Raw genomic sequence first — 1,135,687 nt, forward strand, 5'->3', positions numbered from 1 at the left:
ACACTTGTCAGAATGGGAGCCGGTATTGTGAGCCCCATGTAAGACGGGGGCTGATTCCTGAGATTGCATTTGCATCTTGCCCCATTAATGGCCAAACCAGTACAATAAACAGGAAGCCAGTGGGGAGCATTTGTGAGCAGCTTGACATGACCCTTGAGCTACTTCATGGAGGAGAGAGAGGAAGTAAGTGCCTGCATGTGCCTTTCTGCTTGGAGTAAGGGGGAACTGAAGGCACCAGCCCAGGATGCTTCAGCACCCTGGCCCAAGCACTTTGGGTAACCTTTGCTTTCTGGGTCACAGCTCTGGGGCAGAGGGCAAGAAAAATCAGGCAGATGGTCAGTAACAACAGGGTTAGCCTGGTCATCTTGATGAGGTCCCAGGGGTTGGGAAATCACAGTTCTCTGGCAGATCCCAGGGTGGTGGTTTCTGCTAGGGCCACTGCTCTCTGCTATACAACATTTGTCTGCCTCTACCTAACCTTGAGGTTGCCCTGGGCCTTGCTGCCCAAGCCAGTGCTTCTCAAATCCTTGCTGCTGTAGCCTCTCCTTGCAGGTTCTGCAGATCTTGGGCAGACCAAATTCCCTGGCGGAGGTGGGAGATGGGGACTGCCTGCCTCCTGTCCTGCTGGAGCCTCTTTCCTGGGCTCCATTGAAGGACACGGCAGCTGCACGTGGAGCCAGCACAGCCCACAGACAGAGCTGAAGCGTGGTTTTATTTTTGCTCCCATTCTCCCCTTAAAATGCATGCAGTGAGGACCATTTCTTGCCTGAGGATGAAATCTCTATCTCAGGCAGGACCCATAATTTTCTCCTGGCTGTTCGGTAATAAAAGGATCTCTGGTCACTTTAAACCACAAATACAGTCTCAGTTCAGTAATTAAAATGGTCTAGTTCTAGATAATAAAAATTCTGAACTTGCTTTAATGCCAGCTTCTCCCTCGCCGCTCCCAGCTTGGCCCACCACTGAGGTCCTTTGCCGTGGAGAAGCGGCAGGGTCTCTGTCCAACTTCGAGCTCCGCGTTTCCTCCTTTTCCAGCAGAGCTGGGAGTTGCTGAGGTTTCTGACCCTTTCCGAGTCTGGCCCAGGACAGGCAGAATAGGGAGAGGGCACAGGTTTTCAGGCGGAGGCAGTTCTTTCTCATGCAGACCCTTTAGCTTCTGGTTTTGAAGCATCTCTTTCCCACAGCATCACCTCACTGGAGCCCCATTGTCTGGATCTAGATGCACCCTTGGCAGAATTTGGACAGCGCCAGACCTGCACACTCTGCTTGTGGAGTGATGTACAGACATTTCGGTGGGGTCGCCCTACCTGCCTCCTTACCCATGTGTCTTGGTAGGAACTGACTTCATCCCAGCCCCAGCTGTGGGTCTTGTGGGCTTAGACCAATCAGCTTTCTCTGTCCCTCTCACCATGGGGACTGGCTAAGCTCTGGGCACCTCGCCAGTCTTGAGCAGAGTAGGGAGAGGAGACACGAGCTGGGATTTTGTGTGTGGTCTCTGGTCTGTACAGTGACCCAAATCAACAACCTCTCTGCCCAGACAGCGAGGTGTGAAGCAGTGAGGTCTGGACAAGATGACAGCCATTCTGCTACAAAAGGTGAGCATGTGGGGCTGCTGGGGACCACCACGTGGACCCTAGGATGAAGCCAAGACTATAGGAAGCATGTGCCTTGATGGTGAGAAACCAGATCCTGGTGATGTCATTTAATCACTAGGTCAACGTTCCCTAACACCAGGGGTCCACAATGAGGGGATATGTGTGGCAATTTTGCCCCCCTCCCCCAAAGGACACTTGGCAATGTCTGGAGGTCTTTTTGGTTGCCACAACTTGGAGGTTACTACCTGCCTCTAGGGATAGAGGCCATGATGCTGGTAACCCTCCTGAAATACATAGGTCGGGCCCTCACAGTGAAGAGTCATCTGGCCCCAAATGTTACTGGTGCTTGTCAGTACTCTGTTGAGAAAGCCTGGTCTAAAGCCAGAGCTATATCTGGACTTTTCCATTATATGAGCCAATGTGTTTCCTTTATTTTTGAATCAGTTTGAGTTGGTTTTCTTATGATTTTTTTAAATAGAAAGAATCTTAGCTTATAGTTTTCAAAAACAATGCCACCTCTTCTTTCCTCCCCAAACTCTCTCCTCGGCCTTGTGGATTTCCTCTTGGGTACATTGATATAGTGACTTCTTCTGCCTCATTTTTGGACCCTTTTCAGAAGTAAAGCCCTGCCTATCTCTGTGCCCCTGTCAAAAATCGCATCTCCCTGAGGCTTAAAGATGAAGGCATTTACAATTTTGCTGAAAAATTTCAAGGTTGATATTTAAAAATTTTTATTATGAACTATTTCAGCCCTACAAAATGAGTGACATAATAAGCACTTTCTTGTGCTCATTTTCCAGCTTACTGTGTTCCCTTCCCCAATAGCACCTTTCTCTCCTTCCCCAAGAGAAACTAATATTCTAAATTTGAGACTTACCTTCTCATGCGTAGTTTTTGCTCTGTAGCATCCATTTATGTATTCCGAAACAATACTGAATATTTCATTGAATCTTTTATGTGCACTTATACAAAATGATATTATATTGTATGTGTTCTCTTGTGGCTTGTGTTCTTTGTTATGTTTCTCAGAATCCTCTAGGCTCCTAGGCTTTTAGATAGCTTTGGGTCTTCCAGGTCTGCATGGTGCTCCATGGTGGGAATTTCTAAATCCATCTGCATGAAAAATACCTTCCAACTTTTCACAAGCAGAAAAGATGCTGTGCAAAAGATTCATGAGCCCATGTCCTGGAGCACATGTGCAAGAGCTTCCAGGAGATTTGGGATGGAACTGTTGAGTTATAAGCTATGTGAGCCTTCAGCTCTAATCACTGTTGGTCTCTGATTTTTACTCATGATGTACACGTTGTAGAGCTGTGTTGGAGGACACAGATATTGTTCTTGGTCTTCATCCATTTTGATCACTCCTGGGATTCATGGGGTCTTTGTGTACAAAGACTGTATGAATAGGTGTGGTAGAAAGAATAATGGCCTCTCAAAGATGTCCACATTCTAGTTTCTGGAACTTGTGAATATGTTACCTTACATGGCAAGAGGAAATTTGCAGATACTAAATTAAGGATCTTGAGATAGGAACATTATCTTGGATTGTCCAGGTGGGCCCAGGGTAATCACAAGGATCCTTATAAGAAAGAGGCAGAGGAGTCAGAGTCAGAGAAGGGAGTTGGAGTGGTGCAAGGAGGGGCCGTTAGTCAAAGAAGGTGGATGGCCTCTAGGGGCTGAAAAAGGCAAAGAACAGATAATCCCTGGAGCTTTCAGAAGGAATATGGCCCTGCTGACCTATTTTATACCTCTAATCTCAGGAACTGCAAGATGATACATTTGGATTGTTTCAAGCCACCATGTCAGTGGTGATTTGTTGTAGCAGCCATAGGAAACTCATAAGCAAGGGCAACTCAGAATACAATGCAGAAGTCAAAATTGGTTAGTGACTTCACACACTCCCTATTGTGCCTGACAGCAGATGTTTAACAAATGCCTTCCCCATTCTCTTCTCCACATTTTCAATCCATCCCCATTGCTGGCCCTTCAGGCTTATCTTCAGGTTCTAACAAGGGGCAACTTCCTGATTCAGGTTCTAATGTGAGGACACCTAGGAGCACGTTAGGAGCTCTAACCCAAGAGAATCATACTTATGACATGTCAGGTGCTGACCAAGGTGCTTTCACATGGTATCTCATTTAAGCTTCACAGGGATGTAATAATAATAATAATAATAATAATAATAATATAATAACCACAACAACTACTTACTATTGAGACCTGAGGTTCCAGGCTCCAAAGAGTCAGTTTAACCATACAGCTGGGCATGGTTGCCCCATTTTTTTTTTTTTTTTTGAGGAGGAAATTAAGGAAGGCTAAGTGACTTGACTGAGACCTCAGAGCTGGCATGACACAGAGAAAGGGTTTGTAACCCAGATTCATATGATCTCAGAGTCTCTGCTTCTTTTATGACAACTCCCTGAGAAAACAGCCATGAATATTTCCCTTCACAGTACTCAGCTCCAGTCTTCCTCCTGTCAATGCCACGTGTCCATCAGGAATCTGCACTCCTCAAATCCAAGAGATACATGTGTTCTGTGGCCTTTGGTTATATTTGCTGAAAGAGGAATATGTTTCTGCTCTTACTAAAACATGTTGACAGGACACTCCCAGACAAATACAGAAGTGACTTCAGAAGATGTAATGATTCTTCCCCAGTTCCAATTCCCCAGCAAACGTTTCTTCTTTCGTCTATTGATGATAACCTTCTGGTTTCCTCCTCTCCAATAAGAAGAAACTAGCACAGGGTATCTGAAAGCAAATTCTGATATGTTGCCATCAACATTTTTGTGTGTGTGTGTGTGCTTATACATACACATATATAACTGCGTGACTCCTGTATGAACTTTGCATACAAAGGTTTCAAGGCCAGAGGTTTCAAACATGGAGATCACTGCAGCCTTTGATCTGTTGATGAAGCTTGGAGACAGGATTGTGGCTGTGAGTGAATGGGGAAGCTCTACTGGCTGTTACATTTTTCCTGGCCATGGCAGTAATGTGGGCCAGGAAAATCATCTGGTCATCTCCGATCAGACAGAAAATGGGTTTAAATGGCAACTCAGTTTCCTGAAAAGAAGCAGATTTTTAGTTATGTTCTCCAAATCTACTGTCCTTTCTCCCTAAACTCCATTGTTCCCTCCCCCAAATTTGTTATCTCCTTCCCAAGCACACATGTACTCAGAGACTATTTCCCCAACTTCTCTTGCAGGTAGTTGTAATCACGTGACTAAGTACAAAGCAATGGAATGTGAGCCGAAGTGATATGTATCACTTCTGAGTCATCTCCAAAGAAGACAGGATCTCTTTCCTGGATGTGGCTCTATTTTTTCCCTTCTTGAAATCTGAATGCTAATGTGCCAGTGAATCCTGCTTCCACAGTGCAAATCGGGAGAAGGTCCTACAGCAAGAGCAACAGGATGGCGGGGGTCTGGGATCCTGACTGACTTCATGGTGCACAGGTGCCCATCAGCCTAGACTCTCTGGATAGTCATATAAGTGGGAAATAAACTTCTACTGTATTTAAGCCACCTTGACTTGGAGAGTTTTTGTTATAGAAGCTGAGTAGTTCACCTTAACATCTACACCATACATAGCACCAAAAGAGCGATGACCCAGGCATTACACTTGCAGGAAGGATTAAAATTATTTGAGGGAATAAGGCTTGATTTTTGGCTGCCTGAATTACAAATTGGATCATTCCTCCATCTCTACTTTATTCTTGTCTATATGGTACAATTACATCCTAAACTGGGGTTGAATTCCAAAGTTAGAGCATAAGATAAAAATGATTACTATTCAAAATATACTTTAGTACTCTTAATATGTCCAATGCAGCAGTTTTTTTTTTCCCAGCTTTGAAATGTGGTTGTCTTTGGTTAAACTCAATGAAGACTCACATTTAGGGATCTTATTGTATGAAAAAATCTTATTCATATTTTTTAATATGCTTAATTTTTTTCTTTCTCTCCAGTGAGTAGACTTAAATGCACCTAAGTTTAGCGTGTATATGAAGCAATTCAGTATAAACACTGGTGGCCAACAGCTTGGCTGCCAGGAATGAAGGGGACTCTGAATTCTGGAGGCCAGAGAGCTCCCAATCCATCTGGTTTGCTTCAGGTGCAGTTCTGCCTTGGGTTAGGGAGCTGGACACAGTGACTTAATGAGATTGCTTTGAGCAAAGACAGGCAGCTCTCGGAGTGGCAGAGGAAGCAGTTTCTTGCATGGGTAATTATTTCTCTTTTTTCCCCATCCTCTCCAACATCTATCCTAACTGTAGTCTGATTTACACTTGGAATGCCACAATTAGAAATCTCTTTACTCTGACTCAATGCATTAATAGACATTTCAACATAAATCATCACAGTACTTTCTATTTTCATCATTTACACATCATTTTTGCAGCCTCAGCTTGTTTATTAGATGTTCATTATGGATAATTGGTAAAGAAAAAAAATATCACCCACACTCCCATCACCCTGCTCCAACACCTACCTTCATTTTAGTTCAATTGCTTTCAGTCTTTTTCCAAATGGATATATTTTTCCCTACTTGTAATTATATCAGACATAATGTTTGATATCTGACCTTTTTATTTCAAAATTTATTGCCAAAATCTTTCTATGTAGCTACATCTTTGTAATTACAGTTTTAAGAGTTTCACAAAAGTCTGTTGAATTTATGTACCATATCTTATTGCACAGCTGCCACAGCCTATAATGGAGAGAACAATCCACTTCTCAGAGTGGTTGAGAGGATTACATGCGGCGCTTAGCCCAGCACCTGGTATATCACAGGATTAGTGGAGAGTATAGTTTTGGGACCCTTCCTGGCTTGGAATTCCAGCTTCACCTCTACCTAGCTGTATAGCCCTTCAGAAGTTACTTAACCTTTCTGTGCCAGTATCCTCAGCTATGAAATGAGAATGATAGTAATTCTAGATTACAGGTTTGTCAAGAGAATTCAATAAATAAGGACTATATGTGTTAATTGTTGTCATTTTTATTGTCATCAGTTTTATTTCCATCCAATATACTCTGTCTTTGCCAAAGCCTTAGAACCAATCCTTTCAAGTAATTCAATTTCATGTCTTATTGCTTTATCTAAAACTCCCACAATAATAGCAAACTATTAAAAGATTATTTGGCATAATTATTCTTTTGCTTAAAGTTGATATGTTTTTACAATTATCATTAAGCATATAGTGGGGATTTTGTGTACAATGAATATGTCACTTTTTATATAAAAGGGATATTTCTGTTCTTTTTGTTAGAATTCTTAACATAAGGACCAGCTGTTTGATTGTTTCAAAGGCTTTGTATCACCTATTGAAACAGTCGTGTTGTTTCTTGCTTACCTATTGAAGGGATGAGCATTTGTTCTTAGTTAAGTGTTCTACGTTAGGTTTCTTTATCATATAGTTTATTTATTACTCCCCTTCTTTGATGTTCTTTGGTTTTTTGTTTTTGTTGTCCTTTTCCTGTTTCTGCATATAGTCTCTATACATATATTAAGTGGTGAGAAAGTTTACAAGGGCCAAGTGAGGTGACATGAAATTCATAATGGCCAAGTGAGGTCACAGGAAAACCACTTCCATTAACTTTTAAACACTGACATTCACAGATGACTAGCAATGAGGTGACTAGTTAAAAGAATTTAATACATTTTGAGGGCTTATTTACTTAATACTTGAAAATAAACCTTAGCCTTTCTGCAGTATATAATGTTAAATATTTCATCTATTTTGAATTTAAAAGGATTTGTTCTATGTGGTTCTGTGACTAATACAAGAATGGACTTTGGACAGAATTTCCTTATACTCTTGGGGATCTGTATTTACTCATAGGCAACACTGTGTGACTCAAGAATTCTTTTCCAAGATTCATTAAGTCTTATATCTGGTAGAAAGATAATTATTAATTGTGTTTACAGTTGAATATGTGCATAAATAATAAAATAGGTAATATTAATAACTATTAAGATCTTTAGAACAGCCTATGTTATGCCAACTATGGCCAATAGGAATAGATTTCCTCATTATAAAACCACCTTTATTTTGCTGCAATAAATTACACATGCTTCTGGTATATTATTCTCGTAATGTAGGGCTGATTTATTGATACTTTATTTCAACACTTTTATCTACATTCAGATATTGTGTTGGCATAGACTTTATTTTGTTATAATGTCTTTATCAGATTTCAGGCCTTGTATCATTCTGACCTCATAGATCAATATGGGCACTCTGCAGTTCTTTTCTTTGTTTTGGAACAGTTTATAGCACACAGAAATCACTTGCATTAGGAATAATTTGCAGCACATCTCTATGACCCTTGTAAATAATCTTCTATTTAAGCCTAATGACTTTTTTCATTTTTTTCTTGGATCAAATTTGGAATGCCATGTTTTTAAAGACTGTTTTCTCCCCCCATTTTACTGAGGTTTTGAATTATCTAACAATTTGGCTTAATATGTCTGTATAATTAAAAAAATTATTTAATATTGGTGTGTATTAGCTTTCTGGTTTTAATGTTGTTAATCTGAATTTGTTTTTGATTAGCTTTGCTAGTTCAGGTTTCTTTACTTTGTCATTTACTTATTTTTTCTTTTCTTTCTTCCCTTGGGGTTCAGTTGTTATTACCCTTCCCAATAGTCCTCTTGCCCATATGACCCTACATCCTTTCCTCAGCCACTGATATCTGGCTGATGCAAGCATGGATCTTCCAAAATGTAGCCATTAACCATTATGTTCTTACACTAGAAAAACAATTAAGAGACCCAAATACTGTGATTACTGGCTGTAGGAGTCAAGCTACAACATCAGAGTGTGGACGAACCAATATTGACCCCAGCAAAATCACATGCAAACTGAAATTAAGGGACAGAGGATACCAGTCTGAGGTGTGGAAGTTGGTAGGGAAAAAGACATAGATGGGCAGTCTAAAACAGAGATTAGGGACCATGTAGCCCCAAGGAGAAGAAGAAGAGAATCTAGCAGTTCTTTTGTTCTTCCAGCCCCTTGGGGCCTCTCTTTATTCCTCACCACGAATTTCCACAAAGATCTCCATTTTTACATAATTCCATTTTGTCCTTAAGCTAGAATTCCTGTTTCATGCAACTAAACACATCTTAAGATCTTCTTATGCTTTTAAACATAATGCTTATTTGACTTACTTGATGTTTTTAATAGTAGAAGAATTTTTAAATTAAAAGGCAAATTCATCATTTCTCACACTAATTATTCAGAAGCATTCATACTCCATGATTCTTTGATAATCTTTGCCTTGTCCATTTTCCCATATGCCTAGCAGCCCATACAGGAGAGTTTCTTCTCATAATGATTGTCTTAAGTTTCTTCCAAATAGGTAGGGTACAAGATTCTCATCTCACTTTCTCTCATTTTCTCTGAATTACAAATCAAATTAAGCAAAAATCTTATTAGTATCTCTGTGAATATATATCTAAATCTACATAGAAAAAAAAAGAAAATATACAAAAATGTTATCGGTGGCTATCCACAGTTTTTATTTTCTTGTTTGTTCTTTCCTGTTTTCTGCAAACCATAAGAGTACATTATTTTATAATCAGATAAACATAATTATATGATACTAAAAAATGAACAGTTAATTTTCTCTGAGTCTGAATTTGCTGTACTACAGAGGTTTTTATATATAGTGTTTTTATTTTCATTGATTTCCACATTTGCAATTATCTGACCTTAATGTAATTTTGCAAAGGATTTTTTCTCTTGCAAGCTTGAAAAATGTTTTGTCTGTTCCAACTTATATTACTAATAGAGCATTGTTTACCTGGCCACCAGACTTGGAGGAAATAGGGTCACAACACTTGTTATTGTTGACTGCATCTGTTCTCTTAACTGGTTCTGACCCGTCTTTCCCAGGCACTGGTAGAACAAAGATGATTGATGCAGGTAACTTTGTTCTTCCATTATTTTTCATAATTGTTTGTGTGGGACTTACCATGTACCTGTCCCTGTTCTAGGGTCTGAGGATACATCTTAACAACACTGAGTCTTCCCATCCATGAAGGTGGAGTATCTCTCCACATTTTTAGATCTTCTTGACTTCTTTTATCAGAGTTTTGTAGTTTTCTTCATATAGTTTTGTATCTATTTTGTTAGTTTAATCTTAAATATTTCATTTTGGGAGGGGTGCTAATGTAAATGGTACTGTACTTTAAATTTAAATTCTGATTGTTCGTTGCTTACAAGTATGAAAGCAATTGACTTAGATACAGTAACCTTGTATCTTGCAACCTTTCCATAAATGCTTACTAGTTTGAGTTTTTGTTGGATCTTTGGGATTTTCTACATAGACAATCATGTCATCTGTGAATAGTGACAATTTTGTTTCTTTCTTCCCAAAGGAATAAATATTCTGCATACATTTTATTTCCTTGTATTGTTTTATTTCATTAGCCAGGACTTCAAGTATGAGGTTGAATAGACTGGTGACAGGGGAAATTCTTGGATTACCCGGGTGGCTCAGTTGATTAAGCATTTGCCTTTGACTCAGGTCATGATCTCAGAGTCGCAAGATCGAGCCCTGCATCTAGCCCTGCGTCGGGCTTCCGGCTCAGCAGAGAGTCTGCTTCTCCCTCTCCCTCTTACTCCCCTTCTGCCCTCTCTTTCTCAAATAAGTAAATAAAATATTAAAAAAGAGAGAGTGGGGGGAAATTCTTGCCTTGTTTCTGATCTGGGAGACATCATCTAGAATCTCACCATAAAGTATGGCATTAGCAGTAGGGTTTTTTGAGGATGTTATTTATCAAGTTGAAAAAACTCCAGTTTATTCCTAGTTTTCTAAGGATTTTGATCATGAATGAACATTGGATCTTGTCAAATGCTTTTTCTGCATCTCGCTATGTGATCAAACAATTTTTTTTTTTAGCCTGTTGCTGGTGTGACAGATTACATTAATTGATTTTCAAATGCTGAACCAGCCTTGCATACCTGGAATAAATCTCAGTTGGTCATGGTGTGTTACTCTTTATACATATATTGCTGGATTCAATTTGCTAGTGTTTTGTTGAGGATTTTTGCATTGACGTTCATTAGTTATATTGGTCTGTAGTTTTCTTGATCTGATTTTAGTTTTAGTATAATGCTGGCCTCATAGAATGAGTCAGGAAGTATACCCTCTGCTTGCATTTTCTAGAAGAGACTGTAGAAGATTGGTATCATTTCTTCCTTAAATGCTTGGTAGAATTCACCAGCGGAACCATCCAGACCTGATGCTTTCTATTTTGAAGATTATAAAGGATTCATCCAATGTCTTTAATAGATGTTAGCACATTAAAATGATCTATTTCTTCTTGTGTGAGCTTAAGTAGATACCGTCTTTCAAGGAATTAGTCCATTTTATATAAGTTAGCAAATTTGTGGGTGTAAAGTTTTCCTAATAATCCTTTATCCTTCTTTTAATGTTCATGGGATCAGTACTGTTGCCCCTTCTTTCATGTCTAATATTAGTAATTTATGCCTTCTCTCTTTTTTTTTTTTTCTTAGCCTGGCTAGAGGTCTATCAGTTTTATTAAACTTTTTAGAGAAACAGCTTTTGGTTTTGTTGATTTTTTCCCCATTGTTTTCCTGTTTTTACTTACATTGATATCTGTTCTAATTTCTATTATTCATTTTTTATACTTGCTTTAGGTTTATTTTGCTCTTCTTTTCTAGTATCCTAAGGTGGAGGATTAGATGATTGATTTTAGGTAGTTATTCTTGTCTAATTTTTGCATATATTGCTAGAAATTATCTGCTAAGCATGGCTTTTGCTCCATTCAACAAATTTTGATGTTATATTTTCAGTTTCATTTAGTTCATAATTAAAATTTTCTCTTAAGATTTCTTTTTTTGACCCATGTGTTATTTAAAACCATATTGTCAGGGTACGTTTTTGGCTCAGTCGGAAGAGCATACTACTCTTGATCTTGGGGTTATGAGTTTGAGCCCCATATTGGGTGCAGACATTAAATAAATAAACTTAAAGAAATGTGTTGTTTACTCTTCAGCATACTGAAGGAGCATCAGGGGAAGCCAGGATACCAGTTAGAAGATGTCACGGTCATCCATTCCAGAGCAATTTTGGGCACCTGGGTGCCTCAGTTGGTTAAGCATCTGCCTTCAGCTCAGGTTATGATCCCAGGGTCCCGGGATCCAGTCCAGCATCAGGCTCCCTGCTCAGCAAGGAGTCTGTTTCTCCCTCTCCTCTGCCCTGCCCCCCTACTCATGCTCTTGGTCTCTCTCTCTCTCTCAAATAATTAAAATCTTTAAAAAAATGGAATTTCTTAAATAAAAAAAATAAAACAATACTTTAATGAATACATACGATTTGATTATGGGAATGCACCAAAATTTACTCTGCTTGTCTTCCATTGTGGGACACTCAGGTCACGTTCAATTTTTCGCTCTTATAAACACCTATCACATATGTTTATTCTGTTAGTTAAATGCATGCATTCCTACTTATTTCTTTAGGGCACTTTCTTAGATGCAGACAGAAGGCTTGCAAGTTAATATAAATTTATTAATTACCCTCTAAATTATCCTCTGATCAGCAGTTTATGAATACCCTTTCTGTAGTACCCTTATTAAGCATTATCTATCTACTTACCACAGAGTATTATCGTTGCATTTAATCTTTGCCAAGTTTCTAGGCAAACAATGTTATCTCATTGCTTTAATTGGCTATTCTTTGATTTTAAGTGAGGGTGAACATTTCCTTGACTACATCGATTGACTCTTCCTTAGTCATTACTCCGGTCACAGTTCACCTGTGCTGGCATGAAGGATAGATGAGGTGAGGGGGCGGGGCATTTCTATTGCAAGTGACAAACAACCCAACTAACATAATCGAAAAGTCCAAGGGTAGAAAAGCCACATTCAGGTCTAATTGGATTCAGGGCTCAAAGGATGTTTTCTGGGCTTCATTTGTCACTGTCGTTTTAGTTCTGGTTTCTACTGTGTTGTTTTTTGGTCTCAGGCTCCTTATGGTACCTCTGTGGGGGCAGCCACCACAGAGCTTACCCTCTCAGCATCGAGCACAGCTGGCGAGAACACCTGCCCCTGCCCCCGAAACAGTACCTCTGCCCCTGAAACAGTACCCAGGCATCCCATTGATTCTTAGGGCCAAGCTGCCAATCCTAAGCCAAGCCTGAGGGACTGTGGGGCTCTCATTGCTTTGGATCTGGGGCATGTGTTCTGCCTCTGTGACTAGGAGTAGAGACAGCCTCATCTGAAATGGACAGAGAAGAGGAAAGTGGGGAGTCTCAACTGGACTTTGAGGTACTGTTATCACTTTGAGACAAAAAAGGGGAAACTTCCACCACAAAGGAAGTAAATAACACTTCTCTCTCTCTACCCCCTCAGGATTTTGGAATTCATCAAGGACTTTTTTTCTAATATGTATAACCCTTGGCTGGGCATGAACAGAGAGTGGCTAACCAGGCTTGTCTTCAGTGCAATGCTCTGTAGTACATATTTATTGATGACTTACAACAGGCATAGAAATAACCACCATCCTGGAAAGGAAGGAGGAAGAGACATCAAGATGTCTCAGACATGGTCTCACCCCACAGTGAGTTTTCACTGAAAGAGGCAGACACAAACAGCCATAACTCAAAGGGAAACTGAAGTGAGATCTAAATGCAGGTGAAATGACCCAGGGAGACCAGATAGAGTGGGGGGGGGGGACGCTCTACAAGGCTCTGCCGGCACAGCACTTGGACGGAGCCGGTTTTCCATAGGTAAAGAGAATGATGATGACACCCCAGAGCCCCCAGCATTCAATATATGCTTTCCGAACCCTTTCTCACAGAGCTCTGTGCAAATGATGACTTGTAAATTACAGGGAATTAATTGCATCATTTATATTCCCTACAGATCCAAGCCAGATCTGGTCTCAGCCTCTTTAAAGCAAACAGCTCTGCCACTTTCCTCCCCTATGGCCGATGCTGCTTCTTTCAATAATTTAAGCTCATTTGGACCCAATGCCAGGGCCCAGCCACCCAGAAAGGCATTCGACTGCTGTCTTGGGTCACCAGGGGCGCTGGGAAGGCAGGTGAGGCAGCACTAGGCTGGGCCCAGCTATGTTCAGTCTGATTCTGATTGGGAAAGACTTGTTAGTCAACAACCTTTCTAATAGTTACCGTTTTAAATTTCTCCTGAAATATCATCAGGAGAAGGCTGCAGGAGAAAAATGGACCTCAAGAGATTATTCACGGACCCAAGGTGCAGCCATGCTCACAGCCATGCCAGGTTGCCTTATCAAAGGCTGCTCTGTCCATTCCCTCTCCCCAATTCCCATCAATAACCCACTAACAATGACAAATTGCTACATGACATCCTCACCGTGCAGTTGCGGCCAAGCACCTGATGAGGTGTTTGCAGGAAACCTGACTCCTCTCCTTTCCTTTCTTGTTCATAGATCAGAGAATCCACAAATATTTATGGAGTGCCCACCCCGGGCCAGACACAGAGCAGCCAGGGTGGGAAGGAACCTCCCATGGGATATTTATGTTCTATGGAGAGAAACAGACCTAGATGAAGAAAAACAAATTTGCCACCTCAGACAGCAGGAAAGGCTGCAGAGAGAAGAATGGGCTGGTGTGACGGAGTGGGGTGACTGGTCAGGGGAGATCTTGTCCTATCGAGTGGTCAAGGGTGAACCTGGGGAAGAACATTCTGGAAAGATGAGACAAAGCAGGAATGTGGGGGATGAAGAGAGGGGCTGGGGGCTGGGCTGTCCTGGGCTGGGGGGGGGGGTGGAACCACCTAGCTCCATGCTGTCCTCCGCTCTGCCTTCCTCTTCTTCCTCCCTCCAACCCCACCCCACCCAACCCACGCTTGTCCCCATCCCCCTCCCATGCCCAGGCCTATGGAATTCCTTTCCGTCAGCCCCTTGCTTGGTCTCTACCTTCCAAACTCATAGACTTCTGGGAGTCCAAGATACTGTGTTTTTTTTTTTTTTTTTCTAAGTTTGACTCTTGGCAAAGAGCCAGCGCTATTTCCATCTTGTGTGGAAAATATAGAATTACCGTGAATTATATTGAAAAATTAGATTCATTCACTGCTGTGATAATTTATCTCCCAATCTGTCTCAGAGAGTTAGCAGCTGGTGAGAAAATAAAATGTAATTTAGGCAAAAAAAAAAAATCACTTTTAATCTCTGTCTGGCAGGGAGAGAGCCTATTAAGTGAGTTTACTCTTTGCCAATCAGGTGGTTTTCTTCAGCACCCCCTCAAATGCAATATTGTGATGGAGACTAATGGGGAGCTTGCTCTCCTTGGATGGGCCCTGTTGATGGTGGGTTGAGAAGTCAGACCCCACTTAGAATTCAGAGCTTCTAATGAGGAGCTCTTCCCAGGGCTCATCTCCCACAATCCAACTGGACTTGCCCCTCTAAGAGAAGGATACACTTTATAGCACTGGGGTTTTCCGTGACAGTTTCTGCCTTGAGAAAGAAGGAGAAACAGCCCCCAAATTTAAGCCTTATCGATTTAAGGTGTTTGAAATATTCCTCTCCAATTGGTAATGACAGTCATTTTTCTTCTCCAGAGTGCCTGATTATGTGCCCTGGAATTGTCCTGACATCACTGCATGAGTCAGAACACTGAGCTAATTGTGCTCTGCCCAGAGTCGAGTCCAGAGCTCCCCGCCTCTGTGAGTCAGCCCTCCCATTAGCAGGCCAGGCGAGGCCACTCAGTAACAGCAGGCTCAGAGCAGGAACAGAGGCTGCCCCTTTGGAGACTTTGACCAGTGCCCCTCCTCACTGCATTGTGAGGCCGCTAAGCAGGTTCCTTCCTTTCCTTGCAAGAGCTCTCGGCCGCCCTTAGCAGAGCAGATCGAGGTTAGTGCTGCTCACCTGCTTCCAGGAAAATGAATTCTTCGGTTGGTCAGACCAGAGGGGCCCAGCAGTAGGCACTTGCTGCTTTCCACCTTTCTTCCTAGCCCAGAATCCTGCATCCCTGGGGAAACTGAGGCACTATTGAACGAGAATGTTCTGGACTGGAATCAAGAGACTAGGGATGAAGTGGGGGTTCTGCCACTTGCTGACCATGGTAGGGAGTGTTCCCTTCTCTTGGCTGGAGCTGCTGCTTCTATACAATGAGGAGCCTGAGCAAGATGGGCACATTCCTTTCAGCTCAGAGTTTATTAATCTGTGAATTTGGAATTCAGGCAACACTGATACATGCACAGCTCCACTCTTTCCCCTCTGGGCAGAGCAGAGACCTTGCATCTGTACTTGAGCCTACTTGGAGTCCTTGCTCAAAAAGACAGTGTCTCAGGTGACTTCAGGGAATGGATGGGGGGGCTCTCATTTGGGGAGCGTACCAAGTAGAGGGGCACATCAAATTCTCAGCGGTGGCTTACACACCAGGTACCTCTGACAGAATGACCCACGATGTCGACAGCCGGTTTTCTCAAGACGACCTAGGGACTCCCCTGCAGCAGCCAGTGGGACGCTCCTGATTGGCAACAGTGACAAGGAGCCCCGGTGTGGAGGGCCCTCCTACAAGTCACCTGATCCACCAGGTGTCACTCCAGGCAGAACTGTGCCTCATCCAGTTCCCCAAAGATCTCGACAACTTCTTGAACATGACCTTCGAGGTCAGGTAAAGAGAGAAAGGGTTTGATTTAGATTCAGTTTGGACTTGCGGGGAAGCCAGAGTTCTCATTAACGATTCCATCTGCCCTCCCCCGCCCCTCCACTGCTGGTCAGGTTGGAATTATCAGTGGAATGTAAAAACAGGGGAGAACATAACACCAGTGCTATAAAGTAGGCAAAGCTGATGGAAATGTAGGGGACTTCTGAAAAATAGAAGGCAAGCTGGCCCAATGGAAGGAGGGCTGCCGGTGCCTGCAAAGGAATGGGCTACATCCCTTCACACACTCCACAGCCCCTTACTGTGTCCCAGCCACTGCTCTAGGGACAGGGGATGCAGGTGAGAACAGGAAAGACACATTCTCTGTTCTCATGAGGATGAAGTTCCGTTTTGGGGAGATGGACAGAAAACTAATAAACAGAGATGTAAACAGGGGATTTCAGAGGAAGAAGCTCCGTGAGACCTAATGGGGTGGGGGGGCAGTGCAGGGGCCAGCAGGGGCCACAGGTTAGCTCTACATGTGGCGAGTAAAGCCTTTCAGGGGACAGGAGCTTTGGGTGAAGACTTCATGGATGAGAAGGAGCCGGTCATGCTGACGACAAGGGGAAATATTCCCTGTGGTTTTGGAGGTGGAAGCAGCCTGCATGCTGGAGGGAGAAGGAGAAGGGGGGAGTGCCTGGGGTGTGGGCAGGGAGGGGAGGAGTAGCTCAGAAGAGGGCCAAGAAGGCAAGCAGGCCATGGTGAGAAATCTGGATTTGATGTTAAGAGTGATGGTGAGACATGGAAGGGTTAAGCAGAATAAATAAGCTGGTTTATATCTTTTACAAAGTATCCAGTCTATGGGCAGTGAATTTGGTGCCTTCCTAAATTATAGCAAGAGACCCTGGAAGTAGTCCTGCCTGATCTCAAAGGGAAGGCCTGAAGGTGAGGGTGGGCTGTGGGCATGTCAGGGGCTCGGGAAGCATGCCAGGGTCACAGGAGTCTCACTGTGCCGGGAGTCACAGGTGATACTGGTTCCCCTGACTGGGCCTGAGGAAGCAAAAGCAGAGCCCCGTTCCTTTGGGACACTTCACCAGAAATAGCCAGGCCACCCTTGGGAGCTTAGCTAAAGAGTCCCGAAGCACCTGCCTCTCTCCTTCCTTCTCTTCCTCCTCCCCTAAACTACGGGGTCTCTGATGACCTAGCACATTTACAGTAAACCTGTTCTTCCCTCTTCTCCTCTCCATCCAGATTAGAACAGGGGCCCACCTTGACCGTCTCAGCCAGAACTGATCTCACCTCTTAACACTGAGTGAACCAAACTTGCCCCTGGAAAGACAAAGGGCAGAAAATAACCAGACACAGAGAAAGATACTAAAGTTCAAAAGAAGGAGTCTGTCTGAGACATTGGACAACATTACGGGAAGAAGCGGGAGATAATTTTAGACAACTTTTAATATTCCTCTCAACGAGATTCAAAATGTCATCGCATCTATGAATCTAAAACAGAAGTTGAGCCATGAAAGTATGAAGTGGGGACAAATTAGGACAAACGGAGCTAGACAACCATGCTGGGCGAGGGAGGGGTCGTCTCCTGAATTACAGCTCCACACTCTTGGGCTCTACGGTCCTGGGTGAGTCCTAGAGCTCATCAATTTCCTGTAAAAAGGGAACTTAAAATAGTCCTTCTTCCTAGAGAGTTGCACAGCTTAAACCACACACCACCGTACAATCAGTTCTTAGCATAATGCAAGGCCATCAAGAAGCACCCAACACCCGTTCTTCCTCTTGAGAAAGTACATGAACCTGGGATGTGACTGCCTACTGTATGCACCACACTGAAGACAAAAGGACAGCAGGTTAGATTCTTCAGAAAACCAAGAGCAAAGTAGAAATCATGTTTGGAGACTCTTCCCTGATTTCAAAAGAAAAGTAATAAAAAATGAAAATAATAAAGTTCTTTTTTTTTAAATTTTTTTTAAAGAGGCTTCGATCACAGGGACAGTACATTCAAGACAGACAGAGGAAGTTGGGCAGGAGAAGAACCTGGTTTAATTATTTTTATAAAATAGGAAACCATTTTCTGCTATTTCTGCAAATTGAAAGAACCAACTGAGAAACAGGCAAGGAAAACAGACCCACTGGAAACATCCTCATGGAAATCTGGAATCACAGAGCAGAGGAAAAAGGTTTGGTGAGTGTCAGAGAAAATAAAAGAGGTTTATTACAAAAGAAGAAAATCGGGCTTGCTTTAGATCTCTCCACAAAACCAAACAGCAGACAAGAGGCAACATAAGAGGAAATGCATGATGGAAAATTCTGATTGTCATCTCAGATTATCATTCCTGTGAGGACAGCAGAAAGGGTTGCTCATACATGAAAGGCCTCAGAAGTATACCTCCTGTGGGACTAGGATGAAAAAAAATCACTTGATGATATGGCCTAATGCTTAGGAAAATGAATTAAATATAGAATTTCAGACTGCAGAAGACATCATTTGAAGAAAAGGGAAATAATCTATGAGATGGATTAGAGCTAAATGATTATCTTTAATGGAGTTTCACGATACGCAAATATAAAAAATAAACCTGAAAATAAGTTAATACTAACCCAGATTTGAAACCCTGCATTTTTTCTTCTGCATTTCTCTGATGGTTGAGCCTTGATTGATGATGTTGTGCATCTTTTCATGTGTCTGTTTCATCTGTGTGTCTTCTTTGGAGAAATGTCTTTTTTAATTGGATTTTTTGTTTTGTTTGGTTTGGTTTGGTGTCGAGTAGTGTAAGTTCTTTGTATATTTGGGAATTAAGCCATTATCGCATGCATTATTTGCAAATATCTTCTCCCATTCAGTATGTTGTCTTTTTATTTTGTTGGTTGTTTCCTTTGCTGTGCAAAAGCTTTTATTTTTTTTATTTTTCTTTTTTTAAAAATTTTTTAATTTTTTTATAAACATATAATGTATTTTTATCCCCAGGGGTACAGGTCTGTGAATCGCCAGGCTTACACACTTCACAGCACTCACCATAGTACATACCCTCTCCAATGTCCATAACCCAACCCCCTTCTCCTGACCCCCCTACCCCCAGCAACCCTCAGTTTTATTTTGTGAGATTAAGAGTCACTTATGGTTTGTCTCCCTCCTGATCCCATCTTGTTTCATTTATTCTCCTATCCCCCTAACCCTCCATGTTGCATCTCCACTTCCTCATATCAGGGAGATCATATGATAGTTGTCTTTCTCCAACTGACTTATTTCGCTAAGCATGATACCCTCTAGTTCCATCCACATCGTCGCAAATGGCAAGATTTCATTTCTTTTGATGGCTGCATAGTATTCCATTGTGTATATATACCACATCTTCTTTATCCATTCATCTGTTGATGGACATCTAGGTTCTTTCCATAGTTTGGCTATTGTAGACATTGCTGCTATAAATATTTGGGTGCATGTGTCCCTTCAGATCACTACGTTTGTATCTTTAGGGTAAATACCCAGTAGTGCAATTGCTGGGTCATAGGGTAGTTCTATTTTCAACTTTTTGAGGAACATCCATGCTGTTTTCCAGAGTGGTTGCACCAGTTTGCATTCCCACCAACAGTGTAGGAGGGTTCCCCTTTCTCCGCATCCTCGCCAGCATCTGTCATTTCCTGACTTGTTAATTTTAGCCATTCTGACTGGTGTGAGGTGATATCTCATTGTGGTTTTGATTTGTATTTCCCTGATGCCGAGTGATGTGGAGCACTTTTTCATGTGTCTGTTGGCCATCTGGATGTCTTCTTTGCAGAAATGTCTGTTCATGACTTCTGCCCATTTCTTGATTGGATTATTTGTTCTTTGGGTGTTGAGTTTGCTAAGTTCTTTATAGATTTTGGACACTAGCCCTTTATCTGATATGTCGTTTGCAAATATCTTCTCCCGTTCTGTTTTGTTTTGTTAACTGTTTTCTTTGTTGTGCAAAAGCTTTTGATCTTGATGAAATCCCAATAGTTCATTTTTGCCCTTGCTTCCCTTGCCTTTGGCAATGTTCCTAGGAAGAAGTTGCTGCGGCTGAGGTCGAAGAGGTTGCTGCCTGTGTTCTCCTCAAGGATTTTGATGGATTCCGTTCTCACATTGAGGTCCTTCATCCATTTTGAGTCCATTTTCGTGTGTGGTGTAAGGAAGTGGTCCACTTTCATTTTTCTGCATGTGGCCATCCAATTTTCCCAACACCATTTATTGAAGAGGCTGTCTTTTTTCCATTGGACATTCTTTCCTGCTTTGTCAAAGATTAGTTGACCGTAGAGTTGAGGATCTACTTCTGGGCTCTCTATTCTGTTCCATTGATCTATGTGTCTGTTTTTATGCCAGTACCATGCTGTCTTGATGATGACAGCTTTGTAATAGAGCTTGAAGTCCGGAATTGTGATGCTACCAACTTTGGCTTTCTTTTTCAATATTCCTTTGGCTATTCGAGGTCTTTTCTGGTTCCATATAAATTTTAGGATTATTTGTTCCATTCCTTTGGAAAAAATGGGTGGGATTTTGATAGGGATTGCATTAAATGTGTAGATTGCTTTAGATAGCATAGACATTTTCACAATATTTGTTCTTTCAATCCAGGAGCATGGAACGTTTTTCCATTTCTTTGTGTCTTCCTTAATTTCTTTAATGAGTACTTTATAGTTTTCTGAGTATAGATTCTTAGCCTCTTTGGTTAAATGTATTCCTAGGTATCTTATAGTTTTGGGTGCAATTGTAAATGGAATTGACTCCTTAATTTCTCTTCCTTCTGTCTTGTTGTTGATGTAGAGAAGTGCAACTGATTTCTGTGCATTGATTTTATATCCTGACACTTTACTAAATTCCTGTACAAGTTCTAGCAGTTTTGGAGTGGAGTCTTTTGGGTTTTCCACATATAGTATCATATCATCTGCGAAGAGTGATAGCTTGACTTCTTCTTTGCTGATTTGGATGCCTTTAATTTCTTTTTGTTGTCTGATTACTGAGGCTAGGACTACTAGTACTGTGTTGTATAGCAGTGGTGATAATGGACATCCCTGCTGTGTTCCTGACGTTAGCGGAAAAGCTTTCAGTTTTTCTCCATTGAGAATGATATTTGTGGTGGGTTTTTCATAGATGGCTTTGATAATATTGAGGTATGTGCCCTCTATCCCTACACTTTGAAGAGTTTTGATCAGGAAGGGGTGCTGTACTTTGTCAAATGCTTTTTCAGCATCTATTGAGAGTATCATATGGTTCTTGTTCTTTCTTTTATTAATGTGTTGTATCACATTGATTGATTTGCAGATGTTGAACCAACCTTGCAGCCCTGGATTAAATCCCACTTGGTCGTGGTGATTAATCCTTTTAATGTACTGTTGAATCCTATTGGCTAGTATTTTGGTGAGAATTTTTGCATCTGTGTTCATTTAAGGATATTGGTCTGTAACTCTCTTTTTTTTATTTTATTTTAATAAACATATAATGTATTTTTATCCCCAGGGGTACAGGCCTGTGAATCGTCAGGTTTACACATTTCACAGCAATCATCATAGCCCATACCCTCCCCAATGTCCATTTCCCCACCACCCTCTCCCGTTCCCCCTCCTCCCCACAACCCTCAGTCTGTTTCTTGAGATTGAGTCTTTTATAGTTTGTCTCCCTCCCAATCCCATCTTTTCATTTTTTCTTTTCCTACCTCCCCCCAACCCCCCCTGCCTTGCATCTCCACTTCCTCATATCAAAGAGATCATATGATAGTTGTCTTTCTCCGATTGACTTATTTCGCTAAGCATGATACCCTCTAGTTCCATCCACGTCGTCGCAAATGGCAAGATTTCATTTCTTTTGATGGCTGCATAGTATTCCATTGTGTATATCTACCACATCTTCTTTATCCATTCATCTGTTGATGGACATCTAGGCTCTTTCCACAGTTTGGCTATTGTGGACATTGCTGCTATAAACATTCGGGTGCACGTGCCCCTTCGGAGCACCACGTTTGTATCTTTAGGATATATACCCAGGAGTGCAATTGCTGGGTCATAAGGTAGCTCTATTTTCAGTTTTTTGAGGAACCTCCACACTGTTTTCCAGAGTGGTTGTACCAGCTTGCATTCCCACCAGCAGTGTAGGAGGGTTCCCCTCTCTCCGCATCCTCGCCAGCATCTGTCATTTCTTGACTTGTTAACTTTAGCCATTCTGACTGGTGTGAGGTGGTATCTCATTGTGGTTTTGATTTGTATTTCCCTGATGCCGAGTGATGTGGAGCATTTTTTCATGTGTCTGTTGGCCATCTGGATGTCTTCTTTGCAGAAATGTCTGTTCATGTCCTCTGCCCATTTCTTGACTGGATTATTTGTTCTTTGGGTGTTGAGTTTGCTAAGTTCTTTATAGATTTTGGACACTAGCCCTTTATCTGATATGTCGTTTGCAAATATCTTCTCCCGTTCTGTTTTGTTTTGTTAACTGTTTTCTTTGTTGTGCAAAAGCTTTTGATCTTGATGAAATCCCAATAGTTCATTTTTGCCCTTGCTTCCCTTGCCTTTGGCGATGTTCCTAGGAAGAAGTTGCTGCGGTTGAGGTCAAAGAGGTTGCTGCCTGCATTGTCCTCAAGGATTTTGATAGATTCCTTTCGCACATTGAGGTCCTTCATCCATTTTGAGTCTATTTTCGTGTGTGGTGTAAGGAAGTGGTCCACTTTCATTTTTCTGCATGTGGCTGTCCAATTTTCCCAGCACCATTTGTTGAAGAGGCTGACTTTTTTCCATTGGATATTCTTTCCTGCTTTGTCGAAGATTAGTTGACCATAGAGTTGAGGGTCTATTTCTGGGCTCTCTATTCTGTTCCATTGGTCTATATGTCTGTTTGTGTGCCAGTACCATACTGTCTTGATGATGACAGCTTTGTAATAGAGCTTGAAGTCTGGAATTGTGATGCCACCGACTTTGGCTTTCTTTTTCAATATTCCTTTGGCTATTCGAGGTCTTTTCTGGTTCCATATAAATTTTAGGATTATTTGTTCTATTTCTTTAAAAAAATGGATGGGATTTTGATAGGGATTGCATTAAATGTGTAGATTGCTTTAGGTAGAATAGACATTTTCACAATATTTGTTCTTCCAATCCATGAGCATGGAATATTTTTCCATTTCTTTGTGTCTTCCTCAATTTCTTTCATGAGTACTTTATAGTTTTCTGAGTATAGATTCTTTGCCTCTTTGGTTAGATTTATTCCTAGGTATCTTATCATTTTGGGTACGATTGTAAATGGGACTGACTCCTCAATTTCTCTTTCTTCTGTCTTGTTGTTAGTGTAAAGAAATGCGACTGATTTCTGTGCATTGACTTTATATCCTGACACTTTACTGAATTCCTGTATAAGTTCTAGCAGTTTTGGAGTGGAGCCTTTTGGGTTTTCCACATATAGTATCATATCATCTGCAAAGAGTGATAGTTTGACTTCTTCTTTGCCGATTTGGATGCCTTTAATTTCTTTTTGTTGTCTGATTGCTGAGGCTAGGACTTCTAGTACTATGTTGAACAGCAGTGGTGATAACGGACATCCCTGCCGTGTTCCTGACCTTAGCGGAAAAGCTTTCAGTTTTTCTCCATTGAGAATGATATTTGTGGTGGGTTTTTCATAGATGGCTTTGATAATATTGAGGTATGTGACTTCTATCCCTACACTTTGAAGAGTTTTAATCAGGAAGGGATGCTGCACTTTGTCAAATGCTTTTTCAGCATCTATTGAGAGTATCATATGGTTCTTACTCTTTCTTTTATTAATGTATTGTATCACATTGATGGATTTGCGGATGTTGAACCAACCTTGCAGCCCTGGAATAAATCCCACTTGGTCGTGGTGAATAATTCTTTTAATGTACTGTTGGATCCTATTGGCCAGTATTTTGGTGAGAATTTTCGCATCTGTGTTCATCAAGGATATTGGTCTGTAATTCTCTTTTTTGGTGGGATCCTTGTCTGGTTTTGGGATCAAGGTGATGCTGGCCTCATAGAATGAGTTTGGAAGTTTTCCTTCCATTTCTATTTTTTGGAACAGTTTCAGGAGAATAGGAATTAATTCTTCTTTAAATGTTTGGTAGAATTCCCCTGGGAAGCCGTCTGGTCCTGGACTTTTGTTTGTTTGGAGATTTTTGATGACTGTTTCAATCTCCTTACTGGTTATGGGTCTGTTCAGGTTATCTATTTCTTCCTGGTTCAGTTGTGGTAGTTTATACGTCTCTAGAAATGTATCCATTTCTTCCAGATTGTCAAATTTGTTGGTGTAGAGTTGCTCGTAGTATGTTCTTATAATTGTTTGTATTTCTTTGGTGTTGGTTGTGATCTCTCCTCTTTCATTCATGATTTTATTTATTTGGGTCCTTTCTCTTTTCTTTCTGATAAGTCTGGCCAGGGGCTTATCAATCTTATTAATTCTTTCAAAGAACCAGCTCCTAGTTTCGTTGATTTGTTCTATTGTTTTTTTAGTTTCTATTTCATTGATTTATGCTCTGATCTTTATGATTTCTCTTCTCCTGCTGGGTTTAGGTTTTCTTTGTTGTTCTCTCTCCAGCTCCTTTAGGTGTAGGGTTAGGTTGTGTATTTGAGACCTTTCTTGTTTCTTGAGAAAGGCTTGCACCGCTATATATTTTCCTCTCAGGACTGCCTTTGTTGTGTCCCACAGATTTTGAACCGTTGTGTTTTCATTATCATTTGTTTCCATGAATTTTTTCAATTCTTCTTTAATTTCCTGGTTGACCCATTCATTTTTTAGAAGGATGCTGTTTAGTCTCCATGTATTTGCATTCTTTCCAAATTTCCTCTTGTGATTGAGTTCGAGCTTCAGAGCATTGTGGTCTGAAAATATGCAGGGAATGATCTCGATCTTTTGGTACCGATTGAGACCTGATTTATGACCCAGGATGTGGTCTATTCTGGAGAATGTTCCATGTGCACTAGAGAAGAATGTATATTCTGTTGCTTTGGGATGGAATGTTCTGAATATATCTGTGATGTCCATCTGGTCCAGTGTGTCATTTAAGGCCTTTATTTCCTTGTTGATCTTTTGCTTAGATGATCTGTCCATTTCAGTGAGGGGAGTGTTAAAGTCCCCTGCTATTATTGTATTACTGTTGATGTATTTCTTTGATTTTGTTATTAATTGGTTTATATAGTTGGCTGCTCCCATGTTAGGGGCATAGATATTTAAGATTGTTAGATCTTCTTGTTGGACAGACCCTTTGAGTATGATATAGTGTCCTTCCTCATCTCTTATTATAGTCTTTGGCTTAAAATCTAATTGATCTGATATAAGAATTGCCACCCCAGCTTTCTTCTGATGTCCATTAGCATGGTACATTGTTTTCCACCCCCTCACTTTAAATCTGGAGGTGTCTTCGGGTCTAAAATGAGTTTCTTGTAGGCAGCATATGGATGGGTTTTGTTTTTTTATCCATTCTGATACCCTGTGTCTTTTGATTGGGGCATTTAACCCATTAACAATCAGGGTAACTATTGAGAGATATGAATTTCGTGCCATTGTATTGCCTGTAAGGTGACTGTTACTGTATATCGTCTCTGTTTCTTTCTGATCTACTACTTTTAGGCTCTCTCTTTGCTTAGAGGACCCCTTTCAATATTTCCTGTAGAGCTGGTTTGGTGTTTGCAAATTCTTTCAGCTTTTGTTTGTCCTGGAAGCTCTTTATCTCTCCTTCTATTTTCAATGATAGCCTAGCCTGATATAGTATTCTTGGCTGCATGTTTTTCTCGTTTAGTGCTCTGAATATATCATGCCAGTTCTTTCTGGCCTGCCAGGTCTCTGTGGATAAGTCCGCTGCCAATCTAATGTTTTTACCCTTGTATGTTACAGACTTCTTTTCCCGGGCTGCTTTCAGGATTTTCTCTTTGTCGCTAAGACTTGTAAATTTTACTATCAGGTGACGGGGTGTGGACCTATTTTTATTGATTTTGAGGGGCGTTCTTAGCATTTCCTGGATTTTGATGTTTGTTCCCTTTGCCATATTAGGGAAATTCTCTCCAATAATTGTCTCCAATATACCTTCTGCTCCCCTCTCTCTTTCTTCTTCTTCCGGAATCCCAATGATTCTAATGTTGTTTCGTCTTATGGTGTCGCTTATCTCTCGAATTCTCTCCTCGTGGTCCAGTATTTGTTTGTCTCTCTTTTGCTCAGCTTCTTTATTCTCTATCATTTGGTCTTCTATGTCACTAATTCTTTCTTATGCCTCATTTATCCTGGCAGTGAGAGCTTCCATTTTTGATTGCACCTCATGAATAGCTTTTTTGATTTCAACTTGGTTAGATTTTAGTTCTTTTATTTCTCCAGAAAGGGCTTTTATCTCTCCGGAGAGGTTTTCTCTAATATCTTCTATGCCTTTTTCGAGCCCGGCTAGAACCTTGAGAATTGTCATTCTGAACTCTAGATCTGTCATGTTACCTATGTCCGTATTGATTAGGTCTCCAGCCTTCGGTATGGCCTCTTGTTCTTTTTTTTGAGGTGAGTTTTTCCGCCTTGTCATTTTGTCCAGATAAGATTTGCTTTCTCCTGCTGTGGAATTCCGCTGTTCTTGGTGAGCGAAGTTGGTTTTGGATGGGTTTCTTGTTGATCTTCTGGGGGAGGGGCCTGTTGTAGTGATTCTCAAGTGTCTTTGCCGCAGGCGGAATTGCACCACCCTTGCCAGGGGCCGGGCTAAGTAATCCGCTCAGGTTTGCTTTCGGGAGGTTTGTTCCCTGAGCGCTTTCCGTAGAGTTCCGGAGGACGGGAATGAAGATGGCGGCCTCCCAATCTCTCGGCCCGGAGGAGCCGAGAGCTTGGGTTCCGCTCCTCAGTGCACTCTCAGAGCAAAGCGCCCAACCGCCCCGCCTCCCTGGCCTGCCGTCGCGCCTTGAGGAAAGCAGTCAATTGCTGGAGCTGGAGAAAAGCGCCGGGTCGCTTCCGTCTCCGTGGCCTCCGGCCCCGCTCCGAGCCCACCCAGCCTGCGACCGGCACAAGGTAACCCCGGGCTTAGAGCTCACTCCTCGGCTTTGTCGCTGTAGCCGGCTTCCCCGCTCTAATACCTGCGAGCTCTGCGGCACTCAGACACCCCCAGTCCTTCTGTGACCCCGCGGGACCTGGGGTTATGCTGACCCCGCCTGGGTTTCCCCCCAGTTTAGCCTCTGGAGTGATGTCTCCCAGTGGAGCCGACTTTTAAAAGTCCCGATTTTGTGCTCCGTCGCTCCGCCGCTTGCCGGGTGCCGGCCCCTCCCCCCGGGGTCTATCTTCCCGTCGCTTTGGATTCACTTCTCCGCAGGTCCTGCCTTTCAGAAAGTGATCGATTTTCTGTTTCTGGAATTGTTGCTCTTCTTCTCTTCGATTTTCCATTGGATTTGTAGGTGTTCACAATGGTTAGATAAGCTATCTAGCTGATCTCCTGCTACCCGATGTCGTCTCAGCCTGCTACTTCTCCGCCATCTTGACTCCTCTGTAACTCTCTTTTTTGATGGGATCCTTGTCTGGTTTTGGGATCAAGGTGATGCTGGCCTCATAAAATGAGTTTGAAAGTTTTCTTTCCATTTCTATTTTTTGGAACAGTTTCAGGAGAATAGGAATTAGTTCTTCTTTAAATGTTTGGTAGAATTCCCCTGGGAAGCTGTCTGGCCCTGGGCTTTTGTTTGTTTGGAGATTTTTGATGACTGTTTCAATCTCCTTACTGGTTATGGGTCTGTTCGGGCTTTCTATTTCTTCCTGGTTCAGTTGTGGTAGTTTATATTTCTCTAGGAATGCATCCATTTCTTCCAGATTGTCAAATTTGTTGGCATAGAGTTGCTCATATTATGTTCTTATAATTATTTGTATTTCTTTGGTGTTAGTTGTGATATCTCCTCTTTCATTCATGATTTTATTTATTTGGGTCCTTTCTCTTTTCTTTCTGATAAGTCTGGCCAGGGGTTTATCAATCTTATTAATTCTTTCAAAGAACCAGCTCCTAGTTTCGTTGATTTGTTCTATTGTTTTTTTAGTTTCTATTTCATTGATTTGTGCTCTGATCTTTATGATTTCTCTTCTCCTGCTAGGTTTAGGCTTTCTTTCTTGTTCTTTCTCCAGCTCCTTTAGGTGTAGGGTTAGGTTGTGTATTTGAGACCTTTCTTGTTTCTTGAGAAAGGCTTGCACCGCTATATATTTTCATCTCAGGACTGCCTTTGCTGTGTCCCACAGATTTTGAGCTGTGTGTTTTCATTATCATTTATTTCCATGAATTTTTTCAATTCTTCTTTAATTTCCTGGTTGACCCATTCATTCTTTAGAAGGATGCTATTTAGTCTCCATGTATTTGTGTTCTTTCCAAATTTCCTCTTATAATTGAGTTCTAGCTTCAGACCATTGTGGTCTGAAAATATGCAGGGAATGATCCCAATCTTTTGATACCTGTTGAGACCTGATTTATGACCCAGGATGTGATCTATTCTGGAGAATGTTCCATGTGCACTAGAGAAGAATGTGTATTCTGTTGCTTTGGGATGAAATGTTCTGAATATATCTGTGATGTCCATCTGGTCCAGTGTGTCATTTAAGGCATTTATTTCCTTGTTGATCTTTTGCTTGGATGATCTGTCCATTTCAGTGAGGGGAATGTTAAAGTCCCCTACTATTATTGTATTATTGTGGATGTGTTTCTTTGATTTTGTTATTAATTGGTTTATATAGTTGGCTGCTCCCACATTAGAGGTATAGATATTTAAAATTATTAGATCTTCTTGTTGGACAGACCCTTTGAGTATGATATAGTGTCCTTCCTCATGTCTTATTATAGTCTTTGGCTTAAAATCTAATTGATCTGATGTAAGGATTGCCATACCAGCTTTCTTCTGATGTCCATTAGCATGGTAAATTGTTTTCCACCCCCTCACTTTAAATCTGGAGGTGTCTTCAGGTCTAAAATGAGTTTCTTGTAGGCAACATATTGATGGGTTTTGTTTTTTTATCCATTCTGATACCCTGTGTCTTTTGATTGGGGCATTTAGCACATTTACATTCGGGATAACTATTGAGAGATATGAATTTCGTGCCATTGTATTGCCTGTAAGGTGACTGTTACTGTATATTGTCTCTGTTTCTTTCTGATCTACTACTTTTAGGCTCTCTCTTTGCTTAGAGGACCCCTTTCAATATTTCCTGTAGAGCTGGTTTGGTGTTTGCAAATTCTTTCAGTTTTTATTTGTCCTGGAAGCTTTTTATCTCTCCTTCTATTTTCAATGATAGTCTAGCTGGATATAGTATTCTTGGCTGCATGTTTTCTCATCTAGTGCTCTGAATATATCATGCCAGTTCTTTCTGGCCTGCCCAGGTCTCTGTCGATAAGTCCGCTGCCAATCTAATATTTTCACCATTGTATATTACAGACTTCTTTTTCTGGGCTGCTTTCAGGATTTTCTCTTTGTCGCTAAGACTTGTAAATTTTACGATTAGGTGACGGGTTATGGACCTATTTTTGTTGATTTTGAGGGGGGGTTCTCTGCACCTCCTGGATTTGGATGCTTATTCCCTTTGCCATATTAGGGAAATTCTCTCCAATAATTGTCTCCAATATACCTTCTGCTCCCCTCTCCCTTTCTTCTTCTGGAATCCCAATGATTCTAATGTTGTTTCGTCTTATGGTGTCACTTATCTCTCGAATTCTCCCCTCGTGGTCCAGTAGCTGTTTTTCCCTCTTTTGCTTAGCTTCTTTATTCTCTGTCATTTGGTGTTCTATATCACTAATTCTTTATTCTGCCTCATTTATCCTAGCGGTAAGAGCCTCCATTTTTTATTGCACCCCATTAATAGCTTTTTTGATTTCAACTTGGTTAGATTTTAGTTATTTTTATTTCTCCAGAAAGGGCTTTTATCTCTCCATAGAGGGTTTCTCTAATATCTTCCATGCCTTTTTCGAGCCCGGCTAGAACCTTGAGGATCGTCATTCTGAACTCTAGATCTGACATATTACCAATGCCTGCATTGATTAGGTCCCTAGCCTTCAGTACTGCCTCTTGTTCTTTTTTTTGAGGTGAGTTTTTCTGCCTTGTCATTTTGTCCAGATAAGAGTATATGAAGGAACAAATAAAATACTGAAAGAGTGGCAAAGACCCCAGGAAAATGCACTTTAACCAAATCAGAAGAGACCCCAAATCATGGAGGGGAGAAAGGGGATAAAAAGGAGTTCAGGAAAAAAAAATTAAAAAAAGAAAACAAATAAAGAAACAATATAAAAAAAGAAAAATATATATATATATTAGATAAACTAGTTTAAAAACATTAAAAAACAAAAGGGTAAAAAAGTTAAAAAAATTTAGCAGAAGAAAAAAAAGTAAAATTAAAAAAAAATTAAATTAACCGCAAGACTAAAGAATCATGGGGAGAAAGCCATGAGTTCCATGCTTTGCTTTCTCCTCCTCTGGAATTCTGCTGTTATCCTTGGTAGGTGAACTTGGTCTTGGCTGGATTTCTTGTTGATATTCTGGGGGAGGGGTCTGCTGTAGTGATTCTCAAGTGTCTTTGCCCGAGGCGGAATTGCACCACTCTTACCAGGGGCCGGGCTAAGTAATCTGCTTGGGTTCACTTTCGGGAGCTTTTGTTCCCTGAATGAAAAGCTTTTATTTTGAAGCAGTCCCAATAGTTTATTTTTGCTTTTGCTTTCCTCATCTTAGGAGACATACTTAAAATAGCCCAGATATGGAAGAAACCCAAGTGTCCATTGATAGATGAATGGATAAAGATGTGGTAAATATCTACAATGGAATATTACTCAGCCATAAAAAAGAATGAGAGCTTGCCATTTGCAACGATGTGGATGGAGCAGAGTGTATTATGCCAAGTGAAATAAGTCAGTCAGAGAAAGACAAATACCATACGATATCACTCATATGTGGAATTTCAGAAACAAAACAAAGAAAAAAAGAGAGACTCAAAAAAACCAGACTCTCAAATACAGAGAACAAACTAGTGGTGGCTAGAGGAGGTGGGTGGGGGATGGGTGAAGTAGATGAAGGGGTTAAGAGCAAACTTACCATGATGAGTACTGAATAATGTATAGAATTATTGAATCACTATACTGTATACCTGAAACTAATATAAAATTGTATGTTAATTCTACTCAAATTAAAATGATAATAAAAGGCTATTTTGATTTAAAAAAGAAAAAAAAACCCTGCATTTCTTTTTGAAAAAAAATTTTATTGAGGTACAATTGGTGTATAACATTATGTTAGTTTCAACAGTACAACATAATGATCTGTGTACATTGTGAAGTGATCACCACAGTAAGTCTAGTTACCATCCATCACCATGTATAGCTACAACCATTTTTATCTTGTGCTGAGAATTTTCAAGATCTACTCTCTTAGCAACTTTCAAATATATAATACAATATTATTAACTATATTCACTATGTGATCTAATACATCCTCATGACTTATTTATTTTATAATTGGAAGTTTGTACCTTTGACCCTCTTCACCCATTTTGCACAAGACTCTACACCTCTGTCTCTGGCAAATACCAATCTGTTCCTTGTAAGTTTGGTTTGGTTTTAGATTCCACATATAAATGAGTTCATATGAAATTTGTACTTATCTCATTTAGCATAATCCCCTCAAGGTCCATCCATGTGGTTGGAAATGGCAAGATTTCCTTCCTTTTTATGGCTGAATGATAGTCCATTGATATATATGCCACATCCTCATTGTCCATTCATCCATCAATAGACACTTAGGTTGTTTCCATGTCTTGGCTACAGTAAATAATACTGTGGTGAACGTGGGGGTGCATGTATCTCTTCACTTTGGTGTTTTGGTTTTCTTTGAATAAATTCCCAGAAGTGGAATTGCTGGATCATACAGAAGTTCCAGTTTTAACTTTTTGAGGAACCTCCATGCTGTTTTCCAGAGTGGCTGCACCAGCTTGTATTCCCACTAACAGTGCACAAGGGTTTTTTTTTTTCTTCACATTCTCACTAATACTTGTTATTTCTTGACTTTTCGATAATAACCAATCTAACAGGCTCTTTTTTCTTTTTGAATGGAGAAATGGGGGTGATAAGAAAGAAGCCAAAATTTATTAGGTTTTTCCTCTTTTCAACAAGGAAGTCTTGATAAAGTTTTCTCTTTTGACACGAAGTAGGGAGAAGTTGGTCATTTTTACATTTGATAACAACTTTTCAGGACAAAAATGGTATAAATTTCATCAGACAAGAACAAAAACAACAAAAATGGCTTTTCCAAAGAGGAACAACAAAAGCAGAACAAAGGAAATAATACATAAGCATAAAAACAAAAACTTAAAATAATAGAAATAAAACCACCATTTAAAAAAAATTGTGATAACAGCTATGAATGAACTAAGGTCCTTTTTTAAAATGAAAAAGTCCTCAGTTAAATGATGACTTGAAATCCATCCCATTTATGTCATAGGAAATTTAAAACCCTGCTCCAGGATGTAGAAGTGAATTAGTGACAAAATATGCCATGTTCCTGGATAAGCAATCTTAACATTTTAAAGATTCAATTTATTTCTAATTAATTCATAAATAAAATATAATTCTAATAAACATTCAAATAGAATTTTTTGGAGCTTGGCAAAATTGTTTTTAAGTTATTCTAGAAGAATACACTTGGGAGAAATCAAAATAAAAAATTAAAAAAAAAACAAAATAAAAATGAAAGCAGTAGACTGAAGGAAACACTTATATTTATTATATTAAAACCTATTTTAAAAGTGCATTAATTCAGAGAATGTAGTAAAGATATAAAAATGAAGATATCACTGCAATATCCTAGAAACCCCCAGAATAGACCCACATAAATAAGGCAGCATTTATGCAATTGGGTAAAGAATACGTTATTCAATACATAGTAATGAAATATATTGCTTATTTTTTGCAGATTAATAAAATTGGATCACCACATCAAAGCACATACCTAACTGAAGACCAATGGATTAAAAAATAAATATAAAGATATAACCATGAAACAACTAAAATAAAATAAATGTAAAACAAGGATAAATGTTTGCTTCATCTCTGGGCAAAACAAGGATTTGTAGACCCCAAAAACAAAGGAAGGAAAAAAATAATAGAAGAAAAAGTAGGATCTCACTATATTATATAAACATTATCATAATCATAACTAGTTTTCTTTTTGAAAAAGCACATAAATGAAGTTAAAGGAGGGTAAGCAAAACTAAAAACTGTTGTCTACACACACACACACACACACACACACACTCACACACACACACACACACACACGGTTCATATCCTGACTATATAGAAATTAATATTAATTAGAAAAAAATATAAGCACCAAACAGGAAAAAGTGGGCAAAATACACAGCCTGATGAATTACAAATAATGAAACACAAGTGGCCAATCAATATGAAAATCAACCAATATCAACCTCATTAGTAAAGAAAGATATTCAAATTCAAACAACATGCCTATCAAATTGAAAAAGATTAAAATGTATACAATTACTGAGAGCTGGAAAGACTCCAAGAAACAGGCACTCCTACACCCACGGATGGAGGTGTTAGCAATATATATCAAAATGCTTAAAAATGTTCATCATTTGGGTATAAGTATCCCATTCCTAGGAATTTATCCTAGGTAAACATTCAAGGATTTATACTAAGATTTACCTGTAAGGATGATTTTTACAGGCTTCTAGAGGCTGGTCAAAATTGATATAAGATATGTAATAACTATTTATTGAGCACATGAAATGACCAGGCGCTCTGCCAAACCCTTCATACACATTATCTCATTTTATTCTCAAAAAGCCATGTGAGGTCCTCCCATCATTACCTCTATTTTGCAGTTGAGAAGCTAGAGGGTTAAAACAACTCAAATGCCCAGTAGAAGAGGACGGGTACACATGGAACAAAATTAATATGAATGTAGTATAGCCATGCAAAACAATATTTCTCAGAGAATATAAAGGGACCTCACTAGAGGCTCATGGTACGTGTGTGTGTGTGTGTGTGTGCAGGTACCAAACATGTGGCCATGACTTCAGGGAAAAAAATATATAGAACATATGTATCTCCCTGGGAACAAGGATAGATTCAGTGAAAGGAAGCAGAGAGGGAAGGGGGGAGAGGGAGAGAGAAGAGGGGATGTGGGGCAGAGAAAGCTGTTAACACTGGTTTTCTCTCTCTAGGTTATAGAAGGCTGATCATATTAATTTTCTTCTTTTTATTATCCATTGTCTTCAAATTTTCTTCAATGAACATGCACTTTTCAAATAAAATAGACTTTTATTTAAGGGGGGCAGATAATTGATGTCATTTCAAAGGTCTTTTTTATAGAGAAAAAGGATTATTTTCAGATTTACAGCTGAGCCCTAATGGTTTATCCAGGGTTGCTGGGTCACTAAAGTTCTCAGAGCTACCTGATCTTAGAAGAAGAACAGGGCTGATTTATTTACCTTCGAATAAGTCTACACTTCAGTCCAGAGAGACTGGCTTAAAAGACATTCTTTAGATCACTAAGTCCTCCCTCTGGCTAAGGGTTTTGTTCTGAGGCTGAAACCCTGTGCATTTTCCAGATATATATATATATATATATATATATATATATATATATATATATATATATATATCTTGATGTTGCATATTGATATGTCTGAATGCTTCCAGATTCATCCTGGCCTAGATGGAGTAACAAATCCCACTGACAGTCTCCCGAATTTCCACAAGCTAAGGTTTTCATTAATAGGGGAAAACAAAAACAAGATGTCCTGATTGGGTCATTGCAGCAAGGTGAGTGAGTGGTCATTGCAGAGAGAGGGGTGTTAGGTCAAGTCTGGCTGGCTTGGGGAAAGCAACCACAATGATGACCACCAGTAGGTGGGTCACAGTATGCCCACAACCTAGAGGGCTCCCTCCTGAAGGACAGAGCATCGGAGATCTTATAGGGGATGGTTATCAGGTCAGAGAAGTCAAAGCCTGCCTCTCCTTCAAATAAGACAGAGGAATACCAAAAGTCCCCATGCTGGCAGTGTGTAGTTCTATTTGATCTTCTCATTCACCTACTCATTCATTCATTCATTCATTCATTCATTTAAAAAACATCTATTGAACACTTGAGTTGTGCCAGGCACCGGAGACATAAGGATGAACACACACAGATGAAATTCCTGACTTACTGGAAGTTTATAGCCTGATAGAATTAGATATGCAATAAACATGTACACATATAGACAAACAAGCCAACAAGCAAATAATGCAATAATTTCAAATAAAGGTAAGTGCTCAGAAGAAAATAAAATAGGGTACCTAGCTGAAAGGGGCTGGGGGTCATGTTCTAGATGGCCATGGAAGGCCATGTCATGTGACCAGTGAGTAGGAGAAGCCAGTCACCCAGAGAGCAGGAGGTCTCATTTCTTCTAGCTTGGCTATGCCTGTGCACCATGCCCATCTCCTCCGGGAAAAAACTGGAGGTTTTGGCCATGTTGTTGCCTTCCTCCCAGAGCACCCAGACTGTGCCATACAAACCATCAATCCATTCTCCCAGGGATGTGTGTGGGTGGCTGTGCATGCATGGGTACCACAATGCATGCATATGTCCTGCCCTTCCACTAAGCCACGTGGTCAGGGAGGGGGGTAAGCTGGGGGTGCATCCTGCCGGTCAGTCTACAGCTGAGGGGTCTGAGTTCTTCCCAGGCATTGGCCTGGATTCCCTCACAGCTGCCCACTGAGTGGATTTACCTGACTCACCCCAATGCCTTGTGCTCTATACAACTAGAACTGAATTCATTACCTTCCCTGTTCCCAAGCCCAACCCTCTTCCTGTTTCCTGTTTCAGTGATATCTCAGCGTTTAATTCTTTAAAGGTTGGTCTCTGGCAGGATCTACGGTGTGGTTGGGCAGGTTGTGCACAGCACAAATGCCAAGGGAGATGAATGGAACTGAAACCTAAACCGTAATCTCAGTAATCCAATCAATCTGGCATGAAGATGGATTCCCCCAAAGGAAGTGGTGCCTTTCTTTTGCCCAGCCCTGTACCACAGGTTGCATTTGCTGGAGCAGGTAGCTTTTTCTAACTTGCGCAAATGTGCTCTTTAACTTGCTAGGCCCCAGGTCTTCCCTACAGTGTGATCTTTCCCAGCGTATCTCTGTACTACGAGTCGGTCTATATTTCTTCAACCACCTATGCCTTCTGCAACCTTCAAGGTCATTCTAAAATCCTCCTTCCTCCAGGAAGTTTTTCTGGCACTTGAGCCCACAGTAACCTCTCTCTAGAAAGCACAGCATAGGCTACCTGCCCTGCTCCTCACCCTCTTCTTGCCCATACCTTCCATAAGTGAGTTTTGCCACCCCAACTGGACTGGGAGTTTGCAAGGGCTGGTTCTATGTGCTGGGCCTCAGGGCCATGCACTGAGTAAGGCATGGATCCTACAAACCTCAAACATGTATCTCTCTCTGCCCATGGAATTCTCCTCATGGCAGTTTTCCAGGTTGGTTTCTGCAAACTGTCTGCACTGGTCACCTGTGTGCTCCTCGGCCTGCACTGGACATACCACATCAGAGTCTCTAGGGAGTCGGTCCCTGGAATCTGAATGATTGAGAACCTCTCAGTGTTTCCTATAGACACAGAAAGGTGGGAACCACCGCCTTAGTCACATTAAATCTCCAGAGCAGAGAGCTCCGTGAAGTGAGGGACTGGGCTAGAAGAGATGCCATGGGTCCCCGGGTGGTGGGTCACGGCTCCTTGTATCTTCTTTATACATTTCTAACCCTTCTTAAGAAAGAACAGAGAACTCGGAGTGCTGATTGGAGCCCTATTTGAATTGTATCTTTGACTGAATAAAAGTAAAGCCCGGCATCAGGTGAGTATGTGGAAGGTTATAATTTGGTACAAGTAGTTGGGTGATAGATGATAGATAGATAGATGACAGAGACATACATACACATGTTTATAGGTGCAGAGAAGATCTCTGGAAGGACACATACAAACGTAGTCATGGAGATTCCCTCTAGGGAAAAGAACTTGTAGGTTAGAGTAGCTGAGAAAAGTTTTCCTCATATTCTTTTTATAGCTTTTAAGTAAAACCAATATTTGTGAGAAACAAAATTTCTCCCATATTGTCATAGCAAGCCATTATGTCATAGCCAACCATTATGCAGTCCTGTGTACTAAGCCCTGGTTCTTGTGACTGTATCTGATTAAACAATCCTAAGAAACAGATACTCTAATTCTTCCCATTTTATCAATAGGAAAACTATGGTGGAGATGAGCAAAGCAATTTGCCCAAGTTCATACCCACAGTGATGGAAGAGGTGCTGAAATGTAGACATTCTGACTCTAGAGGTCATGCCCTTGACCACTGGGCTACGCTGCTCCTTGGGCTTCCAGTCCTGGATTGGTCTTTGGGAGTTCATCTGCATCTTGGCCCTAGCAGGATCCATAAAAATTCCCGATCCAAGTATGATCTTTTCTCTCCCCAGGTGTTGGGCCAATCGTAATCCCAGGCACAGATCTCAGACCCAAGTGTAGACTACCTAAACGTGAATGAATGAACGGATGAATCAGTCAGTGAAGCGGGAGACCAATCCGTCAATGGAGCAGTTTCTTTAAAAAGGCTGTTAGAAGGGAGACCTCTCTGACAGATGGGGTTAGCCAGGAGAGGGTTGGGGGTGCACTGCATGTGGGGGTGGGGGAAACCCAGAAGCACAAGGAATGAAGAGAGGTCTGTGGCTGGATGATGAGTTGCAGCAGAATGCTGCCCTGCCTGAAGGCTGCTTGGAGTTCAGAAGCTTATGAAAAAAAGGAATGGGGGTGGGGATTCTGTCTCTGGCACACAAGCGGGGGGCCAAGAGGGTGCCCAGGAGTGCCTGGAGGGGGTCTTCAAAATGCTAAAATTCCCTACTCTTAACTCCCTCCCATCTCACCCACCTGGTCAGCCTGGACTCGGGTTTTTCTCCAGCTGGAATCTCAGCGAAGAGTTGGCCTTTCAGGCGATGGCCTCATCCTCTAGGAGTCTGAGTCCTGGGGGCAGTGCTGAGAGAGGTAGGGAGGCCAGGCAGAGACGGATCAGCGCCGGACAACCCCTGAGCCTGTGGGGCTGGCCAGGCTTCAGCTAGGGTCATGAAGACAAAGCAAATTGAAGCTCACAATAGCCCAGGGAGGAGACAGAAATAGTGGAGACCATCCAGGTCCACGTGGCCAATCAGCCTGAAACACTGCCTTGGCCTCAGCGCTTGACCCAGACGGGAACCCTTCTCAGAGCACCAGCATGTCGAAGAGGCCCACAGCTCACATCTTTGCAGTTGCCTTGCCCGAGTCAGGGAGCTAGGGCACAGCGGTAGGTGTGAGACCCGGGAAGAATTCAGTTCAGCTCACTGCCAGCTCTGCGTTAAGTTTGCAGGAGCAGACACGCTGTCTCTACCGCTGGGATCTACAGTCTGTCGGAGAAGACAGACCTCAGAGAAACAAGCCTCTCACAGAAGTGTTAGCAAGTGTGCAGACAGCCCAGATGGGCACAAGTCCTCCCACTGGGGAGTGGGGCAGGCAGTCAGGGGGATCAGAGCTAGAAGGAAACACTAGACCTGGACCTTGAAGACCGAGGAGAACTTAGAGCAAATGGGGAGAGGAAGGGATTCCAAGGTAATGGGCGGGGAAAGCAGAAGCAAAGCAAGGAGGCATAAAGGTCCTTATGGTGTTTCAGAAACAGACGAGTGGAGTGATTAAGCGGGAAAACTCTAGAGCCAGACTGCTAAGGTTGGAACCCAACTGCCACCACTAGCTGTGTGACTCTGGGCCTGTTACTTAACTTCTCTGAACCTCCATTTCTTCATTATTTATTTATTTTTTAAAGATAGTAATAACTGTACTGACTTCACAGGATTGGAGTGGAAAATTTTAAAGTTAATATTACAGAAAAATCTCCTCAGAGTGTCTGGTACAAAGGACATGGTCAGCACTAGAAGTCGTTGCTATTACTATTACTGCTGTTGCTGTTATCGCGGTTCTCTTTGAAGGGCCACCCATCGTGGATTCGGAGAGGCTGCCGGTGGACGAGTGTTCAGGAACCAGAACTGGACAGGGAGTGGCAGACCAGCCAGGATTCCCCTCCCTGTTCTTCTGCTGAGACTGCTGTGGAGCAGAAGGCCAGAGGAGCAGTGACGGGAGGGCTAGTACCTGCCCGTGCCCTGGGCCCTCGGAACAGAAGCCTCCTTGGAGCCGGAGCCCAGGGTTGGACCCCTGCTCTGACCATCTGGCAGGCTCAGGCTGAACTCCAAAGATGACCACATGAGCCACCAATGCCGCAACCATCCCGAGGGCCTGGAGGAGAATGCACAACTTTGTGCAAACCAGACAAACTCCCGTGAGTCTGCAGGGTTGCCTGCAGGCGGAAGGGGAGATGGTGGTTGGGGTTAGGACCTCCTTGCCTTGTGCGGAGAGCTGGCCCCGAAGGAGCCCTGGGAATGACAAGACAGGGTGGAGGTGAGACCCAACGGAGGCCAAACGGAGGGTGAGGACCGCAACAGCCGCACCCACCCCCAAGGAGGGAATCCCGGCTGTGGGTCTGAAGCCCAGAGAGAGGCCCTGGTGAGAAGTGACCCCAGCCAGGCGGAGTTCTCCGTGGACGTCTCTCTGTCTCAGTAGGTGGGTAAAGCCCTGTGGTGATGTCCGGAATGAGCAGGATGCCAGGGTGAAAGCGGGAGACAACTTCTTTTCTTTCACATCTGTCCTTTTAATCTCTACTTTCCTACCTCTGGGGTGATCTCTTGATCTGGGCCACATGCTCCTTCACCATCAAGGCCTCTGGGCACTTTCTGGCACCCAGATTAGCCTGTTTGTCATCACTAAAGTGCCCAGTGCAGTATTCTAGTGAAGCCCAAAGCTTTCCTTAAAGTGGCCTTTCCTCCCCCACACGCCCAAGTGCAAGAGCCGGCAGTGGGGGGCCGTCCCCTCACTCTGCTCACACATCCCCTCCACTCTTCCATGCCCAGCGGGCTGCCTCTGACTCGTCCAGGGACAAAGCAGGAAACGGGAGAGAAAGAGGAGCAAGGCCTTCTCAGTCTTGCTGGGATCAGTATGGATTCTCTCTGCGACTGACCCATATCAGTGCCCGCTCAAGGACCCTTCTTGGGTCAATTCCTTTTGAAGGTGAATTCAGACCAGTGCTCCCCCTGTCCTTGTGACCTGTGGGGAAGCTGGCCTCCACTTCCCTCTGCTGTGTGGGTGGAAGGGTAGCGAGTCTCCAGTGCAAACTGGCCTCTCTCTTTCTCCTTCACCCCATCAGCCAAGACTCGACTGCTCGCTTTAGATTCCTCAGATGACTGTCCGACACCAGGCCATTGTCTCCCCTTATTTCTAGGGAACACGTATCAGGCTTTCCAAGAGGTCTCCTCAAAGTCCCCTTCCCCACTTGGCTATAGGTGAGAAGGATATTCCTCCCAGCCCCACATGGTGGTGAATGCACAGTGCTCAGACAGCTCTCTTCCATGAATCACTCCAGCTCTCACCCTGCAACATTTCAAACTGGACCCTTCATGCCCTTGACCTAGATAATGAGCCAAGATCTCCAAACTGGTTTTTCCTACTCCTTCCCACATGTATGCTCTGTATGGGCAGTCATCTGCCTCCTTTCCAAACTGAGAGTTCCTGAGGACAAGATTTGTGTCTACACACAACTGTCTTCTCAACTCTTTAATTAAGAGCATTTGACAATTAAGCATTTGACACTTAATTGATAGAGTAGGCAGAATAATAGCTCCCCCCAAATGTACACGTCCCAATCCACAGAATATGTGAATATGGTAGGATAAGTGGCAAAGGGGCTTAAGGTTGCTAATCAGACCTCGAGAAGGGGGCACTTACTGGACTTTGAGCATGGGTACAACATAATCATAAGGGTCCCCGTAGGTAGAAGAGGGAGGCAGAAGATCAAAGCCTGAGAGGGATTTGAAGAGGCAGCCCTGCTGGTTTTGGAGATGGAAAGAGCCCAAAACCAAGAAATGAGGGCAGCTTGCAGGAGCTGGAAAAGGCAAGAAAGTGGATTCTTCCCCTAAAGCGTCCAGGAAGAAACACAGTCCTGCTGATACCTTGATTTTAGCCCAATGGAAGCCAGTTGGGTCTTCTGATCTATTCTGAACTTCTGGAAGGTAATACGTGTATTGTTTTAAACCACTAAGTTTATGGTGTTTTTTTTATGGTAGCCATAGAAAACTGATACAATTGGTGCCCAATAAATATTGGTTGAATCATGATATTACATTGAACTGCAAAGTTGTCTGACAAATGGGGAAGGAAGGACAAACATCTGGAGGGCAGTCTCTTCCGGGCCACAGGGAGTCTGTGGAGCCGTCCGTGGATGCTCTGCCTGCCCACCTCTGTAGTGACAGATGTTTGGGTCCCCATGCTCAGAGGGGCTCTGTCCTGCACAGGGCTGGATTCCCAATGCCAATTGCTGGTATGCAAAGTCTCACTTTCCAGTCTGCCTGCACACCACTCTTTTCTGCACTGCTGTTGATGTTTTTCAAAACTATAAATTAATCTATGTACCTACTGGATAATTTCCTTGCAATTCAGGGAAGTATAGTAACACGAAAATAGAAGCTCTCCCCCCACAATGTATGCGTACGCAAACACACTCACGTGCACACACACCACGTATTTTGACATACAACGAATCACGCTGCTGTCAATATTGCTCACCATCTTGGTTTGTTCCTGTTATATCCTGGAGACCTTCTCCTGTTAGTATACAGAAATACACTTCGTTCTTTTGAATGGTTGCATCATAGTCCACTGTACCATAACTCACACAAACCTCTGCCACAATGGCATTAAGATAGATCGGTGTACAATAGAACAGATTCTTCAATTTTTAATCACATTCTCCCAGGACCATGCATTCATGGGCATTTTGTGCCTCATATAAACCCTGAGTACTCATTTAAGTATACCCACATTCCACATCAAATATAAATTTTTGTTGTAAAAACTGAAAGGATTTTTATGATTTTGCTTTTGAAATAATTTGGCTCCCAGTAACTTATTTAATTTATGGCTGACTACAGTTTCTCAGCAATCACCGTGCAGACTCAGGAATTCTTGCAAAGTGAGAAAATCTAACCTGCAAATAGTTTGTTAACTGTGATGACATTTTTATGGATATTAAATTTAATAATCAATGAATGTGACCTAACGCTGCTCTTCACAGACGTTTAAATAAACACTTGTTAATTTTTGTTTTGATGCTTTCTTCTTGTATTTGGAAACCAGTTGTTGTCTTTGTCAGACCTCCTGTTTTGCTGGGGGCTTTTTTGAGAATACAGCATTTCCTAGAGACAATGAGTAGAGTACCCTGGGGGGGAAACAGTACCGTTCCCAGTACCTCTTGGTTGCTGGCTGGACTTGCTCACAAGGTGAGAGGGCAGGAGAGCTGAGGTGTGCTGGGGCAGGAACCTCAACAGGGCTCCCAAATGGGTATTTCCCAAGGTCTGAGGCAACAGAGCAGCCTAAGAACTGGAATGGGTCATAAAGATGAACCACAGTCATAGCTAAAGAATCAAGGAAGATAACTTGAGGCTGGCCTTTTAGGAGGGAGTGAGGCTGGTCAGGAATTGTGTGCCCCCAAATTCCTCATCCCCATATTCCAATACTATCTCAGAGAGGCATATTTTATTCATTGTAATGGGCAGGATCTCCCTCATTTTCCTCCCAAGGGGTGACCAAAGCTTCAAGGCCTGGGGGTCTCTAATTTTATGCTCTGCCTACTGTAAAGACAGAGCTGGCAATGGATGGGCAAATGCAGGGTCTCCATAAGGAGGTAAATGTCCCTATCTGCATTGCTACATGTAAAAATGTCATACTGATCAGAGCAGTAAGTGCTCAGGAGGGACGGGCAACATAATGACAAAGACAATTTGGCATCTCATTTGATTTCCTCACACAAAAAAAATTAACATTTTTGAAAAGATTGACTTTCTCCATGGAAATTCCTCTCCAATGTAAGCACTTGCTCGATGATGGGCTATTATAAATGCTTATGATCATGAGGATGAGGTTTCTATAGCATCAGATGCTGTTATTACTTTGAATGAAATCACTGTGAGGACAATTTCAGGTCCCACAAGCAGCTCTTAGCTTTAAGATGTCCCCGTGGATCAGAACACAATTTTCATAGCTCAGTAACACAGGGAGCCAAGAAGCTGGGCAGAGCCATTGGGAAGGGAGGAAGGCCAAAGGCATGGGATGCTATGTGACCAAGAAAAGAATCAATGAGACAAGACAAAGATGTATAATCCTTGATGTATAATCTCTTGGGTTATCCCACCTGGGATAGGGAAGAGCTCACAATGTCAAGCACATACAGTTATTTCCCTAGTTTGGTCTTGATAGACTCTCTGGAAGCCTTTTGCCTGGGTCTATGTGTGTGCTATATATTATGCTTCTTGGCCATCATCTTCCTCCTGTCCACTCTAGGTCACTGTAGAAGTGACTTCTGCCACCAACAATAGCAAATGCATCCTCTCTTATAGCCATGTTTAAGACATCGATATTGCACCTGCTGCCAGAGTAGCTGCTGATTCTAGATCAAGACTGATGTGGCCCAGTATTGAAGGGGTCTACCTTGGTGTTTTCTCCTTGTGCAAGAGAATGCCTGTGGTCCCCCAATACCTAAGTATATCTTTTTTCTTAGTAAAAGAACTCCAACTTTTAGCTAGACATATTGCCATCCAGCAAGAAGACTGTATATCCTGGCTCTCTTGTGGCTACATGTAACTGGGAAAGTAAGTTCTGACTTGTAAGATTTAAGCAGAAATGTTGTGAGAGACTTCAGAACCTCTCAAGATGGTGAGGGTATGAAGGCAACACTCCCACTTCCCTTTCCTTTCCTCTTCCTTTTGCCCAGAATGCAGCAGATGTGATGGGTGGAGCTCTAGCAGCCATCTCAGACCCCAGGATGACCTTAAGGATGGAAGCCAGATGCTGAGGATAATAGAGTCTTGCTCCCTAATGATGCCATGAAGCCACCACACCAGCTTGTCCAAGCCACTTTCATTCTGGGTATTCATTCATTCATTCACTTAGAAACCAAAGCCATTTCCTGTATAGTTATCTAATCGCTTCCTAGAAAACACAAATGGGTCTTATCCCCATTATCTGCAACATCATCTTCATTGTTTTTTTAAATCAAGATATAACTGACAAACAACATTGTATTGGTTTCAGGTATACAGCATAATGACTTGATATTTGTTTATACAATGTAATAGTCACTGGTTAACACCGGTCACCTCACATTGTTACAATTTTTTTCTTGTGATGAGAATGTTTAAGATCTATTCTCTAAGCAGCTTTAAAATCTACAATATGGCATTGTTAATTAGAGTCCCCATGCTGTACATTATATTTCTGGGACTTATTTATCTTATAACTGGAATTTTGTACCTTTTGACCACCTTCATCCATTTCACCCTTCCCTCCCCCACCTCTGGCAACCATCAGTCTGTTCTCTGTATCCAGGAGTTCAGGTTTTTCTTTTTTTCCTTTCCTTTCCTTTCCTTTCCTTTCCTTTCCTTTCCTTTCCTTTCCTTTCCTTTCCTTCTTTTCTTTTCTTTTCTTTTTTCTTTCTCTCTCTCACTCTCTTAGAGTCCAAATATAAGTTCAGATGAGACACTATCTACCTTTATCTGAGTTATTTCACTGGGTCTCTGTGTTTTATGTAGTCAAACTGTATGCTAGCTTATACACAGCAGTTGTTATAGAAAGTTCTAGTCCTAAAGCTTCTGGAAACCATAGAGCAAATGTTCCCTAAGATTTTTCTCACTGTCCATGGAAGTCTTTTTACCCTGTACCCAGACAGGAGCTCATGGAGGCTGGGTGACACTGAGTAATAGGTGAGGCATTCTGTTACCTCACTGCCGACCACTCACCACATCATCATACACCTCCATCCTGTCCTTTCTGGGGTGACTCACCTCCTTATAGACTCCTCTGCTTTCCATCAAAATAGACCACTGGTGGGCCAGCTCCAACCATTGGCTGGCTCTGCTTCAGTCCCAGGGTGGATACAGTTCATGATAAAACTATGAGTCCTCCTATAGTCTTTCTCCTGTAAAATGCATGTGCTCCCTGCTGCATACCTGACCTTCCTTCAAGGTGGCCTCTTTGAAAAGTTGAGAGACAGTAGCTTCTTGTAGTCACACTGGGCTTCTCCAACTGGAATCTCATAGCCCGGCAAAGAGCACAACTATGTGTGGGGTCCTTTCCCCTGTTATGACTGGGCGAATTAGCCCCTGGGTCAGTGAGTGCTCCTTGTTAGTAACCATGTTAGTCAGATATTTGCTCCACAGGTAATTTCTCACTGGCCCCTCCACCTTCACAAGAGGAGTAGAGTCTCTCTGATATTGAGCTTTGCTGTGTGACTTGCTTTGTCCAACAGAAAGTGTGTAGAAGGGATGACAGGTGAGGTCTAAGTCTTAAGATAACTTGCTTTCGGAGGCATCCCATGCTTCTGGTTGTCCCTTTGGGAATGTCCCACTTACATTGTGAGAACAATATCCTGGGCTCCAGAAAGATACAAGTGGAGTAGCGCTTCTCCAACTAACCTATGGTCTGAAGCAGGGGCACCCCAGCTGACCAAGGGACCTGCAGATTTGAAAATAAACAAGTACTGTTTTAAGTTCCTAGATTTGGGGGTTATTATTTTTTTTAAAGTAGCATTATTTCAGTAAAAGCCTAGCCAATACAGTATGTTAGAAATCCCCTCTTGTGCCTTATGATATCTTTCAAGTCTCTGGGTAGAAAAAGACCCTTTGAATCCACTAGTGTGAATTCAGACCTGTGAATATGGACAGACTAGAGCCATGCTCTCTGGGGTGCTCTAACTCTTGATTTCTCTCCATCCCGAAAGATAAAATGTATGGACCCCAACACCTCCCTGGAGGAGGGCCTCCTCCATCTGATTTGTTGCTGGCTCCTTCCAAGACCCACCACCCCCATGTGCTTTCATAAGCAGTAGATTCTTTTCAAAACACCCTCCAAAACATAGCCAGATCTGCCCTCTCAGTGGCTCTTCAGAACAGCTTAACTGATCCTGTCAGCCCCGTGTTTACAACCCTGCAGCAACTCTCCATAAATAATGAAAGCTCCCATTCCTTAGCTGAAAGGACAAGGCCTTTCATATTCTTGCCCCTTCCTTCCTTCCTTCCTGGTCTGCCAGTCGGTGCCACTCTTACCCCTCCAACTCTAGAGAAGAACAGTAGTTCCCAAAGGCATCCTGCTGCCCTTTACCAATACACACGCTTTCCACGGCTTGCATGCCTTCCCCTCATTCCCTGGGGTGTGACTATCTCAAGGTGACAGTGATATGATTGATGGAAAGATGCTAATAGCCACAGAAAAAGGGAATGACTTTCTTTAATATAAAATACAGGAAACAGCTAACTACACAGAGCAGGGAATACAGCAGCAGGCCCAGTCCAAAAAGGGGCAGTAGTTAGGATCTAGTTTAATTGTTGTCACAGATAGACCCAAATTCCCGATGCATCCTTCAAATCCAGCTCAAGCCTTACCCCTCAGACTTCCTGGGTCTCTTTGCTACCCGTTGCCCAAGCCCTGGGCAGCTAAGGGAACTGATGCATTATTGTACCAATGGTATGTACAGGTCAAAGAGCCAGTTTGGGAGCTTGGGGAAGACAGGTGATCTGTGATGCACTTTTATATTCCCTAGACATCACCTGACACATTGAAGGTACTCAATGCCTATCTGATGAGCAACTGAACTGTTGTGTTGGGGTGGGAAAGGCAGCAGTCCAACTGGTTGATAGGTGCCACCTGGATGACAGGGGCCTGCCATGGACTTGGAGGTGTGCCCTTATAGTGGCCTCCCAGCCTCTGGGCTCATCTCCCAAATTCAGCCAAACAATGTTCAATAGCGCAGAACGGGCCATGTCACTCCCCTTCTTAAAACCTTCCAAAAGTCCCCGTTACTCTGAGGTTAGAGTGTGAACCCTCCCTTGTGTCCACCAAGGGAGGATTGTTATATTTAGCAAATCAAATAGGACACCCAGTTAAACTTGAATTTCAGATAAGCCATAAGTAATTTTGGTATAATTATGTCTCATGCAATATTTGAGACGTATACTAAAAACAAACTTGTTTATCTGAAATTCAAACTGAGTGTCTTGAATTTTACTTGGCCATCCTGTTTGCACATTCTGTGGTCCTGCCTTCCTCTGGATTCTCCACTCTCAATCAGCCTCTGCCTTAGACCTATGAAACCCCTTCAGTGTCCCCCTTTTTTCTTCTGTATTTGCTCCTGTGAATATCAAATGAATTAAGACCTACAAAGTACTTAGAACTGTCCCTGTTGTGTTCAGCCCATGGTGGGAGATACTGAAGTTTTGCTGTTAGTACATACCTCATTGGGCATTCCCATCCTTCCTCATTGCTCTATGTTGCCAGGCTAGCACCCAGCTTAGAGCATGCTGGTGATCTCAGATCATCAGTCTCCTCTTAAGAAGCTTTCTCTGGAGTGCCTGGGTGACTCAATCAGTTAAGCCTCTGCCTTTGGCTCAATGTCATGGTCCCAGGGTCCTGGGATCCAGTCTCACATCGGGCTCTCTGCTCAGCGGGAGTCTGCTTCTCCCTCTGTCCCTCCCCTTGCTTGCGTTCTCTCTGTCTCTCTCCCAAATAAATAAATAAAATCTTTAAAAAAAAGGCTTTATCCAACCACACTTTTGACGAGATTGGGGGTATATGCCTCCAAGAACCCTGCATTTACTCTATTACAACTCTTATCCTCCTGTGTTACAATTTCTTGATAGTTATAAATACTTTAAGTAGTATAAGTAGTTTCTGTTTCTGTACCAGACTGCAACTTCCAGAGAGGAAGGGATTGTGTCTGTGTTGCTCACATATCGACACCTGGTACCAAGCACAACACTCAGCATAGAAGGCAGCACTCAGCACATCCTGAATGAAGAAATGGCATTTCGTGGTCCCTAGATTATTCATGAACTGGTTTCCTTGATAATTCAATCTCTTAGTGGTCAAGGTCAAGAGAGAATCTCATGCTGCCCATTTGGGGTGTCCATTCCACTTGGGGTGCTCATTCCCAGTCCTTGTAGAAAGGAGGCAGAATAGCAGAACTCCTAATCTTGTTCTATGTCATCACTGGCAAACCAGGTTTGACATCAGGAAAGTTACTTCTGTGCCCTGAATCCAGTGTCTCCATCTGAGATGTGAGGCCAGTAAATCCACATGAGCAGACTTGGCTAGGGCCGGGGGTTGATCAACCCTAGTGATGCTGCTGAGAGGACCCTGTGCACAGCAGGTACTCAGCAAATGCTAGTTTTGTTTTTCTCTTTCCCAGTGGGCTAGCCAGGGCCGCTTTCCTTCAGAGGAGATATAAAGTTTGGAAGTAGGTGACTGACACCTGGTAATGTATTTAAAGCAATGTATTTTGGTTTCAGATCAGAACCAAGAAACCCCACGCTTTAAAGATGAGACGGGGGAAATGTGGACGTGACAGAGAGAGACCACATCTAGGGACTTGAGAGAGAGAAAAAAGAGTCTGGCAGCAGCAGTTCAATCATCAAGGTGAAGACTTAAAAGATGATTGATTTTCCTCCTTGATGTCCACGTTTCAAGGGCCTTGTTGGATTCCTCCTGGGAAATCAACTTTGAGGTTCATCTGCTGCACAAAGTCATTTCCTCTGAGCTCTGTTTCCAGTGGCTCCTGGGGCCTGGGCAGGGAGGAAACACCAGTCCCTGGAAATCAGTAGACTGACTTGGGGCCATCTCTCACTCTTCCCCTGTAACATGATGGTATCCAGAGCACTGAGTTTGGAGTACCTGGATTCAACCCAGCTGCCTGGTTGTCTGGCCTTTGGTGAGCAGATTCACCTGTCTGACTGACTACTGTTGGATAAACTCCAGGGGATACCAGTGTTGGGACTTGAAGAGTAGGGGTATGTAGATGGGATAGGGATGAGCCAGATAAAGTGTCCTTGGGACACTCAAAGTCAGCACAAGAGAGCCAATGTTTCCCAAGGTAGAGTTTGAGGAGCAAGCAATGTAGAGGGGGGTAGAGGTAGGTATAGAGTGAGAAGGGAGTGGAAAAAGTAAAAAAAAAAAGTCCGTGTTTGCTGGGAGATGGGGAAGGCACGTGGTAAAGTGTCTGGAGTGCCCAAAGCCCGAGTTTACCTGTCCCTGGTTGAAATGGGCAAATCTGGCTTAAAAGCCTAGGGTCAAGGTTGACCAATGTGACTTTAACCTTACAAGGATTGGATGAGGATCACATAAAGTAATGGGTGGGAAGTTCTGTTACAGAAGGCTTGTCAAATGTGCTGATTAAGAAGAAAAATTTAAGTCAGGCAGGGAAAGGACCAAAGAATCAAATTGAAATTTATCTTCCCTACCTCAGATACTAGGGTTCTCTGCTGGACTCCTGGCTACCTTGAGCTCCCTTGACAAGTGTGGCCAGGCCTGACTTGCCCCAGGCAGTAACCCAAGCTAAAGCCTTCGCCACCAGCAGCCCCTACAACAGTGTTGGTCTCTTTCTCTGATTTCCTAAGGCAACTAGGACCCGTGGACCAAATCTGACCTGCTGTCTGTTTTTGCAAATAAAGTTTTATTGAAACACAGCTGTGCCCTTTCATTAACATACTGTCTTTGGCTGTTTTCATGCTACAACAGCAGAGCTGAGTCATTACAACAAAGACCATATGGCCTCCAAAGCCTAAGTATTTATTATCTGGCCCTTTACAGAAAATGTTTGCCAGTCCCCAGATTAGATGCATAAATGTTTGTGGGTGAGACCAGACTCAAGACTTCCTGTCCTGCTCAGGCAACACTGTCTTTTGCCAAAAGGCTTTGGAACACTGCAGCTTGGATTTAGTTGCCCAAGTCAGAGGAATAGGAAGGAGAAGAATTTCAGGGCTGGGAAGAAGGAATTTTAGAAGAAATAGAAATATGTATCTTGGTCTGACAAAAACTTCCTATCTTGCTCCTAAAGTGAGGAGCATCTGGGGAAAGAGGCAAATAGGATTAAAAAAGTTAAGAGCAAGCTGACTCAGGGTCAGTTCAATTCTGCCCTCTCCTTGCTGTGTGACCCTAGGCTGTTACTTAACGTCTCTGAGTCTCAATTTTATTTCATAGAAAATAAGAATAATAGAGAGTGAGAATAATAATTCTCACAGAGTGACATCACTAATGTGGCTATATTGATTGTTCCTGACTTTCCTTCCCCTCACAAGAAGAACAACTAAACAACTATTCAAGAACAAGACACCCTAGATCATGCGGATGAGACTGAAGCACTCCCTGAACCACAGAGAACAAGACAGACTACATCAAAAGGGTAAGAGAGGTGGTTATACAATGACCACACTGCACTTCCTCAATGTCACCACAGCATCATGTCAAGAGGTCTCCCCTGAGTCTCCAGTGGGAGATCCAGGAGGGACAACCAGGGACAACATTGTGGGTCTCTTTGTAGGAGAACATACTCTGATCTTACACCACTGGCACTGCAGAGGAATCTGTGGGGCTCAACCACTGGAAATCTGACTGTGATGGAGAAGGGAGGAGGGGCTTGGAACAACCAGCCATGGATCTTGGCAGACCAAGTTCATACCTGCAGTGACCAAGTAGTAATCCAAACCATAGGCTTTGTTCATCTGCACAACCAGGTCAGAGGTTCACTCTGACCAGAGAACATGGCAGAGAGCATATCTGCCTGATTCAGATCCTCAAGTAAGGAGTTCTGCAGGTCATAGGGCCTGGCACACCCATGTCAGGCAAGGTGCTAAGTCACAGCACCAGCCATTGTGAAGAGTATCTTCTGGCCGCATTTGACCAAAAGGGCTGGTGACAACTCCTGGAAGCAGTGTGGCCCACCAGCTCTTGAGTGGAGAGACAGGCAGGCAGAGCTAATTGCCCCAGTACAAAGGGGAGCATTCCTGTGCACAGGCAGGGGAATTAATTCATAGCCAGGACTAAACGTAGCTCCTGGCCTCTCCCAGAGCAGCCCCTTCCCACCCAGTTGGGGGAACTGTGATATAACCCAACCCACTGTGAAGAGTATCTTCTGGCCCTTCTGACCAGAAGGGCTGGTGACAACTCCTGGAATCTGTGTGGCACAGCGGGGACTTGAGCCTAGAGTTGGGCAGGCAGGTATGATAGTTTGCAGAGCAAAGCCAGTGGCCCTGTTCAGTCAGAGAACTTAGGGTGTGGGTCAACTTGAGTTAAGATGACCAACTAAGAGCTTTACCAGCCTTAAAGCTACTTCTCCCACTGTGCCCAGGCAGGGAATGTGATTCATAACCCCACTCATTCCTGTTCTACCAGGGAATCTACCCACAGGGAATCTACCCACAGCACACAGGAAACTCCATAGCCCATTTGACAACCCCATGTACAGTGGCATTTGAACAGAGCGCATAGCCCATGTCTTGTTTCATCTGCAGAACAAAATCAGTGGCTTCACCTGACCAGGAAATTCAATGCACACTCTGGCCTGATTCAGGTCCCCAAATCATGGCCCTGAATTCTATCCTGCTTCTCTGTCAGTGTAGGAAAATTAACTCAGAGCCCCATTTAGGACAGAATATAGTCCGCAGCCCCAACCATCTAGTAAGTGACCTGACTGGAGAATCTCAGCAACCTTGGAGCCAATCCTACAGCCTCACTTGGTCAGGGAACCAAGCCAGCAGTCCTATCCAACCATTCTCATCAGTGGCACACATCCCCATCCCTGTCCTCAGAGCTTCAACTTTAAACTGGAGATGGTAAAAAGAGACAAAGGAGGTCATTATGTAATGATAAAGGGGCAATATATCAAGAAGTTATAACAATTATAAATATTTATGTGCCCAACAGTGGAACACCTAAATTTATAAAGCAAACACTAACAGAGCTAAAAGGAGAAATAAACAGTAATATAATAATAGCAGGGGACTTTAATACCTAACTCTCAACAATGGATACATCACCCAGACAGAGAATCAATAAGAAAATAGCAAATATGAACACTATATACCAAATGGATCTAACAGACATATACGAAATACTCTATCCAACAATAGCAGAATACATATTCTTCTCAAGTAAACATGAAACATTTTCTAGGATAGACCACATGTTAGGTGACAAAAAAAAGTCTTAGTAAACTCAAAAAGATTAAAATCATACCTAGCATCTTCTCAAAACACAATGGCATGAAACTAGGCATCAATAGCAAGATTAAAACTGGAAAATGTACCAACACATATAAATTAAACAACATGTTCCTGGACAACCAGTGGTTCAAAGAAGCAATTAAAGGGGAAATAAAGTGGATTCTTGAGACAAACAAAAATGGAAACACAATATCTCAGAGCCTGTGAGATGCAGCAAAAACATCTCTAAGAGGGAAGTTCATAGTAATAAATGCCTACATTAAGAGTCAAGAAAGACCTCAAAAAATAATCTAACTCTACACCTGAAAGGACTAGAAAAAGAACAAATTGAGCCCCAAGCTAGCAGAAGAAAGGAAATAATAAAGATTAAAGCAGAAATAGATGAAATAGAGACAGAAAAACAGTAGAAAAAATTAACCAAATAAAGAATTGGTCCTTTGAAAAGATAAACAGAACTGAAAAACCCCTAGCCAGACCAATCAAGGAAAAAAGAGAAAGGACCTAAATCAACAAAATTTTAAATGAAAAAAAAATTACAACAGATATCATAGAAATTAAATCATAAGAGGCTACTATGAACAACTATATGTCAACAAATTGAACAATATAGAAGAAATGGGGAAAATCTTAGAAACATGCAATTTAACAAGACTGAATTAGGAAGAAATAGAAAATATGAATAGGACAAATTACTAAGAAAAATAAGAAAATCAGTAACCAAATATCCCCCAGCAAAGAAAAGCCCAGGACCAGATGACTTCCCTGGTCAATTTTACCCAGCATTTAAAGAACTAACACCAATTCTTTGTAAATTCTTTCAAAAAAATTGAAGAAAAGGGAATGCTTCCAAACTCATTTTATGAGTCTAGTATTACCCTGACATCCAAACCAGAAAAGGGTGCTATTAGGAAAAAAAAGCTATGGGCCAATATCTCTGATGAATATAGCTGCAAAAGTTCTCAATGAAATACTAGCAAACTGAATTCAGCAGCACATGAAAAGTATTATTCATCATGATCCAGTGGAGTTTATCCTTTGCATGCAAGGATGGTTCAACATACACAGGTCAATCAATGAGATACATTGCATTAACAGAATGAAAGGAAAGAACCATGATCATCTCAATAGATGCAGAAAAAGCATTTGATAAAATTCAACATCCATTCATGATAAGAACTCTTAACAAATCAGGCATAGAAGAACATAATATGTTCCATATACAACAAACCCACAGCTAACGTTATACTTAATGGTGAGTCGAAACCTTTTCCTCTAAGATCCAGAACAAGGGTGCCCACTTTTACCACTCCTATTTAATGTAGTACTGGAGGTCCCAGGTAGAACAATGAGACAAGACAAAGAATTAAAAGCTATCAGGATTGGAAAGGAAGAAGTAATATTATCTCTATTTGTGGGTGACATGATTTTATACAGAGAAAAATCTTCAAGACCCAACCAGAAAAACTGTTCAGTCAATGAATTCAGTAAAATTTCAGGGTACAAAATTACCATAAAAAATCAGTAGTATTTCTCTACAGTAACAATGAATTTTCTGAAAAAGAAAGATATCAATTCCAAATAGCATCAAAACCAATAAAATATTTAGGGATAAATTTAACGAATGAGGTGAAAGAGCTCTACCCCTGAAAATTACAAGACATGGATGAAGGAAGGAATGAAGAAGACATAAATGAATAGAAAGGTATTTGATGTTTATGAATTGGGAGAACTAGTATTGTTCTCATTACAAGGAAAAAAAGTATTTTTTTCTTCTTTTCTTTTTATTGTGTCTATATAAGAAGATGCATGTTAACTGAACCCATTGTGTTCACCCTTTTACAATATATGTAAATCAGACCATCATGGCATAGAATTTAAACTCATACAGTGATAAGTGTTATTTCTCAATAAAGCCAAGATTGTTGGGGGAGGGGGAGAAAAACAAAACCGACCCTACTTTCACTACCCAGATACAACTACTGTTTTATATTTTGAGGTATTTGCATCTCATTGGAATGATGTGCTTGTTTCTAATGATCATGTTATGGTATATTAAAATTAAACATAGTTTAAAAAATAATAGTAATTCTCACAGGGCAAAATGCATGTGAAGTATTTAGCATGGTGCCTGGTACATGGGAGCTATTTATAAGATGTCATTATTAGCAATATCATTATAAACAATACTTGAGATGGAGAAAGGGGCCTATGTTCCCTTTACTCCCAAGTTCCCACAAGGGAGTCATTTTTAAATGTTAGAAATGTGATACAAATTGCCTGGAGTACAGGAAACCTGCTATGAAAATTGCAAAGCAGAAGTCATGGTTCTATATATTCTGCAACAATGGAATACTAATAACTATCCATCACATGACAAAATAAAAGTTGCATCTATGCCCACTTGATTGGTGCCACTGCCCCTACGCCAATTTTTAAAATTGGCCCATGAAAGTTACTCAGCTAAGTTCTCAGGTCCGGGACTTCCTGGTGAGCACCAGGCAAGCTGCTTCTGCTCCTCTCCCAGCCCCCACAGCAGCTCCAGCAGGGAGGCAAGGCTCTGTCCCACCTGCCTGCCAGTGCCAGGGTCTCACACTCTGGAGAGTTCTTCCCACGCCTGTCCCATCTCCCCACACACAAGCCTTGGCTTCCACATGTGGGTGAAGGATGCTGTGGGAATGAGTCTGAGGTCAGCTTCTCTCTCACCAGCCCCCAGTGGGGCGCTGGTTAACCACCTCTCTGGGGAAGAAGAAAGAACTCTGGTTGGTAAGCATTTGCTGGTGTTTAAGGTGTGAATGCTCCCACGATTGTCAATTTCTTTTTTTTTTTTAATTTTTTATTTATTTTCAGCGTAACAGTATTCATTGTTTTTTCACCACACCCAGTGCTCCATGTAATCTGTGCCCTCCCTAATACCCACCACCTGATTCCCCCAATCTCCCACCCCCCGCCCCTTCAAAACCCTCAGGTTGTTTTTCAGAGTCCATAGTCTCTCATGGTTCACCTCCCCTTCCAATTTCCCTCAACTCCCTTCTCCTCAATTTCAAGCTGTCCGTGGCTTGCAGAATTCCCGAGCCAGTGTGAGCCAGTGGGACCACACATGTCCTCTTCCTCCATGCTGTACTTAGCCCTATTTCCCTGCCCCAGGTACCCTGTTTGAGACCATCTCTTAACACTGCCTCTGGGAAATTCCCTCTGGGCCTCCCAATGAGTTCTTCCAAAGAGTCTGGGATACTGGGGCTCTTACCTTTATACCCCCTCTGCCCCTGATTCTGAATGGACCCATACTGCTCTTTACACCAGAGCTAGCCTACCCTGTGACCCACCGAGTGACCCACCAGCCCCCAAGCTCATCCCTTCTTCAAAGGCTCACCTGCCCCGCTCCCCATCTTTGACCCTACCCAGCCATAACCTTCATTCCAGTCTTACCATTTACTCCCAGACTTGACTGCAGCCTCCTCACTGGTCTCCCCGGGCCCCAGACATTCTCTCCCCCAATCCATTCTCCCTAGAGCCACCTGAGAAATTGTTATAAAATGTAAATAAAATTGGACTCCCCCGGGGTGCCTGGGTGGCTCAGTGGGTTAAGCCTCTGCTTTTGGCTCAGGTCATGATCTCAGGGTCCTGGGATCGAGCCCCACATCGGGATCTTTGCTCAGCTGGGAGCCTGCTTCCCCCTCTCTCTCTGCCTGCCTCTCTGCCTACTTGTGATTTCTCTCTCTGTCAAATAAATAAATAAAAATCTCAAAAAAAAAAAATTGGACTCCCCCCAACCCCATCCTGCTTAAAAAACCAAAAACATAAAACAAAAAACAAAAAACGTTTTGTTTCCTATTACCTGCAAGATAAAGTGAGGAATACTTTTCACTGTTAGAGTGGGGTTTTTGTTTCTTCTTGTTTGGGTTTTCTTTTTTGGATCACAGGTACAAAGGGTCAAGTCACCACAACACTCCTTGCTCTGTGGGATGCTAATGTCGAGATCCATAGACACCCACTCTGATTTAATGTATTTATGCGTGCTCCTCTCTCACTAATCCTCTCCTTGTTAAAGGTGGCCACATGAATATATTTTATGTGTACTCTCAAATTCTTAGGTTACCTTGGAAAATAAGGATTGTCTTAATCTACAGAAGAGGTACCATGTTATAGATCTTGTCATATTTCCTGTCTTTCCACTCAGCACTGTGTCAACTTCTGTCCATTCAGTCATGCGTGTACCTGGTTTCATCGCTTCCGCTGCTCTTTGGAACACCCCGCTGACCTCTGAGAACACCTAGCTGACCTCTGACTCCTCTCCTACAGCTGTGCTCCTATGTGCATTCCTGTGCATATCCCCTGTGGGCTGGTCTGAGAATTTCTCAGGGAAAAGGTGGGGCTGCTTCCTTAGTTGACGAGGTACCACTACATTGCCCTCCAGTACAGCTGCACAGTCCATATCCCGTGGCCCAGACACCATCACCATTTGATGCCTGGCTACCTCTCCAGGCCCTAATCCTTCCTAAGTTCTTGCCACCCAAAGTACTCGCCAATTCACTGAAGGTGAGTGTTTTTGAAGACTGTTCAGCCCAACTCCCTTGTTTTATGGTTTAGAATACAAGAGTCCAGAGAGTGGACATTACTGACTCAAGTTCACTTAGTGCAGAATGGCTTAACTAAGAGAACCTAGGTGTTCTTGATGATTCAAGACTCTTTTCACATTACTCCAAGGTCAATTTCATCCTCCATTTTGCAGAAGTAAGTGAACAAGGAAGTTCCAGAATAATGAAATCACAAACTTTGGGTTAAATGGAAAATTTTAAGAAGAGGGAAAAATCATGGCTCTTTTGACCCTGGAATTATCTTCCTTCCTGACACAGAATAAGCAAGAGCCACACGTTCCTGTCAAAAACGCCTGGGGGTGGGGGTTGTGCTGGGCTCACTCCAAATCATGCAAAGCAGCAACAGCCAGGGCTCAGATGGCCCACCCCACTGTGTTCACTTGTCACCCAGCACCAGGCTGAGGCCTGGATGATTGAATGAGTCTTTTATCGGCCTGGTCTTCCTGAGGCTTTAGCTAAGAGTAGTGCATGTAGAGTGAAGTTTGTTTCCATGTAATTGTCAATTATTCCAATGGATCAAAGTGGGTTTGGGAAACCCAAGGCTAAATTTAAAAGTGAGTTTAAGTTTATGAAATTGTTTGGGGACAACGATAATGTAAACAAGCTGCCTCTTTAATACATTTTAAATGACTTTATTTTATTTTTCATGGGATTTTTCATCTCCTGTGTCCCCTCCGCCTTCAGGGCATCATCATTCTTAATTTGAAGAAAGGATGGGGGTGAGAAAATGGAGTAGAGAACAAAGCAATGTGTGGCTGCTTTCCCTGGGGTCCCTTTCCAGGCGGAGCAGCCACAGGGCACCCTGTGCGAGTGGTTTGTGCACTGAGCGAGGAGGGAACTCCCCATTTGGACTCTGGGTACTCGCAGACTGCACACCCAGACTGTATCACTTTCCAACTTCTGTTGCTAGAGGCAGAAAAATGGTCTTTGGTGCCTCTTCTTTATGCAAGAACAGCCACATCCTCCCTCCAAACCTCTGCCTCCCCTCTGCTCCACAAATCCACCCACTAGTTATAGGCAATTTAATAGGCAGATCTAATCTCACCAAGATTTTAAGGCCATCCCATCAGTGCATTCTAACTCTGCCTTTCTCTGCCTGTCCTCAGCATCCTCTTCTCCCCTCTCCTCCCAAACGGCACCATAGCAGAGACCTGCCAGAGGGATCAGAGACTCTCCCCAACTTGGCTTTGACACTTTCCCCTGAAGTTCCCAATGGAGGAATACAAATTCTTCAGCCTTTCTGATAAAATGCAGTGCAAAGCAGCTGAGAGTGGGCACCCCAGAGCCAGGAAGCCTGGTTTTTATGCTTGTTCTCTGAACTTGAGCAAGTTACTAAACCACTCTGTGCCTAGACTCCGCAGTCAGGAAAACAGGAGTTTTAACGGGTACCTACCTACTAGCAGGACCTGCCTCATAGGCTTGTTGGTGAGATTTAAATGCGTAACATGCTAAGAACAATGCCTGGTCTATAGTAAGTGTTGTATCAGTGTTTGCCATGATGAGCACAATTGATTATGGTAATAATGGTGACAACAAAGATGATGATGGTGATGAGCAGCTTCAGGAAAGGAAGAGAGGTGGGAATTGGTAGAATTGGTTATATCTGGATCCTTTTCCTTCATTTTCTTTGGAGGTCAGTGATTCTACAGGAATGCAAAGGAACCTCCAGGAGACAGCCTTATGTTGACTGGAATGAGGTCAGGAATAGGAAGAAGTACTGGACCTGGAGGAGAGTGGAGCTTGTCTGCTCTAAGACTGTTGCCCAGATGGCTGGGGTTTTATCTTCTTCGGGCAGAGAAGTAGTATGCTACCACATGCGGTGTTCTAGTTTTTTGCTACTCAAAGTGTATCTGATAATGAACAGCATGAGCTTCCCCTGGAAGTCTATCAGCTATGCAGAATCTCAGGTCCATTCCAGATCCACTCAACCAGAATCTGCATTTTAAGAAGGTATACTTCAAAGTTTGGAAAAGATTCTTCCTGTCCAAATGCAAAGGAGAGGATTCGGTGGCCATGAGGTCCCACAAGACTGTAAGTGCTATGCAGGTAGGGACTGTGTCTGTCTTCTTCCCACTATATCCCTGGCATTTGGCATCATTCCTCTCACTTAGTGAGCACACATAAATGTCTGCAGAGGGATGGGGGAGGGAGTAACTGAAGAGAGGAAGGAGTGAATGCATGACTGCTGGGCTCAGGAGCTCTGTTGGCTTGAGTGAGGGTCCTCAGCAAATAGTGCTGGGATATCCCAGCAGGAGGCAAATGGTGAAGCAGTTAGACACTTCTGTAGCACCTAATTTACCACTGAGATGGAGCGAGATTGGCTTGAGAGACTCAAGACTTTCTGTTTTGTGTAGCTGGGCTGAGCTGAGGCAGCCAGGGCCTGACCTTGTGTCTACCACATGTCCTTGCTCTCATCCTCAAGTGTCCCTGACAAAGAAAGAAATCAGGTCAGTATGACATGACTTGTTCTAAATGTGCCTGTGCAGCTTGACAGTGAGCTTTGAGTCCTTGTCTGGGCACTCAGCGTCCAGCCCCTATAGGCACTGGATATACTTTCCTGGGTGCGGACAATGGCTTAGAGAACTCATCCTTTCCAAGGCTTTGAAAATATGAATGACATTTGCCTGTTTCCAGGCTCACAGCTGCTACCAGACTTGCATGATTCCTTAAAGATCAACAAATCACGGATGGGCAATCGCCTTTGCAAGTGTTTTTAAATGCCTTAGCACGTCATTTGTCTGGGCCAAGAAACAAGGGACAAACATAGTAGCTCAGTGTTTGATTGTAGTGACCTCTTCTTCCTCTTTTGGATGCCTTTTATCCCTACTAATATTTGCTCTAACCTTTACAGTCTAAAGATTATGCTAAAGATCTGTCCAAAGGATTGGGGCCGTGTGTGATTGCCCCAAGGCTTTTGAAGATCTGTGGGCAGCTTAGAGAGAGCCCCCCGGTTTAGGGCTTTCTTTATTCTTCTTCCCTGCCAGCCCCTTGTCCTGCAATTACTCAACAAGAGGAGAATCTTTAAGAATGGAGGGAGAGGGCAGTGTGCTCGAAGTTTGATGTCAAACAGACCAGGACTTGGAGCAGACCAATAGGGAGGGCTACTTGTTTGGGCACAAGGGAATCCAGTTCCCCACACACCTGTGAGTGTGAAGCTCATCCTCTCCTCTTAGGTTCTACCCTGCCCTACACCTCTTCCATGCTCTGCCTTGAAGCAAAACATCCCTGCTCCCCCTTTCTGACATGATTGGTAAGCATGGAGGGCATGGTGATTGCTTACCCCCGGGATCTATTCCTACCTCTGCCTTACTCTCTCCCAATGGAATCCTTAGTTTGTTCTAAATCTACTTTTCCCATGTTGCCCTGTCCCTCAGGAGAAGTGAACACAGCTTTGGCTTTGCATCCTAAGGAGTCCAAACCAGTCTTGGCTATTTCCACTCCTCCTGCCAGGGACGGGCAGTAGTCCTGGACAGTAAAATGAAAAGGGAGTCTGCAAGGGAGCTTCTGGGAGACATTCACTTGCTCTTGAAGCCAGGCCCATGGAAAAGAAGGTATTGTCTTTTTTCCCAGTGTCAGCAGGCCCAGATAGGATGCCGGGAAATGGCTGCAGCTTTGGAGAGAACCAGACTTAGGACAAAGCAAAGATATTTTGGATAGCAGACAGGAAGTATAAAAGGAGCCTGGGTCCTTGATGACATCTATGGGCCACTGAATTAATCAACCCGGGAGCTGCCCTACCTCTGGACTGCTTGTAATATAAGATAATAAATCTTCTCATTGTCTGGAGCTGTTGAGTTGAGTTTGCTGAAGCCAAAAGTGAAAAAGCAAAATGTGATTAGATATAGACATCTCAGGAGGAACTCCTGTGCATCTGTCTCCTTTGTGGTGACTGATCTGAAGAGAAATCCAGCCCTCAGTGTCAAGTTTATGCCTTCCATAAACACACACACACACACACACACACACACACACACACACAGACACTTGCGCAGAGGCACATGTCCAAAATCGACCAAGACATGGAAGCAATTATGTAAATATTCTTGCGAGCAGAAGCTAGTTATGCTTAAAGTCTGGAAATACAAGAACCCAGTTTTGTTCATATCAGGGAAATGATGCACCACCAAGTGGAATTGAGTGAGAACAAGCCAATTAAACTGTGGCATTTATTAGTATCTTGCCCTTGAGCTTGGGCCTAATTGGTGAAAGTTTGTCTAGGAGAGGACTTGGAAGCCATATTTTGTTGCTAAAGCTAAAACTCATCCTTTTGATGCAAAAAGTCCTTTTCTTTCTCAGAGCTCATCATATAACTCAAGAGATGTACACTGTCTGACTATAAAGCTCTGGAGAAAAAGGTAAAGAAGATGGCACCAAGCCTGCTGTGTTGAACCTCACTCATACCAGCATGCTACAGCCCCAAGAACCACCTTGCATCCATCCATCATCTTCAGCCAAGCAAAAGCAGGACATTACACCCATCTCAGGAGACAGAGACGTGCATACAGGAAGTCTATCATGGAAGAGTGGAGGTATGGGAGGCTATGCTCTTAGGAACTCCTGAAGGGGATGAATGAGGGAGAAAGGATTGGGCAGAGGGTAAGGTTGAGTTGGGGCATAGTAATTGTGGCTGAGATCTCAGCAGATCCTACAGGACCCTCTGGAACTGGAGTGACCCTTCAAAGTTAGCCTGAATGAAGACAAGGGGGCTGACCTTTGACTTTACTCATAGATCAATTATGGGATATGGGCTATCCCTGGAGAAGGCATTTCACCTTGGGTGAGGCAGCACCCTTTGAGGGAAGGATAACTCCCAGGGAGGGATTTGAGAGCCATCAGCTGCCAACATTCCTGACCACTTGGGGAGTAAGTGACTTAATCCTGCAGCGGCCTTTGGGTGGCACACCATAACATCCACTACACATTTGATGTAAACATTGGAAAGCACTGAGCAGAAATGCTCTTACTCCCCCTCTACTCCCAAGACCTTCCAGAATGCACATTGTAGGTATTTTGCAAATTTTCTCAGATAAGTAGTGATGGACATGCAGGACCCAATTGGGGCAAAGATGAAAGCATCCTCTCTTCCATCTGTTACTCCCTTCAGAGGAATCATTGTGAGTTGTAGAGTCATTAAATGCTGTTTAAATTGCATAGATGGGCTTCAAATTAGGGAAGGAAGGATGACCTGGCTCTGGGAGGGACTATTAACTATTTGGGAAACAAAGTAAAGCTATGGCATTAGCATAACACACAACAAAATAAAATTCAGTAGTTAAAGAGTTAAATATAAAATAATTGAAACCATGAAAGAATGAGAGAAAAATTCTAGAGGAATGTTTTTATAAACTTGGGGTGGTTGGGCCTTTCTAAGTATTACCAAGAATTCAAGCATTTCTAAGCAAAAACAATAAAGGAAAAGATTGATGAATTTGATTACTTAAATATAAAATCTTCATTGGGTCAAAAAACACCATAAGCAAAATTAAAAGGAAATGGCACACTGGGGAAAAATCTAATAAACATATAGACAAAAGGTTGATGTATAGGTTGCACTCTCAGAAGTCAAAAAGGAAAAGATAAGTACCCCCATAAAAATGGGTAATTGACATAAGTAGGCAATTCACTAAAGAAAAATTACAAATTGACAATAAACATATGAGAAAACATTCAGCCTCACTGGAAACAAAAGATATGCAAATTAAATCAACAATGAGTGTGGGAAATTGGGCATTCTTGTAGCCTGCTGGAGGGAGTGTGATTTGGTGCAACCTTTTCAGAGGGCAATTTGACAATATCTATCAAAAGCCTTAAAAATGTGCATACGGATCTTTAACTCAGCAATTTTCTTTCTGTGAATTCATCTAAATGATCAATGCAAATATATGTGCAACAATTTATGTATAAGTATATTCGATAAAGAATTATTTATGTTAATGAAACCTGGAAGTAATCTGCATATCCAACCACAGACAGTTTATTAAACAAATTATGGAATATCCATATTGTGGGAGACTGTGGAGCTATGAAGTTATAGAATGATACTTACTGACATGTTTGCAACATATTGCTGAGTAAAAAAGCAGGCTATAAGAACGATACAGATAACACCATAAATGGTGTGTGTGTGTGTGTACCTAGAAAGATGTATTTTCCAAATATTTATTTTTCACTTGTGGCAGATTACTGATTTTTATTTCCCTTGTGTTTTTCTGTGTGTTGTCCAAATTTTCTGAATTAACCAAGAACTACTTTTGTATTTAGACAATAAAATCTCATAACAAAACAATTAGATTTAGTAGAATTCAAAAATAACATAATTGTTAGTATTGAGTATCGGAAATGGACCTCTAATTCCAAGGTGAATCAGACTGGTACCTGTCTCATGTTTGAAGTTGAGGACTGGCAGCCAGAAAGAACCTCACCAGAGCTCCATGGAAGATGCCCAGCATGACGTGATTGGTAGTACAAGACCATCAGAGCTTTGAGGGCAGGGATGAGTCCCACGTATCACTGTGACCTGAACAGGACTGACAGTGAATTGAATGAAGGTACGAGTGAGTGGCATAGTTATCAACCCTATCTTCTACCCCTTTCCTCTCATGTGAAGTTGACTGCTTCTAAGAAGGTGAGCCCCATCCTTGCTCCTCCAGGAACCAGCAGGATGTCCTTGTCACCAGGGCAACCTGATTGTGAGCAGAGGTTGTAGCCCTATGGAGGCCACCTTCCACCTTGGTTCTCTTCCGTGTGCCTGTCCTTCCCTCCCACTCTTGCCTAAGTCTCTCTCTGGGGACTTCGGGTTAGTTGCACAGCAGAGAGAGTTGGCTGCTCTATACAAAGACATTTTGTATTAATTTTGGACTACAGCCACAGCCACATGAAACTTCTGAGGCCTCAGATACAGACTGTATTGATTCAGCTTAACTACTGGAACAGAGGATGAAACTGTAGTTAAGCTTGGGTGGGTGGATGGACGGATGGATGGATGGATGTTACATTAATGTTATATAAATTCTTAAGACTATTAGCTTCTGGTAAGCTCACTCTCCATGTATCTGAATTTCATTCAGACTCAAAATGAGATCTTGTTAGAACTGGTATGATTCTTCTCCATTTTACAGTTTAAAAATCCCTGAGGACCAGAGAAGAAAGGCCCTTGTCCAAAGTCACACAGCTAACAAGTGGCAGAGTTGGGACTCAAACCCAGACCCAGGGGACACTTATGTTTATTTTTCATTCCACTATGTCCAAGGAAAAACACTGGACTCTGTGGTTAATGAGGTATACAACACTGCTTCCTGTAGGAACTGTATCACTGGCTGTCCCCTGTAGGGTAAGACCTCCCAGATAATGTTGACATTGCCTGCTTCTCTGTTGCACCTCTAGATAGAACAAAGCCAAGCTCAAGTTCCCCATGGATAGTCCACCCCAGCAGTTGGTTTGCCTGCCCGTTGGGAGGAGAATGGCAGTTCCATCTGGCCAAACCAGATTTCCCTTGATCGTCTGCCAATTGCACAGCTACATCTGAGAGACAGCTCTGTACTATGAGTCCTCCTGACTCCACAGGCCACACAGGCTTTCCCAACTATCTTTGGCTTAGAGGAGCAGCAGCCTGAGTAGCATTTCCATGGGCTTCTGGAGAAGATGGGTCAGCGTTGTGGGATTGGTTCCATTAGTGGGGCAGGAGCCCTTAGGGGTCAGAGGCTCCTGAGAGAAAGTCATGCCTGCCACATGAGCCAGAGAGAGGTCTCACAATCCCAGGCCACAGCCTCTTTGTCCTGCATGTGCACTTGGCCCCTACTGACAGTCTTTTGACCTAGCCCCTGGTTTCTCCTTCTGCTTCTAAGTCCTGAACCATGGCAGCTCTGATGGCTGGGGCCTTGCCTCCCCTCCACCAAGATGCCTCCTCCATTCCTGTCTCTAAGTGGGACTCAAACCCTTTGCTTTTAGCCACTGTGTGGGTCCCACAGACCCAAATAGTACATTTTCAGCCTCACATGATCAGGACCACCTATGCCTGCCTTATTCCTATTCTGGGGCCAACGCTTTGGATGTCAACATCAGCCCAGGTCAGACAAAGTCCTCTGGGCTTCTTGAATGTTGGGGTTTGGACTGCTGGGCCCTCTCTCGAGTCTGAATAGAGTCTCTGCCTTAAATTGCTGCTGGAAGAGCTCTCTTCAGGTCTTTGAAGTGGACAGAGCTAAAAGCTGTGACATTGATTTCCAGTAGGAGAGTTGAGAGGAGGCCTCTTACAGAGGAACAGGTGGGGCATCCGTGAACATACAGCTCGGATTCTGTAGACCAGGGGCCAAGGGTAAATGCCTGGCTAGACCCTGGCCTGCAAGAATCCCTAAACAGAAACTGGGAATTGGATTCACAAGATTGCCCACGCATGTGCATGCTTGTGTGCATTTTACTAGAGAGGTTTCCATCACTTTTATTAATGACAACAAATATTTACTCAAACTTACTATGAGCCAGGGACTCTTCTGAAGCTCTAACACATTTACTGATGTAATCCTTGCCACACCCTACAAGGTGGGTACTGTTGTTATTCTCATTTTATTCATGAAGAAACTAAGGCACAGGGAGGGTATGTAACATACTCGAGATCACACAGCCAGCAAGAAGTGAAAGGATATTTGAACCCAGATCTTTCTGAACCTCAAATGCATAACTTTAGCCTCTACATTTTATTATTAAAGACTCAAAGATGTGTGTGGCCCAACAAAGGCGAAGAGCCTCACACAAGCTGAAAAGGTATCAAAGAACCTTGACTGGGTCAAAGCGCTGAGCAAGGGAGTATTAGAGAAACCAGCATCTGCTTTGCACCAGCAGAACCCTGCTAGCAGGTCTTTGTGTACATTTTCCATTTATTCCTCATGACCACTATGTGGAACAGGCCTCTCAAACCACATTTTACAGATGAGTAAAGCGTGGCTCAGGGAGGCACAGTAACCTGTCCATGAAACAACTTGCTACTAGTACACGGTGGTCAGAGATTCAAACCCAGACCTGCCTAAATCTCAACACGGGACAGTGTGAGAGGTTTGGCTTGTTATTGTGGACTGGCATGCCATAGACAGGGGTGGTGGTAGGAAGAGAAGGGATCCCTGCTCCTCATTCATCGGTCCTGCCCATCTTTTCCCCTCCCCTGTACCTCCCACCCTCGCCCCATCCACCATACCTATCCCTTTTCACTTGCTGGGGATTAAGTTAGGAAAACAAAAATGAAATGAACACTGCTCCACCAACCCATCCCTGGAGACACCGACTTACACGCGTCTGATGCTCTTGATGATGTTCTATCGATTTCCCCTCTAATTGCTGCAGCTGGATCTATATTCATTTTCTGTCTCAAACTTCTCCTTTGTTGGTTCAATCAGCTAAATGAAGGGCCCATTTCTCTCTGCTACTGTCCTGAAAAGCCAAAGAAGTTTCAAATGAAGAGCTTTCTTCAGAAGTTAGAGAGGTCAGTGGACTTAGGACAAAGAGGGTCAGAATGGGGTGACCTCTTTTGATGACATAGCAAAGAGCAAGGCTAGAAAAGAGAGGCTCAGGACACAGACTGAGTTGGTAAGAAGCAGAAATGTCCCACCTTGAATTCACACATCAGTTGTTTACTCATTCATTCAGCACCATGATGGAGCACCTACCACGGACCAGACCCCATGGTAGGATCCAGAAATCTTCCCAACACAGAACTTGCCATCATGTGTTTAAATGTGAGATAGGTGGATAGATATCAGTCTAATAATATCATGAATAAGTAATTTGTGCTATAGAAAATGTCTAGGTCAACCTCAAGAACCACAGGAAGGAAACTCAGGGAGGAAATCAGAATTAATTCAAGCAAGATTCATTTTTCCCTTTGATAACTCAGGAAGCTTTTGAATTCCATTCAACTCAGGATACACCATGAAGACAGCAAAGAGCTGAGGGGATCTTCAATCTGAACAAGAATTGGTGCCTTTCACCCAGGAGCTCACTATATTACAGAGGAGTCAGATACAGGGCAACTGCACCTGCTTGTATAGGACCTTGAGTGGAAGGTGGAGTGCATGCAAAATTCAATCCTCTTCCTTTGTGACTTGTGAGTGGCTTTGGCCCTTTGGGTAAATATGTCACTTTCTCTTGGTGCTCATTACTGACTGTTCTTTCTATGCTCAAGAGGATTTGAGATTCTGTCCCTATTCTTGAAATCTGACCACAACTTATCTTTCCTTTCCACCCATTGCCATTTACTGGCCTTCACCAGGCCTTCTTCCATCAACAATTTAATGATCAGGACAGGTGAGTGTATGAGCTATACAGTGACATTAGTCAGGATAAACTAGGCTATGCTGCAGAAATAAATAACCCCAAAATATTAGTGGCTCAACACGACAAAGATTTGTTTTTTACTCATGCAAAGTCTGTGACAGGTTCAGGGGCTCTACAGGGCCATTCCTCCCAGCAGTGATTCAGGATCTGATGGTCTTCCATCTTGTGACTCTGGCATCTTTGTTTGCCATGGCAGGAGAGAGGGCCAGAGTCATTTGCATTTTCCAAAGTGACACATATTATTTCTGCTCACAATCTTGACCAGAATTAGTCACATGGCAGCACCTAACTTCAAAGTTTCCTAGGAATAAGAAAATAATCAGATATGTATAAGTTCTAGTAATGTTGAATGTTCCAGCCTCTGAACAAAGGATTTACTTATAGACATTCTTATCTGGAGCACCAACCCATCATAGACCAACTTATATCTAATCCTTATTTCTTTAATGCAACCTTAATTCACAGTCCATATCTGTCTTCTCTAGACATATTTCTTAACCAATAACTGGTAAGCTATATTTCAAGCTCATGACTATCTTCAAAAGAAAAGCACACACCTTTCCCTTTACCTTAGACTACCTCCATGGGGAAAGCTCATGTGCTTGAAGCAATTCTGTTCTTGTTGGGACAGCAGTATTGAGACATACATGAAAGGCAGGATGACTTAAGTGTAAGGGTCAAGAGTTTATGAAGTGAGGCACACATGAGTTCAACTGTCAACTCTGCCATTTATCATTTGGGTGACCCTCAATGAAATGACTTAATCTCCAACTTGTACATCTGTAAAATGGGAATTGTAATAGTACTAACTCAGGGTGGTTATAATGCCAAATGAGCTAATGTAGTTAGTAAGGGCTCAATAAGCAGTAACTGTTATTAGTATTATCATAGATTTCTAGAAGTCAATAGCTAATTAAGGGTTTGATAGTGTGTTTCAGGCTCAATGCTAGAGATTCTGGGAAAGGAGGGGAAAGAAAGAAGAAACACTTCTGAGTTTACTGCAGCTTCCAAATAAGTTGTTGGGCAATTAAGCTGCCAAGAAAGCCAGGATGGTGAAGATATTTCAGGCATGTACCTCAAGAGTAATGGGGCCTGGAGATAGGGGACAATAAATTGCTGAATATAACAAAGAGGTTAGGGGTATGCCTGTGTAACCTGCTTTCTCTATTCTGCAAACTTGAAATTGGGCTGTTTCCAATATTGCTTGAGTTCAATATCACTATCTTGTAAAATGCACAGCACAATCCCAGGCTTATAGTTGATAGTTGATGTTCAATAAATAATAATTATTATCATGATGATAATTATGATTCTCATTCTACCCCAATAAGTTGGCACGTTAATCCAGGAGACCATAACAAGGAAGTTATCTGAAGAGACTTATTCTATGAATTGTTGATCTCCACCCACAGCTTATTCGCAGACACTATTCTAAAGTAAAACTTCCCTTAAATAAAGTGAGTTTAAAACTAAGAACTGTACTGTTCCAGAATGAGAGTTGGAAATGGTACAAAGACAAGGTATGTGAAACACCTTGTCTTTTATTGTGCATATCACTAATATTATCTCCAGACCTCAAAACAATCAAACAAAATGGGTCTTATATTTCTTATTTTACAGATGAAGAGAATTAAGCCTCAATTCCTCTAGTCTTAACAAGAAATTTCACTGACTTGCTATGAAGATTAGGCACAGCACCTATACAATGCATGGAATAATTCCAGGCACAGTGATGGTACAGAAGATGATGGAGTCTCCAGTCACTGGAATGTGTCTACATAGTTGCTGCCTGTACTAGGAAAGTGAATGAGAGGGATGGTTGGTGACCCAGGAGTCTGACAGCTTTATCCATGTCCCAATCCTCCAGGGTTAGGTCAGGATAATCCAAAGGTCACATCCAGCTCCTAGCCTGAGACCTAAGGACTGCCTGTAACTTTGACTTCTTGTGTTTCCCCTCAGTTCCTTTGTAACCAACTATATGGGAAAGTCAATGGGTGGGGCAATTCCAAGTTTCCCCACAACCTACCACTCCCTCCCTCTGCATCATTTCAGGGTATAAGACTAAGGTTCTGCCTCTCATTCCTGTTAGCTGCACTCTGGAGTGTGAACTGGTATTATCAGCTTCTCTGCATAGGTTCTGCTATATGTTCTCTGCTCCTGAATATACAACGCAAGGTGATATGTTTACAGGACCACAAGGAAGACTTTTGCAAGAATAACAGGGACACATACTTCTCAGGGTTAGCTGGAAATAGCCACGTGTAGGGTGGATTTTTGGAAGGTCCCTCAATCCAAAATACTCCCTTTTGTCTGTAAAAGTTCTATAAATTCCACCATTAGAGATATTTAATTTTAATTTAGATTAAGAACCCTTTAAAGTACAAATATTTCTAATAAGGGTAACACGATATCAGAGTTCAGGCAAAGTCTTCAAAAGGTGATCTTCTTGATGAGGTTGCCTGTAGCAAAGCCAATAGTCAGAATGCTGAAGGGTGGAGACAATAGTCAGCATGGACTTCATAAGGCCAAGACCATGAGGAGTTCCTTCCTGGCTTGTAGCAATTTCAGGGAGCTTTCCAGATCAGCTCCATCTTCTGTAGACACCATTGCTTTCAGGCTATCAGCCTCTCTGGTGAAGAGTTCTCTAGCACAGACATTAGACAGCCAGGACTTCATTCCTGGGAGAAGGTAAAGGTCATTCCTCTGGACAGAGTTAGAGTTTCGCTTGGAGGTTGTGCTCAAGAGATCAAATTGCGCCTTAAGGACATTGACTTTCTTCCCGGACTTATCTTGATGATGATCATGATGGAAATGGTAATAGTAAATATAGCTAACATTCACTGTATATTTACAATGTTCCAGTGCCACCATTTCATGCACTTCACATGGATTATTCACCAAATGCCCAGAATAAGCCTAGAAGGTGGGTACTATCATTATTCTCATTTCACAGATGATGTAGTTGAATACACAGAGAAGCAGGGCTTTCCTATGCCACTGAGTCACACAAATCCAAGTGTCATTCTCATTTTGGCCCATGTGAATGGTGCCTCCTGGAGTTGTGCAGGGCACAAAGTGTGCAGTCATTCTGCAGTAACTTAGCTGAGGTCACAATGCTAATAAGTGGGCTGAGAACCTAGGAAATGAAGTTCTTGAATCCCCATTCTTAACCACTACATTTGATGGGACCATCTTCATCAGGGCTTTCTCTTCAGTTAAGTGTACTATGGACATAACAGGTCAAGTAGTACATTTTTTCATTTCATAATACATACTCTAGCAGCAAATCTGAACATTACAGAAGCAATCAGTGTGAAGTCAAAATTTCCTCCCCAGCCCCTTATTTTCATGTTCTCCCTTCTGTGGTGTCTCTACCCCCACACACTTCCACCAGTGCCCTACTGACAAGAAATAGGAAGGGAAGAGATGACGGTAGACAGATTGGATTAGTATTTGGGGAGGGGGTATTGATATGGGAAAAGAAGGAACTGAAGCTTGAATTTCATGACCACTTTCAGGCACTCAGGGTAGATGTCCCATCTGGATCTCTCCCATCTGGAGTGATGAAATGGGGACTCCATCATATATACAACTTTGAGGGGTATATTTTAAAAAGCTTTTGAAGGGGGCTTTCAGAGTCTTTGAATCTCACTACCACCTATCACACCCCAGGTAGGAGAACAAAGCAAGCATCAGTATATCATACCAAGAGCTAGATGGTTTCTGCTCTGCTCTCATTTTATGACTTTGAAGATTGTGTGGCTCTTCTGAACATTTCCTTGGCCATAACCATAGCCACAACTGCAGGGACATTGCTAACTAAGGGTCATTCAGCCTAATAATACTTCTAATCTTAAAAATATCTGTCTATTTTTCCTTTATCAAAATGAGATTGTACTGTATTTGCCTACAGTTTTTCTGATCAACATCCTGTTACATGTAATGCACGTCTCCCCACATCAGTACAAAAATCCTATGCTTCTTTCTAATAGGGGTATGGTGACCCTCTGTACAATGGCACTACAATTTTTTTTGTCAGCTTCTTGTTGATGGGTATTTAGATTATTTCCAATTTCCCTTTTTTTACTGTTGCAAACAGTGCCATTACAAATGTTCATACATATATCCCTTTCATCTTGCCCTAATATTTTTGTATGGAAGAGAATTGCTATATCAAAGGGTAGGCAATTGGCCAGTTTTAATGTTATAGCCAGATGGCATGAGAAGCAATGGAGACACATTCTAACATGAGGATGTTAGAACTGCTTGGAAGTGGTCACAAAGAGAGAGGAGAATGCTGACCTGAGTTTTTGTACCTTAGCAGAATGAGCAGCCTCGACTTGAGAAGACCATGAAGGCAGCAGTGTACTCTGGGGACATTTCATTCTCTGTTATGGTGGGGGGTGCAAGGAGTATTCTGGAAAAAGTCCAAGTATGCAGGGAAGACTGTCTAGGAAACAAACTGGGCAGGACTGGGACGGTGGAAGCTGGGAGGCTGGATCAAGGGTGAAGAAGCAGAGAGCCATGTGGGGAAGTGAGGGGTGGGAAAGATAAGAGACTGAAGGGGAGAAAGGGTCTTCCATCTATAAGGTGAATAGCCACAGATGACAATGCTGTGAGGCTGGGAGATTGTCTGGCTATCAGATTCAAATAGATCTCACGTCCTAGTCCCTGAATTGTACCCAAAGCTTAATGACTTTTGTAAAACATGGTCTTAGCTCATTGTCTGTCTTAGTTATGATTCTCTAGAAGCAGAGCCTGAGAGATTTGGGTGCATATGATTTGTACTAAGGAGTTCTCCTTAGTAAATCTTGTAAAGCAAGGAGGGAAGGGGAAAGAGCCAAGAAAGTCTATGGCCTCAAGTAAAGTTTAACCTTGCCTGACCTACAGGGTGCTCTGGAATGTCACATCATGGAATAGTCATTCAGTGAGATGAAGGGGCAGGAGTTTGTGCCCTCATGTCAGCCAATTAAATCATTGGACACCCCTAGAGGAAGGAGTATAACATCCCAGGCTTCTCTAGGCCAGGAGATTCCCATTAGCCACATATGATATGCAGAGAAGATCACAGTTACAAGCCATTAGCTATAGTACTTGCAGCAGCTCAGGGAGAAATGCATGAACAGGTAAACGGATCTGGGAAATCTGAAAGTGCTACCAGCCAGAAGGGACTCTTCAGAGTCCTGGTCTTAGGAAGTCCAAACTGACTTTGCCCTCAAGAGACAATTGGAGTAATCTAATGAGAATGTCTCCAGAGACATACAAGCTTACAATAGATGTTCACTCATTCCCAGGAAACTTGTCCCACAGCAGGACAGCAAGAATGTTACTGGGTGGGAGGACTTGGGCTTTCTCAGGTGAATGGCTTGTCAAGGTGTGGCTTGGGCACACTTTAGAGGAACACTTGTTTTGTGAACAGTGGGAGTTCTGGTGTTGACATAGGACATAAAGCCTGGTGTTGACATAGCCATTAGCACTGGCCACCTTTCCAGGGCTGTAGAAGGATGTCCAGTGGGATGTGGTTTTTGTGCAGTGAACTGCAGACAAGGGCAAGGTTAGACACCCTCTTTCTTATTCTCTGCCCACATTTTACCTCACTAAAGCATCATACACCTATCGATGCCTTATTCCCATCATGGACACTGGAATTACACAGGCTGGGGTTGTCTTCAGGTTTGGCCCCTTTCTAACTGAGTGAGCTTAGGTGAGTTACCTCACCTCTCTGAGTTTCAGTATTCTCATCTGAAATAAGGGTGAAATGGTAATCATAAAAATTACCAAGTGGTTGTGCAAAGGAGATAACGAGTATAAAACATCAAGTATATAGTAGATACTCAATAAACAGCAGTTGGATTTATAGTTGTATCTTAAAATCAGTATTATTTTCATAGTTCTGGAGTGGCTATGCTGGTTCTCTCTTTGCCTAAAGGCCTTAAAATAAACACCGCATAAAAAGATTTCTTCCTGTACATTCCTCAGAGAGTCTTGCTAACCTCTGCTTCCTAACCCTGTCGGTCCATGTTGTCCATGCCTCATTCATGACTGATCACAAGAGATTTGTGTTTTTATGGTTCAGCCAGACAGATAAGACCAGACAGGACCAGGATTGAGCAGGTGGCTGTGCTCTGGGGCTGGCATCCCAGAAAGGTTGCCATCCATCCTTTATGTACTACTCATACGGGCATGGAGAAGTCAAGCTGGACTCTCCTGTGTTGCCTAGGAGTGCATTCAGCAAGCAACAGAAAAATTGGTTAAAAGTGGTTTAAACAATTAGGAGTGAGTTTGTTTTTCTCACACCACAAGGAGCATACAGGTGGGAAACTTCTGGAAATGGTTCAGCAGCTGGATCATGCCAGAAGGGCTCTTGGCCTTTGAAATGCTCTTGGCCTTTATTTCTGCATTTTGCTTCATGGTTATAAGGTGTTTATAGCTCTGGACATGGCACCCATGCTCAAGGCAGGAAGAAGAAGGAAGGGGAGAAAGGGGAGAGACTACACTAACCTTGCCTTTCAACTTTAAAAAAAAAATAATTTATTTATTTATTTGGCATACAGAGAGGGATCACAAGTAGGCAAGTAGGCAGACAGAGAGAGAGGGGGAAGCAGGCTCCCCGCTGAGCAGAGAGCCCAATGCAGGGCTCGATCCCAGGACCCTGAGATCACGACCCAAGCTGAAGGCAGAGGCCCGACCCACTGAGCCACCCAGGCGCCCCTCATCTTTTATCAAGAGGTAGAAATCTTCCCAGAACCACTCAAAAGCCTTCCATGCAGGTCCAATTGGCGTATGTACAAGAAAAACTCACTCCTATGTTTCCCCTATACTGTCACACTAGTACCACACTTCACTCCTGCTTACCAAATGCCCAAGGACTCTCTCTACACATCAAATACTTCCCTAACACTAGCTAAGTGTCTACAATTTAACTCACTTCTGACACTGTCTACATGGAGTTGGTGTCAGATCCCACAGGTTAAGGGCTCAGTCCCACAAGACTCCTCCCCACCACTTCAGACACCAGTTGCAAGTCCCAGGTTGTCATCTGTACTTCTGACCAACCAGTTGTAAGTCAGGGTCCCCATGACTCCTTCCTTTAATTTGACAATTTGCTAGAATGGCTTACAGAATTTAGGGACACACTTACTACCATTTACCAGATTATTATAAAATAAAGGATATGATAAAGATACAGGTGAATAGCCAGATGAAGAAATACATATGGCAAGGTCCAGAAGGTTCCTGAATGTAGGAGCTTCTGTCTCTATAGAGGACACCACTCTCCTAGCACATGAATTGTTCCCAACCTGGAAGATCTCCAAACCCCATACTTTTGGGGGTTTTGTGGAGGCTTCATCATTTAAACATGATAAATCGTCACTGTAATCCCCAGCCCCTCTTTCTTTCCCTGAAGATGGGAGTGGGTCTGAAAGTCTCAAACTTCTAATCATGACATGGTCTTTCTGGTGACCAGGCCCCATGCAGGAGCCCACCAAGAGTCACCTTATTAGAACAAAATAGATTCCTACCACCCAGGAAATTCCAAGGGATTTAGGAGCTCTGTGCCAGGAACCAGGGGCAGAGACCAGTATATATTTGTTCTTTATTATTTCACAACCCAAACAAGTTCAAAGCCAGCATTAATTGTCAGGAAAGCCAGGACTAGAAATGTCACATTTGGATTAGAGACTAATTATGGCTCATCTCGAAGGATGGGACACATTGCTGTTCTGAACAAAATCAGGGTTCAATGGGCAAGAAAGAAGGAAGGAATGGATATTGAGTAGGCAGTAAACAGAGTCTTCCCACCTTCACACCCAAGAAAGTCAATCACTAAGAGCGTAGATCGCAGTAGAGAAGCTACAGCTAGTGAGGGATCACACCTAGAGTGTGTGGGGTGGGTGAGGGGCACATGCCTTACAACTCTGCCCCAAATCCCCAGATCCCTGAGCCATTTTTGTGCACTCAGTTCCCAGGATGCTTTTGTTTCCCTCCAGCTCCTTTATCTCTTCGTTAAAACATTGTCATAGGAGCTCATTTTGTCTGTGCACACAGACACCCAGAAGGGTATAAACATAAACTCCCTTGCCCCTGATTGGGGCAGCTCTGACGTGTGACATGGGTTGTCTTCAGAGCTCCCTTACAGAATTAAGTTCAAGTTACCCTACATAGGATTTTGCTTGAGATCATACCTTGCCTGGCTTTTTCCTTCATTTGTCTCACTTCCCCCACTTCCCTGCTAGATTTTCCTAGAAACCCTTTGTAACAAATCCTTTTCATATGGGTCTTCAGGGTCTGCTTTTGGGGGACACAACATCACATCTTGTGGCGGTGGTATGATTCAAGTGGTCTATTCAGAGGAGCTGGGGGACAGGGAGAGGAAAGAGGTAGACAGGGTCCTGGAAATGTCCAAGCAGTGTGTTGGTGTCTAGCTGAGGAGGTTGGGATTTAGGAAAAGTCTCCCAGCTCAGTGGTAGCTGTGGGAGAAAGGAGAGAATGAAAACAGAAGCTTGAGTAGAGGAATGGGAACAGCATCACAGGAATGAATCCCAGGCCACACCTCCCAGGCACTGAGGACCAGTGACCTTATAGCCTGGTTCAGGCTGTGCAGGGCTGGGGCATGCGAAGTCTATGATACCAGATGTAAGTCCAGAGTTCTTGCTGAGCACTTGTATCTGGTATCATAGACTTAGCATGCCCCAGCCCTGCACAGCTTGAACCAGGCTATAGGAGAGTGCTGACTCATGCCACCCCAGCTCATCTCATTTAGAAGAGTATCACATCCAGGAGCAGTTTTTATACTGCGACCCCAGAGCCCCCGTGCTCTCAGCACGGAGCTTCCATATATGATTGCATTTGAATGAAAGGATCTGCTACTTAAGAAGGAGGTTTGAAAATCATCATTGTAGTTCAACCCCTTGGTTAAATCTCTAGACAAGCTAGTTTCTTCAGGACACAAATTCTACCTGCACCTGTGTTCTCTGAATTTATCAATCTGATAAGTGAGAGTTAAGATAAAAATAACACTGCAAGCCATGGCTCAAAGAGCCATAAATTCAGAGTGAAGACTGTTCTGTACAAATGAATTATCTTGGGCAATTGAGGTACGAAAACCAAGCAGTGAAGAGTGTGGGCTCTGGGTTCAAATCCTGAGTCCAGCATTTACTAGTCATACTACTAAGTGATAGGGAATCAGCTTCTCTGACCCCCTATTCCCCATCTATGAAGGGAGGATAAATAAAATTTACAAAATAAGACCCATACCTATCAAAAATTTAATGACATCTGTGAAGATCAGATGAGATGATTTCTTTTTTTTTTTTTTAAAGCACTTGGCAGAGTGCTTTATATATGGTGTATATGTATAGGTAAGAATCAAAATGTTTAACAGTTAAGATGGCACTGGTGCCAACCAATCAGCATGTTGCACTGACCAATCAGAGCTGATTCACTGTTCAGTAAGAATGGATGCCTACTTGAACTGACCTACAAAGGAACACCCATGTGTTCTCTCTATAACTCTTATGGTAATTTTATAAATGGTGACCAACTAGCATGAACCCTGAAGCAATTTTGTTTTGCTTCTTGCTATAGAAACTCCAAAATGCTTTAATTTCTTTATCATGGTCAATAAGGTCAGAGAACTCCTTTCCTGAGTGAGAGTAATTTTCTACCTTCCTTTCCCCCTAATATAAACCTCCAATGAAGATGGAGAGGTGGGTATCTGAATCACTGCTCCTCAGTCTTACATATGCCCTTGTCTGAACCAGAGCAGTGAGGGGAAGATCATCTATAGGAGCATCCCCTGGGGACTCCTTCAGCTTCTGTACTGGGAAGCCAACATCTGGATTAAATTTCTCACTGAGAACAGTGTGTTTCACCTGATGCCCTTGTTCAGGATTCAAAGATTAGGGAGACAGAGTCTGAAAAGGTGAGCTTTTTTCATGGGTTTATTTTTTACTCTACCAAGGCACTGAGTAAAAGGATCCTCCAGAAGGAGATAATTCTCCAAAAAGAAATTGAGAAGGTGTTAAAAAAGGAAGATTCCCAGATCACTGGGCAACAAATAGAGGGAGACAGACAAACAGACATGTCAAGTGCATAAGGAGACATATGGCTCATTCTTTAATATTCATCCTCTAAGTTATGACAAGCCATCGTTCACCAATTTTTTAGAAACCTTATTACATATACTGTACATTGTTCAACTCCATTCCTTTCAGTAGTGGTGACCAAAGGAAGGCAGAGAGGTATCTGCTACCAAGATTTCCCGGAGGTGTCCAAGTCCTGCCAATTCCAAGTGTAATTTCTTCTTTATGTCTCTTTCAGTTGGTGACCCTCATCACCCCTCCTAGGTTTCTAACAAATCCTTTTTTGTTAACGATACCCACACTTTAACTAAAAGATTGTAAATAACAGGGTCCCTTCATGTATACAAATATGACATGACAAACAGACACTTATTGTACATATAATGTCAGAGATTGCACAAAAGAAGCTCACCCCAATCTTGTTTTGCAAAAATCACACCATGCACCTTTTTGCTTCCATGTCTCACTGCGTTTGCCAATATGTTGTCCTCCAGCCAAACACCCTGTCTCCTTGCTGTAGCCATCTCTTGAGGTGGACATCAAGCTCATGATGACTCCTCTTCTTTGGGAACTGTCCTAAGTCAGTGGCTTGGGTCTGAACTCACTAAGCTGCATCTTTAGTCCACCTAAATAAACCAGGAATGGATCTCTGACTCCAGGTGTGCTGATCAGATTCTTCTAAGAACCTGGAATTTTGGACTGAGACACCAAGGGAAGAGACATTGGTTGAGGAGTATTTTGTCCAGGTATGCTCTCTAGAAAAGAAAATCATAGATTCCTGCCACCAAGGTTTCCCAGACTTCTGAGATCTTGTCATTCTTGAGATATACTTGTTCATCTCTCCCTTGGATTCCTTGAAACAACCAGGAGTCTTACAATAACTCTCTTTTATTTAAACTAACCAGTCTATTTGCAACTAAAATAACGTTATTAACACAGTCCCAATTCTCTATTCCTTCAACACTGCTTTGTCCCTCTTTCCATGAAGCCATCTCTGGCTCACCATCCCCTGGCAGGTAAAATTTGGCTCCTTCCTCTTCCGTGTTCCCATAATACTTGATGCTCACTTGTGCTGCAGCATTTTGTATATTGTTATGTAATCTGTTGTGTATTTAGACACATGGATTCCTCAAGGAAAGAAGCAGCTTTATTTATCCTGGTCCCTAATGCTGATCTTAGTTCTTGCAACATAATAAGTGTTTATTAAATTCTTCTTGATTAACTGATTAAATGAATGAATAATTAGAGCTAAATTGGAGACAGGCTCCATGAAGAGTTAAACCTTATTCCTTTTCTGTGTGTAGGTAAATACTGCAGAGAGATCTCAGCAGAAAACCTGCTCCATTGGGCTCACGTCTCTGCCACAATGAACTCTACAGGTTATCAGAATCCCTTTGTCCTGTTGGAGTATCTGTTTGTTGCAGGTTGGTTGGAATGAAAGGCAACTAGAGATTCCCTTGGCCATACAGAGATTTTTTTGTTTCTGGAGGGCTTGACCTGGTGGACATTCTGGCCATCTTATTGACCCCTGGCTGTCTGGAGTAAGTCCCAGAGGAACAAGGAAGGATACCTCTCTGTCTGGGGAAGGAGAACTGACAGGGAGCATCAGAGAGTCTAGCCAACCTTTTCTTGTTCACAAAGATTTGATTCTGACAGTCTTCAGAAAGACTCCTGGGTCTGACTCTGGGCTGAGATTTAAAGACAATTGCATCATGGGTGAACATGAGGCTCCTGGCAAAGTAAGAATTCCAGAACAACTGTGCCAATGAATATAATTCTGACCCAAGTTGCACAAAGCAAGTGCAATTATGAAAAAGCAGGGCAAGAGTGGAGAGATGAATTTGATGCTGATCAAAGTTCAAGCACTCAGAACACATGCTAACTGAAAAGCTGAGCCACAAGGCCAACAGTTGGACTTCTATCGAGCTACAGCGTCTATAAGAAAAATGCAATCTGCCCCAGGGGGCTGTAGTTATGCCATTTGGGCACTGGATTAGAAAGGTAGAAACAGCCTGGAAGGATAAGTTCTCTGAACTAAGGACCTAGGCAAAGGATGGTTGATAATTATGATAAAATAGTGGTGATTTAATAACAATCATAACAGCAAACATGCCAGACACAGTTCTGAGTGCTCTTGATGTGTTATCACATTAAATCCTCACAATATACTTAGGGATCAATGCCTCTATTATACAAAAATGAAAACAGCCCTGGACATCACGTGACTTGTCTAAGCCTACACAATGGGTCAGTGGTGGACTTGAAAGGCTAACCCAGACAGCCTGAAACCAGAGCCCTCACAGAGAGTCTGAAGGCCATAGATTCTCTTAGCCACCCTGGGCTCTTTCCTGCCCCAAGGCCTTTGGATATGCTGTTGCCTCTGCCTGAATAATTAGAGCTAAATTGGAGACAGGCTCCATGAAGAGTTAAACCTTATTCCTTTTCTGTGTGTAGGTGAATACTGCAGAGAGATCTCAGCAGAAAACCTGCTCCATTGGGCTCACATCTCTGCCACAACGAACTCTACAGGTTGTCAGAATCCCTTTGTCCTGTTGGAGTATCTGTTTGTTGCAGGTTGGTTGGAATGAAAGGCCATCAGATAGGCAACTAGAGATTCCCTTGGCCATACAGAGATTTTTTTTGTTTCTGGAGGGCTTGACTTGGTGGACATTCTGGCCATTATATTGACCCCTGCCTGTCTGGAGTAAGTCCCAGAGGAACAACATCACTCTCAATGATGATAATAATAGTGTAACAAGATGGATATTTCCTCTAAACCTCTGTGCAGCGATTTCAGGTATTAGCATGGGTTGCAGGATAGGCCAGTGAGTAGAATTCAGTAGAAAAAGTGAAAAACTGGTGAACTTGGGCAAATAAATCTTAAACTCTTCACCTTTTTGAAGGGTGTATTAGAATTGGGAGAAAAAGGAATTGGAGTGAGAATGTTTTGGAGAGCAAAAACTAATGTATACTGATTTTAACATATCCAAGGTTACCCAAAAAACCGAATTTGTCATTATATGGTTTGGAGTAGGCTTATGTTGACCCCCAGTTTCTTTTCTCTGGCAGCTACTAAACTGCTATTCATTGAAACCATTTCCTTTTGGGAACCCTCATGCACCGTTGGTGGAAACATAAATTGGTGCAACCACTGTGGAAAACAGAACAGAGGTTCCTAAAAAAGTTAAAAAATAGAAACATCATATAATCCAGTAATTCTACTACTAGGTATTTACCCAAAGAAAATGAAAACACTAATTCAAAAAGATATGCTCCCCTATGTTTATTGCAACATTATTTACAATGGCCAAGATATGGAAGCAATCTAAGTATCCATCACTACATGAATGGATTAAGAAAATGTGAGATACACATACACGCACACATACACACACACACAGACATACACAATGGAATATTACTCAGCCATAGAAAGGAATGAGATCTTGTCATTTACAGCAACATGGATGGACCTAGAGGGTCAGTGAAAGAAGTCAGTCAGAATAAAAACCAATACCATATGATTTTACTTAACATGTGCAATATGAAAAATAAAAAACAAACAAACAAAAATCAAACAGATTCAAATACAAAGAACAACTGGTTGCCAGAGAGAGGGGAGGGGAAATAGATAGAATAGATAAAGAGTATTTAGAAGTATAAACTTCCAGTTAAATAAATAAGTTTTATTTAAAGTATAGCATAGGGAATATAATCAATAAGATTGTAGTAACGTCATATGGTGACTACACTTATTGTGGTGGGGATTAAGTATAGAATTATTCAATCAATCTGTTGTACACTTGAAATTAATATAATTAATATAATTAACTAATTATATTAATATATATTAATTAATATCAATTAATTAATTTTAAATTAATACAACATTATACTTCAATAATTAATTGATTGATTAATTAATTTTTAAGAAGGTTGTCTTAGTCAGTTTGGGATGCTATAACAAAGATACCATAAACTAGATGCCTTATAATCAACCAAAATTTATTTTTTACATTTCTGAAAGCTGGGAAGTCCAAAGTCAAGACAGCAGCAGATTGGGTGACGGGTGAGGGCCCACTTTCTGGTTCAGACACAGCTGTCTTCTTGTTATGTCTTTACCTGGTGGAAGGAGGAAGGGAGCTCCCTCTTATAAGGGCACTAATCCCATTCATTAGGACTCCATCCTCAGGACCCTCCAACACCTCCTAAACAGCCCACTCCCTATTATCATCACACTGGAGATTATTTTTTAACATATTCATTTTGCAGGGACACAAATATTCAGCCTATAGCAAACACTAATGAAATAATCCAGGTAGGAGATGATAATGTCTTTGGCCAGCATGCCAGCATCAGTGGTGGTCAGAAATAGTTTTATTCTGGCTTGATTCTGAAAGGAAAGCCATCAGGATTTGCTGACAAATATATCCACTTGGATATGGGGGATATAAGGAGGAGTTGAGATCACTCTAAGACGTAGGGCTTGAACAGCTGGAAGAATCAAGTTGCCATTTTCCGAAATAGGAAAGACTCCAAGAGGAGCTAGTGTGGGGAGAGAAAACAGGAGTTCAATTTTGAATACTTTGGGTTAGAGACATCCACTAGATGTTCAATACATAATGTCTTGGTTGAAGACAACCCTTGGGAGTCATTAGCCTAGATGTGGTATTTTAAGCCACAAGACCAGATAAGACAACCTAGTTCAGATGGAGAAGAGAAGTTTGAGACTGCCCTTCCGTGTTGAAAGGCAAGAGAGATAAGGAGTAGCAAAGTAGGCTGAGAAGACTTCTTGCCCAATAAGGCTAGAAGAGGATCAGAAACTAAGAGCAGAAAGGGAAGGGAAGAAGGAGGGAATGATCAGCTGTTAGAACCACTGCTGAGAGGCTGAGAATCCACCATGGATTGGGCAGCGTGAAGTTGCTGGTGACCATGACAGGAGCTATTTGGTGGAACCGCAAGAATGGAAGCTGGTCCAGTGGGTTCTAGGGGAATGGGAGAAGACATAGATAGAGAAAGTACAGGCAATGTTTCTGTAAAGCTTTCCTGTAAGGGGGAGTGGAAAAACGGGGCACTGTCCAGGGTGAGGGAAGTGTAATCAAGAGGGTTTTTTTTTTTTTTTCTCTTTCTAATCAATCACTGAATGCTTTTGAGAACAGTCAAAAAGAAAATAAAACTGATGTGAGGGAAACAGAAGAGATATTTTCAGGTCGACAGCTACCCTGCTGAGGCCAGAAGGGATGAGAACCAGTGTCCCAGTGGTGGGAGGCTAGCTTAAGAGAGAAGCAGGAGCAGGGTAGCACTTACCAGCAAAGAGGCAAGTATCAATCAGGATGTTAGCCAAGGCATTCAGAATCTGTGAAAACTACCTTCCAAGTGTCTCCATTTTCTCAAGGAGCTGGGAAGCAAGGTTATAGCTGAGGGTAAGGAGAAGAAGAAGGAAGGAAGTGTGAAATGGTTTTAGGACATGGGAGAGAATACGAGCCAGGAGCATGTAGGATAGTTACCAGGTTGCACAAAGAGCCTGTTTGAAGTTGGGGACATAAACAGAGGGAGAGCTGTCAGCATGGTTTGTGGTTTTCGTCCAGCCATATCCAGCTGTAAAGGTGTGTGATGCTAGGCAGGGAGGTGGGTTTAACCCAAACTGGGTAATGGTGGACAGTTGTGGTAGTGGAAGCCACCTTGTCTGAGAGAAAGCTCATTGATACTACATTTGCTTTGTGTTGTTCCAAAAGGTCTCTTGTACTAGGATGCCTTCATGCTCTTGGAATTTTATGAACTTCAGTCATAGTAGTTGAGGTTGTTAATGTTTGCTGAGTCCCTCTCTTCCAGATGGCATTCTAAGCACCTTACCCAGATTATCTTATTAAACTTCTTGACAACCTTATGAGGCAGGTGCTCTTATTACTCCCATTTTGCTGATGAAAATACTGAGACACACAGAGAGATTAAGATACTTGTCCAAGGTTACACAGGCATCCCAGGAGTTACTAGAAAGCACAGAGGCTCCACCACTATCACACACCTCCCAAGCACCCGTAAATACCACAGAACCCCAGGCTTTGCTGTGTATCTTCGTGGCTCATGCAAAATCACAGATTTCCTAAATTTGGATACCAGATGGGGAAACATATTCCGATTTATTGCCTAATTTATAAAGGGCTTTAACTTAGCTCAAGTTCTGGAGGCATGCTTGTTTAACAGAGGCATTCTACCCCAATTATAAGAGTTGGAAAAGAAAGGAAAGATGGCTGGTAATTCACAGCCAGCCTGCCGTAATTGTCAGCAAATGGGAGGTGGGAGAAAGTTTGCCTCGATTCCTAAACTTCCTCATGATTAACAATATTGTGACTCAACATCACATCCACACACACCCACAAACGTTTGTATTTTAGCTTTCCAACGGCAGATGCCATATCCACCATGCTTCTTTTTGAGTAGCCAGGGAAATGACCTTCTCCAACCACTCAGAGATGTTAAGGAAAAGCCTCAGCTAAATATCTTACAAACAGTGTATTATTCCCCTAAACCCTATTTTCTTGGATGTTCTTAATTCCCTGGTTCTCATGCCCTTTGCACCACCAATCATCTTGCCATTTTAGCAGCTACTTCCAAATCTTTTCCAGCTGCTGGGATCCAGCCATTGCTGCTTCATGAAGGCAACCTGCCTTTACCCATCCATGTCTGTTCCTGATGTGACAAATCTCTTCTTGGTAAAAAGCATCAAATCACCTCTTTTGTAAGTGGTTGGAATTGTTAATTTTGCTTTCAGCACTCTTAAGAGGATAAACTGACCCACAAGACTCCTACAGGAAGAAGTAGGTCAATTAGGAAGGGAAGGACATAATGGAGATGCTTCAGGGCCCATGAAAGAGTACAGAACCCTAGAGCGAAGTCAGCTGAGATTTAGGTGAGATGGGAGAGACAGGGCTGCCCGGAATGGACCATTTCTTTTCACAAGGCCCCAGGGGTCTGTGGGGTGAAATTATGGCTACTGGACATTTTTGATTTTTAAATAGGGTGGTGAGAGTTCCGTCGTTCCCTTTAGGGTTCTGTCTTCCTAGTGGAAATGGCACTGATTGGCACCCTCCCTTGGGCCCAGTCAGTGAATGCAGGACAGGAAACTGGAGTCCTAGTTGGTTGGGAATGTGACAGTCCCTGAGCATAGCCACCCTACCTTTCCCTGCAATACCAGCTTCATGGGAACTGTGGGAATATTGCGGAAAGCACAAAGAGGGGAGAGAGATGCAGCTTTAGATACTCCCAGGGAAAAGAAGCCACACAATGGGGTTGGGAGTGAACTCTGAAGCCTCTGAGGAGCCCCAGGGGGTACACCCCAGAGCCTCATGGAGGAGCCAGCTTCATGGGACTAGGCACCCAGCACTGAATGGGACAGTAGCAGTCTCAAAAACTATTACTGCCAAGTTCAAGACCAAGTTCAAGACCTAACACATAGCCGTGGTTCTGACACCTGTCTTCATGGTGACCTAGAGTAGCTCTCCTATTGCATTTTTTTTTAAATGTAGGGAGGTAGTCCAGTTCATTGTAAAGAAATTAGGAAAACTAAGATAAAAGGCAAAAAAATCTATAACCTCAACACATAAACAGACATGTTCATACTTTCATATCTTTCCACCAAGGCATCTGTGTGCACATCTACACTTGAATATGTTGTACACAGATGGCTTTGAACTGTATGTACTATTTTGTAACCTTCTTTTTCACTGGACGATACTTTCAATGTCTGCCCACATAGCTTTACATCATTTTAAATGACTGCACTGCGATCCTTTGGGTAAGTATACTAAAATTCATTTAACCAACCCCCTATTGTTGGATATTTATGCTGCTTTCAATTTTTTTCCTACTATATTCACTGTAGTGAATATTGTTGGACATATGGTCTGTGCCCTTGAGGAACTCATGGTAGAAGAATTTGGGAGGGGGCTTCCATTGCTTGAGTTTATAGCAAGTGAAATAGTGAGTGTGGTTTTTAACGATAACACTGATAATAAAGTCACTTTCATTGAGCATTAACTTTGCGCCAGACACCATGCCAAGGACTTCACACCTATACATCTGTCATTTAATCCTTACAACTCTGTGAGGTTGGGATTATTAACATTCCTATTTTGCAGGAGAGGAAATGAAAGCTCAAAGGAGCAAGTGACTTGCCCAGGGTTTGCACAGAGAGTATGTGGTAGAGACAGGATTCAAGCCTAGGTCTGAGGGTTCCAAAGGACAAACTGTAGGCCAAACACTAGACTTTCTTTTGACAGTTACTTGGAACTGTGTTCCTGCATTTTAGCCTCAGACCCACTCTCTATCAGGTTCAGGTTGGAAAAATAGACAGACAGACACGGAATATTTGTGGTGGATGTTTGTTCCTTCCATATATGCATGTCTTTTTGCACTGTGAGCTTGAAGCCTCTCTCTTTCAGAGTGGAACCTGTTTCTCTGACTCTAGAATCAGCACCAGCCTTTGTGGTTTGCTTTAACCAGTAGAATGGGGCCAATGGAATGCTGTACTGGTTCCAGGCTTAGACCTCAGGATGCCCCCGCAGCTCCTGCCCTCACCTGGGAACCTGCCTCTGTCATGTGAACGCACTCAGACCAGCCTACTGGAAGATGAGAGCTACATGGCTCAGGGGCTCTGTGTCCTTGTCGACAGAGACTAGTTGACTGACAGGTGACAGGATGCAGGAAGATACCCAACCAAGAGTCGCGCAGCCACCCATTCAATTGTGAGCTCACAATGCTTATTGCTCTAAGCTCACAAGTTGTGGGGTGATTGTCAGGAAGCAAAAGCTGATGGGTACCTGGTTCTGTTCATGTGGGTGACACAGTCCGCGAGAGGAGGGCTTGGGTGGGGGTTGGGAGCCATGTGGCTGGGACAGCTTCAGAGAAGAGGTGACAGCTTGTGTGATGCAGGGTGTGCAATAAATAGCACAGCCTCCTGAAGCAGAACAGGGAGGTGGGCCTGCATGCACAATCAGATAAACCTCGCCACTTAAGGCTGCAGGTTGCCAGAGATGTGTCTCCAGAGCCTGAATTAAATAGAAACCTCCCTGAGGCCGGAAAGGCAGCTAGACGCCATTTACACACCAATGCAAAAAAAAAAAAAAAAAAAAACCACCTGGCAGATTCCCTGGGAGCCTCTCAGGTGTGCCCTGAGGGCTGGGGCAGAGATAAGTTGTATGATGGCCCCCCTTTCAAGTGGATAAATGTTGCTCCTTCTCCTGCATCTCCTCCCTCTGACCTGACACCTGATGGAGGCTTGGCCTTGAGGCACCCTGTGTCCTGGGAAGTCCTAAAGGAAGAACTTTCCTGTACCCTCTGACAAGGTATGTAGTGCAGTGTTTTCTAGTAACCCTTACACACGTGACCTAGCAGGGCTGCTCTTAGCAGCATCCTGATGAAAGAATTGAGTCAAATAATCTCCCAGAACATGGGACTCAAAATCATTTGTTCAGTCATTCATTCAGTCATTCCACAAACACTCCCAAGGGGTGTAAGATGCCCTAGAGAACTTCACAGCCTGGTGGTAAATGCATATCTTGAAAATTCTGTGCCTTGTCTTAAGTAAACCTACATGGGAAAGCAGGTGGTCCAAAAGGTGGACCAAGAAAATGGATCCTGTGTACTTTGGATTGGTGATGGAATCAGTGAGCGCTCTTCTCCAGCATCTGTTAGAGCCTGGAGGCATGGGAGAGTGAGAAAAGAAAGATGAATGAAGGGGTGTGTGTCCAGATGCTGAAATTGAAGCACTTTGAGGATTTGGTGTTGTCTTTCCATTCTAACGTAATGGAAACAAGCCCAAGATGCTCAGGGAACAGAGAAGAGGTGACCAAGGAAAGTCAGTGCAGGTTTCATATTTGAGCTGGTCAGTAGGAGTTTTTGGGTGATGAAGAGACATTTCGAGAGGAATAAGGAATTGAACACACTAAGATATAGCAGAATGAAAAAGCATAGAACACAGCAGTGGCCGAGTGTAAGATGAACAGAATTCAGTGAGAAGCAGGCTGAAGTGTGGCAAGCAAGAGCCAGACAGACCACGGAGATTTGTGGGCCCATTGAATGAGGCTAGACTTCAAAATGCTGAGAAATGGGAAGCCCTTGAAAGGTTTTGAGCAAGAGTGAGGTGATCAGAGCTGTCTTTTAGAAGGAGTTCACTGGTAGCTCTGTGGGGGATGGTCTAGAGAAGGGTAAGACCAGGGACGGTTATACCCTCTAGGAGATGCTGTGGGAATCTCAGCAAGAGATGATGGAGGCAGATGCAGCAGGAGAGTAGTACTGCACTGGTTTGGGGCAAAAGCTCTGGAGGCAACCTTGGGGACTCAAACCTGCCTGGATCCCTTCCTTACCAGCTGTGTGATCTTGGATGAGTTACTTAAACTTTCTGTATCTGACTTTCTTCATCTATAAACTAGGAATAATAAAAGCAACTACCTCATCGTAATCGTTCCATGAATGAAATGAAATGGTCCAAATAAAGCACTTGAACCACTCCTGGTACACTAGAAATGCTCTATAAGGACTGATTATTCTCATTTACTCCATTAGACCTGATGAAGATTACATGTAGACAATGAGTACAGCGTGGGTCTAGAAGTCTAGACTTGCTTCTACAGAGCTAGTCAGGCTGCTGCCATTCCCAGAGGTGAGAAATATGAGAATATTGCAATAAGTTTACTCCCTTCCAGGAAAATGGAAGTAGTACCCAGTGTACAGAACTAAGCTTCTGCCCTTTGCTTCTCTCTGAGAACTCCTAATGGTGTCTTGGTTTTGTGTAAGTAGACTAGACCCCTGCCTGAGACTAGCAGCAATAATGAACATCAACAGAAACCATCATGCCTACTTATCCTCTTCAAGCCTCACAATATGCTTGCAATACTAATGAAACAGAGATGCTATTTTTCCCCTTTTACAGATAAACAAACTGATGCTCAATGCCGCTGGCCAGAAGAGGTGGCTAAAAAGGGAAAGATCCATGAGTCTGATATTCAGGTCTTCTGACTCCCAAATCCAGGACTCTTTCCATGACCCCTATTTGCTACCATCTTTTTGCTTCCTTGCAGGCTTGCCGAAGTCCTAAGTTCATATGACAGCACCGAGGCCCACTGAAGCTCCAAACTCTGATCTTACTGTCTCCCAGGGATGGTAGAGGGAATTGTAAGTACCAAAGAAAGGGTGGAGCAGGAGGGTGCCCCCAGTTTTGCTTGAGTTTCTGCAAATTCAAATTTGCAGGAATTCAAATCCTTGAAAGCCCTTGCTACAAGCCTGGCTATCTTGAGAGAAGGGAGAGATAGGATACTTAACCACCCTTTAGAGAATGGCCCAAAGAAAAGTAGAGAGGGAGGTAAGAGCCATTATTCTTTGAGCTCTGTGTTCCAGGTGCCAGACATTCATCATCTCATCGACTGTTCACATCCACTGTGAGGCAATCAATATCATTTCCATTTCTCGTACAAGGAGACTGAGATCCAGCAAAGTTAAGTACCCAAATTCCTAATCATTCTGTTATGGCAATCCTACTTTCAGATGGAGAAATGAGGACATAAACCCTGTGTTAGGACAGCCTCCTTTCACTCTGGGCACATTCTCTGACCAACTCTGGAAGGTATTCTACCTAGAATCACTGCTTCTGTGAGGCCAGCCAGGTAAATTAAGTATTGTTAAAGGGCTTCCTGAAATAGCAAGAATGGGGAAAATGGTGTGTTTTTTTCATAGTCTGAATGTGTATCTGCCTCTAGCTTAAAGGAACATTTAACTGGAACGTATTAACTGCCAAGAAAAGTGGTAAGTGCTTTACATACATTATTTCACTTAATTCCACGGAACAACCTTATGAACGGAGGTCTGTTATCATCATCCCATTTTCTAGCAGAGACACCTGAGGCTCAGAGAAGTTGAGTAACCTCTTGCTCCAAGGTTATACAGACAGCCACTCAATGGCAGAGCCCAGTCCATGTTCTTAACTGGCAGTTTTTGTTGCCTTCTGAAAGAGAAGAGAATGTCCCTGTTAATTATACAAGAGGGTGGGCATGATATCAAAGAGGTTACTGCCTATGTTCTCCTCGAGGATTCTGATGGATTCCTGTCTCACGTTGAGGTCTTTTATCCATTTCGAGTTTATCTTTGTGTACGGTATAAGAGAATGGTCGAGTTTCATTCTACATATAGCTGTCCAGTTTTCCCAGCACCATTTATTGAAGAGACTGTCTTTTTTCCACTGGATATTTTTTCCTGTTTTGTCAAAGATTATTTGACCATAGAGTTGAGGGTCCTTATCTGGGCTCTCTACTCTGTTCCACTGGTCCATGTGTCTGTTTTTATGCCAGTACCATGCTGTCTTGGTGATCACAGCTTTGTAGTAAAGCTTGAAATCAGGTAACGTGATGCCGCCAGTTTTATTTTTGTTTTTCAACATTTCCTTAGCAATTCGGGGTCTCTTCTGATTCAATACAAATTTTAGGATTATTTGCTCCAGCTCTTTGAAAAATACTGGTGGAATTTTGATTTTAAAAGTATAAATATCAATATGACTCTTTATCTTGATTAATAGTTTTCTTATGTAATTGGCTGCTCCCATATTGGGGGCATAGATATTTACAATTGTTAGATCATCTTGGTGGATAGTCCCTTTAAGAATGATGTAGTGTCCTTCTGTATCCCTGACTACCGTCTTTAGTTTAAAATCTAATTTATCTGATATGAGAATCGCTACCCCGGCCTTCTTTTGAGGCCCATTGGCGTGAAAGATGCTTCTCCATCCCTTCACTTTCAGTCTGGGTGTATCTTTAGGTTCAAAATGGGTCTCTTGTAGACAACATATGGATGGGTCCTGTCGTTTTATCCAATCTGCAACCCTGTGTCGTTTTATGGGTGCATTTAGGCCATTCACATTGAGAGTGATTATTGAGAGATACGTTTTTATTGACATTGTGTTATCTTTGAAGTCTTTCTTTCTGTCGATTGTCTCTATATTTCTGTTCAATGCTATTCTTAGGATTTTTCCTCTTTTATAGAACACCAAGACAGCATGGTACTGGCATAAAAACAGACACATGGACCAGTGGAACAGAGTAGAGAGCCCAGATATGGACCCTCAACTCTATGGTCAAATAATCTTTGACAAAACAGGAAAAAATATCCAGTGGAAAAAAGACAGTCTCTTCAATAAATGGTGCTGGGAAAACTGGACAGCTATATGTAGAAGAATGAAACTTGACCATTCTCTTACACCGTACACAAAGATAAACTCGAAATGGATAAAAGACCTCAACGTGAGACAGGAATCCATCAGAATCCTCGAGGAGAACATAGGGAGTAACCTCTTTGATATCAGCCACAGCAACTTCTTTCAAGATATGTCTCCAAAGGCGAAGGAAACAAAGGCAAAGATGAACTTCTGGGACTTCATCAAGATAAAAAGCTTCTGCACAGCAAAAGAAACAGTCATCAAAACAAAGAGGCAACCCACGGAATGGGAGAAGATATTTGCAAATGACAGTACAGATAAAAGGTTGATATCCAGGATCTATAAAGAACTCCTCAAACTCAACACACACAAAACAGATAATCATATTAAAAAATGGGCAGAAGATATGAACAGACACTTCTCCAATGAAGACATACAAATGGCTACCAGACACATGAAAAAATGTTCATCATCACTAGCCATCAGGGAGATTCAAATCAAAACCACATTGAGATACCACCTTACACCAGTTAGAATGGCCAAAATTAGCAAGACAGGAAACAACGTGTGTTGGAGAGGATGTGGAGAAAGGGGAACCCTCTTACACTGTTGGTGGGAATGCAAACTGGTGCAGCCACTTTGGAGAACAGTGTGGAGATTCCTCAGGAAATTAAAAATAGATCTTCCCTATGACCCTGCAATTGCACTGCTGGGTATTTACCCCAAAGATACAGATGTAGTGAAAAGAAGGGCCATCTGTACCCCAATGTTTATAGCAGCAATGGCCACGGTCGCCAAACTGTGGAAAGAACCAAGATGCCCCTCAACGGATGAATGGATAAGGAAGATGTGGTCCATATACACTATGGAGTATTATGCCTCCATCAGAAAGGACGAATACCCAACTTTTGTAGCAACATGGACAGGACTGGAAGAGATTATGCTGAGTGAAATAAGTCAAACAGAGAAAGTCAAGTATCATATGGTTTCACTTATTGGTGGAGCATAACAAATAATATAGAGGACAAGGGTAGATGGAGAGGAGAAGGGAGTTGAGGGAAATTGGAAGGGGAGGTGAACCATGAGAGACTATGGACTCTGAAAAACAACCTGAGGGTTTTGAAGGGGCGGGGTGGGAGGGTAGGGGAACCAGGTGGTGGGTATTAGGGAGGGCACAGATTGCATGGAGCACTGGGTGTGGTGAAAAAACAATGAATACTGTTACGCTGAAAATAAATAAAAAATTTAAAAAAAAAAGTATAAATAAAAGTATAGATTGCTCTGGGCAGTATAGACATTTTAACGATGTTTATTCTTCCGATACAAGAGCATGGAATGGTCTTCCCTTTTGGGACTTCATCAAGATCAAAAGCTTCTGCACAGCAAAAGAAACAGTCAACAAAACAAAGAGGCAACCCACGGAATGGGAGAAGATATTTGCAAATGACAGTACAGACAAAAGGTTGATATCCAGGATCTATAAAGAACTCCTCAAACTCAACACACACAAAACAGACAATCATATTAAAAAATGGGCAGAAGATATGAACAGACACTTCTCCAATGAAGACATACAAATGGCTAACAGACACATGAAAAAATGTTCATCATCACTAGCCATCAGGGAGATTCAAATCAAAACCACATTGAGATACCACCTTACACCAGTTAGAATGGCCAAAATTAGCAAGACAGGAAACAACATGTGCTGGAGAGGATGTGGAGAAAGAGGAACTTACACTGTTGGTGTGAATGCAAACTGGTGCAGCCACTTTGGAGAACAGTGTGGAGATTCCTCAGGAAATTAAAAATAGAGCTTCCCTATGACCCTGCCATTGCACTACTGAGTATTTACCCCAAAGATACAGATGTAGTGAAAAGAAGGGCCATCTGTACCCCAATGTTTATAGCAGCAATGGCCACAGTCGCCAAACTGTGGAAAGAACCAAGATGCCCCTCAACGGATGAATGGATAAGGAAGATGTGGTCCATATACACTATGGAGTATTATGCCTCCATCAGAAAGGACGAATACCCAACTTTTGTAGCAACATGGACAGGACTGGAAGAGATTATGCTGAGTGAAATAAGTCAAACAGAGAGAGTCAAGTATCATATGGTTTCACTTATTTGTGGAGCGTAACAAATAATATAGAGGACAAGGGTAGATGGAGAGGAGAAGGGAGTTGAAGGAAATTGGAAGGGGAGGTGAACCATGAGAGACTATGACTCTGAGAAACAACCTGAAGGTTTTGAAGGGGCGGGGGGTGGGAGGTTGGGGGAATCAGGTGGTGGGTATTAAGGAGGGTGCATATTGCATGGAGCACTGGGTGTGGTGAAAAAACAATGAATACTGTTACACTGAAAATAAAAAACAAAACAAAACAACAACAACAACAACAACAACAACGACAAAAAAACAAGAGGGTGGGCATGGAGCATAGACTGCCTGGCACATGTGGCTCCACATTGCAGTCCAGAGGGCAATTCCTGAGGTTAATTAATCTCTGATATGAGTCTAGAACAAGAGTTCTCCATTTTGGTTTTCATCCCTGAGTAGGGATCCACAAGCTAAGAACTCTGTATCATCCCTCACTGGGCTTTACAGACCCTCGCTTAACAGGTGGACTGTGACCACTTCCAGGCTAACAGCATAGGCCTGAGATGTGGAAGACCTGAGATTCAGGTCTTACCACTTATTAGCTCTTTGACCTTGGACAAGGGGTTTACATGGTTTGATTCTCAGATTCCTCTACTGTAAAACAGGGCCAATAACAACACCCATTGTTCTGGTTACCATTGATTCGTAACAAACGATCCTAAAACTTAATTAGTTTCGAACAGCCACTTGTAACTTTGTGGGTCAGGAACTGGGGAAAGACGAGGATGGGCCAATCTGCTTAGGAACTCTCATTTGATTGCAGTCACATGTCATCTGGGGTTGCGGCCATGCAAAGGCTTGACTGAGCTGGACATCCACAGCTGGCAGTTAGTGCTGGCTGTGGGCTGCAAGCACAGGTGGGCTGCTCCCTGGAGTACTTACATATGGCCTCTCCAGCTTGACAGTCTTAGGGTTGGACTCCTTACATGGCAACTCAGAACTTCAAAAGGGAGTCTCCTCTAACAAGGGGAAGCCACACCCCTTTGTATGCCCAAACCTCAGAAACCACACAGTCATTTCCACTGCACTCTATTGATTACAATGAGTCACTGGGCACCCAGTTTCAAATGCAGAGAATTGAACTCTGCCTCTTATTGGGGGAGTGGTAAGGATCTTGAAAAGCAGGCAAAATAAGAGGTATTGTGGCCACCTTTGGAAAATATCATCTGCCAGGCTTGTATTATGGAATTGTGCACAGATTAAATAGGAGGCTGCATGGAAGGTACTTAACACAGTGCTTGGCACATAGAAAGTGCTCATAAAGGTTAGCTATTGTTAGGAGATAACAAATGCTTGTGAGATGTCTTTTAACATATCAGAATAGGGGAGGGGTTGAAGAAAGACTAAAATTGCTTCAAAGCAATGGCAAGGAAAGGTTTCCCCAAGAGGCAGAGTCTTGACCATTTAGCTAATCAATGGCCCTAGGGAAGATAAAAGAGAAAGTAAAGCAGTGGGTATCAGGTTTACATTGGCTGAAGGGCTTGAAGTCTTGGTCAAGGGAGGTGTAATCTGGGAACCAGGCAGGAAAAGATGAGAACAAGAGCAGGATTGACAGGCTGGGGTGAGTGGGAAAAGCACGTCCCATACTCACAGTGTGTGAGAAGAGAAGACAAATCTAGGAGGGAAAAACAGTTGACTAGGCCTGGAAGGGAGTCCAACATGCAGTTTGAAGCTGCCTAGCTTGGTCCACAGGCTTATGTCTGGGCTGGTCCTCAATGACAAAGAAGTTGGCCTGTAAATGTGTTCACTTCAGGGGTTAAGGGGATAGACTGGAGGTGTCTGCCTTCTGATTTCCTAAAACATTTGCTAACCTAGGAACTCTCAATATAACTGAATTTCCTGAGAAGATCTGAGAAAACACTTCACTGTTTTATTATTGCTTTTATAATAAAGTCTGAACTCCATAGCACAGCCTACAAGAATCATTTGGCCTCTGCTAGTTCTACATTCTCATCTTGAACTTCTCTCTTCTACTTACTAGACTTCAGTTCCATTGAGCTTCTTTGAGATGCTTCAGCTTTAAACTCTTTCTCACCTCAGGACCTTTGTGCCTGCTACTTCCTCTACTTAGGATGGCCCTTCCTCCTCCTCTTTACACAACTAGCCCCTTTTCATCCTCTGGACCTCAGCTGGAACATTGTTTCCCTTCATATCATGTGTTAACAATTTTGTGTATTCACGTACTGGACTATTTTCTTGTTTAGTGCCTCCTTTCTGCCAGACTGTGAGCTGTATGTGGGAAGAGTGATGACTTATTTTCATTCTATACTCCTAGCACCCAGTCAAAAGCCTGGTACTCAGCAGCTATTTAGTGACTATTAGTTGTGAGAAAGTCTGTAACCTCAATGCGGCTGGCTAAGGGGTGTGGACTTTGTTCACTCTGCAGCCACAAAACTAGGATAGGTTAGAATGTACTAGAGTGTTAGATGTGGCGGCGGCCACTACTGTTCATGTAAGAACCTGTGGGATTGAGGGGCTGAAGTGTTTTTGTTCCTAAGGGTGAAGACCTTTTGAAGGTGGCTGTGCATGAGACCGATCTCCTTTTAGTGTGTTGCTTTTGAGATGATTTTCCACAAAATCTGTGGAATTTTTCTGTGCAGATGAATTAGAGCATTTACTGATGTCAGACAATGAAAACTGTGTTACTCAATGTGTGATTGCTACCAGGAACAGAGTGTAATTTATAGTCTGCCACTTGAAATGAGTTCTGGTGGGGGCCTGAGATCATCAGCACAGGCATGTTAGACTGCTCTCCTTGGTCCTGAAATGTCCCGTCTTTACATTGTGTCCTCACAGAAACATGCATCTCAAAATACATAAAAGAACACAAATTTACATGTGTATGTGTGCACACACAAGCACAACCCTATAGACACAAATACATCATAAATTTATCCACATGCACTCTCATGAATAGTGAGATAGCAAAACTCATTTGATATGTATGCATTAAGCTTCTGCAGTATTTATGCCAAAAACTAGGATGATCTAGGCCCTTTTAAAAATTTTTTTATTTATTATTTTTTAAATTTCTTTTCAGTGTACCAGAATTCATTGTTTATGTACCACACCCAGTGTTCCATGCAATACATGCCCTCCATAATACCCACCACCAGGCTCACCCAACCTCCCACTCCCCACCCCTTCAAAACCCTCAGATTGTTTTTCAGAGTCCATAGTCTCTCATGGTTCGTCTCCCTCTCCCATTTCCCCCAACTCCCTTCTCCTCTCCATCTCCCCATGTCCTCCGTGTTATCTCTTATACTCCACAAATAAGTGAAACCATATGATAATTGACTCTCTCTGCTTGACTTATTTCACTCAGCATAATCTCTTCCAGTCCCTTCCATGTTGCTATGAAAATTGGGTATTCATCCTTTCTGATGGAGGCATAATACTCCATAGTATATATGGACCAAATATTTATGCCAAAAACTAGGATGATCTAGACCCTTCTTAAAAACAAAGGACCATCATATCTCCTGAGGTAGATTATTTGCAAATCTGCAGTTATTTCCCTCCATCCCTGCTGGCTAAAATGTGAGTTTTCACTTTTCCCATCTAGAAGGAGAATCTATTTCCTCAACCTCTGAGTCTGGGCTTATCTTATGAATTTCTTTAGCCAACAGGAAGCGAGAGAAGTGAGATTGCACCAGTTTCAAGCTTACATCCCAAGGGGCTTTGAACCGTCCCATTGCCTTTCTTGGAAACCTGACCAGCTGCTGTGTGAACAAGTTGAGGCATTCCTGCTAGAGGATGAAAAACCACATAGGGCAGAGATGAGCTATCCTAGTTGAGCCCATTCTGGATAAGTCAGTCCCCATCAGACAGCAGGCATGTGAGTAAGTACTGCTGTAAATGGCCTGGCCCAGCTCAGACCAGAAGAGTTGTTTAACCCAATTGGTGGACTTATGAGTAATAATAATTTGTTGTTGTCTAAAGTCACAAAGTTTGGGGTAGTTTGTTACTTTAAAACAGAACCAGGTATACTTCCTTACATGAAGGACAGAATCTGAACTATTCCTGAAACTAATTTGTCCTTACCAGTAAGATGTCTCTGTAGGACCCTAAAGCAATTCTGCTACTGATGATAAAGCCCCAGTGGGATGTGGTCAAAGAGCACTGCTTTGGAAGCAAGGAGATATAATCTTCATCCTGACTCTGTCAATAACTGACTGTGTGACCTTGGGCAAGTCACTTGACATCATCTTGAGTCCTTTATAAATTGAAAGAGCAAGTTTAGCTTATTTTAGGCCTCTAGGCTCTGACACACATTCTGTGGTCCCATGATTCTCAGTCTCTGCTTTTATCTGTAAACCAAGAAAAGATAATTCACAATTCTTTCTGTCTTGCAGGATAATCCAAAAGGATGAAGTGTTATTTCCTTAGTGGCACCTCTGCTTCCAGACACTTTCAAGAATTTGAGAGTCTATGCAGCGGGAACAGACACCCTGAAATTCTGGCTTTGTGATAATTCACTAGGTTTTATCAACATATGTGAACACACAGATTTTCAGCTAATATTAGAAGCTGAAATGGAACTGATGAATGTGATCCCCAGGCAGTCTCCACCACATCTCCTAAAAGAAGTGTAAGCATCTTATAGAAATATGCATTCTGTTCCCCCTTATTTTCTCCTGGGTTCCCATTGTGGGTTAATAAAACTTTATTTGTGAGGTGAGATTGCTTTCCCAGGCCCAAGGAGATCCTGGACAGGCAAAAACATATGCACACCATAATTGGAAGAGAAGGTTGCTTGGAGCTCTTTGCTTGCTTCTGACCACACTTAGATAGGTATAAATGTTGAGTGGGTAAAATTATTCCCGTGGAAACTTCCAAATGAGCTCTTATAATTTGACTGAAAATTGGTTCCAGAAGTCGTATTTAGGGAGTGCCATAAACCCCAAAAGCTGGAGTCTGGCTCAGGACAGTGTCAGTGACTAAAGAGATAGCATGGCAGGCAGATGGTGGGGTTGTAGGACAGGAACAGGCATTCCTTGAGAGAACACAAAAATCAAGCCCAGCAGAGAGCAACCAGCCAGTCAAGACCATGCAAATATGGGCAGCCAATGCTAGCACACAACAGAGGACAAAGCAAGTAGGGAAACTTGTGCTGGCAGTGTTTAAAGACAAGATGAAGAATGCATTGTTCACATTTTTTTTTTTTTTTTGGCACTGCATATCACAGAAAATCTAACCCCAAATGACTTAATCTGAAAGAATTTAGTGGATCACAAAACCGAAAAGGTCAGGAAAAAGACTGTTTTCAGGCATGGCTTCATGCAGGCATTGAAACAACATTACCAGGACCCAGTTTTCTCTGTCTTTCTGTTTGGCTCTGCTCTCCCCAATATGTAGTCATTGACAGGTTCCTACTTTATGAGCACAATGAAGGTACAACTGCACTAGATCTTTCATCCTCTATGATCTGTACTGGGCAGGAAGGGAGAGTATCTCTCTCAACAGAGTGTACCAAGTTCTGGGTCTGACACTTGTTGGTACAATTAGCCCACGTGATCATACTTGTATTATCCCAGTGCCTAAATTATGTCATGCACGGATTGGCTTGGCTGATCAGGGCCTACCCTGGGACCTGTCAGGGGCCAACCCCAACCAAACCACAGGAACCTAGATAAGACAAAGAATAGTTCCCCAAAGGAAATTTGGACCCACAGACATCCATGACAGGCAGCTATGGATAGAAATATGGAACAGAATCTAAAACATTCCAGCCTGAAAGTCAAAGATTTTCTGAAAAAAAAAAAAAAAGAGTAAAATTTGTTGCAGGCAGGTAAGGATCTAGATGAATACCATTAATAAAATAAGACAGATCATGGCTAGAGATTAAGGAAACAGGCTTCCTGGAGAGCACCTTCTGGATTCGAGGGCTCTAGGGTTATAGGACTTCAGATTTCTTGGATGTGGTATCCAGAATAGGGTCTCTCAGCCCAGGTTGGATACTGTAAGACAAAATATCTGAAACTATAAAACCAGTCAAATGGAACTGATGTTTCCAGGCACTAGGACTCAGAGTAAAGATAAGCTTCTATGAAAGGAAACATGTTTGACTTAAAAAAAAAAAAAAAAGATCATATTTTAAGGCATATCAAGAAGAGCTCTGATTCTCTTTTTCATTGTGTATACCCCAAATACAGCCTGCAGATGCAAAGGAGGTCACCTTTAAAGCTCAAATTACCATAGCTCCAAGCTCCTACCTGCTGGATTACAACATTTATAAAAGAGAATCATAGTTTTCACTACAACTCCCTCACACTCTGTCACCTAAACCCAAAGCAGTTTTGCTTATCCCCTGAATCCACAATAGCTCTCAACAAAACAACTCAATCAGCTGTTGGCTTTAGCCCTCTAGCCAGTGATGCTTAAACCTAGCATCTGGAAAAACTAGGGAGGAACAAATATTGTGGCATCTCTCTCCTCTGTTTCTTTCATCTCTATCCTGCACCTGGACTACAATAAACTGTTGTCCTCTTCCCACAGCTTCTTAGTAGATACAAATAAATATAAGTGGATGATGGTTTATTCATTTAACTAATATTTATTGAGTACATAATATAGTAGGTACTTGAGTTTACAGTTTAGTAGGAATGACAGAGAATGAAAAAGTAAAGATGTGTGTGTGTGTGTGTGTGTGTGTGCATACATAACTAGTGATCAGTGCTATTAAAAACTGGAAAATAATTAATGTAATCCATCACATCAGCTACTTAAAGAAGAAAAATCATATAAGATCAACAGATGCAGGAAAAGCATTTGACAAAATCCAATGCCACTTCATAATAAATATTATGAAAAATAAGACTATTTAGCAAAGTAAGCAAAATAAGACTATGAATAGAGGGGAATCTCCTCAACTCAGTATAGAACACCTACAAAAATCCCTTCAGCTGGGGCACCTGGGTGGCTCAGTGGGTTAAGGCCTCTGCCTTCAGCTCAGGTCATGATCCCAGGGTCTTGGGATCGAGCCCCGCATCGGACTCTCTGCTCAGTGGGGAGCCTGCTTCCTCCTCTCTCTGCCTGCTTCTCCACCTACTTGTGAACTCTGTCTGTCAAATGAATAAATAAAAAAAAAAAAATCCCTTCAGCTAACATTACACATAATGATAAGGAACTACATGCTTTTTTTCTAAGACAAGGAACAAGGCAAGGATGTCCTCTCTTACCACTGATTTTCAACTTCATACTGGAAGTCCTGTCTAATGCAATAAAACAAAAGAAAAAATTTATACAGAGTGGGAAAGAAGATATAAAACTTTCTTTGTAGATGACACGATTGTCTATGTAGACCATTGCAGAGACTCATTAACAACAAAAAACTGGAAGAAATATGTGATTATGTCAAGGTTTCAGGTTACAAGGTTAACATTAAAAATCAATTGCTTTTGTATAAACAAGGAATGAAAAATTGGAATTTGACATTTAAAACAAAATGTCATTTACATTAGCACAAAAATTAAATGGTTTGATATAAATATAGCAGGATATATACAAAATCTACGTGAGGAAAATGAAAAAAAAAAGACTCAGCAAAAGAAACAAAAGAAGATCTAAACAAATGGAGAGATATTACATGTACATGGGTAGGAAGGTTCCATATTGGCAAGATGTCAGTTTCCCTGATACATAGATCCAATGCAATGCCAATCAAAATTCCAGCAAGTTTTTTTGTACATTTAGATAAATTGTTTCTAAAGTTTCTAAACAATAAATTTTGGAACACTGAAGAAAATTAAATTAAGTTAAAAAATAAAGTTTCTATGGAGAGGCAAATTACCTAGAATAGCTAACACAATATTGAGAAGACCAAGATCAGAGAATTGATACTACCCAACTTTAAGACTTGGTATAAAGCTGTAAAAAAACAAGACAGTATTGACAAGAAACAGGCAAATAAATCAATGGAACAGAACAGAGACCAGAAATAGACTCACACAAATATGGTCAATTGATCTTTGATAAAGAAGCAAAGGCAATAAAATGAAGAAAGGAATAGTCTATTCAACAAATGGTGCTGGAACAACTGGACATCCACACAAAAAATGAATCTAGACACATACCTTCTTCCTCATAGCTGAATAATATCCCATTATACATACATATAATACAAAATATGTATTATATAACATATATTTCTATATGTATATATTACATACACATATACACACATTATATGTATATATGAAGCAAAAACTCATTCTTCAAAAAAAATCAACAAAATTGATAAACTTCTAGCAAGAACTAGAAAAATAAAAACAGAAAAGATACATGAATTACCAATAATAGAAGTAAAATAAAAGCTATTATTGCAGATCCTGCAGACATTAAAAAGATAATAGAAGAATGTTATAACTTAGTACTTATAAATTTGACAACATAAAAGAAATTAACCAATTCCCCCAAAGCAGTAAATTACCAAAACTCAGCGAAAGTGAATAGGCAATCTGAGTAAGTCTTGAAGCTAGGAAAGAAGTTGAATTCATAACTACAAAGGTTCTGAAAAGGAAATATCCAGGCCCAAATAGTTTCACTGGAGAATTCTAGCAAACATTTAAAGAAGAATTAACACCAATTTTGCATAATCTCTTCAGAAAATAGGATGTTGGTAAGCAGGATAATGATGCTGGAACCTGTTAATGTTACTTTATAGGGCAAAAAGGACTTTATTAAAAATGCTAGGATGGGAGATATTATCTTGGATTATCCAGATAGGCCAGATGTAACCACAGGGGACCTTACAAGTGAAAGAGGGTGGTAGTAGGGTCAGATTCAGAGATATTTGAGGACGCTATGCTGTTGGCTTTGAAGATGAAAGGAGAGGCCATGAGTCAACATCTTCAGTTTAGACCAGTGAACCTCCCTCCAGACTTCTGACCTTCAAAACAATAATAATAAGCTTCTTGTATTACTTGTGTTGATGTGTTACAGCAGTACTGGAGACTAATATGAACAGAAAACTAACATAGAGAGGAAACATTTCTCAGGTCATTTTATAAAGTCAACAAAACCAAACAAACACAGTACAAATAAAGAAAACCGGCCAAAAATTCTTATGAATTTAGACATCAAACTCTGAAAATTTTAGTCAAATGAATCCCACAATGTATAAAAATAATTACATGTCAATATATATATTGTATATTACCAATACATGCCATGACCAAATGAGACTTATTCTGGGTATGTCAGGTTGGTTCAATATTCAAAGCTCAGTGTAACATATTATATAAGCTAAAAATGGAAAAATCATATGATCAAAAGAACTGATGCAGAAAAAAACTTTTGACAAATTCAACACTCATTTATGACAAAAACTCTCAGAAAAATAGGAATAGAGGGAAATTATTTCAACTTGATATAAAGCATCTTCAGAAAACCTAAGGTTAATACTGGCACTTATTGGTGAAAGCTTAAATCTTTTCTCCCTAGGATTGGGAACAAGATATGAATTTCCACTCTCAGTACTCTTACCAAACAAAGCTGGAAGTTCTAGCTATTGCAATGAGGCAAAATAAATAAATATAAATATAAAAATAAAAATTAAAGGAATATAGGCAAAGAAATAAAAGGGATATAGGCAAGGAAAAGGAATACATGAAATAATCTCTATGCTGATGACATGACTGAATACAAAGTAACTCCCAAAAAGTCTTCATACAAAAAACCTTTCTAAAGCTAACTGGTGAGTTCAATAGGTTGCAGGATATAAGATCAGTATGTAAAAAGCAATTGTAATGCAGCCAAGAATACTATATCCAGCTAGGCTATCACTGAAAATAGAAGGAGAGATAAAATTTTCCAGGACAAACAAAAACTAAAACAATTTGTAAACACCAAACCAGCTCTACAGGAAATATTGAAAGGGGTCTTTTAAGCAAAGAGAGAGCCTAAAAGTAACAGACCAGAAGAGACAATATACAGTAACAGTCACCTTACGGGCAATACAATGGCACTAAATTCAATAGTTACCCTGAATGTAAATGCACTAAATGCCCCAATCAAAAGACACAGAGTATCAGAATAGATTATAAAAATAAAACCCATCAATATGCTATCTACAAGAAACTCATTCATACCCAAAGACACCTCCATATTTAAAGTGAGGGGGTGGAAAACAATTTACCATGCTAATGGACATCAAAAGAAAGTTGGGATGGCAATCCTTATATCAGATAAACTAGATTTTAAGCCAAAGACTATATAAGACATGAGAAAGGACACTATATCATAATCAAAGGGTCTGTCCAACAAGAAGATCTAACAATTTTAAATATCTATGCCCCTAACATGGGAGCACCAACTATATAAACCAATTAATAACAAAATCAAAGAAACACATTGACCATAATACAATAATAGTAGGGGAATTTAACAACCCCCTCACGGAAATGGACAGATCATCCAAGCAAAAGATCAACAAGGAAATAAAAGCCTTAAATGACACACTGGACCAGATGGATATCACAGATATATTCAGAACATTCCATCCCAAAGCAACAGAACACACATTCTTCTCTAGTGCACATGGAACATTCTCCAGAATAGATCACATCCTGGGCCACAAATCAGGTCTCAACTGGTATCAAAAGATTGGGATCATTCCCTGCATATTTTCAGACCACAATGCTCTGAAGCTAGAACTCAATCACAATAGGAAATTTGGAAAGAACCCAAATACATGGAGGCTAAAGAGTATCCTTCTAAAGAATGAATGGGTCAACCAGGAAATTAGAGAAGAATTGAAAAATTCATGGAAACAAATGATAATGAAAACACAATGGTTCAAAATCTGTGGGACACAGTTCTGAGAGGAAAATATATAGTGATACAAGCCTTTCTCAAGAAACAAGTTCTCAAATAAACAACCTAACCCTAAACCTAAAGGAGCTGGAGAAAGAACAAAAAAGAAAGCCTAAACCCAGCAGGAGGAGAAATAATAATGATCAGAGCAGAAATCAATGAAATAGAAACAAACAAACAAAAAAACAAACAACAACAACAAAAATCAATGAAACTAGGAACTTGTTCTTTGAAAGAATTAATAAGATCGATAACCCCCTGGCCCGACTTATCAAAAAGAAAAAAGAAAGAACCCAAATAAATAAAACCATGAATGAAAAAGGAGAGATCACAACCAATGCCAAAGAAATAAAAACAATTATAAGAACATGTTATGAGCAACTATATGCCAGCAAATTTGACAATCTGGAAGAAATGGATGTATTCCTAGAGACATACAAACTACCACAACTGAACCAGGAGGAAACAGAAAGCCTGAACAGACCCATAACCAGTAAGGAGATTGAAACAGTCATCAAAAATCTCCAAACAAACAAAAGCCCAGGGCCAGATGGCTTCCCAGGGGAATTCTACCAAACATTTAAAGAAGAACTAATTCCTATTCTCCTGAAACTTTTCCAAAAAATAGAAATGGGAGAAAAACTTCCAAACTCATTTTATGAGGCCAGCATTACCTTGATCCCAAAACCAGACAAAGACCCCATCAAAAAGGAGAATTACAGACCAATATCCTTGATGAACACGGATGCAAAAATTCTCACCAAAATACCAGCCAATGGGATCCAACAGTATATTAAAAGGATTATTCACCATGACCAAGTGGGATTTATTCCTGGGCTGCAAGGTTGGTTCAACATCTGCAAATCAATGAGATACAATACATTAATAAAAGAAAGAACAAGAACAATATGATAATCTCAATAGATGCTGAAAAGGCATTTGACAAAGTACAGCATCCTTTCTTGATCAAAACCGTTTAAAGTGTAGGGATAGAGGGTGCATACATCAATATCATCAAGGCCATCTATGAAAAGCCCACAGCGAATATCATTCTCAATGGAGAAAAACTGAGAGCTTTTCTGCTAAGGTCAGGAACACGGCAGGGATGTCCATTATCACCACTGCTATTCAACATACTACTGGAAGTCCTAGCCTCAGCAATCAGACAACAAAAAGAAATTAAAGGCATCCAAATCAGCAAAGAAGAAGTCAAACTCTCACTCTTTGCAGATGACATACTTTATGCGGAACACTCAAAAGACTCCACTCCAAATCCGCTAGAACTTGTACAGGAATTCAGTGAAGTGTCAGGATATGAAATCAGTGCACATAAATCAGTTGCATTTCTATACACCAACAGCAAGAGAGAAGAAAGAGAAATTAAGGAGTCAATCTCATTTAGAACTGCACCCAAAACCTATAAAGAACTTATCAAACTCAACACCCAAAGAACAAATAATCCAATCAAGAAATGGGCAGAGGACATGAACAGACATTTCTGCAAAGAAGACATCCAAATGGCCAACAGACACATGAAAATGTGCTCCACATCACTTGGCATCAGGGAAATACAAATCAAAACCACGATGAGATACCACCTCACACCAGTCAGAATGGCTAAAATTAACAAGTCAGGAAATGACAGATGCTGGTGATGCAAGCTGGTGCAACCACTCTGGAAAACAGTACGGAGATTCCTCAAAAAGTTGAAAATAGAGCTACCCCTATGACTCAGCAATTGCACTACTGGGTATTTACCCTAAAGGTACAAATGTAATGATCCGAAGGGGCACATGCACCTGAATGCTTATAGCAGCAATGTGCACAATAGCCAAACTATGGAAAGAACCTAGATGTCCATAAACAAAAGAATTGATAAAGAAGATGTGGTATATATCTACAATGGAATACTATGCAGTCATCAAAAGAAATGAAATCTTGCCATTTGCAATGATGTGGATGGAACTAGAGGGTATTATGCTGAGTGAAATCAGTCAATCAGAGAAAAACAATTATCATATGATCTCCCTGATATGAGAAATTTGAGAAGCAAATTGGGGGTTTGGGGGGGTAGGGAAGGCATTAATGAAACAAGATGGGATTGGGAGGGAGATAAACCATAAGAGACTCTTAATCTCACAAAACAGACTGAAGGTTGCCGGGGGAGGGGGTAGGGAGAGGGTGATTGGGTTATGGACATTGGGGAAGGTATGTGCTATGGTGAGTTCTGTGAAGTATGTAAACCTGGAGAATCACAGACCTGTACCCCTGGGGGTTATAATACATTATATGTTAATAAAAAATAAAAAAATAAAAAAAAAGAGTATCTGGTTGTGAACTAGAAATAGTAAATTTAAAAAAAAAACAATTGTATTTTACATATCAACATACATACCCATGAACATGCCAACACCAAATTTTAAAACACAATACCTTTAAAAAAGAAAATAACGGAAAAACCATGGTAACTTTGCTCCAAAGAAAATAAACAAACTAACTAGATATAAAATTAATAAGGCATGTACAGGATCTGCATACTCAAAATTACAAAATGCTGATGAAAGAAATAAAAGTCCTAAATAAATAAAGTGATATACCATGTTCATGGATTGGGTTTCAACATAATATGTGAATTTTCCCCAAATTGATCTATAGACTTAATGCAATTTTTATAAAAATTCCTGCAAATATTTTCATAAATATAAAGGAGATTATTCTAAAATTTACATGAAAAGAATACCAGTCTTAGAATAGCTAACCAATCTTGACAAAAACTATAAATTGCAAGAAATTACTCAATATTAAGGCTTACTAAATAGCTGCAGTAATAAAAAACAGTGTGGCACCAATAAACAGGTAGATAAATCAGTGGTTAATAATAAAGGATCTAGAAATAATGCTGCACAAATATGCCCAACTAATTTTTGACAAAAATGCAAAAGCAATGGAATGAAGGAAAAGAATCTTTTCAATATTTAAACACAAATTAAATCAAAATAGATCATAATTTAAATGGAAAATGTAAAGCTCTAAAACCTTTAGAAAAAACCATATGAGGATGTAAATCAAACCATAAACTTGCACACAGGTGTATGTCAAATACTTCTCAATAAATCTAGGGAAAAAAATCTTTCCTCTTTAACCTATCAATTTTATATCTAGTAATTTGTTCAGAGGAAATAAAAAAATCTGCATTTATATTTAACTATTTATATTAGCAAATTATTTTAAACCTTTTAAATACATAGTCGGTAAGTTGCCAAATAAAATTTATTGCATCCATGCATAGAAAAAAAATGTGAGGATATTTTCAGGACTAGGACTAGGCAAAGAATTTTTATACTTGACATCAAAAGTATGATTCCTAAAAGGAAAAACTTGATGAACTGAATCTCATTAGAATTTTAAACTTTTGCAGGGCACTTGGGTCTCTCAGTTGGTTAAGTGTCTGCCTTCAGTTCAGGTTATGACCCCAGAGTTCTGGGATTGAACCCCATATCAGACTCCGTGCTAAGCAGGGAGTCTGCTTCTCCCTCTCTCTCTGCTGCTCTCTTTCTCTCGCAAATAAATAAATAAAATCTTAAAAAAATGTAAAACTTTTGCTCTGTGAGAGGCCATGTGAAAAACATAAAAATATAAGACTGGAAGAAAATATTTGCAAAACACATATCCAGCAAAAGGCCAGTATCTGGAATATATGAAGAACTCTCAAAACTCAACATTTTAAAAAATTTTTAAAAAATAAGCAAAAGACATGAATAGATATTTCACCATAGAGGAAAATCCAGATGGAAAATAAACATGTAAAAAGATGTTGAATGTCATCAGCCATCAGGCAAATGCAACCAAGAAAACCACATGAAATATCATTTTGCATCTATCAGAATAGCTAAAATTAAAAATAGTGGGTGGGGTGTCTGGTTGGCTCAGTCAGTAGAGCATGTGACTCTTGATCTCAGAGTTGTAAGTTTGAGCCCCATGTTGGGTGTAGAGATTACTTAAAATAATATCTTAAAAAATAAAAAAATACTTCGTGTGGAACAATGTTAGACCTATTCTCAGGTCGGCTTAATCAACCTCTTTGATGACAAATAATTAAAGAACCCAAACTTTACCAAATTCCATGGCAGTTTTGATGTCAAAGTAAATAAACTGGGCATTCTTGATAGTTGAAAATGGAATATGTTCACAGGGAAAGGAAATAAACATTACACTTTATAAGCAAATGCAATGCCTTAAATAAAACTGTATTTAAGAAGGGAGTTGAAGGAAATTGGAAGGGGAGTTGAACCATGAGAGACTATGGACTCTGAAAAACAACCTGAGGGTTTTGAAGGGGTGGGGGGAGGGAGGTTGGGGGAGCCAGGTGGTGGGTATTAAGAGGACACATATTGCATGGAGCACTGGGTGTAGTGCAAAAACAATGAATACTGTTACGCTGAAAAGAAATTTTAAAAACCTGTATTTAAGATAGGCATCAAAAACTAAATACATACATACATACATGCATACATACAAACTAGTGGCAGCATCAAATGTTGTCAAGGAAGCAGAGAAACAATCATCATGCATTGCTAGGAGAATGTAAAATGGTACAGCCATTCTGGAAAATTCTGGCAGTTTCTTTAAAAACTAAACATGCAATTAACATAAAACCTAGCAATTGGAATCTTGGGCATTTATCCCAGAGAAAAGAAATTTTATGCTCAGACAAAAACATATACATGAATGTTCATAGCACCTTTAGTTGTAATAGCCAGAAACCGGAATTAGCCCAGAACTTCAACACATGAACGGTTAAACAACTGTGCTACATTCATACCATGCAATTCTACTCAGCAAGAAAAAGGAACAAACTAGTAATACATATGTGGATGAATCTGCAGGGAATTATGCTGAATGAAGAAATCCAATCATAAAGTGTTGCATACTATATGATTTTATACATATAACATTTTGAAATGACCAAAGTTTAGAAATGGAATACAAATTTGTGGTGGCCAGGGGTGAGGATGGGGGGGTGAAGAGATGGGGGTGGGGTGGGGAAGTGGGTATGGTTATAAAAGGGCAACATGAGAGACTTTGTGATGTCGGAATTATTCAGTATTTTGACCATGGTTTTGGATACAGGAACTTATACAGATGATAAAGATATATGGAATTTAATACATACTGCACACATACACACATGCACACAAGTAAAACTGGGGAAACCTGAATAAGACTGGTGGATTGTATCAATGTCCCTATCCTGGTTGTGATATTATACTATTATTTTGCAAACTATTACTACTACTGAAGCAAACTGAGCAAAAAGTGCAAGGGACCTCCCTGTATTATTTCTTACAACTACACATGAATCTAGAATTATCTCAATAAAAATGTACATTAGAAAATCAATTGGCAAACAGTAGACCTAAATTCAACTTTATTAATAATTATGTTAAATATACATAGATTAAGCATTTCAGTTAAAAGGCAGATATTTTCAAAATGGATCACAAGAATCATGGCCTAGCCATATGCTGTCTATAAAATATACACTTTAAATACAAGGATATGAGGGTGTCTGGGTGGTGCAGTCAGTTAAGCATCCAACTCTTGGTTTCAGCTCAGGCCCTGATCTCAGGGTCATGAGATCAAGCCCCACATTGGGCTCCACACTCAGTGCAGGGTCTGCTTGAGTTTCCCTCTCTCTCTCTCCCTTTGCACCTCCTGCTCATGCTCTCTCTCTCTAAAAACAAATAAATAAATCTTTAAAAAATAAGTACCCCAATGTTTATAGCAGCAATGGCCACGGTCGCCAAACTGTGGAAAGAACCAAGATGCCTTTCAACGGATGAATGGATAAGGAAGATGTGGTCCATATACACTATGGAGTATTATGCCTCCATCAGAAAGGACGAATACCCAACTTTTGTAGCAACATGGACAGGACTGGAAGAGATTATGCTGAGTGAAATAAGTCAAGCAGAGAGAGTCAAGTATCATATGGTTTCACTTATTGGTGGAGCATAACAAATAATATAGAGGACAAGGGTAGATGGAGAGGAGAAGGGAGTTGAGGGAAATTGGAAGGGGAGGTGAACCATGAGAGACTACAGACTCTGAAAAACAACCTGAGGGTTTTGAAGGGGTGGGGTGGGAGGGTGGGGGAACCAGGTGGTGGGTATTAGGGAGGGCACAGATTGCATGGAGCACTGGGTGTGGTGAAAAAACAATGAATACTGTTACGCTGAAAATAAATAAAAAATTTAATTAAAAAAAATAAATAAATACAAGGACATCAATAGTTTGAATTTTTTTAAAAGGAAAACAATTTCCCAAGCATAAACATATATTTAAAAGGTGAAATGATGGGGCGCCTGGGTGGCTCAGTGGGTTAAAGCCTCTGCCTTCGGCTCAGGTCATGATCTCAGGGTCCTGGGATCGAGCCCCGCATCAGGCTCTCTGCTCAGCGGGGAGCCTGCTTCCTCCTATCTCTCTGCCTGCCTCTCTGCCTACTTGTGATCTCTGTCTGTCAAATAAATAAATAAAATCTTTAAAAAAAATAAAAAATAAAAGGTGAAATGACATTATAAATATCAGACATAATAGACTTTAAGACAAAGAATATTACCAGAGATACATTTCATAGGATTAAAGCATCACTATTTTAGGACAACATAAGAAAAATAAAATATATGTACCTGATAATAAAGCTTCAAAATACAGGAAATAAAGATTGATAAAATTAAGGGGAGAAATGGGAAAATACATAATTATAGTTCTCTCTTAGGAATTTGTAGAATAACTATATGTATACAGTTACTATGTATATATTATTTATAGTATTTTATACCTATAGTATGTGTTAAGTTTTAAAGGAACTAGATGATACTGCCAAACATTCTGACCTAATGTGATAGAAAACACATGATTTTCAGGGCAAATACAATGTTCACCAAGACAAATAATATGTTGGGCCATGTTGATACAAAAATTGGGTATTCATCCTTTCTGATGGAGGCATAATATTCCATTGTATATATGGACCACATCTTCTTTATCCATTCATCTGTTGAAGGGCATCTCAGCTCTTTCCACAGTTTGGCAATTGTGGACATTGCTGCTATGAACATTGGGGTACATATGGCCCTTCTTTTCACTACATCTGTATCTTTGGGGTAAATAGTAGTATCAACATGGACGGGACTGGAGGAGATTATGCTGAGTGAAATAAGCCATGAGAAAGTCAATTATCATATGGTTTCACTTACTTGTGGAACATAAGGAATAATATGGAGTACATTAGGAGAAGGAAAGGAAACATGAATTGGGGGAAATTGGAGGGGGAGATGAACCATGAAATACTGTGGACCCTGAGAAACAAATTGAGGGTTTTGGAAGGGAGGGGGTGGGGGGATGTGTGATTCTGGTGGTGGGTATTAAGGAGGGCATGTATTTCATGGAGCACTGGGTGTAGTGCATAAATAATGAATCTTGGAACACTGAAAAAAAATAAAATAAAATTAAGATGTTGAAAAAAATACATTGGGCCATAAAAAAATCTCCATAAAATTTTGAAATATTGAAATCTTACAAAAAAATTCTCTAACCAAAATTAGAGATAACTAACAATAAGATATCTAGAAAGCCATAACTATTTCCAAATTAAATAATCCATCTCAAAATTACCCAAATGTCCAAGAAGAAATCACACAGAAAAATAAAAACTGGATCACAATGAATAATAATGAAAACATAGTACATCACAATTTGTAGAGTGCACCTAGAGCAGATGCTTAGAAGGAAATCTATAGCCTTAGGTGCTTAAATTTAAAAGGTTAAAAATCAATTATCTGAACTTACACTTTAAAAATCTCTACAAAGAGTATGAGTTTGGGGTAAGATGGACTTAGCACCTGTACCCTGCCTCTCTCACTGAATGTGGCTAAAAAACCCAGAGAGAAAATGTGGAGCAGCTATTTGAAGACTCTGAAAACAGTAGTGAGCATATTGGGAAAGAAATACAAGAATGCAAAGTACAACTGAAATGATGGTGAGTTGATTAAAATTTTCCAGTATCCCCCGGCCTAATCTCAACACCATCTCAAAACTCTGAAGTGGCTCAAAGAGAGGAAAAAGAAACTTCTAATACTCAGAGTGAGCATAGATAGTCCTGGTTTAGTCTCAGGATGGTGGGGCAAGATCTCAACACTTTCTCACTTGCTATCTATCATCTGTCTATCATCCCTCTATCTCTTCATGTAGCTTAGCCTTGAATATTGGTGTAGTTACAGAAGCATGTGGCAGAGTGGGGTAACTAAAGCTCCAGCTGGCTACCCAGAGAACCAAAAAGGAATGCTCCAGATTGCAGAGAAGGAGGAGCTCAAGAAAGAAATGCCATAAAGTTGTTTTGAACTCTTGGGCTCCCCCTCTAGCTAAACATGTGTGAATCCAATCCTAATCAGCATATCAAATACTTTGAGGATTAAACTAACACATAGACTAATATCCAGGTCCAGGACAGGCCTCGAGGTGGCACATATGAGGGAAAGAGTAAAACAGCACTATGAATGCTTTGAAAGGTGAACTGACATTGAAACAACAGTCCACAGGAAGCCTGAACTTGAAACCTGATGCTAACCAGGTTGATTTTGCTGCTAAAACAATAATATCAACATTGGTATAGGATTTAAATAAGACCAAACACTCATACTCTAATATTCAAACTTTCTAAAACACTATCCAAAAATTACTCACCATACAAAGAAACAGGAATATCTCAATTCTGATGGTAAAAGACAATCAACAGCTGCCAACATCAAGATAGCACAAATACTGGAATTATCCAACAGACTTAAAAATAGCTCGTATAGGTTGGGGGAACCAGGTGGTGGGTACTAGGGAGGGCACGGATTGCATGGAGCACTGGGTGTGGTGAAAAAACAATGAATATTGTTACACTGAAAAGAAATAAAACATTAAAAATTAATTAATTAATTAATTAATTTTTTAAAAAATAGCTCGTATAAAAATTCTCCAACAAGCATTGTAAACACTCTTGAAACAAATGGAAAAATAAAAAATTTCAGCAAAGATATTTTGACCTGAAAAACACAAATAACTAAAATGAGAAAATCAATGTCTGGGCTTGATAACTGAATGGAGATGACAGAGGAAAGAAGGAATTTGAGAATGTATCAACAGAAATTATCTAATCCAGGAGGAGGAGTCAAGATGGCGGAGAAGTAGCAGGCTGAGACGACATCGGGTAGCAGGAGATCAGCTAGATAGCTTATCTAACCATTGTGAACACCTATAAATCCAACGGGAAATTGAAGAGAAGAAGAGCAACAATCCCAGAAACAGAAAATCGATCACTTTCTGAAAGGTAGGACCTGCGGAGAAGTGAATCCAAAGCGACGGGAAGATAGACCCCGGGGGGAGGGGCCGGCACCCGGCAAGCGGCGGAGCGACGGAGCACAAAATCGGGACTTTTAAAAGTCGGCTCCACTGGGAGACATCGCTCCAGAGGCTAAACTGGGGGGAAACCCAGGCGGGGTCAGCATAACCCCAGGACCCGCGGGGTCACAGAAGGACTGGGGATGTCTGAGTGCCGCAGAGCTCGCAGGTATTAGAGCGGGGAAGCCGGCTATAGCGACAAAGCCAAGGAGTGAGCTCTAAGCCCGGGGTTACCTTGTGCCGGTCGCAGGCTGGGTGGGCTCGGAGCGCGGCCGGAGGCCACGGAGACAAAAGCGACCCGGCGCTTTTCTCCAGCTCCAACAATTGACTGCTTTCCTCGAGGCGCGACCGCAAGCCAGGGAGGCGGGGCTATTGGGCGCTTTGCTCTGAGAGTGCACTGAGGAGCGGAACCCCAAGCTCTCGGCTCCTCCGGGCCGAGAGATTGGGAGGCCGCCATCTTCATTCCCGTCCTCCGGAACTCTACGGAAAGCGCTCAGGGAACAAAAGCTCCCGAAAGCGAACCCGAGCGGATTACTTAGCCTGGCCCCTGGCAAGGGCGGTGCAATTCCGCCTGCGGCAAAGACACTTGAGAATCACTACAACAGGCCCCTCCCCCAGAAGATCAACAAGAAACCATCCAAAACCAACTTCAGTCACCAAGAACAGCGGAATTCCACAGCAGGAGAAAGCAAATCCTACCTGGACAAAATGACAAGGCGGAAAAACTCACCTCAAAAAAAAGAACAAGAGGCCGTACCGAAGGCTGGAGACCTAATCAATACAGACATAGGTAGCATGACAGATCTAGAGTTCAGAATGACAATTCTCAAGGTTCTAGCCGGGCTCGAAAAAGGCATAGAAGATATTAGAGAAACCCTCTCCGGAGAGATAAAAGCCCTTTCTGGAGAAATAAAAGAACTAAAATCTAACCAAGTTGAAATCAAAAAAGCTATTAATGAGGTGCAATCAAAAATGGAAGCTCTCACTGCCAGGATAAATGAGGCAGAAGAAAGAATTAGTGACATAGAAGACCAAATGACAGAGAATAAAGAAGCTGAGCAAAAGAGAGACAAACAACTACTGGAACACGAGGAGAGGATTCGAGAGATAAGTGACACCATAAGACGACACAACATTAGAATAATTGGGATTCCAGAAGAAGAAGAAAGAGAGAGGGGAGCAGAAGGTATATTGGAGACAATTATTGGAGAGAATTTCCCTAATATGGCAAAGGGAACAAACATCAAAATCCAGGAAATGCTAAGAACGCCCCTCAAAATCAATAAAAATAGGTCCACACCTCGTCACCTGATAGTAAAATTTACAAGTCTTAGCGACAAAGAGAAAATCCTGAAAGCAGCCCGGGAAAAGAAGTCTGTAACATACAAGGGTAAAAACATTAGATTGGCAGCGGACCTATCCACAGAGACCTGGCAGGCCAGAAAGAACTGGCATGATATATTCAGAGCACTAAACGAGAAAAACATGCAGCCAAGAATACTATATCCGGCTAGGCTATCATTGAAAATAGAAGGAGAGATAAAGAGCTTCCAGGACAAACAAAAGCTGAAAGAATTTGCAAACACCAAACCAGCTCTACAGGAAATATTGAAAGGGGTCCTCTAAGCAAAGAGAGACCCTAAAAGTAGTAGATCAGAGAGAAACAGAAACAATATACAGTAACAATCATCTTACAGGCAATACAATGGCACTAAATTCATATCTCTCAATAGTTACCCTGAATGTTAATGGGCTAAATGCCCCAATCAAAAGACACAGGGTATCAGAATGGATAAAAAAACAAAACCCATCCATATGCTGCCTACAAGAAACTCATTTTAGACCCGAAGACACCTCCAGATTTAAAGTGAGGGGGTGGAAAACAATGTACCATGCTAATGGACATCAGAAGAAAGCTGGGGTGGCAATCCTTATATCAGATCAATTAGATTTTAAGCCAAAGACTATAATAAGAGATGAGGAAGGACACTATATCATACTCAAAGGGTCTGTCCAACAAGAAGATCTAACAATCTTAAATATCTATGCCCCTAACATGGGAGCAGCCAACTATATAAACCAATTAATAACAAAATCAAAGAAATACATCAACAGTAATACAATAATAGCAGGGGACTTTAACACTCCCCTCACTGAAATGGACAGATCATCTAAGCAAAAGATCAACAAGGAAATAAAGGCCTTAAATGACACACTGGACCAGATGGACATCACAGATATATTCAGAACATTCCATCCCAAAGCAACAGAATATACATTCTTCTCTAGTGCACATGGAACATTCTCCAGAATAGACCACATCCTGGGTCATAAATCAGGTCTCAATCGGTACCAAAAGATCGAGATCATTCCCTGCATATTTTCAGACCACAATGCTCTGAAGCTCGAACTCAATCACAAGAGGAAATTTGGAAAGAACGCAAATACATGGAGACTAAACAGCATCCTTCTAAAAAATGAATGGGTCAACCAGGAAATTAAAGAAGAATTGAAAAAATTCATGGAAACAAATGATAATGAAAACACAACAGTTCAAAATCTGTGGGACACAACAAAGGCAGTCCTGAGAGGAAAATATATAGCAGTGCAAGCCTTTCTCAAGAAACAAGAAAGGTCTCAAATACACAACCTAACCCTACACCTAAAGGAGCTGGAGAGAGAACAACAAAGAAAGCCTAAACCCAGCAGGAGAAGAGAAATCATAAAGATCAGAGCAGAAATCAATGAAATAGAAACTAAAAAAACAATAGAACAAATCAACAAAACTAGGAGCTGGTTCTTTGAAAGAATTAATAAGATTGATAAGCCCCTGGCCAGACTTATCAAAAAGAAAAGAGAAAGGACGCAAATAAATAAAATCATGAATGAAAGAGGAGAGATCACAACCAACACCAAAGAAATACAAACAATTATAAGAACATACTACGAGCAACTCTATGGCAACAAATTTGACAACCTGGAAGAAATGGATACATTTCTAGAGATGTATAAACTACCACAACTGAACCAGGAAGAAATAGATAACCTGAACAGACCCATAACCAGTAAGGAGATTGAAACAGTCATCAAAAATCTCCAAACAAACAAAAGTCCAGGACCAGACGGCTTCCCAGGGGAATTCTACCAAACATTTAAAGAAGAATTAATTCCTATTCTCCTGAAACTGTTCCAAAAAATAGAAATGGAAGGAAAACTTCCAAACTCATTCTATGAGGCCAGCATCACCTTGATCCCAAAACCAGACAAGGATCCCACCAAAAAAGAGAATTACAGACCAATATCCTTGATGAACACAGATGTGAAAATTCTCACCAAAATACTGGCCAATAGGATCCAACAGTACATTAAAAGGATTATTCACCACGACCAAGTGGGATTTATTCCAGGGCTGCAAGGTTGGTTCAACATCCACAAATCCATCAATGTGATACAATACATTAATAAAAGAAAGAGTAAGAACCATATGATACTCTCAATAGATGCTGAAAAAGCATTTGACAAAGTGCAGCATCCCTTCCTGATTAAAACTCTTCAAAGTGTAGGGATAGAAGGCACATACCTCAATATTATCAAAGCCATCTATGAAAAACCCACCACAAATATCATTCTCAATGGAGAAAAACTGAAAGCTTTTCCGCTAAGGTCAGGAACACGGCAGGGATGTCCGTTATCACCACTGCTGTTCAACATAGTACTAGAAGTCCTAGCCTCAGCAATCAGACAACAAAAAGAAATTAAAGGCATCCAAATCGGCAAAGAAGAAGTCAAACTATCACTCTTTGCAGATGATATGATACTATATGTGGAAAACCCAAAAGGCTCCACTCCAAAACTGCTAGAACTTATACAGGAATTCAGTAAAGTGTCAGGATATAAAGTCAATGCACAGAAATCAGTCGCATTTCTTTACACTAACAACAAGACAGAAGAAAGAGAAATTGAGGAGTCAGTCCCATTTACAATCGTACCCAAAACCATAAGATACCTAGGAATAAATCTAACCAAAGAGGCAAAGAATCTATACTCAGAAAACTATAAAGTACTCATGAAAGAAATTGAGGAAGACACAAAGAAATGGAAAAATATTCCATGCTCATGGATTGGAAGAACAAAGATTGTGAAAATGTCTATTTTACCTAAAGCAATCTACACATTTAATGCAATCCCTATCACAATCCCATCCATTTTTTTTAAAGAAATAGAACAAATAATCCTAAAATTTATATGGAACCAGAAAAGACCTCGAATAGCCAAAGGAATATTGAAAAAGAAAGCCAAAGTCGGTGGTATCACAATTCCAGACTTCAAGCTCTATTACAAAGCTGTCATCATCAAGACAGTATGGTACTGGCACAAAAACAGACATATAGACCAATGGAACAGAATAGAGAGCCCAGAAATAGACCCTCAACTCTATGGTCAACTAATCTTCGACAAAGCAGGAAAGAATATCCAATGGAAAAAAGACAGCCTCTTCAACAAATGGTGCTGGGAAAATTGGACAGCCACATGCAGAAAAATGAAATTGGACTATTTCCTTACACCACACACGAAAATAGACTCAAAGTGGATGAAGGACCTCAATGTGCGAAAGGAATCTATCAAAATCCTTGAGGAGAATGCAGGCAGCAACCTCTTTGACCTCCACCGCAGCAACTTCTTCCTAGGAACATCGCCAAAGGCAACAGAAGCAAGGGCAAAAATGAACTATTGGGATTTCATCAAGATCAAAAGCTTTTGCACAGCAAAGGAAACAGTTAACAAAACCAAAAGACAACTGACAGAATGGGAGAAGATATTTGCAAATGACATATCAGATAAAGGGCTCGTATCCAAAATCTATAAAGAGCTTATCAAACTCAATACCCAAAGAACAAATAATCCAGTCAAGAAATGGGCAGAGGACATGAACAGACATTTCTGCAAGGAAGACATCCAGATGGCCAACAGACACATGAAAAAATGCTCCACATCACTCGGCATCAGGGAAATACAAATCAAAACCACAATGAGATACCACCTCACACCAGTCAGAATGGCTAAAATTAACAAGTCAAGAAATGACAGATGCTGGCGAGGATGCGGAGAGAGGGGAACCCTCCTACACTGTTGGTGGGAATGCAAGCTGGTGCAACCACTCTGGAAAACAGTGTGGAGGTTCCTCAAAAAACTGAAAATAGAGCTACCCTACGACCCAGCAATTGCACTCCTGGGTATATATCCTAAAGATACAAACGTGGTGCTCCGAAGGGGCACGTGCACCCGAATGTTTATAGCAGCAATGTCCACAATAGCCAAACTGTGGAAAGCGCCTAGATGTCCATCAACAGATGAATGGATAAAGAAGATGTGGTATATATACACAATGGAATACTATGCAGCCATCAAAAGACATGAAATCTTGCCATTTGCGACGACGTGGATGGAACTAGAGGGTATCATGCTTAGCGAAATAAGTCAATCGGAGAAATATAACTATCATATGATCTCTTTGATATGAGGAAGTGGAGATGCAAGGTGGGGGGGTTTGGGGGGAGGTAGGAAAAGAAAAAATGAAAAGATGGGATTGGGAGGGAGACAAACCATAAAAGACTCAATCTCAAGAAACAGACTGAGGGTTGCGGGGGGGAAGGGGGATGGGAGAGGGTGGTAGGGAAATGGACATTGGGGAGGGTATGTGCTATGATGAGTGCTGTGAAATGTGTAAACCAGACGATTCACAGACCTGTACCCCGGGGATAAAAATACATTATATGTTTATTAAAAAAAAAAAAAAAAAAAGAAATTATCTAATCCAAACAATAGGAAGAAACGATTTTTTTAAAGTGATGAACAGAGCCTCAGAGACCCTGTAGGACAGAACCAGAATGTCTAATATATGATACATGCTGGAACACACCAGAAGAGCAAAAATTCAAAATATTGATAACAACGTATTATGAAGGACAGGGAACTACCAGATCTCTCATATATGGCTAATGCAGATATAAAATAGTTCATCTACTTTGGAAGAAGTGCTGGCAGTTTCTTATAAATTAAAAAAAAAAAATCTACCTAAAACTATTCTATGACCCACTAATTCCAGTTCTGGGTATTTATCCAACAGAAATAAAAGCAAATGTCCAATCAAAGAGCTGTCACTGGCAACTTTATTCCTAATAACCAAAACCCAGAACAACAAAAATGGACATCAGTATGAGAATGGGCTTTAAAAATTGTGGTATATTCATATAGTGGAATACTAACCAACAATGTAAAAGCATGCCACTGATACAAACAACATAGATAAATATCACAGTTACTATAGTAAGCAAAAGAAGCCAGAAACAAAAATTTTCTCATTATATTAGCCCATGTATATGAAGTTTTAAAACAGAAAAAGCCAATGATGAAAAAATCAGAACAGGGGTTTGCCTCTGGGTTAGGGGTGGGAATTAACTGGGAAAAGGTAGAAGGGAAATTTCTTGATAGGGATGTGGGTCACACAAATATATCCATTTGTCAAAACTACACAGCTTGTATTTATTTCAATAACCGTAACGGTTTATTTTACAAATAAGAACTATTTTTTTTTGAAATTACTAAATAAGACATGAAATGAGAAGAAACCGTGCATTGTGGGGCAGAAGAATATCACAGGTAGATAGAAGAGTATCTGTAAAGCCTGACTGTAGCAAGATGTTTGTTGTGTTTGGGAAGGTGGTAAGTCAGTGGGGGCATGGAATAGAGCTGATAGGAAAAGAATGGAATGAAAACACCATTGACGTGGACACAGTGCACATCGCCTAAAGCCTGGGTTAGCCAGAATAAGGAGTGTTCCTTTTCCCTAAAGCATAATGGGAAGCACTGGAAGTTTAAACAGGGAAACTCCATGGTCCAGTGTGTGTGTTTTTAAAAGACTACCCTCAGCAATTCGGGGTCTCTTCTGATTCCATACAAATTTTAGGATTCTTTGCTCCAGGCTTTGAAATATGTTGGTGGAATTTTGATCGGGATGGCATTGAAAGTATAGATTGCTCTATGCAGTATAGACATTTTAACAATGTTTATTTCTCCAATCCATGAGCATGGAATGGTCTTCCATCTTTTTGTGTCTTCTTCAGTTTCTTTCATGAGTATTCTGTAGTTCCTCGAATACAGGTCCTTTACCTCTTTGGTTAGGTTTATTCCCAGGTATCTTATGGTTCTTGGTGCTATAGTAAATGGATTCGATTATCTAATTTCCCTTTCTGTATTTTCATTGTTGGTGTATAAGAAAGCAACTGATTTCTGTACATTGATTTTGTATGCTGCCACATTACTGAATTGCTGAATGAGTTCTAGTAGTTTGGGGGTGGAGTTGTTTGGGTTTTCCATATGAAGTATCATGTCATCTGTGAAGAGAGAGAGTTTGACTTCTTCATTGCCAATTAGAATACCTTTTATTTCTCTTTGTTGTCTGATTGCTGTTGCTAGGACTTCTAATATTATATTGTACAAGATTCGTGAGAGTGGGCATCCCTGTCGTGCTCCTGATCTCAAAGGGAAGGCTGTCAGCTTTTTCCCATTGAGGATGATATTCGCTGTGGGTTTTCAATAGATAGATTTTATGAAGTTGAGGAGTGTTCCCTCTATCCCTATACTTTGAAGCATTTTAATCAGGAACAGAAGCTGGATTTTGTCAAATGCTTTTTCTGCATCAATTGAGAGGACCATGTGGTTCTTCTCTCTTCTCTTATTGATTTGTTCTATCACATTGATTGATTTGCAAATGTTGAACCACTCTTGCGACCCAGGGATAAATTCCACCTGGTCATGGTGGATAATTTTTATAATGTACTGTTGGATCCTATTAGCTAGGATCTTGTTGAGAATCTTAGAGAGCTCAGATATGGACCCTCAACTCTATGGTCAAATAGTCTTCAACAGAGCAGGAAAATATATCCAGTGGAAAAAAGACAGTCTCTTCAATAAATGGTGCTGGGAAATTGGACAGCTATGTGTAGAAGAATGAAACTCAACCATTCTCTTACCCCATACACAAAGATAAACTCAAAATGGATAAAAGACCTCAATGTGAGGCAGGAACCCATCAGAATCCTAGAGGAGAACATAGGCAGTAATCTCTTTGACATCAGCCACAGCAACTTCTTTCAAGATATGTCTCCAAAGGCAAAGGAAACAAAAGCAGAAATGAATTTTGGGGACTTCATCAAGATCAAAATCTTCTGCACAGCAAAGGAAACAGTCAACAGAACAAAGAGGCAACGCACGGAATGGGAGAAGATATTCGCAAATGACAATACAGACAAAGGACTGATATTGGGGATCTATAAAGAACTCCTCAAACTCAACACACACAAAACAGATAATCATGTCAAAAAATGGGCAGAAGACATGAGCAGACACTTCTCCAAAGAAGACATACAAATAGCTAACAGACGCATGAAAAAATGTTCATCATCATCATTTAGCCATCAGGGAGATTCAAGTCAAAACCACATTAAGATGTCACCTTACACCAGTTAGAATGGCCAAAATTAGCAAGGCAGTAAACAACATGTGTTGGAGAGGATGTGGAGAAAGGGGAACCTTCTTACACTGTTGGTGGGAATGCAAGTTGGTGCAGCCACTTTGGAAAACAGTGTGGAGATTCCTTAAGAAATTAAAAATAGAGCTACCCTATGACCCTGCAATTGCACTACTGGGTATTTACCCCAAAGATACAGATGGAGTGAAAAGAAGGGCCATCTGTACTCCAATGTTCATAGCAGCAATGGCCACAGTCGCCAAACTGTGGAAAGAACCAAGATGCCCTTCAACAGATGAATGGATAAGGAAGATGTGGTCCATATATACTATGGAGTATTATGCCTCCATCAGAAAGGATGAATACCTAACTTTTGTATCAACATGGACAGGACTGGAAGAGATTATGCTGAGTGAAATAAGTCAAGCAGAGAGAGTTAATTATCATATGATTTTGCTTATTTGTGGAGCATAAGGAATGACATGGAGGACATGGGGAGATGGAGAGGAGAAGGGAGTTGGGGGAAATTGGAGGGGGAGATGAACCATGAGAGACTATGGACTCTGAAAAACAATCTGAGGGTTTTGGAGGGGCGGGGTGGGAGGTTGGGTGAGCCTTGTGGTGGGTATTATGGAGGGCACGTATTGCATGGAGCACTGAGTGTGGTGCATAAACAATGACTTCTGGAACACTGAAAAGAAAAAAAAAAGACTATACTCACTGTTGGGTGGGAAATAAATCAAAGAAGCTGAGACCCAAACCAGGACACCAGAAGAGGCTGGTGCAGTTGTCTGTGTAAGAAATCTGAAAGTCTCTGGACTAAAAGGCAGCCATAGCAGAGAAGTAAAGTCCATTGTTTCCAGCTGTGTTTAGGAGATGGAAAGAATTGGACTTAATAATGGATTGGATGTGGGAGAAAGGATGGAAAGAGAGGGAGGAGCAAGGCCAGCATCCAGGTTTTCCCACTGAGAGATTGAGTAGAAGATGGCAACATTTGCAGAGGTAGGTAAAACTAGGGAAGATTCCGATGTGGGGACATGTTAATTCCAAGGTTGTCTGCTATGTATGTATAAGGCTATGCTGTAGGGGTATGAATTAGGGAGTCACCAGCCTGGGATGCCACTGAAAGCTGTAGAAATGGATGAGAGTGGGAAGAGAAAGCAAAGGTCTGAAGGTGAGTCCTGGAGAGCATAGAGAAGACCACACAGAAGTCGAGTATGCAGTAATTGGATACAGGAGAGGAAATCTGAGAAGTCGCCAGAGGGGGGAAAAGGAAGAGAGTGATGTCATGGAAAGTGTGCTGAGAAGGAGGGAATAATCAACTGTGTTAAATGAAGCCAAGAGGTCAAGAGTAAAAAGAAGCATTTAAGTGCAGGATTTAATAACAAGGAGGTTGCTGGTAACCCTGCCCAAATCAATTACACTTGAAGTTGTGGTAGCTGTATTGACTACACTGAGTAAAAGAATAACTAACAGGAGTCAAGCAAATATAAAGTAAATGCAGTCATCTCTTTCTAGAACCTTTGCTATGAAGAAGCCAAGAGAACAGGCACAGGAGGTTTGCAAGAGGGAGAGCAGGAAGTAGGCTTCTTAGTGAGTGGAAACTGAGGTACCAGGAAAACCCATAGGCTTGCTGTCCACTACTGAGGGTCCTCCTAAAGACAAGCTGATCTTCCTGTGGGATTAGTAGGATATTTCTTAGTGTAGGTCTCAGTGAAGAAAGGGGTAAATTAAAAAATGAAACACAGATAGCCTTGTCAGCATGAATATGTGCTTGGATGCAGGCATGAAGAACAAAATGGTTGAGTTCACCTGTAGTTGGAGTTTTTCAGAACAGTATGTTAAATGAAGAGATGAGCAAGAAGGTGAGGCTCTTTACAAGGGGGTGGTTATACCAATGGACCACAAAGTCTCAGTGATAAAAGAAGGGAAGTGTTGACCAAGGGGAACTAGTGGACAAAGGGAAAGTATACATGTGTTGGAGGAGGTGAGAATCAATCACTGAGTTTCAGAATGATCAGTGGGAGCACTTGAGAAAATAAATATAGGGATAGGATGCTGTCAGAGGGAAGGGTGCTGGAATTATAATTTTGGAGGTAGCAGTACTATTTTGACTGGATATTTTAGAGTCCAGGGGGAAGCCTTGGGCATCAGTTTTGGGGTACAAGCAAGTGCCATTGGAGGATGAGAAGGTACAAAACCCCATAAGATTACTGTATTAGTTTGCTAGGGCTGCCATCACACAATGCTACAGACTGGGAGTCTGGAATTTATTTTCCTCACAGTAATTTATTTTCTTAGAATTCTGGAGATTCTACAGGTTAGAAGTTCAAGATCAAAGTGTTGGCAGGTTTGGTTTCTTCTAAAGCCTCTTCTTGGCTTGGAGATAGCTGTTTCCTCACTGTGTCTTCATACAATCATTCCCCAGTCTCTGGGTTTTTGTGTGCCCTGATTTCCTCTTCTTGTAAGGACACCAAGCATATTAAATGGGGCCCATCCATATAACTTATTTTACCTTGTTTACCTTGTTAAAGACCCTATCTTGACAAACATTCTCTCCTTTATCCAAACTCCACTCTTCCAAGCTCTCTTCTCAAAAAGGTCTTTACTTTGGGGCTTCCTTGCTCATCTCTGCAATGTCCAATTTTAGTAAGGATACTGCTAAGTCACTTTAACCAGAATGCCCCACCATCAATCTCTGATCACCCTTAATATCTAATCTGATTCTTCCATCATCCCCAGGTGATGTCTGATTATACTGGCCTGCCTCCAGTGAGAATTTCATTATGTCCTTTAGCCAAATCCCACCCTTTATCCTTGTGGCTTCACCTTAGTAACTTCCTATCCACAGACCACCCATTCCCCAGCTCCTTGGCTGTAGAATCTTCACTTGTCCTTCTTGTATTAGGAGTTGAGCCTGATCTTTCTCCTCTACTACAAAACCCCAGTGTGGCAATCCCTACACCTAGTGAGATAGTCCTCCTGAAAACAGTCTGCCTTAATGTTCTTCAACAAGTGTCAAGAATATATATTTTTTTCCATGTTATTCCTTATGTTCCACAAGTAAGTGAAACCATATGACAATTGCCTTCCTCAGCTTCACTTATTTCACTCAGCATAATCTCCTCTATTCCCATTCACGTTGATGAAAAAGTTAGATATTTATCCTTTCTGATGGCTGAGTAATATTCCATTGTATATATGGACCACATCTTATTTATCCATTTGTCTGTTGAAGGGCATCTCATCTCTTACCACAGTTTGATATTGTAGACACTGCTGCTATGAACATTGGGTTACATATGGCCCTTCTTATCACTACATCTGTATCTTTGGGGACAATACCCCAAATTAATTTTTGAAGAATCTCCACACTGTTTTCCAAAGTGGCTGCACCAACTTGCATTCTCACCAACAGTGTAAGAGGGTTCTTCTTTCTCCATTAGGAGAGGGAAAGGAAAAGTGAAGGAGGGAATTGGAGGGGGAAATGAACCATGAGACATTGTGGACTCCTAGAAACAAATTGAGGGTTTTAGAGAAGAAGGGAGTGGAGGGATGAGTGAGCCTGGTGGTGGGTATTAAGGAGGGGATGTATTGCATGGAGCACCAGGTGTTATACATAAACAATGAATCTTGGAACACTACATCAAAAACTAATGAGGTATTGTGTAGTGACTAACATAAGAATATAATAATAATAATAAAGTGTGCAGGTGCACGCACACACAAGAATATATTTCTTTTTCTTTAAAAATCTCCAAATAAGGGTGCCAGGGTGGCTCAGTCAGTTAAGTGTCTGACTCTTGGTTTTGGCTCAAGCCATGATCTCTGTGTTGTGAGAATGATTGATGTTATCAGGTTCTGTGCTCAGTGAGGAGTCCACCAGAGATTATTTCCCCATCCCTCTTCCTTCATCCCTGTTCCTATCCCTGATCACATGCTCTCTCTCTCTCTCAAGTAAGTAAGTAAGTAAATAAATAAATAAATAAATAGTATTTTAAAAAATATCTCTAAATACAGTCACATTCTGAGGTACTGGGACTTAGGACTTGGAGGGGAAACACAATTTAGTCCTAACAACAAGGTATTAGGTGAGTCATTTATATGGACCTTATGCTACATAGTAACTAGGACATAGAGGAACATAAAGAACCAGGTGCTAAGTCCTCAGTGAATGGGGGTGGGGGACGGTGACCAGGCCAGCACTGGCAGCAATGTATGTGAGTGTTTGAGGGGAGCAGGTTATATTTTCATGCATGAGTCTCGAAGGAGAGATGGCTTTTGAAAAGAGGAACAGAAGTGGTCTGGAAGTAGCCAAAGAGTCAAGGAGAATAATCAGGACTTCCTCCCTCATCCTGAGGCATTTGAAAATACAAACCTGGGCAGAAGATATGAACAGACACTTCTCCAATGAAGACATACAAATGGCTAACAGACACATGAAAAAATGTTCATCATCACTAGCCATCAGGGAGATTCAAATCAAAACCACATTGAGATACCACCTTACACCAGTTAGAATGGCCAAAATTAGCAAGACAGGAAACAATGTGTGTTGGAGAGGATGTGGAGAAAGGGGAACCCTCTTACACTGTTGGTGGGAATGCAAACCGGTGCAGCCACTTTGGAGAACAGTGTGGAGATTCCTCAGGAAATTAAAAATAGAGCTTCCCTATGACCCTGCAATTGCACTACTGGGTATTTACCCCAAAGATACAGATGTAGTGAAAAGAAGGGCCATCTGTACCCCAATGTTTATAGCAGCAATGGCCACGGTCGCCAAACTGGAAAGAACCAAGATGCCCCTCAACGGATGAATGGATAAGGAAGATGTGGTCCATATACACTATGGAGTATTATGCCTCCATCAGAAAGGATGAATACCCAACTTTTGTAGCAACATGGACAGGACTGGAAGAGATTATGCTGAGTGAAATAAGTCAAGCAGAGAGAGTCAAGTATCATATGGTTTCACTTATTTGTGGAGCATAACAAATAATATAGAGGACAAGGGTAGATGGAGAGGAGAAGGGAGTTGAGGGAAATTGGAAGGGGAGGTAAACCATGAGAGACTACAGACTCTGAAAAACAACCTGAGGGTTTTGAAGGGGCGGGGGCTGGGAGGTTGGGGGAACCAGGTGGTGGGTATTAGGGAAGGCACAGATTGCATGGAGCACTGGGTGTGGTGAAAAAACAATGAATACTGTTATGCTGAAAATAAATAAATAAAAAAAAAGAAAATACAAACCTGAAAATACAGTCTCCACCTGAGAGGGCTACATGAGCAGTGACATCCTCAGGCAACAGTCTTGTTTTTACAAAGGCAAGGGGTGGACAGGATGTTGGGAGAAGGGGCTGAGGATACAGGGGAATTAGCAGAGCAGGAGTCTACATTAGCAGCATCTGGGTCCCAGCCTACAGTGTCCACACGCACGTGTGTGTGTGTGTGTGTGTGTGTTACATTCCATCTATTTCAAGCCCACCAATCAGCCTTTCCCATCTCCAAAGCAATAATTCTTATTGTCTACTGCCTATGTGGGACATTTTCACCACTGCAAATAGGTGGCTGGAAGAACCACACTTACTCAATTGTAACATTGGGCGACCTGTGAAATGGCAGCTGACTCTCCAATTGTACTTTCAAATCCATTTGTCAATTTGTTCCTCGTGAGTAGTCCCCCCAAGAGCTCACACAGTCAGCTCTCTCTCCATTATTCCAAGGACAGCTTGAAGTTAAAGAATCACATCCTGGGATTTGGTGTCTCCGTTGGCCTCTCCCATCAAAAGGATCCAATTAAAGTGCCAAGGGCTGAAATGCTTTTTTATTTCATTGATGTAAGGCCAGGTGATTCCTCCCTTCAGATTTGTATATTAATGTTCAAAATAAGAAGTCAGCTGCATGCAGTGGCTTAAACTAATCCTACAAGATACATTTAGCCAAATAAGCATGTACAAATGCAGAAATTTGAGTTTTGAGCTGGAACATCTGAAGGACAGGATGTGCCTGCACGTTTAGTACATTTTACTCCGTGGAATGAGCCAGGCACTTTACTAAGATGATGCATTGCTGAAAACTGTCTAGAAACAGAAAAATGAACCTGAGCCAGGACAGGCTTGGCTTAAATAGACAGGAATCCAAAATGAGGACCTTAAGGAAATGGGCTGAATTTGAATTATCTTAATCACTAGGAGGAGAAAAAAAATCAGGCCTTTTTTAAAAAATAAAAATGGAATATGTGAGAATATATGGATATCTGGGCATCTCTCTTTAAATAATAATAAAATCATCATGTAAATAATTCTATTTTCATTCATTCAACCAGAAATTTTAAAAACCATTTTGTCTTCTGTCCTATACTAGGTGCTGGGGATATTGAAAGACACAATTTCTCTGCCTGAGGATTTCCCAGTCTAGGGGGAAGACAGATAGTTACAGATGGTATGAATTGCCATTTGTCAATGGTTTAGACTAGATCCTGATTTCCAAACTGTAGACAGAATCCTGGGGCAGAGAGCATCCTGATTTGCAAAATTTTACTGCACCAGGCATTTTCTAGGGAAAAAAAAAAAATTCACACATGCATATGCTACTTTAAAGGTGAGTGTATAAAGCTGTGACTAACAAAAAGAAAAGCTTTTCCAAATTCATGAAGTTTCTTACCATTATGTACTTTTTGATCAATGGATATTAAAAGTATAGCTACATCTGGAAGAACAGGAAATATTTTGAAGTTCAAAGAGAGGCTTCAATTAAGGAAGAGCTAAGCACCAGGGGTCTCATCACCAGCATGGGACCTCTGTTTTCAGTGTAATCCCAGCTCAGTGGGAGTGCAAGACTAGATGTTTCCTCTGATTCAAGACAGATCACCCACCTGGGTTCCAGATTCCTTGCCCCTCTCCTTAGGTCTCTCACTCTGTTGGTTACCTCTTCAATTTGATATCTTCATTCTCTTCTTACCAGAGCTTTCTCTTACCCATATTCATGCTCAAGTCTCTTTATCGTTACAAGAAAATTTTCTATCATATTAGTTCCATGGACATTTATTGGGATTGTGTATAACCTCATCTGGAATATCAGGAAAAGACTCTCTGAGAAGGTAGAAATTAACCTCAGAAAAAAATAAGTAGTCATTAGCCACCAGGCTGAGGAGCAGGGGGTAGAATGGGTATTCCAAACCTTTCATTTTATCTCCTGAAGTGTCTCTCAAAGTCATTTGTTTTTCTCCATTTCCAAAACCAGCTAGTACAAACTGTCATTAACTCTTGCCTAGATATTTTAATGTCCTTGTAGCTGATCTAACTGTGGTCAATCTTGCCTCCTGTCTGTTCTCCACACTGCAACCAGAGTGGTCTTCTCAAAATTTCTGAGGAGAAATCATGGTAGCTTGGACTCAAATGCTGGCAGTACAAATGGAGAAAAGTAAACAGAATTGAGATATATTGGGAACTGGAACCAATAGAATTTGGTGATGGATTCAGTGACAGAGAGTGAGGGAAATGGGATTTTCAAAGGTGATTCCTAAGAGTTTGGTTTGAGCAACTGAGTGGGTACTGGTTTCATTTACTGAGAGCCTATGTAAGAGACAGGTATGGAGGCTCACTCTCCCACCTCTACTGAGCACCTGCTCCTTCCTTCTCTTTTTGGGTTGTGAGTTGTTAGGGTAATTGGGGTGTGGAGTGCTTGATTAGCAAACTGAAAGGCATTGTGAAATTCACTCCTTAGAGATGAACTTGAGATGTTACTTTGCTAACCCATGACACCAGCATTCATTTCTCTCTGCATATTAATTTCTCCCTGTCTTTCCTTCCTTCCCTACCCAACCTAGATCCCATTTTGTGTCACTTCAACCTCTCTCTTACCAAATACCCTTGCCCCACTGTTTTCCCAATTCAACTTCTGGCAAAGCATAACTTGGATTAATCCAATTATTGCCCATCTCTGGTTGCTAAGCCCTGCTGGAAATCCACACACATTGGTGTCACTGTAAATCACTGGTGCCACTCTGAATTTATGGTCTCCAACTCCAAATGGACCCTCAGTGCTTCCTGGCAATCCTTATCTATTTCCCTTGTCAGCTTTCTCTCATTCTTCACAGTGGCTATTTCAGATTTTAACCATTCCTTAAACCTTACTTCCCCTTCTCTCTGATCAGATGTAGTCATTCCTACTTCACAGAGTATATACAAGCCTCCAGAATGAACAACTGCCTCATCCTTCTCCCATCAACCTATATTCTTACTTGAGTCTAAAACTATCCTTTCTTATCCCTCTCCAGTTACATGTCTCTTCCTGAATCTAAAAGTAATACTTCAGCTGGCTCTCATTCCCTCTTACTTTTTAGGAATCTTCTTTATTTATCCCTACTCTTCCCTATATTGTTCAACCATTCCTTTATCAGTTCGTTCCCAATGGCATTGAAACTTGCTCAGGGCTCCCCTATCTTTAAAAAAAAATTTTTTAAAGAATCTATTGTTCTCTCTATTCCTTACTACCAGATTTCTCTTCTTTCTTCTCATTAAAACTTGCTGAAAATATTTTCAACACTGGTTTTGTCTTCAATTCTTATAGCCCGCTCTCTTCACAAACCATGGAAGTCTTGCTTTCACCATGAACCTACATTCATCATTGTCATAAACAATCTCCATTTTGAATTCTAATGGTCATCTTCTGATCACTATGTTCCTTGGAGTCTCAGCAGCCTCAATATTGTTCACCACATCTCCCATCTAGAAATCTCCCTTCCCCCTTGGTTTCTATGAGCCACACTTTCCTGGTTTTCCTGTGACCTCTTAAGCTATTGTTCCGTCTTCCTCTTCTTGACCTTGAATGACAGAGTTATGTGCTGGACTTTTCTCTCTTTTTCTTCTGTACCTTAATCTTGGATGTATTCTGTAGTAGATTATTTGCAAAAAAAAAAAAGGTACCAATTTTCTATCCCTCCTTATATCTATATTCTTTGTTATGTAACTTGCAACTCCTTCTGTGAAGAGATAGAGTCTATTTCTCTACTTCTTGAACCTAGACAGTCCTTGGCTTATTTGAACAGAACAATATGGACATTAGGAGAAGGAAAGGAACAGTGAATTGGGGGAAATTGGAGGGGGAGACAAAGCATGAGAGGCTGTGGACTCTGAGAAACAAACTGAGGGTTTTGGAGGGGATGGGAGTGGGGGGTTAAGTGAGCCTGGTTGTGGGTATTAAGGAGGGCACATATTGCATGGAGCAGTGGGTGTGATGCATAAACAATGCATCTTGGAGCACTGGAAAAGTAAAAAAAAAAAAATTTAAAAAGAATATGACCATTTGTACCCCAATGTTCATAGCAGCAATGGCCACAGTCGCCAAACTGTGGAAAGAGCCAAGATTCCCTTCAACAGATGAATGGATAAAGAATATACGGTCCATATACACAATGGAATATTGTGCCTCCATCAGAAAGGATGAATACCCAACTTTTGTATCAACATGGATGGGACTGGAGGAGATTATGCTGAGTGGAATAAGTCAAGCAGAGAAAGTCAATTATCATATGGTTTCACTTACTTGTGGAGCTTAAGGACTAACATGGAGGACACTGAGAGAAGGAGAGAAGTGAGTTGGGGGAAATCAGAGGGGGAGATGAAGCATGAGAGACTGTGGACTCTGAGAAACAAACTGATGGTTTTGGAGGGGAGGAGGTTGGGGGTTTGGGTGAGCCTGGGGTGGGTATTAAGGAGGGCACATATTGCATGGAGCGCTGGGTATGGTGGGTAAACAATGAATCTTGGGACACTGAAAAAATAAAATTAAATTTAAAAAAGAGAATATGTCAAACAAATACTGTGCTGCTTCCAAGCCCGGGTCTCACTTCCATGTGAGCAGACGGGGCTACCTTCCTGGACAATGAGAGTCCCATGACCCAGTCTCCTCAGCCAATAACCAGACAAGCAGCTGGTGAGTGAGGCCATCTGACACCAGTCAGCCTCAGCCATTCTGCCAGCTGACCATAGACACATGAACAAGCCCATCTAAGATCAGCTGAGCCTGGCCCAGATCACAGAGCTTATAAACTCATGAACAGTTTCACATGATTGTTTTAAGCTACTAAACTTTGGGGTGATTTGCTATGTAGCAAAAACTAATTGATAGCTTCACTCTCTTTTATGCCTCAGTGGTCATCTTTATGTTGGTAATTTCCTAGACTATGTCTCTAACACAGATCTACCTTCCTAAGTCCAAATTCACATTTATACTTACCTAATAGATAAGAGAATTTATCCAGCCATATATATATATATATATATATATATATATATATATATCACCAAACCTTTCATTTTGTCTCCTAAAGTGTCTCTCAAAGCCGTTTGCTTTTCTCCATTTCCAAAACCAGCTAGTACAAACTGTCATTAACTCTTGCTTGGATATTTTAATGTCCTTGTAGCTGATCTGTGGTCACTCTTGCCTCCTGTCTGTTCTCCACACTGCAGCCAGAATGGTCTTTTCAAAATTTATAAAATTTATATTTCAATTTATATAGTGGTGGGTGTATATATATATATATATATATATATATATATATAATCGTATATAGGCCCGGACACAATGCAATGCTGCACACATTTCTCTTCATCTTCTCAACCCACCATGTGGTAGATTTTGCTCATTACTTCATCTTACAGAAGAAAAAAATGGAAGCAAAGAGAAATTAATAGCATGTGCATGATCTTACAGCACAAATTGGTAGGTCTAGGATTTGCACACAGATCTGTCATATTCCAAAGCTGATACTTGCCACCACTATATTGCCTTCCCCACTACTTGCATTCCAAGGACTTACAAATGTTTCATATCTCTCACTTTACACATGTTGACTTTTCTTCTGTAGGTGTTTTACCCTTCTGCTGTTCCTGCTTTACCTTTATGCTCTTATTGGCTAACTTCTCTGGCATGAATGGATCAAGTGAGTCCTTTCTCGGCCAACATAGCACCCCCTGCATACCTCTACCTGCTCTCATGGTGTCATATTGAAGTTGTGTCTCTCTCCCTAGATTGTGAACCCATTGAGGACAGGGATTCTTGCCCTAGGAAGGGATCCAGTGGGCATCAGATTCATTTCACCCAGCCAGGCACCATGGTCCAATATATTCTAAAAGAATAGTTGTTCAGATATCACCTTGGCACAGCCCAGAGTCAGATAAGTAGAACTAGAATACCTAAAACAGCTCCAAATGCCAGCTATTCATATAGAAATGGAAATTGCATGGAGCACTGGGTGTGGTGAAAAAACAATGAATACTGTTATGCTGAAAATAAATAAAAAAAAAAAGAAATGGAAATTGCAGTCCATTTGACAATTTCTGAGACAGTGGGTCTTAGAATGAACTTTTCAGTCAGAGAATTTGCAAAGCCACTCACCCCAAACTCTAATACATGGCTTGAAGACAAACTGCAAGAAGATTATAAAGTTCCTGCTCTTCTTTCTTCCATCAATAGACACTTTCCCAGGAAAGCACACTCTAGAAGGTGCTGGAAATGAGTGATTTAAGGAATGGAACAAGTCATGCTGTCCATATCTCAGGGAATGCAAGATTCAAATGGCTCCAAAAGGGCAGTTTGCTTTTGACAATAAGAGCAAACACTCCATGCTCATGGATCAGAAGAATAAACATTGTTAAAATGTCTATACTGCCCAGAGCAATCTATACTTTCAATGCCATCTTGTTCAAAAGTCCACCAGCATTTTTCAAAGTGCTGGAACAAACAACCCTAAAATTTGTATGGAGCCAGAAAACACCATGAAATGCTAAGGAAATGTTAAAAAAGAAAAACAAAGCAGGGGGCATCATGTTGCCTGATTTCAAGCTTTATTACAAAGCTGTGATCACCAAGACAGCATGATATTGGCACAAAAACAGACACACAGACCACTAGAAGAGAGTAGAGAGCCCAGATATGGACCCTCAGCTCTATGGTCAAATAGTCTTCAGCAAAACAGGAAAAAATATCCAGTGGAATAAATGGTGCTGGGAAAATTGGACAGCTATGTGTAGAAGAATGAAACTCAACCATTCTCTTACCCCATACACAAAAATAAACTCGAAATGGATAAGGGAGTTGAGGGAAATTGGAAGGGGACTCTGAGAAACAACCTGAGGGTTTTGAAGGGGTGGGGGGGTAGGTTGGGGGAACCAGGTGGTGGGTATTAGGGAGGGCACAGATTGCATGGAGCACTGGGTGTGGTGAAAAAACAATGAATACTGTTATGCTGAAAATAAATAAAAAATTAAAAAAAAAACTCGAAATGGATAAAAGACCTCAATGTGAGGCAGGAACCCATCAGAATCCTAGAGGAGAACATAGGCAGTAACCTCTTTGACATCGGCCATGGCATCTTCTTTCAACATATGTCTCCAAAGGCAAAGGAAACAAAAGTGGAAATGAATTTTGGGGACTTCACCAAGATCAAAATCTTCTGAACAGCAAAGGAAACAGTCAACAAAACAAAGAGACAACCCACGGAATGGGAGAAGATACTCACAAAAGAAAATACAGACAAAGGGCTGATATCCAGGTTCTATAAAGAACTCCTCAAACTCAACACACACACACTCACACACAAAATCATGTCAAAAAATGGGCAGAAAACATGAACAGACACTTCTCCAAAGAAGACATACAAATGGCTAACAGACACATGAAAAAATGTTCATCATCATTAGCCATCAGGGAAATTCAAATCAAACCCACATTGAGATACCACCTTACACCAGTTAGAATGGCCAAAATTAGCAAGACAGGAAACAACGTGTGTTGGAGAGGATGTGGAGAAAGGGGAACCCTCTTACACTGTTGGTGGGAATGCAAACTGGTGCAGCCACTTTGGAGAACAGTGTGTAGATTCCTTAAGAAACTAAAAATAGAGCTACCCTATGACCCTGCCATTGCACTACTGGGTATTTACCCCAAAGATACAGATGTCGTGAAAAGAAGGGCCATCTGTACCCCAGTGTTTATAGCAGCAATGGCCACAGTCGCCAAACTGTGGAAAGAACCAAGATGCCCTTCAACAAATGAATGGATAAAGAAGATGTGGTCCATATATACAATGGAATATTATGCCTCCATCAGAAAGGATGAATACCCAACTTTTGTATCAACATAGATGGGACTGGAGGAGATTATGTTGAGTGAAATAGGTCAAGCAGAGAAAGTCAATTATCATTTGGTTTCACTTACTTGTGGAGCATAAGGGCTAACATGGAGGACATTGGGGGAAGGTGAGGAGAAGTGAGTTGGGGGAAATCAGAGGGGGAGATGAAGCATGAGAGACTGTGGACTCTGAGAAACAAACTGAGGGTTTGGGAGGGGAGGGGAGTGAGGGGATGGGTGAGCGTAGTGGTGAGTATTAAGGAGGGCATGTATTGCTTGAAGCACTGGGTATGGTGGATAAAGAATGAATCTTGGAACACTGAAAAAATAAAATTAAATTTAAAAATAAAGAGCAAACCCTCTCTAGGGTGACCAGGTCTTCTCCAGAGACTCCTGTCTCAGAAGTTGCTGTCATCAAACTGGGAGAGAAGATGCCATATAGTATAGGGCCATCAATTCCACTTCAGGCATCTTTGATGTGATGAGACAGTGATGAAAAAAGCTGCTTTCAAGAGAGGAGAATCTTTAGAGAACAGAATCCTGGGTTCCAGCAAATGTCTCAAGCAATTAAAAAAAAACCATTTCAAAGTATGAAGGGTGCAAAAACTTATATGATGATATAACATGTCTAGAATATATTTTGCAAAGTTTCTCAGAGAAGCAACTACCTTTTAAACCATTTAGCTTTTTAGAGCTTTCTCTTAAAAGTCCTAGATTCTAAAATTACACACACACCCATGACGAACTACGGAGCCAGTATAATCATGTGGAGCATTGGGTTAGGTTGTCCTGGAGTTAGTGGTGTTTGCATTATAATAATGTCTTGGTATTATTTTGACATGTAGATGTGTTGTACATAACTGAAGAATGATTAGCGATGGCTGTACAGTGATGTGAATGTATTTAATACCACTGTACTGTATACTTAAACATGGTTAGGGTGGTCAAGTTTATATTACGTATATTTAACTGCAACTTAAAACATTTTCCATAAGTTTTGAAAAAAATCCCATGCATGTTCAATCATTCTCTTCCTTTCAACAGGCTGAAATGGAGACAACTTGAGGACAATCTTGGAAGCCACTGAAAATATTGGAAATGACAGTCTCTATAAGCATGGTTACAAGAACTAGAAATAAGTTTCTATTGTATTTGAACTATTAAACATATCTGGGTCTGTATTAATCATCTATTGCTGTGTGAAAAATTGCCCCAAATTATAGTGGCTCAAAACAAGCACCATTTATTATCTCACAGTTTCTGTGGGTCATGAATCTAGATGCAGCTTAGCTGTGTCCTCTACTTCAAAGAAAAAAAGATGTCAGCCGGGGTTATAGTCATCTCAGCCTTGACTGGGGAAGAAAGAACCTGCTTCTAAGCTCACCCATGTAATTGTTGGCAGGATTTATTTCCTCATGGGCTTTTGGCCAGAGGCAGCTCCCAGTTCCTGGCTATGTGGACCTCTCCATCGTGCAGCTCACAACATGGCAGCTTGCTTCATCGCAGCAAGCAAACAAGAAGTGCCAGAGAGAGTGAGCAAGACAGAAATCACCATCTTTTATAAACTAACCTCAGAAGTGACATCCCACCTTTTTTGCTGCATTTACTCATTAGAAGCAGGTCACTAGGTCTGGCACACACTCAAAGGGAGGGAATTACACAAAAGTATGCAAGCCAGGAGATAAGGTTCATTAGATGCTACTTCAGAGACTTCCTATCACAGGGCCTATTTGTTACAGCAGCTAGCCTATACTAACAGTTACAAGAAGCCTAATGGAGTAATTTACAACTTTGGTATTAGTGAGAGTTTTGAAGATTGTTTGAACATTTTACCCCCTGCATCCTGCCTATTCCTGGGATCAGAAGCAGAAATACACAATTTCAGGTTATTGATAACTGAAGAGATACATGATGACATTTCAAAGAGGCCTGGGTTTTCTTGGCATGATTAACAGCAGCATCATACCACAGCTGACCAAATGCAAGACCAAATGGAGAATTAGTTTCTTCTCACTGCCAGATGCTCCCTCTTTCCTACATCCAGTGACTAAAAACCATGACAGCAAGATTTTCCTCACATTGGTGGCTTTGCCACCAAGCTGTCTAAAGGGTGGGGCCAGTTCCTGATACTTCGGAAGGTGGAGAAGAGCACTTCGGTTTGGCTTCCATAAACTCTGGATCAAGGAGGGTTGGCCAGACAGCTGTCAGATGCAAGGATCTTCCCTATGTGTATAGTGCAACTTAATTGCTCATCTGGCTAAGCCCCATTCCTCTCCAGATGTTGTATCATGGCACTGCTGGAATTGCTGCTTTCAGCCTCCTCTCATCACCCTCATTAAACCAAAATAATAAGGCAGCATGTTAGACACGTTGATCAAGTTTTAATTAGACTTTGATAAACCCAATGTGAATTTGGTCTTGTCAGGTGCAACATTTTTGATGTGCAGTGAGGCCAGTGAATCATGAGATGGTTTTGGTATAAATAGAAGCTATGGTTTCAATCTCTTCTATGTGGAGGGAAGCCAGGGATTGGGTATGTGCATAACCATAATAACCCTTTACATTAGAGGAACACTTTACAGTTTGCAAAGTTCTTTCAGCCCTTTGCTATGTGATTGCGTGGGCTGAGGCTCATTTGGCAGCAAGGCATCCAGGTCCAGATGGGAAGAATAAGGAAGAAGCTAACATTTAGTCAGTTCCCAAGACATGCCAGGAACTGTGCTAGGAATGTCATATACGGAAAAGAAGTCAAATGTCTCACCCTGAGTCTCAGGACTTAAGGAGTGTCAGGGTGAGAATGCCCACCCAGGTCTGTCCATTTCCTCTGTAGGACTCTCTTCACCACTTCATCAAATAGTCTCCCAAAGCCAACCTAAGAGACAACTATCACAGAGGCAGAGTCACAGAATTAGAGCTGAAAGTGCCCTTAGAGATAGCTCCAACCTCTTCACAGTACAGATGGGGAAATTGAGATACAGAAAGGCAAAGGCATACCCCCTGGCCACACAATGATTTAGTGGCAGAACCAGACAAAAACTTAAGTCTGATAGTCACTTTCTCAATTCTTTTGATTCAGTGTGATTCAACAAATATTTGCTGAGCATTTATTATGCACCAAGCACTGTTTTAGGGATGTGCCAGTGGATTAAAAGAGATAATCCATTCTGGTGATGGGGAACCATGATACACTATGTAGGAGCAAGAGTAAGCAATAGATAAGTAAATTATAAATACGTGAAGAAATACTGAGTGCTCGGATCAAAATAAAAATGTGGAGCAGGATAAAGGGGATTGAGAACAAAAGAGGTGGGTGAGCTTAAATTTAGAACAGGATGGTTAGGATGGGTCTTATTGTGACACAGAAAACTCCCTAAAGGAAAAGTTTCCCATTCATTCATTCATTCACTTATTCATTTATTCAGAATTTATTGAACAGTTACTGTATCCAGTCTTTTGACAGTGGTGGTCATTGATGTCAGTAGAACACAGCCAATCATCTCTCTCAGAGATATCTGCTGAATTCCCAGGAACACCACTGTGGTCTGAGGCACTTTTTGCTAGCGAATGGCATTCCCCAAGCTTATGGCCAGTGAAATGGCTTCAGCACTACTAACCACTTGTACATGGAACAGAACACCTAGACACAACATGAACAGTTTGATTCCCAAGCTGTGGTTGGGCCTGGAAGCAACAAGGCATTCCCAGCTATGGTGGGGAGCAAATCGGAAATCAGCAGGAGCCTTCCTCTCCTCCCTAAGGCACCACACCTTGCACCCCAACAGGTCTCTCTGGTAATGCCCCACCTAACCTTTATCTGCCTTTCTCCTTCAAAATTTCCCTAGACTGGATTGAATCCTGTTTTGAAACCCCAGTGTTACAGCTAATTACCCCTGTAGGCTAAATGAACCTGTGGATTCTGGTGTCTATTCCAGTCTGCTGATTGGAGTCCATTGACCCCAGACCATTCATTTTCTCCCTCCTTCTAATTTGTTGAAGTAGCATTCCAGAGAAAAGTGGTCTCTGTCAGAGGCCTTCATGTTACACTATGTAGGAGCAATAATCTTTTGCATTTAGACAGAACTTTACAACTGACAAACACTTTCATATCCATCATGTTATTTGAGGCCCACAAAAGTGCTGGGTCATAATTCCTTCTATTTTACCCAGATTAGTAAGCCTACACTCTAAGAAAAAAAAGGTTTTCCAACATCACACAGCCACTGAAACACAACTGTACGTCCAGTGCTGTTTCTAAAACCCCAAACCGGCTGGCCCTGTGAACAACATTTGGTGACAAGCCAGATAGACAAAGTAGAGGTGGCCCAGCCTCAAGGTGAATGAAAAAGTAATCAGGAGAAGAGCATGAAATCCAGGAGCCGTAGAATGTAGTATTTCTGAGACTTCAATGTTTACAAAAATCTCCTGGGAATCCTGTCAAAATGCAGATTCTGGGTCCATAGGTCTGGGAAGAGACTGAAATTCTTCATTTCTTTAAAACTCTCGGGTGATGTCAATACAGCTGGTCCTCAGGCCACACTTTGCATAGCAGGAGGATGATGTAAGTCCACACACTGAATCATCGGACTGGAAAGAGCTCAATTCCCAGTTCTGCCCTTTAGCTGCCTATGACTTCAGGCAAGTCTCTCCACCAAGCTGAAACTCAGGGTGGTTGTTCTTTTTTTCCCCCCAAGCTCAGCAACAGAGAAGTGCCATGGTGGGCACTCAGATTAGTCCTGAAGAAGACTTCAATCGACCACGGGCCTGAGACTGTCGCATAGGGTTATGCAAGGTGTGCTCTGCACCCATGGGAGGGTGGGTATCAGCTGAAACCCAGCCCACATTCCAGTCACCGTGCAGCAGCCCCTGCAGAAGGCTAAGTCTACACAGAGGAAGGAGCATCATTTCCTTCATTTATACAAGAGCTCCATGCAGACCAGTGGAGGCTTTATATAGCCTATGGTCTAATTATCTGCTTTTATAAGGCTTAATCTAGTTGCCAGGCTTCTGTTTACATTTACGCTGTCTTCTTCTCATTCTGATAATGACCTCTTTAACTCCTTTTCCAGGCCTCTACTAAGTCCCAGCCCCATAAAGAGCTTTGTGGTGGGGTCCATGTTCATTCATTACCCTTCACTTGTTCAACAGCAAATATTTATGTGGCATCCTCTGTGTGCCAGACATGGTTCCAAGCACTGAGAATATAGTAGTGAACAAAAACAGGCAAAGCCCCTACCCTTCTGGAGTTACCATTCCTAAAGGGAAGAGACAATCAAATAATGTTTAAGATAATGGCAGGCAATCATATGCATAGTGAGGAAAATAAGGCACAGTGATATTTGAACAGAAACCAGGAGGTGAAGGAGTGAGCCTTATGCGGTGATGGTGGAGAAGTACAGTTTGGCCAGAGGGACAGTCTCTGCAACAGATCCTAGAACAGCTGTGTGCTTGGCATGGTCAGCAAAGCTGCAAGAAGGCCAGTGTGCTGGAAGCTCTGGTGTATCAACGGGAGCATTTGGGTCATGGGGAGAACTTTGGGTTTCTAAACACAATGGGATAACATTTAAGAGCTCTGTGCCATGACCATTGTTGTTATTATAGTTATGGCCCCTATATAAGCTGCTCTCCAGTTTAAATGTTTTAAGGAGTTTGGACTGTGAAATAATTCATTTAACAAATTCAATATATGTATCTTGAGTCCCTACCATGTGCCAGGCATTTTCTGAGGCCCCACTCTAGGTCCTGGGAATATTAGCAGTGAGCTAGATAGGCAAACTCCCTGGTCTGATGGGGCTTACATTTTTTAAAAAATTTAAGTATAATTAACATACAATGATATATTAGTTTGTGATGGTACTTTCAGGCATACAACATATTGATTCAACAATTCAATACATTACTCAGCACTCACCTTGATAAATGTAGTCATTGTCTGTCCCCAAACATTATTACTATACTGTAATATCCCCTATGCTTTACTTTTTCATCTCCATGACTTACTTATTTTATAACCAGAAGTTAGTACCTCTTAATCCCCTTTATCTATTTCACCCACCCACTTCTCACCAGCAATACCAGTTTCTTCTCTGTATTTAAGAGTCTGGGTTTTTTGGTTTGTTTATTTCTTTGCTTATTTGTTCGGTTTTTAGAGTCCACATATAAGTGAAATCATATGGTATTTATTTTTCTCTGACTTACTTTACTTAGCATAATACTCTCTAGGTCCATCCATGTTGTAAAGCACAAAACCTCCTATTTTATGGCTGAGTAATATTTCATTGTATATATGTACCACATTTTCTTTATCCATTCATCTATTGATGGACACTTGGTTTGCTTCTGTATCTTAGCTATTGTAAATAATGCTGCTATAAACATAGGTGTGCATTTATCTTCAAGTCAGTATTTTTGTTTTCTTTGGGTAATATCCAGTAGTGAGATTCCTGGATTATATCAATGGGACTTGAATGACCATACTACTCTCTTCCTAATGAGATCCACACGGGGAGGAGGGTGAAATGACACTGTTTAACAGAGCCTCCCTCTCTTTAGATTTGCAAATTGGGTTAGGGGTGGGACAAGCCAGAAAGTGCTGAGAGATACCCTACTACCTACACACAAATGTTTTACGTTGTGACACTTGTGGAAATCTAGAACAAGAGGTTGATACCATGTTTGGGTTAATATAAGAAAAAGCCTGTGGGGTTGAGCTTTTTGAAGGATCTGGAATTGACCTTGGGTGTGGACATAAACCTTGGGAATGCACATAAATTCTGGGAAGAAAAGGAACTGGGACAGGAAGCTTGACATTGCTTTGTATTTGCATACACGCACACAAGCATTTTGCCAAGTTGTGCTTGTCCTTCAAGATCTAGCTAAAAAAATCATTTCCTTTACAGGACCATCCTTAAAAATTCTTCATCACTTCTGCCTTCCAACAGGTGTTTCACCTTGTACCAGTGTTTCCAGTACCTATCACAGAACCTGGCTCATAGTGCTCAATACATACTTGCTGAGTAGTGGGTGGATGGGTGGATGGATGGATGGATGGATGGACAAAAGCTATGATGCCCACTGAGGTATGGTTTTTCTAAGACTAGTTTGTTGGCTCCAAAGTGTAAGCCTATGAAGTAAGGATGTCTGCAGGAAAGACCTAAGACTGATTAATCTTTTTCTCCTACAGCACCTAGACTGTGGCCTTATACATAATAAGAGTCCAATAAGTGTGTACTGAATGAAAGGAGATAAGCTTTGACCAGAAATATGAGCCCAAGGATTCGGTTTTTCCCATGAAACTTTAATGCCAAAAAGGATTTGTGAATATGAAATTCACCCTTCTCTGCTCACCTTTACATAATTCAAGCAGCATGTGGTTCCTTGGGGACTTCTTGGACATTAAGTTCTCTCTCAACAGTCCAAGGATTGAACAGCTGCACTTAAGCAATTACCATTGATTTGTCATCACGACGGGGTATGGGAGCCGTGGGAGGAAGGGCATGGAGATGAGAGCCAGGGACAGAAGGACCCAGCGGTTGAGAAGCACAGGGACTGCATTTGTGGAGGCAGGGAACTTGGAGAAGTCAGTGCCCCTGGAAGTGCCAAAATGCTGGACAAGGCTATTAACACACCCTAGAGGCACAAGAGACTTTAAGCTATTTCTTGGTGTACTTGTTTCTTTCCCCCTGATCAGTATCTAGCTCATGCCCCTCAACATCTGCTTGACAAGCACATTTCAACAAAGCAAGACAGAAAAGGGAAGAGGTCATAGAAGTCGTCTTTGTTTTGCAACGAAAACCCAGGAGATGAGGAGGAAAAGCATTGAGGCTCTCTGAAGATGAGAGTCCCCTGGGAGCTGTCAGAGGAGCAGGAAATGGCTCAGGCAGAGTTTGCAGGCTCCCCCATCCTCAGCTCCCAGAAATGCCTGCACTGATGATGGACAAGGAGAGAGGAGCTGGTAAGTATGGAAGTCTGGATAAGGATTGGTCCAGGCTGGAGATGATCAGGACTGCAGAGGAGCAGCTGGCTAGGACCTTCCCAAAGAGGAGAGATAGTAAATGACTTCTGTGAGGGTCCAGAACTCAGAAAGTGAAATTCTGAGAAAAAGAAGCATGATCTCCCTCCTCTCACCCTCATTGAGAAGGAAATTCCCTCCAGTGGAAGTGGTGGGGGGAGAGAGAAGAAATCCCTCAGTTCCTACCACTTCATTATGAATTAGCCCCTCTTGAGGACAGAGACACCTAGAGAAGAAGTGGGGAGAAAACCATCATTATACATCCACCCCACCCTGAGGAAGCAGCTTCACAGATCTTGTCTTGCCAAACCCTTACCACCATGATCTGAAACAAGTCCTATGGTTCCCATCTATAATTTGTTGAATTATGGTCCCCCCCTAAATATGTCCTTGTGATGTTATTTAGAAAAGGGTCCTTACAGATGGAATTAAGTTAAGGATCTTGAGATGAGATCATCCTGGATTGTGAGGTGAGGGCCCTAAATCCAATGTCATGTGTCCCTATAAGAGAAAGGGCAGAAGACACCAACACAGTGGGGAAGGCCATACAAAGATGGCAGATGTTGAAGAAATGCAGCCACAAGTCAAGGAACTGGGGCGCCTCCAAAAGCTGGCAGAAGCAAAGGAGGATCCTTTCCTAGAGGCTTCAGGTGGATTACAGCCCTGCTCACATCTTGATTTCATATTTCTGGCCTCCAGGATGAAAAGAGAATAAGTAGGATTGTGGTCATTTATATAGCAGCCATATTATATCATGTATCACTTCATAGATGAGAAAAACAAGGCTCAGAGAGGGTAAGCAACAGTTCTAAAGATTCCTGGCTCCAGCAGGATCTTTCTGGTTTACAGACTTTGGAGTAGCGCAACACCTGCAGAAATGAGTCCAGGAAGGTCACCTGAACACACTTCCATAGTTAAAGAGTTGGGAACCATCCTGTTCTGAAATTTCTCTCTGCTAGTGTGTAAGGTAAAAGCTCTCAGAAACCTGCTGACCCGTCACTTCCTCAGGAAGACCTGCCCTCATGCTACAGAAGGTTAGGACCTCTCTGGCTATTCCTTCTCATAGTACCTTTGCTGGGCTTCTCTTCTTTGCACTTACAATCACAAGCCTGAGTACACACATATTTGGAGCTTGTTTTTGTCTGATGTCTTCCTCCCCAACCATTCCACAAGTTCCATTAGAAATAGGACTGTGTCCAATTTCTTCCCCATGGTGCTCCTTGTTCTGGGCCCAACACTTGGTACAAGGCATGTATCCATTAATATCTGCTAAAGGGATGATCAAGAAAAAATTGTTTAACTTTACTTAACCTAAGGTTTTCCAAACTTATTTAACCATTAAACCCATCTCCCTATAGCACCTGAGAACATTAGATTTGGGGAGAGGTGGGGGTTTCTGCCAGCAAGTTGGGTTGATGACACTGTTTTCCCCTGAGGCAGGCATGAGTGCAAACCTCTCCATCCAAAGGATATCTTGACCCAAGGAGAATCTGCTCTCTCCTTGGGAAAGAAACGCAGTCATAAGTCAGTGAAATCCAATGATAAGATGTAAGGGATTTGCAGGGTGAGAAGGAACAGGCAAGGCAATTTAAAGTCTGTAGGGAAAAACAAACATGATACTAGCTAGGAACATTCTGAAATTTGAAGGAAAGAATAAATAAAAATGACAAGTCTTGCCAGATATTAGGACATAATAGAAATCTATAATACTTAAAACTGTTTGGTACAAGACAAGCCAGTCAACTAAAGGAAAATAGAATCTACCAGACAGAAATCCAAGAACACACAGGAATTTAGTGTATAATGAACATGGTGTTTCAAATGAGGCAAAAGGATTCTTCACTGAGGAGTGTGAAGACAACCAACTTGCCATCTGGAGAAAAGTAAAGCTGGATCTTGTCTTCACTTCTCATGTCAAAGCAAATTCCAGATGGAGCAAAAATTCCAGCATAAAAAATAAACCCATAAAAATACTAGAAAGGAACATGGAAAAGTTTTTTTTATGACTATAGAGTAGAGGCAGCCTTTCTAAGCAAGACACAACCTCTTAACTGAAAAAGTAAAGAATTGATTCATTTGAGTAGAAAAACTGAAATTTTAAGAACTTCGAAAAGTACTAAAGTAAACTCAGAAGTCAACCAACAAACTAGTGGAAAAATATCTGACAAAGGCCTGGTTTACTTAATATATCAAAAGCTCTTATGGATCGATAAGAAAATGACAAATAACCTGACGGGAAAAAGAAATGGACAAAATCCAAACCAAAACAAAAAACACAGACAGCTCAGAGAAAAAGACTTGCAGACGGCTAATAATATAAAGATATTTATGGCATCTTGTATAATTAAAGAAATGCACATTTAAAATGAGAAGCTTTTTTTTTTTTTTATCTATCAGGTGAGCACACTTCAGAAATGTGGTAAGACACAGTGGCAACGAGGATAGGGAAATAGGTACCATAAGTCCTGTTGGTGGAACATAAATCAGTGCATGCTCTTTGCTGGGGAATTTGGCAACATTTTTCAAAATGAAAAGGGTGAGCCAGATGCTCAATGGATATAATAGATTCCTGCTTCAGCAGTGCTTGGATGAACCCTGGCCAGCCACTGCGATGTCCCAAGGCCACCTCTCCTCTGTCACCTGCTAGGATCCACATACCCCTCAACTACCATCAGCATCAGAGACCTCCCTCTAGCCCAGACCAAACTGGGGTTCTGTGCCTCCTGCATTTACTGTCCTTGTCTCAACATCCTCCCCACTCCACCCCCACCGGAAGTGGAGTGGCTTTGGAGGATTCTGCCATATCTTTTCTTCTCAGATCCTGTTAAGAGAGGGAACACACTGAGAAATCACAGGGACTACAATGTGGCTGAACCTTCTTCAGAGCACCAAGAAAGGAGCCTATAGCCAACAGGAATGCTGCACAATGTGCATTTACAGTTGAACAAAAGTGTGAATTTGTTGTTAACAGAAATTGCACAACTTGGCTGTTGACCAAATGATGCCCACTTTGTGAATTCTCTGAGACCTTCACCTGCTGAATAGATGTGATCCATCAAAGAGGGGGGTGACCATTGAACCAACTTCTCCACCACGGAACTAACTTCCATAAGAGGTGGTCCAGGAGTCTGGCATGGTACAGTATCTTTTCAACAAACACATCCTGAGAGACAGTGACAGGGGAGATAAGCCCCAGGCTTCCTTACAGCCACGGGGGTGGTTTCCCAGTGCAATGTGTCTGCATTGCTGGGTCACCTTTAACTTTCTGTAAGCTATACCAAAACATCCACCATGTTTTCTTTGAACACTTCCACTCTTCCTTCCATAAAGGAATCTCATACCCCTTTGTCAGTATGAAAAGTATACAATAAAAAGGCCCATTCTGCTTCACTGCAGGCCAACACCACCCTAACTCTAAGGGAAGGGAGATCTATTCCCTGAAAAGTGAGGTATGCCTTCAGATATGCCTATTCTCTCAACCCAACAGTCTAGAGCATAAAATTGGGCTCCTGTTTAGGTTCATCATCCAAAATGTGCTTCAGCAACTGGAATCCCAGCCAGGAGAGGGTGGGGCTGCTCTGCTCTAGCCAGACCCCTGAAATACAACCTGGGGGCAGAAAACCATTCCTAGGACACATGTCTCCATTACCAGATGCCCTTGACATGTGTAGTCTGCAGGAAATACCCAGCACCATCTCCTGGACTCCTGAGTCATACCTCCTGTATGAATGCTGTCCCTTGGAGTATTTACAACTGACATCTGGAGTATCAGGAAGCACTTCCTAGAGTGCTGAGCTCTGCCCTCAGGAAAACCAGATACTACCTGCTAGAGTCAACAGCCTGACAAACACTGCCTGTAGTCCTCAGTGCTGTTCGCTGGGGTCCTGAGTGCTCTGCCTTGACTTCTGATGGCTGACTGGCTGGAGCACAGAGCACCATTTGCCTGGAGTTCAGAACACTTCAGTCCTGAACCCTTGCTACTGGGGACCTGAGTGCTCGCTGGGGACCCCGAGTGCTGAACACTACATGCATGGGCCATGGGGTTGAGTACGCTAAGGGTTTCGAGTGCTATCTCTTAGAGACAGGATCATTGTACCTGGAAGACTGGAAAGGACCTCCACCCAGCACCACCACTTCATCGTGAACAGCCACTGTTGCAGACCAAGTTTTTTCTTCCTGCCATCTGACATGTTCTTCAGCATCTTCCCCAGGATAGCTCCACCCCACAACAGTCACATATTTATTGGACACTTACTGTGTGCTGCGCACGCAGCACATGGAAGTCCCGCAGGATTGGTAGCAATGAGAGAAGATGGGACCCACTTTCTTGGCCCAGGTCTTGTTCAGATGCATGCAGGGTGGTCTGGCAGTTTTCTGAGTTGCTCAGAGTGAGTTTAGCAGCCGGGATATAGATCTTGGCTGGCCGAGATCCCAGAAAGCTGAGGACTAGGAAGATAGATTGACTTCATTTTAGGAGAGGCCAGAAGATCTCAGATTGGTTGTGAATGTTGATAGATTGGAGCCCAAGATGTGCCAATTTAGTCTCAGTGTGGATCAGGGAAACCCATGGGTCAGAGGCTAGACCAGAGGGGGTCCAGGCTATGCCATAGTACCCAAGACCCTGTCATTCTCTTGTCTTGGCCTCTGCACTGCCCGCTCCTTCCCCCAGCAACAATTCAAGCTAGAGTTATAATTAAACCACTCAAGTCATGATTGCAGATTTTGCCAGGTGCTCCCTGGTAGGTGGATCAGCAGCTGGCTTGCCTCTGGGCTGCCAACCTGGGCACATGGTCAATGCTTAATACATGGTAAATTTAGTAGTTCATCTCTGCCGGGGGTCACTTCCTCTCCCACTCTTTTCCCATGCTGATCTTTATCCCCTATGCTGACCCAGGCTTTCTAGAGAAAGATGGCTCCAGGCAGTCTCATGCCTGCTTGAGATACATCGCAGATTGTAATATCAACCAGAAAGTTCTGTAGCTATGCCTATCACATGTGACACCCCTCATGGTGTCCAGTCATAACTCAGCATATGAGCACCGAAGCTGGAGCAGCTGGCTGTGATTTGTAGTTACAGCAAATTGCTTAACTTCTCCACGCCTTGGTTTTTTTTCCCTGGAAAAAAAAAAAAAAGAGAGATGAAACTCATATCTATTTCATAGGGTTGTTGTGAAGATTAAATGGATTAACATATTGAAAAGCACTTAAAATGATGCCATCACACACTGAGTGCTCAATGAATGTTAGCTAATGTCACTACTCAAAATGGTATGCTGCCTGTCAGACACTGTCCTTCACATACACCATCTTACTAGAGGCTCACACAGTGCTCAGAGGCAGGTATTATCATCCCCCTTTGTTGATTAGAAAATTGAGTCACAGAGAAGCAAAGTAACTTGTCCAAGGTCTGATGTCTAGGAAATGGTGGGGGTGACATGGGAAACAAGGGAGTTGGTCCTAGAGCCCATTTCGATTCTAGCCACTGTGCTATATAGCCCAGCAAAGAAGCCTCCTCAGATGGGTTTGTTAGAAGCATGTCTGGACACCAGGTTTCTTCAGAGAGAGACAGTGGGCAGAATTTCCCTTCTGGTATGCCACTCCTTTCTTGCAGCACGGAAGGTTACCTGGATGAGTTTACTAGAAGAGTAGTTCTTGGTATCAATGAGCTGGTTCCAGTGAGTGCAGGGAAATCAAGATAGGAGTCAGGACTCATACCAGCTAGCATTTACCCAGCACTGAGTTAAACACTTCCTCCTCATTTAAACTTCAAGTAGCCCTATGAATTAGATATATTTAATCTCATTTTATAGATGATGAAGCTGAGACACAAACAAGTAATCTACAAGATCACACAGCTAGGAAGTGACAGAAGAAAGACTGAACCCCAGGCAGTCTAGGGTCATGTTTTAAACACTCCCCCAAACTGCGTCTGAAGTTAGCAGCCTAGAGTGCATCCCCAGAGAGTTCAGGTTAGTCCCCCAGGACCTCTTATACTTCATCAAAGCAAGAAGACCAGAGCCTGAGAAATCCAGGAAAATCCAAAAATCTAACAGGAGCATGTATTTGGAACTCGTCAGGAGGTGCGGGACTATGGTCACCCCATTGTTTTGCAGTAAGACCTGCAGGGAGAAGACTACAGGGAAAGGGGCTTAGATCTGTGGAACTAGGTTCTGATTCTAGATGTGTGACCCATAGAGCATCATTTCTCCTCTCTAAGCATTCATTCTCTTGTTTATGAATTAAGGTGGTTGGTTTTCTTTTGTTCTGCCACTCTTTTATGGCAAGAGAATTATGGTCCATTCTGGGGACAGAGACTTGTCATGGGTTGATCCATCTGAAGCTGACAATTCCCAGAGGATAGAGACTATCCCTCTCTTTGTCTTGGGAGGGGCCTGGCAGGGTATGGCAAATCTCTATCATTGGTAGATGTCAAGAAGGTGATGTTTTCACCTCTGATGTGAGTGGTCCCTCAAAGGGCCCAATGATCCTAGACAGCTCCCAGGTAAACATGTGAGCAAAATGTAGAAGCTGAAGACAGACAGAACTCAGCTCTGAACAGGAATATCAGTGTAATGAGTTAACTTATGAAAGAGGGAGCTCTCCATCACTGAAATTATCATGCAGAGATTATCATGCAGAGACACATGTTCATCTACAGGGGCCTTGGAGAGGAAGTTCTTTCCTTCCCCCAGTGGGTTAAGAATGCACTATATTTTAGTTCATTCATTTACTAATCATTTACTCACCCTGTGAATATTTAATGAGCATCTACTTTGTGCCCGATACTGGGCTAAGGACGATCTATATAAAGATGAAGAAGGTTCAGTCCTACCTCTGACCACAAATGTATATTGTGGTATCAGCGGTGTTAAGAAGGACTCTCAGTTACTGAGTTGTAACTTGTTGGTGAGTCATGTACTCACTTGAAGAAAGATTTGGACATGCATACCTACGCAATATTTTATATACTGATTTGAAGTCCACAAATGAATGAAAGATGGTGTCCTAGAGCCCATGTTTCCAACCTGTTAGCTCCCATATCTGCACAGCTGAGCAGGGATTGCCTTGTGGCCGGCCATGCTGGGAATATGGGAGACAAGTCCAGGCACAAGTGTAAGAGGCTAGAAGGGATGCAGGGAAACTGTGAACTAAACTAGTTTCAAGGGATGTCAGTTATGGTGACAGAATCCAAGACTAAAGAGGGCATGGACAGACCTATTCCATTAGTCTAGGATCCAAGAGAAATTAATGTTTCCGGTAGGATGAGCAGGGAAGGATGTTTCTGAAGTGCAGGGTACGGACTAGAGGAGAGACACTCAAAGCCAGGTATTCCCTGGAATTTCAGGAGGAAAACCAAACTAGGCTCATTCTGGGGTGATGGGAGTTGAAATCCCAGACAAAATTCAGGGCTCCTTCAGCCTCTTGAAGGATTAGAGAGGTCTGAACAGAGAAGACCAGGCAGCTAGCCCAATCTCCCACAGGGATTTCTCTGCTTTTACTCTGCAGAGAGCAGTCAAAACTATTTCTATTTCACTGCTGTTTCCAGGACAAAATCTCTTTCCATTGGGCTCAGTGGGTGGATAAGGCTGGCCACAGACCAGGCGTGCCCAGAGGGGTAGAACTTGAATGGGTGATTGCTGCCAAGAACCTGCAGAAATGCCACAAGATTCCAAGCCCAGGGTCAGTTTAGGTCATGGGGGTGAGCCAGGGTCTCTGAGCGGCCTTCTCAGGGGCTGCCCTGGAGAATGGAGGGCCCAGGACCTCTCCTGAACAGTCCTTAGAGACAGCAGAAAACTAGATAAAAGTTAGGATTAGAGGACCTGCCTCAGACACGAAGCTGACCATCAATTCATCTTCTAACAAGAAGAGATTCAAAGAGCTTCTGTCAGGGTGAGGTTGTTCCCAGCATTGGTCTTTCATCATGAAAGCCCGGGGTAGCTGTACTCATGAGCAGGAAAGCCCATAGCTCAGTGGTGGCCTGTCTCCATCTATCTCACCATCAACTTTCAAAACACAGAGCCCATGATCTCCCTCTTACTCTATGCCAGACACTTCTGGACACTTTGCTCACACATCTCCTACAATTCTCAATGACCATTATTGTCTTTATTAGCCAGGTGGAGGGGGGAGAGGAGCTGAGATGGGGAGAGCTTCAGTAATGGTCTAAGAACATAAGTTAATAAGAGTAGAGCTGGCAGCTGTCTGGGCAACACTGCCCCCTTGTCACTTGCTGGGACCTGACTCCTCCAGTGATGCCACTGGAGTACCTTGCTTCATGGCTTTTCCTACTTTGGCATTTGATGACCACAACAACCATACTCCATCTTGGTGAGGATCTGGACTCAGCTTCTAGTTGGTCACCTCTCTGGCTTTCTCCCTCAGATGGCAGCATGAGCTCTAGGCATCTGGCCCATTTCCATTTCTACCCCCCACTCTTGGCTTCCTCCACATGGCAACTGACACCTCCATGCCACCAATCCTTAATGCCAATGTTCTTCTTTTGGTAATATTTTTTCCAAACTTTACAACAGTGCTGTTGCTCTTCCTAATCCTCACTTGATTATCAGCCCACCTACAACTCTGCCAGCTGAGACACTGGAGGCTGGCCGGCTGGACCTGATGCCATCCACTTTGTCTCTCCCTCACAGTAATCCCTCCCTAAATATCCTCTGATGATGTCACAGGCTTTAATCCTGAGCCTCATCCACATTTAGTGGATCATCTTTTTTCCAAAACTGGTCCTGCCAGCTGAGACTTTCTATCCTCAAATGGTCTAGTCCAGGATGTCCAAAAATCTGTCTCTAAGTTAAGTGAGGTCTGCTCTGTTGCATCTCAACCCAGGGTAGATCTGGAAGTTCAGCATATTGACGACCAGGATCCACCGGAGGAGATGGACCCACTGCTCCTTCTGACACATTTCTGGACAAGCCCAGGTATTTGACCCTTAAACAAATGCCATTGTGAGTCATGACTTAACTGTTTCATCTTCTCTCCTCACCTAGATTATAGTGTCTTAAGGTTAGTCTCTTACTACATGTTCAAAATAGCTAATTAAATCAATGATTGGATGAGGGGGAGAGGGGAACTCTCATTTACTGGATACCTACTTTGGAAAAGGTACTAAGGGACTTCTATGAACTGAATAGTGTCCTCCTCCAAAGCCCTATGCTGAAGCCCTAAACCCCAGTGTGATGGTGTTTGGAGATGAGGCCTTTGGGAGGTTATTAGGGTTAGGTGAAGTCATGAGGGTGGGGCCTCCATGATGGGATTAGTGCCCATGTTTGAAGAGATACTGGAGCTGTTCTCCCCCTCTACTCTCCAATCCCACCACTTATCTTTCCCTCTCCTTCTGTCTCTCTCTCACATGTACACAAGGGAGAAGTCATGTGAGCACACAGCATGATGGCAGCTCCTCAGCACCTAAGAGAAGAGCCTTCAAAATGAAACCTACCTTGCTGTCACTTTGACCTTGGATTTCCCCGCCCCAGACCTGTGGGAAATAACTATCCATTGTGGAGGCCTCCAGGTCTATATTACTTTATTATGGCATTCCAAGCAGATTAGGACAGGGGCATTCCATCTTCTACCTGTCTAACAACTGTATATGAGGTATCAGGGTACGCATCTCTGGTTGCTATCTCAAGCGAACTCCTCTTCATCCTTAGTTTATAAAACCCCAATTTGGCTTGTGTATTAGACAATTTTAATGCATATGGGAGACTAAGTCCCTTCCCCAGCTCCAACTTCTCAAATTTCATCAGAGTCTAAGTCTGAACAAGTGAACATGGCCTTCATTTAAGTCTAGTTATAGAGTCTGGACTCTACAGACAAATTTCCTGGGTTCACATTTTACCTCTGATGACTATCTGTTGCATAGCTTTGGGCATTTTTTTAAATGCCTTTTGCACCTTAAACATGGCATCTATTTATTGGGATTATTATGAGTATTAAGCTAGCCCTTGTAGGTATTATTTATTTATTTAGAAGATTTTATTTATTTATTTGAGAGAGAGAGAGTGAGCGAGAGTGAGAGAGAACACAAGCAGGGGAGGGACAGACGGAGAAGGAGAAGCAGACTCTCTGCTGAACAGGGAGCCCAACATGGGGCTCCCTCCCAGGACTCTAGGATCATGACCTGAGCAGAAGGCAGATGCTTACTTAACTGACTGAGCCACCCAGGCACCTCCCTCCCCATGTAGGTATTTAGAAGGTGCCTGTTATGAACTAAATACTCCACAAAGGTCACTATTATTATTGTTGTTGCTGTTCCCATGAGCTGTAATGGGGAAGTATCCTGAATACTTCTATGTAAGATTATGCTCCTTGATAAAAAGAGAGGTGACAAAAAAGACTGCCCCCTTCTTTCTGCTTTGAATTTGATTGTGATATGATTTGATGCCTGGAGCTGCCATCTTGGGTATTGAATCCGTAACCTCAGGACAAAAAAGCAAACATGTTGGCATGGCAAGATCAAAACTTGGAACAGCCAATTTCCAAATTGCTCTTTCTTTGAGATAATTAGCCGTACTAGGAGATTCTTAAATTTTTTGAGTACAGTTGACATACAGCGTTACATTAATTTCAGGCACACAACATGGTGATTCAACAGGTCTATGTTATGTTATGCTCATCACAATGGTGCTATTATTATCCCACTGGACCAATGAGGAAACAGGCAGGGGGAGGGCTGGGGAGTGGTGAAGTAATTTGCTCAGGATCAGCTAGATGGCAGATCTGGGATTCTAACCCAAAGCCCAAGCTCTTCCCTTAGAACCTATAGGCCTGGAGGTTTGGAGAGAAAGGTGCCTGCCTTGCAGAGGAGGTGAGGGAAGAGTGTGCTCTGCCTGCCTGACTCTGAGCTTCCTCTGGAAGAGGTGTATTGCAGCAGGTGCTTGCCTGCCTCCAGTGTCTTGGCTGTCAATAAAACCCCCAGCCTGGCTGTAGCAAGCTGCAGATTCATGCAAATTCAGGGCCTATATTTAGCAGTAATTTAGCTGTCATCAGTCAGAGGGAGAAGAAAAAGCCCTCCCCAATGTAATGGTTATTCATATCAACTACCTACTCCTCCGGTGCCTTATAAATCCAACGGAATCTGACTCAAAGCGGTGGTGGTACTCAGGGGGGCTGGATGGCTTGGGTTATTCGACACGCCCCCCTAGCCCTGAACAGAGATGATGGGGCGATGGCCTGAGTACAAAGGGAAGGAAGTTTCATTTTTCATGGAGGGTGGTGATAAGGGAAAGAGATGGAGAGAGATGAGCCAATCGTAGAAATCTAATAAAAAACCTGAAACAAGAAGGATGCCAATGAGTCAGAGGATGTCAGAGCTGGGAGGGCCATGGGAAAGAAAGCAGTCCAACCCCGAGGAAACCAAGGCCAGGGAGGAGAGTAATCACAATAAAAGCTATCATAATTACCATAATTGAAAGCTTGTCCTCTGTGCCAGGCGCAGTACTGACCACTTCACAGACATGTGGCCACTCTATCCTCCTAGTAACCCTGCAAGATCAGAATTATTGTCCCCATTGTATAGAACAGGGACAAGAGATGTGGAGAGATTTAGTCACTTGCCCCATGTCCAAAAATGGCAGAGCCAGGATTTGAACCCAGGTCTGCCTGACATCACAGTCATTGCTCATAACACTAACAATACTGTGTGATTTGTCAACAGTTTCAGGGTCAGTGTCAGAGCTGGACCCATGGACCTGGTCCATTGTGTCCTCTAAGTAGAAATGACTGCAGGACGGAAGAAGGAGAAAGTGAACATGATAGGTGGAAGGAGAGTGGGTTTGTAGTTGAGGTTGTCAGAAGCTTGGGGAAAAAATGAAGGTACTGTTCTCTCCCTTTAGCAATGCATCCATTGGATTTATTTGAGGGTGTGGTGGGGTGTCTGGAACTGAGAGGAGAAGCTGCTTTGGGAAGGGATAAGCGAGGCACATCGGGGGAAGCATGACGATGGGGGCTTCAGGCATCATTAACACCCAGTGGGTGGAGGGACTGGACACAGAAAAGGGGACGCAATGAAGTTAACTCTGTCTTCTTGTGCCAAAGTTCTGCTCCCTTGCCTAAAACAGACCGGGTGTCACTTTACACGAGGAACTTCAAAAAAAAAAAAAAAAAAAAGAGTCCTAGGAGGGAGGAAGATTTAGGCAACACATGTGATCTCATAATGGCTGGGCCAGGAGGGAGCCACATCTCTGCTCTTGGCCCACAGAACCTGACCACAGACTTCAAGAGAACTCAGAATGCATGTCCTGAGCTAGTGCCAGGACCCCACACAAGCAGCCTCTCCGGGACTAAGCACATGGACTCTAGGGCCAAAGTGACTGGCTTCCAGTCCCTATTAGCTGACTGACCTTGAGCAAGTCACTTGACTTTGCCGTGCCTCAGTTTCCTTACCCATACAACAGGAATAATAATAGTCCCACCTCCAAGGGTTGATGAGAGGATGAAATGAGTGAATCTGTGTGAGGCGCTTATCACAGCGCCTGGCATGGAGTCAGTGCTGTGTAAGTGTTAGCTATTACTATTCATTCTGAGATGCTTTTGTCTGCCAAAGCAGAAGGTCTATAGGACTGAGCATTTTCCCTCCGTAAATTCAAGATGATTAAATTATCCCCAGCTATGCCACAGAATATACACACCACTCAGATAATATGCAAAAATATTACATTTCTATCCCTATCATTCTCTGCCATTTCTCCCCACCTCACCCTACCCACCACCACATACACCACCCCCGCATCACTACATTTGTCTGGATAATAATAGAGAAATAAGTCCACTGCTCTGTTCTCAAATTGCTCAGGTATCTCAAGGCCAGTTCATTTGGGGATACTTTGGCTCAGAGTGATTGACTCTGGCCAGATTCTTCTTCTGCCCTGCACCACCACCCCCATCTCTGCCATGTGCCGCTCCGGTCCCCTGGGTCACAGACCATCATATCCCTCCTTTCTGCCCTGGAAGTTTCAGACATCAAGTGTGGCTCCACAGTCAGCACTTTATATCCTGAGCAGCCAGGAAGAGGAATTGCCACAAATAACCGTGCTAATGGAGGTAATGGAAGGAGGGAGACTGATGTCTCCAGTTTCCCCGGGAGGGCTGGTGGCATGAGCTCGCTGAGCCAAGCCCGGCCATAGCCCTCCAGCCAGCTGCTAACTTCTCAAAGGAAAAGGCTGTGGACCAGGCTGCCTATAACAACTGCGTTTCAGGAAGGAGTCCCACAACTCTCAGGTCTCAGACCTTCTGTCCATTCTCCTGCCTCTGAAATGTCTCCCCTAGTTTACCCCTTCAGAGCCCCTCAAAGCAGGGGAATGCACGGAGAGCATGTGGTAGCATCCAGCAGCGGCTCTCTGGGTGGGAGCCTGAACCAGCAGCATCAGCACCACCTGGGAACTTGTTAGAAATCCAAATTCCAGGGCTCTACCCCACATCTGTGAAACACTGAATCAGAGACTCTGGAGGTGGATCCCTGCAATCTGGGTTTTAACAAGCCCTCCAGGGAATTCTGCAGCACGTTCAAGTTTGAGAACCCCTGGTCTAGTCAACAGTTCTCCAACTTGGCTGAATATTAGAATCACCTAGGGAGCTTTTAAAAATCCCATCGGCCAGGCCACCCTCCAGCCCAATTAAATCAGGGGCCCTCAGGGTGGGATTCAGACATCGGTGTTTTTAGGTTCCTCCAGGTGATTCTGATCTACGTTGAGGGCTGTGAACCACTGATCTAAATATTTAATAGGCAATCTACAATCATCCTCTTTTTAATGCAACTATGCTTGGTAAAAGCTGTAAAGATAGTTTGCCCTCAGGCAAGGAAGTCAAGTTTGTGAGCATCAACTGGATACCAAGATGGTACTGTGTCCATTTTACCAAGGCATAAAGAAGGCATGTATTTGTTAAGTAGCTTGTCCAAAGTCAGAAGCAAATCCCCCATAAGGCAAACTGGCCACGTCGTAACCCAGGGCCTCTCTGGCTAGACCAGACCACAGGCAGGGTCAAAGGCATGCACCACTGCTCTCTCAACCACAGCAGTTCCTTAAACTGCCTCAGTTCTGGTGAAGGACATCACCGGCTGACAGACCTCCCATCAACACAGTCAGTGAGGACTCAGCAAGGTCCAGACCACACACCAGTCAGAGTCATTTGTCTACACTAACAACTCAAGATGGAAATTAAACTGTAGATCTAGAGGGGGTGGTATACTATTTGAAACATGAAAAATTCATCATGTCTGACTAGTACCTAAGAATATAAATTAGAAATCTTTAAGCACCACAAATGGGAGATACGGTGTTACAGGTGAGAAATCGAAATCAGATTAGGAAGCAAAACCAAAACAGTGATTTCCTCTTTGCTGGTTTCATATACCTTCTGGCTTTGGCTCCTCAACGACTAAGTTTCAGAGCTGGAAGCTGGCTCCTCCGTCACCTGATCCCAAAGCTCAGGCACTCAATATTGCTGTTGAGGATTAATCTTAGAGAACAAACTTCTGCTTAAAGATGTTCAATGAAACACTACCTATAATTGCAAAAAAAAAAATTGAAAAAACACAATAACAGAACATTAATAACAATAATGGTAGTGTCTGTCCTTACTGAGTGCTGTCATGTTCCTGGGACACTGTGCTAAGAACTTTACATGTGTCATTCCATTTTAATTATATGTTGTGAAAACTATCAAAGTTTTCTAGTTGTCCCTAAGACACAAGGTAAGATTTACCTCTGGTCTCCATTGTTGGTGGGTGAGGCCAGGTTATTCTGTTAAGATAGTTCTTCATCAGTTTGAGTCCCTAAGTAACTGCCATGAACAGAACCATAGTAACACCAACCCTTTCCCATCACCAGTTAATCCATGATGTGTATGTAACATGAGGAAAGAATAAAATTTGCTTTACTTAACTGAGACTTGGGGTTTGCTTATTACCACAAAATAATAGCCTATGTTGACTGATGTATATAATATATTATAACATACTTATCATATAAAATATTATGTCATTTTAACAACATCCCTGAGTGATTAATATTGATTCCATTTTGTAGATGTAGAAGCTGAGGCTTCATAGTTAAGGCCATGTTCTTAATCACTACACTAAGGAAATGGTATATCCACTCCAAAGGACTATTATGAAATCATTAAGATCAATAATTAAAAGATAATGTGGAAACAGAGAAAGAATAAATATGATGAAATAAGAGATGAAATAAGCAAATTAGGGCGCCTGGGTGGCTCAGTTGGTTAAGTGACTGCCTTCGGCTCAGGTCATGATCCTGGAGTGCAGGTATCAAGTCCAATATCAGGCTCCCTGCTCAGCAGGGAGTCTGCTTCTCCCTCTGACCTTCCTCCTTTCATTCCCTCTCTCTCTCATTCTCTATCTCTCTCTCTAATGAATAAATAAGTAAAATCTTAAAAAAAAAAAAAAAGGAAGGAAGGAAGAGACTGTCTTTTTTCCACTGGATATTTTTTCCTGCTTTGTCGAAGATTATTTGACCATATAGTTGAGGGTCCATATCTGGGCTCTCTACTCTGTTCCACTGGTCTATGTGTCTGTTTTTGTGCCAGTACCATGCTGTCTTGGTGATCACAGCTTTGTAGTAAAGCTTAAAATCAGGCAATGTGATGTCCCAGTTTTGTTTTTCTTTTTTGACATTTCCTTAAAAATTCAAGGTCTCCTCTGGTTCCATACAAATTTTAGGATTGTTTGTTCCAGCTCTTTGAAAAATGCTGGTGGAGTTTTGATCGGAATGGCATTGAAAGTATAGATCGCTCTAGGCAGTATAGACTTTTTTTTTTTTTTTTTTAGTTCTCTCTTTTTTTTTTAATTTTTTATTTATTTTCAGCATAACAGTATTCATTGTTTTTTCACCACACCCAGTGCTCCATGCAATCTGTGCCCTCCCTAATACCCACCACCTGGTTCCCCCAACCTCCCACCCCCCGCCCCTTCAAAACCCTCAGGTTGTTTTTCAGAGTCCATAGTCTCTCATGGTTCACCTCCCCTTCCAATTTCCCTCAACTCCCTTCTCCTCTCCATCTACCCTTGTCCTCCATATTATTTGTTATGCTCCACAAACAAGTGAAAACATATGATACTTGACTCTCTCTGTTTGACTTATTTCACTCAGCATAGTCTCTTCCAGTCCTGTCCATGTTGCTACAAAAGTTGGGTATTCGTCCTTTCTGATGGAGGCATAATACTCCATAGTGTATATGGACCACATCTTCCTTATCCATTCATCCGTTGAAGGGCATCTTGGTTCTTTCCACAGTTTGGTGACCGTGGCCATTGCTGCTATAAATATTGGGGTACAGATGGCCCTTCTTTTCACTACATCTATTCCACTGGTATTTTTCAAAGAGCTGGAGCAAATAATCCTAAAATTTGTATGGAATTAGAAGAGACCCTGAATTGCTAAGGAAATGTTGAAAAACAAAAATAAAACTGGCGGCATCACGTTACCTGATTTCAAGCTTTACTACAAAGCTGTGATCACCAAGACAGCGTGGTACTGGCATAAAAACAGACACATAGACCAGTGGTACAGAGTAGAGAGCCCAGACAAGGACCCTCAACTCTATGGTCAAATAATCTTTGACAAAACAGGAAAAAATATCCAGTGGAAAAAAGACAGTCTCTTCAATAAATGGTGTTGGGAAAACTGGACAGCTATATGTAGAAGAATGAAACTCGACCATTCTCTTACACCGTACACAAAGATAAACTTGAAATGGATAAAAGACCTCAACGTGAGACAGGAATCCATCAGAATCCTAGAGGAGAACATAGGCAGTAACCTCTTTGATATCAGCCACAGCAACTTCTTTCAAGATATGTCTCCAAAGGCAATGGAAACAAAAGCAAAAATGAACTTTTGGGACTTTATCAAGATCAAAAGCTTCTGCACAGCAAGGGAAACAGTCAACAAAACAAAGAGGCAACCCACGGAATGGGAGAAGATATTTGCAAATGACAGTACAGACAAAAGGTTGATATCCAGGATCTATAAAGAACTCCTCAAACTCAACACACACAAAACAGACAATCATATTAAAAAATGGGTGGAAGATATGAACAGACACTTCTCCAATGAAGACATACAAATGGCTATCAGACACATGAAAAAATGTTCATCATCACTAGCCATCAGGGAGATTCAAATTAAAACCACATTGAGATACCACCTTACACCAGTTAGAATGGCCAAAATTAGCAAGACAGGAAACAACATGTGTTGGAGTGGATGTGGAGAAAGGGTAACCCTCTTACACTGTTGGTGGGAATGCAAGTTGGTGCAGCCACTTTGGAGAACAGTGTGGAGATTCCTCAAAAATTAAAAATAGAGCTTCCCTATGACCCTGCAATTGCACTACTGGGTATTTACCCCAAAGATACAGATGCAGTATAGACATTTTAACAATGTTTATTCTTCCAATTCATGAGGATGGTATGGGCTTCTATCTTTTTGTGTTAGGAAAAAATATGCAGTGGAAAAAATGCAGTCTCTTCAATAAATGGTGCTGGGAAAATTGGACAGCTATGTGTAGAAGAATTAAACACGACCATTCTCTTACGACCTCAATGTGATGCAGGAATCCATCAGAATCCTAGAGGAGAACATAGGCAGTAACATCTTCAACATCAGCCACAGCAACTTCTTTGAAGATATGTCTCCAAAGGCAAAAGAAACAAAAGTGAAAATGAACTTTTGGGACTTCACCAAGATCAAAAGCTTCTGCACAGCAAGGGAAACAGTCAACAAAACAAAGAGGCAACCAACGGAATGGGAGAAGATATTAGCGAATGACAGTACAGACAAAGGACTGATATCCAAGATCTATAAAGAACTCCTCAAACTCAACACACACAAAACAGATAATCATGTCAAAAAATGGGCAGAATACATGAACAGACACTTCTTCAAAGAAGCCATACAAATGGCTAACAGACACATGAAAAAAATGTTCATCATCACTAGCCATCAGGGAGATTCAAATCAAAACCTCATTGAGATACTACCTCATACCAGTTAGAATGGCCAAAATTAACAAGACTGTAAACAACATGTGTTGGAGAGGATGTGAAGAAAGGGGAACCCTCTTACACTGTTGGTGGGAATGCAAGTTGGTGCAGCTACTTTGGGAAACAGTGTAGAGATTCCTTAAGAAATTAAAAATAGAGCTTCCCAATGACCCTGCAATTGCACTATCGGGTATTTACCCCAAAGATACAGATGTAGTGAAAAGAAGGGCCATCTGTACCCCAATGTTCATAGCCACGATGGCCAGTCACCAAACTGTGGAAAGAACCTAGATGCCCTTCAATGGATAAATGGATAAAGAAGATGTGGCCCATATATACTATGGAGTATTATGCCTCCATCAGAAAGGATGAATACCCAACTTTTGTATCAACATGGATGGGACTGGAAGAGATTATGCTAAGTGAAATAAGTCAAGCAGAGAGAGCCAATTATCATATGGTTTCACTTACTTGTGGAGCATAGGGAATAACATGGAGGACATGGGGAGATGGAGAGAAGGGAGTTGGGGGAAATTGGAGGAGGAGACGAACCATGAGAGACTGTGGACTCTGAGAAACAAACTGAGGGTTTTGGAGGAAAGGGGAGTGGGGGGTTGGGCGAGCCTGGTTGTGGGTATTATGGAGAGCACGTATTGCGTGGAGCACTGGGTGTGGTGCATAAACAATGAATTCTGGAACACTGAAAAGAAATTAAAAAAAATAAAATCAAGATTAAAAAAAGAAAGCAGATTAAGTGGAAACACTGTGATATATGTATGTGTGTATATATACTTCATGTATACATATATCAATTATATATATATATGTATTTGAGATGAACCATATATATATATATATATATATATATATATATATATATATATTTGAGATGAACCAAACCAGGAAGAAAATATGCAAAAGTGGAAATTGTTGTTATTTTAGAACAATGGAATTATGTGTGACTTGTCAAAAGTCTCTCCAATGCTATTTCATCACTGTTTCATTAATAAAACAAATCAATCTTTTTCAAATGTCTACATCTGCACAATATCAAATACGTGGGTGGAAGGTAGAAAGTGCCATACGTCAGCATCATGTATCTCTTGCCCAATGTCAGACATCTGGAAAGTCTGAATGAGCAAAGACTGAATTTTTCATGCTTCCCTGAAGATTTTGGGGAGTGGGGAGAACAGAGCTCTCTGAATAGCTGGTGAACTTCATGGAGAAACTGACTTAGGTAGAAATGCTGTGGATAGCAATGCCCCCACTGAGGAAAAGTATAGGAGGAAGCAGAGAGTCTCCCGGGCAAATCAAATGAAAGATGTTTCTCTGTTTAGCCACCTCTGCCTCAGGTCCTAATGAGAAACATGGTCACTGGGGAGTGAACATTTAGCTGGTGACAGTGTCCTGCAGACCCCTAGCACTGATTAGGGAAGCTCTGAAGACTGCTTCACCCCTCCCCCACCCCCCAAAGGGAATGATATTTGGGTCAATATTCATCAAAAGACAGTGCAGATGCAGTCTCCAAACAGGAATGCCCATCATTCTCTTATAATGGAGGCTTCCACAAAAGCTGTCCTGCTTGTGCTATGTGCTCATCTTCACCAACACCCCAGCTGATGCAGCCACAGGAGAGCTCCTGAGCCAAAGGGAAGACAAGCTACAGGCTTGACTTAGTCTAGCTCCAGAAAGCTCTACTCAAAGAACAATGTCCTCTCACAAGACGAGTCCAACTCTCTTTAATGGGGGTAGTAACACCAGAAGGAGATTGGGCAATAGATAACAGCAAAGGAAGTGTGCAGACACACAGGAAGAAGCTGAGATAAGAACGTGCTCCAGTCACCATCACAGCAGAGCACTGGACACACTTTTACTTTTGGGGAACATGAACCATACTAAATGACCTGGTGTTGTTAATTAGTGCTGGATCCTGGAGGATTTTCCAGTTCCTACACTATCTTCTAATCCCAAGTCATGAGTCTGTGCAGCTGGTCCTAGGATACCTTGTTTGAGGATGTTTCCTAGGGTGGTTCCTATAACCTAGGGTTTGCTGGAGGGACAAGAAGCTTTACTCAGGGAGCTGGTCTAGGACAGGGATGCCAAAGCAACAATGGAGGGAAGTGACCACCAAGCACTTCAGGTAAGCTTCCGGGACTAATTTGTTGAATCAGGAGTCAGCAAACTTCTGAAAGGGCCATAGAGTAAATATTTCAGCTTTGGGGGCCAAGTAGACTCTGTTACAATGACTCATCTCTGCTGTTGTGGCTTGCAATGAGTCACAGAAAATCTGTAAATAAACAGGTGCCAATAAAGCGTCACTTATAAAAACAACCAGTTGGCTAGAGTTGGCCTGTGGGCTGTAGTTTATTGACCCCTGGGTTGGGCCATCAGGTTCCCCCACCTGACAGTAATATGTCCACATGCATCTTGAAGACCGTGTGCCCAAGCTCATTGAATGCCTTTCCTGCACACAAGCAGCTGACAATGGTAGTGGTGGGATTAGCTCAGGGGAGCAATGGCATTAGTCTCCAGGTAATCTCACCTTCTTCCACTTTGTGGCCCTGTAACTATTTTGCAGCTCCTGGATTGCAGGGACAGGCTGATAATGAGGAGATATAAGGATGACAGAGGGCCCCGACTCTCCTAAAAACTCTTCTGCCTTCTGGGGGGGAAAAAAAAAAGCTTCTTAAGGTGTGCAGAGATATGCAGAAAAAAAAATACCATCTGTGAAAATCCCTATCCTCTAACACTCTCCCTGCTCATAGTGCTCCTTCCACTCTGGTCTCCTTTCTTTTCCTTAAATCCAGCAAGCTCTCTTTAGCCTCCTACTTGCCATTTTCCACCTCCTGCCTGCCTGCATCGCCTTTGGTCCAATTCTGGGCATAATTGGCCTATTGTCACCCTTCAAGTCTCAGTTCACATGCAGCCAGCTCATGGAGCCCGCCATATTTAAAACCCAGCCACACACCCCCACCCATTTCCTTCACAGCCCTTATCTTTGTCTGAAAGGATCATTTTGAATGTTTGTGTAGTTGTTTATTGTTGCCTTCTCTAGCAAAGTCCAATCTCCAGGAAGAAAGAAATCTTGTCAGTCTGCTCTGCTGATCTCCCTGTGAGTACCTGGCACAGAAGGATCAGTAAATAATTCTGGCTGGTTGAATGAGTAACCTCACCCCACAACATATGGGATGGGGTTGGGGGGAAACCAGTGGACCTTCTCTCCTTTTCCTTCTCCCTAACCAATCAGGGTTCTTGGTCTTAATTACTTGGCTCAAATTTCCACCTCTTAGAAGGAAAGAAGGGACTGTGTATGTGTGTGTGCGTACATGTGTGATAGGAACAGTGAACATGAGATTTACCTCTTAACACATTTTTAAGTGTACAGTGCAGTATTGCTAACTATGAACACAATGTTCTGCAGAAGATCTCTAGAACTTATCTTGAATAACTGACACTTTATACCTGTTTAATGGCAATCCCTATTTCTCCTTCCCCTCAAGCCCTTACAACTTTCTGCTTTTATGAATTTGACTATTTTGGATACTTCAAATAAGTGGAATCATGCAGTGTTTGTCTTTCTGTAACTGGCTTATTTCACTTAGCAAAATGTTTTCAAGGTTATCCACGTTGTCATATATGGTGGGGTTTAAGAAGGCACTCTTTTTGAATTGTGCTGGGGAGCCCACATAGGCTTTGCCTCAGAGCCAAGAGCAGGAGGAATCAGACAAGTGAGGACATGTAAAGTACAAGACCCCAGAGCAGCAGTGAATTCTCCTTTGGCCTTTTGTATCCTTTACTCCAAGGAAATCCTTTGACTTCGAGTTTCAGCATCCGTGCTCTGAGATGTAGTCAATAACAGCTACCTCACAGAGTACCATCAGGATCAAGTGAGAGAACACACATGAAGCTAATTTTGTGCAGAGAAACTCCAGAAACTTAGGGTGGGGCTAGGATTGTAGGACACTACCTTGGCAGGCATGTTAAACAATGTCACTTTGGAGGAGTCTCCACACCAAAAGCCTCCTGAGAGGAATACAAACTTCATGAGCAGACATTTGGTTTTGTTGCTGTTGTCTGCCCAGTGCCTATAGCAGTGCCTGGCATGTAGCATGCACTCAAGATTCAAGGTGAATTAATCAGTGCCTACAAAGCGTTCCTACTTGTTGTTAGCCAAGAAGAATGACAGACCAGAATCAGAAAAATTAGTCTGGATAAACATGGCTCAAATCCTCTCCTCTTAGTTTTAATTAAAAGGGAGAGAAGGGAAGGGAAGGGAAGGGGAGGGAAGGGAATGGGAAGGGAGAGAGAGAGAAGAGAAAGAAAGGCAGGAAGGCAAGAAGGAGGGAGAGAGGGAGGGAGGGAGGAAGGAAGGAAGGGTGTGGGGAGGGAGGAGGAATGAAGAAAGGAAGGAAGGAAAGAAAAAAGAGTATAACCAAATATGGTCAGAACTGTAATGAAATATCTTGAGCTTGTTGAGGAGTTAACTACAGGATTTAGCACACTGGAATCTTCTTCTGCTGGACTGTTACGCTACCCCTCCCTCATCTCTCTCCTATTTGGACTCAATATATTTCCCAGCAGCAAGTCTTCCATATTACTTTTCTACCATGCTTCACTTCCACCAGACAGACTCTGGGATTAACGCGGGCAATCCGTTCTGTTCCGATGAGAGAACTCTTCATTTGGTCTGATCAATGTGGAAATGCAAGTAAATTATTCACTCACAATCAGTCACTCTTTGTCAACTGCAGTGAGAGTAGCACTCTGGATTTTAGCCTTACCATTTCCTGCTCTGGTGCCTGAGGCTGATGGTAGCAGGGTTACTCCAAGGTCATTCAGTCCTGAGAGCTGCTACTGTCCTCCCAGGTTAGTTCCCAAAGTGAAGCAATTCACGGTAGACATTTGGATGTCTAGACATAGCCTGAGGCACAAACCAGGGACTATTACTGGGTTGGGACTTGTGTCTGAGCTTTCTTAGCAAGGTTCAGTGTGTGTATGAAATTGGGGAGGGAGGGAGGAAGATCCCAGAAGCCATCTGCTCCCAGCCCCATCCTAACAAGTCCTCAGTTTGCAAATATCATGAGCCTCTGCCTTGGATGCTTCTGCAAGAAAAGCTCTCTCCCTCCTTTTTTTGGAGGGGGAACTTACTTCTCCTTCAAGATTTAGCATGCCTACTTCCAGGAAGTTTTCCATGATTTTACTGAATCAGGGGTCCTTCTCCCAATCCTTGCATTGGCCCCTAACACAGCGCTTAACTTATTATCTCCTCCCCTACACTGAGAGCATGGTGTAGGGGAGGATCTTGTCTTATTCCTCTTTGATTAACAGTGGCAGATCTTGCCATTAACATGGCAGATCTTGTCTTATTCCTCTTTGATTAACAGTGTATGAAACAGGAACTATTGCATAGTAGGCCTCAGTGAATTATGGTAGGCATCAGTGAATCTGTTGGGTTTGAATAAATAAAGCAACTTTCTGAAGATTACACAGCAGAAGTAGCAAAGCCTGGTATATTTGTCAGTTTTGATGTATAACAAACATCCCCCAATCTCAAGGCTTCAAACAACATACATTTATGTTGCATGTTGGCAGCTGCAGGACAGCTGTGGTTCTACTTTGCTCTGTGCATCTTCTTATTTGGGACACTAGTGGAAAAAGTATCTCCTGTTTGGGATACACACATTCTCAGGGCAGAGGGGAAGAGCAAGAAGCTGACATGAACCACATATTTAAAACTTCTGCTCAGACATAGTATATGTTGGGTTCATTCGTATTACATTGGCCAAAGGAAGTAACATGACAGAGCCCAAAGTCAGTGGGAGTGGGGAGTTATACTCCTCCTTTGGATAATATTTAAGTAAAATGAAACAGTCTGCCACACCAGGACAGAATGACTCCAAAGTGGCCCATCTTTCCTTTGTATCTACCTTTTAGTTTAGAATCTCTCTCCCTTAGGCTCAAGCCTAGGGATCCAGATGCAGAGAGGGAGGCTGGTAGTGAAGAACAACTGGAATACCTTTCTGGAAAAACTATGTTTATCTTCCATCTTGCTGAAGAATTTGCAATGTTTGCACCGTTGCTGCACAAATAGAACCATGACTTAAGTTTCACATCTCCTGTAACTGATTTCATGCAATTTTGGCAGTCGTGTCACGTTTTCAAGGAATCATAAATGTTCTTTCTCCTCCAGGAACCATGTCCTCAAAATACAATGCTTATAGAAATAATCACAGGAAACACATACAACACAAGCTCAATTCTCTTCCCTAGTCTACATTTCTGAGCCCCAAAATAACAGGTGATGCAAGAAAGAACTGTACTGAACTGGTACCTGCAATGGAAGCCAACATCACAATAATACCCCCCAACTGAGAGGTGACATGTATCCTCAGGAACATGGGCCTGACTTTCCCTCTGCCCTCAATGCCCTTCTTGCTTGTAGTGCATGTAGCATCTGGTATCATTTTGACTCCCCAAAGAGCTAGGAAGAAGAAAAAAATCAGAGAAAGACTAATGCCTATTTGCAAACCAGACTCCAACTAGTGCCAGGAAATGTGAAAAAAAATCTGGAAATATTATTCAAAAATCAAGATTTCTGGACCCTAGAAAAATTGGAAAATGAAGCAAGGTTAGCTTGCTTTCCCACATGGCAATAGTTGGCTAGAGTTGAGTAATGGTATGACTGTATGATGGTTGTCCCTTTTAACTGGGACAGGAGCTCTGGTCTCCAGATGGACATAACCATCTCCCGACGTCAAATGTGCATCTACCTAACATTTTAGCCTGCCTCACTCATTTATAGTACTTGCCTGGTCCCTGTGGTATCTGTAGTTTTAAACTCCTTATTTATTAAATGCCTACTGTATTTAAGGGACTGTTCTAGAAGCTACCTGGTCTCCTTTTTCAGTGATCTTCCCCATGATCAATGGAAAAGACTGGCCCTTCCTTTCAATACTTCCTATTAAATTCAGTGTTCTGATGAGAGGGTCATGTAATGACTTTGGGGCCAAGGTGATTGATATGCCTAAGGCCCAGTACATGGTCTTGTTTAGGTCACTGATGCCTTTCATCTCCGAAACATTCCCTAAGTACTACACCCAAGCTAACCCTCATAGTTGAAAGAATAAGGTTTTTGGTCAAATTGACCTAAACTCAAGTTTGAATCCCAAATCATATCAATTCTCTGAGCCTGAGATTTCCTATTTGTAAAATAGGCATATTAATTCAATCTTGGTGGGTTGCTATGAGGATGGAATAAATGAGATCATGTATGTAAGAAGCAGACTTTGCATTATAAAGTATTCAGTAAATGTTAGCTCTCTTCAAAAATCCCATCCACTTACAGCCTCACAAAATATGAATACCTGACATATGTAATAATTATATATAGAGAAAGTTAGCTAACAGACATGAGTGGGAGTATTCTTGCAAGGGAATAATGAAAAACTTGGTAGGTCCCTCTGTTTTAGGAAAGGGATGCACTATTACCCATAAACACCATGTCCTATTATGTAGCTTCCTGTGGATGAGCTAGTTCTGTTTGGGGCTGTGAAGGTGGTTTCTTACTTATTTGTTTGCATTATTTTTCTTACTTATTTGTTTGTGTTATTTGTTTGCGTTGATTCTGACCATTGCACTGTGTTTTATGAAGTTGGTTGGGTAGACATAGTCTTATATTACAGATACAGAAAGTAAGGCTCCAGTGTTCTAGTCAGGACTCTTGGTTGCAAAGTCAAAATCTACTTAGGCTAGCTCTGCTTGGGTGAACTAATGAACATATGGGGACTGGCACCAGAATATAGCTGAGACTGTCAGGGACAGAAACTGGCAAGTCAGAAAACCATGTTTTTTCTCTCTGCTGCCTCATATTGTCTTTCATCCTTTTACTCTGACTATTCAGCTTGCAGTTGTTCCAACATGACCTGCAGTCTACCTTTATCTCATGTCCTTTTAGCTTACCAGTTTCCTATACCCCAAGATTGAGCCTCAATCCTGGAGTCTAAATTTCTTGCCCTGCTGCTGGAAATAAGACACCAGGAGGAGGATCTTACATTGGATATTATGCCCATATCCATGAGTTTTTCCTCCCCTCTGGCCATTTTTCATTATAGAATAGAGCAGAGGCAATAATCAAAGTTATATTAACGTGGAATTTTCCAGAATTGGTAAAGGAATATATTAATGTGTGGGTACATCCAAGTATATATTGACTGTATAAATAATAATCATAAGCATAATGTCTAATTTGGGATATTAAAAATATTGAAAAACATTAAATTTGAAACAGAAGGAGAGTAATTATAACTAGGGTCCTTGAATTTGCAGGATGGAAAACATATATATTTTACCTAATCTGTTAAATATGCATAATAAAATGTCTAAAGTAGCACTAAAGGAACAAATATAGGAGTGTAACTTCCATATTACTTGAGAGATGGTGGATAAGTTTAGTAGAGAATCAATCTAAAAGAAGATCTAATTAATCTAAAAGTAGAATAGAGTGGAACAAGGTTAGAGAAAATGGCAAGAATAATAGGAAGCACAAAATAAAATGATAGAATGAAGTCCAACCCTATAAGTGATTCCAATAAATATAAAGTGACTACATTTCCCAGTTAAAATAAAAAGGTTACCAGAATAAAAGCAATTTTCTTTTATACTGGATACAAGACAAAAAGCAAATAGAAGTAAAGAGAAATATTAAAGCATAGAAATGCAAAAATGTACATAATTTAAATACTAAACAAAAGAAAGCTGACATAGCTATATTAGTATAATCTGATTAAATAGATTTTAAAGCACAAAGCATTACTGAGATAAAAGTCGTTTTGTACTGGTAAAAGTTTAATTCACTTAAAAAATTAAATAATTCTAAACTTGCATGCACATGATATTGCTTTATCAAAATAAATAAACAAGAACCGGGGCGCCTGGGTGGCTCAGTGGGTTAAAGCCGCTGCCTTCGGCTCAGGTCATGATCCCAGCGTCCTGGGATCGAGCCCCGCATCGGGCTCTCTGCTCAGCGGGGAGCCTGCTTCCTCCCTTCTCTCTCTGCCTGCCTCTCTGCCTACTTGTGATCTGTCAGGTGAATAAATAGAATCTTTAAAAAATAAATAAATAAATAAATAAATAAAATAAAATAAAATAAAACAAGAACAGTCCAGGTTGGCAGTGTTTCTGTTGATATAAAATTCTCAAAATTCTTGTTGGCCTTCAGTGCAATTAATGGGAGAGCAAGCTATGAGACAAGAAAGTCCTCCACATATCTTTCCTAAATAACACTATCTCTATTTTTAGATTATGCTTAAATGGTTCACTGTGTCCATCACTTATATTCTTGTTCTCTTTAGCAAATGGTTGTCCAGCCACACTTTTAGCCCCATTTCCAGAGCACGCTATTTGGATAAATTGAGATTCCTTCAATCAAATGTTGTATTCTTTTTGCTTAGCAGTTCCTTCTTCAATTTATTTCTTTCCTCTCATATAAAGGAGCACCATGCTGAAACTTCAACGCTTTGCTTAGAAATCTCCTTAGCTAAATATCCAGATTCATCACATATAAGTTCTGTTCTTGATCCAAAAAAAACACAATTCAGCCAAATTCTTTGCAATGTTATAACAAGGATTGCCTTTCCTTCAGTTTCCAAAGACATGTCTCTCATTTTTGTACGATAACTAACCAAAAGCATCTTTAACATTCATATTTTTAGCAAAATTCTATTCATGATGATACACATGTTCTCTAAGACAACAAAAATCTTTCCTTTCTGAGCTCTCACCAGAATCTTCTTTAACATCTATATTTTTACCAAAAGTCTCTTCAAGGCAATGTAAGCTCTAATTCAACCCACAACAATGTTGAAAGGGTAATACATTATACATTACTTAAATCAGACTTAATAAGTTAAAGAAATATATTATAAATCACAGTGTTCACTAAAAAAATTTTAAAACACTGAAGTATAGTTAATAAGCCAAAGTGGAAATGAAATGGAACACTAAAATATAAGAGACAGAACTCAATATGAAAGAAGGTAAGAAAAAGAAAAAGAAATAAAGAGCAGATGGGACAAATAGAAAAAAATTGCAAGATGGCAAATTTAAATCCAACCATACTGATAATTACATTATGCATAAATAGTCTATGCACTCCAACTATAAGACATAGATTGTCAGACTGGATTTAAAAAGCAAAGTTTGGAGTGACATCAGAAAGATGAAGGTATAGAAGTTCAAGCTCTTGTCTCCCCACAAAAACATTAATTTAATAGCCATCCATGGATAAAAATACTTTTCTGAAAGCTCTGGAATCCAGGTAAGAAATTATAGTCCCCACTGGACCACAAAAATGCAATAAGATGTGTTGCAATGTGTAAGAAGTTTTTATTCATGCACGTCAACACTCCCATAACCCAATACAAAGGTGCACCAAGAGATAGCTCCCTGGCTCGAGGTACCCCACAAAGGAAAGAGAGAACAAGCCTGCCTGTGGACTATGGCACAGTTCTGTCCACCTGTGGACCCCAACACCAGGCCTGCAGCCCCCACCACTGCCATGGATTCTGCCACATGGCCTACCCAGAATCTCTGACTAGGCTGAGTGATGAAGGGCCTTTCTTACTAAAGCCATTCTGTAAAGAGTGGGAAAGGTGACTTCTACCTCAAATGCTCAGACACCAACAGACGACTATAAGATCATGAAGATTCAGGAAGCATAACACCACTGAAGGGTCAAAATAAATCTTCAATAGCTGACCCTAAAGAAATGAAGATCTAGGGGCGCCTGGATGGCTCAGTGGGTTAAAGCCTCTGCCTTCGGTTCAGGTCGTGATCCCGGGGTCCTGGGATCGAGCCCCGCATCGGGCTCTCTGCTTGGCAGGGAGCCTGCTTCCCCCTCTCTATCTCTGCCTGCCTCTCTGCCTACTTGTAATCTCTCTCTCTCTCTGTCAAATAAATAAAAATAAAAAAAATCTTAAAAAAAAAAAAAGAAATGAAGATCTAGTAACAGACTGAAAAAGAATTTAAAAATATTCATCTTAAAGAAGCTCAATGAGCTACAAGAGAATACAGATAACTAAATGAAATCAGGAAAACAATGCATGAGCAAAATGAGAAGTTCAATAAAGTGATAGAAAACATTAGAAAGAGTCAAAGAGAACCTTTGGAGTGGCAGAATACTATGACTGAACTAAAAAATTTAATAGAGGGGTGCCTGGGTGGCTCAGTCAGTTCAGTGTCTGACTCTTGGTTTTTGGCTCAGGTCATGACATCTGGATAATGAGATCAAGCCCCATATCAGGTTCCATGCTTAGTGGAGAGTCTGCTTGAGATTCTCTGTGTGTGTGTGTGTCTCCTCCACCTCTCCAAAATAAGTAAATAAATCTTAAAAAAAAAAACCAACAACTGTATAGAGAACTTCAAAAATAGACTCAATCAAGTAGAAAAAAGAATCAGCAAACTCAAAGACAAGTCATTTGAAATTACCCAGTCAAAGGAATAAAAAGAAAAAAAAAAACAACAATGAAAAAGAGTGAAGAAAGTCTATGGGACTTATAGTACATCATCAAAAAAAAAAAAAAAATCAACATATGCATTATGGGAGTCCCAGAAGAAGAAGAGAAAGAAATAGAAAGCTAATTTAAAGAAATAATGACTGAAAATGTCCCAAATCTGGGGATGGACATGGATATCCAGACCCTTATGAAGCCCAAAAGTCTCCAGATAAGTTTCATCTAAAGACATCTACACCAAGACACTTTACAACTGAATTGTCAATAAAGATAAAGAAAGAATTTTGAATGCAGAAAGAAAAAAAGAAAGTTATTACATACAAAGAACCCTTATAAGACAATTAGAATATTTCTTAGCAGAAACCTTGAAGCCAGGAGAGGGGTGGAATGATATAGTCAAAGTGCTAAAAGAACTGCAGACCAAAAATATTACACCCAGCAAAACTGTCCTTTAAAAATGTAAGAGATAAAAACTCCCAGATAAACAAAAACTGAGGGAATTTGTCACCAGTACACCTGCCTTACAGTTTCTAAAGGGAATCTTTCAAGTTGAAATGAAATAAAGCTAAACAAAAAAAAAGTATATATCTCACTAGTAAGGGTAAATACATAGACAAATACAGAATAATGTAATACTATAATGTTGGTGTATAAATCACTTTTGACTCAAGTTCAAAAGCTAAAAGACAGAAATATTAAGAATAACTTTTAAAAAGTTAAAAATAACTGTGGCCACAAAAATTTGTTAATGGATACACAATGTAAAAAGAAGTAAATTCTGATAACAACATGAAGTATGGAGGACATAAAAGTGTAGTTTTTATATGTGATTCTTACCAGCTTAAAATAGATTGTTATAACTATAAGAAGTTTTAAGCAAGCCCCATGGTAACCACAAAGAAAAAACCTATAAGTAGATACAAAAAAAAATTTTTTTTAATTAAAAACAAAAAACAAAACAAAAAAAGCAGAGAAGCCAGCTATATCACTATAAAAAGAAAAAAAAAATCAAATCACGAAGGAAGACCGCAAGAGAGAACCAAAAGAACTACAGAACAGGAAGAAAACAATGAACAAGGCAAAAGTAAGTCCTTATCCATCTATAATGACTTTAAGCATTAATGAATTAAGCTCACCAAACAAGAGATACAGAGTGAATGGATGAAAAAAATCCATTTATATGCTGACTGTAAGACACTCACTTCAGATTTAAGGACACATATAGCTGAAAATGAAGGGATGAAAAAAGATATTGTATGTAACTAGTAACCAAAAGAGAGCAGGGTGGCTATACTTATTATCAGGCAAAAGAAGCTTTATGTCAAAAACTGTCACAAGAGACAAATAAGATCATTACATAATGATAAAAGAGTCAATTGAACAGGAAGATATAATGATTATAAATATTTATGTATCTAACATCAGAGGGTCTAAATGTATAAAGTAAACATTGAGAGAGCTGAAGGGAGAAATAGACAGCAATACAACAGAAATAGGAGACTTTGATACCCCACTCTCAATAATGGATAGATCCTCTAAACAGAAAATCAACAAGGAAACAGCAGATTTGAACAACACTATAGACCAAATGGACCTAACAGATGTAAACAGAACATTCAACCCAACAGCAGCAGAACACACATTTTTCTCAAGTGCTCACAAAAGATTCTCCAGGATAGATCACATGCTAGTTCACAAAAAAAAATCTTAACAAATTTAGGAAGATTGCAAGGAATTTCAAGTATCTTTCCCAATCACAACGGAATTATGAAAGGAAAATAGAATGGAATTACAAAATGAAATTACAAAAGGAAAACTCATAAATGCATGGAAATTAAATAACACACAATAAAAGAGCTTCAAAATACATGAAAGAAAAATTACAGAAGAGAAAGGAGAAATAGAAGAATCCACAATTACAGTTGGAGATTTCAACCGCCTTTTTTCAGTAAATAGAACAGACAGGATATCAGTAAGGATATTGAATACATGAATAATGCTATCAAAAAACTGGAAATAATTGGTATTTATAGAACAATCTTTGCAACAACCTCAGAGCACACATTCTTTTTAAGTTTACATGGAGTATTCACCAAGATAAACCAGAAATAACAAATTTTTTAAAAGTTTAATAACAAATTTAAAAGAATTGAAATCATATAGAGCATATTCTCTGAATACAAGGAACTTAAATGAGAAATTACTAATAAAAATATATTTGAAGGGGCGGGGGGTGGGAGATTGGGGGAACCAGGTGGTGGGTATTAGGGAGGGCACAGATTGCATGGAGCACTGGGTGTGGTGAAAAAACAATGAATACTGTTATGCTGAAAATAAATAAAAATTTTAATTAAAAAATATATATCTGGAAAAATCCATGGATATTTGGAAATTAAAGCAAACTTTTCTAACTGATCTATATCAAAAAGGAAAATCACAAAATAAATTAAAAAGCATTTTGAACTGAATGAAAACAAAAGCAAAACATATCAACATTTGTGAAACAATGCTAAAAGAGTGCTTTAAGAAAAATTTATGGCTTTATATGCCTGTATTAGAAAAAGAATAAAGGTCTCAAATCACTTATCTAAGCTTCCATCTTAAGAAAATATAAAAGCAAGAAGATATTAAGACCAAAGCAAGTAGAAGAAAAGAAATAATAAAGAACATAAATTAATGAAATAGAATATAGAGTAAAAATTCAGAAAATTCCACTGGTCCATGTGTCTGTTTTTATGCCAGTACCATGCTGTCTTGGTGATCACAGCTTTGTAGTAAAGCTTGAAATCAGGTAATGTGATGCCACCAGTTTTATTTTTGTTTTTCAACATTTCCTTAGCAATTCGGGGTCTCTTCTGATTCCATACAAATTTTAGTATTATTTGCTCCAGCTCTTTGAAAAATACTGGTGGAATTTTGATCGGAATGGCATTAAAAGTCAAGTATCATATGGTTTCACTTATTGGTGGAGCATAACAAATAATATAGAGGACAAGGGTAGATGGAGAGGAGAAGGGAGTTGAGGGAAATTGGAAGGGGAGGTGAACCATGAGAGACTATGGACTCTGAAAAACAACCTGAGGGTTTTGAAGGGGCGGGGTGGGAGGGTGGGGGATCCAGGTGGTGGGTATTAGGGAGGGCACAGATTGCATGGAGCACTGGGTGTGGTGATAAAACAATGAATACTGTTACGCTGAAAATAAATAAAAATTTTAATTAAAAAAAATTTCAGAAAATTCATAAAATCAAAATATGGTTTTTGAAGAAAATTAATATATTGAACAATACATCTAATGTACTATATTATGATGAAACTAATGATATACTATAAGTTGGCTAATTGAATTTAAATTAAAAAAGGAAAATTAATATAGTTGTTGATAAAACTATAGTGAGCTTGATCGAGAAATAAAGGAAGAAGATATAAATTACGACTATCAGGAATAAAGATGGGCTATCACTACAAATCCTGCAAGAAATATTATTAACTTTATGCTACCAAATTCAAAACTTGAGAAGAAATGGGCAAATTCTTTGAAAGACAGAATATACTATAGCTCACTTAAAAAGAAGTATGAATCTGAATAGTCTTATCTATTAAGGAAATTGATTTCTGAATTTAAAACCTTCCCACAAAGAAAACACATGGTCATATGGTTTTGTTGGTGAATTCTATAAAATATTTAAGGGGAAAAATAATACTGGTTTTATACAAGATCTTTTAGAAAATGGAACAAAAAGGAACAATTCCCAAATAATTTATGAGTCTAGAATTACCGTGAACAAAACTAGACAAAGATATTACAAGAAAAGCAAACCATAGGCTAATCTCACTTGTGAGCATAGACACAAAATCCTTAGCAAAATACCAGCAAATTCAATTGCACGATGTACAAAAAGATAATACATCTTGACTAATTGGGGTTTATTCCAGGAAGGCAATATTGGTTAACATTTAAAAAAAAAATCAATGTAATTCAGCATATTAACAGAATAAAAGAGAAAAACCCTATTATCACCTCAATAGATGGAGAAAAAAGCATTTGAAAACTTCAAGACCTAATCATGACACAATCTCTCAGCAAACCAGGAATAAAAAAGAACTTTCTCAACCTGATAAAGGACAGCTATAAAAAACTCTACAGCTAGCATCATACTTAATATTGAAAGATTAAATGCATTACCTCCTAAATTGGGAACAAAGCAATGATGTCTTCTCTCACTGCTTCTATCCAGCATTGTGCTGGTGGTCCTAGGCAGTTTAAAACAAAATATAAAATGGGGAGATAACAAAAGCTCTAAGTAGAATATTCTTAGCAATGTATAAAAATACTCCACCAATACTAATAAGTGAGTTTAACAAGGTCAATATACAAAATAGATTGTGCTTATATAAATTACTAGCATTCAGTTGGAAACTGGAATAAGAAAACAATGCCATTTATAGTAACATCAAAAAACATGAAACCCTTAAGTATCAATATAATAATGCTCAGACTTATATACTAAAAACTACAAAATAAAGATAAAAAGTGAAAAAGAGTAACTAATAGGAAAAAAATCATGTTGATGGATCAGGACTCAATATTGTTATGATGTTTGTCAATTTTCCCCAAACTGTCTGTAGATTCAGTGCAATCTCAATCAAAACTCTAGGGGGCTTTTATATAAAAATTGAAAAGATGATTCTAAAATTTATATGGACATGCAAAGGAACTAGAATAACAAAGACTATTTTTTAAAAGAAGAACATGTAAAGAATTTACACTGTTTACTTTTAAGCTTTACCATAAAACTAAATACAAAGTTATTGTAAGCAAGGAAATGTGGCACTGTGAAAGGGTATAAGGGGAGACATCTAGATCAATGAAACAATAAGGAAATAGATCCACATATATATGGTCAATTGATGGTGCCATGTTAGTTTTCCATTACTGCTATAACAAATTACCATCAACTTAGTGGTTTAGAACAAAACAAATTTATTTTATGGTTCTGTAAATTAGAAGTCCAACATTGAGCTCACAGAGTTGAAGTCAAGATGTCAGCAAAGCTATGCACCCTCTAGAAGTTCTAGGGAAGAATCTGTCTCCTTGTCTTTTCCACTTTTTAGAAGGCACCTTTAATCCTTGGCTCATGGTCCCCTTCTTGCATCTTCAAATTCAGCAGCATTGGGTCAAGTACTTTTCACACTGCCTCACTCTAACTTCTATTCTGTTTCCTTTTTCCATTGTTACGGATCTTTCTGACTACATCAAACCAACCCAGACAACCAGGAGTAATCTCTCTATTTTAGGGTCACTCCTGTAAACTTAATTACCCTTTGCCATGTTACCTAGTATTTACCTGTTAGGTTAGAACATGGACATTGTAGGCAATGGTTCTGCCCACCACATACAGATGCCAAGGTAAGTCCATGGGGAAAGGGTAGTCTTTTCAACATCTGGTGTTGGTACAACTGGATATCCACGTGGAAAAAAATAAATCTGATAATGACCTAACCTCACCACAAAATTATCTTGAAAAAGATCATCTATCTAAACATAAAAATGAAAACTATAACACCTCTAGAAGAAAATATTTATGATCAAAAAGAGGGCAAAGATTTCTTAGGACAGAAAAGACACAAACTACAGAAGAAAACTTGGCTAATTGTATTGCGACAACATTAAAAATTTTTGACTTTAAAAGATGCTGTTGAAAAGTCCAAAGCAAGTCTTGGGCTAGGAGAAAATATTCACATGTGTATATCTAACAAAGAATTTGTATACAGAGTATATAAAGGATTCTTACAATTCAATAATAGGAAGACGAATACCTCAATTTAAAACATGGGCAAGGGGCACCTGGGTGGCTCAGTGGGTTAAAGTCTCTGCCTTCAGCTCAGGTCATGATCCCAGGGTCCTGGGATCGAGCCCCGCATCAGGCTCTCTGCTCAGCAGGGAGCCTGCTTCCCCCTCTCTCCCTGCCTGCCTCTCTGCCTACTTGTGATCTCTCTCTCTCTCTGTCAAATAAATAAAAAAATATTTAAAAAAAATAAATAAAATAAATAAAATAAAACATGGGCAAAAGTTTTGAAAAGATGTGCCTCCAAAAAAGATATATAATAGAAAATAAGTACATGAAAAGATGCTGGACATCATTAGTATTCAGGAAAATGAAAATCACAGTGAGCCAAAACTAGCAAGACTGATAATGCTAAACATTGAAAGAATTTTGTTCAATTTGAACTCTCAAATTCCATGTTGGGACTATAAAATAGTTCAACTACTTTGGAAGTTTCTTTTCCTTTTTTTTTTAAAAATATGTTATTTATTTATTTATTTGAAAGAGAACACGAGTGGAGGGGAGAGGCAGAGGGATAGAGAGAGAAGCAGACTCCTCACTGAGCAGAGAGCCTAATGTGGGGCTTGATCCCAGGATCCCAAGAACATGACATGAGCTGAGGCAGACACTTAACTGACTGAGCCACCCAGGTGACCCATTTTGGAAGTTTCTTATGTTAAACCTGCACTTAACATACAACCCAGCAATTCCACTTCTAGCTATTTACTTAAATGAATACATTTGTCCATACAAAGATCTGCATTCAATGTTCATTGCATCTTTGTAATAGCCATTAATTAGAAACAGTCCACAGATCCACCTTCAGGAAAATCATAGTATATTCATACAGTGCGATGTAACACAGCAGTGAAAATGAGTTAACATCTATGAAGCACAAAGCTGATTTTAAAAGTCACAGAAGAATACATACAGAATGGAGTCCATATATATAATGCATGAACATGTATATCATTTCCATGCTTATGTATGTGGAAGAATTATTTTTAAAAATCAGGGAAAGATAAACATAAAATGCAACATGGTGGTTACCTCTGGAAGGGTTTGGAAGGATATGGGTTTGTACAAGGCATGAAGAAAAATTCAAAAGTATTGGCAATGTTCTTGCACTGCAATGTTTATAGCAGCAATGTCCGCAATAGTCAACTATGGAAAGAGCCCAGATGTCCACTGACAGATGAATGGATAAAGAAGATGTGATATATCTCCCTGAGATTCAAATCAAAACCACATTGAGATACCACCTTACACCAGTTAGAATGGCCAAAATTAGCAAGACAGGAAACAACGTGTGTTGGAGGGGATGTGGAGAAAGGGGAACCCTCTTACACTGTTGGTGGGAATGCAAACTGGTGCAGCCACTTTGGAGAACAGTGTGGAGATTCCTCAGGAAATTAAAAATAGATCTTCCCTATGACCCTGCAATTGCACTGCTGGGTATTTACCCCAAAGATACAGATGTAGTGAAAAGAAGGGCCATCTGTACCCCAATGTTTATAGCAGCAATGGCCACGGTCGCCAAACTGTGGAAAGAACCAAGATGCCCTTCAACGGATGAATGGATAAGGAAGATGTGGTCCATATACACTATGGAGTATTATGCCTCCATCAGAAAGGACGAATACCCAACTTTTGTAGCAACATGGACAGGACTGGAAGAGATTATGCTGAGTGAAATAAGTCAAACAGAGAAAGTCAAGTATCATATGGTTTCACTTATTGGTGGAGCATAACAAATAATATAGAGGACAAGGGTAGATGGAGAGGAGAAGGGAGTTGAGGGAAATTGGAAGGGGAGGTGAACCATGAGAGACTATGGACTCTGAAAAACAACCTGAGGGTTTTGAAGGGGCGGGGTGGGAGGGTGGGGGATCCAGGTGGTGGGTATTAGGGAGGGCACAGATTGCATGGAGCACTGGGTGTGGTGAAAAAACAATGAATACTGTTACGCTGAAAATAAATAAAAAATTAAAAAAAAAGAAGATGTGATATACATATATCACATCTTATATGATTTTATATATATATCATATATGATATATATATAATGAAATATTACTAAGCCATCAAAAAGAATGAAATCTTGCCATTTGCAATGATGTGCATGGAGCAAGAGGGTATTATGTACGCTAAGTGAAATGAGTCAGTCAGAGAAAGGCAAATACCATATGATTTCACTCATATGTGGAATTTAAGCTACAAAACAGAGGAACATGGGGAAGGGAAGGAAAAATAAAATAAGATAAAAACAGAGAGGATAAAGAAGATAAAAACAGACTCTTAACTATAAAAAATAAACTGGGGGTTGCTGGAGGAGAGGCAGGTTGGGGGATTGGGTAACTGGGTAATGGGCATTAAGCAGGGCCCTTGATATAATGAGCACTGGATATTATATGAAGATAATGAATCACTGAATTCTACACCTGAAACTAATAATACACTATATGTTAACTAAATTGAATTTAAATAAAACATTTATTAAAAAGGTAATGGCAATGTTCTCTTATGCTAAATGATGGTAACACAGAATTTTCTTCTTTATAAGCATACATTATAATTATTCTTTTTGTGTAACATAATATTTATGTTTAAATTTTTAAAATCACATAGCATTTCAAATGGCAGAACGGGGAATTGAATGCAAGTCTCTTGACCCCAATTTCCCTAAGTCTATGGACCCTGAGCAAGGGAGAGAGAAGTAGATCTTATCTCTCTGCTTCCAGGTTGAATTTAAATTTTGTGGGAGCGGTAGTCAGTATAGCAGCCAGCTGGAAAGATAACCTTTGCCTTATTCTCCATCACCTGTGGATATAGTCGATATTATCTGCCTCTTCTCTCCATCAAGTATCTCCTCTAGATGCTAAGACTTAGGATAGCAGATGAGATCTTGTACAGGTCAGATCCCCACCACAAGGGGAATTTTCTCCTTCCTAATGAAAAGTGATAGACAATGAGGGTGCTCGCCACCAGCAGATGTTCATTCCATCCTGTAGCAGTTAGGATCATGGGGACAAGCTCTCCAGGAGGTAAAAAGCAGTCCACTGGGCTCCCTTCCCTAACCACAGGCAGAGTGGACAACCACCTCTGACAAAGGAAGAGCTTATGAGGCTCCCTGGAAAAGATGGTCTCCATATGCCACCCACCCTCCTGGTTTACATGAGTGGTCCCATCATTTGCTGCTTCCCTGAGAGTACATTAAAATGCACATCCTTTACCTTGGGCAGCCTGTTGGCCCTCTCCCATTAACCATTGACACGGATGAGCTCGAATCTCTTCAGAGACTGTTCCTCCATCCTTTCACTGGTCTAACACTTATTAAGCAGGAACCAATCACAAGACCTGTCTTAGTGGATAGGACAGAGATAATAAAGCCAACAAAAGGTATCTTTGCATAGGGAGCTTATGAAGGGAGAGAAAAATATATCAACATATAATTACAACACATTAAGCTTGTGCTAATTGAGTTTTGTACAGAAGAAAGTGTAGCAAATTAGTGGCCTTATCAGAGGAGGTGACATTTGATATAGGGTTTGAAAAAAGAGTAAGAATTCACCAGAGAAGGCGGTAGGTACAGAGACCCTCTGAGAAAGGGTGAGAGGTTCTGGTGGGCTCTGGAGAAACAAAGGAGACCCCCATGGCTGGAGCTTGGATAAGTGTAGGAAGAAAACGTGCACAGAGGTCCTTTAGGAGAGCTGTGGGGTGCAAGAAGTTTGGAACTTAACTTCTAGGCCATTTATCTTCAACCTCTGAGCCCCCAGAGACGTTGGGTTACAAAGTTATGTGGAAGAAGTCCTGAAATTCCTATGTGCACTGACTGACCTGTGACTATTGAATGAATAAATACTGTAAATATACATGCTATTATTTTAAAATAGAAATAAATTTTACAATGATTTTTTAAATTCAGATATATTTGAAAGTCATGGTATTTTTTCACATTATGCTTTTTTTCCAAATGACCATTACTGCTAGTTCAACTGCTGTCATGGGTTGAGGTGCAAGGAGGCCTCTAGGAACACTTTCAATGTTAACAGTGGGGATGAATGGTCCTAACTGAAGTCCAGTCCTTCTCTCTCCTTTAAGTAAGGGCAAGACATGTCAGGTTTCCTGTTTGGAAAGGTTGCATAGGCTGCCCCCCAGGGGAGAGGAGGCAGGATGTGTTATGGAAGGGAAGCTCCACTGGGGACAGAGCCACCAGTTCAGGGACTCTTGGAGTGATGAAATGAGAAGTCCAGGTGCTCTGAGCCAGACAGATGTGGTGAAGATGGAAGAGAGAGGCATCTCAGGAGGCTTTAAAGTCAGAATTGTCGGGGAGGGATGAGTAGGCAGAGCATAGAGGGATTTTTAGGGCACTGAAAATACTCTGTATGATATTAGAGTGCTGGATACATGTCCTTATGCATTGATCCGAACCCATAGAATATACAACACCAAAAGAGAACCCTCATGTAAACTATGGACTTTGGGTAATTAGCATGCATCAATGCAGGTTCATCAATTGTAGCAAACATACCACTTGGGAAGGGGAATGTCAATAGTTGGGAGGCTAATACATGTTGGGGGGCAGAGAGGATATAGCAAACGTTTGTATCTTCCTCTCAATTGTGTTGTGAACCTAAGTTGTGTTTTTAAAAACTGAATCTTTAAAAAAACAGTAAGTAGAAAAATTCAGGATTGGTAGAAAACGAGTGGATGTTGGAAGTGAAGCAGAAGAAGGAGTCCAGGAGGGCTCCAGGTTTCCAGCTCTGACATTTACTGAGGCCATTCTCAAGACTATCTGGACTATCTCCTGTAATCCTGTGCTTAACCCCATTCTTGAAATGTCCTGGGCTTTGCATTCGGAAATCACTAAACTCGGTATTGAAGAAGACAAAGAAGAAGTTTACACTAAACACTAAACTCAGTATTGAAGAAGAAGAGGAAGAAGAAGAAGAAGACACTAAACTCCGTATTGAGGAAGACTTCACAAGAATCAGAAGAGGAAGAAGAAGCAGGAGTAGGAGGAGGAGGAGGAGGAAGGCGTGGAAACTTGACCATCTGTTTAAGATGTAAAGAGGCAAAAGAAATGAAGTGAGAATGTGTAACTACTGATGGATCCCTACAGGGGAAAAGTGAATGAATGACGCAAGTCACTATATACAGGGGAGTGGTCATTGCCAGAGTCATGGCCAAGAAAACTAAAAACATTCTGAGGCCGAAGGGTGACAAGGCCTGCCTGTTAACTGCTCCAGCTGCTCCTGGGAATGAATGCACTGCTGCAGGATGATGAGGAGGGTACTTCTGAAGCTGGGGCCTCCATTGAATCATGTGCAGACGGGTTCACAGCTGGTAAGCAGAGAGGTTTCAAATAATACCTAACGCTTGCAGATCGCTAACGGTCAAGAACTGTCCTCAGCTCACGACATGCATGAATTCTTTGAATAAACATCCTAGTTCTGTGATGTAGCATTGTAATATTATTCTTATTTCTTCTATTCATTCATTCATTCCCAGAATGAGAAAACTAAAGCCCACAGAGGTTAAATAAGTATCCAAGAAAGCACATGTGGTAAGTGCAGGAAGCTAGGAATTAGATCCCAGCAACCTGGAACCAAAGCTTGCTTGGTTGGCCCCTACTCAACACTCTGAGTGTCTGTCCATCTTTAATACTAACTGAGATTCTATGCTTAACTAGAGAGCCACACTGCCCTAACACAGGAGGGAGTCCAGGTATAAGGGGAGGTGGTTAAACCAGTCCAAGTTCAGGGCAGTGAGGCCTGGAAGGGCGGGAGGGGGCACCTGGAGATATCTTTGCTCAGTGAGGTGGGTCCATGTGGGCCTCTGGGTGCAGGGGACCAGCAGTGGCATGATGGGTGGCTGCAGCCCACTCTGGACAAAGGCAGGTGAAAGATGGAAAGGCTGCAGTTTTCCATCCAGGCTGAAGCATAGGTGTGGTCCGGGGAGGGGTTAGAAGACTGGGGTGGGGGTGGTAGAGGGGCAGAACTATGTTGAGATTCTATGAGGATACTTCACAAGAATCAGGCTTTCTGGATCTTATAGAATTGATTTTATTTTTATGTCTTAAGTTTGTGCCAGGATGTTATTTCTCAGTTGAATTCCTTTGACTACTTCTATATCCCAATTACACTCTCATCTTCCTCCAGCAGCCGTGCATTCATTCCCATGTGCAAACAGTGACGGCAAGCTGAAAAGCCTTGTTTCCTGGAGGCCAAGCGTGTTGTCTATCTGTTGGCCTTGACCCAGAAAAGGAGTGCTTTTCCGAGTCTTGGAACCTATGTGAAGGCAGACCTTCTTCCTCAACCAGTAGTCACTGGTTCTGTATGCTTTTTCTTTTTAAAAATTCTATTTGCCACATTCCACTTTTTTTTTTTCAATTGTAGAAATTCGATGACTATCCAAGTTTAAAAAGTACCAGGAGCACTAACCTTTCCTTCCTGCCTTTGGCCGCTGCTAACAGGCTCCATCCAAACTTCAGTGCCCTTGGGCAAGGCTGCGTCCTACTTAAGACTCTACTTTCCCCGGAGGTCTGTCTAATAGAAGCAGCCTCAGGAACATGCAGAGGGGTGGGGGGTGGGGATGCATATTTACTGAGCCCCAGTTTTGTAACCAGCAAACACTAGACATTCTCCAGTTTAATAGTCATATTTACTAGCTACTGGACTCCATGCTAAGTATTTTACCAAAACTACAGCAGCCTTTAAAAATACAAATCAAACCCTGCCATCTTCCTGCTAAAAACCATTCAAGGGTTGTCCACTGCTCTTAGGATGGAGTTCAAAGTGGAGTTCTTGCCACGAGCTACAAGGCTGGCTGTGGTCTGGTCCCTGACTACATCACCCTCTTCTCCTTCGATCACTACCTGAACTCTGCTACTCATCCTCAGAATGCAGCTCAGAAACCAGAGTATATGGGAGGAAGGGGAGTGCAGCGGTTTCAGGTCTTCTAGCCGAACTATGTAGGTTCAAATCCCAGCTCTGGGCCTAGCTGGTCTGGTTGGATCAGGTGCCCATCAATAATCCAAGTGCTGGCCAAGGTGATAGGATACCCAGGGCTGCCTCCCAGGGTCCAGGAGTGAAATCAACTTTATTGTGAGCACCTGGCTTATAATTGGGGCCAGTGATTCCCCAAGGCATATCAGGAAATGTTGCCCTAAGACAGGGGCGAGCAGATACAGGAATAACAAATGTCCACTTTGCTGTGGTCCTGTGTTTTCCAGACTGTGACCACTGTGCTCCCTCTGTGATACTTGCTTTATTCCTATTATTTCATTTTCCACCCCTCCTTTTTGGTACTTAGAGTCTCATTTTAAAATAAATGTATTTACATCAGCACTGTCCATGAAAAGCAAATCTTGCTTGCCATAAAGAGGAGGTAATCTTACGTAGTTTTTTCCAGTGAAAACAAAACAATGTTATTAAATTCTAGCTGGAGACGGTGGCCTGCTAAAAATGCTCTGGGATTGTGGCCTTGTTCTCTCTTTGTTAAAAAGAGAGATTATCAAGTGTTAGAGAGGCGTAAAGACATACTAACACCAAACTGAGCCTTTCTCCCTGATGTAATCAGAAGGCCTAAGAAAGAATTGAAAAGGAAATTACTTTCTCACTGTGTGATTCGATGTGATGTGATGCCGTATCCATGCAGCATTGAAAAGTCATTTTCCACGCCACTCGCAATCACTGGGTACCCACCAGGGCTACCTGCCAGACGCTTTAGGGAACACTGTCTTGGAGTATTTGAACTTGGTCAAAATTATTGAATGAATGACCAAAGATGGTGAACCTGAGGACTAGTTGGTTATCAGGGAGGGTGGGAAGCAAAACAGTCAGCACATTTTAACAACAGGAAATTACCTCTTTGTCTAATTGGAACTTTTTGATGAGCTATGAAAGGAATTAGTTTAGGTTGTTTTGTTTCTCTCCTTACTTCCGGCCAGTTGCTCCTCCTCTGTGTCACACACTGTTCTTCCAGGCTGGTGTCTAAGCAGTCTTTCCAGTGACTGACCTCTCCTTCTGGCCATCCAGGGACCTGACCTCCAACCTCGATACCCGCTATTCACTCATCCCCCCTCACATGACAATTTCCCTGGCATATTCAACCTTTTCCATTGTCTAAATATTTTCTCAAATCTGTCCATTTCTGTCCCTCTCCACTGCAACAGCCATAGTTCACAGGACCATTATCTGCCCTCTGGACACCTGCAAGTGCCCCTTATCATTCCATCTCCCTGTTTGCCCTCGTTCCTTGATCCATTTTCCGACTATCATCCAGAGTGATTTTTTTAAGCAAGTGGATTGTAGCCCTCACTGCCTTTCATTAAGACTTCAATGATTTAGGGACTCCAGGGTGGCTCAGTTGGTTGAGCATCGGACTCTTGATTTTGGCTCAGGTCATGATCTTAAGGTTGTGAGATGGAGCCCAGCATCAGGTTCTGTACTGGGCACGGAACCGGCTTAAGATTCTCTCCCTCTTCCTCTCTCCTCTTTCCCTCTCTTAAAAAACAAAACAAAACAAAACAAAAAACAAGACTTCAATAGTTTATTGGGGTTAGGATAAAAGCAATAGCTAGGACTACCTGACTGTGCCATCTGGCCCTGCCTCAGTCTTATACTCACCACATTGCACCCACAAAGCCTAAAGTCCATCCCTGCACTGGGGCCCCATTTTCCTTCCTACAGTCGGTTGGCTCCCAGTCCTCGGTGCCTGCACTGTGCCCCAGCTCTTCTTCTGGCTTGATCCTTCTTATCCTTCAGGAATGCCTTCCCTCACCCCCCTCTACAAAATATATCCCCTATCATAGGACCCCATTCTTGGCCTGTATGGCACTTCTCACTGCTTTAACCATATATATTTGCCTATGTATTTGTTCAGTGTCGTTCTCCTCCATCTGACTAAAAGCTCCCTAAGAGGAGCTTTCTTATTCACTGATACCTCCCCAAACATTAGCCTAGAGCCTGGCACTCATTCATGTTTGTTGAAAAGCATAAATAAATACTTTCCATAAAGCAAATAATGTCCTTAATATCTAAAATTGGCTAAGAGGGAAATGCATTGTGTTAAAAGAGGGGAATTTGTAGATTAAGAATGAAGGGTATTGGACGTATTTGGTAAGAGGTTTGCTAGTGGATAAGGTATAATTATGTGACTAAGTATGTTCAGGGATGATTTGTGTTTTATGTTTAGCTAGAAAATTTTAAAAATCTGTTCTGTTGGGGAATTCAAGAAAACCTGAAGAGCTCATTAAGACATTGGACAAAGTAGGCAGGACAACTCAGAGGATGCTAAGTGTTCACCTCCTTGAGACCACAGGTGTGAACTGAGCATGGACATGGCTGGATTCCAAATAAGCAGAAAAATGGACCTCACAAAGACTAAACTATGTGGCCACCACTCAACTTACCCTGGTCCTCCTGCTAATTACACCAGAAATGGAAAATTCCCCTACAAATACAGTGGTACAACTTGGAGTCGAGCTAGCACCCCCTTAGAGAGGAATTGGGTAGAAATAGAAGGGGCCTGGAGGGATTATGGCATCATAAGGGGATGACACTGAGGGGTAATTAACTTAAAGAAAATACCAAAAAAAAAAAAAAACCATACTGAGGTTTTGTGCATGAGAACGTCTCGAGCAAGGTACCTTGCTGCACGTCTCTCCCGCAAGCATGTGGCAGCCAGTGTTAAGAAATTAGGGATTTGTACAGCCACATTCCCCCTCCCCACCCCTGTCCTAGTCACCACTGCTGCTGCTTAGAAGGGAAACCCACAGGGAGCAGGACAAGGAAAAGTCAATTGTCTCCACCAGCTTTTAAAAGACAAATATCTTCTTCCCATTATGCTGATAAGGCCAGTAGGGCCATAGGACATGAAATGTAGACAGGATGGGCTGTGATGATGTGGTCAGTACATCAACAGTGTGTGTGAAGTCACCATACAATCCTCAGAATTTAGAAAGAAGATCACACTCCCAACTTTTGTATCAACGTGGACGGGACTGGAGGAGATTATGCTGAGTGAAATAAGTCAAGCATAGAAAGTCAATTATCGTATGGTTTCACTTACTTGTGGAGCACAAGGAATAACATGGAGAGCATTAGGAGAAGGAAAGAAAAAGTGAATTGGGGGGGCGCCTGGGTGGCTCAGTGGGTTAAAGCCTCTGCCTTCGGCTCAGGTCATGATCCCAGAGTCCTGGGATCGAGCCCCACATGGGGCTCCCTGCTCAGCGGGGAGCCTGCTTCCTCCTTGCTCTCTGCCTGCCTCTCTGCCTACTTGTGATCTCTGCCTGTCGAATGAATAAATAAAATCTTTAAAAAAAAAAAAGTGAATTGGGGTAAATTGGAGGGGGAGATGAAGCATGAGAGACTGTGGACTCTGAGAAACAAACTGAGGGTTTGGGAGGGAGGAGGGGTGGGGGGATGCATGAGCCTGGTGGTGGGTATTAAGGAGGGCATGTATTGCATGGAGCAATGGGTGTGGTGCATAACAATGAATCTTGGCACACTGAAAAAATAAAAACTAAAAGAAAGGAAAAGAAAAGAAGATCACTCTTTGTGAGTAGATCTGTTAGAAGTGTCAATGCAGGTGAATTTGACCGTTAGCACAAGGCCCTAAGTAAACCGGAGGTATGTTGGAGCCAGATCAGACCAACTCTCAAATGTCAATGGGTAAATTTCCTGGAATTTTGCAAACTGGTTGTTAAGCACAGACATTATTAAAAATTAAATTCTCTCACCTTAGAATTAAATAAATTTTATTACAAAGATAACAAATACTCAGAACTCTGACTTCTTAATTATTTTACACTTTACTACTATCTGTGCTCTTGGGGTTATTTGCTTCTATTATGTCTGTATGGTGGAAATACTTCAGCACGGTGTACTTACTGTCTCCTCCCTACTCAGGGTTTAGTGACATCATGCTGGTGGTTTGAAATTGGCCAAAGTGGGAGTATTTTTACCATGGAAATCAGAAAGTGTTACAAATTACAACTTGATTTATTGTTTTGTTGATTGTCTAGATGTAAGAAAGTGATGCGGAGAAAGTTAATAATGCAGATAAAACTTAAAAGCCTGCCATGTCTGTAAATGTCACATCAGGAATGGCACAAAAATCGAGGAAATATTCTTCCAATATTTGAAAACTATTATCTGGTTCAGCAAAGCAGTCACTCACATCACTGATGAACAAATGGAGTTCCTCATGCTCTTGCTGTTTTACTTCCATCTTCCTTATTAACGTGAAAGAAAATATGGGCCAATATCCACATCACCATTCACCAGTTCCTTCCTTAGGCTGGCTGTAGATACAATTGTTCAGCAACAATCGATGAAAGCATTCTATGAGAATTTACAAGAAATAGTGTTGTATATTGTATTATTTGCAAATTGCACCCTACACATCCTTTGTCAGTAGAATTTAAGCAAATGTATGTGTATATGTACAGTATATCCACATCTTTTTGAGAGCTGGTTATTGAACACTGGCCAGCACATGGCTTGGTATCTCCCAAACCAAAGCAGAAGAATGAGCACAAGAGGTCACTGGGTCCAAATCAATGACCTTGATATTATTGCAGAAAGACATGGCAATGTAAGGAAGTTGAACTTCACAAATCCCAAGAGGATGCTGCAAAGGGGAATTCCACTCTTTATCCAATCCTGCGCAAGTGAGAGGACACATGGAGACACGTTTTTTTTCTGCTGGGAGAGCAAAGGCTTCCTCAGATCTCAGTCTACACCACATTTTCTCAACCTTGGTGCTATTTTGAACCAGAAGACTCTTAGTTGTGAAGGGCTGTCCTGTGTGTTGCACGGTGTTCAGCAGCATCACCTGCCTCTACCTCCTAGATTCTGGTAGCACTTCCCCAGTTGTGGTCACCAAAAACGTCTGCAGACCTTGGCCCAGGAGGTAAAACTGCCCCTGGTTGAAAATCACGGGCTTTGATGAAATATCACCACCATTCCAGTCAACTCAACAAATAGCTATTATCACCTGTTATGTGCAAGAGGCACTGTTCTAGGTGCTTAGGATACAGAAGAGAACAAAGCCAAGAAGGAGGCTTGCTTGCTCTGGTGGACTGCCAAGTTACATGCCTTTGATGACCCACTGAGCTGATTGTCTCCACTGTGCTGTGAGCTCCTTGAGAGCAGAAATTGTGTCTTCAGGTCACCAGCTTGTTTCAGCACAAGGCGTGGCACCCAGTTCCTCAGTAAATGTTGAGCTAGGGTGACCTGAAAACCTAGGCTGGGTGAACACACTACCTAGCTCTACAACCACACCCCTTTATCCACCACTGAGTTTCAGCTGCTCTGAGCTGGTGCAGTTCACCAATGTTTCACCTCCTTCTCCTCTTCAAGATCTCTCTTAACATCACCCCCTCCTGGGTGGGTTAGTTTTTTGTTGATGTGTAACAACTCACTACAAACACAGAAACTTAGAAAAACACCCATTTATTATCTCATGATTTCCACAGGTCAGAAATCTAGGCACACCATTCCTGGGTTCTCTGCTTCGATTCTCATGAGTCCATAATCAAGGAGTCAGCTGACTGCATGCTCATCGGGACTTCAGGGCTCCTCTTCCAAGTTCATTTGTGTTGTTAGCACATTTCAGATCCTTGCTGATTGTCTGGGGGGTTGGGGTGCACATTTGGCGGTGAGAGGCCCGTCTCCTGTCCTTGTCATGTGAGCCATCTTCAAAGCCAGTAGTAGAGAACTTGTCATACATCAGATCCCCCTCATACTTTGAATCTCTCTGACTTTGATCTCTTTCTCCAGGAAGGGTCTCATGCCTTTTAAGGGCCCAGGTGAATATGTCAGGCTCACCAAGGGTCATCTCCCTTCCTTCCTCATGGGTGCTGTGTAATATAAACTAATCATGGAAGTAGTGTCCCATCATATTCATAGGTACCTCCCACCATGATAGAGAGAGAGGTTTACAACAAGGGTGGGGATCCTTGAGGATCATCTAAGAATTCTGCCCATTACATGTGGGTGCCCCCACTCTCCCCAACCCCCTTTAAACTTGGCTACCCCAGCCTTCTTGCTGTTAGGTCTCAGCTTAGGTGTCAAATGACAATATTTTCCTCTTAATGAATAATTTCTAAAAACTGTGCACCACACTTTACATTCAGTGTTGTATTTGCTTTTCACAACAGCCATCTGAGGTTGGCATTGTTTTTATGCTTTGCACTTAGATTTCCATCTGTCTAAGATCTTCCAGATAAACTTCCTGTTCATTTCTTCACTCCTTTCTGGTCTCCACTCAAATGTCACCTCCTCAGAGAAGCCTTCCCTGCTAACCCCATCTAAAAACAGTTCACAGTGGAATAATCACTAATGAATGCAGAAGAAATGGTGGGATGAGAAAACTACTACTTGGCAACCATCATATTAGTGATTGATTTGGGCAAGAATCATCAGTGATGCTAAAACTTGTGAGTAGATCTCAATGAGGAGCAAGATAATTCCATAGGCTCAGGATATCTTCCCACAAAATATTTATTAATTATAGAAGAAAAATTAGTGACTTTATGATGGACAAAGCTGGCAAACACCACCTTAACTAAATGATTGAATTAATATCACCAGTAATGGCACAAAGCTACCTCTTGTGCCTCTTAATATGATGTACTGAGAACAAATTACTTCTGTGCCAGATTTGCCCAAATTGAGGAATCAGACTACAAAATAACTAGGCTGTATTCTCCAAAAATGTCAAGACCAAAAAACCTGAGCAGCAGCTATTCCTGATTAAAGGAGATTAAAGAGACATGACAACTAAGTGGGACATGTGATTCTGGATTGGGTCCTGGACTAGAAAAGAGAAGCTTGCTTTTCTTCTTTTCTTTTTTTCAGTTTAAAGGACATTATTGCTACAAATGTTAAACTTTTAATAAGACCTACAGGATAGATAACAGTATTAAGTTAATTTCCTGATTTTGATCTTTGTACTGTGGCTGTGTAAAAAACATATATTCTTGCTCTTAGAAACTATATATTGAAGTGGTTAGGGGTAAAGGGGCATCATATCTGCAACTTACTATTCTGAATGGTTCTGGAAATAAATTTTAAAAAAATAATGATGGAGCAGGAGCCTCTGGGTGGCTCAGTCCATTAAATGTCAGACTCCTGATTTTGGCTCAGGTCATGATCTCAGGGTTGTGAGATTGAGCCCTTTGTTGGACTCTGTGCATCTCTCTCTCTCTTTCTCTCTCTCTCTCTATAAAAAAGAAGGAAAGAAAGGAGGAAGGAAGGTAGGGAGGGAGAAAGGAAAGAAGGAAGGAAGGAAGGAAAGAAAGAAAGAAAGAAACAGAAAGAAAGAAACAGAAAAGAAAGAAAGGGAAGGAGGGAGGGAGGAAAGAAGGAAGGAAGAATGAAAGAAAGAAGGAAGGAAGGAATGAAAGAAAGAGGAAGGAGGGAGGGAGGGAAGGAAGGAAGGAAGGAAGGAAGGAACAAAAGTAGTAAAATGTTAACTGATAGAGGACCTGACTGAAAGGCCTATGGGAGCCCCTTGTACTCTTCTTACAACTTTTCTGTATATTTAAAACCTTTCAAAGTAAAATTTACCAAAAGGAAATAAAATATAGTAAGAACAGCTCACTGCCCCATTCTTCATGCCTTACTCTGCTTCACTTTTCTGCATAACCCTTACCACCCCTGGCTAGAGCGTGTACTTTACCCTACTTTGACAACACCATATGAGGTAGGTACTGTTATTATTCCTTGCTTCTATCACCCTCTCTGTCTGCAATGCCCTCTTCCCCAGGTCTCTGCAGGTCACTCCCTCCCCTCCTTCTTGCCTCCACTCAGGTGTCACTGGTGAAGGCAGCAATGTTAATTTCTTCCTTCACTAGACTAAAAACCCCATGAGAGCAGGAACTTCTGTTTTGTTACTGATCTTCATCTCCTTCAACAATAGTTGACACATAATAGGTATTCAATAAATATGTGTTCAATGGAACACCTCCATTTTAAAGAAGAGACTTAGAAAAGATAGTAGGTGCTGAATCCAGGCTTTGAATTCAGGCAAAGTGATTCTAGAATTACTATTAACTACTCTGCTTTGTTGGCTTCATTCTTCTAGGAAGACCCCTGGCCTCTGTGAACTCCTTACTCATGGGTGTGGGCTGGACCTTGTAACTCACTTCTAATGAACAAAATATGGCTAAAGTGATGAGACGCCACTTCCATGGTCAAGTTCATTGTAAAAAGTTTGCAATTTTTCTGTCACTTTGTCTTGCATTCTTGCTTGTTTGATGCCATATTGTGATGATCTATAGAGAGGCCCATGTGGCAAGAGACCAAAGAAGGGCCTCTAACCAATAGCCAGTCTTGCCACAAACGCATGAGTATTCACTTTGCAAGTGGATCCACCTCCCCAGTTGGGCCTTCGATGGCACAGTAACCCCAGCAGACACTTGGACTGCAGGCTATCATCCTGAAGCAGAGAACTAGCTGAGCCACACCCAAGTGCCTGACCCACAGAAACTATGAATCATTAAGTATTGTTTTTAAGCCACTACATTTTGGAGTAATTTCTCACACAGCAATGGAAAACTAACAGTACAGGCTTCAGTATCTCCGCAGCTATGTTCTACTATTGCAGAAGCAGGTTGTATGATACTTATTTGTATTTTTCACCCTCCCAGGATCCACCTTATAAGCTCTTTGGGTGGGTGGACTGTGGCTAGTTTATAATTTTATCTTTGCTTCATAGCACATGGCCTGTTTCATACTTGGAGCTCAATAAATGATTATCAAAAATTACTGAGAAGGGTTGGAGGAGCAAGATGGTGGAAGAGTAGGAGACCTAAAGATCATCGTGTCCTAGGAGTTCAGCTAGATACTTATCAAACCATTCTGAACACCTACAAACTCAACAGGAGATCAAAGAGAAGAAGAGCAGCAATTCTAGGAACAGAAAAGTGACAATTTTCCAGAAGGTAGTAAGTGGGGAGAAGTGAATCTGAAAGAACAGGAAGATAGGCTGCGGGGGAAGGGGCCAGCTCCTGGCAGCAGTGGAGCAGCAGAGCACAAAATCGGAACTTTTAGAAGTCTGCTCCACTGAGGGATGTTGCTCCAGAGGCTAAGCCGGGGGTGGAGCCCTTGCAGGGACAGTGTGGTCTCAGGACCCGTGAGGTCACAGAAAGACCAGGGGTATCCAACTGTGGCAGAGCCCTCAGGCATCAGAGCAGGGAAGCCAGCTGCAGAGACAGAGCTAAGGAAAGGACTCTCAGCTTGGAGTTACCTTAAACCATCATCCGGGGCACAGTTGGGCCACTGCTCTTCAAGCAGTTTCCCCACAAGTGTCAGACTCAGGGATACTCACCTTCCTTATCTGGGAAGAGGGATGCAGGAGCACATGGCAGGAATTGGCTGGGTTTAGAGACTCCAAACGGACTGTGTGCCAGAGAGAGAAATCCTCAGTCACAGTCTGGGTGAGCACAGAGCGTTGCTAGAGACCAGGAAGATGGGAGATATTGACTGCTTTTCTCTGCGGGCACACTGAGGATGGGGCCCCAAGCTCTCAGCTTCTATGGCCAGAGATTGGGAGGTAACCATCTTCATTCCTGTCCTCCAAAGCTCTACAGAAAGTGTTCAGGGAACAAAAGCTACTGAGACCAAAACTGTGCAGACTACTCAGCCTGGCCCCTGACAAGGGTGGTGCAATTCTGCCTCGGACAAAGACATTTGAGAATCACTGCAACAGGCCCCAGAAGATCAGCAAGAACATCCAGCCAAGACCAAGTTCACCAATCAATGAGAACTGCAAAACTTCAGAGCTATGGGAATACATCACATAGAATTTATGATTCTTTAGTCTTTAAAAGTTAAATTTTTTAAAATTTATTTTTTCTTATTCTTTTTAAAAAAATTTTTCCTCTTTCCTATTTTAATTTTTTAAATTATTTTATCTTAGCAATACCTTTTTAAAAATCTTTTTAGATTTTCATTTTTTTAAAGATTTTATTTATTTATTTGACAGCGAGATCACAAGTAGGCAGAGAGGCAGGCAGAGAGAGAGGGAAGCAGGCTCCCTGCTGAGCACAAAGCCTGATGCGGGGCTCGATCCCAGGACCCTGAGACCATGACCTGAACCAAAGGCAGAGGTTTTAACCCACTGAGCCATCCAGGCGCCCCAAGATTTTCATTGTTAATAGTCATATTCTGTCCTTTCATTGTATTTAACCTTATTTTTTGTATACATATAGGTTTTTCTTTCTTCAAAAATTTGGGATACAGTTTCTTCTAACAGATAAAAATATACCCTAAATCTAGTGAATGGATTTGTTCTAGTCTCCAGTCTGATCACATTCTTTCCTCTTTTTTTTTCTTTTTTCAGCCAACTTCTTATTTTATCAAAGATTTTTAGAATCTTTTCTAATTTTCATCTTTACAGTCATATTCCATCCCTTTATCATGGTTATCCTTATTTTTGTATATATAAGTTTTTTTTCTTTAAAATTTTGGGAGGCAATTTCTTTTAATAGACCAAAATACACCCAAAGTCAAGTGTGTGGCTCTGCTCTAGTCACCAGTCCAATTTATATAGATCTATATATAAAGATATAGATAAAGATTTTTTTTTAATAAATTTTTTCCTACTTTCTTCTCCCCCTGGTTTTGGTCTCTTCTGATTTGGTTAGTGTACATTTTCCTGGACTTGTTTCTACCCTTTTAGTATTTTGTTCTCTCATTCATCTATTCTTATCTGGATAAAATGAGAAGGTGGAAAAACTCACCTCAAAAAAAAAAAAAAAAAAAAGAAAGAAAGAACAAGAGGCAGTACTGATGGTTTCAAGGTGCTAGCTGGGCTTGCAGAAAGCATGGAAGATGCTCCAGAATCCCTTTCTGGAGAAATAAAATCCCTTTCTGGGGAAACAAAACAACTAAAATCTAACCAAGTTGAAATAAAAAAAAAAAGCTATTAATGAGATGCAATAAAAAATGGAGGCTCTTACTGCTAGGATAAATGAGACAGAAGAGAGAATTAGTGATATAGAAGACCAAATCGTGGCAAATAAAGAAGATGAGAAAAAGAGAGATAAACAACTAGTGGACCCTAAGGGGAGAATTCAAGAGATAAGTGATACCATAAGACAAAACAATATTAGAATAGTTGGGATCTCAGAAGAAGAAAAAAAGAGATAGGGGAAGAAGGTATATTGGAGCAAATTATAGCAGAAAATTTCCCTAATTCAGCAATGGGAACAAGCATCAAAATCCAGGAGGCACAGAGAATCCCCTCAAAAATCAATAAAAATAGGTCAACACCCCATCATCTAATAGTAAAACTTACAAGTCTCAGTGACAAAGAGAAAATCCTGAAAGCAGCTCAGGACAAGAGGTCGATAACATACAATGGTAGAAATATTAGATTGGCAGAAGATCTATCCACAGAGACCTGGCAAGCCAGAAATGACTGGTGTGCTATATTCAGAACACTAAACGAGAAAAATATGCAGCCAAGAATATTATATCCATCTAGGCTGTCATTGAAAATAGAAGGAGAGATAAAAACTTCCTGGACAAACAAAAACTAAAAGAATTTGCAAACACCAAACCAGCCCTACAGGAAATATTAAAAGGGGTCCTCTAAGCAAAGAGAGAGCCTAAAAGTAACAGACCAGAAAGGAACAGAGACAGTATACAGTAACACTCACTTTACAGCCAATACAATGGCACTAAATTCATATCTTTCAATAGTTACCCTGAATGTAAATGGGCTAAATACCTCAATCAAAAGACACAGCATATCAGAATAGATTAAAAAAAAATAAAAACAAAAAAACAAGACCCATCAATATGCTGTCTGCATGAAACTCATTTTAGACCCAAAGACACCTCCAGACTTAAAGTGAGGAGGTGAAAAACAATATACCATGCTAATGGACATCAAAAGAAAGCTGGGGTGGCAATGCTTATATCAGATAAGTTAGATTTTAACCCAAAACTATAATAAGAGATGAGGAAGGACACTATATCATACTTAAAGGGTCTATCCAACAAGAACATCTAACAATTTTAAATATCTATGCCCCTAACATGGGAGCAGCCAATTATATAAACCACTTAATAACAAAATCAAAGAAACACATTGACAATAATACAATAATAGTAGGGGACTTTAATGCCCCCTTCACAAAAATGGACAGATCATCTAAACAAAAGATCAACAAGGAAATAAAGGCTAAATGACACACTGGACCAGATGGACATCACAGATATATTCAGAACATTCCATCCCAAAGCAACAGAATACACATTCTTTTCTAGTGCACATGGAACATTCTCCAGAATAGATCACATCCTGGGTCACAAATCAGCTCTCAATCAGTACCAAAAGATTGGGATCATTCCCTGAATATTTACAGATCACAATGCTTTGAAACTAGAACTCAACCACAAGAGAAAAGTTGGAAAGAATTCAAATACACAGAGGCTAAAGAGCATCCCACTAAAGAATGAACGGGTCAACCAGGAAGTTAAAGAAGAATTTTAAAAATTCATGGAAACAAATGAAAATGAAAACACAAGTGTTCAAAATCTTTGGGACACAGCAAAGGCAGACCTGAGAGGAAAGCATATAGCAATACAAACCTTTCTCAAGAAACAAGATCTCAAATACACAACCTAACCATACACCTAAAGGAGCTGGAGAAAAAATAGCAGAGAAAGCCTAAAGCCAGCAGGAGAAGAGAAATAATAAAGATCAGAGCAGAAATCAATGAAATAGAGACAAAGAGAACAGTAGAATAAATCAATGAAACTAGGAGCTGGTTCTTTGAAAGAATTAATAAGATTGATAACACCCTGGCCAGACTTCTCAAAAAGAAAAGAGAAAGGACCCAAATTAATAAAATCATGAATGAAAGAGGAGAAATCACAACCAACGCCAAAGAAATACAAACAACTATAAGAATTTAGTATGAGCAACTATACACCAGCAAAGTTGACAATCTGGAAGAGATGGATGCATTCCTAGAGACATATAAACTACCAAAACTGAACCAGGAAGAAATAGAAAACCTCAACAGACCCATAACCAGTAAGGAGATTGAAGCAGTCATCAAAAATCTCCCAACAAATAAGAGTCCAGGGCCAGATGGCTTCCCAGGGGAATTCTACCAAACATTTAAAGAAGAATTAATACCTATTCTCCTGAAACTGTTCCAAAAAGTAGAAATGGAAGAAAAACTTTCAAACTCATTTTATGAGGCCAGCATTACCTTGATCCCAAAACCAGACAAAGGCCCCATCAAAAAGGAGAATTACAGACCAATATCCTTGATGAACACGGATGCAAAAACTCTCACCAAAATACCAGCCAATGGGATCCAACCGCACATTTAAAGGATTACTCACCATGACCAAGTGGGATTTATTCCCGGACTGTGAGTTTGGTTCAACATCTGCAAATCAATCAATGAGGTACAATACACTAAGAAAGAACAAGAACCATATGATAATCTCAATAGATGCTGAAAAGGCATTTGACAAAGTACAGCATTCTTTCTTGATCAAAACAGTTTAAAGTGTAGGGATAGAGAGTATATACCCCAATATCATCAAGGCCATCTATGAAAAGCCCTCAGCGAGTATCATTCTCAATGGAGGAAAAACTGAGAGCTTTTCCGCTAAGGTCAGGAACATGGCAGGGACGTCCATTATCACCACTGCTATTCAACATACTACTGGAAGTCCTAGCCTCAGCACTCAGACAACAAAAAGAAATTAAAGGCATCCAAATCAGCAAAGAAGAAGTCAAACTCTCACTCTTTGCAGATGATATACTTTATGTGGAAAACTCAAAAGACTCCACTCCAAATCTGCTAGAACTTGTACAGGAATTCAGTGAAGTGTCAGGATATGAAATCAATGCACAGAAATCAGTTGCATTTCTCTATACCGACAGCAAGATAGAAGAAAGAGAAATTAAGGAGTCAATCCCATCTACAACTGCACCAAAACCCATAAGATACCTAGGAACACACCTAACCAAAAAGGCAAAGAATCTGTACTCAGAAAACTATAAAGTACTCATGAAAGAAATTGAAGAAGACACAAAGAAATGGAAAAATGTTCCATGCTCATGGATTGGAAGAACAAATATTGTGAAAATGTCTATGCTACCTAAAGCAATCTACACATTTAAAGCAATCCCTATCAAAATACCATCAATTTTTTTCAAAGAAATGGAACAAACATCTAAAAATGTTTATGGAACCAGAAAAGATCCCAGATAGCCAGGGAAATGTTGAAAAAGAAAAACAGGAGGGAGACAAGATGGCGGGGAAGTAGGAGGAGGCGCCTTTTCAACCTGCACCCTAAAGTGAGCTGATTACCTACCAAAGAACTCCGATCACCCATGAAATCAGCCTGAGATCAGAATTATACACGTCTGGATCTCTACAGGGGCCAGAAGACGCCAGTGGGCAGGTAAAGTGGAGTGGGAACGTCGGACTGATATCGGAAGATAAACAAAAGGGGGAGGGAGCCACCAGAGGCGACCGACTGGAAAATAATACCCCAATACGAGAGTGCCCGGCATCTGGGGACCAGCATTAACTTGGAGTCTTGTTGAAAGCACTCAAAAGAGCAAAGACTCGAGCGGGGAAATTGTGGGAATCGGGGCGGATAGGGATAGGGGCTTAAGTCCCCAGACCCAGGGCAGCCTCCCCTGGCGCTGAGCCAGAGAGTGCGGTGGAGAAACCTGGTCTTTGTCCCGGAGCCGCCAGTGCGCCCGAGAACGGGTGGAGTCCGGCTCCCGTGAGGGGCTGGGAGCCACACCAGACGGCAGAACGCGCACCTTACTGGAGATGCGCGCGTGCCTCAACCTCCCCTGAGAGAGGTGCACGAACGCCCAGCCTGGTGTTCTGGGACCCACGCGGCGATAGACCCACGTGGCGATAGAGCTGATAGAGCTGGAGGCGCCGCGCCCCAAACCATCCCCTGGGAGAGGTGCGCGCAAGCCCTGAGCTCTTAGCCCCAGCCAGCGGGAAAATCTCAGTGTGCGATTGCTGCTTGGAACCTCTCTGGCGGTCTGGAGCTGCCCAGACAGCCACAGCTGCCTTGGTTTTGCGTACAAGCAGGAGATCCTGCGTCCCCAGGGACCGTGACTCAGAACCTGCTCTGCCAGCGGCCCAGCGGCTGCAGCACCTGCAGGGGAGCAGACTGAGGCTTCTCTCTGAGAGGGAGGTTGGGGTGCAGTTTTCTTTCCTCTAAACCTCCAAAAACCATCAAAAGCTGTCAAGGCGAGAGAAAAGAAGTGAACAAACATAAAAACCTCCAGAGAACAAAAACCTGAAAAAAAAACGTTTTTCTCAGTGCCCACCCCCTTGAGGGGGTCGGGAGGACTTAACTCAGGGAACATCATTGACTGAAAACCCACGTGGCAGCCCCCTCCCCCAGAAAACAAATCAGGAAAAAAAAAAAAAAAAGACTACAAGAGAACAACCACCACTACTTCATAGATACAACTTTTATTTTTAATTCTTTCCCACTATTCTGGTTCATTTTTTTTCTTTTTTTATATAGATAATTTTTTAACCTATTTACCATCACAGTGAGATGTCCAGTACATCAAATTCCATGATAAACTTCTAACCTGAATTTTTTGATACATACACATGTGTTTTTCTTTTGCTTTTCTATTTTCTTAATTTTTAAAAAAAAATTTTAATTTAGTTTAGTCCAGTTTATTCCTTTTTTATTTTTATTTTCTAATATTCATATAGAGTTAAACTGCAAGGTAACCCCCTTTCTCCAAGCAATGCTACCCCTATAGGTGAACCAATTTTTAATCCCCCTTTTTCTTAGGAAAGTTGAGTCCTTTAACAAAGATATCAAGATACATCCAGGAAGAATCAAAATAACCTTCCTCGCCCACACCGAGAATCTATAACCATGCTCCCATCTTTTTCTTCTGCCAGTGTCTCTGTGTATTTATGTTTGTCCGGATAGTATATAAATCTTATACTTGGGGTTCTTCTTGACGAGGCTCCTCCTTTTTTTTGCTTATATATATATTTTTTTTCTCTCGTCATATACTTTTATCAGTCTTTTTGTTTGTCTGTTTTTGTTTGTATACGTCATAAACCTTACCCTGGGGCCCATTTGGGCTGAACCTTCACTTTTATCTTCCCTTTTTTTCCTGTCTCTCTCTCTCCCTCTTTTTTCTTTTTCTTTTCTTTTTTCTCTCATTTGGGTGGGGAATCCTGAGTGCTCAGAAGCGTTCCAGGGTGCACCTTGACTGCACCACGGTCAATACATCCAGCTACATCTGTCCAGTCATCTCTCACCAAAATGACTAGGAGGAGGAACCCCCAACAGAAGAAAAATACAGAGGATGGGCCTTCTGCAACAGAGCTAACGGCTATCAACATAGACAATATGTCAGAAAGAGAATTCAGGCTAACAATTATCCAGGCAATAGCTAGGTTGGAGAAAGCCATGGATGACCAAACAGAATTGATTAGGGCAGAATTGAAAGCGACCAGAGAGGAGGTTCATAATGTTAGGGCAGAGCTGAAGGCCACCAGGGATGAGGTTCACAACGCTCTCAATGAGTTCCAATCTAATCTAAATTCTCTAAAAGCTAGGGTAACTGAGACAGAAGATAGAATTAGTGATCTGGAGGACAAACAAATAGAGAGAAAGGATCAGGAGGAAGCCTGGAACAAACAGCTTAGAAGCCACGAAAACAGAATCAGGGAAATAAATGATGCCATGAAACGTTCCAACGTCAGAATTATTGGAATCCCTGAAGGGGAGGAGAAAGAAAGAAGTCTAGAAGATATAGTGGAACAAGTTTTTCATGAAAATTTTCCCAATCTTGCGAATGGAACAAGTGTTCATGTACTAGAAGTAGAAAGGTCCCCCCCCCAAGATTATAAATTCAAAAAAAACATCCAGGCACCTCATAGTAAAATTGAGGAATCATAATTGTAGATACAATCTCTTGAAAGCCGCTAGGACAAAGAAGCTCCTTACATACAGAGGAAAGCCCATCAGAATAACGTCAGACCTGTCCACAGAGACCTGGCAAGCCAGAAAGGGCTGGCAAGATATATTCAGGGCACTAAATGAGAAGAACATGCAGCCAAGAATACTTTATCCAGCAAGACTGACATTCAAAATGGATGGAGAGATAAAGAGTTTCCAAGACCGGCAAGGCTTGAAAGACTATGCAACCACCAAGCCGACACTGCAGGAAATATTAAGGGGGGTTCTATAAAAGAGGAAAAATCCTAAGAATAGCATTGAACAGAAATATAGAGACAATCGACAGAAAGAAAGACTTCAAAGATAACACAATGTCAATAAAAACGTATCTCTCAATAATCACTCTCAATGTGAATGGCCTAAATGCACCCATAAAACGACACAGGGTTGCAGATTGGATAAAACGACAGGACCCATCCATATGTTGTCTACAAGAGACCCATTTTGAACCTAAAGATACACCCAGACTGAAAGTGAAGGGATGGAGAAGCATCTTTCACGCCAATGGGCCTCAAAAGAAGGCCAGGGTAGCGATTCTCATATCAGATAAATTAGATTTTAAACTAAAGACGGTAGTCAGGGATACAGAAGGACACTACATCATTCTTAAAGGGACTATCCACCAAGATGATCTAACAATTGTAAATATCTATGCCCCCAATATGGGAGCAGCCAATTACATAAGAAAACTATTAATCAAGATAAAGAGTCATATTGATATGAATACATTAATAGTAGGAGATCTTAACACGCCTCTCTCAGAAATAGACAGATCATCGAAGCAGAAAATCAATAAAGAAATAAGAGCATTGAATGATACATTGGACCAGATGGACCTCATAGATATATACAGAACATTCCACCCTAAAACAACAGAATACTCATTCTTCTCAAGTGCACATGGAACCTTCTCCAGAATAGACCACATACTGGGTCACAAATCAGGGCTCAACCGATACCAAAAGACTGAGATTATTCCCTGCATATTCTCAGATCACAATGCTTTGAAACTGGAGCTCAATCACAAGGAAAAGTTCAGAAGGAACTCAAATACCTGGAAGCTAAAGACCACCTTGCTTAAGAATGCTTGGATCAACCAGGAGATCAAAGAAGAACTTAAACAATTTATGGAAACCAATGAGAACGAAGACACTTCACTCCAAAACCTATGGGATACAGCAAAGGCGGTCCTAAGGGGGAAATTCATAGCCATCCAAGCCTCCCTCAAAAAAATTGAAAAATCCAGAATACACCAGCTGTCTCTACACCTTAAAGAACTGGAGAATCAACAACAAATCAAACCAACTCCACACGTAAGAAGGGAAATAATCAAGATTAGAGCAGAGATCAACGAGGTAGAAACCAGAGATACAGTAGAACGTATCAACGAAACTAGAAGCTGGTTTTTTGAAAGAATCAATAAGATCGAAAAACCATTGGCCACACTAATCCAAAAGAAAAGAGAGAAAGCCCAAATTAATAAAATTATGAATGAAAAGGGAGAGATCACAACTAACACCAAGGAAGTAGAAACAATCATCAGAAGCTATTATCAACAGTTATATGCCAATAAGCTAAGCAACCTAGATGAAATGGATGCATTCCTGGAAAACTATAAACTCCCAAAATTGAACCAGGAAGAAATTGACAACCTGAATAGACCGATATCTAGTAACGAGATTGAAGCAGTGATCAAAAACCTCCCAAAAAACAAGAGCCCAGGACCTGACGGATTCCCTGGGGAATTCTATCAAACTTTCAAAGAAGAAATAATACCTATTCTCCTGAAGCTGTTTCAAAAAATTGAAGCAGAAGGAAAACTTCCAGACTCTTTTTATGAAGCCAGCATTACCCTGATCCCCAAACCAGGCAAAGACCCTACCAAAAAGGAGAATTTCAGACCGATATCACTGATGAATATGGATGCTAAGATTCTCAACAAGATCCTAGCAAACAGGATCCAACAGCACATTAAAAAGATTATCCACCATGACCAGGTGGGATTCATCCCTGGGTTACAAGGATGGTTCAACATTCGCAAATCAATCAATGTGATAGAACAAATCAATAAGAGAAGAGAGAAGAACCACATGATCCTCTCCATTGATGCAGAAAAAGCTTTTGACAAAATCCAGCATCCGTTCCTGATTAAAACGCTTCAAAGTATAGGGATAGAGGGAACATTCCTGAACTTCATCAAATCTATCTATGAAAAACCCACAGCAAATATCATCCTCAATGGGAAAAAGCTTGCAGCCTTCCCATTGAGATCAGGAACACAACAAGGATGCCCACTCTCACCACTCTTGTTCAACATAGTATTAGAAGTCCTAGCAACAGCAATCAGACAACAAAGAGAAATAAAAGGTATCCAAATTGGCAAGGAAGAAGTCAAACTCTCTCTCTTCGCAGATGACATGATTCTTTATATGGAAAACCCGAAAGACTCCACCTCCAAACTACTAGAACTCATACAGCAATTCAGTAATGTAGCAGGATACAAAGTCAATGTCCAGAAATCAGTGGCTTTCTTATACACTAACAATGAAAATACAGAAAGACAAATTAGAGAATCGAATCCATTTACTATAGCACCAAAAACCATAAGATACCTCGGAATAAACCTAACCAAAGAGGTTAAAGATCTGTACTCGAGGAACTACAGAACACTCCTAAAAGAAATTGAAGAAGACACAAAAAGATGGAAGACCATTCCATGCTCTTGGATGGGAAGAATAAACATCGTTAAAATGTCTATACTGCCCAGAGCAATCTATACTTTTAATGCCATTCCAATCAAAATTCCACCAGTATTTTTCAAAGAGCTGGAGAAAATAATACTAAAATTTGTATGGAATCAGAAGAGACCCCGAATTGCTAAGGAAATGTTGAAAAACAAAAATAAAACTGGTGGCATCACGTTACCTGATTTCAAGCTTTACTACAAAGCTGTGATCACCAAGACAGCATGGTACTGGCATAAAAACAGACACATGGACCAGTGGAACAGAGTAGAGAGCCCAGATATGGACCCTCAACTCTATGGTCAAATAATCTTTGACAAAACAGGAAAAAATATCCAGTGGAAAAAAGACAGTCTCTTCAATAAATGGTGCTGGGAAAACTGGACAGCTATATGTAGAAGAATGAAACTTGACCATTCTCTTACACCGTACACAAAGATAAACTCGAAATGGATAAAAGACCTCAACGTGAGACAGGAATCCATCAGAATCCTCGAGGAGAACATAGGGAGTAACCTCTTTGATATCAACCACAGCAACTTCTTTCAAGATATGTCTCCAAAGGCGAAGGAAACAAAGGCAAAGATGAACTTCTGGGACTTCATCAAGATAAAAAGCTTCTGCACAGCAAAAGAAACAGTCATCAAAACAAAGAGGCAACCCACGGAATGGGAGAAGATATTTGCAAATGACAGTACAGATAAAAGGTTGATATCCAGGATCTATAAAGAACTCCTCAAACTCAACACACACAAAACAGATAATCATGTCAAAAAATGGGCAGAATACATGAACAGACACTTCTCCAATGAAGACATACAAATGGCTACCAGACACATGAAAAAATGTTCATCATCACTAGCCATCAGGGAGATTCAAATCAAAACCACATTGAGATACCACCTTACACCAGTTAGAATGGCCAAAATTAGCAAGACAGGAAACAACGTGTGTTGGAGAGGATGTGGAGAAAGGGGAACCCTCTTACACTGTTGGTGGGAATGCAAACTGGTGCAGCCACTTTGGAGAACAGTGTGGAGATTCCTCAGGAAATTAAAAATAGATCTTCCCTATGACCCTGCAATTGCACTGCTGGGTATTTACCCCAAAGATACAGATGTAATGAAAAGAAGGGCCATCTGTACCCCAATGTTTATAGCAGCAATGGCCACGGTCGCCAAACTGTGGAAAGAACCAAGATGCCCTTCAACGGATGAATGGATAAGGAAGATGTGGTCCATATACACTATGGAGTATTATGCCTCCATCAGAAAGGACGAATACCCAACTTTTGTAGCAACATGGACAGGACTGGAAGAGATTATGCTGAGTGAAATAAGTCAAACAGAGAGAGTCAAGTATCATATGGTTTCACTTATTGGTGGAGCATAACAAATAATATAGAGGACAAGGGTAGATGGAGAGGAGAAGGGAGTTGAGGGAAATTGGAAGGGGAGGTGAACCATGAGAGACTATGGACTCTGAAAAACAACCTGAGGGTTTTGAAGGGGCAGGGTGGGAGGGTGGGGGAACCAGGTGGTGGGTATTAGGGAGGGCACAGATTGCATGGAGCACTGGGTGTGGTGAAAAAACAATGAATACTGTTACGCTGAAAATAAATAAAAAAATTGAAAAAAAAAAAAAAGGAAAAGTACACATTGATGACACACTGTATTTCTAGATGAACTGCTTCTTGACTGAAAGAATCTAAGACGCTTTCAAAAAAAAATTTTTATGGAAATTTCAAGCATTCATTAAAGAGAAAATTGTCATACAAAAAAAAAAAAAAAAAGAAAAACAAAGGTGGCAGCATCAAAATTCCAGACTTCAAGCTCTATTACAAAGCTGTCATCATCAAGACAGTATGGTACTAGCACAAAAACAGAAACATAGATCAATGGATTAGAATAGAGAGCCCAGAAATGGACCCTCAACTCTATGGTCAACTGATCTTCAGCAAAGCAGGAAAGAATGTCCAATGGAAAAAAGACAGTCTCTTCAACAAATGGTGTTGGGAACAGACCATGGGACAGACACAAGGGACAGATACATACAGAAGAATGAAACTGGACCATTTCCACACACAAAAATAGACTCAGAATGGATCAAAGTCCTCAATGTGAAACAGGAATCACTCAAAATCCTTGAAGAGAACACAGGCAGCAACCTCTTCGACCTCAGCTGCAGCGACTTCCTCCTAGAAGCATCACCAAAGGTGAGGGAAACAAGGTCAAAAATGAACTATTGGGACTTCATCAAGAAAAAGCTTTTGCACAGCAAATGAAACAGTCAACAAAACTAAAAGACAACAGACAGAATGGGAGAAGATATTTGCAAATGACACATAGATAAAGGGCTAGTATCCAAAATCTATAAAGAACTTATCAAACTCAACACCCAAATAACAAAGAATTCAATCAAGAAATGGGCAGAAGACATGAACAGACATTTCGGTGAAGAAGACATCCAAATGGCCAACAGACATATGAAAAAGTGCTCAACATCACTCGGCATCAGGGAAATAAAAATCAAAACTACAGTGAGATACCATCTCACACCAGTCAGAATGGCTAAAATTAACAAGTCAAAAAATGACACATGTTGGCGAGGATGCAGAAAAAGGGGAACCCTCCTATACTTGGTGGGAATGCAAGCTGGTGCAGCCACTCTGGAAAACAGTATGGAGGTTCCTCAAAAAGTTGAAAATAGAGATACCCTACAACACAGCAATCCCACTATTGGGTATTTAACCTATAGATACAAACATAGTGATCTGAAGGGGGTACATGCACCCAAATGTTTATAGCAGCAATGTCCACAATAGCCAAACTATGGAAAGAACCTAGATGTCCATCAACAGATCAATGGATAAAGAAGAGTGGTATATATACACAATGGAATACTATGCAGCCATCAAAAAACCCGCAAAATGTTGCCATTTGCAATGACGTGGGTGGAACTAGAGGGTATTATGCTAAACAAAATAAGTCAGTGAGAGAAAGATAATTTTCATATGATCTTTCTGATATGGGGAATTTGAGAGGCAGGGCAGGGGGTTATGGGGGGTAGGGAGGGAGAAAATGAAACAAGATGGGACCAGGGAGGGAGACAAATCATAAGATACTATTAATCTCAGGAAACAAACTGAGGGTTGCTGGGGGATAGAGTGGAGGGATAGGGTGGCTTGGTGATAGACATTGGGGAGGGTATGTGTTATGGTGAATGCTGTGAATTGTGTAAGACTGATGATTCACTGACCTGTATCCCTGAAGCAAATAATACATTATATGTTAATAAAAAAAAAAAAACAGTTGGATTCTGGAAGGCTTGGTACACAGAGTGCTACGTATCCATGGGCAACCCAAAGTCTGTGAGATGAGGCCAGAGGTGGAATTGATGGTGATGTAAGTACATGGAGAACCTAATAGACAAAATTAAGAGACCATTATATCCTTTCTTTTCTAAAATAAAAAAGATACTCATTATTATGTTAAAAAAAGTCATTGAGAAGTCCCTCATTAGAAATAAATTGCAGTTGGGTTTATACATCAACCTATGAATCTGGTCAGATCTAAGGACCCTCATAGTGCTCGTGACTTTCCAAAACTCAAAAGCTCAGCCTAATCTGTGGGCATTCACCAGATTTCTGTTCCCCTTTCTCCACAAGAGGTCCCAGCTGGGTGGCCAGCTGGTCCCCTAGAGGGTGTCTCTCTCACCTTCTTTAGCACCATAATTCTCAAAACTGTTGTTTGTAATACTAAACCACGTAAAAGGACAAAGTGACCTGCCTATCCACCTATTCTTATTAATACAGTTTTAAACCTCTCAAGAAAAACCATTTCGCCTCCTTCCTTTACACCAAACAAAGACTTAGCCATAAAATTTCGGTTTAGAGTAATCACATCCTGAATCAATGGCTTCTGTTCTGAGTTAAAAAGAGAGAGAGAGAGAGAGTCCTCTAACATGTTCATTTTAATTTTAAAAATGCTATTTTAAATGGTAGGGAGCCTTTTAATTCTCCACTCTGGGTTATAAAAAAATAATAGATAGGCAGAAATGTGTTATTAAAGCTATTTTTCTTGGCGTTCTGGTAATTTAATAAACTGCTGAAGCTAAGCCTTGAGACTTTATGATGCAGCAAGAAGACGACTTGTCTGTTGATTAATAGTTTCTGATCATCCCCCACCCAACCCCCCTGCCTCCTGGGATGATTCCTGAAGGACAGCGGGTGATTTCTGAGGAGTGGAGATTTGGAGAAACGTTGTACAAAAATGTCTTGTTCAAGGAAGTGTAATCTCTTGGAACACCCATATACCCTACTCTAGGACTCAGGGCGTTAGGGAGCTGGTTGAGGTGAGTCCCAGAAGCTAAATCTTAAGGTGGTCACTCATATATCTGACCACTTCAGAGCATTTCATCAATGTCAAGATCACTGGGGAACGTCGGAGTCTGCTCAGGCTGCCATGACAAAACACCAGAGACTGGGTGGCTTAAATGACAGATCTCTATTTCTCAGACATCCAGAGGCTGGGAAGCCTAAGTTCACAGTGCCATCAAGGTGGGTTTCATTCTGAGACCTCTTCCTTTCGGTGGTTGGAAGCTGTAGTCTCACTGTGGGCTCATATGACCTCTACTTTGTGTGCATGCCGAGAAAGAGAGCAAGTTCTCTGGTGTCTCTTCAAGCATGGGCACAAATCCCATCATGAGGGCCTCCCCTTCATGACCTCAACTAACCCTAATTACCTCCCTAAGGCTTTATTTCTAAATAGCATCACATTGGAGGTTGGGGCTTCAACATATGAATTTGTGGGTGTCACAAACATTCAGTCCATAACAGGGTGTTGAGTTATTAAGTCATTACTTGGCTTCAAAACACATTCCAAAAGATCCTGAAGATCTGCAAACCACTTTTCTGCTTTGCATGCCAGCTCTCTCTTAGACTCCATGAGAAGGAGTAATAGAGGGAGCCCCAAGGCTGGAGGAGGTAGAAGGGCCTGTTCATTCTTGTTTGGCTCCAATTCTGGTCAGCATTACCCAGCAATGACAATGTTTTCCATTAGCAACCATGTACCTAGGTTGCCATTTTCCCAGCACTTACAGAACAAGCCTTGCTGTGCCTTCTTAGAACATCAATACCAGTAAGCTGATGCCTCCTCCTGCAAGGTCTGCATTTCTGCCTCAAGGAGCTCTTCCTCTGAACTCAGACACCAATGCTGGCCAAACAGGGAGTTCCACACTCTGCTTTCTGCAGTTGCTATTTCTGTGTTAACCTTCAATCTTTTTTTCTTCTTTTTAAGGTTTTTAATAGTTAAAATTACTTACTTATATCAAATTCTATTAAAATAACTGAAGTGGCTTTGTCTCCTTTCTGGGCTGGGCCCTAACTTGATGGTAGAAACTTGGCCTCACTCCCTTGATAAAAAGATGCAATCCCCTATAATGTACATCGACTACTTTTGCATTCTCTAGGCCTGCTTTTCTCCTTGTAAAGTGGAGCAACTGGTGAATACATTTCATGTATGAGACTGACCACACTAAGTCAATTTTCTCCTTCTCTTTCTGGGAACTGCTAGGTTGTATGACTGTGACAAGGAAAACCTTCTTGATGGAAATTTTTCTTTCTTTATAGTCAGCTAGCTCTGTGATGGCAGAGAATATGATTGTCCAACTATGTAACTCAGCACCTGGATCAGTGTGCAAGGCACTAGGGAGGTAGTCAGTAAATTCTAAGTGGTGATTGAGTAAATGGATGGATAGATGGATGGATGGATGGATGGATGGGGAATAGATGGGTGGGTAGATGGGTGGAAAGTTGACATTAACTGAACTCAAAAACATTTAATAATAGAACAAAAAAATCCCTTTTGAAGAAATGGTGTTACTTCATTTTTGAGTATGTGAATTAGGATTAGGTTTGGCTATGGAGGAAAAAAACCTAAATAATGGTGGTTTTTAAAAGGTGTTCATTTTCCTCTCACATAAGCAAAGTCTGGGAATAGACATGCCAGGGCTGACCTGGCACCTCCATTATTAAAGGCTCTACCTATCAACTTCATCCTGTAGCTTTGACCTCCAGAAATCACACAAAACACTTTGCCTACATCTCCTTTTGCTAGAACGAAGTCACATATTCTGGGTGGCCATGTGCTAATCTGAAAAGTGATTTTCTATTACTGAGGAAGAAGGGGGAGATGTGGGGTTGGTGCCAAATGGAAATCCTGTCATACAGAGGAATGAATAACACAAAGGCACCATGGGATGCCTTCCCCATGAGGGAGCCTTGGGGAACCTGAAGTCCTGGAGTTTCAAGGCTGACACTTCATTTTGGGATTTTCCTCCACATTTCTAGATAATTATGGGAATTCCACTCTCTGGAATCATCCATTTTAGGTATTACATAATGACTTCCTCTTATGGTTAAGTGAGGATTTTAGCTTTATTCACACCTCTCTTTTCCCCTCCATCCTTCCACTACAGTTATAACACAATTTTTGGTGAAGTGTATAATTGAGCTTTTTATTACTATGACCACATAAATATTGTCCACTCCCAAGTTAAAATTGTTTCATTTTTCACTTTATAGCTAAGTCTCCTCACCACCCCACCTCACCCCCCCCCCCACCGCCAACCGCTATAAAACAACTCTCAGTACAACGTTCCACATGGTCAACTCTGTCAGGATAATCTGGTGTTCTCTTTTTCCCCAGCCCCTCAGACCCCTCGTGGACATGCCTCCTCTCTTAGGTCTCCAGCTTCCTGCTGCTGTCTGGACTGGTGGCAGTGATTTCCCAGGCTCTGCCCCATGGTTCTTAGCTGAGACCTTCCTCTCTCACCACCTCGGATGCCTCCTTAGCCTCCCTCCTGCTCACATTCCATTGGCTACCTGCTTCCCAGATTCTGGATCCTCTTTTTTGGCTTACCCACTTGTCTTATTGGAGCACATCCTCCCTTAATTTATTGACAAGTGTGTAAGGAGGTAATATTTTTGAGACTTTGCATGTCTAAAACCACCTCCTTTCTACCTGTATGATAAAAACTGAGTTTTAAAATTCTAGGTCAAAAATCATTTCCAACCAAAGTGATGACAACTTTGTCCTGGTATCTTCTAGGTTCACCATGCTACTGTTGAGGAATCCAATGCCATTCTGATTCTTGCACATGTGTATGTGATTGGGCTTTTCTGAAATTATTAGCATCCTGCCTTTATCCCTGGTATTCTGAAATTTTACAGTGATATGACTTGGGATAGTTCTTTTTAATTCCTTTTGCTCAGCACCAGTCTGGACCATTTTATCTGGGCAATTTTCTTGTGTCTTTCTGTTAGTACCACCCTCCCCTCTATCTTCGTTATTCTGCGTAGAACTCTTGTTAGGCAGATATCTGGTGTCCTGGACTGATCCTCTCATTTTCCCATGTTTTACCTCCTATAATCCATCCTTGTGTATTTTTTTAGTTCTTTTTTCCATGAGATCTTTCTGATGTTAGCTTCCAACTCTCTTCACTGAAAAACATCAACTACCACTGTTTTAATTTCAAAAGCACTTTCTTGTTCTGATTTTTAAAAATAAGTATATGGCATATTGTCTTTTTTTTTAATGTACTATCTTATCTCCCTGAGAATATTATGGTCTCTCTTTTTTTGGTTTCACTTTACCTTTGTTCTGATTTATTTCTTTCTTGTTGGAGATTGTCCATTCCTATTAACTATTTTCCATCTGGACTCTCAGCTCCACAATCCTTATGTATGGTCTCCAAGTTTCCCCGGAGAAAATGCCTCCAGTCTTCTATAGAACTGTCCATGGCCCCTCTCTTTGTGAGGCTGGGATAGAAGCTACCTCCTACATCACCTCCTCACTTTCATCCCTCTCCAGCCCCACTTTCTTCCATGGTGTCCGGCACCCAGCACCTCCTGAGACCTTCAGGACTCTACAGGAGGAATTGTTTGCTTCTTGTCTCCTTCAGCAGGCAGCTCAACACGATCTTCCCTTGCTCCACTGAGGTGTTTACCATTCCCCTATCCCATTTCCAACTTTGTAGATAGTGGATGGGATTGCTGGCTTCTCCTAGTTTCACTGAGAATGGAGTTTGTATGGATTTTCTTGCTCTCTTTCTTATTTGGGGGGCAATTCCAAGAGAAGAGGGACAGAAATATCTTCACCATTGTAAAACCGCAAGTCTGCATTAAATAGGCATTAAATCTATATTAAGTCTACATTATCTTTTAATCCCCACAACTATTAACATGGTCATTAATAAAGCTGAGGTTTAAAGAGATTGAGTTCTCTGCTCAAGGTCAACATTAGAAAGTGGCTTAGAACCCAGGTCTGGCCAAGGGCAAGTCAATGCTTTCTCTCTTACTCCCTCCTGCCTCCAAACAGTCTGAGATCAAGAGAGGGTAGTAAACTGTGGTCCAGCCTGTGCTTAATACCTGGAGAGACAATGTGAGGAAGACTTTCAGGAAAGAAAAGGGCTCTTGAATTTGTCAGAATTTCTAGGTGATTAATGTCTCTCTCAGAGACCATGGAGAATCTAGGCTCTTGGCCAAGGAAATCAATAAAAAAAATAAATAAAATATACTAGAAATAGGGTACAGCCTTGGGGGCAGGAGCTAAAGAACTTGGGGAGAATCCATGGATCAGACCATGGAGAAAGAGAGAGGGCCTAAGTCCTAAGAAAATTTAGAGGAGAAATTGATTTCCAGGTTCCCAGAAGGAAAGGTCAGTGAGGCCAATGGTGTCATACTGTGAGAGCAGGAGAAATGCTCCTGTGGGCACAGGACTAAAGCTGGTCCTGAGACATCAGTGATTTCTAGACTCAAGGCTGTCATTGGTATCAGGACTGGATTAGTCAGGGTGGGGTTGAGCTTTCAGATAACTAATAGAATTGGTAATAGAGCAACTTAGAACTGATAGTGTTGGTCCATCTTTTATGTGCCTAACTCATTTTTTTTTTTTGACTCAAGAGTAGGTCTTACATTAACTTGCTGTTTAGTTTCATCTTGTTAGAATCTGTCAAAGGCTGACACATGGGTTTCATGTCACAGACCATCCCTGATCAGTGATGGCTGCCTGGACCACCATGGGGAGAACAATTCTATGGCTTTGCAGAGGCTCAGGGAACTGCAGCTTAGTGATGCGTGCCATGGGTGTAAGAGAGTTTACCACATGCTATTACCAATTGAGGCCATCTCCTCCCCCCAGATTTGTGTCCTCCGCACATGTGGTCAGGATGCTTTCAACAACCTTATTCAAGTCACTGATAAAAGTTGGTTGAGATAGATCCAAGGGCAGTGCTATCACTCACAGTTTTGAGATTGGCCTGGAGCTTGGCATTGATATACAATCTTTGGATATATTCTACCACATTCCAGACTGTTTTTGGAATTGATTCCCAGGTCACATTTTCCCAACTTGTGTCCAAGAGAGATTTTTTCCCTATAAAGCAGCCCCCTGAGGAGGGTGCTTTCCTTCTATGTCCACTCCTGTGATACAGGAACTGGGATGCTGAGAAGTGAGCAGGTCACAAAAGAGAAGAGGTTAGCCCTTACATTTACGACCTCTAGGGTCCCGTATTTATGCAGCAGCGATATGAGGACTCCAGCCTGTTGTCTCGTGTCATGTCCTGGGTTAATGCTGTGTCTCATGCATGGGGGAAATGAGAAGTGAAAATGACACAGAGCATGACAAAAATAAGCAGGCACACTCCATTTCAAGCAGCTCACACTTTTATCATAAAATACAAACTTTCTAAAATTAAGTGTCTTACTTCTATTTTACCAACAACAACAAAAACAAAAATCACTCATGTCGGCTAACTACAGGTGCATATGTGGTTGAGCAGATGAGTATGACTATGAGGGAGGTGCGTGTGTGGTGTGCAGCATGTGGTGTGTGTGAGAGGGGCTGTGTGTGTGAGAGAGTTGGTCAATAGTTGAGTCTGGTCTTGCTGTTTTCTGTCTGTGACCTGGTTGGAACCTTGGCTTTCCAAACCTCAGGCCACATTATTACAGAATCCAGAGTTCCAGAGCACTTAGCCCTCACCCAAGGGCTAAGGTAGGAGGAGGGAGGAGAGAAGATCATCTAAAAATTTATGCCATTCCCACTGGAGGAAAAATATGGGCTGTTCATCACAGGCCCGCCAGCCGTCGAGCCAAACCTGGAAGAGAAAGAAGACAGACGTTGTGATGGAACTCCTGATGTTAGCAGAGATATTAGGGAAAGTACTAAGTTAATTTTGTGGCTGTCATGAACTAGAAAGATCATGACAGGCGTGGAGGCTAAATGCTTTAGCATAATAAAAAAAGCTTTGGCTCTGGAAAAATAAAATATTAAAATGATACAATTGGAGGACAATAAAGAGCTTCTTCTGTCACTTCCTTAGGAAAAGGAGCCCTTGGCAGCCTGTAGGGACTGCCTCTACGGGCCCAGTGTTCTCTCTATCTCCAGGACCACACAGTAGGGAGCCTCTCTGGATCTGAGCCCCTTACCTATGGGCCTAAAGCCATTCTACCTGCCTGGGAGAACCAGGTATGTCCTTCAGGAATTCCACAACATCACAGAACTCAGGGCCATGTCCCAGTGTGAGATCCCAGACTCTAGACAATTCCAGGGCTCCCTCTCCCCTTATCAGCTAAGTCAGGTTCCCCATTTAAATACCAGTGCGAGGAATAAGCATTGAGACATCACTGCATGCCTGGAACTTTGCTTAGATCCTCAAGGAAGGAAAAGCTGAGAGCATTTGAGCCTCACCTTCTAAGCATAGAAATGTGCACACTTCTGCTTTTTACCCCTGGCACCACTGCTGTTCATACTTCAAAAGAGAGTTCAAAAGCCATCTCCTCTGTGACCTCTTCCCTGACCTCTCCAGATGGAATCATTTACTCACACTTCTGGGATCCTACAGCAATTTCTCCACCCATCTGCTAGGATATTTTGAATGAATGGGAACAGAGCTCAGTACAAATCGCAACAGGGCAAATGGCTAGATTTAGTCTAATCCAGGGATTCTCGGCCCCTTTTCAGCTGGGCAGATGCATGTTACAGAAGATGTTCACGTTCACGACACCCTCCCATGAAATAATGAAACAAAAAAAGGGAGGGGGTGGGGGAGGGAAACCACCACATTAATTTGTAATGCCTCAGCCGGTATGGTATCCATCGCTCACTGTTAAGTGTCATGGGCAAGCTAGGCTTTGGGTTGGTTTGATTCCCTTTTCATTAAATAAATTCCAGGAGGGCAGGGACATTATCTGAACGGTTTGCCGCTTTATGCCCAGGGCCCAGCTCAGGACCTGGCACAAGGCAGGTGCCTTGTAAACAAGTATCCTGGCTGTAACCCCATCTCTTCTTCCCTCTTCTGGAACTCATATTGGAAAAAAACTGATTGAAAGTCATGTTAATACAGGGATACCCTGGATTCCGGTCTGATTTACAAAATAAAAACTGGAACCCATACTTCAGCATTTAATAATTTTTGGTAACAAATTACTCAGGACACACCTCATATCTGATTGCCATGCCCCACGCATCTAGGCCATTCAGGTTGGGAGTTCCTGATGGGTTCCCCTGCCAAGGACATGGTCTAGACAGGATGTCCACTAGAGGGCCAGGAGGAGAGGCAACTCCGTGGACTAGAGTTATCAAGGAATGCTTCCTGGAGGAAGAGGAAAAGCTGGAACTCACCTGAGCATGGCGAACTGTCCTGGTTTGCCTGCAACAGTTTCTACATTGGCATTTGTGGGGTGATTATTATTTGTGCTCCTTTCCACTCTCAAACTTGTCATTGTTTGGAAGATAAATTGCATGATTATCCTGCCCCATGAATGTACGCAATTGATTTGGCAGAGGGAGGGGAAGGCTTGGGGCCCCCTCCCTGACAGCCACAGGCTCCTTCCTCTCCCTCTTCGTATAGTTTAGTTTCTTGGTTTGCTCTTTGCTCCTGACCCTGCTTGTCTCCCAGGCTACACTCCTCCCCAGTGCCCTTGCATGCTTCCTGCCCAATGCAGCCTCTGCTAGACCTGTTCCACCCACAGAACTGGGAACCCTGGACACCACTGCCATACTCCATACTCACTGGGTCCCAGCCAGCGATGCCCACATCGCTCTGTGGTCCCTTCCCACACTCGCCTATTTCTTCTCTCACTTCACTAACACTCCCTCTTGGATCCTCTGCTGGGTCCTCCACATTTCCCCAAGCTCCCTACATGTAGGAGCCCCAGGGCTCAGTCTTTGGGCCTCATCTCTTCTCCATGCACACATGCTCCCTGGGCCATCTCATTCCATCCCGTGCCTTTAAATACCATCTATAGGCTAATGACTCCCAAATGTACATTGCCAGCCCCAGCCTCTCCTCTGAGCCCCAGACTCACATATCCACCTTCCTAGCAACAACCCCACTCATACGTTTAATGGGCATCTCCAACTTTGCATATCCAAAACCAAACCCCATCAACAGACCCTTCGCTAGTCATCTTGACCTTAGTATTTTGTTTATTTTTTTTATTTTAAAGATTTTACTTATTTATTTGAGAGAGTGAGCGAGAGAGTGAGCAGGAGCGAGCACAAGCGGGATTAGAGGCAGAGGGAGCAGCAGACTCCATACCAAGCAGGGAGCCCGACTCGGGGCTCAAACCCTGGACTCCAGGATCATGACCTGAGCTGAAGGCAGACTCTTAACCAACTGAGTCCCTAGGTGTCCTTGACCTTAGTATTTTGGCATTGTCACTTGTTCAAATAAAACGTTGAAGAATCATGCTTGACTTTTCTCCTTTCCCGCCATCAAGTCCTGTCAATTGACCAAGAAAATAAATACTCCAGATTTTTTCACTTATCTCCTTCCCACAGTCTCTGCCCTAGTCTACACTGCCAGCACCTCTTTAAGATTTATTTATTTGTTTATTTTAGGGAGAAGTGGGGGAGGAGCAGAAGGAGAGGGGCAAAGGGGGAGGGAGAAGGACAAGCAGATGCTGCACCAATCAGGGAGCCTAACGCAGGACTCAACACAGGGCTCAATCCCACCACCCTGAGACCAGGACCTGAGACCTGAGCTGAAACCAAGTGTCGGATGCTCGGCTGATTGTGCCCCCTGGGGGCCCCCCACCAGCACCTCTTTATCCCATAGCTGTCAGGGCTCCTATCCTGGGTCCCTGCATCAGCTCTTGCCCTGTGGTCCAGGCTCTGTACATTGGCCAACGTCACCTTCTTTAGACAGAGAATTAGAACATGTCCTCAGCAGTGTAAAAGCTATAATAGCTCCCCACTGTGCTTAAAAGAAAACGCCTCACCATGCCCACCAGGTCCTATCTAGTTTGGCCCTGCTTCCTCTCTGATTTCAATTCCACCCACTCCCTCTCCTACTCACCGTGCTCTGGCTACGTTCCCCACCTCAGGGACACTGCCCAGAGTGCTCCTCACCCAAATCTGTCGTCTCATTTCATTCAGATCTCAGCTCGGGAGACATCCCTTCATTCTCTCACTCCTTACCCCCCACACCTGATGCGTGTGTGGCTTGTTTATTTCCTTACTGTGTATTTCTTCCCCTGGAATGAGAGAAGGAAGTTCCTTCCCTCCAGGAAACGCTGCCTAGAACAAATAATCCTTTTGGGGGACATGGGCCTGCACGCCCCCCTTGCCTCACTTTTCTGATTTCCTGACCTTCTCAACCTCTTGGGCCACAAGCCCACCCTGCTGACCACTCCTCTCCCATGTCACTGACCTCCTGTGCCCACCATGTCTCCGGCAGACCCCAGGCTCTCTCCCACTCCCCAGACAGCTCCTTTCTCAGCCCCTTGACCACGCTTTTCCTCTCTCTGCCCCTCTGCAGGCAGCCAGAGACAGGTATGGACCCTCCGCTCTTCAGCTCCCCATCAGTGCTTCGCACCTGCTGACTGATGAGACTTGCGGCCACACCCCCTCCCCCGCACAACCAGTTCTGGCTTCTGCAGTCTCGCCTCCCTCGGGCCCGGTGTCATGGTGTGGAATGGGGCTTGTTGGGGACGGGTCTTGATTCCACTGCTGTCTCGTATAGTCGCACCCCCAAGGGAGGCGAGAACCTCTGCTACAGACCCTCCAGTCCCCTCCAGGCTGCACCCTGTCTTGCCTCCTATTTCCTCCCCTCCAGCCCATCCGTGCACTCCAGGCTGCACCCATCTGCATTGGATCCCAGGCCTACCAGTCAGAGTCTTTAATAGCCAAGCCCAACCTCCCTTTCTAATCCTATTTTCCACCTTTTTCGGGGATAAATCGAATACTTCAAGCAGACGCCTTTGTTCCCCAGGCCTTAAGCTTGCTGCACACCTTCCCATCTGAGGGATGGACCCTCCTCCAGCTGCTGCTCCTCGAAACCTCCCCGCCCTGTGGACCCCCTGCACACCACCCAGCAGGGGTGCTCCCTCTGTCCTTGGGCCATGCTCCCTCTGGAGCTAGCGGGACGGGGACATATTGCTATTTGTGGGATGGGGTGACTCGGGGAGATCCTGGGATCCAGGCTGTCTCTCGTCTCTATTCTTTCTCCCAGAACAAGGTTGTGCCCACATCTTGTCCCCTTTCAGTCTCTGAAGGGAAGGACCCTGTCCTAGGCATCTGTGGGTCCCCACAGGCTACATTCATATTAACCACATGAACTAGCACAGAGCTTTCCGGGGGGGGGGGGTTGGATGAAATGCACCCTGATAACCTGCACAGGAAAAGGGAAGAAAAGAGGGGGAAGGAGAAAAGAAAGAAGGGGGGGAGGGAAGGAAAGGAAAAAAAGGATAGAAAAGGGGTCGTGGATTTCATGTTCAAATAACACTATCGACCACCCCCGTGAACATTTTCTATGCACCTTGGGAAATTAAATAGTCTGACAATTCCAACGGTTAAGAAACCTGTTTATCTTTGTTTCTCACAGCTTTGCCCAAACAGATCTGACTCTGGAAACCTTTTTCTAACATGTAATCCTCTCACAAGGCATTCAGGGGAAACACTGAAAAGATGAGAGTTTGGGGAGACCTAGGTGACGTCACACTGAGGGTCTGTGACGGGGAGGTGGACAGGAAGGGAATCCCTGTCAGGCTGGGGAATTTGTCTCTCACCCTATCAGCTCAGTTCCTCAAACTGGGGCACAGCTTCCCCAGGGTGTGTGAGGCTCAGGTCTTCAGGAGGGACGCGGCCTGCCTCTCGGAGCATGAATATGAGTTGAAGATTGGGTGGGTGGGAATGAGCGACCGTATGCTCTTCTATCGAGACAAGGAACATTAATTTATGGCTGACCAGCACGTAAAATGTGTGTGGAATTTTCAGCTAAGATGCTGAGTTTGTGTTGGCTGCCTGCTGCGAAGTCCCTGTCCTCTGCTGTTTGGGGCCCTTTGGTGGGAAAGCATGAGCAGCCGTGATAAGCCCGGGAAGCCCTTTCCACGGGGCCTGTTACAAAGTCAATGGGATGTTGGAGAGATTAGCCTGGGAAGGAGCTCAGGGTGCAGTAAGGGGAGCCGGGGGAGGGAGCTGTAAGAAGATTACTCAGCCGTGTCCTGTTGTAAACCAATCAAACGGGCAAAGGCAGATGGGTCATGCTCCGTCACCTGCCACCTGCTAGAGACAGTGTACCTGCCGTCCACGGCCAACTAGTGTGCCTACGTTTCTGCAGCCAGACTGTGGGGCCCCAGCCCCATCGTGGGCCTACAACGGGGGCCCAGCAAACCCTGGGCCAGCCTCACCTCCATACCAGGGCTCTCCAGGACACACAGAGCCTCCGACCGGCACAGGTCCCCTCCCTCCCCTCAGCCACGGAACATACGCACAGAGAACGCACCAGTGAGGCCCACCCGGCATGCTCCCCTCCCTGCCCTCCCTGGCAGATTTCGGGATCCAGGGTGGACTTACAGTGTGAGTTGAGGACTCACCCGTATGCCTGGGGGACGAGGTACTGCGGCCCATCTCCTGCCATGGGGGAAGGGTCTCGGGGATTGGTGGACAGCTTCGGAGGTGTCCTCTGGGGGTACGGATAGTTGGGCTGGACAAAGGGAATGTAGCTCAGCAGGGGAGTGTAGGAAGAGCGGAAAATCTGCTGTCCCATCTGCTGTGGATTGTACGGTGTCACCTGCAGGTCAGAGATGAGAGAGGGGCTGGGTCCAGCAGAGCCCACTGCTTCCAGACCTCCAGTTCCTGGCTCTAGCCCCAACCCCAATCCTGGCACCCCCCTCAGCCCCTGTGCCCGTTAGTCACTACAGGTGTCTATAAGGCACCCTGTTGGGATGGCAAAAGCCCAAGGCTCAGATTCCTATCTGAATGGCAAGATACTTAATTTGTCTGGGCCTCAGTTTCATCATCTATAGAATGGGCAAACATTCCCTTCACTGTACAGAGATTGAGTCGGTTGATAAAAGCAGAGACTGGTGCATAACAAAGAGCAAATAAATTTTATTTCCATTCTCTGGCCTGCCTCCCTACCTCTTCCTCTGTCAATAACCATCCAAAAAGCCCTTGTTCATTTTTAAGTCTTTTACTATCTCAAAAAAAAAAAAAAAAAAAGTCTGTTGAGATTTCTATGTCCCTGGCTTCTACCTCAGGATCTCAATAGACTCCAAGTCCAAGACAGCCCAGCTCAGTGGAAATGCCTGTGCCAGGTGATGGGAATATTCTTTGTTTGCCTGGTCCGGTAGGGTGGCCGCCAAGCCCACGTGTCTACTGGTTGACCACTTGAGCTGTGGCTGCTGTGAACCCGAGGAACTGAATTATACATTTTACTCGATTCAAATGTAAATAGCCATGCGTGGCTAGTGGCTGCAGTGTTGTATAGTGTGAGTGTAGGAGAAAGGACATACCCTAAATGACAGAGAGCTCATTACATCTCAGGCACTGTATTCTACTACTGACAGCTCCAAATGTCAGAAAATCTCTCGTGTATGGAGCTGACATCCATCCTCCTGGATGCTGAAGGGAGTTTCCATCAAAACTGGGGAAACTTCTGGGCTTCCTCTTTAAAAGCCAGAGTGTGGGGTCCAAGCTGCTGAGGGATTCAGCACACTGACAGCCTTCTCTCACCCTGCCTATCCTTATCTAATTAAAAAAAGCAAAACAAAAAAACAAAAACAAAAAAACACAAAGGCTCAGGCTCATTGAGGGCTTAGGGCAGGCCAGTCCCTTCCTATGGATTCTCTCATTTAAACTCCAAATAGCTTATGAGACAGGACCACAGCTCTTCCCATTCTAGAGATGAAGAAATGAGGTTCAGAGAAGATGACCTTGCATAGTGAGTGCTCCAAGTGTCTGAGTTGCAGTCGGAACCCCCAAGGCATGAGACTGGTACCCGTGCCCTGAACCGCACCTCGACACCTGTTCCCTTCAAAAGCCCAAGCCCCTCCCTCTGGGCCCTTCTCATGTCTCCCCTGGGGGACAGGTAGGACCTGGCGATGCTGGATGTGGGCCCCCAAACCCCAAGATGACGAGCTAAAGGTCCGAAAGAGCCAAGACCTCACAGAGAGAACCCAGGAAGGCACCTCCCAGGAAAGACGCAGAAATGGCAGAAAATGGGGGGCTGGTGGAGGTCCAGGCCTGGGAGGGGATTGTCAGGAAAGAGAAGCAGGTCCTGGAGTTCACATAAGCCTCCTGGAGGGATGTGTCCTTAACTCCGTGTAACTGGTAAACACCATAAAAAATGTCCCTCTGGAACCATGTCTGGGATATACTTTGCTGGCAAAAGCAATGACAGAATAGTGTGCCCAGAAAGTCACATCTGTATAAAAGGTTAGTGTAAATAGATGTCCCTGGAAAGGTCCTGAAGGAACCAGCAACAGCAGCCGCCTCTGAGACTTTTTTTTTTAGTTTTTTAATTTTGTACCATGTTCTTATATTACTTGTGTGTACAGATACACACACAAATGTAAGGTTGTCTCAACATGCTGTCTCTGGAGCTAGGGGGGCGTATTGTTGCTTGTGGAATGGGGATGACTGGGGGAGACCCTGGGAGCCAGGCTGTCGTCTCTCGTCTCTATTTTTCTTAAAGCCACACAGCCCCTACTGCTAGAAAAGTAGCTCTGGCTCACTTAACAAAGTAACCTGTACCTGTGGGCTCTTCTCTACCCTCTGGAACATTCCAACATACTTCAGGTCAGAGGTACAGTTTGCTCCCTGAGGGGAGAAAAGAGGCTTAGGGGTGTGAGTCTGAGCGTGGCTTCTGTCTACCTGTGTGTGAGCAGGGGCAAGACCTGCCTGGAGACACAGTGCAGTGTCAGCCTCTCTCCTCACACCCCCATTTCTGCCCCAAGACTTTCACTATCTCTGAATACACATGTGTGCCGCTTAGCGGCAGGCATAGACCTACATCTTCCTTTGTGTCTCTGTATCTGTGTGTGTCTGTCTCTGCGGCTTTATTCTGATACCATGTTTTTGTGTATGTGTGTACAAGAGGCAACAAGCCATGGTCATTGGCAGCATGGACTCTGAAGTTAGGCTGCCCAAGGTCAGACCCCGATTCTGTCATCGTGTAATTTTCGAGCGGATATCCTCTCCTGGCTTACCCATGGAAGTAGGGGGTGCCAGATTTAGCAAAAAAAAACAAACAAAAAAGACATCCCATTAGATGTGAATTTCAGATAACAGCAAATCATTTTTTCATATAACAAGGACCCATACAATGTTGGGGGCTTCCTTATACCAAAACTTTATTCACCATTTAACTGGATGTCTTCTATTTTTTTAATATTTTATTTATTTTTGAAGATTTTTATTTCTTATTTGTTTGACAGAGATTAAAAATAGGCAGAGAGGCAGGCAGAGAGAGAGGAGGAAGCAGGCTCCCTGCTGAGCAGAGAGCCCGATGCGGGACTCGATCCCAGGACCCTGAGATCATGACCTGAGCCGAAGACAGAGTCTCAACCCACTGAGCCACACAGGTGCCTCTGGATGTCTTCTATTTTAACTAACAAACTGACCCAGAAGGAGAGGAGTCCTCAGCCCCACCAATGCTGGGAAAAACCATGCGGTTTTCTTTGGCCAGGGGAAGGCAGGTGGATACTGCCATGTGCTAGCTCCAAGCTGATGCTCCCAGAAGCAGTGGGTGTTGCTGCTCACCTCTCCCGCTCTCCTGTCACCCACCTGAGGCAGGAGCAAAAGCTACTCTATCTTCAGCATGGTCCCCAAAGGGAGGCCCGTGAAACGGGCTTGAACCCAATCCCAGCCCAGCTCAACCAACCCACAGACCTATGAAGGAAAAATAAGTATTTATTGTTGAAAGTCTCTGGGATATTGAAGCTGTCTGTTGCCACAGCAAAAGCTAACTAGTATGTTAACTTTATGACCTTGCACACGTTACTTAATCTCTCTGTGCCTCAGTTTCTTCATTTCTAACCTATTCCACAGGGTGGCTGTGAAGTTCATGCAGGTAAAGCCCTTGGAGAAGGGCTGGGACACGGTGAGGGCCATGGAAGCACCAGCATCTAGCACCTAGGGACATAGGTTTGTTTCCAAGTGCATGCTGGGCTTCATGTCTGTTCTCTGGGGCCAAGGGCAGGCCAGAAAATCTGGCTGGTGACCTGCTGGACCAAGACGAGGAAGCAGATGGCCTTCTGACCTGAAGGCCTTCATGGTGCTGGGACAGAGGTGAGGAGGTTGTGTCCTTACCTGTCGGGAGTAACAGCCCAGTTGGGGATGCAGGGCCTGCTGATAGGGCATCCTGGCTGCTCGCTGTGGGTACAGGCCCTGCGGGGAGAAGGGGGAGGCTCAGCGCAGGGGGGGCAAAGGGCTCCCCACCAGAGAGCAGCAGCCACTTGGCCCAGGTTCCCGCTCACAATGCCTGGATTGCCAGCCTGCTCGAGTCCATACCACCACACTGCTAGCCAGACCCCTCCATCGTCTCTCCAGCCACCAGGCTGAGCAGGCGCAACTCATACCACACAGAAAGCCCCTGCTGAGCAGGATTCATAGCCTTTCAGGGGAGTGTTTAAGGGGAGAGGGATCTGATGGTCTCTTGAATCCCAGATCCGCCCCCTTGGTGGCTGTGTAACTTGGGAAAGTCACTTTAATTCTCTGAGCCTTTTTTCCCTTGTCCATAAAATTATGTGTGTTCAAACAGGTAGGGCCTGTGAAGGTAGCCAAATTATCTCTGTTGTTATCTATACCCTTTTTCTAAGTGCCTTTCCCCAGACTGCAGTCCTGCCCCAAGATGTGAGGCATCGATGAGCCTCTGCGTGTGTGCGTGTCCTGGTTTGCCTCCATGTTTGTTTTGGCACGTCGACATGGGTGCTTCTACTCGTGTCTGCCGCTGTGTGTTTCGGGAGTATTAGGCTGGGTCTCTGTGGCTGTGTGTCTGCACACCCACACATTCACCCGTGTCTGCTCCTTATGACGAGGACCGGCAGGAAGAAAAATGAGTTAGTGCCTCCAACGGGCTTAGAACCGTGCCCAGCGCGTAGCAAGGGTTCTGTGAATGTTTGGTATTTTCAGCATCGCTCACTGCTCCCCCACCTTGAAGAGGTGGTTGGGCCAGTTCAGCCGAATGGGAAGTAGAATCTTTATTCAGAACTCCATCTGGGGTGGCCCTGGGCGCCCATGTGTACACACACACACACACACACACACACACACACAGACACAGCTGGCTACTGTGGGTGGGGTCAGATCATAGTCCCTCCAGGCTCAGACTGCCTCTACCTAAGACACAGCTCAAAGCAGCCCTCAGGCCAGTATGTCTTTCCAGAAGATTCCAAACCCTGAGATGGTGCCCCCATTCTGGGCAGGCTTGTGACAATTATCAAAGCGTTGATGACTGACATTGTGCCCTTGATGACTTCTTCAGCACCCATGGGCTGACATGGGGCCCATCGTCCAGGTCCCCGAGTGTACGCAACCTCTAGAGCCTGCCCTGGCTCTCTGCTCCCAGGTGACTGACACAGGCCTTGGTCGGGCTGCTCCCACTGCCACCAGCCCCTTTACCTGTGGCCAGAGCACCAGCTCCCCTTCTCTGCAAGCCCTGTGGCCCCGGGGCAACTCTGCTCACCACCATGACCACAGCCTGGTCTCTGCGCCCCCCGCCAGGGCCTAAACCTGAACCAAGCAGTCAGACAGGCGGGTCCCCTGCAGCTGTTCCGGTGCACGGTGAGCTCCGACTGCCCATCTCCCTCCTGGTCAGCCTGGGCTCTGCGTGCACAGCCAACTCCCCAGGGCCACCGTCCTCCCCACACCCGGGTTGGGCTGCGCCTGGGGCCCATGCAAGACAAACAGCCGCCCATCCCTGCTCCACCCTGGATGGGTTTGCAGGAGTCTGGACCGCATGCATCAGTGTGAGGGGCGCGCTCTCCGACCTTCGGGACATTTCTAGTTGTTCAAATTGCAATTCTGCAATTCTGTAAAATCACAAGCAAGGGTAAATAAACATTCATTCTTCTTTGCTTGAGGTCACGGCCCCTTTCTACCTTCCCTCCTTAACTGGGAACAGAGTTCCTTTATGCCAAGCAGCAGCCTGGGAGCCTCCGGAGCTCCTTGGTGCTGCGGACTTAGTCTTCCATGGCTCTGCATCGCTCCACAGTGGAGCTCTGAGTAAATTGGATTTGGGACCTCATCTTTATTCCTAACACCACGCAGGAGAAGAGACAAGGATAGACCGTTCCCTGTTTCTCCTCTCTGTCTCCTCAAGGTCTGTGGAGCTCCCTGACCCTGCTTCCTAGGAAAATCAGGCTGAATAATAATAAAAACCAACATCTGTATCATACTTTAGACTTTTCAAAGCCCTTTTTCACCCGTGGACTCAATTAACCTTACAACTGAGTCCATGCCACTGCCACCGTCGCTGCTGCTAATTGCTATGAGCCCATTCCACAAGTGAGGAGACCAGGGCTCAGAGCATTTAGCGAACTGGAGCTTGCCCAGAGCCACCCAGCTTGAAAGCAGCAGATTTCCTTAAACGCCAAGTCTGCCAGTTCCAGAAACTGCCTTCTTTTTATTATGTCAGGCCCCTTGATGAGTCGTCTTGAAGCTGGACGGCATTGTGAAATCCTGAGAAGCTTCGAGAAGGTAAATGGCCCTGTTCTCCCTCGCTACCCGGGAGGGTCAGTTTCTCCAGCCGAGGCCAGGAAGCCTTAGAGGCAGCTGTGCGCTGCAAACACCGGCATCTCTGAAAACAAAGGACCTTCATGCTCAGATAATACGTTCGAATCTCACTCCCTCCAAAAAGCCAAGCCAGAGACAATGGACATAGCAAGGAGCTCTTAGCCACTCTTTATAACGTGAGCCAGCGTGCATCTGCTTTATACGCTGAGCCCCGAGTGCACTTAGAGCGAATCGGTTTACAATGTATAAAATGATGCGGTTGCTTCTCTTCCTGGGTTGGGGGTGGGGTGCACATAGTGCTGGTCTGCGACTTGTGCCTGACCTGTGCTGGACTCTGGGCATCGCAGTCATCTGTGAACGCCCTCACCTGGCCGACGCCCAGCCTGTGGTTAGGGTGGAGCCAAGGCTTTAAATTACTTCAACGAATGAGTAAACATAAATAAAAAGGAACACATCGCTGAGTAGGTGAGTAAAGGACTGAAGAGTGAAGGAGCAAACACAGAAACGCCAGGATGGGGAGTACTGGAGAAGAGGTCTGGGGACCGAGGAGGGAGTGAACAGGGCAGTTCTCTCAAGACCTGAGAAAGGACAAGACAGATACAGGACTGACTCGCGCTAGCCTCCCCCTCCATCATGCTTCATGGCAGCCCCAGCTCGAGGCTCTCCATCCTGCAGGGGGAGGGGGTGGGCACTTGTCCTCTTTAACAAACAAACAAAAAGGCTTGAAAACAAAACATCAGAGAGAAAGACAGACACTTCAATGAACTCTGTGAGTTTCTGTTTAAGCTTCTGGGGCTGAGTCTGGTGGTCCAGCTCAGAGAGGCTCTATGTGGGGTAGAGAAGATCTGCCTTCTGCACAGAGGACACCTGAGCCCAAGGCTTGCCGCTCTGTTGTAAAGGAGATGACACAGGGATCCAAGGAGTCGTGTGAGCGGAAGGGACACAGAGACTGGGTGAGATAATTTGCAGGTGTATTGTCTTCTCTGTGTGCCCTCTCCACGCTTTCCTGGGACAGCCCAGGGTAGCAGGCCCCCAAGGACCTGTGTGTAAAAGTTGGTGTATCCCGCCCATATACCTATGTGCCATTCTGGAGAGTCTGGGGCAGAGGCCAGTAGACCAAGAAATCTTAGATGCTGAGCACCTTTCCTGGAGAAACTGAGCACAATCTAAAGGGACTGTTGAAGCTGTTGAATTGAACTAAGGTTTAAACCAGAGTGGACACTGATTTGATTTTTTTCCTCCTTCTGTCCAGTGGGCGGCAGCTCTTAAGGGAGATTGACTTAATAGACAAACTAAAGAAACTGCATTTTCCTGTATAAATAAGTTCCATGAGTAAAATTTCCAGGAGCCCTGCTCCTCGTCTTTCACCGTCCCTTTGCGTCTGGTCATGAACTCCCTTTAGGCTAGGAGCCCCAGACTGTGAATGCGTGCCAGGCCACGGGAGCTGGTACAAGCTAAGACTACTCAGATGTCCTATAAATAAGGTGGTCATATAGATTGGTATCCACCCCAGGACACTTGGGAGTGAAAAGGGGGGTACTTAGAATAATTATGTTGGGACAAAAGACCAAAGCCAGGACTGTCCCAAGTACTCTAGGATACACATCATCTAACTCTAAAGGAAGTGACAGCAGGTGGGTGGGAAATAAGGACTATGCCCTCATCCCATGCTGGGAGCCCAAGGGCTTCACAGGTCAACACTAGCAAAGCAGAGGTGAGGGAACCTCTCACTCACCTGATACTCACCTGATACTGCGGGAAGGTGGAGTGATTCGTGAACACAGGAGGAGGCGGGTAGTTCAGGTTGAGCCAGAGTGGCTGGTTCAGGGTGGCTGAGGTCAAGGCTGTAGCAAAGCGTGGGGTGAAAACATTCCCTGTGTACTTGAGGTTGCTCTTGTCGGCCACCGTCACAGGTGGGTTAACTGTGAGTCACAGGAGAGGGAGAGTGTCTCAGGGACTGCGGAAGGAGGAGGCCAACACACCCAAAGCACCAGGGCCACCCCGGGGTTCCTGTTCTCAGATGTCAGGTCCTTTAAACTCCAAGAGGGTTCCTCAAAGTGTGAGGGACTTTCCAGCTACGGGAAAATGTCGTTCACACACACCTGGCCAATTTGGAAGAGGTGCGAATCCCAGCATGGTCTGGCTTAGAGTTCTTTCTCCATCATTCGCTAGTAAAGGAGATGGTTTAGCAAGAGAAAACAATACACCAGGTTGCTAGGGCTATAGTTGACCCATGTAGAAAACCAAATGCTTCTCAGTGCTTTATAAAAATCCAGTTTTATACCAACAATTGCTATGCTGCTGGAATTCATACTAACCGAATTATTAAAGCAGCCCCCTGAGGTCATACACTTTGGCCACATTGAGGACCTTACCCAGGTTATATATAACTGACACGGTATGACCCCAAATTAGTCTGAATGGATGAGATCTGGTTGGGTTGTTCTAGGATATGAATCCTCGATTCTCTCCCTCTGTCCTGTGGGCTTCTAGAGTCAAAGATGGGACCTCAACTTCCCCTTAGGAACATCTTTTGGGGGAAAGGAGGTTTGACGGAGACAGACGTAGGGAGAGAAAGGAGGGACACAGATAACCTCAGTGTAGGAATCATCCGAAGCATGGATTTTTCCTTGGCATGAACAACTTGAGGGCATAGAGGTATGCTGGCTCAGGGCTGTAGTCAAACTGACCCCTCGTGGCCCCCCTGGGACCCTGAAATTCACCTGCATTCCTCTAGAAGTGGTAGTCCTGATAAGGGACATGGGAGAGAGTCATTCCCCCATTCTATGAGCTTAAAAACAGACGCCCAGAGAAAGCCAGTGACTGGCCCTTGGATGAGGCAGCCATTTGGTGGCGGAACCGTCATGGGGCTATGAGAGTGTCTGGAATCCCCTTCTTCTCCAGCCCCTCCCCCCACAGGGCCAGCTTACGTTTCAACTCCAGTCCGTCCACCTCCACTTTGCTGCGAAGCTTTAGCTGCATGCTTGGGTTTTTGGCGGCCCCAAGAAACTCATAGAGCAGGTTCTTCTCGGCTGGCCATGCAGGCTTCTTGGCTGGTAGAGCCGTGGTCACAGAGCCCACTGGGTCACTGCACCCCTCTTCGCCGCAGGTGTCCTTCCGGCTCTGGGGCCACTGACTGAGAAAGAGGCTCTCTCGACCCTTGGTCGGCTCCTTGATGCCAGAGTTCCATTCTATGGCAGGGGAAGAGAAACTGAGTCAATGGGTCTGGGAGGCCACAGGCTGGATGTGAGGAGCACTTTCTTGTGGACAAAGTGACAGGTCCTCCCTAGCACACACCTGTGGCTCAAACCGCTCTGGGGTCTCCCTTCCAGCCCAAGCCAGTCCTAGTCTCCTCCCTGAAGCCTTCATGGACCACTGCCCATCACAGGCTTCCCCTCTCACGTGTGCAAACGTGGATCCGTCCGTCCATCCATCCTCTCTTCCTTCCATGCAAACTTCCTTCCTTCCAATTACCTTCTTTTCTTCTCTCTCTTTCTCTCCTCCCTCCCCTTTTCTCCGCTTTCTTTCCTTTCTACCTTTTTTCTTTCTTCTCTCCCTCTTTTATTTCTCCCTTCCCTTTTTACGGAGCTGCCTTCAGCCCCGCCGCCTGGCTCCGTGGGGAAGACTCGCAGCTTCTATAGAACACGTGGCCCAGCTGAGGTCCGGCCCCTCACCGTGGACTCTACTCCTGCTTTGGTGCTCACGGGTGAACCCGCCCGTTTGTCAGCACCAGGCCCTGACCTGAGTACTGAGGACACCGATGAGTCAGAGCCAGACTCAGGCCTGCAGGAGCTCACAACAAGGAGGGAGAGAGAGACAGACCCAGAAATAGCTCCAGGACAAGGCAGATGGGAACTGTGAGGTGACAGAGGGACACAGTGGGAGAAGAGGGTGGCTGAGACGGCTTCTCTCAGAGAGGGTCAGAGGGTTTCCAGAAGGAAGTGGGTCTTCTGTGAGGCCTTCCGTCCAGGAGTACAGGGAGATGGCATGGCAGGGGCGGGCATCAGAGAGACAGAGCAAGTGCATGTCCACACAGTGCATGCAGCTGGGGCCAGGCCCGGGTCCCTCTGCAAACAGACAGAGCAGTCCCCTGGTGTGGGATGCTGCCTGGACCCCACAGCAGTGATTTTTTCCACAGCAGTGATTTTTTCACCTTGATTTCCTTTCGAGCAAAGGGACTCATTCTTCAAACAAAATTAGCTATGGGCGAAATTGTATTTATGTGGGTTTGTTTGTTTTTAAGGCAATGTCTGGCTGAAGTAGTGCTCTCCACTCCTTTCCCAGCCTGGAGGCTTTGCAGGTCTCCATGGAGCTTGGCTGGGAAAGAGCGCTGGACACCCAGCAAGGACCTCAGATTGTTCCCGGAGCAGCTGGATCAGAGGACCTGTGCCCAGGGTCACCTGTTGGAAATGGATTGGATCCCTCCAGCTTGTGCCCCCACTGCAGGCCAGTGGTCTTGTGGCTAAGTCTGAATAGGACTGGCCTGCCCTCCTAGCACCATCCCAGCGAAGGAAAGAGTGCTCCAGCCTGAGCCAATTTAGAAGAAAATGACATTTTTAGCAAAACATGTCCCTGGAGTCTCTTCCAAGAGTTTCTCTGGTTGCCAAGTTTAGCCCCCAGCCAGTGTGCTGAAATAACAGTACCCACTAATAATAGCCTTTTCCCCAGAGACCCACACACCTGCCGTCTCTCACACACCTCCCGTTGCCTTGAACAGGCCTGCCACTCACTCAACTCCAAAGCTCCCTCTTTCAACGTCTGTGTACACAGACAGACAGAAGACAGACACGCACGCATTCTTGCCTGTTGTTCCTCTGCCTCACTTACGTGTGCACAACGATGCACACAAGATGAATACACAGAGATACACACACACAGACACACTCGGATGCCCCCACACCCACATTTTCTCTAACACACCTACATCTATAAAACGTCCTTTGGCACACCTTTGCCCACACATCTATACATAGACACACACACACACACACACATAGTGGGGAGGGTGGTTGGATAGGATGACCTCCAAGCTGGCAGCCCCATCCCACAGAGAGCTATCCAGGTGTCCTTCCTGGAGAAGGAGGTAGTAGGAAAGTCTCACGCTCTGGGCAGGGTTCAACTGTCACACACAGAACTCACAAAAAGCCCTCTGAGTCCCAGGGGCCTTCCCAGGACCCAGAGTCCAGCTTGCTGTCCCCAGCTCTGATTCCTTGGCCTTCCCAGAACGTTCCAGAACACAGAACATGCACCTCTTTTCTTAAGGAGATGGATTCGGGCCCTCCCAACACAGCATCTCAGTTATCAATCCATGCTTACAGCCTGGGGGTGATTTTTCTTTTGGTTGACATATGATCAACTCTCCTAAAGACTGCTGACTGTAAGCAAATGCCTCTGCCATCAGTCTGCCTTGGAACCATCCAGTCTGAGTGGCTGGATCACAACAAGCAGAACCTGGAGGTGGGGTGGGGGGAACTTGGGAGGTGGCTGGGCTTTCGGGAAAGGGTGTGGACTCCTCAGTTAGCAGGTGGAAAGACACTGTTCTAGGGTTCAGGAGTCCCAGGGAACAAGTTCAGGGCCAGCAGTCTGAATGGCATGTGGAGAGTTTGCACATACCCCCCAATCCCGGCCCCAGAGTGAGGACCAGTCCTTGTGGTCAGAACAGATGCCTCCATCGGAAGCCAGATGACCCCAGCTGCTAATCACACTTCCCTCCTATCCTGCTTAAAGTCCCTATGCTGCAGTTTCAGCTGGGGTAAATGCCTCCGTTAGTGTATTCTGCATGCCTGGATTCAAAAAACAAGCCAGTTACCACATGTGCCTCTATCTCCTCTCAAAGTGTGTTGGGATCAAGGCCACTGTGTTTGCTTCCACAAGCCGTGTCCCCATACATGGGCATCCAGCAGAGGGGGACACACACAGTGTGCTGAAAACCGCTTGCACTTGGGGACTGTGTGCATCAGAGAGACCATCATGTCTAACTCTGTTCAAAGATGCTGCGTGCACCTGCTGCAGCCCTAATGGGCTCTCCGGCAGGTTCCTCCCTGCAAGCCCGCTCACTAGCCCGGCCCCCAGCCGCACTCACCCATTAAGAGGTGCCCCTCCATGGTGGACTCAGCCTCGGGCTTGGAGCAGATCTTGGCAAACACCGGGAGCTGCCTCTTCTGAGCAGGGAGCTCAGGAAGCTTGTCAGGGGGTACAGGAGGCGGGGGCGGCAGCAGGAGGAAGGGGCCCAGCCCTGTGGGTTCCCTGGGTCCCTGGCCACGGAACATGCTGTTCTGCAGGAAGTCTTTGATGGCCCTGGTCTCCTCCAGCACCACCTTGTTGTCAGGAGCCTTAGCTGCCTCTGCGGACCTCAGGGGGAACTGCGCCAGGAGCTTGTTGATTTCCGAGTTGGAGGTGCCCAGGATGTGGCCCCCGTCTTCTGTCCCCTTAACACTCTTGACCTTGGCAGCACGCAGAATGCCCGTGACTGTAGACATGACAGAATCGCAGTCCTGCCGGCTGCTGATCACGGACATGGCCACCTTCGGATCCAGAAGGGTGTCGGCGGCAAGGATGGTGGCTCCTGGGTACTCACTGCTGTCTGCCAGCGGGGGAGGTGCGAGAAGGCAGGGAGCCGGCTGTCTGGGCCCCTCAGGGGAAGTGCTGGGTGCCTCCAGCTCCCCCGAGGTCTCCGTGACTAAGATGAGGTGCTCTTTGGTCAGGCTCAAGAATTCCTGCTCCACCAACAGGGAGATCTCATCTTTGTCACGGCTGAGCTCCAGAGCTCTGCAAACAGTCAGAAAGAGGTGGCTTTAGTGTCAGCTCACTCGGGGGTTGGGGGTGCCTGTAGCAGGCCCCAGGCCACAGGGAAAGGAGGCAGAGAGAACACATCTCCAGGTAAGAGAAACCCACTGCTTTCTCAAGAGGGAAAATGAACAAACAACGGATTCCCAAGATGTTTCTAGGTCCCCAGCAGGGCGGGCACCAAGAGCACAGTTCTGGGAATCGGGACATCGGGGTCCTCTCCAGATGCTCCATCTTGCTAAGTAACCTGAGCCTCAATTTCAGTCCCTCCCTCCCTGTTCAGTTGTGCCCGGGACCTGAAGCAATGAAAGACCAGCCACATTGGGGTTGGAAATGAGTCAACAGCCCTGAGCACAGAGGCCAGAGTGCTGGGGCTGAGCCCTGGGAGTAAAGGGCTGGACGGGTGCCCTGGCTCCCTCACTTCCCCGATATGACCCTGGGCAGGTCACTCAGCATCTCCATGCCCTGTCTCCTCATCCGGTCAACAAGAATATCAGAGATGGCAAAGCACTTTGGCGTAGGGTAAGGCTGACCCAAGGTGTGTCAGCCTGGTTGGATCCTGGAGACCGCACTGTGGTCCCTGTGGGTGGAGACCTGTGGCTCCCCGCAGGCTGGCACGGCCCTCTGACCAGATCACGGCATCTGGACTAAGCCTCACCTCTTGGGAGCGCAGGAGTCGTTTGGTCCCTGCACGGATTCACAGGCATCTCCCTGAACTCCCACACCAGCCTCTACCCACACCTCCAACACTGGGCCCCAGCTGGACCCCTGATGGTCAACACCAGCCTGATGGGCCCGATGGGGCCCAGGGACTCTAGGCTCTTGCTTGCTGGCTCTTTCCAGATGGGGGAGAGGATGTCAATCATGTTGGCCTGGCGTCTTTGGCCAGGGGGCACCTTCCTCCCTGACATGGTCAGAAGGACCATGGCAACCTAGCTTAAAACCATCTGCTTTCCATATGTGATGGGCTCCCAGAAAAAGTGGCTGAGGTGGTCTACAAAGAGCATTCTGGAAACTGCTCAGTGCCCCTGGGGGAGGGTGGTGAAGGCAATGAGGAAGGGGCAGGGGGAAGATGAAAGTGCCCACGAGGGGAGCTTAGCCATGGGGGAGGCCAGGAGCACACCCCTACCCTGACGGTTCCTCCCCAGTGCTCAGTGAGTCCCTCGAACAGGGACCATGAATCCTGCCGGCCGGGATGTGCCTTCCTCATAATGCTCTTCGTGTGTGAGCACGTGCCTCGCCCATGCAAAAGAACAGATGCGCACACTTATGGACATGTTTGATGAGCACACACACGTACAGGTGCAAAACGACTCCTGTCTGAGCACACGCGGAGCCAGGGAAAAAGTCACTGTACTTGACAACCACTCAGAACGGGCACAGCAGACAGTCCCAGGTTCTCCCAGCTGCGCCAGGCATTACCCCCTTAGTTGCTGGGTCCTCGTGAGGTCCGGGGGGTCCTGGGAAAGGAGCTGGATGGCCAGAGTCCTCAGGAAACACAGGGAAGAGCATGTCACCACTTAACCAACTGACCACCAGCCCCGCAGTTGGCCTCGGCAGACATAGAAGCAGAGACGGGCCAGAAGAAAGAAGATTCCAGCCAAGTAGACCTGGGTCTCCATCGGGCACTAATGCCTATTCATGTCAGACCTGGAACCTCAGGACCTCCTCTGTAGCCTGGGCATGACACCTGAACCAAGGTTGTGATGCTGGGGTGAGAACCTGGGGAGGCAACCCAGGTGTGAGCTTGGCACGTGTCCTCTGGGAGCTCCCAAAGGCGGCATTGCTGCAGGGACATGGGGCTGTCTTTCACTCTGGTTCTCTCGTTCCTTCCATTCTCTCCTCTTCCCCCTCCCCCTCCCCCCTGCCCTCTCCCAATCCCTTTCTTTCCTCTGTCCCATGTCTAGACTTCGGCTATAAATAGGACCCACTCTCACAGCTATGTCCCTGCGAACAATCAGAATAAAGAGACCCCCCTTCTTCCTCTTCATCATCATCCTCAAAGGGAACAGGTGAATCTCGAGTTACAGAAACCAGACATTTGGAAAAAAAAAAAAAAAAAAACCTTGCAAAGCAAGCTATACACCAATAGATTTTTTTTTTTTTTAGGAAGACCTACTACAATTATGTCAATTTTAAAACATTGTGATAATGGTATTGTGGTTTATACTTAACAAAAAAATGAGTCCTTATATCTTAGAGGTAGATAAAATTATGTCTAAGATTTGCTTTAAACTTAATCTAGAAGCGTAGAGGGAAGAGGGGACATAGATGAAACAAGGTGGCCATGGGTTGACCATCACTAAAACTGTATGATTGATCAGTACCTGGGTTCATCATGTACTATTGGCTCTGCTTTTGGCGGATTTTTTTTTTTTTTTTTTTTAGTAAAAATGTTGCACAATAGATGCACACAGAAAAAGTCTCACCGCTTGAATCCTCTCAAGTACCAACTCCAAGAGAAGTCAAAGAAGATTCTAAAAGACCCTCAAGACCCTGGGGTCCCTGTATCAAAAACCACCCACAGACCGTCCCTTCTCAGCACTCAAGAGGACCCTTGCGTCCTCTTCCCAACCTGGGACATAGGCAGACGCTGAGGATGAACCCCTGTTCTTTTTTTTTTTTTTTCTTTCCATTCTGTTCAGTTAGCCAACATAGAGTACATCGTAAGTTCTTGTTGTAGCGTTCAACGATTCATTAGTTGCGTGTAACACCCAGTACTCATCCCAACACGTGCCCTCCTTAATACCCCTCACCCGGTCATCCCACCCCCTCCCTTCTGTAACCCTCAGTTTGTTTCCCAGAGTCCAGAGTCTCTCATGGTTTGTCTCCCTCTCTGATTTCTTCCCACTCAGTTTTCCTTCCCTTCCCCTATGGTTCTCTGCTCTATTCTTTATGTTCCACTTATGAGTGAAACCATATGATAATTGTCTTTCTCTGCTTGACTTACTTCACTTAGCATAATCCCCTCCAGTTCTATCCATGTTGATGCAAATGGTGGGTATCCATCCTTTCTGATGGCTGAGTCATATTCCATTGTATGTATGGACCACATCCTCTTTATCCATTGGTCTGTTGAAGGGCATCTCATGAACGCCTGTTCTTACTCCTCTGGCACATTGCAGCAATCAGGGGCCCCTTAGGAAGTTGGCATTCCCAGCAGGGGCAGCGCAGTGCCAAGGATACAGCGTCCACTCCAGCTGTGGGCCCTCCACGCACCCCTGAAATGCTGCCCCCAACCTCCCAGCCCTCCCTGGAGCCAGTCTCCACAAACTCCTACTTCCCTTGCTTCTGTCACAAATCCACTACAGGCCAGACATGAAGCCAGGCATCCCTATACATATTTGACATTTAATCTTCTCCATGCTCGTGAGCAAGAGATAGCATCATCCCCACTTTACTGATAGGGAAAAATGAGCCTCGTCGAGGCCAAGGACCTTGTCACCTAGAAAGTGTGGGAAACACAGGTGGGGTCGGCTGCCTTCACGACCTCCTCTTACCCCACCCAACTTCCTTTCCAGGGATGGCTATCCAGCAAAGACTCCCTGCTTCATGGCTGAGCTCTGTTCCCCAATCAGAGTGCAATCAGGTCTATTGCTGGTTTCATTCCATCACTCCAGCCTGGGGAGGATCATCGTGGTGAGTCCTGAGTCTGTCATTCGTGGCATTAACTGTCCCTGACAGGTTCATGTCAGCTGCATGTCTGATGAGCGTGTCTCCTGGGTCTTTCGCCAATTTACAGATAGAAATGTTGAAGAGAATGAGTCCAGGGCTGAGCCTTGGAGACAGTGCCGGAGACCCTCCCCACAGCCTGACAGTAATCCTGGATCAACACTTTGGGGGAATAAATCAATCCAGTCACTATCATCCAATCTCTTCTTCTCCAAGACAGCCTTTATCAAACACCTCTCTGCAATCAAGATTCATCACACAGTTACAAGTCCCTGATCAAGGATGTCCGTACCTGCCTTCTCTCCAACCCCCAAGAAAACAAGATTCGTTTGTTCTTGTTTGTTCTAGAAAACTGCCTGCCTGCAGTGTTAGGATGTTCTCAGAACTCAGATCAATCCATCTCTTTGCTTAAACCCTCATGTGGAATCTCATTACTTATAGGATGAAATTTAAACGCCTTCCTGACCTTCAGGGCAGATACTAAGTGGCCCAGTCACCCCCTCCTGCTTTGACTCCTTCATCCAAGCCCTTCTGGCCTTAAAAATTTGCCTTGACATGCCAAGTTCATTCCAGCCCCAGGGCCTTTGCATTTCCTGTGGAATGCTAGATCATCCCCCGACTGCTTCTTCTCATCATTTAGGCCTCAGCTCATGTTTCCTACTCCCAAAGTAGCCTTTTCTGCCCATTTTTTTTCTTTTTTTTTTAAATTTTTTATTTATTTTCAGCGTAACAGTATTCATTGTTTTTTCACCACACCCAGTGCTCCATGCAATCTGTGCCCTCCCTAATACCCACCACCTGGTTCCCCCACCCTCCCACCCTGCCCCTTCAAAACCCTCAGGTTGTTTTTCAGAGTCCATAGTCTCTCATGGTTCACCTCCCCTTCCAATTTCCCTCAATTCCCTTCTCCTCTCCATCTACCCTTGTCCTCTATATTATTTGTTATGCTCCACCAATAGGTGAAACCATATGATACTTGACTTTCTCTGTTTGACTTATTTCACTCAGCATAATCTCTTCCAGTCCTGTCCATGTTGCTACAAAAGTTGGGTATTCGTCCTTTCTGATGGAGGCATAATACTCCATAGTGTATATGGACCACATCTTCCTTATCCATTCATCCGTTGAAGGGCATCTTGGTTCTTTCCACAGTTTGGCGACCGTGGCCATTGCTGCTATAAACATTGGGGTACAGATGGCCCTTCTTTTCACGACATCTGTATCTTTGGGGTAAATACCCAGCAGTGCAATTGCAGGGTCATAGGGAAGATCTATTTTTAATTTCCTGAGGAATCTCCACACTGTTCTCCAAAGTGGCTGCACCAGTTTGCACTCCCACCAACAGTGTAAGAGGGTTCCCCTTTCTCCACATCCTCTCCAACACACGTTGTTTCCTGTCTTGCTAATTTTGGCCATTCTAACTGGTGTAAGGTGGTATCTCAATGTGGTTTTGATTTGAATCTCCCTGATGGCTAGTGATGATGAACATTTTTTCATGTGTCTGGTAGCCATTTGTATGTCTTCCTTGGAGAAGTGTCTGTTCATATCTTCTGCCCATTTTTAAAGTGCCCCCCCTTACTAGGAACTCTCTGCTCCACCAATCTGCATATTTTCTTCATGTATTAACCACCATCCACAGCATCTTTTTGTCTTTACTCCCCACAACAACATAACCTCCCCGAGGGCAGGGACTATATCTTGTTCGGCACAGAGCTCCAGGGTTTAGAGCAGTGCCTGACGTCTGACTCCAGCTCAGGGAGAGTTTGTTAAATCAATGAGGAAACTAGCTCATGAACTTATCTTTACCCTTGTCCATCTCTTGGAGCTCTTGACATCAAGAGCTCTGTTGCCAAAGACTGCTCAGCTCCTCCCACAAGTTGCAAACTCTCTGGCTTTGGTTCCATTTTCTGACCCCCACATCTGGCCTGACATCCCTAAGCTGGTCAGATGACACAAGCCACCTGTTCAGCTCAGTCCTAAGAATGCCCCAACTCTACACAGTGGTCCCACAGCAGACCCCACACAAGGCCTACCTGACCTTTGCAAGCACCTTGCGGATCCCAGGAAGATTTTTCATTCTTTCCACGACTTCCCTGGGTTCAATGTCGAGTCTGCTTCCCTGTGTTTCCTGGAATCTATCTTTTCTTTTCTCCTCCTAAGAAGTTTTACCGATCCTGGCACCTCTCCCATGCTATTTGCTTTCTCCTTTGAGTTGGTAAAAACTATCAAATCTGCCACAGACTCTATCACAGTGAATCATTCAGGAAGGTTAACCCAGCTCCCGGGTGCTGACAAAGGAAGAAGTCAGGATTGGTGCTGTGGTTCCAGCGGCCACCACCACCTCTGTGTTGCCCACCTCCAGGAGTGACAGGTGTCTGCCAGCGGCTCTAGACATAAGCACTATGCATGATTTCTGCATTTGCAGTGTTTGGAGTCATATAAAAATAAAGGCTATTGACTGGTTGGCACCCCTTCCCAGAATAATGACTAAGCAAGCACACTGTTAGCTCCCAACAGCGGTTCTGTGTACACGATAACACAGAGCAAAGATGAAAACTGCTATTCATCCGAGCCAGACAACAGGAAAACACAAGCAGAGAATTGTTAGTGCTTCAAGAGGACACCCAAAACAAATATTTTCTTCCCACCACGGCATTTCAGACCAATGACAAACATGGTACCCAAGCCCAGTACCCAGGTAACATGGCTGATGATGGCTGACAGAGGTGAAGCACCCCAGGACTGATGCAGACCTGGGCCTGAGTGACAATCCCTCCACGGACTGACCTCATGACCATGGGTGAGGTTCTGATTTCTCTACCTGTCCGCACAGCTGAGCAGCAAATCATAGTGGCCAAGACCTCTCTCCCTGGAAAGAGTCAGAAATGGACTCAAACCCCCAATGGTTAACAGAGGCCATACGTTATGCAGGCTGGCTAACATGTCTAAGCTCAGGTCCCAGGTCACAAAATAATAAGAAGGCTTAGCGCTTATGGAGAGCTAACTAACTGGCCAGGTGCCATGTTAGGTAGTTTCCATGCCCTTTCGAGGGGGTGGAATCAAATCCCCCAACAGCCCCAGTGGGATAGTGTGGTCGACTGATCACAGTAACAGGCCCCATTTTATTATGGCTTCCTATGTCCAGGCCCTTCAGGTGTTTCCACCAATCTTGATTCAGTAATAAGGAAAAATATCTAGGAATAAATTTAACCAAGAAGGTGAAAGACCTGTACTCTGAAAACTATAAGACACAGCTGAAAGAAATTGAAGACAACACAAATGAATGGAAAGATACACCATGCTCACGGATTGGAAGAATTAATATTGTTAAAATGTCCATCTTACCCAAAGCAATCTGCAGATTCAGTGCAATTCCTAACAAAATACTATTATATAGCTAGAGCAAATAATCCTAAAATTCATATGAAACCACAAAATGCCCCAAACAGCCAGATCAATCTTGAGAAAAAAAAAGAACAAAGCTGAAGGTATCATGCTCCCAGATTTCAAACTAGACTACACAAAGCTATAGTCATCAAAACAATATGGAGCCGGCACAAAAGTAGACCCATAGATCAGTGGAACGGAATTGAGAGCCCAGAAATAAACTCATGCTTGTACGGTCATTTAATCTGCATAAAGGAAGCAGGAGTGCACAGTGGAGAAAAGACAATCTCTCCAATAAATGCTGGTGGGGAAACTGGACAGCTACATGCAAAAGAACGAAACGGGACCACATTCTTACACCATCTACAAAAATAAACTCAAGATGAATTAAAGACCTACATGTAAGACCTGAAACCATAAAACTCCTAAAAGAAAACAGGCAGTAAACTCTTGGATAACAGTCTTGGCAATATTTTCTTGGTTGTCTCCTCAGGCAAGGGCAATAAAGGCAAAAATAAACAATTGGGACGACATTCAAACTAAAAAGCTTTCCCTCAGTGAAGGAAACCAACAGAACAAAATGGCAACCTACTGAATGGGAGAAGGTATTTGCAGATATGTACCTGATAAGGGGCAATGTCCAAAATCTATAAAGAACTCATAAAACTCAACACCCCCCCCCAAAAAAAGAAGAAGAAAGGAAAAAAAAATAATCTGATTAAAATGGGCAAAGAACCTAATAGACACTTTTCCAAAGAAGAATACAGATGGCCAACAGACACATGAAACGATGCTCAACATCACTCATCAATAGGAGAATTCAAGCCAAAACCATAATGAGGTATCACTACACACATGTCAGAATGGTTACAATCAAGCAGATAAAAAATACCAAGTATTGGCAAGGATATGGGGAAGAGGGGACCCCCAGGCACCGTTGCTGGAAATGTAAATTGGTGCAGTCACTCTGCAGAATAGTATGGAGGCTCCTCAAGAAATAAAAATAAAAATACCATCCAGCCCAGCAATTCTACTTCTGGGTATTTTCCCAAATAAAATTAAAATGCTAATTCGGAAAGACATAAGCAACCCTATGTTCACTGCAGCGTTATTTACAATAGCCAAGATCTGGAAGAAACGTGTCCATCAAGAGATGAATAAAGAAGATATGGTACACACACACACACACACACACACACACACACACACACACGGGAATATTACTCAGCCATCAAAAAGAATGAAGTCTTGCCATTTGTGACAACATGGATGGACCTAAAGGGTATTCTGCTAAGACAAATAAGGCAGATGGAGAAAGACCAATGCTGTATGATTTCACTTACATGTGAAATCTGGAAAAGAAAACAAATGAACAACCAAAAAAAATGGAAACAGACTCATAAATACCGAGAACAAACCAGCAGTTGCCGGAAGGGGAAGACAGAATGGGCAACACAGGTGAAAGGAATTAAGAGGTACGAACTTTCTGTTGTAAAATACACGAGCCACAGGGATGGAAAGTACAGCATAGGGAATATAGTCAATAACATTGTACTGTAATAACTTCACTTGGCGACAGATGGTGACAAGACTTATGGTAAGCTTTTTGTAATGTATATAAATGTTGAATCCCTACGTTGTACACCTGAAACTAATATAATATAATATGTCAACTGTATTTCAATAGAAATAGAATCCAAATTAAAAACAAAATACATTTCATACAGAAAAGAACAATGAGCGGAGACTCAAAGTGCTTGGACATTAGGACCTCATCCCATGTTTGTCTTGGGACTAAGCAACCCCCATGGGTATGGGAGTAGGAGAGCCTACCAGAAGATGACACAGCCCATGGAGGGGAAACTCCAAGGTCCCCGGGCCACCCATTGCCACCCCCAGCTGACCGCAGACATGGGTGAATGGGAGCCCTGTGCAGTCAGGCCCAGCCCCTCCCAGAAGAACCACTCTGCTGAGCCCAGGCCAGACTGCTGACCCACAGAAAGGGGAGCTAAATGGTTAGTGATGGTTTTGAGTCACCAAGCTTCGGGGTGGTTTGTCATAGATCAAAAGATAACTGACACAGAGAGAATTTTCCCAGTTTTTAAAAATGAAGAAGCAAAGAGACAGAAAAACTAGGTAATTTTCCCAAGGTCCCAGAATTGAGAGGTAACAATGGGAATGAGTGGAGGCAATCTTGTTCACATGCCACATTTTTCAAATGCTGGGCCACATTGCTCTGCAAACACAGAGTGAGAAGTTGCGTGGGAGAATAGTAGGTGCACACACCCAAGTTAGGAGAGTGAGAAAAAGCCTCATTGAGGAGGTTTCATTTAAGCTGGGGGAGAAAAGATAGAAGAATATATTCAGGTAAAGAATGCAAGGAAACGCTTTCCAGACACAGGGAATAGCACATACGAAGGCCATGAGGCAGAAAAGGGCTTGGCGCATTGGCATGACTGATGCTCGAGTGCGTGGGGCACATGAAGGGTGGGGTCACGCCAGGTCAATTTATAAAGAGATAAAAGCAGGAGGTGGTATGTGCCAGGACTCTGAGTGATGAGAGGGAATTTGATTCCAAAGGCGCAGGGAAGCAGTGGAGATATTTCAGCAAGGAAGTGCCAGGCTTAGGTATTTTCCCTCCAGGGAACAGCCCAGAGGAGTGACAGGAGGGGTCTGGGGTCTGACCCACCGTCCGTGCTGTGTCTACGGGGTGCCAGGTATATGCTCAGCACTTGTCCTTCCAACAACTAGGAAGGGTGAGCAGCACCTTCATTCCCAATTTAGAAAGAAGAAATGGAGGCTCCGGAAGTCTGAAAGGTAATTTCAAGTTCACCCAAGATCAGGGTTGGATCCAAGGCCACTCAGCTCCAAGCCTCTGCCTGTAACCACTGCCCTACATTGCCCCAAACAGTAGAAGTGGGAGAAGGAGCGAGGTCTTCACCGTCAGGACGCCTGAAGTCGAACCCCAGCTCTGTCCTTTCTGACGAGGTGACCTGCAATTCACTTCCTTTCTCTGACCCTGGGCGCAGGAGGCCAGAGGCCAGGGAGCCAGCCAGGACTGAGGAGGAGGCAGCAGAAGGCAGAACTTGGTGGACAGGTGATTGGTTGTGAGTGGGTGTGGGGAGGAGACCCCAAAAGGCCCCAGACAAGGAGAGGTCTTCATCATGGAGGCAGAGGTTCTGCTGTCCAGCCCGGCGCCCACCCCTGCTTGACCAAAGGTAGTGGACATTTCTAGGTCTTCCTGTCTGCATGAGGAGCAGAAACCCTGGTGCATTAGTTACAGCACCCAGGGTGCCCTGCCCAGTGTGGAAGGAAAGGACACAGCCGTCTTTGTCGAAGCTACCTTGTCTCTTCTATCTTTCCTCTCCTACACATGTGGGATTCACTGAATCGCCCTGGGTCTCCCTCCCCGTACACACACACCACAGCCATGCACACATGTACCACAATCATACCCCCCACCCAGGCGCACACACATACACACAGCCATGCACACTGTGCAAACACCTCACCCATGCACACATCCCACACAGCCATACACACATACACCCAACACACACAGCGCGCACAGACACACACACTACCACAGGCTTGTGGAAAACCAGCAGGAAGGAAAAGAATGAGGAGGGTGGATTCCACCTGTCCCAGCAGTGAGGGGCCAGGCTCTGAGGGGCTCAGTTTAGGGGGGAGGGGGCACTTGAGAGAATCGGCAGATTCACTCGCCACCCCAGGCCCCGCACACCTGGCTCCCAAAGGTACCTGGGAGCCCCCTGAGCTCTGTCTGCAGGGACATCTCGGTGGGCAGAGGGGCGGGGGGCCTTCAGAAGGCTGGACCTCCCGCCCCTCCTCCACCCTGCAGGCTGGGGAGGATTAAGTGAAACCAGGAACGTGAAGCACTTGGTAAACTGTAAGGAGCGCAATGCAAATGTTAGCAGCTCCGAGGAGAGAGCTGCTGACCCCTCACCGCTGCCTGGGGCCCAGCTGGCTGAGGGTAGGGGTGGGGGGAGACGTCTTGGAACCTCAGTCTTGTCATCTGCACCGTGGGGATAGTGACGCCACTCGGGATTAAAGGAGGTAACCCCGTGAAATGCCTCAGCTGCCCCAGCACCAAGCCTGGACTTGGCGTTCCTCTCACTTCTCAGCAAAGGCCTTCACACTGATAGAGCCCATTTTTTACGGTGTCCGTCCTTGGCAGACACAGCCAGAAAGCTTCATCTCCTTCCTTCTTGCGCTTCTTTGGAACACCTTCTCAAAGCTGTGTCCCTTTTAAACCTGAGGCTCTGTCATCTTTGACCCCCAAAGTACCCAGAGAACTTTCATATAAATGCACAGGAGTCACGTGGGGCAATGGTTCCGAATGCAGATTCCCCGGGCACTCTTGAGGAGATGGCCATTCCATTGGTCAAGAACGGGGCCTGGGTATCTGCATTCTGAATAGGTAGCCCTCCTCCCACCCCCTCATTGGTGTTGACACAAATGATGTCTTTGATGCACAGAAGACAGCCAGCCAGGTGTGAATTTCCCTCGGGGCAGGTGGGACAGAGAAGGCAGAACAGCACAGGGAATTGGGACACCTTCTCCCCCCCACCCTTGTCCCTCAGGAGAAGCTGAGCGGCAGGAAGCTGCAGAGGGCTGTGTTCCCAGACCAGCCGGGTTTTGGAGAGCTGGTCTCCAGGAGCTAGAGACTGAGTCCAGACCTGCTGAGGAGTGAGTACAGAGTAAAGGAGATTCCGCGCCATCCGAGGAGCTACAGTGTGATTCGTATTGTTCAAATTATCTTGAAAACTTTTCATTTGAATCTGTTTAATAAGAGAAGGCTTACCCTAAGGAAGAGGTATTTTTTTAATGTGACTTGGGAGCTGAATTGGAAAGAACGTTGCAACAAAGATATTAAAAAGGGGATTAAACCAAACCACCGGTGGCCCATCTCTGCAGGCTCCCACAACCTGCGACACAGCTCCCAAAACCATAAAATTAAATTAAAAAGGGGGACACGGGACATGGGATGTTAATCATGCTTCATCTTCCCTTGGCCTCTCATGGTTCCTGGTGTTAAGCAGACACAGAAGGGCTATCATGATGGGTTCCTGGTGTCCAGGAAGGAGCTCAGGCCTTGAAACCTCACGGGACTCCTATCTCTGCTCTGTGCCCTCCTAGCAGGAGGACTCTGGGCAAGTTACCTAGAGGTTGAGCCTTGGTTTCATCATCTGTAAAATGGGAATAATATCGACCATCTACTAGGAAGGATTGCTAAGACAATGAGATAAACAGAAAATTAAAATATAGAGCCTGGCATATATCAGATGTACAAGAAAATGTCAGTTCCCCTCTCTGCAGCTTACACAGAAGGAGGGGAAAACCCTGCAATGTCTTGTCTTATTGTTATTCTGTCCTTGGGTCACTCAAGGCTTCCTCTGATGACTGTGACCCCTTGCTTGGATCCTGGCCACCTCCGGTCCTCACCCTCCTTGCAGTGTCATTTTTATGGTCCATCCATCATTCACTTCCTCATTCATTCATACACACTGCATAACAGTCACCAAGTGCCAGGAACTCAGCTGGGCACCGGGAGACAAAGATGAGTAAGACACAGACCTTGCCCTTAAGGAGCCATGGTCAAGTGGGGGAGGAAGGATTGTTGCCACAAGGCACTGTACGATATGTGCCTAATGATCAGAAATCTCGTGCCTGAACCATAACAACAGATCCCATGGGATGCTGTGTCCTCCCCTTTGGCCAACGGTCAACACGAGAGTTGGGCCTGAACCAACTTTTCCATTCTGTCACCCTCATGTAAAGACCTCTAACTCACAGTCCTTAGAGCTAGGGAAGCACTGGTCTCTCCTGATGATCTCTCCTGTTTTCTCTTATTAGATGATATAATTTATAGAAACCAACTGCTTTGTCCCCACTGTTTGCCCTGGCTGCCAAGAAACTCAGAGCAAAATGCTAGCCTTGGTTGAGTGGTTTCCATTAACTTAGGTTTTCAGGTATATAAGTTTCCTCCCCTCATATGACTCTTGATGACTCAAACCCTGTTATTTTTTCCTTGATCAAAACAATAATGGTGATGATGATGCTGGAGAATAACTTAGAGTCCTTATCTTATGCCAGGTGCTGTGTGAGCTCTGCATGCATTCTTTCATTAACCTCCACAATCATCCTTCAAGCTGGCCGCTGCAATATTTTCCATTTTTCAGATGAGGAAAACGGGGCACAGAAAGTCTGAGCAGCTTGGTTATAGCTAGGAAGCGTGTTGGGATTCCAATCCACCTGTCTCCTTATTTTATTGTTTCCTGAGCCACCTTGAAACTCTTAGGAAAAAGAGAAAGTTATAATTATGTATTTAAATTAAAAGGAAGAACATGGAAGAGGGAGGAAGAAAAAAAATGTTGCATGGGTGAGACATGAAACATTCAAGGGATGACACACTTATTCTATGTTTTTAAGGATAGATAAGATTTCAATAAGCACAGATATGGAAGAGAGGCATTCCTGGCAGTGGAGTACCCCAAGCAAAAGCAAGGAGATATGCACCTGCTCGTGGTTCATCTAGGCTTACAGAGAGTTTGGAGAAGAGCAGCAAGGATGCTCCTAGACACATAGGCAAGGCCAACACAAAGACCCTTGTAGACCAGATCAAGGGGTTCAGAAGACAATGAAGGAGCCATGGGAGAATCCTGAGCAGCACTGTTGACATGCTTCAGGAATATGAAGCAAGTAAAGGGCAAAGCACATCCAGGAAGGAAAGGAACCAGGCACAGCCGGATGAGATGTTCTGAAAATGGCAGAAAAGAAAGCAGCAGGGAGGCAAGGAGTCCAAGATCATCCTGAAGGTGAGTGGAGGAGAGAAAGATTGGGAGGCCTTAAACCTCTGTCTGCCATTTTGTGCACTAATTCACTTGACAACCAGGATGGGGGATATCAACGTGACTGGGGTCACAGCAGTGGCAGAGACCCACCCCCAGGAAGCATAAGGGGCAGAGACATTTAGTGTCTAGGAGAATGGATTCCAACCTGAGGCCCCCGCCCGGTGCGTGGGGGAGGTCTCTGCCATTTACAAAATGTGAAGGGATAGAAGGATGTGTTTTAAGCAAAAGAGTGCACAGCAGCTTTCCTCGGATTCTGAAACATTTGACCTCTTAGAGAGAAGAAAACTCTAGCCTAGAGCATCAGACTCCAAAGGTCTTCGGAGCTGGCTTCTGCTCTAGGACACCAGTCTGCATTTCTATGTGTGAGTCTTGCCCTAATCACACCCATCACTAGGGTCCAAGCTTTAAAAAATAAATAAATAAATAAATAAACAAATAAATAGATAGATAAAAGTGAGCTTATCTTCCAACTAACTTTTCCAGAAAAGAAGGATTCACTCAAATGTTCAAATAACCATAGCACAAAAGATTGGTTTGTTGGGAGAACAGCTTCAGTAAGGTGGCGCCTTGGTTCAAGTCCCAGGGGCCCGGCCAGACTGGAGGATGGGTCAGTGGGCATAAACAGTGAGGATTTCCTAAAGTAAGTGCAGAACAGCCCTCTCCTTTCTTGAGACAGATACCTCAGAAGGCTGTTAATCAGGAAATCATTTCCATTTTTTAAATGCTCAAGTGGATTTCCTTTCTTTGGATAGAGTTAACTTCCTCCTTAGGTCTGGCTCAGGGTAACACCTACCAAAGACTTCTGATGCTGCAGACCGAGTTCTGTCTGACTTGGGGATGTGGGAAGTTTCTCTAGTGCTGCCTGAGTGCCTGGAAGCCTCCAGAGAAGGTAGCAGTACCCAGCAAGCCCCAGGCCACCTCTCCACTCTCACCCACCCCCAGGCATGACATGCCATCTCCAGGGAGCTACCTGTCCTTCTGTGCACCTGAGGGATGCTTTCTGTAGGCTCTTATCTCTTCTCAAGACCCGGCCCAGGAGACACCACCATGGATCCCCTTTGCAGTGACAATCCTGCCATCTTCTGTTCCCAAGGGGCCATCTCTGTACCCTTCATCACACGCACAATGCAGGGGGTCTTGTCTCTCGACCTTCCAAACCGCCTCCCACCGCCTTCTCCAGCAAGCTTTCCCTGAGCCCCAAGGACAGCCTCTGTGTCCCCCTCAGTGAGCTCTCACGGCACCACAACTCGATAATGGTGATATGCTGTCATCTGCCTTCCTCAAGACACTGAAGGTCCGTGAAGGTCAGAGACTGCCCCCATCTTTCCCACCATTGTATTTGTTTGCATACTTTATTAGGCATGCAGTAGGTGCACAATAAATACTGTTGAATGTCATTGCTGTTTCTGGGTCCATTCCAGCCACTAGAGGTGGAGCTCTTTGAGAGAAGGGCTCCTGTCCTACTTATCTCTGTATTGCGGGACCCAGCGTAGATCTTGGGGCCCAGCATAGGGTCTGGCACCCAGAAGGCAACTGTGAGCGTTTGTTGAATGAATCTATAAACAAAGGAATGAACAGATGCCATGTCCCAGTCAGGGCAAAGGAGTCAACCATAAATCCAAAACCCGATTCTCAGGCTGTGAAAAGGGTCAGTGACAGGGGTAACGAGGGAACACATGGCTCTAGGCTGTGAGTCTGGAGGTGGCTTGCTACAATGCTCTAAGCCCTAATTTAAGTCTACTTAAAAGATAGCTGAGTAAGATTCTGGAGTTTTATGAATACTAGACAGAATTAGTGTTTTCTCCCCAAAAACCCATTTCTCCAGTTTCTTCCCTACCTCAGGAAATGCCCCCCAGTCCAGCTGGTGGCTCAGGCAGAAAACCTCAGCAGAGCCTTGCTGTCTTTGTTTGTGGGCCCCAAACATCAGCATGCCTGCTGGCTCCTCCCAGAATAGCCTCTGACACTCCCATTTCTTCTGTCTCCCTGCAGTTGCACGGATCCAGCCACCCTGCCGTGGTGCCTCAGCTGGACCACTGGGGCATCTTACAGAGGTCTTCCACCTCCTCTCTCAGGCCCACACACTCTGTCTGCACAGCAGCTAGAGAGGTCTTTAAAAAACAGTGAATCTGCTCACACTACTCTCCCTTCAAGCCTTCGAGCGTGTCCCATCACACCGAGAATCAAATCCACACTAACTACAATGATTCCCCCAGGCCGCCTACACCTCACTGGCCTGCCTCTGATATCACCTTGTCCCGTGCCATCACACCTCTGCTCCAGCCCTGAGGTCCCTCAGTCCCTCTCTGTGCTTATTCACGGCCGCTCTCCCCTCTGCCTAGACGCCCTTCCCTGGATTTCCCCTGACTGGCTCCTTCTTGGGATCTTGGTTTCAGATCACATGACCACATCTCTCGGGAGAGCCCTTCCTTGACCACCCTCTACTGAAGGCTGCTTTGCCCTGACACGGTTTTATTTCCATCAGAGTGTTCATTGCGATCTGGAATTACCTGGTTGATTTTTATGTTTGGTTTCCTCCAACTAGAATACCAGTCTTTTTCATGTTCCAAAACTATCACAGTCTTTTATTTACTTGTTTTCTGTTTCTGTCCCCTCCAAGGAGAGCCTTATCCAGGTCACAGCCCTACCCTGCTCTCTCTCAGCATTGTGCCAGGCACATAGTTGATGCTTATTAAAAATCTGCTGAATGAATAAATGAATGGATGGATGGATAGATGGATGGATGGATGAATAAATTCCAAATGTGCCCACAGAATGAAGCTGGCTCATGTGGAAAAGTGAATGCAGCATTAATCACCATCACCATGAATACAAAATAAAAACAGAGAAGATCCAGTTTGCATGAACTAGATCATACCTGGTTTCCTGTACTTAGTTCTGGCTATCTCACTGCCAAGGGGACCAGCACATGTGAGGGGAATCAGAAAACCAGAGACGATCAGCTACAGAAACAAGAAATCCTAGGAAGAATATAGTTCACCATCTTTTAATATCTAAAGGGCTATGGAGAGAATGAGGGGATTGATTAAGTTTGGAGCCCTAAATCCACTGATCTGAACCCAGCTCAATGGGTATGAGTTTGACAGAGATAGACTCAATGTAGGAAGAAAATGGTCTTTTGACAGCCAGCATTCATAGCGAGGGAAGGGGCTGCCTTAGGAGGTGGTGAGCTTCTCCAACTAAGCAAGTGTACAAGTGGGTAACCACTTGGCAAGGATCTTGAGGAAGAGATTCAAACAGCAGAAGGTGGCCTCCAGGATCCCTTTCAGCCTCAAGATGTCTGGGGTTTTGTGATATAGAGGGATTGAGTCAAGAAAAAAATTTCTGGCTAGCAAGAGCTTTAGAATTTACTTATCTAGCCACCCTAATAGCAGAAAATATCACCCAAACTAAGTTTACAGACGAAGCGGTGGGAAGATTAGCTGAGAGGTATCTCATGGGCCTGAAGCCACCCCACAGGCATGCCATACGTACAGCACACAGGATGTGAAATCCATTGTCTATGTGTGACCATTCAGAACATGGGGCTGCCCAATATTATAATGGTCCAAAAAGATGCTTCCATTTCCAGGGGAACATAGCCCACACTATCAATCGCATAGTAGCTGAGATGAACCTGAGTTTGCGTTCTGAAATTCCACCACTTCCTAACTGTTGGGCCTCGGGCAGAGAAATGAACCCCTCCAACCCGTGACCTCATCTGCAAAAAGGGATTCCATTTAAAAACCAGGGAGGGAGGACTCGAACCAAGAATGGCACAAGTGTGGTAGTCAATGAACCTGAACCTCGGTGACAGACACCCAGACAGACATTCACCATCCTATTCTATTTTATGCCCGGGAACATCTGCATAATACAAAGTCAAAAAGAGGGGGAGTTTAAAATAGTACGAACCTCATGGAATAATTGCAGGGCTTAAAGAGATCATCACCATCATTATTATTACAAGGAATCGATACAAATCCTCGTCATTACCATTATTACCAGGAATGTTTAAACATCCCACTGAATCATCCCAACAGCCTTCTGAGATGGCGGTAATCGTCTCCCCTTGGCAGATGAGGAAACTCAAGCCCACAGAAGTTAAACAGATCCCACAGCCGGTGCAGTGCAGCATACGGTCTGAAGCCAGGGATCGGACTCTGCCATTGCAGCCGCCTTGACTGCAAGAAGAGATTCTCGGGTTCTATTTGGTTGATGTCTACACTGTTTTGACATAGGTTACTCATCTTACCGGGTGTTTCCCTGGCTCCCTTCTCAGCAGCAAAACCATTGTTTTTTTGTTTGTTTTCCCCAAATGTAGCTTATGGAGAACTCCAAGAAGCAACACCCCAAACACCAAAGAGCCCTCTGGCTGAAGTGGGGATTGGGGCCCAGCAACCAGGCCCCTTGATTCTAGGATGGCCCCTTGAAGCACCTGTGGGTCTATGAGCAGAGTATGAAAACCCCCAACTGAAGCCAGCAGCAGTAACAAGAAAAACCCCCTGAACTCCGAGAATTCCATTAAAGGACAGCCTCCTCTGCATAATGCAGGTTTCGGGGGTGGGGGAGGGTCCTGGGTCCACCGCATGTGATTCTCCTTATTGACTCTGAGGTGGACCAGGCAGGCCACATCATCCTCAATTTGCAGAGGAAAAACATCAAGGCCAAAGGTGCACCAGTTCACTTCTGGGCCAAGTGCAGACTGGAAGTAGAGTCTATCTCCATTAACTCAGTGTGACCTGGCAGAGAGAGTGCCATCTACTGGAAATTGCCACTGACCCTTGGTCCACAAAGTGGACAATCAGCTTCTTGGCCACTGAGAGCTGAGCACAGCCCCAAGGGCCCCCTGCCAAGGCCCTGTCCCAGAACAGATGGCAACGGGCAGGGGAGGGGGGCTCAATGGCACTGGAGGGCTGGACAGCAGAATTTTGGCGGTAGACGGGCCATTCCCAACCCAGCCATGTCGTGCTGAGCACAGGACAGGATAAGCAATCACAGCCAAAGTGCCTTCCACCTTCGTCTGCAGCCCAAGAGGGGACAGCAGGTAGTGCACACCTGGGTAGCAGTTCCGCTTCCCCTCTCTTCCTAGCTCTTTCACGGAAATCCTTGAAACCAGACACAATGGATAATTGCCTACATGGTCTCCCCACTCTAGCATCTCTGAGCTGAACTGGAGCATGTGTTGGAACAGGCGACACTTAATTATCACTTAGTCTTTAATTAGCATTTAATTATTAACACTTAATCCATCTGTAAAATGGGGACACTAAGACCTGGCTCATAGGGACCCTGGGAGGAGTAATTAATGTTCACGGCCCACTCAGATGATGCCCGACATTGAACGGGGGCTCAGCAGCGGCACTGATGACCAAGGTGCTTTACAGGCTTTTCCTAACGAGCTCTCTCCTTCCTCTTCTTGAGAATATTCATCCCCAACAATATCTGCCCAACATGAAACTCTGTGTTTCCCAGACACAGGATTTCCCATCCAGGAAAAGGCCTATTTACAGCCATCTTCCTGCACTTTAATTTTCTATTGTGCCCTCTGAATATGTCAATGCCTTCCCAGTAAATATTTTGATGTGCGCTCTTGCAGAGGCTTTCGTGGAGGCTGAATGGGACAGCTGCTCCCTGTATTAGGGAATTCCAGATGTGGTTTAAAACTACCAGACTCATCTCTGCCAATGCCTTGCCTTTGGGGGTAGGAAAGGGAAAGTATCACGGACTTGCCACCAGGGAAAGCCATGGGCATCTGACCCTCAGCCCAGGCCAGTGTGGGTTTTCAAGGTCCTCAGATCTACATTGGGTTGCCTATGTAAAAGGAAAAGTGTCCCCTTAGCGGGCTGGTAAAGAGGCAGCAGAAATACAGCCCTGGTCTGGCGCTTCACCCAGGTAACTTCAGGACCCCTCCCGACTCCCCTATAAAGATTGGGCAGGGGCGCCTGGGTGGCTCAGTGGGTTAAGGCCGCTGCCTTCGGCTCAGGTCGTGATCCCGGCGTCCTGGGATCGAGCCCCGCATCGGGCTCTCTGCTCAGCAGGGAGCCTGCTTCCTCCCTTCTCTCTCTGCCTGCCTCTCTGCCTACTTGTGATCTGTCTGTCAAATAAATAAATAAAATCTTTTAAAAAAATATTAAAAAAAAAAAAAAAGATTGGGCAAAGGACCAAGACAGGTGGAGGAAAAGCATACAGCCTTTAGGGTTTAACCAGACTGAACAAGGGATAAGAACATTCCCTCAGAAGGTTGGACCTCCGCTCCTCCCACTTCCCTTGATGCCGGCCACAGGGGGGGACACTCACTCTTCCTGGAAGCTGAGTCCGTTGTCTCTTGAAGTCCCAGCCACAGGGGTGGAGAGTTGTTCCTTCAAGGTCCTGGGCTGCAAGGCCTCGGGCAGGCCTTGAACTCTCTTCCAGATTTCATGGCAAGTCTTGTCTAAGCTGTCTTGGGGTGTGTCCTGGTGGATCCAGGTGTGTCTGGGGAATGGGCCCAGGGCGGAGGGGCGCTTGGCCACCAGGGCGGAGGATGAGGGGAGCCCGTTCCCACTGGCCATCCTCCTCCTCTCTTTCCGGAAGCCCCTTTGTCCACCCAGGGCTCGCAGACAGGGGGACCATCCACCACCACCCCTCATCCACCAGAAAGGGAGATGAGGATGGTCAGGAGCAGGTCAGTTCTGTCCGGCTGTTGCTTCAGCAGGGTGACTATGTGCAGAGGCCTTGGATTCGTGTATGAGTGGTGGACGGGGGACAGCTTTCTTTTGGGGAGGGGGAGCCTATTTTGATTCGTTTTTATTTGCTCTTTCCTGACTTTTGCCCCCCTCCCCCTCTCCCTTAGAAGAAAATATTTGAAAGTTAACAAAAACCAGTAGCTTAGTAACTGTGGAATCCCCCTGAGCTCAGGAACCAGGCGCCTGGGCGGGCAGAAGGACATCTGGGAACAGCTGGAGGGGGAGGGCGGGCCCTCCCCCTCCCCACAGTCCCTGGCACTCCCCCCCCGTTGCGATGCACCCGTGACACCTTGCGGCAACTGCGGCTCAGCCCATTCTCGCCCGCCAAGCCGCGCGGATGGGCACTGTGCTAGGCGCTGTGGGGGCGGGGGCCCGCCATCAGGTTCTCAGTCAGGCCTTCCCAAGGACCCCCGCGCACTCCGAGGGCCAACGGCCCGCAGAGCCCCGCCTAGCTCGGCCCCCTCCCCGCCCCACGTCCCCCTCTCCAGCGCCGCTCTGCCTAGGCTGCTGGGCAGGAAGAACCCCCCCGCCGGAGTGTGGCCCCCGGTAGCCCGCCCGGTGCTCCCAGCAGACACCTGCCGCGCTCCCCGCACCGTGCTGCGCTTGGCCTGGGCGGGAGCCCCAAGCCTCAGCAGGGCTCTGTCTCTGCGGGTCGCGCAGGGCGTGGCGGCTTGGGCCGATTTGCTTGCCTGTGGCTCCCACACCCTCCCCGTCCAGCGCCCGAATTCCTCTGTGGGTTTCAAACGCAACGGCTTGGTGCGCGGGACGCCCTGGATTCGGTGCCCAAGGCGCCCCGGCAGGGTGGGGGTGGGGACCTGGAGGACCCCAGAGCCCTTGCGCCTGTTGGAAGTCAAGGGCGCCGTGCCCCCGCTGCTTGGTGGGGAAACCTCAGCTCCTGCCAAGGGCCCCCGGCCCTGAATCGCCTGATTTTACCCCAAACTGCCATTGTATTGGGGGCTTACCTTGTGGCAAGCTCTGGGCTTTCTGTGTTATATTCAAGGAACAAGTTCACGTAGTTAGTACCATTGTTTATGACTGGTCTGCGTTTGAGGAAACCCAGGCCCTGAGTCAGGAAGGGGTATGTCCAAGGCCCTCTAGGAAGAGGGGAGCTGTGAAACAAACCCAGCTCCGTTCCCCACATCGGTCCTGATCCAGTGCTCTCAAGACTTTGAGATCCACCCGTCCCTCCTGAGCTGTGTACAGCGGGTCCCTGGGGTGGGAGTGGGATCAGGGCTCAGGTGCAGAAAAAAGGGCTAAATTAGCAGTTTGCGGCCCAGTGGGCTCCCCCATTCACTGGATGGGGCTTCTTTAAACTTGGAACTGACAGAACCTTTGCCTGTTCAGAGTCAGTCCTCGTTCCTCTAGGGTTTCACCCAGAAAAGGGAGAGCCCAATGACTGGGGAGAAGATTGGATAGGAACAGACGGGAGCCAGGTTGAATCCCGACATGGCCACCTCCAAGCTGTGGGACCCCAACCACTTTTAAACCTCTCCCACGCTCCTTCCTTCCTTCTTTCCTTCCCCAGGATAGATTGAGGACCTCCAGGTGAGTTGCTGGGCTCTGAGGAAGCACACAGATGAACGAGATAGCACGGTCCTTGCTTTCCTGAAACCTATAATCTAGGGCGAGGAGACAGATCACAAACTAGCAAAGCAAGTAAATAAGCACTCAATACAGATGAAACAAGGGCTCTGAGGGGACAGGGGGAGGGAAATGGTGGCTGCATTAGAGGGATGTCCTGGTAGGCCTCTTTGAGGAGCTAAGTTAACACAGAACATGAGACAGAAGGAGAAGGAATCCTTTTCTATAAAATGGTGTTGAAAAATTCTTAAGAAAACCACATTTCCAGCACATAGTAGGCACTCAATAAATATGTCTTGGAATGAATTAATGGTATATCATTTGTAAAGAACCTGGCATACAGTAGGTGTCCAATACATAACCTTGCTCTTTAGAAAAGGCCTGAGTTCCTGGAAATGTTGACTCTCAATTTTGAAATCCAAGCTTCATTCCCCTTTGATTTTCATTATAAAATTGAAGATGTGCTCCTTTGGGGAAAATTCTAAGGACCTAGACTGAATAAAATTATAGTTAAGAATGTAGAAAACCTTTTAAGATAGTGTATTTAAAGGAGAAGTGATCATTTCTGATGAAATATTAATAGTTCTGAAAATGTCACTCAGTGTTTGTGCTGCTTGGCATTTGGTTGGCTAACACCTATGCTTAGAGCACAACGCCAACAACGCAGCACTGCCCAGGCCACAGGATTCTGGAAACTTGGCCAGCTCACTCACTCGTGTTCTTTCTCCCCCCATAGCAGGAGACTAGGCAGCAGGGGCTAAACTGGAAAGGATTGGGGAGAAAAATGCAGCAGGGATACAGAATAAAAATAGGGGCATATTTCTTGGAGCACACAGCTGAGGTTTCTAGAAGATTCTGCAAAAAATGTAACTGAAATAATTCGAAATAGTATAAAGCTATGTCCAATATGCTAGCTGCTAAACCACATGGGGGCTATTTTAATTCTATTTTAACATAAATTAAGTTAAGATTTTAGTTCCTTCGTTATATCAGCCACATTTCAGGTGCTCCTTGTGGCTTGCGGCTACCATTTTGGACTGCACAGAGAATGTTTTCATGGTCATGAAACACATGGACTCTAGAACCAGACTACCTGGATTCAAATTCTGAGTTCATGTGTTCTGGCCTTGGGATATTAGTTCTCTAGGGCTACCATAACAAAGTACCACAGAATGGGTGGCTGAAACAATAGAAATTTATTTCTTCACAGTTCTGGGGGCTGGAAGTTCAAGATCAAGGTGTCCACAGGGTTGTTTCCTTCTGACGCCTCTCTCGTGGGCTCATGGATGGCTTTCTTCTCCCTGTGTCTTCATACGGTCTTCCCTCTGTGCGTCCGTCCTCTTCTTATAAGGATATCAGTCGTATTGGAATAGGACCCAATCAATGATCTCATTTTACTTTAATCACTCTTTAAAGGTTCTGTCTCTACTTACAGTCATATTTGTAGGTACTTCCTGGGGGGTTAGGACTTCAACATATGAATTTGGAGGGACATCATTTAGCTCATAACACTTGGTCTCATCTGTAAAATAGAATGATAGTAAAGAACACCTGCTTTGTAGAATTGTTGTAGATATACTACTACTAGGTAATTGACACATGAAAAGTCACTAGAATGTGGGGCATGTAAGACATCCGTAAAAGTGCTGTGTATTAGTTCCTTTGTTGATTACACTGAAATGTGGACTACTGGAGTTTCTAAATAACAGCTTTTGTGCTATGTAGAGGGAGGGAAGACTTTCGCTGTCCTGGGGCAATTAGTCTGTGATGGAGGGACAGACTCAAATCATCCACTAAGCCCTTCTGGGCTTTGTGCATTTTTGAGCACCTGCCATGGGCCAAGATTGTACAAGGCACAGGGCGAGGAGATGATAAAAACCTTTGGCTTAGACATTGCTACAGGCAAGTGAAGGGAGCGAAGCATTCCGTAAGTGCCTGGTAAACAGCAGATGTGGGGGAAACTGGACTTATTCCAGTCTTGTTCACTATATGTAGTTGGTTCCTCCAGCGCCTACATATCTATGTGCCCAGCACGTGAAATTGTGTCCGTGGCCCCGGCATGCTTCACTTCCAGCGTTGGAAAAGGGCAGGGACCAGGCCTGCCTTCGGCACCTTGAACAGTGGGTTCAATCTGTTTGGACACATTCTTAAATTACCTGTTACTGCCCTTACGACGCTGGGCCGATTGTTTAACCCCTGTATACCTCAGTTTGCTCATCTGGTGAAACAGGGATAATAAAATACCAACTCATAGAGTTGTTTTGCGACACCTGAGATAACGCAGGTGCGGAGTTTAGGACAGGGACCCAGTGAATATTAGCTATCATATTTAGGATTCTGAGGTTCTTGCTTTTCTATTTGGAAGCAAGAAAGCCTCAGGAAGAAGCAACTGTCCCTCCCTATTCCCCAGCCCCCACTCACCTGGCTTCCATCACAGGCACTAACATAGCCAGGATGGAACGGTCCTCCAGGTGGGCCTAGCCAGTGCTCCAGGAAGACCTTCACAGGCTGGAAAGCAGCTTCCTCCTGCAGGCCCTATCCCTCATCGAACATATTTGAAACACACCCACCTCTCACCACAAATATAACTTTTTGGCTGTAAAAGAAAAATTGAAAGGATTTTTGCCATTTTGCTTTTGAAAATTTTTGGCCACGAGTAATTTATTTAGTTTACGGACAGCTGTGATTTCTTACCGCGCTTGGTGCCTACCTGGGATGTCTTGCTCCGTGAGGAAACTCCAACCTACAGACTGTTATCAAACGTAATGAAATTTTTATGACTGCTAAATTCAACCATTAATGAAGTTGACATGATGTTACATTTTGCATTTAATTAAATATTTACTGATTTTAATGTTGCAGTTTTCTACTTTGTGTTGTGGAGCTAATAAAAACATGTTTAGGCCTCAGACTTTCTTGTATGCCCCCAAAAACCCATAGAGAAACCCCCTTCATTCCCAGGCCAGTGATGCCCTAATGGGTCAGGCTACCCAGATCTGGGAGGGGCATGCATAGGGAGAGCCCAGGTAAATTTCCTGAGGGACAAACCATCAGAACTGGAGGAAAAGGAGGGTGCAGCCATGTGTCACGGAAACAGGCCTTCCTAGATATTGTCCTGGCAACTGAACCCAGCCACAGAGCAGCCAGCCATTTCTAGGACTTTGAAAAGGACACCAGAATGCTCTGGAAACAAACCCGTGACTCTGGTTTCTCTCTCCTGGCAACACTGTCGGCAATCCTCGCCATCACCCAGGGGATTTCATTTCTCATTCTTGCCCCCATTCCTTGTCCACCTGTGAGGAGATTGTTAAGAGTTGAGGCTGTGGTAGTTGATATGCTCGAATTTGAATTCCTGCTCTGCTACTTACTACTGATGGCTTTACATGTGCTTAACTCCTCTGGCATTTCATCATCTGCAAAGGAGTTGAAACAAGAGACAGGTGCAGAGGGGGAGAGGTTCAGATAGGAAAATGCAAAGTTCCCAGCACAGATCCCTGATTATTGTTATTACCAGCTAGTAAAGTGACAGTGGTAGCTTATGAGATGTCCATTTTTAAATTGGGGAAAAGGAAGGCCATAGCTGATGGAAGGAAAGAATACGACCTGGCAGTGGTGTCCCAGGAAGGTAGCAAAAAAGTCAGAATGCATTTGGCCTTTCATTTCCTGCTCTGGCTTTCCTGCCAGACTCGTTGTGACAGGCGCCCCGAGAATTTCTGGAGAGGCTGTATGTGGGATCCTTCTCAACGAGAAGCTTGGTGTTCTGCCCTTCCTTCCATAACTTCCATGCCAAGAGGTTGGTCACCCGTATGCATTCGTTTAAGATTTATGCTAGCCGACTGCTGAGACGATCTGAGGCAGCTTTCAGATTAAAAAGTAAAAATTACAGCTTTGAAGAATAAAGCAAGAACTGACTCCATCTAAAGAAAACAAAGAGTTGCTACTTTCAAGCACCTGAATTGGTCAGAATGCACGGAGGTAATAAGATAATAAAACTGGGTATCCCTATTTGTCAGCTAAAGCAAAAATGGAAACACGTCGGAGGCAGAGTTTTTATTTTCTGACAGCAGAAAATACACATCTTCATCTGTGGAGACAAAATGTTTCCTGGAAATAACCTCAAGCATGAATTTATCATGAGTCCTTGTATAAAGGACACTGAGTGACATAGTGGGCCATATATTCAATTCTGTTTTCATAAAGACAGAAATGCCATTAAGTTGGTCAGTTTCTCACATCAGGGTTCTCTGAAGATAAAAAGCATAACATTAAATCATAACTCAGAGAGGGCATTTCTTTAAGGAACTCAGATAATGAAGTCTAGGGGAGACACCTTTGGGTCCATTCCACAACCATTACTGAGCACCTAGTCAAGCATCCATCCATCCATCCATCCATCCACCCAGCAGAGCTCTACCAAATGCCCACCCGTGTACCAGGCACTCTAAGTGGCACTGGTGAAGACTGCAAGAGCTGACACCTGGACTGAGTTCTGAAGGATAAACAGGAGGACACCAGACACAGCAGGAGGAGGAGAGCATTCTGGTTCTCGGGAAGAGCACATATAAAGGCCCAAGACAAGGGACAGAGAAAACAGGCCCATCTCAGGAGCCTAAGGGGCTCCAAATGGAGAGAGCACGTGTGGGTGAGTGGGGGCGTGGGGAGACGGGGGCTAGAGGAGCATATAGGCACAGGTTAATGGAAGCCCCTGTAGGAAGAAACTAGCAAGGAGCTTGGATTTTACTCTGTAGGTCATGGGAAAACGTCCTGGGAGGATGGGGAAGCTGTGAAATCAGGGAAGCGTTTGCAAAGTAACTGGTGGCAAAGAGGAGGCTACACTGAATGGGGCAAAAGCAGAACTGGGGCACTTGGGATGTGGCTGTTGTAAGAAACTGGAAAGAAAGACCCTAAGACCTGGGGAATATTAAGGAGGCAGAATTTAAATGACTTGGGGGGCTGCCTGGATGACTTGGGGGAAACAGGGAAAGCATCCAGGATGAACCCTGCAGCTTTCTGGCTCAGGAACCCATGGACGTGGAGACACTGAGCAGAGAGACAGGATGCGGTGACAGGTTACAAGCCGGGGAGTCCAGGTGTGAGCAGGATGGGGCATGGCGTCCCGTGGGACATCCAGGAGGATAGGATGCCAGACCTCCTGCAGGCACTAGGGACCTAGACCTTCAGGAGGTTTCTGCCAGAGGCAACTCTCAGTCCACCAGCAGGGGTGGACAGTGAGAAGTGGGACAATTACAGAGCCTGGAGAGTGCAGAAGTGAGATCCCCAACCCCCCCCCCCCCCCCCGCCCTTTTATAAGCATCCCAGACCGCACATATGCTGCGGAGGCCTCAGGCTACCTCCCTCCCAGCGCTTGCCCACACTGCTTACTCCAGGACCTGGTTGCCTCTCCCCAACCTCTTTCCCCAGGCTGAGCCAGGAACTCTCCTCCTTTCTACCCCCTGCTGTATTGAATCCTGCTTTGGTGTTTATCTCCCTCCCCTATAAACTATCAACTCCCTGAGGGCAGGGACTACTGGCAAGGTCTTATTCTTCTTTTTTTTGTTCCTCATTGCTTCCTCCGTACCCAGTGCAGAGCCTGGTTTGCTGAGCAACATTTGAGACATGGACAAATGAACAAGTGAGGAATAAGCCCATGACTACATGGAATATTCCAGAAGAAACCATGGAGGGGTGTGCAAGGGTACTGCCAGCTGCTGGGACATGTCCCAGTATTCCAGTGGCTCAATGCTGTGAAAGATCATTTCTCATACAAGAGTCTGATGCTGGTGTTTCCGGTTGGTGGTGATTTTCTTCCACACCATGATTTGGGATCCAGGCTTCTTCCAGCTTATGGCTCTGCCATCCCCAAGGGACACACACACTCTGCTCCAGCCGGCGGATGGAGGAGAAAGGATGAGAGGATTTTATGGGATCAGCCTTGAAGTGGTATCCACCACTTCTGCTTACTTTCCTTTGGCTGGGACCCTGTCTTGTGACGTCACCCAATTCCAAAGGGGACTGGGACATGTACCCACTACTCAGGGACACTTCAGCCCTTCTCAATATCTTGGGCTGCGTAATTTGGGAGGGGGTGGAGGAGAGCTTCCCCAGAGGGTTATAGGATGTCTACCAGCATCCCTGACCTCTACCCCCTAGAGGCCAATAGCACCCTCCAGTTGCAGATGCTGTCAAATGTCCCCTGGGGGACAGTATTGCCCCTGATTGAGAACAGTTGCTACATTCCACGGAAGGGAAAGCAAGGGCTTCTGAGATCCAGCTAGCTGGCCAAGCTGCAAGGGAGCCCAGCAGGAGGAACTGGGGCCACCTAGGACAGGTGCCACTTGAGCTGGGCGGTGGTTAGGACCATTTACTCTGTACGGTAAGGGGAAAGTTACTGCTGTTAGAGGAGACGGTGGGAGTAAAGGCATGGAGGCATGACAGCATAGCTGACTGGAGCTTCCAAGTGGAGATGATGGTCTAGGATAGCCCCTAGAGGGACAGTCTAGAGCTAGCCCCTAGAGGTAGGATAGTCTAGGATAGCCCCTAGAGATCATAGCATTACAGCCTCTGACAAGCCAAGGAGAAATCTGACCTCTTTTGCCACTGGTGGGAGTGCTGTCCCTTTCCTTGTATCACAAATAGATATTTCTTTAAGAATTTGGCCCCCCCCCCATTTGGTAGCCTTGGAAAAGGGGGCCCTTCTCACTTCTCCCTCCTGGCATCTGAGGCCCACAGCCTCACTGCCCTTCGTTCTGGGCTTTTTCTTCCTCAAACCCGTCACCTCTTCCTGGGGAGCAGATCGCTGTCATGTCCACAGTGACAGCCTTGCTTTTGGGACAGACGAGCTTCTGTGTGATCATACTGGTGATTTACAATCCCTGCCCTCTACTCAGACCCCAGGCTCCTCCTTGGAGCCTTTGTCTTTGCTCTGTGGTCCTTCTCTGCCCTCCTGCTGACCGCCCCCCCCCCCCCACAACACACACACACTTTTGCCACCGCCCCCACCCCGTGGCTTCAGAAATCTCTTTTCCTTCAGAAATCTCCTGCATTTTCTTCTTGGGTCAGAATGAAAATTGCAGGGCATCAAGTCTCCAGCCCCTCCTTAAATCAGGCTGAATTCTCCAGCGCATCAGGTCTTGTTTTCTTTCTAAAACGAACTCTGATCTTATCTGGATATTAGGCTTATCTTGGCCAGTCACTATACTGCATTGGACTTTTTTGCAACGTGATATTGTGGAGACGTCTTGACCTGTGGCTGCCTACTGTTCTGGGGAGAAAGGAAGGGGCATGTAGGGGGCCAGCCCTGGAGGCTGGGCTGAGAGACACCCTCTCCTAGGCTACAGTGGGATGGGCCATTATCATCTCTTGGACTCTTGCCTCTCCCTTGCTCCGTGAATGTTCCTAAGTCTCCTGTCTCTGCCTATATCCACATCTCTTCCAGCAAAGACTACTGCAGTCACCTTCCAAGTGCATTCCCTTTTTCTGCCCCTTCCTTCCCATCTGTTCCCCACAGAGAAGTCAGAGTACATGCCAGGCTGTGCCCCTTGGCTTCTACTTCCTAGAAATAAAAAATCCACGTCTCTGGGATTCAGAGCTGTCCACCTTTCTGAAGTATCTCCTGCTAAAGCCATCATGCTACGCGCAGCCCTAACAGATCTCTCTTTAAATATATATACCCACCATCATGTCTGTGCTTCCTTTCCTCCTTCCACCTGCTTTCCTTTTGTGGGTAGAATTGTGTCTCCTTCCCCAAATTCGTACGTTGAAGTCCTAACTCCCAGTGTCTCTGAATGGACTGTATTTGGAGACAGTGTTTTGAAGAGGAAATCGTTAAAATGAGATTAGGGTGGGCCCTAATCCAGTGGCTGATGTCCTTCTAAGAAGAGGTGACCGGGACACAGACAGGTACAGGGGGAGACAATATGAAGGGATAGGGAGAAGGCCATCTACAAGTCAAGGAGAGAGGACTGAGAAGGAGCCAACCCTGTGGACACCTTGATCTCAGACGTCTAGCCTCCAGAACTATGAGAAAATGAATTTCTGTGGTTTAAGGTATACACTCTGTGGTACTTTCTTACGGCAGCCTTCGCAAACTAATACAGCTCTTACTCTCACTGTCTGTGTCTAAAATCCAAACTCTTCACCCATCCCCTTTGCCTGTGCACGATCTGGTTCCAATGCCCCCACCTCTTCCCTCATCTGCTGGGTGTCCCCTCTTGCTCACTTGATCCAGCCCTATACCCTCTCTCTTGCCCATGTCCTTTTTCAGAGCCTAGTCCATGGCCCCTGTACCAAAAATCCCTTTCCCACCTCTTTACTGTGCTGCTTAATTTAGATCCCGCTTTCAAGGTCACCACCTCTGAGAGGCCTGCCCAGACCACCTATTTAAGTTACATTCCCCCCCACAGTCTTTCTCGGAACACCATGAACTTTTCCTTTCGTGGTGTCCTTAATTAGCAACGTCATCTAAATTTATCTATTACCTACTTGCACCAAGCCAGGGACTGTTCACCTGGGTGGATATTCATTATCTAGTACACTGTCCATTGTGTAATGGTGCTCACTAAATATTTGTTGAGTAAATCTTCTTTTTTTTTTTTTTTTTTTTTTTGAGTAAATCTTCATCTTGCCAAAATTTCTATCCAGGCCTCGGGGCCCAGCCAAAATCCTACTTCCCTCCTTAAATGAGGAGACTTTCATTCCCCCAAGTCCAAGACAAGCTTAGTCTTGATTTGTCTCTGTAACAGGTCCCTTGTGGCATGGTGATCACCATCGCCTGACTGTCGGGGTTGTGTGTGGGGTGCCCACCTCTGCCCCACATTTTTCCAAGCTGGCCTGCACACTGTGGATCTCTGCATTGCCCACAGCACAGGCTGGCACATGGCCCAGAGCCCAGGGGGCCTCAGTAAATGTATGTGGACCCAAATAGATCAGAGAGAGGGATGAATGGTGGAGGAAGTAACTGGGCCATTTATAGGGATGAAAAGTACGCCCCTGCCCTCCACATCCCCCAAAGAGAAGGATAACAAACATTCCTATTGCCAGGGAAGGTTTAGGGGGCAAACCTCAGCTGTGGGTTGCAGCCACAGAGCAAAGTTCTGGGGCTAAGGAGGGGCTAGGGGCAGTCCACTGGCCTGGAGCCCCAGAATTATAGAGCAGCCCAGACTCTTCTGCCCAGCTGTGGGCTACTGGGGAGGGGGAAGGCCCAAGCTTAGAAGCCAGGAGCCTACCCCAGGGAAGGCCCCAGCCAACAGCCCCCCAAGCTGCCATCCACTCACGGCACAGCCAGTCCCTCCCTCCTCCCCAGGGCTGGTGGGAAGGCCCTGGCCAGTCTTGGCGGGCTGAGCTCTCTCTTTCAGGGGCTGGGCTTGGACAATGGGAAGCGAAAAGCCCCCTCCCCACTGCCCTGGGGACATAAAGCAGGCCTTTCACTGTGGAGTTCTGGCTGCTTCGGTTGGTTCTTGGCACCCGGCAAGAGGGCGTCAGGAGGGGCGAGAAAACAAGTGTGTTGGGGGTGGGGTTGGGCCGGCGTTTTGGAGGATGCTAGCCGGCCCTGGGCCACCGGGCAGGCTCCCCAGCTGTGGGATGAGCTCATGCAGGGAAACCGGAACAACTTGGGGTGGGGGATGGGCATCAAGGAAGCTGGGAGATCGTGGCTCTGGGGAGCAAGTTTTTCGTGGGGAGTAAGGACAAGCATCCACTCCTCTGGCTCTGTGCATCACCCTCCCCATTGGAGATCTGCAATCCCGTAGCCCTTTTCAGGCTGTTTCCCGGAAATTCCCAGGCCCAGCCGATAGCCGGCCACTGGCCAGGGGACTCGCAGATACCGGAGCTCAGGCTCGGCCAAACCCCCTAAGCCAGGAGCTCAGCCTCTCTCTTGTGCTTCAGGCAAAGGGGGTGGGGTGCTCACCGACTAGCGTCTCTCCGCTGGGCGCGCCAGCGGGGACCTTCCCCACCCCCAGCCTTGCCCCTCCCGGTCCCCCTTCCGCCCCCCACCCCCCGCCCCCGCAGTGGCTCTTCCTTCTCGCCCAGAGTTTGGCATAGACAACGAAGGAGCCATCGTGACTGACAGAGGAGCCTAGGGAAGATGAGACTGAGACAGCGACCGACTAGGGGTGGGGGATGGGGTGGGACCCGACGCTGGGTCTTTGGGGGCAGGTAGCAGCGGCGACGGGGTAGAGGTGGGGAGCAGCTCACCCCACTGGGAAAAATTCGCCCGTTTGGGGGCCGTGGCTGGGAGGGGGAGGGGAGAAGCAGGGTCCAGTTTTTTAATTTTGAGGATAAATTGTACAAGTAACTCTTGCATCGTCCTTCCACCAACCTCACCTGCCCCACGAACCTCCCCCCCCACCCCCCACCCCTCCACCCGAGCGCATACAGGCACTCCTTCCTCCATCCTGATTTTGTCTTAGGGTAGGGGTAGGACCGCCCCAGCCAAATAACCTGTCGCCCCCACCCCCCGCCCAATTTTTAACCCCGGGTGTGAGCGCACACACCCTTCTCCTGGGATGGGGCAGGAGGCTATTTGCGAATGGGCCTCCTAAATAAACATCGGCCCCGACCCCCAGATTGCAAGTTCAAAGCCACCACCCATGATCAGCTCTTAAGAGCCCTGACTTGGGGAACCGCGTCCTTCTTTGGTTACCTTTTCCCAGACAGTATTCCAATTTCCAAACGTGGAAGAGGCGTGTGTGTGTGTGTCCGCGCGTGTGTCGCTATCACTGTGTGTATGTGTGCGCGTGTGTATGGGGGGGGGTGTATTCATGGGTGATCTTATAAATGGAAACGAGAAGACTGAACTTAAAAGAAACTGGTCAATTGTAAAACAAACAGGAATAAACAACCCTTTAGATGTAATTTGGGGTTTATCTGGAGGTGGAGGTGGCGCGGAAGAGGAACCCCCACCCTCCAATATTTTTTCCTTTGCTACGCCTCCACCCCCAGCATTTGGAGCGGCGGAGAAGCGGCTCCGGAGTGATTAATCCGGGGATAATTCACCCCCCCCGCCCCCCGGCGCGAACCCCGCGAAGCGGGATTGGAGCGAGTCATTTCCGAGAGCGCAGCGCGCCTCTCCCCGGCCGGGCGGACACTTGGTTCATTCCAGCCGCAGAAGCTCAGGGCTCCCGCGTACCGGGATTTTTTTCCGAGCAGAAAAAAGCTCCAGAGCTCTCCTGACCTCCTTTCTCCTCGGCGGTGAGCGGAGCCTCTCCCTCGGCGCTGCCGGCCGCGCCATGCCGCGCTCGCGGGGACGGGAGCAGGGACGCTGCGGCTGCCCCGCGGGGAGGGCTCGCGGCGAAGCCGGGATTTCGGCGCTCGTTTCGGGCGCCGGGAGCCGCTGGGGCCGCCCGCCGCCGCAGCCGACGCCGCCGCCGCTGCTGCTGCTGCTGGGCTGGGGGCTGCTCGGCGCCTCGGCCGCCGCGGGTAAGTCCGGTCGGGCGGCGGAGCCGCGGCCGCCGCGCGCCCCACCCGAGCCCCGCGCCCACCCCTCCCTGGCAGGGTCCCTGTCCCTTTCCCCGCTCTCTCCCTTAACCTTCCCCACTCCCAGTCGCCCACCCTCCCGCTCAGCCTCGCTTCAGTCGATCCCCCATCCTCCTCCCACCGTCAGCCGCGTCCTAACCTCCACCCTCACCCTCATTGCTGCCCTCAACCCCAGCCGCAACTTGGCCGGTTTCGGCCGGCGTGGGGGAGCCTGGGAGACAGACATCCCCGCCCGGGGCTGGGGGCACCCGGATTCAGTTTCAGTGGTTTCAGTTGCTCCAGCCTCCCAGCCCCCCAGGTGCCAGGCTTTCCCCCGATAAACTTTCCTGGAGCCCTACCCCCACCGCCGCCTCCCGATTCCGGTTGGCACACCGGTCCTGGGGGCTGGAAAGGAATGGCGCGCCCCCTCCCCGTTTCCGCGTCTGCAGGGTCTGCCCTTCCTGCCCCCGCCCATTTTCTCGTGAATGAAGCCCGCGCCCCAGCCAGAGCCGTCTCGAGACTGCGGCCACCACCCCCTCCCCAAGTGTCCCCCTCCCCCCGGCGCTCGGGGCTAGAAGCGGGGGGCGGTCAGGTGGGCGCGCGCCCAGGGCCAGGGTCCGGCGCACGCCTTGCGGGAAGACTCAGGTGGGGGCTGGAGGGTGCTGAGCCACAGGGAGGCGGGGGCGGGGGTTGTGCCCGGGGGCGGGGGAGGGAGTGTCGCCGCCAGGTTCCGCGCTGCCACATTCCCCTCGGTTCCCACTCCGCGCCAAAGTGCCCTTTCCCGCGCCCTGCTGCAGCCGAGCGGCGCGGCTGCGGCTGCGGCGGCGCGGGCGGCAGGACCTGCTCCCGGCGACGGAGTCAGGGAGGAGGGCAGACCAGGCAGGTGCGACGAATCCCGGAACTTCGCGGGTGTCTGGCTGCAGCTTGCGGTCCCGGGAAGGCTCGCGGACCTTCGGGACAACCCAGTCCCCAGTGGGGACCAGTGGCCCCGACTGGTGCCCTTCCACTTTATCTCTTGCACCGCTCTGAGGCTCCGCGCTAGCCACAGCCTAGAAAGTTCCGCGTGCCCGGGTGGGGACGGGTCCAACGGGCGACGCCTGGGATTTTTATTTACCCGGGAGGCTGACACTCCCTGGGAGAGAAAACCCCTAACACCTGCTGCCTAGGCCAGGACTCGGGCACCTCCGGCCTGGATACGTGGGGGTTTTGTTTGTTTGTTTTTGTTTGTTTTTTTAAACCACCGATTGAATCTTTGAAGGCTTGGCCTCCGCCACTCCAGCATCCCATGCTCCCTTCTGGTAAAGTGCGCCCCTTCCCTGGCAAGCTTTGCGGCTCGCTCTGGGCTCCAGCGTGTTGTGAACCCGAACCTGCAGACGGTCGCCAGCCCCTTAGCCGGGAATGTTAGGGTTGCTGTTCTGGGAAGGCGCCCCGAGCTTCTGCTTTCCCATCCCGACTTGACCGGACTTTCTTGGTTTTCCTAGGAGTCATAGCTGCCGACACCCAGAGAGGGGCGCCCGCGGTGCGCTCGCCTAGGAGCTCTGGCCTCGCGCACACCCACACCCACTGGGTGGCTGCGCTGTTCCCCAGGATGCCGCTGGTCCCCCAGACCTGCCACATGGGCGGTGGGGGGGGGGGGACTGCTGCTCAGGACTGGGACTGTCTGGGCTCTCCGACGTTTGTCCAGGTGTGGTTTTGCAGACTTAGATTGGCCCTGAGGCGGTGGAACTGTTTTTATGGCTAGATCTGTCCCTGCCCCCTGGGCATGTCATGCCCCTGGGGAAAGAAAAAGGCCTTCTCCCCAGAGCTTGCACAGTGCTGGGCGGTGCTGGAATCCTGCCTTGTAGATCCACTGGCTTCCAGCTCTTTGGTCAGCAGAGCAGTTGGCGGTGGTGATGGCTTGGAGGAGGAGGCATTTGCTCTCTGGCCAGTGGCTCTGGTTTCCAGTGCTTCCAGTATATTTCTTTCTAAACCTTTCCGGCATTCAGATGTGCTGTTTGGCCTTGCCAGCAGCAGAGGTTTGGAAATGGACTTGGTGACGGATGATCACAGGCTTTGGCAGTTTCAAGGGGGAAGAACATTCATTTTGTGTTCTCTGTACACTGTTGACTTTGAAAGACGCTCAGGACGGAACTGTCTCCCTTGCTTGGACCCGTTAGGACTGAATACAACGAGTATAAGGATTTGAGAAGGGGGAGCCTCCTCGCTCACCTTTGCCTTAGACCCTCAACCCTTCTGTCAGGGTCAGGCCCGTCTCACACTCCCCCTGGCTCTGGCCTCCGGAGAGACTTCCCATCACTTGCCTTCTCTGTTCACTCTGGCTCAGTCTTTCTCCCTTCTTCCATGTCCCCTTGGCCTGCGAGCTGCTTGCTCTATAACCTAAAACAAGCTAACCAGACTTCTTGGCCCTGCTGACCTTCTCGCTACCATCCCTTTGTCTTTACAAGTGTCTTCAAAGGGGTCTTCAAATCACTATCTTGGCTGCTGTTCACTCTCTGCAGTCCGCCTTCTGTCCCCGGGATTGGAAGTCTCCAGGAGAGATCTCCAAGGACTACTCTGATTGTCACATCCATTGCAGTGTACTTTAACTCTGTGTTTGTCTTCCTTTACCTCTCTGTGCCTTTGAACACTTTGGGTTACTCCTTTTTAAACATTTCTTCCTTGGGCTTCTGGGATACTCTGCTATGCCGATTTCTCTCCTGCCTCTGGGCTGTTCCTTTGCAGTGATAGCACTTCTTCCCCTCCTCTAAGCATTTCCTACAGTCTTCTATTCCTTGTGCCTTTCCTCGCTTCCTCTCCCCACTTTGAGGGTGAGCTCAACCCGGTCCAGCCCTTCCACCACCACACTCTGAAGCTTCCAGATGTCTCCTGCCAAGATGCTTCTCCTGATGTGTCTTTTGGTATCCTAGCCCATGGAAACTCGGTCTAGACAGCCCATGTATCCAGCTACTCTTGGATAGCTTCACCTAGATGTTTCCCTTCTAGAGCAAATTCATTAGCTCCTTTCTTGAACCTCCAGGATTCCCTGTGTAGGCTGGTGGTTCTTCCCAGTTACCCAGCCCAGAAACCCTAATGTCATCTTCAACTCCTTCCCTATCAGGTGGCCATCAAATGCCTACCTTCAATTTTGACGAACCCGAGCTACTTTTCTCTGGATTCAGAGGCTCTGAGCATTGACAAGGCTGTTGTGTCTCCTATACGCTTACTAAGTAATTCAAAATAAAAGCAACATTGAACTGTGAGTTTAAGGAAGTCCACCAAAGTTCTGATTTTCCCTGTGCTAACCACTTCATTGCCTTTAAAAAAAAAATCAAATAACCAAATTATTATTGTTTTTTAAATTCTGTTTTGCTTATTCCCAAAGTGCTTGTTGTCAGAGGTGTCTTGGGGACTGGAGCACTGACCATACCCAGTGCTTGATTATAATACTAATTGAGTTGTCCTCAAAGTATTTGTTTGTCTCACATATTGAACTGTGAGCTTCCCGAAGACAGGGATAGTACTTTTTCCTCTTGGTATCCCCAGCACCCAGCTCAGGACTTTGCATGGAATTAGTGCCTGATAAATGGTTGTTAAATCAGCAGATGGTTTTGAAACTTTTTTTTTTTTTAACCCTTGGATGGTTTTCTAGGGACTGATAAAGCTAAATCAAGAATTTTAGCAGCCAGGACAGCCAGAGATGACAATGATGCCTGGTCCCCTGTTGCTTTCCCCCCCCAGAACTAAATGTCACAGATTGGTAAGATAATTCCTTAGATTTCAGAACCGATGCACAAGCCCTTAGCTATCATTGTTCCCACTCCCCCAAAGGAAAGATACTCAACCACTCAGTTACCAGTGTATGGATTTGAATTTTCATTTGCTATTGAACTGGAAGTTTTTGGTTTTCAAGAAAGAAGCTGACTGTAGCAGGTAATGTTGAGCACATCTCTGGCTGGGTAGAGCGTGGCTTTGATGAAGGTGAGGCTGGGAGCATGTGCAAGGGGACTGGAGAACAAGATGGCGGGCTCTCGGACTACAGGGTTTGGGTTGGTCCACAAGAGTCCAGCAGGTGGCTTTGGCAGTGCCACCTGGATGCAGATGTGTGACCTGCCCCTGCCTCACCATCGTTTTTATGCCAGCAGGACTAAAGGCCTCTAATTGGCCCGCCGAGCCAGATGGTCCTTGTGGAGAACTGGTCGACCTCTCCAAGGCTCAGGGGCCCACTTGGAAAAGCGGCATGTCACTCCTGTGTTGTGGGAAACGCTAGAAGTCAGAGATGCACCAGACCTAACACGTACCTACCTCATGCAGAGTGCCCATTTAGTGCAAGCTGGGGCTGAAGTGGGGACCCTGAAGGCAGAAGACTCAGTGAGGAAGTGTGTGAGCCCTCAGCATGGCCTCAGCACCCCCCAGGTGCCCCGAGATACCCAGGGGAATAACACTAATGGCTGGTGGTCCCTGAGTCCCCATCATGAGCTGGCCCCATCCCAACCACTTGGTCGGATGAACTCAAGCCTCACAGCAATCTGGTGAGGCCGGCAATCTTATTATCCCCATTTTGTATGGCAAGAAATAGGTTCAGAGAACTACATAACTTAACCACACAACAACCAATGGCCAAGCTAGGGCTTGAAGCCAGTTTACCCAACTCCAGATCCTTTACTCATAACCACACTGTTGTCCAGCTTCTAAGGGGTCCAGGCTGGCGCCATTCCCCTGGAATCCTTCTGCCCAGGCTGCCTGACTCTGCCCTGCTTTTCCCCCAGGGCTGCTTCCTCCCAAGTGCTGCTGGGCTGCCATTGGCACTTGAGGCTTGGACCCCAGGCTTTCAGGCCCTCAGGCAGCCATGGTCCATCCGTGTCCACCACAGCTACTGTGACTGCACAAGCATCCTTGGTCTGCTGCTCCATAACCCCCATCTTGACTGAGACCTCCAGTGACCTCTCAGCCCCCAAGCTCCGCCTACTATAAAGCTCAGCAGGACATATTGGAATGTCTTGGTTAGTGAGGTGGCACCTGTCTGTAATCCCTAAAGGCCCATGCACCCAGGCAGGCCTATGTAGCTCAAACCCCAGCCCCCAGCAGACACCTGAAGAGCTCCTGTCCAGAGGATGAAAGGCAGGTTCTCTGGAACCCAAGCCCTCCTTACCCTCACACTGCCCTCTTGGACATTCCCAAGGCAAGGGGTTTGGAGGAGTGGGAAGGGGCAAAGAAACGCCCCCAAGTGGAAGGTGGCCCAGGCCCTTCCGGGGAGCACCCAGATAGTAGCTTTCCTTTGGGGAGTCTGGCTAAATGGTTAAATGCTTCGTAGACATTACTATTCAATTCGCATAACCATCCAGGTACTTTATCGTATTTGAAGAGATGAAGGCTCACAAATTAAGCATTTTGGCCAAGGTTTTAGAGAAGATAGGTAAAGGAGGCAGGATCAGCCCCCAGGGCTACTTGACTCCAGGGGCCACTCACTTAATTCCTGGAAAGCAGTTGTCAAGGTGCTGGACACCCTGTTAGTACCAGGTGCCTGCTAGATGCTGTCCCCACCGCCACCACGGCCCCTTGCCGGTGCTGCTGCTACTGTCTACTTGCTTCGGGCACCAGCCTCGCAGAATTGGGAGGGAAACAGGTCTAACTCCTGTTAGGTGGGCTTGGGGTCTGAGAGCCCACTGGAGGTCTCAGGTGTCTAACACGTGCCCTTCTGACATGCTGCTCGATGCATCACAGGAACCTTTTCTCTTCGTTCCTCCTGATGAAAGGACACCTCTAAGAACCTGACCAACTCACCCAACCCCATCAACGCTGGTCCCGCCTCTTCCTAGAAGGGTCATGGGGGAGGGTCCTCAAGTTCCTCCTAGAAGTTGGACAATGTCCCTGATACTGTGCTGGGGTTTCAGTCCTTGAGGGCAGGCAGTCCTTGAGGGCGGGAGATGGCCTCCCAACCCCTCCTCTCTGCCTGCCACAGAGATCGTCCACAAGAGGGGTACATGGGGGAGAACTTGAAACTGGAGGATTATTGCAGAGTTCTCTACCTCAAAGAGACACTGTGTCTTTGTGGCTTCACTGGCTTTGAGCAGAGCTTGGCTCTCCCTTGGACCCACAGAAGGCAAAGGGTAGGCTATGCAATGTGGGGTTTTCTCAACTTGAAAATGATAGTGACGTTCTTAGAGCTCTCTCCTGACTCTTGTAAGCTAAGAGAGACAAAGGAAACTCAATTTGTTTTCTTTCTGGACTTCCAAGAGCCCAGTTCCCGGGATTATCTTTTCATACCTCTTCTTTAAAGATGAGATTTTGTCTTTTTTTTTTTTTTTCCCCCTCCTATCCCACCCCAATACACATTTAACTGTTAGATGTTTGGGGGAGGGTGAGACCTTTTGACTTTCTCATGTAGCTCCCTGTAACACAAAGAACAGTCTTGTCTCTGTATATGATCATAGATGAGAGCTTTGACAATCCAGGGCATGGGAGGGGAGGGAACGTAATGGAATATCATGGCTTGGAATTGGAGAAATAGGATAATTTGAGATGGACTGAGATCAAGTAGGGAGGAGTGAGTTAGGGTAGGATCAAGAGCCGCGGGGAGGTGTTGGGATGGGATAGAATGAATTGGGGTGGATTGGGATGGGTGGTGGAATGGAAAAGAACAGGGTTGAGTGAAATACAATGGTTTGGGGTGGTATTGAGAGGGTGGGAGGTAGAGCAATCAGGTGATTGACTGGGCACCCTATTGGGCAGGATGGGAATGGGTCAGTAAGGATTGGGGTGGAATGGGATAGGATGGGATGGGTAGAGTTTGGGTGGGGTGGAATGAGACAAATTGGGATATGGTGGAGTGGAGGTAAATGTGTCCTGGTGGGATGGGGTGAGATGGGGATGAGTCAGGCTATATTGGGACAGCTTGAATTGGGTGGTTGGGATGGGATACTGGGAGATGTGAGGTTTATAGGCAATTGAGTGGGCTCTGTAAAGAAATGGAAATGAGTGAGGGCACCAGAAACAACCTGCTTCCCATGTTTTTAGCATCTTCTTCTTCCTCCCCAGAGCTCCTCAGGTTTTTGGTTCCCAGAACTGTGAAATCTCCAGCAGATGGAAAGTCCGCATCAGCCCTTGCTTCCACTCAGGCATGCATCCTAAAATGCTGGAGGCTCCAGTCTCCTTCTGTCAGAGGTCATTCTTCAGGGAGCAATTGGGAGTCCTCTGTGGCCACCACCACACGAGCCCTGTCAGAGAACTATGCCAGAAACATGACAGGAAACCCCCATGCAGCCCAGCGCCAGACAAGGGCACTGTGTCCTCCCTAAACTCGTGGGGTGGCTGTATCCATAGCAAGCCATCTTTTCAGTGGTGGAGGGCTTCACTGCGGTGGCACTCCTCTCTTGGGGGGGTCTCCCCACTGGAAACTGCCTTTGCTTTCTATCTACTTGTTTCTATAAAATGTCAGAACGTTTTAAACGGAATTGATCTCTATGAGGATGTCCATCCTGTCCTTGAAAGTCATCATTATAAGGAGATTTTATGATGCAAGGAATAAGGAATATGTGGTTCAATTATTGACAGCGCCAAGATAACTCTTAGAAATTTATTTGAGAATCTCCCATGTGGTCTGGAATAGAACATAAGGGCTGGTATTGAGACCCAAATAGCCTTCCTTCCCACCAGTTTCTAATTTATACTCAATTAAGTGCAGTTATAATCCCCAAACCTCAAAAAAAAAAAATGGTGTGTCCATCTTCTGAGTTTTCGGATCAGAGATCGCCTAAGTTCCATTATGAAGTAGACACATCTATTTATTGAATGGAAGCGAACTAGTGTGGCGGTTTCAAGTTTAAAGGGAGAGAGCAGACACTTTGAAATTTAGATCATCTGAGGGACGCGTCCCTGCGAGAGAACGCCCTGGCGTTTCTTTCGGGCTCTTCTAGGAAGAACAGGTGTGGGAGGGTGGACTCAGCCGGGGAGGGAACTTTGTCTGCTGGTTGCCGCCCTTGTCTCGCCTACCACCTGCTGACCCTCATTGCCTCCTCCCTCGCTGTTTCCGGGGCGGGGGTTGAGTATGGAGAGAGGCGGAGAGACTGAGTGAGACTTGTGTGGGCTTCTGGCACGTTCCTTGGCAAGAAGAAGGAGGTGAGAGTGTGCTGATTCATTTTCAATCCCCTTGAAAGAGCTCCTAGCTTGAAAACAGCCACTTCTGGCATGGCATCCCCTCTTCCTGGGGACCCGTGTGGCCCTGCCCTCCTGGCCCTTGCCGTCTGGGTAGCTGCGGGAGGGCTGACCCACGGCAGATCCGAGGCTGGGAGGGAGGTAGTCTCCTGTGTTTGATATCTGCCTTGAAATTTGGCGTGAGGGTCAGGAAACTAGTGTTCTGTCTCTGTCATGCCTTCACAACTTCCGTGACCATGACTTCATCTTTGCGGGCCTCTATTTCCTCACCTGTAGAATGAGGATAATATTACTCACTATGTCTGTGTGATCCTGGACTCGGAAGCTCTTTAATGAACCAAACTAAAGGGATCTGGGGCTATGACAGTAAGCCACTAGACTAAGCACCATTCAGTGGGAGATCCCGCCTGGTGGCCAGGCTGGCTTGGCTTGGCTTTCCAGGGATTCAGAACCCCTTCCCTCTGCAGACCACCTGCTTCATAGGGGGTGCGAGTAAAGAAGGACCGTCTTGCTGGGCTTCCTGGCCTTGATCCATTCTTAGCTCTCCGACGGCCTGTGTGGCTGATCAGGGGAACTTGGAATGGAGGGGACAAGCACTTGCCCATCAGACATAGGGTTCAGCCTTCTCCGTACCCACCCGGCCGCCCTGGGGCAGCATCACTGTGCATTCTGTGGGAGGGGGGTGATTGCCCAGGTTTCTCCTTCACTAACACATTCATCCAGGGGACAAAGCTCTGCACTGAGGCCTTTTAACTTGAGCAAGATGAACATTCCTTATGTTCCAGGGCCACGGGACTCACATCTCTTATGATATTGTGTTCCCAGGAATGTGGAAAGAGGAAAATGTTACAGAGATAGTTTTCCTGAGTCACGTGGAAGGCACAGGTGTTTTTTATTTTGTGCCTTTTTTGTTTGTTTTGAGCTCAGGTGCATAACATTGAATTCATCCCACCCTCAGACCATAATGCTCTAAGATCATCTGTTGATACAAGGTTACTGTCTTGTTTTATTTTAAATGTTTTCCTCCCTTTATCTTCAATCCCAAGGCATTACTGCATTCATACATCTGTACCCACTCTGATATATTTGATAGATGTCTTGAAATAGGCATGGATCCTTGTAATATACGTAGGATTGTTTTGTGTGTGATGTGTTTTTAATTTACATAGATAGTAGTGAGCTACACGTTTCATGCGGTTTCTTATTTTACCCAACACTATATTTTAAATATCTAGCCTCGCTTCTGTGTTTGTCTGGTTTGTGGCTTCTGATTGCTGTGTTACATTACAAGCTCTGTATCACATTCCGTGTATGCCTTTCGCCTGAGGATAGACCCCTGGCTTGGTTGTAGCGCCCAGCCACGCGTGAAATTCAGAAGAACATCCTCATTCATGCTCTCTTGGGACCCTGTGTGAGCATACTGAGGGCTGTATAAATGGGGAATTGGGATCCTTGAGTTAATATGTTAATTTCCTATGTTCCGCTGGAGCGTTTTCCAGAAAGGCTCATCCAGGGCTCATTTCCACGAAGAGTGCACAAGAGTTTCTGTCTCCCCATATCATCACTAATACCTGATATTATCCATCTTTCTAATTTCGGCTGTTCTGATGAATTTAAAGTGCCATCTCATTGTTTTAACTGGCATTTCTCTGATTACTAGTATGTTCAAATATCTCCTATATGCTTGTTAGTGGTTTGAGCTTCCCCTTTTGCAAATTGTCTATTCATGTTCCTTGTGTGCTTTTCAACTGGGCTTCCTGTCTAATTTTGGAAAATTTTCGGTCGATTCGCAGAAGTTCTTTCTACAGCCCAGGTATTACCCTCTGTCAGTATTAGAGGTTACACATAACTTCACCCAATCTTTCATCTGTCTTTTTGGTTTATGGCATTTTTCTCTGGACAGAAACACTTCATTTTATGTGGTCAGATCTCTCAGTGTTCTATGAAAGGCAGAAGTGGAGTCATGTGGGGCGGCTGAGGAGCTAGGGGCAGGGCGGGTTCCCAGGCCCACCTGGCTCTACCCTCTTGCAGGCCTGGCTCTCTGTATGGAGGGCTTTGAGGATTTCCAGACTTCCAATCCATACGGGGCTCCTAAATCTTACCAAAGGTCTCTCTTCTGGCTCAAGGCCCTGTGTTTTCTGAAGTTGCCAGCTAAAGTAGAAATTAATGACTTGATGGGTACCACACTTGGAGAATGTGAGGGACCGCTCAGTCCTTCAGCAAGGCATTTAGGGAGGGTCTGTGCTGTGCCCGAGCTCTCAGACGCACAGGGGACATAGACAAGTCTGACACACGTGTTCATGGCCGCCTGATTCACAGTTTCCAAAAGGTGGAAACAACTGAAGTGTCCATCAGCCAGTGAGTGGCTAAACCAGATGTGGTCTCTACCTACACGGGGGAATACTATTCAGCCTTGAAAAGGAAGGAAATTGTGCAGGCTACAACGTACAGGATCCTTGGAGACATTCTGCTAAGTGAGAAAAGCCAGTCACAAAAGGACCAATACTGTATGATTCTGCTTAGATGAGGAAGCCAGTGTAGTCCAATCCATAGGGACAGAAAGTAGAAGGAGGGTGTGGGTGGGAGGGAGGTTAGGGCAGGGGGAGAGGGGAAAGGAGAGTTAGTGTTGTGCGGATGCGGAGTTTCAGCTTTGTAAGACAAGAAGAGTTCTGGAGACGGAGTGTGGGGACAGTTGCCGAAGGACATGGGCGTACTGAACTGTACCCCTAAAACTGGTTAACGTGGTCAATAGATGTTACATGCATTTTGCTATAATTAGAAAAACAGTCTCAGGGGTTCTGGGAAGGCTCCTGCAGCAAGGCGGGCTCTGGCTGAGGTGTGCAGGAGAGGTAGCAAAGGGCGGATGAAGAGGGCCCCGGGGGGAGGCGTGCCCACTGTGGAAACGCAACCTCACAAGCCCTTGGTCAGTGGGAGCAAGGCGGTCAGAGGGTCTAGAAGTTCTGCGTGACCTGCGGGTGTGCTAACACAGGAACCTCAAGAAGGAGTGTGCAGGGTCAGAGCTGGGCTGCAGTCCTGCTGGCTGGGTGGGAGGGTGCAGACCTCTGCGGGGAGGAGGGGTCGGTGGGGTGTGGGCGCTGTGGGCAAAGGTGGGTCTGGCGAGGTGTTTGGGGTGCCGTGGGGGAGAGGGGGCTGGGAGGGGGTGCAGGAATCTTTCCCTTCTGTGTGTCCCCCACCCCACTCCCCACCTTCCCAGAGGGCATAAGCATCCGACAGAAGTGCCAGGAGTCCACGAGCCCCACTCCATAAATTGTGGGCTGTAAATCACCATGCCGTTAATCCTCCCTCAGTGAGAGCAGCACCACACTTTCCTCCTGAAAGAATAAAAATAGGAAATGTACCTACTCAGGGATGACTCAGCAGACCGTCTGGCGGGGGGACCCGTGGCCTTCCTCCCCAGCCAGTCACATGTGCCCCTCACCATTTCGCTCCGTGGCCTCCTTCTCTTCCGTCTCTGTGGCTTGTCTCTCTCGCCTTTCCTTTTCGGCTCCCTCCTTTTCTCCAGCCCTGTGACCTCCGTGGCATTGTCATCATTGTCCTCCTCCCCTGGGTCTCATCTTCAGTTGGACCCTCTTCCTGACCTTTGATCTCTTTGTCACCACCCACACCTGACCTGGGACCCTCCAGGTCCCTGGCCTTACCTTTAGCCGGGTTTCAGCCCAGCAGCTCTGTCAACAAGGAGGGTGTTTAAGGCCCTTGGCACCCTTGGAGGGTGTTTAAGGCCCTTGGTACAGTCGGCTGCCTGCTGTGGCCCTGGGGGGGTGGGGGGTCATGCCTGTCAATACTACTTCAAACCCCCTTGGCCTTTGGCCAAGGACAGTTATAAACTCCCAGATACCCAGGGAACTCCAAGAGAACAGTGGAGTGGGGGAGGGGGCAGGGCAGGCTCCCCAGGGCAGCAAGCAGGCCCTCCAGGCCCGAGCACAGGTCCCTGGGATGCTGGGGATGCCCAGTAGGAGGTCTAGGACCAGGGGCGAGTGGCTTGCACAAAGGCTGCCAGAGGCACATGGGCTTGTGGTCTGCCTTCCCCGCCAGTGGCACCACTGTCTCCATCCTGCAAGCTGGGAGCTGTCCTTTAGGGAACACTCGGGCCCCTGGCTGAAAGCTGTATTTTCCTCTCCTTAAGCCTGGCACTCCTAAGAAGTCAGTCGTTGGCAGTTGAGGAAGCGAAGTTGAAGGCGATGAAGTTCCTCACCCCTGACCACACTGCTGGGGAGAGAAGAGCCCGGATTGAAAGCTGGTCTGATCCAGGCCCCACGGACACAACTGTCACTGTAGTCACGTTTCTGGTTATACATGGGGAGCCCCAGGCCCTCCCGCCCCTGGTCTTCTGAGTCAGAGTGTGAATCTAGGAGCGGGGTGTGCAGTCTGCATCCTGAAGGAGCTCCTCTTAGTATTATTATTAGTATTATTATTGCTATGCACATGGGGTCTGTCTGGGAACCTCTCAGGCAAACAGCTCCCAGTTCCGAAGGAGGAACACCGAGGACATAGGCCTTCAACCACCGCTCCTGCTCGCCTTGCTATGGCCCTGGTCTTGAGGGGTCCCCGGGACCCAGCAGAGGAAGCAGGGAGGGGAGGCCGCCCCTTCCCCTCCTTTACTGTTATAGGAATTTTGTCTCCTTAGTACCTGAGGTTCTCTGTCATACCTCTGCAAAGGATGAAGGGGAGACCAGATGAAGGGTGGTGGGCAACAAAGCCAGGTTTACTGAGGAATCCTATAAAGCTGCTGGAGAGGGAGGGGTGGCCTGAGAGAGTTACCCTCAGAGTTTCTAAGTGTAGGGGTTTTTATGAGCTCTTTTGTGAAACTATCTTGAGCATCCTGTGTGAGGGGCCCCCATGAGGTGTGCCAATCACGGCTTTGATCGCACACCAGCTACCTGTCGGGTTATTGTTCATGTGTTGGTGGTCTTTGGGGCTGACATTTGGAGACTAAGTCCCTCTGAAAATCCCACCCGTGAGCTCGGGCTGCCCGCCCCCTCCCCGCTCCCCTGGGAGGGTGGTCCTGCACCAGCCAGGGAGGTAAGAGGGCTGGGAACTGGATTCCTTGGCACCACTTGGGAGCTTCCTCCAGAAGCCTGCCTTGACTGCACTGTAATCCCAGCCTCACCAGGCCCTGAGCCAGCCTGCCTACGGCGCCAAGAGCGACCCATGCTTTACGGTTCATTGTTTTGTCTCAGGATGTTTTGCAAAAGTCACTTTCGCAGAAGCTGCAGAACAGAATGCTAGCGAGGTTTTGTCTTAGCTGTCCCTGCTCCCTGCTTTCTTGTTGGGGGATCCTGGCCCTGACTACCTACGTGTCCCACGAACTCCTAAGGCTACTCCCAGCCCCGCCCCGGGGGGAGGAGACAGGCCCTGCTCCCACAGGTAACCAGATTTATGCTGTCAGATTCGGGGGAGGGGCAGAGGAGACTGGAAGCCCTGTAGCCTGTTAGTCTGGCATTTACATTCCTAAACTGCTTAACCCACTGAACAAAGGGCCTGTTGGTGAGGGTTGGCCGGGCAGCTTGGAGCTCCTGAATCCCAGAGTTCTTCCACTAGCCCCTGATTTGTTAGGTGAGAAATCAGGACACTCAGGGGAGCCTTATCCTCAACTTCCTCCGTGTACTAATTCCCATTATTCTAGATTTAATACTCACTGAAGAGCAGACACCAAGCCCCAGTATGCCACTTTCCTCCAGCCTTGTAGTGGGAGGCGGCTGGCATTTTAAGAAAGAGGCGCTGTAGGCAGGCTAAGGCAAGGCAGTCAGGAGGGGTCAGGGTGGGGCAGGGCTGGGGTTAGGGTGCAGTCAAGGCAGGCTTCTGGAGGAAGCTCCCAGAGTGGGGCCAAGGAATGCAGGTCCCAGTCTTCTTAGCTTCCTGGCTCAAACAGGACCTGGCCCCCAGGGGGAGTGGCCCTAGCTCAGTGGAGGGACTTCCAGAGTCTGCCTTCCCTGTGAGGAACCCCGGACTCAGCAGGGAGACCGAGGCAAATAGGGATGCTAAGGCAGAAAGTACAAAGATCCTGTGAGGCCCGGGGTGGCCTTCATTTGTGAGGTAGGGACGATTAAATCAGTGCCGTGAGAGAAAAATCTTTCATGATCAGGCGAGCTTGGGAAACACTTGGCCCTTGGTGTCCAACCTGTGGTCCAAGGCCTTGCCAGGAAGCTTCTTAGAAATGCAGCCTCTTAGGCTTCACCATTCACCTACTGAATCAGAATCACTCTTTAAAGAGACCCAGGTGATTCCTGTGCCTGAGAGTCTGAGGAGCACTAGGGGACACACTTTCTCAGGGTGAACTTTGGTGTAAGTCCAACCCAGCACAAATCCTGGCTCTCTTCTGGGCCTCAGCTGTTGCAAGTAGAACGAGGCAAAAAGCCTGACCTCGCAGTTACACCTGTGAAGGTCTTTGTTTGCAAGGGCCTGGCTCTGAGCACACAGCTCTCCTGCCCCCCTGACAGGGTCTGGGTTCTTTTTTCACCCCAACAGGGTCCCCAGCGCCTAGGACAGGGCCTGGGGCACGGTACATGCTCAGTCCATGTTTGTTGACTGAATGCGTAGCAAGTGGTTGTCAGGAAAAATGGAACACCCTGGAAGCTAGATTTTAGAGCAGCAAAGACACAGCAAGGTTTTCCTTTCTGTCCTTTGTTGCTGCGTCAGATTATGACAGATTCCCCAAGGTGGAGGGTCACTGAGAGGCGAGGGCAAGGGGGTAGGGCAAACTTTTGATATAGAGCAATGAGATGGCGTGTCTGTGTCAGCCTGTGTTGCAGGAAGATTTTGTTGTTGGTGGTGGTAGAATTAAATTATTTTGAGAAGTGTTAGCCTTTTACACTTTAGTAAAAAATGAACTGATCAGTCTAGAGAGATCAAGGTCGGGTAGGGTAGTAAAGGACTCACTGCGTCTGAAACCACTCAGCATCCCCAGGCCTCAGACTTTGAACCTGGAAGTTCACCTGACCCAATCTTACTCCTCTCCCTCCTTTTGATCCAGCCTCTGTTGACCTCTGCCCCTCAGTGCAGTCCCTGGTATGTCCCGCCCCAGCTCTGTGCCCCTCTGAACCATAGGCTCCATCTGGGGATCATTCTCATTGCTGGGGAAGCCTTGCCCACTCGAGGTCCTGAGCAACCTTGTTTCCTCCATCACAGAAAAAATGTCGTTGAAGGAAACAACTGCATGAACCTTACTGCTGAATTTGGGTAGGGAAGCTGTACCCAGGAATGGCACTGCTGTCACTGGCATCCCTGCTCCTCATGAGCCCATAAACACACTTGATTTTCATCTTAAAGGCACAGGAGGGGCGCCTGGATGGCTCAGTTGGTTAAACATCCGTCTTCGGCTCAGGTCATGATCCCAGGGTCCTGGAATTGAGTCCCACATCAGAGGGAGCCTGTTTCTCCCTCTCCCTCTGCCTGCAGCACACCGCCCCACCCCCCGCCCGACTTGTACTCTCTCTGTCTCTATCTCTGTCAAATAATTAAATAAAATCTTTTTAAAAAAAGCGCACTGAACAACACCCCTTCCTTGACTCTTCACCCCCTTTGGCTGTCATCCTGTTTCCTCCCCTTCCTAGCCATGCTCCTGGGAGGGTGTCTGCCAGCTCCTTTCTCAGTCAGCCTGTCATCTGGCTCCCACCCTCCCCAACCCAGGGAAAGTGCATCACCCAGGGTGCCACATGACTTCCTCCTTCCCAAGTCTAAGTGTCTCTCTTGGCCTCTAGACCTTTCCATCAGGCACAGCCTGCTCTTGACCTTCTGTCTGTCCCTTCCTCTCTTCAGCATCTGACACTGCTCCTTCCTCCTTCCCTACTCGAAGCCGAGTTCCTATCAGTGCTTCCATGGCTTTGCCCTTAGCCTTCCTATCTGTTGATCTGCATTTCCTTCCTTGCTGGGGCCTAACACCGCTATCCACATGCTGATCATCCCTGCCTCCCACATAAGGTCTCTAGAACTCCAGATCCAGCACCACACACACATGTGCATGGTCCAGCACCCCCCCCCCCGCCCCACATGCTCACCACCCCATGCTCTTTTGTGTCCCACCCCCAGAAATGGCCACACTACCGTCAAATCTTCCCAAGCTGGAAATCTGGAAGTCATTCTTGAGTTCTAACCTCAAGTACTGCTTTTCGCTAATCAGATCTTAGGGATTCTGCTTCCCAAATAGCTCCCGAGCCCTCCCATATCCTCCCCAGTGCTCCTGTGACTCAGGCCTCCCCCTTCGTTCCTGGACACTTGGGACCCAGTGCTCTGGCCATGGCAGGGGCCGTGGTGTGGACTCGCACATCCTTTCTTGCCTTCCTCCAATCGGCGATGTGCACCTCGGTCAGAGAGAAGCTGGGGAGGCATTGCCCTCTGGGATGCAAGGGAGGGCCACCCCGTGGCAGAGACTGAAGCTCTCAGGATAAGCATGAGCCTTAGCAGGAGCTCAGGCTGATATGTCCCTACCCCCCCCCAACCCCTTCCGGGGTTCTGATGGATGGAGTATAAGGACAGAGAATGCTAGTTGGATGGAAGAGAAAGTACTGATTCATTTATTAACGGCTGGGCGTGTGCCTGCCACCTGTCGAAGCACAGGCTTAGGGGACATCAAGTTGGAGAATGTGGCTCAGCCTGAGCCCAGGGGTTACTTTCCACCTCCCACTGTGAGTGTGAACCTTGGCAACGGAGGAAGCTCTCGGGAGCTTCTGCAGAATTAGGCTGGGACGGGGTCTGTGGCACACCCTCGGTGTCCCTTCCTCAACCACAAGCATGATGAGCTGGCTTTGCCTCTGCCTTTAGGTTGGATGGCGGTGGGGGCAGCTGCGGGACACACTTTGCCTTCCAGCTCAGTGGCCCTGCCTGCTGGTAAAACACGGCCCAACCAGGAGTGAGGAGGGAGGCGGCAAGTGCCCAAACTGCCTTCTGAGCCTTCCCTAGCAGTGGGGAAAGGGGGGTCCCCCTCCTCTGTCGGCTCAGACTGCCACAGGGTATGGGGCTGGTGGGTAGGGGTGAAGCAAGACTCCTGAATGTCTCCCTCTTCGTCAGCATAGCCCAACCTTTTTATGACTAGGGACTTGGAGTTCCTCCCAGGAAATTTGTGTTTCAAGACACTGTTTCCACCAGACTGCATTTATTAAGAGGTGCATGGATCCTTTCCCCGTTTTTATTCCTAAAGGACATATGTCACTGCCATTGTTTTCTGGTCTGTTGGCATTGATCAGCTCTCCCAAATCTTCCCACCCCGAAAAGCTTACCAAGAGACTCTGCCAGGGGGCCCTGGACAAGTTCGCTAGACTTCCCAGCTTCCCTCAGCTCTGTCCCTGGACTGAGGAGGGCGAAGCCACATCCGCCACGTGGAAGCAGACGTGTGACCCTTTCTACCTTCCAGCTCTCCTGTTCCAGAGGCCTGGCCCCCTTCCCTCCCTACGGTGGCCGTGGCCTTCTTCCCCCCTCCCTATATGGTTTGCGTCAAGGCCACAAGATGTTCACTTTCCTAACAGGTGGTTCTGATCTTTGGCTCTGGGAAGAGGCATCTTCTTGGGAACTCCTTCTCATTCCCTTTATTTGAGGTTGAGACTCCCCCCGCCCCATTTTTTTCTCCCAAATGCACCTCATTGCAGTTTCCCCTTTTGATGCCATGGACAGCCCTGCCAAGGGGCTACCGTTTCTCCTGCAGTAAGCAGAGGGCCTAGGGAGACCAGCATCCCTTCATTCTCCATCCTTGGGGGGGCACGGCACAGGAGGGCCACGGCTCTGTCCCACCAATCAGGATGGACAAAGGGCAGTGTGACCTCACTGGTTGGGAATCCTTCCAGCCCAAGGCAGACACTCAGCATTTATGTGGCCTGTGCGCGTTTTGATCACGGACAAACGCAGCTTCTGTTAGGCTCTCTGAAATACTGAAAATAGCTCACAAACCCTCACTACTGCCTTTGAAGACCTGTAGGGGTCTGCGAACCCCAGGCAGGGAGCACAGTCTGGTCCGGTTCCTCCTCTACACCCTGCCCGGCACACCTTTCCTCCCTCTCAAGTTCGGACCAAACTGAGTGGAAAACAGGAGGAGTCATTTATTACCGATAAAGCTCATTGGAGAAGGTGGCTTTGGCTATGCAGCCAAATCGGCTTGTTACTGCATCACCCCTGAGTGGGAGAGATTTACCCACCCTCTAGCAGGCACTAGGAGACAACACCCCTCTGCCCCACCGTCCCCTGCCTTCCTCACATGGACCAAGACTGCTGTATAAGTTTAAGGAGGTGCCAGGCGGGTGGCAAATTTGAGTGGGCCAAATTCTTCCCCCAGTCTCATTATTTGGACAAGTTGCTCCCTGGAAAAAATCAGCAGACTTAGAGTAGTTTGACCAATGGGGCATGAATGGGGACTCCCGCAAGGATCCTGCTGTAGTGGACAACCCGCTCCCCCAATGTCAGCCTCGCTGGAGGCTGTGGGGGGGGGTGCGGGGAGGCGGCAGTGGGCGCAGGCAGGACCTGTCCCACGCTCCTTGGGCGCTGCTGGAGATGCCAGCCAGCCTTGGAACTTTCTCAAAGCCCCTATCCAGATGGAGAGACATTCCTAAGACGTTGATCATCTGGGCTGCTTATCTCAGTGACATACTTAAATAAGAAAATAAATTGTTCATTTTTCTTTTCCCTTCATTGTCCCCTGGAAGAGTAAATGGAGAATGAGCTTCATCCAGGTGAATTGTTAGGAAATGGGACTGCTGTTTAAAATGCATGCACTCTGGAGTCAGACCTGATTCTCCTTGGTTAACTCCTTGATAGGAACTGATGTGGGATTAGGGCCGGGCACCATACATTTGCTTTGCAGATGAAGGATCAGAATTGAGTGGAAGAGGAGCAGGTGGTGGGGGGCGGGGTGCCAGAGGAAAGCAGTGAATGGTGCCAAGACCTTTTCCTTCTTTCCTCCTTCTCCTTCCTCCCTCCCCCGCCTCCTTTTCTTCCTTCCAGGTGCTCAACCATCTATCCGTGCATCTGTCCAACCAAGTTGTACCGAGTTCCCACTTTGTGCCGGGCACTGTGGGGGGTTCTGGGACATAGGGCTGAAGGCATGCGTGGCATCTGTCTCCCCACTTCTACCTCCTAAACTTCCATTCTTTCTAATACCTCCCCCTTTGGGTGATCTTTTATTTTTATTTTTTTAAAGATTTTATTTATTTATTTAGAAAGAGAGTGAGAGGGAGCAGGGGGAGGGGCAGAGGGAGAGGGAGAGAGAGACTCTCAAGCTTGGAGCCCAACGTGGGGCTCAGCCTCACAACACACGGAGATCGTGACCTGCGCTGAAATCAAGGGTCGGATGCTTACCTGGTTGAGCCGCCCAGGCACCCCTGGGGTGATCTTTTAAATGCAGACCGGTGAATGTCACCCCAGAGTTTAGCCCAGAACTGGGGTGGGGGTTATGGGTGCAGACAGGAAGGGCAGGAACCCAGCCAGGAGGAATCGGAGAGGACTTCTGGATATACTTTGGAGGTAGAGCCCACAGGTCCAGAGGGACTTAGTCTGGGAAAGATAGAGAAGGGCAAACCAGAGCTTCATTATCTGGTAGCTGTGTTGGTAATGGCCAGGAGCTATTTCCCCCAGGTGGACGTGCCTTGCCTGGGCAGGGGGAGGGGGCTGTCTTATTCTGATTCTGACTGTGTTGAGCTGTACCCAGGCACCGTGCCACAAGACCCCACTGAGTTGTTCCCATTTTATAGAAATGGAAGCCGAGGTCTGAAGGAATGAAACGACTTCCCAGGGTTCACCCAGCAGGCGAGTGATGGAGCTCTAACAGCACCTGTGTGGAGTTTCTACAGCTGTTTCCACCGTAGTGCACAGACCAAAGATCCCTAGATGAGTCCAGCAGTGACCCTAATCAGAAAGCATTCCCATAATAGTAGCCATAAAAACATTATCTTCATGTATGGACCTCCAACTATGAGCCAGCGCATCAAGCATTTACACGTATGGTCTATTGTAAGTCTTACGATGGGTTTGTAAGCTAGATGGCATTAATATCCCCACTTTGCAGATGGGCAAAATGAGCCTTGGTGATATTAACTAATGGCTCAAGGGCACACATAGTTGGTACATGGGAGAGCTAAATGAGAACCCAGGGCTGCATGACCCCAAAGCTCATGCCAGTGAGCAGAATGTTATTTATCTCCTCTGTAATTTCACAAGAAAATAAGGAGAAGGGGCCCTTCTCATCTTGTGTCACCAGTGCCCTGCCCATACTCCTGCCACTTGCTGGGCCTCGGTTTGCTCATCTGTGTAGAGGGAACAGTCATCACCGCCTGTCTTGACCAGGCATGAGATGGCGACAAGCTCACTGGGGCTCGAAGGACCGGGCTTCACCAGGCTCAGCAGGCATTTGCTGCTGCACTCAGGGCTCCTGTCTCCCGAGGCCCGGGAGGTGTCTGAAGGGCAGAGAAGCGCCCCTGTGGGCCTTGGCTCCTGCGACCACGTGTCTGAGCTGGTGGTTCCGATCCATCGTCTCTTAGATGTGTGTGACCGTCGGATGTGAAAGAATCAGCGCTTCTTTGGAGTCTGAGGGAGCAGCTAGGGCAGGACAAACCCTGCCTCTCCCCCCCAAAGACCATCAGCAAAAGGAAGGCACACCATGGCCGCTCAGGGACATTTGATGACTTACACACATGACAGACCTTAACGGGCCCGGCTCCACGCAGCATGGCCGAGGGGGACAGCCACCGCTCCCTGCCCTGTAGAGCTTGCCTTCCTGTGGGGGAGGCACATGTGGACACACACACGGAGCAGGTGGGGTCCAGACACGTGGCCATCATCCCAGACGCTGCCCTTTGCCCCTTCCCTCTCCTGCTATGTCTAGCCTCGAGCAGACCCTTTTGGCTCCAGCTTCAACATATATCCTGCCCCCGTCGCCACAGCCCTGGAGTCTGAGTGAACAGCTCCCTTGCCTGGACTTCTGCAGATACCCTCTGTGGCTTCCTTCCCTCCGTTCCTGCCTCCTGCCCGCCCAGCTGCTGGAGAGCTTTGAGCAGTGTGGGTCACATCACGCGTTCCCCGGCCCGGAATCCTCCGGCGGCCCCCGTTGCATTCTGAAAGAAGTCAAGGCCCTTCCACGTTCTCGCCCCTGGTTTCCTCCCTCAGGGGGTTTCCTCTCCCCCGAGACGTGGCCGCCTCACTCTGCTCCAGCCCTCGGCTCCCGGCCGCTCCCCAGACACATGGACGACTGTGTTCTCAAGTAGTCTTCGGCCCTGTGTCCCCAGAGGGCCACGGGGTGCAGTTTACCGGCTCAGATGCCACCTCCTCAGAGAGGGGCCCTGAGTCCCTGTCCACGGTCAGACCACCTTCCCTTGCTCTGCCTTAGGTTTCCCCACTGCTCCTTTTCACCGCCTGACATATTATATCTGCATTTCTCCCCTGTTTCCCGTCTGCCCACCCAAGGAGGTTCCCTGAGGTCCGGCGGCTTGTCTGCTTTGCTCCCTACGGTATGCCCAACTCCCAGGGTGCTGCCTTACGCACAGTAGAGGCTCCGTGGCTATTGATGGTGCGTTGAGTGAATGGAGATGTAGAGCTTAGGAAAGCCCAGGAGAAGGAGCAGACGACTCCAGGGTCCAGTGTGTGCAGGCGGGGTCCCTGTCGGAAGGGGTGGCATGGAGGTGGGAGGTAGCCAGGGAGCGTGCAGTTTCCAGGGGAGGACAGGAGGGGGCCGGAGCCTTGGCAGAGCCCCCAGACCTCAGAGGGTCTGCACTGATGGGAGCAGATGAGAAGTTCTGTGTGGTAGGCTGTGTGCTGTTGGTGGCGGGGGGTTGCTGAAATGAGCTGGGGTGGAGGGCTGGTGGCTCCAGCAGCTGGGGGGAGTGGGGCCGCTCCCTGGAAAGCGATCGTGAACTTGGACTCTGGAGCCAGCCTGGCCTGCAGGGAAGACTCATCAGTCACTCTGTGAGGTGGCTGTTTTATCATCCCTCTGGACCTCAGAGCACGAGGTGAAGCTTCAGAGAGATGTAGGCTTAAATCCCAGCCCTGCTGGGTACTAGCCTGTGCAAGAGACTGAATAATCTCTTTCGGCCTCAGTTCCCATCTCTACAGCGAGAACAATAATCCCTAATTCACAAAATCTTTGTAATGACGCGGTGAGATGGTGTCCATGAAGCACTTACCTAGCCTTGGCCTGGTACTCAGTCATGGTTGCCAAGGCAACAAGAGGCCTGCTGGATCCAGGGGGATCAGGAACATTGAGAGGGACTTGTTCTTTAAGCTCTAGGTGGGGCCACAGGCACTCTCCAGACACTTTCTGGGCACCAGCCCCTGCGAGGGCCTGCACCTTTGCTCAGAGACCCTGCCCTCCAGGTTGCTCCTTCCTTCAGGGCCTCAGAGCACTATGCTCCCTCCCTTCTGCCTCTGGGCCTTTGCATGTACTGGTTTATCTGTCTGGAGTGTTCCTGCCCCCTTTCACTTCATTAACCAAGACTCATCTGCCACCTCTTGGCCCAAGGTTCATGTCTTCCTCCTGGACCCCTGGTCCAGGTCATTCTCACAGATTGTGCTCCTTGCTCTTGGATAGCTTATCTCAGGTGATAGTTATACATCAATCAAGGTCATTCATTTGTTATTGCCCTCCCTCATAGACCGTAAGCCTCAGGAGGGCTGGGACTGTGGGTGTCTTTGCCTATCATCGCTTTAGACCACAGATAGTCCCCGGCTAAGAGTAGATGCTCAGACAATATGAAGAGTGACTCAGGACATGTGGAAGTTACACACACAGCCGTAGTGACCTTGCCTTCCCCCTGCGCCTTCCCAAACCAGGCTGATAAGACTGAGGGAGGCTCTTCCCTGTGAACTTCACAGCCTTAGGAAGGATGCCAGTTCTTTTTAAATTTACAACAACAACAAAAACAATAATAAATAACACATACTCAGAGCCCCAGTTGCTATGCTAAGTACTCTGTAGACATTACTTCATTTAATTGAAACGTCATTATTATTGAGTGAGAAAAGCAAGATGCTGAGAAGTGTGTATAATATGATCCAATTTAAAAAAGATAAACAATGTCAAAGCCCTACTATATATGTAAATGTGTATTTGGGAGTATGTAAGTTTATGTTTGTATATGGTTTTACGAGCAAGAATAAAAATATGGAAAGAGGCAAATGAGACTGCTGATGTGGGTGAGCTAGGGGTGCGTGCTGGCTAGTGGGTGGTGTGGGTAGGGAAGGGTGGGACTGAGAGAGAGACGGCCAAGTAAGTGAAAAAAGGAAAAGTAACAAGCCAAATGGCACTAAAAACCCAATGTGCATAATAAGATCATACTTGCGTATTCATGCCAGATTATATATGGATTTGTATGTAAAAAGAAATACAAACTTTGTTTCAGAGGAGAAGTCTCTGTGGCGTCAAGGGTGGGGCATAATGGGCACTTTCTCAAACTGCCTCTAGGGGTGTAAATTGTTACGAACTTTCTGGAAAGCAACTTGGCAATACATTCTCAACAGCCTTAAAAATGTTCATCTATTTGGACTCAGTATTCCACTTCAAAGAACTTACCCTGAAGAAATAACCAGAGTTGTAGTCAAGCATTTCTGTGTAAGATGCATAGCATGATTTATCACAGAGAGAAAATGGAAATAAATAGCCAGCAAGGAGAGGTGAAGCAAACTGTTCCATCACAAAATAAGTTACAGTAGTTGCAGGGTCATGGCTGTCCAGCAGACAGAAACATTCTTCCCATCTCCATCTTCCAGATGAAGGGACAAGAGACTGGAGAAGGTGAAGCAGTTTGGCCAGTTGCGTAGCAAGTAAGTGGCGAGCAGGATTTGAACCCCCGTGAATTGGCCAGGACGGACGAATTCCTACCTGGGCACCTGGGTGGCTCTGGCGGTTAAGCGTCCTCCGACTCTGGATTTCGGCTTGGGTCATGATCTCAGGGTCTTAAGATCGAGCCCTGTGTTGGTCTCTGCGCTCAGCAGGGAGTCTGCTTGAGATTCTCTCTCTCCATCTCCCTCTGCCACCCCTCTCTCCCACTCTCCGTCTGTCTCCCTCTTTCAAATAAATAAATCTTTAAAGAATCCCTACCTTATGGATGGGATTGCGAACAGGGTGAGCAACTCAGGTCCTTCTCCGGGAGGAAATGGTATAGCTCATCCTCCAAACCTTTGAAACCTTGATGTGGGACCTGCTAAATCATAGTGTATGGAAGGACCCCAAGGAAACTCATCAAAGTGACTTCACTTTCTTTCTTTATGAAATAATGTGTAGAAAGCCTTTAGCCAGCCCCTGACAGAATGAGCACTCACCATATACTATACCTTATCCTTTATGTGATCATTTTTTTATTAGTTACAGAAGCAGTTAGGAAAATAGGTCTTCTTGCTTATTGTTCTGATTTCTCTCTGGGTTAGCTTGGAAATTGACCTCTTAGTGGCAGCTCTTGGGAATCAAAGAACCAGATCTTTGGAGTCAGATCTGGGTTTGAATTCTGATATCGCCTCTTAGCAGCTGTGTTACTTCAAACAAATTACTTTGCTTCCCTGAGCTTCCGATTCTCCTCCTTCCAGACTGCCTAACTCAGAGAATGTCAGTATAAATGAAATTACGTGTCAAAGAGAAAATGCCTAGCACAGTTCCTGCCTTGTAGTAGGTGTTTATTAAATGTTCCCAATTAGAAGACACATTCTTCAGTTGAAGCCTTGCTGAGTGGCACTGGATTGTGAGTGGTTTCAGGCCAGGGTGGACCAGGCCAGACCAGGATGTAAACTGGGCCAGAGGCACAAACATCATGGTTGGAGCTTTACCCCAGGCTAGAGTTCAATGTGGCAGTTGGGCTCAAAAGGAAAGGTACCCGTGGTTACTCAGGCGCAGGATGGAGCTAGAAGTTATAGACAAGTTTTGAACCCGATGTTTTTGCTTTTGCTGGTATCTAGAAGTTACAGTTGATGAGAGACCCATGGGGGAGTATGGGCAGGAAAGAAAGAGGAGGGATGTGAAGTTTGGATAAGACTCGCTGTTGAGAGTGCTCAGGTATGTCCTGTGTGAAAAAAGCTTAGTAGGCCTTGGGAAAATAGGGTTTTTCAATCACTTTTTTTTTTTCTTCTTCTTGTAAAGTCATTGGATGTTGGCTGCCCCACTCTCTTCACCTCCAGAATCATACCCAGGTCCAGGCCATGGGATGGGATGAAGAGACACAGTTGATGAATGGATGTGTGGATGGAAAAATGGATGGATGAATAGGGTGGAGAGATAGTAGATGGTGGAAGGGTGGATGAGTGGATGGGAGAGTTCGGTGGCGTGGGAGGGAGGAATAGACGGATAGGCTACTGTATATAGAGGATGGATGCATGCATGGATGGCTGGGTTGGAAGGACAGGGTGGATAGGCTGGTAAAATGGAAAGATAGATGGGGTAGATAGGATGGGTGAGTGGACTGGATGCATAAATGAAAAGATGGGTGAAGGGATGAATGGATAGATGGAAGTATTGACTTGATAGATTACACAGATGAAATAGGATGGTTGAATGAAAGGATCAAGGGAATGGAGGACGAGTAGATTCATTGAATGGGTATATTTAAGAGTATTTGGATAGATAAATGGATAAAAGAAATGATCCAAAGATGCACAGATGGAAGGATGATTGGATAATGGATGGATCAGGGCTTTTATCAGTTAATGTTCAAGCAGACCCATTTGCTTGCTAGCTGGTCAAAAGTGGAAATACAAGCTGAACGAGAGAATAAAATACACTGGCTTTCTTAGAGGGGATAGGTACCTGAACTCCTTTTCATCATTCTCTTATCAATTCCCTTGATGTAAACACCAACACAGACCATGCACGTACCCCTGTGAACATAGACTGTGTCTTTTCTAAAGCACAAGCATAGTCTTTATTGACTCTGACATGCAAATATGAGATATGGCATTTACACTCACAGTAATTTGTCATGGAGACTGCCTGTTTGTATTCTTCTGGAAACCAGATGAGGTCAGAGGCCAGCAATCCACAGCACACCCAGCTGGGTGGGATGGGACAACAGGGAGGAATCAGGCACCCTTGCCTTGTTTAATGGATATAGGGTTTTACTTTTTGTTAAACAAGTATTTGTTTTGAAGGCCACCAGTTAGTGAAACCAGTTACTTGGTCTTCATCAAAACAACCTGAAGACAGAGCACAGAAGAGGCCTCTGAGGTTCTCAGCTGGGCCTGAATAGTCTCCCGGATACAGTTTTCCAAATGACTGCATTTCCCTCTTCCACTAGCCATGCTTCTCTCTCTTGCTTGCTCTCTCTCTTTCTTTTAAGTTAATGAGTTATGACTACTTTTCAATTATAATAGTAGTATATGCTTAGGGCAAAAATCGGAACAATGTAGAAGGGCATATGGTGAAAAAAGACCTCCTCCCCACTGCAGATCCCCAGTCCTACTTACTAATAGCTTCTTCTAAATTGCTCTAGAAATCCTCAAAACACACAGAAAGAAATATGACACAAACGCTTTATATCTCACACAAATGGGATCCTTCTAGATATAGCAAATATACTATTCTGTAACATTCTTTTTTTTTTCTCTTGGCAACATCTCATAAGTCTTTGTGGGTAGGCACATGGTAGTCCCCCCTTCTTAGCCATGGTTCTGCTTTCCAGGGTGTCAGTTACCTGTGGTCAGCCATGGTCTGGAGGCAGATTATCTGCTGTCCGACAGATGGTCAAGAGGTCAATAGTAGTGCAATACTACGTCAGCATGCCTACGTCGTTCTCCTCACTCCATCTCATCATGTAGGCATTTTTTTTAATATGATTTTTTAAAAGATTTTATTTATTTATTTGACAGAGAGAGATCACAAGTAGGCAGAGAGACAGGCAGAGAGAGAGAGAGGGAGGCAGGGTCCCTGCCAAGCAGAGAGCCTGATACGGGACTCGATCCCAGGACCCTGGGATCATGACCCGAACCGAAGGCAGAGGCTTAACCCACTGAGCCACCCAGGCGCCCTCATGTAGGCGTTTTATCCTCTCACATCATCACAAGAGGAAGGGCGAGTAGTGTCCAATAGGATATTTTGAGAGAGAGAGACCACATTCACAAAACTTTTACTGTAGCATATTGTTATGACCTATTTTCTTATTAGTTATTCATCTCTTACTGTGCCTAATGTATAAGTTAAACTTTATCATAGATATGTATGTATAGAAGAAAACATAGTGTATATAAAGGGTTTGGCATTATCTCTGGTTTCAGGCATCCACTGGGGGTCTTGAAACATATCTCCTGTGGATAAGGCATGGGGGGTATGCTCTTGTACACTGATTCATCTCTTTCTTGTTAATGATTGCATGGTATTTCATAAGTTACCACCAATGACTGAATCAGTCCTTTATAATTTAGGCTTTTTCTAGTTCTTGGCCACCCCAGATAATACCACAATAGAATAATTGGTTGTGTGTGTGAGTGATTTCAACCTGAATGGATAGTCTATAGAATGGATTTATTTCCTTAACGGGCATATGCATTTACACCATAAGACATTAATTTAAATATTACTAATAATATTTGAGAATTCTTAGTTTCTCTACAACTTAGAGTACATCAGAATTAGCTAGATGGTTTGTGACAGTTTCTGGGCCCAAGAAATTCTATTCAGTGGATCTGAGGTGGAATAGGTCTCATGTAGGATTGAGAATTTGCATTTCCAGCAAGTTCCTGGGTGATGCCAATGTGCTAGTCCAGGAACCATTGCTCTGCACCTTTCCAACAGCTTTTAAAAAATTGCCAATCTTCTATGTGTCCAGCATCTCACTATTGCATTTCTTTAATTATAAATGAAATTGAACATCTTTTCATATTTCTTAGTCATCTTTATCTCTTTTCCCGCAAACTGTCTGTTCATGTACTTTGCTCATTCCTATGACATTGTTCATATTTTCTTTTATTGATTTGTAAGAACTTTTTGCATATGAAGGGCATTGGCTCTTTATCTGTAGCAGTATGGCAAATCTTTTTCCAGTTTGGAGCTTGTCTTTAGGTTTGATTATTTTTTTCCCCTCCTCTTTCCCTTTCCTTCCCTTCCCTTCCCTTCCCATCCCTCCCTCCCTCCTTCCCTTCCTTCCTTCCTTCCTCATTTTTGTGCACTCAAATTTGTCAATATTTTGGCCTTCCTGTTTGTTTTATACTTAGAGAAAGATCTTTCGCACTCTAAGATTGTATAAACATTCACAATGAATGTGTGTTAATGCTTATTTTTTACTTCTAATCTAAAATTGGGCAACTTAATGAAAAAATAAAATGGGTCAGCAATGTTACTATGGCAGTGTCATACCACTTAATGGAAAATGTGAAGTCTTCATATTTCTGAATTAACCTGATGAGATCTTTTCAGCTGCTTCATCCCTTGGGCCTGTAAGAGAGAAAAGAAACTTCCCCTTGTTGGTTTCCCTCTCTTCAGGCTATTGCTGTGATGAGTTGAGATTTAAAAAAAAAAAAAAAAAAAAAAAAAAAGATCTTGAAGTCTGAGGGCAAAATCTGAAGGCTGTTTTCAAGCAAACAGATATTTCTAACATGAGGGAGACACAGAAAGAGCCAAGGAGGTTGCAAAGGTGAGGCAGCACAGCGAACGAAGCTCCCTCCCTTTCTACCAGTCTGGCTGTTGGAGCCCCCCAGCCAGGGTTTCTCTTGCACACTGCCCAGACCATGGCACGCTCCCTCCCATTGAGCTACAATGCTTACCACTGAAAAAAACACGGCCAGCACATGCGCAATTGTGAAACATGGCCTTTTGCACGACCCATAACGATATATACACAAATAATTATGGGCAAACTGATTTAATGGAACCCTCATGATTTTGCAAGGTGTGCTTTTTCTATTATGCAGACAATTTCCTGCTCAGGGTCCTGGGACAAAATCCTAGATGCCAGGACAGCATCCTTAACCAGATAAGGTGCTAGCAGATTAGTAGACAGCTAGATATGGTAACAGTGATGTTTTTGAAAAGAGAGGGTTTAATAGAAGGTGCTAGACTGAACCAAGCAGGGATCATGTTTTACCCATCATTCTGTCCTAGGACCTAGAGCGGAACCCGACACTGGGTGCTGAGCGTGGAGCTGAGGGAGGGGTACAGGATGCTGAAGTCAAGTCTAGCCCACTCATGTGCCTAGAAGAGTGTGGGATGGAGAAATCCCTAGGCCAGGCCAGTCTGTATAAATAACTTGCAGGAAAGAGTCACCCATTTGTTTATTTAAAAAATTAAGACACGAAACCCACTCCATGGAGCCGGGTACAAGACTTCGACTCTAGGTCAAGTATAACTTGATCCTCATCTGCTACTGCTGCTCCTCACTGACTGTGCCACCCGGGGGCAGGTTATTTAACCTTTCTGCCCCTCAGTTTTTTCATCTGTAAAATGGGGTTATAATAACTCCTATCTCAAAGGGCAGCTGGGAAGCTGAAATGAGTACATGTACTTGAAGACACTCAGCACATGGTAGGTGCTGGATAAAGTTCATTAACAAAAACAAAGCAATCGTTGGTGGGATAAGAGATGGGGGTATTGGGGGAGGGGTGCCAAACCCTGGGCAGGAAAGGACAGGTGCCAAATTACAAATATGCATCTATTGAGCACCTACCGTGTGCTAGATCTGGTGGGTAGATACAGGAAGGAGAATCCAATGCCATGTCCGTCCTTGAGTTATAAATAAGATAGCATGGGTTTGTCCTTTAAACCAGGTACCAAGTGCTGTGGACCTGCGTAGACGGGGTTGGGGAGGGTCTTCTGGGGAGGCGGCCTTTGAAAAGTGGGCTCAGAAAGAGTTGAGGAGTGGCCTGTATAGCCCAGAGTCATCCTGAGTGAGGAGCCCAAGGATGGGGAGAAGGCAGGCACAGGGTTGGGGGTCAGGGTGGTACAGGATGAGTCTTTTAAGCCCTCTTTGTCTCTCCCCAGGGACAATAGCTCCCTGGCTGATCTGCCTGCTTTCTGATGTTGCCGCCTCCGTTCATTCTGCACACAACAGCGAGACAGATCCTCACGCGGAGGGATCAGACCTGGTCCCCTCTTCCTTCACTTGCACAGAGCTCAAACCCTCCAGATGGGAGGCGGCCTTGACTGCCCATCTGCTGTATCTCACCTCCCACACTCCTGCATGGGCTCCATCCCAGGGGTGCTGGCCTTCCTGCTGTTACCTTGAAAACAAGCTGGTTCATTTACACCTGCCCTTTTCTCTGCCTGGAATATTCTCCCCCTCAGATCCTCCATGGCCCACTCTTCCTTCCCTTCAGATCTCTGCTTCCAGAGCGACACCTGCGGAGTGGACTACCGTGGAGGAAACTCCCCCACGCCCCTCCCCCATAGCTTTGATGGCACTCCTTATACCGTCTGCCTGTCGGTCACTTGCTGATCTCTGCCTCCCCCCCCAGAAGACAAGCTGTGTGGGGAGGAGCCATAGGGACCCAGCACCTCCAGTGCCTCCAGCAGGCTTGACACACAGCACTCAAGAAAAACTTATCCGTTGAGTGAATGAAAGACACAAGGGTGGGAGGAAGGGAGAGAAGGGGTGGTAATTCATGTTTATTGAGTTCCCTGTGCCTGGCGGTTCACATCCATAATGTCATTGAATCTTCCCAGCATGCCTGGGGGGAGCTATTATCCAGCCCTCCTGCCTGAGGGCGCTGAGGCTCAGAGAGGGTAAGCAAGGTGCCCACAGTCATACAGCAAACCAGCAATGGTGGAGCGGGACTGGGAATTCAGGGCTGTCTGACTCCACAGGCTGAGCTTGGTCCTCACTGCTGTGCTGGGAGTCGCAAGCCCGCTGGAGCGGCTGATGTCCTGGCACGTGTGTGTGTCTGCAGGAGTGGAGGGTGGGGCAGATCAAATGGCTACTGTGGGCTCTTTTTCAAGTCCCCTATGCTTACGTGTATCCTTCCATGCATTGCAGCCTTTGAACGTAAGCACATGAGCACACAGAGTCTTCTACTCACATGTGATCACAAGTACAGTTCCACCAGACACACACACTGCCCTGCCACTCAAGCACAGCCCCAGGTGGAAGACACACCCAGAGCTTTGCCCAGATTCTTCCAGAAGGCTGCTGGGGGTCCTGGTGGAGGGTGGGGGGGTCCTTCTTCTGGGATGGTGGAGCAACAGTGTGGGGGAATGGGATGTGTACACGGCAGCCCTGTGTGTGCAAGGCGTGTGTGTGGGGGGGTGCATGCACGCATGTAGTGAAATTGGATGTTTGTGTCTAGAGATGCTGATGGGCGTGTACCTCTGGATTCTGGCTGCCAGGAGCTGGGTGGTCTCAGCTCCCAGCTCCCGGGTGGGTCAGGCCTTGACCTTCAAGGCCCTGACCCCACTCACTGTCCTTCTGGGCTGGTGGAGTTTGTGGGCTGGGCCCCACCCAGAGCAGACTTGTCAGCTCTTTCTTCTCTTCCGGCAGCTTTCTGATGACCCCAGGATATGAGCCTGTGCTTGGCAACCATGCCTGGCAACAGCCAGGGCCCGGTCAGGCCAGCAGCTACGCGGAGCCCGCAGACTACAGTGGGCTTTGGGGAGGTGCTGGCCTGGCGCTTGTTGTTCAGCCGGTGGGCCTGATGCCTTTGCCTGACCTTCAGGCCCCCTTGAGCACCTGGGACTCCTTGTTCAAGGGAGCCTCTGCCTCTTTGAGAACCTGCTTTCTTGGAGCCAGTGCTGTGATCTCTGGGTGGAGGGGGAAGGGAGAAGATGTGCCCTCAGACCCAAGCAAAGGGCTCTGACTGTGGTTCCAATCTTCGGAGGACATGTAATTCCCTAAAGCTCCTGTGAGCCCGAGAGGTTTTTTTGCATTTGTCTCTTTAGACTCAGCCCTTCAAGTGCTCTGAGGAGCCGGAGCCTCAGAAGCTTCTAGAACTTCTAGGGTGGGCGGGCCAGGCAGAGGTGTGCTGCCTGGGCTTTATTTACTGCCTTGGAGCCATCAGTGCTGAGTCTAGAGCAGAGAAGCCCCCAAACCAGTCTAGATGAGCTCAGAGTCCAAAGAGAATGTGGGAGAAGGTCTGTCCCTGGCCCTAGTGTGGGCAGAAGTGGAACCAGGGAACAATGGAAGCTAATAGCTGGGAGGGTAGAGGGTGATGCTGCTTCCCCAGGTGGACGGACTGAGAACGACAACCAAGGGCAAATTGAGGTCATAGCTGGCCGTGACTGGGCAGAGGACAGCCGAGGAGGTGGGTGGAATGATGGCTGTGCCCAACCATGCAAGGCCTCTTGGAAAGCTGAAGACCTCTTAACTCCCCCCCCCCCCCCGCCCACTTCCTCCCACAGGCAGCTTTCCTCAGCCCCTGTCCTTCAGGACAACCCCGTGAACGACTGTTCCTCAGGAACCCTTGACCTTTAGTCCTCTGCTGCTCCCCCTGCCCACACACTGTAGCTTGCTGCCTGCCCACCCCCGCCCCGCCCTGCCCCGCCCCTCTGGGCTGTGAATCTGGCCGCCAGTGCATTCTGAGCCCAGCAGAGCTTACCTCTCTCTTGTTTGGCTAGCTGGTCAGCTTCCTGCCTTAATCCCAAGAGTGGCCATTCCAAGACACTAAGTCATGGTCCCTTCACTGAGAACACACCCACCATCAGGAGTGGACCTCTCCCACATCCTGTCCCCTTCCTGCCTGCACCTGCACCCGTACCTGTGGCCACTCTTGCCCCCCTACCCGCCACCCCCCCGAAAGCGGTGGGGGTCTCCGCTGCCATTCCCAGTTCTCAGACCTCTGGATCCCATCTCTTGTCTCCCCTCCACCTTCCCCTTCTTGTTCCTCTCCTCCACCGGCTTGACTCTAAATTTAAAACATATTCATAATGAAAAGGGGCTGTCTTTGGGCCTGGAACTCCTCTGGCTACCGCCCTGTTCTTCCACTTCAAGCGAAGCTGTTCCCTGTTGTCTGTGCTCCGCTTCCCTTTCTTCTCCATGGCCTCATGCTGGGGAGCCTGTGTGTTGGGTGTCACGGAAGGCCTTCGTTGGGAAGCTGCGGGGAGCTGGTGGTTCCTCGTGTTTCTCCCTCTCCCTCCATCCTTCTTGTTACTGTTGCCTTGTCTGCCCCCGATTTGGTCTTTCTTTTCCTTTTCTCTCTCACCACGTGCGCCTTTGTGTCTCTACTCTATCTGCCCGTCTCTCTTCTGCCTGCTTTTTTGGACCCCTGGTTTTCCCTGTCCTGGTCTTTCTAGCTTTGTCCTTTTTATGGGGGGTGTCCAGCCATAGGTGGTGTGATTAAGGCGGTCCCAGTGGGTCCTGATGCCCCCGCCTTGAGAGCCTCTCCAGAGGACTGGACAAGGAGCAGCGTGGGTCTGGCTGTTTGGGGTGGGGGTGGGGGGGCTGTTGCGGCAGCCCCACATCAGGAAATGCCCTCCAGGCCTCAGTGGGGTTGGGAGAGAGTCCGTCTCTGTGTGGATCTGTGGAGGTGTACAAACGGCAGGGGCCTGGAGTGCCTCCAGTTAGTGTAATTACATTCTTCCTGCTGACAATTCCCACCATGGTCTCAATTGGATGTGACATTCTTATTAAATAACTTCACCAGTAACTAGTAATAATAACACAGTCCTTACTTCGTGACCTAAATTGCTCGATGCTATTTTGGGGAGCGGCAATCGAGCTGCCGGGCTTCTGCAGAGCGGCCCACTGGATTGCTGCCCGCATGCACACACGTGGACACACGTGTGTACATGACCAGGGCTGACGGGAAGTATGCACGTGCCATTTGTGCACAGCCTACACTCTTGTGCCCAGGACCACATGGGAGGGCAGCACCCCCTCTCCAAGCTGGGAGTCCTGGGTGCCTGATGACCCAGAATTCCAGGCAGGGATCTCTTCCCAGCCTGATGGTCACACACAATGGAGACTTGACTTCCAAAGACCTCTTGATTCTGTGTTTCTTTCTTTACCCTGCCCTGGCTTCTGTGCATTTATATCTGCCTTCCCTGGAGTGTATGTCTGTCTCTGGAGTTTCTGTCCCTTTTTTTTTTTTTTCCTACCAGGTGACATTTTATTCATCCTTCAAGGCCCTGTGCAGATGTTGCCTCTTCCAAGAAGCCACCTCTGATTCTACCATGATAGAATTAGTCACTCCCTGAGTTCTGCTTTATTTTGTCTGGTCTGGCACAATGTTCTGATTTTGTTAGCTGGATATAGGATTGTCTTTTGGCCAATAGGGCCATATTTCCTTAAAATCAAGATCTGGGTCATAACCCCTCTACTCCCATAGTAAACTCATTGTTCACCGAATGGAAGTGGAAATAGGTTCATGATGAGGGGTGGGCATTGCTGGAAGTTGAGACTGGTGGTGGTGGGTTTCTCCACGGAGATGGAATGCTTGCAAGACCCCTAGTTTGTCTGTCTTTGGTTTTATTTTCCATCTTGATAAAAAATGTGAGATGTTCACTCTCACAGAACAAATAGAACTGTGACTTCGGTTTCACAATTTATGTGGCTGATTTTGTCTGCTTTTGACAGTTCTGTCGTGTTCCTGACAGTTACAATTTGGTTTCTCTCTGGGACCTCAGGATGATATGTTGGGATGCCAACCTTGCATTGATCCGCTGGGGGAGCACATGGCCCCTCGTGCTTTCTCCCCGTTCTGTGCTTATGGATTTGGAGTTCTGCGCAAGCCGGCAGGGGTCAGGGGTACAGATGGGGAGAGAGTAAGGCAGTGTGAGTATGTGTGGGTGCCTGTGCTGGGGGAGGGGGATCGCCTGGATCACCTGACCCCTTTTACCATCCGAAGGCATGAACAGGACCCACTTGTAGTTCCCAGACCTGCTCCCCACAGCTGCTTGGTACCCCAGAGGGCAAGCCTCAACTGACTTCCTGCTCCTGTGCCCTTTCCTTCATCCCCAGTCCACCCACCAGCCTGCAGCATGTCTCCATGCTGACGTAAGCGCTTGAACAGAGGGGTCACAGCTGATTTCTCTCTAGATCCTTAACGCACAACATGTGACTTCGAGAAGCATCAACTCGTGTGCCAAGTGCATGATGAATGAATGAATGAATAGATGAAGGGTGAATGAGTCGTTTGCTGTAGCCTGCAGTTTCCTTCCACGACCTAAGCATAGAATTGAGTCTGTCTTAGATTTCAGTCCTGGGTCCACTGCTCACTAGCTGAGTAATCTGGAAAGGTTATTTTGCCTTTGAGGAGCTGGACTCCATCTATAATATCCAGAACAGAATCCAAGCCTGCCTGGGTTGTTGTCAAGGTGAAAGGCACGAGGGACCACATATGGTTCAGTGGTTAAACCTATGGGCTCTGGACCCAAACTGCCCAGGTTCATATGCTCGTTCAGCTGTTTCCTAGCTGTGTGACCTTGGGCAACCTACTTAGTCTCTGTGCCTAGTGTGTTCATATGTACATGGGGATAACAGTCGTGCTTATCTCCCAGGGCTTTGGGGAGGATTTTATGAGACAAAGCATTTAAAGCAGGGCCTAGCAGATGGTAGCGACACTTGCAATGAGCATTGCATAATATATAAACTTAACAAATCACTGTGTTGTACACCTGAAACTAATATAACATTGTGTGTTCACCTTACTTCAATTAAAATAACAAAAATTAAAAATAAGCCAGAGACTGGCATATAGCAAGTGCCCAAGACATGGGCATTTGGATGGGCAACTTGGCAGAGTCACAACTGAGATTCAAATACGAAGACTCAGGAGTCAGGCTATGATGCATACTCTCTAGGGAGCCCTTCTGTGCCCTGGTTGGATGTTTCCTTCCCTCTTATGGAAGTTTTGGATGACTGGCCACACTCCTGGCTGGGATGGAGTTTGGCAGCTTCATGAGTAAGAACTTGAACTGAGAACACAGATGGGGTTTCAATACATGTAGACTCGTGTAATGGGGGAAAACCGTAGGTGAGATAAGGGCACGACAGAGAGAAAATGCACTGTGAGTGAGAGAGTCAGTGATCTGACAGGGTCCCGAGGCTTAAGGATCAAGAGGAAATGGATTCTGGATCAAACGCAATCAAGTATGTCTCTAGACATTGCCAGATGTTCCCTGTAAGAGAGAAAATCACCCCTGGTTGACAACCATTGTTCTGTTAGACTGCAAGAGGATGATAACTCCTTACCAGCTGGAGAGAGGAGTAAGGAGTGGGAGTCAGGTGGTGGAGAAAACAGGAAAGTTCCTTCCAGGTGCCTAAGAGTGTTAACACTCCTGCACATCCCACATCAAGGTGGCAGATCAATGCCGTTCGGCTCTCAGCCTGCCCTGAGCAGCAGTGGTGAAGATTCAGTGGCCCTGAGGCTGTTGATGAAGGGCACAGAGGCTGACTGAGAAGGCAGGCAGGGTCCAAGAGGGTGGCTCTACCTCCACTGGGAGTTGGAAGCCTTGTTCTGGGATCCCCCTCTCAGATGGTCTAGTTTAATTGGTCTGGGGTGAGGGGCCTGGGAACTGGGAATTTACGAAGCTTCCCGTGTGCCGCAAAGTTGAGAAACAACCGCTGCATTCTAGAGATAAATCCCATTTGGTCATGGTGTATGATCCTTTTAATGTTAGTGAATTCAATTTTGTGGAATATTTTGTTGAGCATTTTTGCATCAATATTCAGCAGGACCCATGGTTTTCTTGCAGTATCTTTGATTTTGGTATCTGATCAAAATCATACTATTGGTTTCATAAAATAAGTTTGGAAACGTTTCCTCTTCTTCGGATTTTTATAAGTTTGAGAAGGATTGGTGTTTTTCTTATTTGAAATGTTTGGTAGAATTCTCCAGTGAAGCCACTGGGGCCTAGGCTTTTCTTCATTGGGAGGTTTTTGATTACTGATTCAATCTCCTCTCGAGTTACAGATCTATTTGGATTTTTTATTTCTTCATGATTCAGTCTTAGAAGTTGTATGGTTCTAGAAATTGATTCTTCTAGGTCGTCCTTTCTGTGGTGTATACTTATTAAGAGTAGTCTCTTGTGATCCATTTTATTTCTGTGGCCTCAGTTGCTCTGTCTCCTCTTTCATTTCTTGTTTTTTTCTTTGAGTCTCCATGCTTTTTTCTTATCCTAGTTGAAGATTTGTCCCTTTCGTTGACATTTTCAAAAAAAAAAGAAAAAAGAAAAAAAGAACAACTCTTAGTTTTGTGGATTTTTTGGTGTTATTTTTCATTCCCTATTTTATTTCTGTTCCAATATTTATTATTTATTTCCTTCTGGTAAGTTTTCATGTTGAGTTTGTTGTTGTTTTTCTGTTTTCTTGGGATATAATTTTAAGTTGTTGATTTGGTACTTTCTTTCTTCGTGTAGCCATTTGCTGTTATAAACTTTCCTCTTGGTACTGCTTTTGTGCATCATGTAGTTTTGGGATGTCCTGTTTTCCTTTTCATTTGTTTAAAGATATTTTCTAACTTTCCTTTTGATTTCTTCTTTGACCCATTGGTTATTCAATGGTATGAGCTTTAATTTCCACACATCTGTGAATTTTCTCTTGTTTTTATTTTGCTACTGATTTCATTTCATTCTACTGTGGCCAGAAAAGATACTTGGTATGATTTCAGGGGTTTTTTTTTTTGTTTTTTGTTTTTTTTTGTTTTGTTTTTTTGTTAAATTTGCTGAGACTTGTTTTGTAACCTAACACGTGATCTGTTCTGAAAAATACTCTCTGGGTGCTTGAGAAGAGTGTGCACTTATTCTCCTCTTATTGGGCAGAGTGTTCTGTATAGGGATGTTAGGTCCAGTGGATCCACAGTGTTGTTCAAGTCCTCTGTGTCCTTTTTGAACATCGGTCTGGTAGATCTATTCATATTTGAAAGTGAGGAGTGAAGTATTGAAATATCCCACTGTTATTGTCTGTTTTCCCCTTTAATTCTGTAAATGTTTGCTTTACATATTTGTGCGCTCTGTTCTTAGGTGCATCTATATTTATAATTGTTCTGTATTTCTGGTGAATTGATCCTTTTATCATTATTATGTCCTTTTTTATAAATTTTTTTTAGATTTTTATTTATTTATATGACAGACAGAGATTACAAGTAGGCAGAGAGGCAGGCAGAGAAAGAGAGAGAAGCAGGTTCCCCACTGAGCAGAGAGTCTGATGTGGGGCTCGATCCCAGGACCCTGAGACCATGACCTGAGCTGAAGGCAGAGGCTTAACCCACTGAGAACCCAGGCGCCTGTAATGTCCTTTTTTAATGACAGTTTTTGACTTGAAGTTTATTTTGTCTTATAGAAGTATGGCCACCCTTGCTCTTTTTTGATTACCATTTGCAAGGAATATCTTTTTCTGTAATTTCACTTTTACTGTATGTATGTCCTTACATCCGAAGTGAGTCTCCTTAACAACATACATTTGGATCTTAATGTTTTCTCTGTTCAGTTACTTGGTATCTTTTGACTGGGGAGTTGAATCTGTTTACATTTAAAGTAGCTGCTGATAGAGAAGGACTCAACCAGTACCATTTTGTTAATCATTTTCTGTACCTCTTGTAGTTATTTTGCCCTCTTTTCTTCTCTCCCTGCCGTTGTCTTTCTTTCCTTTGTAGTGACATACTTTGCTTTCCTTTCCTTTTGTGAGTTTTCTTTATTTTTTTTAATTTCATTTATTTATTTGGCACAGAGAGAGAGATTTCAAGTAGGCATAGTGGCAGGCAGAGGGAGAAGAAGAAGTAGGCTTCCTGCTGAGCAGGGAGCCTGATGTGGGACTCAATCCCAGGACCCTGAGATCATGATCTGAGCCTAAGGCAGATGCTTAACCGACTGAGCCACCCAGGTGCCCCTTTTGTGAATTTTCTATAGATAGTTACCATTGGGATTACATAAAATATCTTATACTTAATACAATCTATTTTAAACAGTTAACATCAATCACATAAAAAAACTCTAATTCTTTTCATTTCTACACCTGCCTTTGTTAACCATGTCACAAATTACATCTATTTACATTTTGAATCATTAACACAGTTTTATAGTTATAGCAGTTTTTGCGCATTTATCTTTTAAATTCTATACTGGAATTAAAAGTGATTTTATATGATTACAGTTTTACAGGATTCTTTATTTTCTATATATTTACCTTTATCAGAGAGCTTTATATTTTCATGTTTTGTGTTGCTGTGTAGTGTCCTTTCATTTCAGCTTCAAGGACTCCCTTTAACAATTCTAATAAGGCAGGTCTTGTGTTGATTAATGCTTTCAGCTTTTGTTTATCTGGGAGGGTCCTTATTTCTCCTTCCTTTCTGAAGGACAGTTATGCTGGATATAGTATTCTTGGTTGGCAGTGTTTTCCATTCAGCACTTTAAATACATCTTCCCACTTCCTTCTGGCCTGAAAGATTTCTGCTGAGAAATCCACTCGTAATCTTATGAGAGCTTTGTTGTATGTGGCAAGTTGCTTGTTCTTGTGTTGCTTTCAAGATTCTTTTTCTTTGTCTTGACTTTTGACAGTTTGATTATAATGTGTCTCAGTTTGGGGCGTTTTGGGTTCATCCTAGTTAGAGTCTCTTGAGCTTTTTGAATTTGGATGTCCATTTCCTTCTGCAGACTTGGGAAGTTTTTAGACATTTCTTCAGATAAGTTTTTTTTTTGCCCCCTATCTCTCTTCTCCTTCTGGGACTCCTATGATGTGTATATTAGTCCATTTATTGATGTCCCTTAAGTCCTCTATACTTTCCTCACTTTCTTTATTCTTTTCTTCTCTTTTGCTCCTCTGACTCAATGATTTCAAATGACCTTTGAGTCTAGTGATTCTTTCTTTTGCTCGATCAAGTCTGCTATTGAACCCCTATAGTGAAATTTTCAATTCAGTTATCTTCTTTAGCTACAAAATTCCTGTTTGATTCTTTTTTATAATTTCTGTTCTCTTTGCTGATATTTTCATTTTATTCATGTATTTTTTTATGGGTTTAATTTAGTTGTCTGTGTTTTTTGGAGTGCATTGAGCTACTTTGAGATGATTATTTTGAATTCTTTGTAATTCTCCATTTCTTTAATTTTGGTTTCTGGAGATTTATTCTGTCCCTTTGATTGGATCACAGTTCTATGTTTCTTCATGTGCCTGGCTATTATTATTTTTTCCCTGTGATTTATGCATTTGATAAAACAGCCACATCTCCTTATTTTTACAGACTGGCCTCATATGGTGAAACACCTTCTCTGGTTAGTCTGGATAGAGCTTCTGGATCTGGAGGTCACTCAAACTTTTTCCAGGGATGTGTCTTCTCTGGGCTTGTGCATGTAGTTTCTCAGTTAGAGAAGAGGTTTGCCATTTTTTTCCTTAGGGTCTTGCAATTTCTTGCTCCCTCTCATGTCTGTCTGTGTTACTGCAGATTCTCTGGTGCTACAGCAAGTGCTGGGCTCCCTTTTGTTCCCTGTGACTCCCAGGCATCCTGAGTATGCTGGTTCCTTCTTTGCACTCTAAGTCAGATGAGGCAGAAACCAGTCCCTTGGGCAGTGCCCTAAAAAGCTGGAGCATTGGACTTATGTTCTACTCTTCTCTTTCCTTCCCAAGGGAGAAGGTGCTAGTTGGGCTATTCTTCCTAATCATAGTGAGCTGTGCTGGCTTGGGAGAAAAGACTATCGTGGTTGCTGTGAAATGGCTTTTCTTACCTGTTTTACTGGGACTGTGTGGCTTTGAACTTGCCTGGGGTACTGTGACTTTTTAACTGGTTTCTGGACATCTCCTAAAGACTCTTTGGGTCATACATTGTTATGATTCAAAGTTGGTGACTCTGATGGAACAAAGTCGGGTCTTTCTTATTTTGCCATCTTGCTGATGTACCTCAACTCCTCAACCCCCTTTTTAATGACCTCATCTAGACACCCTCCCCACTGTCTGCCAGTAGAGACTACTGGACTATAAGGGTTGTGAGAATCATTTGGGCCTCACACCTATAAAGGCCTTGCTGGATCATAATAAACTCTCTCCTGCTCCACAGGATATGTGATAGTTGAATGTAAGTTCATTCTGCTTTGACCAAGTCCAGCCTGCATGGTCTCCATGCCATTTCAGGGACAGATGTGTTTTGAGAGGACATTGCACCCATGGAATTGTTGAGTCAGAGGTCCTAGATACCAGTTCCATGAGCCCAGTAGATGTGACACCTCTGGTTTCTCTTTTGTCCTGCATGGTCAGACTCACCATTTCCCTCTTGGGAGGCAAAAGGAGATGGGTACCTCGAGGTCCTAGGAATCTGCATGGGAAGTATCACCAGGAGGGTACAAGGAAAGGAGGGGTAGAACAGATTCCCCAGCTTATGATAAGAGATCTGTGCCAAGAGGAGGTCCAGCCAGGGCAGAGCTTAGCTTGCAGCCATGAGGATGAAGCTGTCCTCCCCTCTCCCTCACTGTCCCTCTTTCTCTCCTTTTTATAAATTCTTTGCCCTTCTCTGTTATACACCTGCTTGCCAGCTGCCATTCAACTAAGAGCATTGTCAGGGAAGCTCAGATTGTCTTGTAGAAGTCCCTAGTGAATACCCATTGAATTCTTGAATTCTGTTCTTTCCTTGGCCCTGTGCTACTCCTCAAGCTAGTGTGTTTCCTGGCTTGAAAATCTTCAGCAACTAGATTTGAAAGCCCCCTGTTGGACTTGCCTTTTATAGATTCTCCCATTAGAAGGTTCATTCATTTGTTTGCTCATTCATTCATTCATTTAGCATCTGCTTTTGATTTTTCTTAAGACCATCCAGCAGAAGGCCCTAGGAATTCTTGTCCCAGTCTCTGGCATTGTGACATCATTTTGGTGTGTCCACAAGAAAAGGAAGCTAGGATTGGCAGGATTTCTGTAGACCCTAAATGGTCTCTAGGACTCTCATCCATAGAACTCTGCAGAGCAGCCCTCTGGTAAGCCTTTGAGTGACTGAGTGCCTCGGGATGGGGCTCTCAGCTGGAGCAAGGAGGCTACTGGGACAGCAGGTGGGTGATTAGACAGAGGCTGCAGCTGACCAGACTGGAGGACCCCAGGGTGGGAAAAAGCCATTAAGGCCAGCACTGGGCATCTGGGGACATGGCCACAAGGATGTCTTCTAAGCCAAAGTCTGAGGTCACTGGGGCAGGTTCTGAATCAGATGCTTCTACATGCCCAGCCTCATCATGATGTTGGCTTGCATGTGTATGGGGGAAGGGCAACAAGAGAGCTGTGATGATTTCCTTTTATAGAGATTCTAAGAGGAAGTATATTTCTCCATTACTTCCTGACACAATTTTTAGATTATCCACCTACTCAGATACATTTTTCCCTCAGTTCATTCAAGTTGAGACAGGGAGAGGGAGGGAGGGGAGAGGAATTGAGAGGAAGGTTTTCAAAGAATTAATTAATGTAAAGTCTCTTTTAGGACAAGATGTGTCACCTCTGTGCTTCCTTTGGGGTAGGGAGTGGGGTGGGGACAGGGCTCTAATAGAGTCATGTCCACCCAAGAGGAAAATCTCCTTAGCTCTGGTCAGCAATTTTAGACCTCCATGTTACATCTGGCATGTGGCCTGCCCACCATCTTTCCTTCTTCCTCCTTCCCTCCCTCCCTTCTTTCCTCCCACCATCCCTCTCTCCCCTGCTCTGTCTCTCTGTCCCTCCCTTCTTCTGTCTGTGTCTCTCTCCTTCCTTGTCCCCCTCCTTCCCTTTCATCCCAGTGCAATGGTAGAACATATAGTTTCAGATCTCAGTCTCAAGAGTCAGACAGACCTGTGTTGAACCTCGGCTTTGCCATCAATTATTATATGTGTGAACTTGGGCAAGTTATTTAGCTCAAACCTCACTCGTTAAACAGGGTAAAAAATAACACCAACCTCTTTCGGATGTTTTGAGGCTTGAAAGAAATCATGTGAATAAGATGCTGAGCACTGTGTGGGGCACTTAGTCAGTGCTGGATAAATGATGGCTGGAATTCCTTCATCCTTGTGCTTACTGACATTTGATTCCTTCAATAGCCCTGTGCTGGCCCTCAAGGATGTGTTGGTGAAAAAGGTAGACAATGTTTTCTGGCCTAAGGGGGTCAGTCTGGTAAGGAGATGGCTACTCAGGGCCTCCCTCCCTGGCTGTAATTCCACTGTGGGCTGAAACTGTGGGCCCTCCCATTCCAAACTGCTTTCAGATAGAGCCACACCAGCTGGTTTGGCTTCCTAGGCCTTTAGGGAGTTGGGTCCACATGAGCTGTGCATTTGTGAGTACACTGAATTGTAGTTTATTCATTCATTGAACAAATATTTACTGAGTGCCTACCATGTGCCAGGCACTGTTCTAGGCATTTGGGATGGAACAGTGAATAAAACAAAGAGCTTGGTTTTGTGAAATGAATGTTCAAACAAGAGGAACAGACAACAAAAAATAAACACACATAAATAAACTACATAGGATGCTATAGGGTGGTATATGCTATGGGAGAAAGGAAACTGAATAGGTAAGGGAGATCGGAGGTGTTGGGGATGGAGGTGGGGGACGGTTGTGATTTTGTTAAGTGCCGTCAGGGTAGACCTCATTGCGAAGGGAATATTGGGCTAAGACTTAAAGGAGGTGAAGGAGTTTGCTTTATCTGAGGAGAAAGGACTTTATGAGAAGAGGGGAAAGCAAGTGCAAAGGCCCTGAGGTGAGAGCATGGACCCTTGTGAGAGGAAAAGGCAAGAAGCAAGAATGGCTGGGGAGAGAGGGGCAAGAGGGAAGCTCTATGAGGGCAGAGACTGTGTCTGTCCTGTGCCTGTCAGGTGGTAAATGTACAGTGAGTATTGGTTGAAGGAGTGAATCTTTGCTGGCGTCTAGGTCTCACCTGAGCTGGGGCAGGCCAGGACTGACCTCATCACTAATTGCTTGAACAGAGTGGCTGATTTAAGCTTTCCTTTTTGATAAGAACAATTTTCAAATCACCAACAGAGCTCATATAAAATTCAAATGTGCAATTGGGGGCACCAAAATACAAAGCTCTTTCCTTAGCATGTAAAAGAGCAGCACATCTGCTGAAGAGTAGGAAAAACAAAATGAAATTGCAGATGACCTTTGAATGCCTAATTTAAAGAAAAGTCTGTATTGAGCTTTCCCTGTAGCTGCCGTAAAAGTCTCTGTGAGTGAGCTATTTGGATTTCCAGCAGATGTCCAATCTAAAGGTGCTGGAGGAATGAGAGGGTAGGCCATCTATGGAGGAAGAAAAGGCTGCACCCAACTTCTGGTGACCATATATTGTGTCCTCCCTATGACCCTTATGATGTCTGATTTTGTGTCTCATTCTGGATCTCAGGTCTTTCTACCCCTCCTCCTTCACATGTCCTCCTCCTCTTCCTTGGCTTCTGAGGACTGAGTGCCAGGAATATCTCTTAAGGGACCCTAACTATCCCTCACCCCAGGCCTTCTGAGGCAAACCATCTCTGGTGTGGCCTCTGGTTCTGTCTGGCCTAGGGCTGATGGACATCATTTTAGGCACTCAGGACCCTGAATGGAGCTCCAGAGCTCTCTTGCCCTCACCTGTGCTCCATTAACCCCTTTCCCCTCTCTGCTTTTTCATCTTACTAACTCCCCTTTCCTTTCTCATCTGGTACAGAAATCCTGGGAGAAATTAGATATGCATCCCCAAGTGCCTAGGGTCCGTAGAAACAACCAACCCTGAGGATATTAGTGGTTCAGGACCATGGATAGAGCTCTTTGGCTCCTGCAGCACAAACCATTCACTTGGGTACCTGACTCAGGGCATCTACGGGAGGATGAACTTGAGAGACCCATTTTAAGATGGAGGGCAGGGGCTTATGTGACTAAGGGACTTGACCATATCCCTTACTAGTAAGTGGCAAAACAGAGTTAAGAACCCAGACTCTCTGATTCTTTCCATTGCATCATGTTAACCCCCCCCCACTTTTTTTCAGTTAATTTCCAAATATGAATCACAGAAGGGCAGAGAGCTTCAGTTGCCTGTGTTCCTCAAGGATGAGGCCAGTTATCCTATGGATGTATGTAAAACAGCAGCCATGAACTTTTAAGGAATAGAGAAACAAATGAAAAGAAAGGGTACAGATGACAACTGGATGTATTAATCTGTTTACTCAATAAATATTAACTGCGTGTCTATGAAAAGCCAAAACCCATGTTGGGGATTTAATAGTGAATCAGATGTGCCATCATGAGGTGCACAGGTGGGTGGGAGAGACAGAGACATAAGCTTGGCTTCATATACTTTTGATAATTCACTTGTTTCCCAGGTTACTTTTTTTCTTTGTTTGGGAAGACCAGTGTGCACAGAATTCTTCATGTGGTCTCCCTTCTGATACCTCACCATGGTGGGCTCAGCCTTAAAAAGGCAGGCAGTGGAGCAGAAACCTGAGTCTGAGATGAAGTGATTGATTCTTGAGTAAAGGCCCTTCTAAGGCAAGATTCTTTGTCTGTGAGGATCCTCTAGAAAGAGGTGTGACTGATCAGTTTGGCCAAAATAAGCATCTAGCCACACATTTAGCCCCCCCCCCCCCGCCCCAATCCATCTACTCATCCATGGAGAAGTGGTTAACAAGGCAGAATTTGGTACCAGATTGCCTGGGGTTGAATCCTGTTTCTACCATTTATCAACTGTCTGACCTTAGGTAGATTACTTAACCTACCTGGGCCTAGTTTCTGTGTCTATGAAATGGGAATCATAATAGTACCTATCCAATATAGTTGCAGGGATGGAATGCTGTAAAGCAATAAGAAAGCTTTTGGCACAAGAGGAATGTGTAATAATCTGTTATTATTCAACTGAGCTCCGTGAGGCCGGGGTTAGTGCCTGGGATACCACAGGTGCTCAATGCTGCTTTTTAAAGATTAATTTATTTATTTTAGAGAAAGCGTGTGAATGGGGGCGGTGCAGAAGGAGAGAGAGAGAGAGAGAATCTCAAGCCAACTCAAGCAGAATGAACGCAGAGCCCCATGCAGAGTTCAGTCTCACGACCCTGAGATCTTGACCCGAGCTGAAATTAAGAGTCAGATGCCCAACCGACTGGGCCACCCACATGCCCCTCAATTCTATCTCTTAAGTGAGTTAGTGAATGACTTGAGCATTTGCTAAGACCTGAATTATTATGTGTCAGCCCCTGTGCTCAGCCACCTTGGGTCAAAACCACAACTCAAGTGTCTTCTTGGTTGAGGAGAACTCAATGCTAGCTCTCTGTATTTGCTCTGAAAGACCCAGCCCAGGCATAGGACCAGCCTGGCAGAGGTGCCTGTCCCCAGATACCGCTGGCCCCCTCCTCTCTGTGCTGATGCAGGGACGTAGCACAACCTGATGGGTGAGAGGCTCTACCATCAGCAATGCAGAGATCCCTTTGCTGCTCCAGGATTCCCCGTCAACATAATAAACAACCCCTGGCTGGTGTTGGCTCAAAATGATGACAAATGAGCTGCCTGTGTATTGCCAGGCAGGGAAAATCATATTTGGAACACAGTGGTGGCTTCTGTGTTAAGCATGTCCGGGAGAATCAGAGAGCCTGGGGGTAGAATTAGAAAGCTGAGTGGCATGGGATTACTCCCCCGGAACAATTGGATGTGGTACAGGGGCAGGCTGGCCGCCTCACCCTGTCTGCTGTGCATTGTTTTATACCTTTGCTGGATGCATCCCCAGCTTGAGAGGAGGGAGACCCTGTTTTGTTTTCATGTCCCTGAGGCACAGCAACTGCGCTAATCTGTTTTCAATAAATCCCAGGCTCTGCCCCCAGTGCTGGGTGGAGTGGAAAAAGGACCATAGCTTAGGAAGTGTGTCCCCTGATGGCATGTGGAAGCCTTGCGGTCTGGCAGAGGGAGTAGCCTGAGCTTGGCTCCCCAGCAGACCTGGGGTTGACTCTCAGCTCTTACACTGCTACCTATTTGACCTTGACCATGTTCTTAATCCTTGACGAGCTTCAGTTTCTTCACATGTAAAGTGTTAGGGAAGGGAAATGGGACCATTTTGAGGGGTCATTGCAAATGTTAGGGAGATAATGGTAGCAAAGTCTGTGAACAAAGTCTGTGAAGCCAGACCCACGCAAAAGCACAAGTCTTTCTGGGTTTGTTTGTACGTGCTCTCTGCTGCACCCCTGGGATCCAACAATGAGGTCTCCCCGAACTACTCGTTAAGTGGAGAGTTATTAAGACGGCCCATGCGTGTCTATCTCTATATTTTGCTGTGAATTCCCTGGGGACATGGAACACATTATACAAAATCCATCCTTCCCATCTTCCTACCCCCATACACATACAGGCTTGGGACTAAGGAACCTTCCCCAGATTTGCTGAATGAGAAATTGGATTTGGTTGGATCTCTGGGGTTTTTGATAGAATCTAGGGGCTTCCTAACTTGGATAGCAGACAATTACATCTTTATTTTCACTGATTTCCTCTTGAGACTTGGCGTTTCTACCAGTGAGGAGTATAGGCAACAAAGTTATAGCTATATAACTAATATAACAAAGCTATATTAGCAGTATTTGTGAATTTGTCACTGATACGATCACAGGTATTTTCATTACCTGAAAATACGGTTGTTGTAGCCAGCCAGAAATAACATTTATGGTTTGGACCACGGTATTTATCAGGCCCACTGCTAGATCCTATTAATAATGCATTAATAGGGGAGTGCCTGTATTACCAGATGACACATTTTCAAAATGTTTTGAAAACTGTATCTCAATGTAATTGGTTTCCTTTGTAATTCTATATATTTTGTTTTATTTGAAACATTTATTTCATTAAAAACACTTATTTTATTCAAAAACATCATTTGTGAAGGCCTCATCAGGCTGCCAAAGAGGATCATGGCACAACAAAGGTGGAGAAAGTCTGGTGTAGAAGGTTTGGGAATCCTTTGATGTAAATGACAAAGGTGGGAGGTTAGCATTCTATGTCTATTATTCTAGAGAGTATTTCTAGCTTTCACTAGAAGCTCCAAAATGGCAAAGAATTAGATCAATAGTTCTCTACTAGGGGTGATTTTTCCCATCTAGGGGACATTTGGCAATGTCTGGAGATATTCTTGGTTGGTTCAAGTGGAAGGTGCCCCTTGGCATTCAACCAGTAAGGCCAGGGACCCTGCTGAACAAGCTATATGCTATATGCAGAGGACAGTCTCCACAACAAAGAATCCTTCTGCCTGAATGCTGACAGTGCTGAGGCTGAGAAACCCTAGACTAGATAATCACATCATTGGTGGGAATTTCTCTGATTGTTAGGACCTCTAGGAAAAAAATAATCAACACAAAACTTCATTAGAAATACCTGCACTAATTCTCTCATCCAGCCCTAATGCACATCTGCTGTGTATAACCAGGTGCTGGGCCCTAGGATTCCAGAAAGAGGAGGCATGGCCCTGGAGGAGCTCTGGGTCTGCCATTCAGCAGGATGTGTGACCCAGCTGACTGGTATGCAAAGTGCAGCCACTATGCCCATCGCTACTGGGCGCCTGTTGTCCAGCCTGATGTGCTGGGTGCTGAGGATCATTGTGAATGTGACAGAACATAGTCTTTACCCCCACAGAATCCACACCTCTCTGGGGAGACATGTATGCCACGTATGATGTTGGAGAGGCAGGGTACTGTTAGGCTGCATGGCAGGGTGTGTGTTTGGGTGCCTGTTGGGCTGAGGATGACTCACCTTAGGGTAGTGGTCCATAAGGTCTCCCTGGGGGTGGTGAGCTTTGACCTGGGACCTAAAAGATGAATAGGAGTTTTCCAGACCAGAGGATAGGGAAAGGATGCTTCAATCAGAGGGAGCGGCCACCAGTTTGAGACTCAGAGTGAGCCAAGGAACACGGAGCATCGAAGGAAGGAAATGGAGTCTGGCTTGGACTGGAGTGTCCTTTAAGGGAAAGAGTTGCGAGAGGTGAAGACCTGGGACAGGAGCTGGGGCTGGCTCATGCAGGGAACGGATGTCTTGTGCATCATATTAAGGATTAAGGGCTTTATCCAGAGAAACCGTTGAAGGAATGTAAGCAAGAGTAGCAGGCCATTTTTTTTAAATTTTTTATTTCTTTTCAGTGTAACAGTATTCATTGTTTTTTCACCACACCCAGTGCTCCATGCAATCCGTGCCCTCCCTAATACCCACCACCTGGTTCCTCCGACCTCCCACCCCCCGCCCCTTCAAAACCCTCAGGTTGATTTTTCAGAGTCCATAGTCTCTCATGGTTTACCTCCCCTTCCAATTTCCCTCAACTCCCTTCTCCTCTCCATCTCCCCATGTCCTCCATGTTATTCCTTATGCTCCACAAATAAGTGAGACCATATGATACTTGACTCTCTCTGCTTGACTTATTTCACTCAGCATAATCTCTTCCAGTCCTGTCCATGTTGCTACAAAAGTTGGGTATTCGTCCTTTCTGATGGAGGCATAATACTCCATAGTGTATATGGACCACATCTTCCTTATCCATTCATCCATTGAAGGGCATCTTGGTTGAGACAATCGACAGAAAGAAAGACTTCAAAGGTAACACGATGTCAACAAAAACGTATCTCTCAATAATCACTCTCAATGTGAATGGCCTAAATGCGCCCATAAGACAACACAGGGTTGCAGATTGGATAAAACGACAGGACCCATCCATATGTTGTCTACAAGACACCCATTTTAAACCTAAAGATACACCCAGACTGAAAGTGATGGGATGGAGAAGCATCTTTCATGCCAATGGGCCTCAAAAGAAGGCCGGGGTAACGATTCTCATATCAGATAAATTAGATTTTAAACTAAAGATGGTAGTCAGAGATACAGAAGGACACTACATAATTCTTAAAGGGACTGTCCACCAAGATGATCTAACAATTGTAAATATCTACGCCCCCAAAATGGGAGCAGCCAATTACATAAGAAAACTATTAATCAAGATAAAGAGTCATATTGATATGAATACATTAATAGTAGGAGATCTTAACACGCCATTTTTGTTTTGTTGAAAGACACAGACCGGGAAAGAAGAGCCAAGAGATCTGGAATTTGGTGGATGGCTTTTGGAGAGAGGGAGAAAAACAGGAAAGGACAAACCAAAGGAGGGAGGGAGAGAGGGAGGGGGGAGGGAGAGAGAGAGGAAGAGAGGAAAGGACAGACAGAGGGAGGGAGGGGTGGGGAGGGAGCAGGGAAGGAGCTGGGGAGGAAGAGAGGAAAGGACAGATGGAGGGAGGGAGAGGGGGAGGGAGAAACTGCCCAGGAAACCAGGGAAGACTCCTCAGAGGAGGTGCTACGTGAAGTGAATCTGGAACAGGGAGTAAGGTTAGCTAGGTGTAGAAGGCAGGGGAAGGGCATTCCAGGCCAAGCACTGTGAGGGCCTGAAAGGGCCTGGAGTGTTTCTGGATGATGAACTATTTGGCCCGAACCATGCTTGGTGTGTAGGGGAGAGGGGCGAGCAAGAGGCTCAGTGCCAGCATCTCCACAAGCGTGATCTCCGACCTGCTCCTGTAGGGTGATTACCGAGGGCCAGAGATCCTCTGTGGCCCCTGCTCCCTCCATCTGTCCAGACATGGGGCCCCTGCCCGAAGGCATGTCTACAGCTGGACCAGAGTCCCACTATAGACTCGGGGGCACAGGTGGCTCTCCACGTAGCAAGTGAGGCACCCTCAGTAGACATGATGGTCCGCTGCCTCACATCTGGAGCTTTCCTCTGCATTTCCTCTTAGGGCAGCTTCATTAATTACATGGCTTTGACGAATCCATATCTCAGCCCAGAGCGCGCTCCCAAATTCCAGTCTACAGCCCTAATTGCCTTCTGGCCATCTCCGCCTGGATGTCCCACTGGCTTCTCCAACTAAATTTGTCCAAAATTGACCTTATCAGTCAACAAATATTTGCAGAATTGAATTGAATTTTCCTGCCAAACTTCTCAAAAGAGTTATCTCCTCAAAATTATCATTATTTGTAGACAACATGATTGTGTACCTAAAACACCCAAGGGAATCAACTGAGAAATCTTTGGAATTAATAAGAGTTCAGAAACCCAGTTGGATGTGAGATGAATATATAAAAATCAATAGGTTTTTCTGTATACTTGTAAAAAAACGGCTAGAAAAATAAAATAATGGAGAAAAGGGTTATTCACTAGAGCAAGAAAAAGTGCATAAAATATCTGGGAACAACCTTAACAAGATGTGACTGGGACCTCATATAAAGAAAAGTACAAATCTTTATGGAAAGATGAGCTGGTATTTATTGATTACGTATCATATATTAGGTACTATCTGAGCATTTAGCAATTTAGTAGGTATTATCACATTAAACCATGTAGTCATCTTTGAAGTAGGTGTTAATTTTAAAGATGTCAAAACTAAGGTTTAAATGGTTTACATAAAGCTCCCATCAAGTATTAAGTGACAAAATGGAAATTTGAATGCAAGGTTTTTGCTTCCCAAACACATACTTTTAATCTTTGCCTAAGCCACCTCCTCAGGAAACCCTAAATACACAGAAAAATGAAGTTGTCATCTGAATATTATAAAAAGATTAATTCATTTCGCCCTTCCGTTCATCCCCACAATGGGTACTGAATGTCTACAATGGGCAAGGACTGACAAGATGGTAGAGATAAAAATATGCATAGTTTTTAAGAGAATCTGCGGATGGAGAAGCCACATAAGTGTGTCATCATGTCACCATTGGTGAAGGCAAGGATATTCACAGTGAATGGCTAGCAAGTAGAGGAGAGGGTTCCAAAATGGCTGCTTGGAGGAAGGAAGGAGTCTCAAAGCAACTGTAGTCAGCTAGGTGAAGGAATCAGAGTGCGAGCATCCCATGCACAGAGAGTTGGGTGGGCAATTAATATTTATGAATTCATTCATTCAACCAGCAACTCTTCTGGGAGCATCTGCTCTGTGCCAGTATGGGTCTGGGAGCTGGAGATAGAGCAGAGAACAAAATAGCAACTCTGCTCTCATGAAGATGGCATTTTAATGGGAAGGGGCAGAAAAGAAACAGGAAGATCGATGGCAGTGGGTGCTAAATGATTCGGAGAAAAATAAAGCAGGAAGCTAGAGCACCTGGTCTGAAAGCAGGGAGGCCTGGATTTTAGGTAGGGTGGGCTCTGAGGAGGTGATATTTGACTCCAGAGCTCAAGGAAGTGAGGGAGTGGCTCACATGGCTCTTGTGGGAAGAGGTGTCCAGACTGAAGTGTCCCAAGTTGGGCATGTGATGGGATTAAGGAATGGTCTGGAGGCTGCATGGCTGACTGTGGGAATAAGGAAACAAGAGACAGGAGAGGAAATCAAGAAGCAGAGGGGTGTCCATTCTGGGAGGGCTATGAAGGGCCAGGACTTGAGCTTTTATGCTGAGGAAGATGAGAAGCTAGCCCATCTTCAGTAAAGGGGTCTTTCTAAAAGGATGACCAAGAAAGAGACAAGTCAAAGTCACTGCTTACAAAGCTGAACATTTTAGTCTACAAGAAAAATCAAAACAATGCAAAAAGCACACAGCCATGTAGACAATGATATTTGTAGCAAATATGACAAAAGAGTAAAATCGGATTCTATGAAGAGTTAGTACAAGTTGCTAAGAAAATAAGAGAATTGTAGGAACCTATAGAAGACTTAAGTACATAAAATTTAGGAACCTCTGTATGTCAAACATCATAAAATTAAAAGGCCAGAACAGTGACAAATGTGTTTGTAGTACCTGTGAGGCCTAAAGGAGGAAAATATGTAAGTCAAGAAGGAAAAATAAACGCTGCAGTGGAAAATTAGCCAAAGATTTCATCAGATGGTTCCCAAAGGGAGGATTTAAAATTATTAGGGAAAGTTGAAAAAATTGTTGAATCCAAGTTACAAAGAAATGTTAAATAAAACAAGATAGCTTTTTTGGGGGGTGGGGGTACCTGTCAAGTAAGGAAAAACTTTTCAATAAGAGAACACACAATGTGAATGAAGATGGCTTGAGATAGACATTCATAGACATGGCTGTTGAGAGTGGAATTGGAGTATGTTTTCTAGAAAGTATTTGGAAGGTCCAGAGCCAGAGCATCACAAAGGCTCATACCCTTTGACTCAGTATGTTATACTTTTGGAAGTCTATCATTGGGAAATCATCCAAAAAAAAAAAAATAATGCATGAACAACACCCCAAAGCATTTAATTCTCCAAGATTGTTCTTGAGCCTGAAATGGGTCTTGGCCATGTCTGGTAGCTGCGCTGACTAGAGAGAGGTATGGGTAAATGAAGGCAGCCCATCCTGTGAACAGAGAAAGATATGCAAGTTGCCCTGGATCAAAGTGCATAGCAGCATTCCCGTCTACAGGTCATTAGAAGTGAGGAACAAAGAATACGAAACAACTCATTTAAAAAGATACAAGCACCCCTGTGTTCACTGCAGTGTTACTTACAATAGCTGAGATATGGAAGCAGCCCAAGTGTCCATGGATAGATGAATGAATAAAGGAGACGTGGTGGATATAAGCATGAACTATTACTCAGCCATGAAAAAGGATGACAGCTTGCCATTTGCAACAATCTGGATGGAACTTGAGTCTATGATGCTAAGTGAGATAAGTCATTCAGAGAAAGACAGATTCCATGTGATTTCACTTATGTGGTATTTAAGAAATAAAACCAACAGAAAAGGGGACAAACAAAAAGAGATTCTTTTTTTTTTAAGATTTTTATTTATTTATTTGACAGACAGAGATTACAAGTAGGCAGAGAAGCAGGCAAAGAGAGAGGAAGGGAAGCAGGCTCCCCGCTGAGCAGAGAGCCCAACATGGGGCTCGATCCCAGGACCCTGAGACCATGACCCAAGCCGAAGGCAGAGGTTTTAACCCACTGAGCCACCCAGGCGCCTCCCAAAAGAGATTCTTAAAGGCAGAGAACAAAATGGTGGGATGGGGGAAATAGGTGAAGGGGATTAAGGAAGACACTCGCCATGATGAGCACTGAGTAACATATAGAATTGTTGAGTCACTAGAGCATACACCTGAAACAACTGAACTGTATATTAACTCTACTAGAATTAAAGAATAATAACAATAAAAAAAAAAGGATGAAGAACAGGTAGCCCTTTTCTTGGAAGAAATTCAGAGTCTTATAGGTATGAAAGGACATTTAGCCCCTTTGGCATGGATTCCCTCTCTATTAGCCTTTCAATCTGGAGTGGCTTCTCTCTGGGTTATAACTTCTTCAACTCACTAACAAACATTTGATTTCAGGGAGACTTCCCAATGAGTCAGGCTTCTAGCACTATCTGTCTCCAACAGTGCCTGCCACAGAGGTCAGCCAGCCTCCTGTGGACAATACCACCACCCCCAACCTTGAACCCGAAGCTGGATATGGTTACGGTGTTAAGTGAACGTTCGTTCTGGGACTCTGGCCATGGAAGAACTGACCAGCATTCATTCTGTCACCAGAGCTTACAAAGTATCCAGGTCTTATTTAAGACAGAAAAAAAAATCCAGAAACAATTTAAATGTCTGACAGTGGGAGAATGTCTGAGTAAATTTTAGTTTAACCACAGACTGGAATGTTGTGCATCCATTTAAAAGGCTGTTTATAACAGATTCAATATCTTGGGGGAGAAGCTTGTGTTATAATGTTTACTGAATTGTTGCAAAAGAAAATGGAGAAATGACCTGCGTGGCCATGAACAGGGGAGTGGTTGAATACATTGAGATACATCCATGCTGTGGAATATTACACCTTTATATAAAAAATAAGTTAGATATGTATCTCCTGACCTAGAAGGTGTCCCTGACGTACTGTTAAGTGAGAAAGCACATTGCAGAGAAATGAGCTAGTGTAGGATCTCATTTTTAAACAAAATAATAAAAATTCTCCCAGAATGTGTCCATTTGCTAGCATGAGAGTGGAGAAGGTTGGCGAGGGACACATAGCTGCCTGGTCACTTTGGATTGGATGGGAGGGAGAGAGATAGGAGATCAGTTGTTTTTTTTTTATATGTCTTTGTGTTGTATATATGCATATCTACGTATATCAGAAAAGCACCTTACCTTTGTAATTTAAGACAAGAATAATTTACTGAAGAAGGAGTACACACAATTGTATATACAGTATTAGTTGCACAGTGTGAAATGCATCTGTAAAAATATAGGAAAAAAATGAAAATATAAATAGCAGTTGCCTCTGGAAGGAAAGTGCAGTTATAATGTTTCCTCTTTTATATCCTTCCCTGTATTTTCCAAATCCAATGAGCAAAATGTATAAATTATTATTTAAAATATACTGCCTTCCACCAGTCCATCTTGCCTTTACTTAACTGTGATGGGGTCTCTGTCTGCTTTGCCTCCTGTCATTTGCCTTTGCTGAAATCCATGTATCCATTCACCACGTACTTATTGAATTCTTGGCATTGGGGATGTAATGGGAACCAGGACAAATCTTCCACTCTCAGCATTCTACTTCCAGAGGGACCACTGAGACATCAAACCAAGTGACCTCACCCCAGACCCTCATCTTAGCCTGTCTGTGGTGCTCAACAGATTGAGTCAAGTTCTCCTGCGTGGAAATGCCCTCTGGTTCTCCTCCCGCCATTCTGCCTGCCTCTCTGCCCCCTACTCCATCACCTTTCTTGTCCGCATACATGGAAAGTGTTCCCAGGGGCTCTGTTGGGAGCCCCTTCACTTCTTTCTCTGCAGAAGTCCATTTATACCCAGATTCTGAATCAGAAATGGCAGATCTGTGCCTTTCTGAGCCAAGGCAGCAGCCCCGGATGCTGGGGATGGTGGTAAATATTGGTAACATTGGTTGTCCAGTGTATGGATGATAGTGGCCTTTATGGTGTGGCCCCCATGGGCTCTGTACTTCAGATGTACTCTGTGTGTCCCTGGGTGCCCACATTGGAGTGTTTGCTTATGTCTGGTCTAAGATCTGGGCCCCATGGCCCATCACCGGGTCTAACCTAGGGGAATGAATGAATGAACAAATGAATGAGTGAATGACATAATACAGTGACATCAACAGGCAGATTTTAGAAACGAGTAGATCTGGTGCCTGTGTAGATGAGGGGTAGTTTAGGGAAGTGAATTATGGGGCTCCTTTGAAGATTTATTACATTCTTATTGTGACTAAATATTTTTCTGTTTTCTGGGCCACTATGTCTTCTTTTGTAAACTAAGTTGTTCAAGACCCTGTCTGATTTTTCAGTTATAGTGCTCATTGTTTCCTATTGATTTGCCAAGGTTCTTTGTATATTGAGGCAATTACTTTTTTGCCTAACATTTTTGTATCATTTTCTCTTCTGTTTCTATTTTTTTTAAGATTTTATTTAATTTGACAGACAGAGATCACAGGTAGGCAGAGAGGCAGGCAGAGGGAGAGGAAGGGAAGCAGGCTCGCTGCTGAGCAGAGAGCCCAATGTGGGACTCGATCCCAGGACCCTGGGATCATGATCTGAGCTGAAGGCAGAGGCTTTAACCCTCTGAGCCACCCAGATGCCCCTTCTGTTTCTATTTTTGACATATACATACTTCTTGCACAAAACTATCAGGCTTGTAGTATTTTCCAGTTTTTCTGCTCAGAAAAATAGGCCAGATAAGTATTTGCCTATATATTTTTTCTAATCATTTTTTTGGCTTGATTTTGTTTTGACATCTAACTCTTTTCTCCATCTGGAATTTATTTTAGTAGATGGTATGAGTTGAGGAGGTAGCAGTTCTTTTCCCAGTTAATTTGGTGACCATGCAGAAATGTTTATATCTTTTCTCATTGATTATTTTAATTTGCCTTGTACATATTTCAATTTTTATGTGTGTTAAGATTGTTCCCACAATACTGTTTGATGTTCTGCCTGTCTGCTCTTAGACCACCACTCCGCTGTTTTCATCACCATCATTTGGTGATTCTGGTTAGTATCTTGCATTTACTACCTTTTAAAAAAATATGCACTGTCTGTGACCATCTATTTTTCCACTTAAACTTAGGTATCATTTTACCAAATTTAAAACAGGTCATTGGGCTTTTGATCAGAATTGCATTTAGCTTATAAATTAACTTTTCAAAAGGTTAATATTCTAAATTAACCTTTCAGTAGTTCGTCTTTCTGTTCAAGATGACGTTACGTCTCTTCAATTATTCAGTTTTTAAAAATTGCTCTCTAAAAGGCATTTTCATATAGTGCCTACTCATTTCTTACTGAGCTCATTTCTATGCCTTGCATGCATTTTGTAGTTATCATAAAGATGAACTTTTTTCTTTATATTTTTAACTGTCATTGGCATATGGAAATGGTATTGATTTTGTAAACTTATTTTGCATTTGGATACTTTACAGAGTTTTTTTTTGTTATCAGTACTAACAGCTTTATAATTGATTTCTTTGGGTTTTGGGTCTATTAAAATATCATTTGCAAATCATTTTTTTTTTTTTGGTGTGTGTATGTGTGTGTGTTGCATGAGTTAGCTCTTCCAATAAGTCATGAACCTTCACAGGTGACAGCAACATTTCTGTCTCATTCTTGATCTTAATCAGGTGTTTCACTCTAACTATGATGTTGGTTATTGTTCTAAAATGGATGCTGTATCATGGTAAGGAAATCTTTTCCCTAATTCCAAAACCTTATTTTAATCAGGGTTACCCATCTAATTTTATTAAATGTGCATTTAGCATTTATTCAGAAGACTTTAACTTTTTTTCTCCTTTAATGGGATACTTTGTGTTAAGAGAGTTCTCAATAGTAAAGTCATTTCAGAGATTAACTGTCCTTTGTCAGTTAATCCCTAAATGGGCTTTAAAAAAAATTAGTGTTGAGTCCATTTGTCAGCATCAGAGTTAAGGAGGTGTGTGTGTGACATGGCTGCTCACGTGTGAATCCCTTTTGTGAGTAGCAGTGTGGTTTGGGCTCCATTCCTTAATTTCTCTTTGCCTTAGTTTTTCATCTGTAAGTGGAGATGATTGATAGTATCCATCTTGAAGGGCTGTTGGTGAGGTTTAAACAACTCAGTCTACAGAAAGTTCTTAGAAGAGTGTCTAAACAAACACTCACTAAATATAAGCCATATATTAATTATTAGAAACTTATTAGAAATTATTAGAAATTTGCCAGGTGCCTGATACTGAGTTTGGGGTGTGGATTCAGAGATAAGAAAACTCACATATGGTCTCTCTTCTCATGGAGCTTACAGTGTGACAAGAAGAAGATCCTTATGAAATAATCACATGGATGCATAGAAATTTGCTTCTATGATAAATGCTATCAAGGAGAGGTTATGGTGTCATGAGAATATGTAATAGGGGTGTTGAGCTAGTCAGGAAGAGACACTGGACTGAGATCTGAAAGATAGATATGCCCAGAAGGTAGGGAAGAGTTTTCTAGGAAAAGAGAAGAACATATGCAAAGGTCCTGTGGTCGTGCAAGGAAGATAGTGTGGCTTGTACAAAATTTGAGAGGGTGGCGTTTGACTGGAACACTAGCAGACACTGGGTCTGAGAGGTCAGTAAGGGCCAGACCATGCAGAGACCCTCCCAGGCCTACAAGTGATTTCCTTCCTTACTGAGCAGCAATGAAGAGTCATGGAAGGTTTGATGTAGGTTGTGGGGAGGGGAGTAATTTGATCAGATTTCTGTTTTAAAAAGACATCCCTGGCTGCAGTGTTGGCGAGGACCAGAGTAAATGTGGTTGACCAGTTAGGAGGTTATTATGGCAGTCCGAGAGAGAGACTGGTGTGGGCGGGGAGGTGGGGAGTGGAGGTAGAGACAGGATGGTAGATTGCTTGGGAGGTTGTGATGGAGAGGAAGATGTCAGAGGAGAGGGAGGGAGGGGGACATCACAAGCCTGAGCATCCCAAAGGAGATGTTAGGGCTGGAGCTCAGAGGGAAGTACAGCCTGCATTGTGAAGTTGTGGGTTGTCAGTGGGCAAATGGGGAGGTCCTCCAGACTAGACAGAGAGGAGGAGAGGCCCCAGCACGGAACCTGGAAAGGGGCCAGAGGAAGAACAGGGGGCGTAAAGAAGGAGAGAGCAGTGGTGTAGGAGAGAGCCTTAGACCACACTGCTCCAAGTGTGGTCCCCAAGAAGCAGTATCATTGCATCACCAGGGATCCAGTGAGAGGAACAGCCTTTGGCCCCAGCAGGATGCTGTCCATCGGAAAGTCAGAGTTCACATTTCCACCAGGCACCCAGACAGTACATGCATCGTGAAGTCCGAGATGCTCTGGCCTGGCAGGAGTGTTTCCAGAAGGAGGGTGTGTGTGAGCAACAGTCTTAGAGGCAGCAGAGACAGAGGTCTGTTAAAGGCCACTTGACCCATCAGTGACCTTAGCACACCTGCTTGGGTGGATCAGTAGGGCCCGAAGGCAGAAGTGACAGGTCTAGAGAGTGAGTGGGAAGTAAGGAAATGGAGACAGAAAGTATGGCCAGATTGCGTTTTCTAGAAATTTGGCAGTGAAAGGAAAGAGAGAGACAAGACTTGAGGGAGTGCATTGGGAATTATTTTCTTGGTTATGGGGTGAATGGGAAGAATGGGAAGGCTCCAGTGGAGAGGAAATGAATGGACATGAGTAGTGTCTGCAGGAGAGAGACAGGGGTCAGGTTCTTGGTGGGGAGGGGGGATTTGATTCCAAGGGCAGATGGGATGATGGAGCAGGGGTGGTTCCTCTGTTGCGAGAAGGAGGACGACCTGGGGAAGATTGGATGGATGCAGAAGTGGGGGGGGGGCGGTCACGGCCCGAGGGATTCCCCTTTGTGACTTTGTTTTCTCTGCCAGGTGGGAGGAGAGACAGGAAGCTTGGAGGAGGGGCCTGCAGAGTCAGGAGAGCCTGGAAATGGAGATGGTTGCAAATCGTCATTCTGGCGTTTGACATTCTAGAGGGGAAGCCTGTGTTCTGCCCCGTCTGGTGACTTTTAGCTCCAATTCTTTGAGCCTCACTTTCTTACTGAACACTTGTTCTGAGGCTCGAGTCTAATGATGCATATTTTGTCTCCTGCACAGTGCATGACACAAGCAAACCTAGGCTCCCTCTGTCACCCATCCTTCTCTCCCTCTGTGCCCAGCCTGGGACGGCCAAAGAAGCCCGTGGGAAAGAGGGTGAACATTGTTCCCATTTCTCTGGAAGCTTCTAGGAATTCTTCTGGCCACACTGACCTCCTCCCTTTCTCTCTTCCAGGTCAAAACTGCACGTTCCAACTGCAAGGTCCCAACGGGACAGTTGAGAGCCCAGGGTTCCCGTATGGCTACCCCAATTATGCCAACTGCACGTGGACCATCACCGCAGAGGACCAGCACAGGATCCAGCTTGTGTTCCAGTCCTTTGCCCTGGAAGAGGACTTTGATGTCCTGTCGGTGTTTGATGGCCCGCCCCAGCCAGAGAACCTGCGGACCAGGTACTGTCTGCCCTCCTCCCCGCAGCCGACAGCGGGGCCCCCGAGCCAAGCCTGCTTGCCAACAAAGCCCTCTGTTCCTATGGGCTCTGCCCTCAGTTCCTCTGCTTTCTTTTTTCTTTCTTTCTTTCTTTTTTTTTTTTTTTTTAAGATTTATTTATTTATTTATTTATTTATTTGACAGAGAGAGGGAGAGAGAGATCACAAGTATGCAGAGAGGCAGGCAGAGGGGGGTGGGAAGCAGGCTCCCCGCTGAGCAGAGAGCCCGACACAGGGCTCCATCCCAGGACCCTGAGATCATGACCTGAGCCGAAGGCAGAGGCTTAACCCACTGAGCCACCCAGGCGCCCTAGTTCCTCTGCTTTCTTTACGTTTCCAAATTCCTTTCTCCAGCTTAGAAGTACCCAGTAGGTGAGACTGATGGATAGTGTACTTGGGAAGATGAGATAGAAGACGCAAAGTGTTATAGAGAAAACCAAGTCTTTCTATTAAGACAAATTTTGTATGGATTTGTGTGTATGTGTATGTATCTACTGGTGTGGATTCTTTGCATGCACGGAGATCTTCCTTTCCCTAGACCCAGCAGATACGTGTTGAAGGCTAATAGTGATCATGGCTTACATCCTGTACTTGAAAACCATCAATACTTTGTTGGAATTTGCCTTGCATTTACATGGACTTGACTGGCAGTGTAGAAATAAGAGTTTGGGCCAGGGGCACCCCAGGGGGCACAGTTGGTTAAGGTCCGACTCTTGATTTCAGCTCAGTCAGGATCTCAGGGTTGTGAGATTGAGCCCTGCATTGGACTCAGTGCTGAGTGCAGAGCCTGCTTGTGATTCTCCCTCTCCCACTGCCTCTCTACCTTCCCCCTCAAAAAGGAGTTTGGGGCAAAGTTCCCACTCTCTCAAACCCCATCCTGGTCACTGGAAGAGAAAACTCTGGAGAGGGCTTTCCTGTCCTGCTGGGCTGTCTCCCAAGGGAGAGAGAGGGTTCCCTTTGAGGAGAGAGACAGGCAGGGAGGCTCCTGCCTGCGCAGATGGCCAGGCTTGTCTGGGACAGAGGTCAGGCCCCAGAGTTCTTGCTCTCCAGCTTTTGTTGACCTGGTGCACGGCTGTGCTCGGTGGCCAGCGTTGTCCTGGTTCTGCCAGCCAGGCTTTGGGCTCCCCAGGGAGCCAAAGGGTTAGTGGCTTCCCAGCCAAGCCCCGGGGAGCTTGGGGTGCTAATGAGCAGAACAGTAATGAGCCATTCCCTGGCAAGTGCTTTAACTCTCGAGGCTTTGTTTAAGATGCTCTGTGCCCTTAGCTCGTGAGCTTCTGGAGCAGGGTCACAACAGCATTTATAGGACAGCACCAGCTGTCTCCTCTCCCGTTCCCTGCCCTCTCAGGGCAGTGCAGAGGTGAGGCTGCCAAGCCTGCTACAGGGGTAGGAGCACCTGGGGCGCCTCTGACTAATAGCTCCTCCTGGACAAACCTGGGCTTATCCATCCCTCCTGGACAATCAGCGGGTTTGGCGCATGGTAGGTCTTCAGTGACACTTGGCGGGGGGACAGGGACTGCAGTCCTCTTCACTTGTTCACTGCACAACTAAGTCATGAGCACCCCTTATGTTCTAGACACTGGCCTGGGTGCAGGGGACGTGGCAGCAAGCACAACACAGCCACTGTTCTCACGGGGGCTACCTGCTAATGGGGGCGGCGGGCATGGATGTGAATATGTGGGCTGAGCATTCAAGGGCGTCAGAGCTTGAGATAAAATGAGGGGACTGGGGCTGGAGAGGCTGGATGAGGTCGCAAGGGAGCAAATCCTCACCACTGGGTGCTGAGCTCAGGTGACACCAACCGTGGGGCCCCTGCGTAGACTTTTGATGGACACTGAATGAAGCTGAAAGGTGGAAAGGCTAATGGGGTGCTTCGCTCGGGTGTGGACAGCTGGAGGCTGCCTTTGGGTCTGTGTCCTGGAGCTGTTCCAGCTTTTCTTGCTCTAAGGTCCTCACGGACGTGGTCAGACCTCTGCTTTCTGATGCTTGGGTTTGCTCACAGTGAGAGTGAAATCCAGAACACCCACGGGAGTGGGGGGACTGGTCTGGCCTGGAAGGGTGGGGAGGCAGTCCTGGGAGGGAAGGCCCTGGATGTGTTCCTGGCCCCAGCGCAGCCCACTCTGGCCAGCCAGCGTGTGTGAGGAGGAGGACCCCAGGGTTTGTGGCTTCAGTAGGTCCCTGCTTGGGTTCTCCCTTTCTGGGATCTTCCCAGTCTGTTCATTTCCTTTCATTTCAGTAGCCGAGGGCCTACAGGCTTGGCAGAGGGGAAAGAGGGCTGTGTCTCTTGGGGTCCCTGCAGCCAGAGGAACTCCCAGCTTAGAGGACCCTGGGTGAGGGGATGACCCCAGAGGGCCGCCCAGATAGCAGGAAGGAGTGGAATATGCATGAGTTCCTTGAAGGTTGTGGAATGGAGCTCCTTCGGAGAGTTGGGGGGCAGACAGCAAGTGTGTGTTTGGTGGGGACTCCTGGGTCCTCGTGAATTGTTTTCATGGGTTTTTTTTAAAGATTTTATTTATTTATTTGACAGATTACAAGGAGGCAGAGAGGCAGGCAGAGAGAGAGAGGGAGGAAGCAGGCTCCCCGCTGAGCAGAGAGCCCGATGCGGGGCTCGATCCCGGCACCCTGGGATCATGACCTGAGCCGAAGGCAGAGGCTTTAACCCACTGAGCCACCCAGGCGCCCCTTGTTTTCATGTTTTTACATGGTTATTAGTCTCTTCTGGTTTTCTTCTTACTCATGAATCAGTTTCTACATGTATGTTTGTCCAGGAAATCATCTGTTTTATGGAGATGGTCAAGGGTCTCAGGCTAGAGTCATACACAGTTTCCCCACCTCTCTGGGATCTGGGAGCACACCTTCTGTCTGGCATTTGCTCCCGCTTGTTTGTGTTTTGTTTCTTTTTACTCAATTAGTCTTATCACAAGTTTGCCTGTTTTATTGGTCTTTTTAGCATTCCACCTGTAGGGGTATCAATTTTATTCTTTCTCTATTATCTAACTGATTCATTTTGGCTTTTATCTTTATTCATCCTTTTCTCTCTCTTACCTTGGGCCAGTGTTGCTCTTTTGCTGATTTCGTGAATTGAATTAGTTTCATTATTTCTTGTTTGGAAACAAAAACCTTAAGAGACATTTTCCCCCAAGTATAACTTTGACCGTATCCCATAAATTTTGATGGATAGTCATTATTTTAGGAAGAGTCTCTAATTGTGGTTTTGTGCCTTCCTGGACTCTAGGGTTGTTTTTTTTTTTTCTCTCAGATTTTCCAGTAATTTTTTTTATACTTAAAACATTATTATCTAGTTGTATTGCATTATGATCAGATCATGATTTCTACTTTGGAGAATTGGCTGACTTTTTTCCCCACAGTATAAGATCGCTTTTTTGTAAGTGTTCTATAAGCATTTGAAAGAAATCATTTTTGTTATTAGCATTATGCAGTTTTTCTAATTTCTTACTACCTGATGAGGTTTGTCAAGGATAAGCAGTACATTGTTTTGACCTTTGCACTCTTGTTCTTGTCAATTTATCCTTTTATTTCTAAGTTTTTACTTTATATATTTTGGTGCTGTACTCTTCAGCACATAAGTATGTTTAAACATTAGATATTAAGAGTGAATTTTACGTATTTTTTTCAATACAAAAGTTATCTTTAGTGCTCCAGGTTTTTTTTTTTTTTTTTGGTCTTAAATTCTACTTTGATGCTAATATAACCACCTTAGTTTCTTTGGGGTTTGTATTTATTGGGTCCCCCTCTTTCCCAATTGCTCTGTTTTTAATATTTCTGCTATTGTTTTAGTTATATCTCTTAGGACATCATATTGTTGGACTTTTTTTTAAGATTTAAAAAAATTATTTATTTGGGAGGGAGAGAGAGAAATACAAGAGAGCACAAGCCACAGGGTTGGGGGAGAGGGAGAGAAACAAGAGACTCCCTGCTGAGCAGGGAGCCCGACACGGAGCTCTATCCCAGGACCCTGGGATCATGACCTGAGCCAAGGGCAGACACTTAAGGACCTAAGCCACCCAGGTGCTTTTAAACCTTCACTGAGAGTCTGTTCCTTGATAGGAAAGCTTAATCTACTCACTTTTTTGGTGACAACATATATGTTTGTTCCAGTGTAATACTTAATGCTTTCTGTTCTTAAGTTTCCTTATTTTTTTAAAAATATTTTTATTTATTTATTTGTCAGAGAGAGAGAGAGAGTACACACAAGCAGGCATAGTGGTAAGCAGAGGCAACGAGAGAAGCAGACTCCCTGCCGAGCAAGGAGCCCAATGTGGGACTCGATCCCAGGACTCTGGGATCATGACCTGAGCCGAAGGCAGCGACTTAACCAACTGAGCCACCCAGGCGTCCCTAGTTTCCTTATTTTTATTTACTATTATTTCCTTTTCTCTACTTTCAAGTACAAGTTTTCTTTGCCTTTTCTGTGATTTTGATTCTACTAGTGGTTAAGTTACGTCGTGAGAACACATTTTTAAAAAAGATTTTATTTATTTATTTGACACAGAGAGAACACAGGCAGGGGGAGCAGCAGGCAGAGGGAGAGGGAGAAGCAGACTCCCCACTGAACAGGGAGCCTGACACGGGGCTGGATCCCAAGACTGTGGGATCATGACCTGAGCCGAAGGCAGATGCTCAACCGACTGAGCCACCCAGGTGCTCCCAAAACACATTTTAAGGTGTATTTCTCTGTCAACATTTTGTCTGGCAAGGCTTTTTCTTAACTGGGTCATATCGGCACTGCACCTTGTAGAAATTCCTTAGTGTTTGTAGCATGTAGGTATCTTTGTCTTTTTCCTAGTTCCCAGAGCAGACATTTATAATGGCTCTTTTTAATATGCCTCCGATCATTTCCATGAGAACTTAGGGGCTTAGGTTGAAGGGGAGTATAACATGTTGGCTTGGCTGTCCATCTTTAGCTGGAAGTTTCTCTTAAGATTTTTATTCTTTTGATGCTATTGTGAATAGAATTATTTTTTATTTTATTTTATTTTTGGATTATTCACGGCTAATATATAGAAATACAGTTGGTTTTTGTACATTGGTCTTATGTACATTGGTCTTACATAAGGTCCCACGACCTTGCTGAACTTGTTACGAATACTCCTAATGTTTTTGTTTTTTTTTTTTAATCTGTGAATAGATGTTTTTGTTTTTGTTTTTCCCTTCCAATCTAGACATCTTTTAGTTCCTTTTTTGCCTAACTGTACTGGATTGGATCTCTAGTGTAGTCTTGAATAAAAGTGGTAAAGCTGGGCATCCTTGTTTTGTTCCTGATCTAAAAAACATTCAGTCTTTTGCTATTAAGTGTGATGCTAGCTCTAGAGGATGGCTAGAGGCCCTTTGGATGAAGGTTTTAAACAGAAGATTTTGGCATAGCCTGGCTGCAGTGGGGAGGAGGCGCTGGATTGGGGGCTGGACTGGTGACTGCCGGGCCAAGCAGGAGACAGCGGCAGCCTGAGCTCGACCAACAGAGAGAGGAGATGGTATGGCTTTGTGTGATGGTAATGGAAAGGCATTGTCCCTGAAGTTAAGGGTGAATTTGTAGGGACTGTGGAGTGAAAATAAACAGAAGGAGGTGGAGGGTGACTCCACAGTGTCTGGCCTAAAAGCAGAACACAAGCGAGATCCGTGTGTGGTGAATCCTGTTCTCCTGGAAAAGGTGTGCTCACGGCATAGCAGGGTCTCTTCTGTACCGACGCCTTTTCTTTATTCGCCGAGCAGAACAGGAGGGTCCCATCCTCTTATGTTGTCTTCCTGTGAAACAGGGGAGTACAGTGGCGGCAGGCCTGGATTTATACCCGGGTGGGTTCCGCATTTATTAATGTTGTGACCTGTGCAAGGTCTGGCTTCTCGGAGCCTCATCTCTGAAACAGAAGTCACGCTGCCCATCTTTGCCGGTCTTCCAGCGTGGTGGGATGGGAGCCCCGGCTACAGATCTCTTCGTGCTCCAGCAATGGTATTTGCTTCCTTCCCTGTCCCTCTGTTCCCAGACCTAGGAACTCAGACTGTTCTAGAGGGCTTTGGTGTCTGTCCTGACACTGTTTCTCTAAACTTTTTAGATCACAGGAGCGCAGGTGTGGAGCACGGGCACTGGAGAAGGAATGAGCTCGGGGTTGTCACTCACTGTGGGTGGCATTACTGAGCCCCTGATCACCTAGTAGTAGGGTGGGAGCACCGGGAAGTCTGCAACAGGTTTCTCTGTGCCTGGATAGCCCGTGACTTGCTGTGTTTATTGTCTACAATTCCGCAGGCTCAAGTTTTACAGTTCTGCTGTCTGTGCAGCTGGAATGTACTTCTCCTTTCTTCTTCTCTTACTCCAACACTGATCTTTTCCGCTTAGTGGATACATTCCAGCACAACACTGAAGGGTCTCCTCCCCACCTTAATCCCCATCCCCCTTAAACTTACCTTTCTCCAGCTGATTGCTCATGGGTTGTGTTATGAGCGACAAGCTTGCCAACTGGTCAGATCTAAGTTCCTTGAGACTGAAAGTCAGGCCTTCTACCACATTTTTCTGTGGCAGAGCCCCGCGGTGAAATATATCTCTTGCTGGTGCATGATGTGAGCTTGACTTCCAGCTGTTCCTTAGCCGCTGGGCATCCATTGGTCTCTTTAACTCAGCCTCAGCCTCCCCATCTATGAAGTGGGTACATCAACATCTGCTTCATAGGTTGGTTGGTGGGATTAAATTAAATCATGTGTGTAAATCACATTGAATTGTATAAGGTATAAACAAAAGGAATTCTTGTATATTTGGAGAAGAAAATCAGAAAACACAATTAAGCAAAAAGACACCTCCCCCCCCAATTAATGTATAAGTCATATGGCAGAACAATGGTTCTCAACCCTCAGAGGACATTTGGCAAGGTCTAGAGACATTTTTGGTTGTCACAGCTGGTGGGGTGGGGGGACTGTGGCATCTAATGGGTCAAGGCCAGGAATGCTAAACATCTGGCCAGGCCATGCTTCGGACCGCCCCTAGGACACATGCTGGCGGTGCTGAGGTTGAGAAATCCTGATGAAGGTGATGGAGGGGTTAAAGCCTTTGGCATCGGACATGCTTAGGTTCTAATCCTATTTCGTGGTCAGTGACCTCAGACAAGTGAATCAACCCATGTGAGCCTCAGTTTCCTCCCCTGCAAAATGGGGAGCTCTGGGTGGTGCTCTGTGCTGACAGCTGCACCTGGCATCATCAAGGAAGAGGTGCCAGGAGACACTGCGCTCGGCTCGTTCTCTATGCAGATGCCATTCATCTCCCAGCGACTCCCTTTCTCTACCAGGAGTTCAGAGCCATCTTCTTGAAAGCATCTCACATTTCATCTAGAGCTATTCACAAGCAGCAACATCCCAGGGTGCCAGAAGGCAGCGTCTGGCTGCTTGAAATTAAATTTACAATAGAAGCTGATCAGATTCTTCTCATAATGGATCAGGGTGGGAAGCGAGAGCAGAAGCTGGTCTTGAAAGCCTCAGAGCCTGTCGGAGTTTGGAAATTAGCAAGAAAAGAACAAAGAGCCTTCCAGATAATGCAGTGTCAGCTCTGCCTGGATAAATTACCGCAATGATCCCCCCCATCTCTGCTTTGGCACAATTAGATGGCCTTTCCGTGCTGGCAAACGTCTTGTTGCATTGCCATTTAATGTGGGATGAAGTTTTCTAATGAAACACGAGCTAACGTAATCTACGGAGACGCCGCTAATAAACAACGTCCCTGTGTATTGGAGGGTTTAGAGGGCGCCGGTGATGACTGCACCGGTTAAGCACAGCTAAGCATCCCTTAATTTAGACATTTGGGTGCAAGTGATGGGGAACACTACAGCTCGTTCCCTCAATTACCGGCAGTACGCATTCTGTCGTCTGCCTAAGGTGGAATGAAGTTTAAGTCATTTGGAGCTGGTTGCAGGTTTCACTCAACTGGTGTTAGGCACCTGTTTGGAAGTTGTAAAAAATGCACCAATTTGCCAGATTTACTGTCTTCTTATAAATCTGTATCACAGCCGAGGCCCCTGAAGGACCCGTCTGTTTGCATTCCTTAAAAAGTGTTCCTTGCACGTCAGTAGGGCTGTCCTTGGAGAGTCCTCTCTTTCCCCAGAGTGCCTTGAGAGTGTGCTCCTGTGTGCAGGAGGTGGCTGGGAGGGCCCAAGGGGGTGAGGGGGCATGCTTTCTTTGTGACTGCAACGGGGGAAAGGGGCGCTGGAAAGGGGAAAGAAGAGATGGTGGGCCTGGACGCCTCTGAGGGTCCAGCTACCGTGCAAGACACGGTCATTCATGGCATTTCTTCAACACTGCATGCCTACAGGAGCACCAAGTACTGGAGATGCAGGAGTTAACAGGGCAGCTTCTGCTTTCAAGGAACTTACAGTCTCTTTGGGGGGGGGGGGCAGGTAAATACGAAGGCAGCACGAGTCCAGGATGCTGCACGCTCCGCTCCGGCTGGGCAGCTGATGGCCTTGAGGGAGGTCTTTGGAGATGCTGATCTATGGGCCTGGGATGTCCTCCCTCCGTCTGCCCCTGTGCTTAGCTATCTTACTGGTTCTTCGTACCTCAATTCACTTGTCAGTTCCTCACTCAGGGACTCCTCGGAGTCACCTCCACTTCTCCACCTGGCCAGACCCTCCTACGATTACCCTCCTCCATGCCTCCGTCCTTCATGGCCTTATGTGTGCGTGTGTGTGTGTGTGTGTGTGTGTGTGTGTGATTCTGTGATTTGTGCGCATCTCCCACAGTACTGTGAACCCCTTGGCTACGGAGACTGTTTCTGTTTTACTCTGTGTCCTGTCTCCAGGACCTGGCTGATGGTAGGTGCTCAACAACTATTCTGGGAATGAATAAATGAATGAATAAATGAATGCTGTCTGGAGGAAGGGTCACCTGGCAGGGCATGGAGGGAGGATGAGGACAGTGTTTCAAACCAAGAGAATAGTGTGTGTACCAGTCCAGTAAAGCAGAGAAGGTGAAGTATAGGATGAGAGTGGGTTCATCGTGGGGTGGGCTGTAGTAGAGAGGTAGGGGTGTGGCCTGGGCAGAGGGCCAGGGACCCTATACACCACGCTGGGGAACTTGTCACGTATTCTAATGGAAGCAGGGACACACCAGAAGGTCTTAAACGGGCACTGTATGTGTTATCTAATCATTCAAAGCACCATCCTGAAATGAGTAGCGTTAATTTCGTTGCCGGAGTTAGATAAACGTCTGAGGTCTCTAAGCTGCTGAGAGGCTGAAGGGGGAGTGGGCCACAGGTCCCCTGGAGCCAGAAACGAGGCTCTTTTCCCCACACCAAAATGCTTTCTTACCACATCGGATTCATTTGCATTCATTTCATTTCCTTTTTAAAAATTCATTCCGTTTTCTTTTAAAGCAGCTTCTTTGAAATAGTGAAAGTAGTAAGCGCTCACTACTGTAGGAGAGTCAGGCCGTCCAGCAGCGTGGAGTAAAATGACAGAAGCGCCTCCTTCCCCAGGCCCTTGTCCCAGCCCCGCTCCCGGGAGGTGACTGCTGTTAACAGTTTGGTGTGTGTCCAATTTCTTTTTAAATAAATATTCATTAAACTGCCCGTGAGGCTTATTGGGACATCCATCAGCCCTTTAAAAATTGTTCTGATGAATTAAGTGTAAACTAATTAGAAACATGGATTCAATTACCCTCGAAACACACAAGGGCTTAATAATTAATAGGAAGAGGGCTTGAGGCCAAAGGCATTATGGATTTTATCAAACCCCTAACATCTGAAAAGTAAATATGTTTGATTCACCCTAAATGCTGGCAGATTTGCCATCCAGAGGCAAACCTGTTGGTACAAGCTTTGTGTTTAATCAGGAAAGTTATCTGTGGTTAATAAAGAGTCAGCTGGAGTGCGTGGAAGCCAAGGTCTGCTGGTTGTTGCTAGAGATGACAGCCTGGGGCAGGAGAGCCTGTCTCTCTGGGTTCCTGGGGTCAGCTCTGTTCATGATCTCTCACCAGGCTGGCTTTGGGGGTGGTGGTAGTGGTGGGGGAGCGGGTCCACTGAGGTCCCCTGTGAATTCACTGATCCTTCTTGTGGGTCCAGAGTATCTGGGGAGCACTGCTGGGCCAAGAAACCCTGCAGGATTTGGGGGGGAACATGCTGTTTGTCCCCTTGGACTATGAGCTATGATGCCTTAGATGGAGTTGGAGGAGAGCTGGGGTGGGTGGAGGAATGAATATTTACCTGCTGTGCCAGCTGCTCTGTGTACCATAGCTCATTGAATCTGCACAGTTTTCCCGGAGGTAAGAATTATTGTCTCCATTTTTATTGCTAGGGAAACTGAGTCTCAAAGAGGCTACGTGCCTCGGGGCGGCTGTGTTCAAAGTCCGAAATCTGCCTAACAGCCAGGTTCACACAGGTCTGCGCAACGACACCAGGGCTGAAAGGGGTGGTGGTGGAAGGGCAGGAAGCAGGGGCTCAGGAAACTAACTGCTGGGACCCATGGGGCAGCCATGTGCTCCATCACCTAATGCCAAAGGGTGGGTTTGGGCGGACGTGGTGGGGGAGGGGTTGGCAGCAGGTGCTACATAAAGCCAGGTGGGCAGCAGTGTCGGGGTCCTGAGCAATCTCTCCATTCACAGTAGGACCCTGTGGTTCAAGGTCAAAGTCAGTCTTTGTGGCAAAGCTCCCTCTAGCTTGTTCGCCAAGTCTGCTACTTAAGAGCAGCCAAAATTTAAGGCCCCGTGGAGCCCGAGTCTCAGGCCAAAAGGCTGTGCTAGCTCACCCCTCCTCATGACTGGTTCTGCCCGCCATCTTACCAGGTGTTGGTCAAAGATGCAGCATTGCCCCAGAATGGAGTGGGCCACCCCTTGACCTTCCTCTGCCCCTTTCTTGCAAGTGGTGGCTGACAGGGGCGTTGCTGAGATAGGAAAGCGCCCCCTCGTTTATCCTCAGCGCTTATTCCCTGAACATTGAGGGCCACAGAAATCACTGTGCAAGGATCCTGTAACCCAGGATATGGGCCTCAGGGTGGAGGCAAGTTTGGACATGGAATTCTAGCCTTCCCTCTCTCCAGTAGAAACGGTACCCAAACAAACCACCCCCCAAGTACGAGTTCCTTGTTCCCTTGGAATTAAAATAAATGTAAAAGGAAGCCAACTGTCAGCTTTTCAGCGAACCGAGAGCCAAGTTATTGCTTCCTGGGGCGGGTGTGAGCTGCCGCAGGGTGTGGTGCCCCGAGCCAGGCGTGGGACAAGGAGACGTGGCTTCTGTCCAGCCTGTTTCCTGACCGACTTCACCAGGTCTGTCCCTTCGGAGACTCAGCAGTGTCTTCCTGGCTTGTCCGTGGGGGGTGTGAGTCCAGAAAGCCTCCAGGGCTACTCTGAGTTCTGAAATCATGGGATTGAGTCTTGCTGGAAACGTATGGGGAAGGACTATGACATACTCTGCATCTTCTTGGATTATTTCTGTCCTCCTCGTGTACTGCTCTCAGCTCCGTGAATAATTCTACCGTTTGTCTTTGGCATCGGGGTTTGTTTTCCAGGGGCCCGTCCAGCAGCGTGACAGAGAAGGCTGACTGCCCACCATTGTTCTTGGTCATGTCCACGGTCTGTGAGAAGCAGCAGCCTCCCCTGCGTCCGGGTGCTGCCGTGTGGTTTAGCGGTCAACAGAAAGTGGATGGAAGTCATGTGTACCCCTCCCAGCCTGGCCCAGGAAGGCTCCCCTGTGATCTTGTGTTCCCTCTTCTTCTCTGCAGTCGGGAGATGCCTGCATGACTCTTTGAAGTAATTTGTATTTGAAACCCACCGGCTCCTGGTTGGCTGAATTTTGTACAAAAGCTTTGCTCTCTGAGGGCCCCGGGGTTTGTCTGTTGCTGTAGTCCGTGTTTTCTTAGCCATTGTGAGCTCTGAGTCCAGCCATTGAGGAAGGTACTATAGAACCTAGAGGTAGGTGAGGATTCTAGATGGCAGGATCCATGAGCTTTCCAGAATTGACATTTGGTCTTGTTTGCTTTTGGGAGAGACGAAGCTCCTGGACAATCTGGCCTTAGTGCCTAAAAATGAGGCCATTGACTCAGAGTTGAGATATTCTTTAAAGCAGTTTTTTGTGCTCCTGACTTCTGGTGGATTCCTCTTGGCATCGTGTGGTTCTGGTTGTAGTCCCTGTCCCTGTCCCATCTCCTGGGGCTTCAGCTGAGAACCCATCGTGGTGTGGTGGCTCAGAGAGAGGCTTTGGAGCCAGGCTGCCTGGATTCACGGCCTCGCTCTGCCTCTTACTGGCTGTGACTTTGAGGAAGTCCCTTGTCCCTGAGTCTCAGTGTCTCTGCCATAAAGTTGGGATTCCAGTGGCCCCTACAGCGTAGGGAAGTTGTGAATATTCAACTACCCTCCAAGACCCGACTACATAGCAGGTGCTGGGCCCATGGTAAGCACTCAGCAGATGTTTATTGTCTTGTCATTATTGTCCTCCCTGAAGCTCAGGTCCCCACTACCACCTCCCTGGTCCGTCCCCACCCCCTTTATCTCATGCCTCGGTTATCACAACAGCCTCCCACCTCTTCCCCTTGCTATTGCCTTGGGTGTCTTCCGTCTTATCCCTAATACCAGAGCTACAAGGATATTTTATTTTCACATTTTTAATTTTTTTTAAAGATTTTTATTTATTTATTTGAGAGAGAGTGTGAGCAAGAGAAATAGAGCACGGGTAGAGGGCGGGGAAGGGTAGAGGGAGAGAGAGAAGCAGGCTCCCCGCTGAGCAGGGAGCCTTGGGATCACCACCTGAGCCAAAGGCAGACACTCAACCGAGCCACCCAGGAGCCCTCTTTTTTAAAAGAACGATCTTTGAATTGAAACATATAGAAAGAAATAGTTTGAGATTTACAGAGAAGTTGGAAAGATGGTACAGAGACTTCCTATATGTGGCTCACTCAGATTCCCTTATTATGAACATCTCACATCTGTGTGGTACCTTCGTCACAGATAATAAACCAATACTGATTTATTGTTATTAACCTAAGAACATATTCTATTCAGATTTCCTTAGTTTTTACCTAATGTCCTTTTTCTGTTTCAGGATCTCCCCCAGGGTATCTTAGATCTTTAGGCTCCTTTTGGCTGTGACGGTTTCTCAGACTTGACTTGTTTTAGATGATGGATACTTTTGAGGAGTACTGGTCAGGTTTTTTTGTAGAATGTCCTTCAGCTGGGATTTGTCTGATGTTTTTCTCATGATTTGACTGGAGTCCTGCTTTTTTATTGTTTAATATTTTATTTATTTACTTATTTGAGAGAGAGAGAGAAAGAAAGCAGGCTCACAAGTTGGGGAAAGGGGCAGAGGGAGAGGGACAAGCAGATTCCCCACTGAGCACAGAGCCCGATGCGGGGCTTGATGCCACAACCCTGGGCTCGTGAACTCAGCCAAAATCAAGAGTTGGGTATTTAAATGACTGAACCACCCAGGCACCCCAAGGAGTCATGTAGTTTTGAAAGGAAGACGGTGTTTTCATCACATTGCGCCAAGGGTACAGATATTCGACATGACTTGTCCCTGTTGATGTTGACCTTGATCGCCTGGCTGAGGTCCTGTATGCCCTACTCCAAGGTGACTCCTTTCTCCAACTGTCCTGCTGGAAGGACAGTTCCACACCCAAGGGTAGAGTGTTAGGTTTCACCTTGAGAGCAAAGTATCTGCACAAACTATTTGAAATTCTTCTGCACGAGAGATCTGTCTATTCTCTTCCATTGATTCATGCATTTATATCACTATGGATTCATAGGTCCTTATTTTTATACTCTGGATTCTAATCCAATACTGGTTTATTTATGTTGTTGCTCAGATTGTTCTAGCCCGGCCCCTGGGGCACTCCTGTAGTTGGCTCCTCCTGTCTCCTGACATTTCCCACCATCATCAGTCTTTGTTACGGATGTTGGTGGTGCTGCTGTTTCATGAACACTCTTGGGAGCAATGATCTTGGGTTCCCTTGATCGGAAAATGGTATTAGACCCGAGATCTGGCTCTGCGTGTACCCATGACTTTTGGGGCATCACTGCTTCTGGGCCCTCCTCGCTGCCAGAGCGAGGAACTCTCTGTGTGTACACCAACCCGTATATATACACAAAGCCATAAATATTTTTATGTGCATCCATCTGTGTCTCTGTTAAGCTAAACATGAGTTCATGCTGATATCTCCAGCTCTACTCCAGTACCACCTGGATCATTGTTGCCTCCTTCCCTTATTTTCTGGAACCTCCCACACCGCCAGGGAGACACCTGGCTGCCCCCATCTGCTATGCATTTACTTCATTGTTCAATTACAGGCTGCATGTATGGTGGTACCAGCACTGGGAACCCGTGCTCCCGTGGGAAAGGACTTTTTCAACTAGAGGATGGTCATTATGCTCTGCTCCTTTTGCCTTTAGTTTCCCAGATTTCACTTGATTCAAAAGTTCCTGAAGATAAACGCTATGGAGAAAATACACATCAGGGCAGAAAATCTCACATCAAGGGGTGAGATCTTAATAGGATGGCCAAGGAAGCCGCGTCCCATGAAGGTGACTCTTGTCTAAAAGCCTGGAACAAAGTGAGTTGGGTGTTTCCATCGATCTGCGGGTGGCTCCAGGGGACACCTGTCACGTTGGGTTGTGTGTCTCACGTACGTTTCCATCTCAGGGCCCAGCAGGTCTGTTAAGGAAAACGAAGGGACAGGAAACATGTTCATCAGTAACTTCAGGGGACATGAAAGACACTCAGGCCCATGTGATGGGCACCTGTCCTCAAGGAACTGCAGCGGACTGTGGTTTCCTGGGGACAATGAGAAAAGCCATGAAGTCGGAGAAGGGATTTCTGAACTCACGAGGCCACCAAGCATTGTGGAGGCTGGCGATGCAGGGCCTGCCATCCCACCTGAAGGAGAAAGTGTCTGCACAAGGTTTCTATCCGTGCCCTCCCCTGTACCCAGCAAAGTCTTTCACCGAACCCTCCTGCTTCTGCCCTTCCCTGCCCACCTTTGCCCCTTTCTGCTCCCACTGGGCAGCAGCAGCCCCATCAGGGAAGGAAGTCTGCAGCTTCGGTTCCGCCTCCCCAATTTGATTATTTTGTCCCCGGAGGCTCTCAACTAGTGATCTGGGGGCTTTGTGGGGCCCTGGCTGATCAGAGGAGGCACATCCCACCTCTGTCTTCTCAGGGATCCTTGAGCTACCCATCACAGACAAGGTGGGTCTTAGACTTCTCTAAACCCTCCGAGGTGAAGGGCGAAGTCGATACCTTTCCAGCTGCATTGCAGTCGTGGTAGGAATTCATCGTGTGGTCCCTAGATGAATGCCCTGCCCCCCAGCGGGGCCCTGGTGGGTGGGGGAGCCAAAGACCGGAAGAGTCCCTGCAGACCAGGGCAGGTGCAAGGCTGCTCCGTGGGGCTCCTCCCTGCTCTGTGCGGCGGCTTCAGCTTCCCAGACTCGCCGCGTTACTTGCTTTCCCTGGTCAGCCAGTACGGGCCTTTTCTTTGCTCCTTCTGGCAGAGGAGAAAGCTGAGGTTCTAAAGGATGAATAAATGGATGATAATACAAGGCGGCCAAGTTCTCAGTGTTTTTGATCTGCTCTGGCAGTGCCCTCCAGCCACATAGACTGCAGGGTCCAATGAGGGGCAGGAGAGAGGCAACCTGGACACAGAGCCAGCGGTCCTAGAGGACATGGAGGAATGAGAGCGAACCTTGCAGAGATAGGATTTCTCTTCCACAGTCTACCCCTTCCTCCCGACTGGAATTTACCTCCACTTGGGTAAAAAGGAGAGCAGAAAGGGCTAACTGTCTTCCCCCTTGCTGGGCTCCTCCTTCCGTGTTGAACTAGGTGAGGGCCTTGATGTGGCAAAGTCTTTGTAGAACCCCGAAGGAGTGGGTTCCTTCTATTTTGGAGTATGTAGAAGAGTAAAGATTTTCTTTAATTAGATAGTGCCGGATAGATTTAATTAAAGCTTCAAACCTGCAATTTTCTTTGTTTGATTGATCAGTTGGTGCTGATTGCCTGGAGTAATTACGAAGGGGGGAGGTGGCGTTTGCGAAGTCTGGTGGCGATAAAGAAGCAGACTGAGTCAGCTCCTGGGTACTTGGTTGTCGGAGTAGATTCTGCAAGGGCTTAAATTGCGCAAATGTTTGTTCGTTGGCCAAATGAAAAATAAGGTGTCTAAATTACACTTTTGTCTAAATCGTGCTCCTGGCTGATGTGCTTCTATAGAAAAATTCCCTTTTACCTCTTTTCTCCAAATGTAATCACGTACCTGAGACCAGGCGTTATTCTGTTATTTTTGTCTTCTTTTGTGGGGGGAGTAATTGAAGCACATTGTGGGGAGTGTCTCGTAGTGACCTCTTAAATCTCTAGAGCCCGTGGAGGTTCAGGTAAGAAAGACCGCCTCTCCTGAGCTCTGCATTTAGGGAACTCATGGAGTTTTAGAGTTGGGAAGCCCAGGGTTTGAATCCTAGTTCTGTGACCTTGAGCAGTACCTTCTCTTTTTCCCCCGAGTTGCAGATAGGAGAGCTGTGGAAAGGATTCAGTGAGCTAACATTTGGGTATCTAGTGTCTGGCCTGCTGTGGGTTCTCACTGGATGTGTCTCTTCCCCGTCCTGGGCTCTGTCACCTCACCGAGGTCCCCACTATGACTGAAGCTCAGTGAGTTCATGAAAACAGAGCCATCTTGCTCACCATTACAAAATCACCCCTGGATGACAGCCATGGCTTGGTGCATGGCCGTTCTTAGCAACTATCTATCCTGTGGTGAAGAAATGAATGAAATGTGGTGAAGAAATGAATGAAATGAAATGAAATGAATGAAATGAAATGAATGAAAACCCTGTGCATTTAGGGGCCCCCCGCCCACTAAAATAGGTGACACCAGGGTAGGGGGAAGAGGAGGCTCCATTCATAAAAGCCTGTGGGGCTCTGGTCCCCACTGGACGCAGCCTGAAGGGGTGGCGGGATCTGCCGTTTGAAAGCCTTGGTGGGAGAAGCTGTTCTGTTTCTTCAGAACTAGTCAGACCATGCATGGAAACTAAGTTGACTTCTTCAGTCATACACTGGAAGGGGGTGTCAAGGCTATTGCCTCCCGAAGAATGTTTGAGTTGTTAGAACAAAGCAGGCTGTGGAAATTGCCAGTACGTTCCGTGTATCACCACAGAAGAATGTCTCCTCAGGCCAGAAACACTAGAGGCAGAGAAGAGCAGCGTGCTAATAATACTGGTATTAGGGGAGCCAGATTGTAATTTTTGTTTTCTGCTTTATTTGAAGATGTTTCTGTCACATAGCATGTTATTTGGACCAGAAGAGTGCATTTTCAGTGGATGTAAAGTTAGGTGTAAAAGAAAAGCAAAAAGCCTCCGTGTGGTCCTCTTCACTCTTATCTGTAGAGGGACGGGGACAGACGGAAGTTCTTCCAAAGGACAGTGAGCAGGACGAAGGGAGATTGGGTCTGTGTTGCAAGAGGGAAATTGAAGGACTTTGGGGGTGTTTACTTGGAAGAAGGGGGCTCTCAGTGGAAGTGAAGGCTGTTGTCAAAGGCCCGGGAAAAGGCTCAAGAGCTGACATCAGGTGGCCACACTCAGGCTGCAAAATGGACATGACAGGACCACAGACTTCAAGTTGTGGCCTACACTGGCATCCCTCTAGAACTAGGGCTCCTTGTTTCCTGCTTCTGGAAGAATCCATGGAGAAAGTGGGGCTTGCAGGCCTGCCCCTCTCTGGGCCACCTTGCCTTACACTCAGCCGTGACCCCTGGAGTTGGGGAAGTGGCATCCCAGTAACTAGCCTAGATGGGAGCCCGAGGGGAGGTTTATAGACCGAAGATCCCACAATTCCCCGAGAGCTTCTAGGTGATGCTGGTGTGGGTTCACGGCCCACCCAGCACCCAGCACTCAGCAACACCTCTGAGGACCTTCCTGGCAGCTCCTGGGGCCCTGGCTCCCTCAAACGGCAGCATGTTGGTTGCTTACGTATCCGCGCTTGGCCCATCCTTTATAGAGTCTGTTAAATGAAGAGGAACCAAATAAGAATGAAGGGCGAGGTGCGAGTGAATCCAGGCACGACTTGAGAACTGTGTTTTAACAACGATAGACCCCGGCACTCATTGCTCAGATTCACATCTGCACATGATCATATCTGTGCTCATGACTGTTGATCATTTGCAAATAATGTTCTGTTGTCTTAATCCTACTTTCATGGCTAATGATGTGTGTTTCATTCCGATCAAGCGTATACTTAGAGTAAACATACATTTCTCAATATACTTCCCTCTGATCACTACCCAGGACCATGAATCATTGAAAGAAATCGAGTGTGAGGGAGCCAGGATGGTGTCTGGAGCCCGTCCGGTGCCTCCAGCCTTCTCTGGTGGCCCGCTAAGGACCTAGAAGGGGCGAGCCTACTCGTTCTTGCTTATGCCCTCCCTGCTGGTTGAGGGTGCCCCTGCGACTCTCTGATGAACGTCCATGGGCTTGAGGGAACTGCCAACACCAGTGATCACCGGCCCGTGCAGAACAGTTTCTCTCTTGTTTCCAGGAATTTGTGATGTTTCCAGTTTGATTATCCAGGATCGCTCTCCGCTGCCCCCATTCCTGCTCAGCAACAGGCAGCGTCGTCCCCCAGACCCCCAGCCCATCTTGCCCCAGGCTGACTGTGGAGAGGCCCCATCCTTACCAGAGGGTGGCTCAGGGCTTAGCTTCCTGGGCCCAGGCTCTGAGCACCCTGGACTCTTAGGTGTCTGTTGTGTGGTGGTGTGCTGGCCCCCCAGCTGGGCCCAGGCCCTCTAGCCTGGCTTTAGACGCCACTTGACTTCTTTAGCCCACTTCTTGCAGCAGCTGGCCTTTGCCCCTGTCTCCTGGTTGCAAGTCAGACACGGTCCCCAGGGCCCTGCCAATCTCCAGGCCGTGAGCCTCCTGTGTCCCTGCAGGCACCACTCCACCAGGCTGGTGGCTGAACCCCAAACAGTCCTTCCCCCTCCCTTCCATCCCTTGCCCCTTCCCTCTGCCAGCTTCGAGGGTGTTTCATGATGCGAGTGAGCAGGGAATGCTGAGGGAGGGATAATGCCAGGACAGAGAGTGGGGAGCAGGAAGGCACAAGCGAGGAGGAGGGTGGGATGAATCAAAAGCTGGCTTTGGGACAGCAGTTCCTGACAATGAAAATTAACACGTGCCATTATTTACATATGCAGCTGTATACACACCCCGTGAGGAAGGTGTTATCATCTCCACTTTATGGATGGAAGCTGAAGCGGGTCACGAAGTGACTTACTGAGATCACGTAGCTGGTAAATGGCAGAGTCGGGATTTGGACCTGGACCGGCAGACTTCAAAGCTTATAGCCTTAAGCTCTCTGCGATCCTGTCCCAAGTTTCCACCTTAGGCAGAGCGGGGTCATGGGCCCCCACGAATGTCTGATGTTAGCCATGGGCTCTCCCCTCCCCGCCAGACACACACACCATCATTTAACCATGTGCATTCCGTCGCGATGGATGGACGCCTAAACCCCATGGGACCCATCTTTGTGCCTTGGGTTTGAAGGCTCCTGCTTTGGAGGTGGTGCCCATGGATGGCAGTTAGAATAACAACAGAGATTTACACCTTGTTGAGTATTTACGATGTTCTGGGCACAGGGCTCAAGGCTTTCTGTGAATTACCTTGTTTATCCCTCCCAACAGTTTCAGGAGGAATTCTCACCCCCATTATGCAGATGAGAAAGCTGAGGTTTAGAGAAGTCGACTCACTATCCCAAGCTCAAGCAGCTAGTGAGCCCCACAGAGGAACTTAAACCTAGGTCTGGTCTGCCCGCTCTGACGTCAGCGCCCTGTATGCCTGCAGCTGCCCAGCTGAGGGCTGGTGGCGCCCTCGTCCCTTCGGGGAACAATTTCTGGCGGGTGCTTCTTGGAGATTCTCACCCCTAACCTAGGCCTGTTGGAGTCTGCTTCGCCATCACCGGTGCACACGGGTGACCCGTGCACACCCAGCCGAGTCTTCCGTCTTAGAGAGCAGGAGGACAGTGTGACAAAAATAAAGGACAGGTTGGGGTCCCAGGGCAGAGCCAGCCAGGGAAGGAGGAAGATTTGTTCCAGGAAACCTAGAAGACCCCCACAGAGGAAACAGTGTGAGGAGAGGAGGGCCCGAGGGAGGTTGTGGGAAAGGGGAGGATTCTGAGGAGCCTGTTCTCGCAGAGTGAGATTTGGGCATTGGGTTCTGCAGCCAGTGGGTCGTTTTGCTTCTGCAGAGACTGTTGGTTGTGGGGTCAGCGAACAGGGCCGTAAAGCCTGGCAGAGGCAAGGATAGGGTTGGGGACCGTCAGGCAGGACAGGCCCCAGCAGAGCTGCGTCCAGACGCAGAGATTGGAGGCTGCTCTTGGCTGCCTTGTCCTCTGGGATGGGCCCTCAGAATCTGTTCTGCACGTGGTCCTCCCCTGCCCACCTTCCCTGACCTCTGCGTCCCTGTCTTTAGCACGGCCCTCTCGAGCATGTGTCCTGAAACGTGGCCCCCACAGGACTTCCCGGGGTGGCCATTTTAAAGCATCCACATTAAAGTGACAGTGTCGGAATGTACCAGCCACTCTTTTGTTCCCAGGTGTGTGTGTCATGGACATCTATGATAGATGCCACCAACACATGCTACTTGGTCATCAAAACAGCCGAAGGCTTAAGGGTTTATTTTTAGGCTGGGCCCAAATATGTTGCTGCCTCAAAATGTCACTGCAGGGTCTCAGAGGGCCTGGGTGCTTGCCGGGTCTTGTCCAGGGCCATTGCCCGCTCCCGGGGCCCAGCGAGGTCCAAGGCCATGGTAAGAGGTATGCTGGTGGATTGCAGATTCACTAGGGTCAGGAGTGGTGGGTGCTGAGAGCCATATCCATCTTACTGGAGGGGAGGCTGGTGAGTTCCACACGGTGGGGTCCTGTCTTGTCCTGGTGCCCCACTGTGAGGATCCCATACCCAGAGCCCATATGGAGAAACTTGAGGCAAGTCTCCTCCCCCGCCACCAAGCCAAGAGTCTCCTCCTTGGGACAATGGCAGTGATACCTCTGAATTCTTGGCCTGTGCACGTGAATGGCAATAGTAGTAACAGGTTGTCAGGGCTCAAGAGGACTGTGCGAACCAGAGCTGGAGTGTGGGTGTGCTGGCGGGGATGCTCGCCGCTGTGGTGAGCAACGGTGCCCACTGATCTGTTGTTTTCACCTAGGTAACAAGAATGGCTACTAGGTATGGAGCCCTTACTACCTGTCAGGCACTGCTTTAAGTGCTAAACATGGATGTACTCTTTAAAGTCTTAAACAGCAACGCTAAGAAGTAGGTGTTCCCATTTTCCAGATGAGGAAGCTGAGGCACAAGGAGAATAAGTGACACATGTCTGTGGTGTTGGGATTTGAATTCAGGCAGTTGGGTCTCTGAGCCCCACGACTGAGGATGAGATGTGCAGAGACCTAAGCCAGTGCCCTTCAGTGCCCAGGAGAAGCCAGGGCCTTGTCTTCTGCTGCAAGAGAGCCTTGAGGAGTGTGTGGGTCCCCCAAGGACAGGTCAGAGTCAGAGGCTGGCTTGTTGCCAGACTGTCAGGTGGGCTTTCTCCATTGGGGCACTGCTGCTCTTGGGGGCTGGGGAATTCCTCCCAAGCTAGGATATTTAGCACCTCTGGCCTGCCAGCCACGCCCCTTTGCAGAAACCAAAAAATGCCTTCAGACATGGCCAAATGTCCATGGTGGCGGTGGGGGGGCAGCTCCCCCCCCCCCCCAGGACCACTGCTGTAGGAATCCAGAGATGGGAGCTTTGCTCCTGTCCCCAGGTCTCTCCCCCACCCACAGGTTAACATCTCTTATGTGATTGATTAGCTGCCTCCAATTGCTGCAAAAAGCTGGCTTTCCTGGCCCCTAGGAAGGCAGGTGGGTTGGGCCTCTGTGCCTCTGAGTTTCTTTGCAGAAATCAGAAATTGGGGTGGGGGCGAGGTGGGGCACAGGAAGGTGAGGCTCGGCTGTGGTGGGGACCCGACAACATCCGGCTTCCCAGCCTTTTCATGGCCTTTTTATCCTGCTCCATTAGTGAGATGCATGGCATTTCTGTTACAACGTTTCCACAAAGAATCAATTGAAAAGATAAAAAATACGGCATCTGGAGAGTTTAAAATTAAATTCTTACAAAATACAAAGTGGAAGAGAGAATTAAAAAATAGAAACAGGGAGCCCCATGACTTGCACAAATCCTCCATTTGTTGCCTGGGAACTGAGCAGCCTGGCCTCAGAGGAGAAGGAATTCCAGACTGCCTGGGGCAGGGGTCCTCTGAGGACCAGGGGAGGGGGGGCGCCGCCCTGCGGAACTCACTCCAGGCCAGCAGCCCGCCTCTCCGCCCCCAGGGCCTCCCCATCCTCGGCTTCCTGGTCCTTCCTTTCCTTTCCACACATACACTTCCATGATAGAAATAGGTTCTTAATATAGAAAACTTGGAAAATGCAGACGAGTATAAAGGAGAATTTTACAGAATCATCTGTGATGTTGCCACCCCAGAGAACCACTGATAACACACCCCCTGTGTACTTATTCATGGACTTGACCAGGACTGTAAATACCGTGTATCCTGTTTTGTATGTACATCATTTTTTCCCCCACTTAATTTGTCCTGGACCCATGGGAGGAATGAAACTTTTCTGGGCTCTCCCTGTCCCTCCTGTCAGCCACGAAACATCTGCATGAGCCTCCCCGGGACTCGGTACTGCAGGGGCAGACAGGAAGAAGGACAGGAACATCCAGACTCCGCTCATGTGCTCACAGCCTGGAAAGGGGCCCAGGACCCCTGATGGCCTGACAGTTGTCACAGGGCAGTGTCTTTATCTGTAAAGACTTTCTGGAAGGACCCAAGCTGGGTTTTTGGAAGAATCAATCAGACTTGACTGGAAGGAGGGATAAGGGAGGACACTCCCGGTAAGGGGTAGGGTGTGAACAGTGGCGGGGGGAGGAGCCATTCCAGGCACATTTCAGGGGGATTTTGGAAGGGATGCTCAGACCATACACAGAACAAAGCACTCAGGCCTGCTGGCCACATTGACGATGAGCAGTTGGTTGGAAAGGTGGATTTGAGGCTACTTACAGAGGAGCTGGATGGTGTTGGAGGCACGGATCTGGGCAGGGGTGGGGCTGGTGAGGGTGGGCTGGAAGGGAAAGGCCTTGTAGCTCCTGGACACTTCTTGCCCTCTGCCTCTGGGGTCCTTGGAGCTGCAGCTGTGAGCTGGGCAGCCCTGTTTCGGTGTCCTGCACTGGCCACCTGGGTCACCCCTGTGGTCTAGACCACCCCGGTTTCATCTCTCCTGCAGCCAGGATCATGCCTTCATTGGCCTCTCCAAACCTCTTCCCTTCTCCGGACATCACCCACATTTCCCTCTCTGCCGCGCAGTCAGGGTCAACGTCATGGGCGTACAATCCGGGCCTTCACCCAGGATCCTGTGCTTGGAAAGGGCCCATGCTGGTTGAATGCTCTGCTGTCATTATCTTCAAATTAATAATCATTTCTGAAAGAGGGGCCGGCTTCTTTGTTTTGCAGGGGGGCCCCACACATTATGTGGCGGGCCCAACACTCAGTAGAAGGTCTCATCTCTCATTTTTCCAAGGGCTTCATCGAGGTCCTCCTGCCCCACAGACCTGCCAGGTTTCTGTCTGTCTTTCTCTGAGGCCACCCTTCTCCCTGGCTCTCAGGTGTTTTCCCCACACGTTGTCCCTCTCTGCACCCTGCATTCACCCTCTCTCTGCTCCTTCACTCCAGCCCACACCTAGGCTGGGTTACTAGCCTTCTCCAAAATTTAAAAAAAAAAAAAATCACTACCTTGCACATCTACTTGCCGCTTCTTCCAATGGCCCTACCCTCTCCTCCTCCACTTTGTGGGGCTCCCCCAGAAATCTCTGTTGCTTGGTAAGCATTGGCGTCATCTCTGGGAGGTCTTGTTTCTGATCCCCTTCCTCCACCTACAGATCCTCTCTGCAAGATACTCACACAGCTGACTCAGGAGGACCCAGGGGCCTTTTCCTAGCTCACCCTCCTTGCCCTCCGAGCATCACCTCTCTGGAGCCGTCCTGTACTGTCCTCATCCTCAACCCCAGCCCTCCGTGTTTTCTTGCCTTTCTTCTTTCCCTCACTTCTCCACCCCATGGATGTGGCAAAACCCAAGAGGTCCATTCCAGCTATGCCTATGGCTTCTAGAAGCCCGGGCAGAAGTAGCCCCATGATGACCAGCCAATGGTCCAGCATGGGGTGGAAGTGTGGGGGACGGTGTAGGGAGGTGGGTGTTGGAACCAACAGAGACCAGGCAGGGACCAGCCAGGTGACAGTCCAAAGGGTGGTGGCTGATGGAGGCTCAGGCCACAGGGATCTGGGGCAGGGGGATTAGGAAAGTGAGGGACACCCACCCCCCGAGTGTGCTACAGTAACCACAACAAACAGCACTTCCCTGCTTCCATTCACTCCTTCATCACACGCTCCCCAAATGGTCCCCTGGCACCTATCCCAGCACCTATCCGGGTGTGGACATTATACGGCACTGAGTGTGGCCGTATAATGTGTGAATTCTACCGTGGGGTCACCTACAGGGGTCAGTAAGGCATTGGGAGAGCAGTGGGGGAACAAAGACAGCAATTCCAATCATTCCCAAATTTAGCCTCTATTAGAAATTAATAAATAAATGAAGAAACAAAGAAAGCGATTACAGCTTTTGATAAGATGCCTGCTGGCAATAAATAGGGGGCAAGAAGAGAGACTGTGGCAGCCTGGTGTGAGTCTTCACAGAAGGACCCTCAGGATCCAAAGGGTGGGGTGGGTGGACCAGCCTGGAGGGGGTGCCAGGCAGAGACACACCCAGCACAAGGTCCTGAGCCAGGAAGCAGGGCCTTTACTAGGCACTGAAGGAGGTCTCTGCTTGCCAGTGCCGGCTGGCTGGGCATAGCCTTTACTGGTGGCTGGAAGCACCCTGACTCCTGGTGATATGGGCAGCTCTGTCCTTTGTCTCGTGTCACAAAATGTCCCTGAGTACTTGAACCCTCATGACTCAAGGAGTGTCCTTTCAGATACATGACCTTGGTCACTGCTCATTTCTTCGTGTCCTGCGCGACCCTTCATGCTTCTGCCCCATGCAAGGACCTCAAATGTGGGATGGGCTTGGAAGCGGGGTGGGGTGGGGGACCTAGGCCTGGGTTTCATTGCCTGGGAGGTTCACTGACAAGTGCCCAAGGGGCAGAGGGTCCTAAAGCTGGTTCAGGCTGGCGTCCACCGAGGTTGAAAGGAAACTGAGATCCAAGTATCCAGGCCCCCCTCCTGTAACAATGCGACGCCTCGGGGGGTGAGGTGATCATGCCATTCGAGGCTGAAGTGTGGGGAGCGGGGTCCCGTCCTCTGGGGAAGGGGACTGACCAGAGTGCAAGAAGATGAGCAGGGCTGAAGGCCAGGTGTGTATTTCGGGAGCCAAGGCAGGGCAGCCCCATGGGCTCATGTGGCCCCTCAGGGTGGATCCCACTCTGATACCCATGAGCCTGCACACAGCAGGCACGGGAGGCCATGTTAGCTCCACGTGGGGCCTCGGGGGCTGTAGTGTCCCTGGGCTGCTGTGAGTCCTTCACATATTTCCATTCCGATCCCATAGTCTTGAAGACTGTGGCCTCATGGCAAATTCCTTCCTTTTCCTTAGAGGAGGTCTTGACATCTTTTTCTTCAGAAATTTTGTTTGATAGCTATAGGAACGTAGAGGACTTGTTTTTATATCATCATCATCATCATCATCATCATTGTTATCATATTAACCCCTTGCTCTGTGCCAGCATCCAGAGGAAAGGAGGATCAGAGTGGGGAAGTGTGGCTAAATCCTGGAGGGAGTAAATGAGCTTGCCCTCTGAGTGGGACCAGCTCCTGTGTGATGCAGGCCCTGGAGGGGGGTGGGGGGTGGGGCTTCCTGTGCTCCCAGCCCACAGTCCATCCTTTCAAAGGGACGGGTTGGGGTGGCACTGCCCAGTACATGGGGGAGGGGGCTCTGCCCACCCCCGCAGGTGGCTGTGCTGCTCCCTTGTCCCCACCCGCCACTGATTCCTTCTGCTCTAGGGCCAGCGGAGCCAAGCCCGGCAGCACTCTTGAGTTCAAGGAGGAGGTCAGAAGCTGCTCTGGCGGAGTCACCGCCAGCCTGGTGCACAGCTCACCTCCTCCCCCAGCACCCCCACCCCCTTTGCCTGCCCGCGCTCAGAAGTGTGGTGCTATAAAAAGCCCAGTAGTAATATGCAAATCACCCTGATTATTTATGGCTAAGTTAGTAAATAAGCCAAAGAGACAAGGTGGGTTGTTGTTTTTACGATCTCTGCAGTCCTCGCAGGAAAATCTACGGTAAGCAGAGTTCGGGTGAGCCGAGCCAGAGCCCGTGGTTTAATAAACACAGCCTAATTACCAGGCACCGGGGACAAACAAGCGAGGAGGTTGAGCGAGGGAGGGAAGAGGGAGCGCAGCAGCCCAGCTGGAGGAGGGGGTTGGGGGGGTGTGGAGACAGAGGGCAGGAGCTGGCGGCTGGGCCCTCTCTCCGCCCACTTCGCTCTGGTCCCGCCTCCAGGTACCCGCTGGGAGGGGCGGGGTAGGCCACCACCACCTTACCTGGCTGTGGGTGCTGCTGTGGGTCCTGCCCCAGAAGAGGGAGCGCAGCTATCCGGGCTGCAGGAACCGGTTTCAGGAGGGGCCTGGCGAGGGAGGCTCTGGGAGACGAAGAAGGGAGGTGTTCTGCCCGCCATCAGCCTGGTGGTGAGGGTGGTGTGGCCCCTGACTGGTTTCCCCAATCTCTGCCACGGCGGCCCCTGGGAAGCTGGGATCGGGATGGACTCAAGGAGAGAGATGGGGCAGGGGAGCAGGGGCGCTCCGCGGACTTAAGGAGAGCGGAAGCCAGGCTGCCAGAGACACAGTCAGAAGTCCTGCTGGGCGTTTGTCCCGCACCCTCTCTGGAGATTATGGGCTCACCTGTCAGACAGGAGTGGAGGGCCCCTCCCTGTAGGTGCCCCCGCCCCACCATAGCTCACTGGGAGGAGCTAATGGCCCCAGGAACACCAACAACCAACAAAGGAAAGAAAGTGTTTGCTGGATAAATACCCTGAGCCACCTCTCTGTTCAGTAGGACAACTGAGTTGCACGTGCTACGCCCACTCCCAGCGCCCCTTTTGGGATTCAGCGCCATCCACGCATTCTGGCACCTTCTGCAGCTGGGAACCCTTTGTGCGTTGCCTCCCCGTTCCTGTCTCCCTACCCCTCTCCCTCACCGTACTTCCAGGGATCACTTAACAAATAAACTCACTTGCATCCAGATCCTTGACCCAGGTGACCATAGCTACCAGGTGCTAAACACTTTGATAACGTTAATTATAATAATATTAGCTATTGAGTGCTTACTATGTGTCAAGCACCATTCTAAGCATACTTCTAATAACTCATTGAATCATTTCAACACTCTATGAGGGGACACCGTTATTAATCTCCCATCTGACGAAGGGGGAAGAGAAGGCACAAAGATATTAAGGAACCTGAGCAAGGTCACACAGCTAGGAAGTGGCAGGGCCAGGGTCCAAACCCAAGCACTACTAACTTTAGAGACTGTTTTTTTGTGATCATCATACTAAGCTCCAGGCTTTTCAAATATCCGCCAAGCGCCTCTTTACTCCAGGCCTTATGCTTGGACCTTGGGATCTAGAGATGAACTGGATATGGGTCCTGACCTTGGAAACGTGGGATGATGAGCAGAAAGAGGAAGGAAGTAGACAAGACCATGCAGTTTGGAGAGATGTGTTCAGAGCAAGGAGGGTTTAGAGACAGAGCACCTGGAGGAATCAGGGAAAACGCCAGTAAGCGGTTGTCCCTTGGAAAAAGTCTTAAAGAAGAAATGAACTAGAAGGTGATGAGATGAATGGGGTAGGAAGGGTCCAGGCAGGGGAATAGTGGGTGTAAAGGGGCGAATTATGTGCACTATGGTGAGGTTCCGTGTGGCTAGAGACCTGGGGTGAGTCAGCCTTTTACCTGTTTGTTTATTGTTATTGTTGTTTGGGGTGGGGTGGGCGCTGGTGACTGATGGGTGGAGAGGCAAGAGGCCAGATTGTAAAGGGTCTTGTCAGCATGCCAAGGGAAGGGAGAGCTCCCCAGGGGATCTGACTGTGTTTGCGATGCTTCGTTTCCTTGCAGGAGTTGAATACACAGGTGCTCATTATATTCTTCTCTAGCTCTTGTATTTCTGAAAGATTCTTAGTTTTAAAAATGATTTAGGAAAATAAAAAGCAGTTAGCAGGTAAACAAACCCACACGGATAGACCAGAATTATCATCTCGTCCCTATGGACACTAGTCCTGGGAAGGTACCCCGCCCTCCAAAGTCTTATAAGCTTTCTTGGCACCAACTCATACAACGGGAGTCCGCCTCGAGCTCCAGGAATGTTGAGCATCAAGACTTGTACAGTTTGGGTCTAGGATCCAAGGACACAACTTACTCTTCAATGTTGGTCCTCTGGATTAAGTCGGGGATGACCTTTTGGATTTGGGTCTCGGTCACACCAGCCATATGTTGACCAGTGTGCCATCTGTGTTCCCATACAAGACATTAAAAATTATGGCGTTCAGTGCAACGTGGTATCCTGGATTGGGTCTCGGAACAGAAAAAGAACATTTGCGGAAAACCTGGTGAAATCAACATAAAGGCTGTAGTTTAGTTAATAGTAAAATGCCAGTGTTCATTTCTCCCATTTTGGCCAACTACCATGGTTACAGAAGTTGTTCACACCAGGAGAAATGGAGTGAAAGGTATACAGTAATTTTCTGTATCATCTTTGTAACTTTTCTGTAAGTCCCAAATTATTCCCAGCTAAGGAATTCATGTAAAAATTGGACAGAGGAGGACTGAGAATTTGCCTCTTTCACAAAGCCCTGTTCCCAGGTGACATGTGCGCGTGGTTGAGGTGGAAAAGAATTATGATTGTGATAATGTCCAGCTCAGCCTTCCTCTTCTTGTGCATGTATAAATGCCTTGTTGGAACCCAAATATTCCATACCTGTCACATTTTCCTGACTTTCCCACCTGATAACTCTTTTCAAAAGGGAATGAAGGTGATGATAATGCACTTTGTGGAGAGCATTCCACTTGATCAAAAGATTGACCAGAAGTTGCCTTGAAGGGGCATGCTTTCTTCCTACATTTTAAGAAATTCCTCTACTAATGTTATATTTTTGCTTGCCTCTTTGGAAATTCCTGGAGTAGTGCAGACCTGTTTTCCCCAGAGGAGAGACAAGAAGAGAGAGGGTTTCAAGGATGGCAGAGCCCAGCAATGAAAATGGACTCATATTGACTCCCTATGTGTACCACTAAATTTTAACCTTCTCTGGAGATTTCTTGTCTCCACTTTGCTTGGAGAGACCGAGTAATGGACTCGTGGACTAATGAGGAGTCAGTCACCCATGGAGGTCACCATAGGAAGACGTAGACATAGTGAGTAACTTTCAGTCTTTCTTAGGCGACAACGGCAAATTGTCCTCGTTCTAATTGTCCCTGCTGATTAATGAGGTCGCTTAAGGTATCAATTATTATCCTGCCAAGAGAATGTGTATCAGACTGAAACAAATGCCTAGGAACTTGCTTATTCTATTAAAAAATAAAGTAATGAGAGATGATTAACGGTATGTGCTCTGAGAGAAGCCACAGGAAGGGACAGGCAGGAGAGAAAGGTAGAAATGAGCCTTTCTGATTAGGGGTCTGAAAAGGCTTTTGTTTGAAAGTAGCTTTTTATGGACCCTCTTCCTTTCAACACCATGCCTTGGGGGAGCAGTCGAGACTCAGTATCTCTACTTCCTTCCTTCCTGTGAGCAGCTTAACCCGCTGTAACCCACTTTCAGCCTTACTCCACTTAGATAGTTCTGGAGAAAGTCACTACTGTTCTACCTGCCGCAACCATTAGCCCTCCAGTCCTCCCGTACCAGTTTCCCTCAAAAGGGTTTGCCACCACTGACCTCGTGCTTCTTGAAATGCTTTCTTTTCCCAACTACTCTGACACCGCCAGCTCCTCCTTCCTTCCCCCCTCCCCTCCATCTCTCCTCTTTCATTCCTTCTTCCATTCCCTTTCCCATGTATTGATTGGGCCCCTACTGTGTACTAGGCACTAAACATAAAAAGGTAACCAAGACGACAGAGTCCTTGTTCTAACTGGAGCTTATTTTCAAGCAGAGGAGGATAAGCAATGAACAAAAAGTGCCTGTAAATAAGGTATTCAGTGTTTGGAATAGGAGGACAGTAAATCTGAGTGACAGTAGAGCGTGAAGACGGGGCAGCATCAGGCGGCGTGGTCAGGGGGACCGTCTGTAAACACGATACTCCATCCGTTCACCCGGCAGTCTCTCAAATCTTGCCATTATCTCTGGGGCTTTCATGTCTTTCTTTGTGTCATTTCAACCCCACCCTCCCCGCCATAGACATGGGTCAGACCTTGAGGATCATGGGCTTGTGCTTTGCATCAATTTGCTTTGGTCCCCGCTTTGCACCAAAGATGATTGAAGATGTCATCCAGGGGGTGAAACTCGGTTCCAAATTCAAGCCGACAGTTGTCTAATTCTGAGGTTCCAGACAAAGAGACCAAACCCAGGGACAAGGCAACAGGTCTGAACACAGAGCCGTCGACTATAATATGAATCACACCCCTCAGAATTGTGCAATATGGTGGCCTGAAAAAGCCCGGAAGCCAGACTAGAGTTAGAGATTCAGAAAGATGCTGGGACAAAGAGCCTGAGAAATTGCCCAGACCCCTTGCAAAAACTCCCAGGTGACCAAGCTGTCTCACTGCCCCTGTGGCTCGGTCCTATCAGGTCTCCAGCTGAGGGCACAGGGAAGGGTTCTTTATTATTAACTGCAGCTGTCATGAAAGGCCAAGCTGGGTCAAGGTTTTCCAGGATCCCGTGAAAGCAAATAAAGTCTGCCTCTGCTAGAAGGCTGAGCAGCCTCCAGAAAAATCCCCTCCCTTGGGGAGCCTAGTAATTAAGCAGTCATGGCAAACACATGGAGGATGAACAGCTGGTTGTATCCATTTGTTCTCCTGTCTTTGGTTGGAGAACAAGTTCATAAATTACACGTGGAGTTGGATTTTGTGTTTCCTCTGCTCATGCTGTCCCCTTTGCTTGAAATGACCTCCCTGTGCTCCTGCTACCCTCCATGCCCTTTGGATGATTGGCTAACAATCTATCCGTTTAGATCAGCTAGGGCTGATGATGTCGAATTCCTGGGGCACATCGCTGTCACTGAACTTACTGTGTTGCATTATCATTGTGTCTTCAGCAGTAGTACAATTAATTATTAACTCCTACTGTGTGCTTGGCACTGATCTCTAATGCTGGGCATAGACCAGGTGACCAGATGGGTCAAAATCGCTGTCTTCATGGAATTCACAGAATAATGGGAAAAGGTGGACTTAATAAAAAAGGATGAATCATATATAGTATGTCAGATGGGGATAAGAAATGCAGAACTAAGAGATAAGGAGATGGGAAGTGGGGGGAGGGGAGAAGTTTGCAATTTTTTTTAAATTAAGATTTTATTTCTTTATTTGACAGAGAGATCACAAATAGGCAGAGAGACAGGCATAGATAGAGAGGGGGAAGCAGGCTCCCCGCTGAGCAGAGAGCCCAGTGCAGGGCTCGATCCCAGGACCCTGAGATCATGACCTGAGCTGAAAGCAGAGGCTTAACCCACTGAGCCACCCAGGCGCCCCGAGAAGTTTGCAATTTTAACTAGAGTGGTCATCGAAGACCTCGATGGAAAGGTGACATGTGAGAAAAACTCCTGAAGAAGATGGGGAACCAGTCAAGCACGTGCAGGGAAGGAGGTGGGATAGCTAGGAAAAGCTGAGGGAACAGCAAGCACAAAGGCTCTGAGACAGAAACTCGCCAGGTACGTTCAGGGAATGGCATGGGGGCCATTACAGCTGGAGTGAGTGAGCAGGGCAGACTATTAGGTGATAGAGAGAGAGGGAATGAGAGTGAGCGGTGATGGCAAGAGATCTGCCCAGGGCCTTTGGGTCATTGTGAAGCCTTGGGCTTTATCCCAAATCAAGTGGGACACTTTTAGAAGAGTTATAAGCAAGGAAGTGACATAATCTGACTTAAAGTGATCCTGCCGGCTGCTGTATTGAGAATAGTCTGGAGGGGGCAAGAGGAATGTAGGGAGAACAGTTGGGAGGTTATTGCAATCAGCAAGGCAAGAGATGGAGGTGGGGCGAACCAGGATGGTAACAATGAAGGTGATGAGATGTGGCTGAATTTCTGGATAAATTAATGGAAGTTTCTACTTTTGAGCGTGAACCTCTTGAGGGACATTTCCGTGTCTTATACATTTCTATCCTCAGAACCAAACATAGTACATGACATTTAATAACGCACACAATATTTGTTGAATGCATGGTTGGTGAGAAAGAATTTTAAAATGTTAATAATAGGAATAAGTCAGCCTCTGGTCTCTTTTTGGAACCTGTCACATCGTAGAGCAAATCCTGGGTAACAGTCCTAGATTTTCCAATCTTTGGTCTTTAAGAAGGCTGTTCATGGGTATGCTGGATCAAGAAGTGTGGGGCATGCTCGCTTCAACTGTGTTTGTCTATTTTTCTTGCTGCAGGACTTCTCAGAGCCTTTAGTATACTGATGTGCGGGTTCCCAACATTTCTTAGCTTGAAGTGCCATTAGGTGCCTAAGTTATTTTTCCATGGATAAAATGGGTGTTCCATGGGTAAAAGAAATACGTATCAGCTCTACTTATTAAATAGTTAGGTCCAAATGGCTAAATAAGTATTTGTACCTTAACCATTTTGTAGCTGTTTGAACAAATAATAAATACAAATTGAAAGAAAAAATCCAATTTTTATTTCTTCCTTAAATAACTACCATTACTTATGAATGGGCTGTGTGTACTTGTTGGGCTATGCCCAGCTTCTCAAACCTTGGAATCAGATTGGATGCCGCCACCCTCATATCCTGTTCCACACTGATTTTCACCCAACACCTGTGTTATATACCACACCAACCCCTAAACCCGCAGCTTGGCAAAGATATGATGTCATCTCATGGAATGTAACTTCACATTGAAACCGTGAACTGCCTCGAGCTCATCCTTTGGGTGGCCAACAGATACTGAGTGTCATAGATTCCTTTGGAAATTTAAAATATTCCACACCGCTCTTACGAATTCCCTGCAGCACCCTAGCCTACCACGGCACACCGTCTGAGAACTAGGGTGCTACTTTGGACGTAGCACTTCCCAAATTTATTTTCAGGTTTTCTCAGGCAAATCTACAAACATCACACTGGATGCAGCATGGAGAGAGAATACCCGAGGCTCCTTCCTGCAGAATCCGAAGCTGCAGCTCTATGGGAAACACTCCTGGGTATTGACAGAGTGAGCACGCTTAGCATTTGCATTCTAAGCATACAGTGCTGCTTCCTTATTTTTAGCTGTCAGCAGGTGGGCCTGCTCTGACTCCAGACCTTGCTTCTAAAGCCTGCATGCATCCCAGACAGGGTATCTGGAGATTTGGATGCCTAGCATCGCTCCCACCGAGCCATACTTTGGACAGGTATAATGGCCTCCCCAAAATGTTTGTATGTGTGCAGCTGAAAGCAGACGTTTCTAAAACCAGCGGATGTTTTCTGGATAGACCTAGACCTTTTAGAGAAGATCCTTTGGACTTAAGTTGGGATTTTTTTTTTTAGCCGATACGTGGCTAATGCCAGGTCATCCTCAGAAATGAGGGGATTATTCCAAGGATCCCCAATCTTGGGACAGCACAATACCCAGCTCTACAGATTTTTGGTTACTGTGGGTTTTAGGGCTTCTGAGACCAGGAGTGTCAGTGGTCTCATGACCAGTTTAGCAGTAGCAGAAGCTCTGTGACCTGCCTTCTCTGAGCATCCCATCTCCCAGAGAGGGCTCCACAGTGCCTCAGCCCACAGGTCCTCTAAGAAGAAAAGAGCTCATGACACAGACACTTAAGCACAGAAAGCCCTTTTCCTGCAAGTTCCCCAATTTTAGAAGCTCCTGATGCAATGCAAATGGGAATCACCAGAGAGAACCTATGTCTGTAGGGGTGTATGTGTGTGTCTGTGTATTGTGTGTGATTATGACTAATGTCCATCAATTACCTGCAAATGACTAGACAGTGCCTGTAATGATAGTTCTGTTTTTAGCTTAATGGTTTATGTATCTAACTAGTGGCTGCTGTCTGGAGTAAGGCTGCTGGCGAATCAAAACACTGTTTGCCAAGCCTGTCAGTGTGACAAATGTTGCTTGCATTTACTCTTTTATTCCCAAGGTCAATTGACATGTCTTTTTTTATATTACTGTTTGATGTGCTAAGAGCCTTAAATGAGAGCCATCCAATAAAGGCCCAATTTGCTATATTACTGCTTATTCCTGGATAATTCTCTATTAACTGGGCTCTTTAAGATTTCAGAGAAGTGACATGCATGGATTATCCTCAGAAATAGGGATTTATTGCCAGGATCCCCGGGTCTTGGGACAGCACAGGGACCATCCCCTCGGGCTTTTGGTCATCCTGGGTTTCAGGGCTTCTGAGATGAGGAACCTCAGCAGCCTCAAACGTTGTGACCTGCCTTCTCTGGACATCTAATTTCCTAGGTGGTGTCCCACAGAACCCCGGGCCGTACACTCCAAGGATAAAAGGGTCTCTGGTCCCAAATGGGTTGGGAGCTCTTGGCATCATCTACTCCTGTCTTGCAAGTTTGCTGTTCACCCATTAAATGCCTCCACAAACACTTTATTTCTGTTTTTTTTTTTTTCTCTGAAAACTCCTTGCCTAACTTTTTCCAATTCCATTTAACCAATAGACACCCTAGAATGTCCTTTGAAGAACAGTCTAGTTCTTGACTTGTACTTTGCAGACAGATCGGGTTGTGGTCACTTGTTGCCCTCTGTGCTGGGGGGGGGGGGTCCCTGCAACCACCCACAGCTTCCATGATACACTCAGAGGACTCACAGGATGTAGCCCATTGTTGTCCTCCTGGCTATGATCTGTCACGGTGAATCGTGCACGGGATGAAGTCTGGGGGAAACCCGGCACAGGCTGCCAGGAGTCCTTTCCCAGTGGGTTCACGCAGAATGTGCTTAATCGCCCTGGCAAGGAACACACTTGTGAAATGCTGCCACCAGGGAGGCCCACGGGGGACTGAGTGCCCAGACTTTTTCCTGGGAGCAGTGACATCGGCACTGTCTGCCCAGCGTGTGCCAAAGTTCCAGACTCCCAGCAGGAAGGCAGGTGTTTAGTGTGAACCGTAATGTTCACACAGATAGTTTAGATGACTCTTACCAGTTCTGGGAAAGGTGGGGACCCTCCTGAAATCCAGGTTCAATACCAGCCAAAGGCCGACCTTGTAAGCTGGCCGTCAAACAACAGCAATGAGGCCTTTTCTGTCTGCTCTCTGTTGGTTGAATATCCACTCATTCATTCCTTTTACATTTGCCTTAATCCGTTTGACTGCTATAACAAACGTTCCATAGACTGACTGGGTGGCTTGTAAACAACAGAGATGTATTTCCCATTGCTCTGGAGACTGACAGCACAAGGTTGGGGGGCCAGCACGTGAGGATGTGGTGAGAGCCGTATTCTGGGCTGTAGGCTGCCACCTTCCCCTTGTACCGTCTCATGGTAGAGAGCAGAGATCCCATTCAAGTATCTCATGCAAGAGGGCTCCGCCCTCACAACCTCATTTAAACCTAATTACTTCCCAAAGGCCCCACCTCCTAATTATCACACATGGGGGGAGTTGACTTGCAACATAAGAATTTGGGGGGGGGGAGGCATTCACTTTCTAGTATGTGCTGTATACTAGCAATGCAGAGAAAAAGTTAAATCTAGTCCTTGCCTTTAAGAGACTTATCATAAGAAGGAAAGACAGATACATCCCAAGTAATTCAATAAGAAAATCAAGCTATGACAGAATGAGTATTGCAAAGGAAGAAGTTCTCTGTCCTTTGAGAACATTTATCAGAGATCCCTATGCCCTTTCCCAGAGGAGGTAACATTCAATCTGAGACCTGAGAAGCTTGTGGGGGATGGGAAGAGGGGATGGTGGCAGCTTGGATGGCTAAGGGGAGGTGGGCAGCTCATGCAGCCCTAGGGGCAGCTGATGCAAAGACCCTGGGGTGGGAAGAAACACAGCACATTCAAGAGAAGTGTACAGGCCTGTGTGGGTGGAGGGGAGAGAGACATTAGCTGAAGCAAGAGAAATGCAGGCCAAGTAATGAAAGCAGAAAGCCTTGAGCTGCATCCCCCAGGGGGCATCCTGTCTGTGTCAGCCCTGGGAGCAGACAGATCTCTGCTTCCTCTTGAGGAGTGGCGCTTGAGTCACAGCAGTGTTTATGCAGTGTTTTTGCCCCTGTCCTCAGAAGGCTGCCCTGGGCCCCTTTCCCTCAGGAACCGCGAATAAACAAGCTATCATTTTGTTGACGGTCCATGCTTGATCTGCTGGCCTCACCACACTGAATAATAATAAAAGCTACATTTTAAAACACTGTGGTAACAACCAATCCTCAAATCTCAGTGGTTTAACCCACCAAGGTTATTTCTTGCTCAAACTGTTAAATCCAAAAACAACTTGCAGGGGCTCTGCTCTCTGCTGGCTGGAATCACCCCGAGACCCAGGCTGGCAGGAACAGGGGATCCCTGCAGCGGGGGAATTGGGCAAGAGGTGCACAGGCTTTTCAAGCCTCCCTCCCAGAAAGAGCGCACTCTGCGGCTACCCACATAGCCTTGGCAAAGCTAGTGCCACGGCCAGATTGGCCCTTGGCTGTGGTGGGGAGATGCCATTCTACCGGGTATCTGGGAAGAAAGCAAAGCCAGGGGTGTGTGCTGAGGAGCACCAGCGACTGCCCAAGGGACCCATAAGGATGCAAATAGATTGACTGCTCTGGGAGGTCAAGGACGCCTCTTTCGGAAACACTGAAGTGTTGAGACATTTGTGACGAGATTTGAACAATGGGAAGGAGTTTATTAGCCCAGGAGGTGGAAGGGAGGTGAGAAAGTGCTCTAAAAAGGAAAGGGCATGTGCAAAGACCCTGAGGCGGGGGATGGGGGGGTGGGGGTTGTGCATACTGAAGGAATTGAAGCCTGGAGGAGGATGGGGAGAACATTTTACCACTGACAGTGTTTGGAGAACAGCCTCATGGGAAGCCTCTGTTTTATTATCATTTTCAGATTCTCCACAGGAAACGCACAACTTATTTCCTGCACTTGGGGCCGACCATGGCCCCTGCCCTTGACCTAGGAAGACTGATGGGGCCAGAGCCAGGTGGGATGCAGGGGCTGAGTCTTCCAGGCTCTGTGGAAGGCACTAAGGGTCCTGGCCTTAATCTTAAGAATGATGGGAAGCCATTGGTGGATTCAGCACTGGGAGAGTGAGAAGTTTGGGGTCTTGGACATCACCAGGGTCCAAGACCCTGGGTGACTCTGGGCATGGAGGCAGAAGCAAAGAGAAGGTTCTTGAGGAGCGGGAAAGACAGGGAGGCTTGAGAAAGCTGAAGAGGAGCATTCTCTTACGTCTGGGGCCATGCCACCAAGCTCTCCTCTGCTCACTTTAGAGTCAATGGGGGAGAGAGCCAACAGCAGGAGGGGCTTTTGCTGATCTTGCCATCCTCTTAGCCCAAGTCTCTGATAAGCCTAGATTCCACTCTTGAAGCATGCCTCACTCCTTTCAATATGGTATTTAGACTCGTCAGATAAACGGTGGGAACGTCTGAAAGTTTTATTTGCTTATTCCGACGCGCAGCATGGTTACTGTTCCTGTGAGGCCCTCAGCTTGTCTCAGACTTATTTGGGGACCCAGAGTGGGTGAGGGAAGATCGGGCACGGGGGGGTGGGGGAAGGGAGTGATGATTCAAGTATCCAGACGGGAGATCCAGGCTTTTACACCCCCTCCAGCGTTAGCACTTTTGAGGAATCCTCCATGTTAGAATTTATCTACCAAGGCTGGGAAAGAAAGAGCAGGTTGGTAAATATCTGATTAGAGAAAATGCCCTGTAAGCTGCAATTCCATATATTGCAAGCGATAAACTGTAATTGTTTGTTGACAGTGTACATTAGCTATGCGCGGCTTGTGTCAATATAGTACCAAGAAGCTAGGGTCTAGGAATCTTTAACGGCAGCTCAGAAATATCATGGGAGCAGCCTTGGTGAAGTGTGAGAGGCCCACATGAAGCTGTGTGTTGTTGAAGGAAGAGTCTCCCCAGATTGTCTGGGGAGGACATCCAAGGGCGTAATGCTGGTGGACACGGGGGAGAGCCAAGTTGCACCTGCTGTGACTTGGGCCCATTTGGAGGTTGGAGACACCTAGGGACGGTTGGGATGGGGCCTGGAGAGCAGTTGCAGATAGAGGTCTGACCCTAGTGGGGACAATTCGATATTTTAATGTCTGCCATTGGGGGCAGCCATCTGTCATCGGCAGACATGCGAGTCTGGGTATGGGGGAAGGGTATCTGGTGCATGGGCATGTCGGAAGGAAGCCAAGGGACATGTGAGTGGTGGCTTTGGGGCTGGAGTATGGTTCCGGTAGGCAGTTCTTTTCCAGCGGGGACCCAACCATGCTGCAGGTGTGTGTGTTTGGGGGGTTGGTGCTGGAATGTACAGGGAGCAGCTGGAGAGAGGAGCCTGGGAAGGACCAAGTAGGAGCTGAAGGCTCAATCTAGGTAGACCAAGTTTAGGTCAAAACTAATGGAGGACTCAGGTACTGTCCAATAGAAACACAGTGTGAGCCACAAGTGTAATTTTTAAAAATTTTAAATTTAGAAGACGTTATAGATTCATAGAAGGTTGAAAGATGGTACAGAGGTTCCATGTGCCTTTCTCGGTTTCCCCCTGTGGGTACATGGAATGTAACGGTTGTAAAATATCAAAACCAGGAGACTGACATTGGCATGGGAATATGTTTATGACTTTGTCACTCTGTCACATGTGTGCATTTATATCACCACCACTGCCATCAGGATACAGACCTGGTCCATTGCCACAAAGAGCTCCCTCCTTTACATTTACTCTTCTTTATAGTTACCCCACTTCCCTTCCTCTCCCTGTCCCTTACCTTTGGCCACCACAAATCTGTTTTCTATCTCTCTTTTTAAAAGATTTTATTTATTTATTTAAGAGAGAGTAAATAATAAATTATTGATTTAAATTACCCTTTGAGAGAGAGAGAAAGAGATTACGAGCAGTGGGGTAGGGTAGAGGGAGAAGCAGGCTCCCCGCCGAGCAGGGAGCCCAATGCAGGGCTTGATCTCAGGACCCTGGGATCATGAACAGAGCTGAAGGCAGACTCTTAACTGACTGAGCCGCCTAGATGCCCTGTTTTTAATCTTTTTAATATCATTCCAGGAACCTGATATAATGGAATCATCTGGTATGTCTTTTTTTTTTTTTTTCCTTTTTTTCTTTTTTTTTTTAGAGAGAGAGAGAGAGAGAGAGAGAGGGTGCATGCATACACACAGGAGCAGTGGTGGGGAGAGGGGTGGGGGAGAGAGAGAGAATCTTAAGCAGGCTCCATGCTTAGGGTGGAGCCTGGTGTGGGGCTCGATCTTGCAACCCTGAGATCACAACCTGAGCCAAAATCAGGACTGAGCCACCCAGGAGCCTCTGATGTGTCATCTTCTGAGATGAGTTGTTTTTTTTTTTTTTTTTTCCATTCAGCATAATACCCTTGAGATCCATTCAAAGTGTTGTACGTATGAATAGCCCATTCCTTTTTATCTCTGAACAGTAGTCCATGGTGTGGAGGTGCCGTGATATGTGGAACAGGACTCGTCATTCACTTGCAGGACATTTGGGTCCTTTCCAGTCGTTGATTATTACCAAAAAAGAAAAGCTATGAACAACTATGTACAGGTTTTTGTGATGACACAAGGTTTCATTTCTCTGGGATGAATGCCCAGGAGTGTGACTGTTACATTGTATATGTAGACTTCTTTCTCTCTCTTTCTTTCTTTCTTTCTTTCTTTCTTTCTTTTTAATGAAATGGCCTCTTTCCAGAGTGTCTATTCCATTTTACATCCTACCAGCAATGTCTGGGAAATCCACTTGCTTCATATCATTGTCAGCATTCAGTGTTGTCCCGATTTTTATCTTCTCTTTTCTAACGATATATAGTAGTAAGTAGCCCACCTTCCCACATGTTCTCACTTTGCATTTCCCTAGTGGCCAGTGATGTGGAGCATTTCTAATATGCTTGCTTGCCATTCTTGTATCTTCTTTAGTAAGATGTCTCTTTGTGTCTTTTGCTGATTTTCCAACTGGCTTATTGGATCCTTGACTCATTGTCAATCCTCAGGGAAAAGCAGTCTTTTACCATTAAGTGTGAGGTTAGCTGTAGGATTTTTGTAGATGTTCTTTAACAAGTTCAGGAAATTCCCTTCTATCCCTAGTTTTCTGACAGTCTTTTTCTTTCCCCTCATCATGAATGAGCGCTGAATTTTGTCGGATGATTTTTCTACATCAGTTTATATAGTTGTGTGATTTTTCTACTTTTGGCCTGGTAATGTGGTAAATTACAGTGACCGATTTTCAAACATTGAACTAGCCTTGTGTTTTTGGAACAAACCTCACTTGTTTATGGTATATAGTAATTTTATCATATTGCCGAATTCTCTTTGCTAATAATTTTTAAGGATTTTTGTGATTATATTCATGTGGGATATGGGTCTTTAGTTCTCTTGATTTGGACTGTCTTTGGTTTTGGTATTAGAGTAATACTGATCTCATAAATGAGTTTGGAAGTGTTCTTTCTTTTCTCTGTTTTTTGGAAGAGATTATGTAGCATTTGTATTAATTCTCTTTTATATGCTTGGTAGAATTCTCTAGTGAAACCATCTGGGCTGGTATGTATCTTTTTTGGGATTTTTAAAATTACTAGTTCAATTTCCTTAATAGTGGTAAGGCTTTTCAAATGATCTCCTTCATACTGGGGAGCTTACATTAGGTTGTACTTTTCAAGGAACAGGTCCATTTCATCTAATTTGTCAAGTGCATGTATATAATCTGTAGTATTTCCTTATCATCTTTTTGATATCTGCAGGATCTGCTTTCTGTAAATTTTGCCAAGTCTGGATAGTTGCCAATGTGAGAGGTGAAAAATGAGTCTTGTGGATTTAGTTTCCAACTTTTTTTTTATATTAAATAGGTGGATCGTTTTTCTATTTTTGTTTGTGTCCTTTGCTCTTTTCCTTTTTACTTGCTTATCCTCCTCGTAATTTGTAAGTGTTCTTTATAGATTATGAATGCTCACCCTCTTCTTGTCATATATATTATAATCTTCCCAGTTTGTATTTTTCCTCCTTTTTTGTTTTTTGGGGTTTTTTTTTTTTGCAGTTTCTTTTGCTTTGCTACGTGCTTTTAATTTTCACATAATTAAATCAATCAATACTTTCCTTTAATGCCTCTGGGATTTCATGCTGTCTCCACCAGTAATCAATTGCAAGAAATAGAATTCAAATCAAATTAGCTTGAGAAAAAAAAAGAAAGGAAGGAAGCAAGCAAACAGAGAAGGATTGTTGGCTCATGTAACAGGGCACTGCAGAGTTGAATGTCTCTGCATGGCTGACTTGAGGATCTCAACAATGTATCGTCAGGGTTCTGTCTTTCTTCTCTCACTTTTAGCTTTGTCTGTATCATGGAGAATATAATTTTGTAAAACAGCTAGGCTCTGGATACTGATAAAAAGGCTGCTGGCAGTCCCAAGCTTACATCCTAGTGATTTAGAATCCAAAACTAAAAGGCTCTCAGAATCTGTATATCATATCCCATGGAAGGACTCATAATGACCCTGCTTGTGTTAAGTGCCCTCCTCCTCCTCCATGCCTTGAACTGGTCCATAAAGATGAGGGACATGCCACGGTTGGTCATTTGCCCAGTTCTGTAACAGGTGGGCTGGTGGGGTACTCTGTGCAGTGACAGCTCCCTAGAAGAATGATGGTGGAAGGTAGGAGCCAAAGGAGTCCTTTAAACATGTCACTCTTAGAAAGATCTTCCCCACATAAGATGATAAAAAAAAAAAAAAGTTGTTTTTTCCTAATATGTATGGTCTCAATATTTTACATCTAAATTTCTGATCCATATGACAAAATGAGGGAGACAGAGACAGAAGGTCGGGGCAGGTAGAGGAAAGATTGTGGGGTGATGTAGGCATCTCTTGCTGGAGGCTTTTGTATCAAAAGAGAACATGAACTTGAAACTTCTTTGGTCACCTGTTTCACACCTCCATCACTTTCCTTCTCTGTTCCTTGGGTTTATTTTGAGTTAACACGAATCCCGTAAGATTAGAATGGTGGGAAGGGCAAGGACTTCATCTAGCACAGGGCTTTTCATGGTGGGCTTTGACACCTATCTAATTTGATGTGTCTGAACCCGGAATTCATGACTCCAGGGGACATCTGGGCATCCAGATATTATTTGACAATGGTAGGAATAGAGCGGGATCCAGGAGCACCACGGGTGTCCCAGACTACTTGAAAATGAGAGTAAAGGTGAACCTTGAACTCCCTCCCAGAGCCTTGTTGGAGGTGCAGGGATCTAGGGTGAGATTCAGGGAGGAGATAAAGGACAGAAGCAGACAGGGGACTCGCCCCCTCACCACCTCCTCTGTGCATACTCAGGTCACCTGTGGGGGACCCAGCCGTGGACACCTGCTCTCCTAAAATATGTTCCCAAGAGTTAAGTGAAAGCTTCTTTATTTTATCTTTTTAACATTAGAAGAATCTTTTCCAAATGATTCTCTTGTGCTGCAAACGAATTGTCTCGGGTTCAACAATTCTCTCCATTTCACCTTTGTTTCTTTTTCTTCACTGAACTCACAGAAAAAAATTAAGCATTTTAATTTTAAAAGCATGTACAGTCTGATCCCATTTGTATGAAATTATTTCATTGACGATGATCCCAACTATTGATCCCTCCATCACTTTGTCAACTGTCAAGCATGGTTATTTCTAGATTGCATTGGTTTTTCTTCCTTTTTTTTTTTTTTTTTTTACTTTTTGCTTTCATCTTTTAAAAATGATAAGTACTTATTATTTCTATAAAAGCAGTAGACTTATCCTTTTAAAGAATAAATTCTGTGATGAGAAGCAGCCACCTTCTGCTATGTACACTTAGGTCTGTTTATCTCAGTATCCAAGTGAATGTTGTCTGTTGGCAATTATTAGTTGTTAGTTTGTGGTGAAGTCGACCCAGAGACACAGAAGACCTCGTCTAGTAAGGGAAAAGATGGGAGAAGACACCCAAAGAGGAGAAAGGAGAAGAGACATAGATGAGGCAGGCCTCCGGGTCGGAGGATGGCCTGTGGCTTTGGAGGAGTGGCCTCCACCTGTCTGTGACAGGAGACTGCCACTTGCCACCACCTCTGCTCCCTCACCTCTTTGTCCTTGGACACCTTGCCCATGTCCAGTGTTAGTCTGCTTTCATATCCCTCCCTGGGCCGAAGTCAACATTGTGCATCCAGCAGGTACTCAATAAATGCTTAACGGATGCTCATTTCCCAAGGGGGTCATTCTCCCTAAATGGCACCTCTTTGTCTTTCAGGCTCACAGGCTTTCAGCTGCCAGCCACCATCGTCAGCGCTGCAGCCACCCTCTCTCTGCGTCTCATCAGTGACTACGCGGTCAGCGCGCAGGGCTTCCATGCCAGCTATGAAGGTAGGTGCCCCTGGGCCGGGCCACCAGGGCCTGGCGTGTGAGGTCGGGAGGGTCCTGGGCAGGGCCGCGCTCGCGTTCTCAGCTGCAGAGAAGGGGTGCTTCAAATTCAGAGCTCCCCCCGTCCTAGCAAGGCTGCCTACTAACCTGTAACTCGGTTACCTAAATTGTCTGTGCCATGTTCCCAGGAAACTGAAAATTAAAATCAGAGCTTGACTGCAGTCATTTATCCTGAGGGCCTGGTCCCATCCTACTTCTCTGTCCCCTAAGTGCATTTGGTTGTGTTTTTATTTTTTTTTTTTAATTCTGTTTTCTATCAGGCTTAATGGTGTAAGGTATCTCTGCTTGGTTTTGGAAATAAGAGAGGTAGAAAGCCTAAATAAAAAGAAATAAAATAAGGAGCTGAAAAAACACTTCTGCTCAATCTAGTGACCGCAAAGCGTGAGTGTTAGGTCATTCAGAGAAGAACTGTCCCTTGTTCCTTAATAGCATGGATTAGGCTTTCTTGGTTTGAGTTATGCAAATAATTTCCATTTCTCTCGGCTTGTTTAAATATGGTGTTGGCATTCAAATTAACACTAATATCTTCAGATTATACACTATTATTATTATTAACTTTATTATATTAGTTCAGAAGGTGCTACTTCTAGATCTCTGTCATTTCCCTGGGAAATTTACATCTCATTAATAGGTAATTATGCTGCTCTTGGCTAAGACTTGCACTGCTATTTTGTGTTGAGATCATTAATAGGCATATTTTAAGACCGTTAATGATAATTAATAACAGTAATGACATAATACCCTAGTAAAGCATGCCAGTTATTTGAAAGCTTTCTTACCTCCAAGAACTTAAAGAATAAGTGATGCTTTTTGGAATGGAGCTATAGCAACATAGAAAGAGATACCACCTTTTTCCCGGCTAGGAGTGTACCATGGAAAGAGAGCAAGTCCTACTCCTTTGACAAAATCCATCCCTGGTAGTCGGGGTGTGGGGGATAGAGTCTGATGCTTTAACCTGAGTGTTTGAGGACTCCTGAGAAGAGGCTCCATTATTTTTAAACTAAAGGTTCCTGAGAAGGCTCCAGAGAAAATTCTGCATGCCTTTAACTGATAATTTCTGACATAATTCTAGCCTTTAACTGAGGGCTCCTGATAAAGACCTAATGATCTCTACAAGTCTCTTGAGGTAGCTCAATTTCTTGAGAAAAAAAAATGATCATGTCCTCCCAATACCAAGTCTGTGATCTTGGTCATTCTGGCTATAGCTTCACCCCAAACCTTTGTCCCTGAACCCAAAGTAACTTTCTCCAAATTTGAGTTACAAATGTCTTACCAAGGGAGGCCTCTTCAGAAATCCCTTACAGCATCTCTGGTCACGAGTTCCTTTTACAGCGTGTTGGCCTTAGGGAGATGGGGTGTGTTTGGGGCTGGTGGTGGGGATAACTCAGGGACACCACAGTTGGTGTCTGCAGAGTTGCTGGGAGGGGCTGGCATGGGGGGCCCTGGCTGGACCCTTATGACATCCTCACTCCATCATCCTTATAGATATTTGTCTGAAGCCTGGACTTTCATGAGTGTCCTGTTGATCCCTGCCCATGTTGCCCCCTCTAGGCCAAGCACTTTCCCACCAGGCAGAGCAGATCTGAGGTTATATTCACTGATACCTTTTAAATCAGAGGTTGTATGTAGCTTGGGGTTCATGGCAAGGCTTATAGTTAGACATCAAAGTCCTATAAACCCCTTGAAATTAGGGGCAAAATTCTGATATTTTAAAAAAAAAATTTTTTTTGAAAGAGAACAAGTGAACAGTGCTAGCAGGGTGGGTGGGCAGAAGAAGAGGGAGAGGGAGAGTGAGAGAGAGAATCTTAAGCAGACTCCATGCCCAATGGAGAACCTGACACAGAACTTGATCTCACGACCCTGAGACCATGACCTGAGCTGAAATCAGGAGTTAGATGCTTAACTGGCTGAGCCCATTCTGAATGTATATGGATATATGTGTGTTTTCTTTTCTTTCATTTTTTTTTTCTTAAGAAGAGAGTAGAACGGAGATCAACAAACTATGGCCCCCTGGCTAAATCCAGTCCATGCTTGTTTTTATAAATAAAGTTTTATTAGAATGCAGCTAAGCCCACTTGTTGCTGCACTGTCTATGACTGTTGTCATGGGCTACAACTTCAGAGTCAAGCTACTGCCACAGAGACCGTGTGGCCTGCAAGATCTACGATCTTTACTCTCTGGTCCTTTACAGAAGAAGTTCGTTGACCCTTTGTCTAGAGCTGTGCTATCCCGTGTGGTTGCCATTGGCCACATGGAAATATTTATAGTTACATTACTCAAAATTAAATAACATTTAAAATGCAGTTTCTTGGTCACATGAGCTTCCTCTCTAGTGGTAAGGAGCCACATGTGGCCATGATACTGGATATCACAGGTGGAAAGCTTCTCCATCACTGCAGGGGATGCTACTGGACGAGCTGAACCAGAGCCTCCGTCAGCTTCACAAAGGGTCAGCAGTTCAAAAGAGGTCACAGAATAGTGCAGTCAAGTATAGGCTGATGAGTCCCTCTTTCCACCTGCCCGGCAGAGCACAGAGCACAGCATTCTGCCGCAGGACCAGTGGGCCAGAGGAAGGGCCTGCCCTACCCTGGCCATGTAATGGTGTCTTTGGTGGTAAGAGGACAAAGCTTTGTGGGCAAGGTCCAGGCAAACCCCAGACTCATGTGAACAGATTGCTGTAGTTCAGTGAGTCCCCATGCAGTCACCTGGGCAGGATTCTACCAGCTCTGGTGTCTGCAGCTGCTATCTTTGCACAGCCTGGCAGAGTGGCTCAGAGATGCGTGTGCTAACAAGGGAGCCAAGCATAGAGAAGCCAAGGCTGGGGCACTCACCTGACCCCATTGACCTGGCCTGGGCCTGGCCTGTGGGGAAATGTGTGCATCTAGAAAAGTATGAATTGTACGCATCTAGAAAAGTATGAATTGTACTGACTTCTGGAACACCCCAAGTGGAGGGGTGGAGAGTGGGTAGTGGGGAAGGTGGGAGGAACCAGTACGGGCAGCACTGCTGGGAATAAAGCACAGGCTAGCTGCATGCATCTGATGGCCTGGGCCTGTCTGTCACTGGGTGTCACTGGGCTTATGAACAAGACACCAGATAATCCTGTATTTGCGGATTTACTGATAAACACTAGCTTCTAACGCCTGTAACTGACTATGTGACCTTGGGCAGAATTTTTGGATCTACCTGGGCCTCACTGGAGGGGAGGGAGGGGATCCCGTAGGCAAAACAACTCTGAATATTTGGCTTTCTGGGAAAGAGGTCAGCTCCACTGCAGAGTACATCTTAGACAAGTGCTGGACAAGTCATAGTCAGACAGAGTTCAGAAGAGGAACCCCCCTCCCTGTGCCACCAGCCTGGGATGGCCCCGGCCGCCACGGCCCCCTTGCATTCTCTAGCGCATCTGGGTCCTGCTCTTAGTAGCTCGCCTTGGCCGACGTCCCTGAGAGTCTGCTATCCAAGCAAGTTTGTCTCCTCCATTGCATCAGGAGAGTGGAAAGTACAGATAAGGGGCTGAGCTGCGGTGGGGACTTTGGAGAAAGGTGAAATCGGGTGAAGAGTGTCAGCCCACGGCAGCTGGTGCTTCAAGCAAAAGATCAAAAAAGGCCAGTCGTCTAACCTGAGATGGCAGGAGATGCTTGATTTGTAATCCGCAGGGACAAGAGCGTGGGCTGCGGCCTCCGATCAGAGGGAAGGGGATCAACTTGTATTAAGCGCTGACTGTATGCCAGGCACTTTACATACATTATCTCACTTAATCCCCACGACGGCCCCGTGGACAGACATTGCTATCTCCACCTTACAGATGTACGAGCTGCGTGCGCCTTGAGAGTTTTGTGTTCAAGCTTAAGGCTACTTGATGACCAGGAGTTTTTCCGTGGCTTCTCTGACACTAAAGCTGCACTCCCTGCAGAATTCCAGGAGGAGGGCAGAGATGGGTACCTCCATTTCATGGGCAGGTCAGCTGGAGCTAAGTCAGAGGTATGGGAGGACCCAGGAAGTCTGCCTCGGCTTCTGCTCCCCTTCCAGTGGGTGTGGGTCATGCCGGGGAGACAACAAGAGATATGTCCAGAACTTCCTCGCTAGGGTTGCCAGATAAACTACTGGGTGCCCAGTTAATTTGAATTTTAAATTATTCAAATTAAAAATTTGAATAAAGTATAAGTCTATCCCAAAGAATATCCCAAATATTCTTTGGGATAGACGTATACTAAAAACTTGTCCATGGTCCATCTGAAATCCTACTTTAACCGAGTGTCCTGTAGATTCATTTGCTGGCTCTGGTAACCCCATTCCCAGCACTGAGTCCCCAGGAGTCCTCACCCCATTCACTCCCCCACGCCCTCCTGACTTCCAGATCTTGCCCCTGCCCTGATCTGCCTAGCTAGGGCTGCCTATCCACTGCAGCGGGTCTAGCCTCACCTCTGCTATTCCGGGGAGTGTATGTTTAGCCAGCGGTCCGCGTGAGCACGTGGGCACCTGCACAGGAATGGAGATCCACGTGCCTTTGGAGTTATGCTCTATGTTCAGTTCTGCACTCTGGTAATGAGGACGGCGTTTTTCTATGTTAATAAGAGTTGCCCTGCTTTGTTTGTCCTTCTGAATGAATATCAGCGAGGGAGCCATTGTGGTTTGCATGTATCACAATTATTTAACTGGTAGTCTTCTGTGAACACTTAGGTGAAGAACATTCTTGTACATACAACTTAAACCCTCATCTAATTATCTTCTTAGAATAACTTCTTGGAAGTGCCATTGCGGGGTCAGAGAGTGGGTAGATTTTACATTTTAATGCATAATTCCACTGTGTTCTTGGAAAGGTTATGCTGATACCCACCTCCACCAACAGCACATGAGGGCCTAGCCCTCTGCCCCCTACATTACCTACATGGAATGTTGGTGAGTTTTAAATCTGTTTCATTGATTAAAATGGATAAAAAAAAATGACATCTCATTGGTTGTTATAATTTCCATCTCTTTGATGACAGGGGAGGCTGAGCACCTGTCTTCACTTAGTGGCCTTTTGTAGATCATTTTGTAAATTCCCTGCCCCGCCTCTGCCCATTTTTCTTTTGAGGTGTTAGTATTTTTTTAATCTCTTTTTTCATAAGTGGTTTTTGTATATTAAAGATATTAAAGTTATGGGTTTCCTTTTGATGTGTGGGAGTTTTAATCTTTATGCCACTGATTTTAAATTAAAAAAATTTACTTTTATGATCTACCTTTGGTGTCATGTTTGGAAAGGCCTTTTTCATGTCATGATCAGATAAATATTCATTTAAATGTTCATCTTTTTCTTTTGGAATTTTATTTTTACATTTCACTTTTAAATCCCATTGGAATTCAGATGTGTTTGTCTTGGTTTCAGGGACTACTTCTGTCTCTGGCTCTCCAGTGCTCTGGTCTGCCCTATCCGTCTTTGAGTGTGTGTGAGTCCCTTACTTCTCAGTTTGTCCCCAGTGTGACTCTCCCTGATGTTCAGTCTTGTCTTTGGGTCTTATTTCTCCCAGCCTAGCCTCCAGGCTTCTTGCCTTCTCCACACACAATCTGAAAGGCTATGAGATTGTCTCTGTGTATTCCAGACCCATCGGCATGTAAACAGGAGTTATTATAAGCAGATCAGAAATGTCAATTAGGTGAGAGTCTCTGCAGGTTTTAAATGCCCAATCCTGGTTTCACCTTTGCACTTTCGGACCATTAATCCAGAGTTGTCCATCAGACACTTTCATGACGGAGGACCCATCCCTGAGTGCTGGGTCTCAGTCAATCAGATCTATTTTCATCATCCAGATCTGAAAATAGGTATTTCTGCTTAGCTGACTCTGACTGTTATCTTGGGACCTCACTATCAAAATACTGGAGGCTTCCTTAAAAATCAGGTCTGTTCTATTTTACATAGTATCTCCACAGAATCTAGAAGGATGAAGTACACGTATTCTTGCAAATTCCCCGGTAACTGTTTTTTGTTTTGTTTTGTTTTTTAATATTTTATTTATTTATTTGACAGAGATCACAAGTAGATAGAGAGGCAAGCAGACGAAGAGAGAGAGACAGAGAGGCAGGCAGAGAGCAGAGAGCCCGATGCAGGACTCGATCCCAGCACCCCGAGACCATGACCTGAGCCAAAGTCAGAGGCTTAACCCACTGAGCCACCCAGGCGCCCTTCCCTGGTAACTGTTAAGGGGAGAGGTGGCATCGTACAATGGTTAAGACTCTAGGTCCTGAGTTCATACAAATCTGGAATCAAAGCCCATCTCCGCCATACACTTGCTGTGCAACCTTAGGCAAGGAATTCTGCTTCTCTGAGCTCTGACCTCCCCATGTGAAATCAGGTAAGAATATACTTCCAGAATTGGGAAGACTAAAGAAGAGAACACACAAGTCACACGATGTGCCCAGGACAGAGCTCTGGCCAGCATCCCCACTCCATAAATGTCAGCAGATCCAGGAAGTCCTGCTCACACTAGCCTTACTTGCTTGGGATTATTTCCAGAGATGGGAGAAAAGCTAATGCCAGAGGTCACAGTCCCAGCTCCACCTCAGTCCCCTGGCTCCTGAGTTTGCCCCGATGCTCAGCCCGGTATTCATGGTGTATCCGGTCTACAAACAGACCGTGGTCTCTGTGGGGAAGGAGCAGAGTGTTGTCCATGACCATGAGCCCCAGCACTGCCTGAGGGTGCATCCGCTGGACAGGGATGAGGCTCCAGGCCCTGCCGCCTCGTGGACCAGAACTGCCCAGGTCATGACCAGGAGCTTAGCCTTTTGGTGGCTTCTGCTCTTTGCATCAGAGGTATTGGTTTTAGAGCTCAAAGTGCTAGCAGCACATCTGGCAGGCCCTAGAAGTTGGAGGTTGGAGTCACGGATTTGAAAGCCATGACTGTCTTTGAGTTCCAGTTCACTCACACTTGTGTGTGCACACACACTCACACACATACATGCGTGCACACACACATGCACGTACACATGCACGTACATGCTCACATCACTTTTCCATATTTCCCTTCACCTAATTCAGATGCCCCGAAGCCCACCCATGAACCACTAGTCCCCTGAAAAGCAGAGCCCAGAGAGGCTGACATCGTGCATGAAATTTAGGGTAGAGACTCTTTCCTTCACTGAGCTAATATTTCTCGAGGGCCTACTGTGTGCAGTTACTGATTTTCAGCCAAGCCCCACCTTCACAGCCACAGCTCACCCCCTTTTCCCCATGCACCAGGCAGGGGAGGAAGAAGACGTGCCTACTATAGTGTCCATTCTGAAAAATGCCAGGGTGACTTTCTGCTACGGGTGGAAGGTCAGCAGCATCGTTACTGGGATCAGGCAGACACACGAGTAGGGGACAAAAGGACAAAGATGGCGCTCCCTGCGGGCATTGGACCAGGAGAGGCGGGTTTGAAGCTCCGGGACAGAATGTGCTTTCATGGCTTTTGGAGGTGGGAGCAGGGTGGGAGGTGACCATGGCACTCTGCACACAGGGAAACTGGGGTCCAGAAATGGACCCCCTCCTGATTTTATTCCTTCCTGTTATTTGGCCCGCTGATTCCCCTCTCAGTGTCTACCTCTCAGACAATTTCCTCATTCTGAAAGGGCTCCCCAATTCTGGGACATTATGCAGACATTTTAAAATTGGGCTAATGGAAGCTCTCTGACTATATATATATATATATATATATATATATGCACTGAATATGTAATTTGCACCATTCAGGCCATTCTGGTCCAGAACAGCAGGCCTGGCGAGGCCTCCTCTAGGGTGGGAGGCGATGAGTGTCCATTTCCTCTGCCCAGGAGGGATGGTGTGCGCTTCCTGAGTGAACCTGCCCCATTTCTGATGGCTCTGCCTTGGGAGTTGGAGAACATTCCTTTTAATCAGTACTGTGGAGTAGCAAATTAATACATAGAGATGTGACATTTGAGACAAATTGGGCAGCACTTCTCAATAAGTGGGGAATCGGGATGGATTTCATAGCACGTCCTCAATAATCCCACAAACAGTTCATCACGCACAGTGATATTTCCCCCCTTTGGAGAAGAATATTAACATAATTGGATGATGATATCATACCAGAGTCTAGCGCCCTGGCTCACCTCATGTTGGCGTGCTAGAAGACAGGGAGGGGAAGGGGAGGCCCTTCTCAGGTGGCCGCATTACCTGCCCGTAAGGTGTGCACCCACTTTACCTCTCTGCCCTCATTCATTCCTCATCCATTCAACAAATATTTACTGTACCCCTGCTCTACGCCAGATCTCGAGGTAGGCTTCAAGGAATAGGAGTGAGTAAGAAGCAGCCCCCACCTTCGAGGAACTCTGAGACCTAAGACTCATCGAAGGAGTAAGAACAGAGGAACAGGCTCACAGAGAGGTGGGTTCAAACTCTGGCTAGCTATGAGAACTTAGGCTTAAGTCTCCCAAGCTCCCTGAGCTGATTTTTTGCAAAAGAGCAAGTATAATGCCCACCTCAAGGGATTGTAATGGGGACTGAAAGAGTTAATGTGTGCAAAATGCCTAGCACAGAGTCTCTATTCAATAAATACCAGCTCTCTATCACATGGAAAGAATTGCCCTCCTGACTGGTTGGGTCTCTGGAGACCGATTTGAGCATTGCCTTGTCCCCACTGTGTGACCTCAGGCAAGGCACCGAACCTCTCAGCTCCCTCCTGTGGAAATGGGATCACCCACTCTTCCTTTCAAGAGGAGTGTGAGCATTAGTGAAAAGGTCTGGAAAGTACCTATCATGACATCTGGTGCACAGTTGGTATTCAGCAAAAGGAAGCTATTATAATATGGCCTGGTGTGTTTCCTGGGAGTGAAAAAAATTTTTTCCCAACAAAACCTTTGGTCAAGACTTGTGGATCTCTAAGAGCAAGGGATGCCACATATTTTTTTTTGTTTCTCCTCTCACAACGATACCTAGTCCCAGGCTTGGCACACACCAGGGACGCCATGGCAGTAGCTAGCCCTTGCCTCTGCTAACCTGGATCCCTGCTAATCCGTATAGGGCTTTTGCGCAAATTAGCACAAGTGGTCACCTTGAGGGGACACAGCCCTGTGAGCATATGGCTTAGTGGGTGGAGGGTAGGCTGGGTTTTAGTTCTCATCACCCTCTTCTCTGGGCACCTTTTTGCAGTACTCAACCTGAACAACTGCACATGGGGTCCTGGCTCCAGAGCCTTCCTTTTAGGAGTCCACAGTTAAAGAGTGACTTTTTGTCCAACCAAAGATTTAGAGAATTATTAGATGCTTGGGTACAAGGATCTCAGGGAGCTTTCACTTAAACCCTCTGTTTCCAGGATGGAGAACAAACACCTTACCAGGCCATGAAAGCCTGGGACATCAGCCCCCTCCACCCTCTTCCTCTTCTGGCTACGCTGGACTTTGTCCAGTCTCTGTCTCGCCCTCATTTCTCAGACTCCTCTACCCACTTCCGTCACCCACTGCTCTGCTCTTCCTCTTGCTTTCCTTCCAGTCTCTGCTTAACCCAAATCCACAGGCTGCCCATGGTGCCAATGCCGCCTCTCAGCTCCGGGTCTCTCTCCTCCCATCCCATGCATCGCTCATACGTTTCCCACTCCTACTTTGCCTTCCCCACACCCATGTGTACTTTTGGATGGCTGGGACATGTAGGAGAGCACCGAGATCAGGAGCTCAGGTCTGGAGGGAGACTAGGTTCCCAGCTTAGCCAGCTAGCAGCCGGTGTGAGAATTTGACCTCCCCTGTTAGAGGAGGAGGGTGATAATCCCTCTTCTGTGTGATTCTCACTGGGAACAAATGAGACCAGCCATGTTGGGGGTTCCTAACATGCTCAAGAAGCAGACATGGGGACTGTCGTGATCACTGTTGACAGCTGTGCCTAGCCCAGGATCTGACACATGTGGACCCTCAGTAAACAATGATTTAATAAGGGGAAGTTGATAAGTGGTCACTGTGCCCGGTGAAAAAGACTCTGGAAAGGAGAGAGATTTGCTCGAGGTTCCTGGGACTGTATTCCATGGAATGAGATGCCGTCTGTTACGATATAGCTCGATCAGATGTACCACAGAGGAAGAAAAACATGTTGCCAATTAAAGTATGACATGTTATTGATTATAAGACACATTACAGTTTCAAAGATACTAAGATCTAGAAAAATGCGTGCCCTCGAACTGATGAAATATGGTAATTCCTCAATTGCTTTTGACCACTCCCCAGCCTCCTTTGCAGTCGGCTCGGCCTTTTAACCTCTTCTCCGACCCAGGCCTCTCAGATGGTCTGAGCTCTTCCTTTTCAGCATTCAGATGGTGGCTCTCTCGGTCATGTGATCACCTCTTAATTTATTCTCTTGGCTCTGAGTCTCATTACTTCTCAATTTTCTGCATTGAACTCTATTTAACACCTATTAGCACAGGTCTTCAGTTGATAAACGCCCTTTTCGCGGGAGGCAGCACAATGCCCCCGTCTTGACCCTCCCTCCCCTATCTGTGCCCAATGCAGGCAAGCCCATTAAACCCAAACATGGCTCACTTGGGGCCTCTGCCAGCCCACAGCCAGCCCTTCCCATAGTGACCCCAAAGGCATGGAGAACAGCACTGGGTGGGGACATGAATGTGGTTTTTCCCATTGAGATGGGAGGTGGGAGGGCCAGCCTTTAAGCGCTGTCCTGGCAGAGACTAGAGCTAGACATGCACATCCATCTCCCTCTGGCAGGCCTGGGTCAGGTGAGAGCATCTGAGCTTCCTCTGCTGACCCCCGCTCTGGACGCTGAGAGGACACTTGCCTTTCTCTGCCTCTTTGCGGCGGGGGTGGGGGGGGACCTTTTCTCCCAACCCGTGAGCTGAGCATCACTGGGGAGATCACCCCTGCAAATGGAAGTATGAAATTGAATATTCCAATCTCATTTCTTCCCATTATTGGACCATTTGGGGGTGATCAGCCACTGTTTTGGATTATGATTTCCAGCTCTTCCTTTTAATAATGTGGATAATCGAGAGTTTGAATCCACTGATGGTTCATTTTAACAGCAGGAGGGAAGAACACCATGTTAGGTGGGAGACTCGGATTTGGAAGTTTGGAGGTGGGTGGACTACAACTCTCCCCTCCCCCTTTCCATCCCGATGCACGATGGTTCCTTCCCAGTCCCACGTCCTCACACGAGCCACGGCAGCCATGCCCAGGGGCTCTGAGAGCAAGAAAACCCAGGATCTAACGATGCTTGAGAACGTTTGATGTGCCCAGCAACGTGGTGGGAGCTTTGCAGACACTAGGCATCACCATCTCAAGGGCAAGGTCCTCCTTAGAATCCCCATTTCATGGAGAAGGATGTCCAGGCCCAGAGATGTTAGATGGCTTGTCTGAGGTTATACCGCACCTCAAGGTCCTGCGCCCTTCTGCACTCTGTGCTGCCTCCCCAAATAAGTCCCGATTGGTTCTCCAAACCCATCTCTTCACCTCTCCTGACCCCACAGAATGGAGTTATGGTAGAGAATCAGGGTCAGCACAGGGCACTGGGATGTTTCCCAGAGCCTGCTGTCCCCAGGGTTGACCCTCCCAAGGACACCGTTGCTGCCAGAGACCCTGTCTTGTGCATGACGGCTTTGCTTCCCTGCTTTTTGACCTTTACTTCCAGCTCTTCAATTCCTGCTCTTTCCTTAAGACTTTTATCCAGCCATATTTCTGGGCCTCTTTTCCATAATGCATTCCAGGAATTCAGAAATTATTTAGGAATAATGCAGATTGCATTTGATAATGAATGACATGACCGGGACGGGTCTTGTGAAGTGGAAGGGGCCAGAGAAATGGCAAGCCAAGCACATCTCAGCCTCAGGGCATCCGCACATTCTGTTCCCTGGGCCTGCACTGCTCTACCATGGAGGCCCCAGCTTCTTCCCTTGTCTCTGCTTCAGGTCTCTGCTCAAATGCCCCCTCATCAGAGAGGCTTTCCCTGACCATACTGTATAACACGGCACTCTGACACCCATTTCTCCCTCTTACCCCTTCACATATGATAATGATTATTTATTTATTTGCTTTTTGTCTGTCTCCCCTAGTAGAATGTGAGTTTTGGGGGGCCAGGGTCTTTTGTCTTTTTTTTTTTTTTGCACTATTATTGTTGTTCTCTGCTGAGTCCTCAGCTCCAAGAACAACAGGTCCTGATGCATTAGGCACTCAGTAAATATTTGGTGGAAGGAGGGAAGGAAGGAAGGAATCAAAGGTCAGAAGAAAGAAAGAGCATATGTATTTGAGCACCTGCAAGAAATCTTGCAGGGCAGAAGTATAGACTGTGAGAAGCAGGAGTAGCAGGAACTGAGTTCAATGAGGGTCATAGGCCAGCTCGTGCAGGGCTTGGGAGGCTATGGGAAGGAATCTAGGCTTTATTTGCAGAGAGAGGCCATCATCAAAGAGTGCTGGGCAGGGAAGTGACACAGTGGGGATGGTGAGGAGGGCAGGAGGCAGATTGGAGGCAAGGGGGCCATTGCAGATGGGGACCACTGCCTAGAACAGAATGTGCCTGGACCTTCATCTGTGCTGGGGAGGGTGCCAGGACAAGAGGACACGTGTCCCAGGGCTCATGCCACACTTCCCACATCCCCTGTGGATGGGTATCGGAGGTGCTGGAATAGAGGAAATGCCCTACACGTGAAACAACTTGGCTTTCCCAAGTGGCTTAAACAAAAATACTGATGATACTTCTGTCTGTATTCATTCATGATGGGACTGTAACGGATCGAACGAGCTCACCTTAAGAGTCCAGATGACTACATGAAAGTCCAAGCACTGGGGTCTCCAGTTTTAAGTGCTGAAGCACTAGAGATCACACTTGGAAATTTTGCAGAGGATTCCAAGCAGGGAGGAAGAGCAAAAACACAGGACAATGATGATTGTAAGGACAACTCCCATTGCTTCCGCTCTGGCCAGGTGCCAGGTCCTCTTCAAAGTACCTTATGTTTTAACATTTCATCCTCATGACTCTCCTATGAGGTAGGCACAATTATTATCCCCATTTTACAGATGAAGCACAGAGAAGTTAAATAACGTGCTTGAGGTCACAAAGCTAATAAGAGGGGGAATGCGGGTTCAGACCCAGGCAGTTTGACGTCAGCTGGCAAAAAAAGAATAAAATAATTCCCCACAGATGGGATCATTGAATCAAAATAAAATATGTTGCTATAGGAGAGAGCAGTGCCAAGCTTTATACTTTAAAGGACCTAGCAAAAGGAAACAATGTACTCATCCGACTATATTCAAATGTAAAAGTTTGTGTAACAAAACCCATCTTCAACGGGAAGGAAACAGTTGACTGTTGAATCATATTATGCCAAGAAAGGATTATTCTTTCTATTACATAATGAGCCCATCCAAAGCAGTAAGAAATCTGGAGTTCATATCCGAGGAAATAGAGTCAGCAAGTGAATATAGAGGAAAGCTATTCCATCTTTCTAGTAATCAAAGTAAGTCAATTAAAACAATCAAATGGCACTTTAACCCTAGTAAATTAGCTCGAAGAGCCTTAGCAGGAAAGAGAGTGCTGGCGCAGATGCAGAGAAACGGGCACACTCGTCGCACGCTGCTGGTGGTGATGTAAATTAATCCTTTGGGAATCCAATTTGACAACATGTATCAAGAGTCATAAAATGCTCATGTCATTTGACCCAGTAACTCCTCTCCTGGGAACATATCCTACAGAAATAATTCACCAGAAGAAGAAAGTTATATGTGTGAAAGTGTTGATTTCAGCATTATTTATAATGATGAAAAATTGGAAACTGTAAAAATGTCCAACAATGGGGGAATGACGAAGAAAATTATGGTATATCTACCTAATGGATTTATGCAACCATTTAAAATTATAATAGCATTATTTAGTAATATAGAAAGATGTTTATGATATTATTTTCAGTGGAAAAAGCAGAATGCAAAGTGTTTCCCCATATTTATTACAAGCATGTAAAGTAGGTCTTCTATGGACAGGGACTGGATGAAAATCTAAAAAAGGAAGCAATGGCTATGGAGGACCGTGAGACTGTGGGTTATTTTTTTTTTAACTCCTTAATGTCTATTCTAGTGTTGATTGTGTGATAAAAAGCAAATAGGAGAAAATCCAAAATCAAAGAGTGAGCTAAAATCAACAGCAGGAAGGGAGGGAAAAATAAAACAAGACGTAACCAGAGGGGGAGACAAACTCTAAGAGGCTCTTAACCATAGGAAACAAACTGAGGATTGTTGGTGGGAGGGAGGTGCGGGGATGGGGGTAACCTGGTGATGGGCATTAAGGAGGGCACGTGATATGATGAGCACTGAGTGTTATATACAACTGATGAGTCACTGACCTCTACCTCTGAAACCAATAATACACTCTATGTTTATTAATTGAATATAAATAAAATAAAATAAAATCAATAGCAGTGAGGTCCTGACATGTGAAAACTATACAGAGATTTCAGTTGGCTATAAATAGAAGATAAGCCAAACCTCATATGGCTCTATTAATAGAAGTATAGACTCTAATCTTGGGAGGTGGATGTGTCCAGAGGAAGGAAACACACACAATAAAGCAACGATTAGTAACAAGGTGTTTTTGAGGGTAATGGACTGTATCTCCAGCATAACACCCAACACTGAGCAAATGTTTGGGAAGAATAAATGAGAGAAGTAATGATCTCTGAAGAGCAATTAAAGAGAGGACTTAGGGGTGACTTGAGGATTTGTCACATTGAGGACAAATAAATGTTTATTCTGGATGGTCCCAGAGAGCAGGACAATGTCCATTGCATAGATGTTAGAGAAAGGTGAATTTCAGCCAAGCATCAAGAAGAAATTTTTCATAGCTTTAATTATCAAGGTAGTGAGCTCCCGATCTCTGAGGTGCTTAAGCAAAGGTTTGATCAATCAGCTCAACCAGAGATGCCATTAGCATACTTCTCAAATTGGTGTATGTCTTGGATCTCAGCAATTTAACATTCTATCGATTGTAAGATGCGCCATTGTTTCATGCACCACTAGGAGAGAAAAAACACTGCCAATTAAGCTATGACACGCTCTTGATTGTAAAACTCCTCCTAATTCCTGAGCTATTTAAATGTTAAATGTGAAAAAAAAAAAAAATCAGTGAAATACGCTATGGTCCCAGGGAGAATACATGGTGTATTTTGAGTGCCCTCATCTATAGGCTAAACATGTCATAACTTCTGGTTTTATCAGGGATAGCAGTATTAAAGCTTGTATCTTATATTATTATTTTTATCTCTATATATCTATATATACACATACATGCAGAGGGAGAGAGACAGAAGGCAAGTCAAATGCAGATGGGCATTTTTATCAAAGAAAGGGCAGGATACTTAAGAGCCATGTCCTGCTGGTGGCCAGTCACAATAACTTGTCCCCTAGGGTCCTGGGTACATGCACACACATTCTTTTCCTGCTGAGGATTTCTCTGATGTGAGAAAATAGGCTGAGCTGGATAGGGAGTTTCCCTAGATGCCTTCTATAATTCATGGTGAATCTATGAGTTGCTAATTCAATGGCTCTGTGATTCTGGAACTCACTACTTTAATCAGCCATCCCCATCCATTCATGCAGTTGACTTTGATCCAAAGCATTTTGTAATCCCTAGTCCTGGCCCGTCCCTGCCAATCAAGCCCCATTAACACTGAGATGGCAGGAATACAGGCATGCAGCCGGTGCCCCCCTCCACCCCCATGGCAGCCCTCTATCTGACCCATGTCCCAGCAGCATCCTCTGGAAATGTTACGGGCCTTTGTGACCCAGGAAGCTGCAGAGAGACGGAGGAGGCATGTCACCTGGGACATTTTCCTTCCTTGGGCACAGGGAAGCCTAGACCCAGTGCTCACATGGCACCCCCTCTTGCCTCCCTAGTCTCCCACCCCCTTTTAGAGGTGGGGGGAAAGTAAGAAGCAACCAGAAGAGTGGGATGAGCTTGTCCTTTGGAACCAAATTGTTCTTGGGTTAATCTGCTGTGTACTGTGTATTATCCAGAGAACATGCTGTGATATTTCTTAGCCTCAGTTTTCTCAGCTGTAAAATGGGGTTGATGCCCGAGCACACCAGAATAACAGCAGGCTCATCGGTAGCCATGCCCAGCGGGGCTGAGTTTGCCTCCTCCTGCAGATCCTTTCTTGCCTTGCGGCCACGTGGGACTTTTCTAAAGCCTCCATGTCCATCTTGAATGGAGGCTGAGATGGAGCAAGATTCTGTCCTCAGTTGGGAAAATATGTCTAGAAAGCTGTGGTTTCAGCAGCTCCATCATTCTCAAGCCAGGAAGAACATTCTCTTTCTGGGGCTGTGCACTCAGCTGTGTTAGAGAACAGCATGGCCCTACTTGGAGACAGCACATGGGCTGGTTGGCTTCTGGTGAGTCTTCTTGGGACACAGAGCATATTCTTTGGTTTCTCGCTGTTCAGTCAAGCATGGATAGGAAAAAATGTCCCAAACACTGGAAAGGTTATTAAAACCTAACTTTTTTGTTCATCCATCCATCCATATGTCCATCAATCCATTGATGCGTCCATTCACCCATAAACATGACTTGAATACCTTCTCTGAGCAGGACCCAGGAAAACACCGATGGGTAAGATCCCATCCTTGACCTTGGACAGCCATGATCTAATTGGGAAGAAGGATAAGAAACCCCAATCTGTGATGCAACTGCTTGAAAGTGTGGGCACAGTGGTTGCTTTCTTAGGCTCAAGGAGAAGAGCTCCTTGGATGGAATTTGGGGTCCCATACCACCACCTCCTGGAGAACCCCAGGCTCTGAGTCAGCAACATCACAGAGCCCCTGAAGTGGGAGTTGCCTGGCACATTTGAAGACAGAGTTGAGCCAGTGTGGCCAGAGGAGAGTGAGCTGTAGGAGACTAGTGGGAGGTGATAAAGTCAGAGAGGGAGGAAGGGACCAAGTCAACACCTCCTTACATTACGGGAAAGATTTTTACGTGTGGCTTTTACTTTGAGTATGATGGGATCTGTGGGTAGATCAGAGGGCCTGACCTGACCGACCTTCCAGGAGTGACCCTGTATGGTGTGTATGCATTGTACACTCGAGAAGGTTTGGCAAGGGAGGAGCTGGGAGCTGGGCAGGAGTCTGCTGCTGCAATATGGGTGTGAGACCGGGGCTGGGGGGTGGGAGCGACACTGGGACAAGGGCAGCAGTAGCAGAGGGACCAAGAGGCGGGCCTGTTCCTGATGGATTTTGCTGGTGGAGCGAACAGAGCCTGCTGCCAGATTGGGTGCAGGTGGTTAGGGAGAAGTCGTGGATAGCTCCAAGGGTTTGGCTGGAGCACTGACAGCACAGACTGCCTTTAACTGAGACAGAGCAGCCCCAGTTGGGGGCACGGGCTGGGTGGTACGGAAATCAGCTGGGTCTGTTGGTCCTCAGGACGACCCGGTGGGGAGGCAGCTGGGGGCAGAGAGCGTGTCTGCAGTATGTTGGAGGCTTCTCTCTTAGAATGGAGACAATATTTGAAGCCCGGAGGTCAGATGGGTTGACTTTGAGAGGGAGAAGACATTGAAAAGGGAGCTAATTTTTACTCCCAGAGCTGTGCTTGCCTGAGGTATTGAGAGAGGGCCCGTTACCCTGTTCTCCCAGTCACGTCTGTTTCCTGGTTCCTGCTGCAGCCATGGCGTTGCTTTCTTCCAGAGGTCTAGCCAGCAAGGTCAGCACCAGTGTTGGCACTGGAGAGCCAGGCGCACCCCCCGGGGCTTCTGGCTCCCTTTCCTGTCTTCCTGAAGCAGGTACCCAGCACCCGCAGGAACTTGGACAGGGCTGTTCCAGTAGAGGGATGCAGGGTGTCAGGAGGGTGGCCAAGCTCCAGGGTCCCACTCTGAGCTCCAGAGAGAATCCAGAGAAGCCTCTGTGGCTGAGCAGACACCCTCTGAGCAGCAGTGAGGTCTGTCGTGTGCGCCTGTGGGTGAAGAGGGGCCCTTACGGTAGCATGGGGAGAGGAAGCTCGTCTCTGCCTGGTGGGCACCTACTGCCTGGGGAGCTATGGATTGAAAAATCCATAACGGGCATGACAGTGAGTGATAATACTTGAAAGGAAATCTGCGACGTCTGCTTTCAAAGCAGTGCTTTCTGGAATGCAGGTCTGCGTGCCGTCCTTGTAGCTGTCCTTTGGAGATGGCTATAAGCACTTAGCCAACTTGCTGGGGTTCACACACGGAGGACAATTAGCAAGACTGTGGCTTGGGCTTGGTGTTGGGCTTCTTTCTATAGGCTAATCATTGGTTCCCAAAAGTGAAACCTTGGGTGGGGCCCCCACAAAGCAAGGGCTGGTCCTGTGATGGGGGCACACAGACAAGCCCAGGGCGAGGCAGGCATGTCACCTTTGTTCTCTGGCCCTGACAGTTGTAAGGAAAGAGCTGTTTGGGATTCAGCAACAATTTCACTGGCTTCGTTTATGGGACTGTGTGCTTCTGATGGCGAATCATTCATTCATGCAACAAATATGACTGAGCACCTACTATGTGCCAGGCACAATTTGAAATCCTGGGCTTGCAGCAAGGAACAAAACCAATGTCCTCTGAAGCTTGCATTCTAACATACAGACCAGATAATAGACCAACTAAATGAGTAAAATATACAGTATGTAGTTGTTGATGAGTACAAAGCAAACTGACAGGCAGAGAAGCAAGATAGGACAGGTCTGGGGTGGGGAGGTTACAATTTTAGATTGGATAGTCTGGGAGGCCTCCTTGAGGAGGTGCTATATGTGTGAAGACCTGAAGGAGGTGAAGGGGCGAGCCAGGAGTCTGTTTGGGAGAAGAGCGTTCCAGACAGCAGAACTAGTAAGTGCAAAGGCCCTGGGGTAGGCCTGACATGTTCAGGGAACGACAAGGAGTCAGGGGTGGCTGGAGGGGGTGTGTGGGGGTTCGATGAAGAGGAGGCAGAATCAGAGGTCACAGTGCCAGGTGAGGTAGGCCCTGATAGAGTGTTTTCCATTTAGAAAAAAGCTCTGAGCCATTCCACCTACAGTCCCAAATGTTTCAGATAAGGAATCCGACCCCAGCCCAGGCAAAGTAGTTTGTCCATACTGTTGCTGTCAGTAGCTAGCCTTGTTCTAACCCTCAGGTCCCCTGTGGTCAGATCATTACTTTTCATTCAACTTACTTAGTCATTTAGAAAATGTTTATAGACATTTCACTCACTACTGGAAAGGAAAAATAAACAAAACTGATGGAGAGGCCTGGAGAACCAGAGTGGAGAACGGACGGGCTCTCATGAGAAGATGCTTACAGACTGTTTTGACTTTCCATCTGGAGAGAAGCCTTTGAAAACATCACTCCAGAGCCAGTGGAAGTCTGGATTTCTGTTGCCTAGTTTAACAGGCAGATTTCTGGGCTTTTGCCAGTTTTCCCCTCAGTCCACTTCCAGCCACCTTTCCATCTCGAAGTTATTAGACAGAGTTATTAGACCAGGGCTCAGCCTCCAGTGGGAAAAGAAGCAAAGCATGCAGTAATTTGAGCTGGAATTATTGGCATAGTGCAAGGCAGTGGGGACCCACTGGTGATCTAGAAGGCTTTGCCCAGGCCCTCCTTGGAGCTCCAAGCCCTGCTGGGGGCAAGCCCGTAGTCCCGGCACAGTGATCAGGGCTGTGACGGGGGTTGAGGGAGCCGCAGGTATGCAGAAGGTGGGTGTCTGAGCCAGACTTGAGGTGAGCGGGTTAGACAAAGTCTCCTAGAGAAAGAAGAGAGCTGGAGGATGAGAAGGAGGTACCAGGCCTTTCTGACGCAGAGGGAGACCATAAGCGAACCATCGAGAGAGTTGGTGTGGCCTTTGTGAGTTTGGGGACGTCACTGAACCTCCATGTCTCGCTTTCTTCACAGATAACATGGGATAACAATAGAAGCACGTTCTAGAATTACACTGAGAATGAACTAGGGAATGCAGGAATTTTGAGCCCATTGTGAGTGCCTGCTCGATGGATGTGTCATCAGGGCAATCCAATGTGTAGAGTGTAGAGCCCATAACTCCCTGCCTGGGCTCTGCTCCCTGGAGGTGCTGCCACCCTGGCTGAGCCTTAAAGGGAGAGTGGTCCCCTGAGCCAAGGGAGCAAAGATGTGGAGAGGAAGTCCTGTGAGCCAAGATTTGGAGGCCCAGGCCAGCACGGTGAGTGGGAAGAGCTCCAGGTGGATCAGTATTGAAATTAATAACAATCAGAAGGTGGGGAGGGGGGTTTGATGACACCATAAAAACAGGCAGGGTTTAGAATCAGAGGTCTATATGCAGGTCGGGGATCTGAGGGTTGCCTGTGGTCAGTGCGGAGCCGTGGAAGGGCTCTCAGAAACAAGGGAGTGGCATGATCGGGCATCTAGAAAGGTCACTGTGGCTGCCAAGGAGAGAGCGGATTACAAAGGTTCAAACAAGGACTGGGGGGCCCTCCTGGGAAAATAGGGTGTAGGTCCAGGTACAAGATGTGAGGCCTGAACTGGGATAATGGCAGTGGGGATGGGGGTGGCAAGGGGAGGCAGGACGGGGTTACTCAGGAGTGAAATCAGTAGGACTTGATATTAGATTCAACTCCAGGAGATGGGGGGAGGCTATGAAAGAAAAGAAATATCCAGGAGGTCAAGAAGTTTTAGGAAAAATACTTCTAATTTACATATGTATATATAAAATATAGAGTAAAAATATATAAATATAAAATATTATATATATATACACAAATAGATATATTTGTATATATTGTATACAAATATTTTACATATTGTATATGTAAAAATAAAATAATGTATACACTCATATATAAATATACATAAATATAGGTGTGCCTGGGTGGCTCAGTGGATTAAAGCCTCTGCCTTCGGCTCAGGCTGTGATCCCAGGACCCTGGGATTGAGCCCCGCATCGGACTCTCTGCTCAGTGGAGAGCCTGCTTCCTCTTCTCTCTCTCTGCCTGCCTCTCCACTTACTTGTGATCTCTGTCTCTCTGTCAAATAAATAAATAAAATCTTTAAGAAAAATAAATAAATAAATAAATGTATATAAATATAAAATATCTTCAATATACATATATACACACAAATATATAAGATCATATATGTACATATAAGATGAGATACATATATAAGATATGTACATATATATAACTTAAATATAAGATATAAAAACTGGGGAATTGGCATTGGCTCGCAGGATTATGGAGGCTAGGGGGTCCCACCATCTGCCCTCTGCAGGCTGGGGGCCCAGGAAATCCAGCAGTGTGATTCAGCGTGACCCTGAAGGCCTGAGAAGCAGGGGACCTGATGATGTGCTTCCTGGTTCAAGGGCGGGAGAAGATGAGGGGAGATGTCCCAGCTCAAGCAGGGAGGCAGAAAAAAGGGGCCAGTCCTCCTTCTTCTGTGCTTTTGTTCTGTTCAGGACGTCAACGGGTTGGACAAGGCCCACCTACACTGGGGAAGGCCCTCTGCTGAACTCACGGATTGCAATGCCAAACCCATCCAGGAACATGCTCACAGACACACCCGGAAACGGCGTTTAATCTGGGCACCCTGTGGCCTGTCAGGTTGGCCCTTACCACCACCTGTCATCACACTGGAGCAGCCAGCACTCCTGGGGATGAGAGGGGCTGAGTCACCAAGGAGAAGCAGTCACAGAGCGGGGTGCACTAGGAGACACCTGGGGCAGGCAGAGGAAGGGGAGTTCACGGAGGCAGAGCTGTGAGTCAGGTGCCCAGATTCCAAGGGGCCCGGGGCCTCCAGGAGAAGACAAAAGGGCAGTGGTAAAGGCAGCTGAGCATCCAGGAAGAGTGAGACTGCCGTGTCTCCTGGATTCTGCCCCGGGGGCAGCTAGCCACAGAGCTCTCCCTCACCCCCAGTGCAGGGAGCTGAGGCATGAGCAGGAGGGAGCAAGGAGGGAGAGTTAAGTGTCTAGACACCTTTTTAGAGATGTTTGAGTGATAAGGGGAGATAGGCCAAGCGAGCTCCTGGGTGTGTTTGGCTTTGTTTTTACTGTAAGAGAGACGAGGTATTTACAAACTGAGAAGTGCTTTCTGGAAGGGAGAGAAAGGGAGGACAAAGTCCTGTGTAGCTGAGAAATCTTTTTTGAAATCTTTTTAGCTCTGCTGTTGGACAGGACAGGACAATGATAGAGCCCTGTGGCAGACCGCTAGAGACCCCTCCAGGCGGGCAAATCCCGCTGCTTTAATCTAGGTCATTTTCCCAGCACTGATGCCTAGCATTTCTCCCTCTTCGATCATGGGAACTTCCTCCTATCCACCGCGCCCCCGATGACATGAGGCAGCCCAGCACAGTTGGGAGACTGTGGGAGCTGGAGGTAGGACACCTGGATGAAGGTGTCTGCCTGGCTCCTCTCTAGAGGGACAGTTGGAGTGGGCCGTTTAACCTTTCAGGGCCTGCCTTCCCACCTTTATAAAAATGGGGTCCATGCTGATACCTGCCATGAGTTCTTGCCGCAGTGCTTGGCAGGATTAGATGGGAGAATGTGGGGGAGCTGGGTGGCAACATAGAGGGCCTGTGGTTTCTACTTCTCACCTGTGCGCACTGGGAGCTGGAGTCGCTGCCCCACGAGTGCGGGGAACCGGCAGCGCATTTCAGGACCTGATTCGGTTGTGCGTGCTTTGTCAGGTGTAATCATTTGTTGGTCTACATGAGATCACTAGGCTTTTTTAAAAAGTCAAACAGTTTCTACTCAAACTTGCAGTCTGACAGCCAAATTTTAGGATGCATGTCTTTTTTTTTTCTTTTAAGACTACATGTCTCGCTTTTATAGATTATAAAAGTATTACGTGTTCACAGGAGAAGATGGGCGGAGTGCACAGAAGCACATAGACGAAAATTAAAATTAGCCGTGATCTAACCCTTTAGATATCACCACAGTTAATATATTGGTGTTTATCCTTCTGGGCATAGGTTTGTAAATGTGTACATAAAATCGAAATTTTATGTATTTATCATTGCTATAATTATTTAACTAATCTCCTGTGTTTAAAATTTGAATGGTTTCCACTTTTTCCCTATGATAATGCTGCAATGAAAAATCCCTATACATAAATCACTGGATGCATCTGATTATTTCCTTAGAATAAATCCATAAGGGCATGGCCTATTTCAAAGACTTTTGGTAGGTGGTTTCAAATTGCTTTCCAGAAAGATTTATCTTCTTGCCAACAACATATACACATTTGCTCACACCCTGCCCAACACCGAATTTATTAACATTTTTAAACAATGGATCACCAATTTGACAGGTTCAAAAGCAGGGGGGGGGGGCGCGCAGTCAGAGGTGGCCAGTCCTGAGGGTTTGCCTGTATCCCAGTCACTGCAAGGATTACAGCAGAGCTCCTCTTTCTCAGGAGCGTGTTGTTCCATGCATCCTGTCCTGGCCTGCCCCTCACTCACTGGGAACCTAGTAAGTGTCTCTGCATGTTTGTCCCAGAGTGGGGCACCTCCAGGAGGCTGAGGTCAGACCTGAGGGGGTAATGATACCCAGGGGCATCTGAGTCTGGAAAAGAGAGGGAGAGGGAAAGAGAAAGAATGCATTTCAGGTGGAGGCAGACCAGTGTCCTGCATATCATCTTGGGTGTACTTCTGGGCTCAGATTCTAGAACCTTCTTTTGGGTTCTAGAACCTTCTTTTGGGCTCTACCCATAGTCCAGAATGCTCTGTTTGTTCATGGGACCTGTCCCTTTCCAGACTAGATGCACACCTTCTGGAGGCAATGAGCTAGCTGAGTGAGTGTTCAGAGTGTCCATGCTTATGGCAATCTGGCCAGCAGGCTCTCTAGGGGGTGCTCAGCCTTCTTCTCTTCAGTCCTTTCTTGTTATCTCTTGGGCACGCCTACTTTCTCAAACCTGAGTCAGTGCCCTATTCCACCCATGCCTCCACCCTGGACATGACTGGAGGCCCGTGGGAGAGGAGGAGGCAGAGAGCATAAATGTCTGTGTCAGGGCCCAAGAATGCACGGTGGCACACTCATTTAGCCATCCTGCCTTGCAGTGTGCTGATATTAGGACAGAAATGAAGACCAACAGGACCGGGTCCTTTGGTGCCCTCTAGGAGCTCACAGCCAAATAAGACAGACAAGCCCACATAAACCAGCAATCCCAAACACAGGGGTGAGGCATAAGCCTCTGAACACTTTCTTCCAGACACTCTGGAAGCCCAAGCTGCTCACTTTCTTGTCTTCATCTGTTATTTGGACTTTAGAAAACATTCCTCCAGGAACAGCGTGGGATGGTGAACTGGAGTCAGGGAATGGGAACCGGGGTGGGCTGGGTGGGATATGCACAGCTGGCCTGGAAGGAGAAGAGCAGATGTGGGTAGGGGCTAGGGGCCACAGACTTTTCCAGGTGGAAATATGCAGCGTTCCCCTCCTAAGGCAGGATAGTAGCCTCTGAATTAGGGACCAGGGGAATCAGGTGAAGTCTGGGAGGTATCTGATTTGGCTGGGAATCAGGACGGGCTTCGGGATGAATCAAGATAGGTCAGAACCTAAAGCACAGGGAGCCGAGTATGGACTGATGGAAGGATCTGGCAGAGGGGCCCAATGCCTCTCACTCATCTTTTTTTTTTTTAAATTTTTTTTCTCTTTATTATTTTTTATTTTTTTTTATTTTAATAAACATATAATGTATTTTTATCCCCAGGGGTACAGGTCTGTGAATCACCAGGTTTACACATTTCACAGCACTCATCATAGCACATACCCTCCCCAATGTCCATATCCCCACGCCTCTCACTCATCTTGATGCTAGTATCAGTTGATTGGTTGTGGCTTCCAAGAACCCTGTGTTGAAGCCACATCGAGGTTCACTGAGAAGAGTGCAGAGATCAGTTGGTGATGTCTGCATGGGAGTGGATTAGAGGAGTGTGGGCACGCATGCTATTTTTGACATCCCTGATTCTGGACATCAGGGATAACAAAAAGATATTGACGGACGATCTTGCTGAATGCCAGAGAGGACAGAGTCATGATGGTGATCCTGATTTACACTGGTCTCTGGGAAGCATAGGTCTCCCGGGAATATAAATCTGAGGCGGTCAGAGGAGCAAGAGTCATCTGTGGAAGAAAAACTGAACTGAGCAGAGCATCAGGGTCCCAGCCTTTGTGACCAAATTCAGCTAAGGTTCTGGTCTGAGGGAAGCTGCAGCACCAGTCGGGGATAAGAGGCAGGAACCAGGAACCCAGGGAATATATACCAGGCCAGCCTAGCCCGTGCAAGGAAGGCTCCACTTATGGGCTCCACTTGCCTCCTGATGTTGGGCCACATAGCTCATTTGGACTCTACCTTCTCATGGCCTCCCTGCCCTATTCAGGACCAAACTAGGACCCAGGCAATATCACACCCGCAGGGGCTGGATGAATGACCTAATCATTCACACGTCATGGATTTCCACCCTCAGAGGAGGCCCCATGAAATTCCCAGGCCATAAATGAACCCACAACCAATCCTGGTCCGGGAAGGAGATCTCTCACCCTCGCTCTGCCTCCTGGCCAGGGCTTAGAGGGCCTTCATAGCTGGAAGTTCTTCAGTCTGGGCTCCTTGCGTTTCTCTAGAAAGATTTCTCCGTTGCAAATCTGATTATCTTCCCTATTGAGAGGTTGTTTTCCTGAAACAGGGACTTGGCTCATGGGTTGAGCAAGTCAGTAGGAGAGCCCTCAGGGGCAATTGGTGGGAAGATGTGCCCCTGCTGGAGCCTTTCCGGGGTCCCCACCTTCAGTAGTGGTTGGCAGATGACCAGTAGCTGCAGGACATGGGCCCAGCCTAGCCCAGCAGGGATTGGGCAGAAGAATTTACTGGGGAAGAGGGAAGAGGCTGGAACAAAACAGGGTACCCCCTCTCAGAACAACATCAAGCTTCCAGATGTAGGAGAGAGTTGGAAAAATAGAATGGAATGGAATTAAGAGGAGTTTGCCAAGGTCATGGGAATCTGACCATCCCTCAGATGCCCTAAGCCTCTGACCATGCCCTAAGCCTCTCCAGCTGTTTTGCTGTAGGTCCCTCTGATCATCCCTCAGACCATCCCTTCCTGAAAGGCACTGTAACAAGCCCCATATCTCCATTCTACAATGTACACCCTGCCCTCTATGCTCCACCCAGTAGTTTAGCCCTTCTAAAATCAATATGAATATTAAAACAATAAACATATGCAGCTCATGCTATGTTTTTATTTCTTCTTTTTCCAAAAAAAAAGAAAAAAAGAAAAAGAAAAAATCTTTTAAATTGATGGTGCATGGCATTCCTGATGGCATATTTCAATCACGGAAATGTAGCATATGTACAAAGAATGAAGCTGGCGAAGTGACCCTTGATGACTAGATAAAACTGGTTCCAAATGCTCTCGTGAGCTGTCTGGATTCCAATGAAAATGTATTCAGCTTACTTCCATGATTCTTTTAGCGGTTCATAAGAGAAAGCCAACTCAAGGGAACTTGAACACGAAAGGAAATTTATTGGCTTAGGTTCCAGGGAAGTCCAAAGCCTGAATGCCTTCAGGAACAGCTGGATCCAGCATTGCCGGGACTCTCTTCATCTTTCAGCTCTGCTTTATTGCTTTCATGTGGCAGCAAAATGGCTTCTGAGAGCTTTGTTCTTCCATTATCCTGGAGACAGCGATCCTCTTCTTTCCAACATCCATATGGAATCCATACAGAAGAAATGTTATTGGCCATAGTTGATCCATGTACCACCCCCACGAGAGAAATCACAGTGGGCTGGGGATGAGCTAGAAGGCAGCTAGAAGGCAGGCAGGGTGTTGTGGTTTGAGGGACAGTCTGCACAGGGCCATATGGGATATACACAGGGCAGTTCTCTCCTGGGAAGAAAGAAAGGCTGGGTAGATAAAAACTAATAGCTCTCCACTCTTTGATCAGTCTGAAGGACCTAGAACCAGAGTTCTTCTGCTCCAAGTTCAATCTCTGACCACTCTGACTCTGACTCCTTCTGTTCAAGGAAAGGCCAGTCTAGAATAGCCCATTGGAGTGACAGAGGACAAGGAGAAGAAGGGACAGAATATGGCACTGCTCCAGTGCCCGGTCAGTGCAGGGTATCCCTCCCAGCAGTGGGGGGGGGGGTGGTGATGGTGCGTGGTGCTGTCTCTGGGCAGGTTCCCCACAGAGGGGATGTGAATCCACAAAGAAAGAACAAAATAGCTGGAGAGGCTTAGGGCAGCCTGAGCTGTGCTGACAAGAAAGGAAAAAACAGAGGAGAGACCGCATCCTCTGTGAAGATAATGCATGGGGATGCTTAGCCCAGTGCCTGGCACCCGGTGCCCAATCAATAAATAGTAGCTATTATTATTACCCATTAGGGATCATCCCTCAGCGCCTGTAGTCTGGACATGATGGATGCAGGCTGTGTTTGTGTAATGGGGATTATTTATTAGTCACCTTGTAAAAAGCAATGACAGAAAAGCACAAAACTGTGTTACCACAGAGGGATCTTATCTCGTGGAAATCAAAAGCTTCTGTTTTTCTACCAGGAAACAAGAGCACTTGTTCTCAAAGATTAAATCCAATTCCTCTGTTAAGACCTAAAGGGGAAGGAGGAGTTGTAATTCCCACAGATCTCAGCACAGCTTTTAGGATAATTCTCGTCTGGTAGTCCCTAAGTACCCGGGACCCAGACATGCACCTGTTGCGGGAAAGGGAGGTGTTGGAGGGAATGGGAGCCAGAGAGGGGATTGGGGCCTGGTCCCCTTGGAGCTCACTTAGACCTTGGCTCCAACTTCCCTACCTTTACTGGCTCAGGGCAGAGACCCAGAAGTGATGTTTCTCCGAATCTGTTTGTGTTGGTTGGGGGAGGCTGGACCATCCCTCCCCCTCCCCCTGCCCAGCCACACTTGCCTTCAGTTGCCTTCCCTGGCTCAGGACTCCATCAGGAACCCTGATATAAAACCATGGCCCTCTACTCATTGCCATCTAGCGGCATATACTATTTTAGAACTACTTACAAAAATGTCTTTCAATTTGATATTTTCAGTTAACAGAGGACACAGGACACAATTTTGTGGCTGCACTCATATAATAATTTTGAGTGGCCACAAAGTCCCCATGCATGATATTAGGTCTTTTGCGAATTATTTAATAACAGCTCTGCGTAACAACGGTTGAAGACCTAAACACGGCAATCAGCCACATTCTCCCAGATACTATGGGGACATTTTAAAATTATGTAGATAATAGAAGAAAATGTACAGATCACTTCTTATTAGCACGCAGTGAGACTTAGTGGCCACTCTGAGTATACCATTTATTAAGCACTTACGTTGCCTGGCACTTTATGGGTATTATCTCACTTAAACTCCTCCAAACTGTTCTCTAACATAGGTGCTGTCATCCCTATTTTATAGGTTAGGAAACTGAGACACTGAGCAATGTTAATAGACTGGGGGAAGGTTGAGCTCACATGCTCTGACTTCAGAGCTGGTGCCCACCCCTACCATGAGATGGGGTCTCATATAGACCCACCACATCAGCAAGAAGCAGGAAAGGAGGGGCATGTAAAAAGGGATCGTGATTTTACTCTCCTTAAATGATTCACATCTGTCATAAACATTAAGGAGATGCAGTAAAGTTACAATTACAAAATGTTTTGTAATTGTACAAAATTCCACCAATGCAGAAGTAAACCACTGTTAACATTTTGAGGCCATCACTTCTGGGCATCTGGCTACCTAGGGAGGTAATAAGCTAAAGAGGCTGCTGGACAGAATGAATTTTAGGGGAAAAAGATGGGGTTGCTGTATGCTCTCCGTTTTATTTTTACTTTTTGAAAATTTGACTTGAATTTAACAGATGGAACAACAAATTAAAGAGAAATGGAAAGAATTAGTGAAACTTGAGATAAATAAGCATTAGTTTCTAAAATATCTATGGAAAGCTCAGGACAAAGATTAAACAACTCACTGGGAAGTTGGAGATTTCCTTCTCTTCCCTCTCCCCCTCTCCTCCTCCTCCTTTTTGTAATATTTATTAACCTCCCTCTGATGAGGAAGTCAGCGCATTTATATTTCTTTTCATTTCCTCGTCCTCTTTTTCCTGGTTAAAAAAAATGTGTCATCTTTTTGCCCAGCAAGACTTATAACATTTATATTCTTTCTGTGCAGTCATTTTCACAGTTGTGTTATCTTGGCCCCATATTTATAAAAGGATTTAACACTCGCCACCAATCTTCTTACCACATGTTTTATATTCCAGAGTTCTGTATTTTGATTAAGTTCTTGGTTTGCTGAGTTCAATCTCAAATATTTTTTGCAGGAAGGGCTCATGGATGTTGCGTTCTCTGAATTCCTACGTGCTCAAGAGGGTCTGCCTGTTGTCTGAATACTTAAGTGACAGTTTCACTGGCTATACGATTCTTAAGCTGTAATTCTCATCAGAGCTCGATCAGATTGACCTAAGGCTAAACAGACTTATTTTTCTGTTGTTTAGCTTAGTTTTTCAGCTTGGGTGCCCCTACGATTCATACTTTTCCCTTGAAATTTAGCAAATTCACCAGCATGTCCTGGAGGTGATTACTGTTCATTTAAGTTTTGGCAACAGCATATGCCTTTTGATCTTCAGATTAAGTTTTCTTGATTCCAGTATGTTTTCATTGATTATATCTTTGTATATTTTCCTCTATGGATACATTGGATCTCTTTTGCCAATATCCCATACCTGTGATCTTCTCCATAATCATGTTTCTATATTTGATCTTTTCCATTTGTTTATTTAATTTTCACAAATGTGCCCAACACGTGCCTAATTTGGGTTTCCAGACATGCCTCCCTGACCCCTCCACCACCCCCTTCTTCAGTTGCTTTAATGTGACCTGTCTTTTTCTTCCTCCTGCTCTGCAGGCTTGCCTTCCTATCTTTTGCCTATCTTATAATTCCCCTTTTAGATCCTTGAAACCCATTGAATTTCCTTTTTTTTTTTTTAATCTAGAATTTCTTTGAGACTAGACAACCATGCTTTTCTGAACTCATATTGTTTCCTTTGGTAATTATTTCTGCAATATATGTTGTCCATAGCGTTTTACTTCATTCATTTCTTACTTTCTTATTTTGTTCACATATTTTGTGAATTCAACCTGTACTTCTGGCTAATTCCCTACTAACGGTCTCTGGTTATTGTATCGGACAAAATATTTGTTGACGAATAGCGTGTGGAAGTCTGGGACATGGGCAACGAGGGATCGTGAACAAGCAGTCCTGCATTGTGGGTCAGGTTTTGTAGCTCAGATACCGTCTTAGTCAACCCAATTTTCCTGTTTACCCAGAGTCAAAAGCTTCTCCGTGCAGCAGTTTGGAATGGATGCTTCCCTCATCTCCTGCCTTACTCTGCAACCTCCCTAGGACAGAGGCAGGGCCGTCGACCATTCGAGTGAAAGGCAGCGTGGCCCATCCTTCAGCCTCCCCACCTTTCCTGCTTCCAGTGCTGACTGGGTATCAGCCTTTCTGCCAGTTCTCCCAGGGCTGGCCCATATTCCAACATCTTATCAGTCTCATCACAAGTTCACGGAAGCCTTTCGGTTGCTGAGATACCTTGTTTTAGGGAAAACCATATTTTGCTGAAGGTCTGAGGATGCTCTCAGCATCCTTCCTTGGTTGGGTCCAAATTCTGCTGTATTTGGTGAATGTGCTAAATGACTTGTGGTTGGGATCATTTCCTTGTTTCACCGAGGATGCGGCTTTTACTTGTTGTTCTTTTTGTCTTTCGTCATTGGATTTTTAAGAGAAAGAATAAGCTTAGGTGCCCTAATGTGACATTTCTAGAAAGAAGACTTTCGTGGCGTCATCATTGTGTAGAATCCTGCTGTACCAATGAGCAACATTTAATGAACGAAAATTCTCTCTGAAGGGCATTTCTGTTTCTTTTTCTTCTCCCTCCTCTTTTTGATGATAAGCAATGCTATGATGACTGTCCTTGGATATTTGTCCAATTGTCTTCACCCACATTGTGAAAAACTAGGCAAAGCCTCAGAGAGGGTAAGGGATTTGCCCAAGGTAAAGCATCTAGTTACTAGTGGATACGGGATAGGACTGAGTTTCAGAGTTGTCCAGCCACGCCAGACCTATGTGTCTGTTCATCCTAGCAAAGACCCTTCCCACCACCCATCCTCTCAAATTTGACTGCCTCCTTTGGCTCTACATTCTTGTAGACTTAGCCCCTGTTCTCAGAGGGATTAACTGTAAGAGGATTTCTGTGCAGCTTTTCTCCTGGATTTGTACAAAAGGACTTAGATAAGTCTTGGCTTATGGGGCCTTAATGGGCCATTAGGGGAAACTGGAGCATCTGGGGCCAGCTCTAAGCAGAGGAAGGGATCGGGGAGACTAGTACCTGCCTGGGGAGGGCCTTTCCAAACCTCTTCTTCAATGTCCTCTTGAATAGCATACTCTGGGAGTCTGGGCTATTGGTGCAACCCAAATATTTGGAATTTCTTAAACTGAGGATCTGTACTCTTGGGGGGCATTCACACACAAATGACAAATCTCTGAGGATCTAACAGATAATCAGGCCTGGCTTCATAGACGTGAGACCTGTCCATTGCCCAGGGCTCTGTACCTGGAAGGACCCAAGCTGGGTTTAGTGTCGTGCTGTTGCCCTCTTGAAATTCCTATTTATGTTTGAGCGGGGCTCAGCATTTTCATTCTGCATTGGACGCTGATTATGTAGGTCTTCCTTTGTGTGCCAGATACCGTACTGAGCTCTTACACCTGGGCTCACTGAGGTGGGCATAGGGAGAAGCAGAGAACAGGGTCTGAGAGCTGTCAGGCTGCAGGCCAGACCGTCTGGTGTGAGAGCAGCAGCCGTGCAGACAGAGGGACCCCTGGTCATGATGACTGCCCTCCGAGCCCACAGCCACAGCTGGTCACTCTGCAAAGGCCACCACTGGGGTCTCGGGGCTGCACCTCAAAGGCAAATGAGATGCTCTTCCTGCCCTCCTGGACTGCAGTCATCTGCTGGAGGCTGCTGCAAAAGGTTTTTGCTCCGTTTTTGTCCCATCACCAGCAGCATCAGCAAAGTGAAGGAGCCCGGGTCTCAAGAATTGTGTGGACTGATCTCAGCGCTCCTACTGAACCGTGCCTGGAAGACAGCCTCTCTCTCTCCCTGTCCACGTCTCTCTGTCTTTCTCTTTTCTGTCTTCTGTTTTATTAGCTGCACAAGAAAAGATTTTTATTACTCAAATGAGCTCTCAGCACGTCTGCTAATACACTCCTAATGGGTTTTAAGACTTAAAAGCACCAGCACGGATCACCATTTGCTTGCTCAGCAAGAATTTGCCTGGTGGGAGGGCAGGATGATGGAGGGGAGGGAGGCAGGGAACAGGAGTTACCTCTGTTGGCCAGACCCACCATGCAAATAGGCTGGGATGCGCTCCCAACATATTAAATGGATCAGAGCAGCTTCTTGTTCACATGTGCAAATTAGATTAATCAGACCAGACACAGAAAGAGGAGAATAATAATGCCGTTACTAAGGACACACAGGCACCCACAGGGACACGCAGGAACCGGACTTGGACTGGAAATCGTCTTTGGGCGATGGGTCATAACCTGGCTTCTCTCACCCAGCCATCCAGCCGGGTCCAAATCCACTAGATGATCCCTCTCTTGCCAACCTCCAGGTCCTTCCTGTCGGGCCCAGCAGCTTCCAAGGCACCGAGGAGCAGAAAATCTGCATTTCTCAGGCCCCAGAGAGATGCAGTACGGTCTGAGGGTTCGGAGCACTGATGACCTGGCTCTGGCACTGACCCACGGCGTGACCTTGAGCAAATTCAGATCCTTATCACTCTTGAGCTTCCATTCCTGCAGGTGCTGATAGCTCCCGCCAAGGCTAGCTCTGTGGATTAGAGATAATACACACAAAGTAGTGCTAGACAAAATAAATGTAGCTATGATTTCCTTCCTCTTTTCTTCCCTGATTCACAGAATCAGTTCCAGTTTTCTCTTAAGTGGATTCATAAAATCGACTCCGTGATTTCTCTAATTTGATCTTCCAGGAGAGACCTACAAACCCATCCCACCCAGAGGGGGCGCACATCGAAAATTCCAGCTGTGTGCCTGGAGTACCCCTGCAAGCAGGTGCCCCTTTCCTTCTGTCTTCCCCTGCTCCTCGGTCTTCCTTCTTGGGGGCCGTGACTCAGCGCCCCTGTCTGCCCAGGTCTCACGAGCCCCAGGACAATTAGGACCTGCTGCCAGCGCATTCTGTCTGCCCCCTGACAACCGATACGTACAGAGCATGCACACCTGTGCTGGTGTCTGTGGGCAGAGATTTTTGTGGAAAGGCCTCAGAGAGATGAACTCAAAGCTTGCTAGAGCGCGGCTTCTCATCCTCCTTGGACGCTGTCCCATCCCTCTGTGCTGAGTTTGATTGTGGCAGGCAGTGAGGGCCCTGGGTGGGGGCTGGAGGGAGGGGTGGCTGGCGATGTGGCCCGGGGGCATAGGCGATGTGCCTGGCTCTGATGATCAGCAAGCTGGAGTATCTTTCCAGGATTATCAGCCATTTGCATTTCCCGTGAATTTTCTCTGCCTATCCTTTGCCTGTCTTCTGGGCTCCTTTGAATTTCTTTTTCCTTTTTACGTAATTCGCAGGCGCTCTTAATAATATCCGGGCATTCATCCTTTGTTTGTTATGCATGTTGTGCATATTTTCTTCCAGTCCTCTGCTCACTCATCCTTACTTGCTTGTGGTTTTTCACCTCGTCCATCCCCCCAGCTGACCTCAGCGAGGCCCCGTGCCAGCGCAGGGCAGAGGGTGGGGGAGGGGGGCACCGTTACAGATGGCTGGGGTCACTCACACCTGGGAATCAGAACTGTCTGGTGTGCATCAACAGAAAAATCTTGACGGACCACCGCTCCAGGTTACTAACTATTAGCACAACTGGACTTTGGCATTTTTAAAACATTGCTTTTCTTATTTGCAATGAGTCATTTCTTGCAAAGAAATTACAGTTGCTTGTGAAGAGAGCAGAGGCATGATGAGCTCTCGCCGTCCTGCTGGAGCTGGGAACTGAGTATGAATGAAATGGGTGGCAAACCCAGGAGTGGGGGCCAGTGAAAGAGCTGCCATGTTTTTCTATTTCCTGAGAACTAAGGTTGACCTCAGGCTCTGGGGAATGTGAAGGATCTGCAAAGGCCCGAAGGCTTAATCAGGAGGCCGGTTATAGATGCAAAATCCCTTGCAGGAGACTGGATGGTGGCTTTTGCTTCTAGATTGCCAGGCTGGTAAACAGGGGTGTTCAGAGGGATTGGGGCTGATGTCACAGAGCACCGCCCTGCCTGTGGCCACCACCGGGCAGCCTCAGATGGTGACCATGCTGCAGCCCGGCAATGGGGGTTTCAAATGGTTGATTCCAATATGGGCAAAGCCAGAGAACTCCCCCCACCCCGAAACAGTTGGGGCTGTCGTTCTGTGAGAAGCCAAGGCAAACAGGGAGTCCTGGTAGGAACCTGTGGGTAGTCTTCCTGGATCCATGGTGAGAATTTACAATCTTAGACAACATTTCTTCTCTTTTTGTTCTTCATTGACAAACACATTCACCAAGCACCTAGTGGGCTTGGGACTGATGGGAGTTCACCAAAGTCACCCGTAGTTCCATAAGCCAGCTGGTGGGTGTAACAGGACAATGAGGCAAGATTCCCAGGCACATGGGTGTGTGAGGAATGAAAGCGGCTTTGGGGAAATTGCAGGGTAAAGGAAGTTTTAACTAACAACTGGTTCTTTTTTTTTGGATGAATATTTATATATCTACCGTGTGTTGTGTATGGGTTGGGCTGCGGAGGTACAATGAAAAACAAAGACAGGTGCATTCCTTCCCTTCATGGATCTGAAGGAAGACATTAATCAAGGAACACACAAACACATGGAAAGGACAACTGTGGGAAGGACCACGAAGGCTCAACCCACTGTGCTGTGAGCAGGAGCGGGGGAGAGCCACTGGTCACTGGGGGTGCGGGGATCACTGAGCCCTGAGCTGGAGGGGGAAGGGTTCACCAGGGAGCAGGGCGGGCTTTCCCAGCCTGCGGAAGTGCTCCCGCCATCACTCAACCCGCCATCACTCATCCCGCCATCACTCATCCCGTCTCCTTCAGCCTGCTCATCCCTTCCACACCCTTAACCCAAAGCCTACCTACTGTTTCCAGTTGGTCACATATCCTGTTTAGTCTGCCTCCCAGAAATCCCTGGAATATGACCCCCCCCTTTCCCAAGGGCCCCCACTGTGTCTGCCTCTTGTCCCCTCTCTTCTAGATTCCCCTAAGGATCCCTTTGCTGGTCCCAGCATCCCCCTTCAGTAAGTCACACGTCCTGGTGTCAGGGGTTTGCCTTCATACATTGGCAAAGACCTTCTTCACAGAACATGTTCCTTATTCAGTTAACTGTTGGAGGGTGGCTCGAAGCTAGACGCCCAGGAGGCTAGGGACTTACCAGGGAGAAGGAGTTGGGCTTCCTGGAAGGCTTAGCCATCGAGGTGCCGTGGCAGAAGGGATAGGAATCAGATAGAAGGGATGGGTGAAGAGGGCATTGCAAGCAGCCAAGGAGCAGTGGGAAGTCTTGGGGCACAGGGGTGTGAGGCTTGAGAGACGGCCATTCAGAGGAACTTTCAGAGCACTGTTCCTTTACTTTGGCAGGAGCACAGAAGAATTAGATAGCTGGGGTGTGAGTCATGACAGCCACAGGGAAGGGGATGGAGGCCTCTTTCAAGAGGCTGGGTCAGCCGGAGACGGAGACGGAAGGTGGCCCCTGGGGGACACAGAAGTGGGGAAGGGGCAGGAGGAAGAGGAGAGCAACTTGCTGATAGAGAAGGGCCCGGAGGAAAGAGAAGGGGCAGGGGAGGGCCAAGAAGGGTCAGGGCCTCCGGCGCAGAGCTTCACCTTGGACAGGGGGAGGGAGGCCTCTTCTGAGAGGAGGCAACAGAGTCCAGGCCATTACGGAGGGAAGACGGGGGGCCCTGTGAGAGGGGCAGGAGCACAGGGAGGGAGGGAGCCGTCCGGTCCCATCCCTGTTCTGTAAACCAAGTTCTTTTTTTTTTTTTTTTTTTTAAGATTTTATTTATTTATTTGAGAGAGAGAGAGTGCGAGCGAGCAGGAGTTGGGGGGAGGGGCAGAGGGAGCAGGACAAGCAGGCTCTCCGCTGAGCCCGGAGCAATCATGACCTGAGCCAAAGTTAGGTGCTTACCCCACCAAGCCACCCAGGCACCCCTGCACACCAAGTTCTTGACGTGGTATGTCTGTGAACAGCACAGAAAGCTCCGAAGTAAAAAGGTTCCCCTTCGCGGCCCTCTTCCCCCATTTGCCTCTCAGATTTTCAAGGCTCAGAATTTGCTGTGCCATTTAGATCTTTTCTATACATTGAACACCCCTGTGCACACACCAAGCTAGAGATGTATGCATATGCATAGACCCAGACAGACACACGCACGTACACACACCGATATAGTTCTACTTCTTTATATAAATGTGATAATACAAAATGTACTATTCGGAAACTGCTTTTTTTTTTTTTTTAATATGCCATATGTCTTTAGAGTTCTTTATATATTTGTATTCATTCTCTTTGGTGGCTCCAAGGATTTCTGTGCCCTGAGTTGTCTATTTTATGGACAGACACTGAAGTGGCTCCGAGGGATCTCCGTCAAAAGCCGCGGTTGTCCTGAGTGTCATTGTTCATGTGTGTCTCTGCGCTGCCGGAAGAATGCTAACGGGATGGAAAGCTAGAGGTGGCATTGGTGGGTTCGAGTATGCGGGCTGTAGTTTTCATATTGTTGGCTGTCCTCCCCCAAAGCCACGCTAATTTACATTCCCACCAACAATGTAGGTTGATTTCCCTCCCAACCCTTGATTTTATCAATGCTTTACATTTCTGCCAATGGGATTGTCAAATAATGCTATCTCTCATTTTGATTTGCATTTTTCTAGATTGTTAATGAGGTCTGTCTTTTCATATGCTTATCCTCCATGTATTTGCTTGTTTGTTTGTTTTTCAGTGAGTGACCTGTTCCTATCCCCTGACCTTTTTTTCTCCCCTGTGGGGTCTCTTTCTTCTCTATCCTGATTTGGAGCACTTAATATATTCTGGGCACCGCTGTTTTGTTTATTATACACGTTGTGACCTTTTTCTACTACTTCTCCGTAACTTGTATTTTAATATTTCTTGAGGCCCATTTTACAGATGAAGAAACTGAGTCAGAGACAGAGATTTGAGATGACTTGCCCAGAGCTATGTTCTGACTCCTAGTGCTCTTTCCACCAGACTGACTGTTCCTTTGCAGAACAGCGAGGCTGTGTCTCCTCTGGCTCCCAGCTGGGAGGATTGGTAAAATTGGACTCACTACTAGGAGGGAGCCAGTGCCTTATCAAGCTGCTGAGCTGGGTGAGGAAGGTAGACCCACTTTCGGGGCACCTGCTCAGCTCAGCTCCAGCCCCTTTCATCTCCTTTCTGTATTCCAGTGGAAGAGTTTCAAAGGTTTACCAGCCCACAGTTCATGTTGGCTTAGGACCTGCTGCTATAAACAAGAAGGTTTCAAGCAGTATTATCTGGAGCCCTAAAGGTTTGAGGATAGTGTACCAGGACCAGCTGGAACAAGGTTGCTAGACTTAACAAGCCAAAATAACTGGGCGCCCAGTGAAGTTTGAGTTTCAGATAAACAACAAATACTTTGTTAGTATAGCTAAATGCCCTATGCCATATTTACTAATACTAAAAAAATCATTTGCTGTTTAACTGAAATCAAAATTAACTGGGATGATTCTGTCTGGCAATCCTGACCGGAGGAGGTGGGAAAGGTCAGAGCAACTCAGAAGACTTGTGTTCCTTCCCCAGCCCCCAATATCGACCAAAGGGTGACTCTTTCAAATGTCTTAACTTTTTAGTTTTAGAAATTTAAGGTACAAAAAGATCAAGGGACTTGGCAGAACTGGGATCTGGATCAAGATGTTTAAGAGATGATTCCATGATGTCTCCCGTGTGTCTTGAATTTGGGGAGGTCAGCTCTCCTCTTTATGTCTCTCAGTGAGCTGGGGAACAGCAGAGGGGCGGAGGAGGTTGGACTGCAAAGGGCTTCCTACATGGAGAAAGTGTAGGGGGAGCAGAAGTGTAGGAAGAGAGAGTAATGTGTGTTTTCTACAAGACTCTCATCACCTTAAATGGAGTGCATCCACATTAATTCAAATTAAATAACTATTTAATTGGCTCGAACTCTATTTCCAGGGGCCCACAGCCCATGCGTGCATCCTTGGGCCTCTGATTACTACAAATCTTACATTACTACACACCCAGTACTGTTTTTTTGATACCTGTTCTTAATGGTGTTTTTTAAAAATCACCTTTATTGAAATATAATTAACATGCAATAAAATGTACCAATCTTAAATGTGCAGTTGGATGAGTTTTGACAAGTTTAATCAACCACCTAACGACAGAGCAATCAAGACACAAACACTTTTTGACTACCCCAGAAAGTTCCTTTGTGTCCCTCCTTAGTCGTTCCTCCCCCAACTCCAGGTAACTGATCTGCTTCTGTCGCTTGAGATTACATTGATCTTTCCATGATTTATCCATTATCGAGTCATACCGTGTCATCAGACAATGGTTATACTCTTTTGTGCCTGGCTTTTCTCGTGTCATGATTTTGGGACCCGTGCCTGTTGTTATGTGCGTCCAGAAATTCATTCGTGTTTACTCCCGAATGATGTCTAGTGGTATCAATAGGCCATAATTAGTCAAGCCGTTCCCCTGTTGATGGATATGTGGTTTATTTCAAGTGTTTGCGCCATCACAAATAAAGTCGCTCTGAATGAACATGCATATAGAAGACTTTGTGTGGGCATATGTTTTCGTTTCTCTCGAGTAAATGCCTAGGGACGAAATTGCTAGGTCATGTATGCAGTAAACGTCATAAACACATTGCTTGACTGTTTTCTGAAGAGGTTGTGCCGTTTTGTATTCCCATCTGCAATGTGTGGTGGACATACCCTTGCTAAAACTTGGTATCCTCAGTCTTTTGAGTTTTGAGCATTTTGCTAGGTATGTAGTGGCATTTCACTGTGATTTTAATTTGCATTGCCCTGATGGCCAGTGGTGATAAACATCTTTTCAAGTAATTACTGGCTATTTGGCTATTATTGTCTGTTCGAGCCTTCCGCTCATTTTTTTAATTGAGTTATTGAATTTTTTGTCTTCTTAGAGTGAGCTAGTAAATTCTACATCTCTCTCTCTATATTTATATATTCATATATACATATATTTATGTATATATAGAGAGAGTCAAGGTTCATTTTCTCCCCATATGAATATGCAATTGTTCCAGCACTGCTGGTTGAAAGACCATTAAATTCTATTAAGATGCAACGTGATTGATTTTTTTATCAGCCCTTTTTGTTTTTCACCTTTTTTCCCCAATTAACAAATATTTGCTGAGTCTCCACTAAACGTCATGCGTTGGTTTAAGTGCGGTGCATCAGCAGGGGGATGAATGCCTGCTCGCCTAAAAGCCATGGTCCAGCGGCAGGAAGCAGACAGTCCACCAGGTACTAGAAGGAAAACCAGGCTGGGGCCTGGGACCCCGAGAGCAGCGGATGTGCTGGGGCGAGGAGGAGGTGGGTGTCAGCATTTCTGATGAGCCCGCTTGAGCCTTTGAGCCACCCGGAAGGCTGCAGGGGGCAGGACTCAGCTCTCTCCAGATGGGCACTTAGGGAAAAGCCTCATTTCAAAGCCCCCCTTCCTCCTTACCTTCTCAGCTTCTCAGAAATGCCCTTGGGTCGGGGTTGTGGCCGGGTCCCTCTGCAGGATCCTGCGTCCTATCAGGTGTCAGGTCAGAGTTCTTCTACACCTGGCGGTTCCTGCCACCACTTACCGAGGTGCATCTTCCAGCAGGGAAGTCCCCAGGCGGTGACCTCAGCAGATTTCCCTCCTTCATTTGTTTCTTGGATCAGAGGCTGCATGTTCAGCACATGGAGTGTGCTTGACACTGTGCTTGCCTCTGAGGAGACGGAGATGAACCAGTAATGGGGGGAGGGTTAAGGAATGGACCCGAGGGACTGCATCAACAGGAGCCAGCCCAAGAAGAGTCTGAAGTGGGCTTGGTCCACGGGGTGTGTCCTCAGCAGGCAGAGTGGCTCCGTGCCCCCCTGGGTCATGGCTGAGGCCATGACTTCTTGCTGTTGTGCGCCTTGGGTTTCATATTTGGGGGGAGCTATAAGATTCTCTATAGAATTACGTATGTAATGTTTCATTATATATACTCTATATAGATATATTCTCTATGTAAGATTTTATATTTGGGAGGATGTGGGACAAGGAGGGCTGAGCCCAGCAGACAGTGCAAGAGACCAGGCAGGACACGCCGCAGGTGTGGTTTAAAGCAGTGGAGACTGACATGGGGGGCGTGGGAGAAAGATTCTCCAGTGACTCCAGGTTTCTGAATTGAAGGAAAGGGGCTAGTGGTACCCTGGATGGCCTGAGGGGACACGGGAGGAAGAGCAGGCTTGGAATGGGTGGGTGGGGTGACAGTCTCATTTGGGGGCATGTAGGGAGTAAAGTGTGCCTGGTAGAAATGTCTGGGACTTAGTAGTGCCTGACGGTCTGAAGCTCACAGAAGAGGTCTCAGCTGGAGGTCAAGGTCGGGAGTCGTCACAGCGAGATCACAGTTCAGGCCCAAGGTGGAGGAGATACTCCCAGGAGGTTTCTGAATAAATACTTGCTCTGTGTCACCCTTTGCTCCCAGCACTTTGCTAAGTGTGTAGTATACCGGTTATGACATTGTGGCTTTTTGGTTTGTTTTCGTTTGTTGTTGGTTTTGGTTTTTTTGTTTTGTTTTGTTTTGTTTTGTTTTTAGAGAGAGCACATGCATGTGTGGGCAGGGGTGTGGGGCGGGGCAGAAGGAATGGGAGAGAGAATCTCAAGCCAATCCCATGCCCAGCACCGAGCCCGGATCGGGGCTCGATCTCCCAACCCTGAGATCATGACCTGAGCTGAAATCAAGAGTCAGACACTCAACCGACTGCAGCACCCTGGTGCCCCATGACCCCGGGTTCTAATGCTCAGCTCCCTGGGTTCAAATCTCAAGGCTCCTACTTACCAGACACTCACCTGTCTATGCCCCCACTTCTTCGTCTATAAAATGGTGATAATAATACTTCGATAATAATATATTTGCCTTTCGGGGAAATGGTGAAGATTAAATTATTTAGAACCTTCAAAACACTCAGAACACTGTTATTTACGAGCAGGAAATGTTTGTTAGTTATGATGTCCTTTAATTCTCTTAGCACACTTATGAAGGGGATGAGGGATCAGGATTACCCATTTTACAGATAGGGGAACTGAGGGTCTGACAGGTCCCTGCCCAAGGTCGTGGAGTCATGAAGTGGTGGAACCAGGACTTGAACCCACCCAGGTATGCATGTCCCAGAGTCTAGCATGTGAGACTGCCTGCCGCTGTGGCAAGAGGCTCGAGCATTCATTGACTTCTTGACTAACTCAGTCCCTCTGGGCAGAGGATTTGTGACATGAGGTTGAGCCCTCATCACCACTGTGTCATCCACCAGAGCTAGCTTCCCACCCCCCCCCCCAGCCTGGAGCCCGAGGACCCAGCAGATGGCCTGCAGACCTCACGCATGCATGAGTAGGAACCTGCTTTTCTTCCCTCCTCCAGACACTCCAGGATCGGATCCTCCCACCTCTCCCAGGAAGCCTTCCCTAACCACCCCAGTTCCTGGAACCCCCTGCCTCTGGGCACCCTTAGCTACAATGGCCCAGTCCACTCACTTGGGACATGCACACACACTGCCCTGGCCAACCTTTGTCATCTCCTGGTAGGATGTTCTTGTTATACCAACTGCGCTGTGTCTGAGTCAGGTGCCAAATGTCCCCTTCTTTGTCGCAGGGCAGAGAGAGAGAGAAGCCTTTGGTCAGTGCTGGTTCACCATACCTAGGGCCCTGGGTTGTGCCCTAGGTAGCCCATTTGGAGAAGGGGGCTAGCGAGGAGCCCTGGCTGAGAGGGCATTGTGGCCAGGGGTTGGAGCCAGGAGAGCAGACTTACAGGGACTGGAGGACGTTAGCAGATGAAAAACAGAGAGAGGCCAACAGTTCTGCCAGGAACTGGGGTGGGGGTGGGGTGGGCTGATCCCAGGCCAGCTAGGAAGCAGGGAGGCAGCCAGCCCTAGGGAGAGCACTGAGAATGAGCAGTCCTGGGCTGGAGGCCTGCATCTGTTTACCTGTTCAGTCACCAGATGACTTGCCGCCCTGAGCCTCCATTTCCTTAACTGCAAAATGGGTGTGACACAGTTACATCCCTTCCAGGGTTGTGAGAACTCCAGGTAGCGCTGGCCTTCCCTTATCCCTGCCGCCCAGGAAGGGAAGACTTCCTGTGGAAGGCAAGCTTTAAGCAGCATTTGGGAGATGAGGAAGGCCATGGCCTGGCTGAGCAGAGAAAAGAGGGTATTGCTGCCTGGGTGTGAGGCTTGAAGCCCAGGACATCGGCTGAGCCAAGAGCTCTGGGAGGAGAGATGAATGGGCACATGCACATGACGAGGGAAGGAAGAAGTGGCCACTGCCATTCTGAGTCCTGCACGGTGCCAAGTGGACGAGGGGACACCTGTGCCCTTGGAGCTTCCAGTGGGGGAGGAGGGACAGTCAGACACATCATGGGGTATCTCCATCAGGACTGTTTGACACATCATGGGACATCTCCATCAGGGCCATTCGGGGATGATCGAGGGTGACCCAGAGATACAGACCTCATGTCAGTGAGTGATTCCTTCCGCATCGATGGCTGTGACCTGGCAGCCTGTGAGTGACCTGAGGCCCCCACATTCCTGGAAGGTAGGGAAGCAGAGAGGCTGTATAGGCCGCATGCTGGAAAGAGAGCACAGCTTTGTATCTACAGGACTGAGCTGGGCAGCGCCTTGAAAACCTCGACCTCCCGCTGGGGAAGAACAGGGCCTGAGATCTCCTGGAGAGCTGCAGCTGTCGCAAATGGCATCCCCTTAACGCCCCCTGATGCACAAAGTATCTCTGTTTTCTAAAAGCCCAGAGGGGTCTAATGACTTACCCAGAGTGGCAAGGTCAAGGTTCGTACTGGGGTCCTTCTGGCTCCACTGGGCTGTTGTCTCCCACATGCCCCCTCTGGCCAGCCCCGTGCCTTCCCAGCAGATGGGCCACTCCCATGTCTCTGCCAAGCCCTGCAGAAAACACTAGGTCCTGCCTCCCCTAGAGGAGCCCAGGCAGCCGCAGGGCCTGGCCCACCACGGTCCCTCCTGTCCTCCCCAGCTGCCAAGCCACTAATTAGTGGGCCTGGCGTTGTGGACTCCAGTGCGTGTGAGCGATGGTTCCTCACAGTTTCCCGCTTACCCGTGTCTCTCCTCTGAAGCCAGGCTGCCGGCTATATTTAGCTGCGGCTACTTGTCAGGGAGGGGTGTGGCGGAGGAAGGGAAGAAAGGCTCAGTCCGGAGCTTGTAGTCTGCCCACGGAGAGGGACAGCCAGAGCAGACTCTCCCCCATCGCTGGCAGGCACAGCCTTGACTGGACATATTTGGTTCGAATCTGATGGACGCTGAGGTCCATGTACGATGGCAACAGAAATCTTGAACGTCAGATTTCATCAAAGCTGCCTTGTTTTCACTTGTTTTACAATAGGCAAGTCTTATACTTTTGTATGTGTACCATATGTTCATATTCATGTCATCTTGTCTCATACACCAGGGTTCTGGGCAAGGCTGCTTTCAAGACGGGTTTGTTTCCTTAATGAAGAGAAGTTTGGAAACTGGTAGTTTCAGCCTTTAGTGCCTTGCGGCTCAGAGTGTGGTCTATGGACCGGGAGCCTGGGCCTCACCTGGGAGCAGGTTCAAATGCAGCATCTCGGGCCCCACCCCAGACCGAGTGCATCAGAACCTGTGCCTTGTAAGACCCACGGGTGATTACTCTGCTGTTTGAGAAGCATGGCCTTAGTAGAAGTCAGAATCTTGGGGGGCGCTTGTAAAATGCAGAATCCCTGGCCTTGCTCTGTGGGATTCTGAGTCGGGTATCCCTGTGGGCCCAGGTAACATCCACGCTTTGTAGCCCCCTGGCAATGGGACAGGCCCTCCGTCTGCCCCGGTGATGGGAATGCCTGCGCTCTGCCCGAGGCGATGGTGGGGGCAGGCAGGCTGGAGGACAGTGAGCGGAAACAGGCTTTCCTGGACAATCCCTTTGTCTCCTGCAAGGTCCCTGGGCCCCAGTTGTGTTGGGAGGAGTGACGGCCTTTCCATGTTCAGTCTAGGGGGAAAACACACCTGTGACCACAGCTTTATAAGTTTTCCCTTCGGCCGTGACCATGGAGAGGAGGGCTGAGATAGCGGACAGTCTGGGGGCCAGGCTTGTGCCCAAGAGGAGGCAGCTGTGGTCCCAAACCAGATCTGCACACTTGCAGATCACCTTCTACATGCTCACTCAGCAAGGCTGAGTTCATACCAACTCTTTCCTCTCCTTTCTGTCCTGGCCAGACCACCCACAGGGAAAAGTTCCCAAGGAGAGAGATATTGTCCTGAGGATGGTGACAGGGAGAGGAGAGACAGGTGATCAGACCAGCTGAATTCTTCACTTCCCTCAGGGTGAGGTCTTGAATAACATCTTGGCATCTGCTAAGTACTCACAAACACTCACTGTGTATAAACGTGTATATACATATGTATACGTATATATGGAAGACCGTGCCTCACCTGGATTGTTGCAGGAACCTGGTAATAGGACCCCTGCCTCCAGACCTCTCTCCCCTATTTATTATATCCTTCTTAGGGCCTCCAGGCCCTGCCTTTCCTTGCTCTGAGTCCTGAGGCTGTGCTCCCAGTGCAGGATTTACAAGGTCTTATGGCCTAGGCCCTGCCTACCTCCCCCATCTGAGGGGAGTGTGCCTGATGCTCTTCCAAGACTACATCACCTCCAGTGCCTTGAGGGTGCCATGCCCGCCCAGGCGTCTCTGCCTGATCACCTGTCGTTCCCTCTGCTGGGGATACACTGCATCCATCCATGGCAGGAGCTCCCTCACTGGTCCATCCTTCCTTGAGTTATACACTAAGAGCTCAGGGCTACCATACGCCATATACTGAGCTAGACCCTGGGGTAGAAAATGCAATCAACAAACTGAAAGGACTCACAGGCCAGAGATCTCTTCTCAGTGCCATCCAGCTCCTCCTGCTTCCCTTTCCATGGCCCTGGTCTTCTTCCCGTGTGCCCAATTCTGAGGACGGAAACATTGATCACCCAGGTGCCCGATCAGAAAGCTGCAAATTGTCTGGGCTCTGCTCCATGCATCAGCTCCGTGCATCCTCTGTCTGCCTCCTAAAGTCTCTCACATTGGTCCCCTGTCCCCTCCTGGTCCTAGGAACCCTCGCCTCTCATCTGGGTGACTGCAAGAGCTTCTTCATATTGCCATTGCCTCGTTCCCTCTTGCCCTCCTGCAGTCCGTTCTTCCAAGAAACCCACAGCCCTGCGGCCAGTCTGAGCAGTCCGCCTGGCTCCCGCAGGCCTCATGGGCTGCCCTCACTGTCTGTGCTCCTGCCACCTGGCCATTTGTTAGCACTGCCTGGAGGCTTCTCTCATCCTTCACCCCCAGCCCCCCATGCAGCCAAATCAAATTGTGCCCCTTCTTCAGCTCCCAGCTCCAGCTCCATCCCTCCAGGGACACTCCTCGGATCACCTGTCCAGCTTGCACACCTTGGCTGTCTTCATGGAAATGTCTCAAGATGACCCATTTACTGGAGTCATTACTTTATGGACACTTGTCCCCTTCATGAGACGAGAACACCAGCACAGCAGTGACATGGGTGCTCGGGGCCTCCCTGTACCCCCCGCACCTGTAGCACCCAACGGAGAGGAGGCAGGCCAGGAAGACATGATGAACTAGTGAGGATGGGGCTGTGAGATCACATCAGAGAGTGCCCGGAAGACCTGTGGTGTGGTCTCTAGCTTGCGGCAGGCCCTGGATTATTGGCTCATGGCCATTGTTGTCGTTGTTGGAACCAATCTTGAGCAAGCCTTACCTGATGCCCAAAGGGGAGATGGAAATTCCAAGTAACTGGGATGGTGGCTGCAGACAGCTGGAGAGGGATGATAGTGGAGCATGGCAGCTATAAACAGCTGGGAGGGTGACTGCGAACAGCTGGGGAGGGGACGGCGCAGTCCTGAGGATGTGGCCCACTCGGAAGTGGGTAGGGCTGCATGCAGCTGGAGGACTGAGCTGCAAACAGCCAGGAGAAAGACCTGGGAAACAGCCTGGGACAGGCACGCATGCATGTGGGTACAGCCTGCTCTCCCCATCAGCCCCGACTCCATCTGCCCGTGTAGCGCCCCGGCCCCGGCAGGTGGTCCTCGCTCCTAACGAAGGGTGTCTCTCATGCGCCACCATCTGTGTCTGATCACCCGGTGACAGTTTCCACTCTCCCTGTGCTCCAGGAACGCTGCCCTCACTCAGCTCCTTAAGTGGGCTGTGCCTCCTCGGGCCACTTGACCTGGGCAGGTGCCGGTCCCTCCTCCTAGGAGTCCCCGCCCCTTCCTCCTCGTGTGAGCACTTTGTCAGGAGGCCTGGCTCGTATTTTCCTCCTTCTTCCTTCACTTCCTTTTCTGCAATGAGAACAAGGGTTGCTCTTCCTTTGTTTGCAGATACTCACAGGGTTTCCTGACAAATCCCCACTGTCCCGACTGGACCATGGCTTCCAGAGAGCCTGGCCGTGACGCGGTCCTCACTCACCTGGCCCTGAGCCCGGCCCCTGGCAGGTGCTCGTACATGTGAGATGGTTCGAGGATGGATGGAGGCACAGGGGCGGTGGCTGACGGGGAACACATAGGTCCTTGAATTCTGGGGTAAAGAAAATAAATAACTCATTTATGGAGTGTCTGCCGTCTATCCAACCCTGGGCTAAGTCGTTCCCTTATGGGTGGTGCTCAGGATGCCCATGAGCAAACTGCTTTATGTTTCTCCAGAGTCCATCAGAAAGCCTCAACGTCCCATGGCCCAGCCACTGCTTCCCCGTGGGGGCTGGCCTGTGAGGAAGTCTGTTAGGAGGAACAAAGCAGGCCTGCCAGCACTCACACTGACAGCCACCTGCCCCTGCGGCCTGCTTCCAACACAGCAAGGAACAACCCCAGGCCTCAGTTTCCCCATCTTTAAGAAAGGGCTCCTAGGTGATGCCCGAGGACCATGTCAGGTGCAATTGTCTGAGTTGGGGGCTACTTTCTCAGTCTGGGACATGTATTTTCATTCCAGAACTAGACACGCCCTCCCAAGAGGGTCAGCCCCCAGACCAGCATCACAAGGGGTCTGTCCACTGATGTCTACTACATTGGCCAGGAAAGCATCCAGAGTGAAGGCTCTCACCAGCTCCAGTAACACGTGGCATCCACTGACTTGCTTACAGGAGTCCCGCAGCTCCGTAAAGCAGGCACAGAACCCAGAATCCCACAGGCACCTCAGACTACCAAGAGACCCCAAGTAATGATAACAAAGCATTGGCTAGATGTTCTAAACTGAAGTTCAGAGACGTTGAGGAACTTGTCCAATGTCACACAGCTAGTAGGTGAAAGGGCTGGGCTTTGGGCTGAGGCAGGGAGGCTCCAGAGCTCTGCTTCTGACCTGAGACACTCAAACACACTCACCAACAGACACACAGGCTCCCCAAAGTACACACGCATGGGCACGCGTGCACGCGCGCGCACGCGCGCGCACACACACACACACACACACACACAAAGTACGCACAGACGTTTTCAGGGACACCAACAAAATGGCTCCTATCCTCTCCCACTTTCTTCTCCTGAAGCACGCTTCAGCTCTACTGGCGAAGATATCTGCACAAAGCTGGGAAGGGGTCTCTCGTTCCCAAGCACTTTCTCTCTTGGATGGACTGGCACACTGGGCAGTGGGAAACAAGTTCCTTAAGGCCCAAGCCTCGCAGTTCCCTTGGACGCTGTACCCATGGTGGCGGGAAGGGGACAGAGCTGTTTCTCAGCGGGCCCCTGGCCTGGCATGACAGCTGCTTTGGATGGTAGCCGAAATGCCTCTTTAATCTCTGTCCCATTAACTCAGAGATGCCCTAGGAAACCTGTTAAGGAAAAGACGAAATGGACCAGCCTGTGCTCTGCACTGCCAGCTGCCCCTCCCCTTCCCTGCATGGGACACAGCGAGGATGGGGAAGCCAGGCAGTCCTGAGGGGCCTTGGCTCCTGCCCAGCATGGCCATCCTGGGCATCTCATCTCCAGGGGACGGGGCTTGGGGTGGGGTGCCGGGGGGGACCTGAGCAGGGCGGAGCAAATCATCCAGAGGGGTGAGAGCAGACAGTGGGGTGCGCAGAGCCACACACATGGGGGGACCAAGTTGAGGAACTCCTAGAAGAAGGTATGTACCTGGGACAGTGGGGCAGACAGTGAAGATGGGAGGGTGGGATGGCTGCTGTTGATTCTCACTCCCCTGCCTGCAGGCTGTGTGGCTTTGGGCAAGGCCTTAACTCTCTGTGCTTCTGCTCCTTCTCTGTAGACTAGAGGCGGCAGGAGTACTCACCTCCTAGGGGCGTTGAGAAGAGTCAGCGCGATAACTTTGCAAGGAACTTCATGCAGTGCCTGGCGTGTCCTAAACATGCAATCGATGCTAGCTCTGATTAGTGGAATGAGGAGGAGGAGGAGGACGCATCCGGGAAGGAGAGCTAGAGGGCACTGTGCCCAGGGCAATGATCCTTGCCAGCCACCCAGAGTTTCTTCAGCTCCTTGGATGCACTGCTCTGTCTTGATCTTGAATACGCTGTTCTCTCTCCTGAGCATTCTTCCCCAGGTCTCCTTCTGATTAATTCCTGCGGTGGGTGTTAAATAAATTTTCTGAGGATAAACGAAAGTAGTACTCACATGTCGGTTATTAGAATCTTGTCTCCTTAAACCCGAGTGTTTCTTGAAAACCAGCTTTGACATCTGTCTCAGCACCTCGCAGAGACACTGAACCTGGTGTAGTCAGGAGCCCTGGACTCAGACTTCCCCGCTTTTAATCCTGTCTCCTCCCTTTGTAGCTGTGTGACCTTGGGAAAGTCATCTAACCTTTCTCTTCCTCAAGCTTCTCATCCATACAATGGGAATGATAAGGCCATTAGGAAGGTGAACAGGCTGATACACTTCGATGACTTAGAACAGGGCTGGCCCAGACTGAGCTCTGGGTGAGGCTTGACCATCTTGGCCTTGATGTTCAACCCGAGGCCTGTCCTGCCCACACCGTGAATCATGTCCTTCCTGCACTGGCCCCTTCTCTCTTCTCTTGGCTGATTTGATAGGTTGTGGAAGTTGCTGTGATTTTTCCTCACTCGATGGTGGTAATGTTTTATGTCCTCACCAAAAACAAAACAAAATAATATAAGGTTCAAAGGAGAAATGAAGGCCATTTTTCTTAGGGCAGGGTGTAGTCTCACATCTGAGACTTGGTCAGCAGGGTGAGGCTTGTCTGTCCTCGGCTGGGTGAATGGGCTGGCATCTTCTGATGCGTCCCAGTCCCTAGTCCCATCTGGGCCCAGGACAGTCCTGTCTGGGGCATCCCAGGCCAGCTATGCAGGCTCAAAGCCACCAGATCATGGACTGGCCGGGTTGCTCTCAGCCAGAAGCCCCATGAACATGTGCTGATGTTCCTGTGTGTGTGCATGTGTGTGTGTGCGCGCGCGCGTGCGTGTGTGTGTAGTAGGGCTCAGGCCATCCCTCTTCCTGTCTCACAGCCTTGCATGTGATCTCAATCTCCATTTCTGGACTAATCGATTCGTCTTCTGGTCTCTGGCTTAGGCTAACAGTCTCCAAACTTCAGCCTGCTTGTCTGAGTCCTAACATCCTGTAGACTCTCACCAACCCCTTTCCTCAGGGCTGGGTCTGCTGTCTGTCCTTCCAGCTGCTAGCTGGGCTTACTTCACATCTGGTGACCCCCCCTACCCCGCATCACCCAGAAGTCTGGTGTGAGTGCCTCCCCAGGTCAGATCCGAAGGTAGCTCCAGCTCCCATGAAGGTCCTGGCATACCTCAAGGCCTTGCCCACAAAGATGAGGACTCAGAATCCAGACCAAATGCCAGATATGGCCTACAAGGTCCCACAGGCTGTGTCCATGTTCATCTCTGGCCACACTGTCCTTCCTTAAGTTCCTGAGGAGTGCGTCATGCCTCCTCAGAGCCTGGGCAGTGCTGTTCCCTCCACCTGGAATGCTGTTCCTCTGCTTCCCCCTCCTGTCTTTTTCTCTCATCCTACAGACCTTAAAGTTCACATCCCCGGGATGCCCCCAAAGGGCTCCCAAGACTAGATACAGTCCCCCTGTTGCTCCCCCCACCCAGGCTCCCAGAATCTGTTCATTTGTTCTTCATCAATTTTATCATCACTTATAATTGTTACTTAATTAATGTCTGTCTTCCCACTCGACTAGAAGCCCCATGTGGGCAAACTTGTGCCTGCTTTACTCATCCCGAAGCCTGGCCAGTGTTCATTATGGACACACTTTTCTTGATCCCCTGCTGACCTGGGCTCTGAACTAGATGCAGCAGGGGCAGTGGGGAGTGAGCCATGGCCGAGAAGATGGACCAGAAAAGTACCCACTTATGATAAAAGGCGATGATCCAGCCAGTGGGGGAACACAGCAGAGGGAGGAGCCCCAACCCCCAGTCTGAGAGGAAGGTGTCCTAGTTAGGACTTCAGTCCCACTACTGACTAGTAGGGTTCTGTTTCTCAAACTCTTACTCTGTAGGGTCAGCTGTGTTGAAGAGTTGGTTGAGGAAGGGTATTTGGGGTAGAAGAGATAGGAAAGAATATACATGGAACTTCAGCAGCAGCTCAGTGGTCCGGTTGCCCCAGAGGGAGCGGGAGAGGAGGCTGAGGGGCTGGCGAGGGCTTGATTTGGGCGATGGTGCATTATGGAGAGGGTTTGGAATCTAACATGAAGAAGGGAGGCATTCGTAGAGGAGATTGTGTGGGGTGATGAACAGGGGTGTCTCCTGCTTCCCCATCACTCACTGGCCCACAGTAACCATGCTTATTTGCATATCTGCCCACTCCCCTCCCACCACCACTACCAGCCTGACAAGCCCCTGGACAGGGTCCTTCCTGCCTGTCCCTTTCCTTCAGCACCCTGGACAGGGCCTGGCCCAGCCTGGCCATGTTCCCTTCCTTTCCTTCTTCCGTTCTTGTGTAACCCCTTTCCTTCTAACTCCTAATGCCTTCTTTATCTCCCTCCCTCCCTCTCTCTCTGTCTCCCCAAAGAATGGTTTGGGCCATGAACAGATATCTCTCCTCCTCCCCATGCCTGCTCTCCCCCATCCCATCATCTGCCACTTCTTTGCTGGAAAAGCTCTGAACTCAGCGACATTTGAAGAGCTAAAAGGATGGGTTAAAAGAACCAATGTCAATTGAACACCTTTGTATGCCCAAAACTATGCCAGGTCCCTTATATGAATTACTTGATCTAATTTTGAAATCAACCCAAGGAGGTAAATATTAGTAGTGTCTGTCTTACCAGTGAAGGTCAGAGGAGTTCAGAGCTGCCCAGTGTCATATGGTAGTCGAGCCAGACCCCTGATTTAAATAAAGGTCTGTAGTGGCAGATGTCAGGCATCAGGTAGAACAATGGGAGAGGGATTTAGATGCAAGGAGTCCTTTCCACACCCCGCACATCACATCCCAGCGGTGAGGCCCCATTCCTCCTGCCCTGAGTCAAGGATGCCCAATAACAGCCCTTCTCTGGGTCTGACTCCTTCAGCTCCTGCACCGGATGGTGCCCCAGGCAGGCAGGTTGGACATCTGGCTCAGCCAGAGCTGTGAAGGTGGTTTTGGAGCCAGAGGAGGCCAGAAGCCATGCCCTGGAGGTGTCATGTGGAGTTAAGGCCGTAGCTTATGACGAGATCCCCTGGTGGGCCCTGCGGGCTCCTGTCATCAGCCTCTCCATGTGGATCCATGTCACCATGTCTGTAGTCATCTCTGCCCCCTGCCCCTGTGCATGTCTCCTTGTCCCCATCACAGCCCTTGGCCAGTACAGAAAGCTTTTGTTCTGGACCTCACCGCTGCCGATGGAGACCCCGAGACATGCACCCCCTGAGCTCCCTCCAAAATTTAAATCAGTCCATTCGACTCAGGTGAGAAAGCAACCCTCGTCCCCTGGCTCAGCATCAAAGGGCCTGGAATTCTCAGCAGGTTGCTTTTGAAAGAGTAGAGAAACAAAATGTGTGAGGATATAACTTTTAATTTAAAATCCTGTGCCCTCTGCATTTGGATGTCAGGAGGGATCATGAGTGACATTTGCAGAGTTGCTGGGGTGAGCGTGTGAGGTCAGGCCTGTTCATTAGCCATGCTCAGAGGCAGCAGCACAGGGAGTGGGGCATAAACGGGTTCTATCCACTGGGTTCCTCCCTATCAGAGGGAGGCAGAGCTGGATTCACTTGGACAGCCCCCAGGCAGGGCCACAGCCAGGCACAGAGGGGGCATCCACAGGGCTCATGGCGAAGCATCAGAAGGAAACCGGCACGGCTTCAGAATGTCCCCAGCCTGCGGGGGAAGGGGAGACCAACAGGGGGCTCCCTTAGAATGCCCCATGGCATTGTCTCTGCTTAGAGCAAACCAGACTTGGGCTCTCCGGAATTTTATCTGGGCAGGAACCTGCATGACCAGACATTGTATGGAATTCCCCGACTCATAGATCTTGTATATTTATGCGTGTGTGTGTGTGTGTGTGTGTGTGTGTGTGTGTGTACACTTGGGAGGATCCATAGATTTTTTTTTTTTTAATTTCTTCAGATTCTCAAAGGGGGTCCCTTCATTTATTTTTTTTTCCCCTTCATTTATTTTTAAAAAAGTAACTCATTGACCAATTACTGTATACGTGGCACAGGTCTAGGCCCTGGGAATATAACAAGGGAACAAAAACAAAGTCTGTACTCCAATCCAGGGGACAGAAAGGAAGTACGTGAACTAACACATGAGATCTGTGTTTACTGGTTCTGTGGGCCACGAAGAGCAGATTGATAAGGAGAAGAGAGAGGGATGGATGACGGTGCTGTTGGGTACACGACACTGAAAGCATCAGGAGCACTTGTTATAGACAGTAGGCCTGATTCTGGTGTGCGGATCTGTTGTACCTTACAGAGCAGGTCTGGGTACGAGCCTTTGGAAGCCAGGTCCTCTGGTGATGGGGATGGACTCTGGGAAGACACGGTGACCCCATGCCCCTCCTTGCACCTACCCCAGTGCCAGGCTCTTTAGGGGAGAGGAGGGCTTATCTAGCCAGGGGCAGTCGGAGTGGAGCTCTGCAGTGGGGAGCATGTGGCTTGAGTCCCCAGAGTTGGGGACGTCCAACCTCCTCCCTCAAGAGGTGAGCTGGGTAAAGACACCAAGCCCTGGCTTGCGTCTGGCTCTTGATGGCTGCTCCATTCATAGCTTTGGCTTCCTGGGGATACTCGCAGATAAAACGTGTGCAAACATCCAAGTGTGCCGGTGTGAAGGGGCCGGGAGGCTCTTGTCCTGAGAAGAACACTCCTTGAGAAGTTCCTTCTGCTTTCTGGGACTTGGCGGCTTCATTGTGCAATATGGGGAGGGTGTGCGTATGGAAGGGGTTGGGTTCTGAACTTGGCCCAAGGTCCCTTCTCCCCCTTGAGTTCATACGCACATGCTTGCCAGTAATTTCCTGAGGGCTGATTTGCCCTGAGTCCTGGGCTGAGATGAGCGATGCTTAACCCTGACCTTGGGACCCTCAGTCCAACGAAGGAACTAGGCAGGCAAAGTGGCTCTGCCTCTGACCAGCCCTGTGACCTGAAGCAAGTTCCTTCCACTTCCCGGGGCTCCAGTTTCCTCCTCTATGAAATGGGGGATTGTTAGGGTAGCTCCTGGGGCTTCTGCAAGGCTTAAACATACAAAGCCCTCAGAATAGCATGTGGTAGAGCTAGCTCCTCGGGGACAGGCCACCTGATGCGCTCACGTCTGAGTCCCCGGGGCCTGGTCCAGTGCCTGGGCTGGAGACGGGCTTCCAGAAGAAAGGCAGAATGAGCAAGCAGCAGGAAGTATCTCTTCTGCGTGCTGGGTTACCAGTTTCGGGAGTCACAGGAGGTTTGTGTGAGCCCGTGTGCCCCTCAGACAGCTCTTGCAGGCTGCTCCAAAGCTCTCACGAGCACCTGTCCCTGCGAGCCTCTGTATCATGTACTTGAGCCTTTGATATACGTGGGATGTTTGCCAAGGGAGAGACATGTTATTGGACATTTTTTTGTGGTTGTAAAGATTACTTCTTGATGAAAACACACACAAAGAAAGACTTACAAGCCGCCCTTAAGGTAGGCAAATGAATGATGTGTGTTTACAGTGTCCCAGCCTTGCTCAGGGCTGTCAGTTCTGGTGGGGTGGTGGTGGGGGAGGCGGCCACGTGGCCATGTGCACATGCATGAGCGGGGGCAGGTCTACTTTGAAACCACGGCAGCCCGTTATTCTGAGCCATCCCTGGACTCCCCTTGCTCTTCTCAGCTCGTCTAAGTTTTTCCTATAAAAGAGCCAGGCTTTTCCTTGAGGTCTGGCCTCATTGCTGCCCCCTCCCTGAGCTTGAAGGGACCTTGTGCTGGGTACACCTTCCCGGAGGGTCTGTCTCCTCCTTGGACACCATGGGGGCTCAGGCTTTTCCCATGAGGGAGGGGTCCTCTCTCCCCAGAAAGATCCTAAGTCCAAAAGGGCAGGTTGCAGGGTCGCTTCTAGAGGCCTGAGCCCAAGCAGCTCCCTTCCTGAATGCAACAGGCAGGCCAGACAACAGGGCTGTGGCTGAGGGGGAGCTCTGGGGAACAGACTTCAGGCAGCTTGGGGACCTCACTTCTCAGCTGACCCGGGAATCTTGTCTCATTCAACGCAGAACATCAGGGCTTGTAGAATGGGGGGAATTCACGGAGTGAATCACGAGGCACACAGTCAGCCTCCTTGCTGACCCTGCCATCTCAGACCCTACCTCCTTTGCCAGGAAGCCCCTCCAGCCATCCTCCCAGTGGGAAGGAATGCCCTCTCCTGGCTGGCTGCTCTGTTCTCCTCTGGATCTGCTTGCCACCTGGCATTAAGAATTCTTCTTCGTCATACACAGACACATTGATGCCCTTGCTACAAAGATGGACACCTTGCGGAGGTGCCAGGAAATAGGCCCAGAGTTTCTGCAGGGGGTCAGGGTGTCTGGGGTCCCAGCTGGGCTGGGCATGGCCTCTGGTTGAAGAAAGAGTTGGAGACAGAAAGGGCCTAGGTTAGGCTGGGAGCTGGGACCTGGGGTAGAAGCCAAGATTAGCATATAGCTGTGCAAACTTGGATGGCTGGCTTACCCTCTCTGAACTCAGCTTTCTCTCTGATGGCAAGAGAGAAGCGTTGAATGGAGACATTTAGTCTTCCAGCTGTGGGGCTTGTCCTCCCACTTCAGCCTCCTGCTGGGCCTGGCAGGGACATCAGTAGACTGTTAGCAGCCTTCTTGACATTCATAGTATATGTAGCAGCTTCATATTGTCACTGCGACAAATTACTAAAAATCTAGTGGCTTAAGACAACAGAAATTTGGGGCACCTGGCTGGCTCAGTGGGTTAAAGCATCAGCCTTCGGCTCAGGTCATGATCCCAGGCTCTTGGGATCAAGCCCGGCATTGGGCTCTCTGCTCAGTGAGGAGACTTTCCCCCTCCCCCTCCCCTTCTCTGTCTGCCTCTCTGCCTACCTACTTGTGATCTCTTTCTGTCAAATAAATAAATAGAATCTTAAAAAAAACCGCTACTTTTATTTTTACTTCATTTCTTTTCAGTGTAACAGAATTCATTGTTTATGCACCACACCCAGTGCTCCATGCAATACATGCCCTCCATAATACCCACCACCAGTCTCCCCCAACCTCCCACCCCCCGCCCCTTCAAAACCCTCAGATTGTTTTTCAGAGTCCATAGTCTCTCATGGTTCATCTTCCCCTCCAATTTCCCTCAACTCCCTTCTCCTCTCCATCTCCCCATGACCTCCGTGTTATTTCTTATGCTCCACAAATAAGTGAAACCATATGATAATTGACTCTCTCTGCTTGACTTATTTCATTCAGCATAATCTCTTCCAGTCCTGTCCATGCTGATACAAAAGTTGGGTATTCATCATTTCTGATGGAGGCATAATGCTCCATAGTGTATATGGACCACATCTTCCTTATCCATTCGTCCGTTGAAGGGCATCTTGGTTCTTTCCACAGTTTGGCGACCGTGGCCATTGCTGCTATGAACACTGGGGTACAGATGGCCTTTCTTTTCACTCCATCTGTATCTTTGGGGTAAATACCCGATAGTGCAATTGCAGGGTCAAAGGGAAGCTCTATTTTTAATTTCTTAAGGAATCTCCACACTGTTCTCCAAAGTGGCTGCACCAACTTGCATTCCCACCAACAGTGTAAGAGGAAGGTCCCCTTTCTCCACATCCTCTCCAACACATGTTGTTTCCTGTCTTGCTAGTTTTGGCCATTCTAACTGGTGTAGGGTGGTATCTCAATGTGGTTTTAATTTGAATCTCTCTGATAGCTAGTGATAATGAACACTTTTTCATGTGTCTGTTAGCCATTCATATGTCTCCGTTGGAGAAGTGTCTGTTCATGTCTTCTGCCCATTTTTTGACATGGTTATCTGTTTTGTGTGTGTTGAGTTTGAGAAGTTCTTTATAGATCCTGGATATCAGAAAAAAAAAAAAAAAGACAACAGAAATTTATTCTCGTATGGTTCTGGAAGCCAGGAGTTCAAAATCAGTCTCCCTGGGCTGAAGTCAGGGTGACGGGAGGGCAGGTTCTTTCTGGAGGCTCTAGGGGAAAATTTGTTTCTTTCCCTTTGTCTGCTCTTAGAGGCCACCCATATTGCTGGATGTATGGCCCTGTCCTCATCTCACTTCAGCCTCTTGCTACCATGGTCCTGTCTCCTGCTACTGACACTGGCCCTCCTGCTTCCCTCTTAGAAGGTCCTTTGGATTTCATTGTGCCTACCCAGAGGATCAAGTTAACCTTCCCATCTCAAGACCCTGACTTAATCACATGTCCTTTTACCAGGTCAAGTAACACATCCATGGGTCCTAGAAATTAGGACATGGACATCTTTGGGTGGGGGAGGGAGCCTACTGCAGTGTGGTAAACTATTCATCAAATAAACCACCAAATAAATGTATTACTTTGAGCTCTGATAACACTATGCCCCACAGCCACACTGTGCTGTGTGAGGTGTAGGGGGGACTTGGCTTAGCCTGGTGGAGACAGCGAAGTCTGGGCCACATTACTTCCTTTTTCTCAAGCCCTGTCAGTTCTCATGGCCCTGCCTGCCCTCTGGAAGTCCCCAGAGAGTCCCTTTCTACAGCCATCCTCCGTCCATCTCCCCCTGCCCCTGCTCATGGCCAGGGCAGACATCAGTGTTGTCAGACTGTAAGGAAGGCTGAGGGAACTTGGGAAATTTCTAGGCAGGCTGTGAGCCCATATAGACCAGCTTCCCTTGGGAGAACCAGTGACATAAATATAAAGATAAATATTTGTCTCCTGGGTTGGAGGAACTATCAGGCTGTAATTTATTTGGTCAGTCGTGCTGGCTCTTTCTCACCCGCCCACATCCTCCAGAAAAAAAGTCCTCCGCCTGTCTGTGAACAGTAGACAATCGCCTCACTGGAAGTCCTCCAGCAACAGGTATTACCATCAACCTGGAGGGCTCCCCGGGTCCTCCCAGGGGCCGGGCTGCCGAGGACAGTCAGAGCTGGGCCCCCTGCCAACACCCCCCACCCCAACCCCCCTCTCCCATCCTGTGGAAGCTACAGCTACTGGCACATCCCTCTTGACCTTCCCAGAGCTTCCAGAAAAGGCAAAGGAGCAGTCAGCCTCCTCTCTACTACGTTCCATGGGAAACCACAGCCCAGTTCACTTTGCACATGCTGTGTCTCCCAGAGCCTCTCGGGGCTGGTGTCTCCACTCTGGCCTGCGCACACATAGGAAGGACATCGGAACGTGCCTAGCATCGCACAACAGCTAAAGCAGTGGGGGAATCAGGATAAAGGCCCAAGACGGGTACCCTGCTTCCAGAGGCCCTCCCAGAGCTGGAGGAAGATGGGGCGCAAGCACCCATGTCCATGAGGCGGCCGGGGCTGGCTCACCTGTGCACCCAGGGCCTGGGGACTCCAGAGGTCAGGCTGCTGTGACCTCGGTGGGGTCCAGGGAGGACAGCTGCCAGTGCTTCAACCCATGTTCATCTTGGTCCTCCTCTCCTGGAAGGTGTCTCTGGCCATTGCCAGAAGCCTTGAAGCCTCTTCACAGCCAGCGACTTGCCAACAGTCGCTTCGGACACCATGAGAGCCCCTGTAACGATCATGCTAATGATTCTGACAATGGTAATTGCGCTCCTTTCCCAAACATTTGTGCTGCACCAGGCACCGTGCTAAGCTCCTCGCCCACCGTATCCCAAGTAATTCTCCCAGAAGCCTAATTCTTATTATCCCGATTTTCCTGATGAGGAAACTAAGGCGCAGAGAGGTAAGTAGGGACGCAGGGGGCTGCTGCCAGAGGGAAGCAGTTATGGAAAAAAGAGCACCAGGTTTGGAGTTCAACAGATCTGGACTAGAACCCAGAGTTTGCCGCTTACCAGTTCTGTGGCCTACAAGGCACAGCCCTGCTCCAAGTTTCAGGAGGCAGGAGAGGGCAGGTGGGCCCATACAGGTCTGCCTCCCCAGGGCCCAGCGCTGTCCCCACAGACATTTGAGCTCGGTCCCTGCAGGCAGGGAATAGCCTCTGGGGAGGCACCCTTCCTCCTGGGGAGGCTTGGGCTGGTAGGCAGGGCGGGGGGGGGGGGGGAATGTGCCGGGATATCCTCTCTAGGACTGCCCACACCCAGGTGCCAAGCCTGAGCTCCATCTCTAGTGCCATTTGCTGTCACCTTGTGATTCTGCCGGGCTGGCCTCTCTTCCGGGACTGGAAGCCAGGGGTAGATCTGGAATGATGGTTGGATCGGTACCTGCACATAGGGATTCCAGAGAGAATGTGTGTGGCAGCCTCACTGGGCAGCAGTGGTGGGTGGGAGGGGTCCCATCTCTACAGCCTGGCCCACTTAGAGAGCCTGGTGGGCCAGGAGCTTTCATCACCATCAGAAACACACACCTTCACTCACTCGTTCATACAGCCCTGGCTGCTGAGTCCCATGGACCTGGCTTTGAATTTCTGACTCTCTAGGAATTCTCCTGCCATCTTGGGAAGATCACATAATCACTTAATCTCTCAAAACCTCAACTTTCTCATTTGTAAAATGGAAGTAACAGTATCTAATTTACAGAGTAACAATGCGGATCAGATGACATAGTGCCTGGTGTCAGGAAATACTTGATACATGATTCCAAAATATCTATCTATTTAGTTCTCTGTTTAGTAGAAATATAATGTAAATCTCAAATGCAAGCCATGGATATAATTTTTTTTCTTTTTTTCTTTTTAATTAGTTGACATGTATGGAATTTTAAATTTCTGGTATCCATATTAAAAGAGTACAAAGAAACAAGTGAATTATTCTAATACTATATTTTATTTAGCCTAACACATCCAAAATATTATCTTTTAAACATGTAATCCTTGCAAAACCTATTGAGATATTTTACATTTTTCCTTCCATATTAAGTCCCTAAAACTGGGCACACATTTTTCCACTTATAGCACATCTCCGTTCAGACCAGCCACCTCTAAATATGAGCGTTCCCCAGGGTTTGGTCCTTGTTCTGATCTTCTCTCCACATGATCTTTCTCCTATGATCTCACTGATTCCCACAGTTTCAATTATCGCCTCTAAGTGCATGATGATGGGGGAGTGTCTTAGGGGGGCCTTCTTCGGGGAGCTAGGGAACAGACAGGATGTACACAGAACATGTCAAGAAGGGCATTCCACCAAGAAAGCTGGGCATTAGCAGAGGCCTAAGAAAGGAGCTTTAGGGTAGTAAAGTCCCAGCAAAGCGGGGTGTAGTAGTTATCATCCTAATATCAATGATCACAGTCACAGATTATCATGATTATAAAATGATCACAAACTGAGTGGCCTAAAATAGCATACATGTATTATTTCACAATTAATAACTTTAATGCACTTATCTTATGGATCAGGAGTCTGGGCACAGGCTAACTGGATCCTTTAACCAGGACCTCACAGGCTGCAATCAAATGTTGTCTGGGCTGCATTCTCATTTGGAGACTTGACAGAGGAGGGATCCCCCTCTGTGCTTGTTCTGGTGCTAGAAGGCTTTGTTTCCTTGCAGCTGTATTATTGAGAGCTCCCAGATTTCTGCTGGATGTCAGCTAGATGCCTCAAGTTGTGGAGGAAACTCTTGGGTCCTAGAGACTTTTGGGTCCTTTTCACATGAGGTTCTCCAACATGGCCACTTAGTTCATGGAGCCTACAGCGAGAGACTCTCTCCATTCTAAGACAGGGTCTTATGAAATGTGACATAATCATGAAAGTGACATATCATTACCTTTGCTATATTCTGTTGGGTAGAAGCAAGTCACAGGCACACCCACACTTAAGGGGATGATATTATACAAGGGTCTGAACATCAGAAGGCAGGGAATTTGTGGGGCATTGCTTTGGGGTCCATCTGCCACCTGGGATTTGTGAAAAACTATAAAGATGAGGAACACAAATTCAGGGGAGTTAAGACTCTCCTCTTACTTGAGCTCTGAGTCTAAGAAAGGAGATGCAGAGCTACCTCACCAGATAGGAATCAGGAACCAGTTTTGTTTATATCTGGACAGGCTCCCTAAAGAGTGGGACTTCAGTAGGACTAGGCCAGAGAATATGGTGGGGCTGGCCATCTTCTTTCCAAAGAGAAGACATCAAGGCCCATGGGGCAAGGTTGACAGGATTTACCCACCTGGCCATAAGTAGAAAAGGTAGGCCAGAAGAGAGAATGGTATGCTTCTTTGTAGAAGGCAGATTAAATCGAAGCAAAATGCAAGAGTCAGCCCTTTTGCTGTTTAAAATATGGCCCAATGGATTTTAGTTTCTCGATAATCAGCTGTGCTTCCCTCCCCCTCTTTTTTTTGAGGAGAAAAAAATAAGGGGGTAGGAGAAGAAGGCAGGAATGTCCTTTCCTCTTTGGAAGGGAGATAGCGACCAGCCCTCAACAAACATAAAAGGAATTTATGATTTCGTTGAAGCAGGAGGAAACACCAGGCCCATTGCCTGGTAATAACTTCTCACACGTGCACTGGAATTGATAGACTCCCAAGCATTTTCAAGTCCACTGACCCACTGCATCTTGAAAACAACAACAATCAGCAGGCATGATAACGCCCATTTTTGGGATGCCTGGGTGGCTCAGTCGTTAAGCGTCTGCCTTCAGGTCATGTCGTGATCCCAGAATCGTGGGATCGAGACCCACCTCGGGCTCCCCACTCAGTGGGAAGCCTGTTTCTTCCTCTCGCACTCCCCCTGCTTGTGCCATCTCTGTCAAATAATAAATAAAAAGTTTAAAAAACAAAAACAAAAAAGAAATGAGGAAGCTGAAGCTCTGAGCGATCAAGTGAACTTGCTGACAAGTTGCACAGCTGGACCTTGAATCTCAGTTCTCCAGGTCCTCGCCTAGTCCTCCTCCCACTCTCTATATGCGGCTGTAGAATGGAGAGAGAATGCAGAGCAGTTCAACCTCTCTCTCACATCTGTTTGGATTTTTGGCAGCAACCTAATGGAAAGTTTGGCAAGGACTGTTAACTTAATAGCTGGGGAGTGTCCAGGTGCCGAACCAGTGGAGGTACACCAAGAACATGTCCCATCAGAAATTAAGAAAATAATCCCATTTACAATTGCACCAAAACCAATAAAACACCTAGGAATAATGCTAACCAAGGAAGTGAAAGACCTGTGCTCTGGAAACTATAATAAACACTGATGAAAGAAATTGAAGATGACACAAACAAATGGAAAGACATTCCAAAAACAAATAGTGTTAAGATGTCCATACTACCCAAAGCAAGCTACAGAGGTAATACAATCCCTATCAGAATACCAATAGCATTTTTCACAGAGCTGAAACAAACAATCCTATAATATATATGGAACCAGAAAGGACCTGGAATGATCAAAGCAATCTTGAAAAGAAGAACGAGACTGGAGGTATCCCAATCCCAGATTTCAAGACATACTATAAAGCCGGAGGAATCAAAACAGTATGGTATTGGCACAAACATAAATGCAGAGATCAATGGAAGAGAATAGAGAGCCTAGAAATAAACCCACAATTGTATAGTCACTTAATCTTTAACAAAGGAGGCAAGAATATGCAAAGGGAAGAGAGTTTCTTCAACAAGTGGTGTTGGGAAAACTGGACAGCTACATGCTGAAGAATGAAACTGGACCATTTTCTTACACCATACACACAAATAAACTCAAAATGAATTAAGGAACTAAATGTGGGACCTGAAACCATGAAAATCCTAGAAGTGAGCACAGGCAGTAATCTCTCTGACATCAGCTGTAGCAACATTTTTTTTTTTAGGTATATATCCTGAGGCAAGGAAAACAGAAGCGAAAATAAACTATTGGGACTACATCAAAATAAAAAGCTTCTGCACAACAAAGGGAACAATCAAGAAAACTAAAACACAACCTACTGAATGGGAGAGGATATTTGCAAATGACATAGCTGATGAAGGATTAGTATCCGAAATGTATGGAAGAATTTATATAAATCAGCACCCCAAAACAAATAGTGCAATTAAAAACTGGGCAGAAGACATGAACAGACGTTTCTCCAAAGACATCTAAATGGCCAACAGACACATGAAATGGTGCTCAACTTCACTCATCATCAGGGAAATGCAAATCAGAACCACAGTGAGTTATCACCTCCCACCTGTCAGAACAGCTAGAATAAAAAACACAAGAAACAACAAGCTTTGGCAAGGATGTAGAGAAAAAGGTACCCTCATGCACTGTTGGTGGGGATGCAGACTGCTACAGCCATTATGGAAAAGAGGTTTCTCCAAAAGTTCAAAATAGAACTACTATGTGATCTAGTAATTCCACTACTGGGTATTTACCCAAAGAATATGAAAACACCAACTCACAAAGATATATGCATCCCTATGTCTATTGTAGCATTATTTATAATAGCCAGACTGTGGAATCAGCCCAAGTGTCCATCAACAGATGAATCAATAAAGAAGACATGGTATGTAAACAGAGTAGAACATTATTTAGCCATCAAAAAGAAAGACACCTTGCCATTTGCAACAGCACAGGTGGATCTAGAGAGTATTATGCTAAGCAAAAGAATCAGAGAAAGAGAAAGACAGAGAAAGACAAATGTGATTTCATTAATATATGGAATTAAGAAACAAAACAAATGAACACAGAAGAAGACAAACCCCAAACAGACTCTTAACTATAGAGAACAAACTGATGGTTACCAGAGGGGAAGTGGGTGGGGAGATGGGTGAACTAGAAGGGGAATTAAGGAGTGCACTTACTGTCATGAGCTCTGAGAAATGTATAGAATTGTCAAATAATCATATTGTGCACCTGAAACACAGAACACTGCATGTTAACTCTACGAGATTAATGAAGAAGTTTTTAAATTTACCTTGCTTTCTATAATTGGCTAATCATTGAAAAAATAACAGATGTGGGCAGTTCCCAGGCTTTATTATCTAAGAGTGCTTCAACTGGGATGGTCCTTCATCTCACAGGAAACTGTCCAAGGAAGTCTTGATGTCCTTCTGATTTTCCATTACCCTAGGGAATGCACCCTTCAAACCAGTTTCCCCTTGTGTTATCTCAGGGCTTATCCTGCTCCACCAAGGAAGGCCCTTCTTCACAGACTAGAAAGGTCTGAAAGTGCAGCAGGAGAGACCCATTGCCCTAAGAGAGGCGTTTCTCTTGGGTTAGTTCAATCCAGTTCTCTCTGATCTCATCGAGTTGGCCCGATGGAGCATTTCTACCCAACATGGAAGCCCTGACTTCCTGCTGAGCACCTGGTTTGGGGAAGTGGTCACAGATCGTGCCTGCATTTTCCTCAGCATACCTCTAGAAAACCCTGCCAGGTCACTCGTATGGACTTTGGCTAGGATTTGATCTGGGGAACAGAGAATGGAGAAGGTGGGATTGCTGTGGAAGGAGAAAGAAGTTGGTAGGAATATCTGTGTGGTATATGGGAAGAGGGGTGTGCACACTGGAGCCTGATATATCTGTGAGGGCACCTGTGAGTGCACCTGTGAGTGCAGGTGTGCCGGGTAATTAAGCAAGAGTATGCCTGTGTATATTCACACTAGGGTGAGGGTGTGTACTTGTGTGTGGAGATCCTTGAAATCCCATGTAGAGTATATCCTGAGAACCTGACATTCCCAAATCCTCGAATATCTTTATAGATATTTCTCCTATTAAAAAATCAGTAAAGTGTGTACTCGAGAAAAAGTATTTTGGTGACCTCTTCAGACCTTTAATAATTCACTAAGTGTAAGACCAAAGCCATTTATAAAATATGAAAATCAGTTCTCCACTAAATGGACCCCCTTCTCTGTTGCCTCACATCCTTAGCCTACCAACATTCCCAAGGGGTTTAAGTAAAGCTTCTAAGCCGAGATGGGATCAGGATGGATACCAGTGCCCCACCCCTGTTAACTTCGGCTGCACTGAGGGAGAACACTGGGCCAAATGTTCAAACCTTCCCTTGTGCTTAAAGGTCAGCTCAGCTGCTCCGCTCTTGCATCCACCACCTGGCGCTTTAGGGAAATGTTTGTGGGCTCCCAGATGCATTCCAAGCACATTTCCAGGGATGGTCGTGGGTTCCCTGGACACGTTGTCACAACACCCTCAGCCGCCTTGTGTAGCTGTCACCGAAGGATTCATTCCCACTCAATGAGCAATTTCTGCCCTGGCTGAAGCACTTGCTGAAATGATTTCATACATCATCTTCCCCTTGTTTCCAAACACTCACGGAGCAGAGCCCCATCCACTTCAACATTCGCTCCCGAAAGCACCCACAGCTTCTGTTTTCGAGCTCAACACCATTACTTCCTGAGCCTCCCTCACTCACTTTGCACTTCCACTGCCACCCCGGGCAGTTGGCTCTATTCTGGGAGATGATTTTTCACAATAAAATAAAGATGTTCATCACTCCGGAGGCGTTGGTGCAGAAGCCCACGAAACCGGAGGGCTCAGCGAGGTTTCCTCCACTACCGAGCATCTTCCTCATGGGCCAGCCACAGCATCTGCAGCCCGTGTCTCAGCCTCAGCCGAATTAGGAACTGCAGCCTGGGCCAAAGTTCACTTCATGTGGCCTGGGCCTGGAAGGATGTGCAGCCCTTAGGGTGGAAAGTGCCCACGGCCATGGTCAGGGATGTGCAGGCAGGACCCAGCTGTTGGCCCCGCGTCCTCAGCTTCTGTTGAAATTCACTGCGAATGCACTGGCTGGAACCTGGGGTCCAGATCAGAGGCTCCACAGGCCAGTGGACTCCCTGGGAGTTCCAGGAGCCTTGTAGGTTTCCTCTCCTTAAAATTCAGATCTTGCAACTTTTATTCTGGAAGCCGTTCCCGACCTCCCCCTTGCCTCTGTACAGCAGGTCAGCTCCTTCCAGGAAGATCATACCTTTCCCCATCATGCCTCGGCCACTGGACCTATTACTATGTACTGTACTTACCTGCTGACTTCTTTCCTCTTGTGTATCCATGACTGGACTGTGAACTCCTAAAAGCGAGGGCTGTCTTCCCTGTCCCCCGGCCTGACTTTCCTCCTGTCACTCTGAGGCTCCGAAGCTCCAAGACTCTGAGGAGAGGATATCCCTTTATGTAGCTTCTTGCACTCAGGACCAGCTTCTGGGACACGTGGCCTTGGCCGTCACATGGGTGCCAAGGGCCCCTTGCGTGGCTTCACGCGCTGCAGCTGTCTTGAAACTGTTAGCCATTTTTGAACAAGGGGCCATGCCTTTTCTGTCTGCGTTCCGTCCTGCAGATTCTGTAGCTGCTCCAGTCCACACAATGGGTGAACAGGAAGTATTTTTGGAGGCTTGGTGTGCCTCCTTGTTTAATGTTGGTGTAACATTAAATGAGAATCTCTAAGGGCACAGACTGCAGTTTTCCAGCACATTCTGATGGCCCCAGTATCAGCTTGGGCAGGGGTGTAGCCTTTGCCATCACTTTTAACCCCTGGCCTCAGCCAGGGCAAGTTGAAAATCAGGAAAAGTTTACCCGCATCCAAGAGGGACCCTTCAACCAGCACCCTAGAGCCACTCCTGAAGACCGTGTTTTTATGGCACAAAGTATGGGAGGCATTCGTCCTCTGGCATCATTTCAAAGCCAGACAGTGAGAAGGCCAGGGACGACAGGCTCTGAATGGACCTCACAAATCAGGTAGGACACAGCACCATTAGCCAGAGCTCTTTATCAGGCAGGCCTAGGCCCAAGAGACCTTCTGTGGGAAGCAGGAGGCAGGGAGTGGGGACCCTTAGCCCCATGGCTCAGGGGAAGGGAATGAGGGGTGAGAAGAATTCTAACTCCATCCCGGGTTGCCTTTGTTCAGGCTACACGAGGTCACTCAGGGGAAGTGTGCCGGATAGAGGTGCATGCGTGGGCCGAGCTGTTGCAGGTGCTGTAGCTCCATGTATCTGTCCCTGGGAGGTGTAGAGGACGACAATGAACCTTTCCTGAGTGTTCCCCATGTGCCACTGCTCACAGCATTGAATGCCTTACCCACCGCTTCCCACTGAGTCTTGCCCCACCCTGTGAGGGACGTGTTGTGATTGCCGTTTATAACTGGGGAAGCTGATCACACCAAGATCTCACGTCCTATCCTCGGTCAGCCAGGTACTTAGGGACAGAACAAGAGTGTAAGCCCAGAGATACCGGGGGCTGCAACCTGATCTCCTAGCGTCACACCCCATAGACCACCCCCCCCACATGAGGCCAGAAACCCCTGCTCTCCCTAGGTGGCCTCTAGGGTCTGGGGAGGGGCTTCAGATGAGGGGAGGGAGCCATGCGCCCATTCTCCTGGATGGGGCCAGAGGAAAATAGAGGATTGAGGTCCCTATCCTTGGGAATAAAAAAGAAAAGCAGAAGTCTTGAAGGGAGAGGGAAGGGTGAGGCCCGGAATGATCTCAGAGGGCATCGGGAGCCTGGATGCGTGGACCTTGAGGATTCTAGAACCTCTGTCATTGCCCTCCACCAGTTGCTCCTTTCCAGCAGCCATTTCCAGAAGGCAGTTGTAATTAAACCCAGGCACTCCTGCTTGGGAGCCTTCTCTCAGTCACTCCTCACCCTGCTTCAACTCAAAGATCTCTTGGAGCCGTTCAGAGCAGTTGCTCCAAACCCCGAGTGCAGATCAGAACCACGTGGGAGAGTTTGAAACCCTCACACTCCCCATGACTCTCCCGCACGGCGGCTGGGCACGCACAGTGGAACGACGACCTTGGAGAGAAAGTTTGATGGTTTCTTAAAAAGTTAACCACAGCCTGGTCATGGACCCCAGTCATTCCCCTCCCAGCTGACAAGAAAAAGAAAAAAGCCCATGTCCACGTAAAGGTTGGTACTCAAAGGTTTAGCCAACTTTACTTGGAAGAACCAGAAACTGGGAATAATCCAAATTGCCCACCAACTGGTGAATCGATACACAAGCTTTGCTAGATCCCGCTCATGGACTACTACTCAGCAATAAACAATGGGCTACTAGGAGATACACGGCATGGATGGTTCTCGAATGAGTTGTCCTGGGTGAAAGAAGCCATCCAAAAAGACCATCTACTGTAGGAGTCTGATTATATAAAATTCCAGAAGCTGTAAATGGCTCTGGAGTGAAGGAAGGCAGATCTGTGGTTGCCCAGGGGCAGGGCGGAGCGAGGGAGATTACCGCCAGTCCTAGGGAAACTCCAAAGTCATGGAACCTTCTTAACCCTGATTGTGGAGGGTGACTTAGGAGGAGTATAGTAGATTCAACTCAGTCCAAGTGAGAACCTTCAATATGTGTGGCTTCTTGTGTGTCCATTATACCTCAACAAAGCTATAACACACACACACACACACACACACACACACACACACAAAACTCATGCTCAAACCTGTTTCAGAACAAATAAATCAGCCGTTGGGCGTAGACCCGAGACACTACTGTTTTTAAAGCTCCCCAGAGATTCTAAGGGGCTGCCAAGGTGCAGAGGTGCCGATGCAGTGGGGAGACAGGTGCGCAGAGAGATGGCGGGTGTTCTGGGAGGGAGGTGCTCAGAGCAGGGCTGCCAACCCAGCTCAGAGCTGGGCAGGGGAAGTGCCTGGGACAGGTGACCACTGAGTCATGCAGGAGGTAACAGAGTTTTGAAGGCTGAGCAGGAGTTTTCTGGTCAGGGAGGGTGGAGGAAGCAAGAGAGCGTGGTCTAGGCAGCATGGGCAGCACCAAGGTCAAAGGTGCAGAGGATGGAGAGGACAGCCTGCAAGCAGGAGCATCATGGTTGCCTGCAGCTCGGGGCCGTAAGGCACAGAGCGCCCACATGCTCCTGGAGAGAGGCCACATGAGCTTGGCCTTTATCTTCCTTTTTCTTGAAGGTCCCCTAGAGGATGAGGGAGAAGCCCACCAAGTACTGACACTACTCTTCCCCAGGCATGGTTCTCCCTGCTGGGAAGGTTGGGGTTGACATAGGTAAGGGGGGAGGCACTCAGTAAAGGGTCTTAAGGAGAGTGATAAGGTCAGAGATACGCTTAAGAGACCACTCTAGGAGCCAGGTAAGGAAGGCTGAAGAAGGTGGGATTTAGGCTCTCAAGTCTTTGACTGCAATCTGTGCTTTCCAGGGCAGGGGGGTAGTGGGGCGGGGGTAGGGGGCACCTCCTCTTCGTTCCTTGCTACACTGACTCATTCCGTGCACATCTCCAGAGGGCTGGCACCGGCCAGGCCCTGCTCTCAGCTCTTAGGGACAGGAAGGAATGAAACAAAAGAAACCCCTTTCCCCACAGAACTTACCTTCTAGACAACATAAACAGCATAATTAATGATGGTAGAGTATATCAAACGCTTACGAATGCTATTGAGAGAACAAAAGCCGGGGATGGGGATTAGGAGTGGCAGGGCTAGGGGTGGGGCTTGTGATTTTAAACGGGACAGGCAGGAATGGTGTCATGAGAAGCTGACTTTTGAGGAAACACCTGAAGGAGGTGAGGGAGTGAACTTTGCTAATCTTTTGGAGCAAGATGGTACCAGGCTGAAGGAACTGCAAGTGAAAAGGCCCTGAGGCAGGAGGGGTGAGCGGAAAGAGACCAGTAGAGAAGAGGGCAGAAGAGGCGTCGTCCGTGTGGGGGGACTCTGAGAGGGGAAGTTGTTGGAGCGTTTGAACCAAGAAGAGGCCATCAGTCTATTCCTGCAGGGGTGTTTGTAAATTAGATGTTTGGCAAATGAATCCTGCTTCAAATCCCCTATGAGAACCCAGCTGACCCAATGGTTCTTGCTTGGAGGCGGCTGGTTCCCACAGAACAGGTGCGCTTGTGGACACCCTGCACAGGCTTTCTCCAAGTGAAATCTCTATGTGCCCTTTCAAAGCAAGAGAGCAAGCTCCCCACTCATCCCCACTCACCCCTGCAGATAGCAACACTGTCTACCTACAGAGCCTGCTCTTCCTCCCCAGGGACTGCATCCAGGCTGAGCTGCTCGCCTCTTAGGTGGATGAGGCTGCAGAGAGAGAAGGGAGCTTGTGAGGGTGACGTCGGAGGGAGAGTGAGCCACGTGGGCCCTGCAGTCAGAACTCCAGAGCCAAGGAGCCTGAACACTCTGCCTCTAAGCCAAGCTGATGAATTTGCCAGAATGATTTCCGTTGCAGCCAGCTGAAGCGGCTACTGTGCCGTTCACTGAGCACTTACTGTGTGCCAGGATGGGTAGTAGGTGCTTTGCATGATCTCTTGTTCAATCATCTCAACACTCCTGACTCCTCATAACTCCCATTTTGCAGATGAGCTCCGAAATGCTAGCAAATGAGGGTTTTCTGTGTCCACAGGAAATGATCGTGGCCCCAGGGTGTCCCCGCCCCCCTGCCCCGCCCCCGCTGCTCCAGCACCCCCCCACATCCCTGTGATTATGTCCTTAAACATTTGTCTTCCCACAAGGCCATGAGCCCTTTGAAGGCAAGGTCTGAGTCTGATCCATGTCCCGTCCTCGAGCCTGGCACAGGCTGATCCATAGAGTTATAAAATAAATTAATGAATAATTAGGAAAAACCGGCTGCCAGAGAGCACCAAGTTTCCAAGTCAGCGGTCTGATAATGTCTCTGTGAGTGAATCCAGCTCCTGTGGACTTTGTGTGTTGAATAATTGAGTGAGGTATGCCAGAGGCAGAGCAGATGTGAGATTTCTCAAACCCAACAAAGGAAAGAGAACTTCGAAACAGAGGAGATGGAGATGGGGTCGAGACCCACCCTGGGGGGTTCATCGTCTGGGGATCCCCAGGAGGCCAACCTCAGCAGGAAGAAGGGGTGGGGGAGGGGTGCAGCTTCGGGCAGAGGGCGGTGGGTAGGACAGCGCAGTGCTGGGCATCCCAGGGATGACAGAAGGGACCAGGCGGCTCTGAGTCCTGGGATCCAGAGTGCTGCTGTCCCAGGGGAACTGAAAGTCCGGATAGAAGATTAGGCTTCATTTATTCCATCAGCATGCGTCCTTGGCGTTGGGACCCAGCCGTGAACAAGGCAGTCGCTACCCTTATGAAGGTGACTTCTAGCGTGGAGACAAGTCAACAAGTAAACAGTCTCGTTTCGGGTTGGGATAAATGGTGCACAGAGACAAGAGGCGGGCCAGGGAAGAGAGCAGGGAGCCGGGTTATCTCGGACAAGACGGAGTCCAGAAGGGCTTCTCCGAGGACCTGACTCTTAAGCAGACCCCTGAGTGATGCAAATGATGTCTGCCTCCGTGGCTGTCAGCTTGGCATGTGTGAGGGGCTGCCCCACAGCCCAGGTGGCCAGAGTCAGGGACACAGCAGGAGAGAAGGGACAGGGAACCCACTGTGCCACTGCAGCCTGCCTGCGGGGTCTCCCAGGACATGGGACTTTCTGTATTAAACCCGGAAATGTCCCTGGCAAAGTGGGACTAAGTTGGTCACCTAGAGGTAGGGCAGGAGAACAGAGGGGGGGCAGGAGAACAGAGGGGGGCAGGGACAGGAATACGCAGGCTTGCCTTGGAGGCCGCGGGTTTTATTCTACATTTGATAGGAATGGAGACAATGGCTCATGTTTGATTGAACAAGTCACTCTGAGAGCCTCCTCCCTGCGCGACACTCTGCTGGCCAGTGAGCCAGGGTGAGGCGCACGCTCCCGCCTCCTCAATGTTCTGGGCTTTTGTGTCCTCTCGCACTGGACGTTAAGCCAGCAGTGGCACACTGTCACCACATGCCTGCTTTTTTGCATTTTCTGACCAGGCTCAGGGCGAACAAAGAGAAGCACCTGCAGTCTTCAGACAGGTGCCTTTCTTTTCCATCCAGAACAGCAGGACACTATTTCCAGACATCATCTCATCGTGACAGGGAGGGAAGCGCGTGTTATCTGATCCCGTGTTGTGGTCCAGGTCACCCTGGCAAGCGAACGCCGGCTCACTTTGCGCACCTGAATGGGAAGGTCACAGGATGGCCGGGGTGGCCAGGAGAAGCAGGCAGTTACAGCGGAGCACATGGGGGCCTGGGGGAGCTGTGTGGGCGGGGCGGTGTCACATCCGCAATCAGGAACATTCACTAAATGTTAACCATATCGGCTTCTCAATGCTGCATAGCAAAATGCCCCAAACACAGCAGCTTAAAACACATTCATCATCTCACAGTCTCCTTGGGTCAGAAGCTCTGGGCACATCTCAGCTGAGTTCTCAATTCAGGGTCATACAAAGCTACAATCAAGGTGTCAGCTGAGGTGGGGATCTTATCAGAGGCTTGGGGTCCTCTCTCCAGCTCATGTGACTGTTGGGAGAATTCATTTCCTTGTAGCTATAGAACCAATGCCGCTTGCTTCTTTAAGGTCGGCAGAAGAATCTGCTGCTTTAAATCTCTGACCCTCGGGCTCACCTGATTTGGTCAGGCCCACCACCCAGAATAATTTCCTTTTTTATTAACTCCTAGTCAACTGATTTGTCTTTAATTACATCTACAAAAAATCTGTTCACTTGCCAAACATCTGATCATGGGAGTGAAACCTCATGATATTCATGGGTCCCACCAATACCCAAGGGAAGGGAGTTCTGAGGGTGGGATGAAGAGGCGGGACTCTTGGGGGCCATCTCAGAGCTCTGCTTCCTGAAACAGCGTGTAAAATGGGCTTTACACTCACCAACTCATCTAAATCTCAGATCAATCCTATGAGATAGATACTGTTATCGTTCCCATTTCACAAATGGGCCAACTGAGGCAGAGGGAAGGTAAGTAATAAGTCCAAGGTCCCACAGCCAGGAGGGACCAATGTTGTGATAAAGCACAGCCTGTTGGAGCAAGGATGGCTGTGCCAGTCAGGGAAAGAGGAGGGGGCAAGCCCACCAAAGTTCCCATCACTGTTTCATCAAGCGTTGCCATGGAAACCCGGCAGGAAGCATCGCTGAAAGAGCTGTTTGATTATTTTTTCGGGGTGGCCTCTGCAGGCGCATAGCAGCAGCACCAAAACAAGCACACGCCATGGTGGGGTTAACGGGTCTCGCGGTGGGCACGTGGCAGGAGGTCCCGGAGGTCCCTTGATAAAGGAACACACTCATTGGCAATATTAGAGTCTGGTCACTGTCCCTGCTGCCGGAAACCCAGATCCAGGGAACCATTCAGGTCCCTGTGGTTTGTGATGCTGTCAGTTTTCACTTACCGTGGGCCCGGAGGGACTGTATCTGTCGCTGGCCCTCTCCTCCCACTAGCCTGCACTCGTGGCCCATCTCTGACCTGCTCTTCCTGCCCTCCTCACACTGGTGATCTTGGTACCTCTGCCCAGTCAGGGAGAGGGTTAGGACAGTGTGCAATTTGTGGAAGGCATGCCTGGACAACAGACATAGGAGGGTCCCCAACCTGCTCTCTGACCCCCTTCAATGAGTTCCAGCTCCCACCATGACACAGAATGTCCTGGACACTTAACGATCTTGTCCTAAATCTTAACATAAGGGCCACCCTCGCATATCAATGAGGAATAGGTCCAGGGTTATAAATATGACGACAGTGGCAATCACAATGACTGCCATCTAGCGTGACTTCTTGCCAGGCCCCACGCGAAGTGCTTTGTGCAATTGAGTTTAATTGCTCATTTGTCAATTCATTCAACAAATATTTATTGAGCCATCGCTCTGTGCCAGGTTCTGGGTCTCACCCGTGAAGCAGTTAGATAGTGTCCTGCCTGCATTCTAGTGCAGGGTGGGGGACGGAGAGAATAAGCAAAGTGGGAAAAGTATTGAATTGTGGTAAGTGTCATGCAAAGAATTAGAATAGAAAAGGGTTGCAGAGAGGGCCTGGGGGCTTCCTTGGTCTGTGTGGTGAGTGGAAGCCTCCCTGAAGAGGCCAGAGTTAGGCAGATAGTTCAGCAGACAACTCAATAAAAGGCTGTGCCAGGGAAAAGGTACAGTTGATGCAAAGGTCCTGGGGTAGGACCTGGCTTGGTGATTTTGAGGAAAGAAAGAAGTGCAAGAAAGGGGCTGGAGTATGGGAAGTAAGGACTAGAGAGTACAAGCAGAGGTTGGCCAAAGAGACGTTGTAGGTCCATGCAAGCTGTGGGTTTTCTGTGATGGGAGATGAGAAGCCCTAAGTGTATCAAGCAGGGGAGATACGGGCTGTAACTTATGTTTCAAAAGATCACTCTGCCTACTGTGTGAAGAGTGACTGCGTGGGGGACAGGCATGGAATCAGGGAGGCCAATTAGTAGGCCTTTGGAGGATTCTGGTGGCTTGGGCCGCAGAGGGAGCGAGGCAGCTGGAGAGAAGTACATGGATTCAGGTGTGACCAGCCAGGCTGGCCGAGAGTGTGGACACTGGGGTGGGGAAAAGGATTCTGGACAATTCCTAAGTTCTTGGTCTTGAGCAACGGGTAGATGGAGATTTCATTGCGGCAAAAATTCTTAAGCTGTATTGTGATCCGTGTTTCACACCTTAGAAAGCAGGCCCACAAACGCCTGACGTGGGCTGCTACACGGGTGAACCTTGAGGATGTTATGCTAAGTGACAATAAGTTGTCGGGTTCACAGCGACAGAGGGAGACTGGCAGTTGCCAGGGCCTGTGGGGGTGGAGGGATGAGGAGTTGGGGTTTAACAGTTGTGGAGTTTCAGTTTTGCAAGATGACAAGAGTTCTGGAGCTGGAGGGCAGTGACTGTGGCACCGCGGGTGTGAACTTAATGCCACTGAGCTAGGCACTTAACAATGGCTATGATGGTCATTTTTATGTTAGGTGTATGTTTCCCCAGTTAAAAAACATGGAACCGGCCCAGGATCCCGCAGTGACTAAGAGGTCAAGCCAGGTTTTGATCTGGGCCCAGCGAACACCAGAGTTGGTATGTTTAACTGTTGCATCCTTGTTCCCAGGAACACGGGACCCAGGCCGCACAGGATCTCAGCCACAGTCCTGTCACCAAGGTGTGGCTGGTGTGGGTCCCTGCCCGTGGGTCATTTGAATGGGAAGGGACAATAGGAAGTCCACTGAATCCTGGGACTTTGTAACAATGTTGATATATACAAGGAAATGATGCTGCTGATGATGATAATGGTGGTACTTACTGCTGACCGCAACAATGACAGCAACATGGCGAAAATGTCAGCTCCCACACCTGGACGTGGGTGTGGGGGTCCACTGGATGTGGGCACGTGGGTGCCCCTGGCATCTAATATTTTAGCATTCCTCACCATAACCCTACACTGTAGCTAGTTCCACGATCCCCAACCTTTCGATGAGAAGACCGAGGCTAAATGCCATTAAGAGACTTGCCCAGGACCATCCGCCCGTAAATGGGAGTAAAAAAATCAAAGCTTGGCCTGCCTGTCTCAAGATGCCTTTCTAGTAATGGCCCAGGTTAAATGAGGGGACTAATTACGAAGGGATAACTGTGCTGCTTCTCAGTGTTCTATTTTCTGGGCCAACTTGAAGGGACACAGAGTAATGATTTCCTGGAATGAGCATCTTCTGCACAGGCCCCAGGATGCTCCACACTCAGTCTCCCGCATGGAAGCTGACACTGCCTTTGCCTGGTGACAAGTTCCAACAAGGCTTGGCACATTCCCGCCCAGCCCCACTTAGGAGGCACCTCCCGGGGTGGGGGTGGCAGAGGGGGAGAGAACAAGATAAAACAAAATCCAGCTGAGTTCCTAATTCACATTCATCTCCGGCAGCTCCTCGATGATAAATAATTCTGGAATTGGAAATGAGGTGGAGGGAGGCAGGTGGAGATTTGGGCCGCCCGGGCTCACCAGACCTTTCCACTTGGGATCTTCCTCTCTGCCGTTCGGCTGGCCAGTGAGGCGGGGCCCACCAGGGACGAGGGGGCACCTGTGCCTCCTTCTGTCTCTCTCTCTTTAGTTATTATTTTCCATCATGTTAAAGTCGACATAACAAAGTTGACCACCTTCACCATCTTCACGTACAAGTGTGCGTTTCACCAGCATTAAATACATTCATGTTGTGCGACCATCCCCACCGTCTGTCTCCAGAACTTTCTCATCTTCCCAAACTGAAACTGTGCTCCTGAAATACCTTTCCCCTCCCTCCTCCCTGCTGCCAGCAACCACCATTCCACTTTGGTCTCGAAGGATTTGACCACTCTGGCTAATCCAGCCGTGAACACGGCCCTTCCCTACCCCGGGTGTGACCATGACTGTGTATCACCAGTGTATTCAGGTGAAGTGTGCATCCCACTGACCACCAGGATGACCACCCTGCCTGGTGCCCCACAGACCCCCCCCCACCACATCTCATCCCAGGCCTTGCAGATTTCCATGGCAACCCCATGCCAATCAGCTGGGCGAGGCAGTCCTGTGTAGCAGTTTGAGTCCTGGCTGTCTGCTTACCAGGTGTGGGACCTCAGGCAGGCAGTGTCGTGACTGGTCTTTCGTTTGTTCTCCTGTAGAACCTGGGTCATCCTAGCTCCTGCTTCACAGCTAAGGGGAGGGGTTGTGGGGAATATGATGTCCTTGTTCTCTGGCGGGCATCATACTGGGTGCTTGATACGGATTACTTGGCATGGCCCTCACAATGACCCGCGTGCATACTTAGGCCCTGAGTTAGTCTAAGCTCAGTCTGTAAAGTTGCTTGCTTGCTAGATGGGGAAACTGAGTCTCATGGAGCTGAAGGTCTTGCTGGAGGTCCCTCCCCAGTCAGTGGTGAGGCTGAACCTCTGAGTACCCAGCTTGTGGTCTTACCCACCGTGCATAGAAGGCACCTAGCATAGGACACGGTCCGCAAGAGTTGCCCAGCAAACGGGGACCCACCTGATGAACTTTGGGTATGGCCATAGCTGGCTCCAGACTTGAGGACATCAGTGCATCTCCCCAGAAGCAGAAGCAGAGTGGGCTGCAATAGGCAAAGCCCTCGTCTGACCCGGACATTCTGGTCTTGCCCCTGGGCCAACAGATCAGATCGGCCGTGCTGGGCAAGGACACTTGGGATCCATGCCTGACCTTGGTGATCTGTGGTTGCTGTCTTCCTGCAAAGAGGGTCCACACATTTTATTATTTCTCAGAAGGTCCCTGACCCCCAAATGAAGACCTCACTTGGATTCTAAACCCCATGGATCTCAGAGAGAGGCACAGGCTGTAAGAGATGGTGTTATGCTGAAGCTCGGAGAGGGGCCAGCTTCTGGGACAGCAGGGATGGAGTCACTATGGACACATGGTGAGTCAGCAGACATATGTGCTGTAGGACAGACAGAACCAGCCAGGAATCGGGGTCGTAGAAGAGAAAAGCCGCTGTTGGCAGTAAGGGGGATGAGGTCAGACCACTGGGAATGCTAGGCTAGGCCACAGTAAACGAAAGACACCAGACTTTCCATGGCTCAGCAAATAGCACTTTATCTCCTGCTCTTGTGTCGTCCTGAGCATATGTTCAGTTTGGTGGGGCAGCTCTCCTGCATGTGGTAATTCATGTTGGAGACCCACCATCCCCTGGGGTCTGCTCAGCTGCCTCCAGCCGAGATGCAAGAACTTGGAGAAAGTTGCATGGGGGGTTTGATGGGCCAGGACTGGAAGTGGCCTGGGCCACCACTGAAGAGGGCCCAACTGCAGGGGAGTCTGGGAAATGTCATCTAACTGTGTGCCCAAGGGGAAGAATGAGTTTTGGTGGACAGCTGGCTTTTTTTTTTTTTTTTTTTTTTTTTTTTTGGCTACGTACAGCCAACCTGACATTTTCTGATGTCAAACACTTTAGAAAATGTCTAAGGAACAGAAGCCCCCTGAACTAAGTTCAGTAAAGCGGGGTTTATGCTAAGTATTTAGTGGACAGCCTCACAGAAAACTAAGTACATGGTGGTTGGCATGTATCTGCTCGTTCATTCAACAAATAGTTGTGTGTTTGGTTTTTTTAAGATTTATTTATTTATTTATTAGAGAGAGAGAGAGAGAGAGATCATGAGCAGGGGTGTGGAGGGGCAGAGGGAGAGGGAGAAGTAGGCACCCCACTAAGCAGGGAGCCTGTCTTGAGGCTCAGTCTCAGGGCCCTTGGGATCATGATCTGAGCCATGCCACACAGGCACCCCCAACAAATGGTTTTTGAGGGCCTGCTGGGTGTTGGCCACTGTGTGATGTGCTAGGATACTAAGGTGAAAATGTCAGACAGAGTCTTCTCATGGGGCCTGCATACTAGTGGGAAGAGGGAAGTAAACAACAAGGAGAACATTAAGAACACATGAAATGATTACATATGGTGATTCATACTCCAAAGGTAACATAAAAGGGGGCGAGACAGAGAATAATTGAGGGCAGATTAGGTGTCAGGGTAGTTCTCTCCGAGGAGGTGGCATTTGAAATGATATGTGATGGATGAGCATGAATGAGCCATGCAAAGAGCAAAGGCCAGAGCACTTCAGGGCCAGGGAAAGTTGTGCAAAGGCCCTGGGGCAGAAAACAGCTTGATGTACTTAATGATCAACCACCATGTCTGTTATCCTAATTCAGATCTCTTGACTCTTTGCTCCGTTACTTTTCCTCTGTTAAATTCCACTGGTTCCACAGGGGACCACCAAATTCAGTGGCTCTGTGTCTTCCCTTCCTGGCTTCAGCTCTTAGCCACATTCCACGCACTATGGGCCACACTGTCATTCTCAGGATTCTCTGGGGCGCCCATAGCCCCCTTGGCCTGTCGGTTCCTACTTGTACAAGCTTCCCAGAGTGGAAACAGTGGAGGACTAAAAGGGGGCAGGCAGGGAAGCTGCAGTGGGGGCTGGGTGGGTGGGCAGGAGAAGGGCTGGGAGAACATCCTGTTTTCTTAGCAATCAGGAATGTAAGGTGCCCGCATAGTGCCTGGCTCAGAGTGGGCCCTCAGCCATCATTGCCTCACCTCCTTGTGGGGCTGTGGCCTGGGGTAGGCACTCTGCTAGTTTCTTAACTAAAGGCTCACAACCCAGAGTGTAAACCCCTTGAGGGCAGGGAGGCTACTCCCCGATAGAGCCCCAGCACCACCACTGGTTGCATGAGGGAAGGAATGAACCAGCAGCCCCTGTAAGCCAGCATGTCTCCTGAGCCACAGGCAGTGTGGAGTGACAGATCTACGTGACATGGCTTTGGGGGTGGGGCAGAGAGAACCAGGCCTGTTCTGGAACCCTGCTCCAGCCCTGGAGATGCTGATAACAGACAGGCCAAAGGAAATGAGGGTGGGGAGGCCAGAGACCCAGCCCACGACAGGCAGGACCCACAGTGGGTCAAGTTCAGACACAGGACAAACCAGAAGGAGAGTTTGGAATCATCAGGTGTCCGGAAAAACTCCCGAGGCTCTGGGAAGAGGTGTGACCCCAGGCAGGAGCCAGAATGGAGAACTTGTCTCTCTTTGAGAAACAGTCCCAGTGATAGAGTGATCAGGTCACTCCAGTTCTTTGGAGATACAGAGAGGGGTACAGGCTCTCTGGGGCCTCTCACCCCCCTCCTTCCCTGAGTGGGAGGGAGAACAGTACACAGGGATCTGGCTCCTTCTCTGAGCACAAGCCCTATGCTCTGGGACAGCTGTAGGCCAGGTCAGGAGATGACTGAGACTCCTTCATTTCTTTTTGGGAGGGGAGAGCTGGGAACGCCTAACTCTTGGACCCTCATTCCCTGGGGCTGGCAGCTGCCCGGCAAAGCTGTGTGTATCCACCACTGTCTTCTCCACTCCATCTCCCTCTGTCCCCAGCCTCAGCAGGCTCTCCCACGTAGACACACATATGCCTCCCGTGTCCCAGCACACACCCACACGTGATGTACATATGCAAATTTGATATCTACATCTACAGTCTACAGCTCTGTCCACACTTGAAACACCAGCACGTGAGCGTACTTGCATACACTAGAGAGACATGGTGTTCTTGCTCACACACACACACACACACACACACACACACACACACACACGGTGCTGGAGGAAATACAAGGAGTTCGGTGTTGCTAGGACATTGGATGTGAGTGGAGACAGTGCTAAGGTTAGAGGCAGGGGTGGGGCCAGATCTCAGCACGTGAGTGATGGGAAGACACGAAAGGGCTTTCGGAGGGAAGCAGTGTGATCTTGTTAGCTCTTTAGAGAATGGGTTGGACTGGGGCAAGTCTAAAGACAGAACAGGGAGGACGGGACTGTCTCCAAGTCCCTGAGAAGAAGGCCAGGTGGGGAGGGGGGTGGCCCTGAGGCATTAGCAAGGGGGTGGGGAGGAGGGACAGAGAGGAGAGAGGAAAGGAAGCCAACACTAGAGACTGATGCGAGAGGTTTTGGCGAGGGTGGCTGGAGGGAGTCTGCCCCGGGGGACAGGTGGGTTTGAGGTAAGGACAGGAGTTCATTTGGTCCGTATGCAGCCGGAAGCATGTGTATGACTTCCCCGTGGAGAAGCCTGATGGTAGGCAGACCTTGGGCCTGGAGTCAGGAGGAAGGTGGGACTGGCTGCCTGGGACTTTGCAGATAGCTGAGGAGTCAGCAACAGAAGGGACAGCTGCGTGCTCCTGGCCATGTGCCACTGCCTCTACCTGGAATGTCCTTCCTTTGCTGCCAAGACCATACCTAATGCCTCTTCCAGGAAACTTCTCCGAATTATTCCTTCCCATCATCCCTGAGGCTGTGTGGCACTGGCTGGGGCAGCCGAGTGCAGCCAGGATGAGGGGTGGAGAGGGGCCGAGTGGGGCCAAGTGAGGCAGGGTCCTGGGCCTGTGTCTGTCCCCTGCCGGCTCCCTGCGTCGTCTGCATTTCCCTAGCCACTTTGGGGCTGAGTAGACTGCTCAGAAACTGTTCTGATTAGGCTGGGGGAGGCCTTTTGGACCAGCAGCAGAAGAGAAGCAGGCGAAGCAGGCCCTGCTTGGCTCCGTAGAGGTGCTGCGGGTCCAAGGGCTGCCACCTGCCTGGCAGAGGCCGGCTTCTCACGTTCCAGTTCCTGGGCCCCATCTGCTCCCTGCAGCTACTGTCCCAGCCTCTTCTCTCTCTCAGCTCTGGCTTCACCCACACCGCCCTGGCATCCTCTCCTGGGGAGCTCTTGGGACTTCTATTGAATCACATCCCCAATTTATTGAGCAATTACTATGTGCCAGACACTGAGATAAGTACTCCGTCTAGTTTATCTGACTTAATCCTCGCAGCGGCTCTCTGAGCCGGGTGCCATGACATCTCCCACTTTACGGGCCAGAACACCGAGGTGCCAGGAGGTGAAGTACCTTGCTCAGGAAATAGCAGGGCTGGGATTTGAACCCAGGCCATCCATCTCCAGGGTCCACTCTCCTCACTAGGGCACTCGGCTACCTGCTGTATATTCACTGTTAACCCATGGCCGGCGGCAGGGGCAGGGGTGGGGTGGGGGCTGAATTCCAACCCAGGTCTGCAGGACACTGGCCCCATTCTCTAGGCCATGGTGGTCCGTGCCAGCCTGACCCCAGCAGCCTCACTCTCTGCCTCAGAGCCCGTGGCCGAGGCCAGCAGCTGCCCGCCCCATGGTCACGGCTGGATCCACCTCCCCACCCCAGTCCTGCCTCCTGTTCTGGGCCTGGGTGATTGAGAGTGTCAACACGGGAGCCAGGCAGGCCCCTTGAGTGCGGGGATAGTGACACCGGCTTCCAAGACGTGCTCTGTTTGTAGAAAGAGACACCTGCCAGCAAGTGTTATTCACCCAGGAGAGGCATACGAAAGTGGATTGTCATTTTGAGATGTAATGTAGGTTGTTTATCCTGTGTGGGGGAAGATATGTTGTGCCTGCTGTCATATATGTAAATGCAAGAGCTATGTACAGGTGCCTTCTGGATGGGTCTGTTTTTATATATGCATGTTTGAGTATGAGAGAGAGAGCATGATAGAGCGTGTGTGTGTGTGTGTGTGTGTGTGTGTGTGTGTAAGGGAGAGCGTTTGAGTGACAGGTTTGTGCCTGTGTGATGTGTAAGAGATGTGGGTTCCCCGAGTAAGGAACTAGTCCAGGACAGAGACGATTCTGCCACCTGGCTCTTGATCCTGGAGGACCCAGGTGGGTGGTCTCCACTTGTACAGGGGGCTCCACGAAGCCTTTGGACTTTGGGATGCATGTAAAGTTAGACCTCAGAAGCAGTCAGAAAGCTTGGGGCTGCTGATGGAAGGAGTGAAGAAGGCTCACAGACTTCCCGTGGGCCCTCACACACACAGCGTTTCTGTGTCTTAGAGTTGCTATATCCACCATCCTGCATACCTGCAGAAGGTCTGGGAAATAAGGGAGTGACAGTGGCTGGACGCCTCCCTTCTCTGTTCCTCTATGGGCCCCTCTGTCAAATTCTTTTTAGAAAGAGGGCAGCCAAGGGGTCTAGAGCCTTTGGAATATTGTGCTTCTCCCAGTGGGATACAAGCCTGAGTGTCTCTTGCCTTAAGAAGAGAGATGGCCGTGAGGCATGCTGGGGCTTCCAGGCCCTGGACAGGGAGCCAAGTGCAGGAAATGGGGACCCTGGGGCTCCCTTGTCCACAGGCTGGCACTGGCACATGGCGGATTCCCATGGGCATCCCAAGGGGTGCTTGTGCTCAAAGCATTTCCCTGCTAGCCAGCAGGGTATTGGGGGCTTAAGACCCAGACTTGGGGGAGGGAGGTTTTGCAAAGCTTGGGGGAAGTTCAAGGGAAAGTAAGATTAAGTATATAGCTTACTGAAACAGCCCCAGCAGGAGAAGGATGACTTCCCATATGGGCATCCTCACCCAGGGTTACAAGTTCCAGCCGTAGGGCAAGACACCCTGCCAAGCCAGGTCAGGCCTCCCCCTCTTTAAGCTCCTTTGCCAAGACTGGTTCAGGATCCATGACTTCCTGCCTGCCGCTGGGCAGGGGTGAGGGCCCAGGATGGCTTGCCCTAGGCAGAATCCTTGGGAAGTCCTAGCCTACTGGGCCAAGGGTCATTCTGCCCCAGCCAAACAGAAAACATACCCCACTATAAAAGGCATCAGATGAAAGAAAAAATCCTATGCCTTTGCCATTTTATAGCATATACCGAGCTCAACAGGAAGTAATAAGTTCACTTCTTTGATAGGAATTGATCCCATTCCATAAAGCTCCTGACCAGTGGAGCCTGGGAAACCTCAGGCCATCCCAGCTTCCAGAAAAACACAAGTTTGGATATGCCAAAGGGGAATTATGTTTTTTTAAAAATTCATGTTAACCGGGAAAGTTCTATGTAATTGTCAACTATCATCACTAGTTTTCTCTTATGGTGGTGATGGTTAATAATGTCAATCAAGCAACTGAGGTTTACCTTATCCTAGGATCTAGCAATTCCCAAAGCGTATTCTGTAGAATGATTCTGGAGTTACTAGGTGATTCTGAGGGAAGAAAATGGGGAGCGGGGGAAAGGAGGAGAGATCCTGTAGTTAAATTTTTGGAGATTCTGTTTTAAGTAAGGTTCAACAGGTTTCTCGCCTGAAGAACCTCTTGGGTAAACTCGTGAGCATTGGTTTCTGCTAGAAGAGGGAGTTTCTGGAGTATTTTTAAAAATTACTTGACCCACTGAACGCTTTTCTCACGGAGTGTATTTCTCATTTTTGTATGGAGCATACATCGGGAAACATTTCGAGGCTCCGTTCTGCAGCTAATCACATTTATCCCCAAATTGCGTATTTAGCTGTTCTAACAGTATTTTTGCAGCATTTCCCCAAAAGGCATCAATGATTCTCCATGCATTCTCTGTTCAGACAAGCTGGAGAATCCCTGTGCTCAGCTGTGGGGGGAGGGGTACCGGGAGGCTGAGTGGGGGAGCAGCAGGGTCTGGGGCTGCAGAGGTCAACAGAGGCTGCCTCATGGAGGACCTTGTGCCAACCTAAAGCTACTCATCAGAAGGGCTGAGGCTTGCCACCGGCTCTTAAAACAGGAAAGGGACATGCTGGTGCATAAGAACAGGAGCTGGAGCTTCACTTAGGAGTTGGCTGGGGGGAGGAGTGGGTGGCCCAGCCCATTGCTCCCCTGTAACCCTGCAGAGGATCCTCAAACTCATGAAAGCCCCACCCTGGAAGGCTCTGAACTTCCCCCTCCACAGCCTCTCTTTTTGTTCAGTGCTGTGTTTCCTAAAAGCAGGGTTACCTCTCTCCTTTTCTTCTTCCTCTTTTTCCTCGGAGAGATCCCTCGTGCCTCAAGAAGCTGAAGTCATTGATGCAGAAGTGACTCCCCTCTGGGCCAGGGTTGCTAGAATCGACAAATTAAAATAATTTGTTAAATTTGAATCTCAAATAACAATTTTTTAGTGTAAGTATATCCCAGATGTCACATGGGATATACTTATGCTAAAAACCCCTATTTGTGTTTCTCTGAAATTCGAATTTAACTGGGCATCCTTTGTTTTAACCTTTGTTTTAACCAGCAACTCTATTCAGGAACCTAGGATGTCGCCTTTTTGGTGCTGCTTCTAAAGAATGGCTAGTAAAAACGAGGAGGCCACGGGGTCTTGTGGTTACAAAATGTCAAGGAAAATTCTATGCTGACAGCCCCACCGTGGCTGCTCGTGGGAGCGTGGATGCCTACACAGCCCTAGCTCGTTATGGTGGGGAGATAGGGCCAACGAGGCTCTGCCTGGTTGTGGGTGGGGGTTGCCCTAGGTCTGGCAGAGAGAGAGGGACAGTGTAGGGACACAGAGCACTGCCTCCATGCTGGGAAAACAGCCTTGAAGCTGGAGAGATCAAGGTTACCACCTGATGAAGGAGACAGCGCTGTGGTCAAGTGACTTGATTTTCAAGCCCTGATCCCAACCAGGAGTGTGACACTGGGTCCGAGTTAGCCCCCAAAAGGAGACCTCCATGGTACCTGTCAGGGGAAAATGAAGTAGAGGAGCCCAGATAAAGTGCTGAGTGGAAGGTCTGGCTCATATTAGACATCCAAATGCTAACAGTTACTGTCATTACAACTGACCCTTTGACTCCTTTCCCCATAGTGAGGCTCACGAATGCCAATCTAAGGAGGAGTGTGAGGACTAAGAGAAGTACCATCCTAACAGGAAGAAGTGGAGTTTGAACATAGGCAAGCCCTTCCCCGCAGCCAGCACAGCACCCCCTGTTTTCAGGGCCAAACTGAGGGGGAAAGAAAATGAGACTTCCCTCGCAGTCCTTGGAGGGCTTACTGCCTGCGTTTGTCTGGTCCAGTTCCTGCTGGTTGCCTCTGTCCAGGACTCCTGCCTGCCTGGCTCACTTTTCTCCCAGCCCCTGCCCGTCTTTGATGCCCAGCAAAAAATACTGTACACCTGAGCTAAGTGCCTAACTGAATCGACTGTAGTCCAGGGCTGCCAGACGGTGGCTCGTGGACTGGCTGCCTGTGTTCTCAGTAAAGTTTTATTGGAACATGTGTTGTCTGTGGATGCTTCTGCACTACAGTGGAAAAGTTGAATCACTGAGACAGAGACCATAAGGCAAGGCCCAAAATATTTGCTATCTGGTCCTTTACAGAACACAGTTTGCCAACCCTGCACTAGTTTATTGCCATATATATATATATATGTATATGCTAATATATAATGCATATTTTTCTTTTTTAATTTTTTTTTTGTTTTTTTTTTTTTTGAATTTTTTTTTTTATTTGCTTATTTGACAGACAGATCACAAGTAGGCAGAGAGGCAGGCAGAGAGAGAGGAGGAAGCAGGCTCCCTGCTGAGCAGAGAGCCCGATGTGGGGCTCGATCCCAGGACGCTGGGATCATGACCTGAGCCGAAGGCAGAGGCTTAAACCACTGAGCCACCCAGGTGCCCCTATAATGCATATTTTTATATTTATATAATATACATTATATATATGTACATACATAAAATTCATTTAATACATTCCAATCAGGAACCCTCTTCCTGCCAGGCATTAAGTGAAACACGAGATAAATACAGAATAAGTCATTTCTGCCCCTCAGGGGAGTCCAGCGATGAACACAGACACCTAAAGAAATCCTGAGAAGCAGGCTTAGCTCCGTTTGGAAAGCAGGGTGTCATACTGGACGGCTGAATGAGTCGCAGTGTTGTGTGACAAGTGCAGGAATGGATATGCAGCTCAAATTCCAAAGTTATTCTGTAAGTGGGACCCCAAAGCTCCAATCAGGTAAAATGTGGGTTGTGAGGTCACAAAATGACGAGATGACAAGAGGGGCCTGTGAAGTTCACGGGTGGGGAGTTCCAGAAATCTGGGAGCCGATCGCCAATGACATTACGCGTGAATTGACCTTCTATCCCAATGTGTTCTCCTGGGATCTTCCAGTTTCTACCAGACACAAAGGGCATCAAGGAAGGTGTCACAGAGAAAGTGACATTGAAGTGTGGCTTTGAAGGATGAGTAGGAGTTTTCCAGATGGAACATTTGGGAGAAGAGTAAGACCTGCTTGGGGAGCCTGTGGTTTAGAAGAGCCCTAGTGGAGGGGATGAGATTGGGGGAGCAGGAAGTAAAGGAGAAGTTGTCAGCCGGGGTCACCTCATGGAAGGATGGGGCCGCACGAGTGTAAGCTTTGATTTATCCTAACAGCGATGGGAAAGCTCTTCAGATTTTCTTCTTCTTTCCTTTTATTTATGTTTATTCATCTTTCAAAACATTATTTATTCTTTAGTTAATCATGCAAAAGAGCAGCGGACCCGCAAGGACTGCTGTGCCTGGGTGGCAGGGAAGCCGCTTTTGGCACGTGCATGTCTGATGGGGTGAACGAAGCAGGGCTGTGGTAAATGAGCCCTTCTAGAAAGTTCACTCTGTCATCCGTGGGGACAGTGCCTCGGAGGGGGCAACACCAGCAACGAGGAGATCAGAGTGGGGTGTGGGAGTCCAGGGGAGGGGTGAGGGGGACTATCAAAGGAGATCCGAGGCTAGGGCAAGTGTGATTTATGGAGTGCAGCCCAGTCCAGGGGAGAGGTCAGCCTTGCTGCCCCCGGAAGTCAAAGTCCGGTCACAAGAGAGACCCCGGGGATTGAACAGTTCACAGCTCAGAGAGATAACCCCACGGGGTTAATGGGATAGCTGACACGAAATAGGTTGCCGTGAGTGGTTGTCAATCCCATCTCTGCTTTGCAGACCCCAGGACGAGCCCAGACTCTGCCTCTGAAATTCTGAGTCAGGAAGTTGTGGGACAGGCATTAGTAGCTTTATAGAATTCCCCACATGCCCCTGATGCAGAAGGCGGCAAAAACTGCACACCTGAGCCAAGCAAGCATGCTCACCGAGGGGAGTTTATACCCGGCACTGGTCCGGAAGAGGCATGACAGGACAGGGCCCTGTGAACCAGGGCGGGGAGGCAGTGTACCCCATCAGAGGCCCTGGTGCTCCCTGTATTTGTTTGACAGGTGGCAGGAAATGTACGGGGTCAAGTGAGGGGCTGACTTGCCTGGTGGACACCCCAGGACATCCTCCAGGGAAAATGAGGGTGAAGACACTATGAGGAGGGTTCGGGATACACGCGCCACCCCATGGTGGAGTGACTCGAGGTGGGGTGGTCAAGTGCAAGCAGAACCTAGTGCAGCTGCAAAGTAGGGTTTCAGCAGCCCGGCACTGCCTTGGAAACCCACCCTTACCCCCCAAGGAGCCATCTGGCCTTGAGTAAATGCCCCAGCCTCTGGCAGGCATGCTTCTCTCCACAAGGAAGGATAATGGCATCTCTGGCAATGGGTTGTTGGAAGGATTAAATAAGATCATTAAGTCATTTGATAAGTTTTTATCAAAGTATTATTATACACGAGGTGGAATGTTCTAGGAATTGGTACACAGAAGTGAACAAAATAGACTAAAACCTGTCTGTCTTTATGGAGCTTACCTTGTAGCAGGGTGAGATGAAGAATAGCAAATGTATCTAACATATAATATGTCAGATGGGAGGAGTGGAAGTGGAGGCAGCAAGTGGAGACAATTCTTTGGGGACGGAAATATATACAAAGCACTTGGCACTGGGGCTAGCACGTAGTAAGTGTGCAATAAATTATGTTTACAAGGCCAAACAGCTAAAAGTAAGGGAGTTATAAAGAATAACTTTATAAAATTAAAGGTCATGTGTGTGATGCACAAGTACCTAGCTCGGAGTAGTTACTTGGAAGAGAAAGGTTTTTATTCCTCCCTCTCCTGACCATGCCCACTACCCCTCACTGTCACACACACACACAAACACACACACACACACACCCCCAAACACCATCTCCTCTTTCCATGTTGAGGGTTGTGGGAAATGTAATCCTTCCCTCTGAATCCTTTTTCCCAGCCATCTTGCCACTTAGTATCAACCGTCTGGCCATGGAGATGAAACAAGTTGCTTGATGGGAGATAAGAAATCAAAACATACGGAGGGTGCTTGTCCAGAGAGCATAAATGACTCTTCATTATAATATGGGAACTAAAGTCTCAAATTAAAAATAAAAGAAGGCACGATGTAGCTTTTGCTACACTCCAACCACAGAGGAGATTCATTGTCATACAATCACTGAGAATATTATGTTGATTGGCAAGAACCAGGCTTTGAAGAAGGGACAAAACTCCCCACAGCTAATCTACAATGGAATTGTTCAATGTCAGGCACAGCTTTAATAATATTGTTCTGAGGTACGTTGGATGTAAATATCCCACTCTTCATTTTGTAAGCAATCAAAGGGAGGTTTTATAGACGGGGGAGCATGAACAGCTAAAATAGCTGTGCCAAAAAACACACGGGCAAAATCAAAAAAATCAAAGAATGCCACACCTCAAAAGGCTTGCTTTGTGGCTTCTCTCCGATCTCCTCTGTCCAGCAAGTTGCACATCAGACACATTACAAAAGCCCTCGCTTTAAATGTTGCCCTTGACATTATTTAAAAAAAAACACAAGGTTAGTAAGTCAGACTGGAGGGAAACAAAAAAAAACACAGACCATTAAATCTGGACAATCAGGTAATCACCCTTCATCTTGTCGCAGCGCCTACAATGATGGAGGGAGGGAGGGAACTCTGGTTGATTAAACACCTACAGTGTGCTGGGTGCTTTCTCTGTTGGAACTAGTATCATAGTCCAATTAAGAGTGCTGAACAATGGAGCCAGAAAGACTGAGATTCACAACCTAGCTCTGCCACTTTCTAGCTCTGTAGCCTGGAGGAAGTTGCCGAAACTCTCTGTGCCTCAGTTTTTTCCTCTGTAAAATGCGGATAACAGGTATCCCACTGGATTGTTTTTAGGATTAAGTAAAATTAATTTGTAGCCCGGGGCCTAAAACCTACCCGTTACTCAATAGTGGATATTATAGAGCTAATTTTACTTAATGTGCACAACAGTGCTGCTACATGTTGAACGGTGTCCCCAAAAAGATATATTGAAGTTGTAACCCCCAGTAGCTGTGAATCTGACCTTACTGGAAGTAGGATCTTTGCTGATGATGAAGTTCAAATGAGCCCATTAGTGTGTGTCTTAATCCCAATCCAAAATGATTAGTGTCCCTATAAAAAGGTGAAATTTACATACAGAGACACAGAGAAATAATGCCACTTGATAGGGGATGGGAGTGGTGTGCCTTTAAGCCAAGGAATGCTAAAGATTGCCAGAAAGCCACCAAAAACTAGGAAGAGACAAGAAAAGTTTCCCTTACAAGTTTCAAAAGGATGTGTTCCTGCTGACACCTTGATTTTGGACTTATAAACCTGCATATTATGAGACAATAAGTATCTGTTGTTGTTTTTTTTTTCAGCCACCCAGTTTGTGGTACATTATTACAGCCTTAGAAAACTAATACAATACCCACCATGGGAAGAAACAGTATCCTTATTTTCAGATGAAGAATTGAAGGCCAGAGGCAACAATTCTAGCTTAAGATCACTCAGTTAGTGGTTGTGTTGAGATCTGGAAGCCACACCTCTCTGAGCCCAACATCTGCCTCCATCTCTGGCCACTATGAGGCCCCTTAGGAGCAGAGCTCAAGATTTAAAAAAGGAGGTGGCATTGGGACTGAGCCCCCATTCATCACACCCAAGTCCCAGCCCAGGTGCCAGGTCAGAGTGGCCTGATTATGAACAGCTCATTAAGTAAAGAGCAGTGAGTGTTTGAGAGTGACTTTTTAAAAAGAATCGACTTTTATTTATAGTGACGTTCCAGTCATTAATTTCGAAGGAAGAAAGCCCAAAGCAGAAGCAGGTTCATTAAAAATTTGACATTAGTAATTTAATTAAATTGGGTCTTTGCAACTCGTTGCCGAAAATGAAACGTTAGTTCTACACCGGTTCTCAGCCCATTTCCCCTGGTTTGCGCCCTCCCCTCACCTTAGCTTGCTTTCTTCTCCAAATGTTTACCTGACCCGCCCCTCCACCTCCCAACACTCACAAACACACACACATCACAGTCACTGCCTTCTCTGCAAGCCAGCAGTGTGAGCTCATGGGAAACGTCAAGGAAGCCAATAGTGTGGGACGGTAGGAAACGCCAAGATAGCCAGCAGCGTGGGATCATGTGAAATTCCAAGATGGCCAGTAGTGTGGGATCATGGGAAATTCTGAGGTAGACAGTAGTGTGGGGTCATGGGAAACGCTAAGGTAGCCAGCAGCATGGGATAATGGGAAGTTCCAAGGTGGCCAGCAGTGTGACATCATGGGAAATGCTAAGCTGGGCCGGTGGGCAGGGTGATAGAGGTAATCCCTTCATCTGAGTCATCACACCCTTAGAGATAGAGCACGTGCATGGAGAGCTCTTCAGTCTTTAAGATAACTCACAAAAACATCAGCCTCTCGAGGGCTGGGACCCTCCTTGTCTAGTTCACTGCTAATTCCCAGCATAGTAGGCCCACAATAAATTTGTATTACATGAAGGAATTAATTGTATTGCATGAATTAATTCCTTCATGTAATACAAATTTATTGTGGGCCTACATGAATGAGTAACTTCCCCAAACAACTAATTAATGAACACAGAATTAAGTCCCTGCAAGTGCCAGACCTTGTGTTAGGGCTCCCAGGATATACCTATGGGCCAGACCAGGCCCCTGCCCTTGGGGTCCTAGGACTCAGTGGAATCGTGCAGCAACCATTTTCTGAGCACCTACTATGTGTCAGGCACTGTGTCAGCCAGCCATGCATCATTTATTGTCGGTAACCCCCTCCACCACTAGGTAGTGTTCTCCTTTCTCAGTTGAGGAAATCAAGGCTTAGAGAGGTCACATGAGTCAAGGCCACAGAATAAGACAGAGAACAGTACCTGGTTGCAGAACTAGATCAAGGTGATTCCAAAGTCTGCCACTTCTCTCTACACCATGCTTTCTCTTCCTGGAAGGGGAGAATAGGAAAAGGGAGGGAAAGCCTTCTTTCTGAGGGTTCTAAGATCATCAGTGTTGGTAGAGAGGGTCCTGGAAGACGGCAGTGTGGTCAGGAAGAGGGTATGGCCAGGGCCCGGGAAACCCTCTAGGATTCAGGGTGGCCTGAACTCTCCACTTCTTCGTCCTTACTCCTCATCCGGGCCACCATGGCCCTCTTATTTCAGGCTTCTTGAGCCCCTAGGTTGTCTCTGGCCTCGGGCCATTTGTGCATGATATTTCCTTTTCCAGGGACACTCTTTAGCCTGGCTAATTCTTACTAATCTCTCAGGATTCAGCATAGATGTCACCTCTTCCAGGAAGCCATCTCAGACTGCCCTAGACTGGGTTTGGTCCCCTGCCTGGTCTCTATCCTATCAGAACATTTAACATACCTTTAATTGTGCACATCTCTCATGAAGTGTGCTCGGATTCACATGTGTCATATTCACGTGTCTGCCAGGCTCTCTCCTAAGCACTTTGCATATCTTTGCTAATTTAATTTTCCCAAATACCCATTGAGGGAGGAAAGTACTGTTGTGATCCCTGTCTTGCAAATGAGGAGGCTGGAGCACAGGGGACTTAAGAGACTTGCTTGGGGTCCCAGAGGTAGTAAGCCATCTGTCCAAGATGCATACCCAAGTTCTTGCGTCTGTACTCCCCACCACCCTGTTCTACAGCCTCTCAGTGATGCCTCAGTGAGCCATCGCTAGGTGATGGATGTATACTTGGATGGTGCTTTGGACATGTCTGTGAGCCCTTGTCACTGCCCTATGGGGACATCTTGAATGAGTAGGAGGTCTGACCTTCAGGGCACAGACAGTTCTAACTCTGGGGAGATAGGCAGAGGGTTGGGGGAGCAGGATTGGGTTGAACAAGTGACTCAGGCAGAGGAGCTGCTCCCACCCTCCCTGGAGATTGGCTGATACCCTCCCCAATTTCCTCAGGATAATGAGAGCCCACTCGTAGCTGGCTGTGATGGCTTTGGCTTGGGTCACACCCTGTACATTGTAATCCCCAGCTCCCCCTTTAAGTGGGTCATTCGGATCTGAACTCAGGTTCTTGTCTTCCCACTTCACTGCCTGTTCCAACACTAACAGCCCCTTCAACTCTCCCTAACCTGCTGGGCCAAAGGGCCCCTCCGGCTGCCGGGACAGACACACATGAAAGGAGGGACGCTGGGTTTAATGAGCACCTACTCCACGCCATGCTCTGCACCCCTTCCCTGGTTGTGAGGAGTGTGGAGTGTGAAATCAGGGCAACCAAACCCAAGAGATTAAAGTGATTTTTCCCTGGAGAATCTCGAGTGATGGGACTGACATAAGCCATATCCATGGCTGTGCGGGAGAAAAGGCAGGAAACCTGGATGTCCGGTCATAATCCGCAAGTGTGGCTCCTCCTTAACGCAGGGCCACCATGAGTATTCAGAGACTAGGCAGCCTCGAGACGGCCTGCCCATCTACCTGGGAAATGAGACCCGGGGAGGTGACTTGTCCGGGCAGGCGCTGCGTGGAAATGGGCTTTGTGGCTGAAGCCTCGCTCACCGGTGATGTGTCTCCCTCTCTCACAGTGCTCCCCAGTCACACGTGTGGGAACCCCGGGCGGCTGCCCAACGGCATCCAGCAGGGCTCAACCTTCAACCTCGGGGACAAGGTCCGCTACAGCTGCAACCCCGGCTTCTTCCTGGAGGGCCACGCCGTGCTCACCTGCCACGCTGGCTCCGAGAACAGCGCCACGTGGGACTTCCCCCTGCCCTCCTGCAGAGGTAGGCGGCGCCAGAGAGGTTCTGAGGGGTGGGCAGTAACCGGAGGGGGATGCTGGAGCTTCTAGTGGGACCTGGTCTTTGGGGGGGAGGGGAAGCTACACCGTCCACTCCAGGCGTGTCGGGGGTGCCGGCTATGGGGAACGCATGTCTGGAGACCGCCGAGAGTTCTAGGGTCTCCAACTATTCCAGAGGCCTCTCAGCCTCACTGACTTTCCAGCCCTCAGGTGTTCCTCTCCTCGATCCCTTTCCCCCACATCAACAAACTTATTATTTTTTTTTTAAGATTTTATTTATTTGACAGAGAGATGGCAGGAGAGGGGATACATGCCAGGGGGAGGGGGGAGGGGGAAGCAGGCTCCCTGGGATCATGACCTAAGCCAAAGGCAGATGCTTAATGACTGAGCCACCCAGGCACCCCAACAAATTTATTTTTAGCCTATCTGCCCCCCTGTCTAGAAGAAACATGGTTTCTTTTTGTTACGGAATATCTGTGTGCAAGGGTTTTCCCCAGCTGCTTCTCTTCCTTCCAACCACCCTGGCCATTCTGCTTTTCCCTCACCTATAAATTTCCTATAAATTCAGCTTCTTTCCCTGTTTCAGGGAGTCCTCCTCTCAGCCTCCAAACATGCTCAAAACCTCTTTACCCCAACAGCCCTCCCACCCCCGAAACCCACTGCCTCAGCCTCCTGGCTAAGGTGACCAACTTATCCTGGTTTTCTTGGGATTTTCCCATTTTTAGCTCTGAAATTCCCTCATCCTGGAAACACCCTTAGCCCCAGGCAAAGCAGGATGATGGCTGACCCTCTTCCCAGCCTATTTCTTATTGGCCCTCCAGTCCGTAATAACTGAGTTTACTGCTAGGCTAATTTCCCATGCCTCTAATCTGATGATAAAAATAACACATGATCATTTTTAAATGATCTTAGAAAACTCAGAGAAAGAGTAAAGAAGAAACATAATTTACTCATTTTAACAATGATTTTTGTGTATTTCCTTCCTATCTTCTAATCCATACTGCATTATGCATATATTATGAACATGTGTATAATTGAGATTATTGTGCATGTAAATTTTTTAAGGCACCTTTTAAAAGCTGTGACATTGTACTGTAGTGTTTCCCCAGGCCACCAGAAATGCCTGGCATCTTGAAAGCTCCATCAAGCCTTGTCTCTGCCCACCCCCATCCCCACCAACCTCCCACTTACTCCTCTGCAGACCGGCCTTTGGCCCCAATATTCTGCATCATGTTGTCGAATCAGATGGGAATTGTTTTGGCCCTTATATTTCTTGACCTCTCAACAGCCTTTTGCACTTCTGACCACTCTTTTCTTCTCAAAACTCTCATCTTTAAATTGTGCAAATCCCAGAACACTCCACTATAGGTCTGGCGCGGGGGGGATTGTTTCAAGGAGTTGAAAAGTGATTGGAACACACAGCTCTCCTTGGGTTCAAGTTTTGCCTTTCTCTTGGAGGCAGCTTTTCTGTAAATACTGTCCAAAGACTAGCTTGGGGAGATGGGCTCCCCCTTCCCGCCATATGCGCACACCCTTTGTACTATCTGCACCAGGGGTGGAAAATCCTTGGCATATATGTCTCTTCCCTTGTTCCCACGCCAGTGGCAGACATAACTAATTGATCACAGCACCCTTTCTTGAGCCCACACACAGCTATGAATTCCTCCCCAACAGACAAGCCACAACCAGTCGGCATGAGTCGCCACCTGACCCCATGTTTGTTTACTCCTCCACGACCATGTTGGTCCTTCTTGGTGGAACCCAAGGAAACGAGAGTCTCCCTCCTTACCTTCCTAAGGGCTCCTCTCAGGCCCCGTTTCTAACTTGGGATGTGCCTCTCATCACATGCTTGCTATCAGGAATGACCAAACCCATCAGGGGAGACCTTGGCCCCTCCACACAGGTGTGTGACCCTGTGGACCAAACAAGACCTAAAACTGCTGTCTCCACTCCTCTTAGAGAATCCCTACCCATCCCCGGCCTAGAGGATATCCCAGCTGAACACTCTGACCTTCCCCAGAAAGGTGTCAGAGTTGTGGCATGATACTAGAATATGAAACCAGGTAGTATATGAAATCAAGTATTTAAGTTGTGAAACAAGACCCACCCTTCTCCTTCCTCTTACAGCACTCTAAATGCCATGCTCTTTCAAGATGGAACTAGAAAACAATGGTAGCCCAAGTGTGAGAGGCAGCCGGGCTGTCCACCCCCCACCCCAGTCCTGCGCCATATAACCCACATCAGCACCCACCCTGATAGGGTAGAAATCCTCTTCTCTGATCCTCATCAGCTTGAGCCTCCTCTGAACCTGGATCTCACATGCCCCGTCTCCCTGGGTTCTACTCTTCGAGCTGAGGTCGGGAACTTGGCCCATTGGTCTTTAGTCTCTCCCTGTCCCCAGGGGAAAAATAAAACAAAACAAAAAGCAGAACCCACTAACAAAGGTGTTTGCACACAGGGCAGCTCTTTGTTGAAGGTGTTGATGGCAACAAAGGGAGTTTGCGGCTCAGCAATGCAAATGGCCGAGAATGACAGTCTGAGTCATCAGGAACCTCCAAAGCTTTCGGCCCTGTTCTCTGGAAGCTTGTCCTTGGCTTCTGTCTTGGCAGGCTCAGGCTCCCCTGGGGCTGTGCATCACACCCTCTCTTCTTTCTCCATCCTCCTTCATTCGGCCCCTCTTGACTTTGGCCCTGCAGGGGAAATTGCGTTGACCGCTTAGGCACAAGAGCCCCGTTGCCTCTTGGCTTTGCCATCTCCTTCCAGGCTAACGGGTCCCTTCCCAGGGTGGTATTGTCCTGAACAGAGCCACCTCCCTAGAAACTTGGCTGGCTGTGAAGTGCCTTTTTTATTAATCCACGAGTAAGAGATGAGTGCTGAAGGCTGTCGCCTGGAGGTCTTCTTTGGTTGGGTGGGCTCACGGCCCCCCAGTCTCGAGCCTGCATGTCTGGGTGTGGGAGCAGGGCTGGGGGGGTGGCGTGGGCTGGGGTGATGGTGCTTCCCCAGTACTCACACCCCAGCAGTGGTTCATGGGCACGGGGGCCTTTCTGGGGCACGACTCTTTCCCTGTCCTCTCTCCTTCCTCTTTTGGCCTCTCAGATGATGACGATCTTCCCCGCCTCTCCCCAGCCTTTCCTTTAATCCCAAAGGGCCTAGCATGGCCTCACCTCTAGGGACATCTTGCATCTCTTGGGATTTCTCATCCACTACATGCCTTCTCATTGTCACTTGGAGATGACTCTCCAGTGTCTGTCTCTAAGCCTACTCTATCCCACGTTGCAGGCCCCCATGGGTATCAGACTCTACCAAACCTTTCCCCAGTGTGTGCCTCCAATGGGGCACATCCGAAATCTAATTCTTTCTGTCTTCCCAAACCTACTGTTTGTGTGCCTCCTGCAGCTCAGTGAAGTGTCACCATCCAGGGTAACCAAGCCAGACACCCCAGTGGCATCTTACAGCCCTCGCCATCCTTGCCCCCGACACCATCAGCCACCATGTCCTGTTGCATCTCTCTGCACCTGTCCTCGCCTCCAAGCCTCTGCCCCTGCTCAGGGGCTCTGGCTAGGGACAGTCCGGACTGCCTCACATCCCATCTCACCTGTCCCACTGCAGAACAGTCCTCCCAGGTCCCCCACCCTGCCCCAACATGACCCAATCCATTCTCCACTGCTGGAGTGACCTTCTAAGCCACAGATCTGACAGAATCACTTGTTACTTAGAAAGCAGTCAGTGGCTCTTCCTCCCCGATGGGGTCAAGTTCGGATTCTTTAGCATGGACAAGACCCTTCCAGAAAGAGTCCTACCTAGGCTGATCTTTCTAAGTCTTTTCTCAGTAGCTTCTAATTTTGCTACACCAGAGAAGGTCCTCTTCTGGAACACACCAGGGAAGCCAGCCAAGGATGTCAAGTGTGGCTTCCAGAAAGGCTTCGAGTCCCGGAGGCTCCCTGGTGTCTTCAGGGGCTGAGATGTGTCTCCACTCATGACTGGGGGAGGACAGATGGTTCTCCCACTCTCTGAGTCCCAGTGCCTCCCCCATTCTGTGGGCTTCAGGTCCATTTCTGGTTCCTAGTTCACCATAAGCTGCAAGAACAGTCTGAGACGTGTCCTCAATAATGCCAGTGATTTTCCAAGCTGCACCTCCTCGGGAGGCCAAGCCGTACAGGAGCTGAGGGGGTTGGTTCATCAGGCGTCCCACGATGCCAAGAGTCGTGGTCACGCCAGAGCTAACGGTTTGTACTCAGGAAGGATTAAAGCCTTTGGCCTTTTTTCCTCTCGTGTAGAACTCTCAAGGGCTGGCATCTATGAGTGGATAAACTTCATCCACTGGGCAGTGGTCCGTAAATATTTGCTGAATGAGCGGATGGCTGGATGGGTCTAATTCACCACCAGAACCGTGTAGGCATACAAGCCTGAAAAGCAAATTGCTGGCCTGGGTTAACCCACCTGCCCAGCAGTGCTGAGTGATGCAGAGTCTGAGGCCAAGGCTTCCTGGAGCAGGCTGGAGGGCCAGAAATGCCACATGCCTAGCTGAAAGGTAGACTCAGCCTAGGGACGTAGCCCAAACTAAGGGGGAGTGAGGACCCACTAGGATATTAGGGGACAGAACAGGTGCAAGGCTGACCTCCAAGGAGGCCCATCCCAAGGCTGCTGGCCCTCTGAGTCTTGGTCTAGCTGGCAAAGGGAAAGAGGCAGGGCCTGTGACCTCCCTTTGCTTTGTGTCCCTCTGGGCACCTTGTCAAAGGCAGAGGTCTCTGGGAGGCTCTGAGCTTTGTGGAACCTCTTTGAATCACAAGACGGAAGACCATGTCGGTTTCAGCAAATGGCCTCTGAATTGGGATGGGCATGGGCCCTGGAGCAAAGAAGGCTACCTGGGGAAGGAATGGGGTTCAAATGTGCTGGGGGCTGGGGGACAGGTGAAGAGAAGCATCTAGAGCAAGTGATGCTTGGCCTCTGAGGTTCAAGCCAAACACTGCCAGCTGTCCCCTGACTCGGGGAAGGGAGCATTGGTCTGCGGAAGCTTGGGCTGCAATTGTCCAGCTGCATTCCTGATTTTCTAGCCCCAGGGAGAGGGATCTGGGGAAGATGAGACAGAGGCAGTGTGCTATGGAAAGAGCATGGAGTCAGAAGGGTCCAAGTCAGCCCTAGCCATCCTGTGCCAGCTCAGAGCTGCAGGTCACAGGAGTGCTGCTAAGCCTCCTCGCATTTTCATGTGGAGAACACGAGCAGTGGGCTTAGTCGCTTACTCATTCGTTCACTCTGGATTCAGCAACTTCATGAGGGCCTACCGCGTGCTGGACAGTTAGTAACTCAATCCTTATCTATCGACTGCCGATTTTTGTTGGACATTTGTTATTCTAGATACAGAGAATTCCCATGATGAAAAGTCAGACCAGGCGCCATGAGATCATGGAGTATTTATTTGATTTTAGCAGCTGGGAGGCAGAACACAGATAAAAATCAAATGCACAAATTTCAGATCACGAGGAAAATGAAGCGGATCATGATAAGAGGGCTACTCGAGATGGAGCCCTCAAGAGCGGTCCCCTCTGAGCAGATGATATCTGAATTACTATGTGAAGACCCTGGGAAGGGCATTCACAGCAAAAGGAACAGCAGGTGCAAAGGCCCCGAGGCAGGAGAGAGTTTGACACGTTGCAGAAAGAGAAACCAGGCCTGTGTGGCAAAGTAGAATGGGGGAAAGGAGTTGGGGGAGAGGAGTTGCTGTGATGAAGTAGGACAAGATGTTGGAGTGTGGTTCTAAGTTCAGAAAGGAGCCAGGGAAGAATTTTAAACACAGGTGTGGTGCAGCTGAACTTAATTTTTCCAAAGTTCACCCTGAGAGCTAGAATGAGAGGAACTATAGCCGGCAAGAGGTGCAGCAAGGAGGACCAGTCAGGAGGCAGCTACAATAGGCAAGCAGGCTAGAGACTCTGCCTCTGGGTCCCAGGTGACCATGGGAGAGATGGAGGGACCGTGGTATGGTGGCACAGCCAACAGCCCTGCTGATGGATTGCATGTAGGTACGGATGGAACAGAGGGTCAAGGTTGACTCCTAAGCTCGAGAGCTGGCAGGCTGGGGGTGTCGATACCCAAGATGGGGATGACTAGCACAGGGAGTTGGAAGCATATGCCCTGAGGGGGATCAAGAGAGCTTATTTCATCCAGATAAAGTCTGAGATGCCGATGAGACATCTGGCAGGGAGGGAGATTTTAACTCTGTAGCTCGGGAAGTTCTGAGCTAGGAAAAGATGGGGGGAGGGATACGAGACCCTATGTTGGCACCATGGGTGGCAGAGAGGGTCTGAGAACTGCACGCTGGGCCCCTTTATGCTGATCACACTACATGACATGCAGAAAGTACCAAATATCATGCCAACCAATGTGGACCTTGAGTGATTCTGGAATGCACCATGGCTTCCAGATACTGTTCCTAACCACAGGGTTCTTCTCCTCCCGTTAGGGTCACCAGTCCTTCTCCAATCACCTTTGCCATCACTGTTACTATAGCAGAACCTCCCAGAATGTGTTCTGGAGTCCAGTCACCTGGATTCAAATCCTGGCCTTGCCATGCCTACCCACTAGCTGAGCAACCTTGAGCTAGTTACTCTACCTCTCTGTGCCTTGGTTTGCTCACCTGTAAATAATACCAACAACAGTGTGTAACTCACAAGGGGGAAGCAGGGTTCCAGTTGATCAACACTGCGTGTGCGGCAGAGGGCCTTATTCGTAGCGCTGACCCAGGGAGAGTGAGCTGCTGTGATTCGCGAACTGCCACCACACTACAGGCTGGCGTTCAGGGAGCTCCCCCTGTCCTCTAGGCCCTGCTCTGCCTCCTGCAAGCCTCAGCGAATCCCCACAGGAGCCCCAGGAGGTCAGAGCTTGCTCTCCCCTGGTGCACATGAGGGAACTGAGGTGCTGAGAGGTGAGGCACCTTGCCTGCCATCACACGGCTCAAGGGCAGTGGACCCAGGATTCTAGCCGAGGCCACGCATCTACCAGCCATGATCTTGACCTCCACTGTCGGCTGCAGACAAGGACAATGGCCTGTGATGCCTGGCAGGAGACTCGTGGTGACATTGTTGCTTTCAGAGCTCCAGCTTGGTGGCTCAGGGCCTGAGAGCTTGATCCTCTCCCAGGGGCATCCCCTGATGGGTCCACTAGGCCAGGCACTGCCCAGTCTCCTGTGTTCCCCCAGGACCTTCCTCTCTAGACTGTCCCAGGAGCTCCAGCAGAGAAGCCTCAGGGAAGGGGCCCAAGGTGGTTCTGCTGGGCAGATGTCGCTTCGGTGGGAGGCAGGAGGAGCCAGCATCTGTGGGGGCTGCTTCTGCTCTTTAGGGGAAGCCTGACCCAAGACTCACCCGCCTCCACCCCAGTACGGGAGCTGGCCTGCACTTTGCAGGAAGCTCAAAGCCCCCACCTCGGGCCACTCAGGCAGAGGGGAGGAGGAGCGGGAGGAGCTTCTCATACTCGGAAAAACCCCTCTCCAGGGCCTACTGTTTCCAGGGGCTCCTCTAGCCCATGTCCGGTGCAGCATTGGAAATAGGTGCGTAAGGGCATGGCTCTGGAGTCAGAGTGATCTGGGTTCAAGTCTGACTCTAACAGTTAGTAGCCATGTGACTGTGGGCAAGTTTCAAAAACCACTGAGTCATTGGGGCGCCTAGGTGGCTCAGTTGTTGGGCATCTGCCTTTGGCTCAGGTCAGAATCCCAGGGTCCCAGGATCGAGCCCCACAGGGGCTCCCTGCTCTCAGGGATACTGCTTCTCCCTCTCCCTCTCCCTCTACCTGCCGTTCTGCCTGCTTGTTCTCTCTCTCTCTCTCTCTTTCTTTCTGTCAAATAAATAAATGAATAAATCTTAAAAACAAAACAAACAAAAAAACACTGAGTCAGGGTGCCTGGGTAGCTCAGTTGGTTAAGCGTCTCCCTTCAGTTCAGGTTGTGATCCCAGGGTCGTGGGATCGAGCCCCACATAAGGGCTCCCTACTCAGTGGGGAGACTTCTCCCACTGCCTGCCACTCCCCTGGCACATGCTCTCTCTGTCTAAGTAAATAAATAATTAAATAAATAAATAAGATCTTTTAAAAATAAATAAAAACTACTGAGCCTCAGTTTCCTTATCTGTAAAATGTAGATGATATCATACCTATCTCTTCAAGCAGTTTGAGGATTAAACAAAAAAGTATCAGCAAAGCATTTAGCACAATGCCTGGCCTATACTCGAAGCTCAACAGAGTTACGTAACTGAATACCGTGTCCCGCCTGTATTCTTCTCCCCAGAAGGATGCCTTGGGGGACCATATCCATGGATGGCATCCGACGTTGGGGAGGAGCAGAAATACCGATGCTCTCGGGCAACTGCAATTTCTTAATTTCAAGAAAGGGTATCTTTGATCAAGCCAAGGATAAAGGGGCAGAACCCTGAACCCCCAGAAGAGGTGACTGACAAGGCTGAGCAGGTCCCTGGAGCCCCTGGGGCCCCTGAGCCATACAGCACAAGGAAAAGGGGGGGGGGCATCGAGGCTTTGGGGAATTCACACCCTGGCTACTGCCTCACACTTGAGTTGTCGGGTGGCAGCTTCTCCCCCAGCGCCGATGGGGATTTTTGTTGCCTCAGAGACAGAGTAGCCTGAGGAATGAGGACATGGATAGAAGCCCAGAGCTAAGTGTCCCCAAACTTGCAGGCGTCCAGGATTTGGCACTGGCAATGTCCTGAAATGTAAGGAAGGGAGGAGTAGGATGGTTCCCCCATCCCTGCCTGAAATTTGTGAATCACTGGAGAGTTAACAGACATCCAAGGGGGCCGAGGGGTAGTTCTCTCAAATTATAGTTAATTGAAGAAATTTCGGTGGAGCTTTAAGTCGATCATAAATAAAGTCATAAACTTGGAAGGGCAATGCTCGGCATCACACACCTGCACCTTGGAATATACACGGCTTAATGGCAGAGCAGAATGCCCATTACCAGAGAAGGAGAAAGTATAAATTAATATTTTAGGACTGTGGTGTCAGCTGAAGGTTATATTTTATGGCTCTGAGGTTATAAACATGAAATATGATGCCTTGTTTCAAGGCAGAGGAAATCTCCAAACAACTTCTAGAGCATCTTCAATCAAAGCCGGATGTTCAGGAACCAGGGGGTTGGAGGAGCCTGCGAAGCATGGCCCACTCAAATGGGAAAGGGGCCACCTTCAAAGTGGACTGGCAGCTCTGGGCAGAGGGCCTCGAGCTCTCCAGTGTTTAGTCCCAGCACAGTCTAGAAATCACTGACTAAGGTTAGGAGCTTTGAAGATCTCAGGATGGCTTACCAGACTGCTTTCAAGCAGGGCATGTGGTGTCTTGACAGAGGCCACAGTCCTGGTGCCAGAGAGACTCAGCTGGAATCCTAACTGGCCACCCACTGTGTGACCTTAGGGAAGTTGCTTAACCTCTATGAGCTTCAGCGTCCTGTTTCATTTCATTGTTCAACAGCTGTTTACTGAGGGCCTACCAAATGCCAGAAGTGATAGGTGTTAGGGGCATTTTCATTTCCTCAGAGCTGAGTAGCCCTGAGGTTCCACTGAGCTCCATTAAAACCCTTGCTGGATGTCAACAGTCCTTTCTCCTTCCCAGGAAGAGAGTCTTGCTACTGAAATTCTGGGTCCAGAGGCAAAGGTGTGTTGTTCTAAAAGACATTTCTTCTGAGTGAAACTTACAACTCACATCAAGGACAAACCTCCCAAAGCCCCAGCCTCGTGGCATAAGGCTCTTAGCCAGGGCGATGAGGGGCTGCACACCACATAGCCACAGTGACCCAGCAGCCACCTGCCCAGCCTCGCTGCCCACAGACACAGCCCCTGCCCTCGTGGAGTGTACAGTCTAGACATTAAGTAAATGACATAACCCATCAATGAATTTGGGAAAATGATTCATTATGGGAAAGTATGTGCGGTCTAAAAGCATAAGATGGGGGGAAGGGGTTTCTGTATCTGGAAAGATCCTTGAGGAAGTGACACTTAGACCAGGACCTAGAGGCTGAGGAGGGGCCATCCAGTCCCCACGAGGTGGGGAAGCAGGTTCCAGAAAGAGTAACTGGCACTTTCCAGGTCCTGGAGCAGGGAGATGCTTGGTACATCAGAAGAGCTGGGAGGAGGCCAGAGTGGCGGTAGGAGGTAGTCGGGAAACACTGGTATGAAGCAAGGCCCTGTACATCTTTATAAGCCATAGAATGGTGTACTCTATCATGAGTGACAGTGGGAGTTACTGAAAGTTCTTATAGAAATGAGGCGCATCCTGTGTTTCCAGGATGGCTCAGGCTTCCGTGTAAAGAATAATGGGCTGGAGCAGGAGGGGTGTTCGGAGACCAGGAGGGAAGCCTCATGGCTGTGGGCTTGGACGATCACATGGCTTCACATGGAGCAGGTGCAGGGCAGATGGGGAACCCAGTCAAGAGCTACTTACAGGGAGGAATGGGATTTGGTCTCCGGCTGGGTGTGGCATGTGGGAGAGGTCACCGATGGCCCTAGCCACCTGACATAAAGCCCTGGGTAGGTAGCACTAACACTCTCTGGGAAGGAAATGCTGGAAGGTCAGGTTCAGTGGGAGGAGAGCACGATGATGGTCTTGGTTGGGTTGAGGTAGTGAACAGCGTAGGATATCTGGTTGGGTTTCTAAGACTAGAATCACACGGAGGCCGCAGAGTCACCGTCTTCTCCCCTGACCTGCTCCCCTCTGGCATGGCCATGGCCAGCTGATGCTCCTCACACTGCTTCCTCATCCCAGCCCCGCACTCGGGGTCCCCCTCCTCCCTGACCGCTCTTCCTTTCAGGTGCCTTCGCTTCTGCCTGCTGGTCATTAAATGTTGCTCTTCCCCGGCCTTCTTTACTCCTGTGGAGCCACAGTTTCTCTTTGTCCCACTGACTCCCAGCCTCGTAGGCCCCCTGGGCTCAGGGTCTCTGTGAGCACTGCCACCCGTTTACCCTCAGCAGCTCAGACTCAGCACGGGAGTGCCGAGGGCCATCACTGTCCCGCTGAGCTGCTTCTCTTCTGGGGCTCCCATTTACCCAGACAGCGTCATAATGCTGCCCTGTTAGAAACCTCCACCTTCTCTTTCCCTCCTCCTCCCCTTCGCTGGCCACTCCCAGGTGGAGACCGTGTCCTCTCACTTCTCCCCTGCCTGGCTCCTGAATCCTTCTGTTCCTTCTCTTTCTCCCGCTGCCACTGCCCCTCACTGAGGCTTTGATGATTAGAACAACCTCTTCATGCTAAGAGTTGGCATTTATAAATAGGCTCATTCTCTTGAACTAGACCTTGACCCTGTAGAATGATATTAATGAGGATAGTTCAGGACCCCCGAATGAACTCACCTTGACCTCCATCCCACACTTCTTCTGTATATCCAGCTGTCAACTCTGTCTCTGCACCAGGACATCCCTCATGCACACTCAGTCCTTGGATCTAAAACTGAACTCCTGCTTGCCTTCCCCACCACAAGGCACCCCCCTCCTGGGTTCCTGCTATAGGCAGTACCTTTCATTCATCCAGATTCTCATGCCCCAGACCTGGAACTCATCCCTCCCAACTGCCAAAGCCTGTAGATTCTGCTTCTAAAATCTCTCTGAAAGCAGTGCCCTTCCTGCAGTCCCCATGACTTCAGCTCCGATCTCATCTGGCCTCCCCTGGACTTTGGTGAATATGTCCTACCAAAAGCATCATGCCCACTCCCCTCACTCAGACCTTCTCTGTGCCATGGCCCCAGTGATCTTTCTAAAATGCAAATTCAATCATATTTCTTCACTACGTTTGATTCCCAAGATGAAGTGGAAGGGAAAGGAGAACTTAGTACCTGTTGGGCGTCTACATGGGCCAACCACTGGCTGATGCTAGGCACTGCACCATTAACGATCCCATCCAGTTATCCCAGTAAACCATCATACAGAGAAGCCAAATGAAGCTGCCAGAAATAATCACCCAATTGGGGTCACATGGCTGGGAAATGGTGGAGGCTGAATTCAAATCTAGGCCCTCCTGACCCCCAAATCCATTTTCTTTCCAATACAGTCCACTGCTTCCAAATCTTCTTGGCCCAGTGTTCTCTGTCACACGGATCCTTCTCCATTTCCGGTACCAACACCCACCATTCCTCTTAGTTCGCTCTGTGATAAGCTGTGGAGAGCCACTTATCTTAGGCATGCCCCGTTGCCTTTGTGCTTCTGTGCTTAAGACATTCGTTTCCCTGTTTTCTTAAATGCCCTACCCTTTCTTCTCTATCTGGAGAACTCCTATTCACCCTTCAAAACCTAGCTCTAAGGGCATCTCCTCCGTTAACCTTTCCCAAACTGAGTCACCCAAGCAAAGTAATTTGCTGCTTTATCCATGTCCTTCAAGTATGAATTGTACTCCTGGGAGATGGAAGAGTGCATTGGTTAAGGGCACAGCTCCTGGAATCAGGCTTAGAATTCCAGCTCCTTCAGTCACTATGAGCTGTGTCACCTGCAGCAAATGCCTGACTCTCTGTGCCTTGGTTTCCTCACCTACAAAATGGGCATGTTACTTCACAGGGTCAAAGTAAGGACTACGTGAAAGATATAGCATCATTAGAATGGTTCCTGGTATAGTGTAAGTGCTCCAGAAATACAAGCTTTTTTATTGTTACCAGGCAGCCTCTGGCACACGTTGGGAGCCGGCTTCTGCATATCTCCGTCCTTCACCACACAGTCCTGCCTCTAGCAACACATGCTAAGTGTACTGCACTTGCTCGCTTGGGTACAGGTTCTAGGACAACAGCTTAGACACCAGCCAGCTAGTGAGCCGCAGGAAAAGGATTCAGACGGCAGTCTCTGATAATCCAGAAGCCAGGCCTCTTATTAACTAGTCTATGTCAGAGCATGTTCCCCGGATCATTTTTTCTAAATATCAAGTCTCAGCTGGGGTTTGGCTGGAGCAGTGTGACTGCCAGGTTGTGTGGTGGGAGGAGGGGAACACAGTCCCTGACCTTGGGGGTTCCCAGCAGAGCTCAGAACCTGCGTGGCAGACAGACGGATGAATGGGTCACTTGGACAGGGCCACGTACATGTCTACCATCAGACACGTTGCAGCGGGAGCCCAGAGGAGAGAGCAGTCACCAAACGCTTGCGGGCATGAGGCTCTCTCCCAAGAGGTGGCATCGGAATCAGGCCTAAAAGCAGAAGGGTTGCCCTGGAGAGAAGGCATCCTGGGCAGAGGGGGCCGCAGTGTGAGCACAGGGTAGAAGGCTGGCTGTGTGTGGCGTGAGAACAGAGCTGGCCCGAAGACAAGGGCAGGAGGGAGGATCTCAGTGGTCTGGCCAGAGTGTTACCCCAGGGAGCTGTGTTGAGTTTTTGTCTTGTTTCCCCCATCGGAGGCGTCCTAAATTCAGGTGGGAAGAAATATCCTGTTCCCCACAGTGGTGACCATGGCAGTAAAGGTGACAGCTGAGTCCTTCCCTGCTCACAGCAGACCAATATGTGTGGTACCCCGAAGGTGTCCTGAATGTCAGAGTTCAGTCACAGTTCAGGGGCTGTGTCACCTTAGGTAGGTGACATAACTTCCCCGTGCCTCAGTTTCCTCATCCGTTCAAGGAGAATAGTCAGATCTGAGATTCTCAGAACAGGGCCCGGGAACTAGAGCAGCTCACCTGAGCCTCTTCTCTGTGTGCCCACAGCGGACGATGCTTGCGGGGGAACCCTGCGGGGCCAGAGCGGCATCATCTCCACCCCCCACTTCCCGTCGGAGTACCACAACAATGCCGACTGCACGTGGACCATTCTGGCCGAGCTGGGAGACACCATCGCCCTGGTCTTTATAGACTTCCAGCTGGAAGACGGTTACGACTTTCTGGAAGTCACAGGCACTGAAGGCTCCTCCCTGTGGTAAGTGCAGCAGCCCCTCCCAGTCTCCATCCGGAGGCACAGTCTCCTCCAAGGCGGGGCCTGCACTCCGAGGCCCCTTTGCCACCTTCTGGACCCACAGTTGACGAGTCTGGGTCTCATCGTGATGAAAACTCCCTGCGTGTTTTCAGAGCTGGGTCCATTTTTACAGTGATTTTGGAATCTGATTTGATGTGTACTCTTGCTGAAGACAATGGGCCTTGGTAGAGTGACTTGCCCTGAGAGTAAAAATGTTTTCTTTCTCAGGCCAGAGACTCAGTGTGCGGGTTTGAAGTACAGTTGCCTTTGTGGAGGGTATAGTCATAGTGTCCGACAAAGGGAACAGAATTGTTAGGTGGCAGTCCCTAGGGCCCTCTCCTGGGCAAGGTTTCTGATGGGAAGTGTCCAGCTTCCGGTTTGGGTGATAAGCCTTGAGTAGCGGCGTGGGGCTTAGAATGTTCTCTTGTCGTCTCCTCGTGGCTGTGTTATCGGGAGGAGGGCAAAGGGTATGGTATCAGCCCATCAGGTGCCCACAGAAAGGTGTATCAAGACTTGCTTCCCATAGGATGGGGGCGGGGGGTGTCTCGCAAGCTTCATTGCGGCATAGGGGAAGCACAGAGAAGGCATCCCCGAGGACTCTTAGAGTCAGGAGAGGACAGTGCCTGGGAAGGAGATGTGGCAGTCAGTATAAGTGGGGAGGAATGGCAGGAGAGGAAGCAAACAGGAGGCGGGGGCACATTTACTGAACCCTCTTTCAGACCAGATGTCATGTCACGGGATAGAAACATCAGCTGTGGAAGACAGGGTCTTCCAGGGTGAGGGAGGGTGAGGAAACCAGACAAATCCACAGCAGGAGCCAAGTGTGACTATTTCCAGGGAACAGAATGGGAACTGACTCCTCCCAAATGTGGGCTGGAAGATCTAGGGACTGGTATAGCCCGGAGAACTCAAATGTCCTGGGACAGTGGAAGGTGATCTGACCCGGGAGTCCAAAGACCTTGGTGCCATAAGCTTGTTGAGTGAACTTGGCCAGATCATTTACTCCCCTGAATGGGGAGTTGAGGGAAGCATGTGTGAGTCAAAGACTGACCACTGTGGGCGGGTGGCTGTTCTGTCAATGGTTTGGGGCAGCAGCTGGACACATGGTGCTAGGAGTGGGGATGAAAGCCTGGGCACCCCTCTTCTGGACTGGGACCCCAGTGCCCAGCCAGCCCGAGGCCCTCTGGCCTCCTGCCTCTTTTTGTTAAATACCAATTTTTGTGACTGCAAATAGAATACATATGCTTTGTATAGAAAACATCAAAAGGTATGGAGACATGAATAAGAAATATTAAGAGTTTGGGGCACCTGGGTGGCTCAGTGGGTTAAAGCCTCTGCCTCTGGCTCAGGTCATGATCTCAGGGTTTTGGGATGGAGCCCTGCATTGGGCTCTCTGCTCAGTGGGGAGCCTACTTCCTCCTCTCTCTCTGTCTGCTTCTCTGCCTACTTGTGATCTCTGTCTGTCAAATAAATAAATAAAATCTTGGAAAAAAAAAGAAGTATTTAGAGTTTGATGTATTTCCCTTTGGCCTTTTTGCTTTGTTTGAATCAAGCTAGCTGGCTATTTATATATGTTTTAATATTACAGAATTAGGATCTTAAAATCTATCTGTGGTTATATATTTTTAACTAAGCATTATATAATGAAAATTTTCCCTATATCATTGCAGAGGCCTCCAAAACACAAGAGGCGCAGTAATAGCCTAATTTATTGAGCATTTGTTATCAATACGTCTCAGGCTGGTTCTAAGCTCTTTTGGCTATAATTTCATCTCTTCCTTATAGAAACTCTGTGAAGTAGGGAGCATCCTTTTCCTCCTTTTCCAGATGAGGGAAATGAGGTCCAGAGAGGTTGTGTCCCTTGCTAGAAGCCACACAGCTAGTAAGGAGCAGAGCCAGGATTCAACCCCAGGTTAGTCGGACGTGAAAGGCCATCTCCGTAAGCCATGACAGAGCAACACGTTATGCGCCTTTCATTGGAGAAGGGTTGTCCCAGCTGTGTGGCATTCCCTCATCAGACTGACAAGGGTTTACTCATCGGATCTCTTATGAGGCCATTCTCAAGTTTTCACGTCTGTAAACAGATGCCAAGATGAATAGGCCTGCCAGTTCCGTCTCTTCCAGTCCCAAGGCCTCTTCTACTCACTTCTTCATCCGTGGGCCAAATGGTCTCCCACAGCTTCTGCCCCCTCCCCAGGTGTGAATCCACACGTTGTCCAAACTTCTGGAGTGAAACAAATCTGAAAGACTATTCCTTTTCCTATTAAGTCACTCAGTGGGGAAGGAATTAAGCAGAGGAAATCGTTAGGGGAGTCATTCAGAACCCTTTGCTATAAGATTAAATTATAATTATTTACAGGGTTGGCGTCACCATTTCCAGGCAGGATGCATTTGTTGTTCTAATTTATACTTGCATAGCAATTATGGATAAACAAACTTGGAGGCTCAGGACGTGTGTGCAAAGAACCCACGCTCTCGCCTGCCCCTCTCCTTTATGGATCCCTGGATTCCTGTGAAAATGTGAGGCTGCTGGTTTATGAGGGTGCTTTATATCGCCATGCATTAAGATTTTAGGATGTTTTCTTGAGTTCTGTGCCAAGTCATAGAAAGACTGCAGTTCCTGTTAAAAAAGATGAATATAAATAAACTGGGCATCCCTTCACCTATTGAGAAGACAGAGGCAGCTTTGAGAGAGAAAAAAAGGAAAAATCCACTACTTCCTTTCCCAGATGGCAGATTCCCACTGATTCAGGTTGGGTGGGTATGGGATGTTCCTGACTCAGTTTCCCCACTTTTCTCGCCACACACATACCCACTCCCCGCCATGGGATCCAAGCAGGAGAGTTTTCATTAGGGGTTCCAGTTGTTTGGATTTTGTGGACCATCAAAATTTCCAAACAATTAGGGAAATAGAGGGTTGATCATTTTTCATTTTGCCAGGCAAGGACATTAGGGGGGAAAAAAAGTTCCAACTCCTCAGAACATTATTTCATAAAACAAGGCCAATTCAAAGCCAAAAATGTGGCAGGATATAACCAATTTGCAGCCTGGCACTGGCACAAGGAAAGAAGGGGTAGGCAGAGTGCACAGAAGTAGCGGCATGTGGCAGGAGCAGCAGACCCCGCACAGGGCGGACATCAGCCGAGGCCGGCCGCTTCTAGCTTCCGACTTCCCGATCCGTGACTGGCCACTGAGAACCCGGAAGTTCGCGCTTGGAACAGGCAACCCCTGTTCCTATGGTGAGCACCAAATCCTGAACATCTGACGTGTCAAGAGATCCCCAAGTGTTTTAGATGTCCTCTCTCTAAAGTTAATTACTATTTTTTAAAAAAAAATTATTTTGTGATGGTCCATGGACAAAAGCTGGGTTCGAACTGAGAGTTACAATCCACTAGTGTATTTGGTGTTCCTCCTACACTATACACATGTGCACACACACACACACACACACACACACACACACACGCAGAGCCAAATCACCACCATTTACACATCACCAAGTGAACCCCTGTTACAATACATACCTGTGTCTCTAGTTCATGGAACTCAGTTCAGGGGCCAGATATCTCTCACTGATCCTTCTTGGGGGTGGTGGGTCTTTGCTCTGACCAGGTCAGTTGGCTGTGCCCTTCATAGAGCCTCATTCCTCCCCCTCAAATTCTAGGACAATATTCTTACCATTGCTAAAGTTCCTCATGAGGCCTCTGGACTTTTTCCGATGGCTAGGACTGAGCAGGGGCAGAGCTGGGGTTTAAAAACTCTCTTGTTTAAGACCCTGGGTTATGTGTCCCTGGAGGGTATCAGGATCATGCTATAACAAGTACAAGCGATTGCCAGCCCAGTACCCTGTCAGCCTCTCCATTGTGGAGAAAATCAGTGAATGAAAGCCCACTGGGAAGACGCAGAAGCCAGAATCTCTCCCCTCCTCCATCTGTCTCATGCTTGACACTGTCCATTTGAGTCTCTAGGCTCTTCTTCTGGGCTAAGGAAGGAGAGAAAGCCAGATGTGTCCTCCAAGAATAGGAAAGAGGTCTATGTATCTTGGCATCTAACTGGGAAGACAGAAAGCCTGGGAGTCAGACAGATTTGGGCTCAAAACCCTGATCCACCTTTGGTAGCTACTAAAGCGTATTTATCTACTCCTGAGTCTCAGTTTCCTTCCATATCTGGAAAATTGAGCTCATCATACCAGCCTAAAAAGCATGCCGGAAGGGCTGGACATGTAGGCACACAGTAGGCTCATAGTAGACACAATACTCCTGAGATGGGGACCAGAGTCAGGGGCTCAGCCTTTGAAAGGAGAAAGGTAAGATGGGGCATCTCCAGCAACTCAGAGCCCTGGTGACCCCATTCTTGGTGATCCCACTGAGGCTGTTCTTCCTAGCCCACCAGCCCCGCAACATCTCCCCGGGGCAGAAAGATGCACAGCCTGGTCACTCCAGCTGACTCAGCTCCCAGGGGAATTGCCTGGAAAGTGAGGGAAGGTGTACTGACAGAGAGCCCCTGGGTCAGACTGGAGGGTGCCCTTGCAAAGGTCAGAAGAGAGGGCGGTGGTTTTGTTGAAACTGTCCTCCCAGAGCCACATTTTGTGAGCACATGGCAAGCGGCATCACCTTTTCTTGGCTGGGCCCAGCTCCCGCTGGCCAGTGAGCTGCCTTGTTAGAAAAGGCACCTGGGTGGCTCAGTTGGTTGAGCACCCGACTCTTGATTTTGGCCCAGGTCATGATCTCAGGGCCATGGGACCAAGCCCTGCATTGGCCTCCATGCTCAGCAGGGAGTCTGCTTGAGGATTCTCTCTCCCTTTTCCTCCACCCCTCGTTCTCAATCTCACTCACTCAAATAAATAAATAAGTCTTTAAAGAAAAGAAAAAGAGGGGAGTGGATCAATGTAGTGACAGTGGCTGTTCTGGGCAGGGCTGGGAGCAGGGGGTACTTGGCTGGGGTCAGGTATAGTGCCTGCCCCGAGGGGCCCTGCTGAGTTGGGGAGAAGGGGCAGAGAGTCTGGAGAAGACGCATTCAGGAGACCACTGTCCCAGACCCAGAGGGGAAGCATGTCTCTGCCTGGCACCGTCTCACTGGCTGTGATGGATGATGCAGCGGAGTTCAACTGGGCTTTCCTCTCTTCTCTGCTCCTTCTCTTTCTCTGCTTCTCTCCTTCCCCAGGTGTCAGTTTCCTCTTGTTGCAGGGACGGCAGGCAGGCCTAACCTGTGCTCAGAACTGAAGCCACCCTTTTCCTGAGGCCTGGCTAAAGGGCCACCCGCAGGGATGTGTTTGTGATGGGGAGGCTGGTAAAAGGAGTTCAAACCTCCTTCCCACATGTGGCATTTCTGTGCAGACCCTAGAACCACCCCCACCATCTTCTTGGTTGTCATTCCTGTGGTCAGTCTCTGCCAGTGATTCCCAGCCTCTCTTCCCTGTCCCCTTTGGTATACTTGGACTTCTGTTCTTTGTTTCACTGGGATCATTTGCGATCTCCATGCCCATTCTCTATATCCCTCCCACCCCTAGCCAAACCCCCATGGACCTCTATGTGACAGACTTGCCTCCGCCAAACCTTTGAAGTAGGGAAGAAAGGGAGGGCACGCTGCGGGGTTCAGAAGAGGATGCTGCCCTCAAGTGGGAGGACCAAGGCCTTAAGAGGGGGGCTGCTTTGGAGACAAGCCTTGAAGGGTGGGTGCCACTTGGATATGGGAGAGAAGGGGACAGGGAGAACATCATCCTAGGGCTGCTGCTGGGCATCCTACCTGACATGGGAGCTGCCCTGATCCTTGAGATGCAGGGCTAGGAAGTGGTCCCAGGACTCTCTCCACGTGCTCTCACCCTGGGCTCTACCATCTGCCTCTGAGCCTCAGCAGCCCCTCCTCCTGGAGAGCAATAGAAAAGAACCTGCTAGGCTGTCTGGATCTCCTGCCCCCCAGGGCCGCCCAATAGACTTGGGTTGTTTCCAGAAAGCGAATTTCCCTGGAGAGCAGCTTCAGCCTACTCTCTGGATCAAGCTTTGAGGGTTTTTCTTCCCTTTGTTCCCCTTCCTTTTTTGCTTTTGTCTTTAATAGGTGGAGATACAAAAGTTCCCGTCTACTTTACAGACACTCAGTTTGAAAATTTTGCTAGCAACATTCTTTTTCCTCTTTGAAAGACTTTATTTTAATTATTAAGCATTTTACACAAGAAATTTGAGCCAACTAGAACCATTTGATCTCAGCGACTTTTAACTAGATATTTCATTCAGGAGTCATTAGATTCAGATATAATTAGAATGAGAACAGCATGCCAACGGGGATTTGTTAATAATAACTATTCACTTATTTACTCATTCGCATGTACTTTATCAAACCATTGGTTTAGATCATTTACGTATTTATTTCCAGTAATCATTTATTGAGAACCTTCTATGAACTAAGCCCTCCTAGGTGCTGGGGAGAAAAAGACACAGTCCCGTCCCTAAGGAGTTATTTATTCCCTCCACTGATGTTTATGTAATAGCCATGCATCATGCTGGACCCTGGAGCTCACAGTCAGGGTGAAGAGGCAGAATATAATTAAATGCTTGACAATATCATATGTTAGGTGCTTTTCTAAAAGGTATAAAGAAGCTCCCGTGGAGACTGAAAAGAGAAATGTAATAGTTAGTATTCTTTTGGTTCAAGAAATAGAAACCCACCTCCAGCTGACTCAAGCTAAAATGGGAATGCGCTGGCTTCTGTAACTGAAAAGTCGAGGGATTGGCATCAGGGACTGCTGGATCAAGGTATGCAAATAATATCATCAGAATCTATTTCTCTCCCTCCCACAGCTTTGCTCTCTTATGTGTTGGCTTCTTCAGGCATGCTTTCCCCATGAGGTAGCAAAGGCAACCACCATCGGCTCTGTGTATTCCACTGGCTTAGCAATCCCAGCAAAAAGGAATCTTCTCTTTCCTGATGGTTCCCACAAAAGCCCTAAGATGTACCTTGAGTGTGCTTGCCAGCCAGGCCCAGGTCACGTGACTCTCTGACCTGCTCAAACTTCCAGACAGGGAATAGAGGAGGGTGGTTCCCGAAAGGCAAACTGAGTCACAGGGAAGACAGAGTCTTCCTGTCCTGTTGGGAGAGGCTGCTGGAATGACTCCAATAAATGAGCCCCAGAGTGGGTAACTTTTGAATTCAACTGAATCATGGGAGTTTACCATTGTCACAGAGCAGGACAGGGCCTTGGTGTGTTGGGGGCACTGGAGGTGGGTTCAGCGTGAGCACAGGGAAAGCATGGGTCTGGAAGAACCTTGTCCCACGTTCAGAAGCTGGGAGAAGATTCCAAAGACTGTAGAAGGCTCTAGGAGTGTTCTAAGTGGAGAAGTAACGCAATCACTCTGAATTTTAATTGAGTCTAACTGGAAGGTATAAAACTATATATATAACCAGCTATAAAACTTTTTTGGTGACCACTCAGGCAGGAAATGTTCCAGCCTTGAATTAGGGCAGCTGTGAGGGTGTGGAGAGGAGGGGGTGACATCAAGAAACATCTCAGATGCAGAATCAGCTGCTTTGGGGGGTTCATTGGAAAGGAGGAATGGAGAGAGAGGAGAGTCTGGTTGACGCCCAAGTTCCTGCCTGGAAGACTGTGGTACGATTGTCTACCGAGGAGAGGGTCACAGCAGAAGGATCAGGGCTTGGGAACAGGGACACAGGGGCCCTTGAATTCTGACGTATATAGTTTTTTGAGGATCTCTAGTGGAGATGGTCAGGGGGAATCGATAGCTAGGCCAATTTGGTGTTGGGCTAAATGTTGTGGCAGGGCCTTGAGAAGTCATTGTCAGGAGCAGCACCAACACCATCATCCTTAGCAGCGTCTCCATCATCCTAGTCACCCTCACCAACTCCGTCTTTATTACCAACACCCTCCACCATAATTTATTCATTCAAGCAGACTACTTAGGGCTTCCGTTGCTGGACATTGGGCTTGGCATGGGAGTACAGTAGTGGAGGAGACAGATAAAGCCTCTGCCTTTGTGGGACTTCTGGTCTACTTTGCAGAGACTGACAATAAAATCACCAAATAAATGTAAAATGAACTTGTGTTGAGAGCTATGAAGGAAATGAACAGGATGGGGGATAGGAACAGTGGGGACCTTATTAATATAAAGTGGTCAGGGAGGCCTCTCGGAGGGGGTCAGATTTCAGCTGAGACCTGACTATTGAGAAGGACTCAGGGATCAACATTTGGGGCAGAGGGGATCACATCTGTAAAAGCCCATCATCACCGTGCCCTATATGTCCTTAAACTTTGTACATGGGAGTGCCATGGGCCTAATGCCTGTCCTCTGGGATTTTGGCTTGTTTGAATGTCAAGAGCAAGACAGGGTCAAGGTCTCAAGCTGGCAGAGAAGCTCAGGGAGCAGCTGAGATGGTGCCTGAGCAAGGCTGCTGAAGCCAGTGGCACTTGGAGCCACTTCCTGCCTTCCTGTGGGTCCCTGAGGCCCTCGCTTCCCCCTCCTTCCCTGCCACATCACAATGCTTTCTGCCACCCCAAGAAGCTGTTCTCTTCGGATGGAGCCCATGAAATTGCATCTGTTGTATCCATCAGGAGCCAGGCCATAAATAACCAGCCCTTTAAAATCTCATCTCCCGTATCTCTCCGAGTTGGAAATAACACTCCCAGCCTCACCGCCGAGCCTTAGGAAAGGATTAGTGTCCTAGCACACTGCTGGCAGAACACATCTGCAGAGTCCGGGCCAGGCCGTCTGCGCTCTCCACGGAGCACCGACGTGACTTCCTCACTTCCCTTGGTGAAGTTGGAAGGAGTAGGAAGTGAGCCGGGGTTGTCCACTGTTGGCACAGTGGCTCAGCTAGAGAGCTTGTGATTTGGCCAAGTTGTTTGCATGGGAAGCGAGGGTCAGGAGGCTGCCCTGTGCCCCCACGGGTCTGACTGCGTGCAACAGGTTTGTACTAAGTATGTCATCTGCTCAGGGGCCCGTGCCAGGACTGGGAAGGGCACCAGACAACAAGATGCTCTTTTCGACCTCTCTCTCAGGGAGCTGCCAGATGCCTGATAGTGCCGCTAAGACAGATGGAAAGAACTGTTCCGGGTCTTTCCAAAGGCCTCTTGTTCCGGCAAACCCTGCCTTCCAGAATGGCGTCAGTTCATTCAGCATGTTCAAGACCCCAATCCTAATTTCTGTTTTCATGATGCTTGCCCATGAAAGTTTGTTCCACTCACTCTTGGCCTCACTCATCCCATGGTTCATCCTGATTTTGCCTGTCTCTTGCTCCTACAACTTTTTCTGGTTTCCAGAGCCTGACCTAAGCCATTGGTTCTAACCCTGAGCCTATACTTCCGTCATCCCAGCTTGTCCTCATTTGGTGGCTAGGGGGCCCAGGGTGTGACCCTCCCAAACTCACCAGGGAAGCAGGACTCATAAAGAAAACCAGCATTTGACAATCTGAGGAAATGGCCAATGATCACTGTTGAACTCAGCAGATTTCATCATCTCGGGAGTCAGGGGCCAGGTTGGCTTGAAAAGTGGGAGGCTTCAAGGAGAACCCTGTCCCCTCTGAGAACTTCTCATCCAAGGTCTCATTCGAGTGATCTGCCTTGAAGTCCTCTCTCCACATTAATTCCTCACTCCTCCATGGCTTCTATCCCCAGCCTTCCCCTGGAACTAGTCACATTAGGATCATCATCAGAGGACCACCCCTCACCCCAACACTAACCACTTTCAGTACCCAATCCATGAGATAGTCTTTAGGTCCCCTCTTACTGGCACTTCTTTATTCCTTTACCTTGTTGGTTATTCTCTTGTTTTAGAACTTTTTCTTTGCTTTATGCTGCTCTCTCATGCTTCTTGGACCTCTCTGACCATTGCTTCTCCGTTTCCTTTGATGTCCCCAAGACTCTGTTCTGGCCTTATCGCTATTCCCATCCCATACATCTCATGGGGTACTTTTATCTGCTCTCACAGTTTCAGGTGCCACTTGTTTGTTTAGAGCTCCCAAATCTGGCTCCCCAGCCTGGCCTGCCGCTGAGCACCAAACTGTAGAGCCAACCAGCTGTGGGAAGTCTCCACCTTGATGTCCACCAACGTCCCCAAGTCAGCATGTCCCAATGTCTCTCATCATGGGCTACTAAAATGGTCAGAGTTGGTTTGCTTTCTTTGTTGATGGTATCATCTTCCACCAAGTCTTCCAAAAATCTGGGACTCTTCCCTGTTCTTGGAGTTCTCCCAATTTATACCTCCTATAACGTATTTTTCATCTTTACTGCCACTCCCCCCAGTTCAGCCCCTTATCTTTTCTTCTTTGTGGGTTGTAATAACCTCCTGACTGATCTCCCAGCTTCTTGGCACTCTTCAATTCATCCTCCCCACTGCTACCAGAATGGTTTAATTAAAATGCAGATCTGACATGCGAAGCCCCAGGCAAAAGCTTTCAATCATTTTCCATTGTCTGTGGAATAAAATTCCAGCCACTGATAAGGCCCTGTTTAATCCAACCCTTGCCTGTCACCCTGGCCTCAACTCTTGCCACTTCCTTCTTTGAGCTTCATTAACCTTAAAACTCAATGGTACAATACCACAAAGGTTTCTTTTTCGCTCATGTAACCTGTCTGCCATGGGTCAGTCCAGAGTGGCTCTGATCCACATAGTAATACAGGTGGGTTTCCAGGCTCAAGGAAGTTCCATGGCCTTATAGATGGAATGTGTGGCCTTCTCCAATGCCGTGGCAGGGAAGAAGAGTGGAGAACCTAGCACGCACTTTTCATTGCCCTGGCCCAGATACCATGCACATCACTCAACTCATATTTCATTGGCCAGAAATAGCTACGCGGTCCAGCCTAGCTGCAAAGGAGCCTGCAAACATCATGAGCAGATGAAAGGGTTGGTGAGTCAGTATCTGTGCCACATATTTCAGTGGATGAGATGTCCAGGCTCCTGTCAAAGGCCAGCCCCTCCCTCTATGTTCTAGACCTCCTAGTCCCCAGACTTCTATGCTAAATTCATCTCCTTTTTCCTGCATTCATTATTTTTTTCTTCTCTCTTGGACATAGCTCACAGCATATAGACATGTTCCACTCTCTACTGTCTAAAGTCAAACCAAAAGCACCACGCCCCGGAATCCCACTACTCATTCCCATTCAGCTGCTGCCAGTTATTGGAAACGGACCCTCTCTCAGTGTCTGCCCCACCTACCATGAAATCTGATCTTAATAAGATCTCCAGTGACCTCCAGATTGCCAGATCTGGTGTTGCTTCTCCCTTGTCACCTGACTTGGCCTCTTGGCAACACACGACATCAGTCATCTGTCCTTCTTGAACTTCTCTCCCTTCTCTTGGCTGTCATGGAGACACACAGCTAGCTACCTGTGCTCACTCCTGCTCCGTCTCCTGTCTCTCCTTGTCTAGCCTCTATCCATCACTCACAGGTAGCCTGCCCACAGGGTCCTGGGACCCTCCTCTTCTCCTTTTACCCTCATTTCCAGGTAACCTCAACAAATCACATTTTGGCCTTCAATATCATTTGTTTATATGCCAGTGGTGCTCAATTTCAATGTCCAGCCTGGAGGGACCCTCTGAGCTCCATATATATATATATATATATATGTGTGTGTGTATATATATATATATATACACACACACACACACATATATATATATATGAATTTATATATATATGAATTTCAAATTTCAAAATCTTAACAGGAATCTCAAAATGAACACTTCCAAGCAGACTTTTTTTGTGTGGTAAAATGTACATTAAATTTACCATTTTAACCATTTCTGAGTTTACAAATGAGTGGCAATAAATACCTTCACATGGTTATACAACCAACAGCTCTCTCCATCTCTAGAACATTTGTCACCTTCCCGGACTGAACCTCTCTGTCCCCACTGAATAACACCCCATCTGCTCCCATCCTCTGAGAACCACTTCTCTGTCTCTATGAATTTCACTGGTCCAGGGACCTCATATAGATGGAATTATACAGTATTTGTTCTTTAGTGTTGGCTTATTTCACTTAGAATGTTGTCAAGGTTCACCCATATTATAGCACGTTCCAGAATTCTATTCCCTTTTATGGCTGAATAATACTCTATTCTATTATATACCACCTTTTGTTTATGTGCTTCTCTGTCTGTGGACATCAGCTTCTTATTCCCTCCTCCCCCCTAACCCATCCTTCACCCGGGCTTCTCCACCTCTCTCTGCTCCCAAGAGGAAGCTGCTTGTGCCCATTCTGTTCCCCAGCATCTCTGGCTATTCAGCGGCCTTGTCTTCCTGCTTCTACCCCTGGGTAACCCGTTCTCCATGTAGCAACTTGGGTGACTAATGTTTATATGCATCAAATCACGTCTCTCTTGTTTAAGGCTTGCTAACAACTTCCCATCACACTTAGAATAAAATCCTACAACAAGACTACATTATTAGGTTACTGCCCACCTCCTTGACTTCCCTCCTATCACTCATGCAACTCGCTCTGCCCCAGCTACACTCCCCTTCCTCCTGTCTCTTGATGGGGTAAGCAGGCTTCCTCCTAGGGCTTCTGCACTAGCTCTTCCAAGGGCTTAAGATTCTCTTCCTTCACAGTGTTTTGTTTTGTTTTGTTTTTTAAAGACCCAGCTTTGGGGCACCTGGGTAGCTCAGTGAGTTAAGCCTCTGCCTTCGGCTCAGGTCATGATCTCAAGGTCCTGGGATCGAGCCCCCCACTGGGCTCCCTGCTCAGCGGGGGCCTGCTTCCCCCTCCCCATCTGCCTGCCTCTGTGTCTACTTGTAATCTCTCTTCCTGTCAAATAAATAAATAAAATCTTTAAAACAAAATTAAAAAGACCCAGATTTTTTGAAATGCAAAATTCAATTTAAATCCTCCCTCTTTAGAAAGGCCTTCCCTAGGCACAATCTAAAGTAACCCTTGCTCACTGTCCCAGCATCTTGTATTTAAAGCATTTGCCGATACTGGATGTTTTCTTGCTTGCTTATGTATGTGTCTCTTTTCTTTGCCCTTCCCCTGCCCCTCCACTGCCTGCAGAACCTTGAAAAACCCCAAATGCAGTGCTTGGCACTTAGTAGGTGTCCAAGATTGGCTTGTTAGGAGGAGAGACCTGCTTCTGTCTCACCAGTACCAATGTCCTGTGGCTAATTGCAAAGGTTAACATCGAGCCTCTCCACCAAGTATTTTAAGTGATAACCTTCCTGGGGGACATTTGCAAATTAGCCCTGACTCTTGCTGATTATTCATCCTAAACTCAGTCTGATTAATAATTAATCAGCAAACTGCTTGGCCAGAGCAGGCTGATCAGTGCTAGAAAGGATCTTAAATTATGCAAGTCACTTGGCCAGCATTGAAAAATAAAAAGCTCAGCAGTCGACAGAACTGGAGAGGTTTGATTGCAATGTGAGTGAGGTAAGGTTTCTCGCTTGTTTGTTTTTCCTTTCTGTCTTTTTTTTCCCCCTTTTGACGAAGAAATCAATTAGGCTCCCAACTTGCAACCTCAGAGAGAGACTGAATAGCACAGAAATAGAAATGTGTTAAATATCACTTTTTCTTTTTTGTTTCTTCCCTTCAAAAGAGTTTTGGTCCGAGAGACAGAGGTTAAAATTAGCCAGTTTGTTAAGCAAATGGGTGTCTGGCACCTGATGTCAATTTCTGCAGCCCCCTCAGTTCCAGTTACCCCCTTCGCGTCCTCTGAACAGCAGCACGCTGGGCCTGGCAATAAGGAGGCGAGAGATTTGATGGGCACTGCTCACTGCTGGCCCCGGGGTTGGGGCAGAATCAATTTGCCAGCAACCTGTCCCACCGGGAGGCCTTCTTGTACTCTTTGCCTCCTACCTACAAACCCCAGGGAGACAGGAGAAAAGGCAATCAGAGGGTGATGGACGGGCTCCCTGTTGCCAGGAGTGAACTCGGTGACCGCTGGGGACACTTTTAATCCTCAGTCTGCGGTGTCCATCCTGAAAGGCAGGTCCTGCCTGTGTCTTCGTATTTCTTCCAGATGCCCCTTCTGATCATTGGAGATACGGCTGATGGGGAGACTCAGGGAAAGCCAGAGGGGTCTGCCAACATTGATCTCTGGGCCTGAGAAAAGGTGCAGGGGTATAGGACTTAGTGAAGTTAGCGCAGCCCTGACGTTTGTCCAAACCAGAAGGGGTGACAAGACAATACCCTAGACCAACTGAGTCAGACAGCTCGGGGGTGGGACCCAGGCCTGCGCATTTTCAAAGCTCCCCGTGGGCTCTCTCTGCCTTAGAGGGGAACATCATGAACTCATGGAGCCTGCTAGGCTTTTAGGAAGGAGGTAATGAGGGACATCAAAGAGGGAAATAGGAAATGGGCTTCTCCCAAGTTGATTGTCTTCCCCAGACTTGCCTGGAAGGTGTTGAGAATGCTGAATCCTGGGTCCTACCCTGGGCTACTACCTCTGAAGTTTCTGAGTGGGTCTACGTTTGGTATTTCTAATCATTCTCCCAGGTGTTCGGAATCAGATCACATTTTTAGAGCCATGCTGGACCTAAACGGAACCAGTCTTTCCAGAGGAGCAATGTAGGGGGGGTGGACATTTGCCCATTGGGAATGGATCCGTTACCAAATTTCTTGGCATGGAAATCCCAGGGTTACATTTGACTTATATGTCTGGTTATGGTTTCCATTCCAGTCTGGGCAAGGGCATCTTTTACATAAAACGAGGTGCACTGACTCCTAAATATTGTTTTTTATTAATATTTTTATCTATTTAACAAATGACTTTTGCCTGCCTACTCTGCGTCACACTCTGGGATGAGTCCTGCGATTATGCTGCCAAACTAAAAAGTCGCAGCCCTCTGGCTTTGAAATCTAGCCTCACGTCCTGGTCTACCTGGGATGGGCCAATGCAATGACTCCTTTCTGAAACCTTGAGACATGCTGGCCTCCCTGATGTACCACCCCCCAACCCCCCAGCTGGTCTCCTATTGCCCTGGTATAAACCACTTAGCTTCTCTGGCATCCTTCTTCCAACAGAAACTCTGAAAAAGCATGAATTTACCCAGAGTTTTTCAGAAACTCTGAAAAAGCATGAATTTACCCATCATCTCTGAATCCTCAGGGCCCAGCCAAAGTCCTGGCAACAGACAAGGCAAAGATTTGCTGACGGTTCACTGAATAATCAAGAGAGTATTTGCCTGTTTATTTGTCTTGACATTTATCCTCTTACCAAAGGGCTCTGAGACCAGGCAGGGTGAGACAAAGTGCCATATGCCTTTCCTTGGGGTGGTGGGGAGATGGAGCTGAGGCTTGAGGGTCTCGATTGCCTCCGTGAGCCCGTTGGTTCCTGTGCCGAATGACATCTCGCATCCCGTCTTGTTGAATTGTCAGCACCAGCTACGGGTTAGGTATTTGCACACCCACCTTGCAGATGAAGAAACTGAGTCTTGGAGGCTTCGACTTCTCCTCTCCTGAACACTGTCCTCTTCAGCTGGGTTCTTCCTATTCCCCTCCCTCTGGAGATCCTAGGCCAGCTGTGCCCAGGATCCTCTCTTGCCCTTTGAGCTGGTGTGGTCAGTGTGGCCTCTTCAAGTCTAATTATCTGCCTCCCTTCTGCCTTAACCTACCTTGACAGGTGTAATAATCTTTAAGAGCTACTACATGTCAGGCCCTGTATTAAGGGTGTCATGTGCATTATCTCATTTAAATCCCGACAAAACTCATGTGAAGAGATGTGTCATCTTTCCTGTTTTTCAGGTAGAAAAGCTGACTCTGGGAGGTTAAGAAACCTGTCAGAATTCATACAGCTAGCAAGCATTTGTCCAGGGGTTGGACCCCTGTTTTCTGGATTCTAGGCCCTGGTCTACCCCCATTCCCCTCTCTCTTCCCCTCTGATCTCTGATTCCTTTCCAGTTCATACCCCCATAGATGATGTAGCTTTTTGGTTTTTCTCTTTTCAAGTCACATGTCCTCTTTGCCCTCCCCGCACGAGCCTTGGTGAGTCTATCCTGGGTCCCGGCCCGCAGACAGCAGACCATGCCCACCCCGCTCTGAGAATGCCTCCAGGATTCTGTCTCCTCCTCATGTCCCAGGATAGTCGGAACTGCAGCCAGTCCCTGGCCTTTGAATCAAGCATTCAGTTGTGTCTTGAACGAGGCTGGAGTCTTCTCTGTTGCTGTGACTTGCCATTGAACCTTGCAGGCTGCTGCCTGAGTGGGGGTGGGGGTCACATGGTTCCTGTGCAGTGCTTCTCCTACCCCCCAGGTCTCTCTCCTGATGGTCTACATCACCAATTCTGGGAACTACATAGGAAACCTCCTGCAGGATGTCTGTGACAGGCCCAATGAGAGGCTGTTGGGCAGCAGACCAAGTGGGCTAACTCCCAAGCGAGGTGTGTGCTGGGTTCTGAGGGGGCCTGGTCCTGCTACTGGGATGGCCATTGTCCTTCTGCATGATGCCATGACTCCAGGTGTCCCTGGCCCAAGTGGGGAGCTATCCAGGACTTGGCCTGTCATACCTTCAGCTCTGGTTCCCAAGCCCAGGTCTTCAGAAAGGAACCACATCTCCCCCTTAGCATCCTGGGAAAGATCCCTGGGACTCCCGGCTCACAGTGTGGAGAAAGGGAAAGAGCATGGATTTAGGAGTCAGTGCTGGGTTCAGTACCTGCTCTGCTGCCAACTAACCACATGATCTCGTTAACTTACTTACCCTCCCAGGGCCTGACATAGAGTCATGAGAAGCATTTGGCATGGAAGTCTTTGAACAGGCCCAGCTTCCCAGCTTTTAAATCCTGCTTGTGTCCTTTCTCTGACCTTGCATGGCCAAAGCACATGGAAGGGCCTCCCCTGCCCCACCTGCTGCCCCAACCTGCCCCTGTCCACACTGCTCCTCCCACTCTGCTCCAGCAGCCCCCCAGCGGACACACAGCTGTGCACTGCCCCCTTCAGTGGACCCCGGGTCCTGGGGGGCTCACTCTCTGCAGCTGGTGAGGGAGGCAGCTGGGGTCTGGACCCCAGTAAGACAAGAGACTGTCATCCTGGTCTAGGCCAGGCAGCTCTGAGGTCCCAGGACCATTTTGGCAGTGCCCTAGGGGGCAGATGGAAGAACAATGTGCTTTTGATGCTTCCCTCTGAGCCGGGTCTTCAGTGTCTGAACCTGACCTGCCCTAGTTTTTTAAGGCAGGTGGTGGGTCCTTCGCACCCCTCCTCCCCCCTCCACCTCCTGGGGACATGCCTCTTGGTGCGCAGAGACTTCCTAAGTTCCCCTGTATAAACACAATGCCACAGATTCCCTTCCAACAGGATCCGTGCCTCACAAGGTGATTTTTCTGGAACAGGGAGGGTTTGGTTATTGTTGTTGTTGTTTAATGTATTCGATTATTTACTTATTTATTATTAATTTATTTTTAATGTGTTTTAATGGAAGTCTGTTTGACATACAATATCCTGTTAGTTTCAGGTGTATGTCATAGCGATTGGATATTTTTATGCATTATGAAATGATCCCGATAGTAAGTCTAGTTACCATCTGTCACCATACAAAGTTATCATAGTATTATCAACTCTGTTCCCTAGGCTGTACATTACATCCCCATGACTTATTTCCTTTAGTCCTGGAAGCTTTTTACCTCTTTACCCCCTTCAGCTATTTTGCCCAACCCCCCACCCTGTCCCGACTTTAGTAATCAACAGCTTGTTTCCTGGAGGATTTGAGGAAGGCAAGATACGGACTCTGTAAGTGCCAACTGCATGTCAGACATTGACACCGATTCTTTCCTTTGCATCTTTAAGTAACTGGGAGAAACTGACACTCCATGAGGTCATGTGCCCAAGGTCACATGGGAGCTGGGAAGTTGCAGCCCGCGGATTGGGGCAGGAATTCCAGGCTGGGTGTTGTGGAGGGCCTCCCAGAAGGCCTCCCAGGCCCACAGCCTCGGCTCCTGTTCTCCTCCTTGTGCTGCCTTTGTCCTTTGGGCTGGGCTCTGTTGGAGCTGCAGGCCAACTTCCCACCAGCCAGGCTCGTGGAGGCCTCATTGCCCACGTGCTACCAGCTGCCTAGGAGACACGCCATGAACCCAGGACAGACTGCCGGCCACCTTCCCTGGTAGGAGAGCCCTGTCACTGCAGACAAATGGCCCGTGTCATTCAGCCACGTCCTTCTCGTTGCTGGTCTGCGGCCTGAGTTGTCCAGATAACCCTGTTCACTTAGTGTCGTCTTTAAGGATGCCACGAAGGTCCCCAGGCAGTGACAGCCCGGCCTTTGCCCCAGCCAAGGAGAGATGCAGACAGGCCTGCTTCCTGACTTCTGTTGGCTGCCCGTTCAGCTCTTGCAATTATCTGTATCTGTCAAGCTGCATCAAGTGGCGTTTTTCACATAAAGGCAAGTGTCCCTTAGGCCTGGCTCTGAGCGGGGGATGACATCCTGGATGCTAACATGGCTTCCACCAGCCGTCTCCTTCCCAACTGCGCCTCCCAACCCCTGTCCATCAATGCCCCCCTCAGCTCCCTTCAAAATGCCCCAATCCCCCTGCTTATAATTACCCTCCTCCAACCCCTCCCCACCCCCTGTGCCTTGGCAAGTAATTACCTTCCAGGGAAGTTGACAAGTCTCTGGCGACTCCTAGCCCAGCTGGAAAAGATTCATTATTCTGTATCTGGAAATAACCAGGCCCATCAGCACAGGGCTGAGATAACACCAGTGTAAAAGTTCTCTATTCAGGAGAATTAATTAGGATTCCTTATTAAAGATCCCATTAGGCAAAAGGGCATTTTTATCTGTGATAGTCAGCTGCTCCTATTTTTCTAAAGCTATAACTCCCAAGTTTTAAAAAAAGAGAAAACCAGGGACTGTGTTTTCCTCTAAAACAATGCAGTGTCAGTTATGTCTTCATCAGGATGTGAAAATAGATTTTCTCATTCAATTTGCAATGTTTTATCTCTTCAGAGTCTGGTAATGACTCCACTATATCCCTTTAGCAAGAATCACAGCCCCAGATGGGCATTTGGGGAGTGGGACGTTTGCTGAGAATGACTACAAGAGAAACTGCATCTTTTTAGCAGCCTGGGCTGGCAGGAAATGCTGAATCTGCCATGTACTGTCTGTGTGACTTTGGGCAAAGCGCGGAACCTCTCTGAGCCTCACTTTCCTCCTCTCTAAATCTATCTCCCAGTGCAGAGGTGGGGGATCAAGAGTATAGTTGACCCTTGAACAACCTGGGTTTGAACTCTGTGGCTCCAATTATATGCAGATTTTTTTGAGAAACACAGCACAGTACTATAAATGTGTTTTCTCTTCCTTAGGATTTGCTTAATATTTTCTTTTCACCAGCTTACTTTATTTTAAGAATACAGTGTGTAATACATGTGACTACAAAACCCAGTTGACCCTCACCGATGTGGGGGGTTAGAGGTGCCAACCTCTTGTGCACAAATCTGCGCAGAACTTTTGACCCCCCCAACACTTAACTACAGTAGCCTACCGTTGACCACAAGTCTTGCCGATAATACAGTTGATGAATACGTATTTTGTATGTTACATGTCTATATACTGTATTCTGACAATAAAATAAGTTAAAGAAAAGAGAATGTTATTAAAATCTTAAGAGAAAATTCATCTTCCCTCCTGTAACTGTAAGATATTCATGTAGGAGAAGAGCCCATACACCCCTGTTTTGTTCAAGGGTCAGGTGTGAACTACTCTGACTGAGCCTTGGTTTCCTCATCTGCAAAATGGGAGGGCACACCCTCTTCCAAGGCTCTGGAAGGGTTCAAAAAGAGCAAGTAAAATCACGTTGCCTGTGGGAGGCGTTTTACCCACGTGTGTCAAACCCATAACGGACCCATTTGGTATTTCCCTCAGAGAAGCCCAGTCGGGCTCCCTGGAGACAGCTGTTCCTGCTCCCCACCCTGAGAGACCTGAACTCATTTGCCCTGTCTGGGCCCTGGGTATTAAGCTCCCTGGGCGATTCTAGAGTACAGCTGGGGCTGAGACAGCCCACTCCATTTCATCTAGGCAAGTCTCATTGAGTGACACTGTGGCCTCCGTGGCACCCAAAGGAGGCAGTGCAGGGGTGGGGAGGGGTCACCTCTAGACCTCAGTGGCTGTGCTGCTTTCCCCTCAGCCTGGGACCCAATGCCCAAAGTCTACCGACCATGGGACATGGGCGCTCCCTGCAAACCCCACAGATTTTTATTGGCAATGTTAAAGAGAGCAGCCATAGCTTGTTTATCTTGAGGAAGAGAAGAATGGGAGGAATAACAGAATCTGAGGCCTCCAGAAAGTTCCATACAAAGCATGTTGTTGTTCTCTTGCCTCACCCCGTGGACAAGGACATGAGTTCCAGCATTGTGCAGCAAGTGCGTGGCATAGCCAGGGTAGAATCCAGGCTCTCTGAGTCTCATCCAGACCTGTTTCCACCACCTTCCATGCTATTGGGCTCCCTGCCACACCAGCATTCGCCAGACTTCTCATGAGAGAGTCACAGCTGTGTCGTCTTCTGCGAGATCTGTATCCACACAAAGCCTCCTTCACACAGTGTTCTTCTGCCTGCCTGTCCTGATACCCCTTCCCCATTGCTTGTGTCTCAGTTTACCTGGTAGAGGAGACACCTTAGCTTCTGGGTCCTCTTCTCACACTTCCTTCACATTGCTTTGGCTTCAGTCCTCTTTTAAAGCCTCTAACCCTGCTCCCTCCCCCATAACTTCTCTGACCTCCCCGCTCTCTCACCCATAACTTCTCTGACCTCCCCGCTCTCTCACCCACTTCTGCAGCCACACTGGCCTCCTTGCTGTTCCTCAAACACCAGCCTCACTCTTTCCACCTCAGGACCTTTGCACTTGCCATCCCCTCCACCCAGAATGCTCTTCCTCCCAGATGTTTACATGATTCACTCTTTCACCTCTTTCTGGCGTCACCCTTCAGGGCATCCCATCAGCAGGATTTCCCGGACCCCCTATTTAAAATGACCAACGCCTCTCCCCACACTTTAGAATGTCCGTTTACACCTGTTTTTTCTCAGCTGGATCTCCATACCTCAGAGTGTCTAGCACACAAGAAGTCTGGAATTTGGGGGTTCCAACCCCTCTCCTTGGTTCTATCCCCAGAAGCTCTGTTCAGAGCTTCACACCCATCACCTTCATTCTCCAGGTCATTAAACTGAGGCAGGGAGGTGACATGTGCCCTCCCCAAGGTTGTCCCAGGGGTTAGTGTCACAGGAGTGACTGTGCCAGTTGTGTTAAACCAGCTGCCAAGGCCGTTGTGCTCTCAGGTTAGTTGTGTCCATCTCCTTGGTCTGCCCTGGGCCTCGGGGTCTGGCTTTACTGGGTGACTCTGACCTCGGGGTCTGGCTTTACTTTTCCTGGGCATGGTTGTGTTCAGCACCCACGTCATGAAGACAGATTGCCCGACTGCACAAATGTGTTGCTGGGAAAGAACCCAGTCTGGGCTGAGAACCAAGAAATCCTCTCCCCCTTGGCACTCCCCTCCTCACCCTCCTTCCCCCGCCCTCCTGCCAATTCCCCCATCAAATAATTCCTGATAATGAAGTTAGGATGATTCATTGGTTTTCTGATGAGCGTGAATTCATCATCAAAATCTACATATTTCAATCCCCTGATATGTGCTCTCAGATTCCTAACCTGATTAATATGTAAAGTGCTTTATCCTGTGACTTCACAAGAGAAAACCCAGCTTGCTTTCAGGGGCCTGCGTGGCTCCCCGCCTGTGGGGTTCTGGGCAGTGTGGGAGATGCTGTGGGCTCCGTGCTGGGGATGGTAACGTAGCTCAGCCTGCACCGCAGCTGAGAGGATGGTGGCTGTAAGGAGTCCGGCCCTGGGAGACCAGGCAGTCACATAACCTGGAAGGCCTAGATGCGAGGTTGTTCAACATTCACAGCCCCCCAAGCTTGCAGGGGCTAGGTATAGACCACAACCCATGTCTGGGAGCCTGGCAGAGAGGCAGCAGGCCCTTTCTGAGCTCTTCTGGAAGGCCAGCCGGTGTGCGAGCCACCTTTCAGCCACGACCATCTAAGCATGATCCCTGCATCCTGTCTCCACGCCTCTCTGGAGGTCAGGCTCAAGTTCAGCAAGCAGTTTTGGGCCTCCCTTGCCCAGCCACAGCCACATTGGGACTGGCCCTGGTACTGCTCACCTCCTGTCCTGTCTAAGATGCCTGCCATGTCAGATGTAGCCCCTGGTCCGTCCCCTTTCACCTCGCCCACCAGACATCCCTACCCCTCACCACCAGATTCTGCTGCAGCCCAGACTAGACCAATTCTGGCGCACACATCCTTGGATTTAGACTGTTGCCTCATACCTCCAGGCGGGGCCACCCCTGCCTCTCTCAGCCTCCTTCCTCCCTGACCCACAAACCCAGGCGCAGGTGCACACACGCCACAGAATCTTCCGTCAGCTGCTGTGGCCCCTGACCCCATGGGTGGCTGTTTGCCCAGAAGGTCACAGAGTCAGACATGGGTTCAGACCTCAGGTCCAGGATTTGGGCAAGGTTTTCACCTCTCTGAGCCTCTATTTCTTTAGCTTTATAATTTGGGCCATCAGGAATAATAATTTACATGAATTTCATGAATTTACATGAATTTCATCCCAGCACTAAGCAGCTTGTTTAGCATGTAGGTGACACTCGGTAATGTAGCTGTGGTTGGCATTCACCCTCATAGCCCCTGACTGGGGTGAGCAGGCACCCCCGTTTCCCTGATCTGGAAACAAGCTCAAAGGTGTTGAGGCTGGGATATGGTTCGGTGGAGTGAGGCAGCACCTCTTCTCCACAGCAGAACCTGGAGCCTCTTGGGTGAAAGGATCTGGGCTCCTGCAGAAGATGGGAATTCCCATGAGGACACCTGCCCTGCAGGAGACAGGGACCCTATCAGTGGCCTGGACACCCCAGCAAGATAGTCATCCTAGCAAGGGAGCGCTGCTTCCTGGCACATCATGCATCTGATGCTAGAATTCTTGCTCATGCTACCAGGATATTTTCCTAGTTTCTGTTTTCCCCAAAGAAGACTTGAGACAATGATTCAAGGGCAAGTAGTTTATTGGGAGGTGCAGGTGACAGCAGTAGAGAAGGAGGACATGCTATGGGGAAGGGGTGCAAGTGGACATAGGGTGTGTGGTCCCTCCAGCCACCACGGTGATGCCTGGGCATAATCCCACCGCAGGACTCCGGGAAACCTAGGTCTGCAGAACCCAGGCCTTGGAGTCATGCCACACAAGGAATAGGGAGCCTGGTATTTATATACCAACTTCTGCAAGTCACCGAATGAGAGCTGCTCCCGGGGGATTAGTAGTGCCGGGCCCTTCCAGCCTACTGTGCTTGCAGGCCAAGTGGCCCTCCTGTGGGGAAAATGTCCTCAGGCACAGGGTCCAAGGGCTGGCAGTTGACAGCTGCTCCACTCTGAAAGATCCAGAATTATAGGAGGACACTGACCATACCTGCGACAGATTTAAATGTATAAAAACACAGTGTGGAAATAAATCAAAAGATCTGTAACTCTTGGGACCCGGGCAGCTCACTAGACATGACCTTGGGGAAGGACCATCTTCCTTTAAGCCTTGAGGAGCTACTGAGACTTTGGCAAATCTGCAGAAAGCTGGGGTGGGTGGGGAGGCATTGGCTCTGTTGAACAGGTATAGAGGACAGCAGGACTCCACTATCCAGGTAGCCTCATTTATGTGACTCTAAGTCCCCTGCCCCCAACACCATCATCTGACAACAGTCTGGAGACCTCCCAGAACAGGGGGAGGAGTAGACCCCATGTCACGTTGTATTTGGATCTCTTACCCTTCCCTGCAGGTTTTAGCCAGCATCAAGAGGGCCCCTTCAGGGACCAGCATCGACCATCCCGAGGGGACTTGGAAAACACTAGGCTCCCTGCTAGTTTGGCAATTAGCCACTGAAATTCAGAAGGTCAGGAACATGAAACTTTTTTTGTAGTCACAGAACAGTTAAATTCTGTGGATTTAGGTCACACACACACAGAGACACATACACTTACAAAGACCAATTACTCACTGGAATATAAGAGTCTGCTGTCAACATTCAAATATTTTTGGAAGGTTTTGCTTTTTTCTGCCTGTGCATTAAGTGAAGTCGTGCTTCCTCTACCAGTTGTAGGCTCCAGGGTGAAGTCACCCAGAGCTCATGCATAGTTAAGCAGCAACGCCCACCTGGGGGCTTTATTTAGACACACCCCAGATCTCACTTCATCACTTTCTGGAACCACCTTGGGAAGTTTCAGAATTCAGCCTGGGGAGAAGGAAAAACGTTCAGAGTTCAAACACATTCCTGACCCATTTACTCCTCCTTCTAAGGATTGTGGTTGAAAGCTCCTTTGTGCTTCACCCCCACACCCTTTTCTGCCCACCCCTACCCCCGCCCCCCAGCTGGCCTGCCAGGAAGAAGACCCCAGGACCCAGAGTCAGGTAGATTGAGTTCCACGGGTCAGCTTTGGGCAAGTGCCTAGTCTCAATGCTCCCATCTGTGAAGTGGGTGCAATATTGCCAACCATGGCCCTCCAGAGACACGTGTAATATCACAGGTCCTGAATGAGGGCTCCTCTCCTTCCTTTCTTGTGACTTGAGTTCTCCTCGTGACTAGGAGCTTTCAGTCCTCCTCCTCTCCCTCCCTCTCCATGCAGATTATAGCAGGGAGAGTTGTGACCCAGATGTTTCTGTTGATGTGGGGAGTGGCTGGAAATATGGTGTGATAGTCCATCCACAATCGTCACAAAGCATCATTGACTTAATACATACCTATGACTACATGGGGAAACTCCCATTGATCATTTTGAAGGTGACAACCTGAGCCTCTCGCCACGCCCATCTGCCTGTTCCCACCTTTATTTGGTCACTCACCTCCTACAAAAGCCATCAAGTCTGCACTTGGGGGCCGGGGATGCTGGGCCCCCATTTTCTGCTTTAGAATCACCCAGCCAGCTTCTGTGGAAAAGACAGAAAGCACAATGATTTTACCGTATTGGTTTCCAGCAAAAAGGAAACAATTTAAAAAGAGTAGAGTATTTGTTTTTTTGTTTCCATTATGGATGTAACACATGGTCATTAAAGAAAATTTGGGAAACAGAGAAAAACTAGACAAAGAAACTCTTATGCATGAACATTTTGACGAACCGCCTTCCATTTTTTCTAGGCATGGCTTTGTTTTGTTCTTAATTTAAAGAGCCATGTTCTTGCAGTGTGTTTATATCTATGTGGCTAGATAGATCCTTTTCATTATTTACAAAAGCAATTCATGCTCGTTGTGCAAAATTCAAAACATACCCAAGAGTACAGAGTAAAATGTTAGCTTTCTGTTTGTCAAACCCCTACCCTAATTCCACGCTCCCCACCCCTTGCCGCTCCGCCAGGCAAACATTATTAACAAGTTGGTTTGTAGCTTTTTAGATGTGTCCCTGTGTGTTTACACACACACACACACACACACACAGGATAGGGGTTCAATGTAAACATATCGCTCTACAGTTCATTTCTATTCCCTTAGGTGTGTATGTTAGGTATTTCTCTGTGTTAGTGCCTAGATCTGCCTCATTATTTTTTTTAACAATTGCCTTCATGTTGTATTTTTCACCATCAAACAGTGTTATAGTGAACATCCCTATGCATCTATCTTTATGTGCGTGTTACAGCATTTATAGGATGCCTCCTTAAAGTGCAATTTCTGGGGGCGCCTGAGTGGCTCAATGGGTTAAGCCTCTGCCTTCAGCTCAGGTCATGATCCCAGGGTCCTGGGATCGAGCCCCACATCGGGCTCTCTGATCAGCAGGGAGCCTGCTCGCCACCCCCCCCCCACCACTCCACCTGTCTCTCTGCCTACTTGTGATCTCTCTCTGTCAAATAAATAAATAAAATCTTTTTTAAAAAATGCAATTTCAGGGTCAGAGTGCATGTGTTTTTAAAAAAAATTCAGTTTCTGCCACAGCACATTCCAAAAAAGTAGTGCCAATTTAATGTTTTTATCAATCATGTAGGAGATCAGCTATTTTCCTACATTCTTTCTAAATTCAAATTTTGCTATTTTTACCCATCTCCATGAGTGAAAAATAACACCTCATTCTCCTTTTGATGGCCATTCCTCCAATTATTAGTAGTTGATCATCTTTTCATATGTTTATGGTCATTTTCATTTTATTTTATGAATTAACCTATTTATATCCTTGACTTGTTTTTTGGTTGCATTGTCTGTGTTTTTTTCCTATCGATTTTTAGGAGCTCTTGTATATGTTGAATAGCACTACTGTGTCTGGGTCTTAGTCCTTTCAGGATGCTATAACAAAAATGCCACAGTCTGGGTAGCTTATAAACAACAGAAATTTACTTCTCATCCTTCTGGAGGCTGAGAGTTCTAAGGTTAAGGTGTCAGCAGACTCGTGATCTGGTGAGGACCCACTTCCTGGGTCCGAGCTGACAGACCCTTGCTGTGTTGTCAAGGCAGACGGGAGCTCTCTGGGGCCCCTTTTATAACTAATCCCATCAAAAGGGCTCTACCCTCATGACCTAACCACCTGCCCAAGGCCCCATCTCTTTGTACCATCCCCTTGGGGTCAGGTCTCAACATATGAATTTGGAGGGCAGTGGGGAGGGGGGACACAAACATTCAGTCTATGGCAGCCTGTCTTGTATGTTGGAAGAGTTTCTATCAGCCAGTAACTTGTCTTGTTTCCTTCTTCCTCACAGCACACATTTTATTTGTAGGTGACCAAACCAGTGGATCTTGTGTCTTGGCTAGGAATCTTCCCATGGAGGTTATAAAAATAGTCTTCTCTATGTCTTGCAGAACTCTCAGGATTTCCTATTTTACAGTTAGCTCTGGAAGCTGTCTGAATTATGCTTTGTGCCAGGTGCGGGATATAGATCTAACTTTGAGTTCCAAATGAATAATGAGTTGTCCCCAAACCTGTCCTTTCTGATTTGAAATGGCCCTTTTGTCATAAACTGAGCTCACATCTATCCATGGTTCAGCATCTGGATTTTTTTTCTTGTATTTCATTTAACCATTATTCTCTTTCTGTGCCAGAATCACATATTTTCCGATGACCATGGCTTTTTAGCCCTCCCCCATTATTATTTTTAAGACATTTTGTTGGCAATTCTTGTGCATTTACTTTTCCAGATAAGTTTCAGAATAAGGTTTTCGGACTTCTTCAAGAAATTCCATTGTGATTTTGCTTAGGATTTGTAGGTTAATTTGGAGAGAACTGACATTTTTACAATAGTGAACCTTCCAATATAAGACCATGGTATGCCTCTCATTTTTCAGATCTTTGTTTATGTTCTTTAATAAAACTTTATGGTTTTCATCATTTAGGCCTAGTAAATTTCTTGTTAGGTTTTATTCCTAGGTAATTTTATAGTTTTTATTATTGTGAATAGTGTCATTTTGCCATTGCACTTTTTAATTGCTGACTGCTGGTGATTAAGAAAACCATTGATTTTTGTACATTCTTTTTGTAACTGACCATCTTATTGAACTCTCTCATTGGATCTTGTAGTTTTCACGTTGATTATTTTAGATTTTCTAAGTCTGACAGTCCTATGAACTGCAAGTAATATAATTTTGTTTCTTCCTTTCCAGTATGTATGCTGGTTAAGTTTTTTTGTTTTGTTTTGTTTTGTTTTTTGGGGGGGAGTTTGGGAGGCTTTTGGGGTTTCTTACATGACTAGTGCCCATAGAACTGTATTAAAGATAAATGAAGTTTTGGCAGCCTCATGGTCTTTGCAAAGGAGAGACTTACAAGCAAGCACAGCTTTTACTAAATTCTGTATCATGGAGTAATAAAAATCACACAGTTTCTAAAGATTTTTTATTCCCACTTTATATAAGACTGAGAAATCATGTCGTGTCCACATTAAGTGATGTTACTATTATTATTATTTTTTTTAATCTCAAAGGATTTAGAAGGGGCTTCGGGAGATCAGAGTGACAAGGGCCAAAAATGCAACCCCAGGCAGTTCTGTGGTACCGTCATTAGATGATGCATTGCGTCATTTCAGATCCTCATTATTCTGTATTTACACTTTTGGCATTTTTCATGTTATTATGAGCCCTCACCCCCAAAATATTCCATGAGGTGGAGATATCACAACTTACTTAACCATTCCTTTTTCCGTCGACGGTTAGATCATCTCCAGTTGTTCTTGTTATAAATATTGCTGTGAAGAACATTGTTGTGTGTAAAGTCTGTTTTTTCCCCTTCTCTGAATTTATGATTATTTCTTTAGGAGCGATTCCCAGAATGAATATTTTTTAAGACTCTTGATTCTTATTGCCAAATTGCTTTCTAAAAGAATTCGATCATTTTACCCTGCCACGAGCAGTATGTGAACGCCTGAAGAAAGGGGACTTTCAAAATTAAAATTATGAAATATGTTGTAGAGGAAAGAAGATGGGCTTTGGATCCTGGTTCCTCCACTGAGAAACTGGTCAGATTGAAAACAAAACAAAACAAAACAAAACAAAAACAAAAATCTCTCTGGAGCTTCTGTCTCCCTAGCTGGAAAATGTGAGGCCCACTCTGCAGTCATGGTCAAGGCTGAATGAGAACAAACGGGTGATGGCACTTGGCACAAAGTGACTATTAAAAAAAAATACGTGTCGTCTTCCCTTTATTTGAATGATTTTCAGAGATTTTTCTTTCCTAACCACCTTCGGAGACCTCCCCAGACAAGCATGCTTGCTGCAATGAGGAGTGACTTCTGTCTCTTAGCTGAAGCCTGTCTGCCTTGGGGGATGCCCTGGACCAATGCTGCTGGCCACTGGTCCCAGCCCTGAGCTCCAGGCCCTGTTCCAAGGAAGACTCTCCTGTGGGCTTCCTGTCGGGCCCCTCTCTGGTCGGGCAACTCACGAGCCTCACAAGCATGGGGACAGGAGAGAGCGGCAAGGCCAGTGTTCCCAGTGGAAACTGTGGCTGATGGCTTCCAAGGAAGCCATGCCTTCTCTCCCAACTCACTGACTGGATTCTCTCCTTCACAGACATTGCACAGAGCAGGGCAGTCGTCATCCACTCACATTTCCTGGCTGCCAGATCTCGCCAGTTCTACCCCTGTGATATCTTTGCAGTTTGTCCCTTTCCTTGCAACCTCAGGAACCCCATGGTCATTCAGGCTGTCACGCCTGGAAGTCTGAACCAGCCTTCCGCCACCCTCCCGTATTTGTCCCTCCCATCCATCCTCTATTCTGGCCACCTGTGATCCTACTAAAAGCCTGGGTCCAGCCTCATTGCCATTTCACTGCTGAACACCTTCCGTGGTTCAGCTTAGCATCCGGGGCCCTCCAGCTGGCTGTCACTCCTCAGCTGTACGTTCCACGCATGCGTTTGTCTATTTGAGAGACATCGATTATATGTCAGGGCCAGGCTGTGTCGGAGGTACACCTGCAATGTGTTTCAAGCTGACCAGTCCAGACCAAGAATTGTATGGGCTCTCATGCTTCCTGCCCTCTTTTTAGGCACTTGGTATTGTGCTGAGTTCTCTGTATGCATCACCTCTCCTAACCCTTTCAGTAACCCTGTGAGGCTGGTATGACTTCCATTTCCCCTTTACAGGTGAGGACGCTGAGGCTTGGAAAGTTAACACTGGCTGCGGGGGGGCAGCTCTGCTGGGAAGTAACAGAGCCAAGTCCTCTGGCGCCAGAGCCCATGCTCTCAGCCACCCATCAATCCCCGTTCCTTTTGTCTGTATTAGACCCGAGACTTCCTGTTAGACTGAATGGTGGCATCCTCTCTCTATACATATCTTGTAATAAATATGAGCAGAGGAGCACCTGGGTGGCTTAGGCGGTTAAGTGTCTGCCTTTGGCTCAGTTCATGATTCCAGGATCCTGGGATCAAGCCCTGCATTGGGCTGTCTGCTCAGTGGGGAGTCAGCTCGTCCCTCTCCCTCTGCCACTCACCCCTGCTCATGCTCTCTCTCTCTCTCACTCTCTCTCAAATAAATAAATAAAATCTTTAAAAAACAAAAACAAAAACAAAAAGGGGCTCCTGAGTGGCTCAGTCATTGGGCATCTGCCTTCAGTTCAGGCATGATCCCAGGGTCCTGGGATTGAGCCCTGCATCGGACTCCCTGCTCAGCGGGAAGCCTGCTTCTCCCTCCCTGCTCCCCCTGCTTGTGCTCCCTCTCTCGCTGTCTCTCTCTCTCTCTGTCAAATAAATAAAATCTTAAAAAAAAGGGGGGGGGAGAAAAAATGGAATATGGGCAGAGACTTCACAGTTCTAATTAGCAGAATGACAAAACCTGCCACTGACCAGGGACTAGCACAGGGACCAGGGCAAATTCTCCACCACCTAAGTGCTCCAGGGCTGACCACAAGATTCCTGCCTTGAACTCTAGTTCCCGGCTCCCCAGTCCCTGCCTCCTCCTAGTGCTCCACACCTAGGTTAGTTATGATTTCCCAAGAGGTGTGTCTGCCTTCCTCTCTGGACCTTCCATAACCAGCCCTTACAGGATGCATGCTGGCCATTCAATAACCACACTGAATTAAATTGGATTGAATTGAACCAAATTGAATTCAGGAGCAGATATTCCCCAGCAGTGGCTGGGATTTAAGTTCATTGTCGTCCTAATCATCTTGTTGTAGATAACATTGCCTCCTCCATAAGCCAAGCTAAGCACTTAGGTGTTTAAGGATAGTACATCTTAAGGGGTTTCTGTTCAGGCAGGGTGGCTCTTTCAGCATACACCATTGGAAAGAGGTCTGAGTTGGGTGTATTCTTTGATGCAGTCCTCTGATATGTCTCGGAAGTGGCACAATCTGGGCTTAAGAATCATCTGTACCTCTTGCCCTGCTGTATGACCCTGGGCAAGTTATTTAGCCTCTCTGAGCCTCTGGTTCCTCATCTGTCTCTGTCCCATGAGGATATTGCAGGGATCAAAAAGAAAAATTGAATATAAAGCTCTTTCTATCAAGCTTTAAGTGTAAGGAAAGAGGCACAAGGCATAGTAAGAGCTCAGGGGTGTAGACAATGATTGTTAGAATTGTTCTTTTATTCCTGTCCCTCCTGTCTGTGCTGAATTACACGGATTGGAGACAGTGACAGTAAGGAAGGGGCAGAGGGAGGTAATCAGAAGCATGGTCTTCAGGGAGATTGCTCAGCCCTGGAGCCGGGGACGTACATAGGGGGAGCTCTCTGTTTCATGCCTAGAAAAGTAGCTGATGGGTGTGAAAAATGGAGACAGGATGGGCCTGGAGAGGTGGATGGAGGCCAGTTTATTTGCATTTAATTCCGGGGTCAATAGGGAGCCACCAAAAGGTTTATAGCAGGGAAGTAACACTATCAGCTTTGCATTTTTTAAAGACCACTCTGACTGCTGCTAGAGAACAGGATGGAGGGATGAACACAGGCACAGACACCCACTGCTCCTTGTTGCTGTAGCCCAGGTGAGAAATGATGAGGTCTGAATGGGCAGAGATTCATGAGTGGAGGGTTGGGTTTAGAGGACAGGAAGAATGGAAACACAGCAGCATCTGGTGATGATCCAGTGAAGCTTAGGGACAGAGGAGGATGAGGAGGAAAGATAGCTCCCAGCTCTTGGCTTGAACAGTTGGTGGATGGGCAGGAGGTGGCAGGTGAGGTTTCAGAGTCAGTCCATGGGACTTCTAAGGTGGATGGATTAAGGAGCTGGGATTTGGGTGGGCTGTGGGTTATAAATAGACATTTGGGAGCCATCAGCAGAAAATTGGGTGCAAGGAGAGAACTTACCCCAGGAGACAGCAGGGAGAGAGAGTGGCACATGAAGGAGAGGAGGCAAGAGAGTGAGTACACTCGTAGATGTGAGGACTCGCTCAGGGCCCCAGCTCTTTCATGGGATGACTCTGTGCTTGGTTGCCCTGATGCCCAGCACATTCTGCAGTGTGCTGTGTGTCTCCTGTGGTCACAGTGAGCCTCCGGCTCCCTTGCCTGGCCTGGCCTGGGCCCTGAGTGTTCATCTGCTTGGCTGGCCCATGAGCCCCCTGCCCTGCCCTGCCTCTCTCCCTCCCAAGAGCTGTTTTTCTCTATGAAAATTATAGAAATAATCAATGCCCTGATCTACCTGGCAGCACATTTCATATTTTCCTCCCCCTTCCACATTCTAAATCCTATAATACAGAGGGAACTGTCTCTACTCTCTCTCTCAGAGGAAGACATCCTGAAAATGGGCTCTTGTTCTTGGTTCAGAGGCGTGTGTGCTCTTAAGGCATCTCACCTGGGGGTCAGATGGGCACTTGATTGTGGAACCCCTGAGTAGCTTTGGAGTGTTCCCATATGTGTCAATGCCTTCCAACTTCTTGGCACCATAGATACTGCTCTGAATTAAACAATGGCAGGAGTTTCCAGATCCCACTCTCACTCAATGTGTCTCAGTAGATTAGAAATCTACATTTCAAATACTCACCCTAGACCACTGTGATTTAGGAGGTCAGAGAGTACCTTTGAGAAACAGGATTCAGCGGAAGATGATACCTAGGGGACCCAGCATCTAACCACCACCGGTCGTTTCCCATGTGGCTGATATTTCATTTAGTACTCACTACTCCCCAGTAAGGTAAATACATCCATTATGTATGGTCTAGGAATAATCTGAGATGTTTAGCAACTTGCCCAGAGATACACAGCTTGTTAGCAGAGTCAATTGAAACCCCAGGTCTGTCTGACTCCAAAGCCTAAGACATTTATACTCCAGCACATCACCTACTGAGAAGGAAATGGCACCTGTTTTCAGGTAGTTAAATGTCCACAGAGGAAAGAAAGTCTGGCAATTGGCAGAAACAGAAACAATGGGTGATTGCAAGAGTCAAACTTTGACTCAGCACAAGATCTAATAGAATTGAGTGGCTTCCTGTGGGTGACCACTGGAGTGTTAAGTAGGTGCTGGATAGATGCTCATTGGAGGTGGTGTGGACTTGTGGAGTAGGCTGCAATGTGATTGAGTCATTGTCAAATGTGATGTCCACCGGAGGGTGTTTTGATGAGATGACTCCCAGAGTCGGGTCCTCACATTTGCTGTAGACTGACTGCATTGGCGGCTGTGAAGGGGGGAAGAGAGGCAGAGGGGAAAGAAGTTAGCCCATAGTTCAATGTATGAGGATTGAGAGCTGTGGATCCTGAATCTTTTATCCCTCACTGAGTCATGTCTTAATGATGAGAGAACTGAGAAGACATGCCTCGTGTTGAGTTGTTCTGTAAACCGAAGGCAGTCATGAGGAATCCTCCCTGAATCTATCTCACATGACCAGACAAGTTTTCATATGCGCCTTTCCTGCTAATGCCAGACCAAAGCCTGGGTCAGCAAGGCAGTCATGGCCAAGAGAAAGGTAGACAGGTTTCATTCTCTTTGGTCTGAACACACTCAAGTGGGAGGTGGGGACATAGGCAGCTTTAGAGAGAGAGGATGGAATTCCATGTGTTGTCTGCCAAACCACCTGTCCTTCAAAGCTGTTTTTTTTTTTTTAAGATTTTATTTATTTATTTGACAGACAGAGATCACAAGTAGGCAGAGAGGCAGGCAGAGAGAGAGAGGAGGAAGCAGGCTGCCCGAGGAGCAGAGAGCCCAATGTGGTGCTCGATCCCAGGACCCTGGGATCATGACCTGAGCTGAAGGCAGCTTTAATCCACTGAGCCACCCAGGCACCCCCTTCTAAGCTGTTTTATTAGACCATCCATCTTCACCAGAGTGTGTTTCAGCCCTCCAGATTTGATCGTCTCTGGCCCCCCCAATTCCCCTCTCACCATTCTCCCCAGCAAAGCTCTGCCATAGCCCTGTGAACACTGGTGCCCACATTCAACTCTCAACCCCCCACTCTCAAGCTGCTTAATCCTCAGGCAAGTCATTGAACCTCCTTGCTGGGATTATAAACTGGCACAACCCTTCTAGAAGGTGGTTTGACAGTAGTGATTGAAAGATAAAAGGCGCATACCAGTTTTAGGAATTTATTCTGAGGAGATAAAATGGCATACACAAGGATGTCTGCTGCAGTATTATTTATGACAGTGGGGAAGGGAAACAATATATGCCCAATATCAATGGTTAGCTACACTGTGGTCATTTGGCTGATAAAACATGCAGCAATTCATTTCAAAGAAATTGAAAAAAATTTAATATATGGTATTAAGTGAAAAATCAACATATAGAACTGAATATGTAGCATGAACTAAATTTCTTAACATGCATACATATGTAAAAATCATAAAAAAGGGGAAAATGGGTGAATGGGGTATTAATATATTTTTCAATATTCTCTTATATTTTCCAAAAGTTTTATGACAAGACATTATTTCTTTGAAGGTGCAGAAAAATCAGCATAAGTTAAAATATATTTTGATAGTTCCCACCATCTACCAGGTGAAGAACAAACTTCTTTATTTTTTAAAATTTTATTTATTTATTTGTCAAAGAGAGAGCAGAAGCACAGAGAGCTGCAGGCAGAACAGGCAGAGCAGGCAGAGGGAGAAACAGGCTCCCTGCTGAGCAAGGAGCCTGATGTGGGACTCCATCCCAGGACCCTGGGATAATGGCCTGAGCCGAAGGCAGACACTTAACCAACCGAGCCACCCAGACGTCCCAAGAACAAACTTCCTAACAGAGGATTTTCATAATCTGACCCCACCCTAATGTAGCAGCTTCATCTTGTGCCACTGCCCATCCTTTTCGGCAACCCACATCATGCCAAAGTACCTTGCTTTAGCCACTCAGAGCCACTTGCCATTCTGTAAAAACATCATAACCGTCATCCTGTCATGCCTGTATCCTTCCTGTGTTCTCCATTTAGAATGACCTTCTCTACATTTTTCAAGGAGCAATTCAACTATCTCTACCCCCTCCTTGGCAGTTAACTAATTCTTGCTTTTTTACTTCTGTAGAGTTTTTATATATACATAAGAGTTACATATTTAGTCTCTGTCATCCCCACTCTTTGCTTTCTTCAAGATTTTGTGGGAACCCCAAGAAGAAAAGACTAATAACTCTATTTTGGAGAGTCAGGAAAGTAGTCACAGAGAAGAGGGCATTTGATTGGGTTCTTAAAGAATGAATAGGAGTTTGTCAGGTAGGCAAAGGACAATAGACATCCCACATATTCCTAGAACAAGCTTTCAGTATGCCCACTGGCAAACTCTTGTACTTATTTCTATCATAACTTTTATCTCACTGCATAGTGTTTTGCATGGGGAAATTGTCTGTCCCCTACCAGACAATAGGTCCTTGGGGGCAGAAAATGTGCCTTGTTTTCCTTGCAATGTGCAGCACAGTGCCTGACAGATGCTGGGCATCATAAATATATTTTTGTGCTGGCGTATGAAAGCATAAAAGTACCAATCCAGGAACTACCTTTCTCCTTGTCTTAGTGCAAGTAGGGAAAATATCATATTCTTATTGCCTCTTATCACTGGTTTCAAGAACAGGCTCAGAGATGCTGAAAATACTCTATAAATTGTCTGCTGATTTGAACCAAATTGAAGAAGTTGCTCACCTGGCAGGCATTAAGAGGATCTTCTGTAACATTTGGACTTCATTTGAGTATAAAAATTCCACCAGGATGAGCTTTGCTTCCCCTTTAAACAACATGCCACAGTTTTCAGGATGATGCCTTGGAAATAAATTCTGTTTGAGTAATATTTCTCTTGGACTCATTAAATCTTTATGGCAATCTTTTTTCATCTCATAGACTATGAGAAGGAAGAGAAAGCCAGAACCACTGAGCTAGATGTGGGGAGTGCAGGATTTTCTCATATGTGGGTCACACATTTAATGTAAATAGTTTTTAAATGCAAATCCAATACTGACTACACATTAGCTCAAAAAGCCTAGCTCTGTCCAACGTGCTGAATCTATGAGTACTCTCTGATTAAAGGGTAGGTGGTATGGAAATGATGTATCCTTGCAGATAGAAGGCTTGAATGTATTAAAACATCTAGTAATAGCCATACTAGGGATAACAAGACAAATACCACCAGAAATAAAACAAGATGAACAGCTTAGTGCCCCCACTGCAGGAGAGAGTGAGGGAGGGAGGGAAGGAGAGAGAGAGAAACAATAAATTGATAGAACTGAGCTCTTAACCCAGTTGTACAAAGGAGCACTGAATTGGGAGTAATGCATGAATGCATTAATCATTAATTCAACACAATTTTTTTAAAGATTTTATTTATTTATTTGTCAGAGAGAGAGAGCGAGCACAGGCAGACAGAGTGGCAGAGGGAGAAGCAGGCTCCCTGCGGAGCAAGGAGCCCGATGTGGGACTCGATCTCAGGACGCTGGGATCATGACCTGAGCCGAAGGCAGCCGCTTAACCAACTGAGCCACCCAGGCATCCCAATTCAACACAATTTTTTGAGTGACTATATACACTCAGCATTGTACTAGGACATTAAATGAGATAAATCATTATCTTTGATCTCTACAAGATCACAGTCAGTGTTTACTCAACCACTGACCAGCTGTTGGCCTTGGGCAACTTACTTAAACTTTCCAAGCCTCAGATTTCTCCTTTAAAAATTCGTGATAATAGGATCTCATGAGATTACTGTGCAAATTAATTAAGGTGACACTTACAAAGCACTCTGCAGATAATTTAACATGTTGTAAGCTCTCAGTGAACATTACATGTTAGGATCATATGTGGTTCATTATGCTAAATTCCTCATACCCATTATCTTTTATGCCGTCCTTTACTCTGCACCAGTCATATGGGATAGGTTTTAATGACCCCTTTACACGGGTTCAGAAAGTGAGGCTCAAAAGAATGGGGTTCATTATCTCACCTAAGTTCATATGGTTGGTCAGTCATGTGGACAGAATTCAGAGCCAGCACTTCTTTTTTCAATTTTATTTATTTTTTAAAATTTCTTTTCAGTGTTCCAGAATTCGTTGTTTATGCACCACACCCAGTGTTCCATGCAATACGTGCCCTCCATAATATCCACCACCAGGCTCACCCAAACTCCCACCCCCCATCCCTCCAAAACCTTCAGTTTGTTTCTCAGAATCCACAGTCTCTTATGGTTTGTCTCCCCCAGCTCACTTCTCCTCTGTATCTCCATGTCCTCTGTGTTATTCCTTATGCTCCAGAAGTAAGGGAAGCCATATGATAATTGAATCTGCCTGATGGCTAGTGGTGATGAAGATTTTTTCATGTGTCTGTTAGCCATTTGTATGTCTTCTTTGGAGAAGTGTCTGTTCATGTCTTCTGCCCATTTTTTGACATAATTATCTGTTTTGTGTGTGTTGAGTTTGAGGAGTTCTTTATAGATCTTGGATATCAGCCCTTTGTCTGTACTGTCATTTGTGAGAATCTTCTCCCATTCCGTGGGTTGCCTCTTTGTTTTGTTGACTGTTTCCTTTGCTGTGCAGAAGCTTTTGATCTTGATGAAGTCCCAAAAGTCCATTTTTGCTTTTGTTTCCTTTGCCTTTGGAGACATATCTTGAAAGAAGTTGCTGTGGCCAATGTCGAAGAGGTTACTGCCTATGTTCTCCTCTAGGATTCTGATGGATTCCTGCCTCACGTTGAGGTCTTTTATCCATTTTGAGTCTATCTCTGTGTATGGTGCAAGAGAATGGTCGAGTTTCATTCTTCTACACATAGCTATCACTTTTTACTCTAAAGCCAAAGCTCGTAATGATGGTGATGCTGGCTAGAGCAGGACTTGAAAACAGACTGATTGTCCCTGTCAACAACCAAAGAAATAAAGCCAACTCCACCCTCATCTGGGCTGGCATTTTGGGAAAGGCAAATTCTCAGGAACTGGGGTGGGCACACAAGCTAGGTGCCTGTGTGAATTTTACATTAGGGATACTTGCAGGTTGACAAAGATGAGGAGGATAAATTTCAACCCACGGGAAAATAGGGCCAAAGCCCCTCCATCCAGAAAGAGTCTTACCAGTCTCTCAGCCCACAAGGGAGCAAGAATAGGGACCAGAGACCGGAGCAGAGCAGTCAGGCAGATGGGCCACACTTAGATATGGTGGTTAACTACAAAGCCTGCAGAGGTTAAATCCCAAAGGGCATGTTGAATTTTGGGGGGTGGGCAATAGACTATTTCCAGAATCCATCTGATGAGAGAGAAAGGTGCTTGTGATGAATTGCCTCCTGGAGACTCACTGGCACCCAGACAGGGCAAGTTAAGCCCAAATATGTGGCAAAGCAAAGGCTGGGCAGGAGCTGGCATCACAGAAGCCACTGTCTCACACATTCCATTTAGAACCTCCAGCTGAGAGAAATCTACAATTGTTCTGGTCTGTGTCCTGTGGAGCGGGGGAGATGCGGCTTCTGAATTAGTGACACCACGTTGCTACCTCCATGGTAAGAATGTTCTTTTCCTTTTAGTCTGAGAGCTTATGATCCAGACCTACAGACTCCACATAAATATATATTCTCTTTGCTTTCCTCCCTGTGGGACACATCAGGCTACAAAGCACAACATTCCCCCCCTCTCCCTCCCTCCCCCAAAGCTGTTCAGTAAACAATGGGAGCTCTGGACTCCTTTGATTGAAACCGAAAAGGTCACATCTCAGTAGTGTCTTTGAGTCTTACTTGTCCCGTTTGTGACAATCCTGGGCTATCGTGGGGCCTCCCTAAGGTGCCCTTCCAGCTCTGACTTTCCATAGGTGTCTTTTAAACACAGAGAGTCATCAGCCATCAGGCAGGTAAACGGATCAATGTGGGCTGTTCATCGAATTGTGCTCCCAGGGCCTCTGTGTCTGCTGCCTTCTGCCCCTGCTGCTGCTGTCAGATCAATGGGGGGTACTGGAGGGCTGTGCTGTGTCATAACAGCGACTCCTTTGTAGGGACTTTTCTCAGCCCTTCTCCTTCAAGCTGGGAGGTCAGGGGCAGCCATGCCCCACACCTCAGCAACTCCAGGGAGGCCCATGTTGGCTTCCGATCAAGGTCAGTAGAGGGTCTCTGGAAAAGACTGCATGCTGGTCTCCCACTCACCTGTGGTGCTATCTAGTCTGTCCCCAAGAGATGGGAAGTGTAGGTGTTCCCATCAAGTGACATGTACATGGAGTCCTTGGGGCCAGGACTCATCTTCCTTCCACTCAAGCTAAGGAAAGGCATGTGGTGACAGCATAAGCAAAGCAGGAGTTTTAGGTTACTTCCAATGCCTCACCTCTCTGCAGTAATCGCCCCAAGGGGTGGCTCCTGGCTCAGGAATTCAGAGGGTTTATTCAACAAATGCACAGGACAGAGAGTGCCGAAGAACAGCTCTCTCCAGTACTACGTGGTCTCTTCCCCTCTTCCTCCTTGTGAATCAGTACACACAGTCCCAAATGGTCCCTCCAGATGCTAGGTCAGACTGACTTCCAGTTTTCTGCATCTCTTCATTCAAGCTATCAAAAGAAAGAATCTGATTTGTTCAGCTGGCTGATGGAGTGTTAACTCCTCATCCAGTCAGTTGACACTAAGAAGAGGCACACTCAACGGGGACAAGAATGGCTGCTGGAGCCCACCCCTCCAGTGGTGGTGGCAGTGGGTGGGTGAGGAGCAGGGCAGCCGTTAGAAGAGGGCATGGGCTAGGCACTAAAACCATGACAAGGCTTCCACATTAGCCTAACCTTTCCCTCTTCTCTTGGGTCATTCTCAAAAAGAAATGAAGAAAACTTCTTTCATCTACCTCCTTGAACTAAACAAAATAAAGCAAAGGGCCTAGCACTCCATGAAGAGAACTTGAAAGCCATTTCAGGGTATCCCCGCCACTACTATATTGTCTGGCTGCCTTTCACATTCTGCAGAAGGAAGCTCTGTAAATACCGGGGATTACTCTGATGATTACAAGTCCTCTAAGCTAAATTTCCCAAGTGCTCAGGGTTGTGATGCTTTGGGATTTAGAGATATAATGGAGAACAGATGAGCCTCAAAAAGATTGATGACCATTATCGGGGGTGGCAGGAGAGAGCAGAGAGGATGTTGGTGGGGGTTCTAGGATTCCATTGCCCCATCGTGGTGACAGAACACAGCCAGGGGAAGGGGTGGGGGATGGCAAGTGGCCTGAAGGAACTTGGTCACTAGAGTCAGGAGTCCCTGCCTCCCAGGCTCCCAGAACTGGGGACACAACATATAAATCCTCTCAACAGGTTAGAACCAGGCAGTGTGGAGTCACCCTCGGACCGTGGTGCTGTGGAAACAGCTTTCTACTATTCTGGGACCCAGGGAGCCCGCCACATCTGGCCCATTTCCTCTCAGGCAGCCATTTGCCTTCTGCCCACTTATCAGTCTTGCCACAAGAGGGTTTCTGCTGCAGCACTGGGCCATTCCCCAAACCCCTTTAGTTTTTATTCATTTCCCAGTGTTTTTCCCCAACTTCAGGATTTACTAAAAGGAACGGAAATGCCAAAAGGCAATGCTATGTTTTATTTGATCTATCGACCACAGTGACCTGAATCTATAGCATCTGTAATGCCAAGATTGTTTTGACCTTCTAAAAGGAAATGAGTGTGCTCGGAACCAGAGCCAAGCAAGCAGCTCTGATCCATCCACAAGCAGAAGTCTGGGACCTGGGGAGTTCCAGAGAATTAAATTGCCATCAAAATTTGACTGGAGTCTTGAAACCCTTGCAGCCATGGAAGGGAAGGAGCAGTGATCCAACAGTTATCATGAGAGGAGGCAGAATGAGGATGTTAGAGCCAGAATGCCTGAGTTCTGCTACTTGATTGCTGTGTGACCTTGGATCTATTGCTTAACCTCTCTGTATTCCATCTTCCCACCTGCAAACTATAGATTAGGATAGAATCTGCCTCATGGGGTTGCTGTATCAAAGGAGTCAACACATGTGAGGTACTTAAAACAGTGTCTGGCATACAGGGGAAGTACATAATGGTCTCTCTTGTTCCCAGGGGTTTCCTAGGTACTCCATCCCTTGTCTTTTCATTTTAGACTCCCAATAGCCCTGGAAAACAGATTTTTATATTCCCAACAGGCAGAAGAAATGGAATCTCTGATGTTCAATAAATTGCCTAGGACCACCTAGCTAGTAAGTGGCAGGGATAAATTTCTAAAGTGGAGATTTCTGACTCTAAGTCCTATGTTCTTTCTATTCTCTGTTGTGGCCAGTCTCCTTCATGGTCTGCCTTGTTTCCCATAATTATCCCCCTCCCCCTCTGCTGAGTTTCTTCTGCTGAGCCCCTTGGCACCCACCCAAGTTAGTTTCAGTAACCTTGGAATCACAGCACCACTTCCTGGCTATGACAACTCTGAGCCTCAGTTTCTCTATTTCTCTAAGTTGGCACAATCACGGTGCCTGCTGAGGAGGTGAGCAACAGCCCCTAAGGGCCAGAAAGTGGCCTGGCATCATCAGGCTACCCCTTTGCTGGGAGCTGGCCTGGCACCCACACCAGACCATGGTGTTGTCCGTTGAACATAAATGTCAGCATCAGGCAGGCCGCTTCATGACCATGATGGATTAAGATAAAAACAAGACCACTTCATAATCACATCTGAACTCCAGCACAAGCAAGAACATTACCAAAACACAAAAACGACCAAACGCTCCCCTCCCTTTGCATCTTGGCTAACGTACGTGACAACTGGTGCTTTAGCAATTGCAACTTTAGTCTTGCTTCATTCCTCCTGCCTTCTAGAGAACATTTATGAAGTCCCCAGTCATAGAAATACACCTACATCTTGACAACATCTCATCCAGAGCAAAGCTCCACTTTCTTGAGCCCTCCCCAGATCACCTAACAAAAGCCCAAATCCTCAGTAGGTTCTTGCCAACACCCTCATACTGAGACCCCACCCCCCATGGTTCCCAGTGGTGCACATTCTCTCTCATTGCCACAAGCCAATAATGCCAAGTTTGCTCAATACAGGTGGATTCCCGGCGGTCTTTGGCTGTGGTTCTGTAGGTGGGGTGGGCTTCCACACTGCTTCTGGAATTAAATATGATGATTCCTAAAGAGCATTTAGAAACAGGGCCTGATACCTAGAAAGTACCAGGCTAGTTAGTAGCATTGTATTTATTGCCCAAAATGTCCCTCTTTGGACAGACAACAAGCCTGTGAATACTTTTACCACCCATGACTTTTGGGACTGCCATCTGCCCACTGGGGCCCCTCTTGGAAGACAGCCTCTCAGAGTGTTTCAACAGCAAGGTGGGTGGAGGGGAGGCCAGGCGGGCAGTGGAATGACGATCAGGCTTCAGCGGTCCTCTTTCCACTGCCTGGCAGAGGAGACACTGTGCAGATGGAAGTTCCCTCTCCCGCTCGCCAGAGGAGTCTGGCCAGAGTCCTCTGCACAAATGTACTCACAGCTGCATCTGCAAGGGGCAGCCCCAGGGCTGGCAGAGCTCTTCCATGCCCACTGCTGCTAATTGCAGATAATGCATTAAAAATACAGAGCCACATCTGTTCATTTCAACACGAGTATCAAGGAATTTACGTGGTTTATAATGACAGGGTGTGAGAGGTAGAAAAATTCTTATTCTGCCTGCGGGCCAGAGGCACAGCTGTGAATAGAGAGCTGGAGGTGTGGTTTCTAGTGCCCAATATATCCTCTGGATGCCAGCCAAACCCTTTCTTGGAGGTGCCAAGAGATAGATCCAGGTATTTCTCTGGAAATACAAAACGATGTAACCAGTCAAGCACAGAGTATGTGTCTTGGTGCTCAGGAGGCCTTCTGGGCCAACTCTGCTGTTTGCAGATCTCCTGCAAGGAGGGGACCGACCACTGCCAGCCACAGGACAAGAGGAGCAACGTGGCTGTCATGATTCCAGCCAGCAGGCACTGAGCACCTAGCGGGGATTCTCAGTCCCCCGCCTGTAAAACGGGGGTATTTAAAGTTCTTGCCTCATTGGGTTTATTATCAAATAAAATAATTACATCCGAATCGCCTCAAACAGTAGCAGCATGGCATAGGAATGAATAAATGTTTACTATTATTATTTGAATGCATTTCAGGCATTGTGTTAGGTTTTTAAGGGTACCGGGACGAATAAGGCAAGGTCCTTGCCCTTCTCCACAAGTCCAGGAGACAAACAGGTAATACAATGTGATCTGCAGTGGGATGGTGATATGTTGTGGGAGCACAGAGGAGGGTAGGAGAGTCAAAGAGGGCTTCCTGGAGGAAGGGACACCTGATCTGACTTTCGTCTGATGGTGGAAGTTTACCAGACCTAACAGTAAGGAGGAGGAGCCCAGCCAAGAGTAGCATGTGAAAAGGCCGTGAGGAGAAGGTGAAGGTATCATGTTTCTGGGGGAAATATCATGTAGCAGGGCCTCCGGGTGGGAATATTAAATACCTTTTGGTGCATAACAAATTGTCCCGGAACTTAAGGTTTTAAGCAGTGTTTATTGTCTCACATGTTCTGTGTATTAGGAATCTGGGTGGGGCTTAGCTGTGTCCTCTAGCTCAGGGTTTCTCACAAAGCTGCAGTGAAGGTATCTGCCAGGGGTGCAGTCCTTTCAAAGCTCAGTTGGGGAAGAAGGTGCCTTCTAAGCTTGTTCACGTGATTGAAGGATTGGATGCCCCAGTGCTGTTGATCAGGGAGAACACCTTAGTGCCTTTCCATAGGGTGACTTTCAACATGGCTGCTTACTTCATCAGAGCAAGTCTGAGAAGGAGAGAATGAGACCAGGAGGCCTGGTCCTTTATAACCTCATCTCAAAAGTGACAGCCTACCACTTTAGCTGTATCCTACTTGTTAGAAACAGGTCGCTAGGTCCAGCCCACACAAAGGGGAGGAGATTGACCAAGGGCACAAATGCCTGGAGATGAAGATCGTGGGGTCATTTCTGAAGCTGTCTTATTACAGGCTGCACTCTGGTCCCCAACTCCTTCTCCTTCCACAAACAAAATGCAGGTGCCCCTTCCTCAAGTCCCACAGAGTCTCATCCCATGATAGCATCAGCTCAGAGTCCAGAACATCATCACCTAAATCATGTTCAGGTATGGACGAGGTTCCTGGGTGTCATTCCTCAAAGGCAGGTTCTAGAAGACTGCTACTCTAGATCTGTAGTTCTAGTTCTACAAAACCAGAGAGAGAAGCATTGCCTGCTGCCACGTACCCAACACACAGTGATTCAACAGGCATAGGGTCATGCTTAAAGACATTTTTACTCAAAAAGAGGGGAGGGGAATGTGAGGCATAAAGGAGTCTCTGGTCCATAACAATTCTGAAATCCATCCAGGAAAATATTAGAACTTTCTTGATTAATTTCAAAATCTAGGAATCATTCCCCATGAGTTGCAAATCCACATTCTGGCTCCTGTTTCCTCCCTCTGAGTCATTTTTGTCTTTCTCATGGAAGAAAGCATATGTTGAGAATTTGGGGAGCCCACTGACCTCTTTTATTCATGCTGTCTCTGTCTTGAGATTCTGCTAAAACAACTAAGGAATGATGCTCTGATGCTTCCCAGAGGCCCTGCTGTTTGATCTAGAGGGCCTGTGAGACCCACCCTAATCTCTCTAAAGGGCCTTCTATGACTAAATGACATTATGCTCTTTTTTTTTATTTAAATTCAATTAGTTAGCATATAGTACATCATTAGTTTCATTAGTTTCAGATGTAGGGTTTAGTAATTCATCAGTTGCATATAACACCCAGTACTCATTAAATTAAGTGCCCTCCTTAATGCCTGGCACCCAATACCACATCCCCCCACCCATCTCCCCTCCAGCAACCCTCAGTTTGTTTCCTAGAGTTAAGAGTCTCTCATGGTTTGTCTCTGTCTCTGATTTCTTCCCATTCAATTTTCCCTCCCTTCCCCTATGATCTTCTGTCCTATTTCTTATATGCCACAAATGAGTGAAATGATAAGATCATTGTCTTTCTCTGATTGACTTACTTCACTTAGTATAATACCCTCTAGTTCCACCCACATCGTTGCAAATGGTAAGATTTCAATTCATTGATGGTTGTATAATATTCCACTGTATATATGTACCACATCTTCTTTGTCCATTTATCTGTCAGTGGACATCTAGGTTCTTTCCATAGTTTGGCTATTGTAGACATTGTTGCTATGAACACTGGGGTACAGGTGCCCCTTCGCATCACATTTGTATCCTTTGGGTAAATACCTAGTAGTGTAATTGTTGGGTCAACACTATGCTCTTTTGATCTTCCTGACGTTTCACCCAACAGCTGGACAGTCACACCTTCACTTATCTCCAGACCAACTTTCCCTGACAGTGCTGGACAGCCGTTTGATTTTAGCATCCTTTGCTGTCTTGAGGGTCTGAGAGTTTTCAAAATTATCAGGCCCTTGCTCCTTTTTAACAATCTTTCCCTCAATTTGTCTCCCTTCTCACCGAAGTGGCAAGAAGAAACTGGCCATGCCTTCGACACTTTGCTTGGACATCTCCTTAGCTGGATTGCTGAGTGGGTATGTGTTTTGCTTTCCACATAACTGCAGACAACAGTGTTGCTAAGCTTTCTGCCACTACATCACAAGGATCCCCTCCCTCCAGTTTCCAAAAACATGTCCTCCTTGCCTTTTCAGCCTTCACTAGCAGCACCCTCAAAGTCCAGATTTTTCTAACAAGCTTCACAAAATATTCCCCTCCTCCACCCATGCTCTGGTTCCAAAGCCACCTTACATTTGAGATATTTTTCATGATACTATGCCTCTTTTGATACCACAATTTGTATTGTTCTCTCTTCCGGTTTATAACAAATTACCCTAAACCATAGTAGCACAAAACAACAACATCTATCAGCCTGGTTTCTGTGAGTCAGGAATCAGGTGTCGCTGATCTGGGTCTGTCAAAAAGCTGCAGGAAAGGTGTGCATGGGAGCCCGGGAGTGGTCCACCTCTGAGCTACTTCATGGTTGTGGGCAGGAGTCCCTCCTGGCAGGCAAGCCAGCCTCAGTTCCTTGCCCCATGAGCCTCTCCACAGGACAACTTTCAACATACCCATTTGCTTTGAGCAAGCAAGAGAGACAGAGATTGTCTTTTGTAACTTAGTCACTGGTAGAGAAGTGATGTCTTATCACTTTTGTCCTATTCTGTTCATCAGAAGTCAGTCACTAGGTCCAGCCCACACTTAAAGGGAGGAATCAGACAAGGGTGTGAATACCAGGAGGTGAGGATCCCTGGGAGCTACTCGAGAAGCTGGGTGTGGGCGACAGTGCAGAGGCAGCAAGGTTTGATTATGCTGCATCAGACTCCCACAGGCGATGGGCAACCACTGAAACGTTTTACTGTTGAAGGGGAAGTCTTACAACATCCATCAGGCAGCCAGAGCAGAGAAAGGATTGGAAAAGGAGCAATGGGTAGTGAGATCTAGTGCATGGAAACTTTCAAGGGGATGGCCACATGAGAATGGTTATGGCATCCCACCAACCCAGAGATCAAGGCCAGCCAGCCTGGAACATCACATGTCCCCCTTTGGGTCCCTGGCTAGGCTTCCTCCTGCTTCAACTGCCCTTTTATATATTGTTCTCACCTTCTTTAAACCATCCTTTAGAGTCCAGGGCAGGAACCCTCATTCACAGGATACTTCCCACACACCAGACCTCATTTACAATGATGGGAAGTATAATTTTGGGGAGTGTGATTAGAGAACAGGAGAGTGTCATTGCCTTGGTGATTTCACACAAAAACCATGCCCTGCCCATGGACCAAATCCTTGAGCTTAACAGCCCATCAAACAATTGATGATTTAGTGGAAGGTAAAATCAATTATAAGATCCCAACACAGCAGGTGCCTGGGTGGCTCAGTTGGTTAAGTGTCTGCCTTTGGCTCAGGCCATGATCCCAGAGTCCCAGAACTGAGCCCTGCCTGGGGCTTCCCACCCAGCTGGGGGTCTGCTTCTCCCTCTCCCTCTGCTCCCAAACCCCCTGCTCTTGCTCTGTCTCTCTCTTTCAAATAAATACATAAATAATATATTTTTTAAAAGATTCCAACGCAGTTGTGCGTTCCAGATGGTAATCAGTTGTTTTGCAACTGGGATCAACTTCTCTGTTGGGATTTGAGGCAAACCGAATAAATAAATATGCTTATTCCTGTCAGGTTTGGAATCAGTGGCAGGTGCAGGAGAAAGACAGGTGAGGATCAGCCTGTCACCTCTATTACCAATGAACTAATTGAAGTGCAGACCTGAACACATTCTGCAGCTAAGGTGGTGGGGGGCGGAGAAAGAAGGGTATGGTTAGCTCCTCTTCTCAAACTCATTAGGCAGATAAGTCTCACTTCTTATTACTCTTCCAAGTGAATGCCCAGGTTGCAAGAGAGAGAAGAATTCCCTGTGGGCCTTGGACTGGTAACATCAGTGTCACATGGGAACTTTTAGAAATGCAAATTCTAGGTCCAACTCCCAGAAAAATTGAATCAAATTCTAGGAGTGGGGCCTAGCAATCTGTGTGCTAACAAGCTCTGAGGTAATTCTAATGTAGGTTCAAGGTGAGAGCCACTGGTCCAGCGGAAGCTGTTCCACATGCAAATATGAAACCTGGGAAGAAGAGTCCTTATGGAACGTTCTGCCACCCATGCCCACCCTTTTCCCCATCCCTAGGAAAATTAATCACAGGGCTAGAAGTTTCATCCTTTCCACATTTGGTTTTCAGCTTACAGCTTCTCCAACAAGTACCAAGTAGAAACTCCTGATTATTTCCCATCCAAAAAAGAAAAATATCATGGGTTTGATATTTGTTAGCCTTATCTCTTGCTCTTGTAAACCTTGGAGGGGCTAGCATCCCCTTTTTGGTACCGATAGTTTCTGAAAATGCTAGAATGACCAATAACCAGAAGTCAAAGTAGAAGCACATGGCTCTTCCTGCAGAAAACTCTGTGGCTCCCCATTGCACTTAGATTTCAAATAAACTCCTTTCTAAGACCTGCCTCGCTCCAGCTGCATCTCACACCATGTCAGTCTGGCCTCCCTACTCTCCCTCTAATATGCCAAGCTCACTTCTGCCTCAGGACCTTTGCACTAGCTGTCCTGCAGCTTAAAGAACTCTTTCTTCAGACCTTGGCATGCCTAGTTCCTTGTCTTTTAAATCTGAACCCAAATGTCATCTTTGACCACTGATTTAAAGTGCCCTCAACCTCACTTGTCATTGTTTATCTCATTACCCTTGTTTATTTTCTTTGGAGCACTTGACACTATCAAAAAATGATCTCATGTATTTATTTGTTGACTTGTTATCTGTCTGCCCCTCCCTGGAATGTAAGAGATCAGGGACCTTGCTACATTCCTAGCAACAGAACAGTTCTTGGTATATTGCAGGCATAAGATTTACATAAATATTTGTTGAATAAATGAATAAATGAATGAATAAGTGAACATAGGAAAAGCTTTAGGAGAGAAGGATCAGAGTACAGTGATTCATTCACCAAGACAGTGATAGACCCAAAGACTCTGCCTTCCTCTTCCCAAGGACAGGGGCACAGAGCCCAGCTGAATGGGTCTGGAGTTGCTGGCACCATAACAGACTCCTTGCCTGCTTCTTCTCTAACCCACTGTCTTAGTCCTGGCTCCCCCTTCTCTTCCTCCTCTTCCCCTCCCTCCGCCTCACTGTTATTACATTACAGTCATTAGAAGCCTGCAGATTCACACCCTCCTGTCGACTTTTTCATAAAGGAATGTTAATGGAGTTCGTCTTCAGCAGGGGTGATGCAGACTGTTGTCAAAACTCTGACTTGGCCACCCACATTCACATAATTAATCACACAGGAAACCAGAAAGGGGCAGCAGGAGGGCTGGGCCTCTCTATATGGTGGCCCTCCTCCCAGAGATGAGTGTGGTATAAGACACAGCTGCTGCCCACCAAGAGCCCACAGTTCAGGCTGGAAACAAGACAACTCAACAAGAACCACTACAGAGGAGTAGAAGCCAGGCTCTAATCCGCTGTGGGGAGGGGGTCCCCTCCACCTTCAAGAGGGTACCAAGGAAAGGAAATTAAACAGATAAAGTAGAAGCTAGAGGGGGAAATAAAGATAAAGACAGTCTCTTCTAAAATTATAAGGAAGCTGGCTTTTATTGAGTACTCTATTGGTTATCTGTTGCCATGAGACAAATTACCATACACTTAATGGCTTAAAACAACACACATTCATTGTCTCTCAGTTTCTGTGGGTCAGGAATCTGGTAATAGCTTGGTTTAGCTGTGAGACCTCACAAGGCTGAGTCAAGATGTCAACCAGGACTCTGTTCTCATCTGAAGGCTCAACTGGGGAAGGACCCACTTCCCAGCTTATGTGATTGCTGAAACACTCAGTTCCTTGTGGTCTTAGGACTGGGAGCTTTAATTTTTTGCTGGCTGTTGGTCTGAGGCCACCCTCAGCTCCTAGAGACTTACCACAGTTCCTTGCCATGTGAGTTTCCCCAGCTTGGCCTCTTCATCATGCTAGCAAAGTCTCTAGAGCAAATCAAGTAGCAAGATGGAGTTTTATACATCATTAGATAATCACAGAGGTCACAGCTCATCTCTTTTTTCTCCATTCAGTTGGTTAAGAGCAAGTCACAGGTCCTGCCCATATTTAAGAAAAGATCGTACATGGGTATGGACACCGGCAGGGTGGATTATGAAATAGCCACCCTAGAGGATGCCCACCACAGTACATATTAGGTGTCAAGGACTATGCCAAATACTTTTGCATGTATTATATCATTTGTTTACTAAAACAACCTGTAAGGTGAGCATCATCCCCATTGCACAGGGGACAACACAGAGGAAAGAACTTGACCAAGGTCCTGCAAACAGTAATATCAGAACCATCTGTATCATAGCACCAAGCCAACCTGTGCAAGCTTAGAGGGCTAAAGGATTTGCATCTTTACAATGAGGAGCAAGGGCCTGAGGGAGGCAGGGGAAGGGGGTCACAAGTGTTTTCTAGCTCCCTTTAAGACTTGAGATCAGGAGGAAGGGATGGGTGTGGATTACATGTTGAGAAAGAACAACACTGAGAATGCTTATGTTTGATGATCTCTCTTTTCTCAATGAAACAGAAAATGAGGGCATCTCCTGAGAGAGTGGGGGTTGGGATGGAGGGGAAGCAGAGCCAAGTTGGAACAACAGCTGTAGGGAATGGGGAATGGGAAACAGGAATCTTGCCAGCAGCAGTACAAGTTTGCCAAGTAGGATAAAGCTGCTTCATCCCTGAAGACTTCAAAGGTCTCCTTGGTAGGGGGTACCCACTCCCACCCCCTACACTCTGAGTAACCTTCATTTTCATCATGCCTTGTAGTGCTGTAGTTTATGCTCACATCCTTCTCACCAGAAGGAAAGTTCTTTCAGAGCAGGAACCTGACAGTAGTCTATGTAATAGACTATGTTGTACCACATAGTAGTCTATGCAGTAACCAACATAGGATCTGGCATATGTGAGTCTTCCATAAATGGCTTGACTCCAGACCTTGAACTTCTAAATCACTCCACTGTATTACCTTCTATTCCCTAAAGGCTCTCTAGTTCTGTAAGATTTTTCAAAGTATGTATTTTTACTTTTGTTTTGAGAGTGCAAGTTCAAAAAGTGGTAGAGGACAAAGTCTAAGTCCATCCTGGAACAGGAATGGAGGTGGAATTAAGGAAGTCTGTTGCATGCATAACGCGGTGACAAGCAATTTTGTCTTTGGCCCAGTCTTTTTGATGTCGAGAAGTCAATAGCCATTTCACAATATTTCATACCAACTTATATTGATTGAGATGAAGCACTGCTCATGATATGTTGCCTGAAAAATACAGCACAGACACAGAACAGTCCTATTTGTGCCAAATGACCACTTTAGTCTCATTTTAAATGGCAGAACCCTAACTCAAAAAGCTTAGACCCCCCCCCCCCAAAAAAAAAGAAAGAAAGGAAAAGAAAAAGAGAAAAAAAAAACATTTTGGGCTCATCTTCAATGAAAAGTCCAAGATTACACTCTGTTGCCAAGGGACTAACATTTTGGACCAAGAAAAAGGCAGATGGCTTACAGTAGCCTCAGGACAGGGCTCTCCCTTAGGACTCCCGGCACAGTCCTGTGGTCCACTCTGATTGGACACCCTGGGTCACATGCCTGTAACTGAACCAATCAGCGTGACCAGGGGACTTCAGAGGAGCATTCTGTGAACAAGAGGAGAAGGAATGGATGCTGGGTGGTCATAAAGGCAGTAAATGTCCACTCCATGTGTGCTGTGCTTCTAACCACAGACAACTGTTTGGGTGGGTGCCCACCAAAATCATGACGGTGTTTTCTCTAGTTTAGAGGACTTGGGCAGAGTCCAATGCCCATGTTTGTAAAATCAGCCTTGTGTTTCCATCCCCACCAGAGCAGGAACCAATGCTGGGGTCTCCTCCTGGCCCGCTGATGATACCTAAGGCTCAGCTGGAGGAGCAGTTCTGGAATTACTGGAGGAACCATGTACTCCAAAGCCCACCTCAACTCCAGTTTCCCAACCTCTGCTGGGGCCTCAATTAGGAGTCTGACCTGAACTCCTGGCCTTCTGGCCCTGCTGGTAAGGATGATGGCAGGACTGGCATCCATGCACCCAACCCAGAGGAGGGTCAGTCCTCTGCCCTTGATAACCACTTATAACCAGGATGCCCTACCTCTGTGACTTCCACTATAGACCTGGAAACTCCCATCCCGCCTGCCCAAGCCGAGTTCCATAGCTACTGACCTCACACACTGCCTTGGACCCCTTTGCCCTTCTCTCAAAGCCAGCCCTCCCCAGGATCAGCTTCCAAGTCACAATCTTAACCACCACCCCACTCACTTCCTCAAGGCAGCAATAACAGTGGCCGCACTAATGTCACACAGGAGACCAGCGATGGGCAATACAGTTGAATGGCATTTATTTCTAATTGGATCCATCAGCTTTGCCCGAGTCAGTTTTCCTTCTGCGCTGGTTCTTAGCTGACCCTTGGAGGCCCTTCCTGGCATTACATTGTTTGCGGTAGATTTCCAGTTCCTCTTGGTATTTGGCTCTCAGGAGAGCTGCTCTTTGCTCATACGGCTGCTTTTCAGCATCTGTTTTCGCAGACCACATCTTTCCTGAGGCCCTTGCCACCTGCACTACTGACCAGCTCGGATTCTCCCTCTTCAGCCGGGCAAAGTGGTCTTGGCAGAAGAGCAGGAAGGATGATGGGGGTCGCCTGGGTGCTTGGGGGTCCCGTTTTCTCCGCTTCTTCTTCTTGCCAACATAATTCATCATCTCTTCCTGATACCGGGCTTTGTCGAGCTTGGCCAGAGCTTCATATTTGGCCTTTTCGTGCTTTGAGATGGACCTCCATTTTTCCGAACACTTTCTAGAGAACTCTTTAAAGCCAAGGTAGGTATTTGGCTGCTGCTCCTTGAACTTGTTCCTGTAATTCAGCAAAAAGTGGATGTAAGAAGAAACATTTGCCTTGGGCCTTATCTGGATTTCTTTTCCCATGTTCATAAGGTCATTTTTTTTTTCTGGATTCAGTAACTTGGACAGCAGAGACTTCTGTCTCCACACTCCAGGAGCAATCTAGAAGGTGCCCTGCTTGCGGTGAATTTTTCCCTCTGCAAGAGCTATGGTCACAGCTCAGCCTTTTCAGTGGTGGTGGCATTATTGCATCAGAGGAGGGGACTATGACATCATTCACCAGCCTGTGGCATTTGCTTACAGCTCCTCTTATTGGTTGGCTACTGGAGGGTCCATTTTTTTTCTGCTTCCCATGTGAGATGGTGGTTCACCCAGGGGTGGCTAGGAAGTAGCGACTTCCCCTGGAATATTTCTCCTTGACGTCCTGGAGGCCATGGGCTTTGCTCAACTATGGGAGGTTTCAGTCCCTTGGATGTAGTAATGAGCCATGGGGTCTGCCTTCCTCACCGTAAGATTGTCAAGACGTCTCATGATCCCTTCCGAAGTCAGGATGGATATAATGAACGTGAGGAGGTGGATGGCTCCAGGGCTGTCATGATAAAATGTGAAGTCTTTCTGTTTGCCTTGAATGGTGGCAGCTCATGCCGTTCAAAGAGTTTAGTAGTAACTCTAAAAATAATGAGGTATGACAGCCGTGACTCGGTTCCTGTCAGGACAAAGTTGTCTAATTTAAAACCTGAGCACTTGGGCTATATACATCTGAACTCTTCATTTCTCTGAAGAAACTGGGATGGTGTGGGCAGAGGGAGGAGAACCTTGAGGGGTTTTACTCAATACACTTGAGGCCGTGAAAATGGGGTCAAATCCTTGGCCATCAGGAGGCCTCCCTGCTCTTGTCTCTGGGGTCCTTGGCTCTCGGGCTTAGAGTACAGAGCTCTAATGGCTACACTCACACTTGTCAGCTTCTGACTTTGTGTGAAAGCCGTTGCCTGTATTCCACTAGTCTTCCAATGGAAGGAAAAAGAAAAGACAATAAAAGGGTCATCTTGTTACCTTTGGACATTTTGAGGGCATTGCTTGTATGGGACCAGGGTTCCTACAACTCAGTGGTTGACGATAGTGCCAAATTTATAGGACTATAAAATGGAGCCTCATTAGCAGAAAAGTTAGGGTAAAATAGCCTAACAGGTGGGAGTCTGAATTTGGACTGATTTGCTTGACTCAAGCTTGTGCTTCTTTCTCAGTCTCTAGAAGTGGTACCTCGGGGGCCAATGACTCTGGTGTGTATCTTCAGCGACTGAGCCTGACAAGGAAACTTGCCTAAGACTAGACCATATTTCCAGGGCTCCCAGTCCACTCCCAAGCCTCTGAAACTGACTGCAACTTCCATCTTCTGTAAAAGAAAGATGGAAACTAGTGAGAGTCCCCAGTCCTGAATTTGAGCCCCAGCTCTGCCACAAGGCAACTGGGCTACTGATGCTAGCTCCTTCCTTCCTGTGAGCCTCTGATTTCATATCTGTAAAATGTGTGCTTTGGACCGGCCAGAATGCTATAGTTTTGTGGCTGCATTTAGAGGCCTATAAGATCTCAGATGCCAGCCGAGGAAGCCTGGGCTAGCGATGGGGCCAAGAGGTCTGGCCAGGGGGAACAAATTACTCTGAGAACACTTCTCAGATGGTAAGTTGTTTTTCACTCTGGTTCTTTCCCCCAAGGCCAGGAGTTGGCTCATCTATTTGTTGGATTTGAGCTAGGCTGCCAAGGTCAATAAGACATAGCTCCTTTCCAAGATGGAAGGATGGGTTGTGAGAAAGAATTTGGCCGATGTCTATGGACATGAATCTGACTCTGCTCAGTCTCACAAAAACCCCAACGGCTCATTTGTGCCTCCATTTATGATCTTCTACCCTTCTCATGATGAAAAGATCTGGAAGGACTAACCCTATGATAATCATCTGGAGCCTAGCAGGTCTAGGAAGAGAAGGTGGTAGAAGATAAAAGCTACGGCCACCCTGTGATGCTTGGGCCACACTCTCACCTTGGAGGGATGAAGTGGGGGAAATGTCTGGAGAACCTTAGGGAGGGTCAATATAGCTAGCTTTCTAAGTTGACACTATGTGCTCTGGTACCTGTGGCTTTCCAACCTTCTTCACTCTATTCTGTGCCCTGGGAGGCTGACCCAGATGGACCACATCAGTGGGTCTCCTGCCCTGTGGCTTCCATTTCACTTTGGTCACTGTGCACCCCAACAGTAGATCAGGGAGAGAAAGGTGATTCCAGGACATTCATTCTCCTGGCTTCCCCCTCAAGAGGTCACCTGGAGCTGGCTCTCAGACCTTGGACTGAAGGTCTTGGCTCCTATCAAGTTTTCCTTTCTAAATGACTGGCTCCTTCCAGGTTTAGGAATTGCTCCCTTTCCTTGTCTCCTCTTGCCAACGGTGGTAAGAGCTCTGCTTTTACTCTGCTGTCCCTTGTGGCTTTCCTACACCTTGCCCTTCCCTTTGTAAATAACCTCTTTATTAAACACTCCTCAAATTATGCTCATTTGAGTGGCCATCTGGTTCCTGCTGGGACTCTGACCGATGTGCCATATTTCTGGCTTTCCACCATGAGCAACAATGGAGGTGGATAAATAAAGCAAGTATGGGCATAGGTCCAGGGTCAAAGGCTGTTGAGCTTCTTGAGGCGCAAGGACCCAGCGGTCTCACAGCCTAGAATGTTCTGCAGGGGTAAGCGTGACTGTCAGGGTAGTAACAGAACAGGGCCACATGGCCTCCACAGAGGCATCTAATATCCCTTATATTATAAGATGACCTCTAGGCAGGGGCATTGGTCTGGAAAGCCAAATAAGAAAGATTTTCAGCTTTGTGGGCCCTGTGGTTTTTATTGGACGTACTCAACTCTACCATTGTTGCTCCAAAGTAGCCACAGACAATACATACACCGATAAGCCTGGCTGTGCCCCTAGTAACTTCACGAAAACAGGCAGGTGCCTGGACATTGTAAACTGCTACTGTCCCAATCTAGAGCTGTGAGTTCAGTGTTTTCAAATTTGTTCATTGCAGCTTGCAATAAGATTTACATTTTACATCACGACCCATTTGTGCATGTCTGTACTTCATAATATTGATATAATGTGTCATGTGTGCCTGTCTCTGTTCCAAGCACTTTACCTATATCAAATCATTTAATCTTTATAACAACTGTGTGTGTTAGGGATGCTATTTTTTTAAAGATTTATGTATGTATTTTAGAGAGAGAGCCAGCATGGGACAAGGGAGGGGCAGAGGGAGAGAGAGTCTCAAGCAGACTCTGCTGAGCTTAGAGCCTGATCCGGGGCTTGATCTCAGATCCCTGAAATCACTCCCTAAGCTGAAACCAAGAGTTGGATACTTAACCAGCTGCCCCTGGGCAGGGGGGTTGGGTGGGGGTAGGGAGTGGTGGCAGGGCTGCCACTCTGTTTTAAAGATAAAGGTCTCTAAACACAGAGTTTACAGAAACAACATTATAACAAATTATACTTGCTATGTGTGTGAAGTACTATTTTCTATTCTATTCCGTTATGGTCTATTTTATTATTCAAAGTGCCTACAGACCTACAAACTGGTCTTATGACCCACTATGGGTTACAGTCCATAGACTGATTTGAAAAACACTAGGTAGGCAAGCTGAGGGGGAGCTCTCACCTTGGAAACAAATCCAATAAGATCCCCTTGATTTAGCATTGATAACATGAAGTGGAAAGAGCATGGCCTTGGGAGCCAGGCAGACATGAATTCAAATTCTAGCTTTGCTACTTAGGTTCTGGGTATTGCGCGTTACTACATTATCAGTAAAGAGCAGTGAGATGGTAACAAAGCCATGGATAGGAACTAACTGCAGTGATAGGAACAATGGACCCAGTACCCCTTTACCAAATGGGCCGGACGTAGGGACTCACTTCTAATGAATAGCGTGTGGAAAAGGACAAATTGTATCTTTCTAGTGGAGAAAGCTGGCAGATACCACCCTAACCAATAATGATATTCTTCCCCCAATTGCATAACCCCAGTCTAATCCTGAGAAAATATTAGACAAACCCAAATTAAGGGGTATTCTATGAAACACTTGACTAGTACCCTTCAAAAGTGTCAAGGGCCTGAGAAAGCAAGGAAAGCCTGAGAAACAGATCCAGATTAGAAATCAAGTAGACTTAATGTCTCAGGGCTCTGGGAATTGATGGACTGGATGGTGGACCAAGAGAAAACACATTAGTGGAAAGACTGGGGACATCTGAATGAAGTCTTCCACTGAGCTAATGTCAACTTCTGGATACGTGTACCATGGTTATATAAGACACTAATGTTAGAGGAAGCTGGGTGATGGGTCTATAGGAAATTTTTGTACTGTCTTTGCAACCTGCAATGCTTTTTTTTTTTTTAAAGCTTTTATTTATTTATTTCACAGATAGAGATCACAAGTAGGCAGAGAGGCAGGCAGAGAGAGAGAGAGGAGGAAGCAGGCTCCCCGCTGAGCAGAGAGCCCGATGTAGGGCTCGATCCCAGGACCCTGGGATCATGACCTGAGCTGAAGGCAGAGGCTTTAACCCACTGAGCCTCCCACGTGCCCCCACAACCTGCAACTCTATTCTTATTTCAAAATAAAGTCTTTCGGAAATCTCCCTCGCTGACAGTAATGTGTACCCACAGTTGAGATACCCTGCTCTTGATCCATCTCCTCCAGAAATCTCTGGGCAGATTTGACCCTCAACTGTAGCAACATGTGGTCTTGGCATGTCTTCCATCACAGTGTTCCCCAAATTGCAGGGCATGCTGGAACCACCTGAGGAGGTTTTAAAAATCCCAGTGCCTAAGGGTATTATATAAGACTGATGAATCCCTGACTTCTACCTCTGAAACCAGTAATACATTATACATTAATTGTTTAATTTAAATTAAAATAATAATAATAACAATAATAATGATAATAAATCCCAGTGCTCAAACACCAAGAAGAAGAGCAAAGTTACCTGGCTTGGGCATCTGATAAATGCTTTGATGCTTCCTTCATCCCCCTCCTGCCCCTCTTCTTGTGGGGTGGGAATCTGCCGACACATGCCCTCTGAGTGGAGTATCCATGGTAGGCAGAAAATGGCTCCACAGGGACACCCACATCTGAAACCTCAAAACCCATGACTGTGTTACCTTCCATGGCAAAAGGAACTTTGCAGATGTGATTATGTTAAGGATTTGGGATGAGAGGATTACCCTGGGTTACGTGGGTGGACCTGCTGTAATCACCTGGGTCCCTGTAAGAGGAAGGCAGGAGTGTAGAAGTCTGAGATGGAGATGCAGTGACAGATGCAGAGAGTCAGAGCCAGAGATCTGAAGATGTGGTACAGCCAGCTTTGAAGGTTGAGAAAGAGACCACAAGCCAAGAAACAAGGTGACCACGAGAGGCTGGGCAAGGTCAGCAAACAGATCCCCCCTAGAGCTCCAGAGGGCACAGCCCTGCAGACACCTTGATCTTGGCTCCATGATACCCATTTTGGGCTCCTGCCCTTTCCCCCACCCACCACCCAGAACTTTTAAGACAACTGTGTTCTTTCAGGCCACGAAATTTGTAAAAATTTGTTAAAGCAGAAATAGGGAAGGAATACAGTGTCTTTCTCATCCAGCTGGTGGTCTGTAATGTTTCCCGTGCTGTTCTTAACCCCTGCTTATGTTAATAAAGATTAAAAATTTATGCCACCGCTTATTGGATTAGTTGTGGGACCAAGAAGCATGGTCTGCTCAATTTTGCACACTCTTCTTCATGCACTTGCTGACTCATTAAGTCACTAATTCACTCATTTGCTTACCAATTAATTCACTCTTAGATTCTTTCAGTTCATTCACTCACTCATTCGCCACTCATATACGTGTACACATGCACACACATCTCAACAAATAGCTGTGAGTTGTGGAGCAATGTCACTGATTCTTTGATGGCCATTTATAAGCAGCATTTGAAGGATGGATATGTCTTAGGAAAGGAGGTGGTGGTAGAGAGAGGCATCTGAAATTTCCTGGAAGCCAGACTAGTGGGAAAGGCAGGGTCATAAACAGTAGGCTTAGGCTCTTTGGCACTAACTTCATGCCAAGAACTATTACTCAATCTCATGTGACCATAATATTTTAATAAGAATGATGGTAATGTTTTAAGTATATCATCTCCAGAAAAGCCTAGAGAGAGAGAGATTAATTTTTCCAGGCCATGCAGCAATGAGTGGCAGAGCCAGGCCTCAGACTCAAGTTGGTTTGACTCTTAAGTCCATGTGTTTTGCCGCTACTGGGAGTCTAGGAACTCCATTGTCTAGGACCAAGGAGAAGAGGAAGTCAGCAGGGAATAAGGCCAAGTATTGCAGTAGGAGGGCAGGTGGAAGAAGAAGAAGGTATCTAAATCTCAACATTTGAGGGATTCAGGCGACACTTTTCTCATTTGGGTTGATGGATTTCTCGTTCCAGATGGATCTGGTCAGTTTACCCCAGGTCATGGAATGTCCTGAGTCTAGCAGGTAGGCTGACATGGATAGACCATAGAACCAGACCAGCATGTGCAGGTACAAACAGAACCTGGGTCTACTGTTTAGAACACAGACTGGTCAAAGCTGAAGTGAAGTGTCTACACCTAGTCCAGTGGCTTAGTGGACAATGGACAGGCAATGGAACAGATGATCAAGCACAAACGGGATGAGCATGGCAAGGTCCAGGCATGCCTGCTTACCTCTGGTAGGACACAGCAAAGGAAGAGAGGATGAGGTCTAGAATAAGACCAATTTTGGGGAGAGAATGCCCACAGCAAAGTATGACTGGATATCCCTCGCAGGCCTTGACAAAAATACTCTATTATGCCACAGAGTAGGAAGAGTGGTCCCTGATCTTTTTGTCCAGCTCCCTGCCTCCTTCAACCAACATGAACATCTTTCATTTGGTCTGCCTAGCACCAGCCCCTCCCTCCTTCTAAGCACATCCCTTTTGGAGAACTGCCCTCGAAATAGTTCCAGCGGGGGCCTATGCCCTTGGCCCCAGGCATGGGCACGCCCCCCAGCGGTACTACTTGGAGGCCTCCAGTGAGCTTTTTCTAATTAGAACTAAGAGAAGGGATTTTTGTCTTGTTTCTGGAAGTGAAGGTGTGAGGATAAATCAAAGCTGCTAAGGGTGGCCATGGGTCCAGCCTTGAGCATCGCCATTTGCCATGGAAAGAATGAAGCCAGCAGACAAAACAACAGAAATAGGGCACAGAGAGAGGGGCCTTGTGGCATTTGAGTCCCTGGGTCTAGTCATCCCTGGGGCCAGCTATGGCTTGACTATAGCAGCGAGTCATGTCTTCTCTATTCCAGGCTGATTTGATCTGGATTTCTGCCACCTGAAACCAAAAGCATTAGCCTAGATGTGATGCAGATGAGCAATATGAGAAGACAGGAGGAGAAGACTCTCCTCTTCCCCATTTGTCCATTCTCTCCTTTTTATCTCCTTCCTCTCCCTTCTTCTTGCTTTTGCTCCACTAGATCTCTGGTTTGTTATTCAGAAAGTATACATACAACACTGGCACATTATTGGCCCTCAGTAATAACAGCAAATGGCCTTTGAGCACTTGCTATGTGCTGAGAACTGTACCAAGAGCTTTTTTTTTTTAAATTTAATTTTATTTTTTCAGTGTTCCAAGATTCATTGTTTATGCACCACACCCAGTGCTCCCAGCAATACGTGCCCTCCTTAATACCCACCACCAGGCTCACCCATCCCCCCACCCACCTCCCTTCAAAAACACTCAGTTTGTTTCTGAGAGTCCACAATCTCTCATGGTTCATCTCCCCCTTTGATTTCCCCCAATTCACTTTTCCTTTCCTTCTCCTAATGTCCTCCATGTTATTCCTTATGCTCTACAAGTAAGTGAAACCATATGATAATTGACTTTCTCTGCTTGAGTTATTTCACTCAGCATAACCTCCTCCAGACCCATCTATATTGATACAAAAGTTGGGTATTCATCCTTGATGATGGAGGTGTAGTATTCCATTGTATATATGGGCCATATCTTCTTTATCCATTCCTCTGCTCTAGAGCATCTTGGCTCTTTCCATGTTTGGCGATTGTGGCCATTGTTGCTATGTACATATGGCCCTTCTTTTCACTGCATCTGTATCTTGGGGTAAATACCCAGTAGTGCATTTGCAGGGTCATAATCTCCGCACTGTTTTCCAAAGTGGCTGCACCAACTTGCATTCCCACCAACACTGTAAAAAGGTTCCCCTTTCTCCATATCCTCTCCAACACTAGTTGTTTCTTGTTTTGTTGATTTTGGCCATTCTAACTGGTGTAAGGTAGTATCTCAATGTGGTTTTGATTTGAATTTTCCTGATAGCTAATGATGATGAACATTTTTTCATGTGTTTGTTAGCCATTTATATGTCTTCTTTAGAGAAATGTCTGTTCATATGTTCTGCCCACTTTTTGACGTGACTATCTGTTTTTTGGGTGTTGAGTTTGAGGAGTTCTTTATAGATCTTGAATATCATCTCTTTTTCTGTAGTGTCATTTGTGAATATCTTCTCCCATTCCGTGGGTTGCCTCTTTGTTTTGTTGACTATTCCCTTTGCTGTGCAGAAGCTTTTTATCTTGATGATGTTCCAAAAGTTCATTTTGCTTTTGTTTCCTTTGCCTATGGAGACATATCATGAAAGAAGTTTGAGGTGGCTGATGTCGATGAGGTTACTGCCTATGTTCTCCTCTAGGATTTTGATAGATTCCTGCCTCACTTTAAGGTCTTTTATCCATTTGGAGTTTATCTTTGTGTACGTTGTAAGCGAATGGTTGCATTTCATACACAGCTGTCCAATTTCCCCAGCACCATTTATTGAAGAGATTGTCTTTTTTCCACTGGATATTTTTTCCTGCTTTGTTAAAGATGAGTTGACCACAGAGTTGAGGGTCTATGTCCAGACTCTCTACTCTGTTCCACTGGTCTATGTGTCTGTTTTTGTGCCAGTACCATGCTCTCTTGGTGATCACAGCTTTGTTGTAAAGCTTGAAATCAAGCAACGTGATGCCCCCAGTTTTGGTTTTCTTTTCAATATTTCCTTAGCAATTCGGGGGCTTTTCTGGTTCCATACCAATTTTAGGATTGTTTGTTCTAGCACTTTGGAAAACCTCAGTGGAATTTTGATTGGGATGGCTTTGAAAGTATAGATTTCTCTGGACAGTATAGACATTTTAACAATGTTTATTCTTCTGATCCATGAGCATGGAATGCTTTTCCATCTTTTTGTGTCTTCTTCAATTTCTTTCATAAGTGTTCTGTAGTTCCTTGAGTACAGATCCTTTACCTCTTTGGTTAGGTTGATTCTCAGGTATCTTATGGTTCTTGATGCTATAATAAATGGAATTAATTCTCTAATTTCCCTTTCTATGTTTTCACTGTTAGTGTATAAGGAAGCAACTGATTTCTGTGCATTGACTTTATATCCTGCCACATTACTGAATTGCTGTATGAGTTCTAGTAGTTTGGGAGTGGAGTCGTTTGGGTTTTCCATATAAAGTACCATGTCATCTGCAAAGAGAGAGAGTTTGACTTCTTCTTTGCCAATGTGAATACCTTTTATTTCCTTTTGTTGTCTGATTGCTGTTGCTAGGACTTCTAGTAGTATGTTGAACAACGGTGGCGAGAATGGGCATCCTTGTCGTGTTCCCGATCTCAAAGGGAATGCTGTCAGCTTTCCCCATTGAGAATGATATTCACTGTGGGTTTTTCATAGATAGATTTTATGAAGTTGAGGAATGTTCCTTCAATCCCTATACTTTGAAGAGTTTTAATCAAGAACAGATGCTGTATTTTGTCAAATGCTTTTTCTGCATCAATTGAGAAGACCATATAGTTCTTCTGTCTTCTCTTATTGATTTGTTCTATCACACTGACTGACTTGTGAATGTTGAACCACCCTTACATCCCAGGGGTAAATCCCACCTGGTCATGGTGGATAATCTTTTTAATGTACTGTTGGATCCTATAGCTAGGATCCAAGAATTGAGAATCTTGGCATCCATATTTATCAGTGATATTGGTCTGAAATTCTTCTTTTCGATGGGGTCTTTGCCTGGTTTGGGAATCAAGGTAATGCTGGCTTCATAGAAAGAGTCTGGAAGTTTTCCTTCTGTTCCTATTTTTTGAAACAGCTTCAGGAGAATAGGTATTATTTCTTCTTTGAGTGTTTGGTAGAGTTCCCCAGGGAATCCATTATGCCCTGGGCTCTTGTTTTTTGGGAGGTTTTTGATCACTGCTTCAATCTCGTTACTAGATATTGGTCTATTCAGGTTGTCAATTTCTTCCTGTTTCAGTCTTGGAAGTTGATAGGTTTCCATGAATGCAACCATTTTTTCTAGGTTGCTTAACTTATTGGCAAATAGCTGTTGATAATAATTTCTGATGATTGTTTCTATTTCCTTGATGTTAGTTGTGATCCCTCCCCTTTCATTCATATTTATTAATTTGGGCCCTCTCTCCTTTCTTTTGGATTAGTTAAGCCAGTGGTTTATCCATCATATTGATTCTTCCAAAGAACCAGCTTCTAGTTTTGTTGAAGTGTTCTACTGTATCTCTAGTCTCTATCTCATTGATCTCCACTCTAATCCTGATTATTTTCCTTCTTGTTCTTGGGGCTGGCATAATTTGTTGTTGATTTTCCAGTTCTTTAAGGTGTAAAGAGAGCTGGTGTATTTGGGATTTTTCAATTTTTTGAGTGAGCCTTGGATGGCTATATATTTTCCCCTTAAGACTGCTTTTGCCATATCCCATAGGTTTTTGACTGATGTGTCTTCATTCTCATTGGTTTCCATGAATTGTTTAAGTTCTTTGATTTCCTGGCTGATCCAAACATTCTTAAGCAGGGTGGTCTTTAGCTTCCAAGTGTTTGAATTCCTTCTAAACTTTTTCTTGTGGTTGAGTTCCAGTTTTCAAAGCATTGTGGTCTGAGAATATGCAGGGAATAATCTCAATCTTTTGGTATCAGTTGAGCCCTGACTTGTGACCCCATATGTGGTCTATTTTCGAGAAAGTTCCATGTGCACTCAAGAAGAATGAGTTTTTTGTTGTTTTAGGTTGGAATGTTCTATATATATGAAACATCGGAATGTTCTATATATGAGGTCCATCTGGCCCAATGTGTAATTCAAAGCTCTTGTTTATTTATTGATTTTTCTGCTTAGATGATCTGTCTATTGCTGAGAGTGGCGTGTTAAGATCCCCTACAATTAATGTGTTCATATCAATATGACTCTTTATCCTGATTAACAGTTGGCTTATGTAGTTGTCTGTTCCCATATTGGGGGCATAAATATTTATAATTGTTAGATTTTCTTGGTGGATAGACCCTTTAAGAATGATGTAGTGTCCTTCTTTATCTCTGACTACAGTCTTTAGCTTAAAGTATAATTTATCTGATATGAGAATTGCTACCCCAGCTTTCTTTTGAGGCCCGTTGGCATGAAAGATCATTCTCCATCCCTTCACTTTCAGTCTGGATGTATCTTTAGGTTCCAAACGTGTCTCTTGTAGACAGCATATGGACAGGTCTTGTCATTTTATCCAGTCTGCAACCCTGTGCCATTTTATGGGAGCATTTAGGCTGTTCACATTGTGCAAGTGATTATTGAAAGATAAGTTTTTATTGACATCATGTTGCCTGAGAAGTCCTTGTTTCTATAGATTGTCTGTGTAAATTTCTGTCCTATGTCACTCTTCGCTTCTTTCTTCTTTTATGGAACCCCCCCCCTTAATATTTCTTATTCTGCCAGCTTGGTGGTCACATACTCTTTTGAACATTGCCAGTCTTAGAAGGTCTTTATCTCTCCATCCATTTTGAATGTCAGCCTTGCTGGATAAAGTATTCTTGGCTGCATGTTCTTCTCATTCAGTGCCCTGAATATGTCTTTCCAGCCCTTTCTGGCTTGTCAGATTTCTGTGGACAGGTCTGATGTTATTCTGATGGACCTTCCATCAGAATAATGTAAGGAATCTCTTCCCCTAGATGCCCTTAGGACCTCTTGTCTAAGATTATGATTTGTGAATTTCACAATTAAGCATCTGGAAGTCTTTCTAGATTTGTTGATCTTGGGGGTATCCATTCTGCCTCTAAGACACAAACATTTGTTTCATTTTCCAGACTGAGAAAATTTTCATCCAGAATTTGTTCAACTATATCTTTCTCTCTTTCTCCACCCCCTCAAGGATCCCAATAATTCTGATGTTGGAATGTTTCATGGCATCATTTATTTCCCTAATTCTGTTTTCATGGCTTCTAAGCTATTTGTTTCAGGCCTCCTCTTGATCCTTCTTTTCTGTCAGTTTGTCTTCTAGATCACCAACTTGATCTTCTGCCTTGATTACTCTAGCTGTTAGAGTATTTAGATTAGATTGGATCTCACTGATAGCATTTTTTAGTACTGCCAGATCAGCCCTCACTTCCGCCCTTACAGTTTCTGTGTTGCCACTAATGGTCTTCTCCAACCTAGCCATTGCTTGGATAATTGTTACCCTGAATTACCTTTCTGACATACTGTTTATGTCCATATCCAATAGTTCTGTGACAGAGGGCACATTCTCTGAATTTTTCCTCTGTTCGGTGTTCCTCCTCCTAGTCATTTTGGTGAGAGGTGGTTAAGGGGATGTATAGCTGAATATATCAACCATGATCCAGGCAAGGTGCACCCTGGAAAGTTTTTGAAGCAACCACCAAAAAGAAAAAAAAGAGAGAGAAAAGCCAGCCAAAATCAGCCCCAAAAGTAAGATTTATAAGGTAAACAAAAATGAGCAAACAAAAAGACTGACAATAGTAAAAGGCAAGGAAAAAAAAAAAAAAACCCAGCCAAAATGAACCCCAAGAATAAGATTTATATAGTACAAAAACAAAAAACAGATACACAAATACTAACAGAAGAATAAGATGGGAAGGTGCTTATAAATCCTTTATGTGGATGAGGAAGGTTATTTCGGTTCTTCCTGGGTGAATGTTGTTATCTTTGTTAAAGGATTCAAATTTCCAGAGATACAGGGAAATTAAAATTGGTTTATATATAGGGGTAGTATTGAATAGGGAAAAAGGATTACCTTGAAGCTTATATCTATATGTATAAAAAAAGAAAAAGAAAAAAAACACAGGTATATGTATGAAAAAAGTTCAAGTTAAAAAGTTGTTATGCAATATGTTGTATTAAACCTCTAGTTGTAATGGTAAGGAGGTTAAAAAAAATTAAAAGAACAAGAATCATGAGAATGAATTAAAAAAAGTTGTCTATGAAATAATACAGGTTTTGGGGCAATACTGGGAGCTTAATATATTGTTTTCCCCTGATGTTGGGGTTTTACAGTTTTATGGGGACCTTGTGATTAATATCCTCTGGTTCTTTTGGCTTGTCTTCTGGGGGAGGGGCCTGCCATATTGTTTTTTTGTTTGTTTGTTTGTTTGTTTTCAGTCAGTCCTGCTTGAGCTGAGTCGCCCTGCCCACTATCAAGGAGTTTGGCTCCGTGGAAACCAGCTTTTCAGGCTTTTGTTCTCTGGAGGTTTTTGTTCTTTGGGGGCTTTTTGCAGGGCTTTTTGGAGGTTTAGTGGAAAGCAAACCGTCTGCACCCAGACCTCTGCCTCAGAGAGAAGCCTCAGTCTGCTCCCCTCTGGGTGGTCCAAAACACACAGACTCCCCCTCTGCAAACTCCACTGAGCAGTGCAGCTTCCCACAGGCAATGTGCACCCCCATGCCACTAAAGCCACGAATGATATTCATCCCGGTGAGCCCAATCCCAGGTGACTGACATTCCTAGGACTGCTGTCTGGGGTCCATGCCCTCGCCCAGTGCACTCACACCCAGTGGCGGCACAGGTCGCATGCAGAAGTCAGTGGGCCCAGAGACCGTGGGCCAGTGCCCACACCAGACTCCCTCATGCACGGGCAGGAGTGGGCCCAGCCCAAGCAGTGGTGCAAGCAGTGGAAAGCCGTGGGCTCATGGACCACGGACTTGAGCCCCCTCTGGACTCTCTCTGGCATGGGTGGTTGCCAGCAGTGACTGTCCTGGGACCATGGGCTTAGGCTCGTGCCCGTGACCACCTGATTCCACCAGTTGCCTCTTAAGATCTTTTACTCTTTTTCAGTGCTTCTAACCAGACTCCAAGTTAATGCTGGTCCCCAATCACAGGGCACTTTCATATTGAGGTATTACTTTCCAATGAGTCACTTCTGGTGGCTCCCTCCCCCTTCTGTTTATCCTCTGATATCAGTCCGAGCATTCCCACCCTGCTTTACCTCTCCACTGGTGTCTTCTGCCCCTGTAGTGATCCAGAAGTTTATAATCTTACATCTCAGGCTGATTTCATGGGTGTTCAGAGTGTTCTGGTAGATATTTAGCTCACTTTAGGGGACTGGTTGAAACAGGGTCTCCTACTTCTCCGCCATCTTGCCCCTCCATACCAAGAGCTTTTATACCCATTATCTCACTTAGACCTCCTGTCAGCTCTATGAGGTGGGTGCTGTTGTTACCCTTAGTAAATAGCAGGGGAAACTGAGGCCCAAAGCAGGTCAGCCACTTGCCCATAGTTAGACAGCTGATAGTTAGACAAGAGATGAGACTTGAACTCAAGCAGGAAACTTCCAGGGCCCATGTTCCTAATCTCCACCCCAAACTGCTTTTTTTTTTTTTAAAGATTTTATTTATTTATTTGACAGACAGAGATCACAAGAAGGCAGAGAGGCAGGCAGAGAGAGAGAGGGGGGGGGGGGTAAGCAGGCTCCCCACCAAGCAGAGAGCCTGATGTGGGGCTCGATCCCAGGACCCCAAAACCATGACCTGAGCCAAAGGCAGAGGCTTAGCCCACTAAGCCACCCAGGTGTCCCCTAAACTGTTTTCTATTCAGTAAGTGTTAGCCTTTGGCCCACGACTCTCCCTTGCTTTCTGGAGACATGCCATGATCGAGAATATGTAGCTGCTATGTCTTGAAGGCTTAGCAGGAGTTTACGAGCATCACCATAGCACCCCAAATTGTCACAAAGCGCTGTGATACACATACTGGAAAAGAGAGACTCAGAGAGGTGAAGCCATCTCCCAGGGTCACACAGCCAGTGGCTGTGGAGGCAGGATCTAAGTCCAGCTCCATCTGACTAGGACATCTTGCTCACTGGCCTGCACATCACCAAGATGCTTTAGCCCATCCATTCTCCAGCCAACTAGAGGCTCATGCCCTCAGTCAGGGCTTCAGAGCTGCCTGGCTCTCAGGCAGGGCGGGCTAGCTGCCTCGTCCTGGAGGGGGAGGGGGGCATTGATGATGCTCAAGCTAAGAGTGGCAGTCGAGTGGCAGGCAGAGGCTGGCGTGGGAGGCTCCTCAGTAAGCCATCTGCAAACATTTCCTCAGGATGAGAAGTATTATCCAAATATAATCCCCAGAGGCCTCTGCAAGGCATACATTCCCTTGGGAGGGGGACAGGCCCCTTCTCTGACTCATGTCTGCTAGTGACAGGTGGAAGATGGGCAAGACTGAGAGAGCAGGAACTGGTGGAGGCCAGGCTAGAGCCGCTGAGGGAGAAGGGAAGGTGGCTGCCACATGGACTGGCTACCTTGGGTGACAGAGTGCCCTGTCTCTTCCCCCATGTACTGTCCTGTCACCAGACTGGATGCAGGCATCCTTACTTCCCCAGGGAAACCTAGGCCAGGCTACTCCGTGGTCTACTTAAACCCTGTATGCTCTGGAAGATAGGGTTCAAGGCTCTGATAAGATCCCATCCCTTCTCCTCTCAGACCTTACTAAACAAGGGTGGGGGAGAATGGTTCACATTTGTGAAGCACCTGCTGTGTGTCAGGCACAATCCTGGACACCTTATATACATAAGCACAGATGTTCTTAGGACTCCCATTGCACAGATGAGAAAACTGAGGTTCAGAGAATTTTTGGCACATCCCCATACTTACACAACTAGTAAATAGTGGAGCCCAGACTCAAATACAAGGCTGTGTTGGTTCCAGAGGCCTGGCCCTTAACCTTTGACCTCCTTAAATCTATTGCCTCTGTGTAGGGGAACAAGACAGGTGATAACCCAGACAGGGGACATCTCCACCTAGGCAGAGTCCTGAGCAGGGAAGGCGAGAAGGTCCAAGTTGAGCGTGAGTGTGCCTCGGCCACCACGTTCCTAAGGCACCCACTTCCTGGGCCAGGCCTGATGGGGCAAGCTTTAACATTTTAGTCCATGGGTCCATCAGCTCTCCAGGCGAGCTCTCTGGCCTAACCTGGTGCAATGCAGACCCGGGCTGGGGGCAGAGAATGGCTAGCTAAGGATTCAGCAGCAGGGCAGGGTGGAGACGGCGCTTAGATTCTGTCCCGGGCAGACGGCAGCCGGCCGTGGAGGAAGACATTGTACGAGGCACCCGACATCCCGTGAGCGAGTGGGGTGGAGGTACAGGGTCAGAGGTGGAAGTCCTGATGTGGGGGCCACCCTTTCCGGAATCTCCCTCCCGCGGGTGAGGCCCGTTCCCATCGGCCCATTGGCCCCTCTGGTGTCACGTGGCCACCCTGAGCCAATCAGGCGCGCCCTGTGGGTCACGTGGGGTCGGCGAGGCGCATGCTCTTCAGACGCTTGTAGCTCACGGAGGGGAGTAGGACTGACAGAAAATGAGGGAGGCACGGGGGCCCTGGAAGGTAGCTGAGGGCACGCCAGGAGCCTCCTCACCCGGAGCTCAGCACTTCAGGCCCCGCTCCCGTTCGCAGACCCAGTGCCAGTCTGCTCTGGGCAGCATCGTGAGCACGGCCTCTGCGCAGTTAGGAGACGCCTCAGCCAGCAGCCTTTCTGGGTGAGCAGCCCTGCAGGGAATGCAAAAAATGAGCACCCCAAGCCACTCCCAGCCCTTCTCAAGGTGCCACCCCCCAATGCGCGAGCCACAGGACCCCCAGCGGTGATGACACCCACATCCCAGGGGCAGACATTGCTGGGAGCCCTGTCCCTCCCTTTTCCTGGTTCAGATACTCGCCCTCCAGGGAGCAGTGCATCTGGAGGAAAAGCGTTTACCTGATGTAGCTTGTGTGGGTTCCCTGGGGCTAACAATTAGCTGAGCAGGGAAGAGCCCTGGTAATTTGTTGAGTTTATTGAGTTCCTTCTGGGGAAGGAGGAACATTTGCCCACATTGATTACAAGACCTCACTGTTAGTGCATTGGGGATGTGTCAGGATGAGAAGAGTCCCCCAGAAAGGTACCAGCAGCTGGCAAGTGAGTAGGGGATAGGGCGAGGGCTGAGGGACCAAGGGGGTGTGGGGGCGCATCTTCATAGGAAACCAGGATGAAACCCATTATGGCCTTGGAGGCTCTCACCACTGTCTCCAGGCTCACCTGCTGGTCTGTTTTCCCCCTCATATGCCCCCTGCTTTCACTAGCAGGATCTCATTCATTCATTGACTCATTCAAACGTTCCTTCTTCTAGTAAGCAACATTTATGGAGGCGTGTTAAGTTTCCATGGAAGGTACTGATGAAAGAATTAAAGAAGAAAGAAACAGCCCCTGTCTTCAGGAGCGCACAGTTTGGAGGATGAGGCAGACCCCTGGATGATTCTTGGTGAGACAAGCACCAGGGTAGAGGAAGTGCAAGGAGTCCCAAGGTACACAGGAGAAGCCAGCCAGACTCTCTGGAGCCAGTGACTATAAGATACCTGCTCAAGGATGAGCAGGAAGCATCAAGAAAAGGGTGGGAGTAAATCAAAATGGACAGGGAGGATTTGGCAAGGAGCTGACTTATCAGTCTTGGGAAACATTCAGAACAGATCTGGACTAACCATCTGTTGGGAAGGCTGCAGATGAGATCTATACATAGCTGGCCCTTAGGCCTGGAAGTCCTGTGAAGTCCTCATCAATTAGGATTTTAATATTAACTGAATCCCACTCTCCTAGTAGCAAAGGGTATGTAATTAGAAGAGATGCCCACAGCTGAAAGCAGGAGACTGCCATTCGTTCATTCATTGATTCATTCATTCACAAGACATGCATAACGGAAGTGCTCTTAGCTCTCTCCACCTGAGCAGCTCCATGGGGTAGCTGGAACTCCCATGGCCTTGTTAGAACTTCCTGACCAATAATGTCCTGTGGCACTCTAAGCACCAGCTGCCTGCAGGCCATCTCCCACCCCCACCCTCAAAGCCCATGCCCTCCATGCTCCCACCAGCTGAGTCTTGCACTTTCTGAGAATCAGATGGGTTTGTTGCCAACTCTCTTGGTGCCAGTCATACTTGTTATTGTAATTATGTGATTTAAATTAAACATCACATAAACTGATGAAATATGAGTGTGAAAGGAAATAGAGTTGCATCTATGGAAACTAAATTGAGTGCTTTGGAAAGACTCCATGGAGGAGAATCTCTAAAAAAAATTGCTTCCTAAATATTAGGTGTGAGTGACTGAGACAATTGCTCAGTTCCATCGGGGCAGGGACCAGGACTGTCTTGCTCACCGTTCCTTCCCCAGTGCCCCCACACAGTGCCTGGCACATGGCAGGTGCACGATAGATATTTATTGAGTGAATGAGCTGTAGCTGAATCGGATATGGCAAACGATGCATTATAGATGGAGTTTATATAAGAGAGACAGTGTGAAGAACAAAACTGTGATCAAAGGAAAGAACTTGGTACTGCATTAAATGGATTGATGCATAAATGTACATTGAAGTATTTGTACACTATCAGGAAATGTTTTAGCTATGTATGTATTATTATTCCTTACGTGGAAATTACTTCTTACCAACAAGCTATGTCATCTGCAAGGCTTAGGGTAGGTGTCAGGAAACTGTTTCTGTAAAGGGCAAGATAAATATTTGGTGTTTTGCAGGTTATAGTTTCTGTCCCAACTTCTCAATTCTGCCATTGTAGCTTGAAAGGAGGCAATATGTGAATGATCACAGTTGTGATCCAATAAAACTTTATTTATAAAAACAGACAGCAAACTACAGTTTGCCAACCCCTGTTCTAAGGAATTGCCTTTTCCACATGCCAGGCATGGTGCTGTGTTTCTGGACATAGCAAGATAAAGAAAATCCTGTCCCTGCTCTTATAGAGCTTGGCTTCTAGTCGAGGAGATGGTTATGATTTGGTGTGTCCAGTACGATGGCAGGGGCATGAGCATGGTGCAGAGGGGCCACAGTGAAGGCAAATGTTTCTCCCATGGGGCAGGGAAAGAGAGAGGTGGAGAAAAGGAGACATTGGTTAGGTTTATGGGAGCAGTGATATTTCCCAGGAAGTCAGGTAGGGCAACAGGAAAGGACATCCCAGGTAGAGGGAGTAGCATATGCAGAAGCATGGAGACATGAAAGAAGCTGGGGCTCGAAGTGGGTGTCACTGGAGAGGGAAGGCATGAGAAAGTCTAGACTTTGTAATACTGGAGCCAGCGGGCCTTTGCTGCTGGGTTTCTAGCAAGGCAGGAACTCGGGGAAATCTCCCCCCAGAATACAGAGGGATTGAAGGCAGAGGGCAGGTCAGAAGGCTGTCTTAGTAGTCCAGGTGAGGACCATGAGGTCACGAGGCAGAGAAGATGTGGCTGCAGTTGCTCATGGAGAGCAGGAATGGGAGGAGTTAAGGATGATGCCTGGTTTGGGTGACTAGGAAGATGGTGTGGATTATGGGAAGAAAGAACACTGAGGAGCAAGAATGATTGGCAGAAGCTTGGGTTTGTCCAGACAAGTCCCAAAACCTCCAGGTGGGTAGCTGGGATTTGAATTTACATACCATGGCTCAGCTGCTCAGAGCTGCCTGAATGACTAACTGGGTTGGGTAGGCACTCCTGAGAACCAGATATTGGGATGCCTTTCCAAAGATAGGTCTTAAGGTTCAGGGACTTCAACAGTCCATATCCAAAAGAGAACTGCATTCATCCCGAGCTTTTGCCCAGTTCCAGGAAAATAGATGGTATCATGGATTTGTCCTGGGAAAAGCATTTATCTCGACTTAGCAAGAATCCTAGGCATTTGGCTAAAGGAAAACTGATACGGAAATCATTGGTAATGAGAATGAGTATCAGAGCTGAGTCAATAAATGTTCACTTTATTGACAAGAGGTAGCTGGGGCAGTGGCAGCAGGAGTCAGGTCTCCAACAAGGGCCTTGGTGCCCTTTACCCACCACCACTAAGCCATTCCCAGAAGGGTTTTTCCTGGTTGCATCATGGTGCCTTCTCCATCCCCCAAAGAGAAGAGCAGATGGCAAGTGGGGAGGGAAGTGGGTGTGGGAGTGGGGATAAAGTGGGACACACCTCCTATATTTTGTATTCTTTCCAGCCAGCTTTGGAATTGGAAGGATGGTTTCTGCTTGCCCCTGGGATGCAGAGATTCTCTAACCCTGTGTCAGATTCAGGCTGTGCACATAGCTTAGCTGTGAGATAAAGCCCACAGGAGATGCTCTGGGAGCCCAGAAGCCAGATGCTATTGACCAAGGAGTTGAGGTTGTGCAGATGAATATGGTGTAGAGTTCAGGCTTTGCAAGGACTGCCCATATCCAGGGAACCAGTGAGAGTGGCACCCACTGGCAAGTGCCATGCCTCGTATCCAGTATGTGCTCGGTGAGTAAATGAATGAGTGAATGTTCTGCTGAGCATGTCAGTTTTCAGGAATACTGAAATTTAAACCAGAAGCTCCTAATACTCCTCCCCCTCTGTGTACAGCTAGGAAGCGATTCCTTGCAGACTCAGTTATCATCTCAGCGCTCCCAGCATCCTGACTGTAGGAGAAGCTTCTTAAGAAGAAATGCTTTCCGTGAAGTCTGCTCTGAGCTCTCTTATTACCAAGACAAGAACTTAGAGATTGCTGTAGGGGAATTCAAAGCCACTTTTCCCATAATCAACTACAAGCATTAAAGGGAGCGGTTGTGGGTTTTGTTGTTGTTGTTGTTTTATTCTCCCCAAGCCAGATTCCATTAATGAAGCCCCATTTAACGGAAGTCAATTTACCAAAAAGGAAAAAAAATGAGTGTAATTGCTTAAATACATTTTATGCTATACTGCAATAGCAGTTTCCGGGGCGAACTTGGAGTTCCCCAGGCCCCCCAGAGTGAAGTTAATGTGGACAGAAAGGTTTGAAGGGGAGAATCTCTTTTTGAGTTTCTTGCCTTTAATTATGATTCTAAGAGGGAGCAAAATTAAAGAGGATCCTGGGGGGGATGTGGGAGGGGAGGAAAAGAAACAGAATGGAATTCAGCCTGAACTGTTCAACTGCCTTCCTTCATGCTTGTGTGTATGTGGCAGTACAATGCAGAAGCTGAGTACATAGGCTTTAAGTGGGGTGGTTTGAGTTTGACTCCCACCTCTGCCCATTTAATAGCTGTGTGACCTTGAACAAGTTTCTTCACCTCTCTGTGCAGCCAGCTCGTACAATGGGAAAGGGGAGAAAGCAGCAAGTGCAAAGGCAGAGAAGCACAAAAAAGCAGTGTGTGCTCAAGTACAAGTAAGGTCTTCTGTTTGGTTGGAGATGGTTTTTTTGTGTGTCTGTGTGTGTGTGTGTGTTCATGTGTGCTCAGGGAAGGTAGGCAGGCAGGAGTCAGACCACAAAGACTTCACCAAGAAGGTGACATTTGATCAAAGCCTTAGACGAAGTGAGGAGGTGAGCCACATGGATGTCTGGGAGAAGAGCCAGCTAGCAGGCAGAGGGAATGTCAAGTGCAAAGGCCCTGAGGCCAAAGGAGGTCTGGCCAGGTTTTTTTGTTGTTTTGTTTTGTTTTTGTTTTTCTTTATTTTTTTCGTTATGTTATGTTAGTCTGGCCAGTTTTGAACAGCAAGGAGACCCATGTGGCTAGAACAGAAAGAATAGAGGTGAAGAGAGGAGGAGGTAGGAGAGGTGAGGACACTCTGACTTTTTTTAAAGCCTAAGGCCAGCAAGGATAGGAGCCACTGAAGACTGTTTTTAATTAACTCTATTTTGGGTAAATTTTGCCGAAAATAAAGTGACCCATTTTAAATGTACAGTTTTTAAAGCTTTGACCAACGTGTACATCCCACATAACCACCATCTCCTTCACAATGTAGAACATTTCTATCACCCGAGGAGGGTCCCTTGTACTCCCTTCCAGGAGATCCCTGCTGGTATCTCTCACCCCCAGCTCTGGCAATGACTAATCTGCTTTCTTTTGCTATAGATTAGTCTTTTCCAGAGTTTCATATAAATGGAACTGTACCGTATGTCCTCTTTTATCAGTATAATACTTCTGAGAGTCATCCATGCCGTTGTGTGTGTCATTGGTTTGTTGGAGAGTTGTCAGTGACACAGGCACCATCTCAATGGCAGAGTCTGATGTGATGACAACAACACAGAAGCCCCCAATTCCTGGGATAGTTGCCAGAAAACTCTCCAATGTGCATTTATGTGTGATGAGGCAGGAGCAGAACAGAGTAAAGGTATGAAGGCACCACAGGGCCCTGAGAGTTTAAGCCTTGGGAGGGAACAGTTAGCAGGAGTCCTAGGGATGAGTAAAGGTGTGGGAGAGATGGAAAACAGATGTCCCTTGGGGCTTCTCCAAACTGGACAGCTGGAGTTAGAGCAGGTACTGGGGCTGGAGAAGTCTCACCTACTTCCGCTTTCCATCCAGATCATTACTCTCCTCCTGCTTCTGGGACCCTGGCACCCTCCCCACATTCTATTTTGCAATAAACAGCCTTTGGTTCTGAATTATTCAGGTGAATTCTGCCTATTTCTACTTCCCTTATGTAAATAGTCTCCAAGTTTTGTCATTGAGATAGAATTGAATTTAGCCTGGGGGGGGGAGAAAAACACAATACTGTTTGTGGCTCCTTAGAAAACTTAAATGACTCAGCCTATAATAAACTATTTTAAATGGGACCTGGTAAAATACGGTAATTGGTTTCTAGAATAGCTCTTACCATGGCAGTATGGGTTATATTACTGGAGTTTGGTGTGTGTCAGCATTTTCATTATAGTAAAAATTCTGTTTTGCCAGGGTATGAAGCCACTTGGTTAATTCCTTTGCTTATTAAATATTTATAGGGTCCCACCATGCCGGATCTCTTGCACTTGTCCCTCCAAATACTCTCACCAACCTTCTCCACTTGGTTCCGTGTTTAGGAAGACTTAGCTGTGGGTGGGGCTACATCAGTATGCTCCTTTGTTTCTGGCTTCTAATTGGGAGAGATCAACAGAAGTGTCAGCAGGAGACTAGAGGAGGGGAGGGAGGAACGTGAGTTCTGGGTATCCGTTCCGTGTTCCCTCCAGGTGGAACTTCCACAAACTGCCTGAAGATCTGGGTCCTGTATAGTGGCCCTTTCCATACAGCCTTCTTTTTCAGAGACACCATTTCTTCTCCAGGCCCAAGACAGCTCCATAAGCTGTATGGACACTGCCCCATCCCTGGTGGTTGTCCCTTTACAAAGAGTCCATTCATGGAACTCCTAGAATTATTCTCAGATGACCGTACCACCTGTTTTGTACCGGAATCCTGATGTCCCTGCTTTGTATCAACCATTGTGCTCGGTGCTTGGTTCAGAGATGAAGAATGCAAGTGGAAAAGAAGAAAAGAGCAACCACCATTTACCAAAAGCTTTCTGTTTGCCAGGGACCATGCTAAGGTCTTTGTTGTATGTTGCCTCATTTAATCCTTGCAACTCTGAAGGAATGGTTGTCATTTTCCCCCATTTTAGAGTTAAAGTTACTGAGAGCGGAAGTAATTTTTGTTAAGATAAACAGCTGATCCCTGCAGAGCCCAAGCTTCACCACCAGGCTACAGTGCCCTCTTTGAGGAAGTATCATAGGGAGACACACACCTAGACAGGGAATCAGAATGCAGTGATGTGGCATCACGGAGGAAGGAAAAGGAAAATGAGATTTCTCGAGCCCCTATGTGGCCAGGACGGGGCTGTGTTCTTTGCCCACAGGTCTTCTGGCTGCTATTCATATTCTCACCCTCAGAAAGGTTCAGTGACTAGTCCTAGGTCACACTGCTACTAAGTGCTGAAGCTGGATTGGAGCCCAAATCCACGTGGCTTCAAAGCCAAGCAGAGGAGGAAAGGCTTTTCCAGGACGTGATGTTTGAGAGCTTCCCGAAGTCATCTCAGGTGACATGGGGGGTGCAGGAGAGAGGGCTACAGGTGGACCTGTTCTCAGCAGTAAAGGCGAAGATCTAGGAAAGGACAAAAGTGTGCGTGCTTAGGAGATGTGAGTGGGGTGTCCCCGCGGAGGTGGGAGCAGACAGGTGGGAGGTGTGATGTTGCCAGAGTGGAGGTATTGGGAAGCTTTGTACCTGATTCTTATGTGGGGAGGAAGAGGGGGAAACACCAGTGTATGGGCCAGCTGGGAGGCTGTGAGGTAGACGAGGGAAAATAAGATGGAGGGGATTCCTGGGTGCAGGGAGCCTGCAGGGGTTGGGGGACATCACGGCTTAGCCTGAGTATGGTGGAGAGGGCCAGCACTGAGTAGGGGCTCATTTCGGCAGGGGACAGGTGGGAATTTTGAAAAGCAGCATGTCTTTTGTAACCACTAGGGAGCCCCTGAAGGTTCCTGTGCTCCAGGAGGAAGGATCTGGTTGACCTGGAAGTTGGCTCAAGATGGCAATTTGTCAAGAGGCTAGGGCACCGAACAGTGACAGGGGGAGAGACCCCGGTGCCCTGCTCTCTGGGCTGGACTAGCTGGGAGCCAGAAGAGGCTAATCTACGGGAGGAGGGGTGGACCCAGCAGGAAGGGGGAGGCTTCTTATGGAGGCAGCAGCACTAGGAGAAGAGTTAGAGGAGACCTGGGGCCTACTGAGTGATCCCAGAATGGGCTCTCACACCACTGAAGGGCCGCACTGCCTAGAGTGCCTGTGTTGGCCCTTTCCACAGACTCCCTGGGGCCTCACTAGGGCAACTGATCCTTGGCCCTGAAGCTGTTGGCTGGATTTTTGCTGGGGGAATCAGGATCTTAGATGGGGGTGAGTGGGCTCTGCTGGGAGGACTGCAGGAGAAAGCTCCTGCAACTGCGGTCTGTGGCACAAGGTAGTGACACCTGTCAGCACTCCTGGCTGGGGGGAGGGGATGGGCCTCTGCTCCTGGCCTGAAGGACCCACCCTCTCCACAGCTTCTTAAGGTAACCCAGTGGTGGGAAGGGCCCCTAAAGAGCCACCTGAAGCTGCTCAGTCCCTAGGTCGCTGGAGGGCAGCCAGGGTGGCACCACCCTTCCTTCCCACTCTAGGCCTGGACTGAGGCCCTAGCTTGCATGGGAAATGGGTTCACGCCTGGATGCCTGCCCTTGTCTCACCCCTAACCCTGCTGACGTCGTGTTCCCACAGGTTCACTGGAGCCAGCCTCCCAGCCCCGGTCATCAGCAGCAAGAACTGGCTGCGGCTGCACTTTACCTCGGACGGCAACCACCGGCAGCGCGGTTTCAGTGCCCAATACCAAGGTAGGTGGGGCTGCCATACTGCCTCCATGGGCTGCAGTGACTCCTGGGAGCTCATCATGTCCCCAGGCATGCCTCTATCGTCCTGTTCTTATTTGCAGACCTAGGGTCTCCACATCGGCATCTCTGCATCTGCCACGGTGGCCTGCTGCCCCAGGCAGCAATGGGGTCATGTGGCCCGAGCTGCCCTTCTCCAGGCCCCTCCCAGGCCCCACCAAGTGCCTTTGAAGAGCCAGGCACTGTGCTGGGCACTTGATAAGCATCATCTCATTTAACCCTTATCACTCCACTGTGAAGTAAGTGGTGTGACCATCCCCGTTATATGGACATGGAAGGTGAGGCCCAGAGCAATTAAGCCAGTTTCTCAAGGTTATCTGAACTCCTCCTGCCTATTGAATCCAGAGCCCAACCTCTCGATCACCGGTGTTCCACCTCCCCTGGTGTAAAGCAGAAGACTGTCTTTTGTGTTACGTAGCACCCAAATGTATTACACACGCAGGCAGGGGAGCTCTAGGAGTGCTGTAGTTCAGGTGCTCTAGTCTGTGAAGGGCTACCTGGCAGCCAGAAACCAGACTGGGAATGGCAGGGGGAAATTGCAGGTAAGTAGATTTCTGCTCCAATCCTGGAGAACTGGCTCTCCCCAAGACGGGGAGCTCCTCAGGCCTGGAGGAGATCCAAAGTCCAGGGAATGTATGGGAGTAGATGAGGACATTCCTTTCAACCTTGAGTTTGCTCAAAGTACACAAAATTTATAAACACCAAGGGTGGGCTTTAGAACTTGCTCATTAAGCCCTTAACTGCTACCAATTACAAGCTGATGTTGGTTCTGATTGATTCGACAGTAAACTTGTATTGCACACCTATTAAGCAGAAGGCCCTGGAAGGCCCTTGGGAATAAAAGGTGGGGTGGGCTCACGGTGTAAGTGAGCGAGTGAGGAAAACCAGTGGTATGTAGAGAATGGAACCATGTAAGGCTGATAAAAAATAAGAAGTGCCTCCTGGCAGGGGTGTGCTGGGGTCAGGGGGTAGGGGCGGGGGGGAATGCAGATTCTCAGGTGGAGAGCAGGGCAGTGTGTCCCTCCCAACCCCGGCTTGGAGGCTCTGGCTCTGGACAGCAGTGGCCCATCACTTACCTGGAGGGGGCAGGGGGCAGCCCCTGCCACCAGGCCCCCAGGGCCAGACTTTCTGGCCTGAAACTAGGATAAAACTGGCTTTGGAGGCAGAGGCCTTACCTGTAAAATCTGGGACCTTTCCTAAACAGCCTCATTTCCTTAGCTCAGGGTAGCAGGACACCTTTGAAATATTTAAAAAATAAACCCAAAAGCCACCCTGGTCTGATGAGCTTCACAAAGCCTCACTCTGAGAGCTTTCCTGAAAACATTTTTCCACTGCAGACCGTGGGCTTTTGTGGAAGCAAAGCACCTGTCTGGATCTTTTTTTTGTATTTTCCAAAATAGAAAAGCAGAGATGAATATTATCATTTTATCTGGTTAAATAGGTGCCAGGATTTCTACTATTTCGGGTGCCTGAGGGCCTGTTTGGCATGGTCGTGGGTTACAGTTTGATGCCAGACAATGGGGGACAAGAACCGAGCTGTGTGGCAGCCTCTAGAAGATCAGGAGCATACCTGCTGTGCAGGAGGCCTAGACGAGGCCCTATCCCCCACTGCCCTGCTGGGGCCCCCCACAGCGCAGTGGCAAAATGTGTTTTTAATTCCTACATTGCAGCTGAAGAAGCTGAGGCTCAGAGAGGTTTAGTAACAAGCCCAACACACATAGATCACACAGGTTGTAAGTGGTGAAGTTGAATTCATTCACAGGCTCGTGCGAGTTTTCTGCAAAAGCAGAGAGCCTTCTCTGAATGGTGCCTCGAGTGTCTTACCTTTCCTATTTAACTGGTAGCTTTTAAACTTTATTTGTTAATCTCATCCCACCATAAAGAAGTACATTTTCCAACACAACCCAGTACACATATCTATCTATAGAACTAAAAAGAAAATGTCACTAAGTGGTATTTACCCTTACGAAGCATGATGCACCCTGAAAATTTCCCATTTTTAATGTTAACTGCAGCCTCAAAGTGAATTTCACAAGTCTACAGCAGCTAACAACCCACAGTCTGAAAATCTGCTTTAGTGATGAGCTTCTCAAAAGCAGGCCCTATCTTATCCTCTTCTGTCTCCCCGAATACAGCTCTGAGCAGGTTTTGCTCATTCCCGTGGGCCAGTGTTTCCAGAGGGCTTTCTCTCACTTCAGGCTTCTGGCATTTACTACTTCACCCAGTCCTAACAGCATCTGTGGGAAGGAGGGCCTCCTCTTAGCCCTGCTCTGCAGGCAAGAAGCCAGGGTTTCCGAGAGCCACGTAACTTGCCCAAGGTCTCATCGATGGAGTGTGGGAGGTAGGATTTGCATGCCAGCGGTATTCACGCTTATAGATGGTAGCATATATACTGTGCTAATTAATGATTCTACCCTGGGAACTTCTTTTTCTAGTGTTTTCCAGACCGGGAGCACATAGTGTAAGCGTATGCAATAATCATTTAGTAATTCGGTTGGTGATTCGAGCAGGGTTCCTCAGCCTCAGCACTGTTGACATTGTGGCATGGGGAGCTCTTTGTTGAAGGGGACTGTCCACTGCATTTTGGGGTGCTCAGCAGCATCCCTGGCCTCCATCCACTAGATGCTAGATGCCAGTAGCATCTCCCTCAACACACACAGTCATGATAACTAAGAAGTTTCCACACGTGGCCAAATGACCCCCACATACAGAATCACCCCCCATTGAGAACCACTGCTCTGAAGGCAAGGAAACTTGGAAATGACTAAAATAATCTGCTTGGTGGCTTGCAGATACAGCCCCAAAGCCTGGCAAAGATAGCTTTTAGTCAGGGGGCCTAGCAGGAGATAGAAGACGTCCTGCCCAGCTTTCTGAGGAGGGTTTAGTGATGGGACATTTTACAGAGGATAGGATGGGATTAAAGGTCCCCAAAAGGATGATGAGGCCCTCAGGGACCACGCAACAGGGAGGCCTTCACCGTGGTGGGGTGGGGGCTGGGGGCAGAGGGAGTAGAAGATAAGCCACCTAGCTGAACTGAGGAGCCTGATGACCACCAACCCACAGTGCAGAAGGAGGGGGGCTGGGAATCAGTAACCACAGCAGGAGGAGGAGCCCAGAATCAGTAACCTGATCTCTCTCTTCTCTCTCCCTCCTGTCTGCTGTGCCTCCCATTTGCCAACCCAAAAGGAGCAAGAAACAGGGGAACAGAGGCCCTGCTGTGGCCCCCTGTGTACCCTGGGAGGCTAGGAGCCTTACCAGCAGGCCCCCTTGCTCTAGCAGTGCTCAGAGCAGGACAGAGAAGTGTGAGGACTGGACCTAGGGACACATCAGCAGGGGGTCAGTTTCCACAGCCCTCAGCTTGCTGGGATTAGTCTCAAGTGATTTATGGCACCTCAGGGCTAATCATTATAAATCCCTAAATGGATTGATGAATAGTTGTTGTTGTTTTTTGCCCCCAGAAACCAAATCATACATTGAACAAATAAATGAATAACCTACAACATGGCATATTCCATTCCCATCTCAGTCCAACGAGAACTTAGGGGTATTCTTGACCAAACAGGATGTTCAGTACTACCTCAGGAAATCAGGGGACCAGAGTTCCAGTGTGAGTGTGTGTCTGGCTGGCTGTCGGACGATGGGCAAGCGTGCTGAATTTCAAGCATCTTGGTGTGACACAGCCATGTGACAGCACGGAAAGGGAAATGCGGCTAGGCCCGGCTCTGCTGTCAAGGAGAACAGCTTAAAGAGAGGAACAGGCGTAAATCTATAAATTGTGCGCAGCCAGATAAGAAATACAATTGAGGCCTGGGAAAGGGTTCTAGGATTAGAGATAAAGGAGCAATTAGTTTAGCAGGGAGCACTTAAAGAAGCCAAAAAAAAAAAAAGGAAAAGGTGGCAGCAACATCAGTGTGGGCTCCAGAAAGATGCCACGCAGATAGTGAGGAACATTCCAGGTAGAGGGAAGGCAAGAAAGGTCCAAGTCTAAGGAGCCCCGGAGACCTGCTTGTCCAGAGAGGAGCTGGGCCAACTACAGCCCGCAGGCCTGACCCAGCCCTCTGACTGCTTCTATATGGTCCTCAAGCTGAGAATGGCTTTTACGTTTTTAAAGACTGAAAAAGAAAATCAGAAGAAGGTTTCATGACACATGAAAACTGTATGAAATACAAGTTTCTGCATCCATAAATAAAGGTTTATGGAATACAGCCTTGCTCATTCATTTACGAAGTGTTGAGAGCCTCTGGAGCGCTACCAGGCTAGAGCTGGGCAGTCTACAGCTGAGACATGACCCACAGCCCAACTCATGCACTCTCAGGCCTCCCCTCTCCCCGAAAATATTTGCTGCCCCAGCTCGAAGCCTGCCATCCAGAGCGTGGGGCAATGGTCAACGCAGCTAGCTCTGAGCCCAGAGAGGGAGACAGGGATAACACTGAGAAGTTGCACTGAAGACAGGAGATCAGAGGTCTTTAACAAGAGTTAACAAAAGTTTAACATATGGGCACCTGGGTGGCATGGTCACTTAAGCGTCTTCGACTCAGGTCATGATCCCAGGGTCCTGAGATGGAGTCTCACCTTAGGCTCTGTGCTCAGCAGGGAGTCTGCTTTTCTCTCTCTCCTTCTGCCCCTCCCCCTGCTCATGCTCTCTCTCGTTCTCTCTCAAATAAATAAATACAAATCTATAAAAAATTATTTTAAAAAATTAAAAAAAAACAAGGGAGACATGTTCATATTTTCATTTCAGGAAGATCTTTGACTACTCTCAGATGAAAATGGGAGAACAGTTAAGAGTCTCGGAGAACCTGAAATCTCCAAGGATCTAAGCTTTAGGCAGAGGCAGAGAGAGACTGGAAGAGGCCTCCCCACCGTCACCTGCCTGGACTTGTGGCCTGTTAGATCTGGGAGTGAGAGGGGTGGAGGAAGGAGGCAGGGCATTCAGAGGTGAATTTTAGGTTTCTAGCTTGAGGGAACAGATGAAAAAATGACACTGTTAACCAAGGTGGCCTGGGGCAGAGGCACATGAGGGTGGATTTGCTTGGAACATGTTGATCTACATTGATATTGGCGTATCAGGGCTTAGGGGCCATCTAGTAGGTAGCTGGCTGGTCTGTCAGTCTGTAGCTCAGAGAAGGGTCTGGGCTGGAGAGAGAGATGTGAAGACTCAAAGCAAAGTAGAGGCAGAGGTCACCAGTCCCCTCTCAGGGCAGGAGTCCTCTTCAAATGTGTGTAATATGAGAGGAGGGAGGCCGGAAGAGTGGTTTTCAAAGTGGGTTCCTTGGAGCCCAGAGGGCTTCTCCCCACAGCTGTTTTGATAGGGACTGAGTGGGTGGGGCTCTAGGTTTTCTCCCACCCCCACACCATCAACTTAAACCAGAGCAGTTCCTCTTTGATTTGTTTTGTGTAGTGGGCATTTACCTAGAAGTGTAACTGAAGGTTCCTATACCTGAAATGTTTGGCAATTACAGAAATGGAAATTCCTTAAATTTCCTCCAGTTCTGGGAGACCACTGAGGTTATATAATCAATCCTTCTGCCTCCAGGCAAGGAATATTTTCAGTCCTTCTTGCAGTGCTAATTGCTTTCTTGCTTTCTTTTCAAGCCTGCAAGGAATGACATTGAGAAGAGCCTTTTTAAATGCCCCCAGAGGCTTATGTTCACAACTAGTGAGGGTCTTTCCTGGCAAGGAAGAGAGCATACCTCCCAGCTTACTATTGCCCTGCTGGTCCGTAGAGAGGGAATGGTATTGACCCCCATGAGGCTAGTGGAAATTGAAGGAGGTCCTGCTAAAATATCTGGCACATGGCAGGTGCTCAGGAATTGGAACCCTCAGGCCTCAGACTGCACCAGTCACCTCTACTCCCTATTATAGGGGGAAACCCTTGTGCAGTGACAAGTAGACCTGGTGGCTCCGGCTCAGCCATGGGCTCTCTGCCTGTCACTCCGACATAATGGTCACTGTCCAGTGCTCGACCCTCCCTCCAGCCAAATCCTAGCCTAACTCTGCTGTTCCTCTCACTGCCTGTGTTGTCAAGTGAACTCTGGGAACCAGGAGTTGGGAGATACTCCACAGTGAAAGAATCAGCTCCTCTGCTTTCTGGAAGTCTGAGACACTGAGCCTTAGTTGTCTGCAGAAGAAACTAAAACATTTGAAACCAATTTGCTTGCATTGAGATGCTTTTTATAGTAACCAACCCAAGCTTCTGTTTGGGTTTGAGCCAAAGTGCCTCAGGCAGCCTATGTCCGTGCTCAGACTCTTCTCTCCAATTCCTGTCCACCTGCTGAGCTGCTCAACCCTTGCCAGCCTCATTGTTAGGTTCTGGATATCCAGGTGCCCTCCACGAATCTCAGGCTTGCTACTTCCAGGCTCAGGAGCCCAGAGCCCAGTGCCCCTGAGGCCAACCTTCTAAACTCAATCAAAAGTGAGTCTGAACTGAAAACAGCATGAACACAAAATACGGCACCCCTCACCTTGCCTGCTTTCAAGGGCAACCCAGTCCTTTTGCCAGGAAATGAACTTCAAGCACATATTCTTCTAACAGTTGGTCATTTCTTCATCCACTCAGTTATCGGATGGTTCTGGGAAACTTCTGTGTGCTTGGCTCTGTCAGTCACAGGTCACAGACCTATAAGCTTGGGGGACAAATAGCTAGGAGAACAGGACATGACATCACAGTAGAAAAAGGGCTTCAACAGATGCCCAGACAAAGTCTTGTAAGGGCAGTGACTTCTCCCTGAGATGGAGCCACAGCCACAGAGAGGAGATAGCCTTTGCGTCAGGCCTTTGCCTGCGAAAGGTAGCCAAGCAGGGAAGAGGAGAAGAAGGCATGCCAGGTAGAACAAAAAGCATTGCCCAGGCCATGAAACCCACAACTGATGGCTATAGGAATTCCCTTAAATATCTTTCTTCTGGTCATTTTCTGACTTGTCAGAAGTTGTTTGTGAAGACCACCACACAGCCTGTTAACAATGGCAAAGCACTAGTCTAGAAATTAGAACATTCCACTCCTATACTGCCTGCCATCTACCCTGCCAGGATCCTTGTCTTCTTCAGGGATTCCAGTGGCTACGAGGTTTGCTGTGATTAACCCATAGGCCACACCAGCAGCACCCAACAAAGTACTTCTTACAGACTTCAGTTGTTTTGTACATCTTACTGCCCATAGTTGGGTTGATGATTTCTTTTTCCACCATATTCAAAACGCCACCCAACATAGTGTATAACCAGCTTCTGAGGAGCTGTACATTATTTTTTAAACTATCAACAGTCCTTCCTTTCCTGGATTTTTGGCAATGGTTGTTGGTGGCATTTTGAGTGTTCTCTTTCCATTGTTGCTATACGAGTTTTTTGCTCTTCGTTAGCTGGAGCAGTGAATTTAAGGTGGGAATGTGCCAAAGGAGGGCACCCAGACAGCACCTTTTCCGGCAACGGGTCTTGGAGCATTCACTATATCTGTTACTCCTTCCTTTTATTCTCTTCCATGTCACTTGTCCCGGTGACCTTCAGCACAGCTCTGCCATCTAAAGTGTCACCACATGTCCCTGGAGCTTTTCTTTTCCGTGGTCACTAGTAGTGATTACCTGAATATTTCTCTTTTTGAATCTTGTCACTTCTCTCTTGCAAGCATGTGCCATCATCTTCGGTTACAATAACCTTTCCAACTTTTCCTAAATCATGAAGAAAATGATCTTGAAAATTCAGAGCCTGACTCTCTTTTCCAAATACCACACCATCAGTAGCAAAAGCTTTGTTGGTTCTTTCCCTGAGACCAGAACCTGAAGCTTGGGTTGCTATAATCGACAAGCTGACATTTACCCTATTCCAAGTGAGTATACTGAGGGCATCTTCAGCAGTCATAACCCAAGACTTTCGTTGGACATTGGCGGTTTCAAGACTGGGTACCATGGACCAGACACCGGAAACCCTAAGTATCCTGGAATTTCCACTTCCGAACTATTGATGTATTATTCAGGTAGGGAGATATATAATCTTCGGCACCTTCTGTGCCTTTGATTCCTGCTTCAGTCCTTCAGTGTTTTCCTGTCCCATATTGTGAGGATATTCTTTGAACTTTTGTGATTTCATCAGAAACGATATTGCCAATTTGTCTCCGTTTGCAGAAACTGTAGCAAACTGAGCAATGTCTTCAGAAGTTATCACAGCTTTAGGCTCTTCGTAAGTTTAGGAATTGCAGTATCAACACACATCACACCTTTCCTGATTTCCATTAGATTAACACCTTTGCTCATCTTCTCAAAGCCTTCCATGGCCATGGAGCATGCCAGTACAGTGGAAACAGTGATGCCACCCCAGCCTCTTTATTTGTGTGTTGGCAACATCCTGGCCAACGGTGGCATAATCGTTTTATATTTATCCCTCACCAAGTCCACTGACCTGGCAGTTGAAACCCCAACTTCCGTTACATTGAGGCTTTCTCAGCTCTATTCCATACCACTGCTCTTTCCACTCTTCTCCTCCATAGTAAGGGCTTCAGCATCTGCTAGAAGGTCTGTACCTTGAAGCATTAGATCTTGGGCATCTGCAGCAAATTTTCCATCTTTGGCATAAATCTGAGTGAGGTGAGGAGCGAGTGTGCTAGACATTGACTTTGTCTAGCAAAGAACTGTGAATAATGAAAGCATATGTGCAGGGCTGGTGGCCAAGCAAGAGGCAGGCCATCAGTGACAAGGGAGGGGCAGGGTACGCACCCACCAAGTTTTCTAAGGGAAAAATCAGATTCTAGTTTTTAAAAGATCATCCTCTGCAACACTTTGGGAGGTGAGTTAGAGAGAGTGAATCGGTGAATAAAATCCAAGCAAAAAAGGGTTTAGGGCAAGAGTGGCTTAAAATCCTGAAAGAAAGATACACATTGGATGATTTTTTTCTAAGGCTGAATGAACTAGGTTTGGTTGGCGAAACAGGTGTGGGGAGATGAAGATATGGTCCAGCCAGTCACACAGCCGAGTGGAGGGGAAAGAGGAGTGATCAGGATTAGCGCCGGGGCTCACCCTTGTGAAGGGAAGTCTAATAACTCCTTTGGGAGGAGGAGAAGGTGCAGGTTTCCTCCACTTTGTGATTCCCAGAGCCTTAGGGACAGGTTTAGCACCTCCCCTCCTCCACCAACAGGTCCTTGTCTCCTGCTAGCTCAGCCCAATAATTCATGCTGCAGACTAGAAAGGAATTTGTATTGCCAGATTCTTCTAGCTAAATGTGTACCATGTGTCCCGCTAACCTTTACAACAGCGGGGAAATGTCTTGTAATTAACCAGAATATAAAGGATGAATGGAGCAGCCTGGCAGTCTCCTGTAGTCATTATCATTCGGAGGAGATGAATGTACCTAGTAAGATTTCCATCAACCAGTTCAAGCCAGCACTTTTCTCTGGGAGTCCTGATTTTGTTCACGGTGCAAAAACATGTGCAAAAGGGAATTATATTTTGTATGTGAGTGTTTGGGGCCATGCATACCCAAGGGCACAAAGTTGTTGTGGGTGTGCCCGTTGTAGACACAGATGCATATGTGTGTGTGGATCTTTGTGCAGGCACGTACATATGTGCATCCAGGTGTGCATTCAAGTGTAGCCGGGACTGTGGAGCTGGCCCCAGGCTCCATTATATCTGCGGTGCATCAACGGTTACAAAATCCATTTTAAAGACCAAAACTTCGGTGTAATATCATTGGCACTACACTGTGGGCACTCCCTGAATGAATGAATCAATGAATGAACAAATGAATGAACGGATACATGCCAGAAATTCTCTAGGTTCTTGCTACTTTATCCTGCCTTTCTGATTGGGTCTGTCAGTAGGAGACTGTGGAGATCTAGAGGCAGAAGCCCTCTTGTTCTCTGATGCTTTTTACCTGGCCTGCCCTGGTCTGTCGAGCTAGCTCTTACTAAGCTCATTTTGTGACTGATTTCCCATGGTGTTCCTTTTTCCTTGATCACTCACCACCCACTTGGTCAGACTGTTTAAGAGACAAATTGGTTGTCTATAATTCAGGGTGTGACAACTTCCCTGGGATTGCTCAAAAACTGAGGCCCCAGCATATATGGAGGTGATTTCTTGATGTCCATATCCCCGGTAATGTGGGTCTTGCCAAGAGCTTACCCCCCCAAGCCAAGACCACTTTCCTGATCCATTCATCAGCTCCCACTATGGTATGGGTCCACTGTATGGGCTCCCCTCCCCAGAGCCTGGGCCTGGGCCAATTGGGCCTGGCATACATCCTTTAGAGATTGTGTTGTTGGTGTGAGGAACAACCATCCAGAGAACAGGACCACTGCCTTCCCCAGGCTTTTGTGTGGTGCTCACAGACAGCACTTCACAGACAGCACAGGCCATGCACTTCTGAGACCAACTCAGAGGAGTAAATAGTCCAAGGTTTATATGTAAATTAAGAAGCCCCCTGAGGCTTCTCAGGTTCCTTCTCATTCATTTCTTCTTACCGCTTTAGCAAGTTCCATCCTGCAGTGAATAGCAGGAAGGACAGAGTTCATTCCTGCTGGGGAGGATGATGACATCAGCCACCACTAACAGTGGCCCAAGGGTTATAAAGCACTGACCTGATGGGTTACACAGCCCTTCTTGGGGAAGGCCGAGTAAAGTAGATGGGCACAGAAATTAGAAGGATTCCTTCTGGAGCCTCTTCCTGAGAGCAACCTTGAGAAGAGAAAAAGAAGGGCTCCCTCTTAACCATCCCCTCATGCCCACCTGCCTCTCATTGTCCCCCTTCTGCAGCTGCAGGGAAAACTGAAGGAGCATTTACCCCTGGAATGGCATTCATGGTGCACCGGCCCCTCCTCACCTCCCTTCTTCCAGAGAACACTAGGACAGGAAACGAGGGACCTGGGGATACTCTTACCTCCTCCTCCTTGGCCAAGTGCCCAAAGTCATCTGCACAGACCTCCCATAGAGTGGACCGCACTGGGTCATGGAGACCCCTCTCCCCATCCCAGCCCCAGCGCCAGGGCATCAGGGAGAAGAGCTCGAGCTATCCCCACAGTACTGGGACCAGCCCTGTTCTCTTAGGGATGACTGAATCCAAGGAATTTCCCCCCTGCGGCACTGTATTAGCTAGGCTTGAATAATGCATGTTTCCCTACTAATACCCTCTGTTTGATAATGGGTCCACGTTAGTGTTCATTGGAAATTTTCCTGCTGGATACACATGGAGAGTAATGCACATTTATAAAAAGGCTTTGAATGCACGTTGGGAAGCAGTGACTCCATGGTAGTAACTGAATTTGATCAGGCATTCAGTTTAGCAGCTTGCCAAGGGACAAACCCTTTGGGAGCTTTTTGATATAGGCAGATCTGGGGGTTGTGGGGGGTTGGGGAGATGGGCCCTTGCATGCCTGATCACTGTGGGCTTTAGTTTCGGGACTGGCATGTTACCTCAAGTGCAGAGCAAGTACGAGTTTTTCAGGACTGAACCGGGGCAAAGGAAAGATTCTGGAGAAGATCAACAGTGCCCCTGGGATGGCTTTGGGGGCAGGTCACAAGAGAAGATGCTAAGGTTCAGCCAAGAGTACAGCTGCCTCCTGGCTGTGTGACCCATAGCAAATCACTTAAACCACTCTGAGCCGCCATGTGATTATCTATCACATAGGTATAGTAACCACCGCTCAAGGTCGACAGATGTATAAGGAGCAAATGAAATGATTATCGAGGGCCCACCATGTACCAGGCTCTATTCTAGGCATGGAGGAGGCACCAGTGAACAAAACAGATGAAAATCCCTGCCTTCCTGGAGCTTACGTTGCAATGCGGGGGGACCCAAACCAATGATCCTGTGTGTTAGAAAGTTAGGGAGGTAAAGTAGAGAAGGGAGCTGCAGAGCTGGGGGTGCGGTGTCACTGTAATCAGTGGTCAGAGAAGGCGTTAGTTTCTGCAGGGAAGCGGGGTTTGCACAGATGCTTCTAGGGAAAAAGGGAGTCATGAAGATACCCTCGGAGAAGAACATTTTAGGGAGCTGGCAGGTAGAAGCAGGAACACACTTGGCATATTTTAGGAACACCAGGGAGGCCCATGTGGCCGAACAAGAGTGATTAAGGTTGAAGATAAGGTCGGAGGGGTGCTGGGAGGGCAGATGGGAGTGTGTAGGCCACTTGAAAGATGGGCTTTTACTTTAGGAGAGGCAGGTTGTCGCTGAAGGGTTTTGAGCAGAGATATAATATGGTCTGACTTAGGGTTTTTTTTTTTTTATTGACATATAGTGTATTATTTGTTTCAGGGGTACAGGTCCGTGAATCATCAGTCTTACACAATTCACAGCACTCACCATAGCACATACCCTCCCCAGTGTCCATCACTCAGCCACCCCATCCCTCCCACCACCCTCTACTCCAACAGCCCTCAGTTTGTTTCCTAAGATTAAGAGTCTCTTATGGTTTGTCTCCCTCTCTGGTTTTGTCTTGTTTCATTTTTCCCTCCTTTCCCCTATGATCCTCTGTCTTGTTTCTCAAATTCCTCATATTAGTGAGATCATATGATAATGTATTTCTCTGACTGACTTATTTTGCTAACATAATATCCTCTAGTTCCATCCACATCATTGCAAATGGCAAGCGTTCGGGTTTTTGATGGTTGCATAATATTCCATTGTATGTGTATACCACATCTTCTTTATCCATTCATCTGTTGATGGACATTTAGGTTCTTTCCACAGTTTGACTAAAGTGGACATCGCTGCTATAAACTTTGGGGTGCACGGATCTGACTTATGTTTTAAAAGGATCCCTCTGGCCCTTGTATTAAGAACAAGCTATATGGGGCAGGGAGGATAGGAGGTCATGGCAACCAGGGAGAATCACCAGAGATTTCCATGGCAGACATGGAAACTGCACTTGGGATCTACTTGGAAGGGTTTGAGGGATCCTGACGGATTGGGTGTGGGTAGTAGGTGTGAGGGAGTCATCATCAGAGATGATGACTTGACTAAAAGAACTTGAAAGACATTTAGCCCAGGGCCTGGCACACAGGAAGTGCCTGGTCACAGTTACTGCTACCACTGCTGGGTACTCATCTGAGAGGGCTGAGCCACCGGCAGGGGCCAGCAGGGAGAAGGCTTGGGGGTCTGGGACAGATGCATCGAGTAGTATACCCAGAGAATGGATGAAGCCCTTAGAGGCCAGCAAAATGTCTTGGGGACATGGGGAAGTCATACAGAAAGGAGGTGGATGGCTTTAGAGGATTGGCCTTTGAAACAGTGGCATCCTGGCTCTGATGCCTTTTCTGTGCTATTTAGCAAACTCCTGATGAGCTGTAGACTGGACTGAGATGGGATCAGAACCCATTTCAGTCATCAGGGCACCACCTGAGCCAGACACCATCCCCCAGGGACCTCCAGGACTCCGCTTCCCCTGCCCACAGTATGTCGGCTAGCATAGGTTGGGCTCAGCTAGCCGACTGGCTCTGCCCCATATGTTCGTCATACTCCTGAGACCAACCATGATCTCTCCCAGGGATGGTTGGGATGTGAGAGGACAAGCCTAATCTGAGAGGTACTTTGCAAGCCTTCAGACACATCAAGACCTCTAAAATTCCAGTTGCCGAACCCAAAGTCAACAGGTGAGGGAATATACCCCACCTTTTTAATGGAAAGAAATATAAAGTCACATTGCAAAGTGTGAGGATATAGGGAGGATGACAATTTGGGGGGGCATTGCTGCAATCAAGTACACCTTCTGCCCAGAGGGATTTCTGGCTTTGACCCACCCTGGAATATCCCAAGCCAAGAGTGGGGATTATTCTAGAAGGACCCCATCCCTAGTCACCGATAACAACTAAAACGGTTTTCCCTCTTACCTCCTCTCTAGTCAAGAAGCAAATTGAGTTGAAGTCTCGAGGTGTGAAGCTGATGCCCAGCAAACACAACAGCCAGAAGACATCTGTGTGTAAGTGTCTGCCTGCCTGCTCGCCTGCAGGGCCTCTTGCTTGCGGTCAGACCCACTGGCGCTGTGACTGCAGGGAAGCCAGATGATGCTAGAATGATTTCCCTTTAATCCTGCCTCCTTCTGTCTCGGGTTCTGCACATGGACACACTGACCTAGTGGCCAGTGAGCAGCCCCAGGGTCTGACCTTTGCCTCCTCCTCCTCCTCCACCTCCTCCTCCCTGCACTTCCCTCCCTCCTCCTCTTTCCCTCTCACTTCCCATTGTAACTGTAGTCCAGGGAGTCATTACTGCTACATTTCTTTCTTTATTTTTCCTTTTGAATCACTTCCACCTGCTAAAACAGTCCTCTTTCTGCTCCTTGCCTAGGGGTCAGTAACCCCCAGCTGGGATCTTGGAGGCTGCAGGGTCCCCATTGCAGCTCCCAGAGCAAGATCATGTTCCAGGGTCCCTGGACCTGGCTGGGCTAGAGGGTGGGCTCCTGCATTCAAGCCTGTGGGTCAATCAGTGCTGGGGTCTCTCTGCTGGGGCATGGGACGATTTTGTCTATGAGAACATGTTTCTGCTATTGGTGTTTGAATGATTAAAAGGTGGGGGGGAATGCTGGGGAATGGGCTGGAATGTCACCCTAGAAACAACTGATTAGAGCCTGTGCTAAGGGACTTTTGGGCTAGTGTATAAGAAGGTTCAGGAAGGTTCTGGGCCACCCCTGGAGGGCTGGACTTGAAAGCAATGGAGATTTTCCCAAGAGCCTCTCAGGTTTTGTTCTGAAGTTGAATGTAGGGAGCCTTCTGTGGTTAGGGACCCCCAGATGACCAGCTTTCTGCTCTTCCTTCTCCTGCCCTTCCTTTGCCTTTCTGCTTCTCTCTCTCCCAACCTTCCCACCCTCCTTCTTCCACATCCTCTCTGCTGTCTGCTCCTTCTGTTTCTCCCCTTCATCCTAACTCTCTCCTTTCATCTTACCTTCACATGCTCACTTCTCTTGAGGGTCTGGAAGTACTTCCTGAGAGGGATGGAGAGCTGCCATCAGTGGTACCAGAGCTCTGTGCCATATGTGTGGCAGGGAACCGGGTGGGGGAGAGGCCCTGACCGAACTAAGGCTGGCTATGGGATTTTTCTCTGGTCCTTCAAGTCTCCAGGGACTGTCATCTCTGACATTCTGCCCTTGATGGCAAAGGGGCGGCCAGGAGCCTTGCTTCTGTGCTGCATGAGGGTGCCAGGGGAAGGAGCAAGGAGAACTGAGGGTTAAACCAGGAGTCTGCAGAGCAGGCTTGAGCCACGGCTCTGGCCCTCACAGTCTCATTCCTTCTGTAGCCACAGGAGAGGAGATGAACTGAGGTTGGCGTGATTTCATTTCAGAGTTTTCCCTGGAGCCACCGGCAGACTTCAGGGACATGGCCCAGATTTGAGAGAGCAAGTTTTTATCCCAGTGTGTTTTCAAGTGACTCTGTTACTCCAGGCACTAGTATCTCAGTTTCCAAATCTGTGAAATGGATGCAAAACCTTACCCTCCCTTCTTCCCAAGGGTGCTGTTGAATCTAGGATGGGCCTTCCTGACCTAGGACTTGAGGAGGTCCGTGAACTGGCTAAAAACTACATGTGATGTTGTGGGTGCATTTTGGGGGAGGGGGCATGTGTTTCCTTAACTACTAGGTGCCTGAAACTCCCTCAGAAAGATGAAGAAAGCTTATTCTCATGAAATAATGCAGGAACTCTGAAAAAGATACACATCACTCTACTACAAGACATGGGTCTCCCCTCTGAGATTTCCTCAGAGACAGAGGGGTTCATGGCTACACTGTGTGGAAGGCAGGCCACCAAGTGTCTGCAGGTATCTGGCCCTTGGTGGCCTACCCACACTTCCTGTGGACAGAGGTCCTGAACTTCAGGGGAAGAGTGCACCCCCCGACCTATCCCAAACCCTACTTACTGCCTTCACTGGGTGGTCCGTGGGTACCACCAACTCCTGGCCATCATTCCCGACTGCCCGCATGTCCCTGCCTCCTTCACCTTGGGTGGAAGCACTGCCTCTCTGAGTGTGTTTCAGCTTCTTGGGGTAAGGCCCCCTCTCCCTTTCCTTCCAACCCTCTGTAGCCAACAACGAACCAATGCTACAAACATAAGCAGCTGGTTTGAATAGCCAGGAGAGGCTGGGATTAAAGAAAGAGAGGGGAAAGCCCTCTTGACTCCATCATTCACACATAAAGTGTTCAGTTCATGGGGACTTATCTTTGCTTGTTTCCCAGGGAGCCTGGAAGTCCTTGCACTCAGGCCTCCCAGGAAGACAGGTCTTGGGGGACTGTGAGTACTTACCCCGGGCTGGTGACTTCCAGGATGGTGCCTGAGCCTTACTTCCAGCGGCCTGATGAAAGGGGGTGTGGCAGGGTTGGCTGCACATGTGCGGGGCTGGGGTTGGGTAGGTGGGTTCTGCCATGGGCTCTCTTCTTTGGTCCAGCCACATCTTCATCCCGCAGCCTTTAGCTCTGTGTGCTTCCTGGGTGGTGTGAGTACTGGGCAAGAGGGCAGGAAACTGCTGTACTGTGTTAACATGCTACCAGGGGCGGCATGGTTCCCATGCGGTGGGCTCCAGAGACTGTGGGAGGGGTGCGGTCAGTGGGCAGGGGTGAGTAGGCCAGGCCGGAGGAAGGTGAGCACTTGGCTGACAAGTCTTCAGGGGGGCTGGATCGTGGTGAGGCTGGCTTACTGAAGACAAAGCACAAATACAGCTCAGGACTGGCATCCTCATCTTCTTAGAACAAAGCCTTCTCTCGCCTTTCTACCCCAGGGGATCCCAGAGACCCCGTTACCGCCTTCCTTCCTGTTGCTTGTGGAACGCAGAGGCTCCGGGAAGTGGGACGTCCATCTCATTATCCCTGCCTGAGGGGTCCTGCACTGGCAGGAATGGTGATGTTGCTGAGTTTAGGATGTGAAAGCCTTGGAAGGAGAGGGTTCACTGGGAAGGGGATGGGAGTGGGGAACATGCCTGGCACGAGTGACTGGCTTTAACAGGGCAATATGGGATGTTGGAGAAGGAGAGGCTCCCTGAGAGTCCTTGAGCTCAATGCATCACAACCAAGAAGATACCAGGGGTGTGGCTTGTGTGGCATCTGTCCAGATTCCCAGACACAAGTCTTCTAACTGTAGAAATGAGCTCCAGGCTCCGAGGGTCTGAGATGGGACTCCACGGGTCCCCAGGTGAGATATGCCCTTGCTCCCTCACCCCACACTTTAGTCTTCCAGGAGCCCTGGGGACTCTTTCTTTGCCACATCCATTCCCACACCCTCATGTCCATCCCCACTGCCAGGCTCTTGTCCTTCACCTCAACAATCCTAAATCTTCCCAACTGATCTCCCAGGCACCGCCCCCCTACCCCCACCGAGCATCTTACTGGTCCCTTCTACCCCAGGACTCTTCAGTGGCTCCCCATCATTTTCAGGATCAGACTTAAACCCCTCGAAGTTCTGACCTCCAAAGCTTCACCTTCCCCTCTTCATGTCACTGGTACCCTCTCTTCTATTCTGGCCACACTGGGCAACCCCCAGTTCTATTTCCACATCTTCACTTCACCCTCCTGTGTTCCTCTGTCTCCCTAAACTGCCATTCCTCTTTCACCATGTGTTCAGATCCTACGATCTCAGACGACTCATATTAAATGCCATGTCCTCCAGGCAGGCTTCCATGCTTCTCTCAGCAACATAAGACAGGTCTTCCCTCTCAGCCTCCCTATAGCTACGTCTTTCATCACTTCCCTGTTGTGGTTCTACAGTTTGTTTGTTTCATATCTTCACTTGAATGGGAGCTCCTGGTAGACAGTGGTCACATCTGATATCTGACAGTTGTATCTCCATGGAGTCCAAAAAATAGGGCCTTGTACATAGTAGGTGCTCACTTAATACTTGCTGTGTACCAATGTATGGGAATGAGTGAGTGGGTGAATGAATGAGGAATGGAACCGTTGCTCATATTGTGGGACATTGAGTGGGTAGGAGGAACATGGAGTAACTCAGAGAATGTTGTTCCATCCTCCCTGTTATCTCTGTCTTGAGGGTGCTATTGGGACTGTGGGCGAGGCCTTGAATGGATAGTCCTCTGGCCAAGCTGTATGCCAGGCCCCAGCTCCTGGTCATCCGGAAAGCCAGGAATCCAGAGGTGGGAGAGAGCTCCAGCCTCATGAGTATGAGCATCTCAAGAACAGTAAACCAGCAGGGGCCAGAGGGTTTCTACCCTCTTCACTGGAGACAGGAGAAAACTGTGTATCTGCCACCCCCTGACCAGGCTTCTCCTTTGGCAGAGAGGACCATGCACATGATTGTATAAACAGCACTCTGGTGTTGGCAAGTGTGAGAGCATCCCACCACCTGCCAGCACCACCACGGGGGCCGTCTCTGCGTGGTGCTCTTGGCCGGTGGCGTTGGATCGGGGATGCACTGCTTCCTGCTTACTCAGCTTGAGAAGTGTCCGATGGGAAGAGGTTTCTTGGCAGAAATAGCCACATTTGAGCTAACAGCCCTGCGTTGAACTTCAGACTGCAGCTTTCTCTTACATTCTTTACTGTTCCTGATCACACATCCACCTTTTATTTAACTTCCTTTGAGTCATTTCTCCATGTGGGTCTGAGGTTGGGGGTGATCATCTCATCTAGAGTCGCCAACCCCGGATCCAAAGCACAGGGTGAGGAGGTCACTGGGGGGCTGAGAACTGTCCACTTCTGGCCACTGACGTGGGATGAGGGAACTGGGTGGTTGCTGGTTTGGGGTACCTGCCTCGAACCCCCATGTCCTTGATGAATTTCACTTGGACTTTGTTCACAAAGGAATTTGCCAAAAGCAGCTCCCCACCTTGCACACTCATGAAACCTGAACCAGGAGACCCCACAACCCCACAGCCCCGTGGGGCAGGGCCTCATTCTGTCTCTGTGTCCACCCCCACCCTGAGCCGCTGCCCCAGATGTGCCTTCCTGTGATTACCCATCTCTGTTTGTGCTGTTTTTTGCCTTGTAGTAACTCAGGTTGGTGTGTCCCAAGGGCATAATATGTGTCCAGACCCTGGCATACCTGAAAGGGGCAAAAGACTAGGCTCGGATTTCAGGTAAGACCTGTTCGGGAACTTTCTAATTGCAAAGAAGGGTGGCTCACCTGGTTGGGGGGACGGCAAGGGCTGGCCTCCTTAGAGGTACAATGCAGAGGACAGTATGGATTTAGGAATAGACACTTTTTGGAAAAGAACTGTGGCCTCTGGCATTCTTTCCTGGGCCAGTCCTGGGACCGGTGCCTATAGGCTTTAGGGGAAGGAGAGAACTGCAGACTGCCAGTGTTATCCAGCAAAACTATCCCTGGGGTACAGGAACTGCCCTCACCAGTAATGACATGCCAGCGGCAGCTTATATCTCCATCATCTGGAGATCCTAGGGCACCAAGATGGCACATCTTGCAGTGTTTCTAATAAGCAAACTATCTTCCCATAATCCTCCATTTTCATTAAAGTTTATGGGTACCATCCACCCACTCTTAGCTGTCCTAATTGGTACTTATCTCAGAGCATGGCTCTTTTGTTCACAAAGTCACCTTTTAATTCAATCCTAAGACCATTAAATGGTCCCCCCCAAAAAAAAGATGAAGAGCAGACGTTCCTCTCAGTGGAGATTTTAAGTGATAAAACAGTGGAGTAGAGATGAAGGGCCAGAGGGAAAATAATGTTTGGCGTGGTGCTTGGTTGTGGAGCAGGGAAGGACTTGGGTGGGCCTGGCAGACCCAGGGCTGAGCTCACAGAAACACCTTGTCTCCCAGGTTAGGATCCAGCGTCCAGTTCACCTGCAGCGAGGGCTATGACCTGCAAGGGTCCAAGCGGATCACCTGTATGAAAGTGAGCGACATGTTTGCGGCCTGGAGCGACCACAGGCCAGTCTGCCGAGGTGAGGGCGCCCTGGGAGAGGGAGGCTGGCCAGAAATCAGGATGGGCAGGGAGGATGGAGCCCAGCTTCTGGTCCCTGAGGGTACAGGCTTGCGTCCAGACTGGCTCACCTCACTCTTGCTGTGTTCCAGGCCTTGGGTTCTGCATTCATTGACTAACTTAAAACTACATTTAGTTAACACCTTCTCTGTAATCAAGGCCTGTGCTAGGATCAGGGGATACAGAGGTGGGGATGAGAGACATGGCCTCTGCCCTGCGTGGACCTTACAATCAGGTGGGGGAGGCACATATGAAGCAGGTTGCTAGCTCATGGCACAAATACATCTCAACTACACCTCACATGGAAGGGAAGTCACCTTGTATAACATTACCTTGATTCCCTCCACTGTAACACATTTATACCCTAAACCTTCCATCTCAATGCCTTTGTTTCTTTCCACGTGCTCAGTAATCCACAGACCTGTCACCTCGAGGAGAATGTGCTTAGCTAGGCAAGAATCATGTGGACCATGATATCAGAAGGCTCCTCCATGTGATTCTTCTAACCCCACACCTGGGCATCTTGTTTTCAAAGACCCACACCCCCATCCCCAGCCATCACATGGCCCGAGGCTGGGCTGCTGGAGCCCCTGTCCCCCACATCTTAAAATAGTAGACCTGAATGTTTTCCTTCTCTGGGACAGGACAGCAGCTGCTTCTATGGTAGAGAAGCCCCTGGCCTCATCCCCCAGGAAAGCGGTAGCTGGCTTTTCATTTCCTCTGCTCTGTGTGCATCTCCTTTCCACTGTTTGTGCACATGACCAGAGCTCAGTTCTTGGTGCAAGAGTGAGCAGTCTCTCTGGAGATTGTGAACAAAGCCAACAGTTGCTCTTTTGAGGGCCCCTGTGGAAGAGAAGGTACATTGCCCACCATAAATTTATGTTCAATTTAAGAAGGAGATGCTTTGCCTCTCTCCAGGCTTATGTACCAAGATAAAATTGATGCACAGAGAGGGGTCCAAGGGAAAGAACTTGGATGATGATTACACTCAGGAAGGGACAGAGTTGGAGCTGAAACCCACTCCCTTTTTTTAAATATATTGTTGAGTAATCTTGGAAGAAGGTCATGAAAATACCTTTGAAAGAAGCCTCAGATGTATTCATTCTCACTCAACTTCGAGGTGGCCATGACCCACAATTAGTAATGTACCTTATGTTCCCACTGATCGTAACTATATTATTTCAAGGATTCCACTTAGCTAATATTTTTAAAAAATCAAACAAAAGACTGAGTCTTAGGTATAACTCTCAGCTTTGCCACCAGCTAGCCATGGGCAGTTTGGCAAATCATCTATTTTCCTTGGCCTTATTTTCTTACCATTTATATAATGGCACCTCCCCTAACCATCTTATTAATTTGAGAGTTGTGGATATGGAAACATCTAATGAATCAGAATGAGTTTGACAAGAAAAGGAATATCCTCACGCTAGAATATCGGCTCAATAGAGCAAAAATGCCTAGAATGGGGCCTGGCACATAGTAGGTGTTCAATAACAGATGTTGAATGAATAATTGAATGAATGAATAATCAGAGCAAACACTCCCAATTCCAGGGAGCCAAGAGACCAGCTGTGTAGAGAGGCATGGAATTATCATGTCTGAGGACAAAAAGGACCCTGGGCCAATCTATTTTATAAAATTTCTTTTGAGGAGCCAGAGTAACAATGCCTTTGGACAGTAGTGGAATCCAGTCTTTCCCAAAACCTTTTCATTGGCAGAAGATTCTCCTTTTAGGAAGGGTGGTGGTTTACGTGAATATGCCCAGGGAAGAACTGGCATTTCGGGAGGAAGTTCACAGTCAAGTTATCATGCTTACCTTTTTCTCCAGAAGTGTTGTGTGGCCCACTCAGGTTATGTCCAATGATTTTGACACACTAGACTCTAAATTCTCTGCCACCCTGTTAACTGAGCTTTGGGCTAAGCTTTATGCATCTGTTCTCCTCTCATCCTCTGCTTCTGGGAGGCAGAGGAAAATAGTGGAAAACAAAGCCAGGCAGAACTGCATTCAAATGCAACTCCCACCACTTTGTAGCTGGGAGTCCTCAGGCCAGTTCCTGCGCCTCTCTGAATCTCTTTTTTGTCTGCTAAAAAGTAGTGATTCTAGAACATGACTATTCCTTGGCTTTACCTTGAGGCCTAGAGGAGGTGGTGGATTGAAAGTGCTCACTTAGAAATGATCCAGGAGCATCTGCAAGGCTCCCTCATGGCCTCCCCCCGCACCCCCCGGCCCAGCCTGGGAGTACCCCCTCCTCAGCCTCTAGGGCTACAGGGTTTTAGATGCCAGTTCCCTCACTGTCTTGGCCAGTCGTACCATAATCACATAGCTTGGGGAGGTACACAGACTTTGATCTAGATCACAACTCTGCTGCCTATTAGCTTGCTGGCCCTGGGTGGGTTCCTGCCTCATTTTGAGCCACAGGGCCCTCGTGAACTAGGAAAAGGAAACCTCTTCTTCCTCATGCTGGTGACATTTAAACAAGCCATTTTATAGAAGGTAACCAGTGCCAACTGTGGTAGAGAGAGGGGCTTCTCAGCACAGGTTAGAATGCTCTCTCCCCCTCCTGTTTTCTCTCCCCTCCTAACCCCCTGTCATTGGAAGGGAGCAAGAGACAAGGCAAAGCCTCCCAGGTTTGGACTTGGATGGCCTGTCCTCGGCTTCCCTGAAGGCTAAGGCCTGAGACAAAGATTAGATTCAAGGGTCCTCTCATTGTGGCAGTTTTGAAAGTTTTTCTTTTAAAAATCTCTTGTTTTTAATTAGTTAGAATTATTTTCATAATTGTAAATTTTTATAGAAGTCTAAGTGAACCCCACTTTGAGAATAAAAAGGGACAAAACTCTTTGAATTCCAGGATAGCTCTACTAATAAGCAGGTTATCAAAAGATCACATTCTAAAAAGGATTCACCACTAATAACAGTGGTATTATTTTTCCTCTAATGCATTTAAAATATGATTTGATTTTAAATATTCATTTTCCACACAATTAATTCTGCTAAAACATGGGGCCTGGCAAATAATAGGTTCTCAACAAATGTTGGAGGATGACCTGAATGGATCAGTGATTGAAATGAGCGAACAATATGGGACTGTGCCTTCATTTTGGAATTTGAAATTAGGTATTCACAGGTTTTTCTTTTCTTTCCATCCCACCGAAGAAATAAGTTCCAAAAAGGAAGAAAGAAAGAAAAAGAAAAGAGTTTCGAATTTGATGTGTCCTGGACAAGTTTGATCATCCAAAGTAGACCGAGGGAAATTTGAAGCCTACTAATTCTCTTCAGCTCTAGATAGGAGCAGGTGCTAGAGTACAGAGCTCATCAGAATCATTTTACAGATGGAGCCCAATATTTAAAAATCAGCATTTGCAGAAGCCTAATAATAAAACAGATACAAATAGAGCTTCTTTCATTGAAGTAGGGGCAAGAGATTTAGGGTTGCCCCTCCCTCACCCCTTTCAACAGCCCCCAAGCTATGTCCAAGGAACCCTGAGGCTCCAGGGAACACTAAACACTAAACCACTTGATAGCGTGGAGAGGACCAAATTGACAATCAGGCAACCTGGAGGCCTGGTTTCTTGTGCCCACAAATTGGTGTTGACAGAGAATAGGAACCGAGTATCAGCCCTAGATCTATCTCATCTGAGCCATAAAGTAGATACTCAACAGAAAACCACATGGTATTCCTCTCCTTTGTGGAGAACTCCCCTGTTTGCTGTACAAATACACATGCATACATATGCACACACACACACCCGCACACACACATATCTATACATTCTTGTATATCTGTATAGAATAAAAGCCTTTCCCCTCCCTTCCCCTATGATCCTCTGTTTTGTTGGAGGGGAGGTGGGTGGGGGCATGGGGTAACTGAGGTGATGGGCATTAAGGAGGGCACATGATGTTATGAGCATGGGGGTATTATATGCAATGGGTGAATGGCTGAGCTCTGCATTTGAAACTAGTGTTGCACTATATGTTAATTAATTGAAATTAAATAAAGTAACTCAGTAATTTAAAAAAAGGAATAAAAGCCTTTTTGTGGGTAGAACACCTGACTCAGGACTCAAGAGACCTAAATTCAAGCTCCAACCTTGCTATTAACATACCAAATGGCACAGGGCAAATTACCAAAATGCTCTGCATCATCTCCCTCATTCTCATAAGATGGGAGTGAAATGTGGAGAATATGGCACAAACCAGCGGAATGAAACAGCATGACAGTTACAGGTGGTTGTCTTTCTTCTTGGTGGCCATCACTGGATCAGCTTCCCAAGCCCATTCCTTAAATGCTAATGTTGTTCAGAGTTCTTTTTTCATCCCCTCCTCTCCTGTCCCCTCCCCTCTCTCTCCACTCCCCCTAACTCCTACCCCAAACTTCCTTTCCTCTCCTTTGAAGTTATTCCCCCTAGGTGATATACTGACAGCTAAAATACATGCCTCATTGTTCCCCAAGACTCATACCTATATATTTGTACTAATGATAAAGCTCCCATTTGTTACACTATTTGTATAAAGCATTGCAGTATGCATTTTCCATAATTTCTTTATAAGGAAAATGGCAATATTCACATTTTATGTTTGGCTCAAGCTTGGAATGGTCAGTCTTCTTGCCCAAGGGCACAAAGTTCATGGGTTGAGGTGGGATTCAAACTCTGACTCCAAAGGCTGTCTGTCCTACTCGAAAATGGCACCTGGGCAGCCTTTGGAGTTAATATACTGGATGGAACCACATAGAACAACACCCTCTTCCGCACTTTTTGGCAACTTTTATTTTTGTTTAATTGTAAACTCGCAATTTACAGGAAAGGTGCGAAGAACTATACACTCTTTACCCAGATTTAAACAACTAATTTTGAGGACTTGATGAACAAGAAGGAAGCTGAGAAGGATCATTCAGAAAAGTAGAAGAAGAGCCAAGAGGCACTATAGAAGCCAACAAATGTGAATTTCACAGAGAAGGATCAGTAGAATCAGGTCCTCCAGAGAGTTCAAGTGCAGCAAAGAGTAGAAAGTAACCACAGGGGTTAAGTGGCTCAACTGAGTGGCAAATGTTTGAAGTTACCTCTGTAAGAAATTGTCAAGGAAACTGAATAAAGACAAGGGAGAAGGCTGACCTGAGCTGAAGCTTCAATTTCTATGGAAACTATGAAGTTATGTGGCAGAATTTATCAATGGTAAACATAAGAGTGTTGAGGGTATAAGGGTATTGGTAAGGCTCTTGAAGTCCAGACTGGGTAGTGAAGGAAAAGCCAGGTAGATATCAATAGGCAGGGCGAAATGAGGGAGACAGAGAGCTGGAGGAGCCTATGTTTTGGACAGCAGGTACCTTGAAACCAAGTCACTCTGCTGGGTACAGAGGCAGAAGGGCAAAGAGTGAGATAACAGAGTTTAAGATCTCATAGGTGGACTCTCAGAAGTCCCAGAACAGCAGGCCCTCGCTATGCTCATGGACATGGTTGACCTTGGGCAAGAGTACCAGATCTCATGAGGAGGGCTGGCCTCTGAAAGGTGAAGGAGCCATCTCTCTGTTGGAACCAGAAGGGAAGGAGTAGATGAGCACATAAGCAGATAGGAATTCAGATCTGGGAGATGGGAAAGAGGGTGTGCCCACCAGACGTCCTTTGTGTCATCCACAGGGACTGAAGCAGGATCATCAACTGAGAGTGAGGAGAGGCAAGGGGAAGGGTGAGAGGTCTGGGGGCATGGAGAGGGTATTTGTCTTTGAACAGAGCATAGAGGTAAATGGCAGAGTCACTGGGCAATATCTAGGATTCTTTGAGGTGGGTAATCATGAATTTTTAATGGTGTCACTCTTCCTACTCATGTGACTTTTCTCTAGCAAAGCTTGACTCTATGGGGGCAGGCCTGGAGAATGTAAGTTGAGAGGTTCATCCATGATTGCTGTCACCCAGGCTGATGAAAGGAAAAGGGAGCAAGAGACTTGGGTAGATTTGTAAGAAAATGATCAAAGTGGTGGACTGTGGGATCTAAGTTGGATAAGTACAGAAGAGAGGAAGGGGAACTTAACAGCTAAAGAGACAACATTGGTGTCAGTGGGGTGAGGTCTCAATGAAGATCAAAGGAGAGTTCCTCTGGGGGTTTTCAGCTAACATTTGTGGAAGGAGATACTGGGAGGCAGGAGACAACCCTCCACTGCAGAGGACAGCAGGGAAAGCACTGGAGTGGGGAGAAGGAGCCAGCCTTCAGTCAGAGCAGGAGTTGGAGTGGGAGGTTCTGAAAGATGTTGCAGCTACTAATTGGGGTTTGTCTGTCTTAGAATTGGGGATGGGGACATGGTTCAAGAGGCCTAGGGAAGGGGCAAGGAGGGAGGTCAGGAGCAGGAGAGGCGAGGGAAGGCAGCATGGAAGAGGGTGGGAATAAGATTTGGGGAGGAGGGAGAAGACCAGAGGCACTTGCATCTGGAGCTGCTCGCTTTCTGGTGCCAAGCTGTTTCCATGCCAGAACTGGCTGTGGGTCCCCGTGGTGTCTCCTGAAGGTCCCCTGGGTTGCTGTCTGCAGAGCTTAGGCACGGAAGGTACTGGAAAAGTCTCTCCTAGAAGTTATCCAGAACATTTGTTGGGAAAAGGCAAATAGAGAAACACAAGCATGTGTTTAGTCATTTATTCGGACATTGTCTGAGCACCTTCCATTTTGCTAGCCTATGTGGGTGGCATCGATGAGCTATCCATCCACTAGTGGGATCCCAGGGACTGGCTGCTGAAGGGGATGTCTGTCTGTCCACAGACACCCCTGACCCTATCCAGACAGCAGAGTGAAAAAGCAGTTAGTGCTATTTTTTATTTTTTATTTTATTTTTTTTTAAAGATTTCATTTATTTGACAGACGGAGATCACAAGTAGAGAGGGAGGGGGAAGCAGGCTCCCTGCCGAGCAGAGAGTCCAATGTGGGGCTCGACCCCAGGACCCCGGGATCACAACCTGAGCTGAAGGCAGAGGCTTTAACCCACTGAGCCACCCAGGCACCCCTGGTGCTCCTTTTTAAACCTATTTTAAGGTGCCCCATGTTAACTGTCCACACACTGTACTATTTTATGTATGCCCCTCAAAGCCCTTCAAGTGGTAAATGCCTTTTTGACCTGTTCTAATGACTTTCAGCATGTTTTGACAATGCAAATACCATCTAATTTTTGGAAACAAGTGTGAGATAAATTGAGTCTGGAGGTGAGGACCTTTAAGGCAGCAAAACCTGACCTTCCAGAAGAGGTATAAATGGTGCTTGTGAAGATTTGGAGGAATTCCCTGCAGGGCTAGGGTTCTGAATCCACGAGTCCCCTTTGCAAAGGTGGGTGAGATCATAGTTTTGGTTTTGATGGTCTTTTTCTAGCTTGTGTACTAATGTCACTAGCCCCATTTTACAGACGAAGTGGAATCAGAGAGGCTTTCCAACTTAACCAGCAAATGGGTTTCAAATACAGAAGGCTGAGCTGGTAAACCCCTCCTTACTATGGTGAGCTGCCTTCAGGCCCAGTTGTATCAAGTACAGGCTGAATCTTAGAGTTTCCCAGCACAGAATTATAGGCACAGTCAGTTGTACATGAAGGGGATGGAGGAAAGGGTTCCTGTAGGGCTTTTTTCAAACTTGACTCAACTGCCATTGGAGCTCCTGAGGGAGAAGATCTTTCAGGTGTAAGACCGAGGTCAGCCACCAGAAGGAACGTCCTCGCTGACAGTGTTGACCCAGTAGAGAAAGAGCAGTTCAGAGCCAGCAGCCTCTTACAAATAACCCTCTGAACGCTACTCTGCTTCATTGTGGCTGTTTCCACACCTGCTTCCCTGCCTTCCCGCTGGCCCTTTCAAGAGGAGAGGTTGTGTCCTAGATATTTTTCTTTCCCCACATTCTTCCTGGCCCATAACAGGCACTCAATATATGTAGGAATGAGTGAGTGCAGGAACAAGTGTAGGAAATGAGCAGATTAATTATGGCCAGTGGCTGTGGATCCTGCTTCCCAGGTCCTTCAAGAAGGCTTTCCCAGGAAAGGTTTATCGTGGTCATTATCCACCTGCGGAGAGGAGCCCTAGGATGTTTTGCCCCATCAGAGGAAACTAGGTTTGACACCACTTTCATTTTATATACTTAAGCTTGTTGGGTTTGCTCACTATTTCTTTACTGTTAGGCACTTTGCCTACAATTAGGATAAATTGCCATGTGGGCAGCAACAGAACAGACTCCTAGAACTCTTTATTAAGATAGCTGAGTGCTAACACTGAAGAATGATATGGCCAGAACTAAAGAGCACGTTTTTAAAGAAGGCAAACACCTAGGTACAATGTAGTACCTTAACTGTTATCAATCACTACTTAATCTAATTAGTTTAGAAGCTATTTTAAAGAGCTTAATTAGATTAAGCTGTGATTGATAACACTTTATATCTACTTGAGTAGAGTACTTCTTCTAATTCACCTTGAATCTTTATGCTTCCAGTCAAAAGCCTGTTACAGACATGTGCTGAGGGTGGGGAAGGAATTGGGAAGTACTTGATTGGCACTGAAATCACTCTGGGTGCCTGGCATCAGGGCTGAGCTGGGGGCCTTGGCAGTGTCTTTGGGTATAGGCATTCTGAGACCTCCTAGAGTGGCTTTGACAAGGACATTCTGAGATTGTACTTCAGGAGGCTGAGAACAAATGGGGAAACAGACAGGTCAGCAGAACAAGGGGTGAGAAGCTCAGTATTCCCATAGGTGCCTGGGACTACCTAGCTTTAAATCCGCATGAGTACTACTGGCCCACGCCATCCTCGGGGAGATGAGCTGCTTGATCACTGTGGAGTCGGGATAGGGAGTCTTGCTTAGCCTAACCATGGAAGTTCATCATTGCCTACAGAGCAGCAGGTGAGGACTTGTAGGCCTGCCCCTCCACCAGTGTTCCCGGAACTGTGACTTTCCTTTGAGGCTGCAGGGAACTGGGGAAGGAAATAGGAAGTAGTAATATCTGGGGTGGGACTGTACAGACTCCATGCTCTTCTGGCTGGAAGTAGGAGGGGGGATGGGAACTGGATGTAGTCTAAACTAAGATGTTTGCTTTCATCTCCTCCCTGCAGCCCGCATGTGTGATGCCCACCTTCGAGGCCCCTCGGGCATCATCACCTCCCCCAATTTCCCTATTCAGTATGACAACAATGCACACTGTGTGTGGATCATCACAGCACTCAACCCTGCCAAGGTAAGGCTCCTGGGAAAGATGGGGAATATCCTGTGGGCAGGTCTGGCTTGGGAACAGTTGGTCTCCAAGGGGTTTCAAACCCAGAACTTGGCGGTGGTAGATTCTCTGCAGGCTATTCTTAAAAATTGTGTTTTATTAAATTTCAGGTAGTTAAAAACATATTTGTAAAACATAAGTAAGATATAAAGAACATCAATACAACAAATAATTTCATAGTCATCTCCCAACTTAAGGGGAAAAAAAAAATACAGTTACCTTAGTCATGCCTGTCCCTCAGCAACCCCATTCCATTTCCTATCCCTCAGGTACCTTGATTGTGTTACTTATTGTTCCTCTGCTTTTCTTTATAGTTTGTGTGAAAATGTGTATCCTTAAAAATACAGTATTTAGTAAGCCAGTATTTGAACCTCATAGAAACATACTCATATCGTATATATATTCTTAATCAACTTCACTCAAAATTATGCCCCTAAGATTTGTCTGTGTTGGTGTGTGTATTTTGCCCTGTTATATACGTCTCTTCACATTATTTTACATTTAGTTTTTTCCTGCCCTTTTGTTCTCTCATAAATTTTATCTTGCCAAGATCCACAAAACAACCTATTAGAATCTTTATTTTAATTTAACAAAAACTGCAGATCAATTGGAGAAGAACTGATATCTTTAGGATACTGAGTCTTCCCATCCATGAGTATGGTATATCTATTCCCTTAGGGCTGTCAGTAAACTTGTATAATTTTTTTCCATTATAGATCTTGTTTGTTTCTTAATATATGTTCTTCTAGGTATCTTATATTTATTGTTACTGTTATAAATCATATCTTTCAAAATTTCATTTTCTCCCAAGTTCTTCATAGTATTTAGAGATGCAATTAATTTTTATTCTCTGTTTTTTTTAATACAGCAACTCTTATAATAATTTATCTGTGAATTACTTGGGGTTTCTATAAAGGACAAAGAATGATACTTTATTTCTTCCTTTCCAGTCCTTCTGCCTTCTCTTTATTTTTTTCTTACCCTAATGTTCTGGCTAGACCCTCCAGTATAATGTCAATCACTGTGATGATGGTGGGCATGCTTGTCATTGTTTGATGTTAAATAGAATGTTTTTATCATTAAGTATGATCTTTGCTGAAGTTTGTTTTTTTTTTAACTTATGGTTCCTTTCTGACTCTAGTTTTCTAAATGCTTTTATTATGAGTAAATGTAGAGTTTTATCAAGCACCTTTCTTTTTTTGTTTGTTTGTTTAAGATTTATTTATTTATTTATTTGACAGAGAGAGAGATCACAAGTAGGCAGATAGGCAGACAAAGATAGAGAGAGAGAGGGAAGCAGGCTCCCCGCCGAGCAGAGAGCCCGATGCGGGACTCGATCCCAGGACCCTGAGATCATGACCTGAGCCGAAGGCAGCGGCTCAACCCACTGAGCCACCCAGGCGCCCCTCACCTTTCTATATCTATTGATATCATTGTGATTTGCTCCTTAATTTTCTTAATGTGGTGAATTATATTGGTTGATTTTTCTAATCTTAAACCACCTTTTCATTCCTGGGATAAACCCAACTTGGTAATTTAGTATTAGATGCTTAAATAAACATCTAAGTGTTATAAATGCTTATATTTGATTTGCTAATATGTTGTTTAGTAATTTGCTTCCATTTTGTTGGTGAGATTGGCCTTTTTTTTTTTTTCATATTACCCTTGCCAGATTTTTTTCAACAAGATATTGTTAGCCTCATAAAATGATTTGGCAAGTGTATCTTCTCTATCTATCCTATGAGGTTAATAGTAGAGTTTGGAATAACTTTTACCGTAGAAATTTGGTGAAACTTTTCAACAGAACTATTTGGATTTGGTGTTCCTTTGTTGGAAGATTTCAAACTATTGATTTAATACATTTAATGACTAAAGGACTATTAGATTATCTTATTTTTCTCTTGAGTCCATTTAAGCAAGTTTTCAAATTTATTGGCCATAAAGTTGTATACTATCTCTTGCTATATATATATATATTTTATTCCCTCTTTTATTTGTAATTTTGTACCTCTTTTAATCAATATTGCCAGAAGTTTCACATTTGTTATTCTTTGCAAAGAACCATTTTTAGTTTTGTGAATATTTCTTTTGATATATTTACTTTTTATTTCACCAATTTCTTTCCTTCTGTTATACGGGGTATGTTCTGGATTTGTTCTGGGTATATACATATACATACTGGGTATGTTCTGGGTTTAGGATGCTTTTTTAGCACCCTAACTTTGATGCTTAATTCATTATTTTTCAATCATATTCAAGCATCTAAGGCTACAAATTTTCCTCTGAGAACTATTTGGCTATATTCCCACAAGTTTTACATGTAGTATTTCTGTGATCCTTCAGTTCTGAATATTTTCCAATTCCATTATTCTTTTATCTTTCAACAGTGGGTTGTGTTTTGTGTTTGTTTTTTTTTTTTTTTTTAATATTTCTTAATTTCCAAATAGAGGATTTTTCTGGCTCCCTTTTTGTTATTGATTCTAAAGCTTGTGGTCAGAGAGTATTGTCTGTATTTGAATCATTTGAAATTTGTCGACGTTTTTAGGATCAGGAATGCTTTTAGGATCAAGAATGTCATTTTTCACATATATTCCTGTGTGTCTGAAAAAATAAGCTGTACTTTGCTGTTTTTGTGTTCTAATATTTTCATTGTATCAGCCTTGCTAATTGTGCTTATATCTTTTATATCTTCATTGTTTTGCCTTCTTTATCAAGAGAGGGCATATTAAAATCTCCCACTATGATGGTGGTTTGCCTAATATTCCTTGAAGTTCTGTCAGTTTTTGCTTTATATATTTTGAGACTGTTATTAGAGCATGCGAGTTGAGAATTTTATATCTTGCTGGTGAACTGAACTTTTTCAAAAGTAGTTATTTAATGACTCTTTTTACCTGAAGTAATGTTTTTGACCCTAAAGCTTTTACTCCCAACTGTTCCATCAGTTTTTTGTTTGTTTTTTGTTTTTTGTTGTGATTTAATAAATCATTCCTATGCTCTTGCTTTCAACCTTTCTACTTTCTTATGCTTTATATATGTCTTGTGTATAGCTGGATTTTTAAAAATCTCCTCTGACAATTCATCCTTCAACTGGAAAATTATACCATTTAAATTATACTATCATTTGTATTTTTTAGGGTTACCCTATATGTCTAGTGTTAATATGCATACTTAGCAAAGTCCAATGTAAGTAGTAATTTTATGTTCCCCCTAAAAAGTCAGAGGTCTTAGAACACTGACTTTAATTACTCCTTCCCAATTCATACTCTATGGTATGTGTATTTTCATGTTGCCTTTCTCTTGCTCACAAGTAATTATTGCTCTTGTTTAATAAAACTAATGTCCATTTAGATTTACTGACACATTTACTGTTTCATTCACTATTTCTTCTTGCATATTAGCCCTTCTCTTTGGAATTACTTTCTTTCTGTCCAAAATACATGCTTTAGAATTTATTTTCATGTTAATGACAAACTTTCTTAGTTCTTGTTTGTCTTAAAATGTCTGTTCTCCCCTTGTTCTTGAAGGGACACTGCCATTTACTAAGTATTTGATTCTTCTTTGATAATTGTGTTCTCTCTGTACATGGAAATGTTATACCAATGTCTTCTAGCTCCCATTGTTGCTGTAAGTTTATTGTCATTCCTTTGTATGATATTCTTCTGGCTGCTTTTATGGTCTTTTCCTTGTCTTTATTGTTCTGCAGTTTCACAATCACGTGTCTAGTTCTGGATATCTTGGCATTCATCCTGATTGGCTTCATTAAGCTCTGGGATCTGTAGATTAAATCTTTCATCAGTTTGGGGAAATTTTTAGCCATTGTCTTTTCAACTGTTTTCTCTCCTTTATTCTCTCTTCTCTGCTCCTAAAAACCTGACAGGACACGTTAATCTTTCTCACTTCATCTTCTGTGTTTCTTAACTTATATGATTTTCTCTCATTCTTTTCACTATTTATCTGAGCTACATCTAACCTCTGTTGAATTCATTCACTGAAGATTTATCTTAATTTCAAATAGCACCATTCATATTTTATGAGATCCTATTTGGTTTTTTTAAAAAAGTGTTCTTGATCATATTTTATAGTACTTTGCCCCCCACTCATATGTTCCTTAATTCTTTAAGTATGTTAAACACATTTATTTTATATTCTGTGTCTGTTAATCCCAATATCTGAAGTCTTTGCAAGTTTGATTCTGTTGTCTGTTGTTTCTCACTTCTTGCCACCCAGAGTCATGTTTCCTTCCTTGTCCTGTCTGTAATTCTTGACTATGTGGTTACAGGCATAAGCTTTTTCTGTGAGACTTCTTTGAGACCTGGGTAGAAGGTGGTTTCTCCCAGAGAGAGGTTACATTTGCTTCTTCCCAGTGCCTGGGGGCATTACCAGTCAGAAACGTCTCATACTAAATTCTCAGTATGAAGGTTTCAACCCACCCAAGTAATATGCAAACCTGTGAATGCAAACTTATTGTGAAGGAGTCTCGGGGGAAGTTTTCTGTTTGCTGTACACAGTGTCAAGGTCTCAGATAAGTAATCAGCCTCCAGATCCACCCAGAGGGTGTTAGTGGCAGATGAGAAGGAAGGCAGTCTTACTTCTCACTAACCCTCACACTGTGGGTGCAGCTTTTAATTAGCCCAACTGTATTCAGGGATGTCATACTAGAGTCCCCACCTTTGTGGGTCCCGACCCTTGTCTCCTGTTCTCTTTTCTCTGCAAGGCCCTGAAAACCAGAGCTCTACTTCACCAGTTTTTAAAAATGCACTCAAAGCCAAGGCCAGCTTCCTGCTCTGAGTCACAGGATTTGGACTCTGAGTATTCTTACTTTATTAGTTTTCCCAGGCTGCCATAACAAAACAAAATAGACAGGGTGGCCTTAACAAGGAACATTTATATTCTCACAGTTCTGGAAGCTAGAAGTTCACTATCAAGGTGCCAGAAAATTCATTTTCTGGTGAAGCCTCTTCCTAGCCTGTAGATGGCCTTCTCCTGACATGGCCTTTCCTCTGTATGCATCCAGAAAGAGAAACTCTCTGGTGTCTTCTGCTCCTCTTATAAGGACACCAATCCCATCAGATTAGGGCTCCACCCTTATGACCTCATTTAGCATTAATTACCACTGTAAAGGTCCCATCTCCAAATTCCATCATACTGGAGGTTAAGGTTTTAACATGAATTTCAAGGAGATATAATTCAGTTCATAGCATATACTAATTTGTAAAAAAGCTTTTTTTTTTCTTTTTAAATTGTACTCAACATTTTTAAATTGTTTGGTCAGGGTGCTTAGGACCACAGTGCTGGGGACAATGGAAACAGATTTCCTCTGCAAGGCATTTTACAAAGAAAGACTCATATTTCATCAAACCATTTGATGATGAACATAGTCAATGGGGAAGGATGCTTCAGCCACATGGGGATGGAGGGTGGATCAGGATAAGGACTTACTACCACAAGGTTATTAAGTTGCTGACAAGAGGCTCTTTCTTAGGTATTGTTAAAGATGCTTATCTCAATTTTCTTTTGAACCTGAAGGTGAGGTGCAGGGGAAAGTGTAAATAAGGCCTGAGAAGTTCCTGAGAAATAATTTGTTTCACCCTCCTCCCCGCATCCCCCAGAAAGGCTAATCTTAGCTGGTGTGTACAGGTCAGTTCATATCAGTCCACATCAGTCACTCCCTCACGTGTCCTGCAGGAGGTTACACCAGCCTGGGTTCCTGAAGCCACCCCCTCTAAAGGGTACTCCCTCAGAGTTGAGCTGTGAAAGAGATGTTCCTATTCATCTCCATGGGTTCTTTATGAGCTTCAGGTAGAGCTGAGGAGCCTAGAGAGGCTGAAGGGTGTCCCCTACTGACACCACCCTAGAGGAGAGCCAGGGAGCATTATGTGCAGAAAGAAGGGTATAAGTGCGGTAACCAGAAATCCAAGACTGAAGAATCAGAGCTTCCTTCCTGCAGACATCAGGGAAGATGCATAATGTGTTCCTAACCCTGGTCACTGACCCACAGGCGAGATACAGGTGTGTCTGAGGACTGCATGTCCAATCACCCTTGTAATGTGCTCCTCAGTGAAAAGCCTAGTCTCTCCAAGTTCATAGTATGTCTTATGAGATGAGCACTCACTCATTCATTGACTATAGATATGATCTCTGCCCTTGAGGAACATGTACACAGGAAAGATGACAGGCACTTAAATAAAAAACTAGAGTATGGGTAAATGCTGATGGAGGAGTGTCCAGTTTGCTATCTTAGAAAATATTGGAAGGGGCCACTAACTGGAATGTCAGGGAAGTTTTCACATTTGAGCAGGGTCTGCAAGGCTGAGTAGGCTTGGAAATCCGTATCTGAGTGGATCCATGTGCAAAGGCACTAAGGTTTGGAACAACCTCTCAGAACTGAAAGGAATTCAACGTGTCTGGGTCAAGATGAAGATGGAAAGGTCACTGGACCCAGATCATATAGAACCTATATGCTTGGCAGAGAGGCTTGGGTTTTGTCCTGAAACAGATTTTTAAGAGCAGAAATGTTAAATTGTTGGTAGTAACAACAATAGTTATGTCTTACTGTATGCATGTCATTTGCCAAGCACTGAGCTAAGCCTTCTATATAACTGATTTTATTTCATTCTCTTCATAGCACAACTAGTTAGGTGGTAAGAAACCCACATGATGGATGAGGAAACTGAATCATGGATAGATTAATGGGTAGGAAACTTAGCCACTGTCATAGCCAGTAAGTGACAGCACCAGGATTTAAACCCAGTCTTTGTGGCTCCAGTGCCCATGCTCTCTGCAGCTGGGCTATGCTGCTGGATGGAACAAGGTCCCAGGAAAAATGGGAGGGCATGGGACTGACAGCACTGAGATCAGCCTTGGAAAAGATGAGGGTCATCCTTTCTTCTGAACGAGAGCAATATCAGGAAGGTCTGAATTTTTGAAATGATTATGTCAGCAGTGGACAGGATTTCAGAGGGATCCTGAAAGGAACAAGACCAGTTAAGATGCAGAAGCAGTTACCCAAGTAAGAAAAATGGGGACATTCACCAAGGCTTTGGAAACATGGAGGGGAGAGATATTTAAGAGAAATGTAGGGAATGGAATGCAACTTGGTGACTGACTAGATGTGAGGATGGAGGGAGAAGGAAGGTCTTACCCAACATGGTATCCCAGGTGACCAGCACAGTGCCTCGCACATAGTGGGCACAAGGAAAACATTGATTCAGTGAACAAATGAATGATGATGCAATACTTTCTGACTTGGACCAATGGGAGGCTTTAAAAGGAAATGGAAAGGGAGAGACATGCTTTACAGGGTCAAGAGGAAAACATGGTACATTTGAAGTGTCTGTGTTTCATGCAGTGATGTTTGGATGTTGCCCTGTTGGAAACTGGGTAAATCCGGGTTTAATAGAGAGATTGAGTGTTACCTCCTCAGCACTTGGGTGAGAATAGAAGCGTAACGAGTAGACAACACTTCCTGAAGAAAGCAAAGAGAAGAGGAAGATTCCGAATGGATCTGGAAACACCACACTTAGAAAGAAAAGAAAACCAGTCTAAGACACAGAGGAAGTGCAGCGTAAGGTAGGAGGAGAATCATGCCACAGAAGGAGAAAGAGTTTCTCCTTCTCCTTGTCAGAATATGTCTGACAATGGTGGTGAGGAACAAGTGTTGCTGGAAAAAGACAGAAAAGAAACCATTGGCTTTGGCTTTGGCTTTGAAAGAGGACTTTTCAGTGAAGCTTTGAGAGCAGAAATAGCCACGAGAGAATGGGCAGGAAAGGAGCTCTAGGAGTAAGGAGCCCAGACAGCCACTCTGACTAGTTTCAAGGTGATGTGAAGGAAGGAGAAAGGGCATGAGAGGGAGGTAAAGTGGACAGAAAGTTTGGGGCTACTTAGAGTGTTTGTTTAGAATGTTGGAAACTGGAGTATGTTTGCAGGGTAAGGGCAGAGCAGGTGAAGAGGAAGAGAGTGAAGTTATAGGAGGATCTGAAGTAAGTGAGAGTCACTTGGGACTGAGAATGCAGGGGCTATCCTGCACAGAACAGGAGAAGAAGGATGGTACTAGGAGGAGAGGCTGGAGTTTGCCTGCAAGCATGCAGAGCAGGACACATGTCTGCCCCTCCTTATGATCCTGAGGTGATTACTCATCCTAGGCACCTGGATATCTGTGGCCATGAGGATTCTTGCTAGAATTCCATCCCCCTTGTAGGACCTCTGTGGGCTGAGCTTGAGAAGGAGCTGTGAATGTTCCAGTAACTAGAGCCCCCCAAGGGCAATAAGAAGGTCCAAAGAGAAACGAAATTCTCTGGTGTAGAAATGGCCAAGAATATGTCAAGATACCAGCATTGACTGAGTAGGTATGGACCATGCAGCAACACATTGTGAAGATAAGAACTTACAGTCTTAATGGGGCGGCAGGTGAGGGTTATGTCTCTACTCAGTAAACTAAGAATGAAACAATTAAAAATACCCAGGCCATCCTCTTGGAACCTTGGCAGATTCAGGGAGAAGAAAGAAGGCTCAGAGCAAGTGAAGTTGGCCCACTACGAGTGGCTCCACATTCTCCCTTTGATTGAGATGTCCTTGAAAAATGTGAGCCCCACCTTGGCAATTTGGGCTATCTTAGTCCTTAGAGTCATTCTACTCACAATACTATTTCTAATCTTCAGAAATACCTGGAGAGAACTTAAGACACAAATTCCAGAACTCTTTCCTCCAAGATAGGATTCTGTGGATCTGGGATGGGTGCCTGGAGCCATACCTTGAAAGGGCATGCTGGTGGCTGTGACCAGCCAAGCTTGTGTGCTAAACAACAACCCCCTTGCCTCACAGCAAAGCACACACAGGGACTGCCCCCCCCAGCCCCCCGCTCAGGCAGCCCTGGATTCAGCCATGCTGAACTCCTGGTTCATAGACACACGCGGTCCTTTCAGACCTCTGTCTGGACACACCTATCCCAGTGTGCCTTTCCTTCCCCTCTAGGCAAGTTTCTGTCCCTCTTTGACACACAGTCCAAATACCTCCTCTTCTGAGAAGCCCTCTTAATTCCGCCAGGTCTTGGTTCTTTCTCCATTCCTACAGCATTGCATCAGCACCTTTTGTCTGTGTACGTATCATGTCACACTGGGTTTAGAATCTCCTTCCCCCACAGCCCAAGAGCATCCTGAAAGCAGGGACGGTTTTTGGCACAGGAGGAGCATGGCACATGTTTGAATACATTAATGATTGACAGAGGAGCTCTGTCCCCATGTCAGGTAGCTCCTCAGGTACAGCCCTGCCCCTTGGGGCCCTGGGGCTGCCTCCTGTCAGAACCTCTCACCTGGGCCTCCCAGAAGACACACTGATGGAATTTCTGCAGTCAGAACTGAAGCCCAGACTTGTGTCCTACCTGCACACATCTGCCTTTCTTTTGCAGCTCCTCAGTATAAACTTGAGACCTATGATCTGATTTATATGTGAACCTCGCTGGGTTTGAGCAGGAAAGTCAATCCACCTGTACAAGAGAAGAAATAAAAGCCAGGCAGATGGGTGGGTTGGGGGGGGCGAGGAAGAGTAGGGGAGGAGGGTATGGACCTGAGAGAGAAAGCAAAGCTCATTTTGTGAACTTCAAAACCAAGGATAACAGGGTTTTTGACTATTTCCTTCTCCAGGATAACCAGCATCCCTCTTCCCTTTGCGCACCTGAAGAATTGGGAAATCTCTCTCTGGGCAAATGATCGCTTGCTAGTGAAAATGCCGGGAGCACATTTGTTGGCCCATTTGCTCACTCAGTTATTCATTCAGCTAACATTGACTTGTGCCCTCTCTGTGCTGGGCCCTGTATGAGATGCTAGCTGGCCACCGGAGGGCTTTCCTCTAAGTACCCCCAAGCCCATTCCTCATGACCCCTTAATGGCCTCCTCCAAGTCCTAAACCTGATTTTGTTCCTCTCACAATTGTCCTCACCTCACATCACCTCTGGGCATTCCTCTCTCCCCACACCTGGCTGTGATCTTGGTATCATCACACCCCCTCCTCTGTTCTTGAAGGCAAGCCCTGGCCCTCCTCTAGCCAGGACTTTCTGTGGCCCTCATATTTGTTCCGTCTCTTTGCTTCCCCGACTCCAGCACCCATCACACTCTATGGTGTTTTCCATAGACTCATGCATCTCCTCTTCTAGATCCCACAGAGCAGTGACCATGTTTAGCTTGCCTGTTGTTGCCTCTCCAAAACCCAGCACCTGGCAAATGCATTTTAACTGTTGAATGACTACATGAATAAATGAACTCATCAATCAGTGAGTGAAAGAGCCAGTGAATGGATGAACAGGTTTGCTACTCTCCTAACTCAAGGGGCCATATAATAACAGTCCATAAGCCAGATGTGGCCCAAGGGCCATGGTTCTCCAACCCCTGAAATTTCCAGAACATCTGAAAGTTTTCAGTCTTTGCCCTGGGCTTTCTTTCCCAGCCTCCTCAAGGGTGCTGGAGGCTGTCGTGTTTGAACTCCTAGGGTTAAAGTCAGCCTTCCCACTGGACTCCCCTCCTCCCCACCCTAAGAGCCACCTGTCCAATCCTGCTCTGGGTCCTCAGCAAGGTCCAGCCAGGAATCATAATGCAGGCCGTGCCCAGGAAAAGAAAGTTCCCTTCCTTTCATGGAGCTAATGGTCAAACTGACAGCAGAATTCATAAGCCAAGGCTGATTGAGCCAAGGTCAGCCCTCAGGGGCTCAGAGAAGTGCTCTGAGGAGGAATAGGGGAAGTGAGACTAGGTCAGAGCATTGCAGAAGGGAGCTCTAACTAGCTAGGAAAGCCATTTCAGCCTAGGTTGTCCTTGCCAAGATACTAAGCTTTATCCTGATGGAAAGACGAAAGTCTTTCTTCAGAACCTGTAGCTCTTAGGTTGTGATTGGCTATGAACTACAGAAAATGCCTCCACAGAAGCTGAAACAAAACACAGTTTATTTCCCCATATTCTAAAGGTCCAGAGGTGAGGAGTCCAGGGCTGGTTTAGCAGTTCCTTCAGTGTCTCCAGTACCTTCGGGTTTTCCCTCTGCCATTCTCTGTGTGTGGCTCTTCTCGTGATCACAAGAAGGCTGCTCCAGCTCAGTCCTCACATCTGCATTCCAGGAAAGCAAGGAGAGAGAGGTGGGAAAATCCCATGAGGGCTCTTCAGCTGTGTGTCATTGCCCAGAAACCTGCTACTTAGCTGTCCTTAGCTCTGAGGTTAGCTAAGTGCATTGCCTCTCTCCAAACTCAGAGTTCTGTTAAGTATGGATAAACAGAGGGAGAGATATTGAGTAAACCACTGTCCATGTCTGTCACAGAATCCCAAAACATGAACTAGATCAGAAGGAACGGCTTTGGTAGGAGCAGGGCTCTACTGACTCTGGCTCCTGCTCTCCCTTGGTTCATGGCTGCTTAGGTAACTTTATGTAACTTTGGGGTACCTGGGAACCCAGTATAAAAAACCTCACTCTATGCCAGAGGTCAGCAAACCTTTTCTGTAAAGAGTCAGATAATAAATATTTTAGGCTTTGAAGACCATGTGAAGTTTTTGTTACATATTCTTTGTAGTGCTTTGTTTTTTTAAACCTTTAAAAATGTAACACTTCCTAACTCAAGGGGCCATATAACAGTCCATATGCCAGATGTGGCCCAAGGGCCATGGTTCTCCAACCCCTGCTCTAAAGGATCCTGGGGCACAGAGTTTGGGTACATAGTAAAGAATGGCAGCAGAGACTGGGAGCCCAACAAGGAGGCTCTTAGAGAAATTCAGTCGCTGGACAAAACTGTCTCAGGTTAGGTCTTTTGGACTCCAGCTTCCAAAAAAAAAAAAAAAAAAAATGCCTGTGAGCTGTCAGATCCTCTGTAGCCTCCCCAAGACATTGGGCACAGGCTGGCAGGCCCAGGATCCCAGTCCTTTGGATGATCTTAGGCAGTGTTCAGGAAGCAAGGGCTATCCTCCAGGACCCAGGGCGGGCACTCCCTTTGGTGTCGCTCCCATCCCCCACTGTTCCAGGAAGGCAGCTTTATGCTGAGATTATGGTCTCCAGACCCCTGGCCCTGGCCCACCCCCCATCCCCGCCCTGTGCACCAAACACGAGCTCAGGCTCCCTCGAAGCCCTCCTGCCACTCCCAGGCCTGGGAGTAGCCTCCTGGCAGGTCTCCCTGCCAACAGTTGTCCCTTCCACGCTGAGGTGTAGCTTCCCCTCATCTTCACCATCAAGTCCAGACCATCCACTCAGGCCCGCCAGGTACAAGCCAACTACAGACTCAGCCAGGCTGTTCTCACCCTCCACCCCTCTCCTGCTCCGGCTGCCAGCCCTGCTCTTCGCTCCCAGTTCACTGCTCACCACATCAGGACGGAACCCACACCCTTCTCCATCCTGTGATGCCCAGCGCACCCACCTCTTCCACATATCCGCTCTCATCTCCCCCTTCTTTGTGATCCCCAGCACTCACCGTCTGCCCCATGCTCTTAGCTTTGGGATTCTGCTCTACATTGGTAGGCAAGTGAGATAACTTTTGGGGAACAGCTGGCTCGGTGCTTGGCACTTGGCAGATGCTCAGTAATTACGTCCTAGATGATGGGTTCATTTATCCCTTTATCTGATGGGTGTAAATTGGGTATCTGAGCCATGTACAAATATGCCTCTTTGATCACGCCTATTTCATGTGCTGCCACTCTCCTTGCCTCAGAAAGACACTCTGCGAGTTTGATTGATCTGATGTTAGTTAATGAGTCATTATAGGTTCCTGCCTTTAAACAAAGGCCAAAGAGAGGAGAAAAAAAAAATGAAAGCATCAGTACATGGTGCACAAGGGGACTGTCCCAACACTGCAATGTTATGTCTGTCGTACAGTCTACTTGGTGTAATTAGCCCCTGCGTTAGGGTCAGAGGCTCTAAAATGTAGTTCTCATCAATGGCTGCTCTGACCAGTGATGTGAATCATTTTATGGCTCTCGGTTCTGGCCTTCAAAGCAGTATTTTCCCATTATAGACATAATAACCCCACACTCCCCTCTTTTGGAGATGGCTTGGTGAGCCAGTGTCCTCTGCCCCGAGGCTGGCTGCAAGGGGGTCATGGTGGCAAGAGTGTGCCTCCAGGGCCATCACTCCCTGCAGAGGCCAGGCCCCTCCTCCTGCAGAAGGCACTGCACCCTTGTGCTATTTTATACGCAGCAAGTGTTTGCCAGGCTGCTGGGATTCAGCAAAAGAGTTTAGGGAAGGTTTGAGAGGGTCAGCTGTGGTCCCTACCTGGTGGACCCAAGACCTTGCTAGAGCTGCTGTGAGGCAGTGAGTGGCAAAGAACCTGGCCTCTGGCTGCCTGGTGAGGCCCAGTTCTACCACTCAGCTGTGTGATCTTAGGCAAGTGGCCTAACACTACTGTGCCGGGGCTTTTCCATTTGTAAAATGGAGGTATTTGTAGTTGCGGTTGCTGTGAGTTTCCCTGAACTCATGCGTCCTAACTGCCCCGAACAGTGTCAGGCATGTGGTAGGGGGTCCACGCTTATAAGAGAACTTGATCAAAAACTATGATTAAGTGTCTCAAAGAACCTCATCGACCGGGAGTCAGCAGGCTTGCCCCTCTGGGCCCAAACCAGTTCATTGCTTGATTTTGTAAATTGTGTGCATGCTGTCTATGGCTATGTTCATGCTACAGCAGCAGAGGTGTCTGCACCGGGCAAAATAATTACTCTCTGGCCCTTTACAGAAATGGTTTGCCAGTCTTTGTTCTAGACAGTAACTCTGGTGGGGGACCGAGGGCCTAGCCATTGGTCCATGCAGGAAAACCAGAAATGGTTTGGAAAACATTCTCTGGTTCAGCACTATCTAAGCCCCTGGGTTGTGCCTGGTACAGCGACAGGCAGGGGCATCAGAGGCAGGAAGATCTGGTCCCTGCTCCCCCTACCCCCTGCCCAGAAGTCCCCGGTTTAGTGGAGGAGCAGGTAAAGAGATTAGTACCAGAGCAGTAGGTAAATGCGGACCCAGAGGTAAGGAAGGGTATGGGAGCACATGGTGAAGACGGGGCCTGGGGGAAGAGACATTGCTAGCAGAGCCAGCGGGGAAGGAGGGGTCTGTGCAAACCACAGTTGGAATTGGCCAGTATGAGGGGGTACCCAGGAGTTCAGGGAGCCACACTGACTTGCAATGGGGAGGGCCGCAGGGAGCAGATACCCTGGGCCCCTCAGTGTGTGTCTGACTTAGAGATGGTGATGTCAGGACAGGACCAGGGAGGGTGAGAGGGGAAGGAGATTCCGGGCTGAGCAGATGGTCCTGTGATGATGCCGTTGGCCATCAGGGAGTGTGAGGGGTGAGCTGGCCTAAAATGGGACAACCACAGGGGTAAAGGCATCCCCACTCACTGCTGACCATTCTGTGCCATTCCTCCTTCCTAGCACACCCCAGCTGTTGCCTGCTGCGGGCCTACCTCCCCACTCCCTCATGTGACTGCCACAGCCCAGAGATCGCACTCCTGGTTTCCCACCATCTCTCAGTACTGCTGCTCCGAAAACAAAAATCATGCTTCACACCTTTGCTCACAACCCTTCCATCACTTCCCCTTGTCTTTAGGGCAAAGCCCAAATCATGACTGACAGCAGGACGGACAGCCTTTCCTACTCTGCTCTTCCCACTTCCTCCCAGCACCAGCCTCCACTCCCCTCTACGTTTAACCGTTGCAGATCCAGGAGTCTCTGGATGAGTCATGCGTCCCACACCTTTGCCTGTTCACCTGCTCCTCCCTCTGCCTGGATGGCTCTCCCTTCCTTAACTGTTTAGTGAAATCCGGTTCATCTCCCAAACTCAGCCCTGGCTTCATTTCCTCTGGGAAGCATCCTTTAACCTTTCTTCCAGCCAGTGCCACTCATCTCCTCCGCTATCCTGTTCTGTGCTCGCGGGTGTTCTTATACAGAGATGCTCGTAAGAATGCTATGCCCAGTGTGGAGGGGCCCTCAGACACGGCAGCCGGGCTGATGAATCAGTGTAGCAGCAGGTGGCTTCTGAGGTCCCTGAAAACACCGGGGGTTAGGCTCTACCAGCACCCTAGCAGTATGTGGGTTCACACAGAGGAGGCCTTCACAACAGGGAACATCTATCCATAGAATTCTCTATTCCTTGAGTCATACAACAGAACACAGAGGAACATCTTCAGCCTCCCCACTGGGAGATGGAAGCTCTTCATCACATTGGAGCTGCCGATGAATGGATAGAGAAGATGTGGGCAATGTCTACAGTGGAATATTACTCACCCCTTAAAAAGAATATCATCTTGCCACTTGCAAGGATGTAGATGGATCTAGAGAGTATACTACTAAGCAAAACAAGTCAGTCAGAGAAAGACTAATACCATATGATTTCATTCATACATGGAATTTAAGAAACGAAACAATCATAGGGGGAGAAAAAAGAGAGGCAAACCAAGAAACAGACTCTTAATTCTAGAGAACAGCCTGATGGTTACCAGAAGTGGGGGGAGGGGAGGAAATAGGGGATGGGATTGAGGGGCGCCCTTGCTGTGATGACCACCGGGTATTGTATGGAAGTGTGGTATCACTGTATTGTATCCCTGAAACTAATATTACTCTGAATGTTCACTAACTGGAATTTAAATAAAAACTTTAAAAAAAAAAGGAATAGGCAAAAAGAAGCCCAGAGTAACCATTAGGAGTGGAGCCTCCCTATGTCCCATCTTGTGCATGGCAATACCTCTCACCCTTCCAGGGACCCACAGGTCATCCTGAATCCCTCCCCGTCCCTTGGTCCCCATACCCATGCAGTCACAAAGCCCTGAACACTGCCAGGACATGTCTATCTTTTCCATTCCCACCGCCTTCCTCTATCGCCCACCTAGACGGAACTCTCCCTACCACCTCTGGCCTCCCTCCTGCCGCATCGGTTTCCATATCAGCAGCCAAACTGACATTTTTCTCAAACACTAATGTGCCACCGCCACCCACTTTTTGAAACTTTTGTTAATGTCCCCACCAAGATAAACCTCAACTCTTTGGGCCAGAGGAGAGGAGATTTTTAAGACCTTTCAGACTTAGCTCCAGGCAAATTTCTTAAGTTCTGGACCTTCCTGTGTCCCCTCCTTGCACTGAAGGCCCAGCCACATTGTCCCCCAGAATGAAACAGCTAGCAGCTGTGCTCACTGTGCAGACCTTCCATCAACAGATAACAAACACTCGTTCTGGAATATCCCATTTCTGCCCAAACTCAGGCCCTGTGCATCTGACTCTTTAGGACAGGTCCTTCCTTCTGCCAGCAACCCTGTGGTCTGACCATCTTCCGCAGCCTTCAGAACCCTCAGACAGCCCCACCGCAGGCTCCATGAGCCCCAGGCTGCTCTGTGCACCTACAGCTGTCTTTGGAACACCTGCCACCTGGCAGGGGCTTGGTGGTTCTCAGCGTACGTTCTGTCTCCCCTGCTCACCAAGGGCAGAGGTTGTGCTCACTGTTGAGACCTGACACGTGGTGGGTGCTTAGGAAATATTGTAGAAGGCAGGACTAAAATGAATTAAGAGAGAAGAATTTTGTTGAAACCTCCTTCCTGGACCATTCATTTATTCAATGAATAAACAAAAAAGGATAGAGAAAGGCAGGCAGAGGAGGGGCTAAAAGAAACTTCTGCAGGTCCCTGGGGGCGGGCAAGATGGCTGAGATTCCACATGTGGCCTAAAATATTGCCACAAAGTCCAGGGGGATTTCTGTGCATTAAAGCGTGAAGAGAGAACCTATTCTTCTCACAGGCAGCCAGATGTGCCTGATGTTGTCATGGCAGCCCCCAGAATTTGCCAGATGTGCTGTGAACATCTCTGGAAAACATCAGGGGACCCCAGAGGCTGTAAGGCCTGGAGAGAAATAGTTCACACTCCAAAAGGTGGTGTGGAAATGCTTCATTTGGATCAGGGGCTGTGTGGGGTGGTATCCTAGGGACCCTGGGCTTCGGAACCTAAGGAGGGAACTCCTCACAGCTGTATGAGTGTCTCCTGGCAGCCCCTGCCTGCTCCCTAACCCCATGATCCCTCCCCAGGTGATCAAGCTGGCCTTTGAGGACTTTGACTTGGAGAGGGGCTACGACACCCTGACGGTCGGGGACGGCGGGCAGGACGGGGACCAGAAAACTGTTCTCTACGTGTAAGTGAAGCAGGGCTCTGGTCCGGAGGGTGGGGAGCACAGGGCCCTGGCCTAGGGGTGGTGGGATGGTACACTGCGCCCTGTCTGTTCCCCAGGATCACACCACATCAAGCCCAGGGGACCAGCCCCTCTACTCTGGTTGAAGGAAACAGAGCACTGGCCACATTCTCTCTAGGAAGTTCCAGGAGAAGTGGGCAGAAGGAACTGTTTCTCAGGGAGGAGGGCGAGTTGAGGTTCTGAGTGTGTGCCTGGAGCATTCCACGTGGTGAGCTGCTTCATGCAGCTCCTTCCTCTGCCACCCACTGCCACCTTAAGCCCATGTCTATCCGTGGAAGTCTGACTCCAGACAGAGATGGTGGAAGTGTATTGATGACCTCCCTGCATGCTCAGAACTATCTGGGGAATGAGCTGTTTCAGGGATTTGGGACCCTGTGCACACAGTGGCCACAATTCCTAAGCCAAGAAAGGCTTGTGTCACATGGTCTAGTCAAGGGAGAGGATAATGCTGCGCTGTCCTAGGATTCCGTTCTGTTGGATCTTCCTTTGCCCGCCACCATCAGCCTGACATAAACACAGGAGAACACTCCTGTTCAGTACATGTGGTCCAGCTCAGATGGCCTGATCTCACTCATCTCCCTTGCCCAGATTGGGGGGGGGGGGTTGGGGGCAGGGAAGCTTTCCTACACACCAAACATCCACTGCTTGTGCAGACTCCAGGCAGGGAACTTGCACATCAGATACCTCATTTAGTTGTGTCATTAACCCCATTTAACAGGTGGGGAAACTAAGGCCTAAACATTGCAAAGCTGGTTGGTGGCAGAACCAGCACTTGAGTTCATGCCTTTTGATTTCAGTCCAGGACAGCATCCCGTGCCAGTGCCCTTCCCCACCAGGCTAGCCCCAGGCCAGTGCCCTTTGGTTTTCATGCTGAAGGAGAAATGGCTCTTCAGTCCTAGCTGCTTTGTGCAGGAGCTGTTCTGTTCTGGGTGCTTCCCACACCTTCCCCACAGCTGCCAGAGAAATTCTGTCAGGGCAGTTAAATGACTCACGACGTTACCCTCAGAATCAGGTGACATGGCTGGGACTTGGAATCTCTTATGAGAAAGGAATGGGATGTGAGCCTGGAAGACATCCTTCCCCCGGCCCACTCCACTGTATGAATCAAGGTTCTCCAGAGAAACAGAACCAATAGGATATACACAGAAAGCCAGGGATTTATTATAAGAAATCAGTTCACATGCTAATGGAGACTGACAAGCCCCAGGATCTGCAGGGTGAGTCAGCAAGCTGCGACCTAGGAGAGCTGATGATGTAGTTTTAGTGCAAAGGCCAGCAGACTCTAGACCCAGGAAGATCTGATGTTTCCGTTCAAGTCAAAGGCAGAAAAAAAGGGAAGAAAAAAAAAATCAGTGTCCCAGATGGAAGTCAGGCAGGCAGAAAGAATTCTCTTTTACTTGGAAGAGGGTTAGCCTTTTTGTTCCATGCAGGCCTTCAGGTGATTAGATGAGACCCATCTATATGGGGAAGGGCAATCTGCTTTATTCAGTGTAGCAATTTAAATGTTAAAGTCATCCAGAGGCATCTTCACAGAAACAGTCAGAATAATGTTTGGCCAGATATCTGGGTATCCCATGACCCAGGCAAAATTAAATTATATAAAATTAGCCATCATACTCAATTCCTCTTCTGATGCATCTGCCATCTCTCACCTGCCCTGTATGGTCCCTCAGCTTGGTGTGCTCAGAAGGCCAGGATCCTGGCTCTGTCTCCTCTCAGAACAAAAATCCCAGGATGCTCTGTCAGAGAACCTTAGAAGAGCAGAGCCAGAAAGATTCTTATAACCCGTTCCCCTCATTTAACTCAAAATTAAAAATCCCAGAGTGGCTCAGCCCCTTGCCTGGGACCCCATGGCAAATGAATGACTGATCCAGGGTTTATACCCAAGTCTCTATAAGTTTTGAGTGAGCTCTCAATAAGTCCTATAACAGCCCAGGGGCTCTCCCCCCAACCCTTAGATCTCCATAGGCTAGTATCCATCTCAGACTTCAGGGAAACACATGCAGAATGGTTGGCCTCCTTTGTTGTCATGATTGGGTCAAACGGACTCTGCCATCCTAGAGTTAGGAGCCAGCCCTGGCTTGGCCTCAATCCTTACTCCATGCAGAATGCCCATACCCTAGTCTGGCAATGTCACATGGGCCAGGCCAGTGTACCCAGATGTCTACCCCAGCCCCACACCCACAGCACTCACATTGTGCTGATCATCTCATACAGCCAACTCAGTGCCCCCCACAACCTTTGAGACCCCAGAATGGAGTAGAGATTAAGATCCATTAATCCAATCACACCATCCATCACCACCCCCTGGTCTGTGCTAGTGATCTGTTTGGTCTTAGCAGCAAGAGGAAGCCAGGCTTCTTCTGGAAAGCCCAGCCTCTGCTGTGGACTCTGGCTCTGCCACTCTCCATCAGGCCGACCTTAGGAGAGCCACTGCCCATTTTGCACCTTTGTCTTCTCATCTGTACGATGGGGGTACTGGGATCATCTATACGCTGGCTACTGGGATCATTAAATAAGATAATGGAGGGAAAATTATCTGGCTTGGATAGGTATTCGGTAAATGTGAACTCATTCCTGCCATGTCTAAACTCTGGTCTTCAGAAAGTATCTGGTCCCAGAGGGAAGGCTGCACTTTAAGCCTTTCTTCATATATGGAAGCTGATATTTCCATATAGAGCTGAAAGAGATGTCTCATTAAAAGGACTGGCTGGGCTCGACTGGGGAAATGGTTTTCTGTCTCTGTCTTTTCTTTAGTAGTTCACATGAGAGATCAGAGATGGCAGGTGTGTAGATACCCCTTCAGTCGATCAGGCTACAGCTAACCCCGGCCCCTGAGAAAGCAAGGACCCAGGTCTCCCTTGCAAGCCCAGGGGTCTGGGCTAGGGGGTCACGGGTAAACATAAGCCTTGCCCGTGGCCGGAGGGGAGAGGTGATGAGTCTCTCAGCCACTGGAGCACCCGTCACTGGGCTCCAGTGTTAAACACAGTGGGGCCCAAATTCGCCTGACAGGGCAGGGCTCCTAGTCATTCTGTGGGGTGCCAAAGTGGGGGGCACTTCTCTAAATCTTGCTGTCCTGACAGCCTGACAGGTACGTCGGTCCCAGATCTCATTGTCAGCACCAACCATCAAATGTGGCTCCTCTTCCAAACTGATGGCAGCGGCAGCTCCCTGGGATTCAAGGCTTCTTACGAAGGTAACTGCAGCTGGGGGGCTGATCCACTCACTCTGGAGTCAGACTTGGGGTCCGGATGTGCGTCAGCAAGCCCTGGGTTCAAATTCTGATTGTGTCCCACACTAGCTTCCTCTCCGTAGGCATATTACTCGCCTTGTCTGAGCCTCAACTTCCTTTGGCCAGTGGGTCTCCTGGATTGTTTTGAGGATTATCTGGGATAAATCACTTGAGGCTTAGGCCACACAGTGCCAAGGGCATGCATTCGTTTCATCTACAATTCATACCTGGCTTGTGTAGACCTTTAAAAGACCCCATAGACTTCTGAAGCTTCCCAAGCTGCCATACTTGGGTGTCATAGAGCTGAGTGACTGCACATGGGGCTATGGACAGACACACACCATTGGTGACCCGAGGACGATACAAAAGAGGGTGACCTGAATCTCACTGGGAGCCAGCATTAAGGGAACAGCAAACTCTGCGCCCAGGATACTTCCACCATCCACCTTCTGTGCGCTTCCAGATTTCCTATTGGTGATGACTGCTAATGCCAACCCCCGCAGAAAGGGGAGCAGAAGCCATCCCCAAGCATTTGGTTGGCAGATTTGGTAGGTGGCGGAACCTAGCCCAGCACTCAGGGAACAGACACATCAGATCTGAGCCCTTGCAAGTGGTCTGCACTTCAGTGGTGAGACAGAGAAGGAAACATACGAGCTATTATTAAAGCAAGATATCTGCGGCAAACAGCCAGTGGGAGCACAGAGAAAGGGGCGGTCATCCTGTGTGTGACATCCGGAAAGGTTCTATCAAGAAAGTGAGCCATGAGTCTTGAAAATGACTCAGAGAGACAGGGGGCAGAGGATGAGGGAGAGAAGGTTTTTCCCCACCCCGTTCAGAGACCTGATGATTCTACATGAGATGAGTTGAGTGTAACAACTCCAAAAGGCTCTTACTCTGCTCAGTGTGAGCCCCCACACCCCAGGGGCCCAGGGTTCCACCTGTACCAGGACCTGTACTCTGTCTCCAAGCTGGGTACACAGAAGTCCTGTCAGTTTTCCCCAGCTGCTTGGACAAAGGACCACACACTGAGGGGCAGCTTAAAACAAAACTCTATTCTCTCCCAGTTCAGGAGGCTAGGACAGTGGAGGTCCTGTTCTAAGAACAGGAGGCACGTGTCAAGGGGAGACAACAGCAGCCAGAGCACCAATGGGGGGACGAGTGCTGAGTTCACATCCTGGTTCTGTCCCTTTCTAGCCCCATGGTAGGTCAGGGAACCTCTCTGGGGCTCTGTTTCTTTACCTGGGACATGGAGGTGATAATACGCCCTAGGTCCCAGGGCTTCTGGAAAGAATAAGTGTGGTCAAGGATGTGAAACTAAGAATTGCACAGCAATTATGGGTGACTAATGAGTGAGGTAAGCAAATGGTTCTTCGGGTACATATAGTTACACACACGCAGATGGGGGACAGCAGAGAGAAATCAGGATTTAGGCCAAGCTCTGACACTCGCTACCTGGAAAATGGGAATGGATTCGGACTCAGAGTTTCAAAAGTTTCCCTCATGTCTGAAGTTCTCTGGATGTTCAGCAGTGAATGTTTCCAGAAGTGGGGAGGAATGATCCTGTGTGCCACCCACCTGCCCTTATTCTGTCCATATTTTATCAATGGCGTGGTTAAGCCATAAATAGCATGAGCCAGAAAGGGACGACAGTACAGCAGTGAGCAAACAACGTGCAGAAAGACCTCAATGGGGTAGAGCTCCTGGCTAAGCCACCAGGATAAGAGGAAGTGGGAATAAATAGCAAGTCCTCTGTGAATGTTCGAGAACTTAGCGGCTAGAATTTACCCCAGGGAGTCAGTGGTGCTGGTTTCTTGTTCTGACTGGCATCGAGAACTGGACCTAATTGTGGGGACAGGCAGGGAGAGAACTGAAGTCAAACTCTGTGAGAAAGGTTAAGAGCCAGGGAAAATGCATTTGGGAGAAGAGTGGACTCAGGGCAGAGCTGAGAGCTGCGTCTAAATATTTGAAGGGCTGTTATGTAGGAAAGAGGAATTAGATTTGTTTGGCATGGTTTCACCGGAAAAGAAAGGGACAGAACATTGAATGCCTGTTATGTGCCAGAAGCTTTATGCTAACTTTTTATGCTAACTTTCAAACTGTCATGCAAACATTTGGGGTACCCTCAGGAACTACCAAGTTTAGGTAGGGTGTGCCTAACAGGGCAGGCTCTGATCCTGCCTCAATGCCTTCTTCTTTCTTCTCTTCTGTTCCTTGTAAGCCTTCTTTTAAGAAAGGATTTGTAGCTAAACAGCAGTTTGAGAAACTGCTTCATCTCATTCAGTGTGACAGCTAGCCGATGGCTGCTGTTTTGTAACTGAGGAATTTGGAACTCAAGGGTGGAATGTCCTGCCTGGGATCACACGAAGTCTGGGACCTCGAAGAGCCAAGATTCAACTCCATGTCTCGCTGACTTCAAAGCCCATGATGTTTCCCCCCTCTACCAGGGGTCTCCAAAGTGACAGAATTTCAATTCCTTTTAAAATCTTAGAAGCCAACACTGTGCCCCAGTCACATGGGCCATATGGCATGAGCCCAGGCTCCTCGTTACAACCAGTTGGGGTTTTGTTCATCATGTGTCCACCTTGCCCAGAGGTAGTGATGAGCCTGTCACATGACCAGCATGACGCTGGGTGCTGGGCCCGCAACAGGAGCATCACAGACTAGAACAGAAAACTAAAGCAGTCTGAAAACATCTGCGGTGGGACTTTTAGTCACAGACTAGGTGTCAGCAGGACCTCTGCTAAGACAGATTAGGAAGAGAGTCTGGCATTACCTTACATCATTAATCCAAGTGTCTACATGTGTCCTGCTCATAGAGGCAGGTGAAGTTGGAACAAACTCTGGAATTGGACCAGATCTGATGAATCCCAGCGTGGTCCCAGCTGTGGGATTGGCCAAGTCCTATGGTCTGTCAGAGCCTCAATTTCCCACTCATAAAATGGAAAGAATAGTGGCAACCTTAATGCCTTGTGAAGAAAGTGAAATAGAGTCCCAGAGAGCTCCTTGCACAGTGTCTGGCTCAGAGAAGTGTCTTCCCTTGGGACCACTGAGGTTCCTCTGCACCCAAGGCCTCCGCGATCAGCACTGTTCCCCACTCCAGAGTGTGTCCTCTTCTGCCAGGTAACACTTGGCTCCCTCCCTGTCTTGTAGGTGGCCTGGCACTAGGTCCCTGCCTCCCACCTGCACTCCACACCCCAGACTGCCTTAGAAATGAGATGGTTCGCTCTAGCTGCAGCATAGGGCAGGGAGGCAGAAGTGGCAGGAGACAGATCCAAGTGACTGAGAACCTTGAGACCTCATGAAGAGTTTGCACTTCGTCCGCAGGGAAGAAGAACCTGGGCAAGTTTAAATGTAGAGATTTAAATGTAGAGAATTAAAAGTTTAAATGTAGGGAATGTACCTTCCCCTTCTTGTCCCTTCCACCCTCGACCTTTTATTGGAGGGTAAAAGCTGTCCATCTCTTGCCTTCACAGTGAGGAGCCTCTACTATGAATAAAGCTGGGTCGGTTAAATCCCCTGGCATCCCAATGTGATTACTCATCTTCCTCTCTGGGCTTCTGCCACCTACAGCCTCCTGCTCATCTGCCACCCCTCTGGCTGCTCCCTCACAGCTCCTGCATGGCCCCTCAGGCCCCCACAGAGCAGGCACTTCCCCAGGGTCTCTCCTGTTTTCCATCCTCTTTTTCTAGAACCTTCCACAGTGGATTGCATCTACTCCCATGGCTTCCCTCTCAACCTAAACACTGGCGACTTCCAAATCTATTCCCCATTTGCATATCAGTCTCCCCGTGACACATTTTATACACTTTTCCCTCAGACATCTCAAACCCAAGGCATGTGTGCTTGTCTGCTTGGGTGGACATAACAAAAATACCATAGACCAGGAGCTGAAACAGAAATCCAAGGTCAGGGTTCTGGCTGATCCAGTTTCTAGTCTGGGCAGCCTCGTCACTGTCCTCGCATGACCTTTCCTGGGTATTCGCACAGGGAGAGAGGGAGGGAGCACGAGCTTGCTGGTATCGTTTCTTATAAGGACGCTAATCCTTTTGGATATGGGCCCCACCCCTATGGCCTCATTTAGCCTTTATTACTTCCTTGGAGGCCCTGCCTCCAAATCCAGAACCTTTGAGGTCAGAACTTTGCCATATGCCATACGAGTTTGAGGGAGGCACAAACATTCAGTCCATAACTTTATCCAAACTGATTTCAGCATCTCCATTTACAGTAATTCTAAGCCACATTCTGGCTCTTGAGAACTCATTCTAGGCAGAAGTATAGAATGTCCATCTCTTCAGGCCTGCAGGGCTGAGCCCAGTACCTGGCACACAGAGTGTGCTCAGCAAAACTCTCAGATTAAGTTGTGATGACTATCTACACAAACACAATCAAGCACCCTTCCTCCACACCCTCTCAACTTCCCAGCACTCGGATACAAGAGCCAGGCACTCTCCACTGTCCCCATGGCTTTGGGGTCAGACAGACCCAATCTGTAATCCCCATTGCGCTGTGTATGGTCTTAGCCATACATCTTTGAGCCTGGGTACTCTCACTTGTGAAGAGGGACTGATAAACACTGATCTCACGGGGGTTTCCCGAGGGCTTGGTGTCATGAACCTCCCAATATAGGGCCCGCATTTAGGAAACACTCATTTAAAAGCCCGCTCTCTCCCCTGCTTCCTTAGGCTTGTAGCTCCTGTTGCAACCTGCACCCAAAGCTTCAGAACGACCTCCATCTGCATTCTAGTCTTCCTTTTATTCAGATTCTGGGGAATCCCATACAGGATTGACGTCCTGGCTCAGTGATAGGAAGGTAACTGTGATATAGATGTTCTGTAGGTGGCATGAGGCATCCGTGGATAGAGACTGCTCCCAGGCACTTCTGGTCCCATCATCATCAATACACTCTCTGCCCCAGCTCAGGTAAAGAGAAACTTCCTTGGGACAGACAGGTAGCACTACAGTATCACTCCACCCCCCCTCATTAAAAGTGTGAGCCCCTAGGTGGGAAAATTGAGGGACTTATTATCTAGAAATTCTTCCAGTCCTGCTTGTCACAATTGCAGGTCAGGGCTGGGGAGAGGACTCAGGCACCATTAAAATCTGAGTACTCGGAGCCTAAAAATTCAGTTCCCCTCCATGGGGGCAGCCAGCTGTAGGAAATGCATTCATAGTTGCAATTGCTTTGCTTCCCAGTAGAACAAGAAATATTTAAGGAACAGGCAATTAGCACTTACCAGAAACATTATAAAATTACATACAACTTGCTAACAAGTTTTAGCATCAATCTGGGAGTCTCCTCGCTTCCTGACTCAGAGCCTAGAATCTGGCAGCCTAATGCTAAATCTGGGGATTTGACTGGCACAGGGGAGGAAGGAGCTGAGACCTTGACCCTGGAGACATGAAGAATCGGGGCATGACAAACTATGAAGAAAGGACGCCCAACAGCAGGGACTCACCTTGGAAATGAGGTCACCTTGTATTCAACGTTATCTAAGCCCCTACTGTGTGTTGCAGACGCCGTTCAGTTCATGGGGGCCAAGAGGACAAGAAGACAATCTGTGCCTTCACCTCAGCCATAGCAATGTTCAGTAGAGTCAAGAAAGTGCAAGAAAATGGGGAAATATCAAGGAGGGGCCACTAACCTTGCTTGAGGGCATCAGGGACGGCTCCCTGGAGGAGCAGGTATCTGAAATGGAGACTTGCATAAAGGAGGAGAAGAAGTTGATCAGATATCCCCGAGAGTTCGAACATAAAGTCTGAGAGCAAGTAGGGAGAACACAAGCAAGACTAGCCCTCTGCTGGCAATGCCACCATCCCCTTCCTAGAATTTAACTCTGCTGGGGAGGCCAGGTGAGCTTCCTGGAAGTGATGGCCATGATCTGGGCTGGAAAGAAGACCAAGGGCAACATACCTGCAATACTGGCTCCACTCCTTTTTGGACCCTGCCTTGCCTCAAGCACGAGGCCATTTTCAACCTCAAGTCCACTATTTCACTATTTTCAGGACACCTCTTCTTTTTATTTGCTCCCCATGAGCAGAGAGGCCCAAACCTCCCAGTTTGGGTCAGAAACAACACCAGGCACGTTCCTAAGACACTCACAGAGTTTCCCTGAGACCCTTAAAGCGTTCTCAGGCACTGGGAGCTGGGGTTTTGTTAGAGACAGACAGCAGTTGCCTGGTCTCAGGAAAGCCCATTGGGATCCATGCCATACCCAAGTCTGTCCTGGCCCGCGGGGGCGGGGGCGGCAAGCAGCAGAGGATGCTGTACCATTAAAATTTGGCAGGCGACAAGTGCAGCAGCAGTCTGCAATAAACTGGCATTATGATACTGAAGAGAAAATTGGCAGGAAGTAATTTGTCCGTGAGATATACTCTCAAAATACATGGGCTTCTGCTGATAGCAAGCTTCAGTGTGGGGCTAATGCAAACAGCTTGGAGGTAAGCCTGATGCTCTACATGTCCACGTTCACCCCTGGTTCCTAACCTCCTTCAGCTGTGACATCCCCATGATAGTGTTGTGGAGGAAGGAGGTGGAGTGGGAAGCACGTCACCCACTTCATCCACCCCCGTCTGCGTCCCATTTGTGCCAGCCTTTGCGAGGAGAAGAAGCACAAACACTGAAATGCACATAGAGGCAGAGGGGCTGTGTCCCTTGCCTCTGGCTTCCCTTCCCATCAGAAGCAGAAAAGTGGAGTGGGATGTGGTTCTGAGCAAATCCATGAGATCCAGGCATGCCTTAGGGTTGTCTTAAAAACCAAAGATGTCTCAGACTCGCAGGAATTTGTGCTAATTGAACAACAGGTCTGGGCAGCTCAGCATGCCTCAGACGCTATCCTTGGTTCTGGAGCTACAAAGGGCAGAAGAGATGGGACCCTTGGCTTTGAGCAGCTCACAGCCTCCAATACCACACATAGATGACTCGTCAGTCATTGACCCAGGCTCTTCATGATGTCCCTGAGACCCTCTCTGTGGCCTTCTCTCTCTTCACTGTCACGTCCTGCCACAGTGAATTTCTTTTTTTTTTTTTTAAGATTTTATTTATTTATTTGACAGACAGAGATCACAAGTAGGCAGGGAGGCAGGCAGAGAGAGAGGAGGAAGCAGGCTCTCCGCGGAGCAGAGAGCTCAATGCGGGGCTCGATCCCAGGACCCTGGGATCATGGCCTGAGCCAAAGGCAGAGGCTTTAACCCACTGAGCCACCCAGGTGCCCCCACAGTGAATTTCTAACTGTTCTCCAGATACTACACTCTCTCCCTTCCTTCCTCCTTCCTGCTTCTTTCCTTCCACCCTTCCTTCTACCTGCCCACCATCATCCTGCACCCTCCTAGAAGCTGGGAAGATAGACATGTCAAAAACAGTCTTTGTCCTCAAGAAACTTGCCATTTAACAGGGAGAAACACAAGCCACAAACTGCAGTAATGGTGCCATAACAGAAAGTTGTCAGGAGGCCTGGGAGCGAGGAGGGAAAGATCCCCTAAGTCTGCCCCATGATGCGAGGGATGATCCCAAACTGGGAAGTGCTTGAGATGACACTTAAAGGTGATTCTCTGTTGGGCAGCCAAGCAGGGGTGTTCATTCAGGGAGAGAGGACACAGGGGCCAAGTTAGAGCCCTGTGAGTGCCGGCAGCGGTCTGCCAGCCACACGGTGATAATGATGATGGGAAACACTATTGCTTATTGCTTACTGCTTACATGCCGCGTGCTGGACATTCTGACAATTTCTTATATACATATGCTCATTAAATCCTCACAACAGTCCTGTAAGATGGGTGTGGTTACCATTTCCATTTTACAGATGACAAAACTAGAGCTCAGGGAGAATCTGAAATGTGCCTTAGATCTCCTACCTATGTCGGAGACAGGATTTAGATCCTCACTCATTGCTATTGCACTGGTTTGCCTCCCCACAGGCTGCCCGGGGTTGGGGGGCGGGGTGCATCTAAATCTCAAGGTCGGTGATGGAGCAGGAGAGTATGGGCAAGGTCCTGCCATGCTGAGCATTTAGAAACTTAAATCTGTGTGTTTTAGGCAGCCATCAAAGAATCAATGGACAGGGCACAGCAATGATCAGAATTTTCTTTCTGAGCAATCTCACCCTGCTTTGCAGAGTACAGAATAGAGGCAAGAGGCAGGGGACCCACTCTCGTCAGATGCCACTTTCCCGGTAAGGGGTGGACTAGACAGTGAGAAGGGGCTGGAGACCAGAGGGTGCTGGGATGTCTAGTGGGGAGAGCTGGCCTGAAGCATTTAGTGAGGCTGCAGGTGGTGAGTGGAAGGTGGGATACCAGCTGACTCCCAGGTGGCTGGGACTCTCCATCTCTCCCAGCCCGAGGCCAGAGCTTCCTCCTCTGCTATCCCAAAAGCCATTCAGTCAGGTGCACACCTCTTCCTTTGCCCTCATTTCCCTTTACTTATTTCTATACCCCCTTGACTAGGACTCTCCAAGGGCAGGAGCCGTGGGTCAAGCTACTCTGTATCTGTAGTGCCGAGCCTGGCATTTGGCATGGTTTCCATGCAGTAAATGCAGTCCAAGCTGGACTCCCACACGGAACAGAATGTTCTCTGTGTTCCAAGCCCTGTGCTAAGTGCTGGGTACACAGTTGTCAATAAGGCATCTCCAAAGCCTGCCTTCATAGAGCTGACATTCTAGTGGGTGAGGAAACAGGAGGGCCAACCTGGAAGCCAGCAAGGAGCCAGGAATCTGAGCTGGCAAATCATTTTGTCTCTCACACCCCACAGACAGGAAGCATCCTGAGCGGAGACATTCTTATCTTCTTTCCCACTGCTATACCCCGAGTGTCTAGAACAGTAACTAATAAAATGAATAAATCTTTACAAAGGGCAGTCAGCACCATGAAGGAAAAAATGGGGTGCCAAGAGAGGCAAGAGAATGGGAGCCCCCTGAAATGCATGGTCAGGGGCAGCATCTCTGAGGAGGTGGCCTCTTAAGCTGACCCGTAGCTTGAGGAGTCGGCATGTGACACAGGAAGAGAGGAAGCGGTAGCCCAGGCTTAGGGGTCAGTGAGTAGACGGAGGGTCACATGGAGTCCTGCCCATTTGGAAAGGCAGCAAGTCACAGTCCATGCATGGATTCCCCTTCCTCCTCCAAGTGGCACTGCTTTTCTCGGAGCACCTCAGACGGTGAATTTAGAGAGATATATGATGCAGCTCCTTTGGTATTAGAAATTGAGGAACCCAGGAGAAGACAATGTTGATCACAGATGATAGGGATAAAGCCGCCAAGCAAAGGAAAAGCAAATTCACCGAGTGCCGAGCCCATTACAGTGGAGTTCCAGGCATCTCTCAAGTACTCCTCTTTGGTCTGCTGGCTGGCTTTTATAGACAAAGCGAGAGAAAGAGGGAGAGAGCGAGAAAAACACTTACAAAATAGAATTATAGTAATCAGATAACAGGGAATTGCATGCATGATTTTCCCTAAGTCAAAATTTGATTTACCAACTTGTTTTTCTGGGCCCTGACATCAAACTTGGTCAGCACCTGACCACGAGGGTCAAGGACAAGTGCCTTTCAGGCAGGCAGTGGAGCACAGGGAGCCCTCTCCAGCAAGTCAAGCAGCCTTGGTGTCTGTGCTCCCAGCAGGGGTTGGCCCTGGACTTGGAGGGAAGTCCTAGACGAAGACAGGGGGTGTCCGAGGAACACAAGCCAGCTGCCTGCTCCCTCCGCCTTCATGGAGGGAGCTGCAAACTCGCAAAGCCACCTTCCCTGCTCTTCTTCTCCCTTCCACTCCCGGTCCTGGCCCCATGTATCACCCCCCTCCAGTGCCTTGGACCTCTTCACCAAGTGCTCCCTTAACCTGACTTCCCCTTGAGGCCCCCATTACCTGGTAGCCCTCTCCAGGGACAGAAGCACATATCCCCAGACCCTACGAACTTCACCCTTGGAGAGACTGGTTCAAGGTTCAGTGTCCAGTGCCGTTGCAGCCATGTACACCCTTTATCCCTTGACCTCACTTTGTCACCATATCTGGCTCTTTCTCACCTCCCATCAGTGTCACCAGCCTCTTCCCCTCCACTCCAAGCCTTTCCATCACCTTGCCTTTCTGCCACTTGACTTCACTTCCTCTTACTGTGCTGCACCCTGGCTGTCCCAGACCTTGTCCTCAGGCACCTCTGACCTCCGAGCCTCGCCTAGCCGCACCGGCCCGTTGTCCTGTCTGCTCTTCCTCCCCACTCTACTCCCGTGCATCACCCTCCCTTGGTCAGGTGATCCTACGCCTCTCCTGCTTTTTCCCCTTTAGCTAAGCCCCAAGGATAACGCCTCTGCCATTGCCCCTGTGGTCTTCCATTTCTGTAAATCCAGCCCCACCCCTCAATCAGTACTGGAGCCTCTTTCTCCACTTCCACATGCGCCCAGCTTCTGAGGGCTTCAGGGACAAGTCCCACAGCCCTGCTGGGGGTGCCCTGCTCATGTGTCATCTCCCCCTTCTGTGAGCCTCGGGTGGCAATCCAAGTGGCCATGATTTCCTCTTCTCCATGGGGAGTGTTTCAGACGTTCTCATCAATGTCATATCTCTTTCCCCACACCCAGACCCCATCCTTCAGCAAAGACCATGAGACCAGTGGACCCCTCCTCCATTTAGAAAGTAGAGCCCATGCCATCGAAGGACCTCCTTCATCCTCCTGCATTGCCCCTGAAAGCTCAATGAGCCCTCATCTCCTCCCTTCTGCCATGCAGGGAGGAGCTCCCTGGTCTCTCAGGCTACCTTCCCAGTGTGCTCCAGTTCCCCTGCCCTGCCTGCTCCACGGCCTTGGGCTGTCCTCCCCATCTGTTCTCTAGATCTTCAGTTAACATATACTCTGTATATCTGTCTGTTTCCTCATTTTAAATATGGTTAAGTTTCTTCGATCTTAAAAACATTTTCAGCTGCCATCTTCAAGGCCATGTTCCTCATGAGTGACCACCTAAGTTCTCTCACTTCCTTCACTTCCAAGAAATGCCTCCTTTAAAAGTCATCTGCTCTTCCCATATCATCTTCCTCTTCTCCCACAGCATGTGGCCACGTCATTGCACTCAGCTACTCCTGCCAGTCAGTATGAGCAGTGACCTTCTTCCACTAACCTGCTCGTCCACCCTACCTAAACTTCCCCATGACATTCAAGGCTGAAGTTCTCCTCCTTGAAAGTCCTTCTTCTCCAAGCATCTGTGACCCTGTACTGCCTGGGATTTTTTGTCCAGCATTCTGCAAGTCCATCCCATGTTCCTAACTATTCTGCCCAGAACTGACATATCTCATTCTCCATGGGTGGCCTCATCCTTCTCGTGGCTTCTTTTACCATCTGTGAGCTGAATCTCAAATTCTGTATTCCTACACTAGGCTTTTAAGACCCATGTAGCCACTTTGCACTAGCTGTGTCCACGTGGAGGTACCACAGGCAGCTCAAAACTCAGCATATCTTACCGGCGACCGTGCAGACCTGTTCCTCTTCCTGCATGCTTGTCTCAGTGAAAGTGCACTCAAGTGCCCAGGCCAATCCCTCAGTAGATCCCGGCCTCTCCTTTATCCCAGACATGCTCACTCTACACCTCCCAAGTCTGTCTCCCTCTCCCCACCCCCTCTGACCTTGCGCAGTCTGGAATGTCATCAAAACATCTCCCAGATGACTGTGAGCCTCCCACCAGATGGAAGCTTCATGGGGCAGGCCTTGTGTCTGCCTTGTTCTGTACCCCTAGGGCCCAGCATGGTGGTGTTCACTTAGGAGACAGCCATGTGTTTTTTGAATGAATTAACAATCACCCCGCCTCTAGAATTGCTGTCCCCAGACCATTCTCCAGACAACAGTCAGGGTAATCCTTTAAAATACATAATACGAAATGCTAAATCAAATGAAACCCTTTGTTGGTTCCCCAACGCTTCTCATCCATGGTCCAGTCTCATTAGCAGATTGCATGGCGCCTTTAGCCTTTTGCAACCTCACCTCCCACCACCTTGCAGAAAACCCCTGCACTTGTACTCAGAGACAGGCAATGTGGTGCTGTAGTAAGACCCTGGGACCATATAGCCCACGTCTTGATCTCAGGTCACTCAGATGACCTGGGACAGCTACATGATCTTTCTGCACCTCAGTTTCCTCACCTTGTAAGTGGGACGAATAGTACCTTGCTCCTAGCATTACTATAAGGATGAAATATTAAAATGCTCAGAGTGGCTGCCAGCAGGACGTCAGCACATGTGTATTAGTTCTACAGCGAACTCAGTTACAGTAACAATGAGTTAGTTGTGATCTCTGCTCTCCTTGCCCGACAAATGATGTCACCTCTGACAATTTGCATGGGCTCTTCCCTACTTAAAAGGCCCTTCCCCTCCCTTCCCTCTTACTCCTTCCTTTCTTTCCTTTTTTTTTTTAAACTGGCTTTACTGAAATATAATTGACATCAGTAAAAGTGTACAGAGTGATGATTTGGTACATGGATGTATTGGGAGAGGATTACCACAATCAGGTTAGTTAACACGTCTATCACACCACCTCAGTGTAGTCTGTGTGTGTGTGTGTGTGTGTGTGTGTTGAGAACTTTTAAGATCTACTCTCTTAGCAACTTTCAAAGATGCAATACAACACTGAACTAGAGTCACCATGCCATACGTGACACCCCAGGACCTGTTCCTCTTATAACTGGAACTGTGTACCTTTTGACCCTCCTCATCAGTCTCTCCTAACCCACTCTGTTTTTATGAGTTTGGTTTTTTAGCTTCCACATATAAGTGAGATCATCCATTATTTGTCTTTCTCTGTCTTGACTTATTTCACTTAGCCCTCAAGCAGGGTTCCTCCATGTTGTTGCAAATATCAGGATTTCCTTCTTTTTCTTTTTTATGGCTGAATAATATTCCTGTGTGTGTGTGTGTGTGTGTGTGTGTGTGTGTGTGTGTGTACACGTGTACGTTTTCTTTACCCATTCATTGATGGATAGTTAGATGTTCCCATGTCTTGGCTGTTGTAAATAATACTGTCATGAATCCCACTTGTTCCTTTCACCTGCTGGCTCTTGCATAGCCTTCAGGCCTCGCAGCGTAGACATCACCTCCTCCAAGAAGCCTTCCCTGTTGCCAAGTCTGGGACTAGGCTGAGATGAGAGAGGCACATGCCTTGGACATAGATTGTAAAGGAGTTGCCGAAATGCTCAGTAATTTAGTTAAATAATTTAATGTGGTATTTTTTTTAAACCAAGATTAGTGCAAATTATATATGATAAAAATATCAACATTTTAAATAACAAGAGACTCGGAAGACCAGGACAACAGTGAGGCCAGAGAAGTGAGTCACGCAAATGCTGGGTCAGATCTGGTCTGTAAGTTCTAATATTGTTCTTCTTTGTAGGTTTGATTTATATGCATTAGTTTTGATTTTCTAAGATATTACTGGCTTGCTTACTGAGTTTTCGTTGCCCCCTAAAATTTTGTGTTGAAGTTTAGTGTCTTACTCCCCACAGCCTCACCTTCCAAATTTGAGTTAGGTGCTCCTTCTGGGTGCCTACACACACACACACACACACACACACACACACACACACACACACACTCCTAGTCAGAGAATGCCTTGTTCTGCCAGCTCTCAGCAGAGATCTGGAGACCCTGGTTTTCAGGTAACACAAATGTGACAAGTCAGGAGCACATCCATGAAAGGCAGTACGTGGGGCTAGCCTGAGCAGCCCACAGAAACCCCACCAGCTGTGGTTAGGAAGTTTTTGCAACATCATCCCTGTTAGGGTGACACACAGCGACTTCAGGGACTGTGCCTCCTGCTGGCTCATTATGGCGTCTACAGCAAAGGCGGGGTCCCTTTGGCCTGACAAACCTGGGAAGATGTCCAGCAAAGTTTCCCAATTACTCCAGCTGCCTCCCTTCCAAGTCACAGGACCCTACCGTCCTCCCTTCACCATCTGCCACTAAATCCATTACGCCCTGTCTTTCCCGCAGGAGGTCCTTTTCCCCAGGAACTTTTCCCCCTCCTCTTCTCCTTCCTCCCTTCCAGGTACCCCCCTCCGGCCCCTTGTTCCCCTTCATCTCTCACAGCACCAAGCACAGGGCTGCTGGAAGTGGTGGTGACTCCAGAGGAAACTCCAGGGACTTGGCTAGGACAGACTCCTTTCCTGAAGCCTCCAAGCCCTCATTGCCTCTCCCATGAGGCTGCCAGCCCGTCATGCCCCCTGGCATCCAGGCCCGTGAGCTGTCTCCAGGAACCCACTCCATGTGTGACTCACAGGGTTGAATCAAACGAACATTAAAAGCATACTCAGTGAGCCACTTGTTTCATTTTACCTGCACCTTCTCAAATTGAATTTAAAAAAACCTTTGTGAAAGTGCTTCCATGTCAGAAGGCAGCGAATATTGATTCTCACTTAATCTCTGGTTTGGGGAATGGCAGGCAGCAAAGCCGCCTCATTTCATGCTTGTCTTTGCCACTCAGGAATGGACTGAGCCGAAGGTCTGTCTGGTCGTTCTGAATGCAGAGGCAAGTTCAGCAAGCTCACAATAGATTCCTTAGCTCCTGGGACAGGAATCTCACAGAGTATGGAGACCACCTCCACTGAGTGAAAATATCCAAGCCCCTCGAGGGCTCTGTGTGAACCCAGAATCTCAGACATATTACTGGTCGGAAGGCCCCTTGATCCTGGGATGGGGTTTTAAGCAGGACACGGAAGGACTTCTCATGAAAGGTCTTACCTGGGTCACTTTGGGCACTGAATCGAGGCAGAGGGACAGCAGAGCGTGTAACGTGGACCTTCCGCTCCAAGAGAGGTAGGAAGTCACATTTTGTCTCTGTTTTCTCTTCTTCCTGTCTTCCAGAGATCGAGCAGGGCAGCTGTGGTGATCCCGGCATCCCTGCCTACGGCCGGAGGGAAGGCTCCCGGTTCCGCCACGGTGACACACTCAAGTTTGAGTGCCAGCCTGCCTTTGAGCTGGTGGGGCAGAAGGCCATCACGTGCCAAAAGAATAACCAGTGGTCGGCTAAGAAGCCAGGCTGTGTGTGTAAGTGAGCGGGGAGGAGGCCTCTTCAGGGTCTCCACCAAGAGGCAGGGGGCCCCGTTGTCTAGCAAATCCAGAGCTGCAACCTTGGGAACCTCACAGGTCATGGCAACAGCTTCCCTCGTTTTCTTCTGTTCTTCCCAATCTTGCTGGTTGGGTCCTCGTTTCTGGCAGTAATGTAGACTGGAAATGATTGCTTTTAACTTTGTGGTGGGCGGCGGCGGTGGGGGCTTCTTCAATGCTGTCTTGCCATCTGTGGTGATCCTTGAGAGCAAGGGAGAGGCCACTAGGGCCTGGTGCATGAGGCTCTGACCTGGACATTTGTTCCTCACCCTTGTTGCCATCAGTGACACCATACATTCAAGCCAGGGTGGAAAGGACAGGCCGGTTTGTAAGATCGTAGACTCTGGACCAGGCTCCAGGTGTGGTGGGAAACCACAGTCTTGCCAGGGTCTGAGGAGTTTCCTCAGATTGCTTCTTCTTGGACTGGAGTTAGGGAGGGATGGGGCATCAAGCTGTCTTCAGATTATTTTTCTGGAGTGCCCATCCAATGGCAATAGCAAGGAGGCCTTTCTTCCTTCCTCTGGGATGGGATGACCATACTTCCTTGCAAAAATAGTACTTTAAGTTCTGGGCCCAGTGAGACTGGCAAGTGTGAGGGGCTGTGTGCAGCAAAGGGAGGAGCCCACTTGATCTCTTGAGAAGTCAAGGTTCCAGCTTCTCTTCCCCCAAACATCGCCCACCTTCTCCATCTCTTTCCATCTACTTCTCTCAGGGGAGGGCAGAAGCCCAAACCTCTGATCACTTCTCCCACTGCAGTGGGCTTCTCGGAGTCTCCAGGTGCTACAAACTAGAATGGCCCCCCAGGGCAGAGGGGGAGGATAGCCTGGGGGTTACCAGGGAACATCAATGAGGACTAAGACTTCAGCATATGAGTTGGTGAGTTGGGTCATACCTTTTCAAACCAAAAAATCACTTTGTTTTGCCAAAGAATTTATGATGACTTGTGAGTTTATGCAAAGATCCTTGCAAAAATTTAAAGAAAAAATTGCTCTTAAATATACATCAAATCACTCTTAGATATACACCCTTATTGCAAAAAAAAAAAAAAAAAAAAAAAACAACTGTATGAAATCTACCCATTTCTGTGGATGAATGTGGTTAGAATATCGTGCCCAATAGTGTTAGCCTCGTAGCACACTGGGAGGCAAGGGGACTGGGGCCAGGAGGGGCAGGGGACATTGGCAAAGAGCAGCCCAGAGCAAGCAGGAACAAAGGTCTGAGGTGGTAGAGGGAACAAGGCTCTTCTCTGCAAGTTGGAGGCAGGACCTCAGAAGACAAAAGTATAGACTGTGGGAGTCCCAGGTATTATGGGGGCTTTATCTTGGAAATCCATTAGGTAAAACAAGGCAAGGAGAACCGGGAGAGGGTCAGGCCTCTGGGGCAGAGAGCTGGTGGGAATGAAGTGGGTAGCAGAGCCAGCTGGCTTCTTAGGACAGGATAAAGTTGCCTGCCTCACAAGCTGAGAGATGGAGGTAGAAAAGTATTATCTGAGGGCTGTCTCGAGTCCTCCAAGAATTTCCTTGACCCTTTGCCCCTGAGGAAGGGTTTTAGGAAATCCTTCTAGAACCTTCCATAAGAACAGAGGGCCATGAAGTGCTGCTCAGCAGGCTCTTCCTTTCCAGGAGCGAGGCTGGCAGGCTCCAGTGAGCTGGAGATTGCTTACCAAGAGCTGAGAAGAAACAAAGACAGAGTTGTCCTGGCAAGTATGGAGCAGTGCTCTCTGTGGCTTAAAATAAGGAAGAGGAGCCTGAGGCTTATTGAGAACTGCAAAGCAGGCACTCTGGGGGGCCAGCACAGCATTTCATCTTCTGGATGATTCTGGGTTGTAGGGGGCTGGCATCCCCCAGGCACTCCCATTGCTCAGGGTTTTTTTTTTTTTTTTTTTCTGGTCATTTGGGTATAACCAAACACTGCTTGAGTCTCAGGGATGCTGGCTTCAGTGAAGGAGGCCAGAGAGCCAGCTGGCCCCATGCCTTTGCACCACACAACAAGGTCATCTTCATGTTCCATGAAGTCTGCCAACTGTCACCTCCTTACTGAGTACCCAGCCCCTAAGCTGATGCTTCCATGGGTCCTGGGCTTTGTCCTCAGGGAGCTCACAGTCTAACTGGGGGTTAGAAATGGCATTCAGGTACGCTGGTGCACAGAGATAGCTTTGGATTCAAACTCTGAAGACTTGTTTCTGAGTCCTGGCTCAACATCATGATGATGGCTGGGGCATCCTCTCGCTGAATTTTGGTTTACTAATCATCCGGTAGGGTAGCACGCTATTCTGGCTCCCCAAATCCGAAGGCTTAATGATCATATTTATAGAACATGAACAGTCCTTACGGCATGAACAGCCCTCACTGCCCACAGCAAATGCTTGGAAACCACTTCCTAAAATGGGTCATTGGCAGAGCAGGTCATATACTTTGCTTGAAGGATATGTTAAACTGGGGTTCTGACCCTGACCCCAGATCAAACATATCGATAGTGGGTCGTTACTAGGAAAGGGCCGACATCTATAAGCATCCATAGAAATATAAAAGAATACAGTCTCTGTATTTTATAGAGATAAATGTACATACAAAAGCACCTCTAGCAAGAGTCAACATAAACGCCCTAAATTTTCCCACACATTAGTCACAATGAATATTAGTACAATATTTAGCAGACAAACTATTCTTTCCTTCTTAGGATTTAGAAGCAGATTGGAAAATTTTAATGGTTCAAATTTCTATGAACAATTGTCCAAAGAAGTGCAAAGTGGCATATTGTTCTTCTCTCCAAACATTTTCTTCAAAACAGCTCTTTACTCAGAAATTGCCCTGCCGAGACTACACAAATACACTCTTTCCTTCATGTTCCCAAACATTTTCTGCAGCAAGCCGACTTTAGAATCATTGCATTGGCTTTTGAGCTGCCCTCACAGTAGTAAATGTTCGATAGATGCTCTTTTTTCATCGAGGTTTTAAAGAAGAGGATGTTTCTCACAGTGAAAAGCGTTTTGAAAGAAAAGATGGAGCCAGCTCCTTGCCTTTCACTGTCTTCTTCCTTAGTTAATTCACATCTCCAGGGACCGCTGCTCAAAATCAGTTGGAAGTAGTACTCCTTTCTATCCATCCGACAATATTTACCGAGTGTATACCCTGTGCTAAGCACCACGTATTGGATTCAGAGCTATTCGATCTCTGCCTGGGAAATGTGCTCAACCTGGTCTCCTGGTGGGCATGCTCTGGCCAGGCTGTGCATTTTCTTCCCTTTCCCAGCTCTGCCCATTTCACCCCATTCCTTGCAAAAGAAGAGAGGGCCCTTCCCATACTACTATGTCCAGTTAGTCTCCCACCGCAAGAGCTACAAGAGGAGGGAAGGGACAAATAACTCTGATGGAGGTGTGCAGATACTTGATGCTTTGTTGACAGGCTCACGGAATGCTTCACACTTCATAAGGAAGCCAGGAAACCAATTATCAGTCCATTAGCAGCCACTTCCCAAAGAAGTTTCAAAACAGGCTCCACCAGAGATATGCCAAGACTTCACAAGCTCAGGCTTTCTTCGCCATTTTGTAAACCATTGGGAGAAGGTGTGAACCCTAATTGCTCAACTCCTAATGTATACGGGCATAGGTGTGAAATGTGAAGGCAGGGCCCCCTGGGATGGTTACAGTGTAAGTTGGGAATCAGCAGCCAAACCTTGAGAGACCAGGGAGGGAGAAGTGGGTCCTTGGGTGCCCCAAGAAAATGTCACAGAGAATATAGGGCTTAAGCTGGGCCTTGAAGAGTTGACAGGTAAAGGAGGGTGTTCCATGTAGGAATGTTGCAGGAAATGGTCCTCTCCTACTACCCTCCTGTATTTTACCCCCAAGTTCCCCCTCACCCTATCCTTCGCTGGACACACACACATGTGTGCACGCGCGCGCACACACACACACACACACATACACATATCTGCAAAGGAGTGCATGAGGTCATAGGGTCATCCAGATTTTTAACCTCAGCACTATTGACATTTTGGACCAGATAATTCTTTTGGTGGAGGAGGGGCAGTCCTGTGCATTGTTTGAGCCACATTTCTGTCCTGCAACCACTAGAAGCCAGTGGCACATACATCCCTCCTGCCGCCAGTGTGATGACCAAAATGTCTCCCTATTGGACATTGCCAAAGAGAGATGCCAAAGACATCCCCAGAGAGAAAAACCACCTGAGATTGTGACCCACCAATTAAGGGTACTGTGGACTTCCCAATTATAAAGACGAAGAAATATGTCTTTTCACATTTTAAGTGAGGCTCTGCTTAAAGTCTGTAGGATTGTAGCAGTAAGAAAGCTTGGGGTAAAGTAGGATGCAATATTTATTCAATGTTTTATGTCATTTGGGAAGATAACGAATCTTTCCTACAACTTTATGGCATATTTTCTTCTCTCATTTTACCAATGAAAACAGTTCAAGGAGACGAGGGGACTAACTCAGAGGTTATAAAACCCCTAAGAGTTGGGCTGGAATTTGAAGTGTTCATTGACAGAGCAGGTTCCTACTCCAAACCCTATACTCTCTCCACTGTGCTAGATTTCCAGAATCCAAGGGTTCATCTGCAGCAGAAAGGACAAGGGAGCCTTAGGACAAAAATAGTAGCTCAGAGTATAGGCATACTGTTGGCTGAGTTCCCCTCAAGAAGTATCAGAGATTGATAAGCATTAAACAAAGTCATGAAAGCTGGACGCATGATCCTTGTTGGAACTGTATGAATGCTCTACACCAATGTGCAGTATATCAGCACCCAAGCATTTACCTATCTTTATTTTTTCTCATTTCTTCTACCCACCCATTTATCCATCCATCTTTGATTTATTGAGCACCTACTGTATACAATCTCAGCTGCATAAGAGGGTACGGCTATTCTTGTTCCTTGTCAAATCATAACCTAACCTGAAGGGCCTCTGAGGATGATCTTGCTCATCTGGGTATGGGGTTGAAGGGGAAATCTCTTAGTGCCTAGCCTTATATAATGTGCTAGAACTCTTTCAGGAAGTATCTGGAGCTCAAAGGTCAAAATTCAGCACAGTCTCTTGGTATATTCTAGTGTTTTAAAGGTTTTAATCTAAAGGTTTAAACAAATAATATACTCTTAATTTCACTTCTTTAACCCAAAACCAATTTCAATCTTGGCTCTTCTTTTTTTTACTCTTAACCCTATGCACACATATTTCATGTGGTTTTAATCAAAGCGAACATATCAACTCACATTCTGTGTTTCAAAGTTCACATTGTATTGCGTATCTTACCATGTTGCTATGTGCCTTTAATACTTCCCATTCTTAATATCTATGGAATGTTCTGTTTAGTGGATGGGGCCATGACTTAGTCAAACAGTCATGTTCATTTGTTTTACATCAGGCTGTAATGAACATCCTCATGGATGTGGCTTTTTTCTTTCTTCTCTTGAACTGTAATTTGGGCTAGATTTCCAGGAGTGAGGTCAACAGGCCAGAGTATGAACATTGTTATGACTCTCAATGTACACTCTTATATTGCTCCCCAAAAACGTTGTGCTGGTTCATAATGCCAATAACAGAAGCTATATGATTAAGAAGATGATTCATATACTATGCGGCCTTCCTATACAGAAACATGGTGTATCTCTCTTTCATGTTCCTCTATGTTCACTTTTCTAGATATAACAACTTTGTGGTTTTCTTCCAATAGATCATATAACATATTGCTTGTACCCGTTATCTGCATTGCCAAACCCCAAGTATTTGCATCCCCTTTTATGAAATTGCTAACTTCGTAAGTATAAGTTGAATACATCCCCACCAGCACACCTTTGTTGACTTCTGTAAGGTGCCACGTGTTGTGATGAGGGCTGTGACTCCAGAGATGGGTTGGACACAGCCTTTGACCTCAAAGTTCTCAATCTGATGTGGAGAGAGACATAATTATGTAACTTAAAGGGCGCTCTTATGGTTCAAAATTTAGTTTTCAACTAGAAAACATTGATGACACGGACGCATTTAGGATCCATCCCATGAAGAGTCATTCTTTTATTTAACAAATATTTGCTGAGTGCCTGTGATGGGGCAGATACCATGGTGGATGTTGAACAGGGGAGCAACAGCCACCCCCCCTCATGGAGCATAGAGAAGTCATCAGTACAGGAACAGTGGGGCCTGAAAGGAGTACAAAGTTGTGATCCTTTTGGAATGGGGACATCCAAGGGATAGCACTGGGTCCTGAGAGAAGCATGGGGTTTGGGCCTCTGCAACAGGGGTGTGTTCAGTGGATTCATTGGTACACACACACCTGTGCACACAGGCACGCATCACCCATCTGGGTCCTTGGTTTGCAGCACTTCCTTCAGGGTTTGGCCCCTGCCAGTGTATGTGAGTGAAAGAGGGGGAGGTGGGGGGTCCATGGGAGCAGGGTCTGGAGAGAGACAGCTGGGTACCCCCAGGCTGGAGGCACGTCCCTGGCGGGGATGTTGGGATTTCCAACACAGCATTCGAGACAGAGACTCCAGTCCTGACTTTTCTCTAGCCGGCCGAGGTCCAATCCTGTCCAGAGGGGACAGGAGCCCTTATTATTTGTTATTTGTGATCCTCATGGGACAACTGCCTGCACTGAGGTGTGGCTTCAGGAGTGTTGTGTGGTATTGTCCTTTACAACTTGAAGGCACTCTTTCTCTGTTGTGATGAGAAACTCTTCATATGTGGTATATATAGTTTCCCAATCTCTTCTTTTCCATTTTTTTTTTTTTAGTATTTTGCATCGTACACTTGTTTTATGTAGACAACCTTCAATATTTGTGATTTCTTTTCAATGCTGACAGAGTTATCATTCCGCCACAGATCTGAGAAGCAGTTTGTTCTATTTTTGGTTATTTGTGGGTAATTTGATTTTTTAAAAAAATATAATTTGTTAATCCATCTGGAGTTTATTTAGATGAATGTAGAATGTATGGTCCAAACTATTAAGCAGTTTTCCAACACAATGTATTAAGCAATTCATTTCCCTTCTGATTTGAGGGAAATGAATTGTTTTATCACATACTGAATCCTCACATGCGGTTAAGTCTATTTCTTGAGACACCACTTTGTTCTGCTGCTCTATTTCTATCTTAGCACCGGCATTGAATAATTTTAATTGTTGTTTTATAATATGTTCTAATATCTGGCAGAGCTGGAAACTACTCCTTCCTCCTTTAATTATTTTCTCTTTCAGAAATGTTCATTGTTATTCTCATCTGTTTGTTGTTCAAGATTAATTTTAGAATCATTTTGTCAGAGTAAAAAAAAAAAAATCCTATTGGGATTTTCTATGTGTGCTCCTATTAAACCGTAAATTAACTTGAGGAAAATAGGCATTTTTATAATATACAGCCTTCCCGTCCAGAAACATGGCATGTCACTCTTTTTGTTCATCTACTTTCATTTTTCTAAATATAACAGCTTTGTGGTTTTCTTCATATAGGTCACATACATTGCTTGCTACCTTTATTTTTAAATAGGCAGGTACTTTTTTCACTCCCCTCCCACCTCGACCTCAACGCCCCATGCACAGGTGAAACCTGTCCCTTTTTGCCTCTTCTGTATAGCTGAGCCCTGACTTTCCCTGTAAATATATACTCCCAGGTTTTCCAGGACAAGAACAATTTCAAACATCCTTTCCTTTGGCCCAGAAAATATGATTGCAATAGCTAGACTCTTTGGAAATTGCCTTTTTCAAATATTTGGAGCCAGAATTGGGATCAGCTGAGGTTTGAAAGCATCAGCCTCAGTGTGAGACATAATATTCCTGGGCACTGCTTGTGTTCAGAGGCAAGGGGCTGTAACATGGGCTGTATGAGCATCCTCTGCTGATGCCACGTTCTGCTTAGTTCTCTAGGCTTCCTTAAAGGAAGCAGGTCCTTCCTTAAAGGACCACAGGTGGCCCCAGGAGAGGGGCAGGGAACCTGGGGTTTGCTTTGGTCCAAATGTGTATTTCAGGCCAATTCCTAGAAGTTGAAAACCAGCATGTGAGATTCCAGGGCCCCCTTCCTCTGTTACCAAGTCCTCAAGAACAAAAGCACTGAAGACCTAGTGCTATGCAGAGGCTTGGCGGTGATTGGGGGGGGGGGGTGGTAGCTGTTCTGTGTAAGGACCTCCCATAATCTGGAGGAGTCTTCCTTGGACAACATCCTGGTGGTGGTGGGAGGTGGGGAGGATCTATATCTGCCCCTGCACTGGGGAAGGGACACTGCAGTCAGGGTGGGGAAGCATTCTAGAACCACAGGGCCAACGTGGGGAGGGTAAGCCAGGGCTGAGGAAGGCCAGGGCTAGGAGAACTGACCCTGGACAAAGGCATGGCTCATAAAGGTGGCTGCCAACATTTCCTATCAGGATGTCTTGGGAAGTAGAGTCAACACTTGTCCTATCAGACCAGTGTGGGTCATACATCACTTGCTACCTTTACTGCTGAATAGGTAGATGTTAGTGGAAGAAGGCAGCTTCTGGGCTGAATCAAGTCCTCACTGAGGAGAAGAAGGCCTACCCCTGCAGGGTAGCCCTGTCCCAGCCAGAGGCTATGGTACTAGAAAGGGCCTTCCTTACAGAAGGGATTAGAAAAGAAAATAACAACCAGAACAGAAGTCCAGTCCCTAGGCAGAGCCACATGTTGGGACAGGAGTGACAGAGGGGAGAGTCCTGAAACTCCTGGGCTTATGGACGTGCTGGACTCCTCACGAGCCACCAGATGCCAACTCTGGAGCCATGCTCAGACCTCACCCCATCGGTTTGAGGGCATGGGCATTCCCATGTCTGTGAGGTATGTCTGGGCCTAGGCCCAGGATCTGGCTCTTAAGGACTGAGCCCATGGAATGAAGGTTGTCAACTGATCTGAGCAAGGTCTGATTGAGCAAAGATTAAGGGATGTGCTTTGTAAAGGAGGCTGCCAGCATGTTCAAAGAAATAGAGTCAACACTCCCTAAAGGCCAGGGTGGGCCATAAACATCACTTATTATCACTTTGTTTTTAAATAGGCAGATATTCTATGAGGAAAGGACGTGTCCTCCATGGCCCTGCCCACTCTCAAATGGGCCCAAATGTAGCTAATTATTAGAGTTACTCAAAGGGTTTTTAAACTACAGAATCTTCATCCCCAGAAATTCTGATTCAGCAGGTCTGGGATGGATCCCAGACACTGTGGTTCTAAAACCTTCCTAGGAGATCTAGATGCTAGGTCAGCTCTGTAGGCCACTAATATGGAACTCCCACTATGTGTCAGTTGTTTGCAGGGAAGTTTTACATCCTTGCTGAGGGGTTTGGTCCCAACAAGACAGCAGCCTCTTTAGGCATGAGGCTATGACATATGTGGCCATATGTTGTTGTTTTGAGTCTCACAAACCTAAGACTGCCATAACCCATGATGCCAATCATCATGATGGGAGTAACCTGTCATCCAAGAAATACCTCCACATTGATATGCCCTAGGGTTGCAAGGTCCAGTCCTCTGAACATTACTACTTGATGCTGTTGTTGCCTGCCTCTCGTTTCGTTTGAACACAGCAAAACGTGAATTGGGAGGAGCTACTGCACGCTGGGTGTTATGCTCAGCACTAGGAGAGTAATGGGGATGATTCTAGCATGGCTCTTTCCCTCTAAGTGCTCATACTCTAGTGAATGTGATGAGCACATACTTGTGTTATAAACAGTCTTCGAATTATTACAATAATAGAAGTGGCCACGAAGTGCCCCCAGAATGTAAAGGAAAAAGAATTTATCCCAACTGAAAGATTCTCGGAAGACTTCTTGGAGGATCATAGCACAGGCAAAATTTCAACCCAACTCAGGAATCTGTCCAGAACCAAACTGCGAACACAGCTGAGTATAGGGCACAGTCCAAATGCTATGGTCCTACAACTAGGAGTCCTAGTCCAAGGTATCTTGGGACCATAGCTACCTGGGTGAAACAGGGCTGGGAAAACTGACCAAGCCTTAGGGGTCTAATCCTGGACTGCGACCTCTGCTTATAAGTGTGGATGGCATCTATCTGCCATTCTCACTTCGGTTTTCATCTGTGGGATTGTGGCTAGTAGGTTCTTTTCTCTGTAAGATTTTCAAAGTTATGTGTGTCCTAAGTGTGTTCTCACTGCAGACCATGCTTTCTCCACTGTGCTCTGCCATGTTTAACTAAGAGAACTATGGAGGAAACACAGTTTCACCAAGAAGGGTCTGTTTTCATAGCTGCTGGCTCAAGACCTGGGGCTTGAAGCTCTCTCTACCTGTATCCCTCCTCCATTCTATGACCCTCTGGCCAAGTTTGTCATCTAACTTGGTCATAATTACACTGCCATCGGCCCTGGGTGTCACTGGGCTCTGTGGTTCATGGGGAAGGTACCACTCACTTCTTCTGGAGCTTGGCTTTCGAGGAGAGTCTTGGACTACCCCTCTTGGATTTATAGGCCTTCCTCCAGTCATTTTGTACAAAAGCAGTATTCTGGTGACCCCAGGGAAAGTGGGCCAAGAATAGGGCTGCTGCCATAAGCTGATTAACTCCCATCTTGCTCTTGGAGTTAGGTAAGACTCTCCCATAGTCCTAAAGGCAGCTCTCTCAGGTCAGCTGTAAACTCCCCTGGATACTTGTGGATTCCTATAGAGGGAAATTCAAAACATACTTCCTTATGATCATGGGAAGCAGCCACCAGGTGTTCCAGTCTTCAGTGGGTGGTAGTCTGAGGTATGACTGGGCTTTGAGTGGCTAGGACCATGGCTGGTTCCAGACTCTCTGCGTGAAGATGCTTTGTTGAACAGCCTTAGAAAAGATGGTGAGGCTCTCTGACAGGACTCAGATGAAGAGGACAGGCGCTGCACTCCCCAAAGTACAATCCCAGGAGCACCTCTGAGCCATCGAAGATATAGTCTACACTCTTTCTTGAATTCCCCTTCCCCATTAGGGAAGACTTAGGCTCTTGGGCTGTGTCACACCAACATAATTTTTTTCCACAGATAGTACCTGTGTTTGGCTACCAGGATAATAGTCTGCGGGAGCTGATCCCTTAGTTGACTGAGATCTGCTCCTGTGGCAAAGAAAGAACCCTCTGAGTATCATTCAGGGATCTCAGGGTCTGGGCATGGGCAGCTGAGGGACCTCACAACAATGAGATGCACGTTTACTTGGTCCTCAAGGAAGACTGGGTCACTGAGGCACCCACTATTCATCTCTCATGCCATATCTCATCAGAGTCCCAGACAAAACTCAAGACTGACAGAATATATACTACTTAGGTATAGATCTCTTCAGCACCAGGTGCCCCCTTGTAGCTGATAGACTGTGTCTCCTTTTGTAAGTTGGTCTTCCCATAGAAGTTAGCATCAAGCATAGTTAGCGACCAAGCCCTCGATCATTCCTGCAAATGACTTTTGTCAGAATCTTCTGGATTTGGAGTTACCCTTTCACTCATTGAGGAAAAGAGGGACTAAGGATCAGAGAGCAAACCTTGGTCTGGAGTTTTGCTTGATTGAGCAATGGGCTATGCTAGGGGAGGGGTGGGGAGATGCCTCTCCTGCCACCTCAGTGGGGTGGCTGAGACTCAGAGATAGGCTAACCAGGAGCATGTGTGGAGAAACAACCATCAGCAGCAGAGGGAGGAAATGCCTCATTTCAAATTCAAGAAAAATTGATTTTATACCTCCTGCATGCGCAGGTAGTACACTCAGCACCTTGAAAAGCATCATCAAAGTGAATCTTCACATAAAGTTGTGATTTAGAAGTTATTAGTCCCATTTTTTATACATGTGGAAATAAAGTCAGTGAAGAAGTAGCCTCCCATCCCCCCACCAAAAGGCATATAACTAGTAAGTGAGAGATAAAAGGCAAACCCAAATTTTTAAGGATTCGCATTTCTTCCAGTTTGGGGATACTGGCTGGCTTGGCTATGTCTATTTTTCAAAGAATTTACGGTCTGTTTTCAAGGTAAAAGCTGAGCCCCAAGAGTATAAACTCAGCCTCTTCCCATGAGTGTAGAGCAGGGACTCTCCTCATGATTTGTTCCATAATGTTCTAGACCTGTCCTGGGAGCTGGTGACAGGAGTCCTAAGCCAATAGCTAAAGAGTACATCAGACCCCAGATCGGAGCCTGACTTTGAATAGGGTCTAAAGGTTAGTGTAAGCACCAGGAATGGTTTGGGCAGGCATTATTCCAGAGGTGTGGCAAAAAGCAATCATGGCTGCAGGCGGGTCATTGCAAGAGCTGAACAGGAGTGGCACAGTCTGTTTAGGCCAAGAACTTAGCCAGCCTCTAAAGAGGTACAGGGAATGGGGTCTGGTTGTGGGAGGCAAGAACTTAGCACTTGTCAGAACCCCACTGGTGAGCTTCAGTTTAAGATTCGAGCTCCCGGGGGTGCCTGGGTGGCTCAGTGGGTTAAAGCCTCTGCCTTCGGCTCAGGTCATGATCCCAGGGTCCTGGGATCGAGCCCTACATCGGGCTCTCTGCTTAGCAGGGAGCCTGCTTCCCCACCTCTCTCTCTGCCTGCCTCTCTGCCTACTTGTGATCTCTGTATGTCAAATAAATAAATAAAATCTTAAAAAAAAAAAAAAAGATTCCAGCTCCCGAAGGGGATTGGAGTGTGAATGGGGAGCTTGAGGCAGAAGCTATCCCCTCAAGCTAGAGGATGCTCTTGTATAAGGGAAATAAAAGGACCATGAGTGGGGTGACTATACATTTAGATTTGTTTGGGACAATTCCAGTTTGTATCTCGTGTCCTAAAGTAATTATTAGTATTCTCAAAAGTGTCCCAATTTGGGAAATGTATTATGTGGCTACCCTAACCATGACCCAAGAGATTTATGTCCAGAAAGGTTTTGATCCTCAATTGAATATTTTGGATGCTGAGGGAATTCTTTGAGCCAAAGGCCTATGAAGCACTATGTGACTGACCCCTTCCTACCTCTACCCTCATCCCATACTACTTGCCTCCTCGCTTACTCCGTCCAAACTCACTGGCCCTCTTTCAGATCTTCAGAGTCTCTAAACTCCTTCCTACCCCAGTGCCCTTGCACTTTGCAGTTTACCATGTTGGAATGTTCATTGGGTGGCTGGGTCCTTCTAATCACCTGACAGCTGCCACCTCCCCAGAGAAGCTTTCTCTAATCGCCTTATCCAAAAGACAGTGCTTCACTTTCTGAGTTCTTCACATCCCTTTTTATAGTGTATTAGTCAGCTTTTGCTGTGGCATCAACAGTCCAAAAATTACAGTGGACTGCAAGAACAGACGTTTATTTCTCATTCATATCCCATGAGGGCTATAGGTCAGTTACAGCTCTGTGGGGCCTGGCTGGGCTCTACGTAGCCTCTCATTCTGCGATCCAGGCTAAAGGACCAGTCCATACATAGAACCTTCTGTTCTCATGGCAGAAGGTGGAAAGTCAAGCAGATAGGGCAAAGCCATCACATGCACTAAGTGAATTGAACCTGGTGTACAGACTCTGTGACTGCAACCAGGAAGGATAAATGAATGGTGGGAGGCACCCACACCACTCAGGAGATATGATGCCTAACAGAGCTTTCCAGGTGGACAGGAAGAGAGAGCTTTCTAGAAAGGAAAAAAGACCTGGGCAAGACATGGAGTTAGCCTTGCATATTTGTGGGGCTGTGAGTCATCTAATACATCTAATACAGCTGGGATGTAGGATGGGATGGGGGAGTGGGAGGGTCTTATCTTAGGTCTCTGAGGGTCTTTTGTGCCCTTTTGAGGAGTTTGGGTTTTATCCTCTGTACAGTAGGGAGTATTTAAAGAGGTCCAGGAAAGGGTGTAACATCATGAGAATTTGTGATTTATGAAAATCACTCTGGAGCCAATACAGAGGATGGATTCAGAGGGAGTGAGCTTTGAAGCCAGGAAACCAGGTAGACTATTGCAGCAAGAAGAGGGCCTTAACTTAATAGGGCCGTGATGGGGATGTGACAAGTACAAGAGATATTGAAGAGATAGAATCAACTGAAGTTAGTTACTGATTGGATATGGGAGTGAGGGAGAAGGAGTTGATATATTTTGCTTAGGTAACTGGGTGTTGTCATTCATGGAGATAAGGAATGAGGGAGGCTTAGGAAAATAGATAAAGAGTTCAATTTTGGACATGCATTTGAGATGCCAGTTGGATCCCCAGTAGAGATGTACGTCAGACAGTTCCCTCCCCAGTCTGCTGTATGCAGGAGGACCCCAGCTACTGGAATTTACTTGAGAGGCAGTGGCATAAAGCAGGAGTGGCTGGGTGGTGAGAAGTAAAAAGCCAATCCCTGAGTGATGATTTGCTGACACCAGGGAACATTCCAGACCCTAGAATCCAGAAGTACGAGGTTTAGGAAAGAAGACTTCAGAGTTCAGTATTGGACATATTTAGTTTAATCTGCTCCTTAATTCAAACTCCTTCTCATGGTCTGAAAGCCCTTTGCCAGCCTCTTCATGTCATCTCCCGTTGCTCGTCGCTTTAGCCACAGTGCTCCCCCATTCTGTCCCTCACATGTACCAAGCTCATTCCCCCCATCTGCAGTGGCCTTCCCTTGCGATGTTTGGCTCCTTGCTCACACAGGCCATCTCTCACCTCCTCATTGGAAGTAGGTCACTCCCACTACATTCACTTTTTCCCTTCACCCAGGTTTATGTTCTGTTACAGTATCAAGCTCATGAGAGCTGAGGGCTTGCTTCTCTGCCTTGTTGTTTGCCAACCCATATCCCTCATACCCGGAGCAGTGTTTGGCACATGGCTAGTGCTCCAGGGATCCTTGCGCGAGGTGGAGACATTGCCAAGACCACAGGATATACAGGTCTGTGGCTCAGAAGGGTGGTCTGTCCAGGGAGCATACATTGAGGAGTCCCGTATGGGGTGGGGTGCCCTAGAGAGGATGTGAGCTAGGGGAAGACGACCCTGAAATTGATCCCCTCGTGTTCCACAGTGTGAATGTCAGGTAGAGGAGGAAAGCTTGTGGATGACTGTGAAGAGACGCCAGAGCCAGAGGTGGGAAAAGTGAGTGGGTGTGATGGAGGACAGAATGGATATGGTTCAGGAATTAGGGGGAGATCAGCTCTGTTGAAGGCCCTGCCTGTCTAATTCAGGACACCAGCATCCCAATCTTGCTTGCCTGGGAAGTGGGGGTTGGACCAAACCAAAAAAAAAAAAAAAAAAAGGAACAGAAAACCATGAGCACAATTCATGGCCTGTGGATTGAATTAAATCCAGTATGAATTTAAGAGGGCATACCGTGTGCTCCAGAAACACGTGGCCAGCATCGCCCACTGATCCTACTGCTCCCTTTGGAATGTGAGAGTTTCTGCAAGACGTTCTCGTTATTCTCAAAGAGAACCACACCTTAACCTAATCTCCTTTAGGATAAGGACGAGCCAGGCAGGGCAAGCAGTTTCACCCCTCCAGCGTATGACCTTGAGAACCTCTCACCACTTCCACAGCCCCAGTGAAGTTCAATGAGAACTTTCGCCAGGCTCCAGCACCAGAGATGATGTTAAGATAACTCTGATGAACACGAACACACTGAGCTTCTGAGCAGGCCAAAGACATTCAAGAGTGGGTTTGTGAAGCCTCTGCTTCCAGCTCGGCTAAAGCATTCATCAGCAGAGCTGCCTCAGTTCACCGGTCCAGAGATCCACAATGAAGCAAGAACAACCTGATTGGGCTTCTCCTGCTTGGCTGAGCACTGCTGGAGAAAATCGCCCAACCAGGCCAGTGGTTGCTGCTGCAGATTCCCTGGGTGCCTGGCTCGCTGGAGCCTGCGGCAGCGCCAGCCTATCCATCTGTGCTTCTCAAGGCAGCCTATTGTTCTCTTCTCTGTGGAAGCTGTCCCCTCGCTGCTCCCCTCAAACCCATGAGCGGCCCCTGCCCGCACCTGGCACTGGAGAGTGACCTTGCCTCCCACCTGGCAGGCAGACAACCGTGTTCAACTTGCAAATACCAAAGACACCCAGCTGTGGATTATACTCCTTCCCATCTTTCTCTGCTTTATAATGGAGATGTTCACTCTTCTCTCCCATCAAAAAGCAGTCCCCCTGTAGATTGTACATCCCCTTTAGGCTTTAAATCAGGGATATACGAACACCTTTGAGCTCAGTAAGAAATACAGCGTGGTATACATGCTTGCACTAAGCGAAGCAGACGATTTACAAACAGTACTCACCTTCACTACTTATAGTGTGCTCAGATAATTTCCATTCTCTTCCTTTTTTCCTTTTTTCTCTTTTTTTTTCTCTTAGCATCCAACAACTCAGTACCCACCACATCACTTTCACAACCAGTGATTAGCAGACTGTTTCAAAAATCTTGCTATAGTTTCCCTCACCTCCCACTTTCTTAGGAATCTTTTGCCTTATGTGGAATCTGTCCTCCTTGTTCTGTCTCTCCAGCCTCTCCCCATCTGCCGAGTTCTGCCCGTCACCATTTAAATGTCCCTTATTCTCTCTTAACTTAGAAGTAAAGCTCTTTCTTCACACCCTGCATCACTCTGCCCAGTCTCTAATGCTCCTTTTTACACCCAGACTTCCTTGACAGGATGTCCTCCCTACTGCATCCATTCCTCAGCTCCCGCTCCCTTGTCACCTGCCCTTTCTGACCTCTATGTCCCCCACACCCAGAGACTGCTCTCACCAAAGTTGCCAGCGACCTCTTGTCATTAAAACCCAAAGGGTGGCTTTCTGCCCTCCTCAGATGCTCCGCTGTATTTCAGAACAGAGTGTCCCTCCTTCTAGAAACCACTCGCCTGTTTTTCCTCCTCCCTCAGATGCTTGGTCTCCATCTGCCTTGCCAGCTTCTCTCCATTCTCTTGCAAAGTTCCATGCTGTCTGTTTTTCCTTTGCCAACTTGAGAGCTCTGTCGTTTGACGTTTCTGTTTTCCAATAATATTGTACGTTTCCCGCATCTCTGTTGACCAGCTTTATTCTTCTGTTAGTGGCCTCTTAATTTCCTTGGCCCATATTTCTATTTTGAGTGTTACCTTTTTATTGAATTGTTCCATATATGGTACGCACAGTAAATATATTTAGTATATATACATATATATACTAAATATTAAATATATAGTAAATATTTAACTGTAGTAACCTGCAAATATTTCTCTCTCCCTTTGTTCCTCAGTATTGAGGTTTTGTTTATGGTGACTTTTTAAAATCCAAAAGTTTCTTATTTCTGTAGTTAAAAAATACCATTTCCCATATGATTTCCTACTTTGGTGTAATGGTGAGAAAGTCCTTCTCCACCTCTGAGATTATACAAATAGTGCTTCCCCCGCCGCCCCGAGTAGTTCTGTGATGCATTGAGTGAGATATGAATCTAATTTTTCCACAACTGGTTAGCCATTTGTCCCAGCATCCTTTATTGGCCCATCCACTTCTGCCCTGCCAATGTGAAAAGCCCCCATTTTCATATACTAAATTTTTAGATGTCTATGTCTGTTTCTGAGCTTTTCTTTTTTGGCCCCATTCCTCTCTCATTTGGAGCTAATACAATACAGATTTTACTATTACAGCTTTAGAATATGTTTCAATATCTGAGTGGGTAAGTTCTCCTTACTGGGAAAAAGTAGGTGTCATGGCTAAGAGTTTGGGTTCTGGAACCCATATGGCTGGATTCATATCCCAGCCCATCACCCCTTGCAGTATGACTGGGGACAGGTTACTTGACTACCTGGACTCAGCTTCTGCATCTATAAAGTGTGGACAATAGTATACACTTAAGAGGGTTGTTGTAAGAGATTGCTGATGGGCACCCCATACCTATTCCTCTCATCTCTTTTAGGAGACGCTGGCTCTTTTCGCCTTCATGCAACAGATGGATCTTACAATTGTTTCAAGTTTCAGGAAAAAAATATTTGTGTGGGCTGTGCCTGAAGTGATGTTCAATGTATACAATGATTTGAGGATAATTGTCATTTCAATAATATGAACTTGTCATCCAGAAAAATAGTGCGTCTCTCATTTTTATATTTTCTTTTCTGCCTATCAGTAAAGTTTTGTTGTTTTCATTATATAGGCTGTGTTTGTTCATTGTTGTAGGGCTGAATTTGATTTGCTAACACTTTGCATATGGGATTTCTTTTTACACTGTGGGTATGTTGGTGTGTGAGTAGGTGGGTGTGAGTATGCGTATCATATATACTGTTTTATGGGAGTATTTGTATCAAAATTAATTTAAACAGCAGGGCTATTATGGTGTGTTTAAAGTTTTAAAGCTCTAGCCACAAAACCACCTACTCCTTAAGTACATTCCAGTTTTCTTGCGTTTTTCTCTTCACACAAGTTTGGTAATTCAGAATTTCCTAGGAAATTCTGTTTTGTCAAGATTTCAAATTTATTATTATGTTATACATACTATTCTTTAATAATTAACATATCTCCTTAATTTTACTGTCCTTTATGTATATGTGCCTTCTCTCTTTTTATTTCATGAGAAGTTTCTTATTTATGGGTCTTTCCCATTAATTTTTTCTATTTTTATCTTTACTAAGTTTATTCTCCCTTCTCTCCTTCATCTTGTTCAGTTATTCTCTCTGTAACTTTTGAGTTTCAACATTCATTTCACTTATTTCTCAACAATTTAATAATGAAGAAGGCTATGAATTTTCTGTGAAATATAGCTTTGACCTGATATATTCCTCATTATTATAACTAGTCTGTATTGACAGGTTTCATTTCCTTTTTTAACTCAAGAACTTATTTAAGAAAGGGTTCTATGAATTTTCAAGTGATTTAGGGATTTTCCTGTATTCTTTTAGTACCGATTTCTAGTTCATTTGCACTGTGAACAGAGAATGTGACCCCACCGTTTTTGCTTTGTGGAGAGGTTTTTGGAGATTTCCTTGTAGCCTAAGATAAAGTCCATTTTTGTAATATTCCATGGGTGTTTGTAAAGAGGGTGATGCTCCTTGTTTGAAGGCCATACAGTTTCATGTAACACATACACACACTCATAGTATTTTACAGATCCTCTTTATCTTTACTTACTTTTGATTTCGGATTAGTATATTTTTCTCCAACTCTTGTACTTTTAAAAAATAGTTTATTTGATCTGTGTCGGTGCTTTGGGCCATAAAGTATCATAACCATCATATCTTCATGTTGTAATCTATGCATCATCCATTATTTAAATATCATCTTTGGGTTTTGTTTTGCTTTTTCAGGACCCCCTCCTCATAACTGAATTACAATTTTGAAAGCAGTGAAGCCAGCGAGGACAACACCAAAAGAGAAGATAGTAAGAGAGGGTTTTTCAACAAGCCCCTTGTGTTTCCTACTCAAGACTGTATCAAATAATGATCTGATATTACACACAGTAATTATGCACATCACCTGTTAATAAATTTCCCACCTTTGTCAGTTTTCTAAAGTCTGAGCAATGATGGAGTGCTCTGATTTAAAGGTTTATCCAAGGTTGAGATCCATAAGCATAACTACTTCCAAAGAGGGTAGGCACCTTTTATCCTTCTTTTAACCTGGGTGATGGGTAATGATGAGATCCAATCACAGCATTTGATGTTTTCCTCCATTTGGACACTGAGAAGAAAACTCTGCTTTCCAGCAGAAACATTCCAAAATAGCATGTAAACATAATTTTCCAGAGTGAGAAAGATTGGACCTCTGTAGGACAATGCATATTCCCTTTTCCTGCAACAAGTGTGAGTTATCTCTTAGGGCGCTAGCCTGAGCTCTGTAGGGCCACACTCTTGTTCTATGAGTGTCAGTTTATGAGCTTCTTCTCCTTCCAGGTGCAAGAAGAAATGTCTCTTGGTAGTGTACATAAGACCCTTGACCGAAAACAAGGATCGTCCAAGAGCCTGGTGTGACCTCGTAATATCCAAGGGTCTGATCTTAATATTAAAACCCCCTTTTTGGGTTGTTTGCATTTGCTTCCACCAGTCCTTCGGAAACCTTGATTGCACATTTAGGATCACCTGGGGAAGCTTTTAGAACCTGTGGACACTCTGGACCCACTCCACCATATACATAGGAATCTCTGTAGCCTTGGCATTGGTGAACCTTAATACTCTTCTAATGTGAAGGCTGAGCTATCTTGGCCCCTTCCCTTGTTTTTAACTACTCTGAGTCACTTCGTGTAAGTCACTTGTGTAAGTTGTGTAAGTCTTGTTCCAAAATGAGGATTTTATTTTACTCGGTTAGGTTAACCTACATACATGTATTGTCATAAATAATGTTTTGTCTCTTATCTTTTTTTTTTTTTTTAGCATTTACTTTACATTTTCCCTCTTTATGCCTCCTTGTTGTGTCCTTTGAATTCCATTTTTTGCTAAATTGACTGCTTTCCTTTTTCCCCTTTGGTAATTTTAAAGATAAGCTACTTTATAGTCTATTACTAATTACTCTTAACATCTTAAAAAACATGCTCTAACCTATATTTCTCTAATTAACCACAGAAACTATATAACAGAATTTCTTGCAAGATGAGGAAATTAGCATATCTCCTTGCTCCAACTTTATGCTTTCTATCAGTGTCATCTGCAGAGTTTTACCCTGGGGTTTGGACAGGAATGATATCTTTTATCTTCTCTTAGAAAGAATATTTGTTACGCTTGCATTCTCGTTTATAGCTATGTTTAGAGCAATTATTTAGATTCTTTACTCTGTCGTTTATTTGCTTGTTCCTAATCTTTTTTTTTTTTTAGTTTTTATTTATTTTTTTATTTCTTTTCAGTTTTCCAGAATTAATTGTTTATGCACCACACCCAGTGCTCCATGCAATCTGTGCCCTCCATAAATACCCAACACCAGGCTCACCCAACCTCCAAACCCCCTCCTCTCCAAAGCCCTCAGTTTGTTTCTCAGAGTCCACAGTCTCTCATGGTTCGTCTCCCCCTCCAGTTTCTCCCAACTCCCTTCTCTCCATCTCCCCATGTCCTCTCCGTCATTCCTTATGCTCCATAAATAAGTGAAACCATATGATAATTCACTCTCTCTGCTTGACTTATTTCACTCAGCATAATCTCCTCCAGTCTCGTCCATGCTGATACAAAAGTTAGGTATTCATCCTTTCTGATGGAAGCATCATACTCCATAGTATATATGGACCACATCTTCTTTATCCATTCGTCCATTGAAGGGCATCTTGGTTCTTTCCATAGTTTGGTGACTGTGGCCATTGCTACTATGAACACTGGGGTACAGATGGCCCTTCTTTTCACTCCATCTGTATCTTTGGGGTAAATACCCAGTAGTGCAATTGCAAGGTCATAGGGAAGCTCTATTTTTAATTTCTGAAGGAATCTCCACACTGTGTGTGTGTTTTTTTTTTTATTAACCATAACTTTCCCACATTTGAGTTCTTTATTTTGATTCATCTCTTGTTTGGGTAGAAAACATCTTTGAGTGTTTTTTTAATGAATGTTATATGAATTATTTATTCTTCAAGGTTCTTTAACACTGGGAACAATTTCGTTGTCTAACAACTTGGCTGGGTCATTCTCTTAGGAATGGATTTGTACTGTATCTAAGAGAAATGCATTAAGGGTCATGGCCCAGTATTTTTTCCTAGTTTCCAGAGCTGATTCAGGTATCCACCTGTTTTTCACACTTTGGTCAATTCTGTTGCTTGGGGGTTGGAACAGGATGGGAACGTGAGGCACATGTATTCATGTCCCCGTCTTTTCAGATGGTATCAACCATTAAATACAGTTAACCCTTGAACAACACAGAAGTAGCAGTGCCAACCTCTCCCCCACCAACCCTATTCAATCAAAAAATCCATAGAACTTTTGACTCCCCCAAAACTGAACTACTAATAGACCACTGCTGACCGAAAACCTTACTGATAACATAAACAATTGATTAACACATATCTTGTATGTTATCAGTATTATATATTGTATTCTTATAATAAAGTAAGCTAGAGAAAAGAAAATGTTATTAAGAAAATCATAAGGAAGAGAAAATGCATTTACAGTACGGTGCTGTATTTATAAAAAAAAAAAATTCATGTGTAAGTGGGCATGTGTGTTTCAAACCTGGTTGTTCAGGGGTCAACTGTACTCGTTGATTCATTCAGCAAATATTGATTTTCTGATTGAGCACCTACAATGAATGCACCAAGCATTGTGGAAGCCACTAGGGCCCGAGAGGTATCAAGCAGACAAGATTTCTACTCTCATGGAGCATATGTGTATGTTTTGGGGCAAAGGAGGGACAGATCATAAACAAAAAAGTGAACAAGATAATTTTAGAGAGTGATAAGTAAAGCTACCGTATACAGCTGCTCAAAATGGTGCCCCTGGAGCTTTGCAAGATGGCATCCTACTACAAAGGGTATAAAGAAAAAAGAATAATGTGATAGAGTCATGAAGTGGGGGTGGGGACTCAGGTGATGTTAATTAAATTCTCCTCTGCCGCAAATGCACTTGGCACATGCTCACGGTGCTTCTGGTGATCTTCCCTCTGAAATCATGGCACTTCTTTTTGCCTTAGGTCTGCCCTGGTGTGCTCTACTTGTAGGCAAACCTTGTGATTTTGCCCCTTGGCTTCAAGGTAGTTGGCTCTGTTGGGTTTGGATTCCTCACGATTTGTGTTATGCTTGCAGCTGAAGACAGCCTGGCTATCCCACTTTGGTGCTAATATAATGCTTAGGAGTTGAGAGGTCAATATTCAGCAAATTCTAAGGACACCCCTGTGGACTCCACTTTTAGGCCCAGTGGGCAGTACTGTTCTCATAAGAGGATGTTGAGGGGTGGCTAAGAGCTTGGCCCCTGGAGTCATTTGGATTTGAACTTGCTATTACCATTTACTGACCAAGCAACCCTGGCATATTACTTAACCTCTGTGTACCTCAGTGTCTTCATCTTTAAAATGGGCTACCTACCAAATAGTGTTATTGGGACAGCTAAATTGACTAATGGATGACAGTGCTCAGATAGTGCCTGCACTTAGTAACCACCATTAATATGTTATAATAATCACTATTGACTCTATATTGTGTTGCCTAAAAGCTTTTTCATGTCCATCTCTCCCCTTGGCTCAGACTGTTTACCTCTAAAACACAGACTGCAGCGATAAGACTGAATATGTCTTAGGGACAAGGTTCGCTTTGCAGAATCGGATGGGAGAGCTTTGAGTAGCAGGTTGGAAAAGAGATACCTAATGTAGAAAAGGGAAGGATAGGTAGAGTCAGGGAAAAGAAGGAGAAGCTCAACATAAGGAGTCACCAGTTCCTTTGTTTTGTATGTGTGTTTGTTTTGCAAGCATGATTTCATTATTATTTTTCACCTTAGCTTCATTATAATTAATAAGCTAGATATTATGCTAACTTAAGTTTCAATATGATTAACACCAAACATCAATATAAATGTTATAAAGGAATTTAAATGTTTGTCCACATTAGTTTCTTCCCTCTTTATACTTTTACATTTAAAAGTGTTTATTATGAGGCTATGTCATTTTTGCAGTCAGAAAATTAAATATTGTTTTCATTTTGAAAAAGTATTACCCCCAAAACCTATTACTCGAAAACAATTTTTATTCGGGGGCTCATGTCCAGTCTTCATCCACGTGTAAATATGTAATAGCTATAATCAGAGATATACATATAATTTTATGATCTACTGTTTTACTTAAAATGATGCTTAACGTTCTTCTTTCGGCGGGGTCGTATTTATCACTTTAATGATTTTGTTCAAACAGCATCACATTAAAAGCTATAATTTACCTCATATTATTAGGCTGGCATATAGGTTGTTCACATTTTTTTCTCTGTAATAAAATTATGTCACTATAAACATCTTTGTCCATGCGGCTCTTTTTCTTTTGAATTAATTCCTAGAGATTAGTAAGTCAGAATATTTGAATAGGTTTGTGTTTGTTGATAAGAATTCATATACTCCCTTCCAAAAGGATTATATCAACTTTACTCTGCAACCAGCAATAAATACATATGAGTTTCCAAGAAGCCTCAACAATATTGGGCTGTATATTTTTTCTTTTTTTTTTTTTTTACTAGTGAAATGGACTATGTTTTCATATTAATTCAGTTTTCCTTTCTGTGAATCCTGTGAGCATATTCTTTGCTTATCTTGGTGATGTTCTTATGCAGTTATTAAAAGCTCTAATTTAATATTGATATTCACCCTTTGGCATATTTGTTACAATTTTTTTCATTCTATTATTTTCCCTCTTAATTTTGGTTTAGTGTTTGCTTGCTTGTTTGTTTTTCCATTTATAGCACTTCCCTTGCCTCAACCTTGTTCCAGGGTCTGTTAGTCACTGGCATGAAAAGGGTTTAAAATAAGGAATTCCAGAAGAGTGTGTCCTTAGGATAAAGTAGGAGAGAGAGCAGGAAGTGTATAGGGCATGGAGAGAAGGCACCATCGCCTCTTCCCCAGGATTCTTCCAAAGCTTTGGTTTCTGCAAGAGAGTGTTTACCTAGCACCTCCTTAGCATAGTTTTGTAGCTTTGAGGTTGCCCAAATCCTCAGGGCATACCTGTCATCATTAAAGAGGGGAAATGGACTTGGCATGCCCTGACCCTAGTTAATACCCAGGAGATCAGCAGCAGCTAAGAGGACCAACTCCCCCATGTCTGCAGTTTGCCAGAGGGGCCCTTCCCAGCACCGTGCCCAACATGGAACCCAGCATGTCTCCCTCCGAGATCTCAGAGCCCAGTCAGTCCAGCCCAACCCTGGTGTTATGTTTCTTTCCATTGCTCTTTAGGCTAAGGAATTGCACCCCATGCCAGCCCTCAGTAGCCCAGGCAGAACGCCAGGATGCACCCTGACCTCCATGGCTCTTCTCTTGCAGTTTCCTGCTTTTTCAACTTCACCAGCCCCTCTGGGGTCGTCCTGTCGCCCAACTACCCAGAGGACTACGGCAACCACCTCCACTGCGTCTGGCTCATCCTGGCCCGGCCCGAGAGCCGCATCCACCTGGCTTTCAACGACATCGATGTGGAGCCTCAGTTTGACTTCCTGGTCATCAAGGATGGGGCCACGGCCGAGGCCCCGGTCCTGGGCACCTTTTCAGGAAACCAGCTCCCCTCCTCCATCACAAGCAGTGGCCACGTGGCCCGTCTCGAATTCCAGACTGACCACTCCACGGGAAAGAGGGGCTTCAACATCACCTTTACCAGTGAGTCCCCACTCTGTCTCCAGAGGACCATCCCTCGGAGTGCTGGTCCCTGATCATTGTGGAGGGTGCCCGCAGGGAGGAGCACTGATGTGGGTGGGCCAGTTCCAAGGGCTTGGCAGGGTTGCAGGGCCCCGGCATGGGGCTGCACCATGACCGGAAAAGCAGAAAGTACAGGCTGCTGGCCAGGGTGCTCTTTTCGGTGGAGTTTCTCTCTTTTGAGCATTTCTTTCCTAGAAGTGCAATATGTAACATAAGAGGAGCCTGGAATCTCATTTCTCCCGCCCGGCCCAGTGAGCACCAGGAAGGCCCCTGGGAGAGCAAGCCTGTGTCATCCTCTCATTGTTGCCCGTCCCTCTCAAGGTGCTCCCCCACTCCCACCCCCAGTCCTCGAACACCCGCTTACTGTTGACTTCAGGTTCTCCCCAGTGGGGTTCACACTTCACTTTGCCTACTTCCCACCCCTGCAGCTGAATCAGAAACAAAGGTCCGGAGCAGTGTTTCTGCATGGATCTGAGGCTTATTAGCCTTGTTAGTGGGTCAGTTCCTCATTGTCCCTCTCAGTCCCATAGTCCAAAACTGTCATCTCCAGTTTCAACCCTGGGCCCCTTCTCTAGAAGCAGCCTGAAGCTAAGTGGTAGTTCTTTGCATTTCTTGTCTCCTGGTGCTATAGTGAGGAGGGGGAGGGGAGCAGAGCTTGGAGACCAGAAATAGCAAGCTGCCAAAGGTAGCAAGAAGAGCTTATTGGGTCATAATAAGCTATAGACCCAGTGAACTCAGCCAGTGGCAAATAGTCAAATGGGGCTGAAGCTGGGTCTGCCTGTTCCTCTTCCAGGGGCTACTTGTGAAATGCAAGCCCCCGTTCCTACCCCACCCATGCATGCAAACACTCACGTAGTCTGGTTCTTTTTGACAGAAATGATCTCCTCCCAGCCCTCACCCCACTCCCTTGGAATAAAGGCCTTGCTTCCTTGTCCCACCTGTCCCTGGAGTCTAATTGAGCTGGGACTGTTGGGGACCTCAGATTCCAAGGAACCACCCAAGCTAAAGCCCTCTCCCAATACTCTCTTCAGCACCTTCTTCAGGACAGCAAACTTGCTAGAAACCATCAGTCTTCTCAGGGCCTGCCTCTTCCGGGGTGTACCTGTTCCCACCATCCACAGTTAGGAGGAAGCAGAACCCAGTCCCTCTTCCCTAGTCTTCCCAGTCTAGCACAGCGCTCTAGCTTCTAGATGATCTACCTCTATCCTTGCTTTACCATGAGATCATGAGCTCTGGAAAGGTGTAGGTATGTGTGCTTATCTTCTTATCCCTTCTGCCCAGCACAGAGTCTGGACCTGGTAAGGATCAGTATTGGATGGAAAGATCCATGAGTGACTCACGCCCTTTCTTTCCCTGGTGGGAGTAGGAAGAAGGGTGAGAGGTATCCCAGGGAGCCCACCTTCCATGATGGTCAGGACTGGGAACTCTGCAGGTTCAGTGTAGGTATGAATATCAATAGGAAGCCTGGGACAAAACCAGCTACTGAGACTCCTGGCAAAACCAAATCCCAGGAAGTACCCACTTTCTAAAAAGCAGCAAGTGCTGAGTCCTTGGTGGGGAGGGGAAAAGGGAGGCAAAAGGCAGGGACCTGACCTAAGTGAGGATCCAGATTTTGCCTAGAATTCCTCTTCAAAGCCTCTCCACCACCATAAAAATGATACACAGCCAACACATACATACTCAACAAAATAGAGCAGGTCAAAGAAGAAGTACTAACTACTACCCCAGAATCCCCCCCACCCAGAAATGATTCTTGCCAGCCTTTGCTGAACACTGTTGCAGACATCAGATATTTCTCTATGCACTTATAGAGATAATTTGGGGGGATAAGTAGACCTAATTGTTTTATATTTGGACCCTGTTGCAAGATCAGAATCCCTAAGGGGATAAGGCCCTGTAATCTACATGTTTACAGGTTTCACAGGTGATTCTGATGTAGCTGGTAAAGCACTAGCCCACCAACAAGTGTCCGGGAACTGGGGCATAAAGCTCCTTGTTCACATGCAGCCAGTAATCATCTAGGCTGAGCCTGCACCTGCCCAGCGTGGGGAACTCACCTCCCAGACAGCTTCACCCCTAGTGCTCCTTAGAGTAAAGCTAATCCTTTTTACACATGGGGCATTTGGACCAATGATGATGGCAGGTGCTGTCCCCAGGGCACCTGCCGTTTGAGCACCTCTGTGCTTCCCACCGCCAGTGCTCAGCAGAAACGTCAGTAGCTAAGCTCTGTCTACCCCTTCCACATGCCAGGAAATTGAGGTTTAAAAAGGCTCTTGACTTAGAGCTTTTGCACCCTGACATTGGAAGTAGCTTCGGAGTCCTGCCTGTATGCATGTGTGACTGAGGAGATTTTTAGGAGACATGTCTGGACTTCTGGGCCGCAAGCACCACTCTTCTTCCCAGGGCATCTTTCTAAATGTCAGGGCACCCTCATAGTCATCGTTCCTCATGAAGGAAGGTGAGAAGCCTAAAGTCTGGAATGACCTGGGCTTTGCATTTCAGCGGGTAGTGTGTTGGGGTGTCTGCCGAGGCTCCACAAGGGATCGTCCCAATCATCCCCGTGTCAGATGCTCCCGCGACTCGCCTTTGGTAGGAAGGATCCCCAGATTTGCAGGTCTCTTGCCTCCAGCAAGATCCAGCAGCCTCTGGGACCCTTCTGTTCCTGGTTGTACAAGTGTTTCAAACACTAGTGAATTTCAGAGGGTTGCAAATTGAGTTCTTAATTTAAAGTGGCACAAGCCCACACAGCCAGGGAGCCTGGCCTCCTGGAAAGCACCGTCTGCGCAATAGCAGGGATGCAGAGAGGGTGTGGCTCAGAGACTTGAGCTCCAGAACTGTGGCACCCTGGTGGAGGCAGGCTGGGAACGTGCTCTGTGGAGACGGAGCAGGAATGGGAAGAAGACAGCGGACTCATACTCAGGGAGTACTTGCCATCTGTCAGGCGCCGTCCCAAACATTCTCCACTTTCAAATTCATATCAACTTTCCTTTTATTTCTATCCCAAAATGACCCTGCCAGGGAAGTATGGTCTCCATTTTATAGGTCAGGAAACAGAGACTCAGCAAGATTACGTAAGTTGCCCAGAACCGTGTAACTAACAAGAGGCAAAGCTCAATTAAACCCACAAGCGCTCTCTTTCCTCCGCCCCAATCCCACTGCATTATCATTGCCTGGATGACGGAGCGAGAGGCAACCTGACAATACACAAGAAAATGAGGGAGATGGCTTCAGACAGGGTTGAGTCCAGGGCACCTACTTTATGATGCTTAGTGTCTATTAGTGTCACAGGACTTGGAGCCCAGCTCATCTGCAGCATAAATGATCCTGTAACTGTCTGAAGTTAGGGAAGTGTGGAATGGTTGTGGCAGTGGGACGGAGCTCTGCTCCTAAGCCATGCTGGGCCTCAGTTTCCTCATTTGTAACCTGGGTAATTATGTCTACCTCGTGGAAATGAGCTGACATGAGAAATACTTAGTATTAAGAAATACTTAATACTGCTGCCTGACCCATATATGTTCATTAGCACGAAATTGGATTAGGTGCTCAGGAAGGCAGGAGATCAAGTTTAACAATCACCTGCTTTCTGCCCACTGTGGTTCACTGGTTCTGGGGCATCTGGCTCTGTCTCCAACATGGCGGGTTCTTGTGGAAGCAACGGGGGTCTAGGGCTGCCTATAATAATGAAGCTTGTTTTCTCTGGGGTGGGGGGCTCCATCTGCTCACCAGCTCTGCCTAATCCTGTCCTTGATCCCCATCCACACAGCCTTCCGACACAACGAGTGCCCAGATCCTGGCGTTCCGGTGAATGGCAAACGGTTTGGTGACAGCCTTCAGCTGGGAAGCTCTATCTCCTTCCTCTGTGACGAAGGCTTTCTCGGGACTCAGGGCTCGGAGACCATCACCTGCATCCTGAAGGAGGGTAGTGTGGTCTGGAACAGCGCCGTGCTGCGGTGTGAAGGTAGGTGCCTGCCGGGGCGGGGGACTGGGGACCTTCGGCCGGAGAGGAGGCGGAGGGGGCCGAGTGGCACTTGTCCATGTGGTCCTTCCTCTTCTCCCAGGACCCAGGTCACCCTCTCACCCTCACACTGGGACAGCAGGGCCTCTATAGGACAACCATAGCACAGAAATTTAAAATTTCTATAGCACAGAAATTTGAATTGTGACCAGAGATTAACCTGGAGAAATGCTGGTTTTAGACAGGCACCAAAAACACCTCTTCCTTCCACTGAGAACTCTCTCAGTATCACAGCCATTAGGAGCACTTCTTCCAGCTCCTGCCCAGGGGAGCACCGGGTGCCCAAAGCCTCGGCAGCGCCATGGAGTTTGAAGTCTTTCAGGCCACCTGGTACTCGCTTCTCCATGTGCTCATTTCCCCCGGTTCCCTGGGACGTCTCCCCGCCTTGGCCTTCACGCTCCTGTTAAAGGCTGCCTCCGGATCCTTGCTGTCAGTCTTCAGGAGGCTGAAGGAAGACCAGCCAGGAGAAACACAGCTCAAAGCAAGTGCGGGTTATTATGGTGTCTCCTTAGTCCAGCCTGGCCACACAAAGTAGGTTTGACTCAGGCTTAGAGACCAGCCATCTGCTCCCCCAAACTGCAGGCACTTAAAACACAGATAAAAGCTTCTAGAGGGCAGGAATCAGGCCACATCTGCATCCCACTCACTGTGCCTGCCACAGAGCAAGCCCTCAGTAAAATTTGTGACTGACAGATGAAAGGTGAGCATCCACCAGCCCCTGGGAGGCAGTGACCATGGACATGCAGGCAGGGGCTTGTAGTTCTCCACTTTGGGGAGCCAGAAAGCTGCTTCCTCTCTTTTCACGTGATGGACAGAGATGGAGACCTAATTGACCTCTCTCCATACCCAGTCCCCAAACCCAAATCCGTGCACCCCAGCCAGCAGGTGGGAAGGACGGGAGAAGAAGAGGGGAGTGTTAGAGCGAGCACTGCCCCAGAGCTGACGGGTGGGGGAAGGGAGAGGAGAGACTGCTGACTGCTCAGTGCACGTGGCAGAGGGTCTGCAGTTAAGGTAGGCTTTCAAGTCCATGGAATCCTGGCAAGTCACCTTTTCCTTCTGCGCCTCTGTATTTTCCAGCTGAACACAGAAGGGAGGGGATGAGAACAAGGTACATTATACAGGACAGTTCCTGGTGTAAAGTACTCAAAATGGTTTACTCTACTGCCCCTGGATTGTAAGCTCCATGAGGTTAGGAGATCTTCCTTGCCTCACAGCCACACAACCGGCAAATTGTTAGACTCTTAGATGCTCAGCCAATACTAGTTGATAAATTACTGAATGGATGAATGAAGGAAAGTCCTTTTAATTAGGTTAGTCTCTCCCTAATGGCCTCCAGAGCCTGACTCGCACCAGACTGCCCTTGGCCTTTACCCTGAAATTTACCGTCTAAGGCACCCTGAGCAAATGACTTGACCCCTTCGTGCCTCCATAGCCTCATCTGTACGGTGCCATTAATAACAGCAACCTCCTCACAGGGTTGTCGTGAACACCCACTGACCTTGGACCCACGTCTGGCAGAGAGGGAGCGATTGATAAGTGTTGGCCATGAGCATGATTTTAACCATTTCTTCATCAGGCCAATCAGATGAATATCACTCCACTTCGGGGGTTCAAGTGGTGCCCTTCCATCCTTGCAGGCACCTGCCCCAATCATGTCATGAACAGACCATTTTCTGCCCTCCAAGTTCCCACAATGAGGTCCATACAACGTCACAGCCATTTTCCCCAGTGAAGTGAGCTTTTTTGGAAACGCCATTCTCAGCCATGGAACTAGCAGGTGAAATCCATCACTGACAACAGTGGGGTGATCATGCATGTGTGATGAAGTCATTTATGGGTAAAGTCCATGACCCTGCAAAGCCACTGTGCAGAGCCCAGGGTCTGGAGGACTATCCACTTATCCTTCAGGCTCCTCATTCTCCCTTATTCTCTCCCTTGACCTCTTTGGTTGTCCTTGTCTTGGTCCATCTCATCCAAGACATCTCCCCTGCTGTCTCTCGCTCACTGGATTTCTCTCTTCTCCTAATTCCTGTTGAATTCCTGACCACGCTGTTGGACGCTTGGTCTCACCACCATTTCATTTTTCTTTACCAGTTCCCTGACCTTTGGTCCTGTCTCCCCACCAAGATTCTCTTGCGGGGCAGAAGCCCAGGATCCCAGTGCCCCAAGCCTGTAGGGGCTCAGTCCCAGTGGAGCTGACCCCCCCCATCGAGGAGACACTAGGGCTTTGTAACTGCAGACCCCACTTCTTGGCATGGTCCGCCCTCCTGAATCAGGGACTCCTAGACCCTACTTCCATCAGCGCAGTGAGATACTCGAGACCACATATGAGTGCATGAGAGGATTAGACTCACTGTTACATGGGCAAAGTCCTAATTTTGTAATTAAAACTATCCCATCCATTCCCTTGGGAGGATGGGGAACGCTGAGGTTGGAGGACCACAGGCAACCAGGCATAGGGAGCAGCCCATTGGAGAGACCATGAACTTGGCACAGGGGAGAGCCTGCTCAGTTTCCTCAGAGGGGTGGGTATTTGCTGCCAAGCTGGTTTTCAGGAATCTGGGGAGCTGTATATCTGAGAGCCAAAGTCAGAGACCCTACCTCGGGTGGCCAATCCCAGACTGAAAACAGTGGAGTAGATGGGGTAGAGAAGCCCCTGGGATTGGCCCCTCCGTGGCTCCTTTTCCCTGTATGCCAGCCTTGGGAGAACCCAGCTTTGTAATCAGCATCTTTTGTCTTTTCCATTTTTCTAGTTTTGTTTTTGATTAAGTATCCCCACCTTGTGGACAATTAAATGCAAAAGCTAATGGTCTTTTAAAAAATCTTTTAATATATGCCAAGAGCCACTTAGGTTTTGAGAGGCTATAATGGGACAAGGGAGAAAATGGCATCTTCTCCTAAATTTAGAAAGAAGGATGATCATCTGGTGGCTCTAAGGCGCAAGTCGGCAAACTTTTCCTTAAAGGGCCAGCTGGAAGGTAGCTTTGGCTTTCGGGGCCGTGTGGGTCTCAATTCTAGCACCGTTATGCAAACACAGCCATAGACACCACTTAAGTGGATGGGCTGGATTTGACCCTCGAGCTGTAGTTTGTTGACCTCTTGTCTAGAGAACAGAGGACATAGGGGATCCATATGTTTAAAGTCAGCAATATATTTTAAAAAGCCTTCCAGGCAGTGAAGGCATCTACACAGGTGTGCCTGATTATCCCTCTCCCCCATCCACCTCTGCCTTGTCTTCGTCGTCGTCTTTTTTTTTTTTTTTCCCCAGAAAGAACCAAGTAAGCATACCACACTAGGATCTGTATTTTACAGGTGTCCCTTCATGTCAGTCTTGCACCCGGTAGGAAGCAGGTGTAGTTGCGGTGCCCACTGGAGCCCAGAGAAGTTAAGTCACTCACCCACGGTCCTCCCAGCTTATCAGCAGTGGAGTCACAATTCAGACCCAGACTCTTGGCTACACTGTTTCTGTATTTTTCTGGAATTATTTCACTACTGAGAATATAACTTCAACCCTGTTTATGAAATACTTCTAAGTATGCACAAGTAGAATAAAAAGCAAGTTTCTCCTTTTCCTATCCCAGAAGAAAATTAAAACAAAAGGAAACATAGTGCCTATTGCAAGAAACAGAGAAGACAGGACACCCCACGGAAGCATCAGAAATTGACAGCATAAAATAAAATGACAGCATAAGACAAACATATCAGTTATGACAGTAAAGGTAATTAAACTCCCTATTAAAAGACAAAGAACCTCAAACTGGGTTTTAAAAAAATTATATGCTGCTTATATAAGAAATATACAGAGAGGGGGAAAGGAGATAAATTATCTACAGTGAGTGTGTATTCTCATTTTTATAGTAATATTTGGTGGTTGTAAAAAATTTAAGCAATACATAAGTGAGATAAAGTTCAAAGTGAAAATTCTCATTTCCCCATCCTGCTCCCTAGAGGAAAATGGTTTGACCGTTTGGTGTAAACACGTCCACATTGTTTTTCTCTGCTGTATGTACCAGATGTGTTACTTTTATAATCAGAAAATTTAAAAGTCCTATAAAAATGACAGAAGGCCAGTTCTCCCCATTCCCACAAGAGGAATCCAAGTGATAGTTGTAGCTCATTTAGACCTCCAAGGTAGAAGTAAGGGTAGTTACTGAGTTTCTAACATTATCTCACTGAATCTTCTGGCCACTCTCATGAGAAAGGTGTTGTTAAGCTCTAAGCACAAGAAAGCTGCAAACCAGCCACATGAATTGACCAGTCTAAGATCCCGAAGCTGGTAAGAGTTAAGCATTTACTATATGTTTAGTACGAGGCCAAGTGCTTTGCATACGTTGCCCTACTGAATCCTCATAACAACCTTGGAGGTAAGTACTGTATTGTCCTCATTTCACAGAGGAGAAAACTGAAACACAGAGTAGTTACATAACTTGCCCAAGGTTACACAGCTAAATGAATGGGAGAGTTGGGATTCCAATCCAAGTACTGTAATTCCAGACCATCACTTTGAATCCTCCAGTGAGGTCTGTCTGACTCCAGAGTTCACTCACCTTTCATGCTGCCACAAACAGTGGTGTAGCAGGCCACCAGAAAAGGCTTTCATGAGTTTTGGTCGTTCACGCTGGACATGTCCTTGCCTAAAACCCCTCCGAGGGCAGTAGTCAGGGTGGGCATTCTCATGTCCACACCCACAATGGCTAGCAACACAAGCTCTGGAGCCAGCCTGCTGGGTTTAAATCCTGGCTCTGCCACTTCCTAGCTGTGTGTTTCTGGACCCGTTAGCTAACCTCTCTGTTCCTGTGTCCTCCACTCTGAAATGAGGCTAATACCAGTCCCCACCCTCTAGGTTGTTGTGAAGATGAACATACAGGAAAAGAAAAGGCACATAAATCAGTGTCCGGCCCCCGTGAGGCTCAAAGAAGACTAGTTCTTCATATTCTTGTGTTCCATCACTGTGCCCAGTTGCTCCTGGCCTGGCATGATGTTAGTGTCCGTCATGGGGAAGTTTGGTGTATTAGTCATCTCGTGCCATTGTAACAAAATACTGCAGACTGGGCAGCTTGGACAATAGAAATTTGTTTTCTCTCCATTCTGGAAGCTGAAAATTCAAGGTCAAAGTGCCAGCAGGTTTGGTTTCTCCTGAAGCCACTTTTTCCTTGGCTTGCAGATGGCCACCTTCTTGCTGTGTCCTCACGTGTCCTTTTCCCTGTGTGCCCATCCCTGGTGTCTCTTCTTAGAAGGACACCAGTCCTGTCAGGGTCACTCCCTAATGATCTTATTTAACCTTCATCACTACCTCTTTAAGAGCCCTAGTTCCAAACAGTCATATTGGGGCTAAGGCTTCAACCTGTGAATTGGGGGGGGACACAATTCAGTCATAACACCTGGTCTTCTACCTTTCGACCAGTATTTCATTCCTTTGACAAAGTATTTATGGAGCACCTGCTGTGTGCCAGGCACTGGGTCCCTCCTTTGTCTTATCCCTGCACTCTTATCTCTATTCAAGGCAGGAAACCTCCCCCTCTTTTCTCTCGTTGTGCATGTGAGTATGTATGCAGTGTGAGTTTGAGAGGTATGAGTGTAAGTGTGTACATTTCCTTTTCTTGCCCCACATTCTGAGTGGAAAATTTCAAACAGAACTGATGCACCTATGTGCCCACCGCCCAGGTTCACCAGTTACAAACTCATAGCCTCTTCCATTGCATTCATACCCCTACCTGCTGCCCCTGCCACTGTCCCACTCTAGGATTATTGGGAAGCAAATTTCAGGCAAAATAGCCCATCCACAACATTTTAGTGTGTATCTCTAACAGATAAAAAGAGCTCTTTATGACATAACAGAAATACCATCATCCTAAAAAAATAAAAATAGTTACTTAATATAATCAAATTTCCATGATTGTTTAACACTTTATTTTAAAGATAATTTTTTAAAAATCAGAATCCTGCTTAGGTTCACTCATTATAGGTAGCACATATGTGTCAGCTCATTTAACCTGTGGACCTCTATGCCCACCCCTCTGATTTTTTGTGGAAGAAGCCAGGTCATTTATTCTGAGGTGTCTCCTGCACTCTGAATTTTGACCATTATGTCCCTGGGAGGTTGTTTAACATGATCCTCTCTCTCTCTCATATTTCCTTTAATTGGTAGTAGGATCTAAAAACCTAATCAGATTTAGTTTCCATTTTTCGACCGAATGTTCTACGGGCAGGGCTCTGTGCCACCATCAGAGACGCATAATGTCTGGTTGTCTCTCATTTGAGGATGTTAGGAGCCAGCGATGGGATTGCAAAATGTCCACATGCTATCATTTCATCTCCTTTTATAAGCTGGAGTATTTAAAGAAAACTCGCCCTCATCAACTATTTGGTTACCCTGAGGTACAGTTCATGAAGGAAAGGCAGAGAATAACTTAATTATTTTCCTTTATTTACCGGTTTTTATTCAATGAGTTGATTCCCTGACATAAAGTTGAACATTTTTTTTTTTAAGATTTTATTTATTTATTTAACAGACAGATCACAAGTAGGCAGAGAGGCAGGCAGAGATAGAAGGGAGGAAGCAGGCTCCCTGCTGAGCAGAGAGCCCCATGCGGGGCTCGATCCCAGGACGCCGGGATCATGACCTGAGCCGAAGGCAGCGGCCTTAACCCACTGAGCCACCCAGGCGCCCCAAAGTTGAACATTTTTAAATACCATTATGGTTCAAGGTGTTTAAACATATTTTATATATTTAAATCCATTGCAGTTATCACTCTAACCGACACTCCAACTGTCCCATTGGCCAGTGGGTACCTTTCTGAAAGTGGCCCAACCTCATTTTGAACATTTTCTTTCCCTGACCTGGAAGCAGCCATTTCTCCAAGGAGCCCTTGTCCCTTTTCGGTGGAAAGTGATACTGACAATCTGGGCGCCGGGGATAATTATTCCTGTTGAGTTGGCCCTTGTCTCTAAGGCTTTTCAATGAACAGAGCTAAAGAATCATTTTTTTTTAAAGATAAAAATGCACAATAGGTTTATTTCATTTCAGATGTAAGAATACTTCCTTTTTTACTTTCTTGATGTCATATCTGTACCTGCTTTCATTCCTGCTGAAAAATTCCAGTTCCCTACAACATCAGCATGATTTCCTGTTCCCTACTGCACACCCAAGACTCACAGAATGACACAGCCACTACAACATCAGTGTGATTACTGAAAATGGTTTAAGTTGTTTTACTTTTGATTCCTCTCATTCCTAGACCCTACTAGGGATGACTGTGTTGTTTTAAAATCTCTTTCGCTAGTTTCTTCATGTGCGATTATGCCACCAACTGACACAGTACTGTATTCATTTATTTCGCTCTGCTTTTGAGTTTTGAGAGCTTCCTTATCAAATTTAAATCTTTCTCTTTAGTTGTGAAAAATATTTACATAGTTCCAAATTTAAACCTCTGAAAGAAGATACATTCTGAGAAAGCCTAGCTTTTATTCCTTTCCTCTCCACCCTGTTCCCTCCTTCTTTCCATAGATAATCTTGAGGTTGGGCCTCATTCTTTCATCAGTTGTTATAATATGAGTCAATGTGTGTGTGTGTGTGTGTGTGTGTGTCTCCCACCCCTCTCTACAATAAATGAAATCATAGGATTATTTTTTACCTCTTTGCCTTGGTTTTTATTCACTTACTAATATATTCTGGGGACCACTCCATGACATTATATAGACTATCCCTCATTTTTGTTTACAGCTGCACCGTCCATCTTGTTGATTACTCCAGTTCATTCAGTCAGCTCCCGATTGCTGACTCCCATTTGGGCTCTTTCCATTCTTTTGCTACTATAAATCATGCGGCTTTGTATAGCCTTGTACATATATATGTCTTTTCATAGATTTGCAAGAATATCTTTGGGATAGAGTTCTAGAAGCAGGGTCAGAGAGTGAATGCATAGGAATTTTGCTATATATTACCAAATTTCTTTTCACAGGAGTTGTGCCATTTTGCATTTCCACCAGCAAGGTGCTAGAATACCTGCTTTCCCTGAGTCTCCTGTGTCCTTGAACTCAGATTTTGTCTATGTGATGGATGAGAAATATTTTCTCATTGCTGTTTTAATATATATATTTCCTTAGAATGAGGTTGAGCACCTTTTCAACTGTTAAGGAGACATTGCATTTAGGATCCTTGCCTACTCCTCCCTGCCTGACACCTGTCACCGTGAAGATGAACCAGAGAGTGTGAAGCACTGAATGCACAGAGTGGTCGTTTGAGCAGCACATGAGCAGAAGAAGAGAAGAACCAGCAAGGCAGTAAAACAATACACCAGAGAAAAGCAAAGTGGTGACCAAAGGCAGGATTTGGGTTTCCGTGTCTGGAGATTTTAGATAGGGTTTTCTTATTTTGATTTGTGCACTGAATGGAGGGTAGCCTAGACAGAAAGTGACCATGTGATCTACAGTTTTCTGGAAAGTAAGTAAGGAGATCACAGTCCACAATCCAAGAGGCTGGGCCCGTGCTGAATTGAATCCGAGAGAGAGTCCCTTTTCCTACTGAGGCTATGCATGGGAACCCAGAGACTGAGCAGTAGCCCCCTACAAACACACACCTCCAAGGTCTCACCTGTCCGTCCGACAAAGAGAGGAATGTACTAGCAGGTTCAGTGAGATGCAGGGATGGGTCTTGAAAACTGGGGTTATCCAGGAAGTGACAATACCCTTGTGCAATTTGCTCCCTCAGTGTTTTATATAAATGCTGTGTTATTACTTAATTTCTCCATGTCTCAACTTACTGAAAATGGGGTGATAATCCCTACCTACAAAACGAGAATAACAATAGTACCTGTCTTTTAGTGTTGCAGTTGTCACAAAGATAATCCTCGTCAAGTCCTGACGCACAGTGAGCTCTCAATCCCAGTGAGCTCATTGCTGCCAGCCGTGGCTGTAGTACCATTATGCACTGCAGGTGGATTTGGAGACAGAGGTCCTCAAGTGAAATCCCAGCTCTCACTTCATTACTTCTTGATCTAGTCTCTTAGCCTACTTAGCCTAAGTTTTCTCATCTATAAAATGGGCATAATAACTGCATAAATGTTATGTGGTTTTAAATGAAATAATACACATAAAGTAGCATTGTAAGTCATTGATACGAGTTTCTACTGCCATTTGTATTACTGTTCTTAGGTTAATTAAACTTCCTAATGTAACACTCTGTTAAGAATGCTTGACAATCAGAATACCTTGGTGGTTTAGTCAGTTGAACCTCTAACTCTTAATTTCAGCTCAGGTCATGATCTCAAGATGGTGAGATTAGCCCAGTGTCAGGCTCTGTGCTCAGAGCCCCCCCGCAATCCCCCACTCTCTCTCGCGCGCGCTGCGCACTCTCTAATATGAATAAATAAGTCTTTTTAAAAAAGAATGTTGACAATTATTTTCAGTCTTTCCAAGAAGTTCATAGAATTGAGAGAGGAAGGGTGCAGTATATTTGATCCTGTTTTATGAAACTGATTAACTAGAGAAACATGCAAAAACAACAACAACAACAACAAACTGCAGAGATGGAAGTACTGGGTAGCTCTTCATTTCCTTCCTGGTCTTGTTTAGGACATGTTTGGCATCTGATAGCTCCATAGTCAGGAATTCCAAAGGACACAGGGGTTCTTCGAAAAGTAGAAGGCTGCTTAGTTTTGGATCTCTGGATTTATGGTGTCTTCCTAAGTCCGAGTCCAGGCTCTATCACCAACGAAAGCAGAGCTGGTTGCTGCACCTCCATAAACCTGTCCTAGCTGTAAAATGGGGAGAATAATAGCGCCACCCTTGCAGGATTTGTGTTCTGTGAAGAGTGAGCATGACTGACTGTGTGAGCCCATGAGTGGCCGTGGCGGTGACGGTGGCCACAGTGTGGGTGGTGGTTGGTGCCGGCATCCTCCTCATCGGTCCTGGGGAGGTACCGGGTGGGTAAGGTTAGAGTGCGTTAACAAGCCCCAATTCTCAGTGGCTTAAAAACAGGAATTGGTAGCTCACACAGGCTGCCTAAGCTGCATGTTTAACACTGGTCATCAGGTGCCCTGCCCCTTTGTCACTTAAAGGCCCAGCCCGTGGGGACTTCCATCCTGACACTTGCTGTCATCGTCAACGAGGCAGAAAATGGCAAATCTGGCGCCAGCTCCTCAACTTTCCCTGTGGGCAGGACACACACCACTACTGCGCTCTCGTGTGATTGGTCAAAGCGGTCACGTGACCTAAGATAACTTGAAAGGCATGCACGATGAAATCTGACCACCTACCAGAAAGAGGAGGACTGGGCTTGCTCTGATGAGCACCGCAAGGGCCAAGGGTCCAGCTGCAGGAGGAGGCGATGGTGAAGGAAGGGTGCTGGTGGGAACAGGAAGCTGAGGGATGGGAAGAGTGAGACCGACCAAGGGACTGAGAGGACAGGCGCAGCAGGATCAGAGACATGTCTGCACTACCCAGTGTCTTGTGGAATCACCTGCCATGAACCACATTCATTCATCCTTCCATGCATTCATGTATTCATTCAAGCAATGATTACTGATTCCTGCCACGAAGGGATAATTGTGTGCCAAGCTCTAGGCTAAATGCTGGGGACTCCAAATTGGGAAAGACCATGAACAAGGCCCCTGCCCTCAAGGAACTTACAGTAGAGTAGGTCAAGGCCGAGCTCCGAGCTGAGCTTGGGGATCTGCCCACTGCCCGTGCCAGAGGTGGCCGGATCTCTGCTTTTGCCACAAGCCTGATGCAAGGAGCGAAGAACAAAGGAAAAACCAGTGCAACCCAAATATTAGCTGTACTTTAGCCCTCCTAGAATGACAGAGGACTTTGTTTAAAGGATTATTTTTATTTCTCCCCTCTGGCCTTTAATAAAAGTCCAAATGATGTAACTGAGCATGTCTATAAAGGTCCCAATAGACAGAACTCACAGTTTATATAGTTTATGTAATTTTCCATAAAAACAAAAACAATACTTGTTGGCAGATACATTTTATAGAGAGAGTTTTTATTTGTTTGTTCATTTGTCCCCCACAACACAAGAAAGTTGTTTCTCTCCCTTCTGTTCCCCAGCTCCCTGCGGTGGTCATCTGACTTCGCCCAGTGGCACCATCCTGTCCCCAGGCTGGCCTGGCTTCTACAAGGATGCCCTCAGCTGTGCCTGGGTGATTGAAGCCCAGCCAGGCTACCCCATCAAAATCACCTTCGACAGGTGCCTGCAACCGCAGCCTTGGAGGGAACAGAGCCAGGGGTTGGGGGGGGGGGTAGATTTCTTAGGAGTGGTGGTGGAAGGGAGCCTGGGGTTGAGGGTGGAGGACCAGCACATTTGCTGAAATGTTAGCAAAGTCAGAGAACATTGGAACAAATTGCCCTGGGTGGAGACAGGCCACATGGGCTTTGCGCTTGGCCTTGGTTTCACCTCAGTAGTGGGGTTTGTGTTGTTTATGACCGGAGGAGTAGCAGAAGGGTGGGTAGGGTATCACTTGGGATGTCAGAGCCCTTCTGTCCCCCTCACCCCCAGTGACAGAGAGTGGGCAGATAGACACCATCCGATGTTGAAGTAGGCATTGGCATCTGAGGAGTATAACTCTAAAATTTGCAGCATGGAAAGGCAGCCTTCCTGACCTTTGACCCAAATCCTGCTCATATGCTGCATTTCCTGTTCCCACCCCAGGCATGCCCCTTGGGTGGGGAAAGTAGCCACCCAAATATGAACAGAAACTTCTTCCAGACAAAGCATCCATGGCCTAGAATAGCAGCGCTCAAACCTTTTCATGAGAGTCCAATAGTAAATATTCTAGGTTTTGTAAGCCACCTGTGGTTATCTGTTGCATATTTTCTGTTTTCTTTAAAACATACCCCTTTATAAATGTTAAAAACCATTCTTAGCTCTTAGGCCATACAAAAACAGGCTATAGAATAGATTTGGCCCTGGACTATAGTTTACTGAATTCTGGCCTAGAACATTCTGATCTCCCCCCCACCCCCGCCCCCGCCATGAGACTAGTCATTGTGCCTCTAAGTCTGAAGATGCATCTTGGCCCAGGCCACAGGGAGGACTGAGAGAGTGCCCAGCCATCGGAGGCCGGAGGGGGGGGGGGGTGGCTAAATGCAGTGGAGAAGGCCCTTTCCTATCACTAATGAACACATGCAGATTATATTAAAATGTACCAGCCTGCCAAAATTTGGTTGTTCTGAAGTCCTGGGTCAGGCAGGACCTTTTGTCATTTGCAAGTTAATAAGCCTCAGGTTTCTCAAGAAGTCTACATTCCCATCTTTGGCAGATTTAAAACCGAGGTCAACTATGATACTCTGGAAGTTCGAGATGGACGGACATACTCAGCACCCTTGATCGGGGTTTACCATGGGACCCAGGTCCCCCAGTTCCTCATCAGCACCAGCAACTACCTCTACCTCCTCTTCTCTACCGATAAGAGTCACTCAGACATCGGCTTCCAGCTCCGCTATGAGAGTGAGTAGTGGCAGGGAGGCAGATGACAAGGTGGGCTGGGAGGAGGGTGCAGGGACCAGGACTGTTCCAGCAGTGGGTCCCCAACTTGGCCCCATCCCAGTGGCTTCCTCAGTTAGACTCTGCTCCTGGGGGGCACTCCCCTACTCTCAGCATCTGTCAGAGCCCACAGGAGCTCAGAGGAGAGCCTTTGGAGACAGTGAAGTCTGATGACCCACATACCACAAAGCCTCTTCTACCTGTAGGTGACTGGGCACCACCATGCCGGGCTATCTGGGGAGAGAGTGTTTGAGGATGGTGAGGCTGAAATGTGATAGCATCTCTCGCTCACCCTCACCCCCCGCCGCATCGCCTTCTGCATCCATCTCTGCTGCCTCAGTTGAACGAGATGGATGTCACTTCCACTCTTTGTAGACCAGTAGAGAAAGTGCTGGTTGAGAACACTATGAGGGCAGCCCCATGTTCTTACTCATGTCTGTATCCCCAAGACTTAGTGTGGTGTCTAAACCGTAGCGGACGCTCAACTTATGTTAATTGAATGAACGGACGGATGGACAAATGCTAGAATCAGCTTATTTTCTCTGAGAAACAGGTCTTCAAATGTCTTAGCAGATGTCGACAGCCACACTTGACATATGGGTAAATGACAGCTTCAGCTTTCTGTAAATCAGGGTTCTCTCCTCCCTCCCTTTGTGGGCCAGCTGGGGTCCTTCTGTGGTGATGGTTAGCTGTCTGTTCCAGCTGTGGGCTCTCTTTTCCAGCTATAACACTGCAGTCAGACCACTGTCTGGATCCAGGGATCCCTGTAAATGGGCAGCGCCATGGAAATGACTTCTATGTGGGCGCTCTAGTGACCTTCAGCTGTGACTCAGGCTACACGTTAAGTGACGGGGAGCCCCTGGAGTGTGAGCCTAACTTCCAGTGGAGCCGGGCCCTGCCCAGCTGTGAAGGTGAGACACACCTCATAAAGGGGTGCTAAGGTAGTGGATTCCTTTCCTGCTGTGGAAGACCAGGAGCTAGAAGGGGCATTGACTCTCCCACCCATCAGTGAGGGTTGAGGGTTGAGAGAAGATGGCTCCCCAGCTCCCAGGAGGATTGGTTGGGGATGGGGATATGGGGTGGGGTGAGGGAGCTCCCTGGGCCACTCCGGTCTTTCAACACTGTCTTTACTCCCATAGCACTCTGTGGTGGCTTCATTCAAGGCTCCAGTGGGACCATCTTATCACCAGGGTTTCCTGACTTCTACCCCAACAACTTGAACTGTACCTGGATTATTGAAACATCCCATGGCAAGGGTGAGTGGTTAGGCCTGGAGCAAGTATTGGACTGTGACGTGGTCAGAGCCCCATGTTCTTCAGGTCAAGGTGGCCTCAGTGGGGATCTCCCTATGTAGTGACCTCAGCATTTGGTCTGAATTTTTCTCATCAACAGAAATACTCCCATAAGCTTCCCATCTCTTTGAATCATAGAATACATTCCACAAATATTTTTAAGAATCTAAAATCTTCACGCTAGAAGATACTGTAGAGATGACCAGCTATGAAACCCTATATAATGCAGGAATAGTCTCTAATTGCTCCCCACAAGATGGCACCGCACCTGCCTAAACAGCCCCAGCAGTGGGAAGGTGGCCAACCCATTCAGCAAATGGGCACCTGCTGTCATTTTTTGATAGATCTGACCCCTCCTAATAGCCTATTAGATGTTCCCAAAACTTTTTCCCTTGTTCTGTGTCCTGGAGGAACATAGGATCCATCTGCCCCCTCTCCTCATGTTCACCCTTCAGACACTGGACCCGTGAACCTCTTCTTACATAGCTCAGCGGTTCCTCAGATGCCATGTTTTCATATTCCTCACCAGTCTGGACTGTTACCTCAACTTCCCTCACATGAGTAATCTTTGGAAATCCAAGTTCAAAGGAAGGGTGCTGGTTAGAAATAAACAGGAAATAATATAGTCTTTGATTCAGCAAATATTAATTGAATAATGCCACCCATGCGGCAGACTCGGGCTGGGAATAAACAGTAACCAGGCACATATGGCTTCTATCCTCAGAAGCTTATTCTGAAGTTCAACCAGGGTCACAGTTCTTAACCCCTCCACACTGTAGCAAATATGTTAATGCTTAGACTGTACTGTAGATGTTTTGATTCTCCATGTTGGAGATGGAAAACAGGCATCTTTGATTTCTGAAGACTTCACTAGTAAATCTGATGCATGCCCTTGAATAAGAATCTCTCATCTAGAAGAATTAACATGTAGAAAAGCCAAGAAAAATTTTTTAAAAGAGTAACTCTTTCAGATAGTAAAATGTTATTGGCTAAAATGATTTTAACAATGTTGTATGAGTATTGGCATGGACACACAAACCAATGCAGGCATATGAAGGTCCAAACGTAGAGTCCTGTGTATGTGTATGTGTGAGAGACTGTGCATGCACACACATGCACACTTGTGTATGTGTGTGAGAGAGACAGTTTGTAGTATATAATTAAAGTGTCCTTTCCAATCCATTGAAGAGAGGATTATTTAATAAATGGTTTTTAAACACTAGACTTAAACACTTGGGAATAAAAGAAAAGAACCAAACAGACCTCATACATTTAACCACATAAATTCCAATACTAGAAGAACATAAAAATCTAACCTCAGGTGGGGATGTACTATAAAGAGTAATACTAAAAGCAGAATCCATAAAGGCAAAGACTATAAGATTTGATTAAATAAAACTTTGAGTGGATTTACGTAAAAAAAAAAAAGGCCATAAAAAATTCAGACAGTAAGTGGACAAAATTATTTTCAACATATATAATCAACTAAAGATTACCAACCTGATACATGGAGAGCTCTTAAAAATCCTAAAGAAAAACATACCTGGTCTCTAGGCCTGTAAAATGAGCAAAGCTATAAATGCTTCATAGTAGAAGAAATAGAGATGAAAGGACATTGACCCCACTCATAATTAAAGACATGCAAATTTAGCCAGTAATGAAATACCATTTCTTTTTTCAAGTCAGCAGAGAATATCATAACAGTGTGGGAGACAGTGTGCAGACATGAATACTCTTCTTCAGCGCTGATATTGTATAAAACGGTTGAAATTCTCTGGATGATGGTTCCATGATATGAATCAAAAGCTTTCAAAATATATGTGCTTTTGGACCCAGCAATTCCACTCCTTGGAATGTATCTGAAAAAAATAAGTACAACGGTACATCAAGATTCAGCTGAAAGGGTGCTTCCTAAAATACTTTACTAATTGGAAGATTAGTTAGCTACTGAAATGTCCATCAATGAGAAAATGTTAAATAAATATATGATACCTATATATAATGCAACACTATGCAGCTATGAAAAGCCATAATGTGAGAGAATATTTAAAAACCTACAGGGTAGGGGTGCCTGGGTGGCCCAGTTGGTTAAGTGACCAACTTTTGATTTGAGCTCAGGTCATGATCTCAGGGTTGGGGGATCGAGGCCCATGTTGGGCTCCATGCTGAGCAGGGAGTCTACTTAAGATTCTTTCCTCCCTCTCCCACTGGCCCACTTTCCTCTCTTTCTTTCTCTCTCTCTAAAATAATAGTTATAAAATATTTTTTAAAAATAAAAAAAATTTAAAAAATAAAGACCTACAGGTATAGTTGTAATACATTGTTAAGCCAAAAGAGATGTTTGCCAAAAGAACATAGTTTATAAAAACTAAACCAGGATATGTGTATAGAAAAGTATCTGAAAAGCTATACCTCAAGACGTTAGTGCACTACCCTCTTATTTTTATCTTCTCCGTTTTTTCTAATTTTGAGCAATAAAAATATATTACATGTAAACTATACTACTTATGTAAGAAAAGTCACTCAAAGTCTCCCCACGTGTGCTTAAGGACTTCACTTTTGCCTCTAATAGGCCTGACCTAACTGGGATTAGGGTGGCATGCAGCTTCGTGGGGAGAAAGGACTCTGCAGGCAGTCAGGGTGAGGCCTGGTTGTTCCCTTCTCCTTGAGGAGAGGAGGGATCGGGGCAGCATCCTTGTTCATCCTGCAGAGCTGTTTGCAGCAAGTCTTGGCCAGAGTGGGCCAATGTGGGAGCCAGAAGCTCCTCTGTGGCATCAAGAGGGCAAGAAAGGCAGCCCCTCTTAATCCTTAAAGGAACATCCCCCAGTAGTCATGATTTTCTTTCTGTCTGGCATCTGTAATCATGGGGGGTGGGGTATGTTTCTCTATGCCTTTCTATATGTGTCTTTGTCTAGAAGTCAATGCGATTCAAATATTGAGCTAATGCTTATGTTATGCTTGCACTTACCCTTGGTGCTAGGAAAACCCAGTGGCATGAACCACTCTGGCATTGCCTGCCTTCAGGAAGATTAGAGTCCATCTAACGTACCACGGCCAAGAGTGGTTAGAGGTAGCAAACATCCAGTGGCCACCCTAGGGCTTGGTTAGGTGGTGTCCTGAAGTTGAAACTTGGGCCGGTCTTCAGGGATGAGCAAGTATTAGCCAGGACAAGAGGTGTTCCAGGCAGAGAATCGACACAGGGTCGCTGATGTATGACCCAGTCACTTCTTCCTTAGGACCATTTGGCTTTACCTGACCCTTAGTATAGAGCTTGAAATTATAAAATAGCTGGTGTGAGCCTATAGCCCTTGCTCACCTTTCTCAGCCTCCTTCTGAGCCCTGTAAACACTAAGTCCTAGCTGCATTGAAGCTCTCTCAGTTCCTAGAACTTCCCAGACTTTCGTTGTCCTCTAGAGCTTTGTGTATTGGGATGCTGTTCTTCTCTCTGGAACACTTTCCCCCCTGCACCATCTCCACCATCCCTCTTGTGTGGCCAGCTCTTCATATTCTGAACTCACTTCCTATAATGAGCTTTCCGGACCCTTTTCTTCCGAGGCCTGGGTGTGAGCTGGGTTCCCCTCCGTGGGCTCCCACATGATCCTGTGTCTTCCTACTCCCCGCACACAGACTCCAAGCCCTTTGGGAGACATGCCTGCCTTGTTTCCTGCAGCTTCCCTAGGTTCTGGCTCTATGCCTGACACATGAGGAACTCAAGAAATATTTATATGAATAGAATTAAATTGAACCCAGACCCTTCTGCAGAGGGCAATGCCTGTAAAAGTATCTCAGGTTAACAAATCCATTAGGATACTGACTCTGATTGATCCCCAGCAGGCAGAGGAACAGCTGGAGAAACTCCGAACTCTGTGAAATTCAGAATTGTTCAACTTCCCAGCCAAAGGGAATGGCTAATTCAGGAGTCCAAAGAATGGGCCCTTGCTGAGACCCCAGAAGTGAAATTTTTATCAATCCATAAGGCTGTCTAGGAGTTAGACAAGCTGAGCAAAAAGAAAACCTACTGTGTGTCAGACACCATGCTGTGGGTTCTGCATCTGCTATCCTAATTGTTCCTCGCTCCAAGAATTAAATGTTACCTATGAGGAGGTGCTATCATCCCCATGTTATGGTGGAGGAAACTAGAACTCAGGACACACTAGAGCAACTTCGGCCCAGACCCTTCAGTTGGTAGATGGGCTGTTGACCCAGGTCTGGGTCCCTCCTCACTCCCAAAGCCCATGCCTTTTCCACAGCTCTGAATGTCTGCCTGGCGTGGTACCCACATCCTTCATAGGATTTGACATGGTCACGCCAGTGAAGTATCGGTTTGTGTGTGCATCTGTCACACCAAATCTGGATTCAGACTCCAACATGGGGCCTCTGTGACAATGTCTTCATTTTCTCACAATGACCAAAAGAGCCTCAAGCAATCAGCACAGCTGGGAAACCCAGGGGCTTCATCTCAGTTGTTTACTCATCCTTAGAATGCCAGCCAAATGTTTACTCCTACGGAGGGGCTGTGTTTGCACGCTGAAGAACAGAGTGCGAGGCTTAGTGCTTCATCACCTCCAATTCCCTGTACTGTGTCTGATCCACTCACTACCCAACCCGTGTTTTATCAGGAGGGAAAGAATTTCCACCGAGCCTTTTCCCAAGCGCTGTAGACTGAAAACGTTTTCTCGTGTGCACCTGTGTTGATGTGTTGGGAGGATAGGATACACATGGGCACACATACCTGTGCATCCCCAAAATGCTCATAAACCCCTCCTGTCAAAGACTGTGACCCCGTGAAGTCTTCCCAACCCTCCGGGCATAGTTGGCACTCTTCTTCTGTGCCGCCATTCTGGACTCTCACTATGGATGTGTCAGTCTCCTCCACTAAACTGGGAGATCTTTCTCACTGCTTAGCCCAGGCCTGGCACTTAGTAGGTGCTTAGGATCTGTTCCCTTGAGGAAATAGGTCCATAGATGTAACATAGTCACTTGGGCACAGGGCATTCACAAGCTACATGCCTGGTTCCATCACCTCTATGGGCTTCTCTTTCCCCTGCCCCCACCCATAGAATCCCCAAAACTCTGGGCTTACCAGCTCCTATCCATAGAGAAGCAAGACTATGAAAACATTTTTAAATATTTTAGCATTGAGAGCTTGGACCCAACCATGATTTACCAAAAACTTGTCGCTAATTATCTAGAGAAGTATTCCTCAAACTTTTATGTCCCTACAGATCTCCTGGGGACCTTGTTAGCATGCAGATTCTGATTTGGAAGGTCTATGACAGAGGCTGAGATTCTGCATTTCTAAACAAGCTTGCAGGCAAGGCCCCTACTGTTGGTCCATGGACTTTGAATAGCAAGTGAATCCAGCCCCCCTAGTCTAGCCAAGCACCTGCCCTTAGCACGCCCACAGCATACATTCCCATGGGCGTGCTGATGTGTGAGTGGGCATGCATTTACACATGGGCCCACCCAAACACAGACGGCCATCTGGATCTGGTCCAAGAGCTGCTTCGGGTGTTGAGATCCTACCACCCCATCTTTCTCACCGCCAGACCCATGTCAGCACCTGGCCACCCCTCCTGCCTGTTTTCTCTCCATAGTGGGAGAAGCAGTGTCATGGAGCAGTTTATTACGCAAACCCTGCAGTCAGACTGCACTCAGATCCCAGCTCTGCCACCTGCTAGATGGGTGACCCTGGACATGTGCCTTTCCTCTTTGTGCCTCAGTTTCCTTGAGTGTAAAATGGAGATGAGTTATTGGTGGGGTTAACTGGGTTTTCAGATCTTCTCTTCCAATAGATAGGGGCCAACTACAGGGCAATAAAACACATAGCATAGTGACACGCAGATACTTAGTGCTGAAATGTTAGTGAATATTATCGCTTTTGTTTAGTGCTTGCCATTCTGCCCCTGGAACATTCTGAATGATGTTTGATAGCACTTTTGTCACTCTGTACTGTAGCTCTTTGTTGAATGTCTTGTATATCCCCTTGCTCCTCCCTGACCCTGGATCCTAGCCCAGAGGAAGCACTTGTCAGATATACAAATACTTGTTGAGAAATGAATAAGAGAATCCGTGAATGAGTGAAAGGCTATGAAGCATTCTCACAGACCTAGCCATAAATCTTTCAAATTTGACAACCATAAGGCAGTGTCCTTCTCCCTGACCTGTGGGCAAATGGCATGTTCTGGATCATTCGGATGCATTCATTCTGGTTCCCCCATATGTGACTATCAGTGCATGCTCGCATCCCAACCCACTGGTAGACATTCACAGACTGGAAATGTTTGTGCCAATCCCGTCTCTCACTGGGCCTGTTGCAGCCATCTCAGTTTGTCACCCGGACCCTTCTGGTCTCTTGGCAGGTGTGTTCTTTACATTCCACACCTTCCACCTGGAGAGTGGTCACGACTACCTCCTCATCACCGAGAATGGCAGCTTCTCGCAGCCCCTGAGACAGCTGACCGGCTCACGGTTGCCGGCCCCCATCAGCGCCGGACTCTATGGCAACTTCACTGCCCAGGTCCGCTTCATTTCCGATTTCTCCATGTCCTACGAAGGATTCAACATCACCTTCGCAGGTAAAGCATGTTGGGGTCCCCTGGGGGAAGAGATGGCAGAACATTCTGCCTCTCTCTCTGCTGCCAGCCTCTGGTCTTCCCAGCAGATGGACGTTGATCCAATTTCCAGTCCCTGGGAGAATGACCTCACTTTTGCTGCAGCAAAAGAGTTGGGTTAGACACAAGGAGGACCTCCCTGTGATGGGTTGGGAAGCAGGTGTTTGGGGGACTATTCTTCCCTGAAGGTGTTTAAGATCCACTCTGAAAATCACGAGTATAACTGGTTGGACTAGGACGTCCCCTCCTGCCCTAGGAATACGCGATTCTTCTGCTGATTTCACTTCCACTGTTTCAAGACCCCAGCAATTAAAAAAGAAGAGGAAGAAGAAGAAAGGGATTTGAAATGAGCATATTTGAGTCTTACTTGGGGACTTCTTCACCAATGTTTATTTAGTAGTAATAGGTATTTATCTCTGTGTTTAGGAATCCTATGCAGAAAGCTCTTTAATTTGGCATTCAGGAAGAAAAGCGGACCCTTCACTGCTCTGGTCCCAAGTACCCCACCACTCTTGTCCCACTGCTTCCCAGAGTGCCTCTTCTCATCCCACGGGTTCTCCCAGGATGGGCAAGAGATATCTGGCCTCTAGGAACTGGGATGTGGCCCAGCTCAACCCCACGCTGTCCCTCCAACAGAAGCCACCTGCCATGGGCCTGGCCAGGTCATGGATATGTGGGATATATCTAGCCACTGTGCCTCACCCCATCTGAGGAAACCTCCTTCTCTTTACTACATAGAGCCCTGGGGTACTATGCCCCAGAAGGGAGATACCCTTGGGGACAATGGAAATTGTCACTTCTATGCCCTCACTAGAGGTACTGGGCTGATCCCTGGGTGATAAATTCCATTCCATCATGCTTGCCATCTGCCTCCAGCACCAGCATTGCTGAGACAGAGTTTGAGTGAAGCATTCGGATTCTTGCTTCCAATGTAAGTTGCCCTCGGCTGGGTCATACATTCTGACCATCTAGAACCAAGCTGATTGAATTTATCTGGGTCAATGCCTAGGGAGAGAGAAGCAGGAAAGTCTTTGAGCCTTGAGGCTTGGGGTTAATATGGGGATGAAGGGTCAGAGGAGGGAAAGGTCAAGTCATGGGGACCCTCATAAATACTTCCAGGAAGGTTGCTTCCAGAAACTCAGTGTCCTCTCTTTGCTTGCTTTGGGGAGCCGTCCCCACTACCCAAAGCGTGGTGTTACTCACCTCACTGTGTGTCTCTCTGTCTCTGTTCTTCTTAGGATCGTTCTTTTCTCTTTACCTTTTGTGGGCCAGTGTGTATGTATTCTGACCTCTGTCTGTCATTATCTCTGGCCCTTTTCTCCCTGGTGTTTGTGTCTGTATGTTTCCATATTCTGTCTCTGACCCCAGCACTCCTGCTCCTTTTCCAGAATATGACTTGGAGCCTTGTGAGGAGCCTGAGGTCCCAGCCTACAGCATCCGGAAGGGCTTGCAGTTCGGCGTAGGCGACACCTTGATCTTCTCCTGCTTCCCCGGGTACCGTCTGGAGGGCACGGCCCGCATCACGTGCCTGGGGGGCAGACGGCGTTTGTGGAGTTCGCCTCTGCCAAGGTGTGTTGGTAGGTGGTCACGTGCTTTCATTTTGCTTCACTAATGGGGTGGGCCAAACATTAGTCAATTGCTGTGAGGTAGTGAAACACACGCGGGCCCAGAGGCCAACAGGCTTGGGTTTGGGGACTGCCTTAGCACACGCTTGCCTGCAGTGAGGCCTCGGATGGGAGGCCTAACCTCCTTGCCAGGCTCAAGAAGACTCTTCCGAGCTCCGGGCCCCACGGGGTGGGGGGAGGTAGAGTGATACCCAGGGAGCGGGGACAGTTGCTGGTCCTCATTTGTAAGGCTGATGGCTCTGCTCACTAAGAACTCCACACAGGGCCAGATGGAACACAGCCTGGGTGAATGCTCGCTGTTAGCATTACAGTGAAATCCTGCGTAAAACCCCAATATGCCAGAGAGCTAGAAGCCGCAGTGTGCTGACTGCAACAGGGGCTGTGAGGTCAGCCCAGCTGGAGACCTCTCTGTGGAGCCTGGGGCTCAGCGAAGGACAGTCATAAACAGGCTGGCAAGATGGACAGGGCTGGGGCTGCACAGTCACCAGGGTCAGGTCTCCGCTCAGTCACTTACCAGCTGTTAGATCTTGGGCAGGCCACCAAACCTCCTCCACCCCAGCTTCCTGGCTTATAAAACAGAGATAACAATAGGCAATTCACAGGCTTCATTCCAGAGTAGATGACATAATTTGCATAAGCCAGTGGGGGGCCATGTAATTATCACCATTTTCCCAATAACCTTTTTATTGTTATTTATCAATAACCAATAACATTTTACAGTCCCAGAGGGCAAACATTAAAACAAATAGATGCAGAATTCCATTTTGGCCAGTTAAGTCATCCCAAAGTTTATCCTTTCTCCCATAACCAACCCCTGAGCCTCGACCCACCCTGACTGAGACACACATACAGACCTACATGTTCCCCCATGTTCAGTGTCTGTCTGGCCACCAGCAGCTCTTTCCTTCTCCAGGAAAACATCCTCAGCTAAGTAGGTCTGGGGGAAATTTTTCTTGAATGGGATTATCCGGGACCACAGATGCACACACTCCTTAAGCTCTTGCCTCATTGATCTCATTACATAAACTCATTCTTTAACTTATTATTCCAATTACTGTGTGTTCATGACACCTCACAACATTTTCATTATTACATTTGTCTTCTGTTTCATGTGTTATTAATAATGCACAGCAATTATAATCACCTCTAATTACCACCAGCCCTGCAACAGAGCCTCGGGCTGGAGGTTTCATGGGAATGCCCACCCTGGGGATGCTCCCAGTTGCCACGGGCACTGTGGGTGTAAATTGGATGACTTAGCCCACACAGTGTTACCAGGAAACATTCCCGGCTGCAAAGGAGATGAACAGCCCTGGGCTCTAATTCATGGTGTGATGGGTTGATACAGCCCTTGACCTCAGAGGCCCCTGCACTCGATGTGAAAGAGACAGCCCTGACTCCAAGGGCCCCGGTCTGCAGCAGGAGACATGGCCCTGTCCTTGGGAGTCCCGGTATGATAGAGAAGAGTGAACCCTCTGCCTCCAGAGCCCCAGACTGATGGATAAGACACAGCCCCTGCCCTTAATGAGACCTCTTCTGATGAGGACGACAGAAGTCACAGATGCCTCAGTCAGTGGCAGGACTTTCCTGTGCATATGACTGTTTGTTTCTCTGGAACATTTATTTGTTTCCACTGATGCTAGTGTTTAGCTTTTCAGTGCATCTGCTCACCTCCCCTGTTACTTTGGAAACTCTCCCAGAAGCAAGTGTCATGTCCCTCTACCTTCCTGTACCTTCCCTGGTGCCCGAGGCAAAGGCCCTAGCAGGGAGTCTGGCCCTGGTGATCGGAAAGGACTGGCCCCATCTGAAGCTATCAGCTCTGTGTCTCTCCTCATCAAGGTGTTGGGCTGTGGGGGAGAGGAGACGGGCATGTTGGGGCAGCAGGAGCCACAGAGCTATCGTGCAGGAAGCCAAGGCCAGGAAGGTGTCCAATAACATACCAAAGCCCATGTTTAAGGGAAGCCAAATTTAAGAACTAGGCAGAGGGCAAGAGGCATCAGGACTAGTGAGGATGCTGTGAACGCACTTCCCAAGAAGCTTCTCGGGCTTTCTGCCTACCCCAGAGCACAGGAACTTAGGGCTCTGAATCAGGTAAGCCGTGTAGTTTCACCTGGGACCAATGGGGAAAAAGAGGAGGAATCACACTTGTTGGGAGCCTACTGTATGCTAACCACTCCCCACATGCTCACTTGTTTAATCATAAAATCTCATGCATTTATTCTCTGTAGTCTTACACAGATACTATTATTGCCCAGATGAAGGAGATGAAGAGACCGAGGTTCAGAGTGTTGATATAACTCAACTGTCTGGCTCCAAAGTCCATACTTATCCCACTGCTCCCCATGCCTCTCCCTAGTTGGAGGGAATAATGTGTGACTCCAGAAATAACAGAAAACTGCTTCAGGGTGCTGCCCATGTGACAAGACTGAGTAATACAAGGGCACAGCCCTCAGCACCCACTCCCCAAATCCCCGCCCTCATCTCCAGGCCCCCAGAAAATGTCTGCAGGGTGCCTGTCCACAGCTATCACTTTAGTCGTATGCCCCAGCTCACCACATTCATTATGTGCATTTGGACACTTTGCAGACAGTCTCTAAGACAAATGATCGGTCCCCTCTAGGAAAATATCATGGGTGGCTTCAACACCAGATACCACTTTCTCATGGTTCTAGAGCCCAAGCAGCCTAAGATCAAGGTACCAGCAGATTCAGTGTCTAGTCGAGTTCCTCTTCCAGCCTGCAGACAGCAGCTGTCCTTACAAGGCAGAGAGAGGGCTCTGGTCATTTCCTCAGCTTATGTGGTCACTAACCCCAATCACCTGCCAAGGGCCCACCTCAGGATACCATCACACTGAAGATTAGGGCTTCAGTGTATGGATTTGGCCTAAGACCACAAACATTCAGTGCATGGGAATGGCTTATATAAACTCCTAGGAAAGTGAAGCTGTCCTGAACTGGCCAAAGCCCAGGGAGTAGGGCTCACTGAAAAAGTAAGAACTTGTTGTGGGACACGGACACTGTCTTCAGAGGTCTAAGGAATAGTCTTGGGGACAAGAGGACACACACACAGGTATAACCGAGACCACAAGAGGCTCAGCTCTGAATGTCCCTGTGTCACAATCTCCATCTATACTGCCTTGGCCTCGTATACATCAGACTTAGGACAATTAGGGTTAACTGTATGGCCCATTGGTTGACCTCAGGGACAACCTTCTACCAATGACTGTGCCCAGAATAGGGACACCAAGGGATGGCTTGAAGAAAGCAGACTTGCTACCATCAACCTCAGAGATTCAAGATGTGCTCCCAATTCCCCATATGTCCAGACAAGTAATGTGCCTGCCATCTGGACTTGTATTTTCATCCTTCTGGAACCTAATTATTTTTAGGACTGTACATCTTCTGAGGTCTGTGTCCTCCATATTCATTCATTCACTCATTTCGCAAATATTTATTTTACAGACAATCTGGGCTAAGCCTTGGAAGTTTAGATTCATTAAGCATGACCCTAGTCCTCAAGTAACTCACATTTCGAGTGAAATGTGCTTTAGGCAAGTAACAAGCAGCCAGGGTCCAATACAACAGACGCTCCGATCCAGGGAAGTGTGGGGGGAGGGGGGCTTTACAACTATTAAAGACCCTAGAGAGACAGCTGAGGGGCTCTGCAACCATGCTCTGCCACTGAGCTCCCTCCCCTTTCACCTTCTCATGCCCGCCCCGCCCAGGCACTGAATGGGGGCTGGAGAGACAGAACTAGGACCCAGCCCCAAAGGATCAACAGGAAGAGACAGAAATGTTTACAAATGGTGAAATAAAATGTGATGACTGCTATAAACAAAAGTATGGGAACAATGGGGAAAGGAGGACTAATTCTGGAGGAGGAGAAAAGATGTCGAAAGGAGGCTGTGAATTCATTAGCTGTTGAATGAAACAGGGTTTCAGTGGGTCTATGCTAAAACTTTCTCCAAAGCCTCAGTGGCCTTAAAGTCCAGGACCAGGAGGGTTGAATTCTCAGCCCCCTCCTCTCGGTAAATGGAGAGACTTGATCTGAACTTCTAAGTACCAGATTCTTGACTTTTAAAACAGGGATGATAATTATGCCTACCTTATGGGATTGGTCCTTGTGACTAATAATTGAAGTTTGGAAGATGCTAGCAATAATTATTCAATGTTGACCCCTTCTGAGTTTCTAGCCTCTGATACTGAAAGGATTCATCTATCCTCACTTGACTACCCCCAACCGCCCCTGACATCCTCTTCAGTCATTCTGTTGCTATGATACTAGATGAACAGGTATGGAGAAGGGCTGCCTCATGCCACTAAGAAAGTACAGGATGCCTGGTGGGTTCGTTTCTATTCCTGCAGAAGAGAGACAGACCCATAGAACAAGAGAGAGAAAGAAACAGGGCAAAACTACAGGTGGGCAGATATGTTAAAAAAAAAAACAAAACTTTGATAAGCAGTCCTCCAGACAGGCAGGCAAATGGATAGATAACCAGGCATTTGGGCAGTCAGAAAGGCAAACAATGTGTCATCCTTGTAAGGTCCTCCAGCACTGTGAGTTCTTTTCTGGATGTAGCTGATGGAGGTTAATTGGTGATTATTGTGATTCTCTTTCCAGCTGAGTGTGGGAATTCAGTCACGGGCACTCAGGGCACATTGCTGTCCCCCAACTTTCCTGTGAACTACAATAACAACCACGAATGCATCTACTCCATCCAGACCCAGCCGGGAAAGGGCATTCAACTTAAAGCCAGGACATTCGAACTGTCAGAAGGAGATGTCCTCAAGGTAAAACCAATAGATCTCATAGGAGATGTAAGTGACAGTAGGCAGCAGTGTGCTGAGCACCTCCTCATTTACTTCTGTGGGATTGACCCACACTTTCGTCTTCCCTCCTGAGTTCCAGGATAATGTCCTCATTCATCTGGAAGAAAGTGGGAACCCAAAGGAGAAAGGTCTGTGAGAGTCTTAAGAATGTGGCTTTCGAGTTTGCTTTGGAGCTGACTGTTCTCAAATATGTATATGGTGGAGAACAGGCTGACTGCATGATAAATAATCATAAATTCAGCTTGAGGGGCCAGTGGGTCAGGTTTTTCATCATGAACTCTGACCATCAAGCTGGACAGTGAAGAGCTCATAGAATATGCATGTGCATTTTTATAGATACGTGTTTATGGAAATCCTTTTATTTGTACATTTCTGCATGTATATGAATCTGAGTCTACGTACTAGCTTGGTTTGAGGGACCTGTGTGTGTACATACGTGTGTCAGTGTATCTTATGTGTGTGTGTACCTGAGGACATTTTTGAGTATATGTTTTGGAAGACTAGTAGTTCATTGTGCCATGGTGACGGCCCATGTGTGGCAGCAGGGTTAAAGAAGGTGGATTCAAGTTACATGTCAGACAAAGAGGTGTTGGGACTTGATTATAGAAAAGGGATTGTTACAACACTGAGCACACATATGATTTGCATGTCCTTGTATGTATGTGATTCATGTGTCTCTCCAGTAATATATGGTGTGTGAGTATGCGTGTAATCAAAGAGTAGACTCTGGAGAGTTTCTCTAAGAGCTGCCTTATTGAAATGGATTATAAGGAAAATCTCACAGAGTGTGTCCATTTTCATCCTATGCCAAGAAACTTTTTCCAAAGCCTTTTTCAGCTTATCTCCTAATACAGTTTTATTGCCTGCAGCCCAAGAAGTCTTGACATTAAAACAATCAGAGGTCACTACTCTAAAAAACCCGAAGAGAAAGCATTAAATAATCCCATCCCTTAGGATTCTCTCTAGATATGATGAGTGAACTGTGCTTTTTATGCAGAGATGCTATTCTTGACTCACTCTCTGGAGCATGTGTTCTCTGGAGTGTGTGTCTGTGTGTGTGTGTGTGTGTGCGTGCATGCGTGTGCACATTTGGAAAGTGTTTCTCACTTTTACCTGATTATCCTTGGCCCATGAGATGACTGGTTGGGACCAGATATACCTGAAATAGAAGAGAATATGCTAGGTGGCCAAGCGGGGATTGGGGCCCAATTGGCTTCTTAAGCTCTACTTTGCAACCTCTTAGCTCCCCAGACAGAAAAACAGTGCATCTCTTTTTAAGCGAGCAATAGACAAGATTTTATAATTTCCAAGGGCCATGTCTTCAGGCAGCCCCCAGACCTCGCCTCTCTCCATCCATGTGTTCATTGTCCACACTAGGGCCTCAGAGGATACAGCTGGTCCCAGCAAGGCCAGAGTGACTTCCTCTCTCCGGGGCTGCAGATGGATTTGATGAAATGCAGAGTCCTTCTTGCATGAAGGCTGTTGTCAACCCTACAGAAAAAGGAATTTTGGAGACATAACTTCTAAGTTCCAGGTTTTGAAGGGAGTACATAGCTGCAGTTCTATGTGTCTGGCCTGATGAGACCAGGGGGGCTCCTTGGCTGCCAGAGGTCACACGGAGTAATGGCTGGTGCCTGAGCCTCTTCCCCACGGTGGCCTACATTCAGAGAAGCAGCTAACACACAGTCAACAGGTGAGCACACACAACTGCCCCATCCAGGTGCTGTCTTGGGATTAGGTGAGCAGCTCAAAAGACAGAAGAGAGACTTTCTGAGGCATTTGGGGTAAGAAGAGAGAGACATAGGCAGTAAAACCCAGGTCAGAGGTCAGGGAGGCAGGACCCCAGGTAGTCCTGCAGGGTTGTGGAGAGAGGGAGATGTATGCCTGTGTCTTAGGGGGCTGTTCCAGACTTTCCTGCCCAGCTTCCCCTACCCCCCACCCTTCTAATAGTGGGTTCTGCCTTCTTGTCGAAGAAGGCCCTCTTCCTCCTGTGTCCAGGCCTCTGGAGTGTTCTCCTCAGAAGGCTGTATCTCTGACCTGGCTGAAAGACCACTTACGGGACCCCAGGACCCCTAGAACTTCTATAGAACAAGGCCTGGGAAAGGGAGGACAAAGCACCCAGGGAGATGGGATTGTTTCCTGGAACCCCTTCCTCTTCTAAGTCTTCTCCTCAGGGTGGAGAACCTGGAACATGAACAGGTACAGAACTATTTCAGATTGAAGAGAAACCCACGGTTATGGTTTTCCAAATAGGATTCAGAACGGCCCTTTAGCCACGTCAGTGGCCGTGGTGCTGCTGGACCAGCGTGTCACTCTGGTCTACCTTGACAGGAATGTGCAAGAGCTACCCAGAGCAGAAGTCAGCTCCCAGAATATCTCGCCCTTGCCCAGCTGGAACTCACCCAAAACACTGGTGGATTCCTAATCCTGAGGACTTTCTTATCTCTTCAGAGAAACCCCAGAGCACACCTGAGCTCCTAACCAAGGAGACCTGTCACCTCCTCCACACCTTATTTATTGCCCAAGATGTAATATTCCATGTATCTGACCAATTCTCCAAACTGTGTAGTCTTGTACTTCTGACCCACGAGATGACTCTTTGCTTGCATTTGTGACTCCTGATCTGTTTCTTACCTTTAATAAGTGAAAATTCCTTAAATCATACCACTACTGTACTTCAGCTTCTCTCCCAGAACTGATTCCTTTTATTTTGGCTCCTACCAAAATTTTGACCTGTCGTCAGCAAGACAGGAAGGGCCTTTAAATTACAATAGAATGGAAAGACGACTTCCAGCCCAAGATGGCAAATGAAGCATATGGCTATATGTATAATTGCGTCCTCTGCGGGGCCCCACCAGAATGATTAAAAGAACAGAAAAACAGAGGATTGTGGCTCAGCACTAAAAATTAGGCAAGGGTACCATTCACATATCACTTAAAGGAATTTTTACTGAATAAAATATCCAAAGAGTCCAGATTGAGAAAGGGCCTAATCAAACTTTGATTCACGTAAGCGAAGTGAAATCCTGACTGTGGATGGGGTGCCAGAAACCAGAGGGAAAAACGCATCTCCAGCCACCTAGCTCAGAGCAACAGCAGAGCCCAGAGCCGAGGACAGGCCATGGTACTATTGGCAGGGACCAGACGTCCACACCATTGGCTCCTCTGCAAGCGTACTAAGTCTGAGAGACCACAAAGCCACCATTCCCTCTTGGTGGAATGTTCTAGGCTTCGTGTGGCCTTTGTTGGCAAGCCAGATGAAGTAGGGCAATGTCTTGGTTGGTGCCTAACAAGAGTGGTCAGGCGCCTTAGAAAAGAGGTACACACTCACACACACACACACTTCAGCACCAGGAACAGGGAAGGCTCTTGCCTTTTCTCGCCTAATCCCTCCGCTTCCCTCCAGAGACCACTGGGCATTTCCATTCCCCTCTTTTATGCTCCCTCTGCAATGGTGTGCTAACAAGAAAATTAACTGAAAGTGTGTAAATATTCCATAGATCAGAACAAGGGAACCTGTCTGAAGAGTGAGAGCTAATTGCCCCTCTGTAAGCGATGAAGAAAAAAGACTTTAAAAGCAGCTCCTACTTTGTATTCTTAACAGGATTTGGGAGAATCTTAAATATGACACAAAAATAGGCATTAATGAAAACAGAGCGATCCAAGATGAGGAAGGATTAAATAAAGATGAGAAACATGATCACCCAATTAAAAAATGGGATGGAGGCAATGAACAGAAGAGGGTAAAGCACAGAAAAATGAAATCAGTTTATTATGAAATGACTTTGAGAACTTCTCTCACACCTCATAAGGAAATTAAAATGAGGGTTCTTCTATGTTAATAAAATGTACAATCAATCCACGGTCAAACTTTATGTGCCAAATAACATAGCATGAATAAATTAAATAAAAACTGCTAGAAATGTAAAAAAAAATTTTTAATAAAGTTGCACTCATGGTGGAAGTTTTCAATATACCTCTGTTAGTCTCTGATGCATCACCTAGGTTAAAAATAAATAAGGACTTGGGTAGCATGAATTATATAATAATAAATCTGAAGGAAGTAGGAGAAAGAGCCTTTTTTAAAGGTAAAGTCAAAAATGACTGAAAAAAATACAACCAAAAGACAATAGCAATTGTTAATAAAACCAACTGGTTCCTTGAAAAATAGCTAGTAAAAAACACAGACCTTGCAGGACTGATCAAGGAATAAAGAAGCCACCAACATATAATTTTAGAAATGGAAAAAGGAACATAGTTAAAGATGAGGTCAAGATTATGAAACAATCAGAAAATATTTAGGAACAACTGTAAGCTATCTGAATGCTTAGGTAAAATGGACATTTTGACAGATTAAAAAGTACTAACATCAAGAAAAGATAAAAATCTGAATAAACCAGTAGTTACTTAAAAAATTTGACTTCTCTCCCATATCCTGCCTCAAGGACCCAGACATAGACTATTTTACAGGTAAACTTTAAAAATCCAAGGAATAATTAATACTGTGGTGATTAAACTGGCTCAAAAAAAGAGAAAAATTGACATCTATCTCTTTAATCATTTTATTTAAATGAGGCAAGTAGAAATATTGATAGTGGACTGAATAAGAGCCATAGAAGAATAAACTATCAGACCAGTCACATATGATCATAGATCTAAGCACCCTACATACAGTGTCATATTGAATCTAGCTGTGTATGAAAGCAAAAATGACCGAGCAGGACTAATTCCAGGAATGTGTTGATGTGCCAATATTAGAAAGGTTCTCAGTGTTACAATAGTAGGCAAACCCTATGAAACACATTTCTGTAGGTCAAAGCTGGTCACATATTGGCAACTTCACGTGGTTTAACCTAATATCCTATAAACCTTAGAAGTCAAAAATACATCATCCTCCCAGTACACCCCAAAACAACACATGATGAAATTCAGTACTCATTCATGATTTTAAGATATCTCAAAACTATGAAGAAAACTTTATTAATCTTATTTTTTAAAAAAGTTCCTACCAACACCTATAGCAAACATTATTCTAATGACAGAACTTCCTAAGGATTTCCAGTAAAGTCAGGAGCAAGACCAGAGTTGTGCTATGACCAGTAGTATTCAACATTGTGCTGCAGATCCAAGCCATCACAATAAGATCAGAGAAAGAACAAAGAAACTATAAAAATTAGAGGGGAATATATAAAATTGTCTTCATTTAGAAAATATAGAAGAATTGATGGATTAACTATCAGAACCAGTAAGACAATTCAGCAAAGTGGCTGATGTGTCTGCAACCAACTAAAATATACTCAGGGGAAAAAAAAGATCTCATCCATAATAGAAGAGAAACCTATAAAACACCTAGAAATAAGTCTTAAAAATGTGCATGATCTTTACTGAGAAAAGTATGAAATGTTATTTTGAAGGACTTGAAACTGAAATGCAGGGAGGTTTCATACTCATGGATAAACAAAGGATATGAACAAGAAATTCACATAAGAGGAAAGTGGAATTATGGATAAACACATGACAAGATGCTTAAGCTCAGTGATAATCAAAGACATACAGATTAAAACAAGATACCATTTCACACCCATCAAATTGGGAAAAATTAGGATGCCTGAAAATACCAAGTGTTGGCAAAGATACAAAGCAATGAAAGCTGTCATACAGTGTCAGTGAGAGATTAAATTTGTATTACTTTTTGGAGAGCAATCTGGCAATATCTAACAAAGTTAAGGATGCATCTTTCCAGCAACCAGCTTCTCCATTCCAGGCATATGCCCTGGAGTAATTCAAGCATGTGTACAAGCAGACATGTGTCCATGGGAATGTTGCTTGTTTGTAACTGTGTGGACAAAGCTGTCCCTGTAGTGTAGTTACTTTGAAGCCAGCCATCTTGCTGAACTGTCATATCAGATGTAATGGTCATGTGCATCAAAATATCAAGTTGTACACCTTAATTATATACAATTTTTATTTGTCAATTATACTGCAACGAAGATGAAGAAAATAAAAACATCTACTAGAGAAAGAAAAAAGGAAGAAGTTTAGTTGTTAACGTATGTGTATGGATTCTCTCGGATTTCTCAGAGACCAGTCCATCCCCAGTATATAATAAGGAACTGGACCATCAAAGCGTTCTTATAGACAAGGAGTATTCTGTTAGAAAATAAATGTAGACAAAGGCCCATCTGAACCATCAAAGTATTCTTATAGACAAGCTGTATTCTGTTAAAGTAAATACAGAGAAAGGCCCAATTCCAATTGCAAAAATATATATAAAAATACCCAAAAATAAATACAGAATTTTACCAAGAGACTTGCAAAACAACTTGATTAAATGGAGCCAGATGCTATTATGTGAGTTAGCAGATTCAGAATCAAGTAGATGGACTTTTTCTCTTACTAACCCATACCTATGATGTTAATCAGTCAGAATTATACAAGTTGTTTGGGGGTGTTTTTTGGAAGGGGGGAGCAAGAGGTGTGTGTGTGTGTGTGTGTGTGTGTGTGTGTGTGTTTATGTGTGTTTAAGAAAGTTCATCTTGAGTTTGTTTAGAAAAATAAAGAAGGGGGAATAAAATTTTTTAAGTTAAAAGAAGGACAAATGAAAGAGGACTTGCCCTACTAAATATTTAAGTATATTATAAAGCTATCGTAACTAAAATGGTGTGGGTCATACACAGGAAAAGACAAATAGGTACCAAATAGAAATAGAATAGAAATAGAATAGACTAGAAAGTTGACAGACAAAACCAAATGTATAACTGTATATGTGATAAAAGTCAATTTAAAATTGGCAGTGGATGGAATGTTTCTAGTGTTTGGTTAAATGGCTAGTCAATCAAGGAGAAAAAAGTAGACTCTTATCTCCTATCATGCCTAAATAAACTCCAGGTAGACTTAAAGACAAAAGTACTCTAAAAGAAAACGTTGGCTTATTTAATTATCATACTTTTATTGAATGTCTCTTATCTGCCTGGGCACACATTCTGGACAATGATGTGTGAATAAGTACGGTGTGGGTTGGTTTAATTTTATGATGAAAATTCCTGCAGTTATCTAAATGCCGTTGGGGAAAATATTTAATGCTTCAAAAAATATGCACATTAAGTGAAAGAGCAGGTTATCATATAGTATCTATAGTTGGATCTTGTTTTTATATAAAAAAAAAGAAAGAAATATATATAAGGAAAAGCATGCATAGAACAAAGCCTGGAAAGCTAGTCACCAAAATGTTGTGAGTGCTGAAAGTTGTTTTTTTGTTTTGTTTCATTTTTAATTTTTTTTTGTTTAAAATTTAATTTTATGTTTTCAGTGTTCCAAGATTCATTGTTTATGCAACATGCGCAGTGCTCCATGCAGTACATGCCCTCCTTAATACCCACCACCAGGCTCACCCATGCCCCTAACCCCCTCCCCTCCAAAACCCTCAGTTTGTTTCTCAGAGTCCACAGTCTCTCATGCTTCCTCTCCCCCTCTGATTTACCCCAATTCACTTTTCCTTACCCTCTCCTAATGTCTTCCATGTTATTCCTTACTCTCCATGCTATGAAAGTTGTTTTTATCTTCTATGTGTTCTTCTGTTTTATAAGTTTTCTGCAATGAATATTTTATCATAATGACACATTATGAACATTTTTGTCCTTAATAAGTTAGAATGAATAATGCTTGGAAATTAAGGAAATAATCCTGTTCCCATTATACTTTTATTAATTAACAACACTCTCTTAACATCATCATATATCCAATGAATGTTCAAGTTTCCAATTATCTCATAAATGTCCTAATATTTTTTTAAATTTACACTTTATTTGAGTCAGGATCCAAATAAGGCCCATGCATTGCATGGGTTGTCTCATATGGTTTTTAATCTATAGGTTTTTGCCTCCATCTTTTTTTTTTCCTCCATCCCTTGTAATTTATTTGTTGAGGAAGTCAGGTAACTTGCCCAGTGGAATTTTTCATATTCTGGGTTTTGCCGAACATAGACCCAGAGTATCATTTCATATATCCCTTCGTCTTCTGTAGTTCCTATAAGTTAAAATTGGATCCAGTGACTCGATACAATTCAGGATTGATTTTTTTTCTTTTTTTTTTTTTTTTTTTAGCAAAATGACTCCATAAGTAGTGGTACATGATCTCTGGTTGTTTCTCTTATGTTTTTCCTATTGTGATGTCAGCAAGTGTTGACAACTAATGACTTGATCAGTTAATTCCAATATGTGTTCATTGGTACGAATATTTTTTTAATGTGAATAAATTCATTGTAGTCACATACAGCAGGGCAGATTAGCTAAAGTCATTTTCAAATTGACATTTATAGATGAAGATATTACATTTAGAAAAAACTTTAAAAATTGTTTTTAATTTTTTTTCAGAGTTCCAAAATTCATTGTTTATGCACCACAAATATTTTTATTTAGCAACTTGGATGTCCCAGTGGGCTAAACTCTTTGAACTGGTGTCATCTCTCTGTCTGTTGGAACTCCAGAATTCTCTCAAACTCTCAGTGATATTGTACATGGAATCTGGAAACAGACTTGAGGCTCCCAGGGGTCTGAACAAATCTCTATAATATATAGCACTGTTAGCTTGAAGGATGGCTTCTTTTAGAAGGCTTTGCTTCATAAATAGTAGAATGGAAATATTGTTCCAATTTGCTGGCAGCTGGCACCACATCCCGAGCCATGCACAAATATTCATCACCCACCCATAGATCCCATCTTTGATATTTACCAGAGCACTAGGGGGGTCCTTCACTCAATCACAACTTCTGTTGTTATTTGTACAATTATCTGGAAAGGAGCAGCAACCTCAGAACCTGGGGAGCCAGTTCATTATTCTGATGACTGTTGTCTTTGCTAGTGCTCAGAAGTTCAGGGGACAGATGGGTGTCGGGGAAGCCAGATGCCTACACAGTTCCACCCCTGGCAAGCCCAGCAGGCTCTTGCTGGAGCCCTCATTTTAGGAGGGCAGGGACAGAGGCTGAGCTTGGGGAGAGGAAAGGCATGATGACACACTGGTCATTTTTACTCTGTGCTGCTGGATCATGATGGCCCGTGTCTAGAAAAGTCGTCAAGATAGGCCACTGCCCCAGTGGGGTAGGGTTAGGCAGAAGGACAGTTGTCTCATCTGGAAGGACAGGACTGTTTAGCAATGCAGAGCTGTCGAATGCTTTCAGTGAGCCTGTCTGCAGAAACAGATGGCTTGGGCCTTCAGGCGGCCCCATCCTGGCCTGCCCAGGCTGCTAAAGAGTAAGCTGGTGCCATCTGGGGGTTGGGGGACAGAGCAGAGCTCCACTGGAAAGGTTAGAACAACAAGCAGTTCCTAGAGACTGGATTCACACTGAGACGGGCTGGGCACAGAAGGGCACGGAGTAGAGACATGAGGGGCTGATCACTTGCTCCGTTGCTAGCTCTCTGTGCCATCTTCCCTGCATCTGAGGCTCATGGCCCCTCCAACGGTCAGCATTGGTGCTAAACTCTGGGAATATAGGCTATGAGATGAGAAACTGTTGTTCAAAATAAGGCCATACTGACATTGGGTCGGGGGTCTCTCGTACATCCAGGTCTATGACGGCAACAACAACTCCGCCCGTTTACTAGGGGTGTTCAGCCGTTCGGAGATGATGGGGGTGACTCTGAACAGCACATCTAGCAGTCTGTGGCTTGATTTCATCACTGACACCGAGAACACCAGCAAGGGCTTTGAGCTGCAGTTTTCCAGTAAGTCTCTCTTGCATTGGAGTGGACGATGAATTCAGTCCTTCCCTGGTCCCCCAAACAGGGAGGTCAGGCTCTGGGACGTCACCCCTCATTTAGAAGGTTTGTTTTTCTCGGACTGGCGCATGCTGAGTGGACTGTTTCCTCTGAAACCTTGTGCCTGTGCTCTGGGTAAGCGGCCACTTGGCATCTGCTCTAAGGTTTGCATCTATGGTTAACTGAGAGTCACGGCATACCTGTTACTAATACTTCCAAAATACCAACATCAAGGCTTTTAACTAAGGCAACCAAACAAAGCCTTTCCTAATCACAGCATTTATAATATAAGGTTCAGCTATAGCCAGATATAAAACATGCAAACACTGGTGTGTAATTATGTTCTTTTGCACTTCTCCCTAAAGACTTCAGTCTTGATTCTTCCCCTCTTTCGTGCTCTTAGCTTTGACTTTTACTTCCGTGATTTCAAAAACAGAAAGCACCAGGTTTGTACATGGCCCCGGGGAATTTGGGATTACATCTCCACACCGCGGCTTGGAGGCTCTCATGTTCGTTGATTTGAGTTCCTGTACTCACCCAGGAGATGCCAAAAAATGTGCTTTTCTAGGTTATTTTAAAATCCAGTGAGTATCCATCTGCTGATAAATGGATAAACAAAATGTGATGTATCCATCCATACAATGGAATGTTATTCGGCTGTCAAAAAGAAAGAAAGCACTAATCCACACAACACCGTGGATGAACCTTGAAAACACTGCTAAGTGAAGGGTGCCAGTCACAAAGGCCACACGTTCTATGATTTATTTATATGAACTGCCCAGAGTAGGCAAATCCATAGAGAAAGAGAGGAAATTGGTGGTTACCATGGGCAAGGGGGGTAGTGTGTATAGGGTTTCTCTAGAAGTGTTGAAAAGGCCCTGAGGTTGATTGTGATGATAGTTGCACACCTTTACAAATATACTAAAAGACACTGTATCAAACACTTCAGATGGGTGGGTGTTCGCTATGTGAATTATATCTCAATAAAGCTGTTAGAAAACCAGTGAATCCACCCACAATTCCTCTTGCCTGGGCCCCAGGCCATCTGGCCCAGGGGTCCGTGCCTGGGCGAAGAGGATTGAATAAAGTTGCATGCAAATTCCATCTCCATCGTCTGGGAATGTGTGACTTTGGAACGATTCACTGAACCAGGCCAGTGTCCTCACTTATTACCCCTCCCAACAAGACCCCTGTGGATAAGGAACGTGAAGCGCCATGTAGCAAGTCTCTGTAGACATCCTGCATAAGCCTTCCCCAGCCCTTCTCAATAGACTGTATTTAAAGAGGACGTAATTTGAGTTTTGAAACATGCATTTGTAGTGATGTTTCCCTACTACATGATCCCATCAGAATGTCCCAGCAAGCCAAACAAAAAGAGCAGCCCTGCTAACAAAATGCTCTGGGGGTCAAACAAAGGAAATAGAAAACCCAGACCCTGTGTCTGGAAACTATTAAAAGCTGCCCTGGGAGAAAGAGCTGAAGCCATTTCCATGCAGCAGCCGGGAGCGAATCCTGCATGTAGCTCCTCTCCTGAGCACAGCCGTGTGCACCCCCTGAGCGGTGAGGCCGGCGGAAGCCAGGGGCACGTGCCTGGTGGCTTCCACGAGAACACGGGCCTCACACTGAGGGAGGAAAGGGCATATAGCTTCTGCCATGGCAGGTTTGCTTATTCTCTCTCTCCTCTCTTCGGTAGGTTTTGAACTCATCAAGTGTGAGGATCCAGGAACCCCCCAGTTTGGCTACAAGGTTCACGACGGAGGCCATTTTGCCGGAAGCTCTGTGTCCTTCAGCTGTGACCCAGGATACAGCCTGCGGGGCAGTGAGGAACTGCTGTGTCTGAGTGGGGAGCGCAGGACCTGGGACCGGCCTCTCCCCACCTGTGTCGGTAGGAGGCCTCTTGCTCTTCGAGTGACCTCTTGGGCCCCCCACCCTGAGTCCCAGGTTCCCAGCTCTAGTCTTGTGAAGGCTCTCCCATTGGACCCTGCATACCAGTGCCTTGGAGCTGCCTAATTGGACTGAGTGCTGCTGTTCACAGGAGCCAACCCTCGCCCTGCCCCCCTTCTCCGTTCCCTCACTTTCATACCTCATTCCCCCCGTGCAGCAGAACACTCAGGCAGGGGGCTTACCAGTGTCACACGTTGAGCCAAGTGGGACCACAGCCAAGTCGTGCCCTAAGAACTGTAATGCTGGCAACAGAGGAAAGGGAAGAGTGTGAAGTAGGAAGAGGTGGGGCACTGGCCTGGGTTCCAAGGGTTCCTGCAACACCCAGACTCAAGCAAGCCTCCCACTCACTCTGGGCCTCAGTTTCCCCATAGGCAAAATGGGGCTTATGCTCCCTTTTCTGGGGGAAGTCAGAAGAAAGAGTAAGATAATGAACTAGCATCTATCTCATTCTTGAGAAAGAATGTAATAATGATAATAATAATAAGAAGAAGAAGGTGCTCACCTTCTTAACCCTGTGCTGGTTCCAGAATGTCAGCAGAGGCTCTCTCTAAGCTTTCTCCATGTGTCATAGGATGAGAGAAGCCTGGTCCAAGGCAGGAGTATGAAGTAGGCAGAACCTGTCATTCTCTTGGTCTCTTCCTCTGTCACCACCCACCTCACTGCACCTGCCCACCTCACTGTTACCTCCCTGCAGATCAAGGTTCCCATCACACTGCTTTGTCCAGCTTCCCCATCCGTGGACCCTAGGCCGTTCCCTCTGTCCCCTTCCCCTGGTGCCACAACTTCAGCATGTCTATTGTACAGCACTGGTTAATCTTATTGAAAACAAAACGTCCACTGGGAAAACATTTAAGTTCCTACCAAGCGCCACAGAATTGATGCAGTTGTATGTTTGGGTATGTACAGAAGCAGAGAAATTTAAAAAAGGAGAATAAAGCATTTTCTCCTGCTTTGAGGGAGCCTATAGCCTAGCAAGGCAAATAGACACATACACAGATCATTATAATACAAGATAAGCACTATGCAAAGAGTTATGGGCCAAGTGTTGGGAAAATATGGGGAAGTTTTGCACAGACTTGAAAGGATGGGTAAAAATTCACCAGCAGGAGGTGGATGGGGGCTGGGCTTCTAGCCTGAACCTGCATGGTGGGTGTTGGTAATGGCCAGTATTCTTTTCCCCTAGACAGCTCCATGTTAACAGGATGTTCAACTGTTACACAACAAAAGGGCCTGAAGGAGAGGATTTTAAGCCTGACAGTGGACAGACCAGCATGGCGACCTCTAAGTAGCCTAGAGAGTCTTCCCCTCCCTCTGTGCTTAAGATCGCCCCAGCTGGCAGGCACGCTCCATCCCTTTCTCTCTGCATCCCCGTTTTTGTCCCCTGCTTTCATTCATGTGCCAGGCCCTATGCTGGGCACCAGGAACCTTGACTAGGGCAGACCCCAGGCCAGCGAGGGGGGACATGTGCATAAGCGGACGACAGCACAATACCACAGGCAAGCCAGAGCAAGTGAAATAGGAAGGAGATGATGCACGGTACAAGACAGTGGCATGCTTTGCCGGAAGGATGCAATGTAAGGCTCCTTTGAATATCAGCTGTGCCAGTTGGGCTGACCTTAGCAGATTCATTCAAGTGGTGCTAGTAAGGGTACTTATTTTGAACCTCGGAGGTTTTCCCACTGAGACTCCCGCAGGCCCTACATAGAGGAGGGAAGCTGTGTATCTGGGGTGGCAGGTATATATTTTTACATATGTCATGTTGTGGTGGACTCTATCACAGTCCAGCAGAAATGACCACTGTGGCTTTCTTCATTGGTGAGTGGACCCTGTAGCCCAAAGGAGGCAGCCAAAGCTCTAAGGATGGGAAGAAGGGCAAAGAGCAGAAAGAGGAGAGCCTTCTGCTCTTATCAGTGCATCTGCAGCTTGCTGGCCTCTGGGCTCCTCCCACCCACGTGCCAGCCCCCAGATGTTGGGACCGTCCGGAAAAGAGCAGTAGTGTCCATAAAGAAGAGCCCCCCGCCCCCATGCTGCTGCCTCCAAACACTCACCTTGAGGGGAGAAGGAGGGGCTTCTCCATCTGGAATAGGGAAGGAAGCTCTGGCCCAGGGCATGGATAATGTTCCTCCACCTCTCCACTACCCGCCTCTTTTGTGGGGCCAGACAGGCTTCCTTTCCCCAGCTCACAGTCCATCCTCTTGCCCTCACCCACTCCCCAACGTGGCCCACTCAGCCCTCCGTCCTGTAGGCACCTCCTGTCCCAGCAGCACCCTGTGGGGACTTGTAACAAGCGCGAGCCAAGGATCCAGTCTCAGGAGCAGGCTTCCTGTCAGAGTGCCTCCTTCCTGACCCTGCCATAGTGCCCCTCTGTGGGGCCATGAGGCTCTTGAGGTGCTTAAGGAAGGTGAAGGCCCATCTTCTATCTGCGACCATGACCCCATCTTCTTCAGTTTCTTCTAGGATTTTGCTCAATCATCCTGTTTCCTAAAAAACACTGTAGTAAATCTCCTGCTCTTCATTTTCACTCGTGCTTCCTCGATGCAGGTCCTTATAGTAGTTTTCCTGGGAAGCAGTAAGTGCCGCTTGTTCATCTGATCATCCATGTATCTCCCCCTTCTGTAAATACTTACTAAGATGTCTGTAACGTGTGAAGTGCTACAGCAGCGCCGGTTGTGCAAATAGGAATAGGACAGGGTCCCCGCTGCCAAGGTGTCTGGAGTCTTGAGAAGGAGATAGACTTGACTGTAACACGGTACTCGTGTTGTGATTAAAAACTTGCCCGTGTTAAAACGGAGACAAAGGGAGGACACAGGCAACTCCCCCTGGGAGGGGAAGGCCCACAAAATGTCCCCCAGGGAAGATGTTTTCAGGCTGTCAGGCCCTGTGGAGGCATGAAGAGGCCTTGTGTTCCTGCTGATAGCATTCATGAGGCTTGACTGGACCAAAGGGTGTCAGAAGAGGATTCAAGAGGGCAAAGGGAGCCCCTCTGGGAGCTCGGACTTCATTCAAGGAAGGAGGGTTTGAAGCAAGCAATGACTCAGTTTGCATTCTAGAAAGGTCCATCTGGTGGCACCGTTGGGGGGAAAGTGGGCAATTGTGCCACCCCAGAGATGGCCAGGGCCTAGGACAGGGCTGTAGCAGTGGAGCTGTAGGGCACTGATGTGACAGACGCCCCAGAGGTTCAGGGGCTGGGTCTCGGAGGCAGATCCGATGTGAGGAGAAAGAAGGCCAGAAGATCACCAGCTTCTGACCTGGGTGACTCGGTGCTCCAGTAGGGAGTGTAGACCTCTGCACTGGTCCCCTGCCTCCAGTTCCACCCCTCATGCCCTTTAGGCTGCTCCCAGAGGGCACTTCCTAGCACGTAAAGTTCACTAGCATGTAAGGTGACCAGTTATTCCCCAACAGAGTACATAGACACTAGCCTCATGCACTGCTCCCTTGGATGTCCGTCACTGGGCCTACTTCACAGCCCTGTCTCCCACCCCCATCTCCTCCCCTGGCCCCCGTCTGTCACGCTGTTGCCAACCGCCAGGACATTTGCCCTTTCTCCTCTCTCCTGCTGTGCCCCCAACACCACCCCTGCCACCCAGCCAGCCCAATGCACTCCTGTTCCTCCTCCACGACTCCCCCTGCCCCATGCAAGGGGAAGTAGCCACTTCTCTAAGCTGTCATCTACCACCATTGTGCCTCTGTTGGGGCCCACAGTGGCTGTCTCCTCTCCTAGAACATTAGCTCTCAGGAGGAAGGATGCAGTGTCTTGCTTGCCTCCGTATTCGTGGCACCCGTGGCTGAAGGCACAGGTGCAAGTGTTTGCACATGGCCAGGGAGGCTTCAAGGAGTTTAGGTGCAGAGTAGGCTGTCAGCCCTCTACCCAGGGACCTTTTTAGAAATGGATTTATTGAGATACAATTCATATCCTTTTAAAGTGTACCATTCAGTGCTTTTTAGTCTATTCCCAGGGCTTTGCAACCGTCACCACAATCAGATTTTTGAACATCTTCTCTGTCCAAAAGAAGCCCTGACCCATTAGCAGTCCCTCTTACCTGCCCACCCCCTCCAGGTCCTGGCACCCTCCACTGTACTTTCTGTCTCTACAGATTATTCTGTTTTGGACGTTTTATACACGCCAAATCATAGAATATGTTTTGGAGCCTTTGGAGCCTGGCTTCTTTACCTTAGCATCATGTTTTCAAGTCCATTCCTATTATAGCGGGTAGCAGTCCTTCATCTTTTTTTATGATCAAATACTCTTCCATCATACAGATTACAGCATATTTGTCTATCCATCCACCAGCTGATGGACATTTGGGTTGTTTCCATCTTTGGGCTGTTATGCATCAGGCTGCTGTGAGCATTTTTTTTTAATTAAATTTTTTATTTATTTTCAGCGTAACAGTATTCATTGTTTTTTCACCACACCCAGTGCTCCATGCAATCCGTGCCCTCCCCAATACCCACCACCTGGTTCCCCCACCCTCCCACCCCCGCCCCTTCAAAACCCTCAGGTTGTATTTTTGTGTGAACGTATGCTTTCATTCTCCTAGGTCTGTGCCTACTGGTGGAATTGCAGGGTCCTACAGTGACTACGTGCCACCTTTTAAGGAACTATGAAACTGTTTCCCAAAGCAACTGCCCTGTGTTGCCTTCCTACCAGCAAATGTGTACAGGTCCCAGTTCCCCCACATCCTCGCCGACACTTGCCCTGTCTGGCTTTTTGATCGCAGCCACCCTTGTGGACATGAGGCACATCTCACTGTGGTTTTCATTTGCATTTCCCTGATGGCTAATGATGTTGAGCAGCTTTTCATGTGCTTGCTGGCCATTTGCATACCTTCTTTGAAGAAATGTCTGTTCAGATGCTTTGCCCGTTGTTTAATCAGGCTGTTTATCTTTTCGTGATTGAGTTTTAGGGGTTCTTTGTAGATTGTGAATACAAGTTGCATCCAGGGGCCTTTCTGTGTGCTGTGCTCGGTCACCTGGAGGGAACTTGGGCACACAGGAGGAGACGCTGAGTCCCTGCTGGCCGTGCAGGCCACCCAATAAGGCTCACTTTTTTGGGATTTCTTTCAGCTGAGTGTGGAGGGACAGTGAAAGGAGAGGTGGCGGGACAGGTGCTGTCACCTGGGTATCCGGCTCCCTACGAACACAATCTCAACTGCATCTGGACCATCGAGGCTGATGCTGGTTGCACCATCGGGTAAGTGTCACGGCTGGCAAATTCCCCATTGCTTGCCATTCGGGATAGTCATCACCAGCATCATTGCTGGGCCCCTCACTAGTGGCTGACCTGCCCACCTCACCTGGAGGCCCTTGTGATCAGCAGTGGTTGCTGTGACCCCAGGCTCAGGCTGGGGCCCGTGGAAAACCTGGAGAGGCCAGTCTCAGGGCTGCTGTCCAAGTTCAGACAACTCTCTGGCCTCAGTGGCACTGTCACAGCAGAGTAGCTGAGAGCAGAGCTGGAGGTCATATGGACTCCAGCAGGAATCCCAGCCCTGCCACCTGCTGTTTGCAGGACTTGGGGTACAGCCCTTATTTGCTATTATAGTAGCAGCATCTCGGGGGAAAGACTTAAATGGGACAGCATGTGCAGGGTGCCCAGCATCGTACTGGGAACATGGTAAATATCTAGGAACGCTTCTGTGGTAATTTCTCATATAATAGTGTCAGCTCAGAGCGGTATGTTCCCGTATTGTTTCCTCTTCTCAGTCTGAGTTTCCTCATCTGTAAAGTGAGGGCAGAAATGCTGGTGTTTGAGAGTTGCAGAGGGAGTAATTACAAAATCCCAGCAGTGTCTGATACTGCATACATACTCCCTCAAAATATAACTACCTTCCATACAAGCGTCTGACCAGTAGGAATTATTTACAGGAGTTCCAAAAAGTCAGAGAAGAAAGGGACATCACCATTTACCCAGCCCAGAGCCTGGCATGTCTATCCTCTTATCAGTTCTTTACTAATAGTAAGTCCTAATAACAAATAGACATTGTTCTCAGTCCCATTTAATAGATGAGAACACTGAGATCCCAAGGGAATGCATAGTGTGTCTCAGTTTGCACAGTGAGTCCCGCAGAAAGCTGGATGTGAACCAAGTTTATCTGAATCTTCATGTTATTCACACTGTTGGCAAAGCTGGGCCTCGCTTGAGCTGTGGTGCAGATGAGCTGTGAGGAAAGGAGTAGGTTGGGGTGGCAGGATGAGGAGAGGTCTGGAAGGAGGATCAAAAGGCAATTGGAGAGGAGACAGAGTCTGGCTGGAGAGGGGGAGGCATGTGAACAAGGAAAGGGAGGTAGAGAGGGTGAAGCACGGCGTGGTCATGGAGGACTGTGAATGCCAGCAGACAAGAGGGAGCCATGGTAGTTCTTGAGCAGGGTCATTCCCATCAGGGTCATTTACAGTGGAGAGAGCTCATGTGAAAAAAACCAGTCAGGAGTCTACGGCAGTGACCCAGGAATGAAATATGGAGGATTTGCAATAGTGGGGAGCCAAGGCAAGGAGAAGTGTAGCTAGAGAAGATTATGCCCTGGAGAGTTTTCAGTTAAAAGGAATTGACAGAATGGATACGTTGCTGGAAGAGATATAGACATTTGTGTATTTGCTGATGTACACAGGTCCTTAGGCTCAGTTCAATTACAGTTAAAGAAATGCATTGAGTGTTTGCTCTGTGCACGTTTTTGAGCTAAGCCCTGTGCAAAATGAGGTCAGCAGCACTCTTAGGGGTTGTGCACTGTTAGGGGGACAAGTTAAATATACAAATTCATCCTGCACATTTCTGTTGGAATAAGCTTCTGGAAGCACACCTGACCAGCTCACCTGCTAATTAGAAATCTTCCATGACACCCAAGCTCACCGAAGCTAAACATATCCTGGTTTTCAAGGTCCTCATGACCTCAACCTATCTGCCCAACCTCATTTCCCACCCCTTCTCTCCAAGGGCACTCCAACAAAGCCAAGCAACTGGTGGCTCCTGTGCATATCCAGGCTCGTGGCCTCGCTCTGTGCCTCTGTTTCCACTCTGCCTTCCCTGCAATACCCTCCTCCCTTCAGAGGCTTATGTCTGAAATTCCACATCCTCGTCAAGTGTGTGTGTCAGCTCACCCAGGAAGTCTTCTGGTCCCCTCTCTTGGACTCCTAGGAGTCTGTCCCCCTCTTCTGAACTCCCTTTGCCCATGACCCGCATTTCCCTTATGACACTGACCACTTTCATCCTCTCTTTGTGCTCCTGCCTTACCTGCCCGGCTAGAGCCATGGTCTCCGCCCGATTCATTTCTGCAAGTCTCCCAGCTCTCAGCATGGTGCCCCTAGCACCTGGCCTCACAAAGTGTCCAGTGATGGATGAAAGAATGAATGAATGAATAAATGAAGCAAGCAGGACTTGGGTCCAAAAGGGGGTTATATGACTAGCAGATCCATGATAGTCCCTCAATAAGTGTTAAATGAGCAATGACGGAATCAGGAATATAATGACTCTTTCATGGTAATGTGCATATGTGCAAATCAGGAGGCTTTCCTGCTTCCCAACCTTGGAGCATCTCTCACTCACTCATTTACTGATTCTTGTAACAACCACCTGTCTGTTTAACACATGGCATTGTCTGGGCGAGGTGCTGGTGTCACATACGTGATCAAGACCTGGACACCCAGACTGGCAAAGGGGTGACATGTGCATATACACAGGGAGACGGAGGAGTAGGGAGGGGTGGGGAGCAAAAGGCAGGACAGGAGACCAGAGATGTTATCCTGGAAAAGGGGACACAAGAGCTGAAGGATGGAGAGGAAGTTGCCGGGTAGCCGGGGAGGAAGCCTGCTGGGAAGGGAAGTGACTGGGTGTGGTCAGGCCCCAGGCCCAGAGCATGAGCTGTGATTTAGTAGCCTGGTCAGGGTTGAGGACTTGGGGCCTGAGACACTGGGTTTGGACCCATCCTGGCAACCTTGTGGAGAATGGGGTAGCCTGGGGCGAGTAGCCCAGGCAGGAGGCTATGCCAGATTGTGGTTGGGATGAGGAGCCAGAACCTGGGAAGGGGCAGTAGGAGTGGAGAAGAAGGGATGAATTCAGGAAACACTGAAGTGGTCACACCAGATGGTCTCACTCTCCTCAGTGGACAGGGAAAGTGTGGTTTCTTCTGTTTCCCTAGGTTTTGCTGCATAGCACACAGTATGTAACATACCCAGAAAAGTTGAAAGAACAGCACACGAGCACCTGCACACCTGCCACCTAGACTCGGCATTATGAATATTTCACCATATATGCATTCTCTCTTCTATCCTTTTTTGCTGAATCACTCAAGAGTCCATTGTGGACCTCATGGTGCTCCAGTTGTAAATCCTCGGGCAAGCGCTTTCTAAAGCAGATTCGCTCATCCATGACTGAACGATGTTAGCATTCCTGAGACGGCCTCATCCCCAGGAGGGAAGGTTTAGAATAAGGGCCAGAGGAGCACAGAGGGATCTAGGAGCAGCTGACAGGCGAGCACAAGAAATCAATGATGGAATTTCTGGGTAGGGGTGAGGATCACTGTCACTGATGGGAATGGTGAGCGTGGGGTGAGCTGGTTGGGAGCCAGGAGGACTTCTTCATGGCCCTCAGAAAGAGAAGATCGAGACAGAGTCACCAACCATCCTCTGCAGGGTGAAACAGTAAGGACAATGAAGTAGTGGGGCTGAATGTGTGTGCAAGGCCTCCATGACAGGGAACAGCAGGGAGAAGGTGAAGGTAGCTTCCGCCCTCCCTCTGGCGGCCTCACAGCCTCAGGGAGCTGATGCCAAGGGAGCAGAGGGGGCTTCCAGCTACGCTGGGCTACAATGAGATCCTGAATGAACAACAGAACTCCTGGGATGGAGACGAGCCATAGGACACCTTTCCCTTTCTCCTTCAGTCCCCCAGCCCAGCTGATGCTCCTGGACAGTGTGCACAGTGTCCACACACACATCTGTGCTCATGCCTGTTCTCTCTCCTCTCTCTCCCTCTTTCTCCCTCCTTCCCTGTTTATCTTTCTCCTCCTCCCCTGTGGTCCCCCACCACCCTCACTCTTATAACCAGCAGCAAAGTTAAGGGAATTCATGATTAACCCTAATTAAGACAAACACGTAAAGCCCCTTTTGTGTTTGAGTCCTTATTCAGAGTAAGATGTAATTATTATTTTTTAACTGGGAATATCTTTATAGAATGTTTCTATATTTTAAAAAAATACACCTGTTTTAAAAAACTCAAAAAGGGGGCGCCTGGGTGGCTCAGTGGGTTAAGCCTCTGCCTTCGGCTCAGGTCATGGTCTCAGGGACCTGGGATTGAGCCCCACATCGGGCTCTCTGCTTGGCAGGGAGCCTGCTTCCCCCTCTCTTTCTGCCTGCCTCTCTGCCTACTTGTGATCTCTGTCTGTCAAATAAATAAATAAAATCTTTAAAAAAAATTAAAAACTCAAAATGTAAAAAATAAAGAAATCTGTAGAGATCATAAATCCCCTTAATCTTACTCTGGTCTCCTCCGCACACCTTACAGAAGATAACCATTGAGATCTGTTGGTTCCACTTGCTCTTCTAGATATTTTGTATGGCGATATACACATCAAGCTGTTGCAGTAAACACGGTTTCTAAAACAAGATCATCTCTACGCATGGCTTAGTGACCTGCTTTTGAAGTACTGTTTAATCCTCTATCATCATATTATGATGTCAATATATAGATCAGCCTCATTCTGTTTGATGGCAACAGAGGATTCTGTTGTAGGCACAACTATCATTTATTTTTCCACTCCCCTATTAATAAAGTAAATATTTTCAGTTTCTCACTCCAGTGAACAGCCTTATACATGAACCTTTGAACTGTTGTCCAGTTATTTCCTTAGGATATATTCTTAGAAGGCAAATTTTAATATATGACCTCGATTTCCTTCTCGTGACTGCAGCAATTTATACATCCACCAAAAGCGTGGCTCCCCACACGGAATCATGAGCTGCTGTCAACCCTGTCAGCGTCTATCAGTTTGACGGACAAAATGATATCTAATTGTCTTTGCTGCTTCCAGTTCTTAGTATATTTTCCTTTGGGGGAGTTGTTTTTGTTTTTGTTTTTTTTCCTTACAGAGTGCTCAACTAGGTTGAATTTTAGATGGTCTCTCATTTCAGTTTAGATTTAAATGTTTTTAATGTACTAATTGACTATATATATTTTGTATGATCTTTGTTATTTTTACCACATTGTGCCCTTTTTACCTTTGGAATTTTTGTCGTCTTCACGTTCTGTGTGTATTTGAAGAAAGTGAAAAGAGCACAGGGTTTTGTATATTTCTTTTTCATCGAACGTGTTATGCCTTTTTTCAACCCAAACAGGCGATGCTTCTTTATTGCTTTCTTTCATTTTTAACTCTTGCTGTTGTTAGCTGATTTGATTTAATTAGCTTTGTTTAACCCCCAGTGATTTGAGAGGTTTTTTTATCCTTTTTTTTTTTTAAATTCTGCCAGGGATCTTGCGTTTTCATTAATTCTGTTTTCAACAGCATTTATCTTGTTCTCCTTTATTTTGGAAATCTTGTTGTTTTCATTTTTATTTTAAGGAAACTATTTTTTTTGTTGTTCTTTTCAGATTGCTCATGACAGCCTACTTTTGTTTTTTCGATGTATTATCATCTTGCATCTCCCTGAGAATACGATTTATGTTTTGTTTTACAATGTCTCCTGTTTTTTCCTGCATTTACTGCATTTTGCAGCTGGGCCATTTTGTCTGATCTGTCAGCTCGTTTCCTCTGAGGAGCTGCTTCTCTTTCCATCCCAGGGGTTTTGTTCATTGAGGACCAAGTTGTAGCTCAGGGTTGGACTCTGGCACCAGATTGCCCACCACTCTGATGAGCTGTGCAGCTTGGGAAGATCTTTAAACAGGTGCTCTGGGCCTCTGTTCTTTTATCTGTAAAATGGTGATTTAAGATGGTCCCTATGATCTAAGGTTGCTATGAGGATGTGAGTTAACCCATCTGAACACTCAGAACAGTATCTGAGTGAAAGTATCTGAGTATCTCAGAACAGTATCTGAGTGAAGCATGAAATTCCCAAGTAATGAGAACTCTTTCCTGGGGCTGGGTCGGTGGTTGCTCATTTTGCCCATATGGGGCATCCCCTAAGCACAGCAGGCTGTAAGTCACCCCTGAGAGTCATAGGTGGTGGGAGCAGGTGTCAAGATGCCCCTTGGTGTGCCAGACAGGATGAGATGTGGGAAAGTCCACAGGCCTCCATGAGACCCTTCCCAGGCACACAGACAGGACAAGTCTTGCAGATGTCTCTCTTCACCACCACCCCCCAACCCCAGCCAAGCATTGGAGGTGATCAGAGGGCTCTGTGGTCAACCTCACCCCAGTGAGCCAGGCAAGGATAATCCCTTGCCAAAAGTGCCCAGGAGGAATGGTGGGGAGTTGCAGAGATCACACTCAGCCCTGGGTGGGGTGCAGGCAGGAAAATGGGCCCTTCTTGGGTGTGTGTGACAAACTTGGGCTGCAGTCAGATTCTGCCCTTGAACACGGTGGGTATCTGCAGCATTTGGCAGGTGCTTTTCCCATGAGTGCCAGGAATGGGACAGGCTGGCCAGTGAACTCCATCCAGTCCTAACAGCTAACAGCAGGAGAGCAGACAGTGAGCTGCACCCTCCATGTCGCTCTTTCCTCTGTGGTCAGGACGTAGAACATGGAAGTTTGATCCCCTGTGGATGAGACCTCTTCTCAGTTTCCAATGTTGGCCTAGCATTTTCCCTATTATAATCAGGGGACCAGCTCAGAGGAAAACTGGAGATGAGAGGGAGGCAAAGCTTCCTGCTCTTGGTCCTCCCCTCTACCTGACATTTATCAAACACATACAGTAAAACACATTCTTAATCGGTTATTACTGTCCCCATTTTACAGATGACACCAGTGAGGCTCAGAAGGGGAATGTCTCACAAATTACCCAGGGATGTGGGCTTCAGACCCATTCCATTTAGCTCCAGGCTTTTCTCTCGCCTGTCATTCTGACCCCAGTTTAGTTCCATTTAACAAAACACTCATTGAACACTTCCTCTGTATCAGAGACTGTGCAGTGGGAAACACAAGAATTGGACTAAGGCCAGTCTTTGTCTTCCAGGGGCTCACATTCTCGAGGAAAATATTCAAACAAACAGGTCCCTCCAAGACAAAGTAGTTACTGTAAGTGAGTGTAAGCCAAGTACAGTAATGGAGAAGAGAGAGAAGGCCTGCCTGCAGGCATCGAGGCAAACATTCCAAATGAGGGGGAAAGAGCGAAGGGACAAACAGAGGGCAAAACGTAGGGTCTGTCCACGAAAGACTGCTTGCTTCCTTAATGTGGCTGAGGACTGCACGGGGGAGATGAGGTTGCGTGGGGAACAAGGGCTCTCTGCAGGACCCTGTGTGCCAAGACGAGAACTCTAGATGGATTTCTCAGTATAATGAGGAGCCATTGGAATATTTTGAAGACAGTAACCACATTCAGTTCAATTAAAATACTTGGAGCATTTACTCAGTGCCAGGCGTTCTGCCAGGTACTGAGGGTATAAATATAAATAAGAAACAGTCTTTTCCCTTGAAAGTCTCAGTCTTATAGATAGACATTTTATCAGTTAGGAATAGAAGCTGAAAAACTGACTAAAGCTGGCTTCAACAGATGGAGGTTCACTTTTCTCTTGGAACAAGGATGAGAAGGTCCCATCCAGACCCCAGGGTAGCTGCTCAGGAGGACAGCGCCTTTCTTCTCGCGCTGCTGTCCCCAGACGCTGTCCCCGGACGCTCTCCTCCAGCTTACCCCACTGCACTTCGGCCTCAAAGGGGAGAGGCCAAGGCACAGAGCTTCCCTGTGCTGAGGGTTTGTGTATTTATTCGGGGAGAATTACCATCCTTACAGGCATCTTCCTACATCTGATTAGTCAGAACTTGCCATGAATGCCTGGCTGGGAAAGTGGGAAATCAATTTTGTTTTGCTTTTACAGTTTCAGTAGTAGAGATAGATGAGAGTTTTTGGAAATGGAGTGCAGACAGACCATCCTACAGGGCCTGCTACAGATTCTAATGTGACGTGATAAATGCAATAGTGGAAGTTATGTGTGAAACACAACCGAAGAGCACGTGCAAGGATGGTTCCTAATTCCAGGTGGTGCCAGGGGGTGGGGCCAATGTGTTCTGGAGACTCTTTTCTTTTATGGTAGCTACGTTTGAAGGCACAGTAGGAGCTCACCAGGCTGGGTGGAGGTCAGGGCCTTGCAGGCGTGTGGAAGGGAGGAAGAGCTTTTTCTGGAAGAACCCATCGTCTGGTGTGATGTAATGATATCTCCATTTCTAAAAGTAGATCATTGGTGGCAATACAGAGAAATTGGCTGGGAAACCAGGAAAGGAGTCTAGGATAACTGAGGGGTCCTGGTTGTATTCAGAAGAACTGAGGCTTGTTTCTGAATACAGATCTGGCTAGGCTAGAGAGCTGTGTGTGACTGGGGAATGGGGTGAAGGGAGAAGACACGCTCTCTTCCAGGTGTGCCTTTCCAAGGGAGATCTGGGGCCCATGGAGGCTGGGAAAACTTGTTCTGGAAGCTTTGATTTCCGCTCCCAATGCTCATGTTTGGCTTATGGTCCTAGTTTATCGATTTTTAACTGTAGGGATGCTTTTTAATGATTAATGCAAAGGGTGACCTGAAAGCTCCCTTCTTGGTTGTTGGTCACACAGCTGTAGGATTACTGGGAGATAGAGGCCTGCAGTTTTGATGAACCAGAACCCCTGCCCAGTGGAGCTTGTCTTCCTGGAAGGAGCCTGGACCAGACAAAACATCTGGCTGCGCCAGAGACCCAGAGTCCCCACCTGCAGTTTCCCATCAATCATAGGATCGCCATCCCCCACTGCGGTCAGCGTCGCTTCCCTTAGACAGTAAGTGGGCAGCTGGCCCAGAGGAGGCAGAAGGCACCAGAAGTGAAGCTTCTGTTTGTAGCTCTTGCCAGGAATCCTGGCCGCAGGTTTAGCAGCTTCCAGAAGGTTTGTTTTTGAGCAGTGACAGCGAGTTAAACCTTAAACAGAGACGGTCCATGTACTTGCACTGCGAGAGCTGACCTCCTGCAGGAACTGAGCAGATAAGCACATACACGGCGGGGCGTCTCTTTGTCAGACTTGAGATTTCAACAAATTGGGAAATCATCAAAAGGAGCTCAGAAGATTTTTGAAGGAGAGGATGTGGATACTCCATGGGTGTCAGTGTAAGAGTGGTGGTGGTCTCTGGCAATTTAGTTTTCATGGATCACCTCTAGAAAAAGAACACAAATTACTTCAAATCATCCAAGAATAATAACCCATCTGAGCTACTCTTGATAGTCGAATTGGCCAGCAGTTGTGAATTTGACTGCGAGTTTACCATCCCAAAAATGGACTCCAGTATTTCTTAGAGGGGGATTCCATTCATTCAACAAAAGAAATGCAGACCTGTGTTCCTGGCCACGCTAGACCAGTAGAGAGCTCACCCTCTCAAAAGACTAAGTAAACAAGCAAAAAAGAAATAAACTTTTGTGATACCACATAACACATACCATTCTTTAAAAAAGGGAATCATGGGGCGCCTGGGTGGCTCAGTGGATTAAGCCTCTGCCTCCAGCTCAGGTCATGATCTCAGGGTCCTGGGATCGAGCCCCACATCGGGCTCTCTGCTCGGCGGGGAGCCTGCTTCCCTTCCTCTCTCTCTGCCTACCTCTCTGTCTACTCGTGATTTCTCTCTCTGCCAAATAAATAAATAAAATCTTTAAAAATAATAATAATAAATAAAAAATAAAAAAGGGAATCATTTCCCAAAAGAAATAAGAAGATATTTTCTGAAGAGATTGTATTATAGTAAACAAAAGAAAATCTAAATGGATAGATGTATGCTTATTCTCATTTAAATATAAGAAATAGGGATGATCGGTAGCAGAAGGGTGGATAATGGAATGCGGGAGGGGAGATCCTGAGAAAGAGTGACCTTGATAACCACAAGTAAAGAATGAAAAGAAGCTAATGACACAGTAGCTAAAATCTACAAGAGTAGCTCTTGCCTTGTAAGAAATAAAAGCACTGAAGAAAGAGACAAGCTGGAGGGTCTGTCTGAGACTGCAGAGACAACGTGCAAGGGTGTGGAAATAATGAAAGAGAAGTTACCTAGTGTGGAAGACAGAGGACCAACCAGGCAGCACAGATGGAGAAGAGTATAATAATAAAATACAAACTGTGAGCAGACTTCTCTCAGAAGGGACAGAGGGAGGAACCGGACTAAAGTGTCCTTGGTGAATTGAACAGACTCACTGAATTCCAGCCAAAACGAATTAGGTAGAACTTGATGAAAAATGGATCAGTTCCAAGGATAATAAAAGATTCTTGAAAGCTTTTCGCAAAACACACTCACACAGGTAAGCACACAACCAGTCCTCCTCAAATAAAACGGTCATTTATGAGAAACCACCCCTACACCAAACCCAGTCCTCCTAAAATCTCCCCTCCTTCACATCATTGGCCAAGAACAGCGGTGCTGTAAGACCAAAGAATCATTGATTCAGCCAAGATCTAATGTGCACAAAAGCCACAGAAAATTGCCACTGGGGCTTCTTGAAAAATTTGCAAAGACATTGTAGTAGGCTGAGTGATGGCCCCAAAAGACTTCAGGTTTTAATGACCGGAGCCTGTAAACATTAGCTTATTTGGAAAAACAATCTTTGCAGCAGTGATTAAATCAAGGCTCTTGAGATGAGGAGATTTTCCTGGATTCTCTGGGAGGGCCCTAAATGCAGCCACATGAATCCTTGTAAGAGGGAAGCAGAGGGAGATACAGAGATTGGAGTGATGCAGCAGCAAGCTAAGGAGAGCCAACAGCCACAGAGACAGAGGGAATTACCTCATGGGAAAAGTGCCTATGCTATGATAATGCTAACAGTCATGGGTCTTTACACAACGAATAACCGACCAAAAAAATGTTGAGTTAAATCTGTCATAAATACAAGAAATTGACAGTCATAGAAGGACTTTAACACATCTTTCTTAGTCAAATAAAAGGGAAAAAAAAGTCATACACCTGAAATGAATATAACACTGTGTATTAGTTACACTTCAATAAAAATAAAGAGAACAGAAATAGACTTTGCTTTAGGTGATTTTACCATTTATTGATTTTTGCACTATGTATCAGGCTTGGTGCCAGGTACTTTATATGTGATTTCATTTGCAATAATCCTCCCAGCAACACTGCTGGAGGGAGGCCGTTACCACCATTCGACAGAGAAGTAAACCAAGACTCCACAAGGTCACCTGATGAGCAATCCCAGAACAGGATGTGAAGCTGTGTCTTTGATTCCATAGCCACTGTTTTTTTCCCTCTGGATTATGCACTTCAGGAGGCATGAACCTCTCATTTATGGACAACATTTCTTCCGGGAAGAATAAAGACACATCTGTCCTCACAAAATCCCTGACACCTTCAGGACAGGTTCCCGCCCATGACAGGTGGTCACACAGCCTCATGTACAAGGTGCCCATGACAAGAAGGAAGCCAGTCCAAGGTCACTGGTGAGGAAAGCTGAAAGAAACAGCAGTAGCCTAAGTCCTGTGTTTGTGCACTGCCCCAGCCTCTCAGAATGCCATCACCGCGGCCACTGCAGTGACCCAAAGCCCAGGTTCATTCTGTCTCTCATGAAAGTAACAAAAGAATCTTTTTTCTATCGGATACCAGCTGGCCCCAGGAAAGAAGAGCCTCTCATTTTGCTCTAGACGCCAATGCTTGCTTTGGGCTTTGGTCTGTCTTCTCCGTTTTTGCTCTTTGGATGGCAGGATGCTTTAATTATTATTGTCTGCTATTATGATCATGGTTTAATTGTCAGTTTGCAGCTCCGTGGCTCAGAAGGGGGCATTTTATAAAACAAGTATTATTTTCTTATTGTAATTGCCAGTGTCACTGAGGATAATTTAGGCTTCCTTCTCATTTGGGGGCAGGAGTGATTTCTGACCCTCTCCCCCCGGCAGCAACTGTCTGTTCGAGGGCCATTTTCCCCTGATATAAAGATCCACCATTAGGATTTGCGCCTCTGCACCATCCGTTGTGTTCATGGAGTGGCAACGGTTGCCCTGGAGGACCAAAGGCCCTTTCACATTTTGGGGCCGTAAGTGAAATCAAATGAAGTCAACATGTCAAGATGCCGTGGATTGCTTTTTCTTGCTTTTGTGTATCTGTCTGACGTGCAACGGATCCAGATGAGCTCCCTATAAGCAGTGGGGTTGGCAGAATCCAAAGAGCATCCAAGGTGTCCAAGTTTCCTTGGGATTGAGGGGACTGAGGACCAGATCCCAGAAGCAGGTTTTGCCTGGGGACAGCTCTTGAGAGGTACGAGCACCTGCAGCAAGAACCCACTGTTCCCCTAGCTTTTTAGATTGAGACTCTGGTGGAAAATCTCTTCGTGCCATTGAAGCTGAGTGTCATGAGCCTTACTCCCTTAACAGCAAAGTCCGGCGGAGTTTCCGTGGCAGGCTGGTAGGGGGTGGTAGGGGAGCAAGGGCCGGGTGGGAGTGCCCTCCCTGGGGCACCTGCTGCCAGGAGATTGTGGAGGAAGGTGGGACCCTACAGAGACACTGTAAGAACTGGAGATCCTGGAACAGGGTCAGCCCCACCATCCAGGGTGCCCTGGGGTTGAAGCAGGTGGCAAGAAGCTGAGCATTGATGACCTAGCCCTGGAGAGAGCAGAGTCTCAGGACAGTCCCCAGGGAGCCAGAGAGAGAGAACTAGAGATTCTAGTTCTCTAGGGGCTCTAGGGGCTGAGGAGCTGAGCAGTATATTTGTTGGTCCCCGTGAGCACCCATGTTATACCCAAGGCGAAACAGACACCAGACTTAGGACAGTGAGACCAACTCCAGCCCCTACTTTGGTGGGCACTGGTCTTCCGCCCCTGCCCCCAGCCCTGCCCCATCACCACAGAACCATTGTTACAAGGATTATAGAGGCCACACCTGTCTTGCCTTCTCCACAGCAGTTTGGGCTTTATTGCTGTCCCTCTGAGACTCTCCCCTGTCTTGGCTTCTAGGGCTGCACCTTCTCCTGCTTTTCCTTCTACCTCTTAGTCTTAGTCTCCATGGGCTTCTCTTTCCCCGTTCATCCCTAAAGTCAGAATCCTCCAGAAACTCCCTTCCTTGTGTGCCTTTCATGCTGTATACTCATTGGACATGCTTGTCCAAACCCACCACCTGCACCCCATGCATGTGTCCTCCCAAAGAACTGGTACTTTTCTCTCTCTAGCCCATCCATGTCTTTACGCTGTCTCTTTTCCCTCCCTGGCATTCCCTCTTCTTCCCACGTTCCTCGTCCACCCCCTTCATCTGCACACAGCCTGTGCATCTGACAAGACTCTCAGCTCAGTTGTCACCTCCTCCAGGGGGCCTGCCTCACCCCCTCCACCCAGGTAGGGGTCTGCTCTGTGCATGCCTTGACCATAGAACTCATCACGCCATACGTAGGGTCAGAGACATGCCATATTCCCATCAGTGCTGTCTGCATCTGGTACCTGTTCTCTCTTGATTGGATGTGTGACTCTTGGTATCTGTATCTAGACTCAGAGAAACTACCAGGCTGGGCTTAGCCAGTGTGAGACCATGACTGCATCCTCCCCATGTCTCCTGGGTTTGGACAAGGCTGCTAGCTCTGGCTCGGGGTCGGTGCAGCTAGCTCCTATTTCTTTGGTAGTGATAGAGCATCAAAGATTCAGTGGGAAGATCCAAGGAGCTGGATGTGGGCCATAAAGAGAGATGTCAGAACCTCCAGCAAAATAGGACGTATCGTCCTTAGCACAGAGGATTTCATTTCCTCTCACCATGTGGTACACACTTGACAAGGAGAGTAGGTGATTTTGGCTGAACTATGGTATTCCTGCAAGGTGGTGAGCAGTCCATTCATTCATAGTTCAACCAGACCAAGAGCTTAGCATGGGCCAGGCCTGGTGCTGGGTACCAAAGATACAGAGATGAATGAGTCAGAAACACAGCTGTTAAGGAGCTCGGTAAGACAGGTACGTCACCGATGGGTCCAAAGCTGTGGGAGCAAGCAGACAGAGCATCTGTCCAGATGGGGTTCATGGGGTTGGTAGGGGATGGGGGGGCAGTGCATGATATGGAGACGCCCAGGGAAAGGTCCCCACTGGGTGTGGGGTATCAGCTGGTACATGCTAGTCAGGTGGTGTATGAGTTTATGGGGCTGCTGTAACAAACAGAATAGCTTGAAACAAGAACACAAATATACTTTCTCACAACTCAAAGTCAAGGTGTTGGTGCTCCCCCTGAAGATTCTGTGGAAAAATCTGTAACCTTCTTCTGGCTTCTGGTAGTTGCCAGCCACCCTGGGCTCATAGATACATCACTCCAGTCTCTACCTCTGTGTTCACATGGTCTGCTCCCCGCTGACCCCTCTGCTTCTCTGTATCCCAGTCTCCCTCTCCTTTCTCTTATGAAGACATTAGCCTTTGGGTTTAGGGCCCACCCTAACCCAGGATGACCTCATCCGAACTTGATTACATCTGCAACGATGCATTGATTTCCCATTAAGGGCACATTGACGACTCCAGTTAAGGTGACACCGAAGGGGTTGAACTCAGCCCACTGCAGGTGGCAGGTACGGGAGTGTATGGGAGGGTAGGAATGTTCCGGGCAGAGAGACATCCCTGAAGCAAGAAGACAAGAAGGAAATGGGTAGAACAGAGAGGATTGGAGGATGGCAGCTGGGGCTCCTGAAGGACTTGGTGAAGGAAAGAACAGTGTGGTTCAGAACGATCACTGTACCCCGCACTGAGAAGGTGAATCGAAAGGGTGGGAGAAAGTCTGGATCCAGGAAGGCCAGTCCCACGTTTATAAGCCTCTGTGTGTGCTGTTCCCTCTCTTGTGATCTTCCTCTCTCCATCTCCTCCTGCTTTTCTTTTCTGTCTTCAAAACTACTGCAAAGACACCTCCTCCTTGGAGTTTTCCTTGCTTCGCTCAGGTAGAAGACAATGTGAAAGGAATGCCTTTGGTACTAGAGAGACATGCACTGAATGCTGGCCCTGAGCCTTAACTAACTTTTTGATACCCACTCCCCACTCGCCACCCCACAGTGGTCTGTGTTAAACCCCGGGGACTTCAGTCCCCCCCATTGAGCAAGGTGGCAAAAGTAACCTGCAAATCGAAGCGTTTTTACAGGGATCCCACACATATTACTGTGTGTTTTTCACTTAGCCCAACATGCTTCAGCCCTCTTCCCTGGCCTGTGTCATGTCTGTGGCCCAAAGAAGCAGACCCCCTTGGGAGGAAGGCTTCTCTGTGAAGGAGTACCTTTTGCCTCTTCCCCTCCCTTCAGTGCCTCCCCACCTGGGGTCGGGGGAGCGGGGTTCTCAAAACTGCTCCCAGTTTTTCAAAAGCCAAAGAAGACTGATGCTCACCTGCAGAAGAGCTGCTCAGGCAAGCCTGCTGTCTGCCAGGCCTGGAATGAGCCCTATCGATCAGAACCTCTGATTAGCATTTTACAGACTTTGATTTCTCAAAGATGAAAACAAGTCTTCAGTAAGAGTCTTAATCAGAGTGGTCGGTTTACAAAGGAAGTCTTCCCTGGCTCTTGTCAAGGATTTCTAATACAAGAGGTCACCACACCCCTCCCTACAGCCAGCCCCCCCACACCCCAGCTAGCTGCCGTGCACCCACTCCAGCCCCTGCCGCTACTCCCATCTGGGCAGCAGGAGTGACCCTAAAATGGAAATTGGATCCGGCCAGGCCTCAGCAGAAAGACCCCTCAATGAAACCCAAACTCCCCCTCCCCCCCACCCTGTCCCCACCCCTCAGGTCCCCCACCCGACCTGGCCTCCGCCTGCCCATCTCAGTCCCTCGACAGCCTTTCTGTTTGGGGGCCTTTGCACCGGCTGCTCGCTACCACAGGAAGCTTTCTCCCATCTCTTGCTCCGTTCAGGGCTGGTACCTGGGAGCCTCTCCCATTGCCTCCCTGTCCCCTCCTTCCAGAGGGCCTCCCCCCGAGGGTACTCTCTGGAAAGCTGGTCCTCTGTCTCAGCATGCTGCTTCCTTCCACACAAGTGCCACCACAGCTGATCATCTTTACAGGGATTTGTGTGTGAGGGAGTATTGCCCATGTCCAGAAATAACTGGAAAAGGACGTCCTGTCCTCATCACCATTATGTCCCCGCATCCAGTGCAGGGAGGTGTTGAAACAAATGAATGCAGTAAGAGGTCTGGCCCTTCAGCCTCCCTCCTTCTGGCTACTGAGCTGCATTGTTTCTGCCTGCAGAGGACCTCGGGCTCCCTCCTCTGCCTCTCCCCCTGCCATTCTCTAGACCTGTTCAACGCCAAGCCTTTGACTTTTGTCTGATTATCATATCAGCCGAGCCGAATGCAACGAGCTGGCATTTTTAGTTCATGGTCTCAAAGATCAGCCCTTTCACCTTGTTATGATTCTCGTGTAAGCTATTGATTACTGATGGGGCCTCCCCGCACCCACCTGCCTCCTGGCCACAGCCTCTTCTTTCCGGAGGCACAGGCAGCATTCTCAGGGGAAAGAGTGGGAGCACCAAGGTTGGACCCAGACTATAATTATATAATGTAATTCTGGCTCGCTCTCAAACCAGCCCTTGACCTTGGGCAAGTTATTCAACCTCTCTGAACCTCTGTATTCTCATTTTTAAAATCGGAAAGGATGCCACTGACAAAATAAAGATGCTCGCGGGGGCTAAGTGAGACCACGCGGAAGTGCTTTGTACTTGGTGGTTGTCATATAAATGTGTTTCATCCCTGCTCCATCTCCATATTCTCTCTTCACAGCCTCCTATCAGACGGTTCCTTCTGGAATTTCATTCATTCATTCATTCATGGATTCATTCACTTACTCCTTCAGTTATTTACCCTCTGGGACCTCAGTGGGTCTCTTAACTAAAAGGGGACAAAACCCAGATTCCTCTAGCTAATTCTGGGGCCTCATCATCTTCCCACTCTCAGCCCAGCTCCATTGTCTGTGACCTCCTGATGCCGCTTGGACTCCAGTGTGGGAATCACCTTTCTTCCTGGCCCCTTCACCTTGCTCCACCTCTGGGTCTTGTCTCATGTTATTTTTCTTTAATATATTTTTTATTCATCTGACATAGAGAAAGAGAGATAGTGACAGAGAGCATGAGCAGGGGTGGAGAGAACGAGAAGCTCACCAGGGAACCCAATGCAGGGTTCGAACCCAGGACCCTGGGATCACAGACCCAAGCCAAAGGCAGACGCTTAACCAACTGAGCCACCTAGGCACCCCTTGTCTCATGTTATTAATGCAAAGAAAACCCACTCCCTTTCATACCATACAAATTTCAAGTCTCATCTCCTCCCTCCCTCCCTGACAAGTCCAGCCCCCGAGAGCCTCTCTTTTCTGAGAACGCATCTGGCCACACCACACAGCTTACCTCCAGGTCTGCTCCTGTGGTTAAGGCCAATTTTGCATCCATTGAGTATCACGGAGAAAGCAGAAAAGGAAGGGTGCAGCTTGGCACGGCAGTGGGTATGCCTGTTGGCTCTGCTTCCTGGGAAGCTCCCACTTCCTCTTTCCAATCAAGTGTGGGGCCCCAGACTGCCAGTCTGTTTCCTGCTGAATGCATGGAAGGGAAGCCCATCTGTCTTTACTCTGCCAGAAACCCCCGGAGGGGATGCCTGCCAGGGGAACTAGCACCCACACAGCTTCTGGTATGGCGGACCTGCACCTCTATCTATAAAAGGGTTTGCTTGGGAAATCCAGGAGATTCACTTGAATCCTAGTAAAATTACCTGGTAACTGAAAAGAAAAAACATGCACACATACCCAACAACAAATACACAAATAAAAATTAGATCTCATTCATAATAAAATAATTTAATAAGAAGTATGCAAAAAGAAAAACATAACAAAGAAGAAAACCGTGAAATGTTACCAAGACACATGAACAAAGTCCTAAATAGGTTAAGATACCTACAGCGTTCCTGGCTGGGGAAAAATAATGTAAAGCTATCGGTTTGCCCAAATGAATCAATGCATGTGTGCAATTCCAATCAAAATATCAGTGAGGTTTTTTTGGAACTTGATAACTATAAAGTTCATCTCAAAGGATAAATTTGGGAAAATAGCTAAGAAATTTGGGGGAGAAAAAATGAAGGGGGATTTGCCCTGGAAGAATATGAAATATGAAAACAGAAGTAAGTTGTGTAGGTGTGTTTGTGGTACAACAAATAGCATCTGTAGAGACCAAGGAAGGAGTCCTGGAGCTAAGGAGGGTGTCTAGAATCAGAGTCATGACCAAAATGATGTTTCATATCCATGAGGGGAGCCTGGATTATTCAGTGACAACTGTCTTCATTCCCCAGACATTCGTGGGCACCATCCAAAGTGTCAGGCACATCATAGGCTCTGAGGCCACCAGAGTGAATAGCCCCTGGTCCCCTATTCATGAAAATTATCTTCTAGTTGGGGAGACAGGTAGTAAACAAATGAGTAAGTATAGACTGCAATAAATGCTTGGGAGGAAGTAAACAGAGCATTTTGATAGTCAAAACATGGACGAGGCTACTTTAGACCAGTGGTAGGAGAGTTGAGTGTCCATCTGGAAACATAATGAACCTATAAACCTCAAAAAATAGAACTAACAAGATCTGGGGAAATACTCAAGTTTGGCTTTTTAATCTTGTGGGAAGAAGAGGGTTTGCCCAAGCAAAACACGACACTCAGTATCTTTTTTTTTTTTTTAAGTTATCTCTGTTTTTAAAAATATATATTTTATTTATTTAAAAAAGAGAGCACAAGCAGGGAGAGCAGCAAGTGGAGGGAGAAACCAGCTCCCCACTGAGCAGGGAGCCCAATGTGGGGCTTGATCTCAGGACCCTGGGATCATGACCTCAGCTGAAGGCAGATGCTTAACCAACTGAGCCACCCAGGCGCCCTGCCATCAGTATCCTTAAGGGAAAAGATTAGCATATTTGTTACATAAAATGACTTAAGTCCAGACACACCTGGGTGGCTCAGTCGGTTAAGCTTCTAACTCTTGATTTTGGCTCAGGTCATGATCTCAGGGTCCTGGGATCCAGCCCATGTCAGGCTCTGTGCTCACCAAGGAAAAGGATTTTTCCTTCCTTGAGGATTTTTCTTCTTCTCCCTCTGCCTCTCCTCTCACTTACTCTCTCTACATATAATAAATAAATCTTTTAAAAAATAAATAGGTAAATAAATAAATCTTAAAAAAATAAATAAGTCCTACACCAAAATAGGCACCATAAACAAAATTTAAAGGGCAAAAAGACACCAGCTGCTAGGAGAAAATATTAGCAATATTTAAGAGAGAAATAAAAATATATAAAAATAATGAATAAAAATTATAATTAATTGCAAATAGAATTTTAAAAGACAAATAACTCCATTAAGATGGCTAAAGGTTATGAAGATATATAAGTGGGCAATAAATATATGCAAAGATATGCATATAACAAAATATAACAAAGATACACATTTAATATGCACGTAACTTAAATTATCCGAAACACCAGTGAGATTCCATTTTGGTTTAGCAGATGGGCAAGTATTTTAAATATCTGATGTTGATGAGGTGAAGTTTAGAGAGAGGAGTCACACTGATACTGTTTAGTGGGAATGTAAATTGATGCAATCACTTAAGAGAATAATTTAACAGCATTTATGAAAGTTTTTTAAGTGTATACTCATCCCCCCCCCCAATTCCTCCAACAGTCGACTGAGATGTTAACAGAAATGGGCAAAGCTATGTAAAGATGGGAATGTTCCTTACAGTCATATGTGAGATAGTGAAATACAACAGTGTCCATTTTTTGTAGGAAAAAAATGAAATATATGTATTATGTCCCTAACAGTCTTAAGCAAAAAAAGTAACTTAAAATTCTATAAAATATGGTCCCATTTGGGGAGTGCACACTGTGTGCACACTGAAAGAAAGTCTGGAACGATATGCAGCAAGACTAATATCAACTGAAAAGCTTTGGAGAACAGATTGGTTTGTGTAAGAGACTTTAAAAAATTCAGTACATCTATATATTGTTTGTCTTTTTCTGCCTTGAGCATGTCTTATTTTTATAATTTAAAAATATACTTTTTAGGGATTTTATTTTATTTATTTGAGAGGGGAGGGGCAGAAGGAGAGGGAGAGGGGAAGCAGACTCCCTGCTGAGCACACCAAGCCAGCCACTGCAGGGCTCAACCCCAGGACCCAGAGAGCACGACCTCAGCTAAAACCAAGAGTTAGATGCTCAACCTATTGAGCCACTCAGGTGCCCCTAAAAAAGATATTTTTTAAAGGAGATAGTGATAAATGAATTGGCTTCTGGAATAGAAAAAGGGCATGAGTGGAAAAACTGGTGAGATTCAAATGAAGCATGGAGCTGAGTTCATAGTAATGCATCCAAGTTGGTTCATCAGTTGTGACAAATGCACCTGGGAAACATAAGACATTAACAGTAGGAGAAATGGTGAGGGATCTATGGGAATTCTCCATATTAACTTAGCAACTTTTCTGTAAGTCTAAAATTGTTCCAAAATAAAAATTTGATTAGGAGAGAAAGGCTGGTAGTCAAATAGCTTTGGCAGCTAGAACCTCTTTGTTCTGGGAGAATTCAGGGTTCCTACTCAACTACCTTGCCCTGAGAGCTCTGTCTGTGGCCTGCAGACAGCCCGCCCCCTCATGCGGAAACCCTGCCTGGCCTCCTCAGATCCCCAAGGATTATCTAAGCCAAGCCTGTGTGTAGCCAGTGTCCCAGGTTCTGTTCCTGGAAATCAAGATGTAGGCTCACCACCAACCCCCCCTCCACAACTGGATCAGCCTCTCAAACCCCACAACACACCCCTTACCTTTACCCCCATGCCCCTTTTTTTAAGGCCAAGTTTCTTAGAGCAGATTTAGGTTCAGAGTAAAATTGAGACAAAGGTGCAAAACGTTTCCATTTGCCCCCTGCCCCACCACATGCATAGCTTCCCCATGAACCATACCCCCCACCAGGGTGGGACATTTGTTACAAGTGGTGAGCCTACACTGACACATCGTTATTGCTCAAAGTCCATAATTTCCATCAGGGTTCACTCTGATGTATACATTCTATAGATTTACTTTGGCCAAAAATGGCCAAACTGTCTTCCAGAGTGGCCTTACCATGTTGCATTCCCACCGGCAGTGTGTGAGAGTTCCTGTTTCCCTCCCCATTAGCACTTGGTGGTCTCAGTGTTCAGGATTTTGGCCATTCTCATAGGCATGTAGTGGTATCTCACTGCTGCTTTCATTTGCGTTTCCCCGATGACAGGATGTGGAGCATCTTTTCATGTGATTATTCCCCATTTGTCTATCTTTGGTGGGGTTTCTGGTAAGGTCTTTGGCCCACTTTTTAATCAGACTTACTTGTTTTCTTATTGTTGAGTTTTAAGATTTCTTTGTATATTTGGGGTAACAGTCTGTTATCAAGTTACGTCTTTTGAAAATATTTCCTCCCAGTTCATGGCTTGTCTACTCATTTTCTTGACATTGTCTTTTGCAGAACTGAAATTTTTAATCTCAGTAAATCCCAGCTGATCAGTTGGTTTTTTTTTTCCACGGATCATGCCTTTGACTTATCTAGATGTCTTCCCCACACCCAAGATCATGTAGGGTTTCTCCCATGTCTTCTAGGAGTTTATAGGTTTATGTTTACATTTAAGTCTGTGACCCAGTTGGAGTTAACTTTTATAAAGGGCCTCAAGTCTACAGCTAGATTCATTTTTTGCATGTGTGTGTCCAGCGGCTTCAGTGCCATTTGTTGGAAAGACCATCTTTGTTCCCTTGTCAAAGATCAATTGACTGTATTTCTGTGGGTCTGTCTCTGCGTTCTCTATTCTGTTCCATGGATCTCTTTGTTCTTTCTCCAATACCCACCACCTTGATTACTGCAGCATTGTCATTACGTCTTGACATCGGGTACAGTCAGTCTCCAGTCTTGTCCTTCTTCTCTATCGTGTAGCTGTTCTGGGGCTTTCTCCTTTCCATATGAACTTTAGAATCAGTTTGTCAATAGCCACAAAATGGCTTTCTGGGATTTTGCCTGGGTGTATGCCTTCTCGGCGTGACCCTCACAATCTAGAACGATAGTGGACTCAGGAGGAAGTCTGGGGACCACGGTGGACAGTGAAGAGATGAGTGGGGTTCGACAGTGGCAACATAGAGCTCAGGATGATCAACAAGGTACACAAAACCTACACCCCCCTCCCACCCCCGTCCTGGCTGTTAGGGACCCCCAGTGGGAGGGGCAGGCCGGCTGGAAGCCATGAGGGAGGGTGCTGCTGGACACTGCTCTCTCTTCCTTCTAGCAAGACTTTCTTGGGTTTCCGACCTCCTCTGACCTGAAGCCCCTGGGAAGAAGGCGCTGAGCCCAGGATGACCACCTTCCTCTTCTCTCTGTTCAGGCTCCACTTCCTGGTGTTTGACACAGAGGAGGTCCACGACGTGCTGCGCATCTGGGATGGGCCTGTGGAGAGTGGGGTCCTGCTGAAGGAGCTCAGCGGCGCGGCCCTGCCCAAGGACCTGCACAGCACCTTCAACTCGGTCGTTCTGCAATTCAGCACCGACTTCTTCACCAGCAAGCAGGGATTTGCCATTCATTTCTCAGGTCTGTGCTCACTTTCTGCCCACCCCTGTCCATCTGTCCTGCAACACGACAGCAGCCGCCTCCCCTCCTAGCCCTCCCTTCCTCCAGCCCTCCGCTCTTGTAGAGAGAGCCACTGAGCAGGGGCTATGTGCCTGGCACCTGGTTAGCACTTGTGTTCAAAAATCTGTGCTGGGCTTACTCTGCAGGGAAAGACAAGCAGCTTCAGAGACACTAACATGCAGATTGATGAGTACCTGTGGGGGGAGAGATATAAACTATCGTGCTCACCTTGGAGCACCAGGAAGAAAAGATATTCCAGAAAACACAGAGCCCACGCTCAGACCTGCAGGAGGAGCAGCAGTAACAGAGGGAAAGACCGTGTTTCAAGCAGGGAGTAGCTGATGATTCTGAGGGGTGGGAAGGGCCACGTAGTAGGACTTGGCGGGGGAGGGGGGAGTCTGTGGATCCCTGTTAGCGAAAAAAGAAAGAAAGGGGCACCCTAGGTGTGAAGAGCATGTGCACAAGTCCAGAGGCAGGATGAGAGGTTCCAGAACATGCAGTTTGAAACACGCGGAGTGCAGAAGAAGTCATGCAAGCCCCTATGGATGGTGGTATGGGGCTTGGTTACGGAACAGCTGCTCTGACATGCCACACACTCTGGTTCTTAGTCTAGTGCGGATCCCAGGAAGGACCGGGAGCCAAATACAAATGATCTAAATTCAATTAATTATGCACTCTAGTAGCCAATTATGGAGGAGCATGACATAGAGCTACCAAAAATGGGCAATGCTCACACATCCGAGTCCCGGTATTAGATAATTCATGTGTTGGTCCTGCCTCCCCCTGTGATGCATCGTCTCATCTCCTCTGAAGTGCCTCTTCCATCACTCATCTCCCTGCACAAGTGACTCTGCCTTGCTTTATGCTTATGTTTATTATACAGCAGCTGTCTTCATTACCATGTCCTTACTCCAGAGTGTGTGGGGGGGTTGCCATGGTGATTGCAAAGTAAGCCCATGTGGCACCCATGCCATGGCTTTGCCTCCACAGTCTCCCCTCGGTGGTTTATTAGCTAAGGGTGGTTGGGTATATTTCCAGTACCAGGTGGGCTGAAATGGGGCTACAGACCCTGCTTCTAACTCTTGTGTGCATCTGTTTTCTCTATGGAGATGAGCATTCAACAGTTTGTAGGGCAGATGAATGCCTCCAGGATTATGTTCCTTTATACCCATTAACTTGCCCGATTAACACTCATGCAAGCTTCTAGCCTGGTGAGGAAGAGCTCCTTGCCAGGTTCACTGGGAGTCTTCTTACATGGAATCCTGGTACCCGTTTGCCCATGGAGAGTCTCTGGGGACCACAGGGTAACAGTGAGCTCATCTAAGATTAGGTCCCACCACAGGGCAACGAGAGAGTCATTTTCAGATAAGCATTTCCCTACATCTGTTCCCTGGAGTTCCACGGACTCTTGGCTGATGTTGCTGGAGAAAGAACGTTGCACAGCCTTAGGTCAAGGCAAACCTAAAGAGGCTATCTGTAACTTGGGACCTCTGAGAACTTTTGGTATGCTAATTTAGCGGGTGAATTCAGAAGGTGTCTATCTAGTAGGTCACAGTTCCCAAATATATTTGACCATGGAGGACTTTTTCCTAGACCATCTCAAGAGACTAGCATTTTATGGAACAGACTTCGGAGACTGCTGGGATAAGCCATAAAGGATCCGTAAGCAGTGAGGAGAGTGGAATGCTAAAGAGACAGCTCAGTCCACTCTCTGGGGAAAGGAGTGTTATGAATAATTAAACCAGACATGTATTTTCTCTGACTGTGCCCAAGCTAATGGTTATCGCTTTAAAAAAAGAAAAAAAAGAAAAACCCTCTTAATTGCTCTGACAAATTCCCCTGTGGGTTTGCACTATCTGACCTCCTGTGCACTGTCAGAGTGGCCACGTGGGACAGCATCCCTGGGCACTGTCACAAGCCGCACCTTCACCCAGCAGCTCTGGCTGCTTCCTCACACATTGTCCAGCCCATAGAAGGACTATTCATCCTTCGAGGTGCGTGTCAGATGCCACTTCCTCCCCATTCAGAATAAATTGCCGTGGCCTGTGGCACAGCGAGCGCTTTACTTCGGTTTCTTCGGTGTGTTGTCAATCCCAGACACCCTGCCTTGTGCTGGAGGTGGCCGACCCTTGCCAAGTCCTGCCGCTCAGACTCCTCCACGGCCCACGCGTGCAGCAGCGGTTTACTCACTGCTTACTGGGAAAGCAGGCACGTGGACATCTGTGCACATGAGCGCATGGTTTTCTCTAATGCGTGGATGCCCGGAGGCAAGCTGCCCTGACCATCGCTTAGGTCCGTGGAGAGGGGCGTGGGCAAAGCTACCTAGCCTGGACTCCAGAAAGGCCAAGACGACCTGGCCCGGGGTCCGGGTGTAACCGAGGTTCAGGAAAGGTCACCTTCCCTGTTGCTGTCCTCAGTTAGCAAATACCAGGACTCCTCTAGGGAAGGCTGCGTGGCTCGCCCCAGGTTAACTTTATAGTGTGTGTTTGACAGGGGATTGTACAGAAATGCCAGAGACGATTAGTGCAGGCTTGGCTTTATTGAGTAAACATGACTGTGTAACATCTAACATCCTGTCTGAACCATGCAGATCCAGCCTTTTCCCAGGGCTTTGCCAAGCAGCTCAAATTCAGGAGCATTAAAGAGGGAAAGTGGGAACAAAGAGGGTAAGGGGGACACTGAAGGAGAGGGACGCATAGTCACTGCCGCCCGCTGAGCCGGCACCACCCTAAGCACTCTGCTAGTAATTTTCACAGAAGCCTTAGAGTATGGTGGCCGTTATTTAATCCGTGCTACAGACGGGCTCTGAGGTCCAGGGAGGTTTCTCATACAAGGTCATCTAGTTAATAAGCAGCAGAGACTGGATCAGAACCCCCATGTCTGATTCCCAGACCCAGGCTCTTCATCATTGCACTCTGTCACCTCCTACATAAATAATCTTCCTGAGTATGGTCAGAACAGGGAGCTATTTTTCTTTCAGGGAATCATTTACATGTGTACAGTGCACTATAAAGCTAGAGATGAAAGCTAAGTCTGTTTTTAATTGGGAAGGAAGAAGATTGATTCTTCTTTGACGTTATAAATAAATTCAGTAAGTGTCAGATGGTGATGATTTGTTCATTTATTTATTCATTCAACAAATATTTACTGAGCACGGCTGTGTGCTGGGTAATGTTCTAGGCCCCGGGGATACAGTTGGAAGCAAAACAGCCGAGGTCTCTGTTCCCGCAGAGATGCACAAGTGATATTACAATAAAGAGACAAATGAATTAGCAAGAGTATTACAGACTATGCAATGAAAAGAACAAAAGAGGAGAATGTGACCAAATTAGTAGCAGGGGGCCAAGGGATGAGCCCAGAAGAAGGTGGTCAGAGAGGCCTGTCTGAGGAGGTGATTTGAGAGCTGAAAATTGAATGACAATATGGAGCTGACTTAGGAAGGTCTGCTGCACCATCGCTCCAGGTGGAAGGACCAGCAGGTGCAAAGGCCCTGGGGAGTGGGAGAAGCAGGGAGGGACCTGAGCTTGCTGTGTTGGAAGATTTTACAGGTGTAGCTGGGTATAGTATAGCATATATAAACAGATGAGCATGGCTGTATTCTAATAAAACTTATTTACACAAGCAGGCATAGAAACAGATGTGACTGTGAGCCCTAGTTTCCCGTATATCGTTACTGGGTATGAGGTATCAGATGTATAACTCCAGACTCGTTCACACAATCCTAGATCTTACAGTTGGTGATATTAGTGTGTACAGTTGCCCTGGGCTCGGGCTTCTCGAGTTTTTCCACTGACATCCTCCTCAGAGCAGAAGAGAGTGAATGTCTATCCATCTGTTGATCTGAAAGCTGTAGGAGGCTACAGTCTCTTTGAGGCTTCATGTTTTTGCTGAAGAACTCATATGACTTTTACATTCTACTCCACAATAAATTCATTTAGTTTTGTGCATGCTATTTTTCCCCAAAATTTGGGGGCGGGGGAATCTGACCCTCGAAGCCAATGAATATTACAGATCCTGTGGCCTCCAGGGGCTCCTGTCCCTGGAGCCTGCCGCCTAGAATCTGGAGGATGACCTTGGTTGCAGCTGTCCCGATTCTTTCTCTGGACTTTCTCTTCTATCATTTCCTTTTCTCACGATGCATCTGCTCATTCGTTCTTTTATTCATTTACTCCTTCCCTCCATCATCTGACATTCACTTTTAAAGCACGTGGTCTGTCCGACACTAAGTTAGGTATCGGACAGCAAACGTCTCCCACATTCCTGAGGTTTTTGAATGTTGACTACATCTCAGCTATGAATGTTTACTTTGAACTCTACTTTGGCCCTTGCTACACACCTCAGACTTTCCTCTGGTCCCGGGCCAATGTGGTGTTGGGCGTTTGCCTTCACCTGACTGCAGTTCTCCCTGTGCCTGTTAACATCCACTGCTTGGTCTACAGGGAGACCAGCTCCCAACCCACTGGCAGACCCTGCTTGTCTCTGCTTATCTCTGCAACAAGTCGGGTATCGATCCCAGCTTACTTCTTCTACAATCACAGCTGTGCAATCACACCTAACTCTTGGTACCTCGTGACAGGTGGATGCCAGTGGTGGTGAAGGTTCTGGTAATGGTTCTTATGGTGGTCCCCAGTGGTGACAGAGATGAGGGTGAGAACAGAAACAAAACGGTGGCCCTGTTGCCAGTGACACCAGTGGGAGGTGACAGAGATTGTGGCTGTGGCCCTGGCAGTGGGCACGGTGATGACAACGAGGGTGATGGGCTGAGAGCCTCATTGGCTGGCAGACTTCTAGGCAACCCCACTTGTTCTTCTGTTCTCCCAGTGTCTACAGCCACATCCTGCAATGACCCTGGGGTCCCACAGAACGGGAGCCGGAGTGGCGACAGTTGGGAAGCCGGAGACTCCACGGTGTTCCAGTGTGACCCTGGCTATGCACTGCAGGGGAGCGCGGAGATCAGCTGTGTGAAGATCGAGAACAGATTCTTCTGGCAGCCCAGTCCGCCCACGTGCATCGGTACAAAGCAGCCACAGGCTGAATTCTGCCCTCTGGTCCCACCGCTTATGTGTGCCAGACCCCATGGCCTAAGTGGCAGCTGCATCTAGAGGCCAGCCAGTAGCATCGGAAAACCCAAAGTTTATGCTGCTTTGTGTGAATATGTGCACACAAATGCCCCCTCACATTCACACACTCACAGTTACTGTCTACACATGACAAATTCTTCACTCTCCAAAGTGGTCCCCAAAATTTCTAAGCCAGGCATGTCTGCCTCTCTTCTCCCTGGCTCAGGCTATTTAGGTGGGAAGGAAGACGATGAATCAGCTCAGGTAGGAAGGTCAGCAGGTTCCAAAATGCCCTTTCTAATATCCAAAGCACTAGAAAGGCATCCACAGGCTCAGGTGCAAAGGGAAGAACCTTGCCCTTTCTTTTCTCAAGGAAATTATTGGTTACCTGGGTGTTAGATCTCTCGATCTGTCCTTACTCTTAAAAATCTCCCCATTTGACCGATGCAGAAATGGAAGCTCTGCGACTTGCCCACGGTCAGAGAGCTTGTAAGGGTTAGGGGGTAATAATACTGCTCCCCAGCTCCTTGAGCCTGGGAGGAGGCAGGAACTTGAAGGGAGAAAGAAATAGAAACATGCCAGGTGCTCATTGCTGCATGGCCTTTTTTCTCAGGCAGTCCTGAATGCATTTATGTCCCGGGTCAACGACAGGTGTTAGAAGAGAAGCAGTAGTCCCCAGGTCCCCTTACTGTGTGCTAGCCCCACACTGGACATTTTCTTACCCAACCTCATTTAACTTTTCCCTGCAGCTCTCTGAAATGAGCACCATTCCCTCACTTTACAGTTCAGGAACTGAAACTTAGATAAACTTGGATATCTTGCCCAAATCACAGAGCTAGGACATGGCAAAGCCAAGATTCACACCCACATCAGTCTGAAAGGAGAGCCTTTCAATTTCCTACTTCCCACACTAGCTCCTGTGCTGGGGATGTGTTCCAGGGACTTCCCAAGACACAGCCCAGCAGCCTTCACCCTGGCGATGCCCTGCATGTCTTTCCACTCAGGCTCAGAGGGAGGCTCTGTCCAGGCATCCGAGGACCGGCCTTTGCAGGCCAAGTTCTGAGGCCTGGTACTGAAGGTGAGACGCTAAATCCTGTCTCTCAGAGGTGATTAGGAGTCACCCGGGTTATGCAGTAGGAGCATGGTAAATGAATACATAGCAGACAGGAGGTTGACTCCTGGCTTCCAAAAACAGGTCAGATCTCAGCTACATGGAACAGTATGTACAAAAGATTGTGGGGTACTGAAGTAGACAGATCTGGGTTCAGATCCTGACTCTGCCATTAACTAGTTCAGTGACCTTGGAAGAACCACTCCGTCTCTCTGAGCCTCAGTTTCCTATTCTATAAAGTGAGACTAAATATACTTTCATGGCATCATGGAGTAAGGACATAACTAACCCAAATCTCCAGAAATACTGATTTCCCTCCTTCCTTTTCTCATTCCTTCCTTCCTCCCCGCTTCCCTCCCTCCCATTTTTCCCTTCTTTGTTTTCTTCTCTTGAGTTTTCTTCTCCCTTCCCTGAGCATAAATCCCAATGGGGCAGTGGAATTCTGGTGAGGCCCAGGAGGGAGTTAGATGAACTCTGAGGCCCCGTCCAAATTTAGCATTCTCTGGGGCTGTGATTCCTTCGCTTCTTTTACAGAAAAGCAGGTCCTGAGACGAGACTGTCCCAGGTGGAGAAAGGAGGGGGCGCTGCACGGTGTTAAGCTGTTGAGAGCAATAAATGTGCAGCGAGCAGGGCAAAGAGGTTAATTCAGCTTTCATTACCCATTCTTCTGTACTCAGCTTGGGGAAACGTTCCTCGGGCAACAAAATGAATGTCTTTGTCTCTTCTCTCAAACAGTCTGGAAATCCCAGTGACAAGCCCCTAATTTCCAGCTCCCTTGGCAGTCTGCCATGACTGGTCTGGCTGGCCTTGATATCCCTTCATTATAGGGAGGAAGCAAGGGGAGAAAACAAGTATGTATTGAGCGCCGTCCCCATGGTAGGCACTGGGCTAGAAGTTTTAGCTGCACTCTTGCAAATGGAATCGTCAGATGGTAAGTTTAGAGCTCAGGTTCTGGATTTCAACTACCGACCGAGTCTGGTGGCTTCACCCCAACAAGCTGTGTGGCCTTAGGCAAATTGCTGACTCTTCTCCCTGAGCCTCATTTTCCTCCCCTGTAAAATAGGGGCATTAGGAGAACCTAGCTCATCACCCTGTTCTGAGGAGGAAGGAAGCTCATGCTGTAGAGCGCCTAAGACCACGTCTGACTCACAGTGAACCCAGTGTGCGTTAGAAGTTATTATTGTCCTTACTCCTTTTGTTATTATTATTTACTTTATATATGGGAAAGTGGAGGCTCAGAGAGATAAGTTAGCTTGCCCAAACTCATAGCTAGTTAAGTGGCACAGTCAGAATTGGAACCCAGGACTGTGTAACTTCGAGTTCGACGGCGTTTCTCACACCTCTCAACCCGCAGGACTGCCTGCCCACTTTTTGGCCATCTGGGGTGACCAGCTGCCTGCTGCCACCCCCTCCTGGGCTTCTATGGTTTATAGGCTCCAGCCTCTGTTTCTGACTCACAGTAGGGAGGGACAGGGCGTGACTGTGGGTGTGGGACAAGCATCCTGGAATGGAAGCAACACCTGGCTTCTAGTTCCCGCCTGTCTTCCCACCCCCGTGAATACCTGCTGAAAGGACCAGGTGATGCTGGGATGTTGCCAAGACCTCATTTGGTCTCCTGCAGCTCGACTGTCCCGCTGGTTAGTGCTGGGGCCTAGAAAGGGAAGGAACTTCCTTCCTCTGTGTACCTCTCCACCAGCCGTGAGCAGCAGGAACGCTCCTGCTGGCCAAGCAGCTAGGAGTGCGACCAGGCCTTGACACACAAATGGCAGAGGGCAATGACGCCCAGGCTGGGGTCCTGAGTGGGAAGCAGATGCCTGAATGCCTGATGCCAGGGAACCATCTGGAAGGGAACTGCGCCAGGGCAGAGGCCTAGAACCCAAACAAACCACAAGCACTTTGGGAGTGGGCGGAAGAATCACGGGGGCAATTTCAGAAATAGCCAGGCTCACCCCCATCCCTGGCTAACTGACGGGAAGATACCCCCAAGCCACAGAGGAAGCTCACACCCAGTGGCCTTTGCCCTCATGGAGGCATCACTGTGCCCCTTTAGGAAGGTCCCCAGGGAGCTGGGACCACCCACACAACCCAAGCTGCATCAGACAGTTGCTAGGGTTGGGCCCTCAGAGCATGGGACAATGGATCCTACTGTGCTAAGTGCAAGGTTTTATCCAGATCGTACAGGCCTCCTGCATGTCCCATTCATGTAATCCTCTTCTCCAAGAGGGCACAGGAGAGAAGCAAGCCAGACACAAAGCAGCCCTGGTGCAGGGAACCATCCTTGCTCAGAGAAGCTCTCCCGGCAGGGGCTGCTCCCCTGCCCCGCCACCAGAGATTCTGAGCAGAAAGGAAGAGTGCGAAAGGGCTGCCCTTTCGAGGCAGACGGATGAAGGTCGAGTCCCAGTGACCCTGGGCGGGTCTTTCGACTCCCTGAGCCCCAGGCTTCTCGGTTCTAAACCAGGAAGACGAATCCATAGCTCACTGAGTTGTTGCGAGAGGGAAGTGAGATGAGGTATCTAGAATGCTATGCGTCACATCAGACGTCAGACGTAGAGTAAGTGCCCCCTTGAGTGTTCCTGGTGTTCCAGTTGGGACTTGGGATATATTCTCCATGGGGGTAGAGGGCAACCACTACTCTTGGGATCACTCAGGCTCTATGTTCAACCACGTTAGGGCTTTTATGGCCTAGCCCGAAGCCTACTATTTTTTAAAAAGACCCTGTGGGCATTGACCAAGCCCTCGAAGGCTTGCCCTGAGCGAAAACTATAGCGTGCAGCTGTAAAGCTCAGCTCTGCAACAAGACTGTGGCTGCTCTTGAGCTGGGTCTTGGACACACCCTTGGCTCCTACCTCCGTGTCCAGACTTTCTGGCTTCTCCTTAAATGGCTTTCCTACTCCTGTGGGCTCCCAGCTGATGTACTTGACGTCAACCTCCAGTGGCACCCTGTGGGGTTTCTCAGACCAAACCAAATTAATAGTCTCTACCGTATTTCCTGGATGACCCCATACACTTTCCAGCCCCCATCTTATCAGACCCCACTGCTCCAGGGCAGTGACCCAGCCATCTAGGGGAGACCCTGACTCCAGATCTGGGAAGTGCCCCAGCAGGCTCCAGGTAAGCTGCCTGCTGCCTCACTGGCCACTTGTCCCCTCCCTACCTGTTAAAAGGCCCATCATCTCAGGGGGATGGGGTGGGGAACCACCACAGACATATGGAGCTCTGTTGTATCTCCATCCAAGTGAGGTGCCCCCGCTCTCTTAGACAAGGTCTTCTGGAAACTTGGGAAGTATCTGCAGCTCCAGGCAGAGGCCAAGAGCATTGACAGGGAGGAGGCCAGCCGTGCTTGGCAGGTGAGCGTGACTGTATTCTCCACCCCCCTGACGGCGAGCACACTAGAACGTGGATCAACACCCACAAAGCTCACCTGGAAACTGGACAGGACACAGTGGCAGGAGACCATGTATTTCAAATGTCTAAAAGAGGAGTATCAACTGCCTCCAAATAATAATTATTTACTGTATTCCAGGTGCCTTAACAGACCTCTCCAACATCTTTAGTACCATCCATGAGGGAAATATCACCTCTTCCTGCAATAGGGAAAGGATGCTGAGGTCCACAGAGGTTAGGGTAATTCCCTAAGGCTTAATGACCAGGAAGTGGCAGAACCAGGTCATTTGGTTTTGATTTTAATAATTTCTTGAGGTGAAATTCACAAAACATAAAACTCACTCTTTAAAATGAAAGATTCAGTGGCATTTGGTACATTCTCCAATGTTACACAACCACCACCTTTGTTCCAAAACATTCCCATCACTTGGAAGTAAAACCCTGCACCCATTACATCCCATCCTCCCCTCGGCCCTTAGAGTCAGGTTTTCGCTCAGATCTGCCAGACTCAGTCCCTCCTCCGCTTTGCCTCCCCAGCACCCAGGCCTGACCCTTGTCTTCCTCTCTCCCCAGCTCCCTGCGGTGGAGACCTGACAGGACCATCAGGAGTCATTCTGTCGCCAAATTACCCAGAACCTTACCCACCAGGCAAGGAGTGTGACTGGAAAGTGACTGTCTCTCCGGACTACGTCATCGCCCTGGTATTTAACATGTATGTACCTTTCCCCCAGGTGGGAGACGAGGGGCTCAGAGCAGCTGGGGGGTTTAGACCAGGGTCTCCAGGTGAGTGCACACAGGTCTGCTGGGAGCACATGAGGGAGCCCAAAGGAGGGAAACTAGCATTTATTGGATGTTTCCTGTGTGCCTTGTGCTGTGCTCATCGACTTCACACATTATTATCTTATTTAATCCTTATAATTGCTGAAGTAGCTATTATTCTTTCTTCCTTCTTCCTTTCTTTCTTTCTTTCTTTCCTTCTTTCTTTCTTTCTCCTTCCTTCCTGTCTTTCTTCTTTCCTCTGAAGATGTTGGGATTCAGAAAGCAGGCCCTTGCTGGAGCCTTTCTGCCCCCCACTCCTCTGTGTTTCCCCCTTTGCTCTCACCTGGCTCCTTTCCTCACACTCCCTAGTGTGCAAACAGGCTCGGGTTTGTCTCAGGTCCTCCCCCATCCAGCTCCTGGCCTGCCTCCCACACTGCCTCCTTTATCCCTTTAGAGGCAAACTCTTCAAAAGAATCATCTCTGCTTGTGTCTACTTCCTCGCCTCCTGTTCACACTCAGACCACGGATACCTGGGTTCTGCCTGCGGGCTTCTGCCAGAGACCCCAGCGAACTCCTGGTTGCCACACAAAATGGCACTTCCCATGTTTTATCCCACTGTACCTCTCGATCACTCCCTCCATCCTTACCCTGCTTTTTCTCCTTGGTTTCCATGAAGTTACTCCCCTCCAGTTCTCCTGCTTCTTCTGTGACTTCACAGCTTCCTTGTTATGCCCCGCCTTCCCTGGCCAGGCTCTATCGGGAGCCTTTTCTCTTCGCATCCACACTCCCTTCCTGGGCCTGCTGCTCTGCTCCAGTGGCTTCACCTCAGTCTTAGAAACAGGGGACTCCACGCTACCACAGCCCAGACTGCCTTCTGAGCTGCGGGCTCTCCTATCCAGCTGTTGGGGTTCTGGTGACTGACGGTGCCTCTGATGCAGCACGTACAAAACTGAGCCTATGACTTGCCCCCACCCCAGAAGAGCTCTCCTGACCCCCGGCGAGTGCCACCTTCATGCAGCTGCTGCTTCCATTAGTGAGCAAGGCCTGGAGCCTCACATCTGCCCCTCTCCTCCAGCATCCGAGCTACTGTGCTGTTGAAACTCTCACTACTTACCCTCCAAACTACTCCCATAGTCTCCTGACTGGTTCCTCAGCCACCATCTTCCCCCCACGCCAGCCTCTTCTTGAGTTAGCTGTAGCAGTGATCTTGTCATGTGAAAATGCTAAAACAACCACCTCAGCTTCCCTGGGAACATGCAATAACATGCTACTCAGCCACAAAAAGGGGTGAACAACTGATACAGGCAACACAGCTGACTCTCGAAGATATCACACTGAGCGGAAGAAGACGGCCCCAAAAGAGCCCATAATATAGGATCCCACTTACATGAAATTTCGGGATCAGCGAAATGAATCGATGGTGATAAAAATCTGTTCAGTAGTGGCTTCTGGGGAAGACTGACTGGGAAGGGGAGCATTTGGGGATGGTGGGAATGGCCTGGGTCTTGCTATGCGTGTGTCAGAACCCATAGGTGATACATTTATGAGCTGATCATTTCATGGTGTAAAAGTCATACCTCGATTTGAAAACAAACACACAAACAAATGGATCTCTTATTTTAAAGTCCTGTCGTGGCTTCCTCTTCCTATAAACTCAGAACTTCGGTTTTTCAGTCCAAGCAATCTGGCCGCTGCCTACCTCTCCACCCAGTCCCCCCAACCCCATCCTAACCCCTGAGCTCCAGCCAGCCTGAGATGCTCCACAGCTTCAAGACTATTCCTTGCCCTTGTGATCTCACCTCTGCACTCCCTTCACGGAGACTTCCTTTTCCCTCCTTGTCTAGCCATCAGGGGTCTCTGCACCTCCCAAAACTTGACACCAGCTGGCCTCCATGAAAGTCTCATTTCCTCCTCCCGGAGGAACTTTGTGCTGTGATCCCATGTGCCCACACAGACTTTGTACTTTGCTTTGCTGTCTTCATACCCGTCGCTGCCTTCAGCCCCATCGCCGTCTTGAAGGTGTGGTGTCGGACATAGCCCTGTGTCCTGAGCACCTTGCAAGCGCCTGGTACATTGAGCATACTCAGACAAAGTGTGATGACTAAAGGAAGACAGGGACAGACAGAAGGCAGAAAGTGCCTCAGCAGGTGACCCCGTTGTGAGAGTGCCATGGAGGCAGGAGACCAGGATATATCTGACTCCCCTACCAGATCCCTCCCCCAGATCCCCATCCCGTCTCCCTGCCAGCCTTACCCAGTTTGTTCAGAGATGTATGGCCTCCTCTCTCTGCCACGTGTCTCAGCTAAAGAGTGGAACTGCTGTCCCATTCTTAGTCCAGCCAGGTAGAGTATCCGAGGATCCCAGCGCATGGCTCAACTCTGAACAAGTTAGCGTCCCAGATCTGTTCTCAGCTCACGTTCTATTGTTTTCGTGTTTGTACCCTTGACCAGTATCCATGGCTTTGCTGGATGTGTACCTAAGAATGGAGTCACTGCCTCATAGGGCCAGCATATGTTCAGATCTAGTAGGTGAACAGCTTTCCAAAGGGGCCAAGCAACGTTACCATCCTGCCAGCAGGCTCTGAGAGCTCCGGGGGCTCCACATTCTTGCCGGTCTTGGCATTTTCCATCATTTTCACTCTAGCCAAACCCGTGGGATCAGTGATATTCAAGAACTCTAATACTCAATTTGTTAATTTCTTTATTCAGTTTTTTTCCCACATGAGGGTCAAGATAACTAAGAAAGAGGCACTCCCGTGCATGCCAGGAGTGGGGTGATAGCAGATTCTGAGAAGAGCTGGGAACTGGCGCGGAGATGAGGGAATGGAGCCAGCTTCTTCATGAAAACTGACCCCTCCCCGCCTGGGAATGGCCCCCTGGGTGACTCTTTCCCTCTTGGAAAAGGAGGTGCAGGCTAACACAATCTAAAGACCAGTGGAAACAGATAAGAGAGCTTACCTGCTCTGGCTGACTCTTCAGTATATAGAATTGGTAACTCGTTTTCCCTTTTGTGCAGAGTGTAGTGAATTCAGACAACAGTATTGTATTATAATCTTCAAACTTGCTAAGAGACTAGATCTTAGTTATTCCAACCACTATAAAGAAGCAATAACTATCTGAGATGTGATAGAGGGACTACTTTTCACCACTACAGCAATCCTATTACAGGATAAAATGTATCCAGTCAACAAATTGTGCACCTTAAATTTACACAATATTCTATGTCAAATGTATCTCAATTAAAAATATTTTTTTTCAGCGGGGCGCCTGGGTGGCTCAGTGGGTTAAAGCCTCTGCCTTCGGCCCAGGTCATGATCCCAGGGTCCTGGGATCGAGCCCCGAATCGGGCTCTCTGCTCGGCAGTGAGCCTGCTTCACCGCACCACCCCCCCGCCCTCTCTCTGCCTGCCTCTCTGCCTGCTGTGTTCTCTGTCTGTCAAATAAATAAATAAAATGTTTTTAAAAAAGGTTAAATGCTTAAAACAGCTTTTGGGGTGCCTGGGTGGCTCAGTGGGTTAAAGCCTCTGCCTTCGGCTCGGGTCATGATCTCAGGGTCCTGGGATCGAGCTCCACATCGGGCTCTCTGCTCAGAGGGGAGCCTGCTTCCTCCTCCCTCTCTCTGCCTGCTTGTGATCTGTTTGTCAAATAAATAGATAAAATCTTAAAAAAAAAAATACTTTTCTTTTTTTTTTTTTTTCCAGAAAGAGGGGTGTTGGGTTTTCAGCTTTAGCTTTCCGGGCATTGGCTCTAGTGCCTAGAAGAAGACCAGTCTTCTCTGCCCCCAGGCCCGGCTTATCCACGTCCTGGCCTGACTGGGAGACCATCGGGGCTTCCTGCTCTCCCTCCCACTGGGAAGAGTCAGGAGCCAGGCGCCAGTGGGGTGGAGGGCTCGCTGTCTGGGAGGCCCCCTCCCCCCGTTGAGCCTAAGGCCCAGCACGAGCCTTTTCTGACCTTAGTGGGGTGGGGGCGGGATGTTTTTGTTCCCCAGCTTTAACTTGGAGCCTGGCTATGACTTCCTCCATATCTACGACGGACGGGACTCTCTCAGCCCTCTCATAGGAAGCTTCTATGGCTCTCAGCTTCCCAGCCGCATTGAAAGCAGCAGCAACAGCCTCTTCCTGGCCTTCCGCAGTGATGCATCCGTGAGCAGCGCGGGCTTCGCCATCGACTACACAGGTAGGACCCTGGCACCCGAGTGTATGGAGGGCAGGGCCAGCCAGACCTGGCAGAGGGGAGGGGCCACAAGTAGGGCAAGGGCTGAGTCACTGGCAGAGCCCCTCCCAGCCCTGTGGCCCTCCAGGTGGCCTAGTCTTTCCTTCCCATGTGCCCCAGGCCTGGGAGACAGCGGGGGCCGGCACTCTGCTCGCACCTCATTTCTATTGCCACATCCCTGCTCCTCTTGTGTCCTTTTCCTGTGAGGGTCAGTCCTCGCAAGCTGAAGCAGAGCATGCAAAGCAGGGCTTGGCACGGGTTTCTTCATATTTTAGGCTTGTGAGGCATCCGGCCTCTGTCCCCACCACGCAGGGCTGCCACTGCAGCACTCAGGTGGCCCAAGACAGACTGTGAAGGAATGGGTACAGCCACACTCCCATAAACATCTCCCTCTGGACACACACAGTCTAGATGACCAATGAACTGCGTCCCGGGCTCACATTCTCTACTTCGCAGCCATGTGGCCTTGGGCAGGCTCCTGAACCTCTCAAAGCCTCCATTCCCTCATCACAAAATGCTGGTAGGCTGATCCCTGCCTCACAGACACGTTGCGAAGATCCATGACCCTGAGCTTCAGAGCCCTTGGTCTGGCACCTGGCATGTAGCAGGTGCTCTGTAATTTTCCGACAGCAAGAGTAAGGGAGGCTCCAGGCTCCCAGCTGCTCTGAGTGCTTCTACCCTGTTATTCTCTGGGTGACCTTTTCTTCTTCCCTAATTATCCCAGACGCCATCATGCAAATCCTAGCCCCACTTCTTGCTTGATTTGTGCACTTGGCAAGTTATTATCTCTTGGAACCCGTCCCTCCATCTATAAAGTGGTGGTAATAATAATTATGCTGCAGAAGGTTAAAATTAAAAGATATTTTATACCTACATATTATATGTAGGAGTACAATACCCAGTAGGTGCTAAACACTCTACAGATACTCTAGAGATGATTGATTTTGTTATTGGTGCGCTAACCCAAGTTCACCCGGGCCTCATCAGCCTGTGTGGACAAATGGGGTCATATTACCCGTTAAAATTAAAAAGTTTCTGGCTCATGGCCCCCACTTGCATAGTGTCGGACCTCAGCAACCTTTTAAAGTGTTCCTTAATTAAATATTTCTGGCAACTGCTGGGAATGTCTCACATACACTCACAAATAATACCAATCATAACAAGAGCTAACTTAGCAGCCATCCACTGCCAGCACGGTCCTAAGTACTTCACATCCATCAACACATCGAGATCCTTGAAATTACCGACTGCCTGCTCTTTTGTCAGATAAAGTTCTAGGAGATACTTAGTGCACAAAATAGAGAATGTCTTGCCGTGGTCTTCTCTCCTCATGGGGCTGGCCTGGATAATGGATATTTTGCCACCCTCTCTTCCTCCAGATACCTGCTGTCTGTCAGTAAACCTCCTGTTCCCAAACGCTTCTGCGTGCACTGGTGTCAGAAGAAATACGGTCACATAGTGTGGAATTCTAGGGGAGGCATGACTTAGACTCAGCCCAGACCCATCACTCTGCCACTGCCATCCCCACTGCCATATTATCATCTTCACTTTTCTTACTGTTCACCCCTTCCATTGCATGCACAGAAGTACCCTAAGTTCCCTGCCTCCTGGCCATTCTGTTGCAGCCTTGCAAAACAATACCCTGTGTCACACCCACACTCAAGTGGCTGAGAATGACCAGAAAGGGTCACACAAGCATGGCACTTGGATCCACCACAAGTGATGGCTTTTAACCCTGGCCTTAGCCACCTCCAGCTTGTCCCAGCTGGGGACTTCTCCCTGGTGGAGATTCCAAAATGTCACCCCAGAAGTCACCCCTTCCAGCTTCTTCACAAAAGGACTTCAGCTCATTGTCCCTGGATGCAATAAGTTCATGGGTTCACAGCATCCTGGCTGCAGCCACCTCTCCCCCAGTCCCCTCCACTGAAAACACGGGCTAGAGCCACACTTCTGGGCCCTCTTTCCCAAAGAAGCCCTTCCTACTTCCAGCTGTTGGCCCAAGACTGCATCTGGAGGGGTCCCCAGCTCAAAACACAGCCTCAGGGAGTAAGGCCTTCCAGGCAGCCATCTGAGCCAGCCAAGTGGCTGAAAGAGGCCAGTTACTAGGGAAGAGGAAAGGGGATACCAGCCATGCACCCTCTGCCACCTTGTTGGTGTCTGTGGTTCAAGCACCAAGATAGATGTGCCTGTCTGGGGTGGGAGGTGCCTGGTGAGGCCTGAGGCAACCTTCCTTCCTTCCTTCTCAGATAGCATACTCCCTAATATCAGTCATCTCACTGCTATGGCCCTAGCCTCTGGTCAGGCAGCCCATTTTATGGGACCCAGGGACCCTCTGCCTTGCCCCCATGGTCTCCTTCTCCCCATCTCAGGATCCCTGGATTCCTGGAATGGGTCCACTCTGCTACCGGATCCCATGGCCTCAGTGATATCCCCGCCATGCTCAGTATCTGTATGGGGTGACCTTCATCGCTTATGAACTGTGTGACCTTAAGCAAGCCCTTTACATTCTCTGAGCATCCCTGCCTCACCCATCAAAGAAGGACAGAGCACTGAGTGAAAGAGCTGGTGTGGGGTAGGAAACAGACACAACCCCCAGCACAGGGCCCAACACCAGGAGCTACTTGGTGCACATGTTGATCCACGTTCTCCATCTGTTGCCTTCTTTCCTGAGAAATGGATATTTCATGTGTTCTGCTCTCATTTGGAAGAGAGAAGAGTTTGGAACCCTCATGGGGCTAGCCCCATCAAATGCAGTACACTTTCTGTTTACTGAAGATACAAAGTGTGAGATGATGTTTTGCACACACCTGAGTGTGAAATGTTTATAGCATGAATATGTATGGTGTGTGTGTGTGTGTGTGTGTGTGTGTGTCCTATATATGTCTCCGACCCATGGCAAATATGCTGCACGAGTCCACAGAGCACCATACACTGAGATGCAGCCCATCAGGACCAGCACACTGAGGGAGGTATGGATCCTCTGGAAGAGAAGCATTGGCCTCATCCATGTAGATGCCATCCTGTGTTCAGAGGCAGAATGCTGTCTTGTCTTTTGTCCAGGAGCCCTGGATCTCCTCGAATGCTGAGTATCCGGGTCTCCCGGGAGCAGTGGCTTCAAGTGTCCTGGTTTGGGAGATGAGGGGAGTGATGTAGAGAGATGTTGCCAGATTCTGCTGGGCTTAGTCCAGTGAAGACCATGGTCTGAGGTCAACCCTTCCTCTGACTGGAGACATATAGACCAGGGCCTTTCCCCATATCCTGCTGAATTCCCAAGCAGGAAGCAGAAACAGTGTGACTCAGGGGTCATTTAGTTTCAAATCAAGAGATTTGAATGCAAACATGCAAAAAACAAAATGCAAAAATGCAAAAAAACCAAAACGTGTTCAAATAAACGAGACAAAACTTTCTTATAAGAAAATTAATGGCCAAAATAATTTAAGATTAGAGAGATTCTATATCTTAACAGTACACATAACAAAAACTCCCTTTCACTTAACACAAAAAGGGAACATCTTTTTAAAATACAAGAGCTCAAGGGCAGGAAACATGAACATCCAAGGGACTGAAATCAGGAAGGAAGAGTCCAAGGTTGAGATTACCTCCTGTCTCCAGGACCACTTGGTCTCCTCCCTGCTTCTTCCTGAGCATCTGCTACATTCTCTTCTCTCTATAGATGCATGTTCGTTGCTTCTGCTAGGACAAGTATGGTGGCCTCACTTTTGACCCTGAATCAATCTAGGTCGCAATTCCAAAATCCCAAAGGACCTTAAGACTGACCAGGATTCAGGCAGGCATCCACTGAACAGTGCCATGGAATTGGGCTTTTTCATTAGGGCCAAGGGCAGGTCATGCAGTTTCACTCTTTTGTTCACTGAATAAATATTTACTTAGCACCTTCTATATGCCAGACACTATTATAGGGGCTGAGAACAAAGCGGGGAAAAAAACAAAGTTCCTGCCTCCATGGACTTCACATCCTCAGGACAATCAGATGGATAGGCATTTCTGTTATCTGTAAGTCTTGGAGGTTTACCTACTTAGAAGACAGTGATGGGCAAGGTTGTTAGGTGTCTCTGTCCAGTTGCACCTGGAAGGTGGTTGTGGTGTCTAAGTCATTCTAGACAGGTCTTCTAGATGATTCTGAATGCAGTTGTATCATTTGTAGACTTCTATAGGACCATGCTCTGAGGCATTCTCATCTGAATTCAGCTACCTGGGTAGCTTTACCCTTTGCTGGAAGGAAAAATAGGAAATAAGGAGGATCCTGGTTTTTTATATAATTACTAAAAATGAGACCCAGAGAGACTTTAGCCAAAGCTAAAGATGTTTTAGCCAAAAACATCAGAAGAACGGATATATGAGTGGGGGAGACTTTCTTGTCATCTTCCATCAGGTGTGATGGCCACCTCCTGAGACAGGCTAGGACATCCATGCATGAGTGTAGAGACCATTCATCCATTCAACAAATGCTATTGAGCTCCCACTTCCTGCCGTGCCCTATCCTGAATATGGAGGCTGCAGTGGTGAGCACAGTGGTCATGGCCCCCACCCTAAGGTAACATCAAGGTGAGTGAGGGAAATAGACAGTACGTAAGTAGACCAACAAAGAGTAAGAAGCAGATGTTAGGAAAGAGAATGCTGCTATGAGAAAGAGAAATGGGAAGTCAACCATAGAATTGTAGTTGGTGAAGTTGAGGACCTCACCCAGTGGGTGATATTTAAACAGAGACCTCAAGGTTGAGAAGAACCCCACTGTGTGAGAACAGGCCTGGGGAGTGTTGCAGACAGAGGGAGTTTGAAGAAGTTCAGAAGAAGAATTTGAAACCTGCGGTAGAGAATCTGAAATAACTCAGGAAAGGCCCAGGTCAGCTTCTACCAGAAGGTACTAAACACTACCTATTTTCTCTTTCAAACCCTTGGATGTAACATTATGGGCCAAGGAGTTACAACCAGATTTCCACACCTGCTGCCCCTACCACCACTACCACCACCCACCACTTCCATGGGTCTTTCTTCCTTAAATTCAAACTAGAAATACATTCATGGTTGCCTATTTTAAAAGTAGCATGTGTTTGTTGGAAAAATTCAAGCAATATAGAAGCACATAAGATGTACTCTAAAAATGTAACACCTCCCACTACTACCATCCCCTGAAGTATCATTATTAATGATTTTTTATATCATTCCAGATATTTTATGTGAATAAAAGGTAGTGTAAATTCTAGAACAAGGTTAGCAAACTTTTTCTGTAAGGGACCAGACAATAGTTAGGCTGGGCAGGCCAGAGCTCTCTGTTACATCTGCTCAACTCTGCTCCTGTGATGCTAAAACAGCCATAGGCAGTATTTAAACAAATAGGTATGGCTGTGTTCCAATAAAACTTTATTAAAACTTTATAAAAAAAACAGTGAGACTGTGGGCTGTAGTTTGCTGATCTCTGTTCCATGTGAATAGAGATCATACCATCTGTACTAATATGTCACATGGGTTTGTTTTTACTTTGTTTTGGTTTTTGTCCAATGATCGATCTTGGTCGTCTTTCCATATTTGTATTCAAAGACTTTTGCAATTCTTTTTAAAGCCTGCTTGTATTTCAGTGGATGGCTGTAATCCAGCCTTGTTAACCAGTTCCTTACTGCTTGGGTGTGTGGATTGCTATTTTCAGTGTCTTGCTATTACAATGTTTAGAAATGTTCCTTATCTATTAGGACAAAAAGAAGCTGGTTCTTTTATTATTCTTGTTTTAGAGAGGGCATGGATTTTATTTATTATTATCCCAATGACATTCAGTCATTATAGTTTTATCATTCACATCTGAGCTCTGGTCTGGCTGACTAAAGACCTGATTTTTGTCTTAATTCTACTTCTTCCCAGCTGAATGGCCTGGGGAACTCATTTAGCCTCTCTGATCACCACATTTCTCATCTGTAACCTGAATAGGAGCACACCTGGCCCTGTCTGCTTCAGAGGCCTTTGTGAGGCACAAATGAGATAACAGATTGGAAGGTACTTTGAAAATTATAACGTGATATCCCTCTGTAAGGGGCTATCATCATTATCATTATCCTTGTCATTTTCATTAATGGGATAATGTTTGGAATGATGAGCTCTTCTTGCTCTGACATGTGAGTAACTATAAAATACAGCCTGTATTTGGAATTGCTGATGTGATTGTGGATTTGCCAAGTCCTGAGGTGTTCAGCCAATCAATTCAGCATTCATTTGTTAAACATCCATTATGTGCCAAACAGAGCAGGCTCTAATACCAAGTACTGTGATAATTGCCAGGGTTATGAGAGAATAGGTGATGGTCCCGTCCTTTAGGAGTCCAGAATCTACTGGAAAGAAATACACTTAACCAACCTACCAAGATAATGCCACACATGCTATAATTCAGGAAATAAAAACAGAATTCTGCCAGACAGAAGGCAAAGTTCAGGAAACTTGTTCAGAAGACAGTGACATTAAAAATTATAGGAGTTTTTGCCATACAGAGAAGGGAAGAAAGGACTTTCTGATGGTGTGAAGTTCTGGGACAGACGTGCCCAGGTGTTACCCAAAATCACAGCTTCTTCTCTGAGGTAGAAGTTTGTTCTCCTTCCCATAAAAGAAATTTAGAGATTGTCATCCTGGGATGATGAGGTAACCCCCATCCCCACTGCTCTTGTCTTTCTGTCCTACCATGCTGAGACATGGCTCCCATTGTCATGGCTATCTCAGCATCCAAGATGGTGACTGGATTTCCAGCCATCATGTCTGAGTTCAGACTGGGGGAAGGAGGAAAGAAGGAATAAAGGGCCAATGAGCATTCTCTCAGCTAAGTCACTTTCTTTTAAGCAGTCTTTCTGAAGTCCCAAATTTATCCATTTAAGAAATATTTATTGAGTACCTACCATGTACCAGGCACAGGACTAGAACAGTAGATAAAACCGGATAACTGCTACATGGAACCTACATTCTCTTGTAGGGAGATAGAAAAAAACTGGGTAAATATATAGCACATGAGATAGTATTGATGCCAGTACAGAGAAAGGTGACTGAGAGTAGTGGGGAGAGGAATATCAAAAATTTAAGTAGCTGGTCAAGGAAGTGTCTCTGAGAAGAAGACACTGTATTAAATCCTGAAAGAGATGAGAGAGAGTGAGAGCATGTGGATGGAGGAATATTCCATACACAGAGGCCAATGTGGTTGGAGTAAAGTTAGCAAAGGGATGATAGGAGTTGAGATCAAGATCATAGAGGGGTGGGGATTAGGGATATAAGTTGCAGAGCTTGTAGGCCTGTAAGGATTTGGGCTTATACTCTGAGCGGGACAGGAAACTCTCTGACTTAACTGTGTTTGCATCTCTTTGGCCAGATGTAGTTGCTTGGAGGTCAGAATGTATGGATTTTAGCTGGTACCTTGGTACTCTGGACAAAATCTGGTTTCTATTATTTAAGGACAAAGAGAGGAAATGGATATTGGGGACCACAGCTAGTCATCATCCCCTTATAAGCTGTGTCAACCTAGTCCTAAATTACCTAATTTCTTGGAACTTCAAATTAGGTTTGACCTGCTGTCACTTGTTAAAAGGACAGATAAAATATAAAATGGTAACAGTTCCTTGTGTCTCTATGATTCTCAGATGGGTCACCCAATGGCCAGTTGTATTCTGGCCAGAGCCGTGGGCTTCAAGAGAAGACAGATTTGATGAGGGGTTAAAGGTGACACAGCGCAGGGTGCATAAGGAAGCCACTGAGGGGTCGTCTGCTAGACGAGGGACCATTTTCTGGGTCCCAGCTGAATTTAAATGCAATAGCATATCTGGGACTACTGCACCCTTAGCTATCAGCAAAGACAAAGAGCAGGACCATCATAAGGGCTCCAGTGCAAGAGCAGCCGGACTTGGCAGGACCCTGGACTCTCAGAGCCCCATCCCATCAGTCAGTGAGCTGACTGGCAGCTGAGCAGCACCCCCAAGCAGTGGCTGCCTCAGAAGGGTGGCCTAAAAGATGCCCAGGTGACAAGGACAGCCTCAGCAAAATTCCTCAGCTATTCATCTCTGAACTCTGATCCCTTCTATTCTGGCTCTTTCTTCTTAAATCTATTATTTGAACTTCTGAGTCCTCCTGTAAGGGCTGCCGGCACCTTTTTGTGAGCCCCAATCTCCAGACCTCCCTGTAGGGTAGCCTCCAGGAGCCAGATGGAGGCCTGACACCCAATGGCATGTCCCTCACCCTGCCCAGCCTCAGCTGTGTCCTGACATTGCCCAGCCATGACAACACCAATGGTCTTTGGATGAGCTGTCTTTTGGATGAGGAAAAGCAGCAATGGGTGCATGTGAACACTGGTTCCCAGGATCTGCTCAGGATTTCCAGCTAATGGTGAGGGAGGCTGCAGAGCACCCTTCTCCAGAGATGTGGGGCCCCAACTAGTGCACTCAACTGCTCAGGCAGCACCAAGTTCAGTCTCATCCAGCGTAGAGGGGCAGAGTAGGGGTCTGTTAGGCACCTCATGGAATGCCTAATTGGGAAGACATATATGCAATGAAAATCAAGTGGAAAAACACTTCTGTTTTAATAAACTAGCAAGCACCCAATACCCCAGTGCACAATCCTGGAAAACTATTTAACCCTAGAAAGCCGAGGGCTTGAAGTGGGGTTTCCTACTTCCTTCCTAAATCTATGTATTGGTACCCATGCACTCAGAAGTCCCTCCCAGGTATGGATATGATAGCAGGCAGCCTCTTTTGGAGAGGAGTGAGTCAAGGAATGACAAAAGGCACCCAGTGTTTGGCTGTGACTCGCTCCTTTGTGGGTCAGGGCAAGAACGTGGGAGAAGAAGGAAAATTTCATTCTCCAGGATGATGTCCAGCCCTAGATTCAGAGAAATGTTCAGACCTAAAGGAAGGACCACCAATTCCAAATCTCCATATGCTCTGTGGCTAATTCGAGTCAGTCTTTTCTTGGGTGCACCATGGACTTAGGTCACTAATGAGTCCTGTGCATGCGTGCGTGTGTGTGTGTTTCTTCTTTCTAGAAAACCCACGGGAGTCATGTTTTGATCCTGGTTCCATCAAGAATGGCACACGAGTGGGGTCCGACCTGAAGCTGGGCTCCTCCATCACCTACTACTGCCACGGGGGCTATGAGGTTGAGGGTGCCTCTACCCTCAGCTGTGTCCTGGGACCTGATGGGAAGCCCGCGTGGAACAACCCCCGACCAGTGTGCACAGGTGGCGGAGCGGGGATGGGAAGGGGTTGGAGGGAGTGAGAGCATGCCAGCAGCAGAAGGTGCTATTGGCTGGGGGAAGGGAGGGGTGAGAAATGGCCCTCAGAGTGGGCCCCTTGTGTTCACTGTGAATGAGAGAGGCTGGTAATTCACCAGTTGTACAGTCCCTATCAACATGCCCTCACTCTCAGATCACAGTGTTCCCACCCCCACTCACAGGGGCCCCCAGACGTACCACCAGCTCGTATGAGGGAGATGGGAGTTTAAAGGTGACCTGGACATGTTTCTGAGCCTAAGAAGAGTCACTGAGAGGTCGGATGTGTAAAACCAAGGCCAGTGGGGTCTGGCTCAGCCACGGGGCCTTTGCAAGAGGCATGGGATAGAGTCTCAGAACTTCAAGAGCATGGTGGTCATCCAAGCTGGAAAGCAAGGAGGCCCCTTTACCCAGGGGAGAGGAGCTGGCACTCAGGGTCACCCCTTGTGGAACTGGGCACCATGGAAGGGAACAGAAGGTGGCTGGGTTGCATGTTGCTCCCAGTGGGGTTACTCTGGGATCTTCAGCTCTCTACTCCTGAGACACTAACTGCTTGGGGGAAGCCTCAGCCAGGGGCAGAAGATCAATCCCAGGCCCCTGTGCCTCTAGGGATTGATAAGAGTATTACTAGTTAGAGGGCAAGATCTGACTTGTGGCCTGGAGGGCCTTGGATGGCATCAGCGGGGGGTTTTGGGCCACATGCCAGCCAGGGATATCTTCAGAACTCCCTTCCTCCACCCTAGTGGCTGCAACCCTCAGGCAGCCCCACCAGGACCAGTGGCTCAGGCTAGGGGTGGGCAGAACAGAGGACAACTATTGATGAGAGGTCTGCAAGGTCACCTGACCTTCTCTGGTTTCTCTTTCAGCCCCCTGTGGAGGACAGTATGTGGGTTCAGATGGAGTAGTCTTGTCTCCCAACTACCCCCAGAACTACACCAGTGGACAGATCTGCCTCTATTTTGTCACCGTGCCCAAGGACTACGGTATGGAGGTGTTGCATGTCTGTTTGTATGTTTTTGGACCTCTTCCAGGGCCTCTGGCCCTGCTCAGTTGTATCCCAATCCCACTCTCAATTGTATGTACTCCCATTATGGGAATGGAAAGACAGTCTCTTATGCAGGCCACGTGGGTGCAGATGCCATGAAGTGGAAGTAGGATACACTGTAGGCACACTCCTGACACATGTGGGAGGAGGGGCCCTGGGGAGGCCAGCAGAACCAGGGGATACGGCTAGGGAGGAACTGGCCAGGACAGAAGGAAGGCAGGAACACCGGAGGCTAGCCAGCACAACCTAAGACTCAATAAAGGGGTTGCAGTTCCAGGCTGATTGAGAAGCCAGGCAAGGGTGGCCAAAGGACAGGAAGAAGGAAGGAGTGGGACAGAGCTGGGAACCACCATGCTCCAGTGTTCCATCTGAGACCGGGAACCTGGTCCAGCAACTATGGGTAAGGCCAACAAGAAAAGCGAGGAGCAGGCCAGTGTCCTGAGACAGCAGAAAAACTTCCAGATTCCAAGAGACACAGGCAAAAAGAAGCCAGACTTGCCACCTGGCAGTGGGGACATCAAAGAGTCTTGCCATCCCTGGAGGATTCAGGAACTTCTAAGGGGCAACCAGGCTGGTTGTACCTGGGCGATCAATCAGGTGACCCACCTGGATGCTTTCTCCCTGGATCACCTCTTCGTAGGAGGAGTAACAACTATTTCTAAGCAGGACTGGTGTTGGGTGGGATAAAGGACGTTGATACATCCTGACCACCTAGGAGAGGGACGGATGGGGCAACCTGCAGAGAGCTGGCCACTGATTCCCGAGATAGGCTGGCATGGGTGTAGGGCAAGGCCTGATGTCACCAAACATTTGTGAAGCATTTCTCAGGGTCCATACACTCTGCTACAGACATGAGCGAGACATGTTCCCTGCCCTCTATAAACTCCCACTCTCATCTTGACCTACAGCTCCAGCCATCATGGACCACTCCCACCCCAGCGCCTGTACACTTAGGTGCATGGGCACACGCTCCCTGATATACTTAAGTGGCAGGAGCTTTTGACCTGCAGGCTCACCATTAGTAAAGTCCTAAAAGTTGTCCAATCCAATCTGCCACACAGAGGACAATCCTCGATAAGTGGTGTGTTTGTACTTGGATTCCTCCCATGGTAAAGAGCTGAGGCCTTTAAAAGAACCAACCTCAAGGCTGGTCAGTTTTACTGGGCTGAAACCTCCATGCAGAGAGCTGGTTGGAGGAAGGGCAGTGATCACAGGGGCTTTCCTCAGCCACCTCCTTTCTGCCAGTCACTGCAAGAAGGGCTGTGTCAGTGGCCCCACAGCAGGCACAGCTCCAATTCAGCTCTCTGCAAGACCTGCACTGGCCTCCCAGTTCATCAGGTGCATCTGAGGGCAAGAACCAGGGGAGGAGAGAAAGGAGCAGGAGTCATAGGGGTTGAACGGAGGAGCAAGAGGTAGAGCACATTTTGGAGCCCTGAAAATGGGTACTGAGTTAGGTGAACAGGATAGGAAATATTCCTGCTTTCACAGTGTGTGCATTCTAGTGAGTCCCTGGCACACAGTAGGTGCTTAATAAATGCCATTTTGCCTCTTCCCTTGGCTTGGCCAGAGGGAAATGAGCTAAAGATGTTTGCCCATTCCTTAGACAGTTGTTCCTTCCCCAGGAGCAGTTGCTTAGTCAACACCCTTATTCCTCTTAACTGGGGGGGATCTTGCATCGAGGGCTGCCCTGGTCAGTTGGATTTCTGAAGAAAACATAAAAGAAAATACAGGATTCCTGAGATCATATGACAAATGGGAGAGGGCATTGCCAAAAGCCCTTCCATGTCCATGAGTAGCTGCTGCCATTGCCATCTGAGAAAGGAATAGGGTTAGCTCAGCACCACTTCCACCACCCCTGACCATTGAGTTCAGTCTTCATTGTTACCTTGACCCATGAGGGAGAATGCCAGGTGGCCCTCTCCACCTCCACACAACCCTGTGCCTGGCATCTGGCCAGTGTGCTGATCAGCCAGTAGAAAGCCTCAGCAAGCAGTTAGCCCCAGGAGCCAACAACTTCCTCCAAAGCTTCCCTGCTCCTGGCCTGCAGCCCCCACACCTCTGGTTCCTTGCCCCCAACATGGCGGCCAGTATTCCATGCTGAGGTCTCCACACCATGTCTCCTCCACAGTGGTGTTTGGACAGTTCGCCTTCTTCCACACGGCCCTCAACGACGTGGTGGAGGTGCATGATGGCCACAGCCAGCACTCCCGGCTCCTCAGCTCCCTCTCGGGCTCCCACACAGGTACCCAGGGCTAAGCCGGCGTTGGGGATGGTGGTGGGCTGAGGGCATCATGGGCCAGCTGAAGGGAAATAGGCCCTATAAGCCTGGTCACAGGTGGAACCACACAACTTTGTTTCTATTGTGTGCTGGTGCTATCTCTACAACTCGACAGTCAGCTCCTGGGAGCCCAAACATGGAAGGGAGCTTCAGAAGCTACCCTCACCCAGAGCTGTGTCTATACCGCTGCCCCCAAGTGGTGGTGTATTCCCCTGTTGGTTTATTCTTTTTTTTTTTTTTAATTTTTATTTATTTTCAGCACTGTTGGTTTATTCTTGACCCATCATGTTTCTCTAATCGTAAGCATACTGCATTTTCAATGTAGAAAACTTAGAGGCAAGACAAAATAATTGTATGGGGAATTAAAATACAAACCACCCAGAAAGAACCACTGAAAGATGGAGTGTATTTCCCCCCAGCCTTTATATCTACTGAGATTTAATCTTTTGCATATTTTATTGAATAAAACAATATACATATTTTTATCGAAATGTTCATTGTGAACATTTGTCATTATTTTCTTCTATAACAGGATTTTTAAATTATGCTAAATAGTCTATCATATAGTTACTTAAAATTTATGTAAAGAAATTTATGTAATGAATTCCCTGTTATCGAACATTGAGATTGTTTCTAATTTTTCACTCTCATGAATAGTAGTAACTCTGTATTATGCATATGTCTTTAAATACATTTCTGACAATTACCTTAGATTATCTACGAGTAGAATTGTCAAGTTAAAGGGTATGTGTGATTTTTAAGGCTTTTTATGGGACCCTAACTATATTCTTTCAAATTTAGTCAATCAGTTGTTTCAATGGAATTCTCAAAAATCCCAGATTTTGAGATATACCAAAATGTCAGACATCCCTCTAGAAAGTTCTTGCCACTTTGTTCACCACCAATGAATTAGAGGGCATGTTTTATTCTCACAAAAACTAGCTAATTGAGGAAATAAAACATCATCAATTTGAAAAGTGAAAATGGCATCTCGTTTCTTAATTTGCCTTTTTTTTATTACTAGTTGGGTTATCCTTTTTATAATGTAATTATTGGCCCATGCATTTTTTATCTGTGAATTTAATTGTAAATTGCTGTTGGTTTTTCTATTAGCATTTATCTTCTTATTGACTTAGGAGAGCTCCATATTATTACAAGCTATACATATCACATACCATAAAAACTTCGTGTCTACATTATATGCTATAAAAAGCCTTCCCTTACAGTTTGTCATTTGCCATTTAATTTTCTTCACAATGTGTTTTAATGTCAGACCATTTAAATTTCCCATGATATCAGATCTATCAATGTTCTCTTTTACAGTTTTCTCCTTTACTTTTATGCTGATTAAGTAAATATTCTGTGTTTTCTTTTGCTTCTTTTCAGTTTGTTTTGCTTTAATACCTTTGGAATTTATTTTGATTTGTTATTTGTAATGAAGAATCTAACCATATTCTTTCAAATTTAGTTGATCAGTTATCCTAACAAAACTTTCAAAATGCCAGATTTACATCTATTAAATTTTTATGAAGTTAAGGATATGTTTCTAGAGTTTTTATCCATGTCTTTAAGTGTCTGTTTATTTATGTGTCAGTTCCCAAAAGTTTAATGTAAGATTATGAAAATGTTTAATATTATGATCATTTTAAACATAGGATACTATAAGCCCCCAAACTCATTTCTTTTGAATTTTTTATTGACTGTTCTTGTTCCTTTTTGCCTCCAAATAACTCCTAGAAATATCTTGTCAAGTTGAAAAAATTGACATCAGAATTCCCACTGAACTTCCATTAAACCTACTGATTCATTGAGGTAGAACTCACATCTTTATGACAGCCACCCCTCTTCCCCTCCAAGAACATGACATGTCTCTCCATTGATGTATCTTTCATAACCTTGGGGAAGGGGCTCTAATTTTCACTTCGGCCATATTTCTTTTCTGTTATCTTCACTCCTAAATATTTCATGGCAGCTTTGTTGTTGTTTTTGTTGCTGCTGTGAATGGGTCTTCTCTTCCTTCTGCTGTATTTTCTAGCTGGGCTCTGCTACTATATTAAAAGACTGGTATTTTTGGTATAGTCATTTTGTAAAGTCAATGAGCCCTCTGTAATAATGCTAACACTGCCAACTGATTTCTCCCGGGCCCTTAAGGCAAGAAGCAATATCTTGTGCAAATAAATTTGTCTCATTATTTTATCTCTTTCTTTTCGGTGTTTTTTCTTTTTTATTTTCTTCCGTGGTTATTGCACTATTCAAGTATATTACCTCAATATCAATGTGGATATTCTATATTTTAGTAAAAAGCCCATTTTGTAATTATTTTAAATTCAGCAGCATAGGTTATATCATAGACTCTGATGCTGTTGGATCTCCTTCGTGTTCACAGTTATAAACCCCTGCCTTTACGCACCCAGGGCTATATTCCTAGTGCCCCTCTTTGCCCATCGTTGTGTTTTTTATTGCTTCTATTTTTCAGTTCTTCTGTGGACTTTGTTATTTTTTAATTAATTAACTTCTGGGTTTATTTCATAATGTCTCTCCTCCTGTTTTCTTCAGTTCATGCTATTCTTCTTGTGCTAACTCCTTAAACTAAGAGCTTTGTTTGTTACTTTCCCTGTGCAATGAAGAGCACATGGATAGCAGTACACTCCCCTCTAAGCATAGTATGGGCTTCATGCTATGAGTATTGACATGTATTATTGTCTTACTCTGTACTTTCTAGATAATCTGTCATCCTGTTTTGCTTTTTGCCCAAGTCATTCAAGCCTGCCTCTTCTTTTTCTCCAGGAACTTGGGTTTTGTTCTTGTTACATTTAAACATTTGTGTTAATTTCTGATTTTATTGCCTCATGGTGAAAGAATATAGCCTGAACCATTTCTGCTCTGGGGATAAAATGAGGTCCGCTCAGTAGCCAAAGACATTTTTTTAAATTCCTTAAGTATCTCAGAAGAGACTGTGTTCTCTGCAGGACTGAGAAGCCACAGAGAGACTGGGAGCCCAGGCCCAGCACTCACTGCCTGGCCCCTAATCTCAGCCCTCTCCCCTGCCAGCTAGGTGCCTGCAGGGGCCAGAGCTTGACCCCTCTGGCTGCTGTTCCCTCAGCTGAGAGGAAAACCTCTGCCTCCTAGAGCTATTGTTAGGATTAAATTAGCTTTGTAATAGCCATTAGACCAATCTTACTCAATTTTATTATTCAATTCCATTCTATCAGTGGTTCTCAATGAAATGAGTTTTTGATATTAACACCCCACATTCGCACACCCAGCCAGGAATGTAAGTCAGGATCTCTTGGGGTAGGATGCTTTTTCAAAATCTCTTGATTTTCAAGATAGATAGAGATATGAGTTTAGTTATAGAAATATAGACATAGGCAGAGAGAGAGATACATTCAGGACCTGTATACATAAATGTGGGTATAGATACAAGTACAGATACAGATGTAAAAGACCAATGGATAGAAAGAAATAGATATCATGGATGGATGGATGAATAGGTAGATAGATAGAACCCATAGGTATAAATATCAATATTCTCAAATCATCTGTTATTCCTTGTTCGAAGAAACACTGATGAGGTGATGGGAGTGGTGTGCCCCGGTCCCTAAGGGGTATTGAGTGGGGGAAGAGAAGTTTGAGGACCACTACTCAACAATTTTCATTTTGTTTTTCTATTTGATATATCAGTGATTGAGAATGTTGTGCATTTAAAGATCCCACTACAAGTGTGATATTTTGTTGTCTTCTTGTGTTTCCAACCATTTTTGTATCTGTGCTCACCTGATAGATCTTTCCTCATTTTCTCTGAAAGTCCTTTTCTTTAAAGAGGATGTTTACTTACTTATTTTACATTTGGTCTGATACCTGTCATCTGGTTTCATTCTTTGTGGGTTTTTGTTTCTTCTGTTTTGCTTTTGCTTCCTTGCTTTTTCATTCATATCTGACCCATCTCTAACTTCCAAGGTTTTTCTCATATATATTTAGACTTTCATATTAATGTTACTAGTAATTATTTGTAAATTATGGACTTCTTCCCCAAGAACAAGTGTTTACATTTACATTTAGTTTTGCTTTCTCATTGACAATAATTATTTTGATTTAACTATATTTTCTTCATTGGCTTTATCCCTGAGTTTCTGATTTCCCTATTTCCATTCATTTATTTTTTAACAGCCTCATCACTGCAGTTCTTTCTGTCACCTTGCATGTATGAGTATGTCTTTCCTTTGATGTATCATATAAATGACAGCTTGATTGTAAACCAAATTACAGGTCACAAGCTTCTTTCAAAACCTCAGCTGCTGTTCCACTTCATTCCAACAGTTAATGTCACAAAAGTGGACTCCAATCTGATTCTTTATCCTTGTAGGTAACCCATTCTTTTCTCTCTGTATGCCTTTTTATATTTTTGTGTGTTATATTTAAAATTTAAAAGCCCACTGGGATATGTTGCAGTGGAAATCTCTTTTCATTAATTACATCTGACACCTTGAGAACAATTTCAGTCTGAGGCTCAAGTCTTTCTTAAACTTAGGAAAGTTATCTTCTTCTGTAAACCATTTCTTCTCCTTCCATTTCTCCTGTCTTCTCTCTCTCTCTAGAATTCTTAATATATGCATATTGGAGTTCCTTTGATCTATCTTCCATGTCACTTTTGGTTTCTATCATTATTTTCATTTCTTTATCCTTTTCCTGTGGATTCTGGAAGAATTTCCCAAATTTAATCTCCACTTCTTTGTTCAATTTCTACAGAATACAACCACCATGTCCTAGTGCTTCTCAGTTTTGCAGGCTTTATTGATCTCAGAACTTTCTTTGGCACACCTGTCCTCTCTGACTTTACAGATGCAGTATGAGATCTAATCTCATGACAACCACAATTGAAAATCTTCTGAGATTTTTTTCCCTGTTCTTCTTGGTAGTTCACATAAAAATATTTGCTTTGATTTCTAGGTGGTCTTCACCCTTAAAACTTTGGTAGCTTGTCTTTTGTCCAGGGATTTTACGATGTGCTTATCCATGGAGAGGGAGGTCTGTGTACATCCAGGGTCGGAAGTTGAAATGGGTTCATGAGAGATCAAAGGAGTCCTAATCCACATAGCAGGCCAGAGGATGGGAGGATGGAAGAGTAGAGTTTTGTTCTATTCACATCTGTTAAAGAGCCAGGGACAGTGGTGATAATAAAGAGAGGCTTTTGCTTCATGAGTTTTCTTTTTGCTTTGGCATCCAGAAATTGTCTGGGGCAATGACTCCTAGCCAGGCTCAGCCATCTGGGTCACATGTAAATAGTGTGCTATATAAAATTCTCTGCTCTCTGTGGCCAGTAGCATCACATGGGCTTTCTGGAAGCACTGGTTGGACCCCAAATGTGTTTCCCAGTGGCTCCTTGGCTGGTCTCAACTCCCACCTTCACGGCAGTGGAGACTTAACCTGGCTGTCTGCAGCCTCAGCTTCCCTTCTGATGGTGGGGGTGGGGGAGTGGGCAGGGGCTGTCTCAGGGATTCCTAAGGCTGTATGGGGCCACATACAGAGCAGCCGTTCTACTGCCAAGCCATAGTCCCGCAGCCATCTCAAGAGAGTGACTAAACAGGACAACACTTCACAGCTGTCGGTCCAGTTGGTATTATCTATACTTCTGTCCATCTGTACCACATCAAGGAGAAGCTAGAACTTTATCTTCTAATATAAAGGCATCCTACACCCATGCAGATTTTCCCCAATTTGTGTGTTTTCAGTTGGGTGGCAATACATCTTGCTTTGCTTGTGACAGTCCCAGCTTTCACTTGGTTGTCCCAATTAATAACACACCCATTGGCTCTCACTAGTGTCCTAGTGTAAGCAATACATTATACAATTGCTGTGGTTATCTATCATTTTACAGCATCTGGGAAAGGCCAGTAACTCTCACATATTCACATCACCCTCCTTCCCAGAAGCTGGTGTCATTTTTCTTTTTAATGTCCATTTTCCAAGTAAAACCACCAGTCAGTTTGGTAACGGCCATTCTTCCCATCCTTGTAAGTCAACATGTGTCTAGAAGCATTCTCCTTTCTGGGAAGGTCATTTAATCTTTCTGATCCTCTCTCTTGACCTATTAAATGGGTCACTGAAATTTTGTCATGCCAACCTCGCAATGAACATGGGTCAAGGTAAGACCATGGATGCTAAAGCCTTCTGCAAATCTTGAACAGTAAAAATGGAAGGTTGTATTTCAGGAAAACCTGGGATATGGAAAGAAATTCTGTGGGGGGTATGGCCAGCCCCTCCTTCCTGGCCAGAATCTTCTCTACTGGGCCGACTGATGGACTCACCGTCTTCCTCTCCTCCTCGCCCCTTATCTCGGCAGGAGAATCGCTGCCCCTGGCCACCTCCAATCAAGTACTCATTAAGTTCAGTGCCAAAGGCCAAGTACCAGCCAGAGGTTTCCACTTTGTCTACCAAGGTATGCAGGAAGTAGCTGTGAGAGGTGTGAAGGCAATCTCAGTTCTTTAGTGACTCCCTGACCAAAGGAATGGGAACTTTTGACCCTTAGTCTGGGCCTTAGTCTTAGGGTGCTAAAGGGCAGCTATTGATTTTTAAGGCAGTTCCTTGAAATTCAGTTGAATTTATGTACCCATTTGCCCAACAGACAATTCTTGAACCAAACTCCATGTCAAACGAGGAAGAGATCAGACATAGGAAGCTGACTCCTGCCCTCTCCCTTCCCCATTGTCTGGCACAGTCCCATTGGCATTAGAACGTTGCCTCATACCTAGGCTTTCTCCCCTGGAGTTTGGTTTTCTCTGCAAAGCACAATAAAAGTGTGGGGAAAACACAGGCTTTGAATCCCAGCTCTGCCACTTTCTAACTGGGCACCAGCCTCTCCACCCCTCAGAGCCCCAGTTTGCTCACCTTGAGATGAGGGTAAGCATGTTACCTCACTGATGGAGTTATGAGAGTTCCCAGAGTAGTTGGCACTGAGCAGGTGATCAACGTCTGTTCCCTTCCTCACTGGTCTTGAAAGGCAAAGTCTTAAAGTGCCCTGGCTTTCATTGGCAGGTCCCAACCTCTGCTTGTCCAGAAGCATGCCTGCTTCTTTAGGGCCCATTCTAGGCATGTCCCATTCATCCCACTACCCAGGAGGAGCTGCATTCCCCTGCCACAGGGGCATGTCATATCTGGGGCCTGGGTTAAAGCATACTGTGTGCCATGTGGGTGGGGTGAGGGGAGGTTCAGATTCAGGCCATGAGAGTAGAGCCCTGGACAGAGTCTTAAGGCACCTGGGGAAAGAGGCCAAAGGCAGGACAAAGGGAAGAAGAAGGGCCATTCTCCCTGTAAGGGGACGTGGGCCCCTGATAGTCAAAGGGCATCATGGAGGAGCCACCAAACACAACTGGGTCTAAAGTCTGCCTCCTGTGGTTTCCAGAAACTGTGCTGCAACTGTATTTCAGTAAAATGGGCCTTGTTCTGGAAAACCCCTACCTCTGTCCTGGGAGAAAGTGCCCAGAGCCTCTCAGGGTCTCATCCAGACGGTCTCAGCACTAGTACTGTTGTGTGTCCATCCCTGGGCCAGTTTCCAGAGGGATTAGGCCTGCCCCTCAGTGCCTTTGTCCCCTGCAGCTGTACCCCGAACCAGCGCCACACAATGCAGCTCTGTGCCAGAACCGCGCTATGGCAAGAGGCTGGGCAGTGACTTCTCCGTGGGGGCCATCGTCCGCTTCGATTGCAACTCCGGCTATGCCCTGCAGGGGTCCCCAGAAATCGAGTGCCTCCCTGTTCCCGGGGCCTTGGCCCAGTGGAATGTATCAGCGCCCACCTGTGTGGGTGAGTACCTGGACAACTAGGACTCTGGGGAGGGGGTGGCCAGGGAGACCCAACAGCAGCCCCTGCTCACCAGCATAACTTAAGTAGGGTGTCCTATTCAGGCCAAATCGCTAGTCCTGGGGGTTGGGTGTAAAGACAGCGAGGGGGTGGAGCTGGGGTGGCTGGGAGCCGGATGCATGGGAAGGAGGATTGTAGGGACAGGAGCCATGGAAGGAGCAGGAATGGGGGCCTGTGGAAGAAGCCAACAGTCAGCAAGAGAGGCTGGGGGTCCCTGGGAGGAGTGTTGGGGGAGGATCCCTTAGGGGACCTAAAGACAAGCTGGAGAAACCTCTAACCAGAACTACCTCCTTCCCAGTGCCATGTGGAGGCAATCTCACAGAGCGCAGGGGCACCATCCTGTCCCCTGGCTTCCCAGAGCCCTACCTCAACAGCCTCAACTGTGTGTGGAAGATCATGGTCCCCGAAGGTGCTGGTATCCAGGTAGGGGCTAGGGGAGGCCTCAATGTGGCAGGTGGCCTGGAGGAGACATTTCAGCCCTGTCCCTGCCCCTCAGGCCAGATGTGGAGGTGAGGTCCATAAGCAGAGAAACACAGCAGCTCGAGGCCCAGAAGCTTCAGGGGGTGTGGAGAGAGAGAGCCAGGTACCTCAGGAAAGAGAAGGGGTGGCAGCAGCTCAGGCTATTGGGGAAAGCCAGAAGAGGAAATGGGCCTGGACTGAAAGAAATACAGAGACTGAGGAAGAGTCATAGAAGGTATTTTTCTGATGGCTTAAAGGGTTTTTTTCTCAAGATGATGGGGGATAGAAAAGGGGACATTGCAGGAGAGGGAAGGCGAGCAGATGAGGCATGGAGAAGCCCCAGGCACACACCTCGGCATCACACCTGAAGCCCAAGTTACAGGAGAATAATGGGGACCAAACTGTTCCCCCGGTGGTAAGAGCAAGTGGAGAAGGCCCTGGAACTGGTTATGGCAGCAAGGCCACCAGAGAGGCAGCAAGCAGGGCCAGGAGTAGGTTCCTGGACTCTCGCTGCAGAATGTCTGATGTCATCCAGGCAGGAAGGTGGGGAACCCAAGGAACATGTGAGAGTTGAGGAGGGGTCCATTCAGACTGAAGTAGTCCCACTTCCTGAAATTCCCTTTCCCCATTCTCTGCCTGACAAAGTACCCCACTGTCTTATGACCCTTCATTTTACATCTGTCTTCCCCACTGGGCATATGAGGTCCTGGTGGTGGGGGGGGGGGGGATAGGGAGAGTATCTCATTTTTATTGGAAGCACCTAGCAAAATGTCAGCCCCAGAGTGGGTGCTAAGTACTGAAATTAACTACATGAGTGGAGAAAAGGGGAGGGAGGGATGGATACAGGCTGCCTAACCAACAGTTCAATCCCTCTGCCTTCCCAGATTCAAGTCATCAGTTTTGTCACAGAACAAAACTGGGACTCTCTGGAGGTGTTTGATGGTGCAGACAACACTGTGACCATGCTGGGGAGTTTCTCAGGTGAGGTGGGCCTTCCAGGGGCCTCAGCTCAGAGGGCAGGGGTAGACTTCATCATCATCATCATCATCATCATCATCATCATCATCATCACCATCATTATTATTACTAACATGTAGTTCACATGCCATAAAATTCACCAATTTAAAGTGTACAGTTCACAGATGTTACCTAGACTCATTTTGGTGATCATGTTATGCTATATACAAATATTGAATCATTATGTCACACACCCAAAACTAATATTATGTTATATGTCAATTGTAGCTCAATAATAAAATAACAGTAATAATGCTACAATGAAAAGAGAGTGTACAATTCAGAGGTTTTTAGTATATTCACAAGATTCGAAAACTATCACTGCTCTCTAATCCCAGAACATTTGCATTACCCCAAAAAGAAACCAGGTACTCATTTGCATGCACTCCCCATAGTTCCCCCTCCCCCATCCCTTGGCAACCACAACTTAGCAACCTACTTGCCATCTTTATAGATTTGCTTGTTCTAGAAATTTCATATAAATGGAATCCTACAATATGTGGCCTTCTGGGTCTGGCTTCTTTCACTCAGCATCATTTTTCAAGGCTCACCATGTTGTAACATGCACCAACATTTTGCCATGTGGATAGACCAGATTTCACCTACCCATCCATCAGCTGATGGACATTTGGTTGTTTCCTCTTGTTGGCTCATTATGAATAATGTTACTATCAACATTCATGGAGAAGTTTCTGTGGAACATGATTTCAATTCTCCTGGGTATATACCTAGCAGTGAAATTTCTAGGTCATATGATAACTCTATATTTAAACTTTTTGAGGAACTGACAAACTGTTTTCCAAGTTGGCTACACGGTTTTCCATTCCAATGGCAGACTTCACTGAGTGTGGTGTGTGTTTTTGCCCTATGTCCTGGGCAATCATCCGGGTCCTTCAGACTTCAGAATTCCATGTTGCCAAGATACAAAAAGGAGCTGTGTGCACCATATATATGGTCTACACTGCCTGGAATATCCAGAGAAGTATAGCTGTTAGAATTTTTTGAAGATGGCTGGGAAGGAGACCAAATTCTTCGACTACCTTTGGAACTTCCCCTCCTGTTGCCATATGGCTCTGCCACTGCTCACTTTGCACAAAGTTTGAGGTCTCGTCTCCCTTGGCCACTGAAGAAGACCCAGCACTCCTGGCTGGGGTGGGGGGTGCGGACGGGAAGTGCTAATTTGTCATGTAGCAAGTATGATAACTGGCAACCTTTGAGGATCTTGGGAGCAGAATGTCAGCAGAATGTCCCAAGAATGTCGGGGGCTGGAGATGGTTAAGCATGAATGGTCCCTGTTTCCTTGCCATAGGAACAACCGTGCCTGCCCTTCTGAACAGCACCTCCAACCAGCTCTACCTTCATTTCTACTCAGATATCAGCGTGTCAGCAGCCGGCTTCCACTTGGAGTACAAAAGTGAGGATCCAAAGTTTCAGCTGTGTACGGGGCTCGGGGTGGGAACTGACAGGTACTAAGGACCCACACAATGAGCAGGGGGCCCACTGGGGCTGTATATTCTCTATGCCATGTAAACCTTACCACAGACCTAGAGGAAGATGCTAAAGCTCAGAGAAGGTCCGTAACTCCTTAAGACTGCACAGCCAGTAAGTAGTGGAGCCAGGACTCTCACCCCAGTCTCTGTTACCCAGACACCTGTGCACTTCCCCAGTGTCCACTCCGGGAATGGGAAGGTAGCCCCATCATTGACTTGGGTCCTGTATGGAATCTGGGATGTAGGAAAATTCAGGCGCTCTCCTCTGCTCCTGAAACCTGTCCTCTCCAACCCTGGCTTCTATGATGCAACCGTCTTTGAAGTTCTTGTCCTCATGAGAAACTTCACTCCTCTTGCACCAGATTTCTCACTCCATTCTCAGAACCTTCCATCTTGGCTTCCAATATCTCGAAGTAGTCACAATGAAAAACTCTTAGAAAAATAAGGCTATGGATATGCCTGGTGGGGCAACAAAGACAGAGGTTACTGGGGAGACTGTTTTCATCCAGGGACAGCCTGCCTTTCCTTCCCCTCTGGGTAGAGGAAAGAATAGGTAGGCAGAATTTGCGATGACGTGGAAGGAACTAGAGGGTATTATGCTTAGTGAAATAAGTCAATTGGAGAAAGACAACTATCATATGATCTCCCTGATATGAGGAAGTGGAGATGCAACGTGGGGGGTTTGAGGGGTAGAAAAAGAATAAATGAAACAAGATGGGATCGGGAGGGAGACAAACCATAAGAGACTCTTAATATCACAAAACAAACTGAAGGGGGCCGGGGGGAGGAGGGTAGGGAGAGGGTGGTGGGGCTATGGACATTGGGGAGGGTATGTGCTATGGCAAGTGCTGTGAAGTGTGTAAACCTGGCGATTCACAGACCTGTACCCCTGGGACTAATAATACATTATATGTTTATTAAAAAATTTTTAAAATTAATTTAAAAAAAAGAATGGGTAGGCAGAGGCATCTGTCATTCATTCATCCAACAAATAGTTATTGAGTGTTTATAATATGCCAGGTGCTGTGCTGGGGGTTGCTAGGACTGGGTGAGATCGAGATGATTAAGTCCTCTCCAAGTCAATTAAAGAGAGGCAGACACTGGGACAGAGAAGCACATTACAGAATTCCAGGTGCTCTCATGGATGTCCCCAGATGGTAGAGCAGTAGTTCAAAGAAGAGCATGGTCACTTCTCCCTGGGACAGGTGGAGAGGTTGATGTCGTGAAGAAACACTGAGTGTCCACAATGTGGCAAGCCTGTGCTAGATGCCCACAGAACAAAGATAAATAAGACATGGTTCCTGCCCTCACACACATGAAGTCCAGGGAGATAGGGGGACAAGAGAGCAATAATTTTAGTGCAACTGAAGCAGCTAAGGAAGTACAGAAGAGGGGAGCTAAACCTGGCCAGGTGAGACCTTACAGAAGCAGATGTCTGAGCTAGGTTGGAATGAGAAGTGAGAATACGGGAAGGCAGAGTTGGCTTGACCATCTTGGACAGCGTGGTCCTTCCAGATGAGAGCCCCAGTTGGTGCCAGAGGCCTGATAAGGTCAGCATTGGATGTTCTACAGATGCTCTGCTGGTTTCCAAGCACATGATCTTTATCCAGATGGTTCAGAGAGGATTGGTTGGATCCTGGGATGCTTGTGGCCTGAAAGAACTAAAGTGTGCACTTGGCAGGAAAGACCTGGGACATCTTGAAGCAAAGACCCTGAGGGCCAGAGAATAGGACAGGGACCTCTGACACCTTCCCCCTGCAGACCTCAAAGTCTTCACTCTCCTGGTAAAGTGAAGTATGCTGGGTTTCTTGAATAGTTCACATTTTTCCTTTTACCCTATTGCTCTGTTCTAGCCAATTTTGTTTTCTTATCCAGTATTTTCATTGGAGTCCTTAAATGTTCCCTCAAATATTTTCTTTTCTTTCCTCTTCCAAAGATACACTTCCCTCCTAAATATCTTTTCATTCTGCTGCCTCATTCCCAGAAAAAAATATTCACCTCTCCTCAGTTTGTTGTTGTTGTTGTTCAAGGGAACTGGTAGTTTTCTTTGTAGCTGATGTTTATCAAGCACTGTCCTCTTACAGCGGAAAGGGCTGAGGGAAAACAGAAGCGACTGAAACTCTTAGGAGCCAAAACCATTGTTGTTTTGTTAAGCTACTGTTCTCTTAATATTTGATAGTCTACAGAGAGGGTGCAGAGGGGAGGAATTAACTGTAGAGGCAAATGGTTTTTGAAGGGTACTGAAAAGTCATGGCTACTGCTATGACTCACTTAATGTTGATTTAATTGAAATGGAAATGGAACAATATGCTTTTGAAAGCAATAGATTGCATATGATAAAAAATAATTCCTCCATTGTTGCACGCATGGCTTAAATAAAGTCAGGCTGTGCACTGTAGGAGAAATTAGAATGGACTTTTCTCTGTTTCCTTCTTTCTCTTGGATTTCACTTTTCTCCTCATTCCATTTTTTTTTCTCCTACCACAGTCTTCTGCCCTTGCTTTCCCTTTCTTTCTCTCTGCCTCTCCTTATTCTATCACTGCCGATAGAATAAGGTTTCAGTCACTAAGCTGTGGTCACCCCACTAAATGCCGAGTTGAGTTGTGTTGCATTTTACTTAGAGTGCCAGGAGGAGTGGGGAGAAAGAGACAAGATGACAACCAAGATGCAGTACTTCAAATTCAGTTTGATGATTATTTTAATCCTGTGTTTGGGGTCTTTTGCCCAGCTGGACATAGGCCAAAACAGCCTTCATTTGCAAGAATCACATTCACTTCTTAAAAGCACATGCAGCGGGTTAAGTGTCTGACTCTTGATTTTGGCTCAGGGCATAATCTCAGCGTTTTGAGATTGAGCCCTTCCTCGGGCTCCATGCTGAGTATGGAGCCTGCTTAAGATTCTCTCTCTCCCTCTATCCCTCCCTGCCCCCACTTGCACATGCATTCTCTCTCTCTCTCTCTCTCTCTCTCTCTCTTTAAAACACACACACAAAAAAAAAAAACAAAAAAGGCACATGTAGGACAGGAATTACCTGGGAAGGGCACAAAGGAAGTTTCTGGGGTTAGCAATTTTCTGTAGTTTTGATAGGGGTTGGAGTTACACAGATGCAGGCATTTGTCAAAACTCAGCAAATGTATGCATAAGATGTATGTATTTTGTTACAATTTTGTTATATGTGAATTTTCCTCTGAAGGAAAAAAGCACACGTAGTTATCTGACGTGCATGTCGACTGTCAGCTCTGAATGTGGAACAAGGACATATCACCAGCTCCACAAGGAGATGGGGCTGGTGTTGGTGTCCTAGGCTGGCTAGCCCTTCCCATCCCTTTTCTGCTACATATATGTGGCTTCCCCGGGGAGCCTGTATCTCCCAAGGGATCTGGGATCTACTAGGAGGGCTATCAGAAGGTATCCACCAGGAATCAAACAGGAGGGCTGAGGATGCCCGCTCCCAAACTCTCTGAGCTGTGCAGGTGCCTAGGATCAGACCAAACCATAAAGTCTGTCCACCCTCGTTCCTGGAAAATGGCACCGCCAGTCTCATGCCTCAGTACACAGAGATCTCTTTAGTGCATCTTATCTCATCTTAGTTAGTTGGTGCACCTTAAGTGCCCACAGCTGCAGAGGGACCCCTGTGGGGCACGTCCCACGGTCAGGAGATGCTCCACTCCCACTTGCTGTGAGTTTCTACCAACAGGGAATTCAAAGCTGGATGGGGATGATTTCAGGAAGGGAGGTGGGAGAGCAGGATTGGGTCACCTGTGAGCTAATGTAGCCTGTGAGTCTGGCCTCTACCTGGACCAACCTGGAGTTAGACTGGGCTTGGTGTGAATCCCAGCTCTGTGGCTTGCTAAGGACATGTCTCTGGGCCTCTTGGCCTGCATCCTCAGCTGTGAGACAGGATGCAAAGACTTCCTTCAAGGGGATAAGATGATGCGTGGGCCCCTTTTGCCCCAGCCTTGCTGGTGGGAAGTCTCAGTAAGTGCTCCTCCAGTGATGATGGTGGGCAGGCAGGAAGGAGGAAGACTCCGATGAGGAAGATTAGGATGGATGTCCTAGCGTAGACGGTGTACAATGCTGCGTATAGAATAAGGAGCGAATAAATGCAGATGAACTTTGAAACTCAAGAAAGGATCATGAAGGAGTGTTTGAGAGCCCTTAGAGGTGATCTTGGAAAGTGATTGGGCCAAGATCATGACAGTCCTAGAATGTCCAGTGAGAGGATGAGATTCTGAATAACACTTGATGGGGACCCACTTTGAACTGCTGAGGAAGGCTGTCCATGATTCAAGGAGAGAGATTCAGAAATGTCAGCTGCCTCTGAGCACAGGATGGTCCTAGGGCAGGGAAAGAGAGGGAGGCGGTAAGGGGTCCGGCAGTGAGCAAGGACCAGAGTTGACCGTGGGGGGCTAGGCGTGAGCAATCCCCAGTAGTACTCCCAGAAAGGAACTGGCCTCACCTTAAAAACAGAACAGGAGAAATAAGGCAGCAGAGAGTCTCACCCATTGGCAAATTTTTTTCTGGACAGCTTGTCCCCGAGAGTGGGACTCTCAGAGCCTTCTGAGTGACACTGAGAGGCCTCTCTCTGATAACTGCTCTCCTTCCTCCTTGCCTTTCCTTCCCCTCTCCCAGCTTCTTTGCCCCCAGGAATTTTCTTCTTAAGGCAAGGAAAATGAAGGGAAGTTGAGGGTCTGGGAGTGGTGCGGGAGAAACTGGGTAGAGAGGTCTGGGTGTTTGGAGCCAGACTGGGCATCTCCCTAGCTCCAGAGTCCTTCTGCTGACCTCAGGGGGCAGGTACATGACCCACATGATGCTCACCCACCCCAGGGAGCATCGGTCTATTGATCCTCTGTGCTGTACAAATATTCTGACTTTCTGTGCGCTCAGAGGGCAAGAGGGTTAGGAAGCACTGGTCTCTAGGCAGAGGGCAAAGAAAGTACAGATTGGAGCCCCTTCTCCCCGCTGCCAGCATTATCCTCTGCCTTCTGGTGCACTGACCGGCTGGGCTTGTCCCTCCTCCTTTCTCTTTGTCTCTGTCTCATCTAGCGGTGGGCCTGAGCAGCTGTCCAGAACCGGCTGTGCCCAGTAACGGGGTGAAGACTGGCGAGCGCTACCTGGTGAACGATGTGGTCTCTTTCCAGTGCGAGCCAGGATATGCCCTCCAGGTACCTCCCCCTCGACACCCCGGGCAGGAAGCAGGTGGCCCCTGAGATGTGCTTGGCCAGCCTCTCGCCAGCTGAGCTGCAGTCACTGAAGAACAGGGAGCAGCCCCTCGGGTTCCCCAGGGACCACTGTCCTTTCCCGGAGCTGTTCATGCAAAAGGCAAGCTTTGCTGACTTGGGCGCGTTAGCACCAGCCAGCTTCAGAATGGGCTCCTGCAAAGTTTCAGTTTGATTGGACTCCAGGAAAATTAAATCTTCCTTTGAAGGCCAGGAGGGAATCTAGTAATTAAAGAAGTCTCACAAGGAAACTTTAGTAATGAGAATTCCTTAGTAATGGCTGTTAATAAGCATCCTTCCCCAAAGTCTCTCTCCCTCTGCCTCATCCCACCCCACAGAGGGTTTGTGGATCTTTGTGTATCTTGTTGCTCAACACAAGGCCCCTGAACAAGCCCCCTGTTCTGGGTTGTACATGCAATTGTGCCCCTGGAGGCAATGAGCCCACCCCTGTTCCTGATCCCTCCAGGGCCACGCCCACATCTCCTGCATGCCTGGAACTGTGCGCCGCTGGAACTACCCTCCACCGCTCTGTATTGGTAAGAGAGCCCCGACCTTCTCAGTCCATTCATAATACCCGTTCCTGCCAGAGATCTGGGTTCAGTGACATCTCATGGAGATCAAGCTCAGATCAAAGGACAGTTTGGTGTCCCGGATCTCTTGGAAGGGAGTCGTTGTAGGCTGCCGTGTGGCTCTCGCACAAGCTGGCCATGACTTCTGCAGACCTTCGCCCATCGAATGAGGGATCACAAGAGTCTTACCTGTTTAAAAACATTACGATGACCATCCTGATTCCAGATAATTGACTAAAGCCCCGATGGAACCTCTGGGCAATTGAAGCCTTCCTCTGTCACTTTTCATGGGACAGGTGGATAAAATCTGCCCCTAGAGAAAAGGCAGGGGGCGGGTTACAGGTGAAACAAGGGCCTAGTTCAGTTGGGTTGGGGAGGGAGGACATAACATATATTGAGCGTCTACTGTATGCAAGTCATGGCCTACCTGTTTCTTCACAGCAGCTCTTCGGGGGAGGTATCATTGCCCTCATTTTTGCAAATGGGAAAACTAAGGCTTTTAAGGATTAAAAAGTGATTGGCACCATCAGGGACAGAAACATACTTTTCTCTGATGCCCCTCCAACTGTAAAGTACAAATCAAGGCTAACCTTGGGATAAGAAGCAAAGTGAGCGGGGAGGGAGCATCCCTTAGGCATAATGGCATTTCCCTGCTGGGATCTCACCAGTGGGCAGGGTGTGGTTGCCTGCCCTGTGGTCAGAGATGTGTCTGGGCAGACTGAAGCACTCCCCCCATTCCCACTCTATATTACGAAGTTCTTGCGGAGGAAACCACCCCTGTTAACAGCAGCTACCGCTAATTGAGTGGCTGTCACCCGGTTACTGTGTGCATTGGCCCCTGTTCTAAGTGACATGCAGGCCTTTCCACTGTAACGTAAGGACCACCCCATGATGTAGGTCCTGTGGTCAGCTCCATTTTAAAGGTGGGGGGAAATGAGGTTTGGAGGGGTTTAGACTGGCCCAAAGTCACACAGGAAGTGAAAGAGTTGGGATGGTGACCTTGGCAGTCAGTGCCAGAGCCCCCCCCCACTCTGAACCCAGGCACGGTTCTGTTTGTCGCCCTCACCCCAGAGACCTTCATTGGGACCCTGCAGATCCTCCCTCTCCCCCTCTTTCTCTGGCTTCCATAACCAGCTAATCCCTTGCAGCTCCCACAACCATTTCCTGCGAAAGAAAAGAATTGATGTCCACTGACCAGGCTGTATTCATGCTCCAGCCCTGCATCTTAGGTGATTCTGACATCACCTCAGCTGGAGTGTCAGTGGCCCTAGCCCCTCATGGCTGGCTCCCCATGGAACACTAATCACAGTCACTTTGGCTGAGGACGAAGGTCAGAGAGCAAGTGTGGGCCCCTGGTAGGCTCATCTGCAGGCCACTCAACCCTATGGGATGAGTGTTTGTACAGAGCCCAGCATGGAACCTGGCACAAAGGGGACTCTGTGCATGCCAGTCCCCTCCCTTCAGCCTTTCTTTTGAGTCTTGGAAGAATTGATTGGACAGTGATAGAGATTTGAGGCATAGCATAAGAAACGGTCACACTCCTCTTGGAGCAGACCAGTGCTGCTGCATGACCTTACTAAGGGAACTGACCTGCAAAGGGCCGGCTCTAGGTCAAGAGTCCTAACTCGGGTTTGTGGCCGGCTGGGCAGTGCCTTCCTGAACTTAAATTTGTACTCAATCTTGCCCATGTGTGTAGTCATTTAGGGGAGATTACTGTTGCTTCCCTTGAATTCTCAGAGGGATTCATGACTTGAGAAGGGATCAGAAACTGCTGCTGTAAGGGAGCACCCAAACATTGGCATGACCCCATACCCTCCTCCATGCTGTCCTAACCCTCTGTCTGGTCTCATTATCACAGCGCAGTGTGGGGGCACAGTGGAAGAGATGGAGGGGGTGATCCTGAGCCCCGGCTTCCCTGGCAACTACCCCAGCAACATGGACTGCTCCTGGAAGATAGCGCTGCCCGTGGGCTTTGGTAAGTCTGCACACCCAGGCCCTTGGTGACCCTTCATTATGACTTTGACCAAGGTAGTAGAGCACCCCACCTCTCCACTTCCTCATCTGTTGACCTCTCATACAATTGTGAAGATCAGTTAAGAATGCTAGGAGTGAACACTTTGGGAACATAAAATATAGGGAAAATCTGAAGGATTGCATTATTATTATTATTATTATCTGAGTAATAAGCTAAAATTCAGGACTGTGGAATGAGAAATTACTCAGGGGTAGCTGAAAAAGAAAAAAAAGTCTTTAACGGAGACTGGACATCAAGTTGTGCTTTTAACTTCAATATCCAGTTTCTCATACTAATTAAATTATATAGCCAAGGTCAATATGATATAGACTTTGCATTCTTTATATGCACATTCTGGCTGGTCTTAAAGAGTGGGAGTTTTGGGGGGGGAGTTTGTGTGTGTGTGGAGATGGAATATGCCAGTCACGGGGGTTGGCGGGGTGTGGAGGACATCAGTCTGGGTACAAAATTTAATTGCTGATGATTCATTCCTGACTGGGAACATAATTTAACCCCAACATCTCTGTTGAAGAGATAAAAGATTTGTGGTGATGTGGAGCTGATGGGTCATCTTGCCTGAGTCACTGCCCTGCTCCCAGGGACAGAACGTCCTGCGGGGATGGCTCCTGCATGGGCCTGTGGTCTCCCAGTCTATGACCTCAGGAATGAAAGCCACCTCTCTTTATTCTGTACTATTCAGCCGAGACTGGGTCTTCTGATAGAGAGGGGCTTTCAGGAGAAAGGGACTGAACTGGCCTGCTTTAAATCTATTCTGAGGGAAGGAGAGAAGCTGGTGACCTTTCAGAGGATGGAGCCTTATATTTTGTACCAGCTTCTGGAGGAACCTGGGGGTGCATGATCAGGGTACAAAATGATGAGCACTTTGGCAGCCTTGGGGAACTCCAGATTTTAGAGATTGAGGCAAGAGGAGCTAGAAGACCCCATGGCTCTGCACCCAGGCATGGACCACAAGAATATCAGATGATAGAGAGATAGAGATAGAGAGAGACAGATAGAGAGAGATGGAGGGAGCACAACATCCAAAGGAAATCAGAAGTTTAAGTAGGAGGTACATCACTGTTCTTGTAAGTCCTGATGTTCAGCCACCAGAGCTCTCTAAATCTAAGGCCTGGGTGCTTATTCAGCCTCTGGAGAATAAGCCCTCTGCAGGGTGCAATCACAGAAGTCCTTGCTTTCAAGTGAATGTTGGACTCCAGTGAGGACCTGAGTATGGCACCTGGTTTCAGTGTGTACAGAACCTCTGCATTTACAAGATGTTACCACCAGATGGCAGTAGTGAAACCCAGTCCTTTCCCCACCCATTCAATTCAGAAATCTGGAATCCCGGAAGAGCCCCTTTGACGAACATGCTGCCCGCGGTGCTGGGATGATGCGTGCGCTGTAGACCACATGTCCTAAAGTGCTCATTGCACAATTGTCAGTGATTTGGAAATGATCTGCATGTTCATTAATAGGGTAGTGAATAGTGTGGTTGGATAATTCATAAAATAAAATCATAGACCTTGAAAAGCACAATATTGAATAAAAAAGTGTATAAAACCTCATGTGCAGTGTTAACAACATGCATATACATGTTTGAGACAAATAAATCAAACATATATTTAAGAATCTAAAACCATGAACTGGAAAGGTATCTTCCCGATCCATGAGTGACCCTCAAATGGGAGAGAGCAGGAGATATGAAGGGTCTTCAACGTTGTAAATCAAATCTTTAATTTTTAATAATTTTAAATTAAAATTTTAAATAAAAATTTATTTAATTAGATGCAAAAAATCACACCTATGTCTCCATTTATGTAAATTAGAAACTACAGGTGAGAAATGTTTAAAAGGTTAAAATCCATCTGTAACCCCACTATGCAGAGATAATAACTTATAGCTTAGTCCTCACCATTCAAATGTAACTCCTGTGAAGACAAGGGCCTGATAGATATTGTTCATCCCTGAGCAGTGCCTATCACAGCCCTGATGCACGGCAAATCCTCAGTAAATATTATTAGTGAATCAGATATTCAAATCAATGAACATTCTTCTGGGTTTTTAGTACCAAAATTAGAATTATGTAGTACATACTACTTTGCAATTAGATTTTCACAATTAACATAATGGACATTTTCCTATGCACAGTAAATACATTTCCTCAATATAATTTAGGGAAGTCTCAGCTGTAAACAAATATCAATCTTCCCATCTCCATTCTGCAGAGTATATCACTATGTAAGTTAAGGGCTTAATCAGATCTGTTTAACCTGTCGGGTTGTTAGGAGATCTTGATTAATCCAGTAAGATCCCAAAGCATAAACTTCACTGACAATGTATTTTTCTAATTTCTGAATTAAGTAAGTGTTCTAGAAGATACCAGTACTGAAGTTTGTGTCTTTTGATAAGGTATAGTTATTTTTAAGTGGTGATATTTTTAAGTAAAAAGTTTATTTTAGCAAAGTTATCTTTGTATTGCTAGTAGGGCTGGGAACTACAAATCAATTGTTAGCCCTGAGCTTTGTTTTCAGTAAAATAAAATGGACTCGGAACAGAGCTCTGGAATGATCAATGCCCTTCATTCTGAGTGAATAATGTATTTTTAAGTTCAATCCCGCCTCAAGACAAAAGACTAGACTGGATGGTGTCTCCCCGAACTGTGTTCTAGCAATCTCGGTTGAGGGGGAAGCCAGTAGTAGGGATGCGTGAGGTCTGGCAGGAAAGGCTTCCATGATGCCACATGTTTGAAGCAGGACTCTATTGCTTTGGGCACTATCTGCCTCTGTCTTGCTCCCAGGGGCTCACATCCAGTTCCTGAACTTCTCCACCGAGCCCAACCATGACTTCATAGAGATCCGGAATGGCCCCTACGAGACCAGCCGCATGATGGGCAGATTCAGTGGTAGCGAGCTTCCAGGCTCCCTACTCTCCACATCCCACGAGACCACTGTGTATTTCCACAGCGACCACTCCCAGAACCGGCCAGGATTCAAGCTGGAGTATCAGGGTAAGGACCCAGAGTGCCCACAGCCTCCTGCCCATCCCTTCTCTTACCCACAACCACCATATTCCCAGCCTTCCATGTAAGGGAAGAGAGAACACAAGGAGGGCTGAGGGGTGGCGGGCAGGCCTATAGATGCAGGCTCCCCTTTGGTGGCATATCTCTCCGGCCCCATGAAGATATCTAACCCCCTTGACAAGGTTTTTCCAGGATTAAGGCCCAACAGCACCATCGGAGGCCTTCCATCCAGATCTAACTGCCAACAGTTTTCCCTGAATGTTCCCATAGGACATCCCTGAGTGGCCAGGCGGCCACTTCCCCTCAGCCTTGATAGGCTTACTTAGTCTCTCTGGATCCTCCCCTAAGTGTCAGGCCCAAATTACCCTGAGCAAAGCTCCTCTTATCTCATGACCGAGGATTCTGGTAACAACCCAGGAGCGCCTGCTGAGCCTTCACAATGAGATAAGCCCATTAACTCCCACACAGGGTTTCCGGACTATGCTCACTGGGGCTCTGCCTTGCTGAGGTGAAATCCTGTGATAGGACCCCCTCCTCCTGGCATGCTTTCCCTGAAACAAGCCCTTCTCCCGTGTGAGGGGCCATCACCCAGGTCTGTGCAGATTGTTCCCGGTCTGTGCCACTATATGCCGTGGCCCTAGGTAGGCCCAACATCTCCCTCGGATGCCTCCCTACTGTGACTGACTGAACCATTTGTGCTAAACTCTTTTTCCAGATTCCTCCACCAACTTTTTTTTTTCATAATTTTGGACTTTTTTCTAATCTAATACATGCTTATAAAAAATTAAATCATTATAGATGTTTTTGTGAGTACATCATAGAAAGTCAAAATTTTCCCATAATCCCATCTCCAACCCAACATTATGCAGAGATAACCAACTTTTAAGTTTGTTTTCCCCATTTTTTCTGTACATATGTTGATGTAACTCTATTATTATATGTTAACCAAAATCGTATCATACTAAAAATACTGCTTTTGCAATTTTCTTTTTTAAAGTGAATTTTTTATTCACAAACACACTCATCTTGTTAAAAAGAAAGAGAGAGGGGGAGGGAAGGAGGGAGAAAGGACAAAGGGAAGGAAGAAATTAAAGCATTACAGGTAAGGCCAAGCTTTCTCTGTCTACAGCTTCCAAATCCAGGCTTATTTCCCAGAAGTAATCACTGTTGCTTTAACGTGATCTTTCCCGATCTTTTTCCACATGTTAATATACATATGTTATAGGTATCTGTGAGGATATGTAATGTTTCATGAAATTTTTGGTTGTGTTTCCTATATAAATCTATAGAATGCTCTATTTACATAATGCTCTGACACTTGGCTTTTTCATCCCTTGTCAGAGGTGAATACTGGATTTGGGTTTGTCATTTAGGGAAAGCCTTCAAGGGTTATTCTATGAGGTAGGCACCGTTGGACCAGTTACATGGGCACTGCCTCCTCAGAAGGAGCTTCAGCCAGTCTGGCTGGGCTTGCCCCGACCTGGGTCACCTCAGGAGGAGGAGCTGGGCCTCTCACGCCAATGAAGCGGCAGGGAGAAGCAGTGCTTTTACCAGAGAGTGCTGGCTCCTTCCTGATAGTGACAAAGCTGCCTCACCCAGTGACGCAGTCTGTGGGCTTGTCACAGAGGCCAGCCCTAACCAAGAGTGTTCGTGCCTGTTAAGCACACACAGTTTCAGCGGGTGGTGTGGGCTGTCAGATGCATCATGATACGTCAGACGGCCATGTTCTGTCACAGGAGAGACTTGGGCCCACATATGTGGTCAGCGTTTCCTGCTGAGGCAGATGCAAGCCTCTCTCGGGCTTCTCCTGCATTTTAGTTTGCTAGAGCTGTGGTAACCAAGTGCCACGGACTGGAGGGCTTAAACAGCACACATTTCTTCTCTCACCATTCTGGAGGCTGAAGTCCCAAAATCAGGGTGTCAGTAGGGTTGACCTCCTTCTGAGGGCTGTGAGGGAGAGTCTGTTCTCACTTCTGGCAGTTTGCTGGCAGTCTGGAATTCCTTGGCTTATAGAAACATCACCCCCATCTCTGGCTTCAAATCCTTGTATGTCTCCAAGTTTCCCCTTTTTAAAAGGACACCCGTCAAATTAGATTAAGGCCCTCCCTAATGACCTCATTTCAATTTAGGTGAAATGGCAAAGATCCTCTCTCCAAATAAGGTCACATTCTGAGGTACTAGGAGTTAGGACTTCAATGTATGAATTTGGGCAGGGGGCACAATTCAACTCACAACACCTCTGACAGGCCCATGTGCTCTCCCCACGGCTCCTCCTATTGGATAAATCCAAGTACTGATGACACCACCATAGTGGCAGAGGCAGCTTCTTGGGGGCCGACCCACATACACTGTACCCTCACCTCTGTGATGGGCACAGCCCTGCCCACTGAGTCCATGTGATGGGAACAGACACTCACTGTGTTCCCATGTGATATGCCAACTTGTCCCTATAAGAATTGTCCCCCTGAGTCCCTTGGACTTCACTGACTTCTCCCTGTAGAAGAGACCTACCTACTTCCACAGAGCCCTGGTCTTGAGCTCAGCCCCTCTCACACTCACTGAGGCTTCCAAGACACAGGCCAACACCATGGGCCTGCCATCCTCTCTGTGACATGCCCATTACTCACACTGGAGCTTCACATGTTCAGAGGCCCACTCCTCCTTTGAGGATGTTCCCTTGCTGGGGGAAGCTAGGCGCAAGGGCAACAGAGTTCTAGGTATGCCTTTGGATGCCCAACACCTCTATTAGGAGTTGATCCAACTGTATGACAGGCCCAGAGGTGTCTACTCTATGGTGGGCCCACCTACTTCCACTCACATTTTACCTTCATGACTTGGTAGGTGTTCCCCTTGAGGTTTCCCTCAGGTCATAGGCCCAGCTACTCCCTCGGTGCCTGCCGGAGTTCCACAGACCTAATGATGCCTATGAGCCCACACTTGGTGTCAGGGCAGCTGCTCCCCTTCAGGCTTGGCCTGGACTTCCATTAGGCTTCTCCGTCTGTGGTGGTCCCCGCCCCTGGGACTGGGTTGTCTCTAATGTGAGAGACCCAGATCCTCCCACAGAGGCCTCCTAATGTGTGACAGACCCAAATAGTTCTCCCTGCCCAACTTGCCGACTTACACCCTCCTTAGCCCTACGGATCTGTACCTTGTACACAAGCTCTGACCACTCACCCCAGGTTTTCCTTTATGAAAAGACCGGTTTCCAAAAGGGCCACCTGTCCCCACTGAGACATTTCTATTGAGCAGGCTCGTCTCCCTGCAGTCCCACAACTTTCTCTGAGGAAATCCAACTCCTTACTTTTTCTCAGAATTCCTCCGTTAGACACTCTGAACTTCCTAGGCTGGAGTTCTCTTCTCTCTTCTCAGGTAGACATTCCCATAAAATCGTTACTAACAGCTTAAGCCACTCTTACTGGGCCTCTCAGTTGGACAGGCTTAACTTTATATCATTAAAACTTTTCAGGAGATCATGTTTATAAAGAACTTTTAGCAAAATGATGAGACACATAATAGTTCCAAAATGTTAGGCATCATTATCCATATTTTAATAATATGAATGTTTTAATAATTTTAATAATATTAATATTTGCAATTGCGGCACTTTGTTAAAAATTATAGCTGTTCCCACCATAGCATCTCCGTCTGGGACAAACCCAGGAGCCCTTCTTTAGGAAAGCTAATGATTCTGCCCTTTAGAGTTCATTTCTGCCTTTAGGCCCAACTTCTCCCTTCGAAGCTTCTTCCGGTAAACAGGCTCTGAGATTTTTCTCCATTTGAAAACAGTCCAGGTACTCCCCCTTAAATGTCTCTTTTTCTAAAAAGCTCAGCTCCTTCTGTATGAGACAGGTCCTATAAGGGACTCTCCATCAGGCTACTCCTGCCTTCTGATGTGTAGCTACTCTCTTCTGGCTACTCACCATCACTGGGTCCGCAGCTTCCCCCCAAGGCTTCTCATTAGAGGCCTAGCCCATCCATTCAGTCAGCTCCCTGGGCAGTAGTTCTCCGCTTTTCTACTAAGACCTTAATTTGCCAGATTGCCCAAACCGCTGCTGCTGACAGGGCCACGTGTCTCTGTTGGCCGACCAGCCTGCCTGCTCCCGCCATAGCTGCTTGATTTTTTTGACACACCCAGTGACCTTGATGATTTCCCAGTGATACCTGCCTGGTTCCTCCCGCTGAGGCCTCCCGCAGTGAGACAGTGAATGGAAATACACAACACAGGCACAGTCCCAGAGGGCGGGCTTCAGAAATGTCGGCTTCGTGATCACTGTTATTTATGTTGTTATTACACGTAATGAATGCATCCATTTCCATGGAGCGTTCATTTGATCTCAACTCCCACTGAGAATTTCCACTCTCAGAACGCTCCGTCTACCTCACTACCAATTTCCTGTGTAGGATGGGCCCGACTCTGGCCGCACAGCTGTTCTTTTTTCTGTGGATCCAATTAATCAGAGTCTGTGCTCTGTGCACGTGCTCAGCAAACCCCTCGGTGACCTCTCTCTGTCAGACACGTCTCCGGTATTTCCATGAAGGCGTCTCCTTTTTGAGCTGGGCTCACCCATTCTCACGGAAACAGCTTTCTTGCTCTTTGGAGAGGCTTCCTTGTCTTATAGGCACACACATTCCATTTGATCCATTGAGTCCCTCTGGAAAGTTTCTCTCCCAGCCACAGGCTTGGCTTACTCCCACCAAGTTCCTCTGTCTTGAAAGGTTATCGTTTTTCAGAGTCAGAAAGACCCCACTGAGGTCCTTCCCTGACTGCTTTCTGTGTCTGTGATCTAGAACCTGGTTGTTATGGTTAAATGAGATGATCCATGTGAAAGAACTGAGGTCAACGCCCACCCCAAGCAGGTGCTCAGTGAACAAGGGTTCAACGTAGCCTTGTCTTCCTTGAGCCTCCTTTTCCCATGGAGACAGTAATAACAGGTAACATTTATTGAGCTCTTACTGTGTGCCAGGACTCTGCAAAGAGCTATACATATATTAGCCCACTTAATCCTCCCAGTAACGATTTTCTAAATAAGAAACCTGAGGCATAGAAATGTTAAATGTCTAGCCCAGAGCCAACAACTGGTAAATGACAAGGGTCCATCTGAGTCCAAGTCTTGGTGCTTCACACTATGTGAACTCTGATGCTTCTATAGTCTGGTTGAGGAGAAAATGTCCAGAGAGAATAAAGTGACCTTCTCTCCTGATCTTTTCCAGCCTATGAACTTCAAGAGTGCCCAGACCCAGAGCCCTTTGCCAATGGCATTGTGAGGGGAGCTGGCTATAACGTTGGACAATCAGTGACCTTCGAGTGCCTCCCAGGATATCAACTGACTGGCCACCCTGTCCTCACATGTCAACATGGCACCAACCGGAACTGGGACCACCCTCTACCCAGGTGTGAAGGTATGTCCCTCCCTCATCCCTGGTGATTCGTCCTAAAGAGACTGATTCAGAGTACTCCCATGCTCCCTGGAATCACCCAGGCCGGGGAGTCTAGGCAAACCTTGTCCATCCTGTTTTCATATGGAAGGGACCCACCCTATCCAGGGAAAGAGTCCTGGGGACAGACCTCTGGGCCCAAGCTTGGGAGCACCTGGAGGAGAAGTTGGCCAGAGCCAACGGAATACCTACTCAGCCCTTGGAAAGAGCCAACCCATCAGAAGGGAAGACGCTGTAATCTTAATCTCTTTCCTGAGATCTATGCCTGTATATCCAATAGTTATTAAAGAGCTTCACTTATCCAGAGGCATCTAAATCCTAATGTACTCAAAATTAAAGTCATCATCTTTGCGTATGGGGAGTCCTCATTAGTGAAGGGCACCTCTAGTCACCTGGTTACTCGGCCTTTATTTGGCACCTCCCTCTCACCTATCTGACTTACTCACGGAGTCTTGATAATTCTACATCCTGATTACCTTTCAGATGCGTCCACTTCTTTCCATCCACTGCCTCTGCCTTTATCGCGGCCACCACTTGGACAAGGCTCCTCGCCGGTCTCCCAGCCTTTGGTCATGTGCTACTCAATCCATTTTTCACAGCGTAGCCAGTCTGAGACTTCCAAGCCATCAACACACTCCAGACCCTCCCCTGCTCAGATGCCAGCAAGGCATCCCCATCTCCCTTGGGGCAAATTCCAAACCCCTTCGTGTAGTGCCCCATGTCCCTCCAGGCCTGCACACCTCTGGGTATTCTCCACTCTCAAGGATTTTAGGTCCAGCTAAGCTGAAGTGCTTTAACTGTCCCAGAGCACCATGTTCTTTTGTGTCTAGTTCTTAGCACATGCTGTCCCTCCCTTATGGAACATCGCTCTTCTCTCTTGCCTTGTCTACTTAGCCTTGTCTAAATGGGACCAACACCAAGAATCCTTCCCTACCCTCACAAGACCAGGTGAGGGGCTCCCCCGTCGCTCCTGCACCATTCCATGTTCACGACATGTCCCCCCTGCGCTGGCATCTACAGAGACCAGTTGACTTAGCTGTATCTCAGTGAGTGGGCTGTGAACAAAACCACATGCCTTGGTACCCTTGCTCCCCTTGGTCTCCCCAGGCTGTGCCTGACCCTGACACAGAGTGCATATTCAGTGTTTGTAGGAGGGATGGTGTGTCCCTGCAGACCCCTCTCAGGATGCATATGCATTCATGGGAACCCTGCCTTCTGCCTGGAGGCATCTGGATTCTTTCTCTTCACTCTGGTCTGCCCCCCAATCCAGATGACTGCTTGTTGCCTGTGCCAGCCAAATGCACCCATTATTCTGGACCGGAGTTGGTTTTTTGTTTGTTTGTTTGTTTGTTCTTTTTTTTTCCCTCCCTGATGACTAAATTGGAACATTATGGAGACTTCAAGGCCTCTCCATCCCCTTACCCAAAGCCTAGATCAGAGTGAGCCTAAAATTGGGTGTCACTTTTGGGGGACAGAGAAATAGGGAGAGAGGATAAGATCTAGGCCACAAATGCCTTCTCTGTGAGCTAAATGCCAGGCTGGACATTTTACATGCATCAGTTCACCTAATGGCCCCCACAGTCCTCAAGGGGGATGCTCTTAGTTCCACTTTACAGGGGCAGGAAGAGAGTAAACTCTTGTCTAAGGTCATCTAGTTAATAAATGGTTCAGCCGTGATTTGAACCCAACCTTAGCTTCATCACCAGAATCCTTATCTCTTAGGTCAATACCAAAGGTACCAGTCTGGGCACCTGGGTAGCTCAGTCGGTTAAACATCTGCCTTCAGCTCAGGTCGTGATCCCAAGGTCCTGGATCGAGTCCCGCATCAGGCTCCCTGCTCAGTGGGGAGTCTGCTTCTCCCTCTCCCCCTCCTCCCCACTGCTTGTGTGCTCTCTCTCATGTGCTCTTGTTCTTGGTCAAATAAATAAAAAAATTCTTAAAAATCTTAAAAAAAAAGAAAGTTAAAAAAAAAGTACCACTCTAAGAATCTTAGAGCATATAAAAAGAGAGAAAGAAATAGTTTCATAATTTCTTAGCTCATCCCAGCAATAGTACTACAGCCCTGACAGTGATATCTGTCCTCCACTCCATTCCTAGGAAGGGTGAGAGGAGAGCTTTAGTGCATCCTTCCTTCTGGGCAGGTCTCATCCACAGGAAGAATAGGGGGGCCGGGGGGCTGAGGCTGGCCGACAGAGGCAGCTGCACTGAAGATCAGGGGCCAGATAGGGAGTGTGCTGGGACTGGTGCAGGAAACTAACGCACAGTCATCCTCAGCCCCATCGCCTCTTCTGATCTTGCCTGACCTCCTCGGACAGGGTAATTTGTCCTGGGCGCTGGCACTTCATAAGGGAGTCATAAGGGAATTTTTTTTGGGGGGGAGGGGCGATCTCCCACACTCATCTATGTTTGTGTCCCCTCCCTGGCAGTCCCCTGTGGCGGGAATATCACCTCTTCCAATGGCACTGTGTACTCCCCTGGCTTCCCCAGTCCATACTCCAGCTCCCAGGACTGTGTCTGGCTGATCACCGTGCCCATTGGTCATGGCATCCGCCTCAACCTCAGCCTGCTGCAGACAGAGCCCTCTGGAGACTTCATCACCGTCTGGTAGGGCCAGCTGCCACGTCAACAGCCAATTAGGGGCATTAGCTGGGCTCTAAACTGGGTTATTCAGCTTTTTGTCAGAAAACCAAGGGCTGAATGGTTGTAAATGGTGGTCAGCTTCCTGGCTTTTGAATAAACATAGTAAGTGAGGCTCAGTTTCAATTACCCTCTGTGACTCCTTGAAGGGAGAGGGATGGGAGGACAGTGGTCCAACCTGGAGTGCTACTAGGGGTCAGAGTACCAATGCGTGGGTGTGTGAATAGGAATGGTTGTAGATACACAAACTTTTCTCCAGAGTCCAAACCAAAATTCTACATTTACCTAAGATAAGCTACCCAGACTAATGAAAGAGTTTTGGGGTAGAATTCTGTGAAGTCCCACTGAACCAGTGGGTTGCTGAACCCATGGTTCAGCATGCTGAACCAGTATTGTCCAACACAATGTTGTGCAGTAATGGAAACAAACTGCTGTCCAGTACAGTAGCCAGTGGCTACAAGTGGCCACTGTGTACTTAAATGTGACTGGAGGGACTGAGGAACTGGTTTTTAAACGTTATTTAATTTTAATTAAGGTAAAGAGCCACATGGGGCCTAGTGGTTACCAGATTGACAGTTCTGCTCTGAGTGATAGAGTATCTTGGGTGACTTTACAATGGGAGTATGAATTACAAGTCAGTAAGTGTAGTCTCCTAGACAGTTCCTCCCAAACCACTGAATCTTTGGACACATGTATAATTAAAGGATTCTTTTGTTTACGGGTTACTGCCATTCTAGGAATCAGCAGGGGATAGTGGAAGTCTTTTCCCAAAATTCTGAGGGCTGAATAAGTGTAATCAGACTATCCTGGGTTAATTTCTAGTTTCCTTTACAGACTGCAATTAAGAACAGATAGGAGGGACTAGATATATCTCCAGGGAAGAAAGCCTTTGCCTAGAAAGGCAACCTGGGTATGTCTCTGCTTGGAGACAAGGAAGTGGGGCTGGCCTGGATAGCAGCATGTGCTTCCTGCCCATCTTCCTCAGCCCCATCCTACTGCTTCTCAGACTGAGAGAACCTGCCCAGTGGCTCCTGCTTCTCGGCTGAGACTGTTACCCCCAGGAGCCCATTACAGAGGCTGGTGAAGAATCAGGTGAACGAGGAGTCAGTGTGTGCTTTGCCAACTCTGTCGGCTCTATTGGCAGACTGAGTTGGGAGAGAACAGAGGGAGGTGCACAGGGCATTGGAGAAAGACAGTGTTGGGCACAAGAAGAGTCACAGCCTCCCACTCCAGGCCTTTGTTAAGGCCCCTGTTGGTAGAGGCAAAGCAGGCAGCTATGGTGACTTCTGACTGATGGTAAAGGCAAAGCAGGCAGCTATGGTGACTTGTGACATGCCAGAACCTTCTTTCCTACATGCAGGGATGGGGCACAGCAGACAGCTCCACAGCTTGGAGTCTTCAGCCGGAGCTTAGCCAAGAAAACATTGCACAGCTCGTCCAACCAGATCCTGCTCAAGTTCCACCGTGATGCAGCCATGGGTGGGATCTTCGCCATAGCCTTCTCTGGTCAGTATGGAAGCCTGGCAAGGGAGGGAATCACCGTACTCTCAAATCAGGGCCATGCCTGATCCCTGGTTCTACCATTCCCAGTTGTGTGATTCTGAATGAGTGACATAGCTTCTCAGCCTCAGTGTCCTCAGAATTATAAGAGTTAAATGTGTTAACCTATGTGATATCCCCGGCACAAACCTCCATACATGTAAATTTTCCTCCTCTTCCACACTAGAAGAGAGGCACATGGCAGTGATCCTTGGTGCCCAGTCCAAGCTTAGAGGCAAGAGGATAAGGCTTCTCATTCTGCTATTTCACATCAACTTACTGGTTGGTTACCCACTTACTTGGGTTCCCCAGCTTGTCCTGTAGCACCTTCTAGAGGGTTGTCCCACTCCAAAGGAATCCAGGGCCTCTGTTGACCTCACAGAAGTACTGTGCCCAAGTGAATTTCTGGAGAATTGAAGCAGGAAGAACATGAACGATTCAGGGTGGGTTTGTCCTTATCAATAGCCAATTTTTTCTAAGAGCCCAAAGTTATGGATCTGGATACTTTTACATTTTTGTTATAGTGGAAACAGGATTGAAAAACTTGAAGTTCTCCGTCGGCTTGTGCTCATCTATAAAATAATCCTCCATATTACAGTTTGCAGAGCATTACATATATTTGAGCTGGAATTGGGAAAGCTTGACTTTATTCCTGGATCCATCTTACAAACACTGGATTTTATCAGATTTTTAAATTTTTGCCAATATGGTGGATGCACGAAATAGCATCTCTTTCTTTTTTTTTTTTCAGCGTTCCAGAATTCATTGTTTATGCGCCACACCCAGGGCTCCATGCAATACGTGCCCTCCTTAATACCCATCACCAGGCTCACCCAACCTCCCACCCCGCTCCCCTCCAAAACTCTCAGTTTGTTTCTCAGAGTCCACAGTCTCTCATGGTTTGTCTCCCCCTCCAATTTCCCCCAACTCCCTTCTCCTCTCCATCTCCCCATGTCCTCCGTGTTATTCCTTATGCTCCACAAATAAGCAAAACCATATGATAATTGACTCTCTCTGCTTGACTTTTTCAACTTATTATTCAACATAATCTCTTCCAGTCCCGTCCATGCTGATACAAAAGTTGGATATTCATCCTTTCTGGTGGAGGCATAATACTCCATAGTATATATGGACCATATCTTCTTTATCCATTTGTCCACTGAAAGGCATCTTGGTTCTTTCCACAGTTTGGTGACTGTGGCCATTGCTGCTATGAACATTGGGGTACAGATGGCCCTTCTTTTCACTACATCAGTATCTTTGTGTGTTGGTGGGAATGCAAGTTGGTACAGGCACTTTGGAAAACAGTGTGGAGATTCCTTAAGAAATTAAAAATAGAGCTACTCTATAACCCTGCAATAGCATCTCACTCTTACCATGTTAATGATGAGTTGAGCATCCCTTCATATCTTCATTGACCATTCATGCTTTCCTGCTCTATGAAATGCCTGCTCCCCATAGATCTTTCTTCCTCTGAGGAGAGAGAAATAGCAAACAAACAGACAAATGAAATCTTTGCAATTTGTAGTAAGTTTCTATGAAGGAAACAAATAGGATGGCAAACAAAAAGGTGGGGAACTCTGCTTCATGTAGTATAATTGCGGAAGACCTGTCAAAAGGCAATATTTGTAACAAGAACTAAAGAAAAAGAAGAAGGTACATTTGCAGAGACTGGGGAGTGGGACTGGTGTGGGGGAAAGAACATCTGCCTTTCTATAGGCAAGCATTATCTTTAAATAAATTTCTTTAAGGACTAATAGGTAGAAAAGTACCTTAAGAAGAGCTATGAACAAGATTCTGCAGTATTTTTTAATGAGATAATCAGATTTGAATTACAGAGGAAAATGCCCTTGGAAACATGTAGTTTAGGAAATAGAAATAAATTTTGGAAAGCCTCTGCTTCCAGCATAAAATTCTAGACTACACGGACTCCAAATAAGAAATAAATAAAAGGAGAGCTGAATGTCTTCCCTTCCCTTCCTGAACAATTCAGTCCTGAAGCTGCTAAATTGGATAAAACAAAGTGGGCATCAGAGGAAAGAGGGGGTCCACACTGAAGGCAATATCTGTACAGAGAGGGCTGGCATGGGGTATCAAGGCTCTGAGCAAACTGAGGAAACACCTGGGTAGGTTAGTTGCCCCAGAAGAATGGGGAGGGCATCCACACAGATGATCCATCAAACTCCAAGATGGGAGAGCAGGGCATTCACATAAGGGAGGAGTGGCAGAAGAGATGGGAACATGGTTCCCTATGGGTGACTGATCAAATAAGTAAATAAATTAAGGACAATAGAGGGTAGGTGTCTCACCGTAAGAGAAGAGGGTTAGAAATGTGGCAAGAGCAAAAGTTAGAATATACCCAGAGAATTGGATTGGAATTGGAGGTATGAGTTTGAGTTATGGTTTTCAATATGTGCACCTAGATGTAGACTGAGATATGGGTGTAAATGTGGGTGTGTACATGTACATGTATTCCTTAGCTCTTTCCACTAAGAGGACTTGGAAGCAATGACTCCTCGATAACAATGAAGACGTCTAGCTCCAGATACCGGTTTCTAATGCCATCTTCCACTAAAATGGACCAGGACTCCTTAAAGAAAAGGAAACTATAGGAACAAAAATACAGACAGCACAGAATAAAACAGTGAAACAGTGGCCTAGGATGGCTGACTGCTGCCTGACAGAACACAAGGAGCCCAGCACACCAGTTAATATGTTAACCAGTACTAGAGTCTGATTAAGCCTCACCCCCAAGGGGGGCAAGGGGAGTGGGGACAAGGTGAAGTGGAGGAGTCCTGAATGTCCTTCCCTGCCCTTGAGTTCTTCAGCAATAACATGGTAGATGCAGTACATGCTCCGGGGGGAGGAGGGATTGTCTATAAGAGACCTAAGGTCATGCACCAAAAGGCTGACAGTGGTTGTGCCTAGGTGGTGGTGGGACTTGGGGAATTTCCATTATATATTTTTTTTTAGTATTCCACTTGCTTTCTGCATTGAGCAGAAAGGTGTAACTTTTTAAAAATATAATGGGTAATCTACTGCAATCAAACTAGTAACCACAATACATTAAACACTGAGGCTGTGTTTAAGTGGAGATCCCTTTTTACTGATTTTCTTTTCTTGATTTTCTCCTGGAAGTTAAGTATGTCTTAGAAGATATTTTTTTCAGAATTTGAGACACTTTATTTTTTTCAGTTTTATTGGGATACAATTGGCATACAGCACTGTGTAAGTCTAGGCATACAACATAATGGCATGACTTACATATATTGTGAAATAATCACCACAATAAATTCAGTTATTAGTCATCATCTCATATAGATACCCAAAAAATAAGAACTCTTAGGATCTGCTCTCCATTAACAACATTCAAATATGCCAAACAGTGGTGTTACCATCATGTAACACATGATATCCCCAGTACTTATTCATCTCATAACTGGAAGTTTGTACCCTTTGACCCCCTTTATCCAATTCCCTACCCAGAAAGTCTACTTTAAAGATAAGCATGTAGCTGAGATTGGAAGATACCAAAATTTTTTAAAAACTTTATAAAAGAAAACATTAAGAATTGGTTAAGCAGAGGGACACCTCAGTGGCTCAGTCAGTTAAGCTTCTGCCTTCAGTTCAGTTCATGATCCTGGGGTCCTAGGATCAAGCCCTGTGTCAGGCTCCCTGCTCAGCAGAGTCTCTTTCTCCCTCTCCTTCTACCCCTCCCCCAACTCGTGCTCACTTGCTCTCTATCTCTCTCTCTCTCACAAATAAATTCTTTGAAAAAAAAAAGAAAGAAAGAATTGGCTAAGCAGAATAAGCAGAAACTTCATGCATCTACAAATTCAAAGAGTGTCCTAGAAAAATATAAGCAGAAGATAAACTGAAAATATATTTAACAGGCAGAAGCCAGTCTTTTTTTTTCTTAAGAGAGGGAGGGGGCAGGGGCAGAGTGAGAGACAGAGAATCTTAAGCAGGCTCCATGCCCAGTGCTGGGCCCTACCTCACAACCCTGAGTTCATGACCTGAGCCAAAATCAAGAATCAGGCGCTTAACCAACTGAGCCACCCCAGGTGCCCCCAGAAATCAATCTTAAATATGCACCAGGTTCTTCAAATTTATGAGAAAAATAGGAGCAAAGGACTAACAGAATTTTAAGAAGATAAACCCAAATAGTCTATTAATCTATGAAAAAATTGTTTAGCCTAACTTGTTATCAAATGTCAATTTAAAAAAAAGAAAGAAATGCTACCTTTTTGTTTATCTGAGTTCCACGAGGACAAGGACTGTCTGTTTTGGTTACTCTTGCATCTTCAGTGCCTAACACAATGCCTGACCCAGGCTAAGCACTCCACAATCGTTAAATGAGTCGGATGGTGGAATGGTAGCACCCGGTGTCAGAGAAACTGCCACTCTGTTGCTGATATCAGTTACAGCCATTTTCCTGGAGAGAAAAATGGAAGCATATATCCAATGCAGGCATGGTCCTCCCTGGTTTATGTTAAGTCACAGTTAAACCTTTGTGGTTACCCCAAATGTGCCTCTTGGTTTTAATACTCACATTTTCTAAAGCTTCTGTGTCTCTCAATATGTTTTTCAGCCAATTCATCTACAGAAAAAAATTAGTTAAATCATCAAAATATAATACAACATTTTCAATAAAACTATATACAGGAAAAGTCTCAGGTTACCTTCCAACTGCAATTGGTAAAACTTGGGATCTCAGGCAAACATTTAGAATGTGTATCTGTGTTGCTGCTAGTTCTGAGAGGTTGTGATGATGTGATGTTCACTGTGAGCCGTGCTGTACCACCCACAGCGCCATCCTGGACACGCGCCCACATTACCCTTGTTTTCAGGCTAGGGTTTCACGACGCGTCCTGCTGGGAAGGTTCGTGTGGGGCTCTATGGTATGCAAAGTATATGTGCTAGAATGAACAGAGCCGCTGTTTTGTTACAAGAGTAGTCATTCTTGGGTGGTCAAGCAGTAGTGTTTCAAGTATTGAACTTCTAGTATTATGGTTTGTTGCATATATATATATACATATCTTGTTATTTTAAACACTTTCTGAGTTTGGGATTACGCACTGTAATTTTTTCCCACTTGAAGTCATGGTAAATAGGCTCCTAGTTAGCATCTTTACATGGAACATCTGATTTCTGGAAGTGGGTCACTGACGTTCAGTAAGAGATGCTCGTACTTTTAAAAGGTCATACAATTTAATCATTCCTAGGTTTTTTCATATTTCTATTTAAATGCCAGTTAGTTGACCTTCAGTGTAATCTTAGTTTCAAGTGTAGAATTTGGTGATACAACACTTCCACATATCACCTGGTGTTCATCACAAGTGCAAGCCTTAATCCGCATCACCTGTTTAACCCACTCCCCCCCACCTCCCCTCTGGTAACCATCAGTTTGTTCTTTATACTTAAGAGTCTATTTCTTGGTTTTACTCTTCCTTTTCCCTATGTTCGTTTATCTTGTTTCTTAAATTCAATATATGAGTGAACTCATATGGTATTTGCCTTTCTCTGACTGATTTATTTTGCTTAGCATAATACTCTCTACCTCCATCCATGTGATTGCAAATGGCAAGATTTCATTCTTTTTAATGGCTTAGTAATATGGCTGTAGTAGAGTATTTATATATATATATAAACATATATATAAAACTATATATTTTACATATGTAAAATATATACATACATGTGTGTATGTAATAAAATATACATATATGTGTGTGTATATGTATATACATATATATACACATAAAATATATCACATCTTTTTTTTAAGATTTTATTTATTTGTCAGAAAGAGAGAAAGAGCACATAAGCAAGCAGAGAGGCAGGCAGTGGTGGAGAGAGAAGCAGGCTCCCTGCCGAGCAAGGAGCCCGATGCAGGACTCGATCCCAAGACGCTGGGATCATGACCTGAGCCGAAGGCAGCGGCTTAACCCACTGAGCCACCCAGGCATCCCTCACATCTTCTTTATCCATTCATCAGTTGATGAATATTTGGGCCATATCCATAATTTGGCTATTGTTGATAATGCTGTATAAACATTGGGGTGCATATATCCCTTCAAATTAGTATTTTTGTATCCTTTGCGTAAGTACCTGGTAGTGCACTTTCTAGATCCAAAAACATACAAAGAACTTATAAAACTCAACACCTAAAAAACAAATAATCCTGTTTAAAAATGGGAAGACATGAAAAGACATTTTTCCAAGGAAGACATCCAGATTACCAACAGACAGATGAAAAGATGCTCAACATCACTCATCAGGGAAATACAAGTCAAAACTATGATAAGATACCACCTCAGACCTGTCAGAATGGTTAAAATAGGCAACACAGGAAACCACAGATGTTGGTAAGAATGCAGGGAAAGGGGAACCCTCCTGCACTGTAGATGAGTTTAATTTTCTTCCTACTGTTGTCATAGAAAATCTCATATTTTCTCTCAGGACAGTATATTACATTTGTAATTTTTTTGAGAGAATGTTCTTTGTGAAAAAGCATAATGGGGTTAGGGGGGACTTTGGAAGTAATCACAGCAATAGCAATGGCAACAGCAGCTCTCACTTACGTAGCACCAACTGCATGCCAGGTAGCAAAGGGAAGGCAAGCTGTGAGCCCATGCTGAGCTTTGTCTCAGTAAAACCATCCACACACAGTCCAGTCTCTGCCCAGAAGGGTGGTATCCAGTGTAGAAAATCCACCATAGCCAGAGATGTCTGGCCAACAGTCCAAAGGGAAACCAGCTGGCTTTAGTGGGCACTCACATGAGCTACACTCGGTACTCAGATGCCAAGCAGTGGGAAGAATATAGGATTTGAGAGCAGCCGGACCTGGATTCAAGTTCTATGGCACTCACTTCCTGTGTGACCTTGGCAAAGTAACTGAAGCTTTCTGAACCTCAGCTTCCTCATAAAGAGAGGAAGAACACCTCGCAGAGAGATCAGCCACCATGAGAATTAAAGGTGACAGTGCGTGAAAGAGTCTCACGTAGTAGGTGCTCAGGAAATGCTTCTCTCCCCTTCCCTTCAGTGCTGGTGACTGTCACTGAGCTTTCTCCTTTATTGTTGGTGTTACTATATAGCTCCTGGTTTTTGCATCAAAAACAAACAAACAAAGAATGACAGCAGATATGCAAAATAGTACTTGGCTAAACTTGCCCTGCGTACAGATCAAAAGTCACTTGCATCTGTGTGAGTGAATGAAGAATGAGAAGGTGAAGGATTGAACGAGTGAATGACAACATGCCCCAAGAATGATGCTCTTACACCAATTTGTCTGCTTCTGTCTTTTCAGCTTATCCACTCACCAAATGCCCTCCTCCCACCATCCTCCCCAACGCCGAAGTCGTCACAGAGAACGAAGAATTCAACATAGGTACCCCCCTCCCAAACCAGCAAGGACTGGGCAGGCGAGGAGGGGCCGGGTCGGGTTGGGGCTGGCCAGCAAGGTGCATCTCTCCCTCCCATCCATGGAGAGAAACAGTAGGCCAAATGCAAGATGGCTGATGTTCTGTCAACTGAGTCTGCTCCAAAAATACAAACACTTCCTTTTAGCCATCACTAGGCAGAGGAGACAGGAAGGCAGTTTTCTTCTTTGATTCAAGTCAGTATGGTTTTGAGAAATGAATCCACGCAGGGCCCTATAAAAAGTTCCTGGAATGTGGAAGCTCAAGGTTGAGCTGTGAGAAGGAGGCAGCAGTTTTTCTGGGTCATTTGATTGGAGTTGACCTGAGCAGAGCACAACCCACTACTGATTGACCTGCGTGGAAGTGGGTTTTTAAGTACTAAGGGGTGCCCCGCCCAGACTTCGCCAGCAAATCCCCACGTGGGTCTCTCTTCGGCAGGTGACACTGTCCGCTACAGGTGCCTCCCTGGCTTTACCTTAGTCGGGAATGAAATCCTGACCTGCAGACTTGGAACTTACCTGCAGTTTGAAGGACCACCCCCAGTATGTGAAGGTAATTGCACAGAGCCATGCCTTTGTGGGTCTCAAGTTCCTCCAAAATGTATTCTTTATCTTACTCCTCCCTATCTTCCCAGTCCCTGCCCATAAAGTAAGAGGGCATTTGGTGAATGTTTGTTTATACGAATGAATGATTGCTCTAGAGAAATTCTTAGGTCCTACTCTTAGGTGGGGCTACAAATTGCCATGGTAACCACTTTTATCTCTGTCTTCCTTTTTTCTAACTGGCATTCTGTGGAAATGGCCTACTGATCATTGGAAGGAAGAAGTTCTGGGACCTCAGGGAGAGGTGGGCTTGCACACCAACCTAGCGCTACTGGAGTGCAGATGTGCTCAAGGTCCTATGTGCTGAACTTTATTCCAGTGTGACACCTTCACAGAAAATGAATTGGCTTCACCAAGTGGTCCCTACTAAGACCAAAAACAAACTCTCCACTCAAAAGACATCTGACCTAGGACAAGATATTTAATTGTCCCGTGCCTCAGTTGTCTCATCTATAAAATGAAGATAATACTATTTATGCCATGGACTTACTGTGAGGAATTAAATGGGTTAATAATGTAAAGCACTTTAGAACTATGCCTGGCACATAGTTACTGCCCAGTGCGGGTTATTATTATTGTTATTAGTACTATTACTGCTTTTGGTACTAATGCTACCAGCAAATATTCAGCAGTGTGGAGAAACATGTCAGCTTCTCCACCACTTCTCATAAGGCAAGAGCAGAGAATCCACAATATGGCTCATTAGTGAGAAAGAAAGAAGCCGCAGCCCTAGAATTGGGCTGCCCCAATACACTGAGAAATTCATTATCTCTAAGTTGAGCTGACCTACCCACACACCAAACAACCAGCCCCCCTATAAAAGTGGACTTTAGCTTTGATCCTGCTCCAGAGCTTCCCTGCTTTGTTCCAGCCTTAGTTTCTCATCTCTGGCTTTGTTTCTGTGTCTACATGGCTCCAGCCTTCTTGGCTCTACTCCTATCCTCAACCTCATGCTTCCCTCTGGGACTTGGTGTTATACTTGGCTTCTCAAGATGTGACCCTTCACTGCCTTTGTTATAATAACAGCTTTATTGGGATAAAATTCATGTACCATGCAACTCATCCATTTAAATCACTTCAGTGATTTCTAGTATATTCAGAGCTTTGTAGCCATTTATAAGATTTTTGTCACCTCAAAATGAAACACTGTACTGATGAACAGTCAGCTTCCATTTCTTTCCAGCCCCTTTGCCCCCCCCAAAAAATTCTAGACAGCCACCAATCTAGTTCATGTCTCATGAAATTGACTATTCTGGATATTTCATGTAAATAGAATACCACAAGAATTTTTTTGTATGCTCAGGAAATAAAAATAAAACCTAATATTGGTAAAGAATGGAAATATCTACCACATTCATTAAGAAAAAGAATGAATACAGGTAGAAGGGTTCAGATGCAAAAAATAGCAATGAGCTAAGGAATCAGTAAAATAGGGTAGTAAATCTAAGCAATACTGGCCATAGTAGATTTAAAAATATACACACAACGGACAAATAAATGACACTGAAAGAAAGAAAGAGTAAGCTCAGGACCCTCACTTGTTGAGGAGAAGGATTGATATTGATTAACCCACTATGTTAGTTAAATATATAAATTAAAAATAAAGCTTAAATTTATGGATAGTTTTTTGAAATTATGGATAGCCATAGTAGGTGTAAGTTCTTTTTTTTTTAATTTAATTTTATTTTATGTTTTCAGTGTTCCAAGATTCATTGTTTATGCACCACACCCAGTGCTCCCAGCAATATGTGCCCTCCTTAATACCTACCACCAGGCTCACCTAACCCCCCACCCCTTTCCCCTCCAAAACCCTCAGTTTGTTTCTCAGAGTCCACAGTTTCTCATGCTTCATCTCCCCCTCCGATTCCCCCAATTCATTTTTCCTTTCCTTCTCCTAATGTCCTCCATGTTATTCCTTATGCTCCACAAGTAAGTGAAATCATATGGTAATTGACTTCCTCTGCTTGACTTATTTCACTCAGCATAATCTCTTCCAGTCCCATCCGTGTTGATACCAAGGTTGGGTATTCATCCTTTCTGATGGAAGTGTAATATTACATTGTATATATGGACCATATCTTCTTTATCCATTCATCAGTTGAAGGGCATCTTGGCTCTTTCCACAGTTTGGTGATTGTGGGAATGCAAGTTACTATGCATAAGTTCTAAAACCATAATCAAAAATAAGGATAAAGAGAACTCAATCCAATAGAAACATTAAAGGAGAGAAAAAATCATGGTAAACCGAAAACACAAAATAAGGTAGAAAAACAAAATGCAAATATATGTGTAACCATAGTAAGTTAACTCAGTAAGACTGCTAATCAAAAAAAGAGATTTTCAGATTAGTTAAGTAAAAAAATTTAATTATAGGCTTTCCATAAACTTAGATTTGAATATCTTCATCTGCCTCCCTAAAGACAAAGCTAGAAGGGTCACTCATCCCTGGTATGAAATAAAACTTTGAAAAAGTAGCAAGTACTAACCTCTAAAATCTAAGGTAGCAAAAATCCATCAAAAATAAATAACAGTCATAAACTTCTATGTGCCTAACAATATAGGTTTGAAATATATAAGGAGAATTGACAGAATTTTAGGAAGAAAAGGATAAATTCATAATTACAGTTGGAGATTTTCACATACCTCTTTCAATGACACACCAAAAATAAGTAGGTACATAAAATATTTGAATGATATAGTTATGTCAGTCGGTAAGTTTTTGCTACATAAAAACCATGCCAAAATTTAGAGGTTTTAAATAATAACCACTTATTTCCTACAAAAGACACAGTTTAAATATAAATGCTAGATACCTTGCAAGAAAAGAAAAGAAAAAGGTATATCTTGCAAATGGTAAACATAAGAAACATAAAGGAATTTTGGATAATACTTCAAGCAAGGGGTATTATCAGAAATAGATTTTATAATGACAAATGAGTTAATTCCATTATGAAGAACATACATGTTATATGGAGATGATAAAAGAGCTTCAAAATACATGAAGGAAAAATGGACAGAACTAAATGTGAAAAAGAAAAGGCAAACTACAGAATAAAAGAAGATAATCATCATACATATATTTGTTTAAAGGACTTGTATCTAGGCCATGTAAAGAAATTTAACAACTCAATAATAAGACAGTCCAATAAAAATATGGACATGTAATGAGCACTGGGTGTGGTGCATAAACAATGAATTCTGGAACACTGAAAAGAAATTTTAAAAATAAATTTTAAAAAATATGGACAAAAGACTTGACTAGACATTTTGTAAAATAAGATGTATGAATAGCCAATAAGTATATGAAAAGATGTTAAAACATCATTAGTCATCAGGAAAATGCAAATTAAAACCCTAATGAAATACTACTACTACACACCCACTAGAATACCTCAAACTTAAGACTGAAAATACCAAGTGTTGACAAGAATGTGGAGCAAGTAGAATTTTTATACATTGCTGGTTGGAATGTAAAATTGTGCAGTCACTTTGGAAGACTGACTGGTAGTTTCTTTCAAAGTTAAACATACACCTGCCCTACTGCCCAGCAATTACACTCCTTGTTATTTTCCCAAGAGAAATGAAAACCCATATCCACAAAAGGACTTGTATATGAATTCCATAATAATCCCAAACTGGAAGCAGCCTAAATGTTCATTAATAATAAATAGAATGAATGAAAAACCAGAATGCTATGATTGCTACAGAGCAATAAAAATAAATGAAGTGGTAATACACAGAACACCATGGATTAAATCTTAGAAACATTATGTTTAGCAAAAGAAACCAGACACAAAAATAACATGTCTAATTCCAATTGCATGAAATTCTAGTACAATCAAAACTAATCTGTTGTTATAGAAATAGTATCAGTGATTTCCTGGAGCCTGGGGCAGATCATACTAATTAATTGCAGAGGGACCTGAGAGAACATTCTGGAGTGATGATAATAATCTATATCCTGATTATGGTAGTGGTTACACAGGTATATCCACTTGCTAAAACTCATTAAACTGCACACCTAAAATCTGTTCATTTGTTGTACATAAATTATATCTCAAAAATTTTGAATTTTAAAGAGAAGTTAATGAGTTATAAAACAGAAAAACATCCTTACTGATCAATAAAAAGATGTACCTGGAACTAAGAGTGGCAAAACAATCAAACCATTAGGTGAGTCAAACAAAGAGAGAAAACAGTAATATACAAAAATAAGAAAGGGGAAATGGAATATAACCATTGAAGCAAAAGAAAATTTTAAATTATGAGACTATCTTGTACAAACCTATGCCAATAAATTAATGATTTGATATGAAATATTTTCTAGGAAGATGTAATTTAATAAAATGGAGCTCAGTGGATAGAAAGTTTATACTTTCCTAATTCTTTAAAAGAAATAGAGAATGTTATCAGAGGAAACCCCATCAAAGACATCAAGACTGGATGGTTTCATGGAAGAATAAACTTCTAAATAAACTACTAAACCATCAAAGGCCAGACATCTTGAGCATACAGGGAAAGAAAAACTTGTTGACACTAATGCTCAGATCTGATAAAGTTGCGCACAAAAGGCAAACCTGTGGACCAATCTCATTTGAGAAATCATACCTATTTCCCCTCAGTGGGGGAGTTTCAGTTAGAAAGGGGAGAGCTTCAAGAGCAGCCCTAGTAACGGCTGGAGGGTATCATGAAGCTTGGGGGGATGTAAATATCACCACACTTCAGGGACCTGGAGATAGCAGTTTTGTAAAATGAGGAGCATTTCAAAATCAAGTCTGTTTTCCTCCATTTGTTTTTCTTTTCCATTTACAAAATAAGAAGGAAGTTCTCTCTGGAGAAGCTAGTTAGTACCTTTCAAAGCTATTCAAAAGGGGCGGGGAGGGGGGTGCCTGACTGTCTCAGTCAGTAGAGCATGTGACCCTTGACCTCGGGGTTATGAGCTTGAATCCCATGTTGGGTATAGAGTGTACTTAAAAAAAAAAAAAAAGTGTGTGTGTTGCAAAGCTACTCAAAGGTGTCCCAGATGAGCTGTGTGAATTTGGGGTCACAGCAAGCATTTTTGCCTGTTAGCCCAGACCCCGTGCTGATTAGCAAGTCCCATTTCTGTGAAGGCAGAAGGTTTGAAGGAAGAAGTGGAGACAGGTGGAGACTGAGTGGCTCAATCTCCTCCCCAGAACAGCCTGGTCTCAGATTATGATCCAGGATTAGCCCTTGGCTCTGCAGTTCCAGACGCTCTCCTTTGTCAGTGTCCTAGAATCCAGTACCTTCGGGAAGCCTGTCTAAAGGCACATAGACAGCAAAATCCCAATTTCTCCATTTGTAGTGATTGGGACACTTGCCACTACTGCCCAGGCCATGCCTCTTTCATGCCTGAAGAAGTTGATTCAGTCCTCAGAACTTTACTGTGGCGTCCTCAGCCCGAACAAAGGGAGGGAGATCATCCTGAAGTCGGCTTCACATAGGAAGTAGTGACAGGTCCCTGTACTGCAAGAGAGAGCACCCCTCTGGCATCCGGGGTGTGCAGGGCCACTCAGAACTAGCATCTTCTCTTGCCTCCCTGGTGACAGGCACAGGAAATCCAATCTAGCCCCTCCAGCAACTCCTTTTCCAAATTCTACATTGACTATCTTCCTTAGGGTGCCATGTTTTCTTAAGTTATCTTAATACTACTAATCAGGCCACAGCCAAGCTCTGCTGGTTCCTTCTGTTCCTGGTATAATTACATCATTATCATTATCATCTCTACAGTTTATGAAGACAATGTGTTGCATGCCTTAGATATATTGTTCCCTATAATATTATAGATATTATAATACTAATTTACAATGGTATAATATGTTATATAATGCAATAGCCTTGTAAGGCAGGTGTTATCATTCTGCTTCGGAAGTAGAGATGCCATTGCACAGAGAGGAAATAATTTGTTCAAGACCACACAGCTAGTAAGGGACCAAGGTGGGCTTTAAATCAGATGTGTTTGACTCAAAGCTCCATATACTTACATCTGCCCAATACTCTTTTTGTACAAATAAATCCCATTTAATAGACTAACTCTTGGATTTTGGGATGCTTTCTCTTGTCTGCCTGTCTGTATCATTGTCAGTTTTACTCCAAAGCCCATATCTGAGCTAGGAAGTGATGCCAACCAACTGACCAGGCCTGAATCCTGGCAACATAGTAACATTGACACAGAATCTGAGGTCACCTCATGCCATGGAGCAGTGTAATGATGGGCCTTGGGGTCTTGTTTGAATGTGCTCAAATACTTGTGTTCCAGTGGTTGTCTTTTGTACCAGGGAAATGTGTTGGCCCTGGTTCCCTCTCCATCCCATATACCTGATATTTCTCTTTCTTTCTCCCAAGTGCACTGCCCAACGAATGAGCTTCTGACAGACTCCACAGGTGTGATCCTGAGTCAGAGCTACCCAGGAAGCTATCCCCAGTTCCAGACCTGCTCCTGGCTCGTGAGAGTGCAACCCGACTACAACATCTCCCTCACAGTGGAGTACTTTCTCAGTGAGAAGCAGTATGATGAGTTTGAGATCTTTGATGGTAAGTCAGTCAAATGTTGAATAGTTTCCTGCTGCAGATGGCAAATTTGCTTCTGAACCCTAGGGATCTGTGCCATTACCTCCCCATTAGAGCTTTCCAGAAGCCCCATGCAACATCTTTCTCTACCACAGAAACCCCAATACCATGGGCTCCAGTGGATTGTATGGCCCACGGGTTGAATGCCCCGTGGGCCATACAATATGTTGCTACCTACTCCTGCTACAGAACGCTTTCTTACTCCAGCCCCTACTCAACATTAGCACCTTGCATGTCACCCAATAAATGGATCACAGCAGTATTCCCACATGAAGAGTACGCCACCTCTGAAACTCGAAGGGGTCTACCAAGCATTATGCTTTTGTCTTTGTAGTAGAAGGGAAAAGGCACACTAACTTCCTCTTTAATTTGGAGAGAATGTTTCAGCGTGTCCTTAAACCACTGGGGAAATTTCACCTGCCTCTTTGTAGGACTTATCTTTTACCCTCTGGAGCCCTGTGTCTTACAAAAGCATCTACACTAATTGTCCCTTCTGGCTCCTCAGAGGCAATTAATACGATCTCCTCCTAGAGAGAACCAATATGTCATATCCTGCAGGATGTCCAGATGGTCCACATCTTTTCATACTATATTCTGACAGTGAGCAGGAGAATTAACATAGCTCTGGGGCAAGACCATGAATGTATACTGTTGTCTATCTCATGTGAATGCAAATTGCTTATGATCCTCCTTTCTGATGGGCCTGGAAAGAGCGTCTTGCTAGATCAATAACTGCATTTCATGCAACCCAGGCTGTGTTAATCTGCTCTAATGAAGATATAACATCTGGCATAGCTACTACAATTGAGGGCTACCACTTGGTTAAGTTGGTACTGTGAGATGGGCCAGGACTCCATTCATTACCAGCTCCAACCCTCAGACACTTCTAACAGAGGGCCCATGATAGTGCTTTGGGTTCCCAGGTATCAGCATCAGTTCACACTCTGTATCCAAAATCTTTGGAATACCTGAACATTCCTTTTTCTCCAGTATTCAGTTGCCTGAGGAAATAGCGGTAGGTTTTTCTTGGGCAAAGACTGAGAGAATCACTACTATATACAATTGATGTCATTTTGTTGGTCCTTTTTCATGGGGACCCAGTCTCTCCTTCAGCCAAAGTGTTCTGGAATAAAATGGAACCTGGCTCAGGTCTCCAAACTGGGTGAGGGGTTGCAACTTTCCATTGGGGTCAGCTTTCCTCACTGTTTTGACTATATGTTTATGATATTTTGTTCATATATTCACATATCAGGGGGGCTTTCCATCTATCTTGCCCTGAGGAATATCATGTTCTGTGAGACACCACCATAGATCCTACAGGCTAGACCCTCCCAGCTACCATTCCAACCTTGCTTCCCATTTTAGCAATTACACTAGCCTCACTTACGACTGTTAAGTGCCTCCGCCTGGCTCCTGTATTCTAGAATCTTCTCATCCCCATTAATACTAGGAAGCCCAATTCTGTGACAGCATCTCCTTCCATCAGTTTAGGTGATAGAGGACAGCTGTTACTCAGGCTGTCAATGATGCTGGTGCTCACCCCCTCCACCAGTGTGTTCCTCGTTGCTTTAGGAACTGAAGTATCCCCCAGGTTCTCCTGAGGGACACGGTCAGCTAGTGGGCATTCTGGTCTGATGTGACAGACCTATTCTGGCATGCCACTTCTCTGAGCCTTCTGACCCCTTCCTTCACAGTTTGTCACAGCAGCTCTGATGGCTCTATTTTGTTTAATGTGGCCCATTACCTTTGCCAAGCTTCCACAAGCTGTCTTGGCAGATATCAGAACCATCACTCAGGGCCATTTCCAGGGCAATAAATCCTGTTATGGATTATCGAGCTTTACACTCTGCCTTCCTTGAACCAGCCACCTTAAGACACACTCCCAGGCATTAAAGGTAGGAAAAAAGAAGAGGGAGGGCTTTCTAGAAGAGCCTTGGAAAGGAATATTGAGGAGCTCTTTTATGTATGACATTGAGACACGATGTTTGACTGTAGCTTTATTGCTCTATATTCATTCAGTACAAAGTTTTTCTCTATGACAAACACTGAGGTATTTTTAGTGTGCATGTGAGAAGTAGGTGGCAAAGTAGAAGTTCCCAGTTTGCAAACCAGTTCTTACATTAACCAGCTGCTTGATGTTGGCAAGTCCCAAGATGGCAAATAGATTTCATCTCACCTGCTGACTCCTGTAGGTTGGCAGTGACATCCTGGAGCACTGCTTTAGAGCTCCAGAGGAGAGACCACCCAGCGCAGTACCTGGGGATGCAGAGAAAGGAGAGAAGGACAGACCATTGCACTGACCCTGACTGTCTCAGCCTAGTGTCATCTCTTGAGGAGTAGAGATGGGAGGTGGTTGCATTTGAGGTATCGAATCAAGGTACCTAATCGCTTGCAACTGTGTCTGTCATCCTGTGTCCTGTACTCTCGCCCAGGTCCCTCCGGACAGAGTCCTCTGCTGAAAGCCCTCAGTGGGAATTACTCAGCTCCCCTGATTGTCACCAGCTCAAGCAACTCTGTGTACCTGCGCTGGTCGTCTGACCACGCCTACAACCGGAAGGGCTTTAAGATTAGGTATTCAGGTGAGTAAAACATAAGGACACATAAGAAGGGCCACAGCCCCTGATCCCCTGAAGTTGCTTACACAAAACACCAAGGAAGCCATGGACCATATCCCCATCAATGGCAGAGGCCCTCCACAGGGACTGACAGCTTCTCTCCTCTGAACCTCTCTCACTACAGCTCCACAAGTGTCCCCAACAGTCTCCACCTACCCCCTTTGTTCCTTTCCCCACGATAAGCTCTTCCATTTCCTCTGCTCCTATGGCCAGCCTATCGTGGTCTTTTGGATAAGTTTATTACGTATCATCTGATAATATCTCTAAGGTGATCCCATCCCCAATGTTGCTGAAATGTTAACACAAGTTCCTTACAATTGAGGAACCCTAAGACATGGGTCTCCAGCTGGGAAGTGTTAGCCAGGCAGCAAAAGATGGCTTATATTTTAAGTCCAAGGGCCTCTCTTCTGCTCCGTCCACCACAACCGTCGGGCAGAGGCAGACCCAGGGCCACACCAGGCAGGCGGCTGACCAGCGCCATGGTCTATAAGGAGCACAGAAAGATCGCTGGAAATGTAAGAAGATGGGGGGAAGAAATGACATTTATCTGAACTCCCGTCGTGGGGATTACTGTCTATGGTTGGAAAGAAAACCTGATAAGCAGCCCAGTGCCCGTTTTGAAGGGGAGTGTGTCCACAAACCGGCTGGGCTCCGCCAGCATGGAGGCAGAGAGGAATTACTGAAGACCACGAGGCATTCTGGGAGATGAGGCTGAGGGGCGCCTAGAAAGAGAAGGACCTTTACTACCTCAGAGTCCATGTTCTCTACAAACTGAACTGGAAATCCCTTTCCCCTATGCACATGAGAGGAAGGGTAGCTTCACGAGCCCCAGGGGAAGTGATCAGCTCTGTCACCAACTAGCCAAATGATTATTAGACAAGTCACTTACCCTCTCCAGGCTTCAGTGTCCTTGGGATGAAAGAGAAACCTTACAGCAGCTGTCAGGAACATTCAGGCAGCTTCCGGGGGTTCCCGGCAGCTTCTCTCATGGGGGAGATACAACAGTGTGATGGTCGCTACACTGAGAATTCAAAGTGACCAGGAGGTGCCCTTTCCTTGATGTTTTGAAAGACTGATCACGTCTGGGGGTAATGAGTCAGGCCTAACTGGAATACCTGTTCATAGAAAGTTGATTCACTACATGGTGAAACCACTAGAACTTAATGAAAATACAGTAGACTTATGTACTTTGCTCACGCATCAGTCGCCACGACTCAGGATATTTTATACCTGAGACTCTCTTCTGACTGAGGTAAACACATAGGTTGATCGATGCAGGCGGCAAAGCAGGAGCCAGGAAACACATCTGGCCTGGAAGGGAGGGCTTTGAAACCCCGGTTCACCAGCCGAGGAATGTGATCACCAAATAAGAGGCCAGAGGACCTCACCTTGGGGTCTCATCCTCCCCTGTCACATGCCTACCTGGCAGACCGAGGCGGGGAGTCTTCTAGCCAACAGAAGTACATGATCAGAGTATTTCCCAGTCACCCCCATTCCCGGCCTCACAGAACATCCCCTGGAGATCCCCAGCAGGAAACTTTAGGGTCAGCCCCCTGAGGCTGGGATTTTTGCCTGTGTTCTTTACTGTGGTATTCTCGGCACTTAGAACATCTCCTGGCATGTAATTTTGTTGAATTACATCTGTTTGTCAAATAAACAAATGAAATTGGTTGAAGCCATGTGCCAAGGGGGAAGAAGGGCTGTGGATGTGTGTCCTGGATTGCCATGCTCCCTCTCCCCTGGCCCCCTAAAACAGAAAGGAGAAGGGCCATTTACTGAGCACCAGGTACTCTGCATAAGGCTGGGGGCTTTACAAACACAATCCCATTTAAATTGTCCAAAAACCTAGGAGGTGGCCATTTCTCATCCCAGTACACAGGGGAGGAAAGGGGACCTCAAGGAGCTTCAGGGCTGTGTCCCATGTCACAAACCTGGAAAGGTCAGATCTAGGACCCCAGAGTCCACACCCCTCCAGTCACACTCTTGTGGAGCCAGCCCCTCACCGCCCGGGGCCTAGATTCTGCACCTCTTCGGGAGCTGACGGTTTCAAGAGCCTGAGCTCAGCAGCTTGGGCCGCACTGTGTCTGGGCCACGAAAGGGATCCAGGGCTTCATGGCTTCTTCTCTTCTTTCCTTTTCTTTGGCTTTTACTACACTGATCGCCGTTTTTATCAACTGCTCAGACCTCCCTAAATACCAGAGGACCCAGCAGTAGCAGAGACAAGGAAATGGGGCGGGGAGGGGGAAAAAGGAGCCGGGGCGTGCAGGGAAGCACACATCCGTCTTCCTGCTTGCGTGTGGTCCCCTGAGCTTCATCTTGTCGTCCAGCTCCCTACTGCAGCCTGCCCAGGGCTCCACTCCATGGCTTCCTTCTGGGCCAGCCCAGCACCCAGCCCGGAGGCTCCGTCCACTTTGGCTGCAACGCCGGCTACCGCTTGGTGGGACACAGCATGGCCATTTGTACCCGGCACCCCCAGGGCTACTACCTATGGAGCGAGGCCATTCCTCTCTGTCAAGGTGAGGAGCATGTGGAAAGAGGGTGACACGTGGCTTGGATCCTCCTCACCTCTTGGGCTCGTCCTAGGACCATCACTTCCAAATGTGGGTGTCCTCATTGATAATTAATTCATTCTTTCAGTGAACATATATTGAGGATCTGTAAGATCTCAAGCCCTGGGGATATACATATGCATAAAACAGTCTCAATGTTTTCAGAGCAAGGAGGGAGATGGATATGTAGCCACATAAATGCAAAATGGCAGAGGAAGGAAGTGCTGTATCAGGAGTACAAACAGTGTTGTGGGAGCCCAGAGGTAAGATGGGACCTACTTCTCCCGGACAGCTAGGGAGGGCTCCCCTCTTCTGGGCTCGGGCTCATAGAGCAAGTGGGGTGTTTGGGGCCAGGCATTGGCAAGGTAACATTCTAGGCAACAGCAAGAGCATCTGCAGAGCCACGAACTGGCGAGAGATCACAAGATGTACAGAGCAGCTTGGGCTGGCAGAAGCATTAGGTCAGAAGAGGCAAGGGGTAGAGGTGACCAGAAAGCAACAGAGGCTCACCATACTCATTGCCCGCAATCAAGCCCGTGATCTGTACCAGGTGTTTGCATGCATTGCCTTTCATAATTGATGGGATTTGTTTTCCCTTAAAGTAATATAATTCAGACAAGAGATCTGGGAGGGGAAGGAATCTATAGATAATAATGCAAAGGGCTGCTGGAGGGGAGGTGGGCGGGGCAGGGGTAGGAGTTGAACGGGTTAAATGGGTGATGGGGATTAAGGAGGGCAGATGTTATGATGAGCCCCAGGTGTTGCATGTAAGTGACGAATCGGTAAATCCTACAGCTTAAATTAATATTACACTGTATGTTAACAAACTGGAATTTAAATAAAAACTTGGCAGAAGAAAAATGACCTATAATCCCATCAACTGAGATCACAGTGTAACATTTCAGCACATTTCCTTTGATCTTTTATGTATTGTTTATAAAAATGACATCCTCGGTGTGCAAAGCTCTTAATATTTTCTTAACATCTGTCACATAATTAAATACACTTCCTTGTCACTATTTTCAGTGGTGGCATAGTGGTACGGAAAAACCATCATGTATTTAAGTATCATCCTATTGGTCATTTGAATTTTTCAATTTTTGTTACTGTAAACAGCGCTGCTATTAAGATCTTCTTAATTCCATTCATTATGAACATCCACACTTATTTCTTAAAATAAGTTCCCAGAAATGAGATCATTGAACCATAATCTATGCAAAATCTACAGCTTTTGACACTCACTGACCTCGAGGACATTTGCCTTCACCTAACTTCAACCAGCACGTGAAAGTCCTCTTTTCTCCCACATTCACAATATTGTGTATTGCATTAAAAAAAATAAAAAGGAAAGGAAAACTTTGCTAATGATACAGACAAAAGCAGGAAATGACACTGATGTTTGATTTTCTTGTTCTTTGATTTCTAGTGTGGTGACAGACTCTTTAGTGACATCTGTCATCTCTGACCCTCACAACCTTCTCGCCTCTGCCTGAGATTCCTCAAATAATGTGTCATTAGCATTCTGTTTGATGCCCTAAGAAAAGGTCCCAGAGAACAGACTGATCACAAATGGCAAATGTCATTTGGCTTTGGTCTCCGTGTCTCTAACTGTATCAACACAGACAAGTCTTTCTTCTGAAGCGCTAGTTGAAAACCACCATGCCTCTCATCTCTGTTTCCTTTTGTAACTTCCCAAAACTAAGCCCCTCTAGGCCTTTTTGTACTCATTTCCATACTATTTTGTACCCAGTCCCAGCCCCAAGCTTCCCACTGATGCCATTGCACTCAGCCATTCCTCCTGAGCTCTCTGGAATCTCCGTTCCCTGGCCAACCAGCATACACGCCCTTGGTCACTATCCAGAAAGCTGTCTTCACTTCCTCCCTCCACAGAGACTGGCTCTCCTCTAAGAACATGAATGCTGGGGCCCTTTCAAGTAAAGGGTCCCCATAACCCAGGGCCAGGAAAGGCCCGGCATTCTTCCAATACCATATTGCTTCTTCCAAACCATGACTTTCCACCAACAAATATATCTCATTAGAGATCTTGTGCCTTCTAGTGCTTTTGCTCTCATTCCCCAACCCATTCTTTCACTACATTTTCTCTCCCTCAGAGATCTCATTCCACCATCAGCTTCCCCTGTCCCTTCCTCTCCTACTTCAATTCTGTCCCTTCCTCTTGGGTTCTGTCCCTTTCTCTTGGATTCTGTCCCTTCCTCTCCTACCCACAAGAAGTGCCCTTACCTCAGGGTTTAGGGACTGTTTTGGAATGGAGATCAGGAGACATGATTTTAGTGTCTCAGGCTGGGAAGGTATCCTCTGTCCTCTTAGTTATCTGCACGGGAAGAGCTGGGCCAAGAGCAGTGAGAAGTGACTGCTGTCCACTTCCTTCATCTGCTATCTCCAGATTGACTGGCCCCTCATGCAAAATATCAGTACGAACCTAAGTATTTCTTCAGAAAAGTTCAAGGAACAAAGGCAGTTCGTTGATCACAGTTTGACTACTCTAGTACCACCAAAGGAGCTTACAGTCTTGCCGCTTAGGCTTTAAAAGAGCATCCTATTCAAATGCTTCTCATTTCTTCATTCCACATTTTCTCCTCAATTCCTCCTTATTTACTCATTCCTTCTGTTTTCCAGTCTTTGAAACCTTCTTCCATCTTGATATCCCAATCCCTGTCCCCCTGAAGAATCCATCCTTCCCTGTATCATAATGAAGCCCTGGCCCTGTGTCTCTTCTGAGTTCTAGTAGCATCGAGGATCACTGTTCGCCAATGTGGATGGGGACTTCCTCTGCTTGGGCTGGCTCTGAATGAGGGAGGTCTGAGCTCTAGACGACTTACAGAGGTGGGGGTGGATGAGGGACAACAGTGGGTACCCTGATTAATTCCCCTCCATCTGTACTAGCTCCTGAACTATTGAAGGGCAAACATGGTTTGTATTGATTTCTTTCAAAGACAACCCAAGCTACTCCTTCCTAAGTAATATGTGTTCCTCCAATAAACATAGTGTTCACCCTACTCCTTATAATGACCACGGCCATGTGCTACATATCTGTGTCTCCTGAGCTGTCACCTTGAAATTCCTTTTCTTTGTACTCCTGTGTTAGCACTACCACTTTTGAATATTTTTATACCCCATATCATACCCTTTCTTTGTTTTTACCTCCTTATTGATGGAGCATAGCCTTAAGTAAATTCCTCATAAAGGGTTCACAAGAAGGAAATTCTCTGAGTCTTTAAATGTCTGAAAATGTCTTTACTTTTGCCCTCATTAATGCTTGGTAGGTTGACCAGGTAAAATTCTAGATTACAGACCATTTCCTTAAGTAATTTGTTCCATTACCTTTAGACATCAATTGTTGCTGATGGGAAATGTGATGCCAGTCTGATTCTTATTCCTTTGCAGGGATGTCCTATTTTTTTTCTCTTTCTGGGAACTTATAGGAACTTGTCTTTCATCTTCTGAAATTCCATGGTAATATATCTAAGAATGGCTCTCTTTGCATCCATTTGGCTCCCTTTCAATCTGAAAACTTGTGTCTTTCCAGCTCTGGGAAATTTTCATCTGTGATCTCTGTTCTCTCTGAAAATCCGACCTGTTGGAAGTTGGACCTCCTGGATGTTGACCTCCTATGTTTTCAGTCCTTTTTTCTCATTTTCAGTTTCCGTCTTTTTGGTCTATATTCTGGGAAATTCCCTTTGCTTTTAATCTCCAGCCCTTCTATCTTAATACTTATTTTAGCAATCATATTTTTAACTTAAAAGAGCTTTTCCTTGTTCTGTTGTCATTGTTCTTTTTTCAAAGCCCTTTGTTCTCATTTTATGAATACAATATGTCACCTTGACTTTCTCAAGATACTCCCAATCAAAAGCTTAAAGCTTATGTATCTTCTATTTCCTGAGTTAGTTCTGTTTTCTAAAAGAGAACTTTATTTCTATTTGTTTCTCTTTCTAATCTTATCTTTGTTTATGTCTCTCATGCTACTGGTTGTCTTCATATGTACAGTGATCCCTGATTAATCCTATTTTAAAGGAAAGGCAAGGCTGATTTTTCCAGGTGGCAGATGTGGGTTACCTTTATTGTGATTACATACAGGTATCTTTGCCCACTAGGTCTCCCTTGTGAATAAGAAGTTGAGTTGTGAGTATGTAGCAGAGATGAGCAGGCAGAGGGGCGGCCTTTAGGCTGAGAGCTCTTAAATCCTAGAATTAGAAGAGCTTTACTTTGAGATGCTATCTCACACCTGAGCAACCCTGATTCTCTCAAGGGATTTCCTATTTTTTTTTCCTTAGGTGGGAAAGAAAACCCTCTCTATTTTATTTGGAGACTATTCCTGGGTACCTCTACATTGTATATGTGAGAAAAGATGGAGGAGAATTGGTCTCACACTATAGCTCCCTCATATTTTAAGCTGCAACTTCTCGGCGCCACTTAATCTATCAACACACTTCGATCTGCATTCCATCTCCCTAAGTTTTTTTGAAGTCTCCTCTGCTGCTGATCCTCCCATTTTGTTTATTGTTATGAGGCATTTCTACTTTACTGGTCTTTACTATAATTTTATTAGGGCCTTGGGGGAGAAGAAAGATTAAAAAATGTTCTCAGAATACCATCTTGAACCAAACATGTCCATAATATTTTTTTCTCTTTTCTAGCTCTTTCCTGTGGGCTTCCTGAGGCCCCCAAGAATGGAATGGTGTTTGGCAAAGAGTACACAGTGGGGACCAAGGCTGTGTACAGCTGCAGCGAAGGCTACCACCTCCAGGCAGGTGCCGAGGCCACAGCAGAGTGTCTGGAGACAGGGCTCTGGAGCAACCACAATGTCCCCCCGAAGTGTGTCCGTGAGTCCTTGGGCAATGGAGATGGGTATAAGGAGGGGCTGTATGTAGCTGAAAAGATTCCTGCAAGGAGTGAGCAGGTATATGGAGGTTGGGGATTCGGAAAACAGACAGGTGGAGAGTGTCATCTACCAAGTTGGGCTTCCATTTGAAATTGCTCTCAAAGCATTGATAGACCATTGCACCCTGAGATGTTTCAATAAACCATCACAGAACTTAGGAATAAGTTCCTTTTAGAAGGAAAAACTACCAGAACATTTGCACAAATGCCCTTTGATCACAAAAGTCCAAAATGTTTTATATGCAACTGATGAATTCCTGAACTCTCCATCAGAAACTGATGATGTACTTTATGTTGGCTAATGGAAAAAAGAAAAAAGGGTGTTAGTTGGGAAAAAAACAAAAAAATAAAAACCTACCTCTAAAATGACAGAGGTACAGTTCACTTTAAGGCCAGAGTCACAAACTTGCAGCCTATGGGGCCATATTGAGTCTGAAGACATAGAGTTTTGTACTTTTGATTTGTTTTTTTTGTTTGTTTCTTTGGCCTATGGTGTGCTTTATGAAATTTCTGAATTGTTACCTAACATTTTAAAATTGTGAGAGTTTACATAAAAATCCATATTTCTAGCTCATCTTGAAAAATAAAGATCTAACCAAAGAGAAATTACAAAGTTCACATCTAACAATCAGCACTGATTACACCCTCCCCTTTTTTCTTTTTTTTCTTTTTTTTTTTTTTTTTTTGTGGATCTGCCCACCTCAGTTTGCTTCATGTCGCCAGTCCCCAGCCACTTCATTCATTTAACAAACCTGCCTGGCGACTCGAGATTCTTACTACTGCATTACAGTCTCCCAGGCCCTAGCTCTGGACTCTCTCCAGTGTCCTCCATAATTAATTAATTAATTAATCCTCCTCACTGCTCCTTGTCCCCCCAGCTGTGACCTGTCCTGATGTCAGCAGCATCAGCGTGGAGCATGGCCGATGGAGGCTCATCTTTGAGACGCAGTACCAGTTCCAGGCCCAGCTGATGCTCATCTGTGACCCTGGTTACTACTACACTGGGCAAAGGGTCATCCGCTGTCAGGCCAATGGCAAGTGGAGCCTCGGGAACTCTATGCCCACCTGCCAAAGTAAGCCCAGGAGGGGAAGGCGGGAAAGTTTGGCACAGTGCCTCCCACCTGAGCTATATCATACCTGGGGAAGGAGAGAGGAGGGGTGTTACCAGGGATGGCAATGTTCCTCCTTTTGAACACTCACCTAGAATCAGGAGTTGGGGAGATGTCTTACTCCTTCAAGGAAGTACTTCTCAGCATCTTATCATCTTATTTACAAGTTCCTTTTGGGGGCACCTGGGTGGCTCAGTCAGTTAAGCATCTGCCTTCAGCTCAGGTCATGATCCCAGGGTCCTGGGATGGAGCCCTACATGGAGCTCCCTGCTCAGCAGGGAGTCTGCTTCCCTCTCTCTCTCCCTCTGCTGCTCCCCAAACTGTTCTCTCTCTCTCTCTCTCTCTCTCTCTAATAAATAAATTAATCTAAAAAAAAACCTGCCTTTGTCCAGGTGAGTATCCCCTCATCCATGTGTTCAACATTCATGCCAGGTATTATAGAGTATGAAGATCAAAGGCTATGGTTCCTGCTCCCAAAGAAGCTTATAGTCTGCTGGAGAGGCAGACCAAGTAAGGAAGCAATGATAATGGAGTGTGATAAGACCTGTAATGGGAGCATGTACAGCACAAGGGGTTAGACACCTAAGTGTCTGCCCCTCCCTCTATATTATTAATTGTTTTTGTTTTTCAAGATAGTTTCCAAGGTCAGGGTCCCTGGAAAGCAACTCTGAGACAGAGGTTTATTAGGGAGTACCCTTAAGCTCTCCACCATCTTATGTAAGGGAAGGGGAGGAAGCAGTACTGGGAAGATGGCACAGTTGACCTCTGATGCAATATCAGGATGGCCTTCCACTGACCCCACAGGGAGCTCTGAAGCTGGGATGGTCCATCAGAATTGCCACAGGTTGGGGCTAGAGGCCTTTATACCTGCGTACTGACCAAACATTGAGTACACAATACCCCAGGAAGAAGCATGATCTGGATGGGAGGACTTTTCAGCCAAAGCAGTCTGAAGAGGGCAAGCAGCTGAGGGCCATTTGCCAACAGCTGGAGATAAATGTCCTCCCATCCTAAATGGGGGTTTGAGTGGCCCATCACAACACCCACTACAATGGGATATACTCATGATATTTACTTAATCAATAAGGATGTGATAGAGATGGTGGGTGTTTGTAATGGGGTAAAAGGGAATAACATGTCAGTGAGGAGTGGAAAGTTTGAGACTAGATGGGAGAAGAAGTGATATCCTCCCTACTCCCATGATTTAAGTCACTATTGTCTTTATGCATCCAAGTTTAGACCCCACCATGGAAGGTAACCATGTATGTGGCAGAGCAGAAGTCATGAGCATGTAACAGCTTCATCACAATGGAGGCTCTCACATTTGAGTGCAGTCTTAGCCATCAGGCCTCACCTCCCACACAGCCAGTGGCTATATGCAGGGCTCTGTTGGGAAGGAATGGGAGGCGGCCGCTGCTCTCAGCAGAAAGGACAAGGGAATCGATGGGCAGTGTCTGCTCTGGACACCCGGGGCACCACAGAATCTCCACCTCTAGTGTGGTGGTTCCTAACCAGGGTACCACCTGAACCACCTGATGAGCTTTTCTTAAATATGCACATGTCTGGGCCTTATCTCAAGAGATCGTGAGTCATAAGTCCAGAGTACCACCTGAGCATTTTGAAAGCTCCTTGGCTCCTTCTGGCAATACTTCCAGTTGAGAATCACTGCTCCAGGGTAACACTGTGCAAGTCACTCTCGTGCCCCCATATTCTGCTCATGAGACCCAGTAAAGTTAAACAGGTCCTATTTTTGTCATTATTCCTGCTACTCAGAAGCAGCACATGTCCCTCCTCATGGGGCTGGCTTTTCACTGAGCGCTTTGTGATCCATTTCAGTTATCTCCTGTGGAGAGCTCCCTATCCCGCCCAGCGGGCACCGCATTGGAACACTGTCCGTCTATGGGGCGACGGCCATCTTCTCCTGCAATTCTGGCTACACACTGGTCGGCTCCAGGGTGCGGGAGTGCATGGCCAATGGGCTTTGGAGTGGCTCCGAGGTTCGCTGCCTTGGTGAGTGACCTCCCCAGACCTACCTTGCCCATGTTTCCTTCCGTAAGACAAGTTAGAGCTTTCTAAAGCTGGATCCCAGTCTTCAAACAGCATCATTTTATCTATGGCATAAAGTGCTAAGCCAAACACCAGCTCTTGGGCATCCACCGTAACTAAGACCTTAAACTTTCTTCTCTTGGGACACCCAAGAGGATGAGAAGACTTCAAGTCTGATGAGACAAAGTTCTATTTATAAATATATATACACACATACTTATGTACATATGTACATACATATATACACATGTGTACAGAGGAATACATACATACAAACATGCATGCATATACATATAGACATACACATATATGTACATGTGTGTGCATATATGTACATGTGTTATATACATGTGTGTATATGTGCGCATGCATATATGTATATAATAAGCAAATGACAAAAATACAAAAACAACCTGGCTTGCAAAAGGACAAAATTTTTCATTTTCCCCATGGCCAATCCATTCCCTACCAAACCTTAGATTCTAAGGTATTCTCTCCTCTCACTTCTCTCTTGGATCCCTCAAGTCCAAAGGAGGGTCTCAAGCTACACAGACCTAACAGTGTAGATTGGAGGATGATCTCCAGAGTGAACAGTGCTGGCTTCCCATGGTCCCAGGCCCCTGTTAGGGATACAGTCATGAGTTATTTCCACAGAGAGCCAAGAATACCAGTGGAAATGCTAGGAATATATTCTACCCAAACCCCATTCAATAAAATAACACCTAGGTTACACCATCTGTGTCTCCTGCCACTCAAGGAGGAGGAAGGATGGATTTAACCAAACCACCTATTTATGCACAGTTATTTTCGATTCCACTAGGCTTCGATGGCTTTACTGTAGATCAAAGTGCCCTTCCTCCAGTAGATGCTCGGTTGATGCTGGTTGATGAAAAAAAAAAAAAAGAGGGAGACAATCCCAGAGGCAGGGAGGTGACAGTGATCGTTTCTAACCCATGGACAGACACAGAAACTATAGCCCAGAGGTGGATAGCCTTTTGGAATTCAACCTTGGGATTTGGGTTTGCCACTTCCATCACATCTAGGATCCCTAAAGCCGTTCCTAGATGGCTACTCCTGAATGGCTATCCTGGATAGGTGGCTGGGTCCTTGGTCCTTTTCCTCACCATCCCCAACTTCCCCACCCTAACCAAGCCCCTACTCCTCTTCCATAAGCTCCTCCTTGATTTACACTCTTTCCTCACCTCCCACCAAAGCTGGGCACTGTGGGACCCCTGAGCCCATCGTCAATGGACACATCAATGGGGAGAACTACAGCTACCGGGGCAGCGTGGTATACCAGTGTGATGCTGGCTTCCGCCTGATCGGCATGTCCGTGCGCATCTGCCAGCAGGATCACCTCTGGTCGGGCAAGACCCCTTTCTGTGTGCGTAAGTATGTTATCCACTCTCCCTAGTCACGGGCTCAGACTCAACATGGACTTGCTCCCTTGTGCTCTTGATTAGGTTTGCTGGATGTTCTGTACGCTTCATTAATTTTTTTTGAAAGACGCATCATTACATCTCGTTTTCAGTTTTTGGCATCCTTCATGACTGTTTTTGCCTTCACCGTCACCCTCCTTGGAATTCTCTTTGGTTAACTTGTTTGTTTATTTCTAGCTTTTGAGTTGGGAATCCAATTCATTTATTTTCATGTTTTTTTACTGTTATTGATATGAGAGCTTAAGGCTGTGAAATGTCTTCCAATAACTGCTCTAAGTGGATCCCAAAGTTGATAATAATTAATGCTTAATGCTTAATTGTTTATTAGAAATTCTGTAATCTGGGTATAAATTTCTTCTTTCACCAAGAAGCTTCTTAATAGTTATGTTCTTTTCATTTCCAGGCAAGAAGGGCCATTCTACTTTTATTTTGTTATTCATTTCTAATATTATCACGCGGTGTGTAATATTTCTACCCCATGGAATTTATCAGTGCTCTCTTGACCTCATATTTGATCAGTTCTGAATGTTCCATGGGCATTTGAGAAGAAAGAGGGTTAGGGTATAAATTTCTGTGTATAATCATAAGATGTGCCTTGATTGTCATCTGTGCCTTCTGTATGCTTACTGACTTTTCGTCACTTGACCTGTTTTGCCTTGAGAGGTGTGTCTTAAAGCTTTCTATTCTTAGTGTCCTTCTATCTATTTTTCCTTGCATTTCCTCTAGTTTCTGCTACATAAAGGTAGTTGCTGTGTTATTTGGTACACACTTGTTCAGAACTATTATATCTACATTGCAAATTGTGATTTTAGCCTTTAAAATGTCTTCTTTGTCATTCTTAGTATTTTGTACCTTGACTGGCCCCCAGCCTGATATCAGGCTTATAACCCCTACTTTCGTCCTTTTTCTGTTTGCCTCGTATACTTTGAGCCTTTCCCTTTCCGACTCCTGTGTACCACAGAGAGTTGGGCCTTGCCTTGTAAGACCATTTGAAACATTTCTCTTTTAATAAGTTAGTTATACTCATTCGCATTTATCTCTATGACATATGCTTGGTCTTACATCTGTGTGTCTTATGTAACTGTTACGGGCAAGATATCATACTCGGCTATTTCTTTCTCTGTGTGATGTTTTCGATGTTTTCTCTTTTTTTTAAGACTTTATTTATTTATTTAACAGAGAGCACAAGCACAGGGAGCAGCAGAGGGGAAAGGGGGAGGCATGAATGGGGTGGGGGCAGAGCGAGAAGGAGAAGCAGACTCCCCACTGAGCATGGAGCTCCAGGGGCTCAGTCCCAGGACCCGGCCATCATGACCTGAGCTGAAGGCAGATGCTTAACTGACTGAGCAACCCAGACACCCCTTATGATGTTTTCCTTACTATTTTTTTCCCATTTATTTTGGTATTTAGGAAATTTTGTAGAGTTTTATGCCCCTTTCCTACAGTCAGTGCACTGACCTATTAGGATTTTTTTTTCAGTTTGTTCACATTTAAGATGGACTTTCTCTTGCAACAGTGACTTCAGATCAATATCGGGCTGCTCCCTGCCCTGCTCTTCCCTTTTCCGTACAGTCTTGCCCCCCACAAAGTCTCACAATAGAAGCATGAGCAACAGTTCTTCCCAGGTGACATGTTTGTTTTTCAATTTACACATAATGTAAAGTTTATAGCATTCTCTGTTTTGGTTATGCTGCAAGCCTGGGCTTTCTATCGTTTTATTTGTTCTTCTTGTTAATCTGCAATTTTTTTTAATTTAGATGACCACCATTATTCTCAGTTGCCTAGAAGTAATTTGGAAAATTCTTCACTTTTTAAAGTTCCCCAAAGTGAACCTTTATGTAACATGCAGGGCTAGTTTTGTTGTTTAATTTTTTTAAGGCAGGTTTTTGTTTGGAATTCTTCTTCTTCATCTGGTTCTTCATAGATGAGATGGGGCAATAAAATAATGAGAAGCACTGAATAAAAAACGCATGAAAAATTAGCCTTAATAGTTGCTTCAGTATTACGTTTACACAAAGCAAGACCCATCTATATTCAGTCACTCTTCCAGATGGGCCTGAACAAAACATTTGGTTTTCTCCAGAAGATGCAAATTCAGATGCCTCCAAGTAATTGGCACAGACTATGCATACGGAGATTCGGGTTATAAATAATAGGGAATGCTGGAGTCTGAGAGTAAGTGGAGAATGTCTGCCTAAGCCTAAAGATATTTGATTTTAAAACTGGCATGCACAGAAAAGCAGGGTAGTAAAGCATCTGGACACTTCGCCCCTGACCGTGGTTGCCTGGGGCCTACCCAGACCTCCCACCACCTATCATGTGGCTTTCTGACTTCAGATGGGTTCGTTGACCTGCCTAAGTCTGCTTCTTCCTCTCCAAAAAGCGGATACTTCAGGGCATGATGGGGATTAAATAAATGCTCTTTTGGACCCAAAGCAATACAAACAGGACCTGAGAGAGGCGTGAAGCCGACGCTCTTGCTGTTGCTATGATGGTGGCGGTGTCGACGCTGCCACATGACAGAACCCAGGACCTCTTGGACCCAGCCCCGTTGTGTCCCAGAGCCCAGAGCTGTGGGGGGGCATCTGAAGGAGGAAAGCAGGAAGAAAAGAACAAGCATTTATAAGTGACGACCCTGTGGTTGGGGCTGTGTGAGCCGTCACCACGTGTCAGTCCAGGGTTTCCGTAGCCATCACCCTCACAACTCCCCAGCAATCCCACCTCTCCCAGTAGCTCTCCTGCCCGTTCCCACACATCCTGCATGATTCCACCACTTTCCTGAAGACCCACCCTCCACCTTCTCCACATGCCTTCTCAGCAAGGGCTAAAGCAGGTAGCAAACGCAGCATGGAGACACAGAAGCTGGGTTCAGGACTCAGGTGAACCGCTGAGAAACTGCCCCTGAACGAGATTCCTGGCCACTCTGAGGAGGACGGTGGTGCCTGCCTCACAGGGTGGTGGGAATTCAATGAAATAATGCAGATGGACCCGAGTAATGATTAGCTGATTAGATAACCTCACTTTCTATTTTGCAGAGATGAAGGAAGCCATCAGACAGTAACTCCTTCTAGCTCCTGCTTCCCATCCATGCGTCTGTCCTTCTCCCTTCCCTCCCACCTCTGTAGAAGAGTCTCTCCAGGCCCAAGGCTGTGCCCTCTCTCGATCCCCAGATCTCCTCCCTCCTGCTTCCTTAATGACCCTAATCTGCTTTTAACTTTCTCCTCTGTACTACTTACCTTCCCTTTCTGTTAATTTCCCTCAAGCCCTGGGGAAGCACACAAGCATCACGAAAACCTTGATTTTCCTTCCTGGTGGGGTGTTCTCCACCTCTTTTTTGCAGCCTGTACCAGTGAGGGTCCCCAGAGAAACAGAGCTCTCTGGGGTATCTGACATTTCTTGAGGCTCTCCCTGTGGCTTTGGGGACACCTCGCCCATCCCCCCACCCCCATCAAATTTTCTTTTTCTGCCTTGCTGACCACACCTCCATTTCCCTTGCAGGCACCTTGGTGACCTGTCCTTCAAAAGGCAGCACCCCCAAAGGTTTTCTACTCAGCACACTTCCCTCACTGGACACCAGTGGTTTTTAGTCTTTGGGGAGGGGGCTTATGACCCTCTGTGAATCTGTGAGAGCAACGGATCCTCTCTTGAGCACCCTGCCTTTAGCCAGCATTTCGCATGTCATTTCTGGGGGTTCACAGACCCTATGAAGCTTATCTCCATTCTCCCACCACCTTGCTGATCTGGCAGGGTCCTCATCTGTGAGACCCAGCTTAGATGGCCTGCTCTTTCCTCCGGGAACCCTCTTCAACCCTCTTTCTCCCCTGTGGAGGATAGATGTCGCTGCTGCATGCGTGCCTGTCCCACACAAGCATGCTGTCCTACAACAGTCTGCTTCCCCGACCGCTCTTCCGCTGGACTGGGAAGTGAGCTCCCTGATGGCATAGACCATCTCATATCCCTCCTTGTGTAGCCCTGGGGCAGAGCAGGGTACCTAGCACAGAGAAGAAACTCAGCAAGATAGAGAAGTCAATACACAAATCTATTTTCAAAGCAATTCTGCTTATGAAATCCAAAACCTTACTTTAAAGATAAAGAAAGTAAACCCAGAGCCAATTATCTAAAGGAAGGAAAGAGCAGCAGTGAGTGCTGAATCCTGGTCAGCTGGCCCCCATAGCCCCTTCTCGTCCTAGCTTATGAGGCAGCCTCAAACCCCACAGTCTGCTAGCCATGTGTGTCCCGCTCTGCCCAGCTCTGTCCGCTAGAGTCAGGGATGCTACTTTTGGGATTTACGCAAGAGAATAGACCCAGACTGATACCAGAGTTGGCCACAGCAGAAACTGGGCTCTGTCTGCTCTTGCCCCACCATCCCCATTCACACGAGCTGGGTTTGGGGTAGGCTCTTTGTGGACCCAGTTGTTGGGGTAAGAAAACATTCCTCATGGTTTCCCAGCCTCGAGATCCAGAACCAAGGGAAAGGCCTGGCAAGATCATTACCTAAGAATTCAGTCCAAAGAGACTGGGTACCAAGAAAGTTCTAGATAAATCTAAGTACTAAGGAGCAAAGCAGAAGGCCCGTCATCCGTCTGTTTGTACCTCACGTTCCTTCACTCAGCAGACATTGCTCAGCCTCTTCCTACATGTCAGGCTCTGGTGCAGACCCCAAGGGTATAGCGGGGAACAAACCAAAGACCCTGCCCTCGTGCAGCTAACCCTCAGGTGGAGGGAGATAAGGAATGAACAGACGGAGAACTACGTGTGGAGTGTGTCAGTTACTGTGGAGAAAAGTGGAGAAGGCATAGGGCCTGGGCAGTGCTGGGGAGGTTGTTTATTGGGTTGTAAGGGACAGCTTCACTGATTCGGTGACATTTGAGGGGAAACCTGAGGATATGAGGGCTGGAGTGAAAGGATGTTCTGACAGAGGGGAAAGCAGGGGCCAAGGCTCTGGGGCAGGCACCTTCACTGGAGAAACCTCAGAGAAACCAGTGCCTGGGTGGAGGGATGAACTCCAGTTCGAAGAGGAAGGAAGAAAGCTGGGACAGAGGGTAACCCAAGCACTCTGCGGCCTGGCCTGCCAGCACTGGGGCCGCTGTCGCCACCCTGCCTGTGGCTGAAGAAATTACAAAATCCTGCATAGGTGCCAAAGTATTACCATCATTACTAATAAAGCTTAAGTCAGAGCCATAGCTTCACATGAGAGCCCAGTGGGGTCTGCTGAAAAAACCCAGGGTGGGGTGGAGTTCCACCATCAGAGACACCCTGCAGGGGCAGCACCCCTCCATTGTCAGGGAGCGCCATCTGCAGAGGAGCATCAGAGAGCACTGCTGCCCACGGGCGCTAGGTCCCGAGAGGAAGGGGCCGAACCGGGTCAAGCATGACTGCTCATTCTACCCAAATCCCACAGATCGGCTGCTCCATGTGACCTAGGCCAGAGTCAGTAAAAGAGCCCAGAGAAAGGCCAGAAATCACTCCTTCATCTGGAAGGAGGAGAGGGGAAGTGTTGTGCTCTCAAAAACAGCTTCGGCTCCCCGAGGCTGGCCTGCACCACAGGTAGGGCAGGGGGAGCCCACGGGTCGGGCAGGGGAGCAGTCCCTCTGTTCAGGCTGGGTGAGTGTCCACTCTGGCTCTGTCAAGCACAGCCGGGAGATGGGCTGGGTCTGAATCCAGCCGAGGGGTGGTCATCACATCCGGAGTGGAGAGGGGGAGCCATGGGGACAGAGGCCAAGAAAAGGAGGGAGGGCTGACTACCCAGACAACAGACCTACAATCCAGGCCAGAGGCCCCATGGGGAGTCACAGAAGGATTTCTCTAGAGTTGTCCAAGCTACAAATATGCCTTCCCAGAAGAAGGTGTATCCATATGCTGATTTCAGGAGATAAAGGATTTGCTGCTAAAGAGACCATAGTTAGACGTAGGGCTGAACTTCCCCCGTGCTAGTGAGAAATACCAGGTGAGAAAAGGATGAGCTTCTGGGGCTGCGGAGTAATAGGAGGGCTTACCTCTTGTCTGTTTTGGTTGCAGCAATTACCTGCGGACACCCAGGCAACCCAGTCAACGGCCTCACCCAGGGCAACCAGTTTAACCTCAACGATGTGGTCAAGTTTGTCTGCAATCCCGGGTATGTGGCTGAGGGGGCCGCTAGGTCCCAATGCCTGGCCAGCGGGCAGTGGAGCGACATGCTGCCCACCTGCAGAAGTGAGTCCCCCTTTTTCTTGCACTTGGCCCCTAGTACCGCTGCCATTTGGGGCTCTGTGACCCAGCAGCAAAAGCCAGCAGATTCAGTACTAGCGTGATTTTGACACAGATGGGGAAGACTGAGAGCAGAGGAAGGTCATAAATGAGGATTTTCTCAACCCCTAGACACAGCCATGTCTGTCTGTGTGAAGATTTCATCACTGTTTACATAAGCACAGCAAACAGGGTGTGCTTTTCAAAATAGAAATGGGAAGCAGTCTGCTTGTTTACATTGCACAGGACAAATACTCATCATTACCCTACGAAGCCCCATTCCTGAAGAAAGAAAAAAGCAGGAAATTTAGAATGAAAAATACAAAGCTGAGAGCATCGGGGTTGGGAGGAAGCAGGAGGAAGAACAGAACCCAAGGAAGACTGGGCAGAGGGTATTCTGGCTACTTAGGAAATAGTTTCTAAAGCTTTTCGAGGCTGGTCACAGCAGTAGGGATGAATGGAGCTGCCTCGTCCCAGGCAGGGCCTGGCAGACTCAGTGACATCTGAGTGGAGCGTCAACTCAGGCAGAACATGAATGAGTCCAGCCCTGACCCGGAGGTGGATTGAGTCTTTATTGTTGTGAGGACACAGAGTCCCTGGGACAACAGCTCCTCATCGTAGTATGTGCAGGAGCATGGTGATTGGCAGTGTGTCATAGGTCATTTGTAACTGGTGTTAAAGGACGCAGATTTTCAAATAAATCAAGAGGCATCACAACTAACCCTAAAATAACATCCGTCTGGTAACCTTTGAAGATGCCATTTTGAGGGAAAGAACGTTCCAGAAAACACAGGAACAACTGCCATGACCTGGTGTTGTGCCTTCCTACGATCATCTGTTGAGGCAGGAAAGAGTTTAGAACTTGACTGCTGGGGGGGTGTCGTTATCCCCCATCCCCTTCTCAAGAACTGTGTTTCATCTCCACAATACAAGATGCAAATTCCCCTGTAACTCCAGCTCCCACCCCTGGCTGTCCCTTCCCAGAGTAACAAGCTCAGCAACTGGTCTCAGAATCCGAGGGATGGGCTAAAATCTTAGAAGTTGTGGCCTCTGGTCCTGCTCCCGCCAGCCCATTCTTTCTGCTGACAGAGAGATTTGTCTCAAATGCAAATCTGATAAGATAGTTCTCTGTTTAAAACACCTTCCCAGGGGCGCCTGGGTGGCTCAGTGGGTTAAAGCCGCTGCCTTTGGCTCAGGTCATGATCCCAGCGTCCTGGGATCGAGCCCCGTATCGGGCTCTCTGCTTTGGCAGGGAGCCTGCTTCCTCCCTTCTCTCTCTGCCTGCCTCTCTGCCTACTTGTGATCTGTCTGTCAAATAAATAAATAAAATCTTTAAAAAAAAAACAAAAAAACACCTTTCCAGACTCCCCATTGCCCTCACATCCATACTGCTCTCTGCCATGGCCTGACCTCTGTACTGGGGCCTGGCTGCACTGAGCCTCTTCAGTGTCCTTTCCCACACCATGCACAACCCCTGAGCAGTCCCACACAGTCTCCTCGAATGTGTTCTTCTCTGTCCCCCTTGGTCTAGATGACTTTTACCCAACGATCAAGAACCAGTTTGAACATCGCCTTGCCTTGGGAGCTCTTCCTGCTTCACCCCCCTCCACTGGGCAAGATAAACAGCTTTGTGCTTCTGGAAACTTCTCTGCTAGACCTTTCAGAGTGCTTATTAAATAAAATAATTGCTGGTTTGTCCTTTCTCTCTAGACCAGCAGTTCCCAAATGGGGATGATTTTATCCATCTCCCCACCCCAACATCTAGAGACATTATTCATTGTCACACGTGGAGGGCTTCTCTTGGCATCTAGTGGGTAGAGGCCAAGGGTGCTGTTAGACATCCTGTAATGCACAGAACTGCCCCGACAACAAAGAATTATCAGCCAAAATGTGCATAGTGCCAAGGTGGGAAAAGCCTACTCTCCACTGAAAATTCCTTGGTGTCTTTACTGCTCAGCACACCGCTTGGCGCTCAGTGCACAGCTGTAAAGAGTGTCAGTCAGCACATGCTAAGTATTCGTTTTGTGATGCCAACTTCTCTGAGCCTCAGAGAGGCTCATCAGAGGTAAAAGTACCTTATACTCTAAAAACTTATCCAATTTAGAAAAAAATACCTGTCCCACAGCCTTATATGACAAGTGGGAGACCACAGTAACATTTTGAAAGCAAAAGCACACGTCATGGGTTATAAATGATACTGTCATTATCCTAAAATACCCCTCTGATTTTGAGTTAAGCTGCTTTGGAAACACTTCAGCATGTAGCAGTCAAATTTATCCCCAGGATATCAATCTTTCCCTGAAATACTCTTCAAAGTAGTTAAAACAGGTTCCAAAAAAAGACCAGTCCCTGTTGGAGTCAGCTCAGACTATCTGTTTCACAGCTGATGAGCTTTGCTGGGTCAGGGATGGGGGCCCAGAGACGAGGGAGTCACGCCCTCCAGGGACTCCTATATTCAAACAACTCCTTATCAGGCCTGATAGAATTAGCAGTAGAGGTCTGTGCAGAGGAGCACTGTGGAGGGAGAGGCTAACCTGACTGGGAGGAGGTGGGAAGGCTTCCCCAGGGAGGTGGAGTCTAGCCAGATGTGAAAAAACCTATCTCTTAACCAGGTGGTCAAGGTCAGTGATCAGGACATACAACCGCCTGAGGACCAGCTCGTCCTCTCAGGTGGGGTCAGCTCTGTGCTACCAGTTTCGATCTGGAAATATGGCCCTAGAGGGAATGCATGCCTGTTGGGACTTAGGAATTCTCATTTAAAACCATAAGAAAATCTTCACATCCGGATTTCTGGGTCTGATGGTCCCATTCCGTTACAGTCATCAACTGCACAGATCCTGGGCACCAAGAAAACAGTGTTCGTCAAGTCCACGCCAGCGGCCCGCACAGGTTCAGCTACGGCACTACCGTGTCTTACCAGTGCAACCACGGCTTCTACCTCCTGGGCACCCCGGTACTCAGCTGCCAGGGCGATGGCACGTGGGATCGTCCCCGCCCCCAGTGCCTCTGTAAGTAGGGGTCATCTACTCCATGTGACCCCCGTGCAGACTAATGGGGTGGCCCATGTCCAAGAACATTCTTCCTTGTGTGTGTGTGTGTGAGAGAGAGAGAGAGAGAGAGATCACAATGGCAGTCACTGTGGCTGCTCCTTGGGCCCTGTAGGATTACTACCCACACCAACTCCTGTACTGTCTTTCTTCTGGGCCAGAAGCCTATTCTCCTTCCTCTCTGGTAGTTACTCTCCTCTTCAGCTCTTAGGGGTCCCTTCCTTTACAACAGGCTGTCTGGCATGACACTCTCTCCCACCTTACCCCTTCCTTGCTTTTGCAGAAAAACAACACATGACCCCCCTTTCTTTTGAAGGATGGAAGCAGAAATGCCACAGACTCTGGAGGCTGGGTATGGAGCCTACTTAATAATAATTTTTTTTTTAAAAAGTGGCAAAACAGACATCCATCTCTTGTTCCTAGTCTTTGGAGAAAAGCTTTCAGTTTTTCACCATTAAGTATGATGTTAGCTGGAAAGTTTATGTAAATTCCTTTATGAGTGAGTAATTTCCCTTCTATTCCTAGCTAGAAATTTTGCTTCTATTCCTAGTGAAAAAAATTCCCTTCTATTTCTAGATCGTTGAACATTTTTACCATGAAATGGTGTTGGATTTTGTTAAATGCATTTTCTGCATCCATTGAAATGACCCTGTGGCCCCCCCACCCCCTGCTCATTCTGTCAATATATGGTGTATTACATTGATTGATGTTCATATGTTGAACCACTCTTGTGCTCGGGGAACAAATCACACTTGGTCATGGTATAATCCCTTTAATCTGCTGCTGGACTTCATGTGCTAGTATTTTGTTACGGATTTTTGCAGCTGTGTTCGTAAGGGATATTGGCCTGTGGTCTCCTTTCTTTGTGATGTCTTTGGCTCTAGTGTCAGGGTGATGCTGCCTTCCTAAAATGAGTTGGGAAATGTCCCTCTTCTTCTATTTTTAGGAATAGGAAGATTGGTGTTACTTCTTTAAAACCTGGATAGAATTCAGCAGCAAAGTCATCTAGTCCTAGGCTTTTCTTTGAAAGTTTTTTTATTATTGATTGATTCTATTTTTTTTTTTTTGCTATAATTCTATTCAGATAGTCCACTTTTTCTTGAGTAAGTTTTGGTAGTCTGTGTACATCTAAGAATTTGTCCATTTCATCTGGATTATCTAATCTGTTTGCATATAACTGTTCATGTTCATAGTATTCAATAATCCTTTTTATTTCTAGAAGCTTGGTTGGTAGTAATGTCCCTATTTTCATTTTTTATTTAATAATTTGAATCATTCTCTCTCCTCTCTCTTCTCTCTCTCTAAAAATTATCTATCTATTTATTTATTTATTTATTTAAAAGAGAGAGCTGGAGGAAGGGCAGAGGAAGAGGGAAAGATTCTCCGGCCAGCTCCTCAATGAGCATGGAGCCCAACACAGGGCTATCCACAACTCTGAGATCAGGACCTGAGCCATAATCAAGAGTGGGACACTTCACTGACTTAACCACCAGGCAACCCCACATTTGTCGATTTTTTTTTAAAGATTTTATTTATTTATTTGACAGAGATCACAAGTAGACAGAGAGGTGGGCAGAGAGAGAGGAGGAAGCAGGCTCCCTGCTGAGCAGAGAGCCCCATGCGGGGCTTGATCCCAGGACCCTGGGATCATGACCTGAGCAGAAGGCAGAGACTTTAACCCACTGAGCCACCCAGGAGTCCCTGTCAATTTTATTGATATTTTAAAAGAACCAACTTTTGGTTTTGCTTATCTTCTCTATTGTTTTTCTCTTTATCTCTGCCATTAACTTTGTTATTTCCTTTCTTCTATTTGCTTTGGGTTTAATTTGGTCTTTTTTTCACCTAGTTTATTAAGGGGAAATGTTGGGTTGTTGGTTTGAGATTTTCTTCTTTTTAATGTAGGCATTTACAGCTATGAATTTCTCTCTGAGCACTGCTCTCACTGCATCTCATTAGTTTTGGTATGTTTTGTTTTCATTTTTGTTCACTTCAAAGTATTTTCTAATTAATCTTCCAATATCTTCTTTAACTTATTGATTATTTAGGAGTGGTTGGTTAATTTCTATAATATTTGTAAATTTTTCAAATTTTTCTCTGTTACATTTAATTTCATTGCATTGTAGTTGAAGAACATACTTTTCATAACTTCAATCTTTTTAAATTTATGGAGACTTATTTTAGGACTTAACACATGGCCTATCCTAGAGAATATTCCATGTGTGCTTGAGAAGAGAGTATTTTCTGCTGTTATTGGGTGGAGTATTCTCCAGATGATTGTGAGGTCTAGTTGGTTTATAGCATGGTCACTATATTTTCTTGTAGGTTTTTTGTCATGTTGTTCTATGGGGTAGTGAAATCTCATACTATTATTGTTGATTTGTCTATTTCTCTCTTCAATTCTGTTAGCTTTTGTTTCATGTATTTGGGATCTCTGTTGTTAGGTACATATATATTTATAATTTTATATCTTACTGATGGATTGATCCTTTTAATCACCAGAAAATATACTTTTGGTATTTGATGACTATTTTTTTCTTTAAACTCAATTAGCCAACATATAGTTCATCATTAGTTTTTGATGTCATGTTCAGTGATTCATTAGTTGCATATAACACCCAGTGCTCATTACATCACGTGACCTCCTTAATTACCTGTTACCCCATCCCCCAACCCCTCTCCCTTTCTACAACCCTCAGTTTGTTTCTCAGAGTCTATCCTGTCTAATATTAGGATAGCCACGCCAGCCTCTATTGGGTTGCTGTACACATGGTATATCTATTCCCATCTTTTATTCTCAGTCTATTTGCATATTTGAATCTAAAGTATGTCTCTTTTAGACTGCATATATTGGATCATGTTTTTTATCTATTTTGGTAATATCTGTCTTACGGTGTTTAATCAACATTTAATGTAATTATTGATAAGGTAGGTTTTACATCTGCCATTTTGCTGTTTGTTTTCTATGTATTTTATGGCCTTGTGTTTTTTAGTTTTGGGGTTTGGGGAGGTTTTTTCCTCCATTCTCCTATTGCTGCTTTATTTTTCATTAAATAGATCTTTTCTAATGTAACATTTTAATTTCTTTGTTATTTCACTGTGGGTATTTTAAGTTATTTTCTTAGTGGTTACTCTGAAAATTACAATCAACATTTTAATTTATAACAACATAGTTTGTATTAATACTAATTTAATTTCAGTTGTATACAGAAGCTTTGCTCCTACATAATTCCATTGCTGCCCCCCTCCTTTGTGCTGTTACTATTATACAAATTACATCTTTAGACATTGCATGCTGACCAACACAGATTTCCAATTACTGCTTCATGCCATTTCTCAGCTAAGAGAAGAAAAATTACAAACAAAAAAAAATAAACTTATACTGTAGGTTATATTTACCTCTGTAGTTACCTTTACCAGGGTTTTTTTAGTTCTGCATGTGCCTTCAAGTCCTTTCAGTTCAGCCTGAAAGACTTCCCGTAGAATTTCTTTATAATTTAGAATTTCTTTCTAGGTTTGCTAATGGTGCATTCTCTCAGTCTTTATTTATCTGGGAATGTCTTAATTATTTCCCCTTCATGTTTGAAGGATAGTTTTGCTAGCTATAGAATTCTTGGTTAAAAGTCTTTTTTTTTTTTTGTCACTTTAAACATGTCAAACTACTGACATATTTAAATTTTAAGTCTACCATCCTATTTTGTGTTTTCTGTTTGTTCTACCCATTCAGTTTCTTTTTTTCTCTTTTTTTACTGGATTAACTATTTTTATAATTCATTTTTTTCTTCTCTACTAATAAGTAAGTTATATGCTCTACATTTTAATGGCTACATTAGGAATTATAGCAGGAACATTTCACTTATCAAAGTCTAGAGTTAATCTTTCTTCCTCCTGTATCATACAAGAACATTAGAACATTAGAAACTTCATTTACCTTTTTCTGACTTTTACATTATTGTTTTCTTATATCTCAATTTTGCCTTATTTTTTAACTCACAATATATTATTGTTGTTGTTTTATGCAATTATTTTTCGCTTGGATTTATCCACATATTTGCAACTTTCTTTGTTTTTCATGTCTTCTTATACCTTGCCCTTCCTCATGGAACATTTTCCTGCTCTTTGAAGGGCATCCTTTAGAATCTTATTTAATGAAGTTCCACAGGTGGCAAACATTCAGTTTTTGTTTGGCTATGATATGTTTATTTGTCTCTCGCTTTTTAAGGATTTTTTGGAGGGTTAAGAAATCCAGTTTGGCAGTTATTTTCTCTCAACCCATTAAAGAAAGCTTTTTAATATCTTCTCACCTCTTTTACTGCTATGGAGAAGCCAGCTATCAGTCTTTCACTCCTTCATAAAGTCTGTCACTGTCTTTGGTTTTCTGCATTTTTTGTAGCTATTAAATGATAATTTAGCTGGATCAGAAGTCCAAGTAGACATATTTGGTGGATTCTGCTAGCATTTATTATTAATGAGAAGTCTGCTTTCAATCTAGTCATTATACCTTTTAGGTAGTTTGGTTGTTTTGTTTTGTTTTGTTTTGACTTCACTGACTTTAAGATCCTCTCTTTCTTGTTGGCATTCTGAATTCTTTTACATTGTGTTTAGATATTTTATTTATCCTTCTTAGGATTCATTAAGCTTCCTGGATTTTTTGACATCTGGGGAATTCTCAGCTATGTATTTCTATAAATATTGTCTCTCCTCATTTTCTTCCTTCGCTACTTCTGGGACTCCAACATTAGACATTCGTCTGCAATTCTCTATGTGTCTGAAACTCTTATTCATATTTCCCATCTCTGATAGATTTCCCAGGTCTCTCCCTGTTAGAAGTTTACATTAATATTATTGGGAGTCTTTTAGGTTGAACTAAGTTTTTTTAATTTAATTTTATTTTTTTATTGTCCCAAGATTCATTGTTTATGCACCACACCCAGTGCTCCATGCAATCCGTGTCCTCCTTAATACCCACCACCAGGCTCGCCCATACCCCACCCCTCTCCTCTCCAAAACCCTGTTTGTTTCTCCTAATTTAAAGTTGAACTAAAAATCTGTTCTAGATAATCAGCTATCAGTAGGCTTGGTGGGCTTTTCACCTCTTCCTACAAATCTTCTCATTATTTTGCTATACAGATAAGTTTGTTCTTTAAAAATTGTTCATAGGTAGCTTGTCTGTCCTACCATTTGCTAATTATCATTTTAGCTATGTCTTAGGTGAGGTTTAACCATTCACTGAGTTTCTATTTTCACTTATTTCTTTTGTATTTAAAATGTTTTATTTGTTGTTTAAATTTGCTTGATTATTTATAATGTACTGTTCCTCTATAAACATGTTCTTTTTATGTCTTTCACATATTAAATATACATATAATCCCTTCTATATCTGATCGTTACAGTATCATCATCTTTATGACTAATTCTGCTATTGTAGTTTCTGCTGATTTTCACTTATGATGACTTACTTCTCATATGTTTTATTATGTTTCCCTTGTGATTTCTTATTGGACTGATCTTAATCTGCCAGAGCCATGAACTAGGCTCTCAGTCTTGCAGAAGCCAAAGCCTAGAAACAAGCTAGCCATTATCTCTCAAAAAAAAAAAAAAAATGACTAATGCTCAGTAGTTGCTGATATTTTTTGCTCCAAAAAAACAATCCTAACCTCTTTTTCTGATTTGGGACTTACAAGATGCTAAACTCTGCCTTCACTAATTACTGAGACCACTGCATTCTATCATTACTGGGGACATAGAAACCAAAACTAAGAGGCAGATCTGCTCTTCTTTTTAGAGCAGGTTTCCCCAGCACAGTAATGTTTATTACTCACTCTGAATATGAGCTTCAGCAGCACTTCCAGAAAGATGATATGCCAACACCAGGACCCAATTAGACTATTCATTTGTTGATGGGGGAAAAGTAAAGAAGTTTTTCCCTAGATTTGGTGAGAACATTTCAAAAACACAAGACCCTGAGGAACTTTCACTGCCTATAAGATCCCAAGTGACTCTCAGTAAAACCATTTTCACTGATGTTTCATGATTATCATGACATTATTTTAGTAGGCTAACTTGAATTTTTACTTCTGGAAGACAAAAATACCTGTGAATGGGCTTATAGAAAATTGTAGAGTACTTTACATATCCCCTGATCAAATCACTCAGTGAAAATCAGCTGTTCCTTACAGGTGAAAGCAAACTGTTTTAATTGGCACGGATGTGCAGGGACCAAGGAAAATGCATGACTCAGGTCTGTATCATACGCTATTTCCCTGATAAAGTGCTTTAGAAAACAGTGGAAGCCCTGGAGGCTGGCCAGCCATTAGTACAAGTCTCCATATTTGGGGTCTAGGAGCCAGCATGGGGTCCTTTTCCTTTTACTGTGGGACTCAGCATAGCCTACACCCAACCATAGATTCTAATTTGTATTATTGTTTTTTGCTTAATTGTAATTTTATACTTTTTCCTCAATCCCCTGTTATATATGTATTCTGTGTAAGGCAAGAAAGTCTGCTATTACTTGCAATGCTAAATATCTAGCTTGCCTATTTTTATGTACACATTTAAACTTATTTGCAGTAACTAATTTGCAGTTAGAAACTAAACAGCCACTGCAGGATCTGGAGATCCCATTTGGACGTGGGCATGAACATTAAAAACATTTTTTAAATGTTTTTATATTGACAAATTGAGAAATGCAGAGAAATTCACCTTCTCTGTGTTCATCACCTCCCTGATTTGTATGCAAATACACACCAAATATAAGTTGTTCCTCTTTATTATTCTCTTACATCCTTTTCTTGTTGTTCCTTACCCACAGCAGCCAAAAGGTATTGACACTGTTTTATCTTTTCTCACAAAGTTTTTATTGTTGACTTTTTCCTCCTTTAAAAGAAAAAAAACACAGGAAAAGAATACAACAATAGAGTATACTCTGGTTGTTAATTTTACAAATACCCAAGTGGCCTAGATCAAACCAGTGACAAATAAATAATTTCAGGCATTGCATATACATTTTCAGAGACCATTAGACAATATCATAATTTAATAGTCCTCAAACTAGCCAAAGACAAAATATTTTTTTAAAGATTTTATTTGTTTATTTGACAGAGAGAGATCACAAGTAGGCAGAGAGAGGCAGGCAGAGAAAGAGAGGGGGAAGCAGGCTCCCTGCTGAGCAGAGAGCACGATGTGGGACTCAATCCCAGGACCCTGAGATCATGACCTGGGCCAAAGGCAGAGGCTTAACCCACTGAGCCACCCAGGCGCCCCCAAAGACAAGTTTTAAAACCACATAAGAACATCAGAAAAACAACCAGTCAACTCTAATCACAGAAATCAGTAGACATAGACAACATATATGTGTACCTATGTACATCAATAAACATAAACAAAAATGTTCTTATCAGAGTTATTCATAAAAGCCCAAAACAGAAAACAATCCAAAAATCCCTCAACAGGAAATGGATGGAAAAATGTGATATATTCACACAGTGATAGGACAGTCAGTCTTGAAGTTAGTCCCAATGACCCCACCTACTGGTATTCATGCCTTCATGTAGTATCTCCTATACTGTACCAGGGTTGGTCTGTGTCAAGTGGTGGTGTGTGACTTACAAAGTAGGTCATAAAACACATTTCCACCTCCACCTTGCTTTCCTGGATCAGTCACTCTGGGGGAAGCCAGTCAGTTATCTATTGCTGTGTAACAAACATCTCAAAACTTAAAATAGCAACTGTTTGTATTCTCTCACAATGACGTAAGTCTAGAATTCAAGGCTTAGCAGGTGTATTAGTCTGAGTTCTCCAAAGAAACAATAGCCAATTGGAGATTATATAGATACAGAAATAGGTATAGGTATAGATATAAGTTTTTATATCTTTATTTTATATCTAGATCTAGATCCAAGATGGCCTCACTCACATGTCAGGGAACTTGGTCCCAGCTATTGCCCGGGACATCATGATTACTCTCTACATGGCTCCTGTCTCCATGTAATTTCTTACCATTCAGTAGTCTAAGAGATTTCCTTACATAGTGGCAGTCATATTCCAAGAAAATGAGGGCAGAAGCTGCTTGGCCTCTTAATCCACAGCCCACCCAGTGTCATTTCCACCACATTCCAGTAGTCAAAGCAGGTCACAAAGCCAGCCCAGATTCAAGAGGAGGCAAAACAGGCTCCATGCCTTGATGGGAGGAATTGTTAACAGTGGTCTTTGCAAATAATACACCATAGGCACTTAGAACATGACCTGACACACATTAAGATCACAGTGAGAAATGTAGATAGCCAAGACCTATTCATGCCATCTCTGTGCCTGGCCAAAATTCCATCATCAGGAGCAGCATCAGCCCAACTCACATTTTATCCCATTGGTCACGTGTCTGGATCATCACCCATGCTGTGCCCTGTGCCCTTTTTGGGTCCAAGTAATGACTACAAGGATCTTCTACAATACCATCAGGTTTAGTCCATCCAAGTCATTATCATCTCTTCTTGAACTACTGCAATGGCACCCTCTTTCTTGCCACACTCTGGAACATTCTCTATACTATAGCCAGAATGATCTTGTTAAAGAATAAATCAAAACACATCACTCCAGTAGGTGTCTCATCATGCTCATAATAAAATCTTAATTCTATGCCATGATCAGGCAACCTGTCCATCCATGTCCTCCTCCATTCTTTCCTTGCTCAGTTCATTCCAGAAGGCTTGGCCTTCTTGCTCTTCCTCAAACACACCAAGCTCATTGTCCCTCTGTGGCCTTTCCTTCCCTCAGAATGCTCTTTTTGTAAAGCTTGCATGACTGGCCTCTTTAGATCATTCAAATCACTGGTCAAATGAAACCTCCTCAGAGAGATCTTCCTTAACCACCCTACTCAAAAATAGCACTCACAGCCCACCCCTGAATACCTTTTTCCTGATGGAACTTTATTTTTCTTCAAAACACCCCCTAGAATTACTACGTTTTTTTGTTCATGGTCTCTCTTCTCCACTAGAGTATAATTTCTGTAAGAGCATAGAAATTCTCCTCCCAAACATATAAAACAGTGCCTAACATATAACAGGCACTCAATAAATATGTGTTGAGTAAATGAAAGAAGCTGGGATCAGCTATGGCAAAAACAATGCAAAGCAAACCCGGTGACGTTGAGCATTGCCCTATCTTGTACATCTCAATTCTGGTATTCTCATCTTTCTTTTTTAATTGAGATATAATTGACATACAACATAAATTTTGGGTATACAACATAATGATTTGATATTTGTATGCATTGTGAAATGATCACCACAGTAAGTCTAATTAACATCCATCACCATACACAGCTTTAGAATTTTATTTCTGAGAATTTTTAAGATCTAGTCTCTTAGCAACTTTCTTTTTTTTAATTGTATGATGTTAGTCACCATATAGTACATCATTAGTTTTTGATGTAGTGTTCCATGATTCATTGTTTGCTTATAATACCCAGTACTCCACGCAATCCATGTCCTCCTTAATACCCATCACCAGGCTCACCCATCCCCCCAACCCCCTCCCTTCTAAAACCCTCTCTTTGAGTCCGTAGTCTCTCATGGTTTGTCTCCCACTCCAATTTCTCCCCCTTCATTTTTTCCTTCTCCTAATGTCCTCCATGCTATTCCTTATGTTCCACAAATAAGTGAAACCATATGATAATTGACTTTCTCTGTTTGACTTATTTCACTCAGCATAATCTCCACCAGTCCCATCTATGTTGATGCAAAAGTTGGGTAGTCATCCTTTCTGATGGCTATGTAATATTCCATTGTGTATATGGACCACATCTTCTTTATCCATTCATCTGTTGAAGGACATCTTGGCTCACATTTTGGAACTTTCAAAGTATTTGTATTACTATTAGTAACACAGTATTAGTAAGCATAGTCACTGTGCTGTACATTACATTCTCTGACTTATTAATGTTTGTTCCTTTTGACCTTCTTCACCCATTTAGCCTACCTCCCATCCCCTGCCTCTGGCAACCATCAATCTGTTCTCTGTATCTAAAAGCTCCATTGTTTGGGTTTGGTTTTGTTTTTTGTTTTGGGGTTGTTGTTTTTTTTTTTTGAGATTCCACATATAATTGAGATCATATAGCATTTGTCTTTCTCTGAATGGCTTATTTCACTTAGTATAATGCCTTCAAGGTCCATTTATGTTGCCACAAATGGCAAGATTTCATTCTTTTATGCCTGAATAACATTCCATTGTATATATACACTACATCTTCTTTATCCATTCATTTGCCAATGGACACTTAGGTATCTTCCTATTTGGCTACTATAACTAATGCTGCAGTGAACATGGGATTCTTTTCAAGCTAGGACTTTCATTTTCTTAAAATAATCTGGCATTCTAATCTTATCAGTGGTGTTCAGTTACAATTTGGTGTTTCAGGAGAGGGAACTTGCAGACTGAAGGGGACAAGTTGGGGACAACTGATGTGGGCATCTATAAATAAGATGCAGTTGGGAAAAGACTAGAATTGGCCCTTATTTGGGAACCTGTAGCCAGTGCAGACAGTCCTACGATGACAGGTTGTCTGTTCTGTGTTACGTTTGCTATGTGTACCACCTTTCTGCCAGAGACACCTTGGGTATGTCCTATGGCAGTGAAGAAATAGGGAGAGGTGTGCACGAGAGGCAAAGAAGAAAGAAAACAGATATTATTGCTTACCTGCTATATGCTGAGCAGTTTCCCAGGTATTATCTCATTTAACTCTTAAAACAACAGGTATTACTCTTCATTTCACAGATACTGAAAATGTACAGCAAGGTGGGTAGGCATTGTCTGCTAATGTCAGGTAGTTGGGCCAACAGGAAACAAACTTCAATAGATAATGCAGGCTTTCTCTTCTTCTCTACCTGTCACTATGGAAAGCTAGCATGTGTCCTATGATGACAATCCATCCCTTTGCAGAGTTGCTGATATGTTTGCTCTTACCCACAGTGGTGTCCTGTGGCCATCCAGGCTCCCCACCCCATGCCCAGATGTCTGGGGACAGCTTTACCGTGGGAGCAGTCGTGCGTTACAGTTGCACCGGCAAGAGGACTCTGGTCGGAAATGCCACCCGTATGTGTGGGCTGGATGGACACTGGACTGGCTCCCTCCCCCACTGCTCAGGTATGGAGATTGGCATGAGGGTGCAGGGTCCAGTGGAACCCTTGGCTGGGGGGAGATGGACAAACTCCCGAGGTGTGAGTGTGACAGGTGGGCAGGAGGGAAGCCAACCTTTTAGGTCCCCATCTCAAAGGCAGAGAGCACAGCTATCAGAGGTCCCAATCAGACTTCAGCCTTTGGTGGTCTGAGCCCAGCTTCTTCCCTTTGATCTGCTCTGGCCAAGCCCATACAACCCAGTGTAGCAAAACTAGGGAGAATGAAAATTTGTGAGGTCCCCTGTGGTCAGAATCCTGTCCAGACACTTGTTTCCATAAGTTTCTGAGAAGAGCCCAAGCCTCCCTGTTGTTGGGCCCAGGTCCAAACCCACTCCCGTGTTCTTTCCTCCCTGTTTGGGACTCCAAGGCCTGAGCCTGCTTCCCTTTCTTTCTTATCACTGCCTCCTCCCCCACCTGTCTTATGTCTAGGCTACCTAGTTTCCCCTACTGCCCTTATATACCAGTTTCAGACTTTTCCTATTAATAAATTTGTTTTAGTATTAATCTCTATGAGGATACTGACAGATGCTATCCAAAGAGCAGATTTAAGAATGTGACAAAGCTCTGTGTCCATATTATACAAACCAGAAGTTCATCTATAATGTCTTAATGGAACAAAATATTTGAAATTGAATTATCCCACCAATGACAGAAATCACTAACCCAAAAATTAGTACCCTTGAACTTGGTCTCCTTTGAGATGAGCCTGCCTGGCCCCAGAAGAGATCCCATAAGGTGTGTCAACCCCAAGAAGTCAAATGCTTATGTAACTTTATGTTCCTCAGGGGGCCCACCTTGGCATTGATATTAACCCCCATCCCTTCCCATGCCAGACCCCCTCTAGAGGTAAGAATCCCAACCTCCTCCTCTTACAGACACCTTCTCCTTGGCTTGGGACCTCACCCACAAGACATGTAGCTGTTCCTGCAATCTGAGTTCCCAGATGATCTGACTCCCAAAATTCAGGGCACTTCCAGAATATTGAACCAAATATTGATTGGGTCTCCCCAGAAAGAAGAAATTCCTCAAGTACTGGCCACTGTTTCAAAGGGCTGCTGGCTGCCCAGGACAGTCCCAGATACACCACCCAGGACTTTGGCCCCTCACCTTTATTAATCTCATAAATCACTCACTTCATGAACTGGGTGGAACTATGTATTAGCCATGGAGACCCTTTAGCCTGGACTAGAGGAAAGCCTATGAACCAGGCCCCTAACTTCATTCTGTTTGGACTTCTGGTGGAAGTGACTTGGGGAGGTTGGAATGGAGAAGACAGAGTCCTGCCTCCCAAGTTATCCACAGAGCAAGTTCCAGGAGGAAAAGAGACTCCAAAGAGGAAAGACTTCCATTTCCCATCCAAATGCAAATGCCCCAGTCTCTTCTGTGAATTGTCCCTTTATGTAGGTTCTCCCTCTAGACACTAATCTAAGGTATTGGGCCAATCGTGTTCTTAAAGCCTATTTTATCTATCTTGGGGATTTTTGTTCTCCATGAGAAATGGAAGTGCAGGAGAAAGAAGCCAGAAAGAAAGTCTTGAACCTCTCATTCCTATTAACATATATAATCCAACCACACAGCCATTCTGCTGGTCCAAGGTATGGAATCCAAAATCTTTTCTCAATGTAATTTCCCTTCTCTGGAATTGTGTTAACAGATGCTGAAAAATGACCTACTTGAAAAATGACCTACTCCAGAAACAATTCTGGGATAGAAAACTAAGCTAGAAAACCTCCAAAACGCTTACAACCCTGAGCTTTCCTAATTTTGTGACTTCCTAAATACCAGCTCTGCATGTGCAAAAAGGGACACTTCCTTGGTCACACAAAGATCAAGGGAGACTAGAAACAAGCTAACTCTCTGGGAACATGAAAAAGTAAAAAGCAAGAAAGGAATCTTCAGAGGGCATGGACCCCACTCATTATGGCGTATGTTGCATTCAGCTGTTTTATAGCTGATGATGAGTATTCTGAAGAATAGTTTGCAGTCACTTCCTCCATGTATCCATCAAGAATGATAAACACTTCGGAGACCAGAATCATAGGCAGAGTTTTCCTGGTGACCTCTATGCACAGGATTAGAAGGGATTATATTAATGCTAAGGCTGAGGAATGAATGAATCTTAAATGCTTTAGATAAGAAACGAGAGGTGTGAAGAATAAAAGATTAGGAAGTAACACTAGATGTGCACTTGTGAGTAGGATATAATTCCTCCCTTCCTGAAACTTACAGATATCATCTTTTGCAGCACTAGCTCCCGCCAGTCCTAAGAAATATGCATTCAGAAATCCAAGGTCACAATTCTGAGCCTCATTCTGTATGGCCTGTACATAGATGATGCGTAACAGGGTATAAGTGTGTGGGCTATCAGAACATATAGAAATTTCTAGCATTTGAGACATGCTTCAGGTTGTTCATTGTCCACCTCTGCAATGTCATCGTTTGCTGATATACCACAGTAGAGGATCAGCAGTTACCATGTGCCCCCGTGGTACGATATTCTGTCTCAGACCCCCTTATATCACCAAAAAAACCAGCCTCAAACACTACGGTGAGAACCATTCTGTCAGAATAAGGTCCTGGAACTAGAGACCTTCACCCTCAGGCCTGTTGTTCAGGAGTGCAGCTCCAGCTGAGGTCACCTAGCCATTGTGGGAGTTTGTGTATTCACCATCAGAGCTGCCTTCGGGGGACTCTGTGCAGCCTCTTGCATTAGCGGCACTCTGGAAAACTCCGAGAGAAGAAAATCTAGCCAAGTGTGATGGGCCCTCTCTTCCCAAATGTTTGAGTTGAAGGTTGAATGAATCCCCCTTCCTTGGTAGAGAGCAACATGGGATCATAGAGTATTCTCACCATCTGAGACCGAATGAGAAAAGGAAATAATTCCATGATTTAGAAGAAGAGACATAAATGGTAGATGGTGGGGTATACATGACTTAAACATTTATTTACTCCAACAAACTAACCGTGCTTACTCAGGCATTACCATTAGATGCCCACACATGTGGGTTCCTGAGGTGCTACATGCTACATCAGATGGCACTCTGTCTTCTCATGAAGTTGCCATTTTTTCCTTCATTTTCCTCTTCCTTCTTCATGCTTTCCATGGCATAGTCTGATCTTATGATGTCTCCTATACAACTCTGTATTGTGAGGGGTGCTGACTCCCACAAGCCTCGACCTGGTGGCTTTGTCTCCTGTTCTCTTCCCTCCTCCGCCTCTTGGGTCCTTAGCACTCTCTTGGGTGGGCCTGTACAATATCAGGACCCAGGTGAATACAGAAATGTAGCAGGAGGCAAGGGGCAAAGAAAGAATGGAATGTGAGAGTCCAAAACATTTCATCTAGAATTCACCTGTGTTACATAGTTGGTGAATAGGGAATCCTCAATGAATGCCCCAGGACCCAGATTCAAGCCAAGCTGTTGGGAAGACAAACCTACACTAAGGAGTTTAGACTTTAACCCATAGGCAGTGGGAAGCCAGTGGAGATGTTTCAGTAGGAATTAAGATCAGATGTTTGGTGATTGTTCATTATCAAGGTTTGAGGATGAAGTGGAAGATAGGTTACAGGGAGAGTTTAGGAGGTGGGGACATAATGAGACTCTCACAATAGTTGGGGCAAGAGAATGCTGGGCAGGTAAGCTAAGATGCTGGAACTGGGGACAGAGAGGGCGCAGAATCACAGATATTATGGAGAAGAGGTAAAAGGAAGAAGGAAGAGATGTGGCCAGCTTGGACCAGCGACATTCCACATTGCCACTGGCCAGAGAGCAAAGGCCGATCTCCACAACAAAACCTTCCCTCTGCTTTCTTCTCTTGCTGTGTGGTCCCTGGGGACTCACCCGTGACCTCAGACCTTGGTATTCTCTGACCTCTGGGTAGTAAGTGAGGAAGTAAGGCAAGAAGTAAGGTCCAACTAACTGGGGCAAGACACTCAGTCAGTTTTTACCCCCCTTATTCCTGAGGCCCAATGCCTCCCCTTAACACTGGCCCAACATCTTTCTCAGTTCCCCACTGCCAGCTCTTCCATGCTAAAACAAGAGGGTTTATTTGGTTCTGATCCATAGGAACCAGCACAGGAACCTGTGGTGACCCAGGGATCCCAGCGCATGGCATCCGTTTGGGGGATAGCTTTGCCCCAGGCAGTCTGATGCGTTTCAGCTGTGAAGCTGGCCACACGCTCCGGGGATCGTCTGAGCGGACCTGTCAAGCCAACGGCTCGTGGAGTGGCACGCAGCCTGAGTGTGGAGGTAATGTATGTGACCATTCTGCTTTTCCCCTTTGCTCACCCCAGCTGCTCTTCCCCCAGCTGCCTGCTCCCAAGCACCTGCCCTCGCCCTCGCAGACACAATCCATGGCCCCGTTGGAACCCTTGGCCTGGAGGATAGTAGTCAACAGAGAATCCTCAGTCATGCTCACTAGTAATCCAAAGACAAACATAATCCCCACCCTCACCTAAGAGGGTAAGAAACCAGAAGCAACGAAGTTTAGCCCCGTTTATTCATTTATTTCCCATACAGCTCCAACAACCTTGTGCCAAATACTGTATTAGGTGCTGGGGACACAACAGTGCCGAGACGGACACACCTCGCCCTCTTGGAGTTTAGTTTAAGGGAAGAGACTGTTACACAGGTATCCAAGGTGCCAAAAGAAATACAAATCTCATTTTTAAAAGACCCTTTAAAGGTAATAGAAGTCCCTACTGGTGTTTCCTGAGGTAGCTCCAGGGGGGGGAATTAGATTTCTCCACACAATCTTGAATTTCTGAAAATAACTTTATTTTAAAACCTCTCTCCCCAGAGTCCAACTTTTTGTACCTGCTCCCAGGATTTCTCTGTCTCTCTCTAAAATACAGCCTGCACGGCACTCTCCTAATGAGGAATCAGTGTAGACGCTGAGATAAGGGTGTGTGAGAAGGTGCTGGAAGAGGAAGGAAACCATATGAAACAGTCACCTAGCAAGGGGGTCTGGGAGTCAAATAGGGAACTGTATCATTGCCAGACAGCACCAAGGGCTCCCCTAAGTGAGAGTAGTCAGCATTGGCCTGTGTTTTTGTTCAGGCCGCATTTTGCTCCAGAGGTGCAGACATAGGGTAGGTGAAGCTGTGGGTGTACAGTTGGGGGTTTTATCGGGCAGCTAAGACGTTGGCAGTAAGTAGCAAATGAGGAGAGGGTATATGCAAGGGAGAGGGATTACGATGGATCTTGGCATCTATGCTGGGTAAGTAGGGAGCAGGTTTATGAGTGGAGTAAAAGACAACGAAAAGTGGTGGGATCCATGGATTATCAGTGCCATTGGAACCAAAATATCACCAGAGAATGAATCCCAGAGGGTATAAGCTGAAGAGATAAGGGGCAGTGGTGAGGGAACGGACCTTGAGATTGAGGTTGCGGTGTAAGACCTGCAGAGTGCGGGGAGATGTTCTGGCCCCTGATCAGCGGACACCTGCCCAGGAAAGGCTGCAGATGGAGCCTGTGGCCTCTCCCTCTTGTCTGCCCGAAGTTCTGCCCTATGGACAGTGCTTTGGCAAAGTTGTTTCCACGGGACTTTTTTCAACTAGGCTCCACACCCAGCAGGGGCCTGAACTCAGGACCCTGAGATCTAAACTTGAGCTGAGATCAAGAGTAGGACACTTAACTGAGCCACCCACACGCCCCTGTTTCCGTAGGATTTTGTAGGCATAGTTAAGAGGTCTATGGTAATGGGAGAGTATGTTGGCGGGGGGAGAATTTAGTGCATTCTCAAATATCCACTGTGACTCGGGTCCCCTTTCATGCCAAATACTATAGTAGGTATCCCAGCCTGGAGTCAGTCACCGTGCCAGGGGTGTTCAGGGAACAGAAAGTGGGTGGCTTAGAGTTTGGACCTGGAAGTGAATGTTTGTTAGATGAGTGTGTGTATGATATGGACACAATTCTTCATGACTTTCCTTGGCAAGTGCCCACTTACCTTTCAAGGGACTACTCAGATTCCTACCTTCAGCCCCAATAAGCTCCTCCCTTCTTAGTGGGGTCTTTTTTTTCCTTCAAGTATAACAATTATTATATCATATTTTAATTCTGCTGCTTATAAGTAGGTCCTTAAGATGGACTGGGCTCCTGAGGGGCAGGGGACATGACTCCCTAATTATGTCTCCAGAGCCTAGGCAGCACAAATATTGTTGAATCCGTGGGTGTTAAGGACTACCTGTTGTGCTCATTATATAGGAATCATTTGTAGATTTAACTTTGGGACCACATAACATAAATGTTGTATACGCTTAGCAAAGTAAAATTAAATCAAAGATTAGAAACAAGCAATCTCTAAATAGCAAAATCAAAATGAAAACAAATGGACCTAACTACTTATCAAACTGGTCACTTAACAATCCAGAGAACTATTTTAACTGACTTGAAAAAAGTGGAATTTGACCATGGCATATGTGCCTTGAGGACAAAGAGAATGATAATAAAGTCTTCAATTATTTTTCAGCAATCATATTACTAGTAATAATATTGATATTACTATCCTGAAACTTTTTGAAAACAAATTAAAATTATCTGTCATTAAGAACCAAGATTTTCAGCATTAAAGAGATATAATATAAAAATAAAGAAGTTAAGAAGACTCGTAATCCTAAATTTGGATTGGTAACATCAGCATAAACTCACAGTGGATTTCCAACTTAGTTTTTTTTCCCAGCTCTACCCATTCTAGAAGTCTGTATCAAGGACCAGCTCAGTAGCAATGAGTACCCTTAATTTTCAGATTACGTTTCTTAAATCCGTTCTCCATTAAAAGAAACCAGAGCTCTTTAGAGAAATGACTGATTCCAGGACTGGGGCAGAATATACAAGATGAACGTGGAATATCTTGTCCCTCCAGCAAGGAATCTACCATAGACAAGTGGGATTATGTCAGAGGAACACAGAAGCCAACACGGAGAGGCTCCCCTTACCCAAAGATGGGATAACTTAAGCATCAATAAGAATAATTGTGGCAAAAAGAAAAAAAGAATAATTGTGGCTATACCTTGGCTAATCGGATTTAAATAAATTTTTTTAAAAAGAAGAATAGTGGCAACGGATGGCGACATAATAAAATAAATTTAAATCCACGTCAAAGATGACTACTGGTTATCTTTGGAGCTTGCTAGGAAACCAAATCATTATTCTGACATCGGATAAGAAAGAAAACCAAACACTATCCAGCCTTCCTTTATAAATTGTATTTCAGGGAAAACAAATGTTTGATGATGGGCAAGTTCTTTATTAAAGAACTCTAGCAAAAAAATAAAATAAAATCTTTTAAAAAGATGATCTGAAATTCAAATATTAAAAAAAAAACTCTAGCTAATGCAGAAAGAATTATCAAATTAGAGGTCACCATTTTCTGTCCCCTAATGAAATAACAAATCTAGTCAACAATCAGTGCTGCTTAAACCATTGAGCGAACCACAAACGGGGACTCTGTAACACCAGGAGAGCCAGGCTTACCTGAACCCATTCGATCAGCCTCGACATCATGAGCAAGGAAACAGCCAGACGTTCTGTGCCTCCTGATGAGGTGCAGTAGGAAAGACAGGACCTCCTGTGAAGCGCCCTTGCTAAGAACTGAACTTGACTCAAAGGAACTACAGGGGACAGAGCAACATGGGGAAGAGCACCTCACTGGTGCACTTAGCAGCATCTGGGAAGTGGGAAATTGCACTGGAGAATTTAAAGATAAATTCTGGGAGAGGGAACAGGGATCTCAGAATTCAAAGAGGCTGGGAGGCATGCCTATCCGAAGTTATATTGGATCATGATTCAAACAAATCAACCGTAAAAAAAGGGGGGGGGGAATACAATTGAGGTCAGTTAAGCACAGTTGGCTATTTGGCAATATTAAAGAATTGTCTAAAATTTTAGGTGGGATAATAAAACAGGTATAGTCTTCACTTCTCAGAAAACTAACAAAAAAAAAAAAAAAATTCATTGAGATCTCTCCTTCCCTTCTGGGGGCGAGATGATCAGACACAAAAGCAGCCTGAGAGGAATTTCAATCCATAGGGTCCTGATGTAGCCTGCCGTTTGCCTTCTGGGCCGCTCTCAGCCCCCCGGCTGACGCCCACCCTGGTTCTGGTGACTAATGCACTTCTCTGGCTTCCTAGTGATCTCTTGTGGGAACCCCGGGACTCCAAGCAACGCCCGCGTCCTGTTCAGTGATGGTCTGGGCTTCTCCAGCTCCATCGTCTATGAGTGCCGGGAAGGCTACTACGCCACAGGCCTGCTCAGCCGACACTGCTCAGTCAATGGCACCTGGACAGGCAGTGACCCGGAGTGCATAGGTGAGAGCCCAGGCCCTCTGGGCTCCATGGCAAGTGGTGGCCAAGGCGATTGGGCTCCTCCACGCCAATGAAGGCTGTCTGTGGGAGACTGGGAAGGCTGGCCGCAGTGGGGAGACTCACTCCCAAATGACAGGGTCTATTTACTGAGCACATACTGTGTAACCACCACTGAGCCAAGTGTCTGATTTGATTTGCATCATGTCATTTGATTCCCACCACAGCCCACTTGACATATGAAATGATGAGGCCCAGGGAGGGGAAGGGTATATATATCTGCTATTCCTCAGGCTCTCAACAGTTCCTTAGGCTTCCTTGTTCTCTTCTGTGGCAAACTCCTATGGCTGTTGCCTTCCACCATCTTTGTGGGTTTCTCTCAGCCTTAGACCCATCCCCCACCGATCCCCCTGCCTCGCTCTCAAGCCTCATATAGCCCCATTGGTCCCCTTCCCTGCTCTTCTCTGGGGAAGCCCCAGACCTTTTTCCTTGGGAAGTAAGTCATTGTGGGTCCTAGACAGAGGGAAGTAGTAAGATAAAGTTATCTGAGAACACCGGCTCTTTCCAACCCCTAGCCTATGATTTCAGGTCTCTCCCTAAATCCCACATCAAGTTCACTTCTGTTCCAAGGCCAGAGCTCACTCAATACCATAGCAAAGATATGACCATTGCAAGGTTATAAGACCCTTCATCTAAGCCGCTGGCCCTACAGAGGCCTCCTAGGCAGAACAACAGGTAATAGCATGCGCCCCTCAGTGGACAAATTGTCTGCTGAGGTCCAATAACACAGGCTCTTCAATCTGAAAACCTCCCTCTCTGAGCCCCAGCCTCATTTGGGAACTAGGCTCTCTGGGTACTTCCTCTGAGAGGAGTGGGCTTTGAATAAGGATGGTCCTCATAGCCCAAGTTGCTGGGGTGCTGAAGGATGGTGGGGGTGAGGACAGTATGGATGTGGGAGGGCCTTTGCGGAGAGACATGGCCAGAGGGACTTTAGAAAGGGCAGCGCCCAGCCAGGAACCTGGGAAGAGTCAGGACATCTCTGATCTGATTCTTCCCTTCTGGACATGTACAGGGAATACTAGGAATGGCATTGGAATGCTGGGGAGAAATGAGGTCTGGACCTAGAGTAAACCATGCTTTATCTCCCTTCTCCTAGTCATAAACTGTGGCGACCCTGGGATTCCAGCCAATGGCCTCCGGCTGGGCAATGACTTCAGATACAACAAAACTGTGACATTTCAGTGCGTCCCTGGCTACATGATGGAGTCACATAGGGTGTCTGTGCTGAGCTGCACCAAGGACCGGACATGGAATGGTACCAAGCCAGTCTGCAAAGGTGTGTCTGAGGGCTGCTCATGTGGACACAGGGCCAAAGAAGATACAAAAGTGAGACATGGGCCTTGAACATGTAGCAGGGTGGGAATTGAGGAGGCAGAGCCCTAATACCATCTTGTCATGGGGGGTGTGAGGTGAGGACTGATCCCTGAACATCTGCAAGGAGGGAAACAGAGGTACCAAGGTAAGTCCTGGGCTTTGAGCATCAAGGGAAGGACTGTGCAGACAGAGGAGTGGGTTGTCGCACTTGAGGGCATTGTAAAATGCAAAAGGACCCCCTGGCTTCCAAACTAAGAGGGAGCATTCCTGATTCTCCCTGCTTAGCCTAGACTCTCAGCAGGCACAAGGTAGCCAGTGACATTGGTGCTGGGGAGTTGGGCCTAGTGCCTGCCCTAGGACAGCACTGGAACTCAGCGTGCTTTGGTCTCCCCCTCCCCTCAGCTATCATATGCAAGCCACCTCAGCTCATCCCCAATGGGAAAGTGGTGGGATCCGACTTCATGTGGGGCTCAAGTGTGACATATGCCTGCCTGGAGGGGTACCAGCTGTCCCTGCCTGCGGTGCTCACCTGTGAAGGGAATGGATCCTGGACTGGAGAGTTGCCTCAGTGTTTCCGTAAGTTTGCTTATGAACAGGGCCTTTGTGCATCTTATCTGCTGGCTCCTTCCCCTTCCCTCCTCAGAGCTCTGCTGCTGGGAGGCCTAGAGTAGGTAATAACCGTCCCCCCACCAAAATCAGGGAGCGGCTTTGCCAAAGACACTCTTAAAGGGAGTTTAAAGGAAAACAATGAGAATATCCCACTGAGCCCTGGACACCATGTGGAGTCACAGTGAAAGGAAATTAAGCCAGAGAAAAGGGAGGTGTTTCTTAACATGAAAGGTTGTTTACTGGATAGGATAGTTCCCAAAGATCTGGAAGGCACTCATGCTGGAAATGTGCCTGTCTTTATGAAAAATAGCCTGCAGAGAAAAGATTCCTGGAGCATACATGATTTTTTGATGAAAGAGTTTATTTCTTACCCACCTGGCCTAATCATGACCCCAAGAGCCCAAGTCCACCCCAGAGCTCACTTCCTCACTTATTCCTGTCATACCACATAATTGGACTCTGGAAGATTCTCTCAGTGTCCATGCTTTGGACAAGTAGAAGACCTAATTTTTTTTCTACTAGGCATTTATCTAATCCTGTAGAAAACTATCAACATACTCATGACATTGTATTGGTACCTCTGAAAATTTGCTTCAGTTTGGGAAATTTCAGCAGGAACTGGGAGCGGCAGCTCAAATGTGGACACAGGAAAGGCAGCTTTGGGTGCCTGGTCAGCCCCTCAGGCCTTTGTACACCTCCAAAGAAACATTAGGAAGGTAGCAAGTCTCAGAGTTGAGTCTGGACTCAGAAACCCTGCTTTTCTTCTTGAGAAAAAGCTAAATTGCCTCTGAACAATGAATTATGGTCATCATAAGAAAAATGTAAATGTATCTGAAAATACAAAGAAGAACATAACAGTCCTGTAGACTCTGGCTGCCCGAAGATAACCAGGTCTGTCTGAGCTCTTGACTGTGCTTCCACCCCAACCACAATGCTTTGGACAGACAGCTGTACAGTTTTCTGCAAATGGTATTAAATCTTGCTGTGCAAGCTAGTTTGTGACTTTTCTTCATTGATAGGCCATCACCACCTTTTTTAATCCACAACTGGTTTAATCTTCTCCTACTGGTGATAAATTTAGGTCTCTCCAGTTTAATCACGTGAGAAGCAGTTCTGCAACCAATGTTCTTGAGGATAACCTTTCTTTACTCTTGTGGTAAAGTCCTAGGAGAGAGAAAATGCTGAGCCAGCAGGCATGCATTCAATATGTCTTGACACATGTTGCCAAACTGTCTTCTAGAAAGAGTCCCAACTCACTCTCCCACCAGCAGTTTCTGAAAATATTCCTTGACTCACAGCCTCATTAACAATGGATTTTGACAATATTTTTTAATAATTACCAGCCCAAGAAGTTTAAAAAGGTATCTCATTGTTTTCATTGGCATCATGTTTCTTTTTTTATTAATTATTTTTATCAACATATAATGTATTATTTGCCCCAGGGGTACAGGTTTGTGAATCGTCAGGCTTACACACTTCACAGCACTCACTACTTCACATACCCTCCCAAATGTCCATAACCCCACCACCCTCTCCACACCCCATCCACATCCCTTATGGCTTGTCTCCCTCCCGATCCCATCTTGTTTCATTTTTTTCCTTCCCTACCCCCAAGCCCCCCATTCTGCCTCTCAAATTCCTCATATCAGGGAGGTCATATGATCATTGACTTTCTCTGATTGACTTATTTCGCACAGCATAATATCCTCTAGTTCCATCCATGTCATTGCAAATGGCAAGATTTCATTTCTTTTGATGGCTGCATAGTATTCCATCATGTATATATACCACATCTTCTTTATCCATTCATCTGTTGATGGACATCTATGTTCTTTTCATAGTTTGGCTATTGTGGACATTGCTGCTATAAACATTCAGGTGCACGTGCCCCTTTGGATCACTACATTTGCATCTTTAGGGTAAATACCCAGTAGTGCGATTGCCGAATCATAGGGTAGCTCTATTTTCAACTTTTGGAGGAACCTCCGTGCTGTTTTCCAGAGTGACCGCACCAGCTTGCATTTCCACCAACAGTGTAGGAGGGTTCTCCTTTCTCTGCATTCTCTCCAACATCTGTCATTTCCTGACTTGTTAATTTTAGCCATTCTGACTGGTGTGAAGTGGTATCTCATTGTGGTTTTGATTTGTATTTCCCTGGTGGTATCACGTTTCTTATCAGCAAGACGGAGCTGCTTTTTCTTTGTCATCTATTTGTACTTATTCATTGAGCTGCCTCTTCCTAGGAAGCTTTGGTGGCTTCTTATCAAGTCAGCCTTTAACTAACTTTTGATTGGTTAGTCTAGACTCCCCAGCTCTCGTAGAGGCTTCTATCAGCATAGGCTGCTGGTCCTGTTTTCATTTTTTTTTCTATTTTTTTTTTTTAGAATGCATCTTTTTTTTCATACTTCTTTATTAGTTTCATAGAATTTAGTGATTCATCAGCCTTCTGTAGTACCCAGTGTTCATTACATCACATGCCCTCCATAATGTCCATCACCCAGTTACCCCATTCTCCCACCTCCCTCCCCTCTAGCAACCCCCAGTTTGTTTCCTGTGATTAAGAGTCTCTTTTGGTTTGCCCCTCTCTTTTCATCTTATTTTATTTTTCCTTCCCTTCCCCTATGTTCATCTGTTTCAATTCGTAAATTCCACATATGAGTGAAATCATATGGTATTTGTCTTTCTCCAACTAACTTATTTCTCTTAGAAAATACCCTCTAGGTCCATCCACATCATTGCAAGTGGCAAGATTTTGGGGGGGGGGGGGCTTGAGTAATACTCCATTGTGTGTATATATATACTACATCTTCTTTATCCATTCATCTGTTGATGGACATCAGGGCTCTTTCCATAGTTTGGCTATTGTGGACATTGCTGCTATAAACATTGGGGTGCAAGTGTCCCTTCAAATCACTGTGTTTGTATCCTTTGGATAAATACCTGGTAGTGCAATTGCAGGGTTGGCCGTAGGGTAGCTCTATTTTTAACTTTTTGAGGAACCTCCATACTGTTTTCCAGAGTGGCTGCACCAGCTTGCATTCCCACCAACAGAGTTCCCCTTTCTCCGCATCCTCACCAACATCTGTTGTTTTCCGATGTTAATTTTAGGCATTCTGGCCGGTGTGAGGTAGTTTCTCACTGTGCTTTTGATTTGTATTTCCCTGATGTCAAGTGACATTGAGCATTTTTTCACACGTCTGTTCTTTGGAGAAATGTCTATGCATGTCTTCTGCCCATTTCTTGGTGGAGTTTTTTGGTTTTGGGCTGTTGATCTGATAACTTCTTTCAAGATTTTGGATACTAGCCTGCTTCCATTTTATTTTGTATATGATTATGAACCTCTTGACTCTGTATACACACACACATTCACATTATAGCATGAAGGTTGTTCTTCACGCTTGAAGTGATGTCTTGGGGAACTGTAACTCTGCTAGTCAGTGTTCTTGTAGTGTGCTCTAAAGAAGTCAAGTATATTTATTTCCTTTTTTTAATTTTATTTTATTTTTTCAGTGTTCCAAGATTCATTGTTTATGCACCACACCCAGTGCTCCATGCAATATGTGCCCTCCTTAATACCCACCACCAGGTCACCTAACTCTCCATTCCTCTCCCCTCCAAAACCCTCAGTTTGTTTCTCAGAGTCCTCAGTCTCTCATGCTTCATCTTCCCCTCCAATTTCCCCCAATTCACTTTTCCTTTCCTTCTCCTAATGTCCTCCATGTTATTCCTTATGCTCCACAAGTAAGTGAAATCATATGGTAATTGACTTTCTCTGCTTGACTTATTTCACTCAGCATAATCTCCTCCAGTCCCATCCATGTTGATACAAAAGTTGGATAATCACCCTTTCTGATCGAGGCATAATACTCCATTTTATATATGGACCATATCTTCTTTAACCATTTGTCTATTGAAAGGCATCTTGGCTCTTTCCACAGTTTGGTGACTGTGGCCATTGCTGCCATGAACATTGGGGTGCATATGGCCCTTTTTTTCACTACATCTGTATCTTTAGGGTAAATACCCAGCAGTGCAATTGCAGGGTCATAGGGTAGCTCTATTTTTAATTTCTTAAGGAATCTCCACACTGTTCTTCAAAGTGGTTGCACCAACTTGCATTCCCACCAACAGTGTAAGAGGGTTCCCCTTTCTCCACATCCTCTCCAACAATATATTTACTTCTAACTTGCTGTGCCCCACAACATATTTTCTGTGGCCAAGTGTCTGACCATTGAGATGTGCAGTAACCTTTCGAATTCTTATCACTGTTTCCCAACTTTGCAACTGGGCCTTCTGCAGTGCTTGGTACTCCCACTTCCCTCCTCCAGACTGCATCTCTTCCTCCATAGACCTGCTTCTTGGACCTAGTCACTTTCTTGCTGTATTGCTGCAAACGTATCCCTCATAACACCACTTTTTCGTCTTATGTAACTCCCTAAACGTGGGCAGGGATTTTGTCCCCATACTGTAACACATCAGGATCAAGTTCATTTTCAGCCTCACCACTTCCTACGTGCTTCCCCAGACCCACTCAGCTCTTTCCATGCCACCTCCCATTTGGCTGGACAGCTCCCATGTTTTAAGTAAAGCAGCTTCAAGTCGACTTCTTCCCTGGATCCAAATGCACAACTTCTACTTCTTCCCCTGAGGCCCTAATGCACTTGTGTACTTTCAACAAATTTTATTGATGCTCAAGCCATGTTATTTATCTGTATCTTTCACTTTTTATACCCTCCTGGTTTAACCAGCTTAGATTCTAAGATCTCAAGAGCAGGGCTCATATCTACAGACTTATTTGGTGCCAGAAGCAGCAGAAAATCAGGAGCTGAAGAGGTTTGTTAAATGTTGTTTGAAAATTAATAGAGAAGGAAGTGAATTTAATTCAAGGCAAAATGGGAATGAGGAAGAGGAGTTACATTGTGCCGTTAGGTTTGCTCTGATTACCCACATGTGAACTCCTCCACTGAGGGGTCACAGCATGTCAGTCCATTTACAGAGATAACATTCTACATTTCACAGGCTTTGTGCTGCCTCTTCAGGGGATGTTTGCACACATGGTCACATCTGATTCTCACAACGAGATATCCTGGGAGGCAGGCAGAAGTCCCTTCTCAGGTGGCTGGTGGGGAAGATAAGGCTTAGGAAAAGGACCTGACCCTGTGCGTTAGTGACAAAGTCTAGTGTGAAAACAATCATTTCTCCAGACAATTTTCTCTGAAATTCCTACTCAAATTTACAGCCTGTATTATCACCATGAGAACTTTTAAAACAGAAAAAAAGATAGACATAAAATTTAATTTTGCATTTTAGAGTGCTTCAGTCAATGCAACCCCAAAGCCACATATAATCGGCACGAGGCCCTTTCTTTTAAGTAGAGCACATTCACAGAGTGCGGGGGACACATCTGGCCACTCCTCGCGGCAGCTGCGAGAACTGCTGCAGGAATGTTTATGGGAAAGAAGTGCAAACTCCGTGTACTTTCCAACCGGCACAACCCAAGCGTACTGGTTGTCCCATGGCCTGCTCCCGCCACACCAAACACCACTGGCTCTCTGTTATGTGGCATCTCTGGTCTTGAGAACTGTTGAAAAGTATATTGTTTCTAAGAATAAAAGCACAGATAGAATCCCTTTATTTATTTATAGATGCTTATTTTCAAGGCATCAAAATCACATTTGCCGTCAGCCCCCTTTAGAACACAGGCCTGTCTCTGCAGTGTCCTAAGGAAGTAAGCATTTTTAGTAAACCATATGTGCAAATAAGACACTGAGCAGAAGGGACAGAAGAGGGGCCTGTGCTTATTCTGTTTGCTGTCACGTGATCATTCTTTAGGCAATCTCTCTGAGGATCTCAGTGAAATGGGCACGTGCATACCCACAGCAGTGTAAATGCACACCCTTTGGAAAGACATTTGGCTTATACACCAGGAGCTGCAAACTCGCTCAAACATACTAAGTCCACTCCTAGAAGATCCCCACAAGAAAACATTAGCAGGGAAAGAAGAGCCACATCTAATGGAATAGTAATAGAAAATGCCTAATATAAAGGCTACGATGAACTGCAATTACGGCACAACCTCTCATGGCAAAATGATGTAGCCAATAAGTGATAATGGTGTCATAAACATGGAAACTGTTTACAGGCTAGTAAGTGAACAAAGCAAGGTTCACACCACTGGGAAGTAGGGTTCACAGCCACACACAAGTTTACACATGATTCAAAAAGGCCTAGAAGGGAGTGAGCATGAAAATGGGAAAAAGTTTTGGGAAATGAGTTGTAGTTTACTTTCTCTCAATTTAACTTCCTATAACGTTGCTTCATTTCTTGGGTGATTATTAACAAGCATCTTGAATATGGGAAGGAGAGGATGCACACAACAGCAGGTGTGTGAGGGAACAAATGACTATTGACTTGGGGCTGCCCCTGTTGGCAGAGTCCAACTGGCACTGGGAGGAGAGCCAGCCTAGGGTGGCAGACAGGGCTCTAGAAAGCACCTCAGACCTGCCTTTCTCCCTTCGTCTTCCCAGCTGTGTTCTGCGGAGATCCTGGCGTCCCAGCCCGTGGCAGGAGAGAGGACCGAGGCTTCTCCTACAGGTCATCCGTCTCCTTCTCCTGCCAGCCCCCTCTGGTGCTGGTGGGCTCTCCACGGAGGTTTTGCCAGTCAGATGGGACATGGAGTGGCACCCAGCCCAGCTGCATAGGTGAGAGATGGTCTGGGAAAGAGTGGGAGAGCTGGTGGGCATCCTCCTGAGCTTCTTAAAGCTGGGTGTGAGGTTGAAAATAGCCAGAGTGAGCGTGCTTCCAGGAATCACATAGATGGTGCAGGGGTATGACTCCGGAGGAGATCTTAACAGGTGTGGGAGGCAGGATGTGGCTCCATTTTTCCCTTCTACACCTATGTCTCAGAGTGAGTGGACACGATGAGAGCTTCACTGACCATGGGGTCTGTTTCTCTGTTTTGCAACCTAGACCCAACCCTGACCATGTGTGCAGACCCCGGTGTACCGCAGTTTGGGATACAGAACAATTCCCAGGGATACCAGGTAATGAAGTCAGCCAGGATCTGGCCTTCCTGCCCCCGTCCCTGTCTATCATTGTCAGCCTCAGGGGCTCAGGGATCTTCCCCGAGACAGCACGGGTGGGAACAAGACCTTGGAAGCTGGAGACAGAAAGTGTTCTGTGTCTTTGAACCATGCCACGTGGGAGCAGCCTGCAGAAACAGAGGCACTGACAGCAATCCGAGAAACAGACGCATAAGAGATTCTCACATAGTGATGCAAACACTTCCCAGCAGCCCCCTGCAGTTGGCGCGGGCAGTTGTGGGAAGACAGAAATGAGTGAGACAGACAACCTTCTGTCTGCATGGCACCAATACACTCCCTACAGACACAGGGCTCAGAGTGGCAGGAAGGAGCAAGCACTACACGGCAGGCAGGCTCCATGGGAACATCTCAGAAAGAGCTTCAGGAAGAGGCAGGGATTTGGACAGCCTGGGATGGGATGCTTGGAACAGAGAACAGGAAGCCCAAAAGGTGTGTTCAAGACAGAACAATTAGCTGGAGCCTGAGATGCGCCCAGGAGAAATGGCATGATGCAATCCAGCCAAGGAGTGTGACTTATTCAGCCAATCTGTGTTAATGTAACAAATATTTACTGCCATAAACTTTCCATGTGCTAGGAATGAGGTGGGAACAAGACAGGCTAGGTGCCCACTCTAAGAAGATCTCTGGCTGGGACAATATAACAGGATAACTTCTGAGAGCAGTAAGCCCTACCCACCATCTAACAGCAAGGGGTGTGACAGGGTGGGCTGCTGTTTTAGGGAGAGTGGTGAGGGAGGAGCTTCAAATTGAGCTGTGGCCTCCAGATTGAGAAGAGCCAGCCCTGTGCAGAGTGGGGTGGGCATCCCTGGCAGGGGGAGCGGCCAGTGCAAAGGGGCACCAATGTGGGGGAGCACTTAGCAGCTTGGTGGAGTAGAAAGCAGGCAAGCCAGTGAGTCCAGAGCAGTGTGAGCGGAGGAGGAGATGTAGCTGGGGAGCGAGGCAAGGTTTGAAAACAACTGGGCACCGTCTGTTAAAGTTAAATAGTCACACAGTCTGCAACCCAGAAGCTCCATTCCTGGAAACTAACCCCAGAGAAACCCTTGTATATATTACCGAGATCTGAGAAAAACTGTGAAGTTACCGCAGTGACAATGAATGCAGGACTACATTCCTGTATTGAATACAGATCTACACTACGTGGGTGAATCTTAGAAACGTTATATCAGATGAGAAGGTGGAATGATGCTATTTCTATAAAGATTAAAATTAGGAAGGACTTATGATTAGAAATATATGTGCATGTGTGTGACAGAATTATTTTTTAACAAAGCAAGGAAATTAAAAACACAAAATTCAAGATAGTGGTTACTGCTGACGGGGAGCCGAGGAGCGGGGAACAACGGGGCAGGGAAGGATGCAGAGAGTAACAAGTGTGTTGCTAACATTAATGTGTCCAATTTCTTATAGTAATTCCTTCCCATGTACATTCCATATATTCTTTTGCATGCATCAAATATCAAGTAATAATTTTTTATAAAAGAAAAAGCCATGGGTCAGGTCACCTAGGGCCCTTGAGGCCATGGTAAACATTTGGCTTTTATTCTAAATGTCACAGGAAACCATTTGAAGGGGACTGTGATCCATCATTTGAATGCTGCATAGAGAGTGAATAATGGGGGGTTAGAACGAAGGAACCTGGACAAGTAGGACATTGTTGCTGTGGCTCAGGGAGACAGGCGAGGTAGTGACAGTGACACAGAGAGAAGAGAAGGGGTCAGGGTGGAGTGTGGAGGCAGAAACAAGACAATATGCTGATGGATTGGAGGGAGGGGTCGAAGCAAAGGGAGGAATCAAGACTGCCTTGAAGTTTTTGATCAGCGCACCTGGATGGACAGAGGGGCCATTGCTGAATGAGAGGATGAAATTCCAGAGGAAGTGGAAGGGCCTAGAGGAAGCGAGTGGAAGTCAAGTGTTTCACTTGGCGTTGGAATTTTGCTCCCATAGGTAAAAGGGACATGCGAGTGTTTCCAGCTGGGAAACTGGGACATCGGAGCTGCCGCTTAGGAAGCCACCATGCAGAGGGCAGAGGGAGAGATGGAGCTGGTGGTTGCAGGGGTGTTGCGTGGGACTGTGAGGGCTGGTGGACGCAGGGGTGGGGGGAAGGGACAAATGATCAAGAGGTAGAGATGGTAGCAGGGTGGTGAATCTGCCCAACAGATACTCACTAAGCAAGTGCCAGCTTCTTTGTGGAAGCTCTCTATAAGGAGACAAGTCTCCCTTAATGTGTAGATTCATGGAAGAGACACACACAAGTCATGATTCTGTGTTGGGCAGTGCATCCCATTTTATAAAAGGCTTTCAAATCCAGCACTGCATTTGAGTGTCATGACACTGTGCTGCAGGCATGGTGGGGCTGGTAGTTCCTCATTCTGCATGGGAAGACTTGGGCATCTTTCCCAGCAACTTGTCATTCCCTGAGCAAACATCGAAGCTGGAAGTCAGACCAGGGTCTTCTGATTCTGAGTCAGGCATCTGTCCGCCACAGCAGAGCATGCTCCATCTGAGAAGAGCACTGCTCTGGCTCGGGGCTTGGGTAAGGGCCAGTGGAAGAGGTATAACAGCTGCCTCAAAAGGTAAGTAATATTTAACCAGGCAGAGAAGTGGAAGGAAGTTTCAGGTGGAGGCAAGGGTGTGAGTAGGAGCTGGGTGATGGGAAACTAAGTAGTCAAGTGACAGGGTACGAAGCATCACTCACTAGGAGGGGATGAAGGAAGCTTCCATCCTCCCCACAGGTTGGAAGCACAGTGCTCTTCCGTTGTCAGAAAGGTTACCTGCTTCAGGGTTCCACCACCAGGACCTGCCTCCCCAACCTCACGTGGAGTGGAACCCCGCCCGACTGTGTCCGTGAGTGCAGACTTCCCCTGCACCTTGACAGTTCCTCTCGGCAACACATTACCTCCCCCAGCTGGGCACCCGGATGCTCAAATGCCCTGAATGACAGGGAGCTCATGACTGGGACCAATATTGCTTTCTTTGTAGTCTTTATCCCTTGGGGCCTCATGGAAGACATTTCCACACAAAAGCCTTTCTGATATTTGAAGGCAATTCCTCTGCCTTAGCAAAAAAGAAAGAACTTTCCAGTGGCAGCAAAAACTCACTGTTATAAGGTCACCCCTCATAAAGGATTTCAGGCTTTCGACCATAATCACTCCTCTTTCCCCAGGAAGAGTGCTACAGGCCCCTCAGGGATGACTAAGCCAGGATCCATGTCGTCTCCATCCCAGTCATAAGTCTAGACCTCAACGCTGGGGTTGGGGTGTAGTTTTGGGGAGGGGATGGGAGACATGAAAGGGGCCTAGAGGGGAAAGGAAGGGGATGTTCCATGTAGGAACAGGAATAATCAAAAGGCCTCCTTAAGACCCGAATCTCCCAGGTCCAACACTGTCTTTTCTCTCACCCAGCCCACCACTGCAAGCAGCCAGAGACTCCATCCCACGCCAACGTTGGGGCCCTGGACTTGCCCTCTATGGGCTACACACTCCTCTATTCCTGCCAGGAGGGCTTCTCCCTCAAGGGTGGCTCCGAGCACCGCACATGCAAAGCAGACGGCAGCTGGACAGGCAAACCACCCATCTGCCTGGGTGAGTGCGCCCACTTGGAAAACCTTTCCAGGGTGGGAGGCCAAAGGTGACAGCTGAGCTTGAGTGGAAGACAGCAAAAGAGAAGAAAGGAATATGACCAGGAGCTGGATTCTGTTTCTGAGTTTCTGAGGTATTAGGCCTCCAGGAGATGAAACCAGAGCAGTCCAGAGAGGCACATAGTGAGGCCATCACAAGTTTTATTTTGCTACCTTCTGCCTGGGTATAAAGATTGATTGGTTGGTTGGTGGTTGGTTGCTTGCTTGCTTGATTTGAGAGAGAGAGAGAGAGTGTGTGTGTGTGTGTGTGTGTGTGTGTGTGTGTGCATGCATGCACGGTCTATCTCCCTCTCTCTTTCTCTTATTAAAAAAAAAAGGTAGACTTACCTTAAAAAAATAATTGTTTTGTAGTCTAACATATGATCTGTCCTGGAGAATGTTCTATGTGCACTCGAGTAGAGTTCATCTGATCTACTGTGTAAGTTAGGCCCAGTGTTTCCTTATTTATTTGCTGTCTGGATGATCAATCTGTGGTTGAAAGGAAGGTATTGAAGTCCCCTGCTGTTACTGTGTTTCTATTTCTTGTTTGTTTTTTGTTTTCTTTTGTCCATTCAGCCACTCTCTGTGTTTGGATTAGAGAATTTAGTCCATTTACATTTAAGGTAATTTTTGATAAGTATGGACTTCCTGTTGCCATTTTCTTAATTTTTTTTCTGGCTGTTTTGTAGTTCCTAGTTCCTTTCTTCTTTCCTTACTCTAGTCCTTTGGGATTTGATAAGTTTCTGTAGTGGTATGTTTTGATTCCTTTCTCTTTACCTTTAGTGTATCCACTAAAGGTTTTGTGTTTACCGTGAGGCTTACCTAAAACATCTTATACTTACAACAGTCTTTTTAAATCAAGTAACAACTTGGGGGCCTGGGTAGGTCAGTCAGTTAAGCATCTGACTCTTAGTCTTGGCTCAGATCTTGGCTCAGGTCTTGATCTCAGGGTCATGAGTTCAAGCCCCACACAGGGCTCTGCACTGTGCATGGAGCCTATTTATTTTTGTTTGTTTGTTTTATTTTATTTTATTTTTTCAGTGTTCCAAGATTCATTATTTATTCACCACACCCAGTGCTCCATGCAATACGTGCCCTCCTTAATACCCACCACCAGGTCACCTAACTCCCCACCCACCCTCCCCTCCAAAACCCTCAGTTTGTTTCTTGGAGTCCACAGTCTCTCATGCTTCATCTCCCCCTCCAATTTCCCCCAATTCACTTTTCCTTTCCTTCTCCTAATGTCCTCCATGTTATTCCTTATGTTCCACAAGTAAGTGAAACCACATGATAATTGACTTTCTCTGCTTGACTTATTTCACTCAGCATAATCTCCTCCAGTCCCGTCCATGTTGATACAAAAGTTGGGTATTCATCCTTTCTGATGGAGGCATCATACTCCATTGTATATATGGAGCATATCTTCTTTATCCATTCATCTGTTGAAGGGCATCTTGGCTCTTTCCACAGTTTGGCAATTGTGGTCATTGCTGCTAGGAACATTGGGGTACAGATGGCCCTTCTTTTCACTACATCTGTATCTTTAGGGTAAATACCCAGTAGTGCAATTGCAGGGTCATAGGGTAGCTCTATTTTTAATTTCTTAAGGAATCTCCACACCGTTTTCCAAAGTGGTTGCACCAACTTGCGTCCCCACCAACAGTGTAAGAGAGTTCCCCTTTCTCCACATCCTCTCCAACATTTGTCGTTTCCGGTCCTGTTAATTTTGGCCATTCTAACTGGTATGAGATGGTATCTCAATGTGGCTTTGATTTGAATTTCCCTGATGGCTAATGATGATGAACATTTTTTCATGTGTCTGTTAGCCATTGGTATGTCTTCTTTGGAGAAGTGTCTGTTCATGTCTTCTGCCCATTTTTTGACATGATTATCTGTTTTGTGTTTGTTGAGTTTGAGAAATTCTTTATAGATCTTGGATATCAGTCCTTTGTCTGTACTGTCATTTGCAAATATCTTCTCCCATTCTGTGTGTTGCCTCTTTGTTTTGTTGATTGTTTCCTTTGCTGTGCAGAAGTTTTGATCTTGATGATGTACCAAAAGTTCATTTTCGCTTTTGTTTCCTTTGCCTTTGGAGACATGTCTTGAAAGAAGTTGCTGTGGCCCATGTCGAAGAGGTTACTGCCTATGTTCTCCTCTAAGATTTTGATAGATTCCTGCCTCAAGTTGAGGTCTTTTATCCATTTTGTATTTGTCTTTGTGTATGGTGTAAGAGAATGGTCAAGTTTCATTCTTCTATACATAGCTGTTCAATTTTCCCAGCACCACTTATTGAAGAGACTGTCTATTTTCCACTGGATATTTTTTCCTGCTTTGTCAAAGATTAGTTGACCATAGAGTTGAGAGTCTATATCTGGACTCTACTCTGTTCCACTGGTCTATGTGTTTTTGTGACAGTACCATGCTGTCTTGGTGATCACAGCTTTGTAGTAAAGTTTAAAATCAGGCAACATGATGCCCCCAGTTTTGTTTTTCTTTTTCAGTATTTCCTTAGCAATTCAGGGTCTTTTCTGGTTCCATACAAATTTTAGGATTGTTTGTTCTAGCACTTTGAAAAATGCCAGTGGAATTTTGATTGGGATGGCATTGAAAGTATAGATTTCTCTGGGCAGTATAGACATTTTTTTTTCAAGTTCCAATATGATTTAATGCGACAATGCACAACTGCCACTTTTTCATAAAAACATGTTTAAACTTTTGATACCAACATAGGATCTTTTTTTTTTTTAATTTCTTTTCAGTGTAACAGTATTCATTGTTTTTGCAACACACCCAGTGCTCCATGCAATATGTGCCCTCCCCAATACCCACCACCTGGTTCCCCCAACCTCCCACCCCCCACCCCTTCAAAACCCTCAGGTTGTTTGTCAGTGTCCATAGTCTCTCATGGTTCTCCTTGCCTTCCAATTATAGACATTTTAACAATGTTTCTTATTCCAATACATGAGCATGGGATGCTTTTCCATTTTTTGTGTCTTCTTCAATTTCTTTCATGAGTGTTCTGTAGTTCCTTGAGTACAGATCCTTTACCTCTTTGGTTAGGTTTATTCCCAGGTATCTTATGGTTCTTGGTGCTATAATAAATGGAATCGATTCTCTAATTTCTCTTTCTATGTTTTCATTGTTAGTTTATAAGAAAGCAACTGATTTCTGTGCATTGATTTTGTATCCTGCCACATTACTGAATTGCTGTATGAGTTCCAGTAGTTTGGGAGTAGGGTCATTTGGGTTTTCCGTATAAAGTATCATGTCATCTGTGAAGGGAGAGAGTTTGACTTCCTCTTTGCCAATTTGAATACCTTTTATTTCCTTTTGTTTTCTGATTGCTGTTGCTAGGTCTTCAAGTACTTTGTTGAACAACAGTGGCAAAAGTGGGCATCCTTGTCATGTTCCTGATCTCAAAGGGAAGGCTGTCAGCTTTTCCCCATTGAGAATGATATTTGCTGTGGGTATTTCATAGATAGATTTTATGAAGTTGAAGAATGTTCCCTCTTTCTCTATACTTTGAAGAGTTTTAATCAGGAACGGATGCTGTATTTTGTCAAATGCTTTTTCTGCATCAATTGAGAGGACTATGTGGTTCTTCTCTCTTCTCTTATTGATTTGTTCTATCACATTGATTGATTTGCGAATGTTGAACCACCCTTACATCCCAGGGATAAATCCACCTGGTCATGGTGGATAATCTTTTTATTCTACTGTTGGATCCTATTAGCTAGGATCTTGTTGAGAATCTTGGCATCCATATTCATCACAGATATTGGTCTGAAATTCTCCTTTTTGATGGGGTCTTTGCATGGAGCTTATTTAAAAAGTAAATTAAATAAATGTATAAGCAAATAAATAAAGCAAATAACAATTTAATTTGAATGCATAAAAAGCCCTACATTTTTAGACTCCCTTCCTACATTTTTTGTTTTTGATGTCATAGTGGACATCTTTTTATGCCATATATTCATTAACAAATTATTACAGTTCTAGTTTTGAGTTTTTTGGATTTTTTTTAAGTAAGCTTCACACCCAGCATGGACCCCAATTTGAGGCTTGAACTCATCACCCTAAGATCAAGACCTGAGCTGAGATCAAGAGTCAGATGTTTAACCAACTGAGCCACACAGGTGCCCCTGCAGTTGTAGTTATTTTTAACACTTTTGTCTTTTAATCTTTATACTAGAGTTCTAACTTATTCACCCACCGCAGTTACAATATTAGAGTATTCTGAATTTAACCATCTATTTATCTATATCAGAGAGTTTTATAGTTTCCTACGCTTTTATATTTAGATCCTTTCTTCTACTTGAACTCCTGCTGTTGAACCATGTGTAACTGTACATTCAGTGTGTCCATAGCAGGAGGGGAATTTAGGAGCCTCCTATGTCACCATCTTCGTCCAGAGTCTCTTCAAGAGTCCTTTATATATATAGAATATAAGACTCTTATCAGATACAAGATTTGCACATATTTTCTCCTATTTTATGAGTTGTCTTTCACTTTCTTTTCTTAAAATTTGTAAGTACTTTCTCCTTTATTTCACTCATCACTGGAAATGAAATTAGACTGTCACATTTCAAGCTCCATTTTAACACAGCCCTGTGTTAAATTTCTTTTTTTTTTAAATGAAGTTTTTTTTTACAGCCTTATTGAGATATAATTAATATATAAAAATGCACATTATTTAATATATACAACTTGATGAATTCAGATCTTTTCACCTTCTTTCAGTGTCCTTTTAAGCACAAATGTCTTTAATTTTAATGAACCCCAATTTATCTATATTTTCTTTGTTCATGGTTTCATATCATACCTAAGAAACCATTGCCAAATCCAAGGTCATGAAAACTTACGTCTATTTTTTTTTCTAAGAGTTTTACAGTTTTAACTCTTATATTTAGGTCTTTGTTTATTTTGTGGGGTTTTTTGTGGGGGGCAGAGTAGTCATTTGGAGTCCAAATTCATTCCTTTGCATGTGGATATCCAGTTGTCCCAGCTCCACTTATTGGAAAGACTGTTCTTCACTATTCTTCTCTGAATTGTCTTAGCACCCTTGTCAAAGATCATTTGACCATAAATATGTGAGCTCATATCTGGATCCTCAGTTTTATCCATTGATCTGTATAACTGCCTCTATGATATCACCACCATTCTGATTACAATAGCTTTGTAATAAGTTTTGAAGTTGAGAAGTGTACATCCTCGGTTTTGTTCTTCTTTTTCAAGATTGTTTTGGCTCTTCTGATCCCCTTTTACTTCTATATGAATTTTAGGATTGGATTGTGAAATTCTGCAAAACAGACAGCTGGGATTTTGACAGGAATTGCGGTAAATGTGTAGGTCAGATTGGGGAGTGTTGCCATCTGAACAGTATTAAGTCTTCCAATTCATGAGCATGGGATGTCTTTCCATCTATTTAGATCTTTAATTCCTTCTAACAATGTTTTATCATTTTCATTATACACGTCTTGCGCTTCCTTGGTCACATTTAGTCTTAAGTATTTTATTGTTTTTGATGTTATTATATACCTGTATATAAAAGTACAAAATGCTCTAGATGCAGTTGAATTTCAATTCGACCCCTTACTGTGTGATCTTTGGCAAGCCTCTTCACTTCTCTGCCTCTTAACGAGTTTCTCTTCTATAAAATGGAGATAGTACTCTGTACCTCACAGTTTTGAGAGCAGAAGTAAATGAAATAATGTGAATAACCTGGCCTAGCACAGCTTCTGGCCCGTAAGCTTTCTCCCTCCTACTCCCTTTATCTTATAAAACCTAAGACAATAAAGACATTTTCTTCATAAAAGTACTTTGACTGAGTCAGTGTGGAAAATTTCTCCACATCCTTCTGTATAATAGCTGCCCTGTGAAGTCAGAAGGGCTGTGCTCAAAATCAAGCCTCCTCAAGGAGATAGTAGGGAGAGTCTGCCCTTCCTTGAGGCAGATATTTCTGTTGTTTCTGTACCAAAGAAGAAAAGACATTAACACTGGCTAACTGTGACCTTCATGTTCATAACCTCATTTATTCAGTGTAGACATGTGAGATATGTTTCAGTATTTTCCCACATTTCCAGTGAGGAGATGGAGACTCTGAGGGGTAAAGTGACCAGTCAAGGTCACACATCATGAAGTAGCTGCTGGGACCTGAACCTGCTGTGTCTGACTCAGGCCCAGGCTTCTGACTTTGCCTGTGAGGTCTTCTCACCTTTTTTGCTCCCCACACACAAGTGCACTACTGAATTCAGCTGTAGACTGATGCATATAGAAACTGCTGTGAAGGGGGTGACAGCCTCAGGCATGGGCAGGTACTAGTAGTCTCCATAACCTTTTATGATCTCTGAAATTGCTTAGAGAATCGTCAGCGAGCCAGGGGTGAAAGTAATGGTGGAAGTACTGATCAGAAGGAGGCCCAAGGCCAGGGCCCAGATGTTCAGGCTGTAGGTGGCGGAGACATAGGCCAGGGCCCCAGTCACGTCACCTGCCACCTTCACTCCCTTAGGCTTCACAGAGTAGGCGAATGCAAGGAAGCCCAGACTGTGTTGAGCAGGGACTGGATGATGTGATCGGACATGGAGGTCTTGCTGTGGGTGTTGATCGTGGGGGTCGCCAGAGGAGCCAAGCCTTGGGGCACCCCAAGTGCAGCCCCCTCGTGCTCCTCCTTGAGCATCTCTTATGCTGGGAGCTATGCTGGTGTGGATGGCCAGAGAAGCAGCACTGGGAATTGTGGTTCATAGTGCAAGACAGAGCAATTGTTTCGGGCTTGAGTCTTAATATCATCACACTGAGGGAAGGGAGCATACCACTCAAAGCCCCACCAGGCCTCAAAGAGTTCGCTTTTGATTGGTGGAAGGTCCTCCTTCATGCCAGGCATCTGGGAGGAAAGCAGAGTCCGGGACAGGGCTTTTCAACCTAGGGTTATCAATAGGGGATGTTCCACAGATCTAGGTACAATGTTGGCAAAATAGCTTTATTTCCCTTTACCTCTTGCTGAAATTTAGCACTTGCTTTAATTTAAAATGTAAACCAAAACCCATAGTAGTGTTAATGATACTTGTGGCTTTGTCACCAGTAAAATATTGCAAAGATTTTCATACTATATTACAGTTGTTACTGACATCATGAAATATTGCTTATATTTCTGACTACTTCAAGGATATGGTAGTGACTGAACCTGCTTCTATATTCTGTTATTTAATGCAGTGATAAAGGATCACATATCTACCTGCATTCTAATTCTTTGTTTAAAATATCAATGACTATAATTAATAAAATGGATTTCCTTTTAACTCATTATGCTTTATTTTCCCAAGAGCAGTCCATAGCATCTATCAGACCATCAAAGTATCCACTCCCCCATCTAACAGGATAAATCCAAAACAAGATCTCAGAGAGCCCACTGACCTAGTGTCAGAGAAGTGGCCATTATTTTTCCAGTGGAGTGTAGACCAGAGGCTAAACCTGTGTTGTTCTATTCTCTTTCCCCAGCAGAGGTCCGGCCTAGTGGGAGACCCATCAACACTGCCCGGGAGCCACCACTCACCCAAGCTTCTGGTAGGTATGGTCCAGATCTTCGGCTCAAGAAACTGGTGTTGATTCCTTTACCTAGTCACCCAGAAACACGCACATGAATTTCCGAGTACTCAGCGAAAGGGTGTGAAAACTGTCTACAGAGCCAAACAGATCCCCCTACCCACTACCCTCCCCTGACAAACTTCAGGAGGAAGTGAGCCTGAGGGAAACAGAAACCTCATCCAGAAGAGGCCAAAGCCTTCCAGAAACACAACCAGAGCTCTGAGCTCTGGAACCATTGATTACCACAAACCACTCCCCCACCACCTCAGCACAGGACTGGCCCATGTGTAGTCATACAGATACAGAGATCCAAGTCCTGCCCAGGGAACTTCCTGGAAATGGTTACTTTTTTAACACAGGTATTGTTTCTTTCAAAGGGCGATGTCCAGAACTGGACACATAACTATAGGTGTGGCCCGACCAATGCAAAATTATTATAGACTATCGTATCTTTTTTTTTTTTTTTTGGTCTGGCTTATTTTATTTAACAGAATATTTTCAAAGTTCATCCACATTGTACCATGTATTAATACACTATTTTTCTTTTTTTATTTTATTTTTTTAGTGTTCCAAGATTCGTTGTTTATGCACCACACCCAGGGCTCCATGCAATACGTGCCCTCCTTAATACCCATCACCAGGCTCACTCATCCCCCCACCCCCTTCCCTCCAAAACCCTCAGTTTGTTTCTTGGAGTGGTTCATCTCCCCCTCCAATTTCCCCCAATTCACTTTTCCTTTCCTTCTCCTAATGTCCTCCATGTTATTCCTTGTGTTCCAAAAGTAAGTGAAACCATATAATAATTGACTTTCTCTGCATGACTTATTTCACTCAGCATAATCTCCTCCAGTCCCGTCCATGTTGATACAAAAGTTGGATAATCACCCTTTCTGATCGAGGCATAATACTCCATTTTATATATGGACCATATCTTCTTTATCTATTCGTCTGCTGAAGGGCATCTTGGCTCTTTCCACAGTTTGGTGACCATGGCCATTGCTGCTATGAACATTAGAGTACAGGTGGCCCTTCTTTTTACTACATCTGTATCTTTGGGGTAAATACCCAGTAGTGTAATTGTAGGGTCATAGGGTAGCTCTATTTTTAATTTTTTGAGGAATCTCCACACTGTTCTTCAAAGTGGTTGCACCAACTTGCATCCCCACCAACAGTGTAAAAGGGTTCCCCTTTCTCCACATCCTCTCCAACACTTGTTGTGTGCTGTCTTGTTGATTTGGGCCATTCTAACTGGTGTAAGTTGGTATCTCAATGTGGCTTTGATTTGAATTCCCCTGATGGCTAATGATGAACATTTTTTCATGTGTCTGTTAGCCATTTGTATGTCTTCTTTGGAGAAGTTAGTCTATGATATACTTTTTTGAACTTTATACTTTTACTTGCCACATTAGCATGTGTGTTATATAAGAAGGAAACCAGAGTTGGCATCATACTCTGCTCAAGTTCCATTCTGGATCACAAGAGGACCAGAGCACTCCACCATCCTCTCCCATGTTAGGCTTTGGAGAAAACAATCTCAGTGAGTGAACTGGGATCAGCCACCAGGTGGCCTCAGTCCCTCTCACATCTGTTTCTCAATTCCTCTAGTTCCTGGGGATGTTTTTGCCAAGAACTCCCTATGGAAAGGGGCCTATGAGTACCAGGGGAAGAAGCAGCCAGCCATGCTCAGAGTGACTGGCTTCCAGGTTGTCAACAGCAAGGTCAACGCCACCATGATTGACCACAGTGGTGTGGAGGTGCACTTGGCTGGTAAGGAGCAGGCCACCCCTGTAAAAGCCTGGGTGTGGTAGGGGTGGGCGGGCACACGCCCTCTACAAGGACAAGTCATTGCATCCTCATGTCCTGGGGGGACTAGTCTGATGGGCTGGAGAAGGAGAAACTGTCTGCTCATCTTTGTCTCCATGACAAAATCACCAGGGACTAAAAGGAAGTATTTAGATGACAAACATTAATAACTTGAATTGAAGAGGACTCTTAAGTAAAGAGAAAAGAGACCAAAATCCCTAAAACTGAACCAAAAATAGGGACAGAGAATTCCCAGAAAACAAAATACAGTCAATAAACAAAAGAAAAAATGTTTTTCAGTAGTAATAAAAAAAATTCAAAGTAAACAGAAAATGTCATTTTCCACTTATCCAACTAAGATTTTTTTTTTAAAGTGGTAAATGTTAGTGCTGGTCAAGGTCCAATGAAGACACTGATGCAGTTTATGTTAAAATCTTTGAAAATTATTGAACCCGCTAATTATTTTTCTAAGAATTTTTATCATAAAACATAGCTATGGAGAGAGTCAAACATTCCTGAATAAAGGATGTTCACATTAAAGAGCTATCTGTATTACATAAAAACCACAAAGAGAAAATTGTCCAAAAATAATAAAATGGACATTTACTTGTAATACATCTGATAGATAAAATAGTATGCTAGTTTGGGGGCAAATGGACCTACCCTAGTGCATTTATAATGTGACTCCAGTTTTTAAAGGAAAAATTGTATTCATAAGAAAGAAAACAGGGGGGCACCTGGGTAGTCAGTTAAGTGTCTGCCTTCTGCTCAGGTCAAGATCCCACTGGCACCCTGCTCTGCGGGGCGTCCGCTTCTCCCTCTCCCTCTGCAGCATCTCCCACGTGTACACTCTCTCCTGCTCTCTCCCTCTCATATAAATAAAATCTTAAAAAGAGAAAGAAAATTGGAAATAATTGTACCAACAGGTTAACAGGGGCTATTTCTTAGTGATATCAGAAATGATTTGTTTTTTCTCCCCACATCTCTGCATTTTCCACAATTTCTTTGATTTTCAATCTTTTTATAATCAGAAAAACTTAATCTCTCAGAAAAACATTTCTGGAAAAGATGGACAGGTAAAGGAATGCATGAGTGAATGGATGTGGACATTAACACACAGCCCACACACAATCATATCCACGCATTCGTGCGAGCGCGTGCACACATACCACCGAACAGTTGGGTTCGCTCATTTGCTATAAGGCAGAGTCGTGAAGACATTCACAGAAGCCCACATACATGCCTCATGCAATCCTGCACTCACGAAATCGTAAGGCATATTCCTACGTTCACGGACACATTAACATATGCAAAATCATATTCACTTTATTCTGACATGTGCATGTATTAGTAGGGTCACAAACACAGGTCAGCAATCCAGTTGTCGATAACACACATGCGCACACTCTGTGTATCCTCACGATCAGCCCACACAAACTCACAGGTAACACTATACATACCTCCGGGCGGTAGTGCATGCCATGTTTACATCAACATCAACACGTGAAATCCCATGTACACGCAGATTTGAGCTTGGGTGTTTTTCCAGATCTTTCCTGTACTCTCTGAATTTCCTTTTCCCAGGAATTTACAAGAAAGAAGATTTCCATCTCCTGCTCCAGGTTTACCAGATTACAGGGCCTGTGGAGATCTTTGTGAACAAGTTCAAAGATGATCACTGGGCTTTAGATGGGCATGTAAGTGCTACAGAATCTCAGTCCTTGACCTTCCCATGCCCTTGCTCCATCCCTGAGTCCCAGATCACAGGCAGGGAATCGAGGAGAGAGATGGAGATGCGTAGGATCAACATGGAAACTTAGGAGGGTGTTTTGGGGGCCAGGACTGGAATCAAGGGAGTCCTCATCTGCTAGTGAAATAGGTAAAGGAAAAGATAGGAGGCCAGGAGGCTGAGTGTCCAGTGGGCCAACACATCTGAGTGATATGGAGTAGGGTCTGGTGTTTGAGCAGAAAGCAAGGAACTAGAACAGCCGTGTAAGAGTGAATTCAAGCAAGCAGGAGGTAATGGTGTGGTGCTGGGATATGGGAGAATGTCCCAGATGACTACTTCAAATAACCACTCACAATGGAGGATGTGGGTTCCAGATGACTTAGCACAGCTGGTGAGACCAGAACATGGAGGAGGAGAGGCGGCTTTCTTGCCTTCCCTTGTGGGAAAAGCCTTACTGCATTCTAGGGCATTCTTAAGGGAGAAGGCAGATCCACAATGATGTACTCTGCCAGTACCTTCCAATCTCACATGGGTCGGGGGGTGGATTTCAGCATCATGTCACTTGTCACACCTGTGGCTCCCGGTCTCAGATTGTTGATGCTGGACATGGAAGGGTAGGAAGGAGGGAGAGGTTGTGGGGCCAGAGTAGCAGAGAGCTGAGAAGTCAGGGTGCATCTGCAGGGACAAGACAGATGAGCCGAGAAGACTCAGATGCCCAGCTACCTCCTGAAATTAGTAGCTATTTGAACTGTGATGAACCATCCAAAGTTCCTTAAGTCTGTCGGGTACGCTTTAATCACGGCTCAGTGGTTCCAGGGGCTGTTGGCAGTCATTTTCATCACAGTGATAATGGCAAGCAGTTCTCTAGGCTCAGAAGTGGTCTAAGTGCCTTCTGTGCGTGAATGGGCACAGGCCTTGCTGCCACCCCGCGCACGGGCACCTTTGTTACTCCTGCCTGACAAATGAGAGGCCCACACAGTTTAAGTGATGGGACCAGTAGCTGAGGAAGCCCCTTCCCACCTCCTAGAAACCCACACCACCTCCACACCGCAGTCCCGGCGACTTCAGAGTCTGAGAGTGCACGCCAAGAGGACATGTGGCTCGGCCTGACGTGCCCTTATCTCACGGGCTCTGCTCTCACCTTCGCAGGTCTCCTCAGAGTCCCCTGGAGGCACATTCATCTACCAAGGCTCAGTCAAGGGCCAAGGCTTTGGGCAGTTCGGCTTTCAAAGACTTGGTAACTAGCATCTGCCCCGGGAAGGGAAACACTTGTATCCTGGTGGGGGGGGTGGGGGGAGTGTAGAAGAGCGAAGTTCAACAGCCAAATCCAGGGGTTCGTAACCATCTGGGGGTTGTGGCCGCCTTTGAGATTTTGATAAATACTGTGGAGTATGTCCCCGGAAACAAGCACATATGCATAATAGCCTCAACCTTTGCCACACAGTCTCCTGGCCAGGCCTGGAGTTGAGAGCCCCAGCTTAAGGGACACTAGATCTTAAATACAGCCCCCAGCAACACCAGCCAGCCAGCCCTTGGGCACCACCCAGACACCCGAAGCATGCAGATGTGGGGTTCTCCGGGGTGCATGTACTCACAGTGGCCTTCCCTCCCCGAGCAGTCTGGAAAGCTGGTTCTCCCCTGGCATCTTTACCCAGTCTGCTACCGTCATCGACATTTAGTCTCCTTCCTTCAGAGATTCCCCTTGACCCAGAGCCTCAGACCCTGGTGGGGGGAGGGCCCCTGGTTTCTCCGAGGTGGTGGGAGGGGAGACAGGAGGCAGTCATGGGCGCTCAAGAGCCAGCTTTATGTACCCAGGTGCTGACACCACCATGCCCACAGGCCCTGCCTGCTCTTCCTCACAGCTCGGACCTTCCGGAAGCTTCTCCTTGCCTTAGCGGAAATCCACTTCCCTGTCATTCCCACTCTCCTCCGCTAGGGGAGTTCTTAGCTCGCCCTTGTGAGGAGCAAGTGAGATCTCTTCCCTAGAGCAGCCCTTCAAGTTCCTGCAGACAGTTCCCCTGCCCCTCGGCCTGACACACCAGCGAGAACTCAGAAGCTGGAGTTCTCGTTCTGGCTTCGCAACTGACTCCCTGTCCCCCGGGACAGAACTGTCCCCTCCTGGAGCCTCCACCCCGGGTGAGGGGGGCCACTTAGCATTTGTCCCTGTGCCCCTTGGAGCCCTCCCAGCCTTGTGCCAGGAGGGCCACAGCAGAGGAGGGGAGACCCACCTGAGGTGGCTCCCACCTCCTCCTCCACACCACCCACGCAGGCCCACCCCACCCCCCCACCTGTTCTATATTTTGGCTTTCTCATAAGGTTTTACCCAGTAAGAGGCTTCTATGGCCAAAAGAAGTTTCAAAACTTGTGAAGGCAGCACCCTTTGAAGATTTTATCATGTGATGTGGCTTTAGGTTCTCCCGCAGGCTGGCCTCCCTGGGACAGAACACGGTCCTCTGCCTATGACCTGACCAGCATGTTTGGGGCATCTTCTGCCTGGGACAGGCAGCGTGTGGCAGGAGGCAGCTGGCATGTCTGGGCTGTGGGGGATGACCTCCCTATCCACTGCCACACCGGCCCTGGGGGCTGTCTTCTCACATATCTGTGCTCTGTGACCTAAGCTTTCTGCTCTGTGACTTTGCAGACCTCAGGCTGCTGGAGTCCGACCCCGAGTCCATCGGCCGCCACTTTGCTTCCAACAGCAGCTCGGTGGCGGCCGCGATCCTGGTGCCTTTCATTGCCCTCATCATCGCGGGCTTCGTGCTGTATCTGTACAAGCACAGGTACCTGAGGGAGGGCGGGGGCCCCAGCGCACAGCCTTCCCGCGGCCTTCTGCATGGAGGACGCAACGTCCCGTGCCCTCGCTACCCCCCTTCAGACCCTGACTTTGTCTCTCTGTCTTGGTCACTCACTCTCTCATTCCCAGGAGAAGACCCAAAGTTCCGTTCAATGGCTATGCTGGCCATGAGAACACAAACGTTCGGGCCACCTTCGAGAACCCGATGTACGACCGCAACATCCAGCCCACAGACATCATGGCCACTGAGGCGGAGTTCACAGTCAGCACAGTGTGTACCGCGGTATAGCCTCCAGGCCTGGCTGCCACCGCCACCGCCACCGAGAGCCCCGCCTCCGGCAGCCGGTGAGGAGAGAGTGGGTGGCAGACACGCATGCGCACGGGGACACCCTGGCCTACAGACCTGAGGGCGGGGAGTTGGGGAGCAGGGCCATGCACCCATAAGACTGTGTGCCAGACACCGGGCTGGGGATGGCCCCCCTGTAAGGTGGCTCCTGCTGTTGTCCCCATTCATGGGAAAACTGAGGTACAGGAAAAGGAATGAACCCGACCAAGATCACACAGCTGGTAAGTAGCAGGGGCAGAATCCAGTCCCAGTCCCAGGCAGGCTGACTCCAGAGGCGGTGCTCTTCTTAGCCTCTGGGCGTGGCAGAATACCCAAGTAGAACGTGCCAGCCAGGGCTCGCCGGAGAGAGGTGCCTGTGTGGATACACAATACATGCATCACATAGACACACAATATACACATAGACATCTCCACACAGACGTCTGCATACCTACATCCACACGGGAGGATGTGTGCGTGTGTGCATATACCCATCCATAGATGGACACATATGTGTATGTATGTATTGTATGTATACATGGAGACAGACGTGGGGGGAGAGATTTAGTTTAAGGATTTGGTTCACATGATTGTGGGGCTAGAAAGTCTGAAGTCCACAAGGCAGGCCTGCAAGCTAGATATTCCATCAGGGGTTGATTTCTTCTGGATCCAAAGGCCATCTGTAGGCAGAATTCCTTTCTCTTCAGGGACCTCAATCTTTTCTCTCAGGCCTTCCACTGATTGGATGAGGCCCACCTCTGTGGGGTGGGTAATCTGCTTTACTCAAAATCTACTGATTTAAGGGTTAACGCCTCTAAAAAATTCCTTCACAACAACATCTAGACCTGTGTTTGACCAAAAAACTAGTGTTTGACCAGAGCCTTATTGAGTTGACATGTCGAATTAGCCATCACCTAGAGCATAATGGATGGTTGACACAACCCCTGCCTGTTTCCAGTTCTCCCCGCCCTTCTTTGAGCCCAGTTTCTCCTCTAAATTATTTCTCTGGCTTAAATCTGAACTTAAAGTTGTAGGCATTAAGATAAATTATACATAAAGAGATAAAAATTATTTTCAGAATATACAAAGGCAACCATTGAACACAAATAATTAACTTACCAAGTTTTTTCACATCCTTTAATACCTGTCTGAAACAAACATTTAAAGAAGGAGAAATTATTCCAGAATTCCATACTTAGTTCAGAGGTTTCCATCTTTATGATCCCTATGTACTTTTTCCTACTCAGAACTCCTACAAATAGAAAGCAAAAAGGAAAAAAGATAATCCCCTCTGATGACATAAATCAGGCCTTATGGGTGACCCGTAATGACTCTGAACCTGGAGTTCCCGAATTACCGAACAGTGTAAGAGAGAAATCAGAATGTCCCCTGATCTGTGTAACCCCCCCTCCCCAGCCGCCGTTCCCCATCTCAGGCGCCAGTGGGTCCCCACACCTGTGCACAATGTAGCAGCTCCGGGTCATGTGCTGCTGGCGGCTCCAAATCTAAGTAGCCCCCAGTGTCATCCCTCATCAGGGCTCTGGAATATTCCAACCATGCCACAGGTCCCCAGCACGGCTTTTCTGGAGAGGGGCACACCATGCTCTGCCCAGAGCAGGAGCACAGCAAAAACACAGAGAAAGTGTTTCTTGGCATGTGTGAAGAACCACCCTGAACACACACACACGTTTAAAATGAATAATTAGGTGATGATTCAAATGAGGCCTAACAAGAACAGCTGAAACCAAAGTAGGAAAATCATGGAGACCTGTGGGGTCAGGGAGTCAGGGGGCAGGCCCGTGGTATGGCTCTCATGGGCCTTTTCCTCCATTAAAAAATAAAAATAACATTAAACATGATAGTTGACAACTGTGTTGTTATAAAGATGACTATAATCCAGTCTGGACACATTACTGTATGCCCATTATTATTGTATTCATATTTTTTCCTCCCAATTTTGAAAGAAATTAAAATTAAACCATTTTCCTGCACCCCTGAAAGCATGGTGGCCCCTGAGCACTGGGTCTCTTGTGCCTAATGGGGAAGTCAATACTGCAAGGGAAAAAAAGAATATTAGGAGAATGTGTGTCCTGCGGTGTATGTTCCCCCACTACACCCTGTCCTCAGCTCAGGGAGATCAGAGATCGAGTCTGCTAATTTACTTCTTTCCCCTTTATCCCTTTTTGCCTTGCCTCTTTTCTTTCACTTGCTTCTGCTCCCTGTCCCACCCCACCCTGCCTCTCCTGTCTACAATCTCGGGTGTGATCTGTCCCCCATTCTCCAGGGGACAGGCAGTCACCCCCTGAGCACAGTGCCCGGTGCCCATCTTCGTCCGTCTCTCTGCCTGTGTCTGCTACTGCTGGGACTCGGGCCCTCGCCCCGCCACCATCTGCACCCGCCACCCCGGAGAAGACTCCCCCTGGGCCCCGACGGGGGGGCTGCAGACGGATGAAGGAAGCTTACGGATTTAAAATAGCAAAGCGTCCTGTGGGTGTGCCCGTGTGTGTATGGGCCTGAGCACACACAAACACGCACGCCTGTCCTTCATTTGAGTCCTATGGAAGAGAACAACGAAGCTTAAGAAAGAGAAACGTGTATGAAAGATGCCCCATGTCCTGCTCCCCACAAACATGGAGAAGAGGTGAAGGGAGGACGCTCCGTCCACACCGAAACCAACACGCCCTGCCTGCCCCATGTGTGAGGACACAGTCAAGGTGTTAGCCTGTGGCCAGCATGCAGAAACCAGCTGTCTGCCCATGGACGTTCTCATCGGCAGGGTGACAGCAAGGAGGACCCCAAGGGCAGAAAAACATCTGAAGAAGTACATTAGAAAGCAGTTTATTTTTTCCAACAGAATTTTATTGAGTTCTAATCCCAGGGAGTTAAAAAGTCATTTTGGATCTGGGGCAGCAGTGGGAACGAAGGGTGAGTTGGGGGAGGGATGGCAGGAATCTGGCATTGATTCCAAGGTCAAGTCTGGCTGTCGACTGACAAGGAGAAAAGAAGGAAGTCAGTGGCCTGGACAGAGGCAGCCAAGTCTGCAGGCTTCTGGAAGGGGCCGGTACAGGAGAGCAAGCCGAGCCCCATGTCCAAAAAGTAATAGCTGCCACATGTTAAGTTTCTTCTCTGTGCCTGACACTTTGGGTGTATCATTTCTAGACCTTACAACACCCAAAATATAGGATTATTATTCTTGTCTTGTAAATGAGAAAACAAAAGCCTGGAAAGGTTGAAGAGACATAAGCCACTCAGTAAGCATGCAGTCAGGATGCCAGCCCAGGTGGGTCTGACTCCAAAGTCCGCGACCCCAGCTGTCAGACGCCCAGGTCTAACGGGGCACCAGATACGGGGGGGAGTAGGTACATCTCCGTGGCAGAACTGTGGCCAGGGCTGGTGGGCCAGGCAGGGGACCTGTGTGTCCTCGCTGGGCTCTGTTCTCTCCAGCTGGGCAGTGTCAGGGAAAGGACCCGGAACCCAGGCCTCCTGGAGCCAGTGCTGGCCCCCGGTCCCTGGCAGCCCCTCGCTGCAGCAGACAGAGGACCTGAGCGCTCCTGAACCAAAAGAATGCACTGAATGAAAGTCACATGCTCTCCAGTTCCTTGCAAGTAGACTTGATTCATTTTGAGTTCCATCGTGCTTGGGTCATTACTGAATTCCATATACGTATTGTTGGGACACTAACAAGTTTAGGGATCAAACGGTGGCATTTAGAGCCATTTTCTCTGTCCTTGGGAAGGCTCCCCTGGGCTTAAGCACCTGTGCACGTGTGACATGCTGGCCTAAGATATTCATATCACAGAAGTGAAATAACGAATAGAAACATAAGGAAGTGGAGTGGCAGGGACACCCGGTTCTTAAGCAAATGAAGTGATCTGTCAAATGTTAAGAGGGGCTAGAGTACAGTGAGAGGTGGTCAGTTTCCAGCAGATGGGACTGGGGCCCCCAGGGGCAGGAGCCCACGGCCGCCCACATCTGGTCTGGGTCACCGCATTGCTGGGTTTGGCGGGAGGGGACCCACCCAGACATACACACTCACGCGCTCATCTCTCTCTTTCCCTGGAAACAAATGCAGGAAGTTCTCTGGCTGCTTCCCTTCCCCACCCTTTGCTCCTCTCAGACCACACAGTGGACTCCTCCTGCAGCCCTGCCTCCGTCCCCTCCCCTGTGTCCCCTTGTGGGGTCCCAGGAGACGCCCAAGGAGTACATGCCAGTGGGGCGCCCAGTCTGCCATGCATCACCTGTGCCCACCTCTGGCATTTTCACACCACCTCCAGAGGCTTGGAAGGAACCGGGGCAAACTAGGCCTTTCACTCTCCGTCCACACCATATACCCACCATCATCCCATGAGGGGAAAAAAAAAAGTAAAACAAAAACAAAAAAAAATCTTTTGTACAGAGATATATTTTTATTATACAAAGTTTGTACAGTACAAAAAAAAAGAAAAAAAGGTGTAAATTTTTTTTTCATTATTGTAGGTAAACGGTAGTCGAAGCCTTTTTTGTAAATGTAATAAAATGTATAAATATGGTTTTCAGAAAACATCAAGTACTGTAAATATGTAATCTACACACCTTCTTGGCTTGTCTGCAGTATATACATTTAATTTATCTGTCTCTGTATATGAGGCTTCCCCTGGGGTCCTGCATTATGGTACTTTCCTGAATTTGAAAGCAATTTTAAATTTTTTGAATTCAAATAAAATATAAATTTTTGCATTGGTTTCTTACATTTTAATGGCCTTTTTCATGGCTAAGGGCAAATGTTTCTTGGGGAAGGGGAGGAGATACATATTTGGGGCCAGAAGCCAAGAGTGGAAATGTGGAAATCTACCATAGACAAAAATTAACACAAAATGGAGTACGTACCTCACGTTGACTGAGCCACCCAGGCGCCCCTCAAAACTTAATTTTAAAACAGTCAAAGGGGGCGCCTGGGTGGCTCAGTTGGTTAAGGCAACTGCCTTCGGCTCAGGTCATGATCCCGGAGTCCCAGAATCAAGTCCCACATCAGGCTCCCAACTCCATGGGGAGTCTGCTTCTCCCTCTGACCTTCTCCCCTCTCAAGCTCTCTGTCACTCTCTCTCTCTCAAATAAATAAATAAAATCTTTTTTTTTAAGATTCTATTTATTTATTTGACAGACAAAGATCACTAGTAGGCAGAGAGGCAGGCAGAGAGAGAGGAGGAAGCAGGCTCCCCAGCAGAGAGCCCGATGCGAGGCTCGATCCCAAGACCCTGGGATCATGACCTGAGCCAGAGGCAGAGGCTTTAACCCACTGAACCACCCAGGCGCCCCAAATAAATAAAATCTTAAAAAAAAAAAATAAAACAGTCAAAGGACTTGAACAAACATTTCTCTAAAGAAGACATATGGGTCGGGTCGCCAACAAGCACATGAAAAGTTGCAAAACGTCACTCATCCAATCAAGCATACAATCAAAACCACAGTGAGATGCCACCTCACAACCATTAGCATAGGTTCGGTGAAAAACCCAGAAAATACCAAGTGTTGGTGAGAATGCAGAGAAACTGGAATGCCTGTGTACGTGAAATAGTACAGCCGCTGTGGGAGACAGCGTGGAGGTTCCTGGAGAAATGGGCTGCTGTATGGTCCAGCCATTCCTCCTCTTCTGAGTGTATATGCAAAAGCATGGAGAGCAGGGTCACAAAGAGATATATGTACACGCGTGTTCACAGCAGCATATGGTGACGGCCTGGGGGTGGAAACAGCCCAAATGTCAACTGACAGGTGAGCGGGTGCACAAGGTGTGCTGTACATGTGCAGTGGAGTAGTAGCCTTAAGAGGAAATCTTGACACATACTGCCACATAGAGGAACCTTGAGAACATTATGTTAAGTGAAACGAACCCATTACAGGACAAATACAGTATGATTCCACTTATATAAGATGTCATATTCATAGAGGGAACAAAATCACTATTTTAAAGAGAGAACTGTAGCTGCTTGTTCACTGCAGCAGTGTTTACAACAGCCAAGACATGGAAGCAATCTAAGTGTCCATCGAAGGATGACTGGATAAAGACACACACACACACACACACACACACACACACACACACACACACGGGGTAATAGTATTGAGCCACAAAAAAAGAAAGAGGGAGAGAAGGAAATCCTGCCATTTGCAACAACATGGATGGGCCTTGAGGACATTATATGATGTCAAATAAGTCACGCAGAGAAAGACAAGTACTGTGTGTTCTCATTTACATGTGAAATCCTACAAAACAGAACTCACAGGTACACAGAATAGATTGGTGGTTGCCAGAGGCAAGGGTGATGAGCAGGAGAAATGGGTAAAGGTGGGCAAAGGATGTGAACTTCAAGTTGTAAGAGAAATAAGTTCTAGAGATTTAATGCACAGCATGGTGTCTATACAATACCATATTATATATATATTTTTTTTAAAAAGTTGCTAAGAGAGTAGATCTTAAAAGTTCTCATCATGGGCGCCTGGGTGGCTCAGACGGTGAAAGGCTCTGCCTTCAGCTCAGGTCATGATCCCAGAGCTCTGGGATCGAGCCCCACATTGGGCTCTCTGCTCAGCGGGGAGCCTGCTTCCTCTTCTCTCTCTCTCTGGCTGCCTCTCCACCTACTTGAGATCTCTGTCTGTCAAATAAATAAATAAAATCTTTAAAAAAAAAAAAGTTCTCATCATAAGAAAAAAAAGTGTAATTATGTGAGGTAATAGATGTTAACTAAACCTATGTGGTGATCATGTCACAATATATACATTTATCAAATCATGTTCTATGCTTTAAATTAATACAATGTTATATATTAATTATATCAATAAAACTAGGAGGAAAACAGAAAATAAGTAGTAAAATATTTAGCTAATGAAAATACTACCACCCCCCCCCCAAAAATAAGCAAAAGAGAGGAAAATTTTTTAAAAAAGCATTCCAACACTGAGGCACCTGGCTGGCTTAGTCAGAAGAGCATGTGACTCTTCAGCTTGGGGTGGTGAGTTTAAGCTCCACAATGTGTGTAGAGATGACATAAACAAACAAACAAGCTTGAGTATTTAGCCTCAAATCAAAAAAATAAATTAAGGGGCGCCTGGGTGGCTCAGTGGGTTAAGCCTCTGCCTTCGGCTCAGGTCATGATCTCAGGGTCCTGGGATCGAGCCCCACATTGTGCTCTCTGCTCAGTGGGGAGCGGGCTTCCCCCTCTCTCTCTGCCTGCCTCTCTGCCTGCTTGTGATCTCTGTCAAATAAATAAATAAAATTAAAATTTAATTTAATTAATTAATTTTTTAAAAATTCAAACATTAACTAAATACAATTAAAGAAGTAATTGTAAATATTAGAGTACAACACACATCGGGGTTCCAAAACATGGAATGCATATCGACATCCAAAAGGAAGATGTGAAATGAGAGCTTTCAAAAAAAAGGACAGACAAATCTTAGAAATTAAGACCAAACTGCAAAGTATCCAGGGGACAACAGATTCAGGAAAAAATTATATTGCAAGGGCATATAGGAAGAAAACAAAAACATTTAAGGAAACAAAAATCAAATAAAGGAGTAAAAAGGATAAGAAAGTGAGACACAGAACAGGCAAAGATAAACCGATTTATGGGCAGTAAATTCCCTGAAGAAGGAAACCTAAATGAATGGCATCGAATTAATATTTAAAGTTACACTTTCAGAAAAATTTCTAGAACTAAAAGAAATTCTGTGTTCCTGGGAAAATTATCTTGGAATGGCCAAATCCAGGACATAACCCCATAAGACTAAATTTTAAAGAAAAAGAAAACATTCTCTGGGCCTCCAAGTTAAAAATCAAGTCCATTGCAAGAAAAGAAATCATCAGATTTCCTAATAGCAACACACAAAGCCAAACAAGAGTGATGCGATATTTTCAACAAACTGAAGGGAAAATATAAGCCAACCGTTAACATATGCAGAAATTGTTAAGCATCGAGACTATGAAACACAGGATTAAATATTGAAGAACTCAGGAATATTCTACTCGGGAGCCACTCCCGAAATATCTACTACTGATGAAATGACAGGTTCCATCCAACCCATTGGGAATTTCAGCAAAAAGACTGGTATTGAGAACAGATTATATTGAAATCGAAGATGAAGAGGAAGACAAAGATGGAAGAATAGTATGTGAGTGTCCTGTGTCTGACGAAGAGAAAATAAGTTTTTTAATGAGAAGAGAAAGGAGAGGAAAGGGGGAAGTAAAATGAACCCATTGCTGGCCACAGAGAGAATTGGTGGGAGTCCAAAGATCACCTAAAGAAGGATTTCTCAAACTCGGCACCATTGACATTGGGGGCTGGATACTTTTTGCTGTAGCAGTTGTCCGTGCTGTGTGTTATAGAACGTTTAGAAACATCCCTGACTTCTCCCCACTAGATGCCAGTGGCACTCCTACTCCAGCAGAGAAAACCAAAAATGTTTTTGGATATTGCCACGTGTCTTCTGGGAAGAAAAATGATACACACACACACAACACACACACACACACGCACGCACACACACACACGCACACACACACACACCCCTTCCCTCCCTTCCATTGAGAACCACTAATATAAAGCTAATAAAATAATAAGAACCTCAGTAGTGAAAAAGAGGACTAAGGGCATTCCATAAATGTATCAGTCTAAAGGAAATTATTAGAATAAAAATACAAATTTTGCTACATATTAATACACATTTTAAAAGGCCCCCAAATGTCACATTGTGAAAGAACCAGTAAATATGATAAATACACAAAGTAAATACAACATGATATACTCTATGACAGATCTGAAAACAAACACAGCCATTGTATCACTAAATGTAATTAGGTTTAATGCACTTGTTAAATGGCTTCAGATTCGTTCACAAGTAAAACTCAACTCTGTGCTATAAGAAGAGGCATATCTGAAATAAAGTAAATCAAAACAGCTAAAACCAAAGGAACGAGCATGTCTTCCGCATAGTTTGAGACAATTACACATTCTGTAAACTGGACCTATAATAGAGCCGGGGAGGGGAATGAGCTCTCATGGCCACACGGGGGTCCCGGAGTACATGGATGCATGGCTTAGAGCTAAAGTAAACAAATGTAGTTGCTAGTTCTTACTGTTAGTGTTTCAAAGGGGGAGCATGTGGGACAACAAAGGAATGAACAAAGGAGCAGCAGACATATGCAAATAAGAACCCATGAGAGCTCCACCTCGGCATCAGACAAGTCAGAATTCAGGCCCATAGAAGCTCATTTTACAAAGCTAAAGGACACGACTCATGATGAAGATGTAGCCTATGTTAACTACTCACCCGATAAGAAGCAGCCACTTTCACAGAGCAGAAAAGAAGAGATGCAAAGAGAAGTAGAAACACACCAATAACAGGAGCTGGAAGTCACTCCCCTGACGCCACCGTAAATCGAGGTAACGAAAGAAAAAAAAGGAAGGTTGCAAAAGACCCAAACAAAATAATCATAGGGAAGTTTTTATGAATTTTATGAAAAAAGAACTGCAAGAAAATGAACTATTTTCAAAAATCGTGGTGGTAATAGCACTGAGCATTGTATAAAAATCACAAAAGAACACCAGAAAAGTCTATAATTCCAGCAGCCTGAGACTACCATGGTAACATTTTACTATGGATCTTTTCAGAATGTTCTTGTGCCTACACCCACTTTTGTAACATTGTTGCTAACGGTTCATCGTGGGCATTTTTACCCGCAGTTACGTGTGTGTACTTTCGTCACCATCTTAAATGGCTGCTTAGTTTTCTGTTGCCTGCTGGTATATAATTTGTACCCTAATCACCTCTATTGGACACTTTGATTATAAAATGTTTTGTCATCCAATTGCTACCAGGAACAACCTCATAGGACGATTACTGGACAGTGTTTAGGACCTAACTGACCATGAATTTATTGTGGCACCAACCTTTCTTGTTGATAATGCTTTTATTTTCTTAGAGCAAAAGTTAAAAGCATGAATGCAGGTAATAGAGAGGTTGCGTTGTTGGCTTCTTCAGTGATTGATGTCATGCCAGGCAGATGTCACAGAAGACAGCAGTAAGAGTGCCAAGCTATAGGTAAGAGTGGTTGAAATTATGAATATGGCGCCTAAACTGGGTAGGAAGGGATATGAAGACGGGAAGGAGGTGGTAGAGAGGAGAGGGGAGCCTGGACACTAAAGATCTTGGGTGCATTCCTCTCCACCTCAGGAAGAGGGAACCCAGCTCAAACTGGGTTTGCCGAAGGCATTGGCTCATGTGACCAAGTCCAGCAGCTGAGTAGGCCACGACTTAACTAGTATCTCCAGCTCCATTTCTCTGGGATTCCCTCAGCTCTGGGCTTGTGGCTCCAGGCAGGCCTTCTTGAGGCAGTAAAGTTCAGAAACTAGTTTTCTAGTCCCGCCCCTCCACCTTCTATTTCACTGGCACAAACTGGGTCACCCGTCTGTGATCATCCGATCCCTGTTACCACGGCAATGTCATCACTGCGTCACTGCTTGTGTTCTTAGACGGAGAACGGGGCAGGGAGAGTGGAATTACCCTCGCACCAAGCAAGCCCCGTCTGCAGCCGGAAGCAGGGGAAACCCTGAGGCATGTGGCTTCCTCGAAGGAAGAGCTACCTGGACAAAGACTGCCGTTCTCCGTTCTCCTACGAGGGGGGGGAAGCAACCAGCAGCATCCACCAGAGACACTAAGAAACAAACATGTAATAAAAGACGGGGTAAGTGTTCTGAGGGAGAGTGGGCTGGGAGTTTGCGGTTTTTAAATTGAGACCCGAGAGAGGACTTCCACGGAAGATGATGGGGTAGGAGGCTCCTGGACTCATCTCATCCCATGGGCACGACGAGAAAACACATCAGTGTAAACAACCCAGAAAATGATGCCAAGACAGGCAGAGCAGACTCTCTACGGCTGAATGCAGAGACCAGGCCGCGTGGAAGAGGGTGGGAAGGGAGGAGGGGCAGTCAGGAGCCAAACAGACCCCGGGGCCTGTCCAGGGGACGTAGGGACCTGCAGGCATGGAGAGGGAAAAGGACCAGGCAGTCCCACTGTGGAGAACACACAGGGAAGATGAATCCCCGTAATACTTCACTTTGAAAACCAGGGGGGCCAAATTTCACAAGTTCTTATAATCAGCAGGACTTAACACCCGAACTTTAAAACTCTCTGGCAAAGCCAGGAGGGTGAGGGAAAACGGAGTCCCTCCCCTTAAAGATACTGCACACAAACAGCCCACAGAGATACAGCAGAGAAGCCGCGGTTTGAAAAACTCCTGGGACATAGGAGAGAGAGATTTGTTTACTAATCACAGAGTGTGTCTCAGAGGGACAGGGATCCTGACTCCTCCCAGAACAAAAGATCTGTTGCATGCCATTTCTCTCCCTTGCACCACAACGTAATCACCGAACCACCTGTGGGAACCAGCACTACACCAGTTCTCACTACCTACCTTGCTAACAGCACACCCCACCACCATGTCCTCCCACAGCCATGCCCCCTCCCGCCAGGCCTCTCCTTCAGATCCTCTCACACAGCAGATGCTTGCAAACCTTTGTCCGACTTGAGCAACTTGCATGGATGATGCCATCTTGACTGCAATGGAAAAGGAAGAGGTTAGAGGCTACAGCAAGCTCAGAGGGAATGAGTGTGGACCTGCTGAGTCGCAGAGGAGATGCCAAGTAACTAGTTGTGCAGATCTGAGCTCAGAAGAGAGATTAGTTGCATTCATGATATCAGAGGTGGCAGGTTCAAGGACAAACATGGCTGAGCTAGAGCAGTCAAAGATCGCATGGCCATCTTGTGGTCGTCCGAGCCCCCTCGGGAGACGACAGGACTGCCGCCAGCCAGGGGTGGAGGTCCCCGGTGATTGCAGGGGCACACCCAGGAGGTCGGGGCTGTTGCAGGCAGGGAGGGGCTGTGGGATGCTATGGGTGAATGGCTCAGGCACAACAGGAACAGGCCTTCGAAGGACCTGCTGGTGGAGCATGGCCAAGAGTGCAAGCCCTGGAGCCAGACTGTGGTGCTGGGATCCGGGCTTTCCTATGGAACTAGCGACGTGGCCTGGGATGAGTCATGAACCTGAGCCCAGGCTGCAACTGACCTTTGTACCTGACCTCTGGGCTCTGCGAATAGCAAGAGCACAGCAGTAAGATGTCTGTACCCTCTGTCCTGTCTTCCAAGAAGACAAGCCCTGTGGATCTGGTCACTGTTGGAGCAACTGCCAGAAAGAAGTCACATGAAAGCATGTCCACAAGACCTAGAACTTCTCTTCCCGAGAGACGATGACTAATTCTCCCCTAGATCTCATCTTTGTCCCAAGATACGCAGAATATCAGGGCGTCCCAGCTGCTACTACGACCTAACACTCGAGATTCTCACTCCTACAGGAAGAAACAGTCTCCAGTGGATTCCGACCAAAGCCATGGAAAAACCTGAAGTATCACTCTCTCCCTCCCCCCTACCAGTTTACAACCAGCATTCAAGGACAGCAGAATTGAAAAGAAGAAAAGTTGCCTATGTCTCACTCAATAAAAATAGAGTGAAAGTTGATTAGGAAACTTCAGTCTTGAGCCACCAGAGTCTCCTGGACGTTACCAGAAGAGGTGGGTGGAGGAAGGAGGAGAAAGAATCCCCCATAAAGACCCCCCAGCTCTCCCTTCCTTGCATTCAAAGTGTGTCAGCTCTGTTCCTGAACCAGGAGGCAACTCAGAGGGGCCAGGTAAAATTCAGCCCTCTGGGAAACGTTCCTTTCTTTTCATCCATACTCGGGCGCCTGGGTGGCTCAGTTGGTCGGTCGAGACTGCCTTTGGCTCAGGTCATGATCCTGGAGTCCCAGGATCGAGTCCTGCATCGGGCTCCCAGCTCCATGGGGAGTCTGCTTCTCCCTCTGACCTTCTTCCCTCACATGCTCTCTCTCACACTCTCTCAAATAAATAAATAAAATCTTAAAAAAAAAGTCTTTTCATCCATACTCATCCTTGTGTTATTTGGGCCCCAGGTGCCTCAGATTTCCCAGCACAGAGATTCCAGGGGAAAATGAAAGCAGGTGTATAGAGGAGGCCCGCAGACCAAGGAGCCACCTGTTATGGACAAAAGTCAATGACTCCTGAGTTTGTACATCCCCCAGTGTGTGAAGAACCTTGAAGAAGAGTGAAAGAAAGATGTCAGCCCAGCACAAGGGCCGTGAGATCATGCAGCCTCATTGTGGATCCCCTGATTCCCCCTCGCCCTGTCCTCCACGCTTTGAGGGTCACGAGAGAGATGCCAGGAGAGCCCAAAACAAGTTTGCTTTTTCTTTCAGTTTAATCAGCATAATTTATTAATTTATCAGGCCACTTCATTCCAAAATAGGATTTAACTAGCCAAAACATGAAATAATCACCAAAAAAGGAAAATATGAAAATGAAACAAAATGAAAATAATAAAGGATAAGGAAGTGAAAACAAAGCCAGACAAAGTGAAGTCAGGCACTGATGAGTAAACTGTGAACCAAAATGGCCTGCTCAGTTTTTAGAATTGGATCTTGAACCTCTGAGCCTCCTGGTGGCCAAACTTCATTCCATTTTTATTTCTGAGTCGCTCAGATTGATCCCAAGCGCCTGGTTTTCATGTTAGTTGCTCAAAGGAGTCCCTGGAGAGAGCAGGCCCAGGGTGTGCCAGAAGGGCTTAGCCTAACCCACCTCCTCCATCTACTTCCGGGCCACTTCAGGAATAGGGTTGCGTCGGGGGCCACATGTATGGTCAGGAATGAGCCTTTCCTTACAAGATACTGTCTAGAGGGGGTAGGCCTTTTCCTGCCCTGCCCGCCAGCCTTCCCAATGAAGTGTGCCGGGAGGGTTTCAGAGCAGCAGGTCACCACCACCACCACCACCACCGCACCCGCACCCGTCCCTACCCCGCCCCCGCCCTTGGCCCTCACGCTCATTTCCACTCCTCTAAATATACAGAAGCTCCTCTGTGCCCTGTGAATTCCCCAAAGTACTGAAGCCAAGCCATGTTCTAATGGAGGAAGAAGAGGCGTCCTTTCCCCTTTGTGTCCCAATTGTCACCTGGCACCACAGTGGGGCTCTCTGAGCCCCGGTGACTCTCCAGAGATTCTAGGGACAATGGCTCCGTTAGCCGCTGCCCGTGGCTCCCCTCCTGCTTAGGCTCACGTGATCTCGAACCAGCCTTGCAGGTCCATGTGTTTTCTCACTGTTCCTTTGTGGAGACCTCACCCTCTAGAGGGCACAATTATGGGGCATTTTCCAACAATGAAAATGTGAAAAACAAATATGACCTCAGGAAGTGTTATGTGATGGCGGATGGCAACCAGGATCAGAATCATCCGCACAACCCAAGAGAATCCCGCACCAAACTGGGATTAGAAAATCCTTATTCAAAAAAAATAAATAAATAAATAAAATCCTTATTCAGCCTGTTAAGTGTGTTTGGGCAAAGTTGTTAACTGGATCCCGCCCTTGACCGTTCTGACGGTCCTGACTTTACTAGGTGACTCTTAGACCAAAGCAGCTCTCGGCCTTGAGATGTGGGAGGACAGACCCACACTGAGAACAGGGGCCTCCTTAGGGCTCTGTCTCTTCCTCCAGGCAGCCCAGGGAAGGCTCACCGAGCACAGGCTACGCCTGGGGTTCCTTCCAGGACCAGGGGAAAGGCGCTCCAGGGCAACGAGGTCCCCAGCGTGGCCCCGGAACAGATGAGGCAGGGAGAGGCCAGGATTCCCCGAGGTCCCGACTGCTACGTTTCTCAGCATGTGAGGACCCAAGTTGCCTTCTGCTCCTCCTGGCTAGAGGCTATGGGGGACAATGAGGCTGAGGCAGCTGGGACCGGGAGATCACTGCCAGAGTCAAGGCTAAAGAGAGCAGGTACCTAAAGGCACCCTCAGCCCCATTCCCTGCCCTCACCCTCGGGTCTGCTGCCTCCCGAAGATTCCGTGGAGGGGGAAGCCTCTCAGTGTCTTTCTGTCACCTCAGAAGAGCCTCGGCAGAGCTCAAGTAAGAAGGCGCAGCTCACATGCCACGGTCGCAATCGCTGCCTCGCTTTCCCTTCACCAGGGTCTGTCCCACAGGGGCACAGCCTGAGGCCCAGGCTGCAAAGTGAATCTGCTTCTCAAGGGCAGACTCGCATTAACAAAGCTCAGGGTGTCCATTTACTGGAGCAGCAAAGACCTGCTGGAGGATGTCTGGGTGGCCCAGCAAAGCCGGGGGGGGGGGGAGCAGGACTCAGACACAGGAGCCACCTGAACAAGAACTTCCTCCAAAATGTCAGTTACGCAGGGAGGAGGGCCCACGCCACCTGTGCTCTCAGGCTGAGCCTGCTGGTCCGCCAAAGGACCCGGGGGGGGGGGGGGAATGAACATCCAAGCATTCACTCGAAGCGTGAGACACTAGCCCAGCCCCAAGAACAGGGGCGCTGGTGACACTGGAGGGAGAGAATTCGGGCCTCAGCAACAATGGAAAGCGTCCAAAAGACGACAGGAGTGCGCGGGGTGGGGGTAGGAGTGGAGAGCGGTCTAGGGCTCCCTGGAAGAGCGTCTTGTTCTCCCTTTGGTGAATCCCAAGTTCTGTCCTAGGCCCGGTATTTCCAGGACTTGAACATACTCTCTTATCTGTGGTTTAACTCCCACACATGCAGGTGCCTCCCTGGTCCTGAGCTGTCCCCGAGCTTCAGGCCACACATCCAAATGCCTGCTGCAGTGCCCCTCGGGTGTCCCTCAGGCACCTGAAGTTCAAATGTCCCGAACTAACTTTGTCGTCTTCTGCCCTCCTGCATCTCCTCCTTGTGTTCCCTGTTCTGGTGACATGCCCCACCCATCACCCAAGGCATCTAGCTTTCCTCTGCTGTCCCCAACGCTGCCTCTGAAACCGCTCAGATCCATCCGCTCCCCTTCCGGGTACCCACTGCTCCAGTTCAGATGCTCATTTTTAACTGGAATATTGCAGTAGCGTCCCTACCGCAGCACAGCCGAGCTCCACTCAGACCACGCACGCCCATGTCACCCGTGGCCTGATGTCCGAGCTCCACTCAAAACACGTGCATCCGTGTCACCCACGGCCTGATGTCCAAGCTCCACTCAGACATGAGGTCCGGGAAGCTGCCCCCGCACCTTCCCATCTCAGCGCGCACCACTGCCCACCTCTCACTTTACATGCTGTCGGTCCTAAGCTGCTCTGGCGCCCATCCAAACCTGAATCCTGCTGTCGCACCACCACGCCCCTGCCCGAACTCCCTTCCCCGCAGCTCGCACGGCTCCCCGTGCCTCATCTTGTTACTGCAGATACCTGCGGGTGCCAACCCAAGGCTCACCCACGACCCTGCCCCTCAGAGACCCTGTGAGCCAGGAGAGGTAAACGGGGAAGGAGTTGCCAGGCAGTGGCCCCAGGTGAGCCGGTTCTCAGGAAGCAGTGAAGGGCTGGAGGAGTGATCTCACTCTGCGGGAGCGCAGGACTGTCCGATGACTCCCTTGTGTGTGAAGAGAAACTTCCACTCTTCCCATTACATCCACCATCTTCTAGGTGCTTCCCAAGTCCGTGAAATACCCAGGGCATGATGGCATCTCGATGTCAGAAGCAGAGATGTCAGGACAAGGATTTTCTTTTAAAATCCTCTGGAAACTGAAGACCATGGTCAGTATTTTTAAACCCTCCTAAGGAGAAACTCTGAAGGCCAAAGTATGCAAATTAGAAAACCATCGTGGGTGAGCCCCTCTGACTGGTCTTTGTGGGAGGGCCAACATTCAGGAAGCACCGGGCAGGCCTGGCACAAGCTGGCTCAGGATAAAACTGTGCCACACACCTGAGATGCAGGGCAGTGGTCAAAGCCCTCTCGGTAGGCACGTCAACTCCTCCCACCTACCCTCTGCTCAGCTACCACCAAGAGGAAAAGGGCTGGGGAGACGAAAACACAGGCCTGGATTTCTTTAAAGTTTAACATTTTCAACTCAGCCAAGTCTAACTCAAAGAGGACAGACTCCTTGAGTAAGGGGACAATTCTTAAACCCCATTTTCTTCGTGGAAGCTGTATCCCATGGGAAGAGGTACATGGTGGCTGCCTGTTCTCCCCAGTCTCAACCCACTGTATCACTCCCCCATACTGTTGGAAATCCACATCAAGCACTTTAATACTAGCTCAGCCTTGCTCCAAGCATCGCCAATTCGGGCCATTCCAGACCCTTTCATGTTTAGGGATTCCTGGTTTCTGAATTTGCTAAAAGGAGAATTCCTAAGGGACTTTTAGTAGGAAACATGGCCCACAAAGTGCTTTGGGGTCTGAGTTACCCACCCTGTGGCAGAAGGGGACTCAGCACAATGGTCAGGGGCACCTCAGGCTCCAGAGACAGATAGATCTGGACAAAGTCTGCCGCTGCCATTTTCAGACATGCCACCCAAGCAGGTTACTTAGTTTTGCCAAGCCTCAGTTTCTCCTCTGGGAAATGGGGAGATTAGTACCTTCCTCCCAAGGCTGCCATGAGGAGTAAGAGGATATATACAAAATGCTTAGCACAGAGCCTGCCAAAGAGCAAATGCTCAATAAATACTGGCTACTTTTGCTGTTTTTAATATTTAGTAATGATATCAGACATTCCTCTTCTTTGCTGAGGTCATGGTGGCCTGCTTCAAGCCACTGATTGCTTTCCCAGTCTCAAATTCCTTCTATATGGACACACCCCAGCTGAAACCTGCCATGTATGAGAATTTGCCAATGCACCGTGTGTGCCTGGGGACAGTGTAAAGGCACAGTGAGGTCTGGAATCTCTGCTCAGGACCACAGATTTCCCTCTAATTCCCTACGTTATCAGTCTGGCTCGAACACTGATAAAGTCCTCCCACGACAGCACATGTAACGACAGCCTGAGGACTGCGTGGGGGGCGGTTTACAGGAGAAAAACAAATTATACTTAAGAAAAGTGCCTTCAAACCATAAAAGACTCTTAACATCAGGCAACAAACTGAGGGTTGCTGGAGGCTGGGGTAACTGCGTGATGGGCACAAAGGAGGGCACTTGATAGAAAGAGCACTGGGTGTTATATGCAACTGATGAATCACTAAATTCTACCCCTGAAACAAATACTACAGTGTATGTTAACTAAATTGAATTTAAGTTAAAAATTAAAATTTTTAAAATTAAAAATTTTTTAAATTAAAAAATTAAAAATTTTTAAAAATTTAGAAAAGAAAGTGCCTTCAAATCTGGATCCTTTGCATTTGTAATTCACTTCCAAATAACCTGGATCATACCAAGACAGCTTTCCTGGGTATACACCAAGCTTAAAAACTGGGTAAGTTTCTAGCATATATCTTACGATCTGAGAAGAGTTAAATATACATTTCTCTCTTTTGCTATGGCAAGGGTGGTGGGGGGTCTCCTAAGATGCTTTCCCTCCCACATGAGTTCTCCGGTGGGCACTGAAGTGGGAGCTATTGTTGAAGTCCTTCCCACACTCCATGCACTTGTAGGGTTTCTCCCCAGTGTGGATCCTCTGGTGAATGATCAGACTAGAGCTCTGGTTAAAACACTTCCCACACTCTCTGCACTTGTAAGGCTTCTCTCCTGTGTGAATCCGCTGATGAGTGATGAGGTTGGAACGATCACGGAAGAACTTCCCACACTCAAGGCATTTGTAGGGCTTCTCTCCTGTGTGCACTCTCTGGTGTGTGACGAGCTTGGAGCGCTCACTGAAGCTCTTCCCACAGTCCACACACTTGTACGGCTTCTCCCCCGTGTGGGTTCGCTGGTGGTTAGCCAGCGTGGAACTCTTACTGAAGCTTTTCCCACACTCGGCACATTCATATGGTTTCTCTCCCGTATGGATTCTTTGGTGACTGATGAGGGCAGAGCTCTTCGAGAAGGTTCTCCCACAGTCAGAACACTGGTAGAGCTTTTCCCCTGAGTTGGTGCTGTGTGGGCCAGAATTCAAGTTCTTACTGGTGCTCTGAAGCTGTTCAAGAGACGTCTCTTCCACAGAGTTCCTGCAGTGAGCACTGAAGGATAAGCTTAGGCCCAAGTTTTCCCCAGGCTCACTGTAATGGTCAGGATGGCCTCCCAAGTGGATTCTCTGATGTTTCAGGAGGTTTGAGCTCTGGTTGAAACTTTTCCAACATTCCCCACATTTATAGGGCTTTTCGCCTGTGTGGATTCTCTGGTGGGTGACAAGATTGGAGTGATCGCTAAAGCTTTTCCCACATTCAAGGCATTTGTAGGGCTTCTCCCCAGTGTGGATTCTCTGATGGGTATTGAGGTTGGAGCGATCACTAAAGCTTTTCCCACATTCAAGGCATTTGTAGGGCTTCTCCCCAGTGTGGATCCGCTGGTGGGCAATGAAGTGGGAGCTCCGACTGAAGCTTTTCACACATGTGTTGCACTTGTAGGGTTTCTCTGCCAGGTACAGGCCTTGATGGTCGATAAGTTTTTCTAAGTCCTCTTCAGAAGAACATTCTTCCCACTGCTCCTGGGTGTTTCCCCACTGCCCTTCACCTTCCTCTTCATTTTCACTGTCTTGCCCCCAGTCAGGAGGGTGGCAAACATCCTCTCTAGTGCATTTTGATAAGGCTTCAGGCAAATCCTCAAAAATGTCCTGCTCCGAAATCTGGTCTTCATCCTTAGGCCTCATCTCAAACCCTGAAATAGACAGAAATGCAGTTTTCCTTCATTCATTAGTTAACATCTATTTAAGGACCTTGTGTTTGTGAATTTAGCGTGAATTTTATCACGTATTTTCTGTTCACATCTTATAATGAAACTAATCAAGTTTGGGGGCTTTTATAAATTTCTGAAAGGCAAAGCAGAGAGTGGAGCCTGGAACATGGTGACCCCACCAATGGAGTCATGAGGCCCAGGCCACACGGCCAGCTAGTCAGTCTCTGCCCAACTCCCCCATCCCTCTACTCAATACTGAACACCTCCTTCTTCCAGCACATTACAAATAGCCCGCGTCACGGGCTATTGAATAAACTCTATAATTTCTCAGCTAAATCCCAGTAAAATCAAGACCTGACTGCCTATCTCATTTGGGGGATTACACAAAGCTGAGACTGAATCATCTGAGCAAATCACAAATGCTTTTCCTATTCATTTCCATTCTCTACTTCAGAGACAAACAAGAAATGAGCTGGCCCCCTTGTTCTCCCTGCACACTTCTGGATTTTGTGGGCATCGAATTCCTCCCCACTTACCAGTGTCTGGGGTATTAGGACATGGGGCTGAAGATTTGATGGCATCTTCATCTGCCATCTCATCCCAGGCCTGCTGGTCACCAGCCTCGGTACTGTTCTGCCCCGACCTAGGGAGACCTGCTGCCTCCCTGAGGGTTCCCATGGCTCTGACCGCAGTCCGCGCCCTCATCAGGGAATCCAGTTCCTCATAGAAGGGGCACGTCCCTGGTGGGTGGCTGCTCTTGGCTTTCCGGTAGCTTCGAAGGAGGTTTTTGAATCTGTAGCGACACTGCTCCAGGGTCCGCAGGAAGCCCTGTGCACACAGCCGCTCTGCAATGGCCCGGTACACCTGGCTGTTCTGGTGACAGGTGCGAAGCTTTTCAGAGAACGGGGACTCACTGAGAATGGTCAGGAAGGCCTTGGTCTCCTCGTAGCCCCAGTGCACACCTGCTGTCAGGAGTGAAGAGTTCAGGACTGTGAGGCATAATGAGACGTGCCTAGGTCATCAGGGTTCACAGTCCCCTGCCCCCCACAAATGCCTAGAACACAGGACCCTCAGAAATCTTCCAGGCACCCAGGGCCCCAGCAAAGACTATACCCTTGCTTCTCAGAGGTATGCTACGGCCTCCCACTCCACCCCACCCCTTCTAAGAGTTTCCATTAACTCTTGAGTCTTAGCTAAAGAGGACTTAGGTGGCCACGTTACACCAGGTGACCCCCAACGCCTCTGGCTTCAGTTGACTGGTGTGGGGAAAGGCCTGAAGCTGGGATCCAAGATACTTTCTCTACATCCATCCCATACACATCCTCTATTTATTTTATGAACTTTCCTCTTAACAAACATGGGAACTGAGAATCCCTAGACATAAATGGACTTCAAATAATCTTGCAATAGCATCCAACCGAGGATGCTCTTTCCTTTTGTGGAGGAATGAAAAGGGGGTGGTCTGTTCTCAGGTCCTCTGTGGATAAATGATGCAGCCCAGATAGGCAGCATGGTGGAGGGGGAAAACCACATAAAACTGGAGGCAGGAGCTCTGGGCTCTGCCCTGCCCCTACCTCACTGTGTATCTTCAGATAACACACTTCATCTCTTGGGCTTCTGTGTTTCCACTTAACACAGTGATTGTTTCCCGAATGTCATGTGTCCAACTCTTACCGTCATGACTTCTATTACATGTTAAATATCTCACTCTGTATCTTTCTTTACCTAAAGTTACTGTCTGTAACCACAGGTTGATGTGCTCATTACACATTAAAATTAAAAGTTCATTCATGTAACACAACAACCTTTTCCATCCTCCTAGTGACATACTCTGGCAAATACAGCTAACCCTTGAACAACACAGGTTTGAGCTGCAAGGATTTATTAATACACAGATTTGTATTTTTATGTACAGTACAGTACTGTAAATGTATTTTCCCTTCCTTATGATTTTAATAACTTTTCTCTAGCTTACTTTATTGTAAGAGTAGAGCATATAATACATATATAAAATATGTACGATAGGTACTGGTAAGGCTTGTGGTCCACAGTACGCGCTATTAGTAGTTAAATTTGGGGGGGGAGTCAAAAGTTATATGTGTATTTTCGACAGAGCAGAGGATCGGTACCCTAACCCCTACATTGTTCAAAGGTCAACTGATACTGAATTATCTCTTTAGGGTTCCTTAAGGTCTCAAAAGTTTGCTTCCATAGCTAAAACTCATTCTAGGAAACTGATCATAGGAGGCAAGAGTAGGAGTTTAAGGACAACCAAAGGAAATTAACCCCTTACTCCAGGGGCACTGATCTAGACTTGCAATCCTGTCTATGCCCTGAACTCAGGGAGCAGAGGTTGGGCTGGCAGGAGTGTTGGAATCTGGATCCACAACACCCCTTGTTCTTACCAATACGACTCTGGAACAGAGTTGGGCCCCCTGGGATCCTGGGCTCCCGGATGGACTCATCAGGGGCCAGGTCATCACCATCACAGTCTTCTGCTGTTTCCTCAGGCTCCCAGCCCCCTTCCTCCTGCCCATCCATCTCTGCATCGCTATCCCCCAGCCTGGGGAGTGCCACAGCCCCTCCTGGGCCGTCTGTGGCTCTGATGGCCGTCCGTGCCCTCACCAGGGCCTCCAGCTCCTCATAGAAGGGGCACGTCCCTGGTGGGTGGCTGCTCTTGGCTTTCCGGTAATTCCGTAGGAGGTTTTTGACCCTGTAGCGACACTGCTCCAGGGTCCGCAGGAAGCCCCGGGCCCTCAGCCGCTCTGCAATGGCCCGGTACACCTGGCGGTTCTGGTGACAAGTCCGGAGCTTTTCAGAGAAAGGAGACTCACTCAAAATTGCCAGAAAAGTCTTGGTCTCCTCGTAGCCCCAGTGCACACCCGACACCTTCATGTCCTCTGTGTCCCACTGGTATGGTTCCTCCCAGGCCTTTGAGTCTCTCCAGGCCAATGCCTGGGCTGGTCTTGTTTGCTCATTACCTGGGTTATAATCTGCAGTGTTCCTTTTTCCGGAATTTATAAAGCTTGGACGCCAAAGTTCTGGTCCTTGCTCTTGCTGGCAGTTGATACTTGGTTTTGAAACTGGAACTCCTAAGAAAGAAGAGAAATGATTAAGTAGAAATGACACACTGAGCAGAGTGTTTGTCCAAAATGCCCCTAAAAGAGATCATTTCCCTGCATGAGGCTAATGAGAAATTCCCATGCCCATTCCCCACGCTAACTGACCTGTTTGCTTTGTTTGCTTGCTTTCCTTGTTGTAGTTATGAAATACATCACACAAAGAATGAGTGTTACTGGTCCACAGATGGGCATGTAGCCTAAACTGGCCCCACCAGAATGAATTTAATGGTTGGAGAAAAGGTTTTCCTCTCTCTCGCTCATTCACCGTGTGTGTATGTCTGTGTGTGCACATGCGTGGGCGTGTGCGTACATGTGTGTCTCTTGCTAGGAAACTTGTGAGCCCAACTGACATTGGCCTCTATCTTCTGATTATGGCACATGACAGCTCTAGCGCAAGGCAGACACTAAGGACGGCAGAACAGAGAGGAAGGCCCTTGGTCTGCCATGACACTGCTGAGACACTCTGTACCAGGGCTGGAGTGTGCCCTCTGCTCGACTTCTAAAAACGTGAGAAAGTATGTTTCCTTACTTTTTTTTAACACTTAGCAGCTATGTGTAAAGGACTGCTGGCCCAACAGCTCCCAGCCCTAACAGGAAGCCTTTAATTAAAATAAATATTTGAAGAAAACCAGATCAGAAAGAGCTGAGAGCTCCAAGAAACTTTAGCCTTACTTGGTTCAGCATTTCCCAAAGTTTGCTGTGAACACTATCTTACCCAGATGTCACGGTTTATGTAAAAAAGGAGTTCTACGATCAAGAAACATCAACAACTTCCCGTGTCTCCCCTGAGCTCCCCTAGGAGGCACAGCCAGCACTGTCTTCCACTTGATCCCCCTCTCGCGTCTAACCCCTCACACTGACCCCAGGCTCCGCAGGGAAATGGTTTCGTTTTGTGGAGACGCGCCCACAGAGACAGGGGCTGGCCATGGGGGCTCCGAGCGCTTTGGGCCCTGTGATGTTTACTTCTCACTGTGGTTTAGTGCATCAGTCTCATGAGCTCAGCTCACTGGAGTCTGCCCGTGAGACATGGACCCTGTTTGCTGCTGCAAGGACTGGGTTCCTGAGACAACCCAGGACCGCCGTGGTGAACATACTGAGGATATGAGCCCCAGGAGGGTAGGCTCTCGGAAGGCAGCCGCCGGTCTCCATGCAGGCAGACCCCACGCCCCCCACTCCATCCCTGCCACCAGTGCTGGCCACAGAGAGCTGTCTTCTTCCTGTGTCTCAAGTGCCAGACTTTCCAGAGCCATAAGTCTTAAGGGAGTGACAAAACATTCTTCGGGATCTGGTGTACCAGAAACCAGACAAGAGCTTCCTAGGAGGGCACTATTTCCTTACCTAAGGGCACGCTGCTCCCACATCCATCTCCTGGGGGGTCCCTGCAGAATTCCTTCTCAGCCTGTTTGCCAGGGCCCAGGGCTTCCTGTAAGATGTACAAAACAAGAACCACAGTTGAAAATAGCCTGGGAACCCTAGCAGGCCCCAGGAAAGGTCATGGACACAGGGAGACCATGTGTGAGGCCAGCGCCATAAGGAGCAGCACGACTGAGGAGAGGCCCAGCAGATGGGGGTCGGGGGCAGAGGCTAACACCCTCCAACACACGCCCTCCTGCCGAGGGCAGGCCATGGAGAGAGAAGAGGGACGCAGGGGCACAGGCCTAAGAGAAGTCAGGACAGGAAAGGAAGGACAAACAGCAGCTTACCTGGGACTCGGCTGTCACCTCCCAATCTCCAACACTCCCCATCTTCGGGACAGCAGGGACTCGGGGAGTGAGGACAGCTGGGGAGAAGGAACAGTCTCTGAAACCCAAGCTCTGGTTCCCAGGAACCACTCCCTCCCAGGTCCAGCTTTCCAAGGGCCACGCTGCATCAAATTGAGACCAGCCAACCAGCCAGGGCAGATTTCCCCCTTTTACTTCCCTTCTGGAGGGTCTGGCTTCGAAGCCACCCTGAGAGATGGGCCATGTGTAAGATGCCAGCTCAGACTCCTCTTTGATCACCACCTGACCCCAAGCCAACCTGGACATGCCATGTGACTCGGCTCAGGGGGGCGCGCCGACATCGCCGGGAGCTTCCCCTCCTTGCACAAGATTCACCTGCCTTCCCTCTCAGCGCGCCCATCAGACACTATTCCTCCCCTTGCCTTGAATTCCTCACATCCCTCCTCCCTGTGTGCCCTTCCTTACTCCCTCTAATCTTCTCCTCTCTTCCCCTGGGTTCCCTGATTCTCGGTACTCACCGCTCTCCTTCAAGGGCTGCGGCACCATCTTGGTGTCTAGATGCTTGGGAAGGTCAGGGCATGAATTCTTCACCCACTGCTTCTGGCGCTGTGCCTCGGGCCAGTGATTCGCCGGCTGCAGCTGACCAGGCTGAGATTCCTGCATTGCCTTTAAGGACCTGGCCTCTTCTGCACACAAGTCCAGTTCCTACACACAGAGGGTCAAAATTCCCAATCGTCAGTTCAATAAGACCAATGTTGCTAGGGCAGGGAATGCTCTTTTGAGTACAGCTGTGGTCCAGAGGTTCACAAGCTCTTTTTAAGATCCAAGGATGACTCAAAGTATGACAACAAAGCCATGAGACTGACATTAGTAAACAGACCAGCATTGATGCCACCAAATGACTACTGTTTTGTTCAACACGGGGAGACCGCACGAGTGTCTCAATGAGGCTGCTACTGTTCCAAACCTTTCTGAATCACAGAGATAAATCATGTCACATGATTTTATGACATTAAAACATAAACTCTAAACATCAAAAACAGGGGATTTCATTTTTAAGGTGTCAAGCAAAGATAAAAGTTAACCAGGTATCCGTCAAAAGATAAAAACAGATAGAACAATAACTCTATTATAATTGCTCTAAATATTCGTGCTGCAAGGCAAAGAAAATTCAAAATAAAATTCAAAAATAAATATAAGAGAAGGGAGAGGCAAACAACTACAGATGGAATTTTTTTTTTTTACAGATGGAATTTTAAAATGGAATGAAAGTATGCGCTGTTTGAGAGAGGCCCCTCTACTCTTAAAACAGAAGGAGAAGCAGAGACCAGGCACTGTAACTCAAAGGAAAAACAGAAGTGGCAATTTCGATTTCAGTGCAGAAGTTCAGGCAGAAAAGCACCCAGAGACACAGAGCACGTATATAAAATAAGAGGGAAAAATCATAGAGAGGATAGTACCCAACTCAGCATTATCATAAAGCTCATTTCTTATCTGTCCGTTGGTTCCAAGTTCAGAGATGGAGGTGGAGATGTGATTTCCTGGCCCTAAAACCTCAACAATGTAACACTCTCGTTGCCTCAAAGAAACTTCAAAAAATGTGTTTCGATGTTTTCAGTAGGTATTTTCAAAACTCAGGTTGTTCAGAAATAGAAACCATGAAGGTCTAGTTAGTGAAAATAGCCTGTCCCCAGCCCTGTACCCATCCCATCGACCCAGCGTCTTCCTTCTCCCCACTCCTCCCCACAGGAAACCACTGCTCTGCACCGTCTCAATTTCTTTATATACAAGCATCTATGAATACAGACTCTTCTTTCTTCCCTATTTCTATATAAAACACAGCAGTTATATACATTGCTCTGAACCTTATTTTTGATTCAAAATATTAATATCCACCTTCATTGACTTACTGAGTCTGTGAAACAAACCTGTAACTCCAAAAATCTCTGGCTGATCTGAAAACTCATATCTTCTCCCAAAGACAGGGATGTTTATCCTTAAGATATACAGGAATGGGCCCTGAGCCTAAAAAGCCATTCCAGATGAGGCCATCCACCAATGTCCTGTGTGGTTCACAGGAGAAAACATCGGCTCACAACCTTCCTCCGTGACTGTTTAAGGAAAAAACAAATCAGCCTCTCTTTGTTATAGCTACAATCTTACAATCTACAGAGAAATTTTGTGACTAGACCCCATAACAATCCTCCCCCACAGCCCAAGCTCCTCCAACTACTGACACACCTAAGCAAAGATTCTGATTCCACAGACAGCAACTGTAGACGCAAAAAGGAAGAGATTCAAGTGACAAGGAGAAGGAAAAAGTGGCTGGGGTAGGGATCAATTAAAGAATCCACCAAAAATGCCTATGCACCACACAAAAGCCTACACATGGATGTTTATAGTAGTTTTACTCCTAATTGCCAAAACTCGGAAGTGTGCCCTTCGGTAGGTGAACAGACTGCAGTACATTCAGACGATGGAATATTACTGTGCTAAAAAGAAATGAGCTATCGGGCCAGGAAGACACACGGAGGAACTTTAAATGCATACCATTAAGTGAAAGAAGCCAATCTGAAAAGGCTACATACATCCTGTATGATCCCAACTATGTGACACCTTAAAAAAAAAGGCAAAACTATGAAGACAGTAAAAAAATCAGTGGTTGCCAGGGGGTTGGGGAAGGAAGGATAAATTCGCAGAACACAGAGGATTTTCAGGGCAGTGAAACTACCTCGTATGATACTATACTGGTGGATACATGTTGTTATACATTTGTCAAAATCCACAGAATGCCCACCCCCAAGAGTGATATCCAATGTAAGCTACGGACTTTGGGTGATAGTGACGTGTCCGTGTAAGTTCACCAATCACAGCAGGTGTGGCACTCTGGCGGGGAACGATGTGCCGGTGGGCTGGGGGAACGGGGGAGTATGAGAAATCTGGGCACTTTCTGCTCAGTTTGGCTATGAACCTAAAACTGCTCTAAAAAAAAATAAAGTCTATATATATATATATTTTTTAAGATTTTATTTATTTATTTGACAGATAGAGATCACAAGTAGGCAGAGAGGCAGGTAGACAGAGAGAGAGGATTAAGCAAGCTCCCTGCTGAGCAGAGGGCCCGATGCGGGACTCGATCTCAGGACCCTGAGATCATGACCCGAGCCAAAGGCAGAGGCTTTAACCCACTGAGCCACCCAGGCGCCCCTATATTTTTTATTTTAAATGACTATGCACCTGATGGGGAGAGGGGTTCTGGAAGAGGTGACCACAGAATCAACAAGGCAAAACCCACCCAATAGCAGAGGTGAAATGTCTCTTTAAGGAAAAGATCTTGGAGGACGTTGCCCAGAGCACCGCCTTTTCCCGGCAGTTCTCTCCGAGGGACCTAGTTAGCTGGAAGGTCTTGGAAAAATTTCCCTTGTGGAAAATGTAACCGAGTCAGGTACCCTGCAATGTAATCACAAGCTGTAAGGTCTGTGGGGGCAGGGAGCTCCTTTGCTATTTATCCGTTTGTTTGGACATTTGTAAGCACTCAGGAGCAGGGAGAAAGTTCAAACAGAAAAATAAAAGTCACATCATAAAGAACGTTCCATTACCTTTTTTTCTCTTTCCAATTTTAGAAGCAGTTCAATCTCAGCTCAGCTCACAGGGGTATAATCTGAGAATTTTTGGTCTAGTCCAACCCCCTCATTGACCCTGATTTAAATCAGTTCTCTCTCTGGGTCTCAAGGTCTTCGTCTTTCAGCTCTGAAGTCCTAAGACTTCCATTTGCTTTCTCACTGCCACTTAAGAGGTAACAGCTGGTTTCTTTACAAGAAAGAATATGGGAGGGTGGGCTGGTAAATTCAAATAAGGTACATTCTCTCATACTTAGTCCTGTAACCTCAAATAGGACGCTTTCTGTGTCTTCAAAGGGTTTGTAAAGGAGTCTAAAAAGCCAACCCACAGATCACAAACCTCTCTTCCTCTCTCCCATCTGTCCAAAGCTTTACCTTTTACAGAAAACCCCTGCCATTTGCAAGGGATGTTCTCAAACCTATAATTTCCCCCAACAAAACAGGATTAACTATAACATCACAAAAACCATGTAACAAGGGGAAACAACAGGGTTACGTCGAGATGAAGGTTCTGGGCGGCCAGCTCAGCCTCCGCGCAGCCGGCTCAAGGACTTTGCTCTACACATGCCAGCTCCAAAAGCAGGATTCAAAAAAAAAAAAAAAAAGCGGTACCAGAGAAAAATTATAAAATGACATCACATGCCTTTGGTCTCTTGCAAACTGTTGAAACTGTGAATGTTAAATCCACGAGGCTTTCACTTCCCTTATCTCGGCTCTACCACTTAGTTATAGAAATCTAGACAAGTTACTTACCTCTTTGAGCCTCGGTTTACACAGCTGAAAAATGGCGGCAGAACAGCACCTACCTTCTCGGGCTGCTGTGCTGATTAGAGGAGCAACACACAGAGAAAGCGGAGAGCGGGGTCTGACACACAGTGAGTGCTCAGGAAAATGTCAGTTACTAACCTATTTGAGCCTCATGCCTAAAAGGCATTTTAATTCCCGTGGTTTGCAGATGAGGCACCTGTCATGTCGCAGAAAGAACATCGAACTTGGAACCCGAGAATATATGTTTAGGCTCTGGTTCGACTGACTGAGCTCTGCGAGCCACCTGAGTTTGGGGGCCTTAGTTTCATCTACACGATGAGGATGATAACGCTATCTCTGTCCACCCAGATTTCTGCTGTAAGCACCTCAAGATTTCGTCCCATGTGAAACGTAACACAAATCGCCCACACTGTGAATACAGTCCCGGGAGGCAATCTGGGCAGTGGTTCTGAATGCAGGCTTCAGCATCAGGCTGCCACCCATTCTGGCTCTGCTGTCTGGGGCTCTGAGACCTCAGGCCAACCACCTATCTGTCCTCTGCCTCAGTTCCCTCATGGGTAAAATCAGGGTAACAGTACTGATCTCATTAAACTGTTGACAGGATTAGATGAGTTAATACACGGAAAGCACTGAGAACGGTGTCGGTGTCGGGTACACGGCAGTGCTCAATAAATGTCGGCTGCTCAGTACCAACAACAATCACGATTATTACCACTGCATTTGGCAATAATCAAGCTAGTTACAGCCCCGCCGCCTTGCCTGACCCGATCCTTGGAGAACAGACTGTTTGCCTCACCCTCTGGCCCGCAGCCCGGACCTCTCGGTGCCAATCCTCCACGAGGGCCACGGCCTCCTCGCCACTCTCAGGGTGGTGTGCCTGCACCCAGGCCTGGACCTCCCTGGGTAAGATCGTCAGGAACTGCTCCAGCACCAGCAGCTCCAGGATCTGCTCTTTGAGGCGGATCTCTGGCCGCAGCCAGTGACAGCAGAGCGCCCAGAGCTGGCTGAAGGCTTCGTGGGGTCCCGCCGCATCCCTGTACCGGAACTGCCTGAAGCGCTGGCGAGAGGCTTCAGGGCCAGGGACAGGGTCACGGTCCTCCTGCCGGAGTTTGGATTCTGATTTCCATGAGTCCCCCTCCAGTTTCACAATCAAGAGTTCTTCAGGCTCCGGCTGGTGAGAGGCCTGGGTCTGGGGTTCTAGGGCCACGGCCATGGTCGGTCCAGGATACCTGGCTTCAGCTGGGCTGTCCTTGTTCAACGTCTTCCTGCATCTAAGGTGTGTCCTTCAAGGGGCTCCTAGGAGAGGCAATGCTCCCCAAAGCTCTAAAGGCAGAGAGACAAAGGACAGTGTAAGAGGACCCCGTACCTTCCACTGCCTTTGCCTGGGGTTGGGGTTCTGAGAGGAAGAAGCATAAACGGGCACCCAAACCATCAGCCAGCACGCCCTGGAGGACAGCACAGTATGAAGTCCTCTGGGACGTGCCAGAACACTGTACTATGGCATCAAGGCCTTCACCATCTAGCATGCCTGCCTTCCTCTACGCAGACCCAAAGTCTGACCTTTCCTCAAGGTGGGTTCCAAACGTCACCCCCTCCATAAGGCCTTTTTTCACAGATCTTCAGCTTTCCCCTAAGGGTGCTCTCCTTGCAAAATCCTTCTCACTCCACACTCTCTCTTGGTCAACCCACCCATCTGGCATTTTTCACCATCCCAAAACTGAGGACTCCCAACACTCCCACCAAGACCTGCCACCAGACCTCCAGACCCCAAATCCAACCATCTACAGGACATTTCCTCTTGACTGTCTACTAGGCACCTCGAACTCAGTGGGCCACAAACTGAATTCATCTTTTTCTCCTGCAAACCTGTCCTTCCTCTGGAACTCTCCACCCTGCTAAGGCCCCTCATTCTTTTTTTTCTTTTTTTTTTTTTTAAGATTTTATTTATTTATTTGAGAGAGAGAGCACACGTATACAAGCAGTGGGGTGGGGCAGAGAGAGAAGGAGAAAGAGGCTCCCCACTGAGCAGAGAGCCCGATGCAGGGCTCGATCCCAGGACCCCAGGATCAGAGGTGAAGGCAGATGCTTAACTGACTGAGCCACCCAGGCGCCCCAAGGCACCACCTTCTATCAGGATACCCATGCCAGAAAGCTGGTCATCATCTCTCCCCAACATCCCCCACAGCCAATTCATCACCAAGCTGTGCCCTCCTGGACTTCTAGGCACTACACCCCCAATGCCACCACTTCAAGCCACTGAGTAGCCATGCTTTCACTGCCTCAGCCTCCTGACTCATGTTCCTGCCTGCTCTCCCCTCACCCCAACCTGGGCTTCTTCACACCACAACCAGACCAGCTCCCAGTCTGACCGGCTCACTTCCCGCTAAGCACCCTCGAGTGACCTTCGCATCCCTGAGGATCAAGTGCGAACCTTGCCCACATTCGCACCTCATCTCTGCGAACCTTGCCCACATCCGCACCTCATCTCTTTACCACATTCCCGCTGCTCAGGGCATTCCGGCCGCACGGCTTGCTGCCCGCTGAACCCTCCCACGGGCAACCAGGTGCTTTCTTTGGGAAGTGTTCTCCCTTTCTTCACCTAGCTAGGTCTCAGCTTCTACTGTACTGTTTCCAAGAGGCCCTCCCTATGCCCTGAAACAAGATTCAGTACTTCCTGTGCCACCAGCTTCCACGCCACCTACATTTTCCCCATAGTTCTCTTACCCACGATATCATAAGATTCCTAGCACAGGACTCGGGGGACGCAGGAAGCGCTCAATAAATGGTGAGACAATAAATGGTGAGACACTGGTGACGTGTCATGAAGCAGGGGTTATAATTAATCCCCTTCTACACACACTAGATTTTTTTTAAATGACCTTCGTGCTCATGCCAGAAGGACTTCTTCTCTCCTCTTTATTTCCACCAAGGTCACACGGGCCACATTCCATGTTGTATTACAGCGGTGTGTGTATGTGTGGCCACAGAGAGACGACAGCCTGAGGGCAAGGAATACAGTTTGCCCCTTCCCTCCCCCACTCCCGCGATAAGTGGGACACACAACGCACAGGAGGCTCTCAGGAAATGCGTGTGGAGGGGACATCTGGGGTTGCTTCTTCTACACAATGAAGATGCTGACGACACTCATGCTGGCTTATCTGGAAAAACGAGCTCTTTGTGTCATTCCCAACAAATCCAGATGACACTAAAAACACCCACTCAAAGGAGGCTCTCAGCTACCCCCAAGTGAGAATGAGTCAGCTGAACTGAGAATGGAGGGAGTGGTATATAGATTTTAGGCCATCTGACGGGACTGTCCAGAAACAAGGCCAGGGTAATGCAAAGTAAAGGCTTGTCCTGAAGACCTGCGCATACACAAGGACGCTAGGAACACAACTCATGAGCACCTGGCAACTTCCTCTTTGTCCTTCAGCTCCCAGAATCACCTCCCCATGCCTGTGTTCCCAAAGCAGTTGGCAGAGGCCTCTGATATAGATGTTCTTCTACATCCTTATAGTTCCCTGTTCTGACCTCTGACAGCGCCACTGGACTGTATTAGGGCCAGCACTCCATCTTACCCATTTCTGTATCCACAGTGCCTGATAAACGGCAGGGCCATTAGCAAGTTTTGTTGCCTTTTATTAAAATAGTAAATCTGGTACCTCGAAAGCCTAATGGGCTATGGAAGGGCCATCATTTATGTTAAGCTAAAGAATTAACTTTTCATGAGATTTCCTTTTTGAACCACAGCCTTAATCATGCACTAGTCCAAAACCATTTGTGTCGCTCTCTCACACAAGGACTCATTCACCACCAGTCATTTACAGAGTCCTACTATGTACTTGCACTGTACTGGTCGCTGGAGAGCCATCAGTAACTGGGACAGATGGTCTCTACCTCCATGAAAGTTACACTCTCATGAGAGAGACAGTCAATAAGCAAGCAAAGAAGTCTGCCAGTCTGGGCCTGGCAGAACTACTGGCAATTAGTAGTTCTGCCAGGCCCAAAGCCCGGGGTAGCAGGTAATAGGTATTTTCTTTTGGAAAGACTGGAAAGTCCAAAGGTTAGCTTCAAATACAAATCTGAAAGCTATTTCTGCTACTCTCTTAGACAGATAATGACTAGCGGCCTATCCACAGAGGGAGGTCAATACAGTCAGTAATAGCAGGGTGACTTTACACAGAGCTGACAGAAAAAACAGACAAGGGCATTCAACAGTCCTAAGACGACCAGGAGGATCCGGGCCACGCTAGGATCAGCAACCTCAGAGAGAACCCATCTACTCAGTGCCCATGAGGCACCAGCGTGCCGCCAGGAGTTCCACCTTCATAATCTCACTGAATCCTCCAGGCAAGTAAGTGAGGTGTCATTGGTGTGGGACTGTACTACACCGATCTGTAACTTACACATAGGAAACTGCATGCCAACCCCAGGAAGAGAAAGCCCGTAATCTAAATGGTGCAGTCAGTTCCATTCACTAGGTATCTGTTTCAGAATGAGCATGACCTTCCTGGTTCCCAGGTTGGTCTGAGTTCCCTCCAGCCTTCCTTTCCAGGGTGTGAGCAAAGTACGTTTCATACAGCAGGGTCCCTAAACACAGCCCAACTCTTTCATCTAACATTCAAACAAGGAAACCCAGCTGTGCTGGGTTAGCTTATTGAAAGACAGTGTGTTGGTTTCTAAATGGCTCCTTGCCAGAGGATTTTCAAGCTGACTGTGATTTCTAGCTAAATGTGATTTCCACCTTCAGTGCTGCCTTTAGGAAATAATTACCCTGTAAAGTTTGAGTCCATATCCTCAACTTACATATAGGGAACTGAGCTTCTATGAAGACTCACTTAAGGTCACACAACTAGCAAGCAGCAGAGTTGGGACTCAGCCAAGATTCATTCTTTCCACTCATTTTTCTTGACTGCACCATCCAGCCTCCTCTAGGTATGCCAATCATCCAAACTCCTGAGAAGATGGTACAAGAGTGGAAAGAACTTAAGGCAGGAGGGGGCAAATCAGGGTTCCAGGTCCACTCCTGCCGTTATTAGCTGTGTGACTTTGGACAGGTCATGTGGCCTCTGCAGCTTACAGCTTGACCATACTCAGTGCCTGCCCCAGATTCCCCAATTAGTATGATGGGAGCAGAGCAAAGGGACAGGAAGACTAGAATCAGCAGCTACACATTTAAATGGCTACAGGGGCCAGGCAATGTAAATGGGTACATGAGTAGAGCGGGGGCTGTGGCTACGGAGCAGTAGAGAGAACACTGGCCCAGTTCCCAGGCCTTCTATTTTTTTCCAAGAGAAGCTAACTCTGGATTTTTAAATATTGGCAACCAACTCAAAATTGTTTGAAACACCAGGACTAAATAGAGGATGATGATAGGCTTCTTTCCGCATGGGCTGTCGTCACTTTACCATCTTTCAGCTAAATGATCTCAAAGGTCTCTTCCAATATCCCAGAAGATCTAGAAAGGGTACAGATTCTCCCTAAGCAATGAGGGATCAGTGTTGACTGGGGCAGGATCCCTTTACAAACACAGGGAAGCTGAGGGGCATCCTGGCTCCTCAGGTGTTGAGTGTGGATGTGGACATAAGGAACCCACCTGCTGAACAGTGGGTTGGTAAGGGATCTGCCCCAATCCCATAGCAAAAGCCAAGACTCGTCTGTGACCTCCAAAGAAGAAACGAGGAGTCCCCAAAGGCTGTCAAGCTTACTGAGCTGATGGTCCAGGCTACAGCTTAAAGTAACTTGACCTCACATTTAAGGGCTTAAACCAGGGAGAGGAAATGGGCTTCACATAAAGCACCAATTTCAGTCAACTGCACTAAGGACTCTGAAACCCGTGTCACTATGTGTTGTCACCAATTAGCTATGACCACCAGACACAGGAAGAAGTGGCAGCACACATTCTACATTTGCCACCCCTGGCTTAAACTCCCATAGATAATGAATCAGCGCCCAGCAAAGACAGCCCTGACAGGCAGAAGACGAAAAGCTCATGCCCTAGAAATCCAACGGAAGTAGCACTCTTCAAGAATGGTATAGCAAAGCTCACCCTAGACTGTCATTATTCACACATGCATCAAGTAGTCAAGTGTTTACTGATTAACTGGATTTACATCAAGTATTTACGACCCTGGGCTGGACAATGAGGAAATGGAGGGGACTAGGAAACCGTCCCTGTCCTGGAGATGCTTACGGTCAAGTGGAGGAAACAAAAAGAAAAAAAAAAGTCACAGATAATAATGATCAAATGTGGTAAATGCAGTAAAAGAGATCTATGGGAACTGGGGTTGAGGGGTGACTTAAGCTGTTTAAGGGACGAGAACAAAGTAACATTCAAGTTGGCTCCTGGAAGGACGGTTCTCTTGGCAGACAATGAGGCGAGAAAGTGTTCTCTAAGCTGAGAGAACAGCACACATAAGGTGGAAAACCAAACAGCCTCTCCAAGAGATGGGGAAAACCAAACAGTCCTGGAGCATGGGGTGCCTGGGATTAGGCTGCAGAGAGTTCATGAAGAGTCTTGACTATCAGGCTAGGTGTCTGGACTTAATTCTACAGGCGATGGGAGCCAAGAAGGTTTTAAGCAGAGGGCACAACCAGATTTGTAGGTTAAACAGATGACGCTGCTACAATGTGTCAATCCAGCCTGGGGAGGTGAAGAGGTGGGAGGCTTCAGCAAAAACCCTGACCAGAAAGGGGCAGACTCAGGACACATTAAGGAAACAAGAGGGATCTGAAGATCCTGGATGTGGAAGAACGCAAAAGGAATCAGAGGGTGCCCGGCTAAAGGGGACGACGGTGCCACTCACTTCCATTAGGCGGAAGGAAAGGGGGCGCTGGCTTGGGGCCAAACACAATAGCCAGTCCCACCTGCTGCGTGCCAGAAGTCACAACCACTAGAGGAAGTGTAAGGCGGTATCAAATCTGCTATGTTTGTCGAGGCGGTCAGGTAGAGGGTGGAGCACTATTTTTAAGGTCGGGCTTCAAGCTCAGGCCCTTTTCTCTTCACTTCTTGCCAGGGCCTGAGAACCCTCTATCCCTCCCTCTGTGGTCTCCAGACCCTTCTAGGACTCTCCCACCTCCAGAACCTCTCTCGGTCTCCTCACCTAGAGACCTTTCTACGACCCTCCTCACTCCCCCGGCCTTCTATGTCCCCGCTCATCCCCGACCCCTCTGTGACCCTTCCCATCTCCGGACGCTTCATCCTCTGGCCGCCCCTCACCCCCACCCCCACAGAAAAGCTTCTTTCTCTCTTCTCACCTTCCCTGGCCCCCTGGGACACCACCACCACCTAAGCCTCCAACCCAGAGCCGGAGTCTCAGCTGCCCCCGCCCCGCCACCCGGACTCACCCACCGAGACACCCACTTCACAACAGGGCGGAAGTGCTCCAGGCTTCGCGCACGGAACGCTGGGACGCGGAGTCCGAACCGCGCCACGGGAATGGAGCGTCAGAGACTACAACTCCCAGAAGGAGCCGCGCGAGCGCCGGAACAAATCGGAAAAGGGTCTACTCGTGGGGGCGGAGCCTGTAGCGACTCCAGTCCTTTCCACAGGCTCCGAGATCATGGCACCGCCCAGTGGGCGGAAACTCAAGGCGAAGGGGCGGGGCCTGCTGCAGGAAAAATACGGGAGCCGGGGGCCGGGAGAGGTCACAGGAGAAGCTGGGAGAAGTAAGGAGAGAGAGTGACCGGTGGACCGGAGAGAGTTGGGCAATTGTAGGTTCAATTTCCAGCTCACAGTTAAGCCACGTGATTTTGGCTCGGTGGTGAACCTCGCGTTCTTCACCTGTAAAGTGAGGATAATAGCATCCGTTCGCCGGGTTTTTGTGAGGTTTCCCTGAGATAATACAACTAAGACGATTAAAACAGGGCCCGGGTCCTAATAATACACAGCGAATGTTAGCTATTATTATGTAAATCAGGACAGAGCTTGGCACTTCGTGGGTGTTGGAAAAAATGTTAGTCATTATTTGAATAATGATAATCAGAATAATTTCAATATAAATGCAGTTGCTTTGTACCATTATGAATACTTCGTGATATGAGCAGTCTAATATGGGGTTGAACACGTGGGTTTTGCAGTCAGGCATGGCTCCAAATCCCAGACCAACTGTGTGGCCTCAAATGTATTACCGCAGGTCTTTTGTGTTAGGTTTTCGCATCTGTAAAATACATCGCAGGCTGTTGTGAAGATGAAATTGAGGTAATGCAGGTAAAGCATGGTCTCTGGAATCAAGCTGCTTGCGTCTGAAACGTCTTTCAAATACAGGTTGTAGGCTTTGCCACTCACTAGTTGTAAAGCCTCAGGCAAATGACTCAACTTCTTTGTGTCTCAGTTTCCTTGTTTGTAAAATGGGAATTATCAGGCATCTACCTAATCGTTTGTGAAAGGAATAAATGGGGGAAAGTTTGTGAAGGACTTGGCACATGCCGGTCAGAAGGAGTTTAATAATCATTAGCTATTATTATTTTTACTAATGGGTATGAGACTTTGGGGAAAGTAATGGTACCTAGCAATATGGCAAGTGCTCAGCTCATGTTAGGGGAATTCTATATTTTAGTTTTAAAGGCCCAGTTCCTCCTCGTGTTCAAAGTGAAACATGTTCCAACTTATTCATCGTTGAGAACTCACATGACTGTGCTCAGTGAACGTAATGGTGACCTCTATACCACTTCCTGTTATTGAAGTCTTACAACAGCCCCATGAGGCTGGTACTATTACAAGGAGGAAATGGGGGCTTACACAGATGAAGTGACTTGCCCAAGATCACATCGTAAGTGTCAGGCTGGAATTTGAACCGCTGGCCTTGGCTCCAAAGGTTTCTTCTGGGCTCCACACTGCATCGGGAAAAGACCATGGTTGGAGTAGGGTGAGGGTTGAGGAGAGAGAGAGGCCGTGTATCAGACATTTGAGAGAGCGTCAGGATCTGAAGCTGGAAGGGCAGATCTGCGGTTCAGAAGATGGCCACTTCAGGACCATCTGCTGGGAGAAAGGCCTGTGGTGAGGTTGTACAGAGAGAGGAAAACACCATTACAACACAAGAGGGCGCCCCCGCACCCTAAATCCAGCCCAGAATTGCTTGATGGTTTCCATTAGCTTTTTTTCTAATTAAAACCTGGCATTTTACAGAGGAGGAACACTAAGGCCCTAAGAGGCCACATGCCCTGCCCAGGTTCACATAGAAATAATCAACAGCCTGAACCAGACCCCAGTTTGTGGCATCACCATCCACCAAGATTTTTTTCTCACCACCGTTGTCTACAAGACCCCTTTGTACTGGGCCAGCACTAGGCTCTAAGGATGCAGAGATGAATCAGACTGGTTCTTGTCGCCGGGACCTGACCTTCAAACTTTCCAGATCGAATTTCCTATTAGTAAATTAGGAATGCTTCCTATTAGTAAAATAGTTTTGAACACACACTCCCAGCATATATGTATTTATTAACTTATAAATGATACACATACATGTTGTACATATGTAATTACACAGAAAGCTTACCTTTATTGAAAACTTATAATGCATTGCTGTCCTGCTCCCAGTGCTGTATACGTATTAATTCACTTTACCCTCACAAAACCCTTTGAGCAAGAGTGTGATACAATCCCCTATTACAGAAGAGGAAACTGAGGAACAGAGGTTGAGTAACATAAAACCATATGGCTAAAAAGCAGGCAATCCAGCTTCAGAATAAAATGAGATTGAAAAACAGAAATATAAGTCTTAACATTTTTTTTCTAAACCCCTGTGAGTCATCTTGTGCAAACCTCTTTGAAGACCAGTGCTTGAGGGGCCCCAGACCTGTGCAGATGAGTACAGTGTGATCACTACTTTGAGAAAGGAAGTGCAGGAAGCTATGGGACCCAGAGGCAGCAGCTTACCTAGCCTGGGAGGTCAGGAATGGCTTCTGGAAAAAGTGGTGCCTAAGCTAAATCTTAAAATATATGTAGTAGTTTCCCCAGAGGAGGGAAATTGTGTTTCTGGGCAAAGGAGCAATGCATGCAAAGGCCCAGGGGCAAGAGCGCATGGTGTTCTGGGAGCTCCAAGTAGTTCAGCATTGCTGGACACTGAGTGCCAAGGGGGTGGATTTCTCCACCCAGTGTTGTACTGAGCCTCAAATAAGACCATAGGTATGACCATGCCTTTGTGTCTTTGCTGAGGGAACAGGCAATCAGTCTGCTCCCTCCTGGGCAGCATCCCAGTTTTTCAGTCCTCAGCTGCCAATTCCTCTATACCCAGATGGCAAAAGGGGTCCCTCTACCCCTTGAAGATCTGATTGAACTTGGCCTAGACTCCATTCCACAGCTGAGCACTACTCACAGCCTTCCATCCTTCCCCAAAGCCTCCATGAATTTCCAACTTTATTTCCTCTGAGCTACAGTTTCCATGACCGCAGCCCCTTTGCCTCCTCCCTCGTATGGATTTCCACCAAAAACAAAAAGTCCAATTAAGTCAAGCATTTCATGGATTTAGTAAATTTACTAAGGATTTAGAGATCTTGAGATCACATCACATACTGCACGGCCACCTGCCAGCTCCCAATTTTCTCATTCCAAGGCTCATCCAGAACCTTCTCAAAGCCTGTGTTCCCAAAATCACCAGCTGATCCTCCCAACACATGCAGCACCCCCACCTCCCACCAGAAGCTGGGTTCAGTCTCATGCACCCACCCGTACCCACTCTCTCTCTGCCAGGCTGGCTTGCTTTTCCTATCCCCTCCTCCAATATACACACACCCACTCTAGCCCAACCCAGGCTGCCCTAGACTGCTCCCCAGCCAAGCCCAGAAGCCTTCCCTCCTTTCATCCTCCCTGGGCCACACACAAAAGTCCCCTCTGCAGAGCTGCCAGGCCAGTCCATGGTAGCCAGGGAGGTGGTGGTGGGAGACAGGCTCCAGGAAGACCAGCACCAGCACTGGCGGGTGGGGGTGCTGCCAGCTGGAGGAAGGTAACCAGGTGGTGCTCCAAGAGGCCATGTGGGGTATGCAAGAGCTGGTAACTCAGCACGCAGCGGGGCCCGGCTGCTTGCCATGTTATCAGCCCCGTTGTCAGCCACATCCTTGCCCGTCTCACCATCCCTCTTGGACACCCAGCCCTGGTCTTGCTGGGATGCAAACACAATATAGAGGAACCCCTTACCCTCACCCTTCCAACCCCTGGACCTGCCAGCCAGCCCTGAACAAGGCTGGAGATGGAGAATCTAGGACATTCTGGCTTCGTGTAGGAGGAGCTAAGAGATCAGCAGAAGCTGCAGGCAGAGTGACCCCAAAAGAGTTCCAACCAAAGTTTTAGGACGGTGGCTCCAGAGAAAGGAGAAAAGAGGGTTTTGGGGGGTGGCCCCCAGGTTCTGGCCAGCACAGCTGGTGTGATGTGATGTGCATGCATGTTCTGGGGGATCCATTCAAGCCAGGGTCCCACCAGGCACTGGCACATAGGCAGGCCAAGGAAGCGCCCAGAATATACACATACTGGAGTATCTGAGGACTGTGCTCTTGGAGGCTGCCATCCAGCACGAGGCCTGTCTCTCAGCCCAGCACCAGACCTGGAGAATGCCCGGGTTCTGGAAAGCAGCAGCAGTGTCTCCGACCCCACTTTGACCAGATGCAGTAGCTCAAGCCTGGGTAGCTCGCCTACCAACTCCTCAAGCCACCCTGGGAAGGGCCAGACTCAGGACGCCAGGGCTGGCAGCTTCAGCTCCCGTAGACTGGGCAGCCACATGATGCAGCAGGCCCCGGGCTGTGCCTATCCACCCAGACCACAGATACTGGAGCCTGGCGAGCTGCCAGAGGCAGAAATTAGAGGCACCCTGGGAGCACAGGGCCTTCAAGTATGGCCAAGCAGAGAGAGTTGGCCAAGGGCAGGGAAGATCTTGGCGACATTCCGGGTCCCCAGCTGCAGTGCCTCGCCTTTGAGAATCAGGGTTTGCAAAAGTGAAAAGACAAGAGAAGCCACCTTCGAAAACTTCCTGTCTGGGACCACACAATGCTCCAAGCTGGTCAGCCTCTTGGGCAGGGACAACTCTACCCAAGGAGGACCAGAGAGGAACTATGATCTCAAGCCATGCAGACTCTCTGGGCCCTGGAAGTCCAAGGCCAGGCTCAGCACCATGCGGGTATCGAGCAGGTTTAGGGGGATCAGTGTGCCCAGGGGAGCCAACCAGCCCTGGCTTGGGGCTGCCGGTGAATTCTGGCCAAGTCCTGATATCTTCCACCTCCTTAGGCCCTGGAATACTTGGCCCCCCAGACAATCAGCCAGCTTCCCTGAAGTAGCAGCTTCCCAGGAGAAAGCAGCTAGGGATGGGGTATGCACCCAATTTTTGGACATTTCCAGGGTCCTGTTTCATTCGTGCACAGCATGGCAGCCACCACTGGTTCCCACTCGGATTCAGTCTCTGAAGCCTGGGTGTGGCAGCCAGGAAACCTAGTTAGATGGCGTTAAACCCGCTTAAACCACTCTTAAGACCCAAACCCTTCAGGCTATGGCAGGAAGCCAGGGCCTCCGGAGCTGTGTGCCCCATGAGATTAGAGCCCCAATTCAGCTCCTGTAACTCAAAATGGGCAGCTGCCCAGCAGGTAGTTTGGCCGTGTTGGTGTTTATCACAGATGGGGTGTCCCATCTCAGCAGCCCCAGTCCTACCACTGCAAGCTGCCTCCATCTTTGTGTGATCCAGACACTGAGTCCCCAGGTGGAGGTCCCAAAGGGTCCCAGGACTGGCCATTTTCAGCCAGCTGGTGAATGACAGATCCAATATGTCCAAGATCCAAGCATCACAAAAGGAGGGGCCAAGTACCAGATCTGGGAAGATGTCAGCCAGCTCCCCCACATTCTGAAAGCCACTCTACTTTGCAGCCAGCTGCATAGACTGGAAGGCAACTGAACACCCAAGTTCCCATGTAGACAGGGGCCTAAGAAAACAAGGTGCTGGAGGAAGCTCAGGTTGTCCAAGGTGTTGGGGGTAGAAAGAGGGAATAAGTTCGGGGGGCCAGTGAAAAGGCTGCTGCAGCTGCCCCAAGCCCCCAAGAGCTCCTGGTAGAAGATAGGTGAGATGCAGACTCTGCCCCAGGACCTGAACTCTGGGAAGTGGCAGAAGGCGTCCGGGCATGGGACAGAAGTGGAACCAGTGAGACAGAGTCCCTCCATGCTCTGTGGCACAGCCTCCAAGGCATTGTGTCAGGTTGGTCACCCAGGAGCCTGCTGCAAGGAAGGGCAGGCTGGAGTCCAAGCAACAGATCAGGAAGAAGCAGGAGACCAGAGGTGGCCAGGAGCCTTCCATCACAGGGCAGCTGGAGCAGTCCAGCCTGTAGTCAGAGGAAGGGACAGGAGTGCTCACCCATCTCAGAACCGAGCCTGGTCTGCAGAGAGGCAGAATCAGGACCCCACTCTCTGCCCTCCTCCTTTTTCCGGAGGGGAGCCCAGACCCCACCCTCTCCCTCCACACACACATCCAGTAGTCACAGCTCTGACAGGGTACACAGCCTCCAGGGGACCCAGGAGGCTCTGGAAGCAGAGTCAGAGGCCCCAATGCTTCCAAACCACACAACTACTGGAAGGGTGGGACCAGCTTCAGAGATGCTTGGAGCCCAGGATCCAAGGGTCGGGGAAAGGCAGAAGTATACTCGTGGGAGAGGGGGAACCTGCTCTTACTTTCCTGCTGCGAGCAAGCAAGCAGTGTTTCTGAGCACAGGATTTGGGGCTGGAGGTCCAGGATCCCACTCTGCCATTGTCCTTCAACACGGAGCACGTCAACACCCTGAACTTGAGTTTCCTCCTCAGTATGCCAGGTGTCCTGTTAACCGCTTCACGGAATTGCAGCGGATGGCATATGGCTGGCAGAACGAGGTTTCTCTCCTCAATACTCCCTTCTACTACTTCCTCTCCTTTCTCTAATGGAAAGGAAATCCTGAGTAAATCAGGATTTTTTTAAAGATTTACTTATTTATTTGAGAGAAAGTTGGGGGTGGGTGGAGGGGGAGGGAGAGAGAGTCATAAGCAAACTCTGCGCTGAGTATGGAACCTGACACGGGGCTCAGTCTCATGACCTGGAGATCACGACCTGAGCCGAAACCAAGAGTCAGCCACTTAACGGACTGTGCCACCAGGCACCCCAAGTAAATCAGGATTTTAAAATGCAGGTGTTTTACAAGCAAAATAATACATCAAAATGATGCCTTCATAAACATCTTGTAATGCTCCATGTGGAAGATCCCCAAAAGCCCAAGATTTATCCAAGAAGACTATACGGGTCCATCCCTGCTCTTCCATACTGGGGTTAGGAAGAACGGTCTTCAAGGCCTTGACCTTGATGTGCACTATCAAGATGAAGTCGGGACTCCAGGGGAGAGCAGAAAAATAAACGGAGCTTTATGATGATCTCAAACAATGCAGTAAACTATTCAGTAGAACTCAATCTGATCATGGTTTATAAAAAATAATAAACTCAGAGAGAAGAAAAATGCCTTGACTTCTAAAAGGATATTTACCCCAGATCCATAATACATATAATTCTTAACAGTGAACCATCTGTTGCATTCAACTTAAAGCCAGGAATGAGAACAACTATGATTACTTGCGTTCAACATGATAACGGAGGCCTTAGCCAGGAGAATAAGAAAGAAAAAGAACAAACGAAATTTTTTAAAATCATAAGTATCTTAAGAAACAAAAGGGTCACTGGGACGCCTGGGTGGCTCAGTTGGTTAAGCGGCTGCCTTCGGCTCAGGTCATGATCCCAGCGTCCTGGGATCGAGTCCCACATCGGGCTCCTTGCTCCACAGGGAGCCTGCTTCTCCCTCTGCCACTGTCTGCCTGTGCTCGCTCTCTCTCTCTCTCTCTGACAAATAAATAAATAAAATCTTTAAAAAAAAAAAAAAAGGGTCACCGTATATAAGATGCTGTGATTGCCTACTTAGGAATTCCAAGAATTTCTAGGAACAAAGTATTAAAACTAAAGAATGTTCAACAAGGGTACTAGATACTAGATACCTAAAAAAATAAAAACAACAACAACAACAACAAAAACCTTTCTAATACACCAGTGCACTACTGAGAGTCTCGACAGGAAACAGCACATTCAAATTGCAGTTTTTCTGAGAGGTTTGTGTGTCAAGAGACTAATCACAAGCCAGTTAGCTGCGCTTCGGGGTACCAAGAGGGGTAGCGCAGGACCCAGAGCTGGCAAACACAGGAGCTGTCCTCACACCGAGAACTGAAGGTGACTAAATTTCATCAGATCTAAGATGCTCATTTTTTCATATTTTTAACACTTTTGAAACAGGGCTGTGTCCTATAGTTAATGACATCTTTCTATTGCTGGTAACCAGGCAATGTTGATGATATGGTGACTATTGCCTGTGCATATTACTTGCTTGATCATAGTCGTTCATATTACTAACACTGCAACTGAGTCGTGGACATCGTTCATACTACCCATTCTAGTTTGGTTGTGGTTTACTTTTTTTTTTTTAAGATTTTATTTATTTATTCATGAGAGACAGGGAGAGAGGGAGAGACAGAGGCAGAAGGAGAAGCAGACTCCCTGCTGAGCAAGGAGCCCCATGCAGGACTAGAACCCAGGACCCTGGGATCATGACGTGAGCCCAAGGCAGATGTTTAACTGACTGAGCTACCCAGGCGACACTGGGTGTGCTTTACAATATCTTCAGAAATATTACACGGTAATTCCACATTGAAATGAAGCGTTATCGTAGCTGTAAGAAGAGCATGGAAAGAAAACACTGGGGTGCGTATTCTCTGTTGGAGAAATCAAGTGGGAGGAGCTCAGAGAAGGACTATTAATATGAAGGAGTTTGAGGCATAATCAATCAATCTTTCTTTTATTTTGATTTTCTGTGTGTACAAAAGTTAGGTAAGATAAAAATCTCTGTCTAAATGCGTATACAATAGCTCTAACTTACGAGTGATGAGAAGTCATTGTGTCACCATTTAACTGGATCATTTTCCTTAATGGTACATAAAATAATGGCTTGTTCTATGACTGATTCTTAGAGTCAGTCAAATGCGGTAATTTAATTATTTTAAGCTAATTTTTCTCTTCTTTCCTTTCCCTCATTATTAAATAGTGTGTTGGTGGTGGTGAATTTTACAATTTCTTGCTCAGATCATAGAATTTTGAGACAAAACAGTAGTCATCAGAGGAGGCACCCTACCCCACATCTCGTGGACTGGCAGCTGGATATAATTACTCACAAGATTTAGGATGATTCCTTTGGGGATGAGTAACTCATTATAGGTTTTTCAAAAGATGATTAGTGGTATTATAGTTGATGGAAGCTTTTATTTGAGGTGTAAGTATTGGAAAGGGGGGTCAGGTCAATGGACAAGCCAAGGAGTAGACTATAGGGGCTATTGGTTATTCATTTAGCATCTGAACTCCCTTTCTAGGGCATATAAGTAACCATGTCCATCTTGCCACTTGTAATGCTATTGCTTGGGGTCTGTTCTCTAGGATGCTGGAAGACTGAATCAGGGAGCTCATGTCAACTGCAGCTTCCTATACGTATCCCCAGTCTTACAGAGAACAGTCACAACAGGGTGTTTCAAAGGTGACAGTGTTAATGCTCCCTAATGCATTTCTCAATGCTTTCAGAAAGGGATTGTCTCCTGGGCCCATTCTGGGAATACAGTTAGTGAATGGGGCACACAGGACACATGGAAATGTGCTCAATATTTCAACCCCCCTCCCATTTGACATGAAGGAATTTATGGCATCTTAGCTTTGTTTGGTAGACCACTGGTTAGTCCGAGGTCCAGTCAGCCAACAAAGCAAACAAATTAGGACACTTCTGGCTACTCGAAACTAGTCTATTGAAATAAAAACCTCTGGTAAATGCATCTACATCAATACATTCAGTACAATCCGAAATCATGTTGCTTCCTCCTTGGCCCAGCATACCCTCAGCATCTGTTTCCACATGCATTCTTTAGATTTGGCCAACGTAAATGAGCAGAACGCTACCCTGATTCGCCTCTCCCCTTGGGTTTACTTTGTAATTGCCTCCTGGGTATACTGGAATCTGATGCCAGCTCTCCATCTCTGAGCTGCGGAGATGGTTTTCCATTTGTACCACAACCGGGCCTGCTTCTCAGATCCGTTCCCCTCCCTCTCCTCCTCTGCTCTACATCACTGGCAAGCCAACGCCTGCAAGGTGTATTTGCTGACTTCTCCGGGAGTAGGAGGTTGGAGGACGAGATGTTTTCCCCTCCCTCTCTGTCGGTGGCAGCTTCAACGTCAATTGTAAGTCTTCTATGGTTCCAACTCCTGCAGGGTAGGCCTGCCATACACTGGTGGACTCTGGGCACTGGGTTCCAGTAACACCACCTCTTCCCCTTCTTCCTGCATCTGCAAGAAATTTGAGATTCTTTTTTTTTAAAGATTTTTTTTATTTATTTGACAGAGGGAGACACAGCAAGAGAGGGAACACAAGCAGGAGGAGTGGGAGAGGGAGAAGCAGGCTTCCCGCTGAGCAGGGAGCCTGATGCAGGGCTCAGTCCCACCACCCTGGGATCATGACCAGAGCCGAAAGCAAACACTTAATGACTGAGCCACCCAGGCACCCCGAAATTTGAGATTCTTCAATCACAGTCATAAAACACCCTTAGCTTTTAGGCGGACAACTGGGCTGAGTAGTTAAGATATGAGCTTGAAGTCTCTGGGCCTCTCCTATTGCACTATGATGGCCACTCAGCCTCTAGAGCCTTGTTTTCAATGGGCACTTCATTCCAGGGGACTGGAACTTTTCATGTAATTGACTGCTGCATCAGGCATGTCTGCTCTGTCAGAGTCCTATGACTTAAAGCTGGGTTTGCTCTGGGCTTCGTCCCACTTCTGCAGCTGCTGGGGCTAGCTTGCACTGCCCACCCCCCAGAAATTAGATGCTGGAGCTGCTGCTCCCTCTACCCTATTACCAAAAGGGGATTCTGCCTTAGTTTCCCTTTGTTATGGTTTCCAGATCTGGAAAGGCCCTGTGGGTTCATCTAATCCAACACCTTCCTTTTCAGATAGGGAAACTGAGACCCAGCATGGGGAAAAGGATTTTCCAGGGCCCAATGGAGAGCAGGGAGCAGAGCTGGGATCAGTACCCAGAATCAGGCCGGGGGAGGCCGGTGGGATGGAGGGAATCTTCATGGCAACAAGAGGTCTCCCCCAACACACACTCCTACCTAGGCACTGCTGTCCTCCGGGAGGACAGGCTTCTGATGCACCCAAGTGATCGCCTTCTCTGTGAGTTGTTAACTGGTCAGCAAATATAATTTCTAATCAGAACAAGTTTGTAGTGATTTCACTGCATAAGCAATTCAGGTGACATCCCTGAAACTGTAAATAAAAAGAAGAGATGTGTGATAGCTCTGCCGTCACCAAATCAAATGGCTTTTGCCTGCCTGAGTTCACTTCAGTTCTTGTCCCAGCTTTAAATACTTTTCCTGTAACCACCACTTCTTACATTTTCCTATGTGCCGGGCATCGTGAAAAGTACATTAAACAATAGCAGCCCAGAAATGTTTTATTTTCCAGAATGCCCGCTTTTTTGGACTACCTAGAATTCCTTTTGATAATAAAAATAACTAACATTTGTTGAGAATGTACTGTGCCAGACACGATGCTCTTATGACCCAGTTTCTGTGTACTTTTCCCTCATGTTTTCCAGATGGAGAAATGTGGCCCAAGGAATTTCATTGGCCTCTCCACGGGCTGTCCTTGAGGTGGTTAGTTTCTTCCTCTGTAAAAAGGTGAGAATGTGGGGGCACCTGGGTGGCTCATCCAGTTAACCATTTGCCTTTTGCTCAGGTCATGGGAATCGGACCCTGTCCTCAGGCTCTCTGCTCAGGGGAGAGTCTGCTCTCCCTCCCTTTCCCTCCCCCTTCTCTCCCCTTCCCCTGCTTTGCTCGTGTGCATTCTCTCTCTCACTCTCTTTCTCTCTCTCTCTTTCACTCAAATACATAAATAAAATCTTTTTTAAAATTTGGCAATGATTAAAATTTAAAAAAGAGGTGAGAATGTCCTAGTTACTACCTTCCCATTTGCGTTTTCAGGGACTGCTGGTGTTTTTGACTGAGTTCCTTTGTTATTCCTGCCTTTGTGGCTTTGGTGTTTTCAGGTGTAATTCCTGGGAGCCCCAGGTAAAGGATGGCCTTGTTTCTTTTTATTTCAGATATCACAGGGACAGACAGAGAAGTCCAAACAAGGGCTACAGAAGGAGGATAGATACATCGACATTCAGAATGAATGGGAACCCAGCGGGGGGAAGCTGGGCAGGACCTCTGGGTGGCCAGTGGCAGCGGGGGTCCTGCTGGGGAGGGGAAAGAGGCCACCTGAGAGTGGCCTGGGCTATGGTATTATCTTAGTGGAGGCTCTTTTTGTGCCCAGGAACAGAAATCAACTCCCCTGGCACAATTTTTAGGGAAGATGTGGAGGTAGCTCATGGAATCCTCAATCAGCCAGCCTTGGGGAAGGACTGAAGCCAGGGAGTGGGACGGTCAGAGACCTGCCAGTAGTTCCTCTCCCATCTCTGCAACTTTCCATTCTCTCCTAAGCAGCCATGTGTACTTCTGGGCTTTCACAGCTTACGCGACCACCCCATCCAAGGAACACCAGGCTGAGGTAAACCAAAGCCTGGCTTTGGAGGGTGCAGAACCCCTACCCCTCCCTGGTCTGGTCATGTTTACCCCTCCCACCCCTTCCTGCCTCCCACCACATCTGCTTGAGGTCCCTCCCCGCTGCTGATTTTGATCCCTCCCCCCACCTCACCTGTCCCACTCCACCCCCCACCCCCAGATCTACTGCGGCAGCCCTGAGAGAAGAGAGGCCAGCATCTTCCTTCCTTGGAGACCACTGAGAAATCCCTCTCCATATGGCTCCCTGTCTGTGTTGGGAGCATGCTGGGATGCTCTGCTTGGGCATAAATGGGTTTCTGTATAGCTCTGGGGAGAGAAGCAAATGATCTCTTGCTCAGGGGAGCAGCAAAGCAAACCACTATTCCATTCCCAAGGAGACCTTGCATGTTGGGCTATATGGGGCCATTGGGTTCTGGATTCTCAGTGCTCCCTCCCCTTCCAGCCCACAGATTTCATTATTTAGATAATCTTCTTAGTTGACAATGTGTGCAACATTGTCAGGGGCCCACAGCTATGGTGAGTCTGACATGGGTACAGAGGCCAAGGGGGCAGAGTTTCTGCCTTTGAGAGGCTCATGGTAGGTGACAAACCCATGAAAAGAGGAATGACCCAGATGTTCTCTTGCTTCTCCTGCCTTCAGTCCTTAGTTCCCTTTAATGAGTAAGCAGCAACAATCTGAGCTCTCAATCTGCAAAGACTAGGAAATCTGGTCTCTTTCCAGGTTGCCTGTCCCGAGTATCTCTGAGAATTCTCATATATTCTACCCATTCATTGTGGTTGTTCCTTGTCACTGGACCCTGGGTCTGAACACTGGCAGGGCGTGCCCTCAGGAGAGCTGCTCTCCCCAGGCCCCTGATTCCCATACAACATTGCCTAACATAGGCCTGTTCCCGGGGAAACCCCAAACTCCCTCCTTTCCTCTCCTCTCCTGTCTCTTCCTGGGTGATCTCACCCAGGCCCATGGCTTTTAAATATCATCTGTCATTTTTGCCCATGACTTTACAAATCGTATCACCGCCAGTGACCTCTCCCCTGAGCTCCAACCTCTTATATCCAACTATCTATTTGTCATCTTCACTTGGAAGTCAAATAGGCAATTGGAACTCAATTTAACCAAAACAAACTCCTAATTTCCTGCCCTGCCATGCCCGCTCCCCTCCGAGTGTCTCCATTTCAGGGACATCTCAGCACACAGCATGACACCGTCCTCTTAGTTGCTGGACCTACGAATCTGAAACTCATTCCTCATTCCTCCCTTTGCTCAATCCCAGCAGCTGGCCCTGGGGGTGCCACCTCAGAACCTATCCCGCATCTGCCCACTGCTTTCCATCTCTTGTCTAGATGATGGCAATGGTACCCTGACTCCAACTGCTTTCACTCCTGCCCTCAGCAGCCCAGCCTCCACACAGAATCCAGAGTGAGCTTCTCAAAGTATAACCAAGTCATATCACTCTCCTGATTAAAGCTCTTCAAAGGCTACTCACATTTTTTTAGAGAGGGGGAGAGAGAGAAAGCGGGAGGGGCAGAGGGGCAGGGAGAGAGACTCTCAAGCAGGCTGTACGCCCAGCACAGAGCCCAATGTGGGGCTCAATCTCAGTACCCTGAGATCATGACCTGAGCCAAAATCAAGAGCTGGATGCTTAACAGACTGAAACACCCAGGCACCCCTCTTATAGAATAAAAACTTAGTTTCTTACTCTGACTGACAATGGCCTCCTTGAACTGGTCCTTGCCTGCCTCTTGCCATCACTGAATACTGTCCCTACAACTCCCGCTCTTGCTCCCTCTCTCCCTCTCTTTCTCCCCCACTTCCTCTCCCCCTCTTTAGAGAGGGAGCCACACTTGGCCTTCGTTCTAGTCATCAGAAGGACCAGGCCCATCTCCAGCAAGGATCTTGGCAAGAGCCATTCCCTTTGCCTGGCGAGCTCTACCTCACCATTGAGGACCTGTGTGTGTGTGTGTGTGTGTGTGTGTGTGAGTGTGTGTGTGTCTTTTACTAGCCATGAGTTAATCCTACAAAACTAATGGCTTTGCATATGGGTTATCACTTTAGAAAGTTTTTGCCTAAGACAAAACAATTCTCCCAGGCCATTAAGAGGTTCTGTTCTCCCATCGTATTTTCATAGCAGAGAACATGGCTTTGAGCAAAACACTTTGAAGTCTTTCCAACAATTAAAAAAAAATTCCATAATTTGGGAAGAAGAAGAAGCAGCAGCAACTGGAGGAGGAGGGAGAAGAAATAGAATCTAAGACCAAATCATTATGTGAGGTTAAGGGGATCACATTGAAATAATAAGAGCTATATTACTAGAATAACAAAACACACAAACCATGGCTTTTAGAAAGATAAGGAGAAGTTAATAGAAGCAAAATGGTAGTTTTCAGTTATTCGCCCAACAAATGTTGGACAGCTATGTGCTAGGCATTGTCCTAAATGATAACGAGTAAGCGGTAAACAAAACATATAACACCTCTGAGTTGTGGAGCTCCCTTCTAATGGGAGGGATGGGTTTGCAATTTTAAATAGCATGGTCCTTGGGGCGCCTGGGTGGCTCAGTGGGTTAAAGCCTCTGCTTTCGGCTCAGGTCATGATCTCGGGGTCCTGGGATCGAGCCCCGCATCGGGCTCTCTGCTCAGCAGGGAGCCTACTTCCTCCCTCTCTCTCTGCCTGTCTCTTTGCCTACTTGTGATCTCTGCCTGTCAAAATAAATAAATAAAACATTAAAAAAAAAAAAAGCTGCCCAGTGTTAAAAAATAAATAAATAAATAAATAAATAGCATGGTCCAGGAAGACCACCTCTAATGAGGTGACATTTGAGCAGAAGCTTAAAGAATGGGAGAGAGATCCATGCGGCTCTCTGGAGACAAGCACTCAAGGCAAGAGAAAGAGCAAGTGCAAAGGCCCTGAGGTAGAAGTAGGTCTGGCCTGTTAGAAGAAAAGCCAGGAGGCCAAGGTGGCTGAAGTGGAATGAGCAGGGCGGGGGGAGGGGGTTGGTGTTCTGGGAGATGAGGCCAGAGAAGTCATTGTAAGAACTTTAGCAGCCTCAATGAGATGAGGTGAGGGTCAGTGTAGGTCTTTCAGAAAAGTGATGACACAATCTCATTCCTACTATAAAAAGAATCATTGCGGCTGCCATGATGAGAAAAGAATGACTGAGGGTAGCAGTGAGAATATGGGAACAGAAGCATAGGGACAAGCAAGGAGCTACTACAAAAATTCAGACATGAGATGATGTCACCTTGGACCCTGATGTCCAACCTGGGGGAGGAAGGAAAGACATGATTAGATTTTGACCGCACTTTGAAGACAGAACTTGCAGCATTGACTCATGGGTTTGAGGGTGGATGTGAGAGAAAAGAAAGTCTTGGGGTGACACCAAGACTGTGGGAGAACAGGTTTAGGGAAGTTAAGAGTTCAATTTTCGAAATGTTGAGTTTAACAGGACTATGAGATGGTCTAGTAGTGACAGCAAGTAATGTCAAGTAATAGGTGTAGCGTGTGTGTGTGCGCATGCGCACATGTGCGCGCAGTTATATCATAATTAGAATTGGCTCTGTCTCTTGGTGTCGGTGTGATTTCAGAAGAGGGGGAGGAGCTGAAGCAATCAGTGTGAGTTTGGTGCCATGATTTTGGAGTGATTGTGTGGTCTCCAGCTCCCTGTAAAGTGTATCCACCAACTTATAGTGGTTCCCAAGCACACCTCACTCAAGTTCAAGGACAAGTCCTTTCCCACAGCAGCCCTGCAGTTCTGCTGATCCTCTCCACACTCGCGCTGAGCTGACCCATCCTTCAGAGCCTAATTCCACAGTCGCTTCTGCCAGGCACAGCTGTTGTGGGCTACTGCCCAGCCTGCTGGATGGCCGGCACAGCACGTACTGTAGCCAATCATCTGTTGGAGGAATAAGGTAAAACTGCAACTGTGCTTTGTGAACATCTTTCTAGATTTTGATCTGGAGATGCCTGGACCTTTTTTCCTTCAGCCCCCAAGGCCCAGCCACACTCTGAACCCACTAGATGGTGTATAGAGACAGTAGGCTCCTTCCTTTGTGTTACAGGGATAACTTGGATGCTCACAGACCTGTCAGCCTGCAGGGATGAAAGAGGCCAGGATATCCCTTGGGCATACATGTTGTATGTAGTGCCCCATCCTAACGCAGGTAACTGTTGGGCTCAGAATCATCACAAGCTCACTCTGCCCTGGGTTTCTGTGGGAGTCCCAGCATCGTCCCATGCATGCTTCCACAGTGGTTAAGGCTGCTGCTCAGGCTGTCTCCTCCGCTCTGCCCTGGACGTCACGTGGGCAGATGCTTACTTTGCAGGGCTGGTCTCTGAATATCTCTTAATATCCTGCCAGACAGCTGACCAGCATCTGTTTCCCTCATTCTCCCCCTACCTTTTCACTTTTAGGAGGATAGAGAAACTGGTCTCCCCTCTGCTATGTTGCTCCCTTAGCCGAGACTCACTGCTGAGTCCGAGGTGACGCATTATTTAGATTCTTGTTCTGTTTTGCCTACATCTGTGGACACGCACAGATCCTGGAGCCAGAGCCGTGACCCGTCTGTATCTTTCAGACCCTGAGTTGAGGCTCATTGTTCATTTTAGGTTCCTCCATGCATTCAGCCGCTAGCCACCAAGTGCCCAGGTTGAAGGGACTATGACAGTAACTTGGCGTATTAATTTTGCATTGCTGTGTTACAGATTACTGCAGTCTTAGGGTTTAACACACCATACATTCGTTCACAGTGTTGGAGGTCAGGAGACTACAAGGGGAATGCAGGCCCTTCTGGAGGCCCTGAGGGAGAATCCATTTCCATGCTTTTTCCAGCTCCTAGAGGCCACCCACATTCTTTGGCCCGTGGCCCTACACCGTTCCAACCTCTGCTTCTGTCACCATGTCTCCTTCCCTGACTCTCACCTTCCTTCTACATGGACCCTTGGGATTATATTGGGTCTGCCTGCATAATCCAGGATTTCCTCCCCCATCTCTAAATCCTTAGCTTGATCCCATCTGCAAAGTGCCTTTGGCCCCATAAGGAAGGTAATATATTCTGAGGTTTGGAGGATAAAGACACAGGGAGCTGCTATTCTGCCTGCCACGCTGGGTATCCAGCTGAAGGGATTCTATCTGAGGGAGGCATACTCTTGTCCTACAGTTTACCCTTGGGCACTCACCCTTTCCCTCCCAGTTTGCCAAACACACCTGTTCATACCCAAGTCATGGGCCGAGTTCAAGTTCTTTTCTCAAGAGCTTCCTCTTCAACCCCCTTGTAAATCAGACTGGACGTATTTCCCCTTTGGGGACCCAATCCTCCCTTGGAGGTAATGCTCCCAGCTCTCCTGTTAGTGTCACAGAGAGAACTCAGATACTCGGGTAAGAATATGGAGTCCCTGCTACATGTGTGTACATCCATGTAGAATCCTGGGGAAACTTCCTATCTCCTCCCCCCACCCAGGCCACTCTCCACCCATCTCCACCCTGTTCTGTACAGCAGGTGACTGACCTCCACGAACCACATCACATCCATGAGTGCTCTTGTCCTCTGGCTTCCTGTTGGGGTTCAGCCAATGGGGACTCTGGCAGGAGATGGGAGGGTAGAGGAGAGTGTGGGCAGGGTCTGACTCCCTCCCTGCAGGGCTGCCCTGTAGGGCTGCATTCCTCACTGAAGGTCTCAGCTTCTGCTGGCCCCTGCTGGCTCAGGCAACTGCTCTTATCCCCCTAGACATCCAGGCTGTAGGGAGAACTCCAGTTTCCACACACCCTCTTGCAGTTTCCCCAAACTCTGCCCACACCTTTGTAAAGATCCTTCATTAAACTTTTCTCAAATTACCCCATTGGAGTGTGTCAATGATTTTCTGATGGGATTCTGACAGTTCCATTCTCCAAAATGTAACTCAGATGTCCCCAGAGCTTCATGGGCCTAAGGGAATGATCTCATGATGTAACTTAGATCTAAGTGTTGGCAGCTCAGTACCCCCACACCTGAGTCACCCCACAAACTCAGTTCCCTTTCAACCTTCTAGAATTCTTGAGTCCCAAGGGATTGCTCACAACTGGTCACTCCTTACATGTCCTCCGTGCCTCCTCTGCTCACGCTGTGGTCCAAGGCACTATTGACAGAATGGAGTTTTCCAGTTCTTTTGGGAGCCAGGCTCTTCCTGAGACCCCAGGACTTTCTCCAAGCCAGACTGAGGTAGTTTGGATAGGCTGCGGATATGCAAGTCAAAGCCACACGACTCCGAATCTGACTTAACTCACACGTGTGTGCAGATACCTTCTTTGCAGATCTACTATTTGCCGACACCTCTTCTTTGCCCCCTGGTTTACTGAGAAAATGGAGCCATTGGGCAGGAGTTGTGGGGGCCACACCCCATCCCACATCCACAAGTATAACCACTTCATCATTCGCCCCCACTGCTTTCCTCATCTCAGAAGACACATTTCTCTTTCTGTTCGAGGCTCATCTACATCTTTGCTCTTGGCCCCACCCCCTGCTGTCTGTTCTGATGGCTGTCTCTATCTAACACAGGGAGCTAATTCCTCCCTCCACATCTCTGAACTCTCCTCTACGGAAATACTCCTGTTTGCCTGTAACTGTTCTTGGAGTTTTCCCAGCATGAAGAAGAAGGAGGAGGAGGAGGAGGAGGAGGAGGAGGAGGAGGAGGCGGCAACATCCTCCTTTGTTCTAGAGTTGGCTATTTCTGCCTCTCCTTCCCTTCTCCTCCAGGTTACCCAAAAGAGCTACTTTATACTTCTAGCTCCATATCCTCATTCCTCATCCTCAACCCACTGTAATTTCACTCCTGCCTTTCTAGAGCCAAGGAACTTTTTTTTAATTTTAAGATTTTATTTATTTATTTGATGGAGAGCGAGATCACAAGTAGGCAGAGAGGCAGGCAGAGAGAGAGAGGGAAACAGGCTCCCTGCTGAGCAGAGAGCCTGACGTGGGGATTGATCCCAGGACCCTGAGACCATGACCTGAGGTGAAGGCAGAGGCTTAACCCACTGAGCCACCCAGGTACCCATGGAGCCAAGGAACTTCTTAAATGCCAAACCCAATGGGCACCTTCCATCCTCATCTCATGGGACTTCCTCCACTGCATCAAGCTATTCGGGCCTCGGAGTCCTCCATCTCCTCCTCCCAAGGGCAGGGCTGTTGTAGCAGAGACTTTGAACTTCCCTCCATGGGCTCCTTTCCCTCTTCCTTTTTTTTCCCTCCCCACCCTCCGCCCCAAGTTGCAACAGAGAACACAGCTTCCCTGCTGGATTCTACACTCCCCAGGCTTCCTGCAGCTAAGTGGGGGCACTGTGACTTGTGAGATGAGCAGAAGGGATGTCGCCACTTCCTGGCCCTACCCTTGGGGCTGTGGATGCAGAAATGGGAGACCCTTTTTAAGGATCGTAGCATCAAGCCACCAACCTAGGTCCCAGAGGACTCTTTGGAACAGAGTTGGCCTTGCCAGCTGTGAAGTCCTCATATCTGGACTTTTCACATGAGAGAAATAAACTTACATCTCATTTAAGTGTATTGGACTCTGAGGCTTTGTTACAGCGTCTTAACCTGTACCCTAAGTAATACAGTATTGACTCAAGAGCAGTCAATATGTAGGCTTCGGAAAGCCTACCTCACCCCCCATCCAATTTAGATCCCCTTACAGCACCCTGTACTTCTCTTTCAAAGCACATATCACAACTTGTAATTAAATAATTATTTGGGTAATGCAGTGTTTGCTATTGACTGCTTTTCCCACAACTATCTGCCCTCCCTCCTTTTTATCTCTCAGAATTCTAATGTTATTCAGGAACTCGTGGCTTCCTCGTTCTGATTCCTGCTGTAGGAAAAGATGAGCGTAAGCCCATCAGATTTTCTCTCTTGGATTTGGAGGTAAGAAACAAGTAAGAAGCCATTTATCAAAAGGACCTAAGATGGAAAGTTCACAGGGGAGAGGGGAAGCAGTGCACTACCGCAGACCACGTGCAAACTAAAACTAAGAACGAGAACAACAGGCTGGTAGGAAAGATCCAGGTACGTGAAGTGCAGGTAGATGGTGCCTGTGATGCCCCCATGCACCGTGTCTGCTGAGGCTGTGCAGCCCACCCGGATTCAGGATTGTGTCCCAGTGCCGGTCTCTGCTCTTGGTACTCCAAAGCTAGCATCTACAGTCATTCCTACAATACACCATCTTTCCCTGGGCTCACAAGAGTGCCCACCTGTTTCTCATAATCAAGCAGGGCTAGATAATGCAGTAACTTTGGGCAAATGTATTCAACAAAGATTTTTGAAGACCAACAACGTTCTAGGCACTGCTGTATGCCCTGGGGCACTAGGGAGAACAAGACAGGCTGCTTAAAAGCATCTCTCTGGGGAGCAAAGTCATCTACACTCCTCAACCTGCTTCTAATTCTTCAGTGGCTCCTAAATGACATCAGAATAAAGCCCCAAATCCTCAAGGTTTACAGGCAACCTTGCATGAAACAGCCTCTGTCTATCATTTGAATCTTGATTCTGGTACTTTACCCCTCCCTCCACTTCCACCAGATCAGCTCACGTACAGGCCCCCCAGTGTTCGAGCCTCTCTCATGCTTGCAGGGTTTTGCACCTTATTCTTCCGTTTACTCAAGCGTAGTGAGCAGCGGCATGAGGCAAGGATAATGATGGTGATGAAGATAAAATAATACCACCATCTGAGCTCTCCTATGTACTTCACATATATTCTTCTTAACCTTTGCTACAATGTTGCAAGTTATGTCCTATTTCTCCCATTTTACAGATGTGGAAACTGAGGCTTCCAGAGTTCAGTAACCGGCTTCAGATCACACAGTTAAGAAGCGGCAGAGCCAACCTTTGAATCCAAGACTATTTGACTCCAAAGGACAGGTTGTCTAGGCCAGTTGTCATCTCTTGGCAACTCTTTAGAGCTCAGCTTCTAAAGGCAGACACACTGGGGTTTGGATTGGGGTTCCACCGCCTCCTGAGCGGGTGGCCTTGAGCAAGTCACTCAGTTTCACTGAGCCTCAGTTTCCCCATCGGTAAGATGAGGTCAGCAACAGAACCTACCTCAGAAAATAACCGTGACGTTAAAATTAAAGGATGGGTATAAGACACTTGGCATCATGCCTGGCCCAGTGCAGTCAATGAAGGTAGATACCATTTCCTTATCGTCGTTATTACCTTCTTCACTTAGGCAAGTAGCTCTCTCCTTCGCCCCGTCCAGGTCAGAGCTCTGCGTCTTGTCACAGACACAGCCTCAGGTCTGCTTCTCTGCCGGGCCTCCTGGGGCCAGGCCTCCACGGATCTGTGGAAGGAAGCTTGGGCCGGCAGAGGAATGGCCTGTAATTGATCCCAGTTAGAGGTGGACAGACCCTGTCCTCCTTGGCTGGGGCCTCAGGAAGCAGGGCTCTGCCTGATTTATGTCCCCGCTGCACCGAGGATGACCTGGTGACCTCTCTACGTGTTCCAGCATCAGACAAGGCCATAAAACAGAATTGGTGTGGCACGTTTGTTCCTATCAGGGCCGACTTGTCCACTGTTGCACCCAGCTTGGGTCAATCCTCTGCGGGGCCCTCCCTGGGGAAGGTTGCTGTGTGTGGCCGGTCTGTGCAGTTGAGGGACAGTGAACGGAAGGGAAATCACCATCCCTCGTGCTTTCATGACGTCTGTGACAATCTTCAGTGAAGGACGCCCCATCCACATCCTGAACCTACAGCTCCCCCGACCCAGCCTCGGACCCAGATGTCCATGGCCTGCTCGACGCCTCCTCCTCCGCATCCCACAGGCCCCCGTCCGTGCTCACCACTCTGCCGGCTCTTCTCCCCTCACTGTGAGGAGGGGGCTGCTTCCTCCCGGCCTGCTGCAGCATCTCTGGGCAGACTCCTCCATCGCTCTGACCGCCCCGTGTCGTGATCAGAACGACTTATTGTAGGTTTCAGCATTATGCATATCTCTGTCTCCTCCAACAGACTGCAAAGTTCTAGAGGTGAGAGACCTCATCCGATCCATCTCTGCACCCCCAGGACCTAGCACAGAGCCTGGTACAGAGGACAAGCCATAAACCCTTGATGAAAGAATGGGGGGAGGGAGGGATGGATGGATGGATGGATGGATGAAGGACAAGAGAAAGGTATCTTTCAAGGTAGGTTTCAAATAAAGAACAGGCTTCTTAAGAGGGACCCCAAAATTCCCCTGGGAAGACTGAAATTAGATATTAGCATGTTAGAGCCAGATTAACCTCATTAATTACGTACTCTTAGCTATCCACAGAGCTCTTCCATGTACAGACGACAGAGACCCCAAGAGGTTAAAGAACTTCCTGAAGGTGAACAGTGATTTAGCGGCAGAGCCCTTGGACCAGACCCCAAACCTCCTACCTATACTGTCTGCAGCCTCTTCCTCTCTTTCTATATGCTGAGCTCAAGTGAGCTCTTCACAAAGTCCAGAGCCTGGCTCCCAGAAATACACTATAGAAGGTGGGGAGTCTTGGGTCCCCTGGGTAATGCAGTCGGTTAAGCGTCCCACTCTTGGTTTCCGCCCAGGTCCTGATCTCAAGGTCGTGAGATGGAGCCCCGCATCGAGCCCCACGCTCAGCATGAAGTCTGCTTAAGAATCTCTCTCCCCCTCCTTCTGTCTCCCCTCCCCAGACATTTTCTCTCTCTCAAATAAATAAATAAATCTTAAAACAAAACAAAACAAAAAACAAAAACGAGGCAGAGGGTCTTCCAGACTACCTACAAGGTTTTATTAACAATGTGATCCATAGCAGAAAAACTGAGATGAGTTTCTCAGAATCTGCAGTTCTGAGAATAGTATAAGACTATATGATGGTGTGGCCCTTAGCTTCTCTGAGCCTCAGTTTCCTCACCTGCAAAATGGGAATAAGAATGGCATCTGTCCGGGGCGCCTGGGCGGCTCAGTGGGTTAAAGCCTCTGCCTTCGGCTCAGGTCATGATCCCAGTTCCTGGGATCGAGCCCCGCATTGGGCTCTCTGCTTGGCCGGAAGCCTGCTTCCTCCTCTCTCTCTGCCTGCCTGCCTGCTTGTGATCTCTGTCTGTCAAATAAATAAATAAAAAAAATCAAAAAAAAAAAAAAAAAAAAAAAGAATGGCATCTGTCCTGGCAGGATGCATGTTTTTTCACTTTAGGCTCTTGCAGTGGATTGTATCATTACTCCTAACTACTTGCCACACCCCCAGTGAAAAGACGACCCCCCTCTGCCCACGAGCATGGGACTTGTAGTGCTCCTCTGTTGCGGGGTGTGGGGGTGCTCTACCTCGCTGGCCCCCTTGGTGTCAGCCTGGACATTCACTTCCTTTGCCCAATGGAACGTGAATAAACATGACATATTCCACATTCCAGCAGAAGCTTCAAGAGTCATTGCAAGATTCAGCCATGGCGTTTTCTTTTCTGTCTCTGGACTGATACACGGGCCACTCCTTTGGTCTGAGACACAGAAGGCAGACACATCTAGAACAGAACCTCAAATGACCTTGGCTGTCATGTAGCAGAAACAAGAAATAAACCTTTGCTGTTGTCAGCCGTTGGGATCATAGGGTGGTTTCTGCTGTCCAGCCTAGCAAATGCTAACTAATAATCTTTTGCTTATAACATAGACAGACTCATTTGAGCTATCTTAAAACAGAGGATAGGGTTTACGGTAATGATACTCACAAAATGCACTGAATCCCAGTCCTGGAAGTAAGTATTAGTACAGTCAGGTGAATTGCCATCATTTCCAAGACTCCAAAATAAAAGTCTTAAATAAGGCACACACTTACTTCCCACCTAGAACAGAAGATGTAAGTGGTTGGTCCAGGCTGGTTAGGCAGCTCAGCTCCGTGGCTGACTGAAGATCAAGGTTTCTTCCAACCTGTTGCCCTAGCTACCTTCCATGGTGTTCTCTTCTTCTGCACCGTGTCCACCTTCCAGACTGTGGGAAGGAGAGGAGAGAAAGCAGGGATGAATGCAGCTCCTTTTAAGAATGTCCAGAGAAGCTGCCCACATCACAGCTGCTCACAGACCACTGACCAGGTCGTCCTGACATGACCACAGGTGCATAATATAGGGCATAGTTGTAGATCCCAGCCAGCGTCCAGCCACGTGACCCCGAGTCCTGAGAAAACATAAAGAGCATCTTCTACCAGTAAAAAAAAAAAAAGAGGGGGAAAAAAAGGGGGATAATTCAGTGGTGTTCAGAGCCAGCTTACACAGGCTCAGGAGAGCCAACCACATGGCCTGCCCCCTGCCTCCAGTTCCATATTCATTGACATGACTTGAAATTGGCCTTGGTAGGAGTATTTACATCACAGATATTGGCAAACACTACAAATCCGGGCTCCCCTCCCCTCACTCTGACCTGCCAGAGAGCTAGCTTGCTGTTACACATTTGCCTGCACCAATCCGAGGGAGGCAGGTACCTACAGGCAATCAGCACTCTCTGCCACGAGTGGGCCACCGTTTCTTGGTGTTGTCTCTGCTGCCTTCTCTTACTTCCAAACACCTGCCTCACCTTCTGCTCTAGGAGAAGTCCTCCACAGTTCAGATTTGTGCGTGCAGCTCCTCTTGCCTGCCTCTCTCTTACTCTCCATTGCCTGCCCTGGGCCAGATGTCTCCACTTGGGCTCCCTGGCAAGGTTCAGGAGAGGAGGGGCTGGATGGGGATCATGCCCAAAGCTGCCTTCAGAGGAGCTGCGAGCAGAACCAACCCCAGAGGCAGACACTGGGTGCAGCTCAGGGGCGGAAGTTCTTTCCCTGTCCCCACCACAGAGTTGAGGTTGTAGGAGACCATCCTTAGGCAGCTTGTTGAATATTCCTTTGTATTGCAGGAAAACACACATAACATAAAATATACTATCTGAGCCATTTTCAAGGGTACCGTGCAGTGAGATCAGACACATTCGCCACGCTGTGCGACATTACTCCCGTCCATCTCTACATCTCTGACACTTCTTTTGTCTCTCCTGTGACTAGATGGCCCAGTCTGGTGAAAGAGGCCCTTGCTGAGGCGGCTGGGGGCTTCTGGCTGAGGCATGGCTGTGCCCTATGTCATGAGGGCAGTAATTTGCAGTATAGACAGGACAGCGGTGATTTGTGGGAGATCTGAGGTCCACACCCAGGGATCTAGGAAAGGTGGCTGGACGAACGCCGCCCCACCACCAGCAAGGCAATCCAGGAGGTAAGAAAGAACGCAGACTTCAGAGTCAGACAGCACCCAGAACCTAGCGCTGTCCCTTAGTGACCTTGGGCAAGGCCACCTAACACCATGTTCTTCATAAACACTGAGCCTTCTGGGACTAAACTGTTCTTGCCTCGCTTTGTCTGATTAGTGCCTGAAGCCCTTCAGAGGCCTCTAAATTGGGTCTCTGTATGATCCTCTCTCACAGCACCCTGGTCTTTCTTTTTGTACCCTAGTCAGGTTTTTATGTATCTCCTAATTATCCATCTGGGTCTGTACTAATCTGGAAGCTCCATTATTTTTGTTCAGCATTGTGTCCTGAGCACTGAATCCAGGACTGGCACAAAGCAGCCATTCAATAAAAATGTGTTGAATGAATGAATGAGTAAACAAATGAACTAGGTCAGTTAGCGTCTTTGAACTTCACCTGTAAACAGGAGAGTATTTAAAACATCTAACTGGCGAGGCAGAAGCCGGAACCCGTTAGAAAGCATGCCAAGGGTTTAAGCCAGAGTTCTGGAGTGGCGAGTATGCAGGAGGTGCTGGCTCTGCCTGGTACCAACCTTTTAGTTGCTGGATGGTGTTGAGGTCTGGGGGAAGAGACTAGGGTAAAAGGGAGATGGAGGGGCACTTAGGGGACTGGGAGCGACACACAAGGAACAAAAAATGTTTTACTAAATTAACAAGCATTTGAGGCTGTGTGGGTGCAAGCCAGCTAAATGTCATTCCCGTCTACAAACTGGAGGAACGGATACCCAGCTAAGCAAAAGGGGTGCTGGGGAAGGTAACATCAATCAGCCCTGTGACACCCGAGGAGAGGCAAGCCTGAGGTAACGAAAACACCAGAAGCTTAGAACATACTGGAAAAGGAATGGCTGCGCTTCACCTTCCTGCTCGCACTCCAACCCCCATGCCCAAGAGAGATAGACAAGTCCTAGTAACTACTTCCGGGTATGTGGGTGGGGGACAGCTCAATCCGGAAAGGGTGTCAGTGACTGAGGGATTGCAAATATAGAAGAACAGAACAGAACAGGACCAGGTGGCAGAAGAGACTGGGGCTCTCAGGAGTTCCCTCCTTAACTAAGGAGAGTCAGAATTAGGGGTCCCTCCCATGTAAGGCCTGGGCAGGCCCCCTGTAGCGTTCAACACCCGAATCCCTTCGCTCCTGAAGTTCTCTGACCCAAAGGCTCATTCAAAGTAGGAGCAGAGGCAGTCTCAGGACTCCGGATTTGAATTGTCTTCTCCCTTGAGCAGCGCTTGAGAAACTGATCTCTTGAACATGGAAGACCCAGTTGCTGGGGGTACATCCTGCCTTCCAGGCACCAGGTGGAAACGAGAGACGCCCTACATCTGACTCCAACACAAAGGAGATTTACTACAAGGATAGAGGACACATCACAGAATCCAAGGTTAGGGACAGCATAGGGAGGCAGTCAGGAATCTCAGTACCCTGAAAACTCCAGCCTTCTTCTTGGCTTTTCTTTCTTGCTGCAGACTGATTGGTGCTTTTTCCTAAACGCGTGGTGGAAAATGTCCGCTGCCAACCGCTCCTAATACCACCTCAGGTCAAGACAGCCGCCAAAGGCAAGCAGCAAGCCTTCAGCTGCAATCTGAGATCTTGGAGATGGGGATGTGATGGGCTCAGCTTAGGTCTGTCGCCTGCCCTGACCAATCATCTGTGGCCTGGGGTGAGGGGCAGAATCACAGGTGTGTTCAGCTGCTCTTCTCCTGGTCCTGTGGTTAAAGGAGAGGCAGAACCATTCCTAGAACAGGGATACTGGGCAAGTAGTAGACACAGGTACCTTCTACACGGGATTTGTCCTATGTCCCTTAGCTAGAAAATGGCACACTGGGTCCAAACGACCTCTATATTCTTTCCATTTTGCCCCGTTTCAAGGAGCAAATGAAGGTTATTATGCCGGAGGGACACCAAAAGGGAAGTTCAGAGCTGCGGACTCCAAAGAGGTTCAGGAGGTAGTGAGTAGAATCACGCTTCCCAGGCCTGGCTTCCCTGTTAGACTGTAAACTGGGGAGGATGGTTGTCTAGCAAGGGTGTCGGCAGGTAAGAGTACTTGGCAATTAATGAAGGGAAGGGAGGGGAAGGGAAGGGAAGGGATGGGGAGGGGAGGGGAGGGAGAGGAGAGGAGAGAAAAGGGAAGGGAAGGGAAGGGGAAAGGAGAGAAGAGAAGGGGAGGGAAGAGAAGAAAGGAAGGAAGAGGGACAGAGGGAGGACTGTGCTTCTAAATCACTTGTAGTTTGGTAAAAAGAAAGATTATAATAGTAAGCAACATTTATTGAGCATTTAGTATTTTCAGACCTGACATGTATTAAATAATTAATCTTCCCAACAAATCAATGAACTGAATATTATTATTACCTTTCATAGATAAGACACTAGGGCACAGAAAGGCTAAGAAGTGCACCCAAGTTCACTGGGTTAGTGGCAGAACGGTTGCAAACCCCAGCAGCCCGGCTCCAGACATGCCCCCCCACCCCCGCCCCCGCCCATGTGCAACCTCTGCCCTGTACAGCCTCTCAAGGTGTCAGCAGCCCAGCCCAGACTTAGAGAATCAGTCTCTGAGAGTGGGACCTGGGAATCTGCATCCGACCAAGTTTCGCAGGTGATTCTGATGCACAGCCAGGGTCTAAAAAGTAGCAGCGAACGGGGGGCCACGTGACTAGAACAAACAAGGCTGCCTGCAGGATTTTCGAGTTTGTCTGATTGGGTGAACATGAGACCTGTTGAGGAGGCCTCCTCTTTGTGACCCGTACCCAGATCAATCACAAAGAACCCTCTGGAGACCTGTGAGCCAAAGGCCAACTCAGGAGACCTGCCTGTGAGACACTTTCAGAAGGGGCTCCAGCCGCTGGCCACCGTCCTCGGAAGAGCCGGGCCCGACTGTGTACCTGCCCAGTTCCGGGACTTTGATCTCCCCTCTGACCTCCTTCTCACCCCTGCTCTGATCTGACAACTCCTGCTGGGTTGACCCCATCTCTGACCCCAGTCCGCCACAGTTTGCCGTCTCACTGCTCCAGGCTGACGTCTCACAGGATGACAGCTCGAGGCAGGACGATATTCAGATCGGCCACCAATAATGGGAGCAAGATGCCTTGTCTTCTCATGATGGAGTGACAAATGGAATAGTCACGTCAAAAAGAACTGTAGCTTTCAGAGTGGAATTCGGGGGCCTGGCACCAACTCTGCAACCATACTGAGCGTGAGCAGCAAACAGCCCTTGGCCTTAACTGGAACAATGTTCTTGCATTCACTGCGCAAATGGCTACTGGGAGCCGATTCCATGACGGTCTCTGCGTCAGCACTGGGGACAAAAAAGATGAACAAGACATTGTCTCTGCCCTCCAGGAGTTCTGTCTGCCTGATTCCACTGTGGCATCCAGAGAAGATGATGCCTCAAAGTTTAGCCAAAGAATTGCCCCCCTTCCCCAAAAAAAGGCTGCATGATTCCACTTACCGATAAGGAATGGTTCTAGCTTGGTCCAAGGTTCCAAAGTTCTTCAAGGACAGGACCTGCCTATGGAAGTCTGGGGGAGCCAGTAAAGAGCCTCAGACCACAAACAGCTTTTTAAAAATGAGACCTGGGGGCACCTGCGGGGGGGGGGGCGCTTAGTCGATTAAGTCTTTGCCTTTGGCTTAGGTCATGATCCCAGGGACCTGGGATCGAGCCCCACGTCGGGCTCCCTGCTCAGCCGGCAGACTTCTCCCTCTCCCTCTGCCACTCACCCTGCTCCTGCTTGCTCTCCCCCCAACCCTGTCAAATAAATAAATAAAATCTTAAAAAACAAAACCAAAAATAGATCTGTGCACCAGAGGTTTAAGCCCGGGAGTTGGGTAGCCTTCCTGATAGGCACGAAAAGGGCTCAGGATTAAGCCTTGGTCTCCCCCATTCTGTTCCTGGCTGTACCCTACTTTGTTGTAATCCTAGACAATTCGTACTCCCTCCCTGGGCTTCAGTTCCTTTGGACCATTTTTTTTCTCTCCAAATGCCCAGCTGTTCAAAGATTATTTGATAAATGTTTGTTGAATGAATGAATGAACCTCTGGGGTCCCTTCCGGCTCTGATACTGTGAGTCTATGCGCTGGAAACATCTTTAGGAAAGAATCTTAAGGACACCTGGCTGGCTCAGTCCATGGAGCATGTGACTCTTAATCTCAGGGTTGTGAGTTCGAGCCCCACATGGGGTGCAGAGATCACTTAAAAATAAAGTCTTTAAAAAAAAAAAAAAAGGAAAGAATGAAAATGAAATTGGCCAAGAGGCAGAAGTTTAGTCCCATTTCTAAGGGACCCTGGGTCACACTCCATTCTGCGAGTATGATCTGCTCTTTATGTACAACCTCGTCTTTCTTTCCATCCTCTTCCTTCATTTTCCATCTTCTCTTTACACATTGTTGCAGGTTGAATTTTGTCCCCCAGAAAAGGTGAAAAGATACGTTCAAGTCCTAACCCCTGGTACTGGAGAATGTGACTTTATTTGGAAATAGGGTCTGTAGACGTAATGAAATTAAGATGAGGTTACATTGGGTTAGGGTGAGCCCTACTCCCCACAGAACTGGTGTCCTTACAAGAAGAGGGAAATTGGGACACAGACACACAGGGAGAGTGTCATTCGAGGACAGAGGCAGAGATGGGAGTAATATATCTATAAGCCAAGGAACGCCAACGATTGCCAGCAGCCACTGGGAGCCAGGAGAGAGGCGTGGGAGACATTCTCCCTTTGAGTCCTCAAGAAGAAACTGACCCTATGGCTATCTTGATTTTGGACGTCTGGCTCCTGAATTGTGAGAGAATAAGTCTGTGTTGTTTTAAGCCACTTAGCGTGTGGCGTTTTGTTATGGCAGTCCTAGGAAACTCATAGACGGCTCCAAGGCCATTATTTGGAAGTTACCCCATTGATGCATGTTACCAGAGCCCTAAAAAGCACCAGTGCCCCTGACAGCTCTCCAAATGTTCACTGCAGATGAGTCATCGTTGTGCCTATTGTGGTTCTCTGAAACAGAGAAGCCTGACTCCCCCATGGGGGAAGGAGGAAGGCCTTCCACAAGATTAGCAGCAAGAGGATGCTGGGGAGGTGGGGGGTTGCCAGCTGCTTTTCTTCCCCACTGGGGACAACCCCAAAAAGGGGACTATCATCACTCTTAAATGTCACAGTCATTTACTTTCTCTCACTCAGTAAGTATACACAGAGCACTTAGGGTGCTGGGTGCTGCAGATGCTGGTGGAAAGCGTGCTTGTGTGGATGGGGGAGGAATGTTACAGAAATAGAGCACACATTCCATGAGTTGTATGAGCGACTCTGGAGTCGGAGACCTGGGGCATGGTGGGTAACCAGCATGGACTTGGGAATCGGACAGTCCTGCTTGACTCCTGCCGCCCCCCACTGACTTCCATTGTGATCTTCTTCTCTCTTTTTAAAATATTTTATTTATTTATTTGACAGAGAGAGAGACAGTGAGAGAGGGAACATAAACAGGGGGAGTGGGAGAGGCAGGCTTCCGGCTGAGTGGGGAGCCCGATGCCTGCCTCAATCCCAGGACCCTGGGATCATGACCTGAGCCAAAGGCAGACGATTAACAACTGAGCCACCCAGGTGCTCCTTCCATTGTGATCTTGGCCAAGTTACTTAATCCCTCTGGGTCTTTGTCTCACTGTAAGAATTAAATAAGATGATGTACATAGCACAAGGCCAGAGTATGTGCGCAATAAATGTTATTTTCATTATAGGAGAGCAAAGATGTTCACGAGAAACAGCTCAATAAAAGGCAAGGTGATTATGATCAAGCGGGACCCTATCAGCTCTTGCCTGACACTGATTAAATGCTCAGAGCAACTCTGAGAGGTAGTCTCAATTTACAAAAAAGGTAACTATGGGGGTACCTGGGCGGCTCGGTTGGTTAAGTGTCTGCCTTTGGCTCAGGTCATGATCCCAGGGTCCTGGGATGGAGCCCCACATCAGGCTCCCTGATGAACGAGAGTCTGCTTCTCCCTGTCCCTCTGCCTGCTGCTCCCCCTGCTTGTGTTCTCTCTCTCTGTCAAATAAATAAATAAAATCTTAAAAAACAAGCAAACAAATAACATAACTGTGGTTTAGGGATGCAAAAACTTGGCTAAATTCACAGAACAAGGCAAGTGGCAGAGTCAGCATTCAAACTACGTTCCCAAGGATATATTCTTCTTATTCCTGGGCAGCCTTTATTTGCAAGTCAGGATGGGGGTGGGTGGGGCAGCATCTGGTTGAGGGAGAGGGAGAGGGTCTAGAGCACTTTGCCTAAGGCTGTAACCCCCTCGAAAGTACATTGTTTGTATTAGACTTACATTTTTATTTTGTTTAATTAGCAAATGCATATCTAATGCTTAGTATAAGGTGTGCTAAGCACTTTATGTTAGTAACTTACTTATCTTCACAAGAGACTAAAAGGTGGGCACTGTTTTATTCCCATTTTGCAGATGTGGAAATTGAGACAAAGAGGTTAAGCAACTTTTTGGAAGCAGGATTCACACTTGCTTCTTCAGCTCCAAGAGACTATGCTCTTAACCACTGTTCTATACTGCCTTATCTTTTGGAGTGGTGGTGGGCTGGCTGTCCAAGTGTGTACACAGAGCAGGGGGTGGGGGGAGAAGGAGAATTAACACCCCACACACAAGCCACCCTTTGGTGCTATTGCTGCAATAAGACTGTGAGTAATTTGACCCTATAAGGTGAATGGCAGGATGGGGGCTGTTTAGCCCTGGGTTTCTCTGAGTCAACAGCTTTTCATCCCTGCCCCACTTCCTGAAAACTCTTTGCTCCTCAGCTTTGGAAATCCTTTGAGCACAAAGAACTCATTTCCTGTGGCCAGGAAGGACAGACGAGTTCCTGATGACAGCTCATCTCCCTCATTAAGGCGCTCATAAAAGTGTTTCAAGGAGCCTGACTTATGGCTTCGCTGTTTGTCAAGATCCCCTTCTACAAGGAGCCACTCTGGTAATTTGGTGCTAGGAGATGTGCAGGAGAAACCAGCTCCTTTGAGTCTGAGAATTATTTATGCTCCTAAGAAGAGGGAATGTCATTGGAGAGATAACAAGGCTTCACTAGCACAACAGGCTATTTAATATGCCATGAGGGATGGGGAGCAGCTTCAAAATTCCAAAGCCAGCTAGGAAATCTTGAGAGATTCTGTACATGTGGGTTGTCTGTTCCTAGGAAAGCTCCTGGGGCAATAACATCTAACAATTATGGAAGTTTTACTCTGAGCCAGGACTTGTGCTAAATGCTTTTTATGTGTTAACTCATTTAATTCTCACACGATTCCTATCCTACTTTACAAATGAGGAAATCGAGGCACAGAGAGGTTAGTCACGTAATTACTTGAGGTCACACAATAGTGAGTAGCCAAGTTAGGATTTTATTCCAAATAAGTCTGCCTACACCATTGTGCATTTGAACACCAGTCACAGTTTAGGAGGAAATTGGGTTTTAAATCAGCTCAATAAAGTTGAAATGTGCAATATATTCAAAATTACCTTTGATAATCCCTTAAAATGCCTATAAAGTTTAGCATATTTGATTTGAGGCATACAGCCCTTCTCCAGTAATCAGAGAACCACTGAGCTAACTTAGAGGAGTAGAAGGAAAGTCCATATGCAGATGTTTACGCTTTTAAACTACTCTGTCTTTAGGCAAACTATCAAATCCCTAGGGGTAAAATCAAGAACCAGGGAATTGTAGACTGTACTTACCCACCTACGAAGGTGACTCTATTCTTTTAATATTTAGCCTCTGTGACCTTAAAACATACCACTTGTCATGTGATGTTTTGCTGGATTAAGAGAGAGCATGGTCACGTTTTAAGAGAGGCGGGAAAGTTCTGTTACAGAAGCCCAGGTCCAAGCCTAAAGTAAAGGAACCTGGTATAACGAGACTTCATGAGACTAGCTCTGGAATCAGATAAACCTAGATGTGAACCTAAATCTGTTACTTACTAGCTGTGTAGCCTTGAGCCATTTGTTTAACTTCCTAAAGCCTCAGTTTTTTTCATCTGTAAAATGGTCATAGCCATACCAATGTGTCGAGAAGGCTGAATTTAAAAGTTTATAAAGTATCAAGTTAGAGTATAAATCACAGCAATTAAGTACTAGCTCTTAAGAGCTGTTGACTGGAGGCAGGTCGCGCTACCTCTCTGAGCCTCGTTTCTCCTCTTCTGCAATATGGGCCTACTGGCCCCAAAGTTCATTGTAAAGAAACACTGAAGCACTGTACAGTTTGTAGGAGGATCTCTCAGCCCTCTGGTTTACCTGGAATTCTGAGGAGGTATTGGGAGACCCCTGCTGGAGAAAGTAACTCAAAGAGAGTCCGGGGCCTGAAGACAAAAATGGGCTCAGATCTTCACTTTTGCCGTTTGGTGTGACTGTGTGACTTTGGGTGAGTGACCTAATCTCTCTGAGCCTCCACTTTCCCTTGTATTAAGTAGGGTTAACAGTACAGACATCACAACGTGACCCCGAAAATCATATTCTGCAGAAAAGTGTTAGGCACGTGGTAAGCGCTCATTTACTGTTCGCTGAGTCTGAATCCTTTTGAGGGGAGCCTGATTCAGCCCCTCTCCCTCTGCACGGTGGGAAAAGTACATGGTGTCTCCACACGAAATTCAGGTAGGAGAGATGCTCCCGGGGGGCCACTGGGCTCCAGTGCCTCCTCACTTCCCCCCGCCCTCCCAGCCGTTGCCATGGCCACCGGTTCAGGCCCGGAGCAGCACCTAGGCGTGTTCAACACAATCCCCGCCTTTCCAGAGTGACCATTGGCTGGAGAGGCCACGTGATGTGCGCTGGTATGCTAATATATGGTAATCACCCCACGCCCCTCCTCCCCGGGCTGTGTCCGAGTAGCCAGCAGGGTGCGCGGCGCCGAGCCGAGGGGGCGGGCTGAGGGGCGGCCCCCGGGAGAGAGCGGCCAGGTGGAGGAGGAGCGCGAACGCGACCGCAGGTAACGGGCGGGCGCGTGCGCGCTGGGGCCGGCTCGCGGCGGACCGGCAGCGCGCGGGGCACTCGGGCCGCTGCGCTGCCGGCTTAACCCTTTGGGCACCCAGCTGTCACGGCCGGGCCGGGGCGCGGCGACCGGGCCGGGCCGCGCGGGGCGGGGCACTGCCGTGGGCACGGGCGGGCAGGCGGCGGTCGGCCTGACCCGGGATCCGCGGCGCGAGGCCCGCGCGGGCACCCAGCAGTCGGGCCCGCGGAGCGACCGGCCGCGACGCGCAGGGTGCCGGGACTTGCGGCAGGCAGAGGGGGACTGGCCGGAGCATCGGCGCTCGCGCGGCTTCTCGGGGGCCGAGTCCCTTCGCGCAGAGGCCCGCGCCTCGGCAGCCCGTGGCCTGGCGCGGCCTGCGTCCGCTCCGCTCGTCCCGCAGAGTGCGAGGAGACCCGGGGGTCGGGCCTGACCTCAGCGTCCCCCCACTCAGCAGGGCCTGACAGCCCGGCCGCCGGCACTTTTGACCTAGAGTCAAGCTGGGCCCCCGCCGTGCGACGAAAGCGAGATTGGTGCTTAGGGGGGCACCGGCAGAGGGAACTGGGGATTGCCGGTGCTGGGAGGAGAAGACAATCCCCTAAAGGAAAACCAGGCCCCAAGATTTGCCAGGTTTGAGAAGGAGGGATGCCCGGGGAAGGCTCTGGCTCCTTGTGTTTTGTGCTGGGTGATGACCTGACACTCATGGGCAAAGGTCACCGCCGGACACCTGGAGCGGGTCTGTCATGTCCAGAGGAAGCGGCTGTTTTGCGTGAGTTTCTAACAAATTTCTTATAAGGCAAGGTTTAAATTTATCTTCCTTCCTGGCCCTTCTGCTAGGTGGGCTAAGAGTGTGTTCTTTGGATTATCACCCCCTCCCCCAACCACCACCAGTTCACTAAGATCGGTGGCAGCTTTAGTCTCACGGTGTAATTTAGCTTTCACTACAACCGAGATGGTAGGATGGGCCATGTGCCACTAATGTTAAGCTTGCCCTGGGAGCTTCTTGGAAGTATGTGAGTGTATGTGTGTGTGTGTGTGTGTGGTGGTGGTGGTGGTGGTGGTGGTGGTGGTGGTGGTGGTGGTGGAGGGTTTGGCGGGGGGGGGGGGGGGGGGGGATGTTGCTATCATCCATGAGGATGAAAAACTGGCTAATGTGCCAGTGATATCAATAGAATTTCCTTTATGAGTCTAAAGTCGTTTCTCCCAAATCAAGGGAAAACGTGGTTACACATGATAAGTACCAGGAACCAATGTGATGTTTGCCAGTGAAGTGCAAATTGTACTTCTTACGGCTCTTGATGTCTTTTATCACACAACAACAAACACTCGGTGTATGCCAGGCACTCTGCTGTGTCTTGTGCTATGTCTTGGGGATGCAGAGATGAATAAAATAATTAGTCCTTGTCCTCAGAGAAGTAGTGGGAGAGACAAATAAAATTGCCAGTTAAAGGGATAGCATGATAGATGTGTACAGAAAGAGCTGTGGAAGCACAAAGGAGGGAACAATTAGCTGTCTGAGAGGGTCAGAGAAGGCTTTCCAGAAAAGAACATGTTTAAGCAAGATCTTGAAGGATGAATAGGAGTTTGCCTCGCAGAGAAGATTGGGAAGGACGGGAAGTTCGGCCAAAGCAGAGGAGAGAGTGAATATAGACACTTGAAGAGTGTGGTATCTCTAGGCAATGGCTTTATATTGTAGTCTTGGCCTTTTTCCTTCCTTGATAAAGTAACTTTCCAAAGGTAATCTAGAATTTCTAATCGCCACTACAATTTCCAGTCGTATTTTCCTGCTTATTGTTCTTCCTCCCCACATTTTCCCCCCAATCCGTTCTTTGGAGGCTCACCCCTGGTCCTTGTCACTGGTATCTTTCCAAGTAAGCATTCAAAGTGCAGAGATGGGAAAGGGATACTTCGCAGTAGCTCCAAGGTAGAAGGCCTGGACACTGGGTACAATGTGTGACAATAGAGGCATAATCCTGAGAGGACAGATCTATACCGTAGAACAAGAGGAAAATACAGGGCATAACCGGGGAAGCAATGCTGAATGTCAGATCTGTGAGGTCGGGTTTCTGAGACCTGAGGAAGGGAGTAATAAGGTCAGAAGCCTGGAGGATCTGGAGCAAGACAGGATCTGGCCTATGATATGGGTCAGAACAAGCAGTTCAGGACTGAGCCATGAATCATGCAGAAGCGACAGAGCCCACTGTTACATGGTACTTGCCGCAGAGGACAGGGTTGGATCTGACAGCTTCAAGGAACTATTCAGAAAAGGACAGTGCCATCTCCTCGATAGAACATTTCTGGCATTTCCTTCTTTCTGTTCTGCCTCCCTCCTTACTCTTACCCTCTTTTGACCCCATTTTCCACCCATGATGCACTTTTACTGGCCTTCTTTTACCAAGGGCTTAGCTACACAAAGCAGAGAAATCCTATTCTGCTGCCTTAGCATCCACCTCCAGAACTCTAACGTAGTCCATTTGACCTCATAAGCCATCGACTAGCCTGTCTGTGTTCACTTCCTAATTGTTTGGAAACAGCAAGGATGAGCCTAGAGGTGGTACAGAGGACATCCCCAAAATGATGCTTGCATCAGATAAAGGCCTTTTAGCTTTGCTTAAACCAATATTTTTTTTTAGAATGGATAGTGGTTTAGTTTTGGCAAGTCCCCTGTCTTGAACTATATTACAGATCAAACAACGTGAAGAAGGTGATGTGCCTAATGTACATCGCTAGGATTGACAATTCTGTAAGTGCTAGAGAGTCATGGGTGCTATTTAAGCAATTTTCTCAATCACCGTGTTTACTGAGCACCTGCTTGTGTACAGATACTGAGACAGGAAAATGAGAGAGGTGGTGTAGTCTGGGGATTATTCTCAGCTAAGTAAGGATTTGGATCCCAGCTCTACGGGTTACTTGCTATATGACTTGGACAAGTTACTTGACTTTATTTCTTTGTAACAATGCCCCCTACCTTATGGAGTTGTGAGGATTAAATGTAAAGCAGCCATTCAGTAAGTTTTCAAAAGCACTGCAATATGTGGTATTATAGAAGTCGGAAAAAGAGAAAGGTCATTATGGACTTTGATTAGAAAGGAAGGCTTTTTTCAGAGGCATGGTGAATTTTGTTATAGAGGGAGAAGGACGGTGGAAGGACTTTCCAGATTGGAAAAATTATGTTTATAAAACACAGGACGGGCTATGGAAGAAAGTTTTCAGCGACCAATCTGGCAAGATCAGAAGGTTTAAGCAGAGAAGTTGTAAGACAGGAAGGGGTGGTTGAAGCCCGATTTTAACAGGCTTTGAATGCTGAACTAAGGAATTAGAACTCTATCTCCTATGATGGAAAGTGAAGGTGACTGGTTAGGGAAATGTGGGGTCGTGAAAGGATTTTTAAGAAGATTCTCAACAACAGTGTGGAGAATAAACTTTAGTAGGGATAGAAGGAGACCTGCACAACCAGCCAGTCCATTACTTACACAGTCTAGATGTGAGGGGGGAAGGAATTGAATTAGGGTGACGGCAGTGAAAATAAAAGACGGGTTTAATAAGTATCACAAAGGAAACATGAACAGGAGTTCATGACTGGATATGGAGGACAAGAAATAAGGAATAATCAAATATAGCCTTGAACATGGGTGACAAGATGAATAGAGATAAGAAAAAAGGAAAACTAGTCTGGGCAGAAGAGGAAAGGCTAAGTGCTAGATATCTTGAGGTGATACTGGAACTTTTAAGGGGATGTGTACCATAAGTATTTGGAAGTGGGGGGCTAGAGCTCAAAAAAGAGAAGTGAAGGAGTCTGATGTAGAGAAGGTGATCACTGAAGCTGTGTGATAGCTTAATCAACTAGAGGTAGCAGCATCTGAACAGAAGCATAGAGGACCAAGGGCCAAAGCTTGAAGAAGCCCACATTTAGTGAGGTAGGAAGAAGAAATCAGGTCAGTATAGGGGGAAAGAAGGAATATCAGAGAAGCCAAAGAACCATCTACTCTTTTCATCCAACAAATGCATTCTCTTCAGGACTATTCGTGTACCAGATAGATACAAGGCTGGCCAGACACGCTGTCAGCCATGAGGGTTCAGTGCCAACAAAAGGAAGGAGAAGAGAGGGTTTCAAGCTAGAGGAATTGCTCAGCAGTATGAAATTGTAAAGAGAAAGTGGGAAATGCCCATTTTATTTGGTAAACAGGGTTATTAGTAACTTTTTGAGAACAATAGCTTCAGTTCGGGGAGGGGGGCAGGGGGATATTAAATGCCAGAATAAGAGGACTGTGGCGTGAGATGTAGATTCAAAGTGGAGGCAGCATGTACATCACCCTTTGTATGCTTTGCAATAAATGGGAAGAGAGAAGTAGGAGAGTAGTTAGAGAAGGCAGAAGAGCCAAGCAGAAGATTCGATCTTCTCATTATTCGATCTGCCTCATTATTTTAGTTGCCCTAAAATTCCAATCTCATGCTTTCATGTCCTTAATAGCAGTTCAACAATTCATTTCTTAAATGTACTGCTTTGATAATTACCTGCATATTTCACTGAATGATAATAGTTCAGCTACCACTTGTTGAGTGTTTACTATGTGCTAAACACTTTGTATACATTCTATTCATTATTCCGCTTAATTCTCACAATACTGGATTACAACCACACAACCTCTTGGAAGTATGGAGAGGCTAAATAGATCGCCTAAGATCACATAAGTAATGGGTGGCAAAGATGGGATTTGGACCCAACTCGGACTCTAAAGGACCACGCTGTACTATCCCTGAAGGCAAGACCAGCTTTGCAGGTGTGCAACCTATGCAACCTCCCAGGGTCCTGTGCTTAGAAGAGCTCCTCACTTGGTTTAATGCTCTGTTGTTGCTCTCTTGAAATTCTTAATTTTTTAGCAAGGGACCTGCTTTTTTCATTTTGCACTGGACCCCACACATTGAATAAGTTCTGCCTAAAGGTATCAATACTACCTCCTGAAGCCGGAAAAGCACGTTGTGCTGGATCCCTTGTTTGAGTTTTGTAGTGTGTCAAGGTCCTTGTGTCATGGTGCACGATTACATTTTCCTGTGGTCTTCTCCTCTTGGACTCCTGATATTAAGGGCAAATGGGGAATATTTTGAGGTTCAACTAGATAGTATGAAGAGAAGAGAATAAAGAGGCAAGGAATTATTACCCGGAATGGCTCCTGGAAACTCAAACATCACAGTCTTGAGAATATTATCAGGTAGAGTTACAGTCCTGATACTGTTGTTACTCCCAATTTAAATAAGAAATGAGTTCATTTCTATTCCTTTTATAGTCAAATATTCCCATTTGCTTGTAGGAAGCTATGGCAAACTTTTTTTAACCTACTAAAACAGAAATTGGGATTGCGCAAATATAATACAACTTGTCTGCCCTGATCTGATGACTTTTCCGTCAGGCTGGTGCTACCCCGTCACCCCCATACCAGGGACTACCCCGAAGCTTTGAACCACGTGGCCCATTTACCACATTTGTCTTGGATGCTCATGTCCCACCCTTGTCTTTGTTGCCTGCTCTGTTCTTTTCTCTACCCATCTGAAGAAGGAAAACTTAATCTTTGATATTATTGCTTATTTTGGCTTTACAGTCATTACTTGGCAGGGACAACAAATGAAGTTTTCTGGTTCTCCTGATTACTGCTCCCTCAAAAACAGCTTTCACTCATTCTCTCGCTCCTCCTGCTCCCGGTCCCTCTGAGTAATTATTTGGCTGGTACTAACCAAGGCCTTACCCCGCTAGGTACAGGCCGACCACTTGACCAGGTCTGAACACCAGCCAACTTGGGTTCTTCTTCGGGGGATATCAGACAAGACAAGACCACATTGCTTCTTCCCATTCCCTGTGTCCTTCCCATTCCCAAAGTGTTTATTCACACTTTCTACTCCCAATAGGGACCAGGTGAGCCTTAGGATATGTACGAGTGAATCTATAGAGATTTAGAGTATAACCTATGGTGTATGTCACAAAACAAAGTTTAGATGGCCAGATATTCCCCATATTTGTGCTAGTGGCATGGTCACCATAAGGCCCTGTGGTAGTTATCTATTGCTGTGTAACAAATTACCACCCAATCTATCAGCTGAAGACAACGAACTTCTCTGTCTACCAAGATTCAATTCAAGCATTGCATCTCAGAAGCATTTCCCCACTTGCTTTTAATGAATTAGTGTCCTTCTTCTCTGGCCTTCCTTTGTACTTTAACATCTCATTTTAGCACTTACCACACTGTTGTAATTGCTAGAAACTATGTCTTTTTCATATCCATAGCTTCAGTTCTGAAAACCAGTCCTTGAACATAGCAGATACTCAATAAATAGTTGTTGAGTGTACTTAAGAATAGCTTGTACCTTTATATACTTTTCATTCTAGAAAACATATATACGGCAAAGTATCTAGCCTTGTGCCCTATGATAAAGGTACCTTTCTTCATTTCCCTGTCTAGAGGCTTAAGTATCATTGTTGTTGAAGATGTGAAGAAACCATTGTACACATCAAAGACTTGTTGATGTGCCAACTCATCTGTTCCAGGAAGGGCTTCTTGACCTTGTTTCTGTCGGTTAAGTCCCTTCTCCATCCATAACTCTGAAACCAGTTCTGGCCTTTGTAGGAAATTGTATAATGAGCCCCTAGCCCAGAGATACTTGATTCAATAACAAAGCCAACATTGGTTCACTATTTAAATATTTGACTACAAACCTTATGAAGGCATGACCTGGGTCTGTCTTCTTCACTGCTGTATTCCCAGCACCGAGTACTATTTAGATGCTTAATAAATACGTGGTAGATGAATTAATGACCCTCCATACTTGATAATCATGTTCCATTCCTGTTATCTAGGTCCTGAACTCTGATCACCCAGAATCTCAGATGTTCGTCATTTCATGTGGCCCAGACATTTTGTCTTGGTCCTTGACTCTTCTTTTCCATCTCTTTATCATAGCTGATCTTTGGGAATTTGACTCCTTGCTTACTCTGAATTAATTCAGAAGCATCTCTTCCTCTCTTGATCTTCCTAACTAATAATATTGGCCAGATGCCTTCAGGACAATATTCTTTTCTCTACCTATAGCCAGAAACTATAGGTGTTGAAAAATACTGAACTGAAGAGAATTACATTCAAATTTCAAAAGAAAGGAGACAGGCCCCTTAAGAAACAAATTTTGGCCAGAAACCAAGTTCTAAAATTTTGCGAGTCTGTTAAAATGATTAACTTGTAAGCTTAAGCAATTCAGTGCAAATTAATTTTTATACCAACCAGCAAATCAAAGGAGGGGGGGAGATTAAGTGAGTGTGTAAATATGGTTGCCAGGGAAACTTTTCCTGACAGAAGAGAGAACCTCACAGGAATTTATGCAGGCCCAAGAAAGCAATGTAACCTGATCTTTCTCTGTTCTCTCGATGATGGGGGGAAGAAAACAATGTAGAAACCGTGGGTAAAGATAAGGGTGGCTTTCAGCTTTTCTAAAAGAGTAAGTTCTCCCTCTTCAAGCAGGACTGAGTAGTAGAGTTCTCCAGAGCAAATATGACTATTATAAGGCACCTGTTACTTCTGAGGAAACATCTGGAAATGCAGAGTTCTGAATTCATCTCTGAAATGGTATTCGTTCATTCATCAAGTCCTAAATGGCCCATTGCCCAAAGGGAATATGATTATACGAGATAACAGTTTGAAGGTACTATATCACACCTAGTGGATGGTCTTAAAATTTTGTCTAAATTAAATTTTTTGAGTTAAGGGTAATATGGACCTAAATATTTAATGCTTTTTTAAAAAAATAAAATTCTGTTTCTGTAGAAAAAGCATGAACACAAGGGCATTTTCTACCAAATTTCTGTTCTCAGGTCACCGCTCTTGAGAAATGCCTAACCCGTTGATCCATAAAGTAACACCCCAAGCTCACTATTCATCTAGTGACAGTGTCATCTGAATTGTAAGCGTAGTACCAGTAAAGGACAAATCTATCTCCTAGATAGGTAAAATCACAAGAGACACTTAGTATTTTAGCTATAAACAATGGGTGGTTTGAGATCTAAAATCTCAGCTGTAAAATGCATTTTAGATTGAAATGCATAACACTGTCGCCTACCCGAGGCCTGTCATTCACTGTTTGCCCTTATGCCTTAATGTGCTGGAGTTTTTGTACTGCGTATGGTGCCTTTCAGTGACCTGCAGAGAAGGCAGTAGAAGGTAATGGTTAACAGCATGGCCACTAGAGCCAGACCATTCCAGTTCCAGCCCCGCCCCTACCACTCACTCACTGAGCTTTACAGCCTCCTTTGAGTCTCCTTGTGCACAGTGGGGATAATAATACCACCTACCTCGAAGAGGTATAGAATTAAACAGGTTAATACATGTGAGCTGCATAGTATGCACCATGTAAGCTGTACCTTTTATTATTTCCTGTATCCTCCTTGATAGTAGGGTTGATTCCATTTGAAGGAAGAGCTGGTTGAGATATACAGAGATATAATTTCCCTCAAGTTGCGTGCTAAGTTTGGGATCAGATTATTTCCATCCTTAATTTAGCCCTCAAGTCTTCCATTCTACTTTGTAAGAGAGAGAAAATGAGAATTTGAGTAGGAGAGAAGAATTTGGATTTTGGAGCATTTGGAATAGGGGTTACTTCACAAAAGATGGTGACACTAAAGTGTAGGAAAATGCAGTTGTCTTCTCGAAGGCAAAATCAATGTGAGAAATGGTTGGGAATCATATAAGACAGGAGACTTCCTACTGGGGCAGGCTTGTCGTATGTTGAGCCCTAAATTCTGTCTCTGATCATGATAACTGAACAGTTGGAGGAAATCTTGTAGCTGCCATCCACAACGGGAACTTCTGATTATAGGGACGGACTCTCTCCCATCCCTACCTGTCTTAGTGTCCTGCTGTGTCTTGGTCACTCAAAGATTTAAGCTCTACTTCTATTTTGGGTCTTTAAAATCTGTTCATTTATTCAACCTCTTTAAAGCTCTGCACCCCTCCATGCTAGTAGCTAGGGATGCAAAGATGACTAGACTCCAATCCTGGCACCCCAGAGGTTTATAAAGGAAGACAGACATGGATATGTTAATTATGGTTTCATACTCACTGCCATTAATAGGAATATGGACAAAGTGTTTTGAAAGCTTAGAGAAGGGAGCACTTAGTTCTGCTTAGAAAAGTCACCTTCTGAAGAAAGTGACAATTGAGATAATGACAGGAGGAAAGGGAGTCCTCAGGCAGAGAGCGCAGCTCAGACAGAAGGAGCAGTCTGTGCCAAGGCGGGGTGTCCGTGCGCGGGAGCAAGTATACACCAGGAGTTGCAAATCATCTAATATGACCGGAGCAGAGCATACGAGGAGGGTAGCAGCAGAAACAGGGCCAGGAGCAAACACAAAAGGCTTGGCTGGCCAAGCTAAAGAATCTAGACCTATTGTTGGAGGCCCCGGAGAAGTGTTGAAGCAGTGACAGGCTCGGAGCTGCTGTCCGAAGAGTGGTTTGGATGGGAGCGAGACTGAGCACACAGGCAACACGGTCAGAAGGAAGCCTGTAGCTCGACTTCTCATCTTCTGCCGGTATTTTCACTATTGAGAGTGTGCCCTTGTTCTCCCAGCCCAGACTGATCGATGACATGCCAGGTCCAGGGCTAACTGCAGGAGATCCTGGGACAGGCCACATGCTACCCGTGCCTTGGAGTTGCTGGCAGGGTCCTATTTGTCCTAAACAAAAGCTTGCTTGAGTGTTTTGGCTCTCCTGTCCACTTTCCACTTCACCTTGGTCCCAGGGCTGGTGTTGTGTGTGTGAAGATGAGCTGGGTTGTGTTGGCCTTGTCTGTGCTCATCATGATGTCCCTGTCCCCATCATAACTCGCTCCTCTCAACCTTCCTCTCTCCTAAGTGCAGAGATCTCATCATTTAGTGAATTCCTGTGCAGAGTGAATCAACTACATCCCCTTTTTAGACTTTTGCTATTTAAATTTGTCGTCTTGTCTCATTTCCCCAAACATCAGGCCTTCTAGTTGTGCTCTTAGACTAAGTGCACTTAGTCATACGTCGAGCCCTTCAGGCCTGCCTTCCTGTCCTTACTCTTTTCGTCCTTCTTTTCTTCTCACCCTGAGGGTATGGATACCAGAATTGCAGACTGCGTTATTTTCCAGGCTTTTTCTGTGTGGTCGTAACATCTTTCACCCATGAGATCACAGTCCCCAAAGGAAAAACTCCTCCCACTCTGAAAATAAATTGAAATTGGAAGGAAATTGAAGATGAGAGGATATTTCTACTGCGATGGAATAACAGATAGTGTTTTGTTAGAAATAGTAGTGTTTAGTACATAACGATAAATTGTGATAACGATTTGCCGAGCAGTTACTCTACATGCTAATTACCATGCTAGTACTGTACCTGAGTTCTTCCTTAAATTCACAGCAACTCCGCAGCATAAGAACTTATTACTCCTCTTTTATAGATGAAGAAACAGACTCAAAGGGGTGAAATGATTTGTCCAAGGTCAGATCACTAACACTCAATAGCGTCAGCTCTAAAACTCAGGCTTGATTCTAGAAGTGAATTTCTTCACTATTGTGGAGCACAGGGGTAAATATGTAGGGTCTGGGTGGAGGTACCTGTGGTCACCAAGAGTGAGCCCCTTGTTTTTAACCTTTAGTGACAAGTGCCATTGTCAAATCTTGTTCTTGGTTCTTACTACCCATGTTGATAAGCTATTTTATTTGGATCAGAGGAAGGCACAGTAAGTTTCTAATAGCCTGCCCCAAAGTTTATGATGTTTGTCTTAATTTTACAGATTTGAGTTTGTATGTTAGCCCTTAGAAATGTTGTAGTTCATTATGGATGCGATGCTCACAGTTTGGGGACCCAGCAGATGAAAAGCTTGTGCCCTGGCAAATGGTTGCGTATTCTAACAGGTTTGTTGTAGAGAGAGCTAAATGTCCTTTTAAAAAATATTATATATGTTGTAATTTCTACACAAGATCAGTCTACCCCATTCAACCCAGATAGGTTGAATAATGGCTATCCAAAGATAATTAGGTCCTAGTACCTGGAACTTATAAATGTTACATTTTAAAGAAAAGGACTCTTTGCAGACATGATTAAATTAAGGATCTTGACCGGCGGAGATTATTCTGGATTTCTGGATAGGCCCTAAATCCAACCACAAATGTCATTCTAGGAGACAGAGGGAGATTTCACACCCAGAGACGAGGAGGCAATATAAACACAGAGGCAGAGATTAGAGGGGTGCAGCCATGAGCCAAGGAACGTTGGCAGCCGACAGAACTCAGAAAAGTCCAGGAGTGGATTCTCCCCAAGGATCTCCCGAGAGAATGCAGCCTTGCTAGCCTCTTGATTTCAGCCCAGTGAAATTGATATCAAAATCCCAGCCTCCAGGCCCGCAAGAGAATATGTTTCTGTGGTTTAAAGCCAGGAAGTGATTTGTTATGCCAGCCACAGGGAACTAACTCCATGGGAATAGTCACTTCTTGTGCTGCTTCATTCATTTTGAGGACACATATCGTGACTTAATAAAGGTGACAACCAAATAATATAACATGAATAATAGTAATTTCAATACACACTTGTGTAGTGTTCACTATGTGCCAGGTACTATTAGAAGCTTTTGAAATGTATTTATTCATTCAATTTTCATAACAACCATATGAGGGGAATTCTATTACTATCTCCACTTAAAAACAGCAACATTGGAGTACAGAGAAGTTAGGTGACTTGGTCCAAAATTATGTAACTTACTTAGTAAGTAGTAGGGCTAGGACCTGAAGCCAGGGAGTCTGGCTCCAAGTTCATGCTATGAAACACTATATAGGGGTTTGCACTCCAGAGGCACAGTCAGTGTCAGTCCTCTGGCCATTTTCTCTCCCAATGTTTTCTGCTGTGTTCACTGAATTTGTCTTCCTCCATGTGTTGTTCTTTATCTTTAATGTCTTTTCTATGTGTTTTTTTTTTTATCTTTTTATAATAGCCTTGTGTGGTTTTGGTATAGTAATTCTGGCCTCATAAAATGGGTAGGTAAGAATTTCCTTTTTCTATTTTCTGAAGGAGTTTATAGACCATTGGTTTTATTTCTTTTTTGAATCTTTAGTAGAATTCACCACTAAAATCATCTGGGTCTGGTGTTTTCTCTATGGAAAGCTTTCATGCCAAGAGCTCACATTCTTTAATAGATAAAGGGCTATTCAAATTATTTCTTCTGGAGTGAGCTCTGATAGCTTGTGTCTTTCCAGGGATTTGTCCATTTCATCTAAGTTGTTTACTTTATTGGCCATAGGATCCTTTTAATGTCTGTAGGATCTTTCATTCTTATTATTGATAATTTCATCAATTTTACTGATTTTTTTCAAAGAACCAGCTTTTTATTTCATTGATTTTTCTCTATACTTTTTCTGCATTTTATTTTATTGATTTCCATTCTCATCTTCATTATTTCCTTCCTTTTGTTACATTTCACTTGCTCTTCTTTTTCTAGCTTCTTAAGGTAGATGCTCAGTCTAATGATTTGGGATCTGTCTTCTTCTCTAATATAGGTGGTTTAATGCTATAAATTTTCCTCTAAGTATGGCTTTAGCTATATCCCATAAATTTTGATAAGTAACATTTTTGTTTTCATTCAGTTCAAAATATTTTCTACTTTCCCTTGTGACTTCTTCTTTGACCCATGAGCTACTTGAAGTATGCTGTTTTCTTTCCACATACTTAGGATTTTCCTAATGCTTTTTGTTATAAGTATAATTTTCTTACACTCAGAAAATATATAGTTTGCATGATTTTAATTCTTTTAAGTTTATCAAGACTTATTTTATGATCCAAAACATATATTCTGTTGTTACTGGGTAGAGTGGTATAGATATGGATATAGATAGAGATATATAATATCAGATGGGCAGTGTTGTTCAAGTCTTTTACATCTTTATTAATTTTTCTGTCTACTCGTTTTATCAATTTTTGGTTCTATCAGTTTTGCTTTATGTGTTTTGAAACTCTGATGCTAGGTGCATACACATTTAGGATTGTATATCCTCTTGATGAATTGACCCCTTTATTACTATGAGATGATTTTCTTTTTCCCTGATAATATTCCTTGTTCTAAAGACTACCCAATGTTGATATGGTCATTATAGCTTTCTTATGGTTATTGTTTGCATGGTATATCTTTTCCAACCTTTTGCTTTTAACCTATGTATGTCTTTATTTTCAAAGTGGGTTTCTTATATAATGCATTTAATTGGGTCTTGCTTTTTAATCCAGTGTGAAAATTTCTGCCTTTTAATTGAGACATTTACAATTAACATTTATTATAACTATCGGTAAGGTTGGGTATAAAAAGCTGATCAATTCTATTGGTTTTCTATTTGTCCTGATTTTTGTTCTTTTTTTCTCTTTTTTGCCCAATTTTAGATTATTCAAATTTCTTATTTATGACTTTATCTTCATTATTAGCTTACTTCCTTTTTATCTTTGTTCTATCCTTTTTTTTTTAAGATTTTATTTATTTGAGAGAGAGACCACAAACAGGGGGAGGGGCAGAGGAAAAAGCAGACTCCCTGCTGAGCAGGGAACCTGATCTGGGGCTCCATCCCAGAACCCTGGGATCTGACCTAAGCTGAAGGCAGATGCCTAACCAACAGAGCCACTGAGGCAGCCCCATTCTATCCTTTTTTGTAATTGCTTTCATGGTCATAATAAACATCTTTAACTTACCCACATTTATCTTCAAATACTATTGTATCACTTCATGTATGGTAAGAACTTTGAAAGTACATACTTCCATTTCTCCCCTCCTGTTCCTTGTACTATTATCATATTTTATTTACTGTTATTGTTTTTTATTTAGATAGTTCTTTTTTTAAACATATTGAAAAATGAGAAAACATGACTTTTATGTTTACCTACTTATTTACTGTTTTACCCACTTATTTACTGTTTATTTACTGTTGGAGACCTCTTTATTCCTTTGTGTTTCCATCTTTTATCAATTTCTTTTAGCCCAAAGAAATTCCTTTAACATTTTTGGTAGTATAGGGACACTGGAATTAATTCTTTCAGTGTTTTTCTGTTTGAAAGGCTTTACTTTATCCTAATTTGAGATACGTTTTTACTGAGTAAAGAATTCTAGGTTGACAGGCTTTTTTCTTTTAGTACTTTAAAGATGTCAAGCCATTGGCCACTGGCTTGAATAGTTTATGATAAGAAATTTGCTGTAATTCTTTTTTTTTTTAAGATTTAATTTATTTGTCAGAGAGAGAGTGTGCATAAGCAGGCGGAGCAGCAGGCAGGCAGAGGGAGAAGCAGGCTCCCCACTAAGCAAGGAGCGCAATGCAGGACTCAGTCCCTGTACCTTGGGGTCATGTCCTGAGCAGAAGGCAGATGCTTAACAGACTGAGCCACCTAGGCTCTCTTTACTGTAATTCTTATCTTTGTTCCTCTGTAATGGAAAGATTCTCTTTCTATCACTTAAGCAATTTGATCATGATATTTCTTGGAATCATTGTCTTTCTACTTATTCTGTGTGGATTTGCTCTCCTTGGATCTGTGGGATTATAGGTTTTTATCAAATTTGGAAAATTTTTAGCCTTTATTTCTTCAGAGGTTTTTTCCTGTCACCTTCCTCCCCAGATCTCTTTTCCTTTTGGAATTTTAAATTCATTAATGTTAGATTGCTTGATATTGTCCCACTGTTGCTCACTGATTCTCTGCTCATTTTTATTCTATCTTTATTTCTCTGTGCTTCATTTTGGATGGTTTCTAAGGCTGTGTCTTCAAGTTCACTGATCTTTTCTTCTGAAGTTCTCAATCTATTTTTAATCTAACTCAGCATATTTTTAATTTCAGATATTATATTTTAGTCTCTAGATGTTTAACATCTTTTTTAAAAAGTCTTCTTCTGTCCTAATTTTCCTCTACTTCTTGAACATGTGGAATGTATTTGTTAGAGGTATTTTAATATCCTTGTCTGCTAGTTCTTTCATCCCTGGTATTTCTGGGTATGTTTTTATTTATATTGTTTTTTCCTAGTTAACAAGTTTCTTTACATGCCTGGAAATTTTTTATTGAATAGTGAACATTGTTTATTTTATATTCGTGGTTGCCATATTTTGCTGTGGAATGTACTTAAATTCCCTGGAATCAGTTTGATCCTCTCAGGGACTGCTTTTATGCTTTGTTATGGGGGTCTAGAGCAGCCTTTATTTAGTTCCCACTACTATGGCAATACCCTTTGAGGATTCTAATTCCTTGTGTATTACAAGGTCCTTCTACTCTGACTGATATGAACACAAACCATTTTCAGTCCTCTGTGAACTCTGGGAGTTGTTCTGCTTACTCCTTTACAATAGTCTCGTGTAGTTTCCTCTCACACTTGTGCAAATCTGTGCTCAGCCAAAGACTCTAGGGAGGCTTGTCTACAGATGAGGTTGGAGAGTATGTGCTGTCCCTCCCTTCTTCTCTCTGTGCAGCACCATTCTCTCTGGCTCTCTTTGCCAAAAATTCTGGGCACTTGGCACCCTGGAGCTCTAATTGCAGTCTCCTCAACTCAGTGAGCTCTGTTTGGGCTCACCATCTTTATGCCACATCCTGGAAACTGCCTTCAGGCAATAAGCTAGTACAATCATAGGGCTCACTTTGTTTCTCTCTCTCTCTCTCTCTCGCTCTCGCTCTCTCTCTTTTTTTTTTTTTTTTTTTTTACAGATCATAGGCCGGCATTGTCTATCAACCAATGTCTGAAAAACATTGCTTTATTTATTTTGCCCATTATTTAGTTGTTTAAGGCAGGGAGGTCAATGTGATCCCTATTTCTCCAATTTTTTTTTTTAAGACAGAGAGAGAGCATGTGAGTGGGGGGAGGAGGAGCAGAGGGAGAAAGAGAATCTTAAGCAGACTCCGTGCCCAGTGCAGAGCCCCCCACAGGGCTTGATCTCACAACCCGGAGATCATGACCGGAGCCAAAATCAAGAGTCAGAAACTTAACCAACTGAGCCACCCAGGCATCCCTCTCTAGTTTTTAAGTGAAAGTCTGTAACATCTTTTCTAAGGACCTTACATGTTGATAGTAGGTTACTTCTTTAAAGAAGGGTCACTTCAGACATGGCTTTTGAATAGTTAAAAATTAGAACTGTATTTAAAGTAATAGTCAGGGCTCCTGGGTTGCTCAGATGGTTGAGCCTCAGCCTTAGGCACAGGTCATGATCTCCAGGTTGATCAGGCAGGCTCCCAGCTCAGCAGAGTCTGCTTTTCCCTCACCCTCTGCCAACCTCCCCCACCCCACCCCAGCTTGTGCTCTCTATCTCTCTGTCTCAAATAAATAAATAAAATCTTTTTTAAAAAAATAAAGTGATTGTCATACATCTAGATAAATCAATTCATTGGTATTAGGATGGCAGGGAGTCAAAAAGGAATTTCAAAAAAAAGGGCTAAAGCTATCCAGATGGTGATTTATTAAGGTTCCATGGTTGTACAGGGCTGTATCCAGTTACCGAGTCTTGGTAATAAGCTTTTTAACTGCCCTACTATCTGTTTAAATTCCTTCTTTGTTAATCTTTCTCTTTCATGCCTCTTCCCAATAGTGAAACAAGAGTGAAACCCTCTGAACCACTGAGATAAAGATGAAAACTGTATAGTGAGAGGATCGAAGAAAATGCCAGCAGTGTTTGAACTGCGGAACCCTCCACCAACTACTGACTGTCTGACTCCAGAATTGATATTTTTGTTCATATCGTTGCTGGCCGCACTAAAATTAAGTGAGGCCAATCACAACACTCTATCCTTGGACTAGGTTATGGAGGCCAATAAATCAACCTCAACTATTAACCTCATATGTATGTGAGAGAAAGAGAGAGACATAGAGAATAAGTATGCATGTGTACATATATAGCATCTTCTATGTGCCAGGCATCCCATTTAATCTTCATAATAACCCTATGAATTTGGCTTTTAGGTATTATGTATTAGGTATTCAGTGAAAATGCTGAGATCCAGAGATACCACATGACTAGTTCAAGTTCATGATACCATACTGCATTACCCTCAGTAGCACCATAATACAGTTGTCCATAGACCATAAACACAACCTGGGGCCATTCATCTTGCAATTATGTACTCTGGGCCACAAGAGGTATTGTAAGACAAAGTTGCATAGATAATCATAGTGTCTTTCATTAGCAAAAACAATTCCAAGGTCATAATTTACATACAGTGGATTAAAAACAATAAGTAATTAGTGAGGACAGTACATTTTTATCTCTGCAGGCCCATTTAACTGAAAAAGACTGATATGCCCCCAATACCATACTGCCTGTTTCTCAAAGACAGACAGTATAGTCTGAAGTCATAGTTACTATTATTAGCAAAGTCTAACAGTATTTGCAACTTTGTCTTTTAAACTTAAGATCATCGTAAAGAACCTTCACATTTGAGGTTGCTACCGTGGAGTGGTTTTTCTGCGGTTGCTTTCCAGCTGTGCCATTGCAGTACAATGTTCTACATTAAAGTCATAATTGTATCTACTTTGCTAGCCGTGTCCTTGATTTAACTCATCCCAATGAAGCTGCCTGAAGTTCCTGCTATAATTTTTTTTTCTGCCTGTGCCCTGTCTAGTGTTGGTAGACTGGCTGTATTTTAGGACTGTGGTATTCAAGAGTAGGCTCAATAAATACTTGTTAATTTAGCAATGCTAGTTATCCTGTTATTCCTGCTATCTCTGGTAAAACCTGGATTATAACTACTTAAAAAACCATATGTAGAATCCCTGATGATAACCCCAAGTTTCTTCCTTAAAGATGTAAATGCCACTAGCCTTTACTAATGCACCATCAGTACTCTTTCAAGTTTCACTTTCTACCATTAGAGAGAAGTTGTACTGAACTAGAGCATTTGCCATTTATTTGGGTAGGCTCTAGGTAGGGTACACATATCTGGGTTGTGTTAGTGAGGTTTTATCCAGTGTGAAATGTGCTTGCCTATTAAAAGATTAAATGTGTAACTTTATTAGGCAATCAGCCATCGTGCTTTTTACATATACAATGAAGAGTCAGGATTCACATCTTATTGTTTTCTTCCTCTTTGCCACAATTTCAGGTGAAGCTAGTGGTAATTCAATAGAAGAAAAAAATGATGTTAGTGTTTGCATGTATGTGTACATTAACACCTTGGTTAGTAACTGGTCTTAAAATAGTTAAGAGGAAGGATCTTTCTGTTATTTTATCTTGTGACTTTGATAAATTCACTTTAGTTCTAATGGTTTTTTGGTAGATTCCTTAGGGTTTTCCATAAACACAAGTATGTCACCTGCAAATAAAGACAGGTTGACTTCTTCTTTTCTAATACTTAAGCCTTTTTCCCCCTGCCTTATCTAAAACCTCCAGTATAATATTGAATTGTCATACCCAGTTTTGGAGGGGAAGCATTTGGTCTTTCACTGAATCCTTATTATGTTAGCTGTAGGTTTTTGTTTCATGTCATTTTCTGTTTCTGAATTGCTGAGAGTCACAATGATTGGCTGTTGAATTTTGTCAAGTATTTTTTCCTCATCTATAGGGATGATCAAGTGATCTTCTTCTTTATTCTGTTAATACAGTGATTTGCAATAATTGATTTTCAAATGTTAAATTTTTTTCTTAATATAACAAGGAAATAGAGATATTCCAATATACTCTGTATTTGTTGGATTTCTGGCAAAATCTTTAGGTAGTTTAAAATCTCTAGGCTTATTTTCTAGTCATCTCTCAGCTTTAAAGCTATGTGTTAAAGACATAATAACCAACAATAGTACACCTTTTGGGGGAGAACAGTGATTACATCAAGTCTTCCTGATTTGTGATGTAAAGATATTGTAGTGAAATTTGAAGTAGTGCAAGAAGAATATAGTATTTACCTGACTTTCTAACCATTTACTTCTCCCATAATTCACAGAAAAATAATCTTGATTCTTTTGAGATCTTCCTTTTTAAATAAATGAATATACTATGTAAAGAAACTAGCAGGTAATACATAATTGTTGAGAAGTAATTGACTGGATATTTAGAAGTTATTTTGGAGGGACGCTTGGGTAGCTCAGTCAGTTAAACATCTGCCTCCAGCTCAGGTCGTGATCCTGGGTTCCTGGGATTGAGCCCCGCATTGGGCTCCCATTGGCTGGGCTCCCTGATCAATGGGGAGTCTGCTTCTCCCTCACCCCCTGCTCCTTCGCTCCTGTTTTCTCTTTCTCTCTCTCTCTCTCTCAGTCACATTGACTCACTCTTTTTCAAATAAATAAAATCTTTCTTTAAAAAGTTATTTTGGAGTAGTAGTCATAATAAGCAGACTTTCCAGGTGAAGAAAGGCTTGGTTCTTCATCTGGTGGTAAAGAAAAGGAAGACCCCCATAGCCTTGATTTATCATGTTTGCTATTCACCCATGACCATAAATAATATAATGCTAATTCTCTTTACAGGAAGGCATTTTTATTGTTTGTTACTAGGTATTACTGAGACTGTTTTATTATGGTGATTGCTATTTTTGTAAAGAAGGCATTTAAATATAGTAAGAGTGATTCATCCTCCCCTATTGCCACTTTCAGTTCTACAAATGGAAATAGCACTGAAGGGGACATCAGCTGATTTAGTCTTCCATTGAGGTTCTATTTACAGAGCCCATGATTGCTAAAGGCTTAGTCTGCCCATTACCTCAACAGACCTTTTGTACAAATAAAATTGAATCAAGCAGATGAGTGAATAAGTGTGTCTGGAACGCAGCCCTGCCATCTCACTGCCCTTCTGTGCAGAGCTGCATTTCCCAGTCCTCTCTGCACACAAACTGCCTGTGGGGTCAAACCCGATTAGGTGCTCTCATCATCTCTCTTGAAGGATTGGCCTTTTCAGCCTCGAGAAGCAGCATGACCTGTTCCATTCAGCCACTGTTCTCAGCCATTCTTTAGTTTCTTCTCTTATGTTCCCATGGAGGGAGGCTCTGGGCTTGTCCTGCACATGCTCCCTAAACCAGTCATTCACAGAGACGGTCTGCTCTCTAAGGGAAAGCAGTGAGCCAGTGGGGAGAGAGGTTGCGCCAACCAGAGGGGAAGAATAAGGCATATTAAAAATGACATCAGTGCAGTAATCCCACGGGGTCTTGAATTGAGCTGGTATGTTTTCCCTGGAAATTCCAGTCATTCATTTTTTTCTGTAAAGTGTTGGGGGCAGGTTCGATTCTCTCCATACCACAAAGACAATGAAGCAGCAGAGGCAATTAGGCCTTACTGACCAGCACTACACAGAACTACTAAATATACGATAGACCTTCCAGGAAAAATACATGAAGTTGTTATAATAATGACATTCCCTTTGGGTATTCTCTCAAAATATTTTTATTTAGTTTGCATATGAGAGATAATGTCATGTCATAAGGATAGTTTAAACTGGAGATTACTTGGTAGAAAACAATCACATTGTAAGTATATGACTTTTTTTTTTAAGATGTATTTATTTTAGAGAGAGAGAGTGAAAGAGCATGGGGTGGGGCAGAGGGAGAGGGAAAGAAACTTTACCAGATGCTGTACTGACGTTGGAGCCTGACCCAGAGCTCGATCTCAAGACCCCAAGATCATGACCTGAGCCAAAACCAAGAGTCAGTCGCTCAACTAGCTCTACCACCCAGGAGCCCCAGTATACCACATTCAGTTTCCAATTTATGTGGGTAAATTTCTGGCTATTAGCACTCAGTTCAGTTCAAGAAATACATATTATGAGTCACCTACCCAGTGCTGATGGATGAATGTTACTCTAGTCTGGGTGGTCAAAAAGCTGAGAAAAGCTGTATATAAACCAAGCATGGAAAGAGGATGGAATTAGGAGAATATAGAACTCTTTGTTCATCAGTGATAGATGGATTGGACCTAGAAATAGCTGATCTGAGGTGGCCTATTTATTTATAGGGAAAGGAACTCTAGTGTATTTTATAATCAACTTTTTCTTATTATAAAAGTAATATGAAAAAAGTAATATGTTTTCATTATAGAATACTCAACAGGGGAAAAAAATAAGCAAAGCCAATGAAAAACCACTGTTCTCCTACCTCCCAAAAGTAATGCTGCTAACATTTTTAGATCCTTCTGGTTTTTATGAGTATATATACATGTACATGTATATGTATATATATATAAGATTTTATTTATTTATTTGACAAAAAGACACACAGTGAGAGAGGGAACACAAGCAGGGGGAGTGGGAGAGGGAGAAGCAGGCTTCCCGCTGAGCAGGGAGCCTGTTCCGGGGCTCGATCCCAGGACCCTGGGATCATGACCTGAACTGAAGACAGATGCTTAACAACTGAGCCACCCAGGTGCCCCTACATGTATATTTTTTTTTACCAAAAAAGATCTTGCTATATATGTTCTTTCATAAAGTACTTTTATCATCTTATTGTTAACATTTTTAGTTCCTTCTAGTTTTTAGGAGTACATACATATTTTTTACCAAAAAAGATCTTGCCATATATGTTCTTTCATAAATTATTTTTATCATCTTATTGTGAACATTTTTGTATCATTAAATAGAGTATTCTATTATATGAAGGTACAGTTATTAATCCCCTTTTGATGGGATTTTAACTTTTTTTATTTTCCCCTCTCATAATAACCATCCAGGTAGCTAAATCTTTGTGAACACCCATGAATTATATTTAACACAAGTTCATAAACATGGAATTAATGGATCAAAGTTGTATAAAATACAGTGGCTCTTGGTGCATATTTTTTAAATTTTCCCCAATTTATACATCTGTCAACCATGAGTATACGAGGAAAGTCTGACTTCTAAGTTGAACATAACTGAACAGTATCAAACTCTGTATTTATCTACTTGTATATACTTGCACTCTGATTAAATCCTAAAGTTGATATAAAGTAGTGTTCATTCAAAAACAATACAGTAATTTTCATTGCTTAAGGTATTCAGCTAATGCCCTACCACAAGTAGGTGGGAGATAGGGAATAGATGAATTCCTAAAAATCTAGTTCTCAGGTGTCTTCAAGTCCCAGGATGATAATAAAGAAGTCAGGAAGACTGGAATTTTATCATTTTTGTCCTAGGTCCTAGAGAAAGGGGACACTCATTAAAAACAAGAAGGATCTCAGGGCACCTGGGTGGCTCAGTTGGTTAAGTGCCCAACTCTTGATTTTGGCTCAGGTCATGATCTCAGGGTCATGATATTGAGCCCTCATTGGGCTCCATGCTGGGCGTGGAGCCTGCCTAAGATTTTCTCTCTCTCACTCTCCCTCTGTCCCTCACCCCTCTCCCCTTTCCCTCTCTCTAAAGCAACAACAACAACCAAGAAGGACCCTATATCTTAGGGGTATCTGGCTGGCTCATTCAGTAGAGCATGTGACTGTTGATTTTGGGGTTGTAAGTTTGAGCCCCACATTGGGTGTAGAGATTGCTTAAAAATAAAAATCTCAAAAACAAAACAAAACAAAACAATCTCTAATCTTTAAGTACTTATTGTCTAGTCAGGAGAGAGAGAACATACATCTATGTGAAGCAAACATCATGCAAATAATAAATTCACATAATTCAAACTGTTCTTTTTGGTTAATGTTTTAAATATGGCATCCCTTTTGCTTATAAACAATCTGACAGAATGTGACCAGCTTGATTCTCTCCCTCCCCTGTTTAAAAGTCATCTGTTGGCTTCCTATCATGCATAATCTTGGAACTTTCATTGCTGGTAATGCTAGCCTCGATAATTTGGACCATTGAGGAGAGCTAGAAAAGTTGAGAGAAATATTCTTTTTATATTTCTTAAATGTATCAAAGAGCTAACAAAATAGAAGATAATAACATAAATATAAAAGTTGATCTGTTTCCTATGGTAAAGCAAGAACCTAGAAGGCAAGGTAACCACTCAAAGCCTCTTTTTCTCTGAAGACATTTGCCAGTCTGGAAGAAATACTTTTTGAGTAAAACTGAGTTTTTGGTAGCTTTATAGGGCAAGGGAAACAAAAATCAAAACCTAACATTTAACCTAAGTAAGCTGGAACCCTAAAGAGTTACACCTTCAGAGTGAGAGTAACCTGGAAGTAAACCTACCTTGGAGCAGTTCAAATTTGTGTCACTTAGGTGGTCCGCAGAACTGCAAACTTTTAACTTAGCCCAGAATGTGTCTTGGGGTACCTGGCAGAAACAAAGGAAAATCCTTTTCCATGGTGCCATTATCATAGAATTCAAGTTAATTTAAAAAAAATTTTTTTTTCAAATATAATGACCAGCAGTCAAAGATAATAAAAAATAACAAAATACCCTGAGAGATAGCCAACAGAAAAAACAGATAACACAAGGTCCCACAAAAGCTTCAGATATTGCAATTATTAGACTACAAAACAGTTTTGCAGACTATATTTAGAGATTTTTTAATAAGTTTAAAAATATCTGCAGGAACAAAAATCTATAAAAAGCATTCTAACAGATTTGAAAAAGAACTAAACAGAACTCCTAAAACTGAAAAATACAATAACCCAAATTAAGAACTCAGTGAACATATTTATTAACAGATTATACACAGCTGAGGAGAGAACTGAAAGACAGGTCTGAGGAAATTATCCAGAAAGCAGCAGAGGAGATAAAATGATAGAACGTATACAAACTAGTATATTTGAAGAGGTGATGACTGAGAGTGCCTCTGTTCCAAATTGCTTCTCCACACCTTCTGGGGCTTTCATTAAAAGCATGTTAGGCCTTCTTATTCTATCCTTCATGTCTCTTATCCTATTTTGAGATAGGATTTCTAGAGATAAAAAGTGTTACTTCAAAAGAATAAGAGTTTTGGGGACACCTGGGTGGCTCAGTCGGTTAGGCGGCTGCCTTTGGCTCAGGTCATGATCCCAGGATCCTGGGATCAAGTCCCACGTCGGGCTCCTTGCTCAGCAGGGAGCCTTCTTCTCCGTCGGCATGCTATGCTTGCTGCTCCCCCTGCTTATGCTCTCTCTCCCTCTCTCTCTGACAAATAAATAAATAAAATCTTTAAAAAAAAAAAAGTGAAAGCTTGTCTTTTAAAAAAATAATAAAAGTTTTCATTTATCAGATATAAGAATTTAAAAACTATATGCACATGATAAAATGGCCTCAAAATACATAAAGCAAAAAATTTGCAGAACTCTGAGGACAGAGATAATTTTACAATCAACGTATCTTGTTTACTTTCTGTTGTGGTATTTGCTATAACAAACAGGAAAAAAAACTAGTAGGAACATATAATATTTGAATAACAACAAATTTCACTGATGGACATATATAGAACATTAAAGCTAACAACTACAGAATACATACTCTTTTCAAGCACACGTGGAAAATTTATAAAAGTTGACCATGTATCAGACCATAGAACTAGTCTCAACAAATTTTGCAGGATTAAAAAAAAAATTTTGCAGGATTAATGTCACACAATATTATACTCTCTGACCACAGTGTAATTATAATAATCAGTCAGATAAAAGTGACTGGAAATACACCATCTGCCCCAAACATTTAGAAATCAAGCAGCATACTTCTATATAAACCATGGGTCAAAGAACAAATCATAGTAGACAACAAAAATATTAACTGAATGATAATGAAAAATACTATATATATATATATATATATATATATATATATATATGAACTCCTGGGGTGCAGATAAAACTAACTTAGAAGGAATTTTATAGCTTTAAACTCATCCATCTCAAGAAGTTAGAGGAAAAACAACAAATTAAACTTGAAGGAAATAAGAAAGATAAGAATAGAAATTAATGAAATAGAAAATATTCACAGAGAATCAGCAAAACAAAGTTGGCTTTTTATGAAAACTAAAAAAGATTATAAATCCTTATTAAGACTGATCAAGAAAAAAAGACACAGATAAGGGGCACCTGGATGGCTCGGTGGGTTAAGCTTCTGCCTTTGGCTCGGGTCATGATCTCAGGGTCCCAGGATCAAGCCCCGAATTGGGGTCTCTGCTCAGAGAGGAGCCTGCTTCCCCCTCCCTCTCTGCCTGCCTCTCTGCCTACTTGTGATCTCAATCTCTCTGTGTCAAATAAATAAATAAATAATAAGTAAAATCTTTTAAAAGGGACAGATAAGCAAATCCAAGAATGAAAAAGATGTCTCTGTAGATACTACAGACATTAAAAAGAGTACATTTATAAAAGAGTGAACTGCAACTTATTTTGCGTGTACACGGCCTTATGTTTTCTAATCCCTACAATCTTCTTGTTTTATACCACTTGCTCTCTTGTCTGCTGTGCAGTTGTCAAACATGGCCAAGTTTGTTTCTATCTCGGGTACTTTACACTAACTAGTCACTCTTTCTGGGATGTAGTGTAATTTGTAATTTGATCTGCACTCTAACTATAACATCCTCAAAAAGGCAATTCCTGACCACCAGTCTGAAGTAACCAGTAGTCATTCTCTGTCACATTTCCCAATTTTAATTCCCTAATTAGCACATATTACTACCTGACTTTTTAATTGTTTGCTTCCTGCCCCAAATATAAAACACATGAAAGAAGGAACCTTATCTACATCATACTTTGTCCCAGAGTGCACACAGTAGGTGCTCAATAAATATTTGTTGATTGAGATACCATCTTCTGATTCAGTCTTGGAAAGGTGGACGAGGGGAGATGAGGTAAAAATTAGAAACAAAATGAAGAAAAATCAAACTTTAAGAACCTATTGTGTACAAAAATAGAAAGAAAAAGAAAAAGACAAAAAATGTGCACAATGGATTGAAAGGGGAGAAGAAAATATATAGTAGAACTGTCATGTTTCAAAAAACTTTTTTTTAAACATTTTTTAAAGATTTTATTCATTTATTTGATGGAGAGAGACACAGCAAGAGAGAGAACACAAGCAGGGAGAGTGGAAGAGGGAGAAGCAGGCTTCCTACCAAGCAGGGAGCCCATCACAGGGCTCGATCCCAGGACCCTGGGATCATGACCTGAGCCAAAGGCAGGCACTTAACAACTGAGCCACCCAGGTGCCCCTCAGAAAATTCTTAGAGGAAAGGAACTAACTTTATTGAGCCCCCTCTATGAAGGAAGCCTAATTACCAGATGATGCTTTTTGAAAGGTTTTATTCCTACTTAGAGCTACAACGAAAATAATTTTCCTCATTTTCAACCCCTTCCATGGAAGAAAAGAGAGCACATTCTTTTATCTTATGGGAGCACGAGGGCTGGGGATGGGGGGCTATTTTCTTTTGTAGAGTAATATTTGCCCGGGACTACTAGCAGTGCCATTCACTGAGATTACTAGAAAAACGCATTTTGGAGGGAAATCATGAGTTTCATTTTTAACAGGTTAAGATTGAGAGACTTTTAAACATCAGCTAGAGGTGTTGACTAGATAATGGGATACCTCAACCTAGAACCTGTAAGAGAGGTCTGAGCTGGAGATCTAAGTCTTTGATGTACAGGTAATAATTGAAGCCATGGGCATGGATGTGAATGTCTAGAGAGAGAGAACAGAGTATGAAATAGCAAGAGTCTAGGGATGAACCTTGAGAAGCTCCAACATTTAATGGTTAGGTGGTGGGAGACAAGCCATTTTGAAAGCAACTGAGAAGGAATGGCCAGGAGACCATGCTTTCATGAAAGCCAAAGTGAGACACTTTTTCAAGGAAAGAAGATGGTCAGCAGTGTTGAATGCTGCTGAGAAAGTAAGGAATGAAAATGTTTTTTAGATTAGTGACAGTAGTCTTTCACCCCAGTGAAAGTAATTTCAGCAGAGTGGTAGTAGAATTTGAGTCAGTCTTAAGCATGCAATTACAGTGCCTTTGCATATGTTAGACACTTGATATACTTTTTTCATTTGTTTTAGTGTAAAATGTTGAACTGTGTAGAATATATAATATATACATGTAGAATTTGAAGAATAATTATAAAGTGAACAACATTCACTGATCACCCAAGTTGATGAAACTTTAGAAGACACTTCCCTGGTTGCATCTACCTTCTTCCTCCATCCAGAGTTATTATTCTGCCAGCCATTGTAATAAGTATTCCCTTGCTTTTCCTCTGTGGCTTTACTATATATGAATGATTTCCTAAACAATGTGCTGTTATTGTTACAATATATGTTTCAGTTTTGACTGTTTCTGAATTCTGTATAAGGGAGTCCTGCTATGTCCATTCTTCTGGATCTCGCTTCTATTGCTCAACATTATGCTTTTCATATTTGTCTATAGTAATACATAGACTGCACATCATTCATTTTTACTATTGCATACTAGTCTATTGAATTAATATAAAAAAATTTATTCTTAAATGCTGCTTTTGATGGACATTTCCAGTTTTTGCAGTAACAAACAACACTGCCATGAGCATCATCATGCATTCACCTTATGAACTTATGTAAGAGATTTTCTAGGATGGGTGCATACATAGAAGTAGAATTTCTGAGGCATGGAGTATGGGGTATTTGTGAGGTACAGACTGTTTTCTGAAGTGGTTATATGAATTTACGCTCCTGCCCTCTCAGGAGAGTTACCATTGCTCCAGATCCTCCCTAGTGTTTGATATTGGCAGACTCTAAAACTGCTTGATCTGATGAGTATGAAATTTTATCTCATTGTGGTTCTAATTTGCATTTCTGTGGCTTTTAAATAAGGAAGAAAAACTTTATATGTTTATGGGCCATGTATTATTTCACAAAAGAGAAAATCCAATTCAAGTCTATTGTCCATTTTTTTCTGTTGTATCTTTTTCTTATTGATTCATAGATATTTTTTGATATTTTTTAATATTTTAGATGAAATTCTTTTTTACTTATGTGTATTGAAAACATTATTTTCAGGGGAAGTCTTAAATTTCACTTTCTTTATGATGGCTTTTAATCAACAGAAGTTTTTTTATTTTAATGTAGTCAAATTTTATCAGTCTTCTCTTATTTAAAAATCTTTTCCTATTCTGAAGTCATAATGGTTTTTTCCCACATTTTCTTCTAAAAGTCTGATATTTTTGCCTTTTCCACCTAAATATTTAATTAAAATTGATTTGGGGGTTTGGTGTGAGGTAAGGAATCAGTTTGGGGTTTGTTTGGGTTTTTTTCCATATAGATACCTGATTTTCCCAGCACTATTTAATGACATGTCCATCCCTTCTTGATTAACCTGATAGACCCATCTGTCATATAACAGGTGTTCACAAATGTGTGGATCTGTTTGGGGAATCTCTGTTTGCTTTCTCTCAGTGGTATGCTGGTAGATATTTCACAACCAGCTCTACTCTCACCTCTCCGAAACACGCAAAAAGACCTGATCTGTAGCATTGCCGATTTGTATGTTATAAATACTCCCGCTATGACCAGGTGCAAGCTACCAACATGATGTCACAGAATGCGAAGTTGGTAAGAGATACTGGCAATTGGTTCTCAAGAACAAGGTTTATCCCAGAGCTATTATCATACTTTTTAAGTTACTATAGCTTGATATCTGATAGGGCACTTCTCCCAACATTGTTCTCCCCTTCAAGCGTGACGTGCCTATTCTTAGTCTTTGCATTTTTCATGTAAATTTTAGCATCAGCTTTTCAAGTTTATTTTTTAAAAACTTACTGGGACTTACACTGGAATTATGCTTCATCTGTAAGTTGATTTGGGAATAAATGAAATTTATATAATATAGAGATTTCCAAGTCACAAACATCGTCTAAGTCTTCATTTGTTTTGGTCATTTTTGGACATTTTAAGTGTCTTCCAGTGAATTTTTATAATTTTCCCCATAAGTGTCTCATACATCTTTTGCTAGGACTATTCCTGAGTACTTTACATTTTTTGTTTCATTTATAAACAGTTTATCTTTTCAAATTTCATTTATAACTCTTTGTTGCTAATAGTAGAAATATAATTGATTTTCATACATTGATTTTGCAGTCTAAAAAATTTTGCAAACTCCTGTTCATTCCATTTAAGTGTAGATTCAGTTGGATTTTCCATATACATGATCATGTAATCTGCAAATAATGGCAATTTTATTTTTTCCTTCCCTATGCTTTCAGTTTAAACATTTGAGTTCTTGTTCTGCCAGAAGGGGTGGCTAGGACAGCCGGTACCATTTTAATAAAGGGACAGCAAGCACCCAGTCAGTTTTCCCCATAGAACAGGGTATCTCAGTACATAATTGTACAGTTAAAAGCACATTGAAGATTAAACTGAGAGGTGTGGACTCTAAAATCTATAGCTGCTTTGGAGAAGCGAGGGCTCTGTTGTTTAAGGAAGGTTCTCTATTGACATCCTGAAATCCAGATGAATGGACTTTGCCCAAATAAGAAAGGCATGCCAGGGCAGGAGGAGAAGAGCGAGAACAAAGGCGGGAATGAGCTTGGCAGACAGGTGGCCGAGTAAGAAGACCAAGTGGTAGTCGTTCCTTTTGATGAAATCAGGACATTCTCTCAGGTCGACCTGCAAAGTACATTCAGAATCAGATGCCTTCTTACTACCTTTATCGAGATGCCCTAGTTCCAGCTACTGTCATCTCCTGCCCAGATCTCCGCAGAAGCCTCCTGACAGGTCTGTGCTTCGGCACTGGCCCCTCTCCAGTCTGCTCTCCATGCAGCAACCAGAGTGAGACTTTAAAAACGTAGCTGAGACCATGTCACTCCTTTGCTCCCAGCCCCTAATCGCTTCCCTGCTTACTTGGAGTAAAATCCAAAGGCCCTGCACTGGTCTACGGGGCCCTGTATCCGTGTTCCTCAATCCTGACACTGCTGACATTCGGGCCAGGTAATTCTTTATGAAGGAGTAGTCTGTGCACAGCATACACTGAGCAGCACCCCAGGCTTCTACCCATGGGGTGCCAGTAGCACCCCAGCCTCCGGTCGTGAAAGCCAAAAATACCTTCAGATGTTGCCCGATGTCCCGTAGAGGGTAAAGTCACCCTCAGTGAGAACCACTGGCCCACACAGCTCAGTCTGCACTATACCATACTCCCCTTAGCCCCTTTCACCCCATCCTCAGCTGCACTGGGGCTTTCCCTTTTTTTTTTTTTTTTTTCCCAACTTTACTCTTCTTCGAACACATAAATCATCACCTTACCTTAGGGCCTTTGCACAAAGTAATTCTTCTCTGTGTTTGGGATGCTCTTCCTCCAGATAGCTACATGGCTTACTTTCTTCCTCATTTCTATCAGGTTTCTGCTCAAATGTCCCTTAAAAAGTCCTTCCCTATATAATAACAACCTTCCCTACCACCCCAGGACCCTTGTCCCCTTGATCCTTCTTTACTTTTCTCTGAGACATTTAACACTGCCCAATACTCGTTTTCTGTCTCCCCCAGCTGGAATGTACACCCTACAAGAAAGTATCCGCAATGTTCCACTGCTGTATCGACCCCTGGTACGTGGTTGATGTTCAGTGCTCTGTTGAATGAATGAATAGGGATTTGGGATAGGTGGGACCAACATCCATGACAAGGCAGTAACTCACATGAAATTGCATGAATTCCTTCCTGAAGTTTAAATATGAGGGTATTGAAGGAAGTGGGCTGAAAAGTCAGTAGAAAATATAGATTTATATAGACATCTCAAACCAGTGGGGCTGGGCATGATGAATTAGAGAAGGGACATTAAACGGAGGGAAAACCTGTGAGAACAGAACAGAAACCCAGCCACATTATGAGGAGGACCTGACCAAGGGGGAAGCCATCAGAATACAAAAGAACAGCGAGAGGTGAAACTGGACAGGTAGCTGCCAGACACGCAGAGTGCCCTACCCTAAATGGGGTTTCCTCCGGAAACACACCAGCTGTGCTGTGTTTCCTAACGAAATTCACACCCACCATGTGGGTCCAGACTTTCCCAGCCTCCTGTTCACACTGCGATGGTAACGCCCGCACACGTTCTTCCTATGTTTCCACAGCTTGTTCTAACCCACACACAGCCCTTGGAACACTCCTCCTCAAAAAAATTGAATTGTATCAATCACTTCTTTTTATAAACAAACCTGCAAAGTCTCCTCCTCTCACTTTTAAGGCTAGATCTTACCTTGATCTTGAAGACTGTCTTACTATCCTCCCCCCATTCTTTCCCTTACTACTCTGAGGAAATCAGTTAGTTTAGGAAAACCCACAATTGAAAGGTACATTGACCAGCCCTCTTCCCAAACAAAATGGTGGTAATTTTTACATTAGGAAAGAATTTATATTTGGACTGGAGTCCTTTCCTTTTCAGATAATTTCTCTGATGCTTTTATTTACTTCTTTTTAAATATAAAGAAAAATAATGATCTACTGCCATATCTACTTTTTTATTAACACAAAGGGAAGGGGTGTCTGAAGTATGTTATTCCAACATGGAATTAGAGTTAGTAATCGGTCTTCAAGATCCTTCCATGTCATCATGTACAATACTGACTAACTCCTGTTAACTGATGCAGAGTGTTCTGGCATATGTATGTGTATGAGAGAGAGAGAGAGAAGCACACACACAAGTGAGCATGGGAGCGAGCCCGTGAGCTCTGGAACCAGACTGCCTATCTGGGAATCCTGTTCTGTTACCTACTGTGTGACTTTAGCCAAGCCTCTTAACCTCTGTGAGTCTCATTTTCCTCACTTATAAAGTGGGTAAGTATCAATACCTACTGCAGAATCGTCACACAGTGTAAATGAGATATGTGCGTAAAGCATCAGGAACTATCCACCACATAGTAAATGCTCAATAAATATTAGCAGTTATTATTCTCACTGTTTATTACTCCCGGTGTTCTCAGCATTCCTACTGTGGCACTGCTGATGAATGCTCAGTTTGTTTCCAGGTTTTGGCTGTTACCAACAGTGCTATAGTGAACATCCTAATATAGATCACTCAAAATACATTGGGAATATATATCCCTAGGGTATAAATTCCTATAAGCAGAATGGTTGGGTCAAATGGCATGTGCATTAAAATGTTGATATCTCTTGCCAAATTGCAGTGCAAAAACGATATTCCAAATCACACTCCCACCAGCAGTATAAGAAATGTATTTACCCACCTTATTCAGCCTGGGTATTATCAAATTTCTAAATGTTTGGCAGTCTTACGGGTGTTATTTTGATTTGCATCTCTTTGGGGTTTTTTTAAAAGATTTTGTTTATTTATTTATTTATTTATTTGAGAGAGAAAGAGCAAGAGGGAGAGTGCATGAGCTGGGGGAGAAGCAGATGAAGAGGGAGAAGCAGACTCCCCGCTGAGCAGGGAGCCTGGTGTAGGACCCCGGGATCATGACCTGAGCCGAGGGCAGACACTTAACCGACTGAGCCACCCTGGTGCCCTTGCATTGCTTTAAATATCGGGATAAACATCGCTTTATAGGTTTTTCACTTGCAATTTTTTTTATAAGTGATGGTGAACTGTTTATTTATATCCTTTGCCTATTTTCCTACTAAGTTATATATATTTTTTCCTACTGATTTCTATGAGCCCCCAAGGCCTTACAAATATTGATAATCAATTTTCAGAAACATAGTTGCTGGGAAAACGAGGTATAACTGTGAGTTAGTTACATTCATTTCATATTATCTTATAAATATTTTAAAGCTTCCTTCCCCATGCCACTGCTCCACATATATCCTGAACATTCCCACCTAAAATTGCTTGGAGGTCAGTGCTGTAACTTCTCTTCCTTTGTTCCTTCCTCTCCCCTAGTCCCAGCAGCACCTGCTTTTTTGCCAAATTCAATGACTGGTAGAGAGGCCTTGCTATGAAAATTTCAAAAGAGTGAACTGAGTTACAACCCTAAGACATAAGCCACCCATTGGGCCTTATAAGGCTTGGAAAACAGGAAAGTGGTTCAGAGGCTAAGCAGGCCCCTACACATCTCCAAAGGCAGCCATGTTTAAGGCCATTACAGCAGAGAAAAAGATTGGCCTGTTTATATGGCATCCGCCAGGAAAACTTGGAGCCAATAACTGAGTCTTTCTGTATCCATTCACCTATAATCATATGGCTCCACGGAACTTTTCCAAATGGGGACAGTGGTAAGGGTAATGTGACTATGGTGTGGTCCCCCATGGCCCTTGTCAGCTCAGTGTCCAAAACAGGAATAATGGCAGTACCCTTTGTGAGTGCCTACTGTGTGTGCCACACCTCCCAGGCCCCCCACCTGTTCCCCACAGTGTGACCTCAAGGGCTGCCATCTCCCTTTTAGAAATGAGGAAACAGTGACTCAGCGAGGTACAGCACACGGTCCTAGGTCACGCTGACAGTGGATGGCAGAGGTGTGTCCCATCCAGGCCTGGGTAACCCCAAAGCGACTGCCCTACACTGCTTGGCTCCAACTGTTCCCTTTGTACATCTGTGGCAGAACTAGTTCCTTATCCCTGTGTCTATCATCCTTACAAGATCGTTAAAGCCCTTAAAGACAGAAACCGCATCTTTTCCACCTACCTTCCCAGCAGCACTAAGTGAAGTGAACTGTATTGAGTGACTTGCCCCAAGAACACTCTGTGGTCACTATCTGGGTCAGGGGTTGTGCTCTCTGCTGGAATGGATCCTAGGAGTCTGATGCCGCCCACCTTTGTATGCTTTCTAGCTCTGTAAAATACCAAATATTTTCTGGACCCGTTGGAATATGTATTGAGGGCACCAGGAATACCCAAGCCCCGGTTGAGCAGGTGTCTGGATGCTGTGGGCCAATGTGGACAGACCTGTACCACCAGCTTCTGAATGACCAGGACGTGTTCAGATGGAGAATGAGCACCTTTTCCTTGAGGTTTTCATTTTTCACTTCTGTTTTATGCTGAGAATATTGTGATGTCTCAGCCCAGATAATTTAAAATATATAGACAATTTGGAAAATGAACCACAAACAAGAAAATAAACATTAGCAGTGACCATACCACCCCAGGCAGCCATTATTAACATTTCGGTATATATCCTCCCATCTAGTTCTACATCCAGTAACACGTAATTCACAACTCACATGGGACAAGACTGTGCGTATTATGTTCATAACAGGCTTTGTCCCCTTCCTTTTGCCTGGTTAATACAAATCTAGTGAAAACCCCGTTGGAGGCAAGTCCTCTCCTTCCTCTTGCCAAGACTTAGCGGGGCGGAGGTGGGTTTAAAGCGTAATTACACTTACTTAATAACATTTAATAGTGGGCAAAGCACTTCACAAGCTAATGGGGATAAAAGGTAATCTTGCTCACAGCCCCGAGGCGAGATCAGAGTCCGTGTCTCCAGGCTGGCCTCAGAATCCGCACACCGCTCTGTGTTCCAGCTCTCCACGGGGCTGAACCTTGCAGGTTCCAGGAGGAGAGAGAGAAAGCAGGACAGCTCTAAGTGGGGTAGATGACGTAATGGCAGGGCCAGATGGGCTATTGTTTTTCATGGCTTTTCTATCTGAGGCATTCTTTTTTAAAATTATTATTAACTAACCAATTTCTGAATATGTTTTACATGCATAGGGAACAAAACGGTAAAGAAACAAAAGGGTATCGAGTGGAAAACAGGCCTCCTCCCTCCCCGTCTCCCAGCTGCCCACCCCCTGGGCTCCCTAGGTGCCCTCTGGGGGGCGTCAGCGCGAGAGGCTCCCGTGGGTCCTTACCTGCAGCATCCGCAGTTCCGAGGGCAGGAGTCCGCAGAGGTTATCAAGGAGGAGAAGGACACTCTTCAGTATTCCCCTCCATCATATCCGTCTCCTCCAGTGAGGTCCTCTGAGTAACCAGGCCTCACAGCTCCCAACATAGTCCAAATGGAACCAGAGTTCCTCCTTCCAGAGCTCATTATGGATGCAGCTCAGGCCGGGGAGAAAACCCCACCGCTGAGGCCACTGCAAGGGGAGGGAGCAGAACCCCCCAGCCCCAGGAAGGCCCTGCAGAACCTGGGCTAGCCTCAGCATGGGGGAACCAAAAGCCTCATCCGGGCTCTGCCATGGACTGAGTGAGTCTGGGCAACTTACCTTAGCTCCCTGAGCTGCCGTGTTTGAGCAGCTAACCTTCAAGGCCCTTTCTTCTCTGACTATGCAAGACTTTAATGAAGGGGATGTCTTAGCCTGGGCCACTCCAATAAAATGCCATAAACTGGCTTAGAAAGAACCAAAATTTATTTCTTAGAGTTTTGGAGACCAGAAGTCTGAGGTCTAGGTGCCGGGGGGGTCCTCAGGGCTGATGAGAGCCCTCTCTGGATTGCAGGCGGCCAACTTCGGGTAGCATCCTCCCAAGGCAGAGAACCGAGCAGGGGAAGCAAGCTCTTGCTAGCTCTTAAAAGGGCGCTAATCCTGTCTCTCAAGACTGCACCCTCACAACCACGTAACCCCACTCACTGTCTCCAGGCCCCACCTCCTAACGCCAACCCACTGGGGGGTAGGGTTGCAGTTTAGGAATGTGGGGAGGGATGCAGACTTTCAGTCCACAGCGGGGTGACTTGAAACAGGGCTTTTCAAGTTTTGATATGATAAGAATCGCCTGGAATATGCATATGAATCACCTGGGAATCTTGTTAAATGAAGATGCGTTGTATCCTGCCTCAGGTGGGGCCCAGGATTCTTCATTTTCAACCTGCTCCTGGTGATATGGGCCTGCCGAGATCCTAAGGGCTGAGATGGCCTGACTAATGGTCTGTGACTAAGGGACAAAGGACTGTTCTAGGGACTGAGCACCTGGGAGTTTGGAGTGAGGATTACTTTGATGCTGAGCAGCTCCCTCTGGAGAACCCTTGATGTCCAGTTTCCCAAGATTCTTCTCTGCTGGAGAATGCTAACATTCTGTGAGCTCTCCTGTGTGCCAGGCGCCGGGCTGAGACTCTTTCTCTCAATCCTCACAGGTACCCAGTGACGTCAGTGCAGCAATTATCCCCATTTTACAGATGAGGGCACTAAGCCTTAGAGAGGTTAAGATGACACAGCTGGCAGAGGAGGCATTCCCAGCCAGACCCAGACCATCTGGCCCCAGACCCCTCATCTTGCCGCCCAGCCAGAATGGTGTTCTGGGTTCCAGGCTTGGGAGAATGACACCACAGGGATTACTGCATCACGGAACCTTCTCTTGGGTGTATGTGGGAGATGGACGCTGCTGGCTGTCAGCTCAGAGAAACACATCTCCACTTACAGACCTATCCTCAGTCTCAGATTCTCTTGATAACTCTTAAGGGGTTCTGACTGCAGTAAGATGGGGTAGGAAGGCTTCTTCCATGAGTCTCCTCCATCCCTCAACAAGAGGGTTCCTCGGCTGCGAAAACACGTAGATTGTGTCATAGGAAGGCCATGGGCCTTCACAGGCCACATCCATTTTCATTTACCTTCTGAAAGAAGATTAAGGAGAAAATTCAATTTTGCCTAATGCTTCCCCCAAATGGCTAATTTATATGCTAATTAGCAAGATAAGAATCGATGAAACTGGTAATCAATATGATATCCAAGGCACCAGTAATGAAATTCATTTTGAGATACACTGCCAGTGGAAATGAAGCAATTATGCAGAATAAATGGGGCAGCTCAGGGACTAGGGGCTCCCTCCATATTGCACTTGACAGCACTATTTCCCTTCTGTCCTCCCTCGCTCTCTCCCCACCCTGCTGGAGTCAGCTGTCCACTCAGATCTCTTGGGACACCCCACACCAGCTTCTTCCTCCCTAAATACCTGACCCCACTCTCCCTGTGGATCTATGGGCCGCCAGGGGGAAGTGGAGCTACGGAAATTACAGAGTCTGAGAAGATCAGAGGTGTAAGCCCTGGAGGGGAATCAGGGGCTAACTAAGAGCTTTTAAGCCATAGACAGAGTGGTAAGTAGCACTTTACCCTCATACTGGCTGAGGCTGGTTTACAGTTTTTAGCTCTAGAGCATAAATGTAATATTGCCCAGATTTTCCAGACCTGTCCCGATTTCAAGTATTTTGTCCCATCAGACCGTACATTGAGTGACGTGTCCTACATGAGTGCAGTGGGAAGTGGGCCTAGTGTCTCTGCAAGGTTTTGCCTGACCCTAGACATCTTGTTTCAACCTGGATATTTATTCCAGGATTTCCGACTGTTTTTCTTTTCTTTCATGTGTGTGTTGGGGGGTGGGAGGTTATGATTACAATCAACTCTAGAAATTAGGGGCACAGCATTCATTATTCATCCATCCTTTTCAACTAAGAGAATTGAAATTTATCTTTTATCCCCATGTCTGCTCTTTGGAATCACATGGGGAGCTTCCCCCCAAATTTCATTCTGAAAAATTTTAAATATACCAGAAAGTTGAAAAAAATTACCCCAGTGAACATTACATGTATTTAGATTCTACAATTAACGTTGGGCCGTACTTGCCTTATCATGTATCTGTCCAACTCGCCATCCATCTATCCACTCATCAGTCCGTCTTACATCTTGTCACACATTTCAGAGTAAGTTGCAAGGATCAGTATATTTCACCCCTAAGTACTTCAGCATGCATGTCATTGGAGTTCAGTATTTGTTTCTTTCTCTCCTTTTTTCTTTTCTTTTCTTTTTTCTTTTTTTTTTTTTGAGGTAAAACTGACTAACAGTGAAAGGCACAAATCTGAAGTATACCATTCTGTGAATTTGGACAAATGAGCACAGCCATGTAAAACAACTCTCGGTCTCTGGAACACTGCCCTCACCAGGAGTTCCCTCACACCCCCTCCCCAGTCACTCCCTACCCCCACTCCCACCCCCCACTCACAAAGACAACCATCACTCTGATTTTTCCCACCATAGATTAATTTTTCTTGTTCCTAGAACATCATATAAGTGGAACTGCTCTGATTATACTCTTGCCTAAGGGTTTGTTTGTTTGTTTTTTGTTTTGTTGTCCAGCATACCATTTTTTGGTCTTTTTTTTTATTAACATATAGTGTATTATTTGCTTCAGGGGTACAGGTCTGTGAATCACCAGGCTTACACATTTCACAGCACTCCATAGCATATACCCTCCCCAGTGTTCATCACCTAGCCACCCTATCCCCTCCCCTCACCCCCAGCAACCCTCAGTTTGTTTCCTGAGATTAAGAGTCTCTTATGGCTTGTCTCCCTCCCCAGTCCCATCTTCTTTCATTTTCTCCCTCCCTTCCCCCCACAACTCCCCTACCCTGTCTCTCAAATTCCTCATATCAGAGAGAGCATATGATATTTGTCTTTCTCTGATTAACTTATTTCGTTCAGCATAATACCCCCTAGTTCCATCCACGTCGTTGCAAATGGCAAGATTTCATTTTCTTGATGGCTGCATAGTATTCCACTGTATATATATATATATATATATATATATATATTACATCTTTATCCATTCATCTGTTGATGGACATCTAGGTTCTTTCCATAGTTTGGCTATTGTGGACATCAGCATACCATTTTTGAGACTTGTCTGTTTTTGTTGCCAACATCAATTGCTTGTTCCTTTTTATTGCTGCGTGGTAGTCTATAGTATGAATATACCATAATTTTTTAGCTAGTATGAATAAAGCTGCGAGCAGCATGTTTGTACAAGTCTTTTTGTGGACATGTGTTTTTATTTTGCTTCAACAAATTCCTAGGAATGGAGGTAGATGTATATTTAGTTACATAAGAAACTACCAGACAATTTTCCAAAGTGCCATGCTATTCCTAGGAAGCTCTTTAAAAACACTGCCAGGGCATCTGGGTGGCTCAGTCCATTAAGTATCCAACTCTTGATTTGGGCTCAGGTCATGATCCCAGGCTTATAAGATCAAGCCCCGCATTGGGCTCCACACTGGGTGAGGAGCCTGCTTATGGTTCTCTCTCTCACCCTCTGCTTCTCCCCACCTCTTGCTTGCTCTCTCTTTAAAAAAAAAAAAAAAAAAAAAAAAAACTGCCTCCCCTGTAACCCCCAGAAATTCCTAATTTATTGGTATGGAGTGGGACTCAGGCATACCTATTTCTGACATGCTTGTCTGGTGGTTCAAATGTGCAAAAAAGAGGTAGGAGTCACTGGAGGTTTAGCAGTAAACACCAGTTGAAATAACTTTGGGTACCTATAGTAAATGCAAAAAAAATCCATTTTTTTTTTAATTTTGAAAGGTGGCTTTCTGTTGCTGACCTCTTTTTCTCTCTATGTTTTTGCTATAAGGACCTGGGCATGATCAGGCATGATTTGGACATTGCTTTTTAATCCCAGCTTTGCCACTTTATAACTATACAGCTTGAGCAAGTCACTCATCAGTTTCCTTTTCTGCAAAATGGGGTTTATGATATGTATTCCAAGGTTATAAGGATAAAGGTGCCTGACTCAAAGAATTTTCTGAAATTACTATAAACCAAGGTGGGAAGAGTTATCCAACCCTACAGATGCATTGTATCCTTTAACTCTGCCTTTCTGAACAAAGACACATTGACAGGTTTTGGGGGGGGTGTTTGTTTGGGGGGCGTGTTCTGTAATATGGCTTTCGGTGGTAAGGCTGTGAGTGTCAAATATTGGAGAGCTGTCACCACCTTTGTATAATGATTGGAGTATAATTATCTCCATCTTAACAAATATGTAGAAGCTACAACTCAATAAGATAGGGGATTTGAACTGGTTTTCCATCCTGGTGGTAATGGGCTGATCGAAATTTCTATGCACTGTCCCTGTATAGCCAACAACACACCTTCCCAAGAAGGCCTGCTAAAGTCCGCATTAGATGCTCCGTGAGGAGCTATCCAGCAGCTGAGGTCACAGTCTTTTCTTGCCTTCACGCTGGATTACTGAGCATTGAGTCAACAACAACAAAACGAACTACTGAAATCTGATTCCTACCATCTGAAGCCTGGCCCACTCTCCCAGAGGGGACAGACCTGGACACTGTCTTCTGAGTACACTTTTTATTCCAGTCCAGATCTGCGTGATCCAGACCCTGGACCTTACCAAAAGTCGGTATCATGGCTCCTGACAGCATTTTACATCAAATGCTCAGTACTTGTTGGGAAAACAAGCATAGAAACATCTCTTGAAGGGGTCTTATGAGTGATGTGGCTTCTCTCATTGTTCAAACATTTGGATGAGGATTTGCCAGTTGGCACCAGGGAGAGTGCTATTGTAAACAATGGGTTTTCTCCTGCCAGATCAGCCAGTGTGGACATAGATGAGGCTCTTAAATCAAGCTAGAAGTGCTAGGTTTTAGTTCTTTTCTGGACAGGAGGGCTGTGGAGGATTCTCCTTCATGCCGTCCTCTGACAGCTACTGAGAATGTGGTATTCCTCGCCTTCCCAGGATGGTATAGTTTCCAGAATGTCAGAGATTGCTCTGAGCTGTAGTTATTAAGGACAGAAATCCAGGGTAAAGGATGGTGGCTCATGAGCCTCTTTTCAACTTTTTGGCCTCCCTGAGAGTCTGTCTGTGGAACCTGCATGCTTTTGTTAGGGGGTACAACGCAGAGGGGACGAAGGAAAAAGATCAGATGGCCTGCTATCTGCAGCATGTGCCTGACTTCAATAGTCCCCTTTTGGGTTGGTTTTATTCTGTAATGCGTCCCCTGAGAAGACAGACTAAGCAGGCTGGGTTACCCTGCAATTTCTCCAAACTATTTGCATGAAATACTGCAGGCAAAAAGCCCAGCCCCTGATTGGCTGTTGCTAGGTAACAACATAATCATCAGGAAATTAGGCTGTCCTTTTTTTTTTCCCAACCCGGAGTATGTGTGTGATTGCAGCATTGTGCAGGAAGAGAGAGGGAGTGAAACAAAGAGAGATAAATGGGATGGTCTTGAAGGCGGGGACACCACAGCCACAAACCTGCATCCCACGGTAGGACAATCTGCTTTGGGTTGGGCTCTTTACTCAGTCAGGCCAATATTGGTTCCTCTTCTTTTTTTTATAAGAATGACAAAGCTAGCAGTTTCTGCAGACAGCAGGAGCAGAAGCTATGGAAGCAACTTTGACATTTGAAGTGATTTTTAGAAGCAGGATGTAGTGTTTAATATATGAAAATGACTCCAAGTGAGGATGAATAAATGAATGTGTCTCGAGAACGTGTGTAGGCAGAGAAGAATCCATTAGCGTGGCTATTGAGCGCCCGTAAGGAACAGAGCGTGAGAATGCGCATGTGAATGAGGCGTGGGACAGAGAAAAAACGAGCATGCTTTACAATGTAGAAGGAAGCCCCATAAACTGAATGAAGTTCACAATTGTGTCTGCTAAAACTCCGCCAGCGTTCAGGCGTGTGGTCCTCCCGTAATTCAGCCGGGCAGTCCTCAGCCTACCGTTCCGCCTGGCTAGACGGGGCAGGTGGCTGAAGAGGAATGTAAAGAGAGCGTTTGTGTCTGTGTGTCTGTGCACACGTGTGTGCACGCAGGTGTGTGATGCGTGTGCATTGGTGTGTGTGCACATGCACTGAAGCACCTGGTTCATTTTCAAGGTTGTCTCCCAGCGTAATAGCATGTGGTACCCTGACAAGTGTATGTCTACACCTGGACACTTTCACTGGCTAATAATATCCATGGAGACCGTGAGGGCTTTCCTTTCCCTTCCTGCCAGCCCCAGATGGCTTTCCCACCCCCTAACCTCCCTTATCTTATCCTCCTTTTGAGTTCCCTAGCAATGACCCTGCCCTTACACTAGACCCTCAGTTGCCATACTGCATACTTCATTGGCTTGCTACAACCCCAGGCAAGCTAATTGCCTTTTGCCATTCATTGTCTCCCAGATTAATGACTCCTCCCGTGTCTGCTTGCCCGTACCGTCCTCTGAGATTCATCTGTGTACTCTCTGGCTTCCCCCTCCTCAGCCCAGCCTCTCTGAGCCCCACATCTGACTTTTTAGAAGTCATTTAATCTAAATGCTAAAATAGAAACACCGTCTTCCTCTTCTTTTTTTTTTTTTAAACTGGTCAAAGGAGGTAGTCCCCAAAATAATGCCAAGAGGACCATTTTATAGCAGTGGCAAAAATACAGAAATGTATCAGGAGCAAAAGAGAATGTATGCCAATTACCAAGATTCAGACAGAAATATCCTAACCACACAGCCCCCCACAAGCACTTGCTGCCTCCAGTGGGTGAGCCTAACAAGACTCAGGGCTCCTGCTATGAGGAAAAAGAGCTGTCACCCGCTCTCCAGTGGCTCTGAGCCCCTTTCTGAGTCCAGGCACTAAGTGGAATGAACCAGGTGCTCTGCAGCGCATCCATGCCCTGTATGCAGATAGAACAAGATATTCCTTAAGACTATTGTTCTCAGAGTGCAGTCCCTGGACCAGCAGCGTCAGAAATCTGGGGGTGGGGCCCAGGAATCTGTTTTCCAAACCTTCCAGGTGATTCTCACAGATGCCAAAGTTTGAGAGCCACTGTGGACCTGAAAACTTGCCTTTGTAATAAGTTCCCAGGTGATACTGCTCATTCTTTGAAGACCTCTGCTCTAAAAAGAGAAAACAGAGGCTCACGTGTAATTGCCCTCCTTCCACCTAGTTTACCCCTTCCCCATTTCCAAAGTGTCAATCAAACCCATCTTTACCTGCTTCAAATGAAACTTCTGGCTCAACCAAAGATTATCACTTTATACCTTATTACATGCTTAAAGGCCAGCAAACTAGGGCCCACAAACCAAATCCAGCACACAGTCCATTTATGTATGGTCCCAGAACCAAGAATGGCTCTTACATTTTTACATATTGGGGGGTGGGGTAGGGTGATGGTTAAGGATCAAATAAGAATATGCAACAGAGGCCATATGTGATCTGCAAAGTCTGAACTATTTACTATCTGGCCTTTTATAGAAAAAGTTTCCCTACTCCTGTTATATGTATTTATGTATCTTTCTTATTTCTCCTCTTAAATCGTTATCTCCTTAAGAAGTCAATATCTGAGTCATTTTTGTATTCCACTCAGTACCGGGCACATAATAATTGTTCAATAAATATGGAGAGGACGGAGAGATGAATGGTAGTTGGGTGAGCAAGTTGGGTAGTTAACTAACATTCTGGGAATCCGAAAGAGATCAGCTTTCCTACTTAGCCATTCTGTGGCTGTCCCACCCATGAGATAAGAACAGTGGTTTCCTCCATCCGAGTAGATAATAAGAATCAGGAAGTTCATACGAATGGAGTTTCCATTAGTAACCAGAATGGTGAAAACCATCTAGACACTGTCCTGTGGCTTGACAAACAAGATTAGCATTTAGAACATTCATAAATGGGAAAAGTTCAAAAATAGGCAAAAAGCCTAAACTTTCAGGTGGATTTCTGGCATCCAGTAAAAGATTTTCATGGAATTAGATGCTAGCAGTGTTAAAAGAGATCCTAGAGGCAAGACTGCGTGCAGCACCCCTGCCACGTGGTCGCTCCGCCTCTGATCGCTCGCCTGCATCTGCCGGGACCCAGCTCCACACAGCCCTCCTTCCGCGTCGCAGACCCACACCTAGCATGGCCCGCTGCACTTGTTCCCAGCTCCAGTTGTTAGTGAGTTCTTTTCTCTGTGGAGCTGAAATCTATCTCCTTACGATTTCCACTCTGCAGTCCTACTTCTGCCTCTTCTAGCTATCAAAATGAGTTACCTACGTTTCGTAAATATGAGCAAAGAAGTAAGGTAAAGTTCTATTTGGCTGGAAAGATTGGAAGATGGAGGGCGATCCACCCCACCGAGATCGTTCTCCCCTGCAACCAGTGACAGAACAGGTTAGAGATATAAGAAGCTGCAAGCCAACCGGCATGCTGCGAGAGGAAAAGCAAACCTCTGGGTGTAAGATGGGAGAGAGCATAACACCCCCAGTGCAATAGGAAGCAGGGGGCTGGTGGTCACAGTAGATCATAGGCTGACCGCAGACGTGCAGTATGTTTCTGCTGGAGAGGAATGTTAATAGCAATTAGAGGCCATTATTTGGGACAAATGAGGGAAAGAAGGCCCCAGAGCTGGGCCTGCGGGACTTGGGAATTGCTTTGTGATTCCAGAGCTCTGAAGCAGCTGCAAGGCCGAGTTGCTAGGGCAGAAGGCGAGCAAGGGAAAGCCTCTTAGGAATGGCTGCGCCTTCTAAATGGTGGGCTGGGCCAAAGCAGGGAGGGCCCAAGGAGGGAACTGTCCCCAAGAGAGGACGGGAGGGTGGGAGGAAGGAGTGGAGAAAGGAAGCTTCAATCTCAAGATGTGTGCCAGTGGACAGTGTAATGTAGTCGGTCCAAACACCTCGAGAACCCGTAAATCAATCATTGTGTGAAAAACGGCTCCAAGAACAATGTTTAGTGATCACTTACTCTCTGGATTTCTAAAGCACTTTTACGGTGCAGAGCCTGGTGTTGTGAGAGGAGCTCAATCTGCTGCTGGTCTCGCCTTCCCCTCCCTCCCTCCCCCGATACGTACCCGAGTGCACACGTGTGTGAACACCCCTCTCATACACGCGTGTACACCGCAATGCTACGTCTGCTCTGGTTATTGCTTCCTTCAGATTCACCTGTAGGTGGGCTTTTTTTTTTTTTTTTGGTCTTATTTTTCTTTTCTTAAGAGGAAACTTCCTGAGATTTGAGAACAGGGCTTTTTGGACTCAGGAGAAAAGCTTCCAATCGAGCCTGGACTAAGAGTTTATTGTGTAATTGCAAAGGATTCAAAGCCCCGATTTTTCGTCTTCCCTGCTGCACTTGCACAGCACTCCCCGGTTACTGGGACCCGGTCTTGGACGGGTTACAGCTCAGAGCCCGCTTCCCCGTCAGTCATCACTCCTTTAAAACAGCGCTGCAAGCAGGCCCAGAGAGGCTGATCATTCCTAAAGGCCTATCTGTGCTGCACACTTATTTGCTTTCCCCAATAACTCTTAGAAATCTGTGTCCCTGGCACTGTTTACAAATGAGGAAACTGAGGCCCAGGGAGGCGAAGTAACCTGCCTGAGATCCTCCCAACGGGGGCAGAGTCAGGAATCAAAACAGCCTTCTCTGATTACAAAGCCCTCCTCCTTCTTCTACATCCTGCCGCCTCCCTGACACTGCACCCAGCACACGGGGGCAATCAGGAAAGTTGGGCGTCCTTCACCCCTTCTTTCCAAAGGACTGTGGGGTGTTTCTTTTTCTTTGGTATTACTTTTCAATTAAACACTTGAAGATGACTTTGTAAACACTGCTGACAGAACCAACCATATATGAAGGTAAGATAGCTGAAAATACCTCTGAAAGGAAAGGCCTACAGATATGAGACACACCCCAGTGACTGCTCCGCGTGCGATCGCCAGGGGACAGGGCAGGCCCCGGGAGAGTCCGAGTTGACAGGTTTGCCATGGACTGACCTCCCTGCTTGAGAGGCTCTGGTGAGACCGTCTGTCAGACACAAGGCAATAGAAGCCAAGTTAACTTCATAAGAACTCACTGGCCCAGCTGGGCCTAGACCGGGGTAAACACAGGTAATTCTGCCTCTTATGCAGGGACTCGCAGCCCTGGTTTCCTCCACCTGCCATTTGCTAGCTCCATGGCCTCGGATAAGTTACTGGACCCTTCTGAACCACAGTTTTTTCTTGTGGGAAAAATGAGGAAATAATCCCCGTGTTCTAGGGTTGTTGTGAGGACTGCATGAGACAAAGCCCTTGGCCCTGAGCAATAAATGGCAAGAATTTTTTCCCAGGACCAGGCCAGAGACCACTGGCCTCCTAGTGGATAAAAGATCACTTACACATAGGACAAAAGTGTTCGTAACAGAAGACTTATCCCAGGCAGTCTGTCTCTTTATAATCCCTCAAAGTCTATAAAGTCCCATTCCCAAAACCCTCATAGGGCACATAAAGGGAAACTCTAAGGAAGAAGCCTACACTCTTGGAATAAGTTCTGGGAGGACCCAGGTAGAAGCAGGAAAACCGGGCAGTCCCCGCTTTTCCAAGGTGCTCTCAGCGGGTGTTCCTAAGAATGAGCAAACTCCCAACCCCAAGGACCACACCCCACTGATAAAGTGAGACCTACCTGCCCCGGTAGGTCTGAGCCATGTCCCAGGTTGGAGGAGCAGAACAAGAAGAGAAAAAGAAAAGAAGGCTAATCAAGGATTTACAGACAAAAGACCATGCCCTTGAACAATGATTTTGAAAGCCTGGCTGCTGTCCGTAATCCCTGTCCTGACTTAGTTGTGCTTGCCGGGAAGTAGCAGTGGCAGAAAGACTGGCCTACGCTGGCTTACCCGAACAGCAGGCCAGGTCAAGGCTAAGACGGGATGCAGAGATGGCGAGTCCTAGAAAGGGAAGTGGGGTGTGTGTGTGTGTGTGTGCGCGCGCGCGCGCGCACGCTCGTGCGCACGTGTACACGCAGGCCTGCTTTGTGGAGAGGTTTAGGATGGGGAGGTTTTGTTCTTACCGAGGTATAGTTAACATCATTATATTAGTTTCAGGTGTACAGCAGAGTGATTCGATATTTGTATCTACCATGAAATGATCACGGGAAGTCTAGTTAACACCCATCATCACACAGAGTTACAGAATTCTTTTTCTTGTGGTGAGAAATGTTAAGGTCCACTCTCTTATCAACTTTCAAATAGGCAGTGTAGTATTATAAACCGTAGTCACTATGCTGTGAGGTGTATCCCCAGATCTTATTTATTTTGTAACTAGAAGTTTGTAACTTTGAAGAGATTTTTGTAGAGGTCTTCTTTTATAGCCTTGGCTCCTGAGATTTCTGTGCACAAATCCCAGGCATCCACAGCTCTACTAAGAAAAAACAAGGAAGAGGGGCGCCTGGGTGTCTCAGTGGGTTAAAGCCTCTGCCTTCGGCTCAGGTCATGATCCCAGGGTCCTGGGATCAAGCCCCACATCGGGCTCTCTGCTTAGCGGGGAGCCTGCTTCCCTCTCTCTCTGCCTGCCTCTCTGCCTGCTTCTTTGTCTGTCAAATAAATAAAATCTTTAAAAAAAAGAAAAAAGAAAAAACAAGGAAGAATTTATGCCGTCACCAGATACACCCCCCCAAAAAAATCGAACTTTGAGGTTATTGATGGAAATAAAAGTATCTTTTCCTTTGGAAATAAAGTCTTCAGTCCTACCCCAACCTACTCTCTTTCCAGCCTGTGCCATAAAGTGGGTGGCTTGAAATGACAGAAATGTATTGTCTCACAGCTGTTGAGATCAGAAGTCTGAGATCACGGAGTACATAGGCCCACGCTCCCTCTGAAGACCTTCCTTGGCTTGAGAAAGCCTAACTCCAGTCTCTGTCCCCGTCTTCACATGGCTGTCTATTCCCCGTGTATGTCTGTCTCTTTGCATGTCATTCTCATCTAGGGACACCTGTCACATTGGTGCAGAGTCCCTCTTTACTCCGCTCTGACCTCACTCACATCTACAGCGACCCTCTTTGCAAGTGAGCTCATATTCAGACACACTGGATGTTAGAACCCTGACTTAGCTTTCTGAGGAGACACAGTTCAGTGTAACAAGCAGTATTTTGGAGGCAAAAGGACATGGACCCTGTGTGTCATGGCTACGTAGGAAATTAAAGAGATGAATGTCTTAAAGCTAGGTGAACAGAATGACGGGATCCAGGTTTGTGTACGTGTTCATCTTTTGGGCAGCCAGTAGAATAGCATTTCTGTTTGGCCCTGGAATAAAAGTTATTTCTGAAGAACCTCTAGCAGTGTCAATCATAATAAAAATGTCAATAATAACGAGGATGATAATCACAGCTCACATTTATTAAGTGTTTGCTAAGTGCCAGACATGGTTCTAACTGCTTTACATGGATTATCTCATCTAATACAACAGCCCTCTGGGATGGATTTTTTTTTTTTTAAGATTTTATTCATTTATTTGACAGAGAGAGAACACAAACAAAGCGAGCAGCAGTTAGAGGGAGAGAGGGAAGCAGACTCCCCGCTGATCAGGGCACTCGACCTGGGGCTGATTGCAGGACCCTGGGGTCATGACCTGAGCCAAAGGCAGATGCTTAACTAACTGAGCCACCCAGGCACCCCTCAGGGTGGTCTTATTGTCCCAGTTTATGGTTGAGACTGAAGCCTGAGGTCCTGTAACTTGCTCAGTCACACAACTAGGAAGCTGAAGTTCTAGGGCATACATTTGAAACACAATATAGAGACTGACTTTCTTTACATCTTATGTTCTTCAAAAGCCTTCTGGAAAATCTACCCTTTAAAAAAGAAACAAAGAGGGGCACCTGGGTGGCTCAGTGGGTTGGAGCCTCTGCCTTCGGCTCTGGTCATGATCCCAGGGGCCTGAGATTGAGCCCCGCATTGGGCTCTCTGCTCGGTGGGGAACCTGTCTCTCCCTCTCTCTCTGCCAACCTCTCTGCCTACTTGTGATCTCTCTCTGTCAAATAAATAAATAAAATCTTAAAAAAAAAAAAAAGCTCTAAAAGAAAAAGAGAGACAAAGATTTAGACAGGTAAAATGGACCATGGTTCTTTATAAAGAGATTTTTAAGTGTAACTCTGACCTGTGAACAATGGTGAGAAATAACTTATGGGATCCTCACTATCTGAGGTGAAAGGAATTGCTTCCAAATTCCAAGTCGGGTTCGCACCCTTACCTCGTATCACATGCTTCCTATTTGCTAAGTATTGTCCTCAGGACCATACAGACACTTCATGCAATCCATGTAACGGTGCCATAGGGACATCTGATCTCTTTTTACTGCTGAGGAAATTGAGGCCCAAAAGATGACCCAACTTGCTCAAGGATACACAGCTGGTGTGTGGCTGGGTTGGAATTTGAACCCGGGTCTTACGAACACGAAAGCCTGTGCCGTTAACCAGTATGCCACAGGCACCTTGCCAGCCACGTGGCTGGTGAATAAAAATGAGTTTGCCACAGAACAGGAGTCCTATAAACTATAGCCTGCATCCCAAATGTGGCCCACCACCTTTCCTGGTGCCTAACAGTTTGTTGGAACACAGCCACACACCCCTTATGACTTGTCTAGGGCTGCTTTTGCATAGCAGAGTTGAGTTGTCATGGCAAAAACCGTAGGCCTGCAAAGCCAAAAATACTTGCTACCCGGCCCTTTACAGAAGTCCCAATCCCTGCCTTCGGAGGTGCAGAGGTGCGGGCTGTGAGATTGCCCTGCCTTCGAGCAATGGGCCCAAAGCCACCTGGGGCCAGACACACTCATGCTTGTACCTCAGTCCCATCTGCATAACGTGGCTTACCCACACGTTCCTTCCAAGAGATCAAATCCTTCCTTTTCCCCTTCACATGCTTTAACCAAGGAGCACCCGCCTGTTGGAGAAGCATTTGCTATAGTCTCCTTTCTAGAACATATGAAGAAAACAATGAGGTTTTGAAAAAGTTTATTTAAATTATGTGATTCTCTTTACCAACGAAATCCTTTTATTTTGATGGCTAGGGCTATGGGTCCCGTTTTATTTTCTCATCCTTCATTTCTGTCTTTGTTGCCCTGCAGTTATTTCCTTGGGTTTCTAGAGACTCTGAAGGAGGCATCACGCAGAAGACTGGGGAGAGAGAGCGAACTTTTTGAAGCGATTTGAGCTGAATCCATTTGGATTGCTTCCAACGTATCAGTAGCGTGAGACAGCTGCCAGAGGCATAATGAGGCTGGTGTAAATCAGAATATTTATGTTAATGCAGCAGCTCAGAGGTGTAAGGCGGGCTCCCTCAGGTCCCCTACATCTAGAGAGCCTGAACACTTTGCTATTATTGACTTACACCTCCAACAGAGGAGCAACCAAAGAGAGGCAGAGCCAGAGCAAAGGAACACGGTCACCGCATCACCCCGCCTTTCAGACTCTCCAGGCACAAGCCCCTACAGGAATGATAATACCAGCAGCCTTTGTGGGGCAGAGGAGACCTCTCATTTCCTGTCAGTCTCCGATTCCATTAGGAAAGGCTCCACCCCACTTTACCCCAAGGGCTTTAGGCTCAGGATTTGGAGAGCTCTGTTTTTAGTATCTTTCCCCTCCGCTTCCCTAGAACCTCTGCCACGGCTGTAATCCGCAGCAAATGGATTTCCCTGACCCCCGGGGACAAAGGCCTAGTGTTCCCTAGACTTGGTGGCTCCTGGGAGGGCAGAACCTCAGCATTTCTCTGGCCGCTGGTCTCAGGCCCTGTGGGCAGCAGGGACCTGTAATAAGATCACTATCCCAGCAGAGTACAGTGGGCATGTCGTTCAAAGCGGCCCCTTGCGGTTGGGAGAGGAGAATTAACCGAAGTGGGAATCACAGCCTTCAGAGCCTGGGCTGGCCGCACAAAGCCACAAAGCAAGCTGGAACGCGGAGAAAAACATGCTCCCAATTCCGGATGGTGGCTGTTAATCAGATTTGGCTGTGGTTCACACTGGGAGTCCACAGGGATGGGTGGCCTGGGGAAGGAATAAGGAACTAGTTAGGAGGAGAAGGGAGGACATAAGAGCAGGAATTAAAAGTAAATTGAATAGGGGTGTAGAACGTGCTGGAAGCCTCGATGCTATGAAAGTTTAAAGGTCTGGATTTTCTAATATGAGGAGAGTCCACAGATCTCTTACTGAGACTCCAGAACACCTCCTTTGCATCCCAAAGACCAGAGCTTTGGGGCAAAAAGAAGTCAGGAGTGGGTAAACACTGAAAGCTTGGGTTCAAAGAGAGAAACTATAGCAGAAAAAGTTTGAATGCTACCATACCTATCCATGGTTTCTTTTTTTTTTTTTTTTCATGGTTTCTATGTTTCTCTCCACCCCAAGCTCCCTTCTACTGGGAGACCATCGAGAAAGTGACATATGGCAGGACCCTAGCTTCTGGGCTCACCTCAGGGCAAACTCAACCCTCTGGCTGAGTAAGTCCCCACCATGATGAGTCCAGTAGGTTTACTGGGGTGACTTCCATGTCCATGATACGGAGGAGAGTCAAAGGAGCCATATCTCCTTGAGTGAGCACTTCTCCAAAAACTGGTCCTCAGTTTTTACACAGGAAAATCAAGGGAGATTATGGTGGTGTTGGATTTCTTAAACTGGTCTGTGGGTACTCATGTATATTATCTTTTATGTATATATTATATATAGGGAGATTAGTGTGTAAGTATAAAATATTTAATAGACGTTGGGGTGCCTGGGTGGCTCAATCGATTAAGCGTCGTGTCTTGATTTTGGTTCAAGTCATGATCTCAGGGTTGTGAGATCAAGGTTGTGTTGGGCTCTGCACTCAGCATGGAGTCTGCTTGGGGTTCTCTCTCCCCCTCTCTCTCTGTCCCTACCCCCTGCTCGCACTATAAATAAATAAATAAATAAGTAAATAAATAAAATCTTTAAAAAATATATTTAATAGACATTAATAATAAAGAGGTCAAATTCAGTGGTCTCAGTTCCTTTGCACTTCTGAAAACCCAGTATGCTCCGACATGGGCTTTGCCCAATGTCACTGAATAATGGCTCAAGGTGAGATTATGGGTGAATTCTCAGAGGGTGTGGTGCGAAGAGCTCTGGCTTTGGAATCTGACCTGGTTTTGAACCCTACTTCACTGACGACCTTAGATGAGTTCCATAGATAAGTTCCTCATTGGCAGAACTGGGATAATAAAACCTACATCATAAGGGAGGTTATGAGTACATGTAAAGCATCTATTACAGTGCTGACATGTAGTAGCTGCTCAATAAATAATCATTATTCGTAGTATAGACACTCTTGATGGAAGGTACAAAAATTAAATTACCAGTAGTATATGTTTTAAAGTAGTTCGGGAGAATTTGTCAGATGAGGTAGAAAGAAAGCTGAGCTTTCAGATGAGAAGCAGGACTGAGTGTGGTGCCTTTCCAACAATTCTGTTCAACAAACATTTGTGGAAAGAAGCGCCAGGTATATATGGGAAAATATGACATTGTCCTGTTCTCCAGGAGTTCAGAGTCCAGTGGGAAAGACAGACGCATAAGCAAATCACTTTCTTGCACTACTACATTATGAATGCTAGGAAAGAGATAAGCACACAAAGTGTTGTGGGGACAGAAGATGTTAGAACCTAATTTGACAGAAGCAAGAGAAGTGTTAGAGGGAGTTGCACTGAGTACATGTTTCACAGGAGAGACTGAAGTTGTTTTGAAGATCAAGTCGGTTAGGTGAAAAATGGAAGGGAAACATTTCAGGGGAAGGGAAGAGCATGAGTACAACAACGTCAGGAAATTGCACAGGAGAGGAACAGGAAGGCCTCCAAAACTTCAGGTTGCTTGGAATATGCTGGATGAGAGTATAGGGTGGAAAAATCATAGGAAATGAGACCAGGAAGGCAGGGTGGGTCAATTCATGGATGGTTGATACGCCATACTGAGAACTTGGTAGGGGAATTGTGTGGGCCCAAGAACAGAAGTTATTCAACAAATGGTTCAGGGATAAGAGCAATATCCACATGCAAAAGAATGTGGTGGTTCCAAACCACAGTTTGGTGGTTCCTCAACAAGCTAAACATAGAATTACCATATGATTCAGCAATTGCACTCCTAGGTAATACTCGAAAGAATCGAAGGCAGGGACTCAAGCAGATATTTGTACACCAATGTCCATAGCATTATTCACAACAGCTAAAATGGAGAAACAACCCAAGTGTCCATCAACAGACAAATAGAAAAACAAAACGTGGCATATACCTATAATAGAATTCAGCAAAAAAAGGACACATGCTACAACATGGATGAACCTTGAAAACATTGTGCTAGATGAAAGAGCCAGACGCAAAGGACAAAGGACAATCATATTGTATGATTCCATTTACATGAGTTATCTAGACAAATTCATAGAGACAGGAAGTAGATTAGAGGTTGCCAGGAGCTGAGCAGGGAGAGGAGAAGAGGAGTTCCTGCTAAAGGATTATAGAGTTTCTGTTTGGGGTGGTAAAAAGTTCCAGCAGCAGATAGTGGTAATGGTTTCACAACATTGTGAGTGGCAAGTTTTATATTATGTATTTTTTTACCACAATTTAAAAAATGAAAATGAAATGAAATAATGTTGTCCCCTTACCTCACACCGTACACAAAAATTAACTCAAAATGGATCTAAGGCCTAAATGTAAGAACTCCAAAGGCACCTGGCTGGCTCATTCGGAAGACCATGAGACTCCTGATCTCAGAATTGTGAGTTCAAGCCCCACACTGGATGCAGAGATTATTAAAATAAATTTAAGGGACACCCGAGTGGCTCGGTCGGTTAAGCCTCTGCCTTTAGCTCAGGTCATGATCCCAGGGTCCTGGGATCAAGCCTCGCATGAGGCTCCTTGCTCAGCAGGGAGCCTGCTTCTCCCCTTGCCTGCCACTCCCCCTGCTTGTACTCTCTCTCTCTCTGACAAATAAATAAATAAAATCTTTAAAAATAAATAAACAAAACAAATTGAAGATCTTAAAATGTAAGAACTATAACTATAAAACTCTTTGAAGAACATTTAGGTGTATATCTCTATAACTTTGGATTAGGCAATGGTTTCTTCGATATGGCAGCAACCAAAGAAAAAAATAAGTAAACAGGACATCATCAAAATTAAAGAGGAGAAATCATGAGGATGTCGTATGTGGTGAAGGAAAGCAGAACCACCAGACCAGGGCCGTAGACTTACGTCATGGAATACAGCCTATTTCGTTATACTTCACAGACACTGGGTGTCTTACAAATCAAAGTACATGGCAACCCTGTGTCAAGCAAGTCTACTGGTGCCATTTTTCCAACAGCACCTGCCCCCTTTGTGTCTCTGTGTCACATTTTGGTGATTCTCACAATATTTCAGACTTCTTCTTTTTTTTTTTTAACTTTTTTTTTTTTTTTAAGATTTTATTTGACAGAGAGAGATCAGAAGTAGGCAGAGCAGTAGGGAGAGAGAGAGAGAAGGGGGGAAGCAGGCTCCCCGCAGAGCAGAGAGCCCAATGCGGGACTCGATCTCAGGACCCTGAGATCATGACCTGAGCCGAAGGCAGAGGCTTTAACCCACTGAGCCACCCAGGCGCCCCTCAGACTTCTTCTTTATTATGTTTGAATGGCTGCAATCTCATGATGAAACTTTAACAGATGAAGAATTGCTTCTGGTGGGTGAACAAAGAAAGTGGTTTCTTGAAATGGAATCTACTCCAGGTGAAGATGCTCTGGAGATGGTTGAAACGACAACAAAGGACTTAGGGTGTGACATTGAGTTGATAAAGCAGCAGCAGGGTTCTAGAGGATTGCCTCCAATTTAGAAAGAAGTTCTCCAGTGGGTAAGATGCTATCAAACACCATCGCGCTGCAGGGAAATGGCTTATGAAAGGAAGAGCCCATCGATGAAGCAAATCTCACTATTATCTTATCTTAAGAAATTGCCACAGCCACCCTGACCTTCAGCAACCACTGTCCTGATCAGCCAACAGCCATCGGCATCCAGGCAAACCCTCCTCCAGCAAAAAGTTTACAACTCATTGAAAGCTCAGATGATGCTGAGCATTTTTTAGCAATAAGGCATCTTTTAAGTAAGGTATGTATATTCTATTTTTAGACATAAAAGTAGAAATAGAAATAGAAACTGCTGTTGCATACTTCGTAGACTCCAATATAGTGTAAACAGAACTTTTACCCGCACTGGGAAACCAGAAAAATTCATCCACCTCACTTTATTGTGATATCGGGTTCGTTGTGGTGGTCTGGAGCCAGACTTGCAGTATCCCTCCAGGCATGCCTGTGTACGGTTAGGAAAGTGGAATGAGGCTCAGAGATAAATCCTCACGCACATACACCACCCCCACGCCCACCCAGCAGGTATTATTACTACCCAATGCTGCAGATTAGGGAATCAAGACCCAGAGAGAGAGCCTGCCTTGCCCAAGGCCATACAGCAGCCACACTGCACTGGTGTTCCCAAAGCTAGGACTACCCACCTTCTAATCCCATGCTCTTTCTCCTTGAGTACATTGCCTCTTCTAGGAAAATTGAGCCACTGGAGAATGCCCAGAGGGAGGGGCTGAGCACTGTCCTGCTTACAGCAGTGACTGTTTGCCAAGCAGCAGCATAAATCTGGGCTTCCTCTACTGTCCATCTATCACATTGCACACGTTCCTTTTCTCAACACTAGCAAATGTCTCAATCATTCATCTGGAACTTGGCAGATGGTAGTGAATAATATTTTTATCTTCATATTTGTACTTCCTGCCCAATTTCTACCTGGCTAGGAAGCAGAGCTTCTTAGTCCAGAGGTAATAGACAGGCTTTAAAGGATTTAACCTCTAGAATTACAAGTTCATTTCTGTTTGACTCTGTGCATTTCTTTTTCTGGGGCAGAAGACTTTAGTTTCACCATTTCTGATATGCCCACAAAAGTGAAAACCTTCAAATAAGCCTTCATGTCTTCTACCTCATCCATTCCCAGTACTTAGCAAGAATACCCTGCATGTGGCAGAAGCTCAACAGATGTTTAGATCTGGGGGGAACCAGGAACTTATTGCTTGCGAAAGGTTCTAGAAGTGACTGGCAAGGAGTGATGGAAGATGGGACGGGCAGCTCTATGCAGTGAAAGTGAGAAAGTGTGGGTTCAGGCAGCTCAAATGTTATTTCTCCTTTTAAATGTTCCCTAATCTCCTAGGCAGTCTGTCCTTCCCTCCTCTGCTTTGTATGAGTGAATGAGAGAGAACCCAAGAGGGAGTGTACACTTGAGAGACAGCGGTAGCTATCAAAACCTTGAGCTAGAACAGGGAGTGCTGGCCAGAGAGAGGGAAGGAGACGGAGGGAGAAGGGAGCAGCGGGGAGAGGGCGCATGCACGATCTAGAGAGAGTGAAGGTGAGAGGGTATGCTGGATCAGAACTGGGGGAGAGAGATCCTCAGGCACAAGAACGAAGAGAGAGCTAGAGCACAGGAGGCAAGGAAAGCAGACACAGCGTGAGCCAGCAGCCGAGCGAGGGCTATTATGGGCAGGGCAGGCAAGCAGGACTAGGACACAGTGTGGGGACAGAGCAGAGGTCAGGAATGGGGAGAGAAAGCTCATTGCTGTAAACTAGAGCACCCACTCAGGATCAATGCGGCCCTGCCCGGGTAAGAGAGAGAGGAGGGCGAGGGAGAGATGCATGCGCCTGTTCCAGAGAGAGACAGAGAGCCAGGGAGTCCCAAGCCAAAGCACCATCAAGGTGAGTGTGATCTTCCCCTTGGAGGAGGATGGGGCCAGGGCAAGGAAGCACAAGTAGGACTGAGGACAGGGACAGGGGACAGGAACCAGAACAGGAAAACCAGAAAACCAGGGTTTCGGAGCAAAACTTAATAATGAGACAAGGCAAAGCTTGGGGGAGGGTGGGGAGGAGCTAAGAATGCAGCAGGAGGAAGGAGACCAGCAGGTAAGAAAATTCGGGAAACACATTATGTCTATCCCTGTGTTGCTAAGTCTCCCACCCCAGCATGAGGGCCAGTTGCTGTCTTTGCCTGTGCAGATTTTCTACAAAGGAGTGGCACACTCTCTTTAGGATTCTGCCCTGCCTTATTTCTCAGCAAGGAGAGAGTGTATACTGTGCACGAGATCTGCCTGAGCTGCTGCTGAGGCTCCATCATTCAGGAAGTGTGGATTACTCACTCTGTCCTTAATTTGCTGTGACTGCTGCCAGTTTCCCATTTTATGTTTTACGTTTACAAGTACTTCCACTGAAATTTCCCAGGGTAGAATGAAAGCAAGAACTGAAACCCCATCCTGCTCAAAAGGGAGAGCGAGGTACTTAACTAAAAGAAGACTTTGGGATTCTATGGGATTTTCCATGTTTGAACTTAACTCTGATTTGTCAGTGGCGATCCTTGAAATTTCAGCTGAGCCTCATCTCTGCAGCTAGTTTGTCGGTTCCTGCAAGTTTGGAATTATGCCTGTACTCCTTCCTACCCAGCCTACCTGCCCCTCCCTAGAACTTAAGATAAGATAGGTTTCAACCGAGCAGAGCACAGGAAGTTATTTGTTGACGCTGGTTTCATTGATTCCTGCATCGTTGTTACCACCGTAAGAATCTTTGACAAGTGATGGCCATAAGGAGGCAGGCACAAGGCAGGCACGGAGGGCAGCTCCGCACAAAGGGAACTCATGACAACAGCCTTGCCCTGTGGCAGAAAAGGAGACATTCAAACATTAGGGGCAATCACTCCTCAAGGACCCAGAACTCAGAGGTCCCGGTCCTTTAGCCTGTACCCCCACTTTGTTCCGCTCACTGCAAAACCCACCCAGTTAGAAAAAGGCAGCCTGAGAAACGTTGAGCACCTCCACACCGAGCAGCGTTGGGAAGAAACCAATAGGACATTAATGACTTTTAGTTTTGGGTACTAACCAATGCTCTTGGCAGTGTGAAAAATCATATTTTTTTCCATTTCTCAAACTGGCATAATGTGCAAAGATAATTCAATGTTTATGACGGGATGACAAGTGTCGTTTCTAGATATAGGAAAGAATAGGTAGAAAGAAAACCTCATATGTAGAAATGAGAATTTTAGGAATAGCCTGAAAGAAGAAAGGGGAACTTGACGTCAGACCTGGATCTGCCTTTCCCACCACCCTTCCTTCCCTCCCAGCCCCTTCACTCCCCAACACATGTCTCAAGGGGACATGTGATTTCCAGTTCTGAATCCAGATCATAGGATGGTTCCTGAGGGAATTCCTGGCAACCTTTAGTGACTGGGATAGAAGGTTCCAGGAGGCTGGGCCAGCTCTACCTTGGAAGAGGATTGCTCTATTGGAACCGGACTGGAGACAGTTTTAATAACCACAACAACAGCCAGTGCCTGGAGCGCTCCGTATTTGCCTGATGCTCTACTAAGCACTCTGTATCATTATTTGACTTGCGTCTCCCACCAATTCATGGATTCTCACATCTGACAGATTGAGACAGAAGGTTGGGGAAGTGTGACTTGCCAAGGTTTCCCAGCTTGTAAGCGGCAGAGCCAGGACTCAAACCCAAGTCTTTCGGAACCCCAAACCTGCAGTTTTAACCACACTGCTTGACACAGCGCCCTGCTTAGCGTTAGATCAGAGGGCACTCTCTAACTACTTCTTCGAGAAAACAGAGACTCCAAACACACTGGCAGCTCTTCTGGCCTGGACCAACACAACCAAATAAACCTTCCAGCTCATTTTATTGCCTCATTCGTCTCTTTCCCTCATTCTGTTCTCCCCAGACTTGTAATCCCATCTCTTTCATTAATGAGCTATAGACATACAGACAAAAAATAAGTTCTCTGATGCCCAGTTTCTCCATCCCAAAGGTGAAGACTGGTGGGGGGGTGGGGAACTGGGGAGAATTGCGGGGGGAGCTGACCCCTAAGATCACTGGCAGGAAGGCAGGAAGGCCACTGGAGGAAATCTGCCTCCTTTGCTGCTTTTAGCTCCTTCAGCAGAACAAGGAGTGCCAGGTCATAGACTTTATATATATTTTTAAGATTATTTATGGGGCACCTGGGTGGTTTAGTTGGTTAAGCGACTGCCTTCAGCTCAGGTCATGATCTCCAGGTCCTGGGATCGAGTCCCGTGTCAGGTTCCCTGCTAAGTGGGTAGCCGGCTTCTCCCTCTCTCTCTGCCTGCCACTCCCCTTGCTTGTGCTCTCTCTTTCTGTCAAATAAATAAATAGTATCTTTTTTTAAAAAATTTTTTTTAATTTATCAGAGAGAGTATGAGCGAGAGTGGGAAGGGGGTGGCAGAGAGAGAAACAGGCTCTCCGCCGAGCAGAGAGCCCAACGAGAGACTCGATCCCAGGACCCTGAGACCATATGACCTGAGCTGAAGGCGGATGCTTCACTGACTGAGCCACCCAGGTACCCCCAGGTCTTGGACTTTAAAATCAGGCAGATCTGATCGTGAGTCACACCTGGCCTTGTCCTTCCGGTGGCAGGTACATCTCAGGCCTCAGTCCAGAAGTGGTCCCACCCCAGGCTGATGGAAAGCTGATGCATTATGTATGCGTTCTCTAGGAAGCACCTGTGTGACATTTCACTTCTGCCTCTTTACTCCCAGCACCTGCCTGCCCTTCTGCCGTCGAAGAGCCCTGACTGTGCCATCGCGCCGGCCATGGAGAACGAGCTGCCAGTCCCCCATACATCCAGCAGCACCAGCAGCGGCTGCAACAGTGGCAGCAGCGGTGGGAGTGGCCGCCCCACGGGGCCCCAGATTTCTGTGTACAGCGGCATTCCTGACCGGCAGACTGTGCAGGTAAGATTCCGGCTGATCTGGAGATCGTAGTCCTGGATCATGTTGGGGCTAGCCAGGAGGACGTGTTGGCATGGTCTGGGGAGCAGCTGGGCTGCGGACTCTAGAATGGGCATCAGGGAGTGTGTTCACGGATATATACTTAGACACCGCTAGAGAAGAAGTGATGCTAGACGGGTCTGATCAGGGAGGTTCGGGGAGAGAGAGAATACTTTGCAAATCTGGAAAATTCCTATCTCACCTGGTGATTTCAGATCCCAGAGTGCTGTTTGGGAGGACAGGCATGTGAAAGTGTGAAGGGGGTGGGGGACTGGGAAACAAGTAAAAATAATAAGCAGGAAAAAAGCAATAGGGAGCTACTCAGCCACCACCTAGACCTATTATCTGAAAAACCACTGCCCTGTAATAAAACTAAGTTTCTTAGAGGACCAAAAGGGAACCCCAAAGCAATCTCCCCAAAGCAGTGGTCTGCTAAGTGTCATCCCTGAGGCTTTCCGGGTGATGACACACGGTCCCCCACACACCCATGCCCATGTCTCACCATCTGCTTTGTGCCCCATATGGTATGAAAACCACTGCAGATTTATCCAGTCCTCCTGCTGGAAATGGGTATTACATTCTTCTTCCATAACGGAGAAGACTGAGGCTCAGAGAAGGTAATAACTCATCCAGGCCATTCAGGTAAAGACAGAAAAGGCTGAACCTCATGCCCCCCACAGCCCTGTGTCTGTGTGAGGTCCCCAGATAAGACAGACAGACTGCCCCTAGGAAGTGTTCACCCCAGGGAGCTGGGCTAATCCAGCACAAATGTATCGGACATGTGACCTCGTCCTGCTTTGGCCCCTGGCCCAGATTAGGGAGTGGAGGACAGGTCACAGTAGACAGCGAGAGTCTGAACACACCATCAGGTACTCTGAAGTCTTCCCTCTCCGGGTTACCGCTGTGTCCGGTGGAGTAAAGCCATGGTTCCTGCACCCATCCTTGCCACCCCCACACCTGGCTTCTTCCCAGCCCCTCGGAACATGAGGGTTTGAGCACAGCTTCCAGCAGCCCACGTCAGGATGAGCCGTCCTCCCACCCCTCATCACAAGTCTAGATGCAAGGGATTGGGGGTTTTCTGTGCTGCGATGGAACCCCCCACGGTTGCATTGCACACCAACGCACAGTGGTTCGGGGCTCCTGCCATTTCCACTTGTTGGCACCAGCCCTCTGGTGAGGAAGAGCCACCATATCTCCACTACTACTGTCCGGATTGCGGGGATGTTTGTTCAGGAGTCTAAGGAAAACAGAGAGGCCTAGGTAAGGGGAGTAAGAGGAAAGGATTCTGGGAGAGAACAAGGAATAAAGAGCACTGTGCTTGTATAAACCGGGACCCTTTGAGGAGAGAGAACACTGAAGGGGAGTGGGAGCTGAAGAGTTGGGCTGGGGTGGGGGAATCCGGAGACCCCAGAGCCCATGAAGAATCTGAGATATTAGCCTGTTTTGGCAGAACTCCAAATCTGAGCCCAAAGATGGTTTTGGTCGAGAACTACCAGCCCTAGAAGTCAGGCTAAGGCAGAGAGAGGCAGACTGGATGCTTGCTTGTTGGGGGCAGGACCCAGGCTGGGGAGCGGCCCCATGGTCAGGGATGCGGCAGAGCTAAGAGTAGCAAGTGGGCCAAAGCCTGGCCAGGGCCCGCATGGGGCATCAGGAGGCAAGATGGCAGGAGGGTGACCAGGCAAGGAGAAGGGAGGAGAAATGTCTGTGGGGCTTAGGAGAAGACAGAAGATCTCAGGGCTGGGTGAAAGGCATTCACTTTTCTTTGTTCCTGGGGATAAGAGGAGGTTTTGAGATACTGGGGGTGAAGGTGGGGGAGAGGGAGATCAAAGAATCAAAGGCAGCCTTTGTCACTTCCTAGAGGCAGTGGCTCAGCCAGTCCAGTCCGGAAACAGGAGTTGCAGTAAGGCTGGTGATGGTGATGGTGGCCAGAAAGAGGGAATGACGGAGAGGGGGAGGGGAAGAATACAAGAGAGAGGCATCATCCTTGTGGCACTGGCCTGCTCTCTAAGGCCAACGGGACTTTCTTCTAAGGGACTGATGGGACTCTAGCAGCTGGGGGGCAGATCCTGGGAAGCAGCCCCAGCCTGGAGGGTGTGGCCCTTAGATAAGTTGCGGCTTCTGGCTGTGCTGCTCAGGCTGGACTAGGCCCCCCTTCGGACCTGCCTCTCTCTCCCACCCCTTTCCTTCTCTCCGCCTTATTGGGCCTCAGTCCCCCTGCCCTCATGGTCCAGTGCTCTGGTCCCCCAATCCGAGCACAGGGAATGGCCGGAGGGGGAGTGGCGAACAAGCCTGGCAGGGGACACAGTGTCCCTGGAGGCTTTCTCCCCACTATCTGCTGTCTATTGCCCTGAGCCTCCCCGCTGCCCAGAGCCGCTCAGAGCAGCGGTGTCCCGCTCTGACTTTCCCCACTCGGGTGGCCGACCCCAGAGCGGATGGAGTTGGGGAGGAGAGGAGCCCAGGAGCCGAAGCTCTGCGGGGGCAGACGAGGGCAGAGAAGTAGGCAGGGTGAAACGCCGCCGGCCGCAGGCCTCCTTAGGGCGCGGTGAGCCATTGTAGGGGTGGTCACCGGCTTGGGGTGCCCTGAGCAGTTAAGGGGAGAGGGGGCTGCCAGGCATCGGGACAGAAGGGGCGGGTCCCCGCGAGCCGGGTGACAGCGCCACCCCACCACCACCTCCCCTTCTCCCCCCCCCCGCCCCCCGCCGGCCCCCTAGGTGATCCAGCAGGCGCTGCACAGGCAGCCCAGCACGGCGGCCCAGTACCTGCAACAGATGTACGCGGCCCAGCAGCAGCACCTCATGCTGCAGACCGCCGCGCTCCAGCAGCAGCACCTCAGCGGCGCCCAGCTCCAGAGCCTGGCGGCCGTGCAGCAGGTGAGACGGGCGGGGGAGGGGGTAGGAGCGGGCCCTGTATGCGCCATGCCGCTGGGGGGAAGGGGGGAGTGGCCACCTCACAGAATTCCTGGGCGCAGGCATGAAGGTCATGGTCCTTTGCGCCATGAGGAAAGAGTCTGTGGGAAGTTCGGTCCGGGGCCCAAGTTCACACAGCCCCGTGAGTGAAGTGGTGGAACTCTCCGCCCAGCTGGCCCCAGGAAGAAGGGCGGGGGGAACCCCTCCTCCCCAGGGCACCGCACCACACTAGGGGGCGGAGGGAGTGACCTCAAGAGAAAGCCATTGCCCACCTAGCTTCCTATCTGTCCTCTGTGGTTGACAAGACCTCATGCGTTCCTTCATTCACCAAAAGTCCAGTGCACCCACTGTACCACAGGGCATGTCAGACACTGAGTCACTGTGGACCCTGCCTTCGCAGAGCTTAGATGAGGTGAGATGGAGCAAACAGAAACTCAGATAGACGAGGAAGCGAAATATCTAAATCTCTAAGTTGCCGTAAGCAGTCTGAAAGAAAGTTCGCTTGGCCTGAGAGACAAGTGGGTTGTCCTGAGTTGGGCAGCCGGGGGCCGTCTGTCTGCTGGAGGGACGTGGTGCTGACGCATGAAGGATGAGAAGAAGCCGGCCATGGGGAGGCGGGCAGACAGAACATGCCAGACAGCCCATGCAAAATCTCTCATGGGGTCTGTGAGCCCAGTGTGACAGAGCACGGTGGAGCCGGGGGCTACAGAGACCCGGAAAGATAGGTAATAATCATCGCTAATCATCTGAGCTCTTATGTGTAGATGCTTTGCCTTGCTTCATCCTTTCCATGATGCTACAAGGTGGGTTCTGTTTTTTATAAAGAGGAAACTGAAGCACATGCTTGAGGCCACACAGATGAGGCAGAAACGAGGGTTTGACTGTAGGCTTTGGACTCCTATCCATCGTCCTCTAGCGCTTCCTTAGAGAGCTTGGGGAACAGCTGGGGGAGATCTGGGACCCTTGTGACAAGCATTGTTCTTTTCTAGGCAAGCCTGGTGGCCAACAGACAAGGGAGCACGTCAGGCAGCAACGTATCTGCACAGGCCCCAGCCCAGTCATCCTCGGTGAGTAGGTTGGGGAGCAGCAAGCAGGGCCCACGGCGCTGGGTCCAGCTCCTTCCTCCTTGTCCCTGCTGCTCGCGGGCTCCCAAACCCAGGCAGGGAATCCTTAGCCACATACAATCATGGCTGGAATCGATCACTCTTGCCAGGGGAGGAAAAAAAAAAAAAAAAAAAAAGCATGTGGCTCTTTCTAACCCTTACTTTAGTAACTCCCTGTCACCCTTCATGCCAACGGCGAGGCTATATGTGTAGAGTTCAGTTCTCTCGGCCACCGAACCCTCCCTGCAGCTCCACACGTAGGCCAGAGATGGGCCAGAGATGGGGCAGGGCTGAGGGACGCTCCAAGACCCACGTGTCAGAGACGGTCCTAAAGAAAGCTGAATCCACCAAGGAACAGAGGAGAGGGAGAGAAAGAAGTGGATGGAGAGGGCACAGAGTTAACCAACCTCCTGCTTCCTACTGCACGTTTCTCTCTCATCAGATCAATCTGGCAGCCTCCCCAGCAGCAGCCCAGCTCATCAACCGGGCGCAGAGCGTCAACTCAGCGACAGCCTCGGGCATTGCCCAGCAGGCTGTGCTCTTGGGCAACACATCATCTCCGGCCCTGACGGCAAGCCAAGCACAGATGTATCTAAGGGCACAGATGGTGAGTACCCAGCCTGGGCCACAGCTCAGATGGCCTGGGAGGAGTACAGAGACAGACAGGTTGGGGCTGGGAGGTTAGAGAGGGTAGGAATTAGAGAAGTGGGGGGAGAAGGAGCACCCAGGGACAGGTGGCAGGAGGTAAGGGGTGGAATAAAGAAGAGGGCATCTGGAAGGTTGAATGGGAGCTTGGGTACAGGCTCAATGACCCAATGACAGGTGGGGTTCCCGGCTGAAATGGAGAAGGTTGCTGATGAGGCCTCCTTTCCTTCCCTAATTGTCCTCTTCTTATCAGAAACCACTCCCCCGAATTCATGAGGGTAGAAAATGCAGGGGTCCGTGCCCAGATGGTCAGTATATGCAGATACTTAAGCAAACACACAGACATCCATGTACTTTACAAGGGGGTCTTAACCCCCTGTGGCAGGCCTTACAGGGACCAGCCACCACTAGCTCCAGGGCCAAAGGAGAAATTCCAGCCCAGGGGGTAAAGGTGACATTCCATTTCACGACACATTGCTGTCTCCACTGCTCTCCCAACTGGGTCCCCATCCAAATCAGGGTCACTCTGTCACCTGTTAATTCAGCTTATTTGAATGTGCCAAATGTGCTCAGGATGGGATCGGCCCCAGACCCGCTTACCTAGAATCTCTCCTCTACACCTGCCCCTAAGGGATGCAAAGGTCCTGAGGTCTGGGTCCTTAAGATTTAGAAGAATTTCCAGGGAAAACAGCGGCATACTTCCCAGGAGGCAAATAACGTGTAGCTCTCTGTCAGGCTCAGCTCACTGAGTCTGATCTCGTGTCTCCCCTCCTGAAGATGTCTCCCTCTGGCTCCTTGACACGCTGTCCTGCAGACAATACAGTCCTACCCTCCCTTTGCTTCTGTGGCCAGAACTTGACACTTGGGAATTTTCCGGTCTTGCTCCAGCACTTCCTTTCTTGACTCTGAGTTCATTGTTTATGGTGTTCCATTCCCCGGGAAGAGCCTCTGGGACACACAGTATGGAATAGTCTTGCACTTCCCTAGGGAACGGGAGGCCGAAGCGTGACCCTTGCCCAAACTTGCCTTTGTCTTCAGTTTACTTCCCTTGTCCTACTCAGCTGCCCCAGTCGGGGTCCTTCAGCCTGTCTGCCTCCCTCCCCAGTGCAGGGCACACAGGCCCAGAGGAGTAGACATAGGTGTAGCTCAGAGTTTGGGGAAAGCTGCCTATGAGATATCTGCACATCCACGGGGCACCAAACGAGGCTCGCGGGGTTAGAAGCGTCACGCAGAGACCTGCATGTAGCCGGCACCCACCGAAGGAGAGGTAGGCCCGAGTATGGCTCCAGGCACCCGGGTCTTCCGCCACCATTGTCTCTGCACCCCCCTCCCACCTGAATCTAAATTGGACTAAGAACCGAGAAAAGAACACATCTACTTGGATCCCTTGTGCAGGGGAGCCCTGTTCTGGCCCAGACCTGGAGTCAGGAGTGGGTTAGACCTGGAAAGAGGTCCTACGACATCTGTCTGAACCCAAGGTCCCTGCTCCCCGGGGTGCTGTGGAGAGAGTGACTTCAGGGTGTCCCAGGAAGGTTGGCCCTCTAGGATGAGCTCCTCACAGAGGCTTCTGAAGTAAACCCAACATGCATCCCCAGATGCGCTCTCCTCCGCCATCCCCTTCACTAGCCAGCCTGGATCAGGATGCTACAAGCCTCTTGAGACTTTCAGGTGGTCCCCTGGACTCTTTCCCTCTCTTGCCTCCCTCTTTCCCCATATCTGCTCCTTGGCTGAACTGGCCTGTCCTGTGGCTGAGCCCACATTGGGCAGGTAAAAGGCGCCTCGTTTCCTGTGATTCCAGGCCCAGCCAGGTAACCTGGTGCAGGTAGCTAGGAGCCTAGGCGGCACTGTTCCTTTGTCCCCTCAGCTCATCTTCACGCCCACGGCCACCGTCGCTACTGTGCAGCCTGAGCTCGGCACTGGCTCCCCCGCCCGGCCCCCCACCCCCGCCCAGGTGAGGATTCCATGCTGCTGGGAGGGCAGGGGGGTGGGCACCTCCGTAGAGGGGTACTGATACCGGGTATGGGCACAGGCCTGGAGGCCCCTTGACTCTCTTGAAAGGTTGGGATCTTCTAGGAAAGCTGTGGGGAGACAGGACATCCCACTGCTCCCAGACTGACTCCTTAATTAATTCCCCCGTTGAGAAGACCTCAGCCACTCTCGACTCCGCTCCATTCCCTCAAACATAGATCAGGAGTCAGAGAGCAACAGGCTGGGGTAAACGCTGTTGCCAATAATGGGTGGCCATTACTAGCTTTTTCCCAGTATAACTTCTGTGTTGCTTTTCAAGTGGAAAAATCCACTCTGGCTACACACACTAGCCCCTCTAGTTCAGGAAAAATGGCACGGAAGAGGGAGCAAGGTCAGTCCTGGGTCCCCACCTTCCGCTGGGAGCACACGGATGCTGCTGTGGCTGTAAAGATTCTAAGGGCAGCGGGGCAACACCCCCCCCCCAACTCCCTCCTCACCCCAGCTACAGTCCGGGAGAGCACTTGGGAGCGAGAGAAATCAGATTGTTCAGAAGCGAGTCGGGCACAGCCTCTGCGCGTCCAGCAGAGGGCACCAGGGGCCAAGTTGAGTAAGCACGCTGATCCTGGTGTAAACCACATCCTGAGATCCTGAGGAAAAAAAAAAAAAAGATCCTTTGCCTGGTGGCCATGCTGGTCAATTAACTTTCACTTTTGCCCTGGCCCTTTTGAGTGTGGGAAGCCCTGGGCCCCGCTGTAGCTGGGAATTCTTTCTAAATGGAATGCATCCCATCCTGATAGTTTGGGGGAGGAGAGGAGGTAACGGAAGGGAGAGAGAGCCCGCCCCAGCTGGGTGGGCATCCCTTCTCAGAATTCAGTTTCTTCTGCTGACGGATCCAAGCACTAGCACTCTCTCTTGTCCCCTTTAGAAACTCTACCTGCTCCTGGTTCTTCTTTCGGCCCCTAACTCATTTCCTCTCTTTTCTCTCTTGATTTTACAACCTGCTGTCCCAGTTAGCCATTCCTAGGTCCATCCCTACCTCCTTCCCTGTCTTAGCTGTGTGTTACCACTGCTGCTACCCGCTTTCTCGGGACTCCTATAGACCCCTCTTTTCCAGGTACAGAACTTGACCCTTCGAACACAGCAGCCACCAACTGCAGCAGCCTCGGGCCCTACCCCCACCCAGCCTGTCCTGCCCAGCTTGGCCCTGAAACCCACACCAGGTGGTAGCCAGCCTCTGCCTACCCCATCGCAGGGCAGAAACACCGCTCAGGGTTCCCCCGCAGGTGCCAAGCCTGGCATAGCTGACAGCGTGTTGGAGCCACTCAAGAAAGGGGATGGTAACAGCAGCACGCCGGGGAGCATGGAGGGCCGGGCTGGGCTCAGCCGGATGGCCCCCGCTGTGGCCACCCACCCCCTCGTCGCACCAGGTAAGGGCTCCAGGGACAAGGGTCTTATCCCAGAAAACCCAGAAGGACTATCAGGGAAGGGGAAACTTTCAAACTTTCCTTTTCCCCATGGACATGCTAAGATCCTAGCCCTGCATCTCTCCTCTTCCCTCTTCCAATCTTGAGGCATTCATCAGCTCCTTGTTCTGTACCATGTCTCCATCTAGCCTTAGAGGAAGAAGCCATACCATCTGGAATAAAGGAGTCCTTAGCCACGGGCGCAATGGTGAATCTCTGAGTACACACTCAGAGCTCCTAGCCCTGAGAGAGTGGAGGCTGGCAGTTGGGCTATTTTGAAATGCTCTAAGGGTCAGCAAGAGGGATAGGGGCGAGCCCGATGCACACGAGAACCACACAGGCAGATGAGGAAGCGGGAAGTTGATTTTCTCATCATGCAACAGACATTTGTTGACTAATGTGTGCCAGTTATGGTGCCAGTTCCGGAAGCACAGAGATAAATGAGACTCGGGCTCTGCCCTCTGGGGAGGGCGCTGTCTAGGGAGATAGATAGACAAGTACAGTGAGGTACAGTGTGATACTCATAAATGTGAGCTCTGGGCACTGCAGGGACACCGGGGAACTGTCTAGCTCTGGGGAGGAGAGCCAGAAAGCCTTGCCAAGGAGGGTGACACTTGAGAAAAAAAATCTAGCGGATTAAAAAATAATAATAATAATACCCAGATTACCTGTGAGGCAGGTTCTGTGAGGGGACTGACTCAGCATTCCTTGAGGCTGGACCTCTTTCCCTGCCTGCTAGCATTGTCCCAGCGTTGCCTGTTGTAGGCAGTCCGTCTTTCCTTAGAAAAGTCTCAGAAGGAGGGCCTGGGTGACGCAGTCAGTTAAGCATCTGGGATTGAGTCCCATGTCTCTCTCTGCCTGCCACTCCCCCTGCTTGTTCTCTCTCTTGCCATCCCTCTCTCTGACAAATAAATAAATAAAATCTTAAAAGTAAAAACAACCCTAGAAGCCAGCTTATCCGTCTAGGGAATGAGACCGTACTGTTAGACCACCCAAATAAATATAGCTATAGACAGTATGGCTTTACATGAAAGAGATCATCACCCTGGTCACATCCCTGAGACCACCACTGACCCTCTGTCTTCATCCAGACCATTTTACCAGCCAATCTAACCTGCATTTTTTTTTTCTTGAGAGCCTATGTATGCCAGTTACTAGATTAACCAAGGGGGCCAGAATACAATGCCTTACCTAAATAGTGTGCAGTCAAAAAGAGGGGGCCAGATATATAAGCAAATCCATTCAACTTCAAAGATCTTATGATAGGAGTAAGTCCAAGGTAAGTGTGGACACAGGCCGCCAACTCCGTGCCAGGACGATGGGTCAGAGATCCTGTCCCTCAGAGGAAACGGCCTGTGAGTCTTAAAGCATGAGTAGTTTCCCCACCAGACAAAGCAGGGGAAGATAGTCAAGACAGGGGAAAGCACAAGTCAAGTGTCATGATAGCGAGCAAGAAGAATCTACACTCCAGTCCTTTATTTACTCTCCTGAGGTTTCAAGGGCAAAGGGTTGGTGATTCTCTGCCTTTGGACGGTCACTGCTGAGCCGAGGACGGCAGCCAGCTCCCGACACACGCCTCACTGCCCTGTGGTTCCAGATGTTTCTCCCCGGCTGGCACTGCTTTCATCAGACACTAGTCCAGCCTCTTCTTGACTAGGCTCAAAAGGGTCAAGGCTGGGGATCTCACAGTGAGTTGACAGCAGCTTGGACGAGAGTGAGACCCCAAATTAGCACTTCTACCTTCTCATTCAAGCTACAAACCCTGCAAACCCTACTTCCTGAGAAACGTTCCCATCCAAGCCAAAATATAGCCTCTGCCTAGATTGAAGCCAGCCCCCCAGATTCTAAGGACCCTTCCACAGAAAGACCAGTTCTCGAGTTCTTTCTAAATGTGCAAGGGGAACCTGGAGTCTCGAGAAAACTGGGTGCTGAGAAAACATCTCCTATGACCTAGATGATACACTAGGCAGCTTTATGCACACCACCCCGTTTAACTTTCAAAAGAACCCTGTAAGGTAGGTGTGTTTATCCATTTTGCAGACGAGAGGATGAAAGCTCAGAGAGGTTATCCAAGAACTTACTACATATGTTGCTCAAGGTCACATAAGTCCTAAGCGGCAGAACTGGGAACCAGTTCTGTGTCTGGCTGAGTCAGATTCTGTATTCTTAGTCCTTTAGCTGTATTTGCCTCTCCCATTTCTTGCAGTAACTTGGGTCTTTCCTAGGCTTTTCCTGTTCATGACCGAAAAAGTCAAAGAGCCTGATGGTTCTAAGTTCTGCAGCTTACAGAATCCAGCGGAGGGCTCTCTTCTCTTGAATCTTATAAAGGTGGACAGCAGTGAGTTACAGGCTGAGGCCCGGGGCCCAGGCATGGCCTGGGACTAGTAATTTGTGGCTATATACAATACAGAGACCAGTGGCTCCCCAGAACTTTCTGGGGAGCAGCTGTGAGCCGCATCTAGATCATACAAATCAGTGGGGTTTGCATGGTTGCTGCCTCCTACCATCCTCTCCCATTCTTCCTTCCTTCTTCTTCTCCCCCTTCCTGTCTGTAAGCCAGCGGTTCCACTCCCCCACCCCTGCCTCCGAGATGGAAGGCCGAGGGAGGGTTATGATGCGGCAGATCCTCTCAGGCCTCTGGAACAAACAGAGAGGGAAATAATCCTTATGCCCTAGTGGGGGCGGCCTGGAACAGCACCTGGCGCTGGGCTCGGGGTCCTCAGGCAGAGGTAACTTCTGGCCTCCTGCCCAGCCAACCCACTGCGAATGAACAGAGGAATCAGAGCATGTGGGCATGCGCATGGGAGAGAGAGAGAGAGAGAGAGAGAGAGAGTGTGTGTGTGTGTGTGTGAGAGAGAGAGAGAGAGAGAGGGAGGGAAGGAGGGAGAAGCGGGGGTGGCGGGTTTTGTTGGTTATTGGAGCATTTTCGAGCTGGCTGGCTGATTGCCCCCAGGGAGAGTAACCAGTAGAGACCTGCGGTGGGGGGCAGTGGGGGATCGTAGTGGAGAGGAATGTGTCCCCCTGGGGGCTATGTACTCCCAGAACAGGCAAATGCTGTAGTCCCAGCTGGGACTGCTCCCACTGACAGCTGTTTGGGGGCAAAGCCCCTCCCCCATGGCGAGCTCCCTGCTGTTCCTGCTCCTGTCACCTTGGCAACCAGCTTCTTTAAGATCTGCAAATAGAAAAGGTCCCTTATGCCCTGAAAAGGGGTGGATTGGTAGGTGGGGGAGGGGAGTAAGGGGCGGAGAGCAGAGCCTAAGAGGTTGGGCTTCTCAGAAATTCGAGGACAGAACAAGGGAGGGCTTAAGAGGGGCAGGCGGCAAGGTCCCATGGGCTCCGCCTGCAGGGATACCGAGTCCTTAAAGGGAGCTGGGCCACAGCTCCGCACAGGCTTGGTTCTTGGAGTCCTCATTCTAGGGGATAAACTCAGGGCCTTAGCTGCACACTCAGGCCCAAAGGTGAGGGGCAAGTTGCTGACCAGGAAGTTGATGCTGTGAAAAAAGGAAACTGTCAGGTCATTGAAAATTCTAGGCCCTTTCCACGCAATTGTGCTCCAGATGCCAAGTCTTTGTTCTGTCTCCTCATCCCTCCTCAGGTCTCATCAGAGGAGCGAAAACTGCTGGAAAGGCCTGCCACACAGCAGCTTTGTTTTATCACAGAGAGGGGTTTGTGTCAGGGGAATAGTGATTTCTGTCTGTGATAGGCCTGACAACGTGGTACTGGCTGATTCTAGGACTCTCGGGTACCACATTTCTCTCCCAGAGCAGCTTCCAAGCTGTGAGATAGATGCTTTTACTTAGAGAATCCAACAAAAACAAAACATACAAGTGGGCTCGTTATCTCGCTGGAGTCAAAATTCCCAACAATTCTGATGTTAGCTTCATGCAACCAGCCATGAAGGTCATTTCAACTATCCACTGTAGGACCGAATTTAGATTACTAAGAAGTTCCTCTTTATAGCAGGGGGAAAAGGTCTGGGGGATATCAGTGGAGGCATTTTATATTTTGCTTAACACATCATGGGTGTGTACACATGTGTGTGTGTGTGTGTGTGTGTATGACAGAGACAGAGGAAGAGGGTACAACTGTGATACACAGAGGGCCTTGGAACTGTTGAGCCTTCTTTCCTGAAATCCTTCCCCGTAGGCTCCTATTACATTACCTCCATGGGTCATTGCCAGCTAGTAATAATAATTACCAGTTAATGAACAATCCAGGCACCATACAAACATGTCCCAGGCACTGTACTAAATACCCACATATCTTACCTACATATCTCATTTAACCCTAACAATGATTATTCCATTCCCCCAAATGAAGAAGATATGGCTCAGAAAGACTAATTAACTGTCGTCCCCAAATAGTTTTTCTCTGTCTCTTTAATTGTTTAGTTCAGCTCAATAAATACTCATTTAGCACCTATTATGTGCCAAACATAACGCTAACCATATGGGAGTAACAGAGATGAACAAGAGTTTAAATTCTAATTGGGGTTGAGGAAATCGGAGTTGTGCCTGAAAAATGAGTAAGTTTCGAGAACAGAACAGAAGGAGGATGATCTCAGCTGGCACTGGGAAGTACCGACGCCCAGAATGGCCATGTGTGCTTGTGACCATCTGTGCATGTAGGTGGGACCTACTCCCCCCTCCTTTCCCCTCGCCCTACTGCCATTAGCTATGGGACTCCCAAAAGACTCAGTCCTGTCCTCCTGGCATTGTACTCCAATACTCACCCCTAAAGGAGCTTATCTGTTCTTACATTTCAGACACCTACCACCTGTCTGCAGAAGAGTTCTCAATTTGTGTCCATCCCTGTCTTCATTCCCCTTCCCTAGACATTTCCTGTCTACAGGATATTTTCTGCCTTGGATATCACCCCACCTGCTATATACACTTTTTAAAGATTTTTTTATTTATTCATTTGAGAGAGCAAGAGAGCCAGCGAGAGCACCAGTAGGAGGGAAGGTCAGAGGGAGAGGGAGAAGCAGACTCCCCGCTGAGCAGGGAGCCCGACACAGGGCTCCATCCCAGGACCCTGAAAGCATGATCTGAGCTGAAGGCAGATGCTTAACGGACTGAGCCACCCAGGCGCCCTGTATACACATCTTTAAAATTTACAGAATTCATAAAATAAAAACAAAAACCTGGCTGTGTTCCTCTACAGAAGAATCCCCGTTCCCAGTTTCCTGGCCACTGTCCACAGTCGTGAGCTACTCTTACGGCCCAGGCTCTTAGTCTCAGTGTTATTCTGACTTCATTTTCCTTCCCCACAGAGGCAGTGTTATAATGGGAAAAGCATGGGCTTCAGAGTTAGATCTGGTTTCAGACCCCAGCTTCCCTACTTACTAGTTTTATGACCATCGTCAAGTTACTTAATCTCTGTAAACCTCAATTTCCTCACCTATAAAACTCAGATGATTGTACTTCCCACAGGCTGTAAAGATGAGCGCGGTGGCCTGCAGAGGCGACCGGCGCAGAGTGGGCTCATGACAGCTACCAGCTCCCTTTCCCTCCTGAGTCCCACCTTCCACCACCCCCCAGCTCATCGCCAGGCTCTGATGAAACGCCCTCTGTGTTGGCTCTTTGCCTTTCCTCCAGGCCTGCTGACTGTAAGAGGCTTAACTGATGGCCAGGAATTCCCACTCACAGCTGCTAGAATCCTCTTCCTCAGAGACTGTGATTTCTTTCTTGTTTAGAAACCGTCACTGTGTCTTTATTTCCTACTTTACCGGCTGCAATGCCTAGCCTGTAGGAGGGTCTCAAGAAATAGCATGTTCATGACTTCTGGTAAGAATGACTCTGACTCCATGGGGGGCCTTCAAGACCCTTTCCAGATTGCCCACTGAGCCACTGGAGTTGCCCATGGCTTCCTGGGACCTATCTTCTACCCCCCTCCACCCCCATCCCTTTGGGACGTACTTGACCTGTCACATAGCTTTTACCTCCCTGCCTTCTGGCAAAGCACTCGCTCCTCATTGGCCTTGCCTCCAAGATGACCAGCAAAGGTCTGAGCAGCCCCCGGCTCCTATTCCAAGGCTTGCCATTTTACTTTGTGCTTACTGGCTTGTATTAGTCACTTGTCCATCAGCATTTTTTTTTAAGATTTTATTTATTTATTTAACAGACAGAGACCACAAGTAGGCAGAGAGGCGGGGTGGGGGGGCGGGGAGCAGGCTCCCCGCCAAGCAGAGAGCCCAATGTGGGACTCAATCCCAGGACCCTGAGATCATGACCTGAGCCGAAGGCAGAGGCTTAACCCACTGAGCCACCCAGGCACCCGTCCATCAGCATTTTTTTGAGTGTTTGTGATGTGCAAGGCACTGTGTTTCATCTGTCAAGCAAAGCCGACCTTCCCTTAGCACTGCATTGTCCCATGAATCGGAAACTCTGCTCAGCTCTTGCTTATAAAAATGGGAGCACTGTCCATTTGCCTCATTGGCTTATTGTTATGCATAAATGAGATTCACATTATAAAAATGCCACATGCAAATAGCTGATAGTATTTTAAGAAGAGCTTCCTTTGCTGAGCATCTAGTTATGAGCAAAAGCAGTGAACCTTTTTGTGATTGAAAACTCAATATTCCATGGGATGCTATCGGCTACCCTATGTGGGGCATGTTACCATTTCTAGAACAGGAAATCAAGATTCAGGGAGGGTAAGCAGTTTGTCTAAGGTTGCACAATCTATCGGTGGCAGAACCAAGCTCCAAACCCAAATCTGGCTCTGAACCCCATGCTTTAGGCCACTTACGCTGCACCACCGTCTCTCTGCCAAGGTGGGGAGGCGGCAGAGACACAGAAGCCAGTTTCTTTTTTTAATGCTCCAGGCTGCCTTATGAGGAATTCTGCCTCACAGAGGAGGTTGGCTAGTTTTGCCAGATGGCTGCAGCGCAGGCCTAAAGACACGAAGACAGGGACAAAACGCCATGGCGTGCCCCTGCCGTGACAAGCCTGTTGTTATGACCTAGTATCTTGTCGCAGGGAAACCTCCCTTAGCTCCTCTTCCCCCTCAAACCCTTAGCCCTCAGCACAGAGGAACTGCCTCATGGAAAATTCATGTGGCTATTGCTTTAGGTTTTTCCAGAAGGTCCTTCCCTGTCTATTTGTGTGTGTGCGGGGAGGGAGGGAGTGGGGGCTCTGACCTCTGAGTCAGCCTCAATCTCAGTCAGTCCCAAGGCCAGATCCCATGAGCCCTCTTCTGAGAAGAGCAGCCTCTTGTGGATGCTAGCGTAATTTAGACCCTTCCTAAAACTGCGTGCTCTGCTACAGACATACTGGGTTCGGCTGCACCCGGTGCCCTACAGCTTTCTGAATGCACCTAAGGTATTTCATGTCTCCGGCTCCTCCCATCCCTTCTGTCATCCTCCTAACTCTGCGTCCTGTTAAACGCTTCCTCTGGGAAGCCTTCTCTGCTCTCCTCAAGCTGAATCAATCCCCTTTTCTGTGTTCTCCATGTTTGGGGCTTATCTCCTATTGCAATGTTTACCGAGATACGCCAAGAGTAAATGTCTCCTTTGTTGGACTATAATCTGTCCTAGGCATCATGTTTCAGCCAGCACCAGACATAGTACTCGGTTTATAGTGAGTGCTTGCTAATGTTTGTTGAGTGAATGAATGGTTCAAAGCATCTCTTCACTTTCTAAACCTTGAAGTGTAGTGGGCAGTAAAGAGTTTCGCCATCCTCTCTCACAGGCATCCCTTCTCACCCGGAGACCAGGAAACTAGTCTAGAAAAATAAGTGTACGAGCAAGCCTGGACCCATTAGGGAGATGGTGGCAACTCCGGTGTATTTTGGGACAAGAGTCCCAGCCTGTCTGGGGCAGTGAGCTGTTTCCTGCATCCTTGAAGCCTTGAGATCAATAGAGATTAATTATTGATTAAGTTCTGACAGTGGATGCAATGAAGGGGGCGAGCCGGTAATCCCTTCTGCCTAGGGGACCTTAATCCCCTTGTTGCTAACAACCAACTGGTTTGGGAGCAGTGGATTGGCCTCTTGAGATTCTGAGGAGGCGGTTCAAGGTTAGAGCACCAGACAAGAAGATGACCATTGCCTAGAGTCTCTCTTCCTTTCTAGGCTCTAATTCATGGGGGTCTTGGGCCTGCCCCTCCCCTGCTCCATAACAGAAAGGGCATCATGATGGAGCCTTCTGAGTTGTGGCTGAGATCCCATAGAGGCAACCCTCTGTTCTGTAGAAGCAATGGACTCTACAGCAGGAGGGGATGGGGGAGCCAAAGTGGGTGCGGGGGGGAAAATGAGGCTGCTGGGCATTAGAAAAAAAAAAAAAACTAAGAAAAAGAAAAAAGAGACTTCTGTGCATTAACATTGTATAGACGGATATGCCCCATTCCACCTGTGGGGAAGAGAGACATGGCCTGCTCTGGTATCATGGCTGCCATCAGAAATATTCTTTAGCACCCGAAACTGAGCTGGAGGGCACGACAGGGGGAGCAGCATTCTTGGATCTCACCATGATCAGCAGCAGACATTTACTAAGCATCTGCAAGCATGTAGAGTATCCTGTTGGACAATGTGGAAGGTGAAAGAGACATAAAAACCTTCCAGCTAAATTAAGGCATATCTTTTAAATTAAGAAAAAATTAAAAAGCAAACAGAACATGCCTTTGACTGAAAAAGGATAGCTGGATAGATAGGAAACGTGCACAAGAACAAAAATATTCCCGTTTGAGCTCATCTAGGACACCACAATTTTATTAAAATCTAAGGAGGACGAGCACCACCCGTTGAACTGACAGCAACTGGGATATGCATGCCCATTCAGAGGATGCTACGTTAAAACAGGGGTTGGGGGAGAATAAGAATCAGTTTTTAAGAATCCGTGAAATCTGTATACAAGATAGCACATGTTAAATCACAAATAAATCAAACAAACAGAAACCTTCAGGAATTCTGCAGGAAAACCCATAATTGAGAGTTAAGGCGAAGAGGGAGACAACAGGAGCTGAGCCTGAGCCAAAGAAGCTTAAGCCTCGGATCACTGAAGCAGAAGGAGGGCATTCCAGAAAATGGAAGCACCGAAATCAAAGCCAGACAGGCACAATGGGATATGATGTTTTATGCACAGCGAGTAGAGCGGTTGGGGTGGGTTGAAAGTGAGTGCAGGAAGGTAGTGAACGGGAGGGGGTGAACAGGAGGAGGGCCTTCCATAAACCAGAATGCTGGTTAATCCAAAATGACCTGTGGGCTTATATCCTTCTCATCTTCATTCTGGCTCTAAAGAGCAAAGGTTTTGTGGGACAAACAAGCTGGAGTCCCACCATGTTGTCATTCATTCATTCATTCCCCAATACTGACTGAGGATCCACTAAATTCAAGGTTCTTTGGATGAAATAAATGAATCCCATAAATTTTGCCTCCTAAAGGAGATAAGTCTTTTACTGAAATAGCATGAAATAGGTATCATCTTTACCCCTTTTAAAGATGATGACAGAAGTACAGAGAGGTCATATATTGCCCAGCATCACACTGCTGGTAAGTGGCAGAGCTAAGTACGAAGCACTTTGACTCTGGAGCTTACACTTGACCACAGGACACGCTGCATCTCTGAGGGCCGCGCAAAGCAGAGAGACCTTGGTGTAGCTCAGGGGGAAGAGTGTCCTTGGCCCTAAGGGCAGAGAAAGGATTTGATTTGTGTGGCACTCAGGGCAGGATGAGACAAGGCATAAACTCTGTACAGGGGACAGTGAGCGGAGATTGCTCGGATCAAAGAAATTATAAAAATTAAAAGGTTGTAAAGAGATCTTGAATGCCAGGGGCTTTAGACTGCAGACAGAGGAGGATCCCTGATGGCTTGTAATCAGGGGTCAGATCAGTGCGCTGGGAAGATTAACTTGCAAAAGAAAGATTAATTTGCAGTCTATAAGATGGATTATAGGGAGAAGAAACTAGAATCAGAAAAGACCAATTAGAAAGTTATTGCAATATTTTAAATAAAAGAACTTTTGACCCAGGATAATGCCAGAGTTAAATCGTGGTCTTCGCTTTTTATTAACCTCAAAAGGTTACAGATGTATACTCCCCCCCACCCCCAAATACCTTGAGTCTTTGATCTATGAACTTACCTAAGGCTTCAGGAGCTTTGTTTCCAGCATGGCATACACTAGCATCATCAGTTCTGAAACAATGCCTCTGGTTTTCCATGAGCAGCACAGAGGGGAGAGAGTGGGCTAGTGGGATAGACGGGGATGCCCTGGGAGAGCAGGCCAGCGGTTGCTTTCCCAATCTTGGCAACCAAACGTGTATTGTTCCTAACTGTACTCTGTGCACTGGACATTTAGAACCCTTTTCCTCTCTAACCTTCTTTTCACCACTTTATACATCCTGAATTTTAAATTACCTTTCTATGATAGCCACCCCCATCAGATTAGAGCTGGGAGAGACTCCTGTGCTCACCTCACCCAAACCTCCTGCTTCAGAGAAAACTCTGAATCCCTGAGAAGAGCAGGACCTGCCTCTGTGGGTCCCACACAGCCCAGGAGTGGCAGGACATGCCTCGGACTCTCAGCTCCCTGCCCCACACCCGCACCCATGCTTGCCTCAGATGGGCAGCCCCTGCAGCGACTGTTTCCGGGGCAGGACTTTGTGACTCTGTACTGAGAGGCAGAAAGGTTTGCCTGAGTTCTCAGGGATGGCGCCCATCCTCCTGCAGGTCTTCGTGGCCGCTCAAGCTTAATGGGGCACTGTGTGGCATCTGCGGGACCTCCCGGACGCCGTATCAACTGTCATCTCAGAAAGTCCTGATTATCTATTTTGCCTGATTAACAGTCTTTGCCTACTTAGGTTCTGAGCTCCTTAATGTGGAACTGGGAGGCAAGGCTTCCGTTGGAGGCAGGGGCAATTTATAATCACCAAATGCCTACTGGCCATTTCCATTTTTATGTTCCACCAATCACCTCAAACCCGGCGCATTTCTCTAAAACCCCTGTGCCCTGTCTCTTCCTACAGCGGTCAGTCACCAGGGGCCACGTTGTTTCCCCTTCACACCTCTTCTTTCCTTTCCTTTCCACTCGGATGGGCCTTCTGCTTGAAACTCTGTATTGGGCTGTGATGAGATTGTTGGAAACGTTATGTGTCAACAGACAAAATTTAAGAAAGAAGCCCCTGTCCCCAATTCAGTTTGAAATCTGCTTGCTTCCCACCTGTCAGGATCACAGGATTCTTTTAAAATGTTCACTCAGAATCCAAAATATGCCTTTATCCTTATTGGCTGGGCGGCTTTGGTTGTAAAAATCCATTTGTGTGCTTCCTGCTGTGACCCTCTCTGCATTTGCAAGGTGCAATGTCTCTGGCAGTGGCTCCCCAGCTGGGGGAATCTTGGTGGAGGGCCTCTGTCAGGCAAGACAGATTCGGAAGAGCTGCCCTCAGGCTACGCTGGCCTGGAGGCTACTAAGCAGGGTGAGGAGTGAGGACACTCAGTCTCTGAGCTGATTCTCTGAATCCCTATTATATATAAGAAATGAGCTAGACACTGGATTACTTAAAAAGTGTAAGAATCCCCATCAAAAGTCTGGTTAAAATGGGAGAAGAAAAGGCTAGTGGCACATAGCAACAAATTAATTCCAGTTCAGGACAAGAAGTTTATTTCTTTAGCACCCCCCCATCTGACGTCAGGGGTTAGGCCAGATTCTGGAAAAAGAGATCCAGGATAGTTTCTGACAACAACAGGTTCATGATCTTGAAGGGAAGGCAGCTAAGAAACAATTAGACTTAGTAGACCTAAGTCCAGCATACTTTGAGAACCTAAACCAACATTGAAATCATCACTTTAATTATAGCTAGAAGTGATCGAGCATGACTGTCTGCCAGGCACCGTGCTATGCACATTGCATCTTTTTTTTTTTTTTTTTCTCATTCACAAAGTTTTCTCATTTCATCCCTACAACAACTTTCTGGGCGGGAACTGTTTTTATTTCTGACTTTCGGAAGAAGAAGTGGAGGCCTAGAGAGGTTGAGCAGCTAGCCCAAGGCCCCTGTGTATGTAACAGAGTCCAGGACCCCAAGCGCAAGCCTCTCTTCCTGGAGGAGGCCCAGCCTGAGCAGAGCTAGGGTTGGGTTCGGCAATGGAAGGCCACAGCAATTGCAGGCTCAGAGAAGAGCAAGGGAAGGGCGAGGAGGGGACAGAGAACATGGCACACTGTTGAATCCAGGGCTCCTCCGATCAGCTGGCCTGGTCCAAGAAGGCTTCCCAGAAGAGGTGAGCTTTGCACTGGGCTCTGACAGGCTGCCTGAGGGAACAAGACTTCAGCACAGGAGGAAGGCAAGGAAACAGAGAAAGTTAAAGTGAAAGCTGAAAGAGATCAAAGGCTGAGACCCTGAGTCTGGGAAGCTGTTGTGTTGTGGAGGTGGGAGGGGCAGAGTGGGGGCCTTGGCAGAAGATGAGGTCGAGCTGTGCCCCCTGACCTGGTCTGTCCCCCCTTCAGCTTATGCTCAGCTGCAACCGCACCAGCTCCTCTCGCAGCCGCCCTCAAAGCACCTGCAGCCCCAGTTTGTGCTCCAGCCGCAGCCCCAGCAGCCAGCACCGCCACCGCCACAGCAGTCCCGGCCAGCACTCCAAGCCCAGTCCCACCCCCAGCTTGCCTCTGTCCCTCCCAGCCTGACCCTGCAGCCCAGCCCTGAAGCCCACGCCCGGCCACTAGGCCCAGTTACCCCCGCCCTGCCTCTCCAGTGCCCCACGACCAATCTGCACAAGGCTGGCGGCACCCAGCAGTGTCACCCTCCCACGCCAGACGCTGGGCCTCACAACGGATACCCTGAGGGCCTGGCCCACACCCCTCAACGCAGGTTCCAGCACGCTTCAGCTGTCATCTTACAACTGCAGCCTGCCTCACCAGTGGTGAGTGAGCCAGTGCCAACATCCCGGGAACAGGCGGGAGGACGCATCTCAGGCAATGCCACAGCGCCCGCATGCATGTGTTTTTCTCAAAGTCCCCTCTGGGTGGTCCAAGAAAGCCCGGGACCCCTCCCTAATTGGGGGCTGGTTGAACCTTAACATCCTTGCCCACTCTCCAAACTCCTTGGAAACAGGGAAAGTCTCTGAGGATGTAGAGGCCATGTGTGATCAGATGATCTCTGTCGTGTCCCTTCACAGCCCCAGCAGTGTGCCACGGATGACTGGAAGGAAGCAGTACCCGGGGAGAAGAGTGTGCCCGAGACTCAGTCTGGCCCATCGCCCCATCAACAGGCCATCGTCACTGCCATGCCTGGAGGCCTGCCCGTCCCCAAGAGCCCTAACATCCAGCAGTCCCCAGCTCACGGTATGAAGTGCAGTGGGGCCCTCGAGGGAGGGGAGGAGTTGGCCTTCCTGGCCATCCCCTGGCACATTTCACTTGGGCATCTAGCCTGGGCGGGTAAACCACTGCCAGCCCGCAAGGCAACAAGGAAGCTGGGTGGGTGGAAACAGAGGGGGTGGGGGGAGATGGGAAGACGAACCAAAAGGTAAGAAAGGGGACTCAGAAGATATAAAAGGAGACAGACAGCAAAGGTGAGTCGAAGGTTCTAGATCCAGACTCTGAGGCCTACATGTCTTTGCTGTCAGGTGTATCTGCATATCCATATGGCAAGTTGAAAGTTCAGGCAGGTTTCCAGTTGTCTCAGTTCTCTGCTTCACTTGCTCTGAGAAGGAGATTTTGAAATTGGAAATATGACAAACGGCTACCATAGAATAAAGATATGGCAAATGCCTAGGGGGAGCCAGAAGGGGATTCAGAATGAGTTCAGCTCATGGAAAGCCTCTTTGAAAGAACTGCTCAGCTCCGGGATCCCATCTCTCTGTGAGTGCCCAGTGACAAATGGCCTTCTCCATGCCTGGGCTTCAGGACACTCTGCTGGATCCCTCTACCCTGATGGGAAAGTCACAGCATGACCTCTGGGTCCCCTCTCTGCTAGTGTGCAATCTTGGCCCAGATCTGTGACATTCTGACATTCTCTGACATTCAAAGACCACCTACAACTCAGGGAGGCAGTTCCAGTCATCGGACTTCATGTGTGCTGGGAGTCAGTGTGGGGAGAGGCAAGAGACAAAGTGTTTGGAAACTCAAGAAGGAGAAATGAGAAGAAAAGCACTTGGAGACAAAGTAGAGGAAAGGGCTATCAGTGTCCTGTAAGGAATAGAGATGGGATCAAGGGAAAGGAAAGCAAAAGAATGTGGAGAAAGAACATCGGGAAAATTAAAAGACAGGAAGGAGGCCATCCATTCTCTTGGCACACTTACAATAATAAGGGGTTCACCAGTTTGAAAAGCAGCCCATTCCATTGTGGAGTTTCTCTAATTGTCAGAAAGTTGCTCTTCAAATTAAGCCAAAACCAGATCTCCTGGAACTTCCACCACTGGCCATGAATGTCTTGTGAATTGTAATAGGGTCCATCTCCTGCAGTGTTTGTAGACAGTTACCGTGTCTCTTTCCTCTCCTTCCCATCAAAAAAGGGATAATCTCCAGACTGCATATCTGAGACCTTTTTTTTTTTTTTTCCAGCCCGTCCCATGTTAAGACCTCCCATTCCCACCACCATCTGGTCATTCTTGTTTAGCCACATTCCACCTTTGCATTAATTCTCCCAAAGCGTGAGCCCCCGAATAAAGCACAGTAATTCCAAATAGAAGAAGCCACTAGCCACCATTGGTTGGCACCTGGTCCTAGCTTTCCACGCACTTCAAGGGTCAGGACTGTTTCACAGATCTGCATGGTATGGTAAGGAGGAACTGAGATTTGTTTGCACATCCACTAGGTGCCAAGTACTGTTCTAAGTTTTCCTCCCCTCACTCATGATAACCCTGAGAGATAAATATTATTGTCCCCATGATTCGGAGGAGGAAATAAAAACCTGTAGAGGGCCCAGGTCACACTGCTATGAAAGGGCAGAGTCCTGACTGGCTGGAAGCATAACTCCCTCACCTTCCTGCGTCAGCGCGCAGTAGCTCCTCCCACCCAGGGGAATGCACTGTGTCACCTGAATCCCAGAGGGCTGGGTTTGGGGTTTATTTTTTATTTTGTTCTTAAGGTTTCTTTTTACACAGACTGCTATCATTCCAGGTCTCCACAGTCTCAAATTTGTACAATTTGTATCTTGAGCCAAAATATAGTTAATTATGTCTATTAAATGTTATCTTGTGAATTCAGCCTGTAGTTCCTGCCCAGCAAGAACATAGTTAATAGCTGATATTTACTAAGCCCTCTCTGCGGAGGCTTTATGTGTATTTCCTCATTTAGTCCTGACAGTGATCCTATGAGGTAGGAAGGGCTTTTATCATCCCTGTTTTAAAGATAGGAGAACAGAGACACAGAGAGAATCAGTGAGGGGACAGAAATGATTTTGATCTGGATTTCGTGATTCTTTCTATTAGCTCCTCTGCTTGACTTTGCCATCTGTAAATCATATAGCGTGTTCTCTTTGTCTTTAACCAATGTGCTGATAGAAATGTTGAATAGGACCCTACTGAGGACACATGCTTTGTTTGCAGGTTGGTGGTAATACACATTCCTTGTTCAAGTACTTGTTATCCAGTGACTCCTACTGAACTGACACTCGCCTTTCTCTGTCTTCTCTCTAAAGCTCTCAAAAATCTCTTTCTGCAATCTATACTTACAACAAGCATCCTGTTCCTGAGGTACTATCTCATGAGAGAAGTAAGCTTTGCACAGTGGAAACAACTGTGAGCCACCCAAGACTTAAATATTATCCATTCTGTCCATGTTCAAATGCCTGCTCCGTGCAAAGCACTGTGGGCTGGGAGGTAATAGACATAGAGAAATAAGGTCCATGCCCTACCTTCTAGGAGCTTAAGGTCTGCTGGGAAAGACAAGAAATGCACAGGAAGCAAACACAATAAAAACCAAAATGTGATAAATGCCATAGAAGGACTATAGGTAAGTGCTTTAAAAGCTAAGAGGGAAGAGTTAGCACCAAGTAGAGATTTTCAGGATAGATTGCCGAGAGGAAGTGGCGTTGTCGAGAGCAGGGGCTGGTAAACTACATCCCAAGGGCCAAATCCATCCCATCGCCAGTTTTTGAAAACTCTTAAATAATGGTTTTTACATTAAAAAATTCTTTTAAGAATCAAAAGAATACTTCATGATATGTGAAAATTATGTGGAATCTAAGTTTCAGTGTCGATAAATGAAGTTTTACTGGAACACAGCCGCACTTATTCATGTGTGTATTGCCTGTGACTGCTGTCTAGCTACCATAGCAGAGCTGAATATTAAGTGTCAAGGCCTGGATATACTTTCTGCTGCAAAGTCTAAAATATTTGCTCTCTGGTTCCTTACAGAAAAAGTTTGGCAACCACTGTTCCCGAGACTCTAACGTGAAGGATAAGTAGGACCTAGACATGCAGAGTTGGGGAAAAGGCAATCTAGGAGGGACTAAAAGAAGTAAAGGTAGGGAGGCAGGAAAGTGTGGGCCTGTTTGGGAAATAGAGAAGTTGAGTGTTCTATCCCATGTTATCTTTGTTTGTAAGTATAAGAAATGCCATGTTTCCCAAAGGAAATGGGAATGTTAACGAACGAAGACTTCGAAAATTTCGAAAATTCGAAAGATAGTAGAGGGGAGGGAAGAGGAATAGGGAAAAGAGGGAGGGAAGTAAACAATGGGCGTATAAAATAAACGGAAGACGCGGAAACAAAGAAAGAGGGATGAGACCAGAAGGGGAAAAGCGGAAGGGTGGGGGCGGGGGGGGGGAGAATACGAATGCTTAAAAAGGCAAGAAAATGGGAAAATATTTGGAAAAAAAAGAGACGTCACGCTTGAAGGGAGAAGTCCATGCCGTCTATTCCTGGTATAGCTGGGGGTGGGGCGGTGAGACGCGTGAGTCACCTTGTACATCTCTTGTATCTCCCACAGCTCCTAGCATATCTAGTGAGTGAATGTGCTTCGCCATGACAATTCAGTTTAAATCAGTGTGGTTTAGGAAGAGAAGTAGCATTTATTGGGCTCCAACTGTGTGCCAGGCACTGCAGGCAATTTGTGTAAATGTCCTCAGTTAACCTTCACAGTAAGCCTAAAGAGTAGGCATTATCCCGGTTTATGGAGGTGTAACTGGGTCACTTTGGTCATTACTTAACTTCTCTGATCCTCAGTTCCCAGTGGGGAGAATAATGACTACTTGTAGGGTTATTGTGAAGCCTAAGTGGGAATGCGTGCGCGGAGGGCTTGACACATACTCGATTAGCACTCGATTACCGCTAGTCGTTATTATTATTGCCTCCGAATTGGCCGGGCGGGAGTCAACAGTCCGCCACGCCACTGGGGACTTCTGACGGGCGGCGGGCAGACGGCCTCGCCGCGCGGCGCCGGCCTCCCTAAACTTACGTCCCTAACCCGCCGCCCCATTCGGGGCGCCTTCCGGAGGGCGCGGGGCGGAGCCGGCGCGGCCGCACAAAGGAAGCCCGCGACCCAGCTTCCGCGCCGGCGCCCCGCCTCCCGGAGGCCCCGCCCCGCGCGGCCAGGCCCCGCCCCGCGCCGCGCCCCGCCCCCGGCGGAGGCGGCCGCGGGAGCCCTGCCGGGACGCGCCGCATTGTCTCCGCGGCGGCTGCAGCCCTCGAGCGCCCGCCGCGCGCGCGCAATCCGGCCGCCGCCCGCGCCCCCGCCCCGGCCTCGCGCCCCCGCCGCCCTTTGTTGACGCCGGCCAGGCCGGTGCGGTCGGATGCGCCGCGGCAGCCCCGGGCCCCGGCTCGGAGGCTCCCGGCGGAGAGGAGGCGGCCCGCCCGGGCCCGGGACCCCGCGCGAGGCGGCGCCCGGCCGAGGGGCTGCGTAGGCCCCGCCCGGCCAGGCCCAGCCGGGCCCTGGACAGGTCAGTGCCCGTGGCGGGGGAGGGGTTCTCGCCAGGAGGGGGCCCGCGGCCGGCGCTTGTCGCACGCGAAGCCGGGCACCGCCCTCCGGTGCCACTCCCGGCCCCGGCCTGCTCGGCTGCCAGGCCGTGCCAGCCCGCGACTCTCGGCCTCTCGGCGCCTGGGAGGTGTCTGCGCCTCCCCCCTCGTCGGGAACCCTGTCTGCCCCGCACTCCCCCGGAAGCCGCTGTGTCAACCTCGGCGTGCCAGACGCTTCCGTGTGTGTCCGCGCCCTTGCCCCCGTCCCCGCAACCCCACCCCCACCTCTCCCCCGTCCTCCCGGGACGGCGGTTTACCCTGGGATGGACGGGCCGTTTAGGGGCAGGGCTGCTGGCATCCGCTGCGCTCTGTTGGTAGGGGACTACCTAGCTTGGAGGGCCTGCGGCTTCGCTGGAGAGTTTTGTTTTTAATCTAGTTCAGTCTCACGAGGTTTTTAATTGGATGGAAAGGACAAGCTGTTCTGTGTCTGTCCTGTCTTCCATTTTTAGAAGAGCATTTTCTCTCTTTCCCATGCCAAATGAAGGTATGCTGAAATGCGGACTCTTTACATAAAAATCGGGATTTGTGAGATTTCTCTGTTTAAATTGAAGTCCGCAGAGATGGAAATAATTGGCCCAAGGTCAGGTTGCAAACTAATGGTGAAGCCACAGTCTGAACTCCTGGCGCCTGACTTCTCCTGTATGCCTGGATACCACCAGTCTGTACCAGCCATACCCCCACCATCCCAACCCTCTCTGTCCTTTCCCCACCCCTGCCTACGATACCTAAACAGATTTCACTGACACACTTTCAGTTCTGATCAACTTTCCTTTCCTCCCTACTCCATACCCAGAATGTTCCCCTTCCTCTAGTGCGGTCTACAGACAGAATCTCTTCTATTTTTTTTTCCCTGGTTTACAGATCAGTGACAGCTTTCCCCTCAGACATCTCCCATCCTGGGGCTCTAATCCCCTCCATTAGCATATTGGGCCCAGAGGATCCCTTGTTGTGAAATAAGCAACCGACCTAAATCCACCATATGTCCCCGATTTTTCTAGGACAGCCCCAATTTGAAATATTCCATCCCATTGTCTGTCTGCCCAAGTGTCTTGATTTTTGGTTTAGAAAATAATGTCACTTCAAGTGTATCAGACCCTGCTGTCCTGGCCTTTTCCAGCCATTTGGCTCTGGGGCATAACTGGGTAATCCAATTATCATTCACCTGGGATTTTTCTTCCCCTCCTGAGTCAATCCAAATGTTGGAACTGCCAGGATTTCTAGGTGAGTCTGAAAATTACAGGCTAATGAAGCAAGGAAATGCCTTCTTGCTCGTGTATTTCTCCCCCGCTCCTGCCTTCCCCATCATTTATTCTAGTGTAGGGCAGCAGACCTGTGGCAGTGTCTGATGATTAGGGCTTAGGTTTAGGTCGCAGGGAGGTAGGGCTTCGTATCATTTCGCTTGTAAAATAGGAAGAAAGTAACTTACCATGTTGGTTATAGGACAGGAGATTCTGTTTGGAAATCTTAAGGTACCTGCACAGCGAAGTAGTTTTGGTCTCACACACTTTGGCATCAACACACTTTTATTAGGCTCCTGCTTCATATAAAGCACTGTGCTAGGCATTGTGGAGACTATAAAAGTGCTTTTCCCACATAGCCCCCAACATCTGGAGATCTGTATTTGGAAGTACCCACACTTTTGAGTCAGCTGATAAACTGTGTTTCCCACTATTTCTGTACCTGAATTCCAGTCCCTGCAGGGCAGGAACCAGAGTTTCTGGTTTGGCTCATTCACAGGGGCTGGCTTGTTTTACAGAGGGTCCAGCAGATGGGTAATGGTGCTCTCTTGGCACCTGCCCTTTCCAGGCGCTCTGCATCATCACGTGTGCCCTGCCCACCCAGGATCTGTTTCCCGACTTGTCTGTACGCACTGGAAGAATAGATGCCCTTTTTTCTCCAGCCTTGATCTTGAAAAAGTAGGTAGTTTCTTGGTGTACATTTCTGTTGTTCTTGGTTGGTTTCTGTTACCCAACTGTGTTCGCTTGAGCAGTCTCTCCTGTTATCACTCCTTGTTTGTTTGTTTTTTGTTTTCTGTTTTTTTTATTTGACAGACAGAGATCACAAGTAGGCAGAGAGGCAGACAGAGAGGGGGGGGAAGCAGGCTCCCTGCCGAGCAGAGAGCCCAATGCGGGGCTCGATCTGAGGACCCTGAGATCATGACCTGAGCTGAAGGCAGCCGCCTAACCAACTGAGCCACCCAGGTGCCCCTCCTTGTTTGTGTTTAAAGCTGTTGTTTTACTGAGATGCGGCACATAGATGCTTAAGGAGTATTGGTGTTCCATCATGTTCTCACCTCCCAGACTTTTCCACCTCTCTTCCACGTCCTGACTTAATTTCTAATTTACCTTTGTCAGACATACTCAATGTATATTACTTCCACTTCCCTCAAAGTAAGGCAGAAACTGGCTCTTCTTCTTTCTGTCCCAATACTGATTCTCTTAGCTGTAGGACTCGTCAGCCATTGTCTCTCTCCATTTCAGTGGAGGATAAGCTTTTAGGAAGGTGTTGTTATGCTTCTCCAGACCTGTCTCCTCTGTCACTGACTTACTAGTCTAAGCTGATTGATCCTGAGACTTCTCTTCCTGCCACCAGACCCCCTCCCCCATCTGTGACCCTGTGCCTGTTAACTTGCTCTGGCTCAGCCCCAGAATCCACTCTTTTTCAGACCACATCCTTTTTCCTGCCTTACTCATTTCCTGTCTCAGATACTTTGGATCCTTTAATTCTGATCTTTCCAAGGGGAAGAGAATAAACTAAGAGAAGAGGAATAAGTGTATAGATAATCTTACAAAATTGAAGTTTTCTTTCTCACTCTTACACAGGCTGTCCCCTCCCTAGGTTTGTTTTTTTTTTTTTTTTTTTGGTTAAGAGAAAGAGAAATGATGACTGTCTCAGAATTAAGAACTTCCACCTGTGAGTCTATGTCTTTTTGTCTTTTTTTTTTTTTTCCTGTTATGAATGTGTAAAGAGGATAATTTAGAGTCTTAAATTCTTCCTCTAAGTCTCTGTCCTCCTTTGGGCTGCGGACCTCATGTGAGGCATTTGGTAACCATTTGCAGAATAAAGTTCAGCCACTTCCTATCACAGTCCTTCACTTTCAGCTAGGGTGGATCAGTAAGCCAAAATAAAATTTAAATTACAAAAACTAGGGACCGGGATGATGGTTCCAGTTCTGGTAATACTGTTCCACATTAGTATGATATTTCCCAAGCCCCCCCCCCTTCTTGTGTTATTCCAAGTTTATAGTAAAGTTCTCCCTGCTGTTTAGTGTCATGTAATCTCCAGGTAGATTTGGTCCCATCCTCAAAAGGATTCTCTTCTGAAAAGATACATCTACTAGAGAGGAGAGTAGGGTAATGAGAATAAGGAGCCTTCATAAGTGATATTTTCTCATTTATCCCCCTTGTTTTGTGCCGTTTTGCAACTAGAAGATGAAGATGATGACTTTGTGTGGTCGGGAGGAATCTCACCAAAGTGGTTGTAGAGAGATGCTATTGTGTTTTCCACACATACACCCCCTCCCTGGAAAAGCAGGGTGAGGACTGGCTGCCTTATGCAATCTGCCCCCAGGAGGCCTTTGTACCAGTAACAGGAATGACACTCCCTGCAGTGACTTGGCACCTTGTTTGGTGGAAAGCAAAGCTGGCCTACCCCTCAAGGTAGATGTATGAACATATGTAGATTTGTATTTTAAACGTTTTTATGGTGTGGTTTAAACTATAATGTCAGTCACCACTTAAAGATCGATTCTGAGTATGTTTTCTCTTAAAAAAGAAGTGTGCCTGTTTAAGAGTACTTAATCTCAGATAGATGTAGGTTTCATTTTGAGCATTAACTTATTTCAGAATTTCAGTTTGAATTACCAGCTGCCTCAGACCACTGATTCGAGAAACCCAGAGGGAGGGCACCCCTAGTTCAACTTTATGACACTTGGGGAATTGTTAGGGAAATAATCAGCCATTTGTTTAACCAAGACAAAAATCTTACAGATTCAGAACTTTTTCCTGTCAATAACAAAGTAGAATGTGATTGACATAGTCAAGAAATGGCCTGTTTTATAGTTAATCTAGTGTTATACAGTTAAGAATGTTAGTTTTTGGAGAAAGAAAGTGTAGTAAGAAACATAGCACATAATTTGGTAAATTGTTGTTGCGTGATTCATCGTAAGACCCATCTCAGCCAGCATGATAAACTTAATAGGGTTTTTTTTTCCTTCCCCTTCCAGATTATTTATAGTTAGTGAAAAAGGATGTGCTTTCCTTTTCTTTCAATTTCCAAATTTTTTTTTTTAGTTTAGATAAGTCCAAAAGAAGAGCACATTCTTTCGACTCATCAAAGAAAGGATTATTAAACCAGCATTTCCAGTTTTGAGATAAATCCAGATGCTGAAGACAGTCCCGGGTTGCTATTAAAGCTGCCTTTATTTATTTATTTTTTTAAGATTTTATTTATTTATTTGACAGAGATCACAAGTAGGCAGAGAGGCAGGCAGAGAGAGGAGGAAGCAGGCTCCCCGCTGAGCAGAGAGCCCAATGCAGGGCTCCATCCCAGGACCCTGGGATCATGACCTGAGCCAAAGGCAGAAGCATTAACCCACTGGGCCACCCAGTCGCCCCTTAAGGCTGCCTTTAAAGCAAATATCTGGTTCCTGGATGATTTTCTTCTCAGCAGTGAAATTTATCTCTTAAAAGGAAATGCCTGTCAGATGCCATGTCATAGGCAGCTCTTCTCCAGTAGGTTAGGAGGACCAGGCTTGAGACCATTGGCAAGAAAGTGAGAGCTCTTGACCACTGGGGGTTATTGTTAAGGCTTTGCTTGTATGGTGTTATATCTCAAATAGCGTTTAATTATCTCTAGTTACTGATGTCTTCAGCACATTTGCAACCATCCATATGGGGCCTAAATCCATACAGTCCAAATCTATCTTAATCTGTATTTATGCCATCTATATGGTAAGACACATCTAAACAATCAAAGCAAAGGACACTTTAAATTGAAACAATTTTAATGCCAGTCACATACTGTTTCTACAAAAATCAGTGAAGTTTGTGTTTTCAGGCCTCCAGTAGTCAGTATTAATCTGTTCTATCAGCAGATTGGTAGCAGAATCATTGCAGACTTAGACAACGGTTTTAGGAAGGAGGAAGGTAATGTTTGCTGGAAGCAGAAATGGTCGGGAGGATTGGTTTGCCAGAAAGGTATCATCTGTCCCATTATATGGGTGAGACAGCTGAGGCTTAGCTTTTCCCCCACTTTCTCTGTCTCCCTCCCCTTCCCTTTCCCCTTCTCCTCCCATTTATCTGAGAATACCAGTGCTCTTGCAGTTGATAAAAAACTAGGCAGCCTATCAGGCAACCCTATTGTAATGGCCTTTCCTTATCATCAACCTGAAAATAATTACGGAATTTACTGAACATTTCTAGTTGTCTTTTTTTTTTTTCCTTAACTTTCTTAACTGTTAGAAACCCATCTTCCATGATTTTATCTTCAGCCTTTTAAACTATCCTTTTCATGGGCTGCACTACCTCCTCCTGGCTGTGCAGGTTCCATGAATGTACTGCTCTGCAGGTAAAGTGGTTCTTAAGTTGCTCCACGTCACCTTGTCTGGCTGCTGGGGTTCTGCACTGTGTGGTACCCTGAGACTCTTGACGAAAGAACTGTCTAGAAAGGGAGTGTGGTGGTTGCCTCATCATTTTGATTAATGAGTGTTGAAGGTGAATTGGGACATTCGGTGTGCCCTGAAGGCAGGTGCATTTCTCCTATGTTGCTGCTGCCATGGTCAAAGTGGAAGGAGCATTTCTTCCTGAAGCCTGACCTTGAGAGGACAAGAACAGGATACCCTGAGTAGACCAGGGTGTCTGAGGAGCAGACTTGGTACCTGAGTTTGGGCAGATGGAAGGATTGCTCTGCCCTTGAGCCACAAGAACCCAGGCTCTGTGAGAGCGAGACTGAGAGATTGAGGCAGGCTTCCTAATATTTCAGGTTTCGGCGATGTTAGCCCTCCTAGGGCCAAGTCCAGCCTGTTCCGCTGTGCCGTTCCTACATTATCTTACTTAATCCTTACTGTGGCCAAGTGAGACAGGTCTAAGTACCTGTTTTACAGCTAAGGAAACTTGGGCCTCAGGTAATTTATCCACGATTACAAACTGGGATTTAAGCCTTAGGGCTTTCTGGTCCCAGAGTCCTAACGGCCACGTTGCACAGCTTCTAAATGAGATCAGTGCTGGGCATCTTCCATATAAAAATTCTAATATTCACTATAACCTTGCGGCATAGGCAGTATGATCCTCATTTTTACAGATGGGGAGACTAAGGCTCAGAGCACAGATAAATCAAAGGTGGAACCAGAACGCAGAATATGAACCCAGAGGCACTGGCCCCGACCCAGAGCCAGCACTCCTTCCACTCTGCCGCTCTGACTTCCATCTTCTGTGATCTCGAGGTCTCAGGTGTAGGGCGTTTCCTGTGAGTTCCCAGACGCGTTGTCTTTTGAAGTCCCAGCACCTGCTAGAGAACTATGGTAGGAGAATATCTGGGAGCCCCCCGACCTCAGCAGCGGATCCCACGGGCCTGGCTCCATCCAAGTAGAAGTCTGGAACCCCTCCCTGACTCCCAGTAGTCAGAGTTAGCCGCTGTTCCCTGGTGCCTCGACCTGTCCCCGTGGGCAGTCACCCCTTGGTCCCGCAGGTGCTGCTACTGCGCTTGGTCCTGTTGTGCAAGGACCCTGTCTGTTGAGGGCGTCCCTCTGCGGGCTGGGCAGCAGTTCCTGCAGCTGTTTGGAAATCCCCCAGTGCTCCCGTTGTCTGGACCTGCGTGGGGGGAGGGTGGCTGTTCGCTCCATTGAGTCCTTCCTTCATAGCTGGGGGTGGCAGCTTGGAGAACATTCAGCTGTTTACAATTCAGCTTATGTACACTGTAGCCGGGGCCTGTGGGTGAGTCAGAAGGGCCGCTCTCTTGGCCTGTGTCCTCAGAGCCGGCAGGGAAGTCAGCTGTATGATAATGGTTGCTGGGGAGGAGGAGCAGCGCCCCCTCCCAGAAGCCCTCCCCAGAGTCTCTCGGCCCAGATGCTTGAGAGCCGAGGAGCACGACTGCCCTGCAAGCCTCTTAACCCAGACTCAACAAGGTCATTTTGCTGTGACACGGCGAGCAGGTCTGCGGCTGCCTGGCTCAGCCTGGCTTTCCTTCTGCTGGCCGGCTCTCCCTGCAGGGACCCAGGCGGGGACCCCGAGCCTCCCTCCCCTGTGCCTGCTCAGCCCGGTGCCCTGAGGGCCCCTCCTGTCACTGCCAGCTCTTCCCCTCCTGAGAGAGGTGGGTCACAGTGGGCTGCTCTTGCTGGCAGCGCCCAGGAAGGTCGTCTGAGGAGCAGGATGGTGACGGCCATAGCCTGCAGTGTGTCCTTGAGGTAAGGATTTCTGCCGTGTCTGACAGCTCGCTCCTTAGCAGAAGTGAAAAAGCTAAAACATGGGGCATTGGTGCCTCCTGCCTTCTAGTGTGCAGGGGACACCCCCAGGGTGGGAAGGGGCGTGTCATTTCCCTACGACTAAGAGCTCCTTCTGCGCGTGTTTTAGAAGGTCCTGCCTTCCAAATATGTGGCATCCACTCTTGCCTTGGTTCTAAAATGCACCCTTTCCCTCATCTGGAAAATTGCTGGACTCCGGCCCTGTGTGCCCTCGTGCCTGTGATCCAGAATAATCACTCTCCCCTCCCACCCCTGCCACCAAGCCTGCTGTCCCCAGATTGGAAGGAAAGCTATCTGCTTCTCTGTCGGGTGGTTCACAGCCAGGTGTGAATGACCGCAGGTGTCTATTTGCATTTTAAAGAAGGTTGTTAACCAAATGATTCTCTTTGATGGATGGACTCAGTCAGGGTCCCAGGATAGAGCCTCTGCTCCTCCTTCCCTCGCTCCCTCGCCCCTGTCCCCCCTCTACCTATTTCTACCCACCCCTTTCTCTCTCCTCGCCACCACCCCTTCACTTTCCCACCTCCCCCTGGGGCGGTGGAGGGATGCCAAAAAACGGGCGTTGATGACATATCTTACCTCCCTCACTTTCAGAATGGCACCGGTTTCTTCAGGCGCCCAAATATAACCAGGAGAGTATAAGAGCACCGGCAGCCTCCCCGCCCTCCGCTCGCTCTGCTCCCCCGACAGGCCTGCTGCTCTCCGCCTCCCCGGCATGGTTTCCCAGCAGCGGCTGGCACGCTGCAGGTGCTCCCCATGGGCTCTCTCCAGAGCGCACGGTTCTGTGGGAGTCCTCCTGGCCCCATGACTGGACCTGCTAAGCCGAGGCGCACAGAGCGCAATTGCAGAGCCGGGGGCCTGGGGAGAATGCCCTGTGTTGGGCAAGCAGCCTTGTCCTGCGGTTTGTCGAGCCCCATTCGCTGCAGGCAAATGACCCGTGTTACCACCTACTTTGCTTCCTTAAATTCTTGATTAACTTCGTTAGCTTTGTCTCACTCCCACTACAGTCAAGGAAGGGTGGTTAGAAGTCTTGTAAATTAAAATGCTCCTTGTCTGGTGAAAATACAGAAGAAAGCAGTGGCGCAGGCTGAGGGGTTAGAAGCAGCTCTGTTTGCTCTAAGGGCTTCAGGAAGACTTGTTTTAGGAGCAGACACAGTGACTGGCCAGGCCATCTGAAACACCATCATACGTGTTCGTCCTGAACGGGATTCCAGTATAACTGATGTTTGTTTTGTTTTTACTATTCTCTTTACTTTTTTTTTCCCGATTTTTGTTTTATCTGCTCATGTAAAGAACATGAGAACTGGTTCTAAAATGGCCCAGATTTTCAGAGCTGTAGCCAACCAGGCCTCTCTCTTAAATGGGCAGGAGAGCTCAGCCTCTCTGGACACCTAGTGGCTGGTCCTGCTGGCGAGGCCGTCTTTGTAGGAGCCTCCCAGCCTCTGACCCTAGCGGTCATGCCTTTCTAGATGCCTGGAGTCTGCACACATATTTCAAAGGGGCCAGGGAATCCAGAACTCCAGCCTGCAGGGCAACTTAATGCTCCTTCTTACTGAAGAAATCCCCACCCTAACAAGAAGAAATGGGCCAAGGAATAGCTCTTGCTCTTTATAACTAGGTGCCCAGAAATGCCCGTGCTGTAGAAGGCGCTGGCCTGACTGCTCTCTAATCATTACAGCCTCGGTAGGTAATTTACAAACCTCAGATGGTGCCAGGTTCCCTGTTTGAGACTAAGGAAACCTGCGCAGATGGAGAGCGTGGGTTCTAGACCATCCAGTTTAACAGACATTAAGTCTGTATCCTGTAGGGGACATGGGGTTTAGCCTCTGAGATTACAGAGGTGACAGGACATAACCCTTGTCTAAAGAAACTTGCTCGGCCTAGTGGAAGGGACCCTACCCTGAAGCAGATCATCTCGCAAACAGGCTGCTGGGTGGTTCTTCATGTTTTACCCAGCCCCTATAAGGGCTGTTGCTGCCAGAGCCAATGAATGAGACCAGAATTGAGAAGCAGCCTAGAGCCTGAGACATATATAGTATAACAGCTTCCCCAGAACATACTGTCCTGTTCATTCCTATCTGAATCCTCAGCCCCTTGTGGGCAGCTTCATGAAGAACTAAATTCTCCCTCCCCACACCTCCACCATCACCGAAGCTTGGCCTGCCTTCCCTCCCACAGCCCCTCGTGCTCCCGGCATCCTGGCCTCCAGCGTTCAGATTCCAGTACCTAGCTGTGTGTAACGGCTTCTGAGACCTGTGGGAATCTCCCGCAGCCACGCCAGCCTCAGGGACTGGTCGAGAGAATTCAGAAAGGAAGAATTCCGAAGACAGAGTCTTTCTTTATCTTTTATCTGGCCTCAGAGCCGGCAGGACAGGTTTGTGCAAGTTCCCCTGTTAAGCTGCTTTCCCTCAAGCAGGCTGTGGAGCAGTCTGGTAGAGCGGGGGGGAAGTAGATTAAATTAATCTCAGCATGCTGGGCTTGGCAGGGGGTGAGATTGTGTTTGGTCATTCCAGAAATAGCCCAAACTCCTTTGTTCTTAAAGCAGATGAGGGGGCCTTGGCCTCTAAGAGGACTGCAAACCTTTGTATATTCATAAAATGCCCTCCCTCTGTCCCCTGGCTTCTGTCTCTTCTGCAGCCTGCCCCAGAGTTAGAATGGAGAGTGATCATTTCTAACGTTCGGGTGGCAGGATTGATTTGTTTGTTCTCCTGCTTAGTAAGATCCTTTTTGAAAAACTTAGATTCAAAAATCTTGCTTCCCAGAGTTAAGCGTCGGCTCTGTCAACTCTGAGCTACTGAATGTATCTGTTCACTCCTGTATTTGGCACAAGGAAAGAATCTGACCTCAAGAGTTATGCCCGCGCCACCCTGTCTTGCAGTGCCCCAGTGCACATAATAGACACCGCTCTGAGACAGGAGGGAAGGGGGGTGGGGGGGGGGAGGAGAAGAGTCAAGCCAGGATGCAGAGATCCCATAAAAGGAGACAAGATATCAGAAGCAGTTTGGTGATGAATATCCATGAAAAGCCGGAGGTGGGAGTGATCCCAGAATTCAAGGAGAATGGATTAATTCCACCGAGGTACTCTATACTGACACAAGAGAGTCACTTATTCCCTCCTCCTGTGCTCTCAGTCAGGAACGTGACAGCGTTTAAAGGAAACAAAACCAAAATCTTACCAACCCAGTTTCTTAGATCAATGCACTTGATTTTTCTGTTAGTAACGACCAGGTCCCGGACTTGAAAAGACGTAAACAGGACATGTAGGATGATGAGGAACTTGGAGCCTTTTGTGCAAGGAATAGTTGAAGCAGCAGAGGGAGCTTGGCCCAGAGGGGAGAAGATGCGCCGTGGTGGTGAGCATTGTGCTTTCTGACACCGAGAGCGTTTCTTGAGCATTTCCCGGTGTGCTAGTACTGCTGTGCTGGTGATTCTGTCTTGTGGTCCTCGGAGGGACCCAGCACCGTAGGGGAGGATTGTAATCGTCCTTATTTTACGGCTAGTAAAACCGAGGCTCAGAGAGAGTCTAGGACTTGCCCCAATTCACTTGAGTGATAAAGATGAGTCTCTTAAGCCAAGTCTAAGCCCGTGCTTTTGCCCATTATACAAATATGATTAGCCTTGTTCTGTGTGGTCTTAAGGAACAGGACCGGGATGGGTGGGCAGAAATGAACAGGAGATAGGTTTTTGGCTCCTAATGAAGAACAACTTTTTAATTGAACTGGTCACAGAGGGAGCTACTCCAGAGGTAGTGAGTTCCTTTGTCATTGCAGGTATTCAAACAAATGCCCAGAAATCACTGGGTGGGATTATTATAGAGAAGTTTCAAGCATTGGTAAAGGATTGAACCAGGTTTTCCAGTCTTGTGATTCTATAATCTATAGTTCATTAGAGAAATCAGGAGATATTTTACCAGAAGGAAATAAGCACCACCTAAAAATAAAATGTTAACTTATATATTCAGTTTTGTTTTTTAACATTTACTTATCATTTTTTTCAAAGATTTTTTTTATTTATTTATTTATTTTTAATTTTTTATTTCTTTTTAGCGTAACAGTATTCATTGTTTTTTCACCACACCCAGTGCTCCATGCAATCCGTGCCCTCCCTAATACCCACCACCTGGTTCCCCCACCTCCCACCCCCCCACCCCTTCAAAACCCTCAGGTTGTTTTTCAGAGTCCATAGTCTCTCATGGTTCAATATATGTATTTCTTTGCATGGTTAAAATATTAAAGAAAATGTAACCATGTAAATGCAGTCTTAAATGTTTAACATTTAAAAGGAGGGAAATTTAACTTGATTGATACAGTTGGACTGACTCAGTCCTGCTAGTTATTCATGAACAGTTAAGGAAAGATTTTTTTGTTGTTGTTGCCAAACACCTTTATAGTTTAGAAAGACTAATTCCAAAGGGGAAAATTTCTGTCTCTACGGTAAAGTCAAAGCTGTCAAAAATGTTTTTCCAAATTACTGTGAACACTGAAGGGAATCTTTCTGACTTGCCGGTGTGACTCTGTCTCAAACAAAAACTAATTTAAAGCAATCTCATCACTCGTCTCTTGGCTGACTCCCCTGCTGCTCAGCTCTGAAGTTACCGTTGCATTATGGAAGTCTGAGGAGTGACGGCATGGCTCACAGTACATTCTTTTTCATCAAACCAGATTTATTCTGGTTTATCAAGCATTAGGACCCACTAGTAAGAAAACAAGCCAGTTATAACCTTTTCTAAAATTATTGTGATTTCTCCATGCTCCGTATCAGACACTGAATTCCTGTTCTTGGTGGGATTTTCAGTTTTGTTTTGTTTTGTTTTTTTAAGAAAATGGTTTTTTGGGGTTTTTGTTTGTTTTTTTTTTTAAGAGTTTATTTATTTATTTGACAGAGATCACAAGTAGGCAGAGAGGCAGGCAGAGAGAGAGGGGGGAAGCAGGCTTCCTGCTGAGCAGAGAGCCTGACATGGGGCTCGATCCCGGCACCCTGAGATCATGACCTGAGCCGAAGGCAGAGAGGCTCAACCCACTGAGCCACCCAGGCTCCCCAGATTTTCAGTTTTTAACAGGAAAATAGGAGCATCGACATAAGAAGTCTTGTGCAAAAATCACTTAACTCATGTACTGAAATCACTTTTCAAATATGTAACACACACACAGGATTATGCTTAATATTAATAGGCTTGTTGCAATAAAGAAATGGCTTTTTCTTTCTCTTTTTTCTTTTTTAGGAAGTTCCAGGTTACAGGCAACCTCGCTCCCACAGTTGGTGGTGGTAGAGAATGGTCCTGGAACGGGGCAGGGAGGGGGTGGCAAAAGTGAGGTAAAGTTTTGTACCTCTAAAGCCTGGAGCAGCTCAGGAGAGGGGCGGGCCAAGTGGAGAAGAGGAGGTTCCCTGTGCTGGGCATCTCAGCACACCTGGGTTTTTTGTTTTTTGTTTTTTTTGGTTTCTTTGTTTGTTTATTTGAGAGAGAGAGAACACACGTGAGTTGGGGGAGGAGCAGAGGGAGAGTATCTCAAGGAGACTCCCTGCTGAGTGTGGAGCCCAGTCTGGGCTTGATCCCATGACCCCAAGATCATGACCTGAGCTAAAATCAAAGAGTCGCACACTCAGCCGACTGAGCCCCCCAGGCGCCCCTTAGCACGCTTTTTAGAGCACTCTGTCCGGTCTTTCAGAGGAAGGCCAGCAGGCCCAGGGGGTGGGGACACCTCAGGAAGGGTTGTCCACAGTGGCAAGGACCCCGTGGTTGGCTGAGGACCAGATTGTGTGGAGCTGAGAACAGGACAAGGAGCCCGATCAAGAGCACGGGGCCAGCAGCAGCAGCCCCGCAGCCTTTGGTGACCCTTTTGGGGGAGAAATTGAACGCGGGTTTATCGCAACGCTTGACTCCAGATAACAGCCTCCTGAAAGCACTGTATTCACTTGGGGCCCAGCCCTCTTGTTCCCTTTGGATTCATCTCTGGGTTTCAGTACTTTGACATTTCACAGGATGCTTAAAATCAAAGCCTTCTCCATGGACCTTCATAGATGGTGTAACATCTCCCCCCTCAAAACCCTGGCACTCCCCAAGCCCCTATATCTAGTGCCCCTTTTCGTCCTGGTTGTAATACCACATTAAATACGTTTTCTCCCTTGAACTGAAGGTGACCTTATTTGTCCAGATCAGTATCGACCAAGGTCTTAACTCCCCAAAGAGAATTCTTGTCTGTCAACTTGGTCGTACTGTTCTTAGCACAGTTGGGAAATTAAGAAATACTGCTAGCTGATGGGCTGCCTCGCTGCAGAGCTGATTGTAGTCACCCTTGCTGGCGTGTCAGTCCACCCCACCACTTTTAAATAGGTCATTGAGGGAGGGGACTGCCTGGTTTGCATTGTCGCTTGGCTCCACGGAAAAAGCCAGGCACGTGCTGAGTCCCCGCCCCCTTTCTGCTGCTGGTCCCGCCCCCGTTCTGACCTCCCCTGCTTGTGTTTTCCTACTCTCCCTTGTGCAGAGACAGGGCAGGGCATTGTTCATGCACTGACCGACCTCAGCAGCCCCGGCATGACCTCAGGGAACGGAAATTCTGCCTCCAGCATCACCGGCACTGCCCCCCAGAATGGTGAGAATAAACCACCACAGGCCATTGTGAAACCCCAAATCCTGACGCATGTTATCGAAGGGTTTGTGATCCAGGAGGGGGCGGAGCCTTTCCCGGTACGGACTACTTCTTTTCCCCTCTTTTTTTCTTTCTTTCTTTTTTTTTGAAGTATATTTTGGATGTGTATTAGAATATTTTTACATTTCCATGTAAAATTTCCAAAAAATGTAAAGTTTGCTCTTTCCTTGCTAATTTTCCTCCCAAAAGAATGTCAGAGCCATTTTCTTTCTAGGATCGAATGTCTTCCTGTTGTCCAGAAAGGACCAGTGATCAGTAGGAGTAATTGGCAAGGCCCCTTGGTTAGAAGGGTCCACACACAGACTCAGCTGTGTCCCTGTATTGTGTGACCACCCCCCCCCCCGCCTTAGTTAGAAGAGAGCTCACATTGGGTGTTTGGGGCAAGACGATGGGTTTTGGGAAATGAGACCTTGTTCAGTTTTGAATGCCAGAACCTCTGAGTGGCAAAACTTTAACCAGTTAGAGAACAAAAGGAAAGTGTGTAGAGTAGAGTTTTCAAGATGTGTCTGAAATGAAGACAAGAGAACAAGGTTGTAGCTTGAGCTGCTTTTTTGGGATCAGAGCCTTGAAAAGAGTGAATGAGGGTGAGGCGCTCTTTAGAAAGGGCACAATCTGATGTGTCCAGGGAAAGCGCAAGACCAAAGAGAAATATAAAAGAATCAAGAAAATAGCTTGTTAGAACAAAGCACCCCAAGCTGATCCCGTGCAGTGTGAGTTGGTGAGGACAGGGGGCACTGCTCTGTGGCTGGAAGGAGCCCAAAGCCAGGGGCACACTGGCCTCTACGTGATGAAATCATCTGTGAGAGAAACCATCTCCATGGGACGCCATCTGCCTTTTGCTCACTCTTTGGGTCCGTGAGCGGTGTGACTAGTCAGTGGCAGACTCTAAGTTTGATGAGCCGAGCCAGGTGAACTGCTTTCCAGAATGCCAGGACACAAATAGGTTCTTATTCACTTGCCTTCTGAAGGTGGTTCAGGGCCCATGGCAGAGGAATCCTCTCCGGAGCCCCTAAGCTAGACGTAGCTCCCGCCAGGCCGCATCCCTTCCCTCCTCAGACAGGGTCTTCCTCGTGGCCTCCTAGAGCAACACCAGAAACCACCCCCTGCCGCAGGGTGGCTGCGGAATGAGTAACCGCCCCTGCATCACCCTAGAGAACTAGCCACTGGCCGCCTGAGCAGAGGCAGCAAAGGAAGGAACAGAAGAGTGAATAAGCCAGTCTAGGGCCCTGGCAACCACTGAGGGCATTTGCTCTGTGGCCTGGAGTCCATTTTCCTGCGCTCCTTCACGGCTGGCTGCCCCTCTGGCTTGGGTAGAGCAGCGATACGGTGGAGGACAATAGGAAATCACATATGGTTGCTGAGTCTCCTGCCTCCCGTGGGGCCTCGGCTGTATTCCTGCTGGTGGCGCTCGAGCCCCAGGCCCCGGCTGTCCTTCTGGTCCAGTGGGAGACCTGATTGCGGCCTCCATCTCTGCCCCTTAGTCACTTGGAAGAGTAGCTATTTTCCTAACTTCCTAAGCCACCCAGTGGTCCTGGGTTGAAGCCATTGCTGCACTTCGGTGACAATCGGCATCTTGCCTCATGAGCTACACGGCAAGATAGGGCCTTGAGCAAGACACACTTGGGATGACAATGTAGAGGCTGGCATCTGTGCCTCGCTGCGTTGTATGTATGATTTTGATGAGGCTGGAGAGCAAGGAAGCATCCCCCACCTAACCCTCACGGCCTTCGTGTCACCTTGTCCTCTAGGTGGGACGCTCGTCCCTGCTGGTGGGGAATCTCAAGAAGAAGTATGCACAGGGGTTCTTGCCTGAGAAACTTCCCCAGCAGGATCATACCACCACCACTGACTCTGAGATGGAGGAGCCCTATCTGCAGGGTAGGCATCCCCCAGCCCAAGCGCCAAGGCCTCCTGCATGGCCGCACCTGACCAGGGAGGAGCCAGGGCCATGCGGGCTGGCTGCACACCCTTCTCTCGGTGTCCATGGAGGAACGTGTCCATCTGCTAAACATTTCTCCGGGTCCCATCTCAGCCGCTGTCCCTAGGAAACAGGGAAGGGGGACGGTCGCTGCCCTTGGGGAGCTGTTTGTCCCCGGCCTCTCCTCCAGCCCCACACCAGCCAGCCACGGGATCCCAAGAGTCAGTTTCTGTGGGAGTCATTAGTAAGAGGTGGGAGTGGCGCAGGCAAGGGTGTGGTCCTCTCGCTGCCTGAGGGCCCAGCTCTCGGGCAGCACAGTGACCAGGCCAGGACGGCCCTTGCAGCCTGAGCCACTGACCGGGTGGTCGCTGCGGAAGGTACAGAACTCCTGGGTTCTGGGATCCAGGTCCTCAGCCCACTAGACAGATCAAGGTATTCCAAACCAGATGTGGGCGCGCCCGGAGTGTTCCCTGTGAGCCTTCCAGGGTCATAAAGAGGGATGCTGATTCTTTACCACCTGCGTTTGCCTCGGGCTCTTAGCACTTGGGGAAAAAAATCCTGTCAGGTGTCCAGCAGGCACCCCTGGGTACTTTCCAGGGCGGGGGAAATGGCCCTTCCCAAACCAGTGGCGAAAGCGGGTGGGCATTTTCCAAGCTCGTCCGCCACTGGGGGTCACAGCTATGGGGACATAAGCAGAGAAGGCAGGCCTCATGGGGGGCTGTCCAGGGTCTCATGGAAATTTCTTCGCTTTATACCTCCTCCAATTTCCATACTTTCCAGAATCCAAAGAGGAGGGTACTCCCCTCAAGCTCAAGTGTGAGCTCTGTGGCCGGGTGGACTTTGCCTACAAGTTCAAGCGTTCCAAGCGCTTCTGCTCCATGGCGTGTGCCAAGAGGTGAGTGGCCTCAGCCCCACGGCTCTGCCAGCCCATCCCTCTCATCAGGATTGTACCTCGGGTCCTACCCCCTTCGGTGACAGTCTGTCCCGGGAGCGCCCAGGTGTAGCTTAGCGGCATTCCGGTCCCCTCCACCTGCCTGGGAGCCGTACTGCATCCCTAATCCACCTAGTCCTGGCACCCAGAACTCAAGGGAGCAGCCCTGGGTCCCAGGAAAGGAAGCAGGCTTTAGTGTGGCTGTCCCTCCTGGGTCCCACCCACTGAACCCGTAGCTCTGGTCTTGCCCTCGTCAGTTACTGCCCCTTGAGGGAAGCCCTCCACCAGAAGCTTCGTCCAGAGCCCCTGCTCTAGGTACAGATGTCCCATGTGTGAGCTTTCACCCAGCGTAGGCCAGAGGCCCAGGTCAGGCACAGCATCGGGTCCTCAGTGCCTGCCGCATGCCAGGCTATGCACCAGGGAGAGGGTGTGCCTAGTGTTCTCTAGTCTTCAGAGTAACCTCGAGGCAGGGATTACCGCCAGCCCCTTCACACCCACTGGGAAACTGAGGCACAAAGGGTGGGTAACTGTGCCCAGCGTCATAGGGTTGGGGAGTTAGACTCATGGGACTGTAAAGCCCCGAGTGCTCTTCGTACCAAGGTGAAGAGGCATGGATGCCGAAGCCCTGAGCCCTCAGGAGAATATCAGCCTCTCGAGCCCCACACAGAGGTGCTCTGCCTCGGTCAGAATCGAGCCCCTCTCAGCCCTGTGCTGGAGGGCATCGGTGCCTCTGAAGCTTTGCCGAGCTCCGGGCGGCCCTCATGTTACTGGGCTTCGCAGATGGCGCTGTTTTTACAGATCAAAGGTGTCAGGCGAGTCTGTTGGCCCCCATTCTTCAAAGGCAATGGCTCATTTTGTGTCTCTGTGTCACATTTTGGTAATTCTCTCGTAACATTTCAGACTTTTTCATTATTGTATATTTTGTGATCTGTGATCAGTGGTCTTTGATGTTGCTATAGTAATTATTTTGGGTGCCATGAACTATACCCACGTAAAATAGTGAATTTAATCAGTAAATGTCATTTGTGTCCTGACGGCTCCACCAACGGACTCTTCCCCCATCTCTCTCCCTCTCCTCTGGCTTCCCGGTTCCTGGAGACACAACAGGATTGAAATTCAGCCCATTAATAACCCTACGGTGACCTCTGAGTGTTGCAAGTGAAAGTGTGGTACACCTTTCACTTTAAATCAAAAGCTAGAAATGACGAGGCTTCGTGAGGAGCAGTCATTGAAAGCCGAGACAGCCTGAAAGCGAGGCCTCTTACACCAAATAGCCAAGTTGTGACTGCAAAGGAAAAGTTCTTGAAGGAAATAAAAACTGCTACTCCAGCAAACACAGCAGTGGTAAGAAAGCAAAAACAGCCTCATTGTTGATATGGAGGGAGTTTGGTCTGGATCGGCGATCCAGCCGGCCACGACATTCCCTTAAGCCAAAGCCCAGTCCAGAGCAAGACCTAACTCTCTTCGGTTCTGTGAATGCAGAGAGAGGTGAGGAAACTGCTGGAAGAAGAGTGAAGCCAGCAGTGGTGGATTCATGAGGTTTAAGGAAAGAAGCCATGTCCGTAGCGTGAAAGCGGAAGGGGAAGCAGCAGGGGCTGATGGAGAGGCCGCAGGAAGCCCTCCAGAATATCCGGCTGAGATCACTGACGAAGGTGGCTACGCTGAGCAACAGATTTTTAGTGCAGATGAAACAGCCTTCTAGAAAGAAGATGCCATCCAGGACTTTCATAGCCAGAGAGGAGAAGTCAGTACCTGGCTTCGGAGTACAGACTGACGCTCTCTTTAGGGGCTGGCGCAGCTGGTGACTCAGGTTGAAGCCAGTGCTCATCTACTGTTCTGAAAATCCTAGGGCCCTTAAGAATTGTGCAAAGTCTGCTCTGCCTGTGTTCTGACAGCGGAACAACGAAGCCTGGGTGACCGCACAGCCATTATAACATGGTTTAGTAAATATTTTATGTCCAGTGTTGAGACCTACTGCTCAGGAAAAAAAGCTTGCTTTCAGAATTTTACTGCTCATTGACAGTGCACCTGGCCGCCCACGAGCTCTGGTGGAGACACACAATGACAGTCATGCTGTGTTCGTGCTGCTAACACGTCATCCATTGTGCAGCCCATGGATCAAGGAGTAGTTTTGACTTTCGAGTCTTTTTCAAAAAATGCGTTTTGTAACGTTCTAGTTGCCATAGATAGAGATTCCACTGGTGGATCTGGGCAGACTGATGTGGAAGGATGCGATGGAGGGAACCGCACAGACCCTGCCAGGGGAGCACATGGTTCTGAGTCCGTTAAAAACTTTCTAGAAAGGCCTCACCATTCTAGATGCCATTAGGAACATTCAGGATTCAGGGAGAATGCTCAAAATGCCAGCATTAGTAAGAGTTTGGAAGAAGTTGATGACTGTGAGGGGGGTTTAAGACTTTGGCGGGGGCGGGGCAGGGAGTAGCTGCAGATGAGGTGGAAACAGCCAGAGAGGGGGAATTAGAAGTGGAGCCTGAAGGTGTGGTTGAATGGCTGCAGTCTCTTGATAAAACCGGAATGGATGGGCAGTTTCTTCTTAGGAATGAGCAAGTTGTGTGTTTTCTTTCTTTCTTTCTTTCTTTCTTTCTTTCTTTCTTTCTTTCTTTCTTTCTTTTAAGATTTTATTTATTTGACAGACAGAGATCACAAGTAGGCAGAGAGAGAGAGAGAGAGGGAAGCAGGCTCCCCACTGAGCAGAGAGCCTGACGCGGGACCCAACCCCAGGACCCTGAGACCATGACCTGAGCCGAAAGCAGCGGCCCAACCCACTGAGCCACCCAGGCACCCGGACATGTGGTTTCTTAAGGAGGCGTCTCCTCCTGGTGAAGACGCTGTGAAGACTGTTGAAATGACAACAAAGGATTTAGAGGATCAAATGAACCGAGCTGATGAAGCAGAGCTTGAGAGAATTGACTCCAGGGGCACAGTGCTATCAAATGGCATCACAGGCTTCAGAGAAATTCTTCATTAAAAGAAGAGCCCATCGAGCAGCAAAATTCATTGTCTTTTTTTCTTACAATTTTTAAAAAAGATTTATTTATTGAGAGAGAGCACACGTGGGTGTGCACACAAGCAGGGGAGAGGCAAAAGGGGAGGGAGAGAAGCAGACTCCCCACTGAGCGTGGAACTTGCTATAGAGCTCAATCCCATGACCCTGAGATCGTGACCTGAGCGGAAATCGAGAGTCAGAGCCTAACCGACTGAGCCACCAGGTGCCCCCACTGTTGTCTTAAGGAGCTGCATTGTCATATAAACATTACTTTTATGTGAATCGGGAAACAGAGTCATCTGACTGGCTTTGACCTGGAACAAAACCCGCAGTGTCTCTGAGGTGCACCTGTCCTTGCCAGCTGGACAGTCGTTTCCTGGCACAGGTCATGTTTAGTGTAGAACATGTCAGCCGTGAGTTCTTACTGTGCTCCCAAGTCCTTGTGTCCAGCACTCTACACACATTAGCTCATACACTTGTTAGACCAGGTTTGGAAAGTGAGCCGTGTCATCCCCAGCTCCAGATGAGGAAACTGAGGCTCAGAGGTCCAGTGGCTTGCCCAAAGTCACCCAGCTAGTAGTAAGTGATGGGCCTGGGAGCAGAGCATGCGGATGGACTCCGCTGTTGCTGGAGAGCCTGGCTGCCCTCATGCTGCCGGGGGCCTGCATGCCCCATGACAGTGCTGATTCTTCCGTCTCCCTGATTCTGGCAGGTACAACGTGGGGTGCACCAAGCGAGTGGGACTTTTCCACTCGGACCGGAGCAAGCTGCAGAAGGCAGGAGCCACTACCCACAACCGCCGTCGGGCCAGCAAAGCCAGCCTGCCAACACTTACAAAGGACACCAAGAAGCAGGTGAGAGGCTGGCAGGGCCAAAGCTCCATTGTCGCAAGTCCCCACCAGCTTCCCTCCCTAACAGACCCGGGATACCCACATTCCTTTTCCGTGGCTGACTTAAGTCTGCTCCGTCCTGTTCTCATTTCTCACAAGCCTCCAGGTCCAGCCCTTCCCAGGCCTCACAATAGGCCCCTGCATTTAGACCCACGGATGCCTGTGAGGTGATTGCCTTCATCAGTGACCTTGCCCCTTCCTCACCCCTCCCTTTCCAGTTTGCCTCCATCCTTCTGGGGCCGTGGAAATGGGACCTCTGCCGCCCAGTCCCATGAAGAGACAGACTGTCCCCATTTCCTTGGGTCTTACACAGAGGGCCAGGTGAGGAGGCAGCCCACCCCCTTCACTCCCTGCTCCCCGCTGCCTCCTCGAATCCTGAGCACTGAATTCTTGCAGCCTCTCCAGGGAACATGGGCGGTCCTTACAGATGCTGTAGCCCGGCTCTAAGTTGCACGGCGGGAACCCACAGTCTCGTGGGACGTGTCAGAGCCTGATGGCTTTGGCTGCTTGTCATCACTTGGGTCTTAAAGCTCTTTAAGAATCTGACCAAGGCTGAGACCCAGCACGTACGTGCACAGAAATTCTACGTGCTATTTCATAGCACCTAAACCTGAAACCTCCAGAGTCCTGGTGTAAAACCCCACATCTAGGAGAAACAGTAGGCGCAGATAGATCAGAATGGTGCAGGGCTTGCGTGGGTGCCGGGAGGGGCTCGCTCTGCATCATGCCAGAGGGGACAGGCCAGAGGACGAGTTTTGATCTGAGCATTCAGAGATAGGTGGTCATAGACCTGGTAGGAGGGGGAGACTACCTGCCTTCGCCTGTCATCCTGCTGGAGACCTGGTGGGTTTATTCCTCCTCCTGAAGCCAGCGGTTTCTCTCTGCTCGCAGCCAACGGGCACCGTGCCCCTCTCAGTCACAGCTGCACTGCAGCTGACGCACAGCCAGGAAGACTCCAGCCGATGTTCGGATAACTCAAGCTACGAGGAGCCCTTGTCGCCCATCTCAGCCAGCTCATCCACTTCCCGCCGGCGACAAGGTCAGCGGGACCTGGAGCTCCCAGACATGCACATGCGGGACCTGGTGGGCATGGGACACCACTTCCTGCCAAGCGAGCCCACCAAGTGGAATGTGGAAGACGTCTACGAATTCATCCGCTCCCTGCCAGGTAAGGCCCCGGGGGTCCCGTGCCAGACTAGGAGAGCAACCTCTGCCCGGGACAGAGGTAGAGCCCACCCTGCCACCACCAGGAAATGACTCAGTTAGTGACTCGGGTTTGGGAACAGCTGTGCAGACATGACTCAGTGAGATCCCTGCCTGGAAGAGCATATGTACTGCTACAGGACGCAGCTGTAAAAAGTACCCATGGCCGTGATGCGTGGCGGTTCCTGGCATGGCAGGGGTCTGCGTGAGCTGCAGCGGTGACCTTGTGCCCGGCCTGGTGCTCTCCCGGGACAGGGTGCGAGAGGAGTCTGGTGGGAGTGTAGGGAAGTGGTCAAGGAGGACGTCAGAGTTGGGAAAGGTAAGGCAGGCAGGGCTCGGCCAGTTGGAGACATAACCCCCGGGAGAGGCTGGAGCGGAGGCTCACCGATGTGGAAGGACGCGATGGAGGGAACCGCACAGACCCTGCCAGGGGGCGCACATGGTTCTGAGGCCTAGAATTTAGAAGCGAACCTTGAAAGATCTACCTCCAACCATTCACAGGTGCTTTCAGGGGGTCCCAGAGCTTCTCGGCTCTTGTTTCTGCCGGTGGCACCCCGCTGCTGGCCACCTTGGGTGTGGACGGCAGCCGCACAACTGTTACTCAGAGACCAGAGTGGGAGTAGAGGTCGAGAACTCTGTCTCACACGACTGGGCTCACATCCTGGCTCTGCCCCTCACTTCAGGGGGTTAGTCATGTCTTGCCGTGTTCCAGAATTAATCACCACACAGTGAACCGTTGTTCGGGAATGTGGGAGTGGCTTGGCTGGACATTTCTGCCACAGGGTCTCTTACGAGATTTTGATGAAGATGTGGCCCAGGGCTTCCCTGGGGCTGTAGGATCCTGTTGTAAGGTGCCCCATGCCCCTGATTCTCAAGGAGGGCATGGCTGCCCACGGGAGACCTCCCTTCCTCCCCATGCAGGACTCTTCAGGACACTTGTGTTTCATGTTCTTAGGACATGGTCGGCACTTGTCCCCACAGGGGGCCGATCCAGGAGAGCATGGTGGAAGTCACTGTGGTCCTTTTGATCTAGACACAGTAACTACATGGTGTCACTGTATCACACAGGTCATGCCCATAGGGACATGAAAGGGAAGCCGGGTTTATTTGGAGCTGGTTACCATAGTTCACCAGGCACTGGCTCCCATGATTCATGTTCCTCCCTCGAGCAGACCACCCTCACCCCGTGCCTAGACCCCACAAATCTCAGCCCATTGCAGCAGTAATTCAAAGCCTGGGATCTCACCAGCGCACTCTGATCCGGGCATGGATGAGTTCCTCAAGACCCGTTCCTCTCGATCTGAGCACCTGAGAACTAGAGACATTACCCATTCCGTCCACAAACCCAAGATGTGGGTTAGGTATAGGCTCACTGTGGTAGACATGCTCTTCCAAACGGGGAGAACAGTGCAGGAGGATACAGGAGTCACCCATCGTCCCCGTTCTGAAATCTAGTCGGGCACGTGTTGGTGTTTCCCTGATCAGCTCTCCATGCCCGGGAGTGATCATCTTTCCTTCTTGCTTCCAGCCTCTGAGTCCTCCTCTTTTTCCCATGAACAGTAACCTGAGCTTTGGGCGGAGCAGTTTGCTCAGCCTGTTCCTGCTGCTCTTCACTTTCTGTGACCCCAGACCCTTTCGGTTCAAGCAGTGTTTATGACAGTACAATTGTCTTAAAATTGCCGTGGGCTTCCAATGCTTCTTGTGGGGTTTACTCCATTAGACAAAAACCACACCCTGAATTGCTCCAGGAGAAGCCCTTCTCTATGTTGGTTTCTTCTGAAGCTGAGGGACAGGGCTCTTGATGTCTTTGAAGCTCTACTGTCAGGTGGCCAGGATCCGTGAGGCACACCCATAAAATCCTTAGAGTTCTCTGAGGCAGCACCTACGAGCTTCTAAGGTCTTGGTGCAAGATCTGTCATCCCCTTGGTTCCCTCTCTAGGCAGTGTTTTCTCATCTGTGTCCTGGATTTGATCTTTGCCCAGAAATGACTTCTTAGTTTTGACATCATTTGCTATCTGGAGAGGCCAGGGATTTTCAGTTGAGCAAATCCTGGCTCCTTGACATCTAACAGTTTCGCCTTTACGTCACCTGTCCTCGTCTTCCTGCGAGCAGCAGTCAGAAGCCAGGCGGCACCTTCCCTGTTCTGCTAGAAACGTCCTCTGCTAGATTGTGCCATCCGTGAGGCACATTACACTTGCTGTGTTACACCTACAGCGGGGTCGTGACGTTTTCTCCGTTTCCCAGCAAGGATCCATTTCTCCCAATTTCCAGAAATAGTTTCCTTTCCCTGAAGCCTCACCCAGTCTCCTCACAGGCCATCAGACTTTTATCCAGTCCCTCAGAGTATCTCAGACATGTCACTGACACTCTCCTCAGGGTCCTTCCAGCTCCTGCCCACTGTCGCTCCCCAGGCCACGGCAGCACCCCTTTTCCAGAAACCAGAATCTGTACTTGTCACCCTAGAGTGTCGTGGCTTTACCTCAGGTTCTGTGGGTCAGGAACGCTGCTTAGCTACGCAGCGCTGGCTTGGGATCTCATGAGATCTTGGTCAAGATGGCAGCCAGAATTGGGGTTGTCTGAAGGTTTGGAGCCAGAGGACCCAGTTCCGGGGTGCCCCATCTGGGGTGCCCCATTCAGGTGGCACAGAGTGCTGAGCAGCCTCCGTTCCTCTCCATGTGGGACTCTTCTGAGTGCTGCTTGAGTGTCCTTATGACATAGTCACTGGCTTCCTCCAAAGTAAACTCCCCGGAAGAGCAAGGTGGCAGCTGCCATGCCCTTTGCAACCTGGGCCTCGGAAATCACAAGCTGTCACTCCCACAGCACCTCGTTGCTCTGCCAGGTCGGGCCCGTTCATTAAGTGGGGCTCTGACCAGGATATGAGTGACTAAGAGGCGTGGATCACTTGGGTAAGACACTTAGCCTGTCTCGAGCTATCAAACGAGACAGCCTTCCTCAGGGCGTGGTTAGGAGGGTTCAAGGAGATCCTGCGTCTCACGCGCGCGAGTGCCAAGTGTGAACACCAGTAGCTCTGACTGACGCTGTCTGTGCTGGTGTCCCCCTCAGGCTGCCAGGAGATAGCAGAGGAGTTCCGTGCCCAGGAGATCGACGGGCAGGCCCTGCTGCTGCTCAAGGAGGACCACCTGATGAGCGCTATGAACATCAAGCTGGGGCCTGCCCTGAAGATCTACGCCCGCATCAACATGCTCAAGGACTCCTAGGGCCGGCGTAGGCGCAGCCAGGGTTCTGGCCCGGGGCTCCTCCTCCCGACTGAGCAGAGCCAGACAGACATTCCTGAGGGGCCCAGAAATGGGGCCAGTCGGAGGGAAGGGCTCTCCCTATGGGGCGTGGCTGGTGAGGAGGTCTTGGCACCCCCTCAATGGCTCTCAGGGGCCTTTCTTTCTGTGGGAGGGGCAGAGAGGTAGGTGGCATGGAAGATGGGGCTTTATGCTTGTAAATATTGATAGCACTGGCTTCCTCCAAAGTCCCAATACTCTAGCCCCGCTCTCTTCCCCTCTCTCTGTCCCCCATTTTCCAGGGGGTATATGGTCAGGGCTCCCAACCTGAGTTGGGTTACTTTCAAGGGCAGCTGTCAGGCCTGGATAGAGGCCTTGCAAGCCCTTGCCTGCCTTTCTCCCACTTCTCGCTCCGGGCCTGGCTAACTCTTCCGTTGCCGGCTTCTCCCCCTTCAGCCCGTTTCTGAAGCAGCCAGGGGTTCTCCCCCTTCACCCTCCACAGGTGGAGAGAGAGAAGCTGGGCCCGGTTTGGCCACGCCTGCTGGCACAGACGCCTTAACGCTGTGTGTGTGACTGGATGACTGTGTAGGAGCCTGGACTGGCAGATGGGCCCAGAGCCACCCTCTGGCATCTCCAGGTGTTCTGTAGCAAACAGCCACTTAGTGCTTTGTCCTGGACTCCACTCAGCCTCAGGATGGGGAATAGAAAAGAAGGGCAGCCTCCGTGCAGAGAGGCGAGATCAGAAAGCGGCGAAGATGAGGAGGTTTTCCTTTCCAGAGTGGGCATGCTGTCTCCGAAGTCCTTCCCACACTGTGAAGTCCCCCCGCCTGGCCTGCTGTGTCGCAGATGGCATTATGGGAGCTGCTGCGGGCCGGGCCTCCTGGCCTCCCTGCCCACCCGCCCACCGCCCTGGGAGCCCCAGAGGGGGGGCCCAGAGAACGTCTGAGGGCAGAGAAGAGCTGGGGTGACGTTCCCGTGAAGAAGGCAGCCTTGGGCCTCCCTCTTCCACACTTCTTTGCCTCTTGAACTTGCTAGCAGTGTGAGCTACCTGCGGAGGAGGCAGGGCAGGAAGGGCGAGGGCCTGCCTCTGACTTGCCCTGTCCTCGGAGGCTCCTGGGGGAAGAGCAGGGCTCTCCCCAGGAAGGGGGGGGGCACCGTTCTCAGCTTGTTCTATTCCCCACTCACACCCCCAGGCAGGGTTGGAAATGAAGGACTTTTTTAACCTTTTGTTTTTGTTTTTTAAAAATAAATCTGTAAAATCTGTTTCTTCTCTGCTTTTCTCCGCTGGCTCCTCATCCGGGAGAGGGATGGTTCCCTGGGCTGGGGGAGGGACGATCTCCTTAACTGGACAGCGTGCCCTCCACACTTTGCAGGGACCAGGTCATCTGAGGGTGCCCTCAACCCCATCGAGAAACGCAGACACGGCCTCATTTTCACAGGTGTCCCTTGGAATGGTAGCCTCTAGAGCCCCTCAGCTCTGAGCCCCTGTGCCCCACCCGCTTCCCGCAGGGGAGCCATAATGCCTCTGGGCCGGGGATGTCTGCAGCAGAGAAGGCAGAGCCCAGACTCTTCCATCGGCAAGCACACACCCTCGGTTGTTGCTGCTCGGCAGCTCCCGGTCCGGGATGAGCGCCCTGGGGATGGCTCTGGTTCACTCTGCACTTGCTGAGCACTTTTTGGATGCCGGGATAGCTCATTGTTCGAGTCACTGTCCTCACTGAGGTGACGCCTAAGCCTTGAATAAAGAAGAAGGGGCACTGCAGACGTAGGCGGCTATGCCAAGGCAGAGGTGGGCGGGGGGACGGTTGCAGATGGTGGGACGAGAAGTTGGGTGGGGTGGCCCAGATGGGTACGGCCAACGGTGGCTTGTGTCACCCTGTGCCACTGTGAACCGGGCCACATGGTGAGCAAAGCAGCCTCTGCCCTGCGTGAAGGCCCCTTACACTCCTGCTCATACCCCTGGGGAAGGGAAGAGGGAGGCAACCTGGCCTCCTGCGCCTTCCCTTCTCTGGGTTTTTCCTTAAGGCCATGTTTCTGCCAGTTTAAAATGTGGGTTTGAGGGCCCTCTGAATCAGTCGCCAAGGGCGGGGCCCAGGAAGATTAGGCGCAGTCACTTTTAGGATTTGATAACACCTCTCCGGAAAGCCAGTTAAATTGTAACTAGTACCTGGAGGAGGAGGAGAAAAAGCCTGCGGGTGATTGTGACGACCCAGAGGGCAGAGCCGGGACTGGAGGGGTTGCTGGGCCAGGGCCTGGGGGCCGAGCCCCGGGGAAAGTGGGAGGGTGTGGGGTACTGCTGGGCAGGCGCCCTGAGGTCCCGGCGGGTGTGGGCAAGTCTCTGCACCCTGGAACCCCCTTTTCTCTTCTGGGGAAAGTCAAAGCCAGGCCTCTTCTGAGTTTGTTCTAACACGTGTGGTGAGGGAGGAGGGCACCAACTCCTCGGAAAAGAGGCTGTGGTGCAGTCGAGGGGACTGACACAGGCAAATACCGATGCCATTCCTTCTCTGTGTGTGAAGGGCTATGCTTTAAATCCAGGCAGATCTCCCCACTTGCAAAAGCTTGTTGTTAGGCCACTTCACTTTTACAAAAGACCTACACGAGTCCCTGTTTTCATGGACCAAAACAAATCCCAACAAGGTTTTTACTGTTCTGGGGGGAAAAAAAAAGGCAAAAAGTGAAAATACCTAGTTCAGCGTCTGTTTGGCAGCGAGCCGCAGATGGAAGCCCGTGCTCCTTCCCGGGGCGCTCGGCATCCCAGCCCGCACGGCTCTGCGGGCTGTCAGGGAGCATCCTCGCTCTCCCTCCCCTTGTTCGTGTGTCTGTTAGCAGGGTGCGTCCTAACGTAGCAGAAAAGCCCAGGACAGGTTACTTTCTGGGTCTGGGAACACTGAAAGCACTCTCCATATAAATTAATAATGAAATTAAACCGTCTTCACTTTACGTCCTTTCTGCTTATGGAAGTTTCCAGAAAGAACACTTCTTTCAGAGGGCAGGAAAACCTGCGTTACTCTGCAAGAGTGGGTTAGCATAAGTACAGCCATCTTAGCTTGGGCAGCCATCTCAGGCCCAAGGGCTAAACTTTCCCCTACTTTACTTTAGTTCTAGGGATCCCCTCCCTGCTTTAGTTCCAGGGACCCCCTCCTTGTTTTAGTTCCAAGAAAGTACCCCACCCTGCAACACCCCGGCTGCAGCTAATCAGCTTAAACCACCAGGACATCTAGGCGGTTGTGGCACGGGGACCAGATGTTGAGAGCTTATCTTGCTAAACCACCAGGGGGGCACAAGCCAAAAGTATGTATGGTCCCTGAAGTGATGGAAAATTACTGTGAGTTGGATGTTTAAAAAAAAAAATGCTATATAAACCCTTGGCTTTGAGTGCTCGGGGTCCTTGTTGAAACCCACTGCACCGGGCAGATACTTGGACCCCAGCTAGCTGGAAATAAACCTCGCTGTGTGACTTGCATTATCGAGAGTGTTCTCTGTCTGATTGAGGGGTGGTCGACTCTGTACCCTAACAACTCCTGTTGCTTACACTTTACACACAATTGTGCAGACCTTTTTCGATCATGAGCCACGGTTTGGAAAAACGTTTCCCACTCTCACACACGCACTTAAGTATAGGTATTCAAAGCAACAATTTCACAAAACAATACCTACCCTTATGTACATTCTGGTATTTTCCTTTCAATTCTCTTCCTGGTCATACCTTTTAAATCTTGGTCACGATCCATGATCTGCAAAACTGATTTCTGAGGGCTCACGATCTGCACTTTTAAAAAACCCTGCCCAGCGTAAACCTTACGGAACAGTTTCATATCCTCTATCTTGTGCGGCTCTTACACTGTCCTGGGCAACTGGCGTATGCATCCCATTTTATGGTGAATTCTCCAAGGTCATACTCAGGCGACCAGTGCCCTTGAGATCTGGCTGAAGCTCCATGCAGAACAGGATTTTCCCTGGATGGTAAATATCAGAGCCCGACCCACAGACCTTTCCCAGGGCTCCAAGACACTGACCTTCCAAGACAGGGACCCTCGGGCGGGTAAGAGAAGTCAATACAAAATAGCTCAGAGCCTCGGGCCAACCAGCGCTGGCCTTACTCAGATCCACCTTCTTCCAGGTAATTGGCACCAAAGGAGCTCCAGGCCCCCACCCCATCCTGGGGCCAGCTTCCTCCAGCAGGCACCACCCCCCCAAGGGAGTCCCTCTCCAGGCAGTTCTCTCTGCCCGCTCCTGTGGGTGTGGTTTCTGACAGCTGGCTCGGAGCTGCTTTGTCCCAGTCACCAGGAACTGGTCATTTCTACCGTGGCTCCGAGCTTGAGGTTCTTCTTGGCCAGCTGTCTTCCCAGCTTCTCGAACATGGCTCTCAGGGAGAGACTCAGGTGAGTTGGGGACACTGCTAGTGTGTGGGGGAAGATGGGGCAGGACAACGGACCTGAGAGGAGTCCAGCCTGGTGGCCAGAACAGTGAATGAAGAGGCACAAAGGCCGGCCTGCTGAGTACCAGCTGAGCCATGGTGCTCCTGGGAGAAGGGGACTTGGAAAGAGGACCTTGCTCAAGGGGTTGAGACCGTCCATGAGGCAGAGTGCAGTGGCGGGGACACTGCATCATGAGAGATCTTGTGGATCTTGTCAGGAGAGCTGGGTAGCTCCTCTTGCTTTCCTTAACTCCAAGCCCCTTTGGTGAGCGAAAGGAAGAAGACCTAGGGCTGTGTCTCTCGCCATAGCCAAGAGCTCTCTCTGGTCCTGCTGGGACTGACCGTCCACGATTGAAACTTGTTCCCACTTAAGAACTAATGGTTGATCTTCAGCCCCTTCTTGAAAGCCAGGAGGCTGTAGGGGGCAGTGCACGGGGCAGGCTTGAGGGACCACCTTGTGCAGGTGGGAGAGGTGGGGTGAAGGGGGTGCCTCTGAAACAGCTGAGCAAGGTGTGTGGGAGTATGGGCCAGGCAGAGGCCCCTACGGACTAACGGCTGCCGAGCCGGGGCCTGGGAGGGAGCAGTGAGAGCTGGCAGGTGCCTACCACAGGCTTAGATCCGGGCGCCCTCTGAGCCCTCACCCAGGCCACTTGGGGCCCGCTCCGCCTGGCTGCCCTGGCCGAGGCCCAGCGCCCAAGATAAGCATCAACTTTTCCCGCCCAGGTTGGGAAGGGGCTGGCTAAAAGTTCAAGACACCTGGGGGCCGAGAGAGGTTGATTCCAGTCTTCTCCCGTCCCAGTAGCAGACTTTGCCCTCTGGGGGTCTGTTCTGGGGGTAGTACTGCAGCCCGCCCTCCAGCGGCCCAGTGAGGTGCGAGCATGGGAGGGGAGAGAAAATTTTCTGCAGGGGACACCAGCGGGAACGTGAGGTGCCTTGGGGGAATAACAACACAGCCAGAGACCCCTGGGAGATGAGCCTCAGGGCTGAGCGGGGCCTGGTCTTAAGGAGCCCCAGATGCTGTGTTCTGGCTTTGGAATCAGACCTCGGTTCAAACCTCAGCTCCGCCGCTTAACCAGCTGGGTGAGCCTGAGCAAGTGCTTGAACGCTTCTGAGCCTCAGTTTCCTCGTAAGGTGGAGACCTTCACGGCATCTCCTTCAAGGGCCTGGGGGCAGACCTCCTTGAGATAGGGATGGAAAACACTCAGCAGGCAGAGGGTCTGCCTCCTAAACAACGTCCGGATTGTTTGTAAAGAGTGTAGACTTAACACGGAAGCAAACAGTCTTAAGAAAGAGTGGGAGTCTTAAGAAAGCTGGGAAGAGAATGAGAAAACCATTCGTTGCTTTATTCGTTTGCTAAACAGTCATCACTACCACCAGCCACCAGGCAGGCTCTCAGGTTTCAAGAATACAAAGTCCAAGAAAACAGGCGCTCACAGGCTGGGGCGGGGCAGAGGTACAGAGTGTAGCTGGGCATGTGCTGGAGGAGAGGTCTGCCCGGGTCCGAGAGGCAGCTGGTGGGAGCTGTTGGTGGGGGCATCGAGGAAGGCATCGCGAGGAGGCTGGGTGTTGGAAGTATCCTCTGGAACTTCACGGTGGTTGGTAGGAGGATAAGAGCAAACAGCACAGAGGTGGGGAAGACACAAAGGCAAGTCAGACACAGGAATCCAAATGAGAAGCAGTGAGGCGGGAATGGCTCTGTGGGGTGGGGACAAGGGAGCTTGGGGCTCTGGGAAGGAGGCAGAAGCCAGAGGACTCGGTGACTGACAGCTGTGAGGGGAGGGGAAGGGGCCCCACTCAGGTAACTGGGACCAGTCACAGAGAACACAGGACGTCATGATGTCATTTACCGAGATGGAGGAGACGTGAATGGAGAGCAGGGTTCTGAGGAAAAGCGAGAGTTCCCTTTTGGCCATTAAATCTGAGCGTCCCGGGAGACACCCAAGTGGACAGAGCAGGTGGCACCAGTCCCCCCAAGTGTCCTCTGTCACTGGACCCATGATGCCCAGAACAGTCCCACCAGAGGCCCCAACAGTGACTCGGCCCCTTGCCAGGTCCGGGAGGGAACTCTGATCGAGGGTGTGGTGTAAGACGACTTTCGGTCTTTTCCCTGTGCTCCCGGCCCAGAAGGGAGTCCTTCAACCCTGGCATTTCCTGAGTGACTGGAACGTGTTTTGCTCTTCCCAATAAGCCTGGTCACCACGTCACAGCTGAGTTTATGCTAATAAGGTGACTTAAGGTAGGCCCCTCCATAGCCTCAGGATGGGCCTAGTTGCCAGAGAGATCCAGGCATTAGAGGCTTGGAACTTTCAGCCTCACCCTCACCCTGAAGGGGGGGAAGGTGGGGCTGAACACTGGGTCATAAAAACCCCTGAATAGCAGTGTTTAGAAAGTTTCCAGGTTCATGAAGGGGTCCAAATGCTCCGAGGGTGGCGCCTTCCAACTGCGAGGGAACAGACGCTCCCAAGCTCTAGACCATTCTGGATGTCCCTCTACGTAGCCCTTCATCGGGGTGTTCGTAAATAAACCAGGAAATGCGAGTAAAGTGCCCCCTGGGTCACGTGACCTGTTCTTTGAGCAAATTATGGAATATGAGGAGGGGGTTCTAGGAACCCCGGAAGTGAAGTGAGCCAGAGAAGGAGAGGCAGCCCTCAGGGTGACTAGAACACGAGGTGGTGAAGCCGGACAAGAGATGAGTGTGAAGAAACAGACATTATTTTCTTCTGTTAGACAACATTAAAAAAAAAAATTCCACTGAGGAAATTTGAAGATCCAACTGGCTTTCTTTAATGATTCATGAACCGGGCAGCATCTCATCTCAGCAGACAGAAAGGAGCTCTGAGGAGCCTTACAAAATGGAAGGCTTTTATAGGCAGGAGGGGATGGGGGGAAGGAAGCTTCTAGCAAAGAATGGACCGTTTCAAGCAGGGTCACTTTCCTCTGGGGGAAGGCGCGGGGTCTGTCAGGCAGATGACCTCACTAGGGCTGACCAGGTAATTCCAGAATGACTGGTTAAAAGATAGATTCCTGTGAGAAATTGGAACCAAAGTTACGTCAGATCCTAAATGTTGGTTGGCTGACGGGGGCTGAGTGTCTGTGGCTCCATTTGGGGCCCGCTCTTTCTTTTATAACAGTTCCCTCCTTTTGATCGGATTCTCGGTTTAATGGAGATGAAACCGTAAGGCGTGGGTGCCCTTCCCAGCTGTCCCTGCGAAGCTCTCCCACCGCTTGCTGCTGCTTTGCGTGGTACTCGCAGGTCATGACGTCAGGCTCACACTGTTTAAGTTAGACGTTCCCTGCATTCCCTTCTTGATGGCCCGGTCTCAGGGAGATCATTCGCTTGGGGGTCAGGCCTTCGAACGTGCAGGTAAAGCTTCTGAGAGAGGACGGTGCCCCAGGATTACTACTGTGATTATCATCAGCGGGACACTTCTCTCTGTCTAGAGAGCACTCAGGAGCCATGGGCCCCAAGACCCAAATCCATCAAAATCAAGTAAGGCAAAGAAAGACCCCAAGGAAGGGGTTACCTTTTTAAGCCAAATGGCTCGCTTGGCACCCTTCCGGAAGTAGTTTCAGCTTCCCCAGAAGTGTTCATCCCAGGGCAGCGGGAGGTGCTGGGCACAGCCCTGACTCTGTATTCAGCTCAAAGTTCATCAAGGGCTGTCCTATTATCAGAAACAGCTCCCAAGGGGCGCCTGGGTGGCTCAGTTGCTAGAGCGTCTGTCTTGGGCTCAGGTCGTGATCCCAGGGTCCTGGGGTGGAGCCCTACATCGGGTTCCTTGCTCAGCGGAGAGTCTGCTTCTGCCTCTGTCTCTGCCCCCACCCCCCCCCCTCTGCTTCCTCTCCTGCTCTGTTCTTTCTCACTCTCTGGCAAATAAATGAATAAAAACTTAGAAACGAAAACAACTCTGGCCAGAGAGTCAAAGGATTTTCACTGTGCAGCTAGTGCTCCAGCCCTGGATTTTTGCCACACTTTCAAGAGTTAAGGAGAATGACCTCATTTGTATTCACTCCCAACCAGGGAGTTAGGGACCTGCCAAAGGAAGGAAATCCTGAATCACAAAAGCCGCCCGGTAGGTCCTTTCTAACTTGATGACGTAAATGTAGGGGAGCTGACCAATGGGGTGTCTGGGTTTGCTTGTGACAGTTAGGGGCACAGTTAGCTAACCTTCTTAGAGAGGGCGCATTGCCCCTGTAGGCATTCAGAGGCCCAAAGGGGATGAAAGCTGCCACAAAGACAGACCCTGTGGGAGCACAGTCCACTTCCACGAAGGTGGCATTGTGAATGGATTCTGCCTTCATGGTCAGATCAGGGTTTTTAAAAGACAAATCCAGAAGTCTGAAAGGTTACCTCCCTGTAGCAATGGCCCCGGAGATACAGATGAAGGTGTTATCTTTCCAGACCACTGCTAGAATAAAGGAAGGAAAGAAAAGAAGTAAGGGTTTTTTCCTGAAAGTAGGGAGTCTTGATCTGGTGCCTCGGGTGGGAGCAGTCTGCCTGGATGTCGGCTACTTTTCCTTGTCCTTGTGATTTGGAGGGTCCCCAGCATCTGTGCAGGCCCAGCGGCCAGGTGGAGCCTTCTTTAGCTGTGAGATGTGTACCCAAGGTTCAAGTCCCTGAAGTTTGGCTGCCATCAGGGTAGTGAGGAGGACCTGGTATAGTCCCTTCCAAGGAGATTTGGGGCCTTCTTTGGGATCGGTGACTCCCAAGTCAGAAGGGCAGGAGAAACTTGGAAACATTCGTTTGGAAAGTCATAGTCGGATATTTGAGGAAAGTAGAAGAATTGAGGACCTAATTCTGTTTACAGGCATTTAACAAGATGCCAAAGACAATAAACGGGATCAGAATCTGGGATCTACAAAGAGCAAACACAATTTTTCCCTTTACAATTACCCCTATTTGCCAAACATAATCGCAGGTAAACTAATCTGTTTGCATTAAGTTGACCTGATTATTTATGTAAGTGCAGTAAGAATAGTGGTTGACCATTCAAGCCCATCTTAAGACTGCTTTGCCGATATATATTTTTTCTTTCTTTCCTTTTTTTTTTTTTTTTTGGTAAGATTTTACTTATTTATTTGACAGAGAGAGACAGACACTGAGAGAGGGAACTCAAGCAAGGGGAAGTGGGAGAGGGAGAAGCAGGCTTGCTGCTGAGCAGAGAGCCCAATGCGGGGCTTGATCCCAGGACCCTGCGATCATGACCTGAGCTGAAGGCAGACGCCCAACGACTGAGCCACCCAGGCACCACTGCTGAAATTTTTCATAAGGGATCTCAGATTGAACTTTTTAAAGTCTCTCAGGCAGGAAGCCAAGTCAAAGACTCACCATTAAATTTTATCTGATATACCTATAGTTCAGGTGAATTCCTATCAGTCAAAATCTTGGTAATATAACCAATGCTTCCAGTTGTGTCTTATTACGAGAACAGATTCTCGTAGAGCTTAGGCAAACAATTAACTATAGAGCCATGAAAAGACCACTCAAGAGTTTCTGAATTTGGGAGGGGATCAGGTAGGAGAAAAAAGTACATGTTTCATCTTTGTCTACAAAAGTATACTTTACTGAATTGCTGCAAATCATACCATTGAAGAGAAAAGGTTTCCTTAAATATGGAAAAACAAAACATTAAGGAACCAGCAATGTTTCAGACAAAAAGTCATAAAAAATTAATCATACTCCTTGTTCATTCTGTCCCTTGTCACTAATACATACTCTGTTTGAATCTAGTTTCCCTATTAGTTCTGAAAATTTTTACCCATCTCAGTTTTATGGCCTTAAAGTTATTAGAAACCTATACTGAATCTCCTTAAAGCTAAAACATGTTTGCAAAAGCATCACAGTAAAACTGAACCATCTGTAAATGACAAAAGACTTGAAAATGGCTGTGGACAGGGGCGCCAGGGTGGCTCAGTGGGTTAAGCTTCTGCCTTTAGCTCAGGTCGTGATCTCAGGGTCCTGGTATTGAGCCCCATTTCGTGCTCTCTGCTCAGTGGGGAGACTACTTCCCCCCGCCCTCGGCCTACTTGTGATCTCTCTCTCTCTCTCTCTCTGTCAAATAAATAAATAATATCTTTTTTTTTTTTTTAACGGCTGTGGTCAAACAGAATTGACAAGGAAATTTGACTATTTCTATAACATACAACATTTTAAAATAATAACCAGGATTATGACTGATAACATTATACCAGGACATATCAAATTTCCAATAATTCCACATAATTTCTCTCTCTCTTTTTTTAAAGATTTTATTTATTTATTTGCCAGACACAGAGAGCACAAGTAGGTAGAGCAGCAGGCAGAGGTAGAGGGAGAAACAGGCTCGATCCCAGGAGCCTGCGATCATGATCTGAGCCAGAGGCAGACGTTTAACCGACTGAGACACCCAGGCGCCCGAGTTTCTGGAACACTTACCTACCTACACAAATACAACATAAGGAACATAAGGAACGCTTCCTGTTACTTAATTTGACAATGGTTCCTGTATAATTTAACGTATCAAATAAGCCTGATGAGTTTGGCATCTCTCTTTCTATAAGGAGAGAGAACAATTCTTTTTCAGATTTTCCAAGGATCCTATGGAAACCTCAAAGTTACTTCCAAGTTAAAAAGACTTCTTGTAGGGGAGCCTGGATGGCTCAGTGGGTTAAAGCCTCTGCCTTCGGCTCAGGTCATGATCCCAGGGTCCTGGGATTGAGCCCCACATCGGGCTCTCTGCTCGGCAGGAAGCCTGCTTCCCTTTCTCTCTCTGCCTCTCTGCCTACTTGTGATCTCTGTGATCTCTGTCTGTCAAATAAATAAATAAATAAATAAACAAATAAAATAAAATCTTAAAAAAAATAAGACTTCTTTCAGAATTATATTATGGGGGAAGGGGGACACCGAATTTGTAAAAGATATCAAAGGGTTTGGGGGGGCTTTTTGGTAGGTTTTTTTTTTTTTTAGAGGGGGAGGGGCAGAGGGAGAGAGATTCGTAAGCAGACTCCACGCTGAGCGCAGAGCCCGATGTGGGGCTCAGTCTCAGGACCCTGAGGTTATGACCTGAGCCGAAACAGTCAGACATTTAACCAACTGAGCCACCCAGGCACCCCCGAAGATATAAAGAGGTTTTTAAAAACTTGATCAAATAAGATCATAAGTCATTGTGAAGCATAACTTGGTTATCTGCTTAACCATAATGACAATTACAGGGTCTGCAGAGATTTACCGAGAGTGAAGGAGTCCTAAAACAAAAACAAGCCCCAAGCTTTCCTAATAGAGAAGTCTGGGTTTTCTTAAGTAACCAGAGATCTGATATGAGACACAGGAAATTATTTTGAGAGGACAAAATCTTTCGTTTCCAGGCAGATCACTTGAAGGTAAAGGAAAACCTGTACAATCTCTTATCAGCTGCAGACCTATAGGCTTAGAAAACTCCACCCTTTTAACAGAGAGGGAACCAATTTTCATTTTGTACCTGTGCACTTTGAGGATTAACATTCATTAATTCATTTTTTAAAATGTATATCCATTCCAATCTTAGCTATCTTGACCACACATTAAAATCCTTTTCCCAAGATTCCTTTTGTACACACCATCTGCCACCTTGTTTTTTACAGTCAGATCTCGTCCTGTTTTTCCCATTCCGAATAACCAGCCTTCCTTGTAGGACAAAATTACTTTCTTTTCCCTCAACAAAAATGCATTTCTACTCCTCATACCTTCTCTTCCTGAAAATGCACATGCTGCTTTCGTTTCGTACAGAGAACTGTATTATTTCTCATAGCTTTAAACAATTGTGAATGGCCTGTTACTGGCAATCTTATGAATATGTTTCATATTCCTAAGAGTATTATGTTCTTCATAGTAAATTTTCCAATGTGGCACATGTTATTTTGTTTTGAGATGGCCTAGATATTCAGCGAGTTTGACTTAACTCATCACTTACCAAAACTTTAAGGTGTTGAGGAGTCAAAAGATTTTGGAAACTGGGAAGCCTGGGTGGCTCAGTCGGTTAAGTATCTGCCTTTGGCTCAGGTCATGATCCAGAGACCTGGGATCAAGTTCCGCACCAGGCTCCTTGCTCCTTGCTCCGCAGGGAGCCTGCTTCTTCCTCTGCTGTTCCCCCTGCTTGTGCACGCGCTCTCACTCTCTCTCTCTGACAAATAAATAATAAAATCTAAAAAAAATATTTTTTTGGAAACTATTTGCTGAAAAGTTCACCTAGAAATTCTTATCCCATTTATATCTGTTTGAATGATTTAATCTAACAGATTACCCACAAAAACATCGTTACAGACATCAAACTTGGTTATCATCCTAAGCTATTTTTCAGGCTGACAAATTTTTGTAACCGGGATATAAGCTTATTAGTGAAACAAGTAGAATAAAAGTTGTGTGTCTGTTTGGTATTTAATGCTGATAACTCTAAAGACATACTTAATTAAACCAAACTTAAACTAGCCTTAATACTGAATATGTTCCCAGATCACATGAAGCTGAAAAGTATTTGGGTTATTTTCTATTATATTTCTGAGAATTTCAGGAATACTTACTTCATGTAAGTGCTTACTTTTTTTTTTAAGCCAGTTAAGTCGAGCTCTTGTACAAATTAATGTGGTCAGTGCGTTTTGTAATAGAAAATACACCTGTCTAAACACTTTGATCATACAGACAGATTCAGAGACCTTATAGCTTTTTTTTGTTAATTTTAGCCACAAGGGGCACCTGGGTGGCTCAGTCGGCTAGGCGTCCAACTCTTGATTTCAGCTCAGGTCACAATCTCAGGGTCATGAGATGGAGCCCTGGGTTGGGCTCTGTGCTGGGCGTGGAGTCCGCTCAAGATTTTCTCTCTCTCGCTCAAAGAAATAAAAAATTAAAAAAAAAATAAAATTTTAGCCATGAAACCAGTATGGTAATGTAAAACTCACTAGGTTATAAGGGAAGAGTTGGAACAAGTTAAGCTTACCTGCTCAGATGGCTGCAGCTTTTTATTCGTCTTCATGGAGAAGACACTTAAGATTAGGATTTGTCCTTGACAAGTAATCTAATAGAAGCTGTGGACTAGATTTGGGGCAAGGGAATGTCCGTAGCAGTTTCTATGTTTTACAGGCCTCTTTCCTCCTTCTCTCCCCCTTCTGTTAAGAATTACAGTTGACCCTTGAACAACATGGCTTTGAACCACAAGGGTCCACTTACAATGGATGGATTTTTTTTTTTCAGTAAGCACGGTACAATGCTGTAAATATATCCTCTTACGATTTTTTAGATAACATTTTCTTTTCTCTAGCTTACTTTATTGTGAGAATACAATATATAATACATACAACATACAAAATATGTGTTAACTGTTTATATTGTCTATCAGTCAGGCTTCTGGTCACTAGTAGGCTATTAGTAGTTAAGTTTGGGGAGAGTCAAAAATTATATGTAGATTTTTACAGCCAGGCGGGGAATCAGGGTCCCTAATGCCTGTTGGGGTCAAGGGTACTTCCTGAGGTTTGCATTTCAAGGAGATGGCCTAAACCGGAAGACAGTCCCTGGTGAGGATCAGGCAGAGCATTTACATCTCAAAGGCACAGGGAGAGAAAGCAAACTCCTCCAGGAAGGACACGTGTTCCCTAAAGCCAGAATTTTTACAGTACTCACAGGCCCTCTGAGACAAATAGGAGTGAGGTTAATTGTTAAAGGGTGCATTTGATTTGATTTGATTTTTTTTTAATAATCGCTGTAACCAGTGTGGGGCTCACTACCCAGAGATCAAGAGTCACGTGCTCTACCAATTGAGCCATCCAGGTGCCCCGTTTTATTTTATTTTTCAGTAAATGCTGTGCCCAGTGTGGGGCTTGAACTTGGGACCAGGAGATCAAGTTCCATGCTCCACCAGCTAAGCAAGTCAGGCGCCCCTAGAATGGGTAGATTTTGACTTGTTTCTGGAGCTGCAATTTCTGGTCTTGGAAAGATTTGTGGGCTAAGGATAGCTACTTCTAACTCCTCCGAGAATTGAGTTGTAGCCTGGAGGACATCCAAGGACTGACATGACCATCCACCTATGCTGGAAAGATTTTCTTTCCCCCCAGTACATTAGCTTAAGAGAGGAGATCTTAAAAAAAAAAAAAAAAGTCATCTGGCTCTGAATATCAGCTTCCAATTTGGCCAAATTTATGACCACAGATTATTAAATCCTTTCAAATATTGGGGCACCTGGGTGGCTCAGTCATTTAAGCATCTGCCAGCGGCTCAGGTCATGGTCCCAGGGTCCTGGGATCAAGCCCCACACACAACAACCCCATGAACCCAAGAGGTATCCTCAACAAAGTTACAAAAGTTATTATCTTCACAAGATCTAGAGCCATTCCCAGAGACAAATAACGAGTGGCCTGGATTTAGAAAGGAAGGGAAATGTGAAAACTTGCTTTTCTCTTTCTACCAGGTACTAAGAGATCCAAGAGAGCTGGCTCTAGTAAGAATATTCTCATCTTTAGCTGCCTTCTTCCAGTCTTTCCCAGGATCCCATTTGCAGGCCCCTGGAGTGAGGTTTGTTTTTTGAAGTAGGCTCCATGCTCAGTATGGAGCCCAACACGGGGCTTGAACTCACAACCCTGAGGTCAAGACCTGAGCTGAGATCAAGAGTTGGATGCTTAACCAACTGAGCCACCCTGTGTACCCCGCAAGTGAGGTTTAAAGTAGAGGGTGTAGTTCCAGCATCTACCAGAATTTGGCCAGTTGTTAAAATTAATTTAAACTTTAGTTTCCCCTTTCCTGTTTAAAGGAATTGCTGGTAGCAGTATGGGAGAATCCCCTGGAGACCTGTGAACTCTGGGAGGGGCCAGTAAGGGGGCCCACCTTTGGGGGTAGATAAAGGACATTCAAGTTGATGTCGGAAATTTTGCACAGGGCCTTTGAGGACAATGTCTTTTCCAGCTTCTCCACTGATTACAACTGAGACATCAGTCCCTGAGCCAGTGTTTTAACGATGGGCCCCTGGAAGGTGCAGCGTGGGAGACCCAGGTGCTCTTTTAAGTCTCTGGCCTTGCAGCCCTGATAGCTAGAAGACAGATGGCTTGGTAGACTTTTATGATCTTGTATCTAAATTTTCATTGGCCTTTTGCAATGAAAAAAAAAATTTTTTTTTAATGAAGCTATTCTGGAATCTTGAAGCCTTTGGGAAGCTTCTGTATACCAGTTAAAATAGGTATCCCGGGGCACCTGGGTGGCTCAGTGGGTTAAAGCCTCTGCCTTCAGCTCAGGTCATGATCTCAGGGTCCTGGGATCGAGCCCCACATCAGGCTCTCTGCTCGGCAGGGAGCCTGCTTCCCCCCCTCTCTCTCTGCCTGCCTCACTGCCTACTTGTGATCTCTGTCAAATAAATAAATAAAATCTTTTTTAAAAATAAAATAAAATAGGTATCTATCCCATTCAGTTGGTTTGATTTGGGAAACCTTCCCCCCCACCGCTTTTTTTTTTTTTTTTTCAGATTTATTTGAGAAAGAGCGAGAGTGGGGGGATGGAGGGGGAAGAGAGAGAATGAACCTTAAGCAGACAAGCTGAGCATGTTGCCCGACACGGGGCTCGATCCCACAACCCCGAGATCATGAACAGAGTAGAAATCAAGAGTTGGCCGCTTAACCGACTGAGCCACTCAGGTGCCCTTGGGAACCATGGGAACCCTTGCCTTTAAGTGCACTTCTTACATGAGTGATCTTGTCTAAATAGAATGTTCTCCATAATGGCAACTGTAGTTCTAGGCTGCTTTAGTAAAATTGTGCCATTTCATAGATATCAATCTTTTAGAACTGTAGTTCTTAGACATAAAATAAGTCAGTGTGCTGGAAGATGGCACACTCGACTCTAGAATTTAAGGATCCCATTATCATTATTATTGTCTCATAATAATAAAGCCTTTGAGTCTCTCAGACCCAAACTAATACTTGAAAGGGATGTGCTGCTGGACTGGGTATTACGAGATGTTTTACACTGTGCAATGAGGATTGCACAGAAATTTTCTTAAGGCTGGCGGGAGACCTAGTAATTCAGCCTAACCTAACACATGAGTTTTGAGGTTAGGTGGCAAGTGCTGTAACAGTTTTTAAATGCTTGACCCATGCCCACCAGTTTTTGGAGCTTTCTGGCTTCTGCAACTCCCACTAGCGATAGCCTCTACCTTACATATGTGTTAACAGAAACCAAGTGACCACAGAAGTGGGCGTGTGGACGCCAGCAGTCATCTGCAGTGGTGGACAGAAGGCCTCGTGTGTGCCACCAGCGATTCCCAGCATGGAAGTGGGAACTGGGGGGAGGCCTGAATCACAAGCCCAAACGATCGGGGACCTGCAGCGACCACCAGCGGGCCCCGGCGTGGAATCTGGGGAGAGAACCAAAGTGCTGGGGGTTCCAATCAAGTTGGGTGGTGGGGACTGCAGACTAAACCGAGGGCTTGGGGCTTGGGCTCTGGGTGGAAGCCTGTGCTCGCTCAAGCTGACCAGCCCCAGACCAGAAAGACAGTGAGATCAGGAGTTTGACATTAGGAAAGACGGTAGAGCTCAGAACCAAGGGGAAATTACCTGAGGCCCTCCCTCAGAAACATGGAGAAAGAGAATTCAAAAGGCTCACGGGTACCATGCCTGTGTTTCTCATTGTCCCCAAAGCCACCAGAAGTCTCCTTTGATCCTGTTGGTGCCACCCAATCTGTTAAAAAAAAAAAATTCAGCTGAGTACATTTGAAGATCAAATTGGCTTTCTTTAATGATTCATAAATCGGGCAGCATCTCATCTCAGCAGACAGAACAGAACTCTGAGGAGCTATACAAAATGGAAATTTTTTATAGCAGGAGGGGATGCAGGAAAGGAAGCTTCTAGCAAAGAGTGGACTGTCCAAGCAGGGTCATTTTTCTCTGGGGGAAGGCGGAGAATCTCACTAGGGCTGACCAGGGAATTCCAGATGACTGGTTAAAGGTATATTTCTGGGACAAGTTGAAACTGCAGTTAGGTGCTAATTGGTTTGGTTTGCTGATGGGGGGCTCAGCAGGAGTGACTCCATCTGGGCCCCACTGCTCCTTTAACAACAACAAAAGGAACACCTGCTCATTGGACGGTAGAACGTGACAGACGTATATTAAGTAGAAATTCCCTCCTCCCTCCACTCTCAGCCCCCCACTAACTGGTCCGTCTTCTGAATCATGCCATTCTGTACGGCAGCCACCAGCGCTGTGTGGCTCCCAAGCACCGGAAATGTGGCTGATTCCAACTGAAATGTGCTACAAATCTAAAAAACACACTGAATTTGGTATTTAGACTTAGAACAAAACAAGAATATAAAACATCTTCACAATTTTGTATCGATTATACATTCAAAGGATATTTTGGATATATTGGGTTAAATTAAAATATTATTAAAATTCACTTCAGCTGTTTCACATTTTTTATGTGACTACTAGAAAATTTCAATTCATACATGTGGCTCACATTCTCCTTTTTTTTCTTTTAAGATTTTGTTTATTTATTTGAAAGAAAGAGAGCACACAGAGGGGGAGAGGGAGAAGCAGACTCCCTGCTGAGCAGAGAGTCCAATGTAGGGCTTGATCCCAGGACCTGGGATCAGATCATGACCTGAGCCAAAGGCAGATGCCCAACTGACTGAGCCACCCAGGCACCCTGACATTGTTCTTCTACTGGACAGTGCTGATCTAGATCTTTCCCTACATGTTTATAAAAGACTACAGATCTGCACATCTGTAAGTGCCTGGGTACACAGATGTGGGGGCTTTCCCCTCCCAGAAGTGAGATCAGCCTCTGTATGTACTGTTGTTCCCTTTTCCACTTACTACATCAGGACCTCTTTTCCAGAGAGTACACATACCTCCACCTCATCCTTTTAGGGGTTGTGTGTCTTTCCGTGGTATAGATGTGCCTAACTCATTCATCCAGTTCCCTGCTGATCAGCACTGGGGTTGCCGACATCCATTTGCTTTTTCCGACATAGCTACAAGACTGTCCTTGGTCTGCCCGCTGTGAGTCCCCATTTCTAGAGGTGGGAAAGCCAAGTCAGGTGAGAGCACGTCACGTGGGACAGCGAGGGAGCCGGACTCTGAAGGCTCACTGGACAGGGCTAAGAGGGTAGACTCGGTCTTGCACACAGCGGGAAGCCTTAACACAGCTTTGTTGTGGTGGTTGTTTTTCTAAATTGCTAACTCTGTATTTTTCCTTCATTAAAAAAGCAATATAAGCACATTACAAACAACTGGAAGGGAAAAATAAAGGAAAACAAAACCCTACTGTAAATTACTGCCTAGACACCTTTTTTTTTTTTTAAGATTTTATTTATTTATTTGACAGACAGAGATCACAAGTAGTCAGAGAGGCAGACAGAGAGAGAGGAGGAAGCAGGCTCCCTGCCGAGCAGAGAGCCCGATGCGGGGCTTGATCCCAGGACCCTGAGATCATGACCTGAGCTGAAGGCAGAGGCTTTAACCCACTGAGCCACCCAGGCACCCCGTGCCTAGACACTTTTAAGTTTTCCTTTTTTAGTCTTATTTTCTGGTGCATATTTTAATTCCTGCTAAATTATAATCATACTGCCCATTAATTTTAGAACCTGCTTCCTCCCCCCTCCGCCCCCCCAAAACTTCCTGGGTAAGCATTTTTCCATGTGACCACAGAGTTGCCAGTAAAGGATGATTTAGTCAGTCTGTGGGCTGACTGCTAGGGCCTGTGCAGCAGCCCACGCAAGGCTTTCTCCGTGGGGCCTCGAGTGGGGATCCAGCCAAGTCCAAGTGCCTCTCCTAAAAGAAACACACGGTCCTCCAAGGATCCCTGCTCCTCAGCCCCCTCTGGTTCCTGTCCTCCCCCCTCTTTCCAGCTGCATTTCTGGGAGCTGCCCAGGCCCCCTGCCTCCACCAATGCACCTTGGCTCACTCCTCTCCCCACCGCACGGGACATTCAGGCCCCTGGCCCTGGAACCATGACCAAGTCCTGCCCAGCCCACTGCCTTGACAGCCCTTCACCACTGACTCCTCCACCCACCCCCACAACCAACACCCTGGCTCACATTGCCACTAGCCCCGAGGGCTGACAATGGCTTGGCGCCGACCCTCCGGCCTCCAGCCCTGCTCCTGCACCCCCAGCGTTCAGGCTCAACAGCTCAGCTGCGGATAAAAATCTGACTGCACCACTCCCTGGGGAAAGTATCTTTCAGGGCTCCCAGTGGTTCTCAAGATGAAGCCCAAACCCCTTTGCGTGGAATGCAAGTTGGGGTGTGATCTGGCCTTGGCTTACCTCCCACCTCACCTCTCCCCACTCCCCCCTGCACTGCACCCTGCAGAATGGCCCACAGGGTGGTGCATATCCCAAGCTTCCTCTCATCTCTCACTTTTGTACATTGTTCGTTTTCTTTTCATAGGCCTCCCTCCCTGCTCTGCTGCCTTCTTGAGAGAGGCCACCTCTTCCAGGAAGCCTCCCTGACTTCCTCCCCATTTTTCAAGTTTGGCTCAGTTGCCACCCTCCAATTTGCCCTCAGAGCATCTTGTATTTATACTAATTGCAGCCTTTACTGTGCTACTGTGCTGTGTTCATCTCTTCGCCATCTGTCATCTGACCCCTTCCCTCTCTTTCTGACCACCCACGTCCTCCTGACTCCATTCCCCGAAGACGAGGTCTGTGCCTCGCTCACCTCAGAAGCTTTGACCTAGCAAGTGCTTGATTCTGAGCTTGTGCCTAGTAAATACAGGGTGAATGCCGGAATAAGCAGAAACTCATGAACATCTTCACGCATCAACTTTTTCCATACTGAACAGGTTCCTAGAAGTTGGGGAGATTGGATAAAAGGGGATTCAATTCCCAGAGCTAAGGAGCTCCCCACAAGAGACCCAGCAGCCTTCATCCCCACTGGCAGCATTAAAGTGTCTACCTCACTGTATCCCTGCAGCGCTGCTCTTTTTCTTTCTTTTTAAAAAGCTCATTTTAGGGATGCCTGGGTGGCTCAGTTGGTTAAGCGACTGCCTTCGGCTCGGGTCGTGATCCTGGAGTCCCAGGATCGAGTCCCATATCGGGCTCCCTACTCGGCAGGGAGTCTGCTTCTCCCTCTGACCCTCCCACTTCTCATGCTCATTCTCTCTCTCACACTCTCTCTCTCTCTCAAATAAATAAATAAAATCTTAAAAAAAAAAGCTCATTTTATAGGTAAAACATGCCAGCCTGTTCTAATTTGTATGTCTTTGGTTACTAGTGAGGGTGAACATTTCCGCACTTATTTGCCTCCTGGATGCATTTCTTCTTGGACGATTGGTCGTGTGATGGCGACACTGTTAAGGCAGGCGGGCGTTTTCCAGAATGGCCTTGGGGGCCGTGTGGGGAGAGGCTGGGAGCAGAGAAGTTGGTGCCCCAATGATCCCGGGGACAGGCGTGCAGGCAGAGTCAAGGGGGGGGGGCTAGGGGCACAGCAGGAGCTGAGCGCGGGGTTGGGGAGGGCATCAAGGAGGCCAAGTCAACCCAACCTGGGGACTGACAGCAGACGAGGGTGAGGGAGAGGGAGGGGTGGGGAGCAGCCAGGTTTCTGGCTTGGCCAACCGAACAGAAGGAGGGGCCATGTGCTGAGATGGTGGGCAGGTGGATGCAGGCGCGCACACACCACCACCACCACCACCACGAGGTGCCGCTCCGAGCTACCTGCTAGAGACACCTGCTGATGAAAAGCGAAGCGGGGTAGCAGAGGTGGCCAGGAGGCAGGAGCGTCTGACCAGGCAGGCTTCTTGAAAGAGACTGTGGGAGTCAGACTCCGGAAGGACTTGTAGGGCAGCGAGTGGAGTTGGGAGGATGTCCAGGGCATCGTGGGGGTCCGCTCCGGAAGCAGAGTAAGAGCGCAGCCAGAGTGTGAGGCCTTGCTCGAATTGCTTGGCTTTATGCAATCAACAGCCTATCGGGAAGCTGGGGAAAAGGGTCAGGAAGCCCTTCGGATACTGAGAGGGAAAAACCTCAAAGACAATGGTCGGTGGAGGTAGTGGAAAGTGCGAGAAGCAGAACAGCCTATCTGCTGTGCTACCACGTTTATATTTGCCTGTACATGCACAGACCACTTCTGGAAGGTGGCCCAAGAAAACAGTGGGACTGGCTTGCCTCCACGCAGAGCGGCTGAGTGGCTGGGACCAGGAAAGACTGCACTATGTATACTCTTTTGTACCTCTGAATGCCTGTGCCATGCGAATAGGGTAGATCTGTATTCAAAAATAAACATGAAACATTAAAATTACATAAACAATTTCTCATGTGTATGCGTGTATATAAATGAGTTGCTAATGCCCTTCCCCACCACCCAGGACCTGGAAGAGAATCTTCTGTTGGCTGATCCTCCTTACGCTGGGCTTCCTAGGGCTGCTCCAGTATGGGCTCCCCATATTCAGGTACAGCCCCCCTCCCCCAGTGCTCAGCGTGGGAACCGGCAGGGTCAGGGTTAAAGCAGCTCCTTCCAAGTGTGGGTGGTGGGTGGTGCCTGTCTTGGCTGCACTCTTGGCCTTGTGGGCTCTCCCTCCCTGCAAAGAGCAAAGTGGAAGGGCTCTGAGCTGGCTGTCACGCCCTTCCCTCACTGCCGCCCCCATCCCACAGGCATCTGGAAGCCCTCATCCCTATGGGCGTCTGCCCTTCTGCCAGAATGGCCCTGCTGAGAGACAACTTCACGGGTCCCCTGAATCCCTGGTAAGGAGCCAATGCCCACACACCCTCCAGAGTTCTGGCCCAGTGGCCCTGCCCTCCTCACATCCCTCACCCCAGCAGGACCGGGTACTCCTTCCGGTGGCCCCAGCAGGTCACACATCTCCGGATCCTCCCTACCGGATCTAGGCTAGGGATCTCTAGGGAGAGGGGCTGGGACACAACCATTTGTGGGTCCCCAGGGCCCAGCGCTGGGGAAGTGAACGTGCATCCAGTGAACGTGCACCAAATGGGTGGATGAATGGACCTATCTCTCCATCCCTGCCCTGGCCAGGGCCCGGCCTGATGTCCTGACCTGTACTTCCTGGGGGGCACCCATTATTTGGGATGGCACCTTCGACCCAGCTGCAGCCCAGCAAAAGGCTCTACAGCAGAACCTCACCATTGGTCTGACTGTCTTTGCTGTAGGCAGGTAAGGCCTGGGGAGGGGTGCAATGCTGCCCAGGCAGGGAGTAGAACAGGTGTGCATGTGATGTAGGGGTGGGGAACCCCGTGGGCCACAAGATCCTCAAATGAAGGAGTCAAAGACAGCACCTCTTGTCCCAGACTTCCAGGAAGAGGGCAGGGCCGTTCTTTCCCCACCCAGGGACCATCCTGATTATCTATGTAAGGAACTGAAAACAGCTGTTATTATAGCTCCTGATTCTGTGGGCAGGAATTCCCACAGGGCTCCGTAGGAAGGGCTCTTTGCTGCTCCCCAGGGCCTGAGCCTCCCCTGGGATGGCCAACTGCTGAACACCGGTGGGGTACCTGTCTCCACGCAGGCTTCTGCGCAGCTAGCTGGGCTCCCTCAGGTCCCTGCGGCATCAAGGCTCTGACTTGGTAAGCGAAGGCTCAGAGCCCTAACGAGGCAAGGGCAAACGCTCCCAGTCGACCAAAGGGCTAGCACAGCCTCTGTGCCGCGGCACCCTGTTGATCCAGGCAGGCAGTGGGAGCCCACGTTCAAGGGAAGGAACCCAGGGCCCCTCTGGGCAGCAGAGGCGAGCAGTCTGCACTCATTTGTGCCCGCCGGGAAAGCTGCGGTTGGAGGACTGGGGAGTGGGGCGGGGGCCAGCGCCGGGAGCGGGATCCCGGGTGGGCGCCGCGCTCAGCCTGACCCGCCCCGCCCGTCCGGCAGGTACCTGGAGAAGTATCTGGCGCGCTTCCTGGAGACGGCCGAGCGGCACTTCATGCTGGGCCAGCGCGTGGTGTACTACGTGTTCACCGAGCGCCCGGCCGCCGTGCCCCGCGTGGCGCTGGCGCCCGGCCGCCGGCTGCGCGTGGAGCGCGTGGCCCGCGAGCGGCGCTGGCAGGACGTGTCCATGCAGCGTATGCACACGCTGCACGAGGCGCTGGGCGGGCGGCTGGGCCGCGAGGCGCACTTTGTGCTCTGCATGGACGTGGACCAGCACTTCCGCGGCGCCTTCGGGCCCGAAGCGCTGGCCGAGTCGGTGGCGCAGCTGCACGCCTGGCACTACCACTGGCCGCGGCGGCTGCTGCCGTACGAGCGCGACGCGCGCTCGGCCGCCGCGCTGGCGCCGGGCGACGGCGACTTCTACTACCACGCGGCGGTGTTCGGGGGCAGCGTGGCGGCGCTGCGCGGACTGACGGCGCACTGCGCGCGGGGCGTGCAGCGCGACCGCGAGCGCGGCCTGGAGGCGCGCTGGCACGACGAGAGCCACCTCAACAAGTTCTTCTGGCTGCACAAGCCCGCCAAGGTGCTGTCGCCCGAGTTCTGCTGGAGCCCCGAGATCGGCCGCCGGGCCGAGATCCGCCGGCCGCGCCTGCTCTGGGCGCCCAAGGAGTACGCGGTGCTGCGCGACTAGGCCCCGCCAGGCCAGGAAGGGGGCCCCGGAAAGCCGTGCGGGCGCCCCGGAGGGCGGCGAGAGCTTTGGACGCAAACAGCCCTGCCCGCTCCGGCCAGGGGCCCGGTCCTGGGATCGTGGCGGTGGGAGGAGGACCGTGGCCTTTTGGGGAGTTTCTCGCTGGGAGGGAAAGATCCCCTTTCCCCCACTTTCTACAGGGACGGACGACGACAGCGGCAGCAAAGCACGACGGGGCAGTAGCGCCTTGGCCAGGCTGCCTCTACACCTTACACCTCCGACCTTACTGGATTCGGCTGATGCTTCCAGGAGAACTCTTTTAGCCCGTCACCCACCGCCATCCCCAACCCCCTTTTTGATAAGGAGACTGAGACACGAGAAGGGAGAAGGGAACATAGCTGCCCGAGGACACAGAGAATCTGTGAGTCAGTTTGGGCAGCAGGGCAGCAGCTGCACAGCCAGCCCTGGCTCTGAAAAGACAATAGCTTCTGGGCCAAAAGGAGAGAGCTTCCGCTGCTGGAGAAAGGTGGTGGCATCTGAGTTCTTGGCTTTGCCCTTCCACCTCCCCTGCCCTCAAGCATAGTTTGTACATATTTAAGTAATATTGTAATAAAATTATTCCTAGTGTCTTTATGGCCCTCTCTCCTGGGCACTGTCCACAGAAAGGGCATTTCCTTGAGGCAGGCCCAATAGGGCTGTCTGACGGGTAAGTTTCCTCACCCAGGACCGCTATCCAGAGTCTTCATCCTCAGTGGGGGAGAAACACGGGCTCTGAACAGGAGGTGAAATCATCAGGCCCTCCAGAAACGGTGGTCACAGTGCCAAGGAGACAGGGAAGGCAGCAGTTAGGAAAACTGAGGCCCTGGGAGGGTGGGATTTCACCCCAGGTCCCCTGAATCCTTTATGTAGTGTTCTCAAAGACCTTGCATTTTTAACAGCCTCCACTGTTCCTCCAAAGGACCGCAGTTCCGGGATAAATCACCCCTGATGGTTTTCACAATCTGATCATCTCTACAAGCAAATTCCACTTATTCATGGTATGACTTAAGAGATCTCGCCCCTCTCAAAAACAGTTTGAAGTTCCCCAGTGCCTCCCACCCCAAACTAGATTAGCAAAACCCAGAAGGCCATTTGGATTCTGGATGAGAGACGAGAACAGGCTAGGTGTGCCTAAGAACAGGTTATCGCTTGATGACTTTGAACTGGAACATCCCTTCCTCTGGTGGGCACTTGTCCGCCACCTCACCCTGTAATATTCACCGAGGGCCACCCCCACCGGCCTTCACCACGCCTGGGCCATGAGAGACCTGAGCACGAGCTAGGAAGATCTGGTTGGGGCGGGGGGGGGGCGGGATCTCTTCCTCTTCTCACTCTGCGTGTGACTGTGGACAAGTCCCTTACCTTTGCTGAGTCTCAGTTTTCTCATATGTCAAGTGGGGATGTCGATCACCCTCCTTGTGGAGGTTGTTGTGGTGCTCCAGAAAACATAATTTGCCTTCCCCCTCTCCTTCCTTGCCCCTTGTCCAGCAAGGTCACAGTGCAAAGGCTCTGCCAAGAGAACAGCCATTTCCTGTCTTAAAGAGGAAATGATGGCACAGGCAGGGGTTTCCATGTGCGAGGCTGGGGCAGCTTCGTGCTGTGGGTGGAGACCTTCCTGAGGACAGGGAAGGGTCAAGGAAGCTGCACCGTGGAACGGACGACCTCTTGGGAGTGTCCCTCTCCTTTGTCTTACCCAGAGGCCCTCACCGGGGGTGGGGGCATTAGAGGCACTTGGGGCAGAAGCAGGAATCACAAGGCGGGGCTAAGCTCTTTCTGCAGCCACCTCCATCCGTGTCACTGTCAATCAGCACTGTCCTCAGCACCTGCTGGGGGCCTCAGAGGCAGTGGAAGCTCCTGAGGGCTTCCAGGCGGGCAGGTGAAAAGCAGACTCCCAGTCCTCGGAGTGTGGCTCCTCCATGTCAAGTTTTCACCTGGCCCTGCTGCCCCCACCCTGCCAGGCCAGCTCAGGTGCCACCCCCTGAAACTGCCAAACATTGTCAGCTGTCTAATCAGGCTTCACTGATCATAAGGGACTTAGATCGGCCAGGGCCACATCAAATAGTAACAGTCATGATTACATTCACTGGTACTTAACTATGTACCAGGCACAGTTCTAGGCATTAGACATATATGGATTCACTTAATCCTCATATCCACCCTACAGATTGGTTACTATTATGTCGCTCATCATGCATATGAGAAAATCGGGTACAGAGAGGTTACATATGTAACTTGCTCCATGTCACACCATAACTTAAACTCGCTGATGTGAGAACAAGCAGGAAATTAAACCTGGCCAGAGGATGGAGACGGGAAGTCAGGAACTGAGTCTGACACAAGCTCTCAGGCTACTCCCTCCATCTCTGTCTGCTTCTGTCCTGCTTGTGTCTGGCCAAACACACATCCCAACCCCTGGACCACACGGTCTTCCGGTTCAGGAGTCCACCATCTCCTGACTTACTCTGCAACCATGGACTGGCGAAGCTGGTTGGAGAGCCAGTGGTGTGCTGGTAAGCGTTTAGCAACTGACTCTTCCGGGAATAAGAAAGCCCCCATTTGCAGCCCTTGCCAGTTTCTGTTGTATGAAATCCCACCATGGCTGATTTCAAAGTACAACATTCACTGAACGTGGAGTTGGGAAGAGGTGTGCCCAGTCCACTCTCACAAACCGTAATTGCCAGTACACACCACCGGCACCACTGGGTAGGTCTGGTCTGAGGCTCCCGCATTGGAGTCAGGTGTCCACCGCTGGCCAATCAGTTGTGACCGGGATCGGGTCCTGTGATACAAACATGGCTGCCCTTCACAGCATAGAAGGCCCTGAGAGGTCAATTTCAGAGAAGACAATGAGGCCTGTGAAGTTATCCAAAACATGTTCCTGGCAACTCCACACCTATTTCCCCCTCCAGATGTTAACATGTCTGGTTTCCTTTTGGGGAGATGTAACTACAGATTGAAGTTTCACTCTCTGCTCCAGGCTTAGAGAAACGGGATCTAGGTCTCAGCCAATCAAGTACAAACATTCTGGTCACGGTGATTGGTTCAGGGATGGTACCTAAACCAGTCCCAATCACATCTCCTTTATGGAAGACCCAAGCAGACTTTTCCTGGGGCTTCTGGGGGAAAGACTGCTGGAAATCGAGCCTGGAGGCTGGAGCTGCAGACTCCACAGGAGCCCGATGATGAAACCGACTCTGAGAACAAAGCCAAGTGGAGAGCTGGAGACACCACTGGACCCTGAGGCTGGCCTCACACCCACACTGTTCTGTTATGTAAGCCAATAAATCCGTGTTCGGATTGGGCTTTCTATCACTTGGAGCCAAGTCTTGACACCCAAGGCCTATGAGGGCTCGGGGTGAATTCCTGAAGGTGAGCTCCATGGTGACCCTTGGTAGAGTCACTTCTGTCTAAGGATGCCCAGCCGAGGGCCAGCCTTGGTAAACTTTGGGGGAATTAATTCCCACCTTTCCCTCTCAGGCAATCAAAACACTGACCCACATGGGGAAGATGTATGCAAAGGGGACTTCTTCATTCCCTCAATCATTGGAATTGCTCCCACAAGTCCGGGCACTCATAATGGACCCCCAACTGTAGGCAGGGTAACGGGATGTGGCTGCCCCTCTGGGAGTGGGAGCTGTGAACCTCACCAGTGGACCCCATCCATCCCAAAAGGCTTCACTCAGAATGAGACCAACATGGGTGAAGTTTGTGTTCCTGCCACTTAATTGCAACTTGAGCCTCAGCAAAAAACCCCTCTTGGTTTGCTGCCCCCGCCCCCCCCCCCACACACAGGGGGCTGTAGGGTAACCAACACCAAGCACTTGGCTCAGCAGCTGGGGTGAGGCTAGCCCACAGTAAGGGGCCATGTTCCTTCCTCCCCAAGTCTGGGGGGCGGGGGAGGGGAGAGGAGCAATGGGAAGGTGCCCCCCAGCCCTGCCCTCGCACAGAGCACGCCACACACCACCGCCGCCCGGGTGCGGGTACAGTTTATTCTTCACAACAGAGAAATACAAAGAGCAGAGGGTTTGGAATTCCTTTGTTTGTTGCCCCGTTTAGTGTCTTCCCCACATTCGATTTTTATTTTGCTCCCCACCCTCTTTCTTAAATCTAATGCAAACTTGTTTCCTGAAGCACTGAGGGGCACCTGCCCTCGCCTCCCTGCCACCAAGATGCAGACTGAGAAGCCAACAGACTGTTTTCTCTTTTTTAATAAGGTAACTAGTTCTAAATATGGTGGCCTGGAGGTCCCATAGAAAAAAGCAAATGGGGTGTTAACAGTATGTATAACAGCGTATTTACAGGGTAGTAACATGCGGACAAAAAGCTACAATACTGAGTTATCAGACGACGCAAGTCAAACAAGGGGGCAGAGAACCCCGTGGGGGGAAAAAAAACCCAGGAAACGTTAAACTGGTAAATCAATGGCGAGTTAAGGCTTAAAAAGTGTATAAAAATAACACAGTTAATATTCAAAACGGAACTCCAGATACAGAATATATAGATGAGTTTCTGTCTAGTTTTCTTTTTTTTTTTTTTTCCCCGGGGGATGAAGAGGGGCTTCTCCGGGCTCTGTACATAGTTCCTATATACACGGACACGCATGGCTTTCAGATTGGGGTGTGTCTGTGGGGGCTGAGGGCAGGGTCTGCTCCTGGGACCCTCCTCCCCGAGGATCCCTTCCCTGCTGAGGGGCCTAGGGCCTGGACTGGGGATTCCCCCTCCGTAACAGGGAAGACAAATAACCCCTCCCTGGGCACTGCCCCATCTGGAGGAAATTCTGGAGGGGGGTGGTCCTAAGCCCAGGCCCACTCCCTCCCCACCCCCCTGCCCACAGTCTGGGTTGGTGGGAGAGGTAGCCAATAGGTTTCCTGGCCAGCACCGAGGTAGACTGGGGTGGTCTTCAGGGCAGTGGAGGGCCGGGTCTTACCCAGCCCACCCTCACCCCATTTCCCTGGGCCTGCGCCCAGCCCAGCCCAACACTGCACCCTTTGGTCCTGCGGATCTCCCGGCCCCTCTCTCGTTTTGCCTCCTGAAGCCTGGGCAGTGTTGGGAGGTGCCGCATCCCTCTGCTCAGTAATGCCCAGGGCGTAGCTCTAGAGGTGTGAGTGGGGCACCCGGGGGTGAGTGGCTCACTCCAGCTGCCTCCCGTCCCCTCCCACCTGAGGGTCCCCTTTGCAGTCCAGAAACCCAGGCCTGAGCCTTCCCTCAAGACCTGAGGCTGTGGCAAGAGAAGGTCCCACGTAGCCCTCTGGTTCTCTGTGTCCATCTGTCCGATTCTTTTAATTTCTCGGTCTTAGCAGCACCAACTTCTTGGCCAATAAATATCTTTTTTGTTATTTCCAAAACAAACTTAAAAAAAAAAAAAAAACAGTGAAGCAAGTGGAGGGTGGGGAACAAAAAGAAACCCAACAGAGAGGTTCAAAGTGCTCTGAGATCGTCTTTGGATGCCACCAAAACAGTCCAGAATCTTGCAGTTGGCCTGGCCGCCCCCGGAGCTGGACCGGGCAGGGCTTCTGCAGCCCAGGCTTTCTGGAAGGTCAGGAAGGTCATGAGAGAGCTCGGCTGTTCCTGGAGGGCCCCTGGAGGAAGTTGGGGCCTGGTGCTGCCTGGGTCTGTGTCTGCCAGTGGGCAGGGTGGGGCGGCGCCTTGGGTCGGCTCAGATGAGGGAGATTCGCACCGGGATGCCGGGGGACTCCGTCCTCTGGGGGGAGTGGTGGCTCACCAGGTGCTCCACCACCGTGTGTTTGGACATGTGCTTCATCAGGTAGGTCTCCTGTGGGCAGGGGTGAGATTCACAACATATGACCGACCAACCATGGGCAAGAGACGCAGGGGAGGCTGCAGTTCCCAGAAGTGGCCACTGGAGGGCTCCTTGCTGGGGGAGGGGGCCAGTTCCTGGTGAGCAGTCCCCACCACTCTAGGGCATCAGATGGGCACTGGGCATTAGTTCTAGTGATGCAGCATCATCACCAGGTGTGGATGCTGGTTCGTTTCCCAGACTCTGAGCCTACAGGTCACACTAGCTGGAAAACTGCCTGGCACCAGGGTCATCCCCAAGTAGTGCCCACCCAGACTTTCTTAAGGCCAGGCCAACAGGCAGTAGTGGAGTATGCTGGCAGGGATCGAGCATGGCTGCCTCCTTCTGGCTGGTGCTCCAACAAGAGGGAAGCAGCAGGAGCCCTTGGTCTGAGCTGGCTTCCACCATCTCCTAGCAGTGGAACCTCAGACATGTCATCTCCGGTGTCCAAGCCGGTTTCCTTCTCCTGAAGGAACAACCTCTAAGGGTTGCTTTGGTGGACAGAGCTCCCAGCATGCTGTACGGGTTGAGGGGACTCCTCCTTCCCCAGTCTCTACACTGCATTCCGGGTGGTGGTGGGAGTCCCCACCACTGCAGCAACTCCACCGCCCCCCTTCCCACCCCCGCAACTTGATGCTCCCCGGAGAAGCAGCTGGACCTGATGGGACTGGTGACCCACAGAAGCATAAATGGGGCATGCTCGGCTCATCCCTTGAGTGCCCCCACAGGCTCTGCTAAGTCTGACCTGAGGCACCTACGGCTGGGTGGGTGAGGTGACCCAAAGGCTCACCTGCAGGCCCAGAGGCCCTCACACTCAGCCGGGAGGAGGCAGAGCACCCAGGGAGCCACCACTCGCCCCCCAGGCCCCAGGCTCAAATGTCACTTTGCTCAGCATCTGGTACAGGAAGCCCTCGAACATGGCGGCAATGTGCTATCAACACCAGAGGGAAGCCATCAGCCATGTCCAAACCAGGAAACTACCCGTCAATAAGTGCCTTGCAAAGGACAGAAAGGCCCGAGTCGGAGGACAGGGTGGGGATCAACAGATGAAGAGATACACTGATTGGGTGCAAGGTAGAGATCTTATTTGCATCTTGATTACAAAATCAAATTGTAAGTAAATAAAATTCTGGCCTTCCGGAGACAAAAATGTGAACGCCGACTGGGGATTTGATGATATCAAGGACTTAACGGTGAGCTGTAAAGATACTGGGTATGTTCAAAAAGAGGAGTCCTTGTGTTTAGAGACACAGTGAACATTTTCAGATGAAACACTGTAATGTCTATTTTATCTCAAAAAATAGGGATATGGATGAGGCAAGACTGGTTGATTGTTCTGGGGGCTAATGGGAACATGAAGGTTCACTATTCTAAAATATGTTAAAGTAGCTGAAAATTCAATCCATTAAATTTTGTTTTGTTTTTGTTTTTAAATAAAAGGTACGTTGGGACACCTGGCTGGCTCAGTCAGTGGAGCCTGTGACTCTTGATCTTGGGGTCTTAAGTTCAAGCCCCACACTGGGCATGGAGCCTACTTAAAAAACAAAATATGTCAACTTACTTTAATTAAAAACAAAAATAAATCTAAAATTCTACAGAGTCCAGTCAGGCCCAGTTCAGGATGGGGCCCAGGGACACCCCCTACCCCCAGAGTTCAGACGGACTCCATCTAGAGCTACAGCCCGTAAATGCCGGCAGCCCTTCCCCTAGAGGCAGGTGTGAGGAGGCGGATGTGGAGAACTTGAGGCCAACACCAGCCAAAGGTCAGCCAGCTGAGTGGGGCTCCTACTAGGTCTCTGTGGTGCCCCACCTTGCCCCTTGGGGCCCTTTCCCCGCAGGTTCTGCCCTCTGTCTTTCACCTCTCCTCTGCCCTTTGAACTCCAGGGAAGGAGCAGTGTGCCGAACCCAGCACCCAGCAAACTGTAGGCCTGGCCAGCACCTAACATACTCCTGACACCCCAGGTGTGGCCCCCGCCCGTCAGTGACCTTTCAAAACACCCTCCCAGGCAGTCCCCTTCCCCCAGTGCCTTCCACTCCACCTCGCACATATCCAAACTCCCTAACAGGGCCCCCCACAGCCTCGTGTGACCTAATTTCCTTTCAGTTCCTGGAACGCGCCATGTTTGTTCCACCTCAGGGTGTTTGCATTCACCTTTCCCTGCTTGGAGGGTTCCTACCCCTCCTTACCCTTCAGGGCTCCAATGAAATGTGACCCTCTCAGCCAGCCTACCCAGACTGGCGTCCCCTTCCCAAATCCATCCCAGCCTCCCTGCTGCTTCATCAACCTGTGGTCCTTCAGACCGGTGGTTCTCTGCCAGAGGCAGCTGACCCCTGCCCCAGGACATCTGGCAACTTCTGGAGGCATTTTGGGTTGTGAGAGCTTGGCGAGGGGCTTGCTGGTGAGCAGGGGCCAAGGACGTTGCTAACATCCTACAAGTCACCGGACAGCCCCCCAGCGGAAAGCGACCCTGCCCACAGGATACCATGTGCTGAGGCTGACAGACCTCCTCAGGGCTATTACCACAACCTGTCATTCCGTGTTTATTTGGTGGCTACTTGTTTAATATCTGTTTCCAGCAATAGTCTCCAACCTCCCTGGGGGCACAGAATGTGTCTGTTGGATTCATCCCGATGCCCAAGCGCCTGGCACAAATGTTCACTAAACACTGAGTGAATAAATAATGGCGTTAGCGGATGTTTATTGGACACGGACTGGGCCGGCCAACAGCCCTGTGAGGTAAAAACAGTTACCTCGTCCGTTTTACAGATGAGGAAACTGAGGCTCAGTGACCCGTGTGGGTCTACCTGGCTCTGCTAACCAGGATATTTCATTAACTGAACATATACACCCCAGTGATGGGCCAAGCTCCCTCTCGTGGGTACTGAAAGGCCTCTGCTCCAGGAAATTCCCACCCAAGACAGGGGGCTGGATGAGGTGATCTACTGTTCAGGCCTTTCCTGAGGGAGGCAGCTCCAGGCAGGGTCACTGTGCCCCCTTGTGGCCACAATGGGGATTGCAGCTTCCCCAGTGGCGAGGCCCCTCCCCCTCCTGGCTCTGGAGAGCAGGGTTCCTGGCCCCCCACCACTGCCTTGAGTGTTCCCGGGGCCTGGAGGAAACCACGCCTGGGAAAGCCAGGCTAAAGGCCGCCAGGAGGCTGGCAGCTGGGCCCAGGGCAGCCAAAAACAGCTAGGAAGCAGAAGTCCTGGCTCGGCCACTCATTGTGATCTGGTGGAGTCCCGTCCCCTCTCTGGGCCTCAGTTTCCCTGCCTGGAAAGTGGGGAGAATCAGGGACCCCAGGCACTCACCGAGGTGTAGGCCCGCCCGCACATGCTGCAGCAGTAGGCCTTGGCGTGCTTGATGGCGTGGGCCGAGAGGTGGATCTGCAGGGAGGCGGAGTCCGAGTAGGCCCGGTAGCAGTTGGGACACTTGTAGGGCTTGTCCTTGTTGTGCTGGCGCTGGTGAGACTGTGGGGAGCACAGTGGGGGGTCGGGAGCCAGGCCCCCCGGGGTGGGGAAGGGGGGGCCGCCCAGTCCCACCCTCTTCTGCTGCTCCCGGTGCAGGGGGTGGGCGGCCGAGCACCCGCAGGTAAGAGGCAGGCGGATGGGCACTCACCTGGAGGTTGGAGAGCTGAGTGAAAGCCTTTTCGCAGCCAGGATGTGGGCACTTGTAGGGTCTGTCGCCTGTGTGGATTCTGCAATGGGCAGCCCAGTGAGGCACAGTCCCTGACAGATAACCCGGCCAGCTCCAGCCCCCAAGGCCTTGGAGGGCCTGCACTATATATCTGGTCCCCAAGCCTCCCAGTCTCCCCTCCCCACACTCTCCAGAGAGCACCAGCCAAGGGCTGCCGCTTCTCCTTTGTCCTCTGGTCTCCCAGTCTGCCAGTCTGTGACCAGAGCCCTCCTGCTCCCCACAGGTCCCTGCCGAACCCAACCCATCACCCGCACCCACTCAGACACCTGGCCCAACCCTCCAGCTAAATAGTGGCCACGTGCTCTGACCACTTTGCGCCCTCCTCTTCTTCAAAACCCACCTGCAGACCACTGTTGCCAAGAGCACAGACCCACAGCTTTGCCAGGAACTTCCCTGTCTACCCTGCCTCCTCCCCCCAGAAGGAAGCCTCTCTCTCTCTGGCCCCCAGTTTCTGCCTCGTGCCCTGTCTCCACATCAGAGACATGTCTGTGTAATGGCAACCTGGTCACCCCAGCTACTGAGAGAATGTAGGACAGGGAGGCTCTGCAGTTCAGCCCCTCTGTCCCCTCCCACTCCTGGATTCTCATCCTGGATTCTCATCCTGGCTCCACCATCTATCTACTAGCCCAGTGACCCTGGGGGCGGGGGAAATCACTGAGCCTCAGTTTGCCCATCTGCAAAATGGGCATCAAAATATGCTCTCACTTCACTTGTGAAGCTCATGTTAGGTAATACACGCTAAGGGGCTTCGCGGAGTGTTGGCACAAAGTCGGCACTCACGAAACACCTGCGATGTTTATCCCACAGGGCACCCGTGTGCCAGGCATCACGCTCAGCACTTGGAATGAACAACACAGACAAAACCACTGCCTCGTGGAAACAAACAACAAAAGCGAACTAAGTAAGTAAATTCCACGTAGAATGTCATAAGTGCAGTGAGAAGAAAAAAAATAAGGGATGAATGCCCTGGGTGAGGAGGTATGTGCAATTTTAAACAGGGTGGTCAGGGCGGGCCTCCCTGAGATGGTGACTCCAGAGTGACGACTTCAGGGCTGATGGCTGTATTTTCTGTTCAGGTCTGTGGTGCTGCTCATGCTCGTCTGACAGGCCAGGTGAGGACGGACGGAGCTGGGCCCAGATGAGGTGCCCACGTTGGGGAGCCCCGTCCTCCACGCAAGTCCCCCACCTTCAGCCTGCGCTTGTCTTCCGTCACCTGTTCTGGCAAATGCTCTCTGCCAAGCAGGGGTGCAGCGGAAGGCTGGCTGGCCTGAACCCTGTTTGTCTCCTTTGCCATTGAGCATCGGGTGGAGGGAGAACCCGGCCCTGGCCGCTCAGTTTCGGTTCCTTTCCCTAACGCCCCGGCTCACCTCGCTGACTGGGCTGCTCTGGCCGTCAACACACTCATCAAACAAACTAAGGTCCCTGGAGCAGCAGGCCTCCTGCTGGACAGGCTGGAATAAAGACCCCTCCCTGCCACCAGGAAGTCACTGGCTGCCGACTGTGAACACGGGTAGAGTCCAGATTCCCGAGTGTGTCGTTCAAGGCCCTTCGCCAGGGGCTCTGGGGTCCCCTCCCTGCTCCTCTGCACCCTCCATCCTGCTCGGAGATCCATTTCTCATCGGGCAACCTTGCCTGACTGATGATCCTGCCCGCCACAGCTGGGCCCCCACTGCACCTTCGGCAGGGGAGGCAGCCCCTCCTGTCTCCTCTACGAGCTGGGGATCCGAGGGCAAGGCCAGGGCCCGGGCTCAGGTGCAAGGCCAGGGCCCGGCCACAGGCTGCTCAGACACCTGCCAAGCAGAGCTGGGCTGGCCTGGCGTTGAGAACCTGTATTCTACCCGCACGTTTCTGGGGACATCATCCCAGTCACAGCGCCCTGTCTCTACAACACAGGACCTTCACGGCCATCTGGACTGACTCCACCTGAGGCCACAACCCCTCCATTTCATTCCATTCTCATTCCCCTCCAGGGCTGGGGGATTCATTCAGCTGAGGTTGGGTGCCAGGGGAGACTGAGGGACCCCCAGCCATGCACTGATTTTGCTTTAAAACCCCTCAGTACCCACTGGGCCTCTCCCCTTTCACCCTCAGCCCCCGTCCCCATTGGCCTCCGCCCCGAGCTCTGCTAGCTTCTAAGCTCCTTCCTCGACCCAGGCTATCCCCTCTTCCAGGCACACATTTCCCTCAGTGAACGCCCAGCAAAAACCCACACTCCTGTTCTCAGCATAAAAGCCCTCAATTGGGCAGCCTTTCCTGACCCCCTGGACCAGGCCTGGCCCCTGCAGGCCCTCTCAAGCCCCCAAGCACAGATACTGATTCTGCCCCCATCTAATCCCTGTTTCCTGAGCTGCCTCCTGAGAGCGGGTGCTCCCCGGGTCCCGTTCACCACCATCACGCCAGGGACCGGCGTGGGCTCAGCCGAGAGGACCCAATACAGAGTCGTGGACTAAATGAAGGAAAGAGAGTTCTTTCTCTGTGAGGTCAGTCGTCTGCTCAACATAACCAACGCGCTCCACACCGCACAAGCATTTGTTGACTGACTGACTGAGCACCCTCCAAAGGACTCTAGGTCCTTCCTCAGGGACCCAGCCAAGCCCTCCTGAATGGGAAACCGCCCTTCGGCCTCATCCAGTCCAAGTGTCATGGCTGCCTGGCCTCCTACCTAGACTCCCAGCCTCAGCCTCTGCCCTCCTGGCCCCCACCATAGCAGCAGCGTGGGGATATGACCTTGCCAGGACCCTGCCTGGCAACCTCCATGGTCTCTCCCTTTTCCAGGACAGAGTCCAAACCCTTTGCCCTGGCATTCAAGGCCTTGGTTTCTAAAGCCTCCCCCTCCACCACTGCTCTCCCCGACACGGCATCCTTCCAGCTTCCCCACAATGTGCATGCATCCCCCAGGAAGCCTCCGAGCCTTTGCTCATGCTGCTGTCCCTGTCTCTAGGGAGGGCTATGGACCCTTCAACTCATGACCCAGATGGTCCTCCCCCACTGCCCCCACGTACTTCACTCTTCCACAGAAGTTTCCACATCCACCAGCCTCCCAGGTCACAGTGGGGTTCCTCTGGGCCAGAGCCTGCCTGTGACCACCGATCCGCCCTTGTGTGTGCCCCCCAGCACTGGGCTGGCTCCGAAGGGGCATCGGGGACTGCCAGCTGGGTGAATGGGGGGCTGGGCTGCATGCTCCCAGTGAATCAGCCCTAAAGCCCTTCAGTCCCTGAGCTGCAAGTCAGGACCAAGCCCTCGATTCCCACATCAGAGTCCTGTCCCTGCAGAGCATCTTCTCAGCAGGGGAGCACCCAGCCCAGGCTCCCAAAAGTGCGATGAAGGGGAGCTCACCATGGACCCCAGGGAGCACAGGAAAGCAGAGTTGAAATCAGGGTCCCTGGACTGCCCCAGAGACTTGCCATGCAGTGCCCAGCACCCTTGCCCAGCCAAGCTTCTCCTGCAGCCTGACCGCCACAGCCCCTTCCTCCCTCTGAGGCGCAGGCTCCTGGGGGGTCTGGGCTTGAACCTCACTTCCACCTCCTCTTTGCGGAGTGACCTTGGGAAAGTGACTCAGCCTCCCCCAGCCCAGTTCCCTCAGCCGGAAAATGGAGATAAGGATCAGAAGGACTGGAAGAATTCAGTGACCCATTCTAAAGGTTTCTAAGATATTTTCGTAGTGATAGCTTATTAATACATTCCTTTCTAGTTAAGACAATTGATGAAAATTGACAAAGAATTTATTCAATGTTTACATAAAATCACTGAAGATTCCTTAGTTCTCATTTGTTCTTTTATTTTGCAGGTAATAAACGGCACCCCAGGGGGACTGACCTCAGGCGCATTGTGCTTAGTAACTCACACAAGGGCAGGTTCGGTGGTGACAACCTTCCTCAAGATGACCCCCGCCCTGTGGCATTTTTCAGATTGGGTGTCTCTTACTTAAAAACACAAACTCATACCGTGGGCAGACTCTATGGGGTATGGAATCACCTTCTGCAAGGCCAGGTGCCCAGGAGCCTTTGACAAGGACTGGTGGTTATTAGGAGTTTATTACCACGACTGTCATCTAACTTGAGGAAACCAAACGACACCTCCCCGCGCCACCGGCATCGGGCCACATGTACACAACATACATGTCACAGAGCTGAGAGAAGAAAAGCAAACGTGAGAAACAGTCTGCAGCCTGAGTAAGCAAATCCAGCCACCTGAGCTAAACTATAGCTCGCTAACCCGCTGGCAAACCGGCGCCATCCCCGCCATCCCCTCGTGTCACGACACCGCAGAGCTGCGATCTCACACGTGTGCTAACGGCTGCTGTATGTGGGACATGTGCTGTTTTTGCACGCCCACCAGACTCACTACAGAGGTCTGTTCACTTCCTTTTGAAATACATGGGGTCTTTACTATTTACCAAGCCAACCCTGAACTCTGGACTTCTGGAACACTTTGCCCATCCCCCGCTTTTCTTTACTTGCTGTGTCTTCCTTTCCCAGAAGGAGGTCCCAGCAGGATGCTCCAGCTTCTCTGAACACGTTACCCCCAAAATGCTCCCAGGCCCGTCTTTCTCAACAACCAGAGTAATCTTGCACAACCCGTTTCTAAGTTCATTTCTATTACGAGACCAGGGCTGGGTCAGCCTTGGACATGACCTTCTTTTATTCCCATCATTACTGGCAGTCACCTTTGGATGATGGATTTGACTGGTTCTCCATGGAGGAGCAAAAAGCAGGAAGGAGTCCCCGTGGAATGGGCTAAAACTAGGAACTTGGAATCTGGTTGCTTCTTTATGCTTGGCTTTTTCTGTTTGTTTGTCTAATGGATTCTGGGGCTTCTGGGCATTTGGGACACCCACCTCTTTGTCACTGGGTTAGGACACATTGGTTTAATTATAGGTGCCCCTGTCTACTGACTAGTAATTTGTCTCTAATGTTAACAGGACCCTCTTACGTGGCTTGTTTGGTTTCCCACCATTACGCACTCAAATCACTCAAGGGCAAAAAAAAAGCGTGTCCTCGGGAACAAAGAGCAAAACCCTGGATCAAGAAACATCAGCAAAATACCCTCCTTCACGAGCCTGTTAATTTTTTGTTGCTGTTCTGGTCATGGTTTTGATTAATATTTTAGAACTAAAGTTTATTTCTGAAAAAAAAAAAAACAAGGATTCTTTTTTCCTAAGATTTTATTTATTCGTGAGAGAGAGAGCACAAGCAGGGGGAGGGGCAGAGGGAGAGGGAGAAGCAGACTCCCCAGAGAGCAGGGAGCCCGACGCAGGGCTCGATCCCAGGACCCTGGGATCACAACCCAAGGTGAAGGCAGACACTTAATCGACTGAGCCACCCAGGTGCCCCAAAACTAGGATTCTTCATACTTATCACTCCTTGCTACCGTGTTTATTTTCTACCAGACCGATGCTCAGACCTCACCTAGGCTACCCACTTTGTGCCCTTAGACTTCTCAAACCCAGGCCACACATCTGAATAATAAAGTTATCAAAGTATCTTTTACACCCAAACGCTCTTGGACTTTCTGGATGGCCACCAAACAACACCAAAGATTTCCTTCATTGCTTTATAAGAAGAGTGATGCTCCAAATGACCAAGCCTTTTGTATTTTCTGTATTTCTAATTAGCAAAAACACTAGAATGAGAGCTGTCCTATAAGATGCAAGTGTGAGAATGCTGGCAATCAAAAGAAGAGACACTCAGAGGAGGGCCTGGGTGGCTCAGTCAGTTAAGCGTCCAACTCTTGACCTTGGCTTGGGTCATCATCTCAAGGTTGTGAGACCGAGCCCCACGTCAGGCTCCAAGCTGGGCATGGAGTAGGGTGTGGGATTTTCTCTCTTCCTCTCTCTCTGCCCCTCTCTTGCCCTCCCTCTCTTTAAAAAAAAAAAAAAAAAAGAAGAGATAACTCAATCTCCGTGTATTCATTTATATTTTATGTGTACATATATATATACACAGAAAACATATTTATATTACATATATGATTATATGTAATTTATATACAAATATATAGTATATCATATACAATTATATATGCTATATAATATATATTATTTGTGTAAATTTTTTTTAAATTCTTTTTTTTTTTAAGATTTTATTACTTAATTGACTGAGAGAGAGACAGCTAGAGAGGGAACACAAGCAGGGCGAGTGGGAGAGGGAGAAGCAGGCATCCCGCTGAGCAGGGAGCCCGATGTGGGGCTTGATCCCTCAAGACCTGAGTTGAAGGCAGACGCTTAACTACTGAGCCACCCAGGTGCCCCTAAAAAATATTTCATTTATTTGTCAGAGAGAAAGAAAGAACACAAGCAGGGGAGAGGAGTGACAGGCAGAGGGAGAAGCAGGCTCCCCACGAGCAAAAAGCCCCTATGGGACTCCATCCCAAGACACTGGGATCATGACCTGAGCTGAAGGCAAACACTTAACCAACTGAGCCACCTAGCGGTCCCAATTTGTGCACTTTTTAAAGTGAAGACCAAAAAGCCCAGTAATTTATTTTCATGTACAATAAAAATCAAAAAGAAATGTCCTTAAAAAAGTGTTTTCCAGGGCACCTGGGTGGCTCAGTGGGTTAAGCCTCTGCCTTCGGCTCAGGTCATGATACCAGGGTCCTGGGATCGAGCCCCGCATCAGGCTCTCTGCTCACCAGGGAGCCTGCTTCCTCCTCTCTCTCTGCCTGCCTCTCTGCCTACTTGTGATCTCTGTCTGTCAAAAAAAAAAAAAAATCTTAAAAAAAAAAAGTGTTTTCTACATTTAACTATACTTATCAATTAGCGATAGTCCAAACATACGCTTTATGAGATAATTAAAGAGCCTGAAGATGGGTCAATATCCGTGCTACCTAAAATATGTTCTTAATCTGAAAAAATGGATCATGCATTCTATCTTAATAGACGACTCCATTCTCCTCCACTCTGACATTGATTGTTACAATAAATGTTTATTGTTGCAATAAAGGGACCAGTCATTCCGGCTAATCTGCAGTTCCCCGTCCCACCTGCCTAGAGGCCTCTCCTTCCGGTCAGAAGCGGAGTCTTCTGAAGACGTCAAGAGATTATGGCCTCAGTAGAGGACTGTAGCACACGCACTTGGCTCTCTAGGCTCCAGAGAACAGATGAATGGGCACAGCCTCCAGCCACGCTGATACCATCGCCTTGACCAGACACTGCCCGAGGCCAAGGCAGGATCCAAAAGTCTGCAGTCCAGAAGCAGACAACCTGGCAAAGCAGACGGACCACCCGAGATCAGCAGGACGGGTACTACGACTCTGAGCCGAGTGAAAGTGATTGAAGTGGGGTTCATTCCTATTTCCGAAAGGGGATACGAGAAGACCCTTTTCTTCTTTGATCTAGACCTCTAATCCTTGATTTAGGAGGTTATATTTGAACCGGGAATAAAATATTCCTTCAGTGGTGCCTTTCCAACTAATCCTTCAGAATTCTGGGGGAGGAGGGAAACTATAAAAATTTAACATTAGATATAAACTCATGACTTATCAAGGAAATTTTAAAATAATAGTTCTACTGGGGTGCCTGGGTGGCTCAGTCAGATGAACGTCCAACTCTTGATTCTGGCTCAGGCCATGATCTTGGGGTCGTGGGCCCCACCTCAGGCTGTGCGCCAAGCGACGAGTCTGCTTGTCTGCTTGAGGATTCTCTCTTTCTCCCTCTGCCCCTCCCTCCCCTGCCTCCATACTCTTTCCCTCTCTCTCTAAAATAAATCAATAAATCTCTAAAAAAATATTAATAAAATAAAATAACAGTTCTGTTGAAAACAGCATGTTATGGGCCCCAAACTATAAAACTGCTCAGAATAATTGCCCACAAATGTTCACAGTGCCCTCCCTGGGACCAATTTCTCTTCGTGGCCGTTAGTCTGGTATACAAGGTCAGTAAGAATCTGTCCTCCTTCCCAACAGGATATAATTGGGTAAATCAAATTTGTAACCATGACCGTGCCAGAAATGTCACATTTAATGACAAATTTCATTATATTAGGCATGACAAGCCTGAGAGTAAAACACACGGACCGTCCTTCCCATGTGGGATGTGGCCTCCCCGGGAAGCTGCCCAGGATCTGCTCCCTGGCTTGCGGATTCCCATCCAGCCTTTAAGGTTACAGAAAAAGTTACTGCTATCAGCCCAAAACACTGACAAACGGGGATTCTGCAAAAAGAAGTCACCCCCATTGTTACAGGCTGTACAGGCACTACCCAAAAAGGCTGACCGGCATGGTCCGAGGTTTCTGATCTTAGATAATATCCTAAGAAATTTTTTCACACCCACTGATTCAAATGATAACCCAGAGGTTCCACGAAGCCCCCTGACAGAAGTTAGCTCTAAAGCCTTGGCATCATCTGCTCTGATCTTAACAGCCATACACCCAGCGGGACTTTGCTTATTAATCGTCACCTCGTTACAATGGCCTGTGTCCAGAAAACTGACCAAACTTTAAAAAAAAAAAAACAAAGTAATGACAAGCATGAGAAAATTGCCGGAACAAACCACTGTGGTCCAATCCTTACGCCTCAGGAGGCACAGGAGCAGCAGGAACGGACAGAGGCCTCGTCCTGCTGGCACTCCCCCGTTGCTGTCTTACTACCAAACCTACACATTACGCCTCCAAGGCCAAGAACTAGACCAACAAGGCGTTCCTGAGCCCCGTGATAAAGCCTACAAAGACAGCGGACACAGCCGAATAAATCACAACAGTAACGACAATTTTAAAAAATGCTAAAAGCAAAAACTAGGGTCTGTCTCGCATCAGTACCCCAAAGAGAGAAAACTTGATCGCTTCCTGCAAGTTATAAGCTCTGTAGCAAAACCTACCGGATCCCTGACTTTCCCAAGCTGGTACTGGCCAACACACAGCAACGCTCGGAGACATACATGATCGTAGTTGGGGGCGGGGGGGGGCAGGGAGGGCTGTGTTCCTTCCCCTCTGAAGAGCTGAACTACTGTAATCTTGGTAACCTTTGGTTTGTTTCTCTAAATACCTGTGGTATTTTTATTTGGCAAGTGGCGAGTCAGCCTTTCTGATGTCTGTACTCCCCTGCAAAAATCTGTCTTTTGTTAAAGCATTTGTTTCTGAATCTCTCTTTCATGCACTCCACTAGATAGAATGCCTATGAGGACAGGGATTTTTGTGTTTTGTTCATTGCTGTGTTCCCAGCACCTAGAACCATGCCTGTCTTGGAGCAGAGGCTCTGTAAATATTTGTTAAATGGATGAATCATATGTTCTATAAAAGACAGTTCTACTTATGCCACAGATAGCCCACAAACGCCCAGATGCTTATTACGTGCCACACGCTGGTGATGTGGGGCCAAGCCCTTGTCTTCAAGAGCTCCCAATATATTTCAGGTGGCGGACAGAGAATGTGACACATACAAGGCAGCCTGCCACTGATCTGATGGGGATGCATGGGGCCTGTGGGGCCCCAGGAGGACTTCCCTGAGGAAGCTGAAAGGAGAGATGGCTAGGAGAGAGCTAGAGAAACAGGATAAAGAACAGCGGAGGGTGTTTCAGGTAAAGGACACAGCAGATGAGAAACAGGGGGAAGGGTGGCATAGTAGTGACAGCAGAGGCCAGTGAGGTCTACAAAGGTCATATCATCAAAGGCCTCAAATGCCAAGTAAAGGAGTTTGGTCTTGACTGCCGGGGCAGTGGGCACCTAGAGCAGGTCCTCACCCCTCCCACACCAGGTCCATGCACCCAGCGCAGGTGCCGAGCCGAGACCGACTGCCGGGGGCAAGGGTGTTGGTGGGAGGGCAGCAGCAGGCAGGCCACTTACCTGGTGTGCTGCTGGAGGTGGGAGAGCTGTCGGAAGGACTTATCACAGTAGGAGCAGTGGTAGGGCTTCACGCCCAGGTGAATGCGCAAGTGCTGGGCCAGGTAGGAGGCGTTGGCAAAGGACTTGGAGCAGTGCGGGCACTTGTGGGGCTTGGCCTCGGTGTGCGACTTGGAGTGAATCTGCATCTCAGACTTGGTGAAAAAGGTCAGTGGGCACACCTTACACCTGCGGGGCAAGAGGCACATTCACACCTGGGAAGACCACCACCCTCTGTCCGGAAGCACAGGGGGCCTCCCACACCCACAGACCTTGTACCCCGCACAGCGAGGAGCCCTGGGGGCACAGGCCCACCGGGGAAAGCCAGTGGGCAGGCTCCCAGCCCGGAAAACCTCCAATCTGGAGGCCAACGCTCTTCCCACGGGGGACTCTAGTCACAGCAGCAGGGAACTGCTTGACATTTCCCAGAGGAGAGAGGCCCAGCAATCCTGGGGAGGTGTGCCTGGGGCCACAGTCCTTAACACTCAGAGTAAGAAGTTCTCTTCCTAGGTGCCTGTCAGAAGCATCTGGGGAGCTTTCAAAAAGGGCTGACTGGCCCTCTGCATGTTTCCCACCCACCCCCGACAAATTAAATCAGAATTTCTGGAGGTACGTTCTTGGGATTGGCATTTTCTGAGCACTCCCCAGATGATTCTAACTTGAGGGCTGAGAACACTGCTTGAAGGGAGGACGAATGGACTCCCACCGCTCCAGGCTGTGGTGAGCTGGGCCCCCAGCAGCCCCACATAAGCAGGGGGAGGACCGCTCCGCCCACCTGCGAAGGGGCTGTGGATGGGGCTTGTCAGAGAACCCCGCTCCTCAGGACCTGGCACCCAACCGCCCTCAGCCCCTGGGGTGCCCTTCCAGCCCCACCTGTTGGGCTCCAAGGGCAGCCCCCCAAGCCCATGGTGGACCCCTTGGTGGACCCCTTTCCACCAAGACCCCCACCTGTATGTCTTGCCCTCCTTGGCGGTCTCGCCCGAGGCCAGGATGGGGTAGGGAACTACGAGGACAGGTGGCCCCCCTGGGTTCTCTGCCTTGATCTTTTTGCGGCCGCGCTCAGACTTAGGGGGGCCAAGCAGGCCGTGGCCCTGGATTGTCTTGATGGAGTCCAGGAGGGGGGGGCTGGTGATCCCTGAGATGAGGGTGGGGGACGAGGCGATGAGGCGGCTCTGGCTGGTGGTGGTGGGTGTGGACGGGGTGCTGGTACCCGTGCCCGCACTCGACTCCGACGTGCTCACAGCCGGGGTTCGGGAGGAGAGCCCCAGACCTGCAGAAGACATGGAGGGGAAGGCAGCTGCAGAGGCCTTTCCAAGCCTCCCCTTCCCTTTGTAAATTACCCGGGGTGACTACATGAGAGGGCCCTGTATGTGTAAGAGGCCTGATGCACCGAAGAACTAACTTGGTTTGGTAACAGAAGCACTTTGGAAATACTCCAAACCACAGGAAAAAAGCACAAAGATGTTCACTACTGTGTTATTTGCAACAGCAAAAAACTAGAGGAACTGAAATATGGAACATGAGGGAAGGGGTCCATACATCGTGATCAGTCTTCTCCACTGACCGTTAACTGCCGACTAAAACATTATGCTTGTAAAACAAAACACACACACACAAAACAAACAAACAAAACCAGCACATGTATGCATTAGAAAAAGTAGGGAGGAGAAGAAGATATACCTAAAGTGATGTGGATAGTACAGCTAGGAGTAATTTTTTTCAAAGCATTTTGACTTAACTGTACTTTGATTCTTTGACGATGTACTTTTCAAAAAAACTTTTGTAATATAGGGGCGCCTGGCTGGCTCAGTTGGAGGGGCAGTGTTTGACCCTCGATCTCGGGGTTGTGGGTTCAAGCCCCACTTGGGTGTTGAGATTACTGAAAATAAATAAAAGCCTTTACAAAACGGAAAAGGAAACAAGAATAAACTTTTGTAATAAAAGTTCATTCTCTTAAAAACAAGGAAAAAAATAAAATAAACTTTTGTAACATAAGTCGTTCTTTTAAAAACGAGGGGACTAGAAACATTTACAGTATCAGGTGAAGCTGATAAAAAGATGAAAATGGTACCTTTCATGTGACTAAAAGAAGGCTTCTTTTAAAAAGAAACCAAAAATCTCGCCATTGAGAAAGGTTAAGATCCAGAGATGGACAAGCATTCGTGTCCGCTGCTGCATTTATAACCCTCAATGGAGGGCTGATTGGCAGAAGCCATTAATACACCAAATGTACGTGACTTCTGACGAAGCATTTGGCTTCTAGAAATTGCCCATAAAGAAATATCTGCCCCCGAGCACAAGATCTGTGTATGTGGACCTTCTGTACAACCAAAGTGGACACAGCCCGTTTGTCCTCAGCAGAGGCTGTGTAAAGAGATGTGGTCCATCTTCACTACGAAGGACTGAGCAGCCACAAAAACAAGAAAGGTTCTGTGCAATGATGGAGAGAGAAGGCCCAAATGTGCTGTCGTCAGGTGAAAAAAAGCAAATCGTAGACGGCAGGAACCCATCTATTTAAAAAAAAACACACACACCTCAGCTTCCTATGTAGGTAACAGGCAATACAGATGTGTGTGTTAATGCACAGAAATAGCTCTGAGAAGACACACCCAATTAAATTTGTGTCTAAATTGTGGTTCGCCCTAGGGAGAAAAGAATTTTCTGGTAAAAGGAGATTTTCATACTGCGTCTATCTGCTTCTATATTATTTGAATTTTTTACCTGGTGAATTCATCCATTTTTTAGATCTGTGATTAAAGGATAAAACAAAATAAATTATAGAGAAAACATATGAAAACGCTAACAGTAGTAGGACGAAAACTAATTTTCTCTCTTTTCAGCTTGTCTGCAATCTTTACATTTTCTATAAGGACTACGAATTACCCTTATAATCAAAAAAAGCATTAAAAACACTCACGGTAGAATGTTTGAGTAGGAAAAGTGAGTTGAAGTCATGGGTATAGCCCTACTACAAGCTCAGCAAAACACACACACGCATATTAAAAAATAAACAAAAAAGATGGAAAAGGAAGGAAATGAACCAAAAGGCTTTCCTTAACTGCTGGGTTAGGAGCTGGGGATTATGAGTGCGTTTTTTTCCTTAGTTTCTCCCTCTCTTTTTTTTTTTTTTCCAAATTTCCCTTAATATGCTTATATTACTTTTTTAATATTACTTTTATAATGAAAAAAATAAATTTAATAAAATCATAATAAGGGGGGGATGTGCAGAGTGTGGCTGGGGCCTCAGGGAGGCTCACTGGGTCCCATAATTCCTGGGCGTCTCTGAGAAGCGGGGAATGAGGAGAAAGGCAGAGGCGCCCGACTAAAGGCAGGGGTGAGCCAGGGGAGGAACAAAGGCCCGGTGGCAGTGGCCTCCAGAGAAAGTCTGTCTGCCAGGCTCTGAGGTAGACATCAGGCAGCCCCGGCCTCGTGACACCACCTCAGGACTGAGCTCACCTCCTTCCCTACCCCATGCTTCCTCCTGTGATTCCTGCCCCCTGACCGTGCCTGGGCTTTTCTCTCAGGTCTTCCCTCTCTTTACCCCTGCGGCCAGCCCAGCACCAAGCCCTGTCCATTTCCCTCCACAACTCTCTGATCTGTCCCCTTCTCCCCGTCCCCACTGCCACTGCCTGATCCAGGCCACCGCTCTCCTACAGATCTCCCTGACTCCTTCCCTCTCCCAGCAAGCGGGTCCCCACCTTGCACCCAGACCCAGCTTTCCAACCCAAATCTGAGCATTTCCCTCCCATACTTAAAAATCTTCCACGGCTCTGCACTGCCCGAGGGTAAAGTCCAAACTGCCCAGCCTGTCCCACAGAGCCCTTCACATCTGGTCTGCTTCCTCTCTAGAGACCAGCTAGAGCCAAGGGTCTGGGACCACACTGCCTGCCTCTGCCTCTGACTGACTGTGCAACTCTGCCTCGGCTTCCTCATCTGTTAAGTGGAGACCTCATGGGGAGAACAAAATTGTTTCCTAAGTCAAAAACGGTCGAGTGTTCAACTTAATACTGTCAGTGCCCACCGCACAGGCTGCTGGGAGTAGTAAGCCACCACTGGGGCCACACACAGGCGCTCCCCTGGAACCAGCTGCCATATTACCAGCATAAACACCATCATCCTCATCATGGTTTGGCCCTCCCACCCGGGCAGACCTTCCTATTCGTGCTTCCCACCCACATACCCGCTTAGCACATGCTGTTCCCTCCTTCTGGTCCACTTCCCTCGTGAACAGCCAACCTCTCCCCGCACACCGGACCCTTCCCTCACCCACAGGTCTGGTCAGGGCTCTTCTCCGGATTCTGTAAATCCGCCCCCCGACACCCTCCACCCGCAGCACCTCTCCCTGGTCCCGACGATTTAGGGGGCGCGGGTCCTCCCAGGACAAGCCCCCCCCCCCCAACCGGCCTTCGCCCCGCCCCCTCCCAGCCCGTAGTACCTGTGACGGTGCTGGTGGCCGGCCGCGCGTGCAGCGCCACGTCGGGCTGCGGCACGGCCTGCGGGTGCAACCCGGGCACCTGCTGCAGCTTGGGCAGCGACATGACGGCCTGGCTGCTCTCGGCCGGCGCCGGCGGCACCAGCAGCGGCTGCTGCGACGAGGCCGACGTGGGCGGCAGGTGCGGCGGCCGGATCTTCTCCGCCATCAGCTGCTCCTTGATCTTGTTAATCAGGACCAGGTTGTCCAGCTGCGGGCGGGAGAGGAGAGACCCTGAGGGGGCTGGGGCCGCATCCGGGCCCCTTCCCCAGGCCGCGGGTCCCCCGCGAGCCGGGAGCCCCGAGACCCGCAGGCCAGGCCGAAGCCCAGGGCAAAGCAGAACAGCTCCAAGAGGGGTTGGGCCGCCAGAGGACGACGCTCGTCTTACCTGGCTGGGCATGGTGGGAGGAGGGGGCCAGAAGTAGGGGTTGTTAAATCGAGGCTCGGCCATCCTGCAGGGAGAGAGCGACTGTCACAGGGACCCTCCCCACCCGCCTGGGGCAAGCTCCCATCAGCCATGCCCACTCAAGTCTGGCCCAGTGTCTGGGACCTCCGCCCTCGTGGGACACTCACCCTGCAGCAGAGCAGGCCCCCTCCCAGGCCCAGGCAACCATGTCCCTAGGCTGAAAAGTCAGGAATTCAATGTCCCCCTCCGTGGGCCCCAGAGGGCAAAGGTCAGAGACAGACCAGCTATGCTCCCAGTCCCCCCATCACCCTGATGCCGCAGACCAATTCCCATCCCCCGAAAGGGCCCAAGGCTGTAGAGCCCACCCCATGGACCCATGGATTTCACACAGAAGCCCCCCACCCCACCCCCACTCCCGCCAGACAGAGACACACTGGGGAGTCTTGGGGCAACTTTGTAAACGGCCACAGAACAGAGGCAACTGCCCAACCCAGATCCTGGCCCTTCTGACTGCTGTCCCCTTGAGGGCATCAGAACAAGAGGGTAGCCTGGGTCATCAGATATGGCCACTCTGAAGGGCAATCTGGTACTATGGTTTACAGAGACCCAAATGATTACTGCCCTTTGACCCAAAAAATTATATCTCTGGAAAGCTGTCTTCAAGAAACACGCATGGGGGCATGTGCAACATTTTACCTACAAGGATGTGTCAGCACATTCTGCTTAAGGAGTGACTTGGGGAGGCCTGCAGCTAGGACAGTCTGGGGCTCTTCACTAGAATTACGTGACAGTCTACTGATGACCCTCACCTCTCGCAAGTTCCATGGCAGGCCTGGGCAATCAGGCCATTCAACCAGGGCAGCGTGAAGGATGGGCCTTCAGAGCTATTTTACTCTTCCAGAGGGTTCCAATCTTCCTGCAACCCGAGAGTAAGTCAAGAAGTGACTTACAGGGATACCTGGGTGGCTCAGCCAGTTAAGCCTCTACCTTTGGCTCAGGTCAGGTCACGATCCCAGAGTCCTGGGCTCGAGTCCCGCATGGGGCTCCTTGCTCGGCAGGGAGCCTGCTTCTCCCTCTCCCTGCTTTGCCTGCCACCCCCCCCCCCGGTTGTGCTCTCTCTCTCTCTCTCTGATAAATAAATAAAATCTTTAAAAAAAAAAAAGTGACTTACAGGGACCATTCTGAACAGACCTGCTCTCCATCAAAATTCTCCTATCGCTCTCTCCCTTAACAGAAATTACTAGCCTAAATACCTACTAGTATTGGTGCTTAGGTGAAACTGTTTATTTTGACAGGCAAGGCCAAAGTGAAGTGCCTTCGACCTCTTTTCCTGGTCCTAGAAGCCCAAGGAATTGCAGGCAGAGGGTTTTAGGAGAAAACTCTCAATACAATCTAATCTCAACACTCTTAATAAAGACTTTTGATTATCCTTATAATCTTTACTTGAGAAATAGGCACAGGAGGTATTATTATGCCATTTTATAAGTGAAGAAACTGAGGCTTGGAGAGAGGGGGAGGGACTTGTCCAAGATGACAGGGCTGGGTGCCAGAGTCAAACTAGAAATCGGATTTGCTCAAGCCTTTTCCTCTGGGGAATTTGCTTTGCAAACCCCAGTCCCTGGTTGAGCCAATAAACCACATGCAAATAGCTGGATACCTACACAAAACCACCTTTGCCTTTCCCTCCCAGCCTGGGGGCCGCTTGAGGTCTGAGCCTGGCCAGGCTGAGGGTCAGACAGCCCCTGGCCTCTAAGGGCTCTCCTGCTCCTCTACCCACAGACACCAAGCTGCCCTTCCCTCACAGCCCAACACTAAAAAAGCCCTTCCTGCCTAGAGTTCTCCCTGACTGTTCCAGATCCCTTTCTCAGAAAGACCTCAACACAGTGACAGTGAGGAGGCTGCCACTTATCAACTGCCTCCCTTGTGCCAGGCACATCGACACTCAAAGACAGGTACTCTCGTCATCCCATTTTATAACTGAAACTCAAGTTCAGAGAGGTAGAGTGACTTGGTCAAGGTCACACAGCATGGAAGCAGAGCTAAGATCCCTGCTCTAATCTGCCTAACTCCAAAGTCAAGCTGATCTGTCCCTTAGCTGTTCAGGGGAAAGGCAAGGCATCCTGACTGCAGGCTCGTGAACATGCCCTGTCTTAGGATACAACATGCACCGCCCGGGGGGGGCAGGCACCCACTCATCCAGCAGCCTCAGAACCTGCTGTCCACCAGGGAAAGTGTGAAGGGAACAGAGCTGGAGAGCCAGGGAGAAGAGACTCCAGGCTGGGGGGAAGGGAAGCCGGGAACTGGATAGACCTGTCTCACCCATCTCAGTATCTCTGGCAGCCATGCTGAGAGGTGACCCACAACATGAGTTGCATGACAGAGTGAATAAATGAAGGAACGATCATCAGAATTCAAGACAACCACACACAATGCGGCAGTTTACAAAGCTCTTCTGTGCCCACTAGCATTCTCCCTAGAGCCCCCAGGAAGCAGGGAATAATTTCACCCCCATTTTGCAGAGGGAAGCTCTCTGCTCCAGGCCACAAGGATGGGGAGACCAAAGGGGGCACCGCACTGTGATGCTGAGCCTCGGCTCTCAGAGACTCAGTGCTCCTCATCTGTGAAATGGGGTGAAACAGGCCGCTCTGCCTCAGGCCTGACCTGGCCCAGGGCTCTGCCTATTGCTCCAGCTGTTTTTGGAGTTCTGCAGAGGATACCCTCTCCGCCTCCTCTTCAGCTCAATGCCAAGTTCAGGCTTCCCAAAGGCCCAGCCCGGTCAGGGAGATACGGGGAAGGTGGCCGGCCTAGGGTCCCATGGCTGGGGTCGAGCATCCTCTCTGCCACTTGTCAGGCCCCTGGGCGGGCAGGGATGGCCCCTCACCCCGGCTGGACAAACAGGCTCAAAGAAGCGAATGGTCTACCCTGGGCCACTTAATCTGATCCTCACAGTCTCTGCCTAATTTCTCCATGTCCTTCTCTGACTGGTCATAATTTCATGATTCGGTCTGTGCCCCTGGCCCTGGCACATAGGTCTTGTGCGTCAAAGGCGAGGAAGGTGGGAGGGGGCTGACCATTTGCTGGGTGTCAGGCCCACTGCCAGGTACAGCTCAGGAGTATCTCCAGGGAGGCTCCCAGCCAGCCCGTGGGGTGGGGGGCCCCCTGTGCAACCTGCGGGCCTGCACGACATGGCGGGCCATCTCCAGAGGTGAGCCGGTAGGGTGGTGAGGACTGGGCGAAGCTGCTCCGATCTTGTCAGAAAGAAGGGGTCTGAAGCAGGAGACTGGTCAGGTGTGTGTTTAGGACAGGTGGACAGGGCAGAAGGCCACAGCCCGAGCAGAGGCGCGGATGTGTGCAAGTATGAGGCAGGTTTGGGTCCATGAGCCCGTCACCTTCGGGCACCAAAAGGAGAGCCAGAGAGGGGAGGTAGTGAGGGACCGGCCAGCCAGTGGGGTGCTGAAGGCCTGCCAAGGGGCTGGGCCGGAATGCTGGTGGGGAGAAAGCATCAGAAGCTCCAGAGTCAAGGGGGACTGAGGTCAGAGGGAGCAGCAGCCTGCGGGCCAGGCCCGGGCAGGGGCGGAGGAGCAAGGTGGGCTGCGCCTGCGAGGTCCTGTGGGGACAGGAAGGACAGGCTGCTGGCTGGGCGGGGTGTGTCCACTGGTCTTCAAGCCCCCGAGGGAAGGCGAGACTGCTGTGAGCCTCGAGACACACAGCCCGGACGCTCATGGCGGGGCAAGCGCACTCCCGTTTCGTTTTTCTTGCTCCACAAGGTGAAGAAAGTCAGAAAGGTAGATGAACGAAACACCTAGTGCTGCTTCTGAGAACAGCGGGCCCATCCACCATCCGCCCATCCATTCGCTCTGGATACATCCTCTGGGCCACGCGGGGTCGAGAGCTGGGGGACCTGAGGCAAAAGGGGGCACCCTGCTGTCCGGGAGCTCCCAGCTAAGTGGAGGAAGGAGACTTGTGACCCACAAGCTTCTGCATGAAAGAACTTTCGCCTGAGCCCTGCTACATGCCACCGAGGACCTTCCAGACCACCTCCTCATGGCCTCGTGCTGCCTGGACCCTCAGTGAAGCGGTGACCCCGGGCTCCTTATCTCGGTGTCTCTCAGAACTCCCACCCACAAGCTACACTCCTGTGTCCCACCGACCTCATCGGTGGCTGGCCCACACGCTCTAGGACTCTAAATACAGTCCAAGTCCCAAGTCCCCGCCCTCAGAAGAGGCCTGTCCCTGGAGCTCCAGGCCCACCTTCCAGCTACCTCCCTTTGCCTGTCTGGTGGGCCGCTTGGACTCAGCAAGCCTAAACTGCACTGGGTCTTCCCCCAAGACATGCGCCCCCTCGAGCCATTCCTGACTGTGAGCGGGCACCCCCATCTGCCCAGATGCTCCTGACACAGACACACATGTCCCTGTACCTCCCAACCCTCCCCGCCCCGCTCAGATCCACCACCAGGCACTGCCCTGGGACTTTCCAAATTCTCCCTCAAATCCACCCACTCCTCTCCATGAGTCCTAGCTATGATCACCTCACCTGGACCATGGAACAGCCTGCTTTGTTTAGAGCCCAATGCACCTGGGTTCACATGTCGGCTCCAACTCACCAGCTGTGTGATCTGGGGCAAATCAGTTGCTCCTGCCCCCCAAGTTAAGGGATGAGCAACCCAGAGCCAGGGGCCTGACCCAGGATGGAAAAAAGGATCAGGGGGTACTTCCCAGTGGAGGTGATGCCTGCTTTGGGTCTTAAAGGATGAGCGGGAGCGAGCCAGGCAACAAAGAAGTGGGGAGCATGGCTGGCAGAAGCAGGAGCCTGAGCAAAGGCCCAGAGGTGAGAAGCAACACGCCGTGTGCAAGGAGCTAAGCGTTCTGGTGTGGACTGGGGGAGGTGACATGAGGCTGGAGCCAGCAGCCAGGGAAAGCTGACAACATCCTAGGCCTGGAGTCTGGACTCAAGCTATGGGTGATGGGGCAGAATCTGTGGTTTAGAAAGACTCCACTGACTAATGAGTGTGGACAGGACCGGAGAGACCAGGGGAAGAGGCAGGAGACACCCATTAGGAGGCCCCTGGAGAAAGGGACGGAGGGGAGAGGCAGGGAGGACCTGAGCTGGAACGCGGAGGGAAGTGATCAAAGAGGCCTGGCTATCCAGTTGGAGCTGGAGGCCAAGGAAGCATGTACCTCACCCCCCACCACCGTGTGGCCCAGGAGGACCTCGGGATCCCCCCGCAGACAAACACAGTCACAAGAACATGCAGACGGCCCCACACACCGACACATGTGACAGACACAGACCTATGGTCCCAAACATGGACAGATGGGGACACGGAGAAGGAACCCACAGCCACCAGGACACGGAGTCATAGGTGGGCGCTGTCGCAGGAGGGTGAGTGCACATGACCTCGGGGACAGACCCAGAAGGAAGCAGGGAGGGCACGCGAGGAAGTTGGGATGAACATAATGCCTTAGTCCCCCCCAAAGAACAAACCCCTCATTGACAGATTTCAACCTGGAATCAGAGGCTCCTTACCTAGAGTGTCCTTTCCCACTTGGTGAACTTCTACTCATCCTTCAAGACCCAGCTCAAGTGTTCCCTCTTCTACGGAGCTTTCCCTGAACCCCCAGTCAGTCACTTCCTCTGTGTTCCCAACAGCACCTTGTATACGGGAATAACAATAACAATAATAATAAAATGGCAGCTACCATCGATTTCAACACCCACTACGTGCCAGACACTGTGCTGAGTATGTCATATGCATCACGTCACTGAGTCTTCCCGATGCCCCTGTGAGATGTGCATTTAACAGAAGAGGAAACTGCAGCTCAGAGAGGTTGACCAACTTGCCCAAAGTCACACAGCTAGCAAGTAATGGAGTTAGGACACCACCCAGATCTGGTGCAGCACTACAGGGCCATCACACCTGGTGTGGCTATCTGTTTCCCTGGGTGACTTCCCCGCCAGACTGTGAGTTCCTCACAGTTACAACCAGTGCTCGTTCACCTTTGCCATTCCAGCACCTAGCCCAACGTGGTCTCAGAAACTCTCTGGAGAATAAAAAAATAAAATAATATCGACTCCCTTTTCTTGAGCACTCACAGTGGGCCAGGAACTGTCTAAGGGGATTTTACAGCCATTATTTTACTATTGCAATAGACCTATGATACAGATGAGGAAACTGAGGCCCAGAGAGGTTAAGTAATGTGCCTGAGGTCCCAGAGCCGAGTCTAGATTTGAACCCAGATCTGCCCATGACCCTTTCCCAGGAAGATGGCCCGAGGGCAGCCTTGTAAGCTCCACAGAGGGGTACTATGAGAGGGGGCACCGAGGAAGGTGCACAACGGGTGGCAGGCCCTGGCCCCTAGGGAGGTCCAGGTACAGTACAAACAAACAGACACAAAGAGGACAGGCAACCCAGGGGGTGGATGGCAGGATGCGGGTCAGCAACTCTGTTCCACCCCGGTCCCCAGACCATCCCACAGGCATTAAAAACTGAGATTTGCCCAGACCCCATGGCCACAGAGGAATGAGCTCCCAACGAAGCAAATGGGAGAGAGCAGGACCCAAAACTGTCTGGACACTATGATTACGAGGAGGCAAAAATAAAAACCTGCGTCAGAAAAAGCAAGCTGCAGGGAACCACACCCAGGGGGAGGGCTGGGAGAGGTGGCCGGAGCTGATCTGGTTTTTGTCTTTGTCTGATTTCGATTCTCCGTAATGTCGTTCAGTTGCTTTTATAATGAAAACAATAAATTTATTCTCAAAGACAAGACAGAAAATTGTTGGTAGCCCAAGGGCAGAGGGGGAACAGATGGAGGGTCCTGGAGGCGTGGCGGCGCAGGTGGAAGCCAGGGTCAGCTGATGGTGGGCACTCAACTGACCGCTGGCTGCCAGGCCCCGCACGGCCCCCCGTCCTCCAGGTTCATACAACCCAGCCAGGCAGCAGGGGGTGTCAGCAAAGGCTACCTGGCAGATGGAACATTCGGCGTGCACTTTGGAGCTGTTTGAGGGTGGGGAAAGGTCTCCACCACCTTCTCTGCCCCTGGTCCAAGCCCCCTTTGGCTACTGCAAGAGTCCCTTTACTGGTTTCCCTGCCTCTACCCACAGCCCCCGTTCCATTCTCCTATTGCAGTTGCTGTGAGATTTCTAAAATACAAAGACAGATCATGATATTCACCTCCTTAAAACCTTCCATGGCTCCCTACTTCTCTCCAGACAAGGCCTGGACTCCTTGGGCCTTATATATCAGGCCCCCACTGACCTTTGTGGTGTCAGGGATTCTTCCCACCTTACACTCTGACCAGCCAGCCAGAGAGCTCCCCCAGGGTTTTACTTCCTTTCTTATTTCCTAAACTTCACTCAGGCTACCTCCTCTCCCTGGAACCCTCTATCCTCCCCACTTCACTGGCTAACGCCAAATTATCTTCAAGCTCCAGCGTATGAACCACTTCCTCCTGAAAGTCTTCCAGGACTGCTCCACCTCCACCCTCCTAGGCTGTGTCAGGTGCCTCTCCTCTGTTCCCTTTGTGCCCTGCACATCCATCATCAGAGCACGTATCCCCCTATTTTCTGTCTGTTTTCTTGCCCATCTCTATTGTTAGGCATGCTGTCAGGGCACAATCATGGCTGAGTAATTTGTCTTTTAAGCCCTGCACAGTACCGGATAAAGGTTGGAATGAATGAATGAATGCACTAGATGGAGGGAACTGAAAGGGTCATGGCCTGGATAGAGGAAAGTTCTCTCCCTCATCCTGGCACCATACTGTCCCCGGTGTCGCTCTGTTCCCTATTTCCTAGATCTAAGCCCTACCTTCCTAAGTGAGCTGAGAAGGGGCTATATGTGCTCTGTAAGGACGAGCAGACCAAAAAGGATGTTAACAGCTAATCAACACAGAAAATGGCTGTGCTTCCCAGGCAGTGAAAATTAAATGAGCTTCACCTCTTAAAAAATAGCAAAAAGAAAGAAAATGATAATACCCAATGCTAGTGAATGTAAGATGAAACTGGCACTGCTAGCCACTGGTGGGACTGTAAACTGGAAAAAACATTTCTCCCCACTCCCCCAAGATTTTATTTCTGAATAACCTCTCCACCCAATACGGGGCTTGAACCCACAGTCCTGAGATCAAGAGTCATACGCTCTACCTTCTGAGCCAGCCAGGCACCACACAATCATTTCTGAAAACAGTCTGGTAGCAATGTGTCAAGAACCCAAAAAAAAATGTTCAGACCTCGTGATCCCATTCTTGGTCATCTATCCCTAGAAAATAACCCAAATATAGACAAGGTTTTATGTGCAGAGTGGTTTGCTTCAGTGAGGTTTTTTGTTTTTGTTTTTTTGTGTTTTTTTTTTTTTACAGTAACGAAAAACGGAAAGAGCCAAAATTTTAAATAGGAGGATGGCTCTGTAAGTCATGGTACACAGAGACGTGGTCTGCAATCATTAATAGCCAATGTTTACTGGCATTGTCATGACTCATTCAACACTCATATCAACTTTACCCGGAACTGAAGCAAGGAGAACTTCAGTAACTTGCCCAAAGCCAAGCATGTACAATGGGAACCCAGAAAGTCAGGCTCCAGAGTCCATGCTTTCCACCTGATAGAAGGAAGGATTGGAACCACCCTGAACTCATGTAGAAAATACTTGTGAGGGGCGCCTGGGTGGCTCAGTGGGTTAAGCCTCTGCCTTCGGCTCAGGTCATGATCTCAGGGTCCTGGGATCGAGCCCCGCATCGGGCTCTGCTCGGCAGGGAGCCTGCTTCCCCCTCTCTCTCTGCCTGCCTCTCTGCCTACTTGTGATCTCTCTCTCTGTCAAATAAATAAATAAAATCTTAAAAAAAAAGAAAAGAAAAGAAAATACTCATGATATAGCAGTTGTCGGGGGATGGGGTAGGGGAGCAGATTTTTTAAAATTGTATGTGTAGACAGGGCAATGACATCTATATAAACATCATTTACTGAGACGAGGGAAGGAAAAACCAGAAGGCTCACAGTGACGGTGCCTCGGGCTTGGGGTGAGGGCAGAAATGGCAGGTTTGGGTTTACCTCATTTCCCTAGTGACTTTTCTGCAGGGTAGTTATGTGACTTCCTTAAGGCATATTTTTCATGAAACTAAAGGTTCAGCAAGCTTAAGTCAAGCAGGACAGCCCAGCCCCAGCCCACAGCTCCACGAGGATTCTGGTCTCAGGCCCTGCAGTTTTACCAGGAGGCGAGAAGAGCTCGGAGAGAGTGGGGGACTTGCTAAGTCCCACCATGAGCCGTCCAGCCCCAACCCAGACTCCAGCCAGGAGCACAGAGTCAAGAAGGGGCTTCAGAGGGGAGGAACAGGTCAAAGCCTGCCCAGGTCACTCATGCCTCCTTGAAATCTCGCTTGGGTTCCCATCAGTTTGGGGGTACAGTTCCAAATCCCCAGCACATCACCCAATGGCCTCTGCCAATGAGGCTCTGCAGGCCACATGTATCCCCAGCAAGTACATCCCCACAGCCTCCCCCCCACCCTACCCCCCGTAGGTCCCCCAAAACAAGTTGCGCTGTCATGCCACCATGCACAGGCGTCACAGCCCTGGGGAAGCCTCCTTGCTCACCGGCCCCTCCACAGCTGTATTTGCGGCCTCTTCCCCTGAGCACCCCCAGCTTCCTGGATCTCCTCCACCCCAGCCCTGATCCCACTCTGCTAGAACTGCCCGCTTCCTTGTCCACCCAGTCCCCCACATAGCTGTGAGCTCCCTGAGACCAGGGCTTGGATCTGGTTCTTAGTTACAACCCCACACCCCGACTTGGCCCCACAGCTCACCCGGCTCTTCCCTAGGTCTCAGCTAAAGGGCACCTTCGAATTCTCTTCCAGCACGCAGTGGACTGCCCTGTCATGCACACCCACGGCCCCCTGCTTTCTCTGCCGCCTCTCTATCATGCCTCCAGATAATCCCTCCAGTTGTGACCCACAAGGACAAGGCCACCAATGCGGCCCCAGGGCCAAGCTCTGGCCAGGTAGTAAGTGCTCAGATGCCTACTTCGTGCCAGGCGCTCAATAAACATTCACTAAGAGGGTAGGGCCGTCCCTGAGAGAGAGGAGGGGGTCTGTCTACGTGCACCTTACAGACTGAGAAGTTTGCCAGGAGAGCCAGAGGGTAGAGGGACAACATCCCCAGTAGAGGGGCGGTGTGCGCGAAGACACGGCAAACTGCTAGCTTCCTAGGGTAGCTGAGGGTTCTCGATCATGGTCCCTGCCCCAGAGCGACAACAAGTTGCTGCTGGGGCTCAGCTGAGCTATGGGGTAGGGGTGTTCCTGGGAAGATGAGCTCATCCCACTGAGGGATGCATGAAGCTTTCACGAAGGTGGGACTTACTAATGGGGGATAGCAGAGAGGTCAAGAGATGCCAGAGAAGGACAGGCCAGGGGGTAAAAAGTTCATGTGCCAAGGCCCAGTGGCAGGAAAGCACAAAGCATCACATCTGGTCGGGTGTGGATATAGTGCAGGGATTTGCAGAAGACGGAGGGAAGGGTGGCTGGGGCAGTTGACAAAGGGCCACAGTTCCAGGCTATGGTGCTTGGATAAAAGGCCATTGGGGGGGGGGGGCATGGAAGGTCTCTGAGCAGGGGAAGGCCACAGTCAAGGTTTTCAGTAGACAGGACAATATGTGGCCAGAAGGAAGGCCTGGAAGTGACGGGTAGGAGATGGTCTAAAGGGGAGAAGCTGAGGTTTCCCATCTTCCCAGCTTGTGAGATACCCACGTGCTCCAAGTCTGCCTCTCACGATCCCTCTGCCCTCCACATATCCCTACTCCACGCGGCCCAGAGGGCCGAGCCGCAGCTGCTGGGCCCCACCCCATCCCCAGACCCAGGCCAGCCTCGGGAGCTTGCTCCTGGGAACTTCCTGTGAGGACCGAGGCTCCCGAGGGTCCTGGATCCAATTAGGCTGGGTTTCCGCAGCCCGGCTGAGTTGGAAGGGCCGTTCTCATTGCGAGGGAGGGACTAATTGGAAAGAGCAGGGCTGCTACCCATGCCCTGGTCAGTGGAAGCTAGGATGCTGCCATTCGCCGCTTGTCCCTCCCGCTCCCTGTCCCTCCCTTTCCCCCACACCAGCCACCCAGAGACACCACCCTCTCCGAGAGCCACAGGGCTCTCATTTAGAGAATGGGCCGGGTTACCCTTCTCAGACTGAGAGAATGTTCTGCAGGCTTTGAACACAAGCCCTTCTCTCCTTCCATCTCCCCTGGGGACCCCCAGCTCCCATCCTCACAGGAAAGTCCTTCTGCCAGCATGAAAGGACAAGAAGAGGAGGAACGGAGTATTCGGTTCACGCCAGGCACCGTTGGGAGCATTTCGAAATACAGCACACATTCAGAAAGATGCTAAGAACATACACGAACAGCTTAATGACTTAGGAAACACAGATCCAGGCACCCAAGAAGCCCTTACCCGATGCCCCTTCTGCCAGCCCCCGAGGGTCCCACTCTCCTGGCTTCTTCCCTAATCTCTTCCTTGTTTGGAGTCAGGAATGAGGCTCACACCGTCACGGCAGCTGGTGAGGGCAGAGGAAACTCAAACCCACTGCGACCAGCTTGCTGTGTGACCTTTAGCAAGTCCATTTCCTCTCTGGGCCATTGCTCCTTCCTCTATACTTTCTTTTTCTTTTTCTTTTCTTTAAGGCAGGCTCCGCACCTAGCACAGAGCCCAAGGCAGGGCTTGAACTCATGACCCTAAGATCAAGACCCAAGCTGAGACCAAGAGCCAGATGTTTAACCGACTGAGCCAACCAGGCGCCCTGCTTCTTCCTCTAAACCAGCTGCAACTAGGGCAACTGGGTGGCTCAGTGGGTTGAGCATCTGCCTCTGGCTCAGGTCATGGGGACTGAGCCCCACGTTGGGCTCCTGAGCCAGGAGTCTGCTTCTCCCTCTCCTTCTGCCACTCCCCCTACTTGTGTTCATGCACACTCTCTGCCAAATAAATAAATAAAATCTTAAAAAAAGAAAAGAAAAGGAAAGAAAGAAACAAAAAAACAGTTGCAGCTCAATCACAGCCTGGGCTGCACCCTCTGAGGGACAAGGTGGCAAATCAGGGGTTAAAAGTACAGTTTCTGTAAAAGAGAGTCCAGGTCAAAGCCCCAGTTCAGGCCCTTGGGACTGTTCCCCAACAGAGGACAGCAATGCTGTCCCCACAGCACTGCCTTTTGGAGTAAATGAGTCAAGTCTGGAGAGCAGTGCCTGCTACAGGAAGGACTCTGGAAGCCTTAGCTGCTGTTCCGTTAGAAGGTTCTCTCAGGCATGGGGGAGCCCTTCCCAACATTCCAAAGACCCACAAGGAAATCTGGCCAACCAGGGAGGTTAACTGGGCTGGGGGCAGGGGGGACGCAGCAGCTCCAGGAGGCTTTCAGGACCCAAAGGGGCTGCTCCCTGACTGCTAGAGAGCCAAGTCTGGGATTAAGTCCAAAAGGGAGAGCCGACTGCCGAACCCTGGCTCTGGTCTGGCCCCCAGGAGCTTTCTAGACAGGCCCTAGAGGTCCGGGGCTGGGAACCCCTGGCAGGTGGTCACAGCCGGTTCTCACGCTGTATGCACCTCAGAACCCTGGCGGGGGTAAGTGGGGGGAGCAGGCAGGCAGCCTGCAGGGCAGGTCAGACAGAGCTGAGGACCGGGGTAGAGGCCAGAAGAAAGAGTGGGCCCTGAGCAGGGCAAGTCAGCAACGGGAAGGTTGGGCTGGTCAGACAGAGGAGTGGGGAGGGCCTGGGGTGCACATGTGGGGAGGAGAAAAAACAGGTCACAGAAGACCTACCAGTGGCCTGGCCTGGCCAGACCAGACCCACCTTCCCCGCCCCCAGGTCTCGGGGTTATCACTTTCTCCATGTTCCTTGATTTCCTGCCTCACTGTCTTTGCCCGGGCCGTACCCTCTGCCCAGATGGCCCTTCACCTGGAAAACGTCACAGTTCGGATGATCAGTTCCTCCCAGAAGCACCTCAGCCCTACGTGCACCTCGATTCTTACTCATTAGGGTAAACCCAACACCAAGAAGCTATATGGAAGCCCTTGTCACAGAAAAGTTTCTCCTTCCTCGCACTGACCCAAACCTGCAATCAGTCATCATTCGCGGGCTCCTCTGTGGAATGTCTCTCTCCTGGACGAGGGTAGGGGCTACATCAACTTTCTCACCTCTCTGCAGCCCTGAGCCCATGGCCTGATACAGAGTAAATGCTCCGGAAATACCATCGAAAGCAGGCAAGAAGCAGAGCTCCGGCCGGGTGTGGACACACACGTGAGTGCAAGGGCAGACGTGAGGGATCATGCGCAAGGCCCAGGATGGGAGGCTACGTCCTTGTGGGTGGAAATGAACGTGTGTATATAAGTTGTAACTCCTGTGTAAGGCACACATGTGCCCACGTATGCCTGCGTGCAGACGAGAAAGCGGGCATGCACCGTGAGTGTGTGTGGACACAAGCACTGTAAGGTGTGTGTGGCCTTGGACAAGCCCTGCTCCTCTCCCCTCCTGCTTTATTCCCCCAGTGGACAGAGTGAGGTTTGCCTGGATAGTCTCTGAGCCCCACCAACAGAGACAGGCTTTCCTGGGGCTCCACGGAGAGAGAACGGTCCTCTGTCCCAAGTGCTCCAGCACCGAGCGAGCACCCAGCACAGGGCTCCGGGGATTGGAGGAGCGTGTGGCGCGTGCTCCGGACACACTCATTCACTGACTGACTCACACGTTCGGCGCCACACACCAAGGCTGCCTGCCCTTCGAGAGGCTCAAGACCCAGTGGGGAGAAAAAGGCTACGGAAGCCATGAAACCACAAGGTCAAAAGCACCGGGAATCTACGAACATCATTCCCTAAATGTTATTCACAGGGCAAGTGTGGCACTTTACACTTTGTGAAGAAAATCTTTCCGACAATGACAACTGTCTGACAAGAAAACAGGCGGGGAGCCTGGGGAGGAGGGAACTCCCCACCACCCTGGCTGAGATCAGAGGCCCTTTTGTCAAGGATGTGGGAAGGGGATTCCTTCTCTGTGCAGGAGTCGGTTGAGGTTGGGCTTCCCCTCCGCGACTGTGGGATTCTAAGAAGGAGTCCCAGAGTGCCGGGTTTGAGTCCTGCAATGCCCCTGATGAGCTCTGTGAACTGAGGCAAGTTACCTAATCCCTCTGTGCCTCAATTTCCTCATCTGTAAAATGGAGGGGGGATGAAAACAATGAGAATTCAGTATGTTAACGTTTATAAAGTCTTTTGGAACATGGCCTGACACAAAGTACTCGGTGCTGGTCCCTTCTGTAAGCTTCTAAATCCCAGATTAGACCACACGAAGACTCCAAGTGTCAAAGGTCCTGAGGTGGAAAGCTCTTCAGATGCTTAGGGTCTGAGATTGGAAGAGATTGTGATTCTCAGAGGCCATGATTTAATCATCTCGTCATTTCCTAACGATACCCCAGAGCCTCCCGGGGGAGGAGAGGACAGAGCTCAGGGTCCCTTCATCTCCCAGGCACTGCCCTGCAGCCAGGGTCAGTGCCACCCCAGCTCCACGAAAGCCCTTGCCAGGCGGAGCCGGAACCACCTGCCCACTCGCCCACGAGGTGGAAGCAGGTTCAGCAGTGTAGACAGGCATGAAATGCAAATAAACAAATCGATGAGAAAGCTCCGGATACCGATAAGAGCCGCAAGGGAAAGTAGAAAGGGCACTGACGTGACCAGGTCACAAGAGTGGGAAGCTATCCCAGGGCAAGTGGTCAGGGAAGCCCCCCGGTGGAGGCGACCTGAGTGGAAACTGGTGAAACAAGAACGTGCTAGCCATGCACACATCTAGGGGGAGAGAGCTCCAGGTGGGGGATATGCAAGGGCCCCCCGACAATCCGTACACTCAAGGTACAGAAAGCAGCTGCTGGAGCTGGAGGGGGTGAGCCTGGGGGCACAGGCAGGGGAGCGGAGGGGCCGGTAGGCCCAGCAGGACCATGAGGGGCCCCTGTAGGCTCTGCAAAGGACTTTGGGTTTTTGTTCCTCAAAATGCCCTGGAAACATCTGAAGAATTTCAGCAGGGGAATGACAAGCCAGGGCAGGGCTTCCAGGGTCCCCGGATCACTTGGCTCACCCTGAAAATATCATGATGGTTTTCAAAACTCAAGGTGGGGGCTGGGGCGGTGACCAACATTCCTTATCATTCAGTTAGTATGTTCTGAGCTCCTACCACAAGCCTGGCCAGGGCTCTTGTTATCTCACGTACTCTTGTTATCAACCTCCCAAGCCCACAAGAGATTTGCAGTGTACCCATTTTAAAGATCAAGAAACTGAGGTTCAAAAAAGGGAAGAACGTGCCCAAAGCGATATAAGCCATGCACCACCCGGTGCAAACTGTGAAGTCTGATCCACAAATGGGACTTGGTCCCGGGACCCAGATCTACCACCATGACCGTCTGTGGAACAAACTCTCTAGTATTTTCAAACCAAGAGACCTTCCCTGTGACACATGCAGGCACCCACAAATACTGCCCTGGCTGTGCTCCTCCTACCTGCAGTCTTTTTCTCTGCTGGCTTCAGAGCCCAGGAGGACTGTCCTTGTATCTCACGTGGCTGTCCAGCCCATGCTGGGTGAGCTGGAGACTGGATGGATGGAAGGACAGAGGGATGGATGACTGAATGGCTAACCACTAAACTAACAAATGGACAATGAAAAGAATAAGGGAATGATCTAGAAAGCCAATTAATGAATAACTGATGGCTAGTTAGAAGAAGAAAGGGAGGAAGGAAGGAAGGACGGAAGGAAGGAAAGAAGGGGGTGGGGGAAGGATTCTGCTTTACAGAGAGGCAGGGCAAGGAAGTGTCTGCCCAGAGAAGGATGGGCCAGGCTGGCTTCAGACCTCACCCACACACCAGCTTCCTCTCCACCTGGGGCCATCTTGCCTCCATATCCCAAGCCCGCAGATAGCCCATTTCTCAGCATCTCAGACAAACTCATGTCTCTGTGAGGTGTTGGCCACTGTAGCACCCACTAACCCATCACCAATCACCAGCAGCAGCAGCAATCACTGCTCCCCAGGGTCCAGTGGAGCCTAGCGGAGGACAGAGTGGTTCACTCTCAGACCTCTGAGTTTCTTGTAGAGGAAGGGACACAGGAGACCAGGGCTCTGGTCCTAGCTGGGACCTAAACTGCTGGGTGACTTCAAGCCAGTGGCTTCCCCTCTCTGAGCCCAGATGACCTCTCAGGGCCTTTTCAGTTCCGACATTCTACAGGGTTGGGGCCTCTAGATTTTTACACAGTGCCTGGGTCAGCAGAAGAATTAGAGAGACCAAACACCAGAAGGTGGGGAAAAGCTCTATCTACAAGCATCAAAGTCCACCTAGAGAAAGGCCTGGACAAGGAGTTGGGGGGCTTGTGTTTAAGTTTTCCTCTGCCACTGCTCAACCTCTCCAAACCTCAGTTTCCTAAATTTTGAAATGGGGTTAAATATCCCCCCCTCAACAATTTCACCACGAGCAAGTTTCTGGGGGAGGCTGATGGGGTTATAAGCACACACTCCAACAGGCAAACTGTATTCCATTCACAAGGAAGGATTATGCTGGCTGTGGTGGGAGCAGTGAAGGGGGACATGCTATCCCATTCTAGTCCACTTCTGTCCAGAAAGACTCTTCTAGGAGTCAGGACCTCCACAGAGAACAGTGGAGAGAGCCCAGAAGTGGGAGTCTGAACATCAGAGTTCCTAGCTTAGCTCTCCTTCTAACGAGCAGTGTGACTTTAGGCAAATCACTTCCCCTCTCTGAACCTGTTTCTGCATCTGAAAAATACCTAGCTTGGTACCCTCTGGCCCAGGCATGCCAAGTTCTGCAGCCCTGAACCCCTAAAGCCCACCCTTCAATCCCTGACTCTGCTCTCGGGAAGCTCACATTGTCCTTTGGAGCCAGGATACAAACCAGGAGTGAGACAAGAGGGTCTCCCTTCCAGGAGATGCTGGGACAGGGGCTAGAAGGGCTCAGGGTCCTCCCAGGACAAACCTTCCCAAAGAGGTAAAGACCAGGCCCAACCTGCCTGGTGCCTTGGACAGCGCCTGCCACTCCAGACATTTGGGCCTGGTCTTAAGACCCTCCTGCAGCCTTCAAAGCCAGCAGGCTCTGACCCGTCCAGCAAGATACTTCAGTAACTTCACCCAAGTACAAACTGTCTCCAGCAGAGGAGCCTTCAGGGTGCGGGCAGGAGTAGCAGAAAAGGGTACAAGGGCACCACTAGGGAAAGGCTCAGTCTAGCAAACCCGTGCCCCCCCCCAACCTTCTCTTCCCCCTCCCCTCAGACAAGACACACTGGGGCCCCCAGCCTGCACCCTGACAAAAGCCCACCACCCAGGGGCATCTGCCACCAGATGCCACCTCCAGAGGCCAGGAGGCCCACCAGATCAAAGAAGGGGCTCTCCAACTGCCAACCGCCAAACACACACACACATTTGCCGGAGGGCTCCAGAAGCCACCCCAAGGCCCAGGGCATGATTCCCGCCTACAGGGGCCACCCCCCCACCCCGGCCACCCATGAAGGAAACAGCACCCCCCCTCCCCACACACACACTGCTCCAGGGCAGGGCAGGGGAGAGCAGAATTATTTCCTCATGCCCCGGGTCTGAGCTGAAAACCGTGGGCCGGCTCAGAGCCCCTACTGCCAGCCCTCTCTCCCAAATCTGAGGATCTAGTTCCTTACAATGCCAATTTTATAGAGCCTTTTCCAAAAGGCATTTCCTGGTCCCCCCAAGTCCCCATCGCCAACCCTCCACGTGCCCCCCGCAGCTCTGAGGAAACCGGCAGTTAACTTTTTCCCAAAAAGCCTGCAAAGGCGGCTGGCTGGGGGGAGAAATGGGCCCCGAGATCCTTTCGCGGCATTTCACCGCCTTCCAAAAAAAAAAGAAAAAAGAAAAAAAGAAAAAGAAAAAAGAAAAAAAAAGAGCTTAAAAAAAAAAAAGAAAAGAAAACTTTTGGAGTTAACTTTAAATTCCCAACCCTCCCCCCCAAATCACCCAGCGGCTTCCTTTTTTTTTTTCTTTAAAGTGCAATTGCATTGTGTCTCACCTCCCCGAAAGGCTCGCGGCTCTCGCCAAAGAAAAGGAAAAAAAGCCAACCCTTCGGGTGCCCCCTCTGCTTCCAGCCGCCTCTCCCACATTCTCAGACAGTTTTATTAAAATTTTCAGACAAAAGAAAAACAAAAATGGCAGCCTGGCTTATTTTTAAAACAGGACAGGGACGCCATATTCTGCAGATCTGCAAAAAAGGGGAGAAATCCGGCACTGGCCGCTCCACCGGGCCGGCTGCAAAGTGCGCGAACCGCGCCGTTTGCAATCCGTTTATTTGCATTAAGCCCCATGAATCATTGTTTACCGGAGAATTGCAGCAGGTTTGAATAGCCCGGCTTAAGAAAACACACACAGAGACACACACACGCACACAGACACACACACACACACACGCACACGCACACACTCGGAGAGCAGACCTAGACACGCCGCCGGAGACACTTCCTACCCGCGCGCCGTCGCCGCCGCCGCCGCCGCCGCCGCCGCTGCTGCTCCGGGCCGGGCCCGAGGCGCAGGCGGCCCCGGGCCCTCGGAGCGCTCCGGCCCGCGCTGACAGCGCCCGCGCCCGGCCCGCGCCCCCGCCCGAAACTCGGCGCAACTTTCCCGCGGGCGGGCGCTCGGGCGGGCGCCCGCCGCCGCCGCCGGGCCCGCTCCCCGCGCGCCCCGGGCCCGCACGGACCTGGCTGTGCTGGCGGCGGCTCCGGGACGCGGCCGCAGCCCCGCGCCCGGCGGCCCTTGCAGGGCCGGGCTGGGGCTCCGGCTCCGGGCTCCGGCTCGGGCTCCGGCTCGGTGCGGAGCCGCGCGCAAACCTTCCGGGTCGCCTGCTGTTCACTTCTGGGTTCTGCAAGCGCCGAGGCGGCGGCGGCGGCGGCGGCGGCGGCGGCGGGAGGCTGGGTCTGCAGCGCCGCGCGGCCCCCCGTGCGCTCGGCGAGCCCCCGCGCCAGGCGCCCGGCTCCGGGGGGGAGGGGGGGCCGCGTCGGGCCCCCGCCTCTCCGGCTGCGCAGCCCGTCCGGCCCCGGGGGCTCCCGCGAGTGGGCAGCGCCGGGCGCGGGCGACGGCGCGCGAGGGGAGGGGGCCGGGCGCGGGGCGGGGGGCGGGGGCGGGCCGCGCGCTGGGGGCCCCGCTTGGGCCCCGGGGCCTCGTCTCGCGCTCGCCGCCGCCGCCGCCGCCGCCTGGCAAAGTTGCGCCGCGCCCCCCGCCCGCGCCGCGCCCGAGGCAGAGCCACAAAGGAACTCCTCGCCCCCCTCCGCCCGCCCGAGCCGCGCGGGGAGGGCACCGGCGCCGGGCCCTAGGCCAGCCCCTTCCCCAGCGCGGGGGCTCCCGGGGCCCCGGCGGCCGCGGCCATTGTCCCGCCCAGGCCGGGCCGCCGCCTCGCCGCCCCCTCCCCGCGGCGATGGCGGGTTGGGGACCCGGGTCCGGCGGGACCAGGCTGCCCTTGGGGTGGGGGGGGTCTCCTGCGCAGACGGCAGGCAGGAGGGGACCCCCGGAATGGGTCCCCACACCTGGTAACCAACGACCGTGCTCAAAATCCAGGCTGAGATTTTTTTTGTTGTTATTAAGGCGAGGACATGGAGATGGGGGCAGAAGTTTGTACTGGCAAGGCCACCCCTCCCTCTGTAGGCTCCGGGCGTCCCTGGCCCTAGGCCCGAGCCCCTAAAGGGTGGAGCCGCCTAAGGCTGTCAGCGGCTCCTCTCGCAGAGTCTATCAGAGGTGGCACCGGCTGTCCCCCAGCTCCAGACCTCAGAGCCATCTGCGTGTGACTCCTCCTCCCGCCTCACCCTCCCCAGCCAATCAGTCACCAAGTCCTTCGCTTTCGGCCTCCCGGGCTGTGTCCGCTTCCAAACTTCACTTCTACCTGAGGAGACGGCCCGTCCCTTGGTCCTTTCACCGACTCACTCACTGCCACCCAGCCTCTAGGCCAGAAGAATCCAGGCTGGCCTTACCCTCAGGGAGTTCCCAGTCCCTAGGGAAGGACACACACACACACACACACACACACACACACACACGCAGGCACACACACATAATCACCTGCCAGTGTTTGCTGGTCCTCCCGGAAGCATTCCCCAATTGGGTAAATAGTGATTGAGGACCTACGATCCCACGCTGTGCTGATTGGCTGAAAACCCAGCTATGAACAAGTTGCACGAAGTTCCTGCCCCCATGGGGAGTCCAGTCTCGCACAGGACGTCGAGACTGCGAGCAGCTGGAAGAAAGGGCCTACTTAGGCCATTTGCTTTCAAGCCCCAAGCACAGCGCCAGCACAGAGCGGGGCACAAATTGTAGTGTGGCCTGAATTAGTTGGGATTACAAAGTAATCCCAGAGAAGGGGCAGGGAGGGGAGCGGTGGGGAGGACACAGAGGAGGCCACTCTTCTCTGGGAGTGGAGAAGGGCTCCGGAAATTGGGTCTGGGGTGAGCCAGGTGAGGAAGTTTCCCCTCCAGTTTCTAGGGGATGGTAAAAGTATTAACCCCCTGTTGAGGAGCTCAGTGAGATAAAAATAAATGGGAAAGGAGACAAATCTTTCTTGCAAAAGAATTCAAAATAATTTTTGGAGATATTCAAGGAGGGGGAGCAAACTCTAGGCTCTTTAGGCATGGACTGTGCCTAATGACTTTCTTCCAAAGTGTACAGTACAGAAAGGGGGGGGGCAAAAAGAGTAACTTCACAGGGGGGAAACCTGACAGCTACTACCTCAGCTGGGGGGTCAAGGCTAACACCAACAGTCACCAGCCACGTTTTCAGTAGGTACCTGATATTATGCGATATTGATATTACGTAAATTGATATTATGTGATAAAAGTAGCACTTTACCTCTACGGTCTTTCTCCCAATAACCTACAACACCAGTCTTGTCATGAGAAAAACATCAGACCAACTCATATGGTGGAACAACTTAAAGAATGCTCAACCAATACTCATCAAAACTGTCAAGGTCATCACAAAGTAAGTCTGAGACCCTGTTAAAGCCCAGAGGAGCCTACAGAGACAGAACAGCTAAATATACTGTGGTAGCCCAGGTAGGATCTTGGATCAGGAAAAAAGACATTAGGTAAAAACTAAGGAAATCTTAATAAACTACAGGTTTTAGTTAATAATAATGCGTCAATAAAATATTCATCAGTAAGTATAACAAAATATAACAAATGCACTAACTTAAGATGTTACCAATAAGGAAAACTGGGGGAGGGATATTTGGGGATTCTCTGTAGTATCTGCTCAACTTTTCTGTAAATCTAAAACTGTTCCAATAAAGTCTACTACTAAGAAAAAAAATCCTTAAAAAGTATACTAACCCACATCATTGTTGATGTTGTTGTACAATGAAATGATGCTTGACCCAGCATCTAGCACATTCTAAGGGTCCAATAAATGTTATTATGTTACTACTATCACCATCACTGTAATTATAGGTGCTTGGAATAACACATGTAAAAGCACTGGAGTTTAGAATGGAGAGAGTGATGGGAGACAGAATCCTGAATTTGATTGCTGAGCTGGGGTCTTTATAAGGGATTATGGGCAGAAGGTACCACAGTGTGGTCCATCTCTGCCTCACTAACCTCCTGTTGAACCACCTGGAAAGCTATGATCCAGCCAGTCAAGGTGGGGTGCCATCGTGGACCTGGCCATTTCCCTTCTAAGGACTTTGCACATGCTGCTATTCACGTCTGCCTGGGACCTTCGGTCCTTTTCTCCGCATCTCTTAAGTCTCTGTAGAACACCCACTTGTCAAGGCTTGGCTCAAACATCACTTCCTCCCTGAAGCTGGTTTAGATCCTCTACACGGAAAGAGGCACTTTCCACGGGTTCCCAAAACACCATGGTCCTCTGGCCATACTGCTGGCAAAGCACATACCATGATGCATTAGAGTAAATGTTTGCTGAATGGATGGACAAATGATGGTGTAGACCACAAGTCCGCTTTCATCCTCTCCAATTCTTCAAGTCCTCATTCTTTTCCAGGAAGCCCTCCGTGACTGCTCCAACCAATGAGCTCCCTCCATCTTCTTTAACTTCTACAGTTTAACCCCTGGTTATGCTCTAACTGTTGTATGTGTAAGTATCTGTCCCTCGGATGAAAATAAATTCTTTGAGGAAGAAACCATGTCTTCCATGTTCTCTGTTTTCACTCATTCACTCATTCAACAAGTATTTACAGAGCCCATCTTCTGCGTCACAGACACCGGAGAGGCAGTGAATTAGATCCAGGCCCCGCTCTGATAGAGCATGTTAGGACTGTGAATTAGTCAACATAAATCAGATTCTGCTGCAGAAACAAAGAAGTCTGGAACCTCAGGGACATAACACGAGAGTCTTACCCTTTCTTTCTCGCTTGTGCCACATGCCCATCCTGGGTCCTCTATTCTAGTGGCTCAGAGAGCTTGGCTGAGGAGTTCCTACCATCTTGAAGCTGCACCCACCGAAGGAAATGCATGCCCTTTTTAGTTCCCACCGCAGAACGGAGACTGCAAAATCCCGGCACGGTATTAGGCTTCTTCAGCGGGGAGGGGGAACACGCACCGCCTCTCCTCACTATTGGCCAAGAGGAGTCACGTGGTCCTGCCCAACCACAAGGGAGGCGGGGAGGGGCAGCATTCTGTGAATGGGGAAGAGAAGTGGATGTTAATTTCAGGAGGCAGAATTTAACAAATAGTCACTCGGATAATTATTTGTCTCACAAGAACTGCAAAAGAGAGCTTTGTGATGTCCGGGGAGTGGGTAAGAGAAGATCGGCGGGGAGCTTCTCAGAGGAAGGGACGTGGGAGCCGAGACCAGGGAAGAGATGGACAAGAGCATTTCTGGTGGAGAGAACAGTGTGTGGAGGTTCTGCGGCCGTATTCAAGGGCCACAAAGGACCATGGAATGGGATTGAAATGGGGGGGACTTGTGAAGGGACCCTCTGGGCTGGACGTCCCAGGGGCTCCTTGGAAGGATTTAGCTCGAGAACAAGAGGAAGCCATGAGGAGACAGACGTTAGGCAGAGACGTGATGTGATCACATTTCATTTCAAAGCGTTCCTGTGGCTGCTGGGGAAAGAATGGACTGGAATGGGCAAAGCAGAATACCAGGGAGGCCAGCAGGGAGACTTTCAGGGTCTCCCAGGTGAACAGTGGTGGTGGCGTTAGCAGAAGTGGAAAGAAGTGGACAAGTGTGGGACAGGTTAAGGACTTGGTGGCTGATGTAGGGAGTTACAAAGCAGGGGATGTCCAGGCAACTCCCGGGCCCCGTAACTTCTGTCACGTGAAGCACAAGGCGGGTTTCCTAACATTACATCCCCAGCTTGCTCACAGTGGGACCTTAATGCCAAGAGATTTCCGTCTTTCTCTCCTTGCCCTCTACTCAAGCTAGTCACCTCCTCATCCTCCCCACGGGGTATACCTCCCGTCAGAACTAAACCAACCTCAAACATCAACACAAGCACTTTCTAATAGGAGCTCTGGGAGGCTGACAGGGATGTTATCCCCCATTTCGCAGGGGGAAAAACTGAGGCGCGGGAAGGAAAATCATTGGCTAGGTCTTGGGACCTGAGATCTTCCAACCCAAGGTCCAGAGCCCCTGGTGCATGGTGAGCTCTACGGACTGTTAGCTGAGAGACTGAATGAGTAAGTATGTGAGCTCTGTGCCCATTCACCCTCTTCACCTTTGTTCATTTTGCTCCCCTCAAGGAGGCCATGGAGTTTAAGACGATAGATTAGGTTCTAGAGTCCAGTTGGAGCAGGGTTGAACCTTGGCTTGTCACTTACCAGCTGCTAATTTCAGGCAAGCTTCTTCCTCTCTCTGAGCCTCCCTTTTCTCCTGTGCAAACAGCATGATGACACCTACTTCACGGGCCAAGTATACAGGAGATCACGGGTGAGACCATGGCATTGCGGCTACCTGTACACTGGGGACCCACCCTGACCCCACCTCCCCTGGGAAATCTTCCCTGAGAACACGAGCCCACACTTCTCAAGCCCTTCGGTCTGTCCAAGGTATTATGAGGAGAAGGGTTGTTTAAATCCCAAACTGGCCTCTCTTCCTTTTTAAGGTAGTATTATAACTCACACTGTTGTGAAGCCACATTTCTCTGTGCCATCCATTCCATTTGGGGTGGGGGGATGTGGAATGGGGAAGGAAGAACTTCTGCTCCCTCCAGAGAGACTCGGAGTACTTGGAGGTTATTAATGAGCAGAGCTATTAATGGAGGTTCAGATACACCAACATTGTCCAGGAGCTGAGAGAGAGATGGAGACCTAAATTGCTCTACATGATGAAATGACAGTGACTGTGGTCCTCAAGGGTGTCTGTTCACTGTCTGACCCCTCCAAAAGCCTCCATGCTCAATAAGGACCACTTTCGCCCTTGGCCACTGTGCTCCAGCTGTGCAGGCCTCTTGTGAGCTCATGGAAGGCATGCTCATTCCTGTTGTCACACGGCCTATGCAGTACCCTTCTCTTAGCGGGTGCTCCCCACCTAACCACACCCACCGCGTCCCCCCTCACCTAATGGATGCCTACTCACCCAGCACACCTTGGCTCATAGCCACATGCTGAGGGTGGCCTTCTGTTAGCTTCAGGATGCCCACAGAGCTCCATGGACGTCTCCCTTTTCTGTACACTTATCCCAGCTGTAATTCTGCATTCAGATTTCTTTTTTTTTTTTAAGATTTTATTTATTTATTTGACACGGAGAGAGAGATCACAAGTAGGCAGAGAGGCAAGCAGAGAGAGAGGGGGAAGCAGGCTCCCTGTTGAGCAGAGAGCCCGATGCGGGGCTCGAGCCCAGGACCCTGAGATCATGACCTGAGCTGAAGGCAGAGGCTTAACCCTCTGAGCCACCCAGGCGCCCCCTGCATTCAGATTTCTAATCTCGTGATTTGACATCAGATTGTAACTCAATACTTCTTTGTTGATTCATTCATCCGAATAAAAAAAAAATGATAAGGGTTGAATTTTTGAAGGTGAGGGGGCTCCAAAAGCGAACAAGCTGAAATATGTGAGCATTGTCCTGAAATATGGAGGTGATCAGTGACATGGGTTAGCTGAAGGAGAAGGGTGCCAGTGGACAGGTGGCTACAGAACTTGTCAAACAGATATTATTACTCAACTCTCTGCCCTTTGCGTTGCCATGACACCAGCCCCACCCCCCAACTTGGTTTCCTCAAACCTTCAGTAAAATGAGCTGCATGATGGATGTTTCCTTGGGACTGGGATGCCCAGATTGGCCCTGAGCAGAGAGGACAGGAAGGTAGAGGAGACACTGAAAGTGCCCTGGGAGTAGAAGGAGCAGTAAGTGACCAGAACTTCATAAGTCACTGGAACTTGAAGAAATCTTGGGGACATCATTAGATTTCCACAAAATGTAAGGGAGAAAATTCTAGCAAATTTTTATTTATATCTCAAAAGATTCAGAATCTGGGCTCTCAACATGGAGAATGTTGTGACTGATTAGCAATGTCCATCATGGGCAGTGACAGCCGGTTACCTAGACCAGCCTCATACTGGAGCCCCCAGATCTACCATTCGGCTTAGCATTTGCTCAGCAAATGGGTGGAGACTATATCTTACTCATCATTTGTGTCTCTACCATTAGTTGTGAGCTGGGGCTTGTGGGATGTGGGCCAGGTGACCGGGGAGGGGGAGGGGGTACAGCAGAGCCGGCAGCAAGTCTGAGCCCCAGCTCGGCAGGGCAGGACATGTGGATCCAGGTCCTGACTCTGTCAAGTCCCTCAATGAGCTGAAGCAAGCCACCTTGCAAGGCTGGGCCTCCATTTCTTCAGCTGTGAAATGGGCCAGTAGTATCTGTGGCAAGTTGTAGGTGAAAAGCGTGAGTGCTTTCAGATCGGGCACACACATTTCAAATACTCACTCTCACTAGCTAGAGGACCTGAGGGCATCTCAAGTCTTCTCATTTAGAAAAGGAGAATAATAATCCTTATTTCACAGGGCAGTGTGTCGGGATTAGAGACTGTATACACCACCATTTACCAAGCATTCGCTCGAAGTGAGGCATCTTGCTGGGCTTTTTATGGGCATGATCTCACTTAGGGAAGGCACAGTGCCCAGGACCTGGCCATTTCTCAGGGAGTGTTAATTCCCCATTTCCTATAGGATCTAAGGAGTCTGTGGGTATGGAAAGGCTGTATTATCCACAAATCACCTTCAGAAAATGACGGCAGTAACTATTTACAGCTCCCCCCAACCCCCACGGCTCTCAACAATCCTCCAGTGAGGGGGCTTCACAGCAGATCTGGACCCAGTTGTCTTTTACGACTGGCCCGGGGCTGCCAGAGGAAAAGGGCAAAAGTGCCATAATGAAAGGGCAGACAATTACCTTCCCTTATAATTACCATTTGCAGTAATTAAATAATAATAGCCTTTTGTAGGCCCTGAGAACTCAAAGCAGCCCACATGGATAACATCTGGTTCCCTTCCCTTCTGCCAGGAATTGTGTGCCCACAGGGACGGGATGGGGAAATTGAGGCAAAGAGAGAAAAAAGGCCAGCCACCCTCTGTCATACGCCAGTCAGGGTGTCAGGGTGATGAAAGGTCCTTAAAGCGGTGACTCGGAGAGGCAGACAACTGGGGGCCTGTGTTTTGGGGTCCTGGCCTCATTGCTCACAAGCTGCGTGGCTGTGGGTGGTTCCCTTCCAGGTGCTGGGCTTCTGTTTTCCCACATGTAAAATGAGATGGAACCAACACTTGACCTGACATAAGCCTATTGTTCTGGGCCTTACTCCATTCATATATAATACTGAGGAATTCTTGCAGCACCTGGGGGCCACAGTCGGTTAAGCCCCAGACTCTTGGTTTCAGCTCAGGATGTGATCTCAGGGTCATGGGATCGAGCTCTGGGGCAGCTGAGCTCAGCTCAGCATGGAGTCTGCTTGACATTCTCTCTCCCTCTCTCTCTCTCTCTCTCTCTCTCTGCCCCACCCCCTTCTCACCCTCTCATTCTCTAAAATAAATACATCTTTTACAAAAAATACTGAGGCGTTCTTTTTGCAGTCTTCGGGTTGCAAGAGATAGAAATCCATCTCAGAGTAGCAAATCAGCAGAAAAAGCAGGGCTAGTCGTGGCTCACGGAACTCAAGCTGTGCTAAGAAGCAGAGGTCTTGGGAACAACGGAGCCAGGGACACGGACATGTCAGGCCTCCTTCCTCCCTCCCTCCCTCCCTCAAATATCAACTTCATTCTTTCTCTGCCTTGTTACGGAGTGCACCAACAGCTACACTAACAGCTAGGAGCACAGGGTCCATCATACATACCCGCATGGGACTGTTAGGGATGGAGGAATGAGAGAAGGGCCCAGAAGAGGTAGGGGAGGCAAAATAATCATCACTCACTAAAGCAAAAGCTAACTGCCCCTGAGTGTCTCCTCCCTGTGGGCAGTGACGTCAGGGTGTTTAGAAGCCCAGTGAGATAACATTTATCTGAGGGGTTCCCCCCCCAAAATGCCCTATACCTGCCATTGTTCCTCCATCAGACTGTCTGAGGCACAGCTGTACCCCTTGTGGCTACAACAGTGCCCCGGCACATAGATGACACTCCATAAATACGTGTTGGAGAGACTAATTCAGGTAGTGAGGGTGTTCCTGCGATTAGCGCCCCTGGGAGGGGATGACGGACCGCCCAGATAACAAAGGGCTCACATCCCACACTTTCTCCTGTCAAAACCCTACACCCAGACATAAGACCGAAGACTTAGGATAACACGTGATAATCCCTGAGACGTGGAGAGGACACCCCTTCCCACCCATCGCCCCGGGGAATAGGCAAGGCAGAAGGAGCATCACAGAGGAGGCAAGAACAAAGCTTGGAATGTTCGAGGGCGCCAGAGACGGGAGCCCCAGGTGGGTCTTGGGATCTGAGAACTGAGGCACATGTGCGGCCGTGTACCTGGTGCTCTGCACACTCGGGAGGAAGAAATACCTCCAGGTTTGTCTAGGCAGACACACCTGACACCGCCTCCGGGCCACCACTGCCCAGACAGGGAGTGGAGCAGGCTGGGAGGGGCTGAGGCCTCTGGGGACTGGGGGTAGGGGTGGGGGGAGCCCGGAGGCAGGCCTTGCTGAGGCTTGAAGCCCAGTGGAGTGCAGAGGTCTCCCAGGTGCTGCAGGGTTGGAGTTCATGACCCTGGGTCTGGTCCAGCTGGCCAAGTCTGCAAGAGGAGACAATGTTTGTAAAAGCGCTTTGCAAAACAAGAAAGTGCTCTATAAATGTTAGCGATTATCAAGGGAGCTGCAATCCTGCCTCCCCCATCCCATCCCTCTGCTGACAGTTCTTGCACTAATCTCCAAACCCATGGACTCTTTTTCATCTCCCTTTTCCTTTTTAAAAAATTACCTTTATTTTTTCCAGTGCATGCTCTTGATAGAACCAGTTGAAAATACCTAAAGGTTGAAGGAAGAGGGGAAAAGCTCTCCTCTGGGCCCATCACCCAGAGATAACTAATATTTTGATGTATTCCCTTCCAATCTTTTTTTTTTTTGGTCAGGTATTTTCACCAAGGCATTTTTTTTAACCACATGGGATCATTTGGTAATGCACAAACTTATACATAATTGTTTTTAATAGCTCTCATATTATAATACATGAATAAACTTAGTACATAAAGAAAGAGAGGGGGGAAAACGTATTAACCAGAATCCCCCATCCCCCAAATTGGGATGTACCCCCAGGTCCATCCCTCCACCTCTTACTCAGTTGTTTTCCAGGATTTGCAGTTTTCATGTGGATTTTTTTTTTTTTAAGTAGGCTCCATACCCAGTGTAGAGCCCAATTTGGGGCTCAAACTTAGGACCCTGAAACTGGGACCTGAGCCAAGATCAAGAGTCGGACACTAAACTGAGCAAGCCAGGGGCCCCTGTGTGGATTTTTTTTTTAAAGGACTGATGTGGAGAAAGGGAGACAACACTCTGGCTTCCTCCAAACAGTGACCATGTCTTACAAACACGGCTGTCATTTTTCTGGTTGCGACATCCTTATGTTCCTGACCAGGGGCAGAGAGTAGGGAAAATGGACTATTTGCATCTTGCACTTTCTTATCAAATATCACAGGTGCTTTGCCAATTCCACTGCTCAATCTACCTCCATCACCTTCTGATCAGTGGGAAGCCCTGATGATAAGCATGGGTTGATTTTCAATGTCTAATGAATTTTTGTCTTTTTCCAAGTCTTCATAGGTATGTTTGAGGGTATACCTCTAGCTGCTCGCAGAATCCAACTTTTAAAGTCTTGTCCTTATCCTCTTTGAGTTTTCATGGCATTTGTCCCCACTGACCATGTCCTCCCGGGGAAATTCTCACCTCCCCAGACTTCTGTGACACCACTGTCATTTAACCATCCCTTTGCCTCTCCGATTCCTCCTGTTGGTTTTGCTGACTTCTCTTCCTCAGCTAGCTCTTTTTTTTTTCTCTTTTTTTTCCAATATTTTATTTTTAAGTAATCTCTGCACCCAATGTGGGGCTCGAAAATTCACAGTCTGCGATCAAGAGTCACATGCTCTTCCAACTGAGCCAGCCAGGCACCCCTTCACTAGCTCTTCTTTTTTTTTTTAAGTTTTATTTATTTGGGGGCACCTGGGTGGCTCAGTCGTTAAGCATCTGCCTTTGGCTCAGGTCATGATCCCAGGGTCCTGGGATGGAGCCCCACATGGGACTCCCTGCTCAGCGGGAAGCCTGCTTCTCCCTCTCCCACTCCCCCTGTTTGTGTTCCCTTTCCTGCTGTGTCTCTCTCTGTAAAATAAATAAAATCTTTTTTCAAAAAAATTCATATATTTATTTTAGAGAGTGAGAGAGCACAAGCAGGAGGAGAGGCAGAGGGAGAGAGGAAAAAAGAGAGAGAGAAGCAGACTTCCCACTGAGCACAGAGCTGGATATGGGGTTCCATCTCACGACCCTGAGATCATGACCTGAGCTGAAATTAAGAGTTGGAAGCTTCACCGATCAGCCACTCAGGCACCCTGGCTAGCTCTTAAATCTTGGTCTCCCTAGGGTTCATCCTTGGTTCTCTCTTTCTCTGTGTAACTTCTTCCATCCCTCCTATGATTTGTACAAGGTTAGTTCTCCCTCCCTGATCTGTCCCTCGAACACCAGGACCATATACCTAGTGGCTTGCTGGATCCTCTCCTGACCATCCCTCAGGAATCTGAGATTCCACTTGTCCACAGCCTCCTTATCTTGCTGGGCTGGTATATTCTCATTCTCTCTGTCTTTCTCAGTGTCTCTCCTTCTCTCCCTTCCCTCTCTCTCCCATTCACCCACAATCGGTGACTAATTGTAGTTCTCAGCTCTTCCCTTGCCTTTACCCCACATACCACTGGGTCCAGCTTCACCTGCCTGGATTTTTTTTTTTTTTTGGTAAATTTCCATTTTGCAATAATTTCAAATTCACAGAAAAGTTCCAGTAAGAGCACAAAAGGACTCCCAAATATCCTTTACCCAGGTTCACCATTTTTATACATTTTGCCTCATTCACTGTTTTTCTAACTCTACCTGTATACGTATCTTCACATATACACAATACACATTCATATGAAGACATCCTGCCTCTTTCCACTAAATGTTTCAGAGTATATTTCCTAAGAACAAAAGTGATCTCTTAAAGAGCAGTAATACAATCATCAGGCATAGAAAATTTAGCATTAATAAAATCGTCTTTTCTAACCCACAATCCATGTTCAAATTTTTGTCAATTATTCCAATAATAGTCCATATAATTATTTTTTTCCTAGTCCAGGGTCCAATCCAAGATGACACATTGTATTTAACTTCCCTAGTTCTTTTTTTCTTTATTTATTTATTTTAAAGATTTTATTTATTTGACAGACAAAGGTCACAAGTAGGCAGAGAGTCAGGCGGTGGGGGGGGGGTGGAGCAGGCTCCCCCTGAGCAGAGAGCCTGATGGGGGCTCCATCCCAGAACCCTGAGATCATAACCCGAGCTGAAGGCAGAGAGGCTTTAACTCACTGAGCCACCCAGGCACCCCTTCCCTAGCTCTTTAGTTTCCCTTCATGTGAAACAATTCCTGGGCCTTTGTCTTTCTGTCCTTGACATTTTTGGACAGTCCATGGATAAGTTATTTTGTAAGATGTGTTCCAGTTTTGGTTTGCCTGGTGTTTCCTCACGACCAGAATCAGATCATATATTTTTGGTGGGAATCCCGTTGAAGGTTGTACCCTTCCCAGCGTCTGACCTAAGGCATTTGACCACCAGAACAGATCTTTTTTTTAAAATGAACACTCCCCTCTTCCATATGACTCAAATATTTTCAGAAATAATCATGAAATGATATGAATGAGAATAATGGCCCAGAAAAGAAACACAGGAATGCCACTAAAAATATGAGAACATAAAATATTAAAAAATATTATAGAACACAAAAAGAAAACATCAATGGCTTAATGATATTTAGTTACATTAATGCAGTTTTAGAAGAAGGGAGGAAAAACATACACTACCTACGGATCTGTCCCAGAAATGCATAACAGCTGTACAGTTGGTTTTTGTGCTTTAACTGATGTAAATTTCTCATGACTTCATCAGAATTGATCTGATTCATATGTTCATGTCCAATAGAAAATGTAGCTAGGTTTGTAAATCTGTCTATTCACAGTTGATCAAATACTTTTAATTAATTTTAATTATTTAGAAAAGTTTCTTTCAGGGGCGCCTGGGTGGCTCAGCCTTGTAAGTGACCAGCTCTTGATTTCTGCTCAGGTCATGATCTCAGGGTCTTAGGATCAATTTCCAAGTTGGGCTTCACACTTAGTGGGGGGTCTGCTTGGGGATTCTGTCTCCTACTCTGCTCCTCCCACCTGCTCTCTCTCCCTAAGATGAATAAATAAATCTTTAAAAAAAAAGTTTATTTCACACGAATCAACAAATACACAGATAGTTATAAAAAAGTATTAAACACAGAAGTAAGTTTGGAAGAGACTCATAAAAATCTCTTTCATAATAAAACCCAGAAATTGCCATGCAGCTCATGGCTTTGTTTGTTTGGGATTGATACTGATTCAAACATCTCTACCATCAAAAAAATTTCCACTAGAACATATTCACCAGAAAATTCATCAAATATTTCTATTATACTTGGTTAAAAAAAAAAACCCAACTTCCAAAGTTTTTCTTCTTTTGCAAAAACAGACAAAATGGCTGAAAACTAACATTGTTTGATCCATTGTCTTTCAAGTGTATCCAATTCTTGCTGAAAACGATTGCAGCATCCAAGCATTTCCCTTTTATTTCTTCTGGCAGAGTAAGACCAGCATCTTCTGCGGCTCCTCCCCGCTCTCTTCTTGGAAATTTGATTATTTTTTCTCAGTGAATGTCCACTTCCTTACATGTGTTGTTGCATAGTTAATGAACTTCTCCGCCATTTCTGTCTGGATGCTTTACTGTTCCGTGATCAAGGCTGGTCCTGGAGGATTCAAATATTTCTGTGTCTGATTGACCTCACCTAAAACTTCACACTTGATAAAAGATAACTTGGGAAAAAATAGACACATACAGCAGAGAGCAACATCTGAACGGATCCCCCTTTGGATCCCACAGTTCTTCAAAGGCTGAGGTTCACTTTCCAGATCATCTGCCCTGCACACAGGACTTCATGCGGTACAATCATTTTGTCCGGGAAAGCCTTTTCCCTGTACTTCCTTCTGCAGCATTTCCTATCAATGAAGCCAGGCTGAAAAGAACAACTCCATTTTTTTTAAAAAAGATTTTATTTATTTATTTGACAGAGAGAGATCACAAGTAGGCAGAGAGGCAGGCAGAGAGAGAGGAGGAAGCAGGCTTCTTGCTGAGCAGAGAGCCCGATGCGGGGCTCGATCCCAGGACCCCGGGATCATGACCTGAGCCGAAAGCAGAGGCTTTAACCTACTGAGCCACACAGGCGCCCCGAGAACACTCCATTTTTTCTAAAGTTCCCCCCCAAAATGTCACACATGGGAAAAAGACTCCAGCTAATCACACCGAATGTCGGAATTAAACTGACTCACGTTTCGTTTCTTTGCCATCCCTCTGCTGCCATTGCTTATTTTGAATCTACCGTTTAAACACGGGATGGGCAGCTCCACAGGGCTTGGAAGCACAAACTGCACCAAAGTTAGCTTGAACGGTTGCAAACTGAAATTATCTCCCTCTGAAAAAAGAAACACATTCTGCAGAGCCCACATCCACCGGGGCCAGCTGTGTAACTGGGAATTCGCCAAACAAACTCCACTTCAAACTCAAAGTTTATCGGATGAGAAGTGATTAAAATATGCTCACTTGAAATGCATACGCATGTATATGTTTACATAGACACACACATAATTAAATATATACCAAATATATGATTAGATATACGGTTAAAACTCAAAGTCATGGCAGCGATCGCTTGGATGATTTCAAAGGTTCACTGCTTCATCTTCCAATTGCTGGCACATGGTGATAATAAAAAAGAAATCGATTTTAGTTTGTTTCACTATTTTAAAATTTTAGAACACAATTTACCGCCTAACTGGCTGCACCCAGGGCAGGGACTCCCCACCACGCAGCCACACCTGCACTATGCCGCTAGTGCAGCTCATTGTGTCAGGAAGCACACCAGTGAACTCTTCCCAGTACTGGGGTGTTCGCTTTGATTGCTCGGTGAAAGTAGAAGCCCTAGTAAAGTTCCCATGTTTCCCTTTGTAACTTACAAGTAGCACAGGAGAGATACTCTGAGACCACACTAGTATGTTGTCCTTCCTAGGACTTTACCCGCTAGCTCTACCAACCTTTGATGATAATCCGAATTTAGCATTTTTATTCTGCATTTTGGGGCCTCTTGCCTCCATGCTTCTGGTGGGGGGCTTCGCCCCAGGGGAGTCAGTCACTGTGATTTTCTAATTCTCTTCCTTTCTATATTTAGTAGATGACATACTACCACAAGGAAAAAGCATCTTTCTTCCTTCCTTCCATCCTTTCTTCCCTTCCATCCTTCTTTCCTTTCCTTCTGTACAGACCCATAGATTATTTTATTCAACAGGTTATAATCCACTATTATCATTTATTATTTTGACTTTCAGATTGTCCTGGATGGGGCCAGTGGGAGCCTCTTTAAGTTAGCTCCTGTGTCTTTGATATGCCCCCATCACTCTTTGAGCACTTCCTTGCTTTCTGGTGTGTGCCGAAATGTATAACGCACACCAGTTTATGTGTCTGTATACCAATATATAGATGAGGACCAGGAGAATGATCAAGGGGACCCCTCCTTACGGTCCATGTGTGGGGTCTTGCCAAGGATATTGGAGCAGAAGAGAGCAAATCTGGGACCTATTTTTGGTTTGGCTGCCACTCCCCACCAGATACTATGTTAATAGTATTTGATAATGGCACAGCAGCACAGACTGGAGAATAGGGTGGGCATTACATGACTCATAGAGATTGCTTCGGTTTGAATTCATCATGTCTGTGTTCCCCATGCCCTCAACCAACACACACCATTTGGATAGCCAGTCCTCCTGTCTTCATCTACTCATACCACAGACTGGGTGGCTTAAAGAGCAGAAATTTATTTTCTCATGTTCTGGAAGCTAGAAGTCCAAAATCAAGGGGCCAGGAAGTGTTGGTTCCTGGCAAGGACCCTCTACTCAACTTGCAGACAGCACTTTCTCATTCTCTGCACATGGCCTCATCTCTGTGTGCACATGGACAGAGTAAATTCTGCTGTCTCATCCTCTTCTTATAAAGACTCCGGTGACCTTATATGACCTTATGACCTTATTATTTAATCACCTCCTTAAAAGCCCTATCTCCAAATGTAGTCATACTGGGGGTTAGAGTTTCAACCTAAGAATTTTAATGGGGCACAATTCAGTCCTTAACATTCTCCTTTTGTTCTGGCTCTCTATATTTTTTTTAAATATTTTTACAAATATTTTATTTATTTATTTAACAGAGAGAGAGGAAGAGGAAGAGAGAGAGCACAAACAAGGGGAGCAGCAGAGGGGGAGGGAGAAGCAGGCTCCCTGCTGAGCAAGGAGCCTGACATGGGGCTCAATCCCAAGACCATGAGATCATGACCTGAGCCCAAGGCAGACACTCAACTGACTGAGCCGCCCAGGCACCAGCATTTTAAAAAAATATTTTATTTATTTGTTAAAGAGAGAGAATGCACACTAGCTGAGGGGAGGGGCAGAAGCAGGGGCAGAGGGACAAGCAGACTTGCCGCTGAACACGAAGCCAGACATGGGGCTTGATTCCAGGTCCCTGAGACCATGACCCGAGCCAAAGTCAGGCGCTTTAACCGCCTGAGCCACCCAAGTGCCCCATGTATATTTGTACAGGACTCTGTCTTCCTGGCTGCACTGACGGGCTGAAGGGCAAGCCCCTGACCTTAACTTGGCCAATCACAGCACCTCACTGACCCCAGCTATGTTGATTAGTCCACACAAGGACCCATGACTCAAACTGACTTCAGAAGAGAAGTTATTTTTCAATTTAGAGCACAGGTTCCAATTTTTTTTTAAAGATTTTATTTATTTATTTGACAGACAGATCACAAGTAGGCAGAGAGGCAGGCAGAGAGAGAGAGAGGAGGAAGCAGGCTCCCCATTGAGCAGAGAGCCCGATGCGGGGCTCGATTCCAGGACCCGGGGATCATGATCCAAGCCAAAGGCAGAGGCTTTAACCCACTGAGCCACCCAGGTGCTCCAACTTTTTTTTTTTTAAATAAAAAACTAAATAGCAAATATTTTCCGCTTTGATGGGGAAGGGAGATAGGGTCTCTTTCACAATGATCAATTCTGTGCTAAGTTCTGCCCTTGCAGGTGAACACAGCCAAAGATGATACATAAAGGAATAGTACTAGATTTGGCTGTGGCAGGTCAAGCTTGTGGAACTCCGATCTACTGCACAGAAAAACGAATGCGGGTTCATAACGCAGTTCCCTTTCAAACCCTGGCTTCCTCGCCTGCTAGCTTTGCCACAAAATGTGTATCATTTAACCTCTCAATGCCTCGATTTCCTTATCTGTAAAATAAGGACAAACAGGTAATTTTGTATTCATCAGGCTGGGCGATGCTAGCTGCTGTAACAAACAGCTCCACTATGTCATTGGCTTTAGCGCAACAAAAAGTTATTTCTTGTGTTGATCTTGCTCCACCGCTGATGGTCAGAGGCCAGGGGTGCTCCCTCGGTTCTGCTCTGTGAGGTCATGCAGAGACCACTCCTCATGTGCTTCCATCATCTTTAACACCTGGCTTCAGGATGGCCCTGTCCTCAGCTCACTGGCAGCTTAAAGAAAGAGAGCACAGTGAAGGCGATGCTGCCTTGAACCGTAGATCATTTCTACTCCCAATCCATTGGCAAGAGCCAGTCCTGTGGCCCCACCCAGAGGCACGGGGATGGGGAAATGCGGTTCATCTGCGGGTCCAGGAAGAGGAAAAGGATCTAATGAACATCCAGCCGATCTCTGCCGTGGACTCCAGGCTGTCTTGAGGACTGAGTTAGAGAATCGTGTCAAGATTTAGAAGAGTGGGGGCACCTGGGTGGCTCAGTTGGCTAAAGCCTCTGCCTTCGACTCATGTCATGATCCCAGGGTCCTGGGATCGAGCCCCGCATCGGGCTCTCTGCTCAGCAGGAAGCCTGCTTCCTCCTCTCTCTCTGCCTGCCTCTCTGCCTACTTGTGATCTCTGTCTGTCAAATAAATAAATAAAATAAAATAAAATAAAAGATTTAGAAGAGTGTCTGGCCCTCATTAGCGCTCAATAAATGTTAGCTGTGATCCTTCATGAAGCTAGAGGTGGGGAAGAGGAAAGCACTCTTCTTCTTTCTGGTGGGAGAGCTATCTTGATGTCATCTGAGAGCAGCCCGGCGCCGATGAGTGGGGAAGGCCAAGGGTATGGAAGAGACTCTGACACAGGAAGAAGACAGAGACAGAGGCCGGAGAGCGAGAGCTCTTCCTGATGGCACTCAGCTACCTGCTGCAATCAAACCTGTCCTTCTCTAGTCTCGGTTGGTCCGCAATTAATAACAACCATGAGAAGAGTAGCTAACGTTTCTGTGCCAGACGCCTTGCTAAGCTCTTAATAGACACTAACAATTTTCAAACTCTAGCCACAACCCACGGTAGAGGGAGGGGCCATGAAATCATTTTAAGGAGTCGGTACCAATATTTTATAATAAACAGAAGCGACTAGACTACACTGCAACCAAAATTATCAGAGTCTACCACGCATGGTAAGGGCAAATATTGGTCTGTGGCTTCTGTTTTATATTATGCATGTACTGGGTCATGATATGAAATAGCTTTCTGATTGTGGGTTACAGTCACTGTCCTCACTCATTGACCCTTCACAGCAGCCCGGTGAAGGAGGTGTCATTAGAACTCTGTTGCGTAGACAGGAAGACGAAAGCCCTAAGAGGTATCCTCACTTGCACGATGGGAAGTAGCACTGTCAGTGTTTGCTGCCCACAGTTGGGCTCCTGAGTCCTGCTCTAAAGTCGACCCTGGTATCTTTCTAAGAAATCAGTAACTTCCCTTTGGGCTGCAGCTTCTTCAGGTTGGATATCTGTGCTATGCAAACCCAAGAGTCCCAGCCGCTGGAAGCAGGGAGGAGAGAGGGTGGGCTGGGCATGGGAACGTGGAGAAAGGAGGCCAGCTTCTAGACTGGGCTCAGCCTGGAGCTGCCCAGAGACCTTCAGCAGGGCACCTCCCCTTTCCCGGTCTGTCTCCTTCTCCTGGAAAATGAAGGCAGCAAGGATGTCTCCTTCAGATGCTTTTGCCGGGAAGAAGTGGCATGACCTAGGAAAGCACCTGTCCTAGGTCAGGCTATGAGTACGGTAGGGGGGGGGAGTGCAGGGGGCGGGGAGTGCGGGCAGGAAGGGGGTGTGCAGGGCGGGGACAGCACCTATAAAGGCATAGAGGTGGCACTGAGCAGAGCAAGGAGGGATCAGCCAGCCGGAACCGGAGGCTGGGCCGCCAGGGAGAGAAACTATGATGAGCCTCAAAGGCCAGATGAGGAGCGTGACTAGGATCCCTGCACGGTCCTGAGGGGTTCCAGAAGAGTGAAGAGGGAAGTTCGCCAGGGTCCTAAGGCACACACCAGCATTTCCTGTGAATTAAATTTGAGCAATACACAGCATGGTCCCTCCGTCCCAGGTGGCTGACAGAGGAAAATGGAGTCAAGTATCTCAAGCCTATGACTTCAGCCTGGGGATGGGAGTGGGAGGCGGCTGAGGAAGCCTAATGTCCGACCTTGGACCTTGGCTGGGGCCTCCGCAGTTCCCAGGGCTGCAGAGCAGGCTCCGTGCAGAGCAGGAAGCCAGGAGCTGCTCTGGAGGGCAGGCAGCTGTGGGGCCTCCTCTGGGAAGCCACCCTTTGATCTCCCTAGCAGCCAAGGGGTCCCACTTCCTGCATCCCAGAATGCCTGCTCCGGAAGGGACCACAGAGGTCATGGAGCCCAACCTCATTGGACAGATGGGTCTGCTGGAGACCTGAGGAGAGGAGGAGACCCTGGTCAAGGTCACACAGGTAGCTGGGGTGTGGGGAAAGGGGGGCAATTTGGGACGAGCATGAGGGCCACGGTGCTCACTTACCCGGGACTTCCTCCACTCATCAGTGTTGCTCCTGCTTCCTCTGGCTCTGCGGGAAGCAGGCAGGGAGGGCCTGCTCCTTCCGATCTCTCTGCTGTGGGGGGTCCGTTTCCTGTCAGAGCCGAGTAAGTTCAAAGGCCCCTGGAATGGTGGGGGAGGGGCCTGGACAGCACAGGGCAGAGAATGGGTCTTTAAATCACAAAGACTACTTTATCTTTCGAGATTTTAAGTGGACAGAAGCCAATTTCTTAACGTCCTTTCTTCTGATGTGGCCCTTGGCAAAAATTATAACATGGGGTGAGGGCAAGGAAACTGAGATATTTGAGCCCCTACTATATGCTAGGCTCCGTGCCAGGTGACTCTTTCACAGACATAACTATCTCCCATGGTAGAGACTGGTCTCCTCATTTTACAGATGAGGAATTGGAGCCCAGGTCGGTGAAGTAACCTGTTCAAGGTCACACAGCCAGGATCTGAGCCCAGGGGTGTCTGATTCAAGAGCCTTAGCAGCACATAATAACTTCAGGCCACATAGGTGCCCCAGGGGTTGTGTTCTGGGTAGTCTCAGTTCTGTATTAGGGTTTTCCATAGAAACAGAACCAATGATAGACAGACAGACAGGTAATTTATTATAGGAATTGGCTCATTATGGAGACCCATGAAAGTCCAAATCCAAAGGCCCGAGACCCAGGCCAGCTGCTGGTGCCAGTCCCCGTGTGGGTGCCGGAGAAGACCAAAGCTCCCACCCGAGCCTTCAGGCAGACAGTGAGTTTGCCCATCCTCCACCTTTTTGTTCTATCCAGATCCTCCACTGGTTCAATGACGCCCACCCACCCTGGGGAGGACAGTCTGCTTTATCAGTCTACCAACTCACATGCTCATGTCTTCCAGAAACACCTTCACAGCCACACCCAGAAGTAATGTTAGCTACATCTCTGGGCATCCTGTGGCCCAGTCAATTTCAACATTAACCATCACAACCGCTCCATTCCTTTATTCAACAAATACTTGCTAAATGTCCGGTAGGTGCCAAGTGCTTTGGGTACACAGATAATAAAAATAGACAGGATCTAGTCAGACTTGCTATGTGCCAGGCACTCTTCTAAGTATTTTACATGAATGAACTCATTTAGTCCTTGAAACGATCATACAAGATAGAACCTGTTGAATACTCTCTATCTTATGGGGAGTGACACAGGCACAGAGAGAGAAAAGGATGCATCATAGAGACGTCTGGGTGGCTCTGTCGGTTAAACATCTGCCTTTGGCTCAGGTTATGATCCCTGGGGACCTGGGATAGAGTCCCAATTCCCTCTCCACCCCTCCCCCAACTCGTTCTCTCTCTCATTCTCTCAAATAAATAAATAAAATCTTTTAAAAGTGGTGCACTTAGGGCTCCCTGCTCAGTGGGGAGTCTGCTTCTCCCTTTCCTTCTGCCTGCTGCTCCTCCTGCTTGTTCTCTCTCTCTGGGTCAAATAAAGAAATAAAATCTTAGTGCGCCTGGGTGGCTCAGTGGGTTAAAGCCTCTGCCTTCGGCTCAGGTCATGGGATCGAGCCCTGCATCAGGCTCTCTGCTGAGCAGAGAGCCTGCTTCCCTTCCTTTCTCTGCCTGCCTCTCTGCAGAGGCAGAGAGATCGTGATCTGTCTCACAATTGTGATCTCTGTCTGTCAAATAAATAAATAAAATCTTAAAAAAAAAAGAAAGGAAATAAAATCTTAAAAAAAATAGGGGCACCTGGGGGGCTCAGTCGTTAGGTGTCTGCCTTTGGCTCAAGTCATGATCCCAGAGTCCTGGGATCAAGCCGTGCGTTGGGCTCCCTGCTCGGAAAGCCTGCTTCTTCCTCTCCCACTCCCCTTGCTTGTGTTCCTGCTCTCACTATCTCTCTCTCTGTCAAATAAATAAATAGAAAGCGGTGCACTATAGTCGCAGAGCTAGGAAGTGATGGAGCTGGGAGTCAAGCTGCCAGAGTCCACGCTTTTTTTTTTTTTTTCTTATTTGACAGACAGAGATCACAAGTAGACAGAGAGGCAGGCAGAGAGAGAGGAGGAAGCAGGCTCCCCGTGGAGCAGAAAGCCCAATGTGGGGCTCGATCCCAGGACTCTGGGATCATGACTTGAGCCGAAGGCAGAGGCTTTAACCCTCTGAGCCACCCAGACGCCCCCAGAGTCCACGCTTTTGACCATTGGTCCACACTGCCATGTTAAACCTCCTGAAACTCCCAGTCTCTGGGGAAGACAGACATGAATCCAGGCAATTACTATGAAGTGTGAAAGGGCATGGGTAAGGGAAGTGCAGGGCACTGAAGGTGTGCAGCGGAAGGGTGAGCCGGCTTGAGTGATCAAGAAAGCCTCCGGGAGAAGGTGACAGCCAGCCCAGTGCTTAAGGAGTGACAAGTCAGGCCGAAGGAAATAGGTCCCGGGCAGAGGGAGCCACATGTGCGATGGGCACAGCGGGGAGACTGAAGGAAGTTCAGTCTGACTAGAGCTTGGAGTCTGGTGGGGAGGATGAGGGTAGAAGGACCAAGGACCCTGAAGGGCACTGAATGCCGCAACAACAAGTTTGGGTTTTATCCAATGGGCAATGGAGGCCAAGCTGTGTAGCCTTGGACAAGTCACTTTACCTAACTGCACTTCAGTTTCCCTAGCCATAAATTGCGAGTAAAATAACCTACTAGAAGAGATGAAACAACGCATTTGTAGTAGGAACCTCACAAATGTTAGTTTCCAGTCTCTACCAACCCTCAAGTTAGGAGCCAAAATGTGGATTTGTAGCTGAACAACTAGACAAATGCCATGGGAGCCAGAGGCTCCCTGTATGCCAATCAGGAGGCTTTGAGCAGCAAGGAACAGAAACTCCAGATAAATATGATTTAATCATAAAGGGTCAATTTTCAAACTTAACAATGGAGAGAAGTTCTACAGTTTGGAAATTCAGTGGCTCAATGATGTCTTCAAAGAGGTGTCAGCCTCCTTCCCGCGTTGGCAATGCCTTGCCTCATAATCACAAGATGGATGCAGCAGGGCCTGCCATCATGCATAGACATGATAATATTTACTGAAGAAGGCATTTCCTCCTATGCACCTTTAATGATTTTATTTATCTATTTATTTGTCAGAGAGAGAGAGAGAGAGCACTTGTGAGTGCACAAGCAGTCAGAGCGGTGGGCAGAAGCAGAGAGAGAAGCAGGCTCCCTGCCGAGCAAGAAGCCCGATGCAGTACTCGATCCCAGTACGCTGGGATCATGACCTGAGCCAAAGGCTGCAGCTTGACCAACTGAGGCACCCAGGCGTCCCACCTCCTATGCATTTTTAAAGGTAGAAAACTTTTAGTGAAAGCCTCCCTATCAGACTTCCCCTCAGGTCCCATTGGCCAGGATTAAATCACATACTTTTCACTAAACCAATTCTGGCAAAGGGAATGTAATCATCATGATTGGCTTAAGCCAGGGCTGCGAAGGGGCTTTTTCCCTGAGTACTTGGCCTCAGTATGACAGGACCCAAATAAAATAAGCCTTCCCAGCAAGGAAGAAAAGGAAAGAGACTTGGCTAGACCATTAGCATTATTTGTGACTCCAAGGATCTGGGTCTAAGCTCTGGGCAATAAGGATAATCCCATTTCCCTACCTGCTTGGATTCAGGTCCTAAGATCATTCTATGACCTCTGAGATCAGGACAGACTGAGCCCAATGCCCTGTGCCTTAGAAACCGCCTCAGTAAGGCTACATGTCCTGTGTCCCCTGGGTCCATCTCAATGCCTTCAGCAGGATCCATCGTTCACTCATCAATCCATAAATATTAATTGGGCACCTACTTTGTAGTGGGGACAAACAATGGGCAAAACTTGACATGGACCCTGCCCTCACAGAGCTTACCCCCTAACTGGGGAGCCAGTGGGATAACAAGGCAGGTGTGTGTGCCCAGCAACACCCGTGATCGGTCGTAGACGGACTGGCACTGATGCCATGAGAGGAAATAGCAGGGAAACTTGACCCAGGCAGGGAGGTGAAGGGCTTCGGACTTGAGTAGTGTCATTTTGAGCCCAGGCTCAGCCATTTACTGGCTGTGTGACTCTTCAAAGGCAATTTGCTTGACATCTCTATGCCCTGCTCTCATTGGAAACCAGCAAAAACAATGGTACCTGTCCCCTGGGATTAGTAGGACGACAAAATGAGAGAATGTGGCCTTTGGGACCATCCTACAGTAGTTGAGAAACCTCTAGCTCTCCACAATCCAGCACAGCACAGCCGCTGAGGTTTCTGGCTGGAGCCAGAGTGTACTTGCTGGGAGCCGGCTCTGGCTCCTTCTGGCTGTGGGACGATGAGCAATGGCATCCTCTCTTTGTGCCTTGGTTTCCCCATCTGCAAAATGGAGCCAATAACAAATAGAGTCGTGGTAAAGCTCAACTACAAAGCTCTCGGCACAGGCCTGCCATAATGTAAGCTCCAGAAATGTGAGTGAGCGCTGTTATTATTATTGGCTTGTTGTTTTGAAATGAAACATAAACACACACATGAAAATGTGGCTCGGGATCTTCAGGCTGGCAACTGCAAAGCCGTTCTTCTCGATTCTATTTCAATAATAAAGGTGTCTCTCATCGCAATACATGTATGGCCCGGAATGTTAAACGCCTCTGAGCGTCCCCAAGCTTGACGGCACCTAGATTTTCCTCCGGAGTGCCAGCCTTCCCATTTCTATCCGTAACACACCTTGAGGAGCGACCATTGTTAGGATAAACAAAGCGAGACCCAGCCAGCCGCCGCAGCCTCGGCTTCCAGGCTGCGTTCTCCTTGCAGGACTGTCTAACCAATCGCAAGCCGCAGGATGCAAATTGCGTTGCCTAATTGATCCATCAAGCTCTGCACCGAGCTGGTTCTGAAAATCCGCGCTGTGGGAGGAATGCCTGCGCGTGCAAACACTTAGCACCGGGCCCAACGGACAGTAAGGGCTTGGGGAGCCCTAGCGACTCTTTTTAATATCATGTATCCCCCTAGGTGGCGGGAGCATGGGACTGTAAGCTGGAGGGAGCCACCCCCAGCTCTGCTTTCCCTTCCCTTTGTAAAACCACCGAAGCTTCTTTAGCCGGCGGTGCTAAGTTAGAACCACACCTACCTCCGGGGGAGGTGGGGAGGATTCCAGGAGTTAGCGCATGTGAGGCGCGCAGCTTGGCATCTTGGTCTTCGGAGTGGTGCCTGGAAAGGCAGAAGCACTCGGCAGCCAATATAGCACACGCAAGAGGGGCGGCTAACGCTGAGCATCTAGCAGGTTCACTTTCTAGATTTAATCCTGGCCACCTACCAGCCAGGGAGGCTTTGATATCATTCCCATTTTACAGGTGAGGCACCTAAGGGCATAGGTTAAACCGGATGCTTTCAGTTAGCCAGCAAATTTGAACCTTAGCTGCTCTGCTTGTCGGTTTTTTCCAAAGTCGGTGTTCATCTGGAGAGTCCGCAGAAGCACGCTATCTGTAAAACAAACAAACAAACAGAATAGCTAGTGCACTGGGCGCCTGGGTGGCTCAGTCGTTAAGCATCTGCCCTCCGGCTCAGGTTATGATCCCAGGGTCCTAGGATGGAGCCCTGCATCTGGCTCCCTGCTTAGCCTGCTTCTCCCTCTCCCACTCCCCCCTGCTTGTGTTCCCTCTCTTGCTGTCTCACTCTCTGTCAAATAAATAAATAATCTTTTAAACATTAAAAAAAAAAAAAAGCTAGTGCACAGGAGAAAAGGCCAGCGGGAAAACACATTCTCTAGATGGGAAGAATATGAGTGGGGATTTTTCCCCCCTGCTTTTTCATTGATCTGTGTCTTCTAAGTTTTCCATTAGCAACATGTATTACTTTGGCATTGGGGGAAAATAAACCAAATTAATGTTTTAAATGACTGTGGCAAGTGCCTAGATGGATGAGAAGCTGAGGGAGGGATGCAGATCAGGTCAGTAAACAGTGGCAGCGGTCAAGGGGGGAGAAGGTGAGGTCTGAACCGGGTGTTGATGGGGAGGGGCGGTATGGACAGCAGGTACGGACAAGCACAGAAAAGACTTTGTGACTGATTGAATGTGTGCGAAGGAGGATCCATTCATTCCTTCATTCCACAGATGACTGTTAAGGTACGGACCATATTGCTGGAGCTGTTCTGGGAGCCAAGCTCCCACAGGACAGGTCAGTCCCCACCTTGTAGAGCTTCCTTTCCACTGGGAAGAGACTGGATGATAAACTCATCAGTGCCCGATGAGTCAGGTGTTAAGTGTTGTACAAAAAATCAGAGCCAGATGGGGGGATAGAGAGCACCAGAGTAGGGTGGAGGGCAACTACAGCAGACCCCGTCCTTTGGAAACAGTTGAGCAGAGTTGGAAGGAAACAAGAGAAGCAGCTGTGTGTGTATCTTGAGCAAAACCACTCCTCGAACAGGAAAGAGCCGTCACAAAGACTTTGTGACAAGACATCTTGGGTGTCAAAGAAGAGCAAGGAGGCCTGGGTGGCTGCAGAGAGGGAGGGAGGGGAACCAGCAGTGGATGGGATTAGGGAGGCAAGGGGGCCAAAGGAAGTCGGCCACTGTCAGGACTTGGACTGTTGTTCTGAGTGAGATGGGAAGCCGTCAGAGGTTTCAAGCCAGTGACAGGCTTGACCTTCATTTTAAAAGGATCGCTGAGGCTGCTGTGTGAGAGAGAGATACAGGCAAAGTTGAAAGCGGGGGACCAGTTAGGAGGCCTTTGCAATAATCCGGCGGAGAGATGACAGTGGTTTCGGAGTAGAGTCACACTGAGCAGTGTTGGATTCTGAATGTACTTTGAATGGAGGAGTCAGCAAGAGGAGTCAAGAGTGAGTCCAAAATCTGTGGCCTGTGCCAGCAGAACAGAGTCGACATTTTCTGAGAAGGCGACGGCCTCCTGGGAACCAGATTCATGGAAGGCAATCAGGAGTTGAAGTGGGTCATGTTGGGTTCAAGATACCTTTCAGATGCCCATGTGGGTGTCCATTAGGCAGGTAGGACATACTGGAAAGAAGTTCGGAGAAGAGGTCAGGGCCAAAGACAAAAATTAGGGTCATCAGCATACAGATGGTATTTCAAACCCAAGAAATGGATGAGAAGATCCAGGAGTGAGTACAGGAAGAGAAGAATGATTTCTAGGTTTCTGGCTCAGGTTACTGGAAGGATGGTTTTCCTTCTCTGGCGGTGGAGGACACGGGAGGAGGAACTGGTTTCAAAGGGAAGGAGAAGTGTTTGCTTGTGGACACCAGATTTCAAGGTACTTTAGGACGTCACAGAGTGGCAGGGAGTGGCTTGGCAGGCAGTTTGGTCCAGAGACCACAAGCTCAGAGAGAGGTCTGGGCAAGAGAGGGAGAGATAGAGAGACAGAGGGTAACTGAGCTTCCAGCAAATGTATGTAAAAGAGATGCAAATCTACACAAAGCTGAGCCCTTTTTTTCCAATTCCCAGAGTCGGGGCAAACAGGTGTCAATGCAGGTGTTCCAGGGATTAAACTAGGAATTTGAACCTGCAGGTGAAATCTTCAACCGTGTGTAATGTGAGGGAAACACCCTCAGAGAAGAGTGGGGGGAAGGGGAAAAGAAGGACGGCTTTCCCCAGTGTTGAGAACCCTCTGTCTCTCCAGGGCACCTGGATGAAGGACTCCTGCAAGACCTGGGAGCACAGGGGCATCTGGGTGGCTCAGTGGGTTAAAGCTTCTGCCTTCGGCTCAGGTCATGATCCCAGGGTCCTGGGATTGAGCCCTGCATCGGGCTCTCTGCTCAGTGGGGAGCCTGCTTCCTCCTCTCTCTGCCTACTTGTGATCTCTCTGTCAAATAAATAAAATCTTTAAAAAAAAAAAAAAAAGACCTAGGAGAACAGATGGGACAGAGATAATGGCTGTCCGACTGGGGGGAAAGAAGGTGACTCTGCTTATCTGTTCCTGCACAACAAGCCACTCCTAATTGGTAATACAAAACAACATTTTTTATTATGCTGATGCCTTCCCGGGACCAGGAATTTGGACAGGGTACAAAGAAGTGGTTTGTATCTGCTCTACGGTGTCTGAGGCCTCAAGTAGGGAGATGACGACGGCTGGAGACTGGAATCATCTGGAGGCTCCTTTTCTCGCATGTCTGGCTCCTGGTCTTGAATGGCTGAAGGCCAGGTTTAACTGCGAGTGTCCCCCGTCGCACTTACATGTGGCCTTTCGGTATGACTTGGCCTTCTGAACAGCACTGAGTGAGAACTCAGTCCCAAGAACAGTCGCAAGAACCTGTGTCTAGAGAAAGCCAGGCAGAAGCTGCTAAAAAGCCCAGACTCAGAAGTCACATGTTGTCACATACTGTCCATTCCATCATACACCGTTGGTCAAAGCAGTCAAAGCAATTCAGATTCAAGGGCTGGGGACCTAGACCCAGCTTTCCATAGCAGCACTTTTAAAATCATTTGCAGCCTTTTTTTTTTTAAAGGAGAAAACTTTTTTTTAAAAAGATTTTATTTATTTATTTGACAGACAGAGATCACAAGTAGGCTGAGAGGCAGGCAGAGAGAGGAGGAAGCAGGCTCCCTGCTGAGCAGAGAGCCCGATGCGGGGCTCGATCCCAGGACTCTGGGATCATGACCTGAGCTGAAGGCAGAGGCTTTAACCCACTGAGCCACCCAGGCACCCCATTTGCAGCCATTTTTAAGTAAGTTTTAGTAATATATAGTTTACATATCACCTGATTCACTCATTTAAAATATATAATTGAATATTTTTTAGTATTTTAATGATGTTGTGCAGCCTGTCACCATACTCGATTTTAGAACATTTTCATCATCCTGAAAAGAAATCCTGTATCCTTATTTATTTATTTAAAAGATTTATTTATTTATTTATTTATTTATTTATTTGACAGAGATTACAAGTAGCAGAGAGGCAGGCAGAGAGAGAGGGGGGAGCAGGCTCCCCGTGGAGCAGAGAGCCCGATACGGGGCTCGATCCCAGGACCCTGGAATCATGACATGAGCCAAAGGCAGAGGCTTTAACCCACTGAGCCACCCAGGAGCCCCATCCTGTATCCTTTTTAAAAAAGATTTTATTTATTTATTTATTTAACAGAGAGCGAGAGATGACAAGCAGGCAGAGAAGCAGGCAGAGAGAGAAGGGAAGCAGGCTCCCCACTGAGCAGAGAGCCAGATGTGGAGCTTGATCCCAGGACCCCAAGATCATGACCCGAGCCAAAGGCAGAGTCTTAACGCACTGAGCCACCCAGGTACCCGAAACCCCTAGTTATCACTGTCCCCGCCCCTCCATCCAGCCCCTGAAAAACACCAATCTACTTTCAGTCCCCATAGATTTGATTTCTCTGCACATTTCATATAAATGCAATCATGTAGTCTTTTGTGATTAGTTTCTTTTTTTTTAATTTTAATAAACATATAATGTATTTTTATCCCCAGGGGTACAGGTCTGTGAATTGCCAGGTTTACACATTTCACAGCACTCATCAGTGATTAGTTTCTTTTACTTAGCATCATGTTTTCCAGGTTCATCCATGCTGAAGCCTGTGTCAGAACTTCATTTCTTTTTATGACCAAATCATAATTAAATTACATGGATGTGCCATATTTTGTTTATTCATTCACCAGTGGATGGACCTTTAGGTTGTTTCTACCTTTTAACTCTTAAGCATAATGCTGCTGTGAATGTTCACGGACAAGTTTTGCGGCCCGGTTTTTTAAACCACCACTGATCCACGGACAGGACATCCAGGGATGGTGGGCCCCCAACGGGATCTTAACATGTCCTAGCTCTACGCCCTTCAGGAAGTTACCCAACATCGCTGAGCTTCCTCTGCAAAATAGGATGATAAAATACTCCTGAACACGTAAGGTCACGTGAGCTCAAGGATGTGAAGT

General features: G+C 46.7%; 7 protein-coding genes and 1 pseudogene across 17 annotated transcripts; 3 read left to right on the forward strand and 5 right to left on the reverse strand.

Moving 5' to 3' along the window:
• Positions 1-214,467: 214,467 nt before the first annotated feature.
• Positions 214,468-254,120, reverse strand: LOC308342270 (uncharacterized protein C1orf94; the record flags this gene model as incomplete). The annotated part of the gene is made up of 7 exons (XM_080802591.1): positions 214,468-214,913; positions 220,636-220,832; positions 224,354-224,431; positions 228,524-228,699; positions 229,708-229,968; positions 232,860-233,545; positions 253,792-254,120. The coding sequence occupies 7 exons, from the start codon at positions 254,118-254,120 to the stop codon at positions 214,838-214,840; spliced, it is 1,803 nt and encodes a 600-aa protein (XP_080658717.1). The 3' UTR covers positions 214,468-214,837.
• Positions 254,121-267,022: 12,902 nt separating this feature from the next.
• CSMD2 (CUB and Sushi multiple domains 2) lies at positions 267,023-860,592 on the forward strand (the record flags this gene model as incomplete). Its single annotated transcript, XM_080802687.1, is given in 72 exon segments — positions 267,023-267,212; positions 327,248-327,464; positions 371,035-371,147; positions 463,474-463,668; positions 477,334-477,541; positions 555,001-555,113; positions 568,981-569,058; positions 574,056-574,143; positions 574,842-574,966; positions 584,061-584,182; positions 601,224-601,327; positions 604,468-604,580; positions 619,424-619,606; positions 644,414-644,740; positions 648,543-648,737; positions 659,847-659,985; positions 661,058-661,245; positions 662,004-662,192; positions 662,421-662,537; positions 668,936-669,151; positions 670,576-670,764; positions 675,433-675,602; positions 685,204-685,360; positions 687,087-687,278; positions 692,405-692,531; positions 714,762-714,964; positions 719,825-720,016; positions 725,132-725,270; positions 729,304-729,491; positions 738,547-738,741; positions 739,638-739,754; positions 741,945-742,058; positions 748,438-748,533; positions 749,691-749,894; positions 750,250-750,374; positions 751,295-751,391; positions 752,737-752,841; positions 757,964-758,082; positions 758,603-758,672; positions 760,564-760,680; positions 763,517-763,726; positions 768,950-769,138; positions 771,601-771,778; positions 773,172-773,317; positions 780,660-780,740; positions 781,210-781,323; positions 787,737-787,925; positions 790,394-790,540; positions 792,904-793,092; positions 797,781-797,966; positions 798,903-799,097; positions 800,970-801,147; positions 802,322-802,373; positions 802,375-802,567; positions 808,637-808,810; positions 811,663-811,851; positions 822,853-823,026; positions 827,123-827,305; positions 831,187-831,363; positions 832,514-832,693; positions 833,134-833,307; positions 839,868-840,041; positions 840,310-840,383; positions 843,176-843,287; positions 843,845-844,024; positions 851,557-851,619; positions 853,246-853,407; positions 855,028-855,140; positions 856,322-856,409; positions 857,814-857,952; positions 858,096-858,311; positions 860,576-860,592. Coding segments are annotated over 71 exon segments (10,899 nt in total). The 3' UTR covers positions 858,256-858,311; positions 860,576-860,592.
• On the reverse strand, positions 529,227-529,808 carry HMGB4 (high mobility group box 4; the record flags this gene model as incomplete). Its single annotated transcript, XM_080802688.1, has 1 exon — positions 529,227-529,808. The coding sequence occupies one exon, from the start codon at positions 529,806-529,808 to the stop codon at positions 529,227-529,229; it is 582 nt and encodes a 193-aa protein (XP_080658814.1).
• A 15,884-nt stretch (positions 860,593-876,476) lies between the features above and the next one.
• ZSCAN20 (zinc finger and SCAN domain containing 20) lies at positions 876,477-888,477 on the reverse strand. The gene is made up of 7 exons (XM_080801716.1): positions 887,951-888,477; positions 883,285-883,471; positions 882,749-882,825; positions 882,384-882,468; positions 880,329-881,015; positions 878,460-878,885; positions 876,477-877,905 (listed from the first exon to the last, which is right to left on the reverse strand). Exons 1-7 carry the CDS (start codon positions 888,365-888,367, stop codon positions 876,653-876,655), a joined length of 3,132 nt encoding a protein of 1,043 aa, XP_080657842.1. The 5' UTR covers positions 888,368-888,477; the 3' UTR covers positions 876,477-876,652.
• Positions 888,478-897,891: 9,414 nt separating this feature from the next.
• On the reverse strand, positions 897,892-901,728 carry LOC308341723 (toll-like receptor 12; annotated as a pseudogene). The gene is made up of 4 exons: positions 901,716-901,728; positions 899,459-900,474; positions 898,295-898,379; positions 897,892-898,253 (listed from the first exon to the last, which is right to left on the reverse strand). The product of its transcript is annotated as a toll-like receptor 12 (transcript).
• An 85,928-nt stretch (positions 901,729-987,656) lies between these two features.
• PHC2 (polyhomeotic homolog 2) lies at positions 987,657-1,040,399 on the forward strand (the record flags this gene model as incomplete). 4 transcript variants are annotated; one of them, XM_080801092.1, is made up of 14 exons in its annotated part: positions 987,657-987,845; positions 990,593-990,751; positions 991,777-991,854; positions 992,333-992,497; positions 994,400-994,486; positions 995,618-995,930; positions 1,008,404-1,008,816; positions 1,009,072-1,009,237; positions 1,027,790-1,027,992; positions 1,029,703-1,029,832; positions 1,030,653-1,030,767; positions 1,034,523-1,034,664; positions 1,035,592-1,035,868; positions 1,038,967-1,040,399. In XM_080801092.1, the coding sequence occupies 14 exons, from the start codon at positions 987,705-987,707 to the stop codon at positions 1,039,119-1,039,121; spliced, it is 2,544 nt and encodes an 847-aa protein (XP_080657218.1). In that variant the 3' UTR covers positions 1,039,122-1,040,399. The 4 variants fall into 4 exon arrangements, with proteins under 4 accessions (XP_080657218.1, XP_080657217.1, XP_080657216.1 ...); XM_080801091.1 differs by having other exon boundaries at positions 987,705-987,845; positions 994,334-994,486; XM_080801090.1 differs by lacking the exons at positions 987,657-987,845; positions 990,593-990,751; positions 991,777-991,854; ... (3 more) ...; positions 1,008,404-1,008,816; positions 1,009,072-1,009,237 and adding an exon at positions 1,013,500-1,013,772.
• Positions 1,040,400-1,043,495: 3,096 nt separating this feature from the next.
• Positions 1,043,496-1,063,035, forward strand: A3GALT2 (alpha 1,3-galactosyltransferase 2; the record flags this gene model as incomplete). The annotated part of the gene is made up of 5 exons (XM_080801717.1): positions 1,043,496-1,043,518; positions 1,060,840-1,060,923; positions 1,061,126-1,061,215; positions 1,061,505-1,061,642; positions 1,062,348-1,063,035. The coding sequence occupies 5 exons, from the start codon at positions 1,043,496-1,043,498 to the stop codon at positions 1,063,033-1,063,035; spliced, it is 1,023 nt and encodes a 340-aa protein (XP_080657843.1).
• A 4,228-nt stretch (positions 1,063,036-1,067,263) lies between these two features.
• Positions 1,067,264-1,106,179, reverse strand: ZNF362 (zinc finger protein 362). Of its 7 annotated transcripts, none has more exons than XM_080800885.1 (9): positions 1,105,952-1,106,174; positions 1,092,779-1,092,904; positions 1,087,234-1,087,297; positions 1,086,810-1,087,056; positions 1,083,323-1,083,644; positions 1,082,339-1,082,563; positions 1,072,482-1,072,560; positions 1,072,175-1,072,333; positions 1,067,264-1,068,844 (listed from the first exon to the last, which is right to left on the reverse strand). In XM_080800885.1, the coding sequence occupies exons 2-9, from the start codon at positions 1,092,814-1,092,816 to the stop codon at positions 1,068,728-1,068,730; spliced, it is 1,251 nt and encodes a 416-aa protein (XP_080657011.1). In that variant the 5' UTR covers positions 1,092,817-1,092,904; positions 1,105,952-1,106,174; the 3' UTR covers positions 1,067,264-1,068,727. The 7 variants fall into 7 exon arrangements, with proteins under 7 accessions (XP_080657011.1, XP_080657012.1, XP_080657013.1 ...); XM_080800886.1 differs by lacking the exon at positions 1,105,952-1,106,174 and adding an exon at positions 1,105,721-1,105,848; XM_080800887.1 differs by lacking the exon at positions 1,092,779-1,092,904 and having other exon boundaries at positions 1,105,952-1,106,173.
• Positions 1,106,180-1,135,687: the final 29,508 nt, after the last annotated feature.

This window comes from Martes martes (genome assembly GCF_963455335.1).
Source record: "Martes martes genome assembly, chromosome: 4".
NCBI classification, from domain to species: Eukaryota; Metazoa; Chordata; class Mammalia; order Carnivora; family Mustelidae; genus Martes; species Martes martes.

What these genes read in the sequence shown, in the direction of transcription:
- ZSCAN20 (XM_080801716.1), bottom strand. Translation starts at nt 888,367, where the DNA reads ATGGCCGTGGCCCTAGAACCCCAGACCCAGGCCTCTCACCAGCCGGAG. An exon ending in TCCGGGCTGCGGGCCAGAGG is followed by an intron (nt 883,472 to 887,950) that starts GTGAGGCAAACA and finishes CTCTGTGTGTAG; the next exon opens with GAACTGGACTTGTGTGCAGA. An exon ending in TCTGTTCCAGAGTCGTATTG is followed by an intron (nt 878,886 to 880,328) that starts GTAAGAACAAGG and finishes TCCTGACAGCAG; the next exon opens with GTGTGCACTGGGGCTACGAG.
- ZNF362 (XM_080800885.1), bottom strand. Translation starts at nt 1,092,816, where the DNA reads ATGAGTAGAAGTTCACCAAGTGGGAAAGGACACTCTAG. An exon ending in GGCCACCAGCACCGTCACAG is followed by an intron (nt 1,083,645 to 1,086,809) that starts GTACTACGGGCT and finishes TGTCTTCTGCAG; the next exon opens with GTCTGGGGCTCTCCTCCCGA. An exon ending in GCGGGCGGGCCTACACCTCG is followed by an intron (nt 1,068,845 to 1,072,174) that starts GTGAGTGCCTGG and finishes CCCTGCCCACAG; the next exon opens with GAGACCTACCTGATGAAGCA.